Raw genomic sequence first — 1,153,433 nt, forward strand, 5'->3', positions numbered from 1 at the left:
CAGCCTTGTAACTTGCCTACTTGCCTCCAATATTCGCTCCTGCAATCCATCCTCCTTACTTCCCCCTGAGTGATCTTTCCAAAACACAGATGTGACCATGTCACTCCCCTGCTTAAAGCCTTTCCTTCCACCCTCAAGAAAATAATATTAACATTAGAAAATATTTGGGCCTCAGTATGTGGCAGGCACTCTTCTAAGTGCTTTATGTGTATTATCCCATTTTGTTTGCCTTTAGTCCTAACAGGCCTATGACAAAGGTACTATTATCATTTCCATTTTATACAAGAATTTGAGGTGTACAAGGAAACCAAGGCAGAGGATCAAGTCAAGATCTTTACCATGCCTTTTAGGAAGCTTCTTCAACATCATTTGTTCCCATTGTCTTTGCATTTTGTGTTGTGACACCAAATTGCTTCAAGTTCCCCTCACAACATGCTCTTTCATGCTTTTTTGTCTTTCCTTGGCTTGTTTCCTCTGCCTAAAACTTCTTTTTACTCATTCTTCACATTTTGAGCCACCTCTTGCAGACTTTCATGGCTTTTCTCAGGAGGATAAAATGCCCCTCTCCCCAATACATCTATCTTGGCTCAGCACTACATTATATTGTAATTACCTGTTTGCACACCTGTAGCTGTCATCAGGCAACCATGCTCTAGGGCAGAGGCTATTCCTCTGTCCTGTGCACCAGGGTCTCTAAACAGTGTACTTTCAAGTGAATTGTCAAGCTCTGTGGTAGGTTCTTTTCATTCATTCTATGTAAATCTCATTAATGGTCCTAATGGATAGGTATTATTAGCTTCATTTTATGGAAAGGAAACTGGAGAGAGAATTGGCTTGCCCTCAGTTTCTAGACTAAGTACTGGATTCTAACCACCCCTGTCTTATTCCAAACTCATACTTTTTCACCACACATTACATTACCGCCTTTATGCTCTAAGGTGTGACTCACAACAAGAGTTTTGAATCTGGGGTATGTAAAGGCTTTACAAGAAATACATGGACACAAAATCTTTAGTGAATTGATATCCAGGTCTTCATTTTCCCAAAAGTGATCTCCCAGGATTCCTCAGAAAATTAAACAATTACCATATGATCCAGCAATTCCACTTCTGGGTATGTACCCTAAAGAACTGAATGCAGGGACCTGAATGGACATTTGCACACCTCTGTTTATAGCATTTTTCATAATAGTAAAAAAGGTGGAAGCAACTTGTGTCCGTCAACAGATGAGTAGATTAGCAAAATGAGGTATATACATACAATGCAATGTTATGCAGCCTTTAAAAGGAAGGAAATTCTGACACATGCTAAAACATGGATGACCCTTGAAGACATTATGCTAAGTAAAATAAGCCAGTCACAAAAGGACAAATACTGTATGATTCCACTTACATGAGGTACCAGTCAAATTCATAGAGAGGAAGACTGGTGGTTGCCAGGGACTAGGGTGGGGGGGTGGGTGTTAGTGTTTAATGGATACAGAATTTCAGTTGGGAAAGATGAAAATGTTCTGAAGATGGATGGTGGTGATAGTTACACAACAATGTGAATGTACTTAATGCTACAGAACTGTACACTTGAAAGTGGTTTAAATGATAAATTTTGTTACATACATTTTACCACAATTAAACAAAAAAGATTTCCCAGGACATGTCATCAAGATGATTCATTCCCACCTCCCTTATCACTCACTATTCACCTTTCCCCACTTAAAAGGCATACCTCTTACCCTGAATTTTAATATGGTGCATTGCTCTATTATGCAAACACCTCTGGGGTGCCAAACAAAGGTAAATTGAAATAGTACTAAGCTTCCTTGATTAAAGAAAGGCTTTCTGTCTCGTACATAGTTGTCATAAGCGTAGTTTGTCAAGAGTAAAACCTAACATTAGAAATGGGCAGTTTGCACCATTTGGAGATGTTTTGAATTCAGAAATGTTGTAGAGTGGAAGTGATGAAAATTTGCTTCTTCCAATCCCCAATTATTATTAAAGAAGTCATTTCTCCTGAGGGAAATGTCTAAGGAGAAGAGAAAAAAGTTTGAAGTCATCCAGGTGACAAATTCATGACAGGTCTTCACCTCTTAGAATTTGGAATTAGTCTTAGAGTTAGTTAGGATTTGAAACTAAGATAGTTGTCATAGGGATTCATGTTAACATGTTTATTTGACTTGAAAAATGAAGTTACGTTGTTGCCCCTGGGCAAAGACTTGAACAGATACTTCACAAAAGAAGATATAAGACTGACTAATAAACATGTGAAAATGTGTGATATTAGGCAACAGAGAAATGTAGATTAAAACTATAATGAGATACTATTTCCCACCTGCTGGAATTGCTAAAATTAAAAAGACTGTTGATACCAAGTGTAGAGAGGATGTGGAGCAACTAGAACTCTCCAGTTTATTGTTGATGGGAATGTCAAATGGTACAAACATTTTGGAAAACAGTTTGGGAGTGTTTTATAAAGTAAATGTACACTTACTATGCAACCCAGCAATTCCAGGATTACAGGATTATGTGACTTATATAAAACAGAAGTCTGCAAAAACAAAAACAAAAACTTGTACAAGAAGGACTTTCCTGGTGGTCCAGTGGGTAAGACTCCACGCTCCCAGTGCAGGGGGCCTGGGTTCAATCCCTAGTCGGGGAACTAGATCCCACACGCATGCCGCAACTAAGGGTTCACATGCCACAACTAAGAAGCCTGCATGCCGCAGCTAAGAAGCCTGATGCTGCAACTAAGAAGCTCGCATGCCGCAACTAAAGATCCTGCATGCCACAAAGAAGATCCCGTGTGCCGCAACTAAGACCCGGCACAGCCAAAATAAATATTTAAAAAAACCAAAAACTTGTACAAGAATGATAGAAACCTTATTCATAATATCCAAAAACTGGAAACAACATAAATGCCTATCAAATAAGTGGATAAATTGTGGTATATTCATACAAAAGGCTACTACCCAGAATAAAAAAAACCAAACTACTGATACATAAAACAACATGGATGAATCTCAAAAACATGCTGAGTGAAAAAGACCAAAAAAGAGTACATTTATATGAAGTTTCAGAACAGGCAAAACTTGTCTGTAGTCTGAGAAATCAAATCAGTGGTTACCTGAGATTGGTGGTGGGGGGAGAGGAATTTAACTGCAATGGCACAGGAGGGAACTTGCTGTGGTGATGGAAATGTTGATTGTGATGCTTACCTAGGTGTATGTATTTGTCAAAACCTATCCAACTGTAAACTCTATATAGGCAATTTACTGTATGTATATGTCAATGCATTTGATTTTAGAGATAATGAGTTACTTTTTTTTTTTGGCTGCACCATGCAGCATATGGAATTTCAGTTCCCCAACCAGGGATGGAACCCATGCCCCCTGCTGTGGAAGCGTGGAGTCAACCACTGGACCGCCAGCAAAGTCCCAATACATTTGATTTTAAAACACTTATTCTGGGGCTTCCCTGGTGGCGCAGTGGTTAAGAATCCACCTGCCAATGCGGGGGACACAGGTTCGAGCCCTGAGCTGGGAAGATCCCACATGCCTCGGAGCAACTAAGCCCACACACCACAACTACTGAGCCTGTGTGCCACAACTACTGAAGCCCACGTGCCTAGAGCCCATGCTTCACAACAAGAGAAGCCACCGCAATGAGAAGCCTGCGCACCACAATGAAGAGTAGCCCCCGCTCGCCGCAACTAGAGAAAAAGCCCACACGTAGCAACAAAGACCCAATGCGGCCAAAAATAAATAATAAAATAAAATAAATTTAAAAATAAAATAAAACACTTATTCCAACTCTCCAAAATGAAGTCTTTTTAAATGAAAGACTGATGTAGCTGATTGACATGTAGCTGATTGACTTAACAGTGAAGACTGACTTGGCCATTTAGCTAATATATAATACTTTTTCCATAAATTGAATGAAAGACAAGTGTTTCATTAAAATACACTTGAAGCACATGATAAGATGAATGCAGTTTATCAAAGCATGTTGCATTGGCAAAGATTTTCTTAGCCCTTTTTGTGGCATTTGGGTTGTGTGGTGTACCTCCAAGGCAAGTGAAAATGTTTGAGAGGTAGTTAATAAGTATTTGATGTCTTTGTGGTATATTTTCCAGAAACTGAGAAAGTGAATGACTTTAATGAATGGGTAACAAATTCTTTCACAAGTTAAGTGTTTTCTATTTCTTTGCTTACAACATGACTAAAAGAGGGCCTAATTGAAGTATCAACTGGTATTTATTTTAAATTTTTGATGTTAGGTCACTTGTGATTTTTTGGCATATAACTCAGTAAGAGTTCAAAGAATTTAATGCTATTGCAATAACAAAACTTCCATTCTCATGTACTTATTTATGTGAACATTTCTAAGCATTTATATTTCTAAACGTAATAACTAGTGTTAAGAAAAATTGTTCCAAACTTTTAATGTTATTGTACAGCACTGTAGTAACAAGCCTGCCTAAAGGGTTATCTGACTTTCTAAGAGAATACAAATTAGTTTGATTTACTATTTACTTTTAATTAGGGTACACACATTTTACAACTCTATAGAGTTAGATGTCAATTTATAGAAAACTGATAAGAAGCAAATTATTTCTTTCCCAGGGAGAAGATAACCTCAGAAGTTATAGCTTTAATGCCTTTAGGTCATTAACCAGTTTTGTATCTGATTTAATAATCTTATTTCAACTTTGAATTGGTTTTGTCATCTTGCTGGTCCTGATTAATAAGTTAAAATTTTGGCATGGGCTTAAAATCTGTCCGAGAATTAAGTTTTTAACATTTTGAGAATCCTGAATCCTGTCCCATTCTAGCCATAAGTAATATTCTTCCCACATATATATGAATGACATTTTTAAAAGTCATGTCATTAAGAGATTCAATTTTAATAAAGCTTTACTTTTTATGTTTAATAATTATTAACATTTGTAATATTTATTGTTTTGATTGACATACCAATAATTCTTGTAACGATAATTGAATCTGGAAGAAAAATTTTAACTCTTAGATTTTAGCTTAGGTTCCCCTAAAAGTAGGGCCTGAGATAAGGCCTGAACGGGTAATATATTCTAGGAAGAGATTCTCGGGAACAGGAATGAGGGACTGGGGAAAGTGAAGCACAGGAGGGAGAACCAAAATAAGATTTATTATTGAGCTGTTTACCTCTCTGGTCCAGGGTTGCCTCAGAGGAGCTAATTTCCTGGAAGAACATCGACACAGAGGTGACAAAGAGCCTTGGAGGCAGAAAGCAAGAGATAAGGGAATGCAGTTTTAGAGAGGTGTCCTCAACCTCCAAACGTAGCTGGTTACCACAGCGACAGCCAAATGGGGGGAAAGATAAAGAGGTTGTAAACTAGGGTACAAAAATTGTCTAATGTAACTTAGATTCTTATAGTCAAAGAATTTGACTATAAGAATTTTAGCATTTTAATTCCAATTAAATACATAAATTTACTATAGAGAGGTATGACATGGTGATCAATAAGAGACTTTAAGCATATAAATGCATTACATTAGTTTATAATTCTGTGGGTGGAGTGAAAGAAATGCAAGTTCAAGAAGAAAGAGAATAATGTAAAATTTCCAACTGTTAAGAAGAGCCTGTCCATGTATTAGTTTTAAGTGGAAAAAAAATTAAGTGGATAATGTGGGTATAAAATTCCTGTGGTACTTAGGCTCTAGTGGATACATTTTTTTAAAGTGACATAACAGCTTTTTCTAAATGTTAATATTTACAGTACACCAGAAATTATGTCCTTTGCCCTTATTTAAATGATGAAGCTTTTAGATCTCAAAAGAGTCAACTTAAAAATACCTAGTTTTCCAAAATTCTTTCAGGGATCATGCAACCATAGAAGTTTCAAGACTACAGGTTTCAAACATTCTTTACCTGAAGATGCAAACATTTATACAGCACTGTGTGCCAGAAACTGTTCTAAATCCTCCAGTCATATTAACTCATTGAATCCTAACAATAACCTGATGGATTTGGTTCTATTGCCATCATCATCATCTCTGCCTTATAGATAGGGAAACTGAGGCACACAGTGGGTAAGTATCTTACCTAAGCTAGTGGGATCAGAGTTGGGATTTGAATGTGGGCAATTTGGCCCCTGAAACCATGCTTTTAACTACTACACCGTACTAGGCAATTTGTATTCAAGTCAACCAACTCAAGGATTGCATCAATGCCTTATGCTGTGTAGCAAGTATAAATTTTCAAGCCAACTTATACAATTACAAAAAAAGAAACATAATTGTCTATTCCAATAACAATTCCTTTTCAAACTGCCATTCTGCCTGAAGACAGAGAAACCACTTACAGTCAGGTCCAAGGTTTTTTAGGTTATTTGAGGTTGAAACTTGGTCAACTTTAGGATTTTTTTGGTCTCTTTTCTCCTTCCCTGGATGGCATTTAAATCTCAGAGAATTATACAGTGTCATGACATCAGATAAGAGACACTGCTCATGCTAGCATCTTCTGAGGTATAATGCATCCTACCTGGTCCTGGCACATCCTTCCATGAAGGCATCTGCTGAGATGTCTATTTTCCTATCAGCCTCCAGTGGTCAGTCCATGCACCCTGCCCCTTTATCTTGTCAGCAAGGCCCCTCCAGGTGGCCCTTCCAGCTCCTCAGCACCACTTCTCTTCCCTTCATTGGGCGGGATAATTGGGCTGCTCTCCCATGCCACTCTAGGCCATGAGCCTCAGGGCCACTGATCACAGTTAGGCAGCCTCTCCAAGGATAACCTGTCACTGCTGAGTGCCTAACTTGTCAGCTGCAGCAACCAACACTGAACCTCTGGACTTGGTGACACAATCCAGAGACTCCAACAGCAAGGTACCTCGTGTTTTTTTTTTTTTTTTTCCTAGCTGTGCTGCATGGCTTGCGGGATCTTAGTTCCCCCAGTCAGGGATTGAACCTGGGCCCTCGGCAGTGAAAGCACTGAGTCCTAACCACTGGACTGCCAGGGAATTCCCCCTCATGTCAGTTTAATTACACTGGATTCCTTTTATCCTGGATGAAGCAGCGATCTGATTTTATTGGAAGAGAGTCTTAATCTGGATTTCCCTTCCGCCAAGCTTCTGCTTTGGTACCACCATCTGTGGGCTTGCTGACCATCTTAGTCACCATCATGCTGTCTCACTCAATATTGCCTCTAAAGTGCACTCACTTTACAGTGATGCTTTCATGTGAGATCTGAATTGGGAACTGTTGGGGAAGAGTTGGCAGAGTGTGAGGCCTCCATTTTGCTGGTGTGACTTTGCAGGTGTGATGTGGCTCTGGAGACAAGTATTCTGGCAGCAGCTTCCTGATCCCAGGTTGTAGCTATCGCAGAGTGTTCCAGGAGGACAATGCCTTGCTTATTTCCAGATGGTGGCCAAGATGGTGTGATCCTGAAACCATAACCTGGGAGGGCAGATTCCTTCCCGAGTGATGTAAAACTTTCATTTCCCATGTTGGGACAGCCTACGATGTCTTGGAGTCATTCCTTGGGGCCCAGCTTAGTGTTGGTTCCTCTAGTCATTTCAGTGATTTTTTTAGTACCTAATTCCCTGTATTAAATGCTTTCTGATTAAAATAGCTAGCATGGTTCCTATTATCCACAGTAGAACCTTGTTTATTATAGTGGTGAACTTCCTAATTAAGATATCATATATACAGGTGTGATTCCAAAGATATCACTTAGAAGTTCTAGATTTGTAACTGGATGTAGTAAATAATGAGACTTCGGGTTGCACTGCTTTTGGTGAGTGCGTAATTGCATTTTGAGTTGCATTATACTGAAGTGTTTTTTTCTTTTAAGTGTAAATATGGGTAGGCGGGAAATAATATAGTTCAAATTGGGCAAAGAAATTAGTGTATTATGTAGCCATTAAAAAATTCTTTTTAGCCACTAAATTATCCTTCTTAGATTCAAGAAATCCTTCACCTTATAAATTTTGGAGGGAGGCAGAACTCTCTTTCCATTTTAGAAGTTGGAAATACCAGATAATTGCTTTCTCAGCCTCCTTTGCAGCTAGACTATAGGCAAATGACCTAGGCTCAGCCAATCAGATACACCTTCCTGCAGCACAGACAACAGCATTTGCAGGAAGACTGAGTTCTTGGGGCAGTAGTGGTTATAGTGCCCACAGTGGTGTCCAGTGTTGGAGGCTAGTGGTGTCAAGCAGTACAAGTTTAGTACTTAGTGGTGGGTCAGGCTGGAGAGACACATAAAGCCCACGGATGGTTTGTTTTGGGGGTAGTGGTGTCTTCCCCAGCATGGTGTCTTCCCCAGCATGTCTGCAATGTGTACCCCCAAACCTGGTTCTCCAGCATCCCTGGGTAGTTTATGATCTAGTCAGTGTTATGTTTAATTAATTAATTAATTAATTAATTAATTAATTTATGGCTGCATTGGGTCTTCGTTGCTGCGCGAGGGCTTTTCTCTAGTTTTGGAGAGCGGAGGCTACTCTTCGTTACGGTGCGCGGGCTTCTCATTGCGGTGGCTTCTCTTGTTGCAGAGCACAGGCTCTAGGCATGCGGGCTTCAGTAGTTGTGGCACACGGGCTCAGTAGTTGTGACTCACGGGCTCTAGAGCGCAGGCTCAGTAGATGTGGCACACAGGCTTTGTTGCTCCGTGGCATGTAGGATCTTCCCAGACCAGGGATCGTACCCATGTCCCCTGCATTGACAGGTGGATTCTTAACCACCGCGCCACCAGGGAAGTCCCTAGTCAGTGTTATTTAATAAATTCTTTTTTTTCTTACATAAGCCAGAGTAAGTTTCTGTGGCTAGCCACTGAAATAGTCAATAATTGTTGTCTAGCAAGGTTATAGAAGCATTTTCCAAAGTATATTCCACGCAACACTAGTGCCCCCAGAAAGGCATTCCATGGCTAAATAAGTTCGGATAACAATGTATCTCTTGGAATGATTTATAATTAAAATTAATACTTTAGAAATTCTGAGAGGTCTCACAGGATATTTTTATTTGCTACTAGATGGAGTGTGAAACCAACACATGGAGGGGGGGAAATAATGAGAAAACTGCAGTGAAACATGTTTGGAGCCAGTGGATGAAGTCAACCTTGAATACCACTTTGTGGACTTCAAGATATATGACCTAATATTCCAACAATTTAAGTCAGCTGAAGCTTGGCTTCCCATTACTTGCCATGAAAAGCCATGAAAAACTTCATCTGATATCTTGGCCTCTCATTTATTTGGCCTCCTTCTCATCAGTGACCTCCACTCTATCTCAGCCACCAACTCCAATGGTCTCATCTTATTAACACTCAAAACTCTTCTACCTTTGAAACCTTGAATCAGAAATTCCATTCTCTGAGCACAACCACCTATCTATCCTTTCAACCTAACTGATCAATATCTTCCATTACACTTTGACCTTATCCAGATCTTCTGATATAACTCCCTCAACTTTGCCCTGGTAAATCTACAGACCTTCCCTGTATCTGTCTCATCTTCTCTTCCTATCCTTTTATTCCAGTGGAAGAGATGGTTTCTACTTATCAGAGGCTAATCCTTCCATTGAGCTCTGGAGTCAGCCCTTCCCTGTCCTCAGATTTTTTTTTTTTTTGCCATAAATGTTCCTCTCTTATATCATCAATCTCTCTGTCTCTATTGGGTTATTCCTATGCAAACTTAAACAAACACTTATTTCTCATCTAAAAACAAACCATCCGTGGACTTTATGTGTCTCTCCAGCCTGACCCACACTGTCAACCTTTCCTCACCTCATTTTCTCTTTGACATTCTACCTGTTACACTCTGGCTTTGGCCTTCACAACTCCACCTAAATGGTTCCTGTTAAGGTAATGGGAGGAGATATGGGATTGGGAAGTGAATGAGGAAAGTCTGGCTGATAAAATCATTTTTGAAAATTCTCTTTCTAATTCAGATTTGCATGGATGATACAATCCCCCCATATATTTGATATCATGTGCCAATAAATATTGTGATATGCTGCTGGCCAAACTATCATATCTTTATACATTGCTTTAGGACCCCAGAAGGACCACAACTACTGAAAAAGAGGAAATGGATCCTTGTGAACTTTCTTCCAGTGTTCCTTATCAAATAGGTCAATAGCACCACCCTATCGTTTTACATGCCAGAAACCTGAGACCCATCCTTGACATCTCCTTCTCTTTACTCCTTAATTGTCAATTACTGTTCATTCTCTGTCCTAAATATTTTTTTAAAAAATCCATTCACTCCTTGTTATGGGCTGAATCATGTCCTCCCCCAAATTAATATGTCGAAGTCCTAACCCTCAACCTCAAAATGTGACTGTATTTGGAGATAGGGCCTTTAGAGAGGTAATTAAGTTAAAATGAGGTCATATGGGTGGGCCCTAATCCAATATGACTGATATCCTCACAGGAAGAGATTAGGACACAGACACACACACACAGGGAAGACTATGTGAAGACACAGGGAGAAGATGGTCTTCTATAAGCTAAGGAGAGAGGCCTTAAGAAATCAACCCTGGGAGATCCCTGGTGGTCCAGTGGCTAAGACTCCACACTCCCAATGCAGGGGACCTGGGTTTGATCCCTGGTCAGGGAACTAGATCCCACATGCCACAGCTAAGAGTTCACATGCCGTAACTAAAGATCCAGCATGCTGCAACTAAGACCTGAAGCAGCCAAATAAATAAATAAATATTTTTAAAAAAAGAAGAAGAAAGAAAGAAATCAACCCTGATCTCAGACTTCTAGCTTCCAGAACTGTGAGAAAATAAATTTGTTGTTAAGCCACCTAGTCTGTGGTACTAGATGATGGCAGCCCAAGCTGACTAATACACTCTTCTTCATCCATATCATCACCACCATAGTCTAAACCACCAGCATTTGTCACCTAGACTTTTAGTGTAAGATCCATCAGGGCAAGGCTTTTGTCTGTCTTGTTCGCTGCTGAATCTGCAAAGCCTAGTATAGAATCTGGCACATGGTAGGCATTCAATAAACATTAATGAAATGGCTAAATAAATGAATAGCTATTTAGGTGGTTTCCTTGCATCCATCCTTGCCCCTCTCTCCACATGTTCTCCACAGGGACTGCTCTCTTTAGAATAGAATTCTGGTTATATTATTTCCCTGCTTGAAACTCTTCACTGTCTCTCCTCCATTACTCCCAGGATAAAGTCCAAAATCAATAATACTGTTTAAGTGAGTGGTATAATTTGGCTCTCAAGTCTCTCTCCAGCTTCATTGCATGTCATTCTCTCACTCTATCACAAATTCCAGCCACATTTGTTTTCTTTCCACTTTTCAAAGTTCCTCATGGTCTTTACACATGCTATTCCCTCTACTTGGAGTGTCCTTCCCCATACTTTTGCCTAACTCATTCTTCAGAAATCCCACCTAAATGTTGCTTTGTGAAATCTTGCCTGATCTTGGCACCAAAATAGCTTTTTCTTTTATATCTCGCATTACTTTTCCTTCAAAACAATGATCACAATGGTAATTATTGATATGGTTAGTTGTGTAATGTCTGCCTTCCTTATCAGAGTGTAAGTTCTGTGAGAATGGGGACTGTATCTGTTTTGCTTATTACTGTATTTCTAGTGCTCAGTACCTTCAGCCATGCCTGGTATACCATAAATGAATAATTGTGTTAAAGCATGGGCACTGTTAATTTCCTAGGGCTGAACATTTTATTTTAGCTATCATGTACCAACTGCAAGCCTAAGGTCCAGAAGTAGTACAAACGAGGGAGTGATTAAATTCCCTCCAAGTAAGGATGAGATGGATACAAGGATGAGTAGGGAGGAGTCTTCTTGATAAAGGAGGGGTATTCAGGAAGGCACTCAATGTAGAAACAAAAGCCTATGCGAAATGCTGAAGTATAAAGCAGTTTTTATACTGCAGACTTACAGTATAGGTTATTCTGTATGGCCAGAGAAAAGGACCAAGTGGGTTGGTGGTGGGAGATAAATCTAGAGAGAAAAGGACCTGGTTGAATTTGTTAAGGAGGTTGGATTTTATTCTATCTATCATGCAGTAAACATCACCAGTTTTTCCACTTCTTTCCTTTGTTTAGGTCTGCTTTCTCACTTACTATCCATGGATATTTGTAAAAGTCATTTAACCTTGCTGAGCTTCAGTCTCCTCTTGTCGAATGGTTGATGAGAGACATGAGATAGTGTATGGAAGGCACTTCAGAAGGTTTCTGGAATATGGTAAGTGCTTACCAAATGTCAATTCCCTTCCTTTCAGCCCCTATATTCAGGCTGATTTCAGCACCATGACTGCTGGTCAGTCCAGCGAGATTGCAGTTCCCCTTTAGAGCACAAGGGGGAGTATGAGACTGAACCTTTGCAAAGGGTCACAGGGCATCTTAAGCAGCATCCCTCAGTAAGCCCTCTGAGAATGAGGAAACAGATGTTTTTCCAAAATTAGTGAGGCAACCTGACTTATAGAGTCTAAGCGAGTGCAACTGTTCTTAAGTTCCCTAGACATGTATTTGAAGGGAGAAATCATTGGCAAGCATGATATACTTAGTTATGAGTTGTCAGATCCCTTAAAGTATCTGATGTTATTGAATTGAATATCCTATTAAGCACCCCCTAATTTACATACATTATCACTTTTAATGGAACTTTCTGAAGGAGCCAATGAAATAATTCTCATCCCCATTTTACAGATGAGTAACCTGTGTGATCAAGAGAAATTCAATCACATAACTAGCAAATGGTGAAGGTTGGATTTGAACTTAGACCTCTCTGATTCCAAAGCTTATGTCCTTTTGATTATCCCACACTGGTTTACTTCAATCTCTTTTGAAGTCACTGCACCAGCTTTCTCTCTGGTCTCCTTGTCCTCTGTATCTTGGAACCTCTGATCCATCTCCATTCTATAAGCTGAGTTCTTTCTAAAGCGTAAATTTGGCCGTCTTCCCCCTGGAGAAAGCAGTGTAACGGCTCCACATTGGCCTGATCTTTGAGTCCATCATCCTTAGCATGGCTCCCCAGGCCCTGGCTGACCTCTGGCTCTGACTTACCCTCCCACCTCACTCATCACCTGTACTGTGCCCATCATGTGTGTGCTTCCAGAGACCTACAGTCCCTGATGTTCCCTGAAGCCTTCATATAATTTCATACCTTTGGGCCTTTGCTCATGCTGGTCCTTCTACCTGGGTTCCTTCTCTGTGAGTTTAACTCCTACTTGTCCTTGAAGACTCAGCTTAAGTCTCAACTCTGCATCCCAGGACCTGCCTCCTAGCATGAGGCCAAACTCTGAGGCTCCTCCCCGTTGATGTGTCCCACAGTGAGAAAACAGCCATGTCTTGCCAAATTCATTAATGTGGCTGATTTTAGTCTTGGCTTCCCCTACTTTCAGTAGCTGAGAAACCATGGGCTACTTATTTCTTCCTCACATCCAGGATGGTATGAATCAGTTCCCACTTCATATGTTTACTGTGAAATTTAAATGAGATGGTGGATGTGAGAAACCTTTTGTGGATATTTGTATGCCTATTTATTCAGCAAATATCCCCTGACCCCTTCTAAGAATGATCCAGGAGGTCACGTTGGGTTGCAGTTTGGCCTATGCCTTTGTGAACTCAGACCAGTGGGTCTTACAGCCTGCTATCCTGCACCAGACCCTGAGCAACTTGGGTCAGGGACCATTTGTTATCTACTTGGGTGTACAGCAGGTGCTCAGGTGATATTTGTTGTGTGTGTGAGTGAGTGAATGAATGAATGAGTGAATGGTATTCAAGATAGTGGGAGAAACTGAGGCAAATTCATGGAGATGTTACGAGCAGGTCACACTCTGGGAGCCAAAAGTAGTTTATGCTGTTGGAGCTTAGGGCAGGATGGGGGAGTGTCCAGTAATGAGGCTAGAGGGTAGTTGAGGCCAGACCACAAGAGGCCATATGTGCACATTAACAGATTTAACCTGGGTTAGGAAGAGTCCTCTGCTGCAGTATGGAGTGTGGATTACAGGGGAAGTTTGGAGGCTATCATGGGGATAGGACAGTGAGAAAGCTGTGGCCATGCAATGGAGAGCTCTCAGGGAGTATCACAGACAGGCTTTGGTGAAGGATTGGTAGGGTGGGTGAAAGAGAGAGGGGTGGTGGGTGGGACCTGGGTTCTGAATATTCACATGTTGAATGCTTCGTGTGTGTGTGTGTGTGTGTGTGTGTGTGTGTGTGTGTGTGTGTCAGATTCCACCTCTGCTGACAGCGGTATGCCCTGATGATGGGGCAGTGTCCTCAGCGTGCATTTTCATTTATTTTACAAATAAAAGAACTGAGGCACAGAGAAGAAAGAAGGAATGATTAGTGTATGAAGTGGTGTTTGAGATACTTATCATTTTTTCTCATTATCCAAATCTGTTCCCATTCCTGTGGTAGATTGGTTAAAGGCCATTGATTCCTCCCTTCTCTATTCATACCCCTTTGTGATACGACTTTGCTCTTCTCACTCAGAGCTCTTTGAATCTGGGCTGGGCTTGTGACTCGATTTGGCCAATAGAATGCAGTATATGGGGTGTTATGCAGTTTCTGAGGCTAGGCCTCAAGAGACTGTATCTTCTGCCTTGGCTCTCTTGGAACACTGCCACGAGACCACCATGTAAACTGGTGTGGCCTACCAGTGGATTAAAAGCGGCATGGGGAAGAACCATGGCACTCAGCCCTCAGCCAGTACTAACTGCCAGGCCTTGGAGTGACCTTCCAGCTGAATGCTGCTCACGAGTGATTCAAGGTAAAATCATCAGATGAATCCACTCAGCCAGCCACAGAATTGTGAGAAATAATATTGCTGTTTCAAGCCACTGAATTTTTGGGAGTGGTTGTTATGCAGCAATAGATAACTAAAACAACTTCTCTGCTCCCGTTACCAGTAAATGGCTTCACTGTCTACCTGGTTGTTTATGCCAATTCCCTTTTCCACACATCTCACATTTAATCTGCCACCAGGTCCTAAATACAAATCAAGTCCCTCTACTTTCCACTTTCCCCACTGCTATGACATGAGTTCTGGTCCTCTTCATCTCTCACCTGGATTTTTAAGCAATTTCTGACTGTTCCCTATCTCCTTTCTCCCTGCTCCCTACTCTTCCCATACCATCTATCACACCCGCCACAGTCAGAGCTATTCTTCTCATATGCTTATGTCACCAGGTTACTCCATTGCTTCAAACCTTTTGCTTGCAAGGTAATTTCCCAATCCTCTAACATGATTTACAAGGCCTTAGGCCATCTAATCTCTGCCTTTCTTCCCAGCCCTGTCTTCCACCACTCCTCTCATGAACCCTATGTTTCTAGAGCTGCTTTACATGTTCTGGTGACTTTCTGGAACCTGCTCCAGCTCCCCTATTATATGAGGCAACCCACTGAAGGGGTGAGAGAAAAACGCTTGACCTGCCAACATACCTGCATTCCTAGGCTGGCCATGAGGGACTCACACTGGGGTGTAGATCTGAACCTTGTAAAGATTTGAACATTCCAAGTGCAATCCACACTTAGGCTACTACCTTTTCTTTTCTTCTTTCTTTCTTTTTCTTTATTCAAGTATAGTTGATTTACAACGAGGCTACTACCTTTTCTAAGTGACTGATTCTCATTCCATAAAAAGCATCAATTTTATATTTCATATAAAAACTAGGAGCTAGAGAAAGCTGATTGCTCTGGCAACTAGAAAAGATTTAAGGTAATTTTGTTTGTAGGACTCTTAACCACAATGGTGTTCACCAAGCAACCATGATTCTGGGGTCTAACAGAAAGAGCCCTGGACTTGGAGTCAGACAGACCTGGTATCTGGTTCTGCCATCTACCAGATGTGTGACCTTGGAAAGTCACTTAAACTTTCTGACTTCTGTTTGCTCATTTATAAAAAGGGGACGGCAATCCATACCTTGTATGATTGTATTGAGGACTAAATGAGACAAAAGATGTGAATGAGCCCAGTATATTCTAAGGTCTTAATGACTATAATTGTTAGCCAATCTGATCTAAGACAAAAGGTAGCATTTTGTCTTTCTTCCTATTCTTACTTGGCATTTGGATCTGGAAGTGAAGACAGTCCAATATAGTATGATTTGTTTTGTATTCTCTCTAGTGGTCACCTGCTAGTCAATAGGGAGGCACAAATGATACAGCCCAAATGTCAGATATGGCCTCCCTCCCCCTTTAAGATCTAAAAGCAGTGAGCTTGAACTTCGATTTTTACATTGATTTTTACATTTGATAACCCTTGTAAGTTGGAAGACCTCCTGGAGATTTCCGCAAATTCCACGAGGGCTTGTGCTCTCTTCGTCTCTGCCTCTACTCTCCTTTTTCAACTCAGAAAAACAAAGTCCATTGCTCAGTTTTCCCACTCACTCATCCTTACAACTCCTCTCTCAGAAAGCATTCCTGAGTGTAATGGCCTTTACTGAAGTCTTGAGAGTCACAGAAATTGGTTACATTATATGTGCAACAAACAACTTCTCTCATTTAATGCATTCCAGTGTTTAAACACCCTTTGTACACCTGCCATGGGAGGGTTTCTTCTGACCCTTTATCCATGTAGAACCTACCCTTACACTGATTTTCTTACTCATCTTTTTCCTTTCCTCCCCTCAGCTCTCTTTATTACCTCTCTCACCCATATTGCTAAGTGAATTCTAAATTCTTTTCCTTTTTTTGCACAGAGCAAATTAGTGTCTCCCTTCTCCTCTCACACTTACATATCCACACTCCTCAAGGCCCTAAGTAGGACAAGAGGACCTCTGAACATTAGGGTCTATCTTTCTTGGAAGGCAGTTGTGGTTAAGAAAATAGCATTTTTTGTTGTGTTATAACCACAGTGTTTCCTATTTATTGAGGACTTACTATGTGCCTGGCTTACTATGTGCCTGTCAAGTGCTTTCCTGTAGCTATCTCATTTTCTTATTTGATCTTCACAACATTATTGCTCTTTCTACAAATGAGGATTAGGTGCATGTGTCAGAAAAATGGGGTAATTTACATAGCAAGTAATTTACACAGCAAGTAAGTGTGTAGAACAAGGACTGAAAACCATATCTGTCTGGCTCCAAGTCTGTGCTCTGTCCACTTTAATACATGGCCTTTCAGAGAAGAAGGAGAAAGTGATGTGAAGACCTGAGGCGATGTAAACACAATACCATCTGTTCTCATATTGTCTCTCAACTCTAAAAGGATGGTTTTATGTGTTATCTCATTATTCTTGTGAAGAATGAATAATCATTATCATGACACCCATTTTGAAATGAGGAAACTAAGGCCTTATGGGAGAAAGGGAGTGAGGGAGCAGGCAGTGCAGGATACTTGATTTTAAGATCACAGAGGCACTAGTTCTGTGTGATTAAGAAGTTCAAGGTATGACCATGGGAGGTAATGTGAAGAGGAGACCAAGGACTGAGGGATCAGGAAACCACATGGCTACCGAAGGCACCAGGATGATGGCAAGACAGGGCTAATGAGAATGACCGTGAGCCAGGGGCTGAAATCTTCAATGCATAGGAGCACTTGGAGGTCAATCATGTCCTTGATGAGGAAGGGTGGAAGGTGGTATGGCTGGAGACCAAAGGAGAAGGAATTTTTGTACAAGGGTGGAAGTGGCAACGCCAATCCCACCTCCTGGTCCTGTGCTGTATGGAGAGTGAGAAAGTGAGAAGCCTTCCTGCAGAAGGTTACAGAAGGAGTCCTGGAGGAGGGTCAAGATTTAAGAAAGGTAAAGAAGTAACCTGAGTGCTCTCTGAAGAAGCAGAGGGTGTAGGAGAGTTTGTTGACAAAAGAACAGGATTCTAGAGGGCACAGTGGAAAGGGCTGCCAGGACGCGGGCAGTGGGGAGGTGAGTGAAAGGGAATGGGTGGAGAAGCTCGGAACAGTTCAAGGATGAGTCTGAGGGAGAAGTCAGACAACCAGAGGGGCTGTCTACTGGGTGGTTCCTCGGGCCATAGAGACAAATTGTAGATCAGGTCATAATGGAATGTGGGGAAAAATTGTTTTGGTATATGACTCAGGCCTCTAAGATTTTTAGAAATTGAATTATAGTTAATTTACAATGTTATGTTAGTTTCAAGTGTACAGCAAAGTGATTCTGATACATATATATATATATAAATATTCTTTTTCAAGACCTCTAAGATTTGAGAAGGGGGAAGAGTATGGGGAGGGCTGATGATTCTAAACCAAAGCTCCAGCTGGCTCCTGTGACCTCAGGAAGACTTGAAGTCCAGGTCCGCGTGTGAGGGTGGGGTGCTAATCACCTCTTATACCTGCCTTCTCTGACGGAGTTGGGACTTCCTAATGACCAGGCAAGAACATTTTCTCAGTCCAGGCTACTGTTGGTAATGGGGAGCCATTGAAAATGTTTTGTTTCTGTTTGTTTCTTCAGGGTTGATGGTAACATGGTGACGTTTAGAACAATCACTCAGGCTGCCGACATAGAGGATGGATTGGAGAGTGGAGGCAGGGAGACCCATTAGGAGGCTGTTGCATTAGTTCAGGCGAGAAGTGATGAGGCCTGAACCAGGGCGAGAGCAGTGGAGACGGAGAAGAAGGGAAGGGATAGGATATGTTATGGAGGCGTCATCACCAGGCTGATGGGATGTAGGGTGTGAAGGAGTGCATAGGGTAGAGGACAATGCCCAGGTTTCTGCCTTCGTTTCCACCTGTAGACAGCTGTCCAGATTCTGCCTCTCTACCCGGGCTTTTGTGAGGATGAAGCGCTATAACGACAGGGAAGTGCTTTAGAAATGGCAAAGCTACAAATCCATCATCATCTACATTATCATCGAAGCTCTCTGATCACCCTAGTAAGTTCAGTGTATGGAACGAGGCGTGAGAATTAAGATAAATCACGATAGTCACCCAGATATTGGGGAGCTCCCGGCCCCCAAGATACCTCGGATTTCCTTCACCTGCCCAGAGCTGGGGGCCCGGCGAAAAGGGACTCCGCCCCTGGGCGGGGCATGGGTGGGCCCTGGACGCGGTGGTGGCCCAGCCCAGCTGCAGCCCGAGCCTCAGCCCGAAGTCGCTGCGGTGGGGACCAGACCCGCCCCGCACCGCCCTGCTCCGCGAACCCACTGCGCCTTTTGCCGCCCGCCGCCAGGTCCAGCGGTTCCGCGGCGCTGCCAGGGAGCGAGCCGCTCGTCCTCACCCGGAGTCCCAGGTAAGGGGCGCGGCCCGGCAGCCCGCCCGGGGAGGATCTGGGACCGATTCCCGGCGCAGGGCGCTGGGGACAGTGAGTGGGCGTTGGGAAGGAGCACAGGGCAGCGGAGGGAACACCAAGGAGAAGGGGCCAGGCGAGGCCACTGAGGAGGGGCACCGCGGCAGTGAAGGGGCGCGTAGCCCGGGGAGGGGGCGCTGAGCAGGGTCTACCCGGGCTGTGAGGGCCGCAAGGAGAGCTCCAAAGGCAGGGGCAGAGGGATTGGGGGAACGAGAAAGAGGGCGCCGGGGCTGGGGAAAAGGATGAGCAGCAATTGGAGCGCAGTGAGGGCTCGTTGAGGGGGAAACGGGGTGGGGGGATGGGGGGGAGAGGTAAGGAGGGAGCTGAGAGGGACAGTGCGGGCAGAGGGTACCAGCCAGCCGAGGGGCGGGGAAGGGGGTGCTGAAGCGAGAGGACTGAGAGGAGCGAGGGAAGGGAGGCGTGGAAGCGAAGAGCTAAGGGGAGGGGACTGGCCTGCGGGGGTCGTTTCGAGCTGGGGAGGAGTGAGGTGATGAGGGGAAGGGGCGCTGGGCAGGAAGGAGGTGCTGGGCCGGGAGAAGGTAAAGTGAGTGTGGTGTGGTGCTGGAGCCCAGGTGGGTATAGGGAAGGGGGGTAACCTGAGTGCGGGAGAGGGATGGGGCTTGGAGGTGGGAAGCTTGGAGGTGGGAGGCAAGGCTGGGTCTATCCAGGCTGCAGAAAAAGGGGGTGGGGAGCTGATGGAGGGAGAGAGCCAAGGCCTTGGATATGGGCTGTGGGCACCTGAATTCTGGCTAGGGGTGGCGCATGGAGAGGCACTGGAATAGAGCAAGGGGTTGGCAGCCGGGAGTGGAGGAACTGTCGGGGAACTTGGAGAGTTTAGGGTGGTAGATGGGCTGGTCGTGGTGCAGAGGAAGCCAGGTGTGGGTTGTGGTGTGGGAGTGGGAAGATGATTGGGGCCCAGAGTGGAGTCCAAGGGCATCTAGCTGGTAGCTGTGTCTTAGCTCCTCAGAAGGCTGAGGAGGGGGCGCAGACATTGGACCCTGTTACACTGCTACCTGGGGTCAGAGACAAGAAGAGAATCGTTGACAGAGAAATTCATCCACAGGCTGACTCTGTTCTGGAGTCCAAGTGTGGGAAGAGATTTTAGGGAGGGAGGTGGCAGCTAATAGAGGTGTGGAGGGGAGTGGGAGAAGGACAGGGCCATCCATCCCAGCTTCTTGGAATCCAGATGGAAAAGGTGGGGGATAGTAAAAGGAGTTGGATGTGTGTGTGTGTGTGTGTGTGTGTGTGTGTGTGTGTTTGCTCACCCATTCTGAGCCTATAAAGGGAGGAAGACAATGGAAGTCCGTGAAAAGCTCTGTCTGTGGTACTGGGAAGCCCTGGTGCTGTGTTTGCCCTAGCAAAGACATTCTGCCAGAGGATGGTGGGTCAGGGAAGACTTCCTGGTCATGAAGGATTTAGCTAGCCGCAGAGGAAAGAATGTTCCTATCACAGGAAACAGTATGGAAGCAGGCAAAAATATAAAATGATCTCCAGTCCAAGAAATAAATCTCCAGTTTCTTAAGGATTACAATATGAAGGGAGACACCAGCAACCTATAGAGGATGTTTAAGAAGGTTTCTCCTCTAAGCTGGAACTCCTATGGTTTCTCTTCATCTCCCCAGAGTACAGCACAGGGCCTGGCACACAGTAGGTGCTCAATGAATGTTGATTGAATGACTAATTGAGCTGTGGATGTGCTCCTGCCTCAGTTTCCTCATCTACCCCCACGAATTGTTGTGAGAATCAAATATGATAATTTGGGAGAAAATAGCTTCATAAACTGTAAAGCACTATTCAAAAGAGAGAGAACGCTGATGCTATTATGTGGGTGTGCCTACATTATGACAGTGGTCACACCCATGGCTGTCTCCTTCCAGTCTGGAGAAGGAAGTGAACATTTATCAAGCATCTACTGTATGCAAGATAGAATGCACTGAAAACACCTGGTTGGGTGCCTGGCATTTAGTAGGTGCTCACTAAATGGTAGCTATTGCAATATTGTTTCTGTGGCTCTAAGAGATCAGGGGAAACAGTGAGGAGGTGAGCTGGGCTGGGCTGGTGGTGGGGAATGGTCTAAAGAAAGGTTGAATTAGAAAAGTTAGTACAGTATGGCTTTAGGGAGGAGGTTGCATATAGTAGGGTGAGGTTCACATTGCCCAGCTCCCTCCTTATCCTTACTGATAAATGTTCCCAATAGGAAGACAGAATTACATTTACTGAGTACCTGCTATATGTCATATACTATCTAAATGCTTTACCAACATTGACTATAATCCTCACAACAATGCTTGTTTTACAAATGAGGAAACTGTGTCTTACTCATGTAAGATTTCTTGCCAAGGGCTCACAGCTAATAAATGATAGACCTGGAAATTGAACCTAGTCTGTTTGATTTGGAACCCCAAGCTATTTCCACTATCTAGGATGATTTGGTAGAAGAAAACATGAAGCACACAGACCAAAAAAAAAAAAAGAAAAAGAAAAGAATTGAAAGGGGTTTACAAAGCACTCTCTCATGTACTGGTTTTAATTCTTCCAATAGTTTGCCCGGAAGTCACTTTATTAACTCATTTTATAGATAAGGAAACTGAGGCCCAGGGTGTGATCTGCCTAAGGTTACACAATTGCTTAGAGAGCCAGGGCTCAGCCCAGGTGTCTCTGACTTTGTCTTGTGCTCTTTCCTTCAAAAGAGAAGTTCATCCATTTACTTCTTCACTACATGTATTCACTTGATCTCTTCTTGCTGGATTTTAAGGCTGTCTCCTCTTCCCTCCTCTTTCCTGGCTGAAGTCAGGTTCTTCCTTACATGCTTATCAGACTCAAAGTGTTGTTTGTTTTTCACACCAACCCTTGGAGGAGCCATTTCCTTCTTTCCCCCAGCCTGGGACCAGATATGACTTCCCTGGGCCTTCATCTGTATTGCTTGTCATGAAGACAGTGAGCTACCCAGCTCTGTCATTTATGTGACTGTCAAAAAAGAGAGAGAAGATCTGATTGATGCTTATCTGACAAATGCAGTTCTGCAGACACCACCGTGCCTTGACCTGCCTGCTCAGATCTGCCTCAGGCAGCTGCCTGCTGGGGTGGTTTTTACTTCTCTTCCAAATGTCTGTGTAGCCCCTGCCCCCCTCTTGAGAAGATCCCCTTGGGGGCATCCACATGAACCTGCCTTCCAGCTGTACCTCTCAGCTCTCCCTGTTCTCATACCACCTTCTGGGAAAGCTATGCTGTGTGCACATAAACAAATGTTGACAGTACAGTATGGCAAGTGCTAGGAAAGAGATCTCAGGGTGCTGGGGATGCTTTTCTACTCACCCTAAAATTGTTGTAGTTTTTATTTTCCCTAAGCCCAGTCCAACCTGGGGGTAATCAGATGACAGAAGTTCTAGTAATGATGCTCCAACTGACTTGCTGTATGACCTTTGACAAATCACTTCTCTTTGTGGAGCCTCAATTTTTTTCACCTGAAAATGACAGGGAGTGGATCAGACCAGGAGCTGAAACTATTTTTTACTCTTGCCTTGCACCTATGGCAGACATAGCTAATAAAGGCAGGCACTTTTCCAACTGATTCTACGCAAGGCCAGGTGTAGTTTTCTCCACACAGTGTAGGTATGAAGCACCCTTATATACGTTTTCTTTTTTTTTAAATTTATTTATTTTTTATACAGCAGGTTCTTATTAGTTATGTATTTTATACATATTAGTGTATATATGTCAATCCCAATCTCCCAATTCATCATACCACCACCGCCCCTCCGCTTTCCCCCCTTGGTGTCTATACGTTTATTCTCTACATCTGTGTCTCTATTTCTGCCTTGCAAACCAGTTCATCTGTAACATTTTTCTAAATTCCACGTATATGCGTTAATATACGATATTTATTTTTCTCTTTCTGACTTACTTCACTCTGTTATGACCGTCTCTATGTCCATCCATGTCTCTACAAATGACCCAATTTCATTCCTTTTTATGGCTGAGTAATGTTCCATTGTATATATGTACCACATCTTCTTTATCCATTCGTCTGTCGATGAGCATTTAGGTTGCTTCCATGACCTGGCTATTGTAAATAGTGCTGCAGTGAACACTGGGGTGCATGTGTCTTTTTGAATTATGGTTTTCTCTGGGTATATGCCCAGTAGTGTGATTGCTGGGTCATATGGTAATTCTATTTTTAGTTTTTTCAGGAACCTCCATACTGTTCTCCGTAGTGGCTATATCAATTTACATTCCCACCAACAGTGCAAGAGGGTTCTCTTTTCTCCACACCCTCTCCAGCATTTGTTGTTTGTAGATTTTCTGATGATGCCCATTCTAACCAGTGTGAGGTGATACCTCATTATAGTTTTGATTTGCATTTCTCTAATAATTAGTGATGTTGAGCATCTTTTCATGTGCCTCTAGGCCATCTGTATGTCTTCTTTGGAGAAATGTCTATTTAGGTCTTCTGCCCATTTTTTGATTAGGTTGTTTGTTTCTTTAATATTGAGCTACATGAGCTCTTTATATATTTTGGAGATTAATCCTTTGTCTGTTGATTCATTTGCAAATATTTTCTCCCATTCTGAGGGTTGTCTTTTTGTCTTGTTTATAGTTTCCTTTGCTGTGCAAAAGCTTTTAAGTTTCATTAGGTCCCATTTGTTTATTTTTGTTTTTATTTCCATTACTCTAGGAGGTGGGTCAAAAAAGATCTTGCTGTGATTTATGTCAAAGAGTGTTCTTCCTATATTTTCCTCTAAGAGTTTTATAGTGTCCAGTCTTACATTTAGGTCTCTTTTTTTTTTTAAGTATTTGTTTATTTATTTATGGCTGTGTTGGGTCTTCGTTTTTGTGCGAGGGCTTTCTCTGGTTGTGGCAAGCGGGGGCCACTCTTCATCGTGGTGCGTGGGCCTCTCACTATCACGGTCTCTCTTGTTGTGGAGCACAGGCTCCAGATGCACATGCTCAGTAATTGTGGCTCACGGGCCCAGCTGCTCTGCGGCATGTGGGATCTTCCCAGACCAGGGCTCGAACCCGTGTCCCCTGCATTGTCAGGCAGATTCTCAACCACTGCGCCACCAGGGAAGCCCCCTACACTTTATTGATATGTTTTATCTGAAAAACCAGTGGAGTCTTACATTTAGGTCTTTAATCCTTTTTAAGTTTATTTTTGTGTGTGGTGTTAGGGAGTGTTCTAATTTCATTCTTTTACATGGCTGTCCAGTTTTCCCAGCACCACTTATTGAAGAAACTGTCTTTTCTCCATTGTATATCCTTGTCTCCTTTGTCATAGATTTGTTGACCATAAGTGCGTGGGTTAACCTCTGGGCTTTCTATCCTGTTCCATTGATCTGTATTTCTGTTTTTGTGCTAATACCATATTGTCTTGATTATTGTAGCTTTGTAGTATAGTCTGAAGTCAGGGAGTCCTCCCTGACTTTCAGCACTGTTTTTTTCCCTCAAGATTGCTTTTGCTATTCGGGGTCTTTTGTGTCTCCATACAAATAAGATTTTTTTGTTCTACTTCTGTAAAAAATGCCATTGGTAATTTGATAGGGATTGCATTGAATCTGTAGATTGCTTTGGGTAGTACAGTCATTTTCACAATATTGATTCTTCAAATCCAAGAACATGGTATATCTCTCCATCTGTTTGTGTCATCTTTGATTTCTTTCATCAGTGTCTTATAGTTTTCTGAGTACAGGTCTTTTACCTCCTTAGGTAGGTTTATTCCTAGGTATTTTATTCTTTTTGTTGCAATGGTGAGTGGGATTGTTTCCTTAATTTCTCTTTCTGATCTTTCATTGTTAGTGTATAGGAATGCAAGAGATTTCTGTGCATTAATTTTGTATCCTGCAACTTTACCAAATTCATTGATTAGCTCTAGAAGTTTTCTGGTGGCATCTGTAGGATTATCTATGTATAGTAACATGTCATCTGCAAACAGTGACAGTTTTACTTCTCCTTTTCCTACATTTTCTTATTTAAAAATCACAGCAGCCTTCTGCAGTAGGTAATGTGATCATATCATAGATGATGACATTGAAGCTCAGAGTTTAGGTGACTTGTCCAAGTTCATACATTGAGTTACTGGGAAAGCTGGGACCAGTAGCCAGGCTTTTTGTTATGATAAAGCTGCCACTCTAAAATCCCTTCTAATTCCAGTAATCTAAGAGTGCAAACAGCTGCATCAGAAAAATGAAAACCAATAGTACAACATTTACATCAATAGTCTGGCACATGGCAAATGTTCAATAAATGTTTACTGAAAGGAGTAACATGCCCAAGGATTTACTCTAGGTTCAGTGTTGACAGGGTGTAAGGATGGATAAAACTCAGCTGAATCCAGAAGGGGAGACAGACAGTTAATTGTAAAACAGGCTCAAATTATGGAGCCCAGATCAGGGAGAGGGCACTTGAACAAGATTTGACTGCAGAAGTGAATTAAAAAGCCAGTGAATTAATATTTATTGAGTACCTCCCATAGATCAAGAAACCATGCCAGATTATTTACATATGGTAACTGCTCACTCTATTGGTACCATAGCTCAGTGAAGTAGGTGGTATTTTCTCTGTTGTAAGGTAAAATGCTGTGGCTTAGAGAGCTGATATGACTCACCCAAGAATTCAGCTGAAGAATAGAGCAGGAATTTTGACCTCTCCCATATTACTTCATGGTACTAGGTCTAGTCTCAGTTGTTAGTTGTGAGGCTTGGGCAAATCCTTATAATTTCTGGCCCTCAGTTCCCTTCTTGATCCAATGGGGATAGTAATCTTTGTCCTTCCAGTTTTATCTCCCAGGTCTATCTAGAGAATAAAATAAGATAAAGGAAATTGAGGTAAGGATCAAATCTGTGTTTCAGTAGAGTTATTCTTTGACCAGGGGTTCCATTTCTAGGAATCTCTCCTAAGGAAATAAATAGGAAAGAGAACAAATATGTAAAGAAATGGTCACTGCAACTTAATTTTTATAATTAAGAACAGAAAAATAAATATACAACTTTAAAGAATTGGTCATATGACACAACCATAGGATGGAATAAAGTGTAGTCAATTGAAATCATATTTACGAAGAATTTTTAAAGTCTCAGTATATGATATAATGTTAAGTGAAAAGGAGCAGGATACAAAACTAATTATCTAAGCTATTAAAATTTACATGGAAGATATAGACTAGAATGTATTGTATGTTATCATTTATATATATACATATATATGTATATATATATGTATATATAAAGTATGAACAGACCTCTGTGCTTATATATTCAAAGACTATCTTTGAAGGATACATAAATCGTTAACATGTTTGCCTCTGGGGAGAGGACCTAGAGACTGGGCATCAGGGGTGGAAGCAAGACCTACTTTTCACTGTAAACCTTTAGGTTCCATATTACCTACCTTTTATGCTAAAAGTTAAGAAAAGAATGCAAATTACAGATGGTGATAAAGTAATACTTGCAAATAGTAAAGTTTGTCTGAATTATTTTCAGTGTGTGTATTACCATTTTTTTTTAATACTAATTACTGGTTTATTGTAAAAGTGTAAAGGATACAACTCAGGAACAGCCAGATGGAAGAGATGCATAGGGCAGGGTAGGGGGAAAGGGTGTCTTGGAGCTTCCAGGGTCTCTCCTAGCACATCAACGTGATCACCAACCTGGAAGATCTACACACCGCTTTGGTTAGGGTTTTTTATGAAGATTTCATTACTGTAGGCATGATTGATTAAGTTATTGGCCTTTAGTCATCAACTTAATCTCCAGCCCTTCTCCCCTCCCCAGAGGTTAGGGGGTGGTGCTGAAAGTTCCAACCCTCTAATCATGTGGTTGGTGCCTCTGGCAACCAGCCCCCACTCTGAGGCTGTCCTGGAGCCCCAGCCACCAGGCATCTCATCAGCGCACAGCAAGACACTTATCACTTGTACTTCCAGAGATTGCAAAGGTTTCAGGAGCTCTGCCTGGAACCAGGAACCCAGACCAAATACATGTCTTTTATTATATCACAATATCACAGTGCTCAATAAATGGGAACTGTTATATGGTTATTGTCACCATCATATCTCTCATGGGAAATGAGTACTTGACAAATATTTGCTGGTAATATTAAGGCCTAGGTATACTACAATGTATTACCTTTTAAATTAAATAATAAGGTATAATTTCAAAATAGACGGCACTCTGGTGTGTGAAAAAATAAAGGAGGAAATAAACTTCAAATGTTAACAATGGCAGATTCTGAGTGGATGCTGTGTCTGGTAATTTAAAATTTTCTGTTTTACATTCTTGTGTTTTTTTCTAACGTTTTGTAATGGATATATACTTTCAAAGGAGAGATTTTCTTTTGTAAACAAACAAAGACGACTAGCAGCAGAGTGGAGGATGGTATGAGGTCGTTGTGATTGCTTCCCTTGTTTTGACTTGCTGTTTTGGCCTTTTTTCCAAACTCATCTTAGGAGCTACCCCTACAGGAGCCTCTCCTTGCCCACCATGCCTCCAGGTTGGGTTAGGTGCTTCTTATGGGCTTCCTCAGCCAAGGCTTCCCTCTGTCTTATCACTTATCCACTGCTTTGTTACTCTGTGTTGATGAGTTTTTTACTCTAATCTGTGGCCACTCAGAGGTCGGACACCATGTCTGATTCATACTTGTATTCCTTGTGCCCAGCACAGGGCTTGACCCAGAACAATGTGTTCAGTAAATATTTGCTGAAGGGATGAACGGGAGGATCTGGGTTCCACCCCAATCCTGAGACAACATTTGGGGCAGGTGCAGGGAGGGGGTGACTCTGAGTAGTGTGTATTTCCTCAGTGATGCCGGGGTGTGGAGTGAGTGTACGCAGGGCGGTGTGACCATTAAAAGTTAGGTGATCCAGGGTGACACTGGAGGTGTGTTCCTGAGTGACCACAGGTCTCTCCTGCAGATGGCTTCAGTGACTGATGGTAAAGCCGGAGTCAAAGATGCTTCTGACCAGAATTTTGACTACATGTTCAAACTGCTCATCATCGGCAACAGCAGTGTTGGCAAAACATCCTTCCTCTTCCGCTATGCTGACGACACCTTCACCCCAGCCTTCGTCAGCACTGTGGGTATTGACTTTAAGGTGAAGACGGTCTACCGCCACGAGAAGCGAGTGAAGCTGCAGATTTGGGTGAGTCCTGGGCATCTTGGGCAGAAATGTCCCAAGAGCTGACTCGTTTGCTGGTACAAAGGCTGGGCGGTGGGGCCAGTTTAGAACTTCTGGGTTTTATGACATTAGGCACCAGTGCTATTGTGTATCTGGCCCCTGGACTATCCCTTGTTGGTTTTATACAGTTTTGCTCTCCTCTGGGGACTCAGTTGCTTCTGCAGCTTAACTGTCCAAAAGGTTTTATCCTGGCTTATATGGATGAGTAACCAAGAATCTGGGCTTTGGAGTTACAGACCTGGATTCAGATTTCAGTTCTGCCAGTGACTAGTCATGGAACCTTGACTAAATTACTTAACCTCTCTGGGCCACGCTTTCCTCTTTGGGGATTATAATAGCATCTATGTCATAGGGTTGTTGGGTGCTTAGCATAGTTCCCGGAACATAATAAATGCACAGTAAATGTTAGCTACTGTATCCATAATCGATCACTCTGTAATCACTTCAAAACTTGATGGCTTAAAACAACAATAATAATTCATTAACACACAGTTGCTGTGGATCAAATATTTGGGAGTGGCTTGGTTTCTGGCTTGTGGTCTCTTATGAGGTTGCTGCCAGATGTTGGCTTAGGTTACAGTCACCTGAAGGCTTGAGTGGGCCTGGAGGATTCCCTTCCAAGGTGGATTACTCACATGTCTGGCACTGGCTTTAGCCGGAGGCCTCCATTCCTTGCCAGGTGGCTCTTTCCACAGATCTGCTTCACTCCACAGAGTGTCTTCATGGCATCTCCTAGGGGGAGAGATCCAAGAAACCAAACAGGAAGTGGCAGTGTCTCTTATTAGAGTATTCTATTGGTCACTGATTTAGTGTAGGAGGAAACTACACAAGGGTATGAATCCTGGGAGGTGGGGATCATTGGAGACTATCTTGGAAATTGGCCACCACAGCTACTATTATTGGTATTTACCAGTGGTACTAATAAAATTTATATGTATTTGAGATGATACAGCAACATGTACATCATATACTTTTCTATACTGAATTAGCACTGGGATTGGAAATTTTAGAAATTTGTGATTTAAAGTATTCAAAACATATATTATTTATTATCAGTCCACTCAACATTAATATATTGTACATATATGTTATTAGTATAATCTGTATACAGTACTTTTCTTTTTACAAATTATTTCCATGTGTTAATACTATCTCACAATCAACCCCATGGGACAGATATTCAGAGAGTAGTTAATTTGCCTTAGGTTGACCGCGCAGCTACAAATTGGGATTCCAACTCAAATCTTCTGATTCTAAAGTATGTGCTCTTTTCTCTACACTGTGCACATTAGGTCTTATAGAGCCCATATTTTCATTTGTGATCATGTTAAGTATTATTGCCCATATTTTCATTTGTGATCATGTTAAGTATTATTTTATATAGAGATAAAAGTTCATTTTGTTTATTTAGTCTCTATTAGAAGCACTGAGGAATCAAACCATTAGAAATGCAAGAAGCTACACATTCCATTTAGTTCATTGGTTCTAGAAGTGTGGTCTCCAGATCAGCAACGTCAGTATCACTGGGAATTTGTTAGAAATGCATAATCTCAGGTCCCTCCTCAGACCCAAAGAATCAGAAACTCTGGGGTACAGCCCAACAATCTGTGTTATAACACGTCTCCCAGGTGGTTTTGAGGTTGGCTAAAATTGAAGAACCACTGATCTAGTTTAACTACCTCATGGTGAGAATCAATAAGCATTTATTAAGTACCTGTTCTGTGCCCAGTGCTTCCATTTATGTAGTCTGACATCCTCCCTGCAGCCAGTGCACAGAGGGGGCTGAAAGCAAAGGATATTTGGGGCATGGTGAGCAATACAGTGAAAATGGAGCAAGGCTGGGAAAGAGCAGGGAGGGGATGCTGAGAGAGAAATTTGCTGGAGAGGCTGTCAGGTGGTGACTTGGGAGTCAGGGAGACCTTGGACAACAAATAGAAGGTTTTTGAAATGGGCCAGAGGGTACATGTCTGATTATTCCTTAGGTCACTGAAGAAACTTACTAGAGTTTATTCTTGTCTTTGTATATAAAATAAATGTTTACTAATATTTACCATATGGATTGACATGGATATCTTCATTTGATCTCCACATTTGGTGCTCACAGATCCTACACTCAAAAAATCTTCAGGTGGGAGGAAATACTCTGCCCTTTAAGGGGTTGGCAGTAGTGGCTCCCTCACTCTTTTATTCATTTTCAGCCCGTTGTGAGCTTTTGCACTTTTCCTGTGCTTAGTTAAGTGGATATATTGATTGTACTACCTCATTTTAACTAAATGAACCCCCATGATGGATATGTGGATTTAAAAGAGTCCTACCAAGAAACCTCTGATTGAAGACTATATTAATTATAGTAAGCCTAAGTGAGCACAGAAAATGGCTAGACTGACACCTAGCACAAGTTCATTGTCAGCCATGTTTTGAGGTAAAATCAATGACAATCTAATTAGATCTGACATAGTCAATCACACTGCTTTTGCTAAAAAAAAAGTTAACAAAGGGTTTTGTGCGTGTGTGTGTGTGTGCATGCATGCTTTTCTATAGCAAAAAATAAAAATTTTCTGTACTGTTCATATATGCATTAAAACGTAAACATTTAAATATTATTTGTCATTTTAATGTATTTTAATATCGTTTGTATACAGAAGTAGGTTTAATATATATGTATATGTAATCTAAGTAAATATACAAATACTGTGAGTGCTGTGCCTACATTTTTCTTACAGGGGTATGAATTTGGAGACTACTACCATGGGCATTGGGGAGCATAGAAGGGTTTTAACAAAGTCAGATTTTCATTTTAGAAAAATTTCTGGCTTCAGTTTGGGAGGGTAGATGGATATGAGGCAAAGAAACTAGTGGTTTGGGTAAGTTTAAGGGCCTGAACTAAATGTATGTCTGCTCAGGCTACCATAATAAAATAGCACAGACTAGTTGGCTTAAACAACAGACATTAATTTTCTCATGGTTCTGGAGACTGAAAGTCCAAGATCAAGGTGCCAGCAGGTGTTGATGTCTGGTGAGAGTTCTCCCATTGGGTTGCATATGGCTGGCTTCTTGCTCTGTGCTCACACTTCCTTTCCTTGGTGCTCACACTGAAGAGGAGTGAGCGAGCACTCTGGAGTCTCTTCTTCCAAGAACACTAATCCCATCAGATCAGGGCCCCACCCTTATGACCTCAATTAACCTCAGTTACTTCCTTCAAGTCCCCATTTCCAAATATAACCACACTGGGGGTTAGGGCATCAACACATGAATTTTGGGAGGACACAAACATTCAGTACATAACACTGAGAAAGTGATAAAATGACATAAGTGATGGAAATGAGGAGAGAGAATTAAGATTAAAATTTACAGAATTTGATGATTAATTAATTGTGTAGGGAGAGGGAGGAACACGTATCTTCTTATACATATCTATTTATACATATTTACTTCTCTGAGAGTTCTGTGATTTTTTAAAGTTGTGTGAGCTTTGGTAAGTCATTTCACTTCTATGAATAGATAATATTCTCAACTGTAAAGGTCTCACAGGTTTGTTGAGGGAGGGGCTACATGATAACATAGTATTGTGCCTGGCACATAGTAGGAATACAATAAATGTTAGGTTCTGTCCTTTCTCTCCTCCTGATCTTCATGCAAATGGTAACTGGGTTCCCTCACAATGTTTCCCACCTGTGATTCCAGAAGTGCTGGAACAGCATCCAGGGATTCACTAGCACTGTATGAAGTGTTCAAATAAATTTTTCAAGCTCATTTGATCTCTCCCAGGGGATTTCAAAAAAGCCATTGTCAGGGTGGAAGCTGGAGAGGGAAGAAGAGGAGGTTATGAGCATCACTGAGCAGGACCATTCACAAAAGGAGTTTCTGTCATCTCTGGGGGATCATGAGGGTATTGGTAGTGCCTTGTTCCCTGGGGTCCCTTGCCATATAGGTTCCTGAGAGTCTCTTCTGTGTCCAGAGAGGTTAATTATTGTGGAATAGAGAAGAGAATCTTAGTGAGGTGGTGAGGGTAGGGGACAAATCTCATTAATAGAGAGTGAGAGCATGCACAGGTGTGGAGGGAGGGAGAATTGGTAACTCCACAGCAACACACTTGACTAGAGGCCACTTACTGCTTGGATGCTTGTTGCCAAGCAACTCCTGGAGACATGTGGGAAGAGAAGAGTGGGAGAGAGCCTTCCACTACCTCCATGTGGGGCCCATTGCAGGGGCTATTGGGTCTGGTGCTGGCCAAGGGAAGGATCCGGGGGTCTGTGGGATGACTGAGCTGACCCACCACTGTGGAGTCCTGCATTCCAGTCCTGGCTCGCCCTGAAGTTCAGTCGTTGTGTGATCTGGAATAACCCCTCCCCTCCATGGACCTATTTGGACCTATTTCCCCAACTATCAAAAGGAGAAAATAATCCTTGTTCTTCTTGCCTCATGGGATGTTGTGAAATTCAAGGGAAGGATATGGGAAGGAAAGCCCAAGGAGGACTGTGAAGTTTTGAGTAGATCAGAAGGGCTATGGATATTGTCAACCATGTGAATTCTTCCTGTACGTGCTTTAAATCATTCTTTGTGTCTTCCCACCTTCCCTCTGACCCAGGGAGGTAGTTATCTCCTTAAAGAATGGGTGGTTGAGCCCAGAGATGTCAAGTTACTTGTGCAGAGCCAAACAGTAAACTTCATTCTTTTATTCATTCAATAGACATTCATCTGATACTCCCTCTGTGCCAGGCATTGTGCTAGTAGTGGGGAAACACCCTTCCTGCTCTCCTGGAGTTAACGCTGTAGCAGGAGAGATAGATACTAAGTACATGGGTGAAAAATATCTAATTTCATCTGTGGTAAGGGCCATGAAGGAAAAAAAAAATAGACTTGTTTCAAACTCAAGCACTGAGACACAGAGCTTAGGAATCGCTGAACTGTGACTTAGGTCTCATCCCCCGCATGCAGCTGGGTTCAGGCTCAATTCTATTTACAGTTTAAAAGGTTGATGACCTTCACCACACCAGCTCACTCCAGGCCTGGTCTCTGTCAGGGGACGCGGTGGCAGGGGCCTCCACTGTGGAAGGACAGAATGTCCTCCTTCTCGCTCCCACCAGTGAGGCTTTTTTTGGTGACCTTCTTGTCAAGAAGACTTTAAATATCGGAGTGTCTCATGGGTCCGGGGTTACTTGTATAGAGACTGGGGAATGGACTGGCTGGCCTAACAGTTTTCTATCGAGAGTTTGAGAACTCTGTGTTTTGTGAAGGATTTAAAGGCCACTGTCCTCACTCCTGGGCTTGTCCTGGTATTGCTGTTCTCCATCCTCTTTCTTTCTCTGCAACTCCCTCTTCTGAAACCCTCAGTCACTACGGTGCTTGCATGTACCTCCATTATTCTACTTGTTTTGTTGTACTGGTGATGATTTTTTTTTTTTTTTTTTGGCCACACCATGCGGCTTGTGGGATCTCCGTATCTGACCAGGGATCGAACCCAGGCCCCTGGCAGTGAAAACGTGGAGTCCTAACCATTGGACTGCCAGGGAATTCCCTTTGATGATGATTTTGAAAAGATAATGTGTATAAAGCACCTGCATAGTCCTTGGCATGGAGTAAACACTAAACAAATAGTAGTTTTCATTAAAGTTCTAGGGCGATCAAGAAATGATACTCCTTGTCTTCACCCCTTAAGTCTGGAACCAGTTGAGAGATAGATACAAGAGTCAGAGAGATGGGGAGTAATGTGACAGCCTTCTTAGTGATAAAACTAGGAAGAAGCACATGGGTCAAGTCTTCAGGGAATTGGAGCTGGCTAATACTTCACTCTGAAGTCAGATAGACATACAGACCCAATCACAGGCTGACATGAGTGGCTAGCTGCCACTAGCTCCTACAACATGCACCCAGGGTCAAAGTCCATGTGGCCCAGACTTACTAATGCTTAAGGCTTGAAACATTCCACCTAGGTCTACAGTAGAAGCCTCGATCTCCATGGACAGTCTTCTTCATGGAGGGGGAAAGGAGGGTCCTCCTCCAACAGCTCTTTTTATAGTTAAAGAAATAGAAGTAAGCATTCGCTCCAAAGAGAGGTTGGGCAGAATGATGAAATCTGGGAAAAATAGGAGGAGTCTTAGGGGGTTTTGTGGAAATCCTAAATTCCATAGTGTTGAGAGTGACTCCCTACATAACCAGGAGCTGAGAACAATAAGACTAGGGTGAGATAGGCTGTTGGTAGTCAGCTAGTTTCTTTCACTCACTAGCCAACCACCCACATAGCTGCCTCGATGACATTGAGGTTACCACATGGCTTTGGAATCACTTATAAATATTAAAACGTGAATATCAAATCTGGGAATGTGGGAATATCAAAGACCTATATCTTAGGACCAACAATATAAGAGTATAATAAAATGTAATGGAGCTTAGGAATGTGGGGAAAGGACATACCAGAAACCCAGACTAAGGAGGATTGTGACTCTTGAGCAGTCATTTAACAAATATTTACTATGCCAGACAGTGGGGCTAGAGAAGTTAATATGAATATGACACATTCTCTGCTCTCCAGGAACTGGTGAGAATGAATTTACCTCTGAGCTCCAAAAGTGAAGTAAAATGAGTAACATAATTCTCTTGTTCTGTTAAGGGAAGCAAACTGGGACATGAAGAGAGATTGACTTTTCCCTTGTATATTTAAGAATATATAATAATGGATTATTATACATGATTGGTCAGCTGTTTAATGGGCAACTGCATTTATTTCCTATTGCCTGACACATTACCATAAATTTGGTGGCTTAAAACAGCATGTATTTATTATCTTATAGATCTGGAGGTCAGAAGTTCAAAACGGATGTCACTGGGTTAAAAATCAAGGTGTTGGCAGATTTGTGTTCCTTCTGGGGGCAAGGGGAGAATCCATTAACTTGCCTTTTCCAGCTGCTAGAGGCTGCCTGCATGCCTTTGCTCAGGGCCCCTTCCTCCATCTTCAAAGCCAGCGGTGTAAATTCTGTCAACTTCTCTCTCTCTCTGACCTTCCTGCCTTTCTCTGATAAGGACCCATATGATTACCTTGGGCTCTTCTGAGTGATCCAGGATAATAATCTTCCCATCTCAAAACCTTAATTTAATCACATTTGCAAAGTCCCTTTTGCCATGCAAGGTAACATATTCATAGGTTCTGGGGATTAAGACATGGATACCTTTGGGGGACCATTATTCTGACTACCACAGCATCCATTAATAACATGGAAATGATCTAATATAAATTCTCCCCATTTTTCAAGGTTCTAACTCAGGTTCTCTCTTCTCTAATGATAGCCCCCTCTGCTAACTCCCTGAAACAGGTACTGTCTGTGTCTTAGGCTAAGACTACCTGCTGAGAATGCCTGTCACCTTCTTAGGTGCCAACAAGCCTGTGAGCTTAGAGCTTGTCACATCTCAGTCTCATTTTAGACATGAGGAGGCTGAGGTCCAGAGAGAGATAGGACTTACTAAGGACTCATTCCGAAACTCCTTATGCCACCTTCAGGAAGTTGAAATCTGGCCACCAGAACATAATGGGGACCCAGAGAGACTGATGGGCAGCACAGAAGAGGCCAGAGGCTGAACAGGAACAGGAGGGCTGCGACAGGTCCCTGTGGCTCCAGGAATATGGAAACACTTGCTGAGTACAACATCCTGTACTTAGCTCTTACAATATTCAGAATTGATTTTTCTAGGCAGCAAGTTTCCTGGTGTGGCTGCAGAGACATGTTGACACTTTCATCTTCCCAAAGCCGGTAGGAACCAGCTGCTGGGGAGGTTTAATCTGATTTTTAAAATCACAACAAAGACTATGGGAGGTCAAATCAGAATGCAGGCATAGTCTGCCTTTGTAATTTGCAGATAAATTAACCAGCAATCCTGATTGGCTTTTCAAGGGGCCTCCACACTTTGGGGCCACCACTGCCTTCCCTCCACCCAAATTGGTGTGGGGGAAAAAGAAATTTGCACATTCATTCATTCAATAAACATGTGTCACATGCCTATTAGGTGCCAGGCACTGTCGTCATAGGGCAAATAAACAGCTACAATACAACATAAGTGATATAAAGGGATGAAGAAAGTGCTGTGGGAACACAGGGAAAGGAGCTGCTACCTCTACCTAGAAAAGTTATTTTCCGCTTCACAAAAGAGGGGCCATTTGAACTGGGTGTTGGCAAATGAGTAAGAGTATTTCAGGTTAATGTTGGGGAAGATCTTTACAAGCAAAAGAAAAGACAGGTGCAAAATCACAGTTGCTTTCAAGGACCCATTTTGTGCCTGAGTGTGGTAGGCTCTGCAGGGATTGGTGAGACAACATCCCTACCTCTAAGGGGGCGCTCACGTAGTAAGAGAGATATAGCATGTACACAAATAGCGACGATGCTACAGATATGAATGATGCCTTGAGAGAGGTACAGGAAGTTTAGAGGAGTTCAGAGAGGGAGTGCTCCCTCTAAGCTTGAGAGCATCAGAAAGGGCTGCATGGAGGAGGTGGCTTTATGGTAATGAAAGTTGGCTCTAGCATGTAATAACAACCTCAGAGGCCCTCCGTCTCATTCATCCAGCTCTGTGGTCCAGGCTGATCTCAGTTTTTGACTCAGTGGCAGTGTGCTGACAACCCTGAAATTATTTGTATGTTCAAGAAGCAATGCAGCACGTTGTCAGGAGCGCAGCCTTTGGAGCGAGCCAAACCTGTGCTCCAAACCCACTTCTGCCACTGTCACCTTGTTCAAGTCCCATTATTTCCCTATACTTCACTTTCTTCTTTCTAAAATAAAGATAATTTAGTAATAACCACATGGCGTTGTTGAGAGAATAATACAAGCTAATCCTTAGCCTAGTGGCTGGTACATAGTAAATGATCCTTAATTGATAGCCTTTATTCTTAATAACTCTGATACTCTCAAGGGTTGATTTGTGGCAACTGGGAGTCTGAATGTGATCTGAGCTAGACTCTGCATCCTTTTTAGGAGCTGAGGAACATCTACCCGAATTCTTTCTCTGAGTCTTGATCTGAGTCTGCAGTGGTTGATGGCTGACCTCTTTGGCAGGGCCCTGCCCTGATGGCACATGCTGCTTAGCTGGGGATAGAAAACGATTCAGAAAACCATAAAGAGCTCAGATGTGTGGTGCTGAGTGAATGCAGTAGAATGCCAAGAAGAAAGAGTTCAGTATTGGGTAGAGTGGGTAAGAAAGGCCTCTGGGAAGAAGGTGGGGGGCATTGCAGGGTAAGGCAAGAGAGGAGGGTGTAATAGAGACATTCCAACCAAGGGGGGTGTCGACATAGGCTGAGATGGGGGCAGACTTTAAGGGATAGGGTGAGTTGCCATGTGTTTTGTACGATGGTCTTTCTGTGAGATGACTGGACTCCTCCCTTATCTCCCAGCCACAGCTCCTGCCTCTGCTCCACATCCTGGGTGCTGTAGCCATTCCAGCCACAACAAACTTCTATACATTTGTTCATTTATTTACTCATTCATTCAGCAATATTTACATTGTGTGCACCAAGCATTGTTCTAGGTGCTACAGACACAGCAGTGAAAGTAACAAATGGAATCCCCTATCCCACATTCTCCTAGATTTAAGTGGGAGACTGGCAATAAATAAGTAAATACACAGTATGTTCTGTGATGATAAGCACTCTGGAGGAAAATATAGCAGGATAAGGGGGATAGGATAGGATAGGATAGGAGGGCTGTTTATAAATTTAATCAAGGTGGTCATGGTGAACTTCACTGATCAAGACACTTTTCAATAAAATCCTGAAGGAGGTGTGGGATATTTGGAGGAAGAGGAGTCCAGGCAGAAGGAAAGGCAAGTGCAGAAGCCCTGAGGCAGGGGTATGCCTGGGACATTCCAGGGATAGTAGGAACCCAGTGGGGCTGGAGCAGGGGAGTGGTCAGAGATGAGGCTGGAGTTAGTGGGAGGGCCAGATTGTGTAGGGCCTTGGAGGCCTTTGTAAAGACTTTCGGTTTTTTTAACCCAAAAAGTATAATTGATATACAAAACACTATACATATTTAATGTATATAATTTGATGGGTTTGGACACATGCATATACCTGTGAAACCATCACCACAATCAAGATAATAGACTTTTTTATCAACTCCAAAAGTTTCCTTCTGTCCCCTCACCCCCTCTTCTTTTTTTTAGTAGTAAGAACTGTTAACGTGAGGTTTACCCTCTTAACAAATTTTTAAGTGCACGGTACAGTTTTTTTTAACTATAGGCACTATGTTGTACAGCAGATCTCTAGAATTGCATCTTTTTAAAAACAATTTTATTTTATTTTTGGCTGCATTGGGTCTTCATTGCTGCATGCAGGCTTTCTCTAGTTGCAATGTGCGGGCTTCTCATTGCAGTGGCTTCTCTTGTTGTGGAGCATGGGCTCTAGGTGTGCGGGCTTCAGTAGTTGTGGCACGTGGGCTCAGCAGTTGTGGCTCGCGGGCTCTAGAGTGCTGGCTCGGTAGTTGTGGCCCATGGGCTTCGTTGCTCCGTGGCATGTGGGATCTTCCCGGACCTGCATTGGCAGGCAGATTCTTAGCCACTGCACCACCAGGGAAGTCCGAACTTGCATCTTGTGTAACTGAAACTTTATACCAATTGATCAACTCCTCATTTCCCCTCCCCTCAGCCCCTGGAAACCACTGTTCTATTTTCTGCTTTTATTTGACTATTTTAGATATCTCATATAAATAGAATCATGCAGTATTTGTCCTTCTGTGATTGGCTTATCTCACTTAGGTTGATGTTTTCCAGGTTCATCCATGTTGTTACAAATGGCAGAATTTCCTTTTTTAAGGCTGAATAATATTCCATTGTATGTTTATACCACATTTTCTTTATCCATTCATCTATCAATGGACATTTGGGTTGTTTCCATATCTCAGCTATTGTGAATAATGCTGCAGTGAACATGGGATTGCATATATCTCTTTGAGGTTCTTATTTCAATTCTTTTTTTTTTTTTTTTTTTATTTTTTTTTTCCTTCCCTCCTTCTTCCCATCCCCCAGCTAACCCCTCCCACTGTTGCAAATTGTGGTGTGGACTGATGCATACAGAAAGGTTTTAATTGGCTCTGGGGGTAGAGGTGGAGTCAATTTGGGGAACAGAACTCTGGTTGCCTCAAAAAGCAATAGTAGTATGAGGATAATTACAATTCTGAATCTAATTGGTATATTAGGATAATATCAATCAATTATTATTGCACCTCCCACCTCCCCTCCAACAGCCCTTCTCAAATTTCAGCCTTCCAGCCCTCAGCCCCTACTACCCCCATCTCTTATTTCAATTCTTATGGGTATATACCCAGAAGTAGAATTGCTGGATCATATGGTGGGTCTATCAAAGGACTTGAATAGACATTTCTCCAAAGAAACCTACAAAAGGGCCAAGTATATGAAGAATGCTCAGCATCACTAATCATTAAGGAAATGCAAATCAAAACCAGGAGATATTTCCTCATACCTGTTAGGGTGGCTATAGTAAAATTAAAAAGATAATAAGTGTTGACAAAGACTGGAGAAATTGGAGCCCTTGTACACTGTTGGTGGGAATGTAAAATGGTGCAGCCACTGTGGAAAACAGTATGGAGTTTCCTCAAAAAAAATCTTTGAAGGCTTTGGGTTTTACTCAGGATGAGATGGGAGGGTTTTGAGCAGTGGAATTACATGATCTGACTTATATTTTTTAAAATAAACTTTATTTTTTGATAATTTTAGATTTATAGAAAATCTCCAGTGATAGTACAGAGAGTTCCCATATATCCTTCACCCAGTTTCCCTAAGATTAACATCTTATATAACCATGGTGCATTTGTCAAAAGTAAGAAATTAAAATTGGTACAGTTTTATTAACTAAGCTATAGACTTTATCTGCATTTCACTAGTTTTTCAACTAATGCTCTTTTACTGTTTCAGGACCCAATCCATGTTGCACTTAATAGCATTTAAAAAATTGAGATATAATTCATATATCATAAAATTCATCCTTTTAAAGTATACAGTTCAGTGAGTTTTACTATCCACAATATTGTGCAACCATCATTACTAATTCCAGAACATTTTAGTGTCTCACATTTTAGTATTTAACAGGATTGCTCTGAGGCAGACTTATGTCTATTTCAAGAATAAATTATAAACCGACAAAGGGCAGAAGCCGGGAGGATCAGTTAGGATTTGTAATAATCCAGGCTGGGAATGATGGTTGCTTGAAGAAGGGGAGTAGCAGTGGTGGTAGTGAAAGTGGTCTGTGGTGGTAGTGAGAGTGTGTATACACTGTAAAATATTGTTAACAGGATTTGCAGATGAATTGGATGTGGGAGAGAAGGAAGGGGAGGAATTAAGGATGATCCCAAATGTTTGGGCTAAGCAACCGGAAGGTTAACGATGACTCTGACTGAGATGTGGAAGACTTCAGGGAAAGCAGGATTTGGGGAGACAATTGGGGACTGAGTTTTGGTTATGCTAAGTTTTAGATGCCTATTAGATAACCAAGTAGAGATACAGAACAGGCTGTTGGATAAATGAATCTGCAGGTCAGGGCAGAGGCCCTGGCTGGAGATATAAATTAACAAGTCATTAGCATAGAGGTGGTATTTAAAAGAAGCCAACAAGATCAACAAGGGAAGGAGTGAAGATAGAAACATTCTAAGGACAGAGACCAGAGACATTCCAATACGAAGATGTTGCGAAGTTGAGGAAGAATCACAAAGGAGACTGAAAAAGAGCAACTGAAAAGGAAATGTGTGGGGCCTTTGCAGCCAAACAGAGAGAGAGTTTTCCAGAGGGAGAAGAGATAACTGTGTCCAATGCTGCTGCTTGGTCTATATGAGGACTGAGACTTGACCACTGGATCTAGCAGCAGGGAGTTCATTGGTAACCTTGATGTGACCTGTTTTGGTGGAGTAGTGGGGATGAAAGCCTGGTAAGAGTGGGAGAAGAGAAACTGGAGACACCAAGTGTACATAGGCCTTTCAAGGATTTTTGCTCTTTGGAAAAAGAGACCACTGAGTGGTAGCTGAAGGTGAAGGGGGATGTGAGTCAGAAGAGGTTTCTGGTTTTTGGTTTTGTTATTTTTTTTAATTTTTTTTTTTTAAAGAATTTCACTTTATTTATTTACTTATTTATTTTTGGCTGTGTTGGGTCTTCGTTTCTGTGCGAGGGCTTTCTCTAGTTGCGGCAAGCGGGGGCCACTGTGCATCCATATTAACACGGCAGAGCACAGAAGGAGCGGCCACAGGTGCAGCTAGGGGCTACGTGTGCTGGTGGGAGTTCTCTTGGATACAATTTTTTGGTGGAATAGGAAGCAAGGTCTTCAGCTGAGAGAGGTTAGGGGAGGGGCGTAGAGATTCAAGGAGAGAGGAGGAAGGTGGGAGAGTGAATAGACTAGGGAAATAAAATTTGATTGCTGATTGGCATTAAGGCTCCACTTGAAATTAGGGATCATAAATTAAAATTTATGAATTTGAAGCATGGCTGTGTGTTTTTCTCCAACCATGATTTGCTCTGTGGATGCAGTCATAGAATAGGCAGCGAGCTGGCTCTAATGAAAGTATTGTTTTGCTGAATGCTTATGACAAAGCAATAGAGAGCCAAGAGAGTCAGGGGGGTGTGTGGGAAGCCATTGTCATAATTGGCCATAGAATTCAAGCTGGGCAGAGAAGAGGTGTTGACGTAAGGGCAGTGAAAAGATGGTAGAGGTTTAAGACTCTTGCAGCTGGGAATCTAGAAAGAATGAGCTAGAAAGATCCTAGTGATCTGAGAGTGGGAGGTTGAAGTTCCTATTGGTACTGACAAGGTGCAGGGCATGATTGTGAGTGAGTGGCTGAGGTAGGGGTGGAGATCAGCATCACCGGAGGAGAGGAATTTGAGGGAATGAGAGTTCAAGATGTGGGAAGGCTCACCTCTGTGGCTATGAAATTACCAAGAATTATGGAGAGAGTAACAGTGAAGCAGGAGCTGTTCACTGGTCAGCAGAGGGACGAGTGGGTGGATAATCTCATGATGTGAGATCCAAAGCTGGAGGCCGTTTTGTTTTTTGAAGGAGGGAAGGAGAATGATCTGCAGGCAGGGGTGAAAAGCAATAACATGTCTCCCACTTTCTGGCCCAGAGATTCAAAGGTAGTGAGAGAGGAGCAACCATCAATTTGGAGGCTTTGGGAGAAGCCGTGTCCTCGAGGAGAGCCAGGTTTCAATCACAGCAGGGAGGTGAAAAAACACCCAGACCAGAGGTTGAGGAAAATGAGATTTTCCTGATGACCGACTGTGGGTTTCAGAAGGCCCAGGGAAAGGTTTCAGTGGGGTGAGGAGAAGATAGGATTAGAAAAGATGATGTACGGAGCTGTATGGGAATCAGAGTCCAGTAATTAGGGATGGCCTGGGAGACTTGGGCTTCTTGCCATAACTCACATGAATAGAGGGATAAAAGGTGCAACAAACCAAATTGTAACGCAGACAGATGGCACCAAGGCAGACAGTGGTTGTGTGGGATCATGAGAGGAGGGATAAGGGCCTTGCTTCCTCTTTTTTTTTTTATGAGTTTTTAAAAAAATTTTTGGCTGCACCACCCAGCAAGTGAGATTAGTTCTCCAACCAGGGATCGAACCGCCACCCCCTGCATTGGAAGCGCAGAGTCTTAACCACTGGACTGCCAGGGCAGTCCCGGGCCTTGCTTCCTCTTAATCCCTGCTTTTAGAGGCACAGAGGCTGGCAGAGCTGCCATTCTTACTCAGAATGCCTCCCTCTCCATTTCACACATCTGTAATTATTGTGGCAATAATCAGCTACTACCATTTATGTAAAATATCCTCACCAGTAAAATGGAGCTAATAATACCTCCTGCAGGGTTCGCGTGAGCTGACAGTGGCACTGGCTAGTGGCCGGCACTGGCTAGTGGCCAGCACTGTGCTCAGTGCTTTTAGCAACTCATGTCATCCTTACAACAACCTTGTGAGCTAGGTATTGTTATTATCCCTATTTTACAGATAGGTAAACTGAGGTCCAGAGGAGTTAGGTAGCTTACTTAAGTTCATACAAATAGTAAGTGGTAGAGTCCAGATTTTAATCTAGGTATATTTGACTTCAAAACCCATGTGTGCCCCATGCCCTGTACCCCACCCTCCTTGTTATATCTTTACGTACATAAGGACTTGGGTGCTCAGAAAGCACTCAATAGATGGTGAAGATGTTAAGAGTTATAATTATTGGGCAGCAACTATATATTGTACAGGTATTTTACATGCTTTTTTTTTTTTTCTTTTTTAAGTCATTGCAATGATGGTGCACAAAACAGATGAGAAAACTAAGACTCAAAAGTTAAGGAACTTGACCAGATATTATCAAAATTAGTAAATGGCACAACGGGAATTCAAAATTAAGGCTGTCTGCCTCCAGAACTTGTGTTCTATTTTCAGTCAACTGCCTTTCCCATTCTTCCCATTGCCCTGTGATGCCCCAGGGACCTCACAGGTGGTTGAGAGTCAGTGTCACAGCTGAAACTTGGAGTTGCGTCTCCAAGGAAACACTCTCAGAAAGGGATGGGTTATCTGTTGCAAACTGTCTCCTGTTAACTTTCTAGCTCCCCTCCCTTTCTACCAGCCCTCCTGTCTCTCCAACCACTACAGCTTCACAGGTGATTCTGATGGGCTCCACTGGTATACAGGTATGTCATTAAGTGGCTTGGCACTTAATGTAGCGCTCTGTGAGGAGCTGCTGCACGTCTGGCAGAGTGGGAGGAGGGGTGGGGGCTTCCTTAGTTGTGGTAGAAGTAAAATGAAAACATGGCACCGGCAGTGTGACAAGTTACGATGTCTCTGAATCTCCGTTTCCTCAGCTGTAAAATAGGAATAACATTAATGGCTACTTCTTAGTAGTGCAGTAAAGATTAAAGAGACAATATAAGGAAAGGACCTAGCACGGTGCCTGTAACATATTAGGTGCTCAATAAACTTGCCCGCAGTCGCACAGTGAGTGGTAGAGCAGGATAAGTTCATGAATGTTCTATTGTGCTGTACTGTTGTGATTGGTCTCGGTTACTGCCATTTTTGAGATTGAAGCCATGGCATTTACAGGGTAGAGTTCATCAGCAGAGAAATTAGATATGAGCCATGGACCTTTTACTCCCATTTTCAGTGGGGCATGGAGAGAGCAGCAGTGCTCTGCCCCTGAAGATGCCCAGTTACCTTCAAAGGCAAGAGATTCTCCTAGCTTGCTTGGGTCCTGCCTGATATGCTGCTAAGGGCAGGGGCAGGAGGTGGGGAGGCCACTTGTTTGAGGATTTCTAATTCCTGGCTTCTGCAGACTCCCCTTTCCCCCACACCATGGCCCAGCACCATTGCCCCACACCTTGGGTTGCCAGGTGACAGCTGGAAACTCTTATCCTCTCTGTACGCCTGTGCTTCTCACCTTCCTCTGTGAAGACTGTCAACCCTGTGTTCATGACGCAGAGGCTCTGAGCTCAGGCCCCGGGTGGAGGTGGAGGAGAGGGGAGATGATGGGAGGTCAAGTTCAGGGAGGTGTCTATGCTCCCTCTCTTGAGCACCCCAACCACTGCCACCAGCTTAAAACTGAGGCTCCTCCTTTATTCTTCTCAGCTCTTGTCCTACTCATCCAGGTGTTCATAAGAACCATTAACTCTATCCCCCAAATTTCTCTTGAATGCATCCCCTCCTCAGTTCTGTTCCTTCGACATTTATCCAGAGCAAACTGAGCCTGGCGCTCTGCTCCTTTCCTACCTCGGATTCTTGTTCTCTCCCCCTTAGACTGTATCAGCAGCCCCAGTGGATCTCCCCGCCCTCAATCTTGCTCCCTCCATGTGCTCTCTGATCACTGTCACTCCACTGCTTAAAACCCAGGGAGGGCTGCCCATCCATACCCAGTAACCTCCTTGCCTGGCCTTCCAGGCCCTTTCTTGCCTCCCCAGTTCCATCTTCAGTCACTCACCCTTCAGGCAGTCCACACTCCACCCATGCATTCTCCAAACCGCCAATCCAAACACAGGATGCATTTTAAAAAAACCCAAACTTTATTTTTTAGAATAGTTTTAGATTTGCAGAAAATTTACAAACGATTGTGCGGAGAGTTCCCATTTACCCCCTACCCAGTTTCCCCTATTATTACCCCCTTACATTAGTATGGTACATTTGTGCTAATTAACCAATATTGATACCTTATTATAAGCTGACATCCATAATTTATTCAGATTTCCTTCGTTTTTTACCTAATATCCCCTTTCTGTTCCAGGATCCTATCCAGGATACCATAATGCATTTAATTGCCACGTCTCCTTAGGCCCTTCTTGGCTGTGAGAGTCAGGATGACATTTTTTGCTGCTTCCTTCCCCCTCTCCTTAGAGATTACCCCTCCTCCCCATTTCTCACCAGCAAACTTCCATTTGACTTTAAAGACTCAGTTCAAGTATAACCTCCTCTGGGAATCCTTTCCTGACCCACCTCTCCCCGAGCCTGGGTTAAGGGCCCCTCCTTTACTTCCAACACTTACCAGCTGTATTGTGTCTGGAACTTATCTGTCTTCCTCTCAGATTGCAGGCTCCCTGAGGGCAAGGGCCAGGTCTGATACATGTCTATAGCTCCATCACACAGCACAAGGCCTGGCAAGGAGTAAGCATTCAATAGAAGTTTGCAAAATAAAAGTGAGTTCTCAGGCTGAGCTTTATACCTCTCAAAGTCAAGGCCAGCATTCTCCGTGCACCTGACATGTCCAACCCTTCTCTTGGCCCCAGATCAAGTTTTACCTCCCCAGGAACCTCCTCTAGCCAGTTCTGCCCCTCAATGGCTGGGAGGCTTGGGGTTTCTTTTGGGTTAGTCTCTGTGGAATGGACGTGCTGCTTTCTTACCTGCTTTCCTCTCAGAGCCCTCTGGATACCAGTCCAGTCAGATCATCTGGTACATCTGATCTCATTTGATCCCGAGGGGGATCTTGTCATCCTCATGATATACACGAGGACGCTGAGGCCCAGAGAGGTAAAGTGCTTGTGCTTTACTAGAGGTCACACAGCTGGATTACGTGAGACTTGAACCCAAACTTCTGTGACTCACCTCCAAACCTTCCCACTGGACCACACAACTTGCACATATAAAAACTGAGACCTAACCACAAACAACAATTAAGTGCTGTTCAGGAGCCATTCCAGTATATCCCAGTCTCTTCTGCAGGGAATGTTCTATTAGGGCTGCAGGCTGAACCCACAGTTCCATAAACTGGCTGAACCTTTCAGTTTTCTCCACTAGGACTTAGGGAGGAAGAGAAAAGGGAAGTAAGAGAGAAGAGAAAGAGTGAATAGAGAAAATCAGAGGTGATTCTAAGGTTGGACATTGTGTCCAGGCTCCCATGAGGTGCCATTTTGTGGGGAGAGAAAACATACTCTTTGGATACCATCCTCCCCCACTGTCATGTTGCTGTGTCAACTGATTGAGCCCAAGGCCAGCTACCAGCAGAGGCATAATTAGCCCTTTAACTTCCTTCCAGCGGAAGTTTGCTCAGGCAGTTATCAGCCCTGCTTTCTTGGGTTCCTCCCTCTTCACACTTTCCTACAGCTCCAGCTCTCCAGGAATCTGAGGACTGTCCTGGATGTGGCACCAGGGGAGGAACAGCAGATTATCAAGGGCAAACCGTCAATTAAATGATTATGACTAATGTTTATACAGAACTTTATAGCTGCCCAAGCACTATCACAACACTTATTTCATTTTATCCACCCAACAACACCAAGAAAAGGATATTCACTTTGCAGCTAACGGAAGGGCTCAGAAAGTTAGATAACTGGGGCTTCCTTGGTGGTGCAGTGGTTAAGAATCCGCCTGCCAATGCAGGGGACACGGGTTCAAGCCCTGGTCTGGGAAGATCCCACATGCCGTGGAGCAACTAAGCCCGTGAGCCACAACTACTGAGCCTGCGCTCTAGAGCCCATGAGCCACAACTACTGAGCCCGTGTGCCACAACTACTGAAGCCCACGCGCCTAGAGCCTGTGCTCCACAACAAGAGAAGCCACTGCAATGAGAAGCCTGCGCACCGCAACCAAGAGTAGCCCCCACTCGCCACAACTAGAGAAAGTCTGCGCACAGCAACAGACACAATGCAGCCAAAAATAAAAATAAATAAAATAAATAAATTTATAAAAAAAAAAAAAGTTAGATAACTGGTTCAAGGTCACATGCCAGGAAGCGGCAGAGCTGGAATTTGAACTCAGATGTGCCTAAGCCCCAAATCTATACTCTTACCACTGCCCCTCACAGTACCCACTCATTAATGCTTGCTGTGTTTAATTAAATGACATGTAAGTGCTAAAGAACACTAAAATTAAGGGGATGATGAGAATGAGGATTTTAAGAGGCTTTTTGGAGGAGGTGATTCCCCCACCCCCTGAGATGGAAACAGAAATGGTGCCAAGGTATAGAATTAAAAAAATATGTATATATATAATATATGTTATATATTTTTGGTCTTGTTCCCAAAGGGATTTAAATGGCAGAGAAAGATTAGACAGAATGAGGGACTTCATCTTTTTTTTTTTTTCAGTTTGGTCAGACTCTAGGCTGATTTTTTTTCTAAGTATGCTGCTCCAAATTATCTCCAAGCAGTTCAGTCAATACTATAAAACAAAAAACAAAACTAGAAGAGTTTATAGTCTGGTGGAGGAGACAAACACCTTGTCAATTCATATGTTATTTCATTAGAGAGAGGGTAGAAAAGGGCTTAGGAAGGCATGAGGTCAGATTGTCTGGTTCAGATCTTTATCCAGCTGTATGACCTAAGGCAGGTATTTAACCTCTGTGTCTCAGTAACTTCACCTGTAAAATGGGTATAATAATGGAATGTCTCTCCGAAAGTTGTAAGAATTTGCATAGTAACTGGCATACTCAGTCTCAACAAATGGCAATCAGTCATCACTTCCGTCTATGGGTATTGGAGGAAATGTGACTCATTGAGGAGGAAGCATTTGAACTGAATTCTGAGTAGTGACTGGTTCAGCAGGGCAGGGGATCAGGCTGATCCAGGCAGAGGGACCAGCATGAGAAAAGCAAAGAGACTTTGAGAAACACAGTGTTTGGGACCTGGGGGATTAGCCCAGGGTGGTTAGAACCTGAAGAGAAAAAATAGGAGGGGTGGAATGAGCTTAAGGCAGTGAAACTGTTAGATTAAAAAACCAGGACTAGGGCTTGCCTGGTGGCACAGTGGTTGAGAGTCTGCCTGCCAGTGCAGGGGACACGGGTTCGGGCCCTGGTCTGGGAGGATCCTGCATGCCACGGAGCGGCTGGGCCTGTGAGCCACGACTGCTGAGCCTGCGCGTCTGGAGCTTGTGCTCCGCAACAGCAGAGGCCGCGATAGTGAGAGGCCCACGCACCGCGATGAGGAGTGGCCTCCACTTGCCGCAACTGGAGAAAGCCCTCACACGGAGGCGGGGATCCAACACAGCCATAAATTAAAAAAAAAAACAAACCAGGAATAAGTGTAGCATTCTAGCATCCTGGAAGGCAGTATGGCACAGGGTTTAAACTCCTAGCTCCAACATTTGTTAGTTTGGGTGAGTACTTAACCTCTCTGTGCCTCAGTTTCTTTATCCTACCTGCCTCAAAAAGCTGATTGTGAGGATTGATGAATAATGCATGAAAAATACTTGTCACAGTGCCTGACACTTGGTAAATACTCAGTTCATGTTAGCAGTTATTATTATTACTATTTATCCTGGCTCCTTAGAGCTAGAAGGGGCCCTAAGAATCATCTAGTCTAATATCCCTGTTTTAAAGATGGAGAACCCAAGGCCCAGAGTGTGTGGGGGGTTGGTATTCATAAACCCACAAAGCAAGTTAATGATCGCATTAAATCATACCCAGGCCTCCTGACTCCTGGCCTGCACCATGTGGCTCCCTTACTATCATCAGGCTGCCTCTGACAGGTTTCCCCTCCCTCTTCAGATGATTGTCTCCCCTCACTTGTAAATAAATTTCAAGGCATTTGCTTTGTGGAGCTGAGTGTTTATCCTATTTTTAGAACACTCTGGCACCTGTATGCAAATGTTCCTCAGGGGACTTGTCTGCTATGGTGACTTGGGCCAACTCCCAAAAGAAAGCAGCTATGAGACCAAAGGGAAAACACAGCCCAGGGCAGGATGGAGATCCTGGACTGTCTATCTAGTTAAGTCCCAGAAGTCCTAGGGAGTTCATTCTAATCTCTTACTTAGCCTGTATATGTCAACTCCATATGTCTCTGTTTGGAAATGAGTTCATAAGAGGGTCTCTGGGCCAGGCTTCCATCCAAGGTTTTGGACTTAGGATGTTGTGTCAGAAGGTGCCGTGGAACCCAGGCCTGTGGACATTCACATTTATTTAGCTCTGGTGCTGGCTCAGATTCTGAGGAATTATTTCTTACTATCAGGAAAATGGAAGTAATGTGAGGGTTTGGAGAGAGAAAGACTTTATCAGACAACCTGATGGTTTTGCCCTGCAGAGCTGGAGAGAGATGGGACTCGTGAGACGACAGGCCTCAAATACCTCCCCCATAGAGGTCGGTGTCCCCTGGCCCTTGACATAAGCAGCAGTGTCCCAATCCTCAAAAGCCTCACCATTTAGCACATACTTACTGAATGTCCTCTAGGCAATAGGCCCTATGTTGGGTACCACTAAATCCCTCAATGGTTCCCTATTCTCTTCCAGACAATGTCCAAGTGCCTGGCCTGGCATTCGATACCTCCATGATATAGCTCCAACCTCACTTCCTATTTTAAGTACTGTGTTTCAGAAATTGAAAACGCTATCAATTGTAAGATATGTCCTTATTTCAGAAATGCTAAAACGTGAAAAAAAATGGGCATCTTAAAATCCATATGATATTGTATTTACACTCAGGTGAAAATGGAACTGCTTGTACTCTCCCTAGATGCCATGCTGTTTTAGACTTTACTATTTTTCTTTTCTTTTTAGCTGTTTATAATGGAAAATTTCACACATACACTCAAGTAGGGAGACTAAGTAGTACTTGAACACCATCATTCATCTACCGTGATGATCAACTCATGATTTATCTTCCATATTTTTCCCATATTTCCTTCTCCTTGGACTATTAATAATAATAGCAACTGCCATTAATCATTATGGGTTTAGTTTTTCTTAATTATAAAAGTAACATATGCTCATTAAAAAATACTTTGAAATTATATCCAAGCATAAAGAAGAAAATATTACTGACATTGTGGTTGGTTTCTTTCCAGTTTCTTTTCTATGAATTTTTAACATAGTTGAGGTCATAATGTATATTCAATTTTATATCCTGCCTTTTTGAAGGTAAAACTATGACATAAGTACAGCTAAATTGTTAGAAAATCTTTATAAATATGTTTTTTTAAACATTTTTATTGGAGTATAATTGCTTTACAATGATGTGTTAGTGTCTGCTTTATAACAAAATGAATCAGTTATACATATACATATATCCCCATATCTCTTCCCTCTTGTGTCTCCCTCACTCCCACCCTCCCTATCCCACCTTTCTAGCTGGTCACAAAGCACCGAGCTGATCTCCCTGTGCTATGCGGCTGCTTCCCACTAGCTATCTATTTTACATTTGGTAGCGTATATATGTCCATATATACACTACCACTCTCTCACTTTGTCCCAGCTTACCCTTCCCCCTCCCCGTGTCCTCAAATCCATTCTCTAGTAGGTCTGCGTCTTTATTCCCGACTTGCCCGTATGTTCTTCATGACCTTTTTAAATTTTTTTTTAAGATTCCATATATACGTGTTGGCATACGGTATTTGTTTTTCTCTTTCTGACTTACTCCACTCTGTATGACAGACTCTAGGTCCATCCACCTCACTACAAATAACTCAATTTCGTTTCTTTTTATGGCTGAGTAATATTCCATTGTATATATGTGCCACATCTTCTTTATCCATTCATCTGTCGATGGACACTTAGGTTGCTTCCATGTCCTGGCTATTGTAAATAGTATAAATATGTTTTTAATGACTTCATTGTATTTTATAGGGAAGATGTACCATATCTATTCATTAACTCTTTCATCAACAATGTTTGTTGCATTTACCATATTTTGGGCACTCTAAACAGTGGTAAAGTAATGAGGCACAATCTCTGGCCTCTCAAAGTTTAGTTGTTCTCCATTGTTTGAATGTTTAACTACTTTTCAATTTGGGGCTGTTATGGATAACGTTGAAGTGATCAGTGATCATCTTTGTGTGTAGAACTTTTCCTAGGTTTCAGATTATTTCCTTTAGATAGATTTTCAGTAGTGAAATTCCTATTGTACTCTACCTTGGCCAGCATCAAATATTATCTTAGTTTAATTTTAGCTAATTTAATAGGATAAAAATGGTATCATTATTTCAAATTGCATTTCTCTGATTACTTATTGAACAATCAACTATATGTTTATTAACCATTTGTCTTCTGCAAATTGCCTGACAAGGGTCCTATTTTTATCACCAGCAGTTTCTTAGTACAAGACCTGACTCTCATTCCCTTTTGCTTGCTGTGACCTGGGGATATATTAAGTATAATCTTGTTTCAAGCCTCTCTTTTTCCTCCTGACCCTCTCCCACATCACTTCTTCCCCATTTCTTCCTGTCTTGAAGGGGAGTTGGGTGAGTCACCTAAAGGGTACAGCAGGTGGCAAACTAAGTGAATTCCCTAAAGAGACTTCGCAGAATGCTCTGAATGGTGCTGATGTCATTTGGGAGGCAAAAAGACTGAAGAGGAAATGGGTTGGCAACTGTGATGCTAAATTTGTCCATGCCAAAGCACTGGGGTGTTAGGGATGATGGTTCTTTCAGCAGACATCTTTAAAATACCTGCTACGTGCCTAGATCTGTGCCAGGTACTGATGAGGGCATATTAGCTGGAGAAGACACAAATGAAATAGGTCATACTTAACAATCAACTATGGACAAGTCTAAGGCATTCAGACTAGGTGGAGATGTCCAGCAGACCATTGGAAATTTCCATCTGAAACTTGGAAGTAAGGGGCCCAGGGGATAAAGAGCCAGTTTAGGAGACAGAGCAGGAGCAGGGGAGATGCAGGGAGAGCACTGGTGAAGTGAGGTTTCAGAGGAGCTGAGGGAAGGAGGGGTTTTGAGAAGAGGAATATGTTTGGGGCATGTCTTCTTTGTTATTTAAGGCAACAGAGAGATAACATTACTCAGCTTCTCTCATTCATTCATTCCTTTGTTCATTCAGTATTTTTGGAATACCTGCCAGGTGCCATGTATTGCTCTAGACATTGCTGAGGGTACAGAAATAAAGGGCATAGCCCTGAACCCACAGTCTAAATGAGGAGATATAGATGAGAATTGAAACAAGTCCCTGATACAGGTTCTGTGATCCATTCATTCAAAAATATTTATTGAACACCTAAGATATGCCAGGTGCATTGAGGGGCAATGAAAGGAACCCCTATAACTTTCAGTTTATCTGCATGAAGTAAAATGTAGTACCTATATCTTAGTGGAAATTATCTGTGAGAGGATTTGAGGTTTTGAGGGTTTTGTGTGGGATCAATGCTAAAAATAAGAACCAGGGCATTCATCTCTTTGAGCGCAGATTTCCCATCTGTAAAATGAGGGAGTTGACCCTATATGTACCTGTCACAGGATTTGTCACATGTGAGGTAGCTTCCCTGCTAGTCTGAGAATTCCGAGGGCAGGGATCACGTGGGTCTTACTCACTGACACAGTGTAGGCTCAGTAAATATTTGTGTAATTGATGACTCTCACAGGGACTTTCTAGATCTAATATTCTGTGCTCTGCTATTGCTAAAATAAAGGCCCAACTACATTCTGTGAAGGCCCAGAAAAAATGATGCTGGATCCCAAGGAACTTCCTAGAATAGGTGCCCTTTGACTTGGACCTCAAAGGCTAGATAGGACTACAGTGGGCAGGGAAGTCCTTTGGAATACCCAGTCCTGGATTCCAGTGACCTCTTTCCTGCCCTCTGCCCTCAAGGATCTACCAGTTACTACCTATGTGCACTTGGACTCCAATTTTCTCACTTGTAAATCAATAGTGACAATAATTCATGGTGTGCTGGAAAGAATACTGGATGTGGAGTCAGAATATTTGCATTTGAGTCCCAGCCTAACCAAAAGATAAGTAGCTGTGTGACCTTAGGAAAGTTACTTTACCTCTCTAAGTCTCAATTTCCCTACGTGCAAAATAAAGCAGTCAGACTGGATGACCTCAAAGATTGGTTTCTTCTGGCTCTAAAATAGCTATATCACAGGGTCATTGTTAGGATCCAGTGAGATGATGCAACAAAAATGCTTGTAAACTGTAGGGTGCTCTAAGCGTGCTGTGTACTACTGAGGACAGATGGGTGTAACACCAAGCCAGCTTTAAGGGGACACTCTTTCCTTTCCTCAGTCCTCTGCTTCTCCTTGGCTACACTGAACTTCCCTGAAAAGCTCTCTCCCTCTGCTTTCCTCCCATTCCCATGGGACATAATGTCTCGGCTCCCAGGTGCTGCAAAATACAAAGGGCTTGGAGCTTGGCAGCTGTGGGTTGGGGCACAGGGTGAGGGGAGAACCAGCGCAGAAGCTCTTATTACTTGCGTTCCTGGTGCTCATCATCCCCAGCCCCCAACCTGGCCTGGAGGGAATGAATTGAAGAGGGGGGGGTGGAGGAGTTTGGCTGGGGGAGCATGCATATAACCGGGCAGGATCCAGGGATGGAGGCCCCAGAGGTAACCTCTTGCTGGTTGTGTGACCTCTTAAGTCTGTCACTGCTCTGGGCCTCCCTCTTTTGTGTATAACATGGAAAGGAATCAGAAAGAAGAGGTGACCCTTTTCTCACAGGTGCTTTTCCAACCAATCCTGGGGTTCTAAATGAGTTTTCCCTCCTCAGCACATAATCAGCCTTTGAGTTTCATTCACCAGCATTCTTAGTAAGTGCCTACTATGTGCCAGATGCTATAGTTGAGGGTCTGGGATTTAGCTAAATAAAGACTGGGTCTCAAGATGCTCATAGGGAATTCCCGGGTGGTCCAATGGTTAAGACTCCACACTTCCAATGCCAGGGCCCAGGTTCGACCCCTGGTCAGGGAACTGAGGTCCCACAAGCAAGCCGTGCAGTGTGGCAAAAAAAAGACGCTCATAATCTGGAAGAGGAGACAGGTGAATGAACCAGTAACTATAATAAATGTGATGTGTGTGATGATATAATGCCAAATCATAAAAGGGCAGAGGAAGAAGTTATTTTGTCAGAGGAGAGGAGGCCAAGGAAAGTTTCCGAGGATGTGACCTTGAATAAGATTGTGAATTATAAAAGAGAAAGGGGATTTCAGGCAAAGATCAGCATATCAGGTTAAGGCCCAGGGGTGTGAAGGAGCAGTGTTTGGGAAACCACTAGGTAGGCAAAGCTGGAATTCACTGGTTCAGTGGAGGAATGGGAGGGAAGAAACTGAAAAGGAAGCCTGAGTAGATCCTGAAGGGTCTACGTTCTATGGAGTTGCTTGGACCCCATCGTGTGGACTGTGGGAAGCCGGGGAAGGGATTTAGACCCAGAGTAAGGAGATGAGATTTGGATTTTTAGAAATTCCCATCTGACATTCAGTGTGGTCTGTCAAAAATGTTACAGTCACCCACAAAATTCACCCTTTCAACCAGTATTTTTTGGAAATCTCCCCCACCCCATGTGCCAGTGCTGTGCCAGTGCTGTGCCAGGCACTGGAGACACAATAGTAAGCAAAACCAGACATCCTGTTCTTGTGGCCCTTGCAGTTTGGCAGGGCAGACAGACTTTAATCAAATAATTACACAAATAAATACAAAATTACAGTGGGGAGGAGTGCTACAAAGAAGAAGTACATGGTGCCAGGAGAACCTGTAATTGGAGCATTTGACATTGCCAGGATGGTCAGGCCATCTCCTCTGCTGAGCTGAGCTCCAAAGGAAGAGTGTTGCCTCAAGGAAAGGTGCTAGAAGGCTCTATGGGAATGGGCTTCTCCTGCCTCAGAATCCCCATCCAATGCACATTTCTCTTTCCAGTCAACAGACACTGTAGACTTCAAGTAGGTATGTGTAGTATTCAACCTTTTATCTTCAGGACCTAGCCAACACTTGCCACAGAATCAGTGCCCAGTGAAGATTTGAAAAAAAAAAAAAAATAGAAAGGAAAAGGAGGAATACCCTCCCTTTAGGCACTTTAGATATTTGAAGATAGCAGTACGATTCCCCAAAGCTTCTTCCTTCCTTCGGTTGCTTCTCCCATGACACAGTTTCAAGTTCCCATCACTGTTCTGGTCATTCTGTTTAATTGTGGTGCCTGTCACAGGTGATTTAAAACATCAGGGATATAGCCCTGTGCCATGCGCACTGGTCTCTTGGAGTCAGAAGACCTGGTTCTATTTAAGCCTCTTTTCATCATTCACCTCTTCAAGGCTCAGTTGTTTTGTGTGTGTGTGTGTGTGTGTGTGTGTGTGTGTGTGTGTGTGTGTGTGGAATGGAGATACTGGTTCTTCTCTCACAGGATTTCTCTGGGAACTAACTGAGATAATAAGAAAAAAACTTTGTAAATTCTAAGAGCTAAACAAACATAGAACTTAAATATTTGGAAGGCTGCCACATGAGTGAAAAATTAGATTTATTCTTTGGGTCTCCAGAGAACAGCGTTAAATCAATGGATAGAAATTACCACATGCAGCTTTCAGCTCTATGGAAGGAAGAAATGTTCTAATACTCAGAACTGTCCATCAGTGGAGTGGCTGCCTTTTGAGGTGGTAGGCATCCAACATTGGGAACACTCAATGCAAGTATGCTGTAGAAGGAATTCCTTTTTTAAGTGAGCGGGTGGATTGAGTAACTTCTAAGATTTATTTTAATTTTAGAACTCAACAATCTGATAGTCAAGACAAGTGGAGGAGCTGGGAGAGGGCATATGTGGCAGAGAGAGTAGCATGAACAGACATATGGAGCAGAAATTAGTATTGCGTGTGTGGGTGACAAGGAGGAAACTCCAGAAAGAAATGATGGGTCTGTGTTGGATCAATGATTCAATCAAGACAGAGAAGATAACTAATATTGTTGAGCACCTGTGTGCCAGACACACGTGATTCCGTTTAAGCGCTGTGGGTGATTTCCAGTCTTACCCTCTGGTGGAGGGGAGATTGTTGGCCTTAGGAAGTCTTAGACATGGTTGGAGGATCTCCTATCTGGAAGGCTTCAGGGTGGGCTGGGTCCTGTCCTGAGGGGCAGAGAGGGATTCAGAATACACAGTCTGGTTGGGCTATAGGCTGTGTTGAAAATACACACTTGTCAAAAGACCGAATTTGAATCCTGACTCTGCTTCCTTATAGCTTGCGACTCTAGCAATTTACTTAACCTCTGTGACCCTCAGTTAATCCGTATATAAAATGGGGACTCAAACTTGTCCTGCTTCAGGATGACATAATAATTAAGAGAAATAACGTAGAGCAAAGGGCATCCCAGGAAGAGCACAGGCTTTGAAATCAGACCTAGCTTTGAATCTCAGTCTGCCATGAACTGGTTGCAAGATCGTAGGCAAGTTATTTAAAATTTTCTCATCTGTAAGTAAAGATAACAGTATTTCAAGGCTGTTTTGAAAATTAAGTACAATAAGAAAAGTGCTTAGCATAGTCCCTGGCACATAGCAGTTTTATTTGGTTAGTACAAGTAATAAGATCCCATATATAAAGCACTTATCAAAGCTCCTGGCACATAGCAAGTGTCTGTCGGCCGCACGGACAGGGCCGCTGCAGGCCAGGATGGTGGCTTGTGCATCATGGTGTCCACTCTCTGGCATAAGGCTCTGCCCATATGAAGAGCTCAATGTGTGTCTGCTTCGTAGAAGTGAATTGATTGCTCTTGATGACACGGCCTCCTTCCTCAAGTAGCCAGTGAGTCATGCCTCTTTCTTTCTCCTCCTTCCTGTCTCCTCTTTGGTTCTATTTCTGACTCTCCTCAGTGGGAGGGGAATCAATGTTCGTCAAAGTGATTTTTAAAAATAAAAGAGAGAGGGAGGTTTAGAAGCGATTCTCTGGGCTACTTTCTATTGAGCACAGGATAGTGAGAGCTGGATTGTTGTTTCCAACCTTGCTTTTCTTTAGGTGAATGACAACAACAACAATATCAACAGTAATAGCAGCAGCTACTATGAACTTTATTGAGCACCTACTATGTGCCTGGCACTCTGCCAAGCTCTACCAGTGCATTGTCTCTAATCCTCACATAACCACTTCAGGGCTGGTATTATTATCACCACTTTATTGATGAGGAAATTAAGGCTTAGAAAAGTTAAATGATAATGAAAATGACAAATACTCCTATATTTGAGTACCTATTATCAGCCAGACATTTAAAAAAATCTTATTTAATTACAAACACCCTACAAAGCAGGCATTATTATTCCATTCGAATCGTGAGGAAGCTGAGCCTCAGAGAGATGAAAAAACCAAGCTGTCCAAAAGCACACAGTTGATGAGTGGCAGAGCTGGGAGTCAGACCAGAGCCTGATCAACTCTTTTGTTTTAATAAATTTATTTATTTTATTTATTTACTTTTGGCTGCATTAGGTCTTCGTTGCTGCGTGTGGGCTTTTCTCTAGTTGTGGCGAGCGGGAGCTACTCTTCATTGTGGTGCGTGGGCTTCTCATTGTGGTGGCTTCTCTTGTTGCAGAGCACAGGCTCTAGGTGCGTGGGCTTCAGTAGTTGTGGCTCATGGGCTCTAGAGCACAGGCTCAGTAGTTGTGGTGCACGGGCTTAGTTGCTCCGCAGCATGTGGGATCTTCCCGGACCAGGGATGGAACCCGTGTCCCCTGCATTGGCAGACAGAGTCTCAACCACTGCACCACCAGGGAAGTCCAAAGCCTGCTCAACTCTTAACTCATCCATTCCCTTTCTGTCTGGCCAACTTTCTGCTCCTAGAGGGAAGCATCATATTGAGACCCTGGGTGGAGGCAGCCCTGGGCAGGTTTGAATGAGAAGGAAGTGGCACATGGCATGAGACTCATTCACTCCTGTTGGGCAGACCCTGGGAAGCTGGCCCTGCTCCTGGGACTGCCTGTGGAAGTACAAAAATAACGCCTAAGTGGCATTTACTCTGTATCAGGAACTGTTCCAAGCATTTTAGATATAATAACGTTCTTAATCTTCACGATAACTTTGTGAAATAGGTATTGTTATTATTCCCGTTTTATAAATGAAGAAACTAAGGCCCTGAAAGGAAAATGGCCCCAGGAGGGGATTACCCAAGAGCATGAATACCAGGAGACAGCAATCATTGGGAGCCATTTTAGAGGCTGCCTACCATTGTCACATAGTAAATGCTAAAAGAGGGGTTTACACCCAGAAGTCTAATTCCAGAGACCATGCTCCTAACCTTAAAACTATATGGCCTTTTTGTTTAACAAGGTGGTGATTGAATCCCTACTGTGTGCATAGCCCTGTGCTAGGCACTGGGAGTACAGAGGTGAAACTGATTCTATGCCCAAGCTCATTTATTATTCTATACCAGGATTTCCAATTAATTGGGCATCAGTTGGGTGGCAGGATTCTTTGTCAAAGAGCTGGGGCACAGGGCCAGGCTCCAGGCAGAGATAAGAGACTAGAAACTCTCATAGAGAAGTGGTATAATGCAGGTGGAATGAGAAGAGATGAGAACTGCTGGCAGTGCAGTTGCTCAGAAATCCTGCTTGGGCCTTTAGATCACCAGTCTGGACAGGTGGCTTAATCCTAAACCCTACAGGACAAGATTTAGGGTCTGAGCCTATAGATTGGAGGGAGGAGTCTCATGTGTTGTGTTAGCTCTGAGGAGCTCAGGAAGCAGAGGTAAGAGCGTGGGAGGGGAGGATCAAATTCTGCTGCAGTGTTTCATAGGTACACACACACAGAGAGCTTTTGTGAGATATGGCAGACAGTGAATATTTCTCTAATATTAGTGCCTAAGATTCCTGTGTTAGATGTTTACTCACTCACTCTCACTCACTCACTCACTCACTCAATCATCTATCTCTTCATTCATTCTTTAATTCATTCATCCACTCACCCATTCATAAGCTGGATAAAATTCTGTTTGCTAGAACTCTTAGGGAGAAGTACTGTATGTGGTCAGAAGGAATACTCTGATAGACTGCTTGAGGTAACGAGTAAGACACCCAAAAACCTGCTCAACAAACAGAAGATGGTGATTCCTATGCTCTCCAAGGATGGTGGGTGTGTTAAATGCAGATTTTGTTTTGCTGAGTAATGTGCAAGTCTGAGTCAGAGCTGAATTGCTCAGGACATGAAGAAACTGAGCCCTGCCAGAAACAAAACCTATCTGTCATCATGCCCTGTAATTCACCTCTTAAATACCTCTTGAGTCTATTTCTACTCCATCCCCATTGCTACCACTCTAGCTCAAATCCGTCTTAGGTCGCACCCAAACCACTGCAAAGATCTAACCAACCAGCCTTCCCGCCTCCCATCTCTACTTCCTCCAGTTCATTCTCCACATCAGAGTCAGAGTAATCTTTCTAAAGTTCAGATCCAATCATGTTAATCTCCTGTCTCAAAATCTTTGATCCTAAAAAGATCAAGTTCAAACTCCATAGCACGGCATTCAAGCTCTTTCTAGCTTCATCTCCTACTCATTTCCCACCGTTCCTTAAGTTCTTCTGGAGTAGTCACTGGAAAAATATCTTCCTTCTGCCAAAATACCTTTCCTTCACTTCTCTGCTTGGAAAATTCTTCTTTTGGAAGATCCCTGTTGTCCTCCTTCTGTTACCAAGTAAGCACATGTGTAGGTAATGCTCCTGGGCTTGGTACAGATTCTATCCATGGGAGTGGTTATGCCATCTACCACGTTTCCCATTCTCCTCCTGGGCGTATTATAGGATTGTGCTTTCTTGGGTATGGGCATGTGACTTGCTTTGGCCAGTGAATGGGAAAAGTGGAAGAGCCAACACATGACTCCTACACTTTCTTTCCCTCTTGTAGCCACCCTGTCACTCTTTATCCTGGAATGAGGAAGACAAAAAGCAGAGCACCCACCCAACCCTTGATGGATATGAAAAAAATAGTGAAAAATAAAACCTTGTTTTTGAAGCTGCTGAGATTTTGAGATTGCATATTATTGAATAACCCAGTCTACCCTAACTGGTACACTATCTCTGCTTTGACATCTTCCATAACTACCTAAAACCACCATGTTTCTACCTTATCTGACTTGTGTGACACATTTTCTTTATGCCACATACCTGGTACTGATGACATACTGCCACATATTGCTAATTATGGGTTCAGTGGTATGCCTTAGCCACCTCTTTACTTTTACTGAGGCTTCCTTAGGGCAAGGATGGTCCTTGTTCCATTTCTGTGTCACACAAAGTATGGTTCATAACCAAGGCAATATACTGTAATGGGTGTAGGAGTCAGACATACTTGTTTTGAATCCCAGTTCTTACATTTGATGGGCAATCTCTCTGAACCTCAGTTTTCTCATCTGTAAAATGGGAGTAATAATATGTACCCTACAGGGTTTTTCTAAAGTTTGTGGATAACAGGTGCAACATATGTACAATTAATGGCAGGTTATAATTCTTATTGTTCTCATTATTTGTTTTTATTTTTTTAACCATTTATTTATTTAGTCTGTGCTGGGTCTTAGTTGTGGCATACAGGCTTCTTATTTTTTATTTTTATTTTTTTAATTAATTAATTTATTTTTGGCTGCTTTGGGTCTTCGTGCTGCGCACGGGCTTTCTCTACTTGCGGTGAGCTGGGGCTACTCTTCTTTGTGGTGCACGGGCTTCTCATTGCGGTGGCTTCTCTTGTTGCGGAGCACGGGCTCTAGGTGCACAGGCTTCAGTAGTTGTGACATGCGGGCTCAGTAGCTGTGGCTCGCAGGCTCTAGAGCGCAGGCTCAGTAGATGTGGCACACGGGCTTCGTTGCTTCGCAGCATGTGGGATCTTCCTGGACCAGGGCTCCAAACCTGTGTCCCCTGCATTGGCAGGCAAATTCTTAACTACTGTGCCACCAGGGCAGTCCCGCATGCAGGCTTCTTAGTTGTGGCATGCAGACATCTTAGTTGCAGCGTGTGACTCTTAGTTGCAGCATGTGGACTTTTTAGTTGCAGCATGCATGCGGGATCTAGTTCCCTGACCAGGGATCGAACCCAGGCCCCCTGCATTGGGAGCATGGAATCTTACCCACTGGACCACGAGGGAAGTCCCTATTTGTTTTTATTATCATTATGGATAGTGTTCAGTAAATGCCTGTGGATAAATCTTTTATTGATTGAGGTATAATGGTATGTGCATTGGACTTGGAATCAGAAGTCCTAGATTTAAGGCATAGCTTTTGTCACCAGCTTTGTGACCTTGGAAAAATCACTTACCCTCTCTGCATTTTTGTATTCTCAACTACAAAAGGTAAATACTGATCCCTACCTCATAGAGATTATTATAAAATTTAAATAAGATAATATATGAGGAAATGTTTTATACATGCTCAAGTATCACACATCTAAAACTAACGATTCAGAGAAGACCGGCTGGTCCCTCACATAAGGACCGTGTGGACATTGTGAAGCATCCCAGTGTACTCCAGTAACACTTTGTTGTGGGGCTTGGCTTATCTTGCTTACATGTTTGTCTTTCCAACTAGACTGTGAGCTGCCTGAGATAAAGAATTGTCTTCGTCTTTTTTTAGTAAAAATGTTTATTTGTTTCTCCTTATATAAGTAATACATGCTCAGCATAGAGAAAATAAAAATACCTGAAGAAAATGAAAATCCTGGTAATTCTTATCTCTCATATAGAGATAATCACTATTAACCTTTTGATGTGTTTCTTTCCAGTTTTCTTCCTGCATATATAGTTATGAAACTGACATTATATCGCACTTACAAGCATTGTTCCATTATAATAAATATTCTTATATAAATAAATACATTAAAAATCTTGTATTTTAACCATTCTCCTATTGTTGAATATATATAGGTTGATGTTAGTTTTTCAATGTCTAAATAAGGTTGTAAGAAGCATTTTTGTGCATAAATATTTGTCTGATATTCTATTTTTGTAGAAAAAGTTTTTAGAAGGAAAAATTTCTAGTTCAAAGGGTACAACGATTTTTAATGCTCTTGGGACTTCCAAATTGATTACCAGAAAGATTGAACCAAGTGTCACTCCCACAAGCAAGGTATGAGGTTATACATCTCACTACATCCTCAACTATAATGGGAATTATAATTAAAAATAAGGTTAAAACCTATTAATATAATAATTATCCATTTACATTTCTTCTGTGAATTGTTCTTTACTCCTGCTCATTTTTCTATTGGGATTTTAATTATCTTCTTATTAATTTCTATGAGGTTTCAAAAACCATTTTATTCTAGTCACCAAGTACAATACAAGATACATAATAGGTGCTCCTTAAATAGACTTTGGATGATTTTAATTGTCCTGGGGACCCTTTAGAAACAAAGCTGTCTTTCTAGGAGGCTGACTCTTTCCTTTTCCCACCCAGGACACGGCTGGGCAGGAGCGGTACCGGACCATCACCACAGCCTATTACCGTGGAGCCATGGGCTTCATCCTGATGTATGATGTCACCAATGAGGAATCCTTTAATGCTGTCCAAGACTGGTATGAGATTCGTTCCTTCACCCACTCATCAAACTGTTCATGAAAGCCTAGTATGTACTAGGCTCTGTGCTAAGTGCTAAGGAAACTCGAATGAATCAGACATGGCTCCTGTCCTCAAAAAGTTCACAGTGAGAGGAGAGGACAGATCAGTGAGCAGGCAATGAAAATATCATGTGGCAGGTGCAGTGATGAGAGTGGCACTAGGGCTGTGGGAACCCAGCGGAGGGCTCTGACCCAGCCTGGGAAGTCAGGGAAGTTGTCCTGGAATTGCTGACACATATGCTGCATTTTAAAAGATGAACAGGAGTTAGCCAGAGGGACAAATGGGTAAGAATGTTCCAGAAAAAGAGTACAGATGTGCAAAGACAAGAAGGTAGGTGAGAGGGTAAGAAGAGCAGAGGTCATGAAGGATTTTGTGTGCTGGGGTGAGGGATTTGGATTTTATCTGGTAGGTGAGGACATTTGAACAGGGAAACAACAGGTTCAAATTAGTGTTTTAGAGAGATCATTCTGGACATAGTGCTAAGTGAATCCACATATTGCTTCCCTATAAAGTTTATCCCTGAGCCGGGGGTCCAAGTTCATAAAGATTCAATATCTTGATATGATAGAAATTGGCCCAGTTCCCCAGAGGTATAACCTCTGAGCAACTTACATCTTCCTTCCTGGAGCATTACTCACAGGGAGAAGGGAGCACAAGAGGAAGGGCAGGTGAGACAGAGGGCCAGGACCCGGTGCCCCTAATCAGTGGAAAGGATGGGGAAGATGGAGCGTGTGTGCCTGGCTCTTCTTCACAATCAGAGAGGCTGAGTAGGCTGGGCACACAGCAGCAGTGCGGGCCAGTGCCAAGCTTGTCTCCTGCTCTTCTTTGCCCAACAGCTACCCTTTGAAGACTTCCCGTCTCCCAAGGAACACTTGTCATGACTATGTGCAGCCCTGTTGGTGCCTTGGAGCCTTGAGCTGGGAGTGACCTTGTGAGCTGCTTGCCACGTTCTCCCCGCCCACCCCCCGAGTTCTGAGCAGCAGTCTAGGGTGCCACCGCATGCCTGTCACTCATGTGTGGTCCTTCTTAGTCTGTTGGTCATCCCCTTCTTCCTCCTTTCTCCCCCTTTCCTTTTAACAAGTCCTTCTCTCCACCTTCCTTTTTTCTCCTTTCCTCCCTCTTTTTCTCTTCCTCTCTCTTTATGCCTCTTTTTTCTCCTGCTTTTTTCCTTTCTTGTTCCCTCTCTTCCCTCCAGTCATGATTTTTCTCTCCTCCTCCCATGTCTCCATCTTTCCCCACCACCTCCCACCACGAAGTGATTAGCTCTTTCTTTAACTATCTCCACACTGCCCATTTCCTGTCGGCCTTGACCTCCTTCCCTCTCTCCATCAGTCCCTGTTCATTCTGCCTCACGGACACAGTGACTTTAACACCTGGTGATGATTCCTCCAAGAATAACCTAAGTTGCTAATCTGGGAGCTGAGCCTGGATGATGATGGTGGGAGGAGGGAGGAAGATGACAGAAGAGTGGCATGGGAGACTTGGGGAGTTGGCTCCAGGTACCTGTCTTGAAGCTGAGGACTGAATGTCTATCTTTCCCAAGCTCTGGCCTTTAGTTTTGCCTCTGGGAAACTTGGTCCCAGCCTAGCACCCACCTGCCATCTAAGCCCCAGTACCCAGCACAGAACCTGGCTCTCTGTCGGTTCACCACAAATGGTGGTTGAGTAAATTCCATCCTTTGAGGGAGTGGCTTTTCACCCTTAAAGAGAACATTGGTGGTGAGATCAGCTTTAGGAGCAGGTTGGCAATTGGTCCAGGTTGCAGTTAGGGTTGAGTTAGATTGAGTGTCAGTGTCAGGATAGGGTCAGATTTTATTTAGATCTGCTTCAGGATCAACCATTTGCTGGCTTCTTCCTTCATCAGGCAATCAATGACTTCTTTTCTCTGTGCTCTATGCTGGGGGCTGGCACCCCAAAGATGAATAAGCCTGTCCCTGCCCTCAAGGAGAGACAGATAAATTCAGCCAAATGTGACAGGTGCCACAAAAAAGAGTAGGGGAACAAAAGGGGAGGTAATTGTTTCTACCTGATGAGGTATTTGGGGACAGAGTTAGGCCAACTCCACAAAAAGATGTCTCCTCAATAAAATGATCTGATTTTATTTCCTCTGTTTAAAAGTTTGTTTCTCATTATAAGACTAATACATGCTCACTTTCAAAATTTTGAAAAGTAAAGTATTTTTTTAAAGTTTTGGGACTTCCGTGGTGGTGCAGTGGTTGAGAATCTGCCTGACAATGCAGGGGACACGGGTTCGATCCCTGCTCTGGGAAGATCCCACATGCTGCGGAGCAGCTAAGCCCGTGCACCACAACTACTGAGCCTGTGCTCTAGAACCTGCAAGCCACAACTACTGAGCCTGCATGCCACAGCTACTGAAGCCCGCATGCCTAGAGCCCGTGCTCCACAACAAGAGAAGCCACCACAATGAGAAGCCCGCGCACAGCGGTGAAGAGTAGCCCCCGCTCGCCACAACTAGAGAAAGCCCGCACGCAGCAACGAAGACCCAACGCAGCCAAAAATAAATAAATAAAATTTCATAATCATCCTACGTGAAGGAAACCACTGCTGACATTTTGGTTTCTACAAATAATAATGATCTAAGGCCTCGGTGAAGATATATGAATCACAGAGGAGGAGGGAGAGGCTTGCTGGGCCAGGGGAAGCTTGAGAAGGCTCGTTCCCCCAGGCAACTGGGGGATCAGCCCTGGGCCTTGGAGGATGACTTAGTGTGGGGAAGGAATTTCCAATAAAGGCAAAGGCACATGCCATGGAAGAGCCTTTGGGGAATGGGTGAGGTTTGTGAAGTGAGAGGAAGGGTGATGAGGCTGGAGAGACAGGATGGGAATGGTCTTGAACACCTAACTGAGGGATCTAGACTTCATTGCTTAGCTAGTCCAGGGACCAGAGAAGGCTTTTAAGAAAGGACGAATCATCTGATAGATGTTTTAGAAAGAGCTCTCTGCCCTGTGAGGAGAGGGCATTAGAGGTGGACTCCAAATAGCTGAGTGAAGTTTGCAGCCAGGGCTTAAGGGTCAGCATCTGTGACAGCCAGCAGGAGCAGAGGTCTGACTGTCCCAGGCTGAATTAGTTGACAGTATCTCGTGTGTTGCGAACCCCACTGAAGGGGCTTCTGTGAACTTTGCAGGGTCCTTTCCAGCCTAGGAGGATGTCATTAACACTGTCATCTCTCTGTCTCTCTTTAGGGCTACTCAGATCAAGACCTACTCCTGGGACAATGCGCAGGTCATCCTGGTGGGGAACAAGTGTGACATGGAGGAAGAGAGGGTTGTTCCCACCGAGAAGGGCCGGCTCCTCGCAGAGCAGCTTGGTATGTGCACGACACGTGTGTGTGTACAGGAGTGGGGCAAATGGAGAGGACAAGTGTGTGTTTGTATTTGTGACATTAAGGATGTGCTGTGATTGTGAATTATGTGCATATGTGCTCTGTGTGTATTGTTTCATATTTGTGTGATGTACAAATGGGCTTTGTGCTAGTGAATTCTAGGTATTCATTATTTATGATACAGGTGTATTTTGTTACATTGAATGTATAAATAATTTTTTTATAGATTTATTTATTTTTGGCTGCATTGGGTCTTCGTTGCTGCACACGGGCTTTCTCTAGTTGCGGTGAGCGGGGGTTACTCTTCGTTGCGGTGCTCAGGCTTCTTCTTGCGGTGGATTCTCTTGTTGTGGAGCATGGGCTCTAGGTGCACGGGCTTCAGTAGTTGTGGTGCGCGGACTCAGTAGTTGTGGCTCGCAGGCTCTAGAGTGCAGGCTCAGTAGTTGTGGTGCACGGGCTTAGTTGCTCCGCAGCATGTGAGATCTTCCAGGACCAGGGATTGAACCCATGTCCCCTGCACTGGCAGGCGGATTCTTAACCACTGTGCCACCAGGGAGGTCCTTGAACGTATAAATAAAATGTAAATTTATGAAATCTTTTTTTTAACCAGCTCCTTCCACAAAGGATTTGAAGTATGCTATAAAAATCATCATAGTATCAATACATCAATAAAAAAAATAAGTGAGACAATTGAAGCAAAGGGAAAGCAAATGTAGGAGAATATAAGAGGAGGCCAGGGGTGAGATAAGTGTATATTTTAGAAGTTTTTGGGCATGTACAAGAGTTGGGCCAAAATATTTGCTTTGAGCTTCCCAGCAACCATTGCAAAGAGGGAAACATAATCAGTTACATGGTTCAGAGATGGTCCTTAAGATGAAGACAAATCCATTATTCCAGAGAAACACCGCTCTCCACTGGCAACTGTAGAGCAGACTCTATATGCTGAATGCTACAATGTCCTTAATATCAAACATGCCTTATAGCAACTACAACACTGAACATCGTAGGCTGTGTCTTACAATTTCTCTCAATGTAAACTGATGCTTTGTCACCAAAATACAATTCATGGCAAAAGTAATTGTATGAGGGATGAGACAACGTGGCTTAAGCATGCAGCTCAGTGATGCTCTGACTTTTTCCAAGGTTAAAGCACCTTGATCCTTGTGCTTCACTGAGACCCAGGTGCCTCAGATGTGTCTCAGTGACTGCACAGCAGGACACCTACCTACACTTGCTTGAAAGAGCAGCCTTTCTTTTCTTCCTTTTTTTCTTTTCTTTTCTGTATTGGGGTTCAATGTAGGATCACCTTAGAGAAGTCTTCTTCCAGAAGAATGAGCGTACTGCTTAGCTTTTAGCCAGTCTCCCAAAGTATTTCTTACAACCTAGGTGCTGTAAGTATTGAGGAATAGGGAGTTTAAAGTTATATTCTCTGCCAGTTTCTGAAGTACAGATATTTGGGCTGGTAGGTGGGAAAATTGTATAATATACAAGTGGAATTGTGTCTTATATATATTTGTGTTATGTGTATTATGAGTAGATGTATAGGAGAGTGTCCTATACTTCTTTCTTCCCTCTCCTGTTCTCCAGTGTGGCCTGGAATAGAAATTAACACACTGTAGGTGCTTAATAAACACGGAGGTTGGGCCATTTGGCTCTTGATGGTTCTTGCCCCATCACAGAGGTTCTCAGGGTCCAGAATGTGCCTCTCCCCATTCCGATAGTTCACAGAACAGTAAGCATGTGGCGAAGCCCTCACATGGGTGACCTCAGGCTATCTCTTTATGTCTTCAGCCTGCTGTCCCTGAGACTCCCAGCGCTCTCCCTGGATCAATGATGTGCCATCTGTTTGAAAGGCTCTTTTCTACTCCCCATCCCCTACTTTTATCCAGCTGTTGAAAGCCCACTCAGCTTTCAGAACATCTTCACTGCTCTGAAGCCTCTTCCGTATTCCCCCAGCTTTTTTCTTTGTGCCCCCACTTAGCGTACCCCGTACATGCAACAGGCAGAGTACCCATCACACTTGGGTGCACTTGTTTCCATATTTGTCTCCAGAAAGCTCCATGAGGACAGGAAATGAGTCTTGTTTATCTTTATACCCACCGTGCCTGGCAAATGGCCTGGCAGTGAGTAAACACTGCATGACTATGTTTTGATTAAAATTTTATGGAGTCAAGTATTTGGCTACTTCATTTTACTTCATTCTAATTACAACTTCCTGAGCTCCTACTCCATGCCAAGTACTGTGCTGTGAAATAGGCTATGTTCTCTGGTCTGAGACAGAAACAGTGATCCGCCTGGTGACCAGTGTTGTGATAGGGGGATGTGCCGGGGTTGTGGGAGCACAGAGGAGGCACCTATTCAGTTGGGGTCAGAGAACATGACGCCCACGCTGAGTCTTGAAGATAAGTAGGAGCAGCCAAGTGAGAAAGAAAGGCAAGGACATTCCAGGCGGGGGAATAACACTGGCAAAGGCAAGGAACAGCACTCTGTGTTTAGGGAGCCATAAATCATTGGATTGTGTGAATCTAGAGTAATGCTTCCCCAAGCGGGAGATTCATGTCACTGGAAGTGTGCAAGATGATTTTATGTATATATTTTGGTGTGTATTAGAAAAAATATATAATCAGCATGTCAAGCCCTTAAAGTTAAACAAGACTAAGTTTTTAAAAGGTGAGTTAATTTTATATTTGGAAAAAATATAGCCAGCATGCCAGACCCTTATGACTAGCATTTTAAAAAGGTGTGTTAGTTAAACATTTATTAGGTGTTTACCATGTGCCAGGCCCTATTCTAAGTGTTTAAAGTATTACTCATTTAACTTAATCCCCCTAGAACCCTCTGAGATAGGTACTTTTCTTATATCCAAGTTGTTCTTTTTTTTTTTTTTTAAAGTACAAACAGATTATTTTTTAAATTTATTTATTTTTGGCTGTGTTGGGTCTTCGTTTCTGTGCGAGGGCTTTCTCTAGTTGTGGCAAGTGGGGGCCACTCTTCATCGCGGTGCGCGGGCCTCTCACTATCGCGGCCTCTCTTGTTGCGGAGCATAGGCTCCAGATGCACAGGCTCAGTAATCGTGGCTCATGGGCCCAGTTGCTCCGTGGCATGTGGGATCTTCCCAGACCAGGGCTCTAACCCGTGTCCCCTGCATTGGTAGGCAGATTCTCAACCACTGCGCCACCAGGGAAGCCCCAAGTTGTTCTTTTAACAGATGAGAAAACTGAGGCACAGAGAAGTTGAGTAACTTGCTTAAGGTCACACAGCTAGTAACAAGTAGAGTCAGAATTTGAACTCAAGGAGTAGTCTGGCTCCAGAGCCTGTGCTTCTAACCACTTAACCTCACTATACAGTGAATATCGTAATAATGGCTGATATATATTGAGCCAGGCATTATATGAAATGCTTTGCGTTAATTATCTCATTTAATTCTCACTATAAGTCTTCAAGGTAGGTCATGTTCAATACTCTGAAAAATTAGGCTCTTGCTCAAGATTACACAATTAGGAAGTGGTAGAGCCAATAAAGATCTATCTAATTTATGTAGGAAAACAGATGGAAGTGAGATTAATTCTTACTACAGGGTTTAGGAAGGTACTTAAAGAGGGCCTTAATGAATTGGTTAGATTTGGGTAGGTCAAGGTAACCCATCTCAGTCCTACACGACTTCCTGAGCTTTCCTCTACTGCTTACCAGAACTTGCCTATTTACATGTCTGTCTCTCTTGGTAGACCTCAGCAGTAGCAGGGGTTATGTCTAAAAATTTTTTTCATTATCCCAGCCACCCAGCACAGGATAGATACTCATTCACTCGTACATTTGTTTATTGAAAAATATTTATTGAGCACATACTCTGAGCCAGGTTTTATCTTGACACTTAGCTGTGATTCTTACTGTCACGGAACTAATGGGGGAAAGAAACATTAAACAAATAATTGTACAAATAAATATATAATTAAAAATTGTGTAAATGGGTGAATTGTATGGTATGTGAATTATATCTCAATAAAGCTGTTAAAAATTGTGCTAAGTTCTATTTGACTTAGGACTCTCATTATGGCAAGTGATAAAATCCCAAATCAAACAAGCTTTAGTTAAAAAATAGAATTTATTAGCTTATGAGTGCAACTTAATTGCACTATTTCTTAGCTTTGTGTATGCCTTCAGACTCTTTCTATAGTCAGACTCTGAATGGGGAGTAAGATGGATGATGGCAGCTCCAGATTCATACCTTCCAACTTCTGCAAAAAGAGGATTCTTGCTCCCAACCACCTTATGTCAATCTCAGGGAAGACTGTGATTGGCTACCTGTGAGTCACATGCCTGTCCCAGTGGCCGTGGGAGGCAAGTATTGTAATCTATAGTCCCACCGCAGTTGTTTAAAGTAGAAGTTCCATAAAGGAAGGAATGGTGGATAGATAAAAGTAACATAAGTCCACTGGAAGTGCTATTAGGAAAGTAAAAAAGAGAGAAACCTAATTTTAGACTGGAGAGTCAAGATCTTCTGAGAAAGTAACGCTTAAGCTGAGAACTAAAGGATCAGAAAAAAATTAGGCAAAGATTGAGGGTGGGTTGGAGACGGGAGTGTTCCACATCAAGACCAGCCCTAATGTAGCTTAGAGCTGAAGACGCTCATGAGATTGAAAGACCACGTTGCAGGGACTAACTAGTCAAGGGGAGAGTAGTGGGAGATGAGGGTGGAGAGGTGGGCAGGGGCCAGATCATGCAGGATCTTGCAGACCATGTCAAGAATTTCGCAAGGATGTGATCATATCTGTGAGCAGTGAGAGAGGATGCTCAGCCTTCCTCATCCTCACCCTCTGCTACACCAACTATTAAGTAAGTCTCAGTGATCTGCTTGCCAGTGCAGTAGGGCCATTCTCTGCTTTATGGGATTCCTCTTCAGGACTCCCTTTCTTTTAGTGTTTCTCAGCTCTCTCAGCCAGAACTACTGATATGGCCAGCAACTAGCATTTATTAAAGCTTTGAGTAGCAGCAGTTCTTCTATATCCTCAAAGTTCCTGGGACATGGATGAGGCTGTAGAGTCGCTGAGGCAAGTGGATCTTTGGGAAGGCAGAGAAGTTTCAGGGACTCCTATTCCAGGAAGCATGACATGTTAGGGCCTCTACCTCTTTGTGCTGCTCAGAAAGGGGCTCCTTGTCTCTTCCTCGATCTGACTGGGAATGGGTCTAGACTAGAGCCCAGGGATGCTAGTAAAAGCGAAATGCGCTTCTGCCTACAAGGGCAGGAGAAACCTGTTCAAAATGTGGTTTTGAAACATACACATAAACACTCACTTCAGTGAAGTGTGGAGGGAAAAGTACCAGCCTAGGAGTTTGGAGACTGAGGGTTTTATCCTGCTTCTGCCACTAGTTTACTGTGTGATCTTGAGCATCTTATTTCCTGTTTCTGGGTCTCAATTTTGCCCTTTTGAAAAACAGGGGATTTGGATTAGTTGAGTGGGAAGGTCTGTTCAGCTCTATCCCTCTGACTCCATGATTTCAATTCACACAATTCCCCACTCATCACTCAGTCCCCACAGACCCTTGTACATGGCCTTGCTTATTTTAGGTGCTTGATAAATGTTTTTTGGATTGGGGTGAATTGAAACCTTGCATCACTCAGCCTGATGCAGAGAAACAAAAGACCTAGCTGACATTGAGAATAACTAACCTTGGTGTAGTGACTTATGATTCACAATGTGTTTTCACAACAATTCTCTTGTGACCCTCACTCTCACTCCTAGTCTGGGAGGCGGCATTGTCTTCAGCTCCATTACACTGAAGAACCTGAGTTCATACCATTTATGTTTTCTTGCATGCAATGAGCTGTGCCACACTTCCGTGTCTTTCTTTTTTCACTTGAGGATTATGTAACTTTTCTAAGCCACACAGGTCATAGGTGGCAGGTCCAGTACTCTAACTCAGCCTTTAGACTCAGAATCCTAACGCTTCCATTGTATCATCACCCAGTGGTGTTTTCCCAAAAGCTTGCAGTAGTTTCTCTTGAAATTTCACCCTCAGTCCCAGTATTGGTGAGAATTCTTTAGATTATGTTGTAACACATAACCCAAGTCAGGAGCTTGGATAATAAAGGTTTATTTCTCACTCACATTACATGCCAGCTGCAAGTCAGCTGCAGCTCTGTCCATGTCATTGCAACTCTGAGATCCAATCTGAGATGCCTAAGCCACACAAAGACTCTCAAAGCTTCTGTTGGGACTTGGTCTGCCCACATCCATTGGCCAAAGCAAGTTACATGATGAGATCTGATGTTGATTGACAAGGGAGATATATTCCTCCCACAAGGAGGCACTGCAAGCCACTTGGCAGTGGGTGGGAATATAAAATCTTCTACAGGGAGGGCAGTGAACAGTCTGCCACAATCACTGAACACATGATGGACCTTGGTGCCCTAGAGGTGAATAAGTTCCCTGCTCTCAAGATGCTCATTGACCAGGGAAACAAAATAGTAGAGAGATAATCTCAATGTCCTGTTTACTATCATTCTTCACCCTTCTCCAGCTCTGTCTCTCTCTTGAAACCGCCCCCTAGGAAGTTGACCTTTTCAGGCTGTGTTTCCCAGCCTCCTGTGCCAGTGGCTTCTGGCTGGATTTAGCCAAGGAGAGACACTGGCAAGTGATGGGAGTTGGGGAAAAGGGAAAAACCTGCATGTGTGTCTCCCCCACCCCTTGGCAGGCTCCCCCAGTAGAGGCTGCTCCTCTTCTCTGACTCCTGCTCCCACAGTTTTAACTTCCTTTGGCCCCATTAATAGTTTTCTTTTCTGTTAATAATCTCTGGGTTTCTTCAGTATTCTGTTTGGCCTCTTAGTTCTTCTACCACCCATATAACCAGTTCCCTCTAGTTCAGATGTTAAGAACAGTTCCCATTTTCCTGATGGATTCTGACTGAAACAATCGTGTCAGGTGCCATGGGGGTCTAGGGGAGAGGTACATTGTATGTTCTGAGTGGTGGAGATGGGGCGGGAAGAGAAAGGGAAGGCTCTGTGCAATCAGGGATTCCACAGGTGAGTAACAAAGAGGATTAGGAGTAGGAGCTAAAGAGTAGTAGCACGAGTAAAGAAACCAAATAAGGAAGTGTCGATGTTTCTGGAGCATGGTGTGAGCCAGGAAGATGAGGCTGGGGAAGTGGACAGAGGCTGAGCCATGCCGAATCTTGGGTGTTAACCTAGTGAGGCTGGATATTGGATTAATTAAACCTCTTTGAGTTCCAGTGACACAAATCTAAGTCAAAATAGCTCAAGTTATAAGGACAGGGGCATAGCAGAAACAAAACGGGAGAGAATGTTGCTGGAAATGAGATGGTTAAGAAATTTAAGAGCCAGGGTGTTGGCTGGATTGTCCACCTGAAACCCGAAGTTCCTGAGAATGAGTACAAGTCTGGGTGGAAAGGGAGACAGTGAATCCCTTGCCAAAATCATCAGTGACCAGTAGGGCTTGAGTTGAAGACTGATACAAGATGGAGATCAGGAGATTATCAGAGCAGGCTAGAGAGGGGATTTGAACATAAAAGTAGAGGAGAAATGTTCTGGGGCAGTTTCAGGGTGAGGAGAAGCAAGTTTAGCTAGTTGTGAGTTTCTGAAAAGAGTTCTAAAGTCAGATTCAGAAGCAGGCAGTGTGGACAGAGTCAGTGGAATCTGTGGGACTGTGACAGCTGCCTTTGGACAGGATAGGTAAACAGGAGCATTTTGGGGGTGGGAATCATCTCAGATTCAATTAAGAATTGGGCCCGATTCAAGGCAGCAGAAATTCCATTGTCCTGAAGCCAATTAGAGGGAGGAAAGGACGGTGGGGGGGGACAGTCTGATTAATCGGTTGTCATCTTCCTGAGCTCTCTAGATTCTCAGCTCCTGCGACTCCTCACTAACGAACCTGAGGAAAAGGTTACCATCTGGACCTACTAATGAAGAGCCTTCCAGGAGTCTGACAGTCGTTGGGTGGAGGTGCATTTGGGATTGTTCTGCTAGCAAAAGAGACCCACGAGCTGGCCAGGGCCACGCGCCAGTTACTTGAATCAGAGTTCTCATACCTTGGGTATCTTTGAGACGGCAGTGGTGACACCTCCTTGGCCTGACATATGCGCTCTCCGTGTTTGGTTACTTACTCCCTCTTCTGTCACCACTTTGACCTTACTGCTCTAATGATAACAAACTGCTGTGGTCATTCTGGGATATACCAAGACTGTTTTTTGTCCCATTATATGTGTTTATGCGGTTTCCCCTGCCTGGTGTCCTATACATGCATGTGCTCACACATATCTTTATCTAGCTGATATCTGCTTAGGAATCAGCTTCTCCAAGAAACCTTCCCTGGGCCCCAGACTCAGATAAGTGCCTCCTCTGTGCCATGACAATTCCCTCGCTCCCCACCCTTACAGCATTTATCACACTGTCAGTGTGTCTACCTCCGCTTCTCAAGGTTAGGAACCGCATCTGATTCACTTCAGTGTCCCCAGTGCCCAGCACAGGGTTTGCCGTGCTTATTGAGATGAGTTGTCATGAACCCCGCTGTCCACAGCCCCCCAACCACACCCTCCACGCTCATTCCCGTCTCCTGCATCCATCTGTCCATTCATTCAGTTAACATTCACCAAGCCCCTACTCTTCTGGCTGGTACTGGAGCTCAGATGAATGACGTGGTCCCTGCTTGGGGAGCTCCTTGTCAGATGGACTTCCACCATGCAGGGTAACACGTGCTGTGGCGGAGGGAAGCACAGAGGAGGATGCAAAGCCATACCTAAGCTGAGTCCTAAAGAAAAAGTTAGTCAGGTGAAGAGTTTTGCTCAGTTCTGGCCTTAAAGACACCCATCGCCACTAACTTTTGGAAGCCTATTCTCCCTCTCCTCCCCTGCCACTCTCTCCCTCTGCCGCATTCCTGCACAGCCTCTGGTTTACTCTACCTGGGTTATAGTGTATTCTGTCACTGTCCCAACTGAGAGTGAGACAAGGGGGCATAAGGGATAGAGCCCTGGCTTATGCCCCATCCCTGAGCCTCAGTTTCCCTATCTGTAAATTACAAGTGATAACCCTTGCCTTGCCCCCCCCCACAAAGTTGTTTTAAAATTGTATTTGGGAATCGTTAAGGACTATGAATGTGTGAGGGACTGACACTCTGATAAGTGTGTCTTTTCTCCACAATTGGATTTGGTCTCCCCTTGTCCCTGGCACTCAAGGCAAGACCTGGCACAAAGTTAATGTTCAATAAAGACCTGGTTTATTGATTGGCCCTGAATGATGAAGAAAAAGAGGCTTTCCCCAAAGGCCCTGGGGACTGATGGAGGGGCAAGGAAGCTGGGACTCAGATGGGCTGGGAACATAAAGGAAAGGGAATTGTCATGTATTCCACATGCCAACCACTTCACATACTTTTGTGCATTTAATTCTTATTACCACCCTATGAGGTAGGTGATATTCACCCATTCTACAGATGAGGATACAGAGGCTGGGAGAAATTAGGCAATTTGCCTGAGGTCACACAGCTGGTAGCTGACAGAGACTATATTCAAATCCAGGCTGTCTGACTTCTGGGCTTCTTCCCACTGCCCACCTGCGCAATGGGGCACGTCCTCCCCTCAGTGCCAATTCCTCAGAAGGGATTGGTGATCCTGGCCTTGACCTGTGTCCCCATCTTCATCCAAACTGATGGTTTAAGCCCATTTACTTCTTTACCTGTTTGCCCCTTTCCTAGGCAAGCAACATACTCCGCCCACTTCCCCAAACACTGTCACTTGTAACAAACCAGTCAAAGGCCAGAGAGTCAATGTTTATGACATTCATTAAGGAAAAGCTACATGCTGGAGGGTCTCTTAAGCCAACTGTGTTTCGAGCCAGCGGGCCAGCAGCTGCTTCCTTCTTCATCACATGTCCTCCATTAGCAGGCACTTCTGCACCTTGCTTTCTCAGGTCGGGAAATGGGCTACAGGAGAGGCTGTCAACCAGAGGCGGGCTGGCAGGATTTGTGAGTGCCTTCAAGCTGGCGTGGCCTGGGGAAGAGGAGCCCTGTTTGTACCTGGGGGCTTCAGCCCTCTCTGTGGACAATGGGATAATAGGGAGAAGGAGGGAGGAGGAAAGAGACCCCCCTCCTCTGTGTGAGAGGATGATAAAAGAGGGAGAAAGGGATGAAGAGGAAGTGAGAGGAGCAGATGAAGGACTAGCAGAAAGAAACTGTCATCATAACAGGCAACTTCGCACAGCAATTTATCCATTGTCTCGCTCAATCCTCCCGGATTGCTCTTGGCAGGAAGACGCTGTTATTATTCCTATTTGACAAACGAGGAGGCTGAGACTCAGAGAGGTTAAAGTGATTCAGAAAGATGAAGTGACTTGCCCAGATTCAGACACTGTGGTAGTCAGATAAAAGCAAAGGAGGCCAAAGAGCCTTGTAAAGGAAGAAAAATATATGATCAGGGAAAAAAAAGAAAAAGAAAAAGAAAGTGAAAGGGAGAAAAGTGAAGAAACGGGAGGCAGGGCTGTGTATGGATGTAGGAGCTAGCCAGACCCAGATCTAAAACCAGTTTCCCTTAACACAGTCACGTGACCTTGTGTGAGTTAGGTAATCTCTTAGAGCCTTCATTTTTCTTTTATAAATTGGAGATGATTATATTTACCCCACAGGCTGTTGTGAGGATTAAGGAAGACAATATCTGTAAAGCTCCTAGCATAGCATCTGGCATATACTAGGCACTCAATAAATATTAAGGATCCCAAGGAGTATGAGAAACATAAGGGGAAAAGAAGGAGCTAACATGGAAAAAAGGGAAGAGGGAAGCTTTTGAGGAGAAATAAAGATGGACTCAGGAGGAAGGTGGACAGACGAAAGAGGAAGGAGTAGGCCGGCGCAGGGACGTGATGGAGAATGGAGGCTTATGCTTCTAAGGGCTGCCACCAACCTGGCCAAGACCCTCCGTTGGAAAGCAGCTGCTTTGTCTGAATCAGGAGGGCCTTGCTCCTGTCTCCTGGGACAACCAAGTTCTGTTCATTGTCACAGAAAGTACCTTTAAGGATCTCAAGGTGCAAAACAGACAAGAATGTCTCACCCTTCAGGTGCAGTTTTTCCTGGGCAATTTGTTGGGTCCGTGTGAAGAGCGAGAGATCCAGGGTGATTCCTGGAAATTCAGGGAGGAAGAACCCCTCTGAGGGGAGATAACCCAGTGTGTCTGTGAGTAGACAGAGCAAATGAAGCTCTGCTTATTCAGTGTGGATCTTGGAGTGTCTCCCAGAACTCAGACTAGACTGGCCAGGCTGGGGTGAGTAGGAGGCAGGGGAAAGTGGAGTGAAAGTCCTGGTCAAAAAGGACAAAGCTTGGGCTTCTTATACTGGTGACCTTGGGCAGGTCAGCTTACTTCTCTGAGCCACAGCGTGGGCATTAGTGAAATGGAGAGGGTCTGCCTGAGCCCTCCTTCCCCCAGGGGTGACATGAGGATCAAATGAGATAATGGGTGAGATCAATGCTTTGGAAGCTGAAGTGCTGTGTACACATAGTCAAGTAGTCACTCTCAGAAAACACCTAATTATCACACACACACACACACACACACACACACACACACACCCGCCCTGTATCAGGCACAGGACTATACACTTCACATGCATCATCTTGTTTAATCCTTGAAATAATTCTATGAGATAGATAAAATTATCCCAATTTATAAACCGGGGAATTGATTCATAAAGAAAATAGGTGACTTGCCCAGGGTTACACAGCTGGTCAGTGATAGAGCCAGGATCCGTCTGACTCTAAAACCAGTGCAGGTAATACCTGCCTGGTACCCTCTCCTTGAGGCAGAATCCTCCGCCCGTGGAATTAGGCCTCCTTGCTTTACTCCTGAGCACTGGCTGTATTAATGCAGAGTGTTCTGGCCAGGGGGCATGAAAAGGAAGGGAAAGATCCTTACTGCTATCTCTCTTCTATCCTCAGGGTTTGACTTCTTTGAAGCCAGCGCCAAGGAGAACATCAGCGTGAGGCAGGCCTTCGAGCGTCTGGTGGATGCCATTTGTGACAAGATGTCTGATACGCTGGACACAGACCCCTCCTTGCTGGGGACCTCCAAGAACACCCGTCTCTCGGACGCCCCGCCACTGCTGCAGCAGAGCTGCTCATGCTAGGCAAGGCCCACTGTCCTGGTCTCCCTTCATTGTGGCACCACACCCACTCTGCTTCCCCGTTATACTCTGTCTCCCCTCAGCTGATTTGCTGCTGTTCCTTGCCTGCAGTGAAGGTGGAAGCATGCCCCTGGGGTTCTCTATGGATGGCCCCACTCACAGACACTCAGCCCTAGACTAACTAGGTCACAATGTGGGCAGAGGTTCGTTTTACAAAAGGAGAATCCACTTTATGCAGGGGATTCACTACAGGGACTTGGAAAAGAGAGTCTCTTTTCTGCCTTTAAAATAAGATTTCCTCCCTTGACCAAAATTTGACACACCCACGCACACTTTTCAGGGCCTGGCCAACTGTGTAAAGTGAGACACACCTGCATAGCTAATCCTTTTGAAAAAGACCTCTCCATACACAACCTGCTTGTTTCATATCAGGCTCCCTGTGGGGCTACCTTTCACTGCTAGATAAGCCTTGTTTCTCAAAGCCCTCGCCTGTTACCACGGATGCCCACAGGGCCTGGGCAGTTGCTGTGGTGACAGGCCAGAGCTAATCTCCAGAGAGCTCAGCCTCTCTAAAAGATGCTGAAGGAGCAAAGGCTGAGTCAGAAACACACTTAAAGGAAAAAGATTATCCCCTGCAAAATGTCAAAGGTTCCTGCTATATGAAAGAGCAAGTGCATGAGCTCAAGAAAGACAAAGAGAGAAAAAGAGAAACACAGGCAAGATAAAGAAACAGGTCATGAATTTCTGATTTTGCTGCTTTCCAGCAGGTTCTTAACTGTGGAACTCCATGACATTGGTCATTGGTTCTTAGACTCCCAGAATCTGAAAAATTTATAGTTAGTGGAATCCCAAATTTTACCAAGTCTCACTAGTCAATTCCAATCTTCATGTCTCTGACAATTGGCTGTCAAGCCTCACAGCCAAATCTCTTCTAAAGCTTACCTTCTAGGCAGGGATGGGAGCTCAGTCTCCACACCATCTTTGGGCATCTCTCATAATCAGAAAGTTTTCCTTGCTTCAAGCTGAAATCTGCCTCCTGGAAATTCTTCTTCCTCTTCCCACTCCATTTGTACCAGCTCTGCTGTCAGAGACTTCACAGTCTCTGTTCCCTCTGCCCCGTGACACCCTTAGATGATTTGAGAACAGAAATCATGACCCCTGGAATCTGCCCTTTCTCTAAATCAAATAGTTCTAATCCCATCTGCCATTCTTCTTAGGGTCTTCTCCCCATCCTGCCCTTTCCTCCAACCCATGTTTCAGGCACTCTTGAGTAGTCCAACTGGGAAATGTGATTCAAAGCAGAATAAATCGAAGGGGGTATGACCCTGAAAAAATTGGGAAAAGTGAACTCAGAGGTCCCAACCCTAACCTCATTCTCCTGAGGGTGAAAGCTTAGTTTCTACTGAAGAGCAGATGTGAAACTGCTTCTGGTGGAAGCCACTTAATTAAACACCCAAAGAAAACAAAAAACACGCCTCTGACACCAGAAACAAACTGAATGCATCAGTTCATGGTTCTAGCTTGTTTGGACACAGGCACATGTTTGGTTTTTAACTGAAATAATGACGTGGAGCTAGCAACGATTCCTGAAAATCTTTCCTCCCAGCCCTGGCCTGAATCCCCAGCTTCCGCCTGCACTAACATGACACTTCAGAAGTCAGTGGGGGAGGAGGGAGAGTCTCTCCCAAGTTTTCTCTCCATTTTAAATGCAGCTTATTGTCCTAGGAAAGTGCATTAACTAGCAACAGGTCCAATGACTACATAAAAGGACCCTTCAGGGTCAGCTCTTTGGAGATGTTGCCTTCTTTGACACAGTGCAGAGGATGGCGCTTTGGACTTGGAATCAGGAGACTCAGACTCTGCCCTTAAATCAAGTGTGACTCTGGACCAGTTATTCCCCATCACTGAGTCTTGATTTCCCACTTATAAAATGAGGGAGACTACGTGGGTAATCTTTCAGGTCCCTTCTGGCATGAATAACTCTGAGACTTTTTTTCACCTTCAACATTTCTGTTGATCTGCAAAATAAACCCAAGAGATGAGGACTATCACCCAATATCACTGTAGCTAACACTGTTGTCATGCTTACTCAATACTAGGCATTGTTCCAAGCACTTAACATGTATTAACTCATTTATCTTTCCAACATCATTGTGAGGGAGGCACTATAATCAATCTCATTTAAAGACAAGGAAATTAAGGAACAAAGAGGTTCTCTAGCTTGCCTAAGGTCACATAATGAGTAAATGGTAAAGCTGGGGTTCAAAGCCAGAAAGTAGGCTCCAAGGTCTGTGCTTTTCACCACATTCTGTACTACATTTCTTATAGTACAGTGATCCAAAGAAGTTAAGAGACTTGGCCAAGATCACACAACTAGCAAGTGTTAGAGCCACAGTAGAATTCAATCCCAAGGCCATCAGATTCCAAGTCTACTGGAGAAAAGACTTATGTCTCCAATCTGTTAATAAATTTTTCAGCTACTCAGGCTAATCTGAGGTGATAGCTGTCTAACGCTTCTGGGAAGGAGGCTCTGAGGCAACCAGGTCCCATGGGCTTGAGCAAAAAAAATGCCCGTGAGGCATTTCTGAGGCCTAAGTGCTGGCATTCCCTGTATCTGCCTCTGTCAGGCAATTCTTATCTAGCTCTCAAGCAGTGCTGCGAGCAACCTCCCTGCATCAGCAATGAGGCATTTTGGGGGCATAACTTTATAAAGTTCTCTGACGATGGAAGAATGTGGTCCCTTCCCAGGGCAGTGTTCTGAATGTGCTTTTTACACTGTAAAGTCCTATACAGGTCAGGAATAATTACTATTTTTCTGGTCAGTAACACCCATCTACCCAAGTACTAGGATTTCAGACCAAGCTCCTCATGACCCCTGGGTATGTTAGTACATATATCCAATAATCCTTTCTCTCCTACTGAGTATCCAGGCAAAAATTGAATTTTTTACTTAAAAACTGTCAAACTCCTAATAACTCAGGTGCCAGTTCAAGGGAACAAGCATCTTCACAACAGATGGAATCAACAGTTAAATGTAATAGTGACAAACTCTTCCACCGGACAACACACAGATCTGCTTGTTAGATGGCAATTCCCCAGCCTTGCTCTGTGACCTCGTTTCTGCCGAGTGGAAGGCAGCAGCTTCCAGCTGATGGCGGTGAATGTTCATCGATCATGGTAATAGTGCAATTAGGTTCAAGCTGCATAATATGCTTTATGGCAACTTGTCCCAGTTTTCATCTTGCTTAACACTCCAAATAAAAGAAGATTAAAAAAAACCTCTTGACCTCTAAAAAGGCAAAAGTAGGCCAAAAGTGCAATACAGTATTGTATCTATTTATAGAATCTGTTTTAAATGCATGTGTGTCTGTAAATACAAAGTGATTGGTGAATTACTACTGTCTCCTCAGTCTGTAACTTCTAGGAGCAGCAATGCGGTAGATTGTACTGAATGGTCACAGACTCATTATATATTAGATCTGGAAGGGAGCTTAGAAAAAATCTTGTCCAGGCTCCTCTTTGTACAAAAAGGAAGGTTGAGGTCCAGGGAGGGGGAGGAAATGTTCTAAGGTCACTCTGTGGGTGGATTAGTGATGGAGCCAGGACTAGGTCTTGGATTACCTCTAGGAAGAAATTCACCTATTCTGTATCTACTATAGGTCTGGCACTATTAAACACTGGATAAATATATATGAAAACAAATGATCCCTCCCTGCAGGTACCTATAGTCTAAGGGAGGTGCTGTTTCTGAAATATTATTATCCCAATTTGGCAGGCAAGGAAACATAGCCTTGAAAAAGTTAACATGCCTAACCCATTCATTAGTATCATTTGAACCCACCTCGGTCTGACTCTCGCTCTTTCAATTTTCCTCTTCAGATTGTATATTTGAGGTGTTGGTAGTGACAGATTTCCAAAGATTGTCAGAATTAAACAGCCTCACTTGGGACATTGGTTTCACAATTGTTTTGTGACTGCAGCCTTATAATGTCCACAGAATGATATGAACATTCTCCAGACCTGACTTTCCCAGTTACACCACCTGCTCCAAGCTCCTTGCTTATGTACCAAGCTTCCTACGGTGTCTTGAGGAATGTTTATTTGAGTTTGTTTGCCAATAGTTTGGTGTTAAGTAGGAGGAATTACAGCAACAAGTGTCCTGGGATCTCATTGATTTCAGATTCCCCATCCCAAACCTACACCTGATTACCTGCCACAGCTGGAGAATCAAGCAACAGCCTGTGACTGGGAGTGCCTGCAAGAGACAGGCCCATTGGATACAAATACTGTTAAGTGATGGTTTTGCAGGCCTAGATCCCTTATATGAGGTAGGCAAAATTCAAATTTATTCATGCAACAAATTAGTGTCTAGTATGTGCCAGGATACAATTAGTGGTAAATTAGACACAATCCTTGCCTTCATAAAGCTTATAGTCCAATAGCTTGTAGTTTAATCTAGACATTGTAAAATAATCACCCAAATAGAATTACAAAATGCAGTGAAGGAAAGCTACATCATTCTATGAGAACATGTAACTGGAAAACCTGAATCATCTATGTGGAACTGTTTCAGGGGCCTGAGGAAGGCTCCACTGCCCCTGGCCATCGCTTTACATTTCTCAATTAAGCTTTCACCTTTTAGTTTAAACCTTTGATGGCTGACTGAACACAAATCCTCCAAAAAGAGTAAAAGTAAGAGGGAATTTCCTGGTGGTCCAGTGGTTAGGACTCTGGGTTTAATCCCTGGTCTGGGAACTAAGATCCCGCAAGCCATGTGGCGTGGCCAAAAAAAAAAAAAAAGTAAGAGTGAGATAAAGAATATCTGTACCTGTGACACATCTGTAGACTGCCTGGTTCAGAGTTAATTGTCCTCTGAGAGATATAATAAACCACTCCAAAACTTAGTGACTGAAAGCAGCAAACATTTGTTATTTCTCATGATTCTATAGGTCGGCTGGGTGTTTGCTCTGGCCAGGCTGGATGGTCTAGAACGGCTTCATTCACGTGTCTGGGGTCCCAGGTGAGATGACCAGGGTGGTTGAGGTCTCTCTCTGTGTTTTCATTTTCCAGAAGGGGACCCAGACTTGTTCACATGGTGGTGGAGGTTTTCCCAGCAGCAAGAGAGGGCAAGCTCCAATGCAGAAGCACTTTTCAAGCCTCTATTTGTATCATGTTTGTTCATGTCCAACTGACTAACAAGTCAGATAGCCAAGCCTAATTTTAAGGGGTGGAGGAATAGATGCCATCTCTTGATAGGAGGAGCTGTAAAATATTGTGGCCATTTTCCATTCTACCAATGGAAGCAACCCTAAGTCATCTGAAACTAAAAGTCTGGTAAATTTCCGTGGGTCCTAAAACTTGGCTCTGAATATGACCCCAAAGGGAAATATCACAATGGTTTACAGCAGGGCAGTTTCTCATCATTTGTTTAGTTGTCCAAAGGGTGTACTTTGGAGCAATCAAGTCACGTCTCATGGAGTTTTGATGCTTGTTTAACAGTTCATTTGGTTAGTTCTTAGCTCCCTCCAAGGGATGAGTCGGGCTTCTGATTCTATGGGATTCACTGTAATAATGGTTCTGATTCCCACCTGAAGTTCCTGGCTGGAAGCCTAGCAGAAGGATTCAGTATATGCAGAAGAGATGACTAAAAGAACAGTTGGGCCCTCTGCTCTAGCTATAGTTTCTCCCTTGGAGCCTCGTCTAGTCCTGAGGCTTTAGATGCTACATCTTTGTTAATGACATGTATACACAAGTACCTACTAGACATCTCCATGTCTCAAACTTACCACGTCCACATTGGAACTCTTGATTCTGCTCCAAATTTATTTTAGCCCTACTCTTCACAGAAATCTCGGTATCATTCTTAATTCCTTGTATTTCTTTTTCTTAGTGTCCACATCTAATCCAACAGCAAGTCCTATGATTCTACTTCTAAAGTCTATCTCAAGTCTGCCCACATTTGTCCATTTCTATTGCCATGACCTTGGTCCAAGGCACCATTGTTTCTCTCTTACCTAGGAGCTAACACAGAGCTTGTAGCCAGTTTCCCTACTCCACACTTGCTCACCTACAGTCTACCCTCCATACAATAGCAATCTTTTAAAAATAGAAATGAATGAGCACTCGTAACACTGAAGTTTACTTCAACACCACACATGAAAAGAATCTAGAGACTTCCATTATTATTAATAATTATTATTTTATTGATTCCATTTCTAGCCCTGAATTTGTCCCTCACTTGCTGTAGGACCTCTGGTAAATCATTTCTTTTAATAGCCAGGTATCATGTCTCCCCTCATTTCTTCAGGAAATGGCAACCTCTTCTTTTGCAGTACTACTACCTTCTCATTCAAACCAGGTGATGGTAGTGAAGACTGTCAGCAAAGGGGGCATGTGATCAAGTGGGGCCAACCAGAATCCCTCTCTAAGATTTTTTTTAACTTGGAGCTATTTTCTTTCCCTTTGAATGACAAATATATGAGGATGTGCGCTCTAAAACCAATGGTGTATGCTCAGCTCAGGTGTATAATGCCACTCTGTGGTAAGAGAAAACAAGCTCATAATGAAGAGAGAAGCACAGACATAAGATGAGAGAGTGTGTCCTGTGGCTTTCCTGGCCTTGATTCTGGCTTCTTGAGATTTGACTGGTCACCTCTTTCTTTGATTCTGTTAGACACCTCACTATATGTTTTTAATAAAGCCCCCATCTAGCTTTGCTTATTGGAGTTAGGTTCTTATAACTTGCAACCAAAACATATTCCTTCCTCTTTGGTTCTCTTTGGTGCTCCAAATTTTTAAACACTGAGTCTTCAGAAAATCCCATTTCTATGGACTTTCTGATCAAGAACTTTGTATAACCTGGAGCAAAGCCTACTCACTTCACCATTTCCACTTCTTATACCTGAATGCATGAGGAAGAGGGATTTTGCAAGGTAAAAAGCAGTTCTCCATGAACTCTGATGACAGCACAGGCAAAGGTTCCTATGATTAGGTCACTGATCCGCACAGAGTCTGGCTTCCCAGGTACTCAGAAACTACACAAAACATCTAACACCACTGCTGCTAGTTCTCCACATCTGTTCCTATTTCTCTGCCAACTCGGTGACACCCATCGTCTTGAGAAAACACCACTGAATGGACTGAGTTGTGTGGCATATGCTTTCACCTGCTTTTCTTCTATCATTTTGAAGTGGTCAAACAGCAAATAACCAAATAGGAAGTCTCTTGAAGGGAGATGATTAAAAGAATTTCCTTTGCTTGATGTAAAATTGTGCAATAGAAATGCAAAGTAAACCAAATGTAAAATAGATAGCTAGTGGGAAGCAGCCGCATAGCACAGGGAGATCAGCTCTGTGCTTTGTGACCACCTAGAGGTAGATATGGTGATATATGTTTATGTATAGCTGATTCACTTTGTTATAAAGCAGAAACTAACACACCATCATAAAGCAATTATACTCCAATAAAGATGTTAAAAAAAATGCAAAGTAAGTCAGTAAGTGTCTGAGGGGTGTGATTAGGATTGCATCTCTTCCTGGGGTTTACCAATGGACTGGGATAAAGCTAACAGGCTGTGCAACCTTAGCTAAGTCACTCCCTATCTCTGGGCTTCAGGAGCTTACAGCAGATGGTTTCTGCAGGCGCTCTTGGCACTAGTGCTCTGTGATTTTATGCCCATTTTCTGTAAGAGCTGTAAGTGGCAAACAAGATTTTGGCAGGGATCGTTTCACTATGAAAGCCTCTTTTCTCCTTGGGTATAATGAAAACAGCCAAGGCTATGTGACCCGCTCATCACTCAACCAGGCTTGTGGCTCTGGTTTCTGAGGCTGCCAGAAAGCATCTTAGCAATTAAGTGCATCTGGATGGTCCCTGACTGCCTGTCCCAGGTAAGAGGTTCCTAAAGTGTAACAAGAGGAAGAGGAGAAACAGGAATCTCTGAGGAGACTTCTTAAGAACGGAGCACAGACTTATGCATTTGCGAAGAGACATCGGGGCAGCAGCCAGTGTTTAAGAGCCATAAATGCATTCCAATTCAAGGAGGACTTAATTTATAGAGCACCAAGTGTGCCAGGCTCAGCTGGGCAAGATCTTTCTGCAGACAATCTCCATCATGCAACTAGGATCCTGGGAACTGAAGGGCTGAGAGATTTGCATGTGCTGAATTATCTTCCAATCCCTCTAAACTTCAGACCACGGGAGGAGGACTGAGAAGGCAGTATGGTGCATGGTTTAAGAGGACAGGTCTCATGGTCCAACAGACCCAGGTTCAATTCTTAGCTCTTCATCACTAACTAGTTGTGTGACTTGGAGCAAATTACTCTCAGAGCCTCAATTACTTCATATGTAAATGGAAAAATAATATTTACCTCAAGAGGTTGCTGAGGGGATTAAATGCGAGAATGGTACAAATAAAGCCTTTAGTGCAGGCCTGACATACACAGTAGGTGCCGAACATGTGGTATTGACTACTGTGCTACACAAAATCATCCAATCAGGCAGAGCAGGGAGAAAACCCAATCCAGGCTCCTTGTAAGTGCTCTAGGAACAGAGACAGGAAAGACCCAGCATAAACATTATGAGCAACAGAGCAATGGGGGTTGGAATGGGGCCTGTAAGTAGGAGATGGAGCCTGAGCTTGGAAAGTGGATCAAGGTAGAGTCTCATCAGGAACAAGGGAAGAGAATCCAGGAAAATGGCCTTGAACGGCTCTGTTGCATGACCTTGTTGGGCTGGCTGCCACCAGACACCTGACAGAATGCAGGAACCAGCCTCCGGCAGTGAGGAATAAGCCAAAAATGAGGTTTAGAGTGTTCTGGAGCCTTTGTTAGCGATGTCCTCCAGTGCTCAGGAAACCAGGATCCTGGAGACCTGGGCTTGAGTCCTGCTTTTGTAACATACTAACTGTGTGACCTTGGACAACCATTTTCATCTATAAAATGAGATTAATAATCTTGCCTACTTCACAGAATAGTGGTGAGAGTCAAATGAAAGTACATTTTAGAAACTGCAGAATGCTGTGACATATAAGGTGGAGCCACTGTGAAGGGGCTGGGGGTAGGCAGCAGGTGGCATTCATCACAGAATGAAACTGAGCATACCCCTCCCGGAGCCATTTCCAAGGGTCCCATCCTCCCTCCGCAGCCTCTCCCCTCCCCCCACATTTTGGTCCCAGGCACCTAACCTCACATGGAAATATCAGAGCCAGCATGCCCTACACCCAGAGGTTTGCTTAACTTCAGAGAAACTTCCAGAGTCTAAGAGCAGCCAAAGGGAATCAGCCAGTGCACGCGGGGTTGGATGAACAGAGCAGTGAGCTATGATGGGATTGGGGCCCAGGAGCGGCAGACAGCGGAGTCCATAAGCACTATGATTAGAATAGCATAACAAAAATCACCAATCATGTGTTTGGCACTTTACAATTCCCAAAGCACTTTCTCATCGAAGCCCTAATGATCTTCGACACAACCCTGTAATATGGGTTTTATTATTTACAGTATTCAGATGAGGAAAACTGAGGCCTGCATCAGAGAAGCAACCAGCCCAAGACTATATAAAGAAGGCAACAAATGGCGTAGTTAGTCTCAGAACCGGGTAGGGTGTGCCCCAGGAGTAGGCAGTCCTGGTCCTGAACCCTGCCTATTGTGGGCAGGAGGAAGGCAAGCTGAAGAGAAAACCTAACCAACAGTTATGTCTACATCTGGCTGCTTCTCTGCTTGTGGGAAGGAAGGAGAGAGGAACACACATTCCTCACTGCCTCCACACCCTCAATAAAATGAAACTCTGGAGCAGGGTTGAGCAGCAAAGGCTTTCCTCCCATCACGGGGCCAGGGGCAGATGGTCTCCCCAGTCACATGGGGAAATGTCACCTTACTCAATTTGCACACCATTTTCAATTCTCCCAATGGCTCTTTCTAATTTATTCAACCAGGGACAGGGCTGGTCTCATGCCAGCCTAGGAGATGTACCACAACAGGCTGAGCAGAATTCCTCAGGAGGAGCAATTAGCAAAAACTGGTGTTATCACTCTATAAGACTGAGCAGAGAGAGGAATCATAACTCTTATGTTCCACCCCCCCGACAGATTCTAGCTAAACAGATGTTTTCATTCTTTTTTATTCTTCTTATATTCTGTATACTGACACCTCTTCTTAGTGACACATGAAATATAAAATGTCATGTGGTGTTGTGAGTTTGTACAAATATAAAGAGATATAGTGGTGTACAGAGTAACAAAAGGAAACATCCTATTTGCAAATATCTGGTGTCTCCTTGTTCTGTGTTGATATGCCTTATTGATATAAACTGGCTTTTCTTAATGTAGCTCCTATCCTCATCATGGTGTCAACAATGGTATGTGCATTAAAGTTCATCCGAAGTATGCATCATTTATGCAGTACTCTTCCCTGAGTTTGTGCTAGGAGCTTTGGGAAAAGACTCCTGCCATCTGAGATCTTAGGAACTAGGGAGACAGGTCCAGCACCAATGCAATAAAAGCCACAATACAAGGTGGTAGTTGATGAGTGACTCAGAAAAGGGGGAGATCAGGGTGAACTCTAATAGTCAGGGAAGGGTTAATGGAGGAGGAAGGACCGGGGCTGCAAGAGGGCAGGGATAGCCATTCAGCTTGCACTGGTGAAGATCCTCTGGGTCCCAGTTCTGTGCTGGCTGATACAGAGGATGCAGAGAATCACAAGGGGCAGCGTGTGCCTCCGGGGAGCATGGCTCAATACTGACTCCCAGCAGTGGGTTGGGATACACTGCTGGAGCACTGAGGAGCAAGAGAGCTGCTCAATATACTGCTGAGCTGGAGAGAAAGTGCTCAGCCCACAGGAAAATGAAACGAAGTGCAGACAGAAAGGGCAGCTCCTGAAACTTCCCTGGTGGTCCAGTGGTTAAGACTCTGAGCTCCCAATGCAGGGGGCCCGGGTTCAATCCCTGGTCAGGGAACTGTATCCCACATGCCACAACTAAGGCCCGGCAGAGCCAAATAAATAAATAAATATTAAGAAAAAAAAGAGAGAAAGAAATGGCAGCTCCTAAAAGGGGCAGAACCCACTCCCCACTTACCAACACCCCCCCAAAAAAGTATAACAAGCATATCAGATAGCAAATTCAGTCTGGTTCTCCACCCATCCCCACCATGGTGGGGAATCCTTTCCCTTTCTCTAGCTTGGTTAACTCTTACTCATCTGTCAGGACTCAGGCACCAAGACCCTGGTGAGTCAGAGAGGTTGCAGAGCTTTGGAGAAACAGAGCAGAAGTGATGAAGTGTCAGATACTACATTCAGTCAGGATCTTCTTGATTATGTGACATATACCCACTTTTAATAATCATAAGAAAAAAAGAGGTCATGGTGGAAGGGGAATTTGTTAGCTCATGTTACTGCAAAGTCCAGGAGGTATATCTAGCTTCAGACTCAGCTAGAACTAAGTGATTAAATTATATTATCAGGATTCCCTTTGTCTCCCAGTTTCACTCTCCTCTGGGTTGGCTTCATTCTCAGGTTGCTTCAAGCTTATCTTACCATGTAGCCATCTGGACAAAAAGAGAGTGCCTTTGCTTCAATAGTTTTCTCTCTCTTTTTTTAAAAATTGAAGTATAGTTGGTTCACAATGTTATGTTAATTTCTGCTGTATAACAAAGTGATTCAGTTATACATGTATATATGCATTCTTTTTATATTCTTTTCCATTATGGTTTATCACAGGATATTGAATACAGTTCCTTGTGCTTACAATAGGAGCTTGTTGTTTATCCATTCTCTATATAATAGCTTGCATCTGCTAATCCCAAACTCCCAGTCCATCCCTCCCCCACCCCCCTCCCCCTTTGCAAGCACAGGTCTGTTCTCTATGTCTGTGAGTCTGTTTCTGTTTTGTAGATAGGTTCATTTATGTCACATTTTAGATTCCCCATATAAGTGATATCATATGGTATTTGTCTTTCTCTTTCTGACTTAACTTAGTATAATCTCTAGGTCCACCCTGTTGCTGCAAATGGCATTATTTCATTCTTTTTTATGGCTGAGTGGTATTCCATTGTATATATACACCACATCTTTATCGATTCATCTGTTGATGGATGCTTCAATAGTTTTGGCAAAAGTCCCGGGTCATGTACCTGTTCTAGGATCAGTCATCATACCAGGAGGTGAGGTGTTCTGATTGGCTAAACCTGTACCTTGTGCCCATCTCTGCATTTGAAGAGTGCGGCAGTCCCACTGAAACCAGATGAACGGCAAGTGGGAGAGGAGTGGTTGCCCCTAAGGAAAATTTGGGTGCTATTTCCAGGAGAGAAGAGGATGGGTGCTGGCCGGACAAAAATACCACCTATACACGGGAGATACAGAATCAGATCATTCCACAAAAGACTCCCTAAAACTGAACATAGGAGAACAAAAATGAGTTCTACCCCCAGGATATGGAACTGGAAGGAAGAATGAGGGCAAGGATGGCATGGGGTGAGGGTCTGCGTAGACCCGAGGCAGCCAGCTGAGTGCAGAGCAGGCAGGATCAGTATATATGATTGAATAGACTGTGTCCTGCCAAGGGGGCCTGTGGAGGCTGAATGGCGGTTGACATGAAGGCTAGGCTCCAGGCACTGAACTTTGTGTCCCAGCGTGGAGCTGCCTCCACCAGGATGAAGTGTTCCTTTGTGTAATTCACGCAAATGTGCTATCTGCTCACCAAGCCATGAGTAGAGGGGCAACATCCATCCAGAGCGGGCAGCCGTCTCCAGTTTGCACAGAGATGCTGCAGTGGGTTGAATTGTGTCCCCCCAAAGATATATTCAGTCCTAATTCCTGTGAATGTGAACTTATTTGGAAATAGGGTCTTTGCAGATGTAATCAAGTTAAGGTGAGGCCATACTGGATTAGGGTAGGCACTAAATCCAATGACTGGTGCCTAATAAGAGGAAGGAGAGGGAGATTTGGACACAGAGACACAGTGGAGACACAGGGATGATGTGATGATGGAGGCAGCCACTGGAATGATGCAGCTACAAGCCAAAGAATGCAAAGAATTGCTGGCAACCACCTGCAGCTAGGACACAGGCATGAAACTTTCTTCCTCAAAGCCTTCAGAAGAAACCAACACTGCCAGCACCTTGGTTTTGGACTTCTGTGTTAAGCCCCGCAGTTTGTGGTACTTTGTTACGGCACTGTTAGGAATATAACACAGCTAAGATATGGGCTAGCAGCAGCCCCAGTGGTAAAGTTTTCCTCTACCCTTGTGTCCTGGTAGAAGACAGAAAACCAGGTACTCAAGAGATCCCAGTAGAAGTATTTGGGCCTCCTCATAGGTACTACTACCCAAGGGTATCCTGGAAGTGCCTGTTACCTCCACCTTCGCACAGAAAGTAAACAGTATTTTCAAACTGTAGTAATTCATAGAGTGAGGGCTGCCAATAAAATGAGTGGCAACCTCTCCTTGGTTTGAGAAGGGGACTGGGGCACACTTTAGATCGGAGTATCTGCATATGCTCTTCTTTCTACTCCTCTGTATCCCAAGCTCAGTTAGGTGCCTCCTTTGGGAAACCACATCTCCCTTTGTTTTCCTTTGCCATAGACCTTACTGTGCCATATTGTGATTTTCTGAGTACTTGTGGGAATAGATTGCCCCATGATACAGAACACAGTTTTCTGTGAAATAAACCAGGCAAGAACTAGGCAAATGTGCATAAGGAGTCTGGAGACCTGCTTAAACAAAGGAAATGAGACTCCAATAATTTCACTAACAAGATTCAGAGTTATTGAAATGTGTTGAGGTAAACCAGGGTAGCTGTGAACACAGACCAGTGACAGGGAAAGGCGGTGAGTCCCTGGAATGTCATTCCTCAGAGAAGTGTACCTTGACTCTATCATACCCCTTCAACTTGTTTTATTTTCTTCATGAAAATAAATCTTCATTAATCATCATAAAATTATTTTATTTGATGAAAGTTTCATGATAGCAGGGACCTTGCCTGTTTTGTTTACTGTTGTACTCTCAGATCCTTGGGCAAGTTCCTTTACTTAAAACCTCTACTGCAAACTGCTCATTTGTAAAACATACCAACCTCATGTGGTTATTGTGAGATTTAAATGCATTAACATAAGAGCTTAGACCAGTGCCTGGCACAAGTTGATAGTTGATACTAGGTAGCATTTATATTGTGCCTACTGTGTTCTAGGCACTATTCTAATCACTTTACATATACAGTTGGCCCTCCATATCTGTGGGTTCTGTATCCTCAGGTTCAACCAACAGCAGGTTGAAAATATTCAGAAAAAAATTCCAGAAACTTCCAAAGAGCAAAACTTGAATTTGCCAACACATCTGGCAACTATTTACATTTCATTTACATTGTGTTAAGTATTATAAGTAATCTAGATACGATTTGAAGTACACAGGAAGATGTGCATAGGTTATACACAAATACTATGCCATTTTATACAAGGGACTTGAGCATCCACGGATTTTGGTATCCTCAGGGGTCCTGGAACTGATCCCTCGTGGATACTGAGAGGGATTGTACACCAACTTCATCCTCACAACAACCTTATAAGAGCCTCATTTTGTAGATGAGGAAACAGAAAAGTTATTTATTTATTTATTTTTGGCTGTGCAGCTTGCGAGATCTTAGTTCCCCGACAAGGGATTGAACCCACGCCCTCGGCAGTGAAAGCGTGGAGTCCTAACCACTGGACTGCCAGGGAATTTCCAACAGAGAAGTTATTTAACTAGTCTAAGGCCACACAGCTAGTAAATGCAGAGCAGACATTGAAACCCCAGAGTCCCAGACTTCACCGTAACACTGTACTGGCTCCTAATATAGATCCTTTTTGAATGAATAAAATCACCTAGAGAATGGAAAGAGATGGAACCAGTGGACTGGCTCAAAATTCAAGACAAGTATTGAAGGAAAATAGTGGTTTGGGGTCCATGAGGCTGCGATACTGAATTTGCATCTATTTTGTCTTTCTGTGTCAGTCTTGTGCCTAGGGAAATGACTGTGAGGGTTAATTTATAAAGTAGTAAGGAGAAAGGTAATTCTTGGCTGAGTGTAGCGCTGGGATGGGGTGTTGTCTTCCTTCACATGCTAAGAGCTTCGGATTCCCACTAGTGGCAAGAGCAGGGACTGGTGCTGGAGACCCAGCCCCCATCACACCACATGAGACACACCCAAAGCAACTCACTCCAGCAGTGACAGAAGCAGAGGAGAGAATCTGTCTCAGTTGCCCATGTTTCAGCCCCCTCTGGCTTTGACAGCTGCACCAGTGATTTATAGGATACCACCGGGGCATCCTTTAAGAAATAAACTGTTATATGACCCAGCCATTTGTCTTTGCCACCACTAGAAAGTGAGCTACCGGAGGTCAAGGAAGAGAGTTTTATTTCTCCCTCAAACCCCAGGTCCCCCACAGGTTACAGCACATTAAGGGTCTCCAGTAGCTATTTGTTGAATAAAGAGAATTGAATGGTCTTTGTCAACAGATGGGATGATGCCTAGACAAGGCAGTTGCTATCTTAGATTTTTAGCTGAAAGGTGGTGATGGTGATGGCATTTTGGAAAGGTGTTGAGAAGATGGAGAGATCACAATCAAGCTAGTTCTGGAGGAAGCCATGAAAAAAAAAAAAAGATTTGTTCAGGTGGTCACAAGTTTAAGCCCTTCATGGCCAAAGGCCTTTTTAAAATCTTTCCCTAAAACCTCCACAGTCTGCTTAAGTTGAAGAACCTTTTTTTCCCTGTTTTTCTTCAAGGATAAGCTGGCAGCAGTATCCAGAGTCCAACACCAGGCACTTATGGGGAGCTGTTTTTCCAAGCTCCCAGCTCTTACAAGAGCTGCTTGGATCACAGTTGTGCCTATGGAAAGGGAGGTCTCTACCCTTCCGTACTGGTGTCTTTCTGCCTTTCATAGTGGGCATATAGAATGCCTGGGAATCAGCTGGTAATTGTCTACATGAAATACTTGGGTTGTCTATGCATGACTCAATAAACTGACTTTTTAAAAGAACAGCTAAAAATAAAAGTAGCTATTTTTCATATATATTATTATATATGTATATATTTTACTCATTACATAAGCAGATTTCTTCACATTATATTGAAAATATGATTCTAGAAATACTTCTACTCCATAAACATGCTCATCCTCAGCTGATTAGACCTGCAAATATATCCCTCGGCTACGAGGATTAGCGTCACCCCTCTCCATCTTCCTTCATCTGTTCCCTTTGGCAAAGGGCACCACCTTTCATGTAACCAGTGTCTTAATGCTGCTTAGAGCCTTCTTTTCCCCTGTTCTTCCTTCCCCCCAACATTAAAATAACCACACTCTTAGATCCTGCTACATGATAGATGCTGATAAATTAGTCTCCCACTGAGATGATCTGAAAAATAATGGCTCAATATATATATCATTTCTCCCGGGGAGCTAATATCAAGTAAGAGTCTTCAGGAACTGAAGTCCCTAATGGTAGACTCTCAGGTGCTGTGTCAAGCCAGTAGAATACATAGAGAATCGAGGAATAGACTAACACATATATGGAAACAAATTTTTTGTCACAGAAAGCAATTACAGATCAGTTGGGAAAAGATGGACTATTCAATAACTGGTTACCTATGTTGGAAAAAAAATAAATCTGATCCCTACCTTACGCCATACACAAATATCAGTTCCAGCTAGATTTAAGACTTAATATGAAAGACTTAAAGCTTATAGCATAATGTAAAACAACAGAACTTTTAGAAGACAAAATAGGAAATATCTTTATGACCTCAGGGTAGAGAAGGATTTCTTAAATGGGGACTAAAAGTGCAAACCATGAAGGAAAAAAAAAAAGTGTAATTTCAATTGCTTTAAAATTAACAACAGTTGTGCACCAAAAGATACCTTATTATGAGTGAAAAAACAAGGTACTAAGGGGGAGAAGATATTTGTAACATATGACTGACAAAAGAAAGGCAGAAAACTCAAGAGTAAAATGAGTAAAAGAAAAAATGTCATCATATTAATGGCCAAAAAGCATGTGAAAAGATGTTCAACTTTGTTAGAAACAAGGAAATGAAAATTAAAACCACAAGACACTATTTCTCACCTACCAGATTGACAAAAATTAGAAACCCTGATAATAACCAAGTGTTGGTGAAATTGTAGAATGACAGGAACCCTCATTTAATGCTAGCTGGAATGTAAATTCGTAGGACTTTGGAAAATAGTTTTCATTCACATTGTACAAATTAGTAACTACATATGTATATGCATTCTTGCATTTGCACAGCAAGAGATAAACATAAGAATGTCTAAAGCGGCATTGTTTGTAAAAACAAAAAGCTGGAAACAGTCCAAATGTCCATCAACTGTAGAATGGATAAATATATTATGGTAGATTCATACAATGGGCTATCATACAGAACTGAATATGAATGAACTGTAGCTACACACTTGAGCCACTTTAAAGAATAAACAAAAAAGGCAAATCACAGAAGAATAACATACTGTATGATTCCATTTATGTAATCTTAAACAGGCAAATCTAAGCAATGTATTTTGTCTGGATATCTTCAGTTTGCCCCTCCAGTTTCACTTTCCACACTTCTATTTCTAGGAAGCTGCACCGAGTAAACTGAATCAAAGGGCTCTTTTGATTTGTAGCTTCTGGTTAGGTTTGGTTGATGGGAGCCACCAGCAGAAGATTGGAGAGGTAGAAGCAAGTAGGGTGGAGTATTTACTCTCTGGTACCCTCGCTGTGGGTTGCTGTCGGCTGATTGGATTCCTTCCACTGAAAGTCTCATCTCCTATAGGGAGGCCCTCTTTGTCTGACTTCCCATAACCACCTCCACTACTCCAGCTTCAAGCCTAGGGTGATAAAGAGCACTGTCACTAGCCTAAAGATAATATCCTGTTGTATGCTCACCATACCCTGCCCGCACCTTTCTAAATAGTTCCTTTAATAAACTCTCCTTAAATTATCCTACTTTGAGTGTGCCACCTGTTTCCTGCCAGGACCCTAACTGGTGCAATATTGTTTAGGGATACACAGACACTGTGGTAAAACTTATAAAGAAAAGCAAGGGAATTATTAACATAAAATTCATGACAGTAATTACCTCTGTGGGGGAGGGAAATATGATACAAAAAGCCCACATTGGGGACTCATGTACTGGTAATATTCTATTTCTTAAACTAGGCCGTTTGTAGAAGTGTATTTGCTTTATGATTATTCTTTAATATGGTTATTCTTTAATGTGTTGTAGATAACCTTTTTAATGTATATCTTACAGTAAAAATTAAAATATAATAAACTCCCACTAGAATGAAAGATCATGAGGGCAGAGATTTTTGTCTTGTTTCTTTGGTATTGACACTAGTAAGTACAAAAATACGTGTTTGAACATTGACTGAATGGATATCTAACTTTGGCCTAGGACCTCCCCATCCATGATATGGAGTCAAGGAATCTTTACTCAGATTTTTTTCTTTAACTCTAAATCCTACTGTACAAGCCAGGAAGAGCTTCCCTTTTTCTGTCTTCCTCGTTACAAGTTCCACAGACTCTGTCTCTTTCTCTCTCTTCTTGGTGGCTACCACGATAATTCTGTTTTGGGGGTATTCTACCACCCCTCCACCCCATCCTTCTCTCAATCCGACTCCAGAATTAAATATACTCTCTCTTCATCTTTCTTTCTTCTTAGACAGCAAGTTCAAAGAGTCATTTTGTTTAAAGGATTTTATTACCAACCATTTTGGGGAAATAGAAAAGGAATACAAAACAAGAAGTATTTACAAAGGTCTTGGTTCCCTGACTGTGATTTGAATTCCTTGTAGGAAGTCAGGTTAGGTTTTAGCCCTTCCCTTTTAACTATTCTTCCTGTGGGTTTGGTCATTACAACTCACTCTGGATTGGTCCTTGGAGGAATCACTTGGTGGAATGACAGTAAACAACTTGTTTCTCTGAGGACTTCAGGGGAGGGTCATTTCTCATTCCAGAAATTATTCATTTGAAGCATTATTTAACATGCCCCAGACTTCTTTCTTCAAGGTTCTTTCTTCAACATTGGTCCAGATACTGAAGGTGGGTAATGAGATAGCTAAGAACAGGCAGATCAGCATAAGAAAAACGAAACTATAAATCAGCCTCTTCCAAATTGTTTCTCACAGAATACTAGTCTTGTAAGAATATTCATTGCCAAAAAATAAAAATTAAAAAGGGAGAAGCGGGGGGTATCCTACGGTCAGGCAAGTTTGGGAAATGCTGCATGCTACATTGTCTTTTTAGAGAATCAGAATATATGTTAGGAAATTAAAGGCCCTGAGAATCAGCTTTACTCTGTTTAATTCTGTTTCTCAAGTTTATTTGACCACTGAACCTCTTTTCTGGACCCCTGTTAATACTCTGCTGAAGTTCTACCAAACACATTTTCGGGGAATTCTACCCTTATTAGAAAGTAGAATAGGATCTATAGTCATTTAAACTTAATTATCTCCTTAAAGGCCCTGTCTCCAAATACAGTCACACTGGGCTTTGGGCTTTAACATATGAATTTGGGGTACATACAATTCAGTACATAATTGGGTCACACCTTTATCCTTTCCTTTTCATCTTCATATTTACACAACTCATCACATATGTAAATCATTCTCCCAAGTCTGCTAGGTCTGCCATAACAAAGTGCGACAGACTTGGTGGCTTAAACAACAGAAACTGATTTTCTTTCAGTTTTGGAGGCTAGAAGTCTAAGATCGAGGTATCTGAAGGTTTAGTTTTCCCTGAGACCTCTCTCTGTGGCTTGCAGGTGGCCACATTTTTGCTGAGTCTTCACATGGACTTTTCTCTGTTACATGCAACCCTGGTCTCTCTCTCTCTTTTTATAAGGATACCAGTCATATTGGATTAGGACCCCACCCTTACGACTTCATTTAACCTTAATTATCTCCTTAAAGGCCCTGTCTCCAAATACAGTCACACTGGACTTTGGGCTTTAACATATGAATTTGGGGTACATACAGTTCAGTACATAATTGGGTCACACCTTTATCCTTTCCTTTTTTTTTTTTAGATTAATTAATTTATTTTTGGCTGCATTGGGTCTTCGTTGCTGCACACAGGCTTTCTCTGGTTGCAGCGAGTGGGGGCTACTCTTCGTTGTGGTGCGCAAGCTTCTCATTGCGGTGGCTTCTTTTGTTGCGGAGCACCGGCTATACGCACACAGGCTTCAGTAGTTGTGGCACGCGGGCCCAGTAGTTGTGGCACATGGGCTTAGTTGCTCCGCGGCATGTGGGATCTTCCAGAACCAGGGCTCGAACCCGTGTCCCCTGCATGGGCAGGCAGATTCTTAACCACTGTACCACCAGGGAAGTCCCTATCCTTTCCTTTTCATCTCATATTTACACAACTCATCACATACGTAAATCATTCTCCCTAGGCCTTAGTGTTTTTCCAGTAGGGCAAGAAAATTGAGAACTTGGATCAGCAGGCCATGGTTCAATTACACATGCATTGAGTACCCACTTGGTACAAAGTATTTTGCTAGGGCTTGTGAGGGATACAAAGATGTTGGTGACAAAGGCCAGGTCCAGCTTTCAGGGATCTAGGGCCTTAACCAAGACTATCCCTAACATAGACTGTTTTGTCTACCATCATACTTTTCCTATTCTTTAAAAGAAATTCTGCTTAAAAACAAACAAACAAACAAACAAACAAACATATTTTAGTCTAAAAATGACATGGGCTTCTTAGTTTCATGGAGACTAGATGCTCACAACATAATGCAGCTTTGGAATCAGTTACAAGCTTTGTGACCTCAACCCTCTTGGTTCACTAGTGTAAGATAGATGCCCCCTGGAAAATAAACTTAGAAAGATCTTATTTTTCATGAAATTCATTTCATCTACTCTTAAAGCAGTACTTGAGAAAAGCACAGATGGACAAGCAAAGAATGAGGGAGATTATTTTTCTCAGAATGAGGAGGAGAGAGAGATACAACTGAGAGGGCCAAGTAGGACATCTGAGGAAGTGCATATGATGGGCTAACCAGGGTGGGTAGTTTGAGCTAAATCTTGGTGGATGGGAAGGATTTGAATAGAAAAACAAAACAAAACAATGAAACAGAAAAGAAAGCATTTGAGGCTTACTGGCCAAGATGAGGAGATGGAAATTAGCATGTTGTCTGAGGCAGTGAGCCCTGAGGAATCATCTGGCAGGAGCAGAAAATATTATCCATTGACAATATTATCCAGTGCAGCAGATCATGAGATACTGAAACTTAGGGCTAACTGGGGCCAATTCTTGAGAAGCAAGAAAAGCTAAATCTCAGGGTCAAGAACAAGGTGGCAATATCAAGCCAATTTCAATCATCAGGTTGATCTGCTAAGGGTCTAGTGCAGTTTTCCTCAAAACGTGGGCCTAGGAATCTGTATTTCTGGATTTAAAACTGTTTCCCTAGTTGTTAAGTTCTCTAAAGTTTGAGATTATTCATTTGCCTAGTGTTGAGGAGGCCAGACTCAGTAATACCCTGCAAACCAGGATTCATACATTGACGTAAAAAAAAAAAGGATGGTGGCCCCAGAGTGACACCCCACCCTCAACACTATGTGGATAACATTTGTTAAGCCCTTACTAAGAGCTGGACAGCATTATCTCATTTAGCTCTCACAATACTTTTACATCTATGAGATAGGTTCTATTATCCCCATTTTTTTTTTTTTTTGGTCGCACTGTGTGGCATGTGGGATCTTAGTTCCCTGACCAGGGATTGAACCCGTGCCCCCTGCAGTGGAAGTGCAGAGCCCTAACCACTGGACCACCAGGGAATTCCTATTATCCTCATTTTATTTATGCGGAAACTGAGGCACATTTAGAATATGTAACTTGCTCAAGGTCTCACAGTATTAGAGCCAGGATTTGAATCCAGCTAATCTGACTCCACAGCCTCTACTGTGCTAAGCTGCCAATTTACTGTAATGGCCTGCTGTTAGCACATTCATTTAACAAATATTTACTAAGTCCCTAGTGTGTGCCAGGCTTTGTGAATAAATAAGAAAAGTAATCAATGAAGCAACAGAGTAATTTTCTCATCTTCATGACAGTAGGAGAGGCAAACAGATAAAACTCAGGGAATAATTTCCTAAGCATATCAAGTCATCCATTCATTCAATAAATACTACAGAGCACTTACTGTGTTCTAAGTATTATGGTAGTAACTAAGGATAAAGATATGAATCAGGATTTTAAGACCCTGTTCCTGACTACTGGAGCTTGATAGGGGAGAGAGACATGTAAACCACTAAATCTAACATCAGACAGAGTTAAAGGCATGCCATAAAAATGACCAAAGTACTGTGGGCATCCAAAGGAAGGAAAGGTCCAACCATGTTGTTGCAGATAGCAGGATTTCCTTCTTTTTCATAGCTGAATAATATTCCATTGCATATATATGTGTGTATATATATATATATATATATATATATATATATATATATATATATATATATATATATACACCACATCTTTATCCATTCATCCATTGATAGACATTTAGATTGTTTCCATGTCTTGGCTACTGTAAATAATGCTACAAAGAACACGGGGGTGCGGATACCTTTTCAAGTTAATGTTTTTGTTTCTTTTGGATAAATACCCAGAAGTGGAATTGCTGGATTATATGGTAGTTCTGTTTTTAATTTTTTGTGGACTCTCCATACTGTTTTTCATAGTGGCTGTAGCAGTTCATATTCCCACCAACAATGTACTAGGGTTCTCTTTTCTTCACATCCTTGCCAACACTTGTTATTTCATGTCTTTTTTATAATAGCCATTTTAACAGTTGTGTGATAATATCTCATTGTGGTTTTGATTTGCATTTCCCTGATGATTGGTGATGTTGAGCACCTTTTCATGTACCTGTTGGCCATCTATATGTCTTCTTTAGAATGTTTATTCAGAACCTCTTTCCATTTTTAAATCAGGTTCTTTGTCGTTTTGCTATTGAGTCATGAATTCTTTATGTATTTTGTATATTAACCCCTTATCAGATATATGATTTGCAAACATTTTCTCCCATTCTGTAGGTTGCCTTTTCATCTTGTTGATGGTTTCCTTTCCTGTGCAGAAGCTTTTTAGTTTGATGTAGTTCCACTTGTTTATTTTTGCTTTTGTTGTCTTTGCTTTTAGTGTCAAATCCCCCAAAATCATTGTAAGACAAATGTTAAGGAGCTTATCCCCATGTTTTCTTCTGGGAGTTTTATGGTTTGGGGTCTGTGTTCAAGATCCATTTTGAGTTGACCCATTCTGAGTTGATTTTTGTGTATGGTGTAAGATAGGAGTCCAGTTTCATTCTTTTGCATGTGGCTGTCTAGATTTCCCAACATTTATTGAAGAGACTATCCTTTCCCCTTATATATTCTTGGCCTCTTTGTTGTAAGTTAACTAACCATATATGCATGGGTTCAATTCTGGTTTCTGTTCCATTGATCTATGTGTCTGTTTTTATGCCAGTGCCATACTGTTTTGATTACTGTAGTTTTGCAATATAGTTTGAAATCAAGACATGTGATGCCTCCAGCTTTGTTCATTCTCAAGAGTGATTTGGTTATTCAGGGTCTTTTGTTGTTACAGAAATTTTAGGATTGTTTGTTCTATTTCTGTGAAAAATCCACTGGAATTTTGATAGGGATTGCCTTGAATCTGTAGATTGCTTTGGGTAGTAGGGACATTTTAACAATATTAATTCTTACAATCCATGACACAAACTATCTTTCTGTTTATTTATGCTTTCAATTTCTTTGATCAATGTCTTATAGTTTTCAGTGCAGAGCTCTTTCACCTTAGTTAAATTTATTTCCAGATATTTAATTCTTTTTGATACAATTGTAGATGGGATTCTTTTCTTAATTTCTGATAGTTCATTATTAGTGTATAGAAATGCAATTGATTTTTGTATATTGATTTTGTATCCTGCAGGTTTACTGAATTCATTTTGTAGTTCTGACAGTTTTTTGGTGGAATCTTTAGGGTTTTCTATATATAAAATCATGTCAGCTGCAAATAAAGACAGTTTTACTTCTTCCTTTCTGATCTGGATGCCTTTTTTTTTTTTTCTTGCCTAATCGCTCTGGCTAGGACTTCCAATACTTTGTTTAATTCTTACAGCAGCTCCATGGGGTAGGTGTTATTGGTCCCAATTTACAGAAGAGGAGACTGAAACCTCAAAAGGTAAAGTGACTTACTCAAGATCACCCAGGTAGTAAGATCCAAAATACGAACGTGGGTCCATCTCATTCCTATACCAGTGCATTTTATTGACTCTTAATCTCAGCTGATCCTCAAAATTACACTGGGATTAGCAATAACGTCCTGTAAATTTTTTCTTTTCTCTCCATTCCACTGCTATTGTTTCAATTTACAGCATCAACTTTTACCTCACCAAAGGAGCATAGTGTTTAAGAACACAGACTCTGGAAGCAGACAGTATGTATTTGAATTCTGGTTCACTAGCTGTGTGACTTTGGGAAAATTACTTAATTTGTCTATACCTCAGATTCCATATCTGTAAAGGAAGGATATTTCATAGAGTTTCTCTGAGCATTAAATGAGTTAATATGTGTAAACTGTTTAGGAACATGCATGGAACATAATAAATTGAGTTATCATTATTATTAATTGTGTCTTTCTATATCAGAGTCCTGGCAGGAAATAGATGGCACGCTCAAGCTAGAAGATTTGAGATGTGTTTAATAAAGGAACTATTTACAAAATGTGTGCAGGGCTTGAGGGAGACAAACATGAGATATAAAGTTCCCCTGGTGCTAGCAATAGTGGAAATCATTACTAGCCAAAAGCATGAAAGGATAAAGGGAGGAAGTGATTAATAGAATCTAAAGTGGGCAGTTGTGTGGAGGGTGCTGCCTGATAAGAGCTTTGGCCTTTGGTGGAAGGAAGTATCCTCACAAAGTGACTCAACAGGGATGGAGCTGGGGGATAAATACTCAGACCTCTCTTTCCTCCTGACGCCAGATCTCCTGCTGTTATCTCCCAATGCTGGACCCAACCAGAAGCCAAAGGGCAAGGAAGAATCTGGGGAGCCCACATAGGTCAAACTTCTGGGACACAGAGTAAGCGGAGTAGGGTGGTATCTGGAGAAACAAAGAGAAAATATCCAGCACACCTTCCATCTAGTCTAGCCTTCCTCTATTCTCTAACTTGCAACCAAAATGATCTTTCTAAAACATGAATCTAACCTTGTCTTGCCCCCTTTGATGTCCTTTAGTGGCTCTGTATCACCCTCTGATGAAGTCTATACCCAACATAAAATACAGGGCCTAATGATTTATCTCCAATTTACCCCACCAGTTTTAACTATTGCCATTCCCCTCTCAAACTTTACTGTGGAGACGTATTTAATTACTTTCACACCTACAAGAACACTGCTTTCTCTTCTTTGACCCTTTGCATATCATGGAACTTAGCCTATAATGATCTTTTCTCTTTCATTCTCTTTCACTTGGCTAATGTTTATTCTTTATTTATTCATAGAAATGAAGGGGTTTCTCCTAACCATTTAGATTTTGGGGGATCTAATCTCTGTTTACATAGCAATGGTTTCTTGAGTCCTGAAAGTAGTGGTACTTTGAGGCTATTTGAGCGTATCTTTATCTTTTAAGTGGACTTCTGTGATTTTCTTGAGATTCTAATTATAATAAATATATAGCCTGAAAGATCAAGCCTGAAAGTAATGAGAGTTAAGTTTTTTTTTAATTGAAGTGTAGTCGATTTACAATGTTGTGTTAGTTTCAGGTGTACAGCAAAGTGATTCAGTTATATCTATCTATATCTATCTATATCTATCTATCTATCTATCTATCTATGTATCTATCTATCTATCATCTATCTATATATCTATATCCTTTTTAGATTCCTTTTTATGTATATTCCTTTTTGTATAGATATCCTTTTTATCTATTTATCTATATCTATCTATCTATCTATATCTATCTATATCTATCTATATATATATCCTTTGTTAGATTCTTTTTCATTATAAGTTATTACAAAATATTGAATATAGTTCCCTGTGTTATACAGTAGGTCCTTATTGTTTACCTATTTTATATATAGTAGTTTGTATCTGTTAATCCTAAACTCCTAATTTATCCTTCCCCCACCCTTTCCCCTTTGGCAACCATAAGTTTGTTTTCTATGTCTGGGAGTCTACTTCTGGTTTGTAAATAAGTTCATTTGTATCATTTTTTTAGATTCCACATATAAGTGACATCATATGATATTCTCTGTCTGACTTCACTTAGTATGATAATCTCTAGGTCTATCCATGATGCTGCAAATGGCATTATTTCATTCTTTTTTATGGCTGAGTAATATTCCATCACATATATATATCGCATCTTCTTTATCCATTCATCTGTCATTGGACATTTAGGTTGTTTCCATGTCTTGGCTATTGTAAATAGTGCTGCTATGAACATTGAGGTGCATGTATCTTTTCAAATTAGAGTTTTATCTTTTCCAGATATATGCCCAGAGGTTGGATTGCTGGATTATATGGTAACTCTATTTTTAGTTTTTTAAGGAACCCCCATACTGTGCTCCATAGTGGCTGCACCAATTTACATTCCTACCAAAAATGTAGGAGGGTTCCCTTTTCTCCACACCCTCTGGAGAGTTAAGTTTTTAAGAGCTTACCGAAATGTACCTTTAAAATGATCCTCTGAGAACAACAGAAGCCTAATCTACATCCTTAGAATCCTGGGATGTTAAGTAGACTTCTAGGAGTCCTATTTGCATGGGGACCCAATGGGCGTCTTGGGAAAAATGGTAAGTATGTGTTTTGGAGCAAAGAATGTAGACAAATACTGCCTCTGTCTTCTGGACTGAAGAAGGTAAAGAAAATAAAATGTATTAAAGATTTTCTCTCATAACTGTACAGTAATCTTCTCCAAGAAGAAATAAAATTAACATTATTAAAGAATATCTACTGAAAGCTCCTTTGTCCATCTGGTTCTTTTTGAAAAACAAAAACAAACCAACCGGACAAAAGCCTAAAAGCTCTCATGATGGAGCAACATGGGCAGTTGTTTAAAGGGAGATAGAATTTACTCTGTCAAGACTAAAATAGAAAGGTTATCCTTTTTTCCCCGGTAAAGTCCCAAATTCCTGTTCAAGGACAGGACATACATTCCCATGTCTCTAGCTCCACCTTGTGGTCAATCAAGAAATCACCCGCTCCCCATCAACTGGAGTGTTAGGTAGTCATCAGGATCTTTACACTTGCCGGCAATTCCTGATAACATACTTAGGGCCAGGCTCTGTATAAATGCTATTCAAGAACTTAATCCTCAAAACAAAACTAGGAAAGATGTATTTTACAGTTGGCAAACCAAGGTTAAGAAAGTTTACCAGAGTTTAGGACTTGTCAAAGATCATACAGATGGCAGTCAGAACTTGAACCAGCCCCTTCTAGGCCTTTCCTTTCTATCACAACTGTCTGCTTATAAACTAGTGCACACATATATCACATATGTTTTTCTCCCTTTACAACACACATGTAAACACATATCTTATTTAATCCTCTACTGCAGGGATTTGCATTTTCAAGGCAGTCCATAAGAAATGGATGATCCAAAGCAACAAATTAATGTTTAAATCACAGGCATTAGATTAGAGCATTAGACCCAGGATTACCTATTCTTGATGAGAAAATGGTATATTGGAAAAGCCAAGAGCTTTGCAATAGCACCTAAGTTTGAATACTTGCTCTGCCACATACTAGCTGTGTATTCTTGGGCAAGTTACTTAATGTCGCTGGCCTCAATTCCCTTACTTGTTGAATTAAGAACCAATGGACTGGGAATTCCCTGGCAGTCCAGTGGTTAGGACTCTGTGCTTCCACTGCAGGGGGCTTGGGCTCTATCCCTGGTCGGGGAACTAAGATCCACAAGCCGCATGGTTGTCCAGCCAAAAACAAAAAAGAACCAATGGACTCAAATAATGTTAATTTTTGTAAATCGAACTCTGGCTTATTTTTCATAGACACTAATTTCTAAAAGCTAATAACAGGGACTTCTCTGGTTGCTCAGTGGTTAAGAATCCGCCTGCCAATGCAGGGGACACAGGTTCAAGCCCTGGTCTGGGAAGACCCCACATGCCTCGGAGCAACTAAGCCCGTGCACTACAACTACTGAGCCTGCACTCTAGAGCCCGAGAGCTACAGCTACTGAAGTCCATGCGCCTAGAGCCTGTGCTCCGCAACAAGAGAAGCCACTGCAATGAGAAGCCCGTGCACCGCTACGAAGAGCAGCCCCTGCTCGCCGCAACTAGAGAAAAGCCCGCGCGCAGCAGTGGAGACCCAACGCAGCCAAAAATAAGTAAAATAAAATAAATAAATTTATTTTTTAAAAAAGTTAATAACATACCAGTAAACAAAGTGTCCCATTGGAATCTGATGATTGAGTTTTAGTAGATGGAAGAACTGTTCATATGATGAGTTAAGTTGTTAAAACGCTCAGTGGATCTTTGAGAAGTGAAACTTTGAAAACCATGTACATGATAGGCAGAATAGTGGCCCCCTAAAGATGTCCACGTCTTAATCCCTGGAATCTATGAATATGTTAGGATACACAGCAAAGGGGAACTAAGGTTGCCGAAGGTATTAAGATTGCTAATCAACTAACCCTAAAATAGGGAGATTATCTTGGATTATCTGGGTAGGTCCAACTCAATCACAAGGGTTTTTTATAAATGGAAGAGTCAGAGGAAGATGTAATTATAGAAGAAAGGCATAGAGATGCACTGTTGCTTGCTTTGAAGATGGAGAAAGAGGGACATCAGCCAAAGAATGTGAGCAGCATCTAGAAGCTGGAAAGAGCAATGAAACAGAGTCTCTTCTAGAGTCTTTAGCAAGAAATGCAACCCTTCTGACTCAATTTTAGCCCGGCGAAACCTGGGTCAGCCTTCTATCTCACAGAATTATAAGATAATATATTTATGTTGTATAAGCCACTAAGTTTGTGGCAATTTGTTATAGCAGCAATAGAAAACGTGCAATACCTATGACCATCAGTGTGTCCAGACTTCTTACCTGTTTCCTGTGGTGGTGTGGAAAAAGCACTGGACTTGGAATCTGAAGACCAAGATTGGCACCTCAGTTCTGCCATTAAATAGCTGTGTGACTTCCAGTAAATCACAGTTCTTCTCTAAGCATGTTTATCATGTGGTGGCACCTACCTCACAGAGTTGTTATGTACAACAAATGAGATAATGGATGTGTAGGTGTTGTAAAAACCATAAAGCATTCTATATATGAAAGGAATTATTATTTACAGTACCTAATACATGGTTGGTATGCAAGAAATGTTTGCAAAGTGAGATTAATTATTCTTTGACAGTCCTTGGAATGTGGAAACACGATTGCAAAACATATGCTAGGTACTCGGGAGAGAACAAGAGATCATATATGATATCTGCTCTTAAGTTGATTACAATATAATAATGGAGATATATTCAGGAGAAGATTTAAACTGTAACTCAAAATTTATATAAGACAATAACACAAGAGAAGTCACAAGGTTGTATATGATTAAGTATCAAAAAAGTGATATAAAAAATATGTATCTGGAGTTCAGGTATGGAATAGATGGTAAGTGTGAGCTGGAAGACTCAAAGAAGGATTCCAAGAGGAGGAAGGTCTTGAGCAGTATCTTGGAAGGTGTGGTTAGATGGAGAGCAATTGCTACTGTTACACCTGCAAAGCACTGTGTTTCTACACACAATTTCAGGAATCATGTTTTACGTTTAGGACATTGGCCGTCAGGTCCAATGTTTCAAATGGTATTCTTTTTGACCCCCTTGGCAATATTTTTTCCTTTTTTTTTAAAAAATTGCAAACTTAGAGAAAAGTTGTAAGAACAGTAAAAAGGAGGGCTTTTTTCCCCTGAACCTTTTAGAATAAGTTGCCCGTATGATGCCTTACCATGCTGAAATTATCAAAATCAGGAAATTAACATCTACTCATTACTATCATCTAATCTACAGACCCCATTCAAGTTTAGCCAACTGTCCCAATAATGATGTCCTTTATAGTGATGCATTTAATTATCAAATCTCATTAGTCTTTAATCAAAACAGTTCCTGAAACTTTGATTTTCATGAAGTTATCAATATTTCATAGAATATTCCTCAATTTAGGTTTCTAATGTTTCCTCTGAATTAGATTCAGGTTATACATTTTTAGCAGGGATAGCACAGAAGTATGCTGGGTTTTTCCTCATTGCATAACAATAGGTGGTAACAATTTCAATTTGTCCCATTACAGATGTTAACTGTGTTCACAGATTAAATGGTACTTGCCAGGTTTTTTCATTGTAAAATTGTTCTTTTCTCCTTCTTAATTAATAAGTATTTTACAGGGAGGTACTTTGAGAGACCATGAAAATTTCCCACTCCTCATCAAATTTACACCAAGTTAGCATACAACTAATTTATACCAAGTTAGTTACATAGATGTTCCTTGGATGAATTGATTATTACTATTATGATTGTCAAATGGTGATTTTCTAATTCCATCATCTCTGCTACATTCTTTATTGTAGGATTCCACTGCAACAAAAAGCTTTCTTCTCTCCCTATTTATTTCTTTATATCAGTTTAGACGCATGCATTCCTATTCTATACAATAGACTATAATCCTTTACCATCGTTATTTATTTTGATTCTCAAATTGTCCATATTCTGGTCCTTCAAGCTGGCCTCTGTGTCCTTTCGACATGTCTTCATCATTCTTTGAATACTTTCTTACTTTTTGGCATGCAAGGTGTTCAGATTCATCTTGTACCTTCCCTGCCCTAACCTTGGAATTAGCCATTTCTCCAAGAAGCCCTGGTTCCTTTCAGTGGAAAAAGGCCTTTTAGTGGAGAACAGCATATAGAAACCAAGACAGAGCTATTAAGTATGCTCATTGCTTTTGGGGTGTCACTGCTCCTAGGCCCTCTCAGTGAACATGGCTTAAGAATATTTGTATGCAAATACATACATATGAATATGCACATGAACATCCACCGCTATATTTACTTCTGTATCTATCAATTAAAAATTGTGGGGACTTCCCTGGTGGCTCAGTGGTTAAGAATCCGCCTGCCAACGCAGGGAACATGGGTTTGATCCCTGGTCCGGGAAGATCCCACATGCTGCGAAGCAACTAAGCTCGTGCACCACAACTACGGAGCCTGTGCTCTAGAGCCCGCGAGCCACAACTACTGAGCCTGTGTGCTGCAACTACTGAAGCCCGTGTGCCTAGAGCCTGTGCTCCACAACAAGAGAAGCCACTGCAATAAGAAACCTGTGCACTGCAGCGAAGGGTAGCCCCCAACTCCACAACTAGAGAAAAGCCCCCGTGCAGCAACGAAGACCCAACGCAGCCAATACAATACAATAAAATAAAATAAAATAAAATAAAATAAAATAAGATTTTTAAAAAATTGTGAGTTCACATTGATACCTACAATTCCAGTCCAACGCCGCAGAGTTCCTTCTAATGTCTAACTTTCCATATTTGGAAAAAACAAATATGGAAACAAATATGTAACTCATTTGTAACAGTGAGGAAACAGGCTCCCATTATCTTCAATATATTTACTAAACTGATAAATCACGCCTGTATGTAACCAATCTCCATTGCCACTGCTGCCCTCTCCCCTCACCCTCTTTATTCTGCTTGCACTCTGACACCTTGCACCCTCAGCCCATGTATTCACCCTCCTCATACCGCTCATGCTCCAACACCTCTCATCAGGCAGCTCTTGCACACCTGGCGCAGGTACCTAGCTTGATTAACCCCAACTAGGTGAATGGATTTTAGACATAATTATTCAGAAAGGAAGGAAAGAAGGCTGATGGAAAACCAGATGCTTTCTTCTTCTTTTTTTTTAATTGAAGTATAGTTGATTGACAGTGTTGTGTTAGTTTCAGGTGTACAGCAAATTCATTTATATATATGTATTCTTTTTCAGATTATATATATGTGTGTGTGTGTATATATATATATATTCTTTTTCAGATTATATATATGTGTGTGTGTGTATATATATATATATTCTTTTTCAGTTTCTTTTCCATTATAGGTTATTACAAGATATCAAGTATAGTTCCCTGTGCTATACAGTAGGTCCTTGTTGTTTATCTATTTTATATATAATAGTGTATATATGTTAATCCTAAGCTCCTAATTTATCCCTCCCCACCCCTTTCCCCTTTGGTAACCATAAGTTTGTTTTCTATGTCTGTGAGTCTACTTCTGGTTTGTAAATAAGTTCATTTATATGGTTTTTATTTTTTTTTAGATTCCACGTATAAGTAATAGCATGTGATATTTGTCTTTGTCTGTCTGACTTACTTCACTTAGTATGATAATCTCTAGGTCCATTCATGTTGCTACAAATGGCAATATTTCATTCTTTTTTTATAGCTGAGAAATATTCCATTGTATATATACCACATCTTTATCCATTCATCTGTTGATGAACATTTAGGTTGCTTCTATGTCTTGACTATTGTAAATAGTGCTGCTATGAACATTGGGGTGAACGTATCATTTTGAATTAGAGTTTTTGTCTTTTCCGGATATATGTCCAGGAGTGGGACTGCTGGATCATATGGTACTCTATTTTTAGTTTTTTTTTTTTTTGGCTGCATTGGGTCTTCGTTGCTGCGTGCAGGCTTTGCTTTCTCTAGTTGCAGCCAGCAGGGGCTACTCTTTGTTGTCGTGCTCAGGCTTTGCTCACGGGTTTAGTTGCTCGTGGCGTGTGGGATCTTCCCGGACCAGGGATCAAACCCGTGTCCCCTGCATTGACAGGTGGATTCTCAACCACTGTGCCACGAAGGAAGTTCCTATTTTTAGTTCTTTAAAGGAACCACCATACTGTGCTCCATAGTGGCTGCACCAGTTTACATTCCCACCAACAGTGTAGAAGGGTTCCTTTTTCTCCACACCCTCTCCAGCATTTATTATTTGTAGACTTTTTGATGATGGCCATTCTGACTAGTGTGAGGTGATACCTCACTGTAGTTATTATTTTTTTTAAATTTTATTTATTTATTTATTTATTTGGTTGCACAGGGTCTTAGTTGCAGCATGTGGGCTCCTTAGTTGCAGCATGCGTGTGGGATCTAGTTCCCTGACCAGGGACTGAACCCAGGCCCCGTGCATTGGGAGAGCGGAGTCTTAACCACTGCGCCACCAGGGAAGTCCCTCATTGTAGTTTTGATTTGCAGTTCTCTGGTAATTATTGATGTTGAGCATCTTTTCATGTGCCTGTTGGCCATCTGTATGTCTTCTTTGGAGAAATGTCTATTTAGGTCTTCTGCCCATTTTTCGATTGGGTTGTTTGGGTTTTTTTGATATTAAGCTGCATGAGCTGTTTGTATATTTTGGAAATTAATCCCTTGTCGATTGCATCGTTTGCAAATATTTTCTCCCATTCCTTTTTTTTTTTTTTATTTTAATGGGTGGCTCTCTTTTCTCCCATTCTTTAGGTTGTCTTTTTGTTGTATGGTTTCCTTTGCTCTACAAAAGCTTTTAAGTTTAATTAGGTCCCATTTTTTAATTTTTCTTTTTATTTCCATTACTCTAGGAGACAGATCCAAAAAACTATTGTTGCGATTTATGTCAAAGAGTGTTCTGCCTATGTTTTCCTCTAGGAGTTTTATAGTATCCGGTCTTACATTTAGGTCTTTAATCCATTTTGAGCTTATTTTTGTATATGATATTAGATAATGTTCTAATTTCATTCTTTTACAAGTAGTTGTCCAGTTTTCCCAGCAGCACTTATTGAAGAGTCTACTGAAGAGGCCTCCCCCCATCTCTACTGGAGATCCTTCAAGACCAGCAGGTAGGGACTTCCTTGGTGGTCCTGTGGTTAAGAATCGGTTTTGCAATGCAGGGTATGCCGTTTCGATCCCTGGTCAAGGAACTAAGATCCCACATGCCATGGGGCAACTTAGCCCACGTGCCGCAACTACTGAGGCTGCACACCACAACTAGAGAGCCCATGTGCTGCAACTACTGAACCCACAAGCTCTGGAGCCTGCGTGCCACAACTAGAGAGAAACCCGTGCACTGCAATGAAGAGCCAAAGCGCCACAACAAAAGATCCCATGTGCCACAACTAAGACCCGATGCAGCCAAAAATAAATAAATAAAATGTTTAAAAAAAAAAACAAAACCAGCAGGTAGGTCTGGCCGAGGCTCCTCTCAAGTTACTGCTTTTTGCCTTTGGTCCCAATGCACATCAGATTTTGTGTGCGCCCTTTGAGAGTGAAGTCTTAATTTTCCCTAGTTCTGTGGAGCCCCTGCAATTAAGTCTTGCTGGCCTTCAAAGCCAAATGCTCTGGGGGCTCCTCTTCCCAATGTCAGACCCCTGGGCTGGGGAGTCTGATGTGGGGCTCATAATTATTCTCCAGTCTGTGGGTCACCCACTCAGGGGTATGGGATTTGGTTATATTGCTAGTGTACCTTTCCAACCTGTCTCATTGTGGTTCCTTCTTTATGTCTTTAGTTATGGAAGATATTTTCTGGTTCATTCCAGTCTTTTTTTATTGATGGTTATTCTGCAGTTAGTTGTGATTTTGGTGTGGTTGTGAGAAGAGATGAGCTCTGGCCCCTTCTACTCCACCATCTTGGCTGCCTGCCTCCAGATGCTTTCTTAATGAGAGTTATGAACTGTCCTTTTGGGATAAGCAAATTATGACATTTGCTGCTTTGCATGTTGCATTTAAAAACTGGGCTAGGGGTTAACCACAACAGGGAATACCAATGACCAAATTAATGAGTTAGAATAGAAGTCTGTTTGTTCTAGGTACTTTTTTTTTTTTTGGCCACACTGTGTGGCTCCCTGACCAGGGATCAAACCCGTGCCCCCTGCATTGGAAGCATGGAGTCTTAACCACTGGGCTGCCAGGGAAGTCCCTGCTTATTCTAGGTATTTGATAGGCAGAATTTAAGAGACAAAAGAGTAAAATCTTTACTTTTTTATTTTATTTTTCTTAAAATTTATTTATTTATTTATTTTTGGCTGCGTTGGGTCTTTGTTGCTGCGTGCAGGCTTTCTCTGGTTGCGGCAAGCAGGGGCTACTCTTTGTTGTGGTGCACGGGCTTCTCACTGCGGTGGCTTCTCTTGTTGCGGAGCACGGGCTCTAGGCGTGCGGGTTCAGTAGTTGCAGCACGCAGGATCTAGAGCACAGGTTCAGTAGTTGTGGCACACGGGCTTAGTTGCTCCGCGGCCTGTGGGATCTTCCCAGACCAGGGCTCGAACCGTGTCCCCTGCATTGGCAGGCAGATTCTTAACCACTGCGCCACCAGGGAAGTCCCTAAAATCTTTAAAATTAGACTCACGTGGTTTGCAATTTTGGTAAACCCGTTTTCTTGTGTGATTTTGTGCAAGTTATTTAACTTCTCTGAACCTCAGTTTCTTCATCTGTAAACTGTTGCATAACAGATTTAGCTTGTCGTGAGGGCTAAATGATTAAACGTAAGTAAAATGCTTGGCCCCAAATATTATAGTTAGGAAATTAAAACTACCAACTGGGCTTGGCGTCAAGATGTGTGAAATTTAAGCAATCGAAAAAAGCAAATATCTGATTTCCGTGGAAGCAGGACCCATCACTATTTATCCCCTCATTCACAGCATTGACTTTGTATCACGCTTCAAAAAGAAGGAGGCTGGGATTGTCGGACAGTAACTCTTTTTTTAAAAAAATTTTATTTATTTATTTATTTATGGCTGTGTTGGGTCTTCGTTTCTGTGCGAGAGCTTTCTCTAGTTGTGGCAAGCGGGGGCCACTCTTCATCGCGGTGCGCGGGCCTCTCACTATCGCGGCCTCTCTTGTTGCGGAGCACAGGCTCCAGACGCGCAGGCTCGGTAATTGTGGCTCACGGGCCTAGTTGCTCCGCGGCATGTGCAATCTTCCCAGACCAGGGCTCGAACCCGTGTGCCCTGCATTGGCAGGCAGATTCTCAACCACTGCGCCGCCACCAGGGAAGCCCCGGACAGTAACTCTTTTAAATACTTGCCCCTTCCTTCCTCCTAACAGCATTTAAACTTTTTGCTGCTCCTGCACCTGTCTGTTCTTCTTTCCCTCCAGACACAATGGTAGAGGTGTTCCATGCTAATTTAAGGCTAATCACTCTCTTCTGAATCCCTAGGGAACTTGAAACTTCAGTTGTCCCCTCTTCTTCCTGTATTGTTCATTTATGAATTAAACAAGTATTTATTGAATACACACTATGTGTCAGATGCTATTGTTGATGCTGGGGATATGGTAGGGAAAAAGACAGATGAAGTACCAACTCTACAATGGACCTTATAAAATAGAGAGGATACGTGGACAATAAGCTAATAGACAAATAATATAATTTCAGGTAATGAGTACTATTTTAGATAGAATGGTAAGAGAAGACCTCTCTTTAAGAGGTGACATTTGAGCTGACATACGGTGGTGAGAAAGAGCCAGTTATGCACAATCTAAAGGAAGAACAGTCCAGGAAGAGGAGCAGACATAATTACCCTAAGGCAAAAACAACCCTCAAGTGTTGAAGGACATTAAGAAAGCCAGTGTGAATGGAGCAGAGGGCAGAATTGTAGATGAGACTGCAAACAGAGGAAGAACAGAAATCATATGTGAGGCTTATAGGCTATGGCAAGAAGCTAGATTTTATTCAAAGTGATAAGAGAAGTCACTGGTGGGTTTTAAAAAGGGGACTAGTATAATCTGATTTCTGATTTATATATTTTAAATATCGTTTTATGTCTCCACATTCTCCCTTCCAGGCAGAGTCTCAAAATCTGTATCTTTATTTTTATTTTTTTAATAGATCTTTATTGGAGTATAATTGCTTTGCAATACTGTGTTAATTTCTGTTGCACAACAAAGCGAATCAGCCATATGCATATGCATGTCCCCATATCTCCTCCCTCTTGAGCCTCCCTCCCATCCTCCGTATCCCACCCTCTAGGTCATCGCAAAGCACCGAGCTGATCTCCCTGTGTTATGCGGCTGCTTCCCACCAGCCAACTATTTTATGTTTGGTAGTGTATATATGTCGATGCTACGTTCACTTCACCCCAGCTTCGCCCTCCCACCCCATGTCCTCAAGTCCATTCTTTATGTCTACTTCTTTATAGCTGCCCTGCAGCTAGGTTCATCAGTACCTTTTTTCTTTTTTTTTTTTTAGTTTCCATATATACGTGTTAGCATACGGTATATGTTTTTCTCTTTCTGACTTACTTCACTCTGTACGACAGACTCTAGGTCCATCCACCTCACTACAAATAACTCAATTTCATTTCTTTTTATGGCTGAGTAATATTCCATTGTATATATGTGCCACATCTTCTTTATTCATTCATCTGTTGATGGACATTTAGGTTGGTTCCATATCCTGGCTATTGTAAATAGTGCTGCAATGAACATTGTGGTACATATCTCTTTTTGAATTATGGTTTTTTCAGGGTATATGCCCAGTGGTGGGATTGCTGGGTCATGTAGTAGTTCTATTTTTAGTTTTTTAAGGAACCTCCATACTGTTTTCCATAGTGGTTGTATCAATTTACATTCCCACCAACAGTGCAGGAGGGTTCCCTTTTCACCACACCCTTTCCAGCATTTACTGTTTATAGATTTTTTGATGGTGGCCATTCTGACTGGCGTGAGGTGATACCTCATTGTGGTTTTTATTTGCATTTCTCTAATAATTAGTGACGTTGAGCATATTGTCATTTGCCTCTTGGCCATCTGTACGTCTTCCTTGGCGAAATGTCAATTTAGGTCTTCTGCCCATTTTTTAACTGGATTGTTTGTTTTTTTGATATTGAGCTCCATGAGCTGTTTGTATATTTTGGAGATTAATCCTTTGTCTGTTGTTTCATTTTCAAATATCTTCTCCCATTCTGAGAGTTGTCTTTTTGTCTTATTTATGGTTTCCTTTGCTGTGCAAAAGCTTTTAAGTTTAATTAAGTTCCATTTGTTTATTTTTGTTTTTATTTCCGTTACTCTAGGAGGTGGGTCAAAAAAGATCTTGCTGTGGTTTATGTCAAAGAGTGTTTTTCCTATGTTTTCCTCTAAGAGTTTTATAGTGTCTGGTCTTACATTTAAGTCTAATCCATTTGGAGTTTATTTTTGTGTATGGTGTTAGGGAGTGTTCTAATTTAATTCTTTCACATGTAGCTGTCCAGTTTTCCCAGCACCACTTATTGAAGAGGCTGTCTTTTCTCCATTGTATACTCTTGCCTCCTTTGTCGTAAATTAGGTGCCCATATGTGTGTGTGTTTATCTCTGGGCATTCTATCCTGTACCATTGATCTATATTTCTGTTTTTGTGCCAGTACCATACTGTCTTGATTACTGTGGCTTTGTGGAATTGTTTGAAGTTGGGGAGCCTAATTCCTCCAACTCTGTTTTTCTTTCTCAAGATTGCTTTGGCTATTTGGGGTCTTTTGTGTTTCCATATGAATTGTAGAATTTTTTGTTCTAATTCTGTGAAGAATGCCATTGGTAGTTTGATAGGGATTGCATTGAATCTATAGATTGCTTTAGGTAGAGTAGTCATTTTCATGGTATTGATTCTTCCAGTTCAAGAACATGGTATATTTCTCCATCTGTTTACGTCATCTTTGATTTCTTTCATTAGTATTTTATAGTTTTCTGAGTACAAGTCTTTCACCTCTGTAGGCAGGTTTATTCCTAGGTATTTTATTCTTTTTGTTGCAATGGTAAATGGGACTGTTTCCTTAATTTCTCTTTCTGATTTTTCGTTGTTGGTGTATAGGAATGCCAGAGATTTCTGTGCATTAATTTTGTATCCTGCAACCTTACCAAATTCATTGATTAGTTCTAGTAGTTTTCTGGTGGCATCTTTAGGATTTTCTATGTATAGTATCATGTCATTGGCAAACAGTGACAGTTTTACTTCTTCTTTTCCAATTTGTATTCCTTTTATTTCTTTTTCTTCTCTGATTGCTGTGGCTAGAACTTCCAAAACTATGTTGAATAAGAGTGGCGAGGGTGGACATCTTTGTCTTGTTCCTGATCTTAGTGGAAAAGCTTTCAGATTTTAACCATTGAGTATGATGCTTGCTGTGGGTTTGTCATATATGGCCTTTATTATGCTGAGGTAGGTTCCTTCTATGCCCGTTTTCTGGAGAGTTTTTACCATAAATGGGTGTTGAATTTTCTCAAAAGCTTCATGGTGTGTGATCCTTTTAATGTGTTGTTGGATTCTGCTTGCTCGTATTTTGTTCAGAATTTTTGCATCTATGTTCATCAGTGATATTGGTCTATAATTTTCTTTTTTTGTGATGTCTTTTTCTGGTTTTGGTATCAGGGTGATTGTGGCTTTGTAGAATGAATTTGGGAATGTTTCTCCCTCTGCAATTTTTTGGAAGAGCTTGAGAAGGATCAGTGTTAGCTCTTCTCTAAATGTTTGACAGAATTCTCCTGTGAAGCCATCTGTCCTGGAATTTTGTTTGTTGGAAGATTTTTAATTACGGTTTCAATTTCATTACTTGTGATAGGTCTGTTTATATTTTCTAATTCTTCCTGGTTTAGTCTTGGAAAATTGTACCTTTCCAAGAATTTGTCCATTTCTTCATGGTTGTCCATTTAATTGGCATAGAGTTGTTTGCAGTAGACTCTTACAATCCTTTGTACTTCTGCAGTGTCAGTTGTGATTTCTCCTTTTTCATTTCTAATTTTATTGATTTGCATCATCTCCCTTTTTTCTTGATGAGTCTGGCTAAGGGTTCATCAATTTTGTTTATCTTCTCAAAGAACCAGCTTTTAGTTTTATTGATCTTTGCTATTGTTTTCTTCATTTCTATTTCACTTATTTCTGCTCTGATCTTTATGCTTTCTTTCCTTCTACTGACTTTGGGTTTTCTTTGTTCTTCTTTCTCTAGTTGTTTTAAGTGTAGGGTTAGATCGTTTATTTGAGATTTTTCTTGTTTCTTGAGTTGAGATTGAATTGCTATAAATTTCCCTCTTAGAACTGCTTTTGCTGCGTCCCATAGGTTTTGGGTCATTGTGTGTTCGTTGTCACTATTTTCTATGTATTTTTAAAATTTCTTCTTTGATTTCTTCAGTGATCTCTTGGTTATTTAGTAGCACACTGTTTAGCCTCCATGTATTGTGTTTTTAACCATTTTTTTCCTGGAATGGATTTCCAGTCTCATACTGTTGTGCTCAGAAGAGATGCTTGATATGATTTCAATTTTCTTAAATTCTCTGAGGCTTGATGTGTGACCCAAGATGTGATCTATCCTGGAGAATGTTCCGTCTGCACTTGAGAAGAAAGTGTGTTCTGCCACTTTTGGGTGGAATGTTCTATAAATATCAATAAGATCTATCTGGTCTATTGTGTCATTTAAAGCTTGTGTTTCCTTATTAATTTTCTTTTTGGCTGATCTGTCCATTGGTGTAAGTGGGGTGTTAAAGTGTTACTGTCGATTTCTCCTTTCATGGTTGTTAGCATTTGCCTTATGTATTGAGGTGCTCCTATGTTGGGTGCATAAACATATATAATTGTTATATCTTCTTCTTGGATTGATCCTTTGATCATTATGTAGTGTCCCTCCTTATCTCTTGTAACAGTCTTTATTTTAAAGTCTATTTTATCCGATACGAGTATTGCTACTCCAGCTTTCTTTTGATTTCCATTTGCATGGAATATCTTTTTCCATCCCCTCACTTTCAGTCTGTATGTGTCCCTAGGTCTGAAGTGGGTCTCTTGTAGACAGCATATATATGGGTCTTGTTTTTGTATCCATTCAGCCAGTCTGTGTCTTTTGGTTGGGGCATTTAATCCATTTACATTCAAGGTTATTATCGATATGTATGTTCCTATTACCATTTTCTTAATTGTTTTTGGTTTGTTTTTGTGGGTCTTTTTCTTCTTTTGTGTTTCCCGCTTAGAGAAGCGTCTTTAGCATTTGTTTTAAAGCTGGTTTGGTGGTGGTGAATTCTCTTTGGTTTTGCTTGTCTGAAAAGCTTTTGACTTCTCCATCGAATCTGAATGAGATCCTTGCTGGATAGAGTAATCTTGGTTGTAGGTTTTCCTCTTTCATCATTTTAAATATGTCCTGCCACTCCCTTCTGGCATGCAGAGTTTCTGCTGAAAAATCAGCTGATAACCTTATGGGGATTCCTTTGTATGATTTTTTTTTGTTTTTCCCTTGTTGCTTTTAATATTTTTTCTTTGAATTTAATTTGTGTTAATTTGATTAATATGTGTCTTGGTGTGTTTTATCCTGTATGGGATTCTCTGTGCTTCCTGGACATGGGTGACTATTTCCTTTCCCATGTTAGGGAAGTTTTCAACTATAATCTCTTCAAATATTTTCTCAGACCCTTTCTTTTTCTCTTCTTCTTCTGGGACCCCTATAATTTGAATGTTAGTGCATTTAGTGTTGTCCCAGAAGTCTCTGAGATTGTCTGCAATTCTTTTCATTCTTTTTTCTTTATTCTGCTCCTCAGCAGATATTTCCACCATTTTGTCTTCTAGCTCACTTATTCATTCTTCTGCCTCAGTTATTCTGTTTTTGATTCCTTCTAGTGTATTTTTCATTTCAGTTATTGTGTTGTTCATCTCTGTTTGTTTGTTCTTTAGTTTTTCTAGGTCTTTGTTAAACATTTCTTGTATTTTCTCAATCCGTGCCTCCATTCTCTTTCCAAGATTCTGGATCATCTTTACTATTATTACTCTGAATTCTTTTTCAGGTAGATTGCCTATTTCCTTTTCATTTATTTGGTCTTGTAGGTTTCTATCTTGCTCCTTCATCTGTGACATATTTTTTTTGCCGTCTAATTTTTTTTTTTTTTTTTTTTTATGAGTGGGATTGTGTTCCTGTCTTACTGGTTGTTTGGCCTGAGGCTTCCAACACTGGAGTTTGTAGGCTATTGGGTACAGCTGGGTCTTGTGCTGAGATGAGGAACTCTGTGAGACTTCACTCTGATGAATATTCCCTGGGGTCTGAGGTTCTCTGCTAGTCCAGTGGTTTGGACTCGGAGCTCCCACCACAGGAGCTTCGGTCTGACCCTGGGCTCGTGAACCAAGATCCTGCAAGCCACATGGGGCAGCAAAAAAAAAAAAGAACAATAACAAAGTAAAAAATAAAATTAGACCAGGAAACTAACAGATATGTTAGAAAGAATATAAAAATAAAAATATAGATGGGGCTTCCTTGGTGATGCAGTGGTTAAGAATCTGCCTGTCAGTGCAGGGCACGTGGGTTTGAGCCCTGGTGAGGGAAGATCCCATAGGCCATGGAGTGGCTGGGCCTGTGCGCCACAACTACTGAGCCTGTGCTCTAGAGCCCGTGAGCCACAACTACTGAGCCCGCATGCCACAACTACTGAAGCCCGCGCTCCTAGAGCCTGTGTTCCGCAACAAGAGAAGCCACCGCAATGAGAAGCCCACTCGCTGCAACGAAGACTGGACACCACTCACTGGAACTGGAGAAAGCCCGCGAGCAGCAACGAAGACCCAATGCAGCCATACATACATACATACATAAATAAATAAACAAATTAATTAATTAATTAATTTAAAAAATATATGAATCAACAACCGGAAGGTACATCTGTACCACAATAGTAAAAAAGAGGAGGAGGGAAAAAGAAGAAAAAAGGTGGGGGGAAAAGGCCTTGGCTGTGGAGGGCAGGGCCTAAGCAAGGATGAGGTTTGGGCAGTGGGCGGGGCCAATGCTCAGGACCCACAGGGCTGGAAAAGGCCCTGGGGGCTGTGGGGGGTGGGGCTTAGGCTCAAGGAACAGAAGGGGCCCAGGCGTGCCCCCCACCCCTGGTCTCAGAGGGTACGGGACCTCACCTGGGAGCCCAGAAGTCTTCCTGGGCTCAAGTGGGCGGGGCAAATGCCCTCCTCTCCTCTCTTGCTCCTCTGGTCTGGGAGGGCCTCTCCTGCCTGCCTCTCCTGATCTCCCTGGCCTCCCTCCTACGCCCAAAATCTGTATCTTTAGATGGGAGTTGAGGAGCTCTTGGCTGGATTTGTGATAGAATAACTTTCATTTGACATAAAGTATTTTTTAAAGTTACTCAATTTATTTTGAAGTTTGAACACTAAATTCTTTCTAGAAGTATGCTTATAGTACAATAGAAAACTATTTTTATCATCACACAAATTCTTTGGTATGTTGTGCACACATTTAATCTCACAACAGAAGACTCTATAAGAACATGCCTACTTCTTTTTTTTTTTTTTTTTTTTTTTTTTTTAAAGGTTTTTTTTTTTTTTTTTTTTAACTTTCGGTTTATTTATTTATTTACTTATTTATTTATGGCTGTGTTGGGTCTTCGTTTCTGTGCGAGGGCTCTCTCTAGTTGCGGCAAGCGGGGGCCACTCTTCATCGCCGTGCGCGGGCCTCTCACTATCGCGGCCTCTCTTGTTGCGGAGCACAGGCTCCAGACGCTCAGGCTCAGTAGTTGTGGCTCACGGGCCCAGTTGCTCCGCGGCATGTGGGATCTTCCCAGAGCAGGGCTCGAACCCGTGTCCCCTGCATTGGCAGGCAGACTCTCAACCACTGCGCCACCAGGGAAGCCCCTACTTCTTGACCTAGATACAAAGCTACCAAATGTGGAGAGCCATCAGTGGGCAGGACACTAATAACTAGAGCTCCAAAAGTATAATTGCTTAGAGCATGGGCCCAGGACAGAATTGTAAAGTAAATAATATTTCTCTTGTTACCTACTTCCTCTTTCTGTGCCTTTCCTCTCACATTTAGCAACCTCTTTATCACCTGGGTTCATGGTGATCTCAAGTTGCCCACAGTGTGCTTCAAAAAGGGGGAAATAAAAGCAAATCCATTCACAAAATGGTGCTAGTTTTTTACTCCTTTCAAGGATATTATTGGCATTTAAGAGGAGTTCTAAAGAGGATAATGAATCACTAATGGGGGAATTTTAGACACTCAAGTAAGATAGATAACTTTAGGTTTGAGGCTCACAGCACTCCCAATCTACTCACCCTAGAATCAATATTCCACATTTCTGATTATCATGAATCTCAGATATAAAGATGGGTAATGGGGTTAATAAAACAATTTACCTTTGACTTTTTAGGAGTAAGGCGCAGATTTGTCCCTCTGGGAGGCAGACAGCCATTGCATTGACTAAAATAACTTTCTGAAGCAGGCATCAAACATAAAAATGAGATGTGTTTAATTTTCATGATTTCTGACCTCATCAGAAAAAAATAGTGAGAGAAGGGTCACCAGACCTGGCAGGACAGTTGGCTGCACCGCACAGTTGGTGAGATTTTAGTTCCCCGACCAGGGTTCAGACCAGGGATCGAACCCGGGCCCTCAGCAATGAGAGCGCGGAGTCCTAATCACTGGACCACCAGGGAATTCCGGGGAGAGAAATCCTTAAGGTAAAAATGGGAAGGAGTGTAGAGTGGCTGAAGATAGAAAAAAGCACTTAAACACTCTAGGAGAGCCTGGGGAAATAAGGTTAAAAATTATAATCTGTGCTTCTTATCTTTCTTGGGGCTCTTAAGATCTTTTTAACCTTCAAATATCTCAGTTTCCTATAAAATGGCAATAGCTTAATTTATCTGTTTTCTCTGAGGAATATTCTTCACAATAATTATGAATGCTCAAATGGAAGATGGGAAATTTCTAAATTATTTAAAATGGGAAAATAACACTCCTGGTTTGGGAGTCCTGGCTGTGCCACCGGTTACTTGTGAGTTTCACCTCTCTGGATAGGTATTTCTCTTTATAGCTGAAGAGGCCAGATTAAAGTACTCCTGTGATCCCTTGCTAGTTCTCATATTTTACACATCTAATCTGACACTTTTGACATTTGCTATGGGGTCAGAATTGTATTGGGCCAAGCATCAAAGAGAAAATTTTCCTGTGATATTACATTCTTATGGTTTTCCTCTTACCATTCTGGTAGTTCCTTCTCAGTCTCTTTTGGGAGTTCTTCCTCTTCTATAAGCCTCTCAAAGCTTAGTTCTTGAGTCTTTTTCTCTTCACAATGAGTGTAGGTGATTTTATTCAAAAAGCTTTGGTTACCACCTAGAAGTCCATAAACGTCAAATTGACATCTCCAATTTAGGCCTCTTTTCTGAGCTCCAGACCTGATCCTCCTTTTGTATGGCTCACAATGACTCAAACATAACATATCCAAAACTGAGCTTAGGCTTTTCTCCTCCCAAACCTGCTCCTCTTTCAAAATTTCTTGTTTACTGAGATACTGGCACCATCATCTATTCACCCAGAAAACTAGACACCAGGGAGTGACACCTCTCTCTTCTTTATTCTTCCACATTGAATCAGTTACTACCCCAAACCAGTCAATTCTACCTCCTGAATATATGACATATCTGTGTACATGTATCTCTACTATTACTCCTCAAATCCGAGCCATCATTTTCTAGTGTCTATATCACTTTAATACCCTCCTAAGTGCTCTCTCTCTTCTTTCTTTCAGTCTTGGCCTCCCCCCACCTGACCCCCAAACTATTTTTCACACATCAGCCAGAGTGATCTACTTGGAAAACACCTGTGATAATGTCTTCCTGTTTTATTTGTTCAACCATTATTTATTGAGTACCTTTAATATGCCAGGCACTATTCTAGAAGCTAGGAATCCAGCTACACACAAAATAGACAAGGCAATGACTTCTTTTTACTCTTAGGAAGGTTCTGTATAATCTTGACCACTGACTCACTTCTCCTCTGCTCTCAGATTACTCTAGTTTAGCCATATTAGACTTGCTTTCTCAAAGCTTTTGAACAAGTCTATTCCTATACATTCCTATACCAATTCTTATACATTTTCCAAATGTATGCCTAAATGTCTCGTTAGAGAAACTCTCTGACCAAACTAGGTCCCTCTTTCAAAAACTATTCATAATGATAAATCTAAAAATTTGCATACTTGTTTAATATCTCTCCAACTAGTTTGCTTGTAAGCTCCAAGAGAACAGGAAATTTTCTTATTCATTACTCTATTCCCAGTGTCTGGCACATGTTAGGCGCTAAATTTGTTGGTTGAATGAATAAATGAATGCCTAATTACAGAGTGTTGCTATATTCCTTTTTTTATAAATTTATTTATTTATTTATTTTTGGCTGTGTTGGGCCTTCGTTGCTGTGCGCGGGCTTTCTCTAGTTGCAGTGAGCAGGGGCTACTCTTCCTTGTGGTGTGCGGGCTTCTCACTGTCGTGGCTTCTCTTGTTGCGGAGCACGGGCTCTAGGCATGCAGGCTTCAGTAGTTGTGGCACGTGGGCTCAGTAGTTGTGCCTTGCAGGCTCTAGAGCTCAGGCTCTGTAGTTGTGGCCACAGGCTTAGTTGCTTCGCAGTATGTGGGATCTTCCTGGGCCCGGGCTTGAACCCGTGTCCCTTGCATTGGCAGGCAGATTCTTAACCACTGCGCCACCAGGGAAGCCCTATTTCAATAGTCTGGTGACCTGTAAGATTCAGAGGCCTCTTTATAAAGGGAAAAACAGACGGTCACACTTTAGGATGTGGCCCCTCTTTGTTTCTAGTCAGAAAATCCCAATTGTTGGCTGAATTTGAAGATTCCTTACTGTAAGCAGATAGGGTAGGGAGTCCTCAGAGGAAAAGAACCAGATATAGTTTTTCTGACACAAGAGAAGCCATTTTGGACTAAGCCATTTTGTGATCTAAGCCTGGTCACAATGCTTGCCCTTGAGCAGGACTCAGTAATTAATGATCTTAAGGGAACAAAGGAATGCAGGAACAGAGGAAAAGGTCAAGAAACAATAGTTCAGTGATAAAAGAGAGTGCTAGTTCCTCCTCAAGGGAGGAGTATTAATCTGATACATATCTTGGAGTTGTTCTACAGGAACTAACCTCCTACCCCCTGTTGGAGAATGTTAACTACATGCTAAGACCTCAGACTGGTAGGAATCTAAGGAATGATCATGTTGACCTTTTCTGACTCTTGTGACTTCAGTCTACTAAAGGTTGGACTTTGTCAAACTTTGCCCCAATTCACTGTTGAATTTGCTGTTGCTCAAGCCCCTTCATGTGTAGGCACACACCACCCAAATCCCTTCATGAATATGCATGTTCCCTTAGCTTAAAACTTCCCCAGTTTTGCTGTTCAGGGAGACACTGCTTTAGGAAAGATCCCCAGTATTTTTCTTACTTGCTGCATGTAATTAATCCTTCCTTCTCCCAATCTTTGGCTTAGTTGTGTCTTTTGGCTAGACACTCACCAAGAGGTGAACCCAATTTTGGGAATCATTACTTGTAATGTGTTATTGCTTTGGAGAGTTAAAAAAAAAAACCAAAACCTAAAATAGTCATGTCACTTCAGGTATTTATTCAACAACAAACATTACCGTTTTACAATGTGCTGGGAAGCTATGTTAGGGACTGGTAATAAAGAAAATACACTGCTCTGAAGGAGGGCAATCTAGTGGAATTGCTTAGTTTAAAAATTGATAGGTTCTTGAAAACAAACTGGGATATTTGAACGATATTTTTCAATGAATTTATCTCATCTGCTGCCCTAGTTCAGGTTTCACCTCCTGCCTGAATCGTTGCATTTCTCCTTCCCAACTCCTCTCCTATCCTGCATTATTCATTGTCATAGCTTTCACTTTTTAAAAAATCTGTTTTCATTGTGTTTTTTCCCCTTTGAATGCAAGCTCCAAGAAGACAAGGATTTTTGTTTTGTTCATGATTGTATTCCCTGTGTCTGGAGTTGGGGAAGCCTAGAAAAATTTAAAGACTTATAACGATCAACAATAAATCTCCTTGCTTCAAGTGTTTCTCCATTCACTCATTCATATTTATTCCTTTTAGGTGCTAGGAACCCTCATCCCATGGTTAATAGGACATTGTATGTCAGTTGCTTTTTATTTTCAAGTATGTCTGTTTCAATCACATTTTGCCCACCAAAGGCCACTGAAAGCAGAAAAAACTTTGGGAAAAAGGACTTGAGGGCAGCAGCCTGACACGAGGTGGCTGCTCAATAAAAGTTTGCTAACTTCAGGCTGTGGACTCCAGTCTGAGGGGGAGCTAAAAAATGTTTTCACATGCAAGACTGAACACATCTACACCGGTGTTTTAAACTTTCTTAGGCCCTGAGGGCGAACAGCACGAAGGTCTAGCAGGCCACAAGGCGGAGAAGCAAAACTGCTGCTTCTGGCGTTCAGCTCAGCTCCACTCAAGCGCAGCTTCCATCCGGCGGCACAAAAATACTTCCGGCGTTCTGCTTTTTACGTGCTGAGTCACGGCCACAGTCTCCACCCCAGGTCTGAGGGGCAGGATGAGCAAAATATGACATGCGTGGGGAAAAAAAAAGGCTTGGGAATTAATTTTCTCCACTCGCCTATCGGTTTTCTCATGAGGGGAATATTTTCTTCTGAGCCCCGAAGAGCTATTCAACCACTTCTTCAAACCACCTTCCCGCTTCTGTCACAAACGCTGCGCAACCGTCCGGGCGCCCTTCTCCCATCGTCCTCCGCGCCACTCTCTCCGCCTCTTTTTCCTCGCCCCGCCCACCCCTGGTTTCGAAGAGCTCGCTGGGTGCTCCGAGAATTCGGCCCGCGCTCGTTGGTTCTTTTTATTCCCTGTTCCCATTGGTTGATTACGTGCGCGTGACTGCTCTCTTGCCTTATTATTGGCTAGAATCAATTGCGTCATCGACGGCCAGGAGGGCGGGGGGATGAGGGAAGTTGGCGTGAGGGAGACCGGATTGGGGGAGGGGTTCAGGCCTGTCCTCCCCCCGGCTGCGGCAGCACTACCACCGGCCGCCACCGCCTCTGGAACGCTGAGGAGGAGGAGCAGCTGGAGGAGGTGGGTCTTGGCGAGCGGGATGCCCCTCGCTCCGGCTTGGTGGTGAATGCTGAGGAGAGTCACGGTTGCTGCAGTCTGTGCCACCGGGAGGAAGTTGTGGTGTGAGGCCGGGCGGGAGCTCGCGGCGCTGTGGAGAATAGAAGCGCGGGGTCGGTGCGAAGACTCGGCGGCTGCCAGACCCTTTCCTATTCTGACCATGCCTGGAAGAAACAAGGCGAAGTCCACCTGCAGCTGCCCTGACCTGCAGCCCAATGGACAGGATTTGGGCGAGAGCGGCCGGGTTGCTCGTCTGGGAGCCGATGAATCTGAGGAGGAGGGACGGAGGGGGCCTGTCAGTAATGTCGGAGATCCTGAGATCGTCAAGTCTCCCAGCGATCCCAAGCAATACCGGTGAGGGAGAAGGCTTGGACCGGGGAGGAGAGCAGGGGGCGGCCTCTCTGTTCCCGCTGTGGTACCTTCTCGTCTCCTAATCTTCCGAAGGAGCAACCAGGGGCACACTTCCCACCCCAGAAGCTTCCTTGGACGGAAGTGGCAAGGGCAGTTAGGGGCATCTGTGTGGTGTCAGCTCAACGAGGGGCAGATCTTGGGTCCCACCAGGAATCAGGATGTCAGAACGGGACGGGTTGTTGGAGTAGTTATGACATTCGCTAAAGCAAGAGTGGAGGTTTTCCTGAGGATGGCAGGCTGGACGGTCAGGGAGTCTTGGTATTCTGTTATGAGGAAAGGTTGAAGGGGCTGGGGATTTTAATTTTGGAGAGGATATTAAGGGGCATATCATCACTATCCACAAATACTTGAGGAGCCTGTAGTTGAAAGGGGGGTAAAACTAATGGGTGGAAGTTACTAGAGGATCGTGTGGTTTCAGTAAAAGAATTTAGGCATCAGAGTTGGCCTGTGATGAAGTGACTTATTTCCGTGGGTTGTTTCTCTTTGCTAGAATGGTTGGGTGAACTCTTCCAAGAATATATTAGAGAGGACTTGAGTCTCAACTGAGTCATAGAAGACTTGTAAGGTTTCTTCTAATCCTGAAATTCTCAACTTTTGGTTTATGCCATAATCCTCTAAACATCTCTAGTAACTGGTGGCTCAATCCCCACCTAAATATTTTCTTCACAGGTAACTTATTCCATAGAACGTCATGACTGTAATGTATTTTAAGGAGAGAGCATATTGTCTAACTTCATTTTAAAGGTTGAGGAAATTGAGATCCAGAGAGTCTGCTTCTTGTTCAGAATTATACAACTGAATAATAACAGAGCTGGTTTGAACCCTGTCCATCTGACACCAAATGCCCTGCACAATTTACTGATTTTTATAAAGTTCTTACTGAGTTGAAAGCTGAAGGATTCTAGGTTAAATTTGTTGTATGCCCCTACATTGTTAGAGCAGGAAAGAACCTTAGACTTAATCTTTTTCACTCCCCACCACCCGCAAAAGACAGGTGACTGAAACTAAGGTCTAGAAGGAAGTGTTTTAGCCCTAAATTGAAGACAGGCCTAAATTCTTCTTTCACTCCACATCTAGAGATTAACAGTACACAACTCTTTGTACTATTCTTCCCAGGCTGAAGATCTTTATGGATGGGCTAAGTTTTCTCTCTTTCTCATCAAAGATGTGGTTATATTAGTAATAATATAAATGAGCAAGTTGAAACCTTGATAAAAGTTATTTAGCTTTTGCCCTCCAGATTAAATAACAGCTTCAGTTTTTTTTCTGCCTATATAAAGTTACATAATAACAGGTAATGTTTATAGAATGTACACTATGTGTCAGATACTGTTCACACTGCCTTTGATGTATTGTTTCATTTAATGACCTCATTTTTGGCATATTCATTTGAAAAATACTTACAAGTCTTACTGTGTGCTAAGCGCTGAGCTATCTTAAATCTTTTCTGAAACTTGGTTGAATATAACTTAATAAATGATATTTTATTCTGGGTACTGGGCATACAAAGATGATTAAGACAGTCCCTGCCTTCAGGGAGCTTCCAATGTAGTAGACGGACACAGACACATAAAAAAGGTATAATTAGAGCACTAAAGTTTTATAGAAACTGTAATAGAAGTATGTGCTGGGTATAGCAAGGAATAAAGTAAGGAGTGGTATAAACTCTACCTGGGGAGAAAGTTAGAAAAGACTTCAAACAGGAGATAATGCTTAAAAGGTATTGTCTGAGTAATTGTTGCATTTCTACATTTTTGTGGTCTTTTGCCAAATCATTGTCCTTCTTAGTGTCTCAGTTTTCTTATTTTAAAGTGAAGGGTGTTGATTAAGAATAGCAGTGTTGGGCTTCCCTGGTGGCGCAGTGGTTGAGAATCTGCCTGCCAATGCAGGGGACACGGATTCGAGCCCTGGTCTGGGAAGATCCCACATGCCGCGGAGCAACTGGGCCCGTGAGCCACAATTACTGAGCCTGCGCGTCTGGAGCCTGTGCTCCGCAATAACAGAGGCCGCGAGAGAGTGAGAGGCCCGCGCACTGCGATGAAGAGTGGCCCCCGCTTGCCACAACTAGAGAAAGCCCTTGCACGGAAACGAAGACCCAACACAGCCATTAAAAAAAAAAAAAAAAAAAAAAAGAATAGCAGTGTTTTCCAATAACTTCCTCTCCTTTCAAAAGAGCAGGTCCACTTTTATCTGTTTTATATACCAACGTTTTTAATTAGACTCTTAAAGGAAAGATTTTGTTACTTTAAAATAAAGGTGGAAAACCTCGATAGTAGATGAATTTTAAAGATTTACCCATCCTAAAGTTAAATTCTCTGAATTTTGTAACCAGAAGTAGACATGAGGAATCTGCAGCCCAGAGAGCTGAATTATCCTTCTAGGACCTGCTCAGATGTTATCTCTGTGAAGCCTTTCCAGGCAGAACTAATCCCTCCTTTCACTGTATTTCAGTAGGACTTTATACATGGTCCATTACAGTACACATCCATTGTATTATAATTATTTATCTTTTGAATGTGTGAATAAGTACCAGAGGCGGACCTGATTAAAGGAATATTTTGTTGAAAATAACACCTCAAAATACTTGTTTACCAGTCTGCATTTATTAAAATAGCCTGTGGAATTTTACTTTTCTATATGTAATTTGTTTTAAGTTTTTGGAAATGTTAATCATACCTCCAGGACATCCATTCTGCTTTTTTTAGTGATCTGTATAAATGCTTGGTAAGTGTTGATTTCCTTCTCTTCTGGAAGGATTAGGGACTTTTTTTCCTGTAAAGTAGGCATTGAGGTCAATTTAAGTGGTCCTCTAAGAAGTTGTACGGGAAGGAGTGGGAAACAGAAGGGAAGCCTTTAGCAGTGAAGGTTTGAAATAGTGTAGAGAATGGGTGAAGTATATTTGAGAAATACTGAGAGAGAAGTTATGAGTTCTTGAGCATGAAAATGATGTAAATAAAGCAGTGTTTTAAGATTAATCTGAAGATAGTAGCTTAGACCCACAAGATGTGGCAAGACTGTTTTAAGGGTAATTATATTGGATTGGCCAAAAAGTTCTTTCAGTTTTTAAGTAAAAATAAAAGGCATATTTTTCATTTTCACCAAGAACTTTATTGAGCAATGTATTCACCGTTTTGTTCCACTACCTTCTGCCATTTTTCATGCAACTTCATAATTCAATCTTCCCAAAACTTTTTATCTTTTTGAGCAAAGAACTGTTACAGTTACGTTTTACAGTCTTCCAGGGAATTGAAATTTTTTCCATTAAGAGAATTATGTAAAGACCGAAATAAATGGAAACCCGAATGTGCAATGTCTGGTGAATCAGAACTTCCCAGCCAAGCTGTAACAGTTTTTGCCTGGTCATCAAAGAAACATGTGGTCTTGCGTTATCCTGATGGAAGATTATAAGTTTTCTGTTGACTAATTCTGGATGGTTTTCGTGGAGTGCTGCTTTCAGTTGGTCTAATTGGGAGCAGTACTTGTTGGAATTAATTGTTTGGTTTTCCGGAAGGAGCTCATAATAGAGGACTACCTTCCAATCCCACCATATACACAACATCACCTTCTTTGGATGAAGACCGGCCTTTGGTGTGGTTGGTGGTGGTTCATTTCCCTTGCCCCATTATCTGTTCCTTTCCACATTATTGTACGGCATCCACTTTTTATCACCTATCACAGTTTGTTTTAAAAACGGAACGTTTTCGTTACGTTTAAGTAGTGAATTGCATGCGGAAATGTGGTCAAGAAGGTTTTTTTTGCTTAACTTATGTGGAAACCAAACATCAAAGCGATTAACATAACCAAGCTGCTGCAAATGATTTTCACCGCTTGATTTGGATATTTTGAGTATGTTGACTGTCTCCCAGGTGGTATAACATTGATTGTTCTCAATGTCTCAATTTGATCGCTATCAACTTGAACTGGTCTTCCCGACCATGGAGCATCGTCCAGCGAGAAATCTCCAGCATGAAACTTCTCAAACCACTTTTGACACGTTTGATCAGTCACAGCACCTTCTCCATACACTGCACAAATCTTTTTTTGCGTTTCAGTTGCATTTTTACCTTTCTTGAAATAATAAAGCATAATATGCTGAAAATGTTGCTTTTTTCCTTCCATCTTCAGTATTAAAATGGCTACACAAAAATTCACCAATTTTGATTTTCTTAAAAATGCACGCTGATACGACAGGTGTAACAAAACACTCTAATGAAATTGTTTTGAATGAGGTTAAACACAACTAAGCTCTACTAGAGCCATCTTACGGAAACGAATGTTTTGGCCAACCCAATAATTGTGTATTGAATGGTGTGCGCTGATGTATATGGTACTATTCTTTCTCTAATTGATGTGTTCCCCTCCTCACTTTTTTTTTCTTTCCTCTAATTAACTTAATTTAACAAATGTTTGCTACGCTAAAAACCTATGAATCTGGAGTTCAAGTCTGTTTTGCTCACTCACAGCATGTCATAGTTCTCAAATAGTATTTGTAGAACGTCTAAATGCATGAGTGCCCATATGCCAGGCATTTTCATGGAACTCTTGGGGATATTCTGCTAGGAACTTTTTAGATCAAATTTGTATCCTGGCCAGTTTTAAAAAATAATTACTTGATTTTTGAGAGAAAACAAGTATGAATAGGCAGGTTACAGAGAAAAAAATATAAATTATACAAATAATAATATGAATGGTGATATTATAGTATATTTAATTCATATAGAAGCTTGTGGTAGTTGGCACGTAATAAGCATTCAAATGTTAGCTGTTATTGTTTTAATATGTTCACAATTATTAAATGATATTTGCAGCACTGTAATAGCAAAAAGTTGACAACTTTATTGTCTATTGGTTGGCTAAAGATTATTATTATACCATCCTACAAGGAAAATAATATGTAACTATAAGAACAGATAGAGGGGCTTCCTTGGTAGCGCAGTGGTTAAGAATCTGCCTGCCAGTGTAGGGGGCACGGGTTCGAGCCCTGGTCCGGGAAGATCCCACATGCCGCGGAGCAACTAAGCCCATGTGCCACAACTACTGAGCCTGTGCTCTAGAGCCTGTGAGGCACAACTACTGAGCCCATGTGCCACAACTACTGAAGCCCGCACACCTAGAGCCTGTGCTCCGCAGCAAGAGAAGCCACCTTAATGAGAGGCCTGCACACTGCAATGAAGAGTAGCCCCCGTTCGCTGCAACTAAAAAGAAAGCCTGCGTGCAGCAACGAAGACCCAATGCAGCCAAAAATAAATAAGTAAATAAGTAAATAAATAAATTTATTAAAAAAAAATAAAGTGTTTAAAAAAAATAGATAGATGGTTTTATATATCGATATGGAGAGGTGTCCCACTTACTATTGAATGAAAAAAGCCAGTTGCAAACCAAAATATATTGTATAATTCCATTGTTATAAAGAAAACCCAGAAAACAACACCTCCCATTATATGTTTACCTAAAATGTAATTTACTGTGTTTAGATATGTAGAGAAATGATTAGAAGTTATATTAAGTAAGCTTGTTTCTCTAGAGAAAAGGAGAGATTTGACTTGAGTTGTTTACTTTTTAGTAATTAAAAAAGATTGATCAATAAACAAAAGTATTATGTGGTCCTTGTAGGAAATTTAGATAACAAGAAAAATTTTAAATTCCCTATAATCATTCCACCTGGCATTAACCACTGGTAACATTTTTTATAACCTTTATTCCTTTTTGCTATGCAGTTGTAATTTATAATTTTGAAATGGTATAATACCATCTTTAACAATGTTGTGAACATTTTCTTATTAAGTGTTTTTCAATATATTTTGTCCACTTAGAAGTCCATGGTGTAGATATACCATAATTTAATCATTAGCATTTTATAGGATGTTTAGATTATCAAATTTTTCTTTACCTTAGAAGCCTATTTATTCTCAACTGAATCCTTTGGGTGTAGACCCAATCATAATGGGTTTGGTAGATATGTAGGGTAACCTCTGGTGATCTGGTCTGTTTCTAGGATATTCTTTACTTGGGAGAACTGGCAGACAAGAAGATGGTTTGTTCTGGGACTTCCACTCTGACATAGGTCTTATTTTCATACTGGTTCCTAGAATGAAGTCAGTCATTAAGCCTGTCCAAGTCATAGGAAACTGAGTATATTATAGTCCTTTTCTAGTGTGTGTGTGTGTGTGTGTGTGTGTGTGTATTATTTTTTCTTTTTTTGTGGTGGAGATGGTGGGCTTAGTTACATGGTTGGACGAGAATTAAACTGTTTGCAGAAAGGTTGGAAGTAGATTGTAGTTTGGAAAGTTCACTTGGTCCTCTGAAGATGTGTACAGAGATTTTATATTTTTATTACCACCACCAACAATGATCTTTGTTCTCCTAATAATAGCTGGTATTTGTTGAGTGCTTACTAGGTATTAAGTGCTATTCTATAGCACTTAGTTTACATAGATTATCTCATTTAATCTTTACAGTAATCCTATTAGATAGTGCTCTTATTACATGATAGCCTAAATGCTATTCTATGAAAATACATTACTGAGCAGGTACTGAGCACTAGCTAGAGTATAAATGAATTGTGTTCTCTCATTTGGTTCCTTCTAAGCAAAATTCTTAACCATGGCAGATAAGGTCTAAGTCCCTCCATTTTTTGATTCTTAACTTTCCAGCTTCACATTCTGTTATGTGGTTTTGTGCTACTTTTCTTGGCACATGCTGTACTCTGGTCAAACATTACCTCCTCTGTGAACCCTTTACCTCTCTTCCTTCAATCTTCCCCTCCTATGTGTGAATTATTTACACTCTTGTGTGCCCCTGTAGCAATTTTTTTCAAGGTATTTCATATTTTTGTAAGTACTGGTTTGTCTTTCCCCTCTATTATGCTGAAATTTTTGTAGAGAGGGATTTTGTTTCTTTGAATCTTTGTATGCCTTCTTTTCTGTTATTAATAAATCAACTGTCTATACACCTAACACGCATCTTTCCACTTGTGCAATAGATCCCATCCCCTCTTTATTGATCCCAGCCACCAATTATTTCACCAGTTGTTCCCCTTCCATCCTGCATCATCAATTTCCCCTTTTTACTAGATCATTCCCGTGAGCATACAAATATGCTGTAATTGTTCCTATCTTCTGGGGAAAAGCATTTCTTTGCTCAGATCCCCTTGGACCTATGCCCTTCCAGCTACTCAAATTTCTCTATTTCCTTGATAGCAAAGCTTGTTGTTAGAAGAGTTGTCTGTATTCAAAATTTGCAGTTCATCTACTCCTATTATTTCTTGAACTCAGAGTGGGCTTTTGCCACTTTGCTTTACCAAAATAGCTATTTTCAAGATCACCAATAACTTTTACAATTGGTCAGTTCTCAAGTTCTTATCTTACTTGACCTTTCAGTATCTTATGACACAGTTGATCGTTCTTTCCTTCTTGAAATGCTTTTTTTCAGTTCCAGGTCAACACTGTTCTTAGTTCTCTTTCTGCCTCATTTGCAAGGTTTCTCCTTATCTCCTTTCTCCTTATCTCTAAATTTTGGAGCGCCTGGGCTCAGTTCTTGGACTTCTCTTCCCTGTCTACTTTTGCTCCCTGTGCTGTGGCTTTAAATAGCACCCTGTATTGAATAACAATTTTACTTAGGTTCCCCACCCCTATGCTCTTTCTTACTGTTTTATTTTTCTTCATAGCACTTATTTGCTATTTGATATAGTATATATTTACTTGTTCATGAGAGCAAGGACTTTGTTTTGTTCATCACTATATCTCTAGTGCCTAGAATGGTGCCTTTCTCATAGTCTTGCTTCCATCTCTGACCCCTTCATCCTTTTCTCCTCTGGCCTAATGGATATATAAGGATATGTTTTGCAGTCTTCCTTTTTTAAAATCATTTTATTTCTTGTTTTTATTTCAGATTAAAATTTTTTATAAAACCATATAGATACACTTGAAGCTCTTTGGATATTGCCCCCTCCTATTGCATTCCCTACCTTCTTTTTCCAGTCTTAACCATTATCTGAATTTTGTATATATATACCATTCCTATGTATATTTGTATACTTTTTATTAAATATGCATTTATCTATAAACAGTATACATTATTGCTTTCACATGTTTTAAGACATAAATAGAAATTATATCACATTGGATGTCTCATAACTTTTTGTTTTTTGGTTTAACATTGCTTTTGAGATTTGTTCATGCTGATAAGTGTAATACTAGTTATTTGTGTTATATGCTGTTTAATATCTTGTGTGAATATATCATTATTTATTTGTTTTCCTACCACTGGTCATTTAGATTATTCCCAATTTTCTGTTGTATTTTGTTTTCTGATTATGCCACAATTTATCTTTTCTCGATTGTTGTATATTTAGGTCATTTCCAGTGCTTCAGTGAACATTTTTACACATGACTCCTTGAGTACACATTTTAGACTTTGTTTATATACCTATAAGTGAAATGACTAATTTTTAACCTTACTATAGATGTTGCCAAAGTACTCTTCTAATTAGTTGTACTATTTACATTTATTCCAGAGTTCCTGCTTCTATATATTATTACCAGTTCCTGATACTGTTAGATTTTTAAAAAAATTATTGAGAACTTGATCTGTGGGAAATATTTTTCTCTTAAAAATTTTTTTATTTGCAATTTCCCTTATTACTAATAAAATCAAACATTATTTCATGTTTCCTGGCCATTTGGATTCTCCTTTTATGAGCTGCCCATTTTTCTATTGGGTTGTTTTTTTTCCCCTCTTTTAAATTGACTTGTAAGGATTCTTTACATATTTTAAATACTAATCCATTGTTGATTATATGAGTTGCAAATATATTCTCTAAGTCTATGTAGCTTATCATTACCCTTTGTTTATAAAGTCTTAAAATTTAATCAGAGTTATTCATCTTTTTATTTATGGTTTGTGCTTTTTCATCTTATTTATTTCCTTCTAGAAGTTTTATAGTTTTGCTTTTTACACTTGCGTAAGGATCTAATTTTATTACTGTTCTTTAAAAATATGGGCAGCCAGTTGTCCAAGCACACCTTTTGAAAAGTCTGTATCCCAGAGGTCACCAAATTTTTTCTGTAAAGGGCTAGATAAGAAATATTTTAGACTTTGTCAGTCAAGAGGCAAAATTAATGATATTATGTAGGTACTTATATAACAAGAAAGAAAACAAATTTCTGCAAAGTAAAAAAAAAAAAATTTTTTTTTTTTTTTGGCCATGCTGCGCAGCTTGCGGGATCTTAGTTCCCTGACCAGGGATTGAACTCAGGCCACCACAGTGAAAGCGTTGAGCCCTAACTGGACCACCAGGGAATTTCCTCTGCAAATTTTTAATAAAATTTTCATTAAGTTCAAAATACAATAGTAGTACTTTATTTAGTAATACAGGTCTACTAGTGAGAAGAGGTGGAATTCTTTTTGGGAGGGATAGCATTTTGCTTTTGGGGAGGTTCAAAGTTAATGTTCCCTGTCTTTAAAGTTGATTGTAAATGTGTCATCTGTTAATACTGATTTGTAATGAGAGCTTACATATTTTATCTTTGAAAATGTGTTTTCACACAGACAGGTACTACCAAATACTGATATTAGTCTACGAGCATTTGATTTTGTTTGAACATATTCATTGCTTGGAAGGCATTTATAGAATTCTATTAGTTTCTTCTCTGATATTTTTGCCGTTTAGAATGCCATTACATTGTAGATTAATCATTTCTGATTGAAAATTAGGTGGAAGCTCCTCAATTGCACAGTTAAAAGGACTTTGAAATAAGGAAATTTCCTTTGTGCTTGCACCAACGTCTGAAAAACACTGCTGGAACCGTAGTTTGCTTGGAAAACGTATCTGTGGCAAATTTGTGTGGGAATGGAGATAGGGCTTCTTGTTTTAACTTTTTTTAAAAAATCTTTTATTTAGTTATTTATTTTTATATATTTATTTTTGGCTGTGTTGGGTCTTCGTTTCTGTGCGAGGGCTTTCTCTAGTTGCGGCAAGCGGGGACCACTCTTCATCGCGGTGCACGGGCCTCTCACTATCGCGGCCTCTCTTGTTGCGGAGCACAGGCTCCAGACGCGCAGGCTCAGTAGGTGTGGCTCACGGGCCCAGTTGCTCCGTGGCATGTGGGATCTTCCCAGACCAGGGCTCGAACCCGTGTCCCCTGCAGTAGCAGGCAGATTCTCAACCACTGCGCCACCAGGGAAGCCCTTGTTTTAACTTTAAACATCACAGGAAGAGTATAAAGCCGCTTGCCATTGCTTGTAATTCAGATAACATTAGTTGTTTTTGAAACATAAGTTTTGCGTATAGGCACTGTTTGGTAATTTTGGGTTGAAATCATTAAGAAACATGAAGTCCGCAGCAAAAGCTAACTTCCAAAGCCATCTGGTATTTGACAGTGGCTGAAGGCTGTTCTTCAAAAAAGTTTAAGTTTTTACTCTGAGCTCAAAACATTGCAATAAAACGTTCCTAGTGCTAAACCATCAAACTGCTTACTCCAGAGTAAGGGAAATTAAAAATATTCAGTTTCTGGGAATTTCCTGGCAGTCCAGTGGTTAGGACTTGTGCTTTCACTGCCACGGGTCTGGGTTCGATCCCTGGTCGGGAACTAAGATTCTGCAAGCTGCGCGGAGCAGCCAAAAAAAAAAAAAAGTTCAGCTATTTCTTTTCTTTTTTTTTTTTAAATAAATTTATTTATTTATTTTTGGCTGCGTTGGGTCTTCTTTGCTGCGTGTGGGCTTTCTCTGGTTGTGGCGAGTGGGGGTTACCCTTTGTTGAGGTGCACGGGCTTCTCATTGAGGTGGCTTCTCTTGTCGTAGAGCACGGGCTCTGGGTGTGCGGGCTCAGTAGTTGCGGCACGCCGGCTCTAGAACACAGGCTCAGTAGTTGTGGCACACGGGCTTATTGCCCCACAGCATGTGGGATCTTCCTGGTCCAGGGCTCAGAACCCGTGTCCCCTGCACTGGCAGGCGGATCCTTAACCACTGCCCCACCATGGAAGTCCCTCAGCTTCTCTTTCTGACAGAAATTAACAGAACTAATGATTATAAAGTCTACAAGAGCAAATGACTACTAAAGATAGGAATTTATTTATTTATTTAAATTTTTTTTTTAAGATAGGAATTTATTAACAAAATCCACACTGAAAGTGTGCCATTTGAGTTCAACTTTTCCCTTTCCTTATTTGGACATGATAGATATGTGCTGTTGTTTCAAAGAAGAAGTTATAGTACATGTGACACTTGAAATGCTGTTCAGTTATACATGCATTGCTGCAGTTTTTAGGTTATCGAGCAGCAGTGAAAATGCTGTGTGTGCTCTCTCACAACTACTCCATTCTGCCATTGTGACTCAAAAGCAGCCATAGACAATAAGTAAATGAATGAGTGTGGCTGTGTTCCAATAAAACTTTGTTTATGGACACTGAAATTTGAATTTCAGATAATTTCATGTATCATGAAATATTAATCTTTTGTTGGATTTTTTTCCAACCACTTAAAAAAGTAAAAACCAGGGCTTCCCTGGTGGTGCAGTGGTTAAGAATCTGCCTGCCAATGCAGGGGACACGGGTTCGAGCCCTGGTCTGGGAAGATCCCACATGCCACAGAGCAACTAGGCCCGTGAGCCACAACTACTGAGCCTGCGCGTCTGGAGCCTGTGCTCCGCAACGGGAGAGGCCGCGACGGTGAGAGGCCCGCGCACCGCGATGAAGAGTGGCCCCCGCTCGCCGCAACTGGAGAAAGCCCTCGCACAGAAATGAAGACCCAACACAGCCAAAAATAAATGTAAATAAATAAATAAATTTAAAAACAAAAAACAAACAAACAAAAAAAGTAAAAACCATTCTTAGTTTGAAGACTGTAAGCCATAGTTTGGTAATTCCTGGCATATCTTTTTTCCTATATTGCCAACTCTGTCATATGTTAAGTTTTCATATATGAATGGATCTTTTTTCAGGGATCTTTATTATGTTTTATTTTGTTAATTTCTTATTATGTTATGGCCTAAAAATTCATATTTTATTTGCAGAGAGGGTTTGTCAAATAATTTTCGTGTCTGTGGACTAAAAAGTTTGATTTCTTGCTGTTTCCATTTATTTTACTTGATACAAATCTTTAATCTGGTTGATTTTGTTGCTAAAATTAGTAATTTATTAATTTTTCATTAATAGGTCTTTATTGAAAATGAAATTCAGATGTAACATCCCACTTCCTGTTCTAAAATACATCCCAATTTTTTTGATAAACCAGTATCAGTATTTATAGCTCAAAATATTGTTCATACTGAAACATGTAGTCTACTATGATTACATCTTCTTTCTTGAGCAACTTTGTTGTCTCTAGTATTAAAAACTGCCTTATTTTTAAAGACAGCTTTATTGAGATATAATTCACATACCATACAATTCACCCATTTAAAGTGTGCAACTCACTAGCTTTTAGTATATTTACAGAGTTGTGCATTCATTACCACAATTTTAGAACATTTTCATTACCTCAGAAAGAAACCCCACACCCCTTACTTGTCAGCCTCCCCAGTGGTCCAACCTGCACAAGCCCTAGGCAAATGATAATCTATTTTCTGTCTCTCTAATGCACTGTCTGTCTTTCTAGATCTACTTTCTAGAAGTCTCTCTACTTTCTGTGCCTCTGTCTATTCTGGACATTTCATATAAGTGGAATCATATAATATGTCATCTTTTGTGATTGACTACTTTCACTTAATGTTTTCAAGGTTCATCCACATTGTAGCATGTATCAGTACTTCATTTCTTTTATTGCTGACTAATCCATGGTATGGATATATTTTATTTATCCATTCAGTAGTTGATGGATAGTTTTTGGCTATTATGAATAATGCTGCTATGAACATATATGTATAAGTTTTGCGTGGATGTATGTTTTCATTTATTTCAAGTATATAATAAATAGGAATAGAATTGCTGGATCATATGGAAACCATTTAACCATTTGAGGATATTTCAGACTTTTCCAAAGTGATTGTACCATTTTACTTTCCTTCCAGCAGCGTGTGAGAGTTCCAATTTCTCCACATCCTCACCAACATTTGCTTCTATCTGTCTTTTTGATTATAGCCATCCTAGAGGGTATAAAGTGGTATCTCATTGTCATTTGCATTTCCCTGATGGCTGATGATGTTAAACATCTTGTCAAGTGTTTACTAGTCATCTGTCATCTTCTTATCTTATACTATGTGTATCTTCTTTGGACAAGTATCTGTTTAAATCCTTTGTCCAACTTTAATTTTTTTAATTGAGTAGTAATAATTCTTCATATATTCTAAATATAGGTCTTCTTAGATAAATGATTTGCAAAAATTTTCTCTTGATGGTATCCTTTGAAGCACAAAAGTTCTAAATTTTTATGATTATTTATTTTTATTGTTGCTTGTGCATCATATCTAAGATGCCTTATTACTATTATTTTTGTTTAGTGCTCTTTGTGATCTAACATGAATTCTACCCTGGTTCTCTGCCAGAGCTTTAAAACTCCTCTAACTATGGTCAAACACATCAGTAAATCCATCAATTCAACTGTTTTCTTGTATCTTCATTCCTCAATCAGTTTAGAATATAAATTCTTCAGTCCCAGGAAATTTTTCTTGAATTTTTTCCCTAATTTTTCCCCTCGGTTTTCTTTTTTCTTTTGAAGCTACTATATGATATAGGGACACTGTTTCAATGAGAGGGACTTTACTATGGTAACACTGGTAGCCTCTTTCTCTACCTCTTCTTCCCCTTCACAGGAGTGACTTATTTGATTAGTGAGTGCAGTAGAATGACCTTGGGCATGCTCAGTCTAACCTTTTCATCTCTCTCTTCATTCCAGCCTGCAGACAGCCAGTATTTTGGCATATTCTTAGCCAGTGCAGTAGACTGAGTGCAGGACTAGCTCTGCCTTTTGGGGGAAATATTTCAGTTCTCGTGGATACTTCAATTCAGAGAGTGTTAGCAAGCCATTTCCAAACCACTCTTGAGCCGTGTTCGCCAACCTAGCTTTATATCAAGGATAAAGCTGACATTTTGCTCTCTATTTTTCTGTTACCTCTTTTTCTCGTCTGATTCTGAAAGCAAGTGGGGAAGAGACGTGCTTTTTAAAAATTGTGGTAAACTGCACATAACAGAATTTACCATTTTAACCATTTTTAAGTGTACTGTTCAGTGGCATTAAGTATATTCACATTGTTGTGCAACCATCACTACCATCCATCTCTAGAACTTTTTCATCTTAAAATGAAACTCTGTACCCATGAAATAATAACTCCCCATTTCCTCCTCCTCTGAGTCCCTGGCAGCTGCCATTCTACTATCTATTTGTGAATTTGACTATTCTAGGTACCTCATGTAAGTTGAATTATACCATGTTTGTCCTTCTGTATCTGCTTTATTTCATTTAGCATAATATCTTCAAAATTCATCCATGTTGTGGCATGTGTTAGAATTTCCGTCTTTTTTAAGACTGAATAATATTCCCCTGTATGTATATATCACATTTTGTTTATTCATCTGTTGATAGACTTTTGAGGTGTTTCCTCCTTTTAGCTATTGTGAATAATGCTGCTGTGAACATTGGCTTACAAATACTCTTCTAGTCTCTGCTTTAAACTCATTTGGGTATATACCAGGAAGTAGACTTGTTCAATCATTTGAGTCCTCCTAATGTATTAGCGTTGCTGTGTAACAATCCACCTCAAAATTTAAGTGGCTCAAAGCAACGGTGATTTATTATTTTTTTACAATTCTATGGGATGACCAGGCAATTTTTTTTTTTCCTCTTACCTGGGCTCACTTTTGTGGCTATATTCATTTTGTGGGTTGGTTGGAGCTAGAGGGTCTAAGATGGCTTCAATCACATGTCTAAGGCCTTGGTGGGGACAGCTAGAAGGTAGGCCTTCTCTCTGCACATAATATATCCTCATTCATAGTTTAGCTTAAACTTCTTGACATGGCAGCTGAGTCCCCAGAGAGTGAAGGCAGAAGCTGCAGGGCATCTTGAGGCCTAGGCTTTAGGACTTCACGACGAATTATAGGGCAAAGTTTACAAAGCTAGCCCAGATTCAAGGGGTGGGGAGAAATAGACTCCAACTCTTGTTGGGAAGATTGACCAGGTCACTGTGGGGGCCATTATTAAAATGATCAATTACACCTAATAACCTAACAACTGATCCATAGATGAGGAACCTTGAGAAATAGGGAAGGACTGCCATTAGGGAACAAAAAGGCCTTCTGGTGAGTCTTAAATGAGGTGGCTTGCTGTTATGTTTTAACAAGCAGAGAAGCATGTGGATTTTTTTTGATCTTGGTTATTTGCAAGAACCGTATTGTACCATGCAGTAAGTTTTTGTTTTTGTTTCTTTTTCTTCTTTTTTAAAATTTTACCTTTCGCTGCTGCGTGCGGGCTTTCTCTAGTTGCGGCAAGCTGGGGCTACTCTTCATTGTGGTACGCGGGCTTCTCATTGCGGTGGCTTCTCTTATTGTGGAGCATGGGCTCTAGGTGCGCGGGCTTCAGTTCTTGTGGCTCGTGGGCTCTAGAGCGCAGGCTCAGTAGTTGTGGCACGAGCTTAGTTGCTCCGGGGCATGTGGGATCTTCCCGGACCAGGGATCGAACGCATGTCCCCTGCATTGGCAGGTGGATTCTTAACCACTGCACCACCAGGGAAGTCCCCATCTTTTTCTTCTTTTTTTAAACAAGTTGTATGGTTAGCTTTAAACTAATGCAGCTTGGGTGAGAAGGCTTTAGCTGACTCAGGCAGGCCATATCAGCTTTACTATGTGGACTGTTTTAACTTGAGAGTTGCAACTGGCCTAGAATTATAGGCAAAACTGAACAGGGATTTAATTTTTAATGGTTTGGTGAGCATAACAATTAATGCTTTTATGGACTTCTTAAACTAGGTTTGCAGCTTTAAACTGCAAAGATGTCTAAAGTTTCAAATGTACTATACAGTAGTTAATGACTAAGGCTTTAGCCTTAAATTGTTAATTCCAGGTCTAGACAGACAGTACTAAATCTTTTTAGGTTAAAAGACGGTACTCTGTAGCTATGTACCTTGTCACTACCTGTCCCCTGCCCCCCACTATATGGTCTCAAGAATTTTTGGATTTAAATACATGAGCTCTTAACTGTGGTAATTTTAGTGACTGAAAGTGGCTTCACAAAAGGTTGGTTCATTTAATTAAGGAACAAATAAAAATGAGTGGGTGGATACTTTATTATAAAGAAAATAATGCCACATTCTTGATTCTTGGGCTTGGTTTGAAAAATCTACTTCAGTCTTTTTTATTTTGTCCATGCCACGCAGTCTGTGGGATCTTAGTTCCCCAACCTGGGCCCGGCAGTGAAAGCACCGAGTCTTAACCACTAAACTGCCAGGGAATTCCCTACTTCAGTCTTTATAGTCAGTACAGGAGCAGTGTGAGGATGAAACCAAATAAAGGTAGACAAGTTGAATAAGCTAGAGGGAGAGAGGTTTTCTTAGACATCTTAGAAGAGCCCTACCCCTCCAAAAATTTACACACACACACACACACACACACACACACAAATAATTGAGACCACATGGTTTGGGGGGAGGTAATGACGAGTTATATAATTACAAAGTTAGCCCCCCAAGTACCCTTTTTTGACCTATAATGATTTAGCATAGTCTAGGTCTAAAAATAGCAATTTAAGATAGAACCCGGGTCCTAATGATTTTCTCTCTCTATATGGAAATGAGGTCTTGAAGGCTATATAGTATACTGTGGTATGGCTGTGAGATAATGTATTTGCATATTTTTCTATATATGGACATTTGGATGATTTCCAATTTTTCTCTACCACAAATGTTGCTGCAGTGAACATTGTTGACATATCTTTGTGCATGTGTGTGAACATTTCTATAAGATATCTAGAAATGAAATCACTGGGTTGAAATGTATTCAGAGTTTACATTTTTAAGAAAATAGGTATGGCCATATTCTCCTACAAAAATACTACACCCACTGAGATTCATAAGCAAGTGTGTGAGAATACCCTGTCCCCTTGTCAGTATTGGATAGCAATACAAATTTAGCTAATTTGCTGGATGAAAAATATTTTGTTGTTTTCAGTTGATTATCTTTGATTTCTGGTAAGGTTCAACATCATTTCATTTATTGGACATCTTGTATTTCTTTTTGAAATGTTTGTATATATTTTTAAACCTATTTTTATTAGTTTTTGTTTTTTGCTCTTATTGATTTGAAGGGACTCGTGTATATTGTTATTCTTTTCTCTCAGTATGTACTTTTCTCTTTGATTTAGTTTATGATGTTTTGTTTTAGAAAAGTTTTAAATTAGAATATAGTGAAATCTTTCCTCCCCCCCCACCGCCCTTTATAGCTTCTGGATTTTGTATCTTGTTTAGCATAAATTTTCTTCATACCAATATTATAGCAATATTTTCTCATAAATACTTTTAAGACATTTTTTTTCTTTTAGCTCTGTAAGCTGTGTGAATTTATATGTGTTAGGTGTAAGGTAGAGATGGCTATTTTATCTCCCTAAATGAATTATCTGTTGTTTCAACATCATTTATTGAATCAAAATAAAGTGTTGCAACAATATTATAAACATTGCTCTGTTTCTAGAACCTGTTTTCTTAAATTGATCTGTAGGTGTTCCTGTTCCAGTATACTCTTTACTTTTAATTGCTTTAAAATATTTATTTTTATAATTGGTAAGGCAGTTCCCCCTCATGTTTTCCCTTTTCAAAATGTTCTTGGCATTTTTGGATTTTTTTTTTGTCCATATGAATTTTAGAATCAGTATGCCAAGTTACACACACACACACACACACACACACAAACTTACTGGGATTTTAAAATTGGAATTGCTTTGAATTTATAGATTAATTTGGGGGAAGAATTGATATCTTTGTAATATTGGATGTTCCCATTGCAATGGCATGGTATGACTAGTCAGGTCTGTTATTTTCTCCTGTAAAATTTTCTAGTTTTCCTCATGTTGGATGAGGAACAGAATGGCTTCTGGTGCCATGCTACTTGGGTTCAATCCCTGCTAAGCCTGGGCAAATAAAAATCCTTCTCTGTGTGTGTGTGTGTGTGTGTGTGTGCTTTAGTTTCCTCATGCATAAAATGGGAATAATAACTCATTAGGGTTATTATGAAGATTAAATGGGTTAAGACATATAAGTTAATACACTTAAAATGTGAGGTGTTATTATTAGATATATATTTATAGTTTCTTTTGCTTTTGTGAATAGGATCTTTAAGTCTCATTTTAATTGGTTGCTTTTGGTATATAGGAAATTCATGATTTTTGTTCATGGTTCTTGATTTGGATGCTTTGCTGAACTCTTCATACTATACTAATATATATATATTTTAAATTCTCTTGCATTCTCTAGGTAATTGTATATTTTTGCAATGAATTGTTTTAGCTTTCAATATCTTTGCCATATAAATCTATTTTATTTATATTGTGGATCTATTTTCATTTGCTAGGACTTCTAATACAGTGCTGAATAGAAGTGATGATGAAGAGCATTTTGTCCATAACTATCTTTAAATGGATTTGATGATTTTATAGAAGTTAACTCTCTGTAAAGCTAAGGGTTGTGTGTGTGCGTGTGTGTGTGTGTGTGTGTGTGTGTGTATGTGTGTGTGTATGTATGTGTGTGTGTTCTTAATTTGTTATGGAGTGGGTTTTGGATTTTCATTAAATTATTTTTATTATACAAATAAGTGATTGTATTTTTATTACAAAAGATTGAAAAATATGTAGAAATTATAGAGTAAAGCATGAAAGTTCTTGTATCTTGCTCTACTTTTATTCCTCTCTCCAGATGTATATATTACTGTTACATTTGGTTTGTATCCTTTTAGTTCTTTTGCTATACCTTTATGTACATTTAGTGTGTATATGTGTACACATAATTTTACTTATTTTATAAAATTACTTGGTATTTTGTTTCATTTAGCAGATATAAAGTACCTATCATGTATCAGGCCCCCTTTAGGCATTAACATTCTTTTTGTTCATTCAACAAATATTTCTTAAATGTTTCCTAAGTGCCAGGCAATGTCTTAGGTGCTGGGAATATAGCTATGAAGAAAAAGAAAAGCCCTGCCCTCAGAGCTAACTTTCTAAAGGTGCAGACAGAAAATTTTTTAAAAACCCCAAAAAACTAAAAAACAAAAACAAGTGATGATAAATAGTGTGAAAAAAGTTAAAACAGGATAAAAGAGGATAGGGATGGACTGGGGTGCAATATTAGATAGTGCATCAGAGAAAGTGTGTTTGAAAAGGGGACATTTTAGCAAAGACTTGAAAGAGATGGAGCAGATGTTCAAGAAAGAGCAATAACGTTTTGGTCAGAGCAAAGAGAATGAGGGAAGAGTAGGAAAGAAGTTTGGAGAAGTGGTGGGGCGCCAGATTATGTGGAGCTTTCTAGGCCCTGGTAAGGATTTTGGATTTTATTCCAAGTATGATGGGAAGCCATTGATGGTTTTTGAAAAGAGAAATGGCCTTGTATTAGTTTGTTAGGGCTGCCATAACAAAATACCAAAGTGACTTAAACTACAGAAATTTATTTTCTTACAATTCTGGAGGTTAGAAGTCCAAGATAAAGCTGTCAGTAGGTTTGGTTTCTTCTGAGGCCTCTCCCTTTGGCTTGCAGATGACGGTCTTCTTGCTGTCTCCCCATCTGCTCTTTGATCTGTGTGTGGGCATGTCCAGTGTCTGTGTGTCCAGATTTCCTCCTCTTAATCAGGACACCAGTCAGATTAGACCAGGGCCCACCATAATGGCCTTATTTTAACTTAATCACATCTTTAAAGACCTTATGTCTAAATACAGTCACATTCTGAGGTTAAGACTTTTTACATAAGACTTTTGGAGGAACACAAGTTAGCCCATAATACACCTGATCTGCTTTCTTCAGGCTGCTAAGGATAGACTTGAGGTATGTGTGTGGGGTGGGAGTGGGGAGGGTAGGCTCTTTTTTCAGACTTTCTTGGGAAGAACTAATACCCTGTCATGTTCTCTTTTCTATTTTCTCCATTAATCTGATTAAATTTCGCACGTTGTTTTCTAATAATTTCTAAAAACTTCTGATCTGTGTAACGGCATCCTTTTCTTTCTTTTATTGAAGTATAGTTGATTTACATTACTGTGTTAGTTTCAGGTATACAGCAAAGTGATTCAGTTATACATATATATAAATAATATATTTTTCAGATTCTTTTTCATTACTATAAGATATTGAATATAGTTCCCTTTGCTATACATAAATCCTTGTTGTTTATCTATTTTATATATAGTGGTGTGTATCTTTTAATCCCATACTACTAACTTATTTCTCCCCACCCTCCCTTTCCCCTTTGGTAACCATAAGTTTGTTTTTTACGTCTGTGAGTCTGTTTCTGTTTTGTAAATAAATTCATTTGTATTAGATTCCACATATAAGTGATATAATATTTGTCTTTCTCTCCCTGACTTAACTTCACTCAGTATCATAATCTCTAGGTCCATCCATGTTGCTGTAGATGGCAATATTTCATTCTTTTTTTATGGCTAAGTAATATTTCACTGTGTGTGTGTGTATGTGTACATGTGTGTGTAACATCTTCTTTATCCATTCATCTGTTGATGGACACTTAGGTTGCTTCCATGTCTTGGCTATTATAAATAGTACTGCTATGAACATTGGTGTGCATGTATCTTTTCAAATTAGAGTTTTCATTTTTTCTGGATATATGACCAGGAGTAGGATTGCTGGATCATATGGTAACTCTGTTTTTAGTTTTTTTAGGGAACCTTCATACTATTTTCCATAGTGGCTGCACCAATTTACATGCCCACCAACAGTGTAGGAGGGTTCCTTTTTCTCTACACCCTCTCTAGCATTTATTATTTGTAGACTTTTTGATGATGGCCATTCTGACTGGTGTGAGATGGTACCTCATTGTAGTTTTTTTTTTTTTTTTCACTTTTTTTTTTTAATCAGTCATCAGTTTTATACACATCAGTGTATACATGTCAATCCCAATTGCCTAATTCAGCACACCACCATCCCCACCCCACCACGGTTTTCCCCTCTTGGTGTCCATACGTTTGTTCTCTACATCTGTGTCTCAACTTCTGCCCTGGAAACCAGTTCATCTGTACCATTTTTCTAGGTTCCACATACATGCGTTAATATACGATATTTGTTTTTCTCTTTCTGACTTACTTCACTCTGTATGACAGTCTCTAGATCCATCCATGTCTCAACAAATGACTCAATTTCGTTCCTTTTTATGGCTGAGTAATATTCCATGGTATATATGTACCACAACTTCTTTATCCATTCATCTGTCGATGGGCATTTAGGTTGCTTCCATGACCTGGCTATTGTAAATAGTGATGCAATGAACATTGGGGTGCATGTGTCTTTTTGAATTACGGTTTTCTCTGGATATATGCCCAGTAGTGGGATTGCTGAATCATATGGTAATTCTATTTTTAGTTTTTTAAGGAACCTCCATGTTGTTCTCCATAGTGGCTGTATCAATTTACATTCCCACCAACAGTGCAAGAGGGTTCCCTTTTCTCCACACCCTCTCCAGCATTTGTTGTTTGTAGATTTTCTGATGATGCCCATTCTAACTGGTGTGAAGTGATACCTCATTGTAGTTTTGATTTGCATCTCCCTAATAATTAGTGATGTTGAGCATCTTTTCATGTGCTTCTTGGCCATCTGTATGTCTTCTTTGGAGAAATGTCAATTTAGTTCTTCTGCCCATTTTTGGATTGGGTTGTTTGTTTCTTTAATATTGAGCTGCATGAGCTGTTTATATATTTTGAAGATTAATCCTTTGTCCATTGATTCATTTGCAAATATTTTCTCCCATTCTGAGGGTTGTCTTTTCGTCTTGTTTATGGTTTCCTTTGCTGTGCAAAAGCTTTGAAGTTTCATTAGATCCCATTTGTTTATGTTTGTTTTTATTTACATTACTCTGAGAGGTGGATCAAAAAAGATCTTGCTGTGATTTATGTCAAAGAGTGTTCTTCCTATGCTTTCCTCTAAGAGTTTTATAGTGTCCGGTCTTACATTTAGGTCTCGAATCCATTTTGAGTTTATTTTTGTGTATGGTGTTAGGGAGTATTCTAATTTCATTCTTTTACATGTAGCTGTGCAGTTTTGCCAGCACCACTTATTGAAGAGACTGTCTTTTTTCCATTGTATATCTTTGCCTCCTTTGTCATAGATTAGTTGACCATAGGTGCATGGGTTTATCTCTGGGCTTTCTATTTTGTTCCATTGATCTATGTTTCTGTTTTTGTGCCAGTACCATATTGTCTTGATTACTGTAGCTTTGTAGTATAGTCTGAAGTTAGGGAGTCTGATTCCTCCAGCTCCGTCTTTTCCCTCAAGACTGCTTTGGCTATTCGGGGTCTTTTGTGTCTCCATACAAATTTTAAGATGATTTCTTCTAGTTCCGTAAAAAATGCCATTGCTAATTTGATAGGGATTGCATTGAATCTGTAGATTGCTTTGGGTAGTATAGTCATATTCACAATATTGATTCTTCCTGGAGAATGTTCTGTGCACACTTGAGAAGAAAGTGTAATCTGCTGTTTTTGGATGGAATGTCCTATAAATATCAATTAAATCTATCTGGTCTATTGTGTCATTTAAAGCTTCTGTTTCCTTATTTATTTTCCGTTTGGGTGCTCTGTCCATTGGTGTAAGTGAGGTGTTAAAGTCCCCCACTATTACTGTGTTACTGTCGATTTCCTCTTTTATAGCTGTTAGCAGTTGCCTTATGTATTGAGGTGCTCCTATGTTGGGTGCATATATATTTATAATTGTTATATCTTCTTCTTGGATTGATCCCTTGATCATTATGTAGTGTCCTTCCTTGTCTCTTGCAGCATTCTTTATTTTAAAGTCTATTTTATCTGATATGAGTATAGCTACTCCAGCTTTCTTTTGATTTCCGTTTGCATGGAATATCTTTTTCCATCCCCTCACTTTCAGTCTGCATGTGTCCCTAGGTCTGAAGTGGGTCTCTTGTAGACAGCATATATATGGGGCTTGTTTTTGTATCCATTCAGCAATCTTGTGTCTTTTGGTTGGAGCATTTAATCCATTCACGTTTAAGGTAATTATCAATATGTATGTTCCTGTGACCATTTTCTTAATTGTTTTGGGTTTGTTTTTGTAGGTCCTTTTCTTCTCTTGTGTTTCCCACTTAGAGAAGTTCCTTTAGCATTTGTTGTAGAGCTGGTTTGGTGGTGCTGAATTCTCTTAGCTTTTGCTTGTCTGTAAAGCTTTTGATTTCTCCATCAAATCTAAATGAGATCCTTGCCGGGTAGAGTAATCTTGGTTGTAGGTTCTTTCCTTTCATCACTTTAAGTATATCATGCCCCTCCCTTCTGGCTTGTAGAGTTTCTGCTGAGAAATCAGCTGTTAACCTTATGGGAGTTCCCTTGTATGTTATTTGTCGTTTTTCCCTTGCTGCTTTCAATAATTTTTCTTTGTCTTTAATTTTTGTCAATTTGATTACTGTGTGTCTTGGCGTGTTTCTCCTTGGGTTTATCCTGTATGGGACTCTCTGCGCTTCCTGGACTTGGGTGGCTATTTCCTTTCCCATGTTAGGGAAGTTTTCGACTATAATCTCTTTAAATATTTTCTCTGGTCCTTTCTCTCCTCTTCTCCTTCTGGGACCCCTATAATGCGAATGTTGTTGTGTTTAATGTTGTCCCAGAGGTCTCTTAGGCTGTCTTCTTTTCTTTTCATTCTTTTTTCTTCATTCTGTTCCACAGCAGTGAATTCCACCATTCTGTCTTCCAGGTCACTTATCCGTTCTTCTGCCTCAGTTATTCTGCTATTGATTCCTTCTAGTGTAGTTTTCATTTCAGTTATTGTATTGTTCATCTCTGTTTGTTTGTTCTTTAATTCTTCTAGGTCTTTGTTAAACATTTCTTGCATCTTCTCGATCTTTGCCTCCATTCTTATTCCGAGGTCCTGGATCATCTTCACTATCATTATTCTGAATTCTTTTTCTGGAAGGTTGCCTATCTCCACTTCATTTAGTTGTTTTTCTGGGGTTTTATCTTGTTCCTTCATCTGGTACATAGCCCTCTGCCTTTTCATCTTGTCTATCTTTCTGTGAATGTGGTTTTTGTTCCACAGGCTGCAGGATTGTATTTTCTTGCTTCTGCTGTCTGCCCTCTGGTACCTCATTGTAGTTTTGATTTGCATTTCTCTAATAATTAGTGGTATTGAGCATCTTTTCATGTATCTGTTGGCCACCTGTATGTTTTCTTTGGAGAAATGTCTATTTCGGTCTTCTAACCATTTTTTGATTGTGTTGTTTGTTTTTTGATATTGAGTTATATGAGCTGTTTGTACATTTTGGAAATTAACCCCTTGTTGGTTGTATCATTTGCAGATATTTTCTTCCATTCTGTAGGTTGTCTTTTCGTCTTGTTTATGGTTTCCTATGCTAACATATTCTAAGTCTGTTGTGATTTTGTTCTCAAAACGAAAATGAAAAATAACCATAACATTTTTTTCCTGTTTTTTAAATGTGATTTTTGATATGGGAAGGAGAGAAATCCATGTGTTTTGTCTTCCATCTTGACTCATAGGCTCCTTTTCTTGTTGCATGTTATTTTTCATAGTTTCTGCTAGAAAACTTTTTTTTTTTTTTCCATCTTCAGTGCTCAGGTTAAGTGTACCTTATCTCAGAAGCCTTCCCTGACTGCTTCCTTCTTTCTAACATTCTGTTTACCTCTGTCATTCTGTATTGTTCTGGCTTTATTGTATTGTACTAGACAGTGAGTGCCTGAGGATGAATAATGCGATTTTATTCTCTTTACCCTTAATGTATCTGATACACTTCAGGCTGGTAAGTAAATGTTTATTGACTAACACACTGAAGAATGAGTATAAATGTGAGAAGTTTGTCATAGGTACTCAGTCATCAAACTGGCACAGCAGTTTTACTAATTAGGATAATCATGCTTACAGCGGGGCTACTAGTCTGTGGGATTTACTTTTCTTAGAGATGTAGCCATTTTCTTAGTTCATAAAAGCATCTTTGGAGACTGGTATAAAATATCAAACACATTGTACCAAAGGGAATCAACAGAGTTTAAATATAATGAGATTTTGATTTAATATTTAAGCTGATATGACTGCTCTGTATATTTATTGAGTGATCTGTTTCTTTTAGGGTAGGTCTTCTGGTATGGTAGAATGTTTATTAAATACTTATAAGCTAAAAAATATAGTAAGGGAGGCTGGGTGGTGGGTTTGTTGTCTGTGTTTAACTTCTAAAATTTAGTTTTTGAATAGGTAAATATATTTTCATAGTTCAAAATTAAAAATACAAACAGGGTAGATTCCCTGTATTTAGAAAATACAAACAGGGAAGCGTCTCTCTCATCCTTTCCCTGTAGATACTTGGAAAGTGATAAGCTTTTGAGGTTCTCCTCCTCAGAATCAACCAGTTTTCATTAGTTTAAAAATAGTGTTGGGTGTGTGTGTGTGTACTTGGATTATTAAAATAATTCTGCTAAGCTGATCACTTGTGTTGGTGTAGTATAATGAATGGCTGACTCAAATATTTTGTGATTTTTTTTTTCTTTTTTTTTTGTTTTAGATACATCAAATTACGAAATGGCTTGCAGGCACTTTTGATTTCAGACCTAAGTAATATGGAAGGTAAAATGGGTGATGCAACAGATGATGAAGAGGAAGAAGAAGAGGAGGAAGAAGAAGAAGAAGATGATGACGACGATGACGACGATGATGATGAAGATTCTGGAGCAGAAATAGAAGATGATGATGAAGAGGGTTTTGATGATGAAGATGAGTTTGATGATGATGATGATGATGAACATGATGATGATGATCTTGATACTGAGGATAATGAATTGGAAGAATTAGAAGAGAGGGCAGAAACTAGAAAGAAAACCACTGAAAAACAGGTGTGAATCATGTCTGTTATATCTTTTTTTAATTTGGAAATTCCTTGGGATAAGTTCCAAACTTATGTTTTATCTCTTAATGGCCAAAAGGAAATATATATCTTTTGATCTTAGTAAAGGTATATTTATTCTGTATAAAGATTACATTTAAAAAATATTTTGCTCTAATTATACAAGTCACAAATGCTTATTATAGAAGCTAATGGAAAATAAAGAAAAACAAAAATATAAAAGTTGCCCATAACCCCATAACTCTCAGAGGTAATCACTGATAGTATTTGATTGCATTATATGTTTTAAAAATAAATGCCTGGAGGTGAGGATCTGCATAATTCTTAGTCTGGTATAGAGGAGCAAGTGAGAGTATCATCCTTGGAGAGACTGGAAAAAGCATAAGAAAAGAACAAGCCTAGTGTAGAGTCCTCACCTGGGCCTAGGGTTCTAAGAGTCCTCATATGGGTAATTTCTGTCTTGGTAATTGAATGTGATTTATGTCTTTTTATGAGGAAGCACCAAAGGTCTGAATAAATAATAAGTAAATTGGAAGAAATGAAATAGAAATGGGGAGTTGAGCTTAGTTAGTGAAACATATAATAACAATAGGTGAATAGATAAATAGGGCTTGATAGAGATAATTTTCCTCTCTGGATATTTTTTGAAGAATGCTTCCATTTTGCAGTAGGAAGTACCTATATTGGAGGATAATATTCTGGAGCTATTATAGTGGAATTGATCAGCAAATGTTTGTTAAAGCTAGTATCTTGAATATTGATAAGGCATTCAACATGGTACAGTCCTCAAAGAATGAATTAAGTTCAGATTATTAACACTAAAATCTAAAGGTCATATGTATAATACTATAAAGTCAGCTCTCAAAGTGTGAAGAGGTGAGATTTAAGTACTAGATATGGCCTAAATAAATTCTTTGATAGAGACTCTTCCTGGAAAAAATTATTTTTATTTAAAGAAGATTGTGGCAACTCTTTCACTGAGGTGTTGGAGGGATTAAGTCATGTTTAAAGAAGCTATTTGCCCTTGCTATTCAGATTGCGAGTGATGCCTGTTTTGGGAGAGCAAGATAGGTCAAGTGGTTTTAGCTTGGAAAGCTTTAGGGATGGGAATGAAAACACTGGGGGAAAAAAAAAAAAAAAATATATATATATATATATATATGCTACTTGATAGTCTATACTAAAGTCTTTGTAAGTAAATCAGGAATTAATAAGTTCACTTTTAATTTAAAATAGATCTCATAATTCCAAATAGAGGAATAATAGAAGGGAAGAAATGATAAAAGTCAGAATGGAAAGAACATTGACAGTCAGGAAACCTGAATTCTAATTCTGAGTCTGTCACTATCTTTCTGAATGATCTTAGGCCTTTTCATTTTCTCATTTTTTTCTCATTTCTAAAACAAGAGAATTAGGTTACATAAATTTTAAAGTCCATTTTAGCTCCAAAACTTACTGTGTTATAACTTCATAACTGAATATTCCTTGTCTGTAAGTTTCTTTCTATATGTTTGTCTGTCTATTTGTAGCTTTTCCTGTGTTTTAGACTTCTTTATACCTTCTGTCAACTGATAAGCAAAACTCTAGGATTAAATTAAGAATTGTTTTGACAGCCAATTTTATTGTCAAGATGTAATAAAATATCTTATACAGAAATTGTGAACCTCTTTGACAAATGAAGATGTGCATCCAGTATTTTGGGTACCCCTTTTTATCTTGCTTAAGTGCATCAAACTCCAAATGTTACCTCGTCTAGAAGCAGCAAGGTCACATTCTAGAGATCATTTAAAAAATGGCTTAGATGCTGCCTTTCTTTTCTGAGAACTTGGTATGATATATTCCTTCATAAGATATTGATAGCTAATTCTCTGGATATTAGAAAGGAATGGAGGAACCTAATGCAATTTGAAGAAGAGATAGAATTGTTTAGATTCAGCTGCAGTGGGTACACGAGTGAAAGGCTTTCCTTTGATCCCATGATCTGGGAAAATGATTTCTATTCATTGAATGAATAAATGCCTACAAAAGGGAAATAACGTAGGTAGTCTAGGTAAGAGGTGGCTTAAGAGTAGTATAGGGTTTGCAGCGGTTTTATGATTTTTTGTTTGAAAAATGTGAAATGTGTTCAAGATAAATATGCGAATTTATAAGGATAGTGGGAAGAAAAAATTTTGAGGTTTTTGGAGAACTTTTACCTAATTAGGAAGTTAACTACTCTTTTGAGTTATCATTTTTATCCCTATTTTCTTCCTCTCAAAAGGAAATTGTTCTTGATCTGAAAGCTTTGATAAATTAACAAGATTGGAATTTAAGTATGATATATGCTGAATTATGATTTGTTTAGGCCTTTCTTAAGTCAATTCTCAAGTATGAATTTTTCAAGTATGAATTTCTTGGGTAGATAATTATCAAGTATGAATTTCTTTTCTAGCAATCGCAGAGCCTGTTTTTGCTGTGGTCAAAGCTGACTGATAGACTGTGGTTTAAGTCAACTTATACAAAAATGTCTTCAACCCTGCTGGTCGAGACAAGAAAACTTTATGGGGTAGTTGGAGCTGAAAGCAGGTTAGGCATCTATTAAACATCACAGAACAGGTTAGACTGTGCCTTGAAGAAGTGGATATTCCCTCATGTTGTAACTGAGTTTATGTGCCTAAGTCTTAAGTATGGGATTTATGGTATCAAGTGAGACTATTTGGTTCTTCCAAAAATGTACTTTTTTTTTTTTTCTCCCCTGACACATGGTTAGACTTTATACCAGGTGTATGCTATTTTTTAAAAGCCCTCTAAGAGGATAACCATTTATCAAAACAGTCTTGTGTCATCAAATCTGTTAGCCCTTTAAAATTGACATTTGTAAAATTTGGGAAAGTTAATAATTCAACTTTCTATCCTCAAGGATTCAAATTGACTATTTTTCTCTCCCCTTTTGTATCTTTTAACTTATAATGATATAATGGTATGCCCTGATCATTTAAAATGCAGAATTTGGTATGCCTCCTGACCATCTATTTTGTTGGAAACTGATTTTCCCAAGGTACTGGGAGAATATCAACCAATAAGTATTCTATATATCTTCAATAAGAAGTGAAGAACTAAAAAGCCTCTTTAAAGTTCAGTTTTGTAGTTTTTTAATAGTTAAAGATTTTCTTTCTTAACCATTTATTTATTTTCTTTGTTAGATGTTTTCCTGACTCGTTATTTTATGCCCTGTTTTAATAAAAACAAGATTTTCTGAGTAACATATTGAGAAGTTTCCATCTAGTAACTGAGTTACTGAACACAGAGAGCCTTTAATTGCTTAGAGATCTTTAGACAGAATCTACTCAGGTATATTACTTCTGAAGATTTCTGAAATCTGATAAATCAGGAAACAAACTTGGTCCAGAACTTTGAAATGCTGACACAAAATAATACTTGGGTGGGCTGGCCAGTCCCGCTTCCCTTTTTTCTGTCTGTTTCTGCTTTTTTCCTTAGGTCTGCACCTGTTCAGCATTTGGCAGGATGGCAAGAGGAGGAGCAGCAGGGTGAAACTGACACAGTTCTGGTGAGTTTCACTTTGCTGCTCCTCCTGATTCTCAGGGAAAGAATTTTGTTACTTTCTGTTGGAAAAAGTCCATCTCCAAGTGAATCTTTAAAATGAGATGATAATATTATTCCTTTAGGATTGACTCACTGTTTATTTGTATGTGTTCTACTTACTCCAGTCTGCAGCGGCTCTTTGTGTTGGAGTTGGGAGTTTTGCTGATCCGGATGACCTGCCCGGGCTGGCACACTTTTTGGAGCACAGTAAGATCTTTGTAAAATATCATTCCCGGGTGTGTTTTTCCCTCTAAATTTGTATGAAATGATTTCAAAGATAAGTAAGTGGTTTGGTAGAATTATAGTTTGTTTAATAAGAGGAAAACTAAGAAAAAATGTTAGTGGATGTCATAGGGGAAGACTTAATTTTAATCTCCTTGAGTGCACTAGTTTTGAGGATTAGAGTGAAACCACTTAGAAAACTATTTTAAAATGTAGGTTTTATTATTCAGGTACAGGAAGCCCAACAAATCAGGAGAAAATTGCTAACCTCTAGGAATTTAGGCTATAGCCTTGGGAGGGGCAGTCTCTTCCAGGGCTGGCAAGGCCTCAAGATGTCAAAGCATCAGAAATACAGAAGATAAAAAGGCATGATTAATATCAAAACAAAACAGAAAATCTTCAGTTTAATTATGAATGTACCCAAGTAAAACCTTTGTGAATGCCATACAGTTATGAATACTTGAATTACTCATTTTTGTGTGTTCTGGTTTTCTAAGCTATTCAATACTTGAGGGTAAACTTCTCATCTTATGAGATTTTATAGTAGAAATTAATCTGCTTATACGTCTGTGTTTACATTTTAACCTTTTCACAAATAAATTATGTATTTCTTTCATTAAAAATAAAATGTCTAGGCTTTGAGTATAAAAGTAATATATGAACATTATAGAAAATTACAAAAACAGAAGTGTAATGAAGAAAGTATTATCCAGACGTAACCATTGTTCATGTGTTGGCATATTTTCTTTTTTTTTTTTTCTGCATATGAGAAATTTCATCCTTGTTAATAAAAACATTGCCTGTATCTTTGTGTTCTGTGACTTTGTTTTCTTTCCACTTAGTGGTATTCATGGGTAGTTTGAAATATCCAGATGAGAATGGGTTTGACGCCTTCCTGAAGAAACATGGGGGTAGTGATAATGCTTCAACTGATTGTGAACGTACAGTCTTTCAGTTTGATGTCCAGAGGAAGTACTTCAAAGAAGCCCTGGATAGGTAATTAACTCAAAATGTATTTTTATTTTGATTATCTATTGCCACCTTACAATTGGAAATATTGGGCATTGTTCTATGGTATTTCTTTTCGAGCAGTGTTCTAATTCTGTAGAATTGTCACAATACTTTATTTGGAGAAAAGAGCAAATTATAAATACACCTTGGCTCTTGTTCTGTAATCCTTAGTCTTTGTTTTAAAGATTAAACTGAAGCCCTTTAAACACCTTTTGAGTTTTGTACATAACATAGTCTCTATTGACTCATTATTGCAATTGTTATTTTCTAATTTAGTAGAAAATATGGAAAAAGAGAGAAGCAAAAAGAGATAAGATTGCTCCCGATTCATAATCTAGAGTTAACCATGATTGATATTTTGGAATATAGCTATCTATACTCGTAATGTATATGGGATCAGCTTGTTCATATCTTTTCATATTTTTAAACAAGGTATATCACTTTTACATATAATTTTATAATTTATAAAGCATGATTTTAAGTGATTGTGTATGATTCATATTGTGTAGAAGTACCATAATCTGTTCAGCCAGTAACATATTATTGGACAGTTGAAATGTTTCCAGTTTTTTAGTATTGTAATGCTATGATGAATATCCTAATCTTTGTGTACATCCTTAATTATTTCTTTTAGTTAAGTTCTAAGGAGTGAAATTTCTCAGTCTATTTTCATGAATATTTTTAAAACTTTTTTTAAAAGAACTTTTGATACTCACTGCAAAATTGTCTTCTAGAAAGTTTATGTCAGGGCATTAGTAGAGCTTTGCTATCACAAGGTTGTAAACCAAAGCCTACGCTGGAAAAAAAAGAGTCACTTTATACCAAAATCTAGATAAATGTAAGATTGAAATATAAAAAAAGAAATTTCAAGTTTGACCAGTATAATGTAAGCCCTGAGGGCAGAAATTTTGGACTATTTTTTGTTGCTATATCTCCAGCATCAAGAATTTGGCAGATACTTGATATTTCTTGAATGAATTAATACAGTTTTTCTTTAATAGAAAAAAATGCCATAAAATCAAAACACAAATGGCAAAAAAAAATCTCAAACCATGACAAAGGTCCAGTTTTCTTAAAAAAATTGTCTCATCCCTTAAGAGATTAATTTGACCCTGAGAAAACTTCTAGGTAAATTCCTGTAAGTTGAAAGCATATGCCATTATTTTCAATGAAATAAATATTTTATGTGTTCTTGAACCCCCAAATTAACAACTTTTTGTCCTAAAACAATGCCAAAATGCCATTAAAATTGATACAATTACTTTGATGACAATATTTATAATAGGATACAACTTAGTGGTTTTTCTTCATTAATCTAAAATATCGCTGTCTACTTGCATTCAGTGAACTAGTTTATAGCTCTTTTTTAATCGTATACTTAAGGACATGCTCACAGCACATATATTTGATCTCAGTGTTTCTCTGATTAAACATTTAATTCCCAAATAACAAATGAAAGAATAGAGACAAAAGAAATTAACAAAGGCAATGCAAATGATGCCCAAATTTATCTTCTATAAACTTAGAAAATTAGGAATACTCTGGGACTTCCCTGGCCGTCCAGTGGTTAAGACTCCACGCTTCCACTTCAGGGGGCGCAGGTTCAATCCCTGGTTGGGGAACTAAGATCCCACATGCCGCACGCCCAAAAAAAAAAAAAAGCCACAGAAAATTAGGAATACTTTTAGAATGACTGCATGTTTGCTCTTGTTTCAAAGTTTTCAGCTTCCAAGTTTCACAACATCGAAACAGGTCTTTATGTGTGAAGAAAGCTTAAGTAGTAGACAAGTTGAATTCTCATGACTTTATATTTGGTTATATCCAAATATAAAGAAGGAAAAAATCCACTTCATTGGAAAAAAGAATAGGCAAGGGATATGTTGAATAAATTCTGACCAACTCAGAGATGATGAAACTTGGTATAAAGTCTAGTTAAAGAACTTGTTTCATTTCTTCTTAAGAAATTCTGTGTATTTGAAATCTAAGGACTACTTCAGGAAATCAAAAGATATTTGCACATTTATTATAGATTATTTCTACTTAAAAGAAAAAGAAACTATCAGAATTAATAAGAAGAATGCTACTGCTTAATAGGAGAAATAAATAAGAATATCAAACTATGAATTCATGCCATAAATGGTAGATAGTGGTAGAGCATTAAGCATTGCATATACTATAATAAATATGAAAATATTACACTTCTGCAGTTAGTAAGGAATAAAAAGTCTTTGGATCATTTTCAAAGGACTCATATAGCGTAGATTAAGTGCCAGTATTTTTTAATAGGTCAGTAAAATCCAGTTCCCTCACAGGTCACATTGTTTATCAGTATCTTGAATCAGTTAAGTAAAAAGTTGAGGAGATGACTGAATTTTTACTCTAGTAAGTAAATGAGAATGGATGCTGCTTTTGCCCTGGTGGCATTTGCTAATTTCAATAAATTTGAACTTTGGTTTATCAGTATTTCAGGGCAACAGCAAGAATTATCAAAGCCCAGGATGTTCATATAGTGGGATGTCTAACAGGATGCCCTTCTCATGATAAACTGGGACTCCAGAAGGCATCACCCTCAGGTTGAAGAAATGGATTAGCCATCCTGAGGAATTACAGCCTGCTTTCAAAATGCCTGAGTTGTCTAGCGAACCTTAAGCCTTGATTGTGATTTAACATGGTCCAGAACTGGTAGTGTTCTCTGATGCCCAAGAGAAGCAAACACAAATCCTCTCAAAAGGAAAATACCTTTATTTTATGCTTTACATTACTCCTATAAACAGTTTTTCAAGTAGAGTGACCAGCATTCAGTCACACGTAAGCAGGCACACAACAAAACAAGACAACATGAATGAGAACAGAAAACAGAAAAAGACTTTTAATGCCTTAGAAATCTTAGAGATTGGAATGTACAATTACAAAAATGATTCAATTTTAAAGAAATAAGGGACAAGTTTGAATACAGTTGCAAGGCATAGGAAACTATAAAATGTGACCTATGGGATTTGAAATATAAAAAAAAGAAAGAGCATTTTGAACTGAGACATGATAATTGAAATTGAAACCCAATGGACAAGTTTAAGAAAAGAGTAGCTATAGATGAAGATAGAATTTGTGAATTGGAAGATAGACCAAAAGAAATCCCTAATACAGCATGAAGAGAAAAAAGATGAAAGGTACAGAAAAAAAGGAAAAGGGGCATAGCAGATAGAGTGAAAATGTCAAATATGTATTTACCTGGAGTCCTAGAAGGAGAGGAGAGAAAAATAGAGTAGACAAAATACTTGAAGGTTTGATCACTAGAAAATTTCCAGAACATCAAATCAGACGTTAAAGAAGTTTAACTAATTCCAAAAGTGTATATTAAAAGACATCCACATATAGAAAGATATAGTGACTACAGAAAACCAAATATAGAAAATCTTTGCAAGATGGAAGGGCAGAACTCCTTCAAAGTCATATTAGTTAGTCTGATGGATGACTTTTCGACAGCAGTATTGGAAGCTAAAAGATAGTGGGATATCTGTAATGGCCTGAAAGAAAATAACTACCAACCACAAATTCTATACCAAGCAAAAAATACCTTGTAAGAATGATTGTAAAATAGACCTTTAGACACTCAATTGAGAGTGTGTGCCACCAGCCAACTTACCAAAGGAAATTTAAAGAATTTATTTTAGGCAGAAGGAAAATGCAGATCAGAGATGCAAAAAAGATAGAAGAAGAATGAAAGTCATTTTATGTGAATAAATATAAATGAACATTGATTACTTAAAGCAGTAATTATAAAACTTAAAAAGTATACAGAATTAAAACAACAATAACTTATCAATCAGGAATAATGATAATGGAGAAAAAGGTATTTTTATAAGGTATTGATTAACATTAGACATTGATAAGTTAAAAGGATACATGTAATATTTTCTAGGGTAACTTCTAAAAGAACACAATTTGAGCATAAAAATTCCAAACCAGTACAGGGAAAACATTTGGAATAATTCTTTTTAATAATAAATTCAAAGAAAAAGAAGTAGTAGGAGAGACAGAACAAGTGGGAGAAGCAATACAAAGTAGGATGGAGGTAGATGTTGATCCATATATAACAGTAATTCTCATTAAATGTAAGTGGATTAATTTCCAATTAAACATTGTCAGACTGGATTTTTAAAAACCCAATCAAATGGTTTTCAAGACTTAGATGTAAGGCTTGAAAAAAAAATTACTGTTGTTCAAAAGGCTCACTTCATATTGATAAAACTTAACTAGGAAGACATAATTATTTCCAGTTTGAACACATCTAGTAACATAGCCTCACAGTAAATCAGATATAAAAACCAGTGAACAAGTAACCAACTGCAGTGGGAGATTTAACACCCCCTTCTCAGTAATTGATAGAACAACCATAAAATCAATAAGGATGTAGAAGATTATAACAAAAGGATTACCACTTTTTTTCGTAGATGTATACAGAATGCCTAATTAACACCTTCTAACTACAAAATTTTTTCAGTTGACCATATTTTAAGCCACAAGTTCAGTCTCAAATTTCAAAGCATTGAAACCATATTAATTATGTTTTCTGAACACAGTGTACAGTTAAATTTTAGCTAGAAATCAGAAGCAGAAAGCTGACTAGAACATTGCCTTATGTCTGGAAATTAAATATATTTCTAAGAAACACCTGGGTAAAAGAGGAAAGCATATCAGAAATTAGAAAGTATTTTATATTGAATTATAAAAATATTATAGAACAAAAGTTGTGGGATGCAACTATAGTAGTACTTAGAGGGAAATATATAATCTTAAATGTATATGCTAGAAAAGAAGAACAGCTTAAAATTAATGAGCTGATGAATCTCAGGAAGTCTGAGTAAGACCAGCAAAGTATGCCCAAAGAAAGAAGAAAGAAATGATGAAAATAAATGAAATAAAAAGCAGACTGACCTCAGAAGAATGGTGAAATAGGACTTCCAAAAAGCCCCTCCTCTATAAAAGCAATGAGAACATTGCCAAAATTGTCAAAATCAACTTTTTCAGAACTCTGTAAATAACAAAAAGTTTGCAACAATCCAAGGAGTATTTATTCAAGCGAGTGACTAAATCTTACTAAGAACAGTGAGTTTTGTGGCATTTTAACTTGCCCTATTTCCATTGCCCTCTACCCAGCTCTACAGTAGTCTCGAAAACAAAGAGGTCCCACAATCTCAGTAAAAAACAGCAGTCTAGCAGCCACTGGAGGGGGCTGGACGGATTTAAAGCTCTGTAAAAACATCATTCTGGAGAATCTTCATTATTTGACCTGTCTGGTAATTTCCTGGGAACCACCATTCACGGATTTTTATGTATTTGGCCTGACTGGGAGCTCACCCATTTGCAAAAATCTTTCTCTGGAGGCATTTGTCGAAAACATTTGGATGGAAGTTGTTTACCTTTGTGACTAACTGAGGCAGTGGTTAACAGTTGGGGCAAACAAATAGGCTATTCAAAAAGCTTAAAAGGAAAAACTGGAAAATGAGATATCCTAAGGGGCTTTGAAAAGCTCCAGTATATTCCTGGAAATTTTGAAAGTCACATATTTGCATATAGCTGTGTCATGTCCAGGGCTGTGTGCATGCTCAAGAAAGACCTAAGAATGCCTTAAGCTCTCACCATGGTTGACCTTGAGTCTCTGGGCAAGCAGGATGTGATGGCTAAGGCAGAGTTGTAAACTGCCTGACTGAATGTTGAAAGCATCCCCCAATATGCACAGAGAACCCCTTGGCAAGGCATTTAATGAAATCTCTCCGCAACCAAAGATTATCATTAAGCTAACCAAGCAGTGGTTGTACTTGCCAAAGAATATGGACTTTACAGAATTAGTTTAAGAAAGGTACTAAATATATAAACAGTAAGAACAGCAAACAGCAATAACAACAAACCCTGAGGAGGGAGGAGAATCTTGATTTACAGAGTTGCCATGTTACATTATTTAAAATGTTGTTTTCAACAGAAAGTTATGAGGGATGCAGAAAGTGTGGCTGAACACCAGAAAAACAGTAGTCAATAGAAACTGTCCCTAAGAAAGCCTAGATTCTGGAGTTACTAGGCAAAAACTTTAAATCACCTTTTTTTTTTTTTAACATCTTTATTGGAGTATAATTGCTTTACAATGGTGTGTTAGTTTCTGCTTTATAACAAAGTGAATCAGCTATACATACACATATATCCCCATATCTCCTCCCTCTTGCATCTCCCTCCCACCCTCCCTATCCCACCCCTCTAGGTGGTCACAAAGCACTAATCTGATCTCCCTGTGCTGTGTGGCTGCTTCCCACTAGCTATCTATTTTACATTTGGTAGTATATATAAGTCCATGCTGCTCTCTCACTTCGTCCCCGCTTACCCTTCCCCCTCCCCGTGTCCTCAAGTCCATTCTCTAGATCTGCGTCTTTATTCCTGTCCTGCCCCTAGGTTCTTCAGAACCATTTTTTTTTTTTTAGATTCCATATATATGTGTTAGCATACGGTATTTGTTTTTCTCTTTCTGACTTCACTCTGTATGACAGACTCTAGATTCATCCACCTCACTACAAATAACTCAGTTTCGTTTCTTTTTATGGCTGAGTAATATTCCATTGTATATATGTGCCACATCTTCTTTATCCTAAATCACCTATTTTAATTATGTTCAAAGAGCTGAAGAAAACTATGTCTAAGAACTAAAGGAAAATATGAGAATGATGTCTTACTAAATAGAGAACATCAATAAAGAGATACAAATTATTAAATAGAACCAAATAGAAATTCTGGAGTTGAGAAGTACAACTCAAATGAAAAATTAACTAGAAGGGCTCAACAGAAGATTTGAGTTAGCTGAGGAAAGAGTAAACAAACTTGAAGAAAGGTTAGTTTGGATTGTCCAGTCTGAGGAAAAGAAATAAAGAAAAGGAATGAAGAAAAATAAACAGAGCCTCAGAGATCTGTGGGACACCATCAAGCATAGTAACATGTGTATCATAGGAGTTCCAAAAGGAAATGAGAAAAGGGTAGAAAGTATTCTTGAAGGTATAATAGCCAAACTCTTTCCAAATTTGATAAAAGACCAAAATCTACACATTCAAGCAACTCAAGGATTTCCAGAAGGATAAACACAGTGGTATTCACAACAATGACATTCACAATAAGATACATTATAATCAAGCTGTCAGAAGCCAAATGTATAAAGAATATTGAAAGTAGCAAGAGAAGAGCAGCTTTTTTCATAAAAGTTAATCTCAATAAGGTAAACAGGTGCTTTCTTATCAGAAATCATGGAGGCAAGAAGGCAATGGTATGACACATTCAAAGTGCTGAAAGAAAAAGACTACAAACCAAGTATTTTATATCCTGCAAAAATATCCTTCTAAATGGAGAAATTAAGACAATCTCAGATGAACTAAAAACCAAGTTTTAAGTTTGTCATTAGCAGATCTTCTCTATATGACATATTAGATGGATGGAGTCCTTCAGACTGAAATGAAAGGGCGCTCAAATCCACATGAAGAAATAAAGCATACTGGTAAAGGTAACTATATAGGTAAATATAAAAGAAAGTATAAATAAACTTTTTGTTTGTAATTTTTTCCCTATCTGATTTAAAAGATAACTAACTGTATAAAGCAAAAATTATAAATCTGTGTTGATAGGTATATAATGTATAAAGACATCATTTGTATGGCAATAATAACACAAAGGAAGGGAGAGAGAACAGGTATATGGGAGCGAAGTTTTTGTATACTACTGAAGTTAAGTTAGTATTAATTCAAAATGGATTTTTGTAAGTTAAGATGTTAGTTAAGAAAATAACTCAAAAAAATAGTAAAAGAAATGGCAAGGGAATTTAAATGGTACTCTAGAAAATATCTATTTTAACAAAAAGAAGTCAGCAATGGAGGAATAGAGGGGAAAAAAGACATAAGACTTACAGTAAACAGATAGCAAAGGAAGATATAAATCCTGTCTTATCAGTAATTAAGTTAAATGTAAACAGATTAAGCATTTCAATTAAAAGACAAGATACTGGCAGACTGGGTAAAGAAACATGAGTCAGCTATAAATGCTGTCTGTAAGAGACACACTTTAGATTAAAATACACCACTAGGATGGCAATAAGAAGATGAAAAAAGATATACATACAAATAGTAATTAAAAGGGAGCTGGAGTGATTGAACTAATATCTGACAAAATAAGACTTTAAGATGAAACTTTTTCTAGAGACAAGGGAATTTTATAATGATAAAAGGGTCAATTCATCAAGAAGGTATAACAGTTATAAACATAAGTTCATCTTTCAAAGGAACCTCAAAATACATAAAGCAAAAACTGACAGAATGGAGGGGAAAAATACACAATTAAATAATAATAGTTGCAAATGTAAATATCCCACTTTCAATAAAGGATAGAACAACTAGGTAGATCAACAAGAAACAGAAGACATGAACAAAAGTATAAACTAACTAGACATCTACAGAACACTTCACCCCAAATCAGCAAAATACACATTCTTCTAAAGTGCTGCATGTATTTTTCTCCAGCATAGATATATATTAGGTCATAAAATAAATTTATTCCCAATAAATTTGAAAGGATGAAATTATACAGAGTATGTTCTCTAGCTATAATGTAATGAAATCAGAAATCAGTAACAGAAGGAAATTTGGGAAATTTCACAAATCTGTAGAAATTAAACAACCTTACCCTAAATAATCAATGGCTCAAAAAAGAAATCACAAGGGAAATTTAAAAAATAGAGACTAATGAAAATGAAAACAACATACAAAAATTATGGGATATATCAAAACCAGTGCTCAGAGGCAAATTTATAACTGTAAACACCTCCATTAAAAAAGAAAGATCTCAAGTGACCCTAAACTTCCATCTTAATTAACAAGGCAAAGAAGAGCAATCTAAACCCAAGTAAACAGAAGGAAGGACATAATAAAAATTTGAGTGGAAATAAATAGGGAATAGAAAAACAATAGAAGATAAAACCAACAGTTGGTTATTTGAAAAGATGAACAAAATTGACAAACTTTCGGCTAGACTAACCAAGAAAAAGGAAGGCTCAGATTATTAAAATGAGGAATGAAAGAGTGAACATTAGTATGATCTTAACCAAAATAAAAAAGAGTATAATAGAATATTATGAACTATTTTATGCCAACAAATAGATAACTGAGATGAAATGGACAAATTTCTAGAAAGACACAAAACTATTGAAACTGACTTAAGAAGACAGAAAATCTGAATAGACCTGTAATGAGAGATTGGATTAGTAATCAAGAATTTACCAAATGAAAAGTATAGACCCAGGTGACTTCACTGGTGAATTCTACCAAACATTTAAAGAATTAATACTAATGCTTCATAAACTCTTCCAAAATATAGAAGAGGAGGGACACTTCCTAAATCATTCTATGAAGCTGGTATTACTCTGATATCAAAACTAGAAGATCATTGCACAAGAAAACTACAGACTAGTATCTGTTATGAATAGAGATGCAGAAATCCTCAACAAAACCACAAAACTGAATCCAGCAACATATAAAAAGGATTATGCACAATCCAGGTGGGATTTATCCCAGGATTGCGAGGTTAGTTCACCATACAAAAACCAACCAACATAATATGCCATATTAATAGAAGAAAGGACAAAAACACATTCCAAAAATCATCTTAATATAAACAGAAAAAGCATCTAACAGAATCCAGCACCCTTTCATGATAAAACACTTGATAAACTAGGAATAAAAGGGAACTTCCTCAACCTGATAAAGGGTATCTATGAATAACCCACAACTAACATCATACTTAATGGTGAAAGGTTGAAAGCATTCCCCAAAGATTAGGATCAAGATATCAGCCCTGTCCACCTCTATTCAACATTGTAGTGGAGGTTTTAGCTAGAGCAGTTAGACATGAAAATGAAATAAAATCATGCAGATTCGAAAAGAAGTAAAACTATCTCTATTTGCAGATGGCATAATCTTGTACAGATGAATCACATTATTTGTGGAGAATTCACCTACTCACTAAAATTTATTTGTAACTCCAAAATGAATACTTGCAGTGCTTTTGTAGTCATTCATGGACATGTGAAAAATTTGTGAAAAAATTTGAAAATTGTTGTGAAAAATTTGAGTTGCCTGGCACACACATTCTCAGCTGAGGTTGAAAAAGACAACACTCTACCGTTTTGTTTCAGCTTTCATACAGAAGTGACCAGAGGATAAGGGACAGTACAATATAGTAAGAGAAGCTCTGGCTCTGGAGCCAGTTCTATGGAGTTTGAGTCCCAACTCTGGTACCCACTGGGGAAGTGGCCTCAGGCAGTTTCCTTAACACTTCTGAACCTCATTCTCTCTTTTGTGAAATAAAGAAAAGAGAATCAACTAGAATGAGATACCTTTAGGATTTAAGATCATAATCTGTGTATGTGTATTACCCCTAGGACAGTCATTCAACACTCGCTAATTCAGCAGTCATGACAACTTTAGAAAACATAACTACCACAAATAATAGGAACTCATTGTATATGGATAATCCTACAGAGTCCACAAATGACCTATTAGAGCTAATATCAAGTTCAACAAGGTTGCAGGATCAAGATCATTGTACAAAAATCAGTTGTATTTTTATACACTAGCAATGAAAAATACAAAAATGAAATTAAGAGAAAATTCCATGTACAATAGCATTAAAAAGAATAAAATACTTAGGAATAAATTTAACAAAAGAGGTGCAAGAGTTGTTTGTGGAAAGCCACAAAAATTTTTTTGAAAGAAATTAAAGAACAAATTAAATTAATGGAAAGCCATCTCATATTCATAGATTACAAGGGTTAATATTGTTAAGATGACAATACATCCCAAATTGGTCTACAGATTCAACTTAATCCTTATCAAAATTTCAGCTGTCTTTTTTGAAGAAATTGATGAGCTGATTCTAAAATTCATATGGAAAGGAAGAGACCAAGAATAGCCAAAATTATCTTGAAAAAGAACAAAGTTAAAGGACTCATATTCCCAGTTTCAAAACTTACTCAAATCTACAGTAATCAAGGCAACATGGTACTGGCATAAGAATAGACATATACTTCAGTGGAATAGAATTGAGGCTCCAGAAATGAACCATTACATTTATTGTCAGTTGCAAGGGTGCCAAGGCAATTCAGCGGGAAAGAATAGTTTTTCAACAAATGCTACTGTGACAACTGGATATCCACATGCAAAAGAATGAAGTTGGATCCTTTGTTCATACCATATACAAATATTAACAAATTGAGACATATGCTTAAGTGTAAGAGCAAAAACTATAAAACTCTAAAGAGAACATAGGCATAAATCTTTGTGACCTTGGACTTGGCAGTAGTTTTTCAGGTATGACATCAAAAGCAGAAGCAACAAAGGAAAAACTAGATAAACTGGACTCCACTGAAATTAAACACTTTTTTGCTTTAAAGACTCACAGACATAGAGAACAGACTTGTGGTTGCCAAGGGGTAGGAGGGTGGCGGAGGGAAGGATTGGGACTTTGGGATTAGCAAATGTAAACTAGTATACATAGAATGAATAAACAACAAGGTCCTACTTTATAGCACAGGGAACTATGTTCAATATCCTGTGATAAATCAGAATGGAAAAGAATATGTATAACTGAGTCACTGTGCTGTATGCAGAAATCAACACAACATTGTAAATCAACTATACTTCAATTAAAAAAAAAACTTCAGTGAGATACCACTTTGAAAAGAAGAACATTTACAATTATTGGTGAATGTGTGGATAAATTGGAACTTTCGTACATTGCTGTTGGTTCAGCTGTGTTAGAAAATGTAGTTAGAAAACTTCCTCAAAAGTTAAACGTAGAGTTACCATATGACCCAAAAATTCCACTCTTAGTATACATACTCTACAGAATTGAAAACATGTATCTACACAAAAACTTCTACATGAGTGTTAGTAGCAGTGTTATACAAAATAGGTCAAAAGTGGAAACAACCTAAATGTCAATCCACTGAGGAATGGATAAACAAAATGTAGCACATCCATACAAAGGAATATTACTTGGCAATAAGAAGGGAATGAAGTCCTGGTATGTAATACAACATGAATGAATCTTGAAAACATTATGCTAAGAAAAAGAGGCCAGATGCAGAAGGCCCCATAGTGTATGATTCCATTTATATGAAATGTCCAAAATAGGCAAATCCATAGAGACCAAAAGCAGATTAGTGCTTGCCAGGGGCTGGACGGATGAGGGAATAGGGAATGACCGTTAATGGGTACAGAGTTTATTTTTGGGTTAATGAAAAATTTCTGAAATTAGACAGTGGTAATGTTTACACAATTCTGTGAATGTAGTAAAATCCTTTAAATTACTTTAAAAGGGCATTTTGTGGTATGTGAATTATTTCTCAATAGAAACAATATACATATGGTAATTTCAAGAAAGCTAAATGTTGGTTTGAAAAAACTGACAAAGTAGGTAAACATTTCATGAGACTGGTCAGGTAAAAAGAAGAATATGTGCAAATATCAAGAATGGAAAAGAATTAAGACATATTGGCAGATATTGAAAATACAATAAGGTATTTTGAACAACCTATGCCAGTAAATGAAAAAACTAGATGGCGTTCACAAATTCTTAGTAATATTATTTATAAAACCCACATAAGAGAAATTATAATTTAAAAGTTTTCATACTCTTATAATCATTAAAAAAAACAATCAGTAATGAAAACTCTTCTCAAAAATAAACTTGTTTAGAGTCGTACAAAAAATTGAAGGAAGAAATAATTCCTCCCTCATTTATGAAGGTAGCATGACCTTGATTTAAGAAAGTATAATATAAGAAAAAATATAGACCAGATTCACAAACAGGCTGATATAGCAGTACTGAGTTGGGGTCATCTTAGAAATATGAGGTAGGGTTAACAGAAAATCAGTGCTGTTCATCGCATTGTCAGATTGAAGGAGAAAAATCATGTCTCAGTATATGTAGAAAAAAATTACGTGATGAAATTCAGTACCTATTCACAAAGATGCTCTTAGCAAATAGAGTATAAGGCAGCTTTCTCAATATGATATTTGATAGTTTAAACCAAACCTTATATTTAATGGTGAAACCTTGAAAGATTCCAAATTGAGATCAGGAACAAGACAGAGATACGGGTTGTGATCGCTTCTGTTCATCATTCTATTTTATTAGGCAAGAAAGAAAAATAAGCAAAATACACAACTGTCAAAGCATATGATATGATTGTGAACATAGAAAATCTAAAATCTTCTACATATAAAAATTAGTAACATTAACAGAATTTAGTAAGATAACTTGATATGCAAAAATTAAAAATGATAAAAATGATAATATGTTTAACATATAAAAGTACTTCTATGTATCAGCAACAGTTAGAAATTAAAATTTAAAAAAAGTTTATAAAAGCTACACAAATAATCAGACACTCAAGAATCATCCCAAAAATTATGTGTAAGACCTCTTCATGGAGAATATATTAAAACCTTATTGTGAGATATTTAAAAAGACCTAAATAAATTGAGAGAAATACTATTCATGGATTTGAAGCCTTGTTTTTTTGTTTTGTTTTGATTTTGGCCAGGCTGCACGGCATGCAGGATCCTAGTTCCCCAACCAGGGATCGAACCTGTGCCCCCTGCATTGGAAGCTCCGGAGTCCTAACCACTGGACCACCAGGGAATTCCCTGAAGCCTTTTTTTTTCTTTTAGTGACATTAATCTTCCTATTTAATGTACAGATTCAGTGATATCGCAACCATAATCTCAGAAGATTTACTTAGTCTTAAATAGACACGCTAACTCTAAGATTTATAAGGAAATGCAGAGGGCTAAGTATAGCCAAGATACTTTTGAATTGGAAAAATAACAAGGTAGCAGGACTTGACCTACTAGATATTAATATTTGTTTTGTAATTAGGACATTGGGGTGTTAGCAGAGGGCTAGACAAAGAGATGATGGAACAGAATATTTCTTGGAATGGAAATAGACCAACACATATGTGGACACTTGATTTTTGATAGGAGCATTATGGAGCAGTGGTGAAAGGGCTTTTTAAAAAAATGATGCCAGGACAGTTGGGCTTCTATAAAGGCAAAAACAAAATTGACTCCCTATCTCACAACATGCACAAAAAAATCAATTCTATGTGGATTATAGACCAAAAAGTGAAAAGTACAATTAAAAGTTTTATAGATAAGCGTGACTTTAGCCTTAGGTAAGGATTATCAAGCAAGATGCAAAAACAAAACATAAAGGAAAAATGATGGTACGTTATATTCATCTAAAGATAACATAAAGAGTATGAAAAAAGCAAGTATAAAGTGGGAGAATATATTTGCAACACATGTAACTAACAGAGGACTTATATTTAGAATAACTACCAGAGATTTAATTATTAGATTATATATGTAATTGTATGTAACATAATTTATATATGATAATATATATCATATAAATGGATAATTATATATATATTATTATGATCAATAAGAAAAATACAACCCAATAGAAAAAAAACCCTTAAACAGGCATTTTACAAGAGAAGAAATTCAAATTATTAATAAATATATAAAATGTTAAATCAGGAAAATGTAAATTAAAACCATTATGAGATTTAACTATCCTCCTAAAAGTTGCAGAAAATTTTAGTCTGACAATACCAAGTGAGGGTGAGGTTGTAGAGGATTGGAGGTTGATCTGATGCAAGTGTAGATTGGCACAATCACTTTGGAAAAGTTTGATTATTAGCTAGTGATGTAGAACATATGATGCATATACTATTACCTAGGAGTTCCTTTCTTAGATATATATTTAGACAAACTTGTGCACATGTGCCATGGTACATGTTTATAAGAATGTTTATGGCAGCATTGTTTGTAATGGTTCAAACCCAGAACCAGCCCACATGTCCACCAGCAGTAGAATGGATGAATAAATTCATGCAGTGGAATATTCTACTGCAATGAAAATAAATGAACCACAGCCACATGTAGCATCATGAATGACTACTAAAAAGAGTGTTGAGTTAAATAAATCATGCAAAGAATACATACACTATATATCCATTTATATGAAGTTCAAAAATGAAACTATATTGTCTAGAACATGCATTCTTGGCAGGGTTCATACTGTTTCTTTTGGTAGCAAAAATTGGTCTTGAAGGTGAAAAAACATTTGATACTATAATGGTTTGTGGCCCTCCAAAGCTTAACCCTACCTGCAAAATCTTCACTTAGTGTTTGATTTCTTTTTGAGTTTTCTCAAATATCACATGAGCACCATTTACACTGACAGTGAGTTTGTGGAAGATATGCAGAGCATCTGCAAGGTCAGGGGTACAAAATTGTGGTGGATAGATGATTGGAGGACTTTCAAATGACTGATCTTGAAGTCATCACTAGAGGCAGTCTGTGTGTGTCAGTTGGTTGCCATTGGCTGCCTTGTGGATATTATGTTTGATCCTCTCTCTGCTTTTGTGTGTGACTTTGATTTTTAGAATTAAATAAAAATATTCTGTTTTATTATTTAGTTCAACAAAAGTTATTCAACCCATCATTAGTTATACTAAGTACTGAAAAGAAAAAAATGTCAGTAATATTTTAATGAGTATCTAGTAGCTAATTAAGTTAAAAGTTTCTTCTCAGAGCAAGCAAAAGTTCAAAGTTTATTAAATATTGTAGGAAGTTAATTTTTTCAATGTGTTTTGTTGGAAAAATGAATTTTAATTTTTTAAAAACTTGATTGCATTGCTGTTATTATATAAATGGTTAATTTGCATATGTAATTTGATGCATCACAATTTATATAAGGAATATATTACATTAAACAGCAAATACAGTTATAAAATTAAGTGAAATACTAATAGCCTTTAAAATTTTAACTTGGGATTTCCCTGGTGGCACAGTGGTTAAGAATCCACCTGCCAATGCAGGGGGCACGGGTTCAATCACTGGTCTGAGAGGATCCCACATTCTGCGGAGCAACTAAGCCTGTGCGCCACAAGTACTGAGCCTGCGCTCTAGAGCCAGCGAGCCACAACTCCTGAGCCCGCATGCCACAACTACTGAAGCCCGTGTGCCTAGAGCCCGTGCTCTGCAACAAGAGAAGCCACTGCAATGAGAAGCCTGCACATTGCAATGAAGAGTAGCCCCCACTCGCCGCAACTAGAGAAAGCCCATGTGCAGCACCGAAGACCCAGCGCTGCCAAAAATAAATAAATAAATTAAAAAAAATTTTAAGTTAAAAAAAGTAGGCCTCAGATACTTTTTATTTATAAAGTCACAGATACACATAAAATATGTAAACAGATTGTATATGTGTGTAAAAATGTCATAGGGGAGTGATTAGAAGAAAATTTCTGAAAAGGCTACTTAGGGTTGATAATAAAAAAAAAAAAAGATCAAGAAACACCAGCCTAGAAATACATATATATGTGGTAAAACTATCAAGAAAAGCAGAGAAGTGATTCCCGTAACATTCATAATATTAACTCTGAGGATAAGGTGGGTGCTGGGTTCTTCTAGAGTTCTGACAGTGGTCTATTTCTTGATCTGAGTGGTGACCACTCAGGTGTTTACCTTATAGTCTATATGCCCATGTTTTATATATAATACTTTTCTGTATGGGTATTATATTTCATAATAGAAAAAAGGTAGTTTGTAGACTTTAAAATCTAGAAATGCTGTGTATTGTTTAGGTTTTATATGCACGATTATGAACTAAATCTCCATCTTAGTAAAGCTTCTTAATTAAAAAAGTAGATGTTGACTGATGAAAAGCTTTTACCAAACAGTTTTTTTTTTTTTTTTTTTTTTTTTTTTCAGATGGGCCCAATTCTTCATCCATCCACTAATGATCAGAGATGCAATTGACCGGGAAGTTGAAGCTGTTGATAGTGGTAAGTGCTTTATGTCTTGCTGCTTTTTCCTTCATTGATCCAGTCGTTTAGCACATTTATCATTCTTTATCACTCTTTATATTATAAAGGGCTAAGTTAAAATAGATATGTCATGGTTATTCCTGAAGCCATTAAATGTCTAATTCAGTATATATTTGAAATAAATCAAAGAATGGTAGATTTTCGATTTTTCAGCCTTTGTTTTTTGAGGGTTTTACCACAGTGACTGACCTTTTGCAGGATAAGAGCCTAATTCTTAAAGCTAATACTGGGTGTTAAAACTTTAAAAGTTCACATACTCTTTTTGTATGAAGAGGTATTTTCTCTGAGGCTTTATTTTAAGCACCATCCTGATATTTAAATAGCTTATTTTTTGTTGCCTCTGTGAGTCAGTGCTTTGTGGGTTGAGTTTCTGTAGCTCCAAAAACAATCGTGATATGTTTCTAGATGAAGAAACTAAACTCCTGAACAGGAAATGCGTTTAATTTTACTTTTTGACAGTTTTTCTTATCTTTGTGATTTAAATATTGAAGACCGTTAGGAAGGCTGTATGTCTCTATAGGGTGCGGGTTCATTAGAGAACTGTGCTGCAAATATCCCTTAATTACAGAGTACCAGTAAATAGCACCACTGCAGATTAATCCTGCTTCCTTATTTTAGCATTAGAAACATGTAACAGTGGACTTGGGGGGACTTCTAGTTCACATAGGTTAGGCTTGGCTTGCATAGCTGAAGGGGCCAGGTCTCTGTACTAGTTCTTCCCTTTGTAGCATTTTCCCTCTTGGCTTGATTGTCTAGTTCTAATAATCACTTATTGCATTCACTAGGCTGAATAAACTGCAGATGGCTGGAAAGAACTGTCTTGAAGTCAGCAAACTGTGTTTTACTTATAGAAATGTCACTAACTCTGGCCCTCAATTTATTTGTAAAAGAGGGTGGAATGGAGTTAGATTCCTCCTAGTTCTAGTAGCTCCTTATAATCAAGGATTTATTTTCTTCATTTTTGTTACTTGCCTACCCACAGTGTCTGTTTTTTCATAGGCCCAGATAAGTATTTGTTGAATACATGAAAAACCAAAATAACTAAGGAAAACTCCAAAAGCCTTCCCTACTTTTTGGGACCTAGGAACTGTATTCTGTCTTTAATTCTTTCAAGTGTGTTTTTCTTTATACAGTTTCTAGAGTGGGTCGAAATTGGCATTTAAAAGGTTAGACATCTAGGGAATTCCATGGCAGTCCAGTGGTAGGACTCAGCACTATACTGCCAGGGCCCACGTTCAACCCATGGTCGTCAAACTAAGATCTCGCAAGCTGTGCGGTGTGGCCAAAAAAAAAGATTAAACGTCTAATTTAATTTTACAAGTTTAATTCAGAATATATTTTATTATATTTTGAATATTATGCAGAAATATATATATATACATACATATGTGATATATGATATGTACACACACACTCACATACAATAAGTAGTTTTGGTTTAAGATGAACTTAAGCTAAAGGCTCTGTTTTTTTGTTTGTTTTTGATGATAGGAGACCTAGATTTCAATTTGTGATCTGATATAAATAGCTAGGTATATATCATTAGTTACTTAACCTTCTAAGTATGAAGGATTTACTTGAGATGAGGGAGATGGGAGAGGTCTTAAATTTTAACTGGTGTAATAAACTAGTATTCATTAGCCAGTTTTGTTTTTTAGCATACTGTTTATGATATATTATTCTTCTCTTATTTGCATTTATAAGACATCAGAAAATTATAAGTAAGACAAGAGCTAAGTTTAGATTCTATGAACATACAACAAGATCATTTGGAGACTCAATATTTATACATTGATAGATATTGATATTTATTGTGAACACAGCGTAAATTTATCTTGGCTAAAACCACAAAATGTTTAACAGTTTTACATGTTAACGTGTATAGTATGCAGACCATTAAGAGTTAACAGCTCTAGGCCAGGTCTAAGTCAGTATTATATTCACACGTTAGCTTTTCTTTTTTCCAAAATCAATATCTGCAAATAATGAGATCTATTTTTGAAAGCTCAATAATCAGATGTTATTTTCTTCTATTCAGATGTGATAGTCTTTATTCTATCATTCTCATCTCATTCACATGTTTTTAGTTGCCTGCATGCTTGGATGGCCCATTCAATGTGAGAGGAGTTGAAAGGAAGTTCAGCTATCCTGGTAGATTCATCTATTCATTTTCTTTTTCCTTTATTCCTCTCCACCTGCTTATGGAAGAGATTCTTTCCTGAGTTTTTAATTTATTATCTTGTTTTACCTTCATTACTTTATCACCGTGCCCTGCATCGACAATCTGTTTTTGGTCTAATCTTTCAGTGGAGTGGTTATACGCACAAATTTATAAGCATTTATTTGCACAATGCAGATAGGTCTGTTCAGTGTTTTATAATTTTCTTGAATACATTTAATCACAGAAGCTCCTAAATGTCCACAGGGTAGGTTTTAAAATGGGATTAACTTATTGCTAAAAGAAGATTGTAGAGAAAAAAAGATTATTCTTAATGATTAGCTCTTTATTTTAATGATTGTTCATACTTTTACATAAGCATGTTTAATTGCCTGCATATTGTACCTTAGTGATTGAGACTGAGGATATGGCCAAAGCCTTTTTTTATATAATCAAGTGGTTGAGTGTGTCCTCTAAGTGTTCAGTATTTATACTCTATTTTTATCAGTTGTAGGAGGTACTAAATCACTTTTTGTAGGTATGTTTATATGTCTACTCAATTAATTTTCTGTTGCTGCTGTAACAAATTACCAGAAACTCAGGCTTAAAATAACAACAGATTTATTTTCTTAAACTTTTGGAGGTCAGAAGTCTAAAATATTTCCTCAGGGCTGCATTCCTTTTGGAGCCTCCAAGGGAGAATCTGTTTCCTTGCCTTTTCCACCTTCTAGATACCACCTACTTTCCTAGACTATGGCTCCTTTCACTATCTGAAGAGCCATGGGTGTAGAATCTTCTTTGCTGTCTGACTTCTGCTTCTGTCTTTATATCTTCTGTCTTTGATCCTCTTACCTCTCTCTTTTAAGGACCCTATGATTACATTGGGACCCAGATAATCCAGGATAATCTCCCCTTCTCAAGATCCTTAATTTAATCACACTGCAAAGTTCCTTTTACCACATAAGGTAACACATTCACAGGTTTTGGAGATTAAGATGTGGCCATCTTTGGGAGCCATTATTCAGCCTGTCACCTTAATAATGGAATTGTTTCTTCTGTGTTATAGCCATATCTTCATAATTTTTACAGAGATTTAAAAAATTTACTCTGTTGAAGCTATGTATATCTTTTTTACTACATATGTTTTCCAGGTATGGAAATTATAAATGTATATATTTTTTACTGTCTCATCTTTGATTTAGACTTCATGGCTTATAACTGAAGTATTTTATTGAATATACTTTTGCTTCTTTCCATCTCTTCTGTCACCACTTTAGTTTCCACTCTCTTTACCAAGCATAACAGTGATGGCCTCTAATCAGTTTCCCTGATGAATTTACCAGAATCATTTCCCAGAATGAATTTACTGAAGTCCAGATCTGATAATGTTACTCTCCTTATTAAACATTTGTAATGCCTTACCATTACTCCTATGATAAAAAAAAATAGCTAACATTTACTGAGCACTTATTATGTGCATTGTTATGATTATTACCTCCATTATCCTTATTTGACATACAATGAAACTGAGGCTTAGAAGTGCTCTTTCAAAAATTGTTTCTTATCTCTTCAGCCTGATATCTTGCCTCTGCTTTGATTCTGAACCTTCTACGTCCAGCAGCTAGTTTTAGTAGTACCTGCTGCATGATGTTCAGTAAATATTTGTTGAAGGAATATATCTTGTTTAATTCTTATAAGAATCCTGTGAGCTAGGTACTTGTAACTCCATTCTATAGATGAGAAATAGAATCAGGGAAGTTAGATAACTTTCTCAAGGTTGTATAGCTTAGTAAATGGCAGAACTTGGATTCTAGGCAAGATACTTCTGACTTCAAAGTGATTGTTTTTAACCATTAATATTTTATTACCAACATAGTTGGCTTTGGAGGAGATTTAAACAATATATACGACAAAGTTCCCAGACAATAAGGAGTTTGATTTAACATTTTCTTGGCACTTTCATCAGTAAGATCTTGGACATAGCATCTGTTGACTGAAAAAAAATGCACAACCTAGAAGTTGAGAGTTATGTTTTATTTGGCGGATTTTCTGAGGACTTCAAGTCTGGGACACAGCATCTCAGATAACGCTGAGAAAACTGTTCCAAAGAGGCAAGAGGGGGAGCTAGGATATATAGGTTTTTTTGCAACAAAAGACCAGGTAGTCGGAACATCAGAAGATTACTGTTAATAAAAGAAACCGAGATATCTCAAGTTAAGGAATTTAGCGCTTTTCTATGTAGGGGAAGATGCAAGAGTCTGGGCTCACTGAAATCATTCCTTTGATAGGCACCGCAGCTATCTGGGTCCAGTATCCTATGTTTTCTCATCCTGAGCTTCCTGAGGGCGCACCGTCCCTGTGGCTGTAATGTGATGGCTTGATGGCTGCAACATCTTTTGTTTACTGATATGGCAGGCAATACTTTAGTTCTCACAATAATAACCTTTAGATTATTAACTGCCTGTTTCATTTGAAAATAAGGGAAAATCTCTAGAAAGGTGAATTGACTACCCAAAGTTAGAGAATGTGTTAAGTCATAGAACTTGTCCTAGATCATTGATTTCCCTTCTTCAGTCTTACTACACTTTATTCATAAAATTAATTTTTGTTACTTCCTTACTTTCAGTTCTTTAAGCTTGAATTTCCAGATAATAAAGCAAGATACTGAATTTCATTTTATTAAAAGTGTTTCCTTAAAACTGACAGAATATCAACTTGCAAGACCCTCTGATGCAAACAGAAAGGAAATGTTGTTTGGAAGCCTTGCTAGACCTGGACATCCTATGGGGAAATTTTTTTGGGGTAAGGTACTAAATACTTCATCTTATTTCATGTTTTCTAGTTAAGGAAGATTGAGAGTATGAAAAGTTTATAAAGAATGGAAAGTTATAAAGGTAAGGTAGCTAGGTACTTTTTACCTTTTAGGGTAGGTAGGAAGCTTTTCAAATAGAAAGTAGTTCAGCATGCCTATATTTGGTTCTCTAACATTGGATATATGAGGAATAGCACCTAACATTTTGTGAATGTTTTCTGGGTGCCAGATACTTCGCTAACACTACATGAATTATCCCATTCAGTCATCATAACAGTGTTACGAGCTTGGTACCATTATAATCTCCATTAAAGATAAAGAAACAGGCTCAGAGAAGTTAATTTTCTTAAATATGATAGTGGTGGATGTGGGATTTGAACGTCTGTTTATCTGGTTATAAAGTGTGTGCTCTTCCCCAACCTGACATTTCCAATTATCAACAGAGATTCAGCAATAATTTCTCTAGTAGTTTTTGAGCTATGACCTAATTTTGTTTAATTGTTAAGCTGTTTAAATGGTATCTGGTTTTTCATAATGGCTTTTTCTTAGTGTTAGCATCCAGTTATTATAGCCTTGTATTAATCCTCTTGACCACAGAGTAGAATCTGGAATGAGTTGATCTAAATGGTACTTCATTCAAAGGATGATTTGCTTGTTTGCTTGTTTGTACAGTTATATACACTTTGTATGTCATCCTTGCTTTATGTGGTTTATTTTTAAGAATTATACAGAATATTACTAAAATAATTAAGAGATAAAACCTAATAGTAGACTAATTATTAAGAAAGGAAGCTTAAGGCAATTACTGTTGTTAAGGTATTGCCAACTAGAGATTAATTCCTTATGTGTTAAAATATACTTTGAAATTGTTTCTTGTGAATTTTTGTCTTATTATTATTATTATACACTGTTTCAATATTTTGCATCACTTGGGTTATTTCATTAGTTAAGTATAGTAGCAGAGGATGCATTGTCAGTGTGGAGACTTTTAATAAACTTAGTTATTTCTATAATCTTTTCCATCTTTTTATAGGAAATGCTGAGACTCTCAAACATGAACCAAAAAGAAATAATATTGATACACATGCTAGATTGAGAGAATTCTGGATGCATTACTATTCTGCTCATTACATGACTTTAGTGGTTCAATCCAAAGGTAATATTGTCGACTATGGCCCTTAGAATTATTTGGAAGTAGTGCTTTCTTAGGATTTGTCTGTCGTGTCAATGTTGCAGTGCACTGTTAATTTACAATACTTTAGTGCTTGATCCTAATATGAACTAAGGAAAATCAGAATTTGAAGAGGCAAAGCTCAGGGAAGCACAAAATCATCTGATTCTCAGGCAAATGTTTTTTCTTTTATAGACATAGGTCTTAACTCCAGGCTAGTCTATGAGTGTATTAATGTACTGATTGATCACGAATTGTTTTTTCTTTTTTAATAAACTTATTTATTTATTTATTTTTGGCTGTGTTGGGTCTTCGTTGCTGCGTGCAGGCTTTCTCTGGTTGCGGCGAGCGGGGGCGATTCTTCGTTGCAGTTTGCGGGCTTCTAATTGCGATGGCTTCTCTTTGTTGCGGAGCATGGGCTCTAGGCGCACGGGCTTCAGTAGTTATGGCACGCGGGCTCAGTAGTTGTGGCACATAGGCTTAGTTGCTCCGCAGCATGTGGGATCTTCCCAGACCAGGGCTCGAACCTATGTCCCCTGCATTGGCAGGCAGATTCTTAACCACTGCGCCACCAGGGAAGTCCCATGAATTGGTCTTTTAAGCCACATTTGGCAGCTGCCTCTGTTATCTCTGGTTTTGCATTTAATCTGTATTAATCATAAACTCTTAAAGGTCACAGTGTTTGTCTTTTCATCCTTACATAGGGTTCAGTAAAATGGCATGATTAATTGAAGTCTGTCATGGTGACGCTAGCAGAAGTATCTTAAATGTAATAATACTGGTCAATACCTCTACTATTTTCCTTCTTTTATCATTACTGAAAATAATGTGTGTCAACTTTTCTCATTAAAGAAATCATAGTACCTTTCTTCTGTTTTCTTTATATTTTAATCTCCTTAGGCTGTTTTTCAAAGTCAGTCATTTGCTGAACTGTTCATTTTGATATATCAATACCTTATAGTTTGTATATTTCTTTTTGAAAAACTAATCCTCTCACCCTAATGTGATTCTCCTTTTTATGAAATTTTGCTCTCTCATTGTCAAAATTAAGATCAGAGCTGACTTGGCACTTAATTATAAAATATTTTTGTGTTTAGGATCAAAATCAGTCCACTAAAGTTAACTTGAACATAAAGTTATAGATATGGTATGGCATTCAAACTACAAATGTGCTTCTAGATTCCTTTTACAGCATTTATTAAAATAGGCAATTCTATATTTGGTATGTAATATTAATTTGCGATTTTTAATTAATTTTTGTTTTCAAATCTGTCATGAACATGCATTTTTCTTCAACTAGGTATTGATTCTTTTTCATTCTCTTCTTCGGTGATAACAAATATGAGCATATTAACACTTGTTTCAGATTTCTAAAATAAGCCCCACGTGTTTGATTAGAAAACCTTGTCCAATCTAGAGTCAATTGATTTCGGAGCTTCAGCATTTATTATATCATTTAAGAGTTAAATATCAGTATAAATAGTATAGAGTAAATTCAGAACTTGATTAGTCTAATTTGCATCTTGTATTTATATACTGGGGCATCTCTTTTGAGAATTAGTGAAAGTCATGTAGCTGGTGAAACTAACAAATACTATCCAGTGATGGTAACGAGTCACTGGGATAAAGCTAAAAGGTTTCCTTTTTCATTTAGAGCTCCTATTTTACTAGAAATTTCAGAAGAATTTCTTATGAAATATAAGAAAAGAATCAAAAGAAGATAGAAATCATATCAGCCTAAGAAGACATATATTAAAACCACAGCAAGTGTAAATTAATGTAAAGTAAATGGAGTATAATAGTACTGATGAGCTGCTGAGAAGGGTAGTGTAGGTTAGTTAAGAGAAACCTTCCTAGAGGAAGTAAGTTTTGGAATGGGGTAGGAGGATGATTGATGTATTTTTATCTCTTGGTCCTTCATCTAGCCTAATGATAAGCAAAAACTTTTTTTTTCTACTTGTGTGTTTTTTCTAACTTCACCAGGGAGAAAGAATAAAGGAGTCTTAACAAAATTATATGTGTCTCAAGGTTTTCTTAAATATTATTTTTCCTATTACTGATTAAGGAGTGGCAAGTGATGCCCAAATTAAAGTATTCCTTTGTTTTATAGCTAAAGATCTGTGAGAAATATAATTGCATTTCTACCTTTAATAACAACACTGCCTTTCCCTGTCTCCTTCCTGCCCTCTCCACGAAGAAACACTGGATACTTTAGAAAAGTGGGTGACTGAAATCTTCTCTCAGATACCAAACAAGTAAGACATGTATTTTCATAAATCATACACCTATAGAGTTAAAGAGGCCATATCTTCTGGTATGAATCCCAGAGGTTTTTGCTTTTAGTTTATTTTTTTTAAAACAGGTGATTATATTAAGAACTAAAGTAGTTTAGCAAGATCGCACAGCCTTTGAGTGGGAAAACTAAGATAACCAAAGTTTCCATAGTTTCTGTAGTTCAGAACTTTTAAGCTTGTAAACTTATAGTAAGCAGTAACTCTGAAGAATTTGTGCCTCCTTTTACGTTTATTCAGAGCTTTTCTGTTACTGTGTACAGTGCTTGAAATTATGATATGAAAGCAAATATTGTATTGAGAGGTAGCATATACATATACGTATCCCCTGCCTCAGAACAAATTAAGTTCTGAAGGTTTGTTTTTTAAGTCAGTTGTTTGGAACTTGGAATGCTTTTTCCTCATAAACGAAATAATCTTGTAGTTGATGATTGACTTTACATATTGCCTGAAAAGCCTATTGCATATATTGTAGTTGAATCAAATTGCCTTTTATTAGAAATTGGATGTAGCGTTCTAGTTCAGAAAGCTACTATTTTTTTGTCCACCTCAAATTCATCAAAATAATACAAATATTTAAAAGATACTTTATTGTTACATTTTTTGTTACAAAGAATACAGAAAATTTAATTCTCAAGCAAAGTGTCTCTTCCCACTCTTAGCAGTTTGCATTTTAGTAAACTAAATGAAATCAGATTATTTTTTCTTGCATCAGGTGAGTAAGCTAGACTCTTTCCAGTTCTTCATTCCAAGACAATTTGTTTTAAATTTATGAAAGAAAAATTAGCTTTAAAAATGTTGGAATAATTTGTAATAACAAAAGACTGGTTATTATTATCTTGGCTTTATGTAAACTTCTGTTGATAATTAGCAATACTTTTAAGTATGCTAATTAAGATAATGAAAGCCATGCCAAAGTTATGGGGTTGTTTAATTTGTTTTTGTTTGTTTGTTTTGATAAGAAATGAGTATTAGCTATGGAAATGTCAAATGGCAGATTGAAATGTATTTCACTGTGAAACTTTACTAATAAAATCAGAGGTATATTGAATAGAGGGATTCATTAGGTCTTGTCAATCAATTCCTAATAAGAATTTTAAATTAAAAAAAATGCTTTTACATATTATTCACTAAGAACTTTGGTTCCTTAATCAGACAGGTTAAAAAGTGTTCTAGGTAATTAATACTGATTCATACTGACCATATTTTAGAAGAAATATTAGTTACAATATATTCAACCAGGTGGGAAGCCTCTAGAAGGAAGAGTCCACGTTTTTCAAATACCACAGTGCCTACTATTGTACTTTATACATAAGAATCTCTCCATGTATATTTCTTGGATTAAAAAAATATCTCTAGTGTAAGTTTTCTTTCTGAAATGGCTTTGTATTAAGAGGAGAACTGAAGTTGAATGGGGCTGATAGAGACAGTAAATATTGGGAGGGGAGGTCCCTTCAATTCATTGTATTCTGTCTCCTGTGAGTTTTAAAAGTATTTGAGTTATTGGGGCTGAGGTTAAGAATAGTTTGTGTAGTTCAGGATTTTGTGGCTTTGTTGCCATCTATTCGCTTATGCCTAGAATGCTTTTCAGCCAGGAGTATGTAGAATAGACTATAAAAACCTATCAGTTTAGGCATCCCTAAAGATACTGCTTATAAAGGCTTTTGCCAATTAAATTTTAATGTATTTGTTTTATTTTCAGTGGGTTACCCAAACCAAACTTTGGCCATTTAACGGATCCATTTGACACACCAGCATTTAACAAACTTTATAGAGGTTCGTGAACCAAAGGTTTAAAACTGTTTGAAATAACTTTAGCACATTCTCTAAAACTTAACTGAGGCTGCCAATTTTCTTTGAAAATGAGAATACAACAGAAAGTACAGCTGGATTGGAAAGGGAGTAGACAGTGGAAATCCAACTAGTGACAGATAGCAGGCCACTAACTAGTAGCACTTTCATTGGTTTGGCACCTTAATGCTACTTGAGTCTGTTTCATGCTTTCTCCCTATTTTCTTCTTGTTCCCTTTCGTTCTTGGTTTTTTGTTTCTTTCCTATTTTGTTTTTATCTATATTCTGCTCTTTTTTGCCTTTAAAAGAGAAAAATAGAGGATGGGAAAACACTTTGGAAATAATTTCCTTTTATCTTCATTATAAAACCAATTTTTGTTAAATGAAGACAAATGAAGACAAATTTAGTGTAAAAAAAAAAATGGGTGGGGGGAGTCACCCTTAAATCTTACCATCCAGAGAAGTGGTTTTGGCACATTTCCTTTTGAGTTTCTGTAGGTATATTTTCTTAACGTAGTTGAGATTATAAAGTATATACACCCTATCTCTTGCTTATTTCATTTAATATTATATTTGTAATAACTGCCCAATGAGCCATCACATGGTTATGCTATAACTTACTTAACAGTTTGCCCATAGTGAATATTGCAGAAACATTCCTAATTCACCATTTCTCTTTCTTTGCTCTTTTTATCATGGCAGATTATTTTCTTTCTCCTAATTGCCTAGCTATTCCCTTCTTCTCCTTCACCCCATTGCCAATCTCTTTCCTCTTCCCTTTCTCTGACCAGTGACTTTTGTCGCACTCTTTATCTGCTGCTGGCTCCATTTTATCTAAGCTGACTCTTCCCAGAGACAACTTATTTTTGGTTGTATTCTTCCTAGCTGTAGATTTTCTCTTCAAAGAATCATAGAAGAATGGGAAGCACTGGGAAGAATCTTAGAGTTACTTCAGCCTACCCCACTCATCATACCATAACAGATTCAGAATGAGTTAAATGCAAGTGATTTTCTCAAGGTCGTATAAACACAGATAGCAAGATAGTAGTAGGGCTGGATTTCAGCCATGGGTCTCCTGACTCCTAGTCCTGTACCTGTTCTTGCAAGAAGGGATCCATCTTTAGGGGCTTGCCTATTTTCATAGTTCTTTTATCCATGCCTTCTCTATCTGTGAAACCAAAATGAAAAGAAATTTATAAAAATTGCATTATTCAAATTTGAAAATTGGCAACTTGAAATAATAATTGCATTATATTTAACTTTCCCTTGCTTATTGGAGGATGAAATATATTGAATTTTTAAAAATTTCATGTAACATAGTATATATGTTATAGAGAAACACTTATATCTGTTCTTCTGAAAAATATTTTTGTTCAGTTGTTCCAATCAGAAAAATTCATGCTCTGACCATCACATGGGCACTTCCCCCTCAACAGCAACATTACAGGTAAGAGTTCAAAGGCAAATTTACTCCACTAGATACTGAGTGAGAATCATATTTTAAAAGCATACTAAATGGTTTAAATTTGGGCATTCCGGATTTATAAACACAGGTAACATGGTAAACTAGGACCTCACTACTGGATTGTTCAAGCCTTTGCTATATATTTTAATGTCTTCTTGGGTATAAAAGCTAGAGTTTTCTTATAATTAGTTGCCTTTCCTGAGTCTTTGAAGTTAAGTATCTTAGTGTGAATGCTAACTTTTGTAATTATTCTCTTTAGCACTTTGAGTACAAATATATGTTAGCTTATGATTTATTTGTCAGTGGTGGCCATTTAGTTTGATCTTGTCAAAAGTAAAGTTAAATAATTTTGAGCCTGAAATACAACTACAGCATAAATCTCAAGGACCTACTTGAGTTGGGAATGAGTTAGGTCAGATTTTTAGAAATTAGGAGAACACTTCAATTTATTTATATAATTATTTTACATGAGCAATATACATGGGCTAAGAAGTTCCTTAAAAATAAGGATCAGTCAATGGCTACAAATGCTTTTCTCATTAGAAATAAATGCTAATGAACTGATAAAAATTTACCTTAAGTTTCTAAAACTTACCAACAAAACAAACCCAAGAAGAGACACACACAAGCAGAAAGAAAGAAAAGTAATGTGTATTGCTTTAAGCTCAGTAAAAAATGCTTTTAACAATCAAGTCCCATGAAGTTAACAGGAACAGTATGCCTCCAGTGAGAAAGCAGAGAATGTGTGTATTGTCTACTTGCTTTTTTTTAGTGCAAGGATAATATAGGAAAAAGTAATGTCTATTGGTTGTATAGTTATGTTAGAGTATCCCAAAAAGTGTTAAAATGATTACATGCATATTTAAAAGTTTATTGCATTTGTTTTAAATTTTGATTATAAAAGTAATATGCTTGTAAAATGTTGAGGACAAAAGAGTATTAAGCAAAAAGTAAAGCTCTGCTTCTCCTCTGTCCTGAAAGATGTGCCCAACATTAATAGTTTCATATATATCCTTCAGACATTAAAATAATGAATATAAAACATATCTTTTTTAATGGAAATGGAATTATACTATGTATACCATTTTTCCCGTTTTTTGCATTTCTTGTTAATTAACAAAGCCTTGTTTATCTTCTGCCTGATTACTAAGGTAATTCATTGTACAAATCTTGAAAACTACTGAAAAGTAGAAAAAAGTCATCCATGATTCTGTTTTCCAAAGACTGTTACCATTTCTGTATGTTTTGATCCAGTTATTATTATTTTTTTAATGAACTGTATATTTGTTTTAACCTGATGTTTATCCCTAATGTGAACTCCCACTAAATTAGCTTTTGGGGGAACGATTTTTTTTTTTTTACTAAGAAGCAAGTGTTTCTCCCTCCAGAGTTACCAAATACTGTACAATTAGATTTGGTCACATGCAAATGTTATGTACTCAACTGGGTTCATTCTTTAACTGATTTGCTCCTCTATATCAGTTTTAGGATAGATGTAATCTAAAATATGTCATTCATATTTTATGGTTTTTTTCAAATTCATATTTTAAACAGTGACTTTTAAGAGTTTACTGAGTATAATTCTGTAAACTAAGTTTAAAATTTAAGAATGTTTAGATTTCCTAGCTTGATTTTTCTGTATATTTTTGGTAGGAATATATTCCCAAAATTATAGTAGAAGCCAGTGGGAAAAGATGATGTGAATAACACATAAACAACTACTCAGACTATTAATGTATATTGTTATATAATACGATATCATTTTTTACCTGTTATTGCATTTTAATGCATTTATTGTATTTTCCTGTAATTTACCTGTAATGCATTTATTGCATTTTCATGAAAAGCCTATGAGTAAGTAGTTAGGCAAGTAGAGAGAAAAAGAAAATAGAGTGAGATTAAGTCTTTTGCTCAAGATGATGCACTTACTTAAAGGAATAACTAAAACAACAAGCTAGATTTTCTGACCCATAAAGCAACACATTTCAGTTTACCACAGAGCCTGATGCAATGCCGAAAGCTTTTAAGGATACAGGATGATTCATATCTGCATCAGATTCTAAAATGATAAAGAATCTATATTATTTCTATTTTGGGTGAAAAAATAATGAAAGATTTTACCATGAAAAGAAGTAAGATTGGTATCCAAAAGAAAAAGTAGTATCCAAAAGAATTCTTAAATTTTGGAATATTTGTACTCATTCAGTGATTTCAGATGAAGAAGTTAAATTTCACCATGTTTTCTGTTTTTATCTCGCTGCTGTCAAATTAATTATAGTTTCATATTTAGTAGAATTTATGTGAAAATAAGTTTGTAATCACATTCTCAAATATCAATCTCAGAAGTAAGATTTTCTAAAGTAAAATTAAAGTATTTATACCTTAATTTTTAAAAATTTCTGACCTTAACTTTTTTTTTAAAGGGTGAAGCCGCTTCATTATATCTCTTGGCTGGTTGGACATGAAGGCAAAGGCAGCATTCTTTCTTACCTTAGAAAAAAGCAAGTATTTAATTAATAAGTATTTTCAGTGTAGCAATATCTGAAAAATAATGGACAACAAGTGTTATAACCCATTCTTTTCTTTTTTTACTTTGCCTGCCAGGAAGCGTAGATTCAAATCTAATACTTAATTAAAGTCTCTTCATAACCTAGATTATTTTAATGGCCATATCATATTTGTATATTTCCTTGGAAGCCACCTTTTAGCCCATGTTGGAAGTATTATAGTTGTACACAAAATTTTTAAATTCATAGAGTCCAGAATTACATGAAAGTTTAGCTCTAATCAAGAATTTGGATTTGAATAATAATGAAGTCAATTATTTTAATGCTGTGGATCTCCAGACTTTCCCAACCCAGAAGGTGGACTTTAATGAAAACTTCATTGGACAGATAAATCATATAAATATGGGGGACTGTGAACAGTATATGCAGCCATGTTAGCAGTATGTTAGCCATGTTTCCTAAAGCATTTAAGCACTTGTTTAAGTTGCCTAGCCAAATAATAGACATACAGCTTTAGAATCAGGACCAAAACACATTAAAGTAATTCCTTGCTTGATTTTTCTATACATTATTCAAGAATGGAAGGTAGATGAGAAATTTAAATAAGACTTTAAAACATTGATGTGTACTAGATTATTAAAAAAAAGCTGAGAGGGCAGGCTTATTAGAAAAATAATGAATGACGTTAAGTACATATATGCCTTACGCAATAAATGTAATATGATTTGAGATTTGCATAACCTTTATACCTTACTGAACTTTATTAGAATTTCAAGTTTTTCATTCTGGCCTCCTCTCTCCTTATTTTAGACTTTCAGGATTATTCTAGTCAGGAAAAGATACAGTCTTATTGCTTCTTTCCTAGATAACCTGTGCAGGTTAGCTGACAGTCTCAAAGAGCCCACTTAACATTCTAAGTAGGGAGGTATCTGAAGTGTTTTTTAAGGCTTCTCTTGGGAGATGGTTCAAAAAGGGATGTGAGAAATGCCTCCCAGGGGAATTTCCTGGCAGTCCAGTGGTTGGGACTCCGTGCTTTCACTGCTGAGGACCTGGGTTGAATCCCTTGTCAGGGAACTAAGATCCTGCAAACCTAGTGGTGCGGCAAAAAAAAAAAAAGAAAAAGAGAGAAATGCCTCCCAGCAAGCGTACTTTTAATATATTGTGAAGTATGAAGAACATACTTCACAATATATTAAAAGTATGCTTCGACAAAAAATTACTATGTTCTCTTCGACAAAAAATTACTACGGCTTCATGAAACTGATAATGTTTTACTATGTTGTAATATTAGTGTTTCCATTAAAGAAGTAAATACGGCTGTTATTTCCTTCTGATCATTCGTGTATGCAGTACAATTCCTTGGGAGGCTTTGTACTTTTAAAAAATTTGTACTTTTAAACTTGCTGTTGGAAAGCTTGTTTGCTTCAAAGCCTGGGCTTCCCAGATTTTACATAGAAAGCCTACCTATTTTGTTAATTTGAAGTATTTGTAGACTATCAATCCCAAGATATTGACTGGATTAATTTTTTCTCCTAACTATAGGTGCTGGGCTCTTGCACTATTTGGTGGAAATGGTGAGACAGGATTTGAGCAAAATTCTACTTATTCAGTGTTCAGCATTTCTATTACATTGACTGATGAAGGTTATGAACATTTCTATGAGGTAAATAATAAAAATGGAGGGTTTTAAAAATTATATAGATATCACTTTATGCAAAAGTATAATTAGATGTTTCATTTTTAGGTTGCTCATACTGTCTTCCAGTATTTAAAAATGCTGCAGAAGCTAGGCCCAGAAAAAAGGTAATATATACTTATAAGAGTCAATCCTAATATGTTTTAGCCTTCAGGCTACCAACAGACATGCGTTAGTCCTGCCTTGGTGGTTTTCCAGGCATTTCTTACTTAATTTCCTTTACTTGTTCCATATCCTTATTCTGCTACATGTGAATGTATGTTAAAGATTTAGGTTTACGTGGGCAGTCTGTTTATTTTTATACTTCTCTTTTCTTGCTGATGATTCTAATGAGAAATTTAAATATGTCTTCTAATTATAATTTTCTTCTTTCACAGAATTTTTGAAGAGATTCAGAAAATTGAGGATAATGAATTTCATTACCAGGAACAGGTACTGGAAGTCAAATTCTTTTTGAATGTTATCTGTGACCAAGTTGAAACTGGTGTGGACATTGTTCCTCTTTTTGGAAGTGTCACTGAGTTTTAATTCTGCCACTCTCTGTCATGTGAGTCTCAAGATGGCCTTGAGGTTTCTGAAAATTCACTCTTGTGTTTTTGAGTATTTATATTGAGTAACAGTGAGAGAATTAGGCAGATTGACACAGATCATGTTGTGTGACAGTCATTCATCTATGTAGTCATTTCATATGTCTATCCCTTTAATCCCTTTGATAAACATTCATGGAGAGCTTGATATTTTGGGAATTCAAATAGAAATAGTGTGCTTTGTACTTTCAGGGTAAGGAAAGCATTTGCCTTGACTGGAATAGGACAGGGAAGCCTTCATGGATGTAGTAAATTTGAATTGAGTTCAGTATTAAAAAATGGATAAGGTTTAGATATTCTAAGCAATGGGAAGCACATAAGTAAGGAACTCTGGGGTATTATGAAAAAGTGAATGATCCTACATGTCTGTGGCATAGGGTATATGAAAGCAAAGTTGAAAGGTAAGGAGTTTAGAGCAGGGTTTTTAAAAAACCCTTTTTGTGCCTTGGATCCCTTTGGAAATCTGTTGAATCCTATGGACCCCTCCCCAGAATATTATTTCACCTCTTCATCTTTTTAAACTCTCAGAAAAATCGCCCTAGTAGTACAATGATCACTGGTATATCCCTCACCTAGATTTACCAGTTCTTAATATTTTGCCATATTTTCTTTCTCTCTCACGCCTCTTCTTGTGTGTGTGTGTGTTTTTTTGAGATTTAATTACAGATATCATGATACTTCACCTCTCAATGTTTTTTAACATGTATCTGCTACAAACAAATATATTCTCTCGCATAACCTCACTAAAATTGTTGTGCTCAGGAAATTTAACATTGAAACAATACTGTTAAATATTTATTATGCAGCCCATAGAATAGTGGGTTTTTTGTTTTGTTTTTTGTTTTTGTTTTTATCGAAGTATAGTTGATTTACAATATTGTGTTAGTTTCAGGTATACAGCAAAGTGATTCAGTGATACATATGTATATATGTATATATTTTCAGATTATTTTCCAATATAGGTTATTACAAGATATTGAATATAGTTCCCTGTGCTATACAGTAAATCCTTGCTGCTAATCTGTTTTATGTATAGTAATTTGTATCTGTTAATCCCATACTCTTAAGTTATCCCTTCCCCCATCCCTTTCTCTTTGGTAACTATAAGTTTGTTTTCTATGTCTGTGAGGCTGTTTCTGTTTTGTATATAAATTTCATTTGTATTATTTTTTAGATTCAATGTGTAAATGATATCATATTTGTCTTTCTCTGACTTGCTTAGTATGATACTCTCTAGGTCCATCCATGTTGCTGCAAATGACAATATTTTATTCTTTTTTATGGCTGAGTAATACTCCACTCTGTGTGTGTGTGTGTGTGTGTGTGTGTGTGTGTGTGTCTGTGTCTGTGTCTGTGTCTGTGTGTATCTCACATTTTCTTAAACCACTCATCTCTTAATGGGCACTTGGGTTGCTTCCATGTCTTGGCTATTGTAAATAGTGCTACTATGAACATTGGGGTGCATGTATCTTTTTAAATCAGAGTTTTCATCTTTTCAGATATATGCCAAGGAGTGGGATTGCTGGATCATATGGTAGCTCTATTTTTAGTTTTTTTAAGGAACCTCCATACTGTTTCTGTAATGGTTGCACCAATGTACATTCCGAGCAACAGAGTAGGAGGGTTCCCTTTCATAGAATAGTGTTTTTAAATGCATAAGATAAAATACAGTAGGTTACAAAGGAATACTGAAATAAAGACTCAAAATAGTAAAAATTAGTAATATGGGTCTCTGTATCGATATATTAAACAACAAAGTCTAATGGTAGATCTAATAATTATTACAATTTTAAGTAGCAATGAGTGTGCTTTTTTTTTTCTTATTAGTCATCCATTTTATACACATTAGTGTATACATGTCAATCCCAATCTCCCGATTCATCACACCACCACCTCCCACCCCTGCCGCTTTCCCCCCTTGGTGTCTATACATTTGTTCTCTACTTCTGTGTCTCAATTTCTGCTCTGCAAACCGGTTCATCTGTACCATTTTCTAGGTTCCACATATATGCGTTAATATACGATATTTATTTTTCTCTTTCTGACTTACTTCACTCTGTATGACAGTCTCTAGATGCATCCACATCCCTACAAATGACCCAGTTTCGTTCCTTTTTATGGCTGAGTAATATTCCATTGTATATATGTACCACATCTTCTTTATCCATTCGTCTGTCGATGGGCATTTAGGTTGCTTCCATGACCTGGCTATTGTAAATAGAGCTGCAATGAACATTGTGGTACATGACTCTTTTTGAATTATGGTTTTCTCTGGGTATATGCCCAGTAGTGGGATTGCTGGGTCATATGGTAATTCTATTTTTAGTTTTTTAAGGAACCTCCATACTGTTCTCCATAGTGGCTGTATAAATTTACATTCCCAACAACAGAGCAAGAGGGTTCCCTTTTCTCCACACCCTCTCCAGCATTTGTTGTTTGTAGATTTTCTGATGATACCCATTCTAACCAGTGTGAGGTGATACCTCATTGTAGTTTTGATTTGCATTTCTCTAACAATTAGTGATGTTGAGCAGCTTTTCATGTGCCTCTTGGCCATCTGTATGTCTTCTTTGGAGAAATGTCTATTTACGTCTTCTGCCCATTTTTGGATTGGGTTGTTTGTCGTTTTTCCCTTGCTGTTTTCAATAATTTTTCTTTGTCTTTAATTTTTGCCAATTTGATTATTATGTCTCTTGGCGTGTTTCTCCTTGGGTTTATCCTGTATGGGACTCTCTGCACTTCTTGGACTTGGGTGGCTATTTCCTTTCCCATGTTAGGGAAATTTTCGACTATAATCTCTTCAAATATTTTCTCGGGTCCTTTCTCTCTCTCTCCTCCTTCTGGGACTCCTATAATGCGAATGTTGTTGCGTTTAATGTTGTCCCAGAGGTCTCTTAGGCTGTCTTCATTTCTTTTCATTCTTTTTTCTTTATTCTGTTCCGCAGCAGTGAATTCCACCATTTTGTCTTCCAGGTCACTTATCCGTTCTTCTGCCTCAGTTATTCTGCTATTGATTCCTTCTAGTGTATTTTTCATTTCATTTATTGTATTGTTCATCTCTGTTTGTTTGTTCTTTAGTTCTTCTAGGTCTTTGTTAAACATTTCTTGCACCTTCTCGATCTTTGCCTCCATGCTTTTTCCGAGGTCCTGGATCATCTTCACTATCATTATTCTGAATTCTCTTTCTGGAAGATTGCCTATCTCCGTTTCATTTAGTTGTTTTTCTGGGGTTTTATCTTGTTCCTTCATCTGGTACATAGCCCTCTGCCTTTTCATTTTGTCTATCTTTCTGTGAATGTGGTTTTTGTTCCACAGGCTGCAGGATTGTAGTTCTTCTTGCTTCTGCTGTCTGCCCTCTGGTGGATGAGGCTATCTAAGAGGCTTGATGGGAGGAACTGGTGGTGGGTAGGGCTGACTGTTGCTCTGGTGGGCAGAGCTCAGTAAAACTTTAATCCGCTTGTCTGCTGGTGGGTCGGCCTGGGTTCCCTCCCTTTTGGTTGTTTGGTCTGAGGCGACCCAACACTGGAGCCTAGCCGGGCTCTTTGGTGGAGCTAATGGCGGACTCTGGGAGGGCTCAGGCCAAGGAGTACTTCCCAGAACTTCTGCTGCCAGTGTCCTTGTCCTCATGGTGAGGCACAGCCACCCCCCGCCTCTGCAGGAGACCCTCCAACACTAGCAGGTAGGTCTGGTTCAGTCTCCTATGGGGTCACTGCTCCTTCCCCTGGGTCCCAATGCACACACTACTTTGTGTGTGCCCTCCAAGAGTGGAGTTTCTGTTTCCCCCAGTCCTGTCAAAGTCCTGCAATCAAATCCTGCTAGCCTTCAATGTCTGATTCTCTAGGAATTCCTCCTCCCGTTGCCGGACCCCCAGGTTTGGAAGCCTGATGTGGGGCTCAGAACCTTCACTCCAGTGGGTGGACTTCTGTGGTATAAGTATTCTCCAGTTTGTGAGTCACCCACCCAGCAGTTATGGGATTTGATTTTATTGTGATTGTGCCCCTCCTACCGTCTCATTGCGGCTTTTCCTTTGTCTTTGGATGTGGGGTATCTTTTTTGGTAAGTTCCAGTGTCTTCCTGTCAATGACTGTTCAGCAGTTAGCTGTGATTCCGGTGTTCTCAAAAGAGGGAGTGAGGGCATGTCCTTCTACTCCGCCATCTTCTGAGTGTACTATTTTGAGATATCTGCAACAGCTATATTGTGATTTCTATTGGTTATAGTCATAGATGCTGATAATACTGCTGTGGTTTGTTGCCTGTATATTCATAAATTAATAAAAATGCTAAGTTAGAGTTTAGTGAAAATAAATATGTAATTTCTTCCCAATCAAACTCATGCTTCCCGCCCTCCCTGAATTTGTCCACTGATATCTTGTGGGAGGTATCTGTAGGCCCTTGATTAAGAGCCCCCAGTTTAGCACCAGTTCATAGAGCATCTTGAAATCTGCCTTTTTGGATCATCACCAGAGACAAATATCTACTATAATTTGAGAAGACTTAAGTACATGAGGACAAGGTCACAAAAACTATAAGCTTCCAGTTGCTATTGATTCCTATACAGTCTGCTCTATATGCTTGAAGTCATTTGAAATTGAAATAGAAATCTTATTCTATGAAAACAGAGAGCTACTGTGATTTATATTGGCCATTTGAGGGTTCTATAGACACTTCTCTCTATAAATTGATGGATACGCATAGAACCCACAAGTCCTGCCATCAACTTTAGCAGTACTGATTTTTTTCAGTGTTCTTATCAACTGTTGTGGCAACATGTGGGCCATAACTGTGGCAGGGAAAGAGTAGGAGTAAGAATTGTGGACTACAACCATAACTAATACCCTTATTCCTTTTTGGGGGATTGGCTTTTTAGCATTAGCTGAGTTATTTCTTTGTGCCCTTCTAGTTTCTTCTTAGCAAGACATTTCAAGATACCTTTTTAATAGCTCGCCATTTTGTAGCTCATTTTTTTTTTTTACCTTTAGCACAGTATTCATGAATGTTTGTCTTGATTTTAAAACATGAGCCCAAAACATTTTAGACTAAAACCTAATCAGTACAAAGAACAAATCAGAAAGGTTCATATCTTTGTTTGAACTGCTGAATTTTAACTCAAGTACCTCAGCTTATTTCAGCTTTTATATATTTCTGTTTTATTAACAAAGTTGACATATCTCGTCTTCAGACATTTTTCTTGTCTTCATCAGTAAAGGCAAATAGGAATGCTCTTTCAGACTATTCAAGCCAGTCTTTTTTTTTTTTTTTTTTTAAATTTTATTTATTTATTTATTTATTTATTTTTGGCTGTGTTGGGTCTTCGTTTCTGTGCGAGGGCTTTCTCTAGTTGCGGCAAGCGGGGGCCACTCTTCATCGCTGTGCGTGGGCCTCTCATTATCGCGGCCTCTCCCGTTGCGGAGCACAGGCTCCAGACGCAAGCCAGTCTTTTTTAATTAAGAAATTTAAAAATAATTTTTATTTCACATGGGAACTTGGACTCAATATATCTTGTAAATCAGCTACTTGAACTAGAGAAAAGCTGTTTAAGTGTCTTTCTATATGCAGAGAAACAGGAATAATATAACAGTAATGGAAGGCAGTGAGAGTTGTAGTAAGCAAAAAAATTAGAAGATAGATAATAACAAGTGTTGGAGATGTAGAGAAATTGGAACTCTCATACATTGCGGGTGCGAGTGTAAAATGGTACAGCTGCTTTGGAATACAGTTTGACAGTTCCTTAAAAAGTTAAGCATAGAGATACCATATAAGCCAACAGTTCCACCTCTAGGTATACACCCAAGAGAACTGAAAACCTGTGTCCACACAAATACTTGTACACTGGTGTTCACAGCAGCATTATTCATTATAGCCAAAAAGGGGAAACAATCCAAATGTCCTTCAACGAATGAATGGTTAAACAAAGTGTAGAATTTGCATACTGTGGAATATTATTCAGCATAAAAAGTAATGAAGTACTGATTCATTCTACAACATGGATGAACCTTGAAAATACGCTAAGTGAAAGAAGCCAGACACAACAGGTCACATATTATATGATTCCATTTATCTGGGTATGAAATACCCAGAATAGGTAAATCTGTAGAGCTGGAACACAGATTGATGGTTGTTGTCAGTGGCTGGGGGGTGTGGGTAACAGGGAGCAACTGCTTACTGGGTATGGAAGTTTCCTTTGGGCTGATGAAAATATTCTGGAACTAGATAGAGGTGATGGTTGTACAACTTATAAATATACTGAAAACCACTGAGTTATATACTTTATTATACATTTTATTTTATTTTTAATTGTATACTTTAAAAGTGTGGATTTTATGGTATGTGAATTATATCTTTAAAAAAAATTAAAGGATAGCATTTAAGTGTTTTTTTTTTCCCTAGTACTTTGTCCATTGCCTTGGCACCAAAGATCTACTTTTAGCCAGGGTCCTGTTTTCTCATAGGAAATACTTTGAATCACTCAATTTTGTAGCACACTGAATAGAACAGTTAACTTACAAAAATAAGTGGCTGGTGAAAATAACTGGTTAAAAAATTTAGAACAGAGTAGAGGGAGTCATTTTAAACAATAATAGCACTTGAAAGAGTGGGAGATAAGTGAAATAGGCAAGGAAGATTAAGAGGTACAAACTTCCAGCTGTAAAATAAATGTCATAGGGATGTAATGTATAGCATAGGGAATATAGTCAATAATGCTGTAATAACTTTGTAAGGTGACAGATGGTAAATAGACTTGCTGTGGTGATCATTTTGTAATATATAAAAATATGGAATCACTATGTTGTACACCTAAAACTAATATAATGTTATAAGTCAATTATACTTCAAAAAAAAAAAAGGTACCTTAAGCTCCATACACACACACACACACACACACACACACACACACACACACACGCGCACACAAAATAGTAGCACTTTAGTGACTAACAAACTTGATTCAGGAATGTTTCCTGACGTGGAGCAAAAAAAAGGTAACAATGAATCTTTCCATACTTTTTCCATATTCTATCTGAATGTGATAATGTAGTAGGTAGCATATACCTATGATCTCTAATTTGATGTATGCATGTCTCATTTCTCCTCCATGAATGTAGTAACCTTCACTTCTGTTCTGTCTTCTGTTTGATGAGAGAACAACCCAGATTGTCTAGGGAAGGACTGGGCAGTATGGTATTTTGGGAAAGAGTGTTCACTGCTATGTTAGGAGGCCCAAGCTCTAGTGTCTACTCGCCCATCACTTATTGTGTGATCTGGGGCAAGTCACCTAATCAATCTGAGTACATTTCCTCATTGTAAAATGTAGGAATGGAGCCACTTGGTGTCTAAAGGACCTGTCAGTTTTTAAGGTTCTGTGCATTTGGATGCTCAGTAAATATAAATACTTGAATTGGTTGCTTTCCTCTGGAAAAGTATTTCCATTTCATAGGTTAGTGAACTTTCTGTCATTATTTCAGTTTTAAATTGAGATAATATACTGATTAATTTAACCACTTATAGCAAGACTTATGTAATGACACATTTTGATTTCTGTTGATATATTGATTTTGATTCATGCTTACAAATAGTTTTTAGGTGATAGTGCTGTAGTGATAAAATGATGAAGACCCTGTCTTTAGGGACTTCATAGTCTTGTGGGGCACTTGACATGTAAACAGACCTTTACAGTTCAGTGTTGTAGGGCTCAGTATGGGGGATTGGAGGGGTGTTAGGTTAAGCTACTTAAGGTAGTTCTCTGGCTAAATTTTTTTTAGAATTCTGAGCATCAGATCCTTAAGCTGCAGTTATATCTGGTTGTATCTGTTGGAAGCTTTTGGTTTCATTGTTAAAAAAAGAGATAAGTATTTATATTTTGTGGCAAATTAAGGATAATAATGGAGAATTTCTGGTGTGAAATAATCTTACCTCTTTACAGACAGATCCAGTTGAGTATGTGGAAAACATGTGTGAAAACATGCAGCTGTACCCACTACAGGACTTTCTCACTGGAGATCAGCTTCTTTTTGAATACAAGCCAGAAGTAAGGAGGTTTCCATTTCTAAAATTTACTTTTAGAGAAAGAGGAGGGTGAGAAAGTACATAGAGGTACTTAAGGACTGTGGGAATGGAGAAAACTTGGTTATGTTTAGTCAAGTTATTTGTTTGTTTAAACAGAAGAAATATCAATAGTTTTGTGGGTAATTTTTCCTGATTATTGTATATGACTGTGGTTTAATATGAGGAGAAAACCAAGTCCTCTTCTTAGGTACTATTCCCGCTGTTTTTCAAGTGTTGAAACATCTACTAACATAAAGTCATTTCTAAGAATTATGTGCTTTAGATGCTAAACATACTTGTTTAGCTTGCCTTTTAATTCTGTTGGACACTCTGGACAATTAAATTTTAATCATTTTGAGAATATGTACAAGAAAAATATGATTCCCTGAATTCAAAATATATGACTTAGGGATAATAAATATTACACATAAATAAATAGTTGGTCAGGTCTTTCCTCCACTAGTCCTGGGAAATAAGTCATTTCGCTCCATATAGGGTAGCAGTTCTCAACCAGGGGTGATTTTGCCCCCATGGGATATTTGTCAATACTTGGGTACATTTCAGTTGTCACAGCTGGAGAGTGCTCTTGGCATCTAGCGGGTAGAAGCCAGAGATGCTGCTAAACATTCTACAATGCAGAAGAGGGCACTCCACAACTAAGAATTATCTGGCCCAAAGTGTTAATAGTGCCAAGGTTGACAGACTTTGATATAGGGTATTCTAAAACTACTGATTTTAAAGGGGATGGGGAAAGGTAAAGGAAGAAGCAGTAACCATACATTCTTGTCATTTCTCTAGGACGGTTGTGCCCAGGGGTCCAAGTATTTTTTTCTGAACCACTATTTGTTGTTTTTTCTCAAAGAAATGGTGTTGAAGTGCTAGTTAGGGTTTCAAATCTAACCCACAAAAATCTTATGTTTAGTCCTTATCATAGCTGAAGGATTATTGAAGGAGGCCCTACATTGGGATCATTTTACTGATTCTTGTGTATGAGGTAGTATAATACATAGCAGTTAAGAGCATAGTTTTTGGAATTATGAACAAACCTGGTTAGAACTCCACTTCTGCCACTTCTAGGTGTGTTGTTCTGTGCAGATTATAGAATCTTTAACCTGAACAAATTATTTAAACTTTAACCTCCAAGGCTGAGTGCTTTCTGTAAAATGGGTGTACCTTAGGGTTGTTTTTAGGATTAAATGAAATAATGTATGTTAAACACTACCTAGCACATAGTAAAAGCTTAGTAAATGGTAACTCTTTTCACTGCTAGTCCTCTTATTATTTAGGATTTGAGATGAGTGCTGTTTAAGCATTCTGAAGAAACATTAGAAACAGCTGATAGACTAATGTAGTTTTGTAAATTAGGGTGTTCATGGACTATAGACAGATAGTTTCATGAGCATCAAGATGCTAGGATCTTGGGGTGCCTAACATAATGTGGCTTTGCCTTTTTAATAGAGATGTATTAGGTTAAAGTTATAATTGTTTTTTATGTGTCTCCCCACTCCCCCTTCACCCCTGCCCCCAATTAGGTCATTGCTGAAGCCCTTAATCAGCTAGTTCCTCAAAAGGCAAATCTTGTTCTACTGTCTGGTGCTAATGAGGGAAAATGTGACCTCAAGGAGAAATGGTTTGGGACTCAGTATAGTATGGAAGGTAAAATATTTTTAAATTGTCCTACATTTAGGTATATGATTCACCTGTGAAGTTTTATTCCTTAATAGTTTGTCTGATAGTTCCTGTGGGAAAAACTTATGTATTTTTTTCAGTAGTTTACTTTGAAATGAAAATTATTTATACTACTTTGAAGAAAATTATTTTCTGCAATGTTTATATCTATACTTATTAGCTAGTGAGAAAATCCTATTGTATTGGTAGTTTGGGGGCAGAGTTTTGACTGTGTTTTAAAAAGTGCTCCTCAAGCTTCAATGTGCATATGTATCACCTGGAGGTCTTATTAAAATGCAGATTATGATTCAGTAGCTCTGGAGTAGGGCCTGCAATTCTGCATTTCTATCAAAGTTCCCAGATGATAACAATGCTGCTGAGACTGCGCACTGAGTAGCAGGAGTCTAGAAAGCCTGGATGTGTCACTCACAGCTTTTCTGAGAAAAGAGAATTGATTTGTGAAGGCCGGTTGTTGACTGGTTTGTTATCAGTAGAACTCTGAACATTTGTTCTTTATTGGATCAGTTTGTCTTTCATCTCTACAGATATTGAAAACTCTTGGGCTGAACTGTGGAAGAGTAATTTTGAGTTAAATCCAGATCTTCATCTTCCAGCTGAAAACAAGTACATAGGTCAGTAAAATAGCAATCATTATACATAAACCATCCATGTACTAATATTAAAACAAGTAGCACCTCTGTAGTATGTTATATTTTACAAAGTATCATTTGAATTCATATTTGAGTTTCCCAGTTATCTCTGGGATAAGCATTACAGTTTTCTTACTTTTCCGAATGAGAAAACTGCGGCTGAAAAAAGCGAAGTGACTTGCCCTGGATTATTCAGTTGGTGAATGCAGGAAACAGGACTTAAACATAATCCTGGGACTTTTTCTTGTCTATGGTAGCTGATCCTTTCATGTGAGTCTCTGTAGGAATTGCCATTATCTTGTCCAATTGTTCTAGTGTTTTTCAAACTACAGGTTGCAACCCATTAGAGGGTTGTGAAATCAATGTAATGGGTTTTGAGGTCAGTGTAATGAGTTGTGAAAGCACTAAAAAAAATGAGAGTAGAAAATAGCAAAATGTTTCACTGAATAAAGAAAGGGTATTATTTTAAGAACTTTTGTTCTCAGTAGGTATATGTGTGTGTTATCTGTCTACTAGCTTGCAATGGAAAACAGTTCTAACTCTGAGGAAGTCACTGGTCTAGGACAAAGGTTACAGTTGTATATAACTAATTTTACTCAGAATACCATTTTCCCCAGCAATTCCATTCCTAGGTATATACCCAAAAGAATTGAAAACAGGTATTCAACGAAATACATGTACATACACTTTCATAGCAGCATTATGCACAAAAGCCAAAAGGTGGAAACAGCCAGTGTCCATAATGAATGACTGGATAAACAAATTATGGTATATACATGCAATGGAGTATTATTCTATCATTAAAGAAATGAAGTACTGATACATGCTACAGCATGGATGAACCTTGAAAACATTATGCTAAGTGAAAGAAGACACAAGGGGTCACATATTGTATGATTCCTTTTACATGAAATATCCAGAATAGGTAAATCCATAGAGACAGAACTCAGACTGACGGTTGCCAGTGGCTGGGGGGAGTGGGTAATGGGAGTGACTGCTTAATGGGTATAGAGGTTTCCTTTGGGACTGATGAAAATGTTTTGAAACTAGAAAGAAATGGTAGTTGCACAACGTTGTGAGTGTACTAAATTCCCCTGAATTGTTCACTTTAAAATGGTTAATTTTATGTTATATATGAATCTAACCTCAGGAAAAAAAATGCTTTTATACAAAAAGTCTTGCATATTTTAGATAATTCATTTCTGCATCTTGAACTTTAAGTATCTAAACAACCCATTTTTTTTTTTTTTTAGTAAATATAGGCAGTACCTTTTTTTAATTCTTAAGTTAGCTATTTCGCACCTGAGTGTTGATGAAATAATTTATGTTTCATTAACTTAAAGGACAAATTTGACGTTGTTTGAGCAGAACTATTTTGTTAACTTTTAAAAAGTTTGTAAGTTTGGTAAAAGACATTCTCATTCAAGAATGCATTCATTCATAAATTGGTTTATACAACTATTCTGACCAAAGGTCCCTTTCAGTTAAGATTGTCTCTGAGAAAGAGAATGAAGCAGAATATGGAGAGATCAGAATCAACTCTTGGGAAATTACAGATCTTCAGAGTTCATTTAGTTTAAGGCCAAGAGGACTTTCTTTTTAGTATTGTTCTAATAATTTATTGTACTTCAGCATTTGAATTTGACTTATGTTTGCCACAAAGAAGACTTACTTAGACTTCTGAAACCAAGAACAGATTGGTGGGAATCCTGTTGAGATAACTGAATGATTTATTACCTTTCACTTTTGTTAGCCACAGATTTCATGTTGAAGGCTTTTGATTGTCCAGAGACAGAATACCCTGTTAAAATTGTGAATACTCCACAAGGTTGCCTATGGTATAAGAAAGACAACAAATTCAAAATCCCCAAAGGTAAAATATTTCCCTCCTTAAAAATAGTGAAATAAGTATAACAAATCTTTTTCCACTTTCTAGCAACCTTTTCCCTCTGTGTCTGTCATCTCCCTCTCTTTCCCCTTTCCCTTCTACTTGAAGACCTTTTCTAGGCTTATCTATCAGATCCATACTGTGCTCCTGTGCTATCACAGAAATTCTTATGGACATTATAGATTCTAGGAAGTATATAAGGATTCAAGCCTAAAATGAAATTATTTTTGGATATTTTTCTTTCAGTTATATGAAAGCAGAGCCAGGTGTTTGGCCATCCTAGGGAATAGGTGGTGTTTTTCGAACATTATTGTTAAAAAGAAAATAAGAGTAGCTGAAAGAAATTATTCTTAGACACAATAGATAGCTGAGTCCAGCATTACAAATGTGAAATATCCTCTATCTGTCTCCCTCTACTATTTTGCTTTTCAGCATAAAGGAAGCATAGTATATAGTAAAACAGACTCTAAAGCTCTTATCTTCAACACGGTAGCCCAAACTGTGTTGCTTTTTTATTTTCTGTTCTTTTGCATGGCATTGGAATTTACTGAAGCAACTTGGAATCAAAGGCTGAGTGCTCTTGGCTGCCATTTAACCCAAATCCCTAACCTTAACACAACTGGACTAGTTCTGAGGGATTCTTGAGTTCACTGGGAAGGTGTTTACTCAATTTTTCTGGAATAGATTATAAGAGTGTCTAAAAATGTTCTTAACATTTATTCAGCTTCCTTGGAAAGGCGCTGCTATAACTTTCTGTGAGCATTGGGATTTTTCCCTTAATGTTCTTGACATGTATACCTCTGTAAGCATTTTTCCTGACCAAAGCTATTGATAATAAGAGTATTCTTGGGCCTCTCTGCGTATCTGTCTATATATTTGGTCTTCCCGTAGATTAAAGTGTACCTTCTGGACACTATGTGGAATGGTAAATAATACTTTCTAAGAACCCTTAAGGATAAAAATGTAATGAGGATTTAAGGATTAGTGGTTTGTTTCAGAATTTTTAAAACATCATAATATTAGGGGAAAATAGCAGATGTATTAAATATTTGAGGCCTCTGGCCTATATTTTCTTATTTAGGGTCTTTTTTCTTTCAGCATATATACGTTTCCATCTGATCTCACCTTTGATACAGAAGTCTGCAGCAAAGTAAGAAATTGTCCTCTTTTCTGGAAAATATTTTTTTTATTATTGGAAGACTATTTTGTTTGTTTATTTCTGAATCATTCTATCATTTTTCTCTGTCAGTACTTGAGCTATGCTCCTCATTTATGTGGTTTTATGTGCCCCAAACAAATTATTTGTATCAGTACTAATCACTAAGATGGAATTGTGGCTGCTCCATCTCCAGCACCCATTTGTAAAACATGCTGACAGTGTAGGCTAGTCATAGAATTACTGGATTGAGAAAGTTCCTTAGAGATGAGTTTGGGTCAGCTTCCAGTCTGTAATGAGGACTAATGGATCTGTTGACCTGTATTTAGAGATTATTTATAATCAGATTCCTGTATTTATAATCAGATTCCTGCCAAGGAATCTGATTATACTTTGTTCTTAGCAAATTACTTACATGTTTATGTAGGTTGTAGGTTGTCAGAGAGCCTAAAATGTACCTGAATCATAGGAGGTGCTCAGGAAATGTTAGTGTACTTTCTTCCTTTCTTTTGCCACTTAACCTGCAAAATCCAGGCTTAATCTCACAAGCAGCACTAACATTATTAATATTCAGTTTAAAAAATGCATTACCCTCCTCCATTTCCTCAGATTTTTGATTTTTCAGTCAGAAAACCTAGGCCGCAGGGATAACCAGAGCCTTTGGGCCAGTTGCCTTTCATACATTTTACACTTTACCCCATTGTGCAGTATAAATATTGGGTTGGCCAAAAAGTGTCTTCAGTTTTTAAGTAATAATAAAAGACACATTTTTCATTTTCACCAAGAACTTTATTATATTCACCACTTTTTTCCACTACCTTCTGCCATTTTTCAGGCAACTTCATAATTCCATCTTCCCAAAACTTTTTATCTTTTTGATAAGAACTGTTCCAGGTGCCTTTTACAGTCTTCCAGAGAATGGAAATTTTGTCCATTAAGAGAATTTTGGAAACACCAAAATAAATGGAAATCTGAAGGTGCAATGTCTGGTGAATACGGCAGATGAATCAGAACTTTCCAGCCAAGCTGTAACAGTTTTTGCCTGGTCATCAAAGAAACATGCAGTCTTGTGTTATCCTGATGGAAGATTATGTGTTTTCTGTTGACTAATTCTGGACAGTTTTTGTCGAGTGCTGCTTTCGGTTTGTCTAATTGGGAGCAGTACTTGTTGAAATGAATTGTTTGGTTTTTCCGGAAGGAGCTCATAATAGAGGACTCCCTTCCAGTCCCACCATATACACAACATCACCTTCTTTGGATGAAGACCAGCTTTTGGTGTGGTTGTTGGTGGTTCATTTCACTTGCCCCACGGTCTCTTCCATTCCACATTATTGTACAGTATCCACTTTTCATCGCCCGTCACAATTTGTTTTAAAAACAGAACGTTTTCATTACGTTTAAGTAAAGAATCCCATGCGGAAATATGGTCAAGAAGGTTTTTTTCACTTAACTTATGTGGAAACCAAACATCAAAGTGATTAACATAACCAAGCTGGTGCAAATGATTTTCACCGCCTGATTTGGATATTTTGAGTATGTCGGCTATCTCCTGCGTGGTATAATGTTGATTGTTCTCAGTTAATGTCTCGATTGGATCGCTATCGACTTCAACTGGTCTACCTGACCGTGGAGCATCATCCAGTGAGAAATCTCCAACACAAAACTTTTCAAACCACTTTTGACATGTTCAGTCAGTCACAGCACCTTCTCCATACACTATACAAATCTTTTTTTTTGCGTTTCACTTGCGTTTTTACCTTTCTTGAAATAATAAAGCATAATATGCCAAAAATGTTGCTTTTTTTCTTCCATCTTCAATATTAAAATGGCTACACAAAAATTCACCAATTTTGATAAGTCTTCTTTTAAATACACGCTGATATGACAGCTGTCACATACAATCTAACAAAATTGTTTCAAATGAAGTTAAAGACAACTAAGTACTACTAGAGCCATCTTACGGAAAAAACCGAACGAACCTTTGGCCAACCCAATATTACATTTTCTCTGTGTGCATGACATGAAAAAGATAGGGAAGCATTGCTGAAGTTGGGAGTTCTGTAATGCCCCTGTGAAACTGAGTCCTGGGTAAGCTGTATTTACCTTTGAACTCAATTAGTATATATGGTTTTACATTCTGGAGTAGTGAATTAACATCTTTATAAAAGTGAAGTTTCTTACTCTAAGTCAAAGCAAATCCATTTGTCTGTTTCTTGCCAATTAATGATGCTATTTGCATTTTATACTCTTAGTGTGGTCCTCTTTGATATCTTTGTCAATATCCTTACCCATAACCTTGCGGAACCAGCTTATGAAGCAGATGTGGCACAGCTGGAGTATAAGCTGGTAGCTGGAGAACATGGTTTAATTATTCGAGTGAAAGGATTCAACCACAAACTACCTGTAAGTACAGTGCTCTAATTTCCTCACAGACAGCTTTAAAATTTTATATTTATGTTTGTTGTGCCTATAACACCAAGCATAGAGGCTTGTGCATGAGGTGCTGTACGTAGAAAGAAATGTTTATTAATATGGATTATTGTGTGTTTTTGGCTGATGACAGGTATTCTAACTTTGGCCACACAAGACCAACATATATTCATTAATTAATTACATTAATCAGTGTTGTATGCATTAGTAATGGATACAACACAGCCTGTGCTTCAGGCTTGATTTCACTTCCCTTTGCTGTCTGTTTCTCTGCAGCCAACACTGGCATTTAGGACTGGTTTGAGCATAATTTCATGCCATACAGCAAGGACAAATTTAAAGCACCTGACACGTTGCCTGACATAGAGTAGAACTCAGATGTTTGTGTTGTTTCTTCCTCTTCTTGCACTCTTTTCCATTGTTTCAAGTGTGTGTGTCTTGTTTTCCTTCTAAGTTTCTGACTCTTTAGAAACAGAGTTTATATCTTGTCAGTGATTTATCTTTTGGTAAAGAATATATTTCAATGTCACTTTGTCAAAAACTTCATCAGTAAAGGAAGAAATAATATGGGATGCTAGCTAAAGGATTAGATCATCAAGTACCAGGTAAAATAATATAATGTACCCAACAACAAATTTTATATCTTGGTTTCTTGGGTAGAACATACATTAAAGTTTGGGGAACTGCGCTCATACAAGAAAAAATCTGGAGGAGAGGACCTGGCAGAAATTAGACCTGTGCTAAGAGGTGATATAGCCTCCATATCTTAGATAGTTCTCTCCTTTATACCCTCATCCCTGTCAGTCTCCCCAGGGAACAAAGATTGGTCTTAGGAGGAGACACCATGGAATATTTTACTAACCTTCAAAAGCCTAAATATAATTTAGCTTAAAACCCAAACATATTAAAGTTTTGGAATTACCTGGAGAGCTTTTTAAAAATACAAACCGTAGAAAACTATTTGAGGTTCTTTATTTTATGAAGCTTACCTAGCCTTAACATTAAAACTTGATATAGACTATAAATATGTATATAAAACTGGAGATCAGTTTCACCTATGAAATATGGAGTCAAACATTCTAAAAACTTGAAAATTAAATTCAACAATAGAACAAAAAGAATAATTAACCATGACCAAGTGCCAGGAATGCAGAGGTTGGTTGTTCAGTATTAGGAAGTTGATGAACATAAATCATTATAACACAAGTCAGTTGAGGAACACTATGTGAATATAGTGATAAATGCCCAAAAAATCATTTGATAAATTTGAGTGGTCATTCCTAATAAGTAGGAATGGAGGGAAGTTACTTAACCACAATAAAAACCTTAATTAAAAGACTAACAGCAAATGTTACACTAACTGATGAAATGCTGAACATTAAAATTGGGAACAAGCCAAGGATACCCATGATCACATCTATTACTCAACATTATTTTAGAGTTTCTGGCTAATACATTAAAGTCAAAAAATAAAATAAAAAGACTTGAAAGGGAAAAAGTATTTTTCTTTTCAGGGGATATGATTGTATTCTTAGAAAATCTAAGATACTACTAGAATTTAAAAAATAATTTGTGATATGACTCATTACAAGATCAGTATATCAAAATAAATGGCTCCTTTTCCTATAGTGCAATAACCACTTAGAAATGGATTGGAAAAAAATATCCCATTTGTAATATCGAGAAAAATAATAAAATATCTAAGAATGAATAAGAAAAGTACAGAACCTATCTAAAGAAAACTAAATCTTTTTGAGGCATATAAAAAAGACTTTAAATAAGGGAGAGACTCATCATGTTTCTGGATAGGACAGGTTGATATAAAGTCATTATTTCCAAAATTACATTCTCCCAATTAAAATCACATTTAGTGGCAGTGGACATGCTGGATAAAATTATTTTTAAGTTTAGTTGGAAGGAAAAATGTTTTAAAATACCCATAAAAATTATAAAAAAGAAAAAGAAAATTCATTGCTCCAAATTTGACAGTTATTGAGAATATTAGCTCCTAAAGATTCTTTGAGTCATTAGTACTTCTCTTATGTCCTGCGCAATGCCTGTTACCATACTGGGCCCCTGGTAAAGGCCAGTGGGAAACATTTTCCCCCTAAACATTAGTGGATTTCCATGCTTCTCCACTTAAGGTGCTTCTTTCTTTTCTTCTTAGCTGCTGTTTCAGCTTATTATTGACTACTTAGCGGAGTTCAGTTCCACACCAGCTGTCTTTACAATGATAACTGAGCAGTTGAAGAAGACCTACTTTAACATCCTCATCAAGCCTGAGACTCTGGCCAAGTGGGTATACATGGATGGGATCAGCTTATATTTTGAAGGCCTGAAAGTATTTGCCTTCCTGGAAATTAAGTGTGGGGGATGAGGCTATAGTTTCAGTGCTAATTCAGATGTGATAGAAATCTGCTGTGTTTTAGGAAACCAGCCCACAGAGTTATAGGATTTCTAAACCCAGTGTAAGTAGCTATCTGTCAGTAGGACTGAAAGCAGCCTACTATACTTAATTAGAGGCTAAAGGTAAAAAGGGTGCTTTTTCCAAAGTTTGTAAGTAAATAACAGTTCAAAAAATGCTGACTTTGTTGTGGCTCAAAATTGCTTACTGGTGATTATATGGTGATTTTAGTGTATTGGATGTTGTGATAAGTAGCTGAGTTAAATTGCCTAACACATCACTTATCTGACAAATGCAACTATCCAAGAATTCATCCAGGGTTCCAGAAGAGAGCAAAAAGGCTCTGGACAGTCTGCGTACTAATGCTTAAACCCTCTGCTAATAGGCAACCCTCCTGGGCCTTTTCATCAGAGCCTGTTCTTTACCTTTGTGTGAATCAGAAAAAAGTACACCCTTGGGGTAACCTCTATCAGCAGGTAGAGCCTTTGTGGAAGGGGAAAAAAGTCCCCTCTGAGCAGATACAGCCCTTTGTGCACATGGCTTGCAAGCCCCTACTTGATCTGCTTGCTGGGCATCTATAAATGGTAAACAAAGAGCACAACTTTATATAGAGGCCCTGCTTTTGACATAGTTATAATGAGCCCATAAATGTCCAAAATTCGAAAGCAGGGGAGGGAACAGTTAAGAATCAGACATGTAATAACTGATAATCTGATCACAAAAAGTTACAAAAACTCACAACCAAATATAAGTTGGAAAGGAGAGTTGTCTGGAACTATTGATATGATGAAAAATAGCCTGTGTATCCTATAACTCCTGAATACTACTTTATTAAAATGTGGTAGAGTAATAATAACACCTGTTTATTGAAGATTTGTTATGTGTTAGACCTAAGAACTTTTAAGTGCATTTATTTATTTAATTCTCACCAAAATTCTGTAATGGTAGCCATTATTATTTCCCTTGTTTTACAAATGAAGAAATTGAGTCACAAATGTTAGGTAACTTGCCATGTTCAGACAGCTTACTGTGTGTGGGAGGGGGTTAGTCTGATTCTGGCCCAGAGCCACTTACACTGTATTGTCATTGTAGTAATAGATATCCATGATGATCACCTCCAGTAATTAATAAATGCTAGTGAGATTTCAAATCAAAATAGTAATACTAAATTGGTGTATGGCTCATCTGGCAGCTTATGTGAAATAATTTATTTTGCAATTGAAACAGATAAGTGAGTTGTACCGATGAGCTAATAATCTATGTAATAGTTTGTATATGCAGTTTTAAATGCTTTTTGGTGATTATGACATTGTTTCCCTATCTTAAGTTGTGATAGAAATTGCTTCTTTTTAGAACACATCATCTATAGAAACTTAATCAAATCCTTCTTTACCCTTAAGATTCATTTCTTACAATAAAACTTTTTTTTTCTGCTCTCTGTACAGAGACGTTCGGCTTTTAATCCTGGAATATGCCCGTTGGTCTATGATTGACAAGTATCGGGCTTTGATGGATGGCCTTTCCCTTGAGTCTCTGCTGAGCTTCGTCAGAGAGTTAAAATCCCAGCTCTTTGTTGAGGGCCTGGTACAAGGAAATGTCACAAGCACAGTGAGTGTGAGGTGCTCTGTTGCTGCTGGCCAGGTTTGAATGCCATTCTGGGCTCTGGAATTGCATTAGTTCTTCCCTAAAGGGGAAGCTCTGTAGTCTGGCAGGCCAGCATTGTCACAGTCTGTTTAGAAGGGAACCTGGCCCCTCCAATGCTAAGCAAGACTTTCTTATGAAGGAGACTGCTGCTATTGGACAGGACTTTGAGTTAAATGGGTTTGGTAAATATATGGTATTGGTTACATTTGTTGAAGACTGTGGAAACTATGAACAGTTTAATTTAGAAATTAAAGTGGGAGCTGGGGAGTGGTGAGGTATGTGTGTATATATATATATAGATTCACATATACTTAGGCAGAACTTGTATGTCAAACTTGTATGTCAAGCTACGGAGCTTGGGCTTTATCTTATAGTAAATGGAGAACCACTGAAGGATTTAAAAGAGGATTTGTCATTAAGAAAGATCCAGAGAGACCAGTTATGAAACTGTTATAAAAATTGACATGAAGTACGATTCCACTTATATGAGATCTCTAGAGCAGTCACAGTAACAGGAGGTAGAATAGTGGTTACCAGGGGTTGTGGAGGGAAAGAAGGGGAGTCACTGTTTCTATGGGTATTGAGTTTCAGTGTTGCAAGATGAAAAGTGTGGAGTTCCATTTCACAACAATGTGAATATACTTAACACTACAGAACTTTACACTTAAAAAATGTCAAGATAGTAAACTTATGTATTTTTACCATAATAAAAAAGTTGAGGTGAAAATGATGAAGCCTGAGGTTAGGCAAAATAAATGAAAAAGAAATGCTTAAGAAATAATGAGGTAGAGGATGATCAAAGGCAGTGACTGATTGGCTATGGGGGTGAGGGAGAAGGGAGGGCTCTAGGATGATGCCCAGATTTCTTACTGGAACCGGTGGGTTGGTAGAGAGTAGGAACAGTGTAGGTTTGGGGGCATATGGGGAGTTGGTTTTGACCCATATTGAATTGGATGTGTCTGTGGGACCATGTAACTAACTGAGGCCTCTTCCAGCCAAGAGTGCTTGTTTGGACAGTCCCTAAACTGTTTGGCTCTTGACCTCTTCCTCCATGACCTCCCAGTTTCTCAGGACTGGCCCTTTAATGGAATATATAAATGGCCACTCTCGAGATTGGCTGCTATCCTCCCTACTTCTCTGTCTTTATCCCCCAACCCCAAAACCAGCCCTGGTTTCTGTCATGCCAGCAGAAAGTTTAAAAACAGGGAGAAGAGCAGGAATAGCTGCCTGCTTCTCTGAGGACAGTGGGAGTACCGTGTGGGGGTCCTTTTGGTTCAGAGGACTTAGTACCATGAATTGCCCCAGGCAGAGACCACTTTAGAGATAAGCTAACCTCTCCACTTATCCCTCATAGATTAGAAAACAAATCTTAAGAAGGGGAGGGGATACATCATTCACTTACTATTAAGTATTATTCTGTCACTCACTCTATGCCAGGTTCTGTATTAATAGATCCAGGTTTCTAAAACACAGCCTAGTGGGGTAAACTGAACAATTAAGTTTGATCCAGTGGGGAAAGTTTCACAGTGGACAGGTAAACAGAGCACCAAGGGAGAACAGAAAAAGAGCCACTTCAGTTGAGAGCCTTAGTATTCAACAAACATAATCAGTATTGAATCAGTGAATGATAAGCCCAGTGAATGAATGACCAGCATTTAGGATGATAGACTATATCTGCTTTCCTAATGCACTCCAGGGCTTCCCAAGCAGTTAGAATATTGGTATTAGTTGGTTCTGGGTGAAATTAATGTCAGGAGAGCCTAATATAGTTATTTTCTTCTCTTTTGCCTCCTAGGAATCTACGGATTTCCTGAAATATGTTGTTGAGTGAGTATTGGTTTGAGTTTTCTCTTTGGGAGTTATGTGTTCTTAATAGCATGAGGGCCTCAAGACCAAAACTCAGTTATTACTAAATCCACAATGGAGATGCTTCTCGTAGTAGGTTTTTTGAGGCTAGTTATATAAACAAAACAATTCAGATGGGACTGTGGAAGGCCTGACCTTTTCACAGTTTGGGGGTGCAGGTAAGAGGATAAAGGCACGGCCTCAGTAACCCACACTGGTTGTTTTACAGCAAGTTGAACTTCATGCCTCTGGAGCAGGAGATGCCTGTGCAGTTCCAGGTGGTAGAGCTGCCCAGTGGCCACCACCTATGCAAAGTGAGAGCTCTGAACAGGGGTGATGCCAACTCTGAAGTCACTGTATACTACCAGGTCAGTGGCCCCTTTGCACACAGCTGTCCTCATGGCTAAGTATCTTTAGGACACGAAAGCCTGGTGGAAGGTCCAAAGTATCTGGGAGAAGTGAGCCTATGCTCTTCAAGGACCTTTTGCAGTTACTCTGTGGTTATATGCTTGGGGTCATTTGTACTCTTGAAGCAGCTACATTTAAAAATTTTTCCTGTCAGTGAAGTGGATCCTTTTTCAGTCACAGTGCTTCTATTAATCACCCAACCACTAGTCCAGAGGGACAGAGACTGAAGTATGGCTGGAAATTCCTACATGTTCCCCTGTCAGAACTCCAAGGAGCAGGAGGACATTTGTTAAAAGGACAGTTTTAAAAATGTGACAAAAATAAACATAGCCAGTCAACCAATATACAGTAAACAGAATGAATACCAGAGTCATAATTAAAGGTTTCAAAGCACCTGAGAGATAGGATTTATCACCTCTGTTTTATGGATGATGGATCTGAGGTCCTTCATTTACCTGAGGTCACACCAGCTGGGGCTCGAATTTATACCTTCTGTCCTCAAATCCTGTGTTTTTTCCACATAATTCTGGAGAGATGGGATGGTGCTTAAAATAAGGAAGAGCTCTGCAACAATCTCAATTGCCTCGTAGACTACTTTAGCCTGTGGTTAGTCATACTCGCTTCTAGGACTATGGGGACCTGTGTCTATCTAGGCTGATCTCAGACTTCCCAAACTCTGGGGCTCCTATAGCTGCTGCTATGGTCCTGGATTTTCTACATGAGGAAGTCACTTCTCCGTCTGGCTTTGTGAAGATTCCTGGCCTGAACTTTGGGCAGGGCTGCATGGCTTCACCGTCACCTTGTCCTTTTCCTGTGTTTCTGGCCCTGGGCCTGAATCTTTCCCTAGAGGCCCAGCTTGTCTGTAGAGCCTGTCTTCCTCTGGCTGTAGCTACCTGGGTTTTTTTTCCCAGGTTCTCAGCTTATTTGAAGCTGCAATGACTACCAGGTCCCAAACTTCATATATGGTATGACCTGGCCCTGCTTAGCCCTGTCTACATTTCTGGTGCTTAACCCAGAGAGAGTAGTATTTCTCCAGTTTCAGGCAGGATTTTGTATTGCAAGACGGAGTCTGTTGAGGTGCTTTCCATGGATCACCTCTTAGCACTAGCTTCTAATACAAACTGCTTCCCTTGGGGAACCACTTCCCTCCTCACAGAGAGCATTTTGAACAGGAAGTTGATACAAGGTTTTGAATAGTTTTGTTGCAATCCTTTCAGAGGCATACAGGGAATCTTGTTGCTGATAAACAGGGCTTGCAGGGCACAGAGGCTTCAGCTTCCTCAGGTGATGCAGGAAGGAATAGTAATGAGTCTGTATCAGAGGAGCTTGCACGAGTCTGACTGGGATGCACTGGCAACACTTGCTCGTTGGCCTCCTGCCCTCTTTCATCCTGTTGTTTCGCCAGTCTCCAGGACAGCCAGGATGTGGTCTCCAAGTGTGGTATCTGCCTCTTATGCATTTTTCTTATCAACTGGTTTTGGGTCCGTGTGTGTGGCTGCAGAAGCTCCTATTCATATCCTCTCCATCTGAGGAATAGGTCCAGTTACCCAGACATTTCCTGCTCTCCTCCTTAGGACCTTGAACTGCAAGTACTTGATTTTAGTTTGGGCAGGAGTACTGGGTTCTTTGGGCAGGAGCTGGCAGGTCAGGGATTATTCGACTCACCTCCATGTCTGCCTGCAGTTCTGTGCTAGGGCTGGGAATACAAATCATCAAGCATGATTCCTGTCCTCACAGATCTCCTGTTTTGTGGGAAGGCAGAAAGTATAGCAACAGAGGGTATGATAAACTCTTGGAAGAGAAGAGTGGGATAGTACTCTTCTGCATACCTGAATAAATGGTTGCTGAGAATAGCTGGATTATTAAAAAGCCCTGTAAGCCATTGGATTTTCAGTTGGTCAGATCAGCTTTTTCTTTCAGTCAGGTGCCAGGAGTCTGAAAGAATACACTCTTATGGAGCTGCTTGTGGTAAGTTGTATAAAGGAGAGTCACGATGTTCATGAGCCCCTGACCCACTGTGAGGACTGGCCTTCTGGCCTTTCTACCTGAGGGCTAGGGACTTGGGAGTGGGCAGAGATCTGTGATTGGTAGGTGAGATGGTTATTTAGTACTTCTCACCCAGTATGAGCATGGACAGGGGGCCTGGGCGATTTAGGAAGAAGGCAGTAAGGGAGGCTGGACTCTGGGATCATGTGTAACACTTTTGGGGGAAGAAATGGAAGTTTCTCTGCTGGGAGGAGTTGAGCTGATGGTATGTTGAATTACAGATGCACATGGAAGAGCCTTGTTTTGACTTCCTTCGAACCAAGCAGACCCTTGGGTAAGTCTGCTGGCAAGAAAATTGAGCTCAAATAAGATCTGGGGCTTACTTTGCAGGCTTAAGTTTATCAAATATCCTGACTGAGCAATCTCTCAGAGCTTTTTGGTCCTTTCATGCCTTAGAGTCATACCTACTGGTCAAAACTTCTGGAAATTGCATCTTGGACTATGACCAAGCCCTCAGTTTGGTCAAGCTTCAAGATTAGCAGCAAGAGAAAAAGCTAGCCTGTGGTCCACAGTTCAGGAGAGGGTTGGATACTCTAACCTGAGAGTAAACTACACGTACACATTTATGGATCCTCTTCCAGGACCTTCAGGTCCAGTAAGGACGAGCAGAAACCCTTCCCACTCCTCTCTAGTGCCTCTGAGGACAGGGCCTAGGTGACCACCTGAGCTCATAGGACTTTTCATTCTGGCTGTAGGTACCATGTCTACCCTACCTGTAGGAATACATCTGGGATTCTAGGATTCTCTGTCACCGTGGGGACTCAGGCAACCAAATACAAGTGAGTAAACGAGTGAGTAGATGGGCCCAACTATTATTTTTCTTGGCACAGAGAATAGGGACTGCATCCTTAAACCTCAGGCAGCTCTGACCATTTGCTTCCCATTTAGTCACAGCTGCAGGGGTTGGCTCATAGATGGCCTGATCCCGGACTTACCAATGGTAAGTATGAGGAGTGGGCCCATAGGGCTTGACTCAAGTCCTATGGTGACTGCAGGGCTTGCCACTGCTTCCTCTCTTCAGGCATATCTGAGGACCAGAAAGGCAGAGATGCCCGACCTGGCATTCATGCTACAAGCAAGGTATTGGGTTGGCCAAAAAGTTCCTTCAGTTTTAGAGTAAAAATAAAAGATACATTTTTCATTTTCACCAAGAACTTTATTGAACAATGTAGTCACCATTTTTTTCCACTACCTTCTGCCATTTTTCAGGCAACTTCATAATTCCATCTTCCCAAAACTTTTTATCTTTTTGAGCAAAGAACTGTTCCAGGTGCCTTTTACAGTCCTCCAGGGAATGGAAATTTTGTCCATTAAGAGAATTTTGGAAACACCAAAATAAATGGAAATCCGAAGGTGCAATGTCTGGCGAATACAGTGGGTGAATCAGAACTAAACAGCCAAGCTGTAACAGTTTTTGCCTGGTCATCAAAGAAACGTGGTCTTGCGTTATCCTGATGGAAGATTATGTGTTTTTTTTTTTTTTTTTTTTAATTTATTTATTTATTTATTTATTTTTGGCTGTGTTGGGTCTTCGTTTCTGTGCGAGGGCTTTCTCCAGTTGTGGCAAGCGGGGGCCACTCTTCATCGCGGTGCACGGGCCTCTCACTGTCGCGGCCTCTCCCGTTGCGGAGCACAGGCTCCAGATGCGCAGGCTCAGTAGTTGTGGCTCACGGGCCTAGCCGCTGCGCATGTGGGATCTTCCCGGCCCGGGGCACGAACCCGTGTCCCCTGCATTGGCAGGCGGATTCCTAACCACTGCACCACCAGGGAAGCCCCTATGTGTTTTCTGTTGACTAATTCTGGACACTTTTTGTCGAGTGCTGCTTTCAGTTGGTCTAATTGGGAGCAGTACTTGTTGGAATGAATCGTTTGCTTTTCCGGAAGGAGCTCATAAAAGAGGACTCCCTTCCAATCCCACCATATACACGTCACCTTCTTTGGACGAAGACCGGCCTTTGGTGTGGTTGGTGGTAGTTCATTTCGCTTGCCCCACAATCTCTGTACATTATTGTACAGTATCCACTTTTCATTGCCTGTCACTATTTGTTTTAAAAACAGAACGTTTTCATTACGTTTAAGGAGAGAATTGCATGCGGAAATGTGGTCAAGAAGGTTTTTTTCGCTTGACTTACGTGGAACCCAAACATCAACGCGATTAACATAACCAAGCTGGTGCAAATGATTTTCAATGCTAGATTTGGATATTTTGAATATGTCGGCCTTCTCCTTTGTGGTATAACGTTGATCGTTCTCTGTTAATGTCTCGATTTGATCACTCTCAACTTCAACTGGTCTACCCGACCGTGGAGCATTGTCCAGTGAGAATCTCCAGCACAAAACTTTGCAAACCACTTTTGACACATTCGATCAGTCACAGCACCTTCTCCATACACTGCACAGATTTGTTTTTGCGTTTCAGTTGAGTTTTTAATATGCCGAAAATGTTGCTTTTTTTTCTTCCATCTTCAATATTAAAATGGCTACACAAAAATTCACCAACTTTGATATTTTTTTTTAAATGCACACTGATATGACAGCTGTCACAATACAATCTAAAAAAATTGTTTTGAATGAAGTTAAAGACAACTAAGCGCTACTAGACCGATCTTATGGAAAAAACCGAAGCTTTGGGCCAACCCAATACAAGGCCTTGTTGGTTCTCAGCTTTGGAATGGTCAGCATGGCTGTCTACTGCTTCCTGTGAGGATACCAGGAAACTGGGCTAGAGGCGGGGTAGGGGTAGCGTTCTTCACTGTTCCCTTCCCTCCCACAGCTTAGGGGAGAATATCACTTCAGCCTCTTTCCTGGAAATATGCCTTAGCCCTGATTCTCTCCTTTGCCTTCTGCTTGAGACCTGGTCACTGATGACTTGTAATTGAAGGTGTTTTGTTTCAGCTCTGAAGTTGTTGATAAGAAGATAGAAGAGTTTCTTTCTAGCTTCGAGGAGAAGATTGAGAACCTCACTGAGGATGCATTCAACACCCAGGTGACTTTACTGTGTTGGCCTGGTCTTCTGTTCCTTGGCCCGCCCAAGCCCTCATGACAACTAGACACCAGTCTTAACAGTGCTGTATGCTGGCTGGCTCTTGAGCTCTATAGCTGCCCCCTTAATCTGACCATGTCTCCCCAGCTTCATCCCTCCCCATCATGCTGGCAGGTCCATCACAAAGCAGACTGGACAGGGCCAAGTGTGTTCTGAGGGAACTGGTGTGAGGCCACAGCTGAGGGTGTCTCTCTCTTTCTGATGGTAACAGGTCACAGCTCTGATCAAGCTGAAGGAGTGCGAGGACACCCACCTTGGGGAGGAGGTGGACAGGAACTGGAACGAAGTGGTGACCCAGCAGTATCTCTTTGACCGCCTTGCCCATGAGGTAGTAACGTTTTCAGAGTAAGACAGCACTGAAAGGGACTCCTGATTTAGCAGGAGACACAATTCTAAGCAAATTGGTATTGCGTGGAAGAGAAACCTGGGGCAAGTTATTTTCTTGCCCATTCCTTGATGTGATTGATCAAATCTTGTTTCCAGACTGGCTTCTCTAGAGCCTTAGGTGGCCAAGTGAGCAGGATGCTTGCTAATCCTTACTTCTGCTCCCCCAATTTCAGTCAGATCCATTTTTGAAAAGTTGAAGTATAGTTCATTTACAATGTGTTAATTTCTGCTGTACAGCAAAGTAATTCAGTTATGCATATATATACATTTTTTTTTCTCACTTTTTTATTATATACTTAGGTTCCCTGTAAGGTTTGGGAGAAAAACGGCTTCTGCTACTTAAAGAAAATTGAGAACTTCTGGTTCTCAATTTTATGGAGTTCCTTCCCCAGATTTAAGGATTCTGTGTATAGGTCTTTGTGACAAATTCTAGCCCAAAGTAATAAATCCCATGAAAAAGAGCTCTGGGCACTGCAATCCATAGCTCTGATACTATAACCCTATGTGGTGAATTACCAAAGGACATTGAAGCAGAGGGGTTATTTAACAAGAGGCTTCAGTCAGCCCAGCTCTTGAGGTTCTGCGGTTTTCCTATTAGAAGCCAGAGTGTACCATTACCATGTACCTGAGAGGTGACACCAAGGTGTGATGGGTTTGGCTCAGCGTACAGTACTCAGCTGTAATTACACCATCTGCTACCTGCCAGGGTCAGTCATTGCTAAGAAACATGGAGGTGTGTCAGAGGCTCATTTTTATCCTTCTCCAGAAGGTTGGGAGCCAGCTGAAACGTGGAAGAATAAAACGATGTGCAAAAAGCAGGATCAAGGAGGTCTGCCTAGGGTGTTATGTTTAATATCTTTACAGAAAATACATTGTTAGTCTTTTATAGCTTTCTTTCTTTCCTGTCCTCCCTTCCCCCTTTAAGATTGAAGCACTGAAATCATTCTCAAAATCAGACCTAGTCAGCTGGTTCAAGGCCCATAGAGGACCAGGAAGTAAAATGCTCAGCGTTCATGTGAGTACGGTTACCTAAGCTGTAGCTCTGTCCTTTCCAGGGTTGTCATTTAGCACATTTACCATTCCCTGAGTTTAGATTGGTATCAGAGAGCCTAACAGGTCTTTGCCCAAATTTGGTCAGCATTCTCTCTCACCTCAAGTCTTTGGCCTCTTTCAGGTTGTTGGATTTGGGAAGTACGAGCCGGAAGAGGATGGTACCCCTTCCGGTGAGGATTCAAACTCTTCTTGTGAAGTGATGCAGCTAACCTACCTGCCAACCTCTCCTCTGCTGGCAGATTGTACCATCCCCGTTATTGATATCAGGGCTTTCACATCAAGACTTAACCTTCTCCCCTACCATAAAATAGTCAAATAAACTGCAGTCTCATTGGCCTGAAGCACTGTGTATTTAAAAGTGTTTGTTTGAATTTTATGAAGTTAGTTACACTACTACTGCCTTAGGGCTTCCACTGAATTTTTGCACTGGCATCATAGAATTTGTTCCCGCCCCCCCCCCCCCCCGCCCCTCCTTTTGTTGTGACTAACAAACCAAGGGTTACTATAGCAGCTGCAGAGAGAAATTAGCAGGTGGGCCAATGTAACCAAAAAGCTTGCAGGAGCCATCTGAGACACCCTGGCCTGTCCTGGTCCTCTCAGATTGCGAATCCAGTTCTGTATGACAGGCTTCAGAGGCCCTATGTAATTGATGTCTTCTTAGTACCTAAATGCCAGGTGCTAATACTAATACCTGTGTTGTTGTTTTTAATGTATTTAAAAATAAAGGTAATTCTGTATTGCCCTTCAGAATGAGCCATTTGCTGCTGTGGCATTCCTTTTATTATATTTTGTTTCGGTGTGGGGTGGGGATCTAAAAATAAACATTCTTCCCAAATTCTCTAAGGCAATAAAATATTTTTGGATAAAATGTCGGTAGCCCTATGTGTACTACTTGAGTTCAACTAAAACTTGTGAATAGCATTGTGGGGGCTAAAGACAGAACACAGAGCCTATGGAAGGAAAAGGATGGACCCCTTCATTACTTCAAGAGTCCCTGTAAAAAGCTAACTCGTGTATTCAAGTCTGCCAAATAACTGGGTTCAAGTTTAATCATAAAAATAATAAAAGAAACACACTAAAAAAAAAAAAGGTTGGAAAAATTACTTTATGAAGCCTTAAGAAGCACTGAGTATAATTAAACTGTAGTCCAGAGTTGGATACAATTTAATAATAGTTCAATTCCAAAATAAAAGTTATTGTAGGTGAGACCATGAAATTTCCTAACACGTGATTTTAATACGTTGTGCTAAATTTTCTAAAACAACTCAAGAGGAACCAATATTTACAGTAGATGGCGTATTTATGAAAAATCTGGCATCACCTATATTATATATATGTATATATGTATATATGTGTGTATGTGTGTGTGTATATATATATATATATATATATATATATTACCCAAGATTATATGAACTAGGAAACAGATGTTGTATATCTCAACAGCAATACTAGAGTGCAGAGTTTGAGACTGGGATTTATAATGTGGGATTTGGAAAAGGAGCAGACATCTTGTTTTCAAAACCTGAAGTTTTTCTCAAGACCGAAGTCAACATTGTAACTGCCACAGAACAGGAAAAAGGGAAGCTTTTCTCGCTTTAATTGTTCATCTGCATCAGAAAGTCCAGTATCCCTGAGATAGGAACCACTGCAATAAGAAGGGAGTGAATAGGTTCTCCCAAAGGAAGACTGTTACTTCATTGTGCCTCCTGCCCGGGTCACCAGGAGCAAATCTTGCATTTCCCAACCTAATGCTTGGCAGCACCGAGACGTTTCAGTAATGGTTCATCATAAACCCAGCATTCTCCATCTTCATGAAATAACTGTAAGAGAAAAGGGGAGAATTCAGTTACACACTTGCTCTGTACTTCTATAATACCATACCTTTAATTATTTTATGTGCTCCCCCTACCCCCCAGCACTGAAATGAGTGTTCATCTCGTTCATCACCATGCTTACTTGGTACTTCAGTATTCACTGAAATGAACAAATGAGTTACAGCTCAGGGAACAGCAGTAGGGAGACTGAGGCAGGCTTCCAAAGCAAGCTTACCCTTGTCTCCCACTGAATTTCCTTTTCCTTCCTTTCTCGGGCTTCTGCTCTTTGTCTTTCTTCAAGTCTATGCTTGGCTTCAGTTGCTGCATCAATGTCTCTGATTTTTAAGTTGAAAGTGACATCCTTCCAAAGGCTAAAGAAAAGAAGTGAAGGTGCTAATAAGTACCTGATGGACAGAGGAGTTAGCAGTCTTGAGAATGAAAGGCTAGATCCATCTAGAATATAACATAACTACAGTACAAGTCAAACAGCTTTAAATGCTGTAGTTCACAGACTATAAATCTCCTTCGGCTGACACCAGGGCACTGGAGTAAAGAACAGAGAAGTGGTCTCAGAAGATTCCACTGCTAGTTGTCAAAGGAGGAAATACAGGATGGGCAGAAAGCTGGATATATGGTTAGGACAACAGAGGAGAAAAAACAGCTGAGACTGGGATTCCACTTCTGGCTGTACCTCTAACTAGTGATGCAACCTTGGGGCTGTCAGTTCACCTCTCTAGGGCTTCAGTGTCCCTTAGTATAAACCAAAAGGGGTATATAGTAAGATCAGATCAGAGGAGCTGAGAAGTTCTATTTCATGAAGACTCCCCTGGAATTAATACCGAAATCTGGGAGAAGCAGTTTGAATACAGAGAATAAGGGTCAAGAGATGCACTGCAGAGGCTTAGGGCAGGGTAGAAGATTTGGCTTCCTCTCAAGGCCTGGAAGATGATAACTAGACAAGGCTGGTCCAAACAACACTTTAAAGTGAAGACTCCTAGGAACTAGAAAAGCAGACATCCTAAGATTCCCCTTGTGTAAGTAGCAGAGCATAAATGTCTATAGATTTCCACTTATAACTATGAGCAGGCAGTCCAGGCAAGCAGACTGTTAACAAGTTAAAGACACAGGCAGGGTTATAATTTGTAAGGTCTTCTTCACTTAAGAAATCCCCTAATATGCTAAACAAAGGACTTTAGTGCATGATTCCTCATACCAACAAAAGATCCTGATTTTATTGTACAAATGGAAGGGGGAAAATTATGACATTTGAGACTACTAGAAAATTGAATACCAATTAGATATTTGATGATATTAAGGAATAACTGATTTTTTTAAAAGTACAATGATGATATTGTGGCTGGTGTTTTTTGTGTTTTTTTGAAAAAGTCCCTTTACAGATACATACTGAAATACTCAGAAATGGAATTTTTTTTAAAGTTTCTTGCAAACAAAAAAGACCCTAGGGAGTGTGGGACGGAGACGCAAGAGGAAGGGGATATATGTATACGTATAGCTGATTGACTCTGTTATACAGCAGCAACTAACACAACAATGTAAAGCAATTATATTCCAATAAAGGTGTTTAAAAAAAAATGGTTGTCATGGACCTAGGGGCAGGGCAGGAATAAAGATGCAGATATAGAGAATGGACTTGAGGACACAGGGAGGGGGAAGGATAAGCTGGGACGAAGTGAGAGAGTGGCATGGACATACATACACTACCAAATGTAAAATAGATAGCTAGTGGGAAGCAGCCACATAGCACAGGGAGATCAGCTCGGTGCTTTGTGACCACCTAGAGGGGTGGGATAGGGAGGGTGGGAGGGAGACACAAAAGGGAGGGGATATGGGGATATATGTGTATGTATAGCTGATTCACTTTGTTATATAGCAGCAACTAACACAACAATGTAAAGCAATTATACTCCAATAACGATGTTTTAAAAAAAAAAGAGACCCTAAAGATGTTTTGATATATATATGATCTCAGTTGGGACCTCACTACCATCTCTTACAAGCCATAAAGATGGTGATAAGTCAACATACACTCTGTACATCTTATATGCCAAGCATCATACATAGGCTCCATGTTTTTCTCATTTAGTTCTTACAACAATGCTGAGGTAGTTACCATTTCAGGAAAGAAGGCAAAGAGAGGGTAGCTTATAGTCATGGTTACAATGCAAGTGGTGGAGCTCCATATGAACCCAGGCATTCAAACTCAGTCTGTGCTCTGTTACACCCTGCTATACAGTCTCTACAACCCAGCCCTGCACCTATGCCTGGCCAATAGCAAGAGCACTGCTGCAATAGCTCTAGTTATGTCATCTCCTTACCAGCGGGATTCGTACTCATTCTGATCTTCCAACTTCCTCACTTTCTTCTTGATTATAGGCAACTTCTTGGTATCTATAAAAACTACATTTTCCTAGAAAACAGAAGAGGTAGATGTTTTATTGTTCACACTGTTCTAGAAGGAAAAGTCAACTCTTCCCATCAACAGATTTAATCATGAAATCCCACATGTTAGTGATGTAGACAATGAGTTCCATATGCAATCTTCAGCCTAAATTATAATTGTTTGCTTTAAGTCTTGGTAAAGGCTCAATTCAACAGACAGTTTCAATGTGGCTATGTGCTACATGCTTGGGATGTAATCTCTTGGAGAGCTAGACAACTAATCCTAATGTTAAGTACTCTGAAGTGCTTTTTAAATTTCAAATTCTCTGAGTCCAAAATCCAATTCATTGGCTCCTCCTGTTAATGCCATACCACCTCCCTCCTACCTTAATTAGGTAGTTTGCAAGTTCCTTGAGGGCAAGGACTATCTTACTCATTTCTGTATCCTTGGTGCCAGGCACTTAATACATTTCTTAGACAAAATCAAACTGTGTACATACAAACACACATGAGTTAATAGTTTAGCACCTCATTTTATCTATAAACACACATACCATACATTCTAATGATATAGCTAACATTTACTGGGTGCTTACTATGGTGTCGAGCATTTTTTTTTTCATATATTATTCTTGAGTATTTTAAGGGGAGAGAGGAAAGTAACAATCATTCTACTACCTGTACTGCTAGGTAAGAGGTGGGAGAAGGAAAAGGCTTGCCCTGAAGAGCTGGCATTAGAGCTCATCCTGGTTAAATTTCCAGATGAAGGAAGCCAGAGTTAAGGGATGGGCTACGATTCAATGAAGCCTGAAACAAGTGGCAAAACACAGATTCTTACCCCTGTTGAGTATTTTGCATACATTACACCATTCCATTCCCCTTCAATTGAGCAGAAAGACTTCTTGTCATTTGGAGAACTAGATTAAAAAACAAAAACAAAAAAACACAAACATTTGTGTTAGTCTCAAATTGAAATTTCTCTACCAAAGAATCTCGTTAGTGTGGCCTACCTACACAGAGCAGAACACAGAAGAGCAACTGTGAAGTCGTTGGTGAAGGCAGCTTAATAAAACTGGATTTCTCAGAGCCAACTATAAGAATGAGGGCCCTGAAGAAGATGCTAATAGACTCAAGATCCCAGAAACTGTGGGTATGAGATGCGCTAGGTGCTGGGACCACGGCAAACTAGGGACAGTCCCTGCCCTCGAGCTGTTCACAGTCTAGTGGGGAGACACTGCTATTGAGATTCTGGGTGGCAAGTGCTGTGGTGAGTTCAGGTGAGCACTGGAGACCAAGGGCAACACTGCTAGGATGAGGGTCAGAGAAGGCTTCACTTAAGGATACAATGCTGGAGACCAGGCTTTCATCTTCAGCCTGAAAGGGACCTCTGGGTCAAACGATTTTACCTCTTTTCCTAAGCAAGGATCCCTTCCTCAAAAGCCCCAACAGGTTTTACTTGGACATGACAGTGATGTGTATGGCAGGTACGGAACTTAGAAGATAAGCATTACAACAAAGGACAGATTAGGAAGGGCAAGGCATGGACATAGAAAGAGGCTAGGAGGTCAGAAAGAGAAAAATACACAGGGTAGATGGATGAAGTTGCTATCAGTAGACTGAAACTTGCTTCCTCTATGACTTGGTGCTTTGTGTGAAGGAGGACAAAGGGAAAGAAAAATGGTAGGATTCCAGGTTTAGAAGGTTATTGTGCAGTGGTTCTCAAAGTATGGTCTGGGGACCCCTGGGGCTTCCCAAGACCCTCTTAAGGTCAAAACTATTTTCATAATATTTAGACATTACCCTAATTTGAAAAGCCCACCAAGCACTCTTTCAGAAGGCAGTCTATTATATGTCGCTGTGACTGGCCAAAAAATCTGCTAGCAGTTCCTGTTGGTGCTGGTTGGTTGCCTCTAAGGAATTCTGAGAAGCAGGCCCACCCAGGTCTTTGTTCTGGACATCCTATTTCCCCCACCTGCCTATTTTAGGGGGAGCTGCCGCACTATTGTGGTGACTTGTGCTATTCCCTAACCTCTGCCCGTATTTTCTGACTGCAGTAATATTTTGGATTTTACAGTGATCCTTAGTAAACATCTTGTGTTCGTGGTCCCGTCCTGCCCTGCTCAAGATTTTTTTGGAGCTGATTCTGTCATCCAAATTAAATTATCTCCCTAAAAAACTGGTTAACCAATCCGGTGTCTTCCATCTGCAACACTGTTCCCAATAAGGCCTTTGAGGTCAGAGAAAGTCCTACAGATTTTCCTCTTCTAGGCAGCCTCTAAACCACCCAACTGACTGTTTACCCAGACAGCACAGCTGTCTTCATCTGATCCTAGAGTGTCAAACAGAACCAAGCAAAGATGTGATGGTTACTGTTTTTCCCCAGCAAAGGCACAGAAAAAAGGACTATGAGGGCTTTGAGACACTTCGGTGGGAGTTACAGGGTCTACCGTATGGGCTAGCTCATGGTCCAATCCAGCAATAATGAGTCAGGCACCTATAATCTGGGTTAGCTAGGAGATCCAGGAAGACTCAGTTCTCCATTTGCAAGTCAGGTTCCTAGGAAGGAAATCCCACCAATGACCTCAGGTTGTCTGAACCCAGATTTTATGTCTCCTTCTGAGATGGGATTTTAGGAAGAGACGTGACACACAAGATGTGAAGTAAGTTTACAAAGACAGAATCATTAAAATGGTCAATTCCTGATGGGAGTTAACAGTTCAAGACAAAAGGAAAAGTATTCCAGAGAAGCAGAAGTACCGAAGCAGAAAAACAAAATACCTACAAAATCTCAGCAGTAACTCTGTGCTTCTTGCCCCCATAGAAAGGTTTAGTGTGGAAGACGATATTGGCACTATAGCCAGTCTTGGAACAATTAATATTGCATTCTCCGCCTAGTTCCACCCAGGGCACTGTGAGGATAGACCTGCAAAATCAAAAGTTTCAGGTAAGGCTGACAGTTCAGAGGAAAGAAAGGAGGGGCACAGCTTAAGGAACAGCAGGGTCTGCTCCTTGCTAATCAGAGGAATGCACACAGCTCTACTTGCCTTCCATAACCATTGGGGAATGTGAGAATGTAATGTTCATCATGGTCTAGACACGAGACACAGCCTGTGGAGACAAGGGATGGAATTTCAGCTAAGTAGTTGACGGAATCTCCATTCAGTTTAGGGAAAATCAATCTTGCATCCCACCCCTGCTCTCACCGCCAATACACATGCTTCCCTGCAAACAATGACATCCAAACTGGCTTTCTGGGGCCATTTACTCTTACTAGATAGGTGTCCAGCACATATTAGAATGACATAAAATTCTATTAACACTGTAGTCCACCAAAAGCCCACAGACTTACCCTGTCCTATGTTGTGCACCCCAATTGACATCCCAAGGAATTTTGATTTGGTCCAGATATGAGCATTGAATTGTATCTTCTTGTTAAAACACTCAGCATAAAAGGCTGAAACTGAATAGAAATTGTTTTCAATTAGTGCACTACATAGCCATATTCCCCTCTCCAACTCCATTCACCCAGAGAAAAAACTGGCTGCATGGGGAAAATCCTTTACCCCTCAAAGAACAGCCTTGAATGTAGTCAGGAATTACCCACCTGCCTTTTATACCCTGTTTCCCCCAATGCAAGCAACCATTCAGGACCATGTGGGCAGGAACTTCCCTAAACCATGAGGCTATGATCAATCCCAGAGGCTTAAAAACGAAGGGTCTGTCTGTTCTTCTGGTCAGCAAGCATGTTCCTGCCCCAGCCCCAACCTGGGCCCATCCAGTATTACCAGTCTTAATGCTGCATCCAGCAAATAACACGGGAGGACACACATTCTTTCCACTATGCCAGGAATATACTGTGCAGAAACTACGTCTTTTTTATATAAACTGTCTTCAGAGTTGCTGGGATCACTAGAGCACAGCTCATGCTGTGAAAGATGACTTCAGAAGCACTAAAAGGTGGCTTCTCAAATCCCTTCTTTTTATATATAATTAAGCAGTGAAGCCTAATAGAGTCTTTGGAACTTATACCAGGAACAGATATGAGGAACCAATCCTCACAGGATTGGGAAGATACAGGTGGCCATAAAACTGACCGTACAGTGGCCTCAGTTATGGAGCTCTTTATGACCCTCTTTAGACAGAACAGTTTGAAAGTGGCTACTGCCGAGGAGCTCTGTAACTTACTGGGTGGATGATGGGAAACCTGCTCAGCCACGAATGTTACGCTATTCTTGGAAACCCAGGGAACTGGTCCTTCTGAAACTAGTTCCTGCAAGTAAATATAACATCATTTTCTTTTGATGTGGAAACAAATGACAGTGCAGAGAATCTAATAACTGGAGTCTCTGCCTCCCAAGGTGGTTAACTGTTCCCTCCTCTACACACCCAAAACATCTCATATATACTTTTCTTGAGGCACTTATACTACTGGAATTACTGCTTTGTATCAGTCTCCCTAAGTCTCTCTGACTAAGACATTATTGAAGGCAAGGACACGTGCCTAACTCAGGGCCAGGCCTGCCACAGAACAGGGACTTATCAATGTCTGCAATATGAACAAGAACAGACACATTGCTTCTGTCTTCAGGAAAGGACTACATGTAATGTGTCATTCAGAAAGGGAAAAATACAGAGTTATTTTTAAGGAGAGATTATTATGTGAAAGCCACTGTGGGCCAGGGGCTTATTTTTTTCACCCCTAGAGGCCTTTTAGCATTTATTTGGGTCTTCCATGTTGGTTGTTTTCCTCAAATCAACCCCCAAATATTGGAGCCCTGTGGCTCAGGTCTCAGTTAACTATTCTTCTCTAGATGTCTTCCCAGATGATTTCATCTAATCCCAGGGATTTAAGTGCCTTCTAAATACGCTAAAATCTCTGAAAGCCCCGTCTCCATCCTAGACCTCTCTCTCCCTTGAACTCCAGACTCTTAAATTCTAACTCCCTACTTGACAGTTCCACTTACATGTCTAACAGACCCCTCATACTTTATATTTCAAATTGGAGTTCTGGATTTTTCCCTCCCCAAATCCAATCTTTTCCTCTTTAGTAAATGGCACCAACCAACTGCTGAAGCCCACAAGCAAGGATTCATCTCTGACTGTCCCCTTTCCCTCACCCTGCCCAATCCATCTAACAGCTCTGCCTCCAAAATATAGCTTGAATCAACCATGTCTCTCCTGGAATAATGCCAAAGCCTCCTCAGTGGTCTCCTTGCTTCTATTTGCCCCTTTCCAATTCATTTTTCACAAAATAATTATAATGACCTTTTCAAAGCAAAAATGAGTTCCTGATAAGCCATAAAATTATCATTATGGTCCAGGAGGACTTTGCATGATCTGATTTCTAAATTTCTATCCTCATCTCACACCACTCTTTCTCCTTGCTCACTGTGTTCAAAATATGCTGATCCAACAACACTGTTCTTCTACGGGTGGTAATCTTTTGATCAGTGCCTTTACCATTATTATCCGCCTCCAAATAAAATGAAATCTTGAATCAGTACACTAGAAGCTAAGTACTAAGTATCTAAATACTAAGGTAATTTAAAATGTCAGTGGAGAACTCACCACAGTCTCCTCAGTATCACTTGGTAATGTCCAGTGACACTGAAAGAGCTCGCCCAGAATGGGGTTGTATGGCTTTTTGGCAACCGATCCTTTCCTTCCTGCGTGAAAGGCTGAGAGGTACCATTTTACAACCTGAACCATTCGGTCTCTGGCATCCTTCTGGTCACTAATACTGCAAGGGAGAAAGACAAAATTTAACACCCTGTTTTCTGACAGTACCCTCAGCATGGTCCACCCTAAGCCAGGCTAAGAGGGCCCAGTACCAGGAGCTACCTCAGTCTCTTTTTAAAATTGAAATATAATAAACATAATTAAACACACCAGTCTTAACTGTTTGGTTTGATGAATTTGAAAAAATGCTTATATCCATTTAATTAAACACCATGCAATCAAGATATAGAACATCTCCATTACCCCCAAGTTTCCCCATCCTCCTTTCCAAGCAATCCCCAACCCTTACCCTGAGGCAAACACTGTTTCTGGTTTCTAAGACCATTAGCTTTGCTTGTTCCAGAACTTCATACTTATAAGTGCATTGTTTAACTGCCAAATAGTTGGAGATTTTCTGGATATATTTCTGTTATTGATTTCTGATTTAATTCTTTCATGCTCAGTGAACATATTCCACATGGTTCCAATTATTTTCAATTTATTAAGTCTTCCTAGTATATGGTCTATCTTGATGAATGTTCCATTTACACTTAAAAAGACTGTTATACACATTGTTTGGTAATGTTTTAGAAAAGTCAATTGGACCTTCTATAGCCTCACTGATTTTCAGAGGGGTGGGGGAAGGTGCGTGCTGCTCAATCAATTCCTGAGGAATTTCCAACCTTGTTTGTGTACTTGTCTATTTCTCCCTTCAGTCAATTTTTGCTGCATATAGTTTGAAGCTGTTTTACATATTTAGGATTATTATTTATTCTTGATAAATTGACTCATCATATCATATGAAATAGCCCTACTTGTCTCTGTTAATATTTCTTGTCTTAAAAAATATCCTTTGATACTAATACAGTGACACCAGCTTTGTTATGCTTAGTGTTTTGCATGGTATATCTCTGTCCATCCTTTTAACTAATCAGTGTCTTCATATTTAAAGTCTCTCTCTTGCAAACAGCGTACAGATGAATCTTGCTTTTTTATCCAGTCTTACAATCACTGTTCTCTTAAATGGAGCGTGTATGCTATTCACATTTAGTGTAATACTGATATAGTTGGGTTTAACTCTGTCATCTTGGTATTTTTCTATTTGGCTTCTTTTTTGTTTGTTCCATTATATTTCCTTTCCTCCTTTTTGGGGAGTTAGAATTTTTAGAATTCCATTTAATCTTATCTATTGGCTTTTTAGCTATACTTCTGTGTTTTTTAAGTGATTCCTCCAGGGATCTCATAGCTTAAATTCTCATACATTAAAAATTATCCTTAAACTCAAATCTATATCTAATGAATAACTGGTACTTTCCATTTATTTATGTTACCAATAAATACTTACATTTTATTTGTTCAATTTTGTACGAATTTAAACAGTGCCATAGCTATTTGAATTTCTGCCCTTTGGGAAACGGTTAAATGGGTCTCTTAAAATCTTCATTAAGAAGGTATGTATCGATGTCATCCAATGTGCCCACCCACTGTGAAACTTCAGTGATTTGTATCTGGCTTCAGCAAACCACAGTCCAAGGCCAAGGAATGCAATCAGAGAAGACGGATTAGAACACCCCATTACAAAGAAAATATTGCTGCTACCACTGAAAAGCAATGTGAACTCACTCACCTCCTCATAAATCAATCCCACCTTTAGATTAGCTCTGGCCTTTATACATGTATCTAATATTGCAAGCTTTGTATTTGAAATTTATGAATCAGGCTATACTCTGGACACTGGACTGTAAACTCCTCAAAGGCAGACACTGTGACTCTTTCCCTTTCCAGCTCATAACAAAGTGCCTGGCAAACAACAGGTGCTTTAGAAAGGTTTGCTAAACTCGGATAACTGAAATTCATTGGATATAGTGTAAATAATTTAACAGTGATTACCAATTCCTGGATCAAATAAGATCCTAGCCTTGGCTCCGTAAATCCTAGCTACCTTAACAGGCACTCAAGATTTTTTGAAGTGTTTAACTTGGTTGCCTAACAATATCACCGCCAAATAATCTAAGCAAATGGGCATCTAATACAAACAAAATATTCAATTCCACTTTTCCCCAGAAATGTCTGAAAGGCAAAGGGATCCATCTATCCTGCCAAGGCAGAAAGCTAATGGGTAAAGTCTTAAAAAAACTGGAAACTACTATATTGAGTCAAATACCTCACAAACAGGTCCGGATGTGCAAAAAAGTCTGCATACATTTCTAAAAGAGATCTTCTTTCAAGAATAAATGTTGGAAGAACTACCTGAAAAACATACATATTTGACCCTTGAGGATCAAATTCCACTACAGATAAACAGATTGCTGAACTGCTTAAAAAAAAAAAAAAAGTAAATGAAACAAAAAACTCATTCCAATCATAGTAACACCCACCAAGTACTGCCCAGGCATGCTTCTGATACCTACTTCTCAAACTGTTCTGATTCAGAATGCCCATTAACCTGCCCAACAGATGAAAAACAGAGATTTTGAATGTTCAAATGTCACTTCCTCTTTGCAACCTCCCTTTAGCTCCCTGAATCAGTGTAACAATAACAACAACTACTCAGTAGCAACCCTTTGATACCTATATGACCTTCTGGAGTATCACATACACATTATCTTATTAAACTGTACAACAATCCCGTTAAGAGGAAATTATCATCCTTATTTTACAGTGGAGAAAAATGAAGCTCAAAAGGGTGAAAAATTTTCTCACCGCTCTGTTATTCAGTGGAATTCAAAATCGGGTTTGTCTGGTTATGGGGGTGGTGCAGGGCCTGCTCACTTTCCCCTCTATCATCGTAGGCGCACTAGGGAACTTATCTGCTTATGGGTCTGTGTCCGCAAATGAACAATGAGCTCCTAGAATGCAAGGGCCATACTTATTTCTGCTTGCATCTTCAGTTACTATCCCCAAAGTAAGAAAAATTTAAATAAGTAACTGAATAAACAAAATGAAGAAGAGAATAAAGACGGGATTCAACAAACTCCTTCATCGTGGGGCTGAGCCCATGAAGAAAAATGCTGAGGCGCTGGGAATGTGGCAGAGGAGAAAGTAAAGAAGAAATTGGAAAATGAAGAAAAAGGATAAGATAGATTAGGATTAACGAATTAAAAAAGGAATGAAGGAATAGTTTTTGATACGTGTATCAGATTAGACATTATTCATTATGGAAGTAGCGCATCATAGTAAGTAAAAATTCCTTTAAATGTAGTAATTACTGTGTATCTGCTATATTCAAGATCGTGTGGTAAATGCTATGAAGGCAGCAAAGGTTAAGTATGAGAGAATAATATGAGCATTTAAATTTTAGGTAGAATGTGATAAATATCATACAAGAGATGCTCAAGGTACCATGGAAATTCAGGACAGGCAAAGATCATGTTCTGTTTGGGGAACCAGAATGAGGGCAAAGTTTGGAAACAATTTATTGAGGTGGGGTGCTAAAGAAAAGCCTTAGAGAGTAGGCTATAAGAGACAGAGGGAAAAACAGAAGAACAAGACATGGAGATTGGGGGGGGCGGGGGGGCAGAAAATGAGTGTGACAGGGACTGACCAGTGGACCAGTATTGCTGCGTATATAAAGAGGAATGATAGGACACAGGCTTGAAAAGAAAAACTGTGGTTCCAACATTTAGAATGTTTATTATCAGGCTCCAGAGTTTAAAAGTTCCACAGAACATGTATGTTCATAATATAAATATGCTTAGATTGGCAAGTAAGCTTGGTACAATTTCCTACCACTCCTGGAGAACACAGAGATTCTAAATCACTAAGTAAGACTGCTGAAGAACAAGACAGGACTAAGTATCTTAATGTATAAGCAGCTCTTGCAAATCAACACGAAAGAGACTACTATTGCCAGTAGAATAATGAACAAAAGAACTGAACAGGCAATTTGATAAAGAAGAAATGGCCAAAAACCATAAATTTGATTTGATGTTTAATCAAAAAAGAATTTTTTTTCCCTCTCTACTTAAAAGTTTTCTTAAGAACTCTCATTCACCACATCTTCTTCAGTGTTTTTAGCACTATACTGATACATGCCATTATGTCAAGCTGCTGGAACACTGATAAAAGTGAGTTGGGTTAGGTTGTCTTAAACCTGGGTTCAAGTACTTATTTTGTCACTTCTTAGGTGTGAGGAAGCCCTGGAAAATTAATTCAACCTCTGTAAGTTTCTGTAAAAGGAGGATAACTATATGCCTTGCTTAAATCTTAGGATTGTTTTGAAGACCAAATGAGGTAAGCGGGATGTGACTTTATAGTATTTCCAAACACTACAATGTATTTGGAAAATAACTCTTTATAGAAAATATTTGAAGTGAGAAAGTATTTTTATAAATAGGAAAATGAGATACAAATTTAAGGCATTATTGTAATAATACTTTGGAATGCACAAGGGAATCAAGATTTCAGAATCTGCTGGCAATCATAGCCATTTATGCCAATAAAGATTTCTAAAATAGCTAATTTGGCAAAAATTAAACTTTTAGTGGCTCCAAACCCAAACCTGGACTATCTGGCAGAGGAAATTATGTGAGGCAAAAATTACACACTTGATTGTGGCACACACTTTTGGTTGCCTATGTACATCTCTACTAACAGAACTTTCATTCAGTTCAGGTTCAGGCTATAGGTTGCCATGAGAGTCACAGGGCCCGCCCAGATCTCAAGGGGTGAATGTGGATTAATCTAAACCAATCATTTAACCTCCTTTACCAGTGACTGGTTTAGGCGTGCACACCTGCCTAGTTCTGGCCAATGAGATTCAACTGGAAGTTTGATGGGCCACTGTTGTTATATGTTCTCCCTATTACAACAACAAAATTCATGAAAAGAAATTATTTTTCTGCCTCTTGACATATCTGCATAAGGATGTGATGACTGGAAGTGCAGCAGTCATTTTGCAATGATGAGGAGACAGGTCTGAGTGTGAATGTCAGCATGCTAAGGATGGCAGAGCAGAGAGACTGAAGGAACCTAGGTCCTTTCTCACATTGTTGACCCACTACGAATTAGTCAATCCTGGAACTACTCTACTTCTGGACTTCTCATTACAGGAGATAATAAACCTAGCATTGTTCAAGATACTGTTAGGTGGGTCTTCTATTACTGAAGACCAAAACCAACCAAGGTAGAAGATGTAGAAAAGAAATATATTATAAATGTCAACATCTAAAATTAAGCTGTATCTTTCAAATGTGAAGTTACAATTCTGCTCCAGCAATTATGCAATCAATCTAATGATCACTGAAAAAATTCTGAGGGCAAGCTCCTGCAAATATTCTGTTACCTAGAACTTTCCCAGCAAGTATGTTTGTTGCACAGATTTTCCATTCTCATTTAGATTTGGGGTAAAAATTTTTATTATAGACACTTACTAGAAAGTATTATAGATTAGTTTATAGATTTTGAAATCTACGACCAGATTAGAATCTCAGTTCTGCCACTTAAATAAGACTTAGCCAAGTTACTTAACCTCTATGAGCTTTAGTCTCCTCATCTATAAAATGGTGTTAACAATAACACCTAACTTTGCAGTGCTGTGGTGAGAATTAGGTAAAAGGATGAGGCTTTTAGCACAGTGGCAGGGATATACACAGGCACCTATACACCAGTCTCCTACATCAATCAGGTATTCTGTTTAGAGTGCCAAGTTTAAATTCAAATTCAAATCCAGAACCACAATAATTATATAGCTCAACATGTGTCACACAGTTTTCCACTCACTACCTGTTCCATTCCTTACAACAATCCTGTAAAGTAGGTCACTGTATGTCCATTTTGTATATGAGAAACCCAAAGATCATAGAGAAAGGGACTTGCTCAAGGTCACACAGTTTGGTAACAGCAGAAGTAGGATGTAAGCACAGGTCCTCTAACCCCGAGATCAGAACTCTGCTCATTTTGATTCCATGCACACTACACTGCTTTAGGTTTTTGTTCAGACTACTAACCAAGCCCAATACTATTCCATGCTTGCCCCCAATAAAATCCAAATCATAGCCTATATAATCCATATGTACTATCTCTATGAAATTATCCTAGCTTTACTTATTTCATCCATTTATAAAAATTTTCAGTTTACTCAGGTACATATATATTAATTCATAACAAGACAAAAGTATAAACAGAAGTTATGTCATTATACTACATTTGCAGACACACTCACTATACGATCACTGAGAACCTACATATACACATTAAGACTAACAGCAAATACCAAATTGATTCTTACCTTAGTGAGATCCATTCCAAGCCTAACCTGTGACAACAGATGCATGATAACACTCTTGTGCTCTTCCACCGACCCTGCCTCCCCTTCATCATCTCTCTCATCATGTGAATCGAAAAGGTCTAAAATAAAACAGATCTTCTTAGACCGGTGTTAAACTGGGCCAATCTGTGCTGTTACCAAGTATTATACATTTTTTTTCAAACAAATATTTTTAAGAAAAAAAAGGTAAACTCTCCAAGGCTGCTTACCAGCATCACTTGTTCCATTGGACATGGAAGAATTAAGTGATTCCGTGGTATCTGGGCGCTTTAGACTATTTCCTGAGCTGCTGTGTGTCAAGACTGAGGCAGATCCAGAGGAACTAAAAAAAATTAATCACCTTCTTAAGCTTTGTAAAAAAGCAATTTAAAATCATAGTAAGATACCAATCTATTTAAAACCAATATATGCAGATAGCTGACAGAAACTAACTAGACCCTTAAAGTTAGCTGGTTACATACATACACACATACATGCTTTCCAACTCTCTCCCCATCAGGCTCATGTTTTCTGCATGGTGTATGCTCAACCAAGCCATGTTGAAAGGCCATGAAAAATTGGTAAGATTTTGCTTCTGCATGTAAGTTTAAAACTAGAGTTCATTTTCCAATTTTGTTACTTTGCATAAATGTAGGTATGTCATAATTCTTGGCAACCATTTCCAGAACCTCAAAACTGGTAAGTCTATTAATTAGCCTCAGAAAGATGTCTATATTTTTGAGATCCTTTGATAAAAGCCCACACTGGTAATAACACCCTTCCCAGTCATTAAAAAATTATATTTGAAATTTAAAAATAAAAAAGCATATTATTTTTTACAAGTAAATTTATGGTAAGTGGTATTATGAGCTGATTAACAGGGTCTAAAGAAAGAATCCTCTATTTTATTATTACAGCTATGATCATAACTTACCCAGGACTAGTATTTGTACATTAACAAAAGAATGATCAAAGTTTACTTATTAAGGGTAAAAATAGAAACCAAATTTCTCATACTGCAGGTATTATTTATAAAATGGTACACACATAAAAGTCTTTTATTGCAAATTTATAGGTGCAAAACACATTATATATTCTAATTTAAACACAGTTTGCCCTGATTACTTACCTTCTTTTGATTTCTTATTTAATAATAAGCTTGATTTTTTTAAGAGTAGTTTTAGGTTCAGAGCAAAACTGAGCAGAAAGTACAGAATTCCCATACGCACAACCTCCCCACTATCAACATCCTGCACGAGAGTAGTACACGTGTAACAGTTGATGAACCTACAGGACATGCATGCCATTATCACTCAAAGTCCATAGTTTACAGTAGGGTTCACTCTTGGTCTTGTACATTCTATGGATTTTGACAAATGTAATATAAGTATCCCCCACTGTAGTATTGCAGAGAATAGTTTCATTATCCTAAAAATCCTCTGTGCTCTGCCTATGTTAGAACATTAGAATATTAGAACATATGTATTCTAATTTAAACATAGTTTGTCCTGGTTACTTGCCTTCTTTTGATCTATTTTTCAAAAATCCTTAGGTAACTAAATATGGTTACTTTGATAATTTAGTAGTGTACATCACAAGGTACTATAACTAATGTCTACCTCACCAGTTTTGAGCCAATGGAAAATATGAGTAAAAGAACTAGATAAGAGAAATCAAATTATCATTAAATAAAAGAGCTGCATAAAAATTATCTTCAAAAAGTGTTGTGGCTCTTTGATACATCATCAAAATAGAATCAACGTTTTAAATCAATTGATCTAAAAACCTCAGATTCTTTAAAACATGCATCTTATTTTAGATTCCAAACATCAGAGATGAATTTATGCTGTGCTTTTCCTCCTTACTCAGGTTAGAAACCATGTCTGGGCCAAGTGAAATGCTCAATAAAGCTCAAAATGGAAAAAAATGGGATAAATTCTCATTTAGCCATTTCATAATTTACCTCGTTCAGGACAAAGGATTTAAAGACTATAGTTACAAAACAAGAGCAACGCTAACAAAAATGATATGCATACAGGAAAGGTTTATCTGCAATGGGCTAACTTGCACAGAATTAAATCATAAGATCATAAATAAACTAAACCAAAAAAGGTACAGCTCTGAACTTAATTATAACAACAGAATCCAAAATCTTATTGAGTACCTTGTATGTGTCAAACACTGTATATGTTCATCTCCATAACAGTCTAACCCTAAAAGGGAGACATGATTATTCTCATCACACACAGAGGCTCAGAGGTTCAATGACTGGACAGAGGTCACGCAACTGGTAAGTAGTGGAGCCATTTCAAATATACGTCTGGCTCCAAAGTGCAAGTTCTTTCCCACATGCACTTTCATCTAGTTTATAAATGTGCAAAACCCAATAACACAGTTCACACAGAAGTTATCATTACTACAGGTCTTTAGAAACTGAACGGTGAAAGGACTTTTCAAATTCTCTTCTGTCAGGGAGAGAAACTGTAGATAGAAACTTGACCTGAGAGCTAGAAAACTAGTGGTAGAGCTGATGACCAGCAGGTGGCACACAAGCTCAATGCCTACAGAGGCCAGGCAGAGAGCATAAATATGTGAATAGGGCCAGATTATAAAACAATAGAGACCTGGTACTAGCATACTCAATTTGAAGGGATTTAAAATTCCATTTAATGGGAAAATGTATATCTGAATCACCTTGCTGTACACCTGAAACTATCACAACATTGTTAATCAACTATACTCCATTAAAATAAAAATTTTAAAACAAAGAATCAACAAACTCTGTGCTGGCCAAATAAAATATCTGTAGCCCCTACTAGTTTGGGAATCTAGATTAGGGCATAAAAGGAAAGAATGAAATTGAAGGAGAAAAGGAAGCCTGAGTGGGTGAGCTGGACAAAGAATTTAACTCTGGATCCCTTCAAATAGGAGGTTCATAAACTGTGTATTTGTTATGGGATGGGTACTGGGAGAGCATAGAGAAGGAAGCTTACAAGGAGAGAAAAGAAAAGCCTATGAGCCTGCAGGTAACTTTGTAGATATGCCTATTACAGGTACAACAAACAGGTAAGCATTTAAAATTTATCTATTTCAGAAAAATTTCAGGAGAACCCCTAAAACTGGGGCCAGAGATTGACTATCTGTGATGTAATAAGGAGGCTAACCACATTATTATCAAGCTTTTACTGAATATAGTTATAGGCTTCTAGAGGACAGATGATCCATTTTGATATTCAATTGTACTTTGTTTCAAATAATAGCTAATGATCGAGACTGTCCTTAATTCTGTTTAAAGAAAACAATGATTTAACACTTCAAAAATAAATAATAACCTTTACTTTGGAATTTTCTTCCAAATGCTTATTTTCTTTTAACCCCACTATCATAAAAAATATTTTAAAAATTAAAGTGAAATTTCTATTGGCAAACTGCTAATAAGGGTCTTGTAATAGTTTACTTCCCTACATACAAACATTAAGAAACCAACATGCTAAACCAAACCCTTTCTGCTAAACTAGCCTTCCTGAATTGTGGGCTCAAATGTCTCTTCCTTAAGTAAAGTCTCATGTCCTAACAGTATGTATTCACCTAATCACATATATTTTACTTTTCCAACATTCAAAATCTGAATTTGATCTACTATGTAACAAAACTTCCTGAATTAATATCATAATTTTCCTTATAAATTTTGAGGTTCTGAATAGTTACAGTGCAATTATATACAACACTGTATTTCTCAGTTCACGTGCACACTTAAGAGAACTGGAGCGCTGGGTCATATGGTAGTTCTATTTTTAGTTTTTTAAGGAACCTCCATACTGTTCTCCCAGCAATCCCACTACTGGGCATATACCCTGAGAAAACCATAATTCAAAAAGACACATGCACCCCAATGTCCATTGCAGCACTATTTACAATAGCCAGGACATGGAAGCAACCTAAATGTCCATCGACAGATGAATGGATAAAGAAGATGTGGTACATATATACAATGGAATATTACTCAGCCATAAAAAGGAATGAAATTGGGTCATTTGCAGAGACGTGGATGGACCTAGAGTCTGTCATACATAGAAAAGTAAGTCAGAAATTGAAAAACAAATATCATATTAATGCATATATGTGGAATCTAGAAAAATGGTATCGATGAACCTATTTGCAGGGCAGGAATAGAGATGCAGACATAGAGAATGGACATGTGGACATGTGGGGGAAGGGAGGGTGGGATGAACTGGGAGATTGGGACTGACATATATACACTACCATGTGTAAAACAGATAGCTAGTGGGAACCTGCTGTATAGCGCAGCGAGCTCAGCTCAGTGCTCTGTGGTGACCTAGATGGGTGGGATGGGGGTGGTGGAGGGAGGGAGGTCCAAGAGGGAGGGGATATCTGTATACATGTAGCTGATTCACTCTGTTGTACAGCAGAAACTAACACAGCATTGTAAAGCAAATATACCCCAATTAAAAAAAAAAATTGTTATCTCTAAAAAAAAAAAAGAGAGCCAGAGAAATGGAGTGCCACAAAATATTTCTTACTAAAAGAAACCAAGGTTCAAGGTCTAAGTTTGGCTGATAGTACTTAGCTTGCAAATTCACATATAATCATTTCCAAATTTGTACTGTATTTCAAAGCAAACCCCAAGCTGTAACACTAGCACCGACTCCTGAGATGGCAGGAGACTTGGAAATAATACCCAACAAAAAGTAAGCCAACTACATCTACAACAAATATAAGAACATTAAAGCAAATAAATGTTAATTTGCTTTCTGTAACAGCTGTCACTTACTGCGCACTTATTATACATGCCAGACATCATAGTAAGCACTTGACATTATTCTCACTTAAATGTTCACAATGATCCCTGGAAGTTGAAACTATTATTATCCTCATTTCACAGACAAGGAAACTGAGGATGTCACAGGCTAAATAACTTGACCGAGATCACACACCTTAAAAGCAAAACAGATTTAGAACCTATTCTTTTCTAAGATTCCAGAATCCAAAGTCTAACCACAGCAACTGTGTACCAGTAGGGCTAAAAAGTACTTTGCTTATTGGCTATCATGTAAGTGACTTTACAAGTAAAGGCCTTTTCTGTACAATGGAACATACCTAGCTTTGATTTAACACTGTAAAATAGGTCAAATGTTTCCTAATGAGAGAAAACCTATCATCAATATCTGCCAAAATCTGCCTACTTAGTATCTCTGGAGTCCATGTGCTTCCCTCCATTCCTATGTTATGACCTTAGCTCAGGTTATCAACATTTCTCAAGTTTCTACCCAGTTTTGCTTGGTCTTCCTACATGTAATGCATCCCCACTGCATTCGATTCTACACAATTCAGGCGTATCTATTCTTCTAAAATGCAGACCTGACCAGCAGCTGCCATCACTTGTGAGAAAATGTTCAAAATTTATAAAAGGCTAAAAGGACTCTTTCACGACCTGGCCCTTGTCAATCTCTTCTGTATCTTCTTAACCACTCCCCACAATTTATGCTACAGCCACACTCAGCCTTGCTCAGTAGCTTACAGCTCCTCAAAGAAACCAAGCTCCCGTTGCCTCCAGGCCTTTCTTTTTTTTTTTTTTTTTTAAATTAATTAATTAATTTATTTTTTATTTTATGGCTGTGTTGGGTCTTCGTTTCTGTGCGAGGGCTTTCTCTAGTTGTGGCAAGCAGGGGCCACTCTTCATCACGGTGCGCGGGCCTCTCACTATCGCGGCCTCTCTTGTTGCGGAGCACAGGCTCCAGATGCGCAGGCTCAGTAATTGTGGCTCACGGGCCCAGTTGCTCCACGGCATGTGGGATCTTCCCAGACCAGGGCTCGAACCCGTGTCCCCTGCATTGGCAGGCAGATTCTCAACCACTGCGCCACCAGGGAAGCCCCAGGCCTTTCTTACTAGGGTTCCATCTCCATGAGAAGAACACTTTCCATTTCCCCTTCCTCTTCTCACCGCCATGTCCCTTCTCTCCCTACTCATCCACAACTCACCGTGGATCACATCCCCTCCCTCCTCTGTGAATCCTTTCTTGACTTCTCAGGACTTCAAAATGCTCCCATTCTTTCTGCGCTTATTCTTACATATCATATTTCCCACTGGATTATAAAAGTTTGTTTTTCCCCCAATAGACTGTAAGTTCCCTGAGGGTAGGGACTGGCTCTTTATTCACCTCTGTGTCATTCCTCCACCTAGTATAGTGCCTGGCTTATAGGCACCGAAATATCTCTATACAAGACAAGTAACGGTAACCTCCTCTTACGTGAGTAATACTTCCTAGCTTACTCACTTTCATTTGACCCTCTCCTAATGTTGTTTCTATAGAAATAAAGCCCAGAGTTAATGAACAATACTGACATGTTACCACAACTGATGCAAAATTATACCATTTGAATTAAATCAGGAGTAAAATCACTATTCTCACAGAACTAGCTTTGCTCAATAAGCCAGTTAAAAAATAAGCTGTCTTTTTCACTTTTTCCAAATAATAATTTATAAAGGAGTCTGTCATTAACACCAGTCTCAAAATCAAATTACATTTTTAAAAATCAGGAGTCATTTCAATACATAGTTAGTTCATCTACTTACTCTATTAAGTGCTTTGGGGATGAGCCACTCTGATGGAATTCATCTGCATCATAGAATTCATCTTCACTGCTAGAATAAGAGAACTCTGGGACTGTGTTTGGAGACAAGTTGACATGGCTTGGAGAAGTTAGACTGCTACTAGGTGGTGAGTGCCCACTGCCTAGGAAGTTAAAAAGTTTTCAATTAGGGGACAGTGTTGGTAATAGAAGGGAAGAAATTAGGGAGATGGGGTCAAAGCAGACCTTTCTAAAATCAAAAAAGAGTTAAGTTGGTAGAAGTTCCTAGACTATCTGTAAAGAAATCAACATTTAAACTAGACAAAGGCAAATCACATTATAGAATGGGACATAGCCTTTTAAATAAATGAAAAAATACTATGTCCCCATCTGTAATTAGGAAGGGAGTTCTTTTGATTATAATCACACTGTGTGAGTTAAGATATTAGAAGTCCCATAGTAGATACCAGTACCAACGGGACGCCAGAGCTCTTATTTTATACTATAGATCCAGATACCTTAAAAATGCAGCAGTGAGCCAACAAGAATACAAAGTGGAAAGAATATCAAAAACCACATGAATGTTAAAATTTTGTTCAGGATATCACATTCATATTAGTCAATATGTTTTGGCAATCATGTGCAAACACAAAAGCTGGGAACACTTACCATTCACACTCCTCACCTCTTTTCTACCTAAGTTTAAGTCAGGTTGCCCAGAGCCCAGGCAACAGAGATAAGTGCGCAGCAGAGAAAAAGAGAGGGCTACTATGGGAAGCACGTGGAAAAGGAAAGAACCAGGAGGAACATCTTTCTATTCCTAAACAGTCTAATTAAGGAAACAGAAACTAATGGAGATCCAGAGAAAGAATCTCTGTGATAATCATCTGGTTCATAGTCCAGTAATAAAAAGTAACCATAAAAGTATCAAACAGAACAGTGAAGTACTGAAAGTAATTTAACAAGTACTTATTGAGCAGATATCTAAGGGCTCTCAGGCAATTTACGCCAAACTGCTACAGATGCCTGGTGGAGATTAAAATTAATTAAGTATCTGCTGGCAATATAAAAGCCAAGGCCTGAGTTCTAGAAGGAAATGAGAATAGCAGCAGTAAAAATGAGTCCAGAGCCACCCAAGGATTTTTAGCCCATTCCAGTGTCTATGGTTCAATAGTTATGAGCGAGCACATCCACCTGCCACATTTAGTTGCCATGTTCACAAAGATATTTTTAAAACATAACACTGAAAGTTTGCTGCCTAAATAGGCAAAGCTTATTGTGGGAATTCCGAAGATAGTTCATCTTAGCAAATAACTTTAAATTCTTACCCCACCACCGCCCCGCCCCATAGCAGCAATAAGATGGGAAATAAATAAATTTCTCTTATTGAAATAATAGGGAAAAAAACGAGAGAGAAAGAAAGAAAGAAAAAGACCAGGAATTACAAATGATTAAGTAACAAGCAAATAGTCCAGGCAACCACACAAAACTGAAAATGTATCCAAGAAGAAAATGAGTTGGAATGGGAGTTGCAAACAAAAGAACTGAGTTTTCCTTACGAGAGAAAACAGTACTATTTCTTTTTTCAGTTGTTCCTTTCTTTCTTTTATGTATTAGTGAGAGAGATAAAGGAAAGAAAGATGAAGAAATTCGGTTGAAAAATCAAACAAGACACAAACCACACACTAATTTTTAAAATTTTTTAAAATCCACCTACTCTAAAATGTTATATTTTTAAAATGCCACTTTCTGAAATAATTTATCCTAAATTATTTATAACTAATTAATGATCCTAAAATTAATGTACATAAAGAATACTGCTAACTTTTTCAAAGTCTGTAACTGACTAGGTTTTGTATATTTCTGAATGGAAAATTTTGTCTGTTTCAGAATTCTGACATAATTCCTCCTTATAAAAAAACAAAAGAAAACACAGATACTGTTTTTAAAATGACACCATATAATGAAATAAATAAAAAAGGCAGGCAAACATTTCAACTGCATTATTCAAACTGCTTATCAGCATTTTCCCAAGAGCTTCAAATAAGAGAGCTGTTGTTGCTTGCTTTCTTTCAAAATTAAGGAGACATCTGCTCAGGCTGTTAAATCTTAAAAACCAAAGTAATAACATCAGCATCTTTACTAACTCAAATTTCAAACTGAGCTAAAAATCACAGGGTAAATTTTCAGTATTACACAGGAAAAGTCCCACCCAGGAAACAATCTGTAGAGCAACAGCAGGGGCTTATCTCCTGTCCTCAAGAGTGGCTTCGGTTTTGGCATCCAGATATAACAGGGACAAAAGCACCAAGTGCTCCCTTGAATTTGGTGCAACTGATAACTCAGCATCAACCTAATTAGTTTTAGAACAAGAAATAAATCTATACTAACATTAATAGCATCCCTGTGAACTGGAGAAAAAATAAAAACCATAAATCTAAACAAATTAAGAAAATGCAGAGCCTCAACCACCAGAGGGCAGAGAGCAGAAGCAAGAAAAAATACAATCCTGCAGCCTGTGGAACAAAAACCACATTCACAGAAACATACACAAGATGAAAAGGCAGAGGGCTATATACCAGATGAAGGAACAAGATAAAACCCCAGAAAAACAACTAAATGAAGTGGAGATAGGCAACCTTCCAGAAAAAGAATTCAGAATAATGATAGTTAAGATGACCGAGGACCTCGGAATAAGAATGGAGGCAAAGATCGAGAAGATGCAAGAAATGTTTAACAAAGACCTAGAAGAATTAAAGAACAAACAAACAGAGATGAACAATACAATAATTGAAATGAAAACTACACTAGAAGGAATCAATAGCAGAATAACTGAGGCAGAAGAACAGATAAGTGACCTGGAAGACAGAATGGTGGAATTCACTGCTGCGGAACAGAAAAAAGAAAAAAGAATGAAAAGAAATGAAGACAGCCTAAGAGACCTCTGGGACAACATTAAATGCAACAACATTCGCATTATAGGGGTCCCAGAAGGAGAAGAGAGAGAGAAAGGACCAGAGAAAATATTTGAAGAGATTATAGTCGAAAACTTCCCTAACATGGGAAAGGATAGCCACCCAAGTCCAGGAAGCACAGAGAGTCCCATACAGGATAAACACAAGGAGAAACACGCCAAGACACACAGTAATCAAATTGGCAAAAATTAAAGACAAAGAAAAATTATTGAAAGCAGCAAGGGAAAAATGACAAATAACATACAAGGGAACTCCCATAAGGTTAACAGCTGATTTCTCAGCAGAAACTCTACAAGCCAGAAGGGAGTGCCATGATATACTTAAAGTGATGAAAGGGAAGAACCTACAACCAAGATTACTTTACCCGGCAAGGATCTCATTTAGATTTGATGGAGAAATCAAAAGCTTTACAGACAAGCAAAAGCTAAGAGAATTCAGCACCACCAAACCAGCTCTACAACAAATGCTAAAGGAACTTCTCTAAGTGGGAAACACAAGAGAAGAAAGGACCTACAAAAACAAACCCAAAACAATTAAGAAAATGGTCACAGGAACATACATATTGATAATTACCTTAAACGTGAATGGATTAAATGCTCCAACCAAAAGACACAGGCTTGCTGAATGGATACAAAAACAAGCCCCATATATATGCTGTCTACAAGAGACCCACTTCAGACCTAGGGACACATGCAGACTGAAAGTGAGGGGATGGAAAAAGATATTCCATGCAAATGGAAATCAAAAGAAAGCTGGAGTAGCTATACTCGTATCAAATAAAATAGACTTTAAAATAAAGAATGTTACAGGAGACAAGGAAGGATACAACATAATGATCAAGGGATCAATCCAAGAAGATATAACAATTATAAATATATATGCACCGAACGTAGGAGCACCTCAATACATAAGGCAACTGCTAACAGCTATAAAAGAGGAAATCAACAGTAACACAGTAATAGTGGGGGATTTTAACACCTCACTTACACCAATGGACAGATCATCCAAAATGAAAATAAATAAGGAAACAGAAGTTTTAAATGACACAATAGACCAGATAGATTTAATTGATATTTATAGGACATTCCATCCAAAAACAGCAGATTACACTTTCTTCTCAAGTGCACACGGAACGTTCTCCAGGATAGATCACATCTTGGGTCACAAATCAAGCCTCAGTAAATTTAAGAAAATTGAAATCATATCAAGCATCTTTTCTGACCACAACGCTATGAGATTAGAAATGAATTACAGGGGAAAAAAACGTGAAAAGCACAAACACATGGAGGCTAAAAAATACGTTACTAAATAACCAAGAGATCACTGAAGAAATCAAAGAGGAAATCAAAAAATACCTAGAGACAAATGACAATGAAAATACGACGATCCAACACCTATGGGATGCAGCAAAAGCAGTTCTAAGAGGGAAGTTTATAGCTATACAAGCCTACCTAAAGAAACAAGAAAAATCTCAAGTAAACAATCTAACCTTACACCTAAAGGAACTAGAGATAGAAGAACAAACAAAACCCAAAGTTAGCAGAAGGAAAGAAATCATAAAGATCAGAGCAGAAATAAATGAAATAGAAACAAAGAAAACAATAGCAAAGATCAATAAAACTAAAAGCTGGTTCTTTGAGAAGATAAACAAAATTGATAAGCCATTAGCCAGACTCATCAAGAAAAAGAGGGAGAGGACTCAAATCAATAAATTTAGAAATGAAACAGGAGAAGTTACAACAGACACTGCAGAAATACAAAGCATCCTAAGAGACTACTACAAGCAACTCTATGCCAATAAAATGGACAACCTGGAAGAAATGGACAAATTCTTCGAAAGGTATAACCTTCCAAGACTGAACCAGGAAGAAACAGAAAATATGAACAGACCAATTACAAGTAATGAAATTGAAACTGTGATTAAAAATCTTCCAACAAACAAAATCCAGGACCAGATGGCTTCACAGGTGAATTCTATCAAACATTTAGAGAAGAGCTAACCCCCAGCCTTCTCAAACTCTTCCAAAAAATTGCAGAGGAAGGAACACTCTCAAACTCATTCTATGAGGCCACCATCACCCTGATACCAAAACCAGACAAAGATACTACAAAAAAAGAAAATTACAGACCAATATCACTGATGAATATAGATGCAAAAATCCTCAACAAATACTAGCAAGCAGAATCCAACAACACATTAAAAGGATCATACACCATGATCAAGTGGCATTTATCCCAGGGATGCAAGGATTCTTCAATATATGCAAATCAATCAATGTGATACACCATATTAACAAACTGAAGAATAAAAACCATATGATCATCTCAATAGATGCAGAAAAAGCTTTTGACAAAATTCAGCACCCATTTATGATAAAAACTCTCCAGAAAGTGGGCATAGAGGGAACCTACCTCAACATAATAAAGGCCATACAGGGCAAACCCACAGCAAACATCATTCTCAATGGTGAAAAACTGAAAGCATTTCCTCTAAGATCTGGAATGAGACAAGGATGTCCACTCTCACCACTATTATTCAACATAGTTTTGGAAGTCCTAGCCACAGCAATCAGAGAAGTAAAAGAAATAAAAGGAATACAAATTGGAAAAGAAGAAGTAAAACTGTCACTGTTTGCAGATGACATGATACTATACATAGAGAATCCTAAAAATGCCACCAGAAAACTACTAGAGCTAATCAATGAATTTGGTAAAGTTGCAGGATACAAAATTAATGCACAGAAATCTCTTGCGTTCCTATACACTAATGATGAAAAATCTGAAAGAGAAATTATGGAAACACTCCCATTTACCATTGCAACAAAAAGAATAAAATACCTAGGAATAAACCTACCTAGGGAGACAAAAGACCTGTATGCAGAAAACTATAAGACACTGATGAAAGAAATTAAAGATGATACCAGCAGATGAAGAGATATACCATGTTCTTGGATTGGAAGAATCAATATTGTGAAAATGACTATACTACCCAAAGCAATCTACAGATTCAATGCAATCCCTATCAAATTACCAATGGCATTTTTTTCGGAACTAGAACAAATCATCTTAGAATTTGTATGGAGACACAAAAGACCCCGAATAGCCAAAGCAGTCTTGAGGGAAAAAAACGGAGCTGGAGGAATCAGACTCCCTGACTTCAGACTATATTACAAAGCTACAGTCATCAAGACAATATGGTACTGGCACAAAAACAGAAACACAGATCAATGGAACAAGATAGAAAGCCCAGAGATAAACCCACGCACCTATGGTCAACTAATCTATGACAAAGGAGGCAAAGATATACAATGGAGAAAAGACAGTCTCTTCAATAAGTGGAGCTGGGAAAACTGGACAGTTACATGTAAAAGATTCAAATTAGAACACTTCCTAACACCATACACAAAAATAAACTCAAAATGGATTTGAGACCTAAATGTAAGACCGGACACTATAAAACTCTTAGAGGAAAACATAGGAAGAACACTCTTTGACATAAATCACAGCAAGATCTTTTATGATCCACCTCCTAGAGTAATGGAAATAAAAACAAAAATAAACAAATGGGATCTAACGAAACTTCAAAGCTTTTGCACAGCAAAGGAAACCATAAACAAGACGAAAAGACAACCCTCAGAATGGGAGAAAATATTTGCAAATGAATCAATGGACAAAGGATTAATCTCCAAAATATATAAACAGCTCATTCAGCTCAATATTAAAGAAACAAACAACCCAATCCAAAAATGGGCAGAAGACCTAAATAGACATTTCTCCAAAGAAGACATACAGATGACCAAGAAGCACATGAAAAGCTGCTCAACATCTCTAATTATTAGAGAAATGCAAATCAAAACTACAATGAGGTATCACCTCACACCAGTTAGAATGGGCATCATCAGAAAATCTACAAACAACAAATGCTGGAGAGGGTGTGGAGAAAAGGGAACCCTCTTGCACTGTTGGTGGCAATGTAAATTGATACAGCCACTATGGAGAACAATATGGAGTTCCTTAAAAAACTAAAAATAGAATTACCATATGATCCAGCATTCCCACTACTGGGCATATACCCAGTGAAAACTGTAATTCAAAAAGACACATGCACCCCAATGTTCACTGTAGCACTATTTACAATAGCCAGGTCATGGAAGCAACCTAAATGCTCATCGACAGACGAATGGATAAAGAAGATGTAGTACATATATACAATGGAATATTACTCAGCCATAAAAAGGAACGAAATTGAGTCATTTGTTGAGATGTGGATGGATCTAGAGACTGTCATACAGAGTGAAGTAAGTCAGAAAGAGAAAAACAAATATCGTATATTAACGCATGTATGTGGAACCTAGAAAAATGGTACAGATGAACCGGTTTGCAGGGCAGAAGTTGAGACACAGATGTAGAGAACAAATGTATGGACACCAAGGGGGGAAAACTGCGGTGGGGTGGGGATGGTGGTGTGCTGAATTGGGCGATTGGGATTGACATGTATACACTGATGTGTATAAAATTGATGACTGATTAAAAAATAAAAAGTTGTGTTAAAAAAAAGAAAATGCAAACTAAAATCAAGTATCCTTTTTTTGCTTATAAAATTGGCAAAAATGTGACCGATAAATCTATCCTTAAAAAATTCTTATGTGCCAAAAGGTGCTGTACAAGGATATTCCCTGAAATACTGCTTATAATAGGAAAATTTTGTAATCAACCTAAATAAATGTCCATCAGCAGAAAAACAGGTAATAGCCAGTTGAGCAGCTGTAGAAAGAATGTTGTAGACCTAAGTGTATGAACACAGAAAGCTCTCTAAATGTTCTCAGTAAATGAAAAAGGAAAGTCACAGAACCACATGATCTCATTTAGGTCAGGGAAAAAACAATAAAAATATACAGTATAGGTATGTAGGTACATACATGTATAAATGACAAAGAGTAAAGAAGACTTACAACTTTTGTATTATCTGATTCCTTTACAGTAAGAAAGTATATAAATCTAACTCGAGCAAATTTTTTTAAAAAGCCAATACAGAGCTTCAAAATAAGTCTTAAGGTAAACAAATACACAAAACTCTGCAGTATTTTATTTCATTTAAATTATAATTATTACTAAACTTCTGGTTCAATCACAAAGTTAACCACTCCATGTATGGAACTGTAATGATAGAGCTAAGGTATCTCCAATACAAAATACACAACCTTTCTTCAATCTTTTTCCCATCAGTAATCAAATACAAATGTTGAAAGTTAATGGGCAGTTATGAGAAGTAAAGGAATTACACAAATCTGTACCTGTACTATTTGGTGTTGGAGTCTGATGATGTCCCAAGGTAGTAGCTAATACAGGTCCAACTGGTAGAGAAGACGGACGCTGCTCTGACTTACACAACTGAGCAGGTTCTAGGAGATTTGAACACGTGAAATAAGTTAGAGAAAAAGCCAAACACAACTCTTCTTTTTTTTTAACACCTTTATTGGAGTATAATTGCTTTACAATGGTGTGTTAGTTTCTGCTTTACAACAAAGTGAATCAGCTATACATATACATATATCCCCATATCTCCTCCCTCTTGCGTCTCCCTCCCACCCTCCCTATCCCACCCCTCTAGGTGGCCACAAAGCACTGAGCTGATCTCCCTGTGCTATGTGGCTGCTTCCCACTCGCTATCTATTTTATGTTTAGTAGCAAACACAACTCTTTAACTGCAATATCCTGAAGATCAGTAATTTTTGAGACAATATTCTATTAAGTCAAGTTCCATGCTACTCCTCCTTTCTGACCCCCAATCCCCTTTAAACTCAATGATGATATGCTACCTAGTACTAAGACACTAGGCAGGATATCAAGAGACTAGTCAAGATAGGCCAATACCTCAGTATAACTGCTCTGTAAAACCAGCAAATGCTTCGGATGATAAACTGTTTCCCCCCGAGGATCAAACCACTTGTAAAATCTAAAATGGGGCACAGTACTTCCTCTTTAGTCTCGTGAGAGATATTAAGTTCATTCTCCTAAGGAGTAAAAATTCATAAAAAGATCTCACATACTTAATAAGTATTTTTTAAAAGATTTTCTTTTTTCCAGTAAAATTTCTGACTTATGTCATCAGTGAAAACACTGAAATGTTGGATGCAACAAAAAGGTAAAAGGAACCAGTGGGTGTTGGCCTTAAGCCCTCCTCTGCCAGTTAAAAAAAAAAAATTTATTACTCTATCCCTAAAAATACACGTCTATCTAATCAGTAGGCATCACAAATTTCATTCTTCCCTTTTTCATTATCTTTAAGTCCACCATGAAGAAACCATTTGTATTATTCAGAGGTATAAAGAATATGACAAAATAGAACATTCCTGGATTACTTTCAAGTAGATCAAGGTATATTAAGTTTTCCTTGGTAGCCATGAATCCTGGGTCATAGGATTCTGTCCCAGCAGCTAATCCAAGTAACCATGTTTGTCTTCCATCTCACTTTGAAAACCAAAAGCCCTTTAACTGTACTCAAAAAGCCCCAATACCAAAATATTATCATCTTTTTTCCAGTTCATTTTTGGCTGTATTTTGTGTGTGAGATTCCTTTTACTTATTAAAAAACAAACAAAAAAAACCTTCAAGATTACTACAACTGCCATAAAAAATTAAGTTTTTTGTCATCAATGGTACCTGTGAAACATTTTTCCAAATATTATACTATACCTGGAGGTAAGACAGTCTGGGAAGGCATTGTGTTGATCACAGGTTCCAAGGGACTAGGTTGATATATTGCATCTACAGGATTAATAGTACTCTGAGATAAAGAAGCACAGTATAGTTATTTTTAATTAAATACCCTTCCAGCATTGACCCTCCCAAATGTATGAAAAGCCCACATTTCTGACAGCAAAGTCCTGAGGGTAGGGTAGCTGTATAGACATGTTGGTCAAATTGCAAAGAGGAAATAAAACAACTTTACTATACGGAAGTCTAAGAGTTTCTTATAAGATTATTTAAAGAAGCATAGTAAGGAGGGAAAATGAATGAATCTCTGACATACAGAAAGGTAAAACTAAATGAAAACACTTGGAAAGAGTTGTAGAATGGTTTCAGGAAGCCAAAATAATAACCTCTCAATTCAACTCAGTGCTTCTGAAATTTTAATTCACCACAAATATCAAAGATGGAGAAATGCTCTCTCCTGCTTTGGTATTAATAAGCATTATACCTATGACTAGCTAATGTATCTGTACCACTACAATCTTATTTTTACATCCCATACTACTGCCACCAATGTGTATTGCACCGTATAGGCATCTAGTTTTACAGTCACTAAAGGCAAAGAAATGTATCTTCTAATTGGACGTCTTTTCTTTTTGAGGATTTAGAAGGGGAAAAAATACTCAAACATGTAGTTACAATTTTAGAGAGGAAAAAAAAAAAAGTCTAGGTTCTTCTGACTCCAAGCCAAGACACTATTTTGCCAGCATGATGGCATTTTAAAAACAAGACTCCAAAGCTTACTGATATTTTTTTATTTGGAGGAGGGGGAAATTTTAAACCAAGGCCTTTGCCAAAGTTAAGTTTGAAACCACCACTTAGAAGACTATACTAGATAAAACCCAAGAAATAAAAATTTAAGTTTTTTAGCTTTCCTTGATCTGGAAAACTAAACTTCAAACATGTGTTAGGTAGAGCTTGTAACAGAAAATACTAAAACAGAATTAGAAAAGATACTTTACTGATGAGCCCCAAAAGCATTTGTAAAAATTTAAAAGCACATAACAATGGAAACTGATAATAGGAAAGTTTTTATAGCATTCTTATTTAATGCCTAAGTTATTTTTTTCTTATATCCCCTCTCTGCATAAATATCAATATGTAAAAATCACTAGATCAGATCTCTTAAATTGATTTGAACATAAGAATTCTGATTCTTGTCACAACAGTCTACATACCATAAATATTCTAGTCCTAGAAAATAAAGGACACAGAGAAGAAGCTCTGAAAACAATCATTAATAATCAAAAGCCTAGTAAAGTGAAGTGAGGAAGGTTCTGGAGCATTAGGAAAAGCACAGAAACAGAGACTTAGAATTTTAATTCCTAGAATCCTTGCTCTACCAGTGACTTGCCAAGTCTCATCTTCTGTGGGCCTCACTTTCCCAGTGTATAAAATGAAGAAATGTGTGGATGCTATGGTCTCTAAGGGCTTTCTGGTTATTACATTAGGATTCTATTTTCAGATACCAGGCTGGGCCATAATACCTAAACAAGTGTCTCAACAATCCTGGAGCTGTTCTTAAAATAAATTCCTTATTTTTACATAGTGATTTTTCTCTAAAGGGCTCCAAGTGCTTTACAAAGGCAAAATCCCACCTTTAATACTCTGAGCCATAAGAATGAGAATATCCCACCTCCTTATCCCCAACCTATTATATAAGAAAAAATTACTAAAGAGACCAAGAAATACAATTAACTTTGGAAAAAGGGACCAGAATTCAATCTTTTGAATGCAATCTTCTGTTTTTCAGAAGCCTAATATTAGGTTTGTCAATCCCACAAAACACTTTTAGACTTTTTCTTTTGTTGCTGTTGTTAATAGAAAATACAACTACTGTCCGTGGTCAACCAACTTCAGGCTAAAAAATGTCAAATAACATTCTACGCCTTGCTTTAAAAAAGAATGTGCAGAGCTTGAGAAGTGCAAACAAATGACAATCCTAAACCCTAATCTGTTGTAAAATTAATAAAATTCATGCAATACAATATAAAATACAATTATATATACATATATGTATGTATAGCTAACATTTACTGAGTACTATGTGCATACTATCTTACAACAATCCTCTGAGATAGAAGTCACTTTTCTTTATAGATGAGGAAACAAAGACTCAAAGGTTAAGTAACTTGCCTAAGGTCACAGATAGTAAGTGGCAGGGCTAGGTCTTAGCAGTCTGGGTCCAAGGCCTAAACCATGAACAGTGCCTTTTTTTAAAAATAAAAACTCTTAAGGAAAATTGCTATAGTCCCTGATCAAATGATTCAAATATGTTTGTTTTCTACAAGTTCAGGTTTTCTATCAGTATAAACTATCTAGATGTTTTTAACTACAAATGATCAAACATTTTTAGTATGCTTTATAAAACTATTGTTTAACATAATAAAAAGTAACTGATTTGCTTTGAGAGAAAAGAGATAAAAATAACTGCCATCATTAATTTTCCTTAGGGTCTTTGGGAATCATGAAATGCTAGACAACATACACAGTCTTTTTCCATGAGGCTTATAATCTTAATTGATATCTCAGAAGAGATATTATATTATATTGTAATTATATCACATAATTGTATTAAATCACCATGGCTCAAACTATGAACTCACACTGTGAAGAAAAACAAAAATTCCTATGTGTTTAATTCAAATTTTAAAAATGTTTCTCTTACTCTGTTTTCTTAAGAAATATGTAAACATAACTTATTTTTCATTTTAAACCAAATATAAACATAACATGCTCATCCTTTCAAATATAATCATAAGATGGTTTTCAAGATTTACAAAATGAGTTTCCAGATCTCAGATAAGCTGGCATTTGTAAAGCCTCAGACAAAAAAGGTTGCCTCCTTCTTCAGAAATACAGTCTGAACACAAGTCACACATCTACCATAAAACCAGGGTAGCTTAAACTGCAAATCTTCAAATTCTAACTTTTATTTCCAATAAAATTTTCTTTTCTTTTTGGTGGGTAAGTTGAATGTAAGGGAAGAGTAAAACCCAAGGGGAGGAAAGAATAGAAAATGGCTATAAGTGGAAGAATTCATGTTGCAACTTGTTCCTACAAAAAAGCAGTATACACCACAGTAGCAATTACAGTTAACACAATACACAAAATCTAAAAATAAAGATAAGAAATTAATAGAAACCTATAACCATATAGTTAAATTAAGATGTTTCAATACTGTACCCCTCCCCTTCTGCTTTCATTAGAAAAAAAGAAGTTGGACAAGAAATGTAGCATTGTGAGTTATGCCTTATTTAGTCATAAAAGCTGCATTTTTATACCATGATTAACCCTTCAAGTTAACACATGCAAGGTGATTCAATAAGAATCAAGACTCAGCAAAATTTTAAGATCGACATTTCCCCTCCAAATGATTGCTGAAAGATGGCCAACTTTAACAGCTCAAGGAAAATTGCAAGAGTCAACAAACAAAGAACAGTGAGTAGGTAAAAAGAGGAATTTGTGTTGAAAAATGAGTAGAAATTCAGGCTTCTCCTGACATAACTGGTTATAATGCTCTGCAGAAGTAAAGGGGAACAAAGATTAGATTAAACTTACTATAATTCCATCTGCGTGCTTCTCCGCATTACACTGGTCCTTAAGGAGAAATGTTAAAAATATTAACTTCATTCTTTCATTTAAGTAACACCTTGTGTACTTTCTTCCCTAGTAAGAAAACTTGTTTTATTGGGTAAGCAACAACGTTAGAAAACTACTACTCTGCTTCCACTAAGATAGTAATTTCACTGGTCCATTCCTAGCCAAACATAATTCTAACCAAGAGCATGGCAACTGCTTTTCTATACAGGCATTTAATTAAATTCTTTGTAGAAATATCCTATTGAACTGTGTAGTCACATTGGTATCAATGATTGAAAGCAGATATATTAATTTAGGATTAGCAATCCTGAATATTTCTGGGTTTAACTTTACAGTAAATTATGCCAACTCTCCACAACCCCCAAACTCTTACCGTACTGCAAAGGTATGACAATCATATACCCTTAAAAACTCAGGATAGACATAATTTCCCATATTCTGGCTGCTGGCCCCAGAAGTATATCAATACTTTTCTAAATAGATGGTCTGATTTTTGTTTCAGTAACCATAATCACCATATCCACAGAATGATGATATAGGGGCTAACGCCTACTACCTGGCAGGTATTTTACGTACAGGCGTACCTTGGAGATATAGCGGGCTTGGTCCCAGTCCACCACAATAAAGCAAATATCGCAGTAAAGCAAGTCACGCAAACTTTTTGGTTTCCCAGTGCACATAAAAGTTATATTTACATTATACTGTAGCCTATGAAGTGTGCAGCAGCATTGTCTTAAAAAACAATGTATGTAATTTAAAAATACTTTATTGCTAAAAAGTGCTAAACATCATCTGAGCCTTCAGTGAGCTGTAGTAGTAATATCAAAGATCACTGCTCACAGATCGTCATAACAAATACAGTAATAATGAAAAAGTTTGAAATATTGCGAGAATTACCAAAATGTGACAAACCACAAAGTGAGCAAATAATGTTGCAAAAATGGCGCCAATAGACTTGCTTGACACAAGGTTTGCCACAAACTTTCAATTTGTAAAAGATAACATCTGCAAAATGCAATAAAGCAAGGTCTGCCTGTATATTATTAATTCACTTGTTCCACCGACAACTCTATAAAGTAGGTACTATTATTATCCCCATTGGACAGATGAGAAAACTGTGACAGAGATAGTGTCTAGTCTAGTCTACAGTGTCTAGTCCAATACATATAGTCTAGTTCCAGAATTCAAGGTCTTAACTAACATGCTATTGATATTTTGCCTTGCCTCTCTTCTCCAAGGATGTACTTAAGGAAGAAGGTGGTGGAAAGTTAGCAAACATATTTGTTCCTGTAACTATAATCTACCTATTAGTATTACACAGACAATATATTTAACTTAAAACTGTTTAAAGTTTTAACTCCATACTATCAAGAAGTTTTCAAGTTTTAATAGAAACCAGTATTTGGTCTTGGTTTACAGCCAAGTTATATATCATTTATACATAACTTTTCTTTCTTTAACTACAGAGTTTACTCAGAAATCTACAGATTGACGGGACAACCAAGAGCAATTTAAAGATTTGGGGATAATTTTTTTTTTAAGAATTAACATAGCAGGCCTGAAATAGCTATCCTCGGAAAAGCCTGCCTACAAAGTTGGCCGTTGGCTTGGTGTCTGGGAACCTGGATTTTAGGAGGGTTCCCGCCACCTCACTATCATAAGGGCAGCTCACTGCACCTAATCTGTTTAAGCAAACAAAATGGCTTATGTTGAAGACCAGCTTTCCTTCTGGAAATCTGGACTCTTGCTTGGTAAGTGCTAGGTAAACAGTGCTTACATGACAAAAACTCCAATAAAAAACCTTAGGTGTTGAGTCTCTAATGAGCCTCCCTGGGAGACATTTCACAAGTGCTGTCACAATCTGTTGCTGGAGGAATTAAGCACACCCTGTATGATCCCACTGGGAGAAGATTCTTGGAAGCTTGGGCCTTAGTTTCCTCTGGATTTTGCCCCATGTGCCTTTTTCCTTTGCTGGTTTTACTTTGGATCCTTTGCTGTGATAAATCATAGCTGTGAGTAAAATTACAAGTTGTGCCTTCCAAGCAAATCACCAAACCTAGGGGTGGTCTGGCAAACGGCCAACACAGTGCATATCCTTTGCATATCTTTGAGAATAAAAGCATTTTGATAAGTCCATAATTCATGTTGGGATTTGCACAACTGAATTAACTATATATTTACAATATCCAAAGTTTCAGTAATTTTTAATAGACACAGTTGAAAATAAAATCTTGAGAACTACACAGAAAGAGAAATTTTAAAGTTTCTTGTTCAGATGATATTTTAATTTACTTTTAGTTTTCCCCATTAATTTCTAAATTTCTAATTTCTAAAATTGACTTTTCCAAAGAATTTCTTAGATAGAGATATATGTAAGTGGCAATAAGTGGAAAGAAATACATGTGGTAGATTAAATTTTCCAAAAATGGTCCCAACAAGAGGTAGAGTTCATGGCCCCTATCCTTGAAACTCTGTGACTGTCCCTAACCAATAAACATAGCAGAAGTGACTATGTGTGACTTCTGGTGTCATGGAAATGCCACAAATTTCTACCTTGTTTTCCTGGAGCCCAACCACCACACTGTGAGAAAGGCCAAGCAGCTGGAAAGAGAACTATATGGAGGAGCACCTAGGCCCCCAGCTCAACTTCCCAGGCATGTGAGTGAGCCACCTTGAAAGTGGATCCTTTGGGCCCCCCATCTCAACACATACACGCCTGCCCCTGCAATCAAGCCACCACAGGTGGCACTGCATGAAACAGAAATAAGTCATGAGGCCTAACCAAACTGCAGATTTGTGAGCAAAATAAATGACTGCTGCTATTTTAAGACACTTAGTTTAGGTTGGTTTGTTATATAGCAATATATTACTGATACAGTACATTATATTATCTAAGAAAACCACCACTTCTACTTCTGGTATAATTTAAAATAAACTTAAATATCCAGTTCTAAGATAAGTAAGTACTAGGGATGTGATGTGCAACATGATACATATAATGAACACTGCTGTGTGTTATATATGAAAGTGGTTAAGGGAGCAAATCCTAAGAGTTCTCATCACAAGGACAAAAATTTTTTTTTCTATTTCTTTGATTTTGTATTTATATGACATAATGGATGTTCACTAAACCTACTGTGATAATCATTTCATGATGTAGTAAGTCAAAGCATTATACACTTTAAACTTACACAGTCTACTTACAAAGTCTATTATGTCTCAATAAAACTGGAAGAAAACATAAACTTAAATATCTGACAATATTCTCAATTAATAATGCATGCTATCTACAGGGTATTTTAAGTCAGGGTTTATTATTTTTGTTACTGCTGTGGTTTATCTTTTAAGGCAGAGTCAAATCTAGACGAACCCACACTATTAAATGCCTTACTACCAATCCATTCCCATCATGAACTTCAGGAATTTTGTTCTCTTATTTTAAAAAGCGTATTACACTCATCCCCCCTCCCCCCATCTTTCTTTTTAAAACTTTTTATTGTTTTTGTTTTGTAAGTAAACCGCAAGTTGCCTTTTATCAGGGTCAGCCAAAGCTAAATCTCAAGTACTACTAAACCAGAGATCCAACTGATTTCAATTTGAATTATGTTAATTAAACAAAGAAAGGGTCTAATGCTACTTCCCACTTAGATTATAACATATGTTTATCTGGTTATAAGTACCTCATTCCCTAACACAATGGCTATTCTCTCTTCTTTGAACAAACAAGCATGACTGAGATCTGGAAATATGATAGTAACAAAAACATCAGTACAACATAATTTGACAAGACTTTTGACCAGAATTATAGACTTCGGTATTTTAAAACCATGCCTACCAATAAGATACATGAAATATATTCCTATCTTTCTAATAAGGCAATGTAGTCTAATGAAAGCTCTCTTAATTATGGACCTATACACGTACTTATTACATGAAATAAAAAATAAATATGCTATGGTGATGAAAGAAAATTTCTAATTCAAGTTTGATGAGATTCAACAAACGGGACTGGGACAACTGGATAACCACATGCCAAAAAATGAACCTGGATCCATACCTCACACCACAAAGATTAACTCAAAGTGGACCATACATTAAATTAAATGTAAGAGCAAAAACTACAAAACTCTTGAAAGAAAATACAGGAATAAATCTTTGTTGTTTAGGATTAGGCAACGATTTCTCAGAAAAGCCACCAAAGGCAAAAGCAATAGAAGACTGATAAACTGGATTTCATCAAAATTTAAAATATGCATGCTTCTCAGGACACTATCAAGAAAGTAAAAAGACAACCCACAGACTTGAAGAAATATCTGCAAGTCATATATCTGATATGGCTTGTATCCAGAATATATAAAATCACTCCTACAACTCAATAATAAGATTAAAAACCCCAACTAGAAAAATGGGCATGGCACTTCCCTGGCGGTCCAGTGGCTGGGACTTTGCCTTCCAGTGTGAGGGTGTGGGTGTGATCCCTGGTCGGGGAGTTGAGATCCCACGTGCCCTGAGGCTAGGAGGCCAAGGCATGAAGCAGAGGCAACGTTGTGACAAATTCAATGAAGACTTAAAAATAAATAAATAAATAAAATAAAATAAGGGCAAAGAATGTGAATAGACATTTCTCCAGAAGAAATGTAAATGAAAACCACTAGAATGGCTATAATCAAAAAGACAATCACAAATGCTGGTGAGGATGTGGGGAAACAGAACCCTTACACAAGACGTAGAGGGTGGACCTGAGGGCGTGGGCAGGGGGAAGGGGGAAGCTGGGACGAAGGGAGAGAGTGGCATGGACCTATATACACTACCAGACGTAAAACAGGTAGCTAGTGGGAAGCAGCCACATAGCACAGGGAGATCAGCTCGGTGCTTTGTGACCACCTAGAGGGGTGGGATAGGGAGGGTGGGAGGGAGGGAGACGCAAGAGGGAGGGGATGTGGGGATATATGTATACGTATAGCTGATTCACTTCGTTATACAGCAGAAACTAACACAACACTGTAAAGCAATTATACTCCAATAAAGATGTTAAAAAAAAAAGAACCCTTACACATTATGAGTGGAAATATTATCTGCAGCTGCTTTGAAAAGTAGTTTAGCAGTTTTTCAAAAAGTTAAACATAGAGTTACCATGTTACCCAGTAACCCCACTCCTAGGTATACACTTAAGAGAAATGAAAACATGCGTCCCCGCACAAAAACATCATATGCAAGTGTTCACAGCAGCATTATTCATAATGGTCAAAAAATGAAAACAACCCAAATGTTCATCAACTGATGAATGGATAAACAAAATGTGGTATATCATTCAAAGGAATATTATTCAGCAATAAAAAAGAATTAAGTCCTGATACATGCTACAACATGGATTAACCTTGAAAACATTATGCTAAGTGAAAGAAGCCAGTCACAAAATACCACATACTGTATGATCCTAAATATATGAAATGTCCAGAATAGGCAAGTCTAGAAACAGAAAATAGATTAGTAGTTGCCAGGGATTGGAGGAAAGGCAGGGGCAAGGGTAAGTGAGGGAAAGAGGTATAGGGAATGACTTCTTCATATGTATGGTGTTTCTTTTTGGGGTGATAAAAATGTGCTAAAATTATATTATGGTGATGGCTGCACAACTTCGTAAATATACTAAAAACCACTAAAGTATAAAGTTTAAATGAGTGAACTTTATGGTATGTAAATTATATATCAATAAACCTGGTTTAAAAAAATTCTCATGAGAAATTAATGAATACTAATATAAACAAAAAGTCTATGCAGAAAAACATTCTAGGAAGAGAACCTGGGATCCAAGGATAACTTAAACATACATTCTAGTTTAAAAGTATCTATGGTCAGACAACTCAGTTCTAAACCGATAATCTAGACTTGGGAAGTCCAGTTTAGAAGCCACTAGTCACATGTGGCTATTGAGCACCTGAATGTGGCTAATTCAAAGTGCAAAATACACCCAGGAGAGTGACGACTTAGTGCGGGGGGTGGGGGGGGGCGGTGGAGGGAGAGAGGGAGGGAGGGAGAGAAAATGAAGTATCTCATTAATGAATGAATTTTTATATTGATTACATGTTGAAATGGTATTATTTTGGATACGATGAGTTAAATAAAATACATTATTAAAATTAATTTCCTTTGCTTATGCAAGTTGTGACATCTGGTCATATCACCTAATCTTAATGAAGAAAACTGGTCAAGTCCCCAGCTGCAGGGGTCTCCCAGATTATCTTCACTCTGCTCCCTCCCCTCCTCACTTCCTCTGCAATTCCCCATGAGTGGAACACTGCTGTCTCTATCTATGGTACAAAGGAAGAATGAAGTCATCTGAGCTAACACAGCTTACCTGAAAATCCCAATAACCAAGTGGTGCCCAAACTTTGCTACACATCAGAATCAAGCTGGGAGTTGAAAAACCCCAATGCCCAGGTGACACACCACAGCAACTACAACAAGAATGTCTGGGAATGGGAGCCATGTGTCAGAATTGTTAAAAGATTCCCAGGTGATTCTAATGTGCAGCAAACTTTGGGAACCAATGCACTAATCATTTAGGCAGGTGGGAAGCTTTGGGGAATGAGAATTAAAATCAAAGACTCAAAAAACTGGAAGGAGCTTAAAATCCTACCTATAGCATGCTGCCTCTAAGAACCTAAAACTAAATCAACCCAAAACAAGAAAGGTATCAAATTAGCTACATTTTCTTTTTCTTTTTTTTTGGGCCACATCCCTTTGGGGTCTCAGATGACAATACATCTTCTAAAAGTAGCTGATTCCAAAGTCTTATTAACCTGCCAGGGCAGAATAATCTTCCAAAGTAACTAAAACAATTTATATTCCCATCAGTGTTAAATGGAAGTTCTCAAAATTTTACCAACATGCCATTCTGTGGCTTTAAAATTTATGTCCTAATAAAAAGTTTTTTTAAGTTAACAATTATTTAGGACTAATTATATGCTTGGTACTAAGAGCATTACAAACACTAATTCATTTAAGTTTCACACTATCAGCAAGAGTACAGATAATATTATTATTCCTATTATATAGGAGAAAACCAAAGCACAGGGAGGATAAATAAACTTGCTCAAGTGGTGGTACAAGGATTCAAACCCAGACCATCTGGCTCCAGAGTCCATGCTCTTAAAAATGTAATGCTGCCTCTCACTATTATTTAAAAACTGTATATCTTAATCACAGATTGACTGATTACGCAAAGATTAATTCATAAGGATGATAAATAAAAAAAATCATACATATAGTGGAAATACTGAATCACACAACTATTAAAAATTATGTGTTAAAAAAATCATTCAAAATTCACAATTATTTATCAGGCCCCTACTTTGTGGCAGGTAACTGTTCTAGGCACTGAGGATACAGTGGTGTTATGGAGTGAATGTTTGTGGGCCCCCCACCCCAATTCAGACAATGAAGCCCTAACCCCAGTGTGACTGTATTTGGAGTAAAGGAAGTAAGTTAAGATTAAATAAGGTCCTAAGGGTGGGGCCCCAATCCAGTAAGTGTCCTTCTAAGAAGAGACACAAGAGAGCTCTCATTCATGCTCACTCTCAGTGTGTACCACCAAGGAAAGGTCCCGTAAGGACATAGTGAGAAGGTGGCTGTCTACAAGCCAGGAAGAAAGTCCTCACCAGAAACCAAATCAACAGGAACCTTGATCTTGGACTTCTAGCCTCCAAAACTGTGAGAAAATAAATTTCTGTTGTTAAAGCCACTCAGTCTGTGGTGTTTTGTTATGGCAGTGCAAGCATTCTAAGACAAAGTCCTCATGGAGATTATAGTCAGGTATAGACAGACAATAAACAGGATACCATGTAAATCTGGCTAATGATGCAAGACCATGAAGAAAAAGAAACTACTGGGAGGGTAGAGATTATTTTAGATAGAGTGGTCAGCAAGGTCTCTCCAAAGAGATTTCACGTGGGCAGAAATTTGAATAAAGTGAGGGTGTGAACCCTGGAAGTCTGGAAGAAATGCCTTCTAGGCAGAGGGGAAAGCAAATGCAAATCCCTGAAGCAGAAAAAACTTGGCCTGAGAAAAAGAAAACAGGCCGATGTTGTTAGAATGGTGTGATCAAGCAAGGTGAGGTGAGGGAGTAGTGACGCTCAAATGACATGAAGTTATGGTTAAGTAACTTAGATTCCATTCCAAGGGAGGTGGGAAACCAATAAGGGGATTTGAGCAGGCAAGTGACATGGTCTATTTACACTTAAATTGTTTAAAAATACACAAAGAGTTCATACAGGGTACATATATATAATTTGAGGGATGTATCTGTACATAAAAAGCCTTAACGATGAAATTCCTTCTGGAAAAAATTAAAAAGCCAAACTCCATTTACTTGATCCATGTTATCCATTCTGAAGGACCTTGAAATGCAGGTCTATTAAGCTGGGCTAAAACAGACAGGTAGCAGGTACTGACTTAACTGTAGAAATTTCTAGAAAGAAGTTTTAGTAACTTGAATTGTAACTCATTCCAAAGACAGAACATCAAAAATGTTCTTGTTGGGTGGCTAAATGGTGAGCTACTGAAAGAGGCTAGGCTGCCCTGTTTTACAACTATCTAAAGACCTGATTGATTTGTAGAGATGATCCAAATTGGCCTAAACACTATCAGCTCTTCTACTTCCTCAATCTTCTAGAGAAGGCACTGTTGAATCCCTAAAATACCTATCTACTCACACTGGGCTTAATGTAGTTTACTGGTTATCTGTATATAAGCTTCTGGGTAACTGTAGGTGGCCCCAACCCACCCATGTAATTTCACAATAAAGAAAACCTTACCCCTTTTGTGCCTCCAACCCTATACTCCCTTCTTAAGCTTTAGAATGTATTCTGATTCACAAAAATAGATGGAAGAATTTAGACACATACATAGGAAATCAGGCAGAGTGGTCAAAAATACCTAGAAAATGAACACAAGCCCTAAGTTCTGACACTTTAATACTGAATCTGGCCTCAAAAGAAAATGATACTTCCCCTCACCCCTAAACTTACAAGCTGAATATCCATACTATCTAAGCACAAATGCATTTTTCTATACTATTGTGTCATTAACAATGCTAGGAAAATAGTGTCCATTATTAGGCAAACAAATATATGCAACTGAATAAGTAAAATAGGCCAAATAATTAAAAACTCAAACATCATTTCCAAAACTGGTTGCTGAATTGGCTGCCCACCTGCTTCTAGCCACTGGCTAGAAATACAGAGGTACAGTCAATGGAAAAAAAATTTTTTTAATACTTATTTTCAAACACTAAATTCTTGTTTCTCAAAATGTCATGCAATCAAGTACATATTTAGGTTGAACACACCAAAATTTTTCAGAAAAGCAGGCAATAGCCATGAAATTGTTAACCAACCACAATAATCCAAAATATGTTTTTATTCCATGAATAAGGAACAGTAATTAAAGCAGTGGTTTATTAATGTATTGGGTTGGTCAAAAAGTGCCTTTGGTTTTTAAGTAAATATAAAAGACATTTTTCATTTTCACCAAGAACTTTATTGAACAACATATTCACCGTTTTTTTCCACTACCTTCTGCCATTTTTCAGGCAACTGCGTAATTCCATCTTCCCAAAACTTTTTATCATTTTGAGCAAAGAACTGTTCCAGGTGCCTTTTACAGTCTTTCAGGGAATTGAAATTTTTTCCATTAAGAGAATTTTGGAAAGACCGAAATAAATGGAAATCCGCAGGTGCAATGTCTGGTGAATATGGCGGATCAATCAGAACTTCCCAGCCAAGCTGTAACAGTTTTTGCCTGGTCATCAAAGAAACAACATGCAGTCTTGTGTTATCCTGATGGAAGATTATGTGTTTTCTGTTGACTAATTCTGGACACTTTTCATCAAGTGCTGCTTTCAGTTGGTCTAACTGGGAGCAGTACTTGTTGGAATGAATCGTTTGGTTTTCCGGAAGGAGCTCATAATAGAGGACTCCCTTCCAATCCCACCATATACACAATATCACCTTCTCTGGATGAAGACTGGCCTTTGGTGTGGTTGGTGGTAGTTCACTTCGCTTGCCCCATGATCTCTGTACATTATTGTACAGTATCCACTTTTCATCGCCGGTCACAATTTGTTTTAAAAACAGAACGTTTTCATTACGTTTAAGTAGAGAATCGCATGCGGAAATATGGTCAAGAAGGTTTTCTTCGCTTAACTTATGTGGAACCCAAATGTCAACGCGATTAACATAACCAAGCTGGTGCAAGTGATTTTCACTGCTTGATTTGGACATTTTGAGTATGTCGGCTTTCTCCCACGTGGTATAACATTGAGTGTTCTCAATTAATGCCTCGATTTGATCGCTATCAACTTCAACTGGTCTACACGACTGTGGAGCATCATCCAGCAAGAAATCTCTAGCACGAAACTTTGCAAACCACTTTTGACACACACGTTTGATCAGTCACAGCACCTCCTCCATACACTGCACAGATCTTTTTTTGCATTTTGGCAGTGTTTTTACCTTTCTTGAAATAATAAAGCACAGTATGGTGAAAATGTTGCTTTTTTCCTTCCATCTTTAATATTAAAATGGCTACACAAAAATGCACCAATTTTGATGAGTCTTTTTTTAAATGCACGCTAATATGACAGCTGTTTCATCAATCTAACAAAACTGTTTTGAATGAAGTTAAAGACAATTAAGTGCTACTAGAGCCATCTTACGGAAAAAAATGAACGAAACTTTTGGCCAACCCAACAGTTCAGTACTAGAAAAAATATGTAAAAAACAATTTAAAAAACCACACCTCTATTGTACTCTTCATTATGGATGAAAAAAACAACTCTGCTAAAGTTTAAATTCCTTTTTTCCTAAGAAAAACTTTTTTGTGAAAGGTTTTGCAAAATATGTCCCTATTTCAAGCAGTGACAATGGAAAGGGTGAGTCATTCAAATGTGCTCCCCTCCTTCCCAGCCACCATCACAAATGACCTTATCAAAAACAAGCACAGGCTGGCAAGGTAACATCCAAACACAATGGTTTTTCAATAGTACCAGTAACGCCAAACTATAACTTAAATTTACTGTAGAAAGGTAATATATTTCAGAACTGAGTATTCTGGCTATTAGAGAAAAATGCCATATATTAAAATCCCATTAAATGAAAGTAATCAAAAATAAAATTTACTTACTTTAGCGATCTGCAGCAACACAATGCAGTGTTTAATTGATTCTACCATGCTCTATAAAAACAAAACACTGATTTTAGGATCTTCCCCCAAATGGCCACACAATGCTAAAACTTAAAATATAAAAGTCAGTTCAAATATACAGGGTTTAAGTCTATTCTACATAAAAAATACCCTCTCTGGATTTCCAGTGGGTTCTAACATGCTGATAGTGTCAAATGAAATTATCATTAGCAATTCTATGAATTGTTTGGAAATACCAAAAAATTGTTAATTTATACTGAATAACATCTAAAGGGTCTTTCAACAGTTCAAACATAAAGTGATGCGAATTTGATTAACTTCCAAATTCTTAGATCATCAGCAGGCAATCCCAATGTAAATTCCTAAAACGTCTATTCAAGACTTTCATGGAATTATGGAGAGTAAAGGATCCTATCAAAATATTGGTGAACCTGGAATACTACCACGTCTGTTTTTAAAATGCTTTTATCAAAATACAAATCTTATTAGAAACGCATTATATAATGTCAGAAGGCCAGTACATCAGAAAACTCAAATCACTATATATTTAATTATAAAAAAGAGAATATACATTGTGCATGGATGAAACCTTTTATCCAAGGGTCTCAAACAGACAAGACCAGAAACAGATAAAATGGCACACGAAGTCAATTCAATTAAAGGGATTATTCTATTCACTTAAAGTCCTTTAAGATAGGAGATAATACAATTCTTAAACACCTTTGTAAAAATTCATAAAAATCAAAAACTCAATTGCTCTTATTAATAGTAGCAACTTAAAATAGAAACATTTTAAGGCACTTTCTAATGCAAAGCCAGAGTTTATCAAACATATAACTTACATTTGTTGTCTCTTTGAGAGTTTCAATTTTCTGTGAAAAATAATAAATTTAAACAGAAATTATCAGAAACACAAAGAGGTATCGTTGTTTTTTACTGGTTAGTCATTTAAAGAATTTTACCAAAATGTACTCATTACTCTAAATCAGTTCAGGCAGGTTGGGAAGTGCTTTTGGTTAAACTTTTTAATTTAAATCAAACGTTTAAATAAAAAATTCAGACATTTTATGGATTATATCCTCAAATAAAATTCATGTGATTCAATTCAAGATTTGTAAGACTAATATAAAACATTCTTATCCCTTACCTGAAAACAATTTTTGTTTTTTCTATAGGATTCACTATGTGATTTTAAAATGCTTATTTTAGAATCACCTTAAATTTTGCAAAGTTGTTTAAAAAATGACATGAGACTAAATTCCAAAACTAAGAAGGTGAGCTAAACATGAGTTACTACTATTACCAAGTGTAAAAGACAAATGCAAGGCTATGGTTAACAGAAATGCAAAAAAATAAATGATGCTGCATCAGGAAATCTAGTCAAGGAGAAGAAAAATGTTAATTGAAAAAAAGAAAACAATATTCAAACTACAAAGTAGTTGTCAGAAACCCAAAGGGAGGAACTATATGTGGCTTCTGGTTTATTTTGAAAATTTTGCTGGTTGCTTTATTAATATCTGAAGTGACCACATGTAAATTTAATAACTTTCAATCTTCAACATATGATACTTGAAGAGAAAGAACTTATTCCTAAAGGTGGTACTTACAAAAAGGGTATCATAATAAAATTTTCTGTGTTACTCTTTTGTTCAATTATGAAACCATACCAGAAATTCACCAGAAAACGCCACTTGAAATCTATATGACATACTATCATAATAGGTCAACAGTACTATTATAGTAGTCAAAACACCGAGGTCCTTCTATTACTTCTCCAAAAGGCTCTTGGTTTCAAAAATTTTAAAGTCAAAATCATGATTATAGAAGTTACCTTTCTCTGTTCATCATCTTTGCAGTTTTGAAGTTTGTCATCAAAAAGCTACAGGATTAAGAAAAAAATGATTATAGCGTCAAGCCTGTACTACATAGTACACATTTACTAAGCAAAGAAAAGCAAACATATTTCTGCCAGGGATGGTTTATACATGCATTAAATGTATAATTAATGTTTACTAAAATACAAGATAACACACATTTTTTCAAGGCATTGTTATCAAGTCAGATTCTATTGAACTATTTTAAACAGTCAAGATCAATTACTCTGGTAGAATTACAAGCAAAAGAAAACATATGACTTTAAGAACTTAAAATATCAGTTCAAACCTAAGTTTTTTCTGCCTTGTCATCCAAGTTTATCAACATTCCTTGTTCTTTCCAGGAGCTTTGCTTGTAATTAATTTTAAAGTGGGAGTTGAAGGAGACAATTTTAATAATGATAAAGGAAGTAGAGAAGTAAACTCTCCCAATCCCCCAACTCCCCCAAAATGAAAAATGGCCTTAGAAATCGAGCCACTTAAAATTTACCAGTTTCACACAACTTTTAAACAAAATATGAATCTAATCTTGTCTTATTTTTTTCTGATTATGTTTAGGTTAGCTTTAAAAACTACTGAAAAACCAGTAAGGGTTGTAAAGTAACATCAAGTAACTATTTTTACTCAAAATCCAGCTCAGTAACATTTACTACTTTATATAAATTCAATATATAATCGAATGCCATACCTTTAACTGTTCTATCAAGATTTGTAGGTAAGCATCAGCCTCTGTAAGTTTCTTATCAAAGTCTTGGACACTAGGAACAAATCCTGAATCCAAACCCTGGAGGGAAAAAAATTGCAATAAATCCCAGCAATGTCTAATAGTACAAAAGATACTTCACCTTTCATACATGACATCTCATTTTTCTAAATTAAAAATAGAACTTTTACATAAATAATAGGTCTATTTAAATTATCTAAATTCTCTAAGAATAGTGGTACATCAATCTCCTTCAAGAACTTCTAGCACTGTTCCCTGTTCATCAATTACATGTGCTGCTGTTCAAATTAGAATTTACCCTGCTTTTTCAGAATCATTTTCTTCTCTCCCAAAAGCCCCATAATGGGCTCCAAAGCAACAGTAATTTAGCTAAAGGAACATATACAAAACAACCCAGATTACCTCCTATTTCCCCCCTACTTTTTGTTCAGTTCAATCCTCCAGTCCCTTAATCTCAAATTCATATTCCCACTATTTAGTTCTCCTATTCCCTAAACTACCCCATTAGCTCTGATGTTTTCCTCCTCTTCCCTTATTTAAAAAAAAAAAGAAGAAAACTCAAAATTCTCACCTCATCTAAGAGCGTCTTCCCTAAGTGAAAGTGACAACACTTCTGTCTTAAGTTCCCTACTCATTTTCACCCTTGGCATGAACACTACACTCTGGACACCTCGTAAATGTTTATTTATTTAGAGGGCCCACTTATTTCTCAGTTTAACAGTTCAGCATTTGCATGTCCTACTTTTTGTACGCTAAAAATTTTAAGTTCCAAGAGCACGGGATTCCTATGTTTTAACTTTATTCCAAAGAAAGCTTTGAGTTCTTAATCATCTTTATCTGAAAAATATATCAATCTTGAGGATAAAAGACAAAATAGTCTGAGATTGAACAAGGCTACCATCTTGCCATATCTGCATGCCCAGAAGTCATGGAGTTAAACAGGGAAATAAGGGTCGGGAACCACTAATGTCACAATCACAACCCAACCACAAAACTCTGTACTAAATGGGTGAAATATAGTGCTTCAACATACCATACTTGACTTTCAATTGTTTTATCTCTCCTGCCTTTTGCCAAAACGTGCTGATCATTTCACATTCCCCATTTTAGTCAACTGAGGCCAGAGTTCATTTTATATTAAACCAACACCTCATCTTTGCCTAACACTTTATCATTATTAAAGCACTTTCACAGCCATGATCTCAAACATCAGATTGAGACAGTATAGCATTATGGAAAAAACAATGGGTTGGCCAACCTGGTCTCTAATTGCAGCTCAGCCACTAACAAGATATTGCGTCTCTCTAAACTATTTTCTTACCTGCCAAATACAGGCATCCTCCTCCTACTATTATTAGTGTGGCAGCTACGACCTCTACTAAAGACTATAATTACTAACACTGTCAATTACTACTAATACTATTGCTGTTCTTCCCAAACTAAAATTCAAATTCTTAATCAAAGCATTAAAAACCTAAGTCCACAATTAATCTTGTAATGCATTTTCTTTTTCAAATTCAAAGGCAAAAAACTGCCTTTTTTTTTTACATACATGTTGAGAAACTGCTTGAAATGAGTATTGAAAATCCCCTTTCCAATGAGAGACGTCATGTAAAAACAAAGTTTAAGAAAGAAAAATCATAATAAGCAATATATGTAAACTCCAGATATATTTATAAAATTGTAGTTAAACATCTTCATTCTTAAAGATAACCCCAAAGACATCCTTTTAGAAACATTTACTATGTAGAGTATGATAATAAAAGACATGGAAAAGAAAGGATAAATCCATCACATTCCAGAGATACCACAGTACTGTACTAAGAAAGTAGGAAGTGATTTCTTTTCAATGTTACTCTACCACAGGAAAATTGGAAGGACTGCTTGGATTTTCATTTTGTTTTGTTTCACAGGGCAATATAACATAACTATCAATAATTTAACTATAAAACCCAGTTAAAATCAGCTAAATACATTGTTCTTGCTAAATACTAAAAAGGTCAATGGCATATTCATAAATGAGTATAAAGGTGAAGGATCTAAATGAGAAAAAGTGATCTTCAAGAATTTTCCCTCTTCTGAATCCATTTAGAACTACCACTATAGAAATCTAATTAATATATCCTTCTGAACAAGTCACTATATCTGATTAAAAATGCCCCAATAAATAAATGGAAAAAATTAGATTTATATTACTGAGATCTGAAATTAAGTCTAAATTAAGTCTTAAAAAACAACTCTTTGATGTTGCTATAATCATGTGAACCTCACCTTGGCTCTTTCGTCAGACCTGCCTCCCCCTAGATATCATCTTCTACAATGGTACTTTACCCTTAAAACACCACACATTGTAACATCCAAGTCAAAGATCTACTACTCAACAATCCATTTTTCTTTATGTAATGTATAATGGGAGGTTTGTAACAACAGTTATTAGCTTAAAGTCCCAGAACTGGCCTAAAACTCCCTTGCACAGTAATCCATAAATCTTTGGTATACTTTAAAATAAAATCTACATATATAGTTTCCCCATCTTAAATCAATAAAATAACATGTACGCATTTATTATTACCGTGGACAAGCAACTGACAGTAATTAAACTGTTTTCTCAAGTCTTATAAGAATAATACACTAGAAGAAAATATAAGTTTTCACTACATATTGTGACTCAGTACACAGAATCAAGGCCACCTAGTCCAGCCTCCCACTCACTCATATAAGTTACTTTTATAATGTCCTTGAAAGTCATCTAGCCTTTGCCTGAGTATCTCAAGAGAAAAGGAACTCAGTACCTCCTAACATAAACTATTTCACAAAATCCCTTTAAAGTCATAACTATTCCTCTTTCCATTAAACATTTAAGATATAAGGCACTATACTTATTCATATCCTTTTTAATGGAATTTTGTTTCAAACCAGGTCATAAAAATAGAATATAGTCTTCTACCATGTTGAGTGGTTTGTCTTCCTTTGAAAAGAACTCAGAACAGGCAGACCCTTTAAAACAGTGTGACTTCATACTTCTTAGGGTGACACTTAGCTCTTGAGAATAAGCTGGTTGGGAGTCCAGCAGATGTACATTCTACTACTCTGTACTTGCCTTTTTATCTAACACTTATCACATTTTATCATAATTAAATATTTAATTGATTGACTTCTCTGAAGGATTATAAATTCCACGAGGGCAGGAACTGCCATTCATTCAGCCCTATACCCCCGCACCTCGACTCCAGGCTAGCTCATTGTTGAGTGAATGTGTGTTGCACTGATTGTAGCTTCTGGCAACTGCTTATGACATGATACCACTCTTCTCCATGACCACGTCTCCCTATATTTCCCCTGCCTTTCTGTTCTCGTTCTCCTTCTATTTTTCTACTCCCTCACTCCCTTTCTTTCCTTCTCTTTTGTCCTGCAGTAGCAACTGAAGTGGTTATGTTGCATTTTTGGCAATTGGGACCAAAGAGGTTGCTGCTCCCTTGTTTACTATATAGAGACAAAATGGTCTGTGATGTAAAAAAAGTTAAACTAGAAGAAACTCAATAGAAATTAAACCATAAAATTAGAAATGTAAAGAAAAAAACCCCACTTATGTGGTGAGTATGCTAAAAAACAAAAGTCTCAGTTTGCAAGAGTAATTTGCTAAAGAAAGCTAAAGTATGTATATGAAGTCAAGAGTAACACATAATTCTGTATCAATCAAGACCTATGTATCCAGATTAAATATATATATGTATACGTATATATAGAGACAGACATCTGGCCCAATTTAAGGGGAATTTCAAAAATAATATCTAGAATGATAGAAGAATATTAAACTGACTCAAAACTGTATGTAAGTACTTCCTACTATCTTTCTAATACTTACGTTGAACAGCATCACTTTTCTCAGAAGGTACTTCAAAGCTAACAGATGTCAGCAAAATTAAATGAATTTCTATCAATACTTTAATCGGGACATTAAACACTATTTATACTTTATACATACACATAACTGAATACTTTACCGCCATTAAAAAGAAGAGTATTAAAAGGGATGTCTTTAATACTTTCTGAAGTACATATGAATGATACTTCATATGTAGCTACTTGGGAGAGACACTCTTAGTAAAACAGTACAAGAGGCAATTTTTGAGGCAAGGAGTAAAAGCTTTTAAAGTAATTCCTGCTGACAGAGGAAGAGTAATGAATAGTGGAGGTAAGGTAGGAAAAGGTGGTTTAAGGTCTTCTTGAGGTCAGAATCAGGAAATAAGAAAGTTATGAGTAATTTAAGGAACTGAGAAGAAAAATGCAGAACAGGAAGGGCTATGGCTGAATAACACTGTAAAAAGAAATTCACAAATGAGTAATTATTTTCATATCAATCTTATTTCACAGCAAAAACTTAAAGGACTAAGTACCCTACACTCAGTGCTTTCTCCTATACAGGACAAAATAGTATATAATAAAAATACATTGTGAAGAGAGAAATACAGAAATTATTCCACATAAGTCTCATAGAAAAGTTCAGAACAAGAAAACAAAATAAGTTATCAGTAGTAGAACTGTAAAAGGGAATAACAGCTTAAAAATTTAACAAAGGAAAAACACCAAAGAAAACAAGACTCCTAATGAAAAATAAATGGCATAAATCCAGACAAAAGTAGATGATTTTTTAAAATTAGCAAAATACACACCCTATAAATAAAATAATAAAAACTCTGCAGAAATGTTGTTTTGATTAAATATAAGAGTATTTGGAAAGTTTATGTTCACAATTAGCAATTTGAGATGACATGCATCACAGATATGCTTTCATCCAATGAAAGAAGTATAGGGCATACTTACAATTGAATCACTTACAATTATTTTTGAAAATTCAAGAACTGGAGAGATACCAGAAGACTGGAAAAAAGCAAGTGTGGTACTGATCTTCCATAAAGGTAAGGAAAAGAGAGAATAGAAAGTTACTATGCTGTGCGTCTGACATCAATAATTAATTAAAGGAATTATAAGAGAAACATCTGTAGCTATACAGAGGAAAAGTAGGTACATGAGCAGCAAGTGGCAAGTTGAAAAATAAACAGATAAATAAACATTATGCCAAACTTAATGGCTTTTCTGTTCCTTAGAAATTTTTTAGCAAATTAAGTTTTTTGAGAAATGACACCATTTTGTCTCCTTACCAAATGACTCAAAAGTTGCTTTAATGATGAAAAAAGTATATTAAAGAAACCAAAAATATTAGTAAGACCATAATTTTATGTGGGGTATACTAACATGTGATTTCCTTGGATTACTGAAAATTTGGAAACGTTTATAATCTGCTGTCTCCGAGGTTTACTCACTTCAGCTAAAGGAAAACAGAATTTAGAGATATAGAGAAGTTCTGAGAGTAAGAATTTCCCCTATTTTTAACGCTAAAGAACACTCAACTACCAATTCATTTGGAGTAAAGATTATCAATTCAAAAACGTCCATAAAATTGAGGCTATTATTAAACTCTTTACTCCGATGTAACTTCAGGAAGGTATTTTCCATCTAAGTCAATGTCCTGATAATCTAAGGCTCCAAAATAGGGTCTCTATTATCAAAATGGTAGCTATAGTTATCTTACCAACAACTGCTTAGGTACCCCAAGAATGCCAAAAAAGGTAAGGCCTTTTTCCACAGTTCTAAATGAACAGTTCTAACACCATGGATTCACCACGGATGCACAGTACAGTAATTTTTTTCCCAGAGTATTAGGTCCTCTGCTAGATACTTTATATTATTTCTTATTTCATTATTATAACATACATAGTAAGTTAGATAGATATTAACCCTATTTCATAAGTGCTTTCCCAAATCATCCAGCTGGGTTTTTTTAAAATTGAGATTTCAACCCAGCCCTTTGATTTCAAATCCATTACACTTCTCTATTAAATCACAATGATATTTGAAAAGAATTCATGGCATAAGAGACTAAAATTTAGTCTAAAAAATGCCTGAAGGAGCCTGGTATACCAAAAATGAACATCAGCTTTAAGGTCAGACTGATCTAAGTTTAAATCCTGAATCTGCAAGTCCCTAACCAATTACCTACATGATCTGGCCAAGTTACTTTCTCTACCTCCTTTTCCTTATCCAGGGATGGACACAATAATAAACCACTCAAAGTTGTTGGATAGATGAAATGAAAGAATATGCATAAAGTAACACAGTAGTGGGTGTTCTATTTCCTCTCCACAATGTGGAATTGAAAATAACCAGGATTCACCACTGTATCCAAGGCCCTAAACTAGTGCCTAACATACAGAAAAGGTCCTCAATGAATATTTGATGGATTAAAAACAAAATGAATTAACAACTAGGTAATACACAAAACATACGCAATTTTAATAGAGAAGTATAATCAAGAAAAGGATACAAGCCTAAGTTAGACTGTATTTAACATTCCTTTAAAAAAGGAATGCAAACAGTAAGCTGATGAACTCAAGAAAATAAATAGTAATAAAAAAGGTGTGAGGAACAGACAAACAAGTGATAAAATACAGTCTTGCAAAACAGATCAAAAACAAAATTCCCTATAAGATGTTCAGAAAAGTATCAGGTATTATGCCTGAACCATAAAAGGTAAACTGTACTCAATTATTACCTTGGTACCAAAGAGTCAAACAATATAAAGAAAGCCCCCTTTTTCCATAAAATAATCTGATTTTTGAAAATCCGTTAGTTCTTTGAAAAATAATATTGTTTTTATCTTTAAATTTACAAAGAAAATAGCTTCTCTTAAAAAAAAAAAAACACAAAACAAATCTGAATTGCTCATATACTTGGGACAGAAAACAGCTGCTTTGTCAAACAGGAATCAGGTACAGACACCAGTGCCAAAATTCCTTAGCTTTATTATAACTCTTAGCACAACTGCTTACTCTTCATGATCTCTCGTCATCTAATACTGACAGTGTTAGGTAACCTTTTGACTTACAGAACAAAACACTAATACTGATTCCATAAAGTGATTTGGCTACTCAAACAACTGCACAAGAAAGGTTTGGGATTTGTACCGTTTTCCTCTATTTAAATCACTGACAGCTTGTTTTTCCAAATGACTCTCCCAATTTATTCAGTAAAGTCATATGGAGCTTCCCTGGTGGTGCAGTGGTTAAGAATCCACCTGCCAAGGCAGGGGACAGGGGTTCGAGCCTGGTCTGGGAGGATACCACCTGCCGCAGAGCAACTAAGCCCATGCATCACAAGTACTAAGCCGGCGCTCTAGAGCCCGTAAGCCACACTACTGAGCCCACGTGCCACAACTACTGAAGCCAGCGCGCCTAGAGCCCATGCTCCACAACGAGAAGCCACCACAATGAGAAGCCCACGCACTGTAACAAAGTAGCCCCCGCTCACCACAACTAGAGAAAGCCCCATGTGCAGCAACGAAGACCCAACGTGGCCAAAAATAAATACATAATAAATAAATAAATAAAAAGAAAAAAATATTAAAGTCATACGAAAAGTTATTGCCAAAAGTAAATAAAACAAACAAAAACGTGAAGTTTGTAAACCGCGTGACCATTACCCTAGTTTGTCTGGGATATCCCTAGTTATGTCTGTTGTATCAACAAAATTATTAGCAGCCTCCTTCACTCTCAAAGTGCCCCAGTTTGGACAATAAATTATATGTTCTCTCTCTCTATAAAGGTTGTAACTAGCATTTCAGAGATATAAAAGTCTGGAAGGCATACAGGATTGCCTCGAGATTTCAGAATGCAGCAAATTACTCAAAAAAAAATCTAAAATGAAATATGAGTTTACAGCCTCTGAATGTAGAAAGCAAATTACAAAAGTAAAATAAACACCAGAAATAAACACCAGAAAATAAACACCAGTCAAGTAATACTGGTTGAGTGCTTACCTTATTCTAGATAAATAGAGACATGAACAATAAAGAAGTTACATTTTGAAAAGTTATTTTATTCACACACACACACACCTGAAATAAAACACATGAAACAAAACACATGAGATGCAGATGTTATTCCTAGGGAGTGCGACTGAGAAAGAGGGGCATTTAAGGCAGGGACTCTTAATTTTTACTTTATACATTCATGATGTCTGATTTTTAAAAGTATCTATTTACTTAAATTCAGAAACTTTATGTAAAAAGTATTCAGAAACTGTGTAGGTTATAAATACGTTTCAAAAATTTTATAACTGTTTTAGCTTGCAAAATCATCAGCATTATTATTTTAAAATTATCTACCAAACCCTCAAATGACTTGAGAGAGTAAATTTGGCAATGCTGAAGCTGCTCAGATACACCTTTCCAAGCAAAATAAAATACAGCATAAAAAACTTGTAACATTACTTACAGATAAAGTACAAACTAGCAAAAACAAAAAACAAAAAGCCCATACACTTAAAAATTAGCAATCACTGCTATACTGGAATAAATGCTGAGAAGAAAAATGGCCAGTAAAACAAAGCAAAATACCTAATTTTCTTCCCACATCCTTCCTGCCAATTCCATGGTCATGAGTCAACATTCAAAAAAGCAAACTCATAAAAAACAAAAACACCTACTACATGACCCCCCCAACAAAGCACTGTTTGACGATGTTGTTTTGGCAATTAGCCAAAGCTTTTCTTTTTCACATACTAGTGGGCCAGGCTACTGACCGTATCTTTTTTAAAATTAAAAGTCTTGGGTTAAGTCATTCCAGGATCTTAAATAAGCTCTGAGCTGCTTACTAGAGGGGATGCAAAAAATATATTCTTCCCCTTCCCAACCTCAGATTACTGCCTGTCATTCAGCTTTCACAGCATTTTTTTAAAAACATCTTTACTGGAGTATAATTGCTTTACAATGGTGTGTTAGTTTCTGCTGTATAACAAAGTGAATCAGCTATACGTATACATATATCCCCATATCCCCTCCCTCTTGCATCTCCCTCCCACCCTCCCTATCCCACCCCTCTAGGTGGACACAAAGCACCGAGCTGATCTCCCTGTGCTATGCAGGTTCTTCCCACTAGCTATCTATTTTACATTTGGTAGTGTATATATGTCAATGCTACTCTCTCACTTTGTCCCAGCTTACCCTTCCCCCTCCCCGTGTCCTCAAGTCCATTCTCTACGTCTGCATCTTTATTCCTGCCCTGCCACGAGGTTCACCAGGACTTTTTTTTTTTAAGATTCCATATATACGTGTTAGCATACGGTATATGTTTTTCTCTTTCTGACTTACTTCACTCTGTATGACAGACTCTAGGTCCATCCACCTCACTACAAATAACTCAATTTCGTTTCTTTTTATGGCTGAGTAATATTCCATTGTATACATGTGCCACAACTTCTTTATCCATTCATCTGTTGATGGACACTTAGGTTGCTTCCATGCCCTGGCTATTGCAAATAGTGCTGCAGTGAACATTGTGGTACATGTGTCTTTTTGAATTATGGTTTTCTCAGGGTATATGCTCAGTAGTGGGATTGCTGGGTCATATGGTAGTTCTATTTTTAGTTTTTTAAGGAACCTCCATACTGTTCTCCATAGTGGCTAGATCAATTTACATTCCCACCAACAGTGCAAGAGGGTTCCCTTTTCTCCACATCTTCTCCAGCACTTATTGTTTGTAGATTGCTTGATGATGGCCATTCTGACCGGTGTGAGATGAGGTGACACCTCGTTGTGGTTTTGATTTACATTTCTCTAATGATTAGTGATGTTGAGCATCCTTTCATGTGTTTGTTGGCAATCTGTATATCTTCTTTGGAGAAATGTCTATTTAGGTCTTCTGCCCATTTTTGGATTGGGTTGTTTGTTTTTTTGATATTGAGCTGCATGAGCTGCCTGTATATTTCGGAGATTAATCCTCTGTTAGTTGCTTCATTTGCAAATATTTTCTCCCATTCTGAGGGTTGTCTTTTCGTCTTGTTTATGGTTTCCTTTGCTGTGCAAAAGCTTTTAAGTTTCATTAGGTCCCATATGTTAATTTTTGTTCTTATTTCCATTTCTCTAGGAGGTGGGTCAAAGCTTCACAGCATTTTGAAAAGCAAAAACTCTCACTGTTATCAAGGGTCCACCAAAAACGGAAGTTTTAGAAAGTTTTATGCAAATCTGCTCTACATATAATGAGGGAAAAAATCACATTAAACACATGAATTCTTAAACTGAATGTTTTAATAGTTCAAGTTTTGAAATAACTGCAGAATTCTCATACTCATTCATAATACTTGTTGAAAATTTGATTACGAAATGTTTTCACAAACGAAACCTAATATATTCCTCTAACAAAACTGGATCTCTCTACATAGGAAAATATAACAAACTGAAAATGAAACACCCAAGGGAAGTTAAATGATAAGCTAGTCAGGCCAACAGACAATCAGTACTAAATGGCTTATTTCTCACACAAAACAGCCAAACAAAATAGAATAAATACAACAACATTGAATTGGAAAGAACAGATTCTGTAACTGGTTTGGCATTTATCCCTTAAAAATCATATATGCTGAAGCAGTTTTTGTATATCTAATTTTAGCTGCCAGTGAACATCAAACAGAAGGAAACAGGTTGTTTCTGCTAAGGCTGCGAAAAGTGCAGTACAAAATTACCCTGATTTATCCTGATTACCCTAATTGTTGTCAGAAATCTATCAAAATGGTCTAAAATATGATTAGAATATATGCCCGACAGGACAGGACTCTTTTTGTTCTCTACTGTATCCCCCAGGCTAGTGTTTTGTTTGTAGCAAATGCTCAATAAAATTTTTGTAAATGAATGAAGAAATTCTGAAATGTACCTACCTGTTAGGATTTAAACATAAAAAAACAAAGAAGTTCTTGCAGATTATAAACCAGAGTGCTCAGGAAAAAAATCATAAATAACATTTAATTATTCTTAATGATTTATTATATTACAAGTATGGATGCTGAAAATTTTTAAGGCTAATTGAAAGTTTTTAAGAAAAGAGAAATTGAACAGGAGGAAAGACACTGTACCACCCAGGCAGTACAAGAAGCAAGACCAGCTGAACAACTGAAACAAACTTCTAGAAACTCATTCTCTCCCGCCAAGTCTCATCAGCACAGTTTTATACATACTACTCTGGGCTTAGAATTCAGTGTTACAGTAATGATTTATTCACTGGTGTTTTTTATGACTATGACAACATTGTGCTGGATGCTTTGGACATGCCAAGATGAAGCAGATACAGATCGCACCCTAAGAGTTTCAAACGTGTAGTAGGAGATAAAAATCTGTCTACAAATAACGATTCAAGCATGGTAGATTAAGTGTTATGAGAAAGATACTAAGAGATTCAAAGAAGAAAGTTAAGGGGATGAAAAAAGCTTCACAGAGGTAGCATTTTAGACTGTAGGATTCTGACAGAGATGGGGAGGGCAAAAATTATTAACAGTAGTAGGCAAGGGCAGGAAACATCATAATCAGATGGGATTTTTGAACTCTTTAACCAAGTGACTAGAGAAATGAGGGCAGGGTTAAGGAAACTAACAAGGGATGCTGAGGTACCCAAGAATTAGGAACAGCAGGAAGCCTTCACCACTCCCAAGCCTGAAGGAACAAGGAGTGAAACAATGTAAATCCAAGTAGGCTCAAAGGACACTCTAGTTGTAGCCACTGCTACAAATGCATGGAAGCAGAGAAAGAACAAGAGGAATAAATACCCCAAAGCTTCTCTCTTTTCTTCCTTCTATCTTCCATCCTCTCATTGGCTAAACCCTACCAGAAGCCAGAGGATAAAGAACTCCAGATGACACAGGCTGTAAAGGTCAGCCTCCTGAAGCAGGGAGTAGAGAGGGGCAGAGAATGAATCTGCAGGAAAATAGAGAATAACCAGAAAAGCCCATCTTCCCAGACTCAGGAACCAGTATATAAGCACAAAGAGAGACTGGAAAGCACAAGGAATCCAAATAAGGAATGACATTCTCTTGGAGAAGTATGTAAGATGCTATTTTTCAGATCTGGGTACTGAGTCTGAAAGGAAACCAAAATTAGTGCCTGAACCGGAAAAATTACTGGGACTTGGAGAGTGAGGTGAGCAGTGAATGAATAGCAGCATCAGAGTAGCACTCCAGTTCTCTCTAGAGCTAATAAAAGAGGAAGAATCATAGGCTGTAGTCCTAGTTATTCTAATCTCTAACTGTGTGACCTTGGCCAAGTCACTTGGCTTCTCTGAAACTGTTTTCTCCATTATAAAAATAGGTAGAAGCCGAATTAAAACTTTAAGATCCCTTCCAGTTCTAACATTCTGTGAAGCCAGTATATCCAGGTAAATAACCATATTCACCAGGTGAGTAAATACCTCACCATACTGGAAAAACCTGGGGTCCACTTACTCACTTTCGAAAAAAATTAATTTCATTTAAATAAAGACAATAAGAACTTACAGGTTCTAACTGCAGCCAGGTCCTCCACCGTAGGACAAAAAATGTTAAAACACAAGCAAAAATTTAGTGTAACCTTGAAACTGAATGAGGAAGACTAATGCAACCAGATTTAAAAACATGCTCTGGAATGCAGAGAATGCAAAGAAACAACCGAGTAAGCAGAATAACTTGGTTGAAGTGGCACATTTCAGAAAAAACAAAATTAGCTGCTCAAGTCAATATAGCAAAGAAGCAAAGTTCTTAAAGGTGTTTCCAGAAATAAATGAACTCCAGTGTGGAAAGGGCTACAAGTATCTCTCCCGTCCCACAACACACACAGAGCAACCATTACCTTTCCTTCGTAACACAAATATTCATTGAACATCTGTTATGTGCCAGGTACTATCAATGCCTTCAAAGGACATCTTTAAGAGCAATACAGATAATAGCAATTATAATTAATCATTACCTAACCTTCTGGAATGAGATCAGATTTCACCCCTTCTAAGCAGTCTCCCTGACTTCTCTAGCCAGCAACATGCTTTTTCCTATGATACTAACTACTACAGAACCAATTTGTGCTGGTACTGCTGCTAGTATTCTTTCAGCTATATCAGAGGTCATGTAGGTTGGGGGAGGAGAAGTTTGCCTGGAAATCTGCTCACCATTTGTAACATTATTTCTAAACATTTTCTCCAGTCCGGTCTCTCAGGTGTGACAGCAACCAGGGAGCTTGGTGACTTAGCAAGCATTTCTAACTCACAGGGATAAACCCAGCTCCAGTACAGGGAGCCAAAGGTTGCACACTTAGGACACGATTAAGCCACATATTCTGATCATTTTAACGAGGATCCACTAAGCACCCACAGTGTGCCAAGCACCGGACTAGGGGCAAAGGGCCTAGGAATAAAGGAGGTTAGAGTCCAATCCAAGAATCAGGTATGTGCACAGAAATTTACAGAAGTATGAACAAAGTGCTCTGGCAGCACACGAAGGACAACAGTAATTCTAACTTGCTCTGCCCGAAGGAAGGAAGACATCAAAGAAAAAGTAACATGCAGACTGTATGTCAAAGGAAGAAGTGGAGATTTATCACTTGATTGAATTCTAAGCAATTATAATTCTAATCAAGAGGGAAAGGCTGTGACTGGACCAAGAGCTATGAGAGGCTATGCCACGTTCCAAATGGTTAACAGCTCACAATGCTAGAGTAGATGCCTTGGGTAGGCCGCCTGCAGCTGAGTCCACACTCAAGAGCGATAAATTAGGACCAGGTTGTGAAGGGCCTTAAAGAACATTCCCAGCATCTGGGCTTTGGCAAGGGGGAGCCAAAACAGACTTTTAAGCACAGCAGTGACTCAGTGGGATCTGACTATGGATAAAGAGTATGGGAAGAGGGAGTCTAGAGACAGGGAGACTAGTTAGGTTTTGCAAAAGTCTAGGTGAGATGATGAGGGCCTGAATTAAAGCATTATCAGGTGGAAAAAAGAGGCCAAATCCAAGAGACATTACTAAGGCAAATTTAACAGGACCTGGTGACCGGACACGGAAAATAAGGGAGATGGAAAATGGCTTTAAATGACTAATTGCCTGTGTATGGTGGAACTACGATTAATTAAAATACTTCAGGAGAAGTACTTGGCTTAAACACATTTTCAGCCTAAGCACTATTCTTTCAAACATAATATTTGTTTAAGCCTTTACTGGAAAATCTTCCTAAATATAATTTTAGGCCAAGTACATTATAGTACGCATAAAAACTGTCTTTTTCTATAGAATCCCCATAAACATCAGTTCTTACTCAACACTATAAAGTTTAGATACTGATAGAACTCAATATATCCTAGGGAACATCTTAGAATTTCCTTTTTAGAATAAAAGGCTGATATCCTTTTTCTCAAGCAATAGACTGCAAACTATGCAACTGCCTGATTCTCCAATCAGCAGAATATGGTTGTATCACAATGCTCTTTACTGGCTGAACCAAACTTATCAACTGGGGATGGTTCAGTGGTTAGATTATTACTGAATCCAATCTTTCCACCCTAAAGGGGAAAAAAAAAACCCAACTAGGACTTTGGAAACATCAAAATGGATGTGACCAGCAGTCACTGCAGCCTAATATTTACTGAAGGGCACTTCAAGTAAAATGTCATCTCTGTCAAAACCAAACTCAGAACACTTTGAAAACAGATCCAGCTTCTCTGTTATCTTTCTAATTTCCCATTTAAGTTCTCCAGACTAAAAGTCTGATTTTTAGTGGTTTTTATCTTCCCTGGGCTAGGAAAGGTAATAGGTATTTTAATTTAAGTTGCTGGCGTACACAAAAAGTGAAAAAAAATTTTTTTAAATTTTAAGTAAACGAGAGATGTTAACACTACTCATTAAAGAGCTTTATCACAAACTCAGTTCAATAAAGGCAATGTTCTGAGAGATGACTCACAGTGGATGAGAATTTCCAACTTAAAGTTCACTACAAAAACTCTTAAAACTGCAACTACTATTTTAAGATCTCTCCCACCTTCTCCACTCAAAACTAAGAGAAATAATTACTTGATTTGTTTTTGATTTCCTGAACACAGATAAAAGTAAACGGTTTAATCAACAAGCAAAGCCAAATGTTAACTTCAAATTAGCAAAAAGAAGTTTTCTTGATCAATACATCTCTCCCTCTTTCATAACAAAAATACTTGTTAAGTGTAGTAGGAATGCGGCGAAAAATGCATGATTCAAACATACTTCCTGGTCTATTGCTTATATTCAACTTTCCATAACCAAGCTTACTGAGAACCTAAACCTTTCCCTGCAGTTTTTACGAGAACCCCCTGCAACTATTCCAAAGTTTTCACTATCTTTGCACAAGCTACCCAAAAGGCATAAAACCACCTCCCTCGCCCCCTCCACACTCACACTCGCAAATAATAGCATCCATAATTATTACACACAAAAATACTGGGCCAGACAAGAACACAGAGCCAAAACTGAAACAACAGAAAATGTTTGGCCCGCAACTGGAAATTCTATTAATGGGCAACTGGTCAAAATTAGGCTTAAACATTAAGAGAAAGTTTAACTCTTGCGTTTAGTATCTTGAGACAGCTTTCGAAAGGAAAACAGAGTTCCACGAAAATGAATCGAAAAAGGGGAAGCGACTCTCTCCAGACTGGTTTGGTGGCGAATGACCTCTCAGTGGTACAGAATTAGGCCCCTAGCCTCTGCGTCCAACCATCCCGGCGGAGGAAGTGAGGAGAGTCCCAGAGAAGAGAGGGCTCGGGCGGCCACGTCGTCCTACTCACCCCAGGGGGCGGCGGGAAGGAGGCAGGGAGAGAACGACATTCGCGCCCACGGCCCGGGCAAGCAGCAGGGTCCCTGGGGACTCAGGGGTGGGAGCCGGCCCCTCTCCCAGACCCTCCGGGTCTACTCACTCCGCAAGCAGCCGTCAAGAAAGCCATTCGCCAAGGCCCCCGCCCTCTGTGCCTCCAGGGGAGGGAGCCGAGGGCTGCTTCCGGGCACCCCCTCTTCTCCTCCCTCCGCCGGATCACCGGGCTGATGCGCAGTCGGTCCGGTCAGCTACAGCCGGTCCCCCGGGACAGCCCCTCGCCCCCCCCTACTCCTGCTCCTGCCCCGCCCAGGCCTAGGGGCCGCCCCGATTGGCTGGCCCTGCCACCTCCTGGCAAAGAGACCCCTGGCGATTGGCCATGGGTCACCTGCTGAAAAGGAGGTGAGTGGCCGACGATTGGCGGTTAGGCCAATTTTGGGGTGGAGAGGCGGGAGGGGCCGGCCGCAGCGGGCGAGCATCCGGAGAGCCCGGCTACCCCGCCGCCTCCTCGCTGAGCCTAGGGCTCATCTCGGGGCCCGGGCCTATTCCCGCGCCCGGACCTGTGCGGGACACGCGGCCGCCCCGGCACGCCAATGCAGCCCGCAGGAAAGGAAGCTCGTGGCTCGAGGGAGCTCAGCTAGGCTTCGAGGCTTCGGGGCTTCGGCCCCGGAGATTCCCATAGGGTGGCGACTGGGGAAGGACCCGGTCACAGACGTAAACGTGCTACATCTACACCCACCCGCTGCTAGCTCGACATCCAATATATTGGCAGCTGTGGAGCCAAGTTTCATCTGGATAACTGCTTTTGCTTACGTCCGAAAAGTTGTGTGTGTCACGAGGCGGGGGAGGGGGTGAGGGGAGGAGGAGATACTATATCAATAAACAAAAGCAGGGGTGCCTGTTTTATTTTATTAATCCAGGGAAACACTGGGCTTGCTGTTGTGCCACAGCTCCATAAGGAATATAGGTGGCTTGTGAAGATGCTTCAGGAATCCAAATGGCATAACTTCAAATTAGATGGAAAGTTCGGACTTAAGAGGACCTCAGCAGAGAACCATCCAAAATGCAGGAAATCACAGACGTAAATAAATGACTGACTTACTGACCTGGAGGACAGTTAACTTCTGCTTTTACTATTTTTTCCTTATGGTTATTTATATACCTGTAATTCTACTAAACTAAGCATCTAATTTTTGTAGCTCTACTGGTAGCCCCTACAACTAGCACATTGTACACTGCACAAAAGGCTCAATAGATGCTTGCTGCACTGTGTTAAAGATCCCTTAAGTTTGTTTTATGCAATTTTTTTCAAAACGTCCAATGCCAAATGCACTCTCTTTTTCCCGCACCCCCTTCCTCAAAAGCCGGGTCCTCTTCCAGTCCTCCCTGTATCAGTAAATGAAAACCACTACCATCCACTCGATATGCGAGCCATAAACCTGGCAGTCCTTGACACTTTCCTCATTCCACATTCAATCCATCACCACGTTCTGCCATTTTTACCTCCTGAATACAATCTCAGTTCTACCTCTCTCCATCACCACCACTCAATTACAGGTCCCAGCCTCTTGCAACAATCTCCTTAGTAAAGTATTCCTGCTTCTTAAAGCTCCTGCAATTCATCCTCAACACTATGGCCACAGTAGTCAGTTTCCAAAACCTAAATCATTACTCCCATCTCGCCCCGCCCCATTCCGCCCCATTCCGCCCCATTAAAGAACTTCAACTGCTTTCCATTGTGTTTAGGATACAACTCAGCATTCAGCAATGGTGGGCAAGGTTTAGCCCTACCTGCCCCTCACCCCATCTTAACACCTTCCACTCCCTCATTTTCTGCACTCCACACAATGGCCTTTTTCATGTTTGTTCAATTTGCCTTGGACCTTCTAACCTCAGGGCCTTGGCACATGGCCCCTGTGGTTACTTTTGTCTATTACACTGTCCCCTTGAAGCTAATCCCTCACTTTTTTTTTCTTTTAATATTTATTTATTTGGTTGTGCCGGGTCTTAGTTGCGGCAGGTGGGTTCCTTAGTTGCGGCATGCGAACTCTTCCTTGCGGCATGTGGGATCTAGTTCCCTGAACAGGGATCAAACCCGGGCCCTAGGCATTGGGAGCTCGGAGTCTTAACCACTACACCACCAGGGAAATCCCAATCCCCACCCTTAACTTAATTTACTTCTACTCATCATCATTTCCTCCCTGCCTATGTGAATTCTTCCTATTTTATGCTCTCATAGCCCATGCAACCCTCCTTTATAAAACTTATTACAGCCCCAGTAAGTCCCCTACATATGAACGAGTTCCATTCCGAGAACGTTTGCAAGTCCAATTTGTTCATAAGTCCAACAAAGTTGGCCTAGGTACCCAAATAACACAATCGGCTATATAGTACTGTACTGTAATAGGTTTATAATATTTTTCACACAAATAATACATAAAAAACAAACACAAAAAATAAAGAAAACATTTTTAATCTTACAGTACAGTAACTTGAAAAGTACAGTAGTACAGTACAACAGCTGGCATACAAGGGCTGGCATTGAGTGAACAGGCAAGAAGAGTTACTGACTGGAGGAGGGAGAGGAGCTGGGAGATGGTAGAGCTGAAGGATCTTCAGCAATAGGAGACAGAGGGTAAACTGCGATTTCACTCACGACTGATGTTGATGGAATACACGTTTGCATTTTTGAAAGTTTGCAACTTGAAGGTTTTCTATCTATCTGCATACTTTAATGTTTTATGTTCACCACTAGACTGTAAGAGGTAAAGAGGCAAGGATCTATCTGATTTTGTTCATCAAAGCCTCAATTTAGCCAAATGCCTGGCACATATTAGGTGCTCAATAATGGATTTCCTATGGTAACAGAGTCTGAAAATAAACAATTCTATGATAAGCATCAATTAAACTATAAGCAGTGATGGAGAAAAATACATTAATTTTGCCAGATGGACAAGGTCAATGTCTAAGAACCTCCACTAATACCCTTTACATTTTTCCTTTAATATCTGCTTTTCTAGCGGTTAATTTTGTGCCAGAGCAGCTCAGAGGGCTTAATTCAATATTGGCTGATCAAACAGTTCTCCAGGCAAAGGGGCAAAAAAGTCTATATATTGTACTAATTGACCCTGTAAGAGACATAATACTAATTTATGTAATTCCTGCTTACCAGTTCTTTCATGTGATTTTCATGTGTTCTTTCTCACTCCACAACAAGACAGAAAGACCCATAGGGTAATCAAGGACTTTGTATTTAACACTACACACCGGGACTTCCCTGGTGGCACAGTGGTTAAGAATCCGCCCGCCAATGCAGGCAACACGGGTTCGATCCCTAGTCCGGGAAGATCCCACATGCTGTGGAACAACTGAGCCCCCTGCACCACAACTACTGAACCTGCGCTCTAGAGCCCACGAGCCACACAATTACTGAGCTCACGTGCCGCAACTACTGCAGCCCGCATGCCTAGAGCCTGTGCTCCGCAGCAAAGTAAAGCCACCGCAATGAGAAGCCCGCACACCGCAACAAAGAGTAGACCCCGCTCGCCGCAGCTAGAGAAAGCCCGCACACAGCAACGAAGACCCAATGCAGCCAAAAAATAAATAAATTTATTTTTAAAAAAACACAGTACATACCAAAGTATCAGATTTTTTTTTAAAGTGTCCTCCACATCTTCCATCATCATCATCATCATCATCATCATCATCATCATCATCATCACAGGTCAGTAGCTTCAAAATCTAAGGCACTATCATTTTTGACAGTGTAGTGTAAATAGTTAAGTCCTAGTAAAAATTTAGTGGAACCAATTATAATTAGGGTTTCTTTTGGTAGATTTAAGTGTTAAGACTGGTATGGCAATAGAGAATATGACTTATGACAGTCTCTTAATAATATAGCTACAGTCCAGAGTCTACCTTTTCACGGTTTCATATTAGAGATAACTGTGTTACAGACATATAATTCTCATTTTCCTAATCCTAGTGTAAAGTTAGTGTGCACAAAAGATGTAGCATTTAAAATGAAAAGTAATTAAACAATACAAGGCAACATACCCATTTTATCCCAAGAAACTATAGGACTTCTAAGCAAATTTGTGTTGAAAAAAACTCAAATTTATGTTTAAAAACACTCAAGTGTTATTTTTTTTTAAATTTTATTTATTTATTTATTTATGGCTGTGTTGGGTCTTCGTTTCTGTGCGAGGGCTTTCTCTAGTTGCGGCAAGTGGGGGCCACTCTTCATCGCGGTGCGCGGGCCTCTCACTATCGCGGCCTCTCTTGTTGTGGAGCACAGGCTCAGCAATTGTGGCTCACGGGCCTAGTCGCTCTGCGGCATGTGGGATCTTCCCAGACCAGGGCTCGAACCCGTGTTCCCTGCATTGGCAGGCAGATTCTCAACCACTGCGCCACCAGGGAAGCCCCCACTCAAGTGTTTTTAAAGAAATCTACAAGTTGTTTTAGAAGAAAATTAAGTGACCAATGCCTTAAAGTCATATATGACAACTGATTTCCAACCCATGTATCAAAGTGGTCTTCAATACTTATCTTCAAACTACATAACTAAAGCTACTAAGCGATTAAATTAAATTGATACTTAATTTTTTTTGTTGTTCAAGAGAAGAATGGAATGTAGTGATTAAGAAGTATAAAAAACATCATTGGGGACTTCCCTGGTGGCGCAGTGGTTAGGAATCCTCATGCCAATGCAGGGGACACGGGTTCGAGCCCTGGTCTGGGAAGATCCCACATGCTGTGGAGCAACTAAGCCCGTGCTCTACAACTACTGAGCCTGTGCTCTAGAGCCCGCATGCCATAAATACAGAGCCCACATGCCACAACTACTGAAGCCCACATGCCTAGAGCCCATGCTCTGCAACAAGAGAAGCCACCTCAATGAGAAGCCCGCACACCACCATGAAGAGTAGTCTCCACTCACCGTGTGCAGCAACGAAGACACAACACAGCCAAAAATAAAATAAAATAAATAAATTTATTTAAAAAAATTATCATGTTGTATACTTTAAACTTATACAGTGATCTATGTCAAATTATCCTCAATAAACCTGGAGGAAAAGATTGAAAAACAAATACAAAACAAGAAAAACTTTAAAAAAAAAACACACACACCTCCAAATTTCCCTCTTGCTGCATCTCACAAAAAAATGTATAAAACACAATCTAAGAAAAATCAAAACACTAAGGTTCAGGGTGAGGGGGGATCTTTAAAAATGACAGGAAATCTATTGACTAAAAAATAGGCCAACTTTACCTATAGCTATTAAGATGAAAAGAACATTTTAACTATACAGAATTTATGTACTACTTTCAAAAATATTATTTCTGCTAGAGAGTCCAGTAATGTTTACCTATAAATCACATTCTACTCTGATGTCATTTTAGAGATAGATGACAAATACTTTTGATTACAATAGAAGAAAAGAAGAAGCAAAAGTAGGGGAAAAAAACTCATAGTTTCCCTAGGAATTTGCCTAGCAACTTAGGCCAAATGATTAGAGCAGACAACATTAAAAGACAACTCTTGGAAGCAGGATATGTAGCTCCACTATTTTGTCTGACCAGTACCCAGAAGTCTCAAAATTAAAGTCAGCCAATAAAGTTTCACATAGAAAATTTAGCCAGATGGAATAAATATACCATTTGGCATACAGTAGAAGCAGTCCCTAACTTGTGATCAGGACCACCATGTTCCAGAAGTTTCTGTATAAATTACTTGCAATTCTCAATGCATTATGAAACAAACAAACAAACAAAATACTTGGTTCAAGGTTAGGAATGAATACCCTCTACGCAACCGCACAATGATTATGATAGTGTACTGCTTATTCATCACTGTATCTTTAGTATCTCCTCACACAGAGACTGGCATGTATTAACTGCCTAATAAATGTCTAATGAATGAATGAAATGCCAGGTACTATGCTACAAAAATAGCAGTATACACAGCTAAAAAGGTTGAAAATGGGGAGTCTCACAAGGAGAACAGAGGAAGCAGAGGGGCAGAAGGCTAATGTTTTTCTGTTATAAGCCTTTTACTACCATCCAATTTTTAAATTATATGAGAAAGGTGTTACTGCCCTAATTTTTACAGTTAAATTCTGCATTGGTCACTTAACTTTCTTCTGAAACAACTTACAGGTTTCATTAAAAGTATGTGAGTTGCCCAAACTGGTTAGAAGTGCAGAGCTCGTTGCCACACGATGGATAAAACAGCTTTGTATTGTGTGATTACTCTTCATTTAAAATGCTCCAGCTTTTAGGCACACTAACTTTACATTAGGATTAGGATGTTAACAAACTGGAACTCTATGTTTTTCCTCTAAAGAAGGGGTGTAGGAAGAACTATTGCTTTTATTTTATATACTTCTACATAGCTAAATTTTTTTTGGAAGCGTGACTTACTTATGACATCCTATAAATGTAGTTTTACTGTAGTTTTTTAAAAATTCAATTCCCATGATTTTTATTTTCTTCTTTATACTAGGCTGAGCTCCATAAAGACAAGGACAATATGTCATTTATTCACAATTATATTCTCTACAACTAGTATAGTGCATGGAACACATTAAGTGTCTGATAAATATTTACCAAATAAATAAGTTTTCTGTATTCTCTATATGTTCTGAATTGAGCATGCACTATTTTTTTTTAAGTTTTAAACTTTATTTTTATAAAGAGAAGGCAGGAAAATATAAGTTCTAAAAGATTTCCATAAAAACACAGTTAAAATAAATTTTTGGCAGTTAAAGGAATAATCTTTAGCATCTATAAAATTGGATCATTTGTTTTTAGTTGTTTCCCAAGAGTTCAAGATAGACAGGCCACCACTATTACAACAAAATTTATTTAAAAAAGTGAATCCTTGAATTCTAAATTCCAATTTAGGAGCCAGAAATTTGTCTGCCCTCTCAGTAATAGCAACAACATTGGCAACATTCCTTAGGGGAATTTTCCTTTGTTGTAGGAACCCCAAGTACCTGGCTATTTCATACCATTTTACCTGTGGAGGAAGTGACACATCTATAGTGCAATCATTTCCTTTGGGAAACAAAGGGCTTCAAGGGAGAAAAACAAAACACATCTATTTTCCTACATGATACAAAAATAAAATCTAATGAGGCTAGGGGAAACAATACATCTCAAAGTTCTCAATAAAGAGCAATATTAAAGCAATCTATACATCATGTGTTTGTTCATTAATTCCTTCAATTACTTCTTTATTTAACTAACATTTATCGAGCACCATTTAGAATGCCATTGAGAGCACCATTTAGAATGTACAGGGGGTGGGAATGGTAAGAGTAGTAGTTGCATTAGTAATGGCTAAAAATTTGCCAAGTTATTACTATAGCTAGGCATTATTTCAACAAATTTACATTTAACTCATTTAATCATCAAAACAACCCTGTAAATTAGGTACTTTTATTATCTTCATTTTATAGATGAGGACATTGGAACTCAGAGTAATGTCAAGAATAAGTGGTGGCACTGGGATACAAACCAAGACATTCTGGTTCCAGAGTCAAGTCCTTCACCATACTTCACCATCTCTGGTAAGAAAATCTTTACTTTTTCTGCCAATCAAATTAACATTTAATTACATACTTCTCAATGTCCCATCTTCTGCATGTATTAACGTCAGAAAAAATATATATATATAAATAACTCTTTTTATTACATGTATTTTAAAATAGCAAAGCTATCAGAGTCTAAGACTTCCCAAAGTTATCTTTTTCTTCTTGTTATTCCCAAAGACATGTAAATTCTCTTCAAAGCAAAAGCTCATATATTCCAAAATTGGATCAAATTAAGTACCTGACCTTAAGGAGTCTGCATCCTAACCGACGAGGTGCGAATTATATATACTTTAAAGGATGACAAGAAGAATATGGTAAGGACTCAGTGAACTGTGCAACGAGTATGACGTTCAAAGGAAAGAGATCGCTGAGTTTGGGGGGTGGAGGAGGAGGAGTTGGTCAGGGGAAGCTCCACATAAGAGGTCAGTTCTGAACTGGGCTTTGAAGAAAAGAGGCAGAATGCAAAGGCAGAGTGGAGGCAGATGGCATTACAGAGAGACGGAGCATCATGTACAGGAATGTAGAGACCAGAAATGAAAAGATGTGTTCAGAGGAAAGCAAGTAAACGGCAGCACTCTAGTAGGTTTATGTAGGGGGGTACAGTGGTGGAAATGTCTAGAAAGGCAGTCTGAGAATAGATCACATAGAGACTTGAATATCAGTCTAACCAACTGTGGAGGGAATCTCATCTGCCACATTCAGTCTAATCTTAATCTTAAAATACTTATCTTCTTACTGGATCACAAATTTGCTAAAATGATGCTAGTCATTTATAAAACAGCCTAAATTAAAAAGAAACTTATGAAGAAATTCATTAAAATGAATTCATAGAACTTCTTCATAGAAATTATGAAGTTGCTTTTAAAAAGCATAGCTCACAGAGTAACTTACAGATCTCCTAGTTCAACTCCATATTCATTTCTCACAGTCTCTTAATAACAACTTCCTCATGTAATGTTTTTTAAGCCTCTGTTTGAATAACTTTCAAAGTGATGGGGAGTTCACTATAGGACCTGGGATGTCCTATACTAACTTGTCTAATCAAGCCAATTCCTGGACAAGTTAAGTAGAGATAAAGGACTATAAAACATCAGCTTTCTAGGATTCAATCCTGTAAATCAAAATAAAATAAAATCCTCTCTATATGCCACAATATAAGCTCTTTCAGTGGAGAATAAACATAGAAAACTATCTTTAGTATGGTAGAGTAGACATTTGTTGTTTTTGTTACCTAGGATCTTTTTTTCCCTATTCTGACTTTGCTTGGGGGCAAGGGGGTTGGGGGGACCACCTTCTACTCTATAAGCTACATGTTTCTGATGAAGCAGATAACATCCCATTTCCAGAGGAAGAACATATGGCTATGAAATTGTGATTGGTCAGGACCGGGAAAGTGATTGAAGCTGAGGTATCAGCACTAATCCTCTTAATCCAGAAAGAGCAATAGCCTCCTACAGATTTGCAGTTCCACCAATGCGAGGCTGAAATTGCTGCAACCATCTTACTACCACAAAGGGAGAACCTATCTAAAAATGAAGCCAACCCAGAAGAACTAAGACCTAGAAATAGAGATGAGGGATCTTGGTCCTCATGACATTGTTTAAATTCCTACTTCAAACCACACCCAAGCTAGATGTGCTTTTTTCTTTTAAACCAGTTTGGGATTTTTCTTTCACTTGCATCCCTAAGAGTACTACCCAACACACATGGTAACTGCCAAATCCTGTAACAAGAAAAGTAGGTCAACTTCTCAGCACTTATCTATTATTGTGCATTATTATATAATTTGGCTATACCAATAACCAACTATAGATACTAAATTTTAAAAATGAACTTGGCACATTTTAATTTTAACATAGCATTTCACTTTCAGCATTGCCTTGCACTGTTTTGTTTCTAGACAAAAATCAGTATTTTAAGCAGAAAAAAATGACTATAACTTTACTATATATTATAACACTGTAAAGGCAAAAATAAACAACTCAGAAATTAAAAGTTTTCCTTACATCCTATCAGTTATTTAAAAAAAAAAAGAAAACAAACAAAAAAAACCCTACTGAACTATCCAGAAGCCATGTAAAGACTCTTACTTGAAGCTGAAGAGTATGTCGAAGAATAGTTTCTTCTAAGGCATGGATCCACTTCTCTCGTTCATCAGCATCACGAGCTGGAATAAAAGTTTATAAAAATTAAAACCTTAATTTCTACAATATATCTCCATATTTGGAAGCAAAAATTTTAAACCATGATGCTAATAGAAAAGGTTTCTGGTTGTGCCATTTCCTTAATAGATTTATCTTTCTATCCTTTCCAAAAATACAGCCATTTATATCAAAGGGAATAAATGTGTTCAATAATAGCAGGCTACCTTCCCACTGAGAATAATCAGAAAAGCTAAAACAATTATTAAAAATAACTGTTTTGAAGGCATCAGAAAACAACAAGGTAGTAAAGAATTAACAGGCCAAAATCTAGGAAAAGACAAACATCTAGAAGATAGGCCTGGTATATAGGGCCACTTTCCTCCTGGAGGCATTGTACATTCCAGGAGAGGAGTTGTAGATTGAGCAATTTCTTAAAAGCTTTGTCAGTATGTGTGGGCAGGGGGCATATGGGAACTCCATGTACCTTCTGCTCAATTCTTCTGTGAACTTAAAACTACTCTAAAAAATAAACTCTATTAAAAAAAAAAAAAGTCTTATCAGGCCAAAAGTTGGAGGCCAGGGCCCACCAAGAGTGGTGGCTCTGGCAAATAGCTCAAGTTTTGATTGGGACCTCAAAGCGCTGCACCTTGGAATTAAGAATACAACAGAATTAAAATAATTGCTCAGTCATGTGGGTGGTCAGAAAAATCTTGATGCCTGAAATGGATTAAAACTACCCCAGGTTTTTAGTGACTCTAAGCACCTAGCTAGCAAAAGCAAATGAAAATCTTTTCTGTAGAAAGATAACATAATCTCAGCTGCCAAATTATTTCTAGAAACAATTTTAAATATAATGTCTAGCACATAAGCAAAGATAACCAAAGATATACAAGGAGACAATCACACATAAATGAGAATCAAATGACAATAGAAACATATGAACAAGAGCTCCAGATATCTGAACAAACAATCCCGCACTTTAAAAGTAACTATGCTTAATACATTCAACAAAAGACTGAAAACTTTGACAGAGACTTAGAAACCATTTTATAAATGATATAGGTTTTAAAAATAATTGAATATAAATTGTAAAATTGAAAAACATAATAAGCAAAATTAACTCAATGGATGAGTCTTACAGCAGATTAAATCAACTAAAGAAACCATGAGAGAACTGGAAGAGAGGTCGGAAGAAACTCTTCAGAACAAAAGACAATGAGTCAAAGAGATAGAAAATATAGAAGAAAGGGAGAGCAACATAGAGAGTAAGAGGGTGTAATGTGCATGGGATTGGAATACCAAAAAGAGACAAAAGAGAGAATGGAATAGAAACACTATTTGGCTAAGAATTTTTCAAAACAGATGAAAGACATTAAGCCACAGATTTCAGAAGTCCTAAGAATTCTAAGCAGAATAAATCAAAAACAAACAAACAAACAAACAAACAAAACCCCACAGCTAGGCACATCCCAGCAAAATTTACTGCAAACCAAAGATAGAGGAAATATCTTAAAAATAGTCACGATGGGGGTGGGGGTCAGGGAACAGAGAGAGAAAGGACAGATTACTTTCAAAAAAGCGACAATTAAATTGTGCTAGGTCTCAAAAGAAACAATGGGGACCAGAAGACAAGACGGTACTATACTTAATGGCTAAAAGAAAATAACTTCCAATCTAGAATTTACTGAAAAGTATCTTTCAGGAATTAAGATGAAATAAAGTCATTTTCAGACAAACAAAAATCAGAGAATTTGTCACCAGCATATATTTATTAAAGAAAATTTGTAAAGGTATACTCCATGAATAGAGAATAATGTCTAATGGAAAGTGGTAGAAGCAGGAAAAAATGTAGAGTAACAAAAATGATAAGTACATGGGTAAAACTACGTGAATATTGACTACATAAAATGATAATATCTTGTGAGGTTTTAAATAAATGCATACAAAATTAAAATGCAAAACAACTGCAAATAGACTGGGAAAGGGGAAATGGAGTTAAAGAATTCTAAGGTTCTTACATTGTTTGGAAAGAAGATAAAATTACCAATTAACATTTGATTTTGACAACTGAGGGATTTTGTCGTAATTTTTAGAGTAATCACTGAAAGGGTTTTTTTTTAAGTGTTTAACTTCCAAGATAATAAAATTTTACAATCCAATAATAAAACATAATCCAAAAATTGACAAAAAGGATAAAAAAGAAACAGAATATGTAAGACAAAAAGGAAAGGTGGTAAAATGGTAAATTTTTAAGCCTAAAAACATCAATAATTAAATTAAATGTAAATGAAGTAAATGCTCCAACTAAAAAAGAAAGGTTTTTAAACAAGATTTTATATGATGCTTACAAGAGATACTTATTAAATATAAGGGTACAGAAATATTGAAAATAAGAGTATAGAAAAAGATATACCATAGAAACACTAACTCCCAAAAGGTGATGTTATTTAAATCACATAAAATAAACATTATCACAAAAAGTCTTCAAGAGGCTCACTTTGTAAATACAAGTGTTCAATTAATCAGGAAGATATAAATATAAATTTATATGTAACTAAAATAACATGAAATATATATATACATGTTTTTAACACCTCTCTCATTAACCAATAGATCAAGCAGACAGAAAAATTAGTAAGAACCTAGAAGATCTAAACAATCCCTGATGAATAAACTTAATCCAATGGGCATATACAGAACACTGTGCACACAAAGTGTAAAATAGACATTCTTTTCTAGCACTCACAGACTATTTCAAAAAATTGACCACATAATGGACCCTAAACAAGTCTTAACAAATTTCAAAGAAGTTAAATCACACACAGTATATTAACAGTGAAAATGTAAGCTAGAAATCAGCTATAAAAATATAAATTAGAAAATACTCAGGTATTTGGAAAACAGTTTTTAAAAACCACTAAATAATCTATTGGTCAAAGAAAAATATCTCACTAGAAATCAGAAAATATTTGAAACTGCATAAATGAAAACATGACATATTGATAACTGTTGGATGCACTTTAAAGCAGTGCATAAAGGGAAATTTATAGCCTTAAATGCATACATTTAGAAAAGCAAAAAGGTTGAAATAACAGGAAATTAAATTCAAAATAAGTAGAAAGGAAATGATAAGAAACATAAATCAATCAAGTAGAGAGCAAACAATAAGATAGATCAATAAAGCCTAAAGTTGGTTACCTGAAATACTAATGAAATTGATGAACTTCTAGCAAGACTGATAGGAGGAGGTGACTCAGGTCATTAACATCATGAATGAGAAAGAGGACATCACAACAGATGCACACCTTCAGAAGTTTATAAGAGAATGTTATGAATAACTCCATGATGATAAAAATGAAAAATTTAATTAAATGGAAAATTTTCTTTACAATACAGCCTACCAAAACTTCCACAAGAAGAAATTTTAAAATTTGGATAGTTCTGTAACTATTAGATGAGACCACAGGAAAGTGCCCTTGGTAGATCAAAAATACTCTATATAGGGCTTCCCTGGTGGCGCAGTGGTTAAGAATCCGCCTGCCAATGCAGGGGACATGGGTTCAAGTCCTGGTCTGGGAAGATCCCACATGCCGTGGAGCAACTAAGCCCATGTGCGACAACTACTGAGCCTGCATTCTAGAGCCCGTGAGCCACAACTACTGAAGCCCACGCGCCTAGAACCCATGTCCCGCAAGGGTTCTCACCACAATGAGAAGCCCGCACACCGCAACCAAGAGTAGCCCCCGCTAGCCGCAACTAGAGAAAGCCCGTGCACAGCAATGAAGACCCAGTGCAGCCAAAAAAATAAATACATAAAAAATAAATAAGTTCAAAAAATAAATAAATAAAAATAAATTTAAAAAAATACTCTATATAAAAATAATTGAAAAATCATCCCACTAAGAAAACTCCAGGCCCAGAAAGTTTCACCAGAGCACTCTGTCAAACATTTAAGGAAGACATAATGCCAATCTAACACAAAATATTCCAGAGAATAGGAAAAGAAGAACACTCCCCAACTCTCGTAAGGTCAACATAACTTGGATATTAACCTGACAAGACTATTATGAGAGAAAAAAATGTAAGGCAATTCTAATGCAATAAAAGACATGCAAAAGTCCTTTATAAAACTGTAATGTCAAGTCGAAGTTGAATGTATTCCAGAAATACAAGGTTGGTTGAGTATGCAAAAAATCAAGCAACATCCAACAATATAAAAATACATATGAACAAGGTTATTCACTGTAGCATTGCTTATAATTACAAAATATTGGAAAGAGCCTCAATACTCAGACAGAGGAAGGTGGTTGAATAAACCATGGAGTACAATGCAGGTGTAAAAGAGAACAAGGAAGATCACTTTTAAGTGATTTTTCAGATACACTATTAAATGAAAAAAGAAGAAAGAAGAAAGAAGAGGATATAAGAAAATATACATGCATCTGCTTGTTTGTGCAAAATAAATAGAAGAAGGATGAACTATAAACTAAAGAGACTGGTTACCTACAAAGCACAGTGGGAAAGGATGGAAGTCAGGGAAAACAGGAATGAGTTAGTAGGGATACAGAGGTAGCAACACTTCTCTGAATTTATTGTTTTTATATACTCAGACTCTTTAGAACCATAGTAACATTTCACACACTCTCCCCATAAATAAATAATTTAAAATCAACCAGGATGGCGAGGGGGAACCCAGAACAGAATATAAATAGAAACAAATTAACCTAACTGTATTACAAATAAATAAGTCAATCACAAAGAAGGGTATGAGGAAGAAAAAATTAAACCCAACTAACTTTGAAAACAGTATTCTAACTAGATAATGCAAGGCTAAACCAAAACATAACCATACACACTGTACAAAAACTGCACAAATACTGTAAATCTGGTTTTCATAGGAGTATAGTTTAGCAATTCTGTAACTACAAACAAGTGAATATATTGTAGATTATGAGAACCAGGTTTCTCACTGTCCGAGGGAAAAAAATTACAAATAAGGAAAGGGAGAAGGCTAGAACGAGCCATGTGGTGTTGGACTAGAATTGGAGGTATCAATATGAACTCAGGGTTTTAGACAGATAGACAGATACATACATACATACATACATACATAGGAAGTGCATGAAAAAGAATGGCGGCACGTCAAAAGGAAACAGGAGCCAACCTGAAGGAGTTCCAATAACCAAAGCCTAAAGAATGTGAGCAACAGAATAACTGATAGTACTGAATTATAATTCATAGAATAAAATAAATATCTAAGAGTGCAATATTGATATAAATAAATTACTTGAATAAGTAAAAAAAATGGGGAAGAAGGCACAGCTCTTTCTTCAGAAGAGTTACAATTCATAAGTATTGTAGGGATGAAAGAAAATTTTAAATCACCTTTAGACAAACACGACAGCAATAATTACTGCAGGCAAGATCCACCAATGGCATACTGATAGCTAAAAACAGTGGGCAAAAGTTTGAGGAGAAACAGGATATTAGCAGAGTCTCAAAGTTATCTCCCCCAACATATTTATCAACTATGAAGGGAAGAACAGTACTTTTATGATGGAGAAGTCTGGCAGACACCACCTTAATCCAGTGATCAAGGTTAACATCACCAGCAACAAATTTCTTGATGTATACCATCCCCCCCACAATATGACCCACTGAGAAGGAAACAGCATCACTTCTGTAGTATTCTTGCCAAAAAACACATAATCTCAATCTAATCATGAGAAAACATCAGATAAACCCAAACTGAGAGACAATCTACAAAATAACTAATATTCATCACAAATGTCAAAGTCATGAAAGACAAGAAAAGAACAAGGAACTGTCATAACTAAATGCAATATGGGATTTTAGATTGAACTCTGGAACAGAAAGGGGGCATTAGAAGGGAAAAATCAAATGAGCTCTGTGTTTTAGTTAAAAGTATTGCACCAAATGGGTCAACTCAGGACATCAGAGCCTGAGCAACACAAGGAGGGCATACATCAAGCCAAGGGACAACCTGGCACGGGGTATCAAAGCCAGCAGGATGAAGAGGGAAACTACACAGTGGAAAAGTGCAGCATGGAGAGTCAGAGCCCAAGAAAGGTGAGGAAGGAGTCCACATTGTCGGGGGCGGGGTCAGCCTGGCACAAGGTTTACCAGGCTGAGTGTAATGAGGGTGACATGCACACAAGGAAGTGGGTGATGATGGGAAACTAATTACATACAGAAGGATTGATCAAATGAGTAAATATATATAAAGGGTTTCTCACGGTTGGAAAATATTAATAGTTACAAAAGTGGTAAGGGAGAAAACCAGAATGATTTCTGTGATGTTAGATTGGAAATAGAGGTATCAGTATGAACTCATGATTTTCAGTATTTATGTAAATAAATACATATGGAAATATGGACATGAATACACATTTATGTACACACATATATTGCATTCATATGTTTCCTCGCTCTGAGAGGGTCTGGGCACCATGACAGCCAACAGCAATAAGTACACCTAGCAGCAGGTATTGATTCTAAATACTATTCTCCATTAAGAGGAACTAAGGCTCCTTGGAAAAATGGTTGATTCCGGGACTAGGACAGGGAAGATAGAAAATTAGTCTGGAACATCTTTTTTGTGCCAGAAAGTAAGGAAGAAAATACTCAGAGAATGATAGGAACATGTCAAGAGAACACAGAAGTCAGCTTAAAGAAAATCCTACTGGCCAAATCAAGGACAATTTGAGCATTAAAATAAATAATGATAGTAAAGAATTATAATCCGTTGAGTAAAACAGGAAACCGTGAGTTACTACTGATACACATAAATTGAAAGTTTGTTGAGGAATGAGATTCAGCATAGCTTCAAAATACCTCCCCACAAAATATTAAGAAGGGAAAAAGACAAAATTTAACAACAAAAGCCTGGCAGATACCATCTCAATCAGGTTATCACAGTAAATGTCATCAGTTATGGGACAAATTGAAACTCTGTGATAAAAACACAGAATCACTTCTGTGATATTCAGGCCAGATATATAATCTGAATCATGAAGAAACATCAGGAAAAAACAAACTGAGCGACATTCAACAAAATAATTAGCCTATAATATTTAAAAGTATCAAGGACATAAAAGTCAAGGAAAGATTGAGGAACTGTTCCAGACTGAAGAAGACTACATAGACATGACAGCTAAATGCAAAATGTGATTTTGAACCAGATTCTCTTTCTATAAAGGACATTATTGGGACAACTGGCAAAACCTGAATAGAGTCTAAGGATTAGATGGTATTAATGCATCAATGTTAATTTCCTGATTTTAATGGTTGCATAGTGTGTATACAGGAAAACTTCCTTGTTTGCAGGAAATATATAATAATAAAACATTCAGGTGTGATGGGACATCCAGTTAACAACTTACTTTCAAACAGTTCTGGGGCGGGGGGCAAGGTTCTTTGTACTGTATTTGCAACTTTTTTGTGTGAGATTATTTCAAATTTTTAAAAACTGTATTTTAAAGACATTATTATAATAAATCAAAGAAGACATAAATAAACAGAAATACTGTTTCATGGGTTGGAAGATTCAATACTATAACAATATTCGAATTGATCTATAGATTAAATGCAATGTAAATTAAAAGTCCAAAACGCATTTTGGGGAATTTGACAAGCTGATTCTAAAATACAAATACAGGGAATTCCCTGGTGGTTCAGTGGTTAGGACTCCACACTTCCACTGTCACGGCCATGGGTTCAATCCCTGGTTGGGGAACTAAAGATCCTGCAGGCCGTGCAGCGTGGCCCAAAAAAAAAACAAAAACAAAAACCAATACAATGCAATACAAAGACAAAATGGTACAAAAGGTAAAGAATAGCAAAGGCTTTCTTGAAAAGGGAGAAGCATTCTTAGAGGATTTACTCTATCACATATAAAGACATACTATAAAGCTACAACAATTAAGAAAAAGTGGTACTGGAGCTAGGATAAATAGCAAACCAATGAAACAGAACAGAGCCCAGAAACAGACCCACTCATATATATGGACACTTGGTTTGTGATAAGTGTGGTTCCAAAGAACAATAAGGAGCAATCTTTCAATAAATGGTGCTAGGACAATATGGGGGGAAAAAATGAAACTTGACCCTACCTTGTACTATACATAAAAATCAATTCCAGGTGATTCCTTAATTCTTAAATATGAAAGAAAAACAATACATTTTCCAGAAGGTAAAACAGGAGAATATCGTCATAACTTTGGGATAGAAGAAAGCTTCTTAAACAGGGTACAAAACTTAAACAAGATACAAAGACAATGACATAAATTTAACTACATCAAACTTAACAATTTGGGTTCATCAAGACACCATTTAGAGAATATCATGGTAAACAACTGTGACATATGAAATTAAAGAATATGGACTCCAGAGCCAGAACGTCCAGGTTCAACTCTGAACTTTGCTGTCTATTAACCATACGACTTTCAACGAGTTACTTAACCTTTTTAAGTCTCAGTGTTCTCATCTGTAAAATGAGGACAGTAATAGAATCTATCCCATAAGGTTATTACAGAGATTAAATGAGTTAGTCCAAATATAACACTTTGACAGGTAAATGGCATAAGGTAAGTGCTCAATAAGCAGTAATTATTATTATCATCACTGTTGAGCATTTATTATAACTTATCCCTGACTCCATGGAGCTCAAAAATCTGGTAAAAAAGACAGATTTGTATTTAGCTGTATAAATACATGGCTTATGTCACCACCAAAGGGTATGAATGAAAAATCAGGGAAGAACTCCTTAAGGAGTTTAGATATTAAAGAATAGTAATTAGTTTGTCAAATAGAGAAAGATAAGGACATCCTGAAAGTGGAAAGACACTAACAAAGGCACTTAAGCATGAAAAGGGTGAAAACTGGGAAACTGGTTTCAATGTGTCTAGAACAGTAGGCTGACAGGGGAACAGGAAATAGCAAAAGTTGAGGATCCCATCCCAAGGAGTGTGAGTGGACTTTATGACAATGGGGAGCCCCTGAAGAATTTCAAGCATGAGAGTGACATGGTCTAATTTGCATATTAAAATTATCAATCTGGCAGCGCTGTGGACAATGAAAACTGAAGGTGGCAAAAATAGAGGTGGCATTCCAGTTAGGAAGTGGTTGTGAGAGTGAGGCCTGAACTGAGAAATGTCTGGGACGTGATGTGAGGCGTCATTCTCACTGCCATCAGGGCACCAATAGCAATCACCTTTAAATCTGCCACCTCCTCACAAACAATCACCAGATCCTTCCTTGACATAGTCCCTCTCTCTACCCTTTCTTTCCATCCCTACTGACAACATGCTCGTTCAAGCTCTCATACAGTCTCATGCCTGTAAACAAAACATCACCACAAAAGTAGTACATGTGCTTAACTCTGCTAACTCGAACGCAGCCTGCACACCTCACTCAGATTTGAGCTTATATTGCAAGGCTGCTTCCATCAAAAACCTCAACATTCTCCCATACCCTACTGAATGTACCTAACCTCCCTGTCTAACAGTAAAGGTCCTCCACATCTTTTATTTCATGCCTCATTTATATGAACCAAACCATCTTCTCATTGGCCCCTAAACACTCTAAACGAATTGTTTTCCTGTTCGTGGCATACTTTCCCCCTCCTCGAATCTTAACACCGACTCTACCCTCCTTCCCATCTTTAAGCCCCACGTGCCTCAGAACAAGTCCTAGTTCTCCTCCTTTTGACATGCCTCCATTCTTTTTCATGCACTTCCTATCTATCTATCTATCTATCTAGAATCATGAGTTCACATTGATACCTCCAATTCTAGTACAACACCACATGGCTTATAGGCTCGCTGGCATAAAGATAGATATATAGACCAATGGAACAGAGGAGAGCCCAGAAATAAACCCTTGTATGTATGGGCAAATGATTTTCGACAAGGGTGCCAAGATTATACAATGGGGAAAAGACAGTCTCTTCAACAAATGGTGCTGGAAAAAGTGGATATCCACATTCAAAAGAATGAAGATGGACCCTTACCATATACAAAAACTGACAGAAATTTTATTTATTTATTTATTTATTTAGTTAGTTATTGACACTCTGTCCATCTTGTGGGATCTTAGTTCTCTGACCAGGGACTGAACCCAGGTCCATGGCAGTGAAAGCACGGAGTCCTAACCACTGGACTGCCAAGGAATTCCCTGAAAATGTTTTAAAGACTTAAATGTAAGACCTAAAACTATTAAACTCCTAGAAGAAAACATAGGGGGAAATCTTTAGAACATTGGATTTGCAGGGATTTCTTGAATATGATATCAAAAGCACAGGCAATAAAATTTAAAAATAGACAAATAGAACTACAGTAGTCCCCCTTTATCCACAGTTTCACTTTCTGCAGTTTTGGTTACTCCCCCACGCTCCCACCCCCTGGTTAACCAGGTCCTAAAATATTAAATGGAAATAAACAATTCATAAGTTTTAAACTGTGCGTCATTCTGAGTAGCTTGATGAAATCTCACACCGTCCTGTTTGTCCTGTCCAGGATCCCCAACCATCGACATAATGGGCTTCTTGCACCCAACAATCAATTTGTCATGGTTCCATGATCCACCCTAAGCAGATGATCCTCCTTCCAATGTATCATCAGGTCAATGGTAGCCTAATGTTACTTCATAATGTCTTCATCATTCACCTCACTTCATCTCATCACTAGGCATTTTATCATCTCACATCATCAAAGAAAGAAGGTGAGTACAGTACAGTAATATATTTTGAGAGAGGCCACATTCATATAACTTTTATTACAGTATCATTATAATTGTTCTATGTTATTATTGTTGTTAATCTCTTACTGTGCCTAATGTATAAATTAAACTTTATCATAGGTATGTATGTATAGGAAAAAACACAGTATATATAGAGTTCAGTACACTCTGCGGTTTCAGGAATCCACTGGGTGTCTTGGAATGTATCCCCGTGACACGGGGGGACTACTGTACAACAAACTTAAAAATTTCTGTGCATCAAAGGAAACAATCAACACAGAGAAAAGGCAACCTAAAGAACAGGAGAAGATAACTGCAAATCATATATCTGATAAGGGGTTAATATCCAGAATACATAAGGAACATCTACAAAACAACAACAACTTGATTAAGAAATGGGCAAAGGACAGCAATCAAACAAGAAAAAGAAGTAAAAGGTATCCAAATTGGAAGGGAAGAGGTAAAACTGTCATTATATGAAGATGACATGACACTATATGCAGAAAACTCTAAAGACTCCACACAAAAACTATTAGAACTGATAAACGAATTCAGCAAGGTAGCAGGATATCAGATTAACATACAGAAATCTGTTGCATTTCTTTACCCTAACAATGAAGTATTAGAAAGGGAAAGTAAACCAAAAATCCCTTTTAAAATCCCATCAAAAAGATGAAATACTTAGGAATAAACCTGACCAAGGAGGAAAAAGACTTATATGCTGAGAACTATAAAATATTGATAAAGGAAACTGAAGATGATTCAAAGAAATGGAAAGATATCCCTTGCTCTTGGATTGGAAGAATTAATATTGTTAAAATGGTCATACTACCCAAAACAATCTACAGATTTAATGCGATCCCTATCAAATCACCCATGACATTTTTCACAGAACTAGAACAAATAATCCTAAAATTTATATGGAACCATAAAAGACCCCAAATTGCCAAAGCTATCCTGAGGGAAAGGAACAAAGCTGGAGGCATAACCCTCCCAGACTTCAGACAATACTACAAAGTTACAGTAATCAAAAGTGTGGTTAGGGCACAAAAACAGACATATGGATCACTGGAACACAATAGAAAGCCCAGAAGTAAACCCACACACCTATATGGTCAATTAATCTTCGACAAAGGAGGCAAGAACATACAGTGGAGAAAAGACAGTCTCTTCAGCAAGTGGTGTTGGGAAAGCTGGACAACCGCTTGTAAATCAATGAAGTTAAAATACACCCTTACACCATACTCAAAAATAAACTCAAAATGGCTTAAAGACTTAAATATAAGATAAGACACCATAAAACTCCTAGAAAAGAATATAGGCAAAACATCCTCTGACATAAATCGTACCAATGTTTTCTTAGCTCAGTCTCCCAAGGCGATAGAAATAAAAGCAAAAATAAATAAATGGGACCTAATCAAACTTACAAGTTTTTGCACAGCAAAGGAAACCATATACAAAATGAAAAGACAACCTACAGAATAGGAGAAAATACTTGCATACGATGCGACCCACAAGGAATTAATTTCCAAAATATACAGACAGCTCATACAGATCAACACCAAAAAAACAAATAACCCAATCAAAAAATGGGCAGAAGACCAAAACAGACATTTCTCCAAAGAAGACATACACATGGCCAACAGGCACATGAAAAGATGCTCAACATGTCTAATTATTAGAGAAATGCAAATCAAAACTACAATGAGGTGCCAGCTCACACCAGTCAGAATGGCCATCATCAAAAAGTCTACAAATAATAAATGCTGGAGATGGTGTGGAGAAAAAGGAACCCTCCTACACTGCTGGTGGGAATGTAAATCAGAGCTATCACTATGGAAAACAGTATGAAAGTTCCTTAAAAAAACTAAAAATAGAGTTACCACATGATCCAGCAATCCTACTCCTGGGTATATACTGGAAGAAAACTCTAATTTGAAAAGATACATGCACCCCAGTGTTCACAGCAGCACTATTTACAACAGCCAAGACATGGAAGCAACCTAAATGTCCATCGACAGAGGAATGGATAAAGAAGGTGTGGTATATTCACAGTGGAATACTATTCAGCTATTAAGAAAGAATGAAATAATGTCATTTGCAGTAACATGGATGGACCTAAAGATCATCATACTAAGTAAAGTAAATCAGAAAGAGAAAGACAAATACCATGTGATATTGCTTATATGTGGGCTCTAAAATATGACACAAATGAACTTATTTACAAAACAGAAACAGACTCACAAACAGAGAAAATAAACTTGTGGTTACCAAAGGGGAAAAAGGATGGAGGAAGGATAAATAAGAAGTTTGGGATTAGCAGAAACAAACTACTATATATAAAATAAACAACAAGGTCCTACTGTATAGCACAGGGAACTATATTCAATATCCTGTAATAAACCATAATGGAAAAGAATATGAAAAAGAATATGTATGTATATATGTATAACTGAATCACTTTGCTGTACACCAGAAACCAACACAACATTGTAAATCATCTATACTTCAATTAAAAAAAATTTTTTAACATCTTTATTGGAGTATAATTGCTTTACAATGGTCTGTTAGTATCTGCTGTATAACAAAGTGAATCAGCTGTACATATACATATATCCCCATATCTCCTCCCTCTTGCGTCTCCCCCCCACGCTCCCTATCCCACCCCTCTAGGTGGACACAAAGCACAGAGCTGATCTCCTTGTGCTATGCAGCTTCTTCCCACTAGCTATCTATTTTACATTTGGTAGTGTATATATGTCCATGCCACTCTCTCACTTCATCCCAGCTTACCCTTCTCCCTCCCCGTGTCCTCAAGTCCATTCTCTATGTCTGCATCTTTATTCCTGTCCTGCCCCTAGGTTCTTCAGAACCAAAACAAATTTTAAGGTTAAAAAAAAAAAAAAAAAAGGACAAAGGACTTGAATAGATATTTCTCCAAAGAAGACATACAAGTGGCCAATTAGAACATAAAAGGATGCTCAATATCACTAATCATTATGGAAATGCAAATCAAAACTACAACGAGAGGGACTTCCCTGGTGGTGCAGTGGATAAGTATCCACCTGCCAACGCAGGGGATATGGGTTCGATCCCTGGTCTGGGAAGATCCCACATGCCACGGAGCAACCAAGCCCACGCGCCACAACTACTGAGGCTGCATTCTAGAGCCCGCGTGCCACAACTACTGAGGCTGCACGCCACAACTACTGAAGCCCGCATGCCTAGAGCCCGTGCTCTGCAACAAAAGAAGCCACTGCAAGGAGAAGCCCGCGTACCACAACAAAGAGTAGCCCCTGCTCGCCACAACTAGAGAAAGCCCGTGTGCAGCAATGAAGACCCAACGCAGCCAAAAATAAATAAAATTAAATCTTTAAAAAAAAAAAAAAAACTACAACGAGATAATCCCTTCACATCCATCTGGATGGCCACTATCAAAAGAAGAGAAAATAGATGCCTTGGCGAGGATGCAGAGAAGTTGGAGCCCTTGTTGGTGGGAATGTAAAATGGTACAGCCACTATGGAAAACAGTACAGAGGTTCCTCAGAAAATTAAAAATAGAATTACCATATGATCCAGCAATTTAAATTTAGGGTATATACCACAAATACTCAAAGCAGAATCTCAAAGAGATATTTGCACATCTGTGTTCATCACAGCATTATTCACAATAGCCAAGGGCTGGGTGCAACCCAAATGTTCATCAAAAGATGAATGGATAAAGAAAATGTGAAAGATACACACAATGGAATATTATGCAGCCTTTAAAAAGGAGAAAACCATGTCATATGCTATGACATGGATGAACTTTGAGGACATTATGCTAAGCGAAATAAGCCAGTCACAAAAGGACAAATACTGTATGATTCTATTCATATGAAATATTTAAAGTGGTCAAAATCATAGAAACAGAAAGTAGTAATGTGTTTACCAAGGGTTGGGGGTGGGGAAGAGGGAGAGGGAATTAGTGTTTAGCAGGTATAGAGTTTCAGTGTCACAAGACGAAAAAGTTCTAGAGATCTGCTCCACTACAATGTGAATATGTACTACTGACCTATATACTTAAAAATGATTAAGGGACTTTCCTGGTGGCGTAGTGGTTAAGAATCTGCCTGCCAACACAGGGGATACGGGTTCGACCCCTGGTCTGGGGGCATTCCACATGCTGTGGAGCAATTAAGCCCGTGCACCACAATTACTGAGCCTGCGCTCTAGAGCCCACAAGGCACAACTACTGAGGCCACGTACTGCAACTACTGAAGCCTACGCACTTAGAGCCCGTGCTATGCAACAAGAGAAGCCACCGTGATGAGAAGCCCACGTACTGCAATGAAGAGTAGGCCCCGCTTACTGCAACTAGAGAAAGTCCATGCTCAGCAATGAAGACCCAACGCAGCCAAAAAAAAAAAAGATCAAGATGATAAATTTAATGTTAGGTGTTCTTTACGATAGTTTTTTTTTTTTTTTAATGGAGGCTTGGACTAAATTGTCCCTTCCAGCTGAAAATTCAATATTCTATTATTCTGACTAACCTAGCCAACCTTCTCTCATTCTCTCAAGAGGCAGTAAACAAACCTCTACCCTACTGTATCTAATAGGAAAAATATCTTTGTGGATATGAAGCACCAATGAGATATCTGGTTATTATTCAATCATAATAAATTATTTGTTGATTAGAGAAATAAAAATACGGTCATGATATACACAATTCACAAACCACCTGCAGAAACAGCTCTCTAGAAGTACAATTAAAGCTGTACTAACTCTGAATGAACCCCTGCTAAAAGGGCCCAATTTAATGAATTAGTTAAAACAACTTATAGATAGTACATTATTTTCCCCAAATCTATATAGGTTAACTCTTCCTCCCTCTTTTTATAATGTTATTTATACATTCAGCTTATCTCTAGGATTCCTTCTCTAGCACCTACCTCTCCTCTTCATTACATTTTTCAAGCTCTCTTTCCATTCTCTTAGCCCGTGGGCTCCAAACTTTGTTTGGCTGTGACCCACAATAAGAAATACATTTATAACATGGCCTCAGTTCACAAACACATAAACACATATGTGTGTACATACACGTATACATGTAAAACTGAACATTAGTTTCACAAAACAATCTATGCTCTTACTACATGCCATAAGCACTGGTATTTTCTCTGCTGTACTTTATTTTTTAAGAAATGTTTATCTTGGCCCACTAAACAGGTTTCACAATCCTCTAATGGATTGCCATCCATGGTTTGGAAAACACTTCTCTAAGCCCCACAAAGCTATTGCTTTTCATTATCTCTTAAACTGTATAGTGTAAAGGCTAAGAAGGGCTCTGATACCCAGCCTCTCCCTTATTCACCCAGCCCTTGGGCAAGTCACTTAAACTCTCTGAGGTTTACTCTCCTCATCTATAATCTGAGGATGGTAATACTACCTATGGGCATGACAATAATACCTAGACTTCATAAGGTTGCTGTGAGGTTTAAATGAGATAATTAATCTGTACAATATTTACCACAGTACCTGACATAAACTAAAATATCAGTATGTTAGACTCACAGATATGGAGAACAGATTTGTGGTTGCCGAGGGGGAGAGGGGGAAGGAAGGAGTGGGAATTTGGGTAGCAGATGCAAACTATTATACAGGATGGATAAACAAGATCCTACTGTATAGCACAGGGGACTATACTCAATATCCTGTGATAAACCATAATGAAAAAGAATATGAAAAAGAATATATATATGTATAACTGAATCGCTTTGCTGTATAGCAGAAATTAACACATTGTAAACCAACTATACTTCAATAAAATTAAAAAATATATGTTATTATTATCATATACAGCCTTAAGAGAAAACAACTTCTACTAATAATCTGATAAATGATTAGTCAGAGAAAATAAGTAGGGAAGAGATTATTGGTAACTCCTAATTCCCAATAATGCCTGGCCTATATAGAAACAATATAAGGCACACAGAAAGACAAACAACATTCATCCAGTAAGTAAAATACTTACATTTTCAGGATTCTATAATCTTAGCTCTTTTATTACATATCTATTTACATTTCCTACATTATACATATTTAAAGTAGATTTTTTTTTTTAAACAACAGCTCCTGTTTATTTATTTTTATTTTTATTTATTTATTTATTTATGGCTGTGTTGGGTCTTCGTTTCTGTGCGAGGGCTTTCTCTAGTTGTGGCAAGCGGGGGCCACTCTTCATCGCGGTGTGCGGGCCTCTCACTATCGCGGCCTCTCTTGTTGTGGAGCACAGGCTCCAGACGCACAGGCTCAGTAGTTGTGGCTCACGGGCCCAGTTGCTCCGTGGCATGTGGGATCTTCCCAGACCAGGGCTCGAACCCGCATCCCCTGCATTGGCAGGCAGATTCTCAACCACTGCGCCACCAGGGAAGCCCTAAAGTAGATTTTTAAACAAGTTTCCAAAACTCCTATACCTTACCATTCGTGATCCCACTATGTAGGAATCTGTCCTCCTCGTCATATGTTCTTCTCCTTTAAGACACATGACAAACTATGAATAAACTACTGCTTGTTTGCAAAAGGAAGTGGTTATTTGCCTGTCTTGTAACTGAAGCAAAAAGAAGAATTAGCCTCTATAATCAGGAAGCCCTTCTTTTCTCTGAAAGTTGTTGTGAAATGAAAACATTACGCAAAACCATATTTAAAAGATTAAATGCTGAGACACTACTCAAATACCTACTGAGCCCCAATATGCACCAGGTACTATGTTGGAGTTATGAGCAAGGATAAGACAATCTGTGATCTCAAGCAATTTAGCCTCTTGGAAAGTACAATCACTTGGTTGAGTAGCATATTGTTTAGTGAGGTGTTATCTTCACCCATTCTAAGAGCCTCTAATACCTGCTTATTAGCATCCTATACATTCTTCTGGGCTACACTGAAATGTCACCTTCTCCATATATGTTACTCATGATAAAGGGATCTGCTCTCTCCTTCTTTTAATTTATTCAAATGTTCCCATGCTCAGGTAGTATATAAATATATGCCATATACCAGTCATTGTCCTAGGCATTAGGGGCCCAACTTTGAGTTTACCGCTCTAGTCCAGCAATTTGGCAGATCCAAATCTACCTTTTCTTACTTCCCAATATACTCCTCCACAAACCATTACATTTCAGTTACACTGTACTTACTATTCACATGACTCACAATTCCCAGCTTTTGCTCGAGTTGTTCCTTCCACTGAAACGCCCGAGTCCTGTCTCTATCTGTGTAAATAATAAAAGCTAACTCTACTGAGCGCTTAATGTGTCAGCACTGACACATGTCTAAACATACATGTAGTAACTAATTAAATCCTCACAACAACTACATGAGATAGGTATTATTATTTTCCTTATTTTCCAGAATAGAGAAACAGAAAAGTTTGGTATTTTGCAATGATGTACCACTGAGAAAGGAGCCAGTAAAAATTGTCTTTAGGCTTCAAGCAACCCTAGCCCTGTTAAATAAGCCTCATCCCATGCCCTTCTTACTAGACAAAGTCCTCAAGAGATAACAGTATAAATTTTCCACTTTGGAGATAGTATATGAAATAGAGAAAAACAAGAGCCCAAAACTCTAATCAGAAAACTTGGATTCAAGTCCCAGTTTCACTACTTTTGTGTGACCTCAGGAGGACAGGACTTAATAAGTAGTTATACACACAAATTTAAAAAGGGGTATGGGGCTTCCCTGGTGGCGCAGTGGTTGAGAGTCTGCCTGCCAATGCAGGTGACGCGGGTTCGAGCCCTGGTCCAGGAAGATCCCACATGCCGCAGAGCAACTAAGCCCGTGCGCCACAACTACTGAGCCTGCGCGTCTGGAGCTGTGCTCCGCAACGAGAGGCCGCGACAGTGAGAGGCCCGCGCACCGCGATGAAGAGTGGCCCCCGCTCGCCGCAACTGGAGAAAGCCCTCGCGCAAAAACGAAGAACCAACACAGCCAAAAATAAATAAATAAATAAATTAATTAATTTAAAAAAAATTAAAAAGGGGTAAACATCACCAACCACCTCAAAGGTCTACTGTGAAAATCGGGTGAAATAACATATATAACAACACTGGGAGTACAAGGAGGTCAAGGGGTCCTTAGGGCAACACTGTTTTCATGACAATACTAAAACGCTATCTGTGTTTTTCACTATGTTGACATTGGCACCAATGGTGCAAGAGCAATGGTGGTGAAACTGCTGGCACCTCAGCACAAATGGAGGCCATGGCACCAAACTGAACTTGTAGTCATTATATTCTTCACCAACATGTACTAGAAGGAAAAAAAAAAAAAATTCCTGTTTCACTCAAGAATGCCCTGGAAGAAACAGCAAATTACTATTACATCTTGACCCTTGAGTATATGCTTTTTAAATAGTCTGTGTGACAAGTGGGAAGTAAACATAAAGCACTGCTGCTGCATATCAAAGTATAATGATTATTTCAAGGAAAAGCACTTGTACAGTTGTCTGAATTGTGAACTAAGCAGCTCTTTTCTCATGGAATATGATATTTACTTGACAGAACAACTGACAAACTCTATTATTCACACTGGGGTATCTGGCAGACATTTCCCTGAAAATAAACTGTCATTTGTTGTCATTTGACAGTATTTGTTGCCAATTGTAGAATTCACGCTTCCAAGCAAACATTAGCATTTTAGAAAAGCTGTATTCACCAGCCACTATGACTTTGACAGATTTTCAATACTTAAAGCCTTTTCTGATGAGTTTGGGACAGTATCAACAAATATAATTTTTTATGTGATATAATGAAATGTGTCAGTACTTGGAAGATTTGTATATGACCAATGCATGATGTTACAGAATCATACATAGGGTGAAAGATCCATTCAAAATGCCAGACAGACCAACGGATTTAAATGTAATAGAGTATTTTCATATATAAATTTCATTGTTATAGTTGCAGATTCCACACTGCAACTAACCTTTAAGAAACTATCACTTGTAGAGTTTTGGTCAAGTATCAAAGAAGAATATTCACATTATCTGAAAAGGCTATTAAAATACTCCTCCTCCCTTTTCTAACTATATATCTGTATGAGGCTATATTTTCTTCATATACTTCAACCAAAACAACATATCACAAAAGACTGAATGTAGAAGCAGATATGAGAATCCAGCCATCTTCTATTAAACCAGACATTTAAAAGATTTACAAAAATGTAAAACAATGTCATTCTTCTCACTAATTTTTTTTGTTTGGGAAATGGTTATTTTCCCAATCTGATGCATCTTTTCTTAATTCTCAAAGCCTGACATGTTCTTAGCAACTAACTGATACTCATAATTACCAGACAAATGATAATCGTCATCTTCTCAAATGACACTTTCTCAATGAAGTCTCCTGACCAGCATACACTAAAACCTGGCCCCCCAACCCAGCATTCCCTGTTCCCCATATCCTGCTGTACATTTTCTTTTCTTCACTGTACGTATCCCTTCTTTTATGTTTATTTATATATGTGTAAATGTGTATTTTTTACATACATATGTTTGTATATATTCATATGTGTTTATTATTTACTGTCTGTCTCCTGTCACTGAAATGTAAGCTCCACAAAGGCAGGGATCTTTATTTGTTTCATTTATTTATGTATCCCAAGCCCCTAGAATTATGCGAGGCTATTAAGTGTTCAATAAATATTTGTTAAATGAGGAATAATGATTGCACTGATTTCATTATTCAGTGTATGGTTCCATGTTTTATATTTGGAATCTAAAAATAGGTTGGATTTCCTAACAAATCATTAGTTTTGCTTAGTATCCTTTAAAGCTGCCATAACTGGCTCCCTCAAAGATTTATGAACAGTTTTAGCTGAAGTCTCCAAACTGCTGAATAAAATACAAGCAAATATTTACAAAAGGCTTTCTCCACCACAACTTCTGCTTTGACTATCTGAAGCAATACTGTGCTTCTCCTGGACAGAGTCAGCATTGTATTGGGCAGCTGGATATCTTTGATTCCGTCAAAGCAGACAATGAAAATCCGATGTAGATTAATGGGTTATTTTCAATTCATTCTACAACCACATGCTTCCAAGTCAAGTTATTCCTGGTAACTGAAAATTCTCACCAAATTTGTATGTAACTATATCCTAATAATTTTAGCTCCTGCAGAAGATGTGTCCTATTTTAACTCCAGCTTTTAGTAAAGGGGTCACTATTCCTTAATCTTGAATTTAAGAAAAATTAAGATTTGAGTTTTCAATATTTAAGACTTACAATACTAAGGAGGGGAGAAAAAAATGTTAGGAATAGGTTGGTTTTAGCGAGCTCACCCAGACATCAATAAGGAGGGAGATGTGGCAGAACAAAGACCAGAAAAAAGGAGAGAAGGAAGTTGAAAAGAATGCACACAGAAACTGTGAAAGTAAGAAGTGATAAAGACCTGGACTATGTAAGTGACTGAAGGAATAGAAAAAGGGTAGAATCCAATGGCCATGGTTACTCATGTGATGTAGGGGAAATGTAGGGGATGCAGATGTAGAAAAAGAGAAGCCTTCAAATTTGGCTAACTAGGTAAATGGAAGTGCTATTTCACAACATAGAGGATACAGGAAGAAAAACAGGTTGGGAATGGTTGGTTGCAAAATATTATTTGGGGTTTGAAGAGACCCAGATTCAATGAATCCTGAAATTTGGTAAACCTGACCTCCTGAAAAATCTTATTATCAAAAGTTTTACTGAATTCATTACCTTTTACAGTTAGTATATATATTGCTAGAAAACACTCCCTCTCCAGAAGCCACAAAGTAGAATACATCTTTAATGCATTCTGGGGAAGGGAAGGGAGAGAGGGAGGGAAGGAGGTAATTTTGAGAAGGTGAAGCCAAGTCTTAGTTCAAGAGGAGAAATACAGTTTGACTCTTGAACAACATGGGTTTGAACTGTGTAGGTCTGCTTCTACATGGATTTTTTAAAACAGTAAATAACATGAATCACAGTTGTTTGAATCCACAGATTTGGAACAACAGATATGGAGGAATCATGGATATGGAGGGCTGGCTATAAATTATAGGTGGATTTTCAACTGCCCAACGGACCGGGACACCTACCCCATGTTGTTCAAGGGTCAACTGAATAGAACTTCAAAAATACTTTCACTGACTACCAAGGTTAAGGGTTATTCAGAAAAAAAGAATGCTGTTACAGAATCACTCAACTTTTGAGTTAGGCAATAAAAGGAAAAAGACAGGGAAAAATTAATACACGTTAGAAAATTCAGGAAGAAAATGAAAGCAGGGCAAATAAAATATATCTATAAGAAAACAGAATTTGCTACTTAATTCTTTTGTCCACTTCCAAGGCAAACAAGGCCAAAATAGATGTGGCCTAACCAAGTATCAGAATCATATTAATAAGAAACTATAATGATTGACATATGTTACTTTAAATAAATGCTTAGTTTTCTGAAGACAGGTATTATTCCTTATAGACAGAGAATAGGGAGACCCTTTAGATTTAAAAGAAAAAATGTAGGGAATTCCCTGGCGGTCCTGTGGTTAGGACTCTGTGCTTTCACTGCTGAGGGCGCAGGTTCAATCCCTGGTCGGGGAACTAAGATCCCTCAAGGCACGTGGTGTGGCCAAAAAGAAAAGCAAAGAAAAAATGTAATATATATGCAAATATATCTTCAGGATATAAAGTATAGTAGAGGCACTACTGCATTATAATCTTAAGCTATTCCTAGGGAACCTTTCTGAAGGCTTCACTCTGCCTCCAGTAGCTCTCCAAGGAATTCTGCTCAGGGCACAGAGCTAGCAATAAGCTACTTCCTTCCTTCTCTATATGTAGCTGTTAGCTGTTAATATAATATCTTCACCTTTCTTTAGGAAAGTATATATTTCCAGACCAGACTGCAGTATAAACTCAGACATAAACTCAGTGCATTCCACAAGCTTTAACTCTATCCTGTAAAATACAATCTAGATATATAGTAACATGTCATTGATTCAGCCCTCCCTACAATTTAGGACTTATATAATTTATACCAAATCACTATACTTAAACCAATTCACTAAGTACAAAGTGTAAATAACATTAAAAGAAATTCTTAATGATGATAAATCATGCTAAAAAATATATCAGACAACAATGTTAGCTTAATTCTAGTGTCTACATATAAAACTAGGAAAGGGCATTTATTTCCAGATAGCCTATAATTCAGATTTGCTTCTCTCTGTCCACCATGAACTAACCTGTCCATACTACTAAAACTGTACATTGCATTTATGGCATTACCCTGATATATCTCATTAACCTAAAAATGTAGACTCCTGAAAGGAAAGGACTCAGTTTGGTTCACATTCGAAAGTGCTGCAAGATGGCTAGAAACTTCAACACAAAGAACATGGTCAGAGTCAATTTATATACTTCAGTCATACTCTACTCATAGTCTTCCTATTAAAAAATCAGAGTATATACCCTGTGTAAGTAAAAGTCAGACACTGCTCCCCATGTATGAGTACTTCTTTTCAAGCTTAAGTTGCCGGTCTTGTGACTCTTCTTAATTGAAGACTACTTTCGCAGGGATCTGAAGCCCTGAAGCCTCCTTCAGTGGGATAACACCACATATTTTTCTTAAACAATTGCATTTACCCTGACATATTCCAAAGTTACACTTTCATTCAACAAAATATTTATTGAGGGCATATGTGTCCTTAGCAGGTAGGCATTGGTGACACAGCAATGAAAAAGACACAGTCCTTGATACATCTGAAAGAATAGTGCCACCATCCTCCCATTACTCTGTCAGAAAGCCAGAGATAATTCTCAACTTCTTTTCCCCTATCTTCTTACATGCAGTGAGTCACCAAATTCTGTCTGTCATACATATTTTTTTGTTTGTTTATCCTCTCCGGGGCACTCTTATTGCCTTTGTTCAAGACCTCATCACCTCTCACCAGAACCCCCCAGTAAGCTCCAAACCAGGCTCCCTGCCTCCAATCTCACTTCTCTCCAAAGCTTCCCACAAACAGCTCCCAGTGTTCCTTCTAAGCCACAAAGGTGACAATGACATTTGTGACTAAAATACCCGATGCTTCCCCCTAATTTACAGAAAAGGCGTTTTAGTTTATCATTCTGGTAATATGAGACCTTTGATGATCTATCTCATTCCAGACTGAACTCAGGCTTCTTCTCCTCACCTCCCGTGTATTCTCAAACGTCCTACGCTTCTTACATTTCCTTAATAAATCATCCTTTTTCATACTTCCAAGCTTTTGCACATACTTTCTCTTTACCTGAAATGTTTTCCTCCTTTCTCTGCAGTTTGGTAAACGTTCTTTCCTTTCACCTCTATCCCTGCCTAACTATATCTCTTTCTCATCCTTCAAAACCTGTATCAAAACCATCTCTTCTGTGAAGTCTTCCTGCCTCCACCAGTTCTCTTGTCTGCATTTCCATACGTCTCTATCGCCTTTACTTTGTACTGTAATTAGCTGTTCCAAAATACGTACCTTGGATAAGTGATTAGCCCTCTATGCCTCAGTTTCCTCAAAACTATTTCTCCGGGTTGTTAAAAGAGTGAAGTGAGAAAATGCATGTAAGCCTTTGGTATGGAACCTGCACAAACTGCTATCCTCATTATTGTCTTTCTAGTAAATATTTCTATCGGCGTTTCTCCTATTAAACTGAGAGCTCCCTGACTAGCAGGGAATCAGCTTTCTATCCCTGGTATCGTGCTCTGTGTGTGGCATTTTCAAAAACCTAATTTGGGTTACCTCTAGCCCAAATCATTGGCTAGAAAAAGGAGAAAAGGGAATCCCAGAAACAGCAGCAGCATGATCATCAGCAACTTCATAAAATAAAAAATAATAATAGCAACAGCTACTATTTTTTGAGCCCTGCTATTTACCAGGCATCATGCTGAGTATTTATATGCATTTTCTCTAATAGTATCAATACAACACGTCTAGAGGTCGGTATTGCCATCCTTGATTTACTGGTGACCCCCTGCTCCACATTTAGACTTCCTAGGTAGGTAGGGCTTCCTCTGCAAAGGAGGAATAAATATTGGAAGATATGTTGGCCTGTTTTCCTCAACAACTTAAGCATGCTCCCTCAGCTGACATATTAAGAGAGAACTCTGTAGTCAAAAACTCTGGAGTAGAACCACCAGAGGGCAGACAGCAGAAGCAAGAAAAACTACAATCCTGCAGCCTGTGGACCAAAAACCACAGTTACAGAAAGATAGACAAGATGAAAAGGCAGAGGGCTATGTACCAGATGAAGGAACAAGAAAAAACCCCAGAAAAACAACTAAATGAAGTGGAGATAGGCAACCTTCCAGAAAAAGAATTCAGAATAATGATAGTGAAGATGATCCAGGACCTCGGAATAAGAATGGAGGCAAAGATTGAGAAGATGCAGGAAATGATTAACAAAGACCTAGAAGAATTAAAGAACAAACAAACAGAGATGACCAATACAATAACTGAAATGAAAACTACACTAGAAGGAATCAATAGCAGAATAACTGAGGCAGAAGAACGGATAAGTGACCTGGAAGACAGAATGGTGGAATTCACTGCTGCGGAACAGACTAAAGAAAAAAGAATGAAAAGAAATGAAGACAGCCTAACAGACCTCTGGGACAACATTAAACGCAACAACATTCGCATTATAGGGGTCCCAGAAGGAGAAGAGAGAGAGAAAGGACCAGAGAAAATATTTGAAGAGATTATAGTCGAAAACTTCCCTAACATGGGAAAGGAAATAGCCACCCAAGTCCAGGAAGTGCAGAGAGTCCCATACAGGATAAACCCAAGGAGAAACACACCGAGACACATAGTAATCAAAGTGGCAAAAATTAAAGACAAAGAAAAATTATTGAAAGCAGCAAGGGAAAAATGACAAACTACATACAAGGGAACTCCCATAAGGTTAACAGCTGATTTCTCAGCAGAAACTCTGCAAGCCAGAAGGGAGTGGCATGATATACTTAAAGTGATGAAAGGGAAGAACCTACAACCAAGATTACTCTACCCAGCAAGGATCTCATTCACATTCGATGGAGAAATCAAAAGCTTTACAGACAAGCAAAAGCTAAGAGAATTCAGCACCACCAAACCAGCTCTACAACAAATGCTAAAGGAACTTCTCTAAGTAGGAAACACAAGAGAAGAAAAGGACCTACAAAAACAAACCCAAAACAATTAAGAAAATGGTCACAGGAACATACATATCGATAATTACCTTAAACGTGAATCGATTAAATGCCCCAACCAAAACACATAGACTGGCTGAATGGATACAAAAACAAGACCCATATATATGCTGTCTACAAGAGACCCACTTTAGACCTAGGGACACATACAGACTGAAAGTGAGGGGATGGAAAAAGATATTCCATGCAAATGGAAATCAAAAGAAAGCTGGAGTAGCTATACTCATATCAGATAAAATAGACTTTAAAATAAAGAATGTTACAAGAGACAAGGAAGGACACTACATAATGATCAAGGGATCAATCCAAGAAGAAGATATAACAATTATAAATATATATGCACCCAACATAGGAGCACCTCAATACATAAGGCAACTTCTAACAGCTATAAAAGAGGAAATTGACAGTAACACAATCATAGTGGGGGACTTTAACACTTCACTTACACCAATGGACAGATCATCCAAAATGAAAATAAATAAGGAAACAGAAGCTTTAAATGACACAATAGACCAGATAGATTTAATTGATATTTATAGGGCATTCCATCCAAAAACAGCAGATTACACGTTCTTCTCAAGTGCGCACGGAACATTCTCCAGGATAGATCACATCTTGGGTCACAAATCAAGCCTCAGTAAATTTAAGAAAATTGAAATCATATCAAGCATCTTTTCTGACCACAACGCTATGAGATTAGAAATGAATTACAGGGAAAAAAACGTAAAAAAGACAAACACATGGAGGCTAAACAATACGTTACTAAATAACCAGGAGATCACTGAAGAAATCAAAGATGAAATCAAAAAATACCTAGAGACAAATGACAATGAAAACACGACGACCCAAAACCTATGGGATGCAGTGAAAGCAGTTCTAAGAGGGAAGTTTATAGCTATACAAGCCTACCTAAAGAAACAAGAAAAATCTCAAGTAAACAATCTAACCTTACACCTAAAGAAACTAGAGAAAGAAGAACAAACAAAACCCAAAGTTAGCAGAAGGAAAGAAATCATAAAGATCAGAGCAGAAATAAATGAAATAGAAACAAAGAAAACAATAGCAAAGATCAATAAAACTAAAAGTTGGTTCTTTGAGAAGATAAACAAAATTGATAAGCCATTAGCCAGACTCATCAAGAAAAAAGAGGGAGAGGACTCAAATCAATAAAATCAGAAATGAAAAAGGAGAAGTTACAACAGACACCGCAGAAACACAAAGCATCCTAAGAGACTACAACAAGCAACTTTATGCCAATAAAATGGACAACCTGGAAGAAATGGACAAATTTTTAGAAAGGTATAACCTTCCAAGACTGAACCAGGAAGAAACAGAAAATATGAACAGACAAATCACAAGTAATGAAATTGAAACTGTGATTAAAAATCTTCCAACAAACAAAAGTCCAAGACCAGATGGCTTCACAGGTGAATTCTATCAAACATTTAGAGAAGAGCTAACACCTATCCTTCTCAAACTCTTCCAAAAAATTGCAGAGGAAGGAACACTCCCAAACTCATTCTATGAGGCCACCATCACCCTGATACCAAAACCAGACAAAGACACTACAAAAAAAGAAAATTACAGACCAATATCACTGTTGAATATAGATGCAAAAATCCTCAACAAAATACTAGCAAACAGAATCCAACAACACATTAAAAGGATCATACACCACGATCAAGTGGGATTTATCCCAGGGATGCAAGGATTCTTTGATATACGCAGATCAATCAATGTGATACACCATATTAACAAATTGAAGAAGAAAAACCATATGATCATCTCAATACATGCAGAAAAAGCTTTTGACAAAATTCAACACCCATTTATGATAAAAACTCTCCAGAAAGTGGGCATAGACGGAACCTACCCCAACATAATAAAGGCCATATATGACAAACCCACAGCAAACATCATTCTCAATGGTGAAAAACTGAAAGCATTTCCTCTAAGATCAGGAACGAGACAAGGATGTCCACTCTCACCACTATTATTCAACATAGTTCTGGAAGTCCTAGCCACGGCAATCAGAGAAGAAAAAGAAATAAAAGGAATACAAATTGGAAAAGAAGAAGTAAAACTGTCACTGTTTGCGGATGACATGATACTATACATAGAGAATCCTAAAACTGCCACCAGAAAACTGCTAGAGCTAATTAATGAATATGGTAAAGTTGCAGGATACAAAATTAATGCACAGAAATCTCTTGCGTTCCTATACACTAATGATGAAAAATCTGAAAGAGAAATTATGGAAACACTCCCATTTACCACTGCAACAAAAAGAATAAAATACCTAGGAATAAACCTACCTAGGGAGACAAAAGACCTGTATGCAGAAAACTATAAGACACTGATGAAAGAAATTAAAGATGATAACAACAGATGGAGAGATATACCATGTTCTTGGATTGGAAGAATCAACATTGTGAAAATGAGTATACTACCCAAAGCAATCTACAGATTCAATGCAATCCCTATCAAATTACCAATGGCATTTTTTACAGAGCTAGAACAAATCATCTTAAAATTTGTATGGAGACACAAAAGACCCCGAATAGCCAAAGCAGTCTTGAGGCAAAAAAATGGAGCTGGAGGAATCAGACTCCCTGACTTCAGACTATACTACAAAGCTACAGTAATCAAGACAATATGGTACTGGCACAAAAACAGAAACATAGATCAATGGAACAAGACAGAAAGCCCAGAGATTAACCCACGCACCTATGGTCAACTAATCTATGACAAAGGAGGCAAAGATATACAATGGAGAAAAGATAGTCTCTTCAATAAGTGGTGCTGGGAAAACTGGACAGCTACATGTAAAAGAATGAAATTAGAATACTCCCTAACACCATACACAAAAATAAACTCAAAATGGATTAGAGACCTAAATATAAGACTGGACACTATAAAACTCTTAGAGGAAAACATAGGAAGAACACTCTTTGACATAAATCACAGCAAGATCTTTTTTGATCCACCTCCTAGAGTAATGGAAATAAAAACAAAAATAAACAAATGGGACCTAATGAAACTTCAAAGCTTTTGCACAGCAAAGGAAACCATACACAAGACGAAAAGACAACCCTCAGAATGGGAGAAAATATTTGCAAACGAATCAACGGACAAAGGATTAATCTCCAAAATATATAAACAGCTCATTCAGCTCAATAATAAAGAAACAAACACCCCAATCCAAAAATGGGCAGAAGACCTAAATAGACATTTCTCCAAAGAAGACATACAGATGGCCACGAAGCACATGAAAAGATGCTCAACATCACTAATTATTAGAGAAATGCAAATCAAAACTACAATGAGGTATCACCTCACTCCTGTTAGAATGGGCATCATCAGAAAATCTACAAACAACAAATGCTGGAGAGGGTGTGGAGAAAAGGGAACCCTCTTGCACTGTTGGTGGGAATGTAAATTGATACAGCCACTATGGAGATCAATATGGAGGTTCCTTAAAAAACTAAAAATAGAATTACCATATGACCCAGCAATCCCACTACTGGGCATATACCCAGAGAAAACCGTAATTCAAAAAGACACATGCACCCCAATGTTCATTGCAGCACTATTTACAATAGCCAGGTCATGGAAGCAACCTAAATGCCCATCAACAGACGAATGGATAAAGAAGATGTGGTACATATATACAATGGAATATTACTCAGCCATAAAAAGGAACGAAATTGAGTCATTTGTTGAGAAGTGGATGGATCTAGATACTGTCATACAGAGTGAAGTAAGTCAGAAAGAGAAAAACAAATATCGTATATTAATGCATGTATGTGGAACCTAGAAAAATGGTACAGATGAGCCGGTTTGCAGGGCAGAAGTTGAGACACAGATGTAGAGAATGGACATATGGACACCAAGGGGGGAAAACTGCAGTGGGGTGGGGATGGTGGTGTGCTGAATTGGGCGATTGGGATTGGCATGTATACACTGATGTGTATGAAATTGATGCCTAATAAGAACCTGCAGTATAAAAAAACAAACAAACAAAACAACTAATACTAAACTTTCATTGGGTTATTTGTATGGAAATATGTTAATATAAATGTTTCAGACATTATATGAAATTTCTAAAAATCTTATATTTGTATTTGTATGGAAATATGTATGGAAATATGTTAATATAAATGTTTCAGACATTACATGAAATTTCTAAAAATCTTATACGTTCTGGTATAATGTTATAAGTAATAATCCTAGTTATTACTTTAAAATGTATATCTCAGAAATAACTAATTTTCTTGTCAACTGCATTATTATGAACTTTCATCAAATCTTTAACAGTGGTCATTTTTAAGTCTTCTGTCATTTACAGACAGTTCTGGGTGTACTCTGATGCTTTTGCAAATATGTTCCTATAAAAGGCTTTCATCTTCAAGAAATTCATGGAAAAGACTCTGACAAGTACAGGTTTCTGGTAACTGACTGTACTGCTGAACTGAATGAATAAGCATTTTCAGAACTCTAATGAAAAACTGATGAACTCATAAAAGTGCTAACAAAAGATCAAGATGAAAAAAAATTTAATTACATGGGACTGAGTGAACTGATGAGGATGAGTATAATTTTTGTGACTTTCTGTCTGAATTAAAAAAAAAAAAATCCCCCAAAAAAAAAAAAACAAACAAAACTCTGGAGTAAAGTTAAACAGGGTACAGGTCAATACCTGTTTGACTCCCTGCCTTTAAATCCATACAGGGGGACTTCCCTGGTGGCACAGTGGTTAAAAATCCGCCTGCCAATGCAGAGGACATGGGTTTGAACCCTGGCCCGGGAGGATCCCACATGCTGCGGAGCAACTGAGCCTGTGGGTCACAACTGCTGAGCCTGCGCTCTAGAGCCCGTGAGCCACAACTACTGAGCCTGCGTGCCACAACTACTGAAGCCTGTGCACATAGAGCCTGTGCGCCGCAACAAGAGAAGCCACTGCAATGAGTAGCCCCTGCTCATCGCAACTAGAGAAAGCCCGCACGCAGTAATGAAGACCCAACGCAGCCAAAAATAAATAAATAAAATAGATAGATTAAAAAACAAAATCCATACAGGCAACATTCCTGAGCCTTTCTTCAGCCAGTCTTCCAAGCCTCCCTCACACTTGGTGACAGACTGCTCACCTCACACTTCATGCCATGACTCACACCAGTCTATTCTGACCAATGTCCCGGTTCCCTTGCTTCAGCTGGGCCCCTGCCATTGACAACTAGCAACTTGGATACACACTGAGCACAGGAGAAACTATGACAACCTGATAGCATGAAAACCCTAACTACTGTCAGAGTAGGAAGCATACTGTACTGTTTAGAAGAAGAGAAAACAGCAGTGAAGCTAGAGCTGCAAAGAGGCTAAGGCATGGTGAAAAGAGAAGTCCGTGTGGCTAAGAGTAAGAAAGGAAGAAAGTCATGGAGAAACAGTGCTGCGTAATGAAGATGGCATGGGCTTGAATTCTGGCTCAGCCACCTCCCATATGTGGTACCTTGGATAAAAACTTCTCCAAGCCTTAGTTTCCTTATCTGTAAAATGGGAATAAAAATACCTATCTTATAAACATGTGGGGGGGGGGCACACGAGGATTACAGTGCCTAGCATCACATTAACTGCACTCTTAGTGTCTTCTTCCTCTCTACCCCACTCCCTTCTTTTATTCGTCAGAGGCTCACTTCTAGAATATAATCACCTCCAGGAAAGATTTCCAGTCATTCTCTCCAAGATAAAAAAAAAAAAAAAATCCCATTGACACCCACCCCCACTTGGCTTAAATCACCCATATACAAGGGCTCAGCTCAATTTTTTTTTTATGTGATCCCCTAATTCCACCCACTAGGCAGTCCCACCCAAAGCAGATATCCTCATTAAAGCCAGCAACCCAGCAAAGATGCAGCTTCTTTACAGTTTATCTGAATTCTAATTCTTTTTTCTGGGGTATTAGTCAAAACTGTCTTAGGGTCCTCCAAATTTAATACTAAGAAAATGCAATGATGAGTGACTTCCCTGTTGGCACAGTGGTTAAGAATCTGCCTGCCAATGCAGGGGACACAGGTTTGATCCCTGGTCCAGGAAGATCCCACATGCTGAGGAGCAACTAAGTCCGTGTACCACATCTACTGAGCCTGTGCTCTAGAGCCCACATGCCACAACTACTGAGCCTGTGCACCTAGAGCCCGTGCTCTGCAACAAGAGAAGCCACGGCAATGAGAAGCATGTGCATCACAATGAAGAGTAGCCACCACCCGCCACAACTAGAGAAAACCCGCGCGCAGCAACGAAGACCCAACACAGCCAAAAATAAATTAATTAAAAAAAAGAAAAGAAAATGCAATGATGAAACACAACTTGAATTTATATGCTGAACCAATGTTACATGTGGAGTACATTGATTAAAGCATCATGATCACGAGAATGAATGTTCATAAACTGCAAGTATAGTTAATAAAGGAGGTTGAAAGGCCAAAGATGACCCTGGCAGAAGTGAGTATTTTCTTAGAGAATTCACCAGCTAGTTATCTATCTTAAAGTAAAACCAAGGGTGAATGCAGTCTAGGCACTACTAAAAGATAGCACTTTAACTCATGGATATTTAACCTGGGGTCAGAGAACTACCTGAAAGTATGCAACCAGGAAGCTTCCTCTAGAATAATTATTTTCAAAATGTGAGACCCTTAAGGATAGGCACTTACCTTGCTCACTACTTTACACTCAGGAACTAGGCTAGTACCCGGTATACAATAAGCACGCAAATATTTGTTGATAATAAAAATGAATGAATGAATGAATAAAAAGAAAGAATGGATGAAATAAATTGAATACTGGTATTTTCCCAAAGTGCCTAGGGGCTGCCTAGGGCAGGGCTCTAGGCCCTCAACCTTCTGACTTCAAGCAGAGCAACTGTACTTTTTTCTGCCTCACATTTGGGCTTCTAAATAAGGTTGCATATGTAATATGTTTTTATTAAAAGTTTGAAAAACATGGAAAATCTAATTATCATTGTAATTCCCTTCCCTGAACTGCTATTATAAGTGCATATAATTTAATGCTTCAATGTCCCCTAAGTCAGTTTTGAGTCCCCAAGTTTTCCTGAGCTATGAGATGACATTTTACATAAGCAGTACTTGCCTATTCAACCTTCATATAACCTGTACTTTCTTGTACACTGACTCCTCAGAGAAAAGTTTGAATTTTCTATTATCAATCAACAAGCAGACATTTTGTGCCATCACATCACGCAAAGCCTGCCAGGCAACAATTTAGTTCCTGTAGCATCACCATCTCCACTGGAAGAGCAGTGCTCATGCAACTATTTTAATGTACTTTGCATTCTATTCTACCATTCTTTTAATTAGTAGAAAAACAGAAAAATTAAAGTGCCAATAGGACTGACAATTAACATAAATTTTATAAACATAATAAAACTGAGAAATCATTAGGCATGCTGTAAACAGTAAATCTTTATGATTAATAGGACACTCCTTAGACTTTGGCCCCTAAGACTTTAGTCCATTGCCTATTCATTCATTTTTAAAGGAAAGGTATAAAATGTACAAATATATCTTAAGAATAAATATTATGTCTAAAAGGCAAGGTGTCATTAAGGACTTCGTAGTATGTCATGAGAATACATCCCCCTTATACCCTGCAAGTCTTTGTTCAACTCAGTTTACTTCCATCCATATTTTCATTTACACATTATATACTAAAGTAGGGAAATGCTTTTCTTTATATATCTACACTTACTCTTCACAATAATACCTACCAGCAATGGGTTCCAACTTGGGTAAAAAGATTACTTAACAATATATATCAGCAATTTTAGATAGTATGGTTAATGAATGAGTCTAAGACTATTCCCTATTCCCTTTCAAAAAGAAGGGTATAAGAAAAGCATGAGCACACCAACAACAACAAAAACATGGACAAAAGAATGAGCGAGGCAGGATTACACTTCAAGATGGTGGAGGAGTAAGACATGGAGATCACCTTCCTCCCCACAAATACATCAAAAACACATCTACTTGTGGAACAACTCCTACAGAACACCTACTGAACTGTGGCAGAAGACCTCAGACTTCTCAAAAGGCAAGAAACTCCCCACATACCTGGGTAGGGCAAAAGAAAAAAGAAAGAACACAGACAAAAGAATAGGGACAGGACCTGCACCTCTGGGAAGGAGCTGTGAAGGAGGAAAAGTTTCCACACACTAGGAAGTCCCTTCAATGGCAGAGATGGGGGGTGGTCGGGGGTGAAGATTCGGAGCCACGGAGCAGAGCGCAGCAACACGGGTGCAGAGGGCAAAGCAGAGAGATTCCCGCACAGAGGATCACTGCTGACCAGCACTCACCAGCCCAAGAGGCTTGTGTGCTCACCTGCTGGGGCGGGTGGGGGCTGGGAGCTGAGGCTGGGGCTTCAGAGGTCAGATCCCAGGGAGAGGACTGGGGTTGGCTGCGCGAACACAGCCTGAAGGGGGCTAGTGTGCCACAGCTAGCTGGGAGGGAGTCCGGGAAAAAGTCTGGAACTGCCTAAGAGGCAAGAGACCATTGTTTCGGGATGTGCGAGGAGAGGGGATTCAGAGCACTGCCTAAACGAGCTCCAGGGATGGGCACGAGCCATGGCTCTCAGCGTGGACACCAGAGACAGGCATGAAATGCTAAGGCTGCTACCGCAGCCACCAAGAAGCCTGTGTGCAAGCCACCAAGAATCACTATCCACACCTTCCCTCCCGGGAGCCTATGCAGCCCACCACTTCCAGGGTCCCGGGATTCAGGGACAACTTCCCCGGGAGAACACATGGCACGCCCCAGGCTGCTGCAATATCACACTGGCCTCTGCTGCTGCAAGCTCGCCCCACATTCCATACCCCTCCCTCCCCCCAGCATCAGTGAGCCAGAGCCCCCTAATCAGCCACTCCTTTAACCCCCTCCTGTCCAGGGGAAGAACAGACGCCAGAGGGCGAGCTACATGCAGATGCAGGGCCAAATCCAAGGCTGAACCCCAGGAGCTGTGCGAACAAAGAAGAGAAAGGGGAATTTCTCTGTGCAGCCTCAGGAGCAGCAGATTAAATCTCCACAATCAACTTGATGTACCCTGCATCTGTGGAATACCTGAATGACAATTAATCAACCCAAAATTGAGGCAGTGGACTTTGGGAGCAACAGTAGACTTGGGGTTTGCTGTATGCGACTGACTAGTTTCTGCTTTTTCTGTTTATCTTAGTATAGATTTTAGTGCTTCTTATCATTGGTGGATTTGTTTATTGGTTTCGTTGCTCTCTTCTTTTTCTTTTTATTACTTTTTTATTTCTTAATTTTAAAAATACTATTTTTATTTTTTATTTTAATAACTTTATTTTATTTATTTCTTTTTCTTTCTTTCTTCTCCCTTTTCTTCTGAGCCATGTGGCTGACAGGGTCTTGGTGCTCCAGCGGGGTGTCAGACCTGTGCCAATGAGGTGGGAGAGCCGAATTCAGGACACTGGTCCAACAGAAACCTCCTGGCTCCACGTAATATCAAATGGCGAAAGCTCTCCCAGAGATCTCCATCTCAACGCTAAGACCCAGCACCACTCAAAGACCAGAAAGCTACAGTGCTGGACACCCCATGCCAAACAACTAGCAAGACAGGAACACAACCCCACCCATTAGCAGAGAGGCTACCTAAAATCATAATAAGTTCACAGACACCCCAAAACACACCACCGGATGCGGTCCTGCCCACCAGAAAGACAAGATCCAGCCTCATCCACCAGAACACAGGCACCAGTCCCCTCCACCAGAAAGCCTACACAACCCACTGAACCAACCTTAGCCACTGGGGACAGACACCAAAAAAAAAACGGGAACTATGTACCTGCAGCCTGCAAAAACGAGACCCTAAACACAGTAAGTTAAGCAAAATGAGAAGACAGAGAAATATGCAGCAGATGAAGGAGCAAGGTAAAAACCCACCAGACCAAACAAATGGAGAGGAAACAGGCAGTCTACCTGAAAAGGAATTCAGAGTAATGATAGCAAAGATGATCCAAAAATCTTGGAAATAGAATGGAGAAAATACAAGAAACATTTAACAAGGACCTAGAAGAACTAAAGAGCAAACAAACAATGATGAACCACACAATAAATGAAATTTAAAATTCTCTAGAAGGAATCAATAGCAGAATAACTGAGGCAGAAGAACGGATAAGTGACCTGGAAGATAAAATAGTGGAAGTCACTACCACAGAGCAGAATAAAGAAAAAGGAATGAAAAGAATTGAGGACAGTCTCAGAGACCTCTGGGACAAGATTTAATGCACTAACATTCAAATTATAGGGGTCCTAGAAGAAGAAGAGAAAAAGAAAGGGACTGAGAAAATATTTGAAGAGATAATATGTGAAAATTTCCCTACTATGGGAAAGGAAATAGTCACTCAAGTCCAGGAAGCGCAGAGAGTCCCATACAGGATAAATCCAAGGAGAAACACGCCAAGACACATATTAATCAAACTATCAAAAATTAAATACAAAGAAAAAATATTGAAAGCAGCAGGGAAAAGCAACAAATAACATACAAGGGAATCCCCATAAGGTTAATAGCTGATCTTTCAGCAGAAACTCTGCAAGCCAGAAGGGAGTGGCAGGACATATTTAAAGTAATGAAAGGGAAAAACCCACAACCAAGATTACTGTACCCAGTAAGGACCTCATTCAGATTCGATGGAGAAATTAAAACCTTTACAGACAAACAAAAACTAAGAGAATTCAGCACCACAAAACCAGCTTTACAACAAATGCTAAAGGAACTTCTCTAGGCAGGAAACACAAGAGAAGGAAAACAACTGCAATAACAGACCCAGAACAATTAAGAAAATGGTCATAGGAACATACATATCGATAATTACCTTAAATGTAAATGGATTAAATGCTCCCACCAAAAGACACAGACTGGCTGAATGGATACAAAAACAAGACCCATATATATGCTGTCTACAAGAGACCCACTTTAGACCTAGAGACACATACAGACTGAAAGTGAGGGGATGGAAAAAGATATTCCATGCAAATGGAAACCAAAAGAAAGCTGGAGTAGCAATTTTCATATCAGACAAAACAGACTTTAAAATAAAGACTATTACAAGAGACAAAGAATGACACTACCTAATGATCAAGGGACCAATCCAAGAAGAAGATATAACAATTGTAAATATTTTTGCACCCAACATAGGAGCACCTCAATACATAAGGCAAATGCTAACAGCCATAAAAGGGGAAATCGACAGTAACACAATCATAGTAGGGAACTTTAACACCCCACTTTCATCAATGGACAGATCATCCAAAATGAAAATAAATAAGGAAACATAAGCTTTAAATGATACATTAAACAAGATGGACTTAATTAATATTTATAGGACATTCCATCCAAAATCAACAGAATACACTTTCTTCTCAAGTGCTCAAGGAACATCTCCAGGGTAGATCATATCTTGGGTAACAAATCAAGCCTTGGTAAATTTAAGAGAACTGAAATAGTATCAAGTATCTTTTGCAACCAGAACAGTATGAGACTAGATATCAATTACAGGAAAAAAACTGTAAAAATACAAACACATGGAGGCTAAACAATATGCTACTAAATAACCAAGAGATCACTGAAGAAATCAAAGAGGAAATCAAAAAAAACCTACAAACAAATGACAATGAAAACACGACAACCCAAAACCTATGGGATGCAGCAAAAGCAGTTCTAAGAGGGAAGTTTATAGCAATACAATCCTACCTCAAGAAACAAGAAACATCTCAAATAAACAACCTAACCTTACACCTAAAGCAATTAGAGAAAGAAGAACACAAAAACCCGAAAGTTAGCAGAGGAAAGAAATCATAAAGATCAGATCAGAACTAACTGAAAAAGAAATGAAGGAAACAAAAGCAAAGATCAATAAAACTAAAAGGTGGTTCTTTGAGAAGATAAACAAAATTGATAAACCATTAGCCAGACTCATCAAGAAAAAAAGGGAGAGGACTCAAATCAATAGAATTAGAAATGAAAAAGGAGAAGTAACAACTGACACTGCAGAAATACAAAGGATCATGAGAGAATACTACAAGCAACTCTATGCCAATAAAATGGACAACCTGGAAGAAATGGACAAATTCTTAGAAAAGCACAACTTTCTGAGACTGAACCAGGAAGAAACAGAAAATATAACAGACCAATCACAAGCACTGAAATTGAGACTGTGATTAAAAATCTTCCAACAAACAAAAGCCCAGGACCAGATGGCTTCACAGGTGAATTCTATCAAACATTTAGAGAAGAGCTAACACCTATCCTTCTCAAACTCTTCCAAAATATAGCAGAGGTAGGAATACTCCCAAACTCATTCTACGAGGCCACCATCACCCTGACACCAAAACCAGACCCAGATGTCACAAAGAAAGAAAACTACAGGCCAATATCACTGATGAACATACATGCAAAAATCCTCAACAAAATACTAGCAAACAGAATCCAACAGCACATAAAAAGGATCATACACCATGATCAAGTGGGGTTTGTCCCAGGAATGCAAGGATTCTTCAATATACGGAAATCAATCAATGTGATACAGCATATTAAAAAACTGAAAGATAAAAACCATATGATAATCTCAATAGATGCAGAAAAAGCTTTCAAAAAAATTCAACACCCATTTATGATAAAAACCCTCCAGAAAGTAGGCATAGAGGGAACTTACCTCAACATCATAAAGGCCATACATGACAAACCCACAGCCAACATCGTTCTCAATGGTGAATAACTGAAACCACTTCCTCTAAGATCAGGATCAAGACAAGGTTGTCCACTCTCACCACTATTATTCAACAGAGTTTTGGAAGTTTTAGCCACAGCAATCAGAGAAGAAAAAGAAATAAAAGGAATCCAAATCGGAAAAGAAGAAGTAAAGCTGTCACTGTTTGCAGATGACATCACAGTATACATAAAGAATCCTAAAGATGCTACCAGAAAACTACTAGAGCTAATCAATGAATTTGGTAAAGTAGCAGAATACAAAATTAATGCACAGAAATCTCTTGCATTCCTATACACTAATGATGAAAAATCTGAAAGAGAAATTAAGGAAACACTCCCATTTACCACTGCAACAAAAAGAATAAAATACCTAGGAATAAACCTACCTAAGGAGACAAAAGATCTGTATGCAGAAAACTATAAGACAATGATGAAGGAAATTAAAGATGATACAAACAGATGGACAGATATACCATGTTCTTGGATTGGAAGAATCAACATTGTGAAAATGACTATAGTACCCAAAGCAATCTACAGATTCAATGCAATCTCTACCAAACTACCAATGGCATTTTTCACAGAACTAGAACAAAAAATTTTACAATTTGTATGGAACACAAAAGATCCCGAATAGCTAAAGCAATCTTGAGAAAGAAAAACAGAGCTGGAGGAATCAGGCTCCCAGACTTCAGACTATACTATAAAGCTACCGTAATCAAGACAGTATGGTACTGGCACAAAAACAGAAATATAGATCATTGGAACAGGATAGAAAGCCCAGAGATAAACCCACACATATATGGTCACCTTATTTTTGATAAAGGAGGCAAGAATATATAATGGAGAAAAGACAGTCTCTTCAGTAAGTGGTGCTGGGAAAGCTGGACAGCTACATGTAAAAGAATGAAATTAGAACACTCCCTAACACCATACACAAAAATAAACTCCAAATGGATTAAAGACCTAAATGTAAGGCCAGACACTATAAAACTCTTAGAGGAAAACATAGGCAGAACACTCTATGACATAAATCACAGCAAGATCCTTTCTGACCCACCTCCTAGAGAAAGGGAAATAAAAACAAAAATAAACAAGTGTGACCTAATGAAACTTAAAAGCTTTTGCACAGCAAAGGAAACCATAAACAAGACGAAAAGACCACCCTCAGAATGGGAGAAAATATTTGCAAATGAATCATCGGACAAAGGATTAATCTCCAAAATATATAAACAGCTCATTCAGCTCAATATTAAAGAAACAAACAACCCAATCCAAAAATGGGCAGAAGGCCTAAATAGACATTTCTCCAAAGAAGACATACAGATGGCCAAGAAGCACATGAAAAGCTGCTCAACATCACTAATTATTAGAGAAATGCAAATCAAAACTACAATGAGGTATCACCTCACGCCAGTCAGAATGGCCATCATCAAAAAATCTACAAACAGTAAATGATGGAGAGGGTGTGGAGAAAAGGGAACCCTCTTGCACTCTTGGTGGGAATGTAAATTGATACCACCACTATGGAGAACAGTATGGAGGTTCCTTAAAAAACTAAAAATAGAACTACCATACGACCCAGAAATCTCACTATTGGGCATATACCCTGAGAAAACCATAATTCAAAAAGAGTCATGTACCACAATGTTCATTGCAGCTCTATTTACAATAGCCAGGACATCAAAGCAACCTAAGTGTCCATCAACAGATGAATGGATAAAGAAGATGGGGCACATACATACAATGGAATATTACTCAGCCATAAAAAGAAATGAAATTGAGTTATTTGTAGTGAAGTGGATGGACCTAGAGTCTGTCATACAGAGTGAAGTAAGTCAGAAAGAGAGAAACATATACTGTATGCTAACACATATATATGGAATCTTAAAAAAAAAATGGTTCTGAAGAACCTAGGGGCAGGACAGGAATAAAGATGCAGACATAGAGAATGGACTTGAGGACATGGGGGGGGGGAAGGGTAAGCTGGGACGAAGTGAGAGAGTGGCATGGACATATACACACTACTAAATGTAAAATAGATAGCTAGTGGGAAGCAGCTGCATAGCACAGGGAGATCAGCTTGGTGCTTTGTGACCACCTAGAGGGGTGGGATAGGGAGGGTGCGAGGGAGATGCAAGAGGGAGGAGACATGGGGATATATGTATATGTATAGCTGATTCACTGTGTTATAAAGCAGAAACTAACACACCATTGTAAAGCAATTATACTCCAATAAAGATGTTAAAAAAATTTAAAATTAAAAAATTTTTAAAAAAGAAATGAAGGAAACAATAGCAAAGATCAATAAAACTAAAAGCTGGTTCTTTGAGATGATAAACAAAATTGATAAACCACTAGCCAGACTCATCAAGCAAAAAAGGGAGAAGACTCAAATCAAGAGAATTAGAAATGAAAAAGGAGAAGTAACAACTGGTTCAGTCTCAGGTTGGGCTTTTGTAAGAAGTAACAACCAACACTGCAGAAATACAATGGATTCTTAGAAAAGATTTTCTAAGAATCCTTTCTAAATACAAATGATTCCTGCAAGAGGGAGGGGATATGGGGATATATGTATACGTATAGCTGATTCACTTTGTTATACAGCAGAAACTGATAGACCATTGTAAAGCAATTATACTCCAGTAAAGATGTTAAAAAATAATAATAATATAAAGAATAAATGAATGGAAAGCAGAAAAAAAAAACTTAAGTGCAATTAAAATAAGTGAACTGAAAAACAAAACAAAGAAAGAATGAGTGATTCACCAAATAAGAAATAAACACATGAAAAATATTCTTGAGAAGAGGACACTGGGTTGGCATTCTTCTAAAATTATAATGCTAAATGCTGATGAAGGGTTTGATAAAGAAGAGGGGAGTATAAATTGACAATCTCCCTTGAAAGCTATAGGGGAAGGCTGTTTCAGGAATATTAAAAATATTTATGTCTTTTGTTATGACAAATCTTTTATGAATCTATCTGTCCTAAGCTAAAAAGAGATTTGGTTGAAGATTTATGTACAAGGATGTTCAACACAGTATTATGTAACATAGAGAAAAACCTGTACAATATAGATTAAAGGTTAAGTATGTTTATTCATAAAATGGTATATCACGTAACTATTAAAAATCATATTTTCTTAGAACATTCAGTGTCATGTGGAAATGTTCATGATATAATATTTAAAATTGAAAGTATGGAAATTTATTTACACGGAATGACTCAATTTTGTAAAATTCACACACAAACACACACACTCACAAACAACTGAAATATCAGAAGGAAATCCACAAGCATGTTACTAATAATTATCTTTGGGTTGCAGGATTATGGGTGATTATTAGTATCACCTTTATACTACTCTATATTTTCCCAATTTCTACAGTGAGCAGTTATTAATTTTACTACTTAGAAATTATAAAAAAGGGGACTTCCCTGGTGGCACAGCCGTTAAGAATCCACCTGCCAATGCAGGGGACACGAGTTCGATCCCTGGTCTGGGAAGATCCCACATGCCATGGAGCAACTAAGCCCGTGTGCCACAACTACTGAGCCTGTGCTCTAGAGCCTGCAAGCCACAACTACTGAGCCCACACGCCACAACTACTGAAGCCTGCACGCCCTAAAGCCTGTAAGCCACAACTACTGAGCCTGAGCACCACGACTACTGAAGCCCACGTGCCCAGAGCCCATGCTCTGCAACAAGAGAAGCCACCACAATGAGAAGCCTGCACACCACAGCGAAGAGTAGCCCCCACTCGCCACAACTAGAGAAAGCCTGCACGCAGCGACGAGGACCCAACGCAGCCAAATAAATAAATAAATAAATAAAAAGGAAGTTATAAAAAAGGAAATAGTGGGATAAAATGTAAATAACTAACAGAAAATAAAATTATATAGCCACTCTAATCCTGACTACTCAGTAAGCCAAACAGTCCACAATTGGTTAAATTTGGATAAATTATAATTTCAAATATTCAGGGAGGATCCTGAACAGAAAGCAAATTAAGAAGAAGAAAGGTACACCAACTGAGGTACAATCCTCCTACAATAACACAACAAACTCCCAGTAAATGAATTCAGTAGCATTTCTCCACTTAACGCCTACTGAAATTATGACACCTAATTAGAGAATTAGTTATAGCTGACTTATTCCCTTACAGAAAGTCTGTAAATGATTATTTTGTTTTGAGGGGTTATCACATAAAAATAAAAAATACAAAACTGCAGATGGAAATTCTTTTTTAAGTCAGTAGTCAACAAAAGATAATGGAATCTGTTTACTTCTGCCTGCAACCACAAGTTAGTCTAATGATGTACTGTCTATTCTTCTAAATGATTAATGCTGAATTAAACACCTTCCTTCACCACTGGGCTGGTTTGTAGTAATTCTGCATTTTAATAAATGAGCGAGCTCTAATGGACTGAGTTGAAAAGGTCAGCTATCAGCCCAACCACAGATGACTTCCGCTAAGACTTACACAGTTTCTAAAGTTTCTTCTAATTTAAACATTTTTTAGTGTCTAAAAATGTTGTATTTTGTCTTATGCAACTTGTATTGCTTTAAAAGTATACCCAAATAAATTTGCAAACAAATTTCATATTGCAATCATTTTGGAGAACACACTGATTAAAAGATGTCTTCATTAAAGTCCTTTGAAAGTAAAGGATTATTTTATGAAGAACTAATCATACACATATCCCTAATTTTCATCTTTAAAAAATTTAGATTTTTTTCACATACCAGGTTTACTTAAGGCAAGACACCCCTTCTGTGTAGGTTAGGACATAGTAAAAGATGACCTAAGATCAAGGCCAGGATCCTTGTCTCTCTGTGTCTCACTTCTCTCATATATAAATTGCGGATACTTCCATCTAATGTATAAGGTTATGAGAGTAAAGTGGAATAACAATGTGATACCACTGGATCCAGATCAATGGTTGTCAGACTTTAGTGTGTGTCAGAATCACTAGAGAGGGCTCATTCCAGAGTTTCTGATTCAGCAAGTCTGGGGCTCAGCCAGAGATTCTGTGTTTCTAACAAGTTCCCAGGTGATGCTGATCTGCCTGGTCTGGGACCACACTTCAAGAACTACTGATCTAGACAGACCTGGGCACAATCTACTAATCCTGGGCACTTAACTTCTCTGAAACAGTTTTTCTGACTCTTAAACTAGAAATATAACTACCTCATTGTGGAGTTTAGGAATTATGGAAGTAATGCACATTGCCTGTTGAACACAGTGCCTAGTTTATAAGAGAGACAGTGGTAATAGTAGTTGTTACCACCACTATTGCTACTATTTCTACTAAGCAATGGAACATGTAGAACATAACATCAGAAAATTTTTTAATTGCATTAAACTGCACTGTAATTTAAAGTTCCTTATATTTTACATTAATTCCTTTTCTGACAAAATTATAAAAGTTAATTATAAACTAGTTGACAAATTTCTATAATACCTTTTTTGTAGCAGTTAAGAGAATGGCTCTAGAGCACAACTGTTTGTGTTCAAATTCAAGTTCTGTAATATACCACGTGTCTGTGGCCCCCAGTTTCCTTATCTATAAAATAAAAACAATAATAGTACCTACACTTCATAAGGCTGTGAGAACTGAATGGCTTAACCTACATAAACCTCTGAATAGTGCCTGGCATAAAATAAACATTTGATAAATGTAGCTATCATTATTATTATTATTACTATTATTCCAATACACTATTAGTAACATTATAAATATATATATATTTATATATACATTAAAGCATTAAATAGGTTTAATTTTATTTGAAGGTAAAATTCAAATAACTGGGTATTTTTCTAATTATTAGTATGAACTATAGACTATTTAGTCTTTTATTAGGTTGAGACATATGAACTGCTGATATGTAACTACTTTTGACTGATAAAAACAGTACGTACTTTCATATGGTTGAAGCTAGTATCTTTCACCCCAACCTCTCTGATCATTCCTTTGAGCCCGTTGATGGTTCTACCCTAGTGCACTCCAAGGTTTGATTTTCAGCTCTCTTTTCACTCAGATCTCCCAGGAGGTTCATACCCACTACTACTACAGTTTTAACCACAGACTGAAAATCCAGAGGTTTTATCTAGCTCATAGATACATTTCGCTGGCCTACATAATTGTTTTTTAAAACCTGAAGATTTAACACTCACATATTCAAACTCTCACGCACAAAAAAATCTGGATTTCTGGCTTCTCTTGAAAAACTGGATGATCTAGCAACACTGGACAAGCATTACCAAAAGCCTACAACTGTGTGAAATTAAGTAGCAGCTACCACTTCATAGGGAATGAGTTCTCTAAATTGCTAGTCTTCAGTCAGCTTTACTCTTCACTCATTTACTTATCTGCCTAGCCCTGAGGCATTCAATTTTTCAAATTTTAATTCTACCTTCCAGCAATATGTTGATAACCACTAATCTCCATCTCCAGCCCAGACTCAGATCCAATTGGCATCACCGGCAATACCTGTGAGTCTCACAGACACCTCAAATATAAGTCCCTCACCACCTCTGTTTTAGATTCTCTATTTCAGACGTTGACAACATCCAAACAAAACAGTAAGCCAAGCCTTACTAACACGTTTACTACTCTCATTCTCTCACCTCCCATTTCCAAGCAATCAACAGTTCCTAAAGATTTATCAATACCTCCTAAAAATCTCAAGTCTGTTTTCCTCTTCTCCTTCCCCATTACCAATGCTTTAATCCCCTCAGGGCCTTAACAATCAAGGCTATTTATCTAGAGCCCCTGTCTTGCTCAGTCTCCTCTCTGCTTAAAACTCTGCTTCACTGGCTCCTCACAGACTCAGGATAAAAATAAAACCTTTTCATATTAGATGTAGGCCTCTGACTATCTTTACAGCCTCATCTCCTGCCCACTGTTCTAAAGGTACCAAACATCACCCGGTAGCATCATATTTCCACACCTTTGTACATGCTACAACAACCCATCTGCCTGGTAAATTTCTGTTCAATCTTCAGAACTCTACCAGGTAGAGGAGGTAAGGAGGGAGAGGTGGGAGACAGAGCCTGGTGACAGGGGACTTTTAATTTGTATATTATATAATTCTGAACAACTCAAAATTTTTAGAACTAGTATAATTTTAAATTTTGATTATTTTAAAAAGAATTACTCGGTAACAAGAAAAACTCTGCTCTTCTGTGCAGCACTGAGTGATTGTCTCTTTTGCCACTCCATTATTTCAGTGTCCTATACATATTTCTACTACTACAGCATATTTCATACTACATTATATACTTCTTTACAAGCTCCTTAACTTCCTGGCTCATGTCTTATTAACCTGTATACCCTCAGTTCTGAGCACAGGAAGTTACACATACTATACATACATTGAATGTTTGAACTCAACAGCCAGTCTAATTAATACCAAAACTGCTTTCCACACAATGTCTAGCCAAGAAGCCAAATGCAAACGACTTTGGCTGACTGATAGGAAAAGCGATCATTTTTTGCTATTGCTCAAAAGAAAAGAGCCGGTTTATAAAGATGAATTGGCAACTATTTTCTTTTTAATCTCTGAAAAATGACAGAATGAAGCTGTAGTTTTCAAACCTTTTTAAAGTTCTAACATGCTAGGATTGTAATTTCAATTATTACCTAAAGGGGAAAAAAAAGAGTATTTCTTTTTCAAAACTAAAGTTAATTTAAATTAACTTTGTTTAAAGAATTTTATGGCATCTCTTTAAAACTGGAGATATTCTGAAATATCAAGTTACCAGAACTGGGAATCATTAGAATGAAAAATTATCTGTTTCAGGAAAGTTTGTTCTCTTCATGGCACCAGTCCTCTCAATTATTAACAAATGATGTTTCAGGATACAGGACATGTAGGTCAGTTAGAGATTCAAACCATAGTGGAAATGAAGGTGGTGGGTAATAGCCTGCCTACATATATTTCCATACATTTGACTTTCTTTCTTGTTACTATGGATGAACTGTCCATGCTCTCAGCCAAAGGCAATGCCCCACCTGTGTATTAGGCCCCATCCTGTCTTGCCTTCTCAAGGACACTGATCCAGTAATTCTCCCCTTTCTCTCTTGCATCATCAATTTTTCCCTCTCTACTGAATCACTACCAACAGCATTAAAACATGCTATTATTGCTCTTATCTTTAAAAAAAGATATCTCAGCTTTATCTCATTTCCCTCCTCCAGCTACTACTGTTATTTCTCACCTTCCCTTTACAGCAGAACTTGAAATCACTGTCTATACCCTCATCTCTAAGTTGCTCTTCTCAAGGTTACCAATAGACTCTTAATTGTTAAATTCTGTGATCATTTCTCAGCCCTCAACTTTCTTGATCAGGAGCATTTGACACAGTTGCTGATGCCTCTCACCTCCTAGAAACACTTTCTATCTTGGCTTCCCGGGTACCACATTCACCTGGTTTTCCTCCTCCTTTTTGGTTGCTCCTTTTCAATCCCTTTTGCTAGTTCTGCCTCATCTCTGTGTCTTCCAAATAAATGTTGGAGTGCTCCAGAGTTCATTACTTGGACCTCTTCTCTTTTCTCTCTACACTTATTCCCAAATTCTCATGGCTTTAAAAACCATCTATATGCCAGTGACTCCCAAATTTATTTCTTCAGCCTGAACTTTTCTCCTGAATTCCACACTTCAACTGCCTACTTGACATCTCCATTTGGATGTCTGATAGGCAGCTAGAACTTGATTATAAGTATGTCCAAGGCTAAGTTCCTGATGCCCACCTGCCGCTCCCAAACTAGTTCCTGCGGCAATCTTCCCCACCTCAGTTAATGGCAACTCCATTCTTATTGCTCAAGACAAAAATATGGTGTCATCCTATACTACTATCTTCCTCTGACATGCTACAGTTCAACCTTCAAAAAAATATAATATCTAACAACAGACTACTACTTAGCAACATAAAGGAACTACCAATATATGCGACAAGATGGACAAATATTAAAAACATTATACTGAGCTAAAATAAAGCCAGACAAAAGAGAATACATACTGTATGATTCCATTTATGTGAAACTCTCCAAAAAAAAAAAAAAATCTAATCTTTAATGATAGATCAGCAGTTGTCTGGAGCCAGAGGCTGGGAGTGGAGACTGACTGAAAGAATAAAAGAATCTTTTGGGTGATAGAAATGTTCTACATCTTGATTATGGTAGCAGTTATATGGGTAAGTAAATCTGTCAATATTTATTGAACTTTATAGAGTGTACATTTTATTGTATGTTAATTACAGCTCAATAAAGTTGATTACACACACATGCACAATTCGACCACTTCCACTACCTCACTACCCTCACTGCTACCACGTGGGAGCCACCATCATCTCTCTTCTGGATTACTATAGCCTCCTAACTAGTTTCCCTACTTCTGTTCCTGCCTCCTGCATTTTATTCTCCAAACAGTGGCCAGAGTGATACTGTTTAAAAATCACATCATGTCACTCCTCTGTTCAAAACCCTCTAATATGGCTTCTTATCTCAGTAAAATTCAATATCCTTATTGTGCCATATGAGGCCTCCCACGATGTTATCTCTTAGACCTCATCTCCCACTACACTCCCCCATGGTTATCTGCACTCCAACCAGAACTGCCCTCCTTGCTGTTCTTCAAATACGGCAGGCACACCCTTTTGCACGTACTGTTTCCTTTGCCTGGAATGATTTACTCTTCATCATCACCCACAACAAAGCCATATAGCTTGTTCCCTCACTTCTTTCAGGTCTTTCCCTGGCCATCTAAAATTTCAAACAACCCCCCTACAAACACACACACACACACACACACACACACACACACAACCTCACTTCTATTTCATTTCCTCCTTTCCTGCTTTTTTTTTTTTTTCTCCCCAAGGCTTAGCACTATTTACTTTTATTTTACCAACTTATCTTGTTTATTGGCTTCCTCCTCTACCAGGCTGGATGCCCCAAGAGGGGAATTTTATGTTCACTACTGTATCCCCAGAACTTAGAATAATTTCTAAAATAGATGTTGAATAAATGATGAATGTATCTGAACAAATTCTAGCTTTCCCTTTAAGAGCTGACAGTAAGCAGAATTTGTTTTATAGATGCATCAATTGACACTTCCCTTGCTTTCAAAAATTCTGCTATATTAAACTTTAAAAAGTCAACACAATTACACACATGCTAATGTGTATCATCTAAACTTGTTTTCACTTCTAATCAAGAGTATAAGATCTATCAGACATTGAAAACTTTTAACAGAGTTTCATCTATTTTCTTATAAGCAAGGACTATGAATGTGAAATAACTCGTTACTGCCAAGAATATAGAGAAAGAATATTATCGAGTTCTTTACAAAAGCCAGATAATCTCATGTTGCCTGAGACTCCCATAACTATTATAGTAGAAAAGTATCCATTTAAAAAATACATATAACACTTCATTTATCCTTGTCATTTAAATGATTCATTAAAGGAATTGCTTGTTTTATAAGCAAGCCACATAAATATGGAAGTGTTAAAGGGGAGGTCAGTTTAACATAAATAACTTAAATCAGAGAAGGTAGAGGTGCCCTTGCTCTAGGGGCCTGGGTCTCCTCTCCTTTAAACAGGCAAACAATACAGTTTCTGGAAGTCCAAAGAAGATGTCTCCTTAGTAACTGCAGAGGAGAGAATTCCATACTGCAGCCTTCACCTGCATCTAGCAGCTATTACTTGAAACACATTAAAGTATTCAACTTCATTCAAGTAAAGAGTTCCAGAGTGTGGGAATTATCTGCTTTCATTTATAAGCAGCATCATAATTTAACCTAAAAATAAAGGCCATGGGCTTTCATAATAAGATTTTAAATGTTTTATGAAATTAAATGTAGTGGAAAATTTCAGGAGGACATCATTAGTTTATAGCAGTCTGTGTAAAGAATATGACCAAACATAATAAATACTTTAAGAATGCTTTTTCCTAAAAGCATTAGAGATATCACGAGTGAGTACACTGGTTTGTCTTTATTATATATAAGCTGGATCTTTCATTTCTATGTGCCAATTTCTTAAACAAGACAATGAAATAAAATAACTTCAATATACTATCCTAGTATAGAAGGACAATAGCTGTCGGAACATCTTGTATAATATATCTGGTCACTGTTAGACTTCATAACCAAAACATTTGTAAGCTATAAATTTACTATTTCTTTATCTTGGTATGCCTAGCATCTATCACAGTGCATTGTCACTTGTAGTTCAAAGAAAGTGCAAATATTCTCAATTTTTAAGTTTCTTGGACTGCTTTAAACATAAAATAGAGGTTACTCTGGAGAGGCAAAATAGCAAAAACATTAGTAACAAAGCTAACAGGCACTCCTAATAGATGAGAGGTACATTAGGACAGGATCATTAAAATTGACTTTTATTTGCTGGTTTAGAGTTTTCAAAGCAAGATGAAATGAGAATGATCATCTAGTACCTTACCCTTTCTACCGGTGAACCATAGCATGCAATGCCGAAACATAGCAGTGGCAGATGGCATTTGGTGTTATGAACTATAAAAAGGATAACAGCAGAGAAATGATGGCTGGCAGACAAGATGCAGAAATGCAGATGAAATGAATGCAAACTTGTAGTTCTTGAAGCAAAGCAAAACCTTTAAGCCAAAGGCTGCTACTAGCTTCAATTTAATTTATATTTTGAGTTTTACTCGGACAAACACTGCAGCCTTCACAATCAGTCTTTGGACTTTTCATGCAGAAGCAGAGCCACACTCCTCGATAAAGAAGACCAGCAACCTTCTGCAAACACAAGCCAGCAGCAGCAGCCCATTACTCTCTCCCTTCACTGATTTTCATCGTTTCAATTTTTAATTTTCAATTGCAGCCAGATCCACAGTCGTTTCAAATAGATCTGTATCCACTGCAGATACGATTAAATCCCTGCCTAACCTGCAGTACCACTTCGTCCAGAACGTTCCTGTGCACTCGTTCATGCAGGATCAGTTGCAAAACCATTCAAGTCACCTAGCAAATAACCCAAAAGAGAAGGAAAGAAGCAGCTGGGACTATGAAGAGGAAGAATCTTTTCTTTCAGCTCACCCTGGAAATGGAAGGTTTTCTGATCAACAGTGATTGTGAAGGTGCTGTCGTCCTCATCGTCTATACCAATCACAGCTCCCTGTGAAACAAAGAGCAAAATCCCAATAAGGCAAACAATGACATCAGCAATATTCACTACTGCTACAGCCCTGTAATGCTCAATGCACCGACGACACTGGAAGCAGGCTAGACACAGAAAAGGGGAATCTGAGGCTCTAGCTTTGCTTAAGGAGGAAGAACTAAACGAGCGGATGGCAGGGCACTGTAGTATTCTGCAAGGGTACTTTCTACCCTTGCTTAAGGGGCATGGATATGGTGGAGGAGGAGGGGATAAACATAGAAGCTGAGTCTAGAATGTGTTTAAGAGACAGCCACTGATCCTTTCGGAGCTTTAGATTGCTCTCTAAAATGGGAGTCACCAGGTTGTTCTGAGGCTCAAAGAACACAAGTGCTCTTCATCAGGCTGCTTCTGTGTTATATTTGTTAGTTCAGAAATGCCAGGCGACACTGTCCCAGTGGCTTCTTCAAGGTATACCTTCTTCAAGGTATGCTCTCAAAACCACCTGTCCATGGCTCTGCTACTGCGCTTCCACATTATACTGTGATTATCTATGTCTGCCTTCTCCCACTGAACTGCTACAAGATCTTGGAAGTCAAGGACTACTTTACTTATTTTGATACATGGCACTCAAGTACACACTCAGTATATGTTTTCTAAATAAAAGCATGAACAACTCTCCAAAAGAGGGGGGGTAAGGTAGGCCTGCATTTATAAGTTGTTTGTTTCAGGAAGGTGGATAGAGTGGGTTTTAAACTTTTTTTTTTGGTATTCAACTATATGCAGCATATTAAGACAACAGGAATTAGGAAAGCAACATGAAGTTATGCAAAATAGGGAGTCTACTGGTCAGTGTCCTTAAGAAATAAGTGTCTTAAGTATTACAGAGAGAATAGCTAGAGAACATGGCACAGGTATAATGCTCCAGGTTGGTGACAAAAGAAGCAGCATGCCACAGACAAAACTAGGACCTTGTAAATGGGGATTGAAAGGATTTAAGGGGCCAAGATACCTAATCCCATGAAAAAAAAGGCTACTCCTATCCCAGGAGGATTAGGTAATAGAGGCAAACATTTACAGGTTACCACCCCCCCCCCAAAAGTTCGTTTCATGTCACTTTGCTTTTGTGAAAGACCTGCATTAGAATAGACAGTCTCCAACTTACAGTGGTTTGACTTATGATTTTTCAACTTTACAATAGTGTGAAAGTGATACACATTCAGCAGAAACCATACTCTGAATTTTGAATTTTGATCTCTTCCTGGGCTAGCGATATGTGGTGATACTCTCTCATGATGCTGGGCAGCAGCTCCCCGTCAGCCACGTGATCACAAGGCAGAACAAGATACACCGACAACCATTCTGTACCTAATCAACCATTTTGTTTTTCAGGACAGTATTCAATAAATTACGTGAGCTATTCAACACTTTATTATAAAACAGGCTTTGAATGAGATGATTTAGCCCTACTGTACGCTCACATAAGTGTTCTGAGCACGTTTAAGGTATGTGAGCCTAAGCTATGGTGCTCAGTAGGCTAGGTGTATTAAATGCATTTTTGACTTATGATATTTTCAATTTACAATAGGTTTATTGGTATGTAACCCCACTGTAAGTCTGTACCTGTTTTCACTTACCAAAAGAAATCTGGAAATTTTCCAGAAAACAGGCAAAAAGCGAAAATCGCATTCAGCATTTGCTTTGCCCTGAGCCATTACAGAGGCAGTGTTCACGCCAAATAGCAAGGTAGAACCGCCAAGCTCCCTTCCCAGGAACTACACTCAGCATCTCAGCATCAAGCTGCCACAGCTGTGAACTGTGTCTGTGAGCATCTGGGCTTTACCTCTATTTATTTTGCGTATCTGTTAGGAAGCTGCATCCTAAGGTAATTGCTTTTTCACTTTACCCATTTCGCCTTACAAAAGGTTTCGTAAGAACACTCTTCTTTCAGATAGGAGGGGAAACGTGTATTTATTTCTTCTCAGAGGCTGTCTGGATGAACCCCAACTCTATCCAAATCCCATCAACTTGAATTACCTTAGTTATTCCTCTGTATCATATTGGGTAGGGATTTTTATCCCCATTTTCACATATGGAAAGTGTATCCAGAGTATAATGACTTACCCAAGGTCATACAGAGTTAATGGCAAAACCAGACCATTGGCATGGTACCTACTTATTCCATGACAGCAAATAAAGACACACCTTAGTGGGTAAGCACGTGTGGGAGCAACTCATTCTGGTTAACTTAATTTCATGGTTAATGGAGCTAACCTTCTAACTTATGATGTATCAATTACTTGTTGAGTCATAACTAAATACAGCATATGTGCCAGATACAGCCTTGGAATATATAACAATAATGCCTCCAGTAGAGGACATAAAACATGTAAAGAGGTGAGTATACATAATATAAGGCAAAAAATGATCTCTACATGGATGAACTTTGAAAACATGCTAAATAAAAGAAGCTAGTCAAAAAGGACCACATGCTGTATGATTCCATTTATATGAAATGCCCAGAATAGGCAAATTCATACAGACCAAGAGTAGGTTAGTGGTTGCCTAGGGCTGAGGGGCTGGAGAAGGAGGTGGGGTAGAATGAGGAATGACTGCTAATGGGTATGAGTTTCTTTATAGGGTGATGAAAAAATTCTAAAATCGATTGTAGTGATGGTTGCACAACTCTGTGAATACACTAAAAACATTGAATTGCATACTTTAAATGGGTGAATTGTATGGTATGTGAATTATATCTCAATAAAAACTGTTATATAATTTATCACAATTCCAAACTCGGGTTCTTTCTTTTTGGTCCCTTAACATAAATTCACCAGTTTAGACCTAGTCAACTCAGATAGAAACCTCTCAGTTCTAATACTTGTTCTCCTTTATTCCACCACCACAAGCTGTGATCATTCCACTTCTGAACTATAATCTCAAATTCGCCAACTCTTCTCCACCCTATGAATTGCTACTGCCCTATTTCAGGTTTTCATCACTTCTTGCTTGATGAAGCAATCTGTCTCTTTAAGTCTGGCTACCTTTAGTCCACAGTCCTTGCTATTGCCAGAGTAATATTTATAGAGCACAGACTCTTACGGGAGGCCCAGATACTTAAAACTTTCCTTGGTTCTCTATGAACTATTAGATAAAGTCAACATTTCTTCATAATGCCATTCAAGAGTGTTCAAAATCTGGCCCAACCAACCTTTCCACTGTCATCACCCAGCCACTTCCTCCTCACCTCACAGAGATCCTATATGTACTCAGCCTCAACATTTCTTCCATACACTGAAAGAAAACAAGAATTTTCACATTTTCATGTCCTTCCTCAAGCTCAATCCCCCACCACTTGTTGAACCAAAGCAAAACCCCACATCTCCCCCTAGCTACCACCTCCTATCTTATTGCTTTCACAGAGGAGCTTACTGAAAATTGCCCACACCACACCTTAACCTTTCATCTACTCCCGGCAATTGCTTCCTTCCCCACCTCTGCACCAAGCTTCACTCTCACAGGTCTTCAATGACCACTTTACTACCCTAGAGTTTTGTCATAGGGCACCACTCTGAAGCATTGCTGCTGCCCCTGACCACTTCCTTCTTAAAATTCTCTCTTTCAATGGCTCTTTATTACCTAAGCCGTGCTTCAGAAACATTTCTACCTAAGTATCTTTGACAACCTATATGGGAAAAAGCATTCTTTCCTGGTCCATTACACTTTTCCCCTCCTCTATCCACATGCTTCTTTGAAGACTTTGGAACCTACCTAACAACCTCACACTCCAATCCAGTCTTGCCATTACCCTAAGCATTCTTCAATGTACAGAGGCACAATTCATCTGACACTCTGGCCTCTCAGTTTCTTGATTTATTCAACTCAAATAAACTTCACTGCCATTCTCCTTCATTCACTCATTCTCATGGCAATTCCCTAGACCTGGATATCATATCATATCCAATATGACAGCCATTAGTCACATGTGGGTATTTAAATTTTTATTATAATTAAGTAAAATTTTAAGCAAGTGCCTCAGTCATATTTCAAATACTCAATAGTCACATGTGGCTAGAGACTATGGAACTACACAGTGCAGACACAGAACATTTTAATGATTGCAGTAAATTCTACTAGACACCACTGCCCTAGACCTTGTCATCACAGAGAACTAAACGATAGTAAAAAGTTAACACTGCCAGTTATTGAACTGGCAGTAATGAGCCAGCCACTATGATAAGCATTTTACATACATCATTTGAAAACAACTTTATACTGAAAGGTAACATATACACAAATCATAACTGTACAAGCTCAATGAAGAAACGCTCTCCTTGTACCCTGCCCTAATCATTAGCCTTGTCCTCCATCCCAAAGGTAAACAGTATCTCTAGTTCTGACATAAAAATTAGTTTTGTCTGTCTCTGAACTCCATACAAATGGACTCATACAACATATTTTCTTCTGTGTCTGACTTCTTTCACTCAACATAATGTTTCTGAAATTCATCAAATATGTTGCATATAGCAATTGTTTGTTCATTTTTATTGCTATATCTAGTACTCCTTTGTATGAATATCCACAATTTATCAGTTTCACTGCAGATGGACATTTATGTTGTTTCCAGTTTTAGGTTATTAGAATCATGCAGCTATGACATTCTTATTCACCTTTTGTTATATATATGCTTATATTTCTACTAGACACAGTCTAGGAGTGAATTTGCTAGGTCATATGGTATGCACATGCCAATTTTAATAGACACTGTCAAACAGTTCTCAAAAGTAGTTGTGCCAATTATACTCCAACCAATGGTGTATGAAAGTTTCAACTATTCCACACCTTCACTAACACTTTTTTACTTTAGTCATTCTGGCAGGTGAGTGCTAGTAACTTATAGTGGTCCCAATTATATTTCCCTGATAACTAATGAAGTTCAGTATCTTTTCATGCTTCCGACCATGTGACTATCCTCTAGTGAAACAGTTCAAGTTTCTTGCCTATTGAATAGACTGGATTATCATTTTCTAATTATCTGTAGGAGTTTTTTATATATCCTAGACATGAACCCTTCAGGGGTTATGTATTAGGCAACTATCTTCTCCCTCCCTGTTGCCGGCCTTTGTACTCTCATAATGATGTCTGTTCATGAAGAGTTAACTTTAACGTAGTAAAATGTATTGGTTTTACACCTTATGATTTTGCTTTCTGTATCTTCTTTAAGAATTCTTTCCCAATCCCAAGACCATGAAAATATTCTCCTATGTTACCTTCTAGAAACCGTTACATATGGGTATCAGGTGGAGTAAGTCCTCCAACATTTTTCTCTTGGCCTTTCTAAATTATAAATCAACATCAACACCATGGTCATAGCTAGTTCTCCCTAGAATGGCAGGTGAGAAAAAGTTGCCATATCTACGGGGGTCTCTTTGTTGACTGAGAAGACAGGGATCAAAAGTGGGTATTCCTGGAGCAGAAGCAGAAGAACTACAATCCTGCAGCCTGTGGAACAAAAACTACATTCACAGAAACATAGACAAGATGAAAAGGCAGAGGGCTATATATCAGATGAAGGAACAAGATAAAACCCCAGAAAAACAACTAAATGAAATGGAGATAGGCAATCTTCCAGAAAAAAAATTGAGAATAATGATAGTGAAGATGATCGAGAACCTCGGAAAAAGCATGGAGGCAAAGATCGAGAAGATGCAAGAAATGTTTAACAAATATCTAGAAAAATTGAAGAACAAACAAACAAAGATGAACAATACAATAACTGAAATGAAAAATACACTAGAAGGAATCAACAGCAGAATAACTGAGGCAGAAGAACGGAAAGTGACCTGGAAGACAGAATGGTGGAATTCACTGCTGCGAAACAGAATAAAGAAAAAACAATGAAAAGAAATGGAGACAGCCTAAGAGACCTCTGGGACAACATTAAACACAACAACATTCGCATTATAGGGGTCCCAGAAGGAGAAGAGAGAGAGAAAGGACCCGAGAAAATATTTGAAGATATTACAGTTGAAAACTTCCCTAACATGGGTAAGGAGATAGCCACACAAGTCCAGGAAGCACAGCGAGTCCCACACAGGATAAACCCAAGGAGAAACACGCCGAGAAACATAGTAATTAAATTGGCAAAAATTAAAGACAAAGAAAAATTATTGAAAGCAACAAGGGAAAAATGACAAATAACATACAAGGGAACTTCCATAAGGTTAACAGCTGATTTCTCAGCAGAAACTCTACAAGCCAGAAGGGAGTGGCATGATATACTTAAAGTGATGAAAGAGAAGAACCTACAACCAAGATTACTCTACCCAGCAAAGATCTCATTCACATTCGATGGTGAAATCAAAAGCTTTACAGATAAGCAAAAACTAAGAGAATTCAGCACCACCAAACCAGCTCTACAACAAATGCTAAAGGAACTTCTCTAAGTGGGAAACACAAGAGAAGAAAAGGACCTACAAAAACAAACCCAAAACAATTAAGAAAATGGTCATAGGAACATACATATCGATAATTACCTTAAACGTGAATGGACTCAATGCTCCAACCAAAAGACACAGGCTAGCTGAACGGATACCAAAACAAGACCTATATATACGCTGTCTACAAGAGACCCACTTCAGACCTAGGGACACATACAGACTGAAAGTGAGGGGATGGAAAAAGATATTCCATGCAAATGGAAATCAAAAGAAAACTGGAGTGGCAATACTCATATCAGATAAAAGAGACTTTAGAATAAAGAATGTTACAAGAGACAAGGAAGGACACTATGTAATGATCAATGGATCAATCCAAGAAGAAGACATAACAATTATAAATATTTATGCAGCCAACATAGGAGCACCTCAATACATAAGGCGACTGCTAACAGCTCTAAAAGAAGAAATCGACAGTAACACAATAATAGTGGGGGATTTTAACACCTCACTTACCAATGGACAGAGCATCCAAACAGAAAATTAATAAGGAAAACTTTATTAGTAAGCAAGCTTTAAATGACACAATAGACCACATAGATTTAATTGATATTTATAGGACATTCCATCCAAAAACAGCAGATTATACTTTCTTCTCAAGTGCACATGGAACATTCTCCAGGATAGATCACATCGTGGGTCACAACTCAAGCCTCAGTAAATTTAAGAAAATTGGAATCATATCAAGCATCTTTTCTGACCATGATGCTATGAGATTAGCAATTAACTACAGGGAACAAAACGTAAAAAACACAAACAAATGGAGGATAAACAATACGTTACTAAATAACCAAGAGATCACTGAAGAAATCAAAGAGGAAATCAAAACATACCTACAAAAAAATGACAATGAAAACACCACGATCCAAAACCTTTGCGATGCAGCAAAAGCAGTTCTAAGAGGGAAGTTTATAGCTATACAAGCCTACCTCAAGAAACAAGAAAAATCTCAAACAATCTAACCTTACACCTAAAGGAACTAGAGATAGAAGAACAAACAAAACCCAAAGTTAGCAGAAGGAAAGAAATCATAAAGATCAGAGCAGAAATAAATGAAATAGAAACAAAGAAAACAATAGCAAAGATCAATAAAACTAAAATCTGGTTCCTTGAGAAGATAAACAAAATTGATAAACCATTAGCCAGACTCATCAAGAAAAAGAGGGAGAGGACTCAATAAAATTAGAAATGAAAAAGAAGTTACACCAGATACCGCAGAAATAATACAAAGCATCCTAAGAGACTACTACAAGCAATTTTATGCTGATAAAATGAACAACCTGGAAGAAATGGACAAATTCTTCGAAAGGTATAACCTTCCAAGACTGAACCAGGAAGAAACAGAAAATATGAACAGACCAATTACAAGTAATGAAATTGAAACTGTGATTAAAAATCTTCCAACAAACAAAACTCCAGGACCAGATGGCTTCACAGGTGAATTCTATCAAACATTTAGAGAAGAGCTAACACCCATCCTTCTCAAACTCTTCCCAAAAATTGCAGAGGAAGGAACACTCCCAAACCCATTCTATGAGGCCACCATCACCCTGATACCAAAAGCAGACAAAGATACTACAAAAAAAGAAAATTATACACCAATATCACTGATGAATATAGATGCAAAAATCCTCAAAAAAATACTAGCAAACAGAATCCAACAACACACTAAATGGATCATACACCATGATCAAGTGGGATTTATCCCAGAGATGCAATGATTCTTCAATATATGCAAATCAATCAATGTGATACACCATATTAACAAATTGAAGAGTAAAAACCATATGATCATCTCAATAGATGCAGGAAAAGCTTTTGACAAAATTCAACACCCATTTATGATAAAAACTCTCCAGAAAGTGGGCATAGAGGGAAGCTACTTCAACATAATAAAGGCCATATATGACAAACCCACCGCAAACATCATTCTCAATGGTGAAAAACTGAAAGCATTTCCTCTAAGATCAGGAACAAGACGAGGATGTCCACTCTCACCACTATTATTCCTCATAGTTTTGGAAGTCCTAGCCACGGCAATCAGAGAAGAAAAAGAAATAAAAGGAATCCAAATTGGAAGAGAAGAAGTAAAACTGTCACTGTTTGCAGATGACATGATACTATACATAGAGAATCCTAAAAATGCCACCAGAAAACAACTAGAGCTAATCAATGAATTTGGTAAAGTTGCAGGATGCAAAATTAATGCACAGAAATCTCTTGCGTTCCTATACACTAATGATGAAAAATCTGAAACAAAAATTATGGAAACACTCCCATTTACCATTGCAACAAAAAGAATAAAATACCTAGGAATAAACCTACCTAGGGAGACAAAAGACCTGTATGCAGAAAACTATAAGACACTGATGAAAGAAATTAAAGATGATACCAACAGATGGAGAGATATACCATGTCTTGGATTGGAAGAATCAATATTGTGAAAATGACTCTACTACCCAAAGCAATCTACAGATTCAATGCAATCCCTATCAAATCACCAATGGTATTTTTTACAGAACTAAAACAAAAAATCTTAAAATATGTATGGAGACACACAAGACCCCGAATAGCCAAAGCAGTCTTGAGGGAAAAAAACGGAGCTGGAGGAATCAGACTCCCTGACTTCAGACTATACTACAAAGCTACAGTCATCAAGACAATATGGTACTGGCACAAAAACAGAAATATAGATCAATGGAACAGGATAGAAAGTCCAGAGATAAACCCATGCACCTATGGTCAACTAATCTATGACAAAGGAGGCAAGGATATACAATGAAGAAAAGACAGTCTCTTCAATAAGTGGTGCTGGGAAAACTGGACAGCTGCATGTAAAAGAATGAAATTAGAACACTCCCTAACACCATACACAAAAATAAACTCAAAATGGATTCGAGACCTAAATGTAAGACCGGACACTATAAAACTCTTAGAGGAAAACATAGGAAGAACACTCTTTGACATAAATCACAGCAAGATCTTTTTTGATCCACCTCCTAGAGTAACGGAAGTAAAAACAAAAATAAACAAATGGAACCTAATGAAACTTAAAAGCTTTTGCACAGCAAAGGAAACCATAAACAAGACGAAAAGACAACCCTCAGAATGGGAGAAAATATTTGCAAATGAATCATCGGACAAAGGATTAATCTCCAAAATATATAAACAGCTCATGCAGCTCAATATTAAAGAAACAGACAACCCAATCCCAAAATGGGCAGAAGACCTAAATAGACATTTCTCCAAAGAAGACATACAGATGGCCAAGAAGCACATGAAAAGCTGCTCAACATCTCTAATTATTAGAGAAATGCAAATCAAAACTACAATGAGGTATCACCTCACACCAGTTAGAATGGGCATCATCAGAAAATCTACAAACAACAAATGCTGGAGAGGGTGTGGAGAAAAGGGAACCCTCTTGCACTGTTGGTGGCAATATAAATTGATACAGCCACTATGGAGAACAGTATGGAGGTTCCTTAAAAAACTAAAAATAGAATTAACATATGACCCAGCAATCCCAGTACTGGGCATATACCCAGAGAAAACCATAATTCAAAAAGTCACATGCACCCCAGTGTTCACTGCAGCACTATTTACAATAGCCATGTCATGGAAGCAACCTAAATGCCCATCAACAGACGAATGGATAAAGAAGTTGTGGTACATATATACAATGGAATATTACTCAGCCATAAAAAGGAACGAAATTGAATCATTTGTGGAGACGTAGATGGGTCTAGAGACTGTCATACAGAGTGAAGTAAGCCAGAAAGAGAAAAGTAAATATCGTATATTAACGCATATATGTGGAACCTAGAAAATGGTACAGATGAACCGGTTTGCAGAGCAGAAATTGAGACAGAAGTAGATAAAAACGTATGGACACCAAGGGGGGATAGAGACAAGGGGTGGGGGTGGGGGTGTGATGAATTGGGAGATTGGGATTGACATGTATACACTGATGTGTATAAAATGGATGACTAATAAGAAAAATAAATAAATTAAAAAAAGTGGGGCTTCCCTGGTGGCACAGTGGTTGAGAGTCTGCCTGCTAGTGCGGGGGACGCGGGTTCGAGCCCTGGTCTGGGAGGATCCCACATGCCGTGGAGCGGCTGGGCCCGTGAGCCACAACTACTGAGCCTGCGCGTCTGGAGCCTGTGCTTCGCAATGGGAGAGGCCGTGATGGTGAGAGGCCCGCGCACCACGATGAAGAGTGGCCCCCGCTTGCCATGGCTAGGGAGAGCCCTAGCACAGAAACGAAGACCCAACATAGCGACCAAACAATCAATCAAAAAAAATAAATAAATAAATCTTAAAAGCAGAAACCTACCATTTAAAAAAAAGAAAGTGGGTATTCTTGGCCCTTTGTAAATTTTAGAGTCAGCAGTGGAACAAGTTATACACACACACACACACACACACATACACACACACACACACTTATTAGGATACTGACTGGACTGACTGGGAACAAACTGGGATTGCCACTTATTTAAGTCCTTTTTAACTTCAGTGTTTATAGTTTTCTGAGTAAAGGTCTTGTCCCCCCTATTGTTAATATTTATTTCTAAGTAATTAATGTTTGATGCTATGGTAAATGTTCTCTATTGTTTAAAAATCATTTTCTAATTACTAGTTGCTGATATATTGAAATACAATTTATTTTTGTATAGTGACCTTGTATCCAGTACCCTTGCTAAATTCATTTATCAATTCTAATAGTATCTGCTGATTCTTTTGGATTTTCTGTATGCTTAATTAAACCTGCTATGAATAATAACCGTTTTATTTCTTCTACTCCAATCCTTATACCTTATATTTATTTTTCTTGCTTTATTCATTGGCTAGGACTGCCTGCTTTAAGACTGACCCTAGAGTAGCTGGCAATGCTGAATACAGGGGTAGTAGGGGGCATCCTTGTCTTGCTATTGGTCTCTCTTCCATTGTCCACTGTAGCTATTTAAAATCTTCTCTACCTTCCTTGAACCCTCAACAACATAAGCAGTCATCAGGTAGGAACTCTAAACCTGCTATGCCCTCCCCCCGAAAGACTCGCCTGCATCTAATACCCACTCTTGCTTCCTTTCCACTTGTCATAATGGAAAAGGTGCCTATAACCTTTCCTCAGATCTCTTACTGTACCAATTTTCAACTCCTCTCCATCTCTATTGGCTCTTTCCCAACTTCATTTACATATGTCAAGACTTTACACACTCTAACAACAACAAAAACAACACCAACAATCCTTCTCGATTATACAACCTCATCTAGCAAATGGCCCACCTCTCTCAGTCCCTTCCAGTCAAGATTATTATTCAGATTTGTCCAGGTCTCCTGCCTAAAATTTATTTTAACCTCCCACTCCTCATAGGATATGTAATCATATCAGTGGCTCTTCTTTACCTTCAAATAATGTGACTGTGTAACCTGGTTTACCTGCAACAGTTCCAGATTATTCCTGTTATCCTAGCATAATAATGACTAGAACCCCCTTTATTCTCAGGAATGTCCTGGTTTAGGGGATATGGTCACTCTATCATGGCCTACCCCAAAGGCCCTCAGTGATTTGCTCCACATCTACCTCTCATCTCTCATGAAATTCTATAGTTGGGCAGCTTGAGGTTTACCAATCGCCCCAAGCTCTCTTCCACCAAACATCCTTCCGCTGCCCTTATCTGGGCTTATACTATTTATCTTTTACATTTGGTAAAGCAAACTCCCTTTGCTAATCCATATATGGAATAATATTCTATCATTAACCAAAGTTCTTTGTTACGCTAACCCATTAATATACCAAAGTTTTTACTTCATCCCTGCTTTTATGACCCATTGTGCCAACATAATAAACATATATATCATTCAATGACTTTCCATGATTTTTCTTCTGAAGGTTTCAGATGATCAGCCTTTCAGGTTCTGCCGGTACTTGGGCTCACCAAGGTGCCTGCTGCTCCAGGTCACACTATCCAGGTTCCAGAAAGTAACAGAAGATGGGGTCATGAAACAGTTGAGTTTCCTGACTTTACCTCTTTTCCTTTCTTCTATACACACAAACATAGTTCAGACATGAATCATAGTTCTGGTACCAAAGACAGAAAGATAGTTTTGCTTTCATGCCTTGGGAAAAAACAGAACGCTGGCTATTTTAGGGCCAATCTCCCTTTGTAAGAAGAAAAAAGTAAACTAGTAAACTGGCTCCAAAGATAATAAAAAAGAAATGATGACTCCTCTGGGACACAGATTGCTCACACAGCTCCTAAAAGAAACATTGACAGTGCTAAGACTACACAGCACAGCTACTCCCACTGCAACTCTACAACCACATACTTTCCCTCACTGCTGAAATATTACAAGTCTTACATTCATATAACATTCTTACATTATATGACCTTATGGTATATGATCTTACTTTCAGATAACACATTTAGGCAGAACAGGTATTACTTTTCTTTAGAAATTAGAAAACCGAGACTCAGAGAAGTAAAAAAAAAAATTGCCCAAGGTCCTACAACTAAAAGACAGGAGAATTCAGGTCTTGCAACTCTTGATCCAAAGACCGTTCTTAACAGGGCATAGGTATAATAGGCAACATTCACTAATTACTTCAACATACTTATTAAATACCTATTCTGGGCCAGGAGCAATAACAGCCAGGGGATATATATAGGAATAAGATATATCGCTGCCCTGCAAGAGCACATAGTTTAGAGGGGAGAGAGAAGAGTCAACAATATAGAGGGAAGCAGGAAAGCTTAAGGTCCAGCCTACTCACCAAAGACACTGCTGCATGGCCCCACTTCAGCATCATTCATTGTTTCAACAAGTATTTATTGAATTTTCTGGTGACTAATAGAGTGGTGAACAATTTGCTTTCCTTTTTTCACTCAATATTGTTCTGAGGTTTGTTCATGTTGAGTAAATAAATATATATACATATATATGTACTTTTCATGTCAAGAATATATATGTGTGTGTATACATATGTATATGCATACCTATACACACATATACTATCTATGTTGAGAATATGTATGTACATTTTATCTGCTATGTAGTATTTATTATATAAGTATACCACAATGTCTCAATTCCCCTGTGTAGAACATTTAGGTTATTTTTTATTTTTCCTATTCCAATAATGCAGCAATAATCATCACTGTATATGTCTCCTGGCAACATTTCTGCAAGAAAATGTCAAGCAAACCCTCTGAAATGGAAGACAGTTCCATTTTTATGTAGAATCAGGTGTACCTTCAACCTTACTGAAGACTACAAAACTGCTCTCCTAAGCAGTTGTACCCATTAATATTCCCATCAGCACCGTGTGAGAGTTCCTATATCCACAATCACTGGCCAACACTAGATAAAATCAGACTTTAAAAATCCTTGGCAAACTGATGAAAATACTGTCTTACTGAACTTTTAATTTAGAGTCTTTGATAATTACTGAGAATAAGAATCTAGTCATATTTATTGCCATTCTTATTTCCACTTACATGAATTGAGTGTATCCTTTGTACATTTTCTTTTTGGGCATTCTTTTTTCTTTTCTACTGATTTGTATGTGTTCTTTGGATTTTCTTTTTGTCTATTTGATTTGTAGGAATTCTTTATATATTCTGGATATTAATCCTTTGTCAACTATATGCATTGTAAATATTTTCTCTCCTGCCCAATGGTTGTCTTTCTCTTTGATTATGGTGTCTTTTGTTATTGCTGTTGAAAGGTTTTAAAATCTGAATGTTGTCAAATCTGCCAATCTTTCCTATCATAGTTTGTGTTTTAAGACATCCTCCTCTATCCTGATATTATAAAGACATTCTTCTATAAATTCTTATAAGTATAAATTTTCATTTTATACCTTTAATACCTCTGGGATTTATTTTTATGTATAGCATGAGGTAGGAAATAATTTTATTTTTTTCCATATGGGTAGCCAATCGATCCAGCTTCTTTTACTGAGTGATAGTGTCTGGTTTGTAATGCTGTCATATACTAAATTCTCATAGATGTGTGGTTCTGTTTCTGAGCTTTCTCTTCTATGCCACTGATCTATTTCTTTCCCCTTATACTAATAATACCATACTTATTTTAATTTACAATAGTTTCATTTAAAAAGTCTTAACATATGGAATGGCAAGTCCCCTGACTCCTTATTCTTGAAAATTTTCTTGCCCCTTTACCATTTTAAACGACTTTTAGAATCATCTTGTCAACTTCTTTGTTAAGCCTAACTGAGATTTTTGACTGGGATTACATGTGTTTATAGATTAATTTAGGAGAAATAAACATACACATGATATTGAGTCTCATAAGCAAGAAGATGAGATAGCTTTATCTATTTTCAGATCTTCCTGTAGTCTTTCAATGATGTTTACATTTTTTCTCCATCAAAGGAATGTATTTATCTTATAAAATATATTCCTAGGTGACTTAGAGTTCTTGTTACTATTTAAATAGAATTCTTTTTTATTTTTTTTAAATTTTTATTTATTTGGCCGCACCACACAGCTTTGTTGAAGGTGAGACATTTAAATAGTATTTATTTAGATTCTTGTGGATTTTTTTAATGCAGACAATCATGTCATTTGCAAACATCAATAATGTTTATTCTTCACTTCCAATCTTTTTTCTTCAAATTCTTTTGTTTCTTATTCTTGTGTTATATGTTTGCCAGGGCCCCTAGAACAGTTACAGAAACATTTTCTGCAAATACTAATTTTGATTCTTCCTTCCAAACCTTATATCTTTTGTATCTTCTCTTATAGCATTCCCTAGGACCTCCAGAGTACAATATTTAGAGAAGCAGCAATCCCTATCAAAATCCCCATGACATTTTTAATAGAACTAGAACAAATAACCCTAAAATTCACATGAACCACAAAAGAGCCTGAATTGCCAAAGCGATCTTGAGAAAAAAGAAAAAAGCTGGAGGTATAAACCTTCCACACTTCAGACCATACTATATAGCTACAGTAATCAAAACAGCATGGTACTGGCACAAAAACAGACTCATTGATCAATGGAACAGAATAGAGAGACCAGAAATAAACCCACACACCTATGGTCAATTAATGTATGACAAAGGATGCAAGAATATACAATGGAGAAAAGACAGTATCTTCAATAAGTGGTGCTGGGAAAACTAGACAACCAAGCAGTCACATGTAAAACAATGAGATTATAACATTCCCTCACAGCATATACAAAAATAAACTCAAAATGGTTTAAAGACCTCACTGCAAGATCAAAAACCATACAACTCCTAGAAGAGAACATAGGCTGAACATTCTTTGACATAAATCATAGTAATATTTTCTCAGACCAGTCTCCCAAGGCAAAAATAAATAAATAAAAGCAAAACAAACAAAACAGGGCTTCCCTGGTGGTGCAGTGGTTAACAATCTGCCTGCCAGTGCAGGGGACATGGGTTCGAGCCCTGGTCCCGGAAGATCCCACATGCCGTGGAGCAGCTAAGCCTGTGCGCCACAACTACTGAACCTGCGCTCTAGAGCCCGTGAGCCACAAGTACTGAGCCCATGTGCCACAACTACTGAAGCCCACGTGCCTAGAGCCTGTGCTCCACAACAGGAGAAGCCACCACAATGAGAAGCCCTCACACCACAACCAAGAGTAGCCCCCGCTTGCCGCAACTAGAGAAAGCCCACGCGCAGCAACGAAGATCCAACACAGCCAAAAATAAATAAATAAATTAACAAAACAAAACAAATGGGACCTAATTAAACTTAAAAGCTTTTGCACAGCAAAGGAAACCACCAACAAAACAAAAAGACAATCTATGGAATAGGAAAAAGTATTTGCAAATCATGTGACCAACATGGGTTAATATCCAAAATATACAAACAGCTCATACAACTCAGTAACAAAAAACCAAACAACTCAATCAAAGACGACTTGAACAGACTTTTTTCCAAAGAAGACATACAGATGGCTAACAGGCACATGAAAAGATGCTTAACATTGCTAATTATTAGAGAAATGCAAATCTAAACCACAATGAGATATCACCTCACTCCTCACATCAAAAAAGTCTACAAATAACAAAAGTTGGAGAGGATGTGGAGAAAAAGGAACCACTGTACACTGTTAGTGGGAATGTAAATTGGTGCAGCCACTATGGAAAACAGTATGGAGGTTCCTCAAAAAACTAAAAATAGAACTACCATACAATCCAGCAATTCCACTCCCAGGTATATATCCAGAAAAAAACAAATACTAATTTGAAAAGATACATGCACCCCAATGTTCACAGCAGCACTATCTACAATAGCCAAGACATGGAAGCAACTCAAGTGTCTGTCAACAGACAACAGGATTAAGAAGATGTGGTATATGTTTATATATATACATACATATATATGTATATATACACACACACATACATATGCAATGGAATATTACTCAGTCATAAAAAATAATGAACTACTGCCATCTTCAGCAACGTGGATGGACCCAGAGATTACACATAGTGAAATAAGGCAGACAGAGAAAGACAAATACTGTATGATATCACTTATATGTACAATCTAAAAAATATTACAAATAAATGTATATGTAAAACAGACAGATATAGAAAACAAACTTGTGGTTATCAAAGGGGAGAAGGGAGGAAGGACAAATTAGGAGTATGAGATTACCAGATACAAAGTACTATGTATAAAATACATAAGCAACAAGGATATAATGTACAGCATAGGGAATTACAGTCATTATCTTGAAATAACCTATAATGGAATATAATCTGCAAAAATACTGAATCACTATGCTGTGTACCTGAAACTAACATAATATTGTGAATCAACTATACTTCAGTTAAAAAAAAAAAAGAAACAGCAAAAGCAGGCACCTCTGTCTTGCTATTGATTCTAAAGAGAATGCTTCTACTATTTCACTATTAAGAACACTGGAGCATTTTAGCAAATACTCCTTATCAGGTTAAGAATGTTCTCTTCTATTCCTAGCTCGTTTGATCTTGAATGCATGTTTCATTTTATTCACTGCTTTTTCTGCATTTATTCAGAAGGTTATGTAATTTTCCTTTTTAGTCTATTACTATGGTAAATTATCTTAATTAATTATAAAATTAGCATCCTAGTATTGCTAGAATAAACTCTATTTGGTCATAATACTTTTTTGCTTACACATTACTGGGTATGGTTTACTGTATTTTGCTCAAGATTTTGACATCTACATTCATAAGGGACTCTGGCCTAAAAATTCCCTTTATTTTCTCTTTCTACTTTCTTTATCATTACTTTTTTCTTTTTCTAATTTTTTGAATGTAATGCTTAGCTCATTAATTTTCAATCTGTTTTATAATATATTCATTTAAGATTATAAATCATAGACGGACTTAGATGCAGTTTTAACATGTGTACCTTCATTATCATTCAGGTTTAAATATTTCATAATTTCCATTATAATTTCTACATTTACCAATGAATTATTTACAAGTATGTGTGTGAGGTGGCATGTGGCTACTGTTTTGTTAAAGGATTTCTAATTTATTCCATTGCTGTCAAAGAATGTTATGTATGTGACACTGGGTTTGGAGCATTCTCTTTTTCCATACAATTGTAATTTTTTTTCTTAAAGTCTATTATTTATTAATTTATTTATTTACGACCAACACTTCATTATTAGATTCCCAGGGATTTTTATTTAGAAGCTGCAGAACTTGCAAGGCTATACAATTCCTGGAATGAAATTTAGGTTTACTTTCTGAAATCAATCCAGGCAAGACTTGAAGTCTATTATTTCTGATATTAATACTATTTCCTAGCTTTCTTCTGGCTAATATTTTCCTGGAATACCTTTTTTCATCACTTAAAAAATTTTTAATTTATAGTCATAAAGTATTATAAACATTCAGAAAATATAGCACTAATGACATCTATGTACCAATCACAGAGATTAAACAGATGTTTACATCTTGCCCAAGAAAGGACATTTTCAGGGTCAAATTCACAGAGAAGAGATGATGCTTCCATTCGTCTATCGATGGGCATTTAGGTTGCTTCCATGACGTGGCTATTGTAAATACTGCTGCAGTGAACATCAGGGTGCATGTGTCTTTTTGAATTATGGTTTTCTCTGGGTATATGCCTAGTTGTGGGATTGCTGGATCATATGGTAATTCTATTTTTAGTTTTTTAAGGAACCTCCATACTGTTCTCCATAGTGGCTGTATCAATTTACATTCCCACCAACAGTGAAAGAGGGTTCCCTTTTCTCCACACCCTCTCCAGCATTTGTTGTTTGTAGATTTTCTGATGATGCCCATTCTAACTGGTGTGAGGTGACACCTCATTGTAGTTTTGATTTGCATTTCTCTAATAATTAGTGATGTTGAGCAGCTTTTCATGTGCTTCTTGGCCATCTGTATGTCTTCTTTGGAGAAATGTCTATTTAGGTCTTCTGCCCATTTTGGGATTGGATTGTTTGTTTCTTTAATATTGAGCTGAATGAGCTGTTTATATATTTTGGAGATTAATCCTTGATTAATTTGAGTCCTTAAGTCCGTTGATTCATTTGCAAATATTTTCTCTCATTCTGAGGGTTGTCTTTTCATCTTGTTTATGGTTTCCTTTGCTGTGCAAAACCTTTTAAGTTTCATTAGGTCCCATTTGTTTATTTTTGTTTTTATTTCCATTACTCTAGGAGGTGGATCAAAAAAGATCTTGCTGTGATTTATGTCAAAGAGTGTTCTTCCTATGCTTTCCTCTAAGAGTTTTATAGTGTCTGGTCTTAATTTAGGTCTCAAATCCATTTTGAGTTTATTTTTGTGTATGGTGTTAGGGAGTGTTCTAATTTCATTCTTTTACATGTAGCTGTCCAGTTTTCCCAGCACCACTTATTGAAGAGACTGTCTTTTCTCCATTGTATATCTTTGCCTCCTTTGTCATAGATTAGTTGACCATAGGTGCATGGGTTTATCTCTGGGCTTTCTATCTTGTTCCATTGATCTATGTTTCTGTTTTTGTGCCAGTACCATATTGTCTTGATTACTGTAGCTTTGTAGTATAGTCTGAAGTCAGGGAGTCTGATTCTTCCAGCTCCGTTTTTTTCCCTCAAGACTGCTTTGGCTATTCGGGGTCTTTTGTGTCTCCATACAAATTTTAAGATGATTTGTTCTAGTTCCGAAAAAAATGCCATTGGTAATTTGATAGGGATTGCATTGAATCTGTAGATTGCTTTGGGTAGTAGAGTCATTTTCACAATACTGATTCTTCCAATCCAAGAACATGGTATATCTCTCCATCTGTTGGTATCATCTTTAATTTCTTTCATCAGTGTCTTATAATTTTCTGCATACAGGTCTTTTGTCTCCCTAGGTAGGTTTATTCCTAGGTATTTTATTCTTTTTGTTACAGTGGTAAATGGGAGTGTTTCCTTAATTTCTCTGCCAGATTTTTCATCATTAGTGTATAGGAATGCAAGAGATTTCTGTGCATTAATTTTGTATCCTGCAACTTTACCAAATTCATTGATTAGCTCTAGTAGTTTTCTGGTGGCATTTTTAGGATTCTCTATGTATAGTATCACGTCACCTGCAAACAGTGACAGTTTTACTTCTTCTTTTCCAATTTGGATTCCTTTTATTTCTTTTTCTTCTCTGATTGCCGTGGCTAGGACTTCCAAAACTATGTTGAATAAGAGTGGTGCGAGTGGACATCCTTGTCTTGTTCCTGATCTTAGAGGAAATGCTTTCAGTTTTTTACCACTGAGAATGTTTGCTGTAGGTTTGTCATATATGGCCTTTATTATGTTGAGGTAAGTTCCCTCTATGCCCACTTTCTGGAGAGTTTTTATCATAAATGGGTGCTGAATTTTGTCAAAAGCTTTTTCTGCATCTATTGAGGTGATCATATGGTTTTTATTCTTCAATTTGTTAATATGGTGTATCACATTGATTGATTTGCGTATATTGAAGAATCCTTGCATCCCTGGGATAAATCCCACTTGATCGTGGTGTATGACCCTTTTAATGTGTTGTTAGATTCTGTTTGCTCGTATTTTTTTGAGGATTTTTGCCTCTATATTCATCAGTGATACTGGTCTGTAATTTTATTTTTTTGTAGTATCTTTGTCTGGTTTTGGTATCAGGGTGATGGTGGCCTCATAGAATGAGTTTGGGAGTATTCCTTCCTCTGCAATTTTTGGGAAGAGTTTGAGAAGGATGGGTGTTAGCTCTTCTCTAAATGTTTGATAGAATTCACCTGTGAAGCCATCTGGTCCTGGACTTTGTTGGAAGACTTTTAATCACAGTTTCAATTTCATTACTTGTAATTGGTCTGTTCATACTTCCTATTTCTTCCTGGTTCAGTCTTGGAAGGTTATACCTTTCGAAGAATTTGTCCATTTCTTCCAGGTTGTCCATTTTATTGGCATAGAGTTACTTGTAGTAGTCTCTTAGGATGCTGTGTATTTCTACGTTTCTGCGGTGTCTGTTATAACTTCTCCTCTTTCATTTCTAATTTTATTGATTTGAGTCTTCTCCCTCTTTTTCTTGATGAGTCTGGCTAATGGTTTATCAATTTTCTTTACCTTCTCAAAGAACCAGCTTTTAGGGCTTCCCTGGTGGCTCAGTGGTTGAGAATCTGCCTGCCAATGCAGGGGACACGGGTTCGAGCCCTGGTCTGGGAAGATCCCACATGCCGCGGAGCAACTGGGCCCGTGAGTCACAACTACTGAGCCTGCGCATCTGGAGCCTGTGCTCCGCAGCAAGAGAGGCCGCGATAGTGAGAGGCCCGCACATCACGATGAAGAGTGGCCCCCGCTCGCTGCAACTAGAGAAAGCCCTCGCACAGAAACGAAGACCCAACACAGCCAAAAACAAATAAAAAAAAAAAAAAAAAAAAAAGAACCAGCTTTTAGTTTTATTGATCTTTGCTATTCTTTTCTTTGTTTCTATTTCATTTATTTCTGCTCCGATCTTATGCTTTCTTTCCTTCTGCTATCTTTGGGTTTTGTTTGTCCTTCTTTCTCCAGTTCTTTTTGGTGTAAGGTTAGATTGATTATTTGAGATTTTTCTTGTTTCTTGAGGTAGGCTTGTATAGCTATAAACTTCCCTTTTAGAACTGCTTTTGCTGCATCCCATAGATTTTATATTGTCGTGTTTTCATTGTCATTTGTCTCTAGGTATTTTTTGATTTCCTCTTTGATTTCTTCAGTGATCTCTTGGTTATTTAGTAACGTATTGTTTAGCCTCCAGGTGTTTGTGCTTTTTACGTTTCTTTCCCTGTAATTCATTTCTAATCTCATAGTGTTGTGGTCAGAAAAGATGCTTGATATGATTTCAACTTTCTTAAATTTACTGAGGCTTGATTTGTGACCCAAGATGTGATCTATCCTGGAGAATGTTCCGTGCACACTTGAGAAGAAAGTGTAATCTGCTGTTTTTGGATGGATTGTCCTATAAATATCAATTAAATCTATCTGGTCTATTGTGTCATTTAAAGCTTGTGTTTCCTTATTAATTTTCTGTTTGGATGATCTGTCCATTGGTGTAAGTGAGGTGTTAAAGTCCCCCACTATTATTGTGTTACTGTCGATTTCTTCTTTTAGAGTTGTTAGCGTTGCCTTATGTATTGAGGTGCTCCTATGTTGGGTGCATATATATTTATAATTGTTATATCTTCTTCTTGGATTGATCCATTTATCATTACATAGTGTCCTTCCTTGTCTCTTGCAACATTCTTTATTTTAAAGTCTATTTTATTTGATATGAGTATTGCCACTCCAGCTTTCTTTTGATTTCCATTTGCATGGAATATCTTTTTCCATCCCCTCACTTTCAGTCTGTATGTGTCCCTAGGTCTGAAGTGGGTCTCTTGTAGACAGCATATATATGGGTCTTGTTTTTGTATCCATTCAGCAAGCCTGTGTCTTTTGGTTGGAGCATTTAATCCATTCACGTTTAAGGTAATTATCGATATGTATGTTCCTATGACCATTTTCTTAATTGTTTTGGGTTTGTTTTTGTAGGTCCTTTTCTTCTCTTGTGTTTCCCACTTAGAGAAGTTCCTTTAGCATTTGTTGTAGAGCTGGTTTGGTGGTGCTGAATTCTTTTAGCTTTTGCTTGTCTGTAAAGCTTTTGATTTCTCCATCGAATGTGAATGAGATCCTTGCTGGGTAGAGTATTCTTGGTTGTAGGTTCTTCCCTTTCATCACTTTAAGTATATCATGCCACTCCCTTCTGGCTTGTAGAGTTTCTGCTGAGAAATCAGCTGTTAACCTTACGGGAGTTCCCTTGTATATTATTTGTCGTTTTTCCCTTGCTGCTTTCAATAATTTTTCTTTGTCTTTAATTTTTGCGAATTTGATTACTATGTGTCTCGGCGTGTTTCTCCCTGGCTTTATCCTGTATGGGACTCGCTGTGCTTCCTGGACTTTGGTGGCTATTTCCTTTCCCATGTTAGGGAAGTTTTCGACTATCTCTTCAAATATTTTCTCTGGTCCTCTCTCTCTCTTCTCCTTCTGGGACCCCTATAATGTGCATGTTGTTGCGTTTAATGTTGTCCCCGAGGTCTCTTAGGGTATCTTCATTTCTTTTCATTCTTTTTTCTTTATTCTGTTCCGCAGCAGTGAATTCCACCATTCTGTCTTCTAGGTCACTTATCTGTTCTTCTGCCTCAGATATTCTGCTGTTGATTCCTTCTAGTGTATTTTTCATTTCAGTTATTGTATTGTTCATCTCTGTTTGTTTGTTCTTTAATTCTTCTAGGTCTTTGTTAAACATTTCTTGCATCTTCTTGATCTTTGCCTCCATTCTTTTTCTGCAGTCCTGGACCATCTTCACTATCATTATTCTCCATTCTTTTTCTGGAAGGTTGCCTATCTCCACTTCATTTAGTTGTTTTTCTGGGGTTTTATCTTGTTCCTTCATCTGGTAAATAGCCCTCTGCCTTTTCATCTTGTCTATGTTTCTGTGAATGTGGTTTTTGTTCTACAGGCTGCAGGATTGTAGTTCTTCTTGTTTCTGCTGTCTGCCCTCTGGTGGATTAGGCTATCTAAGAGGCTTGTGTTCGTTTCCTGATGGGAGGGATGGTGGTGGGTAGAGCTGACTGTTACTCTGGTGGGCAGAGCTCAGTAAAAACTTTAATCCTCTTGACTGTTGATGGGTGGGGCTGGGTTCCCTCCCTGTTGGTTGTTTGGCCTGAGGCAACCCAACACTGGAGCCTACCTGGGCTCTTTGGTGGGGCTAATGACAGACTCTGGGAGGGCTCAAGCCAAGGAGTACTTCCCAGAACTTCTGCTGCCAGTGTCCTGTCCCCACGGTGAGCCACAGCCACCCCCCGCCTCTGCAGGAGACCCTCCAACACTAGCAGGTAGGTCTGGTTCAGTCTCCCCTGGGGTTACTGCTCCTTTCCCTGGGTCCTGATGCTCACACTACTTTGTGTGTGCCCTCCAAGAGCGGAGTCTCTGTTTCCCCCAGTCCTGTCGAAGTCCTGCAATCAAATCCCAGTAGGCTTCAAAGGCTGATTCTCTAGGAATTCCTCCTCCCGTTGCCAGACCCCCAGGTTGGGAAGCGTGACGTGGGGCTCAGGACCTTCACTCCAGTGGGTGGACTTCTGTGGTATAAGTGTTCTCCAGTCTGTGAGTCACCCAGCCAGCAGTTATGGAATTTGATTTTACTGTGATTGCCCCCCTCCTAGCGTCTCATTGTGGCTTCTCCTTTGTCTTTAGATGTGGGGTATCTTTTTTGGTGAGTTCCAGCATCTTCCTGTCAATGACTGTCCAGCAGCTAGTTGTGATTCTGGTGTTCTCACAAGAGGGAGTGAGAGCACGTCCTTCTACTCTGCCATCTTGGTTCCTCTCACCGGGAATTATTAATTACAACAGTAACCACCATTCATTAAGAACCTAAGTCCCTTATTATAAATGCAAAAAACAAAAAATAAAAGAACCTAAGTCCCAAACATTGTGTTTGGATACTTTTTTTTTTTTTTGGCCATGCCAGGTCAGTTGCTGCATGCGGGATCTTCTAGTTGAGGCATGCGGGCTCTTAGTTGCAGCATGCATGTGGGATCTAGTTCCCAGACCAGGGATCAAACCCAGGCCCCCTGCATTGGGAGCGTGGAGTCTTACCCACTGGACCACCAGGAAGTCCCATGCTTTTTAATGTATCAGTTAATTTGATATTCATAATTATATGAGTAAATGACATGAGGCCACTCCAGAGCTAAAGGAAATAGGACTCAGAACTGAATAGATGAGTTGCCTGAAGTCACAAAGCTAGTAAGTGGTAGAATCCAGATTTGAATTCCATTTCATTTTTGGTCTGTTCTTGTCTCTACCACACACTGCCTCTTTAATGCTACTACTTCTCCATTTTTCAGATTTTACCTGGAAATGTCGATGTTTTGCTTTTGGTGAGTCTCAGGACAAAAAATCAGACCCCAGGACTCAACCAATATTCTACTTTTCCATCAAGGCAAGGGCACCATCTAGTGGCCACACTTTGCCACCAATACAGTCAAAGAATGTAGAGGGGAAGGAAATGGTTTTCCTCCACTGGTTTTACATGTCCTTGCATCAGGTTGGAGTATCTGCACTGACTCTTCTAGGCAAGAAGAACAGGAGCCCAGGGACTTCCCTGGTGATCCAGTGGTTAAGACTCCGCACTTCCACTGCAGGTGGCACGGGTTTGATCCCTGGTCGGGGAACTAAGATCTCTCATGCCTCATGATATGACCAAAAAAAAACAAAAAAAAAAACAGAAGAAGAGGAGCCAGGTAACATTAAGGACTGTACATGGTTTTGGAATGAGACAGACCCAAGTTCAATCCCAGATTCACCATTTACTAACTGTGTGACTTTGGTAAGTTACTAAATGTAACATGAGTCTCAGTCTCCTCATTCGTCAAATGAAATAACACCGTTAGCCTGAGAGGATTATCATGGGAATGTCAATGAAAATCAGCTAGCACAGTAACTGATCCAAAGAGCTTCCTCGATAACTGCTGGTTCCTCTTCCTAATCTTCTTTCATGTAGCCTAAAACCACATGGGTATTTTGCTTCTTTTTTTTTTTTTTAAAGAAAACACATCCATACCACTGGCTCATGCTGTGTTTAACATAACTTCCATACTTCTTTTGTATGCAAACTATAGTAGAGGCAAATTCCCCAAAATGTATTCCTTATTTTTATAAACACATGAAATTAACAATAAGCATTTTTTGAGTACCTACTTACAATGTACCAGGCACTTATGACAGTGGATGGGAACTCACTATTGACTGGGGAAAAAAGACTACTTAACATGTAATACCATGTAAAAGTACTGTCATGGATATAACTGACAAATGGAAGAGAACCAAATCTGTTAGAAGGATGTGGATCAGGAACGCTTCATGAAGAAACACCATTTGAAAAGTCTCTTAAAAGATGAGCTCACCAGATAAGGGCACAAAACATTCCTGACATAAGAAAAATATGTCAGAAGCAATGAGGAAACATGAAGAAGTACAGTGTGGTTGGAACATAGGATGGGATGGATGAAGAGGTGGGGAGAGATCTGTGGTACAGGTCAATGACAGCTCGTTGAGCTCATCTGGAATCTAGATGATAGGTGCATTATCTATCACCACCACTGTCATCATCATCATCATCATCATCATCATCATCCATAGCAGTTATCATATATTGGATATACACTATGTGCCAAACTCTGTACATGCATAATTGCTAAACCTCACAACCCTGCAAGTTATATGTTATTTTCACAGAGGTTAAGAAATTTGCCCAAAGGCACAGAGTCAGTAAGGAGTGTAAGCTGAGTGAGATTCAGCTCCAGGTCTCTCTGATTCTACTACACTAGTGGTCCCAATCTTGGCTGTACAACACAATCACGTGGACAATCTGTTTAAAAATAAAGGTTTCAGACCCAGTTCTAAAACAGTATATCTCTAGAGAGTGGGACTTGAGAACCTATATTGCAAACAGACTCTCCAGATGTTTCCTAAATAGGAAGCCAAATGGCAGTTCTGCTTCTTGAAAATACCACAGAGCCTCTTAAAACACACACACACACACACACACACACGAACACTACTAATTTACAGCTTCCATCTATGTGTCAAGTGCCTAATCCTCACAAAATTCTGCAACGGTATTATAATCCCCAATTTAAAGGAGAGAAAAGTCAACCTCGGGGGCTTACAGATAGCTTCCCTCTTCCAGTCAACAAAGCAAGGAGCAAAAACAAGATTCAAACACAGGTATGTCTAGTTCTTCTTTGTCATGCTGTGTGGTAGAATTCTAAAATACCCACCCCCCAAATGACCCTTGCCCCTGTATTCTCTCCTCCCCTTTGAGTGTGAGTGGAAACTATGAATATGATGAGCTGTTACTGCAGTGATTATGTACAGGATGAGTAATCACTGAAGTGATACATGGCAAAAAGATTATCTGGTGGGTGTAACCTATTCTAATCATGTGAGGTCTTTTAAAAGCACAGTGTTTTCTGCAGCTGGTAGCAGAAATGAAAAGTCAGAGAGGTTTAAAGCACTAGAAGGATTCTATGCACCATGCTGACTTGAAGATGGAGGGGCCACATGACAAGGAGTACGTGCAGCCTCTAGAAGTTGAGAGCAGATCTCAAGCTGACAGCCAGCAAGAAAATGAGGACCTCAGTCCTGTAACCACAAGGAAGTGAATCCTGCCAACAACCTGAATAAGCCTAGACGCAGACTCTAGCCTTGGAGTCTTCCTCAGAGCCTCCAGATAAGAGCCCAGCCTGGCCAATATCTTGATTTCAACAAGGAGAGAACCTTTCTGAGATGTCCGATCCACAGAACTGTAGATAATAAGTGGTGGGAGTTTTTTAATTGTGGTAAAGTACACATAACATAAAATTTACCATTTTTAAGTGTTCAGCTTAGTACCATTAAATACATTCACATTGTTGTGCAGCCATCCTAACCATCCATCTCCAGAATTTTTTCATCTTCTCAAACTGAAATTCTGTACCCATTAAGCAAGAAATCCCTAATCCTACTTGCCTCAGCCCCTGAAAACCACCATTCTACTTTCTGTTTCCATGAATTTGACAACTCTAGGTACCTCATATATGTAGAATCAAACAATATTTGTCTTTTTGTGACTGGCTTATTTCACACAGCATAATGTCCTTAAAGTTCATCCATGTTATAGCATGTGTCAGAATTTCCTTCCTCCTTTTTAAGACTAAACAGTATTCCACTGTATGTATATACCACATTTTGTTTATCCATTTATCCATCATATGGACACTGGGCTGCTTCCACCTCTAGGCTGTTGTGAGTAACGCTTCTATGAAAAGCACATGTGTATACAAATATCTGTTCAAGGCTGTGCTTTCAATTCTTTAGGAGATATATATATATATGAGTATTGTTTTAAGTCAATTCATTATCTTGAACATTGAGCAAGTAAAAGGAAATAATCGAGCATTTATTTATCCTGTCTATTTGAACTGTACCATTGGGTAATTAAATAATAGATGAAGAGAAATGTTTCCTTATATAATTATTTCTGGTAAAAATTAAAACAAAATGATAAAATATCATAATTTTGCAGCCCCCAAATGGATCTAGCTACTGAGCATCAATAGTTGGTAATATCTGGGAGCTCCCTGGTGGCCTAGCGGTTAGGACTCGGCGCTTTCACTGCCATGGCCCAGGTTCAATCCCTGGTTGGGGAACTGAGATCCTGCAAGCTGTGTGACGCGGCCGGAAAAAAAAAAAAAAAAAAAGTTGCTAATATCAATAAAGAGCAAAAACCAGACATCATGTGTCTCCTGATAAAAGAACACAACACTGCCTATAGTCTTGCCAAAGGGATCAAACCTAAGTCTGATCCAGTCTCTGGATCCACCTGCCAATTTGCAAGAAAAGCAGAGACAGAGGAACACGCTGAATTGCACCAGTATGCAATCAATAAAATCTACATAATGGAAAACTCCTACAGGTCAAAGGGTCTGGATTCTTCAATACATAAATTACAAACAAAAGATATCAAGTTTTTTTAAATGGGCAATATAAAATATAGAATTTAGGAAAGCAAATCCAAGAAGTGATTCCTATAAAAGAACAATGGTTACTTTAAGAGACAGGGAGTTGGCTGTAATTTGAATGGGGCACATAGAGAGACTTCCGAGGTAACTGGCCAAATTCTATTTCTTAACCTAGATGGTAGTCACAAGGGTTAATAATTAGTTAAGCTATATTTAAAAGAAAAAAATAGCACAGTAAATGTAACAATGAGACAGCAGCCCAAATCCAGATTGAATTTGACTGAAGAGCTGTCTCACTGCAGCTCTGCCAAAGTCTCACCATTGAGTCTATCTCAAGCCAAGAAAGCAGTTCATACCAGACTGAGTGGTGACTGAGATCAATGGCAAGTGGGTAGAAAAGCAATTAAACCAAGAAGGCAAAAGCAAAACCAAAGGAAAGGAAAAAAAAACCGTAAACAGTATAATAAGCTGAATTTTCAAAAATCTTTATGCTATCACATATACACCATCTGTTCAAAACAAGCCTGTCTCATTTCCATCCTGTAAATTCACCATACTTACTCCTATCTCAGTGCCAAAATTTTTCCATTAGAATTTGGGTTTTTTCTCAGAGTTATTTCCCATTTTTACCAATTAACTACTGCTAATAAAGGCAATCGTATGTTTACCAAATATTTACATTTACATCTTCAAAAGTAAGGGTGCAGAAAAAAGATGGCAGAAAGAAAGCAACAGGAGCCTGAAAGAAGAAAAGGCCACTAGAAGCTGATTTACCAAGTTATGATAGAAGTAGGCCCTTCTTTAGATACAATGGAGTACTAGAAACTATATCCCCAAGGCTGCATTCTTTCTTGTCTTTAGCTATTTGGACAACGGTGGAAACTGAACAAGCAATTGAAAGCAGCTTGAAGCTATAGGCCTGCACTGTCCAATAAGGTAGCCCCTAGCTACATGTGCCTACAGGCCACCTGAAGTACAGCTAATCTGAACAAAGATGTGCCATAAGTGCAAAAGACATAGTGGATTCCAAAGACTTAGTATGAAAAAAAGAATGTAAAATATCTCATTAGTAATTTTTGTATTGATTACCTGTTTAAATAATATTCTGGATATACTGGCATAAACAAAATATATTATTAAAATTAATTTCACCTGCTTTTTACTTTTTAAATGTGATTACTACAAAAATTTTGAATTATGTATATGTGGCTCACATTATATTTCTATTGGACATCACTGCTATAAAAACCATTATTAAATAGTGTTGAACAGGAAGAACTAAGCAGCTCAAAGTGGGGATTTTTCAGAGTTTTTTTCTACTGTTTGCGCTATTGCCAACACTACAACTCATTTAATTTCCAGCCCCTGTCCCTGGATATAAAATAGAGGTTAAAAAAATCAGTAGGTGCATTAAGTCATGGATACAACATTAAATCATGGGCCAAAGGAACTAAGTTCTAGTCCTTGTTCTGGAGTTACCCTGGAGAAGTCTTTTTTTTTCTCTGAGCCTTAGTTGCCTGCCCTAACAATTAGGTAAAGGAGCGAACCTAAATTTAGACTCCCATTAATCTGTCAAAATATTTTTTTTCTTTCTGTCAGAATTGGTTTTCATAAAAATGAATAAATACTCACTCTGAGTCTAACACATCCTCTGCGAGAGCCTCTCATCATTTTGTCCTTGGACTAAAAGAAAAACAAAAACATTCAATGAATAAAAGATAAACAGACTGTTTTTAAAATCATCTAGGGATAAAGAGACAACATTTATAGTAATATTCCTCCCTTCTCCCCATCCCCAGCCCACCATCACTTAAAGATAGGAATTAGGAGGTTTAAAATGTTTTGTAGTCTATACAAGTAAAACTAATCCCAGAATTTTATGTGTACCTTAAATGTAGCATATATTACACGATATTTTCATTCCTCCTTCATACCCCTTAACTCTCAACTAAAATATGTTTCTCATATTTTAGTAAGTTTGAGAGTCACCTGGAAGGCAACAAATTACCTGGGGATTTAAGAATCACTCCCAGATGATTCTGACTCAAGCAAACACAAGACCACGTTTTGAGAAACATTGCTTTAACTTTATCTCCTTGCAGCTCCCCAAATGGGTCACATTTTTTGCCTCTGAGATTTCTCATCCAATGTTCCTCAGCTTGGAATATCCTTGACCCTGATTTTCTGCCTTGCCAACTGTCATTCATAAAGTGTCCTACCTCCGTCTGATTTGAATTCCCATCCCTGGACTCCCAGAGTCTCCTGCGTGTTCCCTCGTTGTGGCATGCACCATCTTGTGCTATGATGGCTAGTTACTTGTCTGATTCACGCACAGACTGCACATTCCTTAAGGGGTAGAAACTGTATCTGACTTATGTTTCTGAACAGTGTCTGGCATACATTAGGTAATCAAAAAATATTTATTAATAAAATGTTGCTTATCCTTTATGTTTCCCCTACTAGACTGAGCCAAGCAAAGGCTATGTTCTGCATAATAAGCCCCACGTTGACATTCAGTAAATATTTCTAGAATTAACTTAGGCATGTGTAATAAAATAAAGTAAAACCTCAAATAACTAAAGTTTTAAAAATATTTAATACCTCAACAACTGGTATTTTTCTGTACTCCACTATGTGACAAAGTAAAACAAGCCAATATCATGGGGTTATGTTTTCTTGTTTGTTTGCTTGTTTTTAATTTTTTGGCCGCGCCACACAGCATGCAGGATCTCAGTTCCCCGACCAGGGATCGAACCTGGGCCTTCAGTGGTGAGAGCTTGGAGTTCTAACCACTGCACCACCAGGGAATTCCCTGGGGTTATGTTTTAAAGAAAACTGTCCCACTTTAAACCATAGATGTCCTACATCCATTGTACTGAGCCATAGGCAAACTTCCAGCTATAAGCTAACTAAGTTCTGGGGATTTAATGTACAGCATGGTGACTATAGTTAACAATACGTATTGTATACTTGAAAGTGGCTGAGTGAGTTCTCACTACAAAAAAAAAAAAGGTAACTATGACAGGTGATGATGGATGTGTTAATTAACCTTATTGTGGTAATCATTTCACAATATATATGTATATCAAATCATCACACTGTACTTAAACTTAATGTTATATGTCAATTATACCTCAATAAAGCTGGAAAAAATAAATTCAATCTTTCTTGGAGATATCTGCATGTCTGTACACAAAGATCTGCCTTACCCTTCTCATTGCAGTACATGCTGTTAATATAGCCTATGTCATTGTTTTCACTGATTCTTACCTTATCAATGTAACAATATTACAATGATAAATCAAAGTAAACTCTCTTCAAAAAAGAAAAAAATGAAACAAAAAAGCAAAGTACTGAGCTATAGAAATTCATGTTCAGAAATTATTATTGAAGTACTGAAGAGAGTCTTCTTACTTACAAATATAAAGAGGACTCACATTTTATAAAACATTCTCAACATCAATCAGGGTTGAAAAGAGTTCTTTACTATCAATATAGTTGATAAAAACACAGTTAACAAAAACATTCCCTAAGCATTTAATAGCCCTTTTACCATACCGTATACTTATCTTCCCTCCAAAAGTGTCAAGGCAATACACAGAAATAATAATTAGGTTTGAAAATACCCAATGACAGTTAGAATACAACTCAAACAAGGAAAGAAACATCCTTGACCCTCTTCCATTTTTAAAAATAAGATTACAGTAAATAGAAAAAGAGTAAGACAGGGTTATAAGTTAGAAAACATTGAAAGAGATAAGTGAAAATAATTAAAGCAAGTATAACTAGGAAACAGTCAGACAAATCCAGAATGTGGGACATCCTATAAAATAACTGGCCTAGACTATTTTAAAATGTCCAAAAAAAAAAAAAAGACTAGCATATAAACGACTGTAATATAGAGCAAAAATAAATTATGTGCATAGAGGCACAAAGTGCTATGAACTACAGAAGGCTCCCTGCCATGGAAAAAGATTGGGAAAGGCAATACTAAAGTGTGACCAGGTCTCAAGGTTCAATCTGGGACTAAATAAAAGGATTCTGATAAGAGAGGGAAGGTAGGAAAAAGAAAGCATTCCAAGCCAAGGGAACAACATCAGCAAAAGCACAGGTATGGAAAACTTTACACATGAGGTCTTCACAGAAGAGTAGACTGATAGCCCAAGCACAGTGTGTGGAGAGGAAGGTGGAGAGAGATGGAGAGATGAGGCTGAAAAGGAGGTATGGGGACCAGGTCCTGGAGGGTCAGAAAAAAACAGTGAGAAGTTAAGGAAATTAAACTTTATTCAATAGTTAATGGAGAGCTACTGAAGGTTTATGAACATTCTCAGTGGTGTGTTATAGAAAAATAACACTGTCAAATATGAGGACTTGGGGAAAAGGGATGATGGTGACATTAATGATACAGCAAAAGCAGCAGCAGCAGCAGCAGCAGATTCTCACTCATTGATACCCTCTATGTCAGTGGTCCGCAACCTTTTTGGCACCAGGCACCGGTTTCATGGAAGACAATTTTTCCACGGATCGGGGGGGGGGGGGGGATGGTTTCGGGATGATTCAAGCACATTACATTTATTGTGCACTTTATTTTTAAATAAATATATAAATTTATCTATCTACCTATTTATTTATTTATTTATTTGGCTGCATTGGGTCTTCATTGCTGTGCATGGGCTCCCTCTAGTTGCGGTGAGCGGGGGCTACTCTTTGTTGTGGTACATGGGCTTCTCACTGTGGTGGCTTCTCCTGTTGCGGAGCATGGGTTCTAGGTGCACAGGCTTCAGTAGTTGTGGCTTGCGGGCTCTAGAGCACAGGCTCAGTAGCTGTGGCTCATGGGCTTAGTTGCTCCACAGCATGTGGGATCTTCCCGTACCAGGGATCGAACCTGTGTCTCCTGCATTGGCAGGTGGATTCTTAACCACTGCACCACCAGGGAAGTCCCTATTTCTATTATTATTACATTGTAATATATGATGAAATAATTATACAACTCACCATAATGCAGAATCAGTGGGAACCCTGAGCTTGTTTTCACTTGCCACTCACTGATAGGGTTTTCATATGAGTCTGCAAGCAACTAATCTATTATGGTCTCTGTGCAGTCAAACCTCTCTGCTAATGTTACTCTGTATTTGCAGCCGCTCCCCAGTGCTGGCATCACTGCCTCAGCTCCACCTCAGATCATCAGGCATTAGATTCTCATAAGGAGCGCGCAACCTAGATCCCTCGCATGTGCAGTTCAGAGTAGGTTTCGCGCTCCTATGAGAATCTAATGCCACCACTGATCTGACAGGAGGTGGAGGTCAGGTGGAATGTGAGTGATGGGGAGCAGCTGTAAATACAGATGAAGCTTCACTCACTCACCCGCTGCTCACCTCCTGCTGTGCAGCCTGGTTCCTAACAGGCCACGGTCGGGTACCAGTCCGTGACCTGGGGGTTGGGGACCCCTGCTCTATGTGATATGCACTTTATACACAGTAAGCCTCACAAGACCTTGCATGATAAAAGTTATGCACATATTATAGATGAAAGTGACACCAGGGAGATCAAGTAAATTACCCAGCTAAATTACACATGTAAAATGTAGCAGAGTTTGACCCAGCAGGTACAATTTGGAATGGCTGCCCTGCAAAGCATTCTCCCAGACCATACCTGCACTCTGCTAGCCTCGAATCCTCCTCCTCTTCCACAATGACACAGAGCCCTCGCCCTCATTTTCTCCCCACTCAGCTCCAACGTGGGGCCAAAGGGAAGCTGGTGTGACTAAGTCCCCCAGGCACAGTGAGTGCTGAGGAGTGGTTATCTGACCAAGCTGGTCGATCACAGGACCCACAACCCCAGGGACAAGGAAGGATAGAACCTTTCACAGGGAGTTTTTCTACTGGGGCTGAGCTGATAGGGAAGAGCTCTTTCCTATCTGTTCTTGAAGCTGTGAGGTCCAGTTGCCACAGGTCTTGTGCCCTCTACATGAAGGACTAAAGCATACACGCTGAGAGGAGGAGAGAGGAGAGGCAGAGTCCTAGCTGCAAGTGATCTCCCGATACACCTTGATCTGAGGCAGACCTGCCTAAGCCAATGCTATTCACTGAATAGCAGGGGTTTTTGTTTGGGGTTTTTTGTTTTGTTTTTTATTTTCCTGCTGTTGTTGCTGTCTGTTTGTTTTTTGATGAATACTGGTACTGATGAGAGAAAGGTAGGGCCAACATAACCCCAACTCCAGCAATCTTCCTACCAGGTGCTGTGCTACCAATGTTCTCAAACTTACTAACAAATGTATTTTTTAGCAACTTGGCACGAACATGTCACCAGCCACAAGGTCCAGCACCTTAAGAAAGGATCACTCACAAAACAGATGCTAAAATCTTTTCAGCTAGATAAGAAAACAGAATCCCCCATGAAGCAGAGAGATAGGGGGTGATATGTTCTACTCCTAAGGGGCTCCAGAATTAACAAAGATTGTTGAATTTGGTGGTTGGGTTTGTTGGTTTCTTATATCTTATTAATGCCAAGGGCAGTGGCTTCTGTTACAACGAGACATGCTATCAAAAATTATTTCTAATAATCGTTATGCTAATCCTAATGTTAACCCCAAGGTATTGATGACAGCAATAACACCCATTCCTGTAGTCTCCTTTCTATTTGGGAGAGCACAGACTCCTTAAGCCACCTTGATAGTATTTAATGTACCAGAGAGCCTTCACTAGTTAATGCCTTGTGAGCACTCAATAGCCCAAAATGTCATCATGCTACTGGAAAGCTACACCAGCAGAAACACTGAGGATTCACAGACCCACAATAATGGAGGAATTTTCCCTATCATTCATCCCTCAAGTTGCCATAGATAACTTCCTCATCTCCCCCTCCCCATTACAGAGGGCCTCATTTGAGCAGCAGTATACTACAGATAGAGCCTTAGGAAAATATACTGAATCAGTATACAAGGGGACAGTGATATTTGGGGTCTCTCCAAGATCCTGGAAGATGGCTGCCTTCCTTCAAAGAAACCAGACATGTATCAGAACAGAGATATATACAAGATCATCTTTAAGAGCTGGAACAGCCTAGAGGTAATTATACTAATTATGACTAATTATACTAAGTATCAGAAAGTATTAAAAGTAATAGAACTACAGTAGGAAGGCCAGAACCAGAACCAGAAAGCCAGAATAGAAGTGTTGCTGACCAAGAGGTTAGACTTGTTTGGTTCTTGTAATAGGTATGTCTCTAACACAGAGATACTGCATCTTGATATCAATGTCTGATTAAATATCTATAATATAATATATAACTCCCTTTAGTCTGCTTCTGCTTATAAATTTGGCATCCCACATAGCTTGCTTTCAGAGACTATATGTACTAATGCACTAATGAGATAGCCTAAATATGCAGTCTCCTTAACAGTTATGTATCTTGTTATGAATTAACAAATTTGAAAATTAGCTTATGTAATAATTACCACAACGTACATTTAGTGAATATTATTATATGTCAAACAGTGTCATAAACTTTAGCTTTTTGTTAATATTTGCTGAGCACTTATATGCCAGACACTGTGCTAGTGCTTTAAATATAATATTAATTAATTCTCACATCAATCTTATGATATAGGTTCTTTTATTATATCCATTTTGTAATTGAGAAAATAAAGGCTCAGAAAGGCTTATGTAACCTGCCCACGGACTCACATATAATAAGTGCGATAGAGAGGATTCCAATCCAGGTCTGACTCTATAAGGCCATGCATTCTACCACAGTTACTATAGATCTGGTTAATTTAAGTTTTCTTTCAAAGTTTTTCTGAGCCACAAAGGCTGAGTGTCAAATCAGTGATCCTTCTGAACTCAACAGTATAACTGCCACCCTACAAAGCCTCGCAGCAGTACTTCAGAGGGTGGTACCTCTGCCTTCTGAACTATTGCTGGCATGTAAACCCTTACGTCATTAGATAACAGATACAGGTCCACATCTCTTATCTGAGACTTTCAGATCAAATGTGTTTTGAAATTCACAATTTTTAAAAAGTAATATATATATAGTACATAAACTGTGTCACACCTGCAGTGGAGTCTGAAGTATTAAGCATTTAATTAATTTCACAATTAAGCATACTACTATTTAGGTAGTACAACATATATTTACACTAAGTATGATAGAGATTATAAATAGCCACACAGTTCAAGACAGGCTTTACTACCAAATGAGAATATAATAAATTTAGAATAAAAACTTCTGGGATTCAGAGACTGAGGGATTTCAGAATTATGGGTAAAGGACTGTAGACCTGTATTTTGATCTAGTGACATCTTACATTGTAAAGTCCCAGGTCTCTCACTATTTCTTAAAAAGGACAATTTTATCTTCAGGTCAGAATTTCAGGCCAGTAGAAAGAGAACCACTTTCACAGGGTTTAATTAAGCACAGCTATGATGACAGGGATTGCGCATCCTTTCTAAGAAAAAGTTAAATATTAAACACTAGCTAGTAGCCTAAGTGCTACAAATTACTTAAGGTATGTTAATATATATTGGACCTCAATGTATATTTCCTATGTTTGTTTAGTTTTTCAAATACTGCCCAAAATACTAAATAGTGATTAATGTTATTTCACAAAAAAATGATTGAAAGAAATGATGGGGGTGTGTTAAAATCCAGGTGGTTTATGCTGTATATTAGTACTTCTCCCACCAAACTGTGCAGTGATAATCCATTATTATCATTCAACTTCACTTTTCTATTAAAAATTGCCAAGAATGTTTCTCCTTATTTGGAAAAGACTAAGTCAGGGCCCAAGATAATAAGATAATGAAAAGATGAACAGCAAGAAAAGCACTACGAAGATGGGAAAATTTGTACAATGCAAAATTTTTTTTTAACATCTTTCTTGGAGTATAATTGTTTTACATTGTTGTGTTAGTTTCTGCTGTATAACAAAGTGAATCAGCTATACGTATACATATATCCCCATATCCCCTCCCTCTTGCGTCTCCCTCCCATCCTCCCTATCCCAACCCTCTAGGTGGTCACAAAGCACCGAGCTGATCTCCCTGTGCTATGCAGCGGCTTTCCACTAGTTATCTATTTTACATTTGGTAGTGTATATACGCCCATGTCACGCTCTCACTTCCTCCCAGCTTACCCTTCTCCCTCCCCGTGTCCTCAAGTTCCTTCTCTACATCTGCGTCTTTATTCCTGTCCTGCCCCTAGGTTCTTCAGAACCTTTTTTTTTTTTTAAGATTCCATATATATGTGTTAGCATACGGTATATGTTTTTCTCTTTCTGACTTACTTCACTCTGTATGACAGACTCTAGGTCCATCCACCTCGCTACAAATAACTCAATTTCGTTTCTTTTTATGGCTGAGTAATATTCCATTGTATATATGTGCCACATCTTCTTTATCCTTTCATCTGTTAATGGACACTTAGGTTGCTTCCATGTCCTGGCTATTGTAAATAGTACTGCAATGAACATTGCAGTACATGTCTCTTTTTGAATTATGGTTTTCTCAGGGTATATGCCCAGTAATGGGATTCCTGGGTCGTATGGTAGTTCTATTGTTAGTTTTTAAAGGAACTTCCATACTGTTCTCCATAGTGGCTGTATCAGTTTACATTCCCACCAACAGTGCAAGAGGGTTCCCTTTTCTCCACACCCTCTCCAGCATTTATTGTTTGTAGATTTTTTTGATGAAATGCAAATTTTTCGTGTTGTTCTTGTATTGCAAGAACAATAGCCAGAACCATGGATTTTTGAAGTCTTAGTCCTAATTCTAAAACTCATCCTACAGATCCCAAATTAGAATGAGGCTATGCTCCAAAAGCTCCTTGTTCAAATTTGGAGTTTAGAACCCAGAACAAATTTTTGCAAAGAAACTGTTAAAAATGGTTCCCAGGTTAGCTAGGAAAAGCACTCAAAATACAGCATGTGAATATCAAAAGATATGGGGAAAGTTGTTATAAATTCAAACATTGCCTAAGAAACTATTTTCTTAAAGAATTTCTCTTAGATGTTGGTGCTTAAGGGAAAGCAGGATTATGAGCAAGAATAAGGAAGTAGGTCAAGAATTCAAGAACTATGCCAAAGGGCTTAAGAAACTTTCAAGGACTTGAGAAGTCAATGATCTGCAATAGAAGACATATTTTACTTTTATAATCAAGGGGAAAAAAACCACTTTTTAAAAAGGCAATTTAAAAACACTCATCCTGAACAGACTTGTGGTTGCCAAAGGGGAGAAGGGGTGGGGAAGGGATGGATTAGGAATTTGGGGTTAGCAGCTGCAAACTATTATATATAGAATACATAAACAACAAGGTCCTACTGTATAGCACAGGGAACTATATTCAATATCCTGTGTTAAACCATAATGGAAAAGAATGTAAAAAAGAATGTATATATATATATATCTGAGTCACTTTGCTGTACAGCAGAAATTAACACAATACTGTAAATCAACTATAATTCAATCAAAAAATTAAAATTAAAAAAATTTTAGAAAGAATAAAAACACTCATTCTTTATCAGGTCTAATTTTACTTCAGAATGTATGGGTTTCCAAAAAAAAAAAAAAAAAAACGAAGGCAGAAGAGTTAACATGCAAGCACAGAATGGTGGGTTGGTCACAAAGGATATCATCACCTATCTGAAATTTACACTTCATCCTCTTCTGGGTGACTAAAATTTCAAAGTAGAATTATCTTCAAGAATTTGCCACTACCTTTCTGTGCTCACATTTTGTGAATTAAAAAAATCATCACTCAACAAATTCTAAGACTTAGTATCTGCTCCTCCTCCCCTTCTCTAGTAGGCTTTTGGTGAACTGGAATGGAGGAAGAGTCTTTTATTTATCCTTGGCATTTCAAAGGGGATGATTTAAGTCCCTATCTTACAACTTAGATGTAAAAGGATTCAGTACTTTTTAATGATTAATCAATGCAGTTTGCACTTTAGAACAGCCTCCGCAGAAAGTTTATTTCATTGTGATAATGATGTAAATTAGTTATCACCTGTAAGCAGAACAGTGATAACTTGGGTTTATTGTCATTTTAAAATATCAATGCTAGCACAATTCGGTGTCCGAAGACAGAAAGAACATTCTATCTGGAGTCAGAAGACTTAATCACGTACAGAGAAACTACTGTGTGATTTCTTACGTCTCAATTTCTTCATGTGTAAAGGAAGTAATAACTATTTCACACTATTGCTCATTCCATAAATATTTACTGAATACTCACTAAGTGCCAGGCACTGCTCTAGATAATAAAAACAAAATGATGAACATAAGTCTCTGCTGTTCTCATGGAACAGAGACTTACATTCCAGAGGGAATGCTTACATTCCAGAGGGAAGTAGACATAAACAAACAAACAAAAAAACAAAATAATTTTAGCAGCTAATAAGAAATGCTATGAAAAAATAAAACAAGACCATTGTGCTAGTGACTGACAGTGAGGTCTACTTTATATGGTTGTTAAGCAAAGACTTCTCTGAGCAGTGACGCCTAAATGAAGACCTGTACACCAAGAAGGAATCAGCCATGGTACAGCCGTGGGGTAATATCAGTCCAGGAAGCCAGAAAATATATGCACAGGCCTGAGGCAGGAACAAGTTTGAGGGGTTCTAGGAACACACAAAAAAAGCTATAGTGGATAGAGAGTGGTGAGCAAAAGGTTTACTGTAGAAAGGTAAGTGGAGAAAGATCACAAAGCCATAAGTCATAGTAAAGAGTTTGGATTTTTTTCCTATAGTCTAATATTAGAGAATTTTCAGCAGGGGGAAAAACATGATCTTTTTTTTTTTTTTTCATTTTTTTAAAGATCACTTGGGCTGTTGATAGAAAATGGATTTTAGAGCACAAAAAGGAAACAAAGAGAACAGTTATGAGGTTTTTGCAATAGACCAAGTGAGACATTATGGTGGTTTATATGCGATAGTGGTAGCAAGAAAAAATGGGAGAAGTTATGAGGCTTAATGAGGCAACGTATTTGACAATATTAGAAAATACCTATGACAATGATTAATATAGTAGAGGCTTGTGACACACTATATTTTCCAAAAATGGCCTATAATAGTATTTCTCATCCCACAAGCTCTTCTAGAACTTTGCCACTCCCTCATTAAGAAGTGGTGTCTTTTGTTTGTGGGTGGGTCTTTGTAACTGCCTTAACCTAGCAGACTGGGTGGGACATAATACAAATTATTGTACATTCTCTTCCAGCATCACAAACAGCATGGGAATCTTAATCTCCCAAAGCCAGATGACTGAGTTCTCATTATGTAAGGATGAAGGAAAAATGATATCCTTTATTCATTTTGCTACTTGAAGAAATGCAATACAAAATGGTACAACAAATTATATAGAAAACTTTTAATAAAATGCCCTTAGGTTGTAGAATATCATGTATAAAATGATTCCATTTGTACAAAATATACATAAATGTGTACATCAGCACAGAGTTGCTAGGAAAGCTATTCTCCAAAACACAGATAGTAGGATTTCTGGTAGAACTTTTCTTCCTTCTACTTAATATAGTTTTCACTATTGTTTCAATTTTTAAAAATTAAGATTATGTTGTCATCTCTTCAAGAACAATAAAACTATTTTTTAAAGCTTTAAAATAAAGAGTAATGTCAAATTCTGCAGAGACAGCACTATTAAAACTAAGGGTAAAAAGCACCCATTGGGTTTAGCAACAAAGCTATCATTGGAGAACTTTGCTAGGATTTTCAGTGAAATCTGGAGGTTAAAAGATTGCTGTAAGGTAAATGCAAGATGGATGAATAAAGACAGACAATGTAGAAGGCTCTTTCAATAGGTTCACCTATCCTGAAGAAGAGAGGTTAAGATGGTATTTCCAGGGAGACACAGAATTAGCAGAGATATTTTTCAACTTGGGAGAGATACAGTCCATGTTAATTTGTTAATGAAAATGTCAGTAGATCCTAAAATTCATATAGAAATTCAAGGAACCCAGAATAGCCAAAACAATCTTGAAAAAGAACAAAGCTAAAGGCCTTACACTTCCCAATTTCAAAACTTACTACAAAGCTACAGTAATTGAAATAGTGTGACACTGGCATAAGAATAGACATAAAGATCAATGGAATAGAACTGAGAGTCCAGAAATAAATCTTCACATGGTTTATGGTTAACTGATTTTCAATAAAAGTGTCAAGACAATGGAGAAAAAATAGTGTTTTCAATATATGGTGCTAGAATAACTGGTTACCCACATGTAAAAGAATAATAAAAATAATAAAGAATATAAAGTTTTTAAAAAATAATGTGACCCTTAGCTCACACCATATACAAAAATTAATTCAAAATGGATCAAAGACCTAAATGTAAGAGCTAAAACTATAAAACTCTTAGAAGAAAACTTGGGAATAAAACTTTGTGACCTTAGATTAAGCAATGGTTTTCCAGATATACCACCAAAAGCACAAGCAAAAAAAGATAAATTAGATATCAAATTAAAAATTTTTGTGCTTCAAAGGACACTATCAAGAAAGTAAAAAGACAACCCACAGAAAGGGAGAAGATATTTGAAAATCATGTATCTCATAAGGGACTTTTATCTAGAATATATAAAAAATTCTTACAACAACAAAGACAACCCAATTTAAAAATGGGCAAAGGACCAAATAGATATTTCTCTTAATAAGATTTACAAACAGCCATTGAGCACACAAAAAGATGCTCAACATCAATAGTCACCAGGGAAACACAAATCAAAATATAGTAAGATACTACTTCACACCCACTAGGATGGCTATAATCAAAATGACAGACAATAACAAATTGTTGGCAAGGATGCAGAGAAACTGGAACCCTTATACCCCTAGTGGGATAAGGGGTAGCTGCTTTCGAAAACAGTCTGGCAGTTCCTCAAAAAGTTAAACAGAGTTACCGTATGACCCAGCAATTCCACTCCTAGATATATATCCAAGAAAAATGAAAACATATGTCCACACCAAAACTTATGCACACAAGCGTTCACAGTACCATTAACCATAATACCCAAAATGTGGAAACAACTGAAATGTTCATCAGCTGATGAATGAATAAATAAAATGTGGAATATACATATAACAGAACATTCAGCAATAAAAAGCACTGATATATGCTACAATATGGCTGGACCTTGAAAACACCATGTTAAATGAAAGAAGCCATATTAGAATTATTTAAAGAATACTTTAATAATATGATTCTATTTATATGAAATGTCCAAAAGAGGCAAATCTACAGAGACTGAAAGTAGATTAGTGGTTGCCTAGGGCTAGGGGTGAAATACTGGAAGTGACTGTTAATAGAAATAGGGTTTCTTTTAGAGGTAATGAAAATTTTCTAAAATTGATTGTGGATATGGTTATACACTTCTGTGAATAAACTAAAAATAAAAAACTCATTGAACTGTATCTTTCAAAGAGATGATATATGTATTAATATCTCAATAAAATTGTTATAAAAAAATGAAAAGCACCAGGCCACCTAAAAATTTACTAAAATTTTCCATATGAAATTGTTACAACTACAATGTTTAGTTGTCATACTGCAAAATAAATATTCTTAAAATAAACAACAGAAGTCTGTACATAGAAAGGAAGAAGCTGAAGACACACAGGAGAGAGGGAGGAAAGCAGAAAAAGGAGGAAATCTATAGACTGAGATCCTCAAAAAATCTGTGAGTAGATGGAATCCAGAACACCCAAGGATTACCTCTTCCATCACGACAGAGACGGATAGGCGGGAAAGTAAGTATACAAACAGGTGGGAGTACGAGCAGTTGAGAGTGTTTCCACCAAATGGACTCTATTGTCTCTGGGAAGCATGGCATCTTCTATGAGTGATGGAGGAAAAAGGAGGATTGAGAGAGACTGTAGAGATAGTTGCCAGAGTGACAAACCAAATATTCATCCAATATTTTATTTGCCCATCTGTGCCATAAGAGTAATGCTAAAATAAATTAAATTAAATTAAATAAGTGGACAATCTTAGCATGAAGGCTTAATGTGAACAAAACTCTGGGAAACAGAATATCAACTTTCATAATAATCCTTGTCATGTGAATGGGAAAAAATTAATTATGAATACCTCAAAATACCTTCCTTGAATATGATTCCATTTATATGATTCCATGTATCACGTAAACTTAACTTTTGCAAAAGAACTCTCCAGAAAGTGGGCATAGAGGGAATCTACCTCAACATAATAAAGGCCATATACGACAAACCCACAGCAAACATCATCCTCAATGGTGAAAAACTGAAAGCATTTCCTCTAAGATCAGGAACGAGACAAGGATGTCCACTCTCACCACTATTATTCAACATGGTCTTGGAAGTCCTAGCCACGGCAATCAGAGAAGAAAAAGAAATAAAAGGAATCCAAATTGGAAAAGAAGAAGTAAAACTGTCACTGTTCGCAGATGACATGATACTATACACAGAGAATACTAAAAATGCCACCAGAAAACTACTAGAGCTAATCAATGACTTTGGTAAAGTTGCAGGATACAAAATTAATACACAGAAATCTCTTGCATTCCTATACACTAATGATGAAAAATCTGAAAGAGAAATTATGGAAACACTCCCATTTACCATTGCAACAAAAAGAATAAAATACCTAGGAATAAACCTACCTAGGGAGACAAAAGACCTGTATGCACAAAACTATAAGACACTGATGAAAGAAATTAAAGATGATACCAACAGATGGAGAGATATACCATGTTCTTGAATTGGAAAAATCAATATTGTGAAAATTACTATACTACCCAAAGCAATCTACAGATTCAATGCAATCCCTATCAAATTACCAATGGCATTTTTTACGGAACTAGAACAAAAAGTCTTAAAATTTGTATGGAGACACAAAAGACCCTGACTAGCCAAAGCAGTCTTCAGGGAAAAAAACGGACCTGGAGGAATCAGACTCCCTAACTTCAGACTATACTACAAAGCTACAGTAATCAAGACAATATGGTACTGGCACAAAAACAGAAATATAGATCAATGGAACAGGATAGAAAGCCCAGAGATAAACCCACACACCTATGGTCAACTAATCTATGACAAAGGAGGCAAGCATATACAATGGAGAAAAGACAGTCTCTTCAATAAGTGGTGCTGGGAAAACTGGACAGCTACATGTAAAAGAATGAAATTAGAACACTCCCTAACACCATACACAAAAATAAACTCAAAATGGATTCGAGACCTAAATGTAAGACCGGACACCATAAAACTCTTAGAGGAAAACATAGGAAGAACACTCTTTGACATAAAACACAGTAAGATCTTTTTTGATCCACCTCCTAGGGTAATGGAAATAAGAACAAAAATAAACAAATGGGACCTAATGAAACTTCAAAGCTTTTGCACAGCAAAGGAAACCATAAACAAGACGAAAAGACAACCCTCAGCATGGGAGAAAATATTTGCAAATGAATCAACGGACAAAGGATTAATCTCCAAAATATATAAAGAGCTCATGCAGCTCAATATTAAAGAAACAAACACCCCAATCCAAAAATGGGCAGAAGACCTAAATAGACATTTCTCCAAAGAAGACATACAGATGGCCAAGAAGCACATGAAAAGCTGCTCAACATCACTAATTATTAGAGAAATGCAAATCAAAACTACAATGAGGTATCACCTCACACCAGTTAGAATGGGCATCATCAGAAAATCTACAAACAACTAATGCTGGAGAGGGTGTGGAGAAAAGGGAACCCTCTTGCACTGTTGGTGGGAATGTAAATTGATACAGCCACTATGGAGAACAGTATGGAGGTTCCTTAAAAAACTAAAAATAGAATTACCATATGATCCAGCAATCCCACTACTAGGCATATACCCAGAGAAAACCATAATTCAAAAAGACACATGCAGGGCTTCCCTGGTGGCGCAGTGGTTGAGAATCTGCCTGCCAATGCAAGGGACACGGGTTCGAGCCCTGGTCTGGGAAGATCCCACATGCCGCGGAGCGATTAGGCCCGTGACCCACAATTGCTGAGCCTGCGCGTCTGGAGCCTGTGCTTCGCAACAAGAGAGGCCGCGATAGTGAGAGGCCCGCGCACTGCGATGAAGAGTGGCCCCCACCTGCCACAACTAGAAAAAGCCCTCGCACAGAAACGAAGACCAAACACAGCCATAAATAAATAAATAATTAAAAAAAAAAAAAAAAAAAAGACACATGCACCCCAATGTTCAATGCAGCACTATTTACAATAGCCAGGTCATGGAAGCAACCTAAATGCCCATCGACAGACAAATGGATAAAGAAGTTGTGGTATATATATATACAATGGAATATTACTCAGCCATAAAAAGGAACGAAATTGAGTCATTTGTTGAGACATGGATTGATCTAGAGACTGTCATACAGAGCGAAGTAAGTCAGAAAGAGAAAAACAAATATCGTATATTAACGCATGTTTGTGGAACCTAGAAAAATGGTACAGATGAACCGGTTTTCAGGGCAGAAGTTGAGACACAGATGTAGAGAACAAATGTATGGACACCAAGGGGGAAAACCGTGGTGGGGTGGGGATGGTGGTGTGCTGAATTGCGTGATTGGGATTGACATGTATACACTGATGTGTATAAAATTGATGACTAATAAGGACCTGCAGTATAAACAAACAAACAAACAAAAAAGTAGATTCTTTTTTTTTTTTAAGGAAGTCTAAACTAGTCTAAGAAGATTATCCTTTACAATAAAGTAAATGAGAAGAAAAAGACTGGGCTAGCCATTTGTTTTTCTCTATAAGCAGTAAAAGGAAATAAATCCTTAATCTAAATCACTTGAACATTGTTCTAGCTAGCTTTGATTGGAATTATGTAACTAGTTGAAAATCTAATCCTATGACAATTGCCACATATAAGAGTGGCATTTTTTAAGAACAACACTACTTTCCATCCTTCTACAAATTATTACCATCAACAAAACTGCCTGCAACAAAAGCAAGAACTGACTGCTTGTCTGATATAACACACTAAGCAAAAGATCCCACACAGTTCTACAGGCTCTGGATGATTAAACAAAAGTCACTGTTATAAATATAAGCTCAATAAGGTTTTCCATAAGCCACAGAAACATACATATTTGCTATCAGTATATTTTGCACAATTTACAAGGGTATATAAGCAACCACTCCAAAACAACCTTCTATATCTCATCTCTAAGCCTAGTTTGCAGGGCTTTGGACATTCCATTCACTATGAGAACGATGTGCCACATTACAGGGCTTGAAAATTATAATGCTTAGTACTACTATCAAAGAGTTTACAAGCTTACTGTACAAAGAATGTACCAGAGATACGACTAGTTAATTATAACAGATGTAAATGATTCAACACCCAAAAGAATTATATGAGCAAGGCTCAAGAGTATTAGAACAGGGACAAATCAAGGCTGACGAGAGTATTCAAGGAAAGCAAAAGATATAAAATTTCCATATACTTCTTCCCACTGGTACTACTTACCCTCTTAGGAGGCGTCTTTCTTTTCTTTTCAGGGCATTTAGATTAGATACAATTTTTCTTCTGTTTCTTTTACAATTCTAAAACTACTATATTAAGATTTGGACTATTACTATAGTCCATGTAAGCTTAATAAAAATCATATTCGATATATTCAAAAACAGTTTATTTAGAAAAGTATAAATTCACTTTTAATTGTTTCATGTGAGTGGTGCTGATATCTTTCTAGGAGAATCTGAGACTCCCTCCTTTACATCTTTGCAAGAGAAACACATATACTTAAGCTCTTCAAAAACCTAAAATCCAAGAATTAGATGACATATTTTTTTAAATCACCTTCCAGATATTGCTAAGGACTGCCAAATAACACTTAAATGTGTTTAGATTACCAATGGTTTTGAAATTCAAAGTCACTATGAGTCTCTTTCAGTCAGCATGTAATAGCAAAGAACATATTATTTCTCTAATGATTCCTTTTACAAAGACTACCTTGAGTGGCCCTGATAACTTACTAACTCACTATTTCTAACATTCTCTCCAAAATGTTATAAAAACAATACAAATCAAGAGAGAGTGTTAAATATTTATGGGTAATGACTAAACAAATCATATTTTATAATCTCAACTAGTTCCTTACACAACCTGATTAATCTTCAACATGTCCCTAGTTATTCCTTTTTCCAGTTCCCATGGCCATTGATCTAAATCTTTACCACAGTCCTTAAATCTTGACTCTACTCTCATTTTTAACATGGACTCTGCTTCCCATCCCTACAACATTTAAGCATACTCTTACCTTAGAAACCCCTTCCCCTCAATTCCATATTCTCCTCTGCCTCTTTCACAATGAAACATCTTGAGTAATCTACACTCATTTTCTCCACTTCTTACCTCCTATTTACTCTTCAAACCACTCTAATCTGGCTTCCACACCCACGACTCCATGGAAACTTCTCTCTTTGAGGGCATCAGTGATGTTCAAATTGATCAATCCAGTGGATATTTTTAAGATTTCATCTATTCAATTATCTCAATAGTATTCAAGCCAACTCACTATTCCCACCTTGACTGCCACATTCTTCTGATTTTTCTCTGATATCTCTGGCTGTCCCTTTTCACTCTCCTGTGCAGGCTCTTTTCTCTGCCAATCCCTTAAATATGATTGTGATGGCTTAAAATCCCTCCACAAATTCTTTGACACTCCTTTCAAAAGGTAGAGCCTAATTCTCCTGCCCATGCCTAAAATTCCCATCCCCATGAGCATGAGCTGAACTTAATGATTCGTTTCTAATGAACAGAATAAGTCAGAAGTGATGTCCTCAGACCAGGTCATACTAAGCACTTTGGCTTCCTCCTGGCTCTCACTTGGATTACTCCTTCTGAGTGAAGCCAGATGCTCTATCATGATGACACTCATGTAGCCTAACGGAGAGGTTGGCTGGTGAGGAACTGAGGCCACCTTCCAACAGCCAGCAAGGAACTAAGGCTTTCTGCCAACAGCCGTGATTGTGAGTCATCTTGGAAGCAAATCCTCCAACTCCAGTCAAGCCTTTCAGGTGACTGCAAACCTAGCCAATGTCTTGACTGCAACTTCACGGGAGACTTTGAGGCAGAACCACCTAGCTAAGTCACTCCCAAAGTTCTGAGCCACAGAAACTAGGCAATAATAAATATTTGTTGTTTTAAGTGGCTAAAATTGTGGGTAATTGGTTACAAAGCAATAGATATCTAATCCAATGGTGTTTCTCAGTGTTCTATTCAAAGCTCTCTATTATTCCCACTCACTCTCTCAACTCTCCATTTGTGTAAAGCTAATATTTATCTGTAACCCAGATTTTTTCCTAAGTTCCAGACTACACGATATCTTTACATCAATTCCAACATGCCCCAAAGCAACCACCTTTCTCACCCCAACCTATACTTCTTATCCTTCCTATCATCATTTATCCAAGGAAGTCTAAAAACCTGGATTTCATCAGACTCCTCCTCCCCTTTCACTCACATCCAATCAATCACTGAAATCCTGTCAATATGACTTCATTATTTCTCTGTAACCATAGTATTCTTTAAAGAATACAAATTTTATCTGAACCTATTGATCAATTTTAAAAATCACAGAGAGACAACCAGACATCACGTGCCACTTGATGTACAGGTTTCCCCTGCTACCTGAAAGTAGAGTGTTCCTATGAAACCTTCCTGAAATGGCATAAAGCAAAGACGCAATTACCTTAGGACACATCTTTCTAACAGATGCACAAAATAAATCGAGATAAAGCAAAGATGCTCACAGACACAGTTCAAAGCTGTGGCAGCTTGATGCTGTGTAGTTCCCAGGGGGGGAGCTTATTGGCACCACCCTTGCTGCTTGGGGCGCTCTCTGCCTCTATAACAGCTCACTGCAAAACAAAAACTCTGAATGCTATTTTTGCTTTTCACCTATTTTCCATAAAAGCAAAAATCCTCTTCGGATTTCTTCTGGTTAGCAGAAACAGGTACTAATATAGGTCTTTCCTAAAAGTGAAGCGGGGTAAAGCAAATTCTCAAAAAGCGGGAGATACCTGTAATATGTTCCACCTACAAAGTATTCCTGCCCAAAGGAAAAAAAAAATTTAAGCTTCTAGCTCTAATTATCAGTTTATAGGAAACACGGAGGACAAAGGAACATGTTTAAACATACCACAAGAATATTATCAGCAAAATCCAGAATGTAGAAAATCTACAGAATAATTTGCTGTCTTCAACCAATGAATGGCAGGACTTCCTTGATGGCACAGTGGTTAAGAATCCACCTGCTAATGCAGGGGACACGGGTTCGAGCCCTGGTCTGGGAAGATCCCACATGCCGTGGAGCAACTAAGCCCGTGCGCCGCAACTACTGAGCCTGAGCTCTAGAGCCCGCGAGCCACAATTACTGAGCCCACGCGTCACAAGTGCTGAAGCCCACACGCCCTAGAACCCGCACACCGCAACTACTGGGCCCGAGTGCCACAGCTACTGAGCCTGCATGTTGCCACTGAAGCCTGAATACCTAGAGCCCGGCTCCGTAACAAGAGAAGCCACCGCAATGAGAAGCCCAAGCACCACACAAAGAGTAGCCTCTGCTTGCTGCAACTAGGGAAAGCCTGTGTGCAGCAATTAAGACCCAATGCAGCCCAAAAAAATTTTTTAATTAAAAAAAAAGCAAATGAATGACAAAGAAAAAAAGAGGGAAGGAGGACCTATAGAGTAAAAGATACTCAGTGTTATGTGTGGATCTTATTTGGAATCCTGACTCAAGTAAACCAACTGGTGAGGGAGAGGTGTTTGAGAAAAAAATCAAGGAAATTAAACACTGACTGGATAGTTGAAAATATTAATAAATAATTATTATTATTTAGTTGTAATAATGGTATTGTGATAGCATTTTTTAAAATTAATTAATTAATTAATTTATTTTTGACTGTGTTGGGTCTTCGTTTCTGTGCGAGGGCTTTCTCTAGTTGCGGCGAGCGGGGGCCACTCCATCGCGGTGCGCGGGCCTCTCACTATCGCGGCCTCTCTCGTTGCGGAGCACAGGCTCCAGACGCGCAGGCTCAGTAGCTGTGGCGCACGGGCTTAGTTGCTCCGCGGCATGTGGGATCCTCCCAGACCAGGGCTCGAACCCGTGTCCCCTGCATTGGCAGGCAGATTCTCAACCACTGCGCCACCAGGGAAGCCCCTGTGATAACATTTTTTAAGAGAGAGACCTTAACATTTAGTAATACATACTGAAATATTCACAAATGAAATAATGAGTTCTGGGATCTGCTTTAAAGTAATCCAGTGGTCTAGGAAGGAGCTATTGGGAGTATTAATAAGACAAGGTTGGCCATATGTTGATAATTGTACAAGCTGGATGACAGGAATTCATTTTACTATCCTCTTTTCTGTATGTTTGAAAGAAATTTTCTATAATAAAAGTTTTTTTCTGTAACAAAAAGTGCTTACAACACTTAAATGACTTTCCACTGCCCTGGGGGGTAAAGTTCAAATTCCTTAGCATGGTTGATCAAGAAAGCTTTTCATTATCTGGCCCCTGCTTCTCTCTCCAGCTCATCTCACCATTGTCCACCACACAGCCCAAACTCCAGGACTAACAAGCTCCTTACTCTTGTCTCCTCGAAAAACATTTATTCCTTCTATCTCAAGCAGTTTTCTCTCTCTGCTCACATGGCTAATCTCTATTCACCATTCAGGTGACAGCAAACCTACTTCTTCTAGGAAACCTTTTCTGACCCTCCAAGACAGAGTCAAGTTACCCACCTCTGCACCTCCCAAAATCCTATGCTTCCCTTATCACGGCTCTTACCTGATGTACAGGGCAGTAGACTCTAGGTATCATGAGACTATGGACTATATCCATCTTATTTACCATTTTAACCCTTCTTCTTAGCATAGTGCCTGGCACATAGTACATAGTCAATAAACATTTGACAAACTTACAAAAGGCATGACCTCCACTAACTTTCTAACCTTCCAACTCCTCACATATCTATATCTCACATAATCTATATCACGTATCTATGTCTCCCTCAATTTTCTTTCCTTTCTTGTCTTCCTTTGTGATCATGATTCACCTAAACGGTTGGCTGTCCAAACAGTGTTCCCAAATTTATATCCTTAGCCCTCCCTGGGCCTCTCACCTAATAAAAATTCAACAAATTCTGTGCTATAATCTAACAGATCTTCATCTCCAGGCCTGACCTATGGCTCCAAATACCTTCTGGACTTAATCTCCTGTTATCTCCCTACACAGCTTTATACTAAAGCTGCTCAGAAATTCTCAATATCTTAATGCATTTTATGTTCTCAAGTTTCCCAATTTGTACATATTTCCCACTGCCTGAAATGCCCTTCTTCTCTTCTACCTTTAAGTCTCGGCTCAAATGTCTCTCTAGCCTTTTTTAGGCAATGTGCCCACAGCAGTCTATTCTTACTTCTATTGTAGAATTTACCATACTGTTTTGAAATTATGTTTAGCTGTCTGCTCTGCTAGATTGTGAGTTCCTGGATGGAAGGGACTCTCTCCTTCGTGCTTGTACCTCCAACATATATAGTAAAGTGCCTATTAAAAAGTCCCAGAAAAATGCTTGCTGAATGAATAATTGTTTCTAATAATTAAAAGACTGAGCTTGAGCTGAAAAGATTGCCTAATTCTACTTTTCTGAAGAAGGTAATCAGTTTCTCTGTTCCTTTATTGGTCAGAATAATTTACTAAACTCTTTTTCAAAAACCGAAAATTTACGTATTATGAAAATAAAAGAAATGTAAAGTAAAAAGACCATCCATTCCCAGAAGATAGGTTTGGGTCTGGGCCCAGGTCCAGAAGAGAAGATCCAGGCTAAGGTGAGGTTTGGGTGAATCTATTTAGTTCACAGCAATTCCCGTGATCCTTTCCAACCCTGAGGTAATCCCAATATCAGTTCTTGGTACAGGCCGACTCTAAAACAAGGCCAATTTAGTTTAGTCCAGGGTTTTCATGGCCACCCTACAATAGGCCTGCAACCACAGAGCCAGACCAGAGCCCGAGTGATTTTGGAAACAAGGAATAGAGTAACTTGCTATTTACTGCTCTGCTTAAAATGCTGTGCAACTAATTCAGATACTCCTCCTAGAAGATGCAGCTCCAAGTGAACAGCCACATGCAAATCATTAAGACGTACCTTCATCCTTCCAAACCCTAATGTACTGAAACAATGTCGAAGTGTACAGAATTCATTGCCAACATTCAATGTCTCCTACTTTCTCTTTAAGTGAATACCTATCCTTCTCCCATCTTTACTGGACCTCCTCTAATTTGGGATCGAGTATCATTTTATTTTCACAAGATCATTTTATTTTACAATATTTCTCTGTGGTTTCTCTGCAAGCAAATACTTTAACACCAAAGAACAAGAAAAAAAAACTCCTAAATATCCATTAGTGAGAAATATGATACCTCCTTCTGCTGGCAGGGATGATGTTTTTATAGTCTCATCTCAGAAGGGAGGATAAGTAATGGGGGGGAGGGTGACAAGGAAGAAGTATAATCTAAAAAACCATATTTAGCCAGTAAGACAAGGAGAGATTTGTCAAGATATTCAGAAACTAAAAGGGCAAGGAGGCAGAAAAAGGATATGACAAAGGAAGAAAAACAGGAAAAAAAGAAGATTCTGTCTGCACTAGGAGTTCCCAAGAACCCCAGCTTGGGGCCTCTCCAGTGTGGCCCTAGATTCAGACCCACACAAAGTTGGGATTTGTAGAGTAACTTCATTCCATAGTGCCACTCACTGAAATTACTCTACCTTGAATAGGCTGGAAAGGTTCAAAAGGATTTCTGATTATCACTTCTACTGAAACCCAATATTACTCTTCATTTATCTGAACTATGGGATTTCATAATTCCAGAGTTTTCAGGATACAATGTTCATTTGCCTCTCTTTCATGGCTACCTAAAGATAATCTTGAAAAATGTATTTAAACCTCAGGTTTGGTCTTTTTTTTTCCCTTTAAAAATTATGTAAAGAAAGGAAGTTGATGTTGAAAGTTATACTTGTTACTGCTGCAGGCTTGTCTTTAGTAACTCAAAGATTGCCATTTTTCTCCTTCCTGTAGTGAAAGTGAAGTGTAATGGAAAAAGTAAAAAAGCCAGTTATTTAGAACCCTGATAACACTGCTTACTGCTATCTCTGTGATCTTGAGCAAACTGCTTAAAAGCCTGGAGCCTCAGATTCCAAAACTGTAAAATGGCGATAATGAATATCTACCCTGCAGAGTTATCGTGAGTAAAATGAATTAAGGGAACCACTACACTAGAAGGTAAGCTCCAGAGAAAAGGAATGGTGAATATATTGATCTCTGTTGATTCTTGCTCACGTGCACACGCGTGTGCACACACACCCACACACCCCTAGCCTAAAGCAATAACAATTAACCTGTAGTAGGCGCTCAATAAATATTGTTTAAATTAATGAAAAAATACTAGCGTCCCCATTTCTCTCATTGACATTAACCCTCCTTCCATAATCGTAATTCTTTTTCCTTCTGTCTTCTATTATTTTCCAAAGCCTTCAGGACATTCTATTTTGTTCTTTTAAGAGGCTTCTTCCCTCTCATTGGCTATTATTAACTAGACACCATTCAGAGACAGTACTTTTGGAAGTAATTTGTCTAATTCCACCCACCTTCCATTTCTAATGCGTCGGGGTTGGAGGGATAGTCAGAACATAAGATTCATAGCAATTCATGAACCTTCCCACGGCCACTGATTCGTGTTTAACGACACTGAAGCCCTTAACTCAGCCCTTCCCAGAATATAACTTTCAGGAGACATCGCACTATCCAGTCTCTCTTCGCTAACAAGAGACTCCTGTGTAGGAAATCCTCCGCTCTCAAAAGTTAAGGTGTCGGTTACGCTCGCCTCCCGCGGAATGGAGGCGGGAGTTCTGTGAAAAGAGACACTCAACTTGGGCAGACCTGCGAAGGCAAGTCACTTCAGGACCCGGCCAAGCTCGTCAGACCACTGCTCTAAGAAAGCAGCGCTCCTCAATCCCTGGAGGGAAGGTAAGGGGCGCGGCCGTCACCAGGGCCTGGGGGGACAGTATCAAATCCATGATTAACATGGGGAAACCGCACGGACCGCGCGACCGAACCCCTCAAACCACGACTACAACCACTCACCCACCTACAACAGCACCCCGCGCCACCCCCCCAACAAACACCCGACCCTAAGAAACACGGCTCGCCCCCAGCCCATAAATCATACAGCCGGTGCCTGCTTATTGGCTGAGCCAGCATCTCTTTCACCCTCATTGGCTATCAGGGACGTAAAACCCTCCCCCAGGAGGGAGCCCTCCCGTACGGCTGCACCCCCAGCCTAGCAACCTCTTCCCGGCTACCAAAACGCCCGGTCCCCACCTCCACCCAGGGATCGCGACCCCCGAGGCGCTCGGGGCTTTGCCTCCGAGGACTTACTGTGTAATAGGAGAGCAGCCCTGCATTGTAGTCCAGCACGAACCAACGGTACTGCCAGCCCTTCATTACGTTAGTCCATTTACTCAGCGGCCCTTCCATGATGGACGCCATCTTGCGAGCCGCCAATGACAACAAATTGCCTGACGTCAATCGCCTATAAGGCATTCGGCATGCGGTGGGCGTGGCCTCCGCGGGCAGGGGCGTGGCCAGGGCGGGGCCGGCGGCTCCTTGCCCTGGTGGACTCGCTGACCCATGCCCCCAGCTATAAAACTCAAAAAACGATTTTTTTGGGAGCCTGTTGTGTGTAGGACTCCGTACCTGAGATGTGAAGAACTCAAGCATGAATACTGCTGTTAAGATTATTTATTAACATAAATAATTTTACTGCCCATGATGATACCTTCCACATCCAAAAGATTTCACATCTGATATTCATTTAAGCAATCATTTCACAAACCCATTCATTTAATAAATACTTTTTGATTTGTGCTAGATACTCTTAGGCTTTGGGGATTCAGCAGGGACTTCATGATGCGAACAGGAAATAAATTATACAATATGTTGCAATTTGGTGATTTGGAGAAAAATTAAGCAAGGAAAGAAGCAGAGAGTAGGGGCTACAATTTTAAGTTCCCTAACAGAGAAGGCCTGAAATGAGAAAGTAACTTCTGAGCAAAGACCTAAAGAAAGGGAAGGAGGAAGGCTGGCAAAGGAGCAGCAGATTGTTCATTGTTAGTGGAGCAGCTAGCGAGGAGAAAGTAGTTGGAGATAAGGTCAGAAAGTAAGGGGAAATCACGTAGAGCCTATAAGGACAATGGAAGTATTGTCCTACATATTGAGACAATGTTTGAGGTCCTGGGAATGCAACGCTGAAGGAGACAGAAAGGTTCCTTGCTAAGAGCTTAAATTCTGTGATGTGAAAGCAGACACTAAACAAGTAAACAAGAAAAATATCTAATAGTGATGAATGCCTTGCAGAGAATTTAAGTAAGCTGATGTAATAGGAAGCCAATGGGTAGCTACTTTATATTGGGTGGCTGTGAGTGGTGCCTCAGGAAATGGCATTTAAATTGAGATGTGAAGGGTAAGAAAAAGGGAACTAAGAAGCAGGGCATTAGCTAGAAGTGGCTGTGAGATCAAGGGAGAGGTTTTCTTTGTCTTTAATTTTTAATTTTTAGCACTTAAAAATATTTTGTATATTCAGGTACTGTGCTGTGAATCCCTCCTCTTTGCTGATAACAGAAGCTCTAGGAAAAAGAATATCACTGAGGGAGCTAAACAGAGAACCTACTTGCTAGCTAATCAATTGGGTGAAGATCTAAAGTAAGATCAAATTTATTATGCTTGATCTGCTTGATATCTTTTTTCTCGGTTTTATTGAGATATAATTGACATATAACATTGTGTAAGTTTAAGATGTACATGATTTGATATATGTGTATATTGTGAAATGATTACCATACTACGTTTAGTTAACATCCATCACCTCACCCCATAATTTTTTTTCTTGTGATGAGAACTTTTAAGATCTACTCTCTTAGCAACTCTCAAATATACAATACAGTATAGTTAACTATAGTCACCATGCTTTACACTACATTCCCAGAACTTATATATCTCATAACCAGAAGTTTTAATCTTTTGACCAACTTTTAGTTTGATGTAGTCCCACTTGTTTATTTTTGCTTTTGCTGCTTTGTGCTTTAGGTGTCATATCCAAAGAAATCATTGCCCAGACCTATTTCAAGAAGCTTTCCCCTGTTTTCTTCTAGGAGTTTTATGGTTTCAGGTCTTACAATTAAGTCTTTAATCCATTTTGAGTTAATTGTTGTGAGTAGTTTAAAATAAGGGTCTAGTTTTATTCTTCATATGAATTTTCCCAGCACCATTTATTGCAAAGACTACCTTTCCCCCACTGAGTGAGTATTCTTGGCTCCCATGTCAAATATTAGTTGACCGTATATGCATGGGTTTATTTCTGGGCTCTTGATTCTGTTCCACTGATCTATATATCTGTTTTTATGCCAGTGTCATACTGTTTTGATTACTATATCTTTGTAATATAGTTTGAAATCAGAAAGTGGGATGCCTCCACCTATGTTATTCTTTCTCAGGATTGCTTTAGCTATTCAGACTCTTTTGTGGTTCCAAATGAATTTCAGGATTCTTTTTTCTATTTCTGTAAAAAATGCCACTGGAATCTTGAGAGAGATTGCATTGAATCTATAAGTGGCTTTGGGTAGTATGAACATTTTAACAATATTAATTCTTCCAGTTCATGAACACGAAATAACTTTCCATTTATCTGTGCCTTCTTCAATTTCTTTCATTAATGTTTTATAGTTTGCAGTGTACTGATCTTTCACCTCCTTGGTTAGATTTATTCCTAAGTGTTTTATTGTTTTTTGTTGCTGTTGAAACTGTGTCCCACAGGGTTAACAGAAGCTGGAGCCTAAACAGAAATCCTTGAGTGTGTCTCACAGAACAGCAGATAAGGAAACAACTTGTTAGTAACCCCTCTCTTTGTAACCTGCCTTTACTGATTAAGTCTGCTTTCAGTTTGTTTGATTTTTTTTTTCCTTTCTCTAACTGCATGCCCTCCAAGCTTCACATAGCCTAGGTAATATATCACCGTACTTCTTAACCACCCCTACAGAGAACACTTCTGGCATATGGATCACTATAGTAACAGGAGCTTAAGTTGTTTTCCAGAAATTTGGAGTCGGCTCCTGCCCAGTTCAGACTGGCTAAGACTAGTGGGGACCACTGACCCTAAAACTGGGCCTGCTCAGAACACTGAATACCTCACCTTTTCCCTACCTCCAATCACATTTCCCCACACCTGCTTCTTTATCCCATAAATATCACAGGCCTGTCGCCCTTGGGGAGACAGATCTGAAATTTGTTCTCCTGACTCCTCGCTTGGCTGACTCGTGAATAAACCCTTTCTGTACTGCAAAGCTCCATGTCTCAGTTTGGCCTCCTGCATGTCGGGCAAACAGACTTGGTTTGGTAACGCTATTGTAAATGGGATTGTCATTTTTATGTTTTTTTTTTTTTCAGATAATTTATTGTTAGTGTATGGAAACACTACTGATTTTTGAATATTGATTGTATACTGTAACCTTACTGAATTTGGCAATTAGATCTAACTTTTTTTTGTGGAGTCTTTAGGATTTTCTGTATATAAAATCATGTCATCTGCAAACGGAGAAAATTTTACTTCTTCCTTTCTGATTTGGATGCCTTTTATTTCTTTTTCTTGCCCGATATCTCTGGCTAGGACTTCCAGTACTATGTTGAATAGGAGTGGTGAGAGTGCACACCCTTGTCTTGTTCCTGATCTTTGAGTAAAAGCTTTCAAGCTTTCACCATTTAGTATGATGTTAGCTGTGGGTTTGTCATACATGGCCTTTATGACGTTGCAGTATATTCCTTCCATACCGAATTTGTTGAGAGTTTTAATCATGAATGGATGTTGAATTTTGCCAAATGCTTTTTCTACATTTATTGTGATGATCATATAATTTTTACTTTTCATTCTATTAATGTGATGTGTCATGTTTATTAATTTGCTTGTTGAACCATCCTTGCACCCCAAGAATGAATCTCACTTAATTGCTGTGTATGATTGTTTTGATGTGCGGTTGAATTTGATCTGCTAGTATCTTGTTGAGAATTTTTGCTTCTATATTCAGAGGGATATTGGCCTATTGTTTTTTTGTTTGTTTTTTTGTTTGTTTGTTTTCATGTAGTGTCTTTGTCTGGCTTTGATATCAAGATAGTGCTGGCCTTGTAAAATGAGTCTTGGAGTGTTCCCTTCTGTTCAATTTTTTTGAAGGGTTGAGAAGGATTGGCATTAATTTTTCTTTGAATGTTTGGTGAAATTCACCAGTAAAACCAGGAGCTATACTTCATCCATAGTAACAAGAAGGAGAGCGGTGAGTATGGGTTCAAATGCCATGGATTGGTAGTTTGGTGGTAGAGAAATAAATAAGCTTCTATCTGCTTTTAGTTGAGGAGAGGCTCAAAGCTTAGTGGTAGGAATGTGGACTCTGATGCCACAGTACCTCGGTTTGAATCCTCAGGCCCATTAGTTAGTAGCTATATGGTATTAGGCAAGTTTTCTAACTTCTCTGTGCCTCGGTTTCTCCATCTTTAAAATGTGGATAATAAAAAGTTGTCTTCAGGATTAAATGAGCTCATACATGTAAAAACCTTAGAACAGTACCTGGTAGATACTAAACACTCAATATATATTAGTTGTTAGAATTTCCTGAAGAAAATGTGGCATGAAAAAAGAGGGGAATGTTTGAATGTGTCATTTCAAAGAGTGAGAAAACAATAGAAGTGGAGTAGGATTGCTGGGCAGTGTTGCATGCCCATTTAAGATTTATGGTCATGGGGACTTCCCTGGTGGTCCAGTGGGTGAGACTCTCTGCTCCCAACGCAGGGAGCCTGAGTTCAATCCCTGCTTGGGGAATTAGGTCCCACATGCATGCTGCAACTGAGTGTCCAATGCCGCAACTAAGGAGTCCTCATGACGCAATGAAGATCCCGTGTGCTGCAACTAAGACCTGGCACAGCCAAAATAAATAAATACATAAATAAATAAATATTTTTTAAAAAGATTTATGATCATGAATTAAAAGTGAGACCAGTCAACAGGGATATCAGCTTTTCTTCAGCAATGTCATGCTGTTCAGGAGTTAGCTCAGAGTGTGTAGACAGCTGGATTTATCCAAGTGAGCAAAGTGAAGGGAGAGGACAATTAAGTTCATAGTAATATCCAGGGGTGTGATTATGATTATGTACTATGAAACCTAGTTTAGGTAAGGAAGGAAGTAAGAACAGGAGGATGAGTTACCCTGGCTCTGCTATTTTGGCTGTGGGGCCTTAGGTAAGCCTTTGTAGGACTGAAATTCCTCTTCTGTAAGCATGAAGGTAATCATCTCTATCTAATTTAAGTAGTAAATAAGAATATATCTGAAGGGGATAGCAGCCAATAAAAACTACCTTCCAGTTTCCCCCTTCCGTCCTTTTCTTTGGGATAGCCTCTTTCTTAGACTTTACAGTTCAACGGTTTGTTGAAAACAAGGCACATGTTTAGCACCTTCAAGAAAGCTAAAGCTGAAGAGACACAGTTCCTATCTAGTAGCTAACCAAGGGCATGAAACATCCATGCAACCGAGTGTAATACAAAGCTACTCTCTTTTCCTTTTGGATATATATTTTTTTCTCACTAATTCCACCATATATTATCTACCTTGTGTCAGGGACTGTGCCTTGAACTGTGCCAGGAGTGTTATATATCTTATCACATTTAATCATCACAATAACCCTATGAATGTGTTAGTTTCCATATTTTACAATTAAGAAAAATGAGGTTCAAAGAGATTAACCAACTTGCCCAGGTACCTATTAGTATTAATTGGTGAGTATCTGAGTCCAATGTAAACACATGTCTATCTTTTTGTTATGCTACGTGGCCTCACCAAAAGACACTACACAGTTCTCGTAGAAACTTAATATTCCAGAAACATTATTCAGCAGAAAACCTCATGTTGCTGATGTCTTTTGGCATAAACAAAGTGTTAGGATCTTGAAATATTATTATTCAGACTGAGTTAAAAGATTTACAAAGTGTCAGTTACTACTCCTCCATTGGCTTCTTGAGAGCAGAAACCAGATCATATTCATCTCTGTGACCCTAGAAACTAGACCAATGCCTGGCACACAGAGGTACTTAAAAATTGTTGTTTGATCTGAATTATGTGTTCTACTAAAACTAACTTACTGGGACTTCCCTGTCGGTCCAGTGGTTAAGACTCTGTGCTTCCAATGCAGGAGACGTGGGTTCGATCCCTGGTCGGGGAACTAAGATCCCACATGCCACACAGTGCGGCCAAGAAAAACAAAAACAGAACAAAAAAACCCAAAAAACTGACTTACTAAGTTCCAAATTCTGTGCTAAGAACCATCACCTACATTTTCTCCTTTAATTCCCACATCAATCCTTTAAGATTTGTATTATTACACCCATTTTACAGATGAGGATGTTGGGACACATACTTATTAAATGGCTTGCCCAAGATCACACAGCTAGTAAACAGCAGAACCAGAATTAGAATTTAGGTTTTTTTTTTTTACCCCACATCCATTCAACCCGAGCTGCAAGCTGTATTTGCATTGTCTATATGTAAATAAAGGTCTTGGACTTGACACAGGCAGCATCATCAACTTCTAAATCAGCTTTAACTTTTATCAGGCTCACGGAGGCATCAGCAGGCTCTACTTAACTTCAAATGTCAAAACATAGGTCATCAGGAAGAGCTGGGAGCAAGGGCAGTTCTTGACTCCTAAGACCATGTCCAATTGCACAGCACTTTTTCTACATTCTACACCAAGTGTCTAACTACATGCTTTAGATCATCAGCTAAAATTAAACATGGTGGAGACACAGCAGCTCTCGTTCCCACATTCCTCAGTGACTGGCCTCTCTTGGAATGAGGTAGCAGCTGAAGCAGAGCAGGAAATGAGGGTCAGACTCAGAATCAGAAGGTAGAGATGATGTTTACCATTAAACATCATACGCTTACCAAGGACAGGTAATTTATCCTGCCACTTAGAATATCAATAAATGTTAAACTAAAGATGTGATTTTTAAAAGATCAGGAACTTCCCTGGCGGTCCAGTGCTTAAGACTGCGCGCTTCCACTGCAGGGTTCGATCCCTGCTCAGGTTACTAAGATCCCGCATGCCACATGGCCAAAAAAAAAAAAAAAAGATCATTTTGGCAGCAAAACTGACAACAAATCAGAGATGGGCAAGACTGGAAGCAAGGACACAAACTTTTAAAAAGGTAAGCAAGTAGTAGAAATAGTCTAAACGTGAACAATGAGAACAATGACGGCAGGGATGGAGAATGGGAAAGATACTGTACTGCATATTTACTGAGAAACATTTTGGAAATGAGATTTTAAAACCCACTAAACAATCTAATTAGATGAAGAGGGAATAAAGGGAGGGAGAGACAAGATCAAGTTTTCAAATTTGCACAACTGAATAATTATTTAAGTAATCAAGTTTTTTTTTAAGGAAGAACAAAAACGGCATTTCTCAATATGAAGTTTCCTTCCTCTACACAGCTGTTTTGAAATGTACTTTTTTTAAAGTTTCTAGCAAAAATGATTTCCAACATTTCCACAGCCAAGATTGGCGGTGCAAATTGTTTCAAAATGCATTCTGTTGTTGCTGGTTTGTTGCCTCTCTTCCTAAACTTCCCACCAACTGCTTTTTGTTATTGTTGTTGTTGTCATGTTTCTTAATTGGCAGTTGTTGGGCATCAAATAAAACATTTACAAAATGCTGCCTTCTTAAGGGAAAACACAGAAACCTACAAAAACTTGACCATTCTTTGCTGATTGTAGAGGAAACAGAAGATTGATTTTAAATATAGGAAAAGCAAAATAAGACATAGCCTATTTTGCCCACAAACAAATCCCAGTTCTTTCCCACCCTTTCCTCCAGCTAGAAAGCAAGAAAGTGAAATATCATGTTTAGGAAAATACAGCTATGATTTTGAGGCAGAAGCGAGCTGGGGAAGGGAGAGAAAATATTTTAGGACATCTAGACTCTGTAAGTGTTCTAAGGAGAGAAAAGGAGGAATGCATTCATCTTTTGCCCTCCCTTTTTAATGTCCCCTTGGAGACGCACATTACGGCTACCCTGGGCTTTAAACATTTCACAGACATCCTCCCCCCCTCAGATGGAATTGACCCCTCATTCCCTTGTGCCCCACCTATTCTCTGAACAGATTTCTAATGGAGATTCTGGGACACCTTATAGCGTCGATTATTGTGTGGTTCACAGAGACTGAATGCCCCCCAACCCCGCCCTTGATAGTGGATTCTTTGAAGTTTTGGTCATATGTGCATCCTCAACTTAGCTCAGGGCCTGATATGGACGATAATGAAACAGTGAAAGCCACTTAGCAGCACCAGGCAATCTGGATAAAAGGTGAGGGGAGGCAAGGGAAGCTGGTTTGTTGGAAACAGTTTTTACTTATGTTTTGTATTTATTTGAGTTGGTTTAGAGGAGTTAATAGAGATTAAGGGGCTAAATCTCCTGGGCCTCCTTCCTCAATAAATGTTGAGGAAAAAGTAGCTTCTCAAGACTATAATCTCCTTGAGGTCAGTGACTTATTCACCCGTGTATCCCCAATGTGAGAACATTGCCTGGGACACAGCAGCCCACACTGAATGTTTGTGAAACTGATTTGAACTGAGCTCCTTGCTTTTCTCTTGTTGCTGTTGACCCTTGAACCATGCAGGGTCAGGGGCACCCACCCTAGGCAGAGTGGAAAATCCTTGTGTAACTTTAGAGTTGGCACTCAGTATCCAAGGTTCCCCATCTGCAATTTCAACCAACCACGGTTCGGATAATATTGTAGTAGTCTATTGAAAAAAAATCCAGGTATAAGTGGACCTGCACAGTTCAAACCCTCGCTGTTCAAGGGTCAACTGTATTCCCCTTTCCTGGAATGACCTTTCCTTTTTTCTCTGCCTGGGGAAATTTTTACTGATCATGCAAGTCCCAATTCGAATGTCAATTCCTCTTTGAGGACTTCTTCGGACACCCACCCTATGCCAACAGCCAGACAGAACTAATCTTACCCTTTATTATGTCCCATAGCAGATTACACACTCCTTGAATACAGATAGCAATTATCTCACAATGTCTTTAATGAGTTCATACACAATGTATTGTGATCATGTATGCAACATTGTCAGGGCATGTTTTAGGAGGACAACTCTATCTGCTGGGACCAGGATGGATGCCATGCTGGAGTCAAGAAGCCCACAGTCTGTAAAAGTCTAGAGGAGAGAGGATGAAGACTAGATGAAAACAGGAACAGAAGAGATGAAAAGGAAGATGATGGAGAGGAGAAATGTTAAGGGATTAGAGAAAGGGAGGAATCAAGGTGGACTCCAGATTTCTAGCTTGGGAACACTGGAAAAGGTGTTGGTTTGGGGGAACACGGATAAATGTAATGTTGGACATGTTGAATTTGATGTATGTGGCACATCGAGGTAGAAATAGGTGTTCAGCAGGCAAGTGGATATTACAACTTTGGAGCTCAAGAAATAAACCTGAGCTAGAATTATACATTTGAGAGTTTTAATCCAGAGATGGTAGCTAAAGGGAATTCCCTGGTGGCCCAGTGGTTAGGACTCGGCCCTTTCACTGCCGAGGGCCCAGGTTCAGTCCCTGGTCAGGGAACTAAGATCCCACAAACTGCTTGGTGTGGCCAAAAAAATAATAATAATACATAATAATAAATTAAAAATTAAAAAAAAAAAAGCAGAGATGGTAGCAGAAGGCATGGGAAGCACTGAAATCACCTAGGGAATGTGTACAGAGGGTATGGTTCAGGAGGGAACCCTGGAGGACAGCAACATTTCAAGAAGGGGAAAAGAAAAAGAGAGAGAGAAACCAAGAAAAAAGATTGAGAATGAACAATTAGACTAGAGAAAGAATGAGAGGGTTTGGGGAAGGCAAGGCTGAGGAAGACTTTTTCAAGGTCATATGTAAGAAATGAAGAGACCTCCTCACCTGTGGACTCTATTTATAAGGTTATTGGCAGATAGAGGGGGAAATGAGGTGGGGAGACAGGGAGTAGACTAGATAGTGAACTTTGAGAAGATGATGTAGTATGAAAGGCGAGAGGGCAGGGCCCTGTGAAATGAAAAAGAATTTCCAAGTAGCAATGAGAGCCTAGCTGAGTTTAAGGATACAAACTATCAGCAGCACTCCTTTATCTGATTGTGGGACTTTTTTTTTTCCCAGCAATTCTTAGTAACTTGACTGTAAGAACAGAGGAGGCACATAATTGGAATTATCCAAGGTTAAGAGGATTTAGAGGGTAGGTATGGCAAAAGGACTGGGAAGAAAGGAGTTGAGAGTACTGGTTGATGTGAGCGGTCATGAGATCTTAGGCTGACTGTGGCAGAAAAGGAGGATAGATTAGGAGAAAGGAGTCTAGAGGATGTCCTCGGAGGTTTGAGAGGTTTAGTGGGATTAAGAGAGTTTAGAGGAAAGAAGGTTATAATCAGAGAGAGGAGTTTCAGGTTTCAGCGGTGGAACTGTTCCAGGTGATAGAAGGGTGAGGATATAGCCACAGGAGTGGAGAGTTGAAGTGTGTGGAGCGGTATAGAAGTCAAGGAATTGTGAGCCCATGATGCTGGAAAGTTCATTTACATGGAAGTTGAAATTACCCATTTGATGGCAGGGGTTGAAGCTGAGAGGAAAACTGTGGGACAGGGGCCAGGACGTTTTTGGTTTTTTTGGCTGCATTTGGTCTTCATTGCTGTACGTGGGCTTTCTCTAGTTGCGTCGAGCGAGGGCTACTCTTCATTGTGGTGCGCAGGCTTCTCATTGCGCTAGCTTCTCTTGTCGCGGAGCACAGGCTCTAGGTGTGCGGGCTTCAGTAGTTCTGGCACACGGGTTCAGTAGTTGTGGCTTGCGGGTTCTAGAGCACAGGCTCAGTAGTTGTGGTGCACGGGGTTAGTTGCTCCGCAGCATGTGGGATCTTCCCGGACCAGGGATTGAACCCGTGTCCCCTGCATTGGCAGGTGGATTCTTAACCACTGCGACACCAGGGAAGTTCAGGGACCAGGACCTTAATGAAGGAACTTGCTCAATGACAACAATGATAAAAGGAGACTCCTCTCTGATTCCCAAACTTTCCCAGGGGCCTAAGCAAAAGACTAAAGAGGCTAGGCTGAGTTTTATAAATTGTTTGTGGATATCGGTTAACTATGATATCCCTTCACATGACCAGCATGGATTTTCTCCAGTTGCTGCAGCAATACAATGTCAAGAACTTCTGGGAATTTATTGGTAAGGAAATAATCAGAGATTTATGTGCAAGGATCTTGTTTGTAGTACTGAAACCCTGAAAACAGCCTATATGCCCAACAATATGGAAAAGATTAAATAAGTTATAATAGATCTGTATGATGGGCTGAAGTACAGTCATTAAAAATTGAGATATAATGATAAATAAAAAAAGTATGATACAAAATCATACATATGTATAAAATGGTTAAAAATTATATATGTATGGGTCATACAGTAGTTCTATTTTTAGTTTTTTAAGGAACCTCCATACTGTTCTCCATACCCTGAGAAAACCATAATTCAAAAAGAGACATATACCACAATGTTCATTGCAGCACTATTTACAATAACCAGGACATGGAAGCAACCTAAGTGTCCATTGACAGATGAATGGATAAAGAAGATGTGGCACATATATACAATGGAATATTACTCACCCATGAAAAGAAACGAAATTGAGGGCTTCCCTGGTGGCGTAGTGGTTGAGAATCTGCCTGCCAATTCAGGGGACACGGGTTCGAGCCCTGGTCTGGGAAGATCCCACATGCCGCGAAGCAGCTAGGCCCGTGAGCCACAATTACTGAGCCTGCACGTCTGGAGCCTGTGCTCTGCAACAAGAGAGGCCGCGATAGTGAGACGCCCGCGCACCGCGATGAAGAGTGGCCCCCACTTGCCGCAACTAGAGAAAGCCCTCGCACAGAAACGAAGACCCAACACAGCCATAAATAAATAAATAAATAAATAAATAAATAAATAAATAAATAAATAAAATTATAAAAAAAAAAAAGAAAGAAACGAAATTGAGTTATTTGTAGTGAGGTGGATGGACCTAGATTCCGTCATACAGAGTGAAGTAAGTCAGAAAGAGAAAAACAAATAACGTATGCTAACACATATATATGGAATCATAAAAAAAATGGTTCTGATGGACCTAGGGGCAGGACAGGAATAAAGACGTAGATGTAGAGAATGGACTTGAGAACACAGCAGGGGGTGGGGAAGGGTAAGCTGGGACGAAGTGAGAGTAGCATTGACATATATACACTACCAAATGTAAAATAGATAGCTAGTGAGAAGCAGCCGCATAGCACAGGGAGATCAGCTTGGTGCTTTGTGACCACCTAGAGGGGTGGGATAGGGAGGGTGGGAGGGAGATGCAAGAGAGAGGGGATATGGGGATATAAGTATACATATAACTGATTCACTTTGTTATACAGCAGAAACTAACACAACGTTGTAAAGCAATTATACTCCAATGAAGATGTTAAAAAAATTATATATATAGTATGATTCTAATTTTATTAAAAATGTGCATATCTTCCCAGAAGACTATAAGGATATACAGGGACTTCCCTGGTGGCACAGTGGTTAAGAATCTGCCTGCCAATGCAAGGGACACGGGTTTGAGCCGTGGTCCGGGACGATCCCACATGCCTCGGAGCAACTAAGCCCGTGCGCCACAACTACTGAGCCTGCGCTCTAGAGCCTGCGAGCCACAACTACTGAGCCCGTGTGCCACAACTACTGAAGTCCGCACGCCTAGAGCTCGTGCTTCACAGCAAGAGAAGCCACCGCAATGAGAAACCCGCGCACCGCAATGAAGAGTAGCCCCCGCTCGCCGCAACTAGAGAAAGCCCTAGCGCAGCAGCGAAGACCCAACGCAGCCAAAAATAAATAAATAAATTTATTTATAAAAAAAAAAAAGGATATACAGAAAAACATCTGTAGTCAGTTTGTGGGATTGTGGTTGACTATTTTTTTCTTTATAATTCTTTAGTCTCTTCCAAATTTTCTACAAGTAACATTGTATTTATAATGAGAAAAAAATGCCATTTTGTGAAGGAATAAAAAAAGACTACAATAAAAAATACCAGGTATTTTTTATGCCAGCTCTGAATTTTCCAGGTATTTGTCATCTATAATCATAATATGCCTGCCTTCTTGAGGAGCTGGAATAAACCAGCATCACAGTTCAAGCAGTGATATCCTATCAGGTCCTGCCAGAACAGCCTTCTACCCCAATCAGGAGCCCTGCAGAATTCCTCATTCTCTATCTGTCTAGGTCTCCACATGAGCTGACACGACATGTCAACTGCAAACTTGGAGACAAGTCACCGCAGCCAAAAATTTGCAGTGTATTCATTCACTTTTTTCAGGAAGTAGCCTTCCCTAGCACCAGTTCTCAGTCAAGCCCCGGACCAAGTGCCGAGGACAAAGGTCAGTCATGCATGGTTCCTGTCCTCAAGGAACACAATGTGTTGCTGCAGAGGACAATTCATGCTAAACCAGTGGTGAGGAAGGGTGCTATGGGAGCCCAGGGGAGACACCTAAGCCAGTCTATTGACAGGGTAGAGTGTATCAGTCTGCACAGGAAACAGATGGCCTTTCCTTTCCATGTCCACTGCTACCATCTTGGTTCAAGCCTGCACCATTTCATGCTTGGATCGCTATCATAGCTTGGAGTTATCAACTCCACTATTGCTCCCTTCAGCCTGGCCTTTACACTAACTGTGGGAGCCATTCATATTTCTAAAGAAAAGATAAAATATAATTCCTTACTTTTCAGTCTTACTTAGAGTCACTCCTCTCCCCATGTCCAAATATGACACTAGTTTCCTAAATTCATCTCACTGTTGATCTGTGCGACATCTTTGCTATTTCTGCCCCCTCTGTGTTAAATGTCTTTCCTCCTCTGTGTTTGTCTAAAAAATACCCACTCATTTTAGGGTTTTTGCTAAAGTGTCTGTCATGTCTTTTACAAAGATTTTCTTTTTTGTTTTAAGACTACCCCGCCCCCTCCACCTATGAAGATGTTCTTGATTTCTCCCCCAACTAGTTAGATTATCATTCCCTCATTTGAATGGCTACTATAGCACTTGTAACACTTTCTTGCATTTATTGGTTTACGCATCTGCCTTTTTCATTAGATTTTAAACTCTCTAAAGGCAGGAGTTTTTTATTTTATTCATCTCAGTATCCGAAGTACCTAGCCCAGGAGTTGGCAAACACTTTCTGTAAAGGGCCAGATAGTAAATATCTTAGGCTTTGCAGACCAGACATTCTCTATCACAACTACTTAACTCTGCCATTGTAGGGCAAAAGCATAAATGAATGGGCATGGCTGTGTTACAATAATACTTTATTTACAAAAATAAGTAGCAGGACAGATTTGCCTTTGAACCATAGTTTGCTGATCCCTGACCTAGTGTATGATGGACTTACAATAAATACTTAATGAACTTCTTTCGAATGTAGAATGAAGTGGTAGAGGCAGGATTTGTATCCCATTACATTCTGTAGTAGATGCTAATGGTTTCTTGTCCATTTTTTCTTGGCATTCACATCTACACACTGAAAGCCGCTTACAGGGAATATTTACAGCTCTTTGCCTGAAGGTTTTAATTTTTTTTTTTTTCTGTCCAGAGAACATACTTGGCCTGTGGACCGAGCAAGCTAGGCGTTTCAGAGATTTAATGTCACAAGAAGCAGTTTTTAACTCAATGATGGATGGCGAGTTGGTGGATAACACCTCAGCTTCCTCACCCCTCCAGTGAGACACCCTGAATGTGTCCTGTACTGTCTCCCAGAGTCCCCCAGCATAATTGAGCTCCAGTGGGCTACCATGGTAACTAGCTTGATAATGTATATATTTTTGGTTTCTTCACTCCCCTGTCTCACTACCCTACTCCCACCCAGGTTTCCTGCCATCACATCCTAAATAAGTTACTTGGATTCCAGTCCAAACCAAGAAACGTACTACTACAACTAAACATTCTACTACACCACAATGTTTAGCCAGAAGACCCCTGCTAAAATGTTTTTGTTACCTGTAAAAGTAACATACAAATTATTAGTACCCCCTAAAATATTGGCACAGGCTAATCCAGCTATCATTAAAATGGAAAAGGAAAGGAAAGGAAAAGAAAGAAAAGAAAAGAAAGGAAAAGAAAAGAAAAAAGAAAAGACAAAGAGAGCTTTTAGAGACTGGAAGATAGAATAGGCTCTGCTATAAACCAGCTGTGTGATCTTGGGCAAAACACTTAACCTCTCAAACAAAGAAACTTTGTTCCCTTTCTGGGAAATAGGGGCAATATCACTTCACTGGGTTTTTGTGAAGATGAAATAAGACAAGGTATTAAAAATGTCTCACCATGTCCCCCAAATGGAGCTCTAAGATGGTTTTCTCTCCAAGCCTAAAATCTTTTTCTTAGTCCTCATTCTCCTTGGCCTCAGTTGACTTATTTTTTGTATAGGTATACAATGTTGTTATTCCTAATACTGTTTGTTCATTATCTTTTACACCTGCATATGGCTTTTCTCATTTATATTGCTAGCTTCCAAAGGCAGAGGCTTTACCTTATGCTTATTTATAATTAAATGAAGTCATATATTTGAAAATGGTTTGCAGACTGCCGAGTGCTTTGTTATTATTCACTTCATTCCATCAACATGTTTTTTTTTTTTTTTTTTTTTTTTTTTTTTTTTTTTTTTAAATTTATCTTCTTTGATTTTTTTTTTTTTTTTATAAAGTCTCTTTATTCTTTTTTTTTTTTTTTTTTAATTAATTAATTAATTTATGGTTGTGTTGGGTCTTCGTTTCTGTGCGAGGGCTTCCTCTAGTTGTGGCAAGTGGGGTCCACTCTTCATCGCGGTGCGCGGGCCTCTCACTATCGCGGCCTCTCTTTTTGGGGAGCACAGGCTCCAGACGCGCAGGCTCAGCAATTGTGGCTCACGGGCCTAGTCGCTCCACGGCATGTGGGATCCTCCCAGACCAGGGCTCGAACCCGTGTCCCCTGCATTGGCAGGCAGACTCTCAACCACTGCGCCACCAGGGAAGCCCCATCAACATGTTTTGAGTACCCACTGTATGCCAGTCAATGTGCCACACATTCAGGATACAGAGAGAAGTAAGATTTGGTCTCTCATTCAAGAGTTTAGTGAAGGAGACAGATTATGATGGTATATAAATAAATTATCATACAATGAGACGTGTTAGGGGAGGGGTATGATGGAAGGCTTTGAAAGCTCCAATAATGTAACTATTTGCCTGAGAGAGACAGCGACAGAACTGAATTCCAGTGCAACATCCACCCTTTACTAGCATGGGACTTTGGCCAAGATACTCAACCTTTAGACCTCAGATTCTGAGAACTGAGAATAAGAATACCTCCCACACAGAATTGCCCTGAGGATTAAATAAGATGATAAATGCAAAGAATCCAGCATAGTACTTCTACATAACTGGTGTCCAACACCCAAGTGCATTCCTTTTTTTCCTTTCTTTCTAGGGAAGGTAGGACAGGCTTCCAAAGGTAATAGCATTTGAGCTGAGCTTATCAACATGAAAACTTTGCTTTCTTACTCAGGGAGGAGAAACTAACACTAGTAGATTAGCTAATAGGAATAGGTACTCTCTCCGGGGTTTCCTAGAATGAAGAGGGGAAGAATATTCCAAGCAAAGAGAACAGTATAGGTAAAGACATAATGTTTTGAGACTATGTATGGTGTATTTGGGGAATGGCATATCCTCCCAGATGGGGTAGGGTGAGGTAAACCAGTGAACCCATGGTGGGAGATGGGGCTAGAGAGGGAGACCTGGGCCAGACTGAATACCGTTTGCAAAGTTCTTTTCCTTCTGATATCTATTGTTTAGAGTTTAAACTTCCAGCTAGCCCTGCAGAACTGCAGACACACTGTCTTTAGACAGAAAAAAGTTCTCACAGGTTCACAGGGTTCCAACCCTTAAGTGGAAGCATATCAATTACAAAGATCTCACCTCCTATCTAATTCCCAAGACTACACAATGATTTCCAAAACATGGACCTTGATGCATAATTTATTCATTCACTCTGTAGCTTTGTAATTAAACCTGCAGAGGATTTGGAGATACACAGCAATACTGGTACAACTCCTTGCATAAACAAGTTTATGGTGCATAAACACACCACACGGGAGTGGAAAATTGATGATTTTCAATACTCCCCTATCTATATAGCTAATGATAGATTGTGTTATGAATGTAATTAAGTGGACCCAGGGCATGTATGTACTGACAAGATTCAAAAGCATGTGAACTGATAGACCCACACAATCCTTCCTGATCCAAATTTCTGTTACAGTCAGAGTCTGTACCATAGATTCCAGCTTTCTGATATTTATTATGTATGCTCTGAACTGTTCTCTAGGACATCTGGTGGAAGAAATCTGATAGTTGTGAAGTGTTCACTGTATTCTGGTACTGTGAGGATAATTTCACATTCATATTACTGAGTGCTTACTCTTTGTCAAGTGCTCTAGGTATACAGTGGAGAACAAATCAGACTTGGTTTCTGCCCTCATGTAACTTCTAAGTATCTCAAGTAAACCTCATAATGACCCTTCAAAATTAGAATTTTAAAGAGAAGGAAATGAGAACTAGGTGAGGTCAGTAATTGGCCCCAGAGCCAACTTATACTTTAGGCAGAGTAGACATAGTATTCAGGGCCCAAGAAAATGTTTTAACATTAATTTCTTTTTAAATCAGAATTTTTAAATGAATATAATAATAATGAATATATAATAATGAATCCAGCCTGAATTATATTTGTCTTTATGCCATGTAGTGATGCACATATATTTAAATACTTTTTTTTTTTAATGGAGGTTGGGGCCCATGAAGGCAAAAGTGCCTAGGGCCTACAAAAGTCATAATATGGCCCTGACTGGCCAAAAGTCACACTGCAGGTAACGGACAGAACAAAGTCAGGCAGGCCCTGGTAAGCCTGACATCCCATTTGATTAGATGCATCTAGAGGGTAGAAACTGTGCCTTCATTCCTCTCCTGGTACCTGGTTCCTAGGGGTAGCTCCATAAATGCTGAATTAGGTTGTATTAAGTCACCCCAAATTGCTTTATACGGTGAACAATGAACAGTAAATTCTTACAGATTGACGAAAACTCTGTGAATGCTGCAAAAATCATGTGGGCCTACCCATGTGGAAAATAAACCTGTAAATGAAGCCGATGCATTTTATCAGTTTGTAGAATCTTGGGGTCAAAAGATTAAAACACACATTTTTCTTTCCTTGCAAACAAAGATGCTTATCTTATACTATATATTGGACCTCTGACAAATCTCTGATGTCAGCATGATGTCCTAAAGATAAATATAATTATGTATATAATAAAAAAATTTAAATTCATCCATTCATTTAACATTCAGTCTGTTAGGAACGGAGATTATAACAACAAAGAAGCTACAGTGCCTCTGAGGAACACATGCTTAACTTAATCTACTTGTTTCACAAAAAATGAACAGAGTCTGTGGGAATGTTACCAAAGTAGTACGGGTGATTCCAATTTATCAGAATTGAAACATAATACAATTTCTCACATTTTGAGTATAACAATGGTAGAGGTTATTAGTGTTAAGGGAGCACTCCTAATGCTTATCATCATCTCACTTTCCTTTCAAAACCCTGAACGCCACCAGTGCCTAGAGCAGCAATTCTCAGCTGGAGACCAGTTTTGCACACCACCCCCAGAGGGACGTTTGGCAATGTCTGGAGATATTTTTAATTCCCACATCTGTGGGGGAGTGGAGAGTGCTAGCGGTATCTAATGAGTAAAAGCCAGGTATCCTGCTAAATATCCTACGATGCAAAGGAGAGACGCCCCACAGCAAAGAATTATCTGGCCCAAAATGTCACTAGTGTTGAGGTTGGAAAACCCTGGCAGGAAGAACCAAATCCAAACTCCTGCTGGCATTCAAGGCCTGGACCTTGAATTTGGCCCTTCCCACCTTTTCACTTTATCTCCTTGTGTCTTGTTCTCCGGACCCTCCATCTTCCCAGGAACCTTATGCTCCAGCACGATCAGACAGTCACAAAATTTTAAAGAGTGATTAAGCATTGGGCTCTAAAGTGAGGCAGACCTGGCTGTGTATCTAGGCTTTACAACCTGTCAACTGTGTATCCTTGGGCAAGTTACCCACCATCTTTAAGACTCAGTTCCTTCTTCTGGAAAGTGGAGATAACAGTAGTTATTGTTTTACAAGGATCGCAGGAGATGATGCAAGTAAAGCCATTGGACGCTGTCTGGCACATCTTTATGACTCTGTGCCCCTGTGCTCCTGCTGTTCTTGTCTTTTGTGTGTGTGTGTGTGTGTGTGTGTGTGTGCCCGCTTGACTTGTGGGATCTTAATTTCCTGACCGGGGATTGAACCCAGGCCCCTGGCAGTGAGAGCACCAAGTCCTAACCACTGAACCACCAGGGAATTCCCATTCTCATCTTTTTAAGGGCACCATACTCAGGCTTCCACATTCCTAAGTGAGTTGCCTAACGGTCTATCTCTCCAGGGAGCTCAAGAATTCCTGTAGGCCAAGGACTGGGTCCTCTCTGCCTTTGTGTCCCCTTTGGCACAGCATCCTGCCCACAGCAGGTGATCAGGAAATATTCGTTGAATTGCAATTCTGACACTCCCTTTAAGAGAAGACTGCCCTGCCAATGGGTAAAAAACCTAGAATTCTGAGGGAAGCTCTTTGAAACCCTTTCTTTAGGAGCCAGTCATGGTTTCCTTTGCTGCCTCCATTTTCTCTGCCCACCTCTCAGGGTTGGGGTTCTCCAGGGCTGGGGTACTTGCATGATTCTTGGCCAATCTCCCCTCCCTCTTCGAAACCATCTCATCTAGCTATGTGGCCTAAAATACCACTTATATGACCCCAAATTTATACTTATAGCCAGGACCTCTTCTGTGAACTCCAGATTTATATATTTTAACTGTGAACTCAATAACCTTAATTGGTTATATATTGACATCCTCTGCTTAGCACACAGCAACCAAAGTGATCTTTTTAAAATATAAATCCAACAATGTCACTCCCTTCAAGGGTTTCCCACCGCACCGGTTATAAATTTTTCCCATGGCCTACAGGCCCATTTAAAACTCTTGATTTCTCACCTCTTGACATTGTCCTCCTTGCTCACTCTGCTCAAGCCACATTGGTTGTCTTTCCAATGTTCAAATAAGACAAACTTATTCCCCTTCTCTGAGCCATTGTCCTTGATGTTGCCTCTGCCTGGAATACTTGTCTCCAGATCAATACATGGCTTCTCATTCAGATCTCAACCAGTACCAGTCCTGAAGAGGACTTCCACTCTTCTCCCAGCCTATCAGCCTTCCCCCCATCTCTCTCCAACTCTCTAAGTCATAACCTTGTTTTGCTTTTTTGAATGCCTATCATTATCTGATATTTGTTTGCTTCCTTAATGATTTTGTCTCCCCCCACTAGAAAGTGAGCCCCACAAGAGCAGGAGACTTGTCAGCCTTATTCTCCACTGTATATCTTCAGCACCTAGCCCAGTGCCTGGCGCATAGTAGGACCTCAATAAATAGATATTGAACAGATAAATAGTTGAATGAAGGTGCAGTGAAGGCACTGGAATGAGAAGGCTTGAGTTCTAGCCCCTGTTCCATCTCTATGTGACCTTGGCAAGTCATTTTGTCTCTCAGAGTCCATAAAGTAAGTCCCACAAGATAATACTGACCTTATAAGGTTAGTGTGAGGATCAAATGCTATAATGCATGGCAAGTTCTTGGTACAGTGCTTAGCACACAATATGATGATCAACTAATATTGGTGCTTTTTTCCCTCTTTGAGCTTCACTTGCCTCACAATAAGGGAAATGATACCGATTGCATGGTATTGGGTCGTTGTAGAAGTGATATTAAGTTACAAGTCTTTCCTTTCTCTGGGCCTTTGCACATAGTATTCCTTTTGCTCCTCTCTCCCCATTTCTTCCTGCCTGGCTAACCTTTGTTGTCACCCACTTCAGGAAGTCTTCCTTGAGATCTCATGCTGATTTAAGGCCTCTTCTGGGCCCCCTCAGGCCCTGGGTGTTTCTGTTAGACAGACATCCCACTGTTATTGTCCTGCATAGGCCCTGTAGGTGGATGGGTAGACGGAAGGAAGGGTACAGGGATAGAAGGAAAGAGGGATGGAAGGATGGAGGGACAGAGGGATGATGGAAGGAAGCATGTGAGAGCACTTCGAAACAGGTCGCACCAACAGTGAGCAGGCTGGCGGGACCCCAGAGGCCAGCCTGAGCTGGCCCCGCCCCGCCCCGCTCCCTAGGGACCCTGCCCTGTAGCTCCCTCAACACTTGGTCGCCTTCCCCCCATCTCCATCCTCCAGCACTCTCAGCGCGTGGTCCCCAGTCATTGGCTGCGGTCATTATTACCCCCAAGTCCGCAAATGAGAGACAGTCAGGTGCGGGGTGCTGGTGATCTCAGCCATCGCCCCGGGGCCCGGGCAGAGGCGGCGGCAGAGCGGAGCACCTGGCTAGGCTAGCGGCTCTCCGAGGCTGGGCGTGGAGACGCCGAGCTCCGCGAGATGAAGGGGCTGGCGCAGCTGCCACTGCTGCTGGCCACCTGCGTGCTGGGGGCGCGGGCGCAGCGCCGGCTCTACCTGCGCGAGGAGTTCCAAGACGGGGGTGAGAGGCTCGGCGGGGCGGGAGGGGATGGGGGGCGAAGGTAGACCGGACCCTACCTGCTCCTCCTCAGTCACCTGCCCCAGCCGTCTACAGTTCAAATCTCTGCTCCTTCCTTTCTGGCTGTGTGACCCTGGGCTAGTAGTTTACCCTGTCTACATTTTAATTTCCTTGCCTATGAAACGAGGACAGCAAAAGGCATCTTGCAAAAATTGTTATGAGAATTCAATGAGATAAGGTATGTAAAGCATCTTCCCTGGAATATAGTAGGTATTCAATAAATGCTTGTTCCCTTCCCTTCATCCTAAAAACAGAAGTGAACTCTGGAGGGAAAATATGAGCGCTAGTTGTGATAGTAAAATTTTGTGTTTCATAAAATATCAGAGCTCAGAGGATCTAGGAGATCTCCTTGCCCAGCCTCCTCCCTGGAATGACTCAGGAATATCAGAGAATTAGGGCTTATTTACCTAAGGACAGATGTTCAATGGTACTGTTTCAGCCCAGAAAATACTCTTCGTGTGTGTAGGTGTGTGTGTGTGTATGTAAAATCTGATTAGTTCTTTGAGAGTGCAGTGGATAGGGCACTTGCCTAGGAATCAGGATTGTTTGGATTTGAATCTATATTCCACCGTGAAAGCCTGCATAAGCCCTTTCCCCTTTCTGAGATTCAATTCCCTAATATGCAATACAAGTAACATTGTGTTGAGAACAAGCTGCAGAGATGGTTCCGAGGAAGGAATGAATAAGCCCAGGCAAGGGGACCGGACAGGAAAGGGTCAGGGAGAAGGTGAAACCCAAGCAGGGTTTTGAAGGATGAGTAAGAATTTATCTAAGGGGCAGGGATGGAGAGAAGGGTGTTCCAGGCAAGAAGAACAGCACGTACAAAGGTTCCCAGTTATGACACAGTCAGCAGTGGCATCTTCAGGAAACTGGAAATTGTGAAGGGGAGGGTGGTTGAGGGGAGGCTGGAGAACAGGCAGGGGCTGGATCAAGGGGGCTAAGGAGTCTGGCCTTTCGCTGAAAGCAGTGGGAGCTAGTGAAGATGGCAAGCTGGGGAGAAAAAAGATCTGGCCTGGGTATTAGAAAGAACATATCAACAAAAATGTGGAGAGTATACTGTGAAACTGACCAAAGTTGAGACTGGAGACAAAAACACCCAAAAAAACAAGCAAATGAAAAAACCATCTGGGAGGCTATGGTAACCTTCTTGGTGAAAAGTGGAGAGGCTTGGGGGAGGGGGTTGGTAGGGGGTATGTGGGGAGATAGGGGAAGGGGCAGACAGGAGAGATGTTTAGGATTTGGCTGAAGGGTGGGTTGCAGGAAGCCCTCAGCTTCACTGACTGGCTGTGGCGGAACCTTTTGACAAGGCACAAGCCTCTTCCAAGTGTAGGTTGCCGGTCCCCCATTTCCTAACTGACCTCAGCTATCCTATGCAGTGAACCCTGTGAGGCTAAGCTTCTGACCGTTAGCTCCTGCCCCACCTGCCCACCCCCGCCTGCCTGGGGTGGCTTTACCCACAACACAATTCTTCCTGTCAGAAGGCAGAGAACATGCACAGATCTGCAGTCACTTCCCCAAGGACTGAACCCTCCTTGCCCAGTGTGGCAAGGGTGAAATTCCCAAGGGTGTTATTGACAAATATTTCTGAAATACTCCTTGGAATCAAGAAAAAGGGGCTCTAAGTCCCAAACCCCAAGACAATTGATCATGACCAAAATCCAGCACCTTATGTGCAGAAAAGGCTGCTCTGCCTGATATCACCTCCTCCAGGAAGCCTTGCCTAGGCCTCTGCTAGGTCCCTCAACTTCTATGCTTTCTTTGCGTCAGCCCTACTCACACTATGGTTGTCATTTACCTGATTCTCCTCTGTTTCCAGTGTCAAAGTCAGTGCTTGGCTTAGACAGGTGCCCCGTAAAGGATTATTGAATGGTTGGGGCTTCCCTGGTGGCACAGTGGTTAAGAATCCGCCTGCCAATGCAGGGGACACAGGTTCGATGCCTGGGCCGGGAAGATCCCACATGCCATGGAGGAACTAAGCCCGTGCGCCACAACTACTGAGCCTGAGCTCTAGAGCCCTTGAGTCACAACTACTGAGCCCACGTTCCACAACTACTGAAGCCCACGCACCTAGAGCCCATGCTCCACAACAAGAGAAGCCACTGCAATGAGAAGCCCACGCACCACAACGAAGAGTAGCCCCTGCTCGCCGCAACTAGAGATAGCAACAAAGCAACAAAGACCCAACGCACACAGCAACAAAGACCCAATGCAGCCTAAAATAAATAAATTTATTTTTTAAAAAAGGATTACTGAGTGGTTGAACTGAACTTACACACACACACACACACACACACACGCATCCAAAAATCACATCCTATGAAGAAAAATGATGTTCCAAGCAATCTTCCTACAGTAGGACTTAGAGAAGTTAATTTTTGATGTTCAGTGCCTACTTTAAAGGAATCAACCCAAAATGTAATTATTATGCTGAAAGGAGAGAGATCAGAGAGATGTGCTGAGGGGCTGATGACTGCGGAGGGTTGGGTAGTGGGGTCACCAGGGTTCTGAGGCTTATCCTCAGAGTAGAAGACCCAGAAACCAAATACTGTTAGGGTACTCAGACCTGGGAAGATTTAGACGCTTGCTTGTTCTTCCAAACTCATATGAGGCTGGTATACAAACCAGATGTGCATAAATTCATGAGCATCTCAGACTTAACATGTCTAAAGCAAACTCTTGTGTTCTCCTCCAGACTTGCTCTTCCTCTGGTTTCCTCTATCTTAGTAAGTGACCCAACCATTCACCTGGTTGTTTAGGTCAAAAGTCTTAAGAGTCATCTTTGATTTCTTTTTTATTTATTTTCCCCTCATCGAATCTAGCAACAAGTCCAATTGACTCTACCCTCAAATTATATTCTGAATATGGTATTTTTTTTTTACCTCTCATATTGCTGCCCATGCTAGTCCAAGCTATTATCACCACTCATCTGGACTGTTGCAGGAATTCGAGTGTCTTCTCTGCTTCTGTTCCTGCTTCTCCATAGTCTCTTCTCGTCTAAATTTCAGAATGCTCCTTTTGAAATATAAATCAGATTGTAGCATTCTGGAACTTAAAAACCACCACTGTCTTTCTATTAGAGTTAAAATAACATCCAGGCTTCTCACCATGACCTACAAGAACCTCCGTGATCTGATCCCTGCCTGTCTCTCCAATCTTATCTCCTGCTTCTTCATTACATTCTAGCCACACTGGCTTTCTTGCTGTTTCTCAGACACTCCAGGCTCAGTCCCATCTCAAGGCCTTTGCACTTGCTGTGATTTCTGCCTGGAATATTCTCTTAGATCTTTACGTGATTTACTCCTTCTCATCATTCAGGTTTCTGCTTAAATGTCTCTTTAAATGTCGGAGGGGCTTTTCTTGTTCACTCTATCAAAAAGTATCCCCCCATATACATATCTATCCCTTTGTATGATTTAATTTTTTTAAATCAACCTTTTTGAGATATAATCTATATACATAAAATGCACCCATTTGAAGTGTATCATTCACTGAATTTTGAAAAATATAAACACCTGTGTGACCACCACCACAAGTAATATATAGAACATTTCCTTCACCCCTGAAAGTTCCCTCATGAACATTTGCATGCTTAATTTTTCAGAATACTTTTCACTGTTCGATGCATTTCTTGTTTACATGTTTATTCATTGTCTTTCTTTTTCTCCTCGCCATTAGATTCACCTCCTGAGAACACAGTGCTTCTCTGTTGTGTTCATTGCTGTATCTGTAGCCTGCAGAACAAGTACATAGCAGATGCTCAATTATTTTTGAATGAATGAATGAATTGCACTGGGAAATGACCCTTTCGAGAGATCAGAATGCTCATACTAGCCAAGGCAAACACTTCCTGGTTGTCAGGGACCCAGGAAACCAAATGCAGTGAGTCAGAACTTAATCTTTGTTGAATGCTTATTGTGTACCAGTGGATTTTTTTCTTTATACCTTATTTTATTGAATCTCTCAACAGTTCTGTCAGAAAGATGATATCTCTCTTTCACTGATGAGGAAACTGAGGTTCAAAGAGGTTGAGTGACCCTCCCAAGTTTACACAGCTAGTGTCAAAAGTGGTTTGGAGGCCAAATAGGCAAACTGGAAAGCATTCATTGCATTTTGCAGTTAAGAGACCATTTCACGACTCAGAGGAGTGGTGGGGGTGGAAGGCTGCCTACAGTAGGTTGAAGGATGGATGAGGACCTGGGAAATGAACAGGACAGCCGTGGGCTATGTTTTGGAGAATGCCGGCTGAGAGAGGAAGTCATGTAGGGCTCAAGTAGGTAATTTGGGATGCAAAGGGAAAGTGAAGGTGGAAGGTTTGGATGACACAGTGGGGCTTTTGCAGAGAGGCAAATGGGCAGGGGAGGAGTGAGCAGAAAGGCAAATGGTCGAGAGGAGTGAGCAAGGTGATGGATCCACATCTCTATCAACTTTACAACCCCTGCACTTGGTACAGTGCCCGGCTCATAGAAAATGCTCATAAATATTGTGGAAAGAAGGATGGAGGGAGGGAGGGAAGAAGGAAGGACTGTGAGAATTAGATAGGAAGGAGACAGTTGACTGGAAAAAAATGGAGGGGATCAAAGAACAGGTGTACTTTGAGTAACAGAGCGTGAGAGTTGGAGGATAGAAAGCCACAATCATGGAGGGGGGAGTTTGGGTTTGAGATTTCAGAGGTGGAGCAGTTTCTGGTCACGATAAGGTCCAAGGTGTGAATGTAGGGGCAGATGGCTAAACTGGAATGGATGGAAGGTCACTGGAGATGGGGTGTGTTATTAATAATTGGAAACATTCAGAGACAAACCTAAATATCCATCAGTAGGGGCCCAATGAAGTGAAGTATGATAGAGCCATATAATGTTTGGAAAGTTCTTAATGTCATGGGGAAGTGTTTATGATCTAAGCTTAGTTGTAAAAGGTACAAAATTACATATAAGGCATATATTGTCACTATGTAAAATATATTTGTGCATAGAGGAAAGGAATAGATGAAGATATACCAAAATGTAAATGGTAAATAATGGAATTTCAGATGACTTTTTTTTTTTTACTTTATTTTCTACAATGAACTTGTGTTACTCTTTTAATTAAAAACTATTAAAAATGAAGAGAACTGTTCTGTCTTTCCATTTCTTTCTGGAACTGAATTTCCTCCTTTCAAACTCTAGTTTTTACAGCTAAACTGTATCTGATGCCTTAGGTAACCTTTATTAAGCATAGTTTTACTCACTAGGCATGATGCTTTACACACTCCAATTCTCACCTCCACTCTGTAAAGTAATTATTTTTCCAGTCTACAGACAGTATGACTGAAGCTCAGAAACACTGCATAATTTGTCTGAGGTCACACAGCTATTAAACGGCAAAGTCAGGATTTGAACCCAGGACTGTGTGATATCAAAACTGATTTTTCTCACATTACTCCTGCTCCCCACCCCATTGCCTCCCATGAATCTGGTACTTGAAGGCCTTCTAGCTCACATTTTAAGTAGTGCCTAGCAACCCCAAGAAAGGTAAAGCTTAGATTCTTTGAATGTCAGAACTGAAAGGGCTCTGAAAGCTCATCTAGTCCCAAATGGCCTCCTTTTCCCCATTTACAGATGGGAAAACTGAGGTCCAGAGAGAGGATATGACATGGCAGGACCATTTACGGGTTTGTGGCAGAGCTTGCTTGAGTCAGGCTCCTTTCTTTCTGCTGTTTTCCCAGACTATTCCAGGCCACATTGCAACTTGGCAACTAGAGGGTTTTTAGAATTCAACCCTCTCATTGTACAGATGGGAAAACTGAGACCTAGAGAGGAGAGGTGGTTTCCCCAAAGTCACACAGTGAGTCAGTGGCAGAGATGTTTGTTGAACCCAGGTCTCTTACCTCCATAAAGGATGCACTGGCCACTGATGCAAGCTGCCAAGTGTCAGGTGGCCAGCAGGTAATCATACCAGTGGCCTCAGGGACAACATGAGCTTTTGGAATCTCAGACTTCGCATAAAAAAAGGGCACATTAAAATATGCAGGAATTGTGGTTGATTGAATTGGAGAATCATTGAATTAGTGACATAAACAGGTGTGAGGGGGAGAGCTAATGGTGACAGCAAAGACCATTGTCAAAGTACAAAATCAGACAGAAAGAGACTGGAATTCAGATGAGGGACTGAATGATGCAGAAGTCACAAGGTCTGTGTGTGTGTGCGTGCATGTGTGTGTGTGTGTGTGCACGCGTGTGTGTGAATGTTAATTCTGTCAGTTCTCAGACTTGACCGTGAAAATTTGGCTGAAGAGACATTCTGAGACAAAGGACCTCTGTGCCCAGCTGGCTCAGGCTTGCTGAGGAACAGCCTGCTGCTCAGGCTTATGACTGATAAGCTATTGGGACCATCTGTGGATTGTGGATACTTGGACATGCTGGGCCTGAGGAAGAATCACCCTGGACAGATGCCCAAACCCAAGAGGCCTGATCCAGCTGGCCTTTCCAGGTCTCAAGTACAAACTGATGGCAAGGATCTCTCCAGAGGCTGCAGGGATGTGGAGGTGAGAGCAGGAGCCGTTGTTAACATACAGAAAAGAAAAAAAAAGGCTGGAGGGGAATATAGCAAAATGTTGACAATGGTCATCTTGGGAGGTAGATTATGGATATTTTTACTGCATGTTTGCTTCCTCTGGGCTTTCTACATCTTCTACAATAAATTATTTACTTTGAAAATCCAAGAAATATAAAATAAGAAAAGCAGATGATTTATTTGTCTGTCTCTCTGTTTAGACCCTGAGCTCTTTGAGGGATTATGTCTTGTTTGTACCCTGGCTTCTAGCACTCACACTGGCACAGTGTAGGTTCTCTGCAAAAATTTAAGTGAAGGACTTAAATTCTATCATAGTTCAAACATATGGGCTCTTATTTAATGTTCACTTTCTTAGCAAACTTGGCTATCTGCTTCTTAGGGTATAGTTGATTAGAAATGACAGCTTACAAAATGAACGGAGTACCCACTACAATACCCATTCAATGACAGCAAAAAAAATAATTTTAATAGTTATTATTAATCATCATCCTATTAATTAATAATTATTACTATTATCTTAATTAATTTGGTCCTCATGCCAATCTATCATTCAACGAACTTTTATTGAGTACCTACTACGTGCACAGTCTTCCTTTCCTTAAAGAGTTTAAATATAATCCTTATTTACAGATGAGAACACAGATTCAGAAAAGTGATTGACCCAAGATTCTTATCCAGTGCTATTCACCACCTCATAAGGCTTTTTACTAGTTGATAAATATCTGAGTGACTATGGTCTATGTGGCAGACATGCAGTTAGACTGGTAGACAGAAAGAAAGGAAAGGAAGTGAACAGGTAAGTTGGCAGGCAGGTAAGAGGGACGTAGGTCCACCGGTTTCACAAGAGCTGGGTAGATTGCTAGAGGCAAACACACTGACCTCAGGGAGAAGTGAGTGCTCACAGCTGAATGGGAACAGCGGAGACAGAAAAATTTCAAAACAAACTCACACTTCTGCTGTACATTACAGCCTAGTACAGAGCTTGAGTCTTCAAGAAACTTAAAATTTTGTTTAGGATTCTCTACATAATGGGTCAGGGTCTCCTATAATGTCTACAAAACTTTTCCATTGAAAACGGTAGACAAAATGTTGGTACCTGAAGAGGTAAGCTTTAGTTTATCTAGCAAATTCTCTTTTGCAAAATATAATCTGATGATGTTGAATAAATGTGACAAATATGTATTTTTATCTAATTATGCAAGCATTTTCTAAAGGACCTATTCGGTTCCAGGCTCAGGACTAGGTGCTGGGGAAGGCACAACTTTTACCTTCAAGAGTAGAAATATTTCTCTCTTTACCTTTGATATTATGTATCTTTGTATACATATACACATACACAGATTCGGCTTCAAGTAGTACTTATTGAGCACTTACGATGTGCCTGACACTGTGTTGCATGCTGTTTCATTTAATTCTCCCAGAAACGATGAGGTAGGTAAAACCTTTCTATAGATGAATAAACTGAGTGTCAGAGAGGCTGAAGATCCTGCTGAAGCTAGTGGAAGAGATGAGGCCCTAGCCCAGTCTTCTGATTTGAACTACACCACAAGCCAGGCATCCTGGGAGGTACATTTTGGAAATGAGTTCATTTGACAGAAGAATCATTGTTCTTTGGCCTCCTTGGTTCTGCATCTTTACAGACGTGGCTGTGATTATGTGCATTTATCGGCTAGATGTGGTAGCAGCCAAACACCTGTTATTTTTTGCTGGCTGGATCTCTGGGGACATACAGATATTTGAACAGTTTGAAGGAAAGATTTAACAAGGAAAAAAAGATGGTAGCATCCAACCTTGGTAAATACACTGCTCTCTTCCTCTCAATTAATAAGAGCTCTCCTTGATCTGGCCCCTCTGCCCTGCAAAACCATACAATACTGCTTGCATTTCCCTTGAAACACCATGCGTTTCATGCCTCAGGGCCTTTCCACATGCAAGACATTCTGTTTGGAACACCCACTCCTACCTTTTCTTCTTTTTCAGTTCTTCTTCAGGCATGCCCTCTCTGAAATCTACCCTAACTCTGGAGGGCAGTCAGTGCTTTTCTGAATTTCACTGTCCTGTGTGTCCCTCTATCACTCCCCTTACCACACTGTATTGTAATTGTTTACTTGTCTGTCTTTTCAGACTCTGAGCTCCCTGAAGCTCGTAGGCCCCTGGAGGGACTTTGTCAGATTCAAGTCTGTGCCCCTGGTGCCTGGCATAAAATGAAAACTCAAGAAATATTTGTTGAATGAAGGAATAATGAGCCCAGGATCAGAGTACAGTAGAACTGGGCTCTAGTCTCAGCTCTGTAACTGGCAACTGTGTCCATGAGCAAGTCACTTCCTTCTCTTGGCTTCATTTTCTCTATACACAATACAAGGAGGTCAGGTTAATGACCACGAAGGGTCGTTCTGGCTTGAGCCCTTTATGAGTTAAGATGTTAAGAGGAAAGTATAAAACATTAAAATGGAACTTTATTAACCAGGTGACATTATTCTCCTAACAAGAAAGGTTCCTTATTTGAGGACATCTTAAACTGTGGCAAGTTAGATTTGCATCAGTACTGTTCACCCAGAAAAAATGATTAGTGATAAAAAGTTCTGAGTTCTGTTCTAACCTCTCCTATCATAAAGTTCAAGGTCAAAGCTGTAAACTGTTTCAACATGCATGCCAGACTCAATTAACATTTGTCAAGTGGATTAATAAATGAGTCAATCCATTTGTAAGGCTGAGAATCTATGGCATAGGCAAAAGGCATGACCATGCATCCATTCAGTCATTCAGCAAATGTTTTTGGTGATTTACTCTGTGCTAGAAACTGGGACACAAGGGTTAGTAAAATAGTTATGAAACTTCTCAGTCTGGTGGGGAAGACAGACATTACTCAAACTATACACAAATAACTTTATTAATTACAAACTGTAAAGTACTATGGTTGATTCTTACATTTGCTGTACACTCTTTAGGTTATAAAGGACTTTTCACACACATGATTTCATGGGAAGCCGTATAGTATAGGGATCAAGAGCACAGATTTTGATGTTGCAAAGTCCTGGGTCCAAGCCTGCTTACTCATTTAACTTACAAACTTTGTTCTTGGACAAGTTTCAGAGTTCCACTCTCCTCATCTTTTGAATGTGGGAAAAAATAGGACATTTGTCACAGAGCTATTATTGGACTACAATGAGATAATGCATGTAAGGCCCTCTGCACAATGCCTGACATGTAGTTGCTAAGCAGTAGCTATTATTAAAATTACACAAGCTTTTTCTCTTCATAACACTTTTCCCTGCATGCCCCCTCTCCTTCCAGAGAAGAGGCAGTATTTGAAATCAAACAGATTTGGGTTCAAATCTCAGGTGCACCACTTACTAGATGCAAAATGTAACTAATAATATCTATCTTAAAGCATTATCCATGGGAGTAAATGAGGGGAAATTTTCAGGGAGCCACACAAGGGTCTAACACATAATAACAAATCTTTTGACTTTGACATAAATTCTTATCCTTCATTGCGTCAACTATGGTCAGGGAAGCAGGATCCATTTCATTCAAGCCACAGCAACTTGAGGCAGGAAGAACCTGCTGGGGTCCTTCCCTCAGGAGTGATGGGTGAGGTGGTCACTGAGACATTCTGGCCTGTGTAACACAAAGATCTTGGAAGTGACAGGGGAAGACAAGAGAAAGCAAGCCCCTGGGCCTCAGGAAGGGAGGTGTTTGTTAGACTTGAGTAATAGGAGTCAACAGAGCCGGCTCAGGGTGGCATTATTAGATGTATGTTGATATGGGGTTTTCATGGGCAGAGCTAAGGCAATAACCCTAGATATTGGGTAGTCGGATTTGAGAAAGAGCAATTCAGCTACAGGGAGGAGATGAAATAAAGGCTACCCTCAAGGCCTCTTCCATCTCAAGCTGCCAAATTGCCCCATGACTCTGGGACTGTGGTGGGTCCAGGAAGTGGGAGTCAGCAACTCTGAGGCATAAAATCAGAAAGGCACTGAATGTTTGGATGGAGTGCCAGGTCCCAGAAAGAATGCCTCTTTGTCTATATGCCATCTATGCCAAAGCAAAACAAATTTATCACCATCTCCTTGAAACTGCAAAGGAGAGTCTAAAAAGTTTAAGCAATAAAAAAGGGTAAATGGAAATTGATTGTTCAATATCATCATTACTAATTCAAGAAGTATAAAATGATATTACTAATCTCTTTACTTGGTAAGCTAATTTTATTATTTTATTTTACTAAACATAAATATGTATAAGGGCTCAGTCCCCCAACCATATTTTCCACCAACTTTTATGAGAGTGTCTCATGCCTTTCAAACGAACATTCCTGTAGTGGTTTTCAGGATTTCACTTTCATAGGGGAGGGTGGGTTAGAGCATTAATGGAACACTAACCATATGGTAGTGCATAAATGGTGGGGTTCAGGCATCAGATAGTGAAGCGGATTTCAGGAATACTGGAGTAATCTATTTTATTTTACTTTTTGTTTTATTTTATTGAAGTATAGTTGATTTACGATGTCGTGTCAGTCTCAGGTGTACAGCACAATGATTCAGCTGTACCTACATATATTTTTTTTCAAATTCTTTTCCTTTATAGGTTATTGGAAAATATTGAGTATAGTTCCCTGTGCTATACAGTAGTTCGGAGTTATCTTTTGATATCCCGTTACTGTTCCCATAACACTTGATCAGCCTTGGCTGTATTTCATTGTCTTTAAAAAAACATAAACCATTTTTATATGTTGCTTTTTTTCTTCTTTAACTCTATAGATGGATGGAAAAAATGATGGGTTGAATCTAAACATAGGCTGGATTATGGTAAATTTCAGCTCACTGCAGGAAAATTTTACAGAGACAAAGAATAGGGTAAAGGTAATTACTACAATTTAGGAACATACAAATTTACTGGGAGAGTTCTGACTTTTATACAACTGTTTTTATTTGTGATTACCAGTTCGCTTCTCTTTCTTAGAATAAAAAGAAGTAGTAGAATGTGAAGAATGACTTCTCCACAAAAATAATAATGTATTTGTTGAGTAACACGTATTTAAAAGTAAGTCCTTAGACACATTATCCCCATTAATCTTCCTAATAACTTCATGAGATGGTTACTATTATGTTCCCAATTTTTCAGGGGGCGTCAGAGAAGTTTAATAATTTGCCCAAGGCTATATTCACAGCTGGCAAGAGGTGGGGCTGAGACCTGATTCTAGGTCTGACTCCAGGACTGTGTTCATTACCCTGGACTATACTGCTTTCCCCAACCCTAGGATTTTTAAAAATTTAACACTCTTCACTTGAAACAGGGGAAAGCACTATGTAACCCCCAAATACTGCTCTCCCATGGAGCTGCTTGCTACAATAGAGAACTGAGCAGACAGACCTAGAGCTATGACTTGCTGGCTGCATAATTTAGGCAAGACTTTTCATTTCTCTTAGCCTTGATATTAGATGGAGATAATAGTCATCATTTGCCATGTTCATTAGACAGGGCTGCTGTAAGAGCCAAATAATATTAGGAGGGAAGGAGGAGCTCTAGGCAATGGTTTTTTTGTCTGAGAAAGCTTCTGTCCTATAAATAGAATCCATTGATTGCCTTCTGGAGTGATTTCCCATCTTCTTTCTCCTGGCTACTGTTATGAATCTCATTTTCATGTTTAGTAAAGAGGAGAATTACGAATTGGCTTGAACATTTAAAGTCTCATTTAAATCCACTCTGGAAAATTGTTTCCCGAGGAGAAGAAAACTGGAGGCTGTCTGAGTGACTCTTCTGAGGGCTCAGTCTGCACAGCCGCCCATCTACTCTCAGTTTGTTTGTTTTTTAAATTAATTAATTAGTTAATTTTTGGCTGCATTGGGTCTTCGTTGCTGCGCACGGGCTTTCTCTAGTTGCGGTGAGCGGGGGCTACTCTTCGTTGCGGTGCTCGGGCTTCTCGTTGCGGTGGCTTCTTTTGTTGCCGAGCGCTGGCCCTAGGCTCACGGGCTTCACTAGTTGTGGCACATGGGCTCAGTAGTTGTGGCTCGCAGGCTCTAGAGCACAGGCTCAGTAGTTGTGGCACATGGGCTTAGTTGCTCCATGGCACGTGGGATCTTCCCAGACCAGGGCTTGAACCCGTGTCCCCTGCATTGGCAGGCGGATTCTTAACCACTGCGCCACCAGGGAAGCCCCCAGATGGATTCTTAACCACTGCGCTACCAGGGAAGTCCCCTACTCTCAGTTTGATTTCTTGGTTGTTGCTCCCCATACCTCATCCTACACAGGTTCATTAGGTACCTCCTGGTTTTCTAAAAGGGTTCTGGGTACAAATGAGGCTCCAGGGCGTGTGTGGGGGTGGGGGGGAATCACACGGCTGCACAGCTAAGTTTGGTAGAGTGGAAATTCAAGACTTGGTTTTCTACCTATGGGTTCAGTGCTCTTTCCTTTGTGCCCACTCCTCCCTCCATGAAGTCTTCTCTGGCTACTCTAGCCTCCCTTGAGGTCTTTGGGGAAATAAGCATACTCTTTAAAATATAGACAGCTCCTAATGCAATATTAGACATGAAAGTGCTTAGAGCACAGAGCCTGGTGTGCAATAAATGCTCAAGAGACATCTGAATCAGGACCTGTGATCCTTCTGAGCAATTTAACACATATTTATTGAGCATTTCCTCTATGCCAGATCTTTTTTTTTTTTTCTTTCGGCCGTGCCACGTGGCTTGTGGGATCTTAGTTCCCTGACCAGGGATCGAACCCAAGCCCTCGGCAGTGAAAACACAGAGTCCTAACCACTGGACTGCTTAAAAACTATTCAAAGAGACTGAAATAAACTTAATTGCAACATAATGTGACCCAACGAAGTACAAAGAGCTGTGGGATCATGAAGGAAGGACCCTCACCAAGCATGAATAATGATCGTCCCTTGCATTTTATATTGACAGTTTATAAAGTGCTTCTCACTTCTCTTACCCATTTAACTTTTTCACGGGAACCCTCTGGGGTATGATTAATTATCCACATTTTGCTGATGAGGAAGCTAAGACTCAGAGAATTAAAGTGACAGAGCCATAACCAGAAAGCTGGGCAGCAGCTTAAAATAATGAAAAGACCACTAACCTGGAAGTCTGGACACTTGGCTTGTGTGTCTGTCACTTGTGACTATATGATCTTAGATAAGTAACTTTCCCTCTCTGGGGCTTGGTTTTGTCATCTATAAAATAATGTAGTTAGACTAGAAAGGCTCTAAGACCCCTTACAGCTCCGATATTCTCTGGAGGAGGAGATAAAGTCTTGGGTTGGGGGCTCTGGAATTAGATAGACTGGTTGTGTGATTCTGGACAAGTGAAATAGCCTCAATGATTTCATGATAAAGTGGAGATATTAGTAGGGCCCACCTCATAGGGTTTTTATGAGGATTAAGAGTAGTAATACACATGAATGAAACATATTGCCTGGTAAAGAGGAAGTGTTCAACAAATGTTAGCAACAATTATCACTTATTCTAAGAGTCTGTGCTGGGCCTCTTCCTACCACAGCAGTTGTGCACGGCAGAGCCTGATTCTGGCCACCCATGGGGTCTTAATAGAAACAGAGCTTGTTTTGTAGAGCTTCAGAATAGTATTTAAGTATCTCTTGAAAATCAGAGACAGTATGGTATAAGGGAAAGAAAGAATCAGTCAAACATGTCATAAAAATCCCAGTTTAGGGGACTTCCCTGGTGGTCCAGTGGCTAAGATTCTGCGGTCCCAATGCAGGGGCCCTGGTTCGATACTTAGTCAGGGAACTAGATCCCACATGCTGCAACTAAGAGTTCGCCTGCCGCAACTAAAAATCCCACATGCCACAACTAAAGATCCCTTGTGCTGCAGCGAAGATCTCACACGAGGAAACGAAGATCCCCCGTGCCATGACAAAGACCCGGTACAGCCAAATAAATAAATAAATAAATAAATATTAAAAAAAAAAATAAAGTGGGTGCATTAAAAAAAAAAAATCCCAGTTTAGTTCCTTACTAGCCTTGTGGCCCTAGGCAGGTCACTTCACCTCCCTGTGACTCAGACTCCTAATTTGTAAAGGTGAAGATAGTACCAATGTTGCAGGGTTGCTCTGAGGCTTGAATAAGATAATGCGTGTAAAGCATCCAGGACATCACCTGGCATGCAGTAGGTGAGTAAGAAGGTAGCAGAGATTGGTGAGACCAAGTGCTAGGTTTCTCTGGCTGCTCTTAGGGTATTTAAATCTAAAGATTCTGTGCTCTCTGCTCTCAGGTCTCCAGACCAGTGAAGATGCCAAGTTCTATGCCCTCTCCACCAGGTTCAAGCCATTCAGCAATGAGAACGAGACCTTGGTGGTTCAGTTTTCAGTAAAACACAAGCAAGGCATCCACTGTGGTGGCGGGTTCGTGAAACTCTTTCCTGACACCCTGAACCAGGAGGATATGCATTCAGAATCCAAGTAATACATCATGTTTGGTAAGCTCTCTGACAGTAGTCACTGTCAGCCCTGTGAGGTCTTAATGAGAGCCACTGTAGTTGTAGAAAAGGCTCAGATGGAAATTTATATTTTAAAAAATTTATTGTATTGGAGTATAGTTGATTTACCGTGTGTTAATTTCTGTTGTACAGCAAAATGATTCAGTTATATATGTACAGTTTTTATATACACACACACATACGAGCATACACATTCTTTTTCATATTCTTTGGAACAGGAAATTTCTAATGTGATAGCTCCACCTCCCTCTGTGGTAAGACTCTTAGAAGACCTGAGAAAAGCAACTCTAAACCTAAATGTTAATATAGAGGTGAAGAGTCACATGGTATTAACAAGGCTACAGTACAGAGAGACACTTTCCATTTCTAAGAAAAAGAGAAAGGTATCAGAAACTGTGTAGATACTCTCAAATGTACCTATTACAATAAGGCTTTGTGCTCTGAAGGAGGTTCCTGCCCTCAGGGAGAGAAAGGCACAGAAGGTTAGGGAAATCACCTTTATCCAACATCTGTAGTGCATCCAGTGTTGCATCTGTAACCACAGTATACTGGGCCTCCTTGGGGGCAGTCCAGCTCTTACTTAGCTCAGTTTCAATGTGGTTGATATTTAAAAAATCAAGAAACAACAGCAACTAATCCAACTCCCAAATCATTGGTGAAGAATGTGGATTTTACTGAAGGTTTTTGCACAAATTCAGAGGAAAGGGTTAAACTACACATCATAAATCAACATTTCCTTAAAATGCTCTCTAGATGTTTTTTCTTTTCCCAGGGAGCTCCAGATCTCTCTCTTGCCCTCGCCAAAATCCTCCTCTTCAGCTGCTTCGTCCTTTTTCTGTCTGAATCCCTTCTCCCTCAACTCTCTTTCTTATCTTTCAATCTCTTTCTTATTTTTCAATCCCTTTCTTAGGTAGACCAATAAAGCACTATGGGGGTCTAAAACATGTGTCTGCCCATCACTATTTTTTTCAGAATCTACCCTTCTCACAAGGCGCTTATATCTGTAATGTACATGGTGGTTGTAGTAGGGAAATTGGAAATAGGTTTTTTTAATGTGATTTTTTTCCTTTTCAAATGAATATTATTTATCTGATGCTCAAAAAACCCAACAAGTTTGGGCTGTTAACATCTCCATTTTACAGATGAGAAAACAAAGGCAAGAAATTTGCGCAAGATGAGTACGTGGGAAGTCAGATTTTGAACCCAGTCTGCCTGGCTGTAAAGCCTGCGCTTTTTCTACTTTACCCTTTTGCCTTCTGCTTGGTGTGGACACAGGCACATGCATCATTTTTTAAAAGGCAGAATGAAGACATACTTTTACAAAGGTATTGATGAGGAGTTATGAAATCACAAAAGATGGCATGACTCAGTCCACCTGGGGGCTTTTTGGAAAAGGTATTAATTATTCTTTGAAGAATGAGTTAGATTTTAATAAGCAGAAAAGGAGATAGAGGAAATGTAATTTGGGCATAGGAAACTGTGTGTACAAAAGCTCAGAGACATGAAATTCAAATGCAAGTAGAGAAACAATGAGACCAGTGTGGCTAGAGCACACTGAGTGTGTGTGTGTGTGTGTGTGTTTGTGAGTGTGGTGCACGCAGGCACATGTTTAGGATAGTCAGAGAGCAATAGCATGGGAAATTAGGTAGAAAAACTAGGTTAAAACCTATTCTTGGTGGGACCTCCCTGGTGGCACAGTGGTTAAGAATCCACCTGCCAATGCAGGGGACACAGGTTTGAGCCCCTGTCTGGGAAGATCCCACATTCCTCAGAGCAACTAAGCCCGTGCGCCACAACTACTGAGCCTGCGCTCTAGAGCCAGCGAGCCACAACTACTGAGCCCATGTGCCACAACTACTGAAGCCCACGAGCCTAGAACCCGCACTCCACAACAAGAGAAACCACCGCAGTGAGAAGCCTGCGCACCGCCATGAAGAGTAGCCTCCCCTCGCTGCAACTAGAGAAAGCCCGCACGCAACAATGAAGACCCAGCGCAGCCAAAAATAAATAAATAAATAAATTTATATTAAAAAACCCCTATTCTTGGGCCTTTGCCAGGTTAAGCTCTCTGGACTCACAAATCAACAGTTTCCTCTAAAGTTTTCACAAAACAGGAAGAGCCCCAGGCTCTGTTTCTAGTTAGACTTGGGTTTAAAGCCCAGCAATGCTACTTATTAGCTGTTTGACCTTGTGCAAGTTGCTTGACTTTTCTGGGCCACAATTTTCCCAACTAAAAGTGGAGATAGTAATACCTCCTTGTGAGAATTAAATGACGTGGTATTAAGTGCCTGGCACAGGAGGGGCTTCCAGTTGGGTTTGGTCAATGGAACCCTGGCAGAAGATCACAGGGAGGGAGGAGAGTTGTGTCCCTTGACTGAAAGTCACAGCTTATCTCCTGGCTGCCCTCTCTACTGAACTCCTTTTTTTTTGGGCTTTGGTAACTGCCCCTTCTCCTAGCCCCTTCAAGCTTAGGGATGGGAATAGCCTGGAGCATAGCATTATTCCTTATATTTTCTCAATGTCCTGCCCCCACCATTCACAATAGTCCCTTTACGCAGGTTCGATCCCTCATCAGGGAACTAAGATCTCACATGCCACATGGTGTGGCCAAAAAAAAAAAAAAAACAAAGAACAAAAACAGAAAAAACCCGAAACAAAACAAAGAATTAAAATAGTCTCTTTATTAAATTCTCCTCAAATAATCCTAAATTTGTGTGTGCTATCTCTTTCCTGCTATGTCTGTCTTAGCCACAAAACAGGCAAACTGCCTAAAAGTGATGTAAAATCATGTATTGGGATTTAATTTCTAGGCCCTGACATCTGTGGCTTTGGCAACAACAAAGTACAAGTCATCCCTCGTTATCAAGGGAAATACCATGAGAACAACAAGACCATCAAGCGCAGGGTGAGTGTGTGGGCTGGTCTTCAGCCTAGGGGGAAGGATAACCATTTTGCATTTGTTATCTCATTTAATCCTTACAACACCCCTATAAATTAAGTACTATCATCTCCATTTTGCAGATTAGAAAATAGACCCAGAGAAGTGCTGTAAATTACAGGATTTCACATAGAAGCAATTGATCTGAAAGCCTAGGAAGTCATGTAAGATTATCTCTTGGAACAATGCTTGCCATGGCCCACTTCCCCACTGCTAGATATTGGAAGAGACGGGGGAGGTGGGGAGTGCTGGACTTAGAAATGGGTGGTGAGTTTACCTTAGTAACATCAGGGTTAGAGAGATCTAGGTTGGCTGGAGGAAAATAGCTGGATTTCATCAGCGACTCAACAGGAAATCACTGAATGCCAACTCTGTGCTGGGCCTTGGGCTGGGGATAGAGTGAGCCAGGCATGACCTCTAATCTCACAGAACTCAGAGTCCGGTAAAGGTAAGAGTCAAGCAAAGGAGAATGACTACCTAGTCTGATTGGGGTCTGTGAGAGCACAGAGGAGGCCCCCTAACCAACCTGGTGCCTTAGGAAATGCTTCAGAGAAGCACAAAGAAGGTTTCTACTGTGCTGAGTTTTGAATGATGAGCATGAATTGGTCTTGTAAAGGAAGGTGACAATTTTAGGGAGGATTGAGCTACTAGAAGAGGTAATCACATGAGAAAAGTCAAGGAGACTTGAGAAAGAGTAGCACTGCAAGAAGTTTGGCACAAGTAAGCACAGGGGAGAGGCAGAGACTGAGTCTAGAGAAGCCCCTAGGTCCTGGCTCATTGGAGAACTTGTGTTTGGGGCCAAGTCCTTCCCTAGCAGGACTGTGCCTACAGGGACTCCCTGGGATCCTGCTCAGGGTAGGCATTGTGCTGGGACCTGCAGATACAACAGATGAGTCAGAAACGATCCCTGCTGTTGAGAAGCTCAGAGTCTAGTGGGACAGACAGAAAAACAGACAAGATCAAAGAATGACCAGAGCTGTGATGAAGGGAAGGATGGGAACTAGGTGAGACCAGAGGAGTGTGTACTCAGGGGAATGAGACCCAAAGTCTCTTTTGGGTTAACCAGAGCAATGGGATGCGGGATGTGGAAAAGCGTGTTTGTGACTATGTGGGAGGTGGCATTCAGGAACTGAGGGTCTGTTTTAGATGGTGCATTTAATGCTTGAGGTCCAACAGGGTACTGAAATATTCCTCGCTCCCTTTCTAGATCAATAAAGACACTCACCTGTACAATCTGATTATTCACCCCAATGCTACTTATGAGGTCAAAATTGACAACCAGCAAGTAGCAGCTGGGGACCTGGAGGACAACTGGGACTTCTTGCCTCCCAGGAAGATAAAAGATCCCTATGCCCGGAAACCAAGGAAATGGGATGAACGCCTACAAATAGAGGATCCTGAAGATAAGAAACCTGAGGTGAGGTGTTGCACTGGGAAGCAGGAGGGGATCTTAGCTGTGGGGATGGGCAAAGGAAGCTAGGAACAATGGAGCAGAAACGGGGAGCATCTTTCCCTCAAGGAGGTGTCCAGCTAAATATTGGTATCCAGAGAGGCATTGAGGGAAGAGGGAGGCACCTCACGTTTATTGAGGATTTACTGACCCTGCTAGAAGCCTCTATGAGGACAAGGAAAGTGATGCTTAAAAAATGAAGTGAGGGGCTTCCCTGGTGGCGCAGTGGTTGAGAGTCTGCCTGCCAATGCAGGGGACGCGGTTTCGAGCCCTGGTCCGGGAAGATCCCACATGCCGCGGAGCAGCTGAGCCCGTGAGCCACAATTACTGAGCCTGCGCGTCTGGAGCCCGTGCTCCGCAGCAAGAGAGGCCGCGACGGTGAGAGGCCTGCGCACCGTGATGAAGAGTGGCCCCCATTCGCCGCAACTGGAGAAAGCCCTCGCACAGAAACGGAGACCCAACACAGCCAAAAATAAAAAAAAAAAAAAAAAAAAAAAAAAATGAAGTGACTTGCCCAGGCACACATGCATTAGAACCAACATTTGAACCTGGATCTCTTTGATTCCAAAGTTATTGATATGGGAAATATGTGGAATATACTCACTGATTCATTATCATTCACTGGAAAGCTGTACTGGATACAGCTATGAATAGAACAATCCAGGGACTGAGAATCCTCCTGGGACTCAGAATCTAGTGAGGGATACAGACAGGTACATAGATGCAGGTCACACTGTGTAATTAATGGTGAGAGTCAGGGAAGCCAAATCCTGTGGGAGCCCCAAACAGGCTCCTAACTCAGGCTGAGTTGGGGTGCAGGTGGTGTTCTGGGAAGGAGGAGGCATGCTTCAGTGATTTGGTTAACCTAGGGATTGGAAACATAGACTTTGGGGTCAGACAGATATGGTTTGTATCTGAGCTCCACCATTTACTAACTGCGAAACCCCACCTATAAGCAGTTAGACCTTGGGCAAGGAATATAACTGCTGTGAAATTTCACAAACAGGGATTATTATAATACCTATATGTGAAGGTTGTTGTGACGATTAAATGAGCTAATATACGTAATTTAGTGCCTGATACATAATAAGTTCTTAATACATGGCATTTATGTGTTAATCATGTACTGAATTTCAAACAGTAAATTCATTACAGCAAGGGAGATTGAGTTGGAGGAAAAATATTCCAGACCCGGAGAACAGCAGGAGTGAAGGCATATCAGTTAAGTGGAAAGTAACATGGTTATGTAAAGAACTGAAAGCAGCAGTTTAGTATTTTAGGAGCATAAAGTTCAAGGTAGAGAGTGATGGAAGATGAGTTGGAAGGGTCTGTTGGAGCCAGGTCATGGAGGGCCTCACCTGCTGGGCTGCTGGTCCTGAGGTCAGAGCAGGTTCACCCTCATGCAGAGGAGATGCTCAGGGTTCAGCAAGGAGCAGCGTGGCACCCAGCAACCGGAATCCGTTCCGTAAGGAGAGGCCTGTACAGAGGTGGGCAGTGGCCCAGCCACGTGTAGGGAGAGTCAATGGGCTCCAAACCCAGGGGGAGGGAGGTGTAGTCAGGGAATTAAGGCAGATGATCAAGCAGTGTCTGGATCTTCAGCACCCTGGGAGAATTAGGGACTAGTTTACTTCCAGACCCAACAGGCAGGCTCAGGGCAGCAAGACTAACCATAGACTCTCCCTCCTGGTATGGACCATGCACCTGATGTAGTCAGGGTTGGATCAAGGCCTGGGGGAGAGGGGAGAGGCTGCAGGCCTCTATGCTCCCTGTTGAGTAGACCCGGAGAAGCTGGAGACTACTTAGATAGGCTGGGATCTATCAGGTCTATAGCCCCCAGGAGAGGACGCTGACTGTTAATGTCTCAGGAACCACAAAACAGCTGAGACATCCCAGGAGCTAGGGAACTTCATGCTGCTGAATGACTGTGAGTCTAGTGGGCTTGGCAGCAAAGCCTTTAGTAAGTCTGGGAAGTGGTCAGCACCAAGGTGAACTGCCAGGTAGATAGAGCAAAACTTTGGAGGCTCCAGAGCAGAAGAAATATGAACGTTAGGACAGGCCATGACTTGGAGCTCTGTCTTAGGAAATAGAAGGGACCTGGGGTACAAAGGAGGACTGATACAGACCTGGGAGTATGCTGGGGTACAAGGCAGGTCACTAAGAGAGGCCTTCAGGAAGAGGAACTCAGGCTAGAAGACTTGTTCTGACAATCGGGGCACATAACTGGGGAAGGGAGAGGGCCAGGATAAGGGAAATTCCCGTCTTATTTGAGCTTAAAGTAGTCAAGGTCAGAAGGATAGAGAATATGAGGAGGCACTGGAGTTGCTTAAAGGCTTTTTCTCTCCTGTATGTTCTGGATTTGTTTGCAGAGTCCTGAGCTGGGCTTTCACAGGGGTGAGGACAGGAGAGCGGCAGGGGTAGGGCCCCAGGTCCAACCCTACTGTACTCTGTACCCCAGTTTCATTCCGGCCCACCCATCTGCCCTCATGGAGGAACATTTTGTTTTAGGACTTGGAAGACTTTGAATACATCCCAGACCTGGAAGCCAAGAAGCCAGATGACTGGAATGAGGCAATGAATGGGGAGTGGGAAGAGCCCCTGATATCAAACCTGAAGTATAAGGTGAGGGGGTCTCTCCTGCCAATCGGTATGAGAAACTAGAGAGAAGAGATGTAAATATTAATCTACAGAACAGAAACTCTGAGATCTTGTGGTCATCTTCCTCCTTTCCCCTTCTCCATAAGACTGTAGCCTCATTTGGGCCGTGTTCTCAGGGCTGTGCCTATCTGGGAGAAGGTGGTCTGGTCAAGGTTGATGCTGGGAGGCAGAGGTCCAGGGAGCCCTAGGCAAGGAATTTGTCCGGAGTGGTGGAAATCAGTCAAAGGAACATGATCAAAACAGGAAATGGGTCTGGGGTCAGGAACCGGAAGTCTCAGAAGTGGTCCAGAAAGGGAAAGGGTAGGACATGAATGAGCCAAACATGTTGGGGGAGGGTGGGGGAACTTCTTTTTAAGGGCTAAGTCCTGACCTCATGTCAGAAATGAGAGGGAACTAAAGGAATCAACTATCAAATGGTCCAGAGATAATACTGACTGAAACAAACATTGTTTTATTTGGTCACAGTTTCCTACACTGCACACCAGGAAGAGAATGGCCCCAAGTCCAGAGTCCTTAGATGGTGGTTCCCTGTGAAGCTACATTTTCTTAACATCATGAACAAACTTATGCAGAGAGCTGGGACCAGGCTCAGAATGGGTCTCTGCTACCTTGTTCTTATCCCTCTGGGTAGAAAGGGGAACCTGGAAGAGTCTTGTGCATTAGCTCGAAGAAAGGGAGAGAAGCTCAAGGAATCCTGCTCTGAATCCTTATGCCTAGTTGATTAATCTTTCTGATTGCATGAGAAGAATGGAAAAATACTAATGCTATGTTCACTCTTCGGTGCTTTGATTAGGGACAATGGAAACCTCGGATCATTCACAATCCCAGTTACCAGGGGGAGTGGATTTATCCAGAAATAGACAACCCTAAATATAAGCCCAAGCCAACCATTTGTCACTATTATAACATTAGTGTCCTTGGCCTGGACCTTTGGCAGGTAAATCTCTCTGGGCTCAGAGCCAGGGAAGAACAGTCCCTCTAAAGTTTCCACAAAGTAGAAAGAGCTCCAGGCTGGAAATTACAAAACTTGAGTGAGTCTTGACCTTTCTAAACCTCAAACTGTTCCTCTTTAAAATGGGATTAATTCTATTCATCCTAATAATTATAATAGCTAAAATTTATTGAGTCTCTACCATGTACCAAGCACTATTTCAGAGACTTTGCAAATGCCATTTAACTCTCACTATGAAATCTCCTACTTCTGAATGTGAAAACTGACATTCAGCAAAGTTAGCTAACTTGCCTGAAGACACATCTGGTAAGCAGAAAAGCTAGAATTTGAATGCAGGCCTTTCTGAGGCTAGATTCAGTGTTCCAATACTTTATACTGCTAGGCCGGTCCTATGTGAATCTTGGGGTAGTTCTGGAAATAAAAGGGAATCAGAGATGTGGTAAAACTTCGAAATATTAAAATCCCCAGATAGATGTTGGGACTGATTATCCCAGCCATGATGACAAATCCTGGCCTAGCCACCCTCTTCTCTGCCAGTTACCTTTCCTGGCTCTGATTTGAAGGAAAACAGGAGGGCTCAGATACTCAGGCCTTCACAGAGTTGCTTTCTTCCAATGAGACCTGATGTTGAAAATGGGGAGGATTCTTTCCCAACTCAGGAGAAAGAGAGTACCTCAAGTGCCTGCCCCAGAGTGAAAGCTTTAGCCCAGGAGGCCTCTTGGAAACTGCAATCTATCAATGCGTAGTCTTGGAATTCCCTTGGAGAGGAAGGGAAAGTGAGCATTAATATCCCTTATTATTACCCTGTATTATGTTTGAGAGAACTGAGAATCAGAAATGTCACACGATGTGCCCAAGAGCACACAGCTAGTGCGTGGGAGAGACAGGATTCAAAGGTCTGTCAGCCCGTAAAGTCCTTGTTTATTGACTACACCCACTGTACAATAGAGCCTCTAGAAACTGCAGCCACTTGACCTTGGGTGTATCCTGGAATGTTCTACAGCCAGTGAAATCTCTGTCTCTGACCAGTGATTTCTACAGTTCAAGGCTGCTAAAGGTCTCTTGAACAGACACCCCCAGTTTGAAGCTTTCTTGGTTTATTTATTTATTTTGACTTTCTTGTTTTCCTGACTCAGTGAGGCCAGCACACAAGTGTAAGGAGATGAAGTATGTAAATTACCATGTGCATAGTAGGGGTTCAGGAGAGAAGGAAGAAGAGAAACATATGTCCTTCTTTTGTTCCTTTTTTATCTGAAGAATGTGGATACAGTTTGTACAAATTCCCATTGTTATCTCTTTTTGTTTTCAGTTGTCCCTTTTTAATAAATAATAGGAACTTCCTACATCTTGAAAAAATATGTGGTCATATTAATATGCCTTATCTGATTGTTCCCTTAAAATACATTGGGGTTTTTTTTTTTCCCACTGAAAACATTAAGGCACACACTTTAAACAGTTTCTTTGTTCATCTACAAAATTTAAAAATTATTTGACACTAATTGCTCTGAGTTCTATCTTCCTCCTCAAGTAGGCAAACCTTTCTACTTGAGAATTTAAACCATGCTGAAGGAGTGTTTCTCAAACTTTAACATGCATATGAATCACTCAGATCTTAATAAAATGCAGATTCTGATCCAGCAGGTCTGGGACGAATCCTGAGAGACTACATTTCTGAAACTCCAGCATTATCTCTTTTTTTTTTTTGGTCTTGTGATACAGTTCTGCACAACGCTGACATCACCCTTGCAGGCATCCTTTCCTTTTAAGTTCTAGTTGGGTCTGGCACTCCCAAGTCCTACTCCACCCTACCCACTCAGCCAAACCAACACATCCAGTTTATCACAGGGTCCCTGCACCTCATTGAAAAAGCCTAGCGACTCTCAGCATAGAGATGGGCCGGAATTCTCTCACCTGCCCTGCCCCAACCCGGGTTTCCAGATGTTCTGTGAGTCCATCACCCTCTGCATCAGGTCCTAGCCTAGCAAGCTGCTTAATCTTCCTGCTTAGTTCCTGACCCATCCTGTTCTCTGTTCCTACACTCCCATACACTGTCCCTTTTCTTTTCTTTCCTTTTATTTCTCCCTTAGGCAGAAGATACTGCATTCTTTCATCAGGACAGAGGCTAGGAGGAGATGGCAGTGAACAAGAAAATTCTTTCTCTTAGCTTTGGGACTCCTTATGATCTTTGAAGGAGTAGTGACTCCAATGAATATAGCCTAACAGCCATAATGCAAAGCACATTGACATTCCTTAGGTCATATGGTCTGTGTCACAGCCCTGTGGGGCTGGAGGGTAGGGCTTATCATCTCTGTTTTACTGACCAGGAAGCGGAGGGCTTAGGGAGGCGACTTGGCTTGTCAAGATCCCATAGCTAGTAAGTGCCCAAACCTATACTCTTCCCATTTTATGATTCAAGTGGGACATCACAGGAAACCAGGTAACTTCCAGTGAATTAACTTTTTAGGCTTTACAGTCTCACAAAGCTTTCTCACATATTCTTTTCTCCTGAGAACTGTATGAAGAAAGCAGGGAAATTATATTTTCTTCCATTTTCCAGATAAAAACATGGAGGCACAGAAGAGATATGAGTAGACCAAGGTCCCTCCACTAGTGAGTTGTAGGAAGCAGGACTGGCCCTCATGTCCTGATTCTCAGTTGGAGGCAGAGCCAGGAGTTTAGTGTAGGGGGGATGGGGGTAAGTGAGCACCAGAGAGAACAGGGGAGATTGGAAACATTTCTCGTGTGAGTAGAAAAAATGGAAGAGCCAAAAAACGAGCAGTTCCCTAACCAAGACTGCTGACAGCTCAAAAAGAAAAAAAACAAAACAAAAAATAAATCCCAACTCACGAAAAGAAAAAAAAACCCAAAGAAAAAAATCGTAAAGTTGCATAAGGAATTATTAAAACCAATTTTTTAAATGGCTCAGAGGAAATTAACGATCTTTATTCAAAGTGGCATTTTGTCATTTATTTTTCTGCTGAAGGCAGGGTTGGGGGGATGATGTAAGCCAAATAAAAGTCTTTCTTATTTAAAAAAAGCAAAACAAAACAAAACTTTTTTCAAACCCTAGAGGAAGGACACATGATAACTCATGCTGCAAACTTTCTCGTGGTCACACAACGGCTCTCACACAATTAACTTGCTGATTTATTTAACATATAATGCTAAAGCAAAAAAATCCGGAATGACTCTCCTTTTGTTTCTTTTGAAACATATCCAGATACTGAAAAGTTATGATAATAACTATTACCATTTATCGAATGACTGTTATCTGCTAGACACTGTGCTTTACATATATTATTTCTAATGCTCATGACAACACTTCAAGGGAGTTATTTTTAATACTTCACTTATGAGGGAATAGGCTCAGAGGAGTTGAGTAACTTCCCCAAAGTCACACAGCTAGTATGTGGTTGAGCTGGTCTGTCTGACTCCATGACTGCTGCTCTTTCTATTCTGTTCCTTTGTCATTAATAAACACTGAAATTATTATATACAATTGACTTGATTCATCTTTTTCTTTAATTGTAAATATTAAATATGTTATTTTAAGAAAATAGAGAATCTAAATTGTGCTTGCACTTCTTGTCAAACCTTTTCTTTTCCCCGTATTCTTTTAGTTTTTCTGATTATATTGAGGAGAGAACCTTAAAAAGGACATCTATAAGTGGCAGCAGAGACTATCAATCTGAGCTGGGGCAAGAGCCACTGGACAGCAATTTGGAGCCTAGCAGAATGAGGAAAATTTCTTCACAACCCTATGAAAGAGTGGTCACAGGCTTGGAGAACACAGAACCTTGGGAAACAGTAAAGTAACTTCTTTCTAGAGCAGATCAGCTAAGGTGGTACAGCATTCTGGACCCTCTGTGCTCTTAATCATCTTTGTATTCCCTCACTCCACCTCAGTTATTGATTAAAATCTCTGGGTCCGTGGCCTGGGAATCTGCATTTAGCAAAGCTTCCAGGTGATTTTTAAAACCTTTTGACCTAGTTCTAATAATCCCATTGTTTTCATTTCAACAGGTGAAATCAGGCTGCATCTTTGACAATTTCCTTCTTACAAATGATGAAGGGTTTGCAGAAGAGGCTGGAAATAAGACCTGGGGAATAAGAAAAGTAAGATTTTTCCCTCACTTGGATTTCCAGGTGTCTGACTCCTCAGTTGTGCACTGTTCTCTGCATTTAAAAAATCAGTCTCACAGTCATTGTCTCATTTGCTGGTTACATGGCCCTGAGAGGCAGGGTAAAGAACTTGTATTCATTGGACATCTACAACCTTGTACTTGACTCTCTGAACACTTTCCACAAGTCTTCCCACTTAGCTCTCAAAACAACCCAGCAAGACAGGTATTGTTATTCCCATTTTTCAGATGTAGGAATTGAGATTCATAGAGTATATATAAACTGTGCAAGGTCACATGCAGCCTTTAACTGGTTGAGTTAGAATGCACACTCCTTCTGTGTCACACTCCCTGCTCACAGTGGGGTGATCTAGAAGGGAGCCACTGAACCCATTTCTGATGGATGACTTGGAGAAGGAAGCAAGACGTTAGTGCTGTTTACCAGCTTCCCTGCTCTCCTAGAACTATTTTACGGGTGGAGGGATACTTAGGACAATGGCTTCTTCTTGGTGTCACCCTTCATCCAGACCTCCTGGTTCTGCAGGAAGGGTGATTCAAGCAGGTTTGTGGCCAATGCTTGATTACCCAAAAGGCAGACGAGGCCCCTCATTAGAGCACCAGCAAAGCACAGGCATTAAAAAGAAATTTTTGAGAGAACTTTGATACTTAGCATTTTCAAAGAAGCATTGACACAGTCATCATGGAAAAAATAAAAATGAGACTTTTTACACTTCTTAGTCTGGTTTTGTTTTGTTTTTACTTTGAGGTTATCATCTAATATTGTTTTCTTAAAATAAATTTATTTATTTTATTTTATTTTATTTTGGCTGCGTTGGTTCTTCATTGATGCGCGCGGGCTTTCTCTAGTTGCGGCGAGCGGGGGCTACTCTCCGTTGCGGTGAGCGCGCTTCTCACTGCGGTGGCTTCTCTTGTTGCGGAGCACAGGCTCTAGGCGCGCGGGCTTCAGTAGTTGCGGCACCTGGGCTCAGTAGTTGTGGCTCACGGGCTCTAGAGCGCAGGCTCAGTAGCTGTGGCACGCAGGCTTAGTTGCTCCACGGCATGTGGGATCTTCCCGGACTAGGGCTCGAACCCATGTCGTCTTCATTGGCAGGCGGATTCTTAACCACTGTGCCACCAGGGAAGTCCCAAGGACTGTGTCCTTTCTTTAAGGCCCCTCTGAGTAGTAAAATTTATGAAGACAGCTCTAAAGATCAAATTCTAGCACCCGGATGAACACATTAGAGAACTCAGAAGTCCCATTTCTGACTGCAAATTTGTACTGGCTACAGTTCAAAAGCAAATCCAAAGAGTTCCATAAAGGTTGTTTTACTGTGATATAGCAGAAAGAGGGCCAGACTCAGAACCAGAAAACCTGGTTTCTAATTCTAGTTCTACCACGCACTAACTATATAGCTTGGGGAACTGATTTAATCAGTCTGAATCTCATATTCCTCATCTAGAAGGTGGGAGCAGTCACACTTCACACATTGCTGTAAGGAATAGAAATAATGTGTGTAGACTGTCTCACACCATGCTTAGCAATGCTGTGGGCATTCAGTAGATGTTTGTTTAATCTGAACCCATTTTATTTATGAACCAATTACACACACACACACACACACACACACAGACACTTCTCTCCACCCAACACATACTGAAAACTTATAGGTAAATAAACACCATACCAGAAATCTTTAAGAGTGTGGGAAGATGCCAGACATTTCTAAAGTGAGTTAACTTTGTTTATACCATCTGTAAATTATTTTGAAATTCCACACTCTAAATAGGACATAGAGAAGCAATGGAGAGAACTGTACGAAGAAATGGAAAAAAGAAAACAGGAAAAAGAGGCCAAGAAGAAAAAGGTAAAGGAGGAGGAAAGGGAAGATGACATCTGGGGAATTGAAGAAGAGGGAAGTGAAGAGGATTTTGCTGAGGAACCAGGAAATTACAGGCAGCAGAAGGAAGATGATGATGAAAGAGCATTTCTGGGTAAAAATGTAGAAGTCCGTGTTGGTCAGAAGGATGAACTATAACTGGGTAAAAAGTGGTTACTACTCAGAGGCAAATGATGTTGCTTAGAAGGAAGAATGTTCATGGTTTGGCAAAGTCTGGGGAGCAAAATTACTTGCTCTCTCTGAATGAACATTGTATTTGGATTTCCATCCCATCTCCTTTGCTCTGTATGACCTTGGGAAAGTCCCATCACCTCTTGGGGCTTCTCTCTCCTTGTCAATGGAAAGGGAGTGATAATTCCTGTTTCATGAGGCTGCTGTAAGGATTAAATTAGCTATGTGTGCAAAGTGCCTGATATAAAAAGACAATCAACAAATAGTAGCTATTACTACTTATCATTATCATGGTATTTATAAAATTAATTGACAGTAAAAAAGCCTCTGTATAAACTTGAGCCTCATTTTCAACTTATTCCAGTATATCCAGTGATTTTATTTTGTTTAAATATCTGTATTATCTAGTATTTACTGAGCAGTTCTGATAGCTGTATTTGTGGGCAATGATGCTTGATGTTTTCTACTTGCAGGTGTATCAAGCACTTAAAAACAAAATCAGACTTCCTCTTAACATAAACAAAGATACTTTGTGAAACTCCTTTTGCTTCTCTGCTGTTTTGTGCCATAATTTTTAATTAATTATTACGTGTTTGCAGGTTTGCTGGTTTTACAGTTATCCTTTCTGTACCATCGGCTCACAATATCATTATATGCATTCACATAGCTCTTTACAGATCACAAAGAACTTTCCTATAAATTTGAGCAACTACTGCAATGTGCTCATTTAATCCTCAGAACAGCCATTGTAGAGGATACCATTATTATCTTCCTTTTACAGATGCAGAAACTGCTAAGAGGAGGCAAGTCACTTGCTCAGGGTCAAATTGCCAGTAAGGGGCGGGACCTGTATCTGAATTCAAGTTTGTCTGGTTCCAAAGATTATCCTTCCATTGCATTAGGCTGTTTGTTGAATGAGTGAGTAAATATCTATTACGACTGAGTACAGATAGTAGGCAAGTCTCTCATGGAAAAAATACCCTTTTAACAAAAATAATCATAAAGTAATTTTCCTCTTTTAAAAATTTTCTCAAAAAATAAACATACAGACAAGCAGTTGCATGAAGTGTGACAGCCTTTTCACAAGAAGCTAATGTGGTTGCCAGGTGTTCAAGGCCACCGTGGTTGATTCCTGGCCCTACTTACTTATCAGCTGTATTACCTTAGGCAAGTAATCTAACTTGCTTGTGGGAGTTATTTTCTGTGTCTCATTTTTCTGTGTCTCATTTTTCACATTTGCAAACTCAGCTGTGAGGATTAAATGCTGACTCTTCCTTCCTTTATTTTACTAGGACTACACCAAGGATTAATCCCAGTCTGGTTGGAGAGTCAAGCCCAGACACAATTATCATATGATAGCACAGGGCTACAAATTTAGGTCTGGAACATCGTAGGTGCTCAATAAATATTAGTTAAAAGAATGAACAAAACTCTGACTGGTGCTTTCAGGGAAGAGTTCACGAAGGAAGTAACTTTTGAACCAGCTCTTGAAGAATACATGTGTCTGTCTTTCGGAGGAGGATATGTGTGAACCAAATTTCAGAGTCAAAGAGCAGGGCACCTGTATGACAGGAGTGGGGTGGTGAGGTCAGGGAGAAGCAGCAAGAAGTCCTTCTTCCTTCTTTCCCGTAGGTTGGAGTCTGCTGTAGTGTCTGGGCCTTACAATCTTTGGAATGTTCTGGTTTGGAAAACTTGCCTTTGCAGGGAGGCAAAACTTTACCTCTTCCCTCTTAGGGTCTTCAGCTGGGCCTTAGAATTTAGTTAACGTAAGACAGATGAACAGGAGAAAAACATACAAATTTATTCAATGTAAGTTTTATGTGACACGGGAGCCCTCATAAGGAAATGAAGACCCAAAGAAGTGGCAAAACCTAAATGCTTTAATACTAGGTTAAACAAAGAGAGGCAATTGTGGAAAAGTAACTAAAATGTACAGGGAGGCTAAAGGAAGATAAGAATTATTTTAACAATGTCAGTTTGTGTAGAATTCTCTTGCTCTCAACTTGATGAGTGTTTCTTTTCTCCTGGTACGTGGAGGGCAGCTCCTACATGGGAGCTTTACCTCCTGTATTCAGGAGGAAAGGGGAGATCAAAGTATCCCTTTTGTATCTGCTGTTTTTCAAGTGCCTTTAGCTTAAAATAACCCTTATGCCAAAGTGGCATATTTTGGGGTAGCATATCTTGGCACCCTTCACCTTTATACCTGTTTCTATAACATAAGAGTCTTCTCATGGTGAAAAAGAGCAAGGCTTCAGGTACTGAGTCTAAACCCTGTTTTGGGGCTGCAGGGCTGGTGTGTGAGGAATCTATGTTTTAGGGATGCCATTGTTTACTACCAATGTCTGCTCTGATTGGTCAGGCATATGTTCTACCAGTTGTTACATATTTTTAAGTATCACCAGATAAAGATACTGATTTTCATGCAGAATTCTGAGGGAGTAGTAAACAATAAAGATCCATTTGAGGGAATTCCCCGGCAGTTCAGTGTTAAGGACTCTGAGCTTTCACTGCTGAGGGCACAGGTTCAATCCCTGGTCGGAGAACTAAGATCCTGCAAGCTGCGCCGGGCAGCCAAAAAAAAAAAAAAAAAAAAATCCATTTGAATATATTTTTTAAAGTTGCTGCTTTACCTTTGTTAATTTTTTACCTTTATTTTGATTGATTGTACAAACATTATTTCAGAAATTAATGTAATTTTAACTAGAAAAAATTCATGCATAGTTCCATCCATTCTGCACACATACTGAAATTTTTGTGTTTCCTGCTAGGACTTGTCTTTTGAATACCACCATTCTGCCACTGAACCATACTCCTCTAGACTGAGTTTTTCTTTTGAACTTCTGTTTATATGTTTAATTTTCAAAAGTAACAGATGTTCAATGTAAAAAAATTCATATCTACAAACACATTAAGAAAAAAGTAAAAAATTTTAATTATTCCCAAATCCAGAGACATCTGTGCAATATTTATTGTCTTTTCTTCCAGTTTTGTGTTTATTCATTGGTTGACTGGTTTGACTTTGGGTTGAAGTGGTTTAATCACACTCTTCAGTACATGGCACTTTATCCTCTTTGGTCAGTGATTATCACTTTTAAATTTTATTTGTTACTTTTTTTTTTCTCTTTTACTGCCTTTCCCTTCCCCACACAAGCAACTAAGTTCTATCGGATGTAAAACTTTTTTTTGCATATGTTCTTACAAAATATGAATTTTTGTTTGCCCTGGGTGTATTTTTAATTTATGTAAATGGTATAGTGTTTAAATCTCATTTTGTTTCCTCATATTTTTCACTATGCACTGAGTTTTTAAAATGCATTCATGTTAGAAATAGACAATCTGAAAAGACCAATCACTTGTAGTAAAATTTAATTTGTAATTAAAAAAAAAAACCTCCCATCAAACAAAAATCACAACAGAATGGCTTCACAGGGGAATTCTACCAAACACATAAAGAAGAGCTAATATCTATCCTTCTCAGACTCTTCCAAAAAATTGAAGAGGATGGAACACTCCCAAATTCATTCTACAAGGGCACCATTACCCTGATACCAAAACCAGACAAAGACACTACAAAAAAAGAAAATTACAGGCCAACATCTCTGATGAATATAGATGCCAAAATCCTTAACAAAATATTAGCAATCCGAATTCAACAATATATAAAAAGGATCATACACCATGATCAAGTGGGATTTATTCCAAGGATGCAAGGATGGTTCAATATCAATCAGTGTGATATACTTCATTAACAAAAGGAAGGATAAAAATCACATGATCATCTCAATAGAAACAGAAAAAGCATTTGACAAAATTCAGCATCCATTCATGATAAAGACTACCATCAGAGTAGGTATAGAGGGAATATATATTAACATAATAAAGGCCATGTATGATAAGCCCACAGCTAACAAATTAATGGTGAAAAGCTGAAAGCATTTCCTCTAAGATCAGGAACAAGACAAGGATGCCTACTCTTGCCACTTCTATTTAACAGAGTATTGGAAGTCCTAGCCATAGCAATCAGAAAAGAAAAATAAATAAAAAGCATTCACATTGGAAGGGAAGAAGAAAAACTTCACAATTTGCAGATGACATGACACTATGTATATAGAAAACCCTAAATCTCCACCAAAAAACTATTAGAAGTAATAAATGAATTAAGTAAAGTGGCAGGATACAAGACTAATATACAGAAATCTGTTGCTCTTCTATACACTAATAATGAACTATCAGAAAGAAAGCAAGAAAACAATTCCATTTAAAACAGTATCAAAAAGCATAAAATACCTAGGAATAAACTTAACCAAGGAGAGGAAAGACCTATACTCTGGAACTATAAAATCTTGATGAAGGAAATTGATGATGACACAAAGAAATAGAAAATACTCATTTTCATGGATTGGAAGAATTAAATATTGATAAAATGTTCATACTGTTCAAAGCAATCTACAGATTTAATGCAATCCCTATCAAAATACCCATATTTTTCACAGAACTATAACAATCCTAAAATTTATATGGAACCACAAAAGACCCTGAATAGCCGAAGGAATCTTGAGAAAAAAGAACAAAGGTGGAGGTTTCATGCTCCCTGACTTCAGACTATACTACAAAGCTATAGTAATCAAAACAACATGGTACTGGCAAAAAACAAAACAAAACAAAACAAACAGACATATAGACCAGTGGAACAGACTAGAGAGCCCAAAAATAAACCCACACATTTATGATCAATGAGTTTACAACAAAGGAGGAAAGAATATATAATGGAGAAAAGACAGTCTCTTCAATAAGTGGTGCTGGGAAAACTGGACAGCTACATGTAAAAGAACAAATTAGGACATTTTCTCACACCACATACAAAAATAAACTCAAAATGGATTGAAGACTTTAATGTGAGACCAGAAACTGTAAAACTCCTAGAAGAGAACATGAGCAGAACACTCTTTGACATTAATCGTAGCAATATTTTTTGGATCTGTCTCCCAAGGCAAAAGAAACAAAACCAAAAGTAAACAAATGGGACCTAATTAAACTTAAAAGCTTTTGCACAGCAAAGGAAACCATTGACAAAATGGAAGGCAACCTACTGAAGGGGAGAAAATATTTGCAAATGATATGACTTATAAGGGGTTAATGTCCACAATGTATAAACAGCTTATACAACTCAATGTCAAAAAAACAATCAATTCGATTAAAAAATGGGCAGAAAAACTGAATAGACATTTTTCCAAAGACATACAGATTCCAACAGGCACATGAAAAGATGCTCAACATTGCTAATTATTAGAGAAATGCACATCAAAACCACAATGTGATATCACCTCACACCTGTCAGAATGACTATAATCAAAAAGAGCACAAATAGCAAATGTTGGCAAGGATGTGGAGAAAAGGGAACCCTAGTATACTGTTAGTGGGAATGTAAATTGGTGTAGCCACTATGGAAAACAGTATGGAGATTCCTCAAAAAACTAAAAGTAGAACTCCATATGACCCATCAATTCCACTCCTGAGTATATATCTGAAGAAAATGAAAACACTAATTCAAAAAGATACATGCACCCCAATGTTCACAGCAGCATTATTTATAATAGCCAAGACATGGAAGGAACCTAAGTGTCCATCAACAAATAAATGGATAAAGAAGATGTGATATAGCCATTATTTTGTAATAAGTTTAAATGGAGTATAATGTATAAAAATATTGAATCACTATGTTGTACACCCGAAACTATTATAATATTGTAAACCAACTATATGTCAATAAAAAATAAAATACATGCTTGTTGCTGTGTGTATATCTAATCCATTTTTGATGATTACTACATAATATTTAATGACAGAACATTTACCACATTTTAGCTGTCTACTCTCCCAGTGATGGACAACCAGGTTGTCTTCAAGTCTCCACCATCATAAATAACACAGCAATGAATATGTTTCTGTGTCTGTATAAGAATTTCTTTGGGATATATCCCAGGAGTGCAACTGTGGGCTCATAGAATATGAGTTCTTGATTTGCATAATTTATGTCAGATTGCTTTCCACAAGGCTACACCAGTCCATACTCCCACCACCACGCATAAGGGTTTCAGCATCCCCACAACCCGACCAGCTGGCATTATCAATATTTTATAGTTTAATAGATGTAAAATGATAGTGCATTGCTGTTTTAATTAACATTTCACTGATATTTTTGAGCATCTCTTCATATGTCTTTTGATTTTTGGATTTCCTCTCTGTTCATGTTTTTTGCGTATTTTCTTTCTAGGGGTTGCTACCCTCTTACTTATTTGCAAGTATTTTGTGTATTAAATATTTCATATACCTTTTCTCATTCTCTCATCTAGTTACTTTGTCTACAGTGTCTTTTGGTGAATAGAAATCTTTATTATTCATCAATATTATTGTCTTATAGTTTGTGCTTTTTATAATAGGTTTTGCTTTTCCATTTCCCTCAGTCACAAACTTTAATAGTCTCCTATGTTTTTCTTTTATAATTTTATTTTTCACATTTATTATATCTTTAATCCTCCTCAAGCCAGTCTTGTATGAGGTATAGAATTGATGAAATATGGTAATTATACTTTAAGCCTTGATATTTCAGTTTCTGAGAGGGAGATATTAAATCTTCTGCTACAATTATGCTTCTATCTATTTCTTCCTGCAGTGCTCTATATTTTAAGACTGTATAATTAGGTGCATCTATGTGTTTTACCTATTACATTTATGTGTTTGTTTCTTTTATGAATATGTAATGACTTTTTATCACTTCTTATCCTTTGAGACTAAAATTCCTTTTTGACAGATACTATGGTCACAACCCAGTTCATATTTTCCTGGTGTATCTTTTTTCATCTTTTTATTTTTAGTCTTTCCATCTCCTTATGTTTTAAGTGTGTCTTTGATAGCCAATTTACTGTTGGATATATTTTTTAAAAATCCAATTAGTGAGATTAATTTATTTGCATTTAACATAATTGCTATATATTAAGAGTTAATCCTACCATCCACGTGCTACACACTTTTTTTTCTTAACCTCCATTTCTACTTTCTTTTTTTTTGAAGTATAGTTAATTTACAATGTTGTATTTGTTTCTGATGTACAGCAAAGTGATTCAGTTATACATATATACAGGTATATTCTTTTTCATATTCTTTTCCATTATAATTTATTACAAGATATTGAATATGGTTCCCTGTGCTATACAGTAGGAACTTGTTGTGTATCTATTTTGTATTATAGTAATTTGTATCTGCTAATCCCAAAATCCTAATTTATCCCTCCCCTCTGTTATCCCCTTTAGTAACCACAAATTTGTTTTCTATGTCTGTGAGTCTGTTTCTGTTTTGTAAATAAGTTCCATTTGTATCATATTTTGGATTCCACATATAAATGATATCACATGATATTTGTCTTTGTCTGTCAGACTTACTTCACTTAGTATAGTAATCTCTAAGTCCATCCACGTTGCTGCAGATGGCAGTATTTCATTCTTTTTATGGCTGAGTAGTATTCCACTATATATATACATATATATGTATATATATATATATATATGTATATATATATATATATATATATATATATATAAAACATCTTCTTTATTCATCTGTAGATGGACAATTTAGGTTGCTTACATGTCTTGGCTATTGTAATTTGTGCTGCTATGAACACTGGGGTTCATGTGTCTTTTTGAATTAGAGTTTTCTCTGGATATATGCCCAGAAGTGGGATTGCTGGATCATATGGTAACTCTATTTTTAGTTTTTTAAGGAACCTCCATACTGTTCTCCATAGTGACTGCACCAGTATACATCCCACCAACAGTATACGAGGGTTCCCTTTTCGCCACACCTTCTCCAGCATTTACTATTTGTAGACTTCTTGATGATGGTCATTCTGACCAGTGTGAGGTGGTACCTCATTGTAGTTTTGATTTGCATTTCTCTAATAATTAGCAATGTTGAGCACCTTTTCATGTGCTTATTAGCCATCTGTATGTCTTCTTTGCAGAAATGTCTGTTTTGGTCTTCTGCCCATTAAACTTCTGCAGGTCTAAAATTCATACATAATTTTTTTTCTTGTGGTGGTAGCCATTCACTTCAGAATCATACCCATAGATTTAAGAGAGTTCCTCCATCTCAACGGTTTGAACAAAAACCCAAACAAAAGTTCTAAGGGTGATGCTCAAAGATCTGATGCATCATGTGCGCACGTTGATCCAATCACTGTTGCTGAAGTAGAAGGTGTTTGATCTCCAAAGGAAACACAAGGTACTGTTTTCAAAAGAAGGAGGAATGAAGGCCCAGAGACCATAAAACAATATATGTCTGCTTCTTCATACTAATTCAACTTTTTAAAACCAGTTTCTTCATCTGTGAAATGGCAATGATAATACCTATCTCAAAGGGGTGATATGAGGAGCAAACTGGGTAATAGATATGAATGTCCCTTGTGAATCATACAGTGCTGTACAAAGATTAGTTATTCTTGCTCTTGCATTCCTCACATGGTATCATTAGTTTAGATATTGGTATTTATCTGTATTGCTACATAGGGAACTACCATCCTAGCCAGCATTCTCCCTAAATTGTGCTGATGTCTGTAGAACTGATTTTCCTTTTCTGAGAATAATGAATGTACAAGATGTCAGGATCATGTTTGACCCGGGAGTCAGTTTCCACCCAAATGATCTTGAAGTTGCAGGGCAGGGTAACTCGCTAGTAGACGTGCCAGACTGCACACAGCTGGAAGCTTGTTGCAATGGTGCCAAACTGGGCTCCAGTTCCCTCTCTACCTCAGATTATATTTGTGACCTTACCCAGGTCACTTTAACTCTCTGAGCCTGAAAAATGGAGGTCATAAGAAGACCAACCACTTAAAGCTGTGGTAGGATTACAGAAGATTATAATGTAAAATGCTCTGGCCTTGGAGAAAGTCTTAGGCTTGTCAGACACAGATTCAAATCTTTATACTGAGCGCTTACCAATTTCCACTCTGCTACATTATGGCTAGGTTGAGTGCAGGTTATTTTTCATCTCTGAAGTACATTGAATTTCTCTGTTTCCTTAGAGAATAACTGTTGTCCCCCTCAAAGCCCTATGTCTTTATAATTTGGACTAGGAATACTTGCCAGCAGGATAAAGTCTCCCAGGAGATCCTGTTCTTTATGGGCAACTGAAGTTGATAATTCTGCTTTTCACATGTGAAAATTTAGATTCAGACTAAACTGAAAGATAGTAACGAAGCTGCTATGTTTATTGGAATAGGCTATGATTGCTCATAAACCTATAATAATCCCATGAATTAGGTACTAATATCCTCGTTTTACTGATAAGGAAATAGAAGGTCACATCAATTAGGTAACTTGACCAAGGTGACACAGTTGATAAGGAGAAGGTAAACAGTCTAGTGTAATGTAAGGAGGATGGACTTTGGAGTTAGAAAGATCTAAATTAGGATCCTGGCACCGCTATTTACTAGATCTTGATCTTTGGCCCAGGGACCAAACCCCTCAAATCTCAGTTTCCTCACCTGTAAAGTGGGGATTATGATAATATCGACCTCACCTGAATGTTGTGAGGTTGAACTGAGAGAGTATACGTAATGCAGTGTGCCTGGCACATGGTAAGCGCTCCATAAATCTTTAGGCACTGCTTGATAAGTGTCCTGGGATCCCAGAGCCCATAGAGCTCACCCACAGTGCGGCCTTAGGCGGAACTTGAATCATCATCAAGCTCCTTTAAAACATTTCACTGGACATTCAAATGGTTGGCCTGACAATCCTTTGGGCTATGATTCAAGATGAAAGTCCCAGAAAGGAAATGAAGCAGCAATGTGCAGACCACCCCCACCCACACCCTGCCCAGCACAGCTGTTTGGACCAGGACTGGGAATCTGCCCCAAAGGCAGGCAAGCAACCAACAACCTACAAATGTGGACTGGCTTCTAAGAAATGAGTTGGACAAATCAATATCTCTCTCTCAGGGATCTGACTTAGGAAACATGAAGTGACTGAGGCAATTAACAGCAATAAAAACTATAACTAACTAAACTATGACATTGAGTAAGGATATGTGTGGGAGAAGATAGAGCCTGGGCTGTCTCTATCACAAACCAAAGTGATGAGGAAGCAGAAATTATGAGTATACAGAAGCTATGAAGTAGAAAAAGATATGTTTATTCAACAAATATTTCTAGAGCCCCTTCTATGAACTAGGCACTGTGCTAGGCTCTGAATATGCAAAAGTGACTAAGACACTGCTTCTGCCTTCACAGCACTTAATTTTAGTAAGGAAGAGAGACAAAACAAGTAAACAAACAAATAAATAATTACAAATTGTTTTAAGGGCTAAAAAAGAAAACAAGTATGGGGCTTAGATAGAACATACCAGGAAAGGAGCTACTTAAGAAATAGCATGGTGAGGGAAATTCTCTCAGAACAGACCATTAAAGTGAGACCTGTAGAATGAGAAGGAGCCAGAGAGAAGAGTATTTGAGGCAGAGGTTGTGCAATGCCTGCCAGTAAGAAAGGGCTTATTATGTACAAGGAAGCTGGGAAACAACAACAAAACAAAACAAGCCAGGTTGCTGGAGGGAAGTGAAGGAAAGGGAAGCAGCCTGAGATGAATTTAGCGGGGTAAGCAGGAAGCATGTCACAGGACCAGCAGGCCTTGGAATGGAGCTGGGTATTTAGTCCCTGTGTAGAGAGAAGCCATGAAAGCATTTGAGGTTGGGTAGTAACGTGATCCAGTATAAAGTGGTAGATAAGTGCAAAGGCTAAAGATTCATTCTGGGTCCAAGCCTAAGTTCTACCATTTACCAGCTGTGTGATCTTGGACAGTAATTAACCTCTCTGAGCTCCAGTTTCCTTTTCTATAAAATTGAGGTAAATTGATTTTTACCTCATGGAGTGGTTTTAAAGACTAAATACATATAAAGTGCTTGTAGCAAGTCCTGGCACATAATAAACACCTCATAAATGTAAGCTTGTACTGTTATTTTGTTGTTAAAAAGGTCATGGTAGCTACTAAATGGAGAATGAATGTGTGGGAGATAAAAGAGAGGCCAGTTATGAGGCAGATGAGGAGTCTGGGTGAGAGATGATGAGTGAAGGGGTGGTAGTAGAGACAGAGAAAAATGGACTCATTTGACATATTTTTGGAGGTAAAATTTTCATATATCACAGATAGATTGGACATTGTGGTTGAGGAACATAGAGAATTCAAGAATGACTCCTAGGTTTCTGGCTACAGCAACCTGATAGAACTGATATTTACTGAGAGGGAGGAGCCTGGGGGAAGCAGGTTTGGCTGGGAAATGAGGAGTTCTATTTTAGACCTGTTACACTGTAGATGTCAGTGAGACATCCAAGCAGATGTCAGTTAGGCAGTTCGTTATAAGTTTGGAAACCAGAAGAAAGGTCTGGGATGAAGATATCAATTTAGATGTCATTAGCATAATCAACATTTGAAGGTTTAGAAATGGCTGAGGTTGGCTAGGAAGAGAGTACACAGAGGGAAGTGAAGGGAGCCAGGAGGCCCGAGGAATAACGCATTTTAGGGTGGTTGACTAGACAAGGAGAATGAGGAGAGGCCTGTGAAGAGAGAGTAAAACCAGAAGACTAGGGGAACAAAAACCAAGAGAGGAGAGCGTTTCAAGACTGTTGGAGAGGTTTGCTTAGAGTGTGGAAAGGTCCAATAAGATAAGGATAGAAAAATATTACTCACTGATGACTTTGACAAGAGCAGTTTCAGTGAAGTGTGTGTGTCGGGGGGTCACACTTCAAACAGCATCCAACAGGTTGACAAATTAACTGGAGGTGTTCTTGCTTTGACAGCACGTATAGTAAAACTGGAACAATACAGAGAAAATTGGCATGACTCCTACATACAGATGACACACAGATTCGTGAAGTGCTCCATATGTTTTGTGTATGGATCTGACTTTTGGACAATGTTAGCTTTTACATATTCAAAAAAGAAAAGTGAACCAACAAGAATGAAAGGGATCCTAAAACTGAATATAAACAGACAGAAATAAACCTAACTATATTTAAATAAGTAATATAACCATTCTGAAGGAAAATAAAAAACCGATCAGGATAACTTTTGAACACAGTACTTTGACTATATTCCCTTAGTCTAAAAACAAAACAAAAATGCAAACAAATATTGAACATTATTTAATAGATTGTTTTCGGGGACTTCCCTGGTGGCGCAGTGTTTAAGAATCCGCCTGCCAGTGCAGGGGACACAGGTTCGAGCCCTGGTCCGGGAAGATCCCACATGCCGTGGAGCAACTAAGCCCGTGCGCCACAACTACTGAGCCTGCGCTCTAGAGCCCGCGAGCCACAACTACTGAGCCTGTGTGCCACAACTACTGAAGCCCATGCGCCTACAGCCCGTGCTCCGCAACAAGAGAAGTCACCGCAGTGAGAAACCCGTGCACCGCAACGAAGAGTAGCCCCCGCTTGCCGCAACTAGAGAAAGCCCGTGTGCAGCAACGAAGACCCAACGCAGCCGAAAATAAATAAATAATTAATTAATTTAAAAAAAGATTGTTTTCTTTAGTGGAATGGACATAGCAATTCTGAAACTATTTGGTGTATATCATAACACTGAACAAATGAAAATAAGACGTTGATGCCGTTGAGAGCCAGAGTTCTCACTGTGGGAAAAGGGAGATGCGAATCAGGAATTGGAGAAAGAAGCCTGTGGTGTTGAACTGGAATTAGAGGTACCAGTACTGAATTCATGATTAAAAATAGTTGAACTATCTTAAGCTGCCTTTCCTCCTTGGCTCTGTTTACTTAAAGGGCCTAGAAGCAGTTACTCCCCAGTAGCAATGGATATATCTGGTGCCCAGATCTCGGCTTCTAAATAGCATTCCCCACCTGAAGGGGTGCTCTTTCGGAGAGAGGGATGATTTCCAAGGCTAGACAGGGAAAATACTAGATGAACCTGGAACACGGTATTATACCAGAAAGCAAGGAAATGCTAAAAAAAAAATGAGCATGTGTTAAAAGGACACAGAAGCCAGCTTAAAGGGGGTCTCTATGGCCAAATCTAGGACAAGTTGAACAATAAAATGAATAATGACAATGATGGATTATAACCTATTAAATAAAATAAGCATCCATGAGGTTTTTTTTTTTTTTTTTTTACTGGTGATAATAAACAAATATATAGATAAATAAGAGAGAAGGGAAAGATCTTGCTTACAATAGAATGCTAACTAAAAAAGTGTAGATGGACTAATGGAGTTATAGAATCACCATCTTTTTTTTTTTTTTGGCTGCACGGCTTGTGGGACATTAGTTCCGCGACCAGAGATGGAACCCAGCCCACAGCAGTGAAAGCACAGAGTCCTAACCACCGGGCCACCAGGGAATTCCCTAGCATCTCCATTTTGCAACTATCATAGTAATTGATTCAGGCAAGAATTATCGGTGAATGTGGAAACCTTTGGGCAAAAGTTTTGACGAGGGACAGGATATTTACATAGTCTCAGCATACCTCTCCACAGATTACTCATTATTTACATAGGAAAAAAATACTAACTTTTTTTTTTGGTGCAGTGGTTAAGAATCCGCCTGCCAATGCAGGGGACACGGGTTCGAGCCCTGGTCCAGGAAGATCCCACATGCAGAGGAGCAACTAAGCCTGTGCGCCACAACTACTGAGCCTGCGCTCCAGAGCCTGCAAGCCACAACTACTGAACCCTCATGCCACAACTACTGAAGCCTGCGCGCCTAGAGCCTGTGCTCTGCAACAAGAGAAGCCACCGCAATGAGAAGCCCCCGCTCATAGCAGCTAGAGAAAGCCCGTGGGCAGAAACAAAGACCCAATGCAGCCAAAAATAAATTTTTAAAAAATTTTGCGCCAAAAAAATACTAACTAGTGAAGACCTAGCAGATACCACCTTAACCAACTGATCAAAATGAATACGATCAATAATGGGACCAGGTAACTCCGTATTTCTACTCACGTGACACACCATCCCATAGGTGGTATTCCTGCCCACTCCAAAAAAAGAAAAATGTAAATCTCATCCTAAGGAAATAGGACACAAACCCAAATAGAGGGAAATTCTATAAAACAATGGCCTGTACTTAAAAAAAAGTTAGTATCATGAATAACAATCTATTTTAGATTAAAAGAAACTAAAGAGTCATGACAGTTAAATGCAATGCATGATTAGGGATCAAGCACTGGATCAGACCTTGTATAGGATGGAAAACTGCTATATAGGATATTATCAGGCCAATAAGTGAACTTTGAATGTGGACTATAAATAAGAATTATATCATTGATAAAGTTCCTGAATGTAATCTTCATACTGGGGGTGGGGGTGGGGAGAGGGGTGTATAGGTATGTAAGAGAATGTCCTTGTTCTTAGAAAATACACACTGAAGTACTTAGGGTGTTAGGGGTAAAGGCTCCAATTCAAATGGTTCAGAACTCCCCCCCCACCACACACACATACATCTATATATTTATGTGTGCATGTGTACACATATACACACACACAGATAAAGAGACTGTGGCAAAATACTAACTTTTGGTGCCCCTGGATAAAGAGTATATGGGAATAAATAAAAAAAAAAAAAAAAAAAAAAGAGTATATGGGAATTCTTTGTAATATTTTTACAACTCTTCTGAAAGTTAGGAATTATTTTAGAGTAAAAAGTTTAAAAATAAATTGGAGATGAGTAAGTAGAAACAGTATGTAGATAACCCTTTTGAGAAATTTGGCTGTGAAGGGGAGCAGAGAAGTAGACCCAGAGTCAGGGTTGTAAAATATCTCTTCGAAGATGGGAGAAACTAGAATAGGTTTGCATGGTGATGAGAACAATGATGGGCCTCAGTTCCTCCTTTTTAAGAAGAGAGATTTGATGATATACCCTTTCCTCAGGCCCTCTAAGACTCTCCTACCTTTAGATAATGTGAGCTCCTCTGAAAACACATTTTATTCCTTAAACTTCAACCAGGAAAAGACATTTGGGCTACCACTGGAGGGCAGTACAAAATGATGCTGCATGTCATTCTGATGGTTTTATTGTTTCAGCTGCTGGAACAAAACAAAGCCCTTTACATGATTTTCTCTCAAATGTGTTACAAGAAATAAACCTCCTTCTAACGTACAACTTTTCTTTTTTTAAACATCTTTATTGGAGTATTATTGCTTTACAATGGTGTGTTAGTTTCTGCTGTATAACAAAGTGAATCAGCTGTATGTATACATATATCCCCATATCTCCTCCCTCTTGCGTCTCCCTCCCACCCTCCCTATCCCACCCCTCTAGGTGGTCGCAAAGCACCGAGCTGATCTCCCTGTGCTATGCAGCTGCTTCCCACTAGCTATCTCTTTTACATTTTTTAGTGTATATATGTCCATGCCACTCTCTCACTTCGTCCCAGCTTACCCTTCCCCCTCCCCGTGTTAAGTCCATTCTCTACGTCTGTAACGCACAACTTTTCGCAAATGTTTTACAGAAGAAAAGCCCAGCATAATTCATAACAGGAGTTTGGCAGGCGGAGTGAAGTGGTGAGAGGGTCTCATACTTGGAAAAACGCCTGTCACACAAGTTTAATAAAGAATAGATGATAACGGAAAATTTAGAGCATGTCAGAGTTGGAAGGGACCCTAGAGAAGGATGACTGCAGCCCCCTTTTTAAAGATAGCACCTTGGGTCCAGAGGAGGGGAAGGACTTGGCCAAAGTTACGATGACAGAGAAGGTAATGGTTTCAACATTTATCTGATTAGTCTGTGAAGAAAGATGTTGTGATATCTTCAAATGACATCATAAATATAGCTTGCAAAGAGACTGACCCCATCATTGATATTGATACTGAGTTCCTGAAAAAATTGTGACACCTCAGTTGCGAGACTGTGTCCCTTCCGTCTTCCTCAACCTTGGGAGAATATGACAATTTGCCTTCCACTCTTATCTGCTGCAACCGGTCCTAATGCTCTGGACAGCATAATTCTGATCATATCCAGCCTATTTCCCACACCTTTCTCACAGGAGCTTCAGACCCATAAGGGATCACTGTCAGACTTTCCTACCAACATTGGGGGGGTGGAGTTGAAGGCTATTGGAAAGAAAGTGAATGGGCATGCAGCAGTCCATTGTTCGGAAAGAAACAGCCGTATCAGTGCATTTGAGGGGAAGTGATCTTAAAAGGACAATCAGAAAATCCTAGTGAAATGTAAAAACTCTAAATATGACCTAAGTACATAAAGGAAAAGAAAGACTTTAGACTGATCAAAATACAGAAAGCAATATGACTTCATATCACGCTAATAAGTAGACTCAATTACATAGAAGGCCCCTAATGTCACTATTACCTACATAAAATGTTCAGGCATTAGCCTGGCATTTTAGCTCCCACCCCATGCTCCAGCCATTGTTTCCTGAACACTCGCTGCCATGGTACAACTGCTATGATATATCAGGCTATGCTCTATACTTGCTCCATTTTGAGGCTCATCTCGAATGCCACCTTCTTTGCCTGCATTCCTTTATCTGACCCTCACACTTACTTGAAGATTCTTTTTGGCTACAGCCATTGCATGTGCCTGTCTTTAGCATTCATTTCATTCTGCCTTGTCTTCCCCACTACATAGTGAGCACTTTGAGGTCTTACTACTACTATTTTTAAAAAATTTATTTATTTTATTTATTTACTTTTGGCTGCTTTGGCTCTTTGTTGCTGTGCGCGGCTTTCTCTAGTTGCGGTGAGCGGGGCCTACTCTTCGTTGCGGTGCACGGGCTTCTTATTGCGGTGCCTTCTCTTGTTGCAGAGCATGGGCTCTAGGCATGTGGGCTTCAGTAGTTGTGGCACGCGGGCTCAGTAGTTGTGGCTCACAGGATCTAGAGCACAGGCTCAGTAGTTGTGGTGCACAGGCTTAGTTGCTCCGTGGCATGTGGGATCTTCCCGGACCAGGGCTCGAACCCGTGTCCCCTGCATTGGCAGGCGGATTCTTAACCACTGTGCCACCAGGGAAGCCCTACTACTATTATTTTAGGGATCGTTTCCATTCATTAATAATCTACCAATAATCTCTCTTATCTTTCTATACCTTTCCTGTCTTTCCAGCTCACTTACTCCAACAGTTCTTTGGTTCCCCCCCTTGGCCCTACAATCTAGTGATCCTAACACCTGTTCACCATTCCTTACCCATTTCATGTCCTCTCACTTCTCTTTTTATCCACTTCACTTCCAAGGTCCAATGTTATCATCATTCCCTTGATATGTCCTCTCCTCTCCTGCCCCGTCTTGCTTTGTTATTTTGCTTCACAAAATCCCTACCCTGGACAATCTAACTCTTCACTTACTCTCCACCTTTGGGAAAGTGGATGAAGAAAAACCCACAACTATATCAACTGGACTCTTAAAATTCATCACCACTAACCTCATGTGGGCCGTTAGTGCTACCTGGGAATCATTTTATTTTAAAAGTCCACCCACTTTCCCTAAATGATTATTTCATACCTTTTCTTTCCTCAAACTTCTGACACCTTCCGCTTTCTTTTCCCTCTCAGCAGATAGCTCACCCACCTGCATCCATGCCTGCATACCCAGTCCTCTCTTCGGTACTCTAAAAATCAATCCTTTCCTCTCTGCTCCAGCAATCCTCTCTCTTACTTACATAATTAATACTTCACTTTCCAAAGGATCATCCCATCAGCTTAAAAAAGTGCTATGTTATTTCTTACCTTAAAAAACAAAATCTCTCCTGACTCCATATCCCCTTCTAGCTACCACACTTGCATCTGCTGTTCTTTTTACCTTGATTGCCACCCATCCTAGATATACTCTTGGTCAGTCTCTTACTTTAAGTCTTTTCTCAAATGTTTCCTTATCCATGAGGACTTTTCTGACCACCCTTAGACTCTCAGCCTCTCCCATATAAGCTCATATAAGCTCCCATCTATCTTTCTTCCTTCCCAAATATATTTTTCTCCTGTCAACTTATGATTATATATATACATATTCATAGGTATGTGTATATATGTATACAATCATAAGTAAATAAGGAGAAAATATGATTTATAAATTATATTTATAAATATATATTATTTATTTATTTATAATTTTATATATAGTTTATATAATTGTCACTCTTCCCCCATTGAAATATAAGCTGCATGAAGGCAGAGTTTTGTTTGTTTTGTTTACTGTTGTATCCTCAGTACCTAGAACAGTGCCTAGCACATAGTAGACTCAATAACTATTTTTAAAATAAATGAACAAGTCCTCATGATAACCCTACAAGGTAGATCTACTTTTATCTCCTCCATTTTATAAATGAGGGAACTGAGGTTCAGATAGGTTAAGGAACTAACCTTAAATCACACAACTCATAAGTGGCAGAGCTGAGGTTGGAATTAAGGTGTGTCTTCCTTTAAAGCCCACAACTTTAACCACTGTGGTATACTGCCTTCTCTATATCCCTGCAATCAGTCTTCTTAAGTGTATCACCACTGCCTCTGCCTCTCTCCAATAACTTTTTTTTAAAATTTATTTATTTATTTTTGGCTGTGTTGGGTCTTCGTTTCTGTGCGAGGGCTTTCTCCAGTTGCGGCAAGCAGGGGTCACTCTTCATCGCGGTGCGCGGGCCTCTCACTATCATGGCCTCTCGTTGCGGAGCACAGGCTCCAGACGCGCAGGCTCAGTAGTTGTGGCTCACGGGCCTAGTTGCTCCGCGGCATGTGGGATCTTCCCAGACCAGGCTCGAACCCGTGTCCCCTGCATTGACAGGCAGATTCTCAACCACTGCACCCCCAGGGAAGCCCTCTCCAATAACTCTTACCAGGATCTCTAAAGCCTCCATCCTTGACCCCACTGCTCTATCCTTTTTTTGGTTTAATTAATTTATTTATTTTTGGCTTCGTCGGGTCTTAGTTGCAGCACGCAGGATATCTTCGTTGAGGCATGTGGGATCTTTCGTTGAGGCGCGCGGGCTCTTTGTTGTGGTGCCCGGGCTTCTCTCTAGCTGCTGCGCGCAGGCTCCAGGTCGCGTGGGCTCTGTAGTTTGCAGCACGTGGGCTCTAATTGAGGAGCACGAGCTCAGTGATTGTGGCGCGGGCTTAGTTGCCCCAATGCATGTGGGATCTTAGTTCCCTGACAGGGATCGAACCAGCGTCCCCTGCACTGTAAGGCAGATTCTTTACCACTGGACCACCAGGGAAGCCCCTCACTGTTCCATCCTTTACACAGAGCCAGAGTGACGTGTGTGTGTGTGTGTGTGTGTGTGTGTGTGTACAGTTAAGTGGTTTTTACTGTACTCACAGAGTTGCACAACCATCACCATTATCTAATTACAGGACATTTTCATCACTCCAAAAAGAAACCCTGTACCCACTAGCAGTCACTCTTCTTTTCCCCTTCCCCCAGCTCCTGGCAACTGCTAATCTACTTTCTGTCTCCATGGATTTGCCTTTTTTGGACATTTCATAGAAATGGATTCATACAATATGTGGTTTTTTGTGTCTGGCTTCTTTCCCTTCCTTCAGTGTTCATCCATGTTGCAGCATGTATCAGTAGTTCATTCTTTTTTATTGCCGAATAATAATACTCCATTGTATGGCTATACCACATGTATTTATCTATTCATCAGTGATGAGCATTTGGGTTGTTTCCATCTTTGGCTATTATGAATAATGCCACTAGGAACATTCATATACAAGTTTTTATGTGACTACGTTTTTAATTATGTTAGCTATATACCTAGGAATAGAATTGTTGGTGCCTATGGTAACTCTATGTTTTACTCTTTGAGGAACTGCCAAATTGTTTTCCAAAGTGGCTGTACCATTTTACACATCCACCAGCAATGTATGAGGGATCCAATTTCTCCACATCCTTACCAACACTGAATATTGCAACAATCTCAACGACATCACTATTTTGCATGTGGATATACAGTTGTTACTGTCCATTTTTAAAATTATAGCCATTTTAGTGGGTGTGAAGCAGTATTTCATTGTGGTTTTGATTTGTATTTCCCAAATGAGTAATGATGTTGAGCATCTTTTTGTGCACTTTTCGGCCATTTGTATATATTCTTTGGAGAAATATTGACTCAAATCTTTTACCCATTTTCAATTGGTTGAGTTGTAAGAGTTCTTCATATATTCTGGATAGTCCACTTATCAGATATATGATTTGCAAATATTTCCTCCCATTCCTTGGATTGTCTTTTCACTTTCTTGATGGTGTCCTTTGAAACACAAAAGTTTTAAATTTTGATGAAATTCAATTTACCTATTTTCCTTTTGCTGCTTATGCTTTTGGTGTTACATCTAAGAAATCATTGCCTAATTCAAAGTCATGAAGATTTACATCTATGTTTTTCTTCTTAGAGTTTTATAGTCTTACATTTGCATCAATGATCTATTTTGAGTTGGTTTTTGTATATGGTATGAGGAGGAAGCCTAACTTCATTCTTTTTGTTTGTTTGTTTGTGGTTTTATTTATTTATTTATTCTTTTTGTTTGTTTGTTTGGTTGCGCTGCGTAGCATGAGGGATCTTAGTTCCAGGGATCAAACTCCTGCCCCCTGCAGTGGAAGAACGGAGTCCTAACCACTGGACCGCCAGGGAATTCCTTAACTTCATTCTTTTGCGTGTGGACATCCAGTTGTCCCAGTACCATTTGTTGAAAAGACTATTCTTCCCCCAACTTGAATTGTCTTGGCAATCCTGTGGAAAATCAATGGACCATAAATGTACGGGCTTATTTTTGAAGTCTCAATTCTATTCCATTGATTTATATGTCTCCCCTTATGCCAGTACCACACTAACTTGATTACTGTACTTTTATGGTAAGTTTGAAATCAGGAATTATGAGTCTTCCAACTCTGTTCTTCATTTTCAAGATTGAGTCCCTTGCAATTCCATAGAAATTTTAGAATTGTTAGTTTCTGCAAAGAAGTTAGGTGAAATTCTGATAGGACTTGCCTTGAATCTGTAGATCAGTTTAGGGAATACTAAGTTTTCTAATCCATGAACCTGAGAAGTGTTTCCATTTATTTAGGTCTTCTTTAATTTCTTTCAATGATGTTTTTGTAGTTTTCAGTTACAAGTCTTATACTTCTTCTTTGGTTGAACATCATCTGAAATCTTTGACTTGCATATAGAGACAATATTGAAAATAACAACAAAATACCCTCTCGAACACTGAGCACTGAGGGTGTATAATTACATTTATATACAGTTAAATGCAAATATGATGCTACCATTCTATTTACATATTTTGATTTTCTGGACTGGGGGACAGAGTGGATAGTGTCTCCAGTGCAAGTATGTGCTCTTTTTTGTCTCTTAGTACCAAATGTTGCTGTGAATTGGGACAGTCTCCTCAGATTTTTAAAATTTGACAGACTTACTTCAGATCTCTGTTAGGGGTGAGACAGTGTTTATCAGTAAAACTAATGAACACGGGACTGTTATAAAGATAATCAAATCCTTAATCATCATTGTCATAACCATAATGTGATAGTCCCCATTTGTAGGGCACTTATTCCCATTCCCATGTGCCAGACACTGTGCAAAGTGCTTTATAAGCATCAACTATTTAATTTTCTTAATCACTCTGATACAGTTTGCATAAAACTGAGGCTCGAAGACTTTCCATAACTTGTCCATGGTATTATAGCTTAAGTGGAGACCTTGATTCAATCTCAAATTTGTCTGATTTGAGACATCCTCTTAACCACTGTCCTGATGTTAGGGTTCCTGGCCTATAAACTTGACTTCCTTTTGGAAGGATAAAATAGGTTCCTGATTGTGCTTTTAAAAAATCAAGGCCACTAGATTTGAAAATACTATCAACACAAAACAATAATTGTCCCATTTGCTTCCAGTGGTGATTTTGCATCTCTGAGAATCTCCAGACAGACGCATTTCTCTAAGCCTCTTCTGGCCCAGCCATGATTCCCTCTGGGTATTTCCTAAAATTCCCTCCTGCATCTTCCTCTGCTAGTTCCTCCCTCTCCCATCCCCACCATGCTCCATCCCACCAAACATCTCAACATGCCCAGAACATACTTGTTCTTCTGTGCTTTGTTGACACATACTTCACCTGGAAAGACCTGGCTCTGTTGTAGGTCAATGGTCAGGGGTTTGATGAGAAGTCCCTGGAGGGTTTTAAACAGGGAAATGATAAGATCTAATGAACATTTTAAAAAGATCACTCTGTCTATTATAAGGATAACAGACGTAGGTGCAAACATGAAATTGGGGAGATTAGTTAAGGAGCTTTAGCAGTGGTCTAGGAAAAAGGTGATGGTGGCAGTGAAGATACTGAGAAATGGTCAGATCTGGAATATATTTTGAAAATAGAATTGGAATTTCAGATATATACTGGAGGTTGAGCTAGCAAAACTTGCTGATAGTTTGGATGTGGGCTATGAAAGAAAGCACAGAATCAAAGAAGAAGAGCAATGAAGGCCTGAACAAGGCATCCTCTATTTGTGTTATGAGATGTTCAATACACAGTCATCGTTTTACACTGAGACACAACTGTGATTGTGGCTTAGAAAATCTTTGATTGAAACAGTTGTCTATTTGTCATTATGTGTGCATGTGGGGTATCTTAGCTTTCTCCATGTACATGAACCTTCTAAGAGCAGGACACTGTGCTAGGTCTTTCACAAAAGTTGCATCATTTGACTTACCCCAAACCCTTAGAAGTAGGAGTTAATATCCCCATTTTACAGAGAAGGAAACTAAGACTTAATTTATGATTTCACTGAGGTTACATATTTAGTAATGGGCTGAGCTGAGACTTGAAGTCAAATTTTACTCTAAAGCCCCTGCTCTTGTCACTGCAATAATTCAAAGGTACAGAATCAGAATTCCCCAAACTTTTCTCCTCATTAATTGAAGCCTCTGTTGACCTTCATGTGCCCTACTTTAGAGCCCAAGGCTGGCAAACAGGACAGCTTTGTTCTGTCTGTAGCCCATCTGCAGACTTGCCTTGTGATTTAGGGCAAGCTTCTTAATTTGATGATGTCTCAGCATTCCCCCATGTTAAAGCAGGACTTGTAATTAGTGATGGAGACAATTCTTTGAAATCTGCAGATGAAAGGACCTGCAGCCTTGAGTGTAGATATTTTCTTTCCCATGGTGTTCTTTTTGTTTCATATAGCTTCCGGGACCCTTCATAAGGAAAGGAAAAAAAAAAAAAGAAAAGAAGAAAGAAAAAGGAAGGAAATAGGACAAGTGTAAAACTGTATTTGCTTGCTTGTTACAAGCCAGTGGAACTTTGGGGACGTAAATGTAATAATCTCCCTTACTCTACAGAACTCAATAAACATTACTAATAAATGAATAAATTTTATTCAAAAAAACTTTAAGGTAGGCCTTTTTTTTTTTTTCAACATTCAGGTTCCTTTATTGGTCTCACTGAAGATCTTTAAAAATGATTTCTATTTTGTTTCTGGCTTCTTAAATCCTAAATATTCTCCAGTAGGAAGCAAAAGGAGCTAACGCTTATGTAGTGTCTGCTGTGTGCCAGGTATCAGGCTAACTGCTTTCACATGAAACCTCGTTTAATCATCATAATAGCACTATCGGGTAGGTGTTATTATTACCTTCAATTTAAAGGAGAGGAAACCATGGCTTGGTATAGTTCTTTGACTTGTCCAAGGCCACAAAATTAGGAAGTCGGACTAAGCTGGGTCTTCCCAGTTCTAAATTCAGGCTCTTCTCAGGACACCCCCTTGCCCTGAAAAATTAGCAATGACGACAATTTTGAACTGTGCTATCACACCCTGGGTGTGTGTGGCATTTAAAAATCTCTTACTGCTTGTTCTTTCCAGTCCCTGGCACAGGGACAGTTATTTGTGTAGCACAATTGTTGTTATTGTGCAGCCTCACATATTTTTTCTGCCCTGGGCAAACATGAACAATAATGGGCTATATTTATGAAACCAGCAGCTTGGAAGCATGAGCTCCAGATTACCATGACAATTGTAGTATAATTTTTTTTTCTTTTTTTGTAGCTTAGCACTATTTATATAGAAGGCCTTTCTCAAAGTCTCATGCCAATAAACTGGTTCTTTGTATACGCAGAGGGCTCCTCACAGGTTTTTTTCCCCCATAGTTTCGATCAATCAGCCTGCATTTCTAAAAGCTGACATCACAGACATGCAGTGTTCATGAAGAGCTGATATGACAGTCACCTCCCAAAGTTGGAAAATAAAGAAATAAAAGTAGCTGTGGTTTCTCTTAAGGATGGACTGGGGAGGGGGTGTGGAGTTAGAGTAGGATAGAAAGATGGAAAGACAGGCTGATGACAAAGCTGTTCATGATCTAAGTTCTCTTCTTCAAGATCATCTTGGGTTTAGGGTTACTATAAATCCATAGCCTCATCTTCAGCTTTCCATGGTCAAAAGCTCCATATTATGAAGTCTTCTCGGGAGTGATCAATGTCTGCAGGACACCAGCAACATGCCCTAGTAAAAAGCACATTTGAGTCAGAACACCTATGTATAATTCCTAGCCTTGTCACTATGAATTTGGACAAATTCCTCTTCTGTATAATAAAATTAAATAACCCCTATAGTGAGGATTAAATGAAATAATGTATGTTAAGGCAGCAATTGTTGGCTATCAGTATCCAGAAGTAAGTCATCGCACACAACTTTACCTAGAGAAACAATGACAGGGATATATGTGTCAGCTGTTCAAAGCATTCCTTTCTAATAGTTAATGTATCTGCAAAACTGACTTAGTAATTGGAGGGTTGTTTGACAGGTAGAGAGTTAAATGGTGATGTTGAAGAATGGTATCCTTATAGGGACTTCCCTGGTGGTCCAGCGGTTAAGACTTCACCACAGAGGGTGCGGGTTCAATCCCTGGTGGAGGAGCTAAGATTCCACATGCCTCGTGGCCAAAAAACCAAACCATAAAAAAAAACAGAAGCAATACTGTAACAAACTCAATAAAGACTTTAAAAATGGTCCACATCAAGAAAAAAAAAAAAAAGAATGGTATCCTTATATTAATAGCTGCCACTTACTGAACACCCATTTCAGGCCAGGCTCTTTGATAAGACATTTATGCATGATTTCTAGTCCTTACGCCATCCCTACAAGGTAGGTATTATTATCTCCAATGTACACATGAAGAATATGAAGCTTACAGACCCAGAGACATTAAGTTGCCCCACAAAAAACAGATAAGTCCTTTTTGTCTGCTCCATGAAGCTCATTCGTTTTACAGTGAATTAGATCATAACATATCTTCCATTAGCTACATTTTACCCTCCTAAAATACATCTGGGATATGACCCAGTGCTTTGATGAGATCTGGGACATGAATTTGCAAACTCTCATTGGTGTGCCATCTAAAAAAACATCCAGTCCCGGAAGTTCTAGGCCTTTTCCGGAGTTTGGACCATCACTCCCATCCCCCCACTATGTCAAGTTTTTAATTTAAACCAGAACCAATGAGCAAAGAAGGAAGCCAATACAAATTATTGGTGGTCTGGAAAGGAGCCTGGGGCAATTCCCATACAAGTAGTCTTCCCTTGCTTAGGGGTCTGATTATCATTATTATTATTTTAACCAAGGCCCAAACCTGCTCTAATATGGTTTGGAGGAGTCTCCTTGAATAGCAAGCGAATTTGTACTCCCAGTAGCAATTTATTCCATGACTTTAAGATTTCTTAACTAAATCCATGTAGCTACATCTTTAGGTATTTCCATATATGTTATCTCATTCATCCTCACAATAACCCTAAGGTTGTACAAGTAGTAAATAGTTGAGACAGGATTGGAACCTAGATGTTTCTGATGTCCAAGCCCTGTTTATTCCACTATGGTATACTGCTTTGGTTATTGGCTGTATAACCTTGGGAAAATCACTTCTTGTCTATGACCTTCAGTTACCTCATCAGTAAAGTGGGTATGATGATTACTACCTTTCATAGTTGTTAAGTTCAAAAGTGATAATATAAATTAGAAAATTAAAGTAGAAACATCAGTGGTGGTTATAGCTGATAAATGTACCAGGTGGAAAAGGAGTAATTTAAAACATTATTTCCCCTTCTCCCTTAAGTTAAAAAGAATAACAGCAAAAAGAGGCCAAAGGAGACTCTCTTGAGTAAGTTGTTGCTCACCAGACCTGCATGGCTGGCTCTTCGTTGGCTGGACCTTGTAAAAATGGGGTCTGAGTACAGTCAGGAATTTCTGAGGGCATTTCTGGGATGGTTTGCCTGTGGTGGTAAAGGTCTAAAACCTTACATGGGGCTAACTCCATCCTTGGCCTTGTTCAGTTGGCCCTCCTTGTGTGTCAAACGGGCACTACTACAAGAATGCTAACAGGGGTGTGGGCCTGATAGAGCTATGGTTTGTCGTTGTGGGAAGCCAACATGACTGAGAAAGGAAGACCCATTCCGGGCAAAGACGTTTATTGAGGCCTACTCTGTGCTAGGCCAGATTGTGAGAGGGATGTAGTTGTGAGTCAGCCCTCTATTCTCATGGATTTTACAATCTAGTGGGGGTATAGAAAAGCCCTCAACTAACTCTTAAAAACAAGGCAGAGTGTAAGGATCATATCAGAGCAACTAAGAGGTGGGGTGGAATTTCCTAGAAGGTTTCTTGAAGTAGGTGGCATATAAGCCAAGCCTTTAAGGATGAGGATTTCAAGTAACTGATTGGTTATTTCAACTGAAGAAGGCAGCATGAGAAAGTGTAGGCTGTGTTATGTTTAACTTGGCAGGAACTAAGGCCTTGTACTGAGTACATAACACATTCTAGTGTCTGAGGATATAGAAATATATCAGCAACAGTCCTTGCCATTGAGGGGCTCTCAGTCTAGTGGGTAGACAGATGTAAAGTCATTAGAGTGATGATGACTTCATAAGGTAGAGAAGAAATGTTAAAAAGAAGAGTGTGTAACTCCGACTTGGGAGGTCAGGAGATGTTTTGCAAAGGAGGTGATACTTGAGTTGTGTCTTGAGAAAGTAGGAGGGGTTTGCCAGGTGGACTAAGGGAGGAGTTGGAGTGCTGAGCTTTTTTATTGAACAGTCTGAGTATGGTAGGCAGCAAGTGGGCTAGGAGAGTATTCTTTCCCCTTCCCACCTAGATTTTCATTTAAGAGTCTTCTCTTTCGATATCACCCCCTAATAGCCGATGGTTAAAATGAAAAGTATTGGAGTCTGACCTGGATTCTAATCCACCAGCTATCTAATCAGCTTTATGACTTTACGTATGACACATATTTGTGTTTCAGTTTCCTAATTTGAACAACTTATTTATGTCTCAGTTCCTTCACTTATACAATTTAAAAATAAAGCGTCCAGCACAGATTCTGGCATATGTAAAGTACCACTATTATTTCCGGTCATTATCTCATTTAGTTCTCACAAACAACTTGGACTTTGGGTATAATTCTTCCGAAGCAGAAGCTTAGAGTGGGTAGGTGACTTGCTTAAAGTTCTCAGGACAATCTGGAGTTGTCTCTGCCTCCACAGCTCGTGCGACTTAATTTCATCTCCGCTCCGGGTTTTCTCAGGTGGCCCCAGCGGCAGGCTCCAGTCCGGCGGCAAAACCTCCGGCGCCAGGATTTGGGGGCCGCCGCGGCCTGCGCCCAGGGGGCGGGGCCGGGCGGGGCCGGGCGGGGCGGGGATGGGCGGGGCCAGGCGGGGCGGGGCGGGAGAGAGGAGGGAAGTTGTCGAAGTTAGGGGAGACGCCCGCCTGCCCGCCCGGGCCTCGCCTCCGGCTGCTCCCTCCGCCTCTTCCCCGCCCCGAGCCCCCGTCAGCCCGTCCTTCCTTCCCCTCCCGTGCATGATGGAAACACCATGGCTGCGGCGGCCCAGCTCTCTCTGACACAGGTAACGCCACCCGCCAGTCCGCCTGGCTCGGACGGCCGGTGTCCCCGGCCCCCTCCCCCACCGTCCTATGGTTCACCGACCTGGGCAGTTTCTCTCCGCCCCTGGCGGGGCGGCCGATACTGAGAGCGAGCGCGCGCGCGTGTGAGTGTGTGTACGTGTGTGTGTGTGTGTGTGTGTGTGTGTGTGTGAGAGTGTGAGTGTGACTGGGTGAGGACGCCATCCCGAGACGGCAGCTCAACCGCGGCAGCCGCGACCCCGCCCCGGCCGGTCGGCGCCGCAGCCCCGCCCCACGCGGCGCCCCCTCCTCCCGACCCCGCCGTGCCCCCCGCCTTGCTTGGTGTGTGCCCGCTCCTCTCACTCCAGTTTGCCTTCACCCACCCAGGAAGTTTCCTCCTTCCAGGCCAGAAGCACCCCAGGTGAGCTCCTGTTGAGCTCTCGCGGATCAGCCTCATCCTCGGGTCAGCCCTTGCCCCACACGAGGCTCGCCCTCGGGACAGGCAGAGTCACCTTCCTGAGCCAGGCGCTCAGGGTCGCCTCCCAGCTAGTCTTTCCTCTCTAAACCGGCCTTTTCCCAGCGGAGTCCGACGAAAACCCTTCTCCAGCAGTTTTCTCCAGTCAGTCTCTCTTCCACATAAGTCTCATTCTACCAGAGCGCGTACTTACCTTGCTAGCCCTTCCTGGACTCAGCCTCTTCCCCTCCTGATCAGGTTTCCTGCTGGGTCAGATCCCCCGATTCAGTCTTTTCCTCCTCAGTTCTGCTACCACTCCTACCCGGTGGGCTCTATCGCTGTCCAAGCGGAAAACAGGGAAACATCCTTGAACAGGTGTGATGGTCCCACCAGTCTTGGTGCTGGGAAGGACGTAAGAGGTCACGTGTACTGGGGGAATCTTCACCAAAACCTGTTCTCAGGGTCTTTTCTCTTGCCATTCTGCTTCCTTCAGAGTCAGTCCTCGTGCTTCCCAGAAGACCGCTCAGCATCACTCTGGGAGCCTTGTTCCTCCCTCTCTGTAAAGAAAGCCAATTGTAATCTTCCCGTGATGTCCTGAATGGTGAGGGGGATGTGCACCTGTCAGTCCCTTCCCGCTTTTGACCACCACCCCAGCCTCACCTTCTCAGCCTGTTCTCTGCAGAGCTGGTGGCCATGGACTTCTCCGTTGGGGCCCACCCCAGCCTTCCTGCCTGCCCTGTAGTATCTCCCCGCCACCTTGTGGTCTCCTTGGCCTGGATTCGTCAGGGCATCTAAGGCAGAACACTGGGATAGGTTATACATTGGGGCGGGAGAGTTTCCTGTGTTGGGATCAAGAGACTTTGGGGGTCTTTTGCCTAGCATTCAAGGATAGAGATACTGAGTGAAAAATGTTCTCCCCAGGAACCAGGAATCACGTTAATAACTTGTGCCTCAGTTAGCATAACTAACTTCGGCTTGCAGGAATTTTCAGCTTCATAAGTGAAGTCTGTTTCTTTCCCAGTTTATTTGGTGTTGCTCATCCTATTTTGACAAGCAGATATTGGGGAAGAATACTTGGAAAATGGTGATTTAATCTTGGTAGCGAATCTCTTTGGAAGGGTCCTCCTGAAAACTCAGATTCGGGGAATGACAACATTGACTTTTGGGTGTTCACTTTTTAAGTCTAGTTAGTGATATGCATTAAGCAAGATCCTGTTGGCAGGCTGTTGCTTTCTGGCTCTTTTGGCCAATTCCAGCGGGAATTCTCCCCTCTTGAAGATTTTGTTCCCCTGAGGACTTCTGTAGATTTGCTTCTTAATTGTGTGCATACTTTATTCTCTCCTTGGGTAAGACCATGTTTTCAGTTTCTATTTACTATCATCTCTGGATATTTTCTTCAGGCTCTGTCAATTTTATAGACAGTTAAGTAATTTAAATATGTTCTTGTGGTTATATATTTAAATATTAACATCTACACAAAGTTAATACTGAATCAGGAGTATTATCCTTCATTATTTCACATATAAGAGAACAAACACTGATGGTTCATATATATTGAATAGCCAAATAAGTCAGTTTAGAATATTTTGATTTTAAGACATTAAGAGGCAATAAGGTATATTGTAAAGGCACAGGAAAAAGAAACTTCGCAAGTGTTAGTATATGCCTAATGTGCCTCCTTGTTATTTAAAAACTTCGCTGATTTGTGTTTTTTAATTTAATTTTTTAACTGCTTGAGGCAAATAAACTGAGATAACAGTGCACCCTGGTTTCACATTCATTATTGATTTGTTTATGTCACCATCTCCCCCCTGCCCCAGCACACATTTAGACATAGCTATACTCAAGTGAGATCCTCCAAGGCAGGGACATCTTTCAATTCATCTGTTTCCCTCAGTGCCCATCTGGAAGAAAGTGATTAATAACTGTTTGTCTTATGAATGGCTGAAAGTTCTAAAGGGCTGTATGACAGTTACAAAGATTAAACTGATGCTGAAGTTAGTTTCTGCCTCTGATCATGAGATGATAATAGTTTTGGAGTAGGTTCATTCATTCAACCAATATTTGTTAAGTACCTTTTATGTGCTATGCACTGTACTGGGATTGTCTTGTGTATAATTTTTTGCCTTTATCAACTAAGCAAAACTAACAGTTGGGGGAAAAACACCTGAAAAATATTTTAATTTACTCTTTCCTTCCTCTTTCTCCTGCCTGCCAACCAACCCTCCAACTCCCCAACCACCAAAATAAATTATGTAAATTATCATGGTCTAGCTTCTAGACAGGATAGACTATTAGAATAATGAAATGTTAGTTTCATTCCCAGCTCTGCCAGGAGCTAACTGTATGGCATTAAGTCTCCAGGCCTCAGTTTTCTTAGCTTTAATATTCATTCAACAAATATGTACTGACCATTTATTATGTACTAGGAATTATTCTAGGTACTGAGGATATACTAATGAACAAAATAGATGGTAATTCTTGGAGCTTGGAGACAAAAAACACATGGAGCTTACATTCTAGTTGGAGAGTTTGAATTAGCGGATCTAAGGACCTTTCCAAAGAACATTCTTTTTTATAGATCATATTCTATGATTTGGAGATCTAGTGGTGACTTTCCTACGGTACTTTAGTGCTATATAGCCTTAGTGGTTTTTTTAAAAATAAATTTATTTACTTATTTATTTTTGGCTGCATTGGGTCTTGGCTGCTGCATGCAGGCTTCCTCTAGTTGCAGCGAGCGGGGGCTACTCTTAGTTTCAGTGCGCGGGCTTCTCATTGTGGTGGCTTCTCTTGTTGCGGAGCATGGGCTCTAGGTGCGTGGGCTTCAGTAGTTGTGGCTCGTGGGCTCTAGAGCGCAGGCTCAGTAGTTGTGGCGCACGGGTTTAGTTGCTTTGCAGCATGTGGGATCTTCCCGGCCCAGGGGTCGAACCCGTGTCCCCTGCATTGGCAGGTGGATTCTTAACCACTGCGCCACCAGGGAAGTCCAGCCTTAGTGTTTTTTAATTTTAATTTTCTTCGCTAGGTATTCTATTCTTGTCAATAAGAAGTAAAACTTGAGTGAGAAAGATCTTGTGATTTTTGCTTATGGTGGTAGATTACAAAAAAATATTAATGCTTCCTCTTTTTAAACTTTGCTGATTGCCCATTTCTTCCTTAAGGCTGTATCTCTAATAATAATGATAATAATACTATTAGCTTCCCTTTGGGTGTTACTGTATGCCAAGAATTTTACTTCACTTAACCTAACACTCCATTTTACAAATGAGGGAAATAATTTACGTAAATTAGTAAGTGATAGATCTAAGATTTGAACCAAAGTCTGTAGGACTTCAAAATCTGTCCACTGTACTTCTCTGTGTACTACATGCTCGGCGTATCCATTGCTCCCTTGTATTTTTTATTCTTTTTTTCAGTATATGCCTTGTTTTCCTAATTAGGTACTAAACTTCTTGAGTATGGAAGCATTATCTTTTGCCTCTGAATCTCCAGTACCTTTCATGGTTTCTTGACAGTACAATTGTGGGTGCGCAAGTACTGCTCTTGGTGATGAGGAAGGTTTTGTTTTACTGAAAGATGGCATAATATGAGTATTTTAAATAATCATCCATCAGTTCAGCTTTATGCTGAAGTTTTCTTGTTTTAATTTAGCAAGGATTCTTTTTTTTAATAATAAAAAAGCCTTTAGAATGGGACTTAATTAAAACAATCTTAATATTTGATCAAAAACAATACATGCTATAAGGATACTTTTTTTTTAATGCTGTTTTTAAATTGCAAGAGTGATAAAACTGCATTACAGAAAATTTGGAAATTGGAGGGAAAAAAATCTCCCATAATTTCAGTTTTTGGTGTTTATTTTCAATTAAAGTAGACAGTATGTGTTACTATGGGTATCACCTTTGCGGTCTGGTTTAACAGTTATGATGGTAAATACAGGGCAGAGTGTGAAAATTACAACATGTTCTCAGAAGCAGAAAAGGAGTATTTATTCAACATGACAAACCATTTGAGTTCCTACTATGGGAAAGGCACGATAATGATATTTTTCTTTTTTGCCTGCAATTACAGTCCAGTATATTCAGGAAATCTTTGTTTCCTTGAGCAGTATTTAACAGTTTTCAAAAATGGCTTGGAATGTTCAGCATTTGGGAGGAGCTGTCACAGTTAAAATTAATTAGGAACAGTTGGTTTGTCCAATAGAGTGTATTCTTTTGTTTTCACTCTATTTGCAGACAGAACAATGATAACAGACTAACATGTAGTAGAAAAAGATTGAGCATCTTTATTTAGTAACGAATCATAGTTCTAATCTCCTCTCTCACTAATAGTCTAATTTAAGGTCTCAATCTAAGGTGTTTTACTTGCTCTTCAAGGAATTTTAAACACAGTTATATGCTTCTTTGTTTTGTGAATTTTGGACTTAATAAAATTGGAACTCTGGAAACCAAAATCAGGAAAATGGCTTAAGCGAGAGAAGGGGTGGGAGAGGGAGGTATGTGTGTGGGGGGGGAAGATCCATTGATAGAGGTCTGGGTAATTTGGAGAATTGGTAGAAATAAATGAAAAATTAATCTAGGCAGAGTTCGTTAGGCAAACCCATATACTAAAAGTTCATTTTAAAGTAGTGGAAGTCTCATCAACAAGATAAAATATTATATCTTCATTAAAAATTATGTTTATTAGGAGCTTTTGTTAATCTGAGGGATGTTGTAATTTGAATGCTGTATTACAGTACAGTGGAAACATTTTATTTAGACAAATAATCTAATCCACTTAAGCATCATAGAAAAAAGACTGGAAGAAAAAACACCAAGATTTTATGATAGCATGGTTATAATTTTTACTTACCTTCTTTTCAACAGTGAGCATGTATTTCTTCTGTCATCAGCCAACTTAGCATTTCTATTTGACAACTTTTTTGAAAATTCACCCTTTTACATTGAAATCAATAACTATATGTAATATTGATATCAACTATACTTCAATTAAAAAAATAAATAGCTATATGTTAAGTAAAAATTTGTGTTCTAAGATGGCATCTATCTTCACATTTCATCTTAAACATTCCCGTGTTTGGGTTTAGAGAAATTGGCCAGAAGAATGATAAAAATTATTATCACAATTGGTTTGGAGAATTCAGTCAGAGGACTAATTTATAATTTTGTGTGCTGCTTTATAATTTACGAAGCATTTTATGCTCTCTCATTTGATCTTCACAATAATCAGTAAGCTAGACTATTATTATCATTATTTCAAATTAGAGAATACTGAGGCTCAGAATTTTGACTTAGGTTTATGCTGGCTCTTTTCCTTACCGACTGTAAAACTTCTGTTAAAAAAAAATTCACACACACCAGTGAAAGTCTCCATCCTGCTCTTGGCCTTCAATCCCATTCCAAGAGGCAGTCATTCTTGATGTTTCTTGTGTGTATTTCCAGCAATAGTCTGTGATGTAGTTGCAAAAAATATATATATATATACACACACACATATATGCGCACACACACATATATATAAGATATGCTATATATATAGTGTGAGTGTATGTATATTTCTTTTGAATAAGCTGCATATTTTGTGGCTTATTATTATTTAGTGTAATTGATCTAGGAGTTTGTCCTGTACAAGCACATGCATATTTCCCTCATTATTTCCAACACTTGAGAATATTCCTTTATATGAATATACTGTAATTTATTTAACTAGCCACCTAATGATGGACTTTTATATTGTTTCTGATCTTTTGTTGTTACCAACAGTGCTGCAGTGAATATTCTTTTATACATCTTTGTGCACATGTGTATGTGCATTAATTTTTAGTAGGTATAATTTGGGGCCAAAGGATATTTTTAATTTGGATAGATACTGCCAGTTTACATTCAGAAAGGTTATACCATCAACAGTGTTTGTACCTTTTCCCCATCAACGTGGTATATTATCAAGTTTTGGTCATTGTTAACCTGGTATATAATAATGATGTTTGTTGAAAGTTGGCCTCATGCACTGTGCTTTCCTATCACATAAGTGTGAGCTTTTTAATGTTTTGTACAAAAGTAAGATAGAAGTGAGGTATAAGAAACTTTGTGATATAAATAATGCTTTAATGAATTGCAAGTGCAATTAAAAAATAATGGTTGGTACTACAAAGCTACAGTAATCAAAGCAGTATGGTACTGGCACAAAAACAGACACATAGATCAATGGAACAGAATAGAGAGCCCAGAAATAAACCCATGCACTTACGGTCAGTTAACCTATGACAAAGGAGGCAAGAATATACAATGGAGAAAAGACAGTCTCTTCAGTAAGTGGTGCTGGGAAAACTGGACATCTACATGTAAAAGAATGAAATTAGAACATTCTCTAATACCATATACAAAAATAAACTCAAATGGATTAAAGACCTAAATGTAAGACGTAAAACCATAAAACTCCTAGAAGAAAACATAGGCAGGACACTCTTTGACATAAATTGTAGCAACATTTTTTTGGATCTGTTTCCTAAAGCAAAGGAAATAAAAGCAAAAATAAACAAATGGACCTAATTAAATGTAAAGCTTTTGCACAGCAAAGGAAACCATCAACAAAACAAAAAGACAGCCTACTGAATGGGAGAAAATATTTGCAAATGATATGACTGATAAGGGGTTTATATCCAACATATATAGATAGCTCATAACTCAACATCAAAAAAAACCCAACCTGATTAAACAATGGACAGAAGAACTGAATAGGCATTTTTGCAAAGAGGACATGCAGATGGCCAACAGGCACATGAAAAGATGCTCAACATTGCTAATCATAAGGGACAATGCAAATCAAAACCATAATGAGATATCACACACCTGTCAGAATGACTATCATCAAAAAGAACACAAATAACAAATGTTGGTGAGGATGTGGAGAAAAGGGAACCTCCATGCACTGTTGGATGTAAATTGATGTAGCCACTGTGAAAAACAGTATGGAGGTTTCTCAAAAAATTAAAAATAGAACTACCATGTAACCCAGCAATTCCATTCCTGGGTATATATCCAAAAAAACACAGAAACACTAATTTGAAAAGATACATGCACCCCAATGTTCATAGCAACATTATTTACAATTGTCAAGACATGGAAGCAACCTGTGTCCATCAACAGGTGACTGGATAAAGAAGATGTGGTATGTATATATATGCAATGGAAATATTACTCAGCCATAAAAAAGAATGAAATTTTGCCATTTGTAGCAACGTGGATGGACTTGGAGGGCATTATGCTAAGTGAAATAAATCAGACAGAGAAAGACAAATACTGTATGATAGCACTTATACGTGGAATCTAAAAAATACAACAAGCTAGTGAATATAACAAAAAGAAGCAGAGTCACAGATACAAAGAAGAAACTAGTGGTTCAGTGAGGAGAGGGAAGGGGGAGGGGCAATATAGTGGTAGGGGATTAAGAGGTACAAAATATTATGTATAAAATAAGCTACGAGGATATATTGTACAACATGGGGAATATAGCCAATATTTCATAATAACTATAAATGGAGTGTAACCTTTAAAAATTGTGAATCACTATATTGTACAATTGTAACTGATATTGTACATCAAGAACACTTCAATTTAAAAAAAGAAAAAATAATAAAGGTTGGAGGTCTTTTAAAAACTTGTTTTTACGCAGTACAACTATGCAAAGAAAAGTAAGCCTCACTTCCTCGTTAGATTGGGAATTTTGTAATGGGGATTTAACAGTACCAGGAGTTTCCCATCTGAAATAATCAAGCTGCTTATTTCTTGTTATGTCTTCAGTAAAAATTTGGCCAAGAACATACTTTTGGGGGGAAAACTTCTATATTACAATACTTTTTTTTTTTAAGATCATGGCTTCTCAACCTTGGCACTGTTGACATTTTGGGCCAGATAATTCTTTTGTGTGGGGGGCTGTCCTGTGCATTGTGGGATGTTTTGCAGCGCCTTATCCACAAGATGCTAGTAGCACTCTTCCCAGCTGGGGCCATCAAAATATTTCCATACATTGCCAGAAATTTCCTGGGGCACAAAATTGCCCCAAGTTGAGAATCACTGATTTAAATATACTTTTTGAAGTTAGTGATCCACTAAGGCATTTGGGAATTACAGAAATATGTGCTTTCTTGGGATAGGGACAGAGGGAATAGTTTCTCTTCATATTTTAATTTCTAAACCTGCCATGAGCCATGAATGACTAATTGTGCATGGATATTGAGCTTAAAAAAATGATAAGACGACTGAAAATCGTGAACTTAATTTTATGTGTGATTTCTCTGCCTTTCTTAGTGTGGTCTTACTTTAGTTGTGGAACAATTCTATCTAGTGGGCTAAATATTAATGCAAAGATCCTGGAAGGAAAACATTCTTATGCCACTATTGAGAAGGAAGAGGACTGATGTTATGTAAACTAATAAGCAGTAGGTACTTTTAGGTGATTTACATATATTATTTCACTTAATATTCACAGCCTTTCTATGAGTAGGGATTAATCTTCTGCATTACTTACTCAGGGTTATGTTGTAAGTGGTAGATTTGAGATTTGAACCTGGGCACATCTGTTCTAAAGCACATTTGCTATGCTGCTTCCTGTAAACAGCCATTGACAATATTTCAGACAAATTTAGGGATAAAAATGAACATTCACATGATATTACATTCCTCTGTTGTTATGTAAAAGGAGCAAATTACTCAGTGGGATCTGTGTGTGAGTGTGTGTGTGAGAGAGAGAAAGAGAGAGAGAGAGAGAGAGAGAGACAGAGAAGAGGTCAGTTTGAGGATAATAATAATTAATGCATATTGAGAACTTATGATTTGTCAGGCACTGTTTTCAATAATCCTTACAACCTGTTAACCAGATCATCCTTATTATTCTTGTTTTATAAAAAGAGAAAACTTAGGCACACAGGTGAAGTAACTTGTTCAAGGTCAAGCTACTGTTAAGTGGTAGAGCCAGGGTTATAACCTAGGTAGTGTAAACAGCTTATATAAATTGAACGAGTCTGTATTTCTGAGGGCAAAATAGCTCTGACAGAACTAATTAATGGTGCCATTCCTTGGTTATAACTGAACATATGTTCTAGGCTGCAACATCTTACGTGAAAATCAACTTTTCATTGCATAGACCACATCTCTAGAAAGTGATTGTTGTACCAAGTTATAGTGGAGGGTTTTTGTAGACATGATAGAAGGTAGTTTTACATTTTGCTACCTCTAGGAATTTATTGCTTATGAAAACCTAAGCTTATTTAGGTTAGTGTACGTCACGCCAGTATTTACGTTTAAGCTAATAGTCTCTTGGACATGGTAGTTTGGACTTGGAGTTCCTTCAGTATCGTATTACTAAAGATCATACCGTGTATCAGAGAAAATTTTCCCTAAAAAACAAACTATTTTACTAAGTAAAATAGAACTGCTAGGTCTGGGGATTTCTGGTGCTCCAGATATGAACAATTGTTGAGAGCTAGGGTGAAAAAAATGGGAGTCTCGGGCTTTGCAGTCAGAATGTCTTGAGGTAAACAAGACTTATTTTCCTTTAACCTAACTAAAAAATTAATTATCTTTTGAACTATATCTGCATTTAGAAATATGAGCCATATCAAGTACTTTTATTTTATTTATTTTTTTAATACTTTAAAAATATATTTTAATTTATTTTTGGTTGCGTTGGGTCTTCGTTGCTGCGCGTGGGCTTTCTCTAGTTGCGGTGAGCGGGGGCTACTCTTTGTTGTGATGCACAGGCTTCTCATTGTGGTGGCTTTTCTTGTTGCGGAGCACGGGCTCTGGGCATGCGGGCTTCAGTAGTTGCAGCATGCGGGCTCAGTAATTTTGGCTCGCAGGCTCTAGAGCGCAGGCCCAGTAGTTGTGGTGCACAGGCTTAGTTGCTCTGTGGCATGTGGGATCTTCCTGGACCAGGGCTTGAACCCGTATCCCCTGCATTGGCAGGCGGATTCTCCGCCGCTGCACCACCAGGGAAGTCCTCAAGTACTTTTTTTTTTTTTTTTTTTAATAAATTTGTTTATTTTTGGCTGTGTTGGGTCCTGTAGTTGCAGTGAGTGGGGGCTACTCTTCATTGCGGTGCACGGACTTCTCATTGTGGTGGCTTCTCTTGTTGCAAAGCACGGGTTCTAGGTGCCCAGGCTTCAGTAGTGGTGGCATGAGGGCTCTAGAGCGCAGGCTCAGTAGTTGTGACACACGGGATTAGTTGCTCTGCGGCATATGGGATCTTACTGGACCAAGGCTCGAACCCGTGTCCCCTGCATTGGCAGGCGGATTCTTAACCACTGTGCCACCAGGGAAGCCCCAGTCCTCAAGTACTTTTAATAAAAGTACTAGAGGTACTGAATTTATAAAATGTTTAAAAATTGTTTATTTGTAAAGAGATGTTCTTTGAGCTTCCTGCCCTATTATTTCATTCTTTTTATTTCTTCTTTGGCTGCGTTGGGTCTTCGTTGCTGAGCGTGGGCTTTCTCTAGTTGCGGCGAGTGGGAGCTTCTCTTCGTTGCGGTGTGCCAGCTTCTCATTGTGGTGGCTTCTCTTGTGGCGGAGCATGGGCTCTAGGTGCACAGGCTTAAGTAGTTGCAGCACACGGGCTCAGTCGTTGAGTCATGTGGGCCCTGGAGTGCGTGGGCTTCAGTAGTGGTGCGTGGGCTCAGTAGTTGTGGCGTGTGAGCTTTAGGGCGCTCAGGCTTCAGTAGTTGTGGTGCGTGGGCTCAGTAGTTGTAGCTCACGGGCTTTAGAGCACAGGCTCAGTGTTGTGGCTCATGGGCCTAGTTGCTCTGTGGCATGTGGGATCTTCCCGGACCAGGGATTGAACCCCTGTCCCCTGCATTGGCAGGCGGATTCTTAACCACTGCGCTACCAGGGAAGTCCTATTTCTTTAAAATTAAAAAAAAATTACTTTTTAAACAGCCATATTGATGTATGATTCACATATTATGCAATTTATCCATTTAAAATGTACAATTCAGTGGTTTTTAGTCTGTTTATAGTCATGTGCAACCATCACCATGGTCAATTTTAGAGCATTTGTATCACGTGAAAAAGCAATCTCTTACCCTTTAGGTATCATCCCTTCTCCTCCATGCTTCCCCCAGCCCTAAGCAACCACTAATCTACTTTCTGTCTCAATAGATTTTCCTATTCTGGACTTTGTATGAATGTAATCATATAATACGTGGACTTTTGTTGCTGGATTCTTTCATTTAACATAATGTTTTTGAAGTTTATCCAAGTGTAATAAGTATCAGTACTTCATTACTTTTTATGGCCGAATAATACTCAGTTTTATTGTTAAACCACATTTTGTTTATCCGTTGATGGACATTTAGGTTGTTTCCACCTTTTGACTATTATAAATAATCCTGCTATAAACATTCATGTATAAGTTTTTGTGTGGATACGTGTTTTCATTTCTGCTGGATATATCAGGTCATATAGTAACTCTATGTTTAATTGCTTGAGGAACTGCCAGACTATTTCCAAAGCAGCTGTACCATTTTATATTCCCACCAGCAGTGTGTGAGGATGTGGATTTCTCCACATCCTCTCAAATAATTGTTACTATCTGATTTTTCAATTCTGGCCATCCTAGTGGGTGTGAAATGGTATCTCATTGTGGTTTTGATTTGCATTTCCCTGATGACGAATGATGTCCAGCACCTTTTCATATGTTTGTCAGCCATTTGTGTATCTCCTCTGGAAAAATGTCCATTCTCATCCTTTGCCCATTGTTTGTCTTTTTATTATTGAGTTGTGAGAGTTCTTTATATATTCTAGATAAAAGTTCCTAATGAGATAGGTGACGTGCAAATATTTTCTCCCATTCTGTGGATTGTTTTTTTACTCTCTTGATAATGTCCTTTGATGTACAAAACTTCAAAATTTTATGAGCCCAAGTTATTTTTTTTCTTTTGTTACTTGTGCTTTTTGTGTGATATTTAAGAATCCCTTGGCAAATCTCAAGTCGTGAAGATTTATCCCTGTGTTTTCTTCTAAGAGTTTATAATTTTAGCTTTTACACTTAGGTCTTTGATCTGTTTTAAGTTAATTTTTATATATGATGTAAGGTAATGCATTCTTTTGCATGGATATACGATTGTCACAGCACCATTTGTTGAAAAGACTATTCTTTCCACATTGAATGATCTTGTAAAAATCATTTGACCATAGATGCATGAGTTTATTTCTGGACTCTTAATTCTATTCTGTTGATCTGTATGTCTCTCCATGTGTAGTATAGCACTGTCTTGATTACAGTTGCTTTATAGTAAGTTTTGAAATTGGAGAGTGCTAGTCCTTTAACTTTGTTTTTCTTTTTCATGATTGTTTGGCTATTCCATGTTTCTTGCAATTCCTTATGAATTTTAGAATCAGCTTGCCAGTTTCTACAAAGAAGTCATTTGGAATTCTCATAGAGATTGCACTGACTTTGTGATTAGTGGGAGTAATGCTGTCTTAACAATGTTAAGTCTTCTGATCCATGAACATGGGATTTTTTTCCATTTATATATATAATTTTGTTCAACAATGTCTTGTAGTTTTTAGAGTATGAGCTTTGTACTTCTTTGTTAAATTTATTCTTAAATATTTTGTTCTTTTTGACTTATTTGAATGGAATTGATTTCTTAATTGCATTTTTACATTGTATATTGCAAGTATATAAAAATACAAATAATTTTTGTATATTGTCTTTGTATTTTGCAACTTTCCTGAACTCATTTGTTAGTTCTAATAGTTTTTTAGTAGATTCCTTGGGAATTTTTATATATTAGAGCATGTCATCTGTGAATAGAGATAGTTTTACCTCCTCTTTTCCAATCTGGGTGCCTTTTATTTCTTGTTCTTGTCTAATTTCCCTGGCTAGAACCTCCAGTACAGTGTTGCATAGAAGTGTTGAGAGTGAACATTCTTATCTTGTTCCTGACCTTTGGGAGAAAGCATGCATATGTGTGTGTGTATGTGTGTGTATATATATATATATGTTCAGTGTATATATATATATATATATATATATATTCAGTGTGTGTGTGTGTGTGTGTGTGTATATATATATATATATATATATATATATATATATATATATATATATTCAGTACTTTGAAGGTGCCTAGTTCAGCCATTGATTGTTTAGGAAATCTAGTATTATTTGAAAGGGGTTTAATTCACATTTTGGTTATGTAGCTCAGGGTTTCTTGAGAGTGGTCCTGTACTATCAGTGTCACCTGAGAACTTCTTAGAAATGTAAATTCTTAGACCTCAGCCCAGTCCTATTCTGAATCAGAATCAGAAGTGCAAGGGATGGGGAATTACTTAGCTTTTTGCACGGTAAATGTAGTTCATGTTTTAAAAAACTAATAATGCTACTGATGAGTAATACATATAGGGTTTTAAATATATGAAGCATGTAATATTCACAAAGACTGCTTATAGTAGGTATTCCCTCCCTTCTTCCCTTCCTTCCATGGAAACAACCCAGAGAGGTTGTCAGTTTCCTATGTTTTGGGGCAGTGGTTAAAAGAGTGAGCTCTGGCATTGTTCTGCATGGCTTGGAATTCTAGTTCTACCGTTTGCTAGCTGTGTGAATTTGGGCAAGTCATTTAATCTCTTTGTGTTTAAGATTCTTCATATGTAAGGTGTAAGAGTGTCCATAGAATTGTGAAAGTTAGATGAGATAATACAAGTAAAGTGCTGAGAATAGTGCCTGGTCCATAGTAAGTCCTTAATAAATATAAATATTTGCAATTACAGTTATTATTGGTTAAGAGCACCCAGCCATAGTCCATTTCTCATAACTTTCTGCTATATGTTTCTTGCTGTACCTGAAATTCATTCCTTTCCTTTGCTTCATTCATTTGACAAATACTCAGTACCTACTATCTGCAAAGCACTGGTGTCCGTATTATGACATTACTTGGTGAGCAAGACAAGTCACTGGCCCCATGGGTTAATGTTTCTAGTCAGGGGTCTCCCAATAGAAACAAATAGATAATAAATATGTCAGATAGTAATAAGAGCTAGGAAGAACAATAGAACAGGATTAGGGAAGAGAGTGCCATAAGGTGGCACTTTAGATAGGGTGGTCAGAAAGGCCTCTCTGAGGACGTTATATTTGATCAGAGATCTGAATGAAATAAGACATATGAATGAATATCTGGGGGGATGTTCCAGGTAGAGGGAACAGCAAGTACAAGAGTCTTGAGATAGGAGTGCTCTTTGCAGCTGCTTGACTGGTTCCTTTATGATTTAGTTTAGGTGTCACTTGTAAGTGACTTCCTCAGCTTTTTCTTAGTTTGTTATGAAATAATTCAGACATGACTTTCCTTTGTATGTCTCCCTTAGGTGTCACTGATGCCATAGCAACTGTGTTTGCTCCCTCTTGATGTACTTATTACAATGAATTGTTACTGTCTTTTTTTCCCACTGGACTGAGTTCTCAATGTCAGGGATGATAGTTTCTTATTGATACTTATTTTATTATTCCCAGTATTTAGGCATATAGATGTACAATAGATGTCTGAATGAATGAGTAATGAATGAACAGCCAAGTTTCTTACCTTCTTATTTCCTCAGTATATTTCTCTCTGTACTTGTTTCTGCTTGGTAATAATGATAGTAAGTACAATTTATTTGAATACTTTTTTGTTTGTCTAGAAGTCAGCTTTTAGTGCATCAAATACATTTTTGTGTTTAGCCATTGTGTTATAATTTCTCTTTTTTTTTTTCCTCTATCTTAAGACTAAGGTCCAGGAGGGCAAAGAAGTTGTTCTGTTTGTTCATCTCTGTATCAGAAGCGCCTAGTGTAGTAACATATCAGCAATTGTTTGAATGCGGGATATGTTAGTATGCTAATACATTGAGTCTTCTACTGAATCCCGTAGACTATATAGCATAAACCATATTTGTATAATATTCCAATAGACCCTGAACTAGGAGCTTTAAGCAAAATAAATCATATTAGATATTCTTAACCCTCCTAACTGCTTTCCCTCAGCAACACCAATGTTCATATAAGTGCTCCAACTAGAGTTACATTTTCTCAACTAGAAGTTGAAATATATGGTCCAATAATTATACAGAATACTTGAAATTCAGACTGGATGAGTATTTTTTTTAATACATCTTTATTGGAGTATAATTGCTTTACAATGTTGTGTTACTTTCTGCTGTACAACAAAGTGAATCAGCTGTATGCATACATATATCCCCATATTCCCTCACTCTTGAGCCTCCCTCTCACCCCTCTAGGAGGTCACAAAGCACCGAGCTGATCTCCCTGTGCTGTGCAGCAGCTTCCCACTAGCCATCTGTTTTATGTTTGGTAGTGTATATAGGTCAGTGCTCCTCTCTCACTATGTCCCAGCCTCCCCTTCCCCTGCTGTGTCCTCAAGTCCGTTCTCAACGTCTGCATCTTTATTCCTGCCCTACCACTAGGTTCATCAGTACCATTTTTCTAGATTCCATATATATGTGTTAGCATACGGTATTTGTTTTTCTCTTTCTGACTTCCTTCACTCTGTATGACAGGCTCTAGGTCCATCCACCTCACTACAAATAACTCAATTTCGTTCCTTTTTATGGCTGAGTAATATTCCATTGTATACATGTGCCACATCTTCTTTATCCATTCATCTGTCGATGGACATTTAGGTTGTTGCTATGTCCTGGCTATTGTAAATTGTGCTGCAGTGAACATTGTGGTACATGTCTCTTTTTAAATTATGGTTTTCTCAGGGTACATGCCCAGTAGTGGGATTGCTGGGTCATATGGTAGTTCTATTTTTAGTTTTTTTAAAGAATCTCCATACTGTTCTCCATAGTGGCTGTATCAATTTACATTCCCACCAACAGTGCAAGACGATGCCCTTTTCTCCACACCCTCTCCAGCATTTATTGTTTGTAGATTTTTTGATGATGGCCATTCTGACCATGTATGATACCTCAGTGTGGTTTTGATTTGCATTTCTCTAATGATTAGTGATGTTGAGCATCTTTTCACGTGTTGGTTGGCCATATGTATGTCTTCTTTGGAGAAATGTCTATTTAGGTCTTCTGCCCATTTTTGGATTGGGTTGTTTGTTTTTTTGATGTTGAGCTGCATGAGCTGCTTTTATATTTTGGAGATTAATCCTTTGTCAGTTGCTTTGTTTGCAAATATTTTCTCCCATTCTGAGGGTTGTCTTTTCGTCTTGTTTATGGTTTCCTTTGCTGTGCAAAAGCTTTTAAGTTTCATTAGGTCCCATTTGTTTATTTTTGTTTTTATTTCCATTTCTCTAGGAGGTGGGTCAAAAAGGATCTTGCTGTGATTTATGTCATAGAGTGTTCTGCCTGTTTTCCTCTAAGAGTTTTATAGTGTCTGGCCTTACATTTAGGTCTTTAACAGACTGGACGAGTATTATCTCCATACGCATGTGCCAAAATTATCCCTTCTTCCAATTCCACTGTAGAAATTCTTGTTCCTACTATCTTTCAGATAGACGTTAAGCAATTGCAGATTCTGGTCGAAGTAATTCTCTACAGAGACTGCATGAATGATTAGTAGACAACCTCCAGAGCAATATTTAAAAGAGGAGTTTGCTAAGTAAGCCAAATAACAGATTGGTGGAATGTGTATAGTTGAAGGTAACACACTGCTAGTATTTTACTAAACTATGGATTGAAATGCTACAGATCTTTCCACATTATGTTATAGGTAAGCTGACAGTACTTTTCAGTCAAAGGTTCAATTTAGCTGAAAAAAAATGCTTTGTGTTTCCTGGCTTTTCAGTTTATTTCCAGGAAAAGACAATGAAACGTTTGCAAAGATGGTTCATCATATGAAAGTTGGTCAATACACCACTTTAATAGAATGAAGGAAAAAAATCGTGATTACCTCGATGCAGAAAATGCATTGACAAAATTCAGCACCCTTTCATGATTAAAGTATTCAATAAACTAGAAATAGAAGGGAACTTCCTCAACATGATAAAGTTCATGTATGAAAAACCCACAGCTAGCGTCATACTGAACGGTGAAAGATTAAAAGCTTTTCCCCTATGATCAGGAGCAAGATGAGGAGGCCTGCTTTTTCCACTTCTTTTCAACATAGTAGTGGAAGTTCTAGCCAGAGCAGTTAGGCAAGAAAAATAAACAAAAGGCATTCAAATTAGAAAGGGAGAAGTAAAATTATTTGTTTGTCAATAACATGATTTAAAAAAAATTATTGTGGTAAATAACATGAGATCTACCCCCTTAACAAAATTTTAAGTGTATAGTACAGTGTTGTTAACTATAACCACAGTGTTGTATAGCAGATCTCTGGAACATGGGTTCTTTGATAACCCAATATCAATTCTTTTGGATAAACACCAAGAAGTGGGATTGATGGATCATATGGCAGTTCTATTTTTAATTTTTTGAGGAGCCTCCATACTGTTATGTTTTTTTATATGTAGAAAATCCTAAAGATTCCACAAACACACTTTTAGATCTGGCAAACAAATTTAGCAAAGTTGCAGAATACAAAATCAACACACAGCCGTATTTTTATACACTAGAAGTAAACAATTCAGAAAGGAAATTAAGAAAACAATTCTATTTATAGTACCATCAAAAAGAATAAAATACTTAAGAATACATTTAACCAAGGAGGGAGAAAGGCTTGTACAATGAAAACTGCAAAACATTGCTTTGACTTAATGTTTAATTAAGAGGGAAAATGGTGGGTAAATGTGTGCAATTGTGATACTATAGGGAAAATGGTGGATAAATGTATGCATTTGTGGGTTAATAATAAAAAATTATTCTTTTAAATTATCTTTATTTTGATATTAAGTTGTGTTAAATAGAAGGTGGCCCTTACAACTGAAGGTGTTTTAGAATTGGAAAATATGGTAATACCTGTTATGGAGGTTCAGATGATACAGTGCATATGAAGGATGCTAGTAAGATGATGGTAAAGGTAATAACATTGATAATAAAGGCAACAAACCTAAGAATTAAGAGCAAAAGTCCTGCAATCAGACTTCTTGGATTTGAATGCTGGTGCCAACTCTTAAATAGGTATGGGAATTTGAGTCAGCTACTCAACTTATTGATGTCTCATTTTCCTCATCTGTAAAATGGATATAATAGTATGTGCCTTGTCAGGATAAATGGACTCAGTGGGTAAAGTGGTTAAGACTAGTACCTGGTGTATAGGAAATGCTCAAAAAGGATTCAATATATGTTATTTACTATGAAGCTGTAAAATGACGACGTTTGTGTATATATGATTTAAAAATGTAGTGTATTTAAGTTCATACTTTATAATTTAACTTGCCTTATTTATTTATTTATTTTAAAGGATATTTATTTTACTTTTTTTTTTAAAGGAATTCCTTTATTTTTATTTTTATTTATTTATTTATTTATTTTTGGCTGTGTTGGGTCTTCGTTTCTGTGAGGGCTATCTCTGGTTGCGGCAAGCAGGGGCCACTCTTCATCGCGGTGTGCCGGCCTCTCATTATCGCGGCCTCTCTTGTTGCGGAGCATAGGCTCCAGACGCGCAGGCTCAGTAGTTGTGGCTCACGGGCCTAGTTGCTCCGCGGCATGTGGGATCTTCTCAGACCAGGGCTCGAACCCGTGTCCCCTGCATTGGCAGGCAGATTCTCAACCACTGCACCACCAGGGAAGCCCATAACTTGCCTTTTTTAAAAGCAACATTTCATTACTGATTCTTTTGGGTCTCTTGGAACTCCATTAACTGAAAATTTTCTTGTCTCATTTGTGCAAAGCTTATATTTTTTTTCCTATCTAATCTACTCTTCATTTGTCTGTATTAAATTTCAGCATGCTTGTTTACCTTCAACTAGCACAGGTCAACTTAACTAATCAAATCTATTAGTTCTGGCCTATTAATCATCCTGCTCAATTGGGTGTCAACAGTAATCTCTGAGGGTTTGCCCTCTCGTATTTTGTAAGTTACTACATTGATGAAAATTCTTTTTACTAAATTCTTTTCTGTTTTGAAAAGGAGTAATGGAACAACTAATAAACATGGAAAAAAATGTTTTCTCAATTCATTTTAAGAAATTAATTTATTTAGGAAATGGTATTTACTTCAAATTATACTTGAGATAAAAAAGGTTGTGTGGATATATTTTTGAAAATGTTAGGTCTATAACATGAAAAGGATTGAAATAGCAAACATTACTGTTGGTTTATATTCTTTGGTTGGGTCTATATGGCTCCAAGTACCAGTCAAGAAGTATAAAACTCACTTTATCAGCCAGTTTTATTCATTCTTACGTCAGAACTTTTTCGTGCAAGTAATAGGAAATGGCAGTTCTAACTGTCTTAAGTGGAAAGGAAGTATGTTAGTTTATGGAATCGATAGGTCCAGGAGTAGAGCTGGCTTCAGATGTGTTAGCATCACAGTGATACCACTACTCAATTTTTCCTTCATATCTTGTCTCCAGTCTCAGGTAGGCTTTCCCATTATAGCAGTAAAATGAGCACTAAAACTTCAGGTTTGTATACTTTATAACTCCAAATCTGTTGGAAAAGAGAGCCTCTTTTCTGGTAGCTCCCACAAAAGAACTGTGGTTTTCTCTGATTGGACTAAAGTCACATTTCTACTTGGGATAGTTGTTATGGAAAGTGGGTTGAAGAGTAGGTTTGGCAGAAAAATTTGAGGTTACTCATTGTTATGGGTTGAATTTTGTCCCCCCTCCCCCAATTTATATGTTGAAGTCCTAACCTCCCAGTACCTCAGAATGTGACTTTATTTGGAAATAGAGTTGTTATAGATGTAATTAGTTAAGATGAGGTCATACTGGAGCAGGGTGGACTGCTAATCCAAAATCACTGGTGTCCACATCAAAAGGAGAAATTTGGACACAGACACACACACAGGGAGAACGTCATGTGGAGATTGGAGTTAAGCTGTCACATGCCAAGGAACTACCAGAAATAGGAGAGAAGACTGGAGCAGATCCTTCCCTAGTACCTTCAGAGGGAGCTTGGCCCTGCTAGCATCTTGTTTTTGGACTTCTGGCCTCCAGACTGTGAGACAATAAATTTCTGTTCTCCAAAGCCACTCAGTTTGTGGTACCTTTTATGGTAGCCCTAGCAAACTAATACAGTGATCACGAATTTATAGTTAAACCAGTGTGTCCTGTTGAGTGACTTTTTTAGTGGCAGCCTTAAAGAAGGAGGATAGTTGGGTTCATCCAGGTTTGGAGTTTTGCTATCCTGGTGTGCTCTAAAAGAGGAACAAGGGAATTTAGGTTAATGACAAGAGGGTTATTGATGTGATACACCGTAAAATATAAACTGAATGATGAGGAAAGTAAAGCAAAGAGACGGTCTGCTCTGATGGATCACAGTTGAAATAAAAGGGTCCATGGATAAGAGGCCTTATAAAGGTCAAAGGATGATAACTTGAAAGAGAAGGTTATGGTTGGAGAACAAGATGCTTGAAATAGTGGTTTGGGATATAGAGCAGTTTTGGATAACGGTAAAAGGGCCAGAAGTGATGTTACTATGAGAGTAACAGGATGACTGGGCCATAATATATCCATGTTGGTGGTACATTGTATAACTGTTTTGGAGAGACCACTGGTGTTAAGGACGTCAAGGAAGTAAGTAGCCAGGTTGTTGGATGGGTTGTCCAAGTCCATGGTGAAGTCATCCAGTTTGATGGAGGTTTAGGGTGCAGAGGAAGACAATGAGCCATGTGCCAAAGCCTTAGATGAGTGAAGTAGAGAGACCAGGAGGTTAAAATATAACAGTGATAAGGAAAGGGAGACAGTAATTTTGCTGAAAAGAGAAGAGCCTCAAAAGAGTAGAGCTTTATTTTTTCTTTGTTTTTAAAACAAAGATAATGTGGACAAGCTGCACAGGTGAGCAAAGAGGGTTTTAATCCCATTTCTAGAACCTGAGATAGGCAGGAGGTTAAAACTGGACAGCAGCCATTTGAGAGGGCTTCAAGGGAGGTGAGAGATTGTTTCATTTAGAGCAGGGGGTTGGAGGTAACATTCTGAGGAAAGACTGTCAGGCTTTCTCTTCAGGAGAGGACCAGCTGTTATTTCACGTAGGGAGGTGGAGGGAACATTCTCAGAAGAGGTTGAGGAAAAAGGACTTGCTTACTTCCTTCTGTGCTAGACTGGTAAAGCCCTTGAGAGCAAGGAATGTATAGTTCATCACTGTGCCTGTCTCAATCTTTGGCAAGTAATAGGTTGTCAATAAATGTTGAATCAATTAATTTATATTCCCAGCAATATTTGAGAATTTACTGTAAGAAGGAATTTCACTAATGATCATTTATTCAACTCATATTTTTTGAGGGCTGTAGGTATTGCAGATTTGATGGTGAGCAAGATAGTTGTGATTTTCTGCTCTCATGGAACAAATATTATAGTGAGGGCAACAACAACAAGAAAGCAAACAGACAAAATGAAAACAAGTTGTAACAGGTCTCTGAAGGAAACAAGCAAGGCTGAAGTAGAAAATTTAAAAAACGGCCTACTTTATGATGATCCAAAAAAGTCTCTGAGTGGGTAACATTTAAGCTGAGTCCTAAAGAAAATGAAGACACCACCTGTGCTTTTCAGGAACAGAGAATGACATGTGAAAAGACTGAACTGGGACAGAGCTCTTTTAGAAGAACTGAAATATCAGAGTGAAGTTAGTGGCCTTAAGTGAGTCTGGAGAGGCGAGCAGAGGCTGGATCGTGCAGGGACTCAAAGCCACATCAAGGAGTTTGGATTCAATTTTTGTCAAATGAGAAGCCATTGAGGGGTTTAAACAGAAGAATGTTATATTCTTATTTATATTTACATATACTCTGCAATCTGTGTGGAGAGAATAGAGAGAAAAGAATAAAAGCAGAGAGGATGGATTAAAGGTTCTAATAGTCAAGATGAGATATGAACTATGATACGGAGAGAGGTGGATGAGTTCAACATATGTTTTGGAATTAGAGTTGATAGCATTTGCATATGGTAGATTGAAAATTGAGAATGAGGGATATGCTGACTCTTAGGTATTTGGCTTGTGCACCTACCTAGTTGGTGGTGGGAGAGGAATAGATTTTTGGAGGAAAAAAAAATACAAGTTCTGTTAGATGTTTGGGAGACATCCAAGTGGAGATGTAAAGTAGATGGTATATAAGTTGAGAGTTCAGAGAAGAGGTCAGAACTAAAGGTATCAATTGATACTCATCAACATAAGTGTAGTATTTGAACCATGGGAATTGATGTGATCATCTGGTTGTCCAGATGTGTAGAAAAAGGACATGAGAGATGAAGTTGTGAATGTCCTTTGTAAAAAGTAGGGACTTCCCCGGTGGTCCAGTGGGTAAGACTCCAAGCTCCCAATGCAGGGGGCCTGGGTTCGATCCCTGGTTGGGGAACCAGATCCCGTATGCATGCTGCAACTACGAGTTCGCATGCCGCAACTAGGATCCCACCTGCTGCAACTAAGACCCAGCGCAGCCAAAAATAAATAAATTAAAAATAAATATTAAAAAAAGGTAAAGTGCTGTAAAATGCAGGAAGTGGTTATTTTGTTTCACTTGTTCCTTATTTGAATTTTTATAAATCCACATATTAGTTATTCATGCTTAAAAATAATGCTTCTCCCAGTGATTTCTGTTTATTTTGGGCTGGCTAGAATGACTTATGTAGGACTCACTGTCTTCTGATGAGAGACCAAAACTAGTCTTTGTATTCATTCTTTGACACTTTGCCACCCAGATTTTTGGTCAGGTTGAATTGGATTTAACAAAAGCTAGTCCATTGTTGCTTTGAGTTGCTCGTATGGTCTCTTTACACCCATTGTTTTTCAGTAGTATACAGCTGTACTGTCTTTTGAAATTCTTCTGTCTACTTAAAGTCCCTTTAATCTTTCAATTCTGATAATCTCCAAAGCAAATGTATTCTTGTATTCAGAGTTTGAAAGCTTTCTTTAGAATACTGTTCTTAGAGTGTTCCTAGGTCTTTGCCTGCTAACTATGTTATCAATTTATAAGGGTTTGTTATGGAACAAGCATGAGGTGTTAGCATGTTTGCAGAATGGAGCATTGCAACTTTTACTAGAATATAAGCTGTTCAGAGGGCAGGAGCCCTGTGTGATTTTTGTAACCCCAGATAGCTGAGCCTATTGTTCTATACTTAGAAGACATCCAGTACATGTTTATTAAATTATTAAATGAGTTATGAATAACAGAGCTTAGGGTTTATACTGTTCATTCTTTAAGGGAACTGCTCAGATGGCTGCTTGTGTTTTGTTGGGCTCCTCCCCACCGGCTCTCACAGTGAGGACTGCTCAGATGACTTGCTTTTCTCTACCCTCTATACCCAGCTCCTTTTTAAAGTTTCTTTATTACTGACTTGCTCTTGACTCTCCAGACAGCTTCTGATTGCTATTTCCTTTGTCAGTTTGGATTGCTGTCGATCACTGTCGCTCCTCTTTATTTTTTCATTCTTGTCTTCTTCCGTTTACTGTTTGTTTCCGCCCAGTTTTCCTTTGTATTGTGAAATACACAAGTCTTTTTTAGACATCACAGTCCTGTAGGAAGGTTTTAGTCTCCTTCCCTGCAAGCTGGTCACATGATGTGTGTAAAAGCACAGGCTCGTCTGGTTGTATTCAGTTGGTACTTTGGTGGTAGGAGTTGCTGTTCCATTATTGGCAGGGTGGTTGGGGTGGTTGTGGAGGAACTGAAAGGATGTAGGGGCTAGTTACCCTTCCGGTTCCTCAGATCTCTTGAAAATGGAGTATTAGAAGGCTGAGTTCTAAATAGCTGAAGTTTTGTGTGTTAATATGTCAAATACACTTGCATGGCAAATTACCCAGAAAATCGTGTGCTTTATAACGCTTATTTGTTTTTTATGTTCACTAGTACTGAGTTGTTAATCAGTTCTTAAATTTTTAGAGAGAATAAAACTAAAAAGATTTTGAGTGGTTTATTTGAAAGAATAAAATCTATTCCTTTGTCTCCTTTTCACTACCTGGACTTCTGTATCTCTTTGCCTTTATACACAGTATTCTTTTTGTCTGGATTACCACCTTCTCTCTACTTCATCATGGTCTTTGACACCGCCTTTTCGTGGGAAGTTGCAAAAAGTAGTACAGAGAGGTCCCATATACCCTTCATCCAGTTGTCCCTAATCGTTGTAACACCTAGTATTCTTATAGTACAAGAGCAAAATCAGGAAATTGACATTGGCACAATTCACACACTTTATTCAAATGTCAACAAATTTATAGATACTTATTTGTGTGTATATGTGTTCTGTGCATATGCAGTGTTTTCATGTGTGGATTCATGTAGCTATAACCATAATTAAGATAAAGAACTGTCCATCCCAAAGATCCTTCATGCTACTCCTTTATATTCGTACTCACTCCCCTCTTTATTTATTTATTCTTTGGTTATTCACTGTATCACAGGACCTTGTGATTAACTGAGAAAAAGATTGGCATTTTGTTTTAGAGAATGTCTGTCTATTTTTACCTTTTCCACATTGTACTATAACCATTTACAATAAGCCTGATACTATTTAAAGTTTCAGTTCATTTTGTGCACTATAGAGTCATAGACTCTCAAAGTCATATAATCCAGCACCTCCTCCCACCACATAACCCCTGCTAACATGAAACTAAAAGTTTCATGTGAAGCAACTCTTGATACTTGTTTATTAACTTGTGAATTTGCCTAATAACCAGGACCTCTTCTTTCTCCCCCCCACCACTACCTGGTATACTTTGGTGTTAGATTACCTATGTGTTAACTTTTGCTAGATTATGCTGCACTAAGAAACAACCCAAAATATGAGTAGCTTATAATAACAAAGGTTTGTTTATTGCTCACATTATAGGTTCCCTAGTAATCAGCTATGGTTCTCCTCCACGATTCTTTTTCATTTCAGGATCCAGGCCGAAGGAGCACCCCCTATTTGTGACTTACTGTTCTCTTGGCAGAGAGAAAAGAGCAAGAGCTGGTGGAAGCACACAATAGCTCTTAAAGCTTCTACTTGGAACTGGAACGTTCTCATATTTCATTGGCCAAAGTAAGTCACATGGCCAAGCCAACAGTAGGGTATCCACAGAGAGGCACTACAAGTCACATGGCAACAGGCAGGACTGTTAATACTCTTGTAAGAGGAGAATAAATGATTGAGGATTATAATACAACCTACCAGACCTTAGGATGGTATAACTTTTTTTCTTAGTAAAAAAAATTTTTTTCTGCCCTGCGGCAGGCATGTAGGATCTTAGTTCCCCGACCAGGGATTGAACCCTCACCTTGCATTGGAAGCACAAGAGTCTTAACTACTGGACCGCCAGGGAAGTCTCCTTAGTAGAATTTGTTATACTTGATTTTTTCTTAATAAAAATAGCAGCCCCACCCTTTTCTTTTCTTTTTTGTTTTTGTTTTTTTTTTTTTGGTTTTCACTGCATTGGTTAGGATCACAGTGGCTTAAACAAGAGAGAATTTATATCTCTCTCAAGTAACTGTCCAAGTAAGATAAGTGGTATAGGGCTGATATGGCAGCTTCATGATAGTGTCAGAGACCTAAGCCCTTTTCTCTATTGTTCTTTTATTCTCAACCATTTGCCATCTCTCAGTCTGGGTAGCTGCTCCATGTTTCACCACCAAATCTGCCTTCTGGACAGCTGGAAGAAGGACCGTGAGGTAGAACGCATTCTCCTTCCCTGTAGGTGCACAACCTGGGAGTTGGGCACATTATTTCCTTTCACATTTCATTGAGGGGAACTGGGATTGCAAGAGAGGATGAGAAATATAGCTTTAGGTAGATGTCCACATGTTCAAGTAAGATTTAGGGGTATTATTACTAAAGAAAGAAGAGAGTAAAAGATATTAGGGAACAATTAGCCATCTCTTTTTTTTTTTTTTTTTTTTTTTTAGCGTTCCATAAGCCAAATATATAATAGACACGACCTACTCCTTAGCCATCTCTTTTTAATTCAATTAATTTAACTCATACGAAACCTATGAAGAATAGGTGTCGTTAGCACTTTACAGATAAGGATGCAGGCTTTGCAAAGAGGTGAAATAATTTGTTCAAGATCATACACCTAAGAAGTAGTGGAATGGGCTTTGAATTTAGGCCTGATACCAAAATGTGAGTGTTTTTTTTTACAAAACTATATTGGCATTCCAACATCTCTTATTTTCAAGCACTTAACATTTTTTTCAGAGTAGTAATAAATAGCTATTGACTCTTTAGAAGGAATTCTTCTTACATTTATGAATATTTTACTTTATGACAACTGATAGGTGTTTATGATCTAGCCAATGAATAAATAATTGCTTTAAATTATAATAGTGTTAGAATTTTTAAAAGTCAGATTTTGATTTTGATAACTTTAGTTTAAAAGTTTTCCTTTAGAAATTAGTTACTAAAAATTTATATGTAACTTTGCATACTGATGTCAGATTTTCGGATTTTTACATTTTTCCCCAAACTGAAAATAGCTTTATTGTTTTATTCTAATTATAAAAGTAGGAAGTGCTTATTATAAAAAACATTTTCAGAGAACACAGAGTAGTATAGAGAAGAATGTAAAAATAATTTATAATTCCATTATACAGAGATAATTACTGTTACCATTTTAGCTATGCCTCTCAAAATTTTTTCTCCGTGCATTCACTATGTGTGTTGTGTACGTGTGATGTTTTTAAAATCTAAAATGATCATATTTCAGTTAAAAAAAAAAAGCCTATTTTACCAAGATACACCAAACACTCTTTGATCATCTTACTTTGAAGAGTAAATTGGCAATTTGGATGGCTTTTTCCATTCTCACTTAGCTGTATCGTATTAGTATAGTTAATTAGCACAGGCTGTACTTAACTTAGTCACTTAGTGAGCTAATGCTTTCTCAAATGTATTTATGTAGTAACCAGTGAGTCTATAATGTGATGATTAATAAGGTACAGTTTGGAGTTCAGAATTTCTTACTATTTATCAATTTTTTTCTGGGTACTAAAAATTCAACTGAATTGTCTTTAAATAACTCTTTGTTATTGATGGAATGTATTTCATTTGCTTTCTCTAACAAAGTATTTATACCCTTCTCTGGGTGTAGGGTGAATATGTAATTTTTTATTCAAACTGGGACATGTTTGAGAATGAAAGGGACATTACAAATATTTAAAGTTTTATATGTTTTTTGACTTTTTTTTTTTTTGGCCATCAAAATGGTTTTATTACATTGGTAGATCAGTAAAATAGTTCTGTTTTCAGAAATAAAATTTTATAAAATATTTGTTCTATAGTACAACAACAAAATAAAGTCTTTACATTGATTATGAGAATATTTAAAAACAAAAGCAGAATAGTTATTCTGGGTAGTAGTCATATTTTTTGTCAGCTTCTTAGACATGTCTGTCTCTAATGTTGTATCACTAATACTTTTCTGAACAATGTCATTATTTTCCAATGTAGTTTATCTAGTTTTAAGTTTTTTCATAAAGTTATCTGCAGCATTTTTCAAAGTTACATTTTATGGTGTGTAGTTGTTAACCCTTACAGTTGACTCTTCTCTGTAACCAGTGCTATATATATATATTTTTTGGCCATGCTGCCTAGCTTGTGGGATCTTAGCTCCCCGACCAGGGACTGAACCTGGGCCTACGGCAGTGAAAGCACCAAATCCTAACCACTGGACCACCAGGAAATTCCCAGCAATGCTATTTTTAATTGCTAACATACTCTCTCTATATGTTGTGAACTACCTGGCTACCTCAGAAACAATTTTGCTAAATGGAGAATATTGTTAATTCTAATTTTTTTCTTATTGAAAACTGTAAATTTATCAGCCCCAGTATTTTCACAGGCATTGTCTTTTTGCCTCTATTAAAGGTACTCTTTGACAAATTTTTAATAAGACAAATCTTGTCATATAATTTGTCCCTATTTATGATTATTTTACATGTTCCACTAAATTTAGATGCTGTGAAATCATAGGCTCTCTGTAATTTCATGTCATTCCAGTATAGAGTATACATTTATCCAGTTAAAAATAGGAAGACTTTTGGTGGAACTTATAGAATTCATTACAAAGTGTAATGATAGAATTTCAAAATTAAATCTTGTATTCTGTTTGAACTCTCATCATTTAATTTGTTTAGTACTTCCCTTGCTTTTGAGGGATATTTTTCAATGTCTTGGCAAACTTTCTAATAATTGATATTTGCTAAAAGCTTCAATAGCTGAAGTTTTTTTTTTTTGGATTTTTATTCATTGAACTTTAATCTTTGATTAAAAATTTCCCACTGATTTTGAACAATATGCAACCAGTCATTAGAGGACTTGTTTTCAAAAAGATTCAATACTGAGACACTTAGGTTGGATCTATAAAGTCAGTCTTTCAAAGATTCCAGCCTTTAAAATCTGATGACAGGTTGCAAGTAGGGAACACATATTGCCATGTTTAAGTATTTTTTTGTTTTCAATACCATTTTTATACTTAAAATTTAAACCAGGGATATGTGAAAACATTTGTAAATTTTGGCATTTGCAGCTAACTCATTAACAGTGATGCCACTATAGCTCTATGATAAATAGAAGTAGCCTTAAAATTTTTATGCAAATTGTCTATCCATTTTCTAGAGAAATGAAAATTTAGTACTTAATTTTGTATTAAACATATAATTTCTTCTCTTTAGCTCATTGTTCCTGAAAGGGTTTACTGGATAAAAAAAAGAAAAAAAGATTGTCAAACAACAAAATAAATAAACAGTTGTAGAATTATACCATACAATAAATGGCAAAACCACCTCGAGTTTTTAGACTGTTGACTCCTCACACATACTTCATTTGCGCCTAACCTGTAATTTCTCACTTCCTTGGCCGGCTAGTGGCCTGATGGATCTTGCAGGTCATTGCACATGTCACTGTACTGACTGGCACATCAGTCAGTAGCACCAGGAGCCAGCAGAAGCACCAGTGTAAAATATTTCTTCCACAATCTCGAACGGATATGAGGAGTTACCTGTCCATGGTTGCTTGTGTCTGAGGATACTTTTCACTGAGTCTTTTGCATGGTGTCCTTGAAAAGGTGTTAGTTATGTTTTATCTGTAAAGAGTCAGGAAAAAAGTGGAATTATTGTTAGTCCTCTTTACAATTTCATCACTTGTTCAGTGGTTAGAGCACTTAGACACTACTAGCTTGGCCAGAAGTTAGATGTATACAGTAGAGGTGTACTAAATTCATCCTGGTTTATTTTAGTGTAGTGATTAATAAAAAATAGTTCATTTAAGAAAGTGAGAAATCTGAGACAAGTGGTAAACTGGATGGGATGCTGAGACAACAGATTGTACTGTCCTGAGCAAACCAGGGCATATGGGAAACAGCATGGTAATGTGAAAGAGGATGGAGCTTAGAGTGAGACAGTCCTGCATTTAAGTCCAGTCTCTGCCATTTAAAAGCTTGGACAAGTAACCTCTCTAAGACTAGGTATATTAGGGTTCTCCAGGAAAACAGAACCAGCAGGACAGACACACACACACACTGATTGATTAATTTTAAGGAATTGGCTCATGTGATTGTGGAGGCTGGCAAGTCCTAAATCCGCAGGGCAGGCTGGAGACCTAGGGAAGAGTTGATGTTGCAGCTGAGTCTGCAGGCGTTCTGGAGGCAGAATTCCTTCTTCCTTGGGGGGGCCTCAGTCATTTCTCTCTTAGGGCTTTCAACTGGCTGGATGAGGCCTACCCACATTATAGAGGATAATCTGCTTTACTCAAAGTTTATGGCTTTAAATGTTAATCACATCTTAAAAAAATACCTTTATAGTAACATGTAGACTGGTGTTTGACCAAACAACTGGGTAGTTAATGGCTCTTGAATCTGTCCCCTTTTCCATCCTTATTTTCTTTACTTTTAGCATGGCAGTTGAACAAGTTGTCTTCTATAACACTTTATAATCTTATCTATAATCCTTATCACCATTCAGAACTCCTTACTATTCTCTTCAAACATAACTGAGATGTCCATTGATTGCATGCATTTTTGCATGCTGTTACCTTTGTATAGAATCACCCTCTCCTCTTCTCCCTTACACCTCAAATTTCTGTACTGATGTCAACCCTATGAAGCCTTCCTGGACTTCCTTCCTGGTTCCAGAACACTCTTCACATTCATGTACAGGCAAACCTGAGCCTTCAAACATCGATACTCCTAAGCTGCCTTTCAGATGTTCATCAGCTGACCAAGGAGCCCTTTGAACTGTGGTATGAATTGAATAGCACTCCCTTCCTGCAAGCATTTCAGATCTGATATCAGTATCATCTTTTTGTTCATTCATTTGTGTATTCATTTGATTATTTTACTGAAGTGGTTCTTGAATCGTATTCATAGGTACCTTGGGCACTTCGGTAGAGGATGAATGCTTAAGGCTTTGGGCTTTTCAATTCGTCTTTAACCAAATCATTTCACCCCTAATTTGTTATATGTTGGGTTTCTGAGTAAAATTTTACATGAGGAAAAGAGTTCTGATGTCAAAAATAATTTTAAAATTCTTGTTTTATTTCTTGTCTACCTGATTCTTGGTAATCCATGTGACTGCCTTTATTCAATTTCCCTTCCTGCCCCCAGAAAGAAACAATACCAAACTTTTTGAAATCAAGGATATTTTAATCGTATTTATCTTTAATTCATATATCTGTTGGATGAATGCAAATATATTAATAGAAGTCATTGAATAGCATTTAATTTCTAATTATTTATTTATTTTAGTTATCAAGTGGGAATCCTCTATATGAAAAATACTATAGACAGGTAAGATGTTTGTTTCTTTGTCTTCTTAGATTGAACATAGAATATACTTTCAACTCCTGATTGTATATATGCAGATTACCATCCAGATGAATAAATTTGACATTTCTTGTTTTCATTTTCTTGTGCTTTAATCTCCTGCTTTGATTAATGCTTTTAACAAGCTCCCAGAAAAATGAAGGAAAGATAATTAAGCCCAAACACTTAATTGTCTTAAATATCTATCTTAAAAATCCATGTGGCATTAGATATATTCATCCAGATATAAACATCCAAATTAATTTATAAGCTAAATAGAAATGACTTTTATGTTGTTTTTAAGACTTATTAAAGTTTAATTTTCATGAAGTTAAAACCGTGACTCATACAAATATAAAATGAACGTGTGTCAAGGATTTTTTTCAACTCATTAATTATTGGGAGAACCAGTGAGGTGTAAAAATGGGAATATGAGTTACAGAGATTTATATTCTCTATCAGAGAAAATTAATTTCATTGGTATGGATAGGAATCATTTGCATTGCTATCAGTTTTATATAATTTAACTTCTACCCCTACAGAGTGTAAAGTAGCCGAGTTGATAGAAAGTCAAAGGTGCAAACCATAGATCAGATTATCTAATCTCCTGAAAGTGTAGACAGTGTTATTTGCCCATTTCCTAATATCAGATCATTTTTCTTGATAATCTCTTCACCTTGTGATCATAATTACAGAAAAGGCTGGTCTCCTTATACAAAGAAACTGGATAATCTACGTATTGCAGCAAGTATTAATGAATCACTATAGGTCTCCTTGTGTGACTTGCAAATCTAAAGCCATACACTTACTATTTAACAACTTCTAAGGCCAGCTGATTAATTTCTGCTTGAAATTTCTAAAGAATCTCAGATTGTACTTTTTAAAGCCTCTTCTGTTTTAAGGCTAGGATCCAAACTTTAGAAATCCTCTTCTTCATATTTCACATGCAGTATAAATTTGAGTGCATTTACCTCATCTTGAGGTTTCCCATGTCTGCTAAGGTTTCTAGCCTGTTACGTGACCTTGCTTTACTGCTTGAGTGACTGGGATCTTACAAACATGTTGCAGGCCAGTCTTCTTGTGGGGCCTTTGTAGACATTGGTTGTACATAAAGTCAATCCCTGATCCTTAATAGCGGCTTGTTCTATCTGAATAAAAGAGAATCATTCTCAAATATGGCCTTGTTTTTGTACAATTGGTTTACTCAACTATAACCTGATAAAAAGGAGAATAAATTGTTATTTAACTTATTTGATAACTATATGGCCATACAAAGTAAGGACATTCAGTTAAAGGATTTGGTTTTGATTTCTGAAGGGTCAGTGAGAATCAAATACCATTGAAAACTATTTCATTCAGTTTACAAAAGCAGAGCCTACTAAATTGAGGGATGGATATAGAGTAAGAAAGGGCTTTTCCACATATCCATTAGAAAATAGAATAGTAAAAATAATACCAACAATATTCCACGTAAATAATCATAATTGAATTTTCCTTAACACTTCATTCAGCCCTGTGTACTTAATTCTTGTTCCCCTGCCTCTTGGGTCAGTAGTCTGCTTTCAAGAGATATATCTACTTCCAGAATGCAGAGTCCTGGAATTTTGACTTGGTCTAACAGTACAGTCTGAAAGTTGTCTAAGTGATGTCAGCCCAGAAGTCTTTACCCACAAGTCTATCTTTTGAAGTGTTAATAGTTCAGAGTATGTGGTATCATACTTTCCATGAGGCTCTGAGACTCTTTCTTTGTTAACAACACAGATTGTGGCCTTTAGCTTATGGCAGAGCCTTTAGGCAGGCATCAGAGTACAACAGAAACTGCCTGTAGATGACAAAGGCTAAATGACTGTGTTTAATTATTATAATAACCAAAAGAATGGAAGATAGTAAAATTATTTATTGGAATATACTACATAAATATGTCATAAGAGCTTGGTCCGGGTTTCCCTTTCCCCTCAGTGCCTCTGTTTCTAGGCTTTGTGGGGGTAGTTGTTCCTTTTTTATCCCACCCTGGTCAAGGGGTAGGCAAAGAAAAGGAGTTGTGGAGAATTCTAGAGGCAGAGTTCCCAAGGCATCAGGGAAAGAACGGAAGACCATATTCTTTCTGTACCTCCTTGTTACCCCAAATTTGGATTGGGCAATTCTTTCCTTTTTGCTGAGTGCCCGATTTATCCCATGTTCTAGCACTTGAAAGAAAGGATTTCTCTTTTGCTTCTTTGCTGGGATTGGTCTGTCTGGAATGCTTTGTATATGTTTTAGCAAGCAATTTTTTAACTAAAGTGGAAAAACAGCTAGCTCACAAATATCCTCGTATCATGTTACTACTATTCCCATGACTTTTAAAAATTTACTTTTCATTTTTACAAATAGAACTTTACTTTAGGAAATCTCTACGGAAGTGAGAGTCGTTATTTTTTTTGAACTGTTTTTTTGTTCTTGGTGACCTCGTTCTGTCTTAAAGGAAAGTCCGCATCAGTTAAAATGATGTGTTTCCCTTAATGTGCTTTAGGAACTTAGCAGTTTTAAAAATTTCTTTTAAGTTTATACTGCAGTCACTGCTGGTTTTAGAACTGATATTGCTTTGATTTTTTAAAAAAGTGTTGCAGTTTCTTAAGAGTAAGTATAAAAGCAGAAGTTAATTATTTAAAGATATTTGAAAAAAACCAGATAACTGTGCAGCTATTCCCATTTATCAGACGACCTCTCCAGGAACTATTGCCCTTTTCCTCTATTGCCATTTAAGTTTATTGGAATTTAAATGGCAGCTGTAGAAGACTTGGAATCAGAAGACATGTATTAATGTTATGACTCCACTAATCTGTTCTACTTCCTCTGAGCTTCAGGGGTTTTTTTTTGTTTTTTTGTTTTCTTGTTTGTTTTTGTTTTTGTTTTTTAATTTGGCCACGCTCTGTGGCTTGTGGGATCTATGTTCCCTGACCAGGGATTGAACCCGGGCCCCGGCAGTGAAAGCACTGAGTCCTAGCCACTGGACTGCCAGGGAATTCCCTGAGCTTCAGTTTTATCATGTGTGTAATGGGCATGATAAAAAAAACACTTTGTAGATTGACAGTGCTGTCTAGATGGTACTTTTCTCATATGGGTCTCCAATATTCCATGGCCTTTGTTAGTCAAAGGATTCCTGTTCCCTTTTTGAAAAAGTCAGTTCCCAAATTACAGGGAGAAAGGTAAATAATCATAATTTTGTCTTCATGTTTGTTGTCAGCTTATGGTTTGTATCTTTTCAGGTTGATACGGGCAATACTGGAAGGGTATTGGCTTCTGATGCTGCTGTATTCCTGAAAAAATCAGGACTTCCAGACCTGATACTTGGAAAGGTAGTATTTGTTCATTGTAACTAGATATAATGAATATTTATTAGTGTAGATAAATTGGGAGCAAATTCCGAAAGATAACCATTAAGAAACTTAGAAGTTAGAACTGTCATGGAAGCAGTTACAGTAATGCAGTGGAGGGAATTTCTGGTGTAGTGATTTACCCTCTTGAAAAATAAGGTGTTTTTCAGATTTTTAGAAAACAAATTACTTTTTAGTAGGATGAAATGAGGAAGTAATAGTACATTTGAGTGATGTGGGGAGAAACAGTGCAGGCTGGGAACCTTGCCACCCACTCAGAATTGGCTCTTTCCCTACTTCCTCTATTAGAACTGTCTCTGTGTTTAATATGTGGTAAATAGAGTAGGGGATGAGAGGCTTAGGAAGGAGCACAAAGACGTGGAAAAGTCCCTCTCTTGGCTTGATCTCCTTACAAATCCTTATGTATGATATTGATATGTATTCAAACCCTGAAAAATAATCATTATTAATAACTTAATTACTCACAAATAAACATTAACTAAGAATATCATCTTAATAAGGATCTAGAATCAAGGTAGCATGTTCTAGTAGAAAGAGTATTGGACTTGGAGTTAGAACCTGGGTTAATAAAAAAGTCATTGGACTGGAAGTTAGAATATGGTCTTCAGTTCTTTCCCTGATGCCTTGGGTATTCTTGAGTAAGTCACTTAACCTCACTGGACCTTAGTATCTTTGTGTAGGGTTGCACTAAGTGATCTTTAAGGTTTCTTTCCACTTTTAATTCTATGATTCTTAAATCTGACTACCAAAGAGCATGAGGTTGTAAATTGCAGGGATTTAATTTATCTTTAAGGTGATTTTTGTTAAAATTTTTTTTTCTAAATTTCAGATCTGGGATTTAGCTGACACAGATGGCAAAGGTATCCTGAACAAACAAGTAAGATTCAGAGATTGACATGAAAAATTTTTGAGTGATTCAGAATAAAAAATAGTCAGCAATTTTTTGTATTTTTAAACTAAAAATTGGTTTTTACCAAAATTAGGGTTTTGCAAGGGCAAGTGTTATAACAGTGAAAATATTTCCAATCAGTAGGCATTAAAATACCTAATTCCCAAAGGTTAGTGTTAGTTTGGTGACATTTAGTTCTCCTGGAGTGTTGTAGTCTGTTTGGGCTGCTGTAACAAAATATCATAAACTGGTTGGCTTGTAAACAGCATAAATTTATTGCTCACAGTTCTGGAGGCTGGAAGTCTGAGATAGGGTGCCAGCATGGTTCTAGTGAGAGCTTTCTTCTAGGTTGCAGACTTCTTCTTTATTCTTACATGGCAGAATGTGCTAGCAATTTCTCTGAATGCTTTTTTGTAAGGCACTTACCCCATTCATGAGGGCTCCATCCTGATGGTTAATGCACTTTCCAGAGGCTCTACCTCCTAATGGCTCTACCATTATTTTTGGGATTTTGAATTTCAATATATGAATTTGGGGGGACACATTCAAACAATAACATGGGATTTATTTTTCTTAGTTATTCAGGGAGACTTTGCTCTTTGTATCTTATTAATTAAGTTTCTTATGTGTACAGGGTTATAAATAAAAGTGGATTTTATTTTATTTTATTATTTTTCTTTAAATTTATTTATTTATTTATTTATTTTTGGCTGTGTTGGGTCTTCATTGCTGTGCGTGGGCTTTCTCTAGTTGGGGCGAGCGGGGGCTACTCTTCATTGCGGTGCGCAGGCGTCTCATTGAAGTGGCTTCTCTTGTTGTGGAGCACGCGCTCTAGGCACGCGAGCTTCAGTAGTTGTGGCATGTAGGCTCAGTAGTTGTGGCTCACGGGCTCTAGAGTACTGGCTCAGTATTTGTGGCGCACGGACTCAGTTACTCCGTGGCATGTGGGATCTTCCTGGACCAGGGCTCGAACCTGTGTCCCTTGCATTGCATTGGCAGGCAGATTCTTAACCACTGCGCCACCAGGGAAGTCCAAAAGTGGATTTTATTATTCATGTGTTAAGATGGTATTGTGCATTTGAAGGGAAGCTCTTGGCTAATCAAACCTGAGTACAGTGTATTCTGGTCTAGGTCTTATCTCTGACATATAAACCAAAAAATGGTTTACAAGCCAGAAGTAAACCTTAGACCAGAAATATGTGAAAGTGGTTGTGGGCATTGGACACCATCAGAGAACTTTAAAGTTCTGCTTGTTGGGGATGGATTTCAGAGTTCTACAGGATTAAATTCAAAGCTTGCTACGTGCTAATACATTGGCTGAGTACTACTACCCAAAGCTAATTTTCCCTATGGGGATAGCTGAAGCTAACTCAGAAAAGGGATGGAAAAAATTAGATGAGGGGGTCAGAATACCCAGTCTCTTATCTAAGATTCCAAGGTTAGATTGTGGTCCCCATTGGACCCCTGGGCAGAAGGGCCAGTGTGGTACATTGGAGACACAGGAAAACTAAATTCGCATGGGCATCCAGGGTGCTCTGTACTCAGTCAGCAAATATTTGTTGAGTACCTGTTTTGAGCCAGGTTTTGGCAATGCAGAGGTGAACGTGACAGGATGTGGTCCCTATCTTCATGAACTTACAGTAAAATAAATTCTTCACTGCTGTTCCTAGACTTTGGATGTTTAGTTTGAGTTGTCTTTGTTATATCCAGGTGGCTGGATTTATGGATCTGCAGTTATAAACTTTGATGTTTGCATTGGAGGAATAGATTTTTGAATTAACATATGAAATTAAGAAAATAAACCAATACTTACTGAGTTTCTATGTGCCAAAAATGATAGTGTTTTCTTCCTATAGTGTGGTTTTAATTTTGTTCCTTAAAATACATTGCAAGGTAGATATTAGCCCCCCTTTTAAAGAGTTTTTTTAAACTTGCCCAAGGCCTCACAACCGGTAGCAGAACTAGAATTCAGTGCAATACTATTTCACTTCAGAGCCCATCCATACTATGGGAGTGGACCTGATTACCTAAGAGTAATTGAATTTCATTAGAATGAGAAGAGAAAAAGGGTTATTTAGAGTTCAGCATTTAAAGGATGGGAGGAGACATTGATTTCAACAAAAGGTACTTGAAAGATCAGAGGAGAACTAGGAGAGCTTTATGAAACTATGCCAGTAGAGGAGAGCTTCAGGGAGGATCATACTGCCCAGGCTGCCAAAAGAACAAGTAGGGGGTGTTTCCCTGGTGGCGCAGTGGTTAAGAATCTGCCTGCCAATGCAGGGGACATGGGTTCGAGCCTACTGGTCCGGGAAGAGCCCACATGCTGTGGAGCAACTAAGCCCGTGTGCCACAACTACTGGGCCTGCACTCTAGAGCCTGGGAGCCAAAACTACTGAGCCCATGTGACACAACTACTGAGCCCACGCGCCACAACTACTGAAGCCTGTGCGCCTATAGCCCGTGCTCTGCAGCAAGAGAAGACACTGCAATGAGAAGCCCGTGCACTGCAATGAAGAGTAGCCCCTGCTCGCCGCAACTAGAGAAAGCCTGCGCACAACAATGAAGACCCAGTGCAGCCAAAAATAAATAAATTAAAAAAATAAATTAAAAAAAAAAAGAACAAGTAGGATGAAGCTTTTTTTTTTAAAAATTTATTTTAGAGTCTATTGTATTTGGCAGCTAGGAGTTTATTTGTAACATAGGCAGTTGTTTCTCTAGCTAATGGTAGGAGTTGAAATCAGATTGCATAGAAGCTTGTGTGGTGAATGAAAAGAGAAGGGGTGATCTTGAAATAGCCTTTTTTCAAGAAATTTATTAGTGAAGGCAAAGTATTGTATAAACAGACAACGTGCAAGTTTCTAGGAACAGGTTAAGTATTGAGTAAGAAGGTTGTAGGTGAGAACAGATGTGAGAAAAGCAGTAAAGGGTTGATTGCATCAGCAACTGTACTGGAGTATTGACAAGTTGCAAGTAATCATAACTGGAGTAAAGGGTTTTGTTATGCTTATTCTCAGACCTGATTTTAACTCAGAACAGCTGAAAACAAGTTGCTTCAGTGTCATTCCACTAATTAAATTTTGGACCGAGGCTTCAAATGCCAAAAACCCAAGGACCTTGGGGAGAGATTTACAAATATTTTGAAGTCAAGCAGTTATATAATTGTTTTAGATGTTGCATAGTTTTTCTTTGTAGCTTTTCTGGAATAACAGTGACTGAGTCACTTGAATGATTGGTCTAGTGTTAAAATTTATAATCTTAAATCCAGAGACAACTTTTGATAACCTTTTATTTATTTTCTTCTAGGTGCTATTTTATTCTTGACTTTTTTTCAAGATTCTTTTTCTCACTTAAATTATAAAAATCATTTAACATCTTTAAATATTCTTTGAAACATGATTATTAATTTTGGCATATTTCCAAATATATATATTTATCAGTATATCAGTTTATTTAATTATTTTCCCATTTATATTAATATTTTTTGCTGTTTATAATATTAGGAATATCTTTGTACATAGATCTCTTCTTGATTTTAGAGCAAGTGTTTTTCAAGCAAATGTGCTGTTATATTCACTGCAACATAAAAATCTTGGAGTAGTTGTGAATTGTTTTATATTTTCAGATTAAAGGTATGTGTGTAGATAGATGGTTAGATGGATGAATAGATAGATAGATAATGCTTTTAACATTCATACTTTTCTTTCTCAGGAATTCTTTGTTGCTTTGCGTCTTGTGGCATGTGCCCAGAATGGATTGGAGGTTTCACTGAGTAGTTTGAACCTGGCTGTTCCTCCACCAAGATTTGTAAGAAATGCTTTTAAATTTAAATTGTATTTTAAAAAATGATACCACATGATTTGAAAATTAAAATTTACTATATTAAAAAATTTTTCCCTCAACCCCTATCACTCAGCTACCCGATTTTCTTTCTTATGGTTTCTGCTGTTATTAGTTTCTTGTGTATCTTCCAGTTATATGTGTATATAAAGACATATAAATACCTATATCCTCAGTTTACATGAATTGTAGCATACTATACACATGATTCTCTGCCTTTTTAAATAACTTGATATGTTTTGGAGATCTTTACATAAAAGCTTCCTCATTCTTTTTTACAGCTGGATAGTATTTCCGTGCTTCTGTTTACCTTAATTTATTTAACTTCCTATTGGTAGGCTTTTAGCTTGCTTCCAGTCTTTTATTATTTAAAACATGCTGCGATGAATAATAACCTTGAATCTGTGTCAGTTTGCATGTGCAGAAATATATGTGTAACCTCTCAGAAGTGGAATTGCTGTTTCAAAAGTTTGTGCATTGTAATTTTCACATATAATATCTACTTGTCTTCCATAGTGGTTGTATTAGTTCACAGTCCCACCAGCAATTGGTTGAGTGTACTTCTGCTAACATAGTGTTGTCAAACTTTTGGTCCTTGTCAATATGATAGGTGACAAATGGAATGTAAGTGTAGTTTTAATTTGTCCTTTTGGTTTTATGGAGTGAAGTTGAGTAGTTTTTCTCATGCTTATGAGCCATTTACATTGCCTTTATGTGAAATGTCTGTTTGTAACCTTTGTCCATTTTTCTTTGGTTGTTTGTCTTTTCTTATTGAATTCTAGAGGCTTTTTATATATTAGGGAAACAGTTCTTTGTCTGTATGAGTTGCAAATATTTTTTCCCAGTTTGCCATTTGTCTTTTGACTTTGTGGTGCTTTTTTTTTCCATAAAGAAGTCATTGTTTTTAATGTAAATTAATTATTAGGATTTAAGTTTTTTAATGGTTTCTTTGTTCACATTTACATTAGTCCTGATGTAAGGTATGTGTATGGATTCAAATTTATGTTTCTTCAAGATGGCTACCTTTTAGACTTAATACAGTTTATTGAATAATCAATCTTTTCCATACCGATTAGAAATGCCGCCTCAATCATGTGCTGAATTCTCATATGTATTTTGTTTTTTTTCTGGATTTTTTCTGTTCATACCCATTGATCTGTTTATCCATATGCTCATCTCACATTGTTTCAATCATCATATTTGGTAATTTATATCTGATAGGGCTAGTCCTCCCCACCCTACTCCTTTTTTTCAGAAGTTTCACGGCTCTTCTTGCTTGGTTTTTTTAAAAAAATTATTTATTTATTTATTTATTTTTGGCTGTGTTGGGTCTTCGTTTCTGTGCGAGGGCTTTCTCTAATTGAGGTGAGCGGGGGCCACTCTTCATCGTGGTGCGTGGGCCTCTCACTATCGCGGCCTCTCTTGTTGCGGAGCACAGGCTCCAGACGCGCAGGCTCAGTAGTTGTGGCTCACGGGCCTAGCTGCTTCGCGGCATGTGGGATCTTCCCAGACCAGGGCTCGAACCTGTGTCCCCTGCATTGACAGGCAGATTCTCAACCACTGCGCCACCAGGGAAGCCCCCCTTCTTGCTTGTTTTTAAATTCAGTATTTTAGTATTTGGTCTGAGTATTATGAATTTAACTTCAGTTTTGAGAATTTCTGTACTTTGAAGTTTAGTTGTGGAGTCAGAGGGTGAATTTAGGGATTTGTTGCCTAACTATACTATTATAAAAAATTTTCAAACATACTCATCTGTCTCTATAAGCAAATAAAAATAATAACTTGGACATGGTGTTGATAGATTCATGTACTTGTAACTTAGAAATCTTAAGTTGAGTTCTTGTTCCAGTCAGCTTTCCTTAAATAGTGTAGGGAAAAAGTGATCAGTTAACAGGGCCATAAATATTTTTGTTACATTCAGATATCTTTATCTTGATTTCAGTTGTAATAGGGTTTCTTCTATAAGACTTAACATGTTTTAGTTAGTGCTCCACAGTCATTTAGTTAGCTCCGCTAACTCAGCTTACTCAGTTTTTGTTTCATTTGTACTCAGATGAAGGTCTAATAGAGTTAATGTATAATAGTGTCCTTTGTGCATTGAGATCCAACATTTTGTCTGAGTATTTTTAAATCTAAAGATTATTTTCTCTTCATTGTTTATTGATGTGAGGATTTCAGCCCTTCATGTGCTATATTTTCCTTTTTAGCATGATACCAGTAGTCCTTTGCTAATCAGCAGAACTTCTGCAGCTGAGCTCCCATGGGCTGTAAAAGTAAGTAAACTTTGTAACTGTTCTCTCTCTTTTACTTCACTTTACTTCCTACCTACATAATCCTTTCCCCCTACTTCCGAAATATATTGCAGTCTGCATTAGACTTTCATTTTTTACTGTGGAGGAAATACTGGTACTAGAAATTGCTTGAGGGATGTTACAGCTCTGTCAGTCATTTTACGACAGTTAGTATTGGCTTAATCTCATTTCTGTTATAGTGTAAACTAAAAATGGTGATCTCATAATCTTGTATTAACTAAAATATTTGATGAATAGGTAGTTTACCCCACTGGTACTATTTCTTGTTCGAAAAGTTCTACTTAACTAGATATTCTCTTTATGGCTCTAAAACACTTCTTTATGAAATCTTTTTCTAAAATGGGTATTTTGCATTACAGTTATTTGGAGGCACCAAAATGGTTATAGCTATCTTATCAAATTTTAAAAATCGTAATTTTAAAATAGAATATAACAGATCAAATAACCTGTAATAGATGTGTACAGTTTTATCAGAAAACCATTTTCGTTTGTATGCCTGTGTATGCTTGTATGCTATTAACTTTAAAAAGTGTAAGGATCTGGCCTTGACTTGGAAAATCATGAACAATAGCTTTTTATGTTATACAAATAACTGTCTGGGATTTTAGAAAATACCTTGTTATTGAGAAAAAGAAATCTTGCTTTGGGAAAAACAGGGGAAACTTGATGTCTATTTCTGTGGCAATGATTTCCTTTTTTTTTTTTTTTTTAATTTGTTTGAGTTTGAAATGTAACTAAATACCATGTTTAGAAAGTCATAGAATGTCACTAACTAGCTGTGTGTTCTTACAAAAGTTACTGTTTTGCTTTGGATCTGTTTGAGTGAGAGGGTTGGACTAGATGCTCTTCTCAAAGCCCTTTGATCACTAAAATCTTTTGATTTTAACCTAACAGTAGAAAGGCAAAGATAGTATTCCAGCTACAAAAGGGATGGAGGGGATTCTAGACTTTTGAGTGGAGTAACTTTTAAATTATTATTTACTATAATATATTTTGATGAAAGTGAAAAATGTTTTTTAAATGATAGTTTTAAAAATGTTGTCTATTCTTTGAGGACTCGATTTTTAAAACTGCAGTTAAATTCCTTTCACCATTATTTGACTTTGATCTTTTTTGTATTATAGTCTGAAGATAAGGCCAAATATGATGCAATTTTTGATAGTTTAAGCCCAGTGAATGGATTTCTGTCTGGTGATAAAGTGAAACCAGTGTTGCTCAACTCTAAGTTACCTGTGGATATTCTTGGAAGAGTAAGATATTAAATTCTAAATGTAACTTTTATGTGTTTTAATTTTTTATCTACCAGGAACACTTAAAACTACATAGATCTTATTTTGAAGTTGTATTATAGAATTTTTTGTGTTTTGACTTAATATATAAAATTACTGCCAATTTCTTTCTTTCTTTGGTTATTCCCTCTAACATATGAGTGTTTGAAATTAGCTATATATAATCCTTTTAGGTAGGTCCTTTTTTCTTTGAGCTGTATGCTCTGACCTCCGAATTCCTTGATTTAATTTCCAGAGACCATCACTGCATCTGCCATTTACTCTGTGGCTGTATCATACAGCCTGGTTAAAGCAATAGTTTCATCTCTGAAATCATAAATTCTACTCTCTGAAGAGAACTTCTTGTCTTTCTAGATTTCTTTGCTAGATACTTGCAAGACTAATTCTTTGACCTCATCAAGACCTTTATTTGTTTATTTTTATTAATTTAAAAAATTATTTATTTATTTATTTATTTATTTATTTTTGGGTGCGTTGGGTCTTCGCTGCTGCTTACGAGCTTTCTCTAGTTGTGGTGAGCGGGGTCTACTCTTCGTTGCAGTGCACGGGCTTCTCATTGCGGTGGCTTTTCTTGTTGTGGAGCATGGGCTCTAGGCACGCGGGCTTCAGTAGTTGCAGCACACGAGCTCAGTAGTCGTGGCTCAAGGGCTCTAGAGCGCAGGCTCAGTAGTTGTGGCGCACATGCTTAGTTGCTCTGTGGCATGTGGGATCTTCCAGGACCAGGGCTCGAACCTGTGTCCCCTGCATTGGCAGGCGGATTCTTAACCACTGCGCCACCAGGAAGCCCGACCTCATCAAGACCTTTAAATCAGACTCTTTTATTTTCCCCATCTTTTGAATTTACTGTTTTCCTCATCTGTCTTGGATTTTTTTGGTCCACTGTTTCATGTCAGTATCCTTAGCTTCCTTTGCCATGTTTTCTAACTTTTCTCCTGCCTGATGAAAATCCAACCTTGCATGAAGCTAATTATCTGCCTTCTCTCTGGTTGCATTCAGACTACTGAGAAAGTCTAGTAAGATTGGTATCATCATAATTTCATGATCTTCAGCTGGGTTTTCCATACTGCAGCCACTCTTGTGCTGTTTCCATCGTGATTTCTCAATACCCCTCTTTATATTTCAAACCTTATCTACTCTCATTAAACCTCTAGTCCTTTCTTTAATTCCTTGCTTAGTCAGACTACATGGGGTCAAATCCTGGTTACACCATTTCTTAACTGTATGACCTTGGGCAAATCATTAGAAAACCATGTCTCAGTTTTCTAATCTTTAAAATTAGCATGGTTCCCAGTTTGTAGGGTTATACAAATTAAATGTGATAATGTATATATAAAGTACCTAGCACAGTGCTTGGTACATACTCTTTGAACGCTAGCTGCCATGATCATGATGATAACGACTCGCCACCACAACACCAGTACTACTGGATCAGTGTTGTATAGTTTAGGTGCTCAATAAATGTAATAAATATTAATTTAAAAGCTATTTTCTAATATTGTTTTTCATTAATTATTTTTCTATTGTGTGATCTGTGTGAGATTTCTAAACTATAAATATAATCTTGTTATTTTTTACTTAAAAGTTACCCTCTTAGGTAGCTTCCCATTGCATTTAGGAAAAAGTCTAAACTCCAAGGCATTCAGTGACCAGGCACTTGCTTGTTTTCACTCCTGTCTCTTACCAGTATACCTTCTCTTACTGTCCCAAGTAAAATTTTGTTGAATATCTTAAATACCTTCATTTCAAGGATTTAACATAGTTTATAGCTGGTCTAAAGCTATGGATTCTACTCTAGAGTTAGACCAAATATACCAGGGCCTTTTAGATTTTATATTTATTTTGTATGCCCTGGACATTAGTTGGCTAATGATTAATAATACAGTGTTCATTGGACACTTATTTCAGATGATTAGAGATTCTGTATTATAGGGAAAACAATAATGGACTTGGTTGGAAGTCTTCACATTGAAAACTGATTCTGTTACGTAATAATAGTTGCATGATCCGAGATAAGTCATGTAGTCTCAGGTCTAAAACAGGTTTTATAGTACCACATGGAGTTGTTGCATGAATTAACTGAGATGTTGTTTTTGAAAAAGCATTATAGTTGTTTAAAGTACTGTGTTACATAATTGTTTTCTTACTTGAGAGGAACAAAATATTTTCTTTAAAAATTTGCAAAGGAATTTCTGTTTAAAAATACTTGGTATTAAGAATTATTATTTCTTTTTACAGTAATGTTAATATAGCATATAATAGTGATTTAATAAAATGGTCAGCATAATTGAAATTTCTCAGAGAAATAGATGTTATAATGTTTAGGCAAAACTTTTTCCTCCATTTAGGTATTAGATGTATACAGTTAGCACGTGAAATGACAGAATGTTAATCTTTCCTAATTCTTTTCTTTTTAAGGTTTGGGAGTTGAGTGATATTGACCATGATGGAATGCTTGACAGAGATGAGTTTGCAGTTGTAAGTAACATAATGCTTTTGAAATCTTAAACATCTTAATGGTTTTCTCAAGTGAAAATTTCCCCTTTTTGTTTATCTTTAGAGGTAAACTACATTTCTCTTAAAATTGATTGTATGACTGTATTTACCTAGAATTTATAGGTAGTCAATAAATATTATTAAACAAATGGATAATGAATGTTTTTGCCATCATCATTTTATTTGACTTTAAGGTACATAAGAATACATGCTTTGGATAATGTACTGTAAAGATGCTGAGTATAATCTTTTGAATCCCAACGTGACCAGGCATCTCAGTACCTACTTCTGCTGTGGAATGACTTTACTTCAAATATATCCCTGAATTTTCACATTTATTTGATTAAAGGAAAAGATGAATAACATAATAGTTTCACGTCATTTATGAAATCAGAGAAAGTTTTGACATCTTATCTGAAGACATGTTATCCTTAGTAACTGGTTAGTTAATTCCGCATAGAGTTGTTTTCGTGGCTTCCTTAAAGGTTAGATAAAACTCTGCTGTGAACTCATGAATGGTAAATCTCTAATCCCCCCCTTGAATCTCTTATTTGGAAATTAATATTTTCAAATTTTCTCTGTTTTGCTAAGAAATTGTCCATTTCTTTGACTTTCAGATTTGCCACAGATTTGCACTATTCTTTAATCTCTTCTGGGTTTATGGTTGGGTTCCTTTCTGTTTCCAAATCTTATGTATTTTTGCTTCTTCCCATTCTTTGTTTAATTGTATTTTTTCTGGCCTATTGATCTTTTAAAAGAGCCATCTTTTGGATTTATTTATCTTTTCTATTATGTTTTGACTTTCTATTTCATTCTTTTCCACTTTTATCTCAATTCCTTCTTTCCAGTTTGTTTTGATTTACTTTTTAATACATTTCTGAAGATAAGTACTAAGTCCCTTTGTTTTTTATCATCTTTAATATTGAAAACATTTAAAGGACGTATTTTCCTCTAAATACAGATTTAGCTGGATTCCATAGATATTGGTACAAAGTGTTCTCCTTTTCACTCCTTTTTAGATAATTTTTAAATTTTCCTTGGTCATCTATTTAGGAATATGCTTTTTAATTTCAAAGTAGTTAAGTTTGTTTGGTTTTTGTTACCTTTGTATATACTTTCAGCTTGATTAGATTTTGGCTGGTGAATGTGGTCTTTAAAATTTTGTTAAGGTTTTCTTTGTTGCCAAGGTTGCAACCTGTTTTTACATGTGTTTCCTGGATATGTCAACATTTCTGTTCAGAAGATATTAGACTTCTGTAAATCCATTTTACTGATTTTATTGACTACACTTCAGTTTCTCTTTGTCCTTACTTTTCTTTTTTTTGCCCTTTCATAAATTTTATTCTGTTTATATCCTAGGAGCGAAACAAAATAGGCAGAGCACATTTTATCACATTTGAAAAAATATATACAGAAATAGAAATTTTTTTCCTTATAAAGACAAAAATTAAAAATTTCAAAGGAGCATTTGTATAAGCATAGTTAAGCTAGGTAGCCAATAGCATTATCTTCATTTGATAAAACAGTAGTATTTCCTAAGGTAAGTGAGTAAACACAGTTTATCTTATGCCCTGAAGCCTTCTCCTAGGCAACTTTTTTTTTTTGTAATGAAAGTAAATTTTCATTAAAAGAATAATTTAAGAATAAACACACATTTGTAGGAAATTACTACTTTAAAAATTAATGAACATCCATATACCTTCTCCTAGATTTACTAATTTTAACCATTTTGCCACGTTTGATTTCCTTCTATGTGCGTTCCTCAGAAATTTTTTCCAACCTTGTCCTGCTTAGTGCCTTTAATTTTGAATTCCAGCTTGTGCGATATTAATACTGCTTCTGCTCTCTTTTTATTTGGATTACTTGATATTTCTTATGCTTAAAATGTATCTCTTAAAAATGTCACTGCTGATTTTAATTTTTTACCTAATTTGACAGTTTTTGTCTTTTAAGATAATGAGCTGTGTATTGATTTTATTCCCCCTACCAGATCCTATTTATTTTACATTATTATTTTCTCTTTTTTCCTCTTCCTTATTGTTGCTAGTTATCAAGTTGTGATTCATTCATTTCCCCCCTCTACTTAATCTGGAAATTCTGTTATCATGTCTATTCCATTAATGGTTAATACACCCTTCCTTGTACTTACCATGCTTATTGCTCCAGTATTTGAAAAAAAAATTGTTAGCCCTCATTCAAGTAAAATAAGACCTTTAGATTATTTTCACTTCTTTCTCCTTCGCCTCCCAACCCCAGAAGATTTTACAACATTTTTTGTAACTAAAATCCTAGATTTTACTCAGTTAATTTAATTCTTTTGGTTCTAGGATTTCCTTTGTCAATTTTAATTTAATTTCCTTTTGTCAGTATTAATAGTCTCACTAGCATTCTTCTGGTAGAATTTGCCTGATAAATCTTTTTCCATCTTTTTACTTTCGTGACTGAGGCAATATAGTCCACGCTATTTTAAAAAATTATAATTACTACAACATAGCCGATGTAACTGAGCCTGCAAGTCATTGATCTTTATTTATAAGCATCAGTATTTTTAAAAACTGAATTTTAAGGGTTTCTTTGAAAATTGAAGTAATTTTTTAAATGCTTTTGCAACAGTAGAATAACTAAACTCTATAAACATTTTAAATTATGTTCCTAAATAAGTAAAGATAATGTATTTATTCATATGATCAGTTCTTTTGGATTATGACAATTTATACTTTGTCAATTTTTGGTTTGTTGAAGTATAACAGTAATTTTTCCTTTCTTGTTATGTATTATTTTACTAATTAATCAAAACTATTGAACATGAGAGTATTTATGCTTAAGATTTAACTCTAAAATTCTTACCCATTTAAAAAAAAATTTATTTATTTATTTGGCTTGTGGGGTCTTAGTTTCAGCGTGCGGGATCTTCATTGTGGCATGTGGAGTCTTTCATTGTGGCATACGGAGTCCTTCATTGTGGCGCGCGGGCTCTTTGTTCCAGTACATGGACTTCTCTCTAATTGTGGCACGTGGGCTCAGCAGTTGCACTCATGGGCTCTCTAGTTGTGACGCACGGGCTCTCTAGTTGCGGCACGCAGGCGCCAGAGCGCGCAGGCTCAGTAGTTGTGGCATGTGGGCTCTCTAGTTGTGGCACATGAGCTCTAGAGCTCATGGGATTAGTTGTCATGGCACGTGAGGTTAGTTGTCCCACGGCATGTGGGATCTTAGTGGGATTGAACCTGCGTCCCCTGCATTGGCAGGTGGATTCTTAACTACTAGACCACCAGGGAAGTCCTCTTACCCATTTTCTTTTAATATTTATTTATTTATTTGGCTGTGCTGGGTCTTAGTTGTGGCACATGGGATCTTCATTGCTGCATGTGTGGCCTTTGTTGCGGCACGCGGGATCTTTAGTTGTGGCACATGGGCTCTTAGTTGCGGCATGCGGGATCTTTTTAGTTGTGACATGTGGGATCTTTAGTTGTGGCATGTGAACTTCGTTGCGGCATGTGACCAGGAATTGAGCCCCCTGCATTGTAAGCATGGAGTCTTAAGCACTGGACCACCAGGGAAGTCCCCCCATTTTCCTTTAGATAAAATGGTGCTTTATGTTTGTTTTAAAGATCCAGTATCTGCTCTGTGTTTATTATATTTTATTTTTAAAAAAATTTTTATTAAGGGATTTCCCTGGTGGTCCAGTGGCTAAGATTCCATGCTCCCAATGCAGGGGGCCTGGGTTCGATCCCTGGTCAGGGAACTAGATCCTACATGCCACAAGTAAGAGTTCGCATGCCTCAACTAAGAGTTTGCATGCCGCAACTATAGATCCCACATGCCACAACTAAAGATCCCGCATGCCGCAACAGAGGTCCCACACTGGCAACGAAGATCCCACGGGCCGCAACTAAGACTCGGCGCAGCCAAATAAATAAATAAATATTAAAAAAGAATTTTTTATTGAAATCTAGTTGATTTACAATGTTGTGTTAGTTTCAGGTGTACAGCAATGTGATTCAGTTATACATATATATATATAAATATATATATTCTTTTTCAACATTCTCTTCCATTATAGGTTATTACAAGATATTGAATATAGTTCCCTATGCTATACAGTAGGTCCTTGTTGGTTATCTATTTTATATATAGTAATACATATATTTTAATCCCAAACTCCTAATTTATACCTCCACCTTTGGTAACCATAAGTTTGTTTTCTATGTCTGTGAGTCTGTTTCTGTTTTGTAAATAAGTTCATTTGTATCATTTGTTTAGATTCCAGATATGAGTGATATCGTATGATATTTGTCTAACTTACTTCACTTAATATGATAATCTCTAGGTCCATCTATGTCACTGCAAATGGTATTATTTCATTCTTTTTTATGGCTGAATAATATTCCACTGTATATGTACACCACATCTTCCTTATCCATTCATGTCAATAGACACTTAGGTTGCTTCCATGTCTTGGCTATTTTAAATAGTGCTGCAGTGAACATTGGGGTGCACTCATCTTTTCAAATTATGTTTTTCTCCAGATATGTGCCCAGTAGTGGGATTGTAAGATCATATGGTAGCTTTATTTTTAGTTTTTAAGGAACCTCCATACTGTTCTCTGTAATGGCTGTACCAGTTTACATTTCCACAAACAGTGAAGGAGGGTTCTTTTTTCTCCACATCCTCTCCAGCATTTTTTATTTGTAGACTTTTTGTTGTTGACCATTACGCCCAGTGTGAGGTGATACCTCATTGTAGTTTTCATTTGCATTTCTCTAATAATTAGTGATGTTGAGCATCTTTAAATGTGCCTTTTGGCCATTTGTATGTCTTCTTTGGAGAAATGTCTATTTATGTCTTCTACTCATTTTCTGATTGGGTTGTTTTTTTTTTGATATTGAGCTATATGAACTGTTTGTATATTTTAGAGATTAATCCCTTGTTGGTCACATTGTTTGCAAATATTTTCTCTTATTCCATAGGTTGTCTTTTTGTTTCTGGTTTCCTTTGCTGTGCAAAAGCTTTTAAGTTTCATTAGGTCCCATTTGTTTATTTCTGTTTTTATTTCCATTACTCCAGAAGATGGATCCAACAAGATACTGCTGCGATTTGTGTCAGAGTGTTCTGCCTGTGTTTTCCCCTAGGAGTTTTATGGTTTCAGGTCTTACATTTAGTTCTTTAATCCATTTTGAGTTTATTTTTGTGTATGGTATGGTGTTAGAGAATGTTCTGATTTTTTAAAAAATTTATTTAATTAATTTATTTATGTCTGTGTCGGGTCTTCATTGCAGCACATGGGCTTCTCTCTAGTTGTGGTGTGTGGGCTTCTCTCTAGTTGCAGCATGTGGGTTTTTTTCTAGTTGTGGTGTGTGGGTTTTCTCTCTCTAGTGGCGTGTGGGCTCCAGAGTCCGTGGGCTCTGTAGTTTGCGGCATGCAGGCTCTCTTGTTGAGGCACATGAGCTCAGTAGTTGTGGTGTGTGGGCTTAGTTGCCCTGCGGCATGTGGGATCTTAGTGCCCGACCAAGAATCGAACCTGTGTCCCCTGCCTTGGAAGGTGGATTCTTTACCACTGGACCACCAGGGAAGTCCTGAGAATGTTTTAATTTCATTCTTTTATTTGTAGGTGTCCAGTTTCCCAGCACCACTTATTGAAGAGACTGTCTTTTCTCCATTGCATATTCTTGCCTCCTTTGTTGTAGATTAGCTGACCTTATGTGTATGGGTTTATTTCTGGGCTTTCTATCCTGTTCCATTGATCTATATTTCTGTTTTTGTGCCAGTACCATACCGTTTTGATTGCTGTAGCTTTGTTGTGTAGTCTAAACTCAGGGAGCCTTGTTCCTCCAGCTTCGTTTTTCTTTCTCAAGATTGCTTTGGCTATTTGGGGTCTTTTGTATTTCCATATAAATTAAAAAAAATTTTTTTGTTCTAGTTCTGTAAAAAATGCCTTTGGTGATTTGATAGGGATTGCATTGAATCTGTAGATTGCCTTGGGTAGTACAGTCATTTTAACAATATTGATTCTTCCAATCCAAGAACATGGTATATCTTTCCATTTATTTGTGTCATCTTTGATTTCTTTCATCAGATACTTACAGTTTTTGGATTACAGGTTTTTTGCCTCCTTAAGTAGGTTTATTCCTGGTATTTTATTCTTTTTGATGCAATAGTAAATGGAATTGTTTCCTTAATTTCTCTTTCTGACCTTTCTTTGTTAGTGTACAGAAATGCAATGGATTCCTGTGTATTAATTTTGTATCCTGCACCTTTACTGAATTCACTGATGAGCGGTAGTAGTTTTCTGGTAGTGTCTTTAGGATTTTTCTATGATAAATGTATGATATGTATGATATGTCATCTGCAAACAGTGACAGTTTTACTACTTCTTTTCCAGTTTGAATTCCTTTTATTTCTTTTTCTTTTCTGATTGCTGTGGCTAGGACTTCCAAAACTGTGTTGAATAACAGTGGTGAGAGTGGACATCCTTGTCTTTTTCCTGATTTTAGAGGAAATGCTTTCAGCTTTTCACCATTGAGTGTGATGTTGCCTGTGAATTTGTCATATATGGCCTTTATTATGTTGAGGTAGGTCCCTGCTATGCCCACTTTCTGGAGAGTTTTTATCATAAATGGATGTTGAATTTTGTCAAAAGCTATTTTGGCATCTATTAAGCTGCTCATATGGTTTTTAGTCTTCCATTTGTTAATGTGGTGTATCACACTGATTGATTTGTGTACATTGAAAAATCCTTGCATCCCTGGGATAAATCCCACTTCATCATGGTATATGATCCTTTTAATGTATTGTTGGATTTGGTTTAATAGTATTTTGTTGAGGATTTTTGTGTTCATCAGTGATATTGGCCTGTAATTTTCTTTTATTATTTATTTATTTATTTATTTATTTATTTATTATTTTGGCTGCTCTAGGTCTTAGTTGCAGCATGTGGGATTTTCATTGCAGCATGCGGGCTTCTTAGTTGCGGCATGCGAACTCTTAGTTGTAGCATGCATGCGGGATCTAGTTCCCTGACCAGGGATCGAACCTGGGCCCCCTGCATTGGGAGCATGGAGTCTTACCCACTGGACCACAAGGCAAGTCCTGTAATTTTCTTTCTTTGTGGTATCTTTGTTTGGTTTAGGTATCAGGGTGATGGTGGTCTCATAGAATGAGTTTGGAAGTGTTCCTTCCTCTGCAATTTTTTCGAATAGTTTCAGAAGGATAGGTGTTAACTCTTCTTTGAATTTTCAGTAGAATTCACCTATGAAGCTATCTGGTCTTGGACTTTAGTTTGTTGCGAGTTTTTCAATCACAGATTCAGTTTCAGCATTTGTATTTGGTCTGTTCATATTTTCTGTTTCTTCCTGATTCAGTCTTCGGAGATTGTACCTTTCTAAGAATTTGTCCATTTCTTCTAGGTTGTCCATTTTATTGGCATAGAGTTGCTTGTAGTAGTCTTTTATGATCCTTTGTATTTCTGTGTTGCCTGTTGTAATTTGTCTTGTTTCATTTCTAATTTTATTGATTTGTGCCCTGTTCCTTTTTTTCTTGATGAGTCTGGCTAAAGTTTTATCAATTTTGTTTATGTTTTCAAAGAACTAGGTTTTAGTTCTGTTGATCTTTTTTTTTTTTTTTTCTTTTGGTCTCTATTTCATTTATTTCTTCTCTGATCTTTATGATTTCTTTCCTTCTACTAACTTTGGGTTTTGTTTGTTCTGATTTCTCTAGTTGCTTTAGGTGTAAGGTTAGGTTGTTTATTTGAGGTTTTTATTGTTTCCTGAGGTAAGCTTGTATTGCTGTAGACTTCTCTCATAGAACTGCCTTTGCTGCATCCGATAGGTTTTAGATCGTCATGTTTTCATTTTCATTTGTCTCTAGATATTTTTTTATTTCCTCTTTGTCTTCTTCAGTGATCCGTTGGTTGTTTAGTAGCATACTGTTTAGCCTCCACATGTTTGTGTTTTTTGCAGTTTTTTTCTTGTAGTTGATTTCTGATCTCATGGGGTTGTGATTGGAAAGATGCTTGATACAATTTCAGTTTTCTTAAATTTACTGAGGCTTGCTTTGTAGCCCAGCATGCGATCTATCCTGGAGAATGTTCCATGCCCACTTGAGAAGAAATTGTAATCTGCTGTTTTTGGATGGAATGTCCTATAAATATCAATTAAATCTATCCGGTCTGTTGTGTCATTTAAAGCTTCTGTTTCCTTATTTATTTTCATTTTGGATGATACGTCCATTGGTGTAAGTGAGGTGTTAAAGTCCCCCACTATGATTGTGTTACTGTCAATTTCCTCTTTTATAGCTGTTAGCAGTTGCCTTATGTATTGAGGTGCTCCTATGTTGGGTGCATATATATTTATAATTGTTATATTTTCTTCTTGGATTGATCCCTTGATCATTATGTAGTGTCCTTCCTTGTCTCTTGTAACATTCTTTATTTTAAAGTCTATTTTGTCTGATTTGAGTATTGCTACTCCAGCTTTCCTCTGATTCCCATTTACAGGGAATACCTTTTTTTATCCTCTCACTTTCAGTTTGTATGTGTCTGTAGATCTGAAGTGGGTCTCTTGTAGATAGCATATATTTGGGTCTTGTTTTTGTATCCATTCAGCCAGTCTTTGTCTTCTGGTTGGAGCTTTTAATCCATTTTCATTTAAGGTAATTATTGATATGTATGTTCTTACTGCCATTTTGTTAATTGTTTTGGGTTTGTCTTTGTAGGTCTTTTTTCTGCCTCTCCTCTTTTGTTCTCATCTCTCTTGTGATTTGGTGACTTTCCTTAGCGTTGTGCTCGGACTCCTTTTTTCTTACATGTGTGTATATTTATTATAGATTTTTGATTTGTGGTTACCATGAGGATTCGGTATAGCAGTCTATATATATTTCCATGATTGTTTTAAGTTGCTGATCTTTTTATTTCAAGTGCATTTCAGATATCCTGCTTTCGTATTCTCCTCTTCTCGTGATTTTTGTTTTAGATATCATATTTGTGTGTGGATGATTTCCTACCTTTACTGTAGGTTTGCTTTAACCAGTGAGCTTTCCCATTTCGTAATTTTCTTGTTTCTCATTTTGGCCTTTTCTTTTCCACCTAGAGAAGTTCCTTTAGCATTTTTCATAAAGCTGGTTTAGTGGTGCTGAATTCTTTTAGCTTTCGCTTGTCTGTAAAGCTTTTGATTTCTCCATCAAATCTGAAAAAGAGCCTTGCTGGGTAGAGTATTCTCAGTTGTAGGTTTTCGTTTTTCATCACTTTAAGGGTATCATGCCACTCCCTTCTGGGCTGCAGAATTTCTGCTGAAAAGTCAGCTGATAACCTTATGGGGATTCCCTTGTATGTTATTTGTTGCTTTTCACTTGTTGCTTTTAATATTTTTTCTTTCTCTTTAATTTTTGTCAATTTGATTACTGTGTGTCTTGGCATGTTCCTCCTTGGGTTGATGCTGTATGGTACTCTCTGCGCTTCCTGGACTTGGGTGACTGTTTCCTTTCCCATGTTAGGAAAGTTTTCAGCTATTATCTCTTCAGGTATCTTCTCAGGCCCTTTCTCTCTCTTCTCCTTCTGGGACCCCTATAATGTTAATGTTGGTGCATTTGATGTTGTCTCAGAGGTCTCTTAAACTGTTCTCGTTTCTTTTCAGACTTTTTTCTTTATTCTGTTCTGTGGCAGTGATTTCCAGCACCCTGTCTTCCAGCTCCCTTATCCATTCTTTTGCCTCATTTATTCTTCTGTTGATTCCTTCTAGTTTATTTTTTATTTCAATTATTGTATTCTTCAACTGTGGTTGTTCTTTATTTTTTCTAATTCTTTGTTAAAAACTTTTTTTAACTTCTCACTTTGTGCATGCATTCTTTTCCTGAGTTCTTGGATCATCTTTACGATCATTGCTCTGAACTCTTTCTTGGGTAGATTGCCTATCTCCATGTCACTTAGTTGTTTTTCTGAGGTTTTATCTTGTTCCTTTGTCTGGAACATATTCTTCTGCCATCTCATTTTGTCTAAGGTTCTATTTGTATTTTTATGTATGTGGAAGGTTAGTTATGTTTCTTGACCTTGGAGAAGTGGCCCTCTGTAGGGGAGGTCCTATGTGTCCCAGCAGTACACCCCCCTCTCATCACCCAATGACCAGGGACCAGTTGGTCCCAGGGTAGTTTCTGACCTTTGTTTGCAGGCTGAGTTCCACAGGCACTGGGACTGTATATTTCTTGCTTCTGGTGTCTGCCCGCTGGTGGGTGAGGCTGGTCTAGCTTCCTTGTGGGAGGGGCAGATCCCTGCCCGCTCCACTCCGGTGGAGTTGGATCTTGGCCCTCTGGTGGGCAGGGCCATGTCAAGGGGCGTGTCTGGAGGTGGCTGTGGTCTCAGGAAGTCTTTAGGCAGCCTGTCTGTTGATGGGTGGGACTGTGTTCCTGCCCTGTTGGTTGTTTGGCCTGAGGCATCCCAGCACAGGAACCTATAGGCTGTTGGGTGGGGCCAGGTCTTGGTGTTAATGTCCCAAGTAAAATGTCAGCCTTCACTCCTGGGTATGTTTGCCACCAGCTTTGATGTCCCAAGAGAGAGTCATAGCCACCACCTACCTCTGCAGGAGACCATCCAAGACCAACAGGTAGGTCTGGCCTAGGCTCCTGTGAATTCACTGCATTTGCCTTGGTTCCTGGTAATAAGACCTTGTGTGCATCCTTCAAGAGTGAAGTTTCTGTTTCCCCCAGTCCTGTGGAGTTCCTGCGATCAAGACCCGCTGGCCTTCAAAGCCAAGTGCTCTGGGGGCTCCTCCTCCCGATGCCAGACCCCCAGGCTGGGGAGCCTCTTGTGGGGCTCAGAACTCTCACTCCTGTGGGAGAACTTCTGTGATATAATTATCTCCAGTTTGTGGGTCACCCACCTAGGGGGTATGGGATTTGATTATATCGCAAGTGTGCCCCTCCTACCATCTTGTTGTGATTTCCTCTTTGGCTTTGGATGTAGCATATCTTTTTTTGGTAGGTTCCAGTCTTTTTTATTGATGATTGTTCAGCAGTTAGTTGTGATTTTGGTGTTCTTGTGGGAGGAGTGAGCTCAAGGTCTTCTACTCCACCATCTTGTCTTGTTTTCCTCACTGGGCACCCCAGCAGGAACAGAGCACAGAGGTCCCAAGAGCCCTGTTACCAGGTCTTGTTAATGCAGCTTGTATACAGTCATCTTTGGTAAACCCTGAGAAAGTAGAGAGTAAATGATGTGGGAGCATTCAGAAAAAGGAAGGCTCTGTGCTGCTATTTAAGAAAAAAACATCCTGGATAAAAGTCAGCATGGCCCTCCTCAGATGTTGGGACGCATACAGGAGCTCTTTTCTCCTGCACATGTGGCCACATGCAGGCATTTGTCCCAAAGCCAAAGTGTATGTTTATTTTTTGAATGGGAATAAATAAAAATGAAGTTAATGAGAAATTCTAATTTGGTTTCTTGAATTACAATATGGATTTTTAAAAAGAATAACTTCTTATTTCACTAATGAACCAAAACTTGGTTGAACCTGAGTCTTTATGTTGAAGACTTATCTTTAAAAATTCTTAACCAAACCAAATTCTTTCTTTCCTTTTATAGGGTAGTAGATGGGATTTTTGGTCGGTTTACTTTTTTAATTGGAATAAATAAAGTTGAAGTTAGTGAGATATTCTAACTTGTATAACTTCTCTTGCTTTGTGAACCTTTAATGAACGGTCCTTATTTCTTTTCAAATGTAAATGCTTTTTTATATTCTCTGAAACCTACTGGTTTAATTAAAAATCCAGAATCTAGAATATCTTGGAGGTTTTTTGGGGTTTTTTTAACTGAATTTGTAAAGGTCAAGCCTTAGCATGCCTTGGGTGTTCTGGCCACAACTAAAATGACTTTTGAAGACTTACGTTCAGGAATCATTTCTGTAGTTCATAAAATGACTTTTGAGAGGGGCATGTGTGTATGTATACACACAAAAATAAAGTGGATTTAAAAAATAATTTCTATATCCTTGAATGTTGATTTTTTTAAATGTCTGTGACTATTATTGGTATTCTATTTGCTCATTGGTGAATTCTATGATTAGACAATAAGGATATTAGAAATACATCTTCCTGAGTTTTACTTCTGACTTAGCTTAGGAGAGAGTCTCTGACAGGGCATTAAGGGGACATTTTGCAAATGGGCCAAATTTTCCTCTCTGGTATTTGTTTGAGAACTCAAAATGTATATAAAATTATGGTATTGGTATTGAACCAAGGGAAGTGACTAATAATCATGTTAAAGTTTATTGTTCCCTTTGTTGGGATGAGTTCCACCAGTATGCAGTCCTATTCTATGAAATAGTTCTTTGTTTTATTGAGCCTGAAACCATGGCTTTCAAACTTACTGGGAAGACCCCTAACTCTAGTAATTTACTATTTGGTAAATGAGCTTATGCTTATGCTTTTTCATAGATTTTTAGAGTTGGACAAGATTCTGTAAATTAGCTCCTCTAAGCAGATCAGTTAGTGGCAGAGCCAGGGCTGAGCCTGGGCCTTCTAGATAATGCTGGGTTTTTTTTTGGTTTGTTTTTTTTTTTTTGCTGCCTTGGGTCTTTGTTGCTGCATGTGGGTTTTTCTCTAGTTGCGGTGAGCGGGGGCTACTCTTTGTTGTGGTGCACAGGCTTCTCATCGCAGTGGATTCTCTTGTTACGGAGCACGGGCTCTAGGTGTGCAGGCTTCAGTGGTTGCAGCACGCAAGCCCTAGAGGTGCGTGGGCTTCAGTAGTTGCGGTGCGTGGGCTTTGTAGTTGTGGCTAGCAGGCTCTAGAGCACAGCCTCAGTAGTTGTGGCGCACAGGCTTAGTTGCTCCACGGCATGTGGGATCTTTCCAGACCAGGGATCGAACCCATATCCCCTGCATTGGCAGGTGGATTCTTAACCACTGGACCACCAGGGAAGTTCCAATCATGCTGTTTTTGTTTTTTTGTTTATTTGTTTTTTAAAAAATAAACTTTAAATTTTGGAATGGTTTTAAATTTACAGAAAAGTTGCAGATAGAGTACAGAGATTTCCTCAGTACCCCTCATCCCACTTCCCCTACTATTAACATATTACATTGCCATGGTACATATGTCAAAACTAAAACCAACATTGGTACATTACTGTTAATTGAACTCTAGGCTTTATATGCATTTCACCAGTGTTTCCTTTATGTCCCAGGATCCCTTCTAGGCTACCACACTACATTTAATTGCTATGTCTACTTAGTCTCTCTAGTCTATGATAGTTTCTCAGTGTTGCTTTTTTTTTTTTTTTTTAATAACTTTGACATTGTCTAGGAGTACTAGCTGGGTATGTCTGATGTTTTTCTCGTGATTAGACTTGGGGTATGGGTTTTTGGAAAGAGTACCACAGATGTAGAATATCTTTCTCGTCGCATTTATCAGGGGTGGGGGGGGTACATGATGTCCACATGCCTTCACTGGTGATGTTAACCTTCATCACTTGGTTAAGGTGGTGTTCGCCAGGTTTCTTCACTATAATTTCCCTCTTATCCTTCTCTACTCTTTGGAGAGGTAGACTCGTGCTCCTTTTACCTTGTATTCTGTCTTCCTGTCTATCTATTGGTTTTTACATTCTTACTAAGTCTTAAATTTTTCTGTCAGGTAAGTTCTGAGACTGAAGGTGGTCTAAATTTTTGTCAGTAGCATTTGTTGGATCCTCATTATGTGAAGAGTTTTTGGCACTTGGAGATTTATTACACATCTCTCTTTCTTTCTCTCTCTTAACATGTTCACATTGCACTGAAATTAACTTTTTACATGTTTGCTGCTTCTTCTGTTGGGTTGTAAAAATGAGAGATCTCTTCACTTCTGTATTTGTAATGCCTAGCACAGTGTCTGCTGGCTAGAAATTTTTCAGTAAATGTTTTGTTTGAACTAAATTGATGAAGGAAACCTGTATTACTTGGAAAACACAACAAACATCTGATACGTTCATCCTAGTTTGCTATTATTAGAAATTAAAACTGGGAGTTCAACTGATTGAATAGACCAACGAGTAAACAAAACTCCTTAGGAAACTCCTAAAATACTGGTTCTCAAAGTAAGGTCTCCCATAAACAATGTCAACATCACCAGTTAACTTATTAGAAATGCAAATTCTCAGGCTGTACCTCAAACCAACTGAATAAGAATCTCTGGGGTTGTGTCAAAAAACCTGTGTTTTAACAAGCCCTCCAGGTGATTCTAATGGCCAGAAATTTGAGAAATACTCCCTAAAAGCATAGAGGATGAAAAAAATCAAAGAAAGAGAACAGCTAGTGGTAATTGACTGCAACAGTCAAACTAGTCCCCTCTTTCCCTGCTGTCTCTACCCATGAGTAAGCTTAGGTTTATTTTGATGCATTTACCTTGAAATCATCAAAAAGATATATGAAATGCTTCTTAGTTAAGTGTCTATCTCTAGCTGTGCAAATGCATTTGCTAGTACATAGTACATATCAGTTTAAAAACTAGTTGCTGGCCAGGATTTTTTTTTTTTTTTTTTTTGGCAAGCGTTGTACATCATTTGATTTAGTTGCTGTATTTGTTTCAATGACATGCTTTGATTAGGATAAAGTACAATATAATAAGAAAACAAAATCATAATTCAACCGTATACTGTTCACTTTTTCTATTTTATTTGGTGGAAAAATTTTTGACTTCAGTTTTGTCAGGAAAATTATTTTCAAGGCAACATGAACTTAGTAATATATTTTTTTAACTTTCAAAAACTGTGTTGTCTGTTGGCAGCAGATGGCTGACATAGCTTTTTTGCTTCAAGTGTCCACTTTTCCAGGAAATGACTCCCATCTGTAGCAAGAGGAATGCTGACCTTTAGTGTGCATGTTAGTCACTTCTTTTAGCTCAGTGCCAAGCTAATAATATTACATATATTGTGAATTTGGTTGAAAGTATGTGCTAGCCAGATTGTTTTCTTTCTGGAGTTTCAAGCTTCTGGAAATAGAAAGTTTGTGGGTTTTTTTGTATTTAATAATTAAAAATAATTTTAATAGGTAATACATTCTCATGGTTCAGAAATCAGTACAACATAAGAAGATATTCAGTGGAAAAAAATGTCAGTCCCATCCTTGCCGTCAACTGCTCCATTTACACCTACTCTATATATTCTTATTTATCCTGCCTTTCTTGTTTATCCTCCTAGAATTTCTTAATGGAAACAGAAACAGATATGAATAATTATTATCCCCTTACCATAAAGGTTACACATTATTATTATACATACACACTGTTCACCGCTATACTTTTTTCATGTTAACATAGTATCTTGGATATCTTTTCACACAGAGGGCTCCATGATTCTTTTTCTGGTCAGCTTTATTAAGGACGACTTTACATACAATGCACTGCATTCAATTTAAGTATATAATTTGATGAGTTTTGACAATTGTATATATCTGTGAAGGTACCGCTGCAGTTAAGATACAGAATATTTCCCATGGATTTGCTTTTTTTTGGGCGGGTGGGGGGTTTGTTTGTTTGATAGCATTTCATTGTATGGGTATACCATAGTTTTTTAAACCAGTCTTTGCTGATGAGCACTTGGGTGCTGATACAAACAATTCTATAATTAAAAACCTATTTCATACAGCATTTCCTATGCAGGCAGGTAGAGGATATCTGAGGATAGACTCCCAGATGTCAAGTTGCTGAGCCAAAAGGGAAATAAATAATTTGGTAGATGTTGCCAAAATACGCTTCAGTAGTCTTGGTACCAGTTTGAGCTCTCACTAGCAATGTACGAGAGTGCCTGTTTGCCTAGTCTAGCTAACAAATTGTGTTATGAAACTTTGGACTTTTGCCATTAGAAGGAAAATGGTATTTTCATATAGTTTTAACTTGCCGTTTTCTTGGGAGTGGAAGTGAGCATATTTTTATAAGTTAAAGGATGGGCCATTTGTGACATATACTTTTCTGTAAAGTATCTGTTAATACTCTTAGCCCATTTTCTTACTGGATTTTGTGGGTTTTTTCTGTTAATGTCTAAGTATTCTTTATATATTAGGGAAGTTAATTCTTTCTTAGCAAATATTTTTTTTCCCAGGTTGTTTTCTTTTGACATTACAAGACCTTTACTTGAAGGGTGTGTGTCTAAGTTTTCACTGCTTAGGATATCTTCCTAAAAGTTGCTTAGTTTTGATGTATTTCCTTTTCTCCGTCCTTCCTTTCATCTCTCCCTCTTTTCCTCTTTCTTTCCTTCCCAGCCTTATTTCTTTTTTTTTATTTATTTTTATTTTTTATTTTTTTAAATTTATTTTTTAATTTTTTAATTTTTTTTAATTTTTTTTCATTTTGTTAATTTTTTTTTTAATTTTTTTATTTTGTTTTTAATTTTTTTTTAATTTAAAAAAATTTTTTTTTAAATAAGGACCAGCCTTATTTCTTAATAAAAGGATTTGAGGCAGCTTGAGGATTCTTTTTTGTTGAACAATAATCAGTTCATGGGTGGATGTTGTTAAATGATTTTAATATATATGACCGTGGTTCCTCTGTTTTGAAGGCCATGTTTTTGGTATACTGCGCATTGGAGAAAGAACCTGTGCCAGTGTCCTTGCCTCCAGCCTTGGTGCCACCTTCTAAGAGGAAAACGGTCAGTATATCAGGCTCTGTGCGGTTGATCCCCTCTTCAACATCAGCCAAGGAACCTTACCACTCCTTACCACCTGTAGGCATTTTACCTACCAAAGCACCATTAAGACAGGTATAGATTTATCAGTGTTAAAGGACTTTTTTTAAAAAACAAAATGCATGGCATTTAACAGTTGATTGCTTGATGAAGATGGAAGGAGCAATCAAAGGGATCAAAAATTCAGAGCTCCCTCTGGTTGAACCTATATATATAATGTGATGTCCTAGAGAAGACAGATAATCCTCTCCTGCATTTGGCCTTACTTAGGTCATATGGATGTTTCATTGGCTTTGCCTTGATCTACCTGGAATTAAAGTTGGAGAAAGAAGATACTCCATGTTAATCTGGCATGCTTGCCCTGGCAAAGTTAATAGATGTTTTGTTTGTTTAATCTCTAGTTAACTCTTGATTCTTTGGGATCAAATTTTCCAATTTGGGGTTGTTCAAGGCCTTTTTTTTCCTACAACCTGCTTCTTGTTAGGTTGAGTAAAGGAAAATAATGACAGAATATGCAAATCAGCCAGTTTGGCTACAGTTAAGAACGGGGAATGAAACTATAAAAAAAATGGAGATTTAGAATTATCTGAATCTTTTGTTTATGTAGACTCTCCTAGTTACGCATCTTAATGTGGTCATTCGTAAGTCAAGAGTTAACTGTGCTTGAATTTACTCATTACTTAAAAAAAAGTAAAATGGGCATCTTTAAGTATAGTCCCTATAGCTAACCTATATTTTTATTCTGTAATTTTCTCTTCATCACAGCATTTCAATTGGGGTGTGATGGAAGTGACACACTGTTGCTATAGTTAGTGGGGTAGAATTGCAGAGAATTTGTGAAAGTTACTGTCATGGGCTGAAAGAGGGACACTTCAAAGTTTGTTTCATTTTGGTGAAAATACTATATATATATTTTTTTCCTGTAGTGGGTTGTATCCCCTGCAGAAAAAGCTAAATATGATGAAATCTTCTTGAAAACTGATAAAGATATGGATGGATTTGTGTCTGGATTGGAAGTCCGTGAAATCTTCCTGAAGACAGGTTTACCTTCTGCCTTACTAGCCCATATTTGGTAAGACTTTATTTAAGTTGATTTAAAAAACAAGTATGGTTTTGTATCAACTCTAGTTTTGTAGATTCTTATTTTTAGGCATTTGTAAGTAGGACAGTTTTTGTTTAGAATCCTTTGTAGAGAAAAATTTAAGTCTGATGATTTCTTCTGGACAAAAGCTTGAGAATGGGTTACCTATAGTTTTATTAGATTGACAGTGTCAGTTAATGGTTATTAGAATGTTAAAATCCAGCATTGGTTTATATCAACTAATTAAACTTCAGTTTTTAAGGGAGAATCCAAAATTCTGAAATTTAAACAATATAAAACAAACCCAGAATCTTCAAGGTATACTTGTATAATTCTTTCTATAGGGTATATGTATACTTTTATACCTTTACCTGGGAACTATACACTTGGTCCTTAAAAAATGACAAGCTTTAGTGTCTCTAGTGAATTTCACATTAAATGAGATAATATAATGAAAATGGTTTTTATAATGTGCCTGCTGCCAATCCACCTGACTATACCGAGGTTAGTTATCATGAGGTTTTCAAGGGGCAGCAAACATCAGAAGTGGAACCATATAGTTGCAAAGAGGAACTTAGAAAAGAACAAAGGACAGCAGATCTGCCTTAAAAGGAACAAGAACCCAAGACTGGGAAAGATTAAATATATGTAACTAGTGATAGCTGCCACTTTCAAGTGCCTAGGCTAGGCACTATGCTGAATAAATGGCAGCTGTCATGGGTTTGCTATTATGCCCAGACTTTTTATGTACTTTGTCTTTAATTCTCACAGTAACCTTGCAAGATAGGTGTAATCTCTACTTTATAGATGAAGAAACTAAGGCTTGGAGAGGTTAAAAAATATGGCCAGTGTCACAAGAAGAAATAAGTAGAAAAGCTGGAATTTAAGGTTTCTTTGACACCGTAGCCCATAGTCTTTTCGTCAGGCCACATTGGTTTTCAATGAATCAAACAGATCAGGACTTCAGAAAGCTGACCTTAAAAATAAAAGGGGGGGGGGAGCAAATAGAATAAAACATTTGCTGTTTCTCTTCAAGTGATTTTTGTAAAGGTTTCCAGATTGCTGCCTTCTCTCCACACGTGATCTCCATTTGCAGCTGTTATTTTTCTTTGACGGTGATCCTGACATCCTCCTACTTCAAAAGTTGTAGGAAACAAGCCGACATGGAGTATTTTGCTTGTTTTAGAATCATTCTAATGCCACTAATGAACCAAATTTGTTGAAACTTAGGTTTCATTTTTAACATCTTTTAATGTTGAAAATGTTGGGAGTAGAGAATGTTGGAATTCTTTGGCCCACCACAGCTTTTACTCTGTAGCGGTTCTGGAAATCGGTAAGAAAGCACAGAGCAAACCCAAATTAGAGGGCCCTGCTCAGCACCAAGGTGAACAGTCTCTTTTTCTTACCATTTTAGCCGATATCTCTCTTCCAACATTTCAGTGAGTTTTTGGCTAGCCATAAGTTGGTATGACTTTATTTTTCAATTCAACTGGTGATTATTTCAAAGCTACATAGTCATATTAATTTTCCCCTGGATTTTTAGAATGGTAATTGTGACATTTACATACTGTTCATTTTGTTTATTTGTACAGGGCATTATGTGACACAAAGGACTGTGGGAAGCTTTCAAAAGATCAGTTTGCCTTGGCTTTTCACTTAATCAATCAAAAGTTAATAAAGGGCATCGATCCTCCTCACATTCTTACTCCTGAGATGATTCCACCATCAGATAGGGCCACTTTACAAAAGGTAAGACAACTTAAAAGAAAACCGTAATGCATTAACAGAAAAGAACAAATGCTATGTCAGGTGACAGAATCGATTTGTATGGAATAGTGGAGAAAATGTATCTGGCTAGAAACAGAGCAGTATACTGTTTGTGGTTTAATTTGTGCCTATAAATATGTTGGAATACCTTGTATGATATCCTTGGGCTACAGCTCATTTATCCCACCATTCATTACACATATGACAACCATACTTTCCGGTCTTAAAACTGGAAAATGTGGTCTTGTTTTTTCCCCCGTGGATTTGTGAATTAATTTTTATGAATAGAGTGTAAATTTTAAATGAAACCTATAAGAATTAAATTACTGCATTTCATTTGATAATTCACTCTTGGAGAAAACAATACAGATTTGAAAACAAAATCTAGGAGATTATGATTGCTTGTTGTCAATTTTACATAAAAAAAAAAAAGAAAAGAAAAACTTGTTCAGGAAAAGTCTGTGTGGTTTTTGCCATATAGATGAGCCTCTATTCCTGAGCATACAACCGAATTTTATATCTGAACAGCTAGAAACAGGTTTTAGCTACTTTTGGTTCTGGCAAACAGTAGGAATTTTCAAAACTACACGTGTCAGTAATGCTGTACTTTGATTTTTCTCTTCTCATCTAGAAACCCTTCCTAATATTGTGGTTTATAATATCTTGGCCTAATATTAGAGCTTTAAAAGGACTTGCATGCTCTAGTGGCTGTTTGCCCTCCATACTTTGTGTCTTTAAGTATCTTGTGACCTACAAAGTAACCATGGATGTGGTGATTCTTCAGAGTTACATATATAGGAGTTGTCATGTATTTGGTATCAGGAGAGTTCTCTTTAAAATGTCAGTAGAATGTCTTGCATTAATTTTGTCACATAGGTTAAAAAAATCCCATTTTAACAAATCTAGTAGCAGTCAAAATTGGATTTTTTTCCTAAGTCAACTAAATGGAAATTTATAGCCACTAAGTATAGAAGTTACGTATAAGAGTTTTTATTCTTATTTTCACGTTAAGTAACTACTTGATTTTATCTGCTTTGTAAGTGTTTTGGGGGGAGCATTTTGTGAATTTCTGAAATTTCTTTTGATGTAGGACATGGGTTCCCTAAGTTGTAGAGAAGGCTAAAAGTGATGCCACCCAGAAAGATAAAGGTTACAAATTTGTATTTATGCCCCCTGCTCTAACTGTATCTCAGTTATGGAACGCTGTGTTGTTTCATCTTCTTTCACCTATGTAGACTGCTTTTTTTCCTCGCTGCCTTCATTTTATACCCACTGAGTCTCCCACCAACACAAAATACACATACAGCAGAACTTTCTGAAGCAAATTGTTTGTTCATTGAAGTCTCTGTAACATTAGTAGACACTTCGAGTTGCATCTGCTATACAGAATTTTCAATTAAGTAGATTTACTGAAGTCCATTCACTAGAGCATAGATACTTTCGTCCATGTCAGATATCAGTATTATTCATTAAAATGGGATTTTATCACTGTTGTCTTATCTATAACCAAAAATTTTAACCTTAAAAATTAAAATTTGCATTTGTTTTGTCTTTCAAATAATCTCTTTTCTCTTTATAATCTAATTTTTTTAGAACTGCATTTTTTTGCAGCTTTGACTAATCCTTTTTTGAATGTTGCTTTCCTTTCTGTGTTTTTTCTAGTTTGGACTATTTTTTCCATTCTGCAGCACTCTGCTTTTCGCCTTTCTTGTACTGTCAGTTTCTTAACTCTACTCTCTCAAGGTTAGAGCTTTACTTTATGCCTTTTTTAGCATTATGGTTTTTGGTTTACAAGATACATTTTGAAATTAGAGGTTGTTTATGCCTCAAAGTTAATGCAGAGGAAATACCTAAACAGCATGCTTTTGTCACATGTCTGTCACTTGGTCCTTGTGTGCATTTTAACTTGCCTTCCCTAAGCTCCCTGATCCACTTAAAATCACCAAAGTGGAATTTTTGTGTAATACACAAAACAAGGTGAGAGAAAATATTTTGCAAGAAGGGGACATGGTACATTTTTCTTCATATGCCCTTCTTATACTTTATATACTGTTAGCCGAACTTTTTCTGTGCTTCCTGATTGCATGTTATTTTATTGCTCTAGAACAGGAGTTTAATTTTTGTGTCAGCAATTGAGAGTGACACAAGTACACTTATCAGTACCAACTAAGTACATTAATCTTCATTCTGGAGTCATCTATGGTATTACCTTATAACTTGTTTGAAGTTAAGCTTATTTGTCTCACTCTTCCTATTTGATGATATTTTTAATAGTGAAAGACTGTCAATGTGAGTCACTTTTTTTGAGTTAGAGTGACAGAACAGGTATGGGAGTCCTGAGTTTCTTGGTTTGCTTGCACCTCTGATAGCAAATTTCTCAGTAGCACTTACGTGATGTAAGTTACTCTTGGTGATAAAAGTGAGACTAAGTGCTAATTTTTCATTTTGTTTGCCTTTCAAATTGTCTGGCCAGGCTTAATTAGCTCATAAGTCAAGTTTGGGCAGAGTTAAAATCCTAGTAAATACTTGTCACATTCAGAAACCCACTTTAAAATTTCTGACTTTTTAGAATGATAAGGGTCTATGTGTCAGTGAAACACGTAATAGTAAAACATAGTAAGAGGTATATTTGGTACAAATCTGTAATTAGTATAAAATTGAGAATAGAGTTAATTGAATCCTAACGGATGAGTTTTGGTATTGATAGTCAAAACAAAACATATGAGGATGGTTATGCAGTATAGCATAAAGAAATACAGAAGGAATTATTTACCACATTTTATTGATGTACCTGTTTATCAAGTTGGCTTTTAGGGTAATTGTTTCATTTACCTAAATGATCTTAATATGCAGGTGCCAAGGGGCATGATGTGAAATAGCACTTGAATTTGATTAGAAGTCTGATCAATATCGCCTATTAGCTAGCTGGGTTCAACTTTAAGCAAGTCATTTAATATGTTTCCTTAGCTCTAAAGTGGGGTTAATAATAATATCTGCCCTACCTACAGACCAGTTTTCAGATTAGTACTTAGTAAATTTGTAAACCATTATATAAATGTGAACAGATAGGATACTGTGAACTTTTAGGTTTCTTCTTCTGTTGTGCAAGTTGGTGACATACCTTAAGTTCACAGCAACATAAGTATAATACTAAGTTTTATGTTCTGCTAATAAGGTCCTCAACATATTTTAGTTTTACATGTTTAGGCCTCAGTTTTAACATTTCCTAATGATGATCATCCTGTTATTTGTCAGTTTGGTTGTAGCATTAGGTGTAGGTCAAGTGTTTGAAGGAGCAGTTATCTTTTTGTCTTGACTTCAGCCAGCTATATAAGGCATCAAAAATGGTTCACAAAGGGGACTGAGCCAGGGTGGAAGCAAGTCATTGGGAGCCTTTCCAACTTTCAAGAGCATATTCTGTTGAGGAAGTTAAGTATAATAATAGCTTACATTTATAAAATATCATAAAGTTTGTAGGGGAACTTCATATGCAGTATTTATTTAATTTTTAAAGTGGGCAGGGCAGAGATTATTTCCCTGTTCTGCAGTGAAGATCATGCAGCTAGTGAAAGAGCAGAGCCCAGAATAAACCCAGCTAGGTTTTCTAAATACAGATACCATTCAGAGACTAATTTTGACACCTCCATTATTGAAAGAAAACCATACGTAAAGGATGTCATATAAGACAGTTTCATGTATGGTGATATTAATATTTACTATGGAACATGCTGAGTGGTTGGTTTTACTTTAAATAGACACTGAAAGTATTTAATAAAAGTAAATACTTGTTGAATTAAATAAGATCAACCACCATTTATTTAATACAAATACAAATAAATCACAATTCACCTCCCCAAGAAATTTATGCTTCATTGGAGGAATTAGTTTATAAATCTGATATCTGCTTTACTGCAACATTCTAGACAGGCTAAGATCACGTGATGAAGACATTGGGATCTCAAGTGGTGGTATATATTATAGAACAACAGCTTTTAGAGAGTTTAAGGGAAAATGTCTTAGTATATAACTGCCTGTGTGTGTGTGTGTGTGTAAAATTGCACTAGATAGGGTTTTCTTAAGTGAATTAAAAGTGTTAGTAATACCATAAAATATGTATCCATATAGTGCTTTTAAACATTTTTAATGCTTTGCCACATGCAATTTTATAGTAATAATGTTATAATTGTGAACTCTTTGTTTTTAGAACGTCATAGGATCAAGTCCTGTCGCAGATTTCTCTGCTATTAAGGAGCTAGATACCCTTAACAATGAAATAGTTGACCTACAGAGGTATGTAAAGTAAAATTATACCTGATTATATAAATACATGCACACACTCTTTTCTGTTTCTAATGTATATCTTGGGTAAGTACTACTTTATTTGGTTAAGTACTGTGGTTCTTAAAATGGGAATCAGTGTACCTTATTAAATCTAAGGCAAATAGAAAGCCCAGAGATAAACCCATGCATATATGGTCACCTAATTTATGACGCAGGAAGCAAGAACATACAATGGAGAAAAGACAGCCTCTTCAGTAAATGGTGCTGGGAAAACTGGACAGCTACATGTAAAAGAATGAAATTAGAACACTCCCTAACACCATACACAAAAATAAACTCCAAATGGATTAAAGACCTAAATGTAAGACCAGGCACTATAAAACTCATAGAGGAAAACAGGAAAAACTCTCTGACATAAACCACAGCAAGATCTTTTTTGACCCACCTCTTAGAGTAATGAAAATAAAAATGAAAATAAACAAATGGGACCTAATGAAACTTAAAAGCTTTTGCACAGCAAAGGAAACCATAAACAAGATGAAAAGACAACCCTCAGAATGGGAGAAAATATTTGCAAACGAAGCAACAGACAAAGGATTAATTTCTGATATATACAAACAGCTCATGGAGCTCAATATCAAAGAAACAAACAATACAATTAAAAAATGGGCAGAAGACCTAAATAGGCATTTCACCAAAGAAGACATACAGATGGCCAAGAGGCACATGAAAAGATGCTTAACATCACTAATTATTAGAGAAATGCAAATAAAAACTACAATGAGGTATCACCTCACACTAGTCAGAATGGCCATTATCAAAAAATCTAGAAACAATAAATGCTGGAAAGGGTGTGGAGAAAAGGGAACCCTCCTGCACTGTTGGTAGGAATGTAAATTGATACAATCACTGTGGAGAACAGTACGGAGGTTCCTTAAAAAACTAAACATAGAACTACCATATGACCCAGCAATCCCACTACTGGGCATATACCCTGAGAAAACCATAATTCAAAAAGAGTCATGTACCAAAATGTTCATTGTAGCACAGTTTACAATAGCCAGGACATGGAAACAACCTAAATGTCCATTGGCAGATGAATGGATAAAGAAGATGTGGCACATGTATACAATGGAATATTACTCAGCCATAAAAAGGAACAAAATTGAGTTATTTGTAATGAGGTGGATGGACCTAGAGTCTGTCATACAGAGTGAAGTAAGTCAGAAAGAGAAAAACAAATACTGTATGCTAACACACATATATGGAATCTAAAAAAAAAAAAACGGGTTCTGAAGAACTTACCGGCAGTACAGGAATAAAGATGAAGACATAGAGAATGTACTTAAGGACACGGGGAGGGGGAAGGGTAAGCTGGGACGAAGTGAGAGAGTGGCATGGACATGGACATATATACACTACTAAATGTAAAATAGATAGCTAGTGGGAAGCAGCCACATAGCACAGGGAGATAGCTCGGTTCATTGTGACCACCTAGAGGTGTAGGATAGGGAGGGTAGCAGGGAGACACAAGAGGGAGGAGATATGGGAATATATGTATATGTATGGCTGATTCACTTTGTTATAAAGCACAAACTAACACACCATTGTAAAGCAGTTATACTCCAATAATGTGTTTAAAAAAAAATAATAAATCTAAGGCAACCTTTAACTGCAGGATGCACTATTATGTAGCACTGAAAAAAGAAGAAAACACTGCCAAATAAACAATGGCATTCCAACAACTATAAGGTGCTATTTGATTTTGGACAGTGAAATAGGTATCAATATATCTTGGAATGAATGAAGTACAGTTTTCTTCTTTTTTTGAAGTTTTTTAAAAATTTATTTTATTTTTGTTGAAGTATAGTTGATTTACAATGTTGCGTTAGTTTCAGGTGTACAGCAGAGTGGGTCAGTTGTACATATATATACCTATTCTTTTTCAGATTCTTTTCGCTTATAGGTTATTATAAAATATTGAGTGTAGTTCCCTGTGCTATATAGTAGGTGCTTGTTGGTTATCTATTTTATATAGAGTAGTGTGTATATGTTAGTCCCAAACTCCTAATTTGCCCCTCCCTTTCCCCTGAAATACAGTTTTCCTCCAACTTCAGACATTTGAATAACAATAGGAAAAAATTATTATTTAATACATTGTATGGAAGGAATGTTAAATGCAGACACCATGCCAAGAGCTTTCATAACTTGTTATCTCATTTGATCCTCACAAAAACCTTGTAACTTGAGATAGATATTACTGTTCTGTTTTATAGGTACGGAGTTAAGATGCTTAGAGAGGTTATTTTACCCAAAGTCATACAAACCTGTAAGCAATAGAACTAATACCTGATCGCAGGACTGCTTGATTTGGAGTTGGATTTTCTTTCTTATACTCACATACTGTGTAGAAACAGACTTGAATACAATTAGATTTGAATCTAAATACAGCAGGTCCTATTGGTATTCCCTTGTTCCCTAGAAACTTTTTATAGTAATACTCATTGTAAAAATGACCTCCTAAAATTACTTTTTAAAAAGTGAGACCATTTTTCCATCTACAGGGCATTGGATTTAAATATCATTTTACTTACACAAACATTTTTTTTTTAACCTTTTTTTAACCTTCACAATACTTTAAAGCAGATAATGGCTGATACTTTATTTTGTTGATGATATTGAGACATAAGGGGATTAAATGATTTAGCTGGGTTATATGGCAAGAACTTGGGAAAGATCTTTCCTCATCCATGAAACTACATTGAGATTATTGTAGAGAAACTTAATTATGATTTTTTTTCAGTTGCAAGAAAGAACTCAACCCAGACTAAGAGTGAATTTATTTACTTGTGAAACTAAGACCTCCTAGAGGTAGGGACGGCTTAAAGCATAGCTTCGTACTGGGGCTCAAATGATATAATCAGTTCTCTTGCTCTCTCCATTTCTTGTTTCCACTTCCACTGCATGGTTCCATTCTCAGATAGGCTTTCCTGTTATGTTGTCAAGGGGGTTATTGCACATCTGAGTCTCATGTACCTATTATTTCAGATTTAGTGGAGTTACTCTCTTGTGGCGGTTCCTGAACAAATCCTAAGATTCAATCTGATTGGACTGGTTTAGGGTCCTACCTACTGAAACAGTCAGTGGCCAAGGCTGTATTGTTTGCTGATTTGTCATGAGCTCTGTCCTGGGCTGCGGGGTCGGGGTGGGGGCGGCTAGTTTGCCACCGAGACCACATGGAAGAGGGGGTATCCCCACATGAAAATTCTGCCAGGAGGAATGAATTCTGAGAGTAAATGTCTATAGAAAGCAGTATAGCTTCAAATCCACAGTAATTTCAGTGATCGCCCTTAGTATCATCTGCCAATTTGAACAGTATGTCTTGACATTCTGTAACCTTAGTCTGGGCACCTTTTTAAACGGGATTGTTCAGTTTTGACTTATCTGCCTTCTACTGAATTCTACCAAATTCTATTTCCAGATCAAAAATTGGCCTTTGCCTATTACATAAAGCTTTTAGTATTGAAATCAGAAAACAAACGAATGAAAACAAACCCTTGGAGATTACATAATCCAATTTCTTTTTTACTCATGGGGGAAAAAAATCAAAGTCATACAGCAGGTCAGCAAAAGTGCTGGCTAGCACCCAAACCTGGTTGTATAGTTCTAGTTCTACATTTTTTTCTATTATATAAGACAGCTTTTCATTAAGATTTAGAACATTTTTACTTTGGTTTGAAAAAAATGTAAACATTTGATTACTCAGTCTATAATGGTGTATAGACTTCATTTCATATGGTCTATAAACGGCCCATTAGCATTTTTGCTTGACTTATGAGAAATGTGCATTTAATAATAGCTAGATTTGGGGCTTCCCTGGTGGCGCAGTGGTTGAGAATCTGCCTGCCAATGCAGGGGACATGGGTTCGAGCCCTGGTCTGGGAAGATCCCACATGCTGTGGAGCACCTAGGCCCGTGAGCCACAATTACTGAGCTTGCGCGTCTGGAGCCTGTGCTCTGCAACAAGAGAGACCTCGATAGTGAGAGGCCTGCGCACCGCGATGAAGAGTGGCCCCCGCTTGCCGCAACTAGAGAAAGCCTTCGCACAGAAACAAAGACCCAACACAGCCAAAAATAAATAAATAAATAAATTAATAAAAAAAAAATAGTAGCTAGATTTGAAAATACTTGTCATCTGTGCCTCTCAAGCCTATGAAAATAGACACATACCCCAGTATTCTAGGGCTTGCTTGATTTCAACAGTAGTTATTTTACTTATGAAATGTTTTTGTAATGAGTTTTAATAGGAAGTAGAGCATCGTACATAAAATGTTCTTGCCGATACAAACATTTGTAATACAGTAAGTCCCCTACATACGAACCTTCAAGTTGCGAACTTTCAAAGATGTGAACATGTGTTCACATGTCCAGTCACATAAGTTAGTTCACGTGTCTGGCGTACATTGACACGTGTGCGCATCCTCTACAAGTGGTTGTGCTTCTGTGTACTTTACAGTACTTACAGAGTACAATAGTACAGTGTCTTTATTTCAAGCCCAGGATGTCTGGAAGCAAGTGTAAAAGCAGCAGTGATGTAGCTGGTACTGCCAACAGCCCCTGTATGCCAGCTGTTGTACTGTACTACTGTACTTTTCAAGGTACTGTACTGTAAGATTAAAAATGTTTTCTTTACTTTTTGTGGTTTTTTTTATTTTTTATGTATTATTTGTGTGAAAAGTATTATAAACTTGTTACAGTACAGTACTATATAGCCGATTGTGTTAGTTGGGTACCTAGGCTAACTTTGTTGGTCTTACGAATAAATTGGACTTATGAATGTGCTCTCGGATTGGAACTTGTTCGTATGTAAGGGACTTACTGTATTAGTTACGTTTTGATAAACTGAGCTTTCAGTAACTTCTAGTTACCATAATGTTAAGTTGTACTAGTGGCAGTCTTATATAGTGAATTACAGCTAAACACATAAAAAAAAATCTAATATTTTGTGACTGTCTTATTAAGAAAATCATAGTGCTTCAAAACCTTACTAAGTTTTAAATTGTAGTCACATTTTATAAATGTGTAATATGTTTATACTTGACACTTGTGAAAATATTTTCCCTAGGCTTTTATTTTAGGTGAGATCTACAGTGTAGGCAAACTTCCATCATCTGTCAACTTCAGTAATGTCATAATAAGGCTCATCTACCCATGCTAAAATTATGGTTGTTAAAATTCAGTTTTGTAAATGGTTGTATTAAGTCACTACCACCAAGTCTTTAACACATTACATTATAAACCTTGACTTTTGTTACTGTGAATGACTATTTTTTCTGTGCAATGGTACTACTCTTTAGCCTTTAAATCTTTTATTAATATATCAGGCAGTGACGTGTATAACTACAAAATAGGAAAAAAGAATTTAAACAGATTTTGTTTGTGGCTTTTACTAAATTGTCATCTGGCAGAAGATTAGCTCCTTCTTATTTCTTTGGTTTTCAAATGAAGATATTTAATTTTAGTCCAGGGATCAAACCTGCAAATAAATAAATGACGTACATAATATGGTACTGTAATGAGAATGTAATGAATATGGTGCTTTACAAGATTTGCTTTTTCCCCCTCAGTGATGGTTATAATACACACTCATAAAAATTTGGAAAACACGGAAAAGCATAATGAAAAAAGGAATGTTTATTTTGTTTTATTTATTTATTTACTTTTGGCTGCGTTGGGTCTTCGTTACTGCACGCGGGCTTTCTCTAGCTGCGGCAAGCAGGGGCTACTCTTTGTTGTGGTGTGTGGGCTCTAAGCTCACAGGCTTCAGTAGTTGTGACGTGTGGGTTTAGTAGTTGTGGCTCACGGGCTCTAGAGCACAGGCTCAATAGTTGTGGTGCACGGGCTTAGTTGCTCCATGGCATGTGGGCTCTTCCCGGACCAGGGCTGGAACCCATGTCCCCCGCATTGGCAGGCGGATTCTTAACCACTGTGCCACCAGGGAAGCCCCAAGAATGTTTCTTAGAATAATAATTTGTTCTGAGTGTTGAAAATCAATGGAGATATAAAAAACTATATATAACCTCAAGAGTTGGTTGGGTAAAGAATGTTCTTTGTTATCAGTCAGAAAATGAGATGTTGTTTTCTTCCCTAGTTCACCAAATTGTTTCTAGTTGAAAATATAGGACATTGGGAGCTTGAGGCAGGATGACTTTCTGTCGTTTGTTTCTTTAAGTTTTTTATATGATTCCTTCAACATTTGCTATATAGGGATTTAATTATATAAATCAGATTAAATTAGTATATTTTTAACTTAAGGGAAAACAATGGTTATAAAATAATCTTATCAAATACCTGGATCTCTCACCTGAGCTGAACACCTATATTTTTCATTGCCCAACTAGTGTTTTCATCTGAATGTTCAGTAGGACCTGACTTCCTAATTTTCCCCTGACCACTATCCTTGTCTCTTTTATTTCCCTTTCTCAGTGACATCACCATTTATTGTCACTCAAGCTAGAAACCTGAGATTTTTCTTCTCATTTTTCTTCTTCTATTTTTGAGATGTTTCTTGAAATCATTCCTACCTCCTCACCTCCTTTGCCTGATCAACTCCTCCTCATCCTTCAGATCTCACCTTAGATGTTATTTCCTCTGGAAACCTTCCCCTTCCCAACCCCCATACCTATCAAATCTTATTTAAGAGCCTATCTTACATAGTTTTAAAATTTACACTTGTCATAGCATAATTGTCTGTTTTATTTGGATATCTCACTAGACTATGTACTTCTTAATCATAGGGACTATTTGCTTGCTCACTGTTAATCCCTACTGCTTAGCTTATGTAATAGATACAATATATACAGCTTATATAATAGATATATAGAGAAAATAATTTGTTCAGTATTGTTGAAATCTGTCCTGTCCTTTCTGCTTTTTCTGTCTAGTTTTAGCCCTTACCTCAGTTCACTTTTCTGAGTATGGCGTAAAATCTCTTCCTTCGCGGTGCTCTCTTGGCATCCTGACCATTCTTCTGTCTTAGCTACTTCCCACAATAAAGTAGGATCATCTCCCACTATGATACTGTAAAGCAGCAGTCCCCAGCCTTTTTGGCACCAGGGACCGGTTTTGTGGAAGACAGTTTTTCCACGGACCCAGGGTGGGGGGTTAGGGGGGATGGTTTCGGAATGATTCAAGTGCATTACATTTATTGTGTACTTTATTTCTATTATTATTACATTGCAATATATAAGGAAATAATTATACAACTCAACATAATGCAGAATCAGTGGGATCCCTGAGCTTGTTTTCCTGCAACTAGATGGCCCCATCTGGGGGTGACGGGAGACAGTGACACCCGAAGTGTGTTGCTTTTGTCCAGTCTACTCCGTAGTCTCGTTTTGGCTGCTGTCAATGCAGAAAACCCTGCTTCACAAAGATAGGGTGTTGGAAATGGAAGCAGCCTTTTCAGTGCTTTTTGTGGCAATCTCAGGATATTCCGCCTTAGCTTTCATCCAGAACATATGGAGATTTGAGGTTGTCTCAAACATACTTTTAAGGCCAATGTCATTTGCGATCTCAACCAGTTGATCCTCTTTTAGCACGGACAAATTCGATTCACCTGACTTATTCACAAATGGGTCGCAGATCCATTCCTTCCCAGTTTGGGGGTCTTTTGTGGTTGGGAAGTAATGCTCAAAGTCTTTTGAAAGCTGAGATAGGTGATCATGCACCAGCTGGGAGAAAGAAGGCCCTGGCTCAGTCTCTTTCAAAATCTCTGCCAATGTTTGAAACATGTCAAAAATCCCAGTGTTCACTCGTCGCCCCCATAATTCCAGTTTGGCTTTGAATGCAGCCACTTTTTCTGCCAACTTGAACACAGTTGTCGTTCTCCCCTGAAGTGACAGATTGAGTTCATTGAGCAGGTTGAATATGTCACACAAGTAAGCAAGTTTTGCGACCCATTCTGTGGCACTGAAATGTGCTTCCAGTGGTGACTGTTTTTCTAAAAGAAATCTCTGGAGCAGCTCTCTTAACTCAAAAGCTCTGGCCAGTGATCTACCTTTAGAAAGCCATCTCACTTCTGTGTATAAGAGAAGACGTGTGTGCTCTGCGTCCATCTCCTTGCAGAGCTGTGCGAACAAACGTGAGTTAAGGGCGTGTACCTTACTTTGGTTGATAATTTTAATGATATCCTGCAAAACATTGTTAAGCTCAGGTGACATTTTTCCGCTACCCAGCGTTTCTCTATGGATGACAGAGTGCGTAGACTCACATTCAGAAACGACCTCTTTGACCCGAGTAGTGAAACCAGAAGGCCGTCCAGTCATGGCAGCTGCTCCGCCCATGCAGATACCGACACAGAATGACCCATTCAGTTTTCCTGATATGTAATCATTCAAAGACTTGAATAGTTCTGCAGCTGTAGTGTTGGTTGGCAACAAAAGTGCACATAACATATCCTCATGCACATCCTCCTGAAAAATATATCGCACAAAAACAAGCATTGTTGCCTTGTTGTCAACATTGGGAGACTTGTCAATCTGGACTGTGTACCACGGTGACTCATTAATCCTCTCTAACAATTGTGCCTTAATATCCTCTGCTGTTTCATCAATTTGTCTAGTTAGGGTGCTAGCCGAAAGAGGAACATGTGCCACCTTTTGAACTGCAGCCTCTCCTAAAAGTTCATGACAAATGTCCCCAGCAGCAGGCAGGATCAACTCTTCACCAGTAGTAAAGGGCTTCTTAGCTTTAGCCATGCGGTTAGCCACTAAGAACGATGCTGTCAGTGCAGACACATTTGATGACGTGGTGACCTTCAATAATTGCTTCTGTTTTTCATGTTCACATTTTTTCCTTTTGAAAAACTCCAAAGGCTTGTTTTTTAATGCAGGGCGCTTGGTCTCCACGTGGCAAAGCAGTTTTGAAGGTTTCATGGCTGCGTTGGATAACCGGTCTCCACATATTATACAAAGCGGGCTTGGAGAATGTCAATCACCTGTTGCAATGAACCCGTAATTTAAGTAGGATTCTTGGTGTTTTCTTTTAAATACAGTTTTCTTTTTGTTGGTAGTCTTAGAGTTTTCTGCTGTTTCATCATTGGGTCTGTCCCCCTTTTCAAAGAAGCTCTCTAGTGACATTTGTTTTTTACTCATTTTGGCTAGGGTTAGCTTGTGGGCTTACCACAACTGTGACCGAGACAAGTGTGCAGTGCGGGGAAGGAGGTGCAGATGGAAGTGGTAAATAAAATAATGGGTGGGCCACGCGCAGACTAAAACAAGTGTCGGATTCTGACTTAAAGCCTGCTACCACGTGCAGCTGTACAATTGAAGTACATCAACTCACTTGCCACTATAAAACCTGCCACCACATGCAGCTTAATTGTCACTTGCCACTCACTGATAGGGTTTTGATATGAATCTGCAAGCAGTTGATTTATTATGGTCTCTGTGCAGTCAGACCTCTCTGCTAATGATAATCTGTATTTGCAGCCGCTCCCCAGTGCTAGCATCACCGCCTCAGCTCCACCTCAGATCATCAGGCATTAGATTCTCATAAGGAGCACACAACCTAGATCCTTCGCATGCGCAGTTCACAGTAGGGTTCGCGCTCCTATGAGAACCTAATACAGCCGCTGATCTGACAGGAGGTGGAGCTCAGGCGGTAATGCAAGCGATGGGGAGCAGCTGGAAATACAGATGAAGCTTCGCTGGCTTGCCCGCCACTCACCTCCTGTTGTGCGGCCTGTTTCCTAACAGGCTACAGACCGGTACCAGTCCGTGGCCTGGGGGTTGGGGACCCTTGCGGCGAAGCTCCTAGAACAGATACCATGTGTTTGCTCTTGTACTCTCTCTCAGTGTTCCACATAGTGCTCTAATCGACCATTTCAGTTTCATTCCTCTTCTCTAGCCATATGGTGGGTGGGCTTATTACCTCTCAGCTCAACGTGCCACCAGTTTTTATTCTTCTGTGCCTCTGATCCTACTCTTCCCCTTTGCCTGAGCACACCTTTTACCTTGTAAAGTTTTATTCCTGCTTTAAGGCCCAGCTTAAGTATCATCTCCTTTGTCAAACCTTCCCTGAAACCTTGATTGCTAGTTCCTCTTTCCTTTCTACTTACAGAGTCTTTATTCCTTTATAATAGTACTCACCACATTTTAGTGTGATCTTTTTTTTTTTCTTTTTTAGTCTTTTGGCTGCATTAGGTCTTTGTTACTGCCCATGGGCTTTCTCTAGTTGTGGCAAGCAGGGGCTACTCTTCGTTGCAGGGTGGGGGCTCCTCATTGCAGTGGCTTCTCTAGCTGCGGAGCATGGGCTGTTGGCACGAGGGCTTCAGTAGTTGCAGCACATGGGCTCAGTAGTTGCGGGAAGAGGGCCCTAGACCACAGGGTCAGTAGATGTGGTGCACGGGCTTAGTTGCTCCACAGCATGTGGGATCTTCCCAGACCAGGGATCGAACCGTGTCCCCTGCATTGACAGGTGGATTCTTAACTACTGTGCCACCAGGGAAGTCCTGATCTTTTTTTTTAATGTGTCTTTTTTTTTGTTTTAATTTGAACTCCTTCAGGACAGGGTCTCTGTCTTATTCATTTGGATATGTCTAGAAATTAATGCACACAGTGCCTGACACCACAAAATTTCAGTACAGGTTAGTTGGTTGAATGAATAAATCAAAGTTTGTTATAAATATTAGAATATTTCCCAGACTTAATTCCTGCAAAGTTTATGGCAGACTAGAAACCATCACTAAATGTTGAAATAAAGCAAATGATCTTCTGAATAATAGCTTATTTTGAAGACTATAGAAGAAGATTTTGTAGGCAAGAGGATTTTTAATCCTTACAGGGACCTGAAGGTTAATGGACTGATTTTTCGTATTTTGCCAACCTGTTCTTGTGTCAGGGATTTCCTTTGAGAATCTGATAAAGGCTATTAGACTCTGCCTCCAGAAAAAAAGAACATGTTTATCCATGTACACCATTTTGCATTTATTTCAGGAGTTCCTAGACCCTTAAAAACTATCCATGGACCAATTTTTAAGAACCCTTGTTCTGAAAGTAAAGTGGCTCAAATAGAGAAGTTCGTGGCAGTGAAAAGGCAAAACATACCAAGAAATTGCTTCAGTCTCTTAGATAGTGTGGTGGTGGTGGATTATGCTGAGGCAGGAGTTAATATTTATTTGTCTTCTACCAGCTTCTACTTCCTTCCTGTCTTCTGTCCTGTTAGCAAGAACATCAGGAAGTAAAAGCTACATCCTGTCAGGCCAGTTTGTTATCCTGGTCTTGGGCCAGTAAACAGGATAGATGATTACAATGATAGTTATTTGGCATTGTGCTATTCCTGCTTTATATAAATTCTCTTATTCAATTCTGGCAACACGGCTGAAGGGTAAGCAGTTTTATTCTGATTTTTCAGATGAGGAATGGACAAGTTTTCTAAGAAGTTTTCCTTGATAGCCACTTCAGCTCAGAGAACACTCAATATCCTTCTCTCCGAACACTTACAATACTGAATTGTATTTCTTTCCCCAGTAGTCTCTGAGCTCTGTGTGATAGTACCAACTGTCTCTTAAAATTTCTGATTAGGCAATACAGTGTAGTAGTATTTCAGAGCATGGGTGTTGTAACCAGATTGCCTGGTTTGATTCCTGACGTGACTTAGACAAGTTACTTAACTGTCTGTGCCTCAGTTTCTTCATCTGTAAAATAGAAATATGAATAATCCCATGTAAAATGCCTAGTACAGTTCCTGGAACATGGTAAATTCTCAATGCATGTTAGTAATCATCATCATCATCCCCAACACCTAGCTCAGCACTTAGAGCACAGCATTCACTGAAAGGTGCTCAGCAGACATTGGTTGGAATAGCTGAATGAGCACTCTCTTCCCTAGTTGGAGACTGGAACTGTGTAGCTGGGCAGCCAGAATCTGGGTTCCTAAATATATAGATCTCTACCTCAATCGTATATAAGAACTGATTTTTTAAAAACTATTTCAGGCAATGTTAGCATATGGTTTGAATTTTTTTTTAATTATGTTTTTGGTTTAGTTTAGTTCAAATACTGTGAGAAAACATTAGCTCTGGAGAGAGCATTGCTTATACTGTCGAATCTGGAATTCTTTTGCTTATAAAATCCAACATGATCTGTTTCTGGCCCTGTGGTACTGATACTAGAAGGTCTCAATTGTGACTGCCTCAGCAATGGCGTTACTGATTGAGTAATCGAAGCTCTACATTGTAGTATGCGTTTGTTTTTGGTAGTAAGGAGGCACCTTAATTCGTTTTCACATAAAGTACATGGCTCATCATTTAAAACCTCTGCTTAGGGAGACTTCCCTTATTTGAAACCCTCCTTGCTCAAGTCTGAGTCTGTGCTAATACAGCAGCCACTAGCCACATGTGGCTGTTGAGCACTTGAAATATGGCTAATCCAAATTAAGATGTGCTATTAGTATAAAATATACTGGATTTCAAAAGAAGAATGTAAATATTTTGGATATCTTAGATTAAATAAAACATATTAAAATAAATTTCACTTGTTTCTTTTTAATATATAGCTATTTGATCATTTTAGATTACATGTCTGTCATATTTCTCTTGGACCACTCTGATCTGAATCAGTTGTTTTCTATAAAAATTACGTTTTTTTTGCTTGTATTATTTTGTGGCAGTGGTAGCTTATTAAGGGACACTTACCTCTTTTAAGAGAGCAATACTTTTTAGAATGTGTTTCAGTTTGTCTTTGGGAAACAAAAATATCTACCAAGAAATTTCAGCTCCTGAAGGATTTAGGAGTCAGTCTCTACCAACATACTTAAGTCCTAACTGCCATCACTCTGGATGCTTGATTACAACTTTCCAAAAAGCCAGTAAATGTTCTACTTTTATACTAGTAAATTGTGTGATGATGATGATGATGATGATAGCTGACATTTACTAAGCACTTATTGTGTGGTAGGAATTGTGCCGAAGTATTTCTAGATATAATATAAATTAGTCATCCCTATCAACTTTATTATCCCTTTTATTTAAATTACGAAAACCAAGTTCTAGTCTTACATTTCTTTTCTTAGAGTTTTTTCATCTCATTTTGTCCGCTAGATAAGTAGAATAAATTAATTATTTGGGGTTTGCAAAATAAACTTTCATTTCTCCTTTTAAAAAGTGAAATATCTAATTTTGGATTCTGCCACTGACATGGCAGTGGTCATGTGAGCCACACCCCAAAGTTTGTGTTTTCTCCTGATTCCAGTTAGGCTTTCAACAGTTTATGCCCATGAATATATTCGGACTTTTTTTTTTGAAACTAAAGCTCATTTAAAAAGCCAGCCTCTTAGAACTAGGAAGTTTAGTTTTTCCCATAGGACCGAATGCACTTAAACTTTTATAGCAATTATCTTTTTTTTCTTTAAAGTCTTTATTGAATTTGTTACAATATTTTTAAAAATTAATTAATTAATTTATTTTTGGCTGCGTTGAGTCTTCATTGCTGTGCACAGGCTTTCTCTAGTTGTGGCAAGCGGGGGCTGCTCTTTGTTGCGGTGCTCAGGCTCTAGGCGCACGGGCTTCAGTAGTTGTGGCACACAGGCTTAGTTGCTCTGCGGCATGTGGAATCTTCCCAGACCAGGGATTGAACCTGTGTCCCCTGCATTGGCAGGCGGATTCTTAACCACTGCGCCACCAGGGAAGTCCCTATAGCAGTTATCTTAACAGTTTTATAATTAATGGCTATGTTTGTTTTCCCAGCAAGCTGTAAGTAGGGGCCCTGGTTTAATCTTTTTTGGCATGTAGTAGATACTCAATAGCTGTTTGTTGAAAGAATGAAATAATATATAGTTATATAATGATTATATATTTAAGGCAAAGAGAAATTAAAAACTTAAGGTACAAATCAATGTCTTTACTCTCAAACTTTAACTTAAGTTTTTATCAACTAAATATGAATTCTTAGAGTGAAAGACCATCTAACTTTCAGACTGGTTTGAATTACATGCCAGAATTTTCTTATCAACTGTCTGTAGTTGTTACTCTAATCTAGCTCAAGACTTCTGACAGTTCCCAAGATAAGCAGAGTCAGAGTGTTCTATTGCCTTTCTAGCAATTGTCATCAGCTTTCTCAGTAATAAGAGCCTCTGCTTCCTCTCTTCCCCCACAGAGCAGAAGCCAGCAGAGAAAGAAGAGCTATGTTGTTAAATAATGCCATTCAGAGTTCAAAAAAGCACAGCTCAGAAATCTTTAGGGATTCCCATTGCCAGTGAATTAAAAGTCTGTGTGTCTTTACCCAGTACTGAAGTTCTTTTATAATCTTACCCTGCTCTACCATTCCAGCTTTATTTACCACACATAAACCCTCCATCTTAGATAAATTAGTCTGCTGTCTAGAATTTTCTCACCTCTGTGCTTTCTTTTTTATTAATTTTTTCACTGTGGTAAAATATACGTAGCATAAAGTTGACCATTTTAGCCATTTTTAAGCATACAGATCAGTGGCGTAGGTGTATTTACGTTGTTACACAGCTGTCAGCACTGTTCATCTACAGAATTTTATCATCCCAAACTGAATGATTTAATTGGACTTGATATCAACTTAACTTCGATGGTATACAAAATCCTACTTCTGTAAATTCTGTCCCTTCCACTTTATGTTGTTGATGTCATAAATTACATCTTTATACATCATATATCCACTAACATAGCTTTATAATTATTTTTTATGCATTTGTCTTTTAAATCTTACAGAAAATATAAAGGGGAGTTGTAAAGCAAAATTACAATAGTACTAGTTTTTGGTTTTGTCCATGTATCTACCTTTACTGGAGATCTTTATACCTTCGTATGGCTTCAAGTTACTGTCTAGTAGCCTCCTTTCATTTCAATCTGAAGGACTCCCTTTAGCATCTCTTATAGCACAAGTCTAATGGTAATGAAATCCTCAGCTTTTGTTTATCTGGGAATATCTTAATTTCTCCCTCATTTTTGAAGGACAGTTTTTCCAGATAGAGTATTTTCAGTTGGCAGTTTCTTTTTTATTTCAGCATTTTAAATATGTCATCCCACTGCCTTCCAGCCTTCAAGGTTTCTGCTGAGAAATCCAATGATAACCTTATTTTTGATCCCATGTACATGAAAAGTGTTTCCTTTCTTATTGCTTTCAAAATTCTGTCTTTGTCTTTCAACAATTTGATTATAATTGTCTCAGTGTGAGTTTCTTTGGGTTTTCCTGCTTGGCGTTCGTTGAGCTTCTTGGGTTGTAGACGTGTGTATTTCATCAAATTTGGGAAGTTTTCTTCTTGGTTTACCTCTTAGTCTGCCATTGTGCTGACATCCTTTTTGCTTTCTTGCATAAGCTCTCCCTTGCATGTGAAATGCCATTTTTCTACCCAACATTGATTCTTTCCTTCAAGGCTTAACTGAAGTCTCACCTTAACTGAGTCTTCAAGGTTCTCTGTCACAAAGCATTCCCAGGCTGGAATAATTTCTTTTGAAATACCATATGATAAATATACCACTTACTGTCTGCACAGCTTATTTTTGCAATTCCATAATCCTGCCTTCACTGACACCAAGGAAGCCTTTTTAGACCCTCTCCAGAGTCAGGTACCCATCTTCTGTGTTCCCACAGCACCTTGTACTTACCTGTTGTAGCACCCAGTACCCTTCATTGCAGTTATCTTTTTATGTTCTCCTGCCCAACCCCTCACATACACTTAATGGAAAGTGTCTGTCTCATTGTTTTTTTGTATCACTAAAGTACAGCACAGTGACAGGTATGTAGTAGAATTCAGTATTTGTTTGTTAAATCAATACTTAGGTTTTAAAGTTGCATAGGGATATATTGGGTACCGTTGTGTATTCTCGTTTTTACTCCTCACAACAATCTTTGTGTATGATATGTAAAGTAGATATTACCTTCAATTTACTTTAAGGAATTAGCTCACACAGTTGTGGAGCTGGCAAGTCTAAAATCTCTAGAACAGGATGATAAGCTGGAGACTCAGGTAAAAGTTCATGTTGCAGCTCAAGTCTGAAGACAGTTTGGAAAAAGAATTGCCTCTTCCTTGGGGAAGTCTCAGTTTTTTTCTCTTAAGGCCTTAAACTATTGGGTAAGACCCACCACACTATGGAGGGTATCTACTTTACTCAAAGTCTGCTGATTTAAATGTTAATTTTATCTTTAAAAATACCTCTATAGCAACATCCAGACTGGTGTTTGACCAAATATTTGGGTACCATGGCCTAGCCAAGTTAGTACATAAAATTGGCCTAGCCAAGTTAGTACATAAAATTAACCATCACAGAGGGTGATAGCCAGGGCTTAAGCCCTTCCAAATTCTCTGTCTCCTGCCTTTCACCTCTGCTTCTTTGTATGAAAATTTTATTGTTCTTTAGACAGAGACAGCAAATGCCAACAACATCTAGACCTACATTTGCCCATCTTCATCATTTCACAGGAATGATTTTTCTTAAGAATGAATGAAATAATCCATGTAAAGTTCTTATCACATAACACCTATCATGTAGTAAATACTTAATAAGTTCTAGTTTCAATAATTGTTATTGTTAGTAGTAGTAGTAGTAGATATGGTAGTGGTAATAGTGGTTTTCCATTAATTCCAAATAAAGGCATCCTTGATAAAGATTTTAACCACCTTGGCTTTGATCTTGGGCCCAATATTGAGGTAATTCCTGTTATTATGAGGTGGGAAGCTGTGACTGGTTAAGCTTTGGTGAGGAGCTAATCCCTGGCCAGTTATTACTCAGAGAGTTTGAGTCTGTAAAAAGATGGCATTTTCTACTTGAACTATATGGGTAGAAAGATAATAGGGAGAGAGGAGCAGTCTCCTAAAAGAAAGATTGCTGAGTACTAGGAGAAGGGAGGCTCAACCAGAACAAATAGCTGTTGCTACAGTGATTTAACAAAGATGACCTGTGATGAAACCAGTATTTGAATTCTGGACTATATTTTACTCCAAGTCTTCTGCTTTGAAAGTCATAAAATAAGTTTCTAAAAGTAGACAGCAATTATTTTGATTATTAAGACAAGATCAATGTTTTATAAACTGTCTTGTACCCCATAATTCCTTTTAACAAATTTAAAAATTACTCCATCAATATTATTTAAAATTCTAAGTAGTATTAATATTATGAGTAAAACAAAACCATAGCATAGGCTCAAAGCCTGCTTTTTTCTTAATTACTTGATATCTTGTACATTTCACCTTACAAATCTTAAGATGGTAGAGATATTGGCATCTGCAGAGTGAAAAATAATAATCAGAGTCAGAAAAACCGTTTCATGGTAGAGCCAGATTAGAATCCTGGTCTCCAGTCTTGTGAGTGGCTTTTGCCTACTTCATAGTAGGTTTATGCAGTTACCAACTTTAGGCTTCTGAAAGCTTAGCTTGGGCTTTGCATTTCTTCCTGGTTCAGATACTAGGTTCCGTGGAATCAGAGCAGTCAACTTTTGGAACACCAGGGAGCTCTTTCTGTGGCCTTTCTTTATAGCTTTGGTATTTGTGGATTCCTCAGGATGTGCTATCATCTTGGGAGTGAATAGGGCCAGAGAGATAGTCTAAAATGGAGGGTGTGTAGGATCATTTCCCTTTTTTAGAAGTTACTAAGGTGAAGGGAATCGCTTTTCCTGATGTCCAAGATAAGTGGCAAAATGCTCACACACCTGAAGTATATGAAGTAAATGCTCACACACTTGAAGTAAATGCTCACACACTTGAAGTATATGTCTGTCTTATCCACATATATTGGTGGGCTCCTTAGGAAACTGCATCTAAATGTCTTTTTATTGTGGCACAGAATCTTGAAAAGAATTACAATTTTAAATTACTAATGTTAAACAGAATGCTTGGATATTCTTGTATTGACTATGTGTCCATCACCTTTAGAAAAATATACTTGTTTGAAAGAGAGGAGAATGTAAAGAACATGGTCAACCATCGTTAGTGTACCTGAATGTGTGTTTAGATATTTTTACTTGCCTGAAATGAGAAGGATAGCTATAGAGGTTAAGTGTCTATGGAATACCACAGTATAATTTGGTATCTCTGAAATTATAATCTAAATTAATGAGAAAATTATTTGATTTTCAGTCTGGTTTATAGGACAGATTTTCATTAATAATGTTTTGTATAGAAAGTAATATAACTGATCATTTTATTATTTTTAAAGTTTTCTGTTTAGTACTTATGTTATACTACTTGGTTTTGGTAATAAAAGGACTTATTAGACCAGAATTTTACTAGATAAAAGTGGATTGAAAGTTAAATTTAATTGATCTCAGACTAAGAGAAATTAATCCCTAATGATTCACATATTTTATTTAGTTGAGAATGGTCTTCAGGATGTTTGACATCACCACTGCTCCGCACCCCTGCCACACCCAAAATTATGAAGAGATGTTTGTACTTTCTAAGCTTCCTCCATTTTAGCCAAACATAGACTGTTTGCTGGTTAGAGCTGAGTGTCCTTTGTAATCTGTTTTCTTTTTTCACTAAGTGAGCTTCCTTCTTTTGCTCTCCCATTCTTGTGTCTTGGCTGTGTTAAGTCAGCTCACGGCCTTCTTGCAGCCCTGTTTTCCTGCATGCGCACTTTATCTTCTGAGCAGACACAGTGACAGCAGTTAACAGGGGAGCAAGAAAGGACTGAATACAAACATGCACATTAGTGTGTGCAGTTTTGGTCTGTGATACCATGTTGCGTCTTCTGTTTTTGTCATTATCTACTGTCAGAAAGGAGGAGCTGAGCTGATATTGACCTAGTGTGGAATGCCTGAGGATTTGGGATGAAGGGAGGAGGCTGGTGTTTCATGTGACTCATCCTTGACCTGCTGCGGCAGGACTGAAAGCACTCTCCTGCTCCCATAAGGAGGAAGGAAAAGATTTCCAAGATTGCACTTGCAGAATCTGTGGAGCATATTTAGATGTTTATTCCTGTGTTTTTCTAGTGTTCAATTTTATCTAATTTTATAAGGGTTGGAAGTGGGGAATGAGCTTTGCTTAATAAGTAGATTGAGGTATGGGAGTAACGGGCTGCAACAATGACTCACATGGTAAGAGAATGTTTAAAATCTCCACTGACATCTTGACCCACATTTTGCCCCATCTGACGAACGGTTAGTGAGCTCCTTGGCCATCTCAAGTATTTAAAAGTAACAGTATACAAATAGCTTTATTATTATGCTTTTTTTCCTCCCATATAAATCTTAAGAGCATTGCACCTGCATATCCGAAACAGTTGATTTTTGTCTACATTTAAAATCTCACCTCAAAAAAGGTGAGAAATATAAATGTAGCATGTAGTTGTCCCTTAAGTATCTCCTTTGGTGTAATTTTCTCACTTTACTTTATGCCTCAGCTTAATGGAGGCTGAGCCTCTGTTTGGGTTATGTCTGGGATGAAACTGAAATATAGTCATGAAGCTCTAAGAAGAAACTCTGCAGTACTAATCTGGAGGACTTATTGAATGGCATCCTCCCTTCTTATTGCCGCCTTTTACCTTTCCCCCACCCCAAAAATGTATTGCTGCAGAAATCCATGGCTTTTTCCTCTCATTTTGTGGAAAAAGAAAGTGAAAGGAGTCGGGGTGGGGTGGGTAGATTTCAGTACAGACGGGCATTTAAATTTATTATGTCAAAAAAAAATAGCTCTGTTTTGTAATTCTGAATCTAAGGTTGCTTAAGATTCACTCTTTAGGAATCCAGCTCTGATGGAAGCATATGACTTTAGATAATGATGTTTCAAACTAAAAGTGGATCCTAACATGTTTGACCTGAAGAGTAGAAAGAGATAAATGCTAATGTGATTCTTTTTTTACTTAGTGTACATTGTCTTATATATTTGATCAATTGGTATTTATGGGTGGTCCTAAAATAGCTTTTGAGCAGATGTGGTATTTAATAGAGCAAATGGCCTGTGTATTGACAGTCTTTTTCTATTTTCTCTGTTGTTTCATTCTAAAATTGGTGCACACAAGTGAGATTTAAGAGGAAATTAACACTTCAGTAAATGTCCTTTTCCCTAATATTGTTGACTGTTTCTATTAGCCATTTTCATTTTATTTGACAGTGATACTTAAGGGTTAAGCTTCAGAGCTGATGCAACTCCTCCTTTTTTTCACCAGCAATTTTCATTGGGCAGCATTTCCATAGCAACAGTGAGATCAGTGAAACCTGAGTGTTTCATTGATTATTTTTCTCCTCTTCCTTTTTTAATCTATTCTCTCTTCACCACATTTTAGTGAGAAAGCGATTTTTTTTTTTTACAAACAGAGCTTATATTGATTTCTGTTGCATAAATAATTAAAAGAGGGTAGAAAAATCTGCCCTTCATTTAAAAATTGAATGTTTCACTATGTATTTAAAAAACGATTCAGGATTAGGAGGATGGATAACCATACCGGCTGTAGCTGATGTTCTCAAATATTCTTGCATTGTTTGCTGGTCTTCTAGGGAAAAGAATAATGTGGAACAGGACCTTAAGGAGAAAGAAGATACTATTAAACAGAGAACAAGCGAGGTTCAGGTATGTGAACTGTAAAATTCAGTATTCCATATCTGATTTAGGAGGATTCATTTTAAATGTATGGGGTCGTTTACTATGTGATGGTTGTGGTGTTGATGAGTAGGTCAAGGGAATGCCTATTATTTATGTGATATAAATCTTTATCTTTTGCAAAATGATTATTTTTCTCCTAATTCTGGCCTGCAAAGATTACACTACAATGATCAAGCAGTATTTTTCAGTGTAAATTTCTAGCTTTAAAGGTATTTTAAGATGATATTTATCTGCATATTATATCCTTAAAGGTAAGTTTGAATGACTTATGATATAAATATTATTGCGCTAATAAAACTGAATATGTGAGATCATCATCATCACCATGAAAACGCAGATTGCTTTTTCATGAGTGTGAGATTTTGTTAGCTAGGAGACCTAGTATTTTAAAGGACTGTCTCTCATAATGATAGGGTAGGAAATGATATGGAACAATTTACAATAGTATTTTATAAGTTGCTTAGTAGCCAGGATATCTTAAACTTTGGCATAAAGAGATTTAATTCATTTTCACTAAGTGCTAAGTAGCTTCATTTTACAAATAGAAAAGACAATAAAACTTCAGTTTCTGATTGGGAAATGACGCAAAAGAGGTATTTCAAACATTAAAAATACAGAAAATTGGGCAGTGTTTCATTTAGAGCAGTAAGCAATGCATGTGATCATGTTATTGGAGCACCGTTTCTTAAATGCCAGACCAGCACATACAGGAGGTTGGATGTCGAAGCACTGGTAGCAGTCGCCAGTAAGAGCTCATGGATGGGCATTTCTTAACATGTTACTTGTATGTTGGATTTCCTTGTCCTGATAGTTTGAAATGGGCAAAAGCTCTAAAATTGTTAGATCCATTATTTTGTTTTAATGTAGCACATTCACCAGAGATTGTCTGACAGGTGGACCATGCTAGGGTGGGGAGAATGATTTACTGAGGGTCTGAGGAAGAAGCCAGAGAGAGAGACTTCTTATTAGAAGTTGATTCTATTATTGTACTTATTATACTGGAATTTTCTTAAAGGTGATACAAAGTTAAGAGGTCATCACTAATATATTTCTCTTTGTGGTAGTGAGATATGGAATGGTTACCTCAATTACATTATTTTTGTGCAATTTTTGAGCTTCTTAAATGCAAAAGAGTCATAGACTTTAAGCAGTTATTGCTGAAAATAGCTTAAGAATGGAAGATAAAATAATCTCAAAAGTTTTCTCAATGTGAAGCTATAGATATAGTTACTGATATAATATTGGACAGCTTCTAAATTTAGCTAGGTAACATTTCAAAGTACAAAGATTTTTGCAGTAGACAAGTTTTTTTATTTGTGTACATCTATCTATGGTTTTTCACTATTGCATCTTTTGAGGATGTGAATTTTAAATAGCCGCTTTGGGAGAACACTAAAATTTACATTGTTCTTTTCAGGCTAAATCAGCTCCCCTCAAATATTTGATTTCTTATATTTATAGAAGTTTTATTATCAGTCAAAATTGCTTTGTTATATGCTTGTCCTTCTTTTACGTAGTGGTGATGGTAAGGTATATGTTAATTCTTAAGCTTTGCTGAATCCAAAATGTGTGCTTGGCAGAGGAAGTCTAAATTGTTGAATTTTTTTGCATAAGGTGCTGTAAATAAAAGATATCTTGGAGCGTGGTTAGTATAGGCCAAGTTCTAATGGTTGAGCATGCAAGTTCATTGAAAAAAAACCATAGGATTAAAGCTTTGCATTAGTAGATTCATTACTCATTCCACCCCAATACAGGTGTTGTATTGTCCATGGTAATGAGATACTAGATTAAGAATAACATGGATAATTGACATCTACAAGTAATTAAAACTTTTCATTTTAGTGATTATTTTCAGTTTTCTGGAGCAAGACAACTTACCTGAAAATGGTAACAAGTATATTGTATTACCTATTGAGTTAACTCTGATTTAGCCATTGGTAATGAGGCACAGACTAGGAATAACATGAATAATTCAGATCTGTAACTAACTTGAACTCCTAATGCTTATCTTCTAATTTCTCTGGCAAAAGGCAGTTTACTAGAGCTTATTAATAACTATCAGAATCAAAGAACTTCACTGCTTCTTTCTGACCCCGCTTTCTAATGTAGGTGCTAATGAATAATGCCAAAATGAAGACATGAAGGGAATATTGACCATCAATAAATGTCTTTCTGCCTAATCCAAACTTGGCTTTTCTGAGTATTCTTGCTTTTCTCCATATTTATAAAGTCACAGATAGTGATTATATGAGCTCATATCTCAAGCACAGAAACCAAACTTTCAAAGCCTCTTTAGATGTGACCAAAGTGCCAAAAGATTAGTTTTTTTTTTTAGCATTTATATAGTCTTCCTAATTCAGTTAAATTAGAAAATCTGCTACATAATTAATTTCTACATGTTTGTTTCCTGTGTGTATTCCCATGAATTACCATCTTGAAAACTTACAGTTCAAGACTTTTTTCTTAAAGAGCAAACCAGCGATTAACTTCCTATTTTATGTCGTGAGATGATCACTTAACTCATATGATATACACTGCTAGTTTGTCAAGTTCCATGGAGAAATTAGGCCCAAAATGATCCAAGGAGGGGAAACTGTAAAAGGATGTTCTATCTCAAACGTTTATGGTTTGAGCTTTTTGTTGTTGTTACAGGGAGAAGGTAGACCCACATTCTTTCCTACCTTAAATTGCATATGTACAGTTTTATTAAAAATTTTCTTCAGGGTAGTCAACAGATATTTAGGAATTCATCCTCTCATATGTATGCTTTTCAGTTTTGCATAGAAGTTTATAGGAAACGACTTGGTATCAGACAAACTTAATTCAGTTCCTGGTTCTGGCTCTTCCAAGGTTTGAGATCCTAAGGAAGAAATTCAACCACTCTACACATTAGTTTTCTCTTCTGTAACATGAGATAATAAAAATACCAAACAGAGTTTGCTGTTAGAATAAAATGATATAATGCAGGTAAAGTGCCTCAGAGTGATTGGCACAAGGTAAGCGTTCAGTATATGTTCTAATTAGTAGTAGTATTCTATACCTTACTGTCATCTCTTTGTTACTCTCCCTTCATCATCATGCTCTTTCTTCTCTGACTTCTATCTTCACATGGCTATCTGCATATAGGACTAACCAATTTGAAAATACCTTTTTTGTTGTTGTTGTTGTTGTTGCTGCTGTCGCTTTAGCTGCCAGCCTGTTTTTCTCTATTGTTGTTTCTTTGTGTGGCCCTTTTCCCCCTTCCTAGCTTTTCAGTAACCCTACTTAGTTTCCTGTTCACCCATACCATTGTGCTTAATTTATCTCCCCCGGACCAAGAATAATCTTAAGGCCAAATCCATTGGTCCTTCCTACATTGGTTACTGATTTCTTGGGTTGCATTCTCCTAGATATTCATAGCCCTACCTCTTTGACCTTTTGCTTCTGTTGCCTTTGCCAGGGACTGACGGACACACTCCGACCCCCTCTTTCCTCCCTTTTCCATACCCCCTGTCATCCATGTGCTGATAACTCACAAATATTTGTCAAGCCCTCAGTTCTCTTGAGTGCCAGTCTGACATCTCCAGTTAGGCATTTTGAGGTTTATCATTTCAAAGCCAGTATATCTAAAATGAGTCTCATGTTGTTGAAAAAAATTGGCTTCAAGTTTTGAACTTTCCTGTTTCTGTCAGTGTTTTTCTTTCTCACTACTGCCGCCCCTATCACCTAACATCTGAAATTTTGACGTCAGATGTAAGTGCTTACTCCATCCTCCTCCTGCCTTTCTTCCTCAACCAATTTTAGTTACGACTCTCAGATGTGAAAATCTTCACTGCTGCCCACTGCTACTGTTAATAATGGGAGGATGTCATCCTCATGGATATATTGGAATTGGAAAAAAAATTATAGGCCATCCTCTTGTATTACTTATTTTTTGATTGCCTGCTTCGGAACTGTGCGCCATACACATGCTCGTTTTTATTCCCACCCTTATACCTTTTGTTGTTGCAATCTAGAGTGTTCCTTACCCCCCCTGCTTATGTGAATTCTACCCATGCCTTAAAGTCCAGCTCAAACTCACCACTTTTCTAAACTTTCTCTTCTCTGTCCCTTCAGTCTATACCTGTCTTTCCTGTGTTGGAACTCCCAGAGGAGTGTGTATACACTTATATGGCACGTTCAGTACGTTACCTTATCATACTATTTTAATGTGTATGTATATAGATTGCAATATCTTATAGCTTATATTGTGAGCTCCTTAAGCTTAGAAATTGTACCTTGGATCTTATCTTTCACCATGTATGGTAATATATTCTTAGATGGAGGTAAATTTAAGGAAGATATTGACAGTAGAAATGAATGAACTTCCATTTTGTGCATGAAATTAAAAATAGGGCAACACACACCCAGAAACCACAGGCAGAATGGATTGGGAGCACAGCTGGTATCATGAAGAGTCAGACATTTCCATATTGTTCATACTACCTTCATGAGAGAGAAGCTCCCAATTATTTAAACTTTATCAGTAAAGATTTAGTAGTTCATAGTAATTGCCCATATTTTTTTTCCCTAGATGAAGAAGGATGACTTATTTTGGGTAGAAATAAAATTAGATACATGAGGTCAACATTCTTTTCCTGGCGATAATGTTCTTAGAACATGCTGAGAAGCATATGATTGAGAAATAAAGGCAGGCTGTTAGTAGGGTTTTCTAACATCTACCCTAATTTAATAGACTCCCTTTCTAGTCTTTGACTTAAACATCTTGCTCTATAGTTGATACTTTTTTATATGAAGAATATTCCTAGGGGCTTCCCTGGTGGTGCAGTGGTTAAGAATCCTCCTGCCAATGCAGGGGACACGGGTTCGAGCCCTGGTCCGGGAAGATCCCACATGCCGCGGAGCAACTAAGCCCATGCGCCACAACTACTGAGCCTGCACTCTAGAGCCCGTGAGCCACAACTACTGAGCCCATGTGCCACGACTGCTGAAGCCCACGTGCCTAGAGCCCATGCTCCACAACAAGAGAAGCCACCCCAATGAGAACACACCGCAAGGAAGAGTAGCCCCCGCTCGCCCCAACTAGAGAAAGCCCATGCGCAGCAACGAAGACCCAACACAGCCAAAAATAAATAAATTTTTTAAAAAAGAGAGAATATTCCTATAACTTCCATTTTGAGAATTAGGCCAACGTAATGAATGTACCTGATTATTTCTAGTTTTGGATTAGTCTGTAGAATTTTTTTTAATCAATTAAATAGCATTTTCTGTAAGATTACCAAAATACTTCAAATTACCTTTGTTCTTTTTAATAATTCTTCAAGTGTGGATATACTAGTGTACAAGTATAGATATACTGTATATATGGTTTGGGATTTTTTTTAAGTTTTATTCATAAATTAGTGTCCTGTTGTTTATTTTTTACTCTGTATTTATATGAAACAGATACAACTGTACTCATGTTTCATAGATTTACCTCTTTAGTTGTACAACTGACTTGGGTTGCTAAAATGAATTATTTTATTCTTAAATATAGCTGAGAATTTTTATGTATTTGTTTAAATTTTATTTCCACTACCCACCCCCCCCCCCCCCGTAGCACTTGAGGGGATATGGAGGAATGGGGACAAATTTATCATTTTCTTTAACTTATGTGATTTCTAGAAAATAGGACACTTTCCTTGAAATTTATTTTTATTTTTATTATTTTCTTGAAATTTATTTTAAAATAAAGCCAAGATCCCAGTTCAAGGATCCCTTCATTCCTGGATGAGGAACCTTGGATGTGGCTTGCTTTGGTATTTTTCTAAAACAGACCTTGGCAACGCATTACAGTAGTCTTGTTCACTTTATCCTTGCCATTTTCTAGTTGCTGCTATCCTCTTTTCTTTTGTTGTTGATGACACAAGTGAGCAAGTAGAGCATGATCATGGAAAATAGAGCGTAACTAGGAAGGCATCTGCAAATGTCTTTAGTCACTCACTTGATGAGATGACATTTGATAGTAACTGAGGTTGTGCACTAATGCAGGAGAGGATTTTCCCAAAGGGCTACGTTAAGATTAAAAGAAAGTTATCCTAGTTTAGTGGAAGACACTGTTTGCTAAGAGAACCTGCTGCTGCCCTAGTCAAGGGTGGGCAGGAGGTGGGGGCAGGGAGGGAGATGTACATCTGTTGCCTTTACTTAGTCTCAGGATAAGCAAATCTGTACCAAAATAAAATAGCCAAGTATATTTGGATATTGAAATTGTTGTGAAAATGCATTACAATGGTGGTAGTCTTAACCAAGTAATTTTACAGTGAAGTTTGATTCTTATTCTTGTTCACGTGTATGTTTGCATCTGTTCATTTTGATTTTGTGCAGTTTACTAAGTTTGCTTACTGAAAAAGAAGACCTTTGTGTGTGTGGATTAATGTTGGAATTTTTTTTAGAGATCTTTTTCATATTTAGATGAGACATGGAGAAACATTAATTATAATTAATTTTAATATGGACATCTATCCAGCTTAAAATATGTCACTAATGTGAGGTAGTTTCTCAGTAACCTTTCGCTTAAGGCCTGTATTTTTGTGTTACTATGTGGAGTTTTACTATAGCTAAGAAGTGAGGTTGGGAAATTTGAGTGAATGTGTTTGCTCTTTGGAAGAGAAAGGGCAAGAATGAGTAAATATTATACTGGCTTGTTTATTCCCTTTCCTCTTGCATAAACTTTTCTTCTAGGGGTGCGTTTAAAGTGACTCTCTAAAAATGCAAGTTTTGAAGTCTGGTTCATTTTATTAAAGGAAACCAGCATCAATCCCACTATTGGTAGTTCGTATATAAAAATTCAGTTACATCAGAATATTTTTATATTGGTATGAAACCATGAGAGGTATGTGATACTTAAAAAACTGCAAACTTGACATTTTATGATTATAAAAGTAATATGGGTCCCTAGTAATCATGTAAAATAGAGAAAAATATAAAAAGAAAGAAACCCTACAATTTCACATTCCAGGGAGAGCCATTGTTAACCATTTGCTATATTTTCTATGAATGTATATAAATGGCTTTATATTTATTTGCCATTATACTGTATATGCCTTTGTATTCAACTTTTAATTTTTATTATTTTTTATTTTTTGGCTGCGTTGGGTCTTCGTTGCTGTGCACGGGCTTTCTCTAGTTACGGCGAGCGGGAGCAACTCTTCGTTGCGGTGCACGGGCTTCTCCTGCAGTGGCTTCTCTTGTTGCGGAGCACGGGCTCTAGGTGCGCGGGATTCAGTAGTTGCCACGGGCCCTAGAGTGTGCGAGCTTCAGTAGTCGTGGCTCGCGGGCTCTAGAGCGCAGGCTCAATAGTTGTGGCGCATGGGCTTAGTTGCTCCACGGCATGTGGGATCTTCCAGGACCAGGGATGGAACCCATGTCCCCTGCCTTGGCAGACGGATTCTTAACCACTGCGCCACCAGGGAAGTCCCTGTATTCAACTTTTAAAAATTAGCATTATGTCCTAGACATTTTCTTACATTACGTGACCCTTTTAAGGCAAATTTTATTTTTCTTAATTGTACTTACAATGTAAGTAGAGACATCATAATTACACCTATTTGTAAAGACTAGGTATTATTAGTGATGTGAAGTCCAAGATTTTTCTTCAGGGTTTGGGAGAGGGTAGGAAAGTAGACTAGGATATTTGAAGATGGGAATAAGTAACATATTTTTCCTATTCCTATTAAGCATTTCTTAAAAAATGCTTTTTGGATCAGCATATCATTATATATAAACCATATAATAATTTTATGAACAGAGTATTGACAGTGGATTGTTTTCCCAAATATGAAATTACTTTAGATCTGCAGGTGGCATGCTTTCAAAATATTTTATAATTGAATTATGAGAATTTTTCAAACCACTGTAGTTTTTCAAGCTACTGCATTAAAGTGAAGCTGTTACTATACCTTCCTGAAGAGTAAGAATAGAATATAATATAAATGTAAAAAAAAAAATTCATAAGTTTAAAAGCATGAGAAAGATATATACCACAGTGACATGCTAAATCAATAAAGATTATTTCCATATAATGGAAATTTTATTATTAAAAAAAATTTTTTAAACCTTTTGGCTGCGCCACGTGGGATGTGGGATCTTAATTCCCCGACTAGGAATTGAACCCGGGTCCCCTGCATTGGAAGTATGGAGTCTTAACCACTGGACCACCAGGGAAGTCCCTGGAAATTTTAAATGTCAAATCAGTCTTGGTCTATAGATTGTACAAATATTGAATCAGTATAGAAATTTAGATATTATTTTAATTTAACAAAATGCATTTATTATAGGTCAGAGGCTAGTTTTAATATTTTGCTATAGTTTAAATACAGAGTGAAGCTTTCCCATAGTATGTTGAAAGAACATAAAGCCCTTTCTGTCAGCCTCAGGCACGTTTCCCACTGGTTTCTCCCAGATACTAGAATCCTTGTGATAGTTAACGAATCATTGCCTAATTAATCGCCTGGAATGTGCAAGGCATTGTACTAGATTGTGGAACCTCTAAGAAAGATGAGGCATTGGCTCTGTCCTTCAGCAGGTTATTATTTAGAGGTAACTATAATACAGTTTAGTAAGTGTCATAATAGAGGTTAGGTACAAACTGCTGTAAGAGCACAGGTAAAGGAACTTCAAGGTGAGTCAGAGGATATTAAATTTGGCTGGGCCTTGAAGAATGAAAAGTGAGCTTCCAGATAGCAATGGTGTGGAAGGGCATTCAAGGCAGAGCAGATGGTGTAGGAAAGGCACACGGACATTGAAGTATATTGTCTATTGGAGAAAGAAGAGGGTCTATTGAGGATGGGGCACAGGTGACCATTGAAGAAAAGAGGGTAGTAAAAGAGGAAGGATAATGTGGGGCCCAGAATTGAAGGTTCTAAGGTATCTTGTAACCTGTTTTACTTTATCCTATAGATAAGAGGGAACCATCGTATATTTTTGAAATAGCAGAGTGATTAAAGAAATCTCCTTTGCAATGAGTTATTTTTTTAAGAAAGTTAGACATTTGGAATAGGAAGAAACAAAGGCAAAAAAATAAAATGAATCAGGAGAGGGACAATGAAAACTAGCATGTGTTTATTGAGAGCCAATGTGTGGTGCATATCTAATATCTCCATTTTGAGTATGGATCAGTTAACAGTGTAGGCAAGGTTAAAAATTAAGGCATAAAAAAAAATTTAGGCATGCTGCTAAATTAATAATAAAGTACTAGCAGAGCTCACCATTATGAATCTGTAATCACCTAGACTCATGGAATGTTAGCCCAAGAAGAGTCTTTCATTGATCATCCATTGTGTTGGCTCTTTTAAGGGAATTTTTTAAGGAAAGCAGCATGGTAGTAGTTGTACTTTTAAATTAATCAGTTGGTTGAGAAAATATAAGTTAAAAAGCAATTATTAAAAACATTGTTCAGTGTCTTATTTAATCACAGAAGCATCTGCATATATTTGAAAAATAGTGGCACACGTGTGAAACATTTAGTCTACAGACAGTGTGTAGCATACCATATAGCAGAGCTCAGACTCTGGAATGAGAAATGAGAACCTACTGTATTGCACAGGGAACTCTACTCAGTGCTCTGTGGTGACCTAAATGAGAAGGAAATCCAAAAAAAGAGGGGATATGTGTATATGTATAGCTGATTTACTTTGCTGTACAGTATAAACTAACACAATATTGTAAAGCAACTATACTCCAATAAAAATTAAAAAAAAAAAACAAACCTAGTTTGAATTTATCACTTGCTTAATTGTATCTTTGAACAAGTTACTTGCTCATCTGTGCCTCAGTTTTCTCATGTGTAAAATGTGAATAATAGTATCTACCTCATAGATTTGTCATATGGGGTGTAAATGAGTTAATATATATAAAGAGACTGTAACAGTACCTAGCACAATGTAAGGGCCATTGAAAATGTTTGCTATCATTATGATGATGCTATCTTGTATAAGTCATGCAATCATTCAGAGACCTTCTTCTGATAAGTTTTTCTTCTATTTTCTTAGATTCTTATTCTGATGAATGATCATTGGGGTCTTTGAATAGTATGTTATTTAAAAGATATTGTTACTTTTAGAAATTTGTGTTTACAATTTTACTTCACTCTCTTCGAGATCTCTGCCCACCTCGTGAAGACACATGCCTTAGGAGTTATCAATCCATTCTTCTTTCTCACCCGTGATTCCTGGAGACAATCAAGTCCTAATTCCCTATGGAATCCTTTGTATATAATGAATTAACCTCTCTCCTGTGCATCTGCAGTAGTACTAGTAATTTACCATTCTTCAGAGAATTGGGAAAATAGTCATTCAAATGATCTTCTCTGGTTCAAATGAGGAACCCCAATTGTCAGAGGATATGTAAATTTGGCCATCTTGGCTGCTGTGTTTCATGGTGGTAATGATAATGGCAAGGTTGCATTCATCTGTCTCTCAACTCTCCCTTGTACAGAGATTTCCCATTGTATTTTTTTTTAATCTCTGTATCCTTTTTTTTTTTTAATAAATTTATTTATTTATTTATTATTTTTGGCTGTGTTAGGTCTTTGTTGCTGCACGCGGGCTTTCTCTTAATTGTGGCGAGCGGGGGCTACTCTTTGTTGCAGTGCGCGGGCTTCTCATTGCGGTGGCTTCTCTTGTTGCGGAGCACGGGCTCTAGGCTCATGGGCTTCAGTAGTTATGGCGTGTGGGCTCTAGAGTGCAGGCTCGGTAGTTGTGGCGCACGGGCTTAGTTGCTCCGCGGCATGTGGGATCTTCCTGGACCAGGGCTCGAACCCGTGTCCCCTGCATTGGCAGGCGGATTCTTAACCACCGTGCCACTAGGGAAGCCCCTAATCTCTGTATCCTTTATCATTAAGCATAAGGTCTAGCACATAGATGAATAAATAAATATGTCATTTTCAAAATGGTTTATCTTTTTTTGTTTTAAGAAATTCTTTCTTACACTGAGATCTGTATTTTCTTCTGCACATTTTAAAGTTTTGTCTTTCACATTAGGTCTGTAATATACCTGGAATTAATTTTTCTGTTTGGTATGATTTAGAGACTTATAATTTTTCCTTCTTGCCATACGGGTATGCCCAGCATCATTTAACGAATAGTTAGTTCTCTTTTCCTCCAGTCAGTTTTAATGTCATGCCTTCTCATCATTTTTTCTGTATATCTAGATCTGTGTCTAAGTTCTGTTTTCTCTTCCTTTGATCTATTTGTCTATCCTTGCATCAAACCAAACTGTCTTAGTTATTTTAGCTTTCCAGTAATTCACAGTATCTTATAGGGTAAGTCCTTTTTACATTTTATAATGCTGTTTTTGGTTTTTTTCTTTGTTCTTCCAAATATGTTTTAGAATATGTTCTTCCAAAGCTTTTCAGGTTCCTTGGAAAATCTTGTTAGGATTTTCATTGGAGTGTATAGATTAATTAGGAGAGAATTAACATCTTTATTATGTTACTCATCATGCACTAAATAGTAATGGAGTACCTCTTGTATACTGGGAACTGGGAATATAGCAGTGAACAAAATTCGCAAATATCCCTGGACTCATGGAGCTTACATTCTAGTAGAAGGAAATATGTTCTATTACTCGTAGTAGCCAAAACTAGGATCAGTCTAAATGTCCATCAAATGTATATCCATACAATGGAATACTACTCAGCAATAAAAAGGAACAAACTATGTATACATGCAGTAACATGGATGAATCTCAAAATATACTGGGTATAAGAATACAGTAGACTACAAAACAAAAAAAAAGAATACAGTAGACTACACATTACCATAGACTACATATTATATGATTCTATTTATGTGAAATGTCTATAAAAGGTAAAATTATAGCAACAGAAAGCAGGTCACTGGTTGCCTGGGGCTTGAAATGGGAATGAGAATTGACTCCTAAATGGTATGAAGGAACTTTTTAGGTTGTGGAAGTGTTATAAAACTGAATTGTGGTGATCATTGCACAACTGTATATATTTACTAAAACTCACTGAATTGTATACTTACAATGGGCAACTTTTATGGTTGTATAAATTATATCTCATAAAGCTATTTAATTATTTTATACCAACTCAGATGTAACTTGAAAACATGCTAAGTCGCAAAGAAGCCAGTCACAAAAAAACACGTTGTATGAGTCCATTCATATAAAATATCTAGAATAGACAAAGCTATAGAGATAAAAAGTAGATTGGTGGTTGCCTAGGGCTGGGGTGATTGGGAGGGAAATAGGGAGTGACTTGCTAATGGGTATGGGGTTTCTTTTTGCAGTGACAAAAATGTTCTAAAATTGTTGTGGTCATGGTTCCACAACTCTGTAAATATACTAAAAGCCATTGACTTGTACACTTTAAATGGGTGAATTGTATGGTATGTGAATTATCTCAATAAAGCTCTTCTAGAAAATAAATAAAATTATATGCTGTATATGAAGGAGAATCAGTGGAGGGAGATGGTGGTGGGTGGTGGTGAGGAAGGCCTCACTGAGAAGTTACCAGCTGAGCAAAGACTTCAAAGAGATGGGGGATTGAGGCATGTGGATACTTGGGGGAAGAACTTTCTAGGAAGAGGGGATAATCAGTGAAAGATCCTGAGAAGGGAGCATATCTGACATGTTTGAGAAGCAGCAGTAAGGCCAGTGTGGCTGAAATAGAGTGGACAAGGGAGAGAGCAGTAGGAAATGAAGCTGGGAGATGGGATCACGTGGGGCCATTGTAAAGACTTGGGTTTTTACAGTAAGGGAGATGGGGAGTCAGTGCAGAGTTTTGCGTAGAGGAGTGACATCATCTGACGTAGGTTTTTAACAGTGGCTGCTGTGCTGAAAATAAACTGAAAGGTAGCATGCGTGGAAGAAGGGAAACCAATTAGAAGGCAGCAGTCTAGGAGAGAGAGAAAAGTGACTGGGACCAAGGTTGAAGAAAAATGTGGCCAGTTTTTTAAATATATTTTGAAGGAAGGAGCAAAAAATTTGCTGACAGATTGGAGATGAGATGTGAGAGAAAAGAGTCAAAGAAGATGCTATATTGTTTGGCCAGAGAAACTGAGAGGGGGGAAGATGGAGGATAAAGCAGATGGTGGTGGTGGGGGAAATGCCAGGAGTTCTGTTTCTGATATGTTAGAGAAGCCCATCAGACATCCAAGGATGGATTTGAGTAAGCAAATTGAATTTCTAAATCTGGAATCTAGGAAAGAAGTCCTCAAGTAAAGATTGTATTTAAAGCTATGAATCCTCCAATCCATCAACACAATATACTTAATGAGACTTTACTTTCCCTTAAGATAGGCTTTTATAAATTGTTAACCTTCCCCTGCCTCCAAAGATAATAAATACGTTAATTTTCCTGTATTTCAGGATCTTCAAGATGAAGTTCAAAGGGAGAATACTAATCTGCAAAAACTGCAGGCCCAGAAACAGCAAGTACAGGAACTCCTTGATGGGCTGGATGAGCAGAAAGCTCAGCTGGAGGAGCAACTGCAGGAAGTCAGAAAGAAGTGTGCTGAGGAGGCCCAGCTGGTAAAGTCTGGCGGTTTACTGCTGCCTGTGTCTGTACCTTAGTTGCTTTTGCGGGCTTAAGATGGAAACATTCTCTGCTTCTTGTTGCTTTTATTGTTAGGTGGCAATCTAGTCAACATGAAGTTCAGGGAATTGAAGGAGATGGGGCATGTTTCATCCAGAAATTACAGGGGAAATAGGACACTTCATATATTTTGTTTTCCAAATTTTAGTTGGAGGTATGGTACCTATGCTTTCCACTCTCCTCTATCAGTCCCCTGATGGCCCTTTTCTACAAAAAATACATCAAAAAACCACCAAAATAGTAAACTAAACAGATAAACATAATGCATTATGGAATGTTTTAATGACATTTCTTTTTTTAATCCCCCTTTCTTCTCATTCACCTCCATGTTATAGATCTCATCCCTGAAAGCTGAATTAACTAGTCAAGAATCACAGATCTCCACTTATGAAGAAGAGCTGGCCAAAGCTAGGGAAGAGCTGAGTCGCCTACAGCAAGAAACAGCAGAGTTGGAGGAGAGTGTGGAGTCAGGGAAGGCGCAGCTGGGACCTCTTCAGCAGCACCTGCAAGATTCACAGCAGGAAATAAGTTCAGTAAGTCTTTGTGGCAGTGAAAAATACACTCAATTGGGCACTCACATATCCTTTTAGTAAATAATATTTTCTCGATCTGCTTCTTCCTCTGCCTAGTTTATTTTTCATTTTCAGTCATTTTATATGAATAGGCTTCTTGTCACCTGTCGTAAGTTAAAACTGTCATGTATCTTGTACATCTTATGGTTATCACTGGAGTCTGGTTGAGTGTGCAGGATTTGTAGTTGGATGGTTTAGGTTTAAATGCTGGCTCTGCTTCTTACTGCTTCAGTCTTCTCAGTATCAGATTCCTCATCTTTAAAATTGGAGGACTTGGGGGACTTGCCTGGTGGCGCAGTGGTTAAGAATCCACCTGCCAATGCAGGGGACATGGGTTAGAGCCCTGGTCCGGGAAGATCCACATGCCGCGGAGCAACTAAGCCTGTGCGCCACAACTACTGAGCCTGCACTCTAGAGCCCGCGAGCCACAACTACTGAGCCCGCGAGCCACAACTACTGAGCCCACGTGCCACAACTACTGAAGCCCGTGTGCCTAGAGCCCCTGCTCCACAGCAAAAGAAGCCACTGCAATGAGAAGCCTGCACACCGCAACAAAGAGTAACCCCCACTCGCTGCAACTAGAGAAAGCCCACGCGCAGCAATGAAGACCCAACGCAGCCAAAAATAAATTTATTTTTAAAAAAATGGAGAATTGGGAATTCCCTGGTGGTCGAGTGGTTAGGACTCTGCCCTTCCACTGCCAAGGGCCCAGTTTTAACCCCTGGTCGGGGAACTAAGATATCCCGTAAGCTGCGTGGCGTGGCCAAATTTTAAAAAATAAATAAAATTGGAGAATTAACAGTACTCCTCTACCTCCTAGAGCTGCTTGTAAAGTTTAAATGAGGCAAAACCAGTGAGACATTAGAGCATAGTGTTTGGTAAATAATTGCTCAGTATGTGTTGCTTATAATAACCCAGTGCCTTCCCTTTTGGGATTCTTAAAATCAGTTTTGCTCATTTAGAGACCTGTATTTTTTGTAATTAGGAAATTGTTTTTTATATAGATAAATATGCAGTGTTACGGTAGGTCCAGAATGTAGATCCTTCGCTATGCTATTTCTTGACATCCCTAAATGGAGAATAATATTTTATAGAATGATGGTAAGATGGTTAGATGTGCATAGAGTTAATGTAGCCCATTCCTTTCATTTTGAATTTGAACAAACTGAAGCCAAGGAAGGTTAAGTAACTTGCCTATGGTTACATAGCCTTCAAAAGAGCCACAGCCTAAAATTCAGATCTTCTAAAACCTGGTCAGTTAATTATTATACATAATGAAGTCCTTCCCCTTGATATGCTTCCCTCCCCGCTCTTGTCTGGCAGGTGAATACCTGCTCACTCATCTTGCAAGACATAGCTTAACCTCTTATTTCTTTGTGGCATTTTCTGAACCCTGCCTTTATTGGACATTGTACTTCTGTTATAGCAATCATAACATTTCCCCCTGCACATTTGTTTATGTGTCTGTCTCCCTCAGTAGATGGAGCTTTTTGGTCTAGAAACATACATTTTTATCCTAACATTTAGCACAGTTCTTGTCCCAGTGTAGGTACTCAATAAACAGGTAGGAAACCCAAAAGAAAGTCATCCTAGTGGGAATGGTACCAGATAAATGGACAGTCTTTAAAATAGTTTTCTTTGAGTTTTTAAAAAAACTGTTGTTTAAAGTATAATTTATAGACCATAAAATTAACCAGTTTTTTCAGTGCTCTTTCTACTCTGCCACCAAACACCACGACAGTCTCTGTCATTGGAAATTGAAATGAACACGGTGCACTGGGCGGTGTTTCCTTTTCTTTTTTCCTTCAGTAATAACAAACACGATTGCACAGTCACTCATAAAATGTTCGTTACTCTCCCCACCCAACAACATCCTGATGTTTAGTTTAAACTGTTAGCTTGAAGCATTAGGCATTTCAACAATAAAAAACCATTCTCTTTTCAGTATACCTTCAATTTTTTATTTCTTATAGATATTCAATTGAATATTTCCATTTGTGGTGGAAGTTTGCTGATTTACTGGAAGTTCATTCTGTTCCCCGGAAATGTCACTTGGGTGGCCCTGCTGGGCTAAAATGCAAAGTCCAAGTACTGATTTTTGAACCCAGAGTTCTGTGTAAGATCCAAAAAAAAAAATTAACCAGTTTTAAGGATCCAATTCAATGATTTTCAGTAAATTTTAGAGTTGCTCAAACATCCCAATCCAGTTTTAGAACATTTCCATCACTCCCAAAAGATCCTTGTGCCCATTTATAGTCAGTCCCCACTCTTACCCCTAGGTAACTACTAATCTATGTTTTGCTTCTATAAATTTGCCTTTTCTGAACATTTCATATAGAGAAAATCAAGCACTGTGTGGTCTTTCTCATGTGGTTTCTTTCACTTAGCATAATGTTTTTGAGGCTCATCCATGTTGTACCATGTAACAACATTATAGTCCATTGTATAAGGTATTTTGATTATCCATTCATCAATTAATGGGCATTTGGATCCTTTCCACTTGTTGACTATTACAAATAATGCTGCTTTGAATTTTGTATTTGCATACAATTCTTTGTGTGGACATATGTCTTCATTCCTCTTGGATATGAAAGTTGTTTCTATTGTAAAGTTATGTTAAACTTTTTTTTTTTAAACTTTAAATTGCCAAACTTTTCCAAAGTGGCTGTACCATTTTATGCTCCCCCTAGCAGTGTATGAGGGTTCCAGTTTCTCCACATTCTTACCAACACTTAATTGTCTTTTTGATTATAGTCATTCCTGTAGATGTAAAGTGGTACTTCATAGCTTTTAATTTGTAGTTCTCTTATGACTAGAGATGTTGATCATCTTTTCATGTGCTTATTAGCCATTTGTATATCCTTTTGGATGAAACATCTGTTTAAGTCTCTTGCCCATTTTTAAAAAATGGGTTCTTCTTATTATTAAATTATAAGAGTTTTAAAAAATATATATGTATTCTGGAGATAAGTCCTTTATCAGATAGTTAGTTGATTTGCAAATAGTTTCTCCCAGTCTCTGGCTTGTCTTTTCATTTTCTTTTCTTTGACTTTTTTGAAAGAGGATTTCTTTCAAAGGAAGGAGCATAAATGAGAAAAATAGAAAGGACTCCGGATATTATAAATTATCAGAGAGAAAATAAAACAGTGTTTTTGAGCATGGAAAATAGTTTCAGCAGGCTGTACTACCAAGTGTGCCAGAATATGTTTGGTATCTGTGAAAGGAATTAGATCCTTGTGTCTGATCTCCAAACCTTAAGAATAAACATACCAAACTGTTACACTTGACTCAGTGACTATATGTCTTTCCACAGAGGGCCTATAAAAAAGAAGTTGCTCTCGAAAGCTTAACTATAGCGTTTCTGGGAAAAGAAATAACTAAAGAAAAATTTTCTGACTTGCTGAATTTTTATTTTTACTTCTTACCTTGTATTTGCAAGAAAACAAAGAACCTTTGACCTTAACTCTATGTAACTTACTTATACAATATATACTATTTATCCAAGTATTACTGGCACTCTAAATGTTTATTGTACTTTTCTTGCACAATTTGCAAAGAGCTTGTGTTAGTTGTGTGATTTTTTTTTTTTTTTTCCGTATCCTCTAAGTTTACGTAGAGAGTAAGGCTTAGTGACAGGTGCATGGGAGAACCAGACACAGGAAAGCCTAGTTGTGTTCATGATTCTATTGATTGTCTCAGAAATAACTATAAGGAGCAAACTGTCCTAAATAGAACTTTCTGATAGGCAAGTATTTAACCCTACTGTTTCATCTGTATGATGGGTATTATTTAGTATTAATGTTTTAAATTTTAAACTGCAAGGTAGTAGTGGGCATTAAAATTGATTTAATGGTCATGATAAATTTTTTAAATGAAATAAGGGAGACCAGGGAATATCAGCATGCATTACACGCAGTAAGGGTAAGTATTACTTCGTGGAACTTGTTTTACCACTGTATGTGCGTGTGTGTGTGTATAATTATATATATGATGTATGCATCTATATATGTGTGTTTATGTATATAAATACACACAGAGAGACATGTTCAAATGTATATATTTACTGGGTCAAGGAATCTATTTCTTTCTATGGATTAAAGTAAAAGTAAGTTTATAAGCCACTGCTCTTTAACACTAGGAATATACAAGGCCTATGCTGTGTATTAATAAATGTGTAGTATTTTTGGATTGTTAGTTTAAATCCTAAATACAATGCAGTTTGGTAGATATGTACATATATGCTTACTGATGCCCACTGTTTAAATTTATAAGCATAATAGTTGTGTTTTTCAGTCAATGTATATTAAGCACTTACAGTATGCATCATTGTGCTAGATGTTGGAGATACAAAGTTGATAACAAAAATTGTGGTCTCTACCCTCAGGCTCAAGTCTTTAACTTTTTAAAAATAGAGTGAATTAGTGGAAAAGGAACAGGAAAATTTAATTGCTATAATAGTGACAAATGCAGTGTGCCAGGCACTTTTACACACATTGTCCATCTTTTACATAGGCCTATACATTTTACAGAGTTCTTTCAAATCTATCTTTTGCTACACTTAACAGTCATCTATGGAGATAGTTCTTACTACCTTTATGGATTAAGAAATGGAGGCTCGGAGAGGTTACTTTGACTAAGATCACCTAACTAGAAGGTGATAGAGCTAGATTTACATCTGTCTCCCAGTCCAGATGTTCTTTTCCCAGGTTATGACCCTGAAAAGACCTTTGGTAAATTACAGATTCCAAATTGAGCAACTTAAAAACCTTATGGGGAATGTTAGGGGAATAAGATTAGTTAACAGAGCCTTGATCTACAAAATGTCAATAGGTAATTTTTATATTTGCTAAAAACAAAAAATACAACATGCTAATAAAGAGGACTCCAATATAATTAAAATATATATTTTTTTGTGAAAATGGGTGCTATTCAGTAAAATTCCATTTATTATTCCTTTTCACTAGAAACATTTTTTGATTCTGCTATCTCAGTTTCTTTGAGGTATATGTAAATTTGCTTTTATTGTAGACGTTGGTATAAATAAGCATTTTTTCCTTCCTCTGGTGCCCCACATTTTTCTTTTTATATATATTACAATTTATTGCATACCACTTTTTGTCCCACTGTTGTCCCAGGTGTATAAAGTCACTTGGGTACTGAGGTAAAAAAAAGTCCTTTATTTAACCTGTTTGGCATACCTTAGATTTAGAGACTACTTCCTAGGGCTCTAGCCCATTAATAAGTAATGCCAGAGGATAGGACACTAGCTTATTTCACCTTTGTCTTCACTTCTCTTCTTCCCAATAGGAGTATGGATGGCTCCAAAGTCTTGTGTACTCTCCCTCAACTTCCTTTATCTCTCCTAAAGCTTCATCACAAAATCTTCTCTTGCTCTGCCACTGTGCTATCTTTTTCCTAGTACCCTGACCTTTTTTCTAATTATATTCTAAAAGACTGCCAATTTGCAGATATTTGAATTAAAATTCTTAGAGCGTCAGAAGATGTACAAAAAGCAAATCCATATATATTGGAATTTCAAGAGGAGAACTTGCTGGGATGGATTACTAAGTCATGCTGCATTCCTTAATGGAAGCAAATTTATCCTTGACCAAGTCTAAGCATATAATTATTTTTACATTACATGTCTTTCTATTAATAAATTCTATTTTGTATTTCTGCTTTGTGTTGACAGATGCAAATGAAACTGATGGAAATGAAAGAGCTGGAAAACCATAATAATCAATTAAGTTGGTGCAGTAGTCCACACAGCATTCTTGTGAATGGCGCTACAGATTATTGCAGTCTCAGCACCAGCAGCAGTGAAACAGCCAATCTTAATGAGCACACTGAAGGCCAGAGCAACCTAGAGTCTGAGTCCGTACACCAGGAGTCTCCAGTGAGTCTAATAATTCCTTAAATTTCATAATCAACTTCAGAAAAAAAAATTGATTCAGATCAAAGTTTTGTTGACATCATACCTAATGTAAATATGTGGCCTTGCCTTATCTGAGACAGTTGAGAGGCGGAGAATGGGTTATAACAGTTTTAACTAGTGTAAAAATATAATTTTAACTGATCTATTGTTATAGAGCATGTTTTCAGAATAGTAGTTCTGTAGATAGTAACTTTTAAAAATAGTTTTTAAGTACTCTTGCCCAAAGCTGAAAGTAATTCTTTATTTCATAACATTGAGGACATTTATTTACTGGTTTTTTTGGAGAACACCAGCTAATGCAAGAGTGCTGCTGTTATGTATGAGAGCTACAGAGACAAAAGACCTTTAACCCCATCTTCAAGCTGCACACAGTCTAGTCATGTAACACTGTGTTAAAAGGCTGTGATAAAGTAAGCATAGGATATTCAGGTAGGACAGCTTGGAGGAGGCTCAGAGAAGATGTCATAGGGAAGCTTTACAAGTGGCCATTGAAGTGAGAAGGGGTTAAGCAACAGAGAAGGTGGTACATTCCTAGCAGAGGAAACAGCATTAGCATAGGTATGAAATGGGAGAAAACATGCTGCACAGAATCATGAGAAGTTTTTGGAGGATATTTTGTGATGGTGGGGAATGTATTGGTAGGAGATGAGGCTCTCTCCTAGGGGGTTACCTGCATTACCTCTGGTACTTTTTATCAAGATAGAGATGTCTGTGCCCCACTTCATACTTGTTGAACTAGAGTTTCTGGGTTGGAGCCAGGTACATATATTTTAAAAACAAATTCCATGGGTGATTATGATGTGTACCTAGATAAAAATGACCACTTTTAGGTCAGAAAGGACCAGAGACTAAGAAATTTGGATTCATCTTGAAGCATTGGGGAATTCATCTTACTACAGTGAGTAGCTATTGAAGAATTTTTAAGCAAGAAGTGACAGGATTGAGTTTACCTTTTAAAAAATGTGGATAGGGAATTCCCTGTTGGTCCAGTGATTAGGACTCGGCGCTTTCACTGCCGTGGCCCAGGTTCAAGTCCAGGTCAGGGAACTAAGATCCTGTAAGCCGTGCGTTGCAGCCAAAAAAAAAAAAAAAAAGTGGATAATAGATTGAAGAGTAGGACTGGACACATAGCCATATGGTAGGAGACTGTTGGAATGGTCTGTGTGAGAATTGTTTTAACCTAGACTTAACCAGTAACAGGAGGGATGATGATGAGAAGAATACAAATTTGAGAGATATTAAGGATGTAAAATTAACAGACTTAATATTATTTAGACAGTGCAGTCTTGGATATATTATACAATATTTTTTTAAGCACAAAATGCAGATTACTAGGTTATCCTTCAAAGACATAGGGTGGTATGAAATGGAGATTGCCCTTTGCACTTCTTAGATCAGAAATTTAGATCCAGAAAACAATGGGAAGCCATTGAAGGACTTTTAACCAGAGAGTCATGATCAGATTCACATTTTATATCTATTGCTTTGGCTACCATAAGGAGGTAGATGGGAAGGACACATATTGGAGGCAGAAGGCAGTTGGAAGGTTATTACTACAGTAACACAGACCAGAAATGATGATACTGTAAATGAATGATAGTGACAGTGAAGATGGAGAAGAAAGGAAGGATTTAAGAAAGAGATAGGAGGTAGACTCAGCAAGACTTGGAATATAGCTGGGGGATGACCAAAGGGAAGTAGTTAAGAAAGACCTGAAGTTTTCTGGCCTTGAGTGGCTTTGATGCTTGGTAATACCATTTTCTTAAGAAAGATTATGGGAGAAGTCATTCACTGAATATGTTCTGCTTGTCTTTTAAAATTTTTTAGTAATATTTGACTATTCTTTGTCCGTTTCCCCTGCCAAGTAGAAAATACATTGTAAGTCTATGAAGAATTAATATTTTGTAGGCAAGAAGTAGTCCTGAAATACCGCCTTCTGGTGTGACTGATGAAAACGAAGTGGTGACTACAGCTGTTAAGGAAAAAGCTTGTCCTGAATTTAATAGTGACAGACGTTCAAAAGAGGTAAAAATAATTTTATAAGTAAATGTTTTTATCACTGTCTTCTCAAGATGGGCTGTACACTATTTTAGGCTAAGGAAAGAGAAAAATGTGTTAAGTGGACATTATGACCACAAAAATATTTGTTATGTTACCATCAGTTGATTTTTCAAACATGTTATTTTATTTTTAAATGTTACCTTTTAAAACTTTGGTGTCTAAAACTTTTTTTTTAATTTAAATTTATTTTTAGGAAGATCCATTTAATGTAGAATCAAGTTCACTGTCAAATCCAGTTGCAGATTCAAACTTGGATTTTTTCCAGTCTGATCCTTTTGTTGGCAGTAAGTACTCTTATATTTATATTATAGATTTACCAAAAAGGGTTTTAATACATAAGCTGTATAGGAATTTGGGCTTTAGTTTTGAGAGCCTACTCGTTATAACAAAAGTAGAAGGGAGAGTGAGGTTTTATATAGTCAGATTTTAGTATTTGTCCCCTTCAGGCAACTAAGTCCTGGAACTAAGCCTTTGCTTATGTCTCAGGGACCCCTAATTAAGAGTATGTTTCTTCTTCAGAATAGGAGCCCAAAGAAAGAGAGGAGATTGGGCACTCTTAAGTCAACCGGCAATTATTTACCAAAAGTGCCAACACCATGCTTTTAAAAGAGTGGAAATTGTAGTAGTTAGTAGCCCGATCACTGCCCTTAAGGTGCCTACAGTCTTATTGAAGAAATATGAGTTTAATAAATTAAAATGTCTGATGTCATTGTAAACTACGTTAAATACCATTTGTGTCAAAGTTCTTCTTGCTTTTTACTTATTTCCAGACTCACCTTGCGAAACTGATAGGTCAGTTTTTATCAGTTTTAAAGATGGGAAACTGAGGTACATAAATGGAATAATTTATTTAGAGTCATGGCAGAAATGAGCCTAGAAATTAGAACTCTTTTTAAAAAAACTTCTTTATTGATAAAGTGTTAAAAGATATATAAATTGAACATTTAAAGTATACAATTAAATTGTTTGAGTACATTCACAGAGTTGTATAATCCTCACTAAAATCTAATTTTGGAACATTTTTTATCACCCCATAGAGCAACTCCATACCCATTATAAGTCACTTCCCATTCCCCTATCCCCCAGCTCTAGGCAACCACTAATCTACTTCCTGTCTCTGTAGATGTGCATACTTATGGAATTACATTAATACATGTTTATGTCTGGCTTCTTTCATTTAGCCTAATATTTTCAAGAGTTACTCATGTTGTAGTGTGTTTCAATATTTCATTTCTTTTTATCGATGAATATTATTACATTGGATGGATATACCACGTTTTACTTATTCATTGGTTGATGGACATTTGGGTTGTTTCCACTATTTTGGCTCTTTTGAATAATGCTATTTTGAACATTTATATACAAGTTTTTGTGTGGATATATGTTTACATTTCTCCGGGTTATATATCAGATCATAGTACTCTATTTAATCATTTGAGGAACTGCCAAACTGATTTCCAAAGTGTCTGTACCATTATACATTCCCACCAGTATTGTATGTGGGTTGCAGTTTCTCCATGTCTTTGCCAACACTTGTCACTGTCTATCCTTTTGATTATAGCCATCGTAGTGAGTGTGAAATGGTATCTTATTTGGGTTTGATTTGTATTTCCTTAATGACTAACATTGTTGAACATCTTTCTTTGTGGTTATTGGCCATCCATAGATCTTCTTTGGAGAAACATTTATTCAGATCATTTACCCTTTTTTAAATTGGGTTGTTTGTCTTTTTATTGTCGATTTGTAAGAGTTCTTTACATATTCTGAATATAAATCCCTTATCAAGCATATGCTTTGCAACTATTTTCTTGTGTTCAGTGTTGTCTTAATTTTGATGAAGTCTAACTTACCTATTTAAAAATTTTTTTTCACTCGTGCTTTTGATTTCATATCTAAGGTCCAAAGTCATGAAGGTTTACTTTTTCTGCTAAGAGCTTTATAGTTTTAGCTGTTATATTTAGGTATTTGATCCATTTTGAGTTAATTTTGTATATGGTGTGAGATAGGGGTCCAGCTTTATTCTTTTGCATGTGGATATTCAGTGTCCCAGCACCATTTGTTGAAAAGACAATTCTCTAACCCCGTTGAGTTGTCTTGGAACTCTTGTCAAAAATCAAATGACAATAAATGTGTAAGGATTTATTTCTAGACTCTTCAATTCTATAAGCACTTTTTTTTTTTTTTACCTCAGTGAAACTTAGTGTCTTTGTTTCTAAAGTGTTGATGGTAATACCTATCTAGTAATCCATTGAAAAGTAGAGATTTTATTAGTAAAATTCTTGCTGTCATGCCTGTCTTTTCCCCTCCATCTGTAATCTGACCTTGTGGTCAAGAGGTAAGTATAGTTGGCTCTAATTCAGATTTGCCTCTTTTATGAGGTGTATTGATGTTCTGCCCTTACTTATTACTTTTTAAAAATATTTCCTAAAGGTGGATGGCATTCATTGTTTTATCTACTTTGAGGTAGAGTTAATGAAACAGACTTTGCTTTAAGAAACTTTGCTTTTGTTTTAAAGTTACCCTTTAAGTAATGGTGCCACAACAGTGAATATTGTGATTTTGATTTCTGCTTATTTATTTTATCACAGATGATCCTTTCAAGGATGATCCTTTTGGGAAAATTGGTTAGTATATTATTGAGGTCCTTCTTAGCTTTAATTTGATTCTACTTAATTATAAGCTTATGTTATATTTAGGAATGAGATCTCACAGTTGGGTAGTTATAGGAAATGGACTTCCTTTTTATTCAGTTTTAAAATTGACCCAAGCCCTCACTAAGATGTTGTATGTGCCTGGCATTTTCAGAGAAAAAGTGGTAGATACTTGTGAATTTGCTTAATAAACTGTTAGCTGTACTTTATAAAAAAAGATATTAGTGCTTGTACTTTGATGCTTTTAATAGTATTTACACTGATTTCTCCTTATTAGCCAAGGGTTAGATAAACAAAATGATCTACATTACTACAGGGTTTAGAACTTTTGTTTTCCTAAGATTAAAGCCTATTTGAATGAATGGGGGAAGAGTAAAGATCTTAAAGAATTACTAAGTGTTAAGCTTTTTAAGATATTCTTTCTCTGGGATTTTTGCATTAGAATAAAGCAAATCTTGTGTACCATTTAGTTATGCTTCCCAAACCTGTTCCAAACTATTGGCTGTTACCCTTGAGCTCAGAGGGAGAAATACATTTAGAAGTTTTTGTTGTTTCTTTAGTTATGATAGCATAGAATAAGGGTCTCAAAATGGGATCACTTGATATTATATGCTAATTAAAAAATAAGCTTATTAGGTGAAAGACTCTGTCTTTTATCAAAGCCACAAAGGAAACTGTGATTCTGTCCCCACCCCCAAAATTAAAATCACCAGTTTAGAGGAATTATTTAATCCTAGCATGTAGGCAACATTTGTGTAGTAAGTGTTGGAATTACTGATTTGCTTTGAATGAATGATGAACAAGTAGGAAAGAATGTTAATTAAAGCTATTTAACTAGATGCAACTGCCTATACTTTTTTCTGACCAAATAAGTAGTCAAAATATAAAGTACCTAACTTAGATTCTACAGGAGTTCAAAATGCCTTTTAATTAAGTCAATTGTCCTGCCTTTGGTGACAGGAAATTTAGAGTAATAATTTTGTAATCTCTCATATTTGTGTTGTATTTTCTTAGATCCATTTGGAGGTGATCCTTTCAAAGGTTCAGATCCATTTGCATCCGACTGTTTCTTCAAGCAATCTTCTACTGATCCTTTTGCCACTTCAAGTACTGACCCTTTCAGTGCAGCCAGCAATAGCAGTAATACGTCGGTAAGTAGGAGGGTTAAAAAATGTTAAATGGATAACAGATGTTCTGAAAGAGTTTCTTTTTTTCTTTTTTAAGAGCAGACAGTTTATTGAGCAGAAAACTAGTGAAATAACACAACCATTAATCATTGCTAGATAGTAAATTCCTTGAGGGTAGGAACTATATTTTATAAAACATTTAGCACACATGCCCTGCCTGTACTGTGGTTAAGTGGTCAATAAATATATGTTAACTTCGGTTTAATGGTCAGAGAAGAAGTAGGGAAAGAGACAAATGTAGAAAAAAAATGATAAAAACAATTTACCTATAAAGTCATACACTATTTGAGTCATCTTTCAAATCCGAAGGATATAAATAATTCAGTACTCTAGACAAGAAAATTACTTGCCAAACTGCCATTAACTCCTGGGAATGAGAATCAGACACCTTCCTGGTAAATCCTATTCCTTCCACATGGCAATATCAGGCATATACGTTACAAGTGAAGAACTAATTGGCCAAGTATATTTTATCTTTAAGAGAATGGGTATACAGTGGATCTTTTGGATTCTGTCTGCAAATGAGTTTCTTGAAATACACAGTGATGAAAGAATCCTCTTGTAGATTACTTCTGATGGACCATATAAAACTTTCAGTCTCATCGAACCCATCTCATTTTTGGTTCAGACTGGTATTTCACACCTTGATCACCCATTGGAATTGACTAGAATAACTCATGTCATCCAAATATCAAGTCCACCCTTCAAAGGATCAAATTTTATCCCATTGGAGATATTAAAAATAAATGATTAAAAATCCATAAGCCAGTGTTCAGTAAAGCTTTTTAAAAATGTTTGGTATGCATTATTGAAATAATGAAATCAATTTAAAAGGAACAGCATTGATTTTTTTTAAAAAAAATCATTTCTGTTATTTTATAGACATATCTGGAGTGTTATTCTTGTAAAGAAGTATAAATTCCCACTAAGTGTCAGACTCTCTTGATAACATATACATAGAACAACAATTACTATTTAATAACCATGAACTATGATCCCGGTGCTTCTGTGTGCTTCACAGTCATAATTTCTAATCTTCACATCAATCTTGCAAAGTAGGTGTTGGTGTCCCTATTTTAATAATAAGGACACCGGGACTCAGAAAAATTAACTAAGTTCAGACAACTAAGTGCTTTATCATCTGGAGGCTTTGAAAACAAAATCTTTATGTTATGGATATTTAAACACATGCAAAATAGAGTAACATAATGAAATATTTTAACTTCCATGTATCTATCACCCAATTTCAATAATTATGAATGGTTTTGGAGGGCTTTTTAATTGCTTTTTTTCGTGTTTGTTTGGTTTGTTTTAAAGTTTTTATTTGAAGACTTATTTTTTGAGGCAGGATATTTCACATCTGTAAGTAAACCAGACCTAGAAAGGAACAGTTGATTGACAGGCATGTGAAGCAAAAATTTTGTCTTTTATTACTCTTAGATTAAGAAAACTTCCTTAAAAGAGTAATTGATTCTTTTAAAGATAATAGACTTTGGTGTTCTTGAATTACTTCCTTATTGTATTCTAATACAGTATTCAGTACTGTATTTAGCTACTTGGCCAGCAACTGGTTTTTTCCACTGATGTAAAACTAAGCAAATGCCTCTGTAACTAAATATTTGTGGTTTCCACAGGCTACTGGATACTCTGTTTTCCTACAACACTTAGTTTGCAGTGTGGGCCCATTTGCCAAATTTTTTTCAAATTGGCTGCAACCTGAATTCTTTTCCTCTCACCTTATTTTAGCCTCTCATTATCCACTCTTATTGTTTAAAGAGCAAGAAAGCCAAAGCAGCTCTTCCTCATTTAAAAATAAACAAGTTTCTTTTGTTCCTCTTCCCTGGTGAAACTTTTCTACCCTTCATTCTACTTCCTTTTTCCCTTTTCTCCCCAGATTTTGAAAGCAAAAATGCCCCTGCTGACAGCTCTTAATTTCTCCATTCAAAACTAAACTAAACACCAAATTTAGTGTTTGGTGGCAATATAACAATAGTTACTTTTATCTAATCTCTTCTGTGCTCCAGGCATGGTGCTAAATTCTTTTCATGTGTTACCTCATTTAAGCATCACAGTAATCCTATGAGGCTCATGTTTCATCCTCATTTTAAAGATAAAGATCAATAAATGAGAGGTTAAGTGTAAGTTAGTAAGTGATACAACTAAATTCAGACCTTGGTCTACCTGACCAAAATCTAAGGTCTTCACCGCTATAGTCTAAAATTTAAACTCATTTCTTCCTAGCTACAAACCCCTGTTTTTTGTCATCTTCCTTCTTTTCAAACGGGCCTCTGTTAATGCCTCCAGACATGAATCTCTCCCCACAAATCTTTCCTGTTCCTTCAAGGATGGTCTCTGTTCTCAGAGGGACGTAATTTTAAAAACCAAACCAAAAAAACAAGTGCCATTTCCTACTATTCTAGCTAGTGTATGGTAGCTACTGTGTACGTGCTAAGTCATACTGTGAAATGAGGGAGTGGATGGCTGATGCAGAAGAGAGAATTTCAGTGATAAATTAGGTGACTTTGTAGGAGGATTTTGGAACATTAATTCTATAAAATTATACCATCTGTATTTTAGTCATGAAAATTACTTTTGTGTACTAAATTGCCTAATTATCAAACTGAACATAACATAAAGAGTTTTGTGGCCACTTATTCCCTCATGGGCTGCACAGTCCATCCTGTTCCCCTTGCTGTCCCAGTGGCCTTTTAGGTTGGTTGCACAGTGTACGATAAAGGAATAGAAATAAAACCTGACACACAGGTAGGCATACTTTTTCTATTTCTCTCTGTGATGGTACATAAAATCTGCAAGCTATTGTTAAAAATCAGGGCTGTTAGTTTTTCCTTCTCTCAAAGTTTAGAGAAGAAGCAGTAATAGTTGGTGACTTTAGTTATCGTGTCTGTGACTGTCTCTCACACTGGCATTTTAACTATTAGGAACCATGGAGAGTTACTTTGCTATACAGACCAACTTGATATTTTTCCCCCTTGATTGCTATTTATTCATTCAGCAGATAGAGTATAAGGTAGTGTGTTCATTTTATAAAAATGTAAGTTAAGGTAAGCATCAGTTAAAATAAGTACTATCATTTTCAGTTCTGAAAACATCACTAGTATTTACTTCTTTCTGCTAGTAGTTTTGTTTTAATGGGTCCTCTTTTATAAAAAGAGAATATACTCTAAGTCCCAGTTAGCATTGCTTCTCTCTTTTCAAATACATGTTTTACTAGAGCTCTCCAATATCCTTTGACATTTAATTGTTAATACCCAGTTTCTTGATGATTAGAAATGGATCCTGTAATACAGATGGCATTGCTAGTCATGAGTCAGAGTAGGAGATAAATATTCCAAAACTCTTTTCATGCCCCTTTTATCTAACTGTATTCCAAGGCTTTTGGCTGGCTTCTTAAAAAGAGCCTGATGCCAGAAAGTTAGTTCAGTTATCTTCTTAAATATACATTTTGTTTGACTATGATTTAAAAACAAAGTAAAGTAGGAAGACAGTTCAGTAGTTAGAATCTCTGGCTTCTGGTGAAGTCCTCACTCTTTGTAGCCTCTCACCCTTGCCATTTGATCCAGGTTTTTACATGGCTTATTATTGAAAGCAGCTGAATTTTTTTAGCAGAAAGCACTCTCCCTCGCTCAAATTCTCTTTCTCTGCCTCCCCCTCTCTTTCTCTCTCACCCATTAACGTTAGAGGAAGCTGAGTAAAGGGCATATGAGAAGTCTCTGTATTATTAGGGATGGGATTGTGATTGGAGCGGGGCACATGAAGACTTTTGAGATGTTAGCAGTTTCCTGGGAGGTGATTGCATAGGTGTTCACTTGATACTTATTTATTAAACTGTACATAATGTTCCATACATTTTTCTGAATGTATGTTATGTTTCACAGTAAAAGATTAGAAAATGATATGTATCATTTCAGTTTACTAAGTTTACAAACCAGTAGGGGTAAGCATTTGCTCCTAATTGATTTAGAGTTTGTAAAGAATATTTTCTTTGATGTGGCAGTGAGGTCTCAGCTCTGAAATGTCACCTCTCTGAGTCATGACTTGTGTAATTTGTTTAGGTGGAAACATTAGAGCACAATGATCCTTTTGCTCCTGGTGGGACGGCTGTGGTTGCAGCCAGCGATTTGGGTAAGGAGATAATTTATCAGTCTCTTTCAACAGTAAACACCACCCTCTCTTTAAGCATCTTTCTTTTCGTGTCCAAATATATTCATCCTGTCTACTACTTATTTATGGCGTTAAAATTATCGCATAGCTATATCCTGTTGCATTCTACCAATAATAAGAATGGTGTTTTTGTATCACTTTCTACTTATCATTCATTATCTCATTTATTGTTCTTATTAAACAGCTTAATATGTACTCTAGCCAATGTCAGTAAAACCAATAAAAACCGTTTTTGCTTTATAAAAGGCAGCGTTGCTTGGCAGTTTCAAACTCAGCATTAATTCTTATGGATCTTAACCTATATTTAAAAATTAGTGGCTTCCCATAGGTACTGATATTAGCTTTACAAATAGTACATAGGTCCTGTTAATAAGACAGAGAAGAACTAAATGTTATTCTGGTACCCAGTTTTCATGCTTTATTTATGGAATCTAATTTTCCATTTATCCTTTTTTTTCTTTTTTTTTTAACTTGTATATTTATTTATTTATTAACATCTTTATTGGACTATAATTGCTTTACAATAGTGTGTTAGTTTCTGCTGTATAACAAAGTGAAGCAGCTATACATATACATATATCCCCATAACTCCTCCCTCTTGCATCTCCCTCCCATCCTCCCTATCCCACCCCTCTAGGTGGCCACAAAGCACTGAGCTGATCTCCCTGTGCTATGTGGCTGCTTCCCACTAGCTATCTATTTTACATCTGGTAGTGTATATATGTCAGTTCTACTTCTCTCACTTTGTCCCAGCTTACCCTTCCCCGTCCCCGTATCCTCAAGTCCATTCTCTACGTCTGTATCTTTATTCCTGTCCTGCCCCTAGGTTTTTCAGGACCTTTTTTTTTTTTCTAGATTCCATATATATGTGTTAGCATATGGTATTTGTCTTTCTCTTTCTGACTTACTTTACCCTGTATGACAGACTCTAGGTCCATCCACCTCACTACAAATAACTCAATTTCATTTCTTTTCATGGCTGCATAATATTCCATTGTATATATGTGCCACACCTTCTTTATCCATTCATCTATCGATGGACACTTAGGTTGCTTCCATGTCCTGGCTATTGTAAACAGGGCTGCAATGAATATTGTGGTACATGACTGTTTTTGAATTATGGTTTTCTCAGGGTATACGCCCAGTAGTGGGATTGCTGGGTCATATGGTAGTTCTATTTTTAGTTTTTTAAGGAACCTCCATACTGTTCTCCATAGTGGCTGTATCAATTTACATTCCCACCAACAGTGCAAGACAGTGCCCTTTTCTCCACACCCTCTCCAGCATTTATCGTTTGTAGATTTTTTGATGATGGCAATTCTGACTGGTGTGAGGCGATACCTCCTTGCAATTTTGATTTGCATTTCTCTGATGATTACTGATGTTGAGCATCCTTTCATGTGTTTGCTGGTGATCTGTATATCTTCTTTGGAGAAATGTCTATTTAGATCTTCTGCCCATTTTTGGATTGGGTTGTTTGTTCTTTTGATATTGAGCTGCTTGTATATTTTGAAGATTAATCCTTTGTCCCTTGATTCGTTTGCAAACATTTTCTCCCATTCTGAGGGTTGTTTTTTCATCTTGTTTATGGTTTCCTTTGCTGTACAAAAGCTTTTAAGTTTCATTAGGTCCCATTTGTTTATATTTGTTTTTATTTCCATTTCTCTAGGAGGTGGGTCAAAAAAGATCTTGCTGTGATTTATGTCAAAGAGTATTCTTCCTATGTTTTCCTTTAAGAGTTTTATAGTGTCTGGCCTTACATTTAGGTTGTTAATCCATTTTGAGTTTATTTTTGTGTATGGTGTTAGGGAGTGTTCTAATTTCATTCTTTTACATGTAGCTGTCCAGTTTTCCCAGCACCACTTATCAAAGAGGCTGTCTTTTCTCCATTGTATATTCTTGCCTCCTTTATCAAAAATAAGGTGACCATATGTGCATGGGTTTATCTCTGGGCTTTCTATCCTGTTCCATTGATCTATATTTCTGCTTTTGTGCCAGTACCATACTGTCTTGATTACTGTAGCTTTATAGTATAGTCTGAAGTCTGGGAGCCTGATTCCTCCAGCTCCGTTTTTCTTTCTCAAGATTGCTTTGGTTATTTGGGGTCTTTTGTGTTTCCATACAAATTGTGTAATTTTTTGTTCTAGTTCTGTGAAAAATGCCATTGGTAGTTTGATAGGGATTACACTGAATCTCTAGATTGCTTTGGGTAATATAGTTATTTTCACAATGTTGATTCTTCCAATCCAAGAACATGGTATTATCTCTCCATCTGTTTGTATCATCTTTAATTTCTTTCATCAGTGTCTTATAGTTTTCTGCATACAGGTCTTTTGTCTCCTTAGGTAGGTTTATTCCTAGGTATTTTATTCTTTTGTTGCAGTGGTAAATGGGAGTGTTTCCTTAGTTTCTCTTTCAGATTTTTCATCATTAGTGTACAGGAATGCAAGAGATTTCTGTGCGTTAATTTTGTATCCTGCTACTTTACCGCATTCAGTGATTAGCTCTAGTAGTTTTCTGGTAGCGTCTTTAGGATTCTCTATGTATAGTATCATGTCATCTGCAAACAGTGACAGCTTTACTTCTTCTTTTCTGATTTGGATTCCTTTTATTTCTTTTTCTTCTCTGATTGCCGTGGCTAAAACTCCCAAAACTATGTTGAATAATAGTGCTGAGAGTGGACAACCTTGTCTTGTTCCTGATCTTAGAGGAAATGGTTTCAGTTTTTCACCAGTGAGAATGATGTTGTCTGTGGGTTTGTCATATATGGCCTTTACTATGTTGAGGTAAGTTCCCTCTATGCCTACTTTCTGGAGGATTTTTATCATAAATGGGTGTTGAATTTTGTCAAAAGCTTTTTCTGCATCTATTGAGATGATCATATGGTATTTCTCCTTCAGTTTGTTAATATGGTTTATCACATTGATTGATTTGCATATACTGAACAATCCTTGCATTCCTGTGATAAACCCCACTTGATCATGTTGTATGATCTTTTTAATGTGTTGTTGGATTCTGTTTGCTAGTATTTTGTTGAGGATTTTTGCATCTATGTTCATCAGTGATATTTCTTTCTTTGTGACATCTTTGTCTGGTTTTGGTATCACGGTGATGGTGGACTCATAGAATGAGTTTGGGAGTGTTCCTCCCTCTTCTATATTATGGAAGAGTTTGAGAAGGGTAGGTGTCACCTCTTCTCTGAACGTTTGATAGAATTCGCCTGTGAAGCCATCTGGTCCTGGGCTTTTGTTTCTTGGAAGATTTTTAATCACAGTCTCAATTTCAGTGCTTGTGATTGGTCTGTTTATATTTTCTGTTTCTTCCTGGTTCAGTCTCGGAAGGTTGTGCATTTCTAAGAATTTGTCCATTTCTTCCAGGTTGTCCATTTTATTGGCATAGAGTTGCTTGTAGTGATCTCTCATGATCCTTTGTATTTCTGCAGTGTCAGTTGCTATTCCTCCTTTTTCATTTCTAATTCTATTGATTTGAGTCTTCTCCCTTTTATTCTTGATGAGTCTGGCTAATGGTTTATCAGTTTTGTTTATCTTCTCAAAGAACCCGCTTTTAGTTTTATTGATCTTTGCTATTGTTTCCTTCATTTCTTTTTCATTTATTTCTGATCTGATCTTTATGATTTCTTTCCTTCCGATAACTTAGGGGTTTTTGTGTTCTTCTTTCTCTAATTGCTTTAGGTGTAAGGTTAGGTTGTTTATTTGAGATGTTTCTTGTTTCTTGAGGTAGGATTGTACTGCTATAAACCTCCCTCTTAGAAATGCTTTTGCTTCATCCGTAGGTTTTGGGTCGTTGTGTTTTCATTGTCATTTGTTTGTCGGTACTTTTTGTTTTCCTCTTTGATTTCTTCAGTGATCTCTTGGTTATGTAGTAATGTATTGTTTAGCCTCCATGTGTTTGTATTTTTTACAGATTTTTTTCCTGTAATTGGTATCTACTCTCATAGTGTTGTGGTCAGAAAAGATACTTGATACGATTTCAAATTTCTTAAATTAACCAAGGCTTGATTTGTGACCCAAGATATGATCTATCCTGGAGTATGTTCCATCAGCATTTGAGAAGAAAGTGTATTCTGTTGTTTTTGGATGGAATGTCCTATAAATATCAATTAAGTCCATCTTGTTTAATGTATCATTTAAAGCTTGTGTTTCCTTATTTATTTTCATATTGGATGATCTGTCCATTGGTGAAAGTGGAGTGTTAAAAGTCCCCTACTATGATTGTGTTACTGTTGATTTCCCCTTTTATGGCTGTTAGCATTTGCCTTATGTATTGTGGTGCTCCTATGTTGGGTGCATAGATATTTACAATTGTTATATCTTCTTCTTGGATTGATCCCTTGGCCATTATGTAGTGTCCTTTGTCTCTTTTACTAGTCTTTATTTGAAGTCTATTTTGTCTAATATGAGAATTGCTACTCCAGCTTTCTTGTGATTTCCATTTGCATGGGATATCTTTTTCCATCCCCTCACTTTCAGTCTGTATGTGTCCCTAGGTCTGAAGTGGGTCTCTTGTAGACAGCATATATACGGGTCTTGTTTTTGTATCCATTCAGCCAGTCTGTGTCCCTTGGTTGGAGCATTTAATCCATTTACATTTAAGGTAATTATCGATATGTATGTTCCTATTACCATTTTCTTAATTGGTTTGGGTTTGTTATTGTAGGTCTTTTCCTTCTCTTGTGTTCCCTGCCTAGAGAAGTTCCTTTAGCATTTGTTGTAAAGCTGGTTTGGTGGTTCTGAATTCTCTTAGCTTTTGCTTGTCTGTAAAGGTTTTAATTTCTCGGTCGAATCTGAATGAGATCCTTGCTGGGTAGAGTAATCTTGGTGGTAGCTTTTTCCCTTTCATCACTTTAAATATGTCCTGCCACTCCCTTCTGGCTTGCAGAGTTTCTGCTGAAAGATCAACTGTTAACCTTATGGGGATTCCCTTGTATGTTATTTGTTGTTTTTCCCTTGCTGCTTTTAATATTTTTTCTTTGTATTTAATTTTTGATAGTTTGATTAATATGTGTCTTGGCATATTTCTCCTGGATTTATCCTGTGTGGGACTCTCTGTACTTCCTGGACTCGATTGACTATTGCCTTTCCCATATTAAGGAAGTTTTCAACTATAATGTCTTCCAATATTTTCTCAGTCCCTTTCTTTTTTTCTTCTTCTTCTGGGACCCCTATAATTCGAACGTTGGTGCATTTAATGTTGTCCCAGAAGTCTCTGAGACTGTCCTCAATTCTTTTCATTCTTTTTTCTTTATTCGGCTCTACGGTAGTTACTTCCACTATTTTATCTTCCAGGTCACTTCTCCGTTCTTCTGCCTCAGTTATTCTGCTATTAATTCCTTCTAGAGAATTTTTAATTTCTTTTATTGTGTTGTTCATCATTGTTTGTTTGCTGTTTAGTTCTTCTAGGTCCTTATTAAATGTTTCTTGTATTTTCTCCATTCTGTGTCCAACATTTTGGATCATCTTTACTATCATTACTCTGAATTCTTTTTAAGGTAGACTGCCTATTTGCTCTTCATTTGTTAGGTCTGGTGGGTTTTTACCTTGCTCCTTCATCTGCTGTGTGTTTCTCTGTCTTCTCATTTTGCTTAACTTACTGTGTTTGGGGTCTCCTTTTCACAGGCTGCAGGTTTGTAGTTCCCATTGTTTTCGGTGTCTGCCTCAGTGGCTAAGGTTGTTTCAGTGGGTTGTGTTGGCTTCCTGGTGGAGGGGACTGGTGCCTGTGTTCTGGTGGATGAGGCTGGATCTTGTCTTTCTGGTGGGCAGAACTGCATCCAATGATGTGTTTTGGGGTGTCTGTGAACTTATTAGGCAGGCTCTCTGTTAGTGGGTGGGGTTGCGTTCCTGTCTTGCTAGTTGTTTGGCATGTGGTGTCCAGCACTGTAGCTTGCTGGTTGTTGAGTAGAGTTTCGTCTTAGCGTTGAGATGTAGATTTCTGGGAGAGCTTTCGCCGTTTGATATTATGTGGAGCCAGGAGGTCTCTGGTGGACCAGTGTCTTGAACTCGGCTCTCCCACCTCAGAGGTACAGGTCTGACACCCAGCTGGAGCACCAAGATCCTGTCAGCCACATGGCTCAGAAGAAAACGGAGGGAAAAAAGAACAAAAAAAAGAAAAATAAAGTTATTAAAATTAAAAAATTATTAATAATAAAAAAATTAAAAAGTAATTTAAAAAAAGAAGGAAGAGAGCAACCAAACCAAAAAACAAATCCACCAATGATAACCAGCGCTAAAAACTATACTAAAAAAACAAATAAACAGAAATCAGACAGAACTCTAGGACAAATGGTAAAAGCAAATCTATACAAACAAAATCACACAAAGAAGCATACGCATACACACAAAAAGAGATAAAGGAAAAAAATATATATATCTATATATATAAAAAAAACAAAGGAAGAGAGCAACCAAATCAATAAACAAATCTACCAATGATAATAAACTCTAAATACTAAACTAAGATAAATATAAAACCAAAAACAAATTAGATGCAGAAAGCAAACCCCAAGTCTACAGTTGCTCTCAAAGTCCACTGCCTCAATTTTGGGATGATTCGTTGTCTATTCAGGTATTCCAGAGATGCAGGGTACATCAGGTTGACTGTGGAGATTTAATCTGTTGCTCCTGAGGCTGCTTGGAGAAATTTCCCTTTCTCTCTTTGTTCGCACAGCTCCTGGGGTTCAGCTTTGGATTTAGCCCTGCCTCTGCGTGTAGGTCACCTGAGGGCGTCTGTTCTTTGCTCAAACAGGACAGGGTTAAAGTAGCAGCTGATTAGGGGGCTCTGGCTCACTCAGACTGGGGGGAGGGAGGGGTACGGAATGCAGGGCGAGCCTGCGGAGGCAGAGGCCGGCGTGACATTGCAACAGCCTGAGGCACGCTGTGTGTTCTCCCGGGGAAGTTGTCCCTGGATCATGGGACCCTGGCAGTGGCGGGCTGCACAGGCTCCCGGGAGGGGAGGTGTGGATAGTGACCTGAGCTTGCACACAGGCTTCTTGGTGGCTACAGCAGCAGCCTTAGCATCTCATGTCCGTCTCTGGGGTCTGCGCTGATACCCGCGGCTCACGCCCGTCTCTGGAGCTCATTTAGGTGGTGCTCTGAATCCCCTCTCCTCGCGCACCCCACAACAATGGTCTCTTGCCTCTTAGGCAGGTCCAGACTTTTTCCTGGACTCCCTCCCGGCTAGCTGTTGCCCACTAGCCCACTTCAGGCGTGTTCACGCAGCCAACCCCAGTCCTCTCCCTGGGATCTGACCCCCGAAGTCCGAGCCTCAACTCCCAGCCCCCACCCACCCCGGCGGGTGAGCACACAAGCCTCTCAGGCTGGTGAATGCTGGTCGGCACTGATCCTCTGTGTGAGAATCTCTCCACTTTGCCCTCCGCACCCCTGTTGCTGCGCTCTCCTCCGTGGCTCCGAAGCTTCGCCCCCTACCACCCCCCATCTCTGCCATTGAAGGGGCTTCCTAGTGTGTGGAAACTTCCTCCTTCACAGCTCCTTCCCAGAGGTGCAGGTCCTGTCCCTATTCTTTTGTCTGTGTTTTTTCTTCTTTCTTTTGCCCTACCCAGGTATGTGGGGAGTTTCTTGCCTTTTGGGAAGTCTGAAGTCTTCTGCCAGCGTTCAGTAGGTGTTCTGTAGGAGTTGTTCCACATGTAGATGTATTTCTGATGTATTCGTGGGGAGGAAGGTGATCTCCACGCCATCTTGAAGGTCTCCTATCCATTTATCCTTTTAATAACCTTTTAAATAATATTCCCATTTTAAAAATCAGGAAACTGAAGACCAGAACATTAAGTAACTTGATCAAGATTTACAGTTTACTAGATTTGAACCAGTTAAAGCCAAGATTCAAACCTAAATCTGAAAGAGTCTAAAAGCTTTTTCAACTAAGTAACTGTTTATTTCTCACTATTCATTTGGAAATAAAACAAACCAGCTGTTGGGTAGGAGAGCAGGGAATTAGGGGGAAATAGACTCAAACATGTAAATACTTCAAAAATAATGACTTATTTTTCCAGATGAAAATAGAGTGAGTTATTCAGTACAGAAATTTGCTGATTGTGACAAATTGAGGATTATGAGTGTAAAGAAAGATAAGTAGAAATTCCTTCACAATTTGGATTTCTTGTGCAAATTGTAACAAGATGAGATTTAACAGTGTGAATTATTTGTTTTCAGCTTGAAAATTAACTTCCAACAGGAGCAGCTAGAAGAAGGAATGTAAAAAAGCAGATATGTAGAAAATAAGATTTAATGTAATGCTGGGTTTTGATTTAAACCAAAATTTAGAATGACAGCAAATAAGATTTCTAAAAGGCTTATTGTAATAAAAGTAGTTAAATTATATCTTTTTAAAATACGTGTGCTCTTTTAGATTCTCATTATTGAAATGATGAATTAATATATTGCTAGGGATGTTATATGATTAGAGAGGGTAAGCTAAGAGAATAAAATGAGAGGTTAATACATTTTAATTAACTCTTGATTGCCCACAGGAAGGAATGGTAAGTGCCATGAGAATTCATTAAAGCTGCAAAAATTTAAAGGAAAGGGAGATTGCCTCCATTTAGGGCAAATCATGAATGTTTTCAGAGCAGAAGGTGGCCTTTGTGGTTTGCCGTGAAAGAATGGGCTACATAAGTATATATGGAGAATAGTAAAGAAAACAAAGAGAGTAACATGAGCAAGGAATGGAGGTGGGACATATAGGGCATGTTCAAAGAAAAACAGACATTATGATAAAGCTTATTTATAGAGAGAGGAATAGGTTAAGGCTGAAATGGTAGATTGCCATCTCACTGTAGGTTTCTATTGCCTTTGTTGGTCTCATCTTTCAGTTCCAGTTCCTAGCTCGTTTCCTGTAAAGTGGTAGAGGAAAGGACTATAATAGCCTGGAAGGGGGCTAAGGTTTGTTGTTGTTTATCATCATAGTAATAGATACCATTTATTGAGCACTTACTTAGTTCCAGCACTCCATGTGCTAACCATTTTCCTGTATTTGGTCTCGTTTAATTCTCACAGCAACTACCTGAGAAAACTGGTATTATGTTTATTGTACAGACAAGGAAAATCAAGAAATGGAGAGATGAAGCCAGTTCACAAGGTTAAAGAAGTAGTAACAGATTGACTCACATTCAGATGTTGTCTCTGGTTTTCCACCAGCCTCTTTGGTCATTCCTTCTGTCTCCTTTGCTGATTCTTCCTCTTTTCCCCAACTTCTTTATGTTGTGTTGCTCCAGGTGTCAGGCTGTGGACTTCTTTTCTTCTCTGTCTCTACTCCTTGGGGATCTCATCTGGTTTCATGGTTTTACATACTCTCTATATGCTGATTTTTAACTCTAGCCACATTTTCCCCCTGAACTCTAGACTCATATATCCAACTACCTATCCATATCTCCACTCAAATAGCTCATAGATATATCTAACACAACATGTCTAACACCAGACACCTAATCTTCCTCCCCAAACCTGCTTCTCTTGAACCTTTCCCCATCTTAATTAATGGTAATTTCATCTTTAACACTGCTAAGACCTAAAAACTTAGAATCATCCTTAGTTCTTTTTTTCCTCTTACTCTGTCTCTAATGTATCAGGAAGTCTTCTTGACTTCCTATCAGGTTCTACCTTCAAATTATGTACAATAAAAACCTTACAATGGCCTAAACCTTTCTAATAATATCTCATCATTATTCCCTTTACTCGCTCTGCTCCAGCCACACTGACCTTCTTACCATTGCTCAAAAAACAGGCTCGTGAACCTTAGGCCCTTTGCTCTTAGCTGTTCCCCATTCCTAGGATGATTTTTCTTCATATAACCACATGATGATCTCCATAACCTCTAACGAATCTTTGCCAAAATGTCACCTTCTCATCTAGCCCAGCACTCCCACCGTATTGTTCCCTACTCTTTCTTATTTTATTTTGGCTTATTACTTTCCAGCATACTGTATAAATTACTTTGTTTTTCTCTTATCTGTCTCCTCCTCCTCCTCCCACTAGATTTTGAGGTCCACAGGACCTTAACTTTTTCTTCACTGATGTATCCCAAGAACTTTAAACCATACCTGGGTACATAGTATTACTTAATGAATGGGTGAATCAATTACCGTCCTCACAGAGCGTGTGAAAGGAGCTCAGTGGATGAGAATCTTTGTAGGGGGAGGGACACATTGTTTATTTTTTCTGATAAGTGGGTTTTTTAACATTGTGGTAAAATATACATGACATAAAATTTACCATTTTAACCATTTTTAAGTATACAATTAGTGGTATTAAGTACCTTCACATTGTTGTGCAACCATTACATTCATCTATCTCCAGAACTTTTTTGATCTTCTAAAACTGAAACTCTGTACCAGTTAAACAAGAACTCCCCATTTCCCCTTCCCACCAGGCCCTGGCAACCACCATTTACTTACTGTGTTTATGAATTTGACTACTCTAGGTACCTCACATAAGTGGAATCATATAGTATTTGTCTTTTTGTGTATTGGGCTTATTTCACTTGGCATAATTTCCTCAAGGTTCATCCATGTTGTAGCATGTACCAGAACTTCCTTCATTTTTAAGACTGAATAATATTCTATTGTATGAATATACCACGTTTTGTTTGTCTGTTCATCCATCAATAGACACTTGGGTTGCTTCCACATTTTGACTGTTGTGAATAATGCTCCCATTCATATGAGTGTACAAATACCTATTCAAGTCCCTGGTTTTAGTTCTTTTGGGTATATACCAAGAATTGCTAGATCATATGGTAATTCTATTTTTAATTTTTTGAGAAGCCACTGTACTGTTTTCCATGCCTTACTGTTTTCCATTCCCATCAATAGTGCACAAGGGTTCCAAGTTCTTTACATCCTTGCCAACACTCACTACTTTCTGGTGTTTTGATAATAGCTGTTTTAATGGGTGTGAAGTGGCAGCTCATTAATTTGATTTGCATTTCCCTAATGATTAGTGATTTTGATCTTTTTGTGTGCATATTGGCCATTTGTATATCTTTGAAGAAATGTCTGTTCAGGTACTTGGCACATTTTAAAAAATCAGTTGTTTGCTTTTTTGTTGTTGCATTGTAGGAGTTCTTTATATACTCTGGGTATTAACCCCTTAGGAGACATATGATTTGCAAATGTTTCCTCCCATATCGTAGGTTGCCTTTTCATTCTGTTGATACTGTCTGTTGGTGCACAAAACTTTTTAATTTTGGTGTAGTCCAGTTTATCTACTTTTTCTTTTGTTGCCTGTGCTTTTAGTGTCCTATCCAAGAAAAGTATTGCTAAATCCAGTGTTGTGAAGCTTTCACTTAAGTTTTCTTCTAAGAGTTTTTAGTTTTAGATCTTACATTTAGGTCTTTGATCCATTTTGAGTTAGTTTTACTTCATTCTTTTTCATGTGGCTATCCAGTGTTCCCAACACCACTTGTCCTTTCCTCACTGAGTGGTCTTGACATATTTGTAGAAAATCATTTGACTATACATACATGGATTTATTTCTGGGCTCTCTGTTCTGTTCCATTGACCTAAATGTCTTAAGGCTAGTACTGTTTTGATTATGATAGCTTTGTAATAAGTTTTGAAATCAGAAAGTTTGAGACCTGTAACTTTGTTATTCTTCTTCAAGAATGTGTTTGCTATTCCGGGTCCCCTGAGATTCCATATGAATTTGAGGATGAATTTTCTATTTCTGCAAACAAATGTCATAGGGATTTTCACAGTGATTACATTGAATCTGTGGATTGCTTTGGATGGTATTAATGTCTTAATACGAAGTCTTCCAATCCATGAATGTGGGCCATTTTTCCATTTATCTGTATCTACATTCTTTCAGAATGTTTTATAGTTGTCAGTATACAAGTCCTCCTTGGCTAATTCCTAAGTATTTTATTCTTTTTGATGCTATTGTAAATGACATTGTTTTCTTAATTTCCTTTACAGATTGTTCAGATTATCAGTATATGGAAATGCTACTGATTTTTTGTGCATTGATTTTGTATCCTGCTACCTTGCTCAAGTTATTTATTCTAAACAGGTTTTTTGTTTGTTTGTAGAATCTTTAGGGTTTTCTGCATGTAAGAGCATGTCTTCTGCAAACAGAGATAATTTTACTTCTTCCTTTCCAGTTTGGTTGCCTTTTTTTCCCCCTTGCCTAATTGCTCTGGCTAGGATTTCTGTGTTGAATAGAAGTGGTGAAGGTGAGCATCCTTGTCTTGTTAAAAATTTTAGAGAAAAAGCTTTCAATCTCTCACCATTGGTATGATGTTCAGTGTTGGCTTTTCATATATGGTCTTTATTATGTTGAAGTAGTTTTCTTCTTTTCCTAGTTTGCTCAGTGTTTTATCATGAAAGGATTGTGAATTTTGTCAAATGCTTTTTCTGCATCAATTGAGATGATCACATGGGGTTTCTTTTCCTTTATTCTGTTAATGTGGTGTATTACATTAGTTGATTTTCCTATGTTGAACCATCTTTACATACAAAATGAGAACCTGTATCTTCCTCACCGATGATCTGGCTGACATCGTGATTTGAATGAGGATCTTAGAACTAAAACTCTTTAGAATTGAATGGGCTTCGTGTTAGTGGTGTCTGAGGCTGAGTTATACAGACTTTCCACAGACTCAGAAATATCAGAGGTCTGAACGTTCTTTCCCTTTCTGTTTTTTTTTCAAAGCTATATACAAGGTCATCCAAACTTTGTTTTTGCATTTTTCTCATTTAATCTTTAAAATGGTTATATGAGACAGGTGCTGTTCTTTCTCACTTTAATAATGAGGAAAATGAGACTCTGACCAAGCAGTTTGCCCAAGATCACAATAACTGTAGCAATGCTCAGTTTCTAATCCATGTCTTATTTCAGAGCTCATGCTGTTAATCACTTTGTTACCATGCCTCTGCCTTTTATCTTCTCATCCAGTTCTGACAATACAAAAATTGGCGTAGGGTGATGCCACAGATTTTTTTCTCTCTCAAACTTACATTACTGCCTTTGTTAGAGCAGAAGGAACCTTAGACATGCTATGGACCAGAGTTTTCACATTATTTTCCATGAAACCAGCTTCCAGAGAGGTCTTCAGGGAATTGGCAGAATCTAGTTTCATTATTTTTTAAGTGTCTTTGAATTTTTAAAAACTGCAAGTTAATTAGGTATATGCATTCATATCTGTTACAAACCAGATTTTAACATATTGGAATACACTGGTGCTTTAAAGAACTATCAAGTTAAGTGGTTTTTGTGCAAACCTCTGAATAAACATTTATTTAAACCACCCTGAGATTACAAGACTGTTGTTCAAAACTGTATGTTATAGCTACTCTCTTGGATGAATTATGTTTTTCAAATAGAGCAACCAAAACCAAGTACAGAAATAAGTTTGATCCCTGACTTTAAACATTTGTGTTAATCAAAATTGCTTCATTGTCGCTGTGATAAATAAATGTTATAAATTTGAACTTAAAAATGAATTAAGAGGGCTTCCCTGGTGGCACAGTTGTTACGAATCCACCTGCCAATGCAGGGGACACGGGTTCGAGCCCTGGTCCGGGAAGATCCCACATGCCGTTGAGCATCTAAGCCCGTGCGCCACAACTACTGAGCCTGCGCTCTAGAGCCCACGAGCCACAACTACTGAAGCCCAAGTGCCTAGAGCCCGTGCTCCGCAACAAGAGAAGACACCGCAATGAGAAGCCTGCGCACCGCAAGGAAGAACAGCCCCCGCTTGCTGGAACTAGACAAAGCCCGCATGCAGCAACGAAGACCCAATGCAGCCAAAAATAAGTAAATAAAATAAATAAATTAAAAAAAAATGAACTTAGAGTTAACTCTTAAAATCCATCTTACTTGTCTTATATGGTGGAATTCCATTTAAGGTTTGAGAACTATTATCTAGTCTGATTTCTTGATATACGGAAGGGAAGCTGAGCCCCAGGACCACATACCAATTTACTTCTGAATCCGTGTTGATTGATTTTTCCGTCATATTATCCTGTCTCTTTACTTATTTACTATGTAAATGAAATAATTAAGGTATCTTTGGAACCCAGAATTTGATGAAGGGTACTGAGAGCATGGGGGAAACAAATGAAAAATGTTAGGTAAATAAATGAAAGAATTTTAGTAAGAAACTTATAAAATGTCTATAAAAGGACTCTTTGGGATTGAGGGAGAAAAATTCAGACTTCAACCTTATTGGGCTCTTATTCCAACAACAACAAAAAATAATTAGGAAAAAAGTTGGTTTTTTGAAGCAAACACAGGCATTGACTGGAGATTATCAAGCTTTTTGGTCTCAGGACCCCTTTTAAAATAAATGAAGACCCTCAAAGAGCTTTTGCTTATATGGGTCTTATTTATCAGTCTTTACTATATTAGAAGTTAAAACCAAGAAATTAAAATGTTTTAATTAATTTAAAAACAAAAACAATAAACCCATTACATATTAACATAAATAACATATTTTTCAAGAAAAATAACTCCAAACCAAAAAAAACTGTGAGAAGAATAGCATTGTTTATACATTTTGGCAAAGCTCTTTGAATGCCTGGCTTAACGGAAGACAGCTGAATCCTTATATCTACTTCTGCATTCAGTGTGCTGCACTATGTGTTTTGCTTGAAGCATGTGAAATGAAGACGATCTACCTCACACAGATACGTAGCTGGAAAAGAGACGAGTATTTTAATAACCTTTTCAGATAATTGTGGATATTCTTCTTTGATACTGTACCAAAATTCAACAAATTTTAAGTTCAAAGTTAGTTACAGTATGGAATATGAAACTGTTATCAATGAACTTTTCATACTCTGTTATGTTAAACTCCATTAGTCTTTCTTCCACGTTGAATGAACTTTTTATCCATATATGATTTTGTAACATGCATTGGTCATTTGGAATTGGTTCACTGAGTTATGCATGTCTTCCAAATGTTGACACATTTCATTATAAATAGTTTTTTAAATCATCTTTATTGATATCACCATCCATCTCATGAGCGTCTTTTAAGTATTGGTATAATGTTAAGCTTACGAGGCAGATAAAACTTTCCAAGATTCCGGTTTTTACTTGAAAGCTTGAATTTTCATCATCCGCAACAAATACAGTTGTTTTCCTTAAAGTGACAGATTCACTTTATTTAGGAAGAAGTGTTGCCCAATACCTAAATCTGAATAGCCATTGTTATCTGTCACTTCTTGCAAGTAAAAATGGTGTTCCATGAAAAAAGCAGCTGGTTCACCTTTTTTCTCAGACCATCATGTAAGTGCTTTTCCTCCAGATAACTGATTATACTTTGGTACTCAGCAGAAGTGCCTTGTGTGTATTTCTCCTTTTGTCTTCCATAGTTTTTAAAAGAACCTAAGGGTCACAATTTATTTTAAATTAATAGTTTTTATTGATTCATCAAGGACAGACGTTCATAAGTGCAACTGGCCTTTTTTTCCCCTTGTGAGTTTGTGATAGTGAACAGTACAGTTGCTACCAACCAGTACAGTTTGGTGCTACTGCCTTGATTCCCGCTAAAGCACCCACGACTTTTTTTTTTAACCCACCACTGGTTTTGCAACATTGTTGCAGATAATACAGTGAGAAAGATAAATAACATCTTCATGTTCTGAAAATAGTTTTGACCTTACAGACCTCCCTTAAGGGGTCTTGGGGGACTTTTGGAGCGCGTGGACCACACTTTGAGAACTGCTGATCTAGTATGTTCTAAAACATTTTCCTGTTGCCCTATATTGCACTGGTCTCTGTTCCCTCAGGCCAGTTTGCTCCCAGGAGGTATCTGGGACAGATGTCTCCTTTTATTCAGAACAAGAGCAAGAGAATAATCTCAATGTTCTGGAGAAAAAACTGAAGAGCGAGGCTATCTTTTTAGTCCCGTATTTAGGCTGGTCCTTCTGCTCTTCTCTAAATACACACTTCCTGTGGTGGTGGTGTCCAGTTCTGTGCCTTCAACTACAGCCTGTTTCCTGATGACTCCTAGATTTTGTCCTCTATGCCTGAACTCTCTCCTGAACTTCCAGTAGTTTCAAGTTGCCTGCTGGATATTTCTCCTTAGGTGTCAAGCTCAACAATGCTTAAAGTTAATAGTCATCTTTTCCAATTAGTCTCTCCTTCAACGTATAGTATAAACAATAACAGAGCCAAGCTTTACCTCCTTCTACATTGTACTTTATGTACTAATGACACTATTATTGGCCCTCAGCCAATCGTCCTAGACTTTTTCTCTATCATTCCTCATCTCCAATAAATTGCCAAGTCTTGTTCTTTTACCCGCAATTGGACCCTGATTGTCTGTTCCTCATTATACTCAGCTTTGTTTGGGTCCTCATCATGTTTTACCTGGACTATGTTATCAAGTCGCCTCCAGTCTCTTTACCTGCTGATCTTGCATGACTGCCAGAATTGTCTTTGTTAACATTTGATCATATTACTAACCACAAATCTAAGTCACTAGCCCTGTGCTCCAAATATATGTGTGTGGGTATGTATATAATTTTTTATTATTTATATTTATATATTATATGCTATTTATATTGTAAACATTTATATATCATATATTATATATTTTTTAATATATTGTCTGTTATATTTATATTATTTATATTATATGTGTATATATATATATATATATTTGATGGTCTTTTACTTAATGCGTCACAGATATATGTCTGAAAGTAAAGTTGTCCACCTTATGAAATGTAAAACAATACTAAACATCTGGATATCCCATCTCTGCTAATAGCGCTACCGTCTACTCAGTTGCCCAGGCAGAGACCTGCGAGTCATCCCAGAACTTTTGAGACGTAGCAAAGGCTTACAGATTGACTGCTGAAAAAATGAATAAATGATGTGTCTCAAATCTGCTACATTGTCATAAGATTTTGAATTCAATGGAAACATAAACAGTCGTGAGAGGAGTTGTCATCAATAGGACATGGATGCTTGAGTCCAGCTGCCTGAACTTACTCAGATAACATTGCTAGTTCCTTAGGTTTTCTAAGTCTCAGTTTCCTAAACTATAAAGTGAGGTTAATAATTACACCTCAGGCTTTGTTGGGTAGATTAAATGAGATAATGTATGTTAAAGTATTTATTGTGGTTCCTGTCGTAGTAAATGGTAGTTGTTGTTATTGCTGCTACTGCTTTTTAGTTTAATGGTTTCCAAATGCAGACTAGTTACTTGTAATATACTCTTCATTAGTTCCAAATGAAATAGAGACAAGGGAAAGGGAGAGAGTGAGTGTGTGTGTGTGTGTGTGTGTTTGTGTTGCCAGCTCTTTTCCTGGAAAGGATTCTTTTAGTCTACAATTGTTTTCTCTTCTCTTTAGTTTTTAAAGTTCTTTTTGTTTGACAAATGAAAGCTGGACTTTTTTTTTTTTTTTAGTTTTCATGGTTAAGTTGGTAAATATGTGTTCTCCGCCAACTTATATATAGGCTCTTAACATATTTATTTAGTTTACTTGTTCATAAACTCTCCAACATCTGAAAACCACGGAGACTCAGAGAGGTGGCATGACATACCCAAGGCCACAAACACAGGACATTTACCTTCCTTACTCACACCTCTATACCCCTGTCCTTTTTCACTGGGAAATTTAGTCAGCAAAAAGATTAATCCCACAGAATAGGAGAATTGTAAGCTTTCAAAATAAATTAAAAACATAAGGGTAAATTTTTGTTATTAAAAATCAATCACTCTACACATACCTCTAAAATATTGTAGTTATGATAGTAATAGGAGGATGTTAAATATTTTTAATATTTTGTCTCAATTATTTTAGCATTTCCTCCTGGTGATAGACACATTGCAAGACTAATAAAGAAAACTAAAGAAAGCAAATTCAGGTCACTCAGTTTCTACATATATTTTATTTTGACTTGTAAATGTTCTTTTTACGCTTCATTATAAATGAGATTAGTTCTGGTGCCAGAAAATTTTTTGCATGGAATATTTTACTAACTCCTAACTGAGAAAATGCAGAATCTTTCCAATTCTTTTTTTTTTTTTTTTTTTATAATCTTCTGTTACTTGCTACCAGCTACCTGTACAAATGAAAATTGCATTGATGGTGACTATCAAGAATGTGAAGAATTCTTTTTTTTTATTTTTAAAATTTTTTTGCTGCACTGTGTGGCATGCAGGATCTTAGTTCCCTGACCAGGGATCGAACCCACACCCCCTGCAGTGGAAGCGAGGAGTCTTAACCTCTGGACCGCCAGGGAAGTCCCTCCAATTCTTAATTAAAGCTTTATAACATTCTGAGGATATAGAAGGGAACTCATGGTGTCCCCAGAGCATCTTTGACACCAGCATTAGTAAAATGCCAAGTAGGTCTTCGTTTTTACAGGCAGTGACTCAGGCTAAGCATGCAGATGTTCATATATTTTACAATTCTTAGCCTCTGCTTTCTTTCATGTTTCTTCTCTAATTTTCTCCATTTCCACAAACCACCGGTCATGAATGTTTCTTCAAGGCCACTTAATTTTTGAATGGAAAAATGTGTGTGCATGAGCAGGTGTATATTTGGGTATAGTGAGTGTATCTCTCTGTCTCCTCCCACCTCCTTTCTGTCCACAAGTAAAAGTGTGAAAGCTTTTTTGTAAAGTTTTTTTTGCCCCTTCCACATAAATCTAGGTGTTATTTCTCCTTTACTCTCTTTGAACTTTAACACTTACTGTGTAGCAGTTGTGTACATGTATATCACTCAGTTAAATCATGAGTTCCTTGAAGGTAGATGTTGTGTCTTATTTCCCCCTAAATCCCTAGTACCTAGGCTTGAACATAAAAGATGCTTACTAAATGTGAATGGATTAGTGGGTCAGTGAGTGAGTGAACTAATTGAAGACCAGCTTGAGAAAGTAGATCCTTTACTAATGACTGTGATTCACGAGTATCTCTTGAAGGTTTTCTGTGAGCTTGAGCTTAATTATTTTATGGATTGTGAATGGGTCATGGAGAAAAAAAAGCTTTCTTCTTCCTCCCAGGATTCTCTGGTAGACAGCTGTTCTTTGGGATTATTTGTGAGCCTTAAGGTTTCCGTTATTCCTTGTTGGTCAGCTGGTTGTACTAAGAAATGTTATGGTATCTGTTTGGAATATCCTTAGTAACTAGATGGTTTCTGTCCTTTTTATCCTTTAATATTTTCAACAAATATGAGTGTTCTTGACCTTGAGGATACAGTAGTGAACAAAACAAAGTTCCTGTCTTTTTTAGAGCTTATGTAAACAAATATATAACATGTCAGGGATGATGATTGCTATGAATTAAATGAGGGTAAAGGGGTAAAAAGTGATATGCCTAAAATGTAGCTTTATCATTCACACCTCACAAAAAAGCATGTCAGCATAGTATGATCTCAAATATGTAAGGAAAAAAATACCAGGGAAAAAAGCTGGAAAATAAGTATGCTAAGATATTGGTATGGGTTCTTTCTTTCCTTCTCTCTCTTTCTTTCTTTCCTTTCTTTTAAATTGAAGTGTAATTGACAAGCATTATGTTAATTTCAGGTGTACAACATAATGATTCAACATTTGTATGCATTGCAAAATGATCACCTCAATAAGTCTATTTACCATCTATCACCATACAAAGTTACAAATTTTTTTCCTTGTGATGAGAACTTTTAAGATTTACTTTCTTAGCAACTTTCAAGTTTGCAATACAATATTACTAACTTTAGTCCCCATGCTGTACATTACATACCCATGACTTATTTATTTTATGACTGGCAGTTTGTGCCTCTTGACCCCTTCATCCACGTTGCCCATTCCTCAACCCCTCTCCTCAGGATTATTTCTGCTAATCAGATTATAGATGATATTTTAAAATTATGCTTTTATGTATTTCTCCAAAGTGATCATTACCTTTATTCTTGGGGAGAAGAGGGTGCTAATCAGATTACCTTTGCATTCAAAGTGTGATTCTGCTGACCCATGGCTCCTGTGTGCCTCAAGAAAAAGAAAGCCACCTACTGAGTTCCTCTCCCAGTATTTCTGGGACTCCTCAGCAGGCGTCTCACACATAATGTGAACAAGTTCATGATCAGTGAGTCCTTCCAGTTTCTGGACAGGTCTCTGCTTCATATCAACCATGATCAATATCTGAGAAAGTTCTTTCCAAAGTCTTATTTTCCCAAGTTAGGCAAAAGTGCTTTGTCATTCATCTAGGATACGTTCCCCAGTGTTTGGACCAATGCTGAATAGATCATTTCTTATGATGAAGGACGTATAGAAAAACTCTAAGGAGACCTTCAAGATGGCAGAGGAGTAAGACATGGAAATCACCTTGCTCCCCACAAATACACCAGAAATACATCTACATGTGGAACAACTCCTACAGAACACCTACTGAACGCTGGCAGAAGACCGCAGACTTCCCGAAAGCTGTGTGGCTGACAGGGTCTTCGTGCTCCGGCCGGTGTCAGACCTGTGCCTCTAGGTGGGAGAGCCAAGTTCAGGACATTGGTCCACCAGAGACCTCCCGGCTCCACGTAATATCAAACGGCGAAAGCTCTCCCAGAGATCTACATCTCAACACTAAGACCCAGCTCCACTCAATGACCAGTAAGCTACAGTGCTGGACACCCTATGCCAAACAACTAGCAAGACAGGAACGCAACCCCACCCATTAGCCTAAAATCACAGTAAGGTCACAGACACCCAAAAACACACACTGGACGTGGTCCTGCCCACCAGAAAGACAAGATCCAGCCTCATCCACCAGAACACAGGCACCAGTCCCCTCCACCAGGAAGCCTACACAACCCACTGAACCAACCTTAGCCACTGAGGGCAGACACCAAAAACAGTAGGAACTACAAACCTGCAGCCTGTGAAAAGGAGACCCCAAACACAGTAAGTTAAGCAAAATGAGAAGACAGAGAAACACACAGCAGATGAAGGAGCAAGGTGAAAACCCACCAGACCAAACAAATGAAGAGCAAATAGGCAGTCTACCTGAAAAAGAATTCAGAGTAATGATAGTAAAGATGATCCAAAATGTTGGACACAGAATGGAGAAAATACAAGAAACATTTAATAAGGACCTAGAAGAACTAAACAGCAAACAAACAATGATGAACAACACAATAAAAGAAATTAAAAATTCTCTAGAAGGAATTAATAGCAGAATAACTGAGGCAGAAGAACGGAGAAGTGACCTGGAAGATAAAATAGTGGAAGTAACTACTGTAGAGCCGAATAAAGAAAAAAGAATGAAAAGAATTGAGGACAGTCTCAGAGACTTCTGGGACAACATTAAATGCACCAACGTTCGAATTATAGGGGTCCCAGAAGAAGAAGAAAAAAAGAAAGGGACTGAGAAAATATTGGAAGACATTATAGTTGAAAACTTCCCTAATATGGGAAAGGCAATAGTCAATCGAGTCCAGGAAGTACAGAGAGTCCCACACAGGATAAATCCAGGAGAAATATGCCAAGACACATATTAATCAAACTATCAAAAATTAAATACAAAGAAAAAATATTAAAAGCAGCAAGGGAAAAACAACAAATAATATACAAGGGAATCCCCATAAGGTTAACAGTTGATCTTTCAGCAGAAACTCTGCAAGCCAGAAGGGAGTGGCAGGACATATTTAAAGTGATGAAAGGGAAAAAGCTACCACCAAGATTACTCTACCCAGCAAGGATCTCATTCAGATTCGACCGAGAAATTAAAACCTTTACAGACAAGCAAAAGCTAAGAGAATTCAGAACCACCAAACCAGCTTTACAACAAATGCTAAAGGAACTTCTCTAGGCAGGGAACACAAGAGAAGGAAAAGACCTACAATAACAAACCCAAACCAATTAAGAAAATGGTAATAGGAACATACATATCGATAATTACCTTAAATGTAAATGGATTAAATGCTCCAACCAAGGGACACAGACTGGCTGAATGGATACAAAAACAAGACCCGTATATATGCTGTCTACAAGAGACCCACTTCAGACCTAGGGACACATACAGACTGAAAGTGAGGGGATGGGAAAAGATATTCCATGCAAATGGAAATCAGAAGAAAGCTGGAGTAGCAATTCTCATATCAGACAAAATAGACTTTAAAAGAAAGACTAGTACAAGAGACAAAGAAGGACACTACATAATGACCAAGGGATCAATCCAAGAAGAAGATATAACAATTGTAGATATCTATGCACCCAACATAGGAGCACCACAATACATAAGGCAAATGCTAACAGCCATAAAAGGGGAAATCGACAGTAACACAATCATAGTAGGGGACTTTAACACCCCACTTTCACCAATGGACAGATCATCCAAAATGAAATTAAATAAGGAAACACAAGCTTTAAATGACACATTAGACAAGATGGACTTAATTGATATTTATAGGACATTCCATCCAAAAACAACAGAATACACTTTCTTCTCAAGTGCTCATGGAACATTCTCCGGGATAGATCATATCATAGGTCACAAATCAAGCCTGGTAAATTTAAGAAAATTGAAATTGTATCAAGTATCTTTTCCAACCACAACGCTGTGAGACTAGTTATCAGTTACAGGAAAAAGTCTGTAAAAAATACAAGCACATGGAGGCTAAACAATACGCTACTAAATAACCAAGAGTTCACTGAAGAAATCAAAGAGGAAATCAAAAAATACCTACAAACGAATGACAATGAAAACACGACGACCCAAAACCTATGGAATGCAGCAAAAGCAGTTCTAAGAGGAAAGTTTATAGCAGTACAATCCTACCTCAAGAAAAAAGAAGCATCTCAATTAAACAACCTAACCTTACACCTAAAGCAGTTAGAGAAAGAAGAACACAAAAACCCCTAAGTTATCAGAAGGAAAGAAATCATAGAGTTCAGATCAGAAATAAATGAAAAAGAAATGAAGGAAACAATAGCAAGTAGCAAGAAAACTAAAAGCTGGTTCTTTGAGAAGATAAACAAAATTGATAAACCATTAGCCAGACTCATCAAGAAAAAAAGGGAGAAGACTCAAATCAATAGAATTACAAACAAAAAGGAGAAGTAACAACTGACACTGCAGAAGAAATACAAAGGATCATGAGAGATTACTACAAGCAACTCTATGCCAATAAAATGGACAACCTGGAAGAAATGGACAAATTCTTAGAAAAGCACAACCTTCCAAGACTGAACCAGGAAGAAATAGAAAATATAAACAGACTGATCACAAGCACTGAAATTGAGACTGTGATTAAAAATCTTCCAACAAACAAAAGCCCAGTACCAGATGGCTTCACAGGCGAATTCTCTCACACATTTAGAGAAGCGGTAACGCCTATCCTTCTCAAACTCTTCCAAAATATTGCAGAGGTAAGAACACTCCCAAACTCATTCTACGGGGCCACCATCACCATGATATCAAAAGCAGACAAAGATGTCTCAAAGAAAGAAAGCTACAGGCCAATATCACTGATGAACATAGATGCAAAACTCCTCAACAAAACACTAGCAAACAGAATCCAACAACACGTTAAAAGGATCATACACCATGCTCAAGTGGGGTTTATCACAGGAATGCAAGGATTCTTCAATATACGCAAATCAATCAGTGTGATAAACCATATTAACAAATTGAAGGAGAAATGCCATATGATCATCTCAATACATGCAGAAAAAACTTTTGACAAAATTCAACACCCATTTATGATAAAAACCCTCCAGGAAGTAGGCATAGAGGGAACTTACCTCAACATCATAAAGGCCATATATGACAAACCCACAGACAACATCGTTCTCAATGGTGAAAAACTGAAACCATTTCCTCTAAGTACAGGAACAAGACAAGGTTGTCCACTCTCACCACTATTTTGTTTTTTAATTTTTATTTATTTATTTATTTATGGCTGTGTTGGGTCTTCGTTTCTGTGCGAGGGCTTTCTCTAGTTGCGGCAAGCGGGGATCACTCTTCATCGCGGTGCGCGGGCCTCTCACTATCGCGGCCTCTCTTGTTGTGGAGCACAGGCTCCAGACACGCAGGCTCAGTAGTTGTGGCTCACGGGCCCAGTTGCTCCACGGCATGTGGGATTTTCCCAGACCAGGGCTCGAACCCGTGTCCCCTGCATTGGCAGGCAGATTCTCAACCACAGCGCCACCAGGGAAGCCCATCTCACCACTGTTATTCAACATAGTTTTGGGAGTTTTAGCCACGGCAATCAGAGAAGAAAAAGAAATAAAAGGAATCCAAATCAGAAAAGAAGAAGTAAAGCTGTCACTGTTTGCAGATGACATGATACTATACATAGAGAATCCTAAAGATGCTACCAGAAAACTACTAGAGCTAATCACTGAATATGGTAAAGTAGCAGGATACAAAATTAACACACAGAAATCTCTTGCATTCCTATACACTAATGATGAAAAATCTGAAAGCAAAATTAAGGAAACACTCCCATTTACCATTGCAACAAAAAGAATAAAATACCTAGGAATAAACCTACCTTAGGAGTCAAAAGACCTGTATGCAGAAAACTATAAGACACTGATGAAAGAAATTAAGGATGATACAAACGGAGAGATAATACCATGTTCTTGGATTGGAAGAATCAACATTGTGAAAATAACTACTGTCCAAAGCAATCTACAGATTCAATGCAATCCCTATCAAACTAGCAACGGCATTTTTCACAGAACTAGAACAAAAAATTTCACAATTTGTATGGAAACACAAAAGACCCTGTATAACCAAAGCAATCTTGAGAAAGAAAAACGGAGCTGGAGGAATCAGGCTCCCAGACTTCAGACTATACTATAAAGCTACAGTAATCAAGACAGTATGGTACTGGCACAAAAACAGAAATATAGATCAATGGAACAGGATAGAAAGCCCAGAGATAAACCCATGCACATATGGTCACCTTATTTTTGATAAAGGAGGCAAGAATATACAATGGAGAAAAGACAGCCTCTTTGATAAGTGGTGCTGGGAAAACTGGACAGCTACATGTAAAAGAATGAAATTAGAACACTCCCTAACACCATACACAAAAACAAACTCAAAATGGATTGAAGACCTAAATGTAAGGCCAGACACTATAAAACTCTTAGAGGAAAACATAGGAAGAACACTCTTTGACATAAATCACAGCAAGATCCTTTTTGACCCACCTCCTAGAGAAATGGAAATAAAAAGAAATATAAACAAATGGGACCTAGTGAAACTTAAAAGCTTTTGCACAGCAAAGGAAATCATAAACAAGATGAAAAAACAACCCTCAGAATGGGAGAAAATGTTTGCAAACGAATCAACGGACAAAGGATTAATCTTCAAAATATGCAAGCAGCTCATGCAGCTCAATATCAAAAAAACAAACAACCCAATCCAAAAATGGGCAGAAGACCTAAATAGACATTTCTCCAAAGAAGATATACAGGTTGTCAGCAAACACATGAAAGGATGCTCAACATCAGTAATCATTAGAGAAATGCAAATCAAAATTGCAAGGAGGTATCACCTCACACCAGTCAGAATGGCCATCATCAAAAAATCTACAAACAATAAATGCTGGAGAGGGTGTGGAGAAAAGGGCACCGTCTTGCACTGTTGGTGGGAATGTAAATTGATAACAGCCACTATGGAGAACAGTATGGAGGTTCCTTAAAAAACTAAAAATAGAACTACCATACATCCCAGCAATCCCACTACTGGGCATATACCCTGAGAAAACCATAATTCAAAAAGAGTCAGGTACCACAATGTTCTTTGCAGCTCTATGTACAATAACCAGGACATGGAAGCGACCTAAGTGTCCATTGACAGATGAATGGATAAAGAAGGTGTGGCACATATGTACAATGGAATATTACTCAGCTATAAAAAGAAATGAAATTGAGTTATTTGTAGTGAGGTGGATGGACCTAGAGTCTGTCATACAGAGTGAAGTAAGTCAAAAAGAGAAAAACAAATACCGTATGCTAACACATTTATGTGGAATCTAAAAAAAAAAAAAAAGGTTCTGAAGAACCTAAGGGCAGGACAGGAATAAAGATGCAGACATAGAGAATGGACTTGAGGACACGGGCAGGGGGAAGGGTAAGCTGGGACAAAGTGAGAGCGTGGCATGGACATACATATACTACCAAATGTAAAATCGACAGCTAGTGGGAAGCAGCCACATAGCACAGGGAGATGAGCTTTGTGACCACCTAGAGGGGTGGGATAGGGAGGGTGGGAGGGAGACGCAAGAGCGAGGAGATATGGGGATATATGTATATGTATAGCTGATTCACTTTGTTATAAAGCAGAAACTAACACACTATTGTAAAGCAATTATACTCCAATAAAGATGTTTAAAAAAAAACTCCAGTAACCTACATATAGCGTATTCTTCATATACAAGTGTCATGTTTTTTATTAATGTCTTTCACAATGTACACTTCATAGTATTTCAGTCAAACCTGACCTAACTCAGCAGTGTTGTCACATGTATTATGACTGCTTGTAAAAGCTGTGGTACCATGGCAGAGCAAAAGCATGAAGCAGATTTTTCAGTCCGTCAAGTGAAATGAGCCCAACTCCTTTTCCATCGTTACCCTTATACCAATCAGGAGAGCGTCTGCATCCTGCTCAGGCTGTGCCTCAGCTGCCACTGCATCAGGAATTACAGGAAGAGGAGGAGAAAGAAGGGAAAGCCTGAAACAGCACCCGTGACTAGGCTGGGCCTGAGGCTGTGGGACGCAGCAGATATGTAGTAATACAAAACCATCTTTTATGGCTAAAGCTGTAGGATTTCCTGTAACTCTGGACTCTCAACATCCTCTTCAGGTTCAGAGTTATTGGTGTGTCCCTAAAGGACTGATTTTCTCTGTGCTTCTACCCACCTCATGACTGTCTTAGTGACAAGACAAAGATAATGTATATCTTCCTTGCCCCTCTTCTGTTCATGTCGATCGTGTACTCACTGTTAGAGGTAAGGGCACACTTTACACATTTAAATGAGTGGGTGAGCGCACTTTGTCCTAAAACTGATTTGATGTAAAGATGAGTTAAGGAAGAACAAGGAGTATTTTTCTGTGCCGCTTTGCTCTGTCTTACCCTCACTTTTGAGATTCACTTTCTTCTTCCTTTGTTTCTTTCTGCTTTCTTATATCAAGTAGCAATTCCTATAAATATTCTTTGACCTTATTGGTAGCCTTTATGCCTGAACAGACAAAGCCTATCTCAAAGTAAGTCAGTTTGTTCTAGCTGAAAATGTTAATCTGTTTGTTAAGTGCACTATGATGGAACAGATAACTTCTCATGCCTGTGGAGCAGGGATTAAATACTGCTTTTGCAATTACTGTTCCTTCTGCCTGGAATAGATTTCTCTCCCCCACCTCCATCTATTCAGCAGACTCCATCCCTTATTTAAAAGACCTAGGTCAAATGTAATGGCCTATTTGATGCTTTTCCCGATTCTCCCAGTTAATGGCTTCTACGACAGGTTTTTTATACCTCTCTAATAGCTCATTTAAGATTATTTTATTATTGTTTGTGTATATGTCTGTCACTATACTATGAGCTTTTCAGACGTAGGAACTCTATCTTCTTATTTTCTTCAATTTTATATATGGCCAATGAATCTTTTTTGACCATTCGTTCTTTATTGGATAAGTGTTATTCCTTGTTTTTAAGGACCTTACAATCTAGTAGGGGTGATGTATCAATCACAGATAACCATAATACAAACTAGAATGCTGTCAGTGCCACAAAGAAGGAAGAAATCACTTCTTGCTATGTGAATTAGAGACACCTAGGTTATTCTAGGCTTTGTGGATATGGTAGTATTTGAAATGGACCTTGAAGGGTGTGTGTGAAATGTGGAATTAATGGTGTGTAGTTTTTTTTACTTCATGATGTCTTTATTAGAAATAGTTTAAGCACACGGGAGCTATATTATTTGACGTGTATTCCAAAGCCTTAAACACTTTACCTAGAGTTAGTTCACCTGTTTTTGATTCTTAAATCATTCATCAGTGTGCTAAACTGTCTTTGTGGACTTAAATTCAGGGACTAATATTTGGGATTAGATATTTTTCATTTGTCTGAATGTTGCTAACCAAAAGAGGACATGAAATTTGATGTCTTTCTGTCCTATTGCACTGATTTTCTTTATTCATTTTAGCCACAGACCCCTTTGCTTCTGTTTTTGGAAATGAATCATTTGAAGATGGATTTGCTGACTTCAGCACATTGTCAAAGGTAATCTGCAGTAATTAGTAGGAAAGTAAAATATACTGTGTTTCCACCAAAGGAGTGATCCTTCCTTTCGATTTTATAACCTGACCCTCTCAGAGATTGCAACTTGATTTCAGTAAGGCACAGCAAACATTGATTTCAGACAGAAATGAAATATAAGATGTAATCAAAGTAGACATTTTGGTGCACAAAGACAATGGTGATGGTACAGATAATTATAATTTTCTACTGGCAGGTTTGCTCAACAACTTTAAGAGTCTTCAGTCTCTTTAAACATGTTTCTTCCAATTGAACTACATTTTTCCCCTGTTGACTGTCTGGGTCTATAGCTGTAAAATCTGGGCATTCATTCTATCCTCTCTGTACTGGTTGCTTGATTTTATGTTCTGAGACTGTTAAGGTTAGTATTAAGATAATTAATAGCCCAGCACTATATGTCCACTACCTATTTTCCAGTGTAGCCCTAGGATTGATTCAGGCCAAAGGAGTAAAATTAGAGTATATGTCACATTGTCTCTATCATTGGTTCTCAACTGGGTGTTATTCCCCCCACCCCCACCCCTCAGGAAACATTTGGCAATGTCTAGAGACATTTTCGGTTGTCACAGCTGAGGAGGAGGGCTGTTCATATCTAGTGGATAGAGACCAGGGATGTTGTGCAACACCCTGCAACACCCTGTCCAGCGCCACAACACAGAGCTATATCCAGCCCAAAATGTCAGCGTGCTCCTTTAGAGAAACACTGGCCTAAACTGTAATATCCGATTCATTATAGAAAAGTGAATCTTTCGTTACTCCATGTATTAGAGAGGCCAGGTCTTCAGACCCACAATAAGACTTATGCTATGGGATCAGTTTGCTTTAAAAAAAATTGACTTTCAGGTTGTCTTTAATGTTTTTTAAGATGCCATTTTCTTTGACTTTAGTATTAAATCTATCCTATATTTAAGTGCATTGGCAAGTGTGGAATCGGTATTTTTTCCTTTATCATTTGGATCAGATATTCACTTGAGGAAAAATATATTAGTCCCTTTATAAAGGGCCTCAGTGGCTTTGTGTCACCTGAATCTTGATAAACCTTTAATCCAGAGTTGGCTTGTTTTGGCATGATCTGTTGCTCTTAATAAGTAGTGATGTTATAATCACTACTCATATAGAACAGTTAAAAAACTTTTTCCATTTTGGTTCTGAATGCAAAGGTTAAAAGTTAGTGCTCTCAGAATTGAAATAAATAAAGCTGCGTAATACTGAAGATCACTCTTCCAAATGCTCCATAACCACGTACAGTTTGGTTGGCATAGTATATATAATCATGAGTAATTTCTTTTCAAACAAAGGTCAACAATGAAGATCCTTTTAGTTCAGCTACATCAAGCTCCATCAGCAATATGGTCATTACAAAAAATATGCTTGAGGAAACATCCATCAAAAATGAAGATGAACCCCCAGCACTGCCACCAAAGATTGGAACTCCAACAAGACCCTGCCCACCACCACCTGGTATGAGAGTTGATCCCTTTCCTAAATCAACTACTTCCTTTTTCTTTCTGAAAAGTATTGTGTGGGCCTTATTTGTAGACTTTATATAAAGGGCCTTAAACAAAACAAGTCTAAAAACACAGCAGAAGCCTGCTGCTATCATCTGTTCTGACCTTAATGCAGAATTACAGATATGTGCCTAAGAAGCCAGCCTGTGTAACTGTCATGAACTATTTTTCTAGCAAGAGCTAATTTCTCTTTAAATCATTTTAGAGAGGCAGTAAATGAAAAAAGGAAAGTACCAACGAAATCTCTTACTTTTTGGAAGCTCATTGATTACCATTTGAACAACAGTTTCCTGCGCTTTGGTATTTTAATAAATTTCTGTAAGCGAAGATTAATTCTAAGTCCCTTTCTTTTTCCTGCTAAATGTGAAGTCTTCCTTAAGTCCTTTAATGTGAGAATATATGGCCTTTTTGGTATCCAGAATTCAGCTTTTTGGTATCAGAATTTTAAAAGTATTGTTTTTCTTGGAGGAAAATATTATTTTACTTGACTTAATAAGAGAGTCCTTTATTTTATAAAAGTGATGTTTTTGGTCTAGAAACAAATTCTTACTATTCTTATTTTTTTTGTTTTGTTTAGCACTATAGAAAAGAAAGGGGTTTTGTTTGTTTGTTTTTAATGAAGATAATAAAGTTCATGAGAAGTGGTAAAAAGGCAATCCCCTGAATAGTTGTAGTGCTACTTATGAGAAGATGCAGCTGGTACATTATTGTTTTAATCATATATCATTCCGTGGTAAATTTTCAGCCTCAGTAGTTCTAGAATATTATTCTTAACTTTTCATAATAGCCTCCCTATGGTATTTCTTGGGCAGATTTTTTTTTCTTCTTTGATTTAAAGAATTGCAAATAAAATTGTTAATACCCAACTACCTGTTGAAAAATCAGGTGAACATGTTATTTTTATCTTTTAAGGAAAAGTAGCCTGTATCTTATATCACTAGAGAGTAAGGTTGTCAGAATATATTAAAAAAAAATGATAGTTAATTTGCTCATTTAAGTTTTATACCGGTAAGGTGCCAATAATGAGGTTATTTTTAAAATCCTAAGTAAACTAATATACTAGTGCTGTAACTAAATCTAAGACTTCAACAAAGTGAGTATATATGACTGTAGAAAAATCAAGGAAAGAAGGATGGTTTGTTGAACTGCAGCTTAAAGATCTGGGTTCTAATTCTGGATATTCTCTGATTAGCTCTGTGATCTTGAGTGTGTAACTTCATATGTCTGAACCTCAGCTATCTGAGCTATTAGATGGTGGCATTAATTCTAATGTTGCCTACCTTCACAGGATTGTGGAAGGATCCTTTGAGATATGAGATGTGAACACCTTTTGTAAGCTGCTACAGTGCCAGAAAGAATCTGTTGTTATGATTGCTCTTACCAACTTAACACATCTTTAGGAAAATATATATATTTGAAGATATTTTAACACCTGTTCTTATTATCCTTTCTTCAGGAAGTACTGAGTTTAAGTCTTTAAAATTAGAAAACTTGTTTGAAAATGGTGCTGAATTAATGAGCAACAGTATGCTGTTTGGTAAAGATTTAGTTGATCAGCAGCCACAAAGATTTAGGGCCTGGGCTTCAAAGCATTTTCTTTATTCTTCAGTTTGAAATATTGTAATAGCAAGAAATAGGTGGGCTTTACCAAGGTAGTTTTTAATTTCATGCTTCCAGGTGTTACATATAGATCCAGAGAAAAATCAGAAGAATATTAGCATTTTTCAAAGCTCATTTGCTCTTCCTGCCACTAGTGGATAACTGTATCAGGCAGAGGTTATCACAGCAGAGGCCATTTTTGTCATTATTCTTTGTCATTCTCCTGCTGTTTTGTCCATTCCTCTCTCTTTTCTTGGGAACATGCTGCTTTGGAGAAGAGAAGGTCAACTCTCTGGGCAGATAAGATTTCTGGCCCATTTCCCCCCTTCTTTGCTATTTTTCCATTTAGCTATGTAGAGCTAGAATGTATTTGAGAGGTTGTGTGTGAAAATTTGAGGACAGAGTGTTGGTTGTGATAGTTTAAGACCATATTAAGAATGTGTTTGAGGTACTGACCCCCATTCCCCACCCCCAGCTCTTTAATGCTCCCTGTGTTCATGTTCTTGTGTGTTTGTGTTTGCCATATTTGCTGGTTGAGTTAATTGTAATGATTTTGATCCAGGGAAAAGACCCATCAACAAATTGGATTCTTCTGATCCCTTTAAACTGAATGATCCATTTCAGCCTTTCCCAGGCAATGATAGCCCCAAAGAAAAAGATCCTGATATGTTTTGTGATCCATTCACTTCTTCTTCTTCTACTACTACTACCACTACCAATAAAGAGGCTGACCCCAGCAATTTTGCTAACTTCAGTGCTGTAAGTACTGTGAATGGGCTGTTTGGGGGAAAATCTTTCCATTTACAGTTTAAAGAGTTTTCAAAGATTATTTTGGAGTCTGCCAAATTTGCATTATTTCAACTAAATTTACCAACATGTTAAAAATGACCTTTATTCTTCCCCCAACCAAAAAATCTCTGTTTGATTCTGTTTGCTGGTTCTAAAAGTATTTCATTGCTCAGATGATTTTTGTAGTCTTAATTCTTGGGATATATACCAGTTGTTTTGCAAAACCCTTCTCTTGATCTTGGTAAAGAATATAAATAAAATTCTGACAGTTATTATTTTGCAAATTGTTATGGATGATGGGCCGTTAGAGAGTCATTTGCTGTCTGCCCTCTGGATGAATAATGCCAATAATGAGTTTGTGTATTTGTAACTGTGTTTGTGTGTTTGCGTATAAAGCCTTGATGATTTCTGGAGACCAGTCAACAACTATGAGAGGATAGGGCCAGGAATTCTTTGAATTGAAAATAAAACTCTGGTTTCATATAATAGTGTTCCTAACAAGTAAATGTTGGTTTTATTAAATAAATATGATTGTTAAGAGCTAAACAGTCTTTAATTATTTGGGGGGCTCTAATTCACTAGCATTCCATATTTACTCTGCATCCTCCCAGAGCTGACTAACATAGGCTGGCCAGTAAAGACAATCGAAGAATGCTGTGACAAGACCATAGGCAGGCTCTATAAGATGACAGAAATGGGACAACCAACTTGAAGTGTCACTCTGGAGGGACATTAAGCAATGACATGTATTCCATCATTATTTAGATAAAAACAAGGCTTTTTTTTTTTAATTCTTAGAATAACTAACAGTGTTTCATTTTCCCAGATGTTTTTTCAGGTAAAATGACCTTCATTATCACTGTCTATTTTATAACAAAGTAATTTTCCTCTACTTAATACCTTAAGCACTTGAGATGATTTAGAAATAAGAGATCTAGTGGCCAGGTGACTCTGACCACAATCTGCCTAATGTCTCCCTCAGTGTAGCATTGGGTCCCTCAACCTGTCACTTTATCCCTGCAGCCATTTCTAGTTAGAAAGGAGGTAGGCAGGAATCTGTATGCAACTAAGGCAGACAGAATTAGTCTCAGCGACCCAGCTTTTGAATCTGTACTCTTAAGTTTCAGTGGCTTCCTCTGAATGTAAAGGAGCAGAATAGGAATCAGTATTTTGAATACTGGAAAACGGAGAGTGTCAGAATTATACTGCCTTTTATTAGACGGAATTTGAGCTGTTTCAAGCAGAGAATCCAGAATTGCTCTTCTTAGTATAATCCTCTTAATATAAAATAACCTTCTGGCAGTTTGTGGCATTTAATATCTTAAATATGATTTCAGCAAGTCAAGACCTGGTTGGAATGAGTCTTGAACAATAGCTAAGGCATTTTGCTTATTTCATATTCTAGAATCTCAGTATAGTATAATATTAAGCAGCTCATAATAAAGATGTCTTCTTTTTTTAATTATGAAAGATTTGTTAAGTATTATAAGTTTCAAAGTCCCTCTAATTCCCTAGGGAAAAGGTTACCATTTTCAAAAAGCCTGACAGTTTCTTTCACTTCATCCTATTACGGTATTATGGTATTCATCCTATTATGGCATTCCTCTATATGACAGGACTTGAAACCAGGTAGAATTTTTTAATTTAGTATCTGCCACGGTTGCTCTTTCGGATAGATAAGTGTATTTCCTTGACTTAATAATTACCAGCATTAAGGTTTTATTTAGACTAGGTCAAAAAGTTCTCAATGTCTACTGAATTCTTTATAATGCATTAAAAAAATCGATTAGGTTCACATCTTATTTAGTATATCCAGTACTCTTATTTTATGTATGACAAAATTTATGTATGTATAGATATTCTTCTTCATAATTTTTCTGTACCTGAAGGGCTAGGATAAGGTAGGAAATCACCAGTGGGATTAAGTTGAAAATGATTTATCATGTGAGGATGCTCACTGAAGTTGAAGTAGTAAATGTTTCACATTAGATAAAAATGCTAGCCCTCTCCTGTTTTTAAATCTCCTGATTCACCTTAAGAATTTCCACTTTTTAAAAAATGATGTTTTAATGTTCAGTTTTATAGACTATCTGTAGACTGCATTAATTTTTAAGATTAAATCATATTTTAATAACGGATTAAATGTGTTTTCAGAAAAAAAATTAACGAGTAACAGGACTATTTACAGAGTCCTTCAGAAGGTGAAACAAATAGTTAAATATCATTTCGTAAAAGTTCTTTTTCCTTCTTGTGTTTGTTCTGCTCATGAATTTATTCGTTTGTTCATTTGTCTTTTAAATGGCAGTATCCCTCTGAAGAAGATATGATTGAGTGGGCCAAGAGGGAAAGTGAGAGAGAGGAAGAGCAGAGGCTTGCCCGACTGAATCAGCAAGAGCAAGAAGACTTAGAACTGGCTATTGCACTCAGCAAATCTGAAATATCAGAAGCATGAAGAATTTTCCTGTTCTTTGTCAATCACACAATACTCTTCTTCCTGAATACTGAAGCTATTTACAGTGTGTATCAAAACTACCTATGAGCATGGGAATACAAAAGGTTTGAGATTCCTGTAAATGTGACAAAAATTTTTGTTTTTTTTAAACTCCATTTCAGATTTGTCCTTTTTTTCCCCCTGTAAAAGCGGTAACCCAGATAACTTCACCTAGGCCCCCGTTCTGGTGTGCATTTAGTGTGAGCTTTTGCCTGCTTGTGCTACTTTCACTTGGAAAGCTAGAGCACCCAAGCGTCTGCTTTCTGGAATATAGAGAAGTAGTTCCATCCCTTTGCTACCCTTGTTCTGTAGTTACTCTGATGATAGCCAGTGGGGTTCTTAAAGTTGGCAGTATTCTCCCCTAATTTAAATGGTTGAAAGAGGGGAAGGGAAAGAACATCCTATTTCTTTTATGATAGAGCAAATTGGCTAGTTTAAAGTACATGTTTGTATTTCCTTATAATCAAAATACTGTTCAGTTTGTTTTTTATAGACAAGAAAAAATATTTTGCATAAATTGACTCCACTATCAAAAAAGGGATGCTTTAGATTGAACCATTATAGCTTCAGACTCAGTCTTTTCCTAAATAAAAACTTTAAAGCCTCATGTGTGAAATATATTTAAAATTTTCTTCTCTGGATTTAGGGAATTTTAGATAAACACATACCTCTCCATAATTTTAAGCACTAGAGAGTGGAGAAAAATTACCACTTAAAATAGACCCATCAATATAAGGTAAGCAAAAATCTTAACCTGGCAGCCATTTTGTCACTGCCATGGCACTGTTGTCCTCTTTAGTTCATGGTAGGTTTATTTTTCTACTTTTGCAGAAGAAACTTTAGCAAGCTAGAACTGGAAGGTACTTTAACTTTTTGTATACATATATATATTTTTTTTCTTTAATGAAGGTTCAGTTACTTGAAATGTAAAAACATTCACTGAATACAACTGAAAAAAGTGACATGTATTAAATCATATTATTGCTTTTTGTCCATTTTTGTGGATTAAAATAGTTTATTCTCTTTGTGTTTTTCACCTACAAAGCTGGCAGGCTAGCAAAAACATTTTTTGTTTTTTTTAATTGGGAGAGAAGAGACCTGCCAAATTATCGAAGCTCTTTATGTGTTAAAAGCCTATCTCCTGTAAAATTGACCTAGCGGACAAGCTGAATTTAAAATGGACTGTGAAGTAGGCTGTAAATTGTAATCTTAATTTTTTTTAACATGAGTCAGTGATTTAGATAATGTATTGAAAACCAAGATAAAGGAAAATGCACCTAAAAACTAATTAAATCTCTATGGTTACCAAGTCAAGGTGGTATTGATCTGTGTTAATCAGAGTAACTTGCTGCCTAGCCTATGAATAAATTCCAAAATATCCAGTTCATTTCATCTTGAAATGGTGCTTTTTTTCTCTCCACACACAATTGGATTGCTGCAGTTTAAAACAAATTTGAACCACTTTCTTGCACTGCTAGCTTTTTTCTACTTTTATAGATTAAAACATTTCAGCATAAAAGTCATACATATGAAGCAAGGGCTGAATCATAATCACAAGGGTTTAATTTTGATAAACTAATCCAGTTATAAGGATATACTGCAAAAGTTGATTGAGAAGGTAGTATTGGGAGTTGCGAATGGTAGTGAGTTTTGGGTTTTTTTCTTCCCCTTACACTTTAGGAAAAAGGTAAGTTGACTTGAACAACCTTCTTTTGCACTGGGAAAATGAACAGATGTTTGAAATGGTTTTAAAATATTTTTTTTAATTAAAAGAACACTCTGGAAAGTACTAAATATCTGTAACTTATAAACACCAACTTTCGATGTAATAAGTGTACGTTAATCTTACGTGTGTTTAACTGGATTACATAGATTCTTATCTTTTATTAAAATATGTATACTCAGTGGACCAATATAATATTAAAGTATGTATATATTATATAAATATATATATATATATATCTAAATCTCCATGCTCAGTTGTGTAGGATGAATGTCTTAGAGTCATTTATGATTATATTTTATGTTGTTGACTCTGGCTCCAGAGCCTGTGCTTGAAAAGGACAGATAAGTATTCCTGAGAGCTAAGTGGCACTACTTACGAAGCTTTAACCATCTTCTACCTACTTGTTCAGGTTTATTTGAGTTCTCTTTAGAGAATTTTCTCTTATGTTTCAAACTTCTAAACTGTAGCCTGTAATTATGAGAACAATAAACTTTAAGTTATAATAAACCATACTATCCATACATCCTATCTGAAATGGAGTTTTGCACGGTTCTCTGTTATGTCCATGCTGTGTCCAAGGAGGGGTAGGCATACAGTCAGCACAGATTAATATGTGTAAAGTGCTTGAGACAGTACCTGGTATAGAATAAAATACTCAATAAATGTTAACTATTTTTTAGTTGACATGTCCTGTTTTTTTGAAAGAAAGATAGGAAACGGGTATGCATAGAGACAGTGCCTGAAACGTGGGTGGTGTGTATATATTCGTTGAACGAGGATTTGTGACATGGACCCTAGGAGGGCACTGTGATGTGAAAAATTCAGACAACTCTGGTCTGCCATTTTTAGGAAAGATGACTTTGACAAAGTTACTTAGCCTCCCTGAGCCTCATTTTCCTCTTCTAATGAACATCATAATACCCAACTCACAGGATTGTTCTGAATGATTTGAGTTTGACAGCTTTTTAATATTATTTATTTTAATCAAACAAATGTAGCCATGTTATTATTAATAGTGAAAGTAGCTATTGGTTATTGAATGCACTATACTAAGCACTTTATGTGTGTCTTCTTGTTTAATCTTCACAGAAGCCCTAAGTAGTACTATTATTATCACCTGTTTCAGAAATAGGAAAAATGAGGCTCCAAAAAGTTAAAATAATATGCTTCAGATAATACTGCTAATAAGTAGATGAGCCAGGAATTGAACTCTGGTCTCTCTGATTCTAAAACATGATACTCTTTCCAGTTTACCGTGCTTTGTCTCCTTTTGTGTGAAAAAAATATTGCCTATAGGAAATGCTAGGAACAGGGCATGATAAATAATAACAGATAACATATATTGAGCTTCAGGCAGAATCCTTAGTGCTTTACATATATTATTTCATTTAATCCTTAGAAAAGTAACCCTGCAATGTATAGGTACTATTTTTGTCTCCATTTTACAGAGGAGGTGGCCTAATTAGGCCACGGTTATGTAGCTAGTAAGTGACAGAGCTGGAATTTGAACCCAGGAGACTGGCTCTACTGTTTTGACCACTGCTCTCTATTCCTGTTAAAGGTGAGAAGCCAGAGGAGAACTGTCATAAATAGAATAATCCATGTAATCTCTGCTCTTGAGGATTAGTGAAATAAACCTACTACATAGCACATGGCATCTTATAAAACATTTCCTAATTCATTTTCATATTTAATCTTTACCAGGATTTAGAACAGTTTTGTTTTTTTTTCCCTTAAATTAATGCTTTTATTTATTTATTTATTTATTTATTTATTTATTTTTGGCTGTGTTGGGTCTTCGTTTCTGTGCGAGGGCTTTCTCTAGTTGCGGCGAGCGGGGGCCACTCTTCATCGCGGTGCGCGGGCCTCTCACTATCACGGCCTCTCTTGTTGCGGAGCACAGGCTCCAGATGCGCAGGCTCAGTAGTTGTGGCTGATGGGCCCAGTTGCTCCGCGGCATGTGGGATCTTCCCAGACCAGGGCTCGAACCCGTGTCCCCTGCATTGGCAGGCAGATCTCAACCACTGCGCCACCAGGGAAGCCCTAGAACAGTTTTTGACACATGAAAGCACTTAACCATTGTAAGTTATCAATATTATGATAAATGATAAATCAGAACTTAGGGGAGATAGCCAACCTTTCTTTTATTAAAGAAATACAAATTTTAAAACCACAAAAGCTGGCAAAAACAAAAAATAATTTATTAGTGCTGGCAAAGCTCTGGAAAGAATACATTAAAAGGCAGGCAAAGAGTAGATTTTGGAGAGTTTGCCACACAGACGGGGGGACAGGGCATTCTAGGCAGAGGCCATGGTTGTATAAAGAAAAAGTGGTAGGATACGACATAGTGTGCTAGCACATAGCAAGTATTGAAGTAGTTCATTGTAACTAGAGTAGGTTTGTGGGCAAAAGAGTGAAGTATTTGTGTTTGTGTGTAAGAAAGTTCTCACTGGTAGTGATTTGGAGGATTGCTTTAGAAGGAAACCAGGTAAGGCAGGGAGAGCAGGTGAAGGCTGATGAAGTCATTCAGGTGAGGTGGTAGGTACCTAAATTATGGCTGTGGCTGAGGCCCGAGAAAAGGGGATTGATTGAAGAGAATCATCAGGCCTTAGAGTCTGATTAGATTTGGGTGGTGAGGGGAAGGGAGTGGTTGCAAACTTCGGCAAGGATCAGGATCACCTGGAGGGCTTGTTAAAGTACAGATTGTGGACCCCATCCCCAAAGTTTGTGATTTCAGTAGGTCTAGAGTGGGACCTAAGAATCTGAATTTCTGAAAAGTTCCCAGATGATGCTGAAGTTGCTGGCCCAGGGACCTCGCTTTGAGAACCACTAGAATAGAGACTGGCTTCCAGGTCTCTCTGTTCTCCTGCACGTCTTATTAGATGTACTCATTTAGTTTGCAGTGCTGTGGCACCTTGTCATTCTGTACTTGACCTGTCGCTTCTCCTTCATAGTGTAAAGCACCTCTAATCTTTCTTGTGGATAATGAGAGTTTTTAAAAATAATAATTGCAGGCTAACAGCACTTACTGTGTGCCAGTACTATTTGAAACACTTTAATATACAGTCCCCAACTTAATGATGGTTCGACTTACGATTTTTTTACTTTATGATGGTGCAAAAGTAATGCATATTCAGTAGGAAACATACCTTGACTTTTGAATTTTGCTCTTTTCCCAGGCCAGCAATGCGCGGTACAATCCTCTCTCATGATGCTGGGCAGCGGCCTCAGCTCCCAGTCAGCCGCACGATCACAAGGGTGAACATCCAGTACACTTACAGCCACCCAGTACCCAGACAACTGTTCTGTTTTTTACTTTTACTAAAATATTCAGTAAGTTACATGAGATAGTCAACACGTTATTATAAAATAGGCTTTGCGTTAGATGATTTTGCCCACCTGTAGGTTAATGTAAGCGTTCTGAGTATGTTTAAGGTAGACTAGGCTAAGCTCCGATGTGGTAGCTTAGCTGTATTAAATGCATTTCTGACTTATGATATTTTCAATTTATGATGGGTTTATGGGGATATAACCCCATCGTCAGTCAAGGAAGATCTATATGCTGATTCATTTTAATGTCCATAACAATCCTTTAAGTTAGGTACTGTTATTTGCAGTTTACAGATGAGAAAGCTGAGGTACAAAAAGGTTAAACAACTTGCCCAAATCACAGAGCTAAAAATAGTCAGAGCTAGGATTCAAACCCAGGCAGTCTAGATCCAGAGCCCATGCTCAATCACTCTGCTCTACTGAAGAAAACTTATATTAAAATACTTTTGCTGTATGGCTCAGTATTGTACCTCTTACTGCCAGAAAGCCCTTTATTATCTGAGTTTTGGGAATGCACAGAGAAGATCATTATCATTCCGTTCACCTTTGCTGAGGTGTATTGTGTTCTGGGTACTGTGCTGGGTCAGAGACAGAGAAAACTCATATGAGGCCATCAGTGGTATAGTGGGGGAGACAGACATTACTTACAGTTAATTTCACAACACTGCACATTGAAGATTATGATAGGAGTGCTGGGACACCCAGAGGAAGGAGAGAATAGTTCTGGCTGAGAGGACTGGGGAAGGCTTCCCAGACGAAGTGTCCCTAGGACACAGTATTCTGCTCCTAGCATTAGTAAAAGTGTAGATGGCAACTGTCAAAATTAAAACAACAACCAAAAAAACACAGCTTTCACAAGGCCACATCATTTGATGTCAGAGCTCTGTTGACCGAAAAAGGCTGCCAGACAGTCTCCCAGGAAGCCTCATTTAAGTGACATTCATTACTTAGTGAATTCAACCTTATCCAAGGTCTGACCTTCAAGTTTAGAAACCTAATTTTCATCAGTAGAAGAGAGACAAAGCTCCCATTAAGCAAGTTCACAGGGACTGATGTAAAGACCAAAATGTCAGTTTCCAGTAAAAGTTGCCGTAGGGCTTGAAGTGCTCACAGTTGGTTGAACAAGACTCCTCCTCCCTGCCGGTGCTTGGATGCCTCCTACCTGTGAGGTTCCTCACTCTTTGCAGCCGGGGCTGCCTGGCCCCTCTGATGAACACGTTTTTTAGACTAATATGTTTGATCAGGTAACAGTCTCATCTGGCTGGTTGGGTAGCTATAAAGTCTCTTAGGGGTGACTTTGCATATCTTTGCTTTCATCACGTATGTAGACTCTATATTTAACTCCTTCTAAGGCAGACTTTCCCCAGTTTATGAGTTCTTAGTGAAACATCTCACTCCCTGGGCTCTGACTTCACCCTTTCATTGATCATGTCATTTACTGAGTTTATATGTGCCAGGCCTTCTCCCTGACTCATCCTCCTCCAAACCGTCAACATGACCTAACAATTCTGCCTTTTAAGTATCTCTCAAATCTGTCCTCTCCATCCCCAGTGCCACTCCCCCAGTTCAGGTCTCCATCATCTCTCTTCAGGCTTTTGCCAAAGCTTCCTAATATCCTTGCTGCCAATCTCTTGTTTTTCTCTCTGCTTCCAGACCATCCTCCGTGTTGCAGACAGATTCTTCTAGAATCGAAATCCGCCCTATCACTCCTGTAATAAAACATGCCACTGATTCCCATCACATTCAGGTTAAAATCCTAACCCCTTAGAAAGCTTTTCCTTCATAACCTTAATTTCTGATTGATATTCAATCAGTAATGGCTTGAACATGTAAGCTGGGGTTTTTTTTCCTCTTTAAACAAATCTTGAGAAAATTCTACCTTAAGGAAATAAAGGCACTCTAATATGATTGTAGCATATGGAATTCTTTGGGGATGTGCATAATTTTACTCTCTAACTTGATGTTTTTCAATAGGCAGGTTGTAATTCCTTAGTTGGGTTGTGAAATCAGTTTAGTAAATCGAGCAACATGGAAAAAATGTAACCAGAGTAGTACAGGCGTACCTTGGAGATAGTGCGTGTTCAGTTCCAGACCATCGCAGTAAAGTGAATATCACAATAAAGTGAGTCACACGTTTCTCAGTGCATATAAAAGTTGTGTTTACACTACATTGTAGTCTATTAAGTGTGCGGTAGCATTATGTCTAAGAAAACAATGTACCTACTTTAATTTAAAAATACTTTATTGCTTAAAAAATGCCAAAATAATTACAGTAGTTACATCGAAGATCCCTGATCACAGATCACCATAACAAGTGTAATAATAATGAAAAGTTTGATATTCCAAGAATTACCATATACACTAATATGTCTAAAATGGATAGCTAATAAGAACCTGCTGTATAAAAAAATATAATTCAAAAATTCAAAAAAAAAAGAAAAGAATTACCAAACTGTGACACAGAGACATAAAGTGAGCAAATGCTGTAGAAAAATTGTGCCGATAGACTTGCTCAATGCAGGGTTGCCACAAACCTTTAATTTGTAAAAAAAATGCAATATCTGCAAAGCGCAGTAAAGCAAAGCACAATAAAATGAGGTATGCCTGTAAAGCAGAATGAACACTCATGTACCAATAATCAGCTTCAATAAATACCAGTTCACATCCAATCTTATTTTATCTATATTCCTACACACTTCCCTTTCATGTCATGTTGAAGCAAACCTTATATTTCATTTGTAGATTTTTCAGTATGTTACCGATCATTTTAAAAATTATGAAATAGAATTTGTTATTGAATACATACTGGGTCACAAGATAAAATGAAAGCCACTGATTTTTTAAATTATCTCTTTTCAAGTAAGAAATGTGGGTCCTACTGTTGTGTATACGGGTTACTAGTGTAAAGGATTATCTCGTGGAGGGAAGGTGTGTCTTTGCTGGAAGACCCCACCTATTTTTCTTCCCCACTGCAATAAGTGTATAGAATGTGTTCAGTTGCCCAAGACCTAAGGGCTTAGTTTCAGCCTCTCCTTTCTGTTTCCTCTGGAGTCAAAACTTGAGAGGACTGAGTTATTTTGTAAAAAGGAAAAGAGACAAGGAAAAGTAGCTGACACTTACTGAGGACCTTCTCTGAGCCTGGCACTAAGGCGCTTAGTATACATTACCCTACTTAATGCTCACAACACTATAACAGATAGAAAACATGAGGTATAGAGAGATGGAAGTGACTTGGCCAAGACCCCAGCCCAGGTGCCTTGGCTCTGAGACCTACTCTTCCAGCACACCAGGCTGCCTTTTGCAACCCTGGCCTTAAAAGCAGCCCTTTGAGCCTAAGCATCAACAGAGATCAAACAGAGCAGCCCTGGGCCCTAAGCAAGAACTAATGTTCTCAAAGAAAACCCTGATGCATCGCAGCTTCCTGAGAAGGTTCCTGGCCTTACTGTTTGCTAGCTGTGTGACTCTGGGTAAATCTCTTAACCTCTCTGATCCTCAGTGGACCAGCGTTGGGGAGCATCAGGTGCGTGAACAGCGCTACTGAGGGGAGACGTAGCTGCCCAAACCTGACTCCCAGCCCACCTGAGGTCCAGCTCACCTGAGTTGCCCTCCCAGGTGGCTCACAGGTTGCGGTCCTGGTGCTGCCACTGGCCCTCTGTGTGACCTTGGACAAATCCCTGGCCCTGGCCGTCCTGGGTGGGCCTCAGTTTCTCCTTGTGAATACTGATGAGTCTCGACGGCTCTGGACGGTAGTGGTCTTGCCCTGATTCCTCAGGTCTGCTCGTGGGACACCGACATCCTTGCCAGTCAGGGTTGTTGTGAGGATTAAAGATGATGGATATAAAGTCTTCATTCCTGTTACATGGCAGATACTCACCAAGTAAGAGCTGTCATGTCTGTGTTTAAGAAGACAGAAAAGGAAAATATTTTAGGAAAATGTCTATGTAAGATTAAGGGAATAAACTTCAGTTATCTTGAAAGTTGATTGATACTAAATGTTCCCACTGATTCTGGATAAAACTGCCACACACACTGTGTGTCCAACACTATTCTCTTTTGTTTGCATTAACTCATTTAGTCCTCACAACAACCCTTGTGATAGGTGTTATTATTATCCTCATTTTACAGATGAGAAAGCTGAAGCACAGAGAGGTTAAGTAACTTGCCTGAAGTCACAGGCAGCTATCAAGTGGTGAGGCCAAGATTCTAACCCAGGCAGTCTGGCTCCAGAGCAAGGGAAAGAATAAAACCTGCTGTACCTTGGGAGTGTTGTGAGATTCAAAATAAGCTAAGCTTTGGGAAAGTGGTTCATAAATGCTGTGTGCATTCTAAGAGCTTGTGTAGTAGGCAGACGGGGGCTGGGGTTAAGATACAGACTCTAGTCTGGCTGCTTGGGTTGAGTTCTAGCTCCTGCCACTTAACTAGCCTTTGTTATCTTGAGCAGATTGCTTAATCCTCTGCTTCACTTTCTCAACTATAAAAATTGGGGTTGTAAAAGGACATACCTGATAGGATTATTTTGAGGATGAAATGAGTTGGTACATGTGAAGGATTTAGAATAATGCCTAACAAAGTTCTAAGCAAATGATGGTGATGAAGATAAAGAAAAACATGATGATGAAGATGTCCAGATGTCAAAGAAAAAGAACAGGAAAGAAGCCTTGAAGTTTGAGAACCCTTGGATTGAATCCCAGTCCCTAATTTTTTTTCTTTTTTTTTTTTGCCGTGCCACTTAGCTTGCGGGAATCTTAGTTCCCTGACCAGGGACTGAACCTGAACCCCCCAGCAGTGAAAGCACCAAGTCCTGACCACTGAACCGCCAGAGAATTGCCCCCAGTTCCTAATTCGATCTCAGGAACATTTCTAAACTTCTGACTCAAATATTCTCAAAACAAGAGTTTCCCAGATTAGAGGTAGTGTATGTAAAAGCCCTCAGCATAGTGCCTGCCACTGAGTAGAAACTTGATTGATAAATATTAGGTCCTTCTCCATTCTCTCAACACTAAACATCTACTATGTGTAACAGTGGTGCTAGGCTCCGTGGAAGACACAAATGTGAGACATTCTCTGTACCTTCAGATAGAAATCTGAAGAGTGAGACTAATATGGTCGTTGATAACCAATATAAGGATTAAAAAATATATAGTGCTAAATGCTCTGAGAGAAAACTGTAATCTCTGAAGAAGGAGGTAGTCCTCCACTGCGGAGATACAGGAGGGCCTTCTGTAGGAAGTGGTGTTGGCTGTAGGCTTGGAGGCTGGGTGGGACTTTAATTCCACCCAGGATTAGACTGGGCTCGGGGGCCTATAGGAGACCAGGCTTCTGAGGCCCTGTGGTATTCATGCCTGTGAGCCTAGGAGGAAGTTGGCTATCTGCAGTGCCCAATGCTGACAAACTGGGCAAAGCTCTGTGGGCTGAGGAGTTTGGGCCCGTGGGAGCACTGTAACTGGAATTTCCAGATCTGGAAGCCCCAGCTTTGTGGTCAAATAGGCAGCATTCGCGGGCCCTTGTTGATCTGCCTAGACCACGACATGAGTGCTCAGAGAGAGGGGGAAAGGTTGTATTTTCTCTGCTGCTTACCAAGGAAAAGTGAGAGAAACTGCCCAGATGATCCCTGAGGCTTCTGCCCTCTGCTTTGCCCAGGCCTCCCACTCCATGCCCTGCCCACCTGCAAACCACAGGCAGGGTTGGGAGGGAGCAGCAGATGGGGCAGACAGATCTGGGTGTGAGGCTTGATCTCAGGGAAGTCAGTTAACCCCTCTGAACCTCAGTTTCATCAACTGTGCAATGGGGGTGAGTATTTAATAAGGTGAAATTAAATGAGAATTTGTGTAAAACACCTGGCTTAGGGCTTGGCACATTACAATTAGTCACCATTTATTGACACGTGATTTGTGTTGCACAAGACCTAGGATACAGACCCAGCCCAAAAGGAGACAGCAGTGGTCCCATTGCCACCCTGTCCCTGATCAGTGTTCAACCCCCATACTCCCTCCCAGAGAGAAGTCTCCAGGGACCCCTGAATCCATCCTGCACACTGGACCTCGGCGTGATCCTTCTCAGATACCTCCTCAAGGTGCTCCCTCGCTCTCTGCCTTTAGTTGTGCCTCCCACGGAAGCCTGCTAGACTGCACTGCCAGGGGCTAACCTTGCTCCAGAGCTGATTCTTCCACTTGTTAGTTGTTTAAAATAAAAAGTAAAAATGTACATGACCTAAGGCAAAATACGGGGTTTCCAATAAAGTGTGAACTGGAGACAGGCTCATTCTCCTCTGCCCCCCCTCTCCGCTGGGAATCAGAGGTCTGTGGACAGGGCCACGTCCCAGTGCCTCGCTTGGTCCGCAGCCTCCACTGCCAGGCCCACGCAGCTCCTTCCTGTCTGTCCGCCCCCGTGCCTGCCCCTCCTGCTCTGGGCCCTGCACTTTGGGGCAGTCCCAAGCCCCTGAGGCCATCCAGGTACAGCCCTGGCAAGGCAGGTTCTGCACTTAGGCAGGTGGGAAAGACATTGGTGACACCATCACCCATCGATACGGAGGACGGGCTCTATACTGGAAGTGGAAGGGCCTGGGGTCGGTCCTGGTGCTGCCACTGGCCCTCTGTGTGACCTTGGACAAATCTCTGGGCTTCCTGGGTGGGCCTCAGTTTCTCCATGTGAATACTAATGAGTCTCGACGGCTCTGGACGCTAGTGGTCTTGCTCTGGTTCCACAGGTCCGCTCCCGGGACACCGACGTCCTTGCCAGGCAGGGAGGCGGCGCCCGGCCGCGGCGGGGAGGAGCCACGGGCCCCGCCCCGCCCAACACGTCCAGGTGCTGCCGCCGGAGCTGCCGCTACCAATACCGCTGCCACGAGGGGCCGCCCGCGCTTCCATCCAAGTCCGGCCTGCGTCCATGGCCTTTCTGACCGCCTGGAAGGGGGCGGCCTCCGGGGAAAGCGACCGCAGGTACCAGGCGGGGGCGGGGGGACTCGGCGGGAGGCACTGATGGGACTGAGGGGCGTCTGGAGAAGAGCCTACGGGAGGGGCAGCTGACGGGACAGAGCTGGAGACAGCAGTGTGCGGGCTGCTGGCCGCGGGGTAACGGCCGAAGGGCCCGGGGAGGGGCAGCCCAGCCCCCTCACCCCAGCCCCCCCCCCACGTATCCCTTGCTCTCGTGTTATGGCCCCCAGCAGGGCTGGGCCTGGGGATGAAGAGATACACCCCCAACACCCCGGTCCCACCCGAGCCGCGCTTCCGGTGCCGCAACCTGTGAGGGCAACTCAGGTGAGCTGGACCTCGGGCGGGCTGGGAGTCAGGTTTGGGCAGCTACGTCTCCGTCTCGCCTTAGCAGTGTTGCTCACGCACCTGATCCTCCCCAGCGTTGCATGAGCAGAGATAGGGGCACGTGTGCCCGGACAGGTGAGAGCAGATACACTATCCCCCGCCAGAGGATGTTCACATCTGGGGGCAGCAGTGTGGAGGGAAATCCTGCGTCCCAGTGCCTGCCCATGGTGGAACTGTGTGCACCACAGCTCCTCCAAGGTCAGCCCTTCAGGGATGTGTCATTGCCTCCTGTGTGTCACCTCCAACTCCCAGCTGTCCCCACCTCCTGGGTGAGTTGGTGTCTCCAGATGTGTTCTCATGAGAAAGGGGAGAGGGGACAGCCCTGATCTCTCTTCTGAGCTGTGACCCCCAATTTCTTTCCTTTATATATTTAAAGTTCACTCTGCCACTCCCTGGAGAAGGGCAATCTAACTGCCTTCCCAACACCTCCATCTGACTGTCACATGGGCACATCAAACTCGGCAAGCCCCAAATCAAACTTCACATCTTCACCCCCAAACCTGTTCCTCCTCCTGTGTCCCCATGGCATAGTCATCCACCCAGTTGCCCAAGCCTGGAACCTGGGAGTCATCCCTCTCACCTCCCTCCCTCTCCTCCACCCTGGTCTCCAACTTCTGCTGATTTTATCTTTTTGATGTCTCCCAAAGCTGTTCATTCCCCCCGGAATATTGCAATAGCCCCTAACTTTTGCATTTCCTTCAGTCTCCCCCTTTCCATGCATCCTTCAGACTTGTCTTTTGTAAAGCACAAAGCAGACCATGTCATTTTTCTGCTTTAAAATTCTTCTATGGCTGTCTATCACAGAGGTGAAAAGTCAAGGCTCTCCAGGGGAGAAGCTGTGACCTGCCCACGCCCGCTCCCATCACTCTCTGACCCTCACTCTGGTCCGGCAAGAACGACTGGCTTTGTAGGGCTCTCACAACTGTGCTGGGCTGCTCAGGGCTACCTCTGCCTGGAATGCCATCCTCTACTCCTGACATTCATCCTATAAGATTCAACTTTAGGTGACCTCTTTTCTTATTAAAAAATTTTTTTTTGACTTTTAAAATAAACTTTTAATTCAAGGGTAGCACATATACAGAAAAGTGCACACATTTTAAGTGTACAGCTCAATGACTCTTCACAAAGTAACCAGCACCCATGTAACCAGCACCCAGACTATTACCAGCCCCCTGAGTCTCCCTTGTGCCCCTCCCAGCCGCAAGCCCCCAAAGGTAACTATTGATACTATCCTGGCTTCTAATACCATAGGTTTGATTTGTCTGGGGTTTTTTGTTTTTGTGGTTTTTTTGTTTGTGTGTTTGTTTTAATTGAAGTATAGTTGATTTACAATGTTGTATTAATCAGCAAAGTGATTCAGTTATCTATCTATATATATATATATATATATATATATGGATATATATATAAGAATATATATATATATTCTTTTTCAAATTCTTTTCCATTATAGGTTATTATAAGATATTGAATATAGTTTCCTATGCTATACAATAGGACCTTGTTGTTTTTTTTATATATAGTAGTTTGTATCTGCTAATCCCAAACTCTGAATTTATCCTTCCCCCACCCCCTTTCCCCTTTGGTAACCATAAGTTTGTTTTCTATGTCTGTGAATCTATTTCTGTTTTGTAAATAAGTTCATTTGTATCATATTTTAGATTCCACATATAAGTGATATTATGTGGTATTTGTCTTTCTCTGTCTTACTTTAGGTGACCTCTTTTAGAGAACCTTTCTGACCCCACCCTGAGTCAGGCTCAGAGGCTTTCTGGGCTCCAGCATCTTTGCTTCCCTCTCATGGCTCTCATTCAGTTTTTCAGCAAACAGTGTTGGGCACGTACCATGTTCCAGGCATTGTACTAGGTGCTGCGGATATGGTGTTACTTAAGACATACAAGCCCCTGCTCTCAGGAGACCACATTCTAGTGGGAAAGGTAGATTAAACAACTAGGCAAATAAACAAGTAGACACCAGAAACAGATGCTGTGTAAGGCTTAAAATAGAGCGACGTGATGGACAGTAAAATCCGTCTTGCCCAGAGCATTCCCTGCAGTGAGGATAGCTCCTGTCAAAGCCTGAGATGTGTCTGAGGAACAGAAAGGTGTGTGTGTTGTTGAGGAGATCCGTGCTTGCTGGGATCCAGGAGGCAGGCTGCCCAGAAGAGGGCCGAGTTTGGATTTCATTGTGTGTTGGGAGCCACTAGAGGGCGTTAAAGAGGGGACTCACGTATTTAAAGATGATCCAGCTACCCCATGGAGAAAGGATTTTAACGCTGGGGCATGGTCACCCCTTTCTGTCTCCCCACTACATGTGGAGAGGGGACGGGGTTCATCTGCCCCCATGTCCCGGAAGCCCAGCACAGAATGCTTCGGTTTTGATGAGAACCTGGGGGAATGATTTCTGAGGAGGGTGAGATCACAGTTGGGGTGCTGAGGAGTGGCTGGGTTTGCATGGATTTCTTGCCTGCCTGCCCTCCTGTAAGAACCCAGCTGTGCTCTGTCCTGCAGGCACCCTGAGTGCTGGAGTGTAGGTGAGGGCCTCAACACATGTACCTTTCTACTTCAGCTGGAACTTGCTGGACACAAATACCCAGAGAATTCTGACTCCCAGTTGCCCTCACAAGATCTCACACCTGGGGCAACAAACTAGGTCTCCTTTCTCTCAGCTCAGGACCTGTGACTTCTCCACCCTCAGGCCTCACCCACCACGCTGCCTGTCTCCCACAGCCTGGCTGAGGGGTGAAGGGCTTGGGAGGGTGCCCGGCCCCTGCTCTGCCACTTACATACTGGCTCTATGACCCTGATTCAGTCGCCTGACCCATGTGAGCCTTAGTTTACTCAGCTATCAAATAGTAGCTACTTACCAAGTGGCGGAACACCTGGTGAAGCCACATTGGTAAAGGACCTAACAAAGAGCCACCGAGCATATTCGGCGACCAGTAAATGTGAGTTCACTGGTACGAGGGAATCTTCCTTCTGAGGTATTTGCATTGAACAGAGGGGATTCAGAAAGGTTTGGGAGCCAATGGTGGGATTCCAGGCACCAGGACTGGGTAGCCAGGGACTGTTAGGAGAGGGAGATGATGCCTGTGCATCTTAAGATGGGGATGGCCACCTACTCGGCCGACATACAGGGTCCCTTCCCAGTCAAACCAGTAGCCCCTGCCCCCACCCAGTGGCTGCTCCCGTAAGAGACAGCACCAGGAGCAGAGAGGGAAGTGCAGGCAGGCAGAACGCTTTTTTTAAATTAATTAATTAATTTCTTTCTTTATTTTGGCTGCGTTGGGTCCTCGCTGCGCGCAGGCTTTCTCTTGTTGCGGTGAGCGGGGGCTACTCTTCGTTGCGGTGCGCAGGCTTCTCGCTGCGGTGGCTTCTCTTGTTGCCGAGCACGGGCTCTAGGCGCGCGGGCTTCAGTAGTTGTGGCACGCGGGCTCAGTAGTTGTGACTCGCGGGCTCCAGTGTGCAGGCTCAGTAGTTGTGGCGCACGGGCTTAGTTGCTCCGCGGCATGTGGGATCTTCCCAGACCAGGGCTCGAACCCATGTCCCCTGCATTGGCAGGTGGTTTCTCAACCACTGCACCACCAGGGAAATCCAGGCAGAACGCTTTTGAGAGAGTAATTCAGTGGCAGAGCTTGTGGGAGGGAGGGGCCGCCCCAAGAATGGAGGGGCCCTGCTGAAGAGGCTGGGGGCCTGCTGGGCTGTTGTTGACAGATTTCTTGCTCTTGGTTTGAGTATGAGCTCAAGGAGCTCTCAGATGCCTCCAGGTAGGGAGTTTCGAATTTGGTGACTGGAATCCTTCCTTGGGACTGGATGTGGACTCAAGGCCAGTGCTGAGTTTTCACCTCTGGGATTCTCAGATCCTGTGAGCTGAGGCATCTGTGATCACCAGACTCATGATTTAAAATTCCAAATTTCTATGATGTTGAAGCTACTGACCCCAGGATTCTGATTTACCCCCTGTTGCTGAGGGCAGCTGCACGGGGTAGGAGGGGGCTCTGGTGTGGGAGGCACAATGTGGTCCCTCAGATCCTCAACCCCTGGTGAGGATATCATGGAAAAACTCCAAGTAACCTTTGTCCCCCTTTGTCAGTTATGGAGGGATTCTGACTTGGGATATTTTTGGTCCTTTCTTGAGGTCAATGGAAAAGAGATTATTTAGGTTGCAATTTCAGTTCTGCCAGCATGCCACATTTCCTGAAATCTCTTCAATCTGTAGCTCTAGTTGCTTGAGTTGCTTTGCCCTTCCCCTGAAAATTTCTGCCTCTCAGCTCAGTTTCTATCTGTGGTCAGCTCCATTCTCTCCTAATGCTCACCTACTTCTCTACTCAATGCAAGACATGGCTGCCAGCAGTTTCCAAGCTCATGTCCTGGGACAGTAAGACAAAGCAGTGAAAAGTCCTCTGGAGCCACACAGGTTGATTTTGAATCCTGACTCCGGGCCTTTCTACCAGTGTGACCTTGGACAGGTTGCTTAAGTTCTCTGCACCTCAGTTTCTTCACCTGTAAAGTGAGGGTAATGGTAGGACTTGCCTCACAGGGTTGTTGTGAGGACTGCATGAATTAGGTTATGCAAAGCACAGAGGACCGTCCTTGACACATAGTCGGTGCTATACCCAGGAGTGTTACTAATTGTTATGATTAGTCTCCCCAGGCCAGGAGAGGAAGGGGCTTCTCCACCAGCTCTAATATGAAAAAGCTCAGGGAAGTATTCCAATTGGCTCTTCTTTAACCAACCGCTGTGTCCTGGGAGGTGGGGTCAAGGAAGAGAACGCACCTCCCGTTCAGCCATTGGGGCAGGAGAGGAGAGGAGGAGAAACAGTTCTCTAAAAACAAGTGGGTTGCAGGGGAGGGTTCAGGGCGGGGAGGGTTGTAGCATCCATGTGGCCACACGGCAGGCCTTAAAATAAAGCCATAGTTTCATGAAGTACCCAAATTATGATTTCCTTGGAGCACCACTGCCCATCTGTCTCAGTCTTCCAGCTGTTGTTGACCCCCTGGGAGCTGGGAACTAGTCCCTTATGAACCCCTCTTGGGACCTGTGCCACCCACCACCCCCTGCGATTGTGGCTTTGCCAGCCCCAGTCCCATTCTCTCCATGACTACCACCACCTCCCTGGCCTAGAGAGGGTATAGGCTCTTTGCTTTATCACCCCATCCCAAGGGTGGGACAGACCTTTCCCCTAATTCCCTACCACTTGACTAGGACCAGGCTGTAACTCTTAAGGCCACCTTGGGATGCAAGGAATGAGCAACTGAGTTTTATGATTCTATGGCTCCTCTCCAAGCCCCTCAACCATCCTGGAAGGAGCCTTCCTGCAGAACTTCCACTTCTGGGAGGGCCCAATATATGTCTTCCAGCATCTTCCCTCCCAAGAGAGGAGGAAATCTCTGCCTTAACCAGGACAACCAAGCCTTCCTTTCCTTTCTCAAGATCAACCCTTTCCCAGGTGAACAGCAGTGCAGAAATCTACTGCTTTCAGGTAAAATCCTTTGCCCAGCCTACTAACTGGCTGGTTATATTATAACCCAGACAATTATATTAGGAATTAATACAGTAGGTGGGACATCAGGCACCTGTCCAGGTAGACCTGGGTCAGGTCTATTCCTTTTGATTTCCTTTTTCCCCCATCAGACGAAGTTTGTCCGTGCATGTTCCCTCCCACAGCCTCAGGGGTTCCCCTTACCCCCTCGCAGAATCACCCTGCAAGTACCCACCCCCTGCAAAAATTCATCTCCAGCTAAGAAACAGCCTCCCCCAGAGAGAGCATCCAAGTGTCAAATTGAAGTAACTCTGCTCTCTTTCCAAGAAAATTGGTGGGTGGGTACTTCCTTTATATCAGTGACTGAAGGGCACACCCAAGCACTGTCCCTGAGTGCAGGCCAGGCCAGTCAAAGGGGGATGGCGGCTCCCCAGGCTCTGAGGACAGCACTGCACTCAAATCGTCACCGTTCTCCACCTTCACTTGCCCCTGCTCCCTCCACCCACAGCTTCTCTCCCCGACACCCTCTTAACTAGGCCCCTGCCTCCAGAAGACCCTGTGCCCTTCCAGCTCTGATGCCTCAGTGATCTGTAATAACAGCAAGATCTGCCCTTGGCTGTGCCCTGACTTGACAAGCATCATCACCTTCGATGCACCACAACTCTGACCGGGGGCCTTGTTGTCTCCAATTCTAATAGATGAGGAAATTGAAGCCTCCTCATACTTTCTCAAATGCATAGACATTGGGGTTTTCTTTTTAGTACTGGATGTGTAATTTTGTATTCTGCTTTCTTCATATTTTTCCACCTTCTCAAAAACTCATTCATGCAATAAATATTTATTGAGCACCTACTGTGTGCCAGGCACTGTTCTGGGCACTGAAAATATGTTAGAGAACAAAGCTGGAAAAAAACCCAAAAATAAACTCTTCTCTTGTGGAGTGTAGAATTTAGTAGGGAGAGACAGAGACTAAACGAATAAGCAAAATATACAGGATGTCAGATAACAAGTGCTATGGAAAAAATAATGCAGGGCAAAGGAATTGGGAGAATGAGGGCAATGGTTCCATTTTAAGTAGAATGGTCAGGGAAGGCCTCACAGAGAAGGTAACATTTGAGCTAAGTCCTGAAGGAGGTGAGGGACTAATCATGTGAATATCTGCAGGAAGAGCATTCCAGGTACAGGGAACAGGAAGTGCAAAGGGCCCGAGGTGGGAGCCTGCCTGACATATTTGGAGAAGAGCAAGGAGGTCGGTGTGGCTGAATAAGAGAGTAAAGGGAGATGATATCAGAGAGAGAGATGGGGGTGCAGGGCATCCAGGCCTGGTGGCCATGCAAAGACTTTAACTTTTGCACTGAGCACCATGGGAAGCCAGTGCAGAGGTGTGAACAGGAGCGTGGCATGATCTGATCAAGTGGGTCTGGTGCTGTGTAGAGGGTAGACAATAAGGGGACAAGGGTAAGAGCAGAGAAACAGGAGACAATGCAGTAATCCAGGCAAATAAATTCTCTATAAATTTAATATCCGCAGAATAGTTCACCCTACAAATTCACTATAGTTCACTGAACTAATTCCTTATTTTTTTTAATACATATTTATTTATTTTTGGCTGCGTTGGGTCTTTGTTGCTGCGTATGGGCTTTCTCTAGCTGCGGTGAGCGGGGGCTACTCGTCATTGTGGTACACGGGCTTCTCATTGCAGTGGCTTCTCTTGTTGCGGAGCACAGGCTCTAGGCGCGCAGGCTTCAGTAGTTGTGGCTTGCGGGCTCTAGAGTGCAGGCTCAGTAGTTGTGGCACACGGGGACCAGGGCTCGAACCCGTGTCCCCTGCACTGGCAGGCGGATTCTCAACCACTGCGCCACCAGGGAAGTCCCTGAACTAATTCCTCATTGATGGACATTTAGGTTATTTCCAGCTGTATCTTTATTATAGGAAACACTATGATGAACATCAATGTACCATAAATCTTTGTGTCTGTGATTATTTCTTAAGACATGTTTGCTACCCAGGTGTTACTGGTCATCTTTCTGAGGCTTTCAGCCCATAATTCCAGTTGCCCTTCAGAAAGATAGTGCCACTTTCTACTCCCACCAGCAGTGAGTGAGGTAGCACATTTGCCCTGAGGGCATGTAGTAAGTGTCCAATGGACGCTGCTCTGTCCTTGTGGTCCTGGCCAGGTCTGCGTGCACGTCATAGGGGAAATGCCTCTTCTCTGGACAGCCTTGCATAGTTTCAAAGCTCTTTTGGGTTCATTTGCTTATTTAATGCTCACGACAATCTTGTTATCCCTGCTTTATGGGTGAGGAAATTAAAGCTCAAAGAATAATGATAAGGCCCCATTCCAACAGCTTTATGTATTTTATCTCGTTTAATCCTTACAGCAACCCAGTGAGGTTGGTGCCATCAACATCCCCATTTCAGAGATGAAGTCCAGGGTGTCAGAGGTGGGGTATAAGCCCTGGCTTGCAAACCTGCTCTCTGAACCGCTCCCTGCCCTGCCTCGAGCTAGTAGGGTGACTGACTTGCTTGGGGCTGCACAGCCAGGACACGGTGGGGCAGGAGTCCAGCCAGATCTTCCTGGTCCTGCAGCCCAAGTTCTAACCTCTGACGGGATGCCACTCGATGCCAGAAACCCTTCATTAGCATTCTGTATCTTCTTTTCATTCAGAATTGTTCTTGGTCCTTTGTGCCTGACTGGAGGCTCCTTTCTTAGACCCACCCTTGGCAGCTCCTGGAGACCAGACTTTCATAAAAGAGCTCAGATCCCAGAACTGAGAACATCAGAGCAGGGAGGGCCCTTGACTTCCTGGTGCAATCTTCTCTCCCTTTTATATTTGGTGGGGAGAGAGAAACTAAGGGCCAGAGTGAGGCAGTAACTTGTCTGAGGTTCATAGCTAGTAGGGGCCAGAGTCCTTGAGGAGGAAGGCAGCCGGCCCAAGGAGCAGGCCTCGTGCTCCCTAAGGGCCTCTCTCCAGGGAATATTGAAGAACTGTGACTGGTTCAGCCCTCTTCCAGGGCCCTTTGTGGATGGGCCTGTTTACTTGTGAATTATTAACGAGCCCAAGCCTGTAACCTGCTGGGTGGGGCTCACTCACTTTAAGAAAACCTGCTTTACAGTCACCAGCTCAGCTGGGCTGGGAGGGCTCTAGGGTCTGAGGTGGGTAGTTCTGGGCTTTAGAGACAGTGGGGGTGGGGCTGGGAGTGGAGGCTTTCTCCAGGGAGAGGTCTGGGGAAAGGCACTGAGAATAGGGAAGGGGACAAGGGGTCACCCAAGTAATGCTCAGTAAGCCTACCAGCATCCCTGAGAGGTTGGCACTATTATCCCAGGTTTACAGATGGAAGACAGATTCAGAGGAGAACTGACTTCACAGCTTAAGCTCCTTCTACGATGGCATCACTTTTCACATGCTCACACCCCTATTTCTGTGACACACATACACACACACACCCATTTCCACACATTTTCTCTACAGGATAGAATTGAGACCTGGTTTAAGATATGGCTAGACCTGAGTCCAAGTCACACTTGGTCCAAGCCTCAGTCTTCTCATCTGTAGGATGGGAGATAAAGCTACTATGGAGCTTTCTGGAGCATTCTGAGGAGGTTTCACTAAACAGATACTTATTGAAGGCCTTCTTCTTCTTTTTTTTAAATTTTTTTTTTAATTTGGCCACACTATGCAGCTTTCGGGATCTTAGTTCCCTGACCAGGGATCAAACCCGGGCCCTGACGGTGAAAGCACCAAGTCTTAACCACTGGACCACCAGGGAATTTCCTGAAGGCCTTCTTAAGCTGAGAGATGGTATTGGTGAAAACAGTCTATATTGAGATGTCTCAGGGCCACTGAGAAGTGCACTGAGCTCAGTGGTTTGTTCTTGCAGGCTGGGGAGAAGATGAGAGAGGAAAACAGGCCTCACATCTCCCAGACACAAAGCACCAGAAAAAAAGGTCCCCTGGCAGGGGAGGAAGGAACCCAGGACTCAGGATGCTCTCCTGGTCCCCTGGGAATGAGCAGGTGACCTGAGCAGGGTCACCGGGGTTGGGAGGCAGAAATAATGGTGACTCACAGGCTCCCCAGGGTTGGGGCTAGGCAGGAGCTCTTGGGGGCCGGGAACTACCCAGGTGGAACCCTCAGGAGGGGTGGGCCACTCTGATGCTCTGACTCACCAGGCGAGTGGCCCCAGCATCACTGCCACCGTTGTGGCATGGGCAGAGTTCCAGCTCTGAAGGCAAAGCTGAGCCTCAGTTTTCATCTGTAGAAGGGGAAGAATAATAGCATCTACCTTGGCACTGTCACTACCATCGTCAGAGCACTTATGTAACACCGTAAGCACATGCTAGGCACCATTCCGGGCATTTTACACATATAAATGCTTAATCCTCACAATGACCCTTTGAAGCAGGCAGTACTTCCATCTTACTGATGAGGAAACTGAGGCTCAGAGAGGTGGTTAAAAGTGTGCATTAAATGAGATAATCCACGTTACATACTTAACATGTGTGGCACATAATAAGCCTTCGATGAATATCAGTCATTATTATAATCATTACCTCAGAGGAAAATGGTAAAGTGCTAGGCTCAGTGTTAAAGTTTTTGGTGATTAGTTAGGCACTGATACAGAGATGTCTGACCAGGCCCTACCCTCCAGAAGGTCCCAGTCTGATGGCAGAGACAGTCACATACAAACCTCATTCCACCCCCACCATACACAGATGGTGTTCACCCAGGGTGATAGGGGAGGTCAAAGTGGGTTAGAGCAGTGTGTGCCCAGGAAGCCCCCAGCCTATATAGCACTCTCCCTTATCTGGACTTCTGGAGATGACAGTGGATGTTATCATAGCCCACTCCTTGTAGTTAATTATCTTTTCCATGCCTATGTCAGAATCCCAGAGGTGGGATGACCCTTGCTAGTGAGCACCTGGCCTCTGCTCACATATGGACAGCATAAGAACTCACTACCTTTCCAGGCAACCTGTTTAGATTTAAACAGTAATCCCCCTAAACCTCTCCCCTCTGCCACCAGGCCCAATCTGCCTGGCTCTCCCAGGACCTAGTCTAAGCCCTCTTTCTATCCTGGCTGCTTCTACAGACTCCTCCTGTTTCCTTTTCTAACATCCTGGAGCTCAGGGCAGAGCCAGGGGTGCTGGAGTCCCTCCTCCTTCTGTCCCCTGCCTTTGTGAAGGGACAGCGCTAATGGTAGCCACGTGCTCTGATGAGTCATGATTAAGAGCATCTGGGGCCTGGACGTGGTAGCTGGTTAACTCTTCATGGGCCAGTGGCTCTTCTGCCAGGAGACCAGGTCGGCTTCAATCCTGGCCCTAGACATATACCTTAGGGCTGGGCACACAGTAGGCATCTGAGGAGTGTTATGGGTGACCCCACATAGGCCCTGGGGATTCAGGGGAGAGGGGACCCAGAGGGCAAGAGTGTGCACTTTGGAGTCAGGAGGGTTGAGTTCCAATCACGACTTGCCATTTTTTAGGTGAGTGGCCTTGGGCAAGTCACATGAACTCTGTGCCTTAGTTTCCCCATCTGTAAAATGGCAGTTATGGGGACTATTTGAGGAGGCGAGTGTGAACTGCTGGTTAGCAGTGAGTGCTAAACCGCGTTATTTTCTGCCTTCTGGTCTCCTGAAAACACAGTCAAGCTGTGGACAAGTGGGTGGGATTAAAATCCAAGCCTGACTCTGGAGGCCGTGCCTTTCTTGGCATGCATGCCCCCCACCAGTGCAGTAGGATGAAGAAGGGCTCGGGTCGGGGGGCGGTGAAAGTGGCAGAGAGGTGGACCTCAGGCCTAGGAGAACTTCCCGGGACCACACTGGTGGGGCTCCTTGAGGAAGGAGCGAGCTCCCGGGGGCATGGGTCGGGCAGACCTTGGGCGCCCCGGGGTCTTACCCGTCAGAGCGGAGGTGGGGCGGGGGCGCCTTCCGCTGGCGGGCCGGCCCCAAACAACCCCCGCCCGCTGCTGGGCCCGCGTCTGCGGTCGGCCGCGGGCGGGCGGCGGCCTGGCCCCACTGCGCAGGTGGGCAGACCGAGGCCCGGCCCTGCCCCGCCGCCTTCCCCGCCCCCGGCGCGCCCCTCCCCGGCCGCCGCGTCCGCGGCTCGGCGGCACAGCGCCGGCTCCGGGTTCCGGCGGCAGCACCTGGGCCGCGGCTGGCGTCCGCGGGGGCACGCTGTCCGCCCCCCTCGGCGATGACCACGGCCGGCGCCCCGGGCGCCGTGCCCGCGGGGTAAGTGCGCGGCGGAGCGGCCCCGGAGGGCGCGGGCGGGGCGGGGGGGCGGCGCCGGGCCTGGCCTCCCCCGAGGCCCGCACTGCGGCTTCCAGCCTCTGCCGGGCGGCACTGCGACCCCCGCCCCTCCCGGCCTCCGGGTGCCGCCGCCGCCTCCGGGGAGCGGGGATGGGGCTGCGCGGGGACGGTGGACGCCCTGGGCACCCTGGGTCGGTCGGTCACTCCCCGCTGGGTCCCAACTTTGTTAGGAAGCTGTGGCCGCAGCCGGGTCAGAGCCTCCTTCCTCCGCTCGTGGCGTGTACACCTCCACACCTGTGGGTGGGCTCTTATTGTCACTTCCGTTACAGGTGAGGAAACTGAGCAGTAGCTCTTAAATGACTTGTCTTAGGTCTCCCAGGAGGTGAGAAGTGGGCCTGGGATTTGAACCCAGCGATGCCAAACAGTACTTCATCTTCAGGGATATTCGGAGGAGTTAAAAGACTAAGATAGGAACCGGCCCGGCCCACCGGGCACAGCAGGAACAGGGGTAGTAAAGGTGGGTGTTGTCACTTTCAACGTGGCACTTCTGCTCATCCCCACCCCACCCCGTTGAGGAACCCTGTAGGACCCCTACACCGCCCCTGTAGCAGTGACAGCTGCCAGCTGCTGGGAGACCTGGAGCAACTCTTTGCCATTCCTGGACCCCCGTGGATAGGGGCTGGGAGCCCTGCGGCTGGGAGCCGGCACTGCCAGGAGGTTGCTGGGCGGAGATCCTGCGCAGGTGAGCTGGGAGGGCTGCCGTTCTGCCTGGAGCCTCACCACCAGGGACAATATTTGCCTAGGGCCTCAGGACTAACACATGAACAGGGAGGTGACTAGGCTGGTGCCAGCTGTCAGCTGGAGGCCTCCACAGGGCCTGTGTGTGTCCCAGGCTGAGGGCTTGGAAGTTGGGTGGCCGGTGGACACCCTGGCCTGGGGGAGGGTCGCCTGGTGAGTCAGGCAGCGTTTTGTATGACATGGACCAAGTCCTTTATCCTCCCTAGACTTCTGGTCCCTCCTTTGGAAAATACAGGGAGGCTGGGCTGGCTGCTCCCTTCCTTCTCTGGACTGGTCTTTGTAAATCTGGAAGCTGGTTAAATCCCTTCTGCCCAGTCCTGAGCACCACCCCATTGGGCCCAGAAAAATGGTTTCCAGGAGAGAAGGCAGGCATGGAGCAGGGCACCTATCGAAGAGTCCTGAACTCCCAGACTAGAACCCTCATTCATCTTTCTTCCTTGCACACTCGCATCCCTGACTGAGTCCTCTCTACAACCCAGGGCTCCTCTGGCCCCTCCTTGGGCCTCCAGGGCAATGAGCTTACCCTTCTAGCACTGGCAGGTCACCCTCACACTAAACCATACCTGCCCACCTGCATGCCCTCCAGGTCCATCTGGCCCTGGCCCTGGTCAGTGCCATTCTGGTGGGGTCTGAGTAGAGCAGGGGCAAAGCAGTTCCACCTTCACCATAGACACTCATTCAGGCAGTCAACAAACACTCCCAGGCCTGCTCTGGGCCCGGCCCCATGTGTGAGGCTGAGTGGTGAAAAGACCAACATTTAAATCTCCTCCACTTAAAAAATTATGAAATATTTTCAGCCTTCAGAAGAATATTGCAAATAATAAAATGAACTCCATGCCCTTGCCAGCAAGCTTTTTCAGATGTTAACATTGTGCCCTGTTTATTTCATATTCTTTTTAAGAAATAAACCATGGCAAAGCCCGTCAAAGCCCCTGTGGACCACCCTACCCTTCCCTCTACAGAGATAGCCACCATCCTGAATTTTGGTTTTATCATTTCTCTGTCTGTTTTTATTCTTTTGCTGAGTATGTATAAGCCTAAAAAATATGTAGTTCTTTAAATTTTTTCTGTAAATGGAGTCATATAGCATAAATCATTCTGCAGCTTGCTTTTTCTCACTCAGCTTCAGGTTACTGAGATTTAGCTCTCTTGATCCTTGAAGCCCTGGTCCCCACTTGCCTTGAAGTATGATATGCCACCTGATGTAGAGACCATCATTTATTTATTTAGCCAGCCTTCTTGGTGAACACGGAGGTGGCTCCCAGTGTCTTGCTATTCAAACAATGAATATTCTTGAATGATTGTCATTTGCACATATGTGAGTGTTCTTCCAGGTTGCCAGGTAGGAGTGGAGTTGCTGGGATTTTACAGGATATGTGCACTCAATCTTTTAAAGTTACTTAGTTTCATTATAAAAGTGCTGCTCAGTAAAAGAAATGATGGAAATACATAATCTTAGGGAAAAAAAATTGCTAACGTTTCCTGAATACTTCTTATTGTGCTTTCCACTGTCTCAGTCATTCTTCCCAGCAACCCTGGGAGGTAGGTCATTCCCATTTCATTGATGAGGAAACTGAGGCTCATAGAGGTTAAAGAACCTTCCCCCGTTTCTCCAACAAGTGATTGCTGAGCTGCAGCTTGAGTCCAGGGTTGTCTGCTTTCAAAACTCCACGCTACCTAGGCCACACCACATCACTCCCTGCCACGTGGTACTCGCTTTATGCACAGCTAAGCGGGACTCTGGGAGCAGAGTCACAATCGTATTTGCAATTTAGAAAGGTCACTGTGGAAGTGACAGGTCCCCATGGATAGGTTGCCTTACCCCCTGAGCCAAAAGTTCCCCCTGAATGCTGGAAGGAAGTAAAAGCCAGCTCTGATTCCAGTCTGCTCTCTGAGTGACTGCCTCGCCCTGCCTCCACTGCCCCACCCATCTCACCCTGACTGGGGTCAGGGTAGGAGGGTTTCCTGTCTCCAGCGGAGAAGAGGGTCCCCCAGCTCTGCCCATCAGACACTAAGGTAGTGGTTTCCAGGCAGACCACTGTGGGGAGCTGGGAGGGAAGGGGAGTGGGGTGGCTCTCTTCTCACTTTGGCTTCAAGCCCCCTCCCCCACTACGCTGAAGTTCCTGGTGTTAGTCATCACCAGCCATGCTCCACGCTCCACCCTGCTCGGCGTCCTCCCCATACCAGAGTTTCCACCTGGCACAGCAAAGAGGCCACCATCACCACTTGGGAGCCCAGGAATATTTTGGCCTGGGCCCCGGCAGGGTGGTTTGGAGCAGAAAGGCCTTAAAGACATGGGGACAGCCTGCAGAGAAGTGGGGACCTCAGTCACAGCCAGGGGAGGGCAACGGTTTGGCAGGTTGCTCTTGCAGAAAGTATTTCTGTCTTCTCCCAGGTTCCTGGGAGGAGGACATCAGGTTCCTATCTTCACTGTCTTCACTTATCTGTCAAATGCAGATAAGAACATCTGGCTCTTGGGGCTGGTGGGAGGACTGAGTGAAATAATGCAGTCATCAATTTAGATAACTTGAAGTGATATTCTTGTAGTGGTGATAGGTGTTTGTCATGCTATTATTAGGTCAAATGGGGCCAGTGTCCCCAGCCGGCCTGAGCTCCCCAGCCAGCTGGGATGCCCCCATCCCACCCGTCCACTTACAGGCCTTCCAGAGCCTCTGTCTTCTCCACCTGCCCCATGAGGGCCTGTGCCCCCTCCTCACTATGGTATCATGCCTCCAGCCCTTTGCTCACACTCTTTTCCTCTTCTGGGACTTCCTTCTCCATCTTGTCCTCAGTTCAGGGCCACCTTATCCAGAAAGCTTCCTTGACGGCACCCCCCTTCACTTCTGGGCCTCCCCAGCCCCCAGTGACTCCCGTGATCACAGCCCTGATGGCTCTGGCCGTCACTGTAGCCCTCAAGGGCAGGCCCACATCTGGGTCCAGTTTCTTTCCCCAGAGTCCAGCCCCAGGCCTGGCCCAGAGCCAGAGATCAGTGGATATTTGTGGCAGGGAAGAAATCAGCTCCAGCGCTGCCCCAAAGCAGCTGCCCATCTGGAGAGGTCACTGCAGACCCGCCTCATGACAGTTAAGGGAAAGTGGTGCTGGGGCTGCCAGGGGAGGGACTATGTGCTTCTGTGCTGTCAGTCCATCTGTCTGTGCATCTTTCTCTCCAGGTAGACCGAGGAGGCAGAACCTCTTTCTTGATGGGGGTGGAGGTGGGGGTGGGAGCGGGGTGTGCACAGAAGTGGGAGGTAGGCTCTCGACTCTGGAATCGTTTAGAGATGGGCAGAAGCCAGGACAATGGACTTGACTTCCTGGGGCTGAGCTGGTGGGCACTGGCTCAGGCAGAAACTTGGCTGCTTCCAGTGGGGCCTTTTTGGTCCTGGAAAGGAACTTGATCTTTATCCTAAGAGTAAGACAGTGAAGGATTTCAAATCCAGAAGTGACATGGTCAGATTTGGGTTTTAAAAAGATAATTTTGGCTATTATGAGAAGGACAGAGTAAAGGGAATAATGCTTCCTACGTTATCCCTTTAAAAAACTACCTAGAGGCTGGATGAGTTACAACATACATCCTTTAAAATACATTCCTGAGTGCCCACAGAAGTAACAAATCCTCTCAAGCCAAGAATTAAGAGAGAGCTGAAATCAGGCTGGTAAATAAGATGAAGCCACAGCAACCTGAGGGTATTTACAAATTCCAGAAACCTAGAACCTTGAGTTTTAATGACACTTAAGGAATGGGAAATAAGGACTTGGGGCTACCCAACGACAGTGTGAGGAGTTGGAACTTAGCCTCCCTACCACCTCACGTGAATCTGCCACCTTCAAAGGGCGTCCTCAGCAAATAGGTGCATTGACTAGAAAAAAACACACACCCACCACAAAGGGAGATGACAGTTCTTGTAGGGACAAAGAGGCTCCCTAGACAATTATACATGTTGGTCTGCCCTCACACAAATTTCAGGTTTGAATATACACTACCTCTGTGGTCCTGGAAATGCAAACTAAAAAAAGTAACATAAATGGTCTTGGGGGTGGTAGCACCCCAGGGAACCTGGCTGAAGTAAATGAAAATCCTCTCTGGAGGAATGGATTCTCATTTCAAGATCCCTTTGGGATCAGTCAAATAGGAGCTCATGGTAAAATTACAAAACACACAAGGAAACAAGTCACTGTGAGCAATAGATACCAGAAGCAAGAAATAGCAGAATTAAGAGTCTAAGATCCTAGAGTGATAAGATATTGATTTTAACCGATTGTGTTTAAAATGTGTAAAGAAATCAAAGATAGACTTGCCACAATACACAGGGAACAAAATACTGCCCAAAATGACCAAGCAGATTTGAAAAAGAACCAAGTGGAATTTCTGGAGATGAAAAATAAAATCACTGAAATTAAAAACTCAGTAGAGGATAAGTAGCAGATGAGACCCACTTAAAGAGAATTAGCGAAATGAAAGATCTAAAGAAATTACTCAGAATCTAACTGAGAGAGTGAACGAGATGGCAAAGAAGAGAGAGAAGAGGCATGAAAAACAATAAAATGGGATAACAGAGAAGAGTTAGGAATGGACAGGAGTAGAGGAGGGGTCTTCCATCAGACTTGGGTACAGATGGTAGTGGCCTGGACTGGGGGGCACTGGGTGTAGAAGGAAGTGGATTGAGAGATGTTCAGGAGGTAGAACTGATAGGGCTTATTGATGGAGTAGATGACAGAGGCCAGGGGGAAGATGTGTCAAGGATGACTATTTCTGACTCGAGAAACTTGGTCGAGGGGTACCATTTATTGAGATGGCAAATCTGGAGAACAGATTTGGGAGAACAAACAAGAGTTCAGTTTTGACCAAAACATGTTTCATTTTGCCTGGGAAGTTCTGTTGATGCATCACAGAGGAGGAGACATTAGAGCTGGGCCTTAAGATAGGTGTAGAAGTTTACCTGGTGGAGAAAGAACTTTTCTTAACTTTGGGGGAAAAGGATCTCCTTTCAGTAAGATCATCGGGACACTTTGTAGAACCTTCTCTACTTAAAAGAGACCCCTTGAGAAGAGACATTCATAAGACCATCAGACAGGACTTTTGGGATCATCTCTCGTCTTTCAGATGGGAAGCTGAGGCTCAGAGAGGTCAGGGATTTGCTCTCCTAGCCCAAGACTCTCCATCCATCCATCCGTTCATTCATTCACTGACTTAACCTATATTTATCAAAAGCCCATTTTGTACCAGATACTAGGTGCCGGTGATACAGCAGTGAACAAAACAAAGATTCCTGCCCTCAGGAAGCTTATATTTTAGTGGAGGGAGACAGACAATAAACACAAAAATAAGTTAAAAAAAAAATGTCAGAGGGTGATAAGAGCTATCAAGAAGTGTAAGGACTGGAAGGAGGTCGGGTGTACTGGAGGTGCCATTGGGAAGGTGGCCCTTGAACATAAAAGGCCCTGGGCAGCTCTTACAGGGTGGCTGCCCACTATGGCCCATTGTGACAGCGCCCGTGGGGTTCTAGAGTGCAGGCCTGAGGAGGCCAGGAGAAGGCCTAGAGAAGGAGGAGGTAAGAAAAGAGCTGAAGTGGGATTTAGTGGGTAGGCTGTGCCCCCCAGTGGGGGCAGAAGAGTCCAATGGGTCAGAAGGGCCACAAAGACTCCTTTTACCCTTGTGAGAGGAAAGATAAATTTATTCCTGAGGTTTCCTTGCACCAACCCACCACATCCCATCCTCAGCCCCTCCCCACGATCTCAGATGACACCACCCCCTTCTGCTCCCCCTCCCACCTTTAGGGACACTTAGAGGTAGGTCCAAATTGTCCTGTGTCTTAGTACAGAGTGGGCAGCCTGGAGGAGCACATGACAGGCATCCAAGGACCACCAGGGAGTTCGAGTGGGCCTTGGGCGGCTCTGTTCCAGCCAGGACAGTCGAGCCTCTCAGCTGAGGCTCTGTTGAGAGCTCCCAGGTCATGCCTGTGTCTCTCCCATCAGGACTCCTGTGAACAGCCTCCACGAGTCCCTGGACCAGTGCATGACCGCCCTGGACCTCTTCCTCACCAACCAGTTCTCAGAAGCACTCAGCTACCTCAAGCCCAGGTGAGGCTTAAGCCCAGGTTGGGGATGGAGGGTGTGTGTGTGTGTGTGTGTGTGCGTGTGTGTGTGCGTGCGTGCGTGCGTGCGTGCGCGCGCGCACACATGTAAGTGTAGGGATGGGGATGTCGGATGGAGAACCAGAGGTTTTATGTGAGAGGAACCCTGTGTAACTCAATGCCTTCAGCCTTCTGGGTCACTGTGACCCCTGAGAATCCCATAAAAATGGCTCAGGGTCCCCATTCCACAGCCAGGAACAGCCAGGCCCTCCCCTAGGTCACTGTGACTTCCTTCCCCTCAGGTCTTGCAGCTTCTTCCACTTTGATTTCTTGTTCCCACTGAATCCAGCTCTAAAACAGCCCCTTTTTGCTATTTTCCTCCAAAGCGCTGAAGACTTGAGTTGCTTTTACTCAAGGCTTTAGGGCAGTGATGACAGTAGTTTAGCCATTTCTTCTAGTGTTGACTGCCTTACTTCTTTTTTTGGCTGCATTGCGCGCAGGCTTTCTCTAGTTGCGGTGTGCGGGCTTCTCATTGCAGTGGCTTCTCTTGTTGCAGAGCACAGGCTCTAGGCACGTGGGCTTCAGTAGTTGCAGCACGCGGGCTCAGTGGTTGTGGCACTTGGCCCCTAGAGTGTGCAGGCTTCAGTAGTTGCGGCGCATGGGCTCTAGGGTGCGCAGGCTTCAGTAGTTGTGGTGTGCGGGCTCAGTAGTTGTGGCTTGCGGGCTCTAGAGCGCAGGCTCGGTAGTTGTGGCACACGGGCTTAGTTACTCCGTGGTATGTGGGTTCTTCCCCGACCAGGGATTGAACCCGGGTCTCCTGCATTGGCAGGCAGATTCTTAACCACTGCGCCACCAGGGAAGTCCCTGCCTTATTTCTAAATAGTATGCTTAGAGTGCTCTTTCTTTACTTACCACTTTTTTCAATTTTTTAAAAACTGAAATTAAGTTGAGATATAATTCACATACCATAAAATTCACTCCTGTTAACTTTTTGCTTTTTTTCTTTTTTTAAATTTTTATTTATTTATTTATTTATTTATGGCTGTGTTGGGTCTTCGTTTCTGTGCGAGGGCTTTCTCTAGTTGCGGCAAGCGGGGGCCACTCTTCATCGGGGTGCGCGGGCCTCTCACTGTCACGGCCTCTCTTGTTGCGGAGCACAGGCTCCAGACGTGCATGCTCAGTAATTGTGGCTCACAGGCCCAGCTGCTCCGCGGCATGTGGGATCTTCCCAGACCAGGGCTCGAACCCGTGTCCCCTGCATTGGCAGGCAGACTCTCAACCACTGCACCACCAGGGAAGCCCCAACTTTTTGCTTTTACACATCACCTGATGGTTGACAAGAATTTAGCTTTCTTATACCCCTGCCTCACCTCCCTTCCCTCCTCCTATCATTATATCACAATATCTGGCTAAATCAGTAATCAGTGTTTTCATTATTATAACTATGTAATTATGCTCATTGCAGAGACAAGTCTTACATTATAAGATTACATTTTCTTTCTGGAGTTAGTAGTTGTCTTGTTTTCTTCATTTGCCTGATTTGCTATACGTTTATCCTGAACTCTTTATAACTACTCCATCAAGTCATGAGGTTTTCCGTAAATACTCAGACATATCAGGTAAGCCCTCAGTCCCTCTTTTTCCTGGAAACCTCTCCCCTGGAGGACAGACCTGTTTACTGGCCACCTTCCAGCCAGCTCCTGGAATCCCCTTTGCTTCTCTCCTGTTTGCTTGGCCTGGCTTTTTCTCTCTCATATCTGTATCCTCCCTCATTTTACTAGAGCATGTCCTCTAGAAATTTCCAAAGAGAGAGTTGCATGAATATGATCTTTCGCCCTCAGAATTTTGAAGGCGTTGTTTTCTGGCATGTACCGTAGCCGGGAGAATCCTAATTCTTCTTACATGGCATGGGGTCTTTTTTCCTTCTCCAGAGATGTTTAGGATCTTCTCTTTTATTCCTGCAAATCTGAAATTTCACAATGATGTGCCAGAATGTAGGTCTTTTTACTTGGCATTTTTTTTTCTTTGTTTGTTTTGGCTGTGCTGGGTCTTTGTGGCTGCACACAGGCTTCCTCTAGTTGCAGCGAGCGGGGGCTACTCTTCATTTCAGTGTGTGGGCTTCTCATTGCAGTGACTTCTCTTGTTGCCGAGCACGGGCTCTAGGCGTGCGGGCTTCAGTAGTTGCAGCACACGGGCTCAGTAGTTGTGGCTCGCGGGCCCTAGAGCGCAGGCTCAGTAGTTGTGGCGCACGGGCTTAGTTACTCCGTGGCATGTGGGATCTTCCCGGACCAGGGCTTGAACCCATGTCCCCTGGTTAGCAGGCGGATTCCCAACCACTGCGTCAACGGGGAAGTCCCCTTGGTATTTTTTTATTCGGAAACTGAGTTCTAGGAAATTCTCTCGTATGATCCTTCCACGTTCTGTTTCCCTTTCTTGGGCTTTGTTTAAGGCAGGTATTGGACTTCCTGGATCAGTCCTCTTCTAAGATATTTATCCGCACACCACCCCCCTCACATTTCTTTATCTTTTTTCCTCTGATTTATGGGAGAGTTCCTCAACCTTATCATTAAATCCACTGACTTTTCTTTCTTGTGTGTAATCATATGATTAATTCCCTAGTACTCTTCAGTGTTCTCTGAATGTTCTTTTTTTCCTAAAACATCTTATTCTTTGTTTATGAGTGCACTGTGTTCTTTATATGTATATTTAAAAATATGAGTGTCCTGAGGATAGGACCTGGCATGTAGCAAGCCCTCTAATAAGTATTTATTGTTGTTATTACTATTATCGCAGAATATTATCTCTTTTAAAAATATTTTATTCTTTCCCTGCATAATCTTGGCTTTCTCCAGGTTTCCTTTTTCTGTTTAATGGGGGGGAATACTCTCCTCATGGTAGGACGGGGGCGCTACCCTGAAATGCCCGATGGTCCCTGGCTGGCTGTCTGGTCGTATTTAAGAGCAAATTCACTCAAAGGCCAACTGGAAAGTCTGGGCCAAGAAGCCTTGTAATTGGTGGGATCAACTTTTGGATGATCTGGCAGAGAGCGGGCCCCAGATGTTAGCTTTTCCAGAGAAGAATCCTCCATTCCTCAATCTGGACAGAGAGCCCCTGGCTGCCTGAGTTCTGGGACTGGGATAGGGGTGAGGGGCCAGGGGTCTAATCATGCCTGCTGCCTGCTTGCCTGATCCCCTCTTTTCAGCTCTGGGCTGTCCTCTGCCACCACTGGTTCCCCCAGGTCCCCAGGGAAAGCAGGTGCTGGGGTAGGGGGACGGCTTTCCCCAAGCCCCAAGCCAGGCCTGTTCAGTTTCTCCCGGCCTGACTGACCCATCGAGCTCCTGTCTGGGGTCAGTGGCCCAGCTTCTGAGCGGGGCGGCTCCAGGGCTTGGTGGTCCTGAGTCGTACGGTAGTCCCTCCGCCAGCAGCGCTCACACCTCATCCCCACCCTCGGGGGGGATCTGGCTTGAGGTGCGGCAGGGCCGGGTCTGCTCAGGAGTGTGGCCGCTGCCTGAGGCAGGCCAGGCCCCATCTTGCCCCATCACTGAACATCTGGCTTCCCCTCCCAGTGCTGTTGGAAGGCTCCCCGGCTCCCCTTCCCTGCTGGTCACTACCCGTCCCGAAGTGGCTCCTCTCTGCCACTGCCCCCTCCCGCCCTCAGCCCCCTCCTCGCTGAGGGGCCGCCTCACCTTCCCTCACCTCAGGAGGGCCCTCTTCTAGGGGTCCCGCAACCCAGGCCCCCAAGAGGCAACACCTGCCCTGAAGGAAGCACTGCAGAGAGAACAGGCTTCCTGTGAGGCCACCTTTCATCTCACACGTGAGGGAGGCCCTGTAACCTCTCTTTCTCTTGACTCCTGCCGCATTCCGGAAAAGGGTCTTTGCTTTCTTCTGAGTTGGAGCTCTTCCTCCCCAAACAGTGGGTGTCATGAGCACACTCCCGGCCCCTTCTTGTGACAACCAAATAGTGTTTCCAGGAACTGCCAGCTGTCAGGGCAGGGGCAGGCAGATTCAGTAAAAATACCTCCCCATCTCTGTTAAGAACCACTGGTCAAGATAAAATAATTTCGTGCTCAAAAGTGGTCTCCTCTCCCCATTCACAGCCGCTGAAGCTGTGAAGGACGCTGGGGGGGTCAGTGTCACCCACTGCTCCCCGTGGCACGCATGGTGTCTCGTTTCGCTGTCACCCACGCTTTGCCCTCGGGGAGTAACTGGGCTCTCCAAGCCTCCCCCCCGCCACCCCCCAGCTTCTGCTTTCCCTTTTTCACTTCTTTCTTTTTTTTTTTCCCCCAAACTAACACCAGAACCTGCATGTTAGACTACTTTGTTTTTTGTTTGTTTGTTTGTTTTACAGCAGGTTCTTATTAGTTATCTGTTTTATACAGATTGGTGTATACATGTCACCATATATACACCATTTGCTTTCCCTTTTTCACTTCTTCGAGTAGCTTCTAGTTTATTTTACTTCGCGCTGTGTGTGTCCCTGAGCACTGTCTCTGGAACGTGGTAGCTACACATTTGGTGAAAACAATGGTCATGGTTGATAAGTAGCAGGACCAGGACGCAAGTCCAGCCCCACTCGGCTCCACAACCCACACTTTGCCCCCGGGCCATCCTGGATCTCAAGCAGGTGGAGTTTCCCTGGGACAGAAGGCCTCACACCTGCCGCCTCTTCCAGGAGGGAGGGAAGGAGGTAGAACAGGTGTGTGGGGCGGAGGGAGGGTGGTGTTCCCCTGCACTGTCCTGGGATTCCTCTGAGGGAGGAAGCAAAGTCCCCTGCTGAGAGGAAGGGGCCAGGCTGCTGCTGGGCTGGGGAGGTGACAGGGACTGGGCAGAAGTTTATGAGTGGCATGATGGGCCGAGGTTGGGGGCCCCGCTCAGAGCGTGCCTGTCCGTGTGGCTGGCGCCTTCCTCCTGCCTTGCTCAGTGGCAGCGCTGCGGAGAAAGTAGGCGGTCGCGCGGCTCCTAACCAGGGCAGCGGGAGTTGGCAGGCCAGCAGCGAGGGTTTTGACGAGAGAGTGGCTGGTATGAGGAAGCTCAGCTGGGGGGTCAGGGAGAGAGGACAGGCTGGAGGTGGGGGGATGGCGCAGTGGGAGTGATGAGAGCGAGCGCACAGGCGGAAGGCGGGGAGTCTGTGCCCGGGAGGGTGAGTGGTATCGTGCAGGACTCCAGAAGCAGAGCTGGTCTGTGGGTTGATGGGGAGGTCAAGGGGTGACCCATGGGATGGGGTGGTTGGACGCCTGGGGCCGGTTCACTTGGCAGCGCCTCAGGAGTGCCCTCGTGTGGCCGGCGGCGGGCCGGGTGCTGGGGCTGCAGTACTGATCGGGGCGTGGGCCGTTCTCAGGGTGCCTCATGGCCCCAGTGAAACAAGTAATAATGGCTTTAGGACCAGCCACATACCTTCCGGGGTGTACTGCAACATGAAAATGTGGAATTCTTTGTTCAAAAATTATTAAGGGTTTCAAGACAGTGACAGCAGAGCATTAAACCAAGCATGGAGCCCTGTTTGACTGCACAGATCGCACACCCGTGAAGCCAGCCCCGGAAGTCTTCCTGGAGGAAGTGACAAATTTAAGTTGAGAGAGGCTGGATGAGAAGGAGTCAGCCAGATGGAGAGGGCATTTCCAGGCAGAGGAACAGCCGGTGCCAAGGCCTGGCAGTGAACGAGGGTCTAGTGTATTTGAGGAAGACAGATAGTCAGCCTGGCTGGGGTGGGGAGAGCTGGGGCAGGTCCCAGAAGGGAGAGGGCAGGGTGATGGAAGGTGGACTGGGGATATGAGTCCCCCAGAAGGTGGTTGGGCTGGAGAGGAGGGCAGCGAGGTGGGTCTGAGAGGCGTGGGGGGATTTCATGAGGGTGAAGGGTGGCTTGCAGGCAGGGGTTCTGTCTCTGAGACAGGCTGCAGGGGGGCATCCTCGCCCAGAGAGGTCCTCGGGAAGTAAGGCCTTAGGCTGCGACTGCAGAGGGGTCCCCAGGAAAGAGCAGTGGGGTTTGGGTCAGAGTCAGTCGTCCTGATGGTGAGGACAGGATGGCTGACGAGTAGCTGACAAGGGCCTGAGCCCTGGCTACTGGCAGAGGAGGGAAGGGCTGGAGGCCGCTGGGCTTAGCAGACCTCCAGGTGGCCAAGGAGCCCCCGGTCCCAACACCCTGCTCTTCCGATGGCTCTTCCAGTGCCCTCCCCATCTTGACAGCTGGTCTAGGCCTGGCAGGTGAGACCCCATTGGGCATCATGTCCTAGAGGTGGGTCTAGCTCAGAGGTGAGGGGATCGTTGCTTCTAGGGGTCTGGTCGCCATATGTACAAGGACTTTGTGGAGTAAAAACTAAACTTGGGGTGCCTGAGGTCTGGGGGGTTGTTATACCTCTGTGCCCTGAATCCCAGTCCAGACCAGAGTTGGGGGTTTCCATGTCATGGGCTGGGGAGGGGCTAGGATTCCCAGCTGGAGGTGCCTGTCGGGGCCTTGGGCCTCAGACTAGAAATTCCACTTCGCCTGCCAGCTGCCCAGGCGGGGCTCTCCCTCCTACTGGGCTAGGCAGGTGGGGCTGAGTCCCGGGCCTGGGACCTGGGGGTGAGGAGGGTGAGAGTTGGAGAGGCCTGGGGGAAGGGGATTATCTGGGAGGTGGGTCTGTGTGCTGCCCGGGAAACCCTTCCTCAGGGAGAAAGTTTTTATGTAGGGCAATGACCCTTGACCCTGGCAGGACACAGAGGGACTCAGACTCACTTTCATTGAGCATCGGTGTTATGGCCCTGGCCTGGGCACCCTACTTAAGCCACCCAAAGTCCTGGGGGAGAAGGGTTATTGTATCCATTTTACGGAGGAAAAGCCTGAGGCTCAGAGAGGCGACAAGACTCACGAGGGTCACACAGCTGGTGACTAGCGAGGCCAGGATTCCAAACTGTGTCTGAGGGACTCTGAAGTCTGAGTTCTGTCCCCACTGCAGGCTGTGGCCTCCTTTCCACAAGCCACTGCCCTCAGATAAGCAGTTCTAGCAGAGACCTGGGAGGTGTCCCGACAGCTGCCAGGACTGGTCTCCTTCATGAACCTTTGACTTCCAAGGATAATATCACCTGAGAATCACCCAGAAGTAAAAAAGCAACTTAATTTACAGAGGTGTTTTATGAATGAGGAACGGGTGAAGTCTTACGATAGAATAGATGGTCTATAAACCTTAGTCATCTCTCTCTCCCCTGAAGTCCCCAGCATAAGCCTGGCACTGAGGAGTTTGGAAAATAATTAATAAGGGAGTGTAGGGAAGGGAGCAAAAAATCACTGCAGCATCTACTGTGTGCCAGGCAAGGGTAATCCCCAGCCAGACCCACATGGACTCGGGTGGGCCAGCATTATTGTCCCCATTCTGCAGAAGCATAAATCAAGCCCCAGACACATTGTGACTTCCCCACGTACAGAGGGGGACTGGCATTGGTCCCATCCTTCCTTGCCTGTTGCTCTCTGCATGCGTTAGACTAAATGCCACCCCTCTCCCCTCCAACACCCTTTAGATGCGAGGTCTGGGGCTGTGGCAGAGCCGGGAGACAGGACGGGGAGGCTTCCTGAGACCGGCTCGCTCAGCCCTGTCATGTTGGTGCTGAGTCAGAGATAAATCTCACACACGCTCTGCCCTTGAGGTGCCCACAGTCTGGGAGAGAGCTGAGCCTCGGCTGATACCAGTTCAGTGTGACCTGTGCCTCAGTTATTGACACATGCTCCCTTTGGGAGGGAGCCCTGGATTCCCAGTGGCCTTTGAGGCATTTGAGGGCCTTGGCAGATGAGTCAGGGGATGCGGGGGTAGGGGATGGGCATTTCAGGCTGAGGGAACAGCAAGGACAAAGGCCTGCAGGAGGGAAAATGTGGGCTTTTCTCGAGGAGAGTGTGTGTGGTTCAGTTGTGGTATAGTCTTGAATGTGACCAGATGGTGGGTCAGAAGCAGAAGTGATAATAGGGCTGGGCTGGAGAGGTGGGCAGGGCCTGTGATGTGTGGAGCCTCGAGCCCCCAGCATTGTCTCATGGGATGTGGAAGTCACGGGAGGGCTCAGCCAGAGAGCAACAGGATCAGACGGTGGGGTGGGGAGAGGCAGGAGGTGGCGAGGTCAGTGAGGTCCGGGGGACAAGGATGGGCAAGCCCGAGGTGGGGCTTGAGGAGACAGGACCTGCGGTAGGTGGGGCAGCAGGCGAGAGGCAGGCCCTGGCGCAGGGGAGTACCGCCTCAGGCCAACACACTGCTGAGCTCCTCCGGAGTCCTCACGGCAGCCTTGCTGCTGCCATGCATGTGGAATGGGTGAGAAACCGAGGCTCAGATTTGGAGAGTCACTTAGGGCCACTCAGCAGGAAGAAGAGGAGCTGGGATCCGAGGCCTTCTGAGCAGCAATGGAAGGGTCAGCCCTTGGCGAGTCCCTTCCCCTCTCTGGACCTGTGTGTCCTCCCACGCGGGATGGGGGAGGGGACGGTGGGTGATGACACAGGGTCAGCTACCTTGGATTTCTAGGAGTTTATGCTCTCGTGTCCCTTCTCTCTGGCAGAACCAAGGAGAGCATGTACCACTCACTGACGTATGCCACCATCCTGGAGATGCAGGCCATGATGACCTTTGACCCCCAGGACATCCTACTTGCTGGCAACATGTTGAAGGAGGCCCAGTCGCTCTGTCAGAGGTCGCAGCTGGGGGTGTGGACAGGGATGAGGGGTTGTGAGGCCCATCCTTCTGTCACCTTGGCTTATCCCAGTGCCTAACATGCCACTATTAGTCCTACTCCTTTCGGCTAAAAAAAGGTGTCCCCGAGTGCTAAAAGCCGTCCCTGTTAGCACTGCCCCAGGAGCTGTGTTGTCTGAGCCAGTCACGGAGGGCTTCCAGGGGCCAGGCTGGATTGGGAGGAGACAAATCCTGGCTCTGTCACGTAATAACTTGCTGACCTTGGGCAAGCCCCTTTCTGGTCTGAACTTTCCTCATCTGTGAAATGGGTGTGATGACAGGGTTGTTGTGGGGACTGAGTGAAGACATCGGTTACAGGACCTGGTGCATAGTTTGTGTTCAGTACACGTTAACTGCCTGAACACGTGAATGAATAGACCCTCAGGGTTCGTGCACAGGTGGAGTCACCTGTCACTGGGACACACCCCTGCCTGCCCTAGGCCAGGCGCTGTGCTGGGTACTGGCCACCCAGGGAATCCTCAGACCCCGGCCCCTCTGATGCCTGAACTGCCTGATCGGGGAGACAGGCACAGACAGTAACATCCCAGCACGATGCAGGGAAGCTCATGGGGTCGTGGGGCTCCAGCTGGAGGAGCAGGAAAGGCATCCTGGAGGAGGTGATGCCAGAGCTGGGTCCTGTAGGGTGACTAGGAACTGGCCAGGGTAGAGGGGGCAGGGGAGGGGGCTCCGTGCAGAGGCAACAGCAGGGGCAAGGGTGTGAGAAGGCCTGGATTGGGGGGAGTTGCCAGGAGTTTAGTGTGTGGAGTCCTACAGGAGGGGCAGGAGATGCTGTTGGAGGCGCCTGGGCCCTTCGCTCACCCTCCCTGAATGACGTGAGACCCCGTTTTCCTCTTCAGGCACCGGAGGAAGTCCTCTGTAACAGATTCCTTCAGCAGCCTGTTGCACCGCCCCACTATGGACCAGTTCACGGAAGGTGTGGCATCTGGGATGTCCTCTCAACTCTGCTGACGCCAGGCAGCCCGGTTCCAGGCCCAGGAAGGGGTGGGAAGGGGCAGCTGTCCTCCCAGCTGTCACCCAGGGGGCTGGGCCCTGCCCTAGACACTGGGACACAGATGGGTCAGACCTGGGGCCTTTTGAGGACTGGTCTCAGGTGGGGGGCTGGGGTGAGGGTGGGGGAGCAGGTGAGACTCACTTACCTGACGGTATTAACTGCTGGAAATTGAGGAAAGAAAATGCTGTCACAAGGTCTGTGCACTTTGCTCCTCAGGCCAGTGTGGGCTTAGGACTGTGTGTGCAGTTAGGTTTACTGGTTTAATTATCTTAGTGATCTCACGTGCTCCTGAGGGGAATGTGGTTCTAGAGGCTGACACACTGAGATGAAACAGCTGGGAGCCGTGGAAGAGAAGGTCTGGGCCGCCAGAGCCATGTGGCATCTTTGTGCCGTGACCACATGTGGCAGTCCTGGAGACAGCAGCAGCCAACCATGAGCAATTTGGGGCCCTTTAGTGCAGGGGCGAATGGCCCTCCCCACCTTGAGAGCCCTTTGAGGGTTCCAGTGCGAAACAGTGCTTATGATGGTGCCACTCTCTCCTTCATACCTTCCATGGTTCCCTGCTGCCCACAGGACCAAATCTGCAAGCCTCCACCAGTGTTTAAGATCCTTTACAGCCAGACTTCTGCCCCTCATCTTTCCCTGTCCCCTAAATCTCTCCCTGGTCCACCCCATTTCAACCTTCTGTGGCTCAGCTGTTCCCCCAGGCACCTGAGTTGTTTGGCTTTCCTGGGCCTCTGCCGAGAAAGCTCTTCCTGCCTCATCCTTCCATCCCATGTTCAACTCAAATGGCCCAACTCAGGCGTCTTCTTCTGGAAGTCTTTCCTGACTCCTCGGGCTGTCTTAGTTCTCCTTCCTTACTCCTGCAGCCTGCGGCTTCCCTGGGTTTATCCATTCATCCCAGCACTGTAGGGGTGTTGGTGCACAGCACCTACAGTGACGCCTGGAGGACAAGAGGACAAGGCCCAGGGCCCTCTGCTGACATTCTTGGGGGTGGGGTCAGGGGTGTGAGCTAATTCAGGACAATGGTGCGTGCCACCAAGGAACCTGGTGATGGGGATTCGGGAGGTGGCAGGCAGGTGCTGACTCAGGCTCCCTTTGCCTTTTGGGAAGTGGGATGAGGAGGATCTGGCCCAAGCCTCCTGCCAAGAGTCCCAGGAGGCCACAGGGCTTTGGTTTTCTCCCTGCAGTGGAAATCCACGCTGAGGTCTGCTACGCAGAGTGCCTGCTGCAGAGAGCAGCCCTGACCTTCCTGCAGGTAGGAACCCTCTTCTTGTACAAGCAGCCTGGGGGTTTCAGAAGATGGATCACCACGTCTTAGCCTGAAGGGTCTAGAGCAGCCATGCCCAGCCCCCTTGGGGTTGAGGCGAGGACTGAGGCTCCGTCACCCCAACACTCCTGGCCCTGGGCAGGCTCAGTGGCAGAGGTGACGGGCCCTGCCCCTCCACACGGAGCACACGCGTTCCCACCCACTACCAGGATGTGCTTCCACCTCGTGACTGCTGCTTCCCTGCTGTTTTTATGTCACGGGGGTGACAGAGCCTGCTTTACATTTGATTCATTCAGCAGACTAGTCTGAATGAATCAAACGTGATTCATTCAAGAACTTGACTTGTAGAACCTGCAACATACCAGGCTTTGTATGTACATTACAGGCATGTCGTTTTTACATACCTTATACACATTGCATGGTTGTTTTTACCTACATTTCTATGTATTATTTAATCAGCACCTCACAGGCCTATGAAGGGGAGGATTAGCGGGGGAGGAACCACCTTCCCAGGGTCACATGGTTAGCAAATGGCAGAGATGGGATTTGAACCAGGTCTGGCCAACTCAGAGCCTATGCTCCTCACCACAATGGAAATTATGAGAACCATCACGTCATGATTTTACCAAAAAGCCTGGATTATAATTATAAAATATAATCATCATGTAAATAGGTGTACTGGGGTGGAGAGGCACATATAAATTTTATTGTTGGGGTACTGTTTATTTTTGCCAGTGATTTTTCTATCTTTTTGGACCTCAGCTGATTAGAATTGGATTAATCTTAATTCTTCGTTAGGATCACTGTAATAATTGCACCATGAATGGCCTTTTGTTTCCGTTGTTTGTTTACTCTATTATTACACATATGCCCACGAACCCCCCACCCAACCGGAGAACAGAACCCTGCTGGTACATCTCCTTGCCCTCTGCCTCGCTTCCCCCAGGGGAAACCACTACCTAGAGTTTGCATTTATCATCCCCCGCCCTGTTTTTAAAAAATGGTTTTCTCAGCTTCCTATTCATGTCTGAAGAGCATATTGTTATGTTTTAGTTGCCTTTGAGCTTCTTAAGCCCTCAAGCTGTGTGGGACTTGCTTTCTTCACCCAACCGTACGTGGCTGTGTAATACTGCCTTCTATGAATATACCAGTTTTTCTATCCATTATCCTGCTGAAGGATATCTGGGTTGTTTCTGGTTCTTGGCTCCTATGAACAGTGATTCTGTGAGCATTCTTGAAGACGTTCATCCATTTCTCTTGGGTGTGTACCTGGGAGTGGAACTGTCAGGGGGACTGTAGGTATTGGGACTTTTTTGTTTTGGCTGCACTGTGTGGCATGTGGGATCTTAGTTCCCCAACCAGGGTTCAAACCTGTGCCCCCTCTAGTGGAAGCACGGAGTCATAATCACTGGACCCCCAGAGAAGTCCCCAGGTCCTGGCGCTTTAAATTACAAATGTGATGGATACCTGCTTGTTGTAAAAAAACACAAACAATCCAAAAATGAACGTCTCTCTTCCTTCCCCACAGTTTCTCCACTGTTAACCGGTGGGAGCATCTCCTCCAGGCCTTTCTCCAAGCACATGGTATAGGTACATGTGAGCCTGGTAAAGGAGGCTGTGGTTGAGCCCTGGGCATTGTGGAGGTCTTGTTTGGCAAGCAAGACCCTCATCTCAAGTACCAGGGGTAGAGTGGGGAGGCCTCTGACCCCACCCACGCGGGGCCCCTCATAAAGCTGGGCCCAGGGAGGGCCAGGCAGTATCCAGAGCCTTGTATGATCCCTCTCAAGCCTGTGGCTACCCAACCAGGCCCGGCTCTTAGCATCTCTCCCCCCTGCAGGACGAGAACATGGTGAGCTTCATCAAGGGTGGCATCAAAGTTCGAAACAGCTACCAGACCTACAAGTGAGTGGGGCTGGCCTGGGGGGCCTGAGGCCACAGCATCTACTGCCCTGTGCCCCTCAGGCTGCTTTGTGGGAGGTAGAGGGCACTGGCTGGAGGCAGGAAACCTAGAATGCTGTGTGACCTCAGATAGATTTCTGCACCCTCAGGACTTCAGTTTTCTGGACTATTATTCCCCTGTGTGTATCCGTTCATTTGGTCCCCCTGAGAGCTGACTCTGTGCCTGACCCTGAGCTAGGGGAAAACAAGGCACATATTCTGTACAAACAGCTCGGTCTGGTGGGGGTGGGAGAAAGACACAGGAACAGTCATTTTGAGAATAGCAGCAGGACTCCTACCCATCCGTAAAGGCCCCATCCAAATGCCGCTTTCCCCATGAAGCCTTCCTTGAACCCTCCAGTACACAGGGATGATGCTTACATAATACACACCACCTCTCCAAACTGGGAGCTCCTCGACAGCCAGATTATTTCCATGCCGTCTCAGCACTGGGCCACACGTAGGCCATGTTTACGGAGCAAAGAATGAAGACTCAGTCCAGAGCACTTCTGCCCAGTGTGGTCCCGCAATCCTTTTCTACAATTCCAAAATCAGAAAAGCTCTGAAAATAATTAACCCTCCCCCCTGCCCCAAGTTTGGCATTGAAACTCCTTTTCCATTAAAAGTTGACTTGAATTGACTTGAGACTATCATCTTTATTTTCCCCACTTAATGTGACTATTTCCCTGCAGAGAGATTGTGAGTTTGATTTCCAGGTATTACTGGGGTATAACACACCATGCAGTATATGGACACCACACTTCTTTGTGGGTCTCTGCTGGAATTGTTCAGGGAAACCAGACTGTGTTCTGGCCCTTCTAGTCTCCCTACCAGCTGCCAGAGTGATGTTTTCAAAGCACAAACCTTGTCAGGTCAGTCGGTCCCTGCCAACTCCTGAGACCCCCTCTTGCTCTTAGAATAAAGTCCTGGGTCCTGCCGAGTCATTCCTGGGAGGTGCCCCTGTCCTCCTAGCCGTAGCTCCTGTCCCACCGTGCCTCAGGCATTTGGGCCTTCCCTCCGGTTTTCAAACATGCCAGATTTCTCCCTCAGGGCCCCGGGACACACTGTTCTCTCTGCCAGGAACACTTTGTGCCAGGCTAACCCCTCATCCCTCCGTTTTCAGCTCAAATGTCAGCTCCTTGAGGAAACCTTCCCAGAACCCCAAACTAGGTCAGGCTCCAGGGTTCCTCCTCATCCTCACAGTGACTCGATAGGGGTGTGTCTCTAAGAGTGGGAGAGTTGTGAGGACAGCAGCTTGATGGCTTTGCTCCCTGCTGTCCTCCGGTGCTTGGCACAGAGAAACCTTAGTCCGTGTTTGCTGAGCGAATGCCCTCAAGATGCTCGTGGCCTGGAAGGGAGGCAGGTACATCTTTAAAGCCCCTGTCCTGCCCCAGGCAGACCGGGATATGGACTCTGAGCTCTTGGTGACCAGAAGAAAGAGGGTTGGATTCCAACCAAGAGACTCCAGAGGGACTTCCTCAAGGAGGCAGTGTTGGAGTTAACCCAGTGGTTCCCAACTGGGGGCGGTTTTTCCTCCCATGAGACGTTTGGCGATGTCTGGAGACATTTTGATCGTCATACTGGGGGAGGTTGCTGCTGGCATCTAGTGGGTAGAGGCCAGGGTTGCTGCTGAACATCCTAGGACGTACAGGATGGCCTCCTGCCCCCATCTGAACAAAGAATTATCCAGTTATCCAGCCTAAAATACTAGTAGTGCCGAGGTTGAGAAACTGTTCTAGACAGAATGCAGAGCATGAGCAAATGCCTAGATGTTGGACAAGGCGGGTGTGCTAGGGCTGATAGAGCTGAAATCCAAGAGCAAGCGGTGTGTCATTACGATGGGAGATGGGGCTAGAAATTCCTCGAATATCAGCTCTCTGGATGGCCAGACGGTTACAGATCCACCACCAGGGAGTTCGAGATCAGCTAGGAGTATAGGGGCAACTTGGGCCCGGCTGGAAGAGGACCCAGCCCCCCAGATGTGGCTGAAACAGGCTTTGCATCCCTCCGCAGGGAGCTAGACAGCCTCGTGCAGTCCTCACGGTACTGCCAGGGAGAGAACCACAGGCACTTTGAAGGAGGAGTGAAGCTCGGTGTGGGAGCCTTCAACCTGGTGAGTGGGCATGCCCTCCCCACATCCACAGCGTCTGGGTTCAGGATCAATCTCCCCTGCACATCCCCGCCCTACACATGGTCTCTGCCGAGCTACTATCCCGGGCCCCAGTGATGAAGCAGACCCGTGGCCAGCCTGGGGGCTCACAGCTGGGGTGGAGATGGGGGGCTGGCCGTGGCTCCAGAGTCCCTTCTGTGCGTTTCTTCCCAAGGCAAGTTGAAAGCTTGAAATCCACTACAGTGGCAGTATTCACAGCACCAGAAACTGACAAACACAGTACATCAGGGCCTTTTCCTCCCTGGAGGGCTGGTGGTTAAACATTGACCAGTGGCAGGGAAGGAGACAGGCCTGGAAACAGCCGACGACCCACAGGGAACAGAGAGCCAGGACTCCTTCCTGGGGGAGCCTGGGAAGGTTTCATGGAGGGGATAGTATTTGAGCTGGATCTGGAAGGATCCATAAGCGGGGGAAGTTTTCCAGGCAGGAAGGGCATTGTAGGCAGAGGGAACAGTGTGAGCTGAGGCAGGGAGGCTCAGAAGAGTTGTGCCTACTCCTGGGAGGAGGAGCTGGTCTCTGGCGATCCAGACTCCTGGCCCTGGGTGGCCAGGGACTTACCCACAAGTGTGAGTGTGGCCGGGGGTGGCGCTCTCCCCTCTAAGCAAAGCCTGTTCTGATGCGGGTCCCTGCCCCGCTCTGGGTTCCAGATTCCCCATATGTAAAATGGGAGCAGTGATCCCGGCCCAAGTGCTAGGAAATACAAGCTGCCACGTGCATCAGATACTTCAGCAGGTTATAGCTGGACTGTCTGCGGTTCGAGAACTGGCTCCACCACTGATGAGCTGTGGTGCCTCGGGCATATCCTGTCACTTATCTGTGCCTCTGTTTCTCCATCTGTTGAAAGGGGTTAGTAATCCCTTCTTTGCAGGACTGTTCTGAGGATCAAAGGCAATGACAGAGCCCCTGGTACAAAGTAGGGATTCAGTGTAATAACAATAGCTAACTGCTAGGTGCAGGCCCTATTATGTGCTTCACATATATTAATTTGATCCAGCTGGTAGGGGCTATTATTATTTCCATTTTACAGATGAGGAAACTGAGGCAGAGAGAGGAAATGTAACTGCCCGAGCTGGGAGTGTTGAGACTAGGATTTAGACGCAGTCTGCTCCTAATTGTCTGTCACTCTGAAGTGCCTCTCTATCTGGGGAAGTTGGCTTTCGGAAACCTAGGGCCTCCTCATGGGCATTCCAGAGACAGGGCCTGCGCCTCTGGGATTACCCCCAGGACTCTGGAGGCTTGTTGGAGATTGGGAGGGTCAACCCCCACCCCTTCACGTGTCCACCTGCCTCTTCCTGCAGACGCTGTCCATGCTTCCTACCAGGATCCTGCGGCTGCTAGAGTTCGTGGGGTTTTCAGGAAACAAGGTAACCACCTTCCTTCTGGGGATCCCAACCTGCTCAGCCCCAGGGCTGGAGCTCAGCTGGACAGGGTGAGGCTGAGGGGCTGCGGGTCCTGAGTGCCAGTCCTGGCTCAGCCCCCCTCAGTGTGTGGCCCTGGACAAGGCTCAGACCTCTCTGGACCTCAGTCTCCTCTCCTGCAAATGGGGCCATTGATCCCTGCCAGGCCCTTCCCAGGGTAGAGAGGCTGGGTGTAGGTAAGGGTAAGGGTAAGGGTGTGTGTGAAGAGCAGCTCCTGGGGTCCTCCTTCAGGGGCCTGGGGCCATATTCTCTGAGCCTGGCAGGTGTCAGGAACCTGGTCCTTCTCCCCTCAGAAGACCTTGAGCAAGTCCCTTCCCTTGGGACCATTTTCTGGTCTGGGAGATGCCCAAGGGAAGCCCTACTGTGCATTGGGCCTTGAGGTGGAAACCAGAGGACTCAAGCACCCAGAGGCTTTACTGAGGGCAGGAACCTGAGTGCCAGGTAGCAGATCAGGGAGGGCTCCCTGGTGGAGGAGGCCTGACGTGGTACAAGGAGCATTAACCTGGAAGTCAGGAGCCCTGCGTCAGTCCAGCCTCATCCCCTTCTCCCTGTGAGTCTGAGCAAGGCCCGCCCTCCTCTGGGCCTCTTTTTTTGTAAAACAAGGGGCTTTTTTTTTTTTTTTTTTACAGGAGGTCAATGTTTCTCCAACTTGGACTTTCTCCGGCCCTTCCTGATTTTTGCCATGTCCACACACCTCTATATTATTACTTATGTATCATTTTTCTCAAATGTGATTCATATTTTTTACTTAAATTTATTTAAAGGAAACATTACTACACAGAAAACCCATATTATGTGACACGATAAGAACATAATCATAACAATTAATACTACAAGAACTGAGCAATCTTACGAAAGCCCTGTCTGTGCCCTGAGCCTGTGGTTAGGAGTATCTGCCTCCTTGTCATTCCTACTCCCCCACCAGACTTGGGGCTGCTCATGGCCTTGGTGCCCACTGTGGGGACTGAGCAAGTGAATAAAGGGGGGAATGGGGAAGGGGCTATTGAGGAGGTAGGGGACACCCACGCCTTTGCCCTGGCTGTGGCAGCGGTGTCCCCTGCCCTCAGGAAGATGGCTGAGGCACTGAGAGGGGCAGCCCCTTGTTCGAGGTTGCACAGCCTGGGAGCAGCTGACCCGGCCTCCAGGGCTCCAGACTCGGAGCCCAGCACTCTCTGGTCCCTTCTGTGGCAGCGTTGCCCTCACACCTGTCCCGTGACTTCCCAGGCCCCTCCCCACCTCCCTGGGTCCCGTGGTGGACCCTGGGGAGCTCAGGCCTTGCTGGCCTCAGCCAGTCCCCGTCTTTCCTCCAGGACTACGGGCTGCTGCAGCTGGAGGAGGGGGCATCGGGGCACAGCTTCCGCGCCGTGCTCTGTGTCATGCTGCTGCTGTGCTACCACACCTTCCTCACCTTTGTGCTCGGTAGGAGCGTGCTCGGGGCGAGTGCTGGGGCCTCTGGGCTTTGGTTGGCTCTAAGGGCAGCGGGTGAGAGGGCAAGGGGCTGCAGACCCTGCTTGGGCCCCCAGGACTGGGCATGAGGCACTGAAACCAGAAACAGCAGAGCCGAGTCAACTGTCCTGGGGCCTGGCCTGCAGGCCACTCGCTTCCTCACAGTGTGACTGGGTTCCAGCCCCAGTTTTCTCATCTGTGAAATGGGGGTGGGTCATGCCCACCTCAGAGAGGGTGTGAGGATGCTGTAGGCTGTGCTGTCTAATTCAATCCTCACATCACCCTGGAGATAGAAGAGTTATCATCCCATTTCATAGAGGGGGAGCGGAGACCCTGAGAAGCCCCTGGTAGGTTGCTGGGAGGAGGATCACCAGGGAGGATGGTGACGTGTCCTATTGTCCCCCCACCTCCTTCAGGCACTGGGAACGTCAACATCGCGGAGGCAGAGAAGCTCTTGAGACCCTACCTGAAGCGATACCCTAAGGTGAGCCCTACCTCCTGGCAGATACTCCCAGCCGACGTGTGCCTTGTGGGCCCACACGGACCCACATGCGTGTTGTTGCAGGGCGCCATCTTCCTGTTCTTTGCGGGGCGGATTGAAGCCATTAAAGGCAATGTTGACGCGGTGAGTAATGGGGGTCGGAGCCAGTGCTGGAGGGCCCTCGGGTCTCCCAGGCCAGTAGGAAAACACAGATACACACAGACGAACTCGGGGACAGGGCAGACTGGGAGGAGGGCCCCGAGAGAGGACTTACGAGAGAGCGGGGGCAGGAGAGGCACTTCTGACTGAGACAGTCTGGGAAGACGAGGGAGGAGTTGGCATTTGTGGTGAGTAGGATTTGAACGGGAGATGGAGGGCTGCGGCATCCTTGAGTGAGGCAGAGAGGTGGGAAGACCCGCTGTCCAGGGCAGGGCGACAGGCTGGAACCTGGTGCCAGGGGGTGAAGCGGGCACCTTGAGGGTCTGGCTAAGGAGTCTGGGCTCTGTAGCTGGGAGGGAGCCGTCGAAGGGGTGAGAGGGGGGAGGGTCACGGTCCGGGCAGAATCCCCAGCATTAAGCCAAGGCCCAGGACGGACTCCGTGACCTGGAGTTCTGGCGTCTCCTGCTGGTCCTGGCTGTGGTTCCTCAGGCAGCAGGACAGATGCCCCAGGTCCAGGTCACTTCATGGGAGCTTCTGGAACCTTTGGAGTTTGCTCTGAGGCATAGACGTTATTATATCACTTTAATATTAGCACTTTCCACTGCCTGTTATCCCTCCATTATAGCTCTGTCCCACCCTTTCATTTTGTGCTGCAAGACCAGAGTCCCCAGGAGGGGCAATAACTGGGCCCAAGGTCGTGTAAGACTTAGGCGGTAGAACCAGGACTGGAGGCCACAACTCCTGTCTCCCCGATGCTGCCCCTCGCCCCCTCCCCGAGCCTGGCACAGGGCTGGGCCGCTGTGCACGGCAGGAGGCTGGGGCTACTGTGGAGCTGGGTGGGGACAGAGGGTGCAGAGAGCGGGGTGGGGGCGGGCCAGGGGTCGCCCACCGAAGCTGACCGGCAGGTGCCCACAGGCCATCCGGAGGTTCGAGGAGTGCTGCGAGGCCCAGCAGCACTGGAAGCAGTTCCACCACATGTGCTACTGGGAGCTGATGTGGTGCTTCACCTACAAGGGCCAGTGGAAGATGGCCTACTTCTACGCAGACCTGCTCAGCAAGGAGAACTCCTGGTCCAAGGTGGGCTGACACCATGTGCTGGGGGCACGGGGGGACCAGGCCAACCCAGACTGGCCATGAGCCCCCAGAGCAAGGGCCAAACCCCTAACTGAACGCAGATGTCTCAGCTGGAATTGAACCAAAACCACAAATTCTACTAGGCCTCAGGGTTGGAAGAAACTAAAGACCATGAGGAACAGATGACCTTTAGAACTACAGTGTGTCGAGATTTTTAGTCACAAGGGACAGAAGTGTGTGTTGTGACTCACATGGTCTATGTGAGTGTCGCCCAACAGAACTTTCCATTACCGTGGAAATGCTCTATTTCTTTTTTTAAAATTAATTTATTAATTTATTTTTGGCTGCGTTGGGTCTTCGTTGCTATGCACGGTCTTTCTCTAGCTGCGGCGAGCGGGGGCTGCTCTTCGTTGCGGTGTGCGGGCTTCTCATTGCAGTGGTTTCTCTTGTTGCGGAGCACGGGCTCTAGGTGCGTGGGCTTCAGTAGTTGTGGCATGTGGGCTCAGTAGTTGTGGCATGCAGGCTCAGTAGTTGTGGCGCACGGGCTTAGCTGCTCTGCGGCATGTGGGATCTTCCCAGACCAGGGCTCGAATCCGTGTGCCCTGCATTGGCAGGCGGATTCTTAACCACTGCGCCACCAGGGAAGTCCCGGAAATGCTCTATTTCTGCACTGTCCAATGTGGTAGCCCCTAGCCATACGTGCACACCAAGCACTCAAAATGTGCCTACTGCAATTGGGAAACTGGATGTTTTCAATTTTATTCCATTTTAACTAATTTAAATGTAAAAAGTCACATGGAGCTAGTGGACATAGTACCTGACTATGCGGGTGTAAACACAAAAGGCTCAGTGGTTCATATAACTGAAAATTCTAGGCACATCTGACTTCAGGTAGGGCTGAATGCAGGAATTCAAATTATGTCGTCTGGGCTTGTTTTTTCCACCTGGGACTGTGCTCTCCTCTATGACATCTTTGCCGTACAGGCAGGTTCTCTCCATGTGCCAGCAGGGTGGCTACGGGCTGCCTGCCCCTAACTCACATCTTCCCTTTGGTTTCAACCAGAGTTGAATAGATAGAGCCTCATTGGTCTGGCATAGATCACAAGTCAATGCCTGGAAACAGGGGTGGGAGGACCCCTCATGGATTGGGAGTAGGAGATGGGTGGTTCCCCAGAAGAAAAATGAGGTAATGCCCCAGAATAAGTGTGGATGGGGGTGGGCATTAAAGAGATGCCATGTAGGCAAAACGAAGCAAAACAGATGCTCAGCACAGCATCTTATAGCTTATAACATCATGGTAAGTGATGGAATAAGTATCAGGCGTTACCATCATAGTAACGATAGCACAGACTTCTGAACCAAGGGTCTTAGAGTCATCTAGATCATCACAGAGCATCTGGTAGTGTCAAAACCATAGCACTTGTGTCTCAGTGACCTTAAATCCCTATTTCTCATCTCTCCCCCACCTCTGCATGAAAGTCCCTTTTCAGTCCGCCTACCCGGGGCCCAAGCTGAAAGGGAACTCTCCGGCTGTGGGCAGGTGGGGCTGGCAGGAGGAGTGGGCTCTCTCGGAGCCCTGTGTGCCCAGGCGTCGTCTCCATCAGGCACATGAGGGACACTGAGGCTTAGGGCGTGTGACTTTCCTGGGCCACACAGCTGTTGCTGACAGACACTGGATTTGAAGACAGTTCTGTGTGACTCAAAGGCCTCTGCTTTTCCCTTGCTCCTCAAGTCCTCCCAGGGAGGCCCAGCTTGCCCTGAAACCAGCCTCCTGTTGAAGGACTTCCTCAAGCCCAGGCCCTGTGGGCCCAGCATTCATTCCTCCTCACCTCCCACTCCCAACACAGCCTCGGGGAACCTTTTTAAACTAAAGTGACCTAGAATCCTTCTTGTGAAGTGGGGCAGGCAGCTGGGCCCACCTACCCTGGGAAGGAGAGACCTGGGGTGGCCACACGGCCGCTGTGCGGAGCAGAGGGAGGACGAGGCCTCCCAGGTGTCAGGAAGTCTGGCTTCCTGAGTCGGCTCAGTCTCCAGCTCTGTGACTTTGGGGTGGTCAGCCCCTCTTTCTCTGCAACGCTTTCCTCAGAAGGGTTTCCTGTGAAAGTAGGGGTTGTGGCACCCCGAGTTCTGGGGCTTCATTCATCCCTAATCTCCAGCACTTGGTCACCAGAGTCCACCAACTTCCAGCTCTAGGAGGTTGGCCTGTGGCCACTGCCATACGTGCCGGTCCCTCTGCTCAGCATTCTTCTCTGCCTGTGCTATGCCGAGTCGTCCCTTTGGGCCCGTCGCGTTTCCCGCAGTGCTCGCAGCTTGGGTGAGCAGAAACCAGATGGTGCCAACTGTGTGCTCAGTGCTGTGACGGGGGATCTGAGGGGAGCTCTGAGGCATCCCTGGGCGGCCCAGCCAAGGGCACAAGGAAGGCTTCTGGAAAAGGAGATGTCTGAACTGAACCTCGAAGGAGGAGGAATTAGGGTGGCAGAGTGGAGGAAGTGGAAGTTCTCTCCCCAAACCGAGAGAACTGCAGGGGCGTAGGGTTTGTGGGTGGGAGTGCAGAGGGACTGTGGAGGGACCATTCCCCTCTAAGCCACTCGCTGTAAGCTTCTTGAGGACAAGGACTGTCTGATATCCCAGAGCCTGGTAGAATAATCCAGCAAAATAAATATGTGGACTCAATAGGCAAACAGATAACTCTGGGAGACAGGAGTCCCATCAGGGAAGGTGGCTGCAGTTTTCCATCAGTGTGGCCCCATAACATCCCCTGGTAACTTGCATGTCCATGGGTCTCACAACTCTAGGTCACTGCGTCCATCCTAATTCCTGTGGACTCAGTGAGGGTGCGCTGTCCGGGGGGAGGAGGAGAAGGCTCTTAGAGGAAGCCAGCAGACGAGCCTGGCAGAGAAAGGACAATGGCATCCCAGGCAGAGGGACAGCACAGGCAAAGGCCTGAGGTGAGTTCAAGGAGGGATGGGGAAGAGTGGCCAGAAGAGGAGGAGCCAGAAAAGCAGGTCACAAGGGCCCTGAGTGGCTGTTTGGGCTTCAGTCTGACAGTGGGGGAGCCCATGCTTGTGGCTTAGATTCGTGCTTTTAAGAAATCCCTCCTGCAGTCGCTGGGCACGCTCACACGCCGCCTCCTGTTCTAGGGCAGGACATACGCAAATGAACCGAGCAAAGATCCCCTCAAGGCTCATGTTCTAGTGGGAAGAGAGAGAGAGACAGGAAACACACAAATAGATGATGTACAGTGTAACATAACGTCAGGTTCCAGGAAGTGCGATGAAGAAAAATCGGGTAAGGTGCGGGTGCAGGGCGTGATGAACAGTGTGGTCAGGGGAGGCCTGTCTGAGAAGACACCAGAATGGAGTGAAGAGGCGAGCCGTGTGGACATCTCCGTGAAGAACAGTCCAGGCAGAGGGCATTGGTAGATATTAGGGCAAGTGGGGGAGGAAGCTGAAGCCGTGAGTTGATGTGTTCTGGAAACAGCCCGGAGGCCAGTGTGGCTAGAGTGATATGAGTGAGGGGGCAACAGTGGAGGGGAACTGGAGAGGGAACGGGGCGGACTGCACAGGGTCTCGCAGGCCGTGACCGGGAATTTGGATGTTCTCCTAAGTGTGATGGGATACCGTGAGATGATGTTTAGGAGGGACTGATGTGATCTGATTCTGAAAGGTCAGAGCGGCAGGTGGTGTGGAAAATGGCTTGCAGGGGCAGGAGGGGGAGCAAGAGATCGGTTAGGAAACCGTGTGGACTAGGGCAGTAGAAAGACATCCCTGGTGGCCCGGAGCAGGGAGATGCAGTGGAGGCTTGTGCAATAATTGAGGTGAGGGCTAGGGCAAGGCCAGTGGGATTTAGGAGCTATATAGGAGGTAAAATCATGAGGGCTTGGTGGCTCACTACTAGGGCCGGGGAGGGGGAGAAGGCACAGATGACACTGGGAGGTTAAAGAAGGAATGGGGAACAGATTTCACAGAGGGGAGCTTCTTCTCAGCACACCCGACAAAGACCAGCTTTTCCTCATGTTGGGAAGGGCAGACTTCGGTGCTGAGGGCAGACTGGAACTGGGAGTAGCCCTGGGCTTCAGCATGGGTGGGGCTCCCAGGTGGAGGTTGCGTCCCACCTTCTCCTAAGACTAGACTCCAGAATGTCCTGCTCCCTTTCCTCCTCCACCCGCTACACTTGTTTGCTGGGTAGCTGCCCCAGGTGGCAGGAGCTGTGGTTCAAGACTTGGCCACTGGAGGGCAGCACAGAGCCAGACTCCCCTGGCACTGGACTTCAGGCAAAGGGGAGCGGCTTTCGGGGATGGATCTTTGGGGTGGGGTTGTGGCAGCTGTCAGTGGCGGCTGTGGATCCAGTGGGCAGACCCTTGAAGCCACACAAACCTGGGGTCGCTCCCAGCTCTGCTCCTAGCAGCTCTGCTGTCCCAGGAAGTAGAGGTGGGGTATGGATTCCTTTCTGGCATTGTCTTTGGGATCAAGTGAGGTGATGTATGTAGAGTGCCTGGCACACAGCAAGGTAGTTTCACCAAGGAGCCCTGAGCTGAGCCCTGACCCAGGGCCCTGCTCATTCTTCTGGCCTCACACCTCTTCTTGTACACATCCCATGCTTTATGCTAGTGATTTGTATCCTACGTACACACATCTCTGCCCTCCCTGGCTTTGATCAGGCTGTTCCCCTTGCCTGGAAGATCCTTTTTCTGTCTCTGTGAATCTTCCCATTGGCCTTCAAGGGCCCAGTCTGAAGTGGCTGCTTCCCTGAAGCCCATGCTGCCCCGTCTTTGTGTCTCCATCCTGTCCTCAGCACCACCCCGTGCATCCTCTAGTTGCTTGCGTCTGCCCTGCTGCTTCGGAGTGGAGAGGGGCAGCTGCTTAGACATGGCCCATCGTGGATTTAACTCCTAGCTCAAATCCTCAAGCTGCTTCGGCTTCCTTGCCCAGTTTCTCCCCTGGGGCTTGGGGATAATATAATGTCAGCTACTATGCTGGGCCATAGTGAGGTTCCAGTAAGGTACTGGTGCCAGTTCAGGACTGTGATTGGAGGGCGGGTTGCTCACACCTGACTGTTGCTCTGCCTCACACAGGCCACCTACATCTACATGAAGGCCGCCTACCTCAGCATGTTTGGGAAGGAGGACTACAAGCCATTCGGGGATGACGAAGTGGAGTTGTTTAGGTGGGTCCGACCGTTGCAGCCCATCGCAGGCCCTGCCCACAGCCAGCCTGAGCAGAGGGAGGTGGTGGGGTTGTCGCCTCCCCGACACTCCCCCACAGTCACCCCACGTGCCTGTCCTTCCCTCCCATCGCTGCCGGCGCCTCCTGCTGCCGCTGGTGAGAGCCCTTTGAATCCATTCAGAGGTTTTCTTTCACAAAAGTGGTTTTGTCAACATTCTTTCCACTGAACCTCTTTCACCTGGAGTGTAGGACAGATGTGGACACTGAGGTCCAGAGAGCTTCCTTCTGCTGAGTACACCTGATCCACTGAGAAAAGCAGAGCTGGAATCACATAAACAGGATAAAATCTAGCCTCTGCCATTTGTTAGCTGTGTCACCTTGGACAATTTCAGGATCTGTAAAATGGGAATAACAACCTCTGCCTTTGCAGTGTTGTTTTGCAAATCAAATAGAGAATAGATTTAAAGAGCCTGGGGTAGGGCCTGGAGCCAATAAATGGCTGTTTTTATTCTTATCTGCACTACTGTGTTTGCCTTCTGCGAAGGGCCTAGAGCAGGGCTCAGCCATGGCAGGCTGAGGATGGAGCCTAGGGCGTTCCTCCAGTCAGGGTTGGCCCCAACATGCAACATGCTAGGTAACCCTAGCTTCCTGGGCTGTCACAGTCACAGGGTGTTTATCATTTACTGAGTGACTTTGTGTCTCCATCTTATGTAACTCTTCCAGAAGATCTGTGAGGGTAAGAATCTGTGGGGGAGGAAGAGTAATTTTTTCTCCATCCTTCTAGGTTCTTGGCTGAGACCCTCATAATAAGATTAACAGGAGAAAAGCAAACAGAAGTTTAATAACTCCTGTATACATGGGAGAGACTCAGGAAAACTGAGTTAACTCTCTGAAATGGCCCGAGCCATTACCTTAAGTGCCATCTCCAGCTAAAGGGCAAAAGAAGATTTGGGGGGATAGGGAGCCAGTTGTGGGAGGTTTTCAGGTAAAAGAGGGTATATGGTTGTTACGCAGATTTGTCTCTGCCTTCTCCATTGATAAGTTTCTAGAGATTTAGTTATCCTCCTCTTCCTGGTACAGAGAGAGATAACCTTACAAATGGAGATTTCCCTTATAATGTTAATGTCTCGTACAAAAAGGTAACTTCTACTAGGTTTTCAGAGCTTTTTGTGTGTCTGCTGTTTCTTAAAAAGAATCAGCCTAAAATAATCTTTATGCCAAAGAAGGATATTTGGGGGTAACGACTTCTCCCTTTCATATCGTCGTCTCCATTTGAGGGATGAGAAAGCAGGCCCAGAGCGGTTGCACAGTGAATAAGCAGGGGAGGTGTTTGGTGGGGGACCTCACAACTAGGTCCAGCTGTTTGCTGGGCCTGGACAGCTCAGGTCTGAAGGTCACAGCCATACCCCCATGATTGTGGCAGAGATCGAGGGTAAGGCGGAGCTGGGTGGGTGAGGCCCCAGATGTGGAGGCTTGCCCAGCTGCATACCACATTTTACTGTACCCTTGGGAACAGCTGAGGAGGCCACAACTCACGTGGCCAAAGTTAATGAAAGGTTTGTGCTGTGTGGTCTTGGGCAGGTCCTTCCCTTTATGAGTTTTAATCTCCTCTGTGAAAGTAGGGTCAGACTTCTGCTGGGCCCTTAGGAAATGGGGGCTGGGAGCAGAGAGGGACAACTAAAAGGCAGAGCAGGCCTGGGGGGTTTGTGTACATTCTCGCCTCTGCCTGCTGCTGCAGGGCAGCCCCTTGCCTGGCCCCAGGAAGTGCTCGGGTCTTGGGCAGGGCCCGTGAAATAAGGCCAGAGCCACAGGCTGCGAGTCCAACGCTCTCATCATGTAGATGGGGAAACGGAGGCCCAGAGAGGGGCCAAGCAGAGGCTGGGCAGGCTGGGGACTCTGTCCTTTCCAGCATTTTCTCGCCCTCTCCCCACCCTCCTCATCTCTTCCACAGAGCTGTGCCGGGCCTGAAACTCAAGATTGCTGGGAAATCTCTACCCACAGAGAAGTTTGCCATCCGGAAGTCCAGACGCTACCTCTCCCCCAAACCTATCTCATTGCCCATCCCTGCTCTGGTGGGTAGGAGGGTCTTGACTGGCCCTGAACTCCAGTTTGGGATTGTGGGGATGAGCTGAGAGCCAGGGATATAGCCACTGACCCCGGGGGAAGTGGATGAGGGAAGAAGACCTCATGCCTCAGGGGCCTGGAGAGGATTTCACAATTCACCTGGGACTGGGTGGGGGACACAGATGAGCTCCAGCCTGCCTCAACCTCTGAGAAAGCACTGGTCTACTAGGGATGGGGGTGGGGAGACAGGTGAGTCGGCTGCAGGCACCTCAAGGCAGAGAGAGCAGCCCCCCCAGACAGCCCCGCACCCCTGTTCCCAGGCAGAGGCATCCCTCGGCTGTTTGTGTTTCCACCCTGTTTCTGTCTTGTTGTTTACACTGTCCCGCCTTCACTGGACCAAGATTTTCTGAGGCTGGGACCATGTTATATTACAGTCAACTCTGAAATAACAGCAATTGCTGGCATTGTTATTGGGCACTTGCTGTGTTCAAGGCTCCTTATACCCATTGCCTATGGCCTCATTTGATCCTCACAACAACCCTCTTAGTAGGTGCTGGTGGCATCTCCATTTTACAGAAAAGGAGATAATAAGGCCTAATAGATAAGTAAGAAGATAAAATATCTAGTAAGTAGATAAGATATAAGTAGAAAAATGAAATAACTTGTCCAAGTCCCATAGCTAGTGAGTTAGCCAGAATTTGAACCCAGGTAGTCTGGTTCCAGAGCCCATATTCTGAACCACGGTTTTGATGCTAATTCCATGCATGATTTGAGCAGGCATCAGAGAAGTTTCTAGTTTGTTAAGAGTCCTTGTTATTCAAATAATAAGGCAGCCAGAAAGGTAGAAAGGGTGCTGCTTCAGAGACCTGGCTCTGCTATTCACTAATTGTGTGACCCTGTGTAGGGTCCCCTTTCCCTTAATGTAAATAATAATATATTCCTTGCCCATTTCATAGGGCAGTTATGAGAATCAGCTGATAAAACATGTTAAACACTTCAGAAATCAAAAAGTTCAATATTTATGTAGAATTTATTTAGAGCTCGTATCCTGAATAGCTTTAAATAAAATTTGAGCTATTTTACAGTTTAAAATATACAGTAAAGCTATTATCAAATGGGGGCATATGTTGTAAGGAAGGGCAGGGGAAGCAACTATATCAGAAATTTAGGGGAGAATTTCGAAAACTATAATCTGCAAAATGCTATTTGTGCATAAAATGATTTCTGTGATTAAATACATTTGGGAAAGACTGGCCTAAACAAAGTTTATATACTGTAGACCTTCTTGGAGCCTTTATATGCTAATCTGCATGGTAGGTCTCCAAGGAGAAGCTTGAAGATGCAGTTTTTCCCTAACTTATTTGGCCAAAGAACAATCTTTTAATGGAACACTTGCTAACTTGAGACCATATAGCAATTTGATAAAACCTTGTCTAAACTTAAAATTCCTCCCTGGAACATAACAAAAGCCATGACAAAAGTCTTTCTAGAACTTTATGTATACAAATCACTTTCACATCCATTGCCTGGTTTGATAGTTTAGGAAATGCTAATCTAAGCTAACAGAATTACTAGAATGAAAATTTAATTTAGTATTCTGAACTTCCTGGCAGTTAAGGCAAAAAAAGGAATCAGATATGTTTCATAGATGGATACTCAAGCTCAGTGCCTTGGCAAAATAGGAGCGAAGGTAACATGGTCTTAAGCTCCTGAAGTGCTTAAGTAAGTTATGGTTCCTCCAGTATAGGAGGCCCTATTAGCTGGAGCAAGGAGGAGGACTCCCTGGAGAGTGTGGGGCATGACCTGGTCCTCAAAGAATGGGAAGAGTTGGGACACAGAGAGATTGGGAGAGAGCAGAGTAGTGCCCCAGGAAGCCATGAGCAGAAAAGTAACTGAAAACTATCGGCAGCTATGAGTAGAAGAGTGAGAATACGCGTCCATCTTAAATTCTCACTGGCGTAAGGAGAGAGCTCAATAATAAGTAAGAGATAAGACTCCCCCTAACTCCCTCAAGTCCACAGCTTCAAAGGCTGGGCTGAGACTTGTCAAGGCTGGGCTGAGACTTCTAGAGTTAGAAGGGCCTTTAGTGATCCTCTGATCTGAGCTACCCATTTTACAGATGGGGAAACTTGAGGCCCCACTGGGGAGGAAACCTGGGACTGACTTGCTCCCCTGCCCCCAGGAAATGATGTACATTTGGAATGGCTACGCTGTGATTGGGAAGCAGCCGGAACTCACAGATGGGATACTTGAGATTATCACCAAGGCTGAAGAGTTGCTGGAAAAGGGCCCAGGTGACTACCCGCAGGCCCTTGAACCTGCCAGGCTGGGTCAGACCACAGGTCTTTACAGTTGAAGATTCCCTCTACCAAAAATGTCCTTCCTCACTTCTCTACCCTGGTAATTGTCCTTTGCCTTTCCAGACTGAGCTTCAGTGGCAGCTCCTCCAAGAAGCTGTCCCTTGTCCCCCAGGTAGGGTCAGGGCCTCTTCTGGGCTCCCACAACCCCCGGGCTTCCTTCAATCAGTCCTGGTATCACTGTATTGTCATCGTCTCAGTATCTGTCTTTCCTCCCCAGATGTGAGCTCCCTGAGGATGGGGACCATGTGTGAGCCGCCTCTGTCTCCCCAGGGCCCAGCACAGAGTAGGGGCTCCATGAGTAACTGCTGAAAAAATGAACAAACCTGTCGTCTTCCCTCACTCCCCTATTCTCAGAGAATGAGTACTCAGTGGATGATGAGTGCTTGGTGAAGCTGCTGAAAGGCCTGTGTCTGAAATATCTGGGCCGTGTCCAGGAGGCCGAGGAGAATTTCAGGAGCATCTCTGCCAAGTAAGTGCCTCTGTGGTTGCTCCCGCTCCAGATGGCCTGCTGCTGGGCCCGCGGCTCCAGGGCAGTATTTTCTGGGTTTCTCTTTCCTCATGCACACATGCACAGTGCCTGACTCTGGACTACCCCTACTTGCTCCACATGTACTAGTGTCTATCCTGTGCCAGGACCCTCGCTGGGCACAGATCTTTCCCACGTTGTCCTCTAGGGCCCAGATTGCCCAACTACAGGAGCCCCTCCGCAATGAGTTTCGTGTGAATGGTGCCCCCTGGAGTTTGTAATTTATCAACTCTGCCCTTGGGGAGTGCAGATGTTAGAGAGAGACAGACAGCTACAGGCAGCTCAATCTGGTACGGTGAGGGCTGTGCTAGAGGAAAGCAGAGGACAGCAGGTGCCAGGAGGAGGGAACTAAACCTAATGCTAGATACCAGGAAAGGCTTTCCAGGGATGCCACTTAAATTGGGAAGTTTACCAGGCAGAGAAAGCAAGGAAGGAGGAGTTTTCAGTGGAGTAGGTAGAGCATGTGCAAATGCCTGGACACAGGAAAGACACCTGAGGTTGGGTGACAGTGGTCAGGTCCTTCCCTGCCTGGGTGAGGCTGTAGAGGGAAAGGGTTGCAGATGAAATAAAGGGGGGGTTGGGGACTGAGGTGGGGGTGGGCTAACTAAGGACATACATGAGCCACAGGTTGTCAGGGACTTGGGGCCCCAGGTGCAGAGGATCGGAAGGCTTTGCTGCGGACCTTAAGCCCTCCTCGGGCTAGGCAGCGGGAACCCTCCCAAATTGGAATTCAGGTCAGAAAACCCCACGAGACCATGAGTTGGATCCTCCTATTCGGAAGAGGCTCGGGAGGAGTCTGAAGGACGTGCCTGAAGGATGTCTCAAGAGCAGAGCCTGCAAGCCATGTTTTCCTCTGTCCTGCAGCGAAAAGAGGATTAAATATGACCACTACTTGATCCCAAATGCCCTGCTGGAGCTGGCCCTGCTGTTTATGGAGCAAGGCAGAAATGAAGAGGCTGTCAAACTCTTGGAAACTGCCAAGTAAGGCGTGATTGGCCTTGGTCTGTCCTTTGTTCCCCATAAGTGCAGGGTATGGGCAGAGGAGGCCAGGCAGCAGTGAGGGAGGAGGGTGCTGGCAAAGGCAGTATAGGCAGCCCAGAGGCTGGGCCCATGTCGCTGGGGAACCCAGCTCTCACCTGGCGTAGGGAGGCTTCTTCCTCAATTTACCAATGAGGAATTGAAATCCCAGCATCAGGGACTGTTACCCAGGGTCACACCACAAGCCAGCTGCAGGGCTGGTGTGAAGATGCAGGTCTCCTGCCTTCCAGCCCTTGGATCTACCTCTTGAAACCACTCCTTCAAGCTCAGGGACCCAACAACAGGACCAAGAGTGGCACCAGAGGGCATGATAACAGGTAATCCCTATTAGTCAGGGCCCAACTCTTTCTTTAGACAGAGGTAAGGATCTAAGTCTCTAAAAATGTTCCTTGGCTAGTGGGCTCCCACAGTTCAGACTAAAGGAAAAGCACTTCCTGGAGCAGCCTCATGTGTCTGATTCTGTGGTTTCTTCCAGGCAAAATTATAAGAATTATTCCATGGAATCAAGGACACATTTTCGAATCCAGGCAGCCACACTCCAAGCCAAGTCTTCCCTAGAGAATGGCAACAGATCCGTGGTTTCATCAATGCCCTTGTAGTTTTGTGCAGCATTCCCAGGCTGGAAGACAGAGTCAGCTGGACAGAGAGCTCCTGGAAACATTTCAAAAAGATCCCCTCCCCCTGCCCTGCCGTTGGGGTCCACCGGTGCTCCAGTGCGATGACACAACATAGGTATCTGTGCAGAAGCGAAGCTGGCATTTTCACCAGTGTGGCCAAGGGCCTTTGCCAAGGACAGAGTAGCTGGAGCCCTCTGCCTGCCCTATCACATATACGGGTACTTGTTTTTCACTGTGATGTTTAAGAGAATGTATAAACAGTTGTTTACATTTTCCTTAGAAATACATTGATGGGATCAAAGTTGGCTTTGGAAAAAACTACCAACCAACCACCTGTAAATCATTGTTTTAACCCATACTGATGTGGAGGTAAATCTATGATGCCAAGGGCCAAAGTGCTTTTCAGACTTCAGCGAGGTCTCAGCTTCCAGGGCTGGAAGGACCCAAAGGAAGATCTGCACCACAGGCTTCGAGGTTTCTGGGGGTTGGACGTAGAGGTTTCACACACTCCCACTACCTTACTTACTTCTTACACTCCCTTTGTAACAACTTTCCAATTTAAAAAAAATCAAACAAACACGTCTTTTTAGTGAGATAATTTTGAGTCCATCTGTAGAAAAAAAAAAAAAATCAATCTTCACCACTAAGGAATAGTGATACCGAGGCCTGAAGGAAGGGGGAGCCCTGTGGCCCTTTCTGTGCCAAAGCCAAGAAGTTTGGCAGGTAAAGTTTCTCAGACACCAGTCTGCTATATGCCAAATTGAAACCACTGGGAATGATTTATGAAACATAAAAATCTTCTGTACTTCCCTTCGAGGTACACTTATTTACTGACAGCATTTTTCTTAGAAACAGAATGGTTATTCTTGGCCTGTTTGTTTCAGATTTTTCAGTTAAGAGAAAAGATATATTTAAGTAATAAAACTTATACACTTAAGAGATCATGCAACATCTATTTCAGTAAAATATGTTGTTGCTTGAATTCTTAGGCTGGGCAGAAAGTTTGAATCAGGAGTCATATGGCTCAGGCATGTTTTATTTAGCCAACATAATGTTTTAAAATTTTTAGAATAAGTTACTAACATTTTAAAATGGGGAGATTTCACAAATAAATCTGGTTTCTGGCATCTTATTTTAATAATCTGGCAATATTGGGCCTCATTCCCACAAGGCAACAATCAGTTGGAGCTGAGTAGAGGCTCTTTTCAACACTTATAATCTTTCTGGCGCCTAAAAGCATCTGAATTTGCACCCAGTGGGACTGTTAAAAGTGAGGACTCAAGTTCGGTGACCAACAAACACCAAGTTTTACCATTCACAATCTAACAGCATACTTCAACTTAACCATTTTCCTGGTAACAATATTCATCTGTGAAAATGTGATTCCTCAAACACATGAATGCAGTTTCTGTAAAGGAAGAACCACAAGATAACTTTTCCAGTCTTCCAGCCTGCTGTACTTAGCAAACACTTTTTAGCATTTGCCAGAAGCCAGGTGGTTTAATCTATTAATATACAACCAAGCTTCCTGTGACTGATGCTGAATGAAGTTATGGGTTTTAGGTAAAGCATATTCTCATTAGGAAAACAAAGCCGAAAACCCTCATCCAAGATCCTCTTTTGCACTTATTTAGTGTACTGTCATAGCAGAAATGCTATGAAAGGAAGATTCCTTATTTATTTTGTTAGAACTAGACAAAAGAATGCTTTCCACAGAGGGCAAGTCCTTTGCAAGCTCTCTCTCCTCCACAGCCTGAATGCTGGGAGCCCAGCCTACTTCCAGGTTGTTGGGCAGGGCAGGTGAAAGGGGTGAACTAGAGCCAGGCTGCTGAATGAAGGTGGCCTGTTGTCCTCCCTCACATATTAGAATGCTACCTATTGAAGTATAAAAGCAGCGCCGGTCACAGGATACCAAACATATAATTTGCAAAATTGCCGTTTACAAAACACTTTCATCTCAATGTTCATTTTAGGTGCTTTTATTCTTAAATTTTTATGCCAGGATGGTTTCCTAGTTGTTGCTATTTCCTGCTGGGCTTCATTAATTAGCCTCTGTCACCTTCACCTCTGGCTGCAGTCTGGCTATGACTTTTGTCTCCTTTATCCTACCTGCAGCTTGAGCTAGTCCATCAAAAACATGTATGTGAGGGAGTTCCCTGGTGGTCCAGTGGTCAGGACTCAGCGCTTTTACTGCCGTGGCCCAGGTTCAACCCCTGGTGGGGGAACTAAGATCCCGCAAGCCGAGTGGCGTGGCCAAAAACAAACAAAAAATGTATGTGAAGCTGAAAATGCTGGGTGTCTGACACCACCATATCCTTGTGCAGAGGCCTCTGAAGGTGAAAATTCTGTCATGGGCTTCTCATTGCGTCTTGAGCCATTTCTGGTCATTGCTTCTCTAACACTGCAGACCTTTCCAGCACATCTGCCCTGGAGAGGCACCTGATCAGGTGAGGAGAGTCTTGGCCTAGAAATAAGGAGACCTGAATTCTAGTCCTTGTTTTGCTACTGCCTTTCAGAGTGACCTTGGGAAAGTCATGGACCCTCTAAAAATTAGTAATTTGGACTAGATTAAGGCTCTTTGCTGCTGTCAACAGTTCTGATTCTAATTCTGGTCAAGTCTGTTTCTGGGCTTTCATCTCCAAAAAGAGGCAACAGATATATACCTCCCTACCTTTTGTCAAAGCCTTGTGCCACCAGGCTACTTACCAGAAGTGATGATAGCCTTCCTCCCAGGACACCCAGAGAGCAAATAATCCTCATTTGGGGAAAGTCTGAATCCTGTGCCACACAGAGGAACTCAGTTGTTAGGAAGCAGCAACTGTGTAACATGCTCTGAATAGGCTCTTGGCTACAGAAAGTCTACCTCTGCCTCTCACTGGTCCCAGGCCTTGGACTGGCAGGGTAGCTTCCAGCACTGTGCTGGTCCCTATCAGCTCTCCCATATGTTGGCAGGATTCCCTATTCCTTATCTCTCAAGTCAGAATGGGAGTGTTTCCAAGACAGCTGTCGTCATTCACAGCAAAAAAGCCACGACCTGACAGCAAAGCCAGGACCCTAAAAGGCCAACGCCAACCAAACACTAGGCTGAGGTCCAGGTGGGAGATTCCCAGCAACTGAAGGGAGCATCAGGAGGATTTTAAAAAGGCCCAGCCTGCTGAGTGCCTGAATCATTCAACGAGGGAATAAAATCCAAAGACACTTTTCTCTGGAGTTACTCCCAAGTTTATCTCTTCTAAGATAATAGGGAGTGGACAACAGTCTTCTTCTCTGCTTCTAATTCAAAGCCCAACAGCGTGCCTTTTCAACGGTTTTCTTATGTCCTTAGCACCATCACACTAATTCAGTAATAAGTGAGAGGTGCCTGGATTCTGAAAACCAAGCAGCAAATGGGAACTTCTCACCCTCGCCCTCAGATGCAGCTTTCCAAGGTTGGAAAGTACACAGCTCTGTGGAAATCTGGTAGAAAGTTCATCACTGTCCAACAGGGTAAGTTAGTCCACAAACAAGGAGCCTCGTTTAGGGGCTTGAAAAATCCATTTCGAAGTAAGCAATCTATGAGTTGCTTCTACTGTCTAGTCAGCTCTTAAGTGACAAAATATAATAGAGCCCTTACTTTGGTAAGACATGCAATTACAGAAGATCGCTATGGACTTCTAAAAGCTGACATTCAAGTTTAATCAGACACATCACAGCTAACACCTCACAGATGACTGGATAGGATGGTTTTGTTTTTCTTCACGTCCCGAACACGCACTTCATAACACCAGATACCATATGCTCTTGGTGGAATAATACTAGCTAATATTAAGTGCAATTTACCAGTTGTGATTCTAAGTACTTTACATTTGAAGTGGAGCTATTATTGCCATTTTACAGATGAGAAAACTGAGAATAGGTTAAATAACTTGCCTAAGACCACACAGCTATTATGCATCAGAAATATTTGAAGTCAGGCAGCTGAACTATAAAGCTCATGCTTTCCTGAACTGCTGGTCAAGCTTTCAAATTATCAGCTTAAAGTCGGATCTGACTTAACATTGACTCTTGGGCCACTGTTAAGTATGGAAAAGGTACTGGCTGGAAACTCAAACACTAGAAATCCTTGGCTTGGAGCACACGGAGCATATGCCTGTGTGGCACGGTTCCCCTGTGGCACTTGGCATCATGAGGTAGGGACAGGGTCTATCTTGGATAAAGACAATCCTTAAGCAACCATATTGCTCATAAAATCATCAGGATGTTGAAGGAAAAGGCATGATCTAATCCCCAGCTGGATAGGTAGAGTTCCAGTCAGCTACTCCAGAGAAGGGAAGTGAACAGATGCAGAGGCTCAGGCCTGGACTGAGGCTTGAGTCCAAACCATATGCTAGAAGAGGTTTGGTGTAAGACAATAAGAGGTAGGAACACTGACAAACTGGGAAGCATATGATGCTGAAGACACTCTTAGAATTTTAAGTTTAAGCACCTAAGAGTGCTGGCTGGCCAAACATATGACACCTGTGGGTCAAAGTGGCCCATGGGCCAGAAATCTGTCACCCTTGGGCTAAAGGTGACTTTCAGACAACTATCTATGGAAAAGAGGTGGTGAGCAAATTCATAAGAGAAAAGCCTGATCTACTAAAAATAGCAACTTTAAATTCTATTAATTACACGGGATCATAGTGGATAAAAGTACAGACTGAATTCAAATTATTCTGCTGCTTTGAGAATCAGTTTATTCTTCTATAAAATGGGGCCAATACCAACTGCTTTACAGGGCTGCTGAGAATAAAAAGAAATCAACTAAGCAAATAGCCCAGCACAGTCCTTAGTATATTAAGAAGGTAAATGTATTGGTCCACACATACTGTGGGAAGGCAGTGGTGAGTTTGGCCTTGGGGATGACTGAATCAATGGCTCTAGTGCATCCATTAGGCCTTCTCCATCTCTTGGCTTTGCTCTTGTGTTAGATTTATTCTCTTGAACTGACTTCTCTGCGTGGCAGTTCAGACCTTACATCCTTACAGCTTTGTGACAAGAAAAGGGCTCCTTTTCCTACCTCCAGTATGAAAAATCCGCAGATAAGGACTCTGATTAGTCTGACTTGGCTTGAATGTCCATCCCTTAGGCCAGTGGTTCCCCAGATCAGCATTAGATATCAGGGAGTTTGTTGGAAATGCAAATTATCAGCCCCCCTCCCCCTGATGCAGGGGTGAGGCCGAACCACCTGAACAAGTCCTCCAGGTAGATCTGATGCACACTGAAGCCTGAGAGCCACTGCCTTGGAAAGGGAGTGAGGTGCTACAATTGGTCTATCTTGGATTACATGCTCGGTTGGGAGTTATTACTAAAAAAGATGGGGTACTGGGCAGACAAAAACATGTATCCAATATGTCATTTCTTTCAAAAGTTGATATACAGGAACTATGACCTGCCAACATTCTCAGGTGAAGGGGAGGATGAGGGCAGTACTGGTTAGAGACAAGGCTTATTAGAAAGCTGCACATTCAGGAAGAGCTTTGCCTTTGCCCTTCCCCTTGCAACCCTCAAAAATCTTTATAAGACCCCAATTTTCCAATGGGAACCTCCTTGACGGTGGCTCCCACTCCATCAGAAATGCTCAGACTCCTTAGGGCTTCTCTTCTTCCCTGCTTTCTCCTTCCCTTCACTTAATAAATATCTGTTGAGCACCTAAATGTCCTGCTGTCATGAAAGTAAACAAATTAGAGCCATGGAGTAAATAAACAGGGGCTGTTGGTCCAGAGGGTAAGAAACCAGCCATCAAACAATCTGGGGAAGTGAACTACAGGATGGAACTACAAAAGATCTAAGACAGGAGAGAGCTTGGCATTTTAGAAAGCACACAAAAAAGTCTAGAAAGTAGAGTACTATGAAAGGAGAGAGGCAGAAAGTCTACTGTCTCCATTAAGAAGCTTGGATTTTACTCTCCACACAATGGGAAGCAATTAAAAGTTTTAAGCAGATGAATGACATCATCCGATTTACTCAAAACTATTTTAACTGCTGTGTGAAGAATGTATTATATAGGGTTAAACATGGAAGTTGGGAGGCCAGTGCCATGCCAAAGGCCAACAGCACCAACTGCTTCTGCTTCATGAGAATTGCCATTAAAATACCTCCTCTTCCCTGCACCAGCTACCACACTTAGAGGGAAAAAATACTTTCAATATGCTGCTAAGTGATAATCAGGCTCTAAGAGTCAATGTGAGTTGGCATTTCTTGTTCTTTACTCTTCATGAGGAATCAGCAACCCAGTTTATCAAAAATCCAAACCCATAAACATGATTCCTTACTTCAAAGATATCTTCAATGCCATTAACACCAAGTTTTAGAAATAATCCTGAGAACAAGGCTTGCAAAAATGACCAACCTGACAATGCCATTAGCACCCATCTCACTACTGAAAAGAAGAATGGTTATTATTCCTCATATCAAAGTAACATCATGGACAGTGATTATCAAAGGCCATGAGGACAAATGGTTTGTGAAAAACAACTTCCCTTCACCGCATACCCTCAAATTGTAGCCATTAACTTACCTGTCTGCTTGAGTTCGGCTACCCTCATGGAAAGAAGATCATTATTCTGCACTATCTCAAAGCTGAAGGACTGGCTGTGATCCTGGAATTGGCAGAATGTAGCTTATCCCCATACCTCTGGTATGGATAGTGCTGGAAGCCAATCTGATAGCACAGTCCAGGCTTCCCAATCCACACAACGCCTAAGACTCGCTTTTGGGTCCTGAATGACTAGATGAACTACTCTATGGCCCCCCAGAGAAAAGCTGGGCCCATCACTTGCTTAGCCAGCCACATCTTCTCGTAAGCATTCATCACTCTGACCAGACTCTTGAGGTAAACCCTCAGTTACCTTTTCCAACTTCTTTTTCTCAGCATGAAGAAATCCAGTCGATAAACACTGCAGTTACACACTGATAAGCACGTATTCAAAGTAAACAGGCACTGCCCATCCTTTGATCACAATCAGTTTTAAATGCCTAAAATCTGTACCTTATTGATAATGCTGCTTCATTCATATGCAGAGAAAACCAAACTTCCTGTGGAAAGCATCCAAAGATGACTAAATCTTCCAGTGGACAGTTTTCTCAACAAACAAAAATGTAAAAGAAAGTTAGTATCTCTTAAAGATTCCATAAAAAATTTATGAAATGGTAGATGGTTTCAGTCTATCAGTAACATTAACTAGATGGATCCAGTTATTATCCTGGGCTAATGCCCATTGCGTAGCGTCATAAGGCAAACAAGAACAATGTGGACAATTAAGATGTGCAGGTAAATCCAAACCCCTTTTGTAAAATTTTACTGAAGCCTCTAACAAAAATTTTATGGATCAGGAAATGGGTTGTAAAGGGATTCATCTGGATTTTCATCCATGCTAAAGAGCAAGGAAACAGCCAAAGGATAAATGGAAAAGCAAAGTCTGGATACTTGTATCAGGACAATCAATATCTGAATAAATAATCACCCAGCACTGCTGTTTTTAGACCCAGAGGCTCTCAGAAGAAGAATTACAAAGTATATTTAAATTAATATTCCCCAGATACATGTGCCTCATCCATTTACTAACTTCTATGTCATTTTAATATAAACGTTAATGTGTTACAATGTAACTCTTAGGAGCTTTAAAAAAAAAAGATGTTATTTTCCTCTAGTTAAAAATAGTACTTTATGTGAAGAGAGAACTAACAAATAGTCCAGTTAACTTTCCCTAAATATATAAAATGAACTTACTACATCTTTTAAACCACTCAGAAAAAGTACTGCTTTAAGGTGTTTTAAATAATGTAATCAAGCTTTTACAGTTACTCCTCCCATTAAACCCTTATGTTTCACTTGAATTACTACAAACTAAAGTCCTCTCTAAATCTGAATTATGAGCATTAAACCACTGCCTGGCCATAAGCAAACACCTATTCTGACAATACAGAACTGAGAAAAAATTCTTTCAGAGACCATTTCTTGATAGCTCTTAGGTAAATCACCTAACAGTGGGTCAACCAGTAACGACATTAAATGCAAACAAAGATGGAAATTTTGTAGTTGGACATTTTTACTCCACACTTTTTAATTTAATGATGGCAAAATACTTAGAAAGTGGGACCAAGGGGGAAGAAATTATAAGGAATTCAGCTATGTCCTCAAAAGGAATAATATAATGCAGTCAGAATAAGACTGCATAGGACGCTGATGGCTCTCATGCCCATGCCTCACATGATGGGGACATCCGAACCAGGCCTGTGTCTTAGGGAAGTCTAGTTGAGTGTAAGACTAGAACAGGGGAGCTACACAGGGTATAGAAGGAGGGGTTACAAACTATCTTCACTAACTTTTTCCATACCCAGTAAAAGGATAGATGATCTTTAAATTCAGGTGGGTAAATTTAGTATTACTTCAGGAGATACTAACCAAAATCCACCTTTTCTCATGTCCACCAATTTCAAAATTAAAGGCTTAAAAAATTAGCTGATTAGCTCTGATGCATTTAACATGCAAGTGTCATCAGCTGACTCTGAGAAACTGATTGCTAGCCAATGCCTTTGTAAGCAAACATGGCCACCAATTGCCTACATTTCCGAATTATGCCAAAGAAACTTACCTTCTTTCCTGTTTGCCATTTTCAGTCTCAGGACCATAGGCAGTACTGCTTTGGACTCCTTTATTGTTATTCCTTTTTTAAAATGCATGCTTCCTTAAGAAGGAGCTTTGTTCACAGAAAATTTGTTACCTCAATGCTCACTATACTCTGTTTTATATTACACAGACACCAAAAGTAGTTGGAGAGTCTTCTAATACCTGAGATGTCTTATGAAGAACACTCATAGCATTTAAAAGGTTTGTGTGAACCAAACTACAAGTATCTTAAAGTATTTCAAATTGTTCGGTTCACATTTAAAAGAGTAAGATTCTTTTATTTTTTCCTGGTCAGGCTTTCCAGACATCTCAAATCCTACAGCTAAGCCTGAACATATCTTGCCCAAATCCAAATATGTTGTACCTATTATTTGGCTTAAGAAAATTTAGAAACTATCAAGCTTCTAAATTTATGACTAGATGGTATTAAATGCCAAGCCATAAAAAATACTTCCCCCAAAGTATATATACCTAGAAATTTTTAAGTAAATTTATACATGTGTGTTTTAAAGAAAGGATTAGAATATTCTTATGTAATCAATTCTAACTTTAGCCCTTTACAACTGTATTATAACTTTATTTAACTTGGTAAAAGCCAAAACTGATGGTTCTTAACATGGTATGTGGAGATCAAAATTAAAGAATACAAAATACCTTAAAAAAAAAAATAGCGTTCAGCTCAATCCTGGTTCCTTCAATATTACTGCCAAACTTCTGTGAAAGAAGCCTTGTAATAAAGACTAACAGCAACATAGAAGATGATTAAAAAAAAAAGTTCATTTACCAATTTTAACAATCTAGAAAAAAAGAAAGTGACTATAATACTTGATGACAGACATCATGTTTAAGTAGAAAACACAAAGATAAAAAAAGTAATACCGCTGAAAATATTGCACAACTTCAGGTGTTTCCTCCAAATTTGCTTTATGTAATTGGATATAAATTAATGAACAAAAACTTAAGCAAGATACATGTAACAATTTAACAGAACCTGATAATCTAATATCTTTCAATTTTTCTCAAACTCATCATGGGGCTCGTAAGAAAATTAACCAACATGGATACTGCTACAGTTGAATGTCAAATCTTTAAGTGCTTATGACATACTAAATTCTTCTATAATGCAATTATGAAGAACCCTTTGAGAAACTTGTGTTTTGTATGTAGAAAAGTGTTAAAGTCAAATATTCAACTCAATATAAAATAAAAAGAAACATTTCTGATTTGTTGGGTTGAGATTGCTTCTCCCTTTGCTAATGAATGATTTTTTAGCTGTAATATCACTGAGTTGAACAAATATGTCACCTTCGAGTACATAAAGAAAAATAAACACATGCTAAATGGATAAAACATTACAACTATCTTTACTAGACCATCTCTACCTCTAACACTTCAGAAGCTTAGAGATTCAGTGTTCTTATATTAACTGCAAGAAAAAGATAAAAGAGAAATTCCTTCTTTTTTGAGATCACAACTATGAAGTCATGTGGTTATACATATTCTGCATTTGTGTGCAAAACATGAAACACATTTATCTTAATTCTCCCTGCTTAGAATTGTCAGTCAACTAGCAGGACTGTCCTTCCAAGAAACAGAAACAGAGATGTGTTTTATATAACTTCAGTAACCTCAGCACTACAATAAGAAGAGATGCAGTATCCTTTTGCTATGTTCAAGACAACAGGGAAGGAGGTCACAGGAAAGAATAAATCAAAATTGTTACAACTGAGAAACTTTTCTCAGTTTAACCATGGTGCCACTTTCATTTTTACATAAACATGGTGGCATAATTCAAGCTCAATAAATCAGAATTCTTAATATTTAAAATTTACCTTGACTTTTAATTATCACCATATTAACAACCAAAATAATTAGGTGAAACACATAAGAAAGGGTAATATTAAACCCCACTTTACTAGAGTTGGTTTCTTAACACATTAACTCATTTTTTTATAGAAAAGGGATAGTGCATCTCAGTTTGCTTACAAGCTAGGAGATCACTTTGAATTCTGCATTTCCTAACTGCAAACAGATATAGCACTTATAACAGGTTATAAATAAACTGGTTTTCAAGCATAGAGCCAGCCCCAACGATAATAATACACTATTTAAAAAGACCTAAGGCAATGAATTCCATTTCCAATGGAAAAAAAGAACTGTGCAAACAAGCTTAAAACTACTTTTTTTGTGCCAGTGTTATAAAATGTAGCTTTTAATAAAACCTTGACCCAAATGCCAGCAACTTGAGAAAGAGAATTTGGGTGGGGGGAAGAAGAAAGTTATTTCATTTAGGAAAAACAACCACTATCTTTTTCCTAATCTTCAACATACACAATTTAAACATATACAGCTGCTGTATAACACTTTACACAATTCCTATGTACTGGAGCAATAACAAGATCTAAATACAATTATATTTTTGAACACTGGGTCAAGGCTTTACATAAAAATACCTTCCTACTTTTCCCCCTAAGTTTCTAAAATATCACATACTTTTTTTCCCCAACATCTGCAGCCATTCAGGAATTTTTAGGAAACTTTTGTGCATGATCTTAATTCCTAATCCCTGGCTCTTTGGGCTCAGTGACAAAAGATCAAAACCACCAAAAATGATGGTTCACTTGAAGTCAGATGAGAGACCCTGGCTCAATTAGTCTCGTAGGACGAAAGCAGTGCTGCATCAACTGGCTCCATGCAGGAGGGGCACGTGAAGGATCTCATCAACCAGTCGTCTATACAGTCCAGGTGATAGATGTGCATGCACGGCAGAAATCGAATTGGGTCCCCATAAACAAAGTCCATCATACAGATCACACACCTGTTGAGGGTGAGGGAGAGAAATAAGAAAGCATTTTTAGAGAAGTGATCCATCTAGAATACTCTTTAAAATCCCCATTACAAAGACAGTGTTAACATGAACAGATGAAAATGGCTTGCCTGTCATCCTACCACCTAAGCATCCGGATTGAATTTTTTCCTAATAAGTGTTATACAGCCACAGTCTCTTATTTCAATCACCTGGGAATTTGAAGAGTTTGAGAGCAATCAACAGGGCAAAGAGAAAGGTATCACATAGGGATCAAGTCCACTGCTAGAACTTTACTTGTAAAACAGCTACATATTACAGAAGAAACCTTAAGGAGAATGTGAAGCTTTAGTACGTAGAAAACCATGTTAGATTAATTTTATTTGAACTGTTTTTTTAGTGTAAGCCCAGATAGTTTTCACTTTAATACCTGTATGTAAATACAGAACCACTAATTTCAGCCTACTTACTGGGCTGCTACAGGCTAAAGTTCTCTTCAATAACCCCAGTTTCAAGCTCACTGCACTCTTCTACAGGTTCAAGAAGCAACCCAATTCGGCAGTCAATATTCTAGATAGGTTATAATCTTAAGTACTAGCCCTAAATGGTGCTACAGCTCAAACAACCAAACACAACATAGTAAATTACTTTATGTCTGTGTTGGTAAAGACCATTCTCAACCTAAAAGGAGAATGGCTGTCCTCATTAGAGATTCTCAGACAATAATGAGCTCTGAGGACAAAATCTCCCTTATATTTAACTCATCAGGCTTAGTACAATTATTCTACAAGTTAAGAAATGGATAAGATTTTCCTCATATCACTAAAACCCTTAGCAAACCATTTTAATGGCTACATAACCTACCAAAGTATTCCTCTACTGTTATTTTTCACTAAATAAAACTATGGTGACTATCTTTATGCATAAAACTCTAGGGATTGAAGTGAGGTACATATTTTAGGATAGATCTCTAGAATTAACTGTTTCAAAGGGTTTAGGATCTAAAGGTCCTTGACATCCTGCCAAATGGCTTTCCCAATTGATTAGGCCACCAGCAATGCTGGTACTACTTCACAGTTATTACACAGGTAAATCATTTTTAACTGACATTAACTGTCATCCAAGTGGACAGAGGCAACATATAAAATGGTCAGAATGCACACCATCATTTATTTCTTAGCTATTTTTATATGAAAATTCTTCTTAATTGCTACATCTAAACATTTCCTTGCAAGAACTGATTAAACATCTGACTTCCAAAATGCAGGAGAGTATTTTTAAAAATCAGATCTCTGAAGATAGATCTTTGAAATATGTATAAATTAAAACTTACTCCCGGATCTTTTTTTCTGATCCATCTCTTCCAGGGTCATAAACTCCTTTAGGCAGATGCTGTATAAGGCCTATTCTTTGAGCTATCCTAATTTGTTCCTCTTCAGTCAGCTGAGTTGCTAGGCGAGTCTGGCTAGGTGTTGGATGATAGACCGGAACTGGAACTTGTTCCTAAATTTTTTTAAATGGAGAAAAGAATTATTTTTTAAAAATTTGTTTTCTGGGGTAGTGTTTTCCTTTTGTTTCTTCCTTTTTTGGCTAGGGGAGGGGGCCTTGGGGAGAAGAAGACTGGACAAGTATGCTATAGCATGAGATTCTGTTTTACCCTGCCTTAACTTTAGCATATCTACCTATGTTTAAAGGATACTGAAACACAGCTTTACAGAAAAACTGGAATGGAATGTTACTTGAAGTATTTCTAAAGGAAAACCATATAACACAGACATATTCATTCCTGATACACAAAAAGATAAATCAATGTAACTAATTAACCAAATGGACTGTATTCAATATTCTGTAGGCCACAACGGAGTTTTGTGGCCTCAGTATATCATTATTTACATTAGAATTGACCATTATAGATTCTTCTTATTTGCAAACTTATTCTTTCTTTCCATACAGACAACAAGCTTAAAATTTATTTATTATTTATTTGGAAAGACTGGACATTATTGCAATAAACTTCTGTAAAATTTCTTTTAGGCTTTTGGATACATATTTAGATATGATAATCCAGTGAGCCAAATGAGGCCACCTTCCTTCCACATGGAATACACATCCAAGGACTCAACCAACCATGGATCATGTAGTACTGTAGTATGTATTTGTTGAAAAAAAAAAATCTGTGTATAAGGGGACCCGTGCAGTCCAAACCTGTGTTGTTCAAGGGTCAACTGTATTGCTTTTTTTTCCTACTCACATTTATGAGATAATTTTATTCACACGCTATACAGTCTTTCAACAGATACTTGAGTATCTATTATGTGCTAGGTGATGGGGAGTGAAGAGGAAACAAAATAAAGTTCCTAGATTGATGGAGACTGCTTCTTTAGGTAAGATACTCAGAAAAAATCTCTCTGATGAGACATTTGGGAAGAGACCTCAATGAATACGAGGGAAATAGTGCATCTCTGACCTAATGACTTCATTGTGGCTAAAACCATTTTTGAGCCACCTAATATGGTGTTTCAGACAACATCTCTACTGAATAAACTGAGACATAACACTTTCAATCCATGTATGATGTTTTCATGGGAAAATTTACGTTAAATCACAACTACCTATTCACATTACATTAGAAAATGTTATTTTCATTCATCCTGTAGGATCACTCATGATTTCTACAATTTAAGCACTCATTTACAATGACAGCCAACATTTGCAAGTATGAGATTATGCCTCCAGGAATAATTGTTAAATTTGTGTTAAGCTTTAAAAAAAAAAAATTCTGTGAAATAACCTCCATAAGCATTCAGAACTAGCATCAATTGAAGCTGTTTTGAGCCAATGGCTTCTGCGGTTCAAAATAAAATAATTAAGAATGCACCCATAATTAGAGCCTTCATAAGGGCTTAAGTATAAATATCCTTTTCAAAGAGAAATTTTAGGGGAAAGTCTCAGATACATATAAAGTAGGCTCAAATACTGAAATATTTAATTCAAGGAAAAATGCACTTCACTACAATGTCTCTTAAAGATACCATTATGTCCCTTTAAATTAGCCTTATTCTTATAAACCCCCTTTTTTTTTAACATATTTTTAAATTTTATTTATTTATTTATTTTTGGCTGTGTTGGGTCTTCGTTTCTGTGCGAGGGCTTTCTCTAGTTGCGGCAAGCGGGGGCCACTCTTCATCGCGGTGCGCAGGCCTCTCGCTATCGCGGCCTCTCTTGTTGCCAAGCACAGGCTCCAGACGCTCAGGCTCAGTAATTGTGGCTCACGGGCCTAGTCGCTCTGCGGCATGTGGGATCTTCCCAAACCAGGGCTTGAACCCGTGTCCCCTGCATTGGCAGGCAGATTCTCAACCACTGCGCCACCAGGGAAGCCCAAACCCCTTTTTTGACAGTAGTTATTATTGAGTTTCTTGTCAAAGGCAGTTCAACTTAAGACTTTAAATATTTCTTTTCTCTGAGATTCAGAACAAATCTGTAATTAAAGATCTCAAAACACAGTAAATCCTTTATCAAATAATTAAGATTACATTATCTGGTAAAATGTCAGTAGTTCAAAGTTTCATGTTTTACGAATTTCCACATAAAATCATTAATGGTTACTTTCATACTTCTAGCTCATGATTTAGGAAATAATAACCAAGCATGTGAGTGCTTATCAGAACTATATTCTTCATCCAAGTATTTATTTAGTTCATATTACATGCAAAGAAGATTTATTATTAAGTATGGTTCTTGGATCCAGATAACCTTGGGTTAAAGTCACTTCTCTGCCACTTAACAGAGTGACTGTGTTGAAATGATTTAACCTATCTGGGTTACCCTACCTTATATGGTTGCTATAAGACTTAAATGAGAAAGATGGTGAACCTTGGAATGGCAGGAACTCAATAAATAGTAGCTATTATAACTATTAACACTGCATTCGAAGAGCTATATTTATTACTGCAGCCCAATTAGCTGTTTCCTATGTTTCATGCCTGTCCATCTTACTGGCTTTGTTCTTGCTATCCCCTCTACCTTCCCCTGCAGGTCTCTTGGTCCAAATTCTACCTCGTCTAGCAGCTTGTTGACCTAAAGCTTTCCCCAATCCTCCTCCCTACCACACAATATTGACAGACTCTGCCTCTAGCCTCAGCTTAATTACATAGGTGTCTACCTATAAAAGAATTAAGACGATTATACAGAATACAGTAAAACTTTAGTTAACAAGTGCAGTCATCAAGTGAGAAGAGACTGTCAATTCTTCTAGCTTTCAAAGAGGAAGTGAAGTACAAAACTGACTGTATTTCAGGACTTCCCTGGTGGCGCAGTGGTTAAGAATCCGCCTGCCAATGCAGGGGACATGGGTTCGAGCCCTGGTCTGGGAAGATCCCACATGCCGCAGAGCAACAAAGCCCATGCGCCACAACTACTGAGCCTGTGCTCTAGAGCCTGCGAGCCACAACTACTGAGCCCGTGTGCCACAAATACTGAAGCCCACGCACCTAGAGCCCGTGCTCCGCAACAAGAGAAGCCACTGCAATGAGAAGCCCGTGCACCACAATGAAGAGTAGCCTCCGCTCACCGCAACTAGAGGTAGCCCACGCGCAGCAACAAAGACCCAATGCAGCCAAAAATTAATTAACTAATTAAAAACTGCATTTCTTTAGCACAATATGAAAACTTTCTTTCAGCCCTATATATCTACACCATTGTGACTACAGGCAATTTTTTGCTTTATAAAATTATTTTTTTAACAAATATTTCCTTTTAAACAAGTCTGTATATATACAAAAATTTTCAGTTTGTAGGTCAAACTCAGAGCATCTTTTATGCACTAGAAAAATAACTTTGTTGACCAGGCTTTATAGTGCATATAAAAGTTACATGACCCTTCTGTTATTAAAGATCATAAAAATGGCTGTTGCACCTCCAGTTTAGAAATTCACCTCTTTAAGGTTTTATACCTAGCAGGCTAACTTTCGATGCAGAAAAGTTTCATAGTTCAGAGTCAAAAAGCCTGTCCCTGATCTGCTACTTATTAGTCATAAGACCTTGACCAAGTTATTTACTTAACCTCTATTAGACTCAGTTTCTCTATGTGTAAAGTACCAGGACTACTGTAAGAATTAAAGGAGACTTGTAACTGCTGTCCCGGTACAGCATGAGACACACATACAAAAGCTCATTAAATAAATGTTAGCTAAATAAATGTTAGCTACTACAATATTATTCTGTCTCTACTAGTATGTGACTATAGAAAAGCATTCCAACGTTTAAGAAATGGACTGAATTTTCAATTTTGTATGTCAATTATAACTCAATAAACATGAAAATGAAATACAACAATTTTTTTAAAAAAGAAGAAATGGACTAGACTATGACAAAGGTAAGTAAAACTTGTCAAAAAAGAATCTTAGAAATTCACTTAAGAACAACTCTCTCATTTTACAGGCCCAAGCTTGCCTACAGTCACAAAATTACTGACAATGTTGGAATAAGAATTCTGGTCTCCCTTTTAAGCTGGTAATTTCCACTACATCACATGCTTGGTTGCTGGATAGGAAGGAGATTCTCCAAGTTAATGATTTGGACTTTGTCCATTTATACTACATTGAAATGACATTTTAAGAAAGCCATCAAAATAAAGAATTTCTAATAAAGTTATAAAGATTTTTCATCTGCTATAAAGGTTTTATAATGTCAACAACTTCTAAAAGTTGTTAAGAATTTCAAAGAACATCAAATCCATTTTGAAACTGCCCCGTAAAATAGATTCTATTGCTGACAGAAAAATAGAATCCCACACCCCCACTCCTACCTGGGGTACCTTCACAGAATCCTGGGAATCAATAGAACACTGTTTTTAAAACACTGCTATTTATGAATATGGGATTTTCAGTCTGAAAAATTAAATTATAAGATTTGAGTCTCTGATACTTCCTGTAGTAAGTTATTCTAACCCTCTGCTTTCTCTCCAACATCAAATGACTCTGGTTTGCAGACCTGAAGCTAACTACTATTGCCCCTGGCTTTGGTCCTATCTTTCTGGCTTGTCTCTGAATACAAGAAACTCTTCGGCCTCTGTTGTAACCCCTGCCAGCTCAGATTTTCAACCCTTGAATTACGATTTCCAGTCTAGACTACCTTTCATTATTCTCAGTCCCAGACCAACTGACCAGTCTTGATGACCCGTCATTCACATCAAGATATGACTCATACGGAAGTCAGTGGAACAATTCGTATAAGACTGTGGGTAATGAGGTACTCCTTAATCCTTGAACATACCTACTACAAACAAAAAGACTTTAACTGTCTCTAAGCATGTGCTTTTTAAGAGGCTAGATTTCTTTGGTCTTGTGGTTCACATATGGGTACACAGAACACAGAAAGCAGAACAGAAAAGGAAAGCTCTACCTTACGAAGAAGCATATTAATAGACAGAAAAACAAAACCCCTTATTCACATTATGGATGTATTTTCTTCTTTGGTATTTTTGTTAAACGAAAGAAACCCTCTAGATATTTTAAGTGATTCACCATTCTAATTTCAGTTTATATGCAACTTTTCAGAAACCCTCTATAGGGAAGAAAATGACTAAGAACTCCTGATATTTTAAAGATAGCCTCACCCTTCTTACCACACACACCTAGTTTTAATTCCCATCATACTTATTAAAAATGACCTTAAGTATGAATTACTATTTAGTAACTACAGATCCGATGGTATTTTCTAGGTGGCAAAATGTAAACTTGTTTCTCCTGTCAGCTAGAAGACACTGAATGGAAGATTGGGCAGGGATATAAAAACAGCACTGTTTAAAAGATCTGGACTCTGGGACAGTTCTCAACATTCCCTAACTGATGGCTCACTGTGCCTAAACTCTTTGTGTGAACAGTACGATTTATGCTGAACACTGCTTTCCCTCTGGGAGCCTAGAATTTTGGTATATGTTAGGCAGTGGCTCAGTACTTTGGGCTTCCCTGGTAGACAACACTTCAAACATGTTGGCACAATTCAGTGCTGGAGAATTAAGCACATTCTGTGTGACTCCACTAGGAGAGAACTCTTAGAAGCCTGTGCCTTTTCTATGGACCTATGCACCTTTTCCCTTTACCAATTTTGATTTGCGGTCTTTTGCAGTAATAAATCATAGCTGTGATTACAATTATATGCTAAGAATGATGAGTCCTCCAATGGAACTGAAGATCATTCTAGATAACGTTAAGAGTGATAGGGGGAATTCCCTGGCGGTCCAGTGGTTAGGGCTCTGCGCTTCCACTGCAGGGGGCTCGGGTTTGGCACTTACCCGCCTCCCCCACCCAAAAAAAAGAGTGGTGGATAGTGCCTGCATTGACTCCTTTGTTTTCAAGCAGTTTATCTGGTGATGTTCATTAGAAATGCTCCTTTGTGGGCTTCCCTGGCGGTCCAGTGGTTAAGACTCCGCACTTCCACTGCAGAGGGCATGGGTTCGATCCCTGGTCGGGTAACTAAGATCCCGCATGCTGCGTGGCGTGGCCACAAAAAAAAAAAGAAATGCTCTTTTGTGAAAAATGTGTGTTTTGAAAATGGCAGTTACACAGTACTTCTGTTTTATTCCTTTTTTCAAAGCAAGTTTGAAGGAACTAATATTTTGAACATTTATTATTTAGCACAGAGAAAAACACCTTTGACCTAGAAGGGTTATATGCTGAACTGTGTCCCCCAAAATTCTTAGGCTGAAATTCTAATCCCCAGAACCTCATGATGTGACGGTATATGGAGTCACAAGCGTGACTGTTTTTGTCCTGGTCTCTTCTCCTGCCCTATACTCTTCACCAAAACTATGTCCACGTTGACAGCTAAAACTACCACCTAGATATAAATGATTCACAAATTTATATTCCAGTCTAGATCTCACTTTTAAACTCCAGGCTCTACTTTGACAGTTCTAATTCGATGCCCCAAAATGAACTCCCCTCCAAAACCTGGTCCTCTTCCCTGTCTCAGTAAATGACACAACCACCTTTCTAGTTCTGGAAGACAGAAACATCCTTGGTACCTCCCTTCCCTTTACCTTCCCATATTTAATACATCACCGGGTTCTAGTGAATTTATTTTCTATTGAAATGCTGATGGAATCTGTTCATTTCTTTCCATGTCTATTGCCAGTCTAAGTTCCCATTTCTTTCCTGGTGTACAAGATTAGCTAGGAAAATCTCAATTTGTTCTCTACCCAGAAGTTACAGCAATCTTTCCAAAACAAATCCAACCCTATGCCCTCCTCAACATACTTTAAAACTCCTTCAATAGCTTCCCACTGCTCTTAGGATGAAGTCCAAAGTCCTTAACAAGACCTCCAAAGCCCTGCATAGTCTGGTTACCTACCTACCTACCACTCACCCTCTCCTTCCTCATCTAACAACTCACTGACTGCTTTCTAGCCCCACTGCCTTCTTTCAGATCCTTTAAAGAAGCAAGATCTCTCCTAGGTGAAGTCATAGCACCTGCTGTATTCTCTGCATGAAACACTCTCCTCCACCATCACTCTGCTTAAATACCTCTTTTTTCTTCCTTCTGAGCTCAGTTCAACTTCTATTTTCTCAGAAATCTTCCCTAACTAACCATTCTCCTCTATTATAGGCTCTTATACACCAAGTAACTTTCCTTCATAGCATTTGTCATAGTTGTAATTTTATATTTAGTTATAGTAATTTAAATGTTGTCTTTCCCACCAAACTGTAAGATCAATGATAAGAATTGTGTCTGTTTTTGCTCCTCACTGAATGGATAGATGAATAAATGACCTACTAAAAATGTTATCTACTAATAGCTAAAAATAGTCACCCATTAACTTACTCCCATGTTCCTTCTCATTTCAGTGTTTCTATACTCATTAAAGTTAGTATACATGCTATAACACTGGGATTACAGAGTTGTTTTTGCTTTGCTAAGTATATTCTTTAAGAATGACTGATAATAATAGTATCTCCACCAATCCCTCCAAAAAGTGAACCCTAAATATGATTTTGAAGAACTGTGGAAAATAACGTTTACAAATTAATCATTTACAATGTACAAGGGCACTTAGTACAAAATGAATGGGTTTATGAAAATCTAAATCACCAATGTAGTAAATTGCTAATTAATATAAATGCTGGCAACCTTCAAGGGTGGTTCAGTTGGCTGCCCTCACCTCTCTATGTCTATGAATATGATTCATGAAGTATTTTGTGTCTGGGCTAAAAAGGTGATTGTGTGACTGTTTTATTAATGTATTCCTTCACCACTAGACTATAAGCTTGATAAAGGCAGGGATTATGTCTGTTTTGCTCACCAATATATACTATTTACCTAGCACAGTATCTTTCACATAGTAGGGATTCAAACATTACTGGATAACTGAATGATTTAAATCAAAGCACTCATGTTCCTGTAATCCATGTCATATATTCTTATCAGGATTTTGTAAACATGCTATGAAAATTTTGCTAAGGATCTGGATTACGCCACAATAAAACCAAAAAGGAAAACCTGATATAAATTACAACCAACATTCCTTCTCCAAGTGATAATCTGGTTTGTTGCCTCTCTGAAATTTCTACCTACCTTTCTATCCCACAGTAACTTCAATTTGTCCAAAATCAAACTAATTATCTCCTTCTACTTCCACAATCCTTCTCAAGCTCAGAATTTCTATGCCCACTATCTAGGTTAATAATAGAAAAGTATAGTGGAAGGAACACAGACATATCATAGAATTTCAGCCTCTGGCACTTACCAGGTATGTGACCATAGGCAAGTTACTTAATACCTCTAAGCCTAAGGTTCCTCATCAGAAAAATGAATAGAATACCTATCTTAAAAGAATGTTATAAGGAATAACTAAGAAAATGTACAAACCACGATAGGGGCTCAAATATCTGGGCCTTCCTATAATGACATCATTAGTCATCCAAGGTACACATCCCTTCCTCCCTTCCCTTTATCCCCAGCATCTACTTAAATGCCTTACCTAACTACCATTTCCTCAATGTTGATAGAAGACATACATGTACTTGCCCTGTGAGTTTAAATTTTGAGAAAGAGGGAATTCACAGTAAGAGAAGCAAATATATTTCAAGTAAATTTAAACATTTTTTTTCCTCTTTAATGTTTTAATTCTCCACGTTCTCATGCAAAAAACAAAAAACAACAAAAAACCCCAAAGAGAATCCAAGCAAAAGCATTTGCTTTAAAGAAAGGGAAAAATTTAAATTAAAATGTGTTAGGAAAAGAAATGCAGCATCACGGAAAGGGGTAGAATAGACAAGGAACAAAGGATTACAAAATGTGCTGAGGCAGAGCAGAGGGCAAAGACAGGGTCAGTCACACAAAAAAGCAAGGTTTGACCTTCTGATGAGGAAAATCTCTGAAGTGTTCCAATTGTTTCTTAATAAATAATGAATCATCTATAAAATGATGAATGTTGTGAAAAATAAAATGGGCCCCAATCTCAGAGTTTACAAGTCAAGAAAGAAACAGATCAAAGTGTGAACTTGTCTGTCTGAAAGGCAATGCATTAAAAGTTGGACCCAGGTTAGGGAATATGATATAATTTCAGAAACTAAATAAAACAATGCAGTGGGGAAGTGCCTAAATAATGTGCTGAGGCTGGAAATAGTACAAGTCTGGTTTGTGGTGAAGGAAAAATAAAGTCACTGCCAAAGAATGCAGCTTGTCACCAAAAGCTGTATCCTTTCCTCCAGAAGAGTCAGCTCTTCTGATTTTCTCCTTACAGCCTTACAAACTGCTGCTGGCACCACCCCCTCCCCAGCTGCAGTTTCCTACTGGGAATGTTTTTTTCTGCATTTTGCCAGACTGAAACGTAAGGCCATAAAATGGAGGATTTGGAATAAATGATCTCAATGCATATTCTAACTCTGATGTTCAATGAATCTTGACCAAAAACCCTCAAACCAAACAAACAAACAAAACCCCAAAGACTAGCATTAATGCAATTCCTAAACCATAAAGGATAACAATTATACATAGAGGGGAAAAAAGCCAGCATCCCATCAATGATACTGACAAATGATATGTTTTATTTAATGAGATCAAACCAAAGTGATCTGCATGGAAAAAGAGCATTGCTTCCAGGAGGGCGTTTTGGCATTTATTTGTTTGCTTATTTTTTAAAGAAATGAAAAAGTTGGCTTCTTTTATTCATTACATAAATATTCACTGAGCACTTGTTATACAGGGTTATATACAGTATCCTAACTGGTGGAGAGCTGGTAGGCATCGTCACCACAGACACTCGGCATTAGCAAGTCATAAATCCATCTAAAGGTCAAGACAACTGAAATCAAGGTCACATTTTGAGCCTAGGCACAAATTACAATATTTCTTGAATACTCAACCATATTTCAGATGCTGCTTTAGGCAAAGGAGATACAGTGGTGACCAAGACAGATGAGGTCTGTCCTTACAAAGCCTAAATCCCCTACAATAGGGGGATACAGAGATATAGCAAACAAGAGAAGATGATTACCTCACTCACCCATGGCTCCTACTATCCCTAAATTGCCCATGACCTGGCAACTCCTGGGACAGGCATACATTCCAGTGGACCCACAGGCTAGTCAACATTTGATGACTTGCAACCTCCTGACTGGTGAAGAGAGGATGAATCAACAGACTGTCTTCTCTTAGAATTAGAATTGGAAAACTGAATTAACTGACCTGAAAGGTCACTGAGCAGCAAATACGAGATGTGTAAACTGAGGTTTGAGGAAACTGTTTGTATTAAAGACAGATTAGAAATGCTGAGTGAAGCAGACATTAGGAAAGCCCACAAATGAAAAACCCTGAAGCCTCTGGGTAAGAAAAATGGGAGAGAGTGGCTGCCTTGGCTCCTTGACATCTGTCTGATTCTAATCCATGTGTATATCGTTAAAATAAAGCACCTTTCCTCTGAGTTAATTTTGTCTAAAATAAGAGTCTCCTAAGCACCACCACTATTTTCTTTACTGAATGAGACCTAAATTAGACCACCTTTTCCTTCTCATCAAGCAAACTGATTTCCAGAGGGGAAATGGTACCCACTTACTAACAAAGAATTGCTTACCAGTGGGGCAGATCTCCAGGGTAGTTGTGGGCCTAGAGATATCCCATCTGACTTAGTGCATGAGTTACTGTTGGAACCACTTCTTTGCTACAGCCAAAAAATACTGGAATTTTTCTCATTTAAGCATCCTATCTTTGAATTTTACCAGTTCAAAGAATAATAATATACATTTCAATAACTATCTTTCATCCTTAAATGGAAGATTCAAATATATGACTACTTGAAAGCTAAAAGTAATAAGCCCAAGAATTCTTTGCAAAACCAGAGTCAGAATATACATAGCCTTTAAGGAGTTAAAAGACGAAAGCTTAAAACGGTGTTAATTCCAAAAACAATACGTTTGTAGCAGCCAAGCGTTGTCTTTGGAGCTCAGGAAGTCTGTTATTGCATTTACTGCACTAAGTTCTCTAACAGATACCTTCCCCCCTCTTTTTAAGGGTTATTTTTTGAAGGGCTAACATCATCAAAAAAAAATTAATTCCCTCTGAAAACTGGTGAACTTCAGTTGTAAGAATTCTGCAAAACTTTTTTTTTTAATTTTTAAATTTTATTTTATTTTTGGCTGCATTGGGTCTTTGTTGCTGTGCGTGGGTTTTCTCTAGTTGCGGCGAGCAGGGGCTACTCTTCGTTGTAGTGCGCGGGTCTCTCATTGTGGTGGCTTCTCTTGTGGAGCACGGGCTCTAGGTGCACAGGCTTCAGTTGTTGTGGCTCGCGAGCTCTAGAGCGCAGGCTCAGTAGTTGTGGCGCACGGGCTTAGTTGCTCCGCAGCATGTGGGATCCTCCTGGACCAGGCCTCGAACCTGTGTCCCCTGCGTTGGCAGGCGGATTCTTAACCACTGCACCACCAGGGAAGCCCCTGCAAAACTCTTTAGGAGGTGTATTTCTTGGATTCTAACAGCTTTTTGCTGCTACTGTTGAAGTGTAGTTGATTTACAATATTATATTAGGTTCAAGTGTACAGCAGTCATTCAATATTTTTATAGATTATACTCCATTTAACCTTATTACAAAACAATGACTATATTTCCCTGTGCTGTACAATATATCCTTGTTGTTTATCTATTTTATACAATAGTTCTTTGGCGACTTACAACTTAGCATGTTTTACCCATGTTGTAGCATTTATCAAAACCTCATTCCTTTTTATTGCTGAATAATACTGCATTGTATGTATATACCACATTTTGTTTAGCCATTCATTAGCTGATGGACATTTGGGTTGTTTCCACTTCTTGGCTATTATGAATACACTGCTATGAACATTTGTGTGTACAAGTTTCTGTGTGGGCATGTTTTCAATCTTGGGTATACACCTAGGAGCAGAATTGCTGGGTCATAAGATAATTCTATTTCAATCTTTTGAGCAACTGCCAAACTGTTTTCCAAAGCGCTTGTACCATTGTACATTCCCACCAGAAGTTTATGATGGTTACTTCCAATTTCTCCACATCATTGCCAAATCTTATTTTCTGTTTCTGTTTTTTGTTTGTTTGTTTTAAATTACAGCCACCCTAGTGGTTTTGATTTGCATTTCCCTGATGGCAAATGGTGTTAAACAACTTTTCATGTGCTGGTGGCCATTTGTATATCTTCTTTGGAGAAATGTCTATCCAGATCTGTTACTCCTTTTTAAAACTGGGATTTTTATCTTCACTGAGTTGTAAAGAGTTCTGTATATATCCTGAACATAAGTTGCTTATCAGATAGATGATTTGCAAATACTTTCTTGCATTCTATGGTTTGTCTTTTCACTTTGCTGGTGTCCTCTGAAGCACAAGTTTTTAATTTGATGATATCCACCTGATGTATTTTTTGGTCAGTTGTGCTTTTTGTATCATATCTAAGAAGGCTTTACCTAATCCAAGGTCAAGAAGACATCTATATTTAAGAGTTTCATAGTTTTAGCTCTTACTAAAACTATAGTATAGGTATATGAACCACTGAGTTTATTTTTGTATATGGTGAGAGGAAGGGGTCCAACCTCATTATTTGTATGTGAATATGCAGGTGTCCTAGCACCAACTGCTGAAAATTGTTTTGAAAAGGCCTATATTTTAATGTGAGTTTTCCCAGAAGCCTAGTGAAATATTTCAGGGAGGAGGTTAAAGGAGTAAGGATTTTATAAGACTGCTTATTTTAAGCAAACGGGATCTCTTCATGAGGTCTAAAAAAAAAAAATTAGTCTGACCAAGTATGTTTTCTATATCCTCTAGTCAAATCAGCTGCTGAAGCTTCTACATAGCTGGTTCTTATTTTCTAATGGACTATGCATTCAATATCATATCCCTGGGACTTCCCTGGTGGTCCAGTGGGTAAGACTCCACGCTCCCAATGCAGGGGACCTGGGTTCGATCCCTGGTCAGGGAACTAGATCCTGCATGCATGCCGCAATTAAAGATCCTGTGTGCCACAACTAAGACCTGGCACAGACTAAATAAGTAAATAAATAAATAAATATTTTTTTAAAAAAGCACGATCCATAAAAAAATACTGATCAACCAGTCTTAATGAAAATGAAAATTAAAAAAAAATACCATATCCCTCATACTTGCCTTCTAATTGTTCATGTTGTTTCATGTAACATACCCTAACACAGAAAACAAGAAAAATTATAATTGTCTTACGGTGATCCTCTTTAAGACACAGACACTTTGGATCTCAACATTGAGACTGTATTAAATAAATACTGAGATGCTGATACTTGTCCACTAGACTGCTCAGATTATGCTGAGTATCAGCACCTACAAGTCTTAAACTAGAAAATCAGGTTTAGTCTTTAGATTCTTCCTCAAGCTCAATTCCAGGGGTCAGGTCATCAGGAAATCTCTAACTCGTAAGCAGAATATGGAATACAGAGTGCTTAAGTCCTTTTGCTAATGAACCTCCAAAAAAAAAAAAAAAAAAAGGCTTCCTAATACAAATATAAGTAAAACAAAAGTTAAGATTACTAGAGAGATACTAATGTTTCCAAACGTAAAGTTGCCCTAAGCAAGGCTATCTACCCATCAGCCAGCTATTTACAACTTATTTTCAAACTGAAACTGTCAGCACACTACTTTTTCATAAAAGCTCCCCTGGTACAATTTCTAGATGAGAAACACATCTCAACATCTCCTCTACCCCTACCACCATCAAGAATCAAGAAACTTATCCTGGAATATCAAGAAATAACCTGAATGTATAGGACAGTAATATGGACTTAATAGATTTATAGATTTAATGGTTTTAAAAAATTTGAGCTTTCAAAACTACAGTAACATGAGAAAATGCTTGTAAAATGACACTGAGTAAAAACTAAAAGTATGCAAAAAATATTAGAGAGTAATATTATACATATTTTAAAATATTTGCATTTGGGAAAAAAGCATAAAACTTAGTACCCTTTAGGTAGTTACCACCCATTCCTCCTTTTCCCCAGCTGTTTCTATGGACTTACCTATTCTAGATATTTCATATAAATGGAATCACAGACTACATGACTTTTTTTTTGGTGTCTAGCTTCTTTCACTGAGCATTATATATTTGAGCTTCATCCATGCTGTAGTATGTATTAAGTCCAATTTTAAGATATAGTGAACCAGTCATACATAATTCTTTTGAGTTTCTTGCATGTAGGGTACTATTAGCTAAACAATATTTGGTTTCAACAAGGCAACTTGGAGTGCAAAGGTATACAAATCAGTGGAAATTAACTTGGTTTTTTATACTTAAAATTGCAAAACTACAAAGAAAAAGGATTGTTAAATTTCACAATATCTTTTTAAAGTATACAAACCACTTCTAGTTTAGAATTATGTAATGAAATCCAATGATACACGCTGTGTACCATAAGTCAGGAAAACATGGCTCAGTGTGGTGTTACAAAATAGCTGTGTGACCCTGTCACACCCATTCAGTCAAATATCCAAGAGTATAGGTCATCAAATGTTCTTAAATTTTTGTTCTTTGTATTAAATAGCTGGCACTGAGGGATCACTGTTTAATAGGAGACCTGGCAGCAGTAGACAAGATATAATGAAGAAGGCAATGAAAGAAAGTAAGAACAAAAGTTTGAGATGATAGATGAGAGGTTGTTAATTGAGATCTGGGCTTAAGGGGGGTACATAAATTCCTTGAAATTGCATGCAAAATTCTGTGCATCTTCCCAGGAAGAGGACTTATGGTTTTCAGCTTCCCAAGAGTTATTAAATAACGAAAGGGTTAAGAGACACTTCTGTGAACTTGGATGGTTGCCACAGAAACAGAAAAACCAGTTGAAGGAATATAAGGAAACATTTCAAACAAAGAGATAAAAGAAATCTTGGTTTTTGACACCTGAACACCAGTCCTTCAAGAAGCCATCTCACAAAACTGTAACCAAAAGTTAGCTGTCTCACCTCAAGCCTCCTCTAGCACCTGTCACCCATATGACTTTGTACTGTTTCATGTTTGATCTTATGCTTGGCCCATGGTACCTAACAGTGAGAGTGACCTCCCAGACCCACGAAAGTTAACTGAAAAAATTGTAACCACTTTCAGGTGCCTTAAGTCAGTGCAAACAAACTTATAATTTAGACTTAATGAATTTTTCTATTTTACGTTAAAATTACACATTCTATAACTAAAAAACAACAGTAGAAAACTGAAATTCTTTGGAAATTAGGCAGTAATGCCTTCTCATAGAGCTCTGAACCCAAAACACAGTCTTTGCCCTAAAAAGGACTCCTTGCCCTTCACTTCATATGGGCTAGATCTATTTAACCTTGAATGGAGGGTCCCAATTTGAGTCTACCAAAAAATATTCTTAATTCTTCACTATCAAAAGGTGATTTCTGAAAGTGACTTCTGACTGACAAACATGTAGTTTAAGGAGTTTTCCTGGCTATTGTCTCCAACTTTGGTCTAGTGACTCCCTTACCTCCATCTAGTTTATTGACCTGGCCAGATTTCCCTAGATGTGGTATTTTAATTCCTGCTTATCTGAGCAAGTGAGTCTCCACACATCAGCTCTTTAACCTGAATATTAAAGTTCAGTCTGCTGGCCCAAAAATGGACCACCTAGCTCTCTGTATCCAGATCATTTGGACCACTTAACTTTTAGAGTCAAACATACAGTCCTGCTCACATATGCACCTATCTCCAGTTAGTCTTTCCATCTTGTTAAAATAGAGGCACTATCAAAAGAATGGTAATGACCTAAATGTCCATCAAATAGGGAACTGGTTAAATAAATAACAGTACACACAATGAATACTATGCAGCCCTAGAGAAGAATGAAGCTTTTTATGTACGGATAGGGAAACAACTTCAAGATACAGTGTGGAAAAAAAAAGCAACATGCAGAATTGTTTTGTACAGTGGGCTACTTTTTGTGTAAAGGGGTCAAGGAGGACTACTTGTATTTGTTTGCATGTGTATAAAATCTCTTGAAGGATATACAAAAAACATAACTTTAGTTGCCTACTGGATGTGGAACTGAGTGGCTAGAGAACAAATAAGATGTCTCATCCGTACTTTTCTAGAATTTGACCACATGAATATATTATTTAAAATCATTAAAAAATAAATTTAAAGATTGTTTTCTTTTGTGTAGGCCAACCCTACTACCTCTGTTTGGATTCCATGTGCTTCCACCTTCTCAGAAACCTTATACTACAGATTTTTGCTGCTCTCCCTATTCAACTTCTTTTCACTGCATCCTTCCCATCAGCTTATAAACATAAGTCTTTCTCATTAAAACAAACTAATCCACTGTCGATTCCACATCTAATTATTGCCCTATTCCTATACCCCTCCCCTGCTTCACAGGCGATCTTCTCCCAAAATCATCTGTTCTTGATGTTTCTATATCTTAATCTCCTGGAAAAATTCTTACCATACAATCCATTACTAAGTTCTGCTGTTTTTGTCTCTCAAATATCAATAGAATTCATCTATAACTCTTCATCTCTACTGCCAACACCCTAGCTAACAATATCTGCTAATGCAGTGGCTTCCTAAATAGTACATATACTCTTTGTTCTCAGAGACCTTCTTTAAAAATACAAATCTAATTTAATTTACATAATACCCCCCTCCCAACCCCACCTAAAATCCTTCACTGGCTAGCTTTCCTCTGTTCTAGGATAAAGTCCAAAATCCTTAATAAAGATAATAAATGTAAAGAACCTGGCACAAACATCTTAATGACTATTCCCAGGGTACAAACATGTACCCACTTCTCTAAAATGCTCTTTTTAGAGAGGCAAGTTTGAATTCCTAAGGGATTTTGTTTGAAATGCCAGACATAAAAAATATTTTAAATGTATTTCATAATCTTATCTTTTTGGTACAATATCTTGGAGTCTTTTTCTGGACTGCAGGTCATGAACATTGTGGATTATAAAATAAGTTTTAGAGGGTCAAAGCTAGGACTTTTTAGAAAATGAAATAGAATATACAGAATATAAAATAGTAAGGGTCAATACTGTTTTATGAAATTTGTTTCCATTTTTACAAACTGAAACATGGTATAAAATGTATTTTTTCTATTTTGAGTTGCCAAAAAAATATCTGAACTCCATGGTCTAAGCAATTTGAGATTATGATACTACTGTTTTCCTATGATACAATTTTTTTCATCTATGACTATGAAATTATACTTCAAGTTAATTGAAGGTTTCAGAATTTCAGCCATTTTAAAATGGCTCTATTTCACACTACCTAATCTTAAATGAGGTCTGATAATTTACCTAACAATGTTGCAACAGCAAAATTTAACTGAATACCTATACCACACACCTATCAGAACTCTGTGGCTCAAACCCCAAAGGCTTTGCGGTTTCTGGCAGCAGAAATATGAGCTCATTACCTGCAACTCAGAGACTGCCTCTCAGGGATTCTTAACCTTCTTTGTGGCATGGAAACCTTTACCAAGCTGATGAAAAGTCACAGATCCCTTCTCAGAAAGTGCTTTTGAATGGATACATAAGATTACCAAGGAAATTAGTTACACTGAAATACAGTTCTATTCTGGACCCTGTAAGGATCCGTGGACCTAAGGGTAAGTATTCATCAATCTAAAGGTTACACTGAGTTTAAAAATTTATACGTAAGAAGTCCTAGGTAACTAAAGCACATTTTAAGAAATAAAAAGCATTTTGAGAAACAATATCTAGGAACAAAAGAAAATTCCAGATAATGAAACACAATGGGGGATGGGAGGTGTATGTGAAAAATGAAATACTGATAAGCTTACCTCAGTATTAAGGAAGGTTTCTTCCCTTTCTCTATTTCTCTACTCTCATGTATATATGGACTTCCTACTAAAATCAACTTTATTTACTTAAGCTAATTTCTGCAACGGAAACTCTAAAAATAATTTTTTGAACCTTAAAAAAAAGTACAAGGTGCCCATGTATCCAAATCCCCAAACAGTTTATTCACAAATAAAAATGCTGCTCTACTCACAGGTACTACCTTTGGGCTCTCTTCTATTGGCAGCTGCTAGGAAATACTATGACAAGCCTAATTATCTGATTTTCCAATATGCAGAATATTAGAAGAGTTACTATAAGGGGAGCTGCATTAACAGCAGATGAAGAACCATCAGACAGTGGGAAGACAATGAGAAAAAAAAAATTATAAAATGCTGGTACAAGAATTAAAGCAGAAGGACTTCCCTGGTGGTGCAGTGGATAAGACTCCACGCTCCCAATGCAGGGGCCCCAGGTTCGATCCCTGGGCAGGGAACTAGATCCCACATGCATGCCTCAACTAAGAGTTCACATGACACAACTAAGGAGCTTGAGTGCTGCAACTAAGGAGCTGCTGAGCCACAACTAAGGAACCTGAGAGCCAAAACTAAGGATCCGGCGAGCCGCAACTAAGACCTGGTGCAACCAAATAAATAATATTAAAAAAAAAAAGAAAAGAATTAAAAGCAGAATAGATTTCATTCAGTAACACAAATATTCCTACATAATAAGACTCTGGGGCACCATTCTATCACCTACAGAGAATAATAAACTAATCCGTCTAATATGTTTTGAATCAGTAAAATGAGATGAAAATCTGCTCAGATGTCAGTATTTCAGTGATTTATGGGGGAAGGAGTGAGAATGAAAAGGGAGCATTGTGAAGTTTGAAAAGACCCAGCTGCGAATCAGTCTTGGTAAGACACTGTTACCAAAGACAATGTTCTGGAATAAAAAAAAAGTTAAAAATGTGTAACATATTTTAGAAGGTTTCTATACAAAATTTATCTATCCAAAATAAATTGTTTGAATTGGAAAATTTCACTTAAATCTAATTGCAGTTGTACTTTCTACAACTGGATCCATTCAATTCTCCTGTGTGATTTCAATACCCCATCTTTTTAAGTCTTGTTTTTTAAGTCTCCTTGCTCCTTCATTACCCTGAACAGACTACTTATCAGTACCTATGGCTTCAGGGCCCTCTTAAGCTTCAAATCTACTTCTATTACTTCTACATTTAAAAAAATATCACAGGGCTTCCCTGGTGGCACAGTGAAGAATCCGCCTGCCAATGCACGGGACACGGGTTCGAGCCCTGGTCCAGGAAGATCCCACATGCTGCGGAGCAACTAAGCCCCATGTGCCACAACTACAGAACCTGCGCTCTAGAGCCTGCGAGCCACAACTACTGAGCCTGCGTGCCACAACTACTGAAGCCTGCATGCCTAGAGGCCGTGCTCTGAAACGAGAAGCCACCGTAATGAGAAGCCTGCACACTGCAATGAAGAGTAGCCCCCGCTCGCCGCAACTAGAGAGCCCGCGCGCAGCAACGAAGACCCAACGCAGCCAAAATTAAACTAATTAATTAATTAATTAATTTAAAAACCCCAAAAAACCCACAATGAGATACCACTTCATAGGCACTGGAATGGCTATAATTAAAAAAAAAAAAAAAAGATAGTAAGTTTTGGTGATGATGTGCAGAAATTGGAACCCTTGTGCACTGCTAGTGGGAATGTAAAACCATACTACAAGTGTTTTGGAAAACAGTTTGGCAGTCCCTCAAAAGGTTAAACATGGAATTATGTGACACAGCAATTCTACTAGGAAGTGTATAACCAAGAGATATGAAAACATATCTGTACAAAAACTTGCACACAAATGTTTATAAAAGCATTCATAAGAGCCAAAAAATGGAAGCCCAAATGTTCATCAATGAAGAATGGCTAAACAAAATGTGGTTGATCCACACAATGAAATACTTCACAATAAAAGAAATGAAGTCCTGATACATGCTACAACATAGATGAATCTTGAAAACAGTAAGACACCAGCGACAAAAGACCACATATTAGTATGCATACTGGTATGCACTTCTCATTGGGGAAATGCAAATCAAAACCACAATGAAACACTTCTACACACTTATCAGAGTGTCTAAAATAAAAGACTGGCAATACCAGGTGCTGGTAAGGATGTAGAGCAAACAGAACTCTCGTATATAGCCGATAGGAGTGTAAACTGGTAAAACCACTTTGGCAACTTATTTTGAAATGCATCAAAAAATAGGAAGAATTGATAAAGGGACTGGATATGTGTTAAAACAAATATAGCAAAATGTTAACTACAGTCTAAGTGGTAGGAATATGGGTATTCAAACAATTCTGTCAACTTCTCTTTGTTTTTGAAATTTCCATAATAAAATATTGTGGGAAAAACTAAATATATACCTGTTCCATTACCCAGCATTTCCACTCCTGAATATAAACCAAATAGGTATTTACGTATATTTTAAAAAATATTCACAGCACATTCATACAGTCAAAAACTAACACAAGCCAAATATGTATTAATAGTAAAATGGATTTTAAAAGTATATTTATACAACTGAATCCTCTACAGCAATGAAAAATAATACGAGCTACTGCCACAAATATGGAACATCATAATCGAATTTCACAAACAATGCTGAACAAATTATTTAAGTTCAAAACTGGGCAAAACAAATAGAAGGTGCTAAGAGGTCAGAACAGTAGTTACCTTTGGGGAAGGGGTATTGACTGTTAGAGGAGATATGAGGGAGCCTTTTGGTGGGTTGGATATTAGCTATATCTTGATGGTGGTTATAGTATGTAAAAGGTCATTGGACTATATAGTTAAGATGTTATTTATACTATTAAAGATATACTCTTTATTTTATATAAGCAATAAAAAGGTTTTACACACACACGCACATATTATACTTTAACTGTACAACATTATACAACTCCCTCTAAATTCATGCTCACCACCTACTGATTATTCTTCCAGCTCCAAGCTCCCCAACTCATAGTTTAATCAGGGCAGTTCTTTTGCTTTTATTATTTTTTACATTGATGTTCATCATTTGATGTCTTCAGAAGCTAAAGAGTTATTTTGTGATTCACTGCCCTATCATAAATTGATCCTCCAACTTAAAAAGTCTCAAGTTTAATACTTGATTATACTGTTTCACACTGAATAAATGCTTCATGTATATACATTTATCTTGTCTCCTTAAAGTGGTAGCTCCTTAAGGGTAAAGGACTCATTTCTCCTTTCACCTTGGTGCCCAACACATACCTACTGACCGATAGAAGAAATGAAGTATCAAGTGTCCTGATTTTTATCCTTAAAGCCTTGCTACTCAGTTTACGGTAAACTGCTTTTTTCCCCCACATATATAAGAATTAAATTGTTATACAAAATTACATGTAATTTTAACTAATTGGATCAATTATAAAAGTCTCATTCTTCTTAAAGCCATTCAGCTTCATAAGAATTCAGAAAGTTTTAATAAATTTAGGAACTAATATATCTGGAGGATTGCTTTCTTCATTCCCACACCTTCAGATCCCTTACTTACCTTACTGTATGCTCTCTGGATTAAGTAACAAGATAATTACTCAACTGCCCCTGGGAGCACACTCCATGTTGGCTATTTAATTAAAAGATAGGTATATGTGCATTCATATTAAATGAACTCAAAGTATTTTTAATTGGTTACAATAAGGAACTCTTCTAAGACTTGAAAAGCAACATACCATAAAGTCAAATTGAATATCAAAACCAAAAGGTCAGGCAGATTCTCCAAGAGCAGAAAATATATTTAGTTCTCCCTTATCACTTTACTTTTCAACTGCATGTAGCAATTTCTTCTGCCATTAAAAACACACACTTTGGCTATCTATATGCTAGCTTTTCCTCACATCTTTCACTCACATTTCCACTCTGAGTCTTCAGTATCTTTACCACCTCACTCTTGATTTCATTTACATCACAACTGCAAAAATCCTGAATACTGAACAGGTTAGCAATATCACAAATATTTGTTAAATTCAATATTAAAAGTTACTGACAAGGAATCAACTTCTGGAAATTTGTTACAGCCTATTTTTTAATAATCTGTTGATACAGGACAGAAACACATAATCCCTAACTCTTTGCTTGAAGAAAGGTAATACACAGAAGATAGTTACATTTAGAAATGGCTTGAGGCAAGATGACAAAGAAATACAACATCTAATTCCAACTGTATTTAAAATCATCCTCTTTTCCCTTCCTTCCTCATTTCTAGAAATTTTGAACTTGGCTGAGACAGTAAAGACAGAAAGAAGTGGTACAAGCTGAAGAAAAAAAGTCAGGGAGAACCTATAGTAGCCATTCTGTGACAATTTTTCCATGCAGAAGGAACAAGGAAAATTAAGATCTTTAAAAAAATATCCCCTTCTACCTAAAGTATTATATTATGATTTTTAAAAGATCTAAATTTTACAAACATATACTAGAAAGTGCTGACTAAAAAATATTTTAAGAAAGTCAACATTGCAACAAAAAGAATAAAATATCTAGTAATAAACCTACCTAAGGAGACAAAAGACCTGTATGCAGAAAATTATAAGACACTGATGAAAGAAATTAAAGATGATACAAATAGATGGAGAGATATACCATGTTCTTGGATTGGAAGAATCAACATTGTGAAAATGACTCTACTACCCAAAGCAATCTATAGATTCAATGCAATCCCTATCAAACTACCACTGGCATTTTTCACAGAACTAGAACAAAAAATTTCACAATTTGTATGGAAACACAAAAGACCCCGAATAGCGAAAGCAATCTTGAGAACGAAAAATGGAGCTGGAGGAATCAGGCTCCCTGACTTCAGACTGTATTACAAAGCTACAGTAATCAAGACAGTTTAGTACTGGCACAAAAACAGAAATATAGATCAATGGAACAGGATAGAAAGCCCAGAGATAAACCCACGCACAAATGGTCACCTTATCTTTGATAAAGGAGGCAAGCATATACAGTGGAGAAAAGACAGCCTCTTCAATAAGTGGTGCTGGGAAAATTGGACAGCTACATGTAAAAGAATGAAATTAGAACACTCCCTGACACCATACACAAAATAAACTCAAAATGGATTAAAGACCTAAGTGTAAGGCCAGACACTATCAAACTCTTAGAGGAAAACATAGGCAGAACACTCTATGACATAAATCACAGCAAGATCCTTTTTGACCCAGCTCCTAGAGAAATGGAAATAAAAACACAAATAAACAGATGGGACCTAATGAAACTTAAAAGCTTTTGCACAGCAAAGGAAACCATAAACAAGACCAAAAGACAACCCTCAGAATGGGAGAAAATATTTGCAAATGAAGCAACTGACAAAGGATTAATCTCCAAGATTTACAAGCAGCTCATGCAGCTCAATAACAAAAAAACAAACAACCCAATCCAAAAATGGGCAGAAGACCTAAATAGACATTTCTCCAAAGATATACAGATGCCAACAGACACATGAAAGAATGCTCAACATCATTAATCATTAGAGAAATGCAAATCAAAACTACAATGAGATATCATCTCACACCGGTCAGAATGGCCATCATCAAAAAATCTAGAAACAATAAATGCTGGAGAGGGTGTGGAGAAAAGGGAACACCCTTGCACTGTTGGCGGGAATGTAAATTGATACAGCCACTATGGAGAACAGTATGGAGGTTCCTTAAAAAACTAAAACTAGAACTACCATACAACCCAGCAATCCCACTACTGGGCATATACCCTGAGAAAACCATAATTCAAAAAGAGTCATGTACCAAAATGTTCATTGCAGCTCTATTTACAATAGCCAGGACATGGAAGCAACCTAAGTGTCCATCATCGGATGAATGGATAAAGAAGATGTGGCACATATATACAATGGAATATTACTCAGCCATAAAAAGAAATGAAATGGAGGTATTTGTAGTGAGGTGGATGGAGTTAGAGTCTGTCATACAGAGTGAAGTAAGTCAGAAAGAGAAAAACAAATACAGTATGCTAACACATATATATGGAATCTAAGGGGAAAAAAAGGTCATGAAGAACCTAGTGGCAAGATGGGAATAAAGACACAGACCTACTAGAGAATGGACTTGAGGATATGGGGAGGGGGAGGTGTAAGATGTGACAGGGTGAGAGAGTGGCATAGACATATATACACTACCAAACGTAAAATAGATAGCTAGTGGGAAGCAGCCGCATAGCACAGGGAGATCAGCTCGGTGCTTTGTGACCACCTAGAGGGGTGGGATAGGGAGGGTGGGAGGGAGGGAGATGCAAGAGGGAAGAGATATGGGAACATATGTATATGTATAACTGATTCACTTTGTTATAAAGCAGAAACTAACACCACTGTAAAGCAATTATACTCCAATAAAGATGTTTAAAAAAAAAAAAAAAGAAAGTCAAGTTCTCAGACCTTATGTACCAAGTACTCATTACCCCTATCTTCTCAAGTTACCCTATAATTAACTCTAGAATTAAACTGACACACAGACTGTCCTACTCTTAAAGGTGCTCATACATTCTTAATGGCAAAGAATCAGCCTTAATTAAAGGACATCCAGAGGGGTAGGTCATGCATAAACAAACAAAAACCTTGTAACAATGGTTACAAATAAATAGGCAAAGATATTTGCTTAGTTATTAAAAAAAAAAGAAGAGGCAAGCTGAGCTACACAGAACACAGACCAAACTCAAATGAAGATGAGGTAAACAGATTAACTTTCCCAAAGCTTATGCACATTATAAATTAGAAGTGATAGGACAAAACTGAATATAGTCAGATAAACTAGTTAATGTGGGAGAGAAAAATAGCAGAACCCTTTAAAGTACAAAAGCCAAACACTAAAGCACAGGATTCTGGGAACAATTTATAAAGAATCGAACAACCATAAGACTTCACACTCACAGAAAAACACAATAACTGATTTTCACATTTACTCAAGTATTTGAGTGCCTGCTATGTGAAAAGCACAGTTCTAGCAATGCAAAGATGAATCATCAGACTTGGATTCTAGTAGGGTACAGGCAACATTGTTATAAATAATTAAATTCAAATAGGAAGGGTAAAGAAGTGTCCTAAGAATGGTAAACAAAGTGCTAAATGAGTTCAGATTAAGAAGTTATTCATGTTGGGGGAGATCAGAAAAGGACTCATAACATTTGAGCTGGACATTGCAAGCTAAAATTTACATTGGGAATGATTAAGAGGAGTATTCTGGGCAACAGGAATAGAATGAGCAAAGGCAGAGGCTGGAAAGCAGAAGGCATATACAGAACATAGCAAACTTCAGTCTGACTAGAGTATAGGTTTTATACAAGACTACGAAAAGCTGGAAAAGTATAAAAGAAGCCAGATCATAACTCTGAATGCTACAACAGATCTTCAGTGGTGAGTCGGGAAGAATCATTAAGGATTAAGAGGAAAGGGAATCTGATTTGGATAGAATTTACTGAACAATAAATGGTTGGGGATGAAAGGCATGGGAGAAGAGGAGACATCAAATAGGTAATTGTGAGAGGTCATGTAGACCTCAGTTCCAGTGGTGACAGTATAAGAGGGAGAAGACAGAGTTCTAAGTTAGACACCAGGTGTCTACAATGTGTAAGGTACCATTCCACTCCACTGAGAAACTTTTAAAATCTTAACACATCATTCTCACTTTTAAGGAATTGGTAATCTGGAAAAATAATAAATGTTAAAGCACTGAGAGCTAATAAGATAATATATGATTTCCAGATAAATATTACAAACAGAAAATACTGCACTTGAAGAAATCAGGAGAGGGGAAAAAAATGGTCAGTGGAGGCTTTATTAAAGAGGTTGGAGTTGATCTGCACCTCAATGAAAAGGTAAAATTTCAAGAGGGGAGGGATAAAATTTCACATAAAGGGAGTTTTTTTTAAGTTAAATAATTTGTTTAATAAGAGCAAGATATGTGAGATACATTGAGGTACTTTCCAACAAAATAGTAAACAAAACACTAATACATAAAAAAAAAAAATTCAGGGCTTCCCTGGTGGCGCAGTAATTGAGAGTCCGCCTGCTGATGCGGGGGACGCGGGTTCGAGCCCTGGTCTGGGAGGATCCCACATGCCGCGGAGCAACTGGGCCCGTGAGCCACAACTACTGAGCCTGCGCGTCTGGAGCCTGTGCTCCGCAACAAGAGAGGCCCGCGCACCGCGATGAAGAGTGGCCCCCGCTTGCCGCAACTAGAGAAAGCCCTCGCGCAGAAACGAAGACCCAACACAGCCAATAAATAAATAAATAAATAAATAAATAAATAAATAAATAAATAAATAAATAAAACAGTAGGGACCACAGATTAATATGGGCACAACCAGAATGAAGGATCATGAAGTTTACTTTAAAAAAAAAAAAAAATTCAACTACCTGAACTTAACTTCATAAAGATACCAGAAAAACAAGGTATTATCACTATTACAGCTCTGAATGCTTAAAAATGAGTATTTTCTTATATTCTAGATCTTTAAACAAGAGGGGTTACTTTTAATGAGTTCTACAGGAGAGACTAAGCCTTAAAAAAAAAAAGTAACCTTCAGTGAGTTTGCAATATCCAAAATGTTATGTTTTGTTATCTGTGAAAGAAGTTCCTCAAGACACAACATAATCTGATAAACTCTCTTCATATTTTACATGTAAGTGATATGAACCAGGATATGAACTCAGACCCATCTGACTCCAAAACCAGAGCTACACTTGCACTCAGTGCTGTATTACCAATAATTTTTCTTCTGATTTTAAAACCTCAAGTGTATTAATCACAAAGTGCACGGCAGAAGGGATTAGTAAATCTCAAACTATATGACTACTGCAAAAGTGAGAGATACCGCTTTATTTATATATGTGTATATATATTCAGATTAAAGTACTGTAAAGCGCTTTTTTGTTGTCAATGAATATTAATTTAACAGGGTGCCACTCCTGAATTAGCCATGAGAAATGGGGGTCTTAGAGTGACTAGTGGTTTCTCAATCTGTTCACTTACACCTTTCAAAGCTGGGCTACCTACCTGGCCCTTTCCTCTTATCAACCCTCATTCCTCAGCCTTTCATGACTTATCCTCCCTCTCACAACCCTTCTAAGACTGCCCTTGATGGGCAGATTTCCTCTGTATTCTTTTTAAACATTCAGGAAGGAAAGAGTAGACAGCATGCCAAATTTCTTTGTTTTTTACCTTCTAATTCAAGAAAAGCTCTAACCTCTTCCCTCCAATTTCTTTAAGGACAAAGATTTAAGTCCTTTCTCACAAAATAAACATTTTGTTATAGAATATAAACAAGGTGAAAAAAACCTATTTTATCAATAATTATTTTAAACCAATTCCTATATTTAATATTATTGGGATTTGATTTTTGGGATTGATTCCTTAAAAATGATCCATTATAAAGGAAAAGGCACTAGGAATGTGCATAATTCTTATAAAACATTCTACTGCACTTGCCTCAAAATAAATATATTAATTCATTTAAAAGAAATCCAGTCATTCAACCAACAACTGAGTGCCTAATGTGTGCCAGGCACTATTTAGGCACTTGGGAAACAACAATTTTTTAAAAACTCCCCTTTCCTCAGGGAGTTTACCGCCTAGCAGGAGGAGACAGATAATAAACAATAAATATAATAAGTAAAGATAATGTGTTAGAAAGTGATAAATGCTATGGGGAAAAACAGAACAGGGTAAGCGAGAATTCCAGGGTGCCAAGGCAAGTGCACCTTTAAATAGGGTGGTCGGAGAGGGTGTAAGAAGGTGTCATTTGACTAAAAACTTGAAGGTAAGGGAGTAAGCCATGATGATACCTGGGGGAAGAGTACTCAAGGCACAGAAAAAAACAGAGTAAAGGTCCTGGAGTATCCTAGAAACAAGGAGACCAGAGGAAGCCAGCAAAGGGCAGAGTAGTAAGAGGTGTCGTAAGAGCTATGTATGGGAGCAGAGGGTATAGATCATGTAGGGTTTATGGGACACTAAGGAACTTGGCTTTTACTTTGAACGAAATGAGGATCCACAGAAAGCTGAGTAGAGTGCCATGATCTGTTTTACCATAATCACTCTGGATGATGGGTTAAGCATAGACTAAAGGGAGGGTAAGGGTGAAAGCAGGGAGACCAGTTAGGAGGCTACAAAAGAAACCCAGGAGAGAAATATGTACTTCCCATCAACTTTGACCACAGTAGTGCAGTGCTTACATTTAAGCATAAATAGATAAAACAAATCTCAGATCCTGCTAATAAGAAATAACTGGACCTTACAGAAGATTTTTATATAGAGCTCTTGGCATATAGATAAATTGTACATCTTTTCTTTTAACCACTCACTACAGAGAAATACCAGATGTGTTCCTTTATAATCAGTTATGCCCTCTATGAATTTTTAAAAAATCCTACTGTAACTGAGACTATTCTTTAAGGAAATAAGCCAATATTTCTGTAGCTCTGTCAATTATACACTATTTTTGAAGAAACAAGTCACTTCTATCCACTGAAAATATAAATCATTTACCTTGGATTAGTGTTTCTCAGACCACCTGATTTACATTCCTAAAAACCTCAATTCCTTCACGTAAGACAAATTTCTACAAAAGTTTCTTTTTATGCTTCTATCTTTAAACAAATTACTTCTTTCAAATTGATGCCAAATTTGCATATCAGTATCTGGGTCGTTCATTTCAGGAAATGGCAACCACAAAAAACTCCCGCTGTCACAAACAACATGTTTCAAAAAACGTTCCTTCATGACACCAAAAAAACTCTCATCATCTTATCCTCCTGGAAAAGGCAAATTCCCATAAATTCTAAAGAAGTTATTCTTAACACTGTATTTGTCATAAGGATATAAGAGAAAGAGTGTAGAAAGTCAAAGATATTTGACTTGCCTAGAAGGGGGCTAGGGAACATGGAAGGAGATTTTGAAATAAAAACTCATACCTCTAAAAAAATTTGCTTATGAAACTGAAATAAGCACACTGTCCTATAGCATTTATGAAGGAAACCAAGAGTGAAATATAAACTATTTACTTGCTTCAAAGACTCAGAAAAACATCTAGACTTAGCTTGGATTTTTTAAGAGACTTCCCTTGTGACAATTCTTTGGAAGAAATGGGTGTGTAAATTTACAAAACAACTGAATTCAAATTCATTAATTCACTCAACATTTAAGTGCTTATGTGCCAGAAATTGCACTAAGCACGGGGGACATAGTCCCTGTTCGCAAGGGCTTACAGTCTTCACTTACTCCAGTTACTAAGCATCTACTATGAGCCAGATGCTGCATATACAACAAACAGGAAACAGGGTCCCTACCTGCATGCAGCTTATACTGGAGGAGGGAAATGCCTCAAGAATGAGACACACATCTAACTAAACAAGGATAACATTCAAGTGTTAAATGGGCTGCTTATGAAAGTGTGGACACTTCCTTCAGGGGGGACACAAAGAAGGGAGTAACGGATTCAGGGTGAGAGGGAGGGGAATGTAGGGACTTCAGATAGAGTTGAGTCCTCAAAGAGGATTACGTGTTCACCGCTGACCTTGGGTGAAGGGCTCCAAACAGAGGGGGCAACTGGAGCTAAGGCAGAGAGGTGTGAACAGGCTGTTGTATTTGATAGGCCTGGAATATGAATGTGAGAGAGAAATCATGGAGACTTCTGTATGCCACAATTAAAAGACTGGACTTTATTGGCATATATGAAAGGCCCCTGAAGGGCTTTATTCAGAAAACCAGCATATGTGATCAGGTTTTTCTGGTGTGGTGAGACACTGATTTACATAGGAATGAGAAAAGAATAACACTAGATAATGATGTCACCACATGAAACAACAAAGGAGACTGCCCAGTTTGAAAATTAAACCCCATTCATGAAAAAAATTAAGCCACTTAACTATCCAAGCCCTTCTGGGGAAAAAGTTTTTAATCAGCATCATTTAAAATTGAAAAAGTAGAGGAAAGGTTTATATATATTACGGATTATAACATCTGCATATCTATTTTGAGTTTTCTAAAGCGGTCTTTAGCTCTTTATTGTGTAAAGATATCTGGAGCTGCTGATTGCTGTACAAAAAGCAGTGAAGCTATTTAGAAGACAAGTCTTTGATACAAAGGGAGAACCACGAGTAACAGAAGGTATTTCTCAAGTAAGGTTTGAAGGTTTCCAAAGTTCAAGATAAGCAAGTTCTCTTAAGTCAGCGCGTTTAAAAGGTGTGTCATAGGGGTGGAGCAAAAGGAGGGATTAAAAATTAATATAAACATATATATAAACAAGTAACTCGATGTTGCTGGAACCAAAATCACTACTTGGAAATCTCCTCCCAAGCAGAGGGAGAAATGAACGCCTACCAGATCCAATGAATACAGACAGACAGGAGGGAGGAGAGAACGATCACACTTGAAAGTATAAACGGGGGGGAGGGGGTAACCACCTATCCAGAACCCAAAATCCAGCCGGCGATGCGATGAGGAAATCATCTCCAAACCTTACAGTTCAGACATAAAGGCAGGAAAATATCACTTCCAAACTCCACCATCTAACCACCAGCCACAGGCCAAGGGGATATCACACATACTCGAATCCCAGAACTCAAGGACAAGTACCATCCCCACGCAGTGCTTGAGGGGAGGTGAAGGATTCCCCCTATCCTGAGGGTGGGGAGCAATCACCCTCATACCCAGCCCTAAGGGGGTCAGTGCCCCTCAGGCCAGGTGTTGCCGAGGCCAGGGGCAGTGACAGCCCCGAAAATCCCACAATCTCAGCCAGAGCTGCCCCTACTCCTCGCACCCCCGTTCCCCAACACACACCCTCCCCTACCTGATATGGCGGCGGCGGCTCCTGATCCGGCTCCGTCCCCTCGCCAAAGCTAGCCCGGTCGGACTGAGACTCGTGAAGCAAGGAGATGTCATCCGAAGTGGGGGACTTGAGGCAGTTCCCCATCTTCCGGGGCTGGGGTGTGTGATCTGGGGAAGGAAGAAAGCAGTAGCGGGGTCGTTCGCACGCTCCGCGGTCAGCCTCGGTCAGCGAGGTGGGGTCGGGCGGCAGGCCGGGGCTCAGGCGGCGACGGCTAACCCGCCCCCCGGCGCCGCCGAATAGCCGCTCATGCCAGCCCCCGGGGTTGGGGGCTTAAGGCTGGGCCGCGGTTTCCCTAGGGTCGCGGCGGTAGCCTCCTACGAGGCGGCGGCGGCGGCGGCGGCGATGGGGGGGGGGGCGGGGAGACGAAGCACTTCCCCACCCCGCCCCCCCGCGGGGCGGCGGCGGCCACGGAGCTGCTGGGCCTAATCCAGGTCAGGAGCGGGGGGGCGCGGCCGTCGCGGCTCCCTCAGCTGCTGCCTCAGCTGCTGCTGCCCCCGCCGACGCCGGAGCTGCAGCCGCGGGCCTCATCCTACTCCGCCTGAAAGCGGCGGCGGCGGCCAGAACGAGGCCAGCTGCGGCCCTGCGTCACGCCGCCGTGCGTTCTCTGGTCCCGCCCCCGGCGCTGGGAGGCGTGGGCGGCTCTCAGCTGCGCGTCCCCCCCTCCCCCCCCGCCTCTCTCGCCTTCTCCAGTCCCCAGCAGCTGTTCTTGGGCCTGCGTCAGTTTCTGCTTCTCTGACAGTCTGAGACGTGACTCCGAAACCTCTCCTGCGTCTCCCGTGCCTCCCCAGACGCACTGCGCCCACCTCGCTTGTCTCAGCTCTTACCTGTGCGCTGTTTTGACAGTCTTCTCACCATCGTCAGCCAAGTGATCTATTTTTAAACCCGTATCTGAATGGATCACTCCCATGATTAAAATGTTAAAAGGTTTACCATTTATCCCTTCAGAATAGAGTCCAAACTCACTAATGAACCTTCCCTACTTCCCCAGTCACTTCCTAAACCTCCTACATCACAGCCAGAAAGATTCTTCTACCAATTGTTCTCTTTCTTTCCATTCCCACCACCATAGTACGAGCTACCATCATTTCTCTACTGTAATACTTTGAACTCTTTCCCCTGCATTCACCATTGCTCCCATTCAATCCACTATTTGTACAGTTGAGTTATCTTTTTTAAATATAAATATGATCATGTCATTCCCCTAGGGGGAATTTAAGCCTTTTAAAACCTTCAATGGCTTCCCAATGCTGTTATGACTAAGTATTAATTGTTAAATTGTTTACAAATCTGGCTACCTCTCCAATCTCATTAGCGGCATTGTTCCCTGCATATTCTAAACTCTAGGATGTCTAAATAAAGTAGTTTCAGTTATCTAGAGAACTAGTCCCTCTGGCTGAGGCCTTTACCCATATTTTTTCTCTGACAGAAACTCACTTCTTCCCACTCCTGACCTTATACCTCCCATTAAGGTAAACTTTATCCCCACTTGTCTTCCTAGACTCAACTTTGGTACCCCTGGGAAGCCTCTCCTAACCCTCCAGTCTGGGTTAGTTGCCTCCTCTGTGCTCTCAGTCCCTGAGCATCTCTCTGTCACAGCCTGATCAAGCTGAATCATCTGTACCTCCTCTGTGCAAGGCCTGGCACATTGCCTAAGGCAATGTAGGCTTTCTTCTTGGTTGAATGAACAAAGAGCTCAAGAAGCAATGTATGTAAAGGAAGGAAATAAGAAAGATGAGAATGTTCCTAATATTCATTCAACAAGAGACTAAAATTGGGTCTTGACTCCATTTCTTTCATTCATCATTTACTGATTTTTTTTTTTTCCGTAGACCCTATGCTAGGCACTAGGGAAACCTGGCTAGTTCCTGATGGAGCCCAGAATCCAGCTGGGAAGACAAGTAAACAGATGAGTTCTTCTGTCACCCACCACCAAAGGTTTTTAGAGGGCACAGAAGGGAGTGATTAGACCATTGGGTGAGGATCAGAAAGGATTCTTGGAAGCAGAACTGTGTCAAACTGGCATGGGCCTAAGTGCTCTAACTTTGGAGTCCCTATTCTATAAAATCACATATTTTATTTAAATGTACTCATATCTCATATTAAATATAACCATTTTGCTATTTACCCTCTTTTCCAAGACTTGCCTTCCTTCCTATTAATGGCTCCCACCTAAATAGGTGTATCCCTAATGCCATGTTTTTTATCAGAATCTTTCACACATCCCCAAGAATCATTACTTAATTCTCTGGCTTGGACAAATAAAATTATTGGATCATTTGGGAGGAAATTTTCAGGCATTTGCCTCTTTTCTCCTATTGCCATTTTCCTTGTCCCCTCTGAACTATTGTGACAACTTCTTAATGAAGCCCTTACCTCTGCACCATCAATCCATTCTCCACACTACTGCCATGAAAAATGTAATCAGAGAGCATTCATAGACTTGTGGTTCAGAAATTTAGCATGGCATTAAGACCTTGAACCATTTGGTCCCATCCTGATCTCCCATGTGACTCTGACTCCAACCAGGCATCCTATATTCCAGCCATATCACACTACTTACCATGCCCTCAGTTTTCACTGTGCTTTTCCACTTCTGATCTTTTGCCATCTTTTGCCATGCTGTTCCCTTCTGTTGAAATCCAACTATCTTTTAAGACCCTCCTTAAATACTATCTTCTTCATGTAACTGTCCTTTATTTCACTTAGTTGGAATATATATAACTATATAAAATAAATGGGATCTATTATTGTATTATATTGTGTATATCTATATAACATGTGAATATTTTAACATAATTCATATATATATATAAACAGATATGTATGTATATATGTGTGTGTATATATATATATATATATATATATATATATATATATATATATATATAAAATCATAACTTCCACTTATTAGCCTGAGCCTTGAAAGGTTAATGTTGACATTCCTGTTTTATAGGAATAGAAACATGGCTATTCAGGGGTAAAGCCAAGATTTGAATTATATACCAGTTGCCTTTATTAGGTTGTGGGAGGGAACTACAACTTTTTTTCATCCTGATATTCTTTTCTCAGTGTATAAAAACAAGAAAGTGGGGGAAGACTTATCTTGAATGCCTTTAGCATCTACATGTACCTTTGTAAGGAAGTAGTTATTCAGTGATCTTTCTTCCTAATCCAAATTTAGAAAGGAGCCCTTGGGAAGTGTCCTGTAGACCAGAGAGTGTGATCTAATCACAAAATGTAATTTTAAATAAAAAAAGTAACCAAGACTATTGAAGTGACAAAGACTCTCCTAGACCCAACTCTAGTCAGGCTCCTCTAAGCCCTCAAGGCCCTAACCTTGGGTTCTGTGCTTAGCCCACTTATTCCAGTTTTAGCAAGATTCTAGCTGAGTTAGTTTAGCCAGAATCCCCCTCCCTCAGTATCTGACCACCTTGGCCTGCCTTCAGCAGAAATCCTATCAATGGATTTAGCCAGAATTCCCTTTTAACCCTGATGTTTCCTCTTTGTAATTTTCCATCCACTTTCTCCCACCCTATTCCTTGCCCATAAATCCCCCCTTGTCCTTTTTGTATAATACAGAGTGAACTCCAGTTCTATACTGAGGTTTCTCTTCCCCTTTTGCAATAGGTCCTGAATAAAATTTGCCTTCACTGCTTTAACTTGTCTGGTTCTGGTTTTCTCTGACAGCAGGAGATCTAATGCAGAAGCCGATATGAAAATCTAGTACCCTCTGTTGAGCCAGATTTTTTAAAATAGTCTTTATCTTTTTAGACCAGTTTTAGGTTCACATGAAAATTGAGCAGAAGGTACAGAGATTTACCATACACCCCTGCCCCTGTACATGCATAGCCTCTCCCATTATCAACACCCTGCACCAGAGTGGTACATCTGTTACATTGATAAGCTATCACACAAAATCCTTGCTTAAGTTAAGGTTCACTCTCGGTGCTGTACATTCTATGGGTTTAGACAAATGTATAATGATGTGTATCTACCATTATAGCATCATACAGAATAGTTCCACTGCCCTAAAAATCTTCTGTGCTCAGCCTATTCATTCTTCCCTTGCCCCTAACCCCTGGCAACCACTGATTTCTTAACAGACTCCAGAGTTTTACCTTTTCCAAAATGTCATATATTTAGAATCATACAGCATGTAGTCTTTTCACATTGGCTTCTTTCACTTAAATGAAAACTAAGGTTCCTCTGTTTCTATCCATGGCTTGGTAACTAATTTCTTTTTAGCACTGAATAATATTCCACTCTCAAGATGTCCCACAGTTGATTTATTCATTTATCTACTGAAGGACGTTTTAGTTGCTTCCAAGTTTTGGCAATTATGAATAAAGCTGCTATAAATATCTGTGTATAGGGTTTTTTCCCAATTTTTTTACTGTAGTAAAATACACTTAACATAAAATTTATCACCTTAACCATTTTTAAGTGTACAATTCAGTATTTAATACGTTCATAATATTTTGCAGCCATTACCACCGTTCATCTCCAGAATGCTTTTCATCTTGTAAAACCAAAACTACCCATTAAACAATAACTATCTTTTTCCCCTCCCCTCAGCTCCTGGTAATCACCATCCTACTTTCTGTCTCTATGATTTTGACCACTCGAAGTATCTTATAGAAGTATAATCATACAGCATTTGTCCTTTTGTGACTGGTTTATTTCATTCAACATAATGTCTTCAAGGTTCATCCATGGTATAGCATATTGCAGAATTTCCTTCCTTTTTAAGGCTGACTGCTGTAATATTCCATTATATGTATATACCACATTTTGCTTATCCATTCATTCATTGATGAACACTTGGGTTGCTTCCACACTTTAGCTACTATCATGCTGCTATGAACATGGATGTACAAATATCTCTTCAAGACCCTAATTTCAATTCTTTGATTATACACCCAGAGTGGAATTGCTGTATTATATGGTAATTCTATGTTTAATTTTTTGAGGAACTGTCATACTGTTTTTTCACGGTAGCTGTACCATTTTACATTCCCTCAAACAGTATGTTTGCAGGTTTTTATGTGAACATAAGTTTTCAACTAATTTGGATAGTACCAAGGAACACAATTGCTGGATTGTATGGTAAAAGTGTGCTTAGTTTTGTAAGAGACTACTAAACTGTCTTCCACAATGGCTGTACCATTTTGCATCCCCACCAGCTATGAATGAGTGTTCCTGTTGCTCCATAGTCTCACCAGCTTTTGATGTTGTCAGTGTTTGGGTTTTGGCTATTCTAATAGATACATAGTAGTATCTCATTGTTATTTGATTTCCATTTCCCTTAAATTTTCCTTTCATATGCTTATTTGCCATCTGTATATTTTAATTGGTGAGGTGTCTGTTGAGGTTTTGGCCCATTTTTAAAAAGGGTTGTTTATTTTCTTGTTGTTGAGTTATAAGAGTTCTTTATATATTTTAGAGGACAGTCCATTATCAGGTATATCTTTTGCAAATATTTCTTCTCAGTCTGAAGCTTGTATTTTCATTCTTTTGAAAGCGTCTTCTGCCCAGCAGAAATTTTTAATTTTAATGAAGTCCAGCTTATCAATTCTTTCTTTCATGGATTGTATCTAAAAAATCATCACCAAACCCAAAATCATCTAGATTTTTCTCTTATGTTATCTTCTAGGAGTTTTATATATTTGTATTTTACATTTAGATGTGATCCATTTTGAGTTAATTTTTGTGAAGTGTGTAAGGCCTGTGTCTAGATCCATTTTTTCACATGTGGGTGTCTAGTTGTTCTAGTACTATTTGTTGAAAAGATTATCTTTTCTCCATTGTATTGCCTTTTCTCCTTTGTTAAAGATCAGTTGACTATATTTATGTGGGACTATCTGGGCTCTTATTATGTTCCACTAATCTGTTTGTCTATTCTTTCACCAATAACATACTGTCTTCATTATTGCAACTTTATAGTAAGTCTTGAAGTTGGGTAGCATCAATCCTCCAACTTGTTCTTCTTTTTCAATAATCTATTGGTTATTCTGGGTCTTTTTGCCTCTCCATATAAACGTTAGAATCAGTTTGTTGATAACCTCTAAATAACGTGCTGGGATTTTCATTGGGATTGCATTGAATCTATAGATCAAGTTGGGAAGAACTGACATCTTGACAATACTGAGTCTTCCTATCCATGAATATGGACTATCTCTCCATCCACTTAGTTCTTCTTAGATTTCATTAATCAAAATTTTGTAGTTTTTCTCATATAGTTCTTATACATATTTTATTAGGTATGTATCTAAGTATTTCATTTTGAGGAGTGCTAATGTTAAGTGACATTGTGTTTTTAATTTCAAATTCCACTTGTTCATTACTGTTTATATAGAAAAGCAATTGACTTTTGTATGTTAACACTGTATCCTCCAATCTTACTATAATCACTTATTAGTTCCAGGAGGGGTTTTTTGTTGATTCTTTTGAATTTTCTATAGAGATAATCATGTCTTCTATTAACAAAATCAGTTTGATTTCCTCCTTCTCAATCTGTATAACTTTGATTTCCTTTTCTTTTTTTTTAACTTTTTATTTTATATTGGAGTATAGCTGATTAACAATGTTGTGATAGTTTCAGGTGCACAGCAAAGGGACTCAGCCATACATATACGTGTGTCCATTCTCCCCTAATTATTTCTTTTTCTTGTCTTATTGCATTAACTAGGACTTCCAGGACAATGCTAAAAAGCAGTGGTGTGAGGGTACATCCTTTCCTTGTTCTTTATCTCAGTGGAAAATCTTCTCACTAATGTTGGAATCTCACCATTCAGTATAATGCTACTGCAGGTTTTTTTGTAGATATTCTTTATCCCATTGAGGAAGTTCCCCTCTAGTCCTAGTTTACTGGGAGTATTTATCATGTATGGGTGTTGGATTTTGTCAATGCTTTTCCTACATCTATTAATATGATCATGTGATTTTTCTTCTTGAGACTGTTAAGGTTGTGATGTAATGGATTATATTAATTGATTTTCAAATGTTGAACGAGCCTTGCATACCTGGGGAAAATGTCACTTGGTATATAATTCATTTTATACATTGTTAGATTCTATTTACTAATATTTTGTTGAGGACTTTTTACATCTATGTTCATGAGAAAGACTGGTCAGTTTTCTTTTCTTGTAATATCTTTCTCTGGTTTTGGTAATTATAGTAATGCTGGCCTCATAGGATGAGTTGGAAACTATTCCTGCTGCTCTATCTTCTGAAAAACACTGAGAGAATTGGCATAATTTCTTACTTAAATGTTTATTTTATTTTTTCAAATTTATTTATTTATTTTTATTTTTGGCTGCATTGGGTCTTTGTTGCTGCTCATGGGCTTTCTCTAGTTGTGGCAAGTGGGGGCTACTCTTGGTTGCAGTGCGTGGGACCCTCATTGTGGTGGCTTCTCTTGTTGCAGAGCACAGGCTCTAGGCGTGCGGGCTTCGGTAGTTGTGGCATGTGGGCTCAGTAGTTGTGGCTCATGGGCTCTAGAGCGCAGGCTCAGTAGCTGTGGTGCACGCACTTAGTTGCTCCGCAGCATGTGGGATCTTCCCGGAGCAGGGCTCGAACCCCTGTCCCCTTCATTGGCAGGTGGATTCTTAATCATTGCACCACCAGGGAAGCCCCTTAACCATTTTTAAGTGTACAGTTCAGTGGTTTTAAATACCTTCACATTGTTGTACAGCCATCACCACCATCCATTCCCATACCTCTTTTCATCCTGTAAAACTGAAACTTAATAGGTATAGCGATACCTATTAAAAAATAACTCTCTAGTTATCACTGTGCACAAGCATTCCAATTTCTCCACATCCTTCTCAACACTTGTTGTTTTCTGTTTTTTTGATAGAAGCCATCCTAACTAGTGTGAGGTCATATCACATTATAGTTTTTTTTTAATATTTATTTTTATTTATTTATTTGGTTGGGCTGGACCTTAGTTGCGGCTTGCTGGCTTCTTTTGTTGTTGTTGTTTTTATATTCTTTTTTTCTTTTGTTTTGAATTTTATTTTTTTATACAGCAGGTTCTTATTAGTTATCTATTTTATACATATTAGTGTATATATGTCAATCACAATCTCCCAATTCACAACCCCTGCCTCCCCCCCCCACCGGCTGGCTTCTTTAGTTGAGGCACCTGGGCTCCTTAGTTGTGGCTTGCGGGCTCCTTAGCTGCAGTTCGCCAGCTCCTTAGTTGTGGCATGCATGTGGGATCTAGTTCCCTGACCAGGGATCGAACCCAGGCCCCCTGCACTGGGAGCGTAGAGTCTTAACCCCTGCACCACCAAGGAAGTCCCTACATTATAGTTTTGATTTACATTTTCCTAATGATCAGCAATGGTGAGCATCTTTTTGTGTGCTTCTTGGCTATTTGTATATCTTCTTTGGAGAAATGTCTATTCAAGTACTTTGCCCATTTTTGAATCAGGTTGCTTTTTTATTGTTGAGTTTTAGAAGTTCTCTATATATTCTATATATTAATGCCTTATCAGATAAATGATTTGCAGATATTTTCTCCCATTCTGTTGTTTTCCTTTTTACTCTGTTATAGTGCCTTTTGATGCACAAAATTTTAAATTTTTCATAAAGTACATTTGTCTGATTTTTCTTTTGTTATTTATGTTCTTAATTCATAGCTAAGAAATCATTTCCAAGTTCAATGTTGTGAAGCTTTTGTCCTATGTTTTCTTCTAAGAGATTTATTCTTTTAGGCTTTACATTTAGGTCCATGATCCATTTGGAATTTTTTTATATTATGTTAGCTAAAAGTCCAACTTCATTATTTTGCATATGTATATACATTTTTCCCAGAATTATTTGTTGAAAAGACTGTTCTTTCCCCATTGAATGATCTAGGGACTCTTGTCAAAAATCATTTGACCATATATATGATAGTTTATTTCTGGGGTCTCTATTCTATTCCATTGGTCTATATGTCCGTATTTATGACAGTACCACACTGTTTTGGTTACTGTAGCTTTTTAGAAGTTTTGAAATCAAGAAGCATGAGTCCTCCAGTTTTGTTCTTCTTTTTCAAGATTGTTTTGACTGTTTGTGGTCTCTTGAGATGTCATGTGAATTTTAATATGCTTTTTTTCTATTTTTGCAAAAAAAAAATGTAGTTGGTATTTTGGTAGGGATTACATTGAATCTGTAAATTGCTTTGGGTAATATTGACATTTAAACAATATTAAATCTTCCATTCCATAAATACAAGATGTGTTTCCATTTATTTATGTCTTATTTAATTTCTTTCAGCAATGTTTTATAGTTTTCATTGTACTTAACCTCCTTGGTTAATTCTTAAGTATTTTACTCTTTTTGATGCTATTGTAAGAGGATTTTTTTTTGTAACTTCCTTTTCAAATTGTTCATTCTTAGTATGTAGAAATGCAACTGATTTTTGTGTTGACTTCGTATCCTGCTTTTTTGCTGGATTAATTAATTAGTTCTAACAGGGTTTTTTTTTTCAGGGGGGGAATCGTTAGGATTTTCTACATATAAGATTACACCATCTGCAAATAGAGATACTTTTACTTCATTCTTTCCAATTTGGGTGCTTCTATTTCTTTTTCCTTGCCTAATTTCTCTGGCTACCACTTCCAGTGCTATGTTGAATAGAAGTGGTGAAAGTGAGCATCCATCCTTACCTTGGTCCTGATCTTAGATGAAAAGCTTTCAGTTCTTCACCACTGAGTATGATGTTAGCTGTGGGTTTTCATATACAGCTTTTGTTATATTGGGGTCATTTCCTTATATTCTTAAGTTTGAGTGTTCTGTATCATGAAAGGGTGTTGAATGTGACAAATGCTTTTTCTGTGCCAGTTGATATGATTATGTGGGTTTCTCCCCCTTCATTCTGTTAATGTGATGTATTGTACTGATTGATTTTCATATAATGAAACATCCTTGCATTCCAGGAATAAATTGCACCTGGTCATGGTGTATAATCCTTTTAATATTTTGTTGAATTTGCTTTGCCAGTGTTTTGTTGAGGATTTTTGCATCAATGTTCGTAAGGGATATTGATCTTTAGTTTTCTAATAGTATCTTTGTCTGGCTCTGGTATCAGGGTAATGCTGGCCACACAGAATGAGTTAAGAAGTGTTCCCTCCTCTTCAATTTCTTGCAAAAGTTTGGGAAGGATTGGTGTTTGTTCTTTTTAAAATGTTTGGTAGAATTCAACAATGAAGGCATCAGGAAGGGGGTTTTCCTTCGAAGGGAGATTTTTGGTTGTGAATTCAATCTCTTTACTCATTATAGGTCTATTCAGATTTTCTGTTTATTTGTGATTAAGTCTTGGGTTATTTTTCTAGTAATTTGACCATTTCATCTTGGTAATCCAATTTGTTGCTATATACTTGTTGATAGTAATCTCTTATAATCCTTGTTATTTCTGTAGAATCTGTAGTTATGTCCCCACTTTCATTTCTGATTTTAGTAATTTGAGTCTTTTCTCTTCCTTTTTGGTCCCTCTAGCTAGAGGTTTGTCAATTTTGTTGATTTTTTGAAGAAGCAACTTTTTGTTTCATTGATTTTTTTCCCATTGTTTGTATATTCTGTTTCATTTATCTCTGCTTTATCTTTATTATTTCCTTTTTCTTCTGCTAGCTTTGGGTTTAATTTGTTCTTCTTTTTCTAGTTCCTTAAGTTGTACAGTTAAATTGTTGATCTGAAATCTTTATTTTTTTAAATGTGTTTATAGCTACAAATTTTCCCCTTAAAACTGATTTCACTGAGCCCTATAAGTTTTGGTATGTGTGTTTTGCCAACTATTGTTGTAGAGTGTACTATTATTTTTTAATAAGCTGCTTCTCTTTCCACTGTTTATTATTAATATACAAAATATACAAAGCAAAAGAAAAAGAAAATACTCATCCTCAAATCCACTGTGGCTCTAACCCAAGACTGTGCACAAAATCCAACCAATGCACTGTTTTCTTAGAAAACAACTGATGCTGAGACAAGTGAAGGAGAGGGCTGTGGGAGGACAAGTCATCTTATTGAATCCACCCAGGAAAGCACTTGGTGGGGATTCAGAGGTGGCTGACAGGGCAAGGGAGCTGGAGGCCTCACACTGACAAGGTTCCAGGTGGAGGCCAGGAGCATGCTAACTCCCAGAGGAGTGCAAGTAGTGTGACTGTCAGGCCCAGCACACTGGGCTTCAGCTGATAGAAAGCTGGTCTCACTGAAATGTTTTACAGTTTCCAGAATGAGCTGTAGACCACCATCAATGGCCTCACCTATGCAAGCTGAAACTTTCACTGGATGCCAGTATGAATTTGCCATCATTGAACCTAGCAGACCCATGATGCAAACTTGGGTATTCACAGAAGATTGCAAAGTGTTACTTGAGAAAGGACTCAGAATGTAAGGCTTGTGTCAGAGGAGGAGTGGACATGTTGTGTATTCCAGAACTCAAATCCAGCTGGATTGAGCCTTCTCAGTGCAGTAAGATACACAATACCCCTTTTGCCATCTCCCCACCCCATAAGGAAGAATGAATTTGACTGGGATGATTTCATAAGTGCAGCTGATCCTGCATCAGAGTTCTGTGTGCATGTGGAGGACCCACAGTAGGAGAGTAGAGGTATTCTCCAGGATAACCAGCTTTAGGTTCTCAGGTAAAAAGGGTAATACCAGAAAGGGGCTTGGGATACAGGGCAAATCTCCTCAAAAAGTGAAGGCAACTGGGTCTCCTCTGAAGCAGTCCAAGGTACAGAATGTGTCCAGTCTCTCTCCTCCCCAGACTGGAGGAAAATATGTACATCAATGTGCACCAGTGATCAGAAAACCCACAGGAACCCAGGCAGGTGGGCCCTGAGGGGGCCAGCTCATCAGCTGGGGAAAAGGGAAAATGGGCCTCACAGAAGCCATAAAAATGTGGAAGGAGCAAGGCTACAGTCCATAGGGCTGTGTGTGGATGGGGCGGGCAGGTGGTTCCCTAGGGCAGGAGGGGCCATTGACACTCGGGTGGTAGAAGGCACAGTTGTTCTCATAGCAGCAGTTGCTATGAGAACATCATGATATGTCAACAAACAGGGCAGTTTGACATGTCTCCTCCATGGCTGTGGCCTCCATCATGCCCTTGGTGATCCCCTCCTCCATGGCCAGGGCCATCATAGCCACGGTACTTACGAGGGGGTGGCCTTCGATGGTCGTGGCCTCAGTGACCAGGGACATAATGAGGCCGGTGGCCATGGGGCCCCCCATATCCAGGGCCTTCATAGGGCTGATGTCCATCACCAGCACCCATTCCTCCACCAGGGCCTTCATGGAGCCCATTCCCACCGCCTCCAACCATGCCTCCACCATGGCCCCCTCGTCCATTTGGGGGTCCTCCTCCAGAGCAACCTCCTCTGGTCCCTCAGAATGGAAGAGGAGGAAGAGTTTCATTTCCTCCTTGGCCACTATGGCTTCTATGGGATGGTCCAGGACCTGGTCCTGGTACCCCCAGCGTCAGGCCACCCTGCATGGGGACACCTGGATCATCCTAGAAGAGATTGCACTGCCCCCAGGGAGGGGTTGGGGGACCCAGGAGACATGGACCACTGGCCCACCAGGGCCCCCAGGGCCTCCATGGGGACCTGGCATAGGTCCCCTAGGTCCAGGGGGGGAAGTGCTGCATGCCCTTGGGGGCTCCCCGTAGAAAACCATTGGCTATCAGATCAGGGCCTAGGAGTCTGTGTGGCACCGGCATCTGCTTGACCTTGTCTGAATAGTCTGTTTGCTTCAGCAGTTCCTCTGCGGGATGACTGTTAGGGCTACCCATGATGGAGGGACGATCTCCTGGACATCGATGCCTCCTCCTCCAGAACCCTGGGGGCTCTTCCCGGCACCCATGTTTTCCATAAGATCGTCCAGAACAGAAGGCAACTTGGAAACACTTACCCCGTCGGGTGAACCACAGCCCACCCAACCTAATAGGCTCCAGGGTCTCAACATATGGGGTTTTATCCATGGAACATTCCTCATCTAGGGGGATGAATTTTGGAGGGATAGGCTCATAGGGCTCAGGATCAGGATTGTGAGGACTTTCCTTGCTCAGGAAGAGCTCCTGAAGGATCCCTTTCTCCTGCTCAGCCTGGATGTACTACTGATCCTGGCTACTGCTTCCAGGGGTGATGAGAGGTGAGAGCAGCACAGGAGCCAGGGGCACACCCAGGGCACATTCTCCTCCATGTTGTTGTCGCTCAGACACCAGGCTATCTCAAACGCCTGTTGGTCTGACAGTATCTCTCACTTAGCTGACTCGCCAAAGTCCTTGATCTTATTCACATTTACTCGTTCAGTTTCATTCAGTTCAAAATAGAAATACTCTCTGTTTGCCCTCCTCAGGTCACGTCACAGTTTTCCTCTTCCTGCCCTTCTGGGTCAGCTGGCTAGGATCTCCACTGGCTTTGCATCCCAAGCTTCTGGTTCCAAAGAGGCGGTATCCATGAGTTCTGGGACTTCAACAGGGGGAACTGGGGTCCCTGGACGTTCTGTGTCCATAGCCTCAGAAGGAGGTGCTGGCTCTGGGGAAGAAGGTTTGCTGTGCTTGGTTCTGTGCTTGTTTTCCGTGCTTGTTTTCCATTCAAACGGGCTTGACTTGGCAGCTGTGGGTGACAGCACCTTCTTCTTCTTCTTAATTTTGATGCCTGGAACAGGTGCTGAATTGAGCGCATCCAGAAAGCCCAGGCCCTCCATAGGCTATGGTGGGATGACCTTCACTTTGATCTCTTTGGTGGCATTGGGTGTCATGTTGAGTGGCTTGTATTTCTTCTCTGCAAGGGGTGCAGCATCTCCTGGGGCAGCTGTGGAACTCTGACACTTGAGGGAGATGGGTTTAAGGTTGTACTTGTCAGAAACCACCACTGCACTGGCATTCTTCTTTACAGGCACCAAAGACGGGGTCTCCAGCTCTAGCCTAGTGGAAAGGAATGTGACGTGACTGGGCACCATGGTTCAGAGAGACCTGGGCTTCTCCCTCTTCTTCTCTGGGGCCTCCTCAGTCTGAGTCTCAGCCTTCGCCTCAGTCAAAGTTCACTCAGGAGGGGTGGTTCAACTCTTTCCCTCTTCTTTCCGTTTCTTCTTATCTTTCTCAGCAGGCTGGGTACTGCTCTGGGAGTGGATGACAGTCATTCAGTCACTGATAAGGACTGAGGCCAATTTCCAGAGGTCTTCATCCTTACTTGACTTGCTCAGTTGCTTCACCAGTTTGGCTGTGTTGTGCTGGTTGAGATGGTCAACAGTGAGTGGTAGATGCTGCAGCGTCAGCAGAATTTGCTGCAAGAGGGGAATGTTGTTGGTTGTCTTTGAGTACTTCAGCCAATTGTTAAGAAACTTGTAACTACCAACATCAGTAAACTTGACCAATATTTCTAGTGAACAGGTCTGCAGGAGAGTGTTCAAGTAAATACGACTCACTATCTTTCATGCTTCCTTTATCATACTGAAGATCTTCAAAATCCCATCCACACTCTTGACTTCCCCATCTCAGTTAAGGAAGCTATCCAGCTTCCTTAAGTTTAAGGAGGCTCTTTGGGGTCTATGGGACCCGAACCCATGATCGAGGTTTTATCGGGCTTGGGGTGGAGGGGGTTAAAATTTGGGGGAAAAAAATAAAACAACCAACCAGAACCCAAAACTCAATTATTTGGGGGGCCTCATTGGATCAAAAATTCTCTTTAAAAAAAACTAAGGCCAGCTCAGTATTCATCCCTCCCACCACCAACTCCATTTAGGGAGGGGGGTTGTAGAAAAAAAGTTCTGAGTGGATTCAAAAAAGTAAACGCTGGATGAGTGAATTTGGGTGTGTTTGGGAAGGGAGGGTTGTTAATTATTTTTGAAGCTATGTGGTGATGGTCCTTCAGCCACAGATTTCAAGTCCCAGGCAGAGTGGGCTGGTGGGGTGGGCAAGATAGGTGGGAAGGGGCAGAAGAAGACACAAGTGGTTGGGCTTGTGGCTGCTGTTTTTCCTCCCCTGACACCCTCAGGTTCCTTTCAAGGTCTTCGATGTTGCTGCGGTTTGTTTCTTTTATCCTTGTGGTCGTCCTGTCTTTCTCTGAGAAAATTCAAACCTCCAAAAGAACCCCAGAAGCGAGCCTTCTATTTCTCCCTTCAATTCCATCAGAAGGAAAAGAAAAAAATGTGGGGGGGAGGAAATAGGGGTGCCAGCCCTTTAAATCCCCTGGAATTTAGCTATATGGGTAGGAGCTTGCAACAGGGTGGGATGCGCAGCAACAACTGCCTGCCTCTTTGTCTGCACCTCTGTGGTCAGAAGCAAATCTTCCCCTAAAAGTTGTAAGCAAGCCTTCAATAGACTCCAGAGTTCCAAATAGTTACATGAGGCAGATTCTGCTAGTGAAGTTGTTGTGTAGGTGGGAAGATAGAAACCTGGTGCTTTCTACTTTGCCGTCTTCCCAGAATCCTCTCTTGCTAACATTTTGTCCTCTGAAGCATGAATTGTGGTGATTACAATCTTTACAGTAAAACCAGGACCTAAAACTGCCAGTAGTCCTCTTTCGGAGTTTCATTCTAAAGGAAATTTTTAAATAAAAAATAAATACATAGGGCTTCCCTGGTGGTGCAGTGGATAAGAATCCGCCTGCCAATGCAGGGGACACGGGTTCGAGCCCTGGTCCGGGAAGATCCCACATGCCGCAGAGCAACTAAGCCCGTGTGCCACAACTACTGAGGCTGCACTCTAGAGCCCATGAGCCACAACTACTGAGCCCTCATGCCACAACTACTGAAGCCCGCGTGCCTAGAGCCCGTGCTCTACAACAAGAGAAGCCACTGCAATGAGAAACCCGCGCACCACAATGAAGAGTAATCCCCGCTCGCCACAGCTAGAGAAAGCCTGAGCAGCAATGAAGACCCAACACAGCCAAAAATATAAATAAATAAATAAATAAATAAATATATATATATATATATGTGTGTGTGTGTGTGTGTGTATATTTCACTGACAGACAATCTCAGAAACAATGATCCAAATGTTTGATCATAGGGAAATATTAAGTAATTGTGTATTTACTCCAAGAGGTATTTTCTAAAATGGTAACTCTCTACATTACTTTCTGTTCCATTGCCTTGCTTTAATTTGCTTTATAGCACCTGACATTTGAATTGTTTGTTGTATGTCTCTCTCACTGGCATTAAGTCCTCAGGGTAAGAGCTTTGGCATATTCATTATTGAATCCTTGTCATCTAAAATAGAACCTGGCAAATTATAAGAACTAGGTAAATATTTGTGGGGTATATGCATGAATGAAACATGAAATTTTGGGGGGACATACTATTCAGTAAAAAGTGCAGAAAATAAAATGAAACAATTAAAACAATAAAAAATGACACACGTTGACAGAGTTTGGAATTTAGGAACTTGGAGACAATGGTCACCAAGGTTATGTGGAGAAATGAAAAACAGTTTACACGATAGGAGACAGGATTGTCGGCAATGTTTTCTCCCTTCTTTCTCTTTATTCCTGGTGTTAGTGTTTCAAAATGGTCTGTGCACTGAAAAAAAACAACTTTAAAAAAAAGTCATTTTCCTGAGGCAGATGAAAGTATGGATAGAATATTACGCTTGCCAAACTTATTCCTGAGAAATTGGGCTCTATATTCCAGGTAGGAAAGAACAGTCCCTGGAGCTTTCAGAGAGAGGAAAATAAAGACAAAGAAGGAGAATGATCTGTTTAGTGTTTGAACAGTAAGTCACAGAATACTTTATAATTAAAGGATGTGGGGAGCAGGGGACAGAAACTAGCTTCTCTGGTCTGTTCCTACAGGCTCTATTCTGAATTTAACAATAGAACACCAATAACTAGCCAAAACCAGAACATAGAGTCACACATTCTGTACATGTCACAAAGGTGCCAGAGGCAGGAAACAAGTGGCAGCTGATATTCAGGCACTGCTCTACTCTCCAAGCCACTGAAACCTGGTGTGAGCCTGTATCTGCCCAGAGGATGTACGTTTTTCTAATTTTCACAAAGGCATTGCAGGGGACAGGTATTGGAATGGGTCTTTGACTTAGCATGTTGGAGTCTGTTGCCAAGTAAAATACCTCTTTGTTGAACCACATCAATCTCCACTCCACTAAGGACTAAGGTCAGGCTTAATATGTAGGCTTCAAATAACCATATGAAAAGGCAGGATGAATATTTATGACACACAGTCTGTTACCCAGACTTGCACACATGTTGGAAAACTGGAGTTTATATGCTGGATGTAAATATAGAACATTAAATGACCTTATCTTCCTCTGATCCTATTGCCATGATTTAATGAAGAAACAGGGTGGGAGGGTTGCAAATAGAAACAGAGAAAGAAAAGATTTGGAGTCAAAACTCTTAGAATCAATAGGAAAAACATTAGGTTGAAATGAAGTCTCCAATCACCTTCTCCCTATACCTCTCTGACTACCTCAGGAAAAAAATCATTAAAATAATTTCAGGCTTGTACTCCTCACATTCTCCACATCAATCACGTGAACTCCTCAATGTTTCCCAAACATACCATGCTCTCTCACCCCGCCTCTTCTTGGCCCATGCCTAGAAAGTCTTTCACTGTCTTCTCTTCTCAGCAAATTCTCTTCAGCTTTTAAAACTCAGCTCTAAGGTTATTTCTCTAGCAAGCCTTCCTGATATTCCCTCTTTCCCATTGTAGATATTCCCTCCCTCTTCGGTGTTCCCCCAGCATTTGGCATAACTCTCTATTAGTATCTAGCATTATCTGTGAACATATCTACTAACTTCATTAGACTGTGGGCTATCCTAGAATAGAAGATAATGTTTATATCCTGCTCAGCATCTAACATGGTACCTAACAGACAGCGGCATTTCAGAAATGTTTCTTGGATCATGAATGAATGAAAGAATGAATGAGTGCTATGACCCATGCATGCATCTGAAGGCAGAAGACCTGGGTTCAACTCTTTGTTTTACTGCTAACTTTCTTTATGTGGCAGATTAAATATGGCCACAAATTCTTTGATGCTTCTTCTGTTAAGAGATGATGTCCATATACTTTCCCCTTGAATCTGAGCAGAGTCTGGAACTGCTTTAGCTAATAAATAAAATACAGCAGAAATGACATGGCCAGTTTCCAAGCCCAGGACTTAAAAAACTGGAAGCTTCCATTTCCTATCTCTTGGAACACTGCCTCTTGGATACCTTGGGTGTCAAGTAAGATGTTTGACATCCCTTCTGGACACACTTCATGAACAGGCTTTGAGACTACATGCAGAAGAGAAGGACCTGACTGAGCCCAGCCTTCAAGAGAGGGACAAAGAGAAGGCCTTCAAGAGAAGGTTAAATCTAGCCTTCCAGTTGCCCTTGCCAATGTCTCAGTCATGTGAGTGAAGCTATCTTGGACCCTTCAGACCAGCCCAACTGCCAGCTGAATATCAACTGACCCCAGTTCACTTCATGTGGAGCTGAAGAACTGGTCATTCAAGGCTTACCTCAAATATTGACACACAAAATCGAGAGATATAATGATTTTTTTTTAAAGCTACTAAGTTTTGGGGTGGTTTGTTAGGCAACAACTGATAACCACAACAGAAGTTGCTAACTGGGAACTGGGCACTCCTATAACCCAAAACCCCAAACATGTGACATTGGTTTTGAGACCGGGCAATGTGTGGGGACTTGAAGGGCCTTGAGGCATCTGTCAGTGAAAGCTAGAAAGACTTGAAGGAGGTGTTGGCGATCACTTTCAGAACAGTAAAGGAATTGTTACTGGAAGCTGGACAAAGGTTTGGCAACAAGGTTACTTGTGGTAACAGGGAAAATAGAAAGATACCTAATGAATTTGAGGATCTGTTTGGCGAGTTTCCAGGCAGAAAGTCCAAAGTGTCAGCTGGCTTTTTCTAGCTATTTATAATGAAATATGAGAAGAGAGAGGTAAACTAAAAAAGGACCCAGGATAGTATTTCCAGGCAGCACAAGAATCTCAATGGAAAAAAATGGCCTCATAGTAAAGATCAGCTCTAAGGTGTTACCAGCAAAATGAGATCACAAGGTAAAGACAAGTTGAGGATGCAACTGTAAAATCCTTTGTTAAGACCTCAGAAAGATTTTTTTAATTGAGGTAACATTGGTTGATAACAGTCATGTGTATAACATTATATTTAGACTTCTATATACACTACAGCATACTTACCACCAAAAGTTTAGTTTCCATTCACCACATACAGCTGATCCCCTTTACTCATTTCACCCTCCCCCCATACCTCTTCCCCTCTGGAAACCACTACTTTGTTCTCTGTATCTACGTGCTTGATTTTATTTTACTTTTTTTTAATATTCCACATATGAATGAAATCATAAGTTGTTTGTCTTTCTCTCTGGCTTATTTCACTTAGCCTAATACCCTCAACGTCCATGCATTGAGACAAATGGCAAGATTTCATCTTTTTTATGACTGAGTAGTATTCCACTGTGTGTGTGTGTGTGTGTGTGTGTGTGTGTGTGTGTGTCTATATATATATATATATATATATATATATATATATATATATATACATGTATACCACATCTTTATCCATTCTTCTGTTGATGGGCACTTAGGTTGTTTCCATATCTTAGCTATCATACATAATGCTGTAATGAACATAGGGGTACGTGTATCTTTTCTAATTAGTGTTTTCATATTCTTTGGATAAATACCCAGTAGTAGAATAGCTGGATCATATCATAGTTATATTCTTAATTTTTTGAGGAAGCTCAATACTGCTTTCCATATGGCTGTACCAGTTTACATCCTCACCAGCAGAGTAGGTCAGAAAGATTTAAGGCAGTGTCTCATAGATGCTTTCAAAGTTATTCCTAGTGGAAATAAATTCTTTCTGCAGATCTTAATGCTGTGCCTCATGGACCCTCTGTGTTAAACAACTGGGTTTCTAAGAGTCTTAAGGATGTTGTTCCACAACAGGTTCACAGGGGGCCCAAGGTCGAGAAAGGCTATCTGAAAGATTTGTGGGTGTGTTTTTTGGATAATGGAGTAGAGTATAATTTGATACACAGGAAACCCCCCCAAATTTTAAAAGGATTACGTTAGCTTGGCCTGAAGCTCACAGAGACAGTACGAAATGAAAAGAGGTCTTTGGACTCCCAGTCTACTATGGGCAGAGAGCAGGCTGAGAAAATTACTCAACTATAAAAATGGGCTATTTCTTATGGAAAAAGAATGGTGACTCAGAGGGCAGAACCAAAAGTCACAGAGACTCATTCCCAGGGAGCAGAACTAGGCCTTAATTAAAGCACTGGCATCATGTGTTTGGCTAGATTTCAGAATTTCTAAGCACCAGTGACTGCTTTGTGCTTCCATTCCTTCCACCCATCACCACCACCCCACCCTCTTTTGAACAGGAGTGTCTACAGCAGTTACCTTACGCCTGTCTCACCATTGTAGTTGGGTATATATGGGGAAGATAACTTTTCTCTTTTGTTCAGAGATTTTCAATGGAAAGGAACAGTGCTCAAGAAACTACACTGTAGGAACTACATCTGAGGAAACTCATCCACATCCGGAACTTATTCAGATGATGAGATCATGGACCTTGATCCTGAGCCTAACATTGTAATAGGTTGAGTTTGGAGGGGTAGGTCCTTTGAGGAAGTGAATGTATTTTGCTGTGGGAAGAATGTAAATAATTCGTGGCCAGAGGGCAGACGGTGACAGATTAAAGATGGCTGTAAATTCTTAGATCCTCCTCCCATTGACTGTGGGGTCTATGTCTCCTCCTCTGGAGTCTGGATGAGCTCTATGATTGTTTTGACCAATAGAATACTGCAGAGGTGACACTGTGCTAGTTTCCAAGCCCAGGACTTAAGAGACTGGTAACTTCCACTTCCTGTCTCCTGGGAACATTTTCTCTTTGAGCCCTGAGATACCATATACTCTGCTGGAGATATCACATTGAGACACTCTGGAAGGAGAGAGGGGGCCAAATGAAGCCAAGGCTCAAGACGTTGGGTGAAGCCAAACGAATACCATGGAGAGATCTCACTTGACTCCATGTGGAGCAGAAGAAGCAACTAGCCTAGACTTGACTAGATTCCTGACTCATAAAATTGTGAGAAATAATATAATGGTTGTTGATCTAAGCTGCTGAACTTTGGGATACTTTGTTACACAACAGTAGATAACTGAGATCTCCATGACCTTGGGTCAGTCTCTTCTCTCTAGAACTACTTCTTCAACTTGGGCAGTGTTGGGCTAGGTTAGGTGAACTCTAAGGTTCTTAATAGCTCTGATTTTCAGTTCCAATGCAGTTGAAGGCAGTCAAACTACACCAGATGACATTTGGACATCTGTTGAATGACCAGCGGGACATAGAACATATATTATTAGGTATTCCATAAATATTTTAATGAGTTTTGAAGGACGAAGAAGAACTGGGTAAGTAGAAGTGAACGGAGGGACATTTCAGGCAGAATGAACAGCATGTACAAAAATGCAAAAACCTGGACAGCTTAGGAAACTGAAAGCATTTCAGAATTGTTGAAGTAGCAAGTACAAGGGAGAATGGGGGAGATGAAGCTGGAAATATAGACAAGGGCCAGATGATGGAGGGACTTGTGTGCCTGGCCAAGTGTTTTAGGCTTTTCTACAGACCCAGGGAGACCTCTGAAGGAAAATTATCACTGAATCCTCAGTCAGATAAATGATGTTTTACTTCTTTTTATACATATAGAAACTGAGGTTTTGTCACTTGCTGAAGATCACATTATTAATAGGTGGTTGATCCAGGATTTGAATCCATGCCTAACAGCTTTGAAACGATATTTTAAAAGACTTCAGAAGTTAATATAACTTTATTTTAAAAATTATTTTGAACATATTCTACATGACTGAAATTGTATAAAGTAGAAGAAATGTGAAAGTAAATGTCACAAGCAATATGAATTACTTATGATTAATTTTCCTTGTGGGAAATAGAAGGAATGATTAATTTTCCTTGGAGAAGTGAATAAAGCTTCCTAGAAAAGAGGACGTTTGTTTATTCGTTATTCATTTATTATTATTTTAAACCAGAGCTAACATGCATTGAGCTCAAACTACGTACCTGCCATTGTTCTAAGCATTTTACGCATGTTACTGATATCACTGCACTGCATAAATCTTTTTTTGCGTTTCAGTTGTGTTTTTACCTTTCTTGAAATAATAAAGCATAAAATGCTGAAATGTTGCTTTTCTCCCTCCATCTTCAATATTTAAATGGCTACACAAAAATTCACCAATTTTGATAAGTTTTTTCAAAATGCATGCTGATATGACAGATGTCACAATACTATCTAACAAAATTGTTTAGAATGAAGTTAAAGACAACTAAGTGTTACTAGAGCCATCGTATGGAAAAAACCGAATGAACCTTTTGGCCAACCCAGTAGTTTGTGGCCAGGTAAGGAGGCCTGGATGCTAGACAAAAGAGTTTGGACTTGATCTTGTAGGCTATGCGGAGGCATTGAAGTTGCTTTTCTTCTTTTGTTCTTTTTTTTTTTTTTTTAATAAATTTATTTTATTTATTTATTTATTTATGGCTGAGTTGGATCTTCGTTGCTGTATGTGGGCTTTCTCTAGTTGTGGTGAGCGGGGGCTACTCTTCATTGTGGTGCATGGGCTTCTCACTGCAGTGGCCTCTCTCGTTGTGGAGCACGGGCTCTAGACATGCAGGCTTCAGTAGTTGTGGCGCACGGGCTCAGCAGTTGTGGCTCGCGGGCTCTAGAGCTCAGGCCCAGGAGTTGTGGTGCACGGGCTTAGTTGCTCCGCAGCATGCGGGATCTTCCTGGACCAGGGATGGAACCTGTGTCCCCTGCATTGGCAGGTGGATTCTTAACCACGGCCCCACCAGGGAAGCCCTCTTTTGTTCTTTTTTAATCAAAGGAATGCCATGATTATGTCTGTGTTTTAGAAAGAGTAATCTGATGGCAAGGAAAAATGGACTGAATGGAAGAGGCTGGAGGCATACAGAAGGGAGTCAAGGACTCAGTTGCAGTGTCTGATATCAAGGCCTGAACTAGGATGATGGTAGCAAGGATGGAGGAAAGGGAACCGAGGAACATGTGGACTAGTGCTTATTTTCATAGCTGATGTCTACTTCCCTTTGGGCATAATATTTTGAAAGATGATTAAATGCTGCTGGTTTTGCTTGGAGAGAGTATTTGGAAAGTCAGCAACTCTGCTTACAACTCAGTGGTCTTCCACACAGGGCAAATCAGACACATTGAGACCATAAGAGGATACACATACCAAAAAAGTTCAGACACTTTAGTGTTTTCCTGGCCTTCCCATTTGTGAAACTATGCCATCTATAGCTGTGTCTTTTCTTTCTACCTCAAAGACAGGATGCCAGCTGCATTTTAATAACAGGTACCTTTGTGAGATTTGAAAATGTCCACAGAAGGCCACAAAACTTGACCTGACCCAAATAAAACTAAAGCTGAGGCAAGCTCACATTCTGCATGTCCTACCTTCTAGCCTTAACAAATGTGACAAAGGAAACTTGTTGACACCTCCAACCCTTTTCACATGAATTCCATTTGCCTGGAAATCTCCCCCTTCCATTATCCTCCTCTGTGAAGCAGCTCAGATCCACCTCTCCCAAGGCAAAGCTAGATATGCACTGCTTTCTGCTAGTGCCCTTCATATTTCTCTGTTATAGCACTTGTCATCTATTTAATAGCTACTTGGTTATTTATCTTTCTCCCTCACCTGTGCTTTGAGCTATTTCTTTAAAGGTAAATCTTTAACTTTCCTCATGTATTTATCTCCAGTGCCAGGTAAGACACCAAATATATACATAAATGTTTGTTGAGTAACTTGCAGTCAGCACATAAACACATGATAAAAAGACTTCAGTTAAGGAAATTTAAATGAAAATGATATGTTTAAAAAAATATTTAAAATTTTTAAAAAGTAATAAAAATAATATATTCACATTGTTTATAAGGTCAAAAAATGCTATAATGCTTATGATGAAAACTCCTAATCTCCAGCTCCACCCATTCTTAACCTCAAACCCCCTGCCCAAACTCTTTTAGCTATTTCTTCTAGTATTTACTTCCATTAAAAAATAATATAGTTATACTGATTCTTTTTGATTTATCAGTTTTAGACATTATCTTTTGAATTCCTATTTTGGAAGATGAGGATTCATCTCTTCCATCACCATAGGCCCCTATTTCCTCTCCCTTATGTAGTTAAAATAAAACTTTTGACTAATTCAAAATTCATTTTTTGAATTAGTGTTAAGCACTGGTTGCTGCTAAGCTAAGTTCTGTACTATAATTATATTTCCTTTCTTGTACATACTTTTCTTACTGGAGACATTAATAATTTTATTTTTTCATTTGCTTAGTTCTCTATGTCACTATTTTCTACATTATCAAATATATCAGATAATGTATCTGTTCCATTTATTTTCCTGAAGACATAAGTCCTGGAGCCCTCTATTCTCCTGTTCCAATCTTTTTACATGCTAAACAGTGGTTATCCTAGGATTCCCTTTTAAAATCATCATGGGGATTCTCTTTGCCTCTCTCCTGTGTTATATTTCCTACTTCTTTTTTTTACAAATCCCATGTTTCTCTCTCTCTCTCTCTCTTTTATTTTTAAACTCCCTCATATTGGTGGCACATATCCTGTAGTAGCTTTCTGGAAAAGAGGTACGAGAAGTAATTTTTTTTTAAGACTTTGCAAGTCTCAATGTGCCTTAATTTTACCTTCACACTTGATTGGTAGTTCTCTGGATATAGAATTCTAGGTTGAAAAAAATTTTTGCACAGAACTTTTAAGGCATTGCTACTTTGTATCCTAGTTTCTAGTATTTGTTGTTGAGAAATTCAATGTCATTTCAATCTCTCTCAGTCCCTTGCATGATACCATGATTTTCCCCTGGAAGTCTGAGCATATTTTTTTTAATCTCCTAGTGTTCTGAAATTTCTTAATGATGCACCTTGACATAGTTTTTGTTTTTGTTATTTAAAACCATTGTGCTCAGCCCTTGATAAGCCTTTACAAACTGGAAATATGTATTCTGTAGTCTGGAAATTTTTTCTTGTATTCTTTCTTTAATAATTTTTCTTTTCTTTTCTCTTCTTTTGTCTTTTTGCTTTCTCATTTTGAAACTCACATTGTTTAGATATTACATCTCCTGAATTGTTTTTTCAGTTTCCTTATCTCTTCTATTGTCAAACTCTGTCTTTTTGTTCTGTTTTTTGGGGCGATTTCTTTAATTTTAATTTCCAACCATTGTATTGATTTTTTAAAAGTTACTGCTATCATGTTTTTAATTTTCATGAGTTTTTAGTCTTTTATTATTCCTTTTTTTTAAAAAAAGAAAGCCTCCTAGTCTTGTTTCATGAATGCAACATCTATTCTTTTCTAAGTTCATCGATGATCATTAAAAATTTTTTTCTTCTGTTTCCTAATTTATTTCCTTTGAGTTTCATTTTCTGTTTGTTTCTTTTGGCATTTCTCATTTTGGAGTCTTTTTTCAAATATTTGGAGAAATTTTGCAGCCCTTCATATTTAGCAGTAAGTTACTAAAAAGTCAGTTGGAAGCTCTGTGTGAATAGATGGAATTTTTTTTTTTTTAATTTTTTGGCTACTGGGTCGGGGATCTTAGTTCCCCCACCAGGGATCGAACCTGCACCCCTTGCATTGGAAGCATGGAGTCTTAACCACTGGACCACCAGGAAAGTCCCAAGATGGAATTTGTTGATTGGTGGCTTCACTGTAGAGTAATATGGAGGCTACCTGACCATTTTGCTGGGTCACAATATCAGTACAAAATATCAGTATTTGTAGTTCTTTTTTCTGAAGCTGGTCAGTTTCTCCAGTCTCTTATCTTGGGTAACAGAGGCAGGTGTGACTGCCTGGCTATCCAAGTACTCAAAGCTGAGTAGGACAAGGGGGTCAAAGGCTTCACCATTCAGTAAGTAAACATTCACTTAATTCCCATTTTCACCCGGCACATCTCTCCCCCTACTACAGGGCCTAACTTATCTGGACTTTGGCCTCTCAGGCTCAATTTTTCCTTTGATCAAATATCTGGTCTACTGCCAGGGTAGGGAGATATACCAGTCTGGTTGGTTCAGCTGGGGAAGGGACCTGCAAGTCTAACTTCCCTCTTCACAGACTTTCAACCAATCTCCACACCTCACCCCTGCCTTCCACAATTCTCTGTGCCTCAATTTACTGAGCCTTTCTCAAGAGGCAGTACAATGTAGTTGTTAAGGGAATAATCTTTGAACCCAGATAGCCTGGGCTTGAAATTTGGCTATGTGACCTTGGACAAATTATTTGACCTCATGCTTCAGTTTCTTCTTTTGTAAAATGGTAAAAATAATAGTATCTACCTCAAAGGATGTTGTGAGGATTAAATGAGCTTATATATGTAAAACGCTTAGAACAATGCCTGCCATCTACTAAGATATGTGATAAGATATTACTCTTATTCGTTTCTATAGCTTCCCACTGGTTTCTCCCCTCAGCATACTTCAACTTTCTCAAGTTTGCTAACTTTTCCCACATCTAAAAATGTGTCTACTGACAGCTTCTCTTGCATTCTCTTTAATTGTGAGTTGATACCTTTAAAACATTCATTTCTTCTCTTTTTACTGATGTTTTGGGAGAGAAGAAGAGATAAGCACATATATAGATTATAATACACACATATTATATATAAAACATAGATGTGTTACATATAATATATGATATATTACATATAAAACATATTATTTATATGTAATTATGTTAGAACTGGCTAAATTAGCCAAAATTGAGAACATTGAAATTATAACATCAATGTTGATAAGACTGCGGAAAAATAGGGAACTCATTCATTATTTATTTATTTTTTTTTTCTGGGTAAACTGCACTCTTTTTTTAAAAAATATTTATTTATATATATTTTTAACATCTTTATTGGATTATAATTGCTTTACAATGGTGTGTTAGTTTCTGCTTTATAACAAAGTGAATCAGCTATACATATATATATATCCCCATATCTCCTCCCTCTTGTGTCTCCCTCCCACCCTCCCTATCCCACCTCTCTAGGTGGTCACAAAGCACCAAGCTGATCTCCCTGTGCTATGCTTCTGCTTCCCACTAGCTATCTATTTTACATTTGGTAGCATATATATGTCCAAGCCACTCTCTCACTTCGTCCCAACTTACCCTTCCCCCACCCCGTGTCCTCAAGTCCATTCTCTATGTCTGCATCTTTATTCCTGCCCAGCTCCTAGGTTCTTCAGAACCCTTTTTTTTTTTCTAGATTCTATATATATGTGTTAGCATACGGTATTTCTTTTTCTCTTTCTGACTTACTTCACTCTGTATGACAGACTCTAGGTCCATCCACCTCACTACAAATAACTCAATTTCATTTCTTTTTATGGCTGAGTAATATTCCATTGTATATATGTGCCACATTTTCTTTATCCATTCATCTGTCAATGGACACTTAGGTTGCTTCCATGTCCTGGCTATTGTAAATAGAACTGCAATGAACATTGTGGTACATGACTCTTTTTGAATTATGGTTTTCTCAGGGTATATGCCCAGTAGTGGGATTGCTGGGTCGTACGGGAATTCTATTTTTAGTTTCTTAAGGAACCTCCATACGTTCTCCATAGTGGCTGTATCAGTTTACATTCCCACCAACAGTGCAAGAGGGTTCCTTTTTCTCCACACCCTCTCAGCATTTATTGTTTGTAGATTTTTTGATGATGGCTATTCTGACTGGTGTGAGGTGATACCTCATTGTAGTTTTGATTTACATTTCTCTAATGATTAGTGATGTTGAGCATCCTTTCATGTGTTTGTTGGCAATCTGTATATCTTCTTTGGAGAAATGTCTATTTAGGTCTTCTGCCCATTTTTGGATTGGGTTGTTTGTTTTTTTGGCATTGAGCTTCATGAGCTGCTTGTAAATTTTGGAGATTAATCCTTTGTCAGTTGCTTCGTTTGCAAATATTTTCTCCCATTCTGAGGGTTGTCGTTTTGTCTTTTTATGGTTTCCTTTGCTATGCAAAAGCTTTTAAGTTTCATTAGGTCCCATTTTTTAATTTTTGTTTTTATTTCCATTTCTCTAGGAGGTGGGTCAAAAAGGATCTTGCTGTGATTTATATCATAGAGTATTCTGCCTATGTTTTCCTCTAAGAGTTTTATAGTGTCTGGCCTTACATTTAGGTCTTTAATCCATTTTGAGTTTGTTTTTGTGTATGGTGTTAAGGAGTGTTCTAATTTCGTTCTTTTACATGTAGCTGTCCAGTTTCCCCAGCACCACTTATTGAAGAGGCTGTCTTTCTCCATTGTATATTCTTGCCTCCTTTATCAAAAATAAGGTCACCATATGTGCATGGGTTTATCTCTGGGCTTTTTATCCTGTTCCATTGATCTATACTTCTGTTTTTGTGTCAGTACCATACTGTCTTGATTACTGTAGCTTTGTAGTTTAGTCTGAAGTCCAGGAGCCTGATTCTTCCAGCTCCGTTTTTCTTTCTCAAGATTGCTTTGGCTATTCAGGGTCTTTTGTGTTTCCATACAAATTGTGAATTTTTTTGTTCTAGTTCTGTGAAAAATGCCAGTGGTAGTTTGATAGGGATTGCATTGAATCTATAGATTGCTTTGGGTAGTATAGTCATTATCACAATGTTGATTCTTCCAATCCAAGAACATGGTATATCTCTCCATCTGTTTCTATCATCTTTGATTTCTTTCACCAGTGTCATAGTTTTCTGCATACAGGTCTTTTGTCTTCTTAGGCAGGTTTATTCCTAGGTATTTTATTCTTTTTCCTGCAATGGTAAATGGGAGTGTTTCCTTAATTTCACTTTCAGATTTTTCATCTTTAGTGTATAGGAATGCAAGAGATTTCTGTACATTAATTTTGTATCCTGCTACTTTACCAAATTCATTGATTAGCTCTAGTAGTTTTCTAGTAGCATCTTTAGGATTCTCTATGTATACTATCATGTCATCTGCAAACAGTGACAGTTTTACTTCTTATCCTCCAATTTGGATTCCTTTTATTTCTTTTTCTTTTCTGATTGCCATGGCTAGGACTTCCAAAACTATGTTGAATAATAGTGGTGAGAGTGGACAACCTTGTCTTGTTCCTGATCTTAGTGGAAATGGTTTCATTTTTTCATCATTGAGAACGATGTTGACTGTGGGTTTGTCATATGTGGCCTTTATTATTTTGATGTAAGTTCCCTCTATGCCTACTTTCTGGAGGGTTTTTATCATAAATGTGTGTTGAATTTTGTTGAAAGCTTTCTCTGCATCTATTGAGATGATCATATGGTTTTTCTCCTTCAATTTGTTAATATGGTTTATCACATTGATTGATTTGGGTATATTGAAGAATACTTGCATTCTTGGGATAAACCCTGCTTGATCATGGTGTATGATCTTTTTAATGTGTTGTTGGATTCTGTTCGCTAGTATTTTGTTGAGGATTTTTGCATCTATGTTCATCAGTGATATTGGCCTGTAGTTTTCTTTTTTTGTGACATCTTTGTCTGATTTTGGTATCAGGGTCATGGTGGCCTCGCAGAATGAGCCTGGGAGTGTTCCTCCCTCTGCTATGTTTTGAAAGAGTTTGAGCAGGATAGGTGCTAGCTCCTCTCCAAGAGTTTGATAGAATTCGCCCGTGAAGCCATCTGGTCCTAGGTTTTTTCCTGTCAGAAGATTTCCAATCACAGTTTCAATTTCAGTGCTTATGTCTGGTCTGTTTATATTTTCCACCTCCCCCTCGTTCAGTCTTGGAAGGTTGTGCCCCTCCAAGAGCGCGACCATTTCTTTCAGGTTGTCCATTCTACTGGCACATAGTTGCCTGTCGTAATCACTCACGATCCTTTGTATCTCTGCAGTGTCAGTTGTTACTTCTCCTTTTTCATCTCTAATTTCGTTGATCTGAGTCCCTCCCCTTTTTTCTTGATGAGTCTGGCTAATGGTCTATCAATTCCGTTTATCTTCTCAAAGAAGCAGCCTCTAGTTTCATTGATCTTTGCCAATGTTTCTTTCATTTCTTTTTCATTTATTTCTGATCTCTTCCCTATGATTTCTTTCCTTCTGCCAACCCTGGGTTTTTTTGGTTCTTCTTTCTCTAATTGCTTCAGGTGTAAGGCTAGTTTGTTTAATTGAGATGTTTCTTGTCTCTTGAGGCAGGACCGCATTGCCACAAACCTCCCTCCCAGAACTGCTTTTGCTGCATCCCCCAGGCCCTGGGTCATCGTGTTTTCATTGTCATCCATTTCCAGGTATTTCTTGACCTCCTCCTTGATTTCCTCAGTGACCTCTTGGTCATTTAGCAGTGCACTGTTAGCCTCCATGTGTTTGTATTTTTTACAAATCTTTTCCTGTAATTGATATCTAGTCTCATAGCACTGTGGTCAGAAAAGGTACTTGATATGATTTCAACCTTCTTAAATTTACCAAGGCCTGATTTGCCACCGAAGATATGGTCTACCCTGGAGAATGCTCCATGAGCACCTGAGAAGAAAGTGTATTCTGTTGTTTTGGGATGGAAGGTCCTATAAATATCAATCAAGTCCATCTTGTTTAATGTATTATTTAAAGCTTGTGTTTCCTTAATTATTTTCATTTTTGATGATCTGTCCACTGGTGAAAGTGGGGTGTTAAAGTCCCCTACTATTTTTATGTTACTGTCAATTTTCCCTTCCATGGCCATTAGCATTGGCCTCATGTACCATGGTGCTCCTATGTTGGGTGCACAAATATTTACAATTGTTATATCTTCTTCTTGGACTGATCCCTTGATCATCATGCAGTGTCCTTCCTTGTCTCTTGTAGTAGTCTTTATTTTAAAGTCTATTTTTTCTGATATGAGAATTGCTACTCCAGCTTTCCTTTGATTTCCATTTGCATGGAATATCTTTTTCCACCCCCTCACTTTCAGTCTGCATGTGTCCCCAGGTCTAAAGTGGGTGTCTTGTAGACAGCATATACATGGGTCTTGTTTTTGTATCCATTCAGCCAGTCTATGTCCCTTGGTTGGAGTATTTAATCCATTTACATTTAAGGTAGTTATCGATATGTATGTTCCTATTACCATTTTCTTAACGTTTTGGATTTGTTATTGTAGGTCTTTTCCTTCTTGTGGGTTTCCTGCCTAGAGAAGCCCCTTTAGCATTTGTTGTAAAGCTGGTTTGGTGGTTCTGAATTCTCTTAGCTTTTGCTTGTCTGTAAAGGTTTTAAGTTTTCCATCAAATCTGAATGAGGTCCTTCCTGGGTAGAGTAATCTTGGTTGTAGGTTTTTCCCTTTCATCACTTTAAATATGTCCTGCCACTCCCCTCTGGCCCACAGAGTCTCTGCCAAAAGACCAGCTGTCAACCCCATGGGGATTCCCTGGTATGTTATTTGTTGCGTTTCCCTTGCTGCTTTCAATACTCTTTCTCTGTATTCAGTTTTTGATAGTTTGATTAATATGTGTCTTGGCACGTTTCTCCTTGGATTTATCCTGCATGGGACTCTGTGCTTCCTGGACCTGATTGACTATTTCCTTTCCCATATTAGGAAGCTTTCAACTATAATCTCTTCAAATATTTTCTAGTACCTTTTTTTTTCTCTTCTTCCTCTGGGACCCCCATAAGTCGAATGTTGGTGCATTTAATGTTGTCCCAGAGGTCTCTGAGACCATCCTCAATTCTTTTCATTCTTTTTTCTTTATTCTGCTCTGTCATAGTTATTTCCACTATTTTATGTTCCAGGTCACTTATCTGTTCTTCTGCCTCAGTTACTCTGCTACTGTTTCCTTCCAGAGAATTTTTAACTTCATTTATTGTGTTGTTCATCATTGTTTGTTTGCCCTTTAGTTCTTCTAGGTCCTGTCTAAATGTTTCTTGTATTTTCTACATTCTATTTCCAAGATTTTGGACCATCCTCACCATTGCTAATCTGAATTCTTTTTCAGGTAGACTGCCTATCTCCTCTTCATTTGTTTGGTCTGGTGGGTTTTTACCTTGCTCCTACATCTGCTGCATATTTCTCTTTCATCTCATTTTGCTTAACTTGCTGTGTTTGGGGTATGTTTTTCGCAGGCTGCAGGTTTGTAGTTCCCGTTGTTTTTGGTGTCTGCCCCCAGTGGGTAAGGTTTGTTCAGTGGGTTGTGTAGGCTTCCTGGTGGAGGGGACTGGTGCCTGTGTTCTGGTGGATGAGGCTGGATCTTGTCTTTCTGGTGGGCAGGGCTGCATCTGGTGGTGTGTTTTGGGGTGTCTGTGAACTTAGTATGATTTTAGGCAGCCTCTCTGCTAATGGGTGGGGTTGTGTTCCTGTCTTGCTAGTTGTTTGGCATGGGGCATCCAGCACTGTAGCTTGCTGGTCATTGAGTGGAGTTGTGTCTTAGCATTGAGATGGAGATCTCTGGGAGAGCTTTCGCTGTTTGATGTTACGTGGAGCTGGGAGGTCTCTGGTGGACCAGTGTCCTGAACTCAGCTTTCCCACCTCAGAGGCTCAGGCCTGACACCTGGCTGGACCACCAAGATCCTGTCAGCCACACAACTCAGAAGAAAAAAATAAAAATAAAAATAAAATAATGTTAATAAAATAAAAAATTTAAAAAAATTATTAAAAATAAAAAAATAAATAGTAATTTAAAAAAGAAAGAAGAGAGCAACCAAACCAAAAAACAAATCCACCAATGATAACAAGCACTAAAAACTACACTAAAAAAAACCCCAAAAAACAAAAAAACAAAAGAAAACCGGACAGACAGAACCCTAGGACAAATGGTAAAAGCAAAGCTATACAGAAAAAAATCACACAAAGAAGCATACACATACACACTCACAAAAAGAGAAAAAGAAAAAATATATATATTAAAAAAAAAGGAAGAGAGCAATCAAATCAATAAACAAATCAACCAGTGATAATAAGCTCTAAATACTAAATTAAGATAAACATAAAACCAGAAACAAATTAAATGCAGAAAGCAAACCCCAAGTCTACAGTTGCTCCCAAAGTCCACCACCTCAATTCTGGGATGATTTGTTGTCTATTCAGGTATTCCACAGATGCAGGGTACATCAAGTTGATTGTGGAGATTTAATCACTGCTCCTGAGGATGCTGGGAGAGATTTCCCTTTCTCTTCTTTGTTTGCACAGCTCCTGGGGTTCAGCTTTGGATTTGGCCCTGCCTCTGCGTGTAGGTCACCTGAGGACGTCTGTTCTTTGCTCAGGCAGGACGGGGTTAAAGTAGCAGCTGATTAGGAGGCTCTGGCTCACTCAGGCTGGGGGGAGGGAGGGGTACGGAATGAGGGGCGTGCCTGCGGCAGCAGAGACCAACATGACGTTACAACAGCCTGAGGTGTGCCATGTATTCTCCCGGGGAAGTTGTCCCTGGATCATGGGACCCTGCAGTGGCGGGCTGCACAGTCTCCAGGGAGGTGAGGTGTGGATAGTGTCCTGTGCTTGCACACAGGCTTCTTGGTGGCTGCAGCAGCAGCCTTAGTGTTTCATACCTATCTCTGGTGTCCACGCTGATAGACACAGCTCATGCCCGTCTCTGGAGCTCGTTTAGGTGGTGCTCTGAATCCCCTCTCCTCATGCACCCCGAAACAATGGTCTCTTGCCTCTTAGGCAGGTCCAGACATTTTCCCAGACTCCCTTTTGGCTAGCTGTGGTGCACCAGCCCCCTTCAGGCTGTGTTCATGCAGCCAACCCCAGTCCTCTCCCTGGGATCTGACCTCCAAAGCCCAAGCCTCAGCTCCCAGCCCCCACCTGCCCCAGCGGGTGAGCAGACAAGCCTTTCCGGCCGGTGAGCGCTAGTCGGCACTGATCCTCTGTGGGGGAATCTCTCTGCTTTGCCTTCTGCACCCCCGTTGCTGTGCTCTCTTCCATGGCTCCGAAGCTTCCCTCCTGCCCCCCACCCACCCCTGTCTCCGCCAGTGAAGGGGCTTCCTAGTGTGTGGAAACTTTTCCTCCTTCACAGCTCCCTCCCAGAGGTGCAGGTCCTGTCCCTATTCTTTTGTCTCTGTTTTTTCTTTTTTCTTTTGCCCTTCCCAGGTATGAGGGGAGTTTCTTGCCTTTTGGGAAGTCTGAGGTCTTCTGCCAGTGTTCAGTAGGTGTTCTATAGGAGTTGTTCCACATGTAGAGGTATTTCTGATGTCTTTGTGGGGAGGAAGGTGATCTCCACATCTCACTCCTCCGCCATCTTGAAGGTCCCCCTCATTCATTATTGTTATCAACATAAATTAATATAATTTTTTTGGAATATAGAAATCTATATTGAGTCATAAAAATACTTTGACCTTTAACTGATTATCCTATGAAATTTTTTAGGGGAAAAAATTTAATAAACAAAAATGTTATTAATTTTAATGAAAAATTAAAGGCAATGAAAATTTCTAACAATCTCAAGATGTTAAAATTCAGTAGATGTCTAGTTTGAGTTGCTAATATTATATAGTAATTATTTTCCAACATGTATTACATTAACAGTTAAATATTATAATATAACACTAAGTGCAAAGAAAATACAAACACATGTTCACTGTGGGTAAGCAATGTAAACTTTATATGCTATAAAGGGAATATACAAAAATAGAACCAGTTGTTTTAGCAAGGTAGAATTAGGAAGGTTTTGTTTTTCTTTTTAAAAAGTTCCTTTTATGTTGCAATAAAAATGTTTTTATAATTAAAAAAAAACCCTCTCAAGCCTAAAGCTGACAAAAATCATAGTGATTGTGTCTACCAGACCCCTTAGATGAAGATGAAAACTAAACCATTCAGCCAAACATCTGAAAGTTTCAGAACAGCCGGGTCTTTGATGTTGGGTAGACTAAACAACCAGATGTTTGACTGAAGTTTTCTATTTTCATGTGAAGGCTGACATCATGTAACTATAGCCTGAGTGCATTACTGATGTCAGTCACCATAAAGTTCAATGAGTTGTTAACATGGCCCCATGCAGCTCTCCTGGCCTTCCTCATTTGGTACTCACAAATATCATCTTTAACTTGCTCTTTGCTTTAAGGTGTTATATAACTCTGATTATTCTTCATTATTTAAAGAATAAAGGCTTAACCCTTCATAATGTGGCCCCACTGGCATCACCAGCCCCATCTCTCATCATTTCCTTCCCTCACAAGGTCTATATGCTCTAGATGCTAGAAATATAGTCCCTGACCCTCAAGATACTCATACTTGTATTATTATTATCATCTTTGGCTAGAGAACATTAGTGTTATCATTCATTGAGCTATTATGCTCCAGAGTGCTAGGGCTTAGTATACATTATTGAGTTTAACCTTCACCATAACTTTCTGTGGCATTATTTCCATTTTACCAGTAGAGAAAGAGAAGCTACAGAGGTTAAGGATCTTGCCCCAAATTATATAACCAGTAAATTACAGAGCCAGGACTCAGTCTATTGGATTACAAAGCTTATGCTCTTAATCACAACACCACTGAGACATGTTTACTAATAAATTTACTAAGGTATTATGGTGGCTGTGTGGTAGTATGGAGAGAATGAGGTCTATAAAATGGCAGTAAATAAAGTAGAAATAGGCAAAGGTTTAGTGCAAGTACCATTTATAGAGGGCCTAGTATGTTCTGGGCCCTATCCTAAGTACTAGGGACACAAAAAAGTCAAATATCATCTTTGCCTTGAAGGAGAAATCAGTTTAATAAGGGTGTTAAGAACCCAAAATTAGGTGGAAAATTCAGGTGGTTCCAGAAATGGAGCCCAAAGGAGAGATGGTGTCATATATGCCCAGGGCTTGGCTGGGGTACAGAGTCACGGGGTAAAAGCTCCAGGAAGAGGAGAAAGGGAATAGAGAGCTCCCCAGATACCAAGGAATCTGGAAAGAAGTGCCCAGAGAGATCTGAAACACATGAAAGGCACAACTGTTTAAAACAATAATGAAACACTGAAACACGTGACAGGCACAACTGTTTAAAACAATAACGAAGATTTATTTATTTTACTAGTTCCTGTTGCTGCCTCTACTGGTCACCAGGGATTCAGATTAGAGTCAGACACAGTCCCTCCCAGTAGTGGTCATTGGGGTTGGCTCATTCTTTCTACAAATAAGTATGGAGAAGATATTATGTTTGAGGCTTTGTTCTAGGCACTGGGGATACAACAGTAAACAAAACAGACATGCCTTCATGGAGCTTACGTTCTATTAGGGAGAGACAGACAAATAAATATGTAAAATATATAGTATTTTAGAAGGTGATGAGAGTCAGGAAGAAAAATAAAGAGGAGAAGGGGGGCAGGAAGTATCAATGAGATAGCAAGACCAGGAAAGGCCCCTCTAGGAAGGTGATATTTGAGCAAAGACCTTGCATTTTCACAAAAAGGAGAGCATTCTAGGTAGAGGAAAGAGCAAGTACAAAGGGCCTGAGTCTGAAGTGTGCTTGGCGTGATCCAAGAACAGTAAAAAGGCCAGTGTAACTGGGAAAGATTAAGTATTATAAGAATTTTGACTCTTATTCTGAGAGAGATGGGTAGCCATTGGATGGTTTTTGACCCAGGAAGTGATATGATCTGCTTTATGATGTCATATTTTTATTCTGGTTGCTGTGTTGATAATAGACAGAAGAAGGATAAGGGTAGAGGTAGGGAAACCAGTTAGGTGGTATTGTAGGGGAGAGATGATGGTGGCTAGGATCAGGATGATCACAGTAGAGGTACTGAGTGGTCTGATTCTGAATATACTGTATTTTAAAGGAAGAGCTTGTAAAGTTTGCTGATGGATCAAATTGAGGTGTGAAAGAGTGGAGTCAAGGATGACACCAAGGTTTTACCCTAAGGAAATGGAAAGGTGAAATTGTAATTTACTTTGGTGAATAAGACTGAGGAAGAAGCAGGTTTTAAGGGAAAGATCTGGATCTTAGTTTGGACATGTATATTAAATATTCAGGTGGAGATGATGAGTAAGCAATTGGATTATATGGGTCTGGAGTTCAGGGGAGAGGTCCAGGCTAGAGATAAAAATTTGGGACTCATCAACATGTAGATGATTATTTGAAGCTACATGAGGTCACCAAGGGAGTATATACAAGAAAAACGTCCAAGGACTGAGCTCTGGGCACTCCAAGATTTAGAGGTCAGGACATAAGAAACCAGAATAGAAGACTGAGGAAGAATTATTAAAATTAGAAAGAAAACTAGGAGAGAGTAGATTTTAAGAATCAAAAGAAGGCAATATTTCTAGGAAAGGGAGTGATCAACTCAGTTATGTGCTGCTGAGAATTGACTGTTGGGCTTAACAATATGGAGGTCATTGGTGACCTTGACGAGAAATTCTTATGGAATGTTGGGGGCATAGCCAGACTGGAAAGTTTAAGTGAGACTTAGAGGAAAAGAAGAGACACAGTGAGATTAGATAAGACTTTTGAGGACTCTCAGTAAAGCAGCAATAAGTGTTGAAGTTGGAAGGGGATATGGAGTTAGGACAGGGATAGGAGTTTAATATGGGAGAAATATCAGCATTTGTGTGTGTGCTTATAGGAATGTTCTAGTTTAGGGTTTCTCAACTTTGGCACTACTGACATTTTGGGCTGAATAATTTTTTGTTGTGGAGGGCTATCTTTTGCATTGTAAGATTCTAAGTATAACATCCCTGGCATTCTATCCACTTGATGCCAGTGGCATCCCCCCATCTCCCCAGCTGTGATAACCATAAGGGTCTCTATACATTGCCAAATGTTCCCTGAGAGATGGAGGGAAGGGAATGGGCAAAATCACCCGTGGTTGAGAACCACTGACTTAGTAGAAAATAAAAATATTGGTGATGCTGGATAGAAAATTGGAGAATTGCTGGGGCAATATCCTTGAGTTAATGAGAGGGTATGGGACCTATGGCACAAGAAGAGGGATGGGTCCACTAGTTTTATAGACTGTGAATCCACATTAACAGAGAAAGCAGAGGTTATGGGCACAGATGCAGCTGGGTGGCTAGATGTGGTGGTAGAAATCTAAGGAAGTTCTCTTCTAGTCACCTTTGCTTTCTCAATAAAATAAGAAGCAGAGTAGGCAGCTAAAATTGAGCACATGAAAGGAGGTGTTGGAAGTTTTAAGAGATGGAAGATCATCTAAGAGAATGAAAGACAAAACAGACTAGTGAAATGTATTGTGATTGCTGAGCAGCTTTACTGTTCAGCAGTAAAGACCCATTGAGATTAGAGTAGGGCTAGTTGACTTTGTCGTGTTTTTTTCTCCAGCCACACTTAAAGGTCTTGGTGCACAGAATAAGCTGAGTTGGGTATGGGCACGGTTGTAGCCTTACCAAAAATGTATCATGAAATGAAGTGGGGCAAGGGAGTTGATAGAATATGCAAGGGAGTGATTATAATCATGGACCATGAAATTTAAGCTGGGTAGGGAGGGAAATGAGGACATGAAAGGGGTGAGGGACAGTGAAAAGGTGGTAGGAACATCAGTGGAATATGTCAGTCATCAGTGGAATATAAGTGGGATTGAAAGATTGCTGGATTTGGAGTATTAAAGAAAATGAGCTGGAAATATAGTCAGTCAGAGATTGAGATGCTTGAAAGTGAAATTATGGAAGGGTGTATTTATTGGTAAGGATAGGGTCTAGGGTATGACCATGTCAGTGAGATTTGGGCTGGGGTGGAAAATGGAGTCACAAAGGCAAATGCACGGAGCCATAGAGTATAAGAGTTCAGGAGATGAGGAGTGATAGCAAGACCTTACTGTAGTAACTAACATAAACATTTACCAATTTCCACCCTGCCTTGGATGATTAGCTTAAACTCTTTGTGATAACATTATTCCCCTTCCCAGTGACTGATTTAGGGGTGGCTGAGAATACGAGGGCAAGTCTGGGATATGTTTCCTTTCTTTTTTTAAGTTTTTAAAAAATAATTTATTTATTTATTTTTAATTAAAAAAAATTTTTTTTGGCTGCGTCGGGTCTTAGCTGTGGCACGCGGGATCTTCGTTGAGTCATGTGGGATCTTTCGTTTTGGAGCACGGGCTTCTCTCTAGTGTGGCGTGTGGGTTTTCTCTTCTCTAGCTGTGGTGCAAAGGCTCCAGAGCGCGTGGGCTCTGTAGTTTGCGGCATGCAGGCTCTCTAGCTGAAGCACACGAGCTCAGTAGTTGTGGCATGCGGGCTTAGTCGCCCCATGGCATGTGGGATCTTAGTTCCCTGACTAGGGATTGAACCCGCGTCTCCTGCATTGGAAGGCAGATTCTTTACCACTGGACCACCAGGGAAGTCCCTGGGATATGTTTCCTTATTCTGAAGAAATAGAAAGTTCCTCTTCTTTCTCTGGATTATGTGATGCCTGAAACTTTTTAGCCATCCTGTTAGCAGCCCGAGGATGAAGTTAACACTGAAGATGGCAGAGAGAGGGAAAGAACATGGGTTCTTGATGATACCATTGAACCACTATATCAACCAATCCTGGAGCCTGCCTTACCCAAAGACTTTCTATTTTGAGAAATAAATTCTCTTATTGTTTAAGTCAGTTTGCATTAGGTTTCTGTTATTTGCAGCCAAAGCTTCTGACAACACTATCCTTGAAGAGAACCCTGCCTGTGGGAGAGCCAGACATAGAAACAAACAAACACATCTCAGTATGTCAAGTGCTGCCCTGGAGGAAAACCAGGGAACCGTGAGAGCCTTGTGTTAGTGCCTAACCAGACTGAGAGTCAGAGAAGCCTTTCCAAGGAAGAGTAGTTCTTAAAGGTCAATAAGAGTTTTCTGGGCAAAAGGGGGTTCCTGAGGAGAGAGAGCTGAAAAATGTGATGGGGCAATGGTAAAAGAAAGCTCAGACCTGTTTGTAGTTTTACAGCCAGCAGAAATTCCAGTTGACCTTAACAAAAATACTAGCAATAGTTGATACATACTTGCCAATCAAAAAGGTAACATGTTAGAGGTTCATTAGTTGCCTATCCAGCATCTACCTTCCCTCTCCTCTTCCTGATCATACTCATATTTTCTTCCTTCCTCCTTGTGTGGTTAACTCCAACCCCAGCTCTAGAGGCGACTCTGACTGACAGAAGCCAAGTAGACTAATCTTAAGCCCCTTGACACAGTGATTTGTTCTGGTAAATCAGGTATAAATCAGTCAAATCTGGCAGTTTCTGGCTACAGAAAGCTGTTCAGTGGTGGTTTAATCAAGTTTGGGACTTTTATTCATTAGTTTTGAGAAACAATGCTCTCTTCCTCTGCATGTGAGCAAGAAAGGATTACAGGTACATGCATGGAGGTCAGAGATGAGACAACTGAAGAGCAATTGAGGAAAAGCCCTGACTGAACTGCCCTGGGGTCCGCCCTATTGTTGGACTTCCAGTTACATTTGCCAATAAATCTTTTCACTAGGTTAAGCCGATTTGAATTGGATTTTCTATTACTTGAAACTGAATGGATTTCAATTTGAAACACATATACATAGAATCAGTATGTTCATTTATAACTTACATTATATTTTATGTTAGCTGGTACACGAACAATTCATACCATAATATATTTTGTATTTTTTATTTCTCAGACAGATAGATGAAATACAGGATGTCCAGTTCCACATCAGACATCTGCAGACCCTAATGGCTTGGAATGGGATACATGGATATAACTCTGGAGAAGAGGACAGGAGACAGTATTTTATCCTAAAGATAAAGGAGAGTCAAGAGTAAACAAAAGGTAATAATCATGGTTTTGAAGATAAGCCTTTTCAAAAGGGAAATTCTTTTTCCTTGCTTTTTTTCTGTCATTAAAATTCTTATTGATTTCAAGATCAACCCATTCATTCAATAGCTATTTATTAAGCATTTACTATGTGCCAGTCACGGTTGTAGGAACTTAGGATATAACAGTGAACAAAACAGAAAAATAATCCTGCCATCACGGAGCTTATGTCCTTTTCAGGCCAAATGGTATCCTCTCCAAGATGTCTGCCTGAATTTTCTAAATCATAATTAATATCTCCTTCTGCTTTTATGGCATGTTGTACCACTGTAATTACACTTAGGTTCTGCTACAAGGTAGAGGTATTTTTCAGATGTCAAATATCTCCCTCCCTAGACCAAGGGAATCTTGGGATCAGAGTCTATGTTATAATCTGTCTCCCAAGCACAGAGCTGGTTCGGAGCAAGTGCCATTGGGTATTTGTTAAATGAGCAAATAACTCTGTCTATAGTTCTATAGGGGCAGTGCACATGGTGCATCTCTCACTGCAGCCTCTGCCAGGTATTTGGAGCTGCTGGACTTAGGTGATCTGGGAGTTGTATAGAACTGACATTCTTAATAAGTGATTATTACTATAAGTGATAATAATAAAGTTCATTTGTATGACTATGGGCATAATAGGAAATGAAAGTCTAGATAATTCTATTATGAAATTCAAATAGCTGGGACTTCCCTGGTAGCACAATGGTTAAGAATCCGCCTGCCGATGCAGGGGACACGGGTTTGATCCCTGGTCCGGGAAGATCCCTCATGCTGCAGGGCGACTAAGCCCATGCGCCCTCTACTGAGCCTGCGCTCTAGAGACCACGAGCCACAACTACTGAAGCCCACATGCTGCCCGAAGCCCACGGACCTAAAGCCCATGCTCCACAACAGGAGAAGCCACTGCAATGAGAAGCGCTTGCGTAGCAATGAAGACCCAGTGCAGCCAAAAATAAATAAATTATTTAATTGATTAAAAAAAAAGAAATATCTTAAAAAAAAAGAAATTCAAATAGCTGTCCAGCTTAATAAGTCTAAATGGCTCTTTGATGAAAAATTGGAACAATGGCAGTGAAAACAGTGAGTGCAAGTATGAAAATATTTCTTTGGTTAAAACTTAAACAACCCAGGATTGGTTCAAGATGGCAGAGTAGAAGGACTTGTGCTTACTCCCTATTGAGAGAGCACCGGAATCACAACTAACTATTGAACAATCATCGACAGGAAGACACTGGAACTCAACAAAAAAGATACCCCACATCCAAAGACAAAGGAGAAGCCACAATGAGATGGTAGGAGGGGTGCAATCACAATAAAATCAAATCCCATAACTGCTGGATGGGTGACTCACAAACTGGAGAACACTTATACCACAGAAGTCCACCCACTGGAGTGAAGGTTCTGAGCCCCACATCAGGCTTCCCAACCTGGGGGTCCGGCAACAAGAGGGGGAATTCCCAGAGAATCAAACTTTGAAAGCCAGTGGGATTTGATTGCAGAACTTCAACAGGACTGGGGGAAACAGAGACTCCACTCTTGGAGGGCACACACAATGTTTCAGGACCCAGGGGGAAGGAGCAGTAACCCCATAGGAGACTGAACCAGACCTACCTGCTAGAGTTGGAGGGTCTTCTGCAGAGGCAGGGGGCAGCTGTGGCTCACCACAGGGACAAGGACACTGGCAGAAGAAGTCCTGGGAAGTACTCCTTGGCGTGAGCCCTCCCAGAGTCCGCCATTAGCCCCACCAAAGGGCCTGTAGTCTCCAGGACTGGGTCACCTCAGGCCAAACAACCAACAGGGAGGGAACTCAGCCCCACACAACAGCAGACGAGTGGATTAAAGTTTTACTGTGCTCTGCCCACCAGAGCAACACCCAGCTCTACCTACCACCAGTCCCTCCCATCAAGAAGCCTGCAAAAGCCTCTTAGAGAGCCTCATCCACCAGAGGGCAGACAGCAGAAGCAAGAAGAACTACAATCCTGCAGCCTATGAAATGAAAACCACATTCACAGAAAGATAGACAGCATGAAAAGGCAGAGGTCCATGTACCAGATGAAGGAACAAGATAAAACCCCAGAAAAACAATTAAATGAAGTGGAGATAGGTAACATTCCAGAAAAATAATTCAGAATAATGATAGTGAAGATGATCCAGGACCTTGGAAAAAGAATGGAGGCAAAGATCGAGAAGATGCAAGAAATATTTAACAAAGACCTAGAAGAATTAGAGAACAAACACCTAGAAGAATTAAAGAACAAACAAAAAGAGATGAACAATACAATAACTGAAATGAAAAATACACTGGAAGAAATCAATAGCAGAATAACTGAGGCAGAAGAACGGATTAAGTGACCTGGAAGACAGAATGGTGGAATTCACTGCCACAGAACAGAATAAAGAAAAAAGAATGAAGAGTAATGAAGACAGCCTAAGAGACCTCTGGGAGCATTAAATGCACCAACATTCACCCTATAGGGGTCCCAGAAGGAGAAGAGAGAGAGAAGGGACCCAAGAAAATATTTGAAGAGATTATAGTCGAAAACTTCCCTAACATGGAAAAGGAAATAGCCACCCAAGTCCAGGAAGCACAGAGAGTTCCAGGCGGGATAAACCCAAGCAGAAACATGTTGAGACACATAGTAATCAAACTGACAAAAATTAAAGATGAAGAAAAATTTTAATAAAGCAACAAGGGAAAAATGACAAATAACATACAAGGGAACTCCTGTAAGGTTAACAGCTGATTTCTTAGCAGAAACGGTACAAGACAGAAGGGAGTGCCACGATATATTTAAAGTGATGAAAGGGAAGAACTTACAACCAAGATTACTCTACGCGGCAAGGATCTCATTCAGATTTGACAGAGAAATCAAAAGCTTTACAGACAAGCAAAAGCTAAGAGAATTCAGCACCACCAAACCAGCTCTAAAACAAATGCTAAAGGAACTTCTCTAAGTGGGAAACACAAGAGAAGAAAAGGACCTACAAAAACAAACCCAAAACAATTAAGAAAATGGTAATAGGAACATACATATCAATAATTACCTTAAATGTGAATGGATTAAATGCTACAACCAAAAGACACAGGTTCGCTGAATGGATACAAAAACAAGACCCGTATATATGCTGTCTACAAGAGACCCACTTCAGACCTAGGGACACATACAAACTGAAAGTGAGGGGATGGAAAAAGATATTCCATGCAAAGGGAAATCACAAGAAAGCTGGAGTAGCAGTACTCATATCAGATAAAATAGACTTTAAAATAAAGACTGTTATAAGAGATAAAGAAGGACACTACATAATGATCAAGGAATCAATCCAAGAAGAAGATATAACAATTATAAATATTTATGCACGCAACATAGGAGCACCTCAATACATAAGGCAAATGCTAACAGCCATGAAAGGGGAAACCGACAGTAACACAATAATAGTGGGTGACTTTAACACCCAACTTACACCAAAAGACAGATCATCCAGATGGAAAATAAGGAAATACAAGCTTTAAATGACACAATAGATCAAATAGATTTAATTGATATTTATAGGACATTCCATCCAAAACCAGCAGATACATTTTCTTCTCAAGTGCACATGGAACATTCTCCAGGATCTTTCACATCTTGGGTCACAAAACAAGCCTCAGTAAATTTAAGAAAATTGAAATCATATCAAGCATGTTTTCCAACCACAATGCTATGAGATTAGAAATAAATTATACAGAAAAAAACCCCATAAAAAACACAAACACATGGAGGCTAAACAATACACTACTAAATAACCAAGAGATCACTGAAGAAGTCAAAGAGGAAATTAAAAAATACCTAGGGACAAATGACAATGAAAACACGACAATCCAAAACCTATGGGATGCAGCAAAAGCAGTTCTAAGAGGGAAGTTTATAGCAATACAATCCTACTTCAAGAAACAAGAAAAACCTCAAATAAACAATCAAACATTATACCTAAAGCAACTAGAGAAAGAAGAACTAAGAAAATGCAAAGTCAGTAGAAGGAAAGAAATCATAAACAGCAGAGCAGAAATAAATGACATAGTAACAAAGAAAGCAATAGCAAAGATCAATAAAACTAAAAGCTGGTTCTTTGAGAAGATAAACAAAATTGATAAACCTTTAGCCAGACTCATCAAGAAAAAGAGGGAGAGGACTCAAATCAATAAAATCAGAAATGAAAAAGAGGAAGTTACAACAGACACTGCAGAAATACAAAGCATCCTAAGAGACTACTACAAGCAACTCTATGCCAATAAAATGGACAACCTGGAAGAAATGGACAAATTCTCAGAAAAGTATAACCTTCCAAGACTGAACCAGGAAGAAACAGAAAATATGAACAGACCAATCACAAGCAATGAAATTGAAACTGTGATTAAAAATCTTCCAACAAACAAAAGTGCAGGACCAAATGGCTTCACAGGTGAATTCTATCAAACATTTAGAGAAGAGTTAACACCCCACTCTTCTCAAACTCTTCCAAAAAATTGCAGAGGGAGGAGCACTCCCAAACTCATTCTACAAGGCCACCATCACCTTGATATGAAAACGAGACAAAGATACTCCAAAAAAAGAAAATTACAGACCAATATCACTGATGAATATAGATGCAAAAAACCTCAACAAAATATTAGCAAACAGAATCCAACAACACATTCAAAGGATCATACACCATGATCAAGTGGGATTTATGCCAGGGATGCAAGGATTCTTCAATATATGCAAATCAATCAATGTGATACACCATATTAACAAATTGAAGAATAAAAACCATATGATCAACTGAATATATGCAGAAAAAGATCTGACAAATTTCAACACCAATTTATGATAAAAACTCTCCAGAAAGTGGGCATAGAGGGAACCTACATCTACGTAATAAAGGCTGTATACGACAAACCCACAGCGAACATCATTCTCAATGGTGAAAAACTGAAAGCATTTCCTCAAAGATCTGGAACAGGACAAGGATGTCCACTCTCACCACTCTTATGCAGCATAGTTTTGGAAGGCTTAACTACAGCAATTAGAGAAGAAAAGAAATAAAAGGACTACAAATTGGAAAAGAAGAAGTAAAACTGTCACTGTTTGCTGATGACAATGATACTATACATAGATAATCCTAAAGATGCTACCAGAAAACTACTAGAGCTAATCAATGAATCTGGTAAAGTTGTAGGATACAAAATTAATGCACAGAAGTCTCTTGCATCCCTATACACTAATAATGAAAAATCTGAAAGAGAAACTAAGGAAACAATCCTATTCACCATTGCAACAAAAAGAAAAAATACCTAGGAATAAACCTACCTAAGGAGGTAAAAGACCTGTACTCAGAAAACTATAAGACACTGATTAAAGAAATCAAAGATGACACAAACAGATGGTGAGATATACCATGTTCTTGGATTGGAAGAATCAATATTGTGAAAATGACTATAGTACCCAAAGCAATCTGCAGATTCAATGCAATCCCTTTCAAATTACCAATGGCATTTTTCACAGAACTAGAACAAAAAATCTTAAAATTTGTATGGAGACACAAAAGACCCCGAATTGCCAAAGCAATCTTGAGGGGAAAAAATGGAGCTGGAGGAATCAGACTCCTTGACTTTAGACTATACTACAAAGCTACTGTCATCAAGACAATATGGCACTAGCACAAAAACAGAAATATAGATCAATGGGACAGGATAGAAAGCCCAGAGATAAAATCCACGCACCTATGGTCAACTAATCTATGACAAAGGAGGCAAGGATATACAGTGGAGAAAAGACAGTCTCTTCAATAAGTGGTGCTGGGAAAACTGGACAGCTACATGTAAAAGAATGAAATTAGAACACTCCTTACCACCATACACAAAAATAAACTCAAAATGGATTAAAGACCTAAATGTAAGGCCGGACACTATAAAACTCTTAGAGGAAAACATAGGAAGAACACTCTTTGACATAAATCACAGCAAGATCTTTTTTGACCCACCTGCTAGAGTAATGGAAATTTAAAAAAAAATAAACAAATGGGACCTAATGAAACTTAAAAGCTTTTAAATAGCAAAGGAAACCATAAACAAGACAAAAAGACAACCCTCAGAATGGGATAAAATATTTGCAAATGAATCAATGGACAAAGGATTAATCTCCAAAATATATGAACAGCTCATGCAGCTCAGTATTAAAAACACAAACAACCCAATCCAAAAATGGGCAGAAGACCTAAATAGACATTTCTCCAAAGAAGACATACAGATGGCCAAGAGGCACATGAAAAGCTGCTCAACATCACTAATTACTAGACCAATGCAAATCAAAACTACAATGAGGTATCACCTCACACCAGTTAGAATGGGCATCATCAGAAAATCTACAAACAATAAATGCTGGAGAGGGTGTGGAGAAAAGGGAACCCTCTTGCACTGTTGGTGGGACTGTAAATTGATACAGCCACTATGGAGAACGGTATGGAGGTTCCTTAAAAAACTAAAAATAGAATTACCATATGACCCAGCAATCCCACTACTGGGCATATACCCAGAGAAAATCATAATTCAAAAAGACACATGCACCCCAGTGTTCATTGCAGCACTATTTACAATAGCCAGGTCATGGAAGCAACCTAAATGCCCATCAACAGACGAATGGATATAGAAGATATGGTACATATATACAATGGAATATTACTCAGCCATAAAAAGGAGTGAAATTGGGTCATTTGTAGAGACCTGGATGGACCTAGAGTCTGTCATACAGAGTGAAGTAAGTCAGAAAGGGAAAAACAAGTATCGTATATAACACATATATATGGCATCTAGAAAAATGGTACAGATGAACCAGTTTGCAAGGCAGAAATAGAGACACAGATGTAGAGAACAAACGTATGGACACGGGGAAAGTGGAGAGGGGTGGTGGTGGGATGAATTGGGAGATTGGGATTGACATAATATACACTAATATGTATAAAATAGATAACTAAAAAGAACCTGCTGTATAAAATATAAATAAATAAATAAATAAAAACTTAAATGACCCAATAACTGGGTCATATATGCACTTGAATACTTTATAAATTATTGTAATTTAGGGGCAAAGACCTCTGATTTTCCTGAAAACAACAAAAAAAGAATTACTGTAAAGATGCAAAGCAATTGTTTCTGCTGGATGTCAAACGGTTGCTGTTTTATTGCTACACGGTCAACAGAGGGAGCCCATGTTACAAAACCTAATAACATCATTTCCTTATAGAATGTTTTAGAAAGCCAGTAGAAGAAACAGAAAGAAAAAGAAGAAGTAGAATAGAGGAGTTAAGGTATTGGACAATATGGCTTTAAACTTTAATGGGAATCTGGAATCTCTCTTACAAAACTGAGTTAGGGGAATGATGTTAATTACAGGTATTTCGAAATAGCATATATGTAGTAGTTTTTTTAAAAAAGAAGTTTACATACTGCCAGAGTGATCCTTTATCTTTAAAGTACACAATTATATTACTCTCCTGCTTAAAACCCTCCAATGGCATCTTTATCATTCCTTTGACAAATCTAACCTTATGGGATTGTGAAGATTAAAGGAGATGATAAATAGCACAGTGCCTGGTAAAATAAATTCTCATTAAATTCTTAGTATTATTTTTCACTACTGTGTCTTTTATTGTAGTGATCCTTCAGACTAGAATGTTTTCTGAACTGTCCTATTCCTACTCTAGATTTTGTCTTGTTAACTCCCTTCTTATCCTATAGCTTTCAGGATCCCAGTATTCTTGCCTCATTCACAGTCTGAATGCTCTTCTGTTACTTATCACACCATATGGTAGTAACCTGTTCACAAAGGTGTCTTTCTGACTTGAGAGCAGAGGCCAGATCTCATAAATTGTTCTGTCTCTAATGCATAGCAATAAGGTGTCCAACCTGCTAGGTTTCCCTGGGACTGTTCCAGTTTTAGCACTGAAAGTCCCATTTCTGCAGAACCCCACATTTCCAGGCAAACTGAACAATTAGTCACTTTGCCACAGGTCCTGAAACATAATGATAGTTCAATCAATAAATTTTTTTACCTAAGCAATTATCTTTGGTGAGTCACTTTTGCTTCATGAGCTTAAATTTCTCCAAATATAACTAAAAAGTTTAAACAAAATAATATTTAAGGCCCTTTTAAACTCTGACATTTTAGAATTGGATGCCACATTTATGGCCTGCCTACCTTCATCATTTTACCTTATTTACAATACTAAGGAAGTATTAACTAGGTACCCTCTATTATTTTTAAAGCACTGCTGAAAATATTCATGATAAATTAAATGAAAAGAGTAAGATATGTATGTTTTATACATGGTGTGATTCCAATTTTGTAAAATGTGTATATTTTTATGTTTTAGAGAAGAAAAGGGAATAGAATTATGAATATATTTTTTATTGTGGAAAATTTTTCATACTTTTTGAATTTTCAAACATCTCTACAATGATCATTTGTTTTTACAGTCCGCAAACAACACCTACAAGACACCAGTGTTTTTGCTGATGGGGCAGTGTGTATACTTTAAATAATTATTTTTCAGAAAATTGTTACCTTTGTGTGAAGTTGTTGGCAAAAGTAAGGTAACTGATTACATGATTCCTTTAGGACAGTGCTTCTCAAACCTTAATGTAGGTCTGGGATGGGCCTGCGATTCTGCATTTCTAACAAACTTCCAGATGATGCCAGTGCTTCTGGTCTGTGGACCACATTTTCAGTAGCAGGCTCTAGTGTACATGAATTCTAATCCACATTTGACCATTAATTACAAAATTTTTACCATCCTGTGCCTTTGGTAGTGCTTCCCAAAATGACACACTGGGGTAAATATAGAAGGCTTCTCCTAATTCAACTTTCTGAGAACTGGGGAAATCAATACTTTGGGAACCTCTGTGAACTCTCTGAAGTACAGTATAGTGGTTGGGAATTCCAGCCTGAGAGTTAGTTGTCTTTTGTAAACAAGAAGTCAAAGGCAGCAAAACATATCAGACCAACCAAAATACCAGAGCACTATGTTGATAGATGTGACATTATTCAAAATAGATTAACTGCCCCCTCCTCTGTGTCCCTCACGGAGCTCCTAGTACAGTTGTGTTTGAAGGCAGAAATGAGCTTAAGTATATAATAATAGCTAACATTTGAGTACTTTCTGTAGGTTTAAAGCACTGGTTCGCAAGTTTCAGTGTGTGTGAGACTTATCTAGAGAAGTAGCTGAAATGTAGATTCCTGAACTATATCCTCAGAAATTCTGATTCTGGGCAGTGGAGTTCAAGAATCTGCATGTTTAACAGGCATCCAGATGATTCTAACGTAGATGTCTCTGGACCAAATGTTAAGCAGCACCGGTTTTAAACGTAAGAAAAAAAATACTACAACCTATAGTAAGAAATACACTTTACAGCATGATTTAGTTCACACACACATTTATATACATATATATCTGAAACAAAATTTCATAAAATAATACTAACCCTTACTATGTGTTATATAGCCTGATATTTTCTATTTTATTCAATTTCATTACTAAAACATTGCCCATGACCAACTACATTGATTTCACATCATTTATCTCATTTGATCCTCACATCAGTGCTGTAAGGTAAGCACCCTTAACTGCATCTTTCTTTATTTGGAAACTTACTATGCCCAATGTTACACATCGGGTATATGGCAGAGGTAGAATTCAGATTCAGAATGTCTGGCCTTAAATGGCCCTGACCTGCCCTCACCCTCACACAGACATTCTGAAAAAGCCCAGCAACCCTCTAATTTGGGAGTACATTCAGATAACCTCAGGTTTCCCCAGTTGAATCCTATCACCTTTGAATACCAATTTGAAATTTCTACGAGAAAAAGAATTTGACTCAACTTGGACCAGGTGTGAACTCTGATCTGTTCTGCTGTAGTCAAAAGGATGCTGAGGAGGGGGTCACCTAATACAGCCATTGCCAACAAACCCCTAAAGAAAGGGCTGAAGCTGGGTGAGATTTCAAAGAAGGGGCAAAGGGCTTGGCAGTCACATAGAACCACATTTACTGTACCTGCATTTCTCCTCCTTTGAGAAGGGGGATTTTCTACCTCCCTCCCCAGAAAGGTCCTCACTGCAGTACCATACCACTATAATCCACGTCTCTGCCATCTCACAACCTCCTGCCAAATGTCTGCCCTCTTCACCTCCCCATACACAGCAGGAATAATCCTGAAAGTTCTCACCTGAGGCAAAGGAGAATGTCAAAATGAAAAGGGCATCTTCTTCAGTCTTTGTGACTGAGGACAGTGATCGACTTTCTGGGTCAATAAATATCTTAGGATAATTCAACAGTAGCTGATTCCTCTCCATGTTTGAGATTGTCACTGTTGTCCCCTTCATATCTGGATCCCAGCAGCAGGTTTTTGCCTAAGATTCTGAAAACTTGATACAGTTGATTACATCATTCAAACTTTGTATTCAAGACACAACTTTAACCTTTTGAAAAATGAAAAATTGCAAAATTTCTCTCAAAAGTTGTTGGATAAAGAAAAAAAACATTATTAGCCTTCTTAAAAAGTATTCAAAATGGAAAATTAATGTGGCAGTTCTTTAACACATGTTCCTTTCTTCTGTTAATGTAGACACACACCTCTTATGAAGACCAGCTATGGAAGTTTGAACTATGAAACTAGAAACATAAGACTAAATAAATCAAAAGGTTATAGAAGCATATGGAATTTTTAAATGCCTAAATCCTTTTTGGACAAATCAAAGAGTGCTTTCATCTCAATCCTTTGTTTTCTTCCCACCCTGAAAGATCGACAGTTTCTTTGATTAAAAAAATTGATTGAAGTGTTTTTTAAAAGAATATTTTTAAGATTTTACTTTCTGTTATTTTCAGTATTCTTAAAAGTTTTAAAATATTTTCTGTCTTTAACATGGCAAAATAAAGATTGATCTTTAACTTGCCTTATAAATAGAATGTTAATAATGGTTATTTCTAATTAAACTCTAAAATTTTTTTAGAAATAAAAACGATCTCTAAATCCTAATCCAGCAAGCATTTTCCTTTTCTTCCCAATCTTTTCAAGGCTTTATATGTTATGATTTTGTATAATGATAATCCTGGTGAATATAAAATGTTAGGTTGTACCTTTCCCCCTTGATGACAACAATGACAACAGCAATAACGGTGCTTTCTTTTGCAGAAGTTTATTTGCTTGGGCACAATCATTATAAATATTACTTCTAAGTGTTTCAGGTATTGCTATCATGTCTCATACTCTTTCATATGGAAGCATTTTGATTTGTATTATTTAAGATGAGTATTATTTTAACAAACATTCTTTTGTTCATTATTATTCATATTTCCGTGAGTGAAGAAGGCATCTACATCCTGCCAAAGTAATGCCAAAAGTCAACCCAACAAGCATCTGAAAAGTAATAATACATTTCTAGTTCCAATAGGTAAACACTTTAAACAGTATTACTGTTACTTTAATAAATTAAAACTGGCATTTCTCTTTAGAAAATAAATGCCTCAGGAAATAAATGTTTCACACAAAAAATTAACAAGTGAAACTCTTTTAGGAAGAAAGAGGTAAATATACAATTGAATCCTATCTTAATGGTAGATGTGGAGAGGGAATAATTGTATTTAAGGTTAAGCCTAAGCCAAAAACTGAATGTACTCAAAATTACCCTTTAAAATGTTAAGTCAAGTACTGTATACACCACTCTTTTTTGTATACAATCTTATAGAATATCAATGTACAAGACACATATCAAATATGAAGAATATAATTCCAACAGGACTTGGAAATTAAATAATTTAGGTACTCCACTGTTTGGAAGACTGCAAGTTAGTGAAGATTCCAACTTGTTGTTCTTCCTATAACTGATTTTATCAGTTCCTCTTTTCATCATCCAGGAAAGCATACAACTTATTTTCATCTCTTTTTTTAAAAAAAATATTTTATTTTATTTATGGCTGCGTTGGGTCTTCGCTGCTGCGCGCAGGCTCTTCTCTGGTTGCGGCGAGCGGGGGCTACTCTTTGTTGTGGTGCGCAGGCTTCTCATTGCAGTGGCTTCTCTTGTTGTGGAGCATGGGCTCTAGGCATGTGGGCTTCAGTAGTTGTGGCACACGGGCTCAGTAGTTGTGGCTCGCGGGCTCCAGAACACAGGCTCAGTAGTTGTGGCGCATAAGCTTAGTTGTTCCGCGGCATGTGCGATCTTCGCGGACCAGGGCTCGAACCCGTGTCCCCTGCATTGGCAGGCAGATTCTTAACCACTGCGCCACCAGGGAAGCCCACAACTTATTTTCAATGCAACTGCATATGCTACTATTTGGTTTGATTTCTATGAAAAAATTTGTTTTGTTACGTTTCAAAATCTCTTGTTTGCTTAGTTTAGTAAGTTAAATGTCACTTTCATTGTATTTTTGTTGGTCTAGCTTTTGTATGTGTGTGTGTAAGAATAACACCAGCAAAGAGAGAAGCATGTTGGTAAAATCCTAATAAAAATAGTGTTGCCAAGACTGGAACAAAGACTCTTTTGTGTTTTTGAATAGAGGAGCTAAAAAATAAGAATCTAAAACAATAATTATTTTCCCTCGGAAATTAGAAACCCTGCAAATGAAGCATAATTCTAAAAATGCAGGAGTTACAAAAATAATCAGACTTAACACTCAAAAATACATCTTTAGCAGTTTCCAGGAAAGGAACAAAATATTTTAATACTTGATATACCTATCTGAGGAGACATAAACCAGTGGGAAAGTTTAGATCTCCTTAAGAATATTGGTTTCCTGGGATTTTCTTTGTCACTTTGTTTTGTTAAAGCACACAATGTCATTTATGACAATCTAAATTTAGGAAAAGTGACAGGGAAATAGTATTTATCCTTTAAAATGAAAACTTTCTATATCTTGAATTTTAAAAATTTCAATTTTGACTTTGGGTATAGAAAAACATTTCATTACTCTTCTATTGTTTACTTTCCAAAACATCTTTCTCTTTTAAAAAATATTTTATGTCACCTATTGCCTATAGAATCTTAGCATTCAAGCTCTCCACAGTGTGGCTGCAATCTATTTTTCCAGTCTTATCTCCCATCATTCTGTCCCTTACCATACTCCGGCTCGTGCCACATTAGACTACAACTTAATCTTCAAACAAGCTTCCTGTTCCCTTTGCTGCGTAATGTTGACTCTTCTGCCTGTGTTGCTCTTCTCCTACTTCACTGCCAAGTAAAACACTGGTCATAGATCAAGATTCAGCTCAGATTGCTTCTATTATACTAGAGCAAGTTCTTAAACGATTTCCCTGCAGTCCATCTTGCATATCACTTCTAAGCCAATCTTATTAAAGCTATTGTTTTATCCTTTTATTATCAGCTACAAACTGGGGCTTCTAGTTCAAGATGGTAAACTAAACAATTATGTTATAGATGTGGGAAATACAGCATTCCTAAATACTTCAAAATGTGACTCTTAAGCATGAGGACATTCTCTTACATTATCACAATAAAATTATCACACATGAAATTTAACATTGATACAATATTATTATCTTATAGTTTATATTCAAATTTCCCCAACTGTCCTGATAATATTCTTTATAGCTCTGTGTATGTGTTTATGTGTGTGTGATGTGTGTGTGTGTGTGTGTGTGTGTGTGTGTGAGAGAGAGAGAGAGAGAGAGAGAGAGAGAGAGAGAGAGAGAGAGGGAGGGAGAGAGAGATCCAGGATCCAATCAGGTATCACGTTAGCTGACATGTTTCTTTATTCTCATTTAATAAAGAACAATTCCCTAGCCTTTCACTAGTCTTTCACGACATTGCCATTTTTGAAGAATCCAGGCCAATTGTATTATAGACTATCCTTTAATTTGGATTTATTTTATTGTCTTCGCATGATTACACTCAGATTATCTTGGAGGGGTGTCAAGAATACTATATAGGAATTGTTGTGTCCTCCTCTGTACAAACCTATCTGGAGACAAACAATGTCAATTGGTCCCATTTTGGGTGATATAACTTTGATCACTTGGTTTGCTCATTTTTAGATTTTTTTCATTGTAAAAGTACTTTCTTCCCTTTTTATACATAATCTGTGAGTGATTCTCTGAGGCTGCGAATCTCATGTTCTCAACGATCTTAAACCTAATGTTTTAGTGTACATTGACTTGTTGCATAAATCAATTATTGCTAAAAAGTTTGCAAAATAATGATGCCCTAAGTTTATCATTCTTTCTGCATTTATTACTTGGCTTTCTGTCATGATCTCCTTTAAATTTTTAAAAAGTTATCAGTATGGACTCATGGATTCTTTTTTATTCAATATGTTATAGCCTATTATTATTCATTTTGATTTCAAATTTTCCTGAATTTGACCAGTGGGAGCCCCTACAAGCTGGCTCAGGTATCCATTTGCCCTGGTCCCATCAATTTATGAGTACTTCATTACTTTAGGCACAAGAAAATGTTCCAGGTTCAGTTTTTACTTTCCTTGCCCCAGCCCTAGAATTAGCCACTTCTTCAAGGAATGTTGTTTCCACTGAGTGGGCAATAGTTTTTAGAAATCAATATCTGGGCATTAACTGTGCTCGCTGTCATTGGAATGAGGTAGCAGTATTAACATATACAGTATGAACATATATAGTATGAATATGCTAATATTAATAATAGTATTAGAGGTATCATAATAAATAAATAAATACCTACACAAACACACAATACATATACATACATATGGATACCTCTAATTCCAGCCCAATACCACACAACATGTTTTTTTTTTCTTTTCTTCTGTGGTCCTAATCCGCATGAAGATTAGCTAAGGTCCCACTAAAGAAGTGATATTTGAAATGAAATCAGAATAGTATTTAGAAGCCAGCCATGCAAAACTCTAGAAGCAGATCATTAAAAGCAGAGGGAACAACACAAAGGCCTTAGGCAGAAATAAGTGTGATATATTTGAGAAGCAGAATAGCCAGAGTGGCTGGAACATACTGAGCTACAGGAAGGTGGTTTGAAATGAAGTCAATGAGGTAGGCAGTAATAGTTGCTTCATATAAAGCTGTAAAGGATATGGTAAGGAGTTGGGAATTAATTTCAGCACAATAGAAAGACACCGAAAGTTTTTGAGAAGGTGACTGCGATAATCCGATTTATGTTTCAAAATATTACTCTGGATGTTGTATAGAGAATAAATTGTTCAAGGACAAGGGAAATAAAGCAGGGAGATATTTATAAGACTTGCAGTAATGTAGGCAAGATGAAATGATGAATTAGAGTAGCAACAGATGAGATAGAAGAGAATATCTTGAGATAAACTTTGAAGGTAGAACTAATTGGACTAATTCTGTATTCTCAAATGGTTATTATACATCTACTATGTGCTATGCATTGTGCTAAGTCCTGGGGATAGAAACACTAAAAAGAGATAAGCCCTAATTTTAATGAGCTCATAATTTAGCAGTGGGGATAGATACACAAATAAATTGTTTGTACGTGTGATAAGAGATCAATTTTAGTTCTAGAACCTGAAGCCATACAAGGGTACACTTTATAAATGTCATGGGACTGTTGTACATGTTCAATAAAGTGACAGCTGTGCAATACCACTTAGTATCTCAAATCAGGAGCATACTTTTGAATTGCCTAAATACAATCTGTAGAATTAAAAACAAAATAATAAGCCATCCACAGTTATATTGTCAAATAAAAGTTTTATACTTACTACTTGGTACAACAGTAAATATATAGAATGGGATATTGAAAGTGATTTCAGATTCTCATCCTGTTGAACTCTATTGGGAAGGTTTCTTGAGTAGTAGGTGACTGGCCAAAGGTGGGTACAACCAGGACCAGAATAGCAAGTAAAGTTCTACCACAGTTTCTGTAGTTTTCACTTTTTTGTCTTTGTCAGTTAAAAATGAACAGTGGGAATTAAATATTTATATTTACATATACACAAGGTATGCTGTGAAAACATATTTGCTTACAAACATAAAAATACTTGTTAACTAGTTTGATAAGAAAATAATCTATAAAAGTATATAGCAAAAATATTAATAATCTCTGACCCTGGAAAGATCAATTCCATATTTAATATTACAAACAAAATCAGTTTTGGGTTTTTTGAATTCCTTATCTAGAAATGGTTGAAAAGAAAGGCAGAAAAAATTATTTTTAGTCTCAACATGGCTGTGAAAAGATTAAATTAAAAAACCAAGAACGGGACTTCCCTGGTGGCACAGTAGTTAAGAATACGCCTGCTAATGCAGGGGACACAGGTTTGATCCCTAGTCCGGGAAGATCCCACTTGTCGCAGAGCAACTAAGCTTGTGTGCCACAACTACTGAGCCCGTGTACCACAACTACTGAAGTCCGTGTGCCACAACTACTGAAGCCTGTGCACCTAGAGCCCGTGGTCTGCAACAAGAGAAGCCACCGCAATGAGAAGCCCGCACACTGCAATGAAGAGTGGCCCTTGCTCGTCGCAACTAGAGAAGGCCTGTGTACAGCAACTTAGACCCAACGCAGCCAAAAATAAATAAATAAATTTATTAAAATAAACCATGAACATTGAAACACCTAAGTCCAGAATGAGTCCAAATACTTGGCCACACAGAATATTGTCATCTTTACGAGTAGGAGTAATAATAAAGGCTTTATAAGCAGTTTTTCATCTGCAAATACAGTAGACATTTTGGTATTTTGGCCACTGGCAAACAAAGGCTGTAGCATCAGTAAAGTTTTTAGTTGCCTCACTTTTGTGGTTTCAATTCAGTGTATTTAAGGTTAACTAAAGTTGACATCAAAACTTTCAGACAGGCAAAAATTCATATTTTATTTTTTTATTGGGGTATGGTTGTTTTCCAATGTTGTGTTAGTTTCTACTGTACAGAGAAGTGGAGTTCCCTGTGCTATACAGCAGGTTCTCGTTAGTTATCTATTTTATACATATTAGTGTATATATGTCAATCCCAGTCTCCCAATTCATCCCACCCCCCCACTTTCCCCACTTAGTGTCCATATGTTTGTTCTCTACATCTGTGTCTCTATTTCTGCCTTGCAAACCGGTTCACCTGTACCATTTTTCTAGATTCCACATATATGCATTAATATACGATATTTGTTTTTCTCTTTCTGACTTACAAAAATTCACATTTTAAATAAACTCCCTATGATTCTATTTAGAATAACAGTAGGCAATGATTTTAGAAGATAAAAGTTATTTCACAACCTATGACTTCAGCTTGGCAAACAGCTTAGGTTCCAAAACTGATCCATTTCTACTAAAATAAAAGCCCCTACAAAAGAATATGTTTGTGTATATAGATACATATTTAAAAGGAATCAGATAATTTTTAAAATATTATATATATATTTATTTATTTTAATCAAGTTATATATGACATACAATAATATATTAGTTTCAGGTATAAAACAGTGATTCAATATTTTTATACATTATGAAATAATCGCCACAATAAGCCCAGTTACCATCTGTCACCATGCAAAGTTGTTACAACATTATTACCTATATTCCCTATGTGTACATTACGTACTGTGACTTATTTATTTTATAGCTGGAATTTTGTACCTCTTAATCTCCTTCACCTATTTCACCCATCCTTCCACTCCCTTCCCATCTGGCAACCACCAGTTTTTCCTCTGTATCTATGAGTCTTTCTATTTTGTTTTGTTTGTTCATCTGTTTCATTTTTTAGATTCCACAAATGAGTGAAATCATACAGTATCTGTCTTTCTCTGACTTATTTCACTAAACATAATACCCTCTAGGTCCATCCATATTGTCATAAACGGCAAGATTTCATTCTTTTTTATGGCTGAGTAGTATTCCATTATATATATATATATGCATGCCATATCTTTTTTACCTATTCATCTATTGATGGGCACTTAAGTTGCTCCTATATCTTCGCTATTGTAAATAATGCTTCAGTGAACACTGCGGTGCATGTATCTTTTTGAATTGGCATTTTTGTTTTCTTCAGATATATACCCTGGAGTGGAATTGCTGGATCATATGGTAGTTCTTTTCTTCGTTTTTCGAGAATCCTCCACTCTGTATTCCATAGTGGTTACTCCAAGTTACACTCCTACCAACCTTGCACGAGGGTGCCCTTTTCTCCACATCCTCAACAACACTTGTTATTTCTTGTCCTTTTGATAACAGCCATTCTGATAGGTGTGAGGTGGTATCTCATTGTGGTTTTGATTTGCATTTCCTGGATGATTAGTTATGTTTACCACCTTTTCAGGTGCTTGTTGGCCTTCTGTATGTCTCCTTTGAAAAATGCCTATTCAGGTCTTCTGCCCATTTTTTAATCAAATTGTTTGGGCTTTTTTGATATTGAGTTGCATGAGCTCTTTGCATATCAACCCCTTATGGGACATATCTTTTGAAAATATCTTCTCCCATTCATTAGGTTGCCTTTTCACTTTGTTGGTGGTTTCCTTTGATATGCAAAAGCTTTTTCGTTTGATGTAGTCCCACTTGTTTATTTTTGCTTTTGTTTCCCTTGCCTAAGGAAACATATCCAAAAAAAATATTGCTAAGACTGATGTCAAAGAGTGTACCATCTATATTTTTTTCTAGGACTTTTATGGTTTCAGGTCTTACATTTAAGTCTTCAATTCATTTGAGTTCATTTTTGTATATGGAATCAGGTAATTTTTGAAGCATCCTTAGTGTTTCCTTTAAATCTGTCTTGAAATGACCATAAGATTTGCTTCATGGAAAGGATTAACCAGCTTCTTGGTCTAAGGCTACCAGGATCATTTGTCTAAGGCTAGAAAGGTACCAACATGATGTAAACTGTAAGGAGAGAAGGAGAAGATGCAGGCTTTTCCTGGCAGCTGGTAGCTAAAACTCAAATAATTCTTAGAAAATGACACAATGGCAGCTTTTCTTGTCTTTTTCTTTCCTCGTTGGTGAAGAAAGACATTCCCACTCTTGAAATTTCCTTATAACCCAGACAAGTTCATGGAAAGCTTGATCTACGTTCATCCTAATCTTTGCTGACACCTCCACAGTATGTTACCTTAAGTTGTGGGCTAACTGCTATTCTTCCTATGTTACCTGTCTATAATGATCCAGGTCTGCTTTATTACCAATTAAAATCATTGGAACTCATCATGATCCTTTACTCTGAGAGTCTGTCTTTGAAACTTACAGATTTCTTCAAAACTGCCTCTATGCATGTCTGAAAAGAGCAATAGGAAACCCTCATCGGTTCTCAGGAGCTGTTCTCTTATAGCTCCAAACTTCTTGTCCTCTTGTATCCAGAATATCTAGCTGGGCTGCTCTGTCATCTATCACACATACACAAAGCAGATGGTTGGCTCACAATCTGTTACAAAATAGGACTGTATGAATTGGATGGGGAGCGCCAACTTGCCCAAGCCACCCCACCAACCACCACCAACTGGTACTTCTGGCCAGAGCCGTTAGGTCAGTGGGCCACCACCACCAGGATGTCCAGAGTCCAGCCTGGCCACTGAGCTGCCGCCTGACCTAGGTCTAGCTCTGGGGACGTGTGTGGCCCGCAGGTGTCCAGGGTCTGGTGGCATCGCAGCACTCCTGGGGCTGGCCGGTCAGGCCCAAGGGGTGGAGAAGCAGGGTGACCTCAGGGGCCAGGAGCGTCAGAGGCCAGGGTCTCGCTCCTCTACACCTCTCTGTAGCACCCGCCCACAACTAATTTTAATATATGTGTGATGAACAGATAATAATAGAGTTAACAATAATAACAACAACTGAATTCAGTACTAGATAAAATGTCAGTACAAAGGAAGAAGGAATTGACTGTGCCAGATGCAGGGAGTGGTTATTGAAGTCTTCATAAAGGATACAGAGAGCTGTCCCTTTCTTTTTCCCATTGAGATATAATTGACATATTACATTGTGTAATATTAAGGTGTACAACATGTTGACTTGATACACTTCTATATTGCAAAATGATTACCACCATGGCATTAGCTAATACCTCTGTCATCTCACATACTACCATTTCTTTTTTTAAAAAATTTATTTATTTTTGGCTGTGTTGGGTCTTCGTTGCTGCACACGGGCTTTCTCTCCTTGCGGGGAGTGGGGGCTACTCTTTGTTGCGGTGAGCGGGCTTCTCATTGCTGTGGCTTTTCCTGTTGTGGAGCTTGGGCTCTAGGTGTGCAGGCTTCAGTAGTTGTGGCACTTGGATTTCAGTAGTTGTGACTCACAGGCTCTAGAGTGCAGGCTCAGTAGTTGTGGCGCACAGGCTTAGTTGCTCCGCGGCATGTGGGATCTTCCCGGACCAGGTATCGAACCCGTGTCCCCTGCATTGGCAGGCGGATTCTTAACCACTGAACCACCAGGGGAGTCGCTACCATTTCTTTTTTATGGTGAGAATGTTGACGATCTCTCTTAGCAACTTTCAAGTATATAATACAAATTATTAACTATAATCACCATGCTGTACATTAGATCCCCAAAACTTATTCTTCTTGTAACTGGAAGTTTTTACCCTCTGACCACAGAGAGCTATATTTTAAAGGCTAAAGGAGTGGGGAGTAAAATAAACATAGGTGCATGAAACAGCCTGATGAATTCCAGGACTGCTTAGCATGACAGGAACCTAGAGTTTAAGAATGGGATTAGTGTCAGGTGGAAGCAATTGAGGGGTTTTAAGTGAGGAGAGATAATGTTAGATTTGCATTTATGAAATATCACTCTGGCTTTATAAGGAAGAAGATAGATTTGAGGAATGCAAAACCAGAGTTAGGAGGGACTTACACTTTTAGCCATGAGGTAGTAACAGGGACTAGATTTACCTTTCCACTTAACTAGAAAACCAGACAAAATATGTGAAACAATGTTTCAGACATTGGGCAACAGGCCTTGCAAGACCCTGAACCCTGAGAAATGGGAAATTAATGAAGCAAACCCCTTGATTGCCTCAACTTATTCCCTGGAGGAAGTTTCTACACTGCAGTGGAGGGAAGGGAAATTCAGAGTCTGGTGGTCTTGCTGAGTTGAAGAGATAGATACTGGAGTTTCTGGAGGTGAAGGCAGCTATTATTAGCCAAGCAGAGTGCCAGAGAGGAGGGAACTGCACAAAGAAAGAACTTTGGTGATCTGCAGAGGGTTCCCCCGAGTCCTTTTTTTTTTTTTAATTTTATTTATTTATTTATTTATTTATGGCTGTGTTTGGTCTTCGTTTCTGTGCGAGGGCTTTCTCCAGTTGCGGCAAGCGGGGGTCACTCTTCATCGCGGTGCGCGGGCCTCTCACCATCGCGGCCTCTCCTGTTGTGGAGCACAGGCTCCAGATGCGCAGGCTCAGTAATTGTGGCTCACGGGCCCAGTTGCTCCGCGGCATGTGGGATCTTCCTGGACCAGGGCTCGAACCCGTGCCCCCTGCACTGGCAGGCAGACTCTCAACCACTGCGCCACCAGGGAAGCCCCTGAGTCCTTTTGATGAGCATTAATTTGTGAATGCAAATGAGGACACTATCTGAGGCTGGGGAAAGTCTGTTAGAAAGCAGTAGGCCAAACAATTCCCACATTCACCTAGGGCTGGGAATATTTTGTGTGCAAAGCTGGAGTGGGGAGGCATCATAATACACAAGGCATCAGATAGAGTTCTCAGAAGAGGAATGTCTTAGTTGTGGAGCTTTATTAGGACTAGAGTAAAGGCTCATCTGGATGCAACCTAGTAAATCTTTTTTTTTTTTTTTTTGAGAAAGTATCAATATTTGTTTACTCTGGGAATTCAAATATGACTTTTTATTATAATTTTTATGGTACTTTTCTGTATTTTAAAATACAAAAACAAGCAAACCAGGTAAGATTGTTTTTCCCAAAGAACACAAGTTTATCTTTTTTATTTTTTTAAATCTATAGGCTGCTGATGAAGATATTATCATGATATTCAATGAGCATCTAACAGTTTCTTGAAGCCATAGAATTTAATGGAACAGCTTTGGGAGATGTTTTGTTTTGTTTCCAGCTTTATTGAATTGAATATATTATATATAATATATACATCATATACATGTAATATATATTAAATATCATATTCAAATATAATAGAATATATTATAATTGATTAATTATTGAATATAATTATTGAAAACAATTTTATTATAATAAAATTGCATGTATTTAACAAACAGCTTATGGAGCTCAATATCAAAAAAACAAGCACTCCCAATTAAAAAATGGGCGGAAGACCTAAATAGACATTTCACCAAAGAAGACATACAGATGGGGGCTTCCCTGGTGGCGCAGTGGTTAAGAATCTGCCTGCCAATGCAGGGGACACGGGTTCGAGCCCTGGTCTGGGAAGATCCCACATGCCGCGGAGCAACTGAGCCCGTGAGCCACAACTACTGAGCCTGTGCGTCTGGAGCCTGTGCTCCGCAACAAGAGAGGCCGCGACAGTGAGAGGCCCGCGCACCGCGATGAAGAGTGGCCCCCGCTCGCCACAGCTGGAGAAAGCCCTCACGCAGAAACGAAGACCCAACACAACCAAAAATAAATAAATAAATAAAGAAGACATACAGATGGCCAAGAGGCACATGAAAACATGCCCAACATCACTAATTATTAGAGAAATGAAAATCAAAACTATAATGAGGTATCACCTAACACCGGTCAGAATGGCCATTATCAAAAAATCTAGAAACAATAAATGCTGGAAAGGGTGTGGTGAAAAGGGAACCCTCCTGCACTGTTGGTGGGAATGTAAATTGATACAACCACTATGGAGAACAGTATGGAGGTTCCTTAAAAAATTAAAAGTAGAACTACCATATGACCCAGCAATCCCACTACTGGGCATATACCCTGAGAAAACCATAATTCAAAAAGAGAGACATGTACCACAATGTTCATTGCAGCACTATTTACAATAGCCAGGACATGGAAACAACCTAAATGTCCATTGACAGATGAATGGATAAAGTAGATGTGGCACATATATACAATGGACTATTACTCAGCCATAAAAAGAAACGAAACTGAGTTATTTGCAGGGAGATGGATGGACCTAGAGTCTGTCATACAGAGTGAAGTAAGTCAGAAAGAGAAAAACAAATACCATATGCTAACACATATATATGGAATCTAAAAAAAAATACTGGTACTGATGAACCTAGTGGCAGGGCAGGAATAAAGACGTAGACATAGAGAATGGACTTGAGGACACGGGGTGGGGAGGGGGAAGCTGGGGTGAAGTGAGAGTAGCATCGACATATATACACTACCAAATGTAAAATAGCTAGTGGGAAGCAGCAGCATAGCACAGGGAGATCAGCTCGGTGCTTTGTGACTGCCTAGAGGGGTGGGAGGGAGGCTCAAGAGGGAGGGTATATGGGGATATATGTATGCATATGGCTAATTCACTTTGTTGTACAACAGAAACTAACACAGTATTGTGAAGCAATTATACTCCAATAAAGATCTATTAGAAAACTGTATGTATTTAAAGTCTATATGATAGATTTGACATATAAATATTCATACATTGTGAAATGTTTACCACAATTAATTTAATCAACGTGTCCATCACCTTAATAGTTACCCTTTTTTGAGTGTGTATGGTGAGAAAGCTTAAGATCTTCTCTCTTAGCAAATTTCAAGTATACAACACAGTATTATTAACTATAGTCACCATGCTGTACATTAGATTTTTAGAGCTTATTCACCTTATAGCTGAAAGTTTGTACCCTTTGACCAACATCTCGCCATTTCCCCAATCCTTGGCAACTGCCATTCTACTCTCTCTTTCTATAAATGTGACTTTTTTTCTTTAGAGTCCAAGTATAAGTGATACCACATAGTAATTGGATTTCTCTACCTGGCTTATTTCACTTAGCATAATGGCCTCCAGGTTCATCCATGTTGTGGCAAATGGCAAGATTTTCTTATTTTTTGTAACTGAATAATATTGCATTATTGTGTGTATATATATGTATATATACACCATATATATGGTGTATATATATGTATATATACACCATATTTTCTTTGTCCATTCATTCATTAGTGGGTACTTAGGTTGTTTCCATATCTTGGCTATTGTAAATAATGCTGCAGTGAACATGGAGGCACAGATAGCTCTTCAAGACATTTATTTTTGGATATATATCCAGAATTGGGATTGTTGGATTATGCGGTAGTTCTATTTTTAATTTTTTGAGGAAACTACATGCTGTTTTCCATAATGGCTGTAATAATTTACATTATTATTACTCCACCAACAGTGCACGAGTTCTCTATTCTCCATATCTTCACCAACATTTGTTCTGTGCTGTCTTTTTGATAATAGCCCTTCTAACAGGAGTGAGGTGATATCTCACTGTGGTTTTCACTTGCATTTTCCTGATGATTAGTGATGCTGAGCATCTTTTCATGTACCATTGGCCATTTGTGTGTCTTCTTTGGAAAAATGCCTATTCAGGTCCTTTGCTAATTTTTAAATTCTGTTTATTTGTTTTTTGCTATTGAGTTATATGAGTTCCTTATATATATTTAGATATTTGTCTCTTACTAGATATACGGTTTGCAAATATTTTCTCCCATTCCACAGGTTGCCTTTTCCTTTTGTTATTGGTTTCTTTTGCTGTGCAAAATCCTTTTCGTTTGATGTAGTGTCACTTGTTTGCTTTTGCTTTTGTTGCCTGTGCTTTTGGTGTCAAATACAAAATACCATTGCCAAGACCAACATCAAGGAATTTTTTCCCTGTGTTTTCTTCTAGGAGTTTTAACAGTTTCCAGTCTTACATTAAGTCTTTAATCTTTGTGAGTGGTGTAAGATAGAGGTCTGGTTTCATTCTTTTGCATGTGAATATCCAGTTTTCCCAACACTATTCATTAAAAAGACTATCCTTTCCCCATTGTATGTTCTTTGTGCCCTTGTCAATGATTAGTTGGTGGGCTCATTTGTGGCTTCTTTATTTCTTTCCATTGTTCTAAGTGTCTGTTTTTATGCCAGTACCATAGTGTCTTGATTACTATAGCTTTGTAATATAATTTGACATCAGGAAGTGTGATACCTCTCCCTTTGTTTTTCTTTCTTAAGATTGCTTTGGCTATTTAGTCTTTTGTGGTTCCATACAAATTTTAGGTTTTTTTTCTGTGTCTGTGAAAAATGCCATTGGAATTTTAATAAAGATTACATTGAATCTGTAGATCACTTTGGGGAACATGGGTGTTTTATTGATATTAATTTTTCCAATCCATTTGTGTCTTGTTCAGTTTTTTTCATAAGTGTTTTACAGTTTTCAGTGTACAAGACTTTCACCTCCTTGGTTACGTTTATTCCTAAGTATTTTATTGTCTTTAATGTGACTGTAAATGGAACTGCTTTCTTAATGTCTCTTTCAGATAGTTTATCGTTAGCATATCAAAATGCAAGTGATTTTTGTATGTTGATTTTGTATCCTGCAACTTTACTGAATCTGTTTATTAGTTCTAACAGTTTTTTTGGTAGAGTCTTTAGGGTTTTCTATATGTAATATCATGTCATCTACAAATAGAGACAATTTCACTCTTCCTTTCCCATTTGGATACCTTTATTTCTTTTCCTTGCCTAATTTCTCTGGCCAGGACTTCTAGATCTATGTTGAATAAAAGTGGTGAGAGTGGGCATCATTGTGTTATTACTGATCTTACAGTAAAAGCTTTCAGCTTTTCACCATTGAGTATGATGTTAGCTGTGAACTTGTAGTATATGATCTTTATTATGTTGAGGTACATTCCCTCAATACTCACTTTGGTGACAGTTTTTATCATGAATGGATGTTGAATTTTATCAGATGTTTTTTCTGCATCGATTGAGATGATCATATGATTTTTATCCTTAATTTTGTTAATGTGATGTATCACGTTTACTGATTTGTGGATATTGAGCCATCTTTGCATCCCCAGAATAAATTCCACTTGATTATGGTTTATGATTATTTTAATGTATTGTTGAATTTGGTTGGCTAATATTTTGCTGAGGATTTTTGCATCTATGTGCATCAGGGATGTTGGTCTGTAATTTTCTTTTCTTGTAATATCCTTGTCTGGCTTTGGTATCAGGGTGATGCTGGCCTTGCAAGTTGAGTGTGGAAGTGTTCCAGCTACTTCAAATTTTTTGGAAGAGTTTGAGAAGGATTGGCATTAATTTCTCTGTAAATGTTTTGTACAATTTACCAGGTATACCAGCTTGTCCTGGACTTTTCCTTTTTGGGAGATGTTTGATTACTAATTTAATCTTCTTACTAGTTATAGGTCTATTCATACTTTCTATTTCTTCATGATTCAGTCTTTTCAAAAATTAAATAAAATTTTATTTTATTTAAAAATTTTTATTGAGGTATAGTTGATTTATAATATTATTATATTAGTTTCAGGTGTACAACATAGTGATTCAAAATTTTTTTCTACTTGATGTTGGCAGGTTATATTTCTAGGAATTTATCTGTTTCTGTTAGGTTGTCCAATTTGTTGTCATATAATTGTTCATAATGGTCTTTTATGCTCCTTTGTATTTCTGCAGTATCAGTTGTAATGTCTTCTCTTTCATTTCTGATTTTATTGATTTGAATCTTCTCTTTTTTCTTAGTTAGTCAAGCTGAAAGTTTGTCAGTTTTGTTTGTTTTTCTTTAAAACAGCTCAGTTTCATTGATTTTTTTTCCTACTATTTTTCTGGTCCATATATTGATACTTTTTCTGCTCTTATCTTTGTTATTTTCTTTCTTCTGCTATCTTTGGCCTTAGTTTGTTCTTTTTCTAGTTCTTTGAGGTGTAAAATTAGCTAAATAAACTAAAATATGTATTCCTCTGATGATGGATGGATAATTTCAAATGATGTCTTTGAATTTACAGATATTTTTCTTCAGCTTGAGTAAGTCTATTGTTGATGCTCTCTATCACATTTTTTATTTTATTCATTCTATTCTTCAGCTGCAGAATTTAAAAAATAATTTCTCTTTCTTTGTTAAACCTCTTACTTTGTTCACATACTGTTTTCCTGATTTCATTGAGTTGTGTGTTCTCTTGTAGCTGAGTTTCCTTAAAACAATTATTTTGAGGGACTTCCCTGGAGGTCCAGTGGTTAAGTCTCCATTCTTCCACTTCAGGGGGCACAGGTTTGATCCCTGGTCAGGGAATTAAGATTCCACATGCCATGCAGCCTGGCCAAAAACCAAAAATAAACAATTATTTTGAATTCTTTGCCAGGCAAGTTGTTGATCTCCATTTCTTTGGGGCTGGTTACTAGAAAATTATTGTGTTCCTTTGGTGGTATACTATTTCTTTGATTTTTTCATATTTCTTGAAGTCTTGCATTGTTTTCTTCACATTTGAAGAAGTCAGCTCCTCCAATATTTACTGACTGGCTTCAGGAGAGAGATACCTTCATTTGTTCGTCCAGCAAGGAATTCTGAGGCTTTTACAGATCTTTTCTATGGATGTGCCCAGTCTACACTTCTTGTTCTCTCTTAGGGGAGAATTCTTAAGATTCCATGCCTTTTCTCAATCCTGCGAAGATAGGCTGGGTGCTGAGAGCCTCCTTTCTTTCCCCCTTGGGCAGTGCCCTGAAATACTCAAGTTTATGAGCATTCTCCCAGTCCCACAGAGTTGGGATCACTTTCTGTGCTTGTTTGCTAGACATCTGCAAGGGCTAGCTCTCACTGTCCATAGGAGCTCGTGCTGGGAACCAGCCATGGGGAGGTCGTGAGTATAGGGGAGATGCACAGAGTTGAGGGTTCTCATGAGCCAGTTAGGATAAGGCATTCCCAGTGTCTCATGGTTGGCCTTTTAGATAGAATCCACAGATCAGTTGGTAGGAAGAAGGGTGAAGCTGTTAGTTGTGTCCCTTTGATATATTCCAAGTACATCAAAGGGACACAACTGTGTCCCTGTGCTCCCCGCCTCTCCCAATCGCACAGCCTTGCAGATCACCTCAGTAACTTGAGTTAGGCGAGAAAGAAGTGGACCTCTTGGGCAGCATCCAGCACAGCTGGGAGAGGCAGGCACTCACTCACACGCTCTCCCTTTCTCCTGCGGGAAAAAAATCACAGGCTGTGGGGGTCTTCCTGGCACCAAGTCCTGCCACCTTGAGGTAGAGGTGACATGGGCAAAGTGAAACTCTTTCTCTAACTCTCTTCAATATATTTGTTTTCAGATTTTTTTTTCTTCGATGGTGTTTTGGAACTTCTCCTCTGGATTCCTGGACTCTCACATATGTGCCTTCATCTGTGGGTGATTGCTTAAATTGATGTGGAGCTCCAAATCTGCATATAAATGCCCCTGCAATCCAGGGCTCAATATTTTTTACAATTTATTTTTATTTATTTAAATTTTTTTCCAGTTTTATTGAGATGTAATTGACATATTAGTTTAAGGTGTACAGCATAATGATTTCATACATGTATGTATTGCAAAACAGTTGCCATAATAAGTAGCATCCATCAGCACACGGTGTTACAGTTTTTTTTTCTTGTGATGAGAACTTTTAAGGTCTATTCTCTTAGCAACATTCAAATATATAATACAGTGTTGTTAACTAAAGTCACCATATTGTACACTATATCCCAGAAATTATTTATAAGTGGAAGTTTGTACCTTTTGACCAACTTCACCCATTTCCTCCATCCCTCATCCCTAGCCTCTGGCAACCACTAATCTGTCCCTTGTTTCTATGAGTTTTGTTTTTTGAAATTCCACATATAAGTGAGATCATACAGTATTTGTCTTTCTCTGACTTATTTCTCTTAGCGTGATGCTCTTGAGGTCCATCTATGTTGTCACAAATGGCAAGATGCCCACTATATAGTCCTATACACTATTCCATTGTGTATATATAACAAATTTTCCTTTTCCATTCATCTGTTGATGGACACTTGTTTCCATGTCTTAGCTATTGTAAATAACGCTACAATGAATATGAGGATGCAAATACCTCTTTGAGATAGTGTTTTCATTTCCTTTGTATATGTACCCAGAAGAATTGCTGGACCACATGGTAGTTCTACTTTTAATTTTTTGAGGAGTCTCCATACTGTTTTCCATAATGGCTGCACCAATTTACATTCCCTCCAACAGTGCACAAGTGTTCCTTTTTCTCCACATCCTTGCTAACACCTGTTATCTCTTGTTTTTTTGATGACAACCATTCTAAAAGGTGTGAGGTAACATCTCATTGTGGTTTTGATTTCAGTTTCTCTGATGATTAGTTATACTGAGGAACTTTTCATGTGCCTGTTGGCCATTTGTATGTCTTCTTTGGGAAAATATCTGTTCTGGTCCTCTGCCACGGCTCACTCTTGAACTGTTACGTAGGTGAAAATCCAAGTTATCCAGGGGCAAAACAAGAGCTGAAGGAGCCAAACACACTTCAGCTGTTGTCTACCACAGTGGAGACAGATTTAACCTATAAAGACTAACTTGATCTGAATAAGAGGAAAAGCTCTAGCTTGATAAATAGGTCTAACTTGAATCACTACGATATAATTGAGTGGTGGCTCCTCAACCACATGCCAGATATAAGCTTGTTCTCAGACCCAGGGCCCTTTGGATAAAAGATGGCCTTTGACGAAGGACCCTGCTGCTCTGCTAAAAATTGACACTGTAAGTCTTCCTTCTAGGCTTCCCCCCCAAATATTTGCAACCATTTGCCAGTGTGGTGGTGCATTAGGCTAAGGGAAATAACCAGATTTTTAAAATGGATTACTAGATAATTGTTGTGAACTGACACTAATTACTGAAGTTCTAAAACGTCCCCGTAGTCCAGTAGTCAAATAGGGGTTTATGGAGCTCAGGTCATGAATGTAGTTGTGGTTTGGGTCCATCTCAATGGCTCCAGTAAATTCCAAACCAAACCCATGGTTCTCTCTCCAGTTCCAGAAAGCATAATTGGAATAGACATACTTAACAAAATCTCCATATAGGTTCTCTAACCCATGGAATGAGAGCTATTATGGTAGCAAAAGCCAAGTGGAAGGCACTAGAAGTGCTTCCCCATACCAAAATAATAAACCAAAAGCAATATGACATAGAGACATTGGAGAGATTAATGTTGCTTGAAGGATGCAGGGATGGTGATTCTTGCCACATCTTCTTTCAGCTTGCCTATTTGGCCTGTGCAGAAGACAGATAGATCCTAGAAAATGAAAGTGGATTGTTCCAAACGACTTATTCATGTAGTCCCTCTAATTACAGCTACTGTTTGGGTGTTGTTTCATTGCTGCAAAAAATCAACTCTTTCCCTGCTATCTGCTATCTGGCATTCCTTTGGCAAATACTTCTTTCCCCCTTTAGTCCTGTTAGTATGACCACACGATGCAGTTTTGTTTCATCTGGAAGGATCAGCACTACACCTTCACTGTTCCATCCCAGGGATATATTATTTTTCTAACCCCCTGTCATAATCTAGTCCAAATGGGTCTTGATCTTCTTCATTACACAAGAATGGACACCACAGGATATTTGTGGTACCATGCTGACTGGACATAGTGAGTAAGAATTAGTAACTATCCTAGATAATTTGATAAGATATATGCACGTCAGAGGGTGGAAATAAGTTCCACAAAATTCAAGGGCCTGTTGCCTCAGTAAATTCTAGGCGTCCAGTGGTCTGGAGCATGTCCAGATGCTCCAAGATGAAAAACTAGTTGCTGCATCTGACTCCTCCAACCACTAAGAAAGAGGCACAATGGATATTGGAGGCAACATAAACCTCATTTGGGTGTGCTACTTTGACTCACTGAATAACTTGAAAGAGTTCCAATTCTGAATATTGCCCAGAAGAATAGAAGGCTCTGCAGCAGGTACAGGTTACCAAGTTAGTTGTTCTGTCCCTTGGACCATATGGCCCAGCAGATCCATGTTATTTGAAGTGTCTGGCAGATAGGGATACTGTGTGAAGACTTTAGCAGGCAAATATAGGTTGATCAGAGTTTATAGGATTCCAAACAAAGCTATGTTATCACCTGCCAATAATTATTCTCCTTTTGGAAACACCACCTAGCTTGCCATTAGACTAGTAGAGACTTAACATGTGACCATGGCCACCAAGTTACCTTTGAGTTGAGCTGCTCACCATGAACTGGATGTTCTCTGATTCACTAATACATAAAGTTAGGCATACAGATCTGCACTAGATCAAAAATGGCATTAAAACATATAAAATTGAATTTGAGCAGATTCTGAAGGCACAAAAAAATTGTATGAGGAAATGGTTAATATACTTGTGGCTCTTACTGCTGCTGCATGGTCTTCTCTCTTTCAACATATATCTATGACTTGTCACCAATTGACTGAGGAAGAAAATCCTTGACCCTGGTTCACAGATAGTTCTGCATGATATGCCAGCATCAGCTAAGAATTCACAGCTGGAGTACCATAGCCCTGCTCATGTATGGCTCTGATGGGCAGTAGTGAAAGACAGTCTCAGTAGGCATAACTCTGAGCAGTGACCGATCTGTATAGCCTGGAAGAACAAATGTTCAGACTGTACAGATTTTCACTGATTCATTGGCAGTGGCTAATGATTTGGCTGGATGGTTGCAGACTTGTAAGGAGTACAAGGAGTCTAAGGAAGATATATGTAGGTAAATTTCTCTGAATGGGCACAGAATGTGAAGATAAATTTGAGTCCCTTGTAAATGGTCCCCAAAGGGCAATATCAGAAAAAGACGTTAATAATCAAGTGGACAAGATGATCTGTTCCATGGATGTTAGTCAGCTCTTCCAACAGCTACCCTTGTCCTTGCCCAATGGACTCATGAATAAAATTGCCATGTTGGAAGGGATGAAAGTTACTCATGGGCTTAGGAACATGGACTTCCACTCACTAAGGCTGACATGACTACAGCCACTTCTGAGAGCCCCATCTGCCAACAGCAGAGACAACTGATTTCCCATTCCCTGGGGAGAGTATGAGTCAGCCACTTGGTAACAGGTTGATTACATCAGACCACTTTTACCAAGAGAAAGACATCACCTGTGTTCTCACTGGAATATACACTCATTTTGGATATGGATTTGCCTTTCTAGACCACCGTGCTTCTCCCATTACCACCATCCCTGGACTTCAGGGTACCTCATTCACCATCATGGTATCTGAAAGGATTGTTTCTGACTAGAAAATAATTTTACTTAACATCCAATGATGTATGTCAGTAGGGTCATGCTCATAGAATTAACTCTTCTTACCATTTTCCCCATTACCCAAAGCAAGAACCTGATAGAATGGTGTGGAGGTTGGTGGGGAGCACTTTTTGAAGACCCAGTTTTAGTGGCAATACTTTTCATGGCCTGGACAGGTAATATCCTCCAGGATGTGGTATATGTTCAGGTACCAAGATATGGTGCTGTTTGTCTCTTGGCTAGGATTCTCAGGTCCAAGAGAGAAAGTGTGAAAATGAGAGTGACTCTTCTATTGCTCCTGGTAATCTAGTAGTGAATACTTTACTTTCTGTCTCAGCTGTGACCAAGTGACAAGTTACAAAAATGATGGTAGTAGTTACAGGCATTTCACTCCTACTTTGAAATGAATATATACCAGTTCTTTTTCTTTTCTTCCCCTATCTCATTCCCCTACTAGCACATGTGAATAGTGGCTAACCTTATATTTCATTATTTAGGTTACAGAATACCCATGGAGATCTGTCTCACTAGAAGAGAAACATCACTCAAAGATGGATAAAGTGACATAGGGGACTTTGTATCCTCCACTGGGGAGAGTGTTGGTGTATTGTTTATTATAGGAGGGATCTTGCATCATGGAACATGAGAACATGATTGCTATTTTGTTATACAGAAGTTTTAAATATTGTTAAAGTGTAAATGAATGCCAAACTGATGAGTGGACTGAGGTGGTTTGTACTCTGCTAACTCATTAAGCTAGAATTATGTTGCCCAGTATCATTTTCCCTGTATGATTCTGGGTTAGAGTTGGTCAAAAGAGGAATCTGTGCAACATTTGGAAGGCAGAATTTAAGCAGAAGCCATTTCTCTGTGAAGGTCATCATGCTTAGATGTGGCAACAGTAGAGAGGACAGTGGGTTCCAAATTGCCCTCACTCTCCTCTGTCGTGTTTCCAGCCCTTCTTCCCAATGTCCAGCTTTTCCTCCTAACTGCCGACCCTATTGACAAACGATGGCCCCAGGGTCACCACCAGAGAGTTGGCAAAATACTGTCAAGGCAGTAGCTACTCGGAGGCACATCTTCCTATAGATATTCTCACAAGCCTTTCCCCCACCCCGCTCCCCCGACTCTACAGTCTCACTGTGGCAGTTGGACAAGGTGGCTTCTCAGATTATCTGACTGGTGACTTCTCTGATGCTCCGGCTTCTCTCCTAAACTTACTTCACTTCCCCAGCTTCTCCTACAACATGTAAGATATAATTCCTGTAATAAATCCCTTTTCTCATACATGATAGTGGTTCATTTTCCCCCATCAAAACTTGACTGGTATGAATAGAGAACTTCCTGATGGACTTTAAGCCTGTTCTGTCTGTTCCTGAGGCCCAGTTACAACCTTGTGTTTCCTGTATTTAGTTGCTTAACCACTATTTGATTCTATTTACAAAATAAAAAATTTTTCCTAAGCTAATTTGCGTTGGTTTCCAGGTATTTGTGATTAAAAAAAAAAAAAAAAAACTGTAACCAACACCCTATGGCAATGTTAATTATGGATCTCTTGTATTTCTTCATGCCTGTGAGCAGAGACACAGACTGCCAAACTCTTTTTTTTTTTTAATTTATTTTATTTATTTATTTACGGCTGTGTTGGGTCCTCGTTTCTGTGTGAGGGCTTTCTCTAGTTGTGGCAAGCGGGGGCCACTCTTCACCGCGGTGCGCGGGCCACTCACCACCGCGGCTTCTCTTGTTGCGGGCCACAGGCTCCAGACGCGCAGGCTCAGTAACTGTGGCTCACGGGCCCAGCTGCTCTGCAGCATGTGGGATCTTCCCAGACCAGGGCTTGAACCCGTGTCCCCTGCACTGGCAGGCAGACTCTCAACCACTGCACCACCAGGGAAGCCCCAGACTGCCAAACTCTTTTCAAGGATGTTTATGTAGCAAAGAGTCTTGGAATATATTATGGCTTCCCATGGTACAAAGGGCACGTATGCTTACTGCCCATTATAAAATATCTGTTTCCCTCACTCAGTGTTCCTTTCCCGTTATGCAATCCACTGTGCAGGTATTATTTGGGCCTCTTCCTACCGCCCCGTGGGAACTGGGGCTCAGGAAATGAGGCAAAAATGATGATACTTTGGCTATTGCTATTGCTATTGCTATGACTGTCCTTTGTCGCTGACCTAAGAGAGATGAAACTGTTGCAGGTTAACTTGTCAGCTGGTATGGATGGTGAAATCTCAGATCCTTCACAGTTCTTGAAAATAAGATTATTTTAGACTGGTGTAATTTCATATGAACTGCTCATTAGGCTTTTCGAATAGAACAATGTATATACTTATGACACAAGGTAACATTTTAATAAACAAGTAAATGTATTAGGTTTTGAAGAAATAAACTCAGTTTATTCTATCACTACAGTGTAACAATTACTTTAAATGCATAGATCTCTTTATTTCTCATTTGTAATGACAAGAATTTGGTTAGGATGCTTTGCTTATAGTAACAGAAACAAAATTCTACTTTATGCAAAAAAGATAATTTATTTAAAAATTACAAGGGTACCTTACCAAAGCTAAGAAAAACAGTTAAAAACAGGGCTCAGGGATGGTGGCTAGTAACAGAATTCAAATCTTGTTAGCTTAAGCAAAAAGGGGAATTTATAATTAGGATACAAGGTTGCCTTACTAAGCCAAGCGTGGGAAACATGAAGGGCTGGAACAAGGGAATGGAGCACTGTTAGAAAGCCAGGAATCACATTCTCCTGATCTCTCATCTCTATTCTTCACTTTGCAAATATTTCACTGCTCTCTCACTGCAGATTTCCTGTTTTTTCTCTTTCTAAACCACAGGGTGGGACATGGCAACTCATAGCTACCTAATTTATGTTTCCTCTATTCCAGAGATTAGTCAGACCAAGGCTAGAATCTCTTGTCTTCAACCCCAAATTCCTAGGGAAGTTTTAGAATCTTACCAGATTTAGAGATGACTTTCTTCTCTGAGATAGTAAGATAGAAGTTGGTAGAACACCAAGAGACAGAGACCAAGTCAAAATACTTTTTACCACTCCTTACAAACCTTGAGCTGAAATAGCTTATTTTGATTTAGGAATGGATATAGAGAGATGTTCTCACAACCCATGAGATGTTCTCACAACTATAACCAGTAGAAATGACCAGGTGCTTCAACAGAGAGAGGTGTTCTAATACTTTTTAATATTCCCCCTAGGAAGGAAGTGATCGGCCTGGATAATGCTACTACCATATTTGAGACAAGTTTCTTTTCATTTATTGTAATAGGCATGATTTATCTCTTGGGAAGATATGCACAGGTCCTGGTATGAGTATTTTAAGCACAAAAGGTAATATTATATTTTGTTAATTGTTTTTCCCAAGAGAAAGAAAAACAGAGACTAATTACATGAAGAGTATTTGTGAGAAAGAGATTAAAAGAGATTAATTACAGGGTGGGTGTCAGAAATCCCTCAGCGCCATAAATAGACATTTGACCAAGGGTCTCTCAAATTAGAGAGGAATTCTGGTTCATCTAGCTTGAGTCACACGTCTATGAACATAGCTGCTCACATCTTCATCACAGTGGGGTAAGGGTTGGAGGGCTATTCTGAGAAACAGACATGGGAAAGGGCAAAGAAAATTATTTTCTGTATTCTTCACAGTGTTCCAGGCTCCCCTAGAGGAGCAAAGTTATATTGCTTATGAAAGTCATGGCATAATAAGATTTAAATAGTAGGTGATTTATGTATTTAAAATTCAGAATAGCTGATGGAAGTATTCTGCCCAGCCTTACCCACATTGAAATAAAACTGAAAATGTCAAAGTATAAAGAAATGCTGCAAATGTTTTATTAAAAATGTATTTGTGCTGAAGATTTCTTAAAGTATTTCTCCTATGTGTTGAAATACATTCCTATTATTTATTATGTCCTTTGATGAGATACAAGGAGTTAAACTTAATGTTTATGATATTGCGCTAGTTCTTCCTGTAATTTTGTTTCTAGAAATAATTGGCAAGATAAGTAGGACCACTCTATGGTAAAGATCAAGAAAAGCAATATTAGCATGGACATGTTAAGAGACTCAGAAGCTGGTAATTCAGTTTTAACTTTACATGATTTCAGCGTACACAAAGTTTCAAAAGAAAAAAGTCATTCAATATTATGTTGAAGGTTTTGTATTTCAACCTCTGTATTTCTTCGTGTAAATATTCCCTTAATGTTGTCATCTTTTTGATCATCATAAAGTGTCATATTTAGTACATTTCCAGTACATTCTTCTAATGGAATGGTTGACAAGTATGAAAATACTTTCTCCATTACAGGCTCCCCGAGAAAAGGCATTGGAGGGCTCTTTTTCACTAGGGAATCATCAGAAAACCAGTCATCAGCTACTTCTATACTTTGGCTGTAATAAGAATCAGATGGTAACGTTGATAAGCTTAAGGTAACACTGCTGGGATTTGTTGCCGAGCTAGTCTCTGAGGGGTCACAGATGACTTTTTTTGTTGCAAGGCAGAATTCATCTTTAGAATAATCTTTAATTGCTGTAAAAAAAAATTAGATTTACTATGAATATTACATATTTATGAGCCAAACCTTAATTATAAGGATAATGTTACTTTCTAAAATTCAAACTCTTCTTAGGGTTTTAATGAACAGGATGATGCAACAGTGAAAATGTTAAGTTGCTATCATCATCCATACAATGTTAAATATGTAATGGGGAATCAGCAATATTTTCAAGATAATCAAGAGTACAAAAATCTATTCTAAATAAAATCAACCTGTTTTAACAGGAGAAGATTCTAAACAGGCTAGAAAGCTCAGTTCTGGAATGTCCCTTAAAATCAGAGATGGCAGACAGTTTCTTAACTATTTATAGCTAAATATTGTCTTATTTAAAAAATAAATTTTAAAATGCCTCCTTAAGCAGGTAGATTACAAACTGTTTGATCCACAGTGGGAAGGGCCTATGAGTTGGCTTTATACCAATTAAAGTAACAACTAACATTCATATAGTGCCTTACAATTTACAAAGCAGTTCGATATACTTCCAGATCTCATTTACCCTCTCAGTTATTCTTCAAGGTAGTTATTAGCCCTCCTTCACAAAAGATATGACTGAGACTGAGACTTAAAGGAATGAGTCACCAAAATCAGATACAAAATGGACTTCAATCTAGATTTGTGTTACTCTAAGTCCCATGCTTCTCCCACTACATTATTTATGCTGCACAGTTTTAAATAAAAAATGTTAAGTTTTAGAAAAGATCACATTTACACAATATCCTAAAATATCTTTTATAATATTTTACATATTAATTTTTGATATGAATATATAACATTAATTGTTAAAGCTGTTTTAAATACCTTATTACATTTTATATTCAGCATTTCTAAAATTATGTAGGAGGGTAATGTTTTGAGGTACTAAGTCAATATCTAAAGGGTTACAAAACACTCATGTCTTTTAACTCTCCATCATTACTATATGGCATTGACTGTGATACCTTTGGATATAAAGAAGGGACAAAAATTAAAATTTCACATTTTAATTTAAGACAAGACATTATAAATTTTGTTTTCTAAAAAATATATGCCCATTCATATACTAATAAATGTTTCCCTTGAATTTTTATGATTTTAAAAAAATATTTAGATATTTAGGATATATTTAGGATAGCCTCTTGATTCTTTAAAATGTGAATTGCTGGAAGTTGATTACAATTTATTCTAATAAATTGTTGAGAGAAAGTACCTTTTATATGTGCTGTTTCCTTTTTTCTTTGCTCCTCCTACATAAAAAAAAATGTTATTTGTGTTTTAAAAATTAATAGTTTTTAAACAATTTGATATATATTTATATAAGAATAATATATTTTAACATCATAATAAATTTTTGAAAGAATCATATTTTCCACGATATGAATTTATTTTACCAAACTATATTGACAGGAAAGAAAAAGTGTTGAGGTATCATCTGAAAAGAATGTGAATTGGTTCAAGAAGGCAGTCTCCAGGGTAGGGAATGAAGGGTGAAAAAGAGTTCAACAGGATTATTTCTCTCCATTCTCACTAACTTAGAGTCACTTGGTTCGAACTAGAGAGGGCTAAAAAAGTAATTACAATTCCTAGACTTGCTCATTCTATTAACTAATAACAAAACAGTGAATTCTGGCAGAAGGCTTTTATAAAAATGCGACTATTCTTTTGAAGCAAGTAAAACATTTGATCAAACAATACATTCCAGATGTGTTCTGGGAAGTGTGGTGGTGTAGTAGTTCTCAAACAGGGCATCAGAATCACCTGGTATGTTGATTAAAATGCTGATTCTTGGACATAATATCAGACCCTACTAAAACAGATTCTCTGGCAGTAGGGTTTAGGAGTATGCAGTGTAACACTCCTCAAGCAGTTCTGATTCAGTTTTTCCTTAGACCACTAGATAAACAATGAGCTAGTGCATAGGGTGTTTGTTTGGTATGTGGTGGGTGAAGACAGAGAGATAACACTGTCTCTTGTGTTATAGGGGAACAGTGTGGGTATTCTATGCTGATTTTCATTGTCTTGTTCACCGAAAAAGGCTTGCTTAGGATATACATATATATAGGGTATACATATATATGGGATATACATATATATAGGCTAACACATAAGTTCTTTTTTTTTTACAACTTACTTTACTTTTTGGTCATTTTCAACTTTTATTAATATAAATGCCAGTATAGGCTCCTGACTTACCTTGCCTGGATTTAGGACCAATTCAATTTGTGACTCCTGTACAAATTATATTAGAACATTGCTTCTCACACTTTCATGTGCCTATGTATCACCTGGGGGAGCTTGTTAAAATGCATATTCTAACTCAGTAGGTTTGGGGTAGGGTCTGAGATTTTGCATTTCTAACAGGCTCCCAGGTAATGCTGATATTGTTGGTCTGGGAACCACAGAGTAAGGTCCTAGTCTGATTAAAATTCTACCCAAACTAAGGGAATGACAAAATGGGCATTCTTATATATTGCTATATATAAATAGGTATAACTTTTCTGGAGGGCAATTTAACAAATCCATTTCTAGAAATTTATTATGCCAGGTAAATAATTTTGGATTTGTATAAATATTCAGTTACCAGAATGTTCACCACAACACTGTTTAGCATTTTTAAAACCTATAATTTAAAATTCTAAAAGTAAGGAAATCTTTAAATATGTTAGGATATGTGGATATTAATACAATGAGTATTCTTTCAAAATGATACCATAGTATCAGAAGTAAGTAAAGACTCAAAAAATGATGGTGACGTATAAAAAAGACAGAGGAATAATCTTAAACAAGTGGCTCACTGGTTAAATTTAGGAATATTTGAGCATCAAAATAATGATAGTAATGGATTATAATCTGCTGAATAAAATAGAAATCCATGAGTCTATACTAATAATAAATAAATAAAATAAGGAAGAGGGTAGGGCTTCTTTCTCACAGTAGAACACCAAATGACAAATATGGATGGGAGTGGCAGAATTAGAAAATCATCATCTTGTTATAGTTTTGTAAAGATTAGCTCAAGTAATAATAATTTATATAGCTAGTAAGTAGAGTTTGATGAAGAGGAGGATATTTACATGTTTTCAAAGTGTCACCACACAGCTTGTTTATTAACTGTAAGGGTAAAAACAGAAATAATTCAGTGAGGAAAGAACAGACAACATCTTGATTATGTGATCAACTAAAATCACCAGTGAAGAGCAGATGTACACTGTACGCCTTCAGATGTGATAAACTGCAAGGAAAAGTCACACTGAGGAACAGTCTATGATCTATAAAATAACTGGCTTGTATTCTTCAAAAATGTCAATATCATTGAAAGACAAAGAAAGGAAATTTTAAAATATTTTGAACTAAATAATTATGAAAACAAAACATAAAATTTGTGGGATGCAACAAAAGAAGGCCTTAGAGGAAAATTTAAATATTAAATGTTTATATTATAAAAGAACAAAAGTCTAAGAATAAAAAAGCAGACATCTCCAGGCAAGACTGATTTAGGAAAAGAGAAATATAATCAGGAATAAAAAGAGTACCATCACTAAAGATTCTATAGATTTTAGAAGCATAATAAGAAGAAACTACTAAAAACTTTCTGCCAATAAACTAAACAACTTAGGTACAATGGACAAATTTACTGAAAAAAATTTCGAAAACATACAAAATAGAAATATTTTGTATGTTCCACATCTGTTAAAGGAGCTAAATTCATAGTCAAAAATTTTCTCTTGGGGCTTCCCTGGTGGCGCAGTGGTTGAGAGTCTGCCTGCCAATGCAGGGGACACGGGTTCGAGCCCTGGTCTGGGAGGATCCCACATGCCGCGGAGCAGCTGGGCCCGTGAGCCACAACCACTGAGCCTGCGCGTCTGGAGCCTGTGCTCCGCAACAAGAGAGGCCGCGACAGTGAGAGGCCCGCGCACCGCGATGAAGAGTGGCCCCCACTCGCCGCAACTAGAGAAAGTCCTCGCACAGAAACGAAGACCCAGCACAGCCAAAAATAATAAATAAATAAATTAAAAAAAAAAAAAAAAATTTTCTCTTGAAGAAAATTCCAGACCTTGATGACTTCTTTGGTGAATTCTAGAAAAAAGTTTGAGAAAGCAATATAGCCAATTCTACACAAAAATTTTTCAGAAAGTAGAGGAGCAGGAACCATTTCCCTATTGTTTTGTGACCAGAATAAAATTGTGATACTGAAATCTAACCAGATATTACAAGATAAGAAAATTATAAAATAATATCCTTCGTTAACATAGATGCAAAAATTATTTAAAATATATTAGTAAATCAAATCCAGTGGGGTTTATTCCAGAAATACAGGGTTGATTTAACATTTGAATTCAATGTAATTCACATTAACAAAATAAAAGAGAAAACCCATGTGAACAATCTTAAAAGATGCAGGAAAAGCATTTGGCAATATCACCAACCCTTCATGGCAAAACAAACAGACAAACCTCTCAGGAAACTAGGAATAGAAGAGAATTTCCTCAATCTGACTATATGCATCTACAAAAATTCTATAGCTAATTTCCTATTTAATGATGAAAAGCTGAATGTATTCTAAGATCAGAATATAAAAAGGATATCTGTTCTCAATACTTCTGTTCATAATTATACTGGAGGTCCTATCCAATGCAATAAGATGAGAAAATAAAATAAAAGCATAAACATTGGAAAAGAAATAAAACTGATGTTTTTCACAGATCTCATGCTTGTACATGAAGAAAACCTTTTGTGGTCCTCAAAAAAACTACTAGAAGTAATAAATAAATTTACTTATAAAGGTCATAGAACACAGGTCAACTGTAGTAAAGATGGCAATTCATTACAAACTAATGTATAAACTAAATGTAACTCTTGGGACTTCCCTGGCATTCCAGCAGTTAAGACTCCACGCTTCCACTGCAGGGGGCATGGGTTCGATCCCTGGTCAGGAAACTAAGACCCCCGTGTGGTGTGGGGTATGCTGCGTGGTGCAGCCAAAAAAGAAAAAAAAAAGGTAATTTTCATCATGATCTCAACAAGATTTTTTTCCAGCTAAAGTTCACCTTAAAATGTATATGGACATGCAAAAGAATAAGAAAACCTAAAACAATGTTGAAAAAGAAGAATGAAATTGGAGAAATCGTACTGCTCAATTTTATAGTTTACTATACAGCTAGAGTGTGATATTGGTAGAGGTAGACACACAGGTCAATAAACCAGATACAGAATGCAGAAACAGACTAACACATATATGCCCAACAGATTTTTCACAGAAGTTGCAAAAACAATTCAATGGAAGAGGATAGCCTTTTCAATAAATAGTGCTGGAATAATATGACATCAATAGCCCCCCAAAATGAACTTTGATTTAAACCTCACACTTTATACAAAAATTAACTAAAAATGGATCAGAGATAGAAATATAAAATGTAAAACGATAATAGCCAAAACAATCTTGAAAAAGAAGAACAAAGTTAGAGAACTTACTGATATCAAAACTTACTACAAAGCTATAGCAATGAAGACAGTGTGGTATTGGTATAAGGATAGATATATAGATCAATGGAATAGAACCGAGATTCCAGAAATAAATGCTCATATTTACAGTCAGTTGATTTTTGGTACGAGTGCTAAGACAATTTGATAGGAAAAGAATACTCTTTTCAACAAATGGTGTTGGGACAACTAGGTTTATACATGCAAATAAGTGAAGTTGGACCCATACCTCATACTATACACAAAAAACTAACTCAAAATGGATCAAACACTTAAACATAAGAGCTAAAACTATTAAATTCTTAGAAGAAAACAGAGATATAAATCTTTATGACCTCAATTAAGGAATGATTATAGATATGACACCAAAGACACAAGCAACAAAAGAAAAAATAGGTAAACTGGACTCAAGAAAATTAAAAACATTGGTTCTTCAAACAACACCATAAGAAGAAAAGACAACCCACGAAATGGGAGAAAATTTTTACAAATCATATATCTGATATAGGATATGTACTAGAATATATAAAGAATACTTAAAACTCAACAACAAAAAGACAAATAGCCCAAATTTAAAAAATGGACAAAACTTTGAATAGATATTTCTCTAAAGAAGATATACAAATATCCAAAAAGTACATGAAAGTATTTTCAACGTCATTAGGCTTTAAGAAAATGCATATCAAAACCATGACAAGATACCACTTGGTGCCCACTAGGATAACTATAATAAAAAAGACAGGTTAAAAACAAGGGTTAACAAGGGTGTCACAAAATACAATCTTCATATACTGCCTGTGGGGATATAAAATGGTGCAGGCACTTTGGAAAACAGTCTGGCAATTCTTCAAAGATTAAACATAGAGTTACCATATGACACAGCATTTCCATTCCTTGGTATATACCCAAGAGAAATGAAAACATATACCCACACAAAAACTTGTATACGAATATACATAGTGACATTACTCATAATAGTCAAGAAGTGGAAACAACTCAAATGTCCTTCAACTGATAAATGGATAAACAAAATGTGATATATCCACACACAATGGAATATTATCTGGCCATGAAAAAGAATAAAATATTGATATATGCAATAACACAGATGGACCTTGAAAACATTATGCTAAATGAAAAGGCAGATACAAGAGACCTTATATTGTATATTTCTATTTATAAGAAATTCCAGAATAGGCAAACCTATAGGTACAGAAAGTATAGATTAGTGGCTGTCTAGGCCTAGGAGGGTTGGAGGAAAATGGAGGGGCAGTGATTGCTAAAGGTACAGGGTTTCTTTTTGAGGTGATAAAGGTGTCCTAAACTGATTGTGAAGATGGTTCTATAACTCTGTGAATATCTAAAAACTACTGAATTAGACACTTTAAAAAGGCAAATTGTATGGTATGTGAACTATATCTCAATAAAGCTGTTAAATATAAAACAAAGCAACCTAAAACTAAGAAACTTTTAGAAGAGAACTTAGAAACAAATCCTTGTGACCTAGGGTTAGACTAAGAGTTATTGGACATGACACTTAAAGCATGATTCAAAAAGGAAAAATATACAACTCAACAACAAGGAGGCAAACAACCCAATGAAAAATGGGCAGAAGGCCTAAACAGACATTTCTCCAAAGAAGAAATACAGATGGCTAATAGGCACATGAAAGATGCTCAACAGTGCTAATATTAGAGAAATGCAAATCAATTACAATGAGGTACCACCTCTCACCAGTCAGAATGGCCATCATTTAAAAGTCTACAAATAACAAATGCTGGAGAGGGTATGGAGAAAAGGGAACCTTCCTACACTGTTGGTGGGAATGTAAGTCAGTGCAGCCACTATGGAGAACAGTATGGAGGTTCCTCAGAAAACTAAAAATAGAATTACCATATGATCCAGCAATCCCACTCCTGGGCATGTATCTGGGCAAAACTATGATTCAAAAAAATACATGCACCCCTATGTTCATAGCAGTACTATTCACAATAGCCAAGACATGGAAACAACCTAAATGTCTATTGGCAGATGAATAGATAAAGAAAATATGGTATATATATACACAATGGAATACTACTCAGCCATAAAAAAGAACAAAATATAAAGCCATTTGCAGCAACATGGATGCAACTAGAGTTTATCATACTAAGTGAAGTAGCCAGAAAGAGAAAGACAAATACCATATGATATCACTTATATGTGGAATCTAAAATATGACACAAATGAACCTATCTATGAAACAGAAACAGAATCACAGACATAGAGAACAGACTAGTGGTTACCAAGGGGGAGGGGGTTGGGGGAGGGGTGGAGTGAGAGGTTGAGGTTAGCAGATGTAAGCTTTCATATGTAGAATGGATTAACAACGAGGTCCTACTGTACAGCACAGAGAACTATATTCAATATCCTATGGTAAACTGTAATGGAAAAGAATATAAAAAAGAAGAATGCTTATAAATGTGTAAATGAATCACTTTGCTGTACAGCAGATTAATACAACATTGTAAATCAACCATCCTTCAATAAAAACAAAACAAAACAAAAAGGTAAAATGGATAAATTGGACTTCACCAAAATTAAAACTTATGCTGTTTTTCATTTTGAGAGGATGAAAACAAGTCATCAAATGGGAGAAAATATTTGTAAATCACATATCTGACAAAAAGACTTGTGTCCAGAATATACTCTCTAAATTAAATAGAAAGATAATCCAATTAGAAAATGCACAAGAGACTTGAAGAGACTCTTCACCAAAGAAGATGTATGGATGGCAAAAAAATAAAAAATATGAAAAGCTGTTCAACATCACTACCCATTAAAGAAATGCAAATTAAAATGACTAAACACATTTAAATGGCTAAAGTTTAAAATGCTGCTAAGTACCAAATGATAAAGAGGATGCAAAAACATGATTCTCTTATATGTTACTGGTGGATATGTAATATGGTACAATCTGGAAATCAATCTGGAAATTTCCTTACAAATTAAACATATTTACCACATGATCCAGGAACTGCATTCCTGGGCATTTATTTTAGAGAAACTAAAAGTAATGTTTTCCAAAAAGCCTATACACAAACGATCATGGCATCCTTGTTTTGTAATAGCTCCTAAATGGAAACAACCCAAATATTCCTCAATGGATAAATGGTGAAACAAACTGTGATATATCCACACAATGTTACACTACTCAGCAATAAAAAAGGAAAAAACTATTGATACATGCAATGATATGGAGGGATCTTAAGGGCATTATGCTAAGTGAAAAAAAGCCAAGCTCAAAAGGCCATATGCTATATGATTCCATTTATATAACATTCTAGAAATGAAGAAATTATAGTGATGGAGAGCAGATCAGTGGTTGCCAGAGGTTAGGGAAAGGGAGTGGGGGGAGTGACTATAAAGGGTAGTATGAGGGAGTTCCTTTATGGTGATGGAACAATTCTTCTGTATGTTGATTGTCGTGGTGGTTATACAAACCTATACATATGATAAAATGTCATGGAATTATATACAAAAACAACAAAAAGTGAGTACATGCATAAACTGGTAATCTTTGAGTTAGGTCTGTAGCCTAAATTTCCTGGTTTTGATAATGTATACTTATAATAAAGTATAAAGTATACTTTTCATAAAGTATACTTATATAAGATGTCATTGGGGGAAGCGGGTGATGGGTACACAGGACATCTTTGTAATTTTTCTGCAGCTTTTTGGTCTGTAATTCAGAATAAGATAAGATAAATCAATTGTATTTATATTTACTAACAACAAACAGTTGGGAAATAAAATTTTTAAATCAATACTATTTATCATAGCATAAAAATAACTATAAATAAAACTAAAGCAAATGTGAAGGACTTCTATACTGAAAACCACAAACTAAAATAAAAGAACACCTCAACAAATTAAATTAATAAATTTAAATTAAAGAAGTCAATAAAAGTAGAGTGGGACTTTACTGGTGGCACAGTGGTTAAGAATCTGCCTGCCAATGTAGGGGACACGGGTTTGATCTCTTGTCCGGGAAGATCCCACATGCTGCGGAGCAACTAAGCCTGTGCGCCACAACTACTGAGCCTGCGCTCTACAGCCTGCAAGCTGCAACTACTGAGCCCACGTGCCACAACTACTGAAGCCCGCATGCTCTAGGGCCCGCATGCCACAACTACTGAGCCCGCGTGCTGCAACTACTAAAGCTCACACGCCTAGAGCCCGTGCTCTGCAACAAGAGAAGCCCATGCACTGCAATGAAGCGTAGTCCCCACTCACTACAACTAGAGAAAGCCCATGCGCAGCAACAAAGACCCAACGCAGCCAAAAAAAAAAAAAACCAACAACAAAACACTAGAAAAAAAAAAAGTAGAGTAATATTATCCTCATAGAAGAATCAATATTAAGATATCCATTCTCCCTATAATGATTTATAGATTCAATGGCAGTTCAATAAAAATTCAAGCAGGCCATTTTGAAAAACTAAACAAGCTGCTTTCTAAATTATATGGAAAAACAAAGCACCTAGAATAGCCAAAATATTCTTGAACAAAGAAGAATAAAGTTGATTCCATGACATAAAGCTACAATAATTAAGACAGTATAGTATTGTTTAAGGACAAATAGTTCACTGAAAAAAAATATAGAGTTCAGCAAATAAACCAACACACATACAATAGATTGATTTTCATTCAAAGTGACTAATTGGTTCAATGGGGAAAGAATGTCTTTTCAACAAAATTTTCTGGAACAACTGGATATCATCATAGAAAATGATGAAACTTGACTTCTACCTTATAGACCTAAACATAGAACTCAACACTATATAGCAAAGATAAAAGAAAATATAGAATATTTTTGCAAACTTAGATAAATATTTGTTAGACAGGATACAAATTTCTTTTAAAAGAAAAAAATCATAGATTGGTCTTTATCAACATTAAAAATTTCTGCCTACCAACTGATACCATTATAAAAATGAACAGATAAGTCACGGTATGGAAAAAAACATTCACAACATATATATCTTACAATAGACTAATTCCAAATTGTATTAAGAACTCCTACAAGTCATTACGTTAAAAAACAAACAAAACAAAACCACTAAAAAAATTTTAAAAATAAGCAAAAACTTGAAAAGGCAGGTCACAAAAAAATATGCAACTGGCCAATGAACACATGAAACGGTGCTCAACGTCTTTCGTTATCAGAAAAATGTAAATTAAAAGCATACTGAAATGCCATTACACACCCATTAAAATGGCTAAAATGTAAAAATACTAATAACATCAAATGTTGGCAAGGATGTGAAGCAACTGGAACACTCATTTATTGTTGACAGGAGTGAAATAAGGTATAACCACTTTGGAAACTTGTTTGGCAGTTTCTTATAAGGATACACATATGTCTACCCAAGCCCCACCAATTCCATGGTCAGGTATTTTTCCAAGAAAAATGAAAATATATGTTTACTAAAAGTACATAAATATTTACAGCAGTCATTCATACTAGTCAAAAACTGGAAACAACACTAATGTCCATCAATGAGAGAATATATAAACATGTTATTGTATATTCATACAATGGAATACTACTTATTAATAGAAAGAACAAAGTTTTAACACATACAGTAACATGGGTGAATCCCCAAAATTTGTATTAAGTGAAAGCCATATGTAAAAGATATATATCATACAATTCCATTTGTATGAAATCTAGGAACAGATTAAAACTAAACCTTGTTGATATAAATCAGAAAGTGCTTACACGGGATGGTTAGAGGAATTGACTGGAAAGGGACATGAGGGAACTTTTTCAGATGATAAAAATATTCTGTATCTTGTTTTTGGTGTTGTTTAAATGTATATACCATTGTCAGGATTTACTGAGTGGAACATCTAAGGTCTTGCATTCTATTGTAGGTAATTATACATCAATAAAATATTTTAAAAATAATATCAATTTCACTTCAGTGTTATTCTTCCCCCAAATCCATAACCCCAGTATAATAATGAGAAAAACATCAGATATATTTTACAAAATATATGGCCAGTACACCTCAAAACTGTAAAGCTCAGGTAAAACAAGGAGACTGAGATACAGTCACAGAGCAGAAGAAATTAGAGACAAATGCAATACGGTATCCTGGATTAGGTCTTGAAAGAGCAAAGGTAAATTCATGTAAGAACTGGTGAACCCAAATAAAGTCTGAAGGTTGGTTAATAGTGATGTAACGATGTTGGTTTCTTAGTTTTGACAAATGTATCATGGTAAAATGATTTTTAACATCAGGGAAAAATGGGTGAAGTACAAGATAACTCTATACTGTATTACCTTTGCAACTTTCCTGTAAATCAAAAACCATTCCAAAATACTTTACTTAAAAATCACATCATAAAAGCATAAACATATAAAATTTCCTGTAATAAAAGCTAGCATAGGGTAGAAGGAGGTTGGATTGGGAGTTTGGAACTAGCAGATGCAAACTGGTATATATAGAATGGATAAACAGCAAGGTCCTACTGTATAGCAGAGGGAACTATAATCAATATCCTGTGATAAACCATAATGGAAAAGAATATGAAAAAGAATGTATATATATGTATAACTGAGTCACTTTGCTGTACAGCAGAAATTAACACAACATTGTAATTCAACTATACTTCAATAAAAAATAAAATTAAAAAAAGCTAGTATAAGATGTACAAGGCTTTTATAAAGGTAATTGTAAAGCTTTATTGAAAGATATTAAAGATAACATATGTAAATACAGAGAAACAACATGTTCATGGATTAGAAAACTTAATATTATGAAGAATCAGCTTTTCCCAAATTGATCTAAAACTGCACTGCAGTTCCCCTCAAAATTCCAAATGAATTTCAGTAAACGCTACTAGGCAGTTGGGCAAACATATGGAAAAGAAGTGAAATTGGCTTGTTATTTACACCAAACACAGAAATCAATTCTAGATTGATTAAAGATCTATGTAGTCAAAACTATAAAACTCTTAGATGGCAACATAGAAGAGTATCTTTATGACTTTGGAGTAGGGAAGGAAATAAATATTAAAGGAAAAGGCTGAGAAATTAGGTTACCTTAAAAATTAAGGAATGTTTTGTTCATCAAAACACACCATAGGGCTTCCCTGGTGGCGCAGTGGTTGAGAATCTGCCTGCCAATGCAGGCGACACAGGTTCGAGCCCTGATTTGGGAAGATCCCACATGCCGCGGAGCGACTAGGCCCGTGAGCCACAATTGCTGAGCCTGCGCGTCTGGAGCCTGTGCTCCGCAACAAGAGAGGCCGCGATAGTGACAGGCCCGCGCACTGCGATGAGGAGTGGCCCCCACTTGCCGCAACTAGAGAAAGCCCTCGCACAGAAAACGAAGACCCAACACCGCCATAAATAAATAAATAAATAAAAATTTTTAAAAAAACACACCATAAAATAGTGAAACAAAAACAGAAACAGATTCACAGACATAGAAAACAAACTTATGACTACCAAAGGGGAAAAGTGTGGGGGGGAGGGATAAATTAAGAGTATGGGGTTAACTGATATACACCACTATATATAAAATAGATAGAGAACAAGGATTTAATGAATAGCACAGGGAACTATATTCAATATCTTCTAATAACCTATAATGGACAAGAATCTGGAAAATAATACATGTATTATATATACACATTATATATGTAAAAGCTGAACCACTTTGCTGTACACCTGAAACTAACACAATATTGTAAATCAACTATACTTCAATTTTAAAAAATAGTGAAAATAAAAGCCACAAAATGAAGATATCAAAATGAACATAACTGACAAAGGATTAGGTATCCATATTAATATAATCCATTTATATTAATATAAAACTTTTAAAGTTTTATAATAAAAAGACTAATAGAAAAAGAGGTAAAAGATTTGAACAGACATTTTAAATAAGAGAAAACCATAATGGCCAATGAACCTTAGAAAAGACAATCACCTCATTTTTTAGCAGGAAAATATAAATTAAAACTATAGTGAGATATCAAGAGAATGAGAAGACAAGCCACAGGCTGGGTAAAAGTGTTTGCAAAAGACATCTATGATAAAAGACTGTTATTAAAAATATACAAAGAACTCTTAAAACTCAACAATAAGAAAACAAACAACCCAATTAAAAAATGAGCCAAAGATCTGAACAGACACCTCACCTAAGAAGATATACAGATGGCAAGTAAACATATGAAAAGATTATCAGCATCATATATTATTAGGGAAAGGGAAAATTAAAGCAACAAAAACTACTATATGCCTAATATAATGGCAAAAATCCAAAACACTGACATCACCAAGTGCTGGTGAGGATGTGGAGCAACAGGAACCCTCACTCGTTGCTGGGGATGCAAAATGGTACAGCCACTTTGGCAGGCAGTTTGGCAACAGAACTAAACACCTCTTACCATTTGATCCAGCAATCATGCTCTTGGTAGTTACCCAAATGAGTTGAAAATATATGTCCACACAAAAACCTGCACATGAATGTTTATAGCAGCTTTATTCATAATTGCCAAAACTTGAAAGCAACCAAGATGTCCTTCAGTAAGTGAGTGAATAAATAAATTGAAGTAGATCCATACAATGGAATATTATTCAGCGCCAAAAAGAAATGTGCTATCAAGCCTTGAAAAGACAGAGAGAACTTTAAATGCATATTAATAAGAGAAAGAAGCCCAAAAAGGCTACATACTGTATGATTCCAACTATATGACATTCTGGAAAAGGCAAAACTATGGAAACAGGTAAACAATCACTGGTTGGAGGGAAGGATGAACAGGGATGGAACAAGAAGATTTTTAGGGTAGTAAAACTATTGTGTCTGATACTATGATGGTGCATACATCTCTGTCTCTCTGTCTCTCTGTCTCTTTGTTCCTGTTTCTGTGTGTGTGTGTGTGTGTGTCTGTCTGTCTCTCTCTCTCTCTATATATATATAGATATGTCAAAACCCATAGAATGTAGGATTCAAGAGTGAATACTAATGTGAACAATGGACTTTAGGTGATGATGTGTCAGTGTAGGTTCATTAGTTGTAACAAATGTACCACTCTGGTGCACGATGTTGATAGTGGAGGAGGCTGCACTTGTATGGGGGCAAGGAGTATATGAGAACTCTAAATTTTTTTCTCAATTTTGTTGTGAACCTAAAACTGCTTGAAAAAATTAAGTTTATTAAGAAAAAACTACAGTGAGATAGTATTACACATCCATCAGATTGTTAAAAATTTAGGAGCTTAGAAACATCAGTATTTGTTGATATGGAGCAATCCTAGCAATTATGCATGCCTGAGGGGAATGTATATTGACAGAACTACTTTGGAAAACAATTTGAAGTTATCTAATAATATTAAACATGCACAAACCCCATGAGTCAGTGATTCTACTGTTAGGTACATTCCCTATGGAAATTTCCTTTAAAAAAACCAACTGAAAACAACTCAAATGTCCATAACATAAAATTTGATATATTAATACAATGGAATATGATATAACAATAAAAAAGGATGAACGATGGGTATATGCACCAACCTGGATGAGTCTCAGAAATGTAATAGAAAAAGGGAAGACTATATTAGATGTGAAGTCCAAAACATATAAAATTTAATAATGCATTATTTAGATATATCATAGTTTTAAATTTCTACTGGTGTCTCCCTTGTTTTACTTTGTCCATACAACTCTTTTGATGCCATATAACAGAAAGTTAATTATGTGTCTGCCTTTCCCACTTGTACTACACTAGCACTTTTAAGGTAGGGTTTGTATCTTACTATCCTCAATAGGTAGGGCCCAGAGCTCAGAATGTAATGAAGCCTTAATAAACCCTTATTAATTTCAATTAGTATTTTGTATTTAATTTCAATTAGTTGGTTTGGTTAGGTTATTTGGTTATCTGAGTATCCTCTTATCTCCAAATCTCTTTCTTCTGATAGGCTTAGCAATTTTTGCTTTGTTTTTTTTTTATGCCATTTATCTTCATCCCTGTAACAATTCCAATATGGAGAATACAGGTTCTCAGGCTAGAGATACAGAGAAGCAACTGTAGAAGGAGACATTTTCATTTAGTCTTTCAGTTTCCTGTAATATAAACGCTAACTAGTTTGGGTAATTTAAACTTAGCTCCTTGTTATTGTCCCTCAAATTTAAAAATATTAGTGGATAATTTAAATAATTTAAAGACAACAACGCTAATGACATGGTATCAAAAGAAATTATTTGAAAACATTACTATAAAATATTACACACTACCTGTAATTGGAAATTTCCAGTATGAAAATTTCGAGAAATAAAAACACACTGAGAATGAGATTTAATCTTTGCCTTGGATGGTCTTTGTCTGCATCTCTCATCAATTGTTTTAAATTTGGAATCTTGAAATATTTCTCTGAAAAATATTTTATAGAGAATATTATTAAACATGAATTATAAAACAAAATTATTCTGTTTCCAACAGTTCTATATAAACGTTTTAAAATCAGAATATATTATATATTTATTTTTAAAAGCACTAATCAACTTATATATTCCCTTTTCATATGTTACTGATTTCATTACACCTATTTTGTTCATAGAACATAAATTAAGCTACTTCTTCACAGGGTTAATATTTCCAGTTTGAAGATTAGCCATCAGTTTTTGATAACCTTCTCTCTGGTTGTGAGATAATTAATCGACTTTAATGTCAATTAGTCTTTTCATAGATTTGCCTTTAATGGCAAAGGAAATTAAATGAAATGGAACTCAGTGGCCAATTTTATGTTTAATAATGTCTCTGGCAAAAGTAAGTAGAAGGAAACTGAATTGAAACTAATGACTTACAAGGGAAGAGTACCTGTGATCTTTATGCATGCAGCCACAAGTAATTTTGAGAGAGGGTTAGAAATACTGAAGCAGCAAGTAAACTGATCAAAGCTGATCAAAGACAATTAAGTATAAAGGAATGTAGTTTCTAATAGTAATTCTAAACTTAACAATTTAAAAAATAATGCTGATCGCCTTTTCTTCTTTCTGAGGTACTAGAAATTTTCCAAATTAATTCAAGAGATCTTATTATGTTATTTATTGCGGTATTAACAATTAAAATTCATTCATTTATTGAATTCAATTGACTTAACAAATATTTACCGAGTACTTACTATGCGCCATGCATTATGCTGGATGTTGTATATACAATGGCAGGGGGAAAAAAGCACAGCCACTATACTCATGGAACTGTCATTGCTCTCATGGAGCTTAAACACTAGCAAGGAAGACAGGTATTAATAAAACAATCACAAGAAAATGAAAAATTACAACTGTGGAAAGTGTTATCAAGGAAAGCTACCTGGTACTCTGTGAGTATATAAGAAAGGGAATTAACTTGTTTAGAGAGGTCAGGGAAGGCTTTTCTGAGGATGAGATGATTGAATTAGGTATCTGAAGAAATGGGAGTAGTTATTAGATAGAGTGTAGTGGAGGAGGGGAGTTGTAGGAGTAAGAATATTCTAGTCAGAGAATATCAAGTGCAAAGACTTAGTGGCCAGATTAGGACAGTGTAGCAGAAGCACAGAAAGCAAGAGGGAAGGTGGAGATGAAATTGGAGAGTATGCATGGGCAGACCACGTAGGGCCTTAAAAGTCATGTGGCTTTGTCTTCATCCTAAAAGCAATAGCAAGTCCTTTATAATGTAGTGGGAATGGGGTGGAAGGGTGGGGTGACTTGATCAGATCTGCATTTGGAAAATATCTGGCTGAAGTGCAAAGAAGATTAAATGAGGAGTATAGGTAAAGGGTCAGTTATAACTCTGTAGGACTATGTGGGGGATAATGATAAGTTGGATAAGGTAGTGGCAATGATAATGGAGAGAAATGGATAGATTTGAGCAATTAATGAAGTAAAATAAATACAACTTGGTGATGGTTCGAATTTAGTAGGGGTGGGAAAGAGAGAGGGAGATATCAAGCATGTCTACCGTCTTTCAAGGAAAAAAACCAAAACAAAACAATCCTTCCTTGACCTCACATTTTCTTCCAGTTTCTGCCCCTTTCAGCAACTCCCCAACATCAAAAAAAAAAAAAAAAGCTTCTTAAAAGGATGTATGTACTTGTCTGAATTTTCTCTTGTATTTTACACAAAAGTAAGCTTCTGAACACATCACTCCACCAAAACTGTTCAAGGCTACCAATAACTTCCATGTTGCTATTCCAAAACTTATTTCTCTATCCTCATCTTTCTCAACCTTTAACATAACTGGTCATTGCCTCCTTCTTGTAACATTTTCTAATTTTGACTTCCTTGACACCACACATCTTTCTGCTTTTCCTTCTCAGATGTTGTTGATTCTTCCTACTCTTTTTCTATATGCCTAATATTGGTGAGCTGAAGACCAGTCCTATGTTGTTCTCTTTAAACAATCACTCCCTGGTTAGTCTTATCCAGTTGTATGACTTTTTTTTTTTAATTGGAGTATAACTGCCTTACAATGTTGTGTTAGTTTCTGCTGTACAATGAAGTGAATCAGCTATATGTATACATATATCCCTTTCCTCTTGGACCTCCCTCCCTCCCACCACCATCCTACCCATCTAGGTCATCAAAGAGCACCGAGCTGAGCTTCCTATGCTTTACAGCAAGTTCCCATTAGCTATCTATTTTACACATGGTAGTGTATATATGTCAGTCCTAATCTCCCAATTCGTCCCACACTCCCCTTTCCCCCATGTCCACCCATCGGTTCTTGTGTCTGCATCTCTATTCCTGCCCACAAATAGGTTCATCTGTACCATTTTTCTAGATTCTACATATATTAGTTAATATACAATATTTGTTTTTCTCTTTCTGACCCACTTCGCTCTGTATGACAGACTCTAGGTCCATCCACACCTCTACAAATGAACCAATTTCGTTCCTTTTTATGTATGACTGAGTAATATTACATTGTATACATGTACCACATCTTCTTTATCCATTCATCTGTCGATGGACATTTAGGTTGTTTCCATCTCCTGGCTATTGTAAATAGTGCTCCAATGAACACGGGGGTACTTGTGTCCTTTTGAATTATGGTTTACTCAGGGTATATCCCAGTAGTGAGAATGCTGGGTCATATGGTAGTTCTGTTTTTAGTTTTTAAAGGAACCATCACACTGTTCTCCACAGTGGCTGTATCAATTTACATTCCCACCAAGAGGGCAAGAGGATTCCTTTTTCTCCACACCCTCTCCAGCATTTATTGTTTGTAGATTTTTTGATGATGGCCATTCTGACCAGTGTGAGGTGATACCTCATTGTAGTTTTGATTTGCATTTCTCTAATAATAGTGATGTTGAGCATCTTTTCATGTGCCTCTTGGCCATCTGTATGTCTTCTTTGGAGAGATGTCTATTTAGGTCTTCTGCCCATTTTTTGATTGGGTTGTTTGTTTATTTGATATTGAGCTGCATGAGCTGTTCGTATATTTTGGAGATTAATCCTTTGTCCATTGCTTCATTTACAAATATTTTCTCCCACTCTGAGGGTTGTCTTTTTGTCTTGTTTATGGTTTCTTTTGCTTTTAAGTTTAATTAAGTCCCATTTGATTATTTTTGTTTTTATTTTCATTACTCTAGGAGGTGGGTCAGAAAAGATCTTGCTGTGATTTTTGTCAAAGAGTGTTTTTCTTACGTTTCCCTGTAAGAGTTTTACAGTGTCCAATCATACATTTAGGTGTTTAATCCATTTTGAGTTTATTTTTGTGTATAGTGTTAGGGAGTGTTGTAATTTCATTCTTTTACATGTGGCTGTCCAGTTTTCCCAGCACCACTTATTGAAGAGACTGTCTTTTCTCCACTGTATACTCTTGTCTCTTTTGTCATAGATTAGGTGACCACAGGTGCGTGGGTTTTTCTCTGGGCTTTCTATCCTGTACATTTGATCTCTATTTCTGTTTTTGTGCCAGTACCATACTGTCTTGATTACTGTAGCTTTGTAGTATAATTTGAAGTCAGGGAGCCTGATTCCTCCAGCTCCATTTTTCTTTCTCAAGATTTCTTTGCCTATTTGGGGTCTTTTGTGTTTCCATACAAACTGTAAATTTTTTTGTTCTAATTCTCTGAAGAATGCCCTTGGTAATTTGATAGGGATTACATTGAATCTGTAGATTGCTTTGGGTAGTATAGTCATTTTCAAAATATTGATTCTTCCAATCCAAGAACATGGTATATTTCTCCACCTGTTTTTGTCATCTTTGATTTCTTTTATCAGTGTTTTATAGTTTTCTGTGTACAGGTCTTTTGCCTCCTTAGGTAGGTTTATTCCTAGGTATTTTATTGTTTTTATTGCGACGGTAAATGGGATTGTTTCCTTAAATTCTCTTTGTGATCTTTTGTTGTTAGTGTAGAGGAATGGAAGAGATTCCTGTGCATTAATTTTGTATGCTGCAACTTTACCAAATTCATTGATTAGTTCTAGCAGCTTTCTGGTGGCATCTTTAGGATATTCTATGTATGGTATCATGTCATTTGCAAACAATGACAGTTTAACTTTTTTTCCAATTTGTAGTCCTTTTATTTCTTTTCTTCTCTGATTCCCATGCCTAAGACTTCCAAAACTATGTTGAATAAGAGTGGCGAGAGTGGACATCCTTGTCTTGTTCCTGATCTTCGAGGAAATGCTTTCAGTTTTTCACCATTGAGAATGATGTTTGTTGTGGGTTTGTCGTACACAGTCTTTATTACTTTCAGATAGGTTCCCTCTATGTCAACTTTCTGGAGAGTTTTTATCATAAATGGGTGTTGAATTTTGTCAAAAGCTTTTTCTACATCTATTGAGATGATCATATGGGTTTTTTTCTTTAATTTGTTAATATGGTGTATCACATTGGTTGATTTGCATATATTGAAGAATCCTTGCATCCCATGGATAAATCCCACTTGAGCATGGTGTATAATCCTTTGAATGTGTTGTTGGATTCTGTTTGCTAATATTTTGTTGAGGATTTTTGCGTCTATATTCATCAGTAATATTGGTCTGTAATTTTCTTTCTTTGTGATATTTTAAATTTTGTTATCAGGGTGATAGTGGTCTTGTAGAATGAGCTTGGGAGTGCTCCTCCTTCTGCAATTTTTTGGAAGAGTTTGAGAAGGATAGGTGTTAGCTCTTCTCTAAATGTTTGATAGAATTCACCTGTGAAGCCATCTGGTCCTGCACTTTTGTTTGTTGGAAGATCTTTAATTACAGTTTCAATTTCATTACTTGTGATTGATCTGTTTATATTTTCTAATTCTTCCTGGTTCAGTCTTGGAAAGTTGTACCTTTCCAAGAATTTGTCCATTTCTTCCAGGTTGTCCATTTTATTGGCATATAGTTGCTTGTAGTAGTCTCTTATGACCCTTTGTATTTCTGTCGTGTCAGTTGTAATTTCTCCTTTTTCATTTATAATTTTATTGAGTCCTCTCCCTTTTTTTTTTGATGAGTCTGGCTAAAGATTTATCAATTTTGTTTATCTTCTCAAAGAACCAGCTTTTAGTTTTGTTGATATTTGTTATTGTTTTCTTTGTTACTATGTCATTTATTTCTGCTCTGATCTTTATGATTTCTTTCCTTCTACTGACTTTGGTTTTGTTTGTTTGTTTGTTTGTTTGTTCTTTTTTCTCTAGTTGCTTTAGGTGTAAGGTTAGATTTTTTATTTGAGATTTTCCTTGTTTCTTGAGGTGAGATTGAATTGCTATAGACTTCACTCTTAGAACTGCTTTTTTTCATTGTCATCTGTTTCTATGTATTTTTTAGTTTCCTCTTTGATTTCTTCAGTGATCTCTTCCTTATTTAGCAACGCACTGTTTAGCCTCCATGCATTTGTGTTTTTACAGTTTTTTTCCCCTGTAATTGATTTCTAATCTCATAGCATTGTGGTCAGAAAAGATGCTTGATATGATTTCAATTTTCTTAAATTTACTGAGGCTTGATTTGTGACCTTGGAAAATGTGATCTATCCTGGAGAATGTTCCATGTGCACTTGAGAAGAAAGTGTATTCTGCCACTTTCGGGTGGAATGTCCTATAAATATCAATTAAATCTATCTGGTCTATTATGTCATTCAAAGCTTGTATTTCCTTATTTTCCGTCTGGATGATCTGTCTTTTGGTTTAAGTGGGGTGTTAAAGTCCCACACTATTGTTGTGTTACTGTCAATTTCCCCTTTTATGGCTGTTAGCATTTGCCTTATGTATTGAGGTGCTCCTATGTTGGGTGCATAAATATTTATAATTGTTATATCTTCTTCTTGGATTGATCCCTTGATCATTATGTAGTGTCCTTCCTTATTGCTTGTAACAGTCTTTATTTTAAAGTCTATTTTATCTGATATGAATATTGCTACTCCAGCTTTCTTGTGATTTCCTTTTGCATGGAATATCTTTTTCCATCCCATCACTTTCAGTCTGTATGTGTCCCTAGGTGTGAAGTGAGTCTCTTGTAGACAGCATATATATGGGTCTTGTTTTTGTATCCATTCAGCCAGTCTGTGTCTTTTGGTGGTAGCATTTAATCCATTCACATTTAAGGTAATTATTGATATGTATGTTCCTGTTACCATTTTCTTAATTGTTTTGGGTTTGTTTTTGTAGTTTATTTTCTTCTCTTGTGTTTCCCACTTAGAGAAGTTCCTTTAGCATTTGTTATAAAGCTGCTTTGGTGGTGCTGTATTCTCTTAGCTTTTGCTTGTCTGTAAAGGTTTTAATTTCTCTGTCAAATCTGAATGAGATCCTTGCTGGGTAGAGTAATCTTGATTGTAGGTTCTTCCCTTTCATCACTTTAAATATATTGTGCCACTCCCTTCTGGCTTGTAGAGTTTCTGCTGAGAAATCAGCTGTTAACCTTATGGGAGTTCCCTTGTATGTTATTTGTCATTTTTCCCTTGTTGCTTTTAATAATTTTTCTTTGTCTTTAATATTTGTCAATTTGATTACTATGTGTCTTGGCATGTTTCTCCTTGGGTTTATCCTGCCTGGGACTCTCTGCACTTCCTGGGCTTGAGTGGCTAATTCCTTTTCCATGTTAGGGAAGTTTTTGACTATAATCTCTTCAAATGTTTTCTCAGACCCTTTCTCTTTCTATTCTTCTTCTGGGACCCCTATAATTAGAATGTTGGTGCATTTAGTGTTGTCCCAGTGGTCTCTAAGATTGTCTTCAATTCTTTTCATTCTTTTTTCTTTATTCACTCCTTGGCAGTTATTTCCACCATTCTATTTTCCAGCTCACTTATTCATTCTTTGCCTCGGTTATTCTGCTATTGGTTCCTACTAGTGTATTTTCATTTTAGTTATTGTGTTGTTCATCACTGTTTGTTTGTTCTTTAGTTCTTCTAGGTTTTTGTTAAACATTTCTTGTATTTTCTTGATCTGTGCCTCCATTCTATTTCCAAAATTTTGGATCATCTTTACTATAATTACTCTGAATTCTTTTTCAGGTAGGTGCCTATTTCCTCTTCATTTGTTTGGCCTTGTAGGTTTTTACCTTGCTCCTCCATATGTAACATATTTCTTTTGTCATCTCATTTTTTTTGATGGGTGGGACTGTGCTCCTGTCTTACTGGTTGTTTAGTCTGAGGCTTCCAACACTGGAGTTTGCAGACACTTGGGTAGAGCTGGGTCTTGGTGGTGAGATGAGGACCTCTGGGAGACCTCACTCTGATTAATATTCCCTGGGGTCTGAGGTTCTCTGTTAGTCCAGTGGTTTGGACTTGGTGCTCCCACCACAGGAGCTCAGACCTGACCCCCCCAGCCCATGAACCAAGATCCTGGAAGCCACATGGCATGGCAAAAAAAAAGAACAGAACAATAAGAAGGAATAAAAATTAAATAAATTTAGAACACTAACAGATATATTAGAAAAAATAAAAATATAAATGAAACAACAACTGAAAGGTAAAACAGAACCACAATAGTAGGGAAAAAAAAAAGGGCCAGAAAAGGCCTTGGCTGTGTGGGGTGAGGCTTAAGCAGGGGCAGGGTTTAGGTGGGGGGTGGTGTCTGGGCTCAGTACGACATGGCTGGAAAAGGCCCTGGTGGGAATGGGGGGTGGGGCTTAGGCTCAGCATGGCTGGAGGGGGATCAGATTACCTCTGGCCTCAGAGTGTGGAGGATCATGTCCAGGACCCCAGCAGGCTTGCTGGGGCCCGAGTGGGTGGGGGAACACTAGTCCCATTCCCCCAATCTTCAGATCCCCTAGGGTCCCTCCCTGCTCACCTCTACTCTTCCCCCTTCTCTCGTTCCCACGTCCCCAGGACCCATGTGGATGGAGGGTCCTCAGAAGGTGGAGGACCAGACCTGGGACCCCAGCATGCTCCCTGGGGCCCGAGTGGGCAGGGGAAATGCTGGCCGCATTCCCCTCTGATCCTCCAAACCCCTGAGGGTCTCTCCCTGTCCCTGTTAATCCCCTTGTGGTGAATGGGTCTCTCCAGGCATGGGAACTCCTTCCCTCTCCCAGCCACCCCTCAGGGGTGCCAGTACCATCTCACCTCCACTTCTCTTCCTCCCTCACTCCCCGCAACATCCTACCCAGTCACTTGGGGGTTCCTCCCATCCCCTTGGGTGTCAAGGCCACCCACCAGCGTCTGGTAGTTGCCCTAGTTGTGAGGAGACACAAACTCCATGTCCTCCTACTCCACCATCCTGACTCCATGCCCCCCAGTTGTATGATTTTATATACCCTCTATACACTTATAACCTAAATCTTCAGCCCTGATTTCTCCCCTGAAGTTCACACATGTATATCTGACTGTCTAACATTTTAACTTGGATGTCTCATAGGCTTTCAAACTTACATCCAAAATACAACTCCTAGTTTACCACCACTCCCTCAACTTGTTTCACCCCCAATCACCTCCTCATCTCAGTAAATGGCATGATTAACTACTCAGTTGCTCATGATAAAAATGTAGGTATTAGCATTAACTCTGCCATTTCACTTATCTTTCCTTACCTCATCCAATCTATCAATAAGACCTGCTAACTTTACTTGCAAAACTACCCCAAGTCCAGCCCCTTCTCTTCATCTCCTCTACTTCCATATTAGTCTAAGACACAATCATCCTTAACATGGACTGTGCAGTAGCCTCCTAACTTGCCTCTCTGCTTTTACTCTTGCTCCATTAACATACAGGATTTATAGAGACATAAGAAAAATTTTTTAAAAATATGAATCAGAACTCTCATACATTGCTGATGGGAATGTACATCCATCTTGGAAAACTGTTTAGCAGTTTCTTATAAAGCTAATCATACTATCCACCAATTCCACTCTTACCCAAGGGCAGTGAAAGCACATGTACAAGAAGATTAGAATGTTCACAGCAGCCTTATTTCCTAAGGGCTAAAAGTTGGAAATGACTTAAATGTCCATTAACAGAAAAATGGATAAACAAACTGAGGTAAATTTATACAATGTAATACTGCTCATTAATCAAAAGAATGAACAGATAAATGCAACAGCATAAATGAATCTCAAAAATATTATATTAAGTGGAAAAAGCAGACATAAAAAGTCCATTTATATGAAGTTCAAGAATAGGTAAAATTAATCTATGGTGATAAAAATCAGAATAACGACTGCCTCTGGGTAGGAGGTGGGGAGAAATTCCTGGAAAGCAGGAAGAGAAATTCCTGGAAAGCAGGATGAGGGATCCTTACAGGATGATGGAAAATTTCTGTATCTTGACTGGGGTTGTGATTACATGGGAATATATTTGTTGAAATTCAACATCATATATTTAAAATCTATATCTCAAATTGTTAAGTGTTATTAAAATGTAAATCATCTATAGGTGGTATTGTAGTCTTTAAAATGGGGATAATATTACTGCAACTTCATGGGGCAGTTATGAGGTCTAAATGAGATAGCTACATATAAAGCACTTAGAACAGTGTGCAGTAAACACTTGATTTTAGCTATTATTATGATGATAATGTCATTCCCTTGCTTAAAACCTTCTGATGGCAGAAATAATAAAATCTAAACTCCATGTTTTAGCCTACAAATTCCTGTGTGATTTGACCCTTATCTCCCTCTTTAATCTCATCATTATTTCCCTCTCACTTCAGTCTACTCACACTGACTTTCTGTTTACTGAACAATACCAAGATCATTCCTACTTGGAGTTTCTGTACTTGCTATCCCATTAGCTTAGAAAAAAGCTCTTCCACAGGGTCGTCACATGTCTGGCTTCTTTTTTTAACCTAAGTCTCAGATTAAATACTACCCACTTGAAGAGACATTCCCTGACCACTTTATTTGTTAATTATCTGTCTCCTCCCAGTGGCACTGCAAGTCTGTGAAAGAATGAATTAGTGAATAATTTCTGGTTTTCTGACTTGTGCAAGTGGATAGATAGTATGTATTCATTTGCTGAAATAGGGAATACTGGAAGAGTGTGTGGGAAGATCGTATTACAATTTAAATTTTTTAACATGAGCCAAAGCAAATACTGAACCAATTAAATAATAAAAAACACCAAATTTTAGGGTTGAAAGGAACTGAGGTATCAAGTATCTTTTTTCCATCTCTGGCAAAAGACTACATTTAGACCATACCAGAGATTCTGTCAGCTCTCTTCTTAAATATCTCCTAAAGAAAGAGAGTCTTTTTCTCTCAGTAATGTTTTTAACCTCTAAATTAGTAGTCAAAATTTTAAAAATTTTCTAGCTTTCTATTATAATTCAAACCCATGTCTTCTACAGAATAAAATAGATCTTGTTATTCCTTAAAATTTTAATGCATGAAGATTGTTATTATACTGCTCGGACTATTATACTACTAGGCCTTCTCTTTTCAGGCTACTCTAAACATGTAAAGTTTTCTCTCCCCAATCAAATTACAGAATCAATATCATTATAGTTATTTAAATTTAATACCACTTGAGAAAATCTTTCACTGAATTTTTAAAAGAAAGAAAGTCAAATGTTCTAATAAATCTTACCTTCGTTTGCAAATCAGGAACCACAAAGCTGATGCCAAAGCGAAGAAACCAATTCCCAAAGTAACAGCACCAGCACCCAGAAAATAGGTTAAGTGGTTAAAAAAACCTATACAAATAAATTATAAAAGATTATTTCAGGCATGTATCTTCATTCTCTATGTAAAATTAAATGACATAATAGCTTAACACATAATGTAGTGTTAATAACACATAATGTGTGTTAATACACATTAACACCCATAAAAACACACATAATGTGCATTAATAACACATAATAACACATAATGTAGTGTTTAAGACATTAACGAGGAGGTTGGGAGACCTGAATTCTGGTCCTTTGCAATTCTAATAAATTTCAAGACCCTGAGTTTGAGAATTACATGGGGCCTCATCCTCATTAGCGCCCAGGGCACTTTTGTTTGACCCTACCAAAATTTGAGACCTGTTTTGCTTGTTTTTATACAGCTGTCACCTCCTTTCTTCTTATCTAGTTGTCTCCCTTTCCAGTCCAGCTGTGAATTTTTATGCTACTTTTCCAGTATCGTTCTTTGCAGTCCTTCAACATAAGAGGATTTCCATTTTAAGATTTTTATTATCAATCACTACAAGGAGGTAGATGAGGGTAGTAAAGAACAAATATGAGGAATTTTTAAAGATCTTAGAAATCTTTAAACATTTTATCTCTACTTTTTCTCAGGAACAGTAAAAGATCATAGCCAAAAGCTAAATAAAAGCAATGTAAATAATGATATATCACAAGTTTATAACTGGAAAAGCCTACAGGAATTATATGGTATAACTCCTTCATTTTACAGATGATAAAACTGAGGCCCAGGTGAAAACAGTAAGTGAAGTAAGGTCATGCAGCAAATTAAAGGCAGTCCTCTGTTTTTTTCTATTATCGTATCCCTGCCACCAAACATCTCAATACTGGTATGTATTAAAAAGAATTAAGAATAAAGAAAGCATGAGATATTTATAGTTAGGTTGGTCAAGTATTCATTAAGATTCTGAAATCTGCTACCTAAACATAAAGCAAGCTGTAGAAAGCTTTCACAGAAGGCTGTATAGAATTTGAAGGGCCTTAAGACAACTTAGGAGTATATTATTTGGGGAAAAAGAGGTTTAAAAGTATAAAACTAATAGAAGATCTTTATGTGTGAACATATTATAAGTTCCACTAAGGGTATGACGTGATAAAGACTTTGTTGTTCCCATACTTCTGTTGTTTCCTAAGTAATTTCCAACTTTCTAGACGGTGCCTCTCAAATCTTAGTTTTCTTTGGGTTCAGAAATATCTACATTTGGAAATTAATTAATGGTACAAAAAATTACATAAGGCTATTTATCAAAGTGATACATTACGAAAAAACACCTCCAATTTTCATTTTTATACATGAAAAAACATAGATATTTTGGACCAGATAATTTGTTGTGAGGGACTGTCCTGTGCATTGTGCCAAAGATATCTCCAGGCATTACCAAATGCATTCTGAGGGGCAGAACTGCCCTCAGTTGAGGATCACAGGTATAGTGGTATAAGGAGATATCAGATAGTATTAAATGATAAAAGCAAGATAGATAAAACACAAATTTTAAAAAAATTTAAAGATATAGTTGTACTCAAATATAAGATAAATATTTCTATGGACAAAAGAAGAAAAGCAACACACAGAAATAAGTAGGAGCTAAAACCACAAGCATGCTAGGCACCGAGATCTGGAAGCAGGAATTAACTAGAAGAAGCAGAGAATATCAGTGAGACAATTCCCAGACCAAGCCATCCTCTGGCGTGGTGAATGACCAACTCAAAAAAGGACCAAGGAGGAATCTTGGAAATTATAAATTAAAAAATTTTAAGATGGAGTACATGTTTCTTTAAATACAAAGAATTAATGAAATGAAAGATAATACTGAGAGATTCACCCAATTTCATAAAAAAGTGGAAAATATGATAAATTATGAGACTTGGAAAAGATTAAGAGCATATAGCATAAAACTAATAGGGGTCCCAAAAGAGAGAATAGAGAAGTAGCAGAGAAACAATATTAAGAGATACAGCTTAAAAAGGTCTTTTCTTTTCCTTTTTTAAAATTTATTTATTTATTTTTGGCTGCGTTGGGTCTTCATTGCTGCATGCGGGCTTTCTCTAGTTGCGGTGAGCGGGGGCTACTCTTTGTTGCGGTGCGCGGGTTTCTCATTGCGGTGGCTTCTCTTGTTGCGAAGCACGGGTTCTAGGCACGCAGGCTTCAGTAGTTGTGGCACGCAGGCTCAGTAGTTGTGGCTCGCGGGCTCTAGAGCGCAGGCTCAGTAGTTGTGGCGCACGGGCTTAGTTGCTCCGCGGCATGTGGGATCTTCCCGGACCAGAGATTGAACCCATGTCCCCTGCATTGGCAGGCGGATTCTTAACCACTGCACCACCAGGGAAGCCCAGAAGGTTTTTTCTTTAAAAAACTTTTTTTTCAATTTACACATATTAAAATTCACTTGTGAGTGTGTGTGTGCAGTTCTGTAAGTTTTGACAAATATAAGAAGTATTTAATCACCACCACAACCAAGTTACAGAAAACTTCCATCACCCCAAAACATTTCCTGGTACAGCTTCTTAGTAGTCAAGTACTAACTGCTGGCAACCACTGATTATTTTCCATCCCTCTTCTCTATCCTTATGTTTTTGCCTTTTCCAGAATTTCATATAAATAGAATAATACAGCATGTTGTCTTTTGAGTCTGGCTTTTTTAACTTAGCATAATGCATTTGAGATTCATCCATGTTGTTGCATGTATCAGTAGTTTGTTTCTTTTTATTGCTGAGTAACATTCCATTTTATAGATGGACCACAGTTTATTCCCCAGCTAAGAGATGTTTGGTTGTTTCCAGTTTGGGGTTGTTAGGAATAAGGCATACTATACATTTGCATACAGTTGCTTATTTGAACATAAGTTTTTATTTCAGTAGGGTCATATAGCAAGTATATATTCAAATTTATAAGAAACTACCAAACTGCTTTCCAAAGTGGTTGTTCTGTCTTGCTTTCCCACCAGCAAATACAACAGTTCCAGTTGCTTTGTATCATGGCTACCACTTGATATTGTCAGTTTCATTTCAGCCATCCTAATAGATGCACAGTGGTATCTTACTGTGGAGATACAGTGGTATCTTCCTTTAAAAAAAGGAAAAGAAAAAACCTTTTTTAAGCTGCATCTCTTAATATTGCTTCTCTGCTACTTCTCTATTCTCTCTTTTGGGACCCCTGTTTTAATTTACATTTCCTTAGTGAATAATTATGTTGAGCATCTTTCCACATGCTTATTTGCCATCCATATATCTTATTCAGTGAAGTGTTTGTTCAGATCTTTGCTGATTTTTTAGAATTCTTTATATATTCTGGATACAAATCCTTGGTCAGATACATGATTTGGAAATATTTTCTCCCAGCTGTGGCTTGTCTTTTCAATTTTCTTAATAGCGTCTTTCACAGAGCAAAACTTCTTAATTTTAGTGATATCCAATTTATCAACTTTTTTCTTTTATGGTTTGTGCTATGGGCTGTATCTAAGAACTCTTTGCAGGTCAGAAAGATTTTCTTCTATGTTTTCCTATAAAATATTTCTAGTTTTATGTTTTACATTTAATTCATGATTCATTTTGAATTAATTTTTGCATAAGGCAAGAGGCAGGGGTCAAGTTTTTTTTGTTTTTTTTTGTTTTGGGATATGTGTATTCAGTGATTCCAACACTATTTGATGAAAAGACCATCCTTTCTTCATAGAGTTGCTGTTGCACCCTTGTCAAAAATCAGCTACCTATATTTGTCTCTGTCTATTTCTGGAATCTCTATTCTGTCCCCTTTGTATACATTGTCTATTCTTTCACCAATAACAACAATAATAATAATCTAATATTTATACAGCAAATACTATATGCCAGGCACGTTCAAAGTGATTATATATATATTCACTCATTTAATTCTCACAATTCTATAAGCTAAGTATTATTATTTCCCCACTTTACAGATGAGGAAACAGATGAGGCAAAAATGAGGTTAAGTAACTTGCTCAAAGGCATACAACCAATAAATGAGGGACAATAGTAATTAAAAAATTGCTAAAGTCCGTCCTTATCTAGTATAGACAATGAATATCTTTAGATTTTGTTAGAGAAACAGTTAAGTATAAATGCTAAATACTTAAGGGTATCATAAAACAGGATATCTAAATGGCCAATAAATATATGAAAACTTCATTAATAATCACAGAAATGCAAATTAAACCACAAAGAGTCAATACGACAACCCTGTATGATGCCTAAAATGAAAAAGATGGAAAATATCAAGTGCTGTCAAGGTGGCAGAGTAACATGAATTCTCACTCACTGTTGGTGGGAATGTAATTTTCTATAATACTTTGGAAAACTGTTTGGCACTATTATTAAAACTGAACATATACATACCCTATGACCCAGCAATTCTTAGATATATACCAAACTGAAGTACATATATATTTTCTTAAAAATATATGCTAGAATGTTGATAGCATCACTTTTATGTGTGTATGTTGATAGAGACACAAACTGGAAACTACCCAAAGGCCAACTGATAGTTAAACGGATAAATTTTAAAAGTTTAATTGATTTAAAGAAACAAAATGTTCTATAACAATGAGAAAGAATAGAGTACAACTATGCACAACAAAGTGGATAAATTTCATAAATAATGTTGGGAAAAGAAGGCAAACAAAGACATCGGGGGGAGTTCAGGGATGCTGGTAATTAACATACTGTTTCTTGAACAGGGTGCTGGTTATAGAGATGTGTTCAGTGAAAATTCAAGCTTAAAACTTATGACTTATGAATAAACTAGATCGATATGTATCATCATAAATAGAACTGAAAAACCTAGTGTTCAGTGAATAAAGCGATTTCCATAAATTTATATTCAATTATTCTAATCACATACTGATTCCATTTATGCACATTAAAAGGAAACACAAAATAATACTTTTTAAAAAACAATGTGACAGAAGTATTAAAATACACCATACTCATGATATTAGTTGTGTCTGGGGAGGAAATGAGGGGAATGGGACTATGGATAAACTTAAGACTTTATCTGTGATGTTTTCTTTAAAAAATTAAAAATCTGAAGTTTATATGATGAAAAAATATTTATTTAGTAGAAGATTACATGAATGTTTGTTATTCTTTGTCTTTTTCTTTTTACTTTTCTGGTTTTCTCAAATATAAAAAATATAAAAACAATAGGATCTCAATTTTGTAAAAAAAAAAAAAAGAAAGAAAAGAAAGAGGGAAAAACATACTTTTATAAGGTAAATAATCAATACTGGCTACTCCTGGGGTAAGGGCTTAGTTATAATTTTCCACTCCAGACCTTTCTGTACATTCAGATTTTCTAGCATGAGAATCTTAGAAAAATCAGGAACAAAAATTTTTAATCTTCATATGTGATTCTTGACACCTTTACTTTGTACAAGTCTCATTGTAGCAACTTCTCTATTGTTATCACTGTGTTTACAGCCTATTTAGCTTTCTCCTCCTTAAGATCTCTTCCCTCCTCTTTATCCTTTTTGTAATTCTCCATTAGGGAAGAAAATAGGTGTGATTAGTAAAACACCATTCTAGTCCTTGGTTTAAATGGGCCATTTATATCTCAGGGGAATTCCAGTGAGCTATAGAGAATATGAAAGTTCCCAAACCACTTTACCAAGAGAAAGACAAATTACATATTTTCTAATACCTCCAACAAATCACACTTTATCTATAAATCAATCTGTAAAATGAAAAGGCTTGACTCTATGATCATTAAGATCCCCTCTCACTTTGAAGATTTAGTCAATATATAAGTTAAAGGAACACTATATACAGAGGTAGGATTTTTACTTTCTTGACTCTGCCCTTAAGTATGCTATCTAAAGTAATGACTCCTCATTTTCAACAGTCACTTTATTATATGACCCTGTTTCTTTGTCTTTAATAATTGCTATAATAAATAGTCTTCTTTACTTATTGGTTTACTGTCTATTGTCTGTCTTCTTCTACCAGAAGATAAATCTTTTTCACTCTGGTATTCTTAGAGTTTAGAATAATGACTGGTTACTCAAAAATGATTGACTATTTAATGAATAAACGATAGGCACTGTGCTAGATGTTAGTATTAGAAAAATGAATAATAAAGGTATGTGGGTTTTTTCTTGTTTTTTTGGCTGTGCCACTCAGCATGCGGGATCTTAGTTCCCCGACCAGAGATCAAATCTGCACCCCCAGCAGTAGAAGTGTGGACCACTGGACCACCAGGGAAGTCCATAGGTATGTGGTTTAGTAGGAAGTTCATATATGTGAAAAAGAATAAGTGTAATTAAAAAGGTATTATAGGCATTATAATGGAAGAAATAAATACAAAATACAGATACAGGAAGATCTGTAAAAAGATAGGAGAAAAATTTTTTTAAACTCCATAGTCTAGTTAAACATGGTTTGAGAACTTTCTATTGCCAAACCCTTGCCAAGAATTGGTGACTGAGGACTTCTCTGGTGGCACAGTGGTTGAGAGTTCGCCTGCCAATGCAGGGGACACAGGTTCGATCCCTGTTCCGGGAGGAAACCACATGCTGCGGAGCAACTAAGCCCATGTGACACAACTACTGACCCTGTGCTCTAGAGCCCATGAGCCACAACTACTGAGCCCATGTGCCACAACTACTGAGCCTGTGCTCTAGAGCCTGTGAGCTACAACTACTGAGCCCACGCACCATAACTACTGAAGCCCACATGCCCTAGAGCCTGTGCTTTGCAACAAGAGAAGCCACTGCAATGAGAAGTCTGCACACTGTAACAAAGAGTAGTCCCTGCTCGTCACAACTAGAGAAAGCCCACATGCAGCAATGAAGACCCAACGTAGCCAATAAATAGATAAATAAACGAACAACAACAACAAAAAAGAATTGGTGACTGAAAGATAAGTAACACATGGTCATAGAGTTTAAAATCTGGAGGGTACAACATTTAAACAGAATATTCATTACAATATTCTAATTGCTATGATAATGACTTGTTGACAGCACTAAGACAACAGAGGCACTTTGACTAAGTGCAGGAACAGTTTCTTAGAGAACACCTGAGCTAAATCTTACAGAATGAGTAAGAGATAGCTAGCCAAAGATATTAAATCCTAAACCAGGGTATGACTCTTTCACCTTAAGATAAACAAAACTTTCTCTCTATGCACAGTAACCTCCAGCTTACAGTTGATCCTTTTCTTACCATTTGCAGCCAAAACTCTTAAAATGAGAATTTCTACTTCACAACTTCTATTCCCAAGGTCATTAATAACTTCATTAACACACAATTGAAAGGTCACTATTGACCATTCTCTCTCTCTCTTACCTTGGCATAAGTAAAATTAATTCACTTGGTTTTTTCCCATTTCTCTGTCTATAATGTTATTGCCTTTATAGGTTCCTCTTCCCCAGTCTGTCTATCCTTTAACCTATCTATCTATAGCTAGATATACACATATCCTTTAACATATCTACATATGGATATATATAGATGTATAAAGGATATAGATAAATATAGACATGGATATAGATGTTACTTATCTGTATCTATGCCTATATCTTTAACCAGAATTACTATATATTTGTGTCAGGAGTAGTTTCAGATTATCTTTTGTAGTGATTCCAGAACTGAATGTTCGGTTTTATTTTTTGAGTATTCAATACCTGTTTATTATACTCTCCTAGGGTTTTGCCAGATTTCAGTCTCAGGTTTACTCCAGTTCAACAAATGCTTATTGAACACCAAATATGTGTGAGATACTGTTTGAGACACCAAGGGAGGGATAAAAGGCCATTGAAGTAAGAATGAATCCTTACCCTGAGGTTTAAAAATCTATAATGAAATATAAGCAGGGCTCATATGCAACTGGTATAAAAAGTTGACCACACTGATTTTTTTTTAGTTGGTGGTTGCTCTGATTGAATACAAAGCTAACTAGGAAGAACTTGTACTTGGAAGAGATACTTATTATGCTGGTTGGATTTTAATATTATTTGAAAAATGGGAGTCATATTATGTCTCACATAATTAGAATAAGGAATAAATAAGATAATGTTGCAAGGAATTACTAACATAGTAAAGAAGATGACATCTCAAACAGCATGCATATACCAGGCCATAAAGGAAGACTCAACAGTTTTATAGGATTATTACAGATACCACATTCTCTGACAATAATATAATTAATTTTAAATTAGTAACCTAATACATACTCTAGGAAAAGCTGCCATACTTGGAAATTTTTAATCACAGTGTAAATCACTCTTGCATTAAAGAAGAAATCAATGGAAATTTGGAAATTACATAAAACTAATCGATAATGAAGCACTATGTATAAATGCTTGCAGCAACAAAGCTGAAGACAAATTCAAGGGGGGAAAAAAAGCTGAAAAAAAAATGAGCTTAGCATTCAAATTGCAAGTTGAAAAAGACAAGCAAAGTGAGTCCAAATAATGTGGAGGAAGGAAATAAAAAAGAACAGAAATTAGTGAAAAAAATTAAGATTTTAGGTAAACAATAACAAGATTAACAAATCTCTAGTAAGAGTAACCAAATTTTAAAAAAGAAGGCACAGGTAAACAATTTCAAAGGTGAAGAAAGAACATAATTACAGTTACAGCAGAAATTAAAATAAGAAAATACTTTCAACAAATTTATGCTAGTATATTCTAAAACTTATACTAAATTATATATACCTAAAAAGTGACTTACAAAAAGTGACTCAAGAATAGAAAACCTAAATGAACATGTATCCATTAAACTGAATCAACAGTTACAAAATTTCCCCCAAAGAAAACAGCAGGCCCCAATAACTTTACAATTTCTACTGTATACCCATGATTCAAGTATTTCTTATCTTATACAAGCCCTTCCAGAGAATAGAAAGAGGTTTCTGGCTGTTTGTCCAAATGTATTTTCCTCTTCTCCCCAGGCAAAAGGCTAGACTACATGTCCCAGCTTCCCATACCATTAGGTGAAGCCATGCGACTGAGTTCTAACCAATGGAATTTGAACGGAAGTGATGTCATAAAAACCTCCCAAGCACCTTTCTCCATGTTCTTTCTCCCTTTAGGCTTGACTGGGATGGAGATGAACCCCAGGGAACTTTGGAAGCCATGTGTCATCATGGATGTAATTGACATTTACAGAACACTCAACCCAAATGAAATGAAACACAACATATCAGGATTTGTGGGATGCCACTAAAGCAGTATGTAGGGGAAAATCAATACCAAAAAACTGCAGTATTAGGGAAAAAATGTGTGAATAACCTTAAAAACTAAAATAAGTAGAGCAAATTAAGCCCAAAGTAAAGAAAAGAAAAAAATCTAAAGACCAAGTGAAAACCAATGAAATAGAAAACAGAAAAACAATAAAGAAAATCAATGAAACAAAAACCTGATTCTTTGAGGTCTATATAATTGATAAACTTCTAGCTAGACTGACCAATAAAAAGAAAAAAGGCACAAATTATCAATATCAGAAATGAGAGGGCTTCACTGGTGGTGCAGTGGTTAAGAATCTGCCTGTCAATGCAGGGGACACGGGTTTGAGCCCTGGTCCAGGAAGATCCCACATGCTGTAGAGCAACTAAGTCCATGCTCAACAACTACTGAGCCTGCACTCTAGAGCCCACAAGCCGCAACTACTGAGCCTGCATGCCACAACCACTGAAGCCCACATGCCTAGAGCCTGTGTTCTGCAACAAGAGAAGCCACTGCAATGAGAAGCCCATGCAGCACAACGAACAGTAGCCCCTGCTTGCCACAGCTAAAGAAAGCCTGAGCCCAGCAACAGAGACCCAACGCAGCCAAAAATAAATAAATAAATTTATAAAAAAAAAAGAAATGAGAGATGTTACATTACTACAGATTCTACAGATATTAAAAGAATAATAAGGCAATATTATGAACAATTTTATGTTAATAAATCTAACAACTTAGATGAAAGGGAAAATTCCTTAAAATATATAAATTTTCAAAGTTCACTCAAGAAGAAATAGATAACATAGATAGACACACATCTATTAAATAAATTGAAATTGTAGTTAAAGTTCTTAAAAAGAAACTCTATGTCCAGGTGCTTCACTGGTAAATTCTACCAAACACTTTAAGGGAAAAAATAGTATTAATTCTACACAAAGGCTTCCAAAAATTTGAAGACAAGAGAATTCTTTTTTGATTTATCCTATGAGGCTGACATTACCCTGATACCAAAGCCAGGGAAAAAAAGAGGGAGAGAGAGAGAAGTGAGAGAGAGAGAGAGAGAAGTGAGAGAGAGAAAGAGAGGAAATTACAAACTGAACAGATATGCAAAATGCATCTGTGAACACAGATGCAAAATTCTAAACAATATTTTAGCAAATTAAGTCCAACATTATATTAAAAGGATAATACATCATGACCAAGTAGGGTTTATCACAAGAAAACAAGGTTGGTTTACCATGAAAAAACCAATCAATGCAATTCACCATATTAAGAAGTTAGAGGGCTTCCCTGGTGGCACAGTGGTTGAGAGCCTGCCTGCCAATGCAGGGGACACGGGTTTGAGCCCTGGTCTGGGAAGATCCCACATGCCGCGGAGCGGCTGGGCCCGTGAGCCACAATTGCTGAGCCTGCACTGCACGTCTGGAGCCTGTGCTCCGCAACAAGAGAGGCCGTGGTGGTGAGAGGCCCGTGTGCCGCGATGAGGAGTGGCCCCCACTTGACGTGACTGGAGAGGGTCCTTGCACAGAGGCGAGGACCCAACACAGCCATAAAGAAAGAAGGAAAGAATCCTCGTCAAAAAAGGTGATGATTTAAAAAAAAAAAAAAAAAAAAGAAGTTAGAAAAGAAAATCCATGTGATCAATATGGATCTGTGTCAATAGACATGAAAAATTTTGAAACATCCATTCCTGATTTAAAAAAAAAAAAGCTCTCAGAAACTAGGATAGAAGGGAATCTCTATCCTAGTTATCAGGCTCCCCAACCTGATAAAAGTCATTTATTGATCATTTATTGAAAACATCAGACTTAATGGTGAAAGATTGAATGCTTTCCTCCTAAAATCAGTAACAATACAGGGATGTCCACTCTTACAACTTCTATTCAACACTGCACTGAAGGGTCTAGCCAGTGCAACCGGGTATGAAAAAGAAGTAAAAGGCACCTAGAGTAAAATGGAAAAAATAAGAGTTATATTCTCAGTGCTTTGGTCTGAATGTTTCTGTGCCCCCCAAATTCATATGTTGAAATCCTAATGCCCAATGTGATGCTTTTAGGAGTTGGGGCCTTCAAGAAGTGGTTAGGTCATGAGAGTGGAGACCTTGTGAAAGGGATTAGTGCTCTTATGAAAAAGATCCCACAGAGCTCCCTAGCCCCTTCCACCACTTGAGAACACATCAAGAAGCAAGAAGAGGGCTCTTACCAGACACAAAACTTGATAATTTCGGCCCCCTGATATCAGATTTACAGCTTCCAGAACTGTGAGAAATAAATTTCTGTTGTTTATAATACATCCAGTTTGTGGTATTATGTTATAGCAGCTCGAATTGACTAAGACACACAGAGAACATGATCATCTATGTAGAAAATCCTGTGGAATTTTAAATAAACTAGTACAAAAATTAAGTGAGTTTAATAAGATTGCAGGATACAAGAACAATATACAAAAACAAATTGTCTTCTGGTACTGTTAACTCCTAGAAGAAAACAGAAAAAATGTTTCATGACATTAGTCTTTGCAATTATTTCATGAATATGACACCAAAAGCATAGATAAAAAAAGCAAAAATAGACAATTGGGACTATATCAAACTAAAAAGTTTCTGCACAGCAAAGGAAACAATCAACAGAGTGATAAGGCAACATACAGAATGGAAAAAATATTTACAAACCATAAGAGGTTAATTTCCAAAATATAAAAGCTACAACTCAATGGCAAAAAAGCTAATAACCCAACTTAAAAATGGGCTAAAGACTTGAATAGACATTTCTCCCAAGAAGACATATAAATGGCCAATAGGCATATAAAAAGATGTTCAACATCTCTAACGCTTAGGGAAATGTCAATCAAAACCATAAGGAGATATAACCTCACACCAGTTAGAATGACTATTTTCAACAACAACAACAACACAAAAGAGGATACAGAGAAATTGGAACTCTTGTACACTGTTGGTGGAAATGCAAAGTGGTGCAGCTCCTATGGAAAACAGTATTGAGATTCCTCAAAAAATTAAAATTAGAACTACCATATGATTCAGCAATCCTACTATGGGTATTTATCCAAAAGAAATAAAAACAAGATCTCAAAGACACATTAGCACTCCAATGTTCAGTACAGCAGTATTCACAACAGCTAAAATGTGTAAAAAAAACTAAACATCCACCAGTGTATGAATAGATAAAGAAAATGTAGTATATACATAGAGCCTTAAAAAAGAACGAAATCTTGCAAAATATGACAACATGGATGAACCTGAAGGACATTATCCTAAGTGAAATAAGTCAGTCACATTAGGACAAATACTGTGTAATTCCATTTATATGAGGTACAATCAAACTCATAGAAACATAGAGTGGTGGTTGCCAGGGGCTGGAGGAAGGAAGGAAATGAAGAGTTGCTAATCAATGGGCATAAAGTCTTAACTATGCAAGATGGATAAGTTCTAGAGATCTGCTGTACAACACTGTGCCTATAGTTAACAGTACTGTATTACACACTTAAAAATTTATGAGGGTAGATTTCATGTTAAGTGTTCTTACCACAATAAAATAAAAATTTTTTAAAAGACAAAACAAAAAGAAAAGTCTTTCTATATACTATCAAAAACAATTGGAAGGGCAGAAGTTGAGACACAGAGATAGAGAACAAATGTATGGACACAAAGGGGGGAAAGCCGCGGGTGGGTTGGGATGGTGGTGTGATGAATTGGGTGATTGGGATTGACATGTATACACTGATGTGTATAAAATTGATGACTAATAAGAACCTGCTGTCTAAAAAAATAAATAAAATAAAATTCAAAAATTCAAAAAAAAAAAAAAGAAGTGCATAATGTTTGCCTTCCTTCTGTTTAGGATAAGAAAAAAACAAAAAAAAAAAAAACAATTGGAAACTGAAATGTTCAAAAATTACCATTTGCAACAGCATAAAAATATGAAATACTTAGGGATAAATCTGATAAAAGATGTGAAAAGCCTGTACATAGGCAACTACAAAATATTGCTAAGAGGAATTAAGGATGACCTAAATAAAAAGAGACACATACCTTGCTCCTGAGTTGAAAGAGATACTGCTATTCTGATATTAATCCTCCCTAAATTGATCTATAGTTTCAATGCAATGCCAATCAAAATTCCAGTAGGCTTTCTTATAAAAATTGATAAGGTGGTTCTAAAATTCAGACGGAAATGCAAAAGACCGAGAATAGTTAAAACACCTCTAAAAAAAGAAGAAAAAGTTGGAGGGATAACTACCTGATTTAAAGACTTATTATAATTAAAATAGTAATCAAAACAGCATGATATTGACAACCAGGGCACCTACCAGGCGCTGGTGGGGGACCTCGGAGACCTAAAGGGATGGGAGGAATCCCCATGCAACTGGGTGGGATGTTGTGGGGAAGGAGGGGGGAAGGAAAAGTGGAGGTAGGATGGGACTGGTGTCACTGAGGGGCAGCTGGGGAAGAGGAGGGGTTCCAACTCACAGTGAGGGAATCAGCTGGGACAGGGAGAGACCTTCGGGAGATTGAGGGATTGGGGGGGAATGTGGCCAGCATTTCCCATGCCAGCTCAGGCCCCGGTGAGCCTGCTGAGGTCCCGGGCCTGAACCTCTGCCCTCTGGGGACCCATCAACCCACGCAGGTCATGAGACTAAGCATGGCCCCCAAGGCCTTTTACAGCCATGCAGCTCCTGAGCCTAAGCCCGCCCTCCCCAACAATTCCCCCATCCCCGCCAACAAGGCTTTTCTGGCTTTTTTTTTTTTTTTTTTTTTACTGTTGTGGTTCTGTTTTCCTTTGTTCTTGTTTGCTTTGTTTTTCATTCATTTTTATTTTTTCTAATATATTTTTAATTTCTCTAATTTAATTTATTTTTTATTCTTTGTTATTGTTCTGCTCCTTTTTCCTTGTTACTTTTTTTTTTTTGCAGCGCTGCATGACCTGTGGGTCTTGGTTCCCAGGCTGGGGGACAGGCCAGAGCTCCTGTGGTGGGAGAAAGAAGTCCAAACTGGTGGACTAACAGAAAAACTCAGACCTCAGGGAATATTAATTGGAATGAGGTCTCCCGGGGGTCCTCATCTCAGCACCAAGACGCAGCTCTATCCCACTGCCTGCCAACTCCAGTGCTGGATGCCTCAGGCCAAACAACCAACAAGACAAGAACACAGTTCTACCCATCAAAAAAAATGAGACAAGAAAAAAGTATGTTACAGACAAAGGAGCAAGGTAAAAACCTACAAGATCAAATAAATGAAAAGGAAATAGGCAATCTACCTGAAAAAGAATTCAGAGTAATGATAGTAAAGATGATCCAAAATCTCAGAAATAGAATTGAGGCACAGATCGAGAAAATACAAGAGATGTTTAACAAGGGCTTAGAAGAACTAAAGAACAAGCAAACAGTGATGAACAACACAATAACTGAAATGAAAAATACACTAGAAGGAATCAATAGCAGAATAACTGAAGCAGAAGAATGAAAAGTGAGCTGGAAGATAGAATGGTGGAAATAACTGCCAAGGAGCAGAATAAAGAAAAAAGAATGAAAAGAATTGAAGACAATCTCAGAGACCACTGGGACAACACAAAATGCACCAACATTCAAATTATAGTGGTCCCAGAAGAAGAAGAGAAAGAGAAAGGGTCTGAGAAAACATATGAAGAGATTATAGTTGAAAACTTCCCTAATATGGGAAAGGAAATAGCTGCCCAAGTCCAGGAAGCACAGAGAGTCCCATACAGGATAAACCATAGGAGACAAACCAAGATGCATATTAATCAAACTAACAAAAATTAAATTAAAAGAAAAAATATTAAAAGCAGCAAGGGAAAAGCAACAAATAACATACAAGGGAATCCCCATAAGGTTATCAGCTGATTTTTCAGCAGAAACTCTGAAGGCCAGAAGGGAGTGGCAGGATATATTTAAAGTGATGAAAGGGAAAAAGCTACAACCAAGATTACTCTACCCAACAAGGATCTCATTCAAATTTGACAGAAAAATCAAAAGCTTTACAGACAAGCAAAAGCTAAGAGAATACAGCACCACCAAACCAGCTTTACAATAAACACTAAAGGAATTTCTCTAGGCAGGAAACACAAGAGAAGAAAAAGACCCACAAAAACAAACCCAAAACAATTAAGAAAATGGTAATGGGAAAATACATGTTGCTAATTACCTTAAATGTAAATGGATTAAATGCTCCAACCAAAAGGCACAGACTGGCTGAATGGATACAAAAGCAAGACCCATATTTATGCAGCATATAAGAGATCCACTTCAGCCCTAGGGACATATACAGACTGAAAGTGAGGGGATGGAAAAGATATTCTATGCAAATGGAAATCACAAGAAAGCTAGAGTAGCAATACTCATATCAGATAAAATAGACTTTAAAATAAAGACTGCTACAAGAGACAAGGAAGGACACTACATAATGATCAAGGGATCAATCCAAGAAGATGTAACAATTATAAATATTTATGCACCCAACATAGGAGCACCTCAATACATAAGGCAAACGTTAACAGCCATAAAAGGGGAAATCAACAGTAACACAATAACAGTGGGGAACATTAACACCCCACTTACACCAGTGGACAGAACATCCAGACAGAAAATAAACAAGGAAACACAAGCTTTAAATGACGCAATAGACTAGATAGATTTAATTGATATTTATAGGACATTCCACCTGAAAGTGGCAGAATACACTTTCTTCTCAAGTGCACATGGAACATTCTCCAGAATAGATCACATCTTGGGTCACAAATCAAGCCTTGGAAAATTTAAGAAAACTGAAATCATATCAAGCATCTTTTCCAACCACAATGCTATGAGATTAGAAATCAATTACAGGAAAAAAACTGTAAAAACACAAACAAATGGAGGCTAAACAGTGCTAAATAACAAAAAGATCACTGAAGAAATCACAGAGGAAATTTTAAAAATACACAGAAACAAATGATAACAAAAACATGATGACCCAAAACCTATGGGACTCAGCAAAAGCAGTTCTAAGTTTATAGTAATTCAATCTCTCCTCAAGAAACAAGAAAAATCTCAAATAAAAAATCTAACCTTACACCTAAAGAAACTAGAGAAAAAAGAATAAACATAAAACCCAAAGTCAGTAGAAGGAAAGAAATCATAAAGATCAGAGCAGAAATAAATGAAATAGAAATGAAGAAAACAACAGCAAAGAACACTAAAACTAACAGTTGGTTCTTTGAGAAGATAAACAAAACTGATAAACCTTTAGCTAGACTCATCAAGAAAAAAAGGGAGAGGACTCAAATCAATGAAATTAGAAATGAAAAAGGAGAAATTATACCTGACACCGCTGAAATACGAAGGATCATAAGAGACTACTACAAGCAACTATATGCCAATAAAATGGACAACCTGGAAGAAATGGACAAATTCTTGGAAAGGTACAACTTTCCAAGACTGAACCAGGAAGAATTAGAAAATATAAACAGACCAATCACAAGTAATGAAATTGAAACTGTAATTAAAGATCTTCCAACAAACAAAAGTGCAGGACCAGATGGTTTCACAGGTGAATTCTATCAAACATTTAGAGAAGAGCTAACACCTATCCTTCTCAAACTCTTCCAAAAAATTGCAGAGGGAGGAGCACTCCCAAGTTCATTCTACAAGGCCACCATCACCCTGATACCAAAACCAGACAAAGATATCACAAAGAAAGAAAATTACAGATTGATATCACTGAGGAACATAGACCCAAAAATCCTCAACAAAATATTAGCAAACAGAATCCAACAACACATTCAAAGGATCATACACCATGCTCAAGTGGGATTTATCCATGGGATGCAAGGATTCTTCAATATATGCAAATCAACCAATGTGATACACCATATTAACAAATAAAAGAATAAAAGCCATATGATCATCTCAATAGATGCAGAAAAAGCTTTGGCAAAATTCAACACCCATTTATAATAAAAACTCTCCAGAAAGTGGGCATAGAGGGAACCTACGTCAATGTAATAAAGGCTGTATACGACAAACCCACAGCAAACATCATTCTCAATGGTGAGGGACTGAAAGCATTTCCTCTAAGATCAGGAACAAGACAAGGATGTCCACTCTCACCACTCTTTTTTTTTTTTTTTTTTTTTTTAAATTATTTATTTATTTATTTTGGCTGTGTTGGGTCTTCGTTTCTGTGAGAGGGCTTTCTCTAGTTGCGGCGAGCGGGGGCCATTCTTCATCGCAGTGTGCGGGCCTCTCACTATCGTGGCCTCTCTTGTTGCGGAGCACAGGCTCCAGATGCACAGGCTCAGTAGTTGTGGCTCACGGGCCTAGTTGCTCCGCGGCATGTGGGATCTTCCCAGACCAGGGCTCGAACCCGTGTCCCCTGCATTGGCAGGCAGATTCTCAACCACTGCGCCACCAGGGAAGCCCCCTCACCACTCTTATTGAATATAGTTTTGGAAGTCAGCCACGGCAATCAGAGAAGAAAAGAAATAAAAGGACTACAAATTGGAAAAGAAGAAGTAAAACTGTCACTGTTTGCAGATGACAATGATACTACACATAGAAAATCCTAAAGATGTCACCAGAAAACTACTAGAACGAATCAATGAATTTGGTAAGGTTGCAGGATACAAAATTAATGCACAGAAATCTCTTGCATTCCTATACACTAACAACAAAAGATCACAAAGAGAATTTAAGGAAGCAATCCCACTTACCATCGCAATAAAAAGAGTAAAATACCTAGGAATAAACCTACTTAAGGAGGCAAAAGACCTGTATGCAGAAAACTATAAAACACTGATGAAAGAAATCAAAGATGACACAAACGGGTAGAGAAATATACCATGTTCTTGGATTGGAAGAATCAATATTTCAAAAATGACTATACTACCCAAAGCAATCTACAGATTCAATGCAATCCCTATCAAATTACCAAGGGCATTCTTCACAGAACTAGAACAAAAAATATTACAATTTGTATGGAAACACAAAAGATCCTGAATAGCCAAAGCAATTTTGAGAAAGAAAAACAGAGCTGGAGGAATCAGGCTCCCTGACTTCAGACTATATTACAAAGCTACAGTAATCAAGACAGTATAGTACTGGCACAAAAACAGAAATATAGATCAATAGTACAGAATAGAAAGTCCAGAGATAAACCCACGCACCTATGGTCACCTGATCTGTGACAAAGGAGACAGGAATATACAATGGAGAAAAGACAGTCTCTTCAATAAGTGGTGCTGGAAAAAACTGGACAGCTACATGTAAAAGAATGAAATTAGAACACTCCCTAACACCATATACAAAAATAAACTCGAAATGGATTAAACACCTAAATGTAAGATTAGACACTATAAAACTCTTAGAGGAAAACATAGGAGAAACACACTTTGACATAAATCACAGCAAGATCTTTTTGAACCACCTCTTAGAGTAATAAAAATAAAAAAAAAAATAAATGGGACCTAATTAAACTTAATAGCAAAGGAAACCATAAACAAGATGAAAAGACAACACTCAGAATGGAAGAAAACTTTTGCAAACGAATCAACAGACAAAGGATTAATCTCCAAAACATACAAACAGCTCATGTAGCTCAATATCTAAAAAACAGACAACTCAATCAAAAAATGGGCAGAAGACCTAAATAGACATCTCTCCAAAGAAGACATACAGATGGCCAAGAGGCACATGAAAAGATACTCAACATCACTAATTATTAGAGAAATGCTACAATGAGGTATCACCTCACAGCAGTCAGAATGGCCATCATCAAAAAATCTACAAACAATAAATGCTGGAGAGGGCATGGAGAAAAGGGAACCCTCTTGCCCTCTTGGTGGGAATGTAAATTGATACAGCCACTGTGGAGAACAGTATGATGGTTCCTTTGAAAACTAAAAATAGAACTACCATATGACCCAGCAATCCCACTACTGGGACATACCCTGAGTAAACCATAATTCAAAAGGACACATGTACCCGCGTGTTCATTGGAGCACTATTTACAATAGCCAGGACATGGAAACAACCTAAATGTCCATTGACAGATGAATGGATAAAGAAGATGTGGTACATATATACAATGTAATATTACTCAGCCATAAAAAGGAATGAAATTGAGTCATTTGAAGAGGTGTGGAAGGACCTAGAGTCCGACATACAGTGTGAAGTGGGTCAGAAAGAGAAAAAAGAAATATCATATATTAATGCATGTGTGTTGAATCTAGAAAAGTGGTATAGATGAACCTATTTTTAGGGCAGGAATAGAGACGCAGACACAGAGAACAGACGGGTGGACACAGGGGGAAGGGGAACGTGGATGAAATGAGAGATTGGGATTGACATATATACACTACCATGTGTAAAATAGGTAGCTAGTGGCACCTGCTGTATAGCACAGGGAGCTCAGCTCGGTGCTCTGTGATGACCTAGATGGGTGGGATGGTCCATGAGAGAGGGGATATCTGTATACATACAGCTGATTGACTTTGTTGAACAGCAGAAACTAACACAACATTGTAAAGCAATTATACTCCAATTTAAAAAACACAACAAAACAAAACAACAACAACATAACAGCATGGTGTTGGCATGAAGATAGACAAATAGATCAATGGTACAAAATAGAGATTGCAGAAATAAACCCACATATAAGAAGACAATTGAGTTTTGGCCAAGTGTCAAAGACAATACTGTAGTGCTGGAACAACTGGATAACCATATGCAAAAAATAAACTTAGAACTATATCTCACAAAATATCTCATAAATTTTAACTCAAAATTAATCAAAACCAAAACATACCTAAAACTATAAATTTCTAGTAGAAAACATAGGGGAAATATCTTTGTGACATTGAGCTAGGCAAAGATTTCTTAGATATGACACCAAAAGCACAATTCAAAAAGAACAGATGGACAAATCAAATTTTAAAACATCTGCTCTTCAAAAGACACTACTAAGAGAATGAAAAGACAATCCACAGACTGGGAGATAATCTTAGTAAAGCATATATCTGATTAAGAAGTTGCATCCATAATTGGGTGATTGGGATTAACATATACACACTACTGTATATCAAATAGATAACTAATAAGAACCTACTGTATAGCACAGGGATCTCTACTCAATACTCGGTAATGACCTATATGGGAAAAGAATCTAAAAAAGAGTGGATACATGTATATGTATAACTGATTCACTTTGCTGTATGGCAGAAACTAACACAACATTGTATATCAAGTATAATCCAATAAAAATTAAATTTAAAAAAGAACTTGCATCCAGAATATATAAAGAAATCTCAAAACTCAACAGTAAAAAATAAAGAAAAACTCAACAGTGACAAAATGAACAACCCAATAAAAATAAGCAAATTCTATGAACATACCCTTTACCAAACAAGATATATATACGACAAATAAGTGTATGAGAAGATTCCTCACATATTTAGGACAGCTAAAATTAAGGATTGACCATACCAAAGATTGGCAAGGAATTGGAACTCTCATACCTTGCTGGTGGGAATGTACAATGGTACAATCACTTTGGAAAATAGTTTGACAGTTTCGTGAAAAGTTAAACATATGCCTACCATGTGACTCAGCCATTCTATTCCTATATATCTATCCAAGAGAAAAAGAAATATACATCCATACAATTTTCATAGCAGCTTTATTTGTAACAGCCAAAAACTGTGTGTTAGGCAAAATTCTAAGTTGGTTCCAAGATTCCTGCATGTATTCCCCTGGTATACATGCACCTACCTTCTCCCAGTTATTAAAAAAGTACTAATCTACGTACTACTTCGAAAAGATTGTGCAGATGGGGGCTTCCCTGGTGGCGCAGTGGTTGAGAATCTGCCTGCCAATGCAGGGGACACGGGTTCGAGCCCTGGTCTGGGAAGATCCCACATGCCACGGAGCAACTAGGCCCGTGAACCACAATTACTGAGCCTGCGCGTCTGGAGCCTGTGCTCCGCAACTAGAGAGGCCGCGATAGTGAGAGGCCCGCACCGCGATGAAGAGTGGCCCTCACTTGCCGCAACTAGAGAAAGCCCTCGCACAGAAACGAAGACCCAACACAGCCATAAATAAATAAATAAATAAATAAAAATTAAAAAAAAAAAAAAAAGATTGTGCAGATGTTATTAAGGTCCCAAATCAGTTGAGTTTAAGGTAGGGAGATGACCTGAGGGCCCTGACCTAATCACCTGAGCCCTTTAAATCTGGGTCTAGTGGTCAGACTGGTAAAGTCAGGGATTTGAAGCATGAGGGGGATTCATGTATGAAAAGTTCTCTGCTACTGGTTTGAAGATGGAGGGAGCCATGAGGCAAACAATGAAGACAGCCTCTAGCAGCTGAGAGAGACCCCTAACTGACAGCCAGAAAGAAAATGGGGACCGCAGTTCTACAGCTAGAAGAAACTAAATTTAGTCAACAACCTAAATGAGCTCGGAAGTGGCTTTTTCCCCAGAGCCACAAAAAAGAAATGCAGCCTGGCAGACACCTTGATTTCAGACTTATAATACCGTAAGCAGAGAAATTTGGCTACAGTGTGTCTGGACTTTTGCCCTACATAACTAAAAACTAATAAATGGGTGTTGTTTTAAGCAGCTAAGATTGTAGTAACTTGTTATGCAGCAATAGAAAACTACTACAAACTAGAAACAACTCAAGTGACAATCAACAGATAAATGGATAAACAAGTTGTTAATATATTCATACAATGTAAAACTCTCATCAGTAAAGAGAAATAAACTATTGATACATGCAACATGAATAAATTTCAAAATTCTGCTGAGAGAAAAAAGCCAAAAAAAAGTCTTCATATTATATGATCTCATTTTCATAAAACTTTAAAAAATGCAAACTAATCTACAGTGACAGAAAGCAGACGAGTGATTGCTTGGAGATGGGGGACAGAGAAGGGTGGGAAGGGGAGATTACAAAAGGGTACACAGATACTTTTGGGGTAATGAATAGGCTCATTATCTTGATTGTGATGATGTATATTTATACATATGTCAAAACTTTGTCAAAAGTGTCAAAAATGTGTTTCAATTATTCCTCAAGAAGCAGTTTTTTAAAGTAAAAATTAAATTATAATATTTTAAAAGAAGAGATGAAAGAAAATTTGAACACAATGAAAATGAAATTAAATGCTACATGTTAAAAAATAAATAAATAGAAGAGTCTCTGGGAAGTTTCTTTTTGCTTGTTTTTAGAACCATTTAAATTCTACAATGAAAGACAGATCTGAAACCTTGCTAAAGTAATTATAGTGGATTTTCATTATTTGTGGATTCTGTATTTGTGAATTCATTACACACTAACATTTATTTGTAATACAAAAATGAACACTCACAGTGCTTTTGTGGTTGTTTGCAGATGTGCATATGGGCAGTGGTGAAAATTTTGAGTTGAAGTGCATGTTTTTAACTGAGGTCAAACGAGGCAACATTCTGCCTTTTTGCTGCAGCTCTCATACTATAAACAATAGTCCTTTTTGTGATTTATTTAGTGCCATGATTTTTGCATTTTTGCAATTTTTGTTGGTAAGTTCGCTGTTTAAAATGGTCCCCAAGCATAATGCAGAACACTGTCTAGTGTTCCTAAGTGCAAGATGGCTGTGATATGCCTTAAAGAGAAAATGTGTGTGCTAGATAAATTTTGCTCAGCTATGAGTTATATTGCTGCTGTCGGCTGTGAGTTCAATGTTAATGAATCAGCACTATACCTTATGAAGTGTCTTTAAACAAAAGCACACACAGAATAATATAATACATTCATTGTTTGATGAAAATGTTGTAATCAGAGGCTTGCAGGAACCTAACCCTGTATTTTCCCATAGGAGTAATGTTTAAGTATTTGTTAATTCAGTTTTCACAGCAACTTTATAGAACCTAACTACCATGAATAAGGAGAATTTTGTTTTCAATGAACTATAGATCTAGATCCTATAATCTAGGCTTATATGGGTAGTCAGAGGCTTTAGAAATAATTATTTCTCTGATAACTTCTGCTTTGACTATTTTTTATTTCAGTAAATTAAATCCAATAAATTATATAGATTTTTCCACTTATTCTCCACTGTAGATACTCTAATTTTCCTCCTTTACACTCAAGTTTTCAATCCTAACTACTATCCTTAATTTCAGATGACCTCTGTCCATTTCATGCTTTAAAGCATGAATTTCCTCTTACTAAAAAGCATTTTAGAATGTTATAAACCTTATAGTTACAGGAATTGCATAATTCCTGTAACTATATGATGTAAATGGATAAAGAAATTCCTTTCTTATATAAAACAAGATGATATTCCAACTTTCCTTCTTAAATTTACTTTTAAATAACTTGGTTCAGTTTTTACATGAATTGACAAGAAACGTTATTGTATTTGCTATAAAATTTTTATTGGGGATGCATTTTGCCATATCACCAAATAGACTCTTAATAAAAATCCTATGTGAGAAATAGGATTTTCAAAGGCAACAAAAGCAAAAATAAACAAGTGGGACTACATCAAACCAAAAAGCTTCTGCACAGCAAAGGAAACCATCAACAAAATGAAAAGGCTTGTAAAAATTGGGAGAAAATATTTGCAAATATGATAAGGGGTTAATATCCAAAATATATAAAGAACTCATACAACTCAACAGCAAAAAACCACAATTTGATCAAAAAATGGGCAGATGATCTGAATGATGGCCAACAGGTACGTGAAAAAGTGTTCAACATCACTAATCATCAAGGAAATGCAAATCAAAACCACAATGGGGATACCACCTCACACCTGTCAGAATGGCTATTATCAAAAAGACAAGAAATAACAAGTGTTGGTGAGGATGTGGAGAAAAGGGAACCCTTGTGCACTGTTTTGGGGAGTGTAAATTGGTGCAGCCAGTATGAAAACAGTATGGAGTTTCCTCAAAAAATTAAAAATAGAACTGTCATATGATCCAGCTATTCCACTTCTGGGTATTATCCAAAGGAAACAAAAACAATAACTCAAAAACATATATGCACCTCTCTGCTCATCGCAGCATTATTTACAATAGCCAAGACATGGAAGTAACCTAAGTATCCATTAATGAATAAATGGATAAAGAAAATACTGCATATATACCCACACACACACGCACACACACACACACACGATGGAATATTATTCAGCCATAAAAAGAAGGAAATCTTTCCACTTGTGACAACATGGACAGGACTTGAGGGTTGAGGGTATTATGTGAAGTGAGATGTCAGACAAAGACAAATACCATATAATATCACTTACATGTAAAATCTAAACAAAACAAAAAAAACAAAAGCAAAAACCAGAACTCATAGATACAGAGAACAGATTGGTGGTTGCCAGAGGTGGGGGGTGGGGTGGAGGGTGGGTGAAATGGATGAAGGTGGTCATAAGATACAAACTTCCAGTTATAAAACAAATAAGTCCTGGGGATGTAATATATAGCATGGTAACTATAATTAATTATACTGTCGTATATTTGAAAGTTATTAAGAGAGTAAATCTTAAAAAGTTCTCATCATAAGGAAAAAAAATCTGTGCCTAAAAAAAACTATTTTTCTTTTTGTCAAGGAGAATAATGTAGTTGACCATGTCTCCTTTTACATTTTGCCTTCTAGGAAGCTCAGAGTTAAATTTTAGGTTAAATATAGTTAATATGAAGACTTTCTATTTCAAAAAAATATTTTGCCAATTCTGAATCTTTACTCCTTATTTCTATTATGTTATTGAATGTGTTCTTGCTATAAGACCTTGTGGTAAGTTGTGTTGCATTCTTGACATAAAAGACCAGTACATGACTTTGGGCTTCCCTGGTGGTGCAGTGGTTAAGAATCCACCTGCCACTGCAGGGGACACTGGTTTGAGCCCTGGTCCAGGAAGATCTCACATGCTGTGGAACAACTAAACCCGTGTGCCACAACTACAGAGCCTGTGTTCTAGAGCCCGTGAGCCACAACAACTGAAGCCTGAGCGTCTAGAGCCTGTGCTCTGCAACAAGAGAAGCCACCGCAATGAGAAGCCTGACACCGCAACGAAGAGTAGCCCCCGCTCACCACAACTAGAGGAGGCCCACGAGCATCAGCAAAGACCCAATGCAGCCAAAAATAAATAAATAAAATTAAAAAATTAAAAGAAAAAAAAGGCCCGTACATGACTTAAAGCTAATGCCCTAGCCTTACCATCACAAACCAGGAAGAACAGTTTAATATCAAATATGACAAAATCAATATTTCTACTTAGGGAAAATGCTTTCCACTTTCCAATGGATAATACTAACTAATTTTATTCATTAGATCTGTAACTTTTGCATTGGGTGGGTAAGTTTTACAGCTAGCTCATCCTGAAGGTTTATCTGGACATAATATTAAAAATCAGATGGGCAGAAATTATAAGCAAGTCTTTAATGACTGATGCCAATTATAACAACAATTCAGAAAAGAGTTCTGCCCAAAACAATCTATTCCATGTTCAATAACAAAACAATAGCAACAAGCAAACAAAAAATACAAATAAAAACCCCTTGATACTTAAATAAAGAAAGTGTAGTCATCATTGTAGATACTCTTGGGACTCATCTGTTTTTGAAGATGGGCTAGCCCTAGGGGGAAAAGTACCAGATTTCAAAGCAGAAATTCTGAGCTAAATTCTGATTCCGCCTCTTGATGTCTACCTTGGGTGGGGTTGGGGGGGGAGGTTGGAAAGATTAAATTAGCTAATAAAATTAAAAACATATTTTCGGACTTACTTCACTTCAGTATGATATTCTCTAGGTCCATCCATGTTGTTGCAAGTGGCAATATTCTTTTTTATGGCTGAGTAATATTCCATTGTGTATATATATACCATTTCTACTTAAACCAATCATCTGCTGATGGGCACTTGGGTTGTTTCCATGTCTTGGCTATCGTGTATAGTGCTGCTATGAGCATTCGGATGCATGTATCTTTTCGAACTAGAGTTTTCATCTTTTCACTCTGCCCAGGAGTGAGATTGCTGGATTTACTTTAGTTTTTTAAGGAAACTCTATACTGTTTTCCACAGTGGTTGCACCAATCTACATTCCCATCAACAGTATAGGAGGGTTCCCTTTTATCCATACCCTCTCCAGCTTCTATCATTTGTAGATTTTTGATAATAGCCATTCTGACAGATGGGAAGTGATACCTCATTGTGGCTTTGATTTTCATCTCTCTAATAATTAGTGATGTTGAGCATTTTTTTCATGTGCCGTTGGCCATCTGTATGTCTTCTTTGGAGAGATGTCTATTTAGGTCTTCCACTCGTTTTTTACTTGGATAGTTTGTTTATTGAGTTGAATGAGCTGTTTGCATATTTTGGATATTAACCCCCTGTCTGTCACATCATTTGCAAATGATTTTTTCCCATTCCATAGGTTGTCTTTGTTTTGTTGATAGTTTCCTTTGCTGTGCAAAGGCTTTTAAGTTTCATTGGGTCCCATTTGTTTATTTTTGTTTTTATTTCTTTTGCCTTGGGACACTGATGTAAGAAAATATTGCTATGGTTTATGTCAGAGAATGTTTTGCCCATGTTCTCTTCTAGAAGTTTAATGGTGTCATGTCTTATATTTAAGTCTTTAAACCACTTTGAGTTTATTTTTGTGTATGGTGTGAGGGAGTGTTCTAACTTCATTGATTTACATGTGGCTGTCCAGCTTTCCCAACACCACTTGCTGAAGAGACTGTCTTTTCTCCATTGTATATTTTTGCCTCCTTTGTCATAGACTGATTGACCTTAGGTGTGTGGGTTTATTTTGGGGCTTTCTATTCTGTTCCATTGAGCTGTATGTCTGTTTTTGTGTCAATAACAAGCTGTTTTGATTATGCAGCTTTGTAGTATTAAGTGTGGAAGGGTTATGCCTCCAGCTTTGTTCTTTTTCCCCCAGGATTGCTTTGGCAATTCTGGGTCTTTTGTGGTTCCATATAAATTTTAGGATTATTTGTTCTAGTTCTGTGAAAAAATGTCATAGGTATTTTGATAGAGATCATGTTAAATCTTAGATTGCTTTGGGAAGTCTGGCCATTTTAACAACGTTGATTTTCCAATCCATAAGCATGGGATATCTTTCCATTTCTTTGAATCACCTTCAATTTCCTTATCATGTTTTTATACTTTTCAGCATATAGGTCTTTCACCTCCTTGATTAACTTCTTCTTAGGTATTTTATTTTATTTTTTTGATGCATTTTTTTTTTGGCTGCATTGGGTCTTCTGTTGCTGTGTGCGGGATTTCTCTAGTTGCAGTGAGCAGGGACTACTCTTCGTTGCGGTGCGAGGGCTTCTTATTGTGGTGGCTTCTCTTGTTGTGGAGCACAGGCTCTAGGTGTGCAGGCTTCATTAGTTGTGGCACATGGGCTTCAGTAGTTATGGCTTGCTGGCTCTAGATCTCAGGCTCAGTAGTTATGGCTCATGGGCTTTGTTGCTCCATGGCATGTGGGATCTTCCCAGACCAGGGCTCGAACCCGTGTCCCCTGCATTGGCAGGTGGACTCTTAACCACTGCACTACCAGGGAAGCCCTTTGATGCAATTTTAAGTGGGATTGGTTTTTTTGCTTTCTCCTTCTGATATTTCATTGTTAGTGTAAAGAAATGCCACAGATTTCTGTATATTATTATTGTAGCCTGCTACCTTGCTCAATTAATTTATTAGTTGTAATAGTTTTTGTGGGGAGAATTTAAGGTTCTCTCTATAGAGTATCATGTCATCTGCAAAGAGTGACAGTTTTACTTCTTCCCTTCCAGTTTGGATACCTTTTATTTCTTTTTCTTGTCTGATTGCTGTGGCTAGGACTTCCAATACTATGTTGAATAGGATTCATAAGAGTGGGCATCCTTGTCTTGTTCCTGATTTTAAAGGAAAGGCTTTCAGCTTTTTGTTGTTGAGTATTATGTTGCCTGTGGGTTTGTCATAAATGGCTTTTAATGTGTTGAGATATGTTCCCTTATACCCACTTTGGTAAGAGTTTTTGTTTGTTTGTTTGTTTGTTTTTTGTAAAGACCCAAACTACCTGATGGCTTTTGGAGGGAGGGTTTTTATTATTTATTTATTTATTTATTTGGCTGTGTTGAGTCTTCATTGTTGCGTGCAGGCTTTCTCTAATTGCAGCGAGTGGGGGCTAATATTTGTTGTGGTGCATGGGCTTCTCATTGCAGTGGCTTCTCTTGTTGCGGAGCACAGGCTCTAGGCACACAGGCTTCAGTAGTTGTGGCACGTGGGCTCAGTAGTTGTGGCACATGGGCTTAGTTGCTCTGTGGCACGTGGGATCTTCCTGGACCAAGGATCGAACCTGGTGTCCCCTGCATTGGCAGGTGAATTCTTAACAACTGTGCCACCAGGGAAGTCCCTTGGTAAGAGTTTTTATCATGAATGGATGTTGAATTTTGTCACATGTTTTTTGTCTATTGAGATGATCTAGTGGTTTTTGTCTTTCCTTTTGTTAATGTGGTGTATCATACTGATTGATTTGTGTTATGTTGAACCATCCTTGAGACCCTGGAATGAATCCAACTTGATCATGGTGTATGATCCTTTTTGTGTATCATTGGATTCAGTTTGCTAACATTTTTTTGAAAACTTTTGCATCATATTCATCAGAGATATTGGCTTGTAATTTCCTATTTTGTAGTGTCTTTGTCTGGTTTTGTTATCAGGGTGGTTGTGGCTTCATAGAATGAATTTTGGAGTGTTCCCTCCTCTTCAATCTTTTGGAATAGTTTGAGAAGGTCAGGTATAAATTCTTTTTATGTTTGGTAGAATTCCCCAGTGAAGCCATCCAGTCCTGGACTTTGCTTTCAGGGAGTTTTTGGGGTTTTTTACAGATTCTATTTCACTTCTAGTGTTTCTTCTTGACTCAATTTTGGCAGGCTGTATGTTTCTAGAAATTTGTCCATTTTTTCTAGGTTGCCCAATTTGTTGGCATATAACTGTTCATAGTACTCTCTTATGATTTCTTGTATTGCTGTGGTATTAGTTGTTATTTCTCCTCTTTCATTTCTTATTTTGTTTATTTGGGTCCTCTCTCTTTTCTTCTTTTCTTCTTCTCTTTACTTCTTTTAGAATTCAATATCAAGAAACAGTCTTTTTAGACCAACTGACAATGTGTTCATTTGTCAGATATAAGAATTATATACCCAGTGTTTCCTTGCCTTGAATACAAGAAAGTTCAAACTAAAATTTATGCTTGATTATGGGAATTATGTTAACTAAAATTTTAAAATTATGACTCTTCTATTTCTCCTTCCATTTTTAACTTTTATATCTTAATCAGTTCTACTATATAACTTTCACTGAAAGCTACTTTAAATCCTTTCTGAAAGTAAGAAAGTTATACATTTCTTAAATTTGTTGGAACTTTGTTAGTACTTCAAAGAAAAGGGCCCCATACTATTCACTTTTTTGTCCCTGGGCACTTTAAAATTTATCCTTAAATTTTGCTTGCAGCATAGTACACAATAGAGATTGAACTATGAATGGTTCATATTATCATTTGAAGAATTGCTACACAATGGGAATGGAATTCATTAATTCCATAATTATTTACTGAGCACCTACCATGTGCCAGACACCATTTTGAAGCCAATGATACTGTGATGAACAAGATGAGGGTCCTGGGACTCATATTTTAGTAGGAGAGGACAAATAATAAACACATAAGCAAATACTATACTTTCAGAGAGTAATTAAGGTCTTGAAGAAATCACCTGAGAACCTGGTGGAAGTTGGAAAGGATACCTCAAGATAATGTGTATTTTCATACTACCATCCATGAAAAGATCTGAATTGTCAATTTGAAAGGGATACTGCCTATATCACCAGTTCAATCTTTAGGGGCAATTTTTTTTAAACAATGCTAAGGAGTCTCGTTTAAGGATTTAGAAGTAGAAGATGTTGAACATTGTATCATTAGAGCATCAAAATAACACAAGCAATTATGTTATTTAAGCTCATTATACGAACAACAGAACAGTCTGTTGACTTTCACTAAGGTAGTCTTCTATTTTTATCTCTTAAGTTTCCTCTGCATTTTCCTAGGTTCTCTTCACTGTAACCTTTCTTCCAAAAGATGAGTGGATCATAAGCCAAAAGATAAACATGTATCACCAGCTAGGATAAGTACTTAAGTTTTCATTTCCCTGATGTGAATTAGATAGGTGTAATATCATTGAGGCCATTGTTTTCTCTTCTTCATGCAATTGCAGCATCCTCTGGTGGGCATTATTTTATTTAATAACTTTTGAGAAAAGCTTTTACAGTTTTTGAGAAACAGGTTTTACGACATTTAGCACAGAAATAAAATATTATAATGCTTCATTATTTTCACTAAGTTACCAACTTCACAAAGTATTATGTTAGTGCTCAGTGTCAAATTTAAACAAGCATCTGAGAGATATGCAATTACATAAGTACAAATAATAATGACACTACTACAAATAAATGGTAATACATTATTCTGGAAAATCTTCAGTTGAATTTTGAGGGGAAAACAAAAATTTATCATGAGATTTAAATTCTCTAATTGTGCCCTATCCTTTTATATATTTTGACTTCTATCCCATGGTACATTTATTAGCTATTCAGAAAAACTAAAAATCACAACTGAAAAAGGTAAAATAAGTTATTTAATATAATTTTTTATATTTATTTGGGACAAAAATTTATTTGTTTCTAATGAGTAATACAAAATCAATGAAATAAAACAGCATAATTTATTTAAAAAATAGCAAAGATTCTTAGTTTTTATAGGATGCTTTACAACTCAATCTCATAAATAGGTACTGATAATCTATAATAGAACATATAAGAAAAGTTGGAGGTTAGTGCTTTTTCATTTCTGTAATCTATTTCCTTCTAGTTATAGATGTTGCTGCTTTCCAAGGAGAACCTGTAATAAGGAAAAGGGTCTCAAGAGAACAAAGACAAAGTCATGATAGTGGGATTAATTGGAAACCCATCCCAGAGCCCTGAGATTCCAATATCAGAGATAGGGGTAGAATGCCAGGAGAGTAAATTATGCGTGGCTAACACATCATAAATGCTTATTATAACAAATAACTGAAGAGAAGGTGGGACTTAAGTCAGAACTTAATGGATGCATAAGATAAGAGTAAGTATAAAAGAAAGAGGGACTCAAATGCTTATGAATCAAGAGGGGTACTCTAAAGTTGCCAAATTCTAACCAGGGGCGCAATTACAGCTGCTGTCTGGGCACAGAGAACAAAACCACGAGTATAAGATAAGTGCTTAGCCAGCCTAGAAGAGTCACTAGGGCATTCTTTTTCTTTAATTGAAGTATAGTTGACATAGAATATCATGTTAGTCTCAGGTATACAACAGAGTGATTCAACATTTATACGGTATGAATTTATCACCACAATAACTCTAGTACCCATCTGTCACCATACAAAGTTACTGCAATATTATTGACTATATTCCCTATGCTGTACATTACATCTCTGTGACTTATTTTATAACTAGAAGTTTGTACCTCTTAATCCCCTTCACCTATTTCACCCAACCACCTCTCCCCACTCCCCTCTGGGGACTACCAATTTGTTCTCTGTATTTATAAGTCTGTTTCTATCTTGTTTTGTGTGTTCATTTCATTTCTTTTTTAGATTCCACATATAAGTGAAATCATATGGTATTTGTCTTTCTATTTGACTTATATATATCACTTAGCATAATACCCTCTAGATCCATCCATGTTGTTGCAAATGACAAGATTTCACTCTTTTTTTATGGTTGACCAATATTCCACTTTATATATATATATTCCACTTTATATATATAGATATATAGATATATAGATATATAGATATATATAGATATATACACATATAGATATATACACATATAGATATATACACACACACACACACCACATCTTATCCATTCATTTATTAATGGGCTCTTAGGTTGCTTCCATATCTTGGCTATTATAAATAATGCTGCAATGAATATAGGGGTACATATATTTTTTGAATTGAGTTTTCATTTTCTTAACCAGGGCATTCTTATGTTACTTTTAAGATCTCTCGAATGGCTGCTAGTGTTTGGCAATTTCAAGTTTATAAATCTCTGCTATCCTAAGCTGACACTTTAAGATTGGTGCTCTGATTGCCATCTAAAATGTGACTGTTTACTTTCCTGAAGTTTCTATTCTAAACTGTTACTGAACTGACTAAACTCCACTTTCACAATTCCATGAAATTTTATCATTGAAAGTACTACTACTTTTTTTTCCCATTCCTTTCTAATCCTGATAAGAAACTCTGAAATAAAATAAGCATATATGTTAAGCTCATTATACATTATGAAATGATCAAATATATGACTATAAATTAATTTAACCTCCTCAAAACTGCAAAAGAATAAGAAGGAAAAAATAAAGTAGACTAATCTTTTCTACAACAGAAACTTCCAAGCCTTAGAGAATCAGGTCAATACAATCAGCAAACCTTATTGCAAGCAACCTTATAGATATAACTGTTTATATTAAATATGTTTTATATAATTCCATTCATGAAAGTACATATGTGAAAGATTTCCTTATAGTCACTGTTGTAATATAGTTTTTATAAAGACTATTTTAACTCAGTTTTGAGGCCCTGGCTAGAGGTTGGTCAGTTCCCTTTCTTGAGGAGCCAATTAAATTCATACCCCCAACAACCTCCCTTACAGAGCTCTCACACTTCAAATCACTGTACACTCACCCTAACTGCTCCAGGGCCAGGTAACAGACAACCAAGAACAGCCCCTATGTTCCAAAGCCTATGAAATTATTCAAACCAGTCCACCTTAAGCCTCCTTACCCTGCCTCACCCTATTCCTTCTCACAGAAATCAAAACAGAGGCATTTGCCTACTGTCCCCGACTCTCCCTCTGCCTTGTGATCTACCCTGGTACTTCCCCTGAGTGGGCCTGTGTGGCATACTGCTTCTTTCTAGGGAGCTGTGAGTATAATAAACTGTAAAAGTCTTTCTGGTTTCTCTCTTTTGATCTGAATCTGACCTCACATACCTCATTCAAGGTAATATGGATAAAACAAGTGTCAATAGGGAATTCCCTGGCGATCCAGTGGTTAGGACTAAGCGCTTTCACTGCTGGGCCCGGATTCAACCCCTGGTCAGGGAACTAAGATCCCACAAGCCGGCTGCATGGCGTGGCCAAACAAACAAACAAGTGTCAGTAATAGTTGTCAATAGGGTCTATAGCTCTATCATAGACAACTATGTCCTGTTACTTGGGAGCTGCCACAAATCAGCAAAAGTGACTGTACGTTACCCCAGTAACTACCGTTTTATTTTAGCACAGTTCCAGTGATGCATGTATTAATCTAATAATGCTGAACCTGGAACTTTACCATTTGATCTTTTATTATCAAAAAATTATATTCTTAAGGTTGATTTTTTAAATGGCAATATTAATAAACAAAGAAAAATCTTTCAAACAATTTAAACTATCTTTTGAAGAAATTGTTACAAAGAAATAACCATGTTGGATAAGCAAGGCAACAAGGTAGAAGGACTAACTGAAATCTAACATAAAAGTAAGCACAAATGAAGAAAAACTTCCTACCATCCCTTGCACTGGAACAAAATCTTTTGGTATTGAGAGATGACTGTATGGACATTATGCAGAAATTGACCTATATGCAAGAAAACTTGAAACATTGCATATGTCAAGCCAGGAAATGTTAAATTAAACAATTTAATAAATTGAACCACCAGCATAGTTATAATACTTGATCTTTTCTTTTTCCCGGTTATCCTGTGATCCCCATCAGGAGATGTAATAGCTAATGAGCTGGGCTGCTAGAGCTGAAGTTACTTTTTAAATATGCTATTTTCACAAGTATACTATTACTTGTACTAGAAGTAAATCTAGGTGTAGAATAACAAAAACAGTCTGGGAAATACTAAATAGGGTTGGTCACACACTCACCTAATGTATTTCACTTTGCTTTGTTGATGTTCTTCATCTCATCCCCAAAAAAGATCTCTAAAATAATTATAACTTGAAAGGGAAGAGACTTTAGCCATTATCTTTTTAGTGTTCCTATTAATAATATTCCAGTGCCATTCTACCTTATCTAGATGTAAAGTAAATCAAAGATTGACAGCAAGTTGTGGTTTACTTCCTACTCAGAGTTGTAAGTGTCTACAACCAGACTAAGTTTTCATCATAAAATAGTTTTATGTCCATCAACAGAGGAATGGATAAAGAAGATGTGGTACATATATACAATGGAATATTAGCCATAAAAAAGGAGCCAATAGTGCCATTTGCAGAGACGTGGATAGACCTAGAGACTGTCATACAGAGTGAAGTAAGTCAGAAAGAGAAAAACAAATATCATATAATGTTGCTTATATGTGGAATCTAGAAAAATGGTACAGATGAACTTATTTGCAAAGCAGAAATAGAGACACAGGTGTAGAGAACAAACTTATGGACACCAAGGGGGGCAGGGTGGTGGAATGAATTGGGATACTGGGATTTACATATATACACTATTATGTATAAAATAGATAACTAATGAGAACCTACTGTATAGCACAGGGAACTCTGTTCAGTGCTCTGTGGTGACCTAAATGGGAAGGACATCTAAAAAAAGGGGGATATATGTATATGTATAACTGATTCACTTTGCTGTACAGCAGAAACTAAACAAAATTGTAAAGCAACTATACTCCAATAAAAATTAATTTTAAAAATAAATAGTTTTAGAGAAAACAAGAAAAAGCTTCTGCGTGCCGCACATACTTCTTTTTTTCCCCTCCTTTCACCAGTTTTTTAGGCATAGATAATTTTTTTCATTGACTTTGATCTATACTCCAAAGCCCCCAGCCTCACTCATTACATTCTGACTGTTAGTTTTTGTCACCTTATTAACCTCTTTCATTTTTGAAGTTTTCCAGATATAAAAATTAAATGCTGTTTCTTAAACATTATAAACTAAAGCCAATATTAGAAAAAAATAGATATCTACCTTGTCTGAAAAAAGATAGAAATTATAGATAGCAAAAATTCTTAGTAACACTAAATTTTTAAAATTTTGTTAATTTGAAGGACTTAAAATTCAGTCAAAATGTTAAATCTCCCAGTTTTCTGGGTTTTTTGTACTTTAGTTGTAAATTCCACTAAAATTCTTAGTTGTCCTGCCCAGATCTGACCAATAATGTCCACAGATCATCAGCTAAAAACTGCTAAAGATAATTAAATGGTTTAAGAAGTTTCCTACTTCTTGTACTACATCACAAAACTGCTATTTCATAAATTTAATCATGACTCTCACAGCTTACACTACGTGTAATTGTGAATGACTTTCATCTTTTTTTTTTTTTTAAGAAATTCACGTTCTTTTATTTATTTATTTATTTATTTATTTATTTATTTATGACTGTGTTGAGTCTTCGTTTCTGTGCGAGGGCTTTCTCTAGTTGCGGCAAGTGGGGACCACTCTTCATCGCGGTGTGCGGGCCTCTCACCATCGCGGCCTCTCTTGTTGTGGAGCACAGGCTCCAGACGCGCAGGCTCAGTAATTGTGGCTCACGGGCCCAGTTGCTCCATGGCATGTGGGATCTTCCCAGACCAGGGCTCGAACCCGTGTCCCCTGCATTGGCAGGCAGATTCTCAACCACTGCGCCACCAGGGAAGCCCGCTTTCATCTTATTAAATATAGTTTTACTCATCTTCTTTTAACTGATTAGAAGATTAGATTACATTCTGATTACCTTCCTACCTTGAAGTTAAAATAAAAGACTTTATTGACTGGGGGGTGATGCCAACAAAATGGTGAAATAAGAGTTTTCTACCATCTTCCCCTCAAAGAACACCAATTTTGACAACCACCCATGGATGAGAATGCCTTTATGGAAGTCTGGAAGTCCAGTTGAGAAGTTCCAGCACGTCGTTGCAGGGAAAAAAAAAATCTGAGATTGGATGCATTGAAGAAGGTAAAAGGAACAGTTTTACTTTACCCCCAAGGCAGCACAGTTCAGTGCCAAGAGATCTTCTTGGTCCATGATTTCTCCCATGGGAAAAAGTGAGAGTATGTGAGTAAGCACCCAGATTTCCCTAATTGTTCAGGATGCTGCCAAAAGGCCCATTTCTCCCTTGAATACTGTCATGAACTGTACAACAGAGGGTCAGAGAGGGGCTGAACGAATGGCACCCAGGGCTCAGAATACAACATAACAAAGGGACACAGATCCTACTAACCACTTCATGAACTCCATCAGGAAGCCCACGCACAATCCACTGGTGATGCCATTTCTGAGGATACAACAGCTGGCCCATGGACAGCCCAAACACTCTGCAGGCCACATCCACACCCTGACACCCCAAAGTCGGTTCCCTGTGCATGCCCTCAGAAGTGAGAGCAGGTCTTTGCAGATGGCTAGTGAGCACATGCAGAATGCTGGCCTGACTCTGTAGGATTGAAAGAAAGCACACAAACAAGCATTCAACATTGCCCTAAGGAAGGAAAACGGAAAGTTGTCAGTACCCGACCTGACTTTGCAGGATTAAGAAAAGACACACAGACTTAAGAATTCCCCACTAGAAGGGAAAAAGAAGTGTGGAACATAGAGAAGGACTGAGAAAGCCTCAGAATCCCTAATAGGTCAGACAGAAGGTATTTATCTCTTGAGGCCAGTCAGTTAAGACTAGAAGAGGCAATTGTTTCTTCAAATGTTAAGACAGCAACACAAAACTTCCAGGAACAAGAAAAAATGAAGAAAACGTGACACCATCAAAAGAATGCAATAATTTCTAGTAACCAACCCAAAGAAATGGAGCTATGCAATTTGCATGAGAAAGGATCCAGAATTCTAACACACACTTACACCAATGGACAGATCATACAGACAGAAAATAAATAAGGAAATACAAGCTTTAAATGACACAACAGATCAGATATTTTCATTGATATTTATAGGACGTTCCATCCGAAAGTGGCAGAATACACTTTCTTCTCAAGTGCACATGGAACATTCTCCAGCATACATCACATCTTGGGTCACAAATCAAGCCTCGGAAAATTTAAGAAAATTAAAATTGTATCAAGCATCTTTTCTGACCATAGTACTATGAGATTAAAAATCAAATACAGGAAACAAACTGTAAAAACACAAACACATGGAGGCTAAACAGTGCACTACTAAATAACCAAGAGATCACTGAAGAAATCAAAGAGGAAATAAAAAAATACACAGAAACAAATGACAACGAAAACATGATGACCCAAAACCTATGGGATGCAACAAAAGCAGTTGCAAGAGGGAAGTTTATAGCAATTCAATCTCACCTCAAGAAACAAGAAAAATCTCAAATAAACAATCTAAACTTACACCTAAAGCAACAAGAGAAAGAAGAACTAAGAAAACCCAAAGTCAGTAGAAGGAAAGAAATCATAAAGATCAGATAAGAAATAAATGAAATAGAAATGAAGAAAACAATAGCGAAGATCAATAAAATTAGAAGTTATTTCTTCGAGAAAATAAACAAAATTGATAAACATTTAGCCAGACTCAGCAAGAAAAAAAGGGAGAGGACACAAATCAATAAAATTAGAAAAGAAAAAGGAGAAATCACAACTGACACCACAGAAATACAAAGGATTACAAGAGACTACTACAAACAACTGTATGCCAATAAAATGGACAACCTGGAAAAAATGGACAAGTTCTTGGAATGGTACAATTTTCCAAAACTGAACCATGAAGAATTAGAAAACATAAACAGAGCAATCACAAGTAATGAAATTGAAACTGTAATTAAAAATCTTCCAACAAACAAATGTCCAGGACCAGATGGCTTCACAGGTGAATTCTATCAAACATTGACAGAACAGCTATCACACATCCTTCTCAAACTCTTCCAAAAAACTGCAGAGGGAGGAACACTCCCAAATTCATTCTACGAGGCCACCATCACCCTGATACCAAAACCAAAGATATAACAAAAAAAGAATATTATAGATCAATATCACTGATAAACATAGATGCAAAAATCCTCAACAAATTACTAGCAAACAGAATCCAACAACACATTCAAAGGATCATACACCATGCTCAAGTGGGATTTATCCATGGGATGTAAGGATTCTTCAGTATATGCAAATCAATCAATGTGATACACCACTTAACAAATTAAAAAATAAAAACCATATCATCATCTCAATAGATGCAGAAAAAGCTTTTGACAAAATTCAACACCCATTTATGATAAAAACTCTCCAGAAAGTGGGCATAGAGGGAACCTACATCAACGTAATAAAGGCTGTATATGACAAACTCACAACAAACATCATTCTCAATGGTGAAAAACTGAAAGCATTTCCTCTAAGATCAGGAACAAGACAAGGATGTCCACTCTCACCACTCCTATGCAACATAGTTTTGGAAGTCTTAGCCACAGCAATCAGAGAAGAAAAGAAATAAAAGGACTACAAATTGGAAAAGAAGAAGTAAAACTGTCACTGTTTGCAGATGACAATGATACCATACATAGAAAATCCTAAAGATGTTACCAGAAAAGCGCTAGAACTAATCAATGAATTTGGTAACGTTGCAAGATACAAAATTAATGCACAGAAATTTCTTGCATTCCTATACACTAACAATGAAAGATCACAAGGAGAATTTAAGGAAGCAATCCCATTTACCGCTGCAACAAAAAGAATAAAATACCTAGGAATAAACCTATTTAAGGAGTCAAAAGACCTGTATGCAGAAAACTATAAAACACTGATAAGAGAAATCAAAGATGACACAATCAGATGGAGAAATATACCATGTTCTTGGATTGGAAGAATCAATATTGTGAAAATGACTACCCAAAGCAATCTACAGATTCAGTGCAATCCCTATCAAATTACCAATGGCGTTCTTCACAGAATTAGGACAAAAAATATTACAATTTGTATGGAAACACAAAAGACCCTGAATAGCCAAAGCAATTTTGAGAAAGAAAAACGGAGCTGGAGGAATCAGACTCTCTGACTTCAGACTGTACTACAAAGCTTTAGTAATCAAGACAGTATAGTACTGGCACAAAAACAGAAATATAGATCAATAGTACAGGATAGAAACCCCAGAGATAAACCCACACACCTATGGTCACCTAATCTATGACAAAGGAGACAAGAATATACAATGGTGAAATGACAGCATCTTCAATAAGTGGTGCTGGGAAAACAGGACAGCTACATGTAAAAGAATGAAATTAGAACACTACCTAACACCATACACAAAAAATAAACTCAAAATGGATTAAAGACCTAAATGTAAGACCAACCAGACACTAGAAAACTCTTAGAGGAAAACACAGGGAGAACACTCTTTGACATAACTCACAACAATATTTTTTTGGATCTGTCTCCTAGAGTAATGGAAATAAAAACAAAAATACAAATGGGACCTCATTAAACTTAAAAGCTTTTGCACAGCAAAGAAAACTGTAAACAAATGAAAAGACAACAAACAGAATGGGAGAAAATATTTGCAAACAAAGCAATGGACAAAGGATTAATCTCCAAAATATACAAACAGCTCATGTAGCTCAATATCAAAAAAACAAACAACCCAATCACAAGATGGGCAGAAGACCTAAACAGACATTTCTCCAAAGAAGACATACAGATGGCCAAGAGGCACATAGAAAGATGTTCAACATCACTAATCATTAGAGAAATGCAAATCAAAACTACAATGAGGTATCACCTCACACCAGTCAGAATGGCCATCATCAAAAAAATCTACAAACAATAAATGCTGGAGAGGGTGTGGAGAAAAGGGAACACTCTTGCACTGTTGGTGGGAATGTAAACTGATATAGCCACTATGGAGAACAGTACGGAGGTTCCTTAAAAAACTAAAAATAGAACTACCACATGACCCAGCAATCCAACTACTGGGCATATATCCTGAGAAAACCATAATTCAAAAAGTTACATGTACCCCAATGTTCATTGCAGCACTATTTACAATAGCCAGGACATGGAAGCAGCCTAAATGTCCATTGACAGATGAATGGATAAAGAAGATGTGGCACATATATACAATGGAATATTACTCAGCCATTAAAAGGAACGAAATTGAGTTATTTGTAGTGAGGTGGATGGACCTATAGACTGTCATACAGCGTGAAGTAAGTCAGAAAGAGAAAAACAAATACCGTATGCTAACACATATATGTGGAATCTAAAAAAGAAATGGTACTGATGAACCTAGTGGCAGGGCAGGAATAAAGATGCAGATGTAAAGAACGGACTTGAGGACACGCAGTGGGGGGAGGGGGAAGCTGGAACCAAGTGAGAGATTAGCATTGACATATATACACTAACAAATGTAAAATAGATAGCTAGTAGGAAGATGCTGCATAGCACAGGGGGATCAGCTCGATGTTTTGTGACGACCTAGAGGGGTGGGATAGGAAGGATGGGAGGGAGGCTCAAAGGGAGGGGATATGGGGATATATGTACACATATAGCTGATTCAGTTTGTTGTACAGCATAAACTAACACAACATTGTAAAGCAATTATACTCTAAAAAAGATGTAATAAAAAAGATGTGGTACATATATACAATGGAATATTACTCAGCCATAAAACGGAACAAAATTGGGTCATTTGTAGAGATGTTGATGGACCTAGAGTCTGTCATACAGAGTGGAGTAAGCCAGAAGGAGAAAAACAAATATTGTATTATAACACATATATGTGGAATCTAGAGAAATGGTACAGATGAACCTATTTGCAGGGCAGAAATACAGATGCAGACGTAGAGAACCGACATGTTGACACCAGGGGGAAAGGGGAGGATGGGATGAATTGGAAGATTAGGGTGGAAATATATACACCACCATGTGTAAAATAGATAGCTAGTGGGAACATGCTATAAAGCACAGGAAGCTCAGCTCCGTGCTCTGTGACAACCTAGATAGGGGGGATGGGGGTCGTGGGAGGAAGATCCAAGAGGGGGGGATATTGGTATACATATAGCTGATTTACTTCATTGTACAGCAGAAACTAACATAATATTGTAAAACAATTATACTTCAATAATAATAATAATAAAACTAGAAGAGGCAATTGTTTCTTAAAATGCGAAAACAGCAACACAAAACTTCAAGGAACATGAAAGAATAAAGAAAACATGACACCATCAAAAGAACACAATAATTTCTAGTAACCACCCCAAAGAAATGGAGCTATGCGATTTGCATTATAAAGAATTCAAAATGTTGTTTTAAGGAAGTTCAATGAGTTACAAAAAACACAGAAAGACAATTCAATGAAATCAGGAAAACAATACATAAACAAAATGGGATGTTTAACAGAGAGATAGAAATCATAAAACAAAACCAAGAACTCTGGAGTTGAAGAACACAATGAGCGAAATGCAAAATGCACTAGAGAACATTAAGGGCATACTTGATCAAGCAGAAGAAAGAATATATGAAGTAGAAGACAGGTCATTTGAAATTATCCAGTCAGAAAAGAACAAAGAAAAAAAATGAAAAGGAGTGAAGATAGCCTACATGAACTTGAGATACCATTAAGCGAAACAATCTATGAATTACTGGATTCTCAGAAAGAGAAGATAGGGAGAAAGGGGTAGGAAGCTTATTTAAAGAAATAATGGATGAGAACTTCCCATATCTGGGGAGAGACTCAGATATCCAAGTTCATGAAGCTTATAGGTCCCAAACTGAAATCAACTCAACTCAAAAATATCTTCTCCAAGTCACATTATAATTAAACTGTCTGCAATCAAAAATAGGTGAGAGAATTTTAAAAGCAGCAAGAGAAAAAACTTCTCACCTACAAGGGCCCATAAAGCTATCAGTGAATTTCCCAGCAGAAACTTTGCAAGCTAGGAGAGAGTGGGATGATATATTCAAAGTACTGAAAGAAAAAACTACCTACCAAGAATAATTTACTTGACAAAGTTGTCTTTCAGAAATAAAGAACAAATAAAAACTTTCTCAGACAAACAAAAGCTGAGGGAATTCATCACCACTAGACCTGACTTACAAGTAATGCTGAAAGGAGTTCAAGTTGAAATGAAAGGACACTATAGAGTAACATGAAAACATATGAATATATAAAACACAATGGTAAAGGTAAGTATATAGTCACAACCAGAATATTCCAATACTGTAATATAGTGGTGTGTTAATCATTCAACTCTAGCATAAAGGTTAAAACAAAAGTACTAAAAATAATTAATAATGCTTAATGAATACACAATATAAAAAGACATAAGTTGTGACAACAAAAACATAAAATGTGGGAGGGGGAGTAAAAGTGTAGAGTTGTTGTACAAAACTGAAGTTAAGTTCATATCAACTTAAAATAAATTGTTATATCTTTAACATGTTTTATGTAAGTCGCATGGTAACCACAAAGGAAAAACCTACAGTAGTAGCAAGAGAAGAAGAAAGGAACAAGGGAACTAAAAAATAGCCAGAAAACGATAAGATGACATTTGTAAATCCATACCAATCAGTAATTACTTTAAAGTAAATGGATTAACTTCCCCATTCAAAAGGCAAAGCATGACTCAATGGATAAGAAAAAAAAAAAAAAAAAAGACCCAATTGTATGGTACCCAAAAGAAACACTTCAAGGACTTCCCTGGCGGCCCAGTGGTTGGCACTCCGCACTTCCAGTGCAGGGGGCAGAGGTTCGATCCCTGGTGAGGGAACTAGGATCCCACATGCCACATGGTGCAGCCAAAAAAAAAAAAAATAAGGAAAAAGAAACACTTCAGCTTCAAGGACATTCATCAAAGTGAAGGGATAGAAAAATATATTCCAAGCAAATGGAAACCAAAAGAGATAACCCTTGCTCTCTTTTGCAAGCTACACTTACATCAGACAAAATAGACTTTAAGTCAAAAACTGTAACAAGAGACAAAATAAGTCATTATATAATGATAAAATGATCAATTCATCAAGAGGATATAACAATTGTATACATGCATGTACTCAACATGGCAGCACCTAAATATATTAAGCAAATACTAAGGGAGAAATAGACAGCAATATAATAATAGTTAAGGGACATCAAAACCCCATTTCCAACAATGGATAGATCATCCAAACTAAAAAACAATTTCAAAAACATGGAACGTGAACTGTACATTAGACCAAATAAACCTGACAGACATAGAAATAACATTTTATCCAACTACAGCAAAATACATATTTTTCCGAATAGCACATGGAACATTCTCCAGGATAAAAAATATATTAGGCCACAAACAGATCTTAATGAATTTAATATTAAAATCATACCAAGTATCTTATCCAACTATAAGAGCATGAAACTAGAAATAAGTAAGAGGAAGAAAATGGGAAAATTCACAAATACATGGAAATTAAACAACACAAACCTGAACAACAAATGGGTCAAAGAAGAAATAAAAAGGGGAAATAAAAAATATCTTGAAACAATTGAAATGGACACATAACATATCAAAACTTATGGAATGCAGCAAAAGCAATTCTAAGAGGGAAGTTTACAGTGATAAATGCCTACATTAAGAAAAAAAAGAAAGACCTCAAATAAACAGCCTAAGTTTATAATGGAACTAGAAAAAGAAGGAAAAACTAGAGCCAAAGTTACCAGAAGGGAGCAGATAACAAAGATCAGAGCCAAAATAAATGAAATAAAGATGAGAAACACAATAGAAAAGACCCAAAAAACTAAGAACTGGATTATTTTAGGATAAATAAAATTAACAAACTTTTAGGTAGACTAAGGAAAAAAAGAGAGGGAGTACTCAAATAAAATCAGAAATGAAAAACAAGAGACAGAAATACTAAGGATCATAAGAGACTACTATGAACAATTATACACCAACAAATTAGATAGACAAGAAGAAATGGATAAGTTCCTAGACACGTACAACCTACCAAGACTGAAACATGAAGAAACAGAAAATCTGAACAGACCAAGAATGAGTAAGGAGTTGAACCAGTAATCAAAACTCTCCCAACAAAGAAAAGCCCCAGGACCAGATAGTTTCCCTAGTGAGTTCCAACAAAGATTTACTGAAGAATTAATGCCAATCCTCAAACTCAGAAAAACACCCAAAAGAGAAGGAAACACTCCCAAACTCTCTTTATGAGACCAGCACTATTACCCTGATACCAAAACCAGATAAGGACACAACAAGAAAAGAAAATTACGGGCCAATATATCAGATGAATATAGATTTTAAAATTCTCAAAGAAATACCAGCAAACTGAATTCAGCATGTTAAAAGGATCATAAACCATAATCAAGTGAGATTTATCCCTGGGATGCAAGGATGGCTCAAAATACGCAAGTCAATAAATGTGATACACCACATTAATAGAATGAAAGATAAAAATCATATGCTGGGTGAAGGAGGTCAAAAGGTTAAAAAAAGCAGAATTTCTCTCCTGACATTTACAACAGCATGGATGGACCTAGAGGGTATTATGCTTAATGAAACAGAGAATGACAAATACTCTATTCTCTCACTTATATATAGAATCTAAAAAATAAATGAATGAACATAACAAAACAGAAACAGACTTACACATATAGAGAACAAACTAGTGGTTACCAGTGGAGAGAAAAAAGAGGGAAGGGGCAAGATAGGAGTAGGGGATTAAGAGAAACAGACTACTATGTGTAAAGTAGATAAACAACAAGGATATATTATACAGCACAGGGAAATACAGCCATTATTTTGTAGTAACATTAAATGGAGTATAATGTATAAAAATATTAAAGCACTAAGCTATACACCTGAAACTAATATAATATTGTAAATCAACTATACTTCAATAAAGAAAAGAATACTGTCAAAAAAGTAGAATTTCTCATTAATTTTTAGATTGATTACATACTTTGGATACATTGGTTTAAATAAAACATATTACCTGTTTATTTAAGTAATAGAATTAATTTCACCTAAAAAAACCATATGATCATCTCCATAGATGCAGAAAAAGCATTTGACAAACTCAGTGTCTTTTCATGATAATAACTCTCAACAAATTGGTTATAGAAGTAATGAACCTCAACATAATAAAGACTATATATGACTAGCCCACAGCTAACATCTTACTCAGTGGTGTAAGGTTGAAAGCTCTTCCTCTAAGACCAGAAACAAGACAAGGGTGCCCACTCTCATCACTCCTATTCAACACAGTACTGGAAGTTGTAGCAAGAGCAATTAGGGAAGAAAAAGAAATAAAACACATCCAAATCTGAAAGGAAAAAGTAAAGTAGTCTCTGTGTGAAATATTATCTTATTTGTTAGAAAGTGCTGAAGATTCCATGCCAAAAAAAAAAAAACCATTAGAAATAATACAAAAATTCAGTAAAGTTTCAGGATACAAAATCATTTGCATTTGATACACTAACAACAAACTTCCTGAAGAAAGGAATAAAGATAATAACCCCATTTACAATAGCACCAAAAAAAATAAAATACTTATGAATAAATTTAACCAAGGAGGTGAAAGATCTGTACACTGAAAAGTGCAAAACACTGATGAAAGAAACTGGATAAGACACAAATAAATGGAAAGATATTCTGTGTAAATCAGAAAAATTAATGTTAAACTGTTCATACTCCACAAAATTAATGTAATCCCTATCAAGATTCCAGAGGAATTTTTTACAGAAATAGAAAAAAAAATCCTAAAATTTGTGTGGAACCACAAGGACCCTGAATAATGTAAGTTATCTTGAAAAAGAAGGACAAACCTGGAAGCATCACACATCCTGATGTCAAACTATACTACAAAGCTATAGTAATAAAAACAATATGGCAGGATCTGCCCACGGACCTGGCTCCCCCGGGCAGCTGACGCGAACCTGGTCTCCTCAGGACCCGCTGGGGCTTTGGCTTCTGGAACACACGGGGCTGAGTCCATGCTGACAGCACGGGGGCTTCGGGACAACACAGGGTCAAGTCCATGCTAATGGGAGCCAAGTCTCCTCAGGATTTGCTGAGGCTTCAGCTTTGGGACGTTGTGGAGTTCAGTTCATGCTGATGGGAGCCCCGTCCCCGCAGGACCTGCTGAGAGGTGGTGTGGCTGACGGAAAAGAATGTCATATAAATGAGGTCATACAGTGTGTAGCACTTCAGACTGGATTCTTTCACTTAGCAATGTAATCCACAGGACCCAAGACATGGTAGCTACTAATATACTCTACCCATGGTGCCTGTTAATATCATGTGGACTCCTACAAGGGAAATAAGTATCACAACTGTGGTTGAAATTGGTCTGGCCGTGTGGACGAAAGGCTCTTGGTGCTCCAGCCAGGCGTCAGGGCTGTGCCTCTGAGGTGGGAGAGCCAACTTCAGGACACTGGTCCACAAGAGACCTCCCAGCTCCAAGTAATATCAAATGGCGAAAATCTCCCAGAGATCTCCATCTCAATGCCAAGACCCAGCTTCACTGAACGACCAGCAAGCTACAGTGCTAGACACCCTATGCCAAACAACTAGCAAGACAGGAACACAACCTCATGCATTAGCAGAGAGGCTGCCTAAAATCATAATAAGGCCACAGAACCTCAAAACTCACCACCAGACATGGACCTTCCCACCAGAAAGACAAGATTCAGCCTCATCCACCAGAACACAGACACTAGTCCCCTCCACCAGGAAGACTACACAACCCACTGAACCAACATTAGCCACTGGGGACAGACACCAAAAACAATGGAACTACGAACCTGCAGCCTGTGAAAAGGAGACCCCAAACACAGTAAGATAAGCAACATGAGAAGACAGAAAAATACACAGTAGATGAAGAAGCAAGGTAAAAACCCACCAGACCTAACAAATGAAGACAAATAGGCAGTCTACCTGAAAAACAATTCAGAATAATGAGAGTAAAGATGATCCAAAATCTTGGAAATAGAATAGAGAAAATACAAGAAAGGTTTAACAAGGACCTAGAAGAACTAAAGAGCAAACAAACAATGATGAACAACACAATAAACGAAATTAAAAATTCTCAAGAAGGGATCAATAGCAGAATAACAGAGGCAGAAGAACAGATAAGTGACCTGGAAGATAAAATAGTGGAAATAACTACCACAGAGCAGAATAAGGAAAATAGAATGAAAAGAACTGAGGACAGTCTTAGAGACCTCTGGGACAACATTAAATGCACCAACATTCGAATTATAGGGGTCCCAGAAGAAGAAGAGAAAAAGAAAGGGACTGAGAAAATATTGGAAAACGTTATAGTTGAAAACTTCGCTAATATGGGAAAGAAAATAGTTAATCAAGTCCAGGAAGCACAGAGAGTCCCATACAGGATAAATCCAAGGAGAAACACGCCAAGACACATATTAATCCAACTATCAAAAATTAAATACAAAGAAATAATATTAAAAGCAGCAAGGGAAAAACAACAAATAACACACAAGGGAATCCCCATAAGGTTAAGAGCTGATCTTTCAGCAGAAAACCTGCAAGCCAGAAGGGAGTGGTAGGACATATTTAAAGTGATGAAGGAGAAAAACCTACAACCAAGATTACTCTACCCAGCAAGGATCTCATTCAGATTTGATGGAGAAATTAAAAACTTTACAGACAAGCAAAAGTTAAGAGAATTCAGCACCACCAAACCAGCTTTACAACAAATGCTAAAGGAACTTCTCTAGGCAGGAAACACAAGAGAAGGAAAAGACCTACAATAACAAACCCAAAACAATTAAGAAAATGGGAATAGGAACATACATATCGATAATTACCTTAAATGTAAATGCATTAAATGATCCAACCAAAAGACATAGACTAGCTGAATGGATACAAAAACAAGACCCGTATATATGCTGTCTACAAGAGACCCACTTCAGACCTAGGGACACACACAGACTGAAAGTGAGGGGATGGAAAAAGATATTCCATGCAAAAGGAAATCAAGAGAAAGCTGCAGTAGCAATTCTCGTATCAGACAAAATAGACTTTAAAACAAAGACTATTACAAGAGACAAAGAAGGACACTACATAATGATCAAGGGATCGATCCAAGAAGAAGATATAACAATTATAAATATTTATGCACCCAACATAGGAGCACCTCAATACATAAGGCAAATACTAACAGCCATAAAAGGGGAAATTGACAGTAACACAATCATAGTAGGGGACTTTAACACCCCACTTTCACCAATGGACAGATCATCCAAAATGAAAATAAATAAGGAAACACAAGCTTTAAATGATACCTTAAACAAGATGGGCTTAATTGATATTTATAGGACATTCCATCCCAAAACAACAGAATACACATTCTTCTCAAGTGCTCGTGGAACATTTTGCAGGATAGACCATATCTTGGGTCACAAATCAAGCCCTGGTAAATTTAAGAAAATTGAAATCGTATCAAGTATCTTTTCTGACCACAACGCTATGAGACTAGATATCAATTACAGGAAAAAAATCTGTAAAAATTACAAGCACATGGAGGCTAAACAATACACTACTTAATAACCATGAGATCACTGAAGAAATCAAAGAGGAAATCAAAAAATACCTAGAAACAAATGACAATGAAAACATGATGACCCAAAACCTATGGGATGCGGCAAAAGCAGTTCTAAGAGGGAAGTTTATAGCAATTCAATCCTACCTTAAGAAACAAGAAACATCTCAAATAAACAACCTAACATTACACCTAAAGCAATTAGAGAAAGAAGAACAAAAAAAACCCAAAGTTAGCAGAAGGAAAGAAATCATAAAGATCAGATCAGAAATAAATGAAAAAGAAACGAAGGAAACGATAGCAAGGTTCAATAAAACTAAAAGCTGCTTCTTTGAGAAGATAAACAAAATTGATAAACCATTACCAGACTCATCAAGAAAAAAAGGGAGAAGACTCAGATCAATAGAATTAGAAATGAAAAAGGAGAAATAAGAAGTGACACTGCAGAAATACAAAGGATCAAGAGAGATTACTACAAGCAACTCTATGCCAATAAAATGGACAACCTTGAAGAAATGGACAAATTCTTAGAAATGCACAACCTTCCGAGACTGAACCAGGAAGAAATAGAAAATATGAACAGACCAATCACAAGCACTGAAATTGAAACTGTGATTAAAAATCTTCCAACAAGAAAAAGCCCAGGACCAGATGGCTTCACAGGCGAATTCTATCAAACATTTAGAGAAGAGCTAACACCTATCCTTCTCAAACTCTTCCAAAATATAGCAGAGGGAGGAACACTCCCAAACTCATTCTACGAGGCCACCATCACCCTGATACCAAAACCAAAGATGTCACAAAGAAAGAAAACTAGAGGCCAATATCACTGATGAACATAGATGCAAAAATCCACAACAAAATACTAGCAAACAGAATCCAAGAGCACATTAAAAGGATCATACACCATGATCAAGTGGGTTTTATCCCAGGAATGCAAGGATTCTTCAATATACGCAGATCAATCAATGTGATACACTATATTAACAAAGTGAAGGAGAAAAACCATATGATCATCTCAATCGATGCAGAGAATGCTTTCGACAAAATTCAACACCCAGTTATGATAAAAGCCCTCGAGAAAGTAGGCATAGAGGGAACTTTCCTCAACATAATAAAGGCCATATATGACAAACCCACAGCCAACATGGTTCTCAATGGTGAAAAATTGAAATAATTTCCACTAAGATCAGGAAGAAGACAAGGTTGCCCACTCTCACCACTATTATTCAACATAGTTTTGGAAGTTTTAGCCACAGCAATCAGAGAAGAAAAAGAAATAAAAGGAATCCAAATCGGAAAAGAAGAAGTAAAGCTGTCACTGTTTGCAGATGACATACTATACATAGAGAATCCTAAAGATGTTACCAGAAAACTACTAGAGTTAATCAATGAATTTGGTAAAGTTGCAGGATACAAAATTAATGCACAGAAATCTCTAGCATTCCTATACACTAATGATGAAAAATCTGAAAGTGAAATTAAGAAAACACTCCCATTCACCATTGCAACAAAAAGAATAAAATATCTAGGAATAAACCTACCTAAGGAGACAAAAGACCTGTATGCAGAAAATTATAAGACACTGATGAAAGAAATTAAAGGTGATACAAATAGATGGAGAGATATACCATGTTCTTGGATTGGAAGAATCAACATTGTGAAAATGACTCTACTACCCAAAGCAATTTACAGATTCAATGCAATCCCTATCAAACTACCACTGGCATTTTTCACAGAACTAGAACAAAAATTTTCACAATTTGTATGGAAATGCAAAAGACCCCGAATTGCCAAAGCAATCTTGAGAAAGAAAAACAGAGCTGGAGGAATCAGGCTCCCTGACTTTAGACTATACTACAAAGCTACAGTAATCAAGGCAGTATGGTACTGGCACAAAAACAGAAATATAGATCAATGGAACAGGATAGAAAGCCCAGAGGTAAACCCACGCACATATGGTCACCTTATCTTTGATAAAGGAGGCAAGAATATACAGTGGAGAAAAGACAGCCTCTTCAATAAGTGGTGCTGGGAAAACTGGACAGCCACATGTAAAAGAATGAAATTAGAACACTCCCTGACACCATACACAAAAATAAACTCAAAATGGATTAAAGACCTAAATGTAAGGCCAGACACCATCAAACTCTTAGAGGAAAACATAGGCAGAACACTCTATGACATAAATCACAGCAAGATCCTTTTTGACCCACCTCCTAGAGTAATGGAAATAAAAACAAAAATAAACAAATGGGACCTAATGAAACTTAAAAGCTTTTGCACAGCAAAGGAAACCATAAACAAGACCAAAAGACAACCCTCAGAATGGGAGAAAATATTTGCAAATGAAGCAACTGACAAAGGATTAATCTCCAAAATTTACAAGCAGCTCATGCAGCTCAGTGTCAAAAAAACAAACAACCCAATTCAAAATGGGCAGAAGACCTAAATAGATATTTCTCCAAGAAGATATACAGATTACCAACAAACACATGAATGAATGCTCAACATCATTAATCATTAGAGAAATGCAAATCAAAACTACAATGAGGTACCACGTCACACTGGTCAGAATGGCTATCATCAAAACATCTACAAACAATAAATGCTGGAGAAGGTGTGGAGAAAAGGGAACCCTCTTGCACTGTTGGTGGGAATGTAAATTGATACAGCCACTATGGAGAACAGTATGGAGGTTCCTTAAAAAACTAAAAATAGAACTACCATATGACCCAGCAATCCCACTACTGGGCATATACCCTGAGAAAACCATAATTCAAAAATAGTCATGTACCAAAATGTTCATTGCAGCTCTATTTACAACAGCCAGGACGTGGAAGCAACCTAAGTGTCCATCGACAGATGAATGGATAAAGAAGATGTGGCACATATATACAATGGAATATTACTCAGCCATAAAAAGAAACGAAATTGAGTTATTTGTAGTGAGGTGGATGGACCTAGAGTCTGTCATACATTGTGAAGTAAGTCAGAAAGAGAAAAACAAATACCGTATGCTAACACATATATATGGACTCTAAGAAAAAAAAAAGGGTCATGAAGAACCTAGGGGCAAGACGGGAATAAAGACACAGACCTACTAGAGAATGGACTTGAGGATATGGGGAGGGGGAAGGGTAAGCTGTGACAAAGTGAGAGAGTGGCATGGACATATATACACTACCAAATGTAAAATAGATAGCTAGTGGGAAGCAGCCGCATAGCACAGGGAGATCAGCTCGGTGCTTTGTTACCACCTAGAGGGGTGGGATAGGGAGGATAGGAGGGAGGGAGATGCAAGAGGGAAGAGATATGGGAACATATGTATATGTATAACTGATTCACTTTGTTATAAAGCAGAAACTAACACACCATTGTAAAGCAATTATACTCCAATAAAGATGTTAAAAACAAAACAAAACAAAACAATATGGCACTTGGAGACTAAACAACATGTTAGTAAAATACCAATGAGTCAATGAAGAAATCAAAGAGGAAATCAGAAAATACCTCAAGACAAATGAAAATGGAAACACAACTTTCCAAAATCTATAGGATGCAGCAAAAGCAGTTCTAAGAGGGAAGTTTATAGTGATACAAGCCTGCATCAAGAAACAAGAAAAATCTCTAGTAAACAACCTAACTTACAATCTAATGGAATTAGAAAAAGAGGAACAAACAAAGGTGAAAGTCTGCAGAAGAAAGGGAATAATAAAAATCAGAGAGGGAATAAATAAGATACAAAAAAAAAAAAGATGATTGAAACCAAGAGGTGGTTTTTCGAAAAGATAAACAAAATACATAAACCTGTAGCCAAGCTCAAGAAGAGAAGAGAGTAAGCCCAAATAAAGAATAAGAAATGAAACAGGAGAAATAACAACCAATACCACAGAGATACAAAAAATCATGAGACTACTACAAACAGTTATATGTTAACTATTTGGACAAAAGATCATAGGAGATTACTATGAACAGCTATATGCCAATAAAATGGACAACCTAGAAGAAATGGACACATTTCTAGAAACATACAACCTGCCAAGATTGAATCAAGAAGAAATAGACGATCTGAAGAGACAAATCACTAGTAGTGAAATTGAATATGTAATTAAAAAAAAAAAAACTCCCAGCAAATAAAAGTCCAGAACCAGACAGCTTCACAGTGGAGTTCTACCAAACATATAAAGAAAAGCTAATACTTATCCTTCTCAAACCATTCCAAAAAATTGAAGAAGAGGGAACGCTCCCAAATTCATTCTATGAGGCCACTATCACCCTGATACCAAAGTCAGACAAAGACATTAGAAAAAAAAAGAAAAAAGAAAAGTATAAACCAATATCTCTGATGAATATAGATGTAAAAGTCCTGAACAAAATATTAACAAACTGAATTCAACAATATATAAAAAGGATCATACACCATGATCAAGTGGGATTTATTCCAGGGATGCAAGGATGGTTCTATATTTGCAAATCAATCAATGAGATACGCCACACCAACGAAAAAAAAATAAAAATCACATGATCATTTCAATAGACACAAACATCTGACAAAATTCAACATCCATTCATGATAAAAATTCTCATTGAAGTTGGTACAGAGGAAATATATGTCAACATAATAAAGGCCATTTTTGACAAAGCCACAGCTAACATCATATTCAATGGTGAAAAGCTGAAAGTCTTTCCTTTAAAATCAGGAAGAAGACAAGGATGCCCACTCTCACCACTTCTATTTAACATAGTATTAGAAGTCCTAGCCACAGCAACAAGACAAAAAAAAGAAATAAAAGTCATTCAAGTTATAAGGGAAGAAGTAAAACTGTCACTATTTGCAGATGACAAGATACTATATATACAAAACCCTAAAGTCTCCACACAGAATCTATTAGAACTAATAAACGAACTCAGTAAACTGGCAGGATACAAGATTAATATCATAAATCTTTTGCTTTTCTATGCACTAATAATGAACTATCAGAAAGAGAAAGCAAGAAAACAATCTTGTTTAAAATCTCAACAAAAGAATAAAATATCTAGGAATAAACTTAGCCAAAAATGTGAAAAACTTATACTTTAAAAACTATAAAACACTGATGAGGGAAACTGAAGCTGATACAAAGAAATGTAAAGATATCTCGTGTTCATGGACTGGAAGAATTAATATTGTTAAAATGGCCATACTGTCTAAAGCAATCTGCAGGTTTAATGCAATCCCTATCAAAATACCCATGACATTTTTCACAGAACTAGAACAAATAATCCTAAGATTTATATGGAACCACAAAAGACTCAAATTACCAAAACAATCTTGAGAGAAAAGAACAAGAAGGAGGTATCATGCTCCCTGACTTCAGACTACACTGCAAAGCTACAGTCATCAAAATATCATGCTATTGTGCCAGCATGATACTGGCACAATAACAGACATATAGATGAATGGAACAGAATAGAGCCCAGAAATAAACACACACACCTATGGTCAATTAATCTATGACAAAGGAGGCAAGGATATACAATGGACAGAAGACAGTCTCTTCAATAAGTGGTGCTGGGAAAACTGGACAGCTACATGTTAAAGAATGAGATTAGAACATTTTCTCATACCATATACAAAAATAAACTCAAAATGGATTAAGACCTAAACATAAGACCTGAAACCATAAAACTCCTAGAAGAGAGCACAGAACACTCTTTAATATAAACTGTAGCAGTATTTTTTAGGACCTGTCTCCTAAGGCAAAAGAAATAAAAGCAAAAATAAACAAATGGGACCTAACTAAACTCCAACGTTTTTGCACAGCAAAGGAAACCATCAACGAATGAAACAACAACCTACAGAATGGGAGAAAATATTTGCAAATGATATGACTGATAAGGGGTTAATATCCAAAATATATAAACAGCTCATACAACTCAATATCAAAAAAAAAACAACCCAATTAAAAAATGGGCAGAAGACCTGAATAGAGATTTTTCCAATGAAGAAATACAAATGGTCAATAAGCACATGAAAAGATGCTCAACATTGCTAACTGATAGTGAAATGCAAACCAAAACCACAATGAGATATCATCTCACACCTATCCGAATGGCTATCATCAAAGACAACAAATAACAAATGCTGGTGAGGATTATGAGAAAAGGCAACCCTTATACACTGTTGGTAGAATGTAAATTGGTGCAGCTACTATGGAAAACATTATGGAGGTTCCTCAAAAAAACTAAAACTAGGACTACCATATGATCCAGAAATTCCAACCCTGAGAATATATCCAAAGAAAACAAAAACAATAATTCAAAAAAATGTATGCACCCTTATATTCAGCATTATTTACAATAACCGAGGTATGGATGCCACCTAAGTGTCCATCAACAGGGGAATGGAAAAAGAAGATGTGATATAGTCATACAATGGAATAATATTCAGCCATAAAAAAGAATGAAATCCATCCATTTGAAACAATGGGGATGGACCTAGAGGGTATTATGCTTAGTGAAATAAGTCAGATGAGACAAATACTCTATGTTATCAGTTATATATGGAATCCAAATAATAAAACAAATAAAAGTATATAACAAAACAGAAACAGACTCACAGATACAGAGACAAACTACTAGTTACCAGTAGGGAGAGGGAAGAGGGGAGGGGAAAGATAGGGGTATGAGATTAAGGGGTACAAACTATTATGTATAAAATAGATAAGCAACAAGGATATATTGTACAGCACAGGGAAATATAGCCCTTATTTTGTAATAACTTTAAAGGGAGTATAATCTACAAAAATATTGAATTACTGTTGTACATCTGAAACTAATATAATATTGTAAGTCAACTATACTTCAAATAAAAAAAAACAGTATAGTACTGGCATAAAAACAGACACATAGACCAATGGAATGGAATTGAGAGCCCAGAAATAAACCCATGCATATATGGTGAACAAATATTTGACAAGTGAGCCAAAAATACTCGAAGAGGAAAGGACAGTCTCTTCAATAAGTAGTGTTGGAAAGCTGGATATTCACATGGAAAGGAATGAAATTGGATCCCTATCTTATACCTCTCACAAAAATTAACTTGAAATGGATTAAAAACTTAAATGTAAGACCTGAAGCCATAAAATTACTAGAAGAAAACAGGGGAAAACCTCCCTGAAATTGACCTTGATGATTATCAAAAGCAAAAATAAACAAGTGGGACCACATCATACTAAAAAACCTTATGCATAGCAAAAGAAACAATGAACAAAATGAAAAGGCAACCTACAATGAGAGAAAATATTTTCTTACCACTTACATGATAAGAGATTAATATCCAAAATATATACGGAACCCATAGAACTCAATAGCATAAAACAAATAATCTGATTTTTAAAGTGGGCAGAGGATCTGAATAGACATTTTGCCAGAGAAGGTATACAAATGGCCAACAAGTACATGAAAAGATGCTCAAAATCACTAATGATAAGGGAAAGGAAAATTAAAACCACAATACACCTGCAGAATGGGTATTACCAAAAAGAAAAGGAATAACAAGTGTTGGTGAGGATGTAGAGAAAAGCTGACCCTTCTGCATTCTTAGTGGGAATGTAAATTGGTACATCCACTGGAAAACAGTATAGAAGTTCCTTAAAAAATTAAAAAGAGATCTATCATATGATCCAGCAATCCCACTTCTTGGTATTTAACTAAAGGAAATGAAATCACTATCTTGAAGAAATATCTGCATCCCCCATGTTCATTGCAGCATTATTTACAATATCCACGAGGTGGAAACAACTGAAGCACTCGTCAATAGAATAATGGATAAAGGAAATGTTGTATATATACATAATGGAGTATTATTCAGCTATAAAAAAAAGGAAATCTTCACATTTGCAACAACATAGATAGACCTTGAGGGCATTATGCTATGTGAAGTAAGTCAGTCAGAGAAAGAAAATACTGTATGATTTCACTTATATGTGGAATCTAGAAATGCCAGTCTCATAGAAACAGACTAGAATGGTGGTTGACAGGGGCTGGTGGCTGAGGGAGATGGGGATATGCTGGTCAAGGGTATAAATTTTCAGTTATAAGATGAATAAATCCGGGGATCTAATGTACAACACGGTGATTAGAGTTAACAATAGTGTTAAATATTTGAAGGTTGCTAACAGAATAGATTGTAAATATTCTGACCACACACCAAAAAGGTTATTATGTGAGGTGACAGAAGTGTTGACTAACTGTACTGTGGTAGTCATTTCACAATACATACATGTATCAGGTCATCATGTTTGTATACCTTAAGTTTACATAATATTGTATGTCAATTGTATGTCAATAAACCAAATACAAAAGACATTTTTTTAAATTTAACATCTTTATTGGGGTATAATTGTTTTACAATGTTGTGTTAGTTTCTGCTGTATAACAAAGTAAATCAGCTATATGTATGCATATATCCCCATATCCCCTCCATCTTGCATCTCCCTCCAACCCTCCCTATCCCACCCCTCTAGGTGATCACAAAGCACTGAGCTGATCTCCCTGTGCTATGCAGCTGCTTCCCACTAGCTATCTATTTTACATTTGGTAGTGTATATATGTCAATTCTACTTCTTTCACTTTGTCCCAGCTCACCCTTCCCCTCCACGTATCCTCAAATCCATTCTCTATGTCTGCTTCCTTATTCCTGTCCTGTTCATCTAGGTTCCTATATATGTGTTAGCATATGGTATTTGTTTTTCTCTTTCTGACTTACTTCACTCTGTATGACAGACTCTAGGTCCATCCACCTCACTACAAATAACTCAATTTCGTTTCCTTTTATGGCTGAGTAATATTCCATTGTATATATGTGTCACATCTTCTTTATCCATTCATCTGTCGATGGACACTTACGTTGCTTCCATGTCCTGGCTGTTGTAAATAGAGCTGCAATGAACATTTTGGTACAGGACTAGTTTTTTTTTTTTTTTAAATATGGAACGCTTCACGAATTTGCGTGTCATCCTTGCGCAGGGGCCATGCTAATCTTCTCTGTATCGTTCCAATTTTAGTATATGTGCTGCCGAAGCGAGCACAGGACTATTTTTGAATTATGGTTTTCTCAGGGTATACACCCAGTAGTGGGATTGCTGGGGAGTATGGTAGTTCTATTTTTAGTTTTTTAAGGAACCTCCATACTGTTCTCCATAGTGGCTGTATCAATTTACATTCCCACCAACAGTGCAAGAGGGTTCCCTTTTCTCCACACCTTCTCCAGCATTTATTGTTTGTAGATGTTTTGATGATAGCCATTCTGACCAGTGTGACGTGGTACCTCATTGTAGTTTTGATTTGCATTTCTCTAATAATTAGTGATGTTGAGCATCCTTTCATGTGCCTCTTGGCCATCTGTATGTCTTCTTTGGAGAAATGTCTATTTAGGTCTTCTACCCATTTTATGATTGGGTTGTTGGTTTTTTTGATATTGAGCTGCATGAGTTGCTTGTATATTTTGGAGATTAATCCTTTGTCAGTTGCTGCATTTGCAAATATTTTCTCCCATTCTGAGGGTTGTCTTTTCGTCTTGTTTATGGTTTCCTTTGCTGTGCAAAAGCTTTTAAGTTTCATTAGGCCCCATTTGTTTATTTTTGTCTTTATTTCCATTTCTCTAGGAGGTGGATCAAAAAGGATCTTGCTGTGATATGTGTCAAACAGTGTTCTTCCTGTGTTTTGCTCTAAGAGTTTTATAGGGTCTGGCTTTACATTTAGGTCTTTAATCCATTTTGAGTTTATTTTTGTGTATGGTGTTAGGGAGTGTTCTGATTTCATTCTTTTACGTGTAGCTCTCCAGTTTTCCCAGCACCACTTATTCAAGAGGCTGTTTTTTCTCCATTGTATATTCTTGCCTCCTTTATCAAAGATAAAGTGACCATATATGCGTGGGTTTATCTCTGGGCTTTCTATCCTTTTCCATTGATCTATTTCTGTTTTTGTGCCAGTACCATACTGCCTTGATTACTGTAGCTTTGTAGTATAGTCTGAAGTCAGGGAGGCTGATTCCTCCAGCTCAATTTTTCGTTCTCAAGATTGCTTAGGCTATGCGGGGTCTTTTGTGTTTCCATACATATTGTGAATTTTTTTGTTCTAGCTCTGTGAAAAATGCCATTGGTAGTTTGATAGGGATTGCATTGATTCTGTAGATTGCTTTGTATGGTATAGTCATTTTCACAATGTTGATTTTTCCAATCCAAGAACATGGTATGTCTCTCCCTCTGTTTGTATCATCTTTAATTTCTTTCATCAGTGATTTATAGTTTTCTGCATACAAGTCTTTTGTCTCCTTAGGCAGGTTTATTCCTAGGTATTTTATTCTTTTTCTTGCAATGGTAAATGGGAATGTTTCCTTAATTTCTCTTTCAGATTTTTCATCATTAGTGTATAGGAATGCAAGAGATTTCTGTGCATTAATTTTGTATCCTGTACTTTACCAAATTCATTGGCTATAGTAGTTTTCTAGTGACATCTTTAGGATTCTCTATGTATAGTATCATGTCATCTGCAAACAGTGACAGCTTTACTTCTTCTTTTCCGATTTGGATTCCTTTTATTTCTTTTTCTTCTCTGATTGCTGTGGCTAAAACTTCCAAAACTATGTTGAATAATAGTGGTGAGAGTGGGCAACCTTGTCTTCTTCCTGATCTTAGTGGAAATTGTCTCAGGTTTTTTACCATTGAGAACGATGTTGGCTGTGGCTTTGTCATATATGGGCTTTATTATGTTGAGGTACGTTCCCTCTATGCCCACTTTCTGGAGAGTTTTTATCATAAATGGGTGTTGAATTTTGTCAAAAGCTTTTTCTGCATCTATTGCGATTATCATATGGATTTTATCCTTCAATTTGTTAATATGGTGTATCACATTGATTGATTTGCGTGTATTGAAGAATCCTTGCATTCCTGGGATAAACCCCACTTGATCATGGTGTATGATCCTTTTAATTTGCTGTTGGATTCTGTTTGCTAGTATTTTGTTGAGGATTTTTGCATCTATGTTCATCAGTGGTACTGGCCTCTAGTTTTCTTTTTTTGTGACATCATTGTCTGGTTTTGGTATCAGGGTGATGGTGGCCTTGTAGAATGACTTTGGGAGTATTCCTCCCGCTGCTGTATTCTGGAAGAGTTTGAGAAGGATAGGTGCTAACTCATCTCTAAATGTTTGATAGAATTCACCTGTGAAGCCATCTCGTCCTGAGCTTTTGTTTGTTGGAAGATTTTTAATCACAGTTTCAATTTCAGTGTTTGTGATTGGTCTGTTTATATATTCTATTTCTTGCTGGTTCAGTCTTGGAAGGTTGTACTTTTCTAAGAATTTGTCCATTTCTTCCAATGGGCATACAATGGCTTGCAGTAATCTCTCATGATACTTTGTATTTCTGCAGTGTCAGTTGTTACTTCTTTTTCGTTTCTAATTCTGTTGATTTGAGTCTTCTCCCTTTCTTTCTTGATGAGTCTGGCTAATGGTTTATTAACTTTGTTTATCTTCTCAAAGAACCAGCTTTTAGTTTATTGATCTTTGCTATTGTTTCCTTCATTTCTTTTTCATTTATTTCTGATCTGATCTTTATGATTTCTTTCCTTCTGCTAACTTTGGTTTTGTTTGTTTGCTCTTATTTCTCTAATTGCTTTAGGTGTAAGGTTAGGTTGTTTGAGATTTTTCTTGTTTCTTGATGCAGGCTCGTATCGCTATAAACTTCCCTCTTAGAACTGCTTTTGCTGCATCCCATAAGTTTTGGGTTGTCACATATGAGCACTTAAGTAGAAAGTGTATTCTGTTGTTTTGGGATGGAATGTCCTATAAATATCATTTAAGTCCATCTTGATTAATGTATCATTTAAAGCTTGTGTTTCCTTATTTATTTTCATTTTGGATGATCTGTGCATTGATGAAAGTGGGGTGTTAAATTTCCCTACTATTATTGTGTTACTGTTGATTTCCCCTTTTATGTCTGTTAGCATTTGCCTTATATATTGAGGTGCTCCTATGTTGGCTGCCTAAGTATTTACAATTGTTATATCATCTTCTTGGATTGATCCCTTGATCATTATGTAGTGTCCTTCTTTGTCTCGTGTAATAGTCTTTATTTTAAAGTCTATTTTATGATGAGTATTGCTACTCCAGCTTTCTTTTGATTTCCATTTGCATGGAATATCTTTTTCCATCCCCTCATTTTCAGTCTGTATGTGTCCCTGGGTCTGAAGTGTGTCTCTTGTAGACAGCATATATACGGGTCTTGTTTTTGTATTCATTCAGTCAGTCTATGTCTTTTGGTTGGAGCATTTAATTAATTTACATTTAAGGTAATTATCGATATGTAGGTTCCAATTACCATTTTCTCAATTGTTTTGGGTTGTTTTTGTAGGTCTTTCCCTTCTCTTGTGTTTCCTGCCTAGAGAAGTTCCTTTAGCATTTGTTGTAAAGCTGGCTTGGTAGTACTGAATTCTCTTAACTTTTGCTTGTCTGTAAAGGTTTTAATTTCTCCATCAAATCTGAATGAGATCCTTGCTGGGTAGAGTAATCTTGGTTGTAGGTTTTTCCCTTTCATGACTTTAAATATGTGCTGCCACTCCCGTCTGCGTTGCAGAGTTTCTGCTGAAAGATCACCTGTTAACTTTATGAGGATTCCCGTGTATGTTATTTTTTTGCTTTTCCCTTGCTGCTTTTAATATTTTTTCTTTGTATTTATGTTTTGATAGTTTGATTAATATGTGTCTTTGCATGTTTCTCCTTGGATTTATCCTGTATGGGACTCTCTGTGTTTCCTGGGCTTGACTATTGCCTTTCCCATATTAGGGAAATTTTCAACTATAATGTCATCCAATATTTTCTCAGTCCCTTTCTTTTTCTCTTCTTCTTCTGGGACCCCTATAATTCAAATGTTGGTGCATTTAATGTTGTCCCAGAGGTCTCTGAGACTGTCCTCAATTCTTTTCATTCCTTTTTTTTTTATTCTGCTCTGTGGAAGTTATTTCCACTCTTTTATCTTCCAGGTCACTTATCCGTTCTTCTGCCTTGGTTAATCTGCTACTGATTCCTTCTAGAGAATTTATAACTTCATTTATTGTGCTGTTCATTATTGTTTGCTCTTTAGTTCTTCTAGTTCCTTGTCAAACATTTCTTGTATTTTCTTCATTCTATTTCCAAGAGTTTGGATCATCTTTACTATCATTACTCTGACTTCTTTTTTAGGTAGACTGCCTGTTTCTTCTTCATTTGTTTGGTCTGCTGGGTTTTTACCTTGCTTTTCATCTGTTGCGTATTTCTCTGTCTTCTCATTTTGTCCACTTTGCCCTCTGCACCCCTGTTGCTGAGCTCTCCTCTGTGGCTCTGAAGTTCCCCCCTCCCGCCCCCCCCCCCCCGCTTCTCTGGTAGTGAAGGGGCTTCCTAGTGTGTAGAAACTTTTCCTCCTTCACAGCTCCCTCACAGAGGTGCAGGTCCCATCCCTATTCTTTTATCTCTGTTTTTTCTTTTGCCCTACCCAGGTACTTGGGGATTTTCTGGCCTTTTGGGAAGTCTGAGGTCTTCTGCCAGCCTTCTGTAGGAGGTGTTCCGCATGTAAATGTATTTTTGATGTATTTGTGGGGAGGAAGGTTATCTCCATGTCTTAGTCCTCTGCCATCTTGAAGGTCCTAAAAGACTTATTAAGCACCATCTATAGATTGAAATCTCTCAAGAATTTTCTCTTACAGAGTGTGAAGAAAGAAGATATTGATATATGATGGATTTCTTTGCTATAATTGGCCTAATGACTATGAAGATGGATCTAATACCAGTAGGATTAAAAAGCTAATAATAAACAGATCACTTAAATCTTTATTTCCAAAGAACAAGTGAATCTTTGATGGTCAGAATTAAGCAACATGGATGTAACTTTACTACTGAAATCTAGTGCTTTACTTTCCCTTCAGAATTCAGGAAAGTGATGACTAATAATAAACTTGTCCAAAGATGAGTTATCTTACACAGTAAGAGTTCTTTATAGTAGAACTCTGTTATGTGAGTTTCTATGTAAACAGTATAATATTTAATAGGCGTGCAATAATCCACAAAATTCAGGGGGGCAAAAATCGAAGTCTTAGTTATTTTAATAGTTTGACTACTGGTGGCAAAAACCTTAACCTAGATGCTTTCTAGTAATTTTATTTCAATTCTATGATGTTTTAAAAATAAATTCAGTATTATTTACTCAGTTATAGTCTAATTCACACATGCCATCCGAGCCCTCACTACTATGGATGTGGTCCATCTTGGTTTCACCTAGGCTGTTGGTACAATAACTGATGTCCTTATAGTATCTTCTTTCTGTATAGGCAGTGTCTGATGTTGAAGGTTGTCTTACTCTCCATCTAGTAGTCCACCCTAAAGTCCTATACTACAGGGTCACTTTGCTTCTCTCTCATGATTAAGATCCCTTGGTCATTACCATCTTTCTCCTTCAATTCTCATTTCCCTTCCTCTCTTTAGCATATGGGAATATTACATTTCCTCCTCATCAAGCCAGGGACTCAGGCTGTACCCTACTCTTTCCCACTGAGAGGTGCCACTCCACCATTTTTCTGGTTCCTCATTCTCTCATTTTCTAAATAATGCTGGATGCTGCTCTTAGTCCACTACCTATTAGAAATCTAGCCAAAACAAGAGTATGTATCTGCACTCCTTTTTGATTCCTCAATTCACACACACACACATACACGCATGCACACACACACAATTTACACTATTCCTTGAAGCAGGGTGAAAGGGGAACTCTCTATCACTCTTTATCTTCTTCCAAACTCTTTCTTTTCTCTTCACTCCACTTTAAAATTCTCCAGCAGCTTTAAGACAACCCAGTTCTTATACTCTTTTTGCTCCCATCTGTTTTTGTTTTTTTAAAATATTTATTTACTTATTTATTTTGGCTGCCCTGGGTCTTAGTTGTGGCACACGCAGACTTCTTAATTGCAGCATGCGAACTCTTAGCTGTGGCATGCGTGCAGGATCTAGTTCCCTGACCAGGGATGGAACCTGGGCCCCCCACACTGGAAGTGTGGAGTCCCACCCACTGGAACATTAGGGAAGTCCCTCCCATTTGTTTTTATCTCGTGCATAGCATAGTGCCCTTTGAACTCAGGAATTTATAATCCAATGTTTTTTCTGTTGGTGGTCAACAGAAAAAAAAACCAACCCAGAACACTCCTTTCAATATTCCATTAATCTGCTGCAAGTTAACATTCATATATCTTCATCCTAATTCTGTTAGAATTCTGAGATGGTCCCTAAGATTCCTTTCCTCTGGTGTACATGCCCTGTATAATCCTCTCTCCTCGGATGCAGATGGGACCTGTAAATATGATGGGATACTAATTCTGTGGTTAGGTTATATTATATGGCACAGGTCAAGAGATTTTGCAGATATAATTAAGACTTATTATTAGTTGACTTTAAGTTAATTAAAAGGGAGATTATCTTGAGTGATCCCGACCTAATCAGGTGAACTCTAAAGAGGATTTAGAGGTCACAGTTGGAATAAGTTAGAGAGAGTCTCCTGTTAGCCTTGAAGGAGCAATTTGCCATATTGTAGAGAGGGCCATGTAGCATGGAATGGTAGTCAACCACTAGGAGCTGAGAATGCCCCTTGTTGACAGACAGCATTAAAATAGGGATTTAAATCCTACAACTGTAAGGGACTGAATTCTGCCAAGAACCAATAAATGTGGAAGAGGACCCCAAGACTTGAATGAGATAACAGCCCCACCCAAGACTGATTTCAGACTTGTGGGACCCTAAGCAGAGAATCTAGCTGATCCAGGCCCAGAGTTCTGACTTACCATAACTGTGTAATAACAAATTTGTGTTTCCCACTGAAGCTGCAATTTTGTAGCTTAAAAAAAAAGAATATATTTATGAGAAGACTACAATTTTCTAGCCTTAAGTAATATATTCAACTTTTAGAAGACTGTCATTAATTCTCCCATAAATGTACTGATTACTCTGATATATTTGCATTATTTGAATGTGATCTAGTAAGAAATGCGATGTTGACTTTAGATCACATTTCTAGATTTACATGTTGCTTCTTTACAAGAATATTTTTTACCTTAGATACCTGTCTCTTTTGTGATTCATTCCTGTCACTTATCAATTTAAATATATCATATAAAACTTCTGATTCTTTTCTGACATTTTCCATTTGGCCTTAAAAACACTATTTTGTAGATCTGGGTGAAATTCTTTCAAAATGTTCTGAAGATTCTATCGCATGACTATATTTAAATCTCATAATCTTTGCCAATTTAAATGAACATAGGAATTTTTTCTTGAACAAATTCTCAAGCTGCTGCTCTACTTTTGCATTTTAAAATAGACTGAGTAACTGTTTGAAAATCTGTTACTCACTTTATTACAAAGGTTCTTGAATTACCTTGTGTATGTTTGTTTGATTACAATCAAACCTACATTTTCTATAACTTGGTGACTCTTTTGCACTTAGGTTGATTTTTGTTTAACAGAGGTTAGTAAGGATGAAGAATCTTTACTTTCCCTTTAGGGTAAATTTGGTAAATTCTGAGAATACTTGCCAAGAGTTTCAACCATTTATTAAACTACTTTAAAACCATAATCCTCCATGACATGCTTTAAATAAAACACTGTGGGGTTTTTCCTTTATTTTCCTGTTTAACACATAAAACATTTTTTAAGTGTAGTGATTTAAACGGGTCATATGGTTTCTATGATCTGAAACTTCTGATGAATTATCTTTGAGTTAAGAAATGTTAGCAATGCAGTAAAAACATAATATCTTTTTCATTTTTAGTTTGAAATGATCGTTTTCATTGTCCTGAAAAGAGATGGTTAAATTTAATACTGAGATGCTTTATTCCCACAAGATTTTCTTAATGCATTTACCAACCATATGTCAGAGCACATGGTTAATATTTATTAAAGTTAGTTGAATTGGTATTCTTTTCAACTGCCTACTTAGGTAAAGTAATTTAAAATTCCTTCATAGTATGTAATCTGATACATCTTATATGTATTTCTTCAAACTTCTTATAATTCTTAACAATATTTTTTTTGCTGTTAAAGCAGAACTGTTTCTTTTTTCTTTTTAGCTTTTTTAAATAGATATTTTAATTTCACTGATATTCTTTTTGTTTACCATATTAAATGATCCTTAAAATATTTTCAAATAAAAGTTTTTGTTGCCAATTCTTGCCTTTGTTTCATAGTTTCTGTTGAAACTTTGCTTTTCTAACATCCATAAAATAATTTTTCTTCCCAGCCCTTTAATAAATTAAATCCTTTATTTATTTAACTGTGACCTGCTCTGAATTTGAAGTGTGGCCTGCTCTGAATTTGAAGATGGTAGCTGTCCAATATAAGTAGTTTAGTTCAGCACTGATATTGATTCCCTTTTATTTGACCTGAAAATCATAGTAAAATACAACCATAATTAAGCAGATATTTTAAATCACTTTGTTATTCAATATTAAATCATTTATTATGATGATTAAAATTACTTTGAAAAATTCTAAGAATTAGTAAAAAATTCCATTAGAAAGAATCTGCTGAAGAATGTAGTAAGAAAATTAATCATAAAATGAAGCTGCCTCAGTAATGTGAAATGACTATACTACCCAAGGCAATCTACAGATTCAATGAAATCCCTATCAAATTACCAATGGCATTTTTTGCAGATCTAGAACAAAAAATCTTAAATTTTGTATGGAAACACAAAAGACCCTGAATAGCCAAAGCAATCTTGAGAAAGAAAAACAGAGCTGGAGGAATGAGGCTTCCTGACTTCAAACTATACTATAAAGCTACAGTAATCAAAACAGTATGGTACTGGCACAAAGACAGACTTATACATCAATGGAACAGGATAGAAAGCCCAGAAGTAAACACACGCACCTATGGTCAATTAATCTATGACAAAGGAAGCAAGAACATACAATGGGGAAAAGATGGTCTCTTCAATAAGTGGTGCTTGGAAAACTGGACAGTTACATGTAAAAGAATGAAATTAGAACATTCTCTAAAACTATACGCAAAAATAAACTCAAAATGGATTAAAGACCTAAATGTAAGACTGGATACTATAAAACTCTTAGAGGAAAACATAGGCAGAACACTCTCTGACATAAATTGCAGTCATATCTTTTTGGATCCACCTCTTAGAGTAATAAAAATAAAAATAAAAATAAACAAATGGGACCTAGTTAAACTTAAAAGCTTTTGCACAGCAAAGGAAACCATAAACAAAATGAAAAGTCAACCCACAGAATGGGAGAAAATATTTGCAAATGATGCAACCAACAAGAATTAATCTCCAAAATATACTAACAGCCCATACAGCTCAATATCAAAAAAAACCAACCAAACAAACAACCCAATCAAAAAATGGGTGGAAGACCTAAATAGAAATTTCTCCAAAGAAGACATACAGATGGCCAACAAACACATGAAAAGATGTTCAACATCACTAATTATTAGAGACATGCAAATCAAAACTACAATGAGGTATCATCTCACACTGATCAGAATGTCGTCATCAAAAAATCTACAAACAGTAAATGCCGGAGAGGGTGTGGAGAAAAGGGAACCCTCTTACACTGCTGGTGGGAATGTAAATTGATACAGCCACTATGGAGAACAGTATGGAGTTTCCTTGAAAGACTAAAATAGAACTACCATATGACACACCAATACCACTACTGGGCATATACCCAGAGAAAACCATAATTCAAAAAGATACATGCACCCCAATGTTCATTGCAGCACTGTCTACAATAGCCAGGACATGGACACAACCTAAATGCCCATCAACATGGATAAAGAAGATGTGGTACATATATACAATGGAATATTACTCAGCCATAGAAAGGAACAAAACTGTGTCATTTGCAGAAACACGGATGGACTAGAGACTGCCATACAGAGTGAAGTCAGTCAGAAAGAGAAAAACAAATATCGTATAAGTTGCTTATATGCAGAATCTAGAAAAATGACACAGATGAACTTATTTGCAAAGCAGAAATAGAGACACAGATGTAGAGAACAAACATATGGATCCCAAGGGGGGAAGGGAGGGTAGGATGAATTGGGAGATTGGGATTGACATATATACACTACTATGTATCAAAGAGATAACTAATGAGAACCTACTGTAGAGCACAGGGAACTCAATGCTCTGACCTAAATGGGAAGGAAATCCAAAAAAGAGGGGATATATGTATACATATAGCTGATTCACTTTGCTGTACAGCAGAAACTAACAGAAAGTAACACAACATTGCAAAGCAACTATACTCCAATTAAAAAAAAGAAGAAGAAGAAGATGTGGTACATATATACAACGGAATATTACTCAGCCATAAAAAAAGAATGGAAACACAAAATGTATGCCATTTGCAGCACCATGGATAGACCTAGAGATTATCATACTAAGTGAAGTAAGTCAGATAGAGAAAGACAATATCACATGATATCACTTATATGTGGAATCTTAAAAAATGATACAAATGAACTTATTTATAAAACATGAACAGACTTACAGACATAGAAAACAAACCTGTGGTTACCAAAGGGGAAAGGTGTGGGGGGAGGGTAAATCAGAGATTTAGGATTAATATATACACACTACTATATATAAAATAGATAATCAACAAGGACCTACTGTATAGCACAGGGAACTCTACTCAGTATTCTATGATAATCTATATGGGAAAAGAATCTTAAAAAGAATAGATATATACACATGTATAACTGAATCACTTTGCTGTACACCTGAAACTAACACAACATTGTATATCAACTATACTCCAATATAAAATAAAAAATTTTTTAAATGAAGCTGCCTTATAAAATCTGATTCCATGAGCTTAATTTAGGAAAGTAACAATCAACGTCACCTCATCTATCAAATGGAAATAATGATAGTATTTACCTCATTAAGGATTGTGAGAATAAGATAATGAATATAAAGTGCTTACTACAGTATCTAGCATTCTAAAAGCTTAATAAATGCTAGCTATAATCATTCTCCATGCCCTCCTCCACCTCCATCCCAGCTCAGTCCCAAACTGCTTCACCTCTGAAATTTTCACTCCTATATTCTACTCTTTGGCCATAATACGCTTTTCTCTGATCATTATCTCAGCCTTTACTTGCTTAATACCACTGTAATTTTAATTTTACTTCATTGATATTTCCAAACCCTGATCTTATCATTTTCCCCAAATGTATTACCACTCCTTGGCTTTACTTCCAGTCCTACTTCTTTCCCTGTCCAATATAAGACCCCGTAGTCCACAAGTCTAACTGCACTCCTTTGGGTTTTGTTAAACCCTAGAAGTGTATCTGTCACAGGATCTGAAGCCAGAAAAACTCTGGGTTCAAATTCTGACTGTTATTTACTATCTGTAAAAGATGAGCCTCTTTCTTTTTTAAAAATTTTTCAGGGGCTTCCCTGGTGGCGCAGTGGTTGAGAATCTGCCTGCTAATGCAGGGGACATGGGTTCAAGCCCTGGTCTGGGAAGATCCCACGTGCTGTGGAGCAACTAAGCCCGTGTGCCACAACTACTGAGCCTGCGCGTCTGGAGCCTGTGCTCCGCAACAAGAGAGGCCGCGATAGTGAGAGGCCCACGCACCACGATGAAGAGTGGCCCCCGCTCGCTGCAACTAGAGGAAGCCCTCGCACAGAAACGAAGACCCAACACAGCCAAAAATAAATAAATAAATATATAAAAATTAAAAAAAAACAACAACAAAGCAATGAGCAAGCATCCTTGAGTATATGTATAAAAAATTGTTTTCAGAAAACCTTTTATTACACAGAGCATGATATACCCATATTTGGGATAAAAATGCCATAACTATTGACAAGGTTATAATAAAAGTGCCTTGAATTCATTACTACTATTGCAATTATACCTTACATTTATCTAGGACTTTACAATGTACAAAGCACTTTCACATACACTGTTGAAATGAGCCTCTCTTGATATGATATATATAATGATGATTGTTAGAATTAAATGCAATAATGTATATAAAGCATTTACCATACAGGCTATCATATTAGACTTTTGATAAATCTTAGTTCCTTTTGCTCATTCTTTTCAGTACCTCTTCCAAAATTTCAGCTCTTTATTCAAATTCTCATTTAATTGCTTCCTCACACTACCCCAACAGATGATCTAATTTCCTATTTCATAGAGAAAATAGGAACCATTAGGCTGAAACTCCTTTCATTTCTTCCATACCACTTATAATAAATTAATCTGCATCAGTACTCATCTTTATCTCATTCTTTCCAGGCTCAGTGGAGACTCCTCCTTCTATCTATGACTTAAGGTTCCACCTGAGCTCAGAAATCATTAATCATCACTTCTCTCTTCCTTCTGTACTATTCCTTTGCTACCCCTCTATTGATCTTTTCCCTTAACATATAAATGTACTATACAAGTCCCTTCCATCTTCAAGACAAATAAAACCTTTATCATTCTTCATAACCAAGAATCTTGGAAGAGATGTTCACTCTCACTACTCGGCTTTCTCACCTCCCAACTCACTCTAATATTACTTTTGCCCATACAGTTCTTCCAAAGCTGCTCTCACTAAGGTCAACGCTGATCTCTATATTACCATGGCCAATGGACACATTTCTGCAGTAATGACACTGTTGACTGTTCCATCATTCTTGTAATCCTTCTCTTCCTTGACTTCTATGCCATAATTTTCTTCAGGTTTCCAGTTCTTGCTTTAGTCTTCTTGTCAGGCTCATCTTCTAATGCCTATCTCCCAAATGTCATAATTCCCTAAGATTCTATTTTAAATCTTTGTGTTTTTTCTCACATTAGTTGGGTGATCCAACTGAATCTATGGCTTTAACTATAATACTTATATGCTGAAGACTTATTACACTTTCTTTCCAGTTTAGATATCTAGTACAAGCTCCAGAATTTTTTACTCAACTATCACATCTCTCCTCCTAAATGTCCCATAAACACCTCAAATTCAATGCATTGAAAACTGAACTCAAATTTACTTCTTCACATATAGGACACATTTTAGCCAATAATAAGCAACCATCTTCCACACAATTACCAAGGTCTTTCTCAATCCATGTTCTTTATCTGAGCACAGAAAATTATTTAAGTGACTATTTTCTCAATTTTTCCAAGGATCAGTACATAATTAATACTATTCCAGATGCATAGGAAATTAATTCATTGCATATAATAGATACCTTAGGGCACAAGGGCTTAATTCTCTCATAGAACTCAGTTGAGATAGGTGCTCATTTACCTTCTATTATCTATGCACCAAATTATGTACCTTTTACCTCTATCTCTGGTATCCTCCACTCCTCCTTCTCTCACTTTTGTTACTTTATGCTCTCATGCTTTTCCATTTGACTGCTACAATAGCCTACAAATCTGGTTTGGCCCAAATCTAACTCTCTGATTTGATTTCCTGACACTTTCCTTTAGGCTCATTATGCAACAGCCATACTATGATACATGTACCTCCCTGAATATGATGCAGTCTCCTGAGCTAAAGTCTCTACCTTCGCTGTTTCCTCTCTGGTATCCCTTCAATCAATCTAATGTTTTTTTCTTTAATTACACAAGAGAATGATGAGTACACATTCTGTATAAAGGATTCACACAACACAAAAATATACGGAGTAAAAAGTTAAGTATTTCTTTATCTTGCCCTGTCTCCTCCAAATTACACACACACACACACACACACACACACACACACACTTCCCACTCCACAGGTAACTGTTATTAACAGTCTGGTTTGTATGCTTCCAGACTAAATTCTATTTATTCATTAACTGTAAGCTGAAGTAATTTCCTTCTGAAGCTCTGACTTTCAAAGACAGGGTGAATTAACTCCTCCTATTTGCTTCTTTAAAACCTTGCATTTGCCTTTATCTGAGTATCATGATGTACTTTAGTTGTTGAAGTTTTTGTTTATACCCAGCCTGAATTGTAAAATCCTGAGAGTGGGGCTTTCTTTTTGGTCTTTATGTTCTCCAGTTTGTCACAGTGTTTCATACATTTTTGTTGAAGTATAAATTACATGGTCTTTGTTCTCACTATGGTCTAGTGGGGAGACAAATCATTCTAGGGGGAGGAGTAGGGTATTAAGGAATCAGGTTTAGGAACATCTTCCAGGTAATGTGTGACTCCTATAAGTGTGAATAGAAGTAGACTAGAAGAAATGGGAATGTGTTCCACAAATAGAGTGACACCACAAATATTAATGTGTGCTTAAAATCTGAAAAAGACGCCAGAGGGCAGACAGCAGAAGCAAGAAGTACAATCCTGCAGCCTGCGTAACAAAAACCACATTCACAAAAAGATAGACAAGATGAAAAGGCAGAGGGCTATGTACCAGATGAAGGAACAAGATAAAACCCCAGAAAAACAACTAAATGAAGTGGAGATAGGCAACCTTCCAGAAAAAGAATTCAGAATAATGATAGTGAAGATGATCCAGGACCTCAGAAAAAAAAATGGAGGCAAAGATTGAGAAGATGCAAGAAATGTTTAACAAAGACCTAGAGGAATTAAAGAACAAACAAACAGAGATGAAAAACACAATAACTGAAATGAAAAATACACTAGAAGGAATCAATAGCAGAATAACTGAGGCAGAAGAACAGATAAGTGACCTGGAAGACAGAATGGTGGAATTCACTGCTGCAGAACAGAATAAAGAAAAAAGAATGAAAAGAAATGAAGACACCCTAAGAGACCTCTGGGACAACATTAAACGCAACAATATTCGCATTAAAGGGGTCCCAGAAAGAGAAGAGAGAGAGAAAGGACCAGAGAAAATAGTTGAAGAGATTATAGTCAAAAACTTCCCTAACATGGGAAAGGAAGTAGCCACCCAAGTCCAGGAAGTGCAGTGAGTCCCATACAGGATAAACCCAAGGAGAAACATGCCAAGACACAGTAAACAAATTGGCAAAAATTAAAGCCAAAGAAAAATTATTGAAAGCAGCAAGGGAAAAATGACAATAACATACAAGGGAACTCCCATAAGGTTAACAGCTGATTTCTCAGCAGAAACTCTACAAGCCAGAAGGGAGTGGCATGATATACTTAAAGTGATGAAAGGGAAGAACCTACAACCAAGATTACTCTACCTGGCAAGGATCTCATTCAGATTCGATGGAGAAATCAAAAGCTTTACAGACAAGCAAAAGCTAAGAGAATTCAGCAACACCAAACCAGCTCTACAACAAATGCTAAAGGAACTTCTCTAAGTGGGAAACACAAGAGAAGAAAAGGACCTACAAAAACAAACCCAAAACAATTAAGAAAATGGTCATAGGAACATACATATCAATAATTACCTTAAACGTGAATGGATTAAATGCTCCAATCAAAAGACACAGGCTTGCTGAGTGGATACAAAAACAAGACCCGTATATATGCTGTCTACAAGAGACCCACTTCAGACCTAGGGACACATACAAACTGAAAGTGAGGGAATGGAAAAAGATATTCCATGCAAATGGAAATCAAAAGAGAGCTGGAGTAGCAACACTCATATTGGATAAAACAGACTTTAAAGTAAAGAATGTTACAAGAGACAAGGAAGGACACTACATAATGATCAAGGGATCAATCCAAGAAGAAGATATAACAATTATGAAAATATATGCACCCAACATAGGAGCACCTCAATATATAAGGCAACTGCTAACAGCTATAAAAGAGGAAATTGACAGTAACACAATAATAATGGGGGATTTTAACACCTCACTTACACCAAGGTACGTATCATCCAAAATGAAAATAAATAAGGAAACAGAAGCTTTAAATGACACAATAGACCAGATAGATTTAATTGATATTTATAGGACATTCCATCCAAAAACAGCAGATTACACGTTCTTCTCAAGTGTGAACGGAACATTCTCCAGGATAGATCGCATCTTGGGTCACAAATCAAGCCACAGTAAATTTAAGAAAATTGAAATCATATCAAGCATCTTTTCTGACCACAACACTATGAGATTAGAAATGAATTACAGGGGAAAAAACGTAAAAAACACAAAGACATGGAGGCTAAACAATACGTTATTAAATAACCAAGAGATCACTGAAGAAATCAAAGAGGAAATCAAAAAATACCTAGAGACAAATGACAATGAAAACACGATGAACCAAAACCTATGGGATGCAGCAAAAGCAGTTCTAAGAGGGAAGTTTATAGCTATACAAGCCTACCACAAGAAACAAGAAAAATCTCAAATAAACAATCTAACCTTACACCTAAAGGAACTAGAGAAAGAAGAACAAACAAAACCCAAAGTTAGCAGAAGGAAAGAAATTATACAGATCAGAGCAGAAATAAATGAAATAGAAACAAAGAAAACAATAGCAAAGATCAATAAAACTAAAAGCTGGTTCTTTGAGAAGATAAACAAAATTGATAAACCATTAACCAGACTCATCAAGAAAAAGAGGGAGAGGACTCAAATCAATAAAATTAGAAATGAAAAAGGAGAAGTTACAACAGACATGGCAGAAATACAAAGCATCCTAAGAGACTACTACAAGCAACTCTAGGCCAATAAAATGGACAACCAGGAAGAAATGGACAAATTCTTAGAAATGCACAACCTTCCAAGACTGAACCAGGAAGAAACAGAAAATATGAACAGACCAATCACAAGCACTAAATTGAAACTGTGATTAAAAATCTTCCAACAAATAAAAGTCCAGGACCAGATGGCTTCACAGGTGAATTCTATCAAACATTTAGAGAAGAGCTAACATCTATCCTTCTCAAACTCTTTCAAAAAATTGCAGAGGAAGGAACACTCCCAAACTCATTCTATGAGGTCACCATCACCCTGATACCAAAACCAGACAAAGATACTACAAAAAAATAAAATTACAGACCAATATAACTGATGAATATAGATACAAAAATCCTCAACAAAATACTAGCAAGCAGAATCCAACAACACATTAAAAGAATCATACACCATGATCAAGTGGAATTTATCCCAGGGACGCAAGGATTCTTCAATATATGCAAATCAATCAATGTGATACACCATATTAACAAACTGAAGAAGAAAAACTATATGATCATCTCAATAGATGCAGAAAAAACTTTTGACAAAATTCAACACCGATTTATGATAAAAACTCTCCAGAAAGTGGGCATAGAGGGAACCTACCTCAACATAATAAAGGCCATATACAACAAACCGACAGCAAACATCATTCTCAATGGTGAAAAACTGAAAGCATTTCCTCTAAGATCAGGAACAAGACAAGGTTGTCCACTCTTACCACTATTATTCAACATAGTTTTGGAAGTCCTAGCCACGGCAATCAGAGAAGAAAAAGAAATAAAAGGAATGCAAATTGGAAAAGAAGAAGTAAAATTGTCACTGTTTGCAGATGACATGATACTATACATAGAGAATCCTAAAGATGCCGCCAGAAATCTACTAGAGCTAATCAATGAATTTGGTAAAGTTGCAGGATACAAAATCAATGCACAGAAATCATGATGAAAAATCTGAAAGAGAAATTAAGGAAACACTCCCATTTACCATCGCAAGAAAAAGAATAAAATACCTAGGAATAAACCTACCTAGGGAGACAAAAGACCTGTATGCAGAAAACTATAAGAAATTGCTGTAAAAAATTAAAGATGATACCAACAGATGGAGAGATATGCCATGCTCTTGGATTGGAAGAATCAATATTGTGAAAATGACTCTACTACCCAAAGCAATCTACAGATTCAATGCAATCCCTATCAAATTACCAATGGCATTTTTTATGGAACTGGAACACAAAATCTTAAAATTTGTATGGAGACACAAAAGACCCGGACTAGCCAAAGCAGTCTTGAGGGGAAAAAATGGAGCTGGAGGAATCAGACTCCCTAACTTCAGACTATACTACAAAGCTACAGTAATCAAGACAATATGGTACTGGCACAAAAACAGAAACATATCAATGGAACAAGATAGAAAGCCCAGAGGTAAACCCATGTACCTATGGTCAACTAATCTATGACAAAGGAGGTAAGGATATACAATGGAGAAAAGACAGTCTCTTCAATAAGTGTCACTGGGAAAACTGGACAGCTACATGTAAAAGAATGAAATTAGAACACTCCCTAACACCATACACAAAAATAAACTCAAAATGGATTAGAGACCTAAATGTAAGACTGGACACTATAAAACTCTTAGAGGAAAACATAGGAAGAACACTCTTTGACATAAATCACAGCAAGATCTTTTTTGACCCACCTCCTAGAGTAATGGAAATAAAAACAAAAATAAACAAATGAGACCTAATGAAACTTCAAAGCTTTTGCACAGCAAAGGAAACCATAAACAAGATGAAAGACAACCCTCAGAATTGGAGAAAATATTTGCAAATGAATCAACGGACAAAGGATTAATCTCCAAAATATATAAACAGCTCATGCAGGTCAATATTAAAAAAAACAAACAACCCAATCCAAAAATGGGCAGAAGACCTAAATAGACACTTCTCCAAAGAAGACATACAAATGGCCAAGAAGCACATGAAAAGTTGCTCAACATCACTAATTATTAGAGAAATGCAAATCAAAACTACAATGAGGTATCACCTCACACCAGTTAGAATGGGCAACATCAGAAAATCTACAACACCAAATGCTGGAGAGGGTGTGGAGAAAAGGGAACCCTCTTGCACTGTTGGTGGGAATGTAAACTGATACACCCACTAAGGGGAACGGTATGGAGGTTCCTTAAAAAACTAAAAATAGAATTACCATATGATCCGGCAATCCCACTACTGGGCATATACCCAGAGAAAACGATAATTGAAAAAGACACATGCATCCCAATGTTCATTGCGGCACTATTTACAATAGCCAGGTCATGGAAGCAACCTAAATGCCCATCAACAGATGAATGGATAAAGAAGTTGTGGTACATATATACAATGGAATATTACTCAGCCATTAAAAGGAACGAAATTGGGTAATTTGTTGAGATGTTGATGGATCTAGACTGTCATACCGAGTGAAGTAAGTCAGAAAGAGAAAAACAAATATCGTATATTAACGCATATATGTGCAACCTAGAAAAATGGTACAGATGAACCGGTTTGCAGGGCAGAAATTGAGACACAGCTGTAGAGAACAAACGTATGGACACCAAGGGGAGAAAGCCGTGGGGGGGTGGGGGTGGGGGTGTGATGAATTGGGCGATTGGGATTGACATGTATACACTGATGTGTATAAAATGGATGACTAATAAGAACCTGCTATATAAAATAAATAAATAAATAAATAAAATCTTAAAAAGATGTGCCTAATTATTATGATACAACATTATTATATTAACATATTCAAAATTTTAAAGTATTTTTTATGATCTAGAGTCTTAACATCACTCTACTTATAATCTCTAATTATTATCTCTAGATTACAGAGAAAGAAATTAAGGCTTAATGAATGTTTCAGACATCGTCAGTGCCCAGCTCATATCCCCCTGTGCCACCCTGGAGGCTACCTGCAGCTTCATATGTCAATTTCCATTAAGGCTATGCCTATGGCTTCCTATCTCAACCATTTGTCTTTCTGCCTGAGGGTTTTCTCTAGCAGCAGGCACATGCTACTCAAAGGAAGGCTGCCTAGGGAAGTACCAGAGAATTAACAATCCCAAGAGTAACCCTCAACCACTGAGGGAAGGGAATTAGTACCCTGATCCTTATCGCAGGGTCTTAGTTGTAGGAGAACCCAACTTAAGATAAAGAAGTTGGTTAAGTTCATACATAGCTAATAAATAGTGAGTGTAAGTCCATCTGACTCTATATAACCCACACTCTACAATATTTATATCCCCTCCTAACTTGTTTTGAACTTTCTTTTTCCTGCTGGACAGGCCCACAATTAAATTTATATGTGGCATAAACTCAGAGAAGAGTGGGGCTATAAAAGTTCAAGAGTAGAATATTAGTTTTGAATACACATTCTTGACAGTGAATAAAATGAACTACATTTTGAAAACCATATTTGATGTATTATAATAATGAAAAATATATTCAAGTAGAATTGGTTGCTTTTTTCATTTTCTATGCTATACAGGCATACCCCATTTTATTGTGCTTCACAGATACTGCACTTTTTTTACAAATTGAAGGTTTGTGGCAACCCTGCATTGTCAGGTGATGGTCAGCATTTTTAAAGCTGTTTTATTTTTATTTTATTTTGGCCACACCGCACAGCACGTGGGATCCTAGCCCCCCAACCAGGGGTCAGACCTGTGCCCCCTGCCGTGGAAGCACGGATTCTTAACCACTGGACCACCAGGGAAGTCCAGCGTTTTTAGCAATAAAGTATTTTTTAATTAGGTTATGTACATTGTTTTCTTAGACATAATGCTATTGCACACTTAACAGTCTACAGCATAGTGTAAACACAGCTTTTATATGCACTGGGGAACCAAAAAATTCATGTTACTCACTTTATTGCCATATTCACTTATGGCACTGGTCTGAAACTGAACCTGCAATATCTCAGAGGTATACCTTGTATCATGTCCTAAGGGTCAGCAAACTTTAATTTCGGAATAAGTCAGTCATAGATATTACTTTATACCCTGAAAGTTTACACTTCATTTCCATTACAGCCCCTGCAAAAGTAAGGTCACACATGAAGGAGAGGTTCTTGACCACCACTTTAATTAGCACGTGGTAGGAAATTAGCTTCTTTCCAGAGAGTGTTCAGATGTAAGGAAGAGGAAAAGAGGGTTATCTCACTATTCCAAAGACCATTCTGGAACGGCCAGAATAGGGCAACTCTTTAAATTTAGAGTTAGCACTTTGCTTATCATTTTAAGAATATTCTCACCTTTCCCTTACACACATGGCAAGGGGCTCCTCATCACAAACCAGAGGAGTCAACTAAAGCACAGGCTCTTTCAGGAACTCTAGGTCAGAGAGGGGAGTCGACTCCAAAATTCTAAAGCCCAGTGGTTGCCAAAGAAAGGGAGCAAAAGAAAATACGGGCGAAAATGGGTTCCAGGTCGTTAACTCACACCTGCAATAGGAGACTCCACTGCAGACGCCAACCTCCTCAAGAGCTAGAGGTGCAGAGGCATTTTTTTCAGAGGGTTTGCAGCTTGCTGGGACGGCAGAAAGGGAGAAGAAGAGAAGATCCTCTAGGACAAGAGAGGAGCAGTAAGACGCACAACTGCAACCGCCGTCGCTTTTGGGGACTGGGCGGTGCCTCTACGGCCGGCGGGAAGGCGGAGCCTCGCAGCCGGAAATAGGAGCCCGACCGGCCGAAAGCCTGGGCCCAGCAGGCAGCGCCACGACAAACCGTGATGGCGAGGAACCTGGGGCTGGTAGGCTGGAAACTGGAATGGTTGGCTCATTCAGAATGGTTGGCTCAAGTTGGCACCAGCACCTGGGCTGATGTTATCCGAGGGAAGGGGATCAAGCCTTCTAATGTGCTCCCAGACGGCTCCTTCGAGTCCATTTTCGCAGTCCCCGTTCTGGCCTTTGGTTCTTTTGAGGTAACTCGCCCCTGCCGCCTGCCCAACGCCAGTGGTCTGTCAAGCCCTTCCAAGTCCCTATCCTGGGAGCTTCGCCTTTCCCCGCCACCCCACACCTACCTATTACCGACCCCACCGCCAGCTCCCACCACCCCACCACACACTCACCCCCTCCCATAGCGAGGATGAAGAGCCTTAAGCTGGGTCTTCCCAGAGCACTCAGTATACTTTAGTCACTTACTGTTAGTGTTTAATTCAGGAGCATGCAGTAGATTTTTGTGCATCCAAGTCCTGAAAGAAATTAAAGGTCAAAAGGTTGATTTTGGTTTTTGCCAACTTTGGCATATTAATTTCAGTAATTTTTTTCAACCAGCACCTGGCACTGAACATCAGTCTGTCAAATCCTGTGGAAATGAAGCATGTTTTTTGCTATCTAGGAGCATCCAAGATAGGTAAAAATACTGGATTCAGCATATTAATACTTCTTCATATGTATCGAATTCAATGAGAATTTATTAAATAGCTATTATGTATTAAGCTCTGAGCTAGGTTTTGGTCTTAGGAAGTTGAATCAATCTTTGTCTTAGAGATCTGAGCTCACAGTCTTGGTGAGGGAAAGGGACAGAGCACAAAACAATTATCTTTAAAGGTATAAGATGAATACTGGTAAATGCTACTCACAGTTTCAGAACAAGTGGGAGTACAGGAAACAGAGAATTGAATTATATGTCTAGAGGGAATTGGAAAAAGCTTTGTAGAGGAGGTAACTTGTGAAGTATGCCCTGGAAGAGGGGGGGTTATGTTTCCAAGTGGAGTGCCGGCTTAAGGTTTGAACTTTCTAACAGATCTCACTTGAGGGCTTTGCTCCATTTTCTCTTATTTTCTCTTGCTTTCCACTGCACTTTGCCTTCTACCCACCAGCTCATGTTCTGTTTTCTTGGAAGTAGCCAAGCCAGGTATTTCACTTACAAACGATACTTACCTCTTATTAAAATACTTACTTCTGCATAGACAGTCCTTGTAAAGAAAGAATTTTCTTTCTCTTTATTTTTGTAGAATTTGTTTTAGCCAAGTCAACAAAGCACAGTTCCTGTGGCCCATATCCTAGAACACAAAAATAGTCTCACCATGTAGAAACAGATGTTTAAAATGGTATTCATTAAAATGAGATCCCACCTGTAATAGAAAACAGAAAGTGGATGCAAAAGAAATGTAAGCTGGCAGAGCTTGCTCTTGCCCTCCATTCCCTTAGGAATGTATATTTGTGGGTAAAGTATTGCTAATTGGAATATGCTTCTGGCTTTAGTGTCTAGCCGTAGGGGTTATTAGTAATATTGAAAAACAATCAGCATAGCTCATTACAAGAGTAGTAGTCATGAAAAAAAAAAAAAAACTTACCTCTAGGGTGGATGCCTTCTTACCAATGAACAAAGTTATCTTGGGCAGAAAATTAATGACTATCCTATATTAGTAACAGAAATGAACATTTACTGGTTACCTTCTGTGTCAGGTGCTTTACATTTTTACAAGGACCCTATGAAAGAGATATTATCCTCACTTTGTAGATGCGGAAGTTGAGAGTGAACAATATAGTAAATAACTTGCCCAAAGTTACAAATACATGAGAATCCAAGACTCTCAGATTCCTAAGCCAATGAACTGTTTCCACTATTTCACACTGTCTTTACAGCAATGGAGACACATAGAGGTTAAAAACCCTACCCTACCAAGTAGAGTATCTGGGATATAAATCCAGGTCTGTCTGATTCCAAAGCCTATGCCTGTCTACTTCTATATATTTTTGGCCTTTGCTTCCAAGTTCATTTAGCCCCATTTATGGCATGGAGGAAAAGAAGAGAACATCTAGTGAAATAGGCAGTGTTCTAAGTTATAACTAACAAGCCCAGGCTGGCATTTAGTAACTGTAAACAGTTAGAAAAACATTATATATACTGGTGAAAATAAATGAACCATTTTTAATATATATAAAATGTAGATTTACTTCTTTACTACTTCTTTCATTCATATTTTTTCATGTTCTTTCATTCATTAATCCAATAAATTTCATTGATATCTTACTTCGTGTGAGACATAGGCTCAATCAGACAAAAGTCCCTATCTTCATGGAGTTTACATTCTGGTTGGAGATGCAGGCAATAAACAAGATAAGTATAAATCAGGAAAGTATGTTGCATGTTAGATGTTCAATGTTAAATAAAAAAGTGAAGTAGTGAATGGAGATAGGATGTATGTGGTAGGGTTTGTTTCATTTTTAGGTAGGGTGGCCAAGGAGGACCTTACCTGAAGGAGATAAGGGAAAGAGTCAAGCCGATATCTGTGGGAAGTGCGTTCCAAGAGATGGACTATCAAGTGCAGTGGCCCTGAGCCCAGTGTGGCAGGAACAGAGTATGGGAGAGGTAGATGGTAAGATGAGGTTGGAGTGATAAAGAGAAGGGGTTCAGATCATGAAGGGCCTTGTGGGTCATAATGAGGACTTTGACTTTTATTCTGAGATAAAACTGTTAAAGGATATTGAACTGATGAGTAACCTGATTTGCCTCATTTTGTTGTCATTGTAAAATACACATGACATAAAATTGACCATCTTACCGGTTTTTAAGTGCGCAGTTCAGTAGTATTAAATACATTAACATTGTTGTGCAGCTATCACCATCATCCATCCCCATAACTCTTTTCATCTTGTAAAACTGACACTTTATACCTATTAAACAATAACTTCCCATTCTCTCCCCTTAGGCCCTGCCAACCACTATTACACTTTCTTTCTTTATGATTTTGACTAAGTACCTCATATAAGTGGAATCATATAGTATTTTTTTGTGTGACTGGCTTATTTCATTTGGCGTAATGTCTCCAAGGTTTAACCTTGTTGTAATATATGGTAGAATTTCCTTCCTTTTTAAGGTTGAAAAATATTCCATTGTATGTATATACCACATTTCTTTATCCAGTCATATGTTAGACTCCAGTCATATGATAGACATTTAGTTTGCTTCTGGATCTTAGCTACTGAGAATAATGATGCCATGAACATTGGTGTACAAATATCTCTTTGAGATCCTTCTTTCATTTCCTTTGGATATATACCCAGAAGGGGAATTGCTGAATCATATGGTAATTCTATTTTTAACTTTTTGAGGACCCTTCATACCGTTTTCCACAGTGGCTGTGCCGTTTTGTATTCCCACCAACAGTGCACAAGGGTACCAATTTCTCCACATCCTCGCCAACGCTTGTTTTCTGGTGGATTTTTGTTTGTTTGTTTGTTTTTAATTAGCCATCCTACTGGTGTGAGGTAGTATCTCACTGTAGTTTTGATTTGCATTTCCCTAATGGTCAGTGATGTTGAGATCTTTTCATATACATTTTGGTCATTCATATATCTTCTTTGCAGAAATGTTGATATTCAAGTCTTTTGCCCATTTTTGAACTGAATTGTTTGTTTTTTTGTTGTTGAGTTTAAGGAGTTCTCTAATCTGGATATAAATCCTTTATCACAGGGGTCCCCAACCCCCTGTTAGGAACCGGGCCAAACAGCAGGAGGTGAGTGGCGGGTGAGCGAGAGAAGCTTCATCTGCTGCTCCCCATCGCTCCCCATCGCTCACTCGCATTACCACCTGAACCATCCCTACCGCCCCCCGACCCACACCGGTCCATGGAAAAATTGTCTTCCATGAAACCGGTCCCTGGTGCCAAAAAGGTTGGGGACTGCTGGTTTATCAGACAGATGATTTGCAAATATTTTCTCCCATTTTGTGGGTTGTTTTTTACTCCCTGGATAGTGTCTTTTGATGTACAAAAAGGATTTGATGTGCAAAAAGATTGGTATTAGTTCTTCTTTAAATGTTTGGTGGAATTCACCAGTGGAGCCATCAAGTCCAGGGCTTTTCTTTGTTGGGAGATTTTTGATTATGGTTTCTATCTCCTTACTAGTTATAGGTCTGTTCAGATTTTCTATTTCTTTGTGTTTTAGTCTTGGTAGGTTTTGTGTTTCTAGAAATTCATCCACTTCCTCTAGGTTATCCAAATTTTTGCCATACAATTTTTTTTTTTTTTTTTTTTTTTTTTTTTTTTAAAGTTATTTTAATTATTTTATTTATTTATGTTTGGCTGTGTTGGGTCTTCGTTTCTGTGCGAGGGCTTTCTCTAGTTGCGGCAAGCGGGGGCCACTCTTCATCGCGATGCGCGGGTCTCTCACTATCGCGGCCTCTCTTGTTGCGGAGCACAGACTCCAGACGCGCAGGCTCAGTAATTGTGGCTCACGGGCCCAGTTGCTCCGCGGCATGTGGGAATCCTCCCAGGACCAGGGCTCGAACCCGTATCCCCTGCACTGGCAGGCAGACTCTCAACCACTGCGCCACCAGGGAAGCCCCTGCCATACAATTTTTTATAGTACTCTCATAATATTTTTATTTCTGCAGAATCTGTAATAATGTCCCACTTCTATTTCTAATTTTAGCAATTTGAGTCTTCTCTCTTTTTTCTTAGTTCATCTACCTAAAGGTTTGTCAATTTTGTTGATCTTTTTGAAGAATTAACCTTTGGTTTTGTTGATTTCTCTATTGTTTTTATATTCTCTATTTTGTTTATGTCTGCTCTCATCTTTATTATTTCCTTCCTTCAGCTAGCTTTTGGGTTTTTTGTTCCTTATGTAGTTCCCTAAGCTTTAAAGTTAGGTTGTCGATTTCAGATCTTTCTTGCTTTTTAATGTAAGTATTTATAACTATAAATTTCCTGCTTAGCACTGCTTTCTCTGCATCCCATAAGTTTTGGTATGTTGTGGTTTTGTTTTCATTTGTCTCTAAGTATTTTCAGATTCCTTTGTGATTTCTTCTTTGATCCATTGGTTGTTTAAAAGTGTGTTGTTTGATTTCCACAGTTTTGTGAATTTTTCAGTTTTCGTTATGTTATTGATTTTTATTTCATGCTGTTGGACAGAGAAGATGCTTTGTATGATGTCTATCTTTTAAAATCTATTGAGACTCATTTTGTGGCTTTAACATATAGTCAATGCTGGAAAATGTTCTATGTGCACTTGAGAAGATTGAGTATGCTGTTGTTGATGTATGGACTGTTCTATATACATCTGTTAGATCTAGTTGAGTTATTGTGTTGGTTATGTCCTCTGTTTCCTTATTTATATTCTGTCTGGTTTTTCTACCCATTTTTGTGAGAGAGGTATTGAAGTCTCCAACTATCATTGTACACATGTATATTTCTCCCTTCAGTTCTGTCAGTTTTTGCCTCATATATTTTGATGGTCTGTCATTAGGTGCATAAATGTTTATACTTGTTACATTTTCTTGCTGTTTTGAACCTTTTATTAATACATAATTTCCTTTTTGTCTCATAAACTTTTTTTTTTATAAACGTTTTTGATTTGAAGTCTATTTTGTCTGTTATTAGTATAGCCACTCCTGCTCTCTTTTAGTTAATATTTGCATGGAATATATTCTTCCCTACTTTCACTTTCAACCTGTTTGTGTCTTTGGATCTGGAGTCTCTTTTAAACAGCATATAGTTGTGTCATGTATTTTTAATCCATTCTACCATCCTCTGTCTTTTGATTGGAGAGTTTAATCCATTTACATTTAAAGTAATTACTAATAAGGAGGGATTTACTTCTGTCTCTGGGCTATTTGCTTTCTATATGCCCTATAGTTTTTATCTCCCACATTTTCTGCATTCCTGTCTTTTTAGTGTTTAGTTGATTTTTGTAGTGAAATGGTAAAATTACTTCTTAATTTCCTTTTGGATGTATTCCATAGCTATTTTCTTTGTTGATATTGTGGAGATCACATTTAACATCCTAATGTTATAAACTTCTAATTTGAATTTATAGCAGCTTAACTTCAGTAACATACAAAAACTCTGCTTTCTTACATCTTCATCCCCACTCCTTTTGGTTGTTAATGTCACAAAATTCCATCTCTATACATTGTGTGCCCCAAAACATAAACTAATAATTCTTTTAAATACATTAGTCTCCTAAGTTATGTAGATAGCAAAATGTAGAGATACAAACCAAAGTTACAGTAATACTAGCTTTTACACTAATTGTTTTTTTTATCTTTCAAGGTATTTGTTTCTTAAATTATGTAGAAAACAAAAAGTGCAGTTACAGACCATTGTTACAATAATACTAGCTTAAATTGCCCATATATTTGTTTTTATTGATATCTTTATTTCTCCTCACAGCTTCAAGTTACTGTCTAGTGTCCTTTCATTGCACCTTGCAGGATTCCCTGAGCATTTCTTGCTGGCAAGTCTAGTGATCCTGAACTAGCTCAGCTTTGGTTAATCTGGAAATGTCTTGATTTCTACTTCACTTTTCTTTCTTATTTTATTCTTTTTTTTAAAATTTCTTGGCTATGCCACACAAAATGTGGGATCTTAGTTCCCCAACCAGGGATCGAACCCATGCCCCCTGCATTGGAAGTGCGGAGTCCTAACCACTGGACTGCCAAGGAAGTCCCTCTACTTCACTTTTAAAGGACAGTTTTGACAGCTGTAGGATTCTTCATTGACTTTTTTTTTTTTTCTTTTAGTGCTTTGAATATACTGGCTCACTGCCTCTGGTCTCCAAAGTTTCTGATGAGAAATATTCTTGTTATTTTATTGAGTCTTCCTTGTATGTGATAATTTGCTTATGATTTGCTGCTTTGAAGATTCACTCTATCTTTTGAAAGTTTGATTATGATGTGTCTTGATGTGGGTCTCTTTGAGTTCATCTTACTGGGGTTCATTGAGCTTCTTGGCTGTTTATATTCATGTCTTTCCTGAAATTTGGATTTCAGCCATTATTTCTTCAAATATTCTCTCTGCCATTTTCTATCCCTCTTCTCCTTTTGGGACTCTCATGACGGGTGTGATGGTTTGCTTGTTGATGTCTCACAGGTCCCTTAGGCTCTGTTTACTGTTCTTCAGTTTTCTTTCTTTCTGTTCCTCAAACTTGGTAATTTCTATTGTCCTATCTTCAAGTTCACTGACTTTTTTTCTTTCTGCTTGCTCAATCAAATCTGCCTTTGAATCTCTCTAATGAATGCTTCATTTTAGTTATTGTGCTTTTCAGCCTCAGAATTTATTTATTTATTTTAGCTTCTTTTTAGGTTTTATTTTTTTTTAATTTTTTCCATTGCTTTTATTTATTTATTTTTTATTGCAGTATAATTGCTTTACAGTCTTGTGTTAGTTTCTGCTGCACAGTGAAGTGAATCAGCCATATGCATACAAACATCCCCTCCCTCTTGGAACTCCCTCCGCCTTCATCCCACCCAACTAGGCCATCACAGAACACCGGGCTGTGCTCCTAGTGCTATACAGCAGGTTCCCACTAGTTATCTGTTTTACACATGGTAGTGTATTTATGTCAAACCTAATTTCCCAATTCATCCCACCCTTCCCTGACCACCTGTGTCCACACGTCCATTCTCTACATCTGCCTTTCTATTCCTGCCTTGCAAATAGGTTAATCTGTACCATCTTTCTAGATTCCACATATATACATTAATATACAATATTTGTTTTTCTCTTTCTGACCCACTTCACTCTGTATTACAGACTCTAGGTCCATCCACGTCTCTACAAATGACCCATATCATTTCTTTTTATGGCTGAGTAATATTCCATTATATATATGTACCACATCTTCTTTATCCATTCATCTGTCGATGGACATTTAGGTGGTTTCCATATCCTGGCTATTGTAAATAGTGCTGCAGTGAACATGGGGGTACATGTGTCCTTTTGAATTATGGTTTTCTCAGGGTATATGCCCAGTAATGGGATTGCTGGGTCATATGGTAGTTCTATTTTTAGTTTTTTAAGGAACCTCCATACTCTTCTCCATAGTGGCTGTATCAGTTTACATTCCCACCAGCAGTGCAAGAGGGTTCCCTTTTCTCCACACCCTCTCCAGCATTTATTGCTTGTAGATTTTCTGATGATGGTCATTCTGACCAGTGTGAGGTGATACCTCATTGTAGTTTTGATTTGCATTTCTCTAATAATTAGTGATGTTGAGCATCTTTTCATGCATTTATTGGCCATCGGTATGACTTCTTTGGAGAAATGTCTATTTAGGACTTCCACCCATTTTTTGATCGGGTTGTTCGGGTTTTTTTGATATTGAGCTGTATGGGCTGTTTGTATATTTTGGAGATTAATCCTATGTCTGCTGCTTCATTAGCAAATATTTTCTCCCATTCTGTGGGTATCTTTTTGTCTTATTTATGGTTTCCTTTGCTGTGCAAGAGCTTTTAAGTTTAATTAGGTCCTATTCGTTTATTTTTGTTTTTATTTTCATTACTCTAGGAGGTGGGTCATAAAAGATCTTTCTGTGATTTATGTCAAAGAGTGTTTTTCCTATGTTTCCTCTAAGAGTTTTATACAGTCTGGTTGGTCTTACATTTAGGTCTCTAATCCATTTTGAGTTTATTTGTGTGTGTGCTGTTAGGTAGTGTTGTAATTTCATTCTTTTACATGTAGTTGTCCAGTTTTCCCAGCACCATTTTTTGAAGAGGCTGTCTTTCCTCCATTGTATATTCTTGCCTTCTTTGTCATAGATTAGGTGACCATAGGTGTATGGGTTTATCTCTGGGCTTTCTATCCTGTACCATTGATCTATATTTCTGTTTTTGTGCCAGTACCACACTGTCTTGATTACGGTAGCTTTGTAGTATAGTCTGAAATCAGGGAGCCAGATTCCTCCAGCTCCGTTGTTCTTTCTCAAGATTGTTTTGACTATTTGGGGTCTTTTGTGTTTCCATACGAATTGTATAATATTTTTGTCCTAATTCTGTGAAAGATGCCATTGGTAATTTGATAGAGATTGCATTGAACCTGTAGCTTTGGGTAGTATAGTCATTTTCACAATATTGATTCTTCCAATCCGGGAGCATGGTATATCTCTTCATCTGTCTGTGTCATCTTTGATTTCTTTCATCAGTGTTTTATCGTTTTTCTGTGTACAGGTCTTTTGCCTCCTTAGGTAGGTTTATACCTAGCTATTTGATTCTTTTTGTTATGATGGTAAATGGGATTGTTTTTAAAATTCTCTTTGTGATCTTTCATTGTTAGTGTATAGGAATTCAAGAGAATTCTGAGCATTAATTTTGTATCCTGGAACCTTACCAAATTCATTGATTAGTTCTAGTAGTTTTCTGGTGGCATCTTTAGGATTTTCTATGTATAGTATCATGTCATCTGCAAACAGTGACAGTTTTACTTCTTCTTTTCCAATTTGTAGTCATTTTAGTTCTTTTTCTTCTCTGATTGCCATGACTAAGACTTCCTATACTGCGCTGAGTAATAGTGGTGAGAGTGGACATCCTTGTCTTGTTCCTGATCTTAGAAGAAATGCTTTCGGTTTTTCACTATTGAGAATGATGTTTGCTGTGGGTTTGTCGGATATGGCCTTTATTATGTTGAGGTAGGTTCCCTCTATGCCCATTTCCTGGAGAGATTTTATCATAAATGGGTGTTGAATTTTGTCTAAAGCTTTTTCTGCATCTATTGAGATGATCATATGGTTTTTATTCTTTAATTTGTTAATATGGTGTATCACATTGATTGTTTTGCATATATTGAAGAATCCTTGTATCGCTGGGATAAATCCCGCTTGATCATGGGGTATAATCCTTTTAATGTGTTGTTGGATTCTGTTTGCTAGTATTTTGTTGAGGATTTTTGCATCTATGTTCATCAATGATATTAGGCTATAATTTTCTTTTCTTGTGATATCTTTGTCTGGTTTTGGTATCAGGGTGATGGTGGCCTCATAGAATGAGTTTAGGAGTGTTCCTCCCTCTGCAATTTTTTGGAAGAGTTTGAGAAAGATATGTGTTAGCTCTTCTCTAAATGTTTGAAGAATTTGCCTGTGAAGCCATCTGGTCCTGGGCTTTTGTTTGTTGGAAGATTTTTAATTACAGTTTCAATTTCACTGCTTGGGATTGGTCTATTTATATTTTCTAATTCTTCCCGGTTCAGTCTTGGAAAGTTGTACCTTTCCAAGAATTTGTTCATTTCTTCCAGGTTGTCCATTTTATTGGCATAGAGTTGCTTGTAGTAGTCTCTTACGATCTTTTGTATTTCTGCAGTGTCAGTTGTAATATACTTTTTCATTTCTAATTTTATTGATATGCATCTTCTCCCTCTTTTTCTTGATGAGTCTGTCTAAAGGTTTATCAATTTTGTTTATCTTCTCAAAGAACCAGCTTTTAGTTTTATTGATCTTTACTATTGTTTTGTTTCTATTTCATTTATTTCTGCTCTGATCTTTATGATTTCTTTCCTTCTACTAACTTTGGGTTTTCTTTGTTCTTCTTTTTCTCGTTTCTTTAGGTGTAAGGTTAGATTGTTTATTTGAGATTTTTCTTGTTTCTTATAGTGAGCTTGAATTGCTATAAACCTCCGTCTTAGAACTGCTTTTGCTGCATTCCATAGGTTTTGGATCGTCGTGTTTTTGTTGTCGTTTGTTTCTAGGTATGTTTTTATTTCTTCTTTGAGTTATTCTGTGATCTCTTGGGTATTTAGCAGAGCACTGTTTAGCCTCCACGTGTTTGTGTTTTTTACAGTTTTTTTTTCCTGTAATTGATTTCTAATTTCATAGCGTTCTGGTTGGAAAGGATGGCTGATATGATTTCAGTATTCTTAAATTTTCCAAGGCTTGATTTGTGACCCAAAGTAGAGTACGTTCCATGTGCACTTGAGAAGAAAGTGTATTCTTCTGCTTTTGGGTAGGATGTCCTATAAATATCAATTAAGTCTGTCTGGTCTACTGTGTCATTTAAAGCTTGTGTTTCCTTATTTATTTTCTGTCTGGATGATCTGTCTTTTAGTGTAAACGGGGTGTTAAAGTCCCCAACTATTATTGTGTTACTGTCGATTTCCCTTTTATGGCGGTTAGAATTTGCCTTATGTATTGAGGTGCTCCTATGTTGGGTGCATAAATATTTATAATTGTTATGTTTTCTTCTTGGATTGATCCCTTGATCATTATGTAGTGTCCTTCCTTATCTCTTGTAACAGTCTTTATTTTAAAGTCTATTTTATCTGATATGATTATTGCTACTCCAGCTTTCTTGTGATTTCTATTTGCATGGAATATCTTTTTCCATCCCCTCACTTTCAGTCTGTATGTATCCCTAGGTCTGAAGGGGGTCTCTTATAGGCCGCATATATATGGGTCTTGTTTTTGTATCCATTCAGCCAGTTTGTGTCTTTTGGTTGGAACATTTAATCCATTTACATTCAAGGTGATTATTGATGTGTATGCTCCTATTACCATTTTATTAATTGTTTTGGGTTTGTTTTTGTGGGTCTTTTTCTCATCTTGTGTTTCCTGCCTAGAGAAGTTCCTTTAGCATTTGTTGTAAAGCTAGTTTGGTGGTGCTGAATTCTCTTAGCTTTTGCTTGTCTGTAAAGCTTTTGATTTCTCCATCAAATCTGAATGAGATCCTTGTTGGGTAGAGTAATCCTGGTTGTAGGCTCTTCCCTTTCATCACTTTAAATATATCCTGCCACTCCCTTCTGACCTGCAGAGTTTCTGCTGAAAAATCAGCTGATAACCTTATGGGGATTCCCTTGTATGTTATTTGTTGATTTTCCCTTGCTGCTTTTAATATTTTTTCTTTGAATTTAATTTTTGTTAGTTTGATTAATATGTGTCTTGGTGTGTTTCTCCTGGGGTTTATCCTGTACAGGACTCTCTGTGCTTCCTGGACTTGGGTGGCTATTTACTTTCCCATGTTAGGGAATTTTTCAACTGTAATCTCTTCAAATATTTTGTCATACCCTTTCTCTTTCTCTTCTTCTTCTGGGACCCCTATCATTCAAATGTTGTTGTGTTTAGTGTTGTCCCAGAGGTCTCTGAGACTGTCCTCAATTCTTTTCATTCCTTTTTCTTTATTCTGCTCTCCAGCATTTATTTCCACCATTTTATCTTCCAGCTCACTTATTCGTTCTTCTGCCTCAGTTATTCTGCTACTGATTCCTTCTAGAGTATTTTTAATTTCAGTTATTTTGTTGTTTATCACTGTTTGTTTGCTCTTTAGTTCTTCTAGGTCCTTGTTAAATGTCTTTTGTATTTTCTCCATTCTGTTTCTGAGATTTTGCATCATCTTTACTATCATTACTCTGAATTCTTTTTCAGGTAGTTTGCCTATTTCCTCTTCATTTATTTGGTCTTGTAGGTTTTTACCTTGCTCCTTTGTCTGTAACGTATTTTTTTGTCATCTCATTTTTTTATGGGTGGGGCTGTATTCCTGTCTTACTGGGTTTTTGGCCTGAGGCATCCACCACTGGAGTTTGCAGGCCGTTGGGTAGAGCCGGGTCTTGGTGCAGAGATGAGGACCCCCGGAAGACTCACTCTGATTAATATTCCCTGCAGTCTGAGTTTCTCTGTTAGTCCACAATTTGGACTCGGCACTCCCACCACAGGAGCTCAGGCCCAACACCCGGCCTGGGAACCAAGATCCTGCAAGCCACACAGCATGGCAAAAGAAAAGGAAAAAAAGGAGCAGTACAATAACAAAGAACAAAAAATAAAATAAAATTAGAAAGATTAAAAAATGTTAGGAAAAATAAAACTATAATTAAAACAACTACAAGGTAAAACAGAACCACAACAGAAAAAGAAAGAAAAAAAGAAAAAGCCAAAAGGAGCAGAACAATAACAAGGTATAAAGAATAAAATAAAATCAGAAAAATAAATGATTTATTAGAAAAAAATAAAAATATAAATGAATCAGCAACAACAAGGTAAAACAGAACCACACCCTAAAAGAAGAAGAAAAAAAAACAAAGAGGAAAAAAGAAAAAAAAAAGGCTGGAAAAGGCCTTGGCTGTGGGGGCGGAGCCTTAGTGGGGGGTAGAACGTAGGCAGGGGCGGGGTTTAGGGTGGGGTGGGGCCTAGGCTTAGTACCTGCGTGGTAGGAGGGTGGTGGGGGAGGCAGCACAGCCTTAGAGGAGGCTTGAAGCGTGGAGTTGCGGAGTTTGGAGGTAAGGCCCTGGGTGAGGGTGTGTGGGAGGGGTTTAGGCCCAGCACAGTTGAAGGAGTCTCAAAGGGGGTCTCGGAGTGCCGCATGTAGAGGTAGGGCCCTGAGTGGGCATGTAGAAGCGGGGCTTAGGCTCTGCGCTGCTGGAGGTAGCCTCCGCAGGCTGGGGATTGGGCCCAGGAGCCCAACAGGCTCCCCAGTGCCCAAGTGGGCAGGGAAAGCACTGGCCATGCTCCCTTCCATTCCTCCACTCCCCTGAGTGTCTCCCCCATCGCTGCTGAACCCCTAACTGTGGACGGGCCCCACCAGGTGTGAGAACTCCTCCGTTCCCCCAGCCACCCCTCAAGGGTGCTGGTTGGTCCCATCACTCCCGCCTTTACTTTTGCTCCCCCTGCCCTCACTCCCACTCCCTCAGGACCCACGCAGCTGGAGGGGGCCTCAGTGGGCAGAGGATCAAGCCTGGATCTCAGTAGTCTCCCCGGGGCCCAAGTGGGCAAGGGAAATGCTGGCCATGCTCCCTTCTGATCCTCTGCCCTCCCAGTGGCCCCCCCTTTCCCCCTCTGGGTGTGGGATCCCTTCCCCTCCCCCAACCACCCCTCAGGGGCGCTGATCACATCTGGCCTCCACTTCTCCCCACTCTCTACCCACCACATCCTACTCAGTCGCTGGGGATTCCTCCTGTCCCCTTAGGTCTCCATGGTCCCCACCAGTGCCTGGTAGGTGCCCTAGTTGTGCGGAGACACGAACTCCGCATCCTCCTTGTCTACCATCTTGACCTCTATCTCTTTATTGATATTTCCTTTTATTAAAAATAATTTTATTTTATTTATTTTTCACTGTGTTGGATCTTCGTTGCTGTTCACGGGCTTTCTCTAGTTGCGGTGAGTGGGGGCTACTCTTCGTTGCAGTGCGCGGGCTTCTCATTGCGGGGCTTCTTGTTGCAGAGCACAGGCTCTAGGCTCGGGGGCTTCAGTAGTTGTGGCATGCGGGCTCAGTAGTTTTAGCTTGCAGGCTCAGTCATTATGGCTCGCGGGTTCTAGAGCACAGGCTCAGTAGTTGTGGCGCACGGGTTCAGTTGCTCCACGGCATGTAGGATCTTCCCAGACCAGGGATTGAACCCGTGTCCCCTGCATTGACAGGCAGATTCTTAACCACTGTGCCACTAAGGAAGTCCTGATATTTCCATTTTTATCACATGTTGTTTTCTTGACTTTCCACATCTTCCTTTAGTTCTATGAGCATCTGTTAGACAGATGTTTAAAAATCTTTGTCTAATATATCTGCCATTAAGTCTTATTCAGGGACAAATTCTGTTGGTTCATTTTTTTCCTTTTAATGGACCACAGATTCCTGTTTGTATGTTTTGTGATTTTTTTGTTGAACATTGGACATTTGAATCCAAAAAATGTGGTAACACTGGAAATCAGATTCTACCCCTTTCCCAGTGTTTGCTGGGGGGGTTTTGTTTTGTTTTGTTTTGATGTTGTTGTTGTTGTAGGCTGTTTCTATGCCAAGGAGCAGCCTGACATGTAAACTTAATATGTTCCTAGGTCTTTTCTGAGCCTTTCCCTGTGCATTCACTGTCATGTTGTAATTTTCCCCATATATGCAATTGTTTTTGAATGTTTAATCTTTAATGTCTGGCTCCTGAAAAGGGGAAAGCAAAAAATGGAGAGCAGAAATCAGAACACAGATCCCCAATATTTGGAGGACAGAGTTCTTTTTACCCATTCTACCTCCCACATGCTATGTGCAAGCTGCTCCAGGAACTCCTGCACAGCTGCCTGCCATGTGTCTGGGGGTGAGGAAAAGGTAGCTGCTACTCTGTTAAGAGCTGAAATGGACTGAAATTAATCACATTTTACTGGCCAAGCCTTACCCTGGAAGGTGCAAGCCTTTAAGACTCCAGGGTTTCAAAAGAGTCATATTAGATTCTGACAGTGCGATTGCCGTTTGGGTGGAGATGCAGATTCCTGGTGCTTCCTACTCTGCCATCTTCCCAGAATCCTCTTTCCATTATGTTTTAACAGGATCATTTTGGCTGCTCTGCTGAGAATATACTGAACTGGAGCAAGGAGGAAGCATGGATACCAGTTATGAGGTAAGTAATCCAGGTAAAAGATCCTCAACAGGAGATCAGAGTAGGTATAAGACTAAGGCAAGGATAATTACTCCCCTGTAAGGGGATTTCTTCCTGCCAGGTCACCTGGCTGTGTCTCTTGACTAACCATTGTCCTTTTCAAGATAGGTAATTCTACAGTTTTTTCCTTTCCCTTTTCTCTTTGGGGTGATGATAGCATGGCTACTATTAAATTTGGGATTAATGAACTATCCTTTGTGCTTTTCCTATATCTATATCTTATAGATATTCCTTTATAAATAAACCTTCATTGAATTATCTTTTTGAAGTGTGCCATTTGTTTCTTGTTGAGATCCTAATTGATACATGAATTCTTCAGTTTGGGATACAATATTTTAAGTACTTGCATTAAATCAAGCTTGTTAATTATGTCCAAATATTTTATATTACTGCATTAAAAAAATCTATGATCTATTAGTTACTGACAGAACTATGTTTAAATCTCCCATTATTACTATCATACCCTATGTTTTTAAGAACTGGGATTCTCAGTATGGAAGAGAGGAAATAGAAAAGTAATATAGAAGAGGTCACATAAAAACACTGTAGTATTAAATTTGAATTGGACGTATTCATATGAACTTGTGAGGTGTCGTATGTGTGTGTGTATATATGTATGTGTATGTACATATACATATCTGTACGTGTCTTAGCTCTATCCACCAGAAAGGAGTAGAAAATGTCCAACCCAATAATAATGAGCAACCCTAGCACCCACATTCCCAGATTATAGTCTAGAATTAACATTTGCCATTCAAAGAAACCAGGGCATTTTAGAAAAATGGTTTATTCCATAAATGTGCAAGATGAATCTGGAATATCTTATCATTACTAGATAGCAAGGAAGCTATCAAAGACTACTAAGATTAAATGAAAAAGATACAGGCCTATACTTGAAGAAGCTCCCACTGGCCAGATATCGGACAAACAGCTTCAGTAAGGATCATGATCACAATAGATTTAAACTCATAGACTCCATGGGTTCATAGTGATAAAAAATATTAGTCACTTTCAGAGAATGATAGGAAACAAATTTGTTACTTGGAAACTGGCAAAGGGAAAGATTGAGGATTTATCCTGCCTTTCCTACATGAACTGTATCATTTGGTAACCAAATAATAGACGAAGAGAAGCATCACTTTAATGAAGTATTTCAACTAATAAAAAAGAAATGTTAGAATATCAGCATTTTGGAAGTCTCAGTGAATTAGTGGCTAAAAGCATTCAGCAGCAATAGTTGTTAAATCACAGTCAGACATGATGTGCCTCTTAATGAAAGACCACAGCACTACCTGTGGTCTTGCCGACGTGAATAAACCTGAGTCTGTTCAAGCCTCAGGATCCAGCTGCCAACCTGAAGGAAATACAAGAGTCAGAGGAACACTGAATTGCATGTTCCTCTGAACCAGTTTCAAGGGTGCTCACCTTAAAATAATTCAGTAAGCTACACATTCATGTATTATTCTTGATCTGTGTTTTATTTTACAGGGGAAAAAAGAATTTTAAAAATCTCTCACTATGCTTCGTAGAATTGCTTGTTTTTCCTTGTAGTTCTCTCAGTTTTGTCATATATAAATAATAACTAACTAACCAACCAAATAAATACATGTGTATAGAGGGAGAGAGCTAAGGGGGTGTGGGGGAAGAGGGCAATTTATTAGGAACATACAAGTTTTTTTTTTTTTAATTTATTTGTCTGCACCAGGTTTTAGTTGCAGCACGTAAGATCTTTGTTGCCTCATGCGAGATCTAGTTCAAACCCGGGCCCCCTGCATTGGGAACATGGACTCTTAGCCACTGGACCACCAGCGAAGTCCCAACATACAAGTTTAGGATTATTAAATCTTCTGGTAAATTGTGGTATGATTCTCTATGTTGTTAATGTTTTTTTTCCCTTGAAGTCTATTTTTATATTAATATAATGACACCAGCTTTCTTGTTGTTAATATTTTCCTGTTATATCTTTGTCCATCCATTTAGTTTTTAACCTTACTGTATTACTTGGTTTTAGATGTGTCTCTAGTAAGCCAGATATTGCTACATTTTGTTTTCCATCCAGTCTGTCAATTTTTGTTTTTTAACTGAAGTTTTATACACCTTTATGTACTGTGATTACTGATATACTTGGATTTGTCTTACCAGGTTATTTTGTGTTATCTATGATCCTGTTTTTTAGTGTTTTCTTTTTCTGCTTTCTTGGCAACTTTTGGGTTGTTTTTCATTTTATTTTTTTGCCCACTGCTGTTTTCAAAAGTATATACTCTATTTCTAATATTTTAGGGATTACTTTTTATATTTTAATATTTATACTTAACATATCAAAGACTAAAATTATTCAGTATTCTTATCCTTTTCCCAAACAACACAGGAATGCTAGAATACTTGAATTCAGATCAAAACCTCCTGATCAAATACAACTTCTTCCTGTACTTTAGTTCTGCTTTTTTAATCCTTAATGATGATGTTATTATTTTATAATATCAATATGTGTTTAGACTTACCTTTTAAGGTAAGGATAATTTATTACTCTTTTTAGATTTAGAATTATTTATCCCTTATTACATATAATTCATCTCACATTTCAGAGACCTTCCATCTGTGAATACTTTCTACTTGAAGTTTCTTCTTTAGAATTTCTTTTACCGAGGATCTGTTGGTGACAAATTCTCTCAATTCTTATGTTTGAAATTATCTTTAGTTTGAATTTGTTCTTAAATGATATTTTCACCAAAATGGCAGTTTTAGGTTGAAACTTCTTTTCTCTATTCTCATTCAGCTTTTGTTGTTACTGTTAAGAAATCATCTGTCAGTATAATAGCAGTTCTTTTGCAGGCAGTATGGTTTTTTCCTCTAGCTACATTCAGGATTTTCTATTCTACAGTTTCACTATAAGGTACCTAAGTAAAGATTTTCTATTTATCATGCTTGATATTTGATGGGATTCCTGAACTTATAGATTGGCATATTTTATAAATTCTGGAACATTCTAAGGCATTATCTTTTAAAACATTGCTGTTTCTCCATTCTCCCTATCCTCTCCTCCTGAAACTGATTAGATGCACATTAGGTCTTCTCAATCTATCCTTCATTTGTCTTAATCAATTTCATTTCTTCCCATGCTAAATTTAAAATAATTCCTTCAAGTTCATCTTCCTAGTCTTCATTTTGAGTTAACATTTTCCATTTCTAGAAATCTGATTTTTCCGTGTTATGTTTGTTGTTTTAAAAAATATTCTCTTGCTCTTTATCCATATTCTGGATCCCTTTTTTTTTTTTAATTATACTACACAGGGGTTGGGGCTTGGCCAGTATGTCAGAGTAGGAAGACCCTGAGCTCACCTCCTCTCATGGGCACACCAAAATTACAACTATTTACAAAGGAACTATTGATGAGAAAGAGCAAAATCTAGCAGAAAAGATCTTCTACAACTAAAGATACGAAAAAGGATCGATGAGATGGGTAAGAGGGGCAAAGTCGTGGTATTGTCAAGATCCATACCCCCAGGTAGGTGACCCACAAACAGGAGGTTAATTACAACAACAGAGGTTCTTCCCACAGAGCAACGGGTCTGAGCCCCACGCCAGCTCCGCAGCCTAGGGGTCTTTCACTGGGAAGACAATCCCCAAGAACATTTGGCTTAGAAGGCCAGCAGGGCTTACTTTCAGGCTATGGGAAATAGAGACTCCACTCTGCGCCCACAGAATTACACACTCCAAGACCCAGGGCAGAAGCAAAAATTTGAAAGGAGCCTGGGTCAAACCCACCTGCTGATCTTGGGGAGTCTCTGGGGAGGCAAGAGTGAACTGGAGCACATCCTGGAGACATAGACACTGGCGGCAGCCATTTTTAGGAGCTCCTTCTACCATGTAGACACTGGTACTGGCAAGCACAGTTTTGGAATCCTCCCTCTAGCTTATCAACACCAGGACCTGTCCCCATCCACCAGCCTATTAGCACCAGTACTGGGATGCCTCAGGCCAGGCAACTAGTTGGGCAGGGACACAGCCACACCCATCAGCAGGCAGGCTACCTTAAGACCCTCTGAGCCCATAGCCACCCTGGGGCACATCCCTGTCCACCAGAGGACCAGGACCCTGCCTCACAGTGTGAAGGCACTAGCCCTGGGACTCCCAGGGGACTGCAGCCAGAGAACCCAGGACCCAGCCTGTCCACCAGCAGGTTAACACCAACTCTGAGATACTTTGGACTCAGCCAGCTGACCCAGGATCCAACCCCACTCATCATTAGGCTAACACCAACTTTGGCACACCCTGGAACCCACAGCCAACCATGTCAGGAACCAGCCCCACCCACCAGAAGGCCAACACTAGATCTGGGAACACTGGCCATGCAACCACCTACCTCAGAACCTGGCTCTGCCCACCAGTGAGCCAGAACTAGCCCTGGATCCATGAGGTTTCTGTAGCCAGCTGCCTTGTGATGTGGCCCTGCCAACCAGCAGCTGGCAGGCTCCATGCAAGACAGGGCCTGGCAACCAACGAGACCAGGGGACAGCCACACCTACCAGACCACTCACAGTAGTCAGCACACCACAACAGAAGGACCCATGTAGCCCACATAGGGAACACCCCTAGAGCATATGGCTCTGATGACCAGAGGGGAATGTGCTGCTGGGATGCATAGCATGTCTCCTACAAAAAAATCTGTAATAGATAACACACAAAAAAAGAAAGGAACAAAAATGAACTACAGAAACAAGCCCAAAGCAATGAACAAAATGTCAATACCTATCAGTAATTACTTTAAATGTAGATGATCTAAATGCTCCAATCAAAACACATAGTTTGGCTGAATGGATACAAAAAAAAGACCCATATATATGCTGCCTATAAGAGACTAACTTCAGATCTAAAGTCATATACAGACAGAAAGTGAGCTGATGGAAAAAGGTATTCCATGCAAACAGAAATCAAAAGAAATTCGGGTAGCAATACTTATATCAGGCAAAATAGACTTTAAAACAAAAACTATAACAAGAAACAAAGAAGGACATTACATAATGATCAAGGGATCAATCCAAGAAAAATTTATAACAAGTGTAAATATGTATGCAACTAACATAGGAACACCTAATACATAAAGCAAATACTAACAGACATAAATAGGGAAATTGCCCTGTGGAGGTCAGAGGTAGCAGGGTCCAGGTGCTCAGCCCCACCATGCTCCAGGGACACAGAACAAAGGATCAGAGCTGGGGGAGGGAGAGCCCTATCCCAGCCCCCCCTACCAAGTCAGGGGCTGCAGGCGTCCCACGACAGGTCACGGGAATCCTGTGGGAAGCCCCATCTCCAGGCACAAGACGGCCCTGAAGCTCCATGGGAGCCCTCAGGCAGCAGACTCGGGGGGCTCAGACAGGGGGAGTCTGACACCTGATCATCTCCCACACCTCACCCCAGTCTGCAAGGGGGCAGGCATGGGACCCACCCCCTCAGGTTATGGAGGGGACGCTGAGGCTCAGGGAGACGCCAGAGGGTGTTATGGGGTCACCTAGGGTGAAGGACAGTGCGGGGCTGGACCCACACAGGTGCTACCTGGACCTCACCCTCAATGGGAGTAAACATACACACACACACACACTTGCTACCACACATGCATGAACACGAACACATGAACACACACACACATACAGACCCAGGCATGCCTGTAGCTGCATACCCGGCCCCTCCTCCACCTCCTGGCCCTGCAACCAGAGCCCTGGGCTGGGCACCAGACACCTCAGCCATGGAACACGACCCAGGGCTGCAACTCAAGGCTGCCTCCCATCTGCCCCCTTGCAAACTGGGGTGAGGTGTGGGAGATGATCAGGTGTCAGAGCCCCCCTGTCTGAGCCCCCTGAGTCTGCTGCCTGAGGGCCACCATGGAATTTCAGGGCCATCTTGTGCCTGGAGATGGGGCTTCCCACAGGACCCTTGTGACCTGCTGTGGGAAGCCTGCAGCCCCTGACTCGGCAGAGGGTCTGGGATGGGGGTCCCCCTCCCCCAGCTCTGATCCTTTGCTCTGAGTCACTGGAGCATGGTGGGGCTGAGCACCTGGACCCTGCTATCTGTGACCTCCACAGGGCCCCAGGCTGCCATCACTGTCCCCTAGTGGGTGCCCTGGCCTCCCCCCACCCCCTGAGCTGGCCCTGGCAGCTCTTAACCATTCACAGTGGCCTCCCCAGGAATCAGCTATTTGGGGTCAGCAGCTGAGGGCCGCTCTCCCAGATGATTCTCAGAAACCTTCCAAGTCGCCCAGGGGAGGACCTGACAGGGCTGGCCTGTGTGTGCACACACGTGGGTGTGGTCCTGTGTCCGGCAGCTGGGCTTCCCTCTCAGGGCGGGATCTGGGGTGTCATTATCTGTTCCCAACATACAATAATCGTAATGTACTTTAACACTCCACTTACATCAATGGACAGATAATCCAGACAGAAAATCAATAAGGAAACACTGACTTTAAATGACACATTAGCCCACATGGACTTAATATATATGGAACTTTTCATCCAAAAGCAGCAGAATACAGATTCTTTTCTAGTGCACATGGAACATTCTCCAGGATAGATCACATGCTAGGGCACATAACAAGTCTCACATTTAAGAAGATTGAAATCATATCAAGCACTTTTCCTGAACACAATGATATGAGACTAGAAATCAAGTATAAGGGAAAAAAACTGCAAAAAACACAAACACGTGGAGGCTAAACAATATGTCACTGAACAACCAATGGGTCACTAAAGAAATCAAAGAGGAAATTAAAAACTACTTGGAAACAAATTAAACTGGAACATAATGATATAAAATTTATGGGACACAGAAAAAAGAGTTCTAAGAGGGAAGTTTATAAATGCCTACCTCACGAAGCAAGAAAGATCTTAAATAAACAATTTAACCTTACCCCTAAAAGAGCTAGAAAAAGAAGAACAAACAAAACCCAAACTTACTAAAAGGAAAGAAAGAAAGATCAGAGCAGAAATAAATGAAATAGAGACTAAAAAACATATAAAAGGTAAATAAAGCTAAAAGCTAGTTCTTTGAAAAAATAAACAAGATTGATAACTGACCTTTAACTAGTCTCATCAAGAAAAAAAAGAGGACCTAAATAAATAAAATCAGAAATGAAAGAGAAGTTACAAACACCACAGAAATACAAAGGTTCATAAGAGATTACTATGAACAATTATATGTGTAAAACAGACACCTAAAAAGAATGGATAAATTCCTAGAAATGGGAAATCTCCCAAGACAAAATCAAGAAGAAATAGAAAATATGAACGGACCAATTACCAGTAATGAAATTGAATCAGTAATTTTTAAAACTCCTAAAAAAAACAAAAGCCCTGGATTAAACAGCTTCACAAGTGAATTCTACCAAACATTTAAAGAAGAGTTTATTTCTGGGACACAGAAATAAACCCATGCCTATATGGTCAATTACTCTATGACAAAAGAGGCAGGAATATACAATAGGGAAAAGACAGCCCCTTGAATAAATAGGGTTGGGAAAACAAGACAGCTAGATGCTGAAGAATCAAACTGGACTACTTACACACACCATATACAAAAGTAAACTCAAAATGGATTAAACACTTAAATGTAAGTCCTGAAACCATAAAACTCCTAGAAATAAACATAGGCAGGACACTCTTTGACATCAAGCATAGCAATATTTTGGAAGATCTATCTCATCAGGCAAAGAAACAAAAGCAAAATTAAAGAAATGGGACTACATACAACTAAAAAGGTTTTGCACAACAAAGGAGACTATCAACAAAATTAAAAGGCAGCCTACTAAATGGGGGAAGATATTTGTAAATGATATACCTAATAAGGGGTTAATATCCAAAATATACAAAAAACTCATACATCTCAACATCAAACAAACAAACAAACCTAAACCCCTGATTAAAAAATGGGCACAACAGCTGAATAGACATTTTTCTGAACAAGAAAAATACAGATAGCCAACAGGCACATGAAAAGATGCTCAGTATTACTAATCATCAGAGCAATGAAAATCAAAACCACAACAAGATACCACCTTACACCTGTCAAAATGGCTATCATCAAAAACCAACAAATAACAGGTGTTGGCAAAGATATGAAGAAATGGGAACCCTTGTGCATTGTTTGTAGGATTATAAATTTATATAGTCACTATGGAACACAGTATAGAGGTTTCTCAAAAATTAAAAATAAATCTGCAATAGGATCCAGCATGTTCACTTCTGGGTACCAAAGAAAACAAAAACACTATTTTGAAAAGATATATGCACATAAATGTTCATTACAACATTACTTAAAATAGCCAAGATATGGAAACAACCTAAGTGTCCAATGATAGATTAATGAATAAAGAAGAATATATATATATATATATATATATATATATATATATATGTATACACAAACACAATGGAATACTACTCAGCCATAAAAAAGAGAAATCCTGCCATTTGCAACAACACGGATGGATCTATAGGGTATTATGCTAAATGAATAAGTCAGACCTGGAAAGTCAAATACCTTATGATCTCACATATATGGAATTAAAAACCAAAGCAAACAAACAAAACAAAATGAAAATAGACTCATAGATACAGATGGGTGGTTGCCAGAGGGGAGGGGAGTGAGGAGAGCTGAAATAGGTGAAGGGGATTAAGAAGTACAAATCTCCAGTTATAAAATAAGCCATGGGGATGTAATATATACAGCATAAGGAATATGGTAATATTGTAATAACTTTGTATGGGGACAGATGGTTACTAGACTTATAGTTGTGGTCATTTCATAATGTATACAAATGTCAAATCACTGTGTAGTACGTCTGAAACTAGCATAATATTGTATGTCAACCATATTTTAATTTAATAAAAGGTATTCAACTTATACCACAGAAGTCCACCCACTGGAGTGAAGGTTCTGAGCCCCACGTCAGGCTTCCAAACCTCGGGGTCCGGCAGCGGGAGGAGGAATTGCTAGAGAATCAGACTTTGAAGGCTAGCGGGATTTGATTGCAGGACTTTGACAGGATGGGGGGAAACAGAGATTACGCTCTTGGAGGGCACACACAAAGTGTGCATTGGGACACAGGGGAAGGAGCAGTGACCCCATAGGAGACTGAACCAGACCTACCTGCTAGTGTTGGAGGGTCTCCTGCAGAGGCAGGGGGTGGCTGTGCCTCACCATGAGGACAAGTACACTGGCAACAGAAGTTCTGGAAAGTACTCCTTGGCATGAGCCTTCCCATAGCCCACCATTAGCCCCACCAAAGAGCATGGCTAGGATCCAGTGTTGGGTCACCTCAGGCCAAACAACCAAAAGGGAGGGAACCCAGCCCCACCCACCAGCAGACAAGCAGATTAAAGTTTTACTGAGCTCTGCCCACCAGAGCAACGGCCAGCTCAATCCACCACCAGTCCCTCCCATCAGGAAACTTCCACAAGCCTCTTAGATAGCCTCATCCACCAGAGGGCAGACAGCAGAAACAAGAAAAATTACAATCCTGCAGCCTGTGGAGCAAAAACCACATTCACAGAAAGATAGACAAGATGAAAAGGCAGAGGGCTATGTACCAGATGAAGGGACAAGATAAAACCCCAGAAAAACAACTAAATGAAACGGAGATAGGCAATCTTCCAGAAAAAGAATTCAGAATAATGATAGTGAAGATGATCCAGGACCTCGGAATAAGAATGGAGGCAAAGATCGAGAAGATGAAAAAAATGTTTAACAAAGACCTAGAAGAATTAAAGAACAAACAGAGATGAACAATACAATAACTGAAATGAAAACTACACTAGGAGGAATCAATAGCAGAATAACTGAGGCAGAAAACGGATAAGTGACCTGGAAGACAGAATGGTGGAATTCACTGCTGCAGAACAGAATAAAGAAAAAAGAATGAAAAGAAATGAAGACAGCCTAAGAGACCTCTGGGACAACAATAAACGCAACAACACTCGCATTATAGGGGTCCCAGAAGAAGGGAGAGAGAAAGGACCTGAGAAAATATTTGAAGAGATTATAGTCGAAAACTTCCCTAACATGGGAAAGGAAATGGCCACCCAAGTCCAGGAAGCGCAGAGGGTCCCATACAGGATAAATCCAAGGAGAAACATGCTGAGACACATAGTAATCAAATTGGCAAAAATTAAAGCCAAAGAAAAATTACTGAAAGCAGCAAGGGAAAAACGACAAATAACATACAAGGGAACTCCCATAAGGTTAGCAGCTGATTTCTCAGCAGAAACTCTACAAGCCAACAGGGAATGGCGTGATATACTTAAAGTGATGAAAGGGAAGAACCTACAGCCAAGATTACTCTACCTGGCAAGGATCTCATTCAGATTCGATGGAGAAATCAAAAGCTTCACAGACAAGCAAAAGCTTAGAGAATTCAGCATCACCAAACCAGCTCTACAACAAACGCTAAAGGAACTTCCCTAAGTGGGAAACACAAGAGAAGAAAAGGACCTACAAAAACAAATCCAACACAATTAAGAAAATGGTCATAGGAACATACATTTTGATAATTACCTTAAACGTGAATGGATTAAATGCTCCAATCAAAAGACACAGGCTTGCTGAGTGGATACAAAAACAAGACCCGTATATATGCTGCCTACAAGAGACCCACTTCAGACCTAGGGACAACTACAGACAAAAGTGAGGGGATGGAAAAAGACATTCCATGCAAATGGAAATCAAAAGAAAGCTGGAGTAGCAATACTCATATCAGATAAAATAGACTTTAAAATAAAGAATGTTACAAGAGACAAGGAAGGACACTACGTAATGATCAAGGGATCAATCCATGAAGAAGATATAACAATTATGAAAATATATGCACCCAACATAGGAGCACCTCAATACATAAGGCAACTGCTAAGAGCTCTAAAACAGGAAATCGACAGTAACACAATAATAGTGGGGGACTTTAAAACCTCACTTACACCAATGGACAGATCATCCAAACAGAAAATTAATAAGGAAACAGAAGCTTTAAATGACACAATAGACCAGATAGATTTAATTGATATTTATAGGACATTCCATTCAAAAACAGCAGATTATACTTTCTTCTCAAGTGCGCACGGAACATTCTCCAGGATAGATCATATGTTGTGTCACAAATAAAGCCTCAGTAAATTTAAGAAAATTGAAATCATATCAAGCATCTTTTCTCCGCAATGTTATGAGATTAGAAATCAATTACAGGGGGAAAAAAGTAAAAAACACAAACACATGGAGGCTAAACAATATGTTACTAAATAACCAAGAGATCACTGAAGAAATCAAAGAGGAAATCAAAAAATACCTAGAGACAAATGACAATGAACACACGATGATCCAAAACCTATGGGATGCAGCAAAAGCAGTTCTAAGAGGGAAGTTTATAGCTATACAAGCCTACCACAAGAAACAAGAAAAATCTCAAATAAACAATCTAACTTTACACCTAAAGGAACTAGAGAAAGAAGAACAAACAAAACCCAAAGTTTGCAGAAGGAAAGAAATCATACAGATCAGAGAAGAAATAAATTTAATAGAAACAAAGAAAACAATACCAAAGATCAATAAAACTAAAAGCTGGTTCTTTGAGAAAATAAACAAAATTGATAAACCATTAGCCAGACTCATCAAGAAAAAGAGGGAGAGGACTCAAATCAATAAAATTAGAAATGAGAAAGGAGAAGTTACAACAGACACTGCAGAAATACAAAGCATCCTAAGAGACTACTATAAGCAACTCTATGCCAATAAAATGGACAACCTGGAAGAAATGGGCAAATTCTCAGAAAAGTATAACCTTCCAAGACTGAACAAGGAAGAAACAGAAAATATGAACAGACCAATCAGAAGCAATGAAATTGAAACTGTGATTAAAAATCTTCCAACAAACAAAAGTGCAGGACCAAATGGCTTCACAGGTGAATTCTATCAAACATGTAGAAAAGAGTTAACACCCACTCTTCTCAAACTCTTCCAAAAATTTGCAGAGGGAGGAGCACTCCCAAACTCATTCTACAAGGCCACCATCGCCTTGATATGAAAACGAGACAAAGATACTACAAAAAAAGAAAATTATAGACCAATATCACTGATGAATATAGATGCAAAAAACCTCAACAAAATATTAGCAAACAGAATCCAACAACACATTCAAAGGATCATACACCATGATCAAGTGGGATTTGTGCCAGGGATGCAAGGATTCTTCAATATATGCAAATCAATCAATGTGATACACCATATTAACAAATTGAAGAATAAAAACCATATGATCAACTGAATATATGCAGAAAAAGATCTGACAAATTTCAACACCAATTTATGATAAAAACTCTCCAGAAAGTGGGCATAGAGAGAACCTACATCTACGTAATAAAGGTTGTATACAACAAACCCACAGCGAAAATCATTCTCAATGGTGAAAAACTGAAAGCATTTCCTCAAAGATCTGGAACAGGACAAGGATGTCCACTCTCACCACTCTTATGCAACATAGTTTTGGAAGGCTTAATTATAGCAATCAGAGAAGAAAAGAAATAAAAGGACTACAAATTGGAAAAGAAGAAGTAAAACTGTCACTGTTTGCAGATGACATGATACTATACACAGATAATCCTAAAGATGCTACCAGAAAACTACTAGAGCTAATCAATGAATTTGGTAAAGTAGCAGGATACAAAATTAATGCACAGAAATCTCTAGCATTCCTATACACTAATGATGAAAAATCTGAAAGTGAAGTTAAGAAAACACTCCCATTTACCATTGCAACAAAAAGAATAAAATATCTAGGAATAAACCTACCTAAGGAGACAAAAGACCTGTATGCAGAAAATTATAAGACATTGATGAAAGAAAGTAAAGGTGATACAAATAGATGGAGAGATATACCATGTTCTTGGATTGGAAGAATCAACATTGTGAAAATGACTCTACTACCCAAAGCAATTTACAGATTCAATGCAATCCCTATGAAACTACCACTGGCATTTTTCACAGAAGTAGAACAAAAATTTTCATAATTTGTATGGAAACGCAAAAGACCCCGAATTGCCAAAGCAATCTTGAGAAAGAAAAACAGAGCTGGAGGAATCAGGCTCCCTGACTTCAGACTATACTACAAAGCTACAGTAATCAAGGCAGTATGGTACTGGCACAAAAACAGAAATATAGATCAACGGAACAGGATAGAAAGTCCAGAGATAAACCCACGCACCTATGGTCAACTAATCTATGAAAAAAGAGGCAAGGATATACAATGGAGAAAATACAGTCTCTTCAATAAGTGGTGCTGGGAAAACTGGTCAGCTACATGTAAAAGAATGAAATTAGAACACTTCCTAACACCATACACAAAAATAAGGTCAAAATGGATTAGAGACCTAAATGTAAGACTGGGCACTATAAAAGTCTTAGAGGAAAAACACTCTTTGACATAAATCACAGCAAGATATTTTTTGATCCATCTCCTAGAGTTATGGAAATAAAAACAAAAATTAAAAAATGGGACTTAATGAAACTTAAAAGCTTTTGCATAGCAAAAGAAACCATAAACAAGATTAAAAGACAACCCTCAGAATGGGAGAAAATATTTGCAAATGAATCATCAGACAAAGATTAATCTCCAAAATATATAAACAGCTCATGCAGCTCAATATAAAAAAAAACAAACAACCCAATCCAAAAAAGGGGCAGAAAACCTAAATAGACATTTCTCAAAGAAGACATACTGTAAGTTGATACAGCCAGTATAGGGAACAGTATGGAGGTTCCTTAAAAAACTAAAAATAGAATTACCATATGACCCAGCAATCCCACTACTGGGGATATACCCAGAGAAAACCATAATTCAAAAAGACACATGCACCCCCGTGTTCATTGCAGCACTATTTACAATAGCCAGGTCATGGAAGCAACCTAAATGCCCATCGACAGACGAATGGATAAAGAAGATGTGGTACATATGTACAATGGAATATTACTCAGCCATAAAAAGGAACGAAATTGAGTCATTTGTAGAGACGTGGATGGATCTAGAGACTGTCATACAGAGTGAAGTAAGTCAGAAAGAGAAAAAGAAATATCGTATATTAACACATATAGGTGGAACGTAGAAAATGGTACAGATGAACCAGTTTACAGAGCAGAAATTGAGACACAGAAGTAGAGAAAAAACGTATGGACACCAAGGGGGGAGAGCGGCGGAGGGTCAGTGGTGGTGTGATGAATTGGGCGATTGGGATTGGCATGTATATGATGTGTATAAAATGGATGACTAATAAGAACCTGCTGTATAAAAAAATAAATTATATTAAATTTAAAAAAGGTATTCACATTGGAAAAGAAGTAACACCATATCTATTTGAATATGAAATGATCTTATATATAGAAAATCCTAAAATTTTTGAACACACATGAAAAAGCTATTAGAGCTAATAAAATAGTTTAGCAAGGTTGCAGACGCAAGATCAATATACAAAAATCAATTGTATTTCTATACTCTAGCAATGAACAATCTGAAGATTAAGAAAACAATTTCATTTACAATGACATCAAACAGAATAAAAGAACTAAATAAATGGAAAAACATCCCATATGTTTGGATTGGAATATTTAATATTGTTAGATGTTTATACTCTTCAAATTGGTCTACAGATGGAGAGCAATCTCTATCAAAATCCAAGTTTCCTTTTTTGCAGAAATTGATAAGTTGATAACTAAAATTCATTTACAAATGCAGAGAACTCAGAATAATCAAAGCAATCTTGAAAAACAGGAACAACGTTCAAGTACTTGCTCTTTCCATTTTAAAAACTTACTACCCATTCACAGAGAACTGGTTGGAATAAACTGTGGTAAACTGTGGTACAATGGAATACTATGCCACCATTAAAAACTTGAGAAGAGCTGTATAACTGATGTTATACTGATGAATAACACATGAATAAATGAAATGTAGTATACCCAAACAATGGAATATTATTCAGCCAGAAAAAGGAATGGAGTAGAGATACATGCCACAACATGGAGGAACCTTAAAAACATTATTACACAAAAGAATCCAAACATGAAAAGCTAAATATTGTATGATTAAATTTATGTGAAATATCTGGAAAAGGCAAATCTATAGAGACAGAAATTAGATTAGTGGTTGCCTAGGTGGTGTGGGGAATGACTGCTAATTGGTTCAAGATTTCTTTTGAGTGTGATGAAATATTCTAAACTTAGATTGTTATGATAGTTACCAAGTCTATGAATACATTAAAATCTATTGAATTGTATACTTTAAATAGGTGAATTGAATCATGTATAAATTATATTTCAAAAAAACTTTTTAAGCAACCTGAGGAGAAAAAGAAAAGAAAGAAAACACACATATTAGAATTTGAGAAATGCAGCTAAAGCAGTGGTTAGAGGGAAATTTGGAAATAAGAAATGTCTTAAATACATATTTGACTCCAATGTAAGAAAAAGCAAATTACACCCAAAGCAAGAAGAAGGAGGAAATAAAGAAAAGAGAATAATGAATGAAATTGCTAAGAGGAAAACATGGAAAAGTCAGTGAAAACAAAAGCAGGTACTTTGAAAGAATCAATAGGATGTATAAACCACTAACAAGATTGATCAAGAACAAACAGAAAGAAGACATAAATTACCAATATTCAGAATGAAGAGAGAAAAATACTACAGACCTTAAAGGAGAATATAATGAACAGCTTTATGACAATAAACTTGATAACTTAGGTCAAATTGACAAATTCCTTGAAAGGAACTAACAAAGCTCACTCAGGAATAAATATATAATGTGAATAGCCATATATCTATCAAATAAATTTCCATTTTTAATTAAAAATATTCCACAAAGAAAACTGTAGGCTCAGATGACTCTACTGGTGAATTCTATCAATCATTTAAAGAGGAAATAATGCCAATTCTTCACAAATTCTTTCAGAACGCAGAAGAGGGATAACTTCCCAACAAATTTTTTAAATTAATTAATTAACTAATTTGGCTGTGCCAGGTCTTAGTTGTGACACACGGGATCTTCTTTGCTGCATGCGAGATCTTTGTTGCGGCATGCAGGATCTTTTTTTTTTTTTTTTTTTTTTCAGTGGCAACATGTAGGATCTAGTTCCCAGATCAGGGATCAAAACCAGGCCCCCTGCATTGGGAGCATGGAGTCTTAACTACTGGACCACCAGGGAAGTCCCCTAATTCACTTCATGAGATCAGCATACCCTGAAACCAAAACCAGTAAAACATGTTAGAAGAAAACTACAGACCGGTATTCCTCATGAACACAGTTGCAAAAATCCTTGACATATTAATAGCAAATATAATCCAGTGTTATATACTAAGGATATTGCATCATAAATAAGCAAGTTTTATCTCAAGAATGCAAGATTGGTTAAACATTTGAAAATCAATCATTCACAGCAATCAGAGAAGAAAAAGAAATAAAAGGAACCCAAATTGAAAAGGAAGAAGTATAACTGTAACTGTTTGCAGATGACATGATACTATACATAGGAAATTCTAAAGACACCATCAGAAAATTACTAGAGCTCATCAATAAATTCAATAAAGTTGCAGGATACAAAATTAATATACAGAAATCTGTTGCATTTCTATACACTAATGGCAAAATATCAGAAAGAGAAATTAAGGACACAATCCCATTTACCATCACATCAAAAAGAATAAAATACCTAGGAATAAACCTACCTAAGGAAGTAAAAGACCTGTACTCTGAAAACTATAATACCCTGATGAAAGAAATTGAAGATGACATAAACAAATGGAAAGATATACTGTGTTCTTGGATTGAAGAATCAATATTGTTAAAATGACCATACTACCGAAGGCAAGCTACAGATTCAGTGTAACCCCTATCAAATTACCAATGGCATTTTTCACAGAAATAGAACAAATAATTTTAAAATTTGTATGGAAATACAAAAGACCCCAAATAGCCAAAAAATCTGAGTAAAAAGAATGGAGCTGGAGGAATAGTGGTCCCTGATTTCAGTCTATACTATTAAAGCTACAGTCATCAAAACATTATGGTACTCTCACAGACATAGAAAACAAACTTATGGTTACAAAAGGGGAAAACAAAGGAAGGATAAATTGGGAGTATGGGATTAACATATACACACTACTATATAAAAAGTAGATAACCAACAAGGACCTACTGTGTAGTACAGGGAACTATACTCAATATTTTATAATAACCTATAAAGGAAAAGAATGTGAAAAGAATATATATAAATATATATGTATATTTATATAACTGAATCACTGAGCCACTGTGCTGTACAACTGAAACTAACACAACATTGTAAATCAACTATACTTCAACTTTAAAAAGAAACAGTATCGTACTGGAACAAAAAGAGACACGTAGATCAATGGAACAAGATAGAGAGCCCAGAAATAAACCCATGCACCAAAGGTCAATTAATCTACAACAAAGGAGGCAAGAATTATACAATGGAGAAAAGACAGTCTCTTCAGTAAATGGTGATGGAAAAATTGGACAGCTACATGTACAAGAATGAACTTAGAACATTCTCTAAGACCATATACAAAAATAAACTTGAAATGGATTAATGACCTAAGTGTAAGGCCATATACTATAAAACTCCTAGAGGAAAACATAGGCAGAACACTCTTTGACATAAGTCGCAACAATTTTTTAAAATCCATCTCCTAGAGTAATGGAAATAAAAACAAAAATAAACAAATGGGACCCAATCAAACTTAAGAGCTTTTGCACAACAAAGGAAACCATAAACAAAACAAAAAGACAACCTACAGAATGAGAGGAAATATTTGCAAACAATGCAATCAGCAAGGGATTAATTTCCAAAGTATACAAACAACTCATATAGCTCAATGTCAAAAAAAAACCCAATCAAAAAATGGGCAGAAGACCTAAATAGACATTTTTTCAAGGAAGACATACAAATGACCAACAGGCACATGAAAAGATGCTCAACATCACTAATTATTAGAGAAATGCAAATCAAAACTACAATGAGGTATCACCTCACATCAGTCAGAATGGCCAACATAAAAAGTCTACATATAATAAATGCTGGAGAGGGTGTGGAGAAAAGGGATCCATCGTATTCTGTTGGTGGGAATGGAAATGGATATGGCCACTATGGAGAGCAATATGGAGGTTCCATAAAAAACCAAAAATAGAGTTACCATATGATCCAGCAATCCCATTCCTGGCCATATATCCAGAAAAGATGAAAACCATAATTTGAAAAGATACATGCACCCAATGATCATTGCAGCACTATTTACAATAGCCAAGACATGGAAGCAACCTAAATGTCCATCAGTAGATGAATGGATAAAAAAGATGTGGTATGTATATATAATGGAATATTACTCAGCCATAAAAATAACGAAATAATGCCATTTTCAGCAACATGGATGGACCTAGAGATTATCATACTAAGTGAAGTAAGTCAGAGAAAGACAAATATCATATGACATCACTTATATGTGGGATCTAAAAAAATGGTACAAATTAACTTATGTACAAAACAGAAGTAGATTCATGGCCATAGAAAAAAATTTATGGTTACCACAGGGGAAGGGGGGGAGGGATAAATTAGGAGTTTGGAATTAACAGATACACACTACTATATATAACATAGATAAACAGCAAGGACCTACTGTATAGCACAGGGAACTATATTCAATATCTTGTAATAACCTGTAATGGAAAAGTATCTGAAAAAGATTAAATATATATATATATATATATATATATATATATATATATATATACATACATACATATGACGATCTCTTTGCTGTACACCCAAAACTAACATAACATTGTAAATAAACTACTTCAATTTTTAAAAAAAACAATCATTTTTATTCAGGATATCAGGAGAGAAAAATTTTAAGTAAACAATCATTTTAACAGAGTAATTAAAGCCTTTGTTAAAATTTCCTATCCATAATAGGTATCTTGATAGATACCTGTGAAAAATCTACAGCTAACATACTGGATGCTTTCACCCTAAGATTAGGAACAAAGCAAGGACACCCATTCTTACTACTTCTGTTCAACATTGCACTGGAAGTCCTATTCAATTCAATAAGGTAATAAATGGAAACAAAAGGCATACAGATTGGAAAGAAAGAAATTAACCTATTACAGATGGAGGGATAGTCTATGTAGAAAATCTCGAAGAATCTATAGAAAGCTACTAAAACTAATAAATGAATATGGTAAGGTCAAAGGATACAAGACCAACATACAAAACTAAATTTTATTTATATATATTATCAATGAAGAGTTTGAAATTGAAACTTTAAAAACACAATTTATAATAGTATAAAAATAAATAGGGATAAATCTAACAAAATATGTGTAAGATTTATAAGCTAAAAAGTGAAAGATATTGATAGAAAATTTTAAATATCAAAATAAATGGAGAGATGACATTTTCATGAATCATAAGACTCAGCATAGTTAAAATGCCAGTTTTCCTGAAATTGCTGTAGATTCAAAGTAATCTCAACCAAAATCTCAGTAAAATTTCTAAAAAGATATTGACAAGCTGATTCTAAAATTTATATAAAAGAGAAATGTAAACATAGTTTTAAACAAAGATCTGTATGTGAGTATGTATAGCAGCTTCATTCACTACAGGTAAAAATTGGAAACAGCTGGTGAATTGCTCAACCGTGAATAGATAAACAAATGATACTACATCCCTATCATGGAATTCTACCCAGATATAAAAAGGAACAAACCACTACTTTTTGTAACAATATGGATGAATCTCTAAAAAATCATGCTAAGTAAGGGAAAAGATCCAGGTACAAAAGTTTGTATGCTACATGATTTTGAAAAAGAAGAACAAAGTGAAGGACTCACAGTCTCTGATTTCTTGACTTACAGTAAAGCTACAGTAATTAAAACAGTATGGTATTGACCTAAGAATAGATATAGATCAAGGGAATAGAATGGATATTTCAGGAATAGACTCACATATATATGGTTATATCAAGAAAAGTGCCAAGGTAATTCAGTGGGGGAAGATAAAATTTTCAATAAATGTTGGCACAATTGAACATCTGTGTGCAAGAGAATTGATTTTTTAAAATAAATTTATTTATTTATTTATTTATTTATTTATTTTTGGCTGCATTGGGTCTTTGTTGCTGCGCGCGGGCTTTCTCTAATTGTAGCGAGCAGGGGCTACTCTTCATTGCCATGCACGGCCTTCTCACTGCGGTGGCTTCTCTTGTTGTGGAGCAAGGGCTCTGGGCACGCGGGCTTCAATAGTTGTGGCATGCAGGCTCAGCAGTTGTGGCTTGCGGGCCTAGAGCACAGGCTCAGTAGTTGTGGCACATGGGCTCAATTGCTCCGCAGCATGCGGGATCTTTCCGGACCAGGGATCGAACTTATGTCCACTGCATTAGCAGGCGTATTCTTAACCACTGTGCCACCAGAGAAGTCCCAAGAATTGATTTCAAACTTTAATTCATACCATATACAAAATTTTACATAAAATGAATCATAGACCAAACTGTAAGAGCTAAAACTATTCCAAAAATTCTAGAATGAAACCTTCATGAATTTAGATTAGGCAAATATTTCTTAGGAAACAAAAGCATAAACCATAAAAGAAAAATAGATAAATTAGACTATTTCAAATTTAAAAACTTTTGCTCATTGAAAGATGATATTAAGAAAATGGAAAGACAAGCCACAGATGGTGAGAAAAATATTCGTAAAACACATATAAAGAACTTGTGCCCATTCAATAATAAGGTGCAAAATCCAATTTTTAAATATGGGCAAAAGTTTTATACAAATATTACAGAGGATATATAAGTGGCAAATGAGCACATAAAAATTTGCTTAAAATCCATAGTCATTAGGGAAATGCAAATTGAAGCCTCAATGAGATACCACTATCCATCTACATTAAAATGGCTAAAAAACAAAAAACAAAGAAACCTACAAATACCAAGTAATGGCAAGGGTACAGAATTCTCCTACTTACCAATGGCAATAGAGAATAGTACATTCACTTTGGAAAATAGTTTGGCAGTTTCTTAGAGAGTTAAATATATGCTTACTAGAAACCCTCTTCACAGGTCTTAAGAGAAACACAAATACAGGTGTACCCAAAGAACTGTTCATGTAGCAGTTTTACTCATTATAGATAAAACTAGAAATAATTCAATGTACATCAGCAGTGAATGTATAATCAAATCATGCTGTCTGTATCCATGTCATGAAATACTACCCTGCAATAAAAAGGAATGAACCACTAATTTATGCAACAATATGGATGAATCACTAAAGCATCATGTTAAGAGAAAGAATCCAAATGCAAAGGCTACATACTGTATGATTTTATGGACATGACATTCTGGAAAAGGCATGACTCCAGTCTCCCATTCTTGCTACTTTCTCCTGTAATGATCCGTCTGCGTTCCACTCAGGTTCCAACATCCTAAGCCAAACCACCCTTCCATGAAAATGCCTTTCTCACTCCACTCAGGATCTGACATTCTTCAGAGGGCTGTCCTTCCACAGGAACATACTTCCCACCCTACTTGGGCTTTAACACCCTGTGTTGGGGAGTCAGCTCTCTGCAGATATTCTCACTGTGCTCAGATTTGGATGCCTCATGCTGGACCCCTCACCTGCATAGAAGTCCTCACCCTGCTTGAGGTCTTACTTCCCTTGTCAGCCTCTTCTATCTTTTTTGTTATTCTTTTCAAGCTCTGACATTCTACACCTAACAGATCTCCTATAAGGATACCCTCCTTACCCCACGTGGCCTTCATTATCTCAGTTTGGGATGCTCTCTCCACATGTTCATCAATAGAATTTTCTTCTCTTTGGAAGATGGAAAACAAATATCATTGTAAAACTACAGAAAATAAGTAATTTGTCCAAGATATTACAAATCAAACCAGTTGCCCTGATTTTTTTAACTCTGATTATCTTTCTGAAAATTAATATTTTTCAAGTATCACCATTAAGAGTTTATACTGAGGATATGCATGGAAATCAGGAAGCATTCCCTGAGTCATAGAGAAAGGCCTTGTGATAACTGAAAAAGTGTTCAGGATATAACAGCAATTATGGTGCCTCAATTGGCATGTGTTTTTGGAACATGTGATGGATGAGACTAGAGAAGTAGGTTGTAGCCTTTATACACCCTACAACAGGTGGGTCCGTTGAAGGTTTTCAAACAGAGAAGTGACATAATCTCATTTTTTAACGAATGTATCTGATGGCACAGTTGAAGATAGATGGAATTAGAAAGTAATGGCAGAAAAATCAGTTAAGAGGCTACTATAATTAGCAAAACTAGAATAAATGAGCACCAAACCTAAGGCAGTAGCAGTGGTGCACAGAAGAGTCAGATTTGAGAGAAATTATTGAGTTAAGATTTGTATAAATTGAGTTTAATGTTTTTGAGATATCTGTAGGATTTTCAGGATGTGTAGTCCATGATTTGGAAATGCTTGTCTGGAAATTTATTTTGGGCAGTCATCAGTGTATGGGTCATAGTTGAAACCACTGGTATGGATATTACTCAAGGAGAGCAAGAAGAAGACTGAGAATAGAACTGTATTAGTTTCCTATTACTGCTGTAACAAAACTTATTGGCTTATGGCAACATAAATTTATGATCTTATAGTTCTACAGATTGAAACTCCTAAAATGGATGCCAGTAGGGCTGTGTTACTTCTGGAGGCTTTAGAAGAGAATTTGTTTGTTTTTAGCTTCTGAAGCCTACCATCATTCTTTGGCTCCTGGCCCCACATTACATAGCTATGCCCCTTTGCCTTTGTCATCACATGGCAGTTTCTCCAACTTTTCCCTCTTGCCTCACTCTTATATGGACCCTTGTGAGTATATTGGGCCCATCAGGATAATCCAGCATAATATACACATCACAATATCCTTAATTTAATCATATTGCAAAGTCTCTTTTGCCATGCAAGGCAACATATTAATAGGTTCTAAGGATTATGACATGAACATCTTTGAGGGAGGTCATTTTTCTCACCTGTCACTAGGAAACTGAAGAAAATTTAAGATTAAAGAGCCCACAAAGGCTTCTTTGTGTTAATGGAACTATCACTCTACCAGTTATCCAGATATAAACCTTAGTTATCTTTGACTCCATCCTTCACCTTATCTTCTACTCCCACTCCCATTCAGTGACAAGCTTTGTTCATTATTTTTTTAGTGATGTATTTGAAATCCACTCATTTTTCATTCCAGATGTCACTACAGTTGTTCAGATCCTAAGTACCTTATGCCTGAAATACTGTGATGGTGTTATTGCTCTCTGTGTGTTTTTTCTTTCCCCCTTTTGGTGCCTTCTAACCACCAATGTCAGAATAATCTTCATAAAACATTGCTTTGGCCATTTTACCTCTGCTATTTAGAAGTATTCCATGGTATTCAAAGCCTCTGTAGTCCAGCCTCTACAAAACTATTCCACTCAACTACAGTTAAATTTGGCTCCCAACATATGACATGCACGTGCACACTATGAGTCCCACCTTGATTTTCCTACCTGTACTCTTGTCTGTCTGTCCTTCCTTATCAACCTTTCCTTTAAGACTGAACTATCATTCGTCCATTACTAATTAGCTCTCATCTTAAGTTCTATAGCATTTAGAGTATACATGTCACTACTTGACAATTAGTATATACAACATTATATTATAAACTTTGTTTTTATGTATATAACATGAGGATTTAGGATGCTACTTTCCTGAATTAAATTTGCCAAGGGACTTCCCTGGTGGTGCAGTGGTTAAGAATCCACCTGCCAATGCAGGGGACACAGGTTTGATCCCTGGTCCAGGAAGATCCCACATGCCGTGGAGGAACTAAGCCTGTGCACCACAACTACTGAGCCTGTGCTCTAGAGCCCCCAAGCCACAACTACTGAGCCTACGTGCCACAACTACTGAGCCCATGCACCACAACTACAGAAGCCCACATGCTGTAGGACCCACATGCCGCAACTACTGAGCCCGCATGCTGCAACTACTGAAGACCATTTGCCTAGAGCCCATGCTCCGCAACAAGAGAAGCCACCGCAATGAGAAGCCTGTGCACTACAAAGAAGAGTAGCACCCTGCTTACCACAACTAGAGAAAGCCTGCACACAGCAATGAAGACCCAGCGCAGTGAAAAAATAATAAATAATAAATAATAAATAATAAATTTGCCCAGACTTTTCTCTTTCCCCCTTAAGTTGTGAACTGGAGATTATCTTATTTGAAAATTGATGAGCCACTCAAGCAATTGAGATCCTGATTGGCCCCTGGCCTGGTATAGCTAAGGAATGGAAAAAGGAGTAGGAGAATGACAGTAGGATCTTAAAAAGATGGGGATTCAGTCACCCTGCTGGAATCCCCTTCCTAGAGGACATCCATTGAACAACAGTACTCTAGCCTCAAGAGGATTCAGGTGGACTGTTGGTAGTGGGGCCTATGGATGTAAAAATAAGTGGATAATATGTAAGTTAGCTGAGGACACTGTGCTACTTCTGAGGAAAATCCTAAGAGATGAGACTGTAATCATAGCTACTACTCAGAGGAGAAGACTGTTGTGTATCTTAGGACCTGTGACACCAAGAAGAGGGAGCACTGTGGTGTTCATTTGGTTTTGACAAAGAAACTGTAAACTAAAAGGCCTATTTTGACCATAGGGGGCTTGGAAAAGATGGCAGAATAGAAGGACCTGAGCTCACCTCCTCTCATGAAAACTGCAAAATCACAACTAACTGCTGAAAAATCATCAGCAAAAAAGACGGGAATCTACCAAAAAAGATATTCTACATCCAAAGACAAAGAGGAAATCACAACAAGACGGTAGGAGGGGCACACTTGTGATATAATCAAATCCCATACCCCCTAGGTGGGTGACCCACAAACTGGAGATAATTATATCACAGAAGTTCTCCCACAGGAGTGAGAGTTCTGAGCCCCACAAGAGGCTCCCCAGCCTGGGGGTCTGGCATTGGGAGGAGGAGCCCACAGAGCACTTGGCTTTGAAGGCCAGCGGGGCTTGATCGCAGGAACTCCACAGGACTGTGGGAAACAGAAACTCCAATCTTGGAGGGCACACACAAACTCTCATGTGCACTGGGACCCAGGGGAAACAGCAGTGACTTCATAGGAGCCTGGGCCAGACCTACCTGCTGGTGTAAGTGGGTCTCCTGGGGAGGCGGGGGCAGCTGTGGCTCACTGTGCGGGCAAGGACACTGATGGCATAGGTACTGGGGAGTACTCATTGGCATGAGCTGTCCTGGAGGCCTCCCAATATGGGAAGCCATTTACCCCCCAACACCTAGCCCCACCCAATAGCCTGTAGGCTCCAGGGCTGGGACACCTCAGACCAAACAACCAAACGGGCAGGAACACAGCTCCACCCATCAGTAGACAGGCTGCTTAAAGTCTTCCTGAGCCCACAGCTCTAAACACACCCCTTGACACAGCCCTGCCCACTCCACCCACCAGTGGGCAGGCACCAGTGCCTCCCATCAGGAAGCCTGCACAAGCCTCTTATACCAGCCTTACCCACCAGGGGGCAGACACCAGAAACAAGAGGAGCTACATCCTGCAGGCTGTGGGACTGCAAACACAAAAAGTTAGACAAAATGAGGTGGCAGAGGAATATGTTACAGACAAAGGAACAAGATCAAACCCCAGAAGAACAACTAAGTGAAGTGGAGATAGGAAATATACCTGAAGAAGAATTCAGAGTAATGATAGTAAAGATGATCCAAGATCTCAGAAAAAGAATGGAGGCACAGACCGAGAAGATTCAAGAAATGTTTAACAAAGAGCTAGAAGATATAAATAACAAACAAACAGATTTGAACAATACAATAACTGAAATGAAAAATACACTAGAAAGAATCAATGGCAGAATAAATGAGGCAGAAGAACAGAAAAGTGAGCTGGAAGACAGAATGGTGGAAATCACTGCTGCAGAACAGAATAAAGAAAAAAGAATGAAAAGAAATGGGACAGTTTAAAGAGACCTCTGGACAACAGTAAATGTACCAGCAGTCACATTATAGGGGTCCCAGAAGGAGGAGAGAGAGAGAAAGGGCCTGAGAAAATATTTGAAGAGATAATAGCTGAAAACTTCCCTAACGTGGGAAAGAAAACAGTCATCCAAGTCCAGGAAGTGCAGAGAGTCCCATACGGATAAACCCAAGGAGGGACATGCCGAGATACATAGTAATCAAATAGACAAAAATTAAAGAGAAAGAGAAAATATTAAAAGCAACAAGGGAAAAGCAACAAACAACATACCAGGGAACTCCCATAGAGTTATTAGCTGACTTCTCAGGAGAAACTCTGCAGGCCAGAAGGGAGTGGCACGATATATTTAAAATGATGAAAGGAAAAAACCTATAACCAAGAATACTCTGCCCAGCAAGGCTCTCATTTAGAGTCGATGGAGAAATCAAAAGCTTTTCAGACAAGCAAAAGCTAAGAGAATTCAGTACCACCAAACCAGCTTTACAACAAATGCTAAAGGAACTTCTCTAAGTGGAAAAGAAAATGCCACAACTAGAAACAAGAAAATTATGTATGGGAAAGCTCACCAGTAAAGGCAAACATACAGTAAAGGCAGGAAATCATCCACACACAAATATGATATCAAAACCAGCAATCATGAGAAGAGGAGAGTACAAATGCAGGATACTGAAAATGCATTTGAAATTAAGAGACCACAAACTTAAACAATCTTGTATATATATAGACTGCTATATCAAAATCTCATGGTAACTGCAAATCAAAAATCTACAATAGATATACACACAAAAAAGGAAAAGGAATCCAAATACAACACTAAAAATAGTCATCAAATCACAAGAGAAAAGAACAAAAGAGGAAGGGACGAAAAAAGTCCTACACAAACAAACCCAAAACAATTAACAAAATGGCAATAAGAACATACATATCAGTAATTACTTTAAATGTAAATGGGTTAAATGTTCCAACCAGAAGACATAGACTGGCTGAATGGATACAAAAATCATTTGACCATATATTCATGGGTTATTTCAGGACTTTCTAGTCTATTTCATTGGTCTACATGTCTGTCAATATGCTAGTAAAACGTTAGCAAATACTGTTTTCATTACTGTAGCTTTGTAGGAAGTTTTGAAATCAAGTAGTATTAAGTTCTCCAGCTTTGTTCTTCTTTTGTAAGACTGTTTTGGCTATTCAGGGTTCCTTGAGATTCCATATGAGTTTTAGGATGTGTTTTTCTATTTCTGTAAAAGATAGAAAATTTTAAATTTCATTTTAATAGACGTTACATTGAGTCTGTAGATTGCTTTGGGTAGTATTGACCTCTGAACAATATTGTCTTCCAATTCATGAAGATGGAATTCATTTCCATTTATTGATGTCTTCTTTAATTTCTCTCAGCAATGTTTTAGATTTTTCATTGTACAAGTTTCTTGATAAGTTAATTTCTATATTTTTTGAGGCTATTGTAAATGGAATTTCCTTTTCAGATTGTCCATTATTAGTGTGTAGAAATACAACTGATTTTTGCGTGTTGACAAAAAGTAAAACAAAATAAAATGCCTATACAAATGTAATCACATTTTGTCTATTTCTTTTTCATACACTGTTTTTCTGTTGTTGATAGAGGTGTTGGTAATTATACTAAACCAATGATTGTCAATAGAGTCTTAGTATTTGTCACTCATAGAAATGTCACTCATGTCTGCCACATGATGTGTCACATGGGAAGAATCTGACAAGGTGAGAAGCCTGTAAAGTTAGTCTTTATTTACCTTGTGATTTCAAATTAGGAGACAGCGGTGTCACTTGTCAATGGAGCTCTTTTTGGTATTCTCCTGTTACTTGAATGAGTGTGTCAGAAGGAAAAAAGATTACCACATGTGTAACCAAAGGACAAGTGATAAACTTTCTGGACAGTTCTATAATAGGACTATTTTGAGTATGGCAAAACCCTATTTTGATGTGAAACTAGTAGGTTTCAAATTTTTTAATTGCATAAAATACAGGGTCATAATATAGTGAGACTTCTGAAATGAAATAGAGGTAGGTTTGTGCAGCTAATGTCCCATAGATACAGGTCTGTTTACACCATTCAAATCCATCCAGATACTGGTGTGGTACTGGCAGTTGTTTATTCTGGCTGAAATATTGACAGAAATAATTATGGGTTCTGTGTTTATTTGGAACTTCTGTACAGCTGCAGTGATTCCAGGAATCTCCTCTTTAGTTGACACCGAGAATTTACAGTGATCTGGGGAGATAAGGCCAGGAGAATATGGGGCTTTGGAGACCCACACTCTCCCCTACTGATCTCTCTAATGATATTGACTGCTTTTTCCTTTTATGGCTTCTGCCTTCGGTCCATATTCCCTTCCTATACCCCTCTACCACCCTCCCTCCCACACATATACAACGATAAGAATTTTAATTTCCCTGCCAGCCTAGTGGTTATGATTCCAGGCTTTCACTGCCTCGGCCCAGGTTCAATCCCTGGTTGGGGAACTGAGATCCCACATGCCACACAGCACTGCCAAAATATATATATATATATTTTTTTTAGCTTATCCATGTTTGAGAACAGGGGCTGGGAGAAGACTGGAGCCAAATCCCAATTGTATTATATTCAAATTTATCTTATTGTGGGCCTCATTATCATTGACTTTTATTGTATTTGAAATTAAGTTTCTAAGAAAAGAACTGAAATTACATAAAAAGTAATCATTGTTTAATTGTTAGTCCTAAAATGTTTGAGGTTTTTTTCTGAAAATCTAACAGTTTCTTTGCAAATTTGGGAATTATGGGGGGTGGTGTGATATAGTAGAAAGAGTGCCAAACTACAAGTCAGAAGAATTGGTGCTATTCCCAGTTCAACAAGTGTTAGTTAAGTATTTCTGATAGGCCACACACTAAACTAAATGTTGTCCTGCTACTAGCAGCTAAGATATCCTAACTTTGATATGAAACTTCATCTCATTTAATCTAACTTGATTCATTGGCAGAATGAGAGTAACTCTCTCAAATATCAAAATAAAATTCTTTTTTGTCTTTAAACTATCTCTTTCCAAGTCTTTGAGTCTCCTGGCACACAAAGTGAAAACACACCACATCAGCTCCTGAGCTGCTAAGAAAATTGTTCTCACCACACTGAGCAAGGATCAAAATAAAATTCTTTAGATGATTGCTAATAGGAAAATAATGAATATAATAGAATTCTATATTTTTTCTTGAGTCTACAATTTTAATGTTAGTTACTTGTGATTCCAATTAATATTTTGAAAGAATCCTAACCCTGAATATTAATTATTTAGTTAAATTATTAGTTTCAGTGATTGAAAGGAAAAAAATTAATAATCCATTTTCCTTCAACTTACTAGCAAATAAATGACCTCTCTGAAGTAGCTCTTTGTGCTGTCTGAATTTTCTGGCTAACAACCAGTCTTACACATCAGGTTATGCAGTATAACTCTGAACTAGACTGGAATAAATTTGTATTCATTCATCCAATACCTTTATTGATGAACCTGTATCACCAGAAACATTTCTAGAAACTATGCATACTAATTCTAATCTTCAAAAAATAGTTAGGTATTTGACATAGGAAGAAACTCCATCTATAGTCTGTCCTCAGTACTGAGGCTTTTATCTTTATTTGTATATATATCTATATATTATAAAGTTCATATATCTAAACTTTATACATATATCTATATTCTCTCTAAATATATGTATATCATATTAACTATAATAACATGTATTATATTAATATATAATGATATATGTTGCATATTATATATAATTAATATTTATTTCAATATAAAAACATATATATTATATAATATATAAATAATAACTATATAATATATTTTTATAATTATATATATATAATTAATATATTTTGGACCCTGGTTTTCAAACAGACAGCAAGATTGCTCTAATATTTTAAAAAATTTCCAAACTTGGACTAATTCCAGAGTCCTCATTCTTTCTTCTTGCCACATTGCTTCTTACTGAGAACATTATAAAACTATGAAAACAAAACAAAACAAAAAGAAGCTTCACTGGCAAGTTTCATGCATTGCTTAGTGAATTCTAGAATGGTAAACCATTTTGTAAAACTGTCACTTTCTTAAATAATTAATACATTACCTTATGACTCAGCAATTCCACTCCTAAGTATTTACTCAAGAGAAATGAAAATTTTCATAAAATGAAATGTCCACAAAAAGATTTGTACAAGAATATTAATATCAGCCTTATTCATGATAGCCAAAGAAATAGCCAAAAATCCAAATATCCATCAACTAATTAATTAATTAATTGTGGTATATTTGTAACATGAAATACTACTTGATAGTAAAAAGGGATGAATTACTGATACATGCATGAATGTGGATAAATCTCCTAGACATTATGTTACTACAGGTAGAAAATTCTGTTTACATGATATTCAAAACTAGACAAAACTAATCTTCGGTGATAGAAATGAGAGCAGTAGTTGCTTCTGGAGGTGGGAGAACTGACAGGGAGGAAACATGAGGAAACTTTTTAGGGTTATAGAAGTGTTCTATATCTTGACTGGAGTTATGGCTTCATGAGTATACACTTATTAACTCATCAAACTATCCTCTTACGATCTGTGTATTTTATTTTATAAAAGTATACCTCAACAAGAAAAGAACTGGGGGAAAAACTAATGAGTAGTTGTTCTTCCCAACCTTATTTCACTTCATGCCTTCATTTATTTATTCAACAATAAATAAACAATAAAGTTATTCAACACTGTTCTAGATGCTAGGGATACAGTGAATAAAATATCAAAAACCCTTCTCTCAGTATACATGCATTGTAATGGGGGAACAGACAATAACAAGATAAATACATATATTTATCTTTAGATATACCATATATTCAAGATAGTGATAAGAATTAAAGCAGGGAAGAGGATATGAAGGCATTGGGAAAGAGCTGAAAATGTTGATAGGTTGGCCAGAAAAGACCACACTGAGGAGGTAGCTTTCGAGTCAAGGCCTAAAGAAAGTGAGGGAAGTAACTATGTTACTTCTTGGGGAACTGTATTTCAGGAAGAAGGAAAAGCAGATGCAAATGGCCCTGAAGACTGAAGCATCTTTGACATGTCAAGGAACAACAAGGAGGGCAGTGTGGCTGGGGTGGAGTGAGGAAAAGGTAGAATTGTTGAATATAATGTTAGAGTAGTAAAGAGGGGGAGATCTAGATCATGAAGGCCATCTAGGTCATAGTAGGGACTTAGGTTTTACTATGAGTGAGATGGAAATTCATTGGAGTGTTTTAAAGAGAGAAGTGACATTATCTGGCTATATGCAGATTAATAGGATTACTCTGCTGGTGTATTGAGAATAGATACTGGGAGGTAGGAAGTGGGTTGAGGAAGAAGAGCAGAAGCAAAGAGATCACTTAAGGGAGGATATTAAAATAGCTGAGATAAGAGATGATGGCAGTTTGGACCAGGGTGGTAACAATGGGGATTGTAAAAATGATAACAGTCTGGATATATTTTAATGATGGAGTCAATATAATTTGCTATCTAACTGAATATGAGATATAAGAGAAAGGAGTCAGAAGATGACACCAAATATTTTATCTGTATAAATGCTAATATGGGGGCTTCCCTGGTGGCGCAGTGGTTAGGAATCCGCCTGCCAATGCAGGGGACACGGGTTCGTGCCCCGGTCCGGGAAAATCCCACATGCTGCGGAGCGGCTAGGCCCGTGAGCCACAGTTACTGAGCCTGCGCGTCTGGAGCCTGTGCTCCGCAACGGGAGAGTCCTCGACAGTGAGAGGCCCGCGCACCGCGATGAAGAGTGGCCCCCGCTCGCCGCAACTGGAGAAAGCCCTCGCGCAGAAACAAAGACCCAACACAGCCAAAAATAAATAAATACATAAATAAATTTATTTTTAAAAAAAAGTTTAAAAAAAATAGCAATTATGGAATTGCCAGGAGGAGTTGGTTTGTGGATTTTTTGATGAAACAATTAATCAGTTGATCTAAAAAGAAATGGAAGATTTTATTCGAGCTGAATTGAGGATTAGAACCCTGGGAACAGCCTCTCAGAAATCTCCGAGAACTGTTCTGCTGGTTAGAGGTCAAAGCAGTTATATAAGTTTTTGAGACACAGGGCTGTACGTTAAACGCCGTATTATTGATGGGTTACACAATCTAGCGAGTAGTGGGTCATGGGTCATCATAGCCCGTTACAAGATTAAGAGGGAATGTTATCTCTTTAGGAGTTGTCTCCTTGGTGCTAGGAGAATATTGTTCTTTATGGTCAAGCAGGTATTTCTGCTGATGGGGAAGATTTGGTCCGTGCATTGATATAATGCAGATACACAATGCACAATAGAGGGAAAAGAGGAAGCCAAAGGGCAGAAAAAAATTTTTTTATGTTTAAATTTTTCTTGTCTTGCCATAAAATATGAATTTTTTTTCACAGGGTGAATATCAAGGCTAGTTTTTAATACATTAATTTTGAGATGCTATTAAGCATCCAAGTGAAGATGCGAAGTAGGCAATTAGATAAACAGGTCTGGAGTTCAAGGGAGAGGTCTAGGCTTGAGTTATGAAAAAAATGTGGTCTAAGAACTGAGTGTTGGAGTACTCCAACATTTAGAGATTCATTCATTCATTTATTCCCAAAGGTCCAAAGTGTTTAATGAAGGGCAGAAGAAAGGACAACAGTCTGGGAAGCAGGTGATACATTTCTGGGACTTTACTAGTTGTGTGACCTTGGACAAGTCACTGCCCCACCCTGGGTCCATGTTAGACTTAAATTAGCATTTTCAAATTGTAGGCTGCAAATCTGACCCCATCTAGGACACTGAAGCACCCAGAGCTTGGAAAGGCTGACCTTAAAGGAGTTGGGGCATAGGGAGGCCAGGGGCCAGGGTGCCACTGTGCTGCAGAGATCATCTATATCATGTAGTTGGATCTCCAGGGTGAGTATATGTCACCCTAGACATGCCCATCTCGGGTGTAAGTCCTTGGGGAACCAGAGCAGGCAGGTGCAGAGGGCTTGGGGAGCAGGGGGTTAACTCAGTTATTTATTTTTAAGAGCTTGTAAATTCAGGTGGTTCAACACTCAAAAGATACAAGTGGGTGAATAATGAAATATCTACCTTCTGTTGTGGTTCCCTTCTCCTCAAGCAAATAGTGTTAGCAGTTTCATATGTATGGCTGCTTAGTTTTCCATCCCATGAATATATGAAGATAACTAGCTCTCAGTTGATGAATACCAAGTTGCTTCCAACCTCTTGCTAATACAAACTCTGTTGCAATGAATAACCTTTTATATATATCATTTCATATATATATATGAATAAATCTATGGAATAAATTCATACGTAAAATTGTTGGGTTAAAGGATATGTTCATTTGTAATTTTGATAGATTTTGCCAAACGGTCTTCCATGGAAATACCACTATATATTGACACTTCCATCAATAATATATGAGGACTTCTGGTTTCCAGTTTCACATGTAGGGAGCTTGGAAGTCACCACTCCATCCCAACAATAAGTAAAAAACTGAACAGATTGAAAAGTAAAAAACTCATTTTGGATCTGTAAGAGAGGGGAAGACACAAGGCAAACCACTGCCCCCAAGATTAGAGAGAGAGACAGTTGAATACAGGGAGTCACAGCTTTCCAGAACAGAGACTCCTGCCTGAGCAGAAAATGAACCAGAAACCAGTGTCAGGGTAGGAGAACCTGAACTGTAATTGATGAATTGCTGGAGGCTCAATGCGGGCAAGTCTGAGAGTTAAAAACTCCAGGGGACAAAGTCATAAGGGAGAACCTACAATGTTGTTGTATTTCTCTCCTAGAGTTCCACCAAGTTTCCACAGCAAGTATCGGAGAAAAAAAATCCCTTCACGTTTCCAGCAGGAGGAGGGGAAAAGGAACAAGTGTGAAATATGCCAGATCATTCTGTTCTTCTTGACAAAAACTGATATCAGGGAAAACTGGTTAATCAGAGCCTAAACTGCTGTGATATTATCAGAGCCTAACTCTCCTGGGGGAAGGAGAATGCTCAATTCCAGCTCCCTCTAGCCATTCTGCCTCACCCAAGAGGGAAAAAAAAAATGAGATACACTTGTGAAATTCACAGTCCAATGGCATAGGCTCACTAAAAGACCGAGACCTAATCACAGGACTATAGAATGTTTCCCCTCCCCTGACACCTTACTAGCACATTACTAAAGTTCTCTTTACAGCAGTTCCTTTTACCTAATGTATCATGTCTGGCTATCAAGAAAAAAAATTATACGGTATACTAAAAGACAAAAAACACACTTTGAAGGCACAGAGCAAGAATCAGAATGAGATATGGCAGGGACTTTGGAATTATCAGAATGGTAATTTAAAACAACAGTGATTAATATTCTAAGGGCTCTATGTAAATCAACTATACTCCAATAAAACATTTTTTAAAACATGCTAAGGGCTCTAATTGATAAAGTAGACAGCATGCAAGCACAGATATGCAATGTAAGCAGAGAGATGAAAATCCTAAGAAAGAACCAAAAATAAATGCTAAAGATCGAAAACACTATAACAGAAATGAAGAATGCCTTTGATGGGCTTATTAGTGGACTAGACATGACCAAGGAGATAATCTCTGAGCTTGAGGATATATCAATAGAAACTTCCAAAACTAAAAAGAAAAGGGAAAAAAGCCTGCAAAAAACCCGGAATATTCAAGGACTGTGGGACAAGTACAGAAGCTATAATGTATGTGTAATGGGAATACTAGAAGGAGAAGAAAGAGAAAGGAACAGAAGATATATTTAAGATAATAATGACTAAGATCTTCCCCAAATTAATGTCAGGCACCAAATCACAGATCCAGGAACTCAGATAACGTCAAGCAGGATGAATGCCAAGGAACTACACCTAAGCATATTTTTTCAAATTATAGAAAATCAAAGATAAAGAAGAAATCCTGAAAGAAACCAGAGGCAGGGTGGGGGGTGGGGGGGAGGGAAACTTTACCTATAAAAGGACAAAGATAAATTACATTCAACTTCTCCTCAGAAACCATGCAAGCAAGAAGAGAGCGGAGAGAGATATATGAAGCGTTAAGAGAAAAGAAAAACTACTTAGAATTCTGTACCCTGCAAAATTATCCTTCAAAAATGAAGGAGAAATAAAGACTTTCTCAGACAAACAAAAATTGAGAAAATTCGTTGCTAGTAGATCTGCCTTGCAAGAAATGTTAAAAGAAGTTCTTTAGGAAGAAGGAAAATCATATAGAGCAGAAACTCAGATCTACATTAAGAAAGGGAGATCATCAGAGAAGGAATAAGGAATAATTTAAAATGTTTATTTTTCTTATTCTTAATTGATCTAATAGATAACATTTTGTTCAAAATAATACCAACAATATGTTTAATTATGTGTGTATACTTATATATAAGTACAATTACTAACAAAATGATACGAAGGATGGGAGGGAGGAATTAGGGTTATTTTGTTGTGCTACGGTACTCACACTACCCATGAAGTGTTACAGCGTTGTTTGAAAGTGGACTTAGATGTTAATGTGTATTCCAAATTCTAAAGTAACCATGAAAAACACATTTTTAAGTATAACTGATGTGCTAAGAAAGAGAAAATTGAGGGAATTCCCTGGCGGTCCAGCGGTTAAGACTCCAGGCTCTCACTGCCGAGGGCCTAGGTTCAATCCCTGGTTGGGGAAATAAGATCCCCCAAGCTGGGCAGTGTGGCAAAAAAAAAAAAAAAAAAAGAGAGAGAGAGAAAATGGAATCATATAAAATGCTCAATTAAAACAATGTATGAGAATGCCTCTATTTTTCCACATCCTCACAAATATTGTATATATTAAACTTTTTTTGTCACTATAAGGAAACTATCACAGTGTAGTTCTAATTTATTTTTCTTATTATGAGGATGATTTTTTAATAATGTGTTTGAAGTACTTATATTTTATTTCTGTGAGCTGTCTGTTGCTTGGAGACTTTTTAAGGGAAAAAAATGAATTTCAGAATGTTTTTTGAATGATATTGTAGACCAGAAAATACTTTTGTCATTTAATTTTAGATTATTTTGAAAAAGAAATTCCAAAAAAGAATTGGGAAGATTTGTAAAGAACAATTATTCTACTTATATATGATGGCTGCAGTGACCTAACTATTTATGTAACACAGAACAAAATTGAACAATTTCTATCAAAACTCTAGTACATTTATCTTCATAATGGATGAGTCAGAGAATTTATGTCTAAAAGACATGTTGGAATGACATCAGCTAGATGGCAAAATAGGAAGTCCTAGTCCTTGTTTCCTCACAGATGCATAGATTTAACAATAACATAAGTAACAAAATAAGCTTATGAGCAGTATATAATTCAGTTAAGAAGTTACGGTACTTCAGACAAGCACAAGGCTGAGATCAGCTGCACTGAGACAGGTTAAACAGAGCAATTTTTCTTTACCTGTATCACAACAAAGCACAAAGAGAGATTCTGACTCCTCTTTTTTGGGGGGACAGAGAAAAAGTAGGGCAAACTTCCAACATCCCTGGCCTTCCAGTGGACTCCCAGAGCGACCAGCTTTAGTCTCATTTCACATGGAGCGCGGAAAGAACTGGTATAGTCCAGATGTCTCAGGTAGCTTAAGGAACGGACAGCATTTTTTGCAGCTGGCATGGCTCTGCAAGACTGGAAAAAGGCATGTAACTGAGGCTTCTCTCCCAGAACGGAGGGGAAAGAGTGGAGCATGCCCCCAAAGTTACCAGTCTTTCAGTGCACCGCCCAAGGGGTTGGTTTCTACTTCACCTCACAAAGAGGACTGACATAATTGACATAGATCCTGCAAGACGCACAGCGTGGCAAAAAAATAATAATAATTTTTAAAAAACAGTTGGTTTTTAAAAAAGATTTTAAAAATTGACAAACCCTTGGCTAAACTAAGAAAAAAAAGAGAGAAAACTAAAATAAATAAAATCAGAAATGAAAGAGTAGACATTACAACTGATGCCACAGAAATTTAAAAGTTCATAAGAAACTATTATGAACAATTGTATGCAATCAAATTGGATAACTTAAAAGCAATGGCTAGGTTCCTAGAAACAACTAATCCACCAAGACAGAATCATTAAGGTTTAGAAAAGTTGAACAGATCAATATCAAATAGGGAGGTTTCATCACTAATAAAAAAAAATCTCCCAACAAAGAAAAGCCCAGAACCAGATGGCTTCACCAGTGAAGTATACCAAACATTTAATAATTTTTAAAATTTATTCATTTGTTTATTTTATTTTTGGTTGTGTTGGGTCTTCATTGCTGTGCGTGGGCTTTCTCTAGTTGCACGAGTGGAGGCTACTCTTTGATGCGGTGCATGGGCTTCTCACTCTGGTGGCTTCTCTTGTTGCAGAGCACGGGCTCTAGGTGCACAGGCTTCAGTAGTTGTGGCACGTGGGCTCAGTAGTTGTGGCTCGTGGGCTTAGTTGCTCCACAGCATATGGGAATCTTCCCAGAAACAGGGATCAAACCCGTGTCCCCTGCATTGGCAGACAGATTCCTAACCACTGCGCCACCAGGGAAGTCCCAACATTTAATAATTAACACCAGTCCTTCTTAAACTTTCCAAAAATTGAGGAAGAGGGACCACTTCCAATCTCATTTTATGAAGCCAACATTACTCTGATACCCAAGTCAGACAAGTACTACAAGTAAACTACAGACCAATATCCCTAATGAATGTAGATGTAAAAATTCTGAAAACAAACCAACAACAAACACTAGCTCATTAAAAGGATCATACATCATGACCAAGGGGATTTATCCCTGAGGTGTAAGGATGGTTCACCATATGCAAATGAGTTAATGTGATTCACCAAATTAACAGATTGAAGAATAAAAATCACATGATCATCTCAATAAAGGCAGAAGAAGCATTTGACAAAATTTAACACCTTTTCATGGTAAAAGCTCTCCACAAAGTAGGTACAGAAGGCATTTAATTCAACATAGTAAAGGACAAATATGAAAATCCCATAGCTAACATCATACTCAACAGTGAAAAACTAAAAGCCTTTCCTCTAAGATCAGGAACAATGCAAGGATGTCCACTCTCTCCACTTCTATTCAACATAATCCTGGAAGTCATAGCCTGAAAAATTAAGCAAGAGAAAGAAATAAAAGGCACCCACATCAGAAAGGAAAAAGTAAAATTATTTCTATTTGCAAATGACATGATCTAATGTATAGAAAATCCTAAGGACTCTACAAAAAAAAAAAAACTATTAGAACTAATAAATGAATACAATAAAGTTACAGGGTACAAAATCAACATACAAATACCGGTTGTACTTCTATACACTAGGAACAAATTACCTGAAATGGAAATTAAGAAAACAATCTCATTTACAATAGTGTCAGAAAGAATAAAATACATAGGAATAAACTTGACCAAAGATTAAAGATTTGTACTATAGAAACTATAAATCATTGAAGAAAGAAATTAAAGAAGACACAAATGAATGGAAACACTTCCCATGTTTATGGATTGGAAGACTTGATATTGTTAAAATGTCCATATTACCCAAAGCAATCTGCAGATTTGATGCAATCTCTATCAAAATCCCAAAGACAGTTTTCTAAAAAATAGAAAAAACAATCCTGAAATTCATATGGAACCACAAAAGACCCCAATTGCCAAAGTAATCTTGAGGAAAAAGAACAAAGCTGGAGCATCACTCTTCTAGATGTTAAAATATATTACAAAGCAATAGTAATTAAAACAGTATGACTGGCATAATAACAGACATATATATGGAACAGTGGAACATAATAGAGTCTAGAAATAAACCCATGGATATAGGATGAATTGATCTTTGACAAGGGAGCCAAGAACATACAATGGGAAAAGAACAGTCTCATCAACAAATAATGTTGGGAAAACTAGATGTACACATGCAAAAGAACAAAATTGAACTCTTATACCACATTCAAAAATCAACTCAAAATGGATTAATGACTTAAATGTTCAGACCTGGAAATGTAAAACTCCTAGAAGAAAGCATAGGAGAAAAGCTTTATAACAGTGAGCTTGGCAATGATTGATATATGATACTGATATGGATATAACACCAGAAAGCACAAGCAACAAAAATGAAAAAAGCCAAGTGGGACTACATAAAACTAAAAAGCTTCTGCACAGCAAAAGCAAACAAAAACAAACAAACAACCCAAAAAACAATCTACAGAGTGACAAGGCAACCTACAGAATATAAAATATTTGCAAACCATATATCTGGTAGGAGATTCATATCTAAAATATACAAGGAGCTTTTACAACATCACAGCAAAAAAACACAAATAACATATTTCTTAAATGGTCAAAAGACTTGAATAGATATTTCTCCAGAGAAGACATACAAATGGCCAACAGGTATATGGAAAGGTGCTTAATATTACTAATCATCAGGAAAATGCAAATCAGTATCACAATGATATATCACCTCACACTTGTTAGGTTGGCTATCATCAAGAAATTGGAACGCTTATATACTGTTGGTGGTAATGTAAACTGGTGCAATCACTGTGCAAAACAGTATGGAGATTCCTCAAAAAAATAAAAATAGAATTACTATATGATCTAGCAATGCTACTTCTGGGTATATATCAAAGAGAATTGAAATCTGGATCTCAGACGAACACTCCAGTGTTCATTACAGCACTATTCACAATAGTTAAGATGTGGAAAAAACCTAAATGTCCATGAACACATGAATGGATAAAGAAAATGTGTTATATACATACAATGGAATATTATTCAACCTTAGAACAGGAAGAGAATTCTGAAACAACATGGATAAACCTGGAGGGCATTATGCAAGTGAAATAAGCCAGTCACAGAAGGACAAATACAGAATGATTCCACTTTTATGAGCTATCTAAAATAGTAAAACTCATAGAAACAGAGAGTACAAAGGTGGTTACCAGGGACAGAAGGGAGGGGAAATGGGAAATTGTTGTTCAACGGGTATCAAGCTTCAGTTACACAAGATGAATACATTCTAGAGATCTATTGTCCAACATTGTGCCTATAGTTAACAATACTGTATTATGCACTTAAAAATTTGTTAACAGGGTAGACCTCATATTGTGTCCCTACCATAATTTTTTTTAATTTTAAAAGACTTGTAAAGAGTTTTAAGCTATAGCATTTATTAAAAGAAAATAATGATTAAGAGGATATTAATGCTTGGGCTTCCCTGGTGGCGCAGTGGTTAAGAATCCACCTGCCAATGCAGGGTACATGGGTTCGAGCCCTGGTCCAGGAAGATCCCACATGCCACGGAGCAACTAAGCCCGTGAGCCACAACTACCGAGCCTGTGCTCTAGAGCCCACAAGCCACAACTACTGAAGCCCGTGCTCCGCAACAAGAGAAGCCACCACAATGAGAAGCCTGCACACCGCAACAAAGAGTAGCCCCCACTCGCCGCAACTGGAGAAAGCCCACGTGCAGCAACAAAAACCCAACACAGCCAAAAATAAACAAATAAATAAATAAATTTATTTTAAAAGAGAGGATATTAATGCTTAAGAGAGTTACCATTAAGGAAATTTGCTTTCTATTTATGTTCTATTCTTAGTTATAGCTATCTAGGATTAATATACCTTGCATTCCTATACTTTTACAGTATTATAAAATTGGAAGAATTTTGTCTCAAACTACAATAATCTTAAACTTAGTGCATTAAAAATTGCATATAAAAAAATTAAAGTTTTTTAACACAACATTGTAAATCAACTATACTCCACCAAAAATTTGAAAAAAAATATAACAGTTTTAATTTGGCATACCTTTGGACTTTCAGTAAACATATTTTTAAATTCCATTTTAATATCTTGATTAAAATCTCTGATATTTATCTGAATTTCTAAGAAGCAGGGTTGTGTTGTGACAAGAATTCGGGCTTTTAAGACTTAGGTTAAAATTTTGACTTCTTATTAGCTGTGTGACCTTGGTGACTTATATATTTGCTCAGTCTTGATTTTCCCTATGTGCAAAGTAGAAATAATAGGACCAACTCAAAAGATTGTTGGAAGGATTGTATTAGATAATGTACCTAAATGCCTAGCCTATAGTGAGATCTACCATTAAATGTAATTGTGAACTCTAAATTCCGAACCTTAAAAAGAAAATATTACAGAAAAACACTTTCAGTAATCTTTTTGAAAAATCACATTAATTACACCAATGATTTTTCTGTATACTCTCTGAAGAAGTCATTAAAACATTTCATGATTAAGACTTTTCTAATTAAACTACCACCATATGTAGTATAATTTCCTATTAGTCAATAAATATTTAAATCCTTCCTATGAAAATAATATATACTTTTTGATTTGATATTGTCAGAGCTTGATGCGTTTTGGTATGTCTCCTCTAATATTTGACAATTACCAGTATTTTTCATTCTACCTCAGAAAAATAAATTTTAAAGTAAGTGGTTCATAGCCAGTGAGTGATTAAACTTAAATTTACAGAACATTTTTTCGTTTTTAAAAATCTACTCTGTATCAGTTCCCATATTTTAAAAGATCCTGATCTTAAATCAAAATAAAATTTTAGTAGCATACACAACATTTATATTTATATATGTAAACATACATACACATACCATACACACTAAAATATAATCTATTTGGTGTATTTAGAACCAACTGGCCAGTTTGAAATTTTATATAAACATTTAATGAAGAAAATGCTTTAAAAAGAAAAAGTAACAATGCTGGAGTTGGTTCAAGAGTTTATTTATATACTTGAAGCACTTTGAAAGAGACTGAGGAAGATTACTTGACAATATTTTACTTCATTAACCTAAACTTCAGTTTAAAACTTTCATTTTTTTCATGAATACTTTCATTTTCAATACCTTCAAATAAATGTTTGCACAGCTCAGCTATTTGATAAATATCCACAAGATGGTGCCGTGGTTAACATGTTAACATGGGAATTTGAAAATAGGAAGGAAGAAAAGTGTTTGACACACCATTGTATATGAAAAAATTACCACCAAATATTCATTTGTTTTCCATAATAATACTCATTTATACATTTCACATGTTCAAATTATTATATTTTAGTATTAAAATGTTTATTCTTTGTAAACATATATTTCTTCAAAGGGAATATTAAACAATGAAATGTTATTCAGAGTTGCTAAAAGAGACATAAATTAGACCTTTTATATTTTACAAATTAATGGATATGTTTTTAATGATCTCTTGTTCCATCTTTACTGCCAAAATTAAGAATAATATCCAAATGGTGTCCAATTAATTAGCATCAGTTAAGCTTATATATAGGCTAGGTCTTCGCTATGAACTGTGTCCCCCCAGAATTCATATGTTGAAGGTTTAACCCCACAGTGTGACGGTATTTGACGATGGAGCTTTAGGGAGGTAATTAGGTTTTGATGAGATCGTAATGGGGGCCCTCATGATGGGATAAATGCCCTTATAAGAAGAGACACCAGAGAGCTTGTTCTCTCTCTCCTCCATGTAAGGACACAGCCAGAAGGTGGCCTTCTGTAAGCCAGGAATAATTCTCACCAGAAACTGATTATACTAACACCCTGATTTTGGACTTCAAGCCTCTAGAACTGTGATAAAATAAATGTCTGTTGTTTAAGCTACTCAGTCTACGGTACTTTGTTAAGACAGCTTGAGCAGACTAAAACAGTCTTAAACAACAAAAATTACCAAAACTGCAGAAAAAAATTATTAAAAAATAAAGCGTGTTTGCACAATTGATGGAAACTCATATAGTTTATAACAATTAACTATTAATTATAGTTAACCATATATAATTGTTTTTTGTTTTTTTGTTTTTTTGGCTGCGTTGGGTCTTCATTGCTGCGAGCGGGCTTCCTCTAGCTGTGGCGAGTGCAGGCTACTCTTAGTTGCAATGCACGGGCTTCTCATTGTGGTGGCTTCTTTTGTTGCAGAGTATGGGCTCTAGGCATGCAGGCTTCAGTAGTTGCAGCACACGGGCTCAGTAGTTGCGGCACATGGGCCCCAGAGCACGTGGGCTTCAGTAGTTGCGGCGCATGAGCTCAGTAGTTGTGGTGCGTGGGCTCAGTGGTTGTGGCTTGAGGGCTCTAGAGCGCAGGCTCAGTAGTTGTGATGCACAAGCTTAGTTGCTCCGCGGCATGTGGGATCTTCCCGGACCAGGGCTTGAACCCATGTCCCCTGCATTGGCAGGTGGAGTCTTAACCACCCACCACCAGGGAAGTCCCTATAATTGTTAACAATATTTAAGGCTCTTCCAATTTGAGTTCACCATAGCTGTAGTAATAATGATTTTGTTGATTAAATATCTAATATAATCATTTTAAGGATGTATTTTGAAGGAAATCCTAAGGGAGAATTTGATGAGTGGGTGGGGAGTCTTTGCCAAAATGGGCAGTTATACAGCAGGAATACAGTGAAATTTAAGAAAGCAGCTCAAGAGGGAAGCTAGGAAATAGGAAAAAGTGAAGTGAAAATTTTATGAAAATACTATGATTGGATTTCCTACAAACACGTAAAAGTCATTATTTTAAAAAATTATCACTGAACTCTTATCTTTTTGCATTTTTCCATTATGGTGTGCAATTATTATTAGTTAGCTCTGCTTGAAACTTGAAGTCTTGTTTGATTTCCCTAGTTATTTTACATGACTTATCCATCACAAGATTTTGCCATTCCTTTATCTGTTTAATAGGTCTAATATATTTTCTACCTGATTTCTGAATTACTTATCCAAAAACCTATAAAAAGAACCTTAATTACTTATTTTAAAAACTTATATACTCTCCCAGATTTTAATCTAGTAGCCTACTTCCAACATAATCTGTTGCTTAAGAATTGCCTTTCATAAATTCTGTTTTGGTGATGTAACTATTCAGAAATCTTGTTTTCTTTTGGACTTATTCTGTATTTTGCAACCCTTCAATTACTGCCTCTTTCCTCCTGTCTTCCAATAGTCAGTTCTCATTATTCATCATCAAATCATACATTCATCTAATGCAGACACTGGTTAAAAAAAAAACATTTGATGAGTATGAGTAATCGATATCTTTTTTTTTTAATTAACCTCTTCCCTTTCTTTTCACTCTTTCTTTCTTCCTTCCTTCCTTCCTTTCTTTTGGCTGACGGCTTCTTAGTTGCAGCATGCAGGCTTCTTAGTTGAGGAATGTGGACTCTTAGTTGTGGCATGAATGAGGGATCTAGTTCCCTGACCAGGGATCAAACCCGGACCCCCTGCATTGGGAGCATGGCATCTTACCCACTGGGCCACCAGGGAAGTCCCTGTTATCTTTTTTAAAAACTTATTTTGAAATACTTTCAAGCCTAAAAAAGAGTAGCAAGAATAGTACAAACTTTTGCATATCCTTCCATCAAATTCACTAATTTTTACTGTTTTGCTAGTTTTTAAATTATCACTCTTTTCTTTCACTCTCTCTACATACACACATATATGCATTTTTCAACTTTCTGTTGTGGTAAAATGCACTTGACATAAAATTTACCTATCTTAACCATTTTTAGGTGTATAGTTCAGGGGTATTAAATAATTCATAATGTTGTGCAACCATCACATGCTATGGAGATGGAGCTATGGAGATGGGGAGCTCCCCATCTCCATAGCTCTCTTCATCTTGTAAGATCGAAACACTATACCTATTAAACAATAACTCCCCATTCTACCCTCCTCCCAGCACCTGGAAACCACCATTCCTTCTGTCTCTGTAATTTTCACTACTCTAAGTATCCCATATAAGTATAATAATACAATGTTTATCTTTTTGTGACTAACATTTCAATTAGCATGATGTTCTCAAGGTTCATCCATGTTGTAGCAAATTTCAGAAATTTTTTACTTTTTAAGGCTGATTAATATTCCACTGTATGTATGTACCACATTTTGTTTATCCATTTATCAATTGATGGACACTTGGGTTGCTTCCATATTTTAGCTAATGTGAATAACAATGCTATGAACATGGGTGTACAAATAACTCTTCAAGACCCTGCTTTCAATTCTTTTGGTTATATGCCCAAAGTGGAATTGCTAGATCATAAATACATATGTATTTGTATATATATAATTTCTTGAGTTATTCGAGAGTGGGAGTTATAAACATAATGCCCCTAAATACTTCTGTGTGTTTTTCCTAAGTAGAAGAAAATATATGATTATATATCCAATTAACAATTACAAAATTTGGGAAATTTTACACTGATACATTAGTATTATCTAATGTAGTGTCCATATTCAATTTTTGGCAGTTATCTCAGCAATGTCATTTTGCATTTTCCCTATGATTCAGGATCCAGTCCAGGATTACACATGGCATTTTCTTGCTATGTCCATTTAGTCTCCTTTAATATAGAACGGTTTTTCAAATTTTCTTTGTCTTTCATGATATTGATATTTTTGAAGAGTATAGGCTAGTTGTTTTTCAGAATATCCTTAAGTTTTTTTTATGTTTCCTCACAATTAAATTCAGGTTATTCATTTTAGTCATATACTATATAATGATGATGTCAGCTCGTCCCATTACATTACATTTGTTACATTGTCAATTAAATTGGTTATTTGTTTGTTTTTCATATGCTTCTTTTTTTGGGTACAAATCAGAAGATATATATATATTCTCTCATTTCCCCTTATTTCTTTCATAAAAGATAGCATATTATATTTGCTCTTCTTACAGTTTGCTTTTTTCACTTTATAGTACATCCTGAAAATCCTTGCCTTTCAGTTTAAACACATCTTCCTCATACTCTATTGTGTGAATACACTATAATTTATTTAACCAATCTCCTATGTATGAGCATTTAAGTTTTTTCAGTATTCTGTAATTACAAATAATGGAGCAATAAATAGCCTAGGGCATATGTATTTTCATATTTTTGGAGATGTATTTTAAGAGTAAATTTTTACACATGGGGTTGCTGGTCAAATTATAGAAGATATACATATATGTAACTTGTTAGATATTGCCATATTCACCTCTATAGAGAATGCATTATTTTTCATTCTCATCAGCAATGTATGAAAATGCTTCTTTCCTCAAAGCCTCACCAATACAGTGTGTTGAAAAGCTTGTGAGGTTTGGCGAATCTGGTAGGTGAGAAATGGTATCACAGTGTAGTTTTTAGCCTGAAGGACTCCTTTTAGTATTGCTTGTAGTACAGGTCTGCTAGTGATGAATTCTCTCAGTTTTTGTTTATCTGGGAGTGTCTTAAGTTCTCCTTCAATTTTGAAGAATGGTTTCACAGGATATAGAATTTTTGTTTGACATTCTTTTTTTTTTTTTGAGTGCTTTGAATATGTTGCCTCATGACTTCTGGCTTCCATGATATCTGATTAGAAATTAGCTATTTATCTTATTTAGGATATTTTTACCTGATGAGTTACATCTCCCTTGCTGCTTTCAAGATTCTCTTTGTCTTTCAACAGTTTGATTTTGAAGTGCCTGGGTGTAGATCTCTTTGAGTTTATTCTACCTGGAATCTATTCTGCTGTGTGGATGTGTAGATTAATGTTTTTCATCAAGTTTGGGATGATTTGGGGCATTATTTCTTCAAATATTCCTTATGCTCTTTCTCTCTTGCTTTTTCTTGTGGGACTTCAATTATGCATATGTTGATATGCCTGATAGTATTCCACATGTCTCTGAGACTCTGTTCATTTTTGTTCATTCTTTTTTCTTTCTGTTCCTTAGACTGGATAATCTCAATTATGCATTCTCATATGCATACTGGTGTATATGTATAATGCATAATACATAAGGGTAGTCCAAGAAGGCAAGGAGAGAGAGAAAGGAGCAGAAAAAAATACTTGAAGAAATTTTGGCCAAAGATTTCCTAAATTTGGTGAAAAACATTAATCAACACCTAAGAAAAGCTAAACAAACTCCAGTTTAGGATAAACTCAGAGATATCCACACCCAGACATAATCACTGGTTTCTATAAACTAGGATTATTGTTTCTTTGGCAACACAATTTCCTAAAATATTTAGTAGGTTTCTGATATACTTCCAGACATGTGCTAATAATCACAGTGTAAGTTGTTTTCTTGAGACTAACTTATTTACTTTTTTTTGGGGGGGTGGTCTGGGCAAGATCTATCCCTTCCTCATTTAATGGCAGTTATTTTGAGTCCAATTAAGTTAATAACAGACTTGGGTGGGAAGACTTCACCCTTAATCTAATCTTTGCAGTTGCTCTAACTGCCATTTTGTGGAAGAGAAGTATTAATGGAAAAAGCTTAAGAAAAATCTGGAGCCAAATACGCATGTTTGGAGGAATATAAGTAGCTGGAGTTTTCCAACCCTGCTGGGTATGAGTCATCCTAGATTGTAGTCCACAGGCAGGGAGGATCTCCCTTAAGAGAACTGAATTGTTTTTCATCTATGCTTGAAAATTGGCCAATTCTTGTCTGAAGAGATTTCTTTCTTGTAATATCTTGCTGTAAGCATCAAGGAATACACACTATAAGCTAGTATTTCATAACTTATTCATCTAGAGCTCCAGGTTCTGTTAGTACACAATTTTACTTCCAAGGTATCAGAGACAACAATTTTACCAAATGTCTTTCCACAGTATATGAAAATAATTAAATTTCCAGCATGCAGTTGTTTCCTTTCCATCTACTAAGCAAATGCAGATGCTGCACATTTGAGTAATTTTGTTTAAAGCATCATCCATTACTGATACCAAATACTCTATCAATCTGGGTTTGCTCCAGATAGGAGAAAGAAGACTAGATATTTCAAGCAGGAAGGAATTTATTTCAAGCAGGAAGGAATTTAATACAGGGACTTAGGTGCTTACAAAATCTTTGGAGAGTTAAAGGAGTGGCTTCTTGAATAAGCAATCTGGGACTACTGCCAGAGTAAGTCTGAAGTGATACACTAGGGGACAACTACCACTGAGGCCACAACATCTATGCTTTAAGAAGCTGCTGCCACAGTGGTCTCTTGCACCCAACAAGGCAGAGAATGCGTGTCTAAGACAGCAAACTAGAGATTACCAAGTATAAATTCAGATGCAGAAACATTGCCATGACTATTGTTTCTTTACTCACAGAGTAATGGACACTGGAATGCTTTTTCAGAGGGCTGCACATTTACAAAACTTGCTTTCTAGCAGCAACAGACCAGAACTCCAGCTAAATGGCATCTATCTCACTTTCACCTTGTAAATCTCTTTTGGGTATATTCTATTGGTAGAACCTGACTCATAACCAGAAACCTAGCTGCAAAGGAGTCTGGGAAATGTAGTTTTTACAGCTTTCCAACCTCTACAAATACATAAAGAGAGAAATTGAGGTTGAGCGAACTATCCAAAATATCTACCATAGTCCATTAACGTGACTAATTTCAGTAATGTTTTTTTACATTACTAAGTTCCATTATATCATATCGTATTTTAAAAATACACTGTTGGATTCAGTTAGCTAATATTTAAGATTTTTACAGGCATTTTTTCATAAATGAAATCTGCTTGCAAGTTTCTTGTACTATCCTTGTTTGGATGCTCTGTCAAGGTTATCCTTGCCTCATAAAAATAATTCATGTTCTCTCTTTTTCTATATTCTATTCTCTGATACTTTCAAAAAATTCTACTCTTTGACACAGGCATTTGGAGAGGGGAGATAGGGAAGGGAGGTTAGATGAAAGGTTGGGAAGGGAAGTATACAACCAATACCACAGAAATACAGAAAGTCATAAGAGAATACTATGAACAGTTATATGCCAACAAATTGGACAACATAGAAAAAAATGTACAAGTTTCTAGAAATATACAGCCAATCAAAGTTGAATCAAGAAGAAAGATAATTTGAACAGACAAATCACTAGAAGTGAAATAGAAACTGTAATAAGAAAAAAAAAAACTCCCTGCAAACAAAAGTCCAGGACTGAACAGCTTCACTGGGGAATTCTACCAAACGTACAAAGAAGAACTTATACCTATCTTTCTCAAACTATTCTAAAAGGCTGAAGAAGACAGTTCACTCCCAAATTCATTTTATGAAGCCACCATCACCCTGATACCAAAATCATACAAAGACACTACAAAAAAAGGAAATTACAGGCCAATATCTTTGATGAATATAGATGCAAAAATCCTCAAAAAAATATTAGCCAACCGATCCAACAATACATAAAAAGGATCATACACCATGATCAAGTTAGACTCATTCCAGGGTCTCACGGATGGTTCAACATATAAAAATCAATCAGTGTGGGGCTTCCCTGGTGGCGCAGTGGTTGAGAATCTGCCTGCCAATGCAGGGGACACGGGTTCGAGCCCTGGTCCGGGAAGATCCCACATGCCGCGGAGCAACTGAGCCCGTGAGCCACAACTACTGAGCCTGCGCATCTGGAGCCTGTGCTCCACAACAAGAGAGGCCGTGACACTGAGAGGCCCACGCACCGTGATGAAGAGTGGCCCCCACTCGCCACAACTAGAGAAAGCCCTTGCACAGAAACGAAGACACAACACAGCCAAAATAAATAATTAATTAATTAATTAATTAATTTTAAAAAAAGAATATTAAAAAAAAAATCAATCAGTGTGATACACCAAATTAACAAAAGGAAAGACAAAACCACATGACCATCTCAATACATGAAGAAAAAGCATTTGACAAAATTCACCATCCATTCATGATAAAAACTCTCACCAAAGTGGGTATAGAGAAAACATATCTCAACATAATAAAAGCCATTTATGACAAACCCACAGCCAACATAATGCTCAAAAGTGAAAAGGTGAAAACCTTCCCACTAAATTCAGGAAAAAGACAAGAATGCCCACTCTCATCACTTCTATTCAACACAGTATTGAAAGTCCTAGCCACAGCAATCAGACAAGAAAAAGAAATAAAGTGTATCCAAATTGGAAAGGAAGAGGTAAAACTGTCACTGTTTGCAGATGACATGATACTCTGTAGAGTGAACCCTAAAGTCTCCCCACAAAAACTATTACAACTAATAAATGAATTCAGCAAGGTAGAAAGATACAAGTATAATATACAAAAATCTGTGGCATTTCTGGCTTAATATCATCAAAACAAACAACCCAATCAAAAAATGGGCAGAAGACCTAAATAGACATTTCTCCAAAGAAGACACACAGATGGCCAAGAGGCACATGATAAGATGTTCAACACTGCTAATTATTAGAGAAATACAAATCAAAACTACAATGAAATATTACCTCATGCCAGTCAAAATGGCTATCATCAAAAAATCCACAAACAGTGAATGCTGGAGAGGGTGTGGATAAAAGGGAACCATCCTACACTGTTGGTGGGAATGTAAATTGGTACAGCCACTATGAAGAACAGTATGGAGGTTCCTTAAAAAGCAAAAAATAGAGCTACCATATGATCCTGCAATACCACTCCTGGGCATATATATGGAGAAAAACATGGTCCAAAAGGATACATGCACCCCAATGTTCATTGCAATACAGTTTACAATAGCCAAGACATGGAAGCAACCTAAATGTCCATTGACAGAGGAATGGATAAAGAAGATGTGGTACATATATACAATGGACTATTACTCGGCCATTAAAAAGAATGAAATAATGCCATTTGCAGTAACATGGACAGACCTAGAGATTGTCATACTGACTGAAGTAAGTCAGATAGAGAAAGAGAAGTATCATATGATATTGCTTATATGTGGAATCTAAAAAGAAAAGATACAAATGAACTTATTTACAAAACAGAAACAGACTCAGAGACTTAGAGAATGAACTTATGGTTACCAGGGGGGAAGGGATAGTTAGGGAGTTTGGGATTGACGTGTACACACTGCTATATGTAAAATGGATAACTGAGGGGCAGAGTTAAGATGGTTAAGTAGGAGGACACGGAGGTCATATCTCCTCACAACTAGGGCACCTACCAGGCACAGATGGGGAACCACGGACACCTAAGAGGAAAGGAGGAACCCCTGAGCGACTGAGCAGGACGTGGGGGGAGGGAGGGGGAAAGAGAAGTGGAGCCAGGACGGGACTGGCACTGTTGAGGGGAGGCTGGGGGATGGGAGGGGTTTCCATACACAGAGGGGCTCACCCATTGTGAGGGGAGCAACAGGGATGGAGAGAGATCCTCGGGAGATTGGAGGATCAGAAGGGAACATGGCCATCATTTCCCCCACCCACTTGGACCCCAGGGAGCCGGCCGAGGTCCCGGGCCAGATCCTTTGCCCTCCAAGACCCCCAAATCCCACTCCTGCATCCCCACCCAGGGCCTTACCTCCGAACTCTGCACTCAGAGGCCCCTTCTAGCCATGCTGACTTTTCCGGCTACACAGGCCCTGAGCCTAGGCTCTGCCCCCACCCTAAGCACCCTCGCCACCTAAGCCCCACACCCTGCCTAAGCTCCACCCCCACAGCCAAAGCATTTTCTGGCCTTTTTTTCTTTCTTTTTTTTTTTTTTTTTGAGGTTGTGGTTCTATTTAACTTGTTGTTGTTTCATTTATATATATTTTTTCTAATAAATTTTTTATTTTTCTAATTTTATTTTATTTTTTAATCTTTGTTATTGTTCTGCTCCTTTTGGTTTGTTCCCCCCACCCCACCCCGTTTTCTTTCTGTTGTGGTTCTGTTTGACCTTGTTGTTTTTGTTTCACTTATATTTTTATTTTTTCTAATATAATTTTTATTTTTCTAATTTTCTTTTATTTTTTATTCCTGTGATTGTACTGCTCCCTTTTTTTTTTTTCTATTGCTGCACCACATGGCTTGCAGAATCTTGGTTCCCAGGCTGGGAGTTGGGCCTGAGCTCCTGTGGTGGGTGCACAAAGTCCAAACCACTAGACTAACTGAGAACCTCAGACCCCAGGGAATATTGATCAGAGTGAGGTCTCCTGGAGGTCCTCATCTTGGCACCAAGACCCAGCTCTACCCAACTGCCAGCAAGCTCCAGTGCTGGATGCCTCAGGCCAAACAACCAGTAAGAGAGGAACACAATCCCCCATCCATCAAAGAAATTAGATGACAAAAAAATGTCACAGAAGAAGGAGCAAGGTAAAAACCTACAAGATGAAATAAATGAATAGAAAATAAGCAACCTACCTGAAAAAGAATTCAGAGTAATGATAGTAAAGATGATCCAAACTCTCAGAAATAGAATGGAGACATGGATGGAGAAAACATAAGAAACATTTAACAAAGACCTAGAAGAACTAAAGAACAAGCAAACAGTGATGAACAACACAATAACTGAAATGAAAAATACACTAGAAGGAATCAATATCAGAATAACTGAGGCAGAAGAATGAATAATTGAGCTGTAAGATAGAATGGTGGAAATAACTGCTGAGGAGCAGAATAAAGAAGAAAGAATGAAAAGAATTGAGGACAGTCTCAGAGACCTCTGGGACAACACTAAATGTACAAACATTTCAATTATAAGGGTCCCAGAAGAAGAAGAGAAAGAGAAAGTGTCTGAGAAAATATTTGAAGAGATTATAGTTGAAAACTTCCCTAACATGGGAAAGGAAATAGCCACCCAAGGCAAGGAAATGCGAAGAGTCCCATACAGGATAAGCCCTAGGAGAAACACACCAAGACACATATTAATCAAACTAACAAAAATTAAATTCAAAGAAAAAATATTAAAAGCAGCAAAGGAAAAGCAACCAATAACATACAAGGGAATCCCCATAAGGTTATCAGCTGATTTTTCAGCAGAAACTCTGAAGGCCAGAAGGGAGTGGCAGGATATATTTAAAGTGATGAAAGGGAAAAGCCTATAACCAAGATTACTTTTCCCAAAAAGGATCTCATTCAGATTCGATGGAGAAATCAAAACGTTTACAGAAAAGCAAAAGCTAAGAGAATTCACCACCACCAAACTAGCTTTACAACAAATGCTAAGGGAACTTCCCTAGGCAGGAAATACAAGAGAAGAAAAAGACCCACAAAAACACAATACAATTGAGAAAATGGTAATAGGAACATACATATTGACAATTACCTTGAATGTAAATGGACTAAATGCTCCAACCAAAAGACATAGACTGGCTGAATGGATACATAAACAAGACCCATATATATGCTGCCTATGTTTCCCTCACTTCAGACCTAGGGACACATACAGACTGAAAGTGAGGGGATGGAAAAAGGTATTCCACGCAAATGGAAATCACAAGAAAGCTGGAGTAGCAATACTCATATTAGATAAAATAGACTTTAAAATAAAGACTGTTACAAGAGATAAGGAAGGACACTATGTAATAATTAAGGGATCAATCCAAAAGAAGATATAATAATTGTAAATATTTATGCACCCAACATAGAAGCACCTCAATACATAAGGCAAATGCTAACAGCCATAAAAGGGGAAATCGACAGTAACACAATAATAGTGGGGAACTTGAACACCCCACTTACACCAATGGACAGATCATAAAGAAAGAAAATAAATAAGGAAACACAAGCTTTAAATGACACAATAGATTTAATTGCTATTTATAGGACATTCCACTTGAAAGTGGCAGAGTACACTTTCTTCTCAAGTGCACATGGAACATTCTGCAGTATAGATCACATCTTGGGTCACAAATCAAGCCTTGGTAAGTTTAAGAAAACTGAAATCATATCAAGTATCTTTTCTGACCAAAACGCTATGAGATTAGAAATCAATTACAGGAAGAAAACTGTTAAAAAAAACCCAAATACATGGAGGCTAAACACTGCATTACTAAATAGCCAAGAGATCACCGAAGAAATCAAAAAGGAAATTTAAAAATACATAGAAACAAATGAGAGCAAAAACACGATGATCCAAAACCTATGGGATGCAGCAAAAGCAGTTCAAAGGGGGAAGGTTATAGCAATTCAATCTCACCTCAGGAAACAAGAAAAATCTCAAATAAACAATCTAACCTTACACTGAAAGCAACTAGAGGAAGAAGAACTAAGAAACCCCAAAGTTAGTAGAAGGAAAGAAATCATAAAGATCAGATAAGAAATAAAGGAAAAAGAAATGAAGGAAATGATAACAAAGATCAATAAAACTAAAAGCTGGTTCTTTGAGAAGATAAACAAAATTGATAAACCTTTAGCCAGACTTGTCAAGAAAAAAAGGGAGAGGAGAGACTTCTCTGGTGGTGCAGTGGTTAAGAATCCGGCTGCCAATTCAGGGGACATGGGTTCGAGCCCTGGTCCAGGAAGATCCCACATGCCACAGAGCAACTAAGCTTGTGCACCACAACTGCTGAGCCTGTGATCTAGAGCCCTCAAGCCACAACTACTGAGCCCTCATGCCATAACTACTGAAGCCCATGCACCTAGAGCCCATGCTCCACATCAAGAGAAGCCACTGCAGTGAGAAGCCCTCACACTGCAATGAAGAATAGGCCCCGCTCAACACAACTAGAGAAGGCCTGTGCACAGCAATGAAAACACAATGTATCCTAAAATAATAAATAAATAATTTTTTTTTAAAAGGGAGAGGATGCAAATCAATAAAACTAGAAATAAAAAAGGAGAGATTACAACTCATAACGCAGAAATACAAAAGATCATAAGAGACTACTACAAGCAACTATATGCCAATAAAATGGACAACCTGGAAGAAATGGACAAATTCTTGGAAAGGTACAACTTTACAAGACTGAACCAGGAAGAATTAGAAAATATAAACAGACCTATAACAAGTAATGAAATTGAACTGTAATTAAAGATCTTCCAAAAAACAAAAGTGCAGGACCGGATGGCTTCACAGGTGAATTCTATCAAACATTTAAAGAAGAGCTAACACCTATCCTTCTCAAACTCTTCCAAAAAACTGTAGAGGGAGGAACACTCCTAAACTCGTTCTACAAGGCCACCATCACCCCGATACCAAAATCAGACAAAGAAAATTACAGACCAATATCACTAATGAACATAGACACAAAAATCCTCAATGAAGTACTAGCAAACAGAATCCAACAACACATTCAAAGGATCATACACCATGCTCAAGTGGGATTTATCCCAGGGATGCAAGGATTCTTCAATATATGCAAATCAATCAATGTGATACACCATATTAACAAATTAAAGAATAAAAACTATATGATCATCTCAATAGATGCAGAAAAAGCTTTTGACAAAATTCAACACCGATTTATGATAAAAACTCTCCAGAAAGTGGGCATAGAGGGAATCTACCTCAACATAATAAAGGCCATATATGACAAACCCACAGCAAACATCATTCTCAGTGATGAAAAAATGAAAGCACTTCCTCGAAGATCAGGAACAAGACAAGGATGTTTACTCTCGCCACTCTTATTCAACATAGTTTTGGAAGTCCTAGCCACAGCAATCAGAGAAGGAAAAGAACTAAAATGACTACAAATTGGAAAAGAAGAAGTAAAACTGTCATTGTTTGCAGATGACATTATACTATACATAGAAAATCCTAAAGATGCCACCAGAAAACTATTAGAACTAATCAATGAATTTGGTAAAGTTGCGGGATAGAAAATTAATGTATAGAAATCTCTTGCATTCCTATACACTAACAATGAAAGATCAGAAAGAGAAATTAAGCAAACAATCACATTTACCATTGCAACAAAAAGAATAAAATACCTAGGAATAAATCTACCTAAGGAGGTAAAAGACCTCTACTCAGAAAACTATAGAACACTTATGAAAAAAATCAAAGATGAAACAAACAGAAGGAGAAGTATACCATGTTCTTGGATTGAAAGAATCAATATTGTGAAAATTACTATACTATCCAAAGCAATCTACAGATTCAATGCAATCCCTATCAAATTACCAATGCATTTTTCATAGAATTAGAACAAAAATGTTTACGATTTGTATGGAAACACAAAAGACCCTAAATTGCCAAAGAAATCTTGAGAAAGAGAAACAGAGCTGGAGGAATCAGGCTCCCTGACTTCAGACTATACTACAAAGCTACAGTAATCAAAATGGTATGATACTGCCACAAAAACAGAAATATAGATCAATGGTACAGGATAGAAAGCCCAGAGATAAACCCATGCACCTATAGTTACCTAATCTATGACAAAGAAGGCAAGACTATACAATAGAGAAAAGACAGCCTCTTCAATAAGTGGTGCTGGGAAAACTGACAGCTACATGTAAAAGAATGAAATTAGAACACTCCCTAACACCATACACAAAAATAAACTCAAAATGGATTAAAGACCTAAATGTAAAGCCAGACACTATAAAACTCTTAGAGCAAAACATAGAAAAACACTCTTTGACGTAATTCACAGCAAGATCTTCTTTGACCCACCTCCTAGAGTAATGCAAATGAAAACAAAAATAAGCAATTGGGACCTAATGAAACTTAAAAGCCTTTTCACAGCAAAGGAAACCATAAACAAGACAAAAAGTCAACCCTCAGAATGGGAGAAAATGTTTGCAAATGAAGCAACTGACAAAGGATTAATCTCCAAAATATACAAACAGCTCATGCAGCTCAATACCAAAAAAACAAACAACCCAATCCAAAAATGGGCAGAAGACCTAAATAGACATTTCTCCAAAGGAGGTATACAGATGCCACAAGGCACATGAAAAGATGGTCAACATCACTAATCATTAGAGAAATACAAATCAAAACTACAATGAGGTATCACCTCACACCGGTCAGAATGACCATCATCAAAAAAATCTACATACAGTAAATGCTGGAGAGGGTGTGGAGAAAAGGGAACCCTCTTGCACTGTTGGTGGGAATGTAAACTGATACAGCCACTATGGAGAACAGTATGGAGGTTCCTTTTAAAACTAAAAATAGAACTAGCATATGACCTAGCAATCCCATTACTGGGCATATACCCTGAGAAAACCATAATTCAAAAGGACACATGTACCCCAATATTCATTGGAGCACTATTTACAATAGCCAGGACATGGAAACAACCTAAATGTCCATCAACAGATGAATAGATAAAGAAGATGTGGTACATATATACAATGGAATATTACTCAGCCATAAAAAGGAATGAAGTTGGGTCATTTGTAGAAATGTGAATGGACCAAGGGTCTATCATACAGAATGAAGTGTGTCAGAAAGGGAAAAACAAATATCGTATATTAACGCATATGCATGGAATCTAGAAAAATGGTACAGATGAACCTATTTGCAGGGCAGGAATAGAGGCACAGATGTAGAGAATGGACAGGTGGAAACAGCGGGGGAAGGAGACGGTGGGATGAATAGGAAGATTAGTTTTGACATAAATACACTATCATGTGTAAAATAGGTAGCTAGTGGGAACCTCCTGTATAGCACAAGGAGCTCAGCTCGGTGCTGTATCTTGACCTATATGGGTGGGATGGGGGGGGGGGAATGTCCAAGAGGGAGGGGATATATGCGTACATATGGCCGATTCACTTCACTGTGCGGCGGAAACTAACACAGCATTGTGGATCAATTACACTCCAATAAAAAAGTAGAATCTTAACTTTATATCTATAAAATTAGAACCCCAGCTCCTGAGATAGTGGTTCAAGAATCCTACTGGGCTACTAGGACCAAAACTCCACGAGATGTAGCGGTTTGAGCCCTCCCTAACTTTGTGGCAATAATAATGTGGTGTCATAGCTACTGAGAACATGAGAAGATGAGTCTGAAGTTGTGCATCCTTTTGATAGTTGACACTTCATTACTCTGATGGTCATCATGAAGGCAGGAGGTGAAGATACTATTTCACCCACAGATATCCCTGGATGAGAAGAAGTGGATGAGGACGGCTTCCCTTTAGCTGAGCTGCTGGCTGTATATGCTGGGAGCTGGTAGCCTGGCTTGAGAAATCTGGCGTGTTTGTTTATTTAGCATAAATTGCCAAGAAAGTTCTCTTTCCTGTGGAGTTGACATAGGAGAAGAGATGCTACAAAGATACAAAGAAAAGGCAAAGATGAACCCTGCTAGGAAATCTCTCCTCCCTTGATGTTCTTTTGCATTTGTGCTAGCTCCACCCTGGAGAACTTACTCCCCAGGCAGGCAGAGGTCAACTCATCCATCCCCCACCTCTGGCTAACCCTGCCACAAGTGCCTCCAACTGTCACACCTTCCCTTGTGAGCTTCATCTCTGGTTGCATCCATTCATTTTTCCAGCCAAGTTCTTCAGGCTCTTACACCCTGGCCCTCAGGGATCCCTCTTCCTTGAGCTCGTAGCACTTACTGTTCTCTCAACACTAATTTAGCAAAGCTGCCTGGAATTAACTCCCAAGAGAGCAGGGTGCTCTGCCTATATGAGTTTTCTATCACCAATTTGTTAGGCAATTTCCTAACAAATTGCCACCAACTTAATGGTTTAAGACAACAGAAATTTGTTATCTTACAGTCCTGGTCAGAAGTCTGAAATGGGTCAAAGTCAAGGTATGGGCAGAGCTGCATTCCTTCTGCAGGTTCCAAGGGAAAATCTGTCCCTTGCCTTTTCTGTCTTCTCCAAGCTGCCCTCACTCCTTGGCTTGTGGCCAAGGAGTTGTCATTTCAACAATCGATTTAGGATATTGTATAAACTTAGTTGACAAAGCAGCAGCAAGGTTTGCGAGGACTGACCTCAATTTTGTAAGAAGTTCTACTGTGGATAAAACGTTGTCAAATAGCATTGCATTCTACAGAGAAATTGTCTGTGAAAACAAGAGTCAATATATACAGGAAACTTCATTGTTGTCTTACTTTAAGAAATTGCCACAGGCATCCCAACTTTCAGCAACCACTTCCTTGATCAGTCAGCGGCCATCAGCATCAAAGCAAGACCCTCTGCCAGCAAAAAGATTACAACTCGCTGAAGGCTCAGATGATGGTTGGCATTTTTTAGTGATAACCTATTTTTAAATTAAGGTAGGTGCATTGTTGTTTTAAACATAATGCTGTTGCACACTTAATAAACTACGGCATAGTATAAACATAACTTTTATGTGGAATGGGAACCAAAAAAATTGTGTGACTTGCTTTATTGTGGTGGTCTGGAACTGAACCCACAATCTTGCTTAAGTGTGCCCGTACTTGATGAATCTTTTTTCTCTTGCTACTTTCAAGATTTTCTCTTAGTACCTCTAGCTTTTCGAGCTTCTTGAAAGTCTGAATCAATGTTTTCTTCTTTTAATCAAATTTGGGAAGGTTTCAGCCATTATTTTTCAAATAATTGTTCTGCCCCTTTCTCCCTCTCTTCTCCTCTGAGCCTTCCACTATATGTATGTTGGTACACTTGATATTGTTCCACAGGTCTCTGAGGCCCTGTTCATCTTTATTCAATGTTTTACTCTGTGTTCTTCAATTTGTATTATTTCCATGGATCTAGCTGATGTTCACTGATTTTTTTTTTTCGGCACTTAAATATGCAGCTGAACAAGATGAATTTTTCATTTGATTATTTTACTTTTCAATTCTAAAATTACCATTTGCTTCTTTTAAATAATTCCTGCTTATATTGATATTCCCTATTTGTTCAGTAATTGTCATTCTATTTTCCTTTAATCTTTAAATGAGGGTCCCTTTAATTCTTTGAACTCATAACTACTTTGAAATCATTTAGTGCTAAATGCAACATTATAACACACCTAAAATCAGATTTTGTAGGCTGCATTTTTCCTGAGAATGGGTCATATTTTCCTGTTTGTGTGAGAATGCAAGCAGCCCCATGCTGGAATTCCACATTCTCCCTACTATTCAGCAGGTTTTCACAAACATTTCTCACTTTGTTGATTCCCTCTGGTCTGTGAAGATTGTTTTGTTTTTGTTTTTTTGCAACTTTGTCCAGTTTTAAGTTGTTTTGTGGTGAAAACATTTGTCAAACTTTTCATTCTGCTACAGCTAGAAGTCTTTCCCTCTGAATTCTACTACACACCACGAAATAAACATTGTTGTTACTGTTGCTATCAGGCAATTTTTGTTTAGATTTCTCTACATGTTTATATATATTCACTATTTCTTTATGTATTGTAGACTACCCTGCTGGGGTCATTTTTTCTATTTCTAAAATGAACCCTCTAGAAGATTTTTAGTTTAGGTTTCTTGGTAGGTAACTCTTATAAATGTTGCCAATCTAAAAGCATGTTTTAAAGAAAACCATTATTCTTGAAATAAAATTTTGCTATACTACTTTAGAAGGTTATTTTTTTCTAAGCACTTTGAAGATATTATTCCATTTCTTCTCTTCCATGATTGCTTCTGAGAGGTCTTCTTTCTGGCCCTATGTATTACTCCTTTATAAGTGACCTGTCCTTTTTTTTTCTGGCTACTTTTAAGATTTATCTTTTTTATCTATGTTGTTTTTTTCCAAGTTTCTCAATAATATATCTAGGAGTGGATATTTTTGTTTTTGTTTTTGCTTATCCTGTGTGGTACATGTTATTGTTCTTATATTTGGATAATCATGTATTTTATTAATTCTGGAAAATTCCAAGCTGTAATCTCTTTAAATGTTACATCTCCTCCATTCTTTTTTGGAATCTCCTTAGACATATTTTAGATCTTAAATTCTTCTTCCTATTTTCCTTTTTACTCTTTGTGACTCATTCTTGGAAATTGCCTTATATCCATCTTCCTTTCTATTATTTCATGTCTATTGTCTACATTTTTCTGTAGCTAGTCTGTCGCTTAACTCATCAACTAATTTTTTTAAATTTCTTTTATTTTTCATTTCTAGAAGTTTTATTTACTTTCAAATTTGCCCAATCATTTTGATTGTCTCTTGTTTATTGACATTTTAAAAATATCATATCAATAATTTCCTTATTTTATATTCTTTATCAGATCTTCTAATATATAAAGTTCCTGAAGGTCTAAATTTGTTGTCATTTTGCTGACTCTTACTCACGGTAACTTTTTCCTTGTGTGTTTGGTATTTTGAGTTCATATAATTTATTGAATTCAATACACAGAATCATGAAAGTCTAAATTAGAATTTCCAAAGAAGAAAGCGTGTTATTATGCTTGCTTCTAATAATAACCAGGGATGCTATAAATATAGGACCACTTTACCCCATTTATGAACTCTAGTTAATTATTGGAGTCTCAAGTTCAGCTCTTTTACTTTGGGGCAGGGTCCATATTTTGCCTCCCAATATTAGTGTTGTCATTGGCATTTAACTCCAATGGAACCTCCTAACCTCTCACAATTCACATTTCATATTACTGTGTCTTTATTTTGGCTCTTGGAAATTTCTTTCACTTTATTGAATGCCCAGCAAAGCTTTTTAAAAAATACTTGTTGTATTTTATCCAGGATGCCATTATAATGTAATAGGAAAACTCTTTAGAGTGTATAATCCAACATTTTGCTGGAAACAGACCTTTCATGTATTAATTTTTTCAGAAGAATTGAATGATGTATTTCATTCCAAAAAAAATTAATTTTGATTGTGAGTATATTAAATGTACAAATTAATAAAAGGATAAATAGCATTTTTCTATGCTTAGGTAAGATATTTTTTCCATTGAATTAGTGTCTTTTATATCCATCAGACTTATGCTTTTCAACATAATTCTTACGTTTCTTATCAAGTTCATAACTAGAAATTCTTTGGGTTTGTTTTTTTAAAAAACATTTTTTTGTGATGGTTGTCATCATAATGGTTTTATTATCATATATAGTGAAACTTTGTAATTTTGCATATTTATTTTGTAACCAACTAACTTAGTAAAGTTGTTCATGTTTCTAAAAATCTTCAGTCTATTCTCTTACATTCTTTAAATTTTTTATCATATCATCTGCAAATAATAATACTTTTGCCTCTTCCTTTCCAAATTAGTACCTTTTATTTTGTACTTTTGTCTCTATGCTTTAGCTATGACTATCACAAACCTTCATGTTCTTTCACCAGAACTTTCAAAGCTATGATATCTGTGTAGTATATATTTAAACTTGGAATAAAACAATTGACTAAAATTATCTATAAGCAGATGTTTTAGTCCTTTACATACTATTAGAGGGGCATGTTACCAACAATAAGTTGTTTTTACATTTGTTTTATTTTTGGCCCCAGCTTCCAAGTAATTAAATTAATTGCATCCTGAATTTGATTTCTAGAGAGACTCATGGGTTGGAATCGCAAAAAAGTATCCTCTGCTCTCCTCAAAAACGCACCATATTGTGTGGAGAAAAGGTAACCCTCCTACCATTGGTGGGAATGTATATTGGTACAGCCACTAAGGAGAATGGTATAAATGTTCCTTTAAAAACTAAAAATAAATCTATCATTTGATCCAGCAATCCCACTCCTGGGTGTATACCTGTAGAAAACCATAATTTGAAAAGATACCCCCAAAGTTCATTGCTGCACTATTTACAATAGCCAAGACACAAAAGCCACCTAAATGTCCATTGACAGAGGAATGGACAAAGATATGGTACATATATACAATGGAATATTGTTCAGCCATAAAAAAGAATAAAATAATGCCATTTGCAGCAACATGGATGGACCTAGAGATTACCATACTAAGTGAAGTAAGTCAGACAGAGAAAGACAAATATGATATCATTTACATGTGGAATCTAAAAAAATGATACAAATGAACTTCTTTACAAAACCGAAACAGACTCACAGACTTAGAAAACAAACTTATGGTTACCAAAGGGAAAAGGTAGTGGGGAGGGATAAATTAGGAGGTTGGGATTAACATACATGCACTACTATATATAACATAGGTAATCAACAAGGACCTACTGTGTAGCACAGGGAACAATACTCTGTAATAACCTATATGGGAAAAGAATCTGAAAAAGAATAGATATATGAATATGTATAACTAAATCACTTTGCTGTATGCCTGAAACTAACACAACATTGTAAATCAACTATACTCCAATATAAAATAAAAATTTTTTAAATGCACTATGTCAAATGATTTTATTGTTTTCAGTAATGTCTAAATTGCTTTCAGGCACCAAAAGGAGTATCTTAGAGGACTTGCTGGCATGATGGCAAAGTAGAAGGAAATGAGCTCACCCCTTCTTACAAAAACACTGAAATCACAACTTCTGAGCAACGATTTACAAAAAACAAACAAAAAACCACTGGAACCTACCGAAAAAGATAGCCTACAACCAAAGACAAAGAAGAAACCACGAAGAGACAACGAGATGGTAGGAGGGGTGCAATCACGATAAGATCAAATCCCATACCCGCCAGGTGGGCAACCCACAAACTGTAAAATAATTATACCACAGAAGTTCTCCCACAGGAGTGAAAATCCTGAGCCTCATGTCAGGCTTCCCAGCATGGGGGTCTGGCAATGGGAGGAGAAGCCCTCAGAAAATCTGGCTTTGAAGGCCAGAGGAGTTTGATCACAGGAATTCCACAGCACTGGGAGAAACAGAAACTCCACTCTTGGAGGGTGCACACAGGTCTGGTATGCACCAGGACCGAGGGAAAAAAAGCAGTGACCTCATTAGATACTGGGCCAGACCTAACTCCTAGTATTGAAGGGTCTCCTGGGGAGGTGGGGGGTGGCTATGGCTCACCGTGGGGGAAAAACACACTGGCAGTGGCAGCTCTTGTGAGTACTCTTCGGCAGAAGCCCTCCTGGAGGCCACCGTTGCCCTCCCAAGACCTAGCCCCACCCAACAACCTGTAGGCTCCAGTGCAGGGATGCCTGAGGCCAAACAACCAACAGAGCCCCACCCATTGTCAGACAGGCTGCTTAAAGTCTTCCTGAGCACAGCCCTGCCCACCAGAGGCACAAGGCCCAGCTCCACCCACCAGCAGGCAGGAACCAGGCCCTTCCATCAGGAAACCTGCACAAGCCTCTTAGACAGCCTGACCCACCAGAGGGCAGACAACAGAAGCAAGAACTACAACCCTGCAGCCTGCAGAATGGAAACTGCAATCACAGAAAGTTTGACAAGATGATATGGCAGAGGAATATATCCCAGATGAAAGAACAAAATAAAACCCCAGAAGAACAACTAAGTGAAGTGGAGATAGGAAATCTACCAGAAAAAGAATTCAGAGTAATGATAGTGAAGATAATCCAGGACCTCGGAAAAACAATAGAGGCAAAGATCGAGAAGATGCAAGAAATGTTTAACAAAGACCTAGAAGAATTAAAGAACAAACAAACAGAGATGAGCAATACAATAACTGAAATGAAAACCACACTAGAAGGAATCAGTAGCAGAATAACTGAGGCAGAAGAACGGATAAGTGACCTGGAAGACAGAATGGTGGAAATCACTGCCACGAAACAGAATAAAGAAAAAAGAATGGAAAGAAATGAAGACAGTCTAAGAGAACTCTGGGGCAATGTGAAATGCACCAATATTTGCATTATAGGGGTCCCAGAAGGAGAAGAGAGAGAGAAAGGACCTGAGGAAATATTTGAAGAGATAATAGCTGAAAACTTCCTTAACGTGGGAAAGGAAACAGTCACCCAAGTCCAGGAAGCACAGAGAGTCCCAGGCAGGATAAACCTAAGGAGGAACATGCTGAGACACATAGTAATCAAACTGACAAAAATTAAAGACAAAGAAAAAATATTAAAAGCAATAAGAGAAACACAACAAATAACATACAAGGGAACTCCCATAAAGTTATCAGCTGACTTCTCAGCAGAAACTCTGCAGGCCAGAAGGGAGTGGCATGATATATTTAAAGTGATGAAAGGGGAAAACATACAACCAAGAATACTCTACCCAGCAAGGCTCTCATTCAGATTTGACAGAGAAATCAAAATCTTTACAGACAAGCAAAAACTAAGAGAATTCCGCCCCACCAGATCAGCTTTCAACAAATGGTAAAGGAACTTCTCTATGTGGAAAAGAAAAGGCTAGAAACAAGAAAATTATGAATGGAAAAGCTCACCAGTATAGGCAAACATAAAATAAAGGTAGGAAATCATCTGCACACAAATATGACATCAAAACCAGCAATTGTGAGAAGAGAGCATAAATGCAGGATACTGGAAATGCATTTGAAATTAAAAGACCAGCAACTTAAAAAAATCTTGTTTATATATAGACGGCTATATGAAATCCTCATGGTAACTGCAAACTGAAAATCTACAATAGATACACACACAAAAAAGAAAAAGGAATCCAAACACAACACTTAAATTAGTCATCAAATCACAAGAGAAGAGAACAAAAGACGAAGGGAAGAAAAAAGACCTACAAAAACAAATCCAAGACAATTAAGAAAATACATATCGATAATTACCTTAAATGTAAATGGATTAAATGCTCCAACCAAAAGACATAGACTGGCTGAACGGATACAAAAACAAGACCCGTATATATGCTGTCAACAAAAGACCCACTTCAGACCTAGGGACACACACAGACTGAAAGTGAGGGGATGGAAAAAGATATTCCATGCAAATGGAAATCAAAAGAAAGCTGGAGTAGCAATACTCATATCAGACAAAATAGAATTTAAAATAAAGACTGTTACAAGAGACAAAGAAGAACACTACGTAATGATCAAGGGATCAATCCAAGAAGATGTAACAATTGTAAATATATATGCACCCCCACATAGGAGCACCCCAATAAGACATATACCAACAACCATAAAAGGAGAAATTGACAGTAATACAATAATAGTGGGGAACTTTAACACCCCATTTTTATCAATGGACAGTTCATCCAGACAGAAAAATATGCAAACACGGGCCTTAAATGACACATTAGACCAGAGAGACTTAATTGATATTTATAGAGCACTCCACGCATAAAACAGCAGAATATACTTTCTTCTTCCAAGTGCACATGGAACATTCTCCAGGATAGATCACATCTTGGGCCACAAATCAAGTCTTGGTAAATTTAAGAAAATAGAAATCATATCGAGCATCTTTTCTGGTCAGAACTCTATGAGATTAGAAATCAACTACGAGAAAAAAACTGTAAAAAAACACAAAACACATGGAGACTAAACAATATACTAATAAACAACCAATGGATCACTGAATAAATCAAAGAGGAAATCAAAAAAATACCTAGAGACAAATGAAAATGAAAGCACGAAGATCCAAAACCTATGGGACATGGCAATAGCAGCTCTAAGAGGGAATTTTATAGGAATACAATCTTTCCTCAAGAAACAAGAAAAATCACAAATAAACAACCTATCCTTACACCTAAAGCAACTAGAGGAAGAGGATTGTCTTAATCTTCAAGAGCACAATTAAATAACCCTGTATGTTTCTTTTCTCCAGAGTAATATAGTGTTCTTTAACCTTTATTAGTAATTCCTATTTCTCAACCCTTTCATCATTTTCATTACTATCTCTAAAAGCCCTGTTTTTCTGAGGTTATAGAACGTATTGTTAGCTCACAATGGTCTAGTAAGTATCTATCCAGTGTAAAGAGGAATAATTACAGATTGTTTGCCACATATTATCCTACCCTCTGGATGCTGAGATTTTATGTACATTTTTAACAGCTTTAATTAATTACTCATATTCATGTTGTGATACTTTGTTCTTTAATCTTTTTCAGTCATACTTGCACATAGCCTGTGTTCAATAAGAAGAACCTGTTCTTTTCTTTGGATAATGTCATTAGAAAGAATTAATTGACCTTTATTAGAAGAAGGAAACCATTATACGTTGTGTCTGGAATTCATCTAACACTCTCTGCACCTAATCTCTTTTGACAATAGATAGTGGATAACATAGACATGTTGACTTGATAATTAAGCAATAAAATGAGTGTTTATTAAAAATGAATATTTATTAAAGACAATAATAAGAATCATAGGTGTGTTTTAAACTAGAGGCAGTCTTTGGTCATTAAAAGTTAGTGGTAGGGGGCTTCCCTGGTGGCACAGTGGTTAAGAATTTGTCTGCCAATGCAGGGGACACGGGTTCAAGCCCTGGTCCGGGAAGATCCCACATGCCATGGAGCCACTAAGCCTGTGCGCCACAACTACTGAGGCTGTGCTCTAGAGCCTGCATATCACAACTACTGAGCCCACATGCCACAACTACTGAAGCCTGTGAGTCTAGAGCCCATGCTCCTCAACAAGAGAAGCCACCGCAATGAGAAGCACGCGCACAGCAACGAGGAGTAGCCCCCACTGGCTGCAACTAGAGAAAGCCCACGCACAGCAATGAAGACCCAACACAACCAAATATAAATAAATTAAATAAATTAATTTTTTAAAAAATTAGTGGTAGGCCCTAGAGAAATGGCTAATTCTATTACTGAGGCAAGAAATTTACAACATGAACCAGAAAGTAAGAAAGTAGTGCTGGAAAGTAAGAAAATACTCAAACAAATAAACACCCAGAATAATGGGGGTATATCAAAAGGATGCAGCAGCTACCTGAAAGAGTTCCCAATAGCTGAAACAATTTGAATAACAAAATTAATGAAGTAGCATTGGATTATAACCCAAAGCCTAAAATAAATATCTATAAGCCCATACTGATATAAATAAATGTTTGAATAAATGAATACATGGGGGGAGAATAGACAGTTATCTCATGAAGAAGAATTCCAAATAATTTATGTAGATAATTCACCTTTAAAGAGATGAAGCATAAATCCCCACTTCATAAGTGTAGGCTGCACATAGTGACTTTCTTCCAAAGAATAAATTATGGAAAGTGATTTTTTTAAAAGGAGAGAGTGATTTTACAGTGGAGAATCCTGACAAACATCTCAAGCCAAGTGACCAATGCTGGCATCAACAGTGATAAGTCATATTGATAGTATTGATAGTAGTCATATTGGATATGATATGATGAGCATGGCACTTTACCTGTGTGGTCTTCCTCCCCAAAACCCATAACCTCAGTCTATTCATGAGAAAAACATCAGACAAATTCCACAAAATACCTGGCAGTACTCTTCAAAATTGTCAAGGTCATAAAAAACAAGCAAATTCTGAGAAGCTATCACAACCAAGAGGAGCCTAAGGGGACATGACAACTGAATATAATGTGGTATCCTGAATGAAATCCTGGATCAGAAAGAGGACATTAGGGGAAAATGCAGGAAATCTGAGTAAACTATGGCCTTTACTTAATAATAATGTATCAATATTGTCTCATTATTGTGACAAATGTACCATACTAACAATTTAAGATGTTAATAATAGGGGAAACTAGGAGCGGGATATATCTCTCTGTACTATCATTGTTATAATCCAGTATATCTAAAACTGTTATAAAATGAACAGTTTATTTAATAAATAAGTTTCTAAAAAGCTGGTAGTAGGGCTTGTTTCTTTCAAGTTTGGTATATAAATGACTATGTTGAATAAACATTGATAGTGTCCCAATCAAGTTTGGTAGAGAAAAATGAGAAGAGATAGCTCATTAGTTTAAAAAGGTAATCGAGATTTTAAAAGATCTCAACAGACTGGAATGACAGACTGATCTCCAATAGGATACATTTCATAAAGTTAAATTATTTCGAATTTATGTCCAAAAATCAATTGCACGAATAAATTATGTTTGTCAGCTGCAGCAGATGTGAAAAAAAATCTTAGAGGCTTTATTTTATGATGAACTTGGTGTAAAGTCTGTAAATTTTTGCTTCTAAAAAAGTCAATATTCATCTACATAAACAGTATTTACAATGAAAGGTAATGTTGCTACTCTGTTATGGCCAAAATACTACTTTTTTTTTTTTGGCTGCATTGGGTCTTCATTGCTGTGCAGGCTTTCTCTAGTTGCGGCGAGCCAAGGCTACTCTTCGTTGTGGTGCGGGGGCTTCTCATTGCTGTGGCTCCTCTTGTTGTGGAGCATGGGCTCTAGTTGCGTGGGCTTCAGTAGTTGTAGCACGTGGGCTCAGTAGTTGTGGCTTGCAGGTTCTAGAGCGCAGGCTCAGTAGCTGTGGCACACGGGCTTAATTGCTCCACGGCATGTGGGATCTTCCCAGACCAGGGCTCTAACCCATGTCCCCTGCATTGGCAGGTGGATGCTTTTCTTTCAATTTTTATTTTTTTAATAAATTTATTTATTTATTTATTTTTGGCTGTGTTGGGTCTTCATTGATGCGTGTGGGCTTTCTCTAGTTGTGGCGACCAGGGGCTACTCTTCCTTGCGGTGCGCGGGCTTCTCATTGTTGTGGCTTCTCTTGTTGCAGGGCACGGGCTCTAGGCATGCGGGCTTCAGTAGTTGTGGCACACAGGCTCAGCAGTTGTGGCTCACGGGCTGTAGCGCACAGGCTCAGTTGTTGTGGCGCACGGGCTTAGTTGCTCCACGGCATGTGGGATCTTCCCGGACCAGGGCTCAAACCCGTGTCCCCTGCATTGGCAGGCGGATTCTTAACCACTGTGCCACCAGGGAAGCCCCCAAATACTTCCTGAATATGGAATTCGGTTTGGGAATGCTGCACTTTAAATGATACAAGACCGATTGGAGCATGTCCAAAGGAGAAAAAGTAGAAATGAGAGGAAACTCCACTTTATATGTGAAGAAATTTTGAAGGAAATGGAATGTTTAGCTTGGGTCAGGGGAAATTAGAATATAATCAGTTTTTTCACATATTTGAAGAGCAGCAGTACTAAAGATTAATTTTATGTGACTTCAGAAGATAAGATATATAAAGAATAAAAGCTTGAAGGAGAAACATTTCAAGAAAAATTTAATTTCTGAAAATAAAATTGTCTATCTCAGTATGGGTTCCCTGTCGCTGGAGGTATTTAGGTAAAATCTCTATGATAATAGAGATTTGTTGAAGAACTTCATCAGGAATTCAAGTATTTATGTGGAGTTTTAGTAGAAAGTAGTTAATACACTTAGCCTTTGTATTTTTTGACATTTCATTCAATTAAAAAATTTCAAAATACACTATTATTTTCTGATGCCACTTAATCTTCTAAAGACTTCATATTAGGCACTGAGGAAGCGGCATAGCATATAGTGGATAAGATTATACATAGTCTTTGGAGCAATTGTCTGAGTTTAGGTCTGGTTCCACCATTCACTAGCTTTGTGACCTTGAGCAAGTTGCTTAACTTCAGTGTGTTGGAGGTTTTACCCAGCCAAAAGCAATGTGTTTCCTCGTTTGTAAGATGAGAATAGTAGTACTTACCACACGAGATTATTATAAGGATTTAATGATTTCATATTTGTAAAGTGTTTAGAATAATAACTGGTACTTTGTAAAAAAATAATGAGGATTTTTAGTGAAAGTTTGAAGAGGCTCTAGGGTTAAGACTGAACTCTGTATTTTATATGGTACATTTACATGTTAAATACAGTTTTTCTTCTGATTTAGACCTTTTGGTCCTGTTTTGTTATATTTTTAAATAAGAGGGAATCTTTTCAAGTTACAATTTAAAAATAATAAGTCTAATAAGATCAGTAAACCAATGGTCCTCTGCTATGTAGATGTTTATATTTACATTAAAAGCTTACTTACTTTATGCTATATAATTTTCCCCCACATTTACTCTATATCAAGTTTAAATTCCAAAGTGTTTCTCGCCTAACTTATTTTAAGGCCTGCCTTTCATCACTTTCTTTTTGCTCATCCCAAATACAGCAATACCCTTGCTTAATCAACTTAACTTATGCATCTGGAATTGCAACATAAAGGTCCCAAAACAGCACTTGAGAAACTATGATTTATCCTTAATGTGTTACAGGTGGCTTTTTAAGAGAAATGCTTATTTCTAGTGTCATTAAAATGATAAATTTCTAAATCCTTAAACTGCATTTCTGTTAAAAGTTTACTGTGGTACATTTTCTTCCAAACTTGGTTTTGCATACACATTCCCAAATAATACTTTTGACCTTATGTTTATAAGAGCAAGTTACCATTAAAATCCTAGTAGAAGTAGATGAATATTAACAAATTTATCAACAGGATTTCCTGCTATTAAATCATAAGTTATTTAGACTAAACTGTACCATATTTTATAACATGTTCTAGGAATTGTCTGGTAAAAAATTTACATCAGATCACTATCAAAACCAATATGAATGTAATGGATGAGGCAATCTCAAATATAAATTAAAATATACAACTTTATAGATTTTGATATGTGATGTTACATTGTTATTTGAGAGGTTGGCAGCCAATTTATATCTTTTGAGAATTTTAGCTTCAATTTCTAATTTAAAAAGAAAAAGGTTTACAGTGAAATAAATGCAATACCATGTCGTGAAAATACATTTGACTATACTTTTGCTAAATTAATGTTTTACAATTTAGAAATTACTTAAAAAATGAATACAGAGACCAAAAACATGGTTTCCAGTAAGCTTTGGTGTGATACTGAAAACATCTTTTGTTGATTTAAAGATAAACAGTGCTTTGCACTGCATTAATACTGCTAAGCTGAATTTTAGGTATACCTGCACAGATTGTCAACTGAATGCCCATCATTTTGGTACAAGACAATTAATCCTGTATAATTCTGTGATGTTTTAGGAATATACTGTTTGTTAATGATTAAATGAAGATGGTTATTTTCAAAATTTTAAATATGATAACTTTAAAAATGCTATGAAGACAGTCGTTTCTATACTTTCTAATGTTTAATGTCATTGTATTCCTGATGAATGAGCATAAGAATGAGCTATGGTAGCCTGATTTGCCCATTTTTATTTCTCTCATGGTTACTCTTTTTAAAAAAAAAAAAAAAAATTTATTTGTTTAGGCTGCACCGGGTCTTCATTGCGGCATGCGGACTTAGTTGCATGCGGACTTCTTAGTTTCAGCATGCATGTGGGATCTAGTTCCCCAACTAGGGATTGAAACAGGCCCCGTGCATTGGGAGCACGGAGTCTTACCCGCTGGACCACCAGGGAAGTCCCCCTCTCATGGTTACTCTTAAGGAAGGATTGTAGATCTACTGATTGCTGGGCCTGTCTTGGGGAAAATCATCTGTCCACTACTCAAATCACTTAGCTACTAAAATTGTTTCTCGGAATATGAACAACTTTCTATGTTTTAATGTCTCCTTGAAGGAAGTAAATTTAGTGCCATCCTTGTAGTGTTCAAGTCAGAAATTATGGAGTTGTGTCATTTGAGCCTGTGGACCATAAATAAGCCCCAAATTCTACTACTAAACATGTAGAATAAACTCAATACTGTAGCCTACAAGCATTTTCCTTCATTGTTCTCTTGTTCAATCACTACAAAACTTTTATTGTGCCTAATTTATGTCAGACTCTATACTATGTATTAATAATTTTTTTAAAAAACCAAAAGTTTGTTTTCAAGGACTTCACAATTTAGTGAGATTTTAAATACAGTTTGTTTGAAAATGCTATGGTAGTGTACCAAAAGAACATAGCAAAGAGGTACCTAATTGTGCCTGAGATGGCTTGGGAAGGTTTTTTGGATGAGATACTGATTGAATTAAGACTTAAAATTTTGTGTAAATTATTAGGGAAAACTTGGGGCAGGACAAGAAGATAAAAAGGATATTTCAGGCAGAAAACAGCATTCGCAAAGGAGTTTCAAGAGTGTGTGTTATATTATAATAAAAAAAAAACACTGAATATTTAGGCATGGCAAGTAAACAGGAGCCTATTGGTAGAATGAAGAAATATTTCTGGAAAGGCAAGGTCCAGGTCAAGAAGGATCTTCAATAAAATCCTATAACTTAAAACTTTATTCTGAATATGACACATGGTCAGGCTTTTTAATGGTAGCCATACTACCATTTTCATTAAGCTATAACATACATATAGCAAAATGCATTGTGTACAACTCTACAAAATTTTAATGTATAAACACCTTTTTAACTATCACCCAGATTAAGATATAAATCATTTCCAGCATTCCAGGTTCTCTCCCGCCCCTTCTCTTTCTATAACCACCCCTCACCCAAGTAATGAGTATCCTAATTTATATTATCATGAATTAGTTTTGCCTGTTCTTGTACTCTTTTTAGACTCTCTTCTTTCACTCAACATAACATTTGTGAGATTCACCCATGTTAATGCATGTAGTACTAGGTTTATTTTCTCATTGCTGTGTAGTCTCTTGTATGATTTTATCACAGTTGCTTATCCATTCTACTAACTCACTAACATTTACATTGTTTCCAGTTTTTTGCTACAATAAAATGGAAGTACTATAAACATTCTTTGCATATGTTGATATGTTGCTTGCGTTCTTTGATAGATGTATGCATTCTATTCTTTTGGGAGGATTCTCTTGGAGTGAAATTGAATGTCTAGGTTTAGTAGATAATGCCAAGAAGCTTTTCTAAAGTGGTGTAAATGTACATGCTCACTAGCAATGTATGAGTAAGTTGATCCACATCTTCGTCAGTACCTGATTATTATTATTATTTTTTATAAATTTATTTTTTTGGCTGCGTTGGGCCTTTGTTGCGGTGTGCGAGCTTCTCATCGTGGTGGCTTCTCTTGTTGTGGAGCACAGGCTCTAGGCGTGCAGGCTTCAGTAGTTGTGGCACATGGGCTTAGTTGCTCCGCAGCATGTGGGATCTTCCCAGACCAGGGATCGAACCCATGTGCCCTGCATTGGCAGGAGGATTCTTAACCACTGTGCCACCAGGGAAGCCCCAGTACCTGATTATTTTTAGTCGTGTTCTCTCTTTTCTTCTTTTTCTTTCTTTCTTTCTTTCTTCTTTTTTTTTTTTTTGGCTGCACCCACACAGCTTGTGGGAATCCCAACCAAGGATCAAACCCATGCCCCTTGCAAAGGAAGCATGGGGCCCTAACCACTGGACTGCAAGGGAATTCCTTAGTCTTTTTTCATTACTAGCTATTCTGGTGGATGCAAAGTGATATTTCATTGTAGTTTTCAATTGCATTTCTCTGACAATAATGATATTGATCCTTATTGACCATTTGGATATCTTCTTTTAGAAATACTTGCTCAATTCTTTTGTCAATTTTTAAGTTAAAATTATTTTTTCCCTCTATCTTGTTTGTAGGAGCTTTTTGTAAACTCAGGATACAAGTACTTAGTTAGATGTATTTCTTGTGAATATCTTCTCCGGACTGTAACCTTCTTTTTCAGTGTTTTTGATGAACTGAAGTTTTTAACGAAGTTCAACTTAATATTTTTTATTTTAGAAATTTTAGAGTTAGTGTTTCTTTGTGTCCTGTTTAAATCTTTGCCTATCACAAGGTCATAAAGATATTATCCTATGTTTTCCTCTATAATCTTAATTGTTTTAGCCTTCACATTTAGATTCACGATTCATCTCAACTAATTCTTATGGATGGTAGGAATTAGGGGTTAAAGTTTCATTGTTTCTCAGATATCCACTTTATCTAGCATCATTGTTTAAAAAATCTCACCCCACTTAACTGCAGTTACAACTTCATTGTAAATCAGGTGACTGTATATATGTGACTCTATTTCTGAACTCTCTACTCTGTACCAATATTGGTCTGTATGTCTATTGTCTTAGTTCAGACTGCCATAACAAATTACCATTGACTGCGTGGCTTAAAAGACAAATATTTGTTTCTCACAGTTCTGGAGGCTGGGAAGTTCAGGATCAACATGCCTACAGATCCAGTGTCTGGTGAGAGCCCACTTCCTAGTTTGCAGTTGGCTGTCTTCTCATTGTATCCTCACATGGTGGAGAGCAGAGAGAGAGGGAGCAAGCTCTTCTGTCTCTTTTAATAAGGGCACTAATCCCATCCCTGAAGGCTCCATCCTCAAGATCTAACTACCCCAAGGGCCCTACCTTCTAATAATATCACATTGGGGGTTCAGATTTCAACATATAAATTTTGGGGAGACACAAATATCTATTCTTTTGCCAATACCAAAGTGTAGTAATTACTTTACCTTTATAGTGAGTCTTCAAATCTTGTTGTTCTTATTCAGGATTATCTTGGCTATCCCAAGTCCTTTGCTTTTCCATATGAATTTTAGAATCAGTTTGTCAATTACTACAAAATTGAGGCCTTCTGGGATTTTGATTGGGGCTGAATTTAATATATAGATAAAACTGTGGGGAATTGACATCTTAATAATAGTAAGGTTTTTTTCTTCATGAACATGGATTATCTCTCTTTTTATGAAGGTCTTTTTTAAATTTCTGTAAGCAGTGTTTTGGACTTTTCAGTGTAGAGGTCTTTCACAACTTTTGTTAGATTTATTCCTAGGAATTGAGTTTTTTCACGTTATTGTCAATGGTATAACTTCATAAATTTCACTTTCCATTATTTGTAGCTAGCATATAGAAATACAATTAATTTTTATATATTAACCTTGTATCTAACTACCTTGCTAAATTCAGTTATTTTTGTAGATTTTCTTGGGTTTTCTATATATATAATCATATTATCTGCAAATAATGCAATAATGCTTTTATTTCCTTTCCAATCTTCATACATTAAATTTTTTTTTTAGCACTGGCTAAAACCTCTAGTATAATACAGACATACATTGGAAATATTGCAGGTTTGGTTTCAAACTACCACAATAAGCAAATATCTCAATAAAGCAAGTCACACAAATTTTTTGGTTTCCCAGTACATATAAAAGTTATGTTTATACTATAGTGTAATCTATTAAGTGTGAAAGAGCATTATGTCTAAAAAAAACCTACATGGATACCTTAATTTAAAAATACTTTATTGTTTAAAAAATGCTAACAATCATCTGACAAGGCAGGGTTACCTTCAAGCTGGCAACGTAAAACAAGTTAGTGAGTATTTACTCTCCCACTATAGTCTGAAAGAGTTTGTTAATATTGGTATTATTTCTTTTGTTAAATGTTAGGAATAATTTATCAATGAAGCCATATATGCCTAGAACTTTCTTTGTGGAAAGAGTTTTAATTTTGAGCACAATTTCTTCAACAGATATAAGACCATTCCGATTTTGTTCTCTTTCTTCCTTCCTTCTTTTTTCTTTCCTTTATATATTTTGAAGTTATGTTTTTAGGTGCTTATATTTAGGATTGTTGTGTGTTCCTTTGAATCAATACTTTAAACATTATCAAATGTCTCCCTCTATATCTAGCAATACATTTTGCCTTAAAGTTTACTTTTTCTCACATTAATATAGCTGTGATAGTTTTCTTTTGGCTAGGGTTTATTTTCAACCTTTATCTGTTCTTATCTTTACAGCATGTCTCCTATAAACAGTATATATTTGGGTGCTGTTTTTTCAGTCATTCTGACAATATTTGTCTTTTAATCAGAATGTCCCTATACATTTAAGTACTGATATATTTAGATTTAAAGCTATTGTATTTTTTGTTTCCTATTTGTCTCATCCAGTCTTTGTTTTCTTACTTCTCCTTTCCTATGGTAGTCATCATCATCTTCTTCTTCTTTTGGACCAGTGAATTTTTAGTTACACATTTTATGATACTATTGTATTAAGGATCACTTTGGAACAGGGTTTCCCCAATCTCAGCACTATTGACATTTTGGACAAGATAATTCTTTGTTGTGGAGGCTGTCTTGTGCATTAAATGATATTCAGCAACATCCCTAACCTGTATCCAGTGGCAGCACCTTTCCCCCAACAAGGTCGTGACATCCAAAAAATTTCAAGACATTACCAAATGTTCCCTGGGGTGGCCAAATCAACCCTGGTTGAGAACCACTGTTCTAGATTAGTGCTGTCCAATAGAAATATAGTACAAGCCACAGATGTAATTTAAAATTTTCTAGTAGCCACATTAACAAAGCAAACAGAGAGAAGTGAAATTACTTTAAAGAATGTTTTTATTTAACAAAATATACCCAAGATATTATCATTTCAAAATGTAATCAATATAAAAATTGTTAGAAATATTCTACATTCTTTTTTCATACTATGTCTTCCAAATCTGTGTTTTACTCCTATAATACATCTCAACTTTAACTGGCCACATCAAATACTTAATAGCAACATATGGCTAGTAGCTACCAAATGGACAATACTCTAGAGACCTCTGTATTTATCCTTGAGTTATAATCATTAGTAGGTAAGTCAATAAATACAGTCAAAAGTAAATCAAAACTTCTACCACAATAGAAGAATCTTACAATAGTTTAACTCCATCTATCTCCCATCTTCCCCATGTGGGATTGTTATCATGTATTTTATTTCTATATATGTAATAAACCCCACAAGACAATACTATTGTTAGTGTTGTCTTTTGAAAAAAATCTGTATGCTTTTGCACTAACCCATATATTTACACTTCACTCCATTCTGCAGCTCTGTATTTCTTCTGGGATAATTTTCCTTCAGCCTGAAGATCTTTTAGGATTTATTGTTGTGTGAGTCTCCTGGCAACAAATTCATTTAGTTTGCTTTCTGTCTTTATTTTACTTCATTTTGAAGAATATTTTTGCTGGGTACAGAATTCTAGGTTGGGAGTTATTTTCTTTTAGCAATTTAATTATTGCCATTCCATATTTTCACCTTCTGCTGAAAGTCAATTAGAAATCTTATTGTTGCTCTTTTAAAGGGAATGCTTCCTTTTCTCTGGATGCTTTTAAGATTTTAAGTTTCCTTCCTCTGATTTCAGCAATTTTACTAAATTGTATCTGGGAATGATTATCTTTGCATCTACCCTGAAGCTCTTGAATCTGTGTATTGCTATCTTTTTATCAATTTTGGAAAGTCCTGATCATTATCTCTTCAAATATCGCTTCAGCCCCATTTTTTTCTCTTCTCCATTCATGACTCCAATTATATGTGTGTTAGACTACTTGACTGTGTATATACGTCTTTTATTTCTCTTCTGTTTTTCTCACTGTTTTTTCTTTCTGTGCTTCAGTATAGATATTTTCATTGTACCTGTTTTTGAGTTCACTAGTCTTTCTAGTCTGCTTTTAAATGCATTTAATGAGTTCATTATTTCAGTTATTGTATTTTTCATTTCTGGATTATCCATTTGATGATCCTTTTTATGAATTTTAACTCACTCGAAGTTCTCCACATTTTCACCCACTTTTTAAAAACCTCATCTTTAAGTTTTAAAAACATATTTGTAATAATGATTTTAAACTCCTTGTCTGCTAATTTCAACATGTGGATCATTTCTGGTTCTGACTCTGTTTGTTATCTTGATTATTGGTGTCTCTTTTTTTCTCTTTATATGTATTGTAATTTTTAATTATATGCAGACATTGTGTTAATAGACCATAGAGAATACTGGTGATGTTATTTTTTTCCAGAGATAGTTCACTCTTTTCTCTGCTAAATAAATGGAATAAGGTGAAGATTACCTCAGTACAATCTGGATTGAGCTAGGTTGGAGCTGAGTTTCAGTTTTAATGAAATTCAATCCACCTCTGAGGTGGCCATTTTGAGCTTTCAGTTGAAAGCTAGGTAGGTCTTCAGTACTGAACTACTGTGGGAGAAGCCTGAAACACCATTGGAGATTCATCCAGAAGTTTGGACATCATGAAACCACAAAAGATTTTACTCTACCTTTTCAATTTAACCCCATCCCCAAGTGTGACCTTCCCAGGTTGTTGATTGAAAGCCAAGTGTTTCTGTCTCCTCAGTCCTGAAATTTCTTAGGAAATTTTTTTGAAAACTTTGTAGTTTTGAACTTAATTCTTTTGTTTCTCTTCACATGCATGTTTAAAATCTAGCAAATTTCTTGAGCGGGATATCCGTTGTGTTTGTTGTAGGCCCATTCACTTTAGCAAGACTCTTTGTCTCCTAAGCACCATGAAATTTTACTCTGCCTCCCTGGCCCAGGCCCACCAGCTTCCTGATTCACTCTGTCAAAAAATCCCATATGATAAACTGGTTGCACATTTGGGGTACCTCTAAATTCCAATCCATTATGCCAGCTGTCAAATGGCTTTCTGTTTCTTTTTCTCCCAAGAGAGTCCCTCTGACTAGGCCAAGCCCAATTCTTCAGTCTGTGCCTGGAATTAGCAAGTACAATGAGGAAAGAAAACAGTTGGCTATTGTCAGCTTACCTGGAGAGGGCTCTGCCTTCTGAAATTTTAATTCATTTAAATGAACATCGATGTATTTTAAAATATGATTTTTGTAATTTATCTATTTTTTTTGTAGTTGTTGCAGCAGAACATTGGTCTATCCTTCCCACTATATCCTATCTACAAGTGGAATTATCTTTTTCATTTAAAGTGAATTTTCCTGATTACTAATTAAATTGAGCTGTTTTCATGTATTTATGGGCATTGGATTTCCCTTTTTTGTGAAGTACATAAGTCTTTTACCTGTTTTTTCTACTAGGTTGTCTACTTTTTGATGGTTTGAAGGAGATTTTTATTTTTTTTTCTATAATGAGTCCTTTGTGAGTTTTATGTGTTGCAAATATATTCCCTTCCTCTGTGGCTTTTTTTTCCTTTTCTGTGGATATGTAATATATCATAATAAAAAAGGTTTGAAAATATTTTAGAAATGTTGAAATTAAGATTCCTGTGGACCACAAAAGTGGGACTGTCTAGGCCATGGTTATGGATTGGGGAGTATATTTGATGTTTTTTATGCATTGCCTCAGATTTTTCACTAGTCTTCCTGGCCCTCAGCTGCTTGCTCAGCCCCAGCTACTGCCTCCATGACCAGTTCTACAGACTCCAATGATCCAAGTGGTTTCACAACTGAATCTTGAAGTCTCTGACTCCCGCCACAAATTCCAGACTCAGATGAAGGATTATGGCACAGAGTATGATATCTTGCTTATACAAAAAGTACAGGAGAGGCCAAGGGACTGGAAAGTATAGGGTAATTAACTCTGTGAGGGGCAAACTTTGACAATGGGGGAGAGGACACAGGAGTGGCCAGCCAGTAAATTCTCTCTTCATTCTTCTTCAGTAGATTTTTCTAAGGCGTGGTGTTTCTGTAATACCTGCCTGGAGATGTCCTGTTTGGGTAAGTTTCTGGTTGTGTAACTTTGAGAAGTAATGACCAGTTTAGTAATATACCACATTATATTTTCTACCAACTTTCCCCTACCTCACTGCCCTTTTCCTCACTCTTACATTAGCGCTTCAGCTTTGCCTCACAATTTGTTTTCTAGGGAACCCAGGTTAATACAGCCTTAGTTAGTAGCCTTTCCTTCTCACCTGTAAATTCTATCTACTCTGAAGTATCCAATGTTATTTTCAGGTCCTGTTAAAATGCTGCCTCTTCTATTTGACTTCCTGGATTCTTTTCATTTATTTATTTTTTTTCACTCAACTCTCAAAGAACTTTTCCCCTTCCTTTACTATGATATTTACCATTTTCTACCTTGTAATATAATGGTAACCTTTTTACTAAACAAGCTGAACCTGGTACAGTGCTAACAAAAAGTAACTTTTTCCTTTCCCACTGATTCCTTCAAGACTGCTCTCTCAACTTTTTCTTCTCCATCCCGGGATGATACCTCAGGAGGTCCCATGGCTTTGCAGGTCACTTTGCAGTAATTTTTTTAAAAATCCCCCAGTCAAATAAATGAAGTCTCTTTTTTGAAACTAAAAAAATGTCCAAACTCTCCTACTTCAAACTCTCATACAATTTAAACTCCTTTACCCAGCTTGACCTCTATCAAATGTAAAATCCTGTGATGGAAAGAGTAACATAATTGACTTCTACTTTACCACTTTGCACTTTCACTCCTTCTCCCCCATTCACTAGACTATATCCAGACTGGAACAAGGGAGAGAGAGGACAGGTAAGAGGCAGAAAAATCTCACTTAACTGATATAGTTATAATCTTCCTTCAGGGTCTTCTTTATGGCAGTTACACAATCATTGGCTCTATCTTTCATAGAGTGCTTTTGTGGGCTTTTTCATGGACACTTCTTTCCAATTCCTGGGGAATCTCTCTATAATACTCAATGTCTCTTTCATCTTATTGATTACAACTTCCCTGAACCTTAGTTTCTGGCAGTCCACCCATCTGTTGAGGTCACCTCACCCTCAAAGCAGTCCTTTTGTATGGAGTCCCTCTAAAGAAGACCTAATCAGGTTCAATGGCACCCTTCTAGTACAGTGGTAAGGATTGAAGCCAGACTTCAGTAAGTTGGCCACAAGATTTTCTTACAGTGATTCTGAGTTTAGTGCCTTGACATTCAATAAATGTTAAATTTTGTTATTCAGGGACCCTCTGAATTCCTCAGTGCCTCCAGCAGAATTCAAGGTGTGGCACAAAACTCTCAGCTTTTGGGAAGAGTTCCTCTCTCTTGCAATACTATTTTACCACAAACATCTTCTTTGGGACCATCAGAAGTAATCTTGTGATGCCATTTGTCCCTGTTTATATCAATCATTATATCAATCACTACAAAGAGCCCAGGTCCCTTATGTCATCCCTCTTACCTCTGAGTATAATCTCCATTGGACTATGTACATGTCATTACCTGACTTCTTTCCAACCTAGCTCTGTCACTCACTACCATAATGACACCTTAGACCTTGTCTTACCTATAACTATAAACTTCCTATAATGCTGGTTTCAAGCATTCTACTCTCCAACCATCATCTGTCTTTCTACTCACTCCTTCTGGGATCCTAATTCCGGTAATTCTCAAAGCCCCCTGAGAATTATAACCTATTGTTCCTATGACCTTTTAATGGTCCTTCATCCCACTTATGGCCTCAAACCATTCTTACCTAATTTAAACTCCATAGCCAATGATTATACTTATTTTCTTCAACCCACTTGCTTCTCTCTCACTCATATTCCCTTGGCAAAACTGGTTAAATTCAACTCTCTTTTTACCCTTTGACTACACTCACATCACTAAATGTGACTGGAGAAAAACACATAACTTATACTGACTGCTCTCACTTTAAATTCATAATCACTAATCTCAAGGGACCCTCAATGCTATTCAGAAATCATACTATATTATTCTAGTATGGGTAGTAGAAAAGTTTTTGCTCTTCTACTCTCCTAGAAAACTATTCATACCTCCTGTTTCCTCAGATCTCCAACTACTCCTCCCCCTTTTGCACTTCTCATGTAATAATTTTACTTCCTATTTTACTGAAAAATTTGTAGCAATCAGAACAGAACTTCCACAACTCCCAATACACTCTCCTGGTTTCTCTCTGACTATTCCTTCTCCTTCTCTTTTGCTGATTCCTGTTCATTTCCCTGACCTCAAATATTGGAAGGTCTCAGTGCAGAAACATTTTACTTCCTCTATTTTTCTCTCTAACCTTATACTTTCAGGCATCTCACCCAATCTAATATCTTTTAAATATCATGTATATGCTGCCAACCTCCAAATTTATATCTCCAGCCAGGCTTTCTCCCCTGAACTCCAGACTCATGTATATCCAACTCCTACCCATCATCTCCATCTGGATATATGATAGGCATCTCATATTTTATATCTTACCCCCAAACCTGCTTCTACTACAGTCTTTCCAATCTCAGTTCTATTTGTTCAAACCTAAAACCTTGGAGGCAAATCCTACTGGCTCTCTCTTTAAAACATATCTAGAATCTGATTATTTATCACTACTTCCACTGCTACCATCCTGGTCCAAGTTACCTTAATCTCCTGCCCAGATTATTACAATGGCATCCTAACTGGTCTCTCTGTTTCTGTCCTTGTCTTTGTCATCCTTCTCAGCATAGCAGACACAGTCATAGTGTTAAAATAGAAGTCAGATCATATTACTTTCCTCCTCAAAACTCCAATGGCTTCTTCTTGTCTCAGTTAGGGTAAAAGTAAGAGTCCTAACAATACTCTCCAAGGCTATCCATTATCTGTTTTACTATCTCCCTTCTGTTGTCATCTTTTCCTATTTTCTCCTCACTCACTCTACTAATCCTACCATACTAGCTTCATTGCTTTTCTTTTCTTTTTTTAAAATTAATTAATTAATTTATTTTTGGCTGCATTGGGTCTTCATTGCTGCATGCAGGCTTTCTCTAGTTGTGGCAAGCGGCAGCTACTCTTCGTTGCAGTGCACGGGCTTCTCATTGCGGTGGCTTCTCTTGTTGCAGAGCACAGGCTCTCGGCGCGTGGACTTCAGTAGCTGTGGCTCATGGGCTCTAGAGTGCAGGATCAGTAGTTGGGGTGCACGGGCTTAGTTGCTCCATGGCATGTGACATCTTCCTGGATGAGAGCTCTAACCTGTGTCCCCTGCATTGGTAGGCAGATTCTTAACCACTGTGCCACCAGGGAAGTCCCATTGCTTTTCTTTGAATATGACCATGACAGACATCCTCCTGCCTGAGGGTCTTTGCACTTATTTTTCCCTTTGCCTTAACCCATATATTAATATTGGTTCATATTTTTAGGTGTTTTCTTAAATTTCACCTCATTGAGACCTTCCATAATCACCCTATTTAAAATTGCAACTCCTTCAACACTCTTTTTCCCTTTGCTATTTTATTTTGCTAATAGAACTTGCCATCTTATAGCATACCACATATTTTATTTGTATATTTTGTGTTTTGTCTTCATTCTCTCTACTAGAATGTAAGATCTATGAGGGTAGAAGTTTCATCTGATTTGTTCTTTACTGTATCCCTAGAGTCTAGAAAAGTGCTGAAAAAATGATAGGCACCAAGTACATATTTATTGACTACCCACGGGATGCCAGACTTTTACTAGTTGTTGAGCATATTACTGTGAACAGGCATCATTCCTATCCTCGAGGAGCTTATGGCCTAATTCAGGAAACCAACTTTAAACACAAAATTATCCAAATAAATATTCAACTACATAAGTACCATTAAACAAAAGTACTGGTTGATATAAGGTCATTAAACAAGGGGCCATCCAACCTGCTCTAAGGTGTCAGGAAGGTTTTCCCTTATGAAATGACATTTAAGTTGATAACCTGACTGATGAGATAACAAAACATAACAAATAGAAGGAATAGCATATACAAAAGCCCCGAAGGAAGAAACACCTTGCCCTCTTCACAGAACTACAAAATCCCTAATGTTACTGGAATATAGTGGTTGATAGTATTTTCAATTTGTGTTTCTCTGAAAGCAGAGTCAGAGACACAGTCTTGGATGCAGGTAGTTTATTTGGGAGGCAGGTAGTTTATTTAGGAGGTAATCCCAGGAACCAGAAAGGAAGGAGTGAGTAGAGTGAAATAGCGAAAGAGGAAATCAAATATAAGGATGTGTAATTGAGTTTTTTTGTAATCCACTTTAAAGAGACTTGAGCATTTATCCACAAACCCCACACCTTATCAATTGAGAGTTGCCCCAGATAGAGGTTAAATCCCCCACTCATCTGTACTGTGCTTGCCAAATGCGCTGAGCAAGCTTCCATGGTGTCTGGAGAAGGCCTAAGGATAGAATGCAGACTTATTTGAGTAGGACACTGGCAATATGAAGTGAACTGGAACGATGTAACACAGATATAGCTAAAATCAGAGATATGTTCTGAATATGTGATATGGGTGGTACCAGAGATATCTGCTACAAAAGGGGAGAGTGCCATTGCTATAATAATTACTATTTTAAATTAAGAATGAAGTTGCCTCAGAACAAGAACAGCTAAATTTAGAATCATTGTATTTCAGTGCTTAACTTCTTTCCTTCTCAAAATCAAATTCAGTTTTTGGTCTAGTTAGGATGCAGTGAGAATATTTATTACATTTATATTTGTTGACTTCCTATTACATGAACTGCCCTCATGGAATTTATAGTTTATTTGGGGAGATAAGACAATTTTGTAAGACGTACGAATTAGTGAATGACTCAGAACAAAATATAAAAAATAAAGTGCCTCAAATTTAGAGACATGGAGTGTTCAAGAAGGTAAAATATTCCTAACATCACTCTTAAAATATTAAATTGTTATTACTATAGGAAGTGGGGTACTTTGTGTATTTGACACCAGAATTGGATCATTTTGCTAACATATTCCTCCTCTAGATGACAAAATTATTTTTAATGAAAATCAGAAAATAAAATGAATAATCATAATGGCCAGAAAAAAAAGGCAAACTGAAAATCTTCTTTCTTATTGAGATATAAATTGACATCTAACATTATATTAGTATCAGGTATATAACATGATTCAATATTTGTATATATTGTGAAATGATTAGCACAATAAGTCTCATTAACATCCATCACCACATATAGTTAAAAAGTTTTTTTTCTTGTGATGAGAACTTTTAAGATCTACTCTCTTAGCAACTTTCTAATATACAATACAGTATTAACTATATTCACCATGCTGTACCTTACGTCCCCATGACTTATTTATTTTATAACTGGAAGTTTAAAGTTACCTTTTGACCACTTTCACCTATTTTTCATACCCTCCATCCCCTGCTTATGGCAATCACCAATCTGTTCTCTGTATCTATGAGTTCATTTTTTTGTGGATTTGTTCGTTTGTTTAGATTCCACATATAAGTGAGACCATATGGTATTTGTCTTTCTCTGTCTGACTTATTTCAGTCAGCATAATGCCCTCAAGGTCTATATATGTTGTTGCAATTGGCAAGATTTCCTTTTTATGACTGAATAATATTCCATTGTGTATATATATCACATTTTCTTTATCCAGTCATCCATCAGTGGACACTAGGGTTGTTTCCATATCATAGCTATTGTAAATAATGCTGCAATACACATAGGGTGCATATAATCTTTTTAGATTAGTATTTTTGTTTCCTTCAGATAAATACCCACAAGTGGAATTGCTGAATCATATGGTAGTTCTATTTTTAATATTTTGAGGAACCTCCATACTGTTTTCCATAGTGGCTGCACCAGTTTACATTCCCAACAAAAGTGCACAGGATTCCCTTTTCTCCACATCCTCACCAGTACTTGTTATTTCTTGTCTTTTTGATAGTAGCCATTCTAACAGGAGTGAGGTGATATCTCACTGTGGTTTTGATTTGCATTTCCCTGATGATTAGAGATGTTGAGCACATTTTCATGTACCTGTTGGCCATCTGTATGTCTTCTTTGGAAAAATGTCTATTCAAATCCTCTGTCCATATTTTATTTGGATTGTTGATTTTTTGCTGTTGAGTTGTATGAGTTCTTTATATGTTTTGGATATTAACTCCTTATCAGATATACGATTTGCAAATATTTTCTCCCATTCCATAGGTTGCCTTTTCTTTTTGCCGATGGTTTCATTTGCTGTGTAGAAGCTTTTTTGTTTGATGTAGTCCCACTTGTTTATTTTTGCTTTTGTTGCCTTTGCTTTTGGTATCAGATCCAAAAAAATCATTGCCAAGACAGATGTCAAGGAGTTCACTGCCTATGTTTTCTTCTAGGAGTTTTATGGTTTCAGGTATTATGTTCAAGTCTTTAATTCATTTTTAGTTGATTTTTGTGTATGATATAAAGCAGTGGTCTAGTTTCATTCTTTTGCATGTGGCTGTCCAGTTTTCTCAACACCATTTATTGAAGAGACTGTCCTTTTCGCATTGTATATCCTTGGATCCATTTTTATAAATTAATTGACCATATATGCATGGATTGAAAATCTTCTTTTATTGAAAACAATATGTATGTATCTGTATGATTTCAATTATTTTAATATTTTGAGTTTTTTTCTTTTTTTTTTTTTAAGTGTGCCAACATATTTTCTAAGGTAGTATGTGTTTGTTCTGGGGCACTTGAAACTAATGTGCATTCAACTGCTGTTAGGTAGAGTGTACTACAAAAGTCTATTAGATGTTACTGTTTGATGGTGTTGCTGAATTCTTCTATACCAATGCTGATTTTCATTCTAGTTTTTCTATCAAGTATTTGTAAAATTGTTTATTTCTTTCTTCGATCAGTTTCTGCTTCAACTATTTTGTAGCTATGTTGTTTTGTGCCTACACATTTAGGATTGTTAGGTCTTCTAGCTGGATTAGCCCTTTTACCCTATATAATGTCCCCCTCTATCTTGGGGGATTGTCTTTGCTCTAAAGTCTTTTAACTGATTTTAATACAGCCACTCCTGCTTTCCTTTGATTAAATTTTGCATAATACTACTTTTTGTATCCTTTTACATTCACATTGCCTATATGATTATATTCAAAATGAGTTTCTTGTAGACGATCTATAGATGGGTCAGACTTTTTAATCCACTTTGGCAATCTCTGTCTTTTCATTGGTGTCATTAAAACAAATTATATTTAATGTCAAAAAAAAGTAAATATTATAGCACAGAAAAAGAAAAATAAAAGATTAATAATTTTTCATTTATTTTTTTAATTAATTAATTAATTAATTTACTTATTTATTTTTGGCTGCGTTGGGTCTTCATTGCTGCAGGCGGGCTTTCTCTAGTTGCGGTGAGCGGGGGCCACTCTTTGTTGTGGTGTGCAGGTTTCTCATTGCAGTGTCTTCTCTTGTTGCAGAGCACGGGCTCTAGGTGCACAGGCTTCAGTAGTTGTGGCACACAGGCTTAGTTGCTCCGTGGCATGTGGGATCTTCCTGGACCAGGGCTCAAACCCATGTCCCCTGCATTGGCAGGCAGATTCTTAACCACTGAGCCACCAGGGAAGTCCCTAATTAATTTAGTTTTAAAGGGGAAAGAAACTTATACTTACATAATGTTTTGTAATACATTTTGCAATAATAAATAACATTTTGTTTTTAAGCCTTAATGTCTGCATATTTGCCCATGACTTCATCAAAATTGATCTTCTTCACATACTCATATTCAGTAGAGAATGTATAAAGATTTGTCAATCTATTTTTACTCACTGATTGAAGAAATCTTTTTATTGACTTTAATTTAGAAAAGTTTCTTTCAAGTGAAGCAACATATCTACAACAAGTTAGGAAAAGGCTTAAACAAAAAGGATAAGCTTGGCAGAGATTTACAAAAATCCCATTTTACAATAAATTTTTGAAACTATACATCTTTGCTTCTTCAGGATTGATTTTAGCAGCTTTCAAATGTTTCTACATTTAAATTTGAAATAGTAAACACAAATAAAAACTCCATATAATGATGTAAAATGACAGAATTGAAGAAATCAATTTCCTTTCTTCACCTTTACAATCTCTGTCTTATTATTTATATCAAATTTACTGTCTAAATGCAGAAATATGTAGTAGCACAGGGATTGGAGACAAGAACAACATATGTAGTGAACTCAAGCAATTCTGAACCATTATGAACTTACTCTAAAAACAAATGTGTAGCTGAGTCCGAGTGTGTTTGAAGCTGATTCCAAGTTAACTTCCACGTAGAATACAATGTTTAAATGATTTTAAAATGTGCTAATTGGGGGGAGGGGTAGATTGGGAGTTTGGGATTGACGTGTACACACTGCTGTATTTAAAATAGATAACCAACAAGGACCTACTGTAAAAATAAATAAATAAATAGAAACAACAACAACAAAAAAAGAAGAATACAAAAAATGTGCTAATTGGAAGCTTATGTATATATTATTAAAACACAATTATTTAGAACTTAGACTAACAAAAGATTTGGGGGACAGGATATTTTATCATTGATATGGTTTAGAAGTGCTGATATATGATGATAATAAAAGGCAGATCTACCTTTAGTCAGTTTTTAGTTATTGTTTTTAATTCTCTACATTTAGTTCACCTCCTTATTGCCTTCATTCAGAGCAAACTACTCCCACTGTCACATCCTTGGTACACCACTAATTCTAGATAGGTTTTAAACTTTATCCTAAACTATATCCTTATTTCTGAGATTTAGACTTAAAAGACCAGTGTATTAGGCCAACTAGGAGTTTGCATGAATTGTTTTGCATGAAGTTTGGGGAAAGAAGTCATAAAAGCAGTGGGGTGAAAAGAGAAATTGGGAATACAACATGGAGTTTGTCTTAGAGAATGGGTCCAACTAATGGACTTAGGTTTGAAGCCCTTGGGTACTCTAACAAGATATGGAACAGGCTATTTTTAGAAAATACTCTGGGAGAATTTGGGTCACAATCAGCACTGCTTCGTTCCCAGGTTTATAAAGTGTGGAAGAGGAGCATTCTCTTCTCTTCTGCCCTAAATATTGCCCATTGAAACTCTAAGAAATCCAACAGTATTTTGGCAGCTAAAGGATTTTAACATATTGGTACTAGCAGCCTTGGGAGCATCAGGAAGCAGTGCCTTTGAAATAGACATCAAAATATTCAAGATGAGCCTCAGGACTAGTGTCAGTGAAGAGGCATCATTAAATAATTTCATGGGCAGTTGGAGGTCAGGAGATTTCACTGAAGGGAGTTTGGCAGGAGAGTATGACATGACAGGTGGTAGCAGAAGGACTATTCATGATCTTACATGAGATACTCTCAGACTTCCAGACATAACTGGGTGAGATTTTGGAGGTGAGAGATTAGAGATCCTATAATAATAAAAATAAAAAATAAAACAACAAAAAGCCATTTTGAGTACCTAGGTATATGCAAAATTTCTTTCTTTTCATGGGATCATTCCAATGCTACAAACATGCTCTAGTATTCCATCTTTAAAAACCCTCCCTTGACACTAAATTCACCTTCAGTCACAGCCTCATTTCTTTCCTCCCTTTCACAGCAAAATTCTCTAAGTTGTCAAACCTACTGTCCATTCTTCCTCGCCTCCCATTTATTCTTCTTCCCACTTCATTCCAGCTTCTGCCCTTATCGCTTCACTGAAACTACTCTTGTCAATGTTATCAACAACCTTAGTATTACCAACTGCAATGAATAGTTCTCTTTCCTCATTTTACTTGACCTCTCTGCAGTATTCAACACTTTTCTTCTTGAACTTTTTTTTTAATCTTTTGACATCACTGTATCCTGATTTTCCCCCCTACCTCTCTGGTTCCTCCTGCTCAGGCTTTTTTTTTTTTTTTTTTTTTTTTTTGCAGATTCTTCTTGTACTTGAGCACGAAGTGTTGGAGTGTTACTCAAGTCAATTTATTCAGTCCCAAAACTGTAAGGCTAAATTTCATATCCAGCTTTAACCTCTTTTCTGTGTTTAAGACACTCATATATAACCATTTATTTGATTTTTCCATTGTATATCTCAAATAAGCATCTCAAGCTGAACAGATCCAAAACTGAAATTCTGCTATTCCCTGCCTCTCCTTCCCCCAAAACCCTGTTCTTTCTTGGTTTTCCTCATAGTAGGCACTCAGTATAAATTAGTGGAATGAGTGAATGAATGAATGAATATTTACATTGCCTCATTTCATTCTGACAATTATTGTAGGTGCTATTTTCAGCCCCATCTTAAAAATGAGGAAGGCAAAGTAAGTAGCAAATATATTAGAGAGGCAAAGTAAATAATAAAGAATGTAAAGAATATAAAATTTCAGAGCCAAGCTTTTAATCTCAGTCTGCTTTTCTGTAAAGCTCAAATGCTTCCCCTCTATGCTATAAACGGCTTCTATCAAAACAAGGATGATTATCATAAATAAGATTGTATTTGTGACCATAAACTAGTGCAAACTGGAAGCATCAGCTACATTATTATTAATTACAATGATGATAACAGTGATTACACAGAGCACTTATTGGGCACCTTTCACATACCAAGCATCATGAGAGGCCTTTTCTTTTTTAGTAATAGACTTTATCATTTAGAACAGTTTTAGATTTACAGAAAAATTGAACAGATAGTATAGAGAGTTCCCATTTACCTCCTTATGCACAGTTTCCCCTATTATAAACATTTTATGTTATTAGTATGGTACATTGTTATAATTAATGAACCAATGGTTGTATTATTTTTAACTAAAGTCCACAGTTTATTCATATTTTCTTAGTTTTTACCTAATATCCTTATTCTGTTCCAGGATCCCACCCAGGATCCCAAGTTACTTGTCTTATCTCCTTAGGCTCCTCTTGGCTGTGACATTTTCTCAGACTTTCTTTGCTTTCTTTGAAAGCCTTGACAATGTTGAGGAGTACTGGTCAGGTATATTGTAAGGTTGTTCCCTTATTGGAATTTGTCTAATGGTTTTCTCATGATTAGATTAGTTATGGTTTATTTTGTTAATTTTTAGAAAAAAATTTGTTTCTTTACAGCAGTTTTAGATTCACAGAAAAACTGAGAGGAAAGGACAGAGATTTCTCACATACTCCTTGCCCCTTACACATGCATAGTCTCCCCCGTTGTCAACATCCCTCACCTGAGTGGTACATTTGTGGCAATTGATAAACCTACACCAACACGTCACAACCACCCAAAACCCATAGTTTACCTTATGGTTAACTCTTGATGTTGCACATTCTATGGGCTTGGACAAATATATAATAATATACATCCATCATTTTAGTGTCATACAGAGTATTTTCACTGTCCTAAAAATCCTCTGTGCTCTGTCTATTCATCTCTCCAAACACCCAACCCCCGGAAACCACTTATCTTTTTACTGTTTCCATAGTTTTGGCTTTTCCAGTATGTCACACAGTTGGAATCATACAATATGTAGCCTTTTCAGATCAGCTTCTTTCACTTAGTAACATGCATTTAAGATTCCTCCATGTCTTTTCATGGCTTGATAGCACATTCCTTTTTAGCAGTGAATAATATTCCCTTGTCTGGGTGTACCACACTTTATTTATCCATTCACCTAGTAAAGGATATCTTGGTTGCTTTCAAGTTTCGGCATTTATGAATAAAGGTGCTGTAAACATCCGTGTTCAGCTTTTTGTGTGAACATAAGTTTTCAACTTTTGGGGTAAATACCAAGCAATACAGTTGCTGGATCAAATAGTAAGAGTAGGACTTCCCTGGCTGTCCAGTGGTTAAGACTCCGCTGTTCCACTGCAGGGGGTGTGGGTTCGATCGCTGGTCAGGAAACTAAGACTCCCCATGCCCCGCGGGGCAGCTAAAAAGACAGAAAAAAAAAGTAGCGAAAAAAAAGAAAAAAAAAAAAACCCACATAGTAAGAGTATATTTAGTTTTGTAAGAAACTGCCAAACTTCCAAGGTGGTTGTACCATTTTGCATTCACACCAGCAATGAATGAGAGTCCCTGTTGATCCACATCCTTGCCAGAATTTGGTGTAGTCCGAGTTCTGGATTTTGGCCACTCTCATAGGTGTGTAATGGTATGAGCTACAGGGTTTTTGGAGGAAGATTACAAATGTAAAGTGCCATTTTTATTATATCATATCAAGGTTACATACCACCAACATGACTTATGACTGTTGATGTTGACTTTGCTCCCCTGACTGAAAGAGTGTTTGTCAGGCTTCTCCACTGTAAGACTCTTCTTTCTTCTCCCCTTTCCATATTGTATTCTTTGGAAGAAATTTTCTGTGTGCAGCCCACACTAAGGGAGTGGGAAGTTATCCCCCCTTCCTTTAAGTTGGAGTAGCTACATAATTTGTTTGGAATTCTTCTGCATGGGAGATTTATCTGTTCGCCCCCATTTATGAATTTATTCAGTCATTTATTTATATCAATATGGACTCATGAATATTTATATTATACTTTTGGTTATAATCAGATGCTGCTTTAATTTGAACAATGCTCAAATTGTTCCAGCTCTGGCCATTGGGAGTCCTTTCGGTTGGCTCCTGTGCCCCATTGACATGTCCCACTAATGTGTGTGTGTGTGTTTTGAACAATTCCTTACTTTCTGGTGCCACAAGATGATCCAGGCTATATTTACCCATCCGTATCTATATTAATCAAACATGCATTCTTACTGATGTCTTCAACTTGAATCCATTACCACATTCCTCATTCTAGTTAATAAGAGGAAATGTATATATATTTGATCTTATTTATTCCTGTGAGAATAGCAATTATTATCTCATTTTATAGTTGAGGAAACTGAGGTTCAGAGATGATACATTTTTTTTTCAAAGACACAGGGATTAAGAGGTGGAACTAGGACTTCTTCTGGAAGAAAAAGAACATTTAAGAGATGGAAATGAGAAGGTACTTGGTTTTTTAGTAGGCCATCCTGTGAAATGGTAAAGTGGATTAAGGCTCTGTTGGCATGGCCCTGAATTAAACATGGATTGTTTCAATGTTGTGTGTACCTCTTTGAGGAGCAAACTATTATATTGAAAATTTGTTATTAATTATACACCACTCCATAAATCACCTGAAAGACTATTTAAATTTTATATCTTCTAAAAGAGGCATGATTTGCTCTTAAATTATAAAGGTCATTTTGTGTTATACATTTTAAATCAGTTGATTAAAGGATAATAAATAGGAGTGGATTAGATAGGGTAATTGTACCTCTAGTCAAATTTTCCTGCCCCACTTAAAAATTTAAAACAAAAACTATGCCCCCCCCCAAATTATGGCCTACTTTAAAATCTTTATCTTTGACTGCTCATTGAAAAGGGAGCTCTGTGATAGAAGAGCTTAAGAAACAGTGAATATTTATCAATCCCCTTTTGCAAGTTCATGTTTGCTTATTAAAGTAAGTGATAAAACCTGCAACAAAAAAATTACTTCAACTTTTGAGTAACTGCTTCCTAAATTTATTTGTCCATAAACTGCTTTTTTCATGTAAGGGCTATTAATATCCCATAGATCGATATTTGGAACACAATTATTTATTCATTTCATAAGAGAAAGAACTTCATTTATTTTTTCTGTTTTCAGAATTCAAAATAGGGCCTGGCACATAATAGGTCCTCAATTAATGTTTGTTAAATAAGTGGATGAGCAAATGTTTATTAAACATCTGCTATATGCCAGTCACAAGCAATACAATGGTGGAAAAATAAACATGGTTTCTGCCCTATGTAACTTACAGTTTACCAGAGAAGATTGTAAATAAGCAAGTAAAAAAAAATTAAATTTTAGATAAAAGTTATTATGGAAATAATAACAATGTTGAGATGGAGAATAAAGGAGGAGACAAGAATGGTGCTCTAGAAGATAAGCAGCTAGCCCTTCAAAGCATTTACGCAAACAAGTCAACAGTTAACCGGAATCTGAATATTTCTAACATCAACCTTCATTCAGAATCCATGCTGAAATCGTTGATATTAATCAAAGTCCTTGCACTAAATGGATGGCATTCTCAAAAGGACTTAAATTGCCACCATGGAGAACAGTATGGAGGTTCCTTAAAAAACTAAAAATAGAACTACCATATGACCCAGCCATCCCACTACTGGACATATACCCTTAGAAAACCATAATTCAAAAAGAGTCATGTACCACAATGTTCATTGCAGCTCTATTTACAATAGCCAGGACATGAAAGCATCTTAAGGGTCCATCAACAGATGAATGGATAGAGAAGATGTGGCACATATATACAATGGAATATTACTCAGCCATAAATAGAAACAAAATTGAGTTATTTGTATGAGGTGGATGGACCTAGAGTCTGTCATACTGAGTGAAGTAAGTCAGAAAGAGAAAAACAAACACCATATGCTAACACATATATATGGAATCTAAAAAAAAAAAAAAAATGGTTCTGAAGAACCTAGGAGAAGGACAGGAATAAAGACGCAGACATAGAGAATGGACTTGAGGACATGGGGAGGGGGAAGAGTAAGCTGGGATGAAGTGAGAAAGCGGCATTGACATATATACACTACCAAATGTAAAATAGATAGCTAGTGGGAAGCAGATGCATAGCACAGGGAGATCAGCTCGGTGCTTTGTGACCACCTAGAGGGGTGGGATAGGGAGGGTGGGAGGGAGACTCAAAATGGAGGGGATATGGGGATATATGTATATGTATAGCTGATTCACTTTGTTATACAGCAGAAACTAACACACCATTGTAAAGCAATTATACTCCAATAAAGATGTTAAAAAAAAAAAAACTCAATGGATGGGTTCAACGGCAGAAGAGGGATCAGAAGAAAGACTCAGTGAACTGCAAGATAGAACAATAGAAATTACTCAGTCTGAACAACAAAGAGAAAATAGACTTAAAAAAATGAACAGAGCCTCAGGAATATGTGGGACTATAACAAAAGATCTAATATTTATGTCATTAGAGTCCCAGAAAGAAAAGAGAAAGAAGACATAGCTGAAAAAATACTTGAAGAAATAATTGCTTAAAACTTACCAAATGCGGCAAAAAACATAAACCTACATATTCAAGTATCTGAGTAAACCTAAAGAAATCCAAACCAAAACACATCATAGTTAAAATTTTGAAAACTAAAGACATATTAAAAATCTTGAAAGCAAGGAAAGAGAGAAACAACACCTTACCTATCAGAGAAAAACAATTCAAATGACAATGGATTTCTCATGAAAAGCCACGGAGGCCAGAAAGAAGTGGTACAACACTTTTCAAATGCCAAAGATAAGAACTCTGAATCCAAAATCCTATATCCAGCAAAAATGGCCTTAAGAAATGAAGGGAAAATCAAGACATTCTCAGAAGTAGGAAAGCTAAAAAATTGCTATCAGCAGACCTACACTAAAAGAATCGTTAAAGGAAATTCTCTAAACAGAATGGAAGAAACTAAAAGAAACAACCTCGGAGCATCAGAAAGGATGAAACAATATAGTAAGCAATATATGGTTAAATAGAATAAATTTTCCTTCTTTTTTGAGGTTTCTAAAACATGTTTGACAGCTGAAACAAAAATTGTTACACTGATGTGGTTATAAATATCTGTAGAGGAAATATTTTAAACAATTATATTATAAAAAGGGGAGTGTAAAGAAACACAAAGGAAGGTACTCCCCTCAACTCATAAGATGACATCAAGTAGACCATGATAAGTTACATATGCATGAGGTATACCTAGAGCAATCCCTAAAAAAACTGTACAAAGAGACGCAGTCAAAACTACTATAGATAGCTGAGGCGACCCGGCACTGGAGCCTGCCCGGGCTCTTTGGTGGGGCTGGGGGCGGACTCTGGGAGGGCTCACACCGGGGAGTGCTTCCCAGAGCTTCTGCTGCCGGTGTCCTTGTCCTCGCGGTGAGACACAGCTGCAGCCCCCCCCCCCCACGCTTCTGAGGGAGACCCTGCAACACTAGCAGGATTGTTTTGGCTGGATTACTTGTGAAACTAATAAAGCTTAAGCTTCAGACTTCTACTTGCATGGGCTCCTTCTAAAGCAGTGTGGAGGGTGGACCCAGGACAATGGCTGCTGCTCATAATTTGGAGATGGGGGAGGATGTGAATCTGAATAGGGATAGAGAGATGAAAGAAATGCTGGAAGAGGAGACAATGAGAGAGGACAGGGCAGGTAAAGATCCCTTCAAGCCTAAAAAGGTCCACAGGATTGTCTCAAAATGGATGCTTCCTGAACCAGTGCAAAGAACATACCTGGAAAGAGCTAACTGCCTCCCACCCCTGTGTTCATCATCTCCATCAGCATCGCTGAGGATCTCTTGCCAGCTCCATCTTTGACCCACTCAAATCTCTTGTGGGTGCTCAGGAGGAGACTATGCTCTGATGGGAGGCTATCTTATGAATGTTCTAGTGAATTTTCAAGAAATGATTCCTGCCTTTGGAATTATCAGACTACTCATCATCGTCCTTATAATTGTGTCGGACATGGGATTTGCTCTCTACAGAAGGTTCTTTGTCCCTGAAAATGGGTCCCCGGTGTCTTTTGCAGCTCACATTGCAGGTGGATTTGCTGGAATGTCCATTGGTTATACCGTGTTCAGCTGCTTTGATAAGGCACTGCTGAAAGATCCAAGGTTTTGGATAGCAATTGCAGCTTATTTAGCTTGCGTCTTATTTGCTGTGTTTTTCAGCATTTTCCTATCCCCAGCGAACTGACTTGCCCCTAACACAAAACAATTAATAAAAAGAGCCATCTGGGAAAAAACTGGAGGACTCTCTATGAAGAGACAGAGAAGTCCCAGCAAATGCTAGCAATTTTATAAAGAGGACAAAACACGCTTGAAGTCGTTGGTTTCAGAGACTGCTTAAAAAAGGAGTTAGGGTTTAAGGAAGGGGCTCTTCTGAGTGCATGAGGGGGAAGAGGAAGAGAGAAAAGGAAAAGGAAGTGAGAACCAAAGATTGGCTCTTTCCCAGGCGTGCTGCGTGAGGGTATGTATCCTCTAAAAGAGACTTGCTCTCCTAGTAGGGTATAGTATAGAGATTGCTTGATAGAATCCACAAATAATGTTCTATGCAGAAAATGAAAACTTTTCACATCTGTCAAAAAAAAAAAAAAACTACTATAGATAAATCAAAATGGAATTCTAAAAATTTCAAATAACACAAAGGAAGGCAGGAAAGAAAAACAGAAAAATGAAAAACAGAGAGAACAAACAGAAGATAAAAAATAAAATGGCAACTTAACAGATCAACAATTACCTTAAATGTAAATGGCCTAAATACCAATTAGTACGGACTTCCCTGCCTGTGCAGAGGTTAAGAGTCTGCCTGCCAATGCAGGTGACATGGGTTCGAGCCCTGGTCCAGGAAGATCCCACATGCCTTGGAGCAACTAAGCCCATGAGCCACAACTACTGAAGCTCACATGCCTAGAGCCCATGCTCTGCAACAAGAGAAGCTACCGCAATGAGAAGCCTGCACACTGCAACAAAGAGTAGCCCCTGCTCACTGCAACTAGAGAAAGCCCGTACGCAGCAACAAAGACCCAATGCAGCCAAAAATAAATAAATAGATTTATATTTTTAAAAAAACCCAATTAGTAGACAGAGATTGGCAGAGTGAATTTAAAAACAAAACCCAACTATATTGCTGTCTAAAAGAAACTTCAAATATAATGCTCTAGGCAGGTTGACAGTAAAAGAATGGAGAAAGAGACATCATACAAACATGAATTAAAAGAGAGTAGCAATGGCTATATTAATATCGATAAAGTACAGTTTAGAGCAAAGACAATTACCAGAGACAGATAAATGCATTATATAATGATCAATCCACCAAGAAGACACAATAATCCTAAATACATATGCACCAAACAACAGATCTGAAAAACATGTGAAGTAAAAACTGATAGAACTGAAAGGACAAATCCACAATTATAGCTGGAGACTTCAATACCCATCTGTCAACCACTGATATATTGGATAACAGATTTAAATATAAGAGCTAAATCTATTAGAAGAAGAAAAAAGAGAAAGTCTTCATGATCATGAATTAAGCAAAGTTTTTGCAGAGAGGACCCTGAAAACCATGACAGAAAAAAATAATAAAAGGGCTTCATCAAAATTTAAAACTTCTGCTTATTGTAAGGATATACCATATTTTGTTTATTCACTCGTTGGTTAATGAACATGTGAGTTGTATCCACTATTTTGGCTATTATGAATAATGCTACTATGAACATTTGTGTACATAATTTTTGTGAACATATGTTTTCACTTTTCTTTGATATATATATATATATATATATATATATATATATATATATACACACACACACACACACACACACACACACACTGCAAGCAGAGTTTCTGGATCATATGGTAACTCTATGTTTAACAATTTGAGGAACTGCCAAACTGTTTTCTAAAGTGGCTCTACTATTTAACATTCTTACCAGCAGTGAATGGGGATTTCAATTTCTCCACATCCTTGTCAACACTTACCATAGTCTTTTAGATTGTAGCATCCTACTGTATGTGAAGTGGTATCTCCCTGTGACTTTGATTTGCTAATGATATTGAGCATCTTTTCATGTGCTTACTAACCATTAGCATATCTTCTTTAGAGAAATATCTATTAAAATACTTATGCCCATTTTTAAATTAGGTCATTTGTCTTTTTATTACTGAGTTGTAAAAATTCTTTATATATTCTGGATACAAGTCCATTATCAAATATATGATTTGCATATATTTCCCTAAAATCCATTTTGAGCTTTTGTGTATGCTATAAGGGTCAAGATTAATTTTTCCCATTTAAATATCATTTGTTAGAAATATTAAACTTACTCCTTTGAATTATCTTGGTATGTTGAAAATCATTTGGCCATAATTGCATAGGAGTATTTCTGCAGATTCGATTCTGATTCATTGATTTATATATCTGTCCTTACACCAAGGTCACAATTTTTTGATTAGTGAATTTTTTAATTGTTCTTTTATTGTAAAATATATACAATAAAAATTACCATTTAAATATTTTTATAAGTACAATTTAGTGGAATTAAGTTACATTCACAATGTTGTGCAGCTATCACCACTATCCATTTCCAGTAACTCTGTACCTATTAAACAATAATTCCGCATCCCCTTCTCCCTCCAGCCCCTAGTAACCACTATTCCACTTTCTGTCTCTATGAACTTGCCTATGCTAAGTACCTCATATAAGTGGAATCACACAATATTTATCATTTTGTGCCTGGATGACTTCACTTATATTGTTTTTGAGGTTCATTCTTGTTGTAACATGTATTAGAATTTCTTTCCTTTTTAAGGCTGAATAATATTCTGTTGTATGTATGTACCACATTCTGTTTATCCATTTAACTGTTGATGGACAAGGGTTGTGGCTTCTGGCTAGTGTAAACAATGCTACTGTGAACATGGTACAAGTATCTGTTTGAGTCTCTGCTTTTAATTGTTTTGGGTGTATACCTGGTAGTAGAATTGCTGGGTCATCTGGTAATTCTCTGTTTAACTTTTTGAGGAACCATGAAAACTGTTTTCCACAGCACCTGCACCATTTTACATTCCCACCGACAATGCATGAAAGTTCCAATTTGTCCATGTCCTCACCAACACTAGTCATTTTCCTTTTTTAAAAAAAAATAATAGCCATCCTAATGGGTGCGAAGTGACGTTTCATCATGGTTTTGATTTGCATTTCCCTAATGATCAGTGATGTTGAGCATCATTTCATGTGCTTATTGGCCATTTGTATTTCTTCTTTGGAGAAATGTCTATTTGAGTCCTATGCCCATTTTTATTTTTTATTTTTAAAATTATTTATTTATTTATTTGGCTACATCGGGTCTTAGTTGCAGCACTTGGGATCTTTGTTGCGGCATGTAGGATCTTTTGTTATGGCATGTGGGCTCTCTAGTTGTGGTGCGCAGGCTCCAGAGTATGCATGCTCAGTAATTGTGGCATGCGGGCTCTAAAGTGTGTGGGCTTAGTTGTCCCGCAGCATGTAGGATCTTAGTTCCCCAACCAGGGATTGAACCCATGTCCCCTGCACTGGAAGGGAGATTCTTAACCATTAGACCACCAGGTAGGTCCCTTATGCCCATTTTTAAGTTGGATTTGTTGTTGTTGTTGTTGAGTTGTAGGAGTTCTTTATATATTCTGAATATTAATCCCTTATCAATTAATTCTGGATATATGATTTGGAAATATTTTCTCCTCTGTGGGTTGTGTCTTCGTTCTCTTGATAAGAGTCCTTTGGTTCACAAAAGTTTTTAATTTTGATGAAGTTCGATTTATTTTTCCTTTTATTGCCTGTGCTTTTGATGTTGTATCAAATAAATCACTGCCAAAACCAATGTCATGAAGCTTTCGCTCTATGTTTTATTTTAGGAGTTTTATGGTTTTAGCTCTTACATTTGGGTCTTTGATTCATTTTGAGTTAATTTTTGTATGTGGTGTAGGGTAATGCTCCAAATTAATTCTTTTGCATGTGGATATACAGTTTTCCTAGTAAAATTTGTTGAAAAAACTGTTCTTTCATTTAACGATCTTGGCAGCATTATTGAAATCATTTGACCATATATGTGAGAATAGAGTTCTGGGCTCTTTTTTTTTTTTTTTTTTTTTTGCCGGTTGGGGGGACTCTTTATTCTATTCCATTGGTTTTTATGTCCATCCTCATGCCAGTACCACACTGTTTTGATTACAGTAGCTTTGTAGTAAGTTTTAAAATAAGGAAGTGTGAGTCTTCCAGCTTCATTCTTATTTTTCAAGGTTATTTGGGCTATTTGGAGTCCCCTGAGATTCCATATGGATTTTAGAATGAGTTTTTCTATTTCTGAAAAAAAAAAATGTAGTTGGGATTTTGATAGCGATTGCATCGAATTGGTACATTACTCTGGGTAGTATTGTCATCTTAACAATATTAAGTCTTCCAACCTATGAATATAGGGTGTCTTTCCATTTATTTATGCCTTCTTTAATTCCTTTCTTTTTAAATTCCTTTCAGTGGTGTTTTCTGCTTTTCAATGTATAAGACCAGTTAAATTTATTCCTAAGTATCTTATTCTTTTTTGATGCTATTGTAAGTGGAATTATTATTTTGATTTCCTTTTTGAATTGTTCATTGATAGTGTATGAAAATGCAACTGGTTTTTGTATGTTAATTTTGTATCCTGCAACTTTGCTACACTGCTGAACTGATTTATTAGCTCTAAAGTGTGTGTGTGTGTAGAATTTTTAGTGTTATCTACATATAATATCATATCATCTGCAGACAGCGATAATTTTACTTCTTCCTTTCCAATTTGTATATCTTTTATTTCTGAAGTTTTTAAAAAAATTATTTTCCATTATGGTTGTTTTTTAATTAAAGTATAGTTGATTTACAACGTTGTGTTAGTTTTTGGTGCACAGAAAAGTGATTCAGTTATACATATATACATATATTCCTTTTCATATTCTTTTCCATTATGGCTTATTACAGGATATTGAATATAGTTCCCTTTGCTATACAATAGGACTTTGTTTTTTATCTATTCTATATATAATAGTTTGCATCTGCTAGTTCCAAGCTCCCAATCAAACCACCCCCACCTTTCCCCTTGGCAACCATAAATCTGTTCCCTATGTCTGTGAGTCTGTTTCTGTTTCATAGATATGTTCATTTGTGTCATATTTTAGATTCCACATATAAGTGATATCATATGATATTTGTTTTTCTCTTTCTGACTTACTTCCCTTAGTATGATAATCTCTAGGTCCATCCATGTAGCTGCAAATGGCATTATTTCATTCTTTTTTATGGTTGAATAATATTCCATTATATATATATCACATCCTCTTTATCCATTCATCTGTCGATGGACATTTAGGTTGTTTCCATGTCTTGGCTATTGTAAATAGTGCTGCTATGAACATAGGGGTGCATGTATGTTTTCAGATTATAGTTTTGTCCAGATATATGCCCAAGAGTGGGATTGCTGGATCATATGGCAACTTTATTTTTAGTTGTTTCTTTTTTTTTTTTTGGCCACGCCACGTGGCATGTGGGATCTTAGTTCCCCAACCAGGGATCGAACCCGTGCCCCCTGACATGGAAACATGGAGACTTAACCAAGTACCTATTTTTAGTTTTTTGGGTAACCTCCAACTGTTCTCCATAGTGGCTGCACCAATTTACATTCCCACAAACAGTATATGAGGATTTCCTTTTCTCCACACCCTCTCCAGCATTTGTTATTTGTAGACTTTTTGATGATGGTCATTCTGACCAGTGTGAGGTGGTACCTCATTGTAGTTTTGATTTGTATTTCTCTAATAATTAGTGATGTTGAGCATCTTTTCATGTGCCTATTGGCCATCTGTATGCCTTCTTTGAAGAAATGTCTATTTAAGTCTTCTGCTCATTTTTTTATTGGATTGTATGTTTTTTGTTATTGAGTTGTATGAGCTGTTTGAATATTTTGGAAATTAAGCCCTTGTTGGTTGCATCATTTGCAAATATTTTCTCCTAGTCTGTATGTTATCTTTTTGTTTTGTTTATGGTTTCCTGTGCTGTGTAAAATATTTGTGAAGTTTTATGGTACATCTTGAAATCAGGTAGAGTTAGTCCTCCAACTTTATTTTTCTCTTCAAAATTATTTTGACTCTTCTAGGAACTTTGCATTTTCATACAAATTGTAGAATCAGGTTGCCAATTTCTAACAAAAAGTATCCTCTAGGCATTTGAATGTGAGTCTGTTGAATGCATTAATCAGTTTGAGAAGATTAACATCTTAGTGGTATTGAGTTTTCCAATCCATGAGCCTATTATATCTCTCCATTTATTTTTAAATTTTATTGGCAATATTTGTGGTTTTAAATGTATAGCTTGTGCACACATTTTGTTAAGTTTATCAGTAAGTAATTTGTGTTATTAATAAGTAACTACTTTTCTAATGTCTGTGCCTTTTATTTCTTTTTCTTACCTATTTCACTTGTTAGGATAACCAATACAACATTGAATAGAAGCAGTGAGAGAGTGCATCCTTGCCGTGTTCTTGATCTGATGGGGGAAAACATTCAGACTAATAATTAAATATGAGGTTAGTTGTAATTTTTGCATAGATGACCTGTTGAGGTTAAAGAAGTCCCATTTTATTACTATTTTTTACTTTTTATCATGCATGGATATTGAGTTCCGCAAATGCTTTTTCTACATCTATTGAGATGATTATATGAGTTTTCTCCTGAATTCTGCTAACACAGTGAATTAAATTGATTGACCTTTGAATGTTAAACCAACCTTGTATTTCTGGGCTAAACTTTACTTTCTCAAGCTATATTATATATTGCTGAATTCTACCTGCTAATATTTTGTTAAGAAGTGTTTTATCCATGTTTATGAGAGATATTCTATAGTTTTATTTTCTTCTGATACCCAGTTTTGGTATCAGGGTAATGCTGATGTCATAAAATGAATTGTAAAGTATTTCTACTTCTTCTATTTTCTGGAAGAGTTTGTGTAAGGTTAGCCTTGGTTCTTCCTTAATAGTTTGATGAAGTCAAAGCAGTGAGGTCATTTGTGCCAGGAGTTTCCCTTGCATAAATTTTTTTAAAATTTCTTTTGGCAGTGTTGGGTCTTAGTTGCAGCACACGGGATCTTTTGTTGCAGTGTGCGGGCTCTTCATTGCAGTGCATAGGCTTCTCTCTAGTTGTGGTGCACGGGCTTCTCTCTCTCTAGTTGTGGCATGCAGGCTCCAGAGCGTGTGGGCTCTGTAGTTGCTGCACACAGGCTCTCTACTTGTGTGGCACACGGGCTTAGTTGCCCCACAGCATGTGGGATCTTAATTCCCCAAGTGGGGATCGAACCAGTGTCCCCTGCATTGCAAGATGGATTCTTAACTACTGGACCACCAGGGAAGTCCCTGAATAAATGTTTTAAACTAAGAATTCAATTTCTTTAATAGCTAAAAGGCTATTCAACTCATCAAATTTTTATTTCTTCTTGATTCAATTTTGTTAATTTATTTATCTGTTTTCTTCAAGAAGAAATGTGTCTTTTTCTTTCAGGTTGTTGAATTTATTAAGATAAATTTGTTCATAATTTTTCTTTTATCCTTTAAAAATCCGTAGTGATTAATTTTTGTATTTGCTATTTCTTGATCAACCTAGCTAAAAGGTTTATAAATATTTTTAACCTTTTCAAAGAACCAGCTTTTGGTATCCTCTAACAAAGATATTCTCCTAATCACAATGCCATTATCTCACCCAGGAAATGTAACATTGATATGTTAATCTTGTCCATTATACAGTCCACATTAAAATTTTCCTAGTTGTCCAAAAATGTCCTTTAAAGTTGTCTTTTATTCAATCAAGGATCCAAGTTAAGACCATGCATTGTTGCTGCATGTGTCATCTCTTTAATCACTTTTAATCTGTAACAGTCCTGTCTGCTTTTTTCTTTGATAATATTGATATTTTTAAAAGGTCTAGCCAATTGTCTCATAGAATATCTCACAATCTGTTTTTGTCTGATTGCTTTCAAAATTAGACTCAGGCTAAACATTCTTGGCAAGAAATTTCATGAGTAAAATTGTGTTCTTCCCACTGTATCATATCAGGAGGTACTTAATGTCAATTCATTCCATTACACTCATGCTAAGTTTGATCACTTGACTAAAGTGATGTTCAAAAGATCTCTCCATTGTAATAATATGTTTTCCCCTTTAGGATTAATAAGTAATCTTAAGGGTGATACTTTAAGTTCATGTAAATGATGCTGAAAAGTCGGCCTCTGTGCACCGGTGCCGAGTTGAACCTTGGAGACAGAGTTTTGGGTGAAGTAGAGAAGAATAGCTTTATTGCTTTGCCAGGCAAAGGGGGACACAGCAGACTCCTCCCCTGAAAAACTGTGTGTCCCACACCCAGCAGGATTTGGTGAGGAGTTTTATAGCAATAGTTCAAGGGTGGGGTTGCTGATAAGGATTAGGGTGTGTGCAGGGCCTGCACTCCTTTAATCTGGTCTCAGGTAGTCTCTTGATGAGCTTCTCTGGTTCCTTTAATCTGACCTCACATGGTCTTCTCTGGAATGAAGAATGCTAGCATCTTCCATTTGTTGGGGGTTTTAGTTCTGTAAAGAGCTCAAAGATATTGTTATATGTATCCCCTGAGGTGGAACCAGGACCCTGCCCCAAGTCTGTACCATTGTTTCTTGGCTACTCCTCCCTTGTCTCCGCATCCCCTCTATTCCTTGATTAGCAACTGTTCGAGTATGCCCTTTGGAATTCAAGGAAGGTCATGAAGGCTGGAGTCTATTCCCTATAAGAAACAGGGGACATGGAAAGGCTTCCATGCCCAGGAGCCTCACAGGGTCCTGCTCGGTTTCATAAGTATCTTGTTACCCAGCAAACTTTCATACAATGATTTCTAACTAAGTATTATTACACTGGTGGTTACAAAATAGCATTTCTTAATTCTCCCCTTCATTCTACTTTCCTTTTTCATTCAACACATATTTACTGGGTGTCTACCATGTGCTAGGCACCATGGTAGGAATTGGGGATAGTAAGGTGACCAAAAGAAATACATTTCCCCATTCTCATGGAGGGAAATAAATAAGGAAATGGCCTCTTCTTAGCACTCCAAGAAGGAGCTACCTAAAGAACATGTCCTACTTGGACTCATCATCATCTTTATATCAAGTAAAGGGCAGTAGACACATGTCTGGGTTTGGTGTATTTTGTTGTTTGGTTTTTGTTTTGCCTCCCTCTTTCTCTTTTCAAAAAAGATTTTATATATAATTCATATACCATAAAATTCACCCTTTTAATAAAGTGAACAATTCAGTGATTTTGGCATATTTGCAAGTTGTGTAGCAATCACCACTATTTAGTTCAAGAACATTTTTATCACTCCTAAAAGGAACTTTGTACCCTGTGATATCATTCCCTATTTCCCCCTCCAATAGCCCCTGACAAGAATTAGTCTACTTTCTGTGTATATAGCCTATTCTGGACATATTATATGAATGGAATCATACAATACGTAGTCTTTTATGTCTGGGTCCTTTCACTTAGCATAATGTTTTCAAGGTTCATCCATGTTGTACCATGTATCAGTACTTCATTCCTTTTTATGTCTGAAAATATTCCATTTTATGAATATATCATATTTTGTTTATCCATTCATCACTCCAAATAAGTTTATACGACTCTTCCTAACTTTCAAATGGCTGCATAATTCTCTATTGTGTAAATGTGCTACAGTTTATTCTAACTAGCCTCTTGTGGATGAACATTTAGGATAGTAACAATATTTTGCTATTACAAATAATGTTTGTTTGTAATGCTATTACAAACACACATAATGAAATACTTTACATATATTCTTCCTATTTTGAAGGTGTAGTTTCAGGTTAAATTCCTACAATTAAGATTCTAGGGTTAAAACACAAACATATATGTACTTTTGTTACGTGTTGCCAAATTCACTTCATAGAATTTGTACCATTATTTTATTCCCACCAGCAATGAATAGAGTGCCTGTTTCCCCATAGCCTCACCAACAGAATGCACTGTACAATTTTTACCAAATTAAAATTTTTTCTACTAAATTTATCAGTGAGAATTATACTTTTACTTTGCATTTATCTAATTTTGAATGAAGTTGAACATCTTTTCAGATGTTTAAAGACCATCCTAGACTCTCCAGCCTTATGTGACTGGCCCAGATGAGAAGAACCCTATAGTCAATCCACAGAACCATGTTAAATAATAAATCTAATTGTTTTAAGCCACTAAGTTTTTGGGTGGTTGGTTAACTAGCAAAAGCTAACTCATATAATCCTATTAGCCTATTAGTCACAAATCTTATGACAGCCAAAATACAAGGGGCTGGAAAGTACAGTCTGCCTCTTGTGAGATGAATAGCAAATTTACCTGGCAAAGGATATAGATACAGGGAGCAGTGAGTAATTGGTCTTATAACTCAACCTACCACAGTATTTTTCTTTGCTCCTATCTTTATCAAGTTTAACATTTAAAAATTTTCCTTCTTTTATTATGTTCTGGAATAATTTAAGTAAGCTTGTCATTATTTGTGTTTGAGAGGTTGGAAGAATTTGCCTGTCAGACATATGACTTGATACTTTTTTGGGAGATACTTCTTTGGTAATTTTCTCTTTTTTTTTCTATGGAAATTGGCCTATTTAAGCTTTTTGTCTACATTGAGGTCAATGTGAGTAAATTTTATTTTACTAGCAATTATGTATTTTTAACTACACTCAAATATGTTTGCATAGAATTGTGCAAAATAGTTTTTCATTTTTTGTTTTGATACTCTCTATATCAATGTTTATTTCCCATTTGTCATTTCTTACTTTGTATATGTGTGCTTTCTCCTACATGATTAGGTAAGCTAGTGGTTTTTCTATTTTATTGACTTTCTCCAAAGAAGCAGAAAATTTAATTTATTTATTATATAGTTTCTCTGTGTTCTACCTCAGTAATATTTGCTTTTACATTTATTATATCCTCCCTCTGATTTCATTTGATTTAGTTTCTTTTTCTAGGTACTTGAGTTGAAAAATTAATTCATGTAAATATATTCATTTTTATTGATATAAGTGTTTAAGGATGTTTTCCTCTGACCACTACTTTAATTATGTGACTGAGATTCTGACATCTAGACATTATTGATATTTTTTGAGAAATTCTGGGATTTTCATTTGTATTTTCCTTTTCAGCCAAGAGCTGTTTGCTAGAGAGTTATAATATATGTACTTGGAAGAAGCTTTTTTTAGAAAATATTTTACTATTGATTTTTAGTTTTCTTAAATTGGAACAAGAGATTCTTGTTTGTAATATATCTACTTTATAGTATTTGTTGAGGTTTTTTTTTTTTTTTTTTTTTGCTCACTGTATGACTAATTTTCATAAATGCTTCATGTGCACTTGAGAAGCAGGTATATTTTCTATTATCAGAGTGTAAAGTTTGATATATGCATTAGGGCTACCATATTTTTTATGTTGTTTAGGACTTTTTAATTTTTACTTCTTTTATTAAAATTGACATGTGTTGGATTAAGAATCATATGTTAGTGCATTTTTGTCTATTTCTCCTTGCACCTCTTATAGGTACTTATTTGTGATGGTAAGTTCTTTTTTCTGTTCTTCTTACTATGAAAGTATTTATTTGTGATAATTGTATGTCAGTAAGACCAGCACAGACATGGCCTCTACAACGCTGGAAGGGGTTTTACATTTAAAATGCTCCCACATGCGCACAGTAGGTGGGGCTGGTAGAGAACAGGGCTAGTGAAACCACCGCCAGAACTGCAGAGACCCACCCCGCCTTGCAGCTGGCAGTAAGTTATTTATGAAGTTGCTGTCTTATTTGGTTCATATAATTCATAACTTTTTAAACTTCATTGTGCATTGTAGTCTTTAGTAATTATTAAAGTTTCCTTCTTTGTCTCATTTAATGTTTTTGGCATGAATTCTCCTTTGTCTGATGTTAGGATCATAAACTTTCTTACTATTTGTATTTGCCTGGTGTATATTTGCCCATCCCTTTATGTTTAGGCTTTCTGGTTCACTTAACTTTAGGTATGTATCTTAAATAAAGCATAGTTGACTTTTGTCCTGAAATCGGAAAATCTTTTTCTTTTAATAGGTGAATCAAGCCCACTTACATTTGTTGATATGACCTATGTATTTGATCTCAACTGAAACAATACAAAGTATATTTTCTGGCCATAGTGGAAATAGCCCATGGATCAAAGAGAAAGTCACAGGGGAAATTAGGAACATTTTTAATTGACTGAAAATGAAAACAGAGCATATCAGAATTTCTTGGATGCAGGGAAATTTGAGAAACAACTGTTTCTTTCAGAAAATAAGAAATATCTCAAATCAATAATCTAATCTTCCACTTTATGAAAACAAGAGCAAATAATGCAAATGATGTGACCAACAAGGGGTTAATATCCAAAATATACAAACAGCTCATATAACTCAATATCAAAAAAACAAACAACCCAATCAAAAAATGGGAAGAAGACCTGAATAGACATTTTTCCAAAGAAGACATACAGATGGTTAGCAGGTGCATGAAAAGACGCTCAACATTGCTAATTATTAGAGAAATGCAAATCAGAACTATAGTGAGGTGTCACATCACACTGGTCAGAATGTCTATCATCAAAAAGTCTACAAATAACAAATGTTGGAGAGGATGTAGAAAAAAGGGAATGCTTGTATACTGTTGGTGGGAATGTCAATTGGTGCAACCACTATGGAAAACAGTATGGAGGTTCCTTAAAAAACTAAAAATAGAACTACCATATGACCCAGCAATTCCACTCCTGGATATATATCAGGAAAAAATAAAAATGCAAATTTGAAAAGATACATACATCCCTATGTTCATAGCAGCACTATTTACAATACCCAAGACATGGAAGCAACCCAAGCACTCATCAACAGATGATTGGTTTAAGAAAATACAGTATATATATAAAATGGAATATTACTCAGCCATAAAAAAGAATTAAATACTGCCATTTGCAGCAATGTGGATGGACCTAGAGAATATTATGTTTAGTGAAATAAATTAGACAGAGAAAGACAAATACTGTATGATATCACTTATATGTGGAATCTAAAAAAATAATACAAATGAATGTATATGCAAAACAGAAACAGACTCACAGATATAGAAAACAAACTTCTGGTTACCAAAAGGGGAGAGGGAACGGGGAAGGGACAGATTAGGAGTATGGGACTAACAGATATAAACTACCATACATAAAATAGGTAAGCAACAAGGCTATACTGTATAGCGCAGGGAATTATACCCATTATCTTAATATAACCTATCATGTGGTATAATCTGTAAAAATACTAAATCACTGTGCTGTCACCTGAAACTAACACAATACTGTAAGTCAACTAAACTTCAAATAAAAAAAGAAAATAAGAGAAAATTAAACTGAAAGCAAGCAGAAAGAAGAAAATAATAAAGGTAAGAGCAGAAATCTGAAACTGAAAGCAGAAAAACAGTAAAGAAAATCACTGAAGTCAAAAGCTGGTTCTTTGAAAAGTTCACTACGATGATATCTTCAACTGATCAAAATAAATGAATGAAAGAGAGAGAAGATATTAATTGCCAACATTAGGGATGTGAGAGGGTGTAACTGCCTATACTACAGACATAAAAAATAAGGCAATATTATGACCAACGTATTTTCAACAAATTTAACAACAAAAATAAAATGGACAAATTCCTTGAAAAACACAAAGTAACAAAGTTTACTAAATAACAGATTACCTGAATAGCCCTGTATCTATTTTAAATTTTGAATTTGTAGATAAAAACTTTGTCATGAAGAGGACTCCAGGCCCAGAGGGCTTCATCAGTGAATTCTACCAGATATTTAAGGAAGTTATAATACCAATTCTATATAAATTCTTTCATAATATAGAATAAGAGGGAGTGCTTCCCAACTCACTTTATGAGGTCAGCATTACCGTAGTACCAAAACCAGAGAAAGATATGTCTTATCTATCTCTTCAGGCTGCTATAACAAAATACCATAGACTGGGTGGTTTATTAACAACAGAAATTTGTTGTTGTTGTTGTTGGTTTTTGTTTGTTTTTTGGCTGCGTGGCACTGCTTGTGGAATCTTAGTTCCCTGACCAGGGATTGAACCTGACTTGGGAGTGAAAGTCCCCTAACCACTTGACCGCTGGGGAATTCCCAACAACAGAAATTTCTCAGGGTTCTGGAGGCTGGGAAGTCCAAGACCACGGCTCTAGCAGATTCAATGTCTGGTGAAGGCCTGCTTTCTAGTTCACAGGTGAAAGGGACTAGGGAGCTCTGGGGGTGTCTCTTTTAAAAGAACACTAATCCTGTTCATAAGGGGTCTACCCTCATGATCTAAACACTTCCCACAGGCTCCATCTCCTACTACCATCACATTGAGCATTAGGTTTCAACATATGAATTTATGGAGGTGGGGGACACAAATATTCTATCTATTTCAAGATGTCAAGAGGAAACAAATTTATAAGCCAATAACATTCATGAACAGAAACATAAAAATATTTAACAAAATATTAGTAAATCAAAACCAGCAATATGTAAGAAGTAAAATACGTCAAAACCAAGTGAGATTTCTCCTAGGAATGCAAGGTTGATTCAATATTTGAAAATCAGTGTAATTCACCTTTTAAACAGGCTAAAAAAACCACAATCATCTCAATAAAAGTAGGAAAAATTTGACAAATTCCACATTCATTTATGATTTTTTGTAAGCAAACTAAGAATAGAAGGAAACTTCCTTAAACTGGTAAAAAAGCATCTGTGAAAAATCTAGAGCTAGCATCATGGTGAAAGACTGAGTGCTTTCCCTCTAAGATCAGGAATAAAGCAAGAATGTGCACTCTTTCCACTCCTATTCAACATTGTTTTGGAGGTCATAGCCTTGCAGCAAGGCAAGAAAAAGAAATAAAAGGCATACAGATTGGACAGGAAAAAAAAAATTAACCTGTCTTTATTTACAGACACATGGTTATCTATGTTGAAAATTAAAAAGTATCTACAAAAAAAAGAAACTAGAATAATTAGTGAGTTTAGCAAGATTACAGGATATAATGTTAGTATACAAAAGTCATTGTATTTCTATATGCTTGCAATGAAAAACTGCAAATTGAAATGTAAATAGCATGAAAAATGTGAAATACTTAGGAGCAAGTCTGGTAAAATGTATAAAAACTGTATACTAAAAGTGGCAAAATATTAATGAAAGAATGTTTAAACCTAAATTAGTAGTGAAATATTCATGGTCAAAAGACTCAAAATTGTTGAGATATCAATTTTCCCCAAATCGATCTATAGATTCAACATAATCCTAATCATTTTTTGAGAATTTGACATGTTAACTCTAAAATTTGAAAATGTATATAGAAATCAAAGGGCCTGGAATATCAAAATTAAATTTGAAAAAGAACAGTTGCAGAACTCACACTACTTGATTTTGAGACTTATTATAAAGCTATAATAATCAAGACTATAATATTTGTATAATGATGGACATATAGATCAATGGTACAGAATAGAAAGTCAGAATTAGACCTACATATAGATGGTCAATTGATTTTTCCACAAAGACATCAAGGTAATTCAGTGGTTATGGGTAGTATTTTCAACAAATGATCCTGGAATAACTGGATATACATATGCAAGAAAAAACTTTAACCCTTTCCTCATACCATATACAAAAACTTAAAATAGATCACAGATCTAAATGTAAATTCTGAAACTATGAAACTTTTAAGAGAAAAACTTTATTTCCCTGGTTTAGGCAAAGATTTCTTGGATCGCACAAAGCATGAACCAGAAAAGAAAAAAACTGATAAACTGTGCTACATTAAATTAAAAACTTCTCTTCAAAAGACATGGTTAAATGAAAAGACAGGCCACAGATTAGCAGACAATATTTACAAAACACATATCTGATAAAAGACTTGTATCCAGAATATACAAAGGACTCTCAAAACTCAATAATAAGAAAGTAAAAACAAACAAACAAACAATAAAAATGGGCAAAATATTTTGACATTTACTTTGAGTTTTCCTTGAGTGTATTACCCTTTGGGGCGTCTAGCTTTATAATGGGGCCTTCTGTCAGTCTTTCCACCTCACAATTGCCCTAAGCATTGTCTTTTATCCTCTCCTTGAATCTCCTTAAAACTAAAACTTTAGGTTACCAGGTGTTACTGGTTGAATTTTGCCCCCCTAAAAGATGTCGAAGTCCTAATCTCCAGTACCTGTGAATGTGTTCTGGTTTGGAAATAGAGTCTTAGCAGATGATCAGGTTAAGATGAGATTATTAGGGTGGGCCCTAATTCATTATGGCTGGTATTCTTATAAAAAGGGGAAATTTGGACACAGAGGCAGACACACAAAGAGGAAAGACAATGCAAAAACACAGGGAGAACAGCATCTACTAGCCAAGTTATGCCTGAGGCTACAAGAAGTTAAGAGAAAGGAATGGAATAGATTTTTCCTCAGCCCTCAGAATAAACTAACCTGATTTCAGACTTCTAGCCTTTAAAGTGTGAGACAATAAATTTCTGTTGTTTAAGCTACTCAGTTTTTGATACTCTGTTATAGCAGCCCCAGCAAAGTAACACCCTAGAGATCAGTGGATGCCCCCCAGAGCACCTGGCATCAGAACTCACTTTCCCTCATTTTTGATCTCTGTAAATTTCCCATACCTTCTTACCAGTGCAACTCTGAATTCCAAAATATGTTTAAAAAAATTTTTATCCATCAGTTTATCTGTTTTGTTTTGGGAAGATTTTAAAGGAAATCTAGTCTTCATTTTGTTGGAAATGAAAGTCTACTTGACTCTTCTAGAGTTAACTTTCTGAAAATGGAGTTTGGTTTCTCAAAGGTACTTATTACTTTCCAAATCTAATTTATTATTTATTTTGTACCTTCATTATGCCTAATATCCTATTATACTCCATATAAGGTATTTTGTTTCTCTCACTAGTTCCTTGAGGGCTGAGATGATGTCTTACCTTCATATACTCAGCATATGGAAAAATACCTCACATATAATGGGTTTTTAATAAGTGTGGTTATTAAACTGAATGTACTTGTATATTGGTCACATGCATAGGTGCTTGGAGTGATGACTTTAAGTCTAAATTCAAAGTTTTTATTCTTAATCCACAAATGTCTGTGTTACTCAAGGTTATGTTCACCTAAGAGGGATTTTCTTTTCTTTCTTATTAATATAACTAAATCTAAATCTCAGGAAACCTGTTGTTATATAGCCTTCCAAGTTTTCTATGTTAAAGTATTAAATGACTTATTAATAAATATTATTCCTAATTATTACAACCATGTGAAGTAATTATTATTATACCCATTTTACAAATGAGGAAATGAGGATTAGAAAGGTTAAGTGCCTGTTCCAAGGTGAGGTACATAGTAAGTACCAGAGTTAGAAATAGAGTTTATTTGGCCCTGAAGCCATTCACTCACTATCCTCTACTACTTATTATGGATCCCATTATGTAATGATTATGAAACTCCTAGGTATTTTTCTATTCCCATTTGAGTCAGAATATCATAGTCACTTATTCGAAAATAATGAAAGATACCTTTCAAAATACCTTTGTATGTATGTTTTTTATATTTTCTGTCCATGCAGTCACTTTCCATTGTTCACCTGCTATATTTGTCGGATATAGACACCTTCAGAGAGTACATGCTAGAAGAAGTCAATTATTTTGAGGTGGCTTTTCCTTTTTCTTCTCAATAAAGGAAATTTTCCACTATAGGATATTCAAATCAATATCTTAAGTCTAATAAGATGTTTGGTAATAAGTTTGCTCTTTTGGTGCAATCTATATCACATACTACCACACACTTGCTTATACCTTGCTTGCTTTCCAGTTGTTATATGTATGCCACATGTAAACTTTATCTACCCAAATAGTTTTTAAGCTCTTTGGGGTCAAGAATGGATTTTCTGTTACTTTAGAGTCCCCATAATAATAGTTCCCATTTATTAAAGGCTTGCTGAGTACCAGGAAATTTACACATACTTCATTTATTATTTACAATAACATGACAAATTAGGTATTATTACCCCCATTTTGCAGATGTGGAAAGCTTTGGATATAATTAGTCCCCAAATTGTAAACCTATTAAGCAACTATAATGATGGGTGCTTAATATGTGATTATTGAGTTGACTGATTTGTGGTAATTTCTCTGAAAGATCTTTCCATCTGGCTATAATGAAGTAATAAAAGAAGTGAGTTTGTATCCTTATGCTATAAATTACCAGACTGTGACATGGGCAATTTACTCAACATCATTAAATCTGAGTTTCCTATTTGTAAAAATGGGAGAATAAAGCCCAGTGTCTGAGGGGGTTATGAATATTAAGTTAGGTAATATAGAGACTAAATAATAGATATTGATTTATTAACTTGCTTGATTTTGTGTTTCTTTTCTCTCTCCTTTTACTGAAATGTAAGTTGAATTAATATATGTATAAATTAAGAAGTACCAAAAAGAAGAGACAATTACTAAAGTATCTCCTATTTTCTTTGTGTACACATGATTTAACAGCCTACTAGATGATGACAAAATTCAATATATTTAGTACTTTTTATATGCTGACATATTCACACCTATATTAAAATATCTTTGGAGAATCCTCTCAGATCAATTACTATCACACTTCCTAAACTCTTCCTAAAGCAAGAGACTCACTTGCTTTTTAGCATGTTCATATCCCTTTCCTAAATATTTAGGATTTTATTTCCAACAATATTGAATAAGAAACCAGTAATCTTTTAATCTAATGGAAAAGGATTTAAATATTTTTTCCTATCACTCCTTTTCCCCAAATTAATGGAAGATTTTCATGTGAGACAATTCTTCTGTTGGTTGATTTAATATCATTGTTGTTCTTTAACTTGAATCTTATATCTGAATTTTATGTTTTGATATGATTTCTCTTTAGCCTGTCCTATTGCTAAGTAAGGAGAAACCTCACAATGTCTATACAGAGTTCTGTTGTTTAAATCCTATATATTTAAACTCAAAATGATGATATAAAATATTACTTTACTGTAGAAATGTTAAATAAATCTTATGTTGATCCTAAATATAATCATATTTAGTTCATAGAAGACAAAATGTGCTGCTGAAAATCCCCAGATCTTTATCTTGATAATTCAAGACAGAACATTTTCCTTAGAAAGCACTGATCTTTACAATTCTTTTATATTGCTAAGCCTCAAACTTTATTTGCTGATTTTAGGGTATGGTGCATGATCTTTCAATAGGTATTTTGGATTACTTTTTTGAGAAAAATTTAAAAATTAGAATATTAATAAATTAGTATGTGTTGTATATTTTACAGATATTAGTCATATGTTTGAAGAACTGTGCATTTTAAATATTTAAAACATAATAAATAAGCCCTTTTAAAGAAATGAAAGCAATCATTTATCTTCAGCTGATGTTATTATGTACAGTTCTCTTTTATATTGCTACATTAATATTTCCCCATGACATTTGTGATGTCCCTCTGGATGCAAAAAATATATATATTCCTTCTTTTAACTGTCTTTGTATAAAGTTATTTGCTTTTCCATTAGGTACATGGTGTATTTAAACAACTGTAGGCAATTTATACTACCTCAGAGCCATTTTGACTACTCTTAAGCAAATTAGCCAGCATTCAGACAGTTCGGTACTCTCTCCCTTGTGGCCCTACTCGGGCTGCAAATTAAACAGCCCCTCAGTCTAGTCCAGATGTCCAGCTGTATCCACTCACCCTTTCAGAATGGTGTTGAACTTGCTATTTTTGGACAGAATATATATATTTTGTATTTAAGTAAAACCTATGTGTAATTTTAAAATATGACCATAAATAATAAGTGGTTATTTTCTAGCTGTGTTTCAAAAGCATTATCCAAGTGAAAAAGTAGCACACTTCACTGGAAACTGAAAAATTATCCATACCAAGCACATTAATTTGTTTATATTTCCTATGGTGGTATAATGGGAAAAAAAATTTTTTTCTGGTCTTGTTTGCCCTGCTTTTGAATTATTGGGCAAATATCTTTTACTGGTCTTGTTTTGTCCTTGCTTTTGGATTATTTAACAAACTGCCCATCATGTAATTGATATTAAATTAACCCACAGACATGGCTATCTAAAACTTGAAATGTCCGTTCTTCCTCTTAGCACTATCACAATTCTGTTTCTAATATTTCAAATTTGATTACATTAATTGTGGATGTTAAGTGGTTTCATGTATATTTGCCTCATGATAAAAATTTGAAACAATAACCTAGGTGGAACTAGGACCTGCATCAATGTTTTCAGTTCTAAGATTTTAATTTCTATCCTTCCCTGGATCTTACCTATATCTAAAAAATTATCAGCCTATATTTCTTTAGCAGATCATAATTTAACATCTTAAAAATAGCAATATGAAGTGAACTGGTAGTATTTCTTCAAAATATCTATTTATTCAGTACTGAACGTTAGTAAGAAATATCTAAATATACATATATATACATAAAAATACTCATATAGAACAGGACCACAAAGTATTATTTGGATTACCTGCATAACCAACTATATGCTTATAGATAAACATAGAGAACTTTGGTCCATGTGCCAAGTGCAAAATTTAATTATAAAATAATAATCACTACAATTAGAGTATATAATTTACCAGTAGGAGTAATTTATTTTAAAAAAAACATTGCTTTGGATTTGATATCATAGTCCTCTCTTCATATTTTCCTACAAGTATCAACATTTTCACTTTTTATTAGTTAAAACAATTAGCCTTATCTTACTATGGCAAATTAAAATATATTAAATTATTTTGCAAAGAAAGACCAGAAATTAAATTTAATATTTTTTAGATCTTGATTCTAAACTGTTAATCTTAGCATATGTTATGTCAAAATATTAAATGTGTTTTAAGATTCTGACAATTTATATTCAAAACATAAATACACACTTGCTACAACCTAATGTCCACACTTTTTTCACTTTATTTTAAATAAAATACAGACAATGCTTTTTCACTTATAGGCCTATGATACATTTTAATTAATGGGAATAATTACTTTTTAGCATCACAAAACATGGTTTTTAAAGTTGAAGTAATGTTTGTGAAGGGAGAAGTAGATGGCTGAGGCAGCAGGAATAAAGGAGGATTGGAAACCTTTTTCTACATGCTATTTTTGTTCATCACCTATAATGTAGAGACAAAAAAGTAAAAGAAGTAGAAAAAAAAGAAAGAAAGAAAGATGGGAACAGCCAAAAATATAGGTGATAGTGTAGTTTTTTTTTTTTTTTTTTTTTTAGCTAATCTGTTTTAATTATATTTTACTTAATATTGAAAAAAGATATTCTGGACTTCAATTCCTTTTATATACCATGATGAGTATTACATAATATTGTCTTTCACAGTTAAAAATCATACCACAATACACACTATTGCTTATTTGAATATTGAGGTAGAGAATATTGTACTATTAATCATCATCAAATGCTGCTTAACTTAATAATTTGATCCCACTTTTTCTTCTGATACATAAGGCTTTAAAAATTTCATCTTGAATCATCAACTATAATAACTGATTTGCAAATTAATTATTCTAGGCCTTTCAAATGTTAACATTCATTCACGTCTGTTCTGAACTTGGACAAAAGAAGAAATGAATGTTTCTTTTTAAATGGCATGTATAAGTCTGGTCTCAAGTTCTTGAATTAGCAGAATGGGCAGCAGAATGCTGCTGCATCACTGAGGACAGTCACTTCTTAGTAAAAATATCTGAAGGAGAAAATTTTGGAACAAGAACAATTTGGGCCCAAATGGCTTTTACAATAGATCCAAAATGTAAAAGAAGATACTGTTACATTAGCTATAGACAGAATAGCCAAATTATAGAATAATTATTCCTAAAGGACAGTGAGTTATTTTTTACTTTAGGAAATCATGTTTCCAAGGCATACATTTTAAACTCAGGACAGATTTCTTTACCAGCAAGTTGTGCAAACTGTACACTTAGAAGAAACAAGGGAGTGGACTGTACTTTAATATAATTGTGATAATTTAGTTGCATTTCTAAATTAAAATTTTAACATTAAAAGATGTTGTCAGTTTTGCTTTATATGTGAACTTTCACTATTCTTGTAACTAATCTGAAAAACTAAGGCATATAACTAAAATAAAATTAGTCAGCATGATACTGCTTTATATGGTCAAGATAAAGTATGAGGGTTTTTTCCAAGTAACTACTGTACTGATGAAATATAAAGAAGAGCAGAAGCTTCCGTCTCCAAACATTTCAATGGAGTTTTTTTTAGCTTTTCACCTATCAGTTCCAGAAACTGTCCCATTATTTTAATGTTAAAAGCTAATTAATATCACTTTAATTATACCAACTGAATGCATTTGAGGTCCTGGTAAATTATTTCTTCTTTCATAGTATAGGTTATATGTAGGATTTCTTCTTTATGCTCAAAAGAAATGACGGGTAGTTTGGATAAGGATTGGTGGTTTTTTTACTTCCTCCCCAAAAGAGCTGATGTTTTTGGCTGACTGGTTTTTTGGGGGGAGGGGAGGGAGGAGGGAAGAGAAAAAGGCTGAATGTAGAATTATTGAATAGGCCTACACTAAAATTCTTCCTTGACCAATGGGGACTGGGAGAAAGGAGAGGTGAGGTGGAACACTCTAAGTCTAATAATATCTGTGTAGTTTTAAAAAATGTACAAACTCCTCCAGTCCCCCGTCCCCCTCCTCGTATGTGCTGGTACCTCTGGACGGTCCAGAAGCCATTTTAGAACTCAGGAAGGAGTTCCACTTGTGCTTTTGCAGGTGCTGTGGTGGCAAGGATAACCTCTGCTCACTTGCCGGGTGTGTTACCATGCTGTTATTTAATGTCTTTCAGGATTAAAGACAGCACAGAAAATTCCAAACCCACATCCTAACACCTGAAGCTCGCACAATGTTTCTATAGCAGATGGCAAAACATTTCACTGGAACCTTGATTTGCCAAGTGAATATCCAGATCTGGGGAGTTTTTATTCTTTTCAGGCACTGCTGAAGAGCCATACTCGATTGTCGGATCTATTCCGGGTTCAAAAAACACGACCACTTCTAGGTGTTTTGCGCGTCCCAGCCCCACCCAAAGTCCCGACGGGCCTGCAATTCTGAGTGTTTCAAGCTAAGGGTCTTTCCGAATGAACGTGCATTTTCAGTTCTGGACGTCTAGTAATTTGTGGGGGAAAGGCAACACCATAGGACTTTCCGAGCAGTCGAAGCGGGTGAGAAGCCTGAGAGGCATTTGCCTCCTCGCTGTTGGACGCGAGGCTCGGAGCCCGGCTGTCCTCAGCTGTCACGGGGGGAGGGGGAGTGCTGGCATTGGCTTTGGGCATGGAGTTGCTCCAGCCGCCGCGCCCGGTCCCGCCGCCAGCTCACCTCTGCAGAGAGCTAGGCACTCACCGGCCCGCTTGCCCCTGCTCCCACGTCGCCCTCGGGCCCCAGTCCTCAGGCACAGGTCGCCGGAACCATCCAGTGGGATGGCCGCCGCCTCCTCGGGGACCGCTGCCTGAGGGCCAGGGCCGGGGAACCCTGGCCGCCCCGGCAGCCCGTAGCACCCAGGGTGCCGCGGCGGCTGCAGTGAGGCACCGGGGCCCGCTCCCCCTCCCCGCCCCCGCTCCCGCCTCCTGCCTGCTGCGCCGTGCGCCCGCTTGCCCCAGCCGGCTGGCGCAGCAGCGCACACACTCACTCCGAGGGCGCCTCCAAGGTTACCCGCGGGGTGGGGGCTGGGGCAGGCTCCGGCCACTGGCCTCCTCTGCTGCTTTCCTATCGCCGCGGCCCTTCCGCCGCTCCAGGGCGACCGGGTTCCAAACCCCAAAGTAGAAGAGACTCCAAAGTCCGGGGAGGGAAGTCGAGCTGGGAGCAGACAAGCGTCCGGGCGGGGGGCGGCCTTAGTTGGCTCTGGGTGCCGGGAGAGTCGGGTCAAGCGAGGTCGCGGCAAGAGGGGGCTGTGGCTCCGGCGGGCGCGCTCTGGGCCGCGCTGGCTGGGCCGGGGGCAGCGCGCAGGGGCTGCAGGCAGCACCGAGGCGTCCGAGGCGCCCCGGGCCCGCTGGGGGGCAGAGACAAGCGGGCGGCCAAACCTGCCGAGGAAACTAACTAAATAAAAGGAGACTGTTATTTAAGGCGCGGAAATTTGAAATATTTGGACAGGAAGAGAAAAGAAAAGAAACCTTAGCGAGGGAGGGGAAAAAAAAAAAACACACAACGCGAGCTAACGGTTTTGAAACTCCCCCACCCCCACCCCGGGCTTTTCTGCGCGCCCTGAGGGAGCTCTGGGCTCCAGCTTCCTCACTAGGGAGCCGGGAGCTGCGGTTGGAGTCTGGAGAATTTCGAAGGGACAGAAAGGATGACTTCGCAGCCTCTCTATAGAGGGCTTGGGTGGACTGTGCGCAAAGCTTTACCCCGGGTCTCTGGCTGGAAGATTGTCTCCAGCCTCTCATTAGGTCCCTACGTGGATCTGTTTTTTTGGAATTGGAATTGTGGTGTAAAATCAAAGCAGTCGCGAGGGACGAAGAGACGGACTTTCCCCCTCCAACCCCCCCTCCCCCGCCTTTTGATGAAGGTAGCTTAGGGTAGTCAGGAAGGCTGCGAGCACGACCCTTTCTCGCTCCTGCACTGTACTCTTCCAGCGCTTCTGGACTATTACTTCTACCCCCGGCAAAAGCCGAAAGCACCTTTTTGGGAACTGAGATTTCGAAACCAATCCGGGGCCACGGATTCCACAACGTTTGTTTGATCAACGCGATCAAGGACATTTATAATATTACCAATTGAAATGCCTTTCCTGGGACAGAATTATTTTATCCACTTATTAGTCACCCAGCGTGGTGTGTGTGTAGGAGCTCATCACACCATTAGGAGATGCACATTGTTTATCAGAAAACTATTGATTCACTACCGAAATATGGTAAAATGCAGTTGCTTAGTGGCTTGGAGACCAGAACGTGGACTGAGGTCCTGTTGGTGTTTCCCCCCCGCACCCACCCCCGGCCCTGCTTTTCCCCAGGTGTAAGCCGGGGGTTCAGCTTACTGGGCAAAGGCTAAGCCTTGAGTTTCCCGACGTGGATGCGGGCGCAGTGAATAACTGAATTTAAGAGCGCATCTCTGCTTACTATCCTCCATTCTTTCTATGGCGTCGTCCCCTGGGGCTCTGGTCATTCCATTAATTAGCACTTGCCTTTCTACAATGCATCTGAAAAAGTTCAGATCCTTCCCCGTCTCAGCTCGCTGTAAACTAGACCCCGTTAAACTCTTCAGTACTGTTCCTTCCATTCTATACATTTCGGTATATTTGTCTTACTGAATATTGTCGAGGTTTTTGAGAGATTGAATAATGGCTTTTCATATTTCCTAGAGGAGACCACACAACTCATTTCTAAAATACTTAGATTAGCAAAGCTATTTCCTGCGAAGAGCCAAAGAAATGTGGCGATGTTTTAATGCCTAGGCAAGTTTTAGGCTGGTGAAGAGGGACAGAGCTCCCTCTCCTCTTTTCGTGCTCCGACCACCTGAGAATAAAGCAACGGCAGAAGTACCTCTCTTTAACTTTAATAAACATCCTATATTTGAAATATCTAAACAGCAATTTTAATGCTTATACTTGATGGATACTGAAAAGTCCATTAAACTCGACTTTAAACTAAGAAACGTCCATCTTTACAGTTGCAACTTGTAAGAAGTGTTGTTTTTATTTTTTTTAGTAATAGTCTTGTGTTTAGAAAATATTCAGCTTACTCAAGCAGTGTATTTTGTGTATTGATTCTAGTTTTTAAATGCAAATTACACCTTTTTCCTTCAAAATCATCTCAATTTCTACTTTTTTCTAAACTTTAAAATAAATGTTTTACATTTAATTTCATGTTGCTGTCAAAAATAAATTTACTCAGTAACTTGTGGTTTGAGGTGGCAGAAGTTGAAGTCTTGTTGCACTTGACATAGGGAAGGTGAACTTAAAATGCCAAATGAAAAGGATTTTTTTTCCTCGGATTTTTTTCCTCTATATTCTTTTATACTATCATGGAAAATAAATTATTGAAAACCACTTGCCTGCCACCTTCCAATCCTTGTTAGGGCAGGCATCAGAACCATGTCCTTCAATAAACCTTGAGGTATTTTGTTCTTTTTGGAGTGAGGGCAGGGAGCTTATAAAGCAGAAGGAGGGAACTTTTACATAAAACATCTTTGTTCTTGTGGGAGATGATGAATAAAGTATTTATAAATTTATAAATGGAAACTGCATTGAAATCCTTTGGTGAAATCTTTAAAATAACAGAGTAAGTAGTAGATGCTGGAAAATTCTCTTGGAAATTTGATATTTCCATATCATTCAAAATTTTTTATTTTTAGCTAAACATATTCTTAAGATTTTATATGCCTTTACCAAAAAGTTTCATGGGAATCAAGTGCTATGTGTAGGAGTGGCCTATTTATTTATTGTAAAAGTGTCTATATTTATTATCCTGTAGCCCCTAAATAAGTTATGACCCTTATATGTAATATATGTATGCTCTTGCTAGCTTTTTATCCCCTAAATATTGTTATTTGCAGCATATTTTAATATTTAAACATTTTGTAATTTTACACTTCTGATATTTCAGGGAGAAAAAGCCAGTGTTACACTTAGCATACTTATGGTATAACTTTGGGAAACGTATTATTTAACCAATTGTTTCATTTTGTGGTTTTTAAAAAATCAACTAATGGGAAGCACTTTTAGATGGCATTTTCTTTTTAAAGTGCCTTTTAGAGCTAACATATATTTGCTTTCAGATCGCTACTTCTGAAACCTGTTTTTCAACTATTTAACTTTGAGAGAAAGGGAAGATCGAATATATAAGGATAAATTCACACTGAAATAATTTCAGGTTTATTTCCAAAACATGTTGTCCTTATTCTGTTTTAAAGCAGACATACTAGGCACCAAGTAAAATCTTTGAGGGGAAGCATGAGGAGAGAAAGAAAAGAATAACTGAATCGTCAATAGAATATGTCTAGTTTTTCAATTAGTCTACTTTTTCTAATGTCAAGACTTAAAACACCATGATCTTTTAGAGTAGTTCTCCTTAGCAAGAGGCAAATTATGTGCGGATTATAAGAGGAGTGGAAACCACAGAAAACACTGTCCTGTTTTGAAAAAGTGTTTTAATCAGGCAAAAGAAGCATCAGGACAAACCATTTTTAAAACAAAGTCTTCAAGTTGGGTATTGAGACTGGCAAAGGGAGAAGCAAGGAGAAAAGTCAGGGAAAGATAAAATATTCAGATGAAAGCCAAAGCTATTTGCAATTACATGTTAGAACTCAGGGTTTTTCAGGTGAAAAAGATGTTGCTTAAATATATTCATAAACCTGTAGTAAGATTTCCACTTAGCAGTTTCAGAAGATTTAACTAGCTGTTTAAAATATGACAAAACTGAATTTTAACAAATGATATTAAAATAGGACAGCCAATCAATTAACTGACAAAATAGAAGGCAGTGTGGGAGAGCCCTCCCCACATTCATTGCAGATTCGCAGCTCCCTCCGCCCGGTTTCCCTCCATCAGGCTAACGACCTCGTTTCTCCGGTAGAGCCTGGCCAAGTCGCAGGCGGTGTCCCCCTGATGGTTCCGATGCCCCACTTTGCAGGCCGTGTGCTTCACAAGGAACTCCACCACGGGGAGGTGGCCTTCTTTGGCAGCCAAGTGCAAGGGCAGGTTCCCTTCATTATCCTCGATGTTAACATCAGCTTGAAACTCCAGCAAAGTCTGTAAAGTGTCCAGGAAACCTGCTCTGGCTGCATCGTGAATGACAGCGAAACCAGTTCGGTCTTTCAAATCGGGATTAGCACCTCTAAGTAGTAGTCTCCTGGCAATCTCGGGATTTCCAAGTTTCATAACCTAGAAAAGAAGAAAAAACGGTAGAGTCCTTCAAGTGCTCCTACTACAAGAATATTTTAAAATATCCATCTCTTTTTATGTATGTAACTATTTTTGATGAAGGAGTGCTTGGGGAAGACCCCTATGATCGGGTTTGAAGGGCTCAGTTGCAGGAAATGAGTACTATTAGGTAAAAGTAGAATAAAACTTCTAAAAATTGAGCTTCTATGATGGAATATCTTAAACGGGCCCAAAAGTAGGATAAATTGATTAATAAAATAGAATGAGTCCGACTTATATAAAATCACTGACAACTTGGTTCTCTATCTCCCATAAAGATTTGTGTAATTTCATGAATTTATTAAAATAAAAGAAATGGAACTTGAGATTTAAGTAAGTCTCCTTCTGTTTGCTTGTTCATGCTCATAAAATGTGCCTGGGGTGTTAATTCTGTAAAATAAAATGTGGGTAAATTTTATTTTCTAAATAGCTGAAAAGAAATAAGGAGAGTGAGTTTCTTTAAATCCTCAAAGAAGTGTTTCCACACATCAGACTCCATCTAGTCTGATTTTATAAGTGTGAAAATGATCTCTTAAAAATCCAAACCTGGTATTTTCTTAAATTATTAATTTTCACAAGTTCTCTCCAAATAGATACAGCCCCAAGTTTCCAAGTATTTTTTTAAATAGTTTGTTTTTCTTTGCAATTATTTCATATGGGTTACTAGGTGTGTTTAGTGCTTAGAATCCTTCACTTGAAATTTTAAAATGTTACTGATTATTAACGTGTTAAAAAAGCAACAGTGTTCTACATTGCCAATGTATTTATCTAAAACTAAGTTCATGATATGTCTTGTATTAGATAGGAAATGACTGTATGGAAACTGTTCTTGAAAAGAATGAAACAGTCATCCTACTATATTACTTACTGTTTCCTAAAGTTCTAACTAGCCTCCTAATTTTCAAGTGAGCAAAAGAAGAGAAAATAAGATATTTAATGTGTATTTTGGGACACAGACAGCTTTGTTTTGTGGTTTCAGCCCATTTATTAATCAACTGGTGATACCATCTTATTTCCTTTTGCAGTTATTATCAGGCATTTAGGAATAGCTATTTGTAAACTGCCAGTATTTTAAAAGCCAGAATTTGGTATTAAAATTTGCTATCAACATACAAATAATTCACATGACAAAGACTTATCTACTGGTGTTTGAATATATTTCACGCTAATAAGAAATCACTGTTAGGCTCTCATAGTTATAAAATATTTTGTGGAGCAGCATTCAGTTGTACATTACATATAATTTCATTGTGAAAAATAGTCTCATTAACATGCAAGAATATTTCAGCATTTTAATTGTTTTAATTTATATTTAGGTATATTCATAATAACCTAAATTTATAATACATTACACAGTAGACACTCAAATGTTTGTGAAATTAAATATACACTGGAAAATACATACAAAGCTGATCTATCTCTTTAGAATGTTTGTTTTAAAAAATCACAAATTAAGTAACATGATGAAATATATTTAGAATGAATAATATTTTATAAATGCAAACGCTATAGATGGCCAAGATGTTAAGCTTCCCTGTTGATAAAACCCTGCTGACTTTTAGCCCTTCCTTTGGGGCAGTGGTTAAAAATGATACATAATTTATTTTTCAAGAACTTCAATGAAATACTTTTTGGTTATTAAAAATCAACACAATCTAATTTTTACCACAACTGCCTCTAAATATTTAGTCACATCTAAGGACCTGAACTGGGAAAAATAAGAGAGAGACACCTTGGATCTTTGTAAAGCAAATGTACGATTAAGGCCTTTGATATTATCCTGATTGAGAAGCTTACACTAGGAAGGGGGAAAAAGCTTTTGTAATTGGGTTAATAAACATAACTGTAGGAGAAAATTTGCCATATTTCGCCAAAAATAATAGTAATGCTGGAAATTGTTTTGAAAGAAAGTTCTTTCTTGAGTTATGACACAACTTCAGAGTCAGGATTATACATACTGAAAATAAGCCTTGAGACTCCTGTTTGTGTGTGTTTCATTATATGTACTAGGACTAAGCCACAATAAGTGGGTGTTAATATCTTGATAAGTATGTTTAATATAAACGAGACTGCAGAGTTGTATTAAAAATGTTTGTCAAAACTTTTTTTTGCAGTATTAATCTCCCAGTCTTCCTGCTCGTCAAAAGTCCTGCAAGATCCTATTCTTACAGGGTTAAGTGGCTCATTCTTTGTGATATTTATATAATATTTTGAATGTTCAATAGGAAACTTTTCAATATATTAAATTTGTGGCATTGCTATCATCACAAAACCTGTTAAAAACTACTAGGTGGAAAAAGAAAAAAAAACCTTTCCCCACTTAATCTACCTGAAATAACAAGATAAATAACTTAGTATCTATAAGCTTCCTTAATACTGAAATTTTTGCAAGGTCAGTGTATTCTGATTTAAAATATACAGGCTGTATGGACTTCATCTGTCAATAGTAAATCTCCTGCCACTTAAATTTCTAATTATTGCAATTAAAACAGAGCACTCTAAAAACCCTCTCCCCAGTGGATTTTCAAAAACAGCTTTAAGTGTTGCATTTCGAATACGCATAGCTTATAAGAATACCATCAGAACTCAGATAAAGCAACTGTTTGAGACTACTTTGCCATTTTTCTGTTTCTAAGCCTTTCAACTAAGTTACATGATAACGTTCAGAGGAGGAAAAAAAATTATCAGGTACAATACTTGGCAGCTGGACGTGTTTCATTTGTTACTTGTAAATCTAATTACTAAAAATTAGAACATACCACGGTATGACCGCAGAGACAAAAACACTATAAACTGAGCTCTGATTAGAAAATTCAACTTTTTATTCCTCCTCGATCCTGAATGGGTGGATGGTATTACATTAACTGTGAAATGTACATCCTGTGCCCGTGCCCAGGCCACCCATTCCAAATGAGGAAAGGTCGTTGGTCAAAACCTGAAGCATTTGAAGAAAAAACACCCTTGCCAGTAGTCAAGAAAATTAACGTTAAAGTCAATTATTGGAGCAAAGTACGGAAACCACTAATAGCAGTGTATTTACTTCAAATAATAATCATAATAACGTGTTTACAGAGCTGTCTAAAAAAAAGAAAAACCAAAAAACTCGGCGCTGCTACGACTGCTACAGAATCCCCACCGTCACAAAAACATTCCAAAAATTAAGACCAAACCTGGAACCCACTTGATATCGAGGATGTTATTGGATTTGACGAGTTTGTTCAAAGTACGTCATTTTGGGGAGTTGGATCCACTTAAAGATATAAAATATGGCAACCAACTAGTTTTTAAAACAGTTAAATTTTGTACCCCTGAAAGCTTAAAAGCTATTATTCTAGAAACCCGGGTCACGTAGGCAACATTGTTGACCTGTTTTCCCCACCTCTCTGGATACCAACCTGCAGCGCAGTCCTTCCAAATCCATTTTGTGCATTGACGTTTACATTATTTTGCAACAAACTAGTAAGTTGCTCTAGGTCCCCCCTGGCAGCTGCGGACGCCAACTCGTTCCCCCAAGGCTCGGCCATTCTTTAGGGTCCTGACGATCGGGAAAAGATGAATTAGTTGTTTTTCTTTTTCCCCTTTCCTTCGCTCCTAACCAGGCTGCATGATGGCATCGGAGACTGACAGAAGGACTGGGATGGTTAATCTGGAGTAGAGCTTGGTAGTAAATACTAGTAAGATCTGCCTGCCAAAAGCCCGCCCCTCGATTCACACGTGATTATTCAGCAAAACTGAGCCATTGGAGAGGGGCTCCGCTCCTCGCTTTTTAGCTTAACCCCTATGAAGAATTCTGGTGATTAAACTGAGAGATATACAGGCACACATATATTTCTGGTAAATTACTCTGGACGTAAAATATAGGCAGAGCTGGCACGTACCTACACTACAGATCTCCGTGAGGAATGTGTGCGGAGATTTAAGGCACTAGATCAGGGCAGAAAATACCGCGAAAAAAGAGACATTTTGGGGGGGAAGAAAAGGCATCAACCCACCCTTGTTCACAGTGGTGACTTGAGCCGCGCGAGCCAGTACCGCAGGGGCAGGTCCTCGAAGGGGCTCGGTCTCCATCCGTCTCGCCGAAGGGGTAGTCCTGAGTGCTCCGCTGCAGGGAGAGCGCCGCGGTGGCTGGATGCTGAGGTGCTCCGGGGGTTAAAGATGATCGCCAAAAGCAAATGAGAGTAGCAGTTCCGTGGCCCTCAAGTTACAGGTCGTAACGACTCCTCGGTGGCCTTGGATTCTCCGGAGGAGCCTTAATTCGCGTTCAGGCCGAGCTGCGGGCTAACGCCGCGCGGGAGGGCTCCGGAGCCCGCTCGCCGGGCTACCGCAGCCCCACCGAGCCTCAGAGGCCGTGGGAGCCAGGCTCGGCGCGCGTCTCCGGAGACTGCCGGGCGCGCGGCGGGCCCCCGGCAAGCCGGTCATGCCGGCCCCACCGGGTCCTGGGACTCCCAGCAGGGTGAGGAAGGGGGAGAGCGATGCGGGAAGTGTCTATGGGGCCCGGGCTGCTGAAGCAGCGCGCTGCAGCATCGCGGCTGCACAGGGCAGCCCACCGGTAACTTCCCGCCTACGACCGAGCCAGTTCAGACTTCCTAATGTAGAAGCTCATTGAGCTGCCGCCGCCTCTTTTCCTTCCTTTCCCGGTTTTCTGAGGGCCTCCGGAGATCGGGAGGGTCCTGGGAAGTCTCAGGCCAAGCTCTGAGTATCGGGAGTCGCCACAATTCCAGGGCGCAGCCAGTCCCGCCGCTCTTGGCGAGAGCCCAGCGGCTTCGGCGCCGGGTGCCACTTCGCCAACCTCTCGCGGTCCCCTGGCCTGTGCCCCCAGCCTGTGCAGCCGATAGGGCAGCGGCCGCCAGCCAGCTGTGCCCTGGAGCCGAGCTGGGTAGCACCGCTTCCTCCCGAGCCGCAGCGCTCCCAGTGACAGTTTCTTTTGTAGCTGGTCCCCCCCAAATCGCCGGTCCCCGCTCCCTTCACCCCTACAGACACTTGTGCGTCGTGCCCCTTTCTGGTCTTTTCCTTCCCTCCCTCCCTCGCTTCTTTTTTCGCTCAAACAATTGCTGCTTCTGTTGCCGCTGCAGAGACGGTGCCGGTTTCTTCTCCCTTTTTTCCGACCTCATCAGCTTTTTTTGAAAAGAAAAAAATTGAGCGCTTTTTGAGTTGAAAAACCCGCCCCCATTTTAACGGCAGAGTTTTAAGGAGGCTCGGCGGAGTTGCAGCGCCGCGGGAGCGGGAAGGCTGGGCACCGCCCACGCCCCGCCCTCCGCCCTGGTGGCGCTCAAGCACTCTGCCGGGCTCGCCCCGCCCCCCGCCCCGCGCCCTTTCTCCCGCCTCCTCTCTCTGCGCTTTCCTCCCTCAGTCTCCTGCGCTGGCTCCCACCCGCTAGCCCAGCGGCCAGGCCCGAGCCGGAGCGGCTTTTTCGGACCCGCGGAGCCGGGTTCGGCCTCCTCCGGCTGGCGGGCGGAATGGAGTCTGCGATGTGAAACCCCGGGCTGCCCCGAGGCCGGCGGGGGCGGAGGTGGAGGAAAGAGGCTTGTTAATTAAGGCTGCGGAGAGCCGCAGGGCCTTGGAGGCTCGGCGGCGCTGACTGCTGGAAGGCGGAGAGGAGGCTGGCGCGAAGCGAGTCTTTCCCCGGCCCTGGCCGGGCAGCCCGGCCCGCCTCCGCGCTCCCCCGCTAGGCTCTCGAAGTTCGGGCGGCCAGGCCTACGGCTGCCGCCTCTTCCTCTGGGGCGCGCGCTGTGTAAACTCGGCCTCCTTTTCTCAGTGCAGAGCTTCGGCCTCGCACCTGCTAGCTCAACGCCCAGGGCCGCGGTGGGCAGAGGTGGCCGCGGGGGTGGAGGGGGAGACCTGACTGACAGCAAAACCAGTGCTCAGAAAAAGCAAAAGTCTTTTATAGACTGATTTTTACGAAAACTAATGGCATGGTATAGGTAAGAAATCACGACGAACTCTGAAGCCTTAATGTTACAGGGACTTGAAACTGAAATATTCCATTTCTTTGGGGAAAGGGAGAAAAGCAATTAACTTTAAAGCAAAAAAAAAAAAGTCTTGGGAAGGATTTTCTAACAAGGCCATTTCTTTCTTGTCAAAGTTCTCTCTCTGACTACTTAGATGGGACTTGTTTTGGGGGGGGGAGGGGGTGTCTAAATGTAAAGGAATAGTATCTTCCTAATCGTTTATTTCAATCATCTGAGACACCAGTTGTCTGTACTTTTAACTTCCTCTTTTAGCTATGTAAGATTAATTAATTACTGTTTTCTATATTTTTTGCACTTAAAAATATCCAACACGGTTGCATGATGCACCCAGCGGTCAAAATGAAACCAAGCAAAAAATGACAGGTGGTCTAATTATTACCGACCTCTAGCAAGCATGTCCTCAAGCAACATCTATACCCAGCTCCTTGAAGTACACTGGGAGTATTAGCAACGAAACACACCAACAACATTTGGATAATCATCTAGCATCAGATTGCCTGGTAGGTAGAGGGAGAGTTGAAACTGCGAAGAATCCTGCAGTGTTTCCTTTCACTGAATTGTTGAGAGGAAAATAACCAGAGCTCTTTTCTCAGATAACTAAACGTGAAATGTGAATCAAACATAAACTACAACACAAGAAATTAATTCCTCTCGTTTCTTACATATATTCAGACATTTCAAATAGAACATTTAGGATTCCATATATACCAGTAAATACCATAAATAATATAATTTACTTTTGATTATTCTGGGAAATTAGTATGTAATCTTTCAGTACAGCTGGAGGGTGTGATGATATAGTAGCACTGTTGGCTGTTAAGAGATAACTGGCATTAGTCCAACTTATGAGAGTTGCTTTCTAGCATTTATTATGGTTTCTTGCTAAGAGAAGACATTGTAATAAGGAAGAATATTGTACTCATGTAAAGTATAGGTATACATGTGTTATCATTTTCATGAAATAAAATTCTTTTTGCTGAATAATGATAAATAAAACTTACGGTAATTTAACATGCATACAGAGCTGGATTAATAGTCTTGGAGCTCCTAAGCACTGAAAAGATTTTGATGTCCCACCAACTCACCTCATATGTAAATAAAAATAATACAAAGCCAAAAAATAAGTGTAAAGGAGTCCAACAAAGTTCTGATTTTTCCCATGTTGACTACTTCAATGCTTTTGCTGAAATATTAAATTCTTTAAGAAAGTTTGTTTGTTTTTTACTCTGGCTTAGCTAGTGTCCTAAAGCATATACTTCGTTTGCTTATTGTATAACCCAGAACTGGCAGCATAGAGATTACAATCTTAGTTCAGAAAGCGTAAGTAAGCACTACAAAAGACCTCCAATGAAAATCTCATATTGAGGGCTAGTTCACTGAAGTCAAAGCTGAGTATCTCTGCCCTCAATAAGCTTACATTCTAACATGGTGTACAAAAAGATTAACAGTTAAGCATCTGTTAAATTGAAAGTAGTAGTTTGTCTTTTAACCCAGTAATGACATATCGCTCAAACACTGAAATAGAGCCTTTTAGTTGGATATAAAATACTAACAGTCATGGAAATTTTTTCAGCAGTTCATACTCATTTTAAAGGATTTATAGAAATACTACAAATTATTTTGTGCTTTTTCCCTCATTGACTTAAGTATGCATAGTTTCTGAATGATTAACTTACGGATATGTGTATATGGTATTTACAATTTCTTTACATAGTCCCAAAGTCTTCCTTTTGTTATATTTATAGATCCAAGAGAGGTAGAAAACAGACAGGTACCCTCAAGGGGCCTTTTTATCATTTCATTATTGTGGCTTTGGCATTTTATTTCTGAAATTCAGCAGGCTTTTTCATATGGCTCACACCACTTATGAAAGTCTTTTTGTAAAGTAAGAAAAAAAATGCCCAGTAAGCAACTCAAAAGTTTAAACATAATAGCAACAATTAATATTTATATAGTGTTTCCTGGTTATAACATCATGCACACATTATTTAATCTTTACAACTCTGGGAGGTAAATATGATAACTATCCCCATTTTTCAGGTGAAGGAATTGAGGCTTATAGAGAATGTGACTAAGGCCAATAAGTAGTGGATATAGGACTTGAACTCAGAATTCATCCCCAAATGTTAGGCCTTTTCCATTACTTAAAAGTCCAGTTCACTGGAAGCTTTGGGTTTGGAACTCTCTCAGACTTTTCCCTATGTGCTTCTTCCATTGGCTGGTTTTGGCCTGTATCCTTTCCCCTTTTCCTGTAATAAATTGTAACCATAAGCTAAAAAAAAAAAAAAGAGTCCAGGATCAGGCACTAGTGTCCTAACGAACATTAAATCATTATATGAAATACATTTTGGATTACTTAAGTGTGGATCTAACTGTAGTAGCATTAATCTTCTCAGGAATTACATTGTAATTGAGTAGCATTGTTAAAAAGCTTGATTAACTTAAAGGATCAAGGTTAACACCCCCAATAATGAGTCATGTTGATATCATGTGTCCCTGATATGATGTGATGAGGACACATCACCTTTGTGGTATCCTTCCCCTGAATCCATAAACTCAGTGTAATTCTGAGAAAACATTAGACAAACCCAAACTGAGAGACCATTAAAGTTCCTGACCATTAGTCTTCAAAAGTCAAGACCGAGCAACGGTCACAGATTGGAAGAGGCTAAGGAAACATGACCACTAAATGTAATATGGTATTCTGGTTTGGACCCTGGAACAGAAAAAGTACATTAATATAAAAATCCAAATAGAGTCTCTAGAACATAATTAATAGTATTAATGCCAGTGTTAATTTCTTAGTTTTGATATCAGTACCGTGGTCATGCAAGATGGTAACAGAGGAAGCTGGAAAAAGGTAAACAGGAGCATTCTGTACTATGTTTGCAACTATTATATAAATCTAAAATTATTTCAAATAAAAATTTAGCAAAATAACTAGAAGTAAACTTTATTATATATATTTGAAAAAATATGAAATAAAATTCCTTTTAAAAGAAGAATGGTAAGTAAGATCAAAGAACATGGAGGTTCTAGAAAAAGATCTATATTTGAATTAGACTGAGCTCCATGACAATGCAGTAAAACAGCTACGAGAATGGATAGATTAAGATTATTTTTCTTTGCTCATGCTTATGGACAGAGAATCTCTATATTTTTATTCTCTCAGTTTTTGACACTGGAATGAAATTGTTTCCTTTAAGGAAGGAATTCTGGGGAAATGAATTTTCTCTTTTTTTTTTAAAGATTTTTTTGATGTGGACCGCTTTTAAAGTCATTATTGAATTTGTTAAAATACTGCTTCTGTTTTATGTTTTGGTTTTTTGGCCACAAGGCATGTGGGATCTTAGCTCCCCGACCAGGGATCAAACCTGCGTCCCCTGCACTGGAAGGCAAATTCTTAACCACTGGACTGCCAGGGAAGTCCCGAATTTTCTCTTAATTCAGTATTTATTTTTCTTTCATTCCTTTCTCTGTAGTGGAAAGTTACTCTGGATTCTGGGTATCCAACCATGAATAGTTACGTCATAGGGAAGAATTAGTCTCTTCAGGAATTATACACTATGGAGGGTAAAATGCAGGGAGGCAACAGGGTGAGTGGAAAGAGCACTAGTTTTGACCTAGCCTTGAATACTAGGTCTGTCCCTGTATAGCATGACTTTGGGCACATTCTTAGCCTATCAGAGCAGTTTTGTATTCTGTAAAATGGTTGTTGTAAAAATTAAATGAGATAAAGTGTGTGAAGTACCTATACATACTAGACATCCAATAAAAATAAATTCAAAGGCATTGGTTGTTATGTACCCAAGACTGTGCTATTTATGAACTATGGTGAATATAAAAACACATGGAATGAAATGGCTGATAATCTCAAAGAACTTTCAACCTTTGAGGAGAGATTAAAACATGCAGAGATGAAACAATTAGAGAAAAAAATTACAGAATTTATCAGAGTATTAAACTGTGTTGTAAAGATAGTACAGCAGTGATTAGAAGAATCCTTGTTGGCTTAAATATTATGAAAGAGGTGATCCTGAGAAAAGCACTTAGGAACTGGTATACAAAGTAATAGCAACTAATATGGTTTAAGGGTTTGAAAAGTTTTCACAAGCATTATATCACTCAATAATCACAATCACTCTGTGAAATAAGTTTTATAAGACCCATTTCAGAAGTAAAGAAATCGAGACTCAGGTAAGTTTTTTGTCTATTTGTTTTTGTCAAGCGGCAGAACTAGAACTCAAGCCTAGTAATGCTATGAAATCTATGCTTGTTTTGTAAAAATATTTTATGCTTCCATGCATTTTCATAATTGTTTTCTCATCACCTGAAATAATCATGTCAGAAGCTGAAGTCAGAGAGTCTAAGTGACCAATCGAAGTTCCCCCAGCTAATTAGTTGGGAAAGCAGTACTAGAAACCATATGCCTGAATGTCTAGTGTATTCTTCCCCTCTTTCTGTATTACCACATTCTTTTAATTTCCAGATGGAGAGGAGGGAGGGAGAAGGGAAGCAGTACTGGATTTGAATGGGCTCTGAGATATACACACATGTCATCACAGAGAAAAATCTCAACTTTGCAGGGCTGCATTAATCCTGGCCATGTAACTAGAGACAATCATCCACCTGCCTTGTGCTGAGAATGACATATATGAATGGGGCAAGTGAATTGCCACACTTAAATTGCTGGTACTATGTTTCACCTCATAATTCATGTTCGTGCTATATTTTGGAATTACTTCCTTGGGGGTGGCAATTAACCAAGAAACCCTTCAATTCATGTGACTATGGAGGGTTCTGTTCCTTATCTACCTCTTTCCGGTCTAAATACAGACTATTAACATGAGAGTTGTAGGCCAGACTATTTTCGTCTAAAGAAAAAAAAGCAGAATAAACCTAGATCTTTAGAACGCCATAGTGCTCTTTGTGTTCAGGGAATACAAAGATTCTATGTGGTGATTTCACTAGTTTCTATTTTAACTCTACAGCACAAAATCAGCAAACTTACTTCACACTTTCAGGATTTTACATACTTTCCACTGCAAGTACGTGCTCTATTTCAGTCCAGAAGATGATATTTTCCCAATTCAAGGTTGAACATATTCTACTGTCACTCTTCTTCCAGCGGGAATGACATTTATAAACTATCACACTTCACTGTACATAGTCTTCAACTATTCTTGGCTTGAAGCCTGATCATCTTTTTCTCGGGATCGATATTCTCACCCTCCTCAGCTTCCATGTCTGCCCCATGACTACCGTGGGAATCTGGTTGCTTGCCATTCCTTGTTACTGAATGTCTGAGGATGCAAGCGTCAGGGCTTGGGATCGAGTGTGACAGTGTGCAAGTGGACTTTGACAGCTTGAGCATAAAAGACTGTATGTGAAGTTGTATTTTGGTGAAACAGAAAAAATGTACATTTATGAAATGTTTGTTAGACGGGATGTGACGGTGTGCTGAGTTGGTTTGTGAGGCTTGACGTGCATGTGTGTTACTATATAACCACGTAAGAAGCAGAATCTGATCCCCGCCCCAACCATGGGGAGGCGGTACCCCGAGGCCTTTGCTTAATTCAAACCAGAATAACCTGTTGCGGGACTCCAAGCTGCCGCAGTTGCAGGTTGGCGTCCCCGCCGGCGGCGCGCGGATCTCCGCCCGGTAGTCGCGCGCCCAGCGCCTGACAGGAGGGCAGTCACGTGGCAGCCGCAAAGCGGCGCTTTGCGACCTCGATGACAGGCAAAATGTGCGACAGCCTCGGCGCTGGCCAACCAGGGGCGGAGGCGGTGGCCAGGGAGGAAGCGGAGGAGGCGGAGGCGGCCGTGGCGTTCGCCCGCCTGCTTTTTCGCTCGCTTTCCCCGCCCCCGCCGGTCTTGTCGCCGTTGAAGGGAGCCGGCTGCGCTCTGTCGCAACCAGCCCTCATCCAGGCCGGCGGCAGTAAGACCGAACCCACATCCTTACCAACCTCCCTGTCGGGGCGGCTGCGGCTCAGGCTCCGCGGGGCGCAGGCAAGCGGCCCAGGCGCCTGAAGGTTACCGTGTGCATGAGCGCCTAGCCTCCCGCGCTGCCCCGCCCGCCGGCCCGCCGGCCCGCCCGCCGGCTCGCCCGCCAGCCCCTCGGCGCCCGGCGGCGGCGGCGGCGGCGGCGGCGGCCGCAGGAGGCGCAGTCTCTCTCCCGGGTGCGCGCTTCGCTCCCGGAGCCGCGGAACTCGGCGGCCGCCATGGCGTCCAACATGGACCGAGAGATGATCCTGGCAGATTTTCAGGTGAAGTATCGGGCCCAGTTACCCTCTCACCTCCAACCTCGTGGGTTCCCGGTGCCCAAAGGGTGGCCTCTTCCCAGCGTTTGTTTGAGCACTGCAGTGCTGTGTGGTTTGAGTTTTTATACGGTACCTGGCTTGGGGTGTGTGTGTGTGTGTGTGTGTGTGTGTGGTGTGTGTGTGTGTTGTGTGTTGTGAACTGTGGGGGACTATGTTATGTTGGGGGTGTGTAGAATGGCTTATGTACGGCTTGAATGGCATTTGTTGGGTGAGTGGGTGTTATGTCGGGTTGTTTTGTGTGTGGATTGTGTATTGTTTCCTGTATTATATGGGTAATGTGTAGAATTTGAGGATAAGTGTGGGGCTTTTAAGTATGAGGTGCTTTAGGTGAGGAGTTTTGGGTTTGTGAGGAGAGTGTGCTGTATGGAGTGTGGGTGTGGTGTATTAAGGGGAGAGTAAAAAAGAATGATGGTGAGGAGGTGGTGAGGGTAGCGGGTCATTGTGCTGGTTTTGAGGGAGAAATAAACATTTGAGACTTTGATGCCTTATTGGAGTCTTTGGGGTGTAGGAAGAGGAGGAGGCAAATAGAGTGTATATATCAAAGTATCTTTGCAGTGAGTTCACACGCTTAATAAATTACCAATTCATATTTGTGGATTCCCTTCCTCTACAGATTTGAACTACTTGGTTGGTGTCCTTTCTCCAGGAGAAATTTTAAGGATGAGCAAAGATTATTTCTTACTGACTCAACTGTAGTGACACTGGCATATAAGTATTTTAGGGAGGCCCTTTGAAAGTAGAGCTGTATGCTTCATGAAAGACTTGGAGTTAGAACTAATACCCTGTAAACACCACTTTTGCCTTTTGATGTTGGAAGAAAATATTGTAGTGAGATATTTTTAACCATTTATTTTGGCATTAACTTAGAAGCTATAGTTCTGTATAGGCAGACGTTTTCCTCTAACACTGCCATCATTGCACATGGTCTAACGCTAGCATAGTAGGCAATATTTTTCCTTACTGATATTTTGTTGGGCTTTTCTTCTTTCTCTAATTTTTAAAGTTACTTATTTTTACAACTAAATATTCTGATGGCTATTTCCAGAGTTTGCTCGTTTAATTATTCAAGTCATATCTGCTACATTAAGAATATGCATAAATCTGCATTTGATTATACTGTAACTTTCAAACTCAAACAGAAAGAAGTTCTGAAAATAAAAGTTGACCACAAGATTTTGGTGCTTTGTAGGATTAGGATTGGCCTGAGATTTTCTGCCTAATTCTTTCACCTTTGTTTTCATTCTCCAAGTCAGTCTTTTATCTAATGTGGAATGTAATTGTGAGATAAAAGACTCTATATGTCTAGGAATGATTTTATCCTTTTATAAAATTGTTCTGCTCTGATAGGAATGGCTTTAGGCAACAAAAAGTATAGTTTACCTCATTAAAAGCTTTAAGGTAACTGTAACTTTGTTTTGATTTACCAAACTTTTGATTTCCTCTGATAACTTGTAGCTGTTTGCTGTCTTATTATTTGTGACAATTATTATTATTATTATTTTTTGGCCACGCTGCGTGTCATATGGGATCTTAGATCCCCTACCAGGGATCCAGCCTGTGCCCCCTGCAGTGGAAGCGCGGAGTCTTAACCACTGGGCTGCTAGGGAGGTTCCTATTTGTGACAATTATTATGCTTAGTTTTATCGGCCAGTCTGGAAATTTAGGATTCCTGCATTTAGAGGCAAAGTAAGATTTTCTGACAAGCATTTGGGATTTTATTTTGATTGCATGAAAACATTCTAATAAGTTTTTTTTTTTTCTTTAACTTTTGGGTTTATTGATTGATTGATTGATTGATTGATTGATTGCTGTGCCGGGTCTTCGCTTCTGCGCGAGGGCTTTCTCTAGTTGCGGCAAGAGGGGGCCACTCTTCATCGCGGTGCGCGGGCCTCTCATTATCGCGGCCTCTCCCGTTGCGGAGCACAGGCTCCAGACGCGCAGGCTCAGTAATTGTGGCGCACGGGCCCAGCGCTCCGCGGCATGTGGGATCCTCCCAGACCAGGACTCGAACCCGTGTCCCCTGCATTGGCAGGCAGACTCTCAACCACTGCGCCACCAGGGAAGCCCCTAATACGTTTTTTTCTTCAAACCAATGGCAATTCTGCGAACAGTTGTTTACAAAATGGAAAAAGCTTATGGCATCTGCAGCGAACAATTGTTTTCCAAATGGTGAGAGTTAATTGCATATTGTCAAATAGGCAGGAGAACATTACTGGTAGATTAAAAGTTATTTAGAAAACTATGCACAAGCACATTAGCCTTTTGTGTATTTTAGGAACCTTGTATTCCTCTTACAAATGATGATTCCAGATGAGTTTACTCTTGTGGACTTGGTTTTAAAATGGATTATTCTTCACTTTGCTGTACACCTGAAACTAACACAACATTGTAAATCAACTATACTCCAATATAAAATAAAAATAAAAAAAGGATTTTTCTTACTTTTAAAAAATATTATGTAAAAGTTTTGAAGAATTAACTTTAAAAAATTAGCATTTATCCAGTTATCAGAAACCAGGCAATTTATTTTGAAAATTATAGCTCAAGACTTGGAATGTAGATGCTTGGATGATACTGGCTTCTTCTATAACTGGGCAAATCAACTTCCCCAGCCAAAAGTGAGCATAGTAAAATTATGTTCTGTTTACTTCATATGATTGTGAAAATTAATAATAGTTTTGAGAGCTCAGTGCTGCTCTTGTAGAAAGGGACATGATTTTTAAATGTGACTAGATTTTAAAAATAAATAAGTTTAAGATTTTGATTATTGCTGGAGAATACAATGTCTAAATATGGGAAAGTTTTTGAGAAGGATTTTGTGTTCTCTAACTATTTCAACTCAATAAACAAAGGACTTCTGTTGAAATCAGTGGCGGAGTGGCTAACAATCATATGAGGTAAATAGAACATAATTTTACTATGTTCATTTTTGGGTAGGGAAATTGATTTGCCCAGTTATAGAAGAAGCCAGTATCATCCAAGCATCTACATTCCAAGTCTTGAGCTATAATTTAAAAAATAAATTGCCTGGTTTCTTTAAATGAGGTAAGTAGTGGATGGAAGATTTCAGCTCAGACTTAATGGGATAGATTTGGGGCTTTGTAGGTGAGTGAACTAATTACTAAGCAAATATATTCCAAATTGTCCTCTAAAAGATTTTTTCCCCCGAGTGAGAACAGCTACCAATAGAAAAAAAATTTAGATTGTGGTGAAATACACGGTAACATAAAATGTGCCATCTTAACCATTTTTATCAATAAGTGTCCAGTTCAGTGACATTAAGTACATTCACATTGTTGTGCAGCCATCACCACCAACCATCTTCAGAACTCTTTTTATCTTGCAAAACTGTAACTCTCTACCCATTAAACAATAACTTCCCATTCTTCCTTCTCCCCAGCCCCTGGCAACCACCATTCTTTCTGTGAATGTGAATGTTCTAGGTACCTCTAATAGGTGGAATCATACAGTATGTGTTCTTTTGTGACTGGCTTATTTCACTTAGAATAATGGCCCCAATTTTGTAGCATGTGTCAGAATTTCCTTCCTTTTTAAGGCTGAATAATATTTCATTTTCTCTATGTACCATATTTTGTTGATCTGTTCATCTGACGATGGACACTTTTTCCCTACGTTTTGGCTATCGTGAATCATTAATGCTGTACACGGATGTACAAATATCTCTTTAAGTCCCTGTTTTCAGTTCTTTGGGGTATATACCCAGAAGTAGAATTGCTGAATCATATGGTATTTCTATTTTTAATTTTTTTAGGAACCACCATACTGTTTTCCATAGTGGCTGCACCACCAAAATTTTGAATGGAGAGAATGACAGCGTAGTGTTTAATTAATTTGTAAATTCCACTCTGAACAAATGAGTTTAGACCTTAGAATAGTCCAACAAAAATCAGCTATAAATGTAAATAGTGTTAGCATAGTATATTACTGGTAAAGGAATGACTAGACTAGTACACCTACAGTTCTGGCTGACCAGAACCAGGAGGGGGTGTAAAGGAATTTCCTGGGTTTAAAAAACAGGCAGGCACTGATGAATCAAGAGAGGTTTTTTTTTCTTCTTTTTCCTTAAAGTTTTTTTATAACAGATGCATTCAGGTGCAAGTTCCAAATCTTTTTCTTTTTGTAATTGTATAATTCATTAAGCTTTTTTTAAGGTTGAGGTATAGAGCAAAAATCATTTGATCAAACAAACTTTTGAGACTGTATTCGATTTGCTTACAGATGTGAAAACAGTTATCCAAACAAAGTTGTGGTTGCTATTTAATAATTTCAGTAATTAGTTACTTCTTACTTTGGGTCTAGATGAACAAAAACATGAGTCTTCTCCCTCCCCCACCCCTTTAACCTTTCAGTTAATGCCATGGTAAATTCTTTTTCCTCTAAGATACTTTTTTTAAAAAATTAATTAATTAATTAATTAATTAATTTTATTTATGGCTGTGTTGGGTCTTCGTTTCTGTGCGAGGGCTTTCTCTAGTTGTGGCAAGCGGTGGCCAGTCTTCATCGCGGTGCGCGGGCCTCTCACTTTCGCGGCCTCTCCCGCTACGGAGCACAGGCTCCAGACGCGCAGGCTCAGTAATTGTGGCTCACGGGCCTAGCTGCTCTGCGGCATGTGGGATCTTCCCAGACCAGGGCTCGAACCTGTGTCCCCTGCATTAGCAGGCAGATTCTCAACCACTGCACCACCAGGGAAGCCCTAAGATACTTTTTTTTACTTATAATTTTTCTTTGAGAACAAAATGAGTGGTGTACCCATTTAGATTAGTGTCACATGTGGGTCTCATGTTTTTCTATTTATGTTTCTTTGTTACTGATAATATAGATACATAGATCATAGCTCTACTTAAGTGAAGCAAAAACAACTTTCACTAGTAGTAATATTTTCTTTCAGACTTTATCATAAACAAAACTTATCTGCCTTGCTAAAAAAGTATTCTTTCTGAATCTAGTTGCATTGGTCACATATTAAGAGTACCTTTATTTCTTCTCTAGTTTGGCACTGATTTTGATGTTACTTTCAGTTGTATATCCTGGATGACACAATTGTGGCTTTGTTTTCTACTGCTGGTCTTTCCAGCTAGTAATACCTTTGCTGCCTAAATTGCTTTGTACATTTACGTATATTGGACTATCACTATGGGATGTAGTAAGTTTTCATTTGCCTATCAACTCCTCTTTGAAGCATGGACTCTTCCTTGACACTGCTGGTAAGTTACTTGTAGGTAATTTCTACCCTTTCATTACATTACATTTTTTCCTTCTAAATGAAGCTGTGAATCCCTCTTCTTTCTTTTTTAGTTTGACGCAAAGAGATATTTTCTACAAAAGAGGATACCAGACTGCGAGTAGAAATGGTATTGATCCAAACAGATAGGTATCCTTGGTGATGTTGTGGATCAGGGGCCAAACTAAGTATTCATGGAACATCATCTTTATTTCCTGGGAGGTTACCTTGGGTAGGAGATTAAGTACTATGGCAGAAAGTAGTCTTGTTACTGTTCTTTCTTTCCTTTCTTCACTGTCTCCTTCATTTTTAGAGGGACAAATCATATTGTTTTGTGTCTGGATTGTTGGTCATTGGGAAAATAAGGTTTTGGCATGTAGATTAAAGTTTAGTAGTTAGTGGTTAAGAGCATGGGCTTTGATGTCAGATTACTTAGATTTAAATCACAGCTCTGCCATTCACTCATCTTGTGATTTTTGACCAGTTACTTCACACCACTTTGCTTCAGTTTTCCCATATGAAAAAAGGGTTAATGTAAAGTGATTAGGACAGGTGTCTGACATAAAAAGTGTTTAATAAATTTTAGCTGTTATTTTCATTGTTGACAGTTTTAAAGTACGCACTTGTTCTCTGCAGGGGACTTCAGAGATCATCTATTTCTAGCTTCTCATTTTTCCTTTCGTGGACGTTGAGACCCCAAAAAAGGAAGTGACTTGTCCACGGTCATGAACTGGTTTGAAACAAAGATTTTATCCAGGTGTACATAAGAGTGTTCATTTTCTAGCTGAATTTGTCAAATAGCTTGGACGTCTAGAGGAAAACAAGACCCACTACTTAGAAATTTGTCCAAATTGATAAAACTTATATAGAAAATAAATTAACAGTGCCTGGCATATAGCAGACATAGCCAGCAGGAAGGAAAGGAGGGAGGGAAGGTGGGACGGAGGAAGGGAGGAAGGGAGGGACTGATCATTCCTAAACTGCCATTCATTCCAGTTCAGTGCCGTGCTTCTAAGCTCACAGGTGATCAGAAGCCATGGAATGGAGAGACTTCAGATTTGTTGAGCATGGTTCGGTTGATGCCTGTTGTCTGCCAGACAGGTTTTATGGACTCTGTAGTTCAGGGGTCAGGAAACTGTAGCCTGTAAGCTGGTTGCCTGTTTTTATACATAAAGATTTATTGACACACTCGTTTACTTATTGTCTATGAGTGTTCTCTTGCTGCAGTGACAGAGGTGAGTAGTTGAGACAGAGACTTCATGGCCCACAAGCTTAAAATATTTACTATTAGAGCTTTTAAGATAAAGTTATCTACGTCCCCCGCCCCCCACCCACCCCATGAAATCAATACTTTTCTTTCTAGGTTTTAGTAACTGCAAAGTGTTAGAACATTTGAATGCCTCACAGGTATACATGGTCACTTCTCTGTAGGAGGCAGTTAGAACATTGCACTTAGGCAGACTAGAGCTCTCGTTTTTTGCTTTGTTTTTTTGTTTTGGCTGTGGTTTTCTGAGCAAGTCATTTATCCTTTCTGGGTTTCAGTTGTTCAGTCTATAAAATGTAGATCTGCTTGGAGCCATATCTACTTGAACACAGAAGATTAGACTAGGTGTTCAAACAGAGTCTGGATAATCACTTGGCAGCAGTGGGGTTGAGGGCATTCAGTTATAATTCAGGTAATTTATCTAGCTTAAGGGTCAGCAAACTACATCCTGAGGGCCAAATCACCAAATTTTTTGTCAGCAAGTCTTATTGGAAGGCAGTCTTGCATGTTCATTTACATACTGTCTCTGGCCACTTTTGCCTTCATTAGCAGAGTTGAATAGTTGATTGCATGACCTGCAAAGCCCAATATATTTACCCTGCTCCATATAGGAAAGTTTACTGATCCCTGGTTTAGATAAGTGGTTTTCAACTTTGGATGATTTCTGTTCCCCAGAGAACATTAGGCAATTTCTAGAGACATTTTTGGCTATCACAACTGCGGGGTGCTACTAGCATTTAGTGGGTAGAGGCCAGGGGTTCTGCTAAACATTGTATAATGCAGTAGACATCCCGTGACAATGAAGAATTATCTGCCCAAGAATTTCAATAATTCTGAAAACCCTTGATCTAAATCAGTGGTTCTCAAACTTTAGCTTGCATAAGAATAAGTGGGAGGGCTTGTTAAATCACAGGTTACCGGAGCCCAGAGTTTTTGATTCAATGGATCTTGGGTGGGGCCTGCAAATTTGCATTTCTACCAGGTTCCCAGGTTATGCTGATGTTGTTGGATCCAAGGACTACACTTGAGAAAAACTGATCTAGATGATTTTTGAGGTTACATCCATTCCTGTGATTGTTTGATTTTGTGATCTTAAGTACTCTTCCATTTTTTATGACTTAGGAAAATTTGAGTTTTTCAGTATATACTTGATGCTCATAATAAAACATGCTGTTTCATGACTCCATATGTTTGAACTCTTAGTTTTCGTGTCCCTTTGGAAAACTTCTATTTATTGTTCAAAATTATTGCCTACCTTTTGTTTATAAAACATCAGGACTCTGTGCCCAGTTAGTGTTAATCAGTTCTCTTATGTATCTTGTACATATTTCTCTTATATCAGAAATAAGAGAATTTCTCAAAAAATTCTGAAATATTTCTGAAATTCTCAAAAATTTCTCTTTTGAGTCTTATATCAGATTGTCAATAATCACTTAACATGTTTCTTTTCCCTACTGTCAGCCCTTTGAGTGAACAGCTGCTTGGGTCTTAACCACTGTTCCTATAGTATCTATTAAGAGGTGCTCAGTGAATATTTTTTGAAGAAATATTATGAATATTGGCTGTTGTGGTACAAGTAAATGGAGTAGAATTGTAAATTATGTATTTTTAAGCATCTACCATTTTCTGACATATGGTTTTGAATAAGAAAATCTGTCACTGAGAGAATACAAATTAGACTAGTTTATTAAATTGAGGGTTATAACTTCAAGGTGACCCATTTATAGAGAAGTACAAAACACTCACACTCTGTTTTAGCTTTTATAGAGGGCTCAGTAAGTTAATGTGACAAAATATACGGTCTGAGGCCATGAACTTTGTAAAATTTGAATGCTGTTACTGAATTGCTATGTGTTAGCCATTCTTCCTGATTATGTTTTCACTCTCAAACTGTTTTTTAAGGCAGAAATTCTAATTTCAAATCAAAATTGCTTACCATGTTAAATCATTAGTCATTGACTTATAGGTAAGTTTGAGATAATTGCAAGAAGCAAAATTAACAGAATAATTGTACCTGTCTTTATACTTACTTGTGGTTATAGAGGAATAATTGAGATAGAAAGAATGAGATGTCAAGTTGTGATGAAGAAAAGTGGAAAAGTTTGCAGGTTATGTGTACCTTAATGGCAGTAGAGTTAGGTTCCAGTCACCTGTTTTTTTTCCCTCTGCAGTTCACCTGGTTTAATGACTGAAGTTGAAAAGTGTTAGTGAGAGGAAAGTTTTGTCTCTTGTGCCCTCCTGGCTCCCCATTCTCTTTCTCACAAGGGAAAAGTAGTGGTTGAACTTTTTTTTTTTTTAAGCCAATTTTAGTGATATTCTTTGGCATCTAGTTAAAGTGAGATGGAGACACAATTGAGCATTTTTATTTTAGGTTTAATGAGGAAGGAATAATAATAATAGCATATAGCTTTTGATTGATTTGTATGTGCCAGATATTGTGCTAGGTTCTTTTTTTTTTTTTTTTAAGTTGGTATGTTGTATTCTCAATTTTATTCAGTTCAAGAAATTTTCTTTTTTTTTGGCCGCAAGGCATGCAGGATCTTAGTTCCCCGACCAGGGATTGAACCTGTGCCCCCTACAGTGGAAGCGCAGAAGACTTAACCACTGGACCGCCAGGGAAGTCCCTGTGCTGGGTTCTTAACATCTAAATTCTGCAGTGACCCTGTATTAGGATCCAGAGATACAGTTCTCCGTGGTTTCTGTAATGTCTTGTGAGCACAGGCACTGACTTTTTGTTTCTGACTATGTTTTCAAGGATATTTGTATAGTGAGCAGCCTTGGAAGACAGAGGTAATGTCTCTCTCTGGAGCAAAGGGCAGGCATGCGTAGTGTCTATTTTAAAAAATTTGGGTTCTCTAGGCTCTAGGTTCATCTTCTGTAACACAATCCACTGTGTGTGCAGGTATCACTTGGCCTACTTTGTGTCACCCTGTGGGAAATGGGACTGGGAAACTGTGCAAGAAAATTCTGATATTCTGACTACAAGTATTGCCATGAGTCATAAAGTTCATTGTCTCCAACCCAGGAGTCTAGCTCTTCTGCCAGCATCCATGAAACTGGCAGGCTCTTAGTTTGCAAGTAGGGTAAAAATCTCAGATCCTTCTCTGCTCTTAATAGTTCTGGCAACAAGGATGGGATGTTGACAGACACATAGGTTTCTGGAAGAGGAAGGGTGAGAGCATTATGGGCTGGTTAATAATTTGAGGGACGTCCATGGGAATTGGTAGTGAACATGTTGACAAAATTGTTAAGTGGTTCTCTACTTTCTTGCCTGTTAATGAGGAGGAATTAAGGAGGTGGTTGCAGACTGAGTACCAGGAAGTAGGTTCAAAGACAGCTGCCTGAACATTCCTCTGTTTGAGGCTAACTCTCAACAACCCTCAAATATCCTCTCTGATAGAGGGAATTTTTTTCACCAATCTGTCAATCAGACTGAGGTTCAGACTCCTCTGAATGTAATGTAACATTGTAATGTAACAATGTAACAGCTAGCACTAAGATTTGTCCTGGCTGGGCAGAAGGCTCTGCCTCCTTCAGACATTTACAGATGTGTGTAATTTGCAGTTGCTGGTGGCAGAAAGCAAAGTTGTTAGAACTTTCACTGGTTTGTCTGAGAGATAAGAGGATGGGGGTACAGAATGTCTTGTGGCTCAGCCCCTCCTTTGGAGGAAGCTTTATTCCCAACTTCACTGTCTGAAGCAAAGCCACTGACTCAATGAGGTCCTCAATTTATTGAGGTTTCCCTAAACCTTGTCCTGGTTCACCAGTGGTTCAGCCAAGCTGAAACTGATTATGTCTGCTCATCTTTTGTGGCTGTTCAGCCTTTGCACCAGCTATGCAGACTGGTAATGACTGTAATTGCTGTGTTCAGTGGACAGAACTCAAGGCTGTTCTTATAGGTCTGGCCTGTACTCTACTTCATGAACTTGTATTTCTGCTGACCCTTGGCCTGTTGCCAATGGCCTAGCTATTTGGTCTGCCACTTGGAAACTATAGACTGGCAGATTAAAGACTGCTTTCTTTGAAGCTGTGAACTATGGAAACAAATTATAGCTGCTGATCAAACTGTCTGGATCACTCATGTAGATGCCCACAGTAAGGGCCTTTTCTCTGATGAAGCCCCCTGGAATCAAGCTTCTGATTGAGCCTGCACTGCCCAGAGCCATCATTGTTGCCAGGATCCATCATTGTATCAGATGTGACAGCATATCAACTATCATAAAGTGTGTGTAAAGTAAAAGACTCTATATTTCTGATGCAGAGGGTGACTTGTGACTCCTGCCAGAAGTTGATCTGTTTGTCACATAATGAGAGAAGCTACATTACATGGGATGTGGCCCCTGCCTGTTTTGGTAGATTAAATAAGTTGGACCTTTGACCTCCCTCTCTGAGGTATCAGTGGTGCCTCACTGCTGTTAACACTTTTTCTGGTTGTGTTGTTGTTGTTGTTAGTACAGTTAGCTGACTGGCTACACCATTTTGGCCCTTGAAACTAATTGTGTTATGCTTTCCAGCTTTCTGGACCATTTGCAGTCTGGCAATGGTGCACTTTTTATTGCACCATTTTTATTGCAATAGTGAGCTGATAGTCAAGATATTTGAGGGGCGTTTCATGCCCTCTACCATTCACAGGCATTTGGTATGTGGACGAATGTTGACTGCTGGAATAACTTCCTCCTCAGTAAGTCAGTTTGGTCACTGAATGCAGCTATCTCCAGAAAGGGATCATTTCATCTTGGCTACTTCCTGGGTAATGATCAGAATGGAAGGGGTGGGAGGTTATATAGCTCTATTTTGAAAATTCAGGATTCCACCCTGACCATTTCTGGGCATGATGCTTCTTTATTTCTCCTAGCAGCAACTCAATGCCAGTCTGTTGATACACCTTCTATGTGGCAGCTTGCCAAAAGGTGGTGTAGGGGATTCAAACTGAATTCTGGTTCAGCTACCTGGGTTTTCTTGTTGGGTTGACATGGTCCTAGATCATAAGGATAATGACCACTTGGTTGAGTACACTGCTTGCTGAGCCTCCCTATGGTGGCTTATGTGGATCAGTAGGGGCCATAAATGGGTTTCTGTACATTTTATGAAAATTCCCTTGACCATCTTGCACCTGACATTTCCAGATAAAAGGCCTGCGTGTAAGTAGGAGATGATTGGAAAGAAGATGAAATTATAGCTACTGGAAGGGGACATATGGTTTTGTGGCAGTGGAGGCAAAGCAACAATCTTGACGCCTGGGGAGGGATCACCTTAGACCCCAGAAAGTTTGGGGAAAGGAAAGACATTAATGTTCTTTGTTTTTCTGAACCAAACTTGAAGCCTGCCTTATGAAGGAAAATGCCTGGTACAGCTCTTCCAAACTGTTGCAGGCACATTAAATTCAATCGACTGCTGGGTCTGCCAAACCCCATTAGAGGGCTGTGATAGCTATTTGATTGTCATTCCTCTTAACTTTACTGACAGGTCTATTGGAAATACCAGGGGTTGGCCCCCAGCTTTTTTACCTTCATGCAAAACACCTGTCAACACTTCCTGATGCCTACCCCACCCCCATACCATAGCCTTCACTCAGAGATCCTGTGGGGCAGATTACTGGTGGCCTGCACAAATGGGACAGTTTGGATTAACTGCCTTCATTAATCCCTTTCAAAAACAAGGACTAGGCTCAATTGTTGGAATTGAACTGGGAACCCTAAGGACCACCACTTGGATGGGAGGCCATGTTGGGACACAAGTTGACAGTGCCTCCCAGACTGATATAGGTCCCACTTGGAAGGACCCAACAATTGTAAACAACCCACTGTATCTAGGTGCACTGTGTCTGCCCTGAGGACTGTATTTCATATGTGGAAACCAGGGATTAATTTGCCTCCCTCCTAAAAATATGGACTCTTGCACCTTTTGAATGGTTAAGTAAACACCACCAGTAGATCTTGTAGCCTTCACATGACTGCGGAGATCTCTCCAAAATGAGAGCCTATCCTTGGTTTCTTGGGGAAGCTTCCCAGAGTTATTTCCTTTTTTTTTTTTTTAAATTAATAGCTACTCTATCTATCTATCTATCTATCTATCTATTTATTTATTTATTTATAGCTGTGTTGGGTCTTCATTTCGTGCGAGGGCTTTCTCTAGTTGCGGCAAGCGGGGGCCACTCTTCATCGCGGTGCGCGGGCCTCTCACTATCGCGGCCCCTCCCGTTGCGGGGCACAGGCTCCAGACGCGCAGGCTCAGCAGTTGTGGCTCACGGGCCCAGTTGCTCCGCGGCATGTGGGATCTTCCCAGACCAGGGCTCGAACCCGTGTCCCCTGCATTAGTAGGCAGATTCTCAACCACTGTGCCACCAGGGAAGCCCCCCAGAGTGATTTCTGATTTGTTATTTATGTGCACCCTGTGGACAGTTATCTCTCTGAGGGAAGTCATTCAATTAGAATAGGTATTTCAAAATTTGTTCCTAACTTTTTAGCTGAAGTGGCCCTGGAAAGCATTCAGGTCAGCCTCAAGTCACTGACCAAAGTTGTTATGGTTGATAAAATTGCCCTACACTTCTTCCTTCTGGGCCAGGGCAGAGTTTGTATAATTGTTAATTCATTCTGTTGTTCCTGGATTAATGCTTTTGACCAAGTGGAAAGGTTAATATGGAAACTTAGGGAGAATGCTGTCGGCCTCTCTTTTCTGAGGTAAACCCTCATGACTTACCAGATTTCTTCATCTTATTTGGGTGTGGAACCCTGAGAAACATGGATGAAATAAATTCTGAAGGTTGGCCTCATCCTGTTGGCTGTTGATAGTCGCCTTAATTAAATGCTGTATGAGACAAATTAAATGGATTTAGTCCTAGTCTCTGTCAGATTAATCAGAGTGGCTGTTGGAGTGGCATGCTTATGAGAAGCCAGAGTGTTCAGTGGTGAAGACGGTTAGGAGTGAGGGGTAGATATTTTTGGGAGATAGTTCTCTGTGTGTCTCTTCTATTTCTGCACATCTTATGAACAGAGACATTGATTGTTCCAGATTATCTTTTCAAGGGTGTTGGACTGTTACCAGCCTAGATAATGTCTCCTTCCAGACCAAAGGGCAAGTTTGCCTACAGCCTGGAAGATAAAGATACTTTGATCCTCCAAAGCAAAGAGTCCGGCATGCTTACTGTCCATTATAAAAGATTCATGTTCCTTAAGCTCAGGGTTCCTCTCTTGTAATGCAGATCTACTGCATGTGCAGGTGTCACCTGGAGCACTCTGTCACCCTGTGGGAAATGGGACTTGGGAACCAGTGCTAGAAAATGCTGACACTCTGGCTGCTGCTCTTGCCCTGATTAATAAAGTACTTTGTCCTTGACCTAGATGTCTTGAGTCTTCATCCATCATCCATGAAATTGTAACAAGCTGCATTGTTAGCTTGCAAGTAAGTATGGTGAAATATTTGATCTTTCACAGTTCTTACCACTGTGAAAGGTTGATGATCCCTCATTTTACAGATTGAATTTGGACCTAATCTGTGATAGCTCTTGTTGTATTCCCATTTTAAAGATGAAAGAGTAGAGGTGTAAAGAGGTTAAGTAATTATCTAATGACAAGTAGTCATAACAAGGCTGGGTTTGGAACTCAGGTCTGCTTTACTCCAAAGTCAAGTCCATGATCTTATATATCCACATTTCTCAAATGGGTATGCTAAGGAGTAATCAAAGCTACAGAATAAATATGCACATCTTCTTGTCAATTGACTAGAATAACTTAAAAAGAAATATGTTTTTCAAAAATTAAAAACAATTATCATGAAGTAGATATAAAATTTGCATGAATTTTAAATAGAAAATGAAATTTCAAAGAAATTATAAAGATGTAGCCTGCTTTTTGGGTCATCTCTTCCCTTCCTCCCATGAGGGAACATGCTCTCCTTCCTCTATCATTCTGACTACAGTAGTGGAAAAAATTAATAAGGAGTGCACTTTACAAGGTTCCTTTTTAACAAAACAAATCAAAGATGCATCTGGTTATTTTTTGATTCCTTCATCCTATTGTAGCTTTGTGAAACACAAAAAAGAAGAACGATAAAGTTTTTCTGGTGTCCCTGGATTTACTGAGGCTAATAGAGGGATCAAAGAAAAAACTGGAATTCATTGACTTCTTATCTTGAAGTTGTATGTGGCAGTGGTTTCTATTGGGATTACTTAGTACTTCAGCAAGAGATTATCCTGTCACTGGTGTTTTTTTACTTCACTTTTACATTTATCAGTATCTGTAAAGTATTGTGTATCTATATTTATGCTAAGTAAATATGCATTATTTTGGGGAGTGCTGTCAGTTTGGATATTTTCCTAAGGTCCTAGTAGTGGGACTTGAAACTAAAGTATAGTTGTCCCTCAGTATCCATGAGGGGTTGGTTCCAGGAGTCTCTGAAGATACCAAAATCTGAGGATGCTCAAGTCCCTTATGTAAAATGGCGTAGTACAGTGAATACAGTGGGCTCTCGTTATCTGCGGGTTTCACATCCTTGGATACTGTAATGACATAGTGGCAAAAGTAATAGAATTGATTCCGGTTAAGGCAAGCTGATCCCAAGTTGATACACACGAACCTTGTTTTACACTGCATTGTATTTAAGAAAAAGAAAACATTACTTAATGATTATTATGGGATAATGTAGTAAGAGATATTTTCCCAGGGCTCACTGAATATTTGATGAAATTAAATACCTAGGGTTTTTAAGTCTGATAATGCATTGGGTTATGTTAAAAAAATGTCCTTATCCTTTAGAGATATATCCTGAAATCCTTATGGATGAAATGATACGATATCTGGAATTTACTTCAGAACAATCTGGGAGGGCTTTGGGGGTGGGTTAATGGGGAGTGAAACAAAAATGGCTACGACTTGGTAATTGTTGAAGAGGGTATTGTGTTCATGGCTGTTCATTTTACTGTTACCTCTACTCTTGTATATGCTTGAACTTTTTCATAATAAAAAGTAAAAAAGATGTTCTGCCTAAAGATAAGTGACTTGGAGGGATTGTAAGCTTTAGGATAATATCTTCATGTTCTAATGGACTATAGGATTAGAGGAGTGGGGATGAGACTATTACAAGGAAGTTATAACAGCAATCACAGTAATGTTATGTAATCCTAGCATTTTACCAATATAGTTGGTAAATTTTTGTCTATACTTTTGTCTACATTTTAAAACTTAAAGTAGTTTACTAGTTAAATTTTCTTCGTTAAAAGCCTTAGTGAAGTCTTGGAATAATGGTTTCTTAAAAATAATCAATTTTCTAACTAAGATAAAAGAAACTTGTAACGAATGAACTTCATGTGCTAAATTTGAATAACTGAAGACAAGTGTTATTTTGGCAAAGAGGTGCTAACAGCTTCTTTCTTTTTTTTAAGCAATATTTAAACAAAATCAGAAACCCAAAAATGTACAAAAAATGTATTAAGCAAAAAGAAAAGGCCAGTTAGATGATGTGTCATTTTCTGTGTGTATTGATGCAATCTTTTTTGCAATGACTTTTTACTCTTCATTCTGCCTTTATTGTCCCAATAGAACAGCATGTGATGATAATGTTTAAATATGGCTTTTTTTTTATTATATAAGCTTCAGGTGTACAACATTAAAATTTGGCATCTTTATGCACTACAAAGTGATCACCCCCAAAAGTCTAGTTACCGTTCATCACCATATACTTGACCTCCTTTACCCGTTTCACCCACCTCCAGCTCCCTTCCCCTCTGGTAACCACTGATCTGTTCGTTATATGTATGAGATTGTTTTTGTTTTGTTTGTTCATTTGTTTTGTTTTATATTCCACATATGAGTAAAATCATATGGTATTTGTGTTTTTCCTTCTGGTTTACTTAACATAATATCCTCAAGGTCCATCCATGCTGTCACAAATGGCAAGATTCATTTTATGGCTGAGTAGTATTCCATTGTGTGTTTTATACACACACACACACACACACACACCACATCTTGGTCCATTCATTCATTGATGGAAACTTAGGTTGTTTCCATATCTTGCCTATTGTAGATAATGCTGCAGTGAACACAGAGGTGCATGTATCTTTTCAAATTAGTGTTTTTGTGTTCTTTGGATAAATACCCAGAAGTGGGACAGCTGGATCGTATGGTAGATCTAGTCTTAATTTTCTGAGGAATCTCCATACTGTTTTACACAGTGGCTGCACCAGTTTACAGTACCACCAACAGTGTATGAGGGTTCCCTTTTCTACACATCCTGTCCAACACTTCGTATTTCTTATCTTTTTGATAAAAGCCATTTTAACAGTTGTGGGGTGATATCTCATTGTAGTTTTGATTTGTATTTGCCTGATAATTAGAGATGTTGAGCACCTTTTCATGTGTGGGTTGGCCACCTCTATGTCTTTGGAAAAATGTCTTTTTAGATCCTCTGCCCAGTTCTTAAATATTTAGTTATTTGGCTGCATTGGGTTTTAGTTGCGGCACGTGGGATCTTTGTTGCGGCCCACGAGCTCTTCGTTGCAGTGCGTGGGCGTCTCTCTACTTGTGGCACACGGGCTCCAGGGTGTTTGTGCTCAGTAGTTGCGGCACACGGGCTCTAGAGCGCGTGGGCTTAGTTGCCCTGAGGTACGTGGAATCTTAGTTCCCTGACCAGGGATCGAACCCACGTCCCCTGCACTGGGAGGTGGGTTCTTAACCACTGGACCACCAGGGGATTCCCTCCAGTTCTTAATTGGGTTGTTTGGTTTTTTTTGTTGTTGAGTTGTATGAGTTCTTTATATGTTTTGGACATTAACCTCTTATCAGATATAATTCACACATATCTTCTCCCATTCAGTAGGTTGCCATTTTGTTTTGATGGTTTCCTTTGCTGTGCAGAAGCTTTTTAGCTTGCTATAGTCCCATTTGTTTATTTTTGCTTTCATTTCCCTTGCCTTTGGACTCAGATCCACAAAGACATTGCTAAGACTAAGGTCAATGAGTTATCACCTATGTTTTCTCCTAGGAATTTTATGGTTTCAGGTCTTACATCCAAGTGTTTACTCATTTTGAGGTAATTTTTATGCATAGTGTAGATAGTGGTCTAGTTTCATTCTTTTGCATGTGGCTGTCCAGTTTTCCCAGCACCATTTATTGAAGGGACTATCCATTCTCCATTGTATGTTCTTTGCTTCTTTGTTATAAATTAATTGGCCATATATGTGTGGGTTTATTTCTGGGTTCTCAGTTCTGTTCCATTGGTCTCTGTATCTGTTTTGTGCCAGTACCATACTATATAGCTTGTAATATAGTTTGAAATCAAGGAGCATGATACCTCCAGCTTTGTTCTTCTTTCTCAAGGTTTTGGCTATTCAGGATCTTTTGTGTTCTGTACAAATTTTAGAATTATTTGTTCTAGTTCTGTAAAATATGCCATTGTAATTTTGACAGGTATTACATTGAATCTGTAGATTGTTTTGGGTAATATGGATATTTTAACAATATTCTTCCAGTCCATGAGCATGGAATATCATTTCATTTATTTGTGTTCTCTTTAATTTCTTTCATCATTATCTTAGTATACAGGTCTTTCACCTCCCTTGGTTACATTTTTTCTTAGGCATTTTGTTATTCTGGAGGAAGTTGTAAATGGGATTGTTTTCTTAATTTCTCTTTACGATAGTTCATTGTTAGTGTATAGAAATGCAACAGATTTCTATATATTAATTTTGTATCCTGTGGCTACTGAATTCATTTATTAGTTCTAGCAGTTTTTTTGGTGGAGCCCTTAGGGTTTCCTCTATATAATATCATGTCACCTGCAAATAATGACAGTCTTACTTCTTCCTTTCCAGTTTGGATTCCTTTTATTTCTTTTTCTTGCCAAATTGCTGTGTGGCTAGGACTTCCAATACTGTGTTAAATAAAAGTGGCAATAGTGGGCATCTTTGTCTTGTTCCTGACAGCTTTTCACTTGAGGTACATTCCCTCTATATGCACTTTGTTGAGAATTTTTATCATAAATGGAAGTTGAATTTTATCAGATTCTTTTTCTGCATCTGTTGAGGTGATCATACGATTTTTTCCCCTTTGTTATATTAATGTGGTGTGTACATCGATTAATTGGCAGATATCGAACCATCCTTGCATCTCTGGAATAAATCCCACTTCGTCATGGTGTATAATCCTTTTTATATATTGTTGAATTTGGTTTGCTAATATTTTGTTAAGGATTTCTGCATCTGTGTTCGTCAGTGATATTGGCCTGTAATTCTTTTTGTGTGTGTATGTGGTGTCCTTGCCCGGTTTTGCTATCAGGGTAGTAGGGACATTTGGCTGGCCTCATAAAACATGTTTAATATGGCTTTATTTTAAGAACAGAGAAATACTGCATAAGCTATTAGTCTTCCCACTTAAACAGGCATGAAGAGTATGTAAAGTTAAAATGTAGATTATGACAAAATGAAGTATGTTTTATTGTTAAGATTAAAGATTTTGTTGGATCATAAACCCTACCCATAATCCAGGAGTAATTTAATTTGCCAAGATAAAAATATTAATATGCCAAGAAACAACCACATACTTTCCTGGCATGTCTACTAGAGGATTTTTATTTCTTTACTCTTTTTTCAGTGTATGCATTGTATATGGGTGCGTGTGTGTGTGTGTGTGAGAGAGAGAGAGAGAGAGAGAGAGAGAGAGAGAGAGAGAGAGAGAGGTGGACTGATTATAGCAGAGCCTTGGCATTTCCAGGGGATGGATCCTGAAGGTATGCTGACTTAACATGGATATAGAGTCATCCTTTGATTAAAGGGCAGTGATAACATACATAGCTGGTCCTAGGACTCAGTTCCATAGCAGTCCTCCTGAGTTTTTAGGAGACTTCGTGAAGATAGCTGCAAGGAATTCTCTGCTGGCCAGGGCACATCTCACAGTTGCAGCTGCTGTTTGTTACCCATGAGGAAAGTATGAAACTATAGAGTCATGTATTTAGGTTGCTCTTCTCACTTATCCCAGATAGGATGCTCTGAACTTGCCCAACAAGGCATTTCCTCAGAAATACCTCTCTTCTGGTTGTTATTGTGGTCAGATAAGTGAGATAAAAGAGATGAGAATATCATGGAGTTTTGGTAGTATTAGTGATAGTGCTTGATTAATGAATAGAGTGTTTAATTCTTATTACACATCGCATATTGTTATGTGAGGATATGATGTGAGGGTATGAAGAATACCTAGAAATATATATTATCTGAGACTGTCTTCATGAATATTTTCACTCACTTGACAAAATTGAATACCTGCTCTGTGCCAGGCGTTATACTAGGTAATTGGGAGATCACTACGTTCATAAGGCAGGTAAGATAGCTGATAAAAGTTTCATTGTTTGTAATTTACTGATTTACTCTAGAGCTGTACAGAATTTATTTTCCCACCACATGAAGGCAACTATGTTACTGTTAATGCTTATTATCTGATCCCTAATTTTCCAGTTCTTTCTACCACTTATCACTTGGTTGCTTTCCTCTGGATGTGTTTACTTATTAATGGCACACTTCAGAGGAGGAGCTTTGGAGTTAACACAATATTCCAAGAGAGATTTGGAGTAGAGTAGAATGCCTCTCCCCTAATTTTGCACATTATATTACTGTTAACGTAGTTACCTTAAATTTTTGACACATGTTCAGTGGGTAGTAACTTAAAATTCTGTATGAGTAGATAAGGTATATCTCCTTCCTTTTAAATTTAATCATTTGAATTTTTCAAACTAAGTGGAGAACTTTATGTTTGTTAACTTCCATCCCTCTACCTGCTCTTAATCATCTGTCTAGGAATCTGCTCCATATCAGTTTTTCCTTACATTTCCTTTGGCTTCTGAATCTCCCTCTCTACTGGTTCCCGTTTCTCAACCTATTTCCAATTCAAAGACTTGCCAAGTTTCTCTTAGTTTAAAAATACCCTTTATTGATTCTATGTCCTATTCTGAATGCTTCTATATTTCTCTCTCTATTCCCCCCATATTTCTCTTAAGTATTAGTGTACCTTAAGGGTCTATCCTTGTTCTCTTTTCCATTCCATCCTACCCTGTTACATATGGTCTCTTTGGATAATCATCTTTTCTTTGGTTTTAACTGTCCATTTTATATGTGCTATTGACTTTCAAAGCAGCAGCCTCATTCCTGACTTCTGTTGAACCTATATTCGATTGCTTATAAAGGGTGAAAGTCAGGTTAATTGGCTTGGTTAACAGAGCTCACTGTGATTTGGCCCAAGGTAGCCTATACCTTTCCCAATACCTTGTACTATAATGATACTTTGATGCTTGTAATTTTTGTGAACTTCATCATTTCATGTCTCTTTGCCTTTGCCAGTTCTCTCAGTTGCTTGCCTCTTAGTCTTCTGTTTGTCCCTTAGACTTCTGCATAGGCGTTATCTCCTGTGAAGTCTTCCCTGACAGTTACTTACTTCTCCCTCCTCTGTATTTCTCATTCTTATACATACATCTGCTATTGCAGCTGTCACATTACTTTTTACATATCTGTTTGTCTTTCTTACTAATTTGTGAGTTCTTTACAGCCAGGAACTAGATCTTATTCATTTTAGTATTCCTAATGCTTAGCACACTTTCTGGCACATAGTGTATTCTCACTGAGTATTATATTGAACTTAACTAGTTTTGAGCTTATTGAAATAAGATGAAGTATGATGAGAAGGATATGATTGAGTTTTTGGATCCTGGTTTTATCATCAGAATATTAGCTACTTTAGCTTTGTGTCGTTCGTATATGTAAATGAACATCAGTCTGTTAGTTAACACTCTGAGTGTCCTGAGATTTGGAATTGTATCATATTCACTTCTGTATTGCTAGTACCTAACACAGTACCTGCCAAATATCAGTCTACCAGTGTTTATTGAACTGAAGCAAGTCAAGTTGAAATTAGAGGAAGGCATTCATGCTGCAGTGATTCTGTATGACTGGTAACATTCATCTTTATTTCTGTATTTAATCTTTAAGAATAAGTCAGAGAAATTTTGTCACTTGCCTTATTGAAATCCAGATTTAGGAAATATATGTTATATTCCTGACATGCAAGTCAAATCATCTGTTAAAAAATGGGCATCATTTATTCATAATGGTATCAGTTCTCCTTCTAAGGATCTATTGGCCAGCATCTCTTCAAGAATTTGTTCTAAAATTTGTTATGAATTGATAGCAAAGTAATAGTTGTCTTAATTTTTCTATTTTTCTCCTCTTTTGAAGTGCTTCTAGCATTCCTTGTATTGAAAAAAAAAATCCCTTAGTATCTTTGATGGTTCTTGGTGCAAGACATAAATTTACAGATTCAAGAAGCTCGAGGAACAGACACCAAGGAGGATTAATACAAAGACACATAGGCACATAAAAGTCAAACTCCTGAAAACCAAAGATAAAGAGAAAAGTCTTAAAAATATTCAGAGGAAAAAAAAGACATTCCATGAAGAGAACAATGACAAGAATGTTAGTTAACTTCTCATCAGAAACAATGAAATACAGAGGACAGTGGAATGATATCTTTAAATACTGAAAAAAATGATCAAAATAGAATTTTATATCTAGCAAAATTATCTTTCAAAAGTGAAAGTGAATACATTTTCAGAAAATAAAACCCGAGAGAATTTGTTGCCAGCAGACCTGCACTTTATAAGAAATGCTGATGGAAGTTCTTTAGGCTGAAGAGAAACAATACCAGATGGATGTGGATCTATGGAAGAGTGAAGAGAACTGAAAATTGTATATACAGGCATATCTCGGAGATATTATGAGTTTGTTCCAGACCACCACAGTGAAGTGAATATCACAGTAAAGTGAGTCACATGAATTTCTTGGTTTCCCAGTGCATATAAAAGTTATGTAATACTATGCTGTAGTCTGTTAAGTGTGAAATAGCATTATGCCTACAGAAGCAACATACATACCTTAATTAAAAAAATACCTTATTGCTAAAAAATGCTAACGATCATCTGAGCCTTCAGTGAGTTGTAATCTTTTTGCTGTTGGAGGGTTTGAAATATTACAAGGATTACCAAAGTGTGACACAGAGATAAAGTGAGCAAATGCTGTTGGAAAAATGGCACCAATAGACTTGCTTAATTTGTGGAAAAAAAACAAAAAACAAACAATATATGTGAAGCACAATAAAATGAAGTATTCCTGTATGTGGCTAAATATAAAAAAATTGTATTTCTCTTTGCATATTTTCTTTAAAAAACAAGTAATACAGAAACAACAACATTACATTGTGGAGTTTTATGTTTTATGTAGAAGTTAAAATACAGTTGGCCCAGGACTTCCCTGGTGATCCAGTGGTAAAGAATCTGCCTTCCAATGAAGGGGATATGGGTTCGATTCCTGGTTGGGGAACTAAGATCCCACATGCCGTGGGGCAACTAAGCCCGTGCGCCACAACCACTGAGCTCCCACACCTCAGCTAGAGAGAAGCCCAAGTGCTGCAGTGAAGAGCTCACATGCCACGACGAAAAGATCCCGCATGCCTCAGCAAACTTCCATGTGCCTGCAACTAAGACCCGATGCAGCCAAAATAAATAAATTAAAAAAAAAATACAGTTGACCCTTGAACAATGTCTGTTTGAACTGCATGGGTCCACTTAGTCCACTTATACATGGATTTTTTTTCAATAAATTTGTACTACAGTACTATGTGATCCATGATTGGTTGAATCCACTGTGAAGTTATACACAGATTTTCAACTGCGTGGAGGGTTGGCACCCTGACCCTCATGTTGTTCAAGGGTCAACTCTATGACAAGAAGCTGAAAGAAAAGAAGTAACTGAACTCTCCTGTAAGGTTCTTACATTATATGGGATGTAGTAATAATATTAACTCAAGGTAGACTGAGAAGTTATGGATACATATCATAATTTTTAGAACAACCAAATAGAATAATAAATAGAAGAACTATATAGTTAAAAAGTTAATAGAGGAGATAAAATGGAATACTGAAAATAGGCTCAACCTTAAAGAATGCTGGTAAGGAAGAATAACTAAACAAGAGAATTGGGACAGATTACAAACAAAAAAGATGTTAGACTTAAACTCAGCCATATTAATAATTACATTAAATATAAATAGACTAAACAGTGATCAGAAGGTAGAGACTGTCAGATTGGATAAAAAAGAAAAACTGATCTGTATTGTTTATAAGAGGGGCATTTGAAATATAAAGACCCAGTTAGGTTGGAAATAAAAGGATGAAAAAAGCTGTGTTATATAGACACTAATTATACCAAAGTTGGTGTGATTAATTAACACATTTTTGACTGGAGACATATTACGGCCACAGACATTAGTTTCTGCAAAAATCCCCTGGTCAATAATGTGTTACTGTCAGTCCAAGTAGACTTTAAGATACGGAATATTACTAGAAATAAGGAAGTTCTGGCCTACTATTTTTCTGCTTTTTAATCTTGGGTAAATCATATGGTCTTCTTTTGATTTCTCATCTATAAATTGCAATTAATATTTGAGTTATGTTAGGCACTTTACCTGCATTATCATCAGTCCTTGTAGTAGCCTTGCAAGATGACTGTTACTCCCATTGAATGGGTGAGGATACTGATGTTCAGAGAGGTAAGTAACTTTCCTAAAGTCACAGGGCTAGTAAGTGGCAAAATGTGGATTTAAAGCCAGTTCTGCTTTGATTCAGACTTGATTTTTTTTCACTATACATTGTTTCTTGCCAATATACCCTCCTGAAAAGGAGTGTATCCATATATTTTGCTTCTGTATAGACACACCTAATTGGAAGATCTCTCCCGGATTACCTACCTATTTAATCATGCCCTTTTGGTACCCATTCTTCTTTAAGTCATATAAAAATAGTTGTATTCAAATGTTATTAATAGGTTGTGATTGAGACTTTTCAGTGTTGGCATTATGATTTTACTACTAATCAGTACATTTCAAAGATGCCGTTTCCTGAAATACTTTAAATGCAGCCCCAAATTCCCCTAAGTCAGTGTTGATTTTCTTTCATTTTGATTAAGCTAAATGAAAAGACAAAGTAGTTTAGATCATTGAAGTCCACATGGGAAAGATATTGGCATTTTGTAGCCTACTGTGAATTCTTCATATGATAAATTGCATAATGTATATTATTTGCCTCTTAAAGTTGTAGACTGTGCATTACTGATACTTGTTTAATCTTTTTCATCACATTTATAGTGTCTGGTCGGACTGAATACTTATAAACTTTAGTTTACGGTAATGCTATAAAAAGCTAAGTATGATTTGTTTCTGTTTTTAAAGAATTTTACAAACCTCTAGATGTACTTTGTTGCCTGAAATGCTGTGAAGCCTGAGAGCAGGACTATATCTTTTACCCACTGTATTTCCAGACACTGCTGGCATGTGGTAGACACTCAATTAAATACTTTTTGGTAGTTTTATTATTTTTTCTGATTATTGTTCCTAAAAGTCTTACATAAAAAATAGTGGTGTAATGCAGTTCTCATAAAGATATATTAAGTGTTTGCTCCCTCTTGTGGATATAAAGGAGAATGTAAGCTCTTAAAATAAGTCTATTCTCTTGTTTTTGTTTCTAAAAGGTGAACCATATTTTTTCCCTTTTTGGAAGGATGTTAATCCATACAACTTTATCAACTCAGTAAAATGTTTAGTCCACATACACTCCTAAAACACACAGAATTCATGCTCAAGTATCATTGTGTAATGTCCAAGATAAAATTTGTATATTATTATTCAAGCCAGAACTTAGTAGCACTTTTTGAGCACACCCTTTCTAATATTCTGCATATAAATTACATGAATTGTGAAATAACTTAATTTGTTTTAATTTCAAAATCACATTAGATATTTTTGTATGTATGTGAGAGTATTACTGAGAGTATAATTTCCTAATTGTGTAAAACATTACTTGTTTTGATCAAAGTAAAAATAAAAGCTTAATCAATTTGCTTGCCTTTCACAGCTTTTAATATTAGAACACCTGTCCAAACGGGTTTTTTCTAATGCATAATATATATATATATTTAAAAATTAATTAATTTTATTTTTGGCTGCGTTGGGTGTTTGCTGCGCACGGGCTTTCTTTAGTTGCAGCGAGCGGGGACTACTCTTCGTTGCGCTGCATGGGCTTCTCATTGCGTGGCTTCTCTTGTTGCGGAGCACAGGCTCTAGGTACGCGGGCTTCAGTAGTTGTGGCACGTGGGCTCAGTAGCTGTGGCTCACGGGCTCTAGAGCGCAGACTCAGTAGCTGTGGTGCACTGGCTTAGTTGCTCCGCGGCATGTGGGATCTTCCCGGACCAGGGCTCAAACCCGTGTCCCCTGCCTTGGCAGGCGGATTCTTAATCACTGCGCCACCAGGGAAGCCCAGTGCATAATATTTTTATTCTAAAGACTTAATCCAACTGAGACTGTAAGCAACTGAGCCTTGGGAATGCTTTGACATGTAGAAAAATCTTTTTAACACATGTATGTATCCTTGACATTCTTTTCTCTATATAATTACAGACTTTCATATTACTTTGTTAGACCTCTTCATTTTCTATTTACCTCTGTCATTAATAGAAGTTGACTTTCATTTTAGACTATTTTTGGAATGGAAACAATATTTTCACCACTTGAGAAGAATTGTACTCTATGTGCCAAAGACAAGTAGCATGCAATAAATATTCACTTTAGTGTAGATGTTGGACTCTTAATCGGACTCACTTACTAGACAGGTATGTGCTCCTGAAACCTGTCTAGCTGTGAAGCATGATCCAGTCTTCAACTCAGCAAAATCACGATTTATCTGTCATTAACTAAAGCAAACAGAAAACCAAAACTTTGTTGTGGTATAATATTCATATAGCAAAGAACACAGATCATAAGAATATAGTTTCATGAACTTGTACAAAATGAATGCATCCATGAAAACGACATTCAGGGTAAGAAAACTATGTAAGTAGAACTACAGAAGCCTCCTTCTAGTCAGTACCCCGCCCCACCCACGCTCTAAGTAAACCCAATGCTTTGAATCTAACATATATATATTAGTTTTGCCTGAAAAAAACACTATATTGTGTGAAACCATATGTAGACTTTCTTTTTGTGTGGTAAAATATGCATAACATAAAATTTACCTTTTTAACCATTTTTAAGTGTACAATTCAGTGGCATTAAGTACACTCTCATTGTTGTGCACCGCCACTACCATCTATCCAGAATTTTTTGATCTTCCAAAACTAAATGCCATACCGATTAAATATTAACTATACATTCCCCTCTCCCTCCAGCCCCTGGCAACCACCATGCTACTTTCTGTCTCTGTGGATTTGACTTTTCTAGGTACCTCATATAAGTAGAATCATACAATATTTGTCCTTTTGTGTCTGGCTTATTCTGACATAATGACCTCATGATTCATCCCTGTTACAGCATGTGTCAGAATTTCCTTCCTTTTTAAGACTGAATAATATTCTGTTGTATGTATATACCACATTTTGTTAATCCATTCATTGGTCAATAGACATTTGAGTTGATTCCACCTTTTGACTCTTGTGAACAATGCTGCTATGAACATGAATCTACAAATATCTCTTTAAGTCCCTGCTTTAAATTCTTTTTGGTATATACCCGGAAGTGGAATTGCTGGGTGAAATGGTAGTTCTGTGTTTAAGTTTTTGAGGATATGGTAGGTTTTTGTCATATATTTTGTATCCTGTGACCTTAAAAATTTACCTGTCACCCTGGAAGCTTTTTCTTTTTAAAGAATGCAGAGGATTTTCTATGTATAGTTATTTGTTTGTGATAAAAGATATCTTTGTTTCTTTAATGTTTTTTTTTTAAAAGAGATCTTTTTTTTTTTTAATTCTTTATTTTTTATTTATTTATTTTTGGCTGTGTTGGGTCTTCGCCTCTGTGCGAGGGCCCTCTCCAGTTGTGGCAAGCGGGGGCCACTCTTCATCGCGGTGCGCGGGCCTCTCACCATCGCGGCCCCTCCTGTTGCGGAGCACAGGCTCCAGACGCGCAGGCTCAGCAGTTGTGGCCCACGGGCCCAGTTGCTCCGCGGCATGCGGGATCCTCCCAGACCAGGGCTCAAACCCGTGTCCCCTGCATTGGCAGGCAGACTCCCAACCACTGCGCCACCAGGGAAGCCCCTGTTTCTTTCATGTTAAACCACCTTTGCATTGATGGAAGAAACCCCACTTAGTCATGATGTGTTATCCTTTTTATATGTTCCTGGATTTGGTTTTGTTAAGGATTTTTGCATCTATGTCCATGAAGAAAATTAGTCCAGATCTGGAGAAATTGTAGACCTTCTCTCTGCTCCATGTTAGTGAGGTGAGCCAGTGGATCAGTGACAGTGTGTATGAGTTACAATAGCACCTTGGGCCATACCTAGACGTTTTGAGGGTAGTTTGTCTGCTCCTTCTCTTCTGCCTTCTAAATCTTGCACACATTTTTCTTATGGCTATTTCTGACCTGAAACCACTGAGGGAAGAAATTTTCAGAAATGTAGTTTTCAACTTAGGTAAGTCTGAGATCAGCTGATATCATCTTGGCCATACCTCCTACATCTCTTTGTTTTTCCCCTTCTTGTTACAGCATACATAGCTTTCTTAGCACAGTCAGACTTGAATTATATTATACGACTTCATGTATAATGAGAGAACTTTATAATAGGAATTCACGTCAATTTATGCCTTCCCAGCCTTTGTTTTATTCTTATATTTTTACTTCTGTATATGTTATGAACATCACAATTCATTGCTATTGTTTTTGCTTTAAAGAGTTAATTGTCTTTTAAAGAATACAAGAAATGAGAAAAAAATGTTTTATATTTACCCATATATTTACCATTTTTGGCACTCTTTGCGTAAAAGTTCCATCTGGTATCATTTCCCTTCAGCATAAAAAATTTAACTATTTCTTGTACCAAGAAAGATTTGTTGGTGAGAAATTCTCTCAGCCTTTGTTTATCTGAAAATTTCTTTATTTTGCCGTTTAATTTTTTATATATTAAGTTTTTATTAAGGAGTTAGATGCAGTGGTAAACTTAACTGTGTTGGGTGTGTAAAACATTTTGGCAAAGAGTATTAAAGAAAATCGTTAGGGAAATTAAGTCTCTGCTACTTCATAATTTTATTACTCTGCTTTTGTCTTTTGATAAGTAAAATTTATTTTGCTATTTATAACTAAAAAACTTTTAATTTATTTGAAATGCATATTCAGTGAAATGCACTCATTTTACGTGGACAATTTGATGAGTTTTAATAACTGTATATACCCCTCTAACCATCACCCTAATAAAGATACATAATATTCCATTGTTCCAGAAAGTTTTCCTCATGTTCTATTCTAGTTAGTCCCCATGCCTTATAGGAAACCACTGTTCTCATTTCTGTCATGGTAAATTAGTTTTGCCCTTTTTTGTTCTTCATATAAATGAAGTCATACAGTCTTTTGCATCTTGCTTCTTTCCCTCAACATAATGCTTTTGCGTTTCATCCATGTATGAGTATATGTAGTTTTTATTGCTGAGTAGTATTCCATTATCCTAATAAAGATATAGAATATTTTCCTTGCTCTAGAAAGGTTCCCCCAAGGCCTCTTCCAGTCAATCCCTGTGCCTCATAGGAAGCCACAGGTTTCTATCACCGTAGATTAGTTTTGCCTGTTATTGAACTTCATACAAACAAAATCACATAGCATGCAGTCTTTTAAGTCTGACTTTTTTTTTCAACCTGATGCTTTTGAGGATCATCAGATACATGTATTATGAATATTTTATCCCAGTCTGTGTCTTGCCTTTTTATTTTACCTTAGAGCCTGGTGTGTTGTCTGAGATCTTGTCTGAGATCTTGCCCCCCTGCTGTTTCTGAAGTATAATTTTTGTCTGGTAAGACCGCCAAAAATTATGCTCTTTTCTTTAGAGGTTTTTTTTTAACTTAGGTTTTTAGCTTTTTAACCTGTAGATGCCTAGAGTTTAGTAAATGTTACTTACCAGAAAACTGGCATTATGTTTGAGGACTCCCAAATTTCATTAATAACATTGAGGCAAATAATAGTATAAGGCAGAGTAGAATTAAATACAAAGTGATTGTTACAGAGAATCATAAGAGAATAGAAAAGAAAGAACCGTGTTTTTCAAGGGCTTCTTATATGAGTGATTAAGGCTTAGAATCCAAGTCATCTTTTGGCTTTTTCTCTTTCACATTTCAAAATGGAATGTGATTAAATGCTAAGTAAATCACTCAGATTTTTTTGTTTCGAAACTCTAATTACAGTAGTTTTGGAAAAGCAGTTTCCCAATAGTCTAAGTCTGAAGAAGAATTGATGCTGGACACTAGAGAGTAGCATTGATTCACTCTGTTTGTTATCATATACTTATTTAGGGGGAAATTTAGCTTATATTAAAAAATGGTTTTTATTGGCCTGTATAATTTTGTACACTTATTTATATGCCTGTGGCATCATAAGCAAAATTCCCTGTTTGGTGTAGTTGAAAGTGAATGGAGAAAAAGACAGCTAAGATTGAATCATAGTTGATTATGCTAGGTTCTGAATTTCTGTAAAATGTAGCTCAAATAATGAGAGAAGTTGGCTGACTTATAAGGAATCCATGGTCTGGTTCTATGCTTTGCAGATTTATGTATTTAATTTTTATTTATTATCCATCAGTGATAATGCTCTAGAAAATTGATTCAAAATAACAGATTCACAGGAGACTGATTTGTTAACTAGAATATTAATTTACAACAGGATAGACACTTTCATTGGGCTGGCCAAAATGTTCCTTCGGTTTTTAAAGTAAAAATAAAAGACACATTTTTCATTTTCACCAAGAACTTTATTGAGCAACGTATTCACCGTTGTTTTCCACTACCTTCTGCCATTTTTTCAGGCAGCTTCATAATTCCATCTTACCAAAACGTTTTATCTTTTTGAGCAAAGAACTGTTCCAGGAGCCTTTTACAGTCTTTCAGGGAATTGAAATTTTTTCCTTTAAAGACTGAAATCAATGGAAATCCGAAGGTGCAATGTCTGGTGAATACGGCGGATGAATCAGAACTTCCCAGCCAAGCTATAACAGTTTTTGCCTGGTCATCAAAGAAACATGCGGTCTTGCGTTATCCTGATGGAAGATTATGCATCTTCTGTTAACTAATTCCGGACGCTTTTGGTTGAGTGCTGCTTTCAGTTGGTCTAATTGGGAGCAGTACTTATTGGAATTAATCGTTTGGTTTTCCAGAAGGAGCTCACAATAGAGGACTCCCTTCCAGTGCTACCATATACACAACATCAACATCAGTGTGGTTGGTGGTGGTTCATTTTGCTTTCCCCATGATCTCTTCCATTCCACATTATTGTACAGTATCTACTTTCCATCGCCTGTCACAATTTGTTTTAAAAATGGAACGTTTTCATTACGTTTCAGTAGAGAATCGCATGCGAAAATATGGTCAAGAAGGTTTTTTTTCACTTAACTTATGTGGAACCCAAACATCAAAGCGATTAATATAACCAAGCTGGTGCAAACGATTTTCAGTGCTTGATTTGGATATTTAGAGTATGTTGGCTATCTCCCGCGTGGTATAACATTGATTGTTTTCGATTATTGTTTCGATTTGATCACTGTCAACTTCAACTGGTCTACCCAACCGTGGAGCATTGTCCAGCGAGAAATCTCCAGCACGACACTTCGCAAACCACTTTTGACATGTTCGATCAGTCATAGCACCTTCTCCATACACTGCACAAATCTTTTTTTTTGCGTTTCAGTTGCATTTGTACCTTTCTTGAAATAATAAAGCATAATATGCTGAAAATGTGCTTTTTTCCTTCATCTTCAGTATTAAAATGGCTACACAAAAATTCACCAATTTTGATTTTTTTTAAACTAGATTTTTAAAAATTAATTAATTAATTAATTTTTTGGTTGCCTTGGGTCGTTGTCGCTGTGCCTGGGCTTCTCATTGTGATGGCTTCTCTTGTTCTTGAGCATGGGCTCTAGGCGCGCAGACTTCAGTAGTTGTGGCACACAAGCTCAGCAGTTGTGGTGTATGGGCTTAGTTGCTCTGTGGCATGTGGGATCTTCCTGGACCAGCGCTCGAACCTGTGTCCCCTGTATTGGCAGGCGGATTCTTAACCACTGTGCCACCAGGGAAGTCCCAATTATTTTTTTTTTAAAGCAAGACTCTGAGTTTTTTTTGTTGTTGTTGTTGTTTGTTGTTTTTGGCCACACCACGCGGCATGTGGGATCTTAGTTCCCCATCCAGGGATCTAACCTGCACCCGCCCGCTCCATTGGAAGCGCAGAGTCTCAACCACTGGACCACCAGGCAAGTCTCTTGATAAGTTTTTTTTTAATTGCATGCTGATATGACAGCTGTCACAATACAGTGTAACAAAATTGTTTCAAATGAAGTTAAAGACAACTAAGCGCTGCTGGAGCCATCTTACGGAAAAAACCAAATAAACTTTTTGGCCAGTGCAATACATTGACCACTGTACCTTTAGTTATTATTCAGAACATCCTCTTCCTGGTATTAGGATGCCTGAGAAACCAGTTTGGTCATCAGAGCATAGACTGGTAAGCATGAAGCAGAACAGAATAATTGGATTGTTTTGGGGGATGGTTTACCCAGGCCATGGTAAGTCTAGGGAATTATTCCTGTTCCGTTTCTAGTGTTTGGATATTCAGACCATCAGTTCCATGATTACTATCTTTAAGATATCTTTATAGTAGCTTTTTTGGTCAGTAATGGACAAATTCTTACTTCCTGGTTCTTCTTTTCCTATATTATTGGTACCCTTCTGTTAGAAATTTACTTAAGGTGTATGTTAATATGATTAGTTTGATTGATACTTATCTCCTGTTACTGACAGTTTGCTCTTCTTTTTTTTTGCTTTTTTTTTTTGATGGTTGTTCTTTCTTTTTTTTTTTTTCACACACACTGTATTTTAGTTTTACAAGAGATAAATAAACTGGCACCAAGCATTGTAAATGGATGACCACAACAAAAGCAACAATGATTGCAATTACCAAACACGAAACACACTCTTACTATGTCATAATATTGACATTCAGTCCAGTAATCCTTCACTGTAACAGCTCCTTTACTTTGCAGTGAAAATTGATTTGTATATTTTTTGCCTCTGAGTCCTTGTGGGATTTTTTTTTTTTTATTCAAACAGAAAGTCACAAAAATTATAATCATCCTCATCAGTTCACTCAGTCCCATGTAATTAATTTTTTTTTCATCTTGGTCTTTTGTTAGCACTTTTATGAATTCATCAGTTTTCCATTAGAGTTCTGAAAATGCTTATTCATTCAGTTCAGCAGTATAGTCAGTTACCAGAAACCTGTACGTCAGAGTCTTTTCCATGAATTCCTTGAAGATGAAACCCTTTTATAGGAACATTTTTGCAAAAGCATCAGAGTACACCCAGAACTGTCTGTAAATGACAAAAGACTTAAAAATGACCACGGTTAAAGATTTGATGAAAGTTCATAATAATGCAATTGACAAGGAAATTTAGTTATTTCTGAGATATACATTTTAAAGTAATAACTAGAATTATGACTTATAACATTATACCAGAACATATAAGATTTTTAGAAATTTCATGTAATGTCTGAAACATTTATATTAACATATTTCCATACAAATAACCCAAAGAAAGTTTAGTATTAGTTGGTTTTTTTTTTGTTTTTTATACTGCAGGTTCTTATTAGTCATCAGTTTTATACACATCAGTGTATACATGTCAATCCCAATCGCCCAATTCAGCACACCACCATCCCCACCCCACTGCGGTTTCCCCCCTTTGATTTTTTATTACTCAAAAAGTTTCACTTTTTAAAATTTAATTTAATTTAATTTAATTTTATTGGGGTATAGTTGTTTTACAATGTTGTGTTAGTCCCGGCTGACATGTTTTTTCGTTTTAGACAGCCTTTAAGAACTTTAGGTCTCATAGTAAGAACTCCTCGAAGTCAACCTGGGCACACGCCACATGCAGATTTTGGTGCTTTTCCAACCTTCTTGGTATAAAGTAAACAATTCTATTACCAGGGGTTTGGGACAGCTTGGTTTTGTTAGAGGCTGTATTATAGGACAGCCTACAATGGTATGTCAAACATTGGACCATCCTGAATGCCTCTAGATACTGTCCCTGGAAGAGGAAAAAGAAGCGACAATTTGCTCTTCTTGATGAAACTGGGGAACAACCCAAGACTTCCTAAGACTGTGCTACAGATACTCTTCCTTTTTTGATGTTAACACCTTGATGAAATTTGCAGGGTTGTAATGGAAAGATTGGGTGCTTTGGTTTTCTGGCTCTAGATTCAGATTCTAGTTTGGCCACCAAGTAGATGAGCAGCTCGGGTATGCGGATTGATCTCTTTAAGCTTAAGTTTTCTCATCAGTGATACTTTATCTTGTAAGGATGATGAGACAGTTATGAATTAATGTGTCTGAAACACTTGAAAAGTGTGTAAGAAATGTATTTGTATAAAAATCACCCATCTATTCATCCTTTCAATAAGTATTAATTGAGTGATCTACTTATGTGCCAGGCAATTTGCTATGAATGGGGTTACAACACTGACCATGATAGTCAGTGATCTCTTCACTTATAGCATTTACAGTTTAGTGGGTGATAGAGGCACATAAACAGGCAATTACAGTACTGTGTGCTAAGTGCTATAGTAGGTGATAAAAGCATATTCATAAGTGTTTTTAGATGTGCCTTAACAAATGCAGTGTCAAAATCTTTAACATTTTTCACGGCTTAAGTCCCCCAACTTAGTAACAGTGCCTGGTTCATTTCTGTGAATTGAATGCATGCATGACTTACATGAAGGAAATGTTTGTATGAAGCATAGCTAATCAGAATTAAATTCTGGTGTGGCTTCTACATTTCAAGTTTTTTTTTTTCTTTCTTTTTTTAAAGAAAAACTTAAAGTTTTATGAAAAACTTTTAAAGAAAAGTTGTTTAAGAAACTGAAACTTGGGTCAGTAACTCATATTATTTTCTGATATCAAACTACTGTTTGACAGAATGTGTGTGCACCTGCATTGTGGCACTGTTTGGCATTTATAAGCATTCACAAACTTGTGAGTAGATTGCAGCAGTGTAGAATCATATGGCAGCTTATTTTGGGAAATTGTAGAGACATAATTTATTTTTCCTAGTCACATTGCCAATGGAAGCAACTATGTAGGTTGTTAAAACCATACTAATGATGTTAAGAAAGAAAAATAACAACACAACCATGCTTGGTAAAAATTAAAGTAGTGTAATTCAGTAGTTCTTTTAAACAACCAACAAAGTTTCTGTACTGAGTTAAACAAAATGGTTTACTTGAAAATATCTAGCTGGGGGTTAAGAGGTAGGCAAGGCTCTCTTCCCACTGTACTGGTGGTTCTCAAACTTTAGTCTATGAAAGAATCACCTGGATTGCTTAGTAAAACATATGTTCTAGAGCCCTACTTCCAAGAAGTCTGATTCAGTAGTCTGAGGCACAGTCTAAAACTGTATTTTTAATAAGCATCCCAGGTAAACCTGATACAGGAAGGACGAGGACTGTACTGTAAATAACACTCTAGTCCACAGTGCTGCCTCTTTTGTTGTCTGTGATAGTGACTTGTCTTGGTGCTGCTCAAGCCCTTCTGTCTATCTTTCTGAAGTTGGTGGCCTTCTTGAAATCATATTGTTCTTACCATTGCAGCACTGACAGTAATTGTCTGCTCTGTGTTATGCTTTGGTTGTCTAAGTGCTCTGCTTTTGAGTATTATCCTTGGATATATCTGAATTTTCTCAAAATATGGAGAATGTTAGCTATCACTCTTTTCTTTCATTTTTCCCCCAAAATTCTTAACTTAAAAAATTTTCTATGATATAATTTATGCTTTAATAAAAGTAAATTATTTTCAGTTTCCTAACATGAATGCTCTTTCCCTTTCTTTATCTACTCGTTTGACTTCCTGTCTTCTTCTCTACCTCTTCCTTCCTCTCATCACTACTGTTTATGTTTCTCGTAACAAACTATGAGCTTCTTAAGCCTGGAATAGAGTAGGTGCTTAATACATAAAATGAATAAGTGAATAATATGCTTTGAATTTTCTCAGTATTATAAGTCAAGTATAAGTTTCATAGTTGTTTTACCCATTCATGGAAGGAGATTTTTCTTTAAGAAAAACAAGACAAAATAAAGGTAAAACTCAGGATAGTAGTTAAACTAGTGGAGAAGGGAAGGCAATTAGGAAGTAGCACTGGGAAGGCTTCAGAGATGCTGAAAATGATGTTATTTTTAAGTTGGGTGGTGAGTATATTAGTATCAGTAGGTATTTGGGAACTGGTTGTTCATCTTTGCTCAAAATAGGGAAAACTGAAATATAAACCGAATATTATTAGGACCATTTGTAATGTAAGTGGGAAGGTTTCTGTACTTGGTATGGTAAACCCCAAAATGAAAACCACTAGGAGATGTTTGAACACTTGGCTTCGATGAGATTGGTAGGAAACTCTTAAGCACAACTAAGCATTGCTAAGGGCTTGTCTTAATTAAACAGGATTTTAAAAATTGTAATAAAATATACATAACATAAAATTTATCATTTTAATCATTTTTAAGTTTACAGTTCTGTGCAAAAAGTACATTCATATTGCTGTGTAACCATCACTACCATCCATCCCCAGAACTTTTTCATCTTCCCAAACTGAAACTCTGTACCCATTAAACAATAACTCCCCATTCCCTCATCTCCCCAGCATGTGGCGACAACCATTTTACTTTCTGTGTTTATGAATTTCACTACTCTAGTTATCTCTTATAAGTGGAATCATAGAATATCTGTCCTTTTGTGTCTGGCTTATTTTACTTAGTATAATGTCTTCAGAGTTCATCCATATTGTAGCATGTGTTAGAATTTCCTTCCTATTTAAGGCTGAATAATATTCTGTCATATGTATATACCCCATTTTGTTTATCCATTCATTCATCAGTGGACACTTAGGTTGCTTTCATGTTTTGGCTGTTGTGAATAATCCTGATTTAGACATGAGTGTACGAAGATCTATTCGGGTCCCTGCTTTCAATTCTTTGGTATATGCCCAGAATTAGAATTGCTGGATCAAATGGTATTTGTGTGTTTAATTTTTTGAGAACTACCATGCTTTTTTTTTTTTTTAATATCTTTATTGGAGTATAATTGCTTTACAATGTTGTGTTAGTTTCTGCTGTACAACAAAGTGAATCAGCTATATGTATACATATATCCCCATATCCCCTCCCTCTTGAGCCTCCCTCCCACCCTCCCTATCCCAACCCTCTAGGTCGTCACAGCGCATCGAGCTGATCTCCCTATGCTATGCAGCAGCTTCCCACTAGCCATCCATTTTACACTGGGTAGTGTATATATGTCAGTGCTACTCTCTCTCACTTTGTCCCAGCTTCCCCTTCCCCCCCGTAGGACTGCCATACTTAAACAGAATTTGTTTTTTTTAAAGAAAATGTGCAATGATATTAATTTTCTCAAAATGGGGGATGGGAAATGCTCAAGTAAGGAAAATATGTACAGAAACGTGATACTAGTGCCTGATTTAAATTAATGCAAACTAGATGTTTAAAAACTAACTATATAAATAGTTGCATGCAATAATATAGAACTCAGTTTCATACAATGGCAGCAAAAGCTGAGCCTGCAATAGAATTATATATATTGAAAAAGAAATTCAGTAGATGGAAAGTGCTAAAATTAAGAATCTGGAAAATTATTCTCACAGTTTTATATTGTTTCCTATACTAAGTCAATGACAATTTAAAAGACTTATCCCAGGAGGAAAGGTAACTAAGGAAGAATAGAAAAGACCAAATGTGGAAATGGAGTTGGTTGACAGAGAATATTTGATTTCTTCAAGGATCCTACTGAAATTGGTTCCAGGATCTGGTCCCACAAAGGACCATTGGCTGGAAAGGTGGAAAACCAGGGGGTTCGTGTCTTACTTCAGAGATCACTTTTACTGCATCATCTTTTTTCCCTGCAAGTGTGTGATAGTGTAGAATACAGTGTCTACCAGTGTCTACAGGATGATTCTAGTATACTGACATGGGGCACCAGAGTACACAGAGTTTTTATACAGGTTTTATTTATACAGCTAGTTCTGTGAGATGCCAGAAGAGGGACTTAGAGGAAGTAACCTATATCTACACTCTTTTGAGAGAGCAAACTGGAAACAAAGGCAGTAAGAGACTACAAAGAATGGAGTAGAGACTATTCCTTAGTCAGTCCCTGTTCTAGGAAGCCAGGGAGAATTAAACTCTGGTAGTATCTGTTGCTGCTACTGGGTTTGTCTCCAGGGGTATATTACCATATAACTAACATGGTTGGTTAGCAAATGGAGTCCTTCCTATTCTGTTCCCCTCCTCCCTTTAAATCCCGTTATACCGAGACTTCTCTATTTATTGCAATTTGTATTAGACATCCAAATATTCCAACTTTTTTGTTTAGAAACTAGAATTTTTGTTAGTGCATGCACAGTGATTTAATTCATGCATATACTAAAAATGCATTATTTAATTCCTTTGAAAGGCATTTATTATCACCAATTATACTAGACATAGTTATAGATGATGAAGCTACAAAAATGAGTAAGACACTGTTCAAATCTTTGAGGAGACAATAAGTAAATGATTAGGATGTAGTGTGCTATTTATTATAATATATATGGTTGTATATATATCTCAGGGACTTTGAGATACGCAAAGTCCTAAAAAGACACAGGTAAGTAATTCTTTCAGGTTATAGAGGCTAGAGGTGCTTAGGGAAGGGAAGACTTTACAGAATGAGGTGTCTTGAGTGGTAGAAAAGACATTAATGACGCTTTAAACATAGGAAATAACTTGAGCAAATGGTGGGGCTAGTTTGAAAATGCATTAGATATGAACAGATACTATTTGGCTGTGCACTTAGGATAAAAAGATTACTAAGACATGGTTCCTACATTTCAGGATATCAGAATCTAGTAGGGAAGATAAAAGAGAGATTTTTAAACAAATAATTATGATACAGTCTGATAAATGCCCAAGTTTCATTGGAAAATAGTAGGGAGGAGAACCTAGATTATCAGAAGTAACTGCCAAAGTTTAATTTATTTGGATCACTGTGAGTTGACTTGAATTCTTTTGTCCATATTTTGTCTGATTTTTAAATTTGTTTCAGACAGGAGAGTAAATCTAGTTATTCTATCTTTGAGAATCCTTTTTTGTTGTTGAATAATAATGTAAAATATTTACATGATAATAGTGAAATCTATAAATCAACATATATTCAAAGCAATCTAGCTTTATTTATTTTTCCTTTTGCCCATTCCCCCACTTTTTAACATTAAAAACATTGGCTTTATTTTCTCATTGTAAAAAAGTAGAATTGAATGTGTTATATTTTCATATTCTTATTAATCTTAAATAAATGATAGCATATTACACAAACTTTTCTGTAACTTTTTTTTTTTTTCCACTCAAGGATATATTCTGGAGGTCTCTTTGTAATATATAGAACAATTTTTTTAATTGTATAGTACTGCTAGAGTATTTTTTAAACTATAAATCTCACACATAGTATTTTACTCCACACTAATGCTACTGCTGAGCAGCAAACCACACTATAGCCCAGTAATTTAAAACAACAATTATTTATTTTCATTCAGGCACTTGCCATGAGTTGACTGATCTAGGCTTTTTGTCAGTGTGGCTCTGCTTCAAGTTACAGATCTAGTTGAACTTGGCTCCTGAGCTAGTTGGGCTCAGATTTGTTCCATACATACTCATTCTAAGATCCTCTTAAGGGACTCCAGATAACCCAGTGATTGTCTGGGTTAACATCTGTGGTGATGACACAGATGTAAGAGGACAAACAGAAACTTATGATACCTCTAAAGGCTTAGGCTCAGAACTATAATGCCATATCCAGTTATGCTCCAGTTACAGAATCAAGTCATAGATATAAGCCCCAAAGTTATCTTCCTAGTGTTGGTCTTCACTGGCCAACCTATCAGAAATTTCATTCCTTTCCCAATGTTGCCTATCGCCCTTGCTTTAATGCTCAATTTATTACAATCTTATATATATGTATGTATTTAAACTATTTATCTTGTTTATTGTCTGTATCCCCCCATAACAATGTATGTGTAATGAAAGCAGGGTTTTCTATATTTATTCACTGTATCCCCAGCCCTAAAGCAGTGCCTAGAACGTAGTTGATGCTCAATAAATATTTGTTGAGTGAATAAATGAAGGCATGGAGTGAGATGGGGTTGGGGAGACCTATCACTCATTAAATTTTTTCCCCAATATCATTTTTTGTTGTTGTTGAGTTATACCTTTAGCAAACAAAATACATAGATCTTAAGAGTACAGTTTGATAAACTTCAACAAAAGTATACTCATGAAGCCATAACTCTAGTTAAGATATAGAACACACCTATCACTCTAAAAAGTTTCTTCATGTCTTTGTCCCATTAGTTCTTCACCTCCAGAAGCAACTATTGTCCTTATTTCTGTCACCATAGATTAGTGTTTCCTGTTTTGAATATCATGTATATGGAATCATGTAGCATATACTTTTTTGTATTTACTACTTGCACTCAATATTTTTGAGATTTATCTGTGTTGATACATGTATCAGAAATTCATTCCTGAGTAGTATTATATTGTACAAATACCTCACAGTTCATTTATCTATTCATTTGTTAATGGATATTTGGGTTGTTGGTTACTTTTTGACTATCATGGATAAAGCCGATATAAGCATTCTTACACAAATCTTTTTGTGCACATTTCATTCTAGGAAGATTTTTTTTTTTAATTAATTAATTAATTTTTGGCTGTGTTGGGTCTTCGTCTCTGTGCGAGGGCTTTCTCTAGTTGTGGCAAGCGGGGGCCATTCTTCATCGCGGTGCGCGGGCCTCTCACTATCGCGGCCTCTCTTGTTGCGGAGCACAGGCTCCAGACACGCAGGCTCAGTAGCTGTGGCTCACGGGCCTAGTTGCTCCGCGGCATGTGGGATCTTCCCAGACCAGGGCTTGAACCCGTGTCCCCTGCATTGACAGGCAGATTCTCAACCACTGCACCACCAGGGAAGCCCATTCTAGGAAGATTTTTATTTCTCTTGAATAAATATGTAGGAATGGAATTGCTGGGTCATAAGGTAATATATTAACTGTTTAAGGAAGTGTCCAGCAGTTATTCAAAGTGGTTTACCGTTTTACAATTCCACCAGCAATGTATGAAACTTACCAGTTAAGGGCTTTTTTGTTTTGAAAGTTAGCTTATAAGTGTTCTTTGTAAGAGGCATTGTGGTAGGGAGAAAGAATAAGGACTTTGGAAATGCTCCAAGGTTGGGAAAATGCTTTAAATATTTAAGCAGTCTTCATAGACATAGAAAACAAACTGATGGTTACTAAAGGGGAAATGGGGTTGGGGGAGGGATAAATTAGGAGGTTGGCATTAACATATACACACTAATATATGTAAAGTAGGTAACCAACAAGGACCTAGTGTATAGCATAGGGAGCTATACTCAATATTTTGTAATAACCTATAAGAATCTGAAAAGGAATCTATCTGTCTGAATCACTGCTGTACACCTGAAACTAACATGATATTGTAAATCAACTATACTTCAATTAAAAAAACCCAAAGAAACCCTTAAAAAATATTAAAAAGAGTCTTGCTCTCTGACAACCAAGCTCCAAACTAGGGGGAATACCTAGGACAGAGGCCTCAATACTAAGACAGAACTGTAGATGGAGTTTTTACCTTTGTGCAATATTTACCTACTTTATGAAGATTAGAATTGGTATGTAGACTGCTGGTTCTAGATGGTGACGTGGAAGGGTCCTGAACTCACCTCTGCCTGTGGACACACCAAATTTACAGCTACATACAGAACAGTTCCCTCTGAAAGAAATCCAGAAACTAGTTGAGTGACTCCTACATATTGGGAAATGAAATAAAAATCCACATCAAAAAGGTTAAGAGAGGCTGAGACACAATCTTGCCGTAAAACCCACCTCTGTCATAGCAACACACAACCAGGAGGAAATGAACAATTCTCCTTGGCATGTGAAGGGTTTGGATCCCACATTTGGTGCCCAACCATTTAAGACTTCCACCTGAGAGATGGAACCTCAAAACATCTAGCTTTGAAAGCCAATGAGATTTGCGTCCATGAGATGCTCAGAGCTATAGAGAACCCCGAGACTGTTCTTAACACATTTTTGACCAGAGACGTATTACGGCCACGGTTGTTAGTTTCTGCAAAAATCCACCAGTAAGTAATGTGTTAAATAGCTTATACAGATTTATTGTGGCTAACCCCATAGGGACCAGTGCACCAGCAGCAAACTGAAGCCTGTCTAGTCTTTACATGAAAGAGGCCTATCTGCTTATCTTAAAAGCCTGAGGGACAGGCTTCTAATTTTAAACCCATTTAGGGGCCAACTGTAATGGTCTTCAGAGACTGAGGAGGCTGGTCGGCACCATTTTCTCACTCTCCCTCTGCCTGTTTCAGGTCTCCTTTCTCTGAGAAAGGAGCTTGTGTACACATCTGGCACCCTGGCTTTTGTGACTGCTGCCCAGAGGACACATACCCTGATAGTGTGGTTCTGGTGGCCAGTGGAGTTTGTTCATAGGCTCAATGGGATGTTAGCAAACAAACTGTTCTTAACTGGCTGTCACCCCAGGGCTCAATATAGAGGGAGCAGACAGACAGGCCAATCTCCTGGTCTTCACCTGGAAGAGGTATATTTGCATACTTTCATTATACCTGTTGCCTAAGGATTCAGCTTCCAATCAGCCTGCATCTAGGTGCTGACTGAGATCCTCACCTCTGGGACACTGACAGGTCTTGGTACACCCTCAACTACTGGGAGCCAGTAAGAACAATGAAGGCTGCTTGGATAATTACAAAGGTTTGAAAGAGCCAAGAGCTAGGGTAGGGTATGATAAGGTTCATCTCCTACATGAGACCACTCATTCCAGACTGGGAGAGGTGGCTGTTTTATCTGATGCACAGAAACCAGCACAGAGAGTCAAGGAAAGGAAAGAAACAGAGGAATATATTCCAAATGAAAAAACACAGTATAACCTCAGGAAAAGATCTTAATGAAACAGAGATAAATGATTTACCTGATAAAGCATTCAAAATCATGGTCATGAATATGCTTACCGAGGTCAGGAGAACAATAATTGAACAAAGTGGAGATTTCAACAAAGAGATAGAAAATATAAGAGAGTACCAAAGAGAAATCAAAGAACTAAAGAGTACAATAATCAAACTGAAAAATTCAGTATAGGGGTTCAGAAGCAGACCAGATGAAGCAGAAGAAAGGAGCGGTGAACTTGTAGACAGGGCAGTGGATTCATCCAATCAAAGAATGAAAATGAGTGAAGATAGCTTAAGTAATTTAGGGCATAACATCAAACGAATTAATATTCATATTATAGGCTTCCCAGAAGAAGAATAGAGAGAGAAAGGGGCAGAAAACTTATTTGAATAAATAATGCCTGAAAGCTTCCCTAATGTGGGAAAGGAAAGAGACATCCAGATCCAGCAATCCCAGAGAGTTCCAAATAAGATAATCCAGAGATACAACCAAGCCATATTATAATTAAATCGTCAAAGAAAAGAAGAAAATATTAAAAGCAGCAAGAGAAAAACAAATTGTTGTGTATAAGAGAACCTCCATACAACTATAAGAAGATCTTTCAGCACACACTTTGCAGGCCAGAAGGGAGTGGCGCGATATATTCAAGATGCTGGAAGAAAAAACTTGCCAACCAGGAATACTCTACTTGGCAAAGTTGTCCTTCACAATTGAAGGAGCGATAAAGAATTTCCCAGACAACAAAAACGTAAGGAGTTTGTTACCAATAGATCTGCCTTAAATAAATGTTAAAGGAACTTCTTTAAGCTGAAATAATATAGTGCTAATTAGTAACAGGAAAACATATGAAAGTGTAAATCTCACTGTTAAAAGTAATTTATAGTTAAATTCAGGATAATCTAATGCTATGGTGGTGGGTTAATTGTTTATAAATCTAGTATGAAGATTAAAAGACAAAAGTAGTAAAAATAACTATGTAACTACAGTAGTTTGTTAATGGGTACACAAGATAAAAAGATGTAAATTGTGACATCAAAACCAGAGTGTGTGTGTGTGTGGGAACAGTAAAAATGTAGAGCTTTAGGATGCCTTCAAACGTAAGTTGTTACCGACTTAAAAACAGACTGCTGCAAATAAAAGATGTTTATGATAAGCCTCAGGGTAATTGGAAACAAAAATCTATAGTAGATAACAAAAGATAAAGAGAAAGGAATCTAAGCATACCACTACAGAAAATCATCAAATCACGAAGAGAGCAAGAAAAAAAAGGAACAAAGGAATTACAAAAAACCCAGAAAATAATTAACAAAGTGGTAATAAGCCCATTCCAATGAATAATTACTTTTAATGTAAATGGACTAAATTCTCCAATCAGAAGACCTAAAGTGGCTGAATTGATATAAAAACAAGACCCAACTGTGCTGCCTATGAGGGACTCACTTCACCTTTAAGTAGAAACACACAGACTGAAAGTGGATGGATGGAAAAAGGTATTCTGTGCAAATGGAAACCAAAAGAAAGCTAGGGTAGCTATGCTTATATAAGACAAAACAAGGAGTCTGAGACAAAGACTTCAGTAAGACACAAAGAACGTCATTATGTAATGATAAAGGCATTAATCCAAGAAGATACATTTGTAAGTATTTATGTACTCAACATAGGGGCACCTAAATATGTAAAGCAAATATTAACAGACCTAAAAGGAGAAATAGATAGTGGTACAATAATAGTAGGGCACTTTAACACCCCACTTCATCAATGGATAGATTATCCAGACAGAAAACCAATTAGGAAATGTGTTGGCCTTAAACAACACCTTAGAACAGATGATTTTAACAGACATATACAGAACATTTTATCCAAAAGCAACAGAATATAATTCTTCTCAAGTAGACACGGAACATTCTTCAGGATCGATTGCTTGTTTACATATGTGTAGTGATTATTTTTTCCCCTCTGACACACATCAGAGTAGTATGGGAAAACCAAAAAGAACTCATTGACAAGTGGCACCATTATCTCTTAATCCTAAATCACTAGGTACATGAAGACTAACTTTATAGTTTCCTCACCCTGTCAGATTCTTCCCACAAGACCCATATCATGTGGCAAATATGATAGCTTCATTTCTCTGTGACTGAAAAGAACTAAGATTCTTTTGATAATCATTGGTTTAGTATAATTATCAACACCTCTACAACAATAACAACAGAGAAACAATATATGAAAAAGAAAAAGGATAGCCAAGATGTGATTACACTTGAATAGTCCTTTTAATCCAGTCTTCTTGTCAAAATCAAATTAACTGGGCTTCCCTGGTGGCACAGTGGTTAAGAATCTGCCTGCCGGTGTGGGGGATGCGGGTTCAAGCCCTGGTCTGGGAAGATCCCACATGCCGGAGGGCAGCTGGGACCGTGCACCACAACTACTGAGCCTGCGCTCTAGAGCCTGTGAGCCACAACTATTGAAGCCTGTGCGCCTAGAGCCAGTGCTCCGCAGCAAGAGAAGCCACTGCAATGAGAAGCCCATGCACTGCAGTGAAGAGTAGCCCCTGCTCGTCGCAACTAGAGGAAGCCCGCACGCAGCAACGGAGACCCAACGCAGCCATAAATAAATAAGTAATTAATTAATTAAAAACAAATTAACTTCCTAGGTGCTCCCTTTTTTTGTGTCACAGGATCTAAGATGTGGCCAACTTTCTTCTCTGAATAGTTACTGTGACTGTAATTTCTTCTTTTGGGATTTTCCTTGGAACTAGGACAGTTTCCTTAGTTACCTTATATATCATCCATGTCTTTTTATAGCCCAGGTCCCATTACCAGCAGTTCATCTAGTGTACTCCTGTTCAATGGGCTGTCCTCTAGGTAGGGGGTTCCAGTATGGTGGCTAAAACCTCAGCTATCTACAGAGATGGTCTTTCAATATACATGAAACTGCATTTTGTTACTATGCTAAAGAATGTGGATTCAGGCTATCCCCATGTTCTTTTTCAGCTCCACTATTTTTTTTTTTTTCCTCCTTTCTCCATTCTTTAGCTGCACCACACCTGGAGGTTAATCAAGATCTTACTTAGTGTAATGTCTTGGGTGGCTTAGTAATATTCAAACAAGATAATCTCAGCTGGCAGTTTAAAGGGGAAAGAGAACTGGTTGTGAAAACAATTCAGGTAAACAGCACCTGAAATCACCACACTATATATACATAGAAACAAAGTGTATAATGTTCTATATACTAATTGTCAAGTAGTGACACATATAATCTAAATGCTGTAGAAGTTAAGAAGAGAGCTGCATAATGATGGACAAATGATAACTCAGTCTTAAAGGAAAGGTTAATAAGGAAGAAGTAGACGAGAGAACAAATAGGAAAATCAAGATGGGAATCATAGTGTGCAAGTGAGTATCATGTGTTGGGAGACAAATTTGTAGAGGCCAGACTGTAGAGGGCTTTGAATACCATAGAATATTTTAAAATAGAAGATGTGAAATGGCCAAAGCAGTAATTGACAAAGATTAATCTGAAATTAATCTGAAATTGGTAGACAGAATGGACCAAAAGAGGAAATATAGAAAATACACAGAGAGAAGTGACACTACCATAATATTTCAGGTTTTTGGTACTGAGAATTAAGCAAATGTAGTGATATGTGGAGTGGAATAAGAGTGGATTTCTAATACATCACTAAGAAAGGGTGAGCAAAATTAGGTGGCCAAATGGGAATAGGAGTAGAAGTTATATAAGGAGTGATTCAAAGATAATAAAGTTTATATCTGAATGATTGGGAAAATGATAGTTTCATTAATATAAACAAAGAAGCCTTTGAAGGGTCTTTCACCTTAAGTTTTCCTCGAGGTTCTTGTGATAGGAAGAATAATAGCCCCCTAAAGATGTTCATGTCCTAATCTCAAGAACCTATGAATATGTTTCCAACATGACAAAAAATACTTTGAAAATGATTAAGTTAAGCATATTTAGATGGAGAGATTATGCTGGATTATCCAGATGGGCTCAATGTAATCACAGGGTCCTTATAAGAGTCTGGCAATAGGGTCAAATTTAGAGAGAAGGTGATTTGACATCAAAACCCGAGAGACAAAAGGGTATGTAATGTGAGGCAGGAACCAAATATTGAAGACAACCTCCCGAAGCTGAAGCTTTTAGAAGCAAGTAAATATTTTCTCCTAGAGCGTCCAGAAGTAAAGCAGCCTTACTGACACCCATTTTAGGACATCTGACCTCCAGTACTGTGAGATAATAAATTTGTGTTGCTATAAGCCACTAAGTTTTGTGGTAATTTGTTTCAGCAGTAATAGGAAACTAAAACAGTTCCGTTCTCTGGGTAATGTCATCCATACCAGTGGCTTCAACTATGAGCCATACACTGACTAAAATAAAGTTCCAGATCTGGATTTACAATTCATTCTGAAAATCCTACAAATGCCTCAAAGGTGTTGGATTCAATATGTATCAGTTATTGCTAAAACGTTTCTCTCAAATCTGACCTATGCACCATTGGCACCATCCTTTTTTCCTAATTTTTTTTAACCGTGGTAAAGAACACATAATATAAAATTGACTGTCTTAACCATTTTCAAGTGCACAGTTTGGTGGCATTATGTGCACTCATATTTCTGTGCATACATCACCACCAACTTCATACCTCTTTTCATCATGTAAGACTGAAACTCTGTACGCATTAAGCAACAACTCCCCATTACCCTAGCCCCTGGTAATCACCATTCTACTTTCTGTCTCTTTGATTTTTGACTATTTTGTCATATAAGTGGAACCATACAGTGTTTGTCTTATTTGTGTCTGGCTTATTTTACTTAGTATAATGTCCTCAGTGTTCATTCATGTTACCTTTTTTTGTGTTTAGTTACTTTTTGTATTGAAATGTTTAAATCTCTTTTTCATTTCCTTTTATGTATATTCTTTAGCTGTTTTCTTTGTGGTTATCAAGGGGATTAAATTTAACATCCTAAAGTTATAATATTCTTAATTTGGATTTATACCAGGTTAACTTCAGTATCATACAAAATTCTGCTCCTTTAATAACTGTAACCCTGTTCATTTCCGGTGTTGATATTACAAAATTACATCTTAATTCATTGTATGTCCAAAGCCATAAACTAATAATGTTTTTAATGTATTAATCTCTTAAATTATGTAGAAAACTAGAGTTACAAACCAAATTTACAATAATTCTAGGTTTTACACTAATAATGATTTAAAAATGAGTTTTTGAAATCATGTAGAAAATAAAAAGTGGAGTTACACACCTTTCTTATAATAATAGTAGTCTTTGTAATTCTCCATGTATTAACCTTTACTGTCATCTTTATTTCATCCTGTGTCTTCATGTTACTGCCTAGTGTTCTTTCATTTTAATCTGCAGGACCCTTTAGCATTTCTTGCAGGGCAGGTCTAGTGGTAATTGACTCTGTCAGTTTTGTTTTCCTGAGAATGTCTTGATTTTCCCCTCCATTTTGAAGGACAGTTTTGATGGATATAGGATTCTTGGTTGACTGTTTTGTTCTTTCAGCACCTTGAGTATACCAGCCCACTGCCTCTGGCCTCCAAAGTTTCTGATGAGAAATCTGCTGAAAATCTTATTGAGGAACGCTTGTAGGTGATGAGGTGCTTCTTTCTTCTTGCTTTCAAGATTCTATCTTTGTGTTTAGGTAGTTTGATGATAATGTGTCTTTCTTGGGTCTATTCAAGTTCATCCTACATGGAGTTCATTGAGCTTCCTGGATGTTTATATACATGTGTTTCATCAAATTTGAAATGTTTTGGCCATTAGTTCTTCAAAGAATTTCTCTTCCCTCCCTCTCTTTCTCTCATCATTCTGGGACTTGAATACCATGCATATATTACTCTGTTTGTAGTGTCACATAGGCTCTGTTCACTTTTCTTCAGTCTTTTTTCTTCCTGTTTCTTATACTTGATAATGTCCATTGTCCTATCTTCAAGTTTTCTGATTCTTTCTTCTGCTTACTCAAATATGCCTTTGAATCTGTCTAGTGAATTTTTCATTTTGAATAGCATAATTTTTTCTCTAGAATTTTTCTTTATCTCTTCGTTGAGATAAAAAAATTTTCCATTTCGTTAATACATTATCTTCTTGACTTTCTCCATATTTTCCTTGAGTTCTTTGAGCATCTTTAAGATAGCTGTTTTAAAGTCTTTGTCCAATAGGTTTGACATCTTGTCTTGCTCAGGTATAGTTTCTGTTGGATTATTTTTTCCTTTTGAATGGGTCTCTGCTTTCCTATTTCTCTATATGCCTTGTGATTTTTTTGTTGAAAATTGGATGTTTGAATCCAATAATGTGGTAACTAACTCTTGAAATCAGATTCCCTCTCATCTTTAGGGTGTGATGTTTTGTTTGTTAATTCTTTTTGTTTACTTTTTAAAATTGTTGTCAGCTGTCTCTGGTCCAGGAACCAGACTAAGGTTTATACTTAAGGTCTTCTCAGGTCTTTTTTTCTGAAACTTTGCTTTTCCTTGCTCATGCTTGGTGACATCCTAAATTCTGTAGGTTTTTTGTAGATGTTGTTTATCAAGTTGATGGAGTTTTTCTCTTCCTGGTTTGCTGTGTGTTTTTATCATGAATAGGTGTTGGATATCATCAGATCCAGTGTTTTTTGTTTTTTATTTTCTTAATGCAAACTCTTTGAAATTTATTGTGAAACCTGGTAGGTTTCATTGCTTTGCTGTTTAGTTTATTTACTGAAAGTCCCTTTAAAATGAAATTTTTATTATTTTAAGATGAGAAGAAATGATTTTATGTTACCCTCAACTTATTATTATGATGATTTTCAGTCATACAGAAAAGTTGAAAAATAGCATGATGAGTACTTGTATACCTTCTACGTAGATTCAAGAATTAACATCTTATTTTGCTTTGTTTCTCTCTGTATATACATGTATATATTTGCTGCTTTGTATTTGAAAGTGACTTGGAGACATCATTATACTTCATTGTTGAATACTTCTGCCTGCAACTCCTAAGAATGGGGACAATTTTCTGTATACACAATACCATTCGTATATCTAAGGAAATTAATAATTCTGTAGTTTCATCTGTCAACATCGAAGTTTTCCCAGTTATGCCAAAAATTTTAAAAATAACTTTTCTCTTTAACCATGGTCCAATTGCAATTCATGTATTGCATTTGATAGCTTTGTCTTTAGTCTCTTCAGTCTAGAAATGTTCTTCTAACTCTTTTCTTAAGGGGTTTTGGGGATGGGGACTTTTCTACACTGAAATGTTGACAAGTCCAGGATAGTCTTGTAGAATGTTGCAAATTTTGGATTTGTACAGTTGTTTCTTTATGGTGTCATTCAACTTGCTCCTCTATCTCCTATAGATCTAGAGCCTTGATTAGACTTAGGTTGAACATTGTTGGCAGAAATGTTTGATGAGTGATGTTTTTGTAAACTTCATGTTTTATCACATCAGAAAGCTTATAGCATCATGTGGTTTCACTATTTGTGATGTTTAGTTTGATGATTTGGTTTAGGTGGTGAATATTTTGAAAATTAACAAGTGATCTGGGGGTGATATTTTAGCATTTTAGAAATATCCTTATTTCCAACAACCTTTTGGATAATGTAGCCTCTACTTATGATCCTTCCTAGAATCAGGTATTACATTGGGAATGGCAAAACAGTAGTTTGCTTATTCAATTATTTCTTCTATACTTAGCCTGAGAAAGATCCAATTTTTAAAAAATAAACATAGATTCATAGATTTTTATTTATTCAACATATTACAATCAAGTATAGACATTTTTATTTTTGATATTCAAATTGTCCTATACAGTTACTAGTTGGCCTAATGCATACACTTATGGTGATATTGGAATTGTGTCTTAATAGGGTAAATAGGGTTTTCCAGGTGTGGTTAAACAGTCATTCTCCCAGTTGTCAAATCTAATGGGCATACATGAATCCTGATTGTAGATCTCTTAACTGCATTTCAAAGTCAGTCTAGCATTTTAGTCTTTCCTTTTCTGATGTAAGAATTCAATCTTATATTTTAGATCTTTTTACAATATAAATTAGCCACTCTTCTTTTGTTGGCCAAATACATTTTTTCCAGTGTATTATTCTTTTTGGGCTTAATTTAGGACTCAGGTGTAATTATATAGGACTTGATTTCTTTTAAAAAGTATGTGTGTTATTTTTGTCCATTAATCATTGCTCAGTATAATGACTTGCACATTTTAGAGGCTGTTTTTTATGCATTATCATCTTTAATGGTTCTTGAAACAATGTCTTTTGTGGGAAGTCACCATTAAAATACACTTAAAATCATAGTCTCCAAATAGATCAATGGAATAGCAAAAACTTTACCAATATCAGTGTTTATAGCTTTAAAAGTTATGCTTCATTTGTATATGTTTTCAACATGTATATTAATGTTGCCTTTTCATAAATGTACTTTTTCTGTAGTCATGAAAGAATTCCTCAGTTCAGAGTTGAAATCTCTTACAGATACTGAATATTTTCCTCTGTGGTGGATGAAATTATTCAGTTTTCTAGAAACTACTTGTATAGCTGGGAAAGACGATAACAGTGATGAGCTTGTTACTTATTTTATGGAGAGCAACTCCAGGTCTGGACAAGTACCTGCATGTGTGGCCAAGAATTTTTCCAGAGTATTGCTTTCAACTTCTTGATTTGCCCTAGTAGTATTCACTCAAAACTCCAGTGTTTTGTTTGGCATATGTGGGGGAGTGGAAGGAAGAGAAGACAGGCAGATTTTTGGAGTAATTAATTCAGGCATTACTGTCAAACTTAAGTTGGGACAGTATTTAAGTTCTCAGGCTTCCAAGATGATTTCACCAGCTGGAGAAGTTTGGAAGCAATTTCCAAACAGGAAACAGCATGTGCACAAGAACAAAACACTTCTTATATGATGGGATCACCTGCATTAGAATCACCTAGGGGACTTTTCAAAATGCAGATTCTTGGGCCCCTCTATAAATTACCTGAAAAAGAGTCTCTAGGAGTGGGGTCTAGGAATTTTAATTTTTCTTTCATTTTTAATTTTTAGGAAAATTATACCTGCATGTTGTCTAGAGCAGTGGTTCTCACTCTGGCTTCACTTTAGAGTCACCTGGGGACCTTTTTAAACAAGGTTAACTCTTGAACCCCACTCAGATTAATTAAATCAAAACAATCTCTGAGTGTGTGGGATAGTGACACTGATATTTTTAAAAAGGTATTTAGATAATTCTCTTAGGTAGCCAGATTGAGAACCACTGGGCCAGAAGGTGATTCTGAAGCTGAAAACTAATAAATATAATTTCCCTTATTGAGATTGCAGAGCCAATTAGTGTGCTAGAATTTCCTTTTTGTTCTTCTCTAAGATGGTAATTTCATAACTGGACCACTCATATGAAATTTATCATATTTTTACAAATCAAATTTATTCTCTTTTTGTTCCCTGCTACATTAGTTGTTCTTAAGTTATGCCATATTTTAGCTTGCCTCATATGTTAGTCAATTTGGGCTGCCATAACAAAATACCCTAGACTGGATGTCTTAAACAACAGAAATTAATTTTCTCACAGTTTTGGAGGCTAGACATCCAAGCTCAAGGTTTGGTCGACAGGGTTTCTGGTGAGAGCTCTCTTTTTGGCTTGTAGATGAAAGTGGAGGCTACCTTGCTTCCAGAACCTGTGATGGGAGTAGCATCCCTGAAGATTTCTAAATTGCTTTCTGGGGGTCATGCTTCCTTTTTCTTAAAGGATATCAAGTTTTTGCAGACAGATAGCTCTCTGTCTGTCTTTAGTTTCTCTTTAGTTCCAGCTAGCAGTATAATCTCATTTCTATTCAGGCTTCTGCTGAAGTGGCAGATTAAATTCTGGATTAAATTCGTGGTTCACACCCATACTAATCTCCTTATCAAATGCTGGTTCATCCACACCCTCACTGTTCTCTTTAGAGCAAGCTTTCTCATTTTTTGCAACATATGTAGGTGGAGAATTTTCCAAATCTTCAAGTTCTGGTTCCGTTTTGCTTAATAATTCCTTCTTCAATTTATTTCTGTCTTCTCACATTTTATTATAAGCGTTGAGGAGGACCCAAGCTGCACCTTTAGTACTCTGGTTAGAAATCTTCTTGGCTAAATACCCATTTTTATTGTTCCTAAGTTCTGTCTTCCACAAAACACTAGAACACAGTTCTGCCAAGTTCTCTGCTACTTGTAATACCTTTCCACCAGTTTTAATAACCTATTCCTAAGTTCTGTCTGAGACTTCACCAGAATGGCCTTTAACATCCATTACCAACATTCTGTTCATAATTATTTATGTATTCTCTAAGAAGATGGAGGTTTTCCATCTTCTTAGAGAAGAGTTATAAGAAAAACTCTTATACATGTGCACAAGAGGACATAAACAAGGATGTTTACTGCAGCTGGTCTCCGTTTTTGCTACTGCAAGCAATCTTTACTATGAAAAGTAAAATAAGCTGTGGAATACTCATACGATATAATACTCTACTATAGTTTAAATGAACTAGATCTACATATTCAAAATATATCCATATCTGAAAAAGTACCGTTGTAATGAAAGAATAGATTCAGATTGAGAAGATTTATATAGGGCTTTAAAAACACAGAACAATATTGCTAATTATATCTGAATTCATATACATGTTGTAGCATGTATTAGAATATTATTCTTTTTTAGGGCTGAATCATATTCCATTGTATGTGTATACACTTTTTGGGATATTTCACCAGGAGTGAATATTTCTACTGTGAAATAATAATCAGTAGGAATTCTGACACATGATTAAATAGTTGCTAGTTAAAACAGTTTCAATGTATCAGAAACCACCAATGCAATAACACAAAGAAATGAAAGACTTCAATTTGAAAATTGAAAATGAGGAAGAAAAAAGTATCTTTATTCTTACATGACAGGGTTCTGTGTACTAAAATCATAAGGAATCTACATAAAACCTGCTTGAAGTAACAAATCAATATACAAAGGCACTATACAAGAATGAGTTGTATCTCTATATACCAGCCAGGTAGAATAGAAATTTAGAAATACCATTTACAGAAGAATTAAAAAAAGAGAAGAAGCATTTATGGATAAATTCAATAAAACGTGCAAGATAAACATTTCTGAAAAAATAAAACAAATTAATTGGGACAGGTTTTTATTCATCAGAAGTCTCAATATTGTTAAGATATCAGTTCTCCCCAGATTGATTATAGGGTTACTGCAATCCCAATTAAAATCCTAGCTGGCTTTTTTTTTTTTTTTTTTTTCTAGCTGGCTTTTTTAAGTGTAAATTGACAAAGTGATCCTAAATGTTTATGGAGAAGAAAAGACTTAAATTAGTCAAAACAGTTTTGGAAAACAACAAAGTTCAATTACACTGTTTCTTTTCAAGATTTAATATAGTATTCTTATATAGTATATTGGCAGAAGGTTAGACATATACATTAATGGAACAGAGTAGAGGCCATAAATAGATTCACACATATGTAATTAATTGACTTGTTACAAAGGTGCCAATTCTTTCTCTTTTTTAAAAAATTGTGGTATAATATACATAACATAAAATTTACCATTTCAACCAATTTTGAGTGTACAATTACAGGGCATTTGGTACATTCACAGTGTCAACTGTCACCACTCTTTCATTCCAGAACTTTTCATTTTCCCAAACAGAAGTGCTGTACCCATTAAAAATAACTTTTCCTCTACCTCTATGCCTAGCTCCTGGTAATCTCTAGTCTATTTTTTGGCTCTGTGAATTTGCCTATTCTGGGTACCTCATGTAAGTGGAGTCAGACAGTATTTGTCCTTTTGTGTTTGGCTTATTTTACTTTGCATAATGTTTTCCACACTCATCTGTGTTGTAACATGTATTAGAATTTCATTCCTTTTTAGGGCTGAATCATATTCCATTGTATGTATATACCACAATTTGGAATATTTCACTGGGAGTAAATATTTCTTTTGTGAAATAATAATCAGTAGGAATTCTGATACTTGATTAAATAATTGCTAGTTAAAACAATTTTAATGTATCAGAAACCACCAGTGTAACTAACAAAAATTGGTAATTGTAATAAAATTTCAATATTGTCAAAGTTTTGGGAAATAGGAATAGTTATAGACAGTTGATAGAATTCACTATGAATTGATTCAGTTTTCTTGTATGTTCAAGTGTGGAGAACTGTCTCAGCTTAGATTTCTTAGAATCGAAGTCTGAGACAGGGCTTCTTGCGCAAGTAATTTATTGAGGAAGTGACTTCAGAAAAACCTGTTGGAGTAAGAGCAGAGGAAGAAACTAGGTGGAGACATACGGTTTCAGAAGTATGTCTTCAGTCTGTTTACATAGGGAGCTCTGGAACCTAAAATTGTACTACAGTATGGAATCACCCAGGGTCAAGGAGCCAGCACTGTTTTACCTCTGCATCAGTAATTAATTGGCCAGGGCCCACTCCCGGGGAGGAGCATGTAACCTCTCAGGCATCTCTGCTCTATGGCTCCTATCAGCAAAGGGTATTCCTCCAGGGAAGAGTTCAAGTTTGAGCCTTTGACAGCTGATACCTATAGTAAGTGAGAAATGGGTTCAACAGCCAGGGAAAGACACTGAATGAGGCATAAACAGCATCTGCAAACGGACCTATAAAACTCTTTTGTCTTTTCGCTTTTGGTTCATTGCATCAGTTAAGAGTTAGATTAGGGAAGGTGGATCACTATGAGTGTGGAATAAAGGATTTATTACAGGGATTAGCCTTTACAGAGTTGTAGAAAAGCTGGGGGGAAGTAAAGGTCCAAATAAGGAAAGTCAGAAGAAGAAAGAAAAGTCACCAGGTATCACAAAGGGAAGCTGGTGAAGAAGTTTAAGGAAGGCTGCTGCCTCTGTGTATGGTGGTGAGCCTGAAGTCATTATAGGTCGGTAGAACAGGAAGCTAGGAAGAAAAGCTGAAACTCAAGAGGACAAATTGGAGCCATGTCTATGTCTGACACCACCTCTAACCCTGATGATGTGGGTGATAAATAGAAGAAGCTGGTACTATTTGCCGTTTCCATGGCTGGAGATTCAGAGAGGCTAAAGGATGAGAGCTGGTGGGAGCTGGAGGAACTGCAAGCCTCACTGGTAGATCATTTCCAATTTTTCTTATTATAAGTAATGCTACAATGAATAACTGTACATTTATCATTTTGCGAGTGTACAAATGCGTAAGTTCCCAGAAGTGGGACTGCTGGGTGAAAGGATTATTTACATTTGTAATTTTGATAGATATTTTCAGATAGTTTTTTTTTTTTTTCCAGGGCTATATCAATTTACACTTCTCTTATAAATGGAGAAGTCTGGCTATTGCTACAAATCCTCACCAGTAGAGTGTCCATTACACCTGCAGAATTTTGCCAATGTATCATTTTGTTTCAAGCGTTTTTACTTTATCTTTTAATTTAAATTTCATTTCATTCACTCTTCCAGAGTGCCTCCAGTGTTTTGCAAGGTTTATTCTCCCCTTTGTTTCTCCCATTTAGTCTTTTTTATTTCCCCTCAATTTCTTTCCTCAGTTTTGCTACCTTGTGCTTTCTCTCTTTCTGTTTTTAAATCCTCTCTTCCTTGAATTTTGATGTCTGTCCTTATGGTCTTCATAGAGTTCATTGCTTTATTAAATATGCTACATTTATGGCAGGATGTTTGGTTACAATTTTTTATCTGCTTCTTAACGTTATTTTTGTCTCTTGCTATATTTTGCTGCCCTTTTCTGCCCCCGTTATCCTTTTTGTTCTGTTAGTATGTTTGTATTGATGCAGTGTCCCTTTAAAAAAAAATTACTCATCGTTGCATGTGTTGGGTTTTTCTGGATCAGTCCGCCCTCCCTGCCCCGCCGCCCCCCATCCTCCCTGCCCCTGAGATTTCTGTGGTGAGAAAGACCTAGAATATCCCTCTAGGCACTACAAACTAAAGTTTCTTTCTTTCTCTGACACAAAGACAACCAGTTCCTTAAATATATTTCCTTTGTATGATTCTTTTTTTAAAAAATAAATTTATTTTATTTATTTTTTGGCTGCATTGGGTCTTCGCTGCTGTGCCGCGGGCTTTCTCTAGTTGCGACGAGTGGGGGCTGGCTACTCTTCATTGTGGTGTGCGGGCTTCTCATTGCGGTGGCTTCTCTTGTTGCGGAGCATGGGCTCTAGGCGCGTGGGCTTCGGTAGTTGTGGAATGCAGGCTCAGTAGTTGTGGTATGCGGACTCAGTAGTTGTGGCACACGGGCTTAGTTGCTCCGTGGCATGTGAGATCTTCCGGGACCAGGGCTCAAACCCATGTCCCCTGCATTGGCAGGCGGATTCTCAACCACTGCGCCACCAGAGAAGCCCTGTATGATTCTTTTTATAGTTCTAGGCTACTGCATATGAGTGTATAGCTACCTCGTTCATAATCGGCCATTAACCATTAGAAAGTACACTTATTTTTTTGACTGGTATTTTCTGATATCTGCCTCCACTGGACTCCTCATTTCCCTGCTTACACCTCTTCCTTCACACCTTCTGTCTGATCTTGCCCTTTCTTTCCCAGATTGACTAGTGGTTTTTGAAACCAAGGGATATTATTTTGCACTCCAGGTAAGCCCCTTACTTTGAAGAAATATATTTTTAAAAAATTGAAGTGAAATTCACCTAAAATAAAATTTACCATTTTAAAGTGTACAATTTGGGAGTTCCCTGGTGACCTAGTGGTTAGGATTCTGGGCTTTCACTGTCATGGCCTGGGTTCAGTCCCTGGTCGGGAAACGGAGATCCTGCAAGCTGCATGGCACGGCCAACAAAAAATAAAATAAATAAGTAAATAAATAAAGCATACAATTTAGTGGTATTTAGTAAATTCACAGTGTTAAACAACCATCACCTTTATCAAGTTCCAAAACATTTTCATCACCCTGAAAGAAAACCTTGTGCCTATTACACAGTCACTCTCCATGTTTTCCTTCCTCCCAGCTCCTGGCAGTCACCAATGTGCTTTCTGTTTCTATGGATTTACCCCTTCTAGACATTTCATATAAATGGAAATCATACAATATGTGACCTTTTGTGTCTGGTTTTTTCCACTTAGTTTGTTTTTGGGGTCATCCATGTTGTAGCATATACCAGTACTTCATTACTTTTGTGTGTGTATATAGCACATTATTTATCCATTCATCTGTTGATGGGCAGATGGGTTGTCTCCATATTTTGGCTATTATGAATAATATTGCTCTGAGCATTCATGTACACGTTTTTGTTTGGATAGATGTTTTCAATTCTCTTGGGTCTATAGGAGTAGAATTGGGTCATATGGTAACTATGTTTAACTTTTTGAGGAACTACCAAACTGTTTTACACAGCAGTTGAATCATTTTACCTTTCCACGTGCAGTGTACAAGAGTTCCAATTTCTCCAACTCCTTGCCAACATGTATGATTTTCCATTAAAAAAATACAACCACCGTGGTGGGTGTGATAAAGTGGTATTTCATTGCAGCTTTGACTTGCATTTCCTTAATGATTGGTGATATCGAGCATCTTTTCATGTGCCTGTTGGCCATTTTTATATCTTTGGAGAAATACCTATTCAAATCCTTTGTCTATTTTTAATTGTGTTGTTTTTCTTTTTGTTGTTGAGTTGTAAGAGTTCCTTGTATAATCTGGATACTAGACCCTTATTAGACATGTGATTTGCAAATATTTTCTCCTGTTATGTAGATTGCCTTTTCATTTTCTTGATAGTGTTCTTTGCCACACAAATATTTTTATTTTTCATGAAATCTAGTTATATGCATTTTTAATTTTGTTGCTCATGCTTTTGATATCATATCTAAGAACCCATTACCAAATCCAAGGTCATAAAGCTGTATCCTTATATTTTTTTCTAAGAGTTTTATGATTTGGGGTCTTATATTTAGGTTGTTAATCCATTTTGAGTTAATTGTTGTATATGGTGTGAAGTAGGCGTCCAACTTTATTATTTTGCATGTGGATATCCAGTTGTCTCAGCAGCATTTGTTGAATAGACTATTCTTTCCTTATTGAATTGTTTTGGCACACTTTTGAAAAGTCAGTTGTCTATAGATGTATGGGTTTACTTCTGGACTTTCAATTCTATTATATGTCTTTATATCTGTTGTACACCGTTTGGATTACTGTAGCTTTGTAGTAAGTTTTTTTTTTTTTTTTTTTTAACATCTTTATTGAAGTATAATTGCCTTACAATGGTGTGTTAGCTTCTGCTTTATAACAAAGTGAATTAGTTATACATATACAATATGTTCCCATTTCTCTTCCCTCTTGCATCTCCCTCCCTCCCACCCTCCCCATCCCATCCCTCTAGGTGGTCACAAAGCACCGAGCTGATCTCCCTGTGCTATGCGGCTGCTTCCCACTAGTTATCTATTTTACATTTGGTAGTGTATATATGTCCATGACACTCTCTTACCCTGTCGCATCTCACCCCACCCCCTCCCCATAGCCTCAAGTCCATTCTCTAGTAGGTCTGTGTCTTTATTCCCGTATTGCCACTAGGTTCTTCATGGCCTTTTTTTTTTTTTTTTTTTTCCCCTTAGATTCCGTATATATGTGTTAGCATACTGTATTTGTTTTTCTCTTTCTGACTTACTTCACTCTGTATGACAGACTCTAACTCCATCCACCTCATTACAAATACCTCCATTTCATTTCTTTTTATGGCTGAGTAATATTCCATTGTATATATGTGCCACATCTTCTTTATCCATTCATCTGTCGATGGACATTTAGATTGCTTCCATGTCCTGGCTATTGTAAATAGAGCTGCAATGAACATTTTGGTACATGACTCTTTTTGACCTATGGTTTTCTCAGGGTATATGCCCAGTAGTGGGATTGCTGGGTCGTATGGTAGTTCTATTTGTAGTTTTTTAAGGAACCTCCATACTGTTCTCCATAGTGGCTGTATCAATTTACATTCCCACCAACAGTGCAAGAGTGTTCCCTTTCCTCCACACCCTCTCCAGCATTTATTGTTTCTAGATTTTTTGATGATGGCCATTCTGACCGGTGTGAGATGATATCTCATTGTAGTTTTGATTTGCATTTCTCTAATGATTAATGATGTTGAGCATTCTTTCATGTGTCTGTAGGCCATCTGTATATCTTCTTTGGAGAAATGTCTATTTAGGTCTTCTGCCCATTTTTGGATTGGGTTGTTCGTTTTTTTGTTATTGAGCTGCATGAGCTGCTTGTAAATCTTGGAAATTAATCCTTTGTCAGTTGCTTCATTTGCAAATATTTTCTCCCATTCTAATGGTTGTCTTTTGGTCTTGTTTATGGTTTCCTTTGCTGTGCAAAAGCTTTTAAGTTTCATTAGGTCCCATTTGTTTATTTGTGTTCTTATTTCCATTTCTCTGGGAGCTGGGTCAAAAAGAATCTTGCTGTGATGTATGTCATAGAGTGTTCTGCCTATGTTTTCCTCTAAGAGTTTGATAGTGTCTGCCCTTACACTTAGGTCTTTAATCCATTTTGAGTTTATTTTTGTGCATGGTGTCAGGGAGTGTTCTATTTTCCTACTTTTACATGTACCTGTCCAATTTTCCCAGCACCACTTATTGAAGAGGCTGTCTTTTCTCCACTGTATATGCTTGCCTCCTTTATCAAAAATAAGGTGCCCATATGTGTGTGGGTTTATCTCTGGGCTTTCTATCCTGTTCCATTGATCTATATTTCTGTTTTTGTGCCAGTACCAAACTGTCTTGATTACTGAAGCTTTGTAATATATTCTGAAGTCAGGGAGCCTGATTCCCCCAGCTCCATTTTTCGTTCTCAAGATTGCTTTGGCTATTCGGGGTCTTTTGTGTTTCCATACAAATTGTGAAATTGTTTGTTCTAGTTCTGTGAAAAATGCCAGTGGTAGTTTGATAGGGATTGCATTGAATCTGTAGATTGCTTTGGGTAGTAGAGTCATTTTCACAATGTTGATTCTTCCAATCCAGGAACATGGTATATCTCTCCATCTATTTGTATCATCTTTAATTTCTTTCATCAGTGTCTTATAATTTTCTGCATACAGGTCTTTTGTCTCCTTAGGTAGGTTTATTCCTAGATATTTTATTCTTTTTGTTGCAATGGTAAATGGGAGTGTTTTCTTAATTTCACTTTCAGATTTTTCGTCATTAGTGTATAGAAATGCAAGAGATTTCTGTGCATTAATTTTGTATCCTGCTACTTTACCAAATTCATTGATTAGCTCTAGGAGTTTTCTGGTAGCATCTTTAGGATTCTCTACGTATAGTATCATGTCATCTGCAAATAGTGACAGCTTTACTTCTTCTTTTCCGATTTGGATTCCTTTTATTTCTTTGTCTTCTCTGATTGCTGTGGCTAACACTTCCAAAACTATGTTGAATAATAGTGGTGAGAGTGGGCAACCTTGTCTTGTTCCTGATCTTAGTGGAAATGGTTTCAGTTTTTCACCATTGAGGACAATGTTGGCTGTGGGTTTGTCATATATGGCCTTTATTATGTTGAGGAAAGTTCCCTCTATGCCTACTTTCTGCAGGGCTTTTATCATAAATGGGTGTTGAATTTTGTCGAAAGCTTTCTCTGCATCTATTGAGATGATCATATGGTTTTTCTCCTTCAGTTTGTTAATATGATGTATCACATTGATTGATTTGCGTATATTGAAGAATCCTTGCATTCCTGGGATAAACCCCACTTGATCATGGTGTATGATCCTTTTAATGTGCTGTTGGATTCTGTTTGCTAGTATTTTGTTGAGGATTTTTGCATCTATGTTCATCAGTGATATTGGCCTGTAGTTTTCTTTCTTTGTGACATCTTTGTCTGGTTTTGGTATCAGGGTGATGGTGGCCTCGTAGAATGAGTTTGGGAGTGTTCCTCCCTCTGCAATATTTTGGAAGAGTTTGAGAAGGATAGGTGTTAGCTCTTCTCTAAATGTTTGATAGAATTCACCTGTGAAGCCATCTGGTCCTGGGCTTTTGTTTGTTGGAAGGTTTTTAATCACAGTTTCAATTTCAGTGCTTGTGATTGGTCTGTTCATATTTTCTATTTCTTCCTGGTTCAGTCTCGGCAGTTTGTGCATTTCTAAGAATCTGTCCATTTCTTCCAGGTTGTCCATTTTATTGGCATAGAGTTGCTTGTAGTAATCTCTCATGATCTTTTGTATTTCTGCAGTGTCAGTGGTTACTTCTCCTTTTTCATTTCTAATTCTATTGATCTGAGTCTTCTCCCTTTTTCTCTTGATGAGTCTGGCTAATGGTTTATCAATTTTGTTTATCTTCTCAAAGAACCAGCTTTTAGTTTCATTGATTTTTGCTATTGTTTCCTTCATTTCTTTTTCATTTATTTCTGACCTGATCTTTATAATTTCTTTCCTTCTGCTGGCTTTGGGGTTTTTTTGTTCTTCTTTCTCTAATTGCTTTAGGTGCAAGGTTAGGTTGTTTATTCGAGATGTTTCCTGTTTCTTGAGGTAGGCTTGTATTGCTATAAACTTCCCTCTTAGCACTGCTTTTGCTGCGTCCCATAGGTTTTGGGTCGTCGTATCTCCATTGTCATTTGTTTCTAGGTATTTTTTGATTTCCCCTTTGATTTCTTCAGTGATCACTTCGTTATTAAGTAATGTATTGTGTAGCCTCCATGTGTTTGTATTTTTTACAGGTCTTTTCCTGTAATTGATATCTAGTCTCATAGCGTTGTGGTCGGAAAAGATACTTGATACGATTTCAATTTTCTTAAATTTACCAAGGCTTGATTTGTGACCCAAGATATGATCTATCCTGGAGAATGTTCCATGAGCACTTGAGAAAAATGTGTATTCTGTTGTTTTTGGATGGAATGTCCTATAAATATCAATTAAGTCCATCTTGTTTAATGTATCATTTAAAGCTTGTGTTTCCTTATTTATTTTCATTTTGGATGATCTGTCCATTGGTGAGAGTGGGGTGTTAAAGTCCCCTACTATGATTGTGTTGCTGTCGATTTCCCCTTTTATGGCTGTTAGTATTTGCCTTATGTATTGAGGTGCTCCTATGTTGGGTGCATAAATATTTACAATTGTTATACCTTCCTCTTGTATCGATCCCTTGATCATTATATAGTGTCCTTCTTTGTCTCTTGTAATAGTCTTTATTTTAAAGTCTATTTTGTCTGATATGAGAATTGCTACTCCAGCTTTCTTTTGATTTCCATTTGCATGGAATATCTTTTTCCATCCCCTCACTTTCAGTCTATATGTGTCTCTAGGTCTGAAGTGGGTCTCTTGTAGACAGCATATATATGGGTCTTGTTTTTGTATCCATTCAGCCAGCCTGTGTCTTTCGGTGGGAGCATTTAATCCATTTACATTCAAGGTAATTATCGATATGTATGTTCCTATTCCCATTTTCTTAAATGTTTTGGGTTTGTTATTGGAGGTGTTTTCCTTCTCTTGTGTTTCTTGCCTAGAGAAGTTCCTTTAGCATTTGTTGTAAAGCTGGTTTGGTGGTGCTGAACTCTCTCAGCTTTTGCTTGTCTGTAAAGGTTTTAATTTCTCCATCGAATCTGAATGAGATCCTTGCTGGGTAGTGTAATCTTGGTTGCAGGTTTTTCTCCTTCATCACTTTAAGTATATCCTGCCACTCCCTTCTGGCTTGCAGAGTTTCTGCTGAAAGATCAGATGTTAACCTTATGGGGATTCCCTTGTGTGTTATTTGTTTTTTTTCCCTTGCTGCCTTTAATATGTTTTCCTTATATTTAATTTTTGATAGTTTGATTAATATGTGTCTTGGTGTGTTTCTCCTTGGGTTTATCCTGTATGGGACTCTCTGTGCTTCCAGGACTTGATTAACTATTTCCTTTCCCATATTAGGGAAGTTTTCAACTATAATCTCTTCAAATATCTTCTCAGTCCCTTTCTTTTTCTCTTCTTCTTCTGGGACCCCTATAATTCGAATGTTGGCACGTTTAATGTTGTCCCAGAGGTCTCTGAGACTGTCCTCAGTTCTTTTCATTCTTTTTTCTTTATCCTGCTCTGCAGTAGTTATTTCCACCATTTTATCTTCCAGGTCACTTATCCTTTCTTCTGCCTCAGTTATTCTGCTATTGATCCCATCTAGAGTATTTTTAATTTCATTTATTGTGGTTTTCATCATTGCTTGGTTCCTCTTTAGTTCTTCTACGTCCTTGTTAAATGTTTCTTGCATTTTGTCTATTCTATTTCCAAGATTTTGGATCATCCTTACTATCATTATTCTGAATTCTTTTTCAGGTAGACTACCTATTTCCTCTTCATTTGTTAAGTCTGGTATGTTCTGACCCTGCTCCTTCATCTGCTGTGTGTTTTTCTGTCGTCTCATTTTGCTTATCTTACTGTGTTTGGGGTCTCCTTTTCACAGGCTACAAGTTCGTAGTTCCTGTTGTTTTTGGTATCTGTCCCCAGTGGCTAAGGTTGGTTCAGTGGGTTGTGTAGGCTTCCTGGTGGAGGGAACTAGTGCCTGAGCTCTGGTGGATGAGGTTGGATCTTGTCTTTCTGGTGGGCACGTCCACGTCTGGTGGTGTATTTTGGGGTGTCTGTGGCCTTATTATGATTTTAGGCAGCCTCTCTGCTAATGGATGGGGCTGTGTTCCTGTCTTGCTAGTTGTTTGGCATAGGGTGTCCAGCACTGTAGCTTGCTGGTCGTTGAGTGAAGCTGGGTCTTGATGTTGAGATGGAGATCTCTGAGAGATTTTTGCCGTTTGGTATTACGTGAAGCTGGGAGGTCTCTTGTGGACCAGTGTCCTGAAGTTGGCTCTCCCACCTCAGAGGCACGGCCCTGATGCCTGGCTGGAGCACCAAGAGCCTTTCGTCCACACGGCTCAGAGTAAAAGGGAGAAAAAATAGAAAGAAAGAAAGAAAGAAAGAAAGAGGCTATAATATAGTGAAGTAAAATAAAGCTATTGTAAAGCAAAGCTATACAGACAAAATCGCACCCAGAAGCATATACATATACACTCACAAATAAAGGAAAAGGGGAAAAATTAATATATCCTGCTCCCAAAGTCCACCTCCTGAATTTGGGATGATTCGTTGTCTATTCAGGTATTCACCAGATGCAGGCACATCAAGTTGTTTGTGGAGTTTTAATCCGCTGCTTCTAAGGCTGCTGGGAGAGATTTCCCCTTATCTTCCCTGTTCGCACAGTTCCTGGGGTTCAGCTTTGGATTTGGACCCGCCTCTGCGTGTAGGTCGCCTGAGGGCGTCTATTCCCCGCACAGACAGGACGGGGTTAAAGGAGCAGCTGCTTCGGGGGCTCTGGCTCACTCAGGCCACGGGGAGGGAGGTGTACAGAGGAGGCGGGGTGAGCCTGCGGCGGCCGAGGCCGGCGTGACGTTGCACCAGCCTGAGGTGGGCAGTGCGTTCTCCCGGGGAACTTGTCCCCGGATCACGGGACCCTGGCAGTGGCGGGCTGCACAGGCTCCCGGGAGGGGCGATGTGGAGAGTGACCTGTGCTCACACACAGGCTTTTTGGAGGCGGCAGCAGCAGCCCCAGCGTCTCACGCCCGTCTCTGGGGTCCGTGCTGATCGCCGCGGCTCGCGCCTTTCTCTGGAGTTCGTTTAGGCGGCACTCTGAATCCCCTCTCCTTGCGCGCCGCGAAACAAAGAGGCAAGAAAAAGTCTCTTGCCTCTTCGGCAGCTGCAGACTTTTTCCCGGTCTCCCTCCCAGCCAGCTGTTGTGCGCTAATCCCTTCAGCTGTAGTAAGTTTTGAAGTCAGGAAGGGTGAGTCTTTCAACTTTTTTTTCTTTTAATTAATTAATTAATTTTATTTTTGGCTGCATTGAGTCTTCTTTGCTGCACAAGGGTTTTCTCTAGTTGCAGCGAGTGGGGGCTACTCTTCATTGTGGTGCGCGGGCTTCTCATTGTGGGGGCTTCTATTGTTGCGAAGCACAGGCTCTAGGCACGTGGGCTTCAGTAGTTGTGGCGCATGGGCTTAGTTGCTCCACGGCACGTGGGATCTTCCTGGACCAGGGCTTGAACCCATGTCCCATGCATTGGCAGGCAGATTCTTAACCACTGCGCCACCAGGGAAGCCCCCCGAGTCTTTCAACTTTGATTTTTTTTTCATAGATTGTTTTCACTATTATGGATCCCTTGTAGTTCTATATGAATTTGAGAGTCAGCTTCTTCCATTTCTACAAAAAACGCTATTGGAATTTTGATAGGGATTGCATTGAATCTGTAGATTACTTTGGGTAGTATTGTTCTCTCTCTCTTTTTACATTTATTTATTTATTTATTTATGGCTGCGTTTGGTCTTTGTTGCTGCGCGCGGGCTTTCTCTAGTTGTGGCGAGCAGGAGCTACTCTTCGTTGCAGTGCGTGGGCTTCTCACTGTGGTGGATTCTCTTGTTGCAGAGCATGGGCTCTAGGCGCGCTGGGTTCAGTAGGTGTGGCTCGCAGGCTCTAGAGCGCAGGCTCAGTAGTTGTGGAGCATGGGCTTAGTTGCTCCACGGCATGTGGGATCTTCCCGGACCAGGGCTCGAACCTGTCTCCCCTGCATTGGTAGGCGGATTCTGAACCACTGTGCCACCAGGGAAGCCCCAGAATTATTTTCTTAACATCCTTTTCAGATTGTTCTTTGCTGGTATATAGAAATATTACTGAGTTTCGTGTGTTGATCTTTTATCCTGCAACTTTGCTGAATTTATTAGTTCTCATAGTTTTTGTTTGTTTTGTGTGTGTGTGTGTGTGTGTGTGTGTGTGTGTGTGTGTGTGTGAATTCCTTAGGATTTTGTATAAGATCATGACATCTGGGAATAGGGATATTTTACTTCTATTCCAGTTTCTATGTCTTTAATTTCCTTTTTCTTGCCTAATTGATCTGGCTAGAATTCCCAATATAATGTTGCATAGAAGTGGCAAAAGTGGGCATTCTTATCTTGTTCCTGATCATACAGTAAATAAAGGCTTTTATTCTTTCATGATTGAGTATGATGTTAGTTCTGGGTTTTTCATAAATGTGTTTTATCATGTTAAAGAAGTTCCCTTTTATTCGTAGTTAAGTGTTTTTATCATAAAAGGTTGTTTTTTATGTGTTATATTTTTCTTCCCTGCTCAGTTCCTTCATTTCCGCCATTTGTGTTTGACTTTTTTGTATTGTACTGTTTTGATTCCTTTCTCATTTCCTTTTATGTATATTTTTTAGTTTTTTTTAGTGGTTGCTCTACGAATTACAAGTAACCCCTTCTATTTATAACAACCTATTTTGAATTAATACCGACTTCAACAGTATACAACTACGCTCCTCTCTTTTTTCCTTTATGTTGTAATCATATCTTGCATCTTTATACATTATATGCCCATTAACATCATTTTGTAATTATTGTTTTACGCATTTTTCTGTTAAATCATACAGAAAAAAAGAGGAGTTACAAACCAAAAGCACAATAATACTGGCTTTTACTGGATGGGCCAAAAGGTTCGTTCATTTTTGTTCTGTAAGATGGCTCTAGTAGCACTTAGTTGGCTTAATTTCATTTGAAACAATTTTGTTAGATTGTATGTGACAGCTGTCATATCAGCGTGCATTTAAAAAAAGACATCAAAATTGGTGAATTTTTGTGTAGCCATTTTATTATTTATTTATTTATTTATTTATTTATTTATGGCTGTGCTGGGTCTTCGTTTCTGTGCGAGGGCTTTCTCTAGTTGTGGCAAGCGGGGGCCACTCTTCACCGCGGTGCGCGGGCCTCTCACTGTCGCAGCCTCTCTTGTTGCGGAGCACAGGCTCCAGACGCGCAGGCTCAGTAATTGTGGCTCACGGGCCCAGTTGCTCCGTGGCATGTGGGATCTTCCCAGACCAGGGCTCGAACCCATGTCCCCTGCATTGGCAGGCAGATTCTCAACCACTGTGCCACCAGGGATGTGTAGCCATTTTAATATTGAAGATGGAAGGAAAAAAGCAACATTTTTGGCATATTATGCTTTATTATTTCAGGAAAGGTAAAAACGCAACTGAAATGCACAAAAAGATTTATGCAGTATATGGAGAAGGTGCTGTGACTGATTGAATATGTGAAAAGTGGTTTGCGAAGTTACATGCTGGAGATTTCTCGCTGGTTGATGCTCTGTGGTTGGGTAGACTAGTTGACGTTGATAACAATCAAATGAAAACAATAATTGAGAACAATCAACGTTATATATACCACGCAGGACATAGCCAACATACTCAAAATATCCAAGTCAAATGCTGAAAATCATTTGCATCAGCTTGGTTGTGTGAATCACTTTGATGTTTCGGTTCCACATAAGTTAAGTGAAAAAAACCTTCTTGACCATATTTGCGCATGTGATTCTCTACTGAAACGTAATGAAAGTGTTCCGTTTTTATAACAAATTGTGACAGGCGATGAAAAGTGGATACTGTACAACAATGTGGAATGGAAGAGATCATGGGACAAGCAAAATGAACCACTACCAACCACATCAAAAACTGGTCTTCATCCAAAGAAGGTGATGCTGTGAATATGGTGGGATTGGAAGGGAGTCCTCTATTATGAGCTGCCTCTGGAAAACCAAACGATTAATTCCAACAAGTACTACTCCCAACTAGACCAACTGAAAGTGGCACTCTACTAAAAGCATCCAGAATTAGTCAACAAAAAACACCTAATCTTCCATTGAGATAATGCAAGACTGCATGTTTCTTTGATGACCAGGCAAAAACTGTTACAGCTTGGCTGGGAAGTTCTGATTCATCCGCCATATTCACAAGACATTGCACCTTCGGATTTCCGTTTATTTCGGTCTTTCCAAAATTCTCTTAATGGAAAATATTTCAGTCCCCTGGAAGACTGTAAAAGGTACCTGGAATGGTTCTTTGCTCAAAAAGATAAAAAGTTTGGGGAAGACGGAATTATGGAGTTGCCTGAAAAATGGCAGAAGGTAGTGGAACAAAAGAGTGAATACGTTGTTCAATAAAGTTCTTGGTGAAAATGAAAAATGTGTCTTTTATTTTTACTTAAAAAACCAAAGGCACTTTTTGGCCCACCCAATATATTTACCTGTGTACTTAACGTTTACCAGTGTTATTTATTTCTTTGTGTAGCTTCCAGTGACTGTCTGGTATCTTTTCATTTCTCATTTAGCACTTCTTGTAGCATAGGTCTAGTAGTGACAGATTCCTTCAGCTTTTGTTTATCTAAGAGTGTCTTTATTTCTCCTTCAGTTTTTTTTTAAAAATTATTTATTTATTATTTATTTTTGGTTGTGTTGGGTCTTCATTTCTGTGCGAGGGCTTTCTCCAGTTGTGGCAAGCGGGGGCCACTCTTCATCGCGATGCGCGGGCCTCTCACTATCACGGCCTCTCGTTGCGGAGCACAGGCTCCAGATGCGCAGGCTCAGTAGTTGTGGCTCACGGGCCTAGTTGCTCCGCGGCATGTGGGATCTTCCCAGACCAGGGCTCGAACCCGTGTCCCCTGCATTAGCAGGCAGATTCTCAACCACTGCGCCAACGGGGAAGCCCTCTCCTTCAGTTTTGAAGGACAGTTTTTTTGTTGTTTGTTTACAGTTTTTGTTTTTCATTTTAAATATGTTATCCCTTCTGGCCTTTATAGTTTCTGATGAGAAATTAGCTTTTAATCTTACTGAGGATTCTTTGTACATGAAATACTTTTCTTTTGTTATTTTCAAGATTCTCTTTGGCTTTTGATAGCTTATCATAATGTGTTTTGGTATGGGTGTCTTTGTATTTATCCTTCTTGGAACCTATTGAACTTCTTGAATATGTAGTTTCTTGTCTTTTATCAAATTTGGGAAGTTTTCAGCTATTATTTCTTCAATTATTTTTTCTGCTCCTTCTTTTCCTTCTGAGACTCCCTGTTATGCATATGTTGGTACACTTGGTGGGGTCCCATATATCTCTTAGGCTCTGTTCATTTTTCTTCATGCTTCTGAGACTGGATAATTTTAGTTGACCTATCCTCAAGTTCTCTGATCTTTCTTCTGCCTGCCTAAAGTTGCTCTTAAAATCCTGTAGCTAATTTTTCATTTCAGTTATTGTACTATTCAGTTCTAGATTTTTTCTGTTGTTTTGTAAAATAATCTTTATTGATATTCTCTATTTGTTGATATGTCATCCTTCTGGTTTTCATTAGTTCTTTTTCCATGGTTTCTTTGAGCTCTTTGAGCATATTTAAGATAGTGATTGAAAGTCTTTGTCTAGTAAGTCTGATGTCTGTTCTTCCATCACAGACAGTTTCTACTAATTTCTCCTTTGAATGGACCATATTTTTTGTTTCCCTGAATGCCTCACAATTTGTTTTTGAAAAGTGGACATTTAAAATATTACAGTGTGATAACTCTGGAAATCAGATTCTTCCCCATTACTCATGGTTTGTTTTTGGTGCTCTCTATGGGTTGTTATTTTCTGTTTGTTTAGTGACTTTTCTAAACTATTTTTGTAAATTTTTTTCGTCATGAGTGGTTTCTGTCTTAATCTGCTCAGGCTACCATAACAAAATACCAAAGAACATAAATCTATTTGTTCACAGTTCTGAAGGCTGGAAGTCTGAGATCAGGGTGCAAGCATGGTTGGATTCTGGTGAGAACTCTCTTCCTAACTTGCAGATGGCCACTTATCTCTTTGTTCTCACATGGCATTGAGAAAGAGATGAGAGAGCAAGAGCAGCCTCTCTTTGTCTCTTCTTATAAGGGGCACTAATTCCATCCTGAGGGCTCCACCGAGTGCAAGTTCACTCTGCTCGCCACATGACAGGCTAATAAATCGGGAGACGAGGTGTTGAGACAAGGAATAGCGACTTTATTCGGAAAGCCGGCAGACCGAGAAGGTGGCAGAATAATGTCTCAAAATAACCATCTTATTGGGGTCTAGATGCCAGTTTCTTTTATAGAACAGAGAGGGAGAGGAGGTGAGGAAGTAAAGTAAAAAGGCCATTTATCTTGCAGAATAGGAGGGGATGTGTTAATTTCTTCTTTTCTGCAGCCATTCACAGGTGGGCAGGGTCAGATTGTCTCCCTTTGAGCTAAACAGATGCACTTTAGTTTAACATTCAGGCAGAGGTGCAGGGTTCCCTGAGGCAGGCCATCATGTATGATTATAATAACAAAATCAATGAAAGGCAAAGGTTAAAGTCAAAGAAACAGATACAACATGGAGTCAAAATTGGCTCTTCGCTGTTACACACCTTTATGACCTCATCTAAACCTAATTACCTCCCAAAGGCTCATCTCAGTGTATCATCACGCTGGGCCTTAGGGCTTCAACATATAAATTTGAGGGGGGTGGGGGAACATAAACATTTAGTATGTAACAGTGTCTGAAATCTCTTTTTCTTTAGTTGTGGTCTGCTAATGTTGTGAGAGAGATTTCTTGAACATGTAGAGTAAAAAAGAAAATAAGAAGAAAGAAAAAGAAGAGAAGGAAGAAAATCCTTTCCTAGCCCTTGTAGACTGGCTCTGTGTTGGGGCACTCTTAACACTCAGCTAGGCTGTTTAAACTTCCTGCTTTTGCTGAGCGTAGAGATGAGCCAGTAGTTTTCTCTGAGTAGGTGTCCTGCCTCGGACATGTGCCTGCCCTTCTAAATTGCCCAAATGTTTTTGAGTGCCCTAATTTCCCAAAGAAACTCACTTTGCAGCTTTTCCTCCAGGTTTTGGACGTGTCTGTCGTTCGACTCAACTGTAAGATTTTGTCGCAGGTGGCGGTGGATTTTTCATTTGCCTTAAAGTGTTTTTTTTTTTTAAGTTTATTTATTTTTGGCTGCTTTGGGTCTTTGTTGCTGTGTGTGGGCTTTCTCTAGTTGTGGTGAGTGGGGACTACTCTTCATCATGGTGCATGGGCTTCTCATTGCAGTGGCTTCTCTTGTTGCGGAGCACAGGCTCTGGACACGTGGGCTTCAGTAGTTGCAGCACACAGGCTCAGTAGTTGTGGTATGCACATTCAGTAGTTGTGGCACGCAGGCCCTAGAGTGCACAGGCTTCAGTAGTTGCAGCACGTGGGCTCAGTAGTTGCGGCACACGGGCTCTAGGGTGCTCAGGCTCCAGTAGTTGTGGTGTGTGGGCTCAGTGGTTATGGTTTGCGGGCTCTATAGCCCAGGCTCAGTAGTTTTGGTGCATGGGCTTAGTTGCTCCGCGGCATGTGGCACCTTCCCAGACCAGGGATCGAACCCATGTCCCCAGGCAGATTCTTAACCATTGTGCCAACAGGGAAGCCCCAGCCTTAAAGTGTTTTTGAAGAATTGCCCCCTGATAGCTACTTTTCTGTCTTAAGTGAGATCCAAGTTGATGAAACAAAGGAGAGTGCCTTCAGTCAGTCCTTCAGGTAGCCCGATAGGTCACAAGAGACAAACATTCTTTGAGAACAAAGTCTTCTCGGCTCCCTCTAGAGTCAGGGTCCAGGGTCCAACCATTGGAATGTAGGCTAGTGCATTCAAGACTGCTCTGGAGCCAAGAATGAAGAAGGGGAAATAAAAATGCCTCAGGGTTTTCATACTGTTTTTATAATAAGTCACCTTTTTCTTGTTTCATCATTTGCTTGGTTGACGTATAGCTTTGACTGTTTTCCAGAGTTTTGGCAAATTTGATTCTGACAGTTTTTGCTCAATTTTTTCATGTTTCTGTGGAGGGATGGGCTCTTGGAACTACGTCCTCCACTGTGTTTTGTGGTTTTTTTTGAAGACAAATGGTGATGTCATTGAAGGAGGTGTACTTTTGCTTGTGCTTTCTGATAATTGCTGCTGTTAGGCTTGCTCTGCACTCCCTGTAGTTTTTCTTTCTGCTTCCTTCTGTGTAACTTCTGCCCTACCTTAACTGTTCTTAGTAGCTTTTGTTAGTACTTTGGAGCCTTTGGTTTATCCTTGTCTTTTCATGTAGCTTAAGTTGAAGATTGCATTTTTAAATGTCTTACTTGGTTGCCTTTTGTTGCTTTTGTATGTTATTCAGAGTTCAAACTGTTCCTTTACCCTGCAAAATTCCCTCTTGGTGTTTGTAGTCAACCCCTGTTCCCACCTGATAACCCTAGTAATCATTAATATGTCTCCTGTTCTTTTAACTTTGCCTTTTTTAGAGTGCCATATAAATGGAATCATACAATGTGTAGCCTTTTGAGTCACGCTTTTACTTAGCATTTGAGGTTTATCCACATTGTTTTGTGTTGTTAGTAATTTGTTCATTTTTGTTGCTGAGTAGTTTTCTATTGTATGAATGTACAGTTGAAGGCCATTTGGGGTGTGGTCTGTTTTCAGCGATTATAAATAAAGCTGTTATAAACATTCATGTATAATTTTCATGTGAACATAAGTTTTTATTTCTTTTAGATAAGTACCTAGGAGTGGGATTACTGTGTCATAACTTTCTAAGAAACTGATCATCTGTTAGCACTGTTTTCCAGAGCGGCTATATCATTTTGGTTACTCCCCAACAGTATATGAGAGTTCCAGTTTTTCTGCATCCTTACCATCACTTGATATTGTTTGTATTTTGGGCTTTTGTCACTCTAACATATGGAAATGGTATCTCTCTGTTTTTCTGCATTTCCCTAATGACTAATGATGTTGAGTGTTTTTTCATGTCCTTATTCTCATATGTATATCGTCTTTGGTGAAGTTTCTGCTAAAATCTTTTGCTACTTACAATTTATCTAAACTGAGTTTTTTGAGAATTTAAAATTCTTATATTCTGGTTATTAGTCCTCTGTTACATGTGTTTTGCAGATATTTTCTCCCAGCGTGTGGCTTGCCTTTTCATTCTCTTAACAGTGTCTTTCGAAGAGCAGTAGTTCTTTTTTTAAAAAGCTTCTCTTTATTTATTCTTTTTTGGCCTCACCACGCAGCTTGTGGGATCCTAGTTTCCTGACCAGGGATCGAACCTGGGCCCTTGGCAGTGAAAGTGTGGAGTCCTAATCACTGAACTGCCAGGAAATTTCTGAGTAGTATTCTTAATAAAGTCCACTTTATCGATTTTTTGGATTGTACTTTTGCTGTTGAATCTAAATGTCACAACAATTTCCTTCTATGTTTTTTTCTAGAATGGCATTAGAAATTGAATGAGTCATATATGTAATTAAAAGTTTTTTAGTATCCACATTAAGAAGCATAAAATGTAAAAGAAACAGGTGAAATTAACTTAAACATTTGTGTTTTATTTAAGCTAATATATTTTAAATGATCGTTTCAACATTTATTCACTAGAAAAATTATTGAGACACTTTACATTTTTGTTTTTGTACTAAGTCCTACACTGGTGTGTATTTAATGCAACACATCTTAACTCAGTTGAGCCACATTTCAAGGGCTCATTAGCAATATCTGTCTAGTAGCTACCATATCTGACAGCACAGATCTAGAGGCTTTGTAGTTTGGGGTTTTACTTTAGGTTATTTATTTATTTATTTAGGTATGTATGTATTTATTTTCCACTGCGTTTGTAACTAATATAAAAAAATTTAAGAAAATAATTCATTCTCACTTCTCCAATGGCTCTCGTCCCTCCCTCTTGCCCGCACAACTCCTGACCTATTTCCTCAGGGCCAGGTTCAAATCTGAACCCGTTCACTGCCATTTTCATAGAAAACAACCAGTGCCAGGGATGTAGGAGAAGAAGGTTGGAAGTGGGCAAGAGTACTGCCCAGGTTCTATCCAAAGGTAGGCCAAGTGGAGATTCACAGAGTTCAAACAAAAGGGCTGGTGGCCTCACAGTGATGTAGTCTAAGTAAAACGGGCTGGAGAGGAGATAGGGTAGGCCCCTCAGAGGCTTTAGAGGACATCTCTTGGGCCTGTGTCAAACCCAGAGAAACTGACGTTAGAAGAAGAATGGGGAGGGCCAGGGAGGGCAGTCTTGTGGAAAGTTTCATAATTCTCCCATGTTGGGAGGTGGGGAAAGTCTAGAGGGTACCAGTGGCCTCACTCAATTTAGCAGAAGAATGTACTCAACTGTTGGAAGTCACAAAAATGCCGTGGACACTGAGAAAGGCTACGAGGGGACGTACAGTTTCACAAACTGCACTGACCACAGACCATAGCAGTGGTGATCATGCTATTGACACACAAATTACGAAACCCCAAAACAGGAAGTGTAGCCTTTTAGGGAGTAACTCTGTACCAGTCATTTAAAATTGACCCCAAGTCAGACAACCTGATGAGTTTCACAGAGCAGGTGACAACATTGGGTGTAGGGGTTGTGACATATAATGGACTTAAAACAAGCAGCTAGAAGAAGAGAGTGGTAGGAAACTGCTCTACGGCTCTCAGGAATCAAGGGCAACAGTGGGGGCTCAGTGGACAGATGAACAAGAAACAGCACTAAAGAGGTTTCCTGTTCAGCCGTCCATTGGCGAGGGGGAAGGGGATCCAGGAGGCAGTTGAATGGAGCAAAGATGGGGTCCTGAAGATGAGGCTCTGGAGACTGGATCAGAAGAAAGAGTGCACATCGTGCACCAGTGATGAAACACAACTTTGGACCCCACATGGGCGAGGTGGCCATGGGGATAGGTGTCACTGACTGAGGGTGGTAGTTGGGACAGCCCCACAGTAGCCATCACAGGGCCACAAGGAAGTATATGGCCACTGGATCACAGAGGGCTCCTTCAAGCCTGGATGGGAAGGCACAGTCTCACAGAGGAGGTCCATGGACTCTGTGTGGTAGAAGGCACAGAACTCAGTCCTCATATGAACAGTGGACCTTTTTGGCAAAGTGCCGGCAGACGAGGTGGTTGAATCTGCCTTCCATAACCTGGGGTCCATCCTTGGACGGGCAGGTATTCTTGATAAGAGACCAGCTCTTGAGGCTTTGAGGATTTCTCTGCTCTTTGTGAAAGCCTTCCTGGAGGGATCCCCATGGCCTGGTCCAGGAAAAGGAAGTTTAGCATTAGCCCCTCCACCAACTATGACCATATGAGCCAGATTTGGAGCTCAGCCCTCCCCGAATTCGGCCTCTGCTCCAGGGAGGAGGTGGGAGACTCAGCAGTGGTGGAATCATTGGTCCCCTTGACCCTGGAGGACCTCTGTGAAGAGCTGATTTGGGGTCACCAGGGTTTCCATTGGTCATGATGGGAGGGCCCAGGAGGCTGGGTGGTCCGATGGGACTTTCATCCCTCTCCAGTCTCTTCCTGTTCTGGCAGTGGGGGCTGCTGCTGACTCTGCTTCTTGCACTTCAGCATTGTGGTTGTGGCAATGGCTGCAGCGGGGTTTTCATCTGTTATTATTTTGAGTTAATTTTTGTATAAAGTACAAAGTACGGATTGAAGTTCATTTTTAACACATGGCTGTCCATCAGAAGCTCTTTAATAAAGTTGTTCTGGGCAGTTAGAGATATAGAGATCATCCTGGGCTCCAGGGCTCAACATTTAAACATATTTTATTACTTTATTGTCTTCTATTTCAGTATAATGTAAATTTATGTTGTAATTAACAATTTTTAAACCGTCTGTGTAAAATGCTTAGAAGTTTTAGGCATTTAGTGTATTGGCTTTATTCATCTACCTATTCAAACTTAAATAACACATTATGCTGTTTATTTTTTTTTAACACTAATTAACCTCTCCATTCCCAAAATCCTATCTAAAATTCTTACTTACTTTGTTTTTAGGCATGTACTGGCATTGAAAACATTGATGAAGCTATTACATTGCTTGAACAAAATAATTGGGACTTAGTGGTAAGTACTTTCTTTTTTCCTTTTTTCAGCTTTATTGAGATGTGCTTGACATATAAGATTGTGTAAGTTTAAGGTGTACAACGTGATGATTTGATATACATATATATTGCAAACTGATAGCCACAGAAAGGTTAGTTAGCACATTCATCACCTCACATAGTTCTTTTTTTTTTTTGGTGGGAACTTTTAAGATTACTCTTTTAGCAACTTTCAAGTATATAATACGGTATTGTTTAACTATAGTTACTATGCTGTACATTGGATCCCCAGAACTTATTCATCTTATAACTGGAAGTTTGTACCGTTTGACCACCTTTACTCATTCTCCACCCACACCTGCCAACTACCAGTTTACTCTGTTCTTATGATTTGGTTTTCTTTTTAGATTACACATGTAAGTGAGATCATGCAGTATTTGTCTTTCGCTGTCTGACTTATTTCAAGTACTTTTTTCTTTATACGACAGGTAATGAAATTTTATGTATTTTTGAATGTCTTTAACATTCCTTATAGGTAGTTCAGCATACCATACATAATCCGTCTATAATTCTAATCTGAATGAATAAAATCTAAATGTCGTATTTTTAATACGAAGTTCCTATTTAGTTTAGTATTAGATTAATAAATTATTATGAAATCTTAGGTAATTTAAGTTATTTTCAAACTTCTCTTCTCTGACTGTATATTAAGGTTTGTCTTCCCCTGTAGTATTGTGGTGGAGATTGGAAGGAGAGAAAAATCAGACTTGTTTGAATGTCTGAATAACTCTACTTGATGTTTCTCCTTCACTTCTTGGGGTGGGGGTGGGGAGTCTCACTGATGATTACTCCTTTCTAAAGCTGTTAAAGAAGTGGCATTCTGCTGTGGCTTTCCTTATGAACTTCAGGCAATTTATTATAGAAGTGGTTTAGTTTTTTTTAAGGGGGGTGGGCAGTAACTCAAAAGGCAAGGCCCAGAACAGCACAGCACTGCACA

At 38.6% G+C, this 1,153,433-nt stretch overlaps 10 protein-coding genes, 3 long non-coding RNA genes and 5 pseudogenes across 46 annotated transcripts in view; 9 read left to right on the forward strand and 9 right to left on the reverse strand.

Moving 5' to 3' along the window:
• Positions 1-14,175: 14,175 nt before the first annotated feature.
• RAB3B (RAB3B, member RAS oncogene family) lies at positions 14,176-81,871 on the forward strand. 2 transcript variants are annotated; one of them, XM_082430843.1, is made up of 5 exons: positions 14,176-19,147; positions 28,107-28,334; positions 62,858-62,976; positions 66,222-66,346; positions 78,292-81,871. In XM_082430843.1, the coding sequence occupies exons 2-5, from the start codon at positions 28,107-28,109 to the stop codon at positions 78,477-78,479; spliced, it is 660 nt and encodes a 219-aa protein (XP_082286969.1). In that variant the 5' UTR covers positions 14,176-19,147; the 3' UTR covers positions 78,480-81,871. The 2 variants fall into 2 exon arrangements, with proteins under 2 accessions (XP_082286969.1, XP_082286968.1); XM_082430842.1 differs by having other exon boundaries at positions 14,176-18,791.
• A 45,308-nt stretch (positions 81,872-127,179) lies between these two features.
• On the forward strand, positions 127,180-221,433 carry NRDC (nardilysin convertase). 3 transcript variants are annotated; one of them, XM_082428927.1, is made up of 33 exons: positions 127,180-127,702; positions 153,400-153,727; positions 156,170-156,303; positions 157,216-157,285; positions 157,446-157,527; positions 158,385-158,538; positions 175,422-175,495; positions 180,402-180,497; positions 181,541-181,663; positions 183,876-183,933; positions 185,672-185,745; positions 187,138-187,207; positions 189,649-189,726; positions 191,275-191,395; positions 191,477-191,535; positions 191,806-191,860; positions 199,937-200,041; positions 201,591-201,714; positions 202,272-202,358; positions 204,130-204,249; positions 205,363-205,414; positions 207,673-207,823; positions 210,018-210,145; positions 211,700-211,862; positions 213,694-213,725; positions 213,973-214,111; positions 216,072-216,119; positions 216,419-216,471; positions 216,893-216,976; positions 219,093-219,183; positions 219,452-219,568; positions 220,553-220,642; positions 220,802-221,433. In XM_082428927.1, exons 1-33 carry the CDS (start codon positions 127,359-127,361, stop codon positions 220,997-220,999), a joined length of 3,702 nt encoding a protein of 1,233 aa, XP_082285053.1. In that variant the 5' UTR covers positions 127,180-127,358; the 3' UTR covers positions 221,000-221,433. The 3 variants fall into 3 exon arrangements, with proteins under 3 accessions (XP_082285053.1, XP_082285054.1, XP_082285055.1); XM_082428928.1 differs by lacking the exon at positions 216,072-216,119; XM_082428929.1 differs by lacking the exons at positions 156,170-156,303; positions 157,216-157,285 and having other exon boundaries at positions 127,181-127,702.
• A 334-nt stretch (positions 221,434-221,767) lies between these two features.
• On the reverse strand, positions 221,768-402,071 carry OSBPL9 (oxysterol binding protein like 9). Of its 7 annotated transcripts, XM_082429388.1 has the most exons (25): positions 401,892-402,071; positions 377,057-377,107; positions 346,842-346,920; positions 295,946-296,022; positions 275,424-275,492; positions 270,549-270,644; positions 269,818-269,865; positions 268,829-268,858; positions 267,966-268,016; positions 256,743-256,781; positions 253,125-253,215; positions 251,723-251,830; positions 243,458-243,617; positions 237,093-237,205; positions 236,845-236,963; positions 232,780-232,865; positions 230,466-230,637; positions 229,083-229,167; positions 228,247-228,357; positions 227,942-228,005; positions 227,680-227,820; positions 225,736-225,814; positions 224,834-224,925; positions 222,733-222,868; positions 221,768-222,503 (listed from the first exon to the last, which is right to left on the reverse strand). In XM_082429388.1, exons 1-25 carry the CDS (start codon positions 402,054-402,056, stop codon positions 222,429-222,431), a joined length of 2,337 nt encoding a protein of 778 aa, XP_082285514.1. In that variant the 5' UTR covers positions 402,057-402,071; the 3' UTR covers positions 221,768-222,428. The 7 variants fall into 7 exon arrangements, with proteins under 7 accessions (XP_082285514.1, XP_082285516.1, XP_082285515.1 ...); XM_082429390.1 differs by lacking the exon at positions 275,424-275,492; XM_082429389.1 differs by lacking the exon at positions 256,743-256,781.
• Positions 286,587-289,870, forward strand: LOC309645793. The gene is made up of 2 exons (XR_014255066.1): positions 286,587-286,659; positions 287,178-289,870. It is a non-coding gene; the product is annotated as an uncharacterized lncRNA (long non-coding RNA).
• Positions 365,985-569,935, reverse strand: LOC309645229 (SCAN domain-containing protein 3 pseudogene; annotated as a pseudogene). The gene is made up of 2 exons (XR_014268803.1): positions 550,064-569,935; positions 365,985-366,012 (listed from the first exon to the last, which is right to left on the reverse strand). The product of XR_014268803.1 is annotated as an SCAN domain-containing protein 3 pseudogene (transcript).
• On the forward strand, positions 436,641-466,225 carry LOC309645519 (calreticulin-like). Its single transcript, XM_082430738.1, has 6 exons — positions 436,641-438,307; positions 441,139-441,233; positions 442,474-442,683; positions 445,222-445,335; positions 450,347-450,439; positions 452,232-466,225. The coding sequence occupies exons 1-6, from the start codon at positions 438,301-438,303 to the stop codon at positions 452,478-452,480; spliced, it is 768 nt and encodes a 255-aa protein (XP_082286864.1). The 5' UTR covers positions 436,641-438,300; the 3' UTR covers positions 452,481-466,225.
• Positions 480,183-637,331, forward strand: EPS15 (epidermal growth factor receptor pathway substrate 15). 4 transcript variants are annotated; one of them, XM_082429172.1, is made up of 25 exons: positions 480,184-480,374; positions 511,567-511,608; positions 514,869-514,958; positions 515,827-515,874; positions 519,595-519,690; positions 521,931-521,996; positions 523,160-523,285; positions 525,740-525,799; positions 542,320-542,520; positions 543,372-543,517; positions 545,119-545,275; positions 549,498-549,583; positions 570,037-570,109; positions 583,493-583,654; positions 584,054-584,251; positions 589,983-590,186; positions 592,134-592,250; positions 592,480-592,570; positions 594,875-594,910; positions 595,952-596,088; positions 600,198-600,267; positions 628,427-628,503; positions 629,838-630,000; positions 632,209-632,405; positions 634,741-637,331. In XM_082429172.1, exons 1-25 carry the CDS (start codon positions 480,342-480,344, stop codon positions 634,885-634,887), a joined length of 2,823 nt encoding a protein of 940 aa, XP_082285298.1. In that variant the 5' UTR covers positions 480,184-480,341; the 3' UTR covers positions 634,888-637,331. The 4 variants fall into 4 exon arrangements, with proteins under 4 accessions (XP_082285300.1, XP_082285298.1, XP_082285299.1 ...); XM_082429173.1 differs by having other exon boundaries at positions 480,185-480,374; positions 542,320-542,409; XM_082429174.1 differs by lacking the exon at positions 632,209-632,405 and having other exon boundaries at positions 480,183-480,374; positions 634,741-634,881.
• Positions 637,332-638,398: 1,067 nt separating this feature from the next.
• On the reverse strand, positions 638,399-658,789 carry LOC309645782. Of its 2 annotated transcripts, XR_014255051.1 has the most exons (4): positions 658,677-658,789; positions 656,949-657,034; positions 647,320-656,663; positions 638,399-643,875 (listed from the first exon to the last, which is right to left on the reverse strand). It is a non-coding gene; the product is annotated as an uncharacterized lncRNA (long non-coding RNA). The 2 variants fall into 2 exon arrangements; XR_014255052.1 differs by having other exon boundaries at positions 647,320-657,034.
• Positions 646,786-697,893, forward strand: TTC39A (tetratricopeptide repeat domain 39A). Of its 10 annotated transcripts, XM_082429832.1 has the most exons (19): positions 658,893-659,011; positions 659,400-659,546; positions 665,801-665,905; positions 674,407-674,538; positions 675,434-675,510; positions 676,779-676,846; positions 678,696-678,760; positions 680,810-680,909; positions 682,265-682,330; positions 683,695-683,803; positions 684,247-684,314; positions 684,396-684,455; positions 685,386-685,547; positions 690,619-690,710; positions 692,661-692,781; positions 694,956-695,067; positions 695,488-695,602; positions 696,524-696,640; positions 697,173-697,893. In XM_082429832.1, exons 3-19 carry the CDS (start codon positions 665,841-665,843, stop codon positions 697,294-697,296), a joined length of 1,653 nt encoding a protein of 550 aa, XP_082285958.1. In that variant the 5' UTR covers positions 658,893-659,011; positions 659,400-659,546; positions 665,801-665,840; the 3' UTR covers positions 697,297-697,893. The 10 variants fall into 10 exon arrangements, with proteins under 10 accessions (XP_082285962.1, XP_082285963.1, XP_082285961.1 ...); XM_082429829.1 differs by lacking the exons at positions 658,893-659,011; positions 659,400-659,546 and adding an exon at positions 646,853-646,920; XM_082429831.1 differs by lacking the exon at positions 659,400-659,546 and having other exon boundaries at positions 658,879-659,011.
• Positions 697,894-706,871: 8,978 nt separating this feature from the next.
• Positions 706,872-741,540, reverse strand: RNF11 (ring finger protein 11). The gene is made up of 3 exons (XM_082431166.1): positions 740,961-741,540; positions 710,104-710,273; positions 706,872-708,782 (listed from the first exon to the last, which is right to left on the reverse strand). The coding sequence occupies exons 1-3, from the start codon at positions 741,081-741,083 to the stop codon at positions 708,611-708,613; spliced, it is 465 nt and encodes a 154-aa protein (XP_082287292.1). The 5' UTR covers positions 741,084-741,540; the 3' UTR covers positions 706,872-708,610.
• Positions 741,541-748,991: 7,451 nt separating this feature from the next.
• Positions 748,992-755,557, reverse strand: LOC309644962 (serine/threonine-protein phosphatase 1 regulatory subunit 10 pseudogene; annotated as a pseudogene). Its single transcript has one exon. The product of its transcript is annotated as a serine/threonine-protein phosphatase 1 regulatory subunit 10 pseudogene (transcript).
• A 43,999-nt stretch (positions 755,558-799,556) lies between these two features.
• Positions 799,557-801,160, reverse strand: LOC309657240 (ras-related protein R-Ras2 pseudogene; annotated as a pseudogene). Its single transcript has one exon. The product of its transcript is annotated as a ras-related protein R-Ras2 pseudogene (transcript).
• A 14,190-nt stretch (positions 801,161-815,350) lies between these two features.
• LOC309645526 (uncharacterized protein C1orf185 homolog) lies at positions 815,351-1,062,937 on the reverse strand. Of its 5 annotated transcripts, none has more exons than XM_082430752.1 (7): positions 1,059,648-1,062,937; positions 925,252-925,354; positions 924,492-924,541; positions 844,835-844,940; positions 834,154-834,289; positions 819,593-819,629; positions 815,351-818,378 (listed from the first exon to the last, which is right to left on the reverse strand). In XM_082430752.1, exons 2-7 carry the CDS (start codon positions 925,257-925,259, stop codon positions 817,984-817,986), a joined length of 732 nt encoding a protein of 243 aa, XP_082286878.1. In that variant the 5' UTR covers positions 925,260-925,354; positions 1,059,648-1,062,937; the 3' UTR covers positions 815,351-817,983. The 5 variants fall into 5 exon arrangements, with proteins under 5 accessions (XP_082286878.1, XP_082286879.1, XP_082286880.1 ...); XM_082430753.1 differs by lacking the exon at positions 1,059,648-1,062,937 and adding an exon at positions 1,059,362-1,059,640; XM_082430754.1 differs by lacking the exon at positions 1,059,648-1,062,937 and adding an exon at positions 926,552-928,313.
• Positions 834,332-841,698, forward strand: LOC309645804. The gene is made up of 2 exons (XR_014255072.1): positions 834,332-840,683; positions 841,591-841,698. It is a non-coding gene; the product is annotated as an uncharacterized lncRNA (long non-coding RNA).
• Positions 1,033,283-1,049,000, forward strand: LOC309657292 (rhomboid-related protein 2 pseudogene; annotated as a pseudogene). The gene is made up of 2 exons: positions 1,033,283-1,035,571; positions 1,035,603-1,049,000. The product of its transcript is annotated as a rhomboid-related protein 2 pseudogene (transcript).
• Positions 1,062,938-1,063,079: 142 nt separating the features above from the next.
• Positions 1,063,080-1,069,082, reverse strand: CDKN2C (cyclin dependent kinase inhibitor 2C). Of its 2 annotated transcripts, XM_082431150.1 has the most exons (3): positions 1,067,864-1,069,082; positions 1,067,267-1,067,406; positions 1,063,080-1,063,832 (listed from the first exon to the last, which is right to left on the reverse strand). In XM_082431150.1, exons 2-3 carry the CDS (start codon positions 1,067,393-1,067,395, stop codon positions 1,063,455-1,063,457), a joined length of 507 nt encoding a protein of 168 aa, XP_082287276.1. In that variant the 5' UTR covers positions 1,067,396-1,067,406; positions 1,067,864-1,069,082; the 3' UTR covers positions 1,063,080-1,063,454. The 2 variants fall into 2 exon arrangements, with proteins under 2 accessions (XP_082287276.1, XP_082287277.1); XM_082431151.1 differs by lacking the exon at positions 1,067,864-1,069,082 and having other exon boundaries at positions 1,067,267-1,067,554.
• Positions 1,069,083-1,075,622: 6,540 nt separating this feature from the next.
• Positions 1,075,623-1,153,433, forward strand: part of FAF1 (Fas associated factor 1) — a 485,610-nt gene continuing 407,799 nt past the window's right edge. Inside the window, exons 1-2 of one of the 2 annotated variants that reach the window (XM_082429645.1) lie at positions 1,075,623-1,076,106; positions 1,152,390-1,152,458. In XM_082429645.1, the coding sequence (XP_082285771.1) occupies positions 1,076,062-1,076,106; positions 1,152,390-1,152,458 (114 nt within the window). In that variant the 5' untranslated portion in view covers positions 1,075,623-1,076,061. The remainder of the gene's footprint in view (positions 1,076,107-1,152,389; positions 1,152,459-1,153,433) is intronic. The other variant, XM_082429644.1, reaches the window with a different exon arrangement.
• LOC309645722 (proline-rich protein 3 pseudogene) lies at positions 1,144,196-1,152,383 on the reverse strand (annotated as a pseudogene). Its single transcript has one exon. The product of its transcript is annotated as a proline-rich protein 3 pseudogene (transcript).

This window comes from Balaenoptera physalus, assembly GCF_965194825.1.
Source record: "Balaenoptera physalus genome assembly, chromosome: 1".
Lineage (NCBI taxonomy): Eukaryota > Metazoa > Chordata > Mammalia > Artiodactyla > Balaenopteridae > Balaenoptera > Balaenoptera physalus.

What these genes read in the sequence shown, in the direction of transcription:
- RAB3B (XM_082430842.1), top strand. Translation starts at nt 18,732, where the DNA reads ATGGCAAAGCTACAAATCCATCATCATCTACATTATCATCGAAGCTCT. An exon ending in GAGTGAAGCTGCAGATTTGG is followed by an intron (nt 28,335 to 62,857) that starts GTGAGTCCTGGG and finishes TTTCCCACCCAG; the next exon opens with GACACGGCTGGGCAGGAGCG. An exon ending in TTTAATGCTGTCCAAGACTG is followed by an intron (nt 62,977 to 66,221) that starts GTATGAGATTCG and finishes GTCTCTCTTTAG; the next exon opens with GGCTACTCAGATCAAGACCT.
- NRDC (XM_082428927.1), top strand. Translation starts at nt 127,359, where the DNA reads ATGCTGAGGAGAGTCACGGTTGCTGCAGTCTGTGCCACCGGGAGGAAG. An exon ending in GGCACACTTTTTGGAGCACA is followed by an intron (nt 157,528 to 158,384) that starts GTAAGATCTTTG and finishes CTTTCCACTTAG; the next exon opens with TGGTATTCATGGGTAGTTTG. An exon ending in AATTTCATTACCAGGAACAG is followed by an intron (nt 191,861 to 199,936) that starts GTACTGGAAGTC and finishes ACCTCTTTACAG; the next exon opens with ACAGATCCAGTTGAGTATGT.
- OSBPL9 (XM_082429388.1), bottom strand. Translation starts at nt 402,056, where the DNA reads ATGCCTTATAGGCGATTGACGTCAGGCAATTTGTTGTCATTGGCGGCT. An exon ending in GAAAACCTTCCATTTCCAGG is followed by an intron (nt 296,023 to 346,841) that starts GTGAGCTGAAAG and finishes CTTTTATTCCAG; the next exon opens with CTCGTGATGCTGATGAACGA. An exon ending in TCCAACACCAAATAGTACAG is followed by an intron (nt 243,618 to 251,722) that starts GTACAGATTTGT and finishes TTAACTTCCTAG; the next exon opens with GCAGTGGGCACTCACCACCT.
- LOC309645519 (XM_082430738.1), top strand. An exon ending in TATCAAACCTGAAGTATAAG is followed by an intron (nt 445,336 to 450,346) that starts GTGAGGGGGTCT and finishes TCATTTCAACAG; the next exon opens with GTGAAATCAGGCTGCATCTT. An exon ending in AGACCTGGGGAATAAGAAAA is followed by an intron (nt 450,440 to 452,231) that starts GTAAGATTTTTC and finishes CACTCTAAATAG; the next exon opens with GACATAGAGAAGCAATGGAG.
- EPS15 (XM_082429172.1), top strand. Translation starts at nt 480,342, where the DNA reads ATGGCTGCGGCGGCCCAGCTCTCTCTGACACAG. An exon ending in CAGACCTGATACTTGGAAAG is followed by an intron (nt 514,959 to 515,826) that starts GTAGTATTTGTT and finishes TCTAAATTTCAG; the next exon opens with ATCTGGGATTTAGCTGACAC. An exon ending in GTGCTGAGGAGGCCCAGCTG is followed by an intron (nt 583,655 to 584,053) that starts GTAAAGTCTGGC and finishes TCCATGTTATAG; the next exon opens with ATCTCATCCCTGAAAGCTGA.
- TTC39A (XM_082429829.1), top strand. Translation starts at nt 646,868, where the DNA reads ATGGCCTTTCTGACCGCCTGGAAGGGGGCGGCCTCCGGGGAAAGCGAC. An exon ending in CATTGCCCATCCCTGCTCTG is followed by an intron (nt 692,782 to 694,955) that starts GTGGGTAGGAGG and finishes CCCTGCCCCCAG; the next exon opens with GAAATGATGTACATTTGGAA. An exon ending in GTTGCTGGAAAAGGGCCCAG is followed by an intron (nt 695,068 to 695,487) that starts GTGACTACCCGC and finishes CCCTATTCTCAG; the next exon opens with AGAATGAGTACTCAGTGGAT.
- RNF11 (XM_082431166.1), bottom strand. Translation starts at nt 741,083, where the DNA reads ATGGGGAACTGCCTCAAGTCCCCCACTTCGGATGACATCTCCTTGCTT. An exon ending in AGCCGCCGCCGCCATATCAG is followed by an intron (nt 710,274 to 740,960) that starts GTAGGGGAGGGT and finishes AAAAAAATTTAG; the next exon opens with GAACAAGTTCCAGTTCCGGT. An exon ending in TCAGAAAAAAAGATCCGGGA is followed by an intron (nt 708,783 to 710,103) that starts GTAAGTTTTAAT and finishes CACCCTCAACAG; the next exon opens with GTGTGTGATCTGTATGATGG.
- LOC309645526 (XM_082430755.1), bottom strand. Translation starts at nt 854,053, where the DNA reads ATGTCAATTACATCCATGATGACACATGGCTTCCAAAGTTCCCTGGGG. An exon ending in TTCCTGATTTGCAAACGAAG is followed by an intron (nt 834,290 to 844,834) that starts GTAAGATTTATT and finishes AATATTTTTCAG; the next exon opens with AGAAATATTTCAAGATTCCA. An exon ending in GGAAACAGCACATATAAAAG is followed by an intron (nt 818,379 to 819,592) that starts GTACTTTCTCTC and finishes TTTTTTTTACAG; the next exon opens with CAATTAAAGATTATTCTAAA.
- CDKN2C (XM_082431150.1), bottom strand. Translation starts at nt 1,067,395, where the DNA reads ATGGCCGAGCCTTGGGGGAACGAGTTGGCGTCCGCAGCTGCCAGGGGG. An exon ending in TTGGAAGGACTGCGCTGCAG is followed by an intron (nt 1,063,833 to 1,067,266) that starts GTTGGTATCCAG and finishes CTTCTTTTCTAG; the next exon opens with GTTATGAAACTTGGAAATCC.